The sequence below is a fragment of the Equus przewalskii genome, chromosome 18 (genome assembly GCF_037783145.1).
Source record: "Equus przewalskii isolate Varuska chromosome 18, EquPr2, whole genome shotgun sequence".
NCBI lineage: Eukaryota > Metazoa > Chordata > Mammalia > Perissodactyla > Equidae > Equus > Equus przewalskii.
The window spans coordinates 44,487,767-45,641,199 of record NC_091848.1 but is presented as its reverse complement, the minus strand read 5'-3'; the positions used below and the strand labels follow the sequence as shown (position 1 = coordinate 45,641,199).

At 38.4% G+C, this 1,153,433-nt stretch overlaps 4 protein-coding genes and 4 long non-coding RNA genes across 64 annotated transcripts; 5 read left to right on the top strand and 3 right to left on the bottom strand.

The window, feature by feature from the left end:
* Nucleotides 1–24,847: 24,847 nt before the first annotated feature.
* DRD3 (dopamine receptor D3) lies at nt 24,848–66,062 on the bottom strand. 2 transcript variants are annotated; one of them, XM_070582661.1, is made up of 8 exons: nt 65,669–65,934; nt 58,853–59,157; nt 48,927–49,039; nt 38,259–38,401; nt 30,973–31,169; nt 29,766–29,843; nt 26,586–26,868; nt 24,848–25,453 (listed from the first exon to the last, which is right to left on the bottom strand). In XM_070582661.1, the coding sequence occupies exons 2-8, from the start codon at nt 59,120–59,122 to the stop codon at nt 25,257–25,259; spliced, it is 1,281 nt and encodes a 426-aa protein (XP_070438762.1). In that variant the 5' UTR covers nt 59,123–59,157; nt 65,669–65,934; the 3' UTR covers nt 24,848–25,256. The 2 variants fall into 2 exon arrangements, with proteins under 2 accessions (XP_070438762.1, XP_008521466.1); XM_008523244.2 differs by lacking the exon at nt 29,766–29,843 and having other exon boundaries at nt 65,669–66,062.
* Nucleotides 66,063–111,486: 45,424 nt separating this feature from the next.
* ZNF80 (zinc finger protein 80) lies at nt 111,487–114,405 on the bottom strand. The gene has a single exon (XM_008523438.2). It carries the CDS (start codon nt 114,033–114,035, stop codon nt 113,142–113,144), a length of 894 nt encoding a protein of 297 aa, XP_008521660.2. The 5' UTR covers nt 114,036–114,405; the 3' UTR covers nt 111,487–113,141.
* A 12,771-nt stretch (nt 114,406–127,176) lies between these two features.
* On the top strand, nt 127,177–159,254 carry TIGIT (T cell immunoreceptor with Ig and ITIM domains). 2 transcript variants are annotated; one of them, XM_070581926.1, is made up of 6 exons: nt 127,177–127,286; nt 137,190–137,259; nt 140,853–141,002; nt 142,037–142,366; nt 144,528–144,634; nt 156,875–159,254. In XM_070581926.1, exons 3-6 carry the CDS (start codon nt 140,939–140,941, stop codon nt 157,109–157,111), a joined length of 738 nt encoding a protein of 245 aa, XP_070438027.1. In that variant the 5' UTR covers nt 127,177–127,286; nt 137,190–137,259; nt 140,853–140,938; the 3' UTR covers nt 157,112–159,254. The 2 variants fall into 2 exon arrangements, 1 of the variants encoding a protein (XP_070438027.1); XR_545359.2 differs by lacking the exons at nt 127,177–127,286; nt 137,190–137,259 and having other exon boundaries at nt 140,826–141,002; nt 156,875–157,166; nt 158,551–159,254.
* Nucleotides 159,255–187,464: 28,210 nt separating this feature from the next.
* Nucleotides 187,465–933,906, bottom strand: ZBTB20 (zinc finger and BTB domain containing 20). Of its 50 annotated transcripts, none has more exons than XM_070581884.1 (13): nt 933,765–933,850; nt 799,302–799,552; nt 771,564–771,614; nt 716,091–716,136; nt 623,879–623,952; nt 517,321–517,368; nt 410,782–410,881; nt 341,109–341,148; nt 236,989–237,089; nt 229,013–229,176; nt 228,451–228,638; nt 199,246–200,850; nt 187,465–188,277 (listed from the first exon to the last, which is right to left on the bottom strand). In XM_070581884.1, exons 10-13 carry the CDS (start codon nt 229,021–229,023, stop codon nt 187,856–187,858), a joined length of 2,226 nt encoding a protein of 741 aa, XP_070437985.1. In that variant the 5' UTR covers nt 229,024–229,176; nt 236,989–237,089; nt 341,109–341,148; nt 410,782–410,881; nt 517,321–517,368; nt 623,879–623,952; nt 716,091–716,136; nt 771,564–771,614; nt 799,302–799,552; nt 933,765–933,850; the 3' UTR covers nt 187,465–187,855. The 50 variants fall into 50 exon arrangements, with proteins under 50 accessions (XP_070437985.1, XP_070437984.1, XP_070437983.1 ...); XM_070581883.1 differs by lacking the exon at nt 933,765–933,850 and adding an exon at nt 887,406–887,556; XM_070581882.1 differs by lacking the exon at nt 933,765–933,850 and adding an exon at nt 887,406–887,556 and having other exon boundaries at nt 799,409–799,552.
* Nucleotides 256,545–275,870, top strand: LOC139076913 (uncharacterized). 4 transcript variants are annotated; one of them, XR_011528949.1, is made up of 5 exons: nt 256,547–257,859; nt 264,215–264,332; nt 264,825–264,904; nt 269,641–269,753; nt 275,512–275,870. It is a non-coding gene; the product is annotated as an uncharacterized lncRNA (long non-coding RNA). The 4 variants fall into 4 exon arrangements; XR_011528947.1 differs by lacking the exons at nt 264,825–264,904; nt 269,641–269,753 and adding an exon at nt 269,804–270,112 and having other exon boundaries at nt 256,545–257,859; XR_011528950.1 differs by lacking the exon at nt 264,825–264,904 and having other exon boundaries at nt 256,546–257,859.
* LOC139076911 (uncharacterized) lies at nt 550,110–557,533 on the top strand. Its single transcript, XR_011528943.1, has 3 exons — nt 550,110–550,241; nt 550,395–550,528; nt 553,685–557,533. It is a non-coding gene; the product is annotated as an uncharacterized lncRNA (long non-coding RNA).
* LOC139076912 (uncharacterized) lies at nt 715,480–847,241 on the top strand. Of its 3 annotated transcripts, none has more exons than XR_011528946.1 (4): nt 715,480–715,601; nt 716,642–716,770; nt 731,019–731,201; nt 842,432–847,241. It is a non-coding gene; the product is annotated as an uncharacterized lncRNA (long non-coding RNA). The 3 variants fall into 3 exon arrangements; XR_011528945.1 differs by lacking the exon at nt 842,432–847,241 and adding an exon at nt 753,053–757,317; XR_011528944.1 differs by lacking the exon at nt 842,432–847,241 and adding an exon at nt 733,881–734,208.
* LOC139076914 (uncharacterized) lies at nt 933,565–1,096,584 on the top strand. The gene is made up of 2 exons (XR_011528951.1): nt 933,565–934,288; nt 1,095,644–1,096,584. It is a non-coding gene; the product is annotated as an uncharacterized lncRNA (long non-coding RNA).
* The last annotated feature ends 56,849 nt before the right edge of the window (nt 1,096,585–1,153,433 follow it).

The window sequence follows — 1,153,433 nt, the reverse complement described above, 5'->3', positions numbered from 1 at the left end:
GGTCTGTTTCCCCTTCCTTTCCAAACCACATAATCATCTCTGCTTCAAATACAAGTGTCACAACCACTTCATAACTACTGCTCTGTAGTTGCTATCAATAAGGCACAAGAGGACGGAGATAAAAGTCAGGAGAGAGAAACCAAAAGGTGAGGGGGTGAGGGATGCTCTGATAATTAAGAAACAGGGCGAGCATCTTCAGGACTCTTACTAAGAAATTAGGCAAGATTAGCCCTCAAGACTGAACGTTACAAGCCCAGGGGTCTGGTGAAGCTTTCCTCTAATTATTATGGATGGAATGGGAAGATGGTCTCCCCTGTGAGAATTTGTTTTCCTTCTAAATAATTAAAATATTACTTAGAACCATCCTAGTATCATTTATGTTGGTCACAAATTCCTTCATAGAATCCAGTTACATAATAGGTATAAGAGTTCTTCAAATCATACCTCCAAAAAACCTAAAATATTGACCCACATTTTCCATTTCCTACTTGTTTATTTATTTTGGGTTAATAAACTTATGCAATATTTCCATCACAATTGCATTTGTCATTCCCCATAATGCCAGCTGAAGAAAATACAAACGATGCAAATGCACTCATTCCCCACATAGTAATCACACGTCAGAGGAGAAGAGAGTGACAGAGTATGTTCCACTTTTTTCTTTTTTGACCCTGTATCTGATTTTGGTTAGACTCTCCAATTTCATGTTGTTTGAGTAGAAAAGTCACTTCCAGTCATGTTGAAGAAGTCAGTTCAACTGTACTTTTCCATTTGAACCTTCAGTTATTACCACAAATCCAATATAACAAAAACCAGATTTATTATCTATTTTCAATCAAACTAGTTCTCCACTTCAACTTCCCTGCCTTTGTCAGTGGCACCTGTCTTCCAGTCAATCCAGCTGGAAAACCTATTCCTTGGATGAATGAAGTAATTCCTAGAAGGGATGGGTATAAGATATTTCAAGGGCGACATCACCAAGACTTGATGACTGGCTCAAAGGATGCAGTTGAGGCATGATTCAAGGAACATTACCACCCGTCCAGCCCTCATCTCCTTCTTGTCCTCTCCCACTCCTCTCTTCCTTCTTTAGTTTTCCCATTCACTGCTATTAGGCTAAGCCATCATAAATATTATCTTCATTGGGATACTTCCCGACTAAAACCCTTCAATGGCTCCCCAATGCCATCCAGAGCAAGGCTAAATTGGCTGATGAATTTCTAGGCCTGTCATAATCTGACCCCTTCCAATTACCATGGGCTTTCCCACTTTTTCCCAATGATCATATCCTAATTCTACCATTCTTCAAGGTTCAGCCCAAGAACAAAAGCTTCCATCGAAACTTGCTTTTCTAGAATCCTAGACCCTCACGGTTGGAAGAAGCGGGGTTTCCATTCTGACTTCTCTTGTTCATAAAGGCACCAACAACCAGTGCTCTAGGCGTTTGGTTTGGTCAGTCCTTCAATTCTGTTAGCCTCATCTCCCAACCAGACTATCAGCTCTGTGAAGGCAGGATGATTCCTCAGTGTTTTCTCTGTCTGTGCCCCAACTCCAGCCCCAGCTTGCAACATATGTGTCCACTGAAATAATTAAAGGGGGAGTATGTGACTAGTTTTCTTCCCATCAGGCCTATAGTATGCCCTCTGCTCCTCTATCTTTAACATATCACTTGTCCCATACCTCTTTTTATTATAATTTGTTCAACATTATCTATGCTTTAGCACATTACCTTTTACTGCTCATGGCAAACCTCTGAAGTTGGTATTCTCCCATTTATAGAAAAGAAACTGAGGCTCAGAGAGGTTAAGTGACTTGCTCAAGGATACAAAGTAGGAGATCCAGGGTTGAACTGGGTACTACCACTCTGAAGCCCGGGATTTTCCCATGTCAATCCCTGACCTCCCTAAATTGTGTTTCTCTTATACAGAACATCTGCTCTCCTTCAAGAACAAAGGCTAGAGATAGGTGGGGGCCTGTGCCAAATAAAATTTCCTGTGGGAGCACCTCTCCTATGACCACCCCTATAATTACTCCCTGGTACTCTAGGACTGGTAAATCAGGATGACTTATTAACTGTTTTCTTTTCCCTTTTTGGTCCCAGAAATCTGCAGCTGCATTTTAACGATGAGAGGGCTGAGGAGTGACCCAGAGATACTGATTTTGTTTTGGTCAAAGGCTCATACATTTACATATAAATGGAAAGCAAAAGGACACTTAAAGTGTAGAAAGGGGAAAAGAAATTCGCTTAGCCTTTCTCTTCATCAGAAGAGGATTCTTTGGTAACACAGAGAATATAATTTTAGAGCCAGAAGGAATGTCACAGATCATTTATCCAACCCCCTCATTTTATAGAGGCAGACGGAACCAAGGCCCAGAGAGTGTGACTAACCCAAGGTCCAACAGGAAATGAGACGCAAGGCTGGAACAGAAGTCTAGGTTTCCTTTCTCAGCCCCAGCCCTTCTCCCTGTCCCCATCTCGTGTTCTGCCTCTATGCAGCCTCAGTATTCTAAAGCAGCTCCTATGTTATATACTAGGTACATATGATGGTTAATTTTATTTGTCAACTTGACTGGGTAAGCGATGCCCAGATAGCTGGTAAAACATTATTTCTGGGCATGTCTGTGAGGGTGTTTTGGAAAGAGATCAGCATTTGAATCAGCAGACTGAATAAAGAAGATGCCCTCATCAATGAGGTGGGATCATACAATCCCTTCAGGGCCTGAATAGAACAAAAAGATGGAGGAAGGAAGAATTTGCTCTCTTGCTTGAGCTGGGACATCCATCTTCTCCTGTCCCGTGGACATCAGTGCTCCTGGTTCTTGGGCCTTCGGACTTGGATTGGATCGTACACCACTGGCTCCCAGGTTCTCAGGACATTGGATTTGGACTAGAACTACACCACCAGTTTCTCTGGGCCTCCAGCTTGCAGATGGCAGATCAGATGGTGGGACTTCTCAGCCTCCATAATCCTGTGAGTCAATTCCTATAATGAATCTCTCCTATCTATCTATCCATCATCTCTCTCTCTCTCTATCTATATTCTATTGGTTCTGTTTCTCTGGAGAATCCTGACAGACATTATTTTACACTCTGGCAGTGGCTGTAGCCTCCCCAGCTGCTGGGATAATAGTTATTCTTGGCCACAGAGGTCATTCTGTTTGCAGACACATTTTTAGAAGGCTTCATTGACCTCGTTACGACTGTGGGCATCATAGGAGTTGGCAAAGATGTCTCAAGCCCAGTTCAGAAAGATCACATAGACCAATCTCTTTCCAACGTATTATGTCGTTTATAATCCCTTCTCTGGCTTATGCCCCTCCCATAATATGAAGGGCCCCACTGCTTTTTGTGGGTTGCTGGTTTGTGTCAGGAGAGGGGAAAGAATGAGCAAGGGTGTTCATCTTCCAGGGCTCCATCGGGTGATCCTATCTTTGGCTCTTGGGTCCTTGATGGTCTATGGAATTCAGTCCAGCCAATCAGTACATAAAAACCAACATCTTGAGCAGGCACTTCTCATATTTTGGCACCAGAGATGTTGCTCAGTCACATACATCCTCTTCATCCTAATTCTCTCCAATACTTAGTATTCATTCATTCATCCAGTCAGGAAAAATTTAACCACTTCCAAGTATCAGGTACTCTTGACATTTGGGATTCAATGACAAACATGCCACAGAGAGCACCTGCCTTCTTGGAACTTACAGACCAGGAGCAAACTCCAAAATTACATATACATTCCACAGAGTTAGAAAGCTTTGCTTTGCTCATATAATCAATTAAATCATATCCTAGCCACAAAAGAAGACTATTAAACTGTCCTAAGCGATGAAAGAATGTGGAAATCCCTAGATGACTATATCTATAGGTAAGGAAAACCAAACTGTTAGAGTTTTTACTATTCATTATCGAAGGAATAGAACTGCAGGCCAGATCAATGAGCTGAGTTCGCCTCTTAGCTGGCAGCCTGGAGCAGCTCGTACTGGTTCAGTTTGACTGGTCTTCATTTTAAGGCTCCCAAGGAATCTGTAATCCTTGAAGAAAGTATAATTATTCCCATTTTATATTTGAGGAAACAGGGCTGGAGCAATCAAATAACTGCTTAGGATTACTTTGATTTCAGGAAAATCTGGTTCTTGTTTCTGTCCTCACTCCCTTCTCACTTACGGGCACCGAGGCCCAGGGGAAGACACGGCAATGGGCGTAAAGACAATATAACTGCCCATTCTCAATAAACATGTTTCTACAGAGCCGTGTCACTGATTTTTTAAACAGAATTTTGAAAAAAGTCATTTAATCTTGATGTCTAAGATGATGATAATCGTAGAGACCTTTTCTAATGACTCTGCAATTACTCAAAGCCTTTTTGGAACCATATTTGGAAATAGAGTTTGGGAAAGGAGTTCAGAGTGGAAAGCGCATCTGGTTGAGTATTCATGATAGCATTGTACATGTGCTTCAAATTTTGGAAAATAACAAAAGGTCATTTAAATCTATGTCTCATGAGAAGGTCAAGCTCACTAATTCTGGTTATGATTTTTTAAAAGGGTGTGGGTATGTGGGTTAGAGTGACTACTACCGGTTTTCTTGTGTGATTTTGAAGTCAGTAACAAGATTCTAGCTACAAAGCCACAGTTGGAGTGTTCATTTGGCGATTAAAAAATTAAAGAAATTGCCATTTCATACTATTAACCTGTTCGGATGCTCAGTCATATTTATCGATGGATGATCTATTCCGTCTGTTGCTTGCCTGTGTGTCCCACCTTTGCTGGATGGTGAAGACTCAACGGCGAAGATATCAGAGTTTTTGCTCTTGAAATCACAGCTTAGTGGAGAAAATAAACACTTGATTGAAAAAGAGCACAGTAATCTCTTTGCTAGTGGGATCTACAAAATGCTGTGGTAGGAAAGTGTGAAAGTTTTTCTCACCATGTTTTCTGAAGCAAAATGAGAACGTGGTTTAATGCATGTGAATCTACTTATGGGGGCAATAAGGGAGATAGTTGATTTGGTAATTTTGAAAAGTATGTGTAGTCTTACCAAGGGAAGAATATTCCAGGCCACTAATGAAGTGGTCTGAGAATCCCTCCCAGATTTGCCTTTTCACAATGCCACGTTGCCTCTGATGAGCCACCACTCACTCACTCAACCACAATTTGCTGACTGGCCAGGCAGGCAATGCAAGTGACACAAAAGGAAGGAACATTGCCTCCTTTGATCAAACAAAACCCAGAACCTCCAAAGTTGAGCACTGGAAGGAAGGACATGTTCCTGGAAGGGGTGCTTAACTGACTCTAGTGGCTCCAGTGTTCTCCCTCTGAGATTTAACTTCTCTTTGGCAGCTTCACATTCAGGTTAGCGCTGTCTCCATCATGTGAGCGTCTCCCGGAGGAACACTCTGACTCAAGCTGTATTTTTGAAACTAGTTTCTGTCTTGGAGAGCAACTGAAATTTCTTAGTTTTTTTCACGTAGTGGAGCAGATTTAGACCCACAATCTTTTTTCTTCTCCAGCATTGGGGTAATGTAGGATGGCAGAAGGAACATGGGGAGATATTGCCCACAGTTGAGTGTCTGCTTCAAAGCCAGGGGAGGTGTTCTGACCACTGTCACAACCTCTCCTGCAGTTCGAAGTGATTGATGTGATAACCGCTAATCCTAAATCCATTCTCTCCTTTGCAGTGGCTTCAGGAAATAAGACCCTCTCCATTCTTTGACAGTAACACGAAACAGCAAGCTGGTGCTATTTTCTTAGTGTCAACCAATTGGCTCACGGCCAATCTTGTTTTTTCTAAATTCTTATCCACTTCTCTTACTCCCACCTGGATTATTTTGAAGCAAATGCCAGACATTTTATAATTTAATTTGTAAATATTTCAATATGTATCTTTAAAAGATAAGGACTTTTGAAAAAACCTTAAACACAGTACTATTATTCCACTTAAAAATGAATAATACCTCGCTATAACCAAATACCTAGGCAGTATTGAAATTTCCTCCATCACCTCCGAAGTTTTTACAGTTGGTTTGTTTGAATCAGCATCCATGTAGCTATTGAGTACTTGACATATGGCCAGTCTGAATTGTGATATACTTAAAATGTAAAATATACAACAGACCTCAGAAACTTAGCACATAAAAAAGATGTAAAACAATAATTTTTATATTGATAATACGCTTCAATAATAATATTTTTTATATATTGGGATAAGTAAAATACACTATTAAAATTAATTTCATGGGGCCCAGCCTGTGGCCGAGTGGTTAAGTTCACGTGCTCTGCTTTGACAGCCCAGGGTTTCACCGGTTCGGATCCTGGGCGTGGACATGGCACCACTCATCAGGCCATGCTGAGGCGGTGTCCCACATGCCACAACTAGAAGGACCCACAACTAAAATGCACAGTTATGTACTGGGGGCCTTTAGGGAGAAGAAGGAAACATAAAAAAATAGAAAAAAAAATCTTTAAAAAAATTACTTTCATCTATTTATTTTTACTTTTTTAATGTGGCTAGTCGAAAATTTTAAATTATATTTCTTTTGAATAATGCCGACCTAGAGGCTTGATCAGGTTCGGGTTTAATTTTTTTGACAAGACTATTTCATAGGCGGTGGTGTGTCCTTCCATGTGGAGGCCCATAATGGTTAGCACACTTTTCCTGCTGTTAAGATTGATCAGTGGTCCCGGCGTTGCAGCCTGATCCATCTATATCCAGTACATCATCAGCTTTTCACCTAATGATTCTAGCAGCCATTAATGATCATTTCCCAGATCCACTGCTTCATCAGGGGATGCTGTGGACTGAAAGTTTGTGCCCCCCCATAATTCATGTTGGAACCCTAACCCCAATGTGATGGTAATAGGAGATGGGGCCTTTAGGAGGTAATTAAGATTAGATGAAGTGGTAAGGGTAGAGCCCTCATGAATAGGATTAGTGCTCTTCTAAGATTCACAAAGGAGCTTGCTTCTCTTCTCTGCTCTCTGCTGTGTGAGGACACAGTGAGAACTCAGCAATCTGCAACCCAGAGTGGGGTTCGCACCAGAACTCAACCATGCTGGCACCCTGATCTGGGGCTTCCAGCCTCCAGAACTGTTAGAAATAAATTTCTGCTGGTCATTAGCAGCCGATCTGTGGTATTTTTGTTACAGCAGCCTGAACAAGACAATGTGTATGTGTGTGTGTATCTGTGTGTGTGTGTGTGTATTTATTCAGAACACATATTTGTGATACGTGTGTTTATTTATTTATTTCAGTTAAGAGACATGAAGGATAGATTCAAAGGTTCCAACATTCTGGTATATCTAATAGGAGTTTTATTGTAGAAGGCATTGGTAGCAGTCTACACAATCACCACTGCCGTTTCTCCATCCTCAATAGGAAAACCTTAACGTTTTTCAGGGAGGAAATGCGCCTACCCAAAAATACTTGATTTCCAGATCTCCCTTGAAGGTAGTCATGTGACCAGTTCTGGACCATGAGATATCAGCAGAAATCCCTAGGTAAGCCATTCTTTCCTTAATACTAAGTCAAAGCTCCATTAGGAGAAAGCTCTTCCTCCTGTCGTCTTTCTCCCACTATGCTTTACCAATGGACAAAAGTCCCTGTCGATTTTTACAGAATAATTTTAACAAACTTTCAACAAACAGGTTATCCCTACATTTTGAAAAATGGTAAGGGAAAGCTACTTCCCTCATTTTATAGGGTTATTATATCCTTGAGAACAAAGACATTTAAGAAAAAAAAAGTCAATCTCACTTATGAAAATAGATATAAACATCCTAATAAAAATAAACCAAATGTATATATATACCTGACCAAGATTAATTGACCTCAAGAATGGAAAATGATTTCACATCAGAAAATCTATTAATATAATATATCACATAAACAATAAAAAGGAAAAAACCCATAAGATCAAATTAATAGATGTAGAAAAAAGAGAGCACATTTGGTAATGGTAAACATTCATGCATTCTCTTATTCATACATTTAAAGGAAAAAAGGTAGCAGGATAAGGTTGGGGAGTGGAGAGTTGCTATTTTATATAAAATGTGCCTTTCATAGGCGATGTTTGAGTAGAGACCTGAAGGAAGTGAGGGAGTGAGCCATGTTGATATCTAGGGTTAGAATGTTAGGGATATAGACTGAGATGGAAACATGTGTAGTGCTTTTTAAGTCATAAAGACACAAACAACTAAACTCTTAGCATCTGTGGATGGAAGGAAATACCCTTAATTGGTCAAAACATGTCTCTCAAAATCATGCAGAAAGTTAATGAGGAAAATTTAGTAAACTATACTGCCACTTTTATTTCACATTCTTCTGGACATTGTAGACAATGCAATAAAATGAGAAAAAGAATAAGAGGTACAAAAATTACAAAGAAGTTCCAAAATAGATTTTATTTTCAGTCAACACATTTGATAACATAGGAAATCTAAGAAAATCTATAAACCATAAGAGTTAATCAGAGAATCATTGAAGGTTGCTGGATACAAGATTAATATAAAAAGAGCTATTATATTTTTAAATTCCAGTAATAAGCAAATTGCAATTGCAATAGTGATGAGATCTCATCAACAATAGCAATAAAGATATAAAGTGTCTAGGAACAAATAATACCCATTAGATTAGCAAACTAAATAGTTAAGAACTCAAAAGATTGGAAAGAATGTGAATAAATGGGAACTCTCATACACTAAGGATGGGGAAGTAAATTAATACAACCACTTTGGAGAAAAAGTTTATAATATGTAATAAAGTAGAAGATGTACAAATCTTTATACCAATAGTTTCTTTTGTGAGTTTATATCCTAGAGAAAAGTCAGTTCATATGCTTAAGGATGTATGTGTAAAAATATTCATTATAGCTTTGCAAAACAATAAAGATTTGAGAGCAAATTAAATAATTATCAGCAAGAGAATAGTATGTTTATACAGCAGTTAAAATGAGTGAATGAGCTGAACCAACATGTATCAACTTATGTAAAAAAGGGTTTTTCAGAGAAGTACTTATGTATACTTTGAAAGCACAAAATTCAATACCATATGGATATATGCATATGTAGCAAAGCATAAAACATGATGAAAATGATAAACATTTAATGCCAAATAGTGATTTCTTCTGGGCATGGAGGAGGAAAACAATATAAGGATGATTACTACTTATATTTGTAATGCATCCTTTCTTTTAAAAGATCTGAAATAAATATGACAAAATGTTAACATCTAATAAAGCACTTAAGTGCAATATTATTCTCTAAAGTTTTCTGAGAGATAGATTTTATAATATTTTCAAAAGTGAAATAAATCATCTAAGGAAACAACATTTTTAATTTCATGGGCCACTCCCAAGGTTGCAGAATTTAGTGTTTCTCCCAGTTGGGTATTCCAACTCCCCTCTCTTAGTTCTCTGTCCCCTCTTTAGGAATTAGTATGAGGTTATGTTTGTGTAACCACAAGGGCAGCCCAATAAGAACCAACTATTTATTTGTTCTCTCTATGATTTTTTTCCTGATGGGAATGAAAACTCACGTTCTGATTTCCACCCACATGATGTTGCTCATTGATCAACATAATTAAATGAATAATTTAAGAACATTGAAGTTTCTCCTACATTTCCTCAGAATAAAACCTCATAAAGGTTTGAAGATGATGGTGGTGGGTGCGAGTGGAAAGATGGATGGGATGCAGTTACCAGACAGGTTTTGTTTTCTTCTTCATTGAAAGGATTTACTCCTCCTAGCTTTCTAGTTTCTTCCAGATTCTCACTGAATTCTTTGTTTCTAACTCACATATCTCACAGCTTTCCTCTCTTTTTTCTAAACCATAATTTAATTTATTTTCACTTGATAAAGCTGTTGTTTTACTTCTCTTCTATTTCAACTCTACGTAGAACAACTTCCCTTATCTCACAGAAGCTTTGCTCCCTCACTTTACCTTCCTTTTTTTAAATCCTGAACAAGCCCTGCCCTTATCTCCACTCTCCTCCCTTTATCTGGGTCTTCTAGATGACTTTGTCTTTATAATATTTTCAAAAGTTAAATAAATCATCTAAGGGGACAGCAGCATTTTTATCTCTTGGAGTGCTCCTACTTCTTCAGCCTTTCCTTTCTCTCCACGTGTGTGGGGATAGGGCAATTCTTGATTAAAAAAACTAAGTGCTCCATATTCCTGCCTCAAAATTCTCCCTAAAGACTGTTCATTTCTACCTCGTTTCATATTTAAAAATCTCACCTTTGATATTTTCAGGCGACATCCCTATGATTAAGCACAAGCGATAGACATTCTTTTATAGATAGATCATACTTTTTAATTTATGTTTTTTTCAACAATTCTGTTGTCGATGAAAATAATCCATAACCAATCTATAAATGAAAATTTGGGAGAGTTTATCTGAGCTGAAATCTGAGGACCATGGCCCGGGGTCTTTCTTCCCGAAGGAAGAAAGGGCACCAAAGAAGTGGGGTGCACAGAGTGGTTATATACCCCCAAACAGGATGTTTCACATATCATTGAAATGTCCCTTTTACAATAGTCGCGAGACTGCTCTGTCGACACAGTGATTGATGGAAACAGCAGGTAGGTCTGCTGTCTTGGTGAACACAGCAGGGTGGCAGTTCTGTTGTCTGGAGCTGGGTGGTCACAGGTGAGCTGGGTGGTCAAAGGTGAGCACAACAATCAGTTCCTAGCCTGAGGAAAGATGCTTATCCCTAAGGAAATGCTAATTGGGGGGGAAGTTGCACCTTTATCTCAAGGGCCTTTGTTCTTGCCATAGGAAATGTTTTAAAGCAGATATACAATGCGTGCTCAATAGCCACAGTCAGGCCCTTTTGGAAAAACAAAGTCAGGCCAAATTAGGTTTACACCAAATGGCTTTCTCATATACTCCAATATATCCTATTGCTTGCCATTTCAATTTGTCACTATAAAGTAGGCATAACAGAAGTCATTGCCCGCATTTTACTCCTGAGGAAGCTGAGGCGTAGAGAGATTTACTCCGTAGAGTTTGTCACCCGAAGAAGGTGGGCTTTAATTGAGGTTGATAGAAGCAGGACTGTTAGGAAATGGAAGTCCCCAGCTGTCAGGAGCTACAGACAGACACAGACAGTTCCCTGTAGCAGTAATTTCTTCATTTGGCTCCACTCATGAACTTCTTTGGAGGCAGGTGGTAGGTGAGTCTGCCTGGTAGGTGAGTACAACAAAGGCTTGCTCTGATACATGAACAGAAAGTATTTCAGTTCAACAAATGCAGTCTGGGAGAGAAGCCCAGGGGGCTTACGTGGATCCTGGAAGGAGGCAGGAAAGCAACCAGAGGGGAAAAGGACAGGAGGAAAGTGGGAGGGGGAAGAAGAGTAAGTGACAGAGAAGGAAAAGGTGTGAAATAATTAGCCCCTAATTTGTCTTTATGAAAATTTGATATATGAAAATTCCTACTTGAAGATGAAATAAATAAAGAGGTAATTATTTGCATTACAAATTAACAATTCACTTCAAAAGAGTATTTGCCACAGGTGTGATTCTCTGATGTGAGACTTTAGAAAGGAATAAGACTTGGGGGAGGTGTGAGATTTAAACAATAAAATCCTGATTATAATATAATAGGAAATAATCCGCTTATAGGAATGAGAAATCTAAAGAAGGAGGTGGTTGTACCGGGAGCTCTCTGCACAGCTCAGGTTTTTAAAAGGACATGAACAAAAGACAGAGAAGGGATTATAGATAAGCTTGAACACAAAAGACTGTCATGAACCTTCAAAAACAGAATAAAGAAGGCTAATGTCAGGAATAAATCTAGCTTTACAAAATGTGCTATAAGGGCCTAAAAGCTTTGCTTTGAGCAAGGAGAAGAACAAACATGGAGCAACTTGCTCCGTGAGTAGGTAAGGTGGTGTAATGTTAACAGAAGGTAGGTAGTTCTTACTTTTTGCCATCATTTATTTTGCTTCTCTCTTCTCCAAGGTGTAAAAAGACAGGAAAATTGTATTTCTCTTAGAGAGAGGGTGTGGAAGGTGTATATTGATATTAGCCCACTTGAGCAAGCTGGGCCTGGGCATCAAAGACAGAAGAAGACTTGGGAGCGCCCAGGCCAAACTTGGGAGAAAGGTGGGTAGGAGAAGATATAAGAGGGAGAATAAGCCAGGAAGATGGTGATCTGTCCCGCCTCCCTTCCCCATCCTGCTGAGATCTTGGATAAATTCCATGAAAACTTATTAATTGCTTAGAGTGAGTGAATTTCTTATGGAAATAGGAGATGGAACTCAGCTTGGCTCCCTAGGGACATGGGGAAAATGAAAACGAACTTTCAGATACAGGAGCCAGAGGAAAGGGACACCAGCATATACCACCTTCAATTTGGAAAGAAGGTGCAGTGAGAATTGAAGTACTACGTAGGTGAGGAAGTAAGAAAACATGGAACCTCTCTATGTGGATTTAAGTCTCTAGAGCTAGAGGAATTAAATGCCAGGAAATTGAAATAATGTGCAGTGTAGAGGGGTTCTCAGAGCCTCTATCAATAATCCTTTGGGGATTACAGCAAATCAGAGAGGTGCCTGAGTCTGATGGCCTTCCACAAAGGGGAACAGGTTAGATTCTACCAACTGTGGATCGGTCAGCCCTGATATCCATTCCACTGTAAATGATTAGTTGAAGTCTAAGCCGACCATGGTATTCCTTTCTCCTTGCCAGGATGGAATTTAGAGCTCTACAGTGACTTAATCCTGGTTAATAAGACACAAGGGGAAGTCTTCTGGGTGTAACAGGCAAAGAAATGACATGAGGAGAAGAGTGGTTCTGCTGCCGCTGCTGGACATTGTGTGCGCTAGGACTCCTGGAACTACTCCATTATTACCTGTACTCATGGAGCTGAGGAACCAACTTGAGAACAAAGCCAATACTCTGAGGTTAGCAGAGAGGTGAGCTGGAAAGAGCCTGAAACCATGATGACATTGCTGAACCACTGAGTCTGCAGTGTGAAGTTCACACTGCCTGTAGACTTCTTCATAAGTGATGATAAACTTTCTCATTATTTAAGGCAATTCAAGTCAGAGTTTTCTGATATTTGGGGCAAAGACATGCTAACTGACACAATGGTATATATTGAATTCAACAAAACATTTTCACAGATATTTCCATAGTGTTCTTGATATGAAAATAACTTGGCCAGATAATTAATAACTATATTTGTCAATGGCTGAAAAAGTGGTGATAATCTGTGCAAGTCCTACAGATATTGTCTGACTCTGAGGATTCAAACCTTGATGTTTTATCAATAACATGACAACATTCCCTTTGATGTCTTCTTCCATTTGAAGATAATTAAAATCTCAAAGGAAGTCTGAGAAGAGAATAGAATTAAAATTCAAAGTGTCTTCGCAGGCTGCAATGCTGGGATGAAACCAACAAGTTGAATAGATGACAAATACAAGATCCAGTCCTGGCTCCAAAAATCTACTTCAGAAGTTCAAGATGAGTCAGATTTGGTTTAGTAGAATTTTAATGGAAAACACTTTTAAATTTTAGTTGAACACATGTAGTGGATGCTATTATCTGCTATCTAGATTCGCCCTTCAGAATTAAGGCAATAATTCCTCCAGCTGTGGGGTGTATTGGTGGCTAATGGCCAATGGCTCTAAGCTGAGTCCCTCTGCAGGCATAGTCCTTCGCTGAAGAGAGCCATTCCCGCCCCCCAGGATGGGTCTCTTCCTTGGATATAGCTGCTTTTAATAATGATAAATATGGGTATATAAAGACCTGCTTCATGGGCCTGAGGGCAAGACAAGTCTGAAAGGCTATCCCAGACCCAGAGAACCCTATGGGATTCATTGAAGCCCTTGTTACAACTGAATCAGAGTGACTTGCGTCACATGACCTGGTGGAGCCTATGGAATAAGAAATATTATTGATAGGAAAAATGTGGGGTGGGTTTTACGGCAAGCCTTAATAGGAAAACTCAGATAGACCCCTAGGATTCAGAAGCAAGACAAGCTATCTGCAGTAGATGATTAGATTCATTTTGAGAAATAGCTCCCAGTGTGCTAGGGGCTCTTGGTAGAAACAGAGCACCTGATCATGGGGTGCGGGTGTCCATGCAGCCAGAACTTCCCATCATAAGTCCTGTCAGACCCCCAACAACAATCGTAAGGAAAAAAGTTGTATATCTGGGATCAGGCAGGAGCAGAGCCAGAGAACACAAATAAGCTGCATAATGGGTGGCCTGGACTTCTATGTCATTCACCGCTCTTGCACTGATGCCTCACACTTAGCTCACACTTAGGGCTGCATGAGGTGAGGGAAAAAGCTGAGTCTGGTTTATGAATAGGTAAGATCAGCATGTGGTTGCAAGCCAAAAATAAACTATTGCTGTACTTCATGGCTGCAGCCTGACTCAGGGGTGTCTCTGAAAGATAGGGATGAGGGGAATTGTTCCTAAGGGACAAAGCCTCAGGAAGTATGCCTTTCAAGAAAAGTACTTTGAGGTAATAACATCTATCACTCGTGGGCAGTAGTGAATGACTTGGCCAATTGACTCTACATGACTTAGGAAACAGAGTGTCTTAGTATGTTGATGTCAGCCAACTTCTATCAGTGTTGGCACAATAGGCACATTAATAGTCTCACAGGTAAGAAATGGAGTCTCCATCCTAGTAAGGCTAATTGACCTTGATCATCAGGAGAAGGTAGTTCCGCTCTTACATAATAGAGACAGAAAAAAATACTTCCTTGCCCAATTTGGATGGTAATGGACCTTACAAAAACCATGACCTGAGAAATGGTGGCAAGGATGGAGGGTATGCATGGTCCAAAAATATGGGCTACCACTTGCTAAGGCTGATCTAATTACTGCCACTGTTGAATATCCGGTCTGCCATCAACAGATACCAGCATTGAGCTCTCAATGTGGCTCCAACTCTTGAAGAGACCAACCAGCTTCCTAATGGCAAATTTATTTCAACGGGCCCCTCCATCTTGTGATTCACTGTGATAGGGATTCACTGGAATTGACACATATTCCAGTGTGGAGTTATCTTTCCTACTCATACAAGTTCAGCCCGACAGTGCAGCATTTGATCCACTGGAATAGTATCCCGTCAAACATTGCATCAGATCAAGGTAATTGCTCATATCAATGGAGATATGGCTGCATGCACATGACCGTGAGATCCACTGCTTCTATGGCATATCACTCCTCCCAGCAGCTGCCAGCGTAATGGAATGTGCAACAGCTTATTGGATGCACCACTGAGGCATCAGCTTAGAGATAATACCTTCTGATGATGGGGCACCAGCCTCCAGACACAGTATACACTCTAAATCAAAGACCAATATATGATGCTGACCCAATCGTAGAATACAGGGATCTGGGAAACAAACAGTGGAAGTAGAAGTGCTCCTGCTTAACATTATTCTCCCTGACCCGTTTGAGGAGGTTTGTACTTCTTGTCCCTGGAATTCTGGACTCTGCAGATTTGAGGTCGTTGTTCTTTTTTTTTTTTTTTTTTTTTTTAAATAACGTTACTAAAGCATATTTTACATAGCATATAATTCACCTACTTCAAGTGTATAATTTAATGATTTTTAGTAAACTTACCTAGTTGTACAACCATCACAACAAGTCAGTTTTAAAACATTTCTATCATCCCAATAAAATCCACATGTCCATTTACTGTTAATCTTCATTCACATCTCCTGCCCCAGGCAACCCCTAATCTATTCTCTGTCTGTATAAATTAGCCTTTTCTGGACATTTCACATAAATGGAATCATACAATATATAGTCTCTTGTGGCTTGCTTCTTTCACTCAGTACAATGTTTCTGGGATTTGTCCATGTCATACCATGCATCAGTAGTTTGTGACTTTTCATTGTTGAATAGTATTTTGTTGTGTGGATACACCACCTTTTATCTATCCATTCACCAATTCATGGAAATTTAGATTGTTTCCAACTTTTGACTATTGTAAATAACACGGCAAAGAATATTAGTGTGCAAGTCTTTGCGAGCATGTTTGTTTTCATTCCTCTTGAGCAGATGCCCAGGAGCAGAATCACTGGATGATATGGTAAATTTCTGTTTTACTTTTCAAGAGACTGCCAAACTGTCTTCCAAAGAGACTGCATCATCTTACATTTCCATCAGCAACGTGTGAAGATTCCTATTTCTCTTCCTCCTCTCTAATGTTTCTTAATGTCTGTCTTTTAAAATTTTTAAATCATTCTCTAATGATTAATGATGTTGAGCATCTTTTTATTTGTTTCTAGGTAATTTTTAGTAAAATGTCTATTAAAATATTTTGGCATTTTTTAGATTGGGTTGTTGGGTCTTATTATTACTGAGTTGTAAGCATTCTTTTTTACATCGTGGATACAAGTCCTTTGTCAGATATGTGTTTGCAAATGTTTTGCAAGCCAGTCTGTTTCTAAACGGTGTCTTTTGACATGCAAAGTTTTGCATTTTCATAAGGCCCAACTTATATTTTTTCTTTTTTACGGTGCTTGTAGTGTCATATGTAAGAAATCTTTGTCTATCCCAAGATCTCAAAGATTTTAATCTATATTTTCTTTTAAAAATTTTATTATTTGGCTCTTAAATTTAATTCTATGACCCATTTTGAGTTAATTTTAGCATATGGCATGAGGTATGGGCTTAAATTCATGTTTTTGTATATGAATATCCAGTTGTCCTAACACCATTTATTTAAAAGGCTCTTCTTTCCCCTAACAGATGGCCTTTGCTGAAAATCAATTGACTATAACTATAAAGTTTTTTTCTCGACTTTTAATTCCATTCCATTGCTCTAAATATCTATCCTTATGCCAATACCACACTGTCTTGATAGCTATAGCTTTATTGTAAGTTTTGAAATTGGGAAGTAAACATTCTCCAACTTTGTTCTTCTTTTAAAAAATTAATTTGGCTATTCTGGATCTTTTGCATTTCCATACTAATTTCACAATCTGCTTGTAAGTTTCTGGAAAAAGAAAAGGTCTGCTGGACTTTTGAGAGGGATTATATTAAATATATAGATCAATTTTGGGAGGATTACCATCTTAACAATATTGAGTCCTCCAATGCAAGAACATGGACCCTCCATGTCCTCATTCTTTTTTATTTCTTTTTAAAATTAAAATAAAGTTTATTGAGGTGAGATTCACATAGTATAAAATTAACCATTTTAAAGTGAACAATTCAGTGGCATTTAGCACATTCACAATATTCTGCAACCACTACCTCTGTCTAATTCCAAAACATTTTCACACCTCCAAAGAAAATCGTGTACCTGTTAAGCAGTTACTCTCATTCCCTTTCCTCTCACTCTTGGAAACCACCAAGATTCTTCCTGATTCTATGGCTTTACCTATTCTGGATATTTCATATAAATGAAATCATACAATATGTGACCTTTTGTGTCTGGCTTTTTCCATTTAACATAATGTTTTTTGATATTCATCCACTTTATAGCATCTATCAGTACTTCATTCCCTTTTATGGCTGAATAATATTACATTGCATATATATATCACAATTTGTCTATCCATTCATCTGTTGATGGACATTTGGATTCTTTTCAAACTTTTTCCTAGTATAAATAGTGCTGCTGTGAACATTTCTGTGCAAGGGTTTGATTATGTGTTTTCAATTCTTTGGGGTATATACCTAGGAGTGGAATTGCTGGATTGTATAGTAATGCTATGTTTAACTTTTTGAGGTAAGGGTCCTTGTTCTTAAAGGAGGAATATGTCCACTAGAGGGTAAGATTCCTATTAAGCTTTGAGTTCTGGCTTCCACCTCGTCATTTGGAGCTCTTTGTGCTAGGAGATCAACAGGCAAGGGATGGAGCATCCTGACAAGGATAATTGAATCCTGCACTAGGAGAAATTAGGAATTTGTTACACATGGGGACAGGGAAGAGTACCTTTGGTGCCTGGATGATTCCTTTGTTTAATTTTGGTGATACATGGACAAGCACAGCAGCTGTGGCCTGAGAAAGTCACCATGTTCCTCAGGGTCAGTCAACCAGGTAAGCCACTTAGATCAGTAGAGTCCTAATCAGTAGTGAGGGAAATCTAGAATAGAAATAGAAGAGGGCAATGAGAATTACTTTGGTCTTGAGACCGATTGCTGTGGCAGAGATTATAGTCCATCCCACTAACCTTCCACAGGAAGAGGGACCAAGTAGATTCCTGATGAGGCTGCTTCTAGAATTTACTATATGAAGAAAGTGGAGCCAGATGGCATAAAGAGTGGACTATAGTGGATACTGTGGTGTGCCACCCAGATCCACCCTTTAGGATTGAGGAATTTGACCTCTCAGTTGGCAGGAGTGTTGAGAGTTGAAAGTTTTCAACGGAACAAAGCTTCTTTGCCTAAGTCATGCATCCTCCCAGAGCATCCAGTTACTGGTTGGGGCCATAAAGGCCTAGCCCCCTCCAGAACTCCCTGTAGGGTCTTTGAGTTCTTCGTGTGACTGCAGTACAGCTCAGCAACTCCCTCTGCTGAATCCTACTTCCTACACATATAAGTGTTGATCCCTAAGGCATATCCCAGTAAACTTATCCAATCGGGATGCAAATTCCTTCTTAGAGTTTCAATATGAGCCGTAAAAGTCTATGCAATTTGAGCTGGGTCATTAAAAATTGAATATTCAGTCATGTAGAATAATGAGTCCATGGCACTCTGAACTGGTTAAACATTTAGAAGGTTGTATTCTATTTGGGGCCTCGTATTTTAAGAGAAACGCTAAAAACATGACTACATCCAGAGGAAAGCAACCAAGATGGAGAGTGTGAGAAAATGTAACTTGAAGATGTAGAGACAGAGGGATTGAAACTTTGGAGAACTGTCTTAATCCCTCAAAGGCTGTCATTGGGAAGATGGAATCGAGGTTTCTGTGCTAGAGGAGAGAATAAGGACCAAAAGGTGGATTTTATAAGAAGGCAGATTTTGCCTTAAAGGAAGGAAGAATTTTCTTAAGGACAACTTGTCACATGTCTTGGGAAGAAGTGAGCCAGCTCCTTAATACAGCTGTTTGATCGTGGGTCAGAGACGTTAGAGAAAATTTCTGTAATAACTAGGGAACTGGGCTAAAGTCCCCTCCAACTCTCAAATCCCATAATTATAGGTTGTGATGAATTACAAGCTTTTAAAGAGTCTTTTATATGGAGTCTTATGGGATCTGCTCAAACCATAATGCAAGACTCAATTATATCAGCTTTTCTCAAAGGCACAAACACCCTCCTCTGCCTTAGTCAGCCTGGAGTGGTAGAGCTCCATGACAGTCCCTAAGCTTTCCTCAGCCCAATGATTTTGCTGTTGAATTCCTTTTTTATTTTTATTTTTTAAATGCAGAGAAGCAACTAAGGATTATCTTTGAGCAATTTTGACTTTAATTAGTCAGCATGTTTGTAGGTTTTTAGGGCTTAGAAGATAATGTATATCTTTCTAGAATTATTTTTAGCTTGTCTTATCATAGCTTAGGAATCCATACTTATCAGTTACACTGATAAGAAAGTTGAGCTCCAGGAAGTTTGCAGACTTGCCTCAGGCCACTAAAGGGACTCCATGCCAAGGCTGGAATCTGACCTCTCATATTCTGAAAGACATAGATTTGGTGCATTTTCCCAAGTCATCCAAGTTCCAAGTCCTCTTGCCTTTCAGATCACTTTCACCATTTTTATGGATTGATTTACGTCCCCTCAAAAGATCTGTTCAAGTCCTAACCCCCAGCACCTGTAAATGTGACCTTATTTTGAAATACAGTCTTTGTAGATGTATCAAGTTAAGATGGGGTCATATTAGATTAGGGTGGGAACTAATCCAATGATTTATAAGAGGAGGGAAATTTGGACACAGACACACAGGGGAGAACAGCATACGAAGATAGAGGCAGGAGTTGGAATGATGTTGCCACAAGCTAAGAAACGCTGAGGGTTGCGGGCAACCACCAGAAACTAGGGAAAGGCAAAGAACAATCTTCCCCTACAGCAGTCAGAGAGAGTGTGGCCCTGCTAACACCTTGATCTTGGACTTCTAGCTTCCAGAACCGTGAAAGAATAAGCTTCTGCTGTTTTAATCCACCCAATTTGTGCTAATTTGTTACAGCAATCCTCAGAAACTAATGCACTATATCCAACACTCTTCTCTCAGGAAGGAAGAGAGGAAAGTGTTAGGCTCAGACATCATGAGAGCAAAGGTGGAAAGCCTTGAGGAATAGATGTGTTCTGCTCCTCCTTCCCTGGCCAGGAGAGCAATAAAGGACCCAAGATAATCTTTAGCAAGCAAGTATCTGCCATTAGCCTGGTGTTAGGTCGGCCATACTGGGGCACTTGGCTGTGTGAACAGGGAAAAGGCATCCTGTTAGAGGCTATCCATTTGCCTAAAAGTTTGACCACAAATTCAGCCAAGTATCCTGGGCACATTTAAGGAATAAAAGACAGGAGAAAACTCAGATTTCACGTGGGAGGCGGACAGTCTATGCCTAAACACTTCAGGCAATTAGAGAATCAGCAAAGAGAAAGAAAAGGGGGCTGTGAACCAGATAGGTGTGATAGAAACAGCTGCTTACGGGGAAAATAATAATAAAATCAATGATAATCATCATCTCTTACATTTGTCAGAGCTTTATAGTTGACAAAGCACTTTTAACACATGATGTTATCTAACCTTTCAATGGTTTAGTGAGGAAGGCCAGGCTTCCAGGTCCCCCATTTTATTAATGAGGAAGTCGAGGCTCACAGAGGTGAAACACTTGTCTATGCTGGCACTCCCGTGACTCATTTCTATGCATTGTTTTTCCCATAAGGTGGTCAGAGCCACCTTGTGTTCAGCCCAGCTGCCCCTCTGGGGCACCTCCATTCTCAAAGGCCTATGGCCACCTTGCCTCTCCTCCCAGTACCCAGCAGACTGCAGAAAGCAGAGACTCAATGTGCAATGATGGAGGCTGGTGATTCATTGAGGAGAGAGTGTGTGGAGCAAGAGGCTTCAGGTCTTGTGCTTGGCACGAACGCCCGGGCTCCGCCTCTGCCAGTGTGTGCCATGGAGCCGAGCTGACACTGCATCACCCTCAGCGGAGTCTCTGTGTCAGAAGGTAGTCATGGAAACTCACTCCCTTCCTGAGCTGTTGAGAGAATTAGGTAGAAAGGTGGAATCAAGTTAATTGCCTGTCATCCCCTCTCTGCTCTCTGTGTGTTGATTCAGATTAAGCTTTTTCAGTTTTCTGATGTTAGCAGATACCAAATGATCAGAGCACAGGCCTGGGAGTCAGGACCTCCAGGAAACAGCCAGTTCTGAGCAAATCCCTTAACCTTTCTGCCTCTCTGTTTACCTGTGACCCAAGCATTCAGGAAAACAAATCTATTTGCCCAACTTCCCTCAATTTCTGATCCAAACCCTCTGAACTGCCTTAATTTTAATCATCTCTGACTCTTCATCCATTCAACTGGCCATTCCCCGTCTTGTAAAGAAAAGAGCAAAGAATTCAAATAGAATTCTGCATTGGTCGAAATTCACTGTAGCTCAGAGAGAAGTAGTTATGTAAGTCAGCGATGGATGTTCTGTGATGTGTGTTGCCCACATGGAGGGAAGCGGAGGCAAGATCTAGAGGTCTTCTGTGAGAGGTGAGCAGAGCTCACCTGAGCAGAGCTGGAGGAGCTCTCCAATGAGGCCCTTCCCTTTCCAGTCCTATCCCTAGGGTCTCTTCTCTACAGCCAGATGGAATTATTTGAGATTCCTTGCTTGTTCTTATCTTTAGCTCTTCAGAAGTTTTCTCTGCCTGGAACATCCGTCCTCCTTTTTAATTATGTTTCCACCCTGACAATACTTTCTGGGAAGCCTTCTAAAGGCTGAATATGGGACTCCCAAATACCATGAATTCCCTTTACTATAGACAACAAGCAGATCGTCGCCATACACATAAATTCTACCTCCCTACTGGACTACAAGCTTCTGGGGGCAAGGACCAAGTCTTCTTTGATCATGTTTCCCAGCACCAAGCACAGTGCCTGGCTCTTACAAGGCGAACAATCAACATTTACTGAATAAGTGGTTGATTTAGTAAGTGAGTAATCAGTGGATTTTTGAAGGATGGTGTCCTGGAAGAAGGAAATACTTCCTTAAAGTCTAGAGTTGAACATTGGTTGTAGTCTATTTGGATTTCCATACTATTTGCATTTCACCCAATTACTATGGGCAGCTATGAGGCTTCTTTGGGCTCTATAACTGGTTTGCTGCAAGAACTCTGCTCTGCTTCATTCAGGCCAAAATGTCTCCTGGGAGTTTCGGCCATGCTGGCTCTGAAAGTGGGAGCCCTGAGGTTAACTGTGCTGGTTCATGGTGGGCAGTGTCGAGGTGGAGGAGTTAGGATGACGAAGCCCAGGACGAAGAAGCTAAAGCGAGTCCTTGGGAGATGTGATTGGGATTCCCCTAGGAGGCGCTTCCTGGATCATGAGAAAATTCTGGGAAGGAGACATTGTCCCCTAATAGGCATTGCCTAGGGAAAAAAGCACCTCTCAGTTTAATGGTGGAGGTGACGATAGGACTTTCTCCATGTGTCTGTGTAGAGTCTATAGGTTTATAGGGCTCTTGGGGTATGCAGTAGATTAGAAAGAGCACTGAACTAGGATTCAGCACATTTGAGTGTTTGCCTGTCATTGACCAACTATGCGACAACAGTTCTGGGCCTCAGTTTCTATAAATAAAGGAAAGGGTAGAACCAAATACTCTCTAAGGACTGTTCCACGATTCTATAGAAACAGATTATGGATTTCTCATGCGACTGTTTCAGAAACTGAACGTGGCAGGAGAGTGAGCAATGCCTTGGATTGGGTTCTTAGGAAAGTCTAGGGGTGGTGGGTGGGGTAGGGTGAGGCCCTGTCAGGGATCTTTGTTCCATCTTGTTCTCCCCATTTTTTCTCCCTACCCCTTTACCTCTCTGGTGGGAGGCAGAGTGCCATGGTTAATTGCATGGGCTTGGGAATCAGATAGAGGCACATTTGAATCCCAGCTCTGCCACTCTCTGACAGGGTGTGACCTGGGGCAAATTTCTTAATGTCCCTCTGCCTTAGTTTCCTCATCTACAAAATGGAATTTATCTTCCTGAGGTTATCATGAGGGTTTAATGACTTGATGTAAAGAAAGGATACAAACTATTTGCTAACATTTCTCACACACATATTAATACTGATGCTGTTTACCATTCTGTCTTTAGAACTCTGATTTTGATATGGAATTCTATGATCTTTTACCCCATTGTTACTCCTGTTTGCTGTTTGTTTGGAAAACCTAGGAATTGTGTACTTTGACTTCTCAAATATTTAATTGTCTCAGTCCCCAGTTCTGCTTGCACCACAAACCTACTGAGGTAGATGGCATAAGGTCCAAGAACTAGTGGGAACACAGAATTTTCACACCGAGTTACAACAAAAACATTGTTATAGACGATAATGTTTAAAAAATGCTGGCAGTGGGGCCCGTGCCCAAGTGGTTAAGTTTGTGCACTCTGCTTTGGCAGCCCGGGGTTCACTGGTTTGGATCCTGGGCTGGACCTACACATGGCTCATCAAGCCATGCTGTGGCAGCATCCCACATAGAAGAACTAGAATGACTTACAACTAGGTTATACAACTATGTACTGGGGCTTTAGGGGAGAAAAAAAAGAGAGGATGACTGGCAACAGATGTTAGCTCAGGGCCAATCTTCCTCACCAAAAAACATACCTTTAAAAAAAATGCTCTCATTGAAAGCATGCAGGAGTAACAGGTAACTGGCTCACTGGGGGTATATGTTTTCTTCTTACACACTTAAGGGTGAGAGGAATAAAGACGGGGCCAAGAAAGTCTTGGATTCCTTGTAAAGGTCTTGTCCACTTTAAAATTTTAACAGCCTTGCAGCAGGTTTCTGTCATGCCTATGACCTAACAGTTCTGAACAGTAAATTTATTGAAGTTCAGGATGATAACATTTTATAAATTATCCATAAGTTGTATCTTGATTTCTGTAATCAATAAAAAATAGCTTCTGTAGGTGAAAAGGTAAAAGAATATTCAAGTTCTCTCTAAACGCAATTTTGAATGACATTGACACATCATTTTTATTATGCCTTTAATCTCAGTTGTTGGAGTGGTGATGTTTAGGTTCTGCGCTAGGACTTTGCAAAGACTGTCTGTGTGATGGCTTCAGACAGGTACTCTGCCTGGTGCCCTCATTTCTGAGGTCCTCTGGCAGTCCAGATGAGTCCCTACTACCTTTTAGTAAATGGGCAAACACAGGAGTAGGCTGTGGGCTCCTTGAGGGCAGGAGCTGTCTTATTCATTGTCTTTTACCCAGAACCTGGCAGGTGACTGGCACTTTGTATACACTTAATACTTAGTGGGTTTCAGGGTCTGGAAGTTTTGGGTTTCTGTTAAGTAGGAGTTGGAGATGACTGGGTAGAAAAACCTTATAGACTTATGAATAGCATCTAAGCCATGTTCTAAACCACAAGTTTCACCAGTGAAACCACAGGAGGAACTGTCATTCCTTTTTTACTTAACATCCCCATCTTGAATTACTCTGGAGTTGAGACTCTGAAAGTAAGGAAATGGAATCAAAGGGCCTTCTTAGCTAGAGCTAAAATACAAGGGTAGCAAGGTCTGAAATGAAGTCCAGGTCCCAATGTGGGACAATGTCCCCTCAGCGTGAGGAATTTCCCTCACCAAATGTAGCCAATCAGATTCTGCTGAGAGGCAGAAGCACTGGCCTCGCCATTATATTTCAGGATATAATGAATGAAAAGAATGACCAAAGAGAGCGGGCCCACCAAAGTACAAGGTTAGCCTGACAGTTAATTAGAGGTTTGAAGGAAGAGAGACTGGCTGTTCTGCAAGATGCTTTACTGGCTGAGATTTCAAGGACCCCTGGCAAGTTGAGAATTATGAGATCTGTTCATTTTTCCTTCATGGTAATGACTCATGCCTCTGATGACAATTTTTTTTATGTGTAAAGTCATGTTTTATCAGCTTCTTTCTGAATTATTGCTTATCACTCAGGGGCCTCCCAACCACTTGAAGATTGCCAGGATGAAGTCAGATTTTAGCTGGGGAGGTAGAACGTTCTGATTTGGAGGAAGCAGTTGGTGACAACCTGCCACTCAGGGTGTCCTGGCTCCAGGAATCTTCTTCCTACCACATGCCAGAGGATATCCAGTCTTGCTGAGCGGGCTCTGGCCAGTGGCCCAATGGCCTGATAGCTAAAGGTGGGCACAGGGGATGTTCTCTTTTCTCCTTCAGCAAGACAGGATCTTGAGGAAGGCTTTGCGGAACTCGACATTGAAGGTGGTATAGATCACAGGGTTGAGGGCGCTGTTCATGTACCCCAGCCATGTTGTGGCACTGTAAAGCCTTGGGGACACGTGGCATGCTTCGCAGTGGGTATTGAGAACGTGGGTCAAGAAGAATGGCAGCCAGCAGACAATGAAGGTCCCTAGGTTGCAAAGAAACAGAGAAACTGGGTAAGGGGTTTACTTACTCCTTTCATTATAAATGAAAATGACTCATGGCTGTTCTCGCCACCCACTATGCTGGAAGTTTTACGTACACATTTCATGTTTATACCAGGCCTATGAGTGGGTGTGATTAGCCACTTTTTGTTTTGGATGAGAAAACTACATGTTAACGTCTTGGATTCATCTCAGGCCTTTGTTTTTAAAATCAGTTTTCTAGTTTGATCATTAGGTAGTTCTTTACTAGTCTTTTCTACCTCTCAATTCAATTCAAATATTTACTTAATGTCTAGCCATGCAGGACTTGATCCTAGGCACTGTTAGGGAAGGAGACCTTAAAGACGCAATTGACACGGTTCCTGCTGTTGAGGAGATTACGTCTAGCGGTTCTCATAGTCTCTAAGATCTGAGAAACTGAGGCTTTTCAGTGACAGCCAACAGCATGAACTGCCGTCACTAACTCTGTATGATATCTGTGACTTATCCATTTTTCTTTCTTTCTTTCAATAAATTTTTTATTTTTGTACTAGAAAACTAGCCCTGGTTTTGTACATTATGAAAAATGTGATAAATACAGAAAAGTAGAAAGAAGAAAAATAACCACCCACCACTCAAAGACAATTACTTTTGACATCTTGGTGAATTAATTTTCAGGTTTTTTCCTCTGTATTTAAAATAAGCTGGATGTTATCATACCATATGACAGTATTTTTTGCATCTCTATTTTTTCACTTAATATTTTAGAATAAGTAAGCATTTACTAATTGTCCAATATGTGCCAGATATTTCATCGAATCATCTTACTTATTATTTGATTTACCCATTATAACTCCACTTGATAGACAACAAACACAATGGGTAAACACAGCTCAATTAGGTCACTTGTTCAGTTTCATATTTCATAAATTTCACTCTAGGTCTTTTGAATTTCCACTAGAGTTAACATACACATAAATACTTTTCAACTGTATTATAAACATTTATAAATATTACAGTCAATGGATTTCCAATTTCTGCTAAATGTGGTTAACTTAGTACCCATCGCCAGCTCTACCAAATTCCACCTAACCCAACTTAATCCAACCCAGCCCAGCTCGACCCATCCAGACTCACCAAGCACAATGACCAGCATCTGGGTTGCCTTCTTCTCCCGAAGGGGCACTCCCCTAGGTTGCAGTGGCCCCAGCTTCAGGGATGTCGACAACCTGCCGTTACTGAGTTTTCGAACCTCTAAGCTGAGCTTGGGGGCCATGGTGGGGCTGAGGGAGTTCCGAGTCCTCCCCTCCTTTTTCAGCTCTCCTCCTCCTTCTTGAAAGCCTGGTCTCCCCAAGGCAGTATCTTGGCAGATGCTATAGTAGCGCTTCAGCTCCATGTGTGCCCGGCCAGGGGACAGGGGCTGCAGGTGCGACAAGAGAGGGTCCTGACATTTCTGGGGAATATTGTTTATTTTCTGAATGTTCCTGAAAAGGAACGAGAATGTCAAGAAGGAAGAGGAAACTGTCATTGTGTGAAACCTACGGAGGGCACATCCGAGAGTAGTGGGACCATGGAAAGTTAAGGTAAATGAAATCTGCTTCTGACTTTACAACATAAAAGCACTTACCAGATATAGAACATTTGAGAATCACAATAATCCCTTAAGGAAAGTAGCATAGGATCAACAACAACAACAATTACCGTTTGCAAAGTATGGATCTTATTTGAATTTTAATTCAAATAAACTAACTATAAAAAGTTTACAACACTCTTGGGGAAATTTGAACATTGGTTGGATATTTACTGATATTAGGGAATTATAAATTTGTTTAGTGTGATGTATTGTAGTTATGTGTTTTATAAAAGAGTCTGAATCAGGGCTGGCCCCATAGTGCAGTGGTTAAGTTTGGCACACTCTGCTCCAGTAGCCCAGGTTAGCGGGTGTGGATCCTGGGTGTAGACCCACAATACTCGTCAGCCATGCTGTGGTGGCGACCCACATATAAAGTGGAGGAAGATTGGCACAGATGTTAGCTCAGGGTTAATCTTCCTCAGGAAAAAAAGAGAGTCTGTATCCTTTAGAGAGTCTTACAGAATATTTTTGGTTGAAATGCCAGGATGTTTGGGATTTGCATCATAACATCCAGTGGGGTGGAGGGGTGTGAATGTAGGTAGGAGTGGAGATGAAATAAGATTGGCCATGAGCTGATAATTGCTGAAGCTGGCTGATGGCTACTGAAGGATTTGTTATATTTGTCTTTCTACTCTTTTACTTTTGAAATTTTCCATAGCGAAAGTTAAAAAACAAAAGAAAACGCAGGATTTTCATCTCAGCTTTCCTACATAGTAGATGCATCCTTGGGCAAGTTAATTAAATGTCTCAGAGTCACATTTGTAAAACAAAATAAATTGGGAAAAATAGGTTTGGGACGAGTAGACTCCGAGAGTAGAAAACTGAAAATATGTGGAGGTTTCTGGTACTTTGCGGGGAGGCGTGTGTGCTTAGCGTATGAACTTCTTTCCATGTTTGAAGAATCAGACTGTGTCAATCTTGAGTAGCAGCAGGACCATTCAACTCTCAGTACTGAAATCCTAAAAGCCGGATATTCATTCTCCTCAACTCTGCCGCCGGGCAGCTAGAACTCTGGCACAAGAACCAAGCCTAGCCAGTTGGAGATTTGCACCTAAGACCTTGAATTAGAGCCAGTGAAGCAGGGAGACTTCAGAATTCATCTGGCAGTGGTGACAGCTAATGTCCAGTGTCCTAGGTCTTCTAGCTAGATTCCTCCTTAGGCATGAATAGTATCTTCTGAAGCTGTTCTTCAGCCTTCTCCTTGAGTCTGAGCTACTTGATTTCCTTCCAATAAATTTCTTTTTCCATATAAGTTAGTCAGTGTCAGCAACCAAGAACCCTCACTACTCTCTCCTTAGTTCAAGGAATCGCAGTCTTCCAGATCTATGATGCTAGGACACTGTGCACACCCAGAAACATTTCTGAATGCAGGAATGCAAGAGGCCTTCAAGATGATACAGTATTTTTAAAAATGTGCTCCACAGACTTATTCATAGGGATTCTAGTATCATATATTTAAAAATTTGGGGGTTTTTATTTTGAGGAGGTTTTCTGATAATTATACAAACATATGATGTTTTATCTGAATGATCATTTATAACCAAGATTATGTTTATGATGGTGCTGGCATCTAGTGATCTCTAAAAGTGACAATATTTAACTTCTAATGCATGATTTCTGAATCTAAGGGATGGGGACAAATTTTTAAGAGCGTGTATGAAATCTCAGATTTGAGAACATGGAGCTAGTTCACCTTGCCTCCATTTTACAGATGTGGGAATTCAACCCTACAGAAGGAGAGTGAGTCTTCCAAGAGTGTGTATCGGTGAGTGTATTTTTCAGCTCTCTCTGCAAATCCTTATACCACCTCTGTGACTGACACAAGGAAACACTGGATTTCCTCTTGCTGGCAGAGCCCTCCACTCTCAGATGGCAGGACAGAACCCATCTTTCCACACTCCTGGCACTGCCAGCCTCTTGCTTCTCCAGTCTCTCCTTAGTGGTCGCCACTTTTCCTCCTTGTGGGCTTGGAACCTCCTCAGACCTTAGATTTGATATAGGCAAACTTACACCTCTTATCTAGTTTTTAAAAATCATTTACAGCAAGAATCTCTAACTCCCAGACCAGGCCTGTGTAAAAAGTGGTTATTTAGCTATACAGAAATCGAACAATGCTCAGATCTTCATCACTATGGGTCTTTGAAGTTTTATTCCTAATATTTACATGGTTGTGGGGTTCAGGCAGAAGAGTACTGGTCTCATATTTAACACTTTCAAGCTCCACTCTGCACTTGGCTTGCTTGGGAAGGCAGAGCTGGCTTGAATTGGAAGGACATGGATTAGGGTGACCATGAAATTGTCTTGGCTTTTCCCAAATTCAATGGCAAATACAACACTTGAAAGTCTCACATTAGTTTTCTTTCTCTGCTTTCCTTGGCCCCACTCATGTATGTTTCATTGATGCCCTTTTCCCTCTAATACAGGGGGTTCTAGATGGCATCTTCATATCACATCCAAAAGTCCTTGAGATTTAGTCCAACAGTCACATGCTTTCTGAATATCGTTTGATGATTCCAATTCTGAAGCTCAAATCAGGCAGGATCTCAGATCCGTCATATATTATAGATACAGTGCGGGATGGGGGCTAGATTCCATTTTGGGGTGGCAGTGGAATCAAGTCAGGCTAGCATCTTGAGAAAAGGTCTCTTATTCTTTTCCTACAATCAAAGACATGGCTTACTTACCATTTTCCCTGTGGCATCTGATGGAAATCTGGCCCTTAATGAAAACTGCCGAATGGGGTGCAGCCTTAGACAGGAAGACTAGGGTGGGTTGAAGGAGAAACAGTTGTGGGTTATGTTCTACATAGTTGAGCCATATAGATGCCAATGCTTTGAATACAATATGTTTATATCCTCAACCTTGGATCCTGGTTTCTTATTTCATAGGTGCCAATATTCTTGTTCTATCTAAGCCTTGGGACTTGGACTTCAACAGTCTGATGATCACTCAGGTCACTATAGGTTGATCTCGACATTCAAATTGGACCTGCCTTCAAGATCAAATTCAGTTCATATTCCGTCCTTGAGGCCCTTTCCTGAGCATATTGACCTCTTTCTTCTCATAACCTCCACAGCACTTAACGATTTAGGTGCTTATTGTCTTTATCTCACATTTCGCAAACATCCGTTCAGTTTGGGGCCGTTCATTAACTTTGGGTGGAGGTGTGCTTTGTTATCTTGTCTATATTCTAAGTTCCACAAAGGCAAAAGCTGGATAATATTCCTGCTCTCCCTTCCCTAGCAGATTGTAAGTGATTGGTATTCATCCATTCATGCTTTAAGTACATCTAGAACCATATTCCAGGTACTGAGATCGGCAGAATTTACAGCCCAAGCAACTGGAAGGTCAGTGCTGAGGCAATGACCTTCCTTTTCAGAGCCTAGGAAGACTCAATAAAATGCAGCATCAGCATCCCCTTCCACCAAGGTCAGTGCCTTGACACAGGGGCAGATCTAGTAAAGAAAAGAGGTTTTGATGGACCCCAAATGATGATTCTTGGAATGAGTGGTCCGGCCCAAAAGTCAGTCCTGGGAACCTACCAGCAGTGCATGGTACAGCTGCTACACTAAAACTTCAAACCCTAGGTGACGTCTGAACTGCTGGCCATTTGCGGGTGATGAAAGACTTTGAACAGAAGCAGAACAAGCCCAGAAACTTTCCTATCATCTTGCCAAGTGCAGGGTGCTCTAGGGAAGAGGATCAACGCACTTTGAGATTGGATTTCCTATCTCTAAAGCATAGCCAATACTAGTAGATTAAAAGGTGGGCGTCAGATGGGTGTCATCAATGTGGCATGGGCAGCACAGGCAAAAGCATGCACTGCTGGACACAAGGCTGGGAGGCCACGGGGTTGAGTATGGTCTCTCTCTGCCCCTCCAGGGTGCTTACTTGTTGAGGGAAGCCAGGTCTGACACTGATGCACTGGCTGTTCTGTCGAGTGAGGATCCGTTTCCGTCTCCTCTGTCTCAATACCACATAGATCCTGGCATAGACGAGGACAGTCACTCCAAAGGGCAGGTAGAAGGACACTACTGAAGAGTAGATGACAAAATCAGGGTTGGAGATGGAGCAGACGCTGGGGTCCCCTGTGAATGAGAGAAGGGAGAAAGCAGAGCTGTTTGCAAAGTATGAGACCTCAGTGGGGAGCATACAATATGGTCCCATATCACATGTGCTATTGCTACCGTCTAAGCCACACGGAGATTTGAGAAGCAGGAGGTGCTGGTCCCACCTACCATGTGTCCCAGGTCACATGCTGCCTCATCCATAGAGGCTTCCTTGAGTTGCTCAGGCAGAAGCAACTCTGACTTCTTTTGTGCCCCATAGCCCTTAAGTTGTGCCTCTTTTGTGTGGTTAGCACACAAGTCTTGAGTGTTAAGTTGTGAAGGTGGGACAGTCTCTGACACCTACGTTGTCAGCTCCCTGAGGGTAGGTCTAATTCATCTTTGTGTCACTCACAGTTCACTGAAGAAGAAAATTTACCAATGATTCCATGCCAGACGCTGCTCTACACTTGGGCTGCAAGGATGCCTAAGACTCGGTGTCCGCCCTTCGAGGAGCTCACAGTCTAGACAGACAGATGATCCCTTCCATATGCTGCGCTAAATGTCACAGAGGAATGTGGTCTGGGAGGCTGGGGAGACTGTCACAGAGCTACAGGGCAGAGGCTCCCCCAGAAAACGGCCTGCTGTGTGGAGGTATTAAAGGATTGTTGGACACAATGAAGGGAGGGAGGCTTCTCTGCTGAGAATGCCACGTCTCCAATTTTGAATCCAGGATGCGAGGCAGGTGGTGGCTGAATATGAGACAGGCATTTGATTTTTCAGGGAATCCTAGCACTGGTCGGGGGTGAGATGGGCAGATGGCGAGTAAGGATATTGTCACCATAGACAATGTGAACTGAGGAGTGTCCTTGTCCCTGCTTTGTGTCCTGAAATGCTCCCGCCACTCCTCCTTAGGAGGTCCCTGTAGCCTTGCCTTCTTCACTAGCCGATATTGAGACTCCTCCACTGCCCAGGCTAGGGCCCGGAACTTGCCCCATCTTGGAAGAGAAAAGGAAGAAAACTAACATTTTCCACGTGTTGTGCCAGAGGCTATACACATTATCTTACCCAATCACTAAGGCTTACCTAATCACTAATCACTATGTGAGACAGGTGCCATTGCTGTCTCTATTCTCAGATGAGTAGACTAAGGCTCAGAGAGGTTCAGTAACTGACCCAGTGTTGCACAGCCTGAAAGGTACAGAGCCTGGATATGTTCCTCCAGCCAATCTGACCCAAAAACCAAGGTTTGTTAATGTGATTTTTGACTCTCCATCCCCCTCTACCATTGAGCCATGGCACATTTGTGCTCTGTCCACCATTAACAGCAAAACGGTTGGGACACTTGGCCAATCTTCAAAAAGGGTTGGGGATTCTCCAACTCAAAATCTGGCCTCAGGAGAAGCAGCCTCAGTGTGAACTGGTGGGAAGAGGGCAGCGGCCACATGGACCCCTCATTCTGCTCTTGGTCTCCTGAGGTAGCAGAGGCCGGGCAGCCCAAGGTGTGAGACCCACATACGCCATCTATTAACTGTGTGATCTTGGGCACGTTACTAAACTATGCCAAGCCTCAGTTTCATTATCTGTAGAAGGAGGATAAAAATATTGTCTCCTACAGTGGTTGTGAGAATTAATGAGAGTTAATTGTAACTATTATTATTGTTATTTATTCTTTACTATTAGTATTTATTATTTACCTCCTCTGAGCTTTCTGAATTTAAAAAGGAAGGTATCATTTGGAATGGAAATGTGGAGACATTCTTATAAGGAACAATATTTGCAGGGGAGGGAAGGGAGCAACAGCTAAAAATTAAAATGAAAAGAAGAGTGTGCTCAGCGCTTGGTGAGGCATTTTAATGATAGCACTGCCACCAGAATCTTTACAAGTTACTCCCAAATTCTCTGACTCTCTTGGAGAGGGGGAAAAACTCAGGTAAAGTTAATGTCATCTCACCAAAGCCTGTGTCAGCATCCTTTAGGAAACAGCTCACAAAGTTTTGAGCAGTGGGCCCCAAATTGGCATCTTCTGGTGCCCTGGAGGGGATGGGGCTGGAGGTAGGGACAGGGGGCAGCTGGTGGTCTTTCTGAATCAATATGGAGCCATGCTGGAGGCGATCAGCCCCTCCCCTGACATCAGTTCCCCTGTTGTCAGCATCTTACCGCGACACCAACTCCTCCTATAAAGAGGATGTGCCTCAGCGTGCTTTGCTAGTGAGAAGGGGCCCAGAGGGGTGGCAGGGCTACTCTGCCACGACTCATCTTGCTGCCATTGTTGGTGTGCTGGCTATTCCCCATCTGTCCTTCCAGATACACCTTTGACCCTTCTCTACCCTCCTCTGGATTCTGGGAGGCTGACCTCTAAATTTTATATATTAACTACTACTTTTAAAGAGCCAGGAGAAAAATGGGTACAATATGCTTCTATGTGTGTAAAAATACACAATACATTGTATATATACATGCATATACACACACACAGACGATAATGCTTGTTTCAAGCATTATCTTTCAAGAATATGAGTGTTTGCTTCTGGTGGGGGAGATGGGGAATTAGCAATCTAGGGGAGAAGGGACACCTACATATAAGTGTGTGTGTGTATCCCCTTACAGCTTATGTTTAATCATGTGCAAGTATTTATTTTTCCATTAAAACCATTGAAAGCATATGTATGAGAGAGAGTGAAGAGGGAGCCCGTAGCTCTTTCAGGATCGCTGGTCCATGAAGGCCCTCAGACACCATCGATTGCTGAGCCTGTGCTGTCATCCCTTCCTGCCTCCTGTGTCTCAGTGAACTGTTGTGGCCCTGAGGTTGGGCTTTGCAGCCCCGCCCAGGATTTCCCATGCTATGCAGTCCCATGAGGCCTGTCAACAGGCAGATCAATGCTGCAGGCGGGTGGCCAGTGAGTGGGCCCTGCCCAAGCCTCTGCCAGGGCTGGCCTGGGTATGCGTCCTCTCAGCAAGACAGAGTAAAGCACCACACACCAGCCACTCCAGAAACTTCTCTCTGCTGAGTCCTGAGGAGGTGGTGAGGGCAGTGAGGCCCAGGAGCTGAGGCTTCCCCAAGAGATGAGGTGGCTTGTCCTGATTATTTACCCAAAACAGTACTGTGCCATCAGCACAACAGTTACTGAATGAATACCTGAACGATGAATAAACGAGCAGAGTGAACAAATGAACATTTATGCAAGCACACAGGCAGTCACTGGCTGGAGGATAATGGGGAAGGCCAGGGGGTTACTCTTCATTCTCTGAGAGTGGGGATGTTTATCCCGACTAATCTCAACATTTTAGGACAAAGCAATGAGGATGAGGACTCATCCACTTACTCATTTAACAAAAGTTTATGGAGGACCTACTCTGTTCAATGCACTGTGCTGGGTGACAAAAACACTAAATAGCTCTACTAAGGGGTCAAGGAGACTTTTGTGGGCTAGCCTGGGAACTTGAGTCCCACAGTGATGTGAACAGCAAGGCCAAAAGCAGTTGACTGGAGAGATTTGTGCACTCCAAACTCACTGAAGATTTGCCCTTAACTTGTTTCCAAAGATAGAAGATCCTGGTGAATCTGATTTTAGGATGAGCCTATTATCTGTTTAATTTTGTGCTTCTCAACCAAACTCCCACCAGCTCCAGAGTCCTGAAAGCCAGGGGAGGCATTCTATTGCTCAAATCTAAATAGCCCTCCTCCATTGCCTTGTTTCAAAGGGAAGTTAAGACAGCTGATAGGATTTTCTTAACCTTAAGATTTTCCTCTCTTGAAGGTTTTTAAAACCCTTGTCATCAGCTATTGCGTATTCATTGTAGAATTTTTTTATAACACAATAGCTATCTGATTTAGCAGAAATTTAACTATTAGCTAGTTTTCTTATCTGTGAAATGAAGGCATGGGGCTGCTCATTTGGGAATCTTCAGGGTTTCCTTTAGCACTAACGTTGCATTCTCCACTGCTGTCAGGGGCTGCTGCTGCTGTATATTTGGCCAGACTGCTGGGCCTCTGCTGGGCACTGGGGCAACACTGGTCAGCCAGGCCCCACAGCCTTGGAACTCTCTGTGACCCAAGACCCTGCATTATGTGCGCACCCAGAAATGCATGTTGACCTTTTCCTAGACAATAGGAGCAACTCCAAGTTGGAAGAAACTGAAGTTTGACCTTTCTCTACCTTATGTTCTCCGACAATTCACAATCCCATGTGGCAGCCCATTTCACTAAAAGAAGAGCTCTGCCAGAAAGTTCTTTGTCATGTTGCACTTCTTAGTGAACGTCCAGCCGCTTCCAAGATCAGGTATCATTGGTAGTATCCTGCCATTTCTCCTCTGCTTTCCACAGAGGGATCAGAAAAAAATGGCAGAGAGAAGTCATTTATATTGAGCTTTCAAATGAACTTGGGAACTTCCATATAGACGGAAGAGGTGCTGGAGGAACCCACATCTATCAAGATAATGAAGCTGCACTGTGAAGGTCAGACTGAGGCAGAGAAGGATGGCTGGGCTTGTCTGCCTTGAGTTCTGCTCACTAATTCCCTGAACTGTGTTCCCGGATGAGGTGACTGGTCCCTTTGACCACTAGCAGAGCTACCAGTGTTCAGATTTTCCTTGGAGCAGATGCGTAGTCAATTTTGATGCACAGAGATCTTTTCTAATACCTAATAATAATAATAATAATAACAATAACACTAGTTAATATCTATCGGCCTCTTACAATGGACCTGGCACTTGGACACAATATATAAATAAGTGGAGGGCTTACTATATAATCTTATTAATAAAGTTAAAAGTAGGAGAGGAATGAGAAAGATGAGAGAGAAGTGAGCGTGCACATGCTAAGTCATGGACCTTTTCTGCCTTCTCAATTCTATATTTGAAAACCCTTTTGGAAAGATTTTTCTGAGTTTTGTTTCTGGAATAATAGTGATGTCACCGGTGGCAACACCACTGCAATTAGCTCATCATTCTTCTCGACTTTAGATGTTGACAGTAACTGGGAAGTCTGTCTCACGTCAGATTTGGAGACTGTTTTAACTGTGCCCAGGGTGTGCGCGTGTCTGTGTGTGTGAGTGAGTAGCACCGCCCCTGCCAGCCTCCAGGAGTGAGTAAGGGGAACCACTCGGCCCAGAACACGTTGGTGGGGATCTGCTGCTGGCCTGGGGGTAAGCAGTTCCCCGGTCTAGCAGTGGTAGGAGTGCCCCCTACCACACGTTCTGACTTAGAATGCCTTTTTATACAGAAACTAGGATGTAGCAGATGGCTTAGGTATCACACTAACCCAAAAAGCACATTTAACACTCATCAAAAATGGTATTTTAGCCCCAGAGTGAGCCTCTATAGTCGTGTTAGGGAAAGTTGCTCTGGCATGTGTGTGTGTGCACATGTCTGTGTGTAGAAAATGTCATTCAGTTAAAATAATAAAGTAACTAAGGGTAAAGAGTAATGCAGAGACGATGACAACATCATATTTTAGGAAACCCTGAGTTAACCAGGCAAATATTTGTTGGATAACTTGGCTACTTAACCTTCAATATGGCAGAGAAACAAGCCTGACCTTGAGCAGGTGGTGTGTGCTTGGCATGTCAATGTACGTTATCCCAATTTAGTCCTCACTTAATTGTAAAAAAGCTCTATGAAGGAGGTAGAGTGGAGTTATATCATTGGTAGGGTTAGTCTAAAGTCAATCAGTAAAGTGAAAATTGTATAGAGTTGAAATTTGCTGTGAAAAATCCCCTGAATCACATATAAAGATATACGTGGTTTTATTACAGCCCTGAAAAGTAATAAGCAAACATGTACGATATATGCAGTAACATGTCATATATTATAAAGAATTCAAGTGCAACCTGTGACTTTAGAGATAAAGTTCCTGGGCTTATTTGCAAGGGGCCATATGTATAAATAAATACTGAAAACTCCCTAACTAAATACATAACCTGAGTCCACATATTTGAATTTGCTCAAGTGTATGCTCCACTGTATTATCTCAAATTTGTCAATGAGGAAACTTAATTTAGAAAAGTCAAAAAATGTGTTCAAGGAGACACAGCTGGTGAGTAACAGTACTGGAGTTTGAATCTAGGTTTTTCTGACCAGAGAGCCTCTGTCTTCCTAAATTTAGGCAGTTTTGACCTCTAAATCATTGTCCAGCAAATGACTCTTTGAAGACTATTTATAAGTTAGGATTTGCCTGTATTTATATATGTTACATATAATGTCTGCACACATATAAACACACAGCTATGTGACTTATACATATATACCAGAAATTCACAAACCTGCAACACAGTGGGAATTGAATGAACCAATCCAGAGGAACACTAGAACATGAGTCAATCAGTTCTCTTTTAGCAAACACTCAGTGTTTATTGTCAATACTCATAACTTTTCTATGTGTGCTAATAGTTTTCATTCAACACATGAAATTCCTGAGACTGAAAGACAGACATGGAACAGACACAGAAGGCCCTGATCCACATGAGGTGTAAATTTAGTTAGTGTCTTATGTCTAAAATCCCAAACATCTCAGACATACACACTGTTCACCCATCTGTCCATCCATCCATCCATCCAACCATCCATCCGTCCATCCATCCAGCCAATAGACGATGTACCATGGACCAACCATCATGGTCAGAATTTCTGTATACTAAAATATAAGAAATACATCTTCCAATAATTTGGGAATCCATACTTATTTCCAAATTCCAGATGATTCTTATTGAGTAAAAAGTTAGAAACCTATATCCTACTCGAAGGCTTTTATGATATGTTTTTTGCATTGTAAGTCCTTTATGAACTGTCATCTTTTCATTAGCAAACCTCACCTGAATTATTAATACATTTTAGTTTTTTATCTGGCACATTTCTTCAAATGAATACAATAACATTTCTTTCAAAATAGAGATAAGCCAGACTTTTCACTAATTGGAGCAGAACTTTACTCTCATGCCAATAATTGATGAGGTTTTGCTTTATGCTTTATTTATAATCAACAAAGGCCAAAGCTGTGCAGTCTATGGCATCCTCATTGGATTACAGAGTGCACTGACCATGGGTCAGAAATTTCAGGGCTGAGCACCACTCACAGCGACTCAGGTGTGCTGTGAATCACAAGGGAGTTGGAAGTGGGGCCGTCATTGATACCTGTGGTGTTGAAGCCAAAGAGGAGAGGGCAAGACACAGCAAAGGCCAGTACCCAGACGGCTGTAATCATGAGGGCCACACGCCGGCAGGAGCTCTGTCCAGTGCCATGTTGGTAGTGAACCGGCATGACCACTGCAGTGTACCTGTAAAAGGAAGGGGAGAGAGGAGAGACATGACAGGAAAGGATGGGAGAACTCTTCAAAAGACAAGCTGAAAGAGGTCACTAGAGACATAATCAGGTCAATACATGTGGCATGAGAAAAATAATCTGGTTGGAGAAAGTTAAACAGAAAAGGCTTTTTGAATGAATACAGTAGAAAGGCTGAGATAAGATACATGAAGAACTCATTGAGGGGGCCAAGCAGAGAGAGGAAGAAGGAATAAAAAAGTTCCTACAACAACACTGCGTTGCTGCTGGAGAACTTCGTTACCAGAGCTGATTGATGGGCCAGCATATCCAAGCCTTATATTCACATACCCTTAACCCTGACTCTCCACGCTGGTCTGTGTGCCCTTAATTTCTCCCACAGTTTTGAGATAATGGTAGAATTGCACCCAAAGAGGATGGTGACCCCTGCTTGTATCCTAAAATACATTCCAACCCTCATAGTGACAGCTATTCCAAGTAGCAGAGATTTTGATAATAGAGATAAGTAATAGCCAGTGAAGGCTTATTTTAACATCCAGTTTTCAGCTGTCTTAGTATGTTCAGGCTACTAGATCAAAAGCATCATAGACTGGGTGGCTTAAACAACAAACATTTATTTTTCACAGTTCATAAGGCTAGGAAGTCGAAGATCAAGGTGCCAGCAGATTCAGTGTCTGGTGAGGGCCCACTTCCAAGCTCACAGACAGCTATCTTCTCATTGTGTCCTTGAATGGCATAAGGGGCAAGGGAGCTTTCTAGGGTTTCTTTTTAAGGGCACTAATCTCATTCACGAAGGCTCCACCCTCATGACCTAGTCATCACCCAAAGTTCCCACCACTTGATACCATTACTTTGGGGCCTAGGATTTCAACATACAAATTCTGGGGGGACACAAACATTCAGTCTATGGCACATGTTTTTACATGGTCAAAGCATAGTTCCTTATTTTTGTTGGACATTGCTGTCTTTTCTGTGGCAACTCCTCACACACATTTCCAGCTGCTTGTGGGACTTACCTGGACAATTGTTCCACGGTCGTCTCAAACGCAAGTTATCTGAAATAGATCTCCCTACCTCCTTGCATCCCTTAATCTGGTTCTACTTCCTGTTTTTTTCAAGACATCCAGATCCAATACTCAGGCCTTTTGACTCCCTCTTGACCCTTCTGCATCATTTACTCATTCATTCATTTAATCTTGCATTCATTCAATATTTATTGAGTCCCTCCCAAGTGCCAGCCTCTATTCTGGAAATATAGAGACGTGCAACTGGGACACTGTCCTTGTCCTTATTGAGCTTGGAGCTGAGTGGAGTGGATGGACAAAAAAAGAAGTTAACATAAAAAGAAGAGTATCATGAAAGAAGTAAGCTGGGTGACATGTTTGAGGATAAAGGACGTGGTAAAGAAGGGGCAAACCAATATAGAATGGGCAGACAAATGAATGGGGTAAGAGGGAGCCAACCATGAGGTAAGGTATGGGAAGGACATTTTAGACAGATGGACATCAGGTCCTATAATTTGCCCATTATGATGCCCTCCCCATTTATCCACACATCTATTTCCTACTACCTGCTCTGTGTGATGACCACAGTATCCCAGCTGGTCCCTTACCACCAGGTTCCAAAAATAGATTTCATCACGTCACCCCCTCACCCTATCCCTGAGATAGGCAGAATTCTAAGATGTCCCCCAAGATTTCTGCCCTGTAGGATCCCATCCCATTGAATACAGGCCGAATCTGTGAATATGATGTAATATTACTCCTATCAATTGATTTTGAGTTAATGAAAAGGAAGATAGTCCTAAATGGGCCTGGCCTAATCTGGTAAGCCCTTAAAAGAGACTAGGCCTTTCTTGAATTCAGAGAGATTCAAAGTATGAAAAAATTTCCTGCTGGCCTTGAATGAGAAAATTGCTGTGTTTTTGAAAAGGTTGTGTGTCAGGGAACAGCAAAAGGCCTATAGAGCTGAGAAGAGCCCCTGGTTGACAGCCACCAAGAAGGTAGGGACCTCAGGCCCACAACTGCAAGGAACTGAGTTTTACCAACCACCTGAATGAGTTTGGAAGAGGACTCCAAGTTCTAGAACTCCTTGGTTCCAGCCCTGACCAGACAACCCACCTGCACTGTGCGCAGACTTCTGATCTCAGAAACTGTGAAATAAAAAATGAGTATTGTTTAAGCCACTAAATTTGTGATAATTTGTTACACAGCAAAAGAAAACAAATACACTGTCAATACTCAGCCTTCCTCAGCATTACTCCAACTTGCCTTGCCAACCTGACAGTCCTTATAACTGACTCTTACTTATAACTCCAGCCAAACAGGCCTGGTGGTGGGTCTCTTTAACACCCAGAGACCGGTGTCTTCATTCAATTCGTTTTCCCTTATCCTTCCCTGAGGAGCTCGATCTTGTCCTCCCTTAATCCCAGACCAGCTTTCCAACAACCTTCTCTGTCCTCTCCATCTGACAGAGACCTCTAACTCTGGACGCATAACACTCCCATGACAATCAATCACATTGCTCTTCTGCATGCAGTTGTCTTGCCTCATTAATGAACTTGCCTCATGGCTGGAGAGGAACAGCCCCCATATGATTTAAGTCACTCGATGGCTCAAATCATCTTAGAGCTTTGGTATTCCCCAGAGGTCCTTGCACAAAGCAAGTCGGAAGAAGCTGTTGATTGATTGCCTTGTGGATCCTGAAGACCTCCTTCCCCCCAAGAGGACAATTCTAATCCTAGCCCGGCTCAAGAGATTTAACCTGTATAGCTGGGTCTACATAAGCTCAATTCTTCCTTGTCTTCTCAGTGGCAGCGTACCTGGAGGCCAGATTCAGAGCAGGAGCCTCCTTAGCTCCTCTTGTGCACCCCAAGGCTTTGGGCTGAGGAAGGGAAGGACAGACCCTGGGCTGCAGGGGTTGGGGAGGCGCTCCCGATGCTCCTTCTGTATGTGACAGCCTGCGTGACTCAGCTGTCTCTCGGGTATCTGGCCTTAGAGTTCATGTATTAACATTTGTATTCCCCAAAGGGCAGCTTGAGAGTCAGCTCTGAGGGTTGAGATGGAGGCAGACTCTGCAGAACTTGGCCTTGGAAGCATAATGTGTGACAGAGGTGGCTTCTTTCTCAAGAGAAGACATAGAGGTCTAATTAATAAGGTCAAAATTAAGATCCTACACCAACCTCAAAGGAGGCTCACGACGACCCGCCCCAGTGCCCTTCTCCTGATGCACATATGTTATAAATCTTCCCTTGAATCCCTGACTTGGTGACGAAGGAGCAGGGCACATAGCCCCTGGCATTCCTCCAGGCCTGTCACTGTCCTCAAACTTTAGACTCTGCTGGGGCAGTAGGCTGGGGCTTCAAGTCAAATGTGTCTCCCAGGGCCTGGCCCTTAGCAGTGACCCCTGAGGGACCTTGGGAGAGAGGCTGAGCCTTGAGCCCTGCAGCTGTTGTGGCCAAAGAGCTGTTTCGGGTGGAGGAGGGAAGGTATGACCCAGCTCCTCCTGTCCAGACTTGCACTTGGGCCCAGGCTTTCCATGGCCATAATGTCCTTGGAAGCAAAGGAGCCTGACCAGCCCACACATTTAGTGGTGTGCTGCTAAATGACTAACAACCGGCTCTCCAGGTGAAAAAAACCCTAATTTTTACCATTTCTCAATTTCCATGGGATAAATACTTCTACCATTGCCCATTTTGAGCTACACGAATGGTTTATTAACTGGCTCAAAAAAATTCCTAAAACTTTGCCAATCAGCTCTCGCTGCCATTACAAGCTGGCTCTAAGCCCGCCGCCGAGAGTGGATACTCTCCTAAATACATTTTAATGTTCAGCAATTCCTTGGAGGCTCCCATTAATTTACTGAGGCAGCGAATGTAGGGAACACTGGTTCCACTTTCTAAAGGAGGAATCAGAGATGGAGAGAAGTGACATGATGACCCAGGGTCCCACAGCTGGTCACGGCAGAGCCGGGTCTCCCACCTGTGAGGCCAGTGTCTCTGCTGGGTGCCCCACTCCCTCTCAAGGGCATTGACAAGTCTCTGAGGCCTTGTGGCAACAAGGGATTCCTCAAGAAAGGTGACATTGAGGGTGGTTTGCTCTTTGAGAGCACTGTGATTGCCCAGAGCTGAGTTTCCGCAATTAGCTTGATTCTGTTAATTGCCTGGGGGGGGGGGGTCCTGTTAAAATACAGAATCCCCAGGCCACACCCTTGGATATTTTGATTAAGTACCTTGTAGTGGAACACAGAAATGTGTATTTTTTATTTGTTTATTTTTTTTGGTGAGGAAGACTGGCCCTGAGCTAGCATCTGTTGCCACAATCTTCCTGCTTTTGCTTGAGGAAGTTTGTCACCGAGCTAACGTCTATGTCAGTCTTCCTCTATTTTGCAAGTGGGAAACTGCCAAGCGTGGCTTGATGAGCGGTGTGTATGTCTGCACCTGGTCTGAACAGCCAACTGGGCCTACCACAACAGAGCGGGTGAACTCAACCACTATACCACGGGCTGGCCCTAGAAAGGTGTATTTTTAACAAACAAGTGCCTCGTGATGAGACAAGGTTAAGGTTAGGGGAAAATTGCTGTGTCAAAAATTCTTCTTAACTTAGGTGAGAAGTGAGAGATAAGACTCCAATTACTACTGTTACATTACATTTTTTTCTTATTATTTTTTAAACGTGATCGAACTTTTAGAATAAATAAAGTTCCCAAATTTGGCCCCAGGGTTTTTCCCCTAGCAAGCTTGCCATAGGAGCTGAGACACAGAGGCTGTTCCGGAATCAGCCATCGGAGGGCACCATAATGCAGCAAGAGAGCTGCCAGCCCGGCCGGGGCGCCAAGTTCACCGCTCACCTGGGGGTTCTGCAGGCCCCGCGCGCAGGCAGCGGGGGGAAACCTCTGCCGCCTGGTTCGTGGAACCCCGCGGGGACCCCGAATTCCCGAGCAGGCAGGCTGCTCAGCCTCTGGGCTCCTCTCGCATCGATGGCAGACGACCGGCCGCAGGCGGGGGCAGGGCTGGGCGTGGGCGCGAGCGCGAGGCTGCCGCAGGGCCACCCCTGAATGCCACTGCGCTTACCGGGGTCTTCCGCGGACACTGTGCGCGCCTCCCCTGTTGCCCCCTCGCCAGGTCCCCTCCCCTTGTGTTTGAGCTCCTAGCTCTCTGGCCCGTTTCTGGCGCGGCTGCCACACTGGCAGTGTACAACACGGTTAAATCCGTGCGTGGTCGAAACAGACTGATGAGCGCACTTAACTGTGTGGCCCTGGAGGTTTGACTTCTCTGAGGCTCAGTTTCCTCCTCTGTACGATGGAGATAATGATTCCTCCTGATAGAGCTGTTAGGAATACTGAAGGTGATGATCTCTCTGAAGTTTGTTAGCACAGTGCCTGGTATCTATTAAACTTCCAAAAAATAGTATTATTATTACGTGCTAGCCAAAGGCACCTTGATTGTTCGTATCGATGACTTTATTGATGTCTGCTTCTTATTCCTGATTTTCAGGAAGATCAAGTTTATCCATTTATCAAACAAATAAGTAGATGGCACTTCCTATGTGCCAGGCAACTGTTTGAAGAGCTTTACAAATGTTAACTCATTTAGTCTTCGTAACAACTATTTTGCTATTATATTTCCACTAAACAGATAAGGGAACTGAGGTCCAGAGACGTTAATTGTCTTGCCCAAGGTCACATTGCTATGAAGTGGTGCAGCCAGGATTTGCAGCCAGGCAGTGTGGCTCCCAGCTTTGGGGCCCACAGTGTGGCTAGGCACCTCTGTGTAAGGCAAGGTACTGGGGTAGAAGAGGCTGGCAGAATCTCTACTCCTGCACCTGCCAGCCGTGTGATGTTGGCACGCTCACCTACATGTCTAGCCTCAGAATCTCTCCCAAATGGGGATAATATGCCGCTGTGCTGGGGTGTTGCGAGGGTGAGCAATAATGAAAAGCTCTCAGTGCCTAGCACGTGGTACATACTACATGAATGGTCACCATTTTTATTGTTGTTGCTTTTAGACTCAGGCAAGTTAGGATTAGCATGGAGGGTATTGAAGACAAAGGAAACATATCTGCTTTACTCCAAGACCTAGACCTAGAGAGGTGTGCTGCGGACGTGGCCAGAGATCCTTCCTTGGGTGCTCCATCCCCACCTTCACCAACGAAGCAGCCACTCACGGGAACAGACCCGCGGGGAGTCAGCAGACTCAGATCCTAGTCCCATGTCTGTTGAAGAGGCTGCAGGACCCTGTGCAAGCATCTAACATTTCTCCCCAAATGAGTTCTACTATGATGCCCCTTCTGACTCCCAATTCTGTGACTGGGGTTTGTGGGCTTGTCACTCTACTGAAGGTCTCAGGACCCTTGAAGAATATGACTTCTGCCTGGAGCGCTTTCCCAGGGTGGGAGGGGTCTGGGGGGAACTGATGAGGGTGCCTCTTGAGGGAGCTGACCATGGGGGAGGAAAGAGGCTGGGCTGGGTGGGAGGGCCCGAGTCTAAACCCCCGCCTGGGTTTAATGAGCCCCAGAACTCTGTGAGGGCTGCTTTTCACCACCTTTTATTTGGTCAGACAGGGGGCTCAATAAATCTTTAGTTCTGTGGACTCCCCTTGTGGAATTGTTGAAGGAGAATGCTTTTTGCAAATGACTGGAAAGCCTGTTGCAAATATAAAGTGCTTATTTAGATGCAAACTAAAAATCCAAGGTGCCTGTGACTCATCTGGTACCTATTGTGCTCGCTGCAAAGACGCGGAGGCTTGCCTGTGTGATGGGTGCCATTTGAGAGCCACTTAAAGAACTCCCTGGTGAATGAATTTGGTTGCATTATGCCCGGGTTCCTCGCAGAGGACTCTCATTCTCACCCCTCCGGATCGTGTCCTCCTCTTCTGACGCTTTTTCAGCCCTCTCCCCAAGTTAGTTCTGACCCAGGCTGTGCAGGGAGGGGGCTGGCCGGCTGGGGAGGCAAGGAGCCAAGGGGGTGGTGGGAGCTTGTGCTCACCCACTCTGCTTTTTAGAAAAGAAAAGGCGGCATTAATCCAAGCATCCAGAGCTATGCCTAAGAATCTAATGACAATAGTATTACTTGCTTTCAAAAACCCTTTTTATCATTTCCTTTTCTTTCCTATCTCACTCCCCTGTTATTACAGACCAGGGCTTCATGACCAAAAAATGCCGAATCCATTTGCTCAGGTTTGTCAGACTGGTGACTAGCATTGTGTGAAGACCAAAGGTCTGTGTGATGGACTGCATTTTTAATGGATTGACCAGCTATTTGGCATCACATGAACAGAATTTAATGCTGTGTACTGCAAACTGCTGTGAAGGATGATGGAGACAGCTTTTCCAAGGCCAATTTTCATTCCTAGAATAGGGAGGAGGCTCCATTTTGAGGTTTGGTGAGGACCGATTCATATAGACATACGAGCCAAGAAAGGAGCATCCTTCTCCGTTGGGGGCCAGGGCATGGCTTGTCCCTCCGATTTCAGGTAGGTGAGTGCTATGCATTCTGGGAGTTTTCCTGTATGGGACAGAAGCCATTCAAGGTTTATTCTTGTCAGTTCTGTCTTAAGTGGTGCAAGTAGAAGCGTGTACAAAGCGGTGCTTCTGTGCAAATTAGAAAAAGGCACCCTCTCCTGGTCGACTCAAGGCTTGACAAATGAAGGACTGGCTGGATTTGGTGCCCACACCCCAGTGGAGGCAGGGTACGACCTGCATGGCCTCACCGCCGGCCCCATGTGTGTGATGTGTGGGCAGAGTGTATAGGCGCACTCTCAAAGAGGGTAGAGAGTAGTGTGGGGAAGTGGGAAGCTGGGAGGGGGCTGTCCCAGAGCCTCTCCTAGAAGCTCTCTTTATGCTTCTAAGGGAGTCTTCCCTCCCTCCTCCAAGGCTGAACTCCCACTGGCTCATATCCTTTCTGGAGGTGCATATTTGTGGTGTAATCACTGGCTACATTTCAGGCAGGGACCACTGAATTCATTTTAATATTCTTTGCTCAAATCTCTGTAATCAGCACAGCAGGGAGATTCACAGGACTCCTGTAAGAGTTGGGGGGGGGGGTGGAGGTGATGATATTGCAAACCGGATGCCGCACGTCACCTCTGTAAATATGTTCCCCCAAACGTGTACTAAATGTCCGGAAATCACACAAAAGAGTTCGATGTTGTAAGAGGATTTCTGTTCCCAGAGAGCTAAATATATTATGAAACCGTTACCTATCCCTTCGCTTTTTAACAGCTTTATCAACCTATAATCCACATACCACACAATTCATCCATTTAAAGTGTACAAGTCAATATTTTTTTTGTATATTTACAAAGTTATATAACCATATCCCTTTATGTTTAAACACATTCTTTAATGGTATCAGTTCCAGCATTTTGGACATGTTCTTTAGTTTTCCTTCTCAGTTGGATAGCCTGTCAAGTGATACAATTCAAAAGACTGTCCAGTTGACAGGTTGGTTTGCAATATCACTATAGGATAGGGTATTCATGTGCATTCTTTGATTATTGTTCAAAATTCTCATTTCAGCACATGAAAGGAAGTTTAGGGCTGCTGATCTGGAGGGCACAGCCCTGGGCTCTGTGGACATCAATGCAGGGCCTGGGGAGGACCACCATTAAGACCTGTAGCACAGGCAGCTGGAGATGTGGCGACCTGGTTTCAGAGAAAGCACTATGAGAGTTCAGGGGTAACTGAATCAAACTGCAGACATTTGGAAAGGCTTCGTGGAAAAGGGACAGGTGTGATAGGCCTCGGAGCAAGAGAGGAATGTAGGGCAACCCAGAAAGAGATGAGACTGAAGAGGTAGATGGAGGCGATATTGTGGAAAACTTTGAATCCTAGGCTGTGAAGGTAATTTTAATAATTACTTCATGGGCCAAGGAAACACTGAAGGGTTTCGAGTATGGTGATGGACATTCAGGCTTTATTTCCGGGGGAATAATTCTGAGAGTGGTGTGAAGGGCCAGGAAGGAGGCTATGGCTGAAGTCCAGGCAAGAGGTCTTAGGAGCCTAAAATAAGCAGGCCCAGTAAGAAAGGCAAGAGAGGGACAAATTTGGAAAAAATTTCAAAAATAGAGTCTGTAAGCATTGACTGCTTAGATGTAGGAGACAAGGAGAGAGAGGCGTCAAACACAGCCCAGCATTCCAGGAGAATGACGCTGCCAATGAGAGATCATCATGTCAAGATGATTTGGTGCTTTGATGGTTTGATGGTTTGGTTTTTAACATTCTGCCTTGTAGGAGCCAAGGGGATATCCATGCGGTAATGTGGTCTGGAACTCAGGGGGAAAATTAGGGGTGTAGCTGGAGATTTGAGGAGGCTTAGCACAAAGCCGAAGATTATTAACTTGGAGTGAGAGAGACATGAATTCCAGTCGTGGCACTGCCCCATACCAGCTGTGTGACTTCAGGCAAGTTCCTTAGTTACTCTAGGAAGCTGGAAATGAAGATAGTAATAGTACCTGAGCTGTTGTGAAGATGAAATGAGTCAATGCATGTCAAAGCCTTAGCCCAATGTGGTAAATTCTCAATAAACGGCAGATCTTATTTGGGGTCACCTGGTAGAGCTATGGAGTGGATGGATGATGTTACCTGGAGAAAGAGGCTAGGAAGAGTAGAGCTGGAAGAGGACTCAAGAGGGGAGATTGGAGGCTCTTGACCCGCAACAGAGGCCATCGGCTCGAAAGCGACCTCTTTTCGCCAGGGCTCTCAGTGGCCCTGGTGATGCCCATGGGAGCCATGGCCAATCTAAGCCTCAGGCAGGGGAAAGAGAATGAGGAGAGAAAACAAAAAGAGGGGAAGTGAGGAGCAGGGGGACCTGGAGCCTGGGCAGTGCAGTCTCAGGGATAAAAAGCGATGTTACTCAAGTGGAACATGCACAGAGTTGAGTCAAAATCACAGGAATCCATTCTAGCAACCAAAAAGCAATTCTAAAAAAATACCTTTCTTTACTTGTTTCCCTTAAACTCTTTAAAGGAAGTAAATAACTAGATCGCAGCCATACTTCCTAAAATTGCCGTTCTACCCCATCCACTTCTCTCTTCTCTCCCTCCTCCCAAATTCTCCCAAGATTTTCTGTCTCCTCTTTCTTCTCCCCCATTTCCCCCTCCTCCGTCCCTTTACCAAAAACAAGCAAAATAATAGCAGGAACTTTTCCTCCCAACCTTGTCAGCTCACCTTTCCTCAATGTCCCCTTCCCCCTTCTCCCAGTTAGGAATCACAGAGGCCCCAAGGGATGGTGGAAAAGCAAAACCAGAATCCTCTTTACGGACCTGAGGGAAAGGAAAGGCTATAGGACAATGATTTCTCTCCCATCACAGGGGTTTCTTCTCATCTGCAAACCATAGTTTAGAAGAAAGAGAGGAAGGAAAATGTCTCAGTGACAAGTTCTACTTGGCAGTGACCCGAGTGTCCTCAAATGCAAAGCCTGTCTCTCGGATACGGCAGAGGCAGCTGCCCCAGGCTGCTTTCCCTCACGACCAGGTCTAGGCTGCCTCTCTGCTAAGCCTGGAAGGGGAAGCCCAGCCCTACCTGTCGATGCTGATGGCACAGAGGTTCAGGATGCTGGCTGTACACATCATGACATCCAGGGTGACAAAAACATCGCAGCAGACGCGGCTGAAATTCCAGACGCCGCCTGTCACCTGGGCATCAGAGACAAACTGTTAGTGTTTCCCCCAGCAAAGGGACAATAACCCAATCAATTCTACTGTCTTCCCTAGGCTCCCCATACAGACGCTGGCACACCTTCCCTATTGGATACGTCATCGTTACCAAGGGCAGACAGACATCGAGGGGGTGCCAAGCTGCCTAAGATTGGCCGCCCAGGAAAGGACAAATACAAATTCACAGAACGTTAGAACGTTAGTGCTGAGAGGGACCTTCCAAATCATTTGGTCCAGGGTTTCTCAAAGTGTGGTGGAGTTCTGAACCCTTCCCTAGACCCACTGAATGAAAATCTCTGGATTTGGGGCCTATGAATCTTCATTTTTAAGTAAAAACTCCCCATTACACCAACATTTGAGAATCAGTGATTTAGTTCAGACTCAGGAGGTGAGTAAAGCTCATTGTGGGTAAGTGATATGCCCAGAGATGCCCAGCTGGTAATAAGAGAGCCTGGGTGGTTGTCAGAAGTGCGCACTGCATCAGAACTGCCTCTCTGAAGCCCTCCACCCAGTGGCGAGCTCACCACGTACCCAGGAAATAAGCGGAGAGCACATTTTTCATAAAACTTAACTCTGAAGTGAAAATCGATCTGCTCTGTTTTTAAAGCTTGGAAGCATCCTGGAACAACATCTATAAGAACCTATGTAAAATAAGACTGTGGCCATGTGCCTGCCTGCAACACCCCAGTGCCAATCAACAAGAGGTGGGGAGAAAGGCTGGGTCCAGCAAAGGACTGGATCCTCCCTACCACTCACTGAATCAGTGAGGATGCTTCTGACCTCAGGTACTTACACGTGTGTTCCGAGCTCTGTAACGTCCTCCAAGTAACATTTATAAAAAGTCAGGAATTTAGATCATTTAATTCACATTCTAGCACATTTCTGTTTTATTTTTAAAATTTTTACATTACCTAATTGAACCCGAGAGAGGTGTCAGGGAGACTGTCACTTTCAGAATGTCCACAAACGCCCTTCTTGGGCCCCCCAGGTTTTTGTGCATTGCCAGCTTCCTGGCCCCTGGGGCTCCGTTCTTGGGGACTGCAGTTCTCAAGGAGCAACCTGTGAAGCTCTGTGCCCTGGGCTGTGGCTGAGTGTTCCCGAGATCTCTGTGCTGAGCAGGCCCAGTGGCTGTTTAAGAGGAAGGGGAGTAAAACGGAGGTACAGCAGCTTCTGAAGTAGCTTCTCAAGGGAAAAAACTGATATTGGCTAAATAATAGTGTGCAAAATGGTGCCGCTCCTTGTTTAGCTGTTCTCATCCAAGATTCTTGCAGCATGATCGGGCCACGTTACTCTCCGTTCCTGACATTTGTCCTTAACACTAAAGCCAGGCCCAGAAAGGCTCTCTCCCCTTCCCCTTCCCTAGTCACTTTTTTACCCTGGGATTATTTTCCTTTTCAGCATCCGAACTTACGCCTATATTTGGTCATCTCCAGACTCTATTTTGAGAAACTCTGACCGAAGATATTTTGTTTAAAAGTAACAATGAAAAGTTCAAACTAGCGATGAAGTCATCATTTTTGTTCGTTTGGTTGTGGATCTACTCTCTCTCTTTTAGTTCCACCATTTGGCTCTCTCTACAAATAAAGGCCTAATATGAATTTATAGGAATTCTGAGAATGAAAACTTTTTAAAAGGGAGATATATAGTCATAGTAACACAATGATTTAAGGGAGCCAGGAGAATAAAAGACGGTTTTGCTCAGTACACAGGACAGTTGTCTGCAGTAAAAGCTTCTTACAAGAATTGAGTTTTGCATACTAAATCTCATTTTAACATAGGTCGACTATGCAATTTATGTCTTAAATTGGGGGAAAACCACTTTTTTTTTTGCAAAATTGTGAGCGCCTGTCTGTATGTGTGTGTTGGAAGGGTAGGGTAGGTGAGACAGGATAGTTAGAACAACAGCAAACTCCAGCGCTTGCTCGGTGTTCATTTGTTCGTTCGTTCATTCATTCATTCGTAAACCAAGTACTTGTGAAGCCCCTCTTACTCGGTTCATAGAAAGAGGGTATGTTATGTGTTTTAAGAGGTTTTTAACAAATGTACTTCAGGCCCTGTCCTTGAAGAACTTATAACTGGAGAAGCAAGGCATTCTTCAATAAAATAACTAGCGATCATCATGAGATGTTAATACTTTTAATACAAACTAACATTTATTGAGAACTTCCTCTACGTGGGTCACTGACCCACATGACCCATTCCAGGAATTTTTATAACTTTGAAACTTCATATTCTGAAAACTGAATTTGTCTTTTACTGTATGTGCTCTTAAAGCTTTTTGAGGACAAATTCTACACTCACTTGATAGGAGACTAAATGACCATTACTAAATAAACTCCATAGGAGCAGGGACATTTACATCTTTGCTGCGGCATCTCTGGGTCCTAGAGCAGGACCCGGGATGCAAATATATTCTGGAAGAATGAATGGTCTCTGGCATAATCTGTATTAATACTAATAGCTAACATTTGTCAAATGCTTTCTGAGTCTTGACGTTCTGCAAAGCCCTTTACATACATGGCCTCTATTGCCGGTTATAGTCCCTGAGAGAGGACTCTGATCTTCATCGCAGAGAAAGAGACTAAAGCTTCGGGGGGTTCGGCACCTCGCCCAAGGTGACACAGCAAGTAGAGGCAGCCAGGACATTGGAACGTGAGTTGTTACACGCCCTGCTCTAGCGAAGTGTTAAGCGTGGAGAAGGCAGCCATTGGAAAGGGATGGAAATGGTTGGACACAAGGGGAAAGGAGAAAACCAGGTGCTCCTCAAGGTTATGTGACAGACTGTGTCATCTCCCTTCTGATTGCCTCTGTCCTGGGCTGCAAAAACCAGTGCAACACAGTGGTTGCTGCTCTGCTGACTTTGGGGCCTTGTGACAGGACACACTTGGCAGGTTTCTCTAGCCTCTAATGGCCAAAGCCCTCAAGCTGTCCTCTGACTCCAAGGCCCACACTTTGCCACCCCATTCGGCCTATCCCATCTTCCTGTCTCCAATTCTGCTGTGAAAATTCCCATTCTCTCCCTGATCTCAGCTAAATGTCAAGAAGAAAACAATCTGATTAGCTGATTAAAGTAATTCCCACTAAGGTGCCATCACTCAGCCTTCCCTGGAGTTTACTCATTAAAATGAGTCTCTAATTGGCGGGATGTGTAATGGAAATACATTTTTTTAATGGAGTCCTCAACACCAAGTCAATAATAGTAAGTGATCAATAAAGAGCAGTGAGGGCCAGGAACGTGCTAAGTTACTCTCACACATTATGTCATAGCAACCTGAGGAGGTAAGTATTATTTCCAATTTTAGATAAAGAAATGGTGACTGAGAAGGATTGAGTAGTTTGCCTAAGGACACATAGCTAGGAAAAGGGACTGGAATTTCAAACCGTTAATATTAACAATTACTCTATTTTGCCTCTCAAAGGTCAGCACCTTGACACACCACTTCCAGGAAGTGTACCATGGAACTCTGTTCTAATATCACAGGAGGAAGGAGAGTTGGCCTTTGTCCATCCATCTATCCATCCATATATCCAGTATTTACTGAATGCCCGTTATGTGTCTGAAACTCTGCCCATGTGGGTGTTCTGAAATGAATTAGACCTGTTTTTGTCCCCAGGGCCTCAGAACATAGTGTGCACGTGTAAGGGGGAGTAATGTGTGAATGGGTGTGGGTGCTTCGAGAGCCCAGGAGAGAGACACTAAGAAAATAACTTTGATTCAATGTGATAAGTGCTGACAGTGAGACAAGTACAAAGTGTTGGGAGAACCTGAAGGGTAAAGTGATTTTTGAAATTAAAGCAGAAAAAAAAAGCAAAAAATTAAAAACAAAACTGGTTGATTTAAGGCTCTTTAGAGACATGAGTCTACCTTTCTCCTAAATTCTAATGAACAACTCACTTCAGAATTATACAGCAGCCAGGTGGTGTTACTCTCACTTGCTAATGAATGTACCGAACTCCCTTTGGCAATACAGAAGGTGGGAGTAAGCAAGAGAGTGTCTTCAGGTACTGAAGTTGGCTATTGATTTTCAACAGACATAGCCTAAGGCAGCATTTCCCAAATTTACTGATTATAAGGCAGCATTTCCCAAATCACCCAAGGCTCTTGTTAAACAAAATGATTCTCAGGCCCCACTCAGAATAATAAGTCTGTCCAGTGATGCTTACTGCCTGGGAGGTTTGGGAAACACTCGTCTTGCGGGTGCAGGGGGCATGACGTAATCTTCAGAAATGGTCGTCCCTAAAGCAGGGCTTCTTAAGGATACTTTGTCCCATGGATCTCTTTGACCTCATGGTCCCCTTCTCAGAAGAATATTTTTAAGTGCCTAAAATAAAATACAGTGAATCACAAAGGATACCAATTATATTGAAATATAGTCACCAAAGTATTTTAGATATATATACTTCTTTAATAATGCATTAAATGACAAGACCTAGCGGCAGGTCCAAAATTCCTGTGATTTCAAAGTGCCAATGAGTGTAAATGGTATTTCAAGGTGTCTGCAACAGCTGTAATGCTACTCGAAAATGTAAATATCTGTGTTCTCTCCTGGTGACACTAAGGATTTCTTCTGCTGTGGGTTGATGCCTACGTTCATAATTGAAGGAGTGCTGAATTTTAGCTTCATGAAAAATAAAGAAGCAATTTTATTTACATTCAAGTTGATGGGCTGTCCAGATTAAAAACTCCTGCTCTAAGGAATGGATTTTTAGTTATTTTGGGAGATAGCCAAGGGGCAAAGATGGAATTACTTCTCTAATTAGCCTCTTCATTCCATTTTTGTTTGCCACATTTGGGACTTTTTTTTTTTTTTTGTAGGAGAGGATTGCTGTTGGGCAAGATAGGGGATTCACTTCTCTGAATCCCAACTTTTTCATCTGTGGAAGGGGAGTCTTACAGATTAGTGGTTCCTAAATGTCAGTTGGCAGCACATGGCCAGCTGATGGTATACGTCGCTTGACATGGGGCTGGAGCTGGGGGCTGGTGGCAATTACTATGGACTTCCAGGGTCCCCCCCACCCCTGAAAGTCAGGTCTGGTAGATCTGGGGTAGACTCACAATCTGTATTTTGATCAAGCAACTCCCTGTAATGAAAGTTTAGCACAGAACTGCTCAAAGTTTAGTTATGTAAGATCATGGAGGAGCCCATTTAAAATGCAGACTCTTCTTTATTTTTAAAAATCAATATCATTCCAAGGCCAGAGGCTTCTCTCTCCCCAAACTGATGCTCTTTCCTGACCTCGATCCCTCTCTTGGTGGGAGTTTCCCTGCCTACGCCCTCTGCTCTCGTTTGCTTGTCTGCGTTACTTAACCCTCGAGTCTTTTCTCCTGTCCATACAGAGACCCAAGTACTCAGAGTTCAGTATTTCTTCCAAATGTTCCCCTGGCTGCTCACGCTGCCTTTCTGCCCTGATATAAGCACATTAAACATCACAAAAGGTGCTTAACCAAGTGGAACAAAATGAGATGTTTGTGCTTGGAGAGGGAACTCCAAACAGCCTGCAGCTTCTAGAGCAGGAAATTAAAAACTCGAGAGGGAATCTGAGATAGAACTACTTGGTATGACACAGAAAAGAGTTTTTGAGAAAATGCTGCAAACTGAATTGAAGGGACTGCCGGGCCGGCGTCCTCTGGAATACAATCTGCTCTGAGGTCACCTGCATGGTTTTCATCCTGAACTTCGCTGCTAGGCCTGAGGATAGAGAAAAGCGAAGAGGGTCAGTGACTGGCTATGGCCCAAGGCCAGGCTCCTGTGTGCCCTGGTGACGAGAACGGTACTAGTGAAAACCACTATGCCGCACACTTGCTGACTCTCCTCTTCTCTCTTTCCAACCGTCCTTGGATTCTGCTGGGAATCCATGAGATTCCTGAGCAGGCCTTTGATGCGTTCCATGAAAGGAACACATAACCTATGCTAAACCAACTCTTCTATCCAGTCATTAGTTCAGAGAAAGTCGTGTGCCGTAAGTCAGTCCAGTCAAAGTACATCCTGACACTTACATCATGTACTAGAAATTCTGGGACATGGCATTTCTCTTGCTGTGAATGGTGTGCATATCTGAAGCCTATAGCTTACCCTTTGCCTGTGGATAAGGCCAATATGTGGAAGAAGGCAGAGCTGAGAGAATTGTAGAGAAATGGAGCTGGAACCCTGTTCAAACTGTGCCTGCAGTCCACCCTACCACAGGACTTTTAGAGCCCCTATTGTGAGAGACAATGCATTCTATTTATTGTTCACATTGGTTGGAGTTAAGCTTGCTTTTACTTACAACTGAAAGTGTCTTAACTGAGATATTTATAGATCACACTTTTTAGTTTTCAATGCACTTTCTAGTTGATGATAATTGAACCTAACATCAATCCTATGAGGCAGCGAAAGTATAGCTGTCACCTCCATTTTTGTCTTCTGAGTCTTTCTCATAGCACAACCCTGTGTTGGAATGACATTCTTCTCAGTGAATTCCGGCAAAGACACAGTGTTACGTGACATTTTACTGCCTACCCCACAGCAATTCTTCACCCCCACATCTTCTTTTTAATAAAACCCACGTTTTCACTCTTTCTTTTCTGTCTTCCCTTGCAGCTAGAGGTGGCCTTGTGTTCCAGCTCTGGACGATTAGACTTAAGAGAAGTCCCTCAGGGAGATGCCTTGAGCCACTCCAGGGAAAGAGCTTTTGTATTTTTCCCCTTTTTTCTCTGCTGTCCCCACTCATCTTATTTTTGAATATTTTTGATGCTGGGGGCTATGGCAGCCATCTTGTGAGTAACATGAGAACGTAAGCCAGCTTGCCAAGGATGGTGAGCAGGAAAGATGGATGACACCTGGTCCTTGATGACACCGTGGGGCCACCTAATCAACAATTGCCTGCCTTCAGCATTCTGTGAGAAAAGTAACTCCTGTTTGTTTAAGCCATAGCTAGTCAAATTTTCCATTCTTACAGCCAAAACATTCCTAACTCATATATATTGGTGTCTGGCAAAATGAGCCAGTTTTTCCTTTGAAGGAAGGTGTCTGGCCAATGTGAGCCAATATTCCCTTCGCAGAAGACGGATGTATTCACATCAGAGCACAGGAAGCTCTGAATGTGGTGGCTAATTTGGCCCACACATGGTGTTCTTCTCCTGTCTGTCTGCTCCTCCTGGGAGCCCTCATCGTATAGCAGACTCTGTGGTCAACACTGCATCCTTTCCTCTTTTCAAAGGAGCTCTTAAGTGTAATCATGTAATTACTAGACTAGCTACTCAAACTTTGCCATCATTAGGACAAGTTAGTGAGAGGAACACTTTGTTCTTCCTGAAACACATGGGTTTATATATTCACAGTCCCTTTAAGGCCTCAAAGTGTTATTTTCTCTCACCAAGGTACTGCGTCTCCTTCTGAGATCCACGCAAACAGCCAGGTATTTAAGACAAAGAAAAGTATAGACTGGGGTAGGATGGGGGACCGGTCCTTTGGACTAGAACTTTCTTATATCTTAACTGGTCATCTGTTAATGATGCCTACTTTAAGTCATATCTATCTTTTACTGAGATAGACCCTTGGCTAACTGTTGGGGAAAGCGATACAGAGACATTAAGTTGCATTAACTAAAGCCTTGAAGCAAGTGGGTAGGACCAAAAGGAGGCCCCAACACCCATTTCCTACTCCCCCAAATCTTCTTCATGTGATTGTAGACTTATTTGACCATGCCTATGGTTACTGAACACCTGCACCAAATAACCTGTTCGACAGAGGGCGTGTTGGTTTTTATGAGGGGAAACTAAGAGCTCCACCACAACTCTTCTCATGGGGGAAACCCATAGATCCAAGTTGCAGAGTCCGTTAAGCCTTTGGCAAGATTTCATGCCTGCTCTCTGAGGGCTCGGTTGCTCTTCTATGCTCATCAGTAGAATGGAGGCATCATCTATATCGGCAGTGTGGCTAGAAGGGGCTGCCATGGGTGTATAGCGTGGAAAAGTCACAATGTCCATCTCCTATACCGGTATCTATAGAGGTTTTCCAATATGGTCCATCCAGAGTCCTGGAAGCAGTCACAAACGGACAGCCAAAGCGTGCCCCTGAGTGGCTTTGTTACAGACACCAAAAGCCTGCTTTTATTTCAGAAGCAACTAAAATCCCTGTTAGAGTAAAGTTCGTCTTCCTGTGTTTCTTCCTGACATTCATCCTTCTGGAAGACTTAAGAATCCTTGTAATGCATCAGGATGGAGGGAGTTTGGGGATGGTGGTGGTGTTATGAATCACTGACTAATCCACACTGGTTTGTAGCATCTAAAGTCTGCCTCACTCTTGAACAGAAATATCACATGCTTCTAACTCCTTTTCAATCTCATTATTATTGGTTGTCAAAAAATTAGTTCATTGTCACAATAGATATACATCAGATGATATATGCAGGAATTGCCCATCTAATGCATACGTTGCAGAACAGATTCATTTAATCATTCATATATCAAATATTTATTTAGCACATATTATATATCAGGTAGTGTATTTGGACTACAGGAAAAAAAGAACAAAGACGTAACCTCTGACGTCTCAGCCTAATTGCGTTGACAGAAAAGTCAAGATAATTACAAGAGCCTTTGCCATCAGGATTGTCCTAACCGGGAAGAATGTATGCACATTTTTTTCTCCGAATATTCCCTTAGCCTTTAAATACATTCCAATCAGCCTCGTTGTTTTTCTTCCTTTCCATTTCTTTTGTATTTTCTTGATTTCTCTCCTTTCTCTCCGTGTTGAGATCATAAATCTAATTTTAGTTCCTAGTCATTCTTTAATACGGGTACCAGCTTAGGCAGTCTATGCTCAAGATTTTTGCTCTCCTGTGATGTGTCATACTTAATTAACTGTCATCTTCACTATTAATATTAACTGAGATATTAATTTGATGAATTTTAATTTCTCTTAATCATAGAATCATTTCGATCATTCATTGGACACCTCTTTAGAATGATACGCAGTGCAGAGGAGAAATATTAATAGTATATAAGGTGTTTTTAAAAAAACCTCTTCAGTAATTGCATGTTTTCCCAGTAAGAATGTCTTTTCTTGAGCAGGTGTAAGCACCCCGATTTCCTTGTTAGCAAATGGATGTTTTGTCTTGATCACCTCCTGACTCTGTTTTGCATTTTCAAATGAAAATACTTTCAAATTTAAGAAATGTTTCTCTCCAGAAGAATTCTCCAGGGTCTGCCGCATTTTCTGACTGGCGAGGGCTCTGTACTATTAATGGAGGCATCAAAAATATACATTTAAAGGTTTGGTCTCTTCTTTCAGTAGCAGTCAGTGAAGAACTGGTACCCAGGAAGAAAGAGCCGAGTCTGAGGCAACTGAACAAGATGTATCTCTCTCTTTTCCTCTTATTCATTAAAATTTTTTTTCTATAATTCCCTCTACCCCTACCCCAGCAGCCTTTCTGCACGCCCTCACCCCCATATGCATTGAAACACTGATGAAGATGCCCATTGGACTGCCTCCTTCAATCCCCCACATCTTTGAGACATGACTGGCACAGAGACTAAACCCTCACTCACACCCAGTCACCTGGAAGCTGGAAACCCAGGAACAGAATCATTCCCACCTCCCAGGTTCTGATGTGGGCAAGTAATGCTGGATGGCAGCTCCCCTCAGGAGCTTTAATTTACTCCTTAAAGGGAGCACGATAGGAACTGTCCTTCCTTCCCCAGTCCCTGGGTCATGGCAGGGAGTGTTTTGAGCCCAGAAGGGCAGGAGCTCAGGGAAGACAGACAAGCACAATTACTACATGGGCAGCCCGCACCTGGGGCCCACTCACCTCCAGGTACACCACCCAGGGCATCACCAGGGTGGCCACCAATAGGTCTGCCACGGCCAGGCTCACCACCAAGTAGTTGGTGGTGGTCTGCAGGGCCCGTTCCCTCAGCACGGCCACACACACCAGGCCATTGCCGAAGACGATGGCCAGGATGAGCACGCAGTAGGACAGGGCATAGTAGGAGTGCGGGTGGGTCCCGCTGTCACCTGTGGAGTTCTCTGCCCAGCAGGAGGAGTTGATGTGGCCACTCAGCTGGCTCAGAGACGCCATAGCCAAGAGGGAGAGGTGTGACTCTAAGAGGTTTCCTGGGAAGAGAGAGAAAACAATGTCAGTAAAATCAGACTCTTTGGAGCTGGGCTGCTTAGGTATCTGTTTTGATTTATTGCTTCAATAAATATTTATTGAGCAACACCTATACACTGGGCACTGTTCTAAGCACTGAAAATACAGCAATGAACAAAGTGGGTAGAAATCCCTGCCCTCAGGGAGCCTCCATTCTAGAGCAGAAGACAGTAATAAACAAGATAAATAAAAGATGTAATATATTTGATGATGATATGTATTTTGGAGAAAAAAATCAGGCAAGGGCATAAGGAGAGGGTGAGGATTGGTGTGTGTGAGTAGGGCGCCTGAGTGCAATTTTTAGCTAGAGTTAAATCAGGAGGTCCTCAGGGAGAAGGTGACAATTGAGTCAAGCCCTGGAGGACCCGAGGAAGCAGACCATGCAGCTGTCTGGGAGAAAAGTTGTCCAGGCAGAAGAAACAATACATGTAAAGCTAGGGCAGGCTGGTGTGTGGAAGGGAGGCCAGCATGGCGGAAGCCAAGTGAGGCAGGGGCAGAGGAAGGGCATGAGGTAGAGAGGTTGTGCAAGGCCACTGACATCACCACCCCTGGGCTCTGAGTGATGTGGGAAGCTGTCAGGATTAGAATCCCTTTTCTGCCATTTCCCAAGTCTGAGGCCCTGGGCATGTCACTTCACCTCTCTGAGCTTCATTTCCCTCCTCTGTAAAAGGGGGAAATAATGGAACCCATCCCATAGGGTTTTTGTGAGGATTAAATGAGATATTACATATGTAAGACACTGACAGCCATGACACCTAGAAAGCTGTACAATGTTAGCTCTTTTTCTCTTATTGGTCTTTTCCTCTTAGCTTCTCATCCTCCTTTCCTGTTTCCTCCTTTCCATGTTCTCTTGCCCCTATTTTCCTCCCCCACCCCCTTCCCCATCTCCCATCACTTCCTTCGGTCTCCCATTCTCTCTCTCATATCTTCCATTGGGCTTGGTGGGTTGGGGAGACTGGGTTGAGGGAGAAAGTCTCAAGAGTAATGGAGTCTAGAGGCAGTACAGTGGTTTTTATATTTAGGGAAAATCCATGTGTGGAGTTTTATTTGATACCTCCTAATTTTTAAAGATTGGTTACCAATTAAAAAAATGTTTGAAGTCTATGAACTCCCCTCTCCCCCAAAAAAGCCCCACATCCATAGGCCAATGATCTGTGCACCTCCCGTTTCCAACCTCTGACCTCATCCAATGCCCTCACTTTTCAAACAGGGAAGTCAAAACCCAGGGAGACGAGTAACATGTCTCAACTCGCACAGCTTATTTGTGGCAGAACTAGCACGCAGGCCTTCTAATCCTTCCAATGCTCTCTTTTGGCACCTGAAAGCCACAAAAACTGTCGTGTCACTATCCCACAGAGAAGAGCCAATCCTCAAACTGTGGGGACTTCAGACTTAGAGTGCATAAGGCATCAGAGCCCATCAGGGGCCAGCCCTGAAGGAGGGGCTCTGGGCTCTTAGAGCCCGGTTTGTGTGTGTCTGTGGAAGACAAGAGTCACACATGCTAAAGAAAAAGATGGAAATGCCTGTGTGCCAAGGGTAGCAGTGCATTAAAGCCATGTACCAGGCGAAGATACAAGGCTTGCCACCTATAGTGTGGCTCTGAGACCTGGGAAAAATTGACTCCTACCTTAGGCTCTGTGCTTTAGAAGGTCCCATTCTGGAGCCCCTCTAGTCATCCATTTCCCACAGCTCAGTAAGCTCATACCCTCCTGCAGTGCCAAGGAACAGGTCCACCAAGAGTCCACACTCCCACTCTAGACCGTGTTCTGGGTCCCAAGATCACAGAATTCTGAGCCCAAACAGCTTGCATCCTGTTTCCAGGGTGGCACAGGCCTCATTCTGGATCTCTCACCCTGAGGGTGAACATGTGGAGCCCCTGGGCTCAAGTGGTAGCTCTTTGGGGGAGCTCAGAACAATAGCTTGGGTGTAGCCGGAGGTGAGGAGAGAAGAGGACAGAGTCCCTGGGACAGGATGGGGGTGGGGCACAGCTTCTCTTGCCCTCTCACATTTTGTATGGAACTCTTAAGGCCCCAGGAATCCTAAGTTCCAACTTGGCCTTCCAGATTGTTGTGAAGTTATATTTGTCAGGGCAGGAGGATTAAACATTTTACTCAATAGTTTTCTGGTTATGACTAAAATATTTAGACATGGAGTATAGGGACCTCCATAGGAACTCTTGCTCCAGGCCCTGGCAGAAGTAGAGGCCGGCTTGGTGACCAGGATTGGCTCTCAAACTGGTATCTGCAGCTCTCCTTCGATTAGGAGATTGGCCTCATCCTGGCTGTCATTTTGTGCCTCATTTTGAAATGTTTCAGCCTGGAATGGGAAAGTGTTAAAATGAACAAATGATTATAAGGGGCGACCAACTTGCAGTGAATTCACAGAATTGTCTAAAAAAATTGTTCTTTATCTTGGCACACTGTTTGCACTCAATATATTTTAAAACATAATAATAATTTTTGATAATAATTATAATTTTCTCATTATTTGGAGAAGGGCAGCCGCTACCCAGGAGATAGCGCTGCTGCTGCCAAGAGCTTTTGGAAAAATACAATGCTTTCTGATTGTTCAGGGATGTTTCCAGAATGCCTTTCTTCTGCAACTGGGCCACCTTGGAAAGCAGTGGCCAGAAATCACTCTTTCCTGGGGTCTGCAGTTTGCTAATGATGCCTTCGCCTCATCTCACCTGTCAGGTAAGAGGGAAGCATAAAACCTTGGGATATTTGTTGCCATCTTGCTGGACATTTTACTCTGCTGAGGTTTGACAGCTACTTAAAAATAGCACAGCTCAGTGTCAATGACTAATTATACGAAGGGAAACTCTCAGCTCTGAAAATCAATTCTGAGCCTGATGTCGCAATTGCATGGATTTCTGATTTATTTTATTTTATTTTTTGCATTCTAACTGTCTCTGGTCTTAGATTCTTTATAGCAGCAGGTGGGGGTAGGCCTGGCTTGTCCAGGGAGTTCCTGGTGAGCTGTGGGTGTGGGAGGTGAAAGCAGAAAATGAGTGAGATGCTAGATTACTCTCCTACTCTCAGATAATTGTTTCAACTTCCTCCCTCCTTAGATTTTTTTTTTTTTTAACCAGCTTTGCTTATATAACACAGAGCTGGGCTGGGCTTTCTCTTTTCTTTCTCCCTCTAATAGACGTGATAACAGACAGTAAACTGGTCTCAGGTAGGAAGAAGCAAAGAGCCTGGTGGAGAATTCGTTAACTTAATAATCACTCTCTAATAATTCATAATGACAGCCTGGTTTCTTCATCAGAAAAATGAAAATAATTGTACCCACTCCATAGGTTTATTGTGAAGATCAAGTAAAAGTATAAATGTAAAGGCTGGGCACTATTGACAATTTGGACTTGATAATTCTTTGTTGTCACAGGTTGTCCTGTACATTTTAGGATGTTCAGCAGCTTCCCTGACATCTACACACCAGTGCCAGTAGCTCTCCTCCTCCCCCAAGTTGTGACAACCAAAAACGCCTCCAGACATTGTCAAATGTCCCTTGGGGGGCAAAATTGCTCTCCTTATTGAGAATCATGGAACTCATGTAATGTCTGGCACATAGAACTTGAAATATTGTGGCTTTTATTGTTAAAGGGAAAGTAGGAACAGTGAAGGGGTCAAATAAGCAATAATTGCAAAGTGTCTAACGGACTCGGAAGTTAGGAGATTACTGGTGACCTCGGCAAACAGTGTTCGTAGTTAAGAGTGCATGGGAAAAGAGAAAGTGGAGAAGGCAAGGACTGGAAGATTATGCTGGTCTTACTCTTTTCAGATTCAGTATGTATAACACCACTTACAAATTTTAATGAGCCTTTGAATTTCCTGCAAAGTATTGACTGATCTTGGTCTTTATAGTTTATTCTAGCATCTCTTGGAGTGAGTGCACAAATCTATTTTGAAAAGCAGACCCCATCAGCTAAGACACGAGTCCCACTTTGCTGATATTCAGTCCCTGGGTGCTGAACTACAGTCTGCCTGGAACATTTGTGGGCCGCCTCTTTGGCTCCTGGTTCCATACCAAGCTACTGTCGAGTTTGTTAGGAAGACACTCATTAAGATTTACAGGATTTTAATTATTTGTTCTTCTTCCTTAAGGATATTGAGTTAGGCAAAAAAAAAAAAAAAAAAAAAAAAAAAAAAAACAAATACAAGAAAAACAAAAGCAACCTGAGTTTTCAATCTCCTTCTGAAGACAATAGTCATGACCACTCCTAGCTACTCCTGCATGCCAGGCACTGGTACTTTACACATATTATCTCATTTTAATATTTGTAGCATCCCCAAAGGGGGATATGGATATCCTCCTTTGATAGATTAGAAAAACTGAGACAGAGGTTCAATAACTTTCTGAAGATTACACAATGTGTAAGGGACTGTGTTGAGCCCAGCTTATTCTCAGTCTCCCTAAATCCAAAACTTGTGCTTATTTAATGTGTCTGTGCTGGGGGTAGAAGTTGATGTGAGCAGTCATTTCAGGTAGAAATGGTTTTTCCTAAACCCAGAACAAAATACCTTAGTAGCAGCGTTCCATGATCAAATCACTTGTATCATGGATCCCTGTCTTGTGCTGTCTCTAAACACTCAGTTCCTGACCTCTAGTTTCCAGACCTCCTCTGATTTTGGGCTTCAATGCAGACTTGCTATATTGCCCCCCAAAATGAATAATTATAGCTAACATTTATAAGCATCACCATATTTAAATCTCACAAGAACTTGATAAAGGAAGTAGGTGCTACTATTATTCCCATTTTTTCAGATGAAGAAAGTAACGGAAAGGTTAAGTATCTTGCTGGGGTCATACATCACTAAACGATGGAGCTGATTCACCCCAAGATCTGTCTGTTTCCAGAGCTCATGTTCTTAACTACTCCACTATTGGGGTGAGGAAGACAAACCTGAAGTGGGGACTAATTTTAAAACCTCACTTTTTCCAAGTATCTTGTGCACATCACCTGACCAAGCTCAGTGAAGTCAATGCAGGTGCACACTGCACATAGAAACAGTGGGTGTTACATTATCATTATTATTAGAGGTAGTCTTTAGCATTTCTATGGCACTTTATTCTTGAAAATTGCTGTCTGGTTTATTTTCCTAGTGAAGACTCACAAGTGCATTGAAATACATACCATATTTATATATTTGGGCACATTTACATTGTTGGCAAATGTACAGAGAAAAACTGTAGCTGGTTACTGAGATCCACTAGCTAAGGTAATGTACCTTTTTCCCTAATTAAACCTGCCCAGTAAAGCAGAGCGCCCTCACTTTCCATCACAATCTCTAAGCATCCTACCATTCTAGTCAGAGATAAAATGAGAAACTCAATGGATCAGTCAGTCAATCAATAAGCAAATGTAAATCGACGACAGACTTTAATGCATTAGAAATTGAATTTAATATTGAGTGAAATCTATTTGTTATTTGCTTTAATTCATGTTCCATAAAAAGCAGTCTTCCATATAGATGCTTTAATACCATGCATTCGTTTGGATACTGTCAGTGTTTTCTTTGCTCAACACCCCTGCTCACTGCTAGCAATGCAGATTCTTGAGAATGTTTAACTATAAATAAACAAATGTCTGAGTAAGAGTCTTCTCACATTGTGTCTGCTTCTGTTTGGCTACAAGAGATCCCGATGCTGTGTCAAATGGTGATTTTTCCCTCTTACACAAGAAGCGACATCTTACTGACCTTTTAGTATCAGTAAGCAAAGGGCTTCACCTATAAAGTGCAAACAGGCATGCAGAATGAGTTTAGAAACCAAGTTCCACTTTGTTATTGCTGCATTATCATTTGTGTGTGCATTTTGATAGTATTCGATTAAACTAAATGCATGAACTGGAACAAATGTCTAATTGCAGCAACTTCCATTGACCCAATAACCTACAGTAAGTAAGGAAAGTCCTGCAATTAAAAAACAACAATACCCTCAAAATCATATGCCATTATTAAAGAAAACATACACAATCATCATCTCAAGTACGGCATATCTGTTGGGAATAATTAGATTCTGACTTGGAAACAGCCTGACTTTAAATAGACCATTGAAAACAGTGCTTCTTCAAACCCTCAGCCCTGGATTACCAGGGTGCTGAATTGGGGAGTTTAAAATAACAGACCCTTACAATTAAGCAAAACCTTTAAGAGGAATACAATCAACTTCCATACAAATCCAGGAATAGTAACAGCTTTTTATTTTCCATCTTTCAATTCTGCCTTGATACAGCTTCTAGAGCCCATGAGGATCTAATTTTGGGGGAAAAAAGAGACAGAGAACAGGTTTTTACCGTGTAAAAAATGAGGAAAAGTGAAAACAGTTTCCTCAGGGTTTCAGGTTTTTAAATAAGAGTGGGTACGGAGTTTTAAAGCATGTTTTTAGAGAACCACAGAACCCCAAACTGATTAAATACCTTCCAGGAAAACACACCGTATAAAATTAGAAATAAAAAGAAAAATTACTTACCCTGAAAATTTCTTCTTATTTCTGGAGACCGTGGAGTTTAGCACCTCAGCTCCTGCGGCCATTTACTGACAGAAGACATACCCAAGCAAAGCAAACTTTGCCTTTCCCAGGATGCAGAAACTATGGGAATGAACAGAAAGAAAACCACCCATTTTTGCCTCGAAGGTGAAATCACTTGTGTGCTGCTCTTCCAGCTTCCCTATTAGACCTTACTGCATGTTTCATAGCAGCTTTTGAATGCATCCGTTTTCTCTAGAGGGTTTGGGAGGAACCCTAAACTGAACGTTGCTTGGGTCAGCCCTTCAGAGGCTCTGTCCTTGGTGCTGAAAGAGAGACCGAACATGCAGAAGCAGGATCTGTTTTCTACCTTGCTCTCCTGTTTTCCCTCTGTGCCTCTATCTGCTCTGTGCTTTGCTTTTTAGTACATGTATATTTTTCCCTCAGTACTCTTTTTAATCCCAGTTTTTCCACTGTATGTACTTTTATGCTTTAATTTCTCTTGAATAACCCTCACATTCCTCAGTTTAATTGTCTTTCCAGCTTTTGGTGGGTGTAGAGATGATTGGTTCAAAAGAAGGAACAGATCAACAAATTGATACCACAAGTGGTTAATATAAGTCAGTACAATTTAAAGCACAATTGACAGAATAATTGAAGTTGGAGGTGTAAGCCTGTCTGGGAAAAGAAGCTTCAAGGAAATATTTTACAGTTGAAGCAAAACTGAGGCATGGAGTATAACTGGTGATAAAGATGAAATAAGCTTAATAATGTGAGAAATGTTAAGTGTTTATTTAACAGAACTCTTTGTTTTCAGAGGACTTTAAAAAAACATTTTCTGATTCATTCTTACTGCTCCTCTGAGGTAGATGTGAATAATTTTTCTTAACTCAACTTGAGAACTGGCTAAAGTGAGATGCAACTAAGGGCACTGTCAGTGAAAGTCAGTTTCTGAAGCAACACTAGAACTTAGACAATCTTAATTCATGCTCACCTGTTACTTTAACATTTTACTATAAAATCTAACTATTCCGTGTTCTCTTGTTTTCTATTTCTTCTCCTTCCTTCAGACAGGGTGGTAATTCTTTCACTACTTTCTCTGCCAACAGTGGATGTGCTTGGCAGCTGCAGTGCAGACTGTCATAGGGAAGCTAGTCCTAGTTTGACTATGATGGAGACCTCTGCTGGCTGAGAAAGAGGCAGCAGCAACAACAAGGTCTAAATACTGCTATTAATAAGAACAACCATCATTTATTGAGCATGTACTATTAGCCAGTCATTTTAATGCATTCTCTCTTTCAATCCTTTCAACAACCCTAAAAGGTAGATGCTATATTTACATCCCTAATTTATTGATAGAGAAACTGAGCTTAGAGCAGTTAAGATAATTTCTGAAGGTCACGCAGCTACAAGTGGAGCCAGGGTTTGGATCTAGACATATCAGTTCTGGAGCAAGTTCTCTTAACCACTATGCTATAATTCTTCCAAAGGTGGAAAATTTAGATTTCCCTGGAGACTGATAATATGTCATAGAGAATAATAATTGTAATGACAAAAATGATGATATCAAAGATACATTTGTATGGTGACTTATAATTTATAAAACATTTTATAATTCATGTTCTTGTCTACATCTTACATAAATATTTATGATGCTCATGTTTACAGAGGTTGTTATGGATTGAATTATTCCCCCAAATTCATATACTGAAGACTTAACCTCAGAATGTGGCTATATTTGGAGATAAGGTTTTTAAACAAGTGATTAAGTTAAACTGAGGCCATTATGGTGGGCCCTAACCCAGCCTGGCTGGTGTCCTTATAAGAAGAGAAAGAGACATCAGGGAGACACACACAGAGAAAAGGCCATGTGAGGACACAGCAAGAAGGCAGACATCTGCAAGCCAAGACCTGCCGACACGTTGACCTTGAACTTCTATCCTCCAGCTGTGATAAAATTAATTTATGTTGTTTAAGCCAACCAATCTGTGGTATTTTGTTATGTCCTAGAAAACTAATACAGAAGCCTGGAGAGGTTAGGTGGCATATCCAAGTTTGCTCACAACTTATAGGGTGTAAATGTATGGTTATGTGACATAACTACATCAAACATGCCTTAAGACTGGAACTCTCAGCTTGAGTGTGAACTCCCAGGCTCTTCACCCCTTGGGTTAGGGGACCAAGAGAATATGCACTGTTAAGGGTTGGTATGTCTGACATGTAAAAGCAGAGAGTGTGCGAGTAGAATGAAGTAGAGGCATATTAAGGAGTTCAAGGTCTTAATTGCTCATTTTCATTATCATGATTCCAACTTTGAGTATCCTATGTTTATTTTTTTGACATTTGAAGATATCATGTCTAATGATAATTGTGCCCTGATAATGCATAAATGTATCAGGAAAGGCCATATTTCTAGACTTTTTGCCTTGAGATCACATGATGTATCCTCACAGGGCAGCTATAAATGTTGCTTGTAGAATTTTTCTCAGCATTTTTGTAATGCCTTTATTTTGGCAAAATTCCAATGAAGACAAAGAGGGACAAGCACTCTTATTTCATTCTATATAGGAACAACAGATAGAGAAATTAACTGACATGCCCAAAGTCACACATCTAGGCAGTCAACTCTGTCTTGACCCAGCTGTCTCTCTCGTAGACTCCTTGACTGCCTTGGTAAATGGGGAGGGATTGGTGTAGAGAATGGAAGTGGAGTGGGAAATGAGGTGGTCCTTTCTCTCAGGACATCAGTGGGGTGAAGCTCAGCAGTTGTTCCTTTTAATCTGGCACTTTTCATTCATACTTACAACACTGAACAAGTTTTGTTCTTTTGAGTAAGTGAAACTCTTATTCATGATTGGCGTTGAAGATTTTGAGATCTGCCTTCTGGGAAGAACTCCAGGACGCCTACAGAACAGACATGCTTGGGCAGAAATCAAGAAGAATACAGATCATTTTTCTTATCTTCCTTCCATGAACCTGTCTCAATAGCATGACTTGAGCATTCTCGTGTACCAGCTGACGGTGCTTCATCAGGGAAGTCTTTATCCTTTGAACCTAAGGTGGGAGGGTGAGAGCAAGAGTTAGGTGGTGGTTGGTTTCTGATACATAGGCATGCTCAGTGGTTTTGTTTGAAAGGGAAGTAATGTGGGGTCAGCCCATTGGTGCAATGTTTAAGTTCACATGCTCCACTTCAGTGGCCCAGGGTTCACAGGTTTGCATCCCAGGTGTGGACCTACACACCACTCATCAAGCTATGCTGTGGTGGCATCCCACATACAAAATAGAGGAAGATTGGCAGAGATGTTAGCTCAGGGCCAATCTTCCTCACCAAATTTTTAAAAAAAGGGAATTAATGAGAGGTTTGTGGTGGAAATATTCCCTTCTAGTCTTTGAAATGCTTCTCCAGGGTAGCAATTCTTTGGTTTCATCACAGGAATCTTGCCTTCAGCACCAAACATTGAGTGAAACATGACTTTCTCACACCACTTTAAACGTCCACAGAGCTCACACCCAGCAGGACAATGTGGAGACCAAATGAGGTAGTGTGGGGAGCCAATTTGCAGGGCTCTGTATGAACAGAGCGATATTTTGTTTCCACGTCTCACCATAACCAGCCTTTCTCACTGGGAATCAATAGATTTGATCATCATGATAATCTCAAACTGCATGGATACATATCTAGTCCAAAGAATAGCCCCTTGGTGTGCTTGTCACTGGAATCAGATCTCCAGTTATAAGGTGCAAATGTAAGTTAGCAAATGCAGTAAGTGGACCAGGCAGTGTGATTGCTTCTTCCCAACCCCAGCCCTCATTCCTCTCCGATGACACTGTTGTCTTGCCAGAGATGAGAACTGTCTGAGAAAGCTCTAGGTTTTATGTTTGAATTCACTTCGCTGCTGTAATAAATTTATTGAAAGAGAAAAATAGCTCAGTTCATTTGTTATTGTCCAATAGTAGGCTCCAATCTTGCTTTTTTTCTATCAGAGAATGGCAGCAAATAACAGAGGAGGCTTCTTAACAAATCAGATTGGTACCCACTCCACTCTTTCACAGGTAGCAGAGGAAGAGTAGGGAAGGAAGTAAATAAGTGAGTTTTATGTTCACATTTACCTCTACTTTTCCGTGTGCTTGCATCTTACTTCCCTTTTCTTCTCCCTTCACTTTTCTACATATATTTTTCCCACCCTCCATCAAATAATCTCTTATTCTACTACCTTTTCCTTAATTTCTTCCAATTTATTCTGTATTTCTTCTTCCCCAAAATACATATAAATGGAAATAGGGATGGGCTAGAATTATAGAAATTTGTATCTTAATTAATTTATTATTTGTTCAAAAAGGATTTTGGATTGATGAATATGGAAGACTGTATTTTCCAAAGATGACCACAATTATATCTCTTATTTCTCATGCTCCTCTAGAACCCTGACACTCCACCATCAGGAGGTAGAGTCTTATATCCCTCTTCTTGAAACTTGTAGGTCTTTGTAACTGTCTCAACCAATGGAGTATGGGGGAAATGATGCTATGTGATTCCTAAGACCAGGCCATAAAGATGTTATGTACTTCTATTTTGTTCTCTTGAGACACTTGCTTTTGCAACTCAGTCACCACACTATGAGAAAGCCCAAGCAGTCCCTGGAGGGGCCCACATGGAGAGGAACTAAGACAGTTGTCTCTTCTGTCTGAAAACCAGCATCAACTTTCCAGCCTTAGGAGTGAGTCCTTTTGAAAGTGACTCCTCAAATCTCCAACTGAGCTGTACTGGTTGGTGCCATGTGAGCTATCCTACAATGTTCTGCTCAAATTTCAGATTCATGATCAAAATAAATGTTTGATATTATCTTAAACCAATAATTTTATTATGTAGCTATTGCTACATAATTACATTGAGACTTAATCTTTCCAGAACTTATCATATTTAGTGTTCAGAAAGAGCACATCTCAAATTCTATCAAATCCCATCACCTTTTGAAGCAACTGCCATTTAATTATATAGTGTGTTTTGTTTGAGTCTCAGATCCTGTCTATCTTGCAAATTTTATAAAACCTAGTTAATCAAAGTACGGATCATGAACCAGGACCAGCAGGATCAGCTTCATTTTGGAATTTGTTAGAAAAGAATCTTGCCCCCACTCCCCCAGACTTACTGTATCGAAAATCTACATCTTAAAAGATGCCCAGGTTATTCATCAAAATTTGAGAAGCACTGGTGTAAAGAACAAGCCTGTAAAACAGATGCAGTTATAGACACTAGACAAAGAACTTATTATTTATTTTCCATTTGCTTTTATTGCCCCCCTAGAAATCGGGAGGCTGTACGTGTGGGGTGGAAGATGAGAGAGATGGAGAAGTGTTACAACAGAAGTAGAAATGGCTGGGAGAGCAAGAATCTGGGAGCCCAGAGGAGGCCTAGAGACCCAGTGTAGGGGGCATGTTACAACTATTTTACTCTAGGGGCCTAGGGACATTCTGGGGGAATAAAATGGAAGGGTAGGAGAGATACTTCAACTTTTTTATAGTTGACAACATTCTATCACAGAATAGGCTGTGATTGTGCATTGCCTAAATATACATATATATATTCATTTTGCAAAAAAACCCACAAAGTTTTAAAGCCTTTTAGGATTTCCCAGGAGGAAATGTTCTCTATGATTAGAAGTGGACTATTATTATTGTTGCCATAAGTTGGGGTTTGAGTGCTCACATGCCATGCTTCTCTTGGGTAAGTGCCTTTATAATGGTTTGATCCCTGCCCTAGAGCACACAGGAGTGCCTTTATCTTCATACCTGGTTTTTCAAGATCCTCAGCATGTGTAAAGTCTATCTGCAGCCAGTTCTCTACAGGTTATATTTTCTAATCCTCAAAAGGTCGCTTCTCCCCAGCAGACAGGGCTTGCAGGACTATGTATGTTAATGACAATAATCTTGCATTCAGTGGTAGATTTTGTTCCCTCCACAGTCCCTTGGCAAACTTGTCATTGATGTCCAGATATCCTACTGTATTGCTGTGATTGAAATATGGTCACTTCCAGAGTAAAGAAAAATGACAAATTATTACAAAGTAGCTGGTTTGAAAAGGACAAATACAACCATCCAAAAAAAGGCCTTTTGTGTCACTAGAACTCTTGGGGCAGTTAAAAAATTCAGATTGATTGGGATGGCGTCCCTGTTCCTAGAAATGCCCATTTCCTCCTCTTTCCTGTCTTCTTTTCTCTTAAGAGGGGATTTATCTCTCAAGCTGGTTCCAACTCTCTTATGTTTTAAGGATGCCAGATAAAAGTGCTGATGGTCATCAGGTTCTGGTCATATTAGGGTACTTAGTAGAACCGTAATTGGTAGCTCGTGGAAATGGATTCTGCTTATATCCATCCTGACCACACCCCTGAAATAAGACACTAGAGAATTTCAATGTAGTTGTGCTGCCTATGCCTTAGGAAGAGAAAAGGAGAAGAAAATATGTGAGTGTACTTCCTTCTCCATAAAGTTATCCAAGTGTGCTTTCCAAAATACAAGGGGGAGAATCAAGTTTACTATTTTGGCTGTGGCTTTGGCAAACAACAGAAAATCTGCTTCTCAACTGAATTAAATGATAAGGTTGATTATCTCACATGAGAAGTCCAGGGATAGGTGACTTTGCACCAATTCATTAGGGATGATTTCTATCTTTCTGCCCTGCTAATCTCAGCATATAGGTCTTGCTCAGGTTGCCTTGCCTCTTGGTCACAAGAGGGCTGCTGCAGCTCCAGGTCTTCATACTATCACAACAACATCCAGAGGTGGAGAAAGGGACCTGTTTTCAAGATTGAGGAAACCCTTTCCCAGGAGTCCTTCAGCAAATTCTCTTTCTGTTTTATTTGCCAGATTTACATCATGTGTCCATACTTGAACCAGTCACTAGCAAAAGGAATGGGAACACTGCTATTGACAGATTTATCAGGACATTCCCCTGAGTCACAAGGGAAGAGACTGGATATCGGAACAAAATATGGGGTTTTGCTATCAAAAAAATGGCAAACGGCTGCCCTTGAGATTAAAATGAACCCCCATGTTAAAGAGAACCATTAAAACGCTCTAAAGAATATTATAACAGCATTAAAGTGATTTCAAAAAGAGTAACAACAATCATGCCACTCTAATTAATTTTATTTTGCAAATTTCATTCTAGTCTTTGTCCACATGTGCACATATTTTTACATAGTTGAAATCTTATTTTTGTAGTCTGTTTACCATGTAAAATAATTGCCAATAATACACAGTTTACATTACTTTTATCATCTTTAATGACTAAATTCTCTTTTACTGAGTTGATATAACATTTTAATTCAGCCCCTATTATTCATTTTTATTTAATTAATTAGTTAATTATTGTTATTCAGTCTTCACTCTTATTAATACTAGTGCAATAAATCTTTAAAGGGAATACTTATATTAAGCAAACGTGAAGTGTAAGGTTGTTAGCAACACATTAGGAAAAGCAAAGGCCAGTAGCTGGAAGATCATTAGGCTTGGAGTTGGAGGCTAGAGTTTTCTCTTCTCTGCTACATGCTTTCTCTGTGCCTTTTGACTGGTTTATCAATCTTTCAGCCTTCAGTTTCCTTACTTAGAAAAGTTGAAGTTAGAATAAATAATTTCTAAGATTATTTCTGGTTCCAGTTGTCCATAATTTTATGAATTCTAAGGTCCTTTGAAAAGCATAAGTGTTTGGGTCTGAGGCTAGAATACCAATTTAATAGAGGCACAGAGATTGCAAATTGGTGGCCACAGTATGCCTGTGGAAGCCTGGATTTAGCCAGCACATTTTTATGTAAAGTGAATGCAGACGCTGTTTAGATGGAGCGTGCACTGTCCATTTAGGCTGCGCCTTTCTCCGCTCTGTTGTTTCACGCTGGGATACTTCATACTTTCATTGGAGCAGCCCGGGAAGGACTTCGAGTTTGCAACCCCTGGAAAAAGGTGAGACTGTGGCAATTACATGAATCGCTCCCCTGAACCCAGCGCCTAGGTTTCCATGGAAGTCTTCCTTCGGAGTATTGTTGAAAGGCAGGCTTATTTGTTCACAAGATCTAGTGATGGTTTCCATGTTATGCACATAAACACCTTGTCAGGCACCAGAGACAGGTTGGAGAGGATGATTGATGGGAGTGGGCTTGTGAAATCACACCTGCTGTCACAGCAGATGGGGAAAAAAGCCGGAGTAACCTGTGGAATTGCTGATCCTTTTTGAAAATTCACTCCTAAAAACATTATTTTAGCTCTTTTACATACTTTAGAAAGAGCCAGTATCACAAACTAGACTCTAGGGGAGCAACTACTATATGAGTTTTCAGGAGCATAATTTCAATAAAATAGCAAGAAGCCTTCACCAACCTGGTGAACTGATGTTTGAGCTCTGGGGTGGTGAAGCAACTCATTCTTTGCCAAGCAAAAAAATGTCATTCAAGCTGCAATTCCTGGCTGGTTGCCCACTGGGCTTATAAGCCTGTCCTCAGTGAATGTTATCCCAATCCACGCATAGCATCGCCTTTGGAGCACAGAATGCATCCTAGAGAGGAAAAAAGAGATGAAATAGACTTTGCACAGAGCAAACCAATGAATGGGCATTGAGAACGTGGGCCATTTACACCAACAGGGAGTTCGTGTGGCCCCGAGGAAGTGCTTTGAGGCCTCTGTTTTAATCTTGTTCATTGTTGGCTTGGTCCTGCACAACTTAGCATCATGTTATCCTAATTTTACCTGATATGCATTTTTCAAAATTTATTCAACAGATTAGTTACGGAGTTTCCACTACGTTCACAGCACTGTTTTGTGGGAGGTTCAGAGAAGTATGTTTGGATGGGTAGAACATGCAACATGTGCTAAGCTAAGAAGCAAGGGCAGAGTTTAACAGGACTCAGCAGCAGGCTACAAGGGAGAGTCCTCAAGGCAGGATATGGTCAAGTCCAAATGAGCCCTTCAGACAGAGCTGTGCATGAGGAAGAAGGACAATCACATCACCTGAGTGGAAAAGGAAAACTTTCCAGAGAAGCTGGGATTTGACTTGGATGTTAAGTACATAGGCATGAGGTTTGAGCTAGGGAATGGCAGGGGAGAATAGCTTCACCTTCTAGAGTCCAAAGTCTCAGGTAGTTCAATCATTCATTCATTCATGCATGCATGCATTCATTCATTTGTTCAACAAGTACTTACTGAGCATCAATTCTTTGCCAGGTCTGTTTTAGGAGTGAGGATACAGTGGATAATCATGTCAGACTGTTCCCTGCTCTGATAAGGGAGACGGAATAAAGCCAGCTAACAAAGGAAAGCCTCAGGTAGCAATGAGCATTATGCAGAGAGGTCGAACTAGGGGACGTGATAGTGATGGGTGACTATGATAGAGGAGGTGCTCTCTTTGCTTCTCTGAAGAAGTGATGGCTAAGCTCAGATATGAATGACAAAAAGCAGCCAGCCATGCAAAGGTCATGGGGAAGTGCATTCCTGGCTGAGGGAACAGCTGGTGCCGAGGCCCTGAGATGGGAACATGTTTGGCACATTTGAGAAGGCCAGTGTCACTGGAGTGTAGTGAATGACGGGAGGGGTGGAACAAGGTGAGGCTGGAGAGGGAATATCCCGGATGGTACAGGAGTTAGGATTTTATTCTAAGTGGGATGGAAGCCATTTGAAGGCTTAAGTAGAGAAATAATATATTTGATATGCAGATCCCTCTGGCTGCTATATGAAAATGGATCACCGTAGTAGCAAGAGAAGAAGCCATGGTCAGTGAAGAGGCCAGTGTGGCATTCCAGAAGTGCATTGGCGGTCCTTGGACTCCTGTGGAGGTACTGGGGATGCGGGGGAAGCGAATACATTTGGGTTACATTTTGGATATAAAGTTGACATGACTTACCGACAGTTTGGATGTGGGCATGAGGGAAATGGAGTTACCAAAATAGTGACAGAGTTGGGCTCGGTTATTAAGAATGTGCTGGGCTCTCTAAAATGCCTACAGAAGCCTGATCACAGCGTTGAGTTCTCCAGACAAAAGTAAGCATATTGTGGAAATAAACAAAGACCAACCACATGAGAAAACCAAAGGCTATTTATTCAGAGCTTGCTACAGCACGGGAGTCAGCCACCATCCCTCATGTTTTGGCAGGGACTCAGAGGCAGGCAGCTTTATAGTGAAAAGAGGCAAGGCTTCAGGGATGCCCCGATTGGAGGTGGTTGTCGTGGGAAGCCGTAAGTGGGATAAGTAGAAGCAGGGCATCCTGTGTGATTGGCTAAGGTGCACATTTGGCTTTCTGTGGTTGGTTCCAAATTGGAAGTGGGGAAAAAGTTAGGGAAGCCGTCAGTTATTAATCAAGTCCTAGCCATTTTTGGCCTATTGTTGCATAAGTTATCGTTTAGCTTCCTGGGTTGTCACTAGAGATGGCAGCCTGGCTTCCACGAGTCTGACCTACAGCAGGCTGGCTTCCTGGGTCATTTATTGTAAATGAAGGGTTGGTTTTCTGAGCAGGTGGCTGCAGGTTTAGGACAAAGTTTTATCTTTATGTACCATCTGGCCATTGTCCAGTTGTGTATTCAGTCTCTCAATGTCTTGATAATACTTGTTTTTATTTTCAAAGCAGGTCATAAATTTCTGTATATTTCTTTCTCCAAACTCCAGTACATCTCTTTCTCTTTATTGTTCCCTGTTTCTATCTCTGCTCCATCCGCAGTTTTCCATTGGAGATCAGACTTTCCTTCAGTGGCTCACATAGCTCTCACTTCTCCTGGGTGACTATTTTACAACAGATGTTAGTTGAGCTTCCAATCCTAAGACCCAGGGTTGCCTAATGACATTTTATGCCCACCTATTCCACTTGTCAAAAGATCATTCTCTAGGGTTCAAAGTGTGGTTTACCAAGAGGTGCCGGTAGGTGAACTTTGTTACTGTTCTGGGACAAGATAAATACAGCAGTTGAGGATAAGCATTCAGAAACATTTATAGCAATTTGACAAAGTAATTTTATATCTGCTGAACTTGATATTTAAATTTCAGGCTTATATGCCTTTTCTTTTTCATTTCATCAATCCAATGTATGGATTGGAAATTTTAAAAAAATACCCAGACTTTCATAACATATAGTTCGAGAAGTACTGTGCTAGATTCCTTACGGTGGCCGGGGCTAGAATAACTGAAGTGAGAAGAGGAATGAAGAGGAAGCAAACAGTTAATGCTCGCTTATGGGGTCTGAGACAGTGACTGACCTGACTGGAGAAGGGCTGTCTCCCCAGCTTGAGTGGCTCCCTCTCCCTACCTCTTCTAGTCAATCCTACTTGGTCTCTGAGTCAACTAGGCCTATACTGGACTTCTCTTTCTCAAGCTCTGCCTACACAGAGCATCGCTTCTGCATATGACAGCCTCTTATGGCTTGGTGGACAGAAGTGGGGTGGGGAGGGGGAGAGGAGAAACATACCTTCCTTGTTTCCTATTGGAATTTTTCTCTTTCTCTCTCTCTTTTTTTTCGTTTTTTAAGATTGGCACCTGAGCTAACATCTGTTGCCAATCTTCTTATTTTTCTTTCCTTCTCCCCAAAGCCCCCCAGTACATGGTTGCATATTCTAGTTGTAAGTCCCTCCGGTTGTGCCATGTGGGATGCTGTCTCAGCATGGCCTGATGAGTGGTGCCATGTCCACACCCAGGATCCGAACCAGAGAAACCCTGGGCCGCTGAAGCAGAGCGCGCGAACTTAACCACTCGGCCACGGGCTGGCTCCTGGAATTTTTCCCTAACACTCTCACCTCCCCTTCTGGGGGTTTATGCAGATCTAAACCTTGGAGTCCTTCATACATTAAAAATATAGAGAGACATAATATCAAAGACTGGAAAAGGAAATCTTAAGCATCTTAAATTTCATATATTCAATTTTTCTGTGTATAAATGAACATACACACGTAGTTTGAATGTGCGAACCAGTTTCAGTTAGCTTTTTTGTTGAGATCACTGAGTAGATAAGACATTATCTTGTTACCCTATTCCTTTGCCACAGTACATTCTGGAGCCTCTTAGTCAGTTCTAATTTAAGACATTCTGTCCTATAAGTAAATTCATATCTGTCAGATCGTGTGTTCTGATTTTTGATTAATAAAATATGGTCAAGGTGTCAGTCAGTTTCTGTCCCTGTTCACCTCGGTGACCGAGATAGCATGCCCTAAATCGTATCCCCAAATGATACAGCCAATGTAATTACTGTCCTCATCCAAGTCAGTATTTTAGACTCAGTTTCCTCTTTCTGTTTCCATCCAACTGGTGGTTTCCCTGTCTAGTTGTGTTTCAGAAGGCACGCCCTGGGAGGTCCCCTCTGAATCCTGAATCCAATGTACTTTCTGTCCTCCACATCTCTAAAGACATGTCGGGAATGCCAGCATTTCTGATCTTACAAAACCATAGTACCCTCCGTCATCGAGTTTCCATGTGATGAACTTGGACTTACTACCTGCTTTTCTCTGGTCCTTTGAAGGCAGACATGCTGTCTTGCCTCACGAAAGTCATTTCCTACCTTGCCTTCTTCCGTAGGAAAGACTGACATAGTCTTGGAGCACATTGCAAAGATTTTTTTTTTCTTTTGAAGTTATTCAAGTAAAACAAAGTCTCTTCTTGCTTTCAAGTCATTCATCATCAACGTTCAGAGCAAAATCTGCTTCTCGGTAATCATCCCCAGTGAGGGAGGAACAACTTTCCTAAGACTTGGGGGAAGATTGTCTGTGCTCAGTTCTGAGGAATTCCCCCAGGCAGCTATCTCCAATCCACTCGAATCTACTCATCAGTGATTTTTCTTTCAAAAGGAACCACTTGAGGCTGAGCCGGAGGCCTGTCAAGTGCTTTAGGCCTTGTGGGGAACAGGGAGAAGGGAAGGGGGGTGTTGGAGGAGCTTATGAATCTGCTACTAAATACCAGGAAAATCTTTTCTAGAGGAAGACTCCTTGAATTCTAAGGGGGAAAATATTCTTTCATTTAAGTTACTTTTATTTTATTTTTGTCTTATTTGCAGTAACTGGAAGATGCTTTCAGAAATCTCTGTAAAATGAAAGCCAAGTAATGTGCAGACCTAGTCTAGTTACATGATGCTAAGCTGACGTTGTGCTGGCCCACCAGGCACGTCTAAGGATGATGAGACATCTTCGCAAAGTGTGACCATTACAATGAGGCAATGTTAAACATCTGCAATCACATAGTCAATAAAACGTATAACGTCATGAACGCATTTCAATTGTTCAGAGGTCTGCTAAGCAAAGTAACTAAGTTCTATAGTAGTCTTTATTACTCATGTGATAACAGAGACTGGCAAGTAGAGACAATAATACATAAAGTGACCTTGAAAAGTTATTGCCCTTGTGGTTGAAAATCTAGATAGTTTTGCTTTCAGGTTTGAAGTTAATTCAAAGTGGGGAGGGATAACTAGTATATTGCTTGTTGGATGGTGGAATTAGAATTCACAGGGGTAAATAGCATGTATATTTATAACACTATAAAACAGTTAAAAATTATAAAATATCTTAGTCATATATAAAATACCCATTGATCTAAGCAGAGTGTGGGGTGAACTGACTTGACCATATACTTATGGGACTAAAGCTTAGGGGGAATGGTTGGTTGGATCATAAATTTGAGAAGATTTAGCAGCCTGATTAAAATAAACACCCACAAAACTTCAAAACTGTACAACCTTAGGCTGTTTGAACAAAAGTCTTGCAAAACCAGGGAGGGAATATTCCCGTTGTGCTTCAGACTGTCCAGGTAACCTTCGGAATGTTGCTGTGGAGCAAGAGCACATTTTGAGCAGGATGGCCTCGTGGTGGAGAGATTGGCATCCATGAGGCAGGACGAATGCAGTGTGCTCACGCTAACTATGTTTCGTAATCACCCCTAGGATTTTTTTTTGTTTTTATTGGAGTATAATTGACTAACTGCACATATTTAAAGTATGCAATTTAAGTTTTAACATAAATTTGACATCCTTGAAAACATCACTATGATGAAGATAGTGAACATATTCATCACCCGCAAAAGTTTCCTCGTGCCCATTCCTAACCCCTCCCAACCATCCCTTTCTATCTCCAACCCCGTCCCCAGGCAGCCACTGCTCTACTTTCTGTCACTATGAATTAGTTTGCATTGTTAAGAATTTTATTTAAACAGAGTCATACAGCATGGATTCCTTTTTGCCTTTCCCTTGGTGTGGTTATCTTGTATTCATTCATGTTGTTTTGTGTATCCATAGTACATTTCTTTTTAATGCTGAGTAGTATTCCATTGTTTATCCATTTCCAGTTTTTGGTTGTTTACAAATAAGGCAGTTATGTACATACACATACCCACCAACAGTGCATAATGTCCCACCTCCCCCACATCCTTATGATGCTCATACGACCGGACTTTTTAATTTTAATCATACTGATAGATATGAAGCAATATCTTATTGTGGTTTTAACTTGTGTGTCTATAATGAATAATGGTGTTGAGCATATTTTCACATGCTTCATCTACATATTTGTGTTGGTGGAGTGTCTATTCAAATCCTATCCCCCATTTTATATTGGGCATTTGTTTTCTTGTTGAGTTTAGAGAGTTCATTGTACATTCTGCATACAAGTCCACTACTTGATATATGCTTTGCAAGCATATTCTTTCCAGTACGTGTCTGTTTTTTCATTCTCTTGAGTGTCTTTTGAAGAGCAAAAGTTTTAAATTTCATTGAAGTCCATTTATCAAATTGTTTTGCTATCTTACATAAGAAACTTATATGAGAAACAAAGATTTTCTTCTAGAAATTTCGTAGTATTCGGTTTTACATTTAGTTCTATGATATATTTTGAGTTAATTTTTGTTTGTGGTGCCAGACATGGATTGAAGTTCATTTTTTTGCATAAGGTTATACATTGTTTTCTCCCACCATTTGTTGAAAAGGCTGTTCTTTCTCCACTGATTGCCTTTGCACCTTGGTGAGAAATGAGTGTCCATACACATATCTGTATTTCTGGACTCCCGCTTTCATTCCATTGATCTATTTGTTTATCTCGACACCAACACCACAGTCTTGAGTGCTGGAGCTGTATAATCTTGAAATCAGGTAGGGTCATAACTCTCTAAATTTGCTCTTCTTTTTCAAAGTTGTTTGGCTATTCTAGGTACTTTGTATTTCCACATAAACTTTAAAATCAGCTTTTACTTTCTACCAAAAAGTCTGCAGGGATTTTGATTGGGATTGCCTTTATTCTATAGATCAATTTAGGGTCTTCCTGTCTTCCCTACAAACCAATAGTGAATCTTTCAATGGATGAACAAAGGTATAACTCTTCATTTATTTTGGTTTTGCTTAGTTTTTCTCAGCAATATTTTGCAGTGTTTAGTGTATAGATCTTTGACTTCTTTTGTCAAACGTATCTCTAAGTATTTCATATTCTTAAGGCTATTGTAAGTAATATTATTTTACAATTTCAATTTCTGATTGTTGCTAGTATAGACAAATGCAATTGCTTTTTATATACTGATCTGTATCTTGTAATCTTGCACTTACTAGTTCTAATATTTATTTGCACTTACTAGTTCTAACAGCTTTTTTTTTGTAGATTTTGGATTTTATATATAGATGATCACATTGTTTGAAAATAATGACAGTTTTATTTCTTTCCAATCTGGTTGATTTTTCTTTCTTTCTCTCTTTCTCTCTCTGTCTCTGTTTCTCTCTATATGTATATACATTTAAAAATTCTTATTCTGTTTCATTTTTGATAGTTTGTTTTTATGTCAAGTTCACTAATTTTTTCTTCTGTGATGTCTAACCTACCATTAATCCCATCCAACAGTTTTCATCTCCCATATTGTAGTTTCACGTCTAGAAATTCAATTTGGATGCCTTTTGCTTTTGCATGCCTCTACCTAACTTTTTGAATGTCAAGAATGCAGTTGTGATAATGATTTTAATGTCCTTATCTGCCAAATTTAGTATCTGTATCAATTCTGGGTCATTTTTGACTGATCACCCCCCCACCCCCCATTATGGGGAGTTAATAACTATTGGAATTAATCCCTGAATGAGATTTAAAAATTTCCTGGTTTAACACCTAATTAGCAGGCCTAAAATGAAACAGTCCAAATAATAATATAAAATCAGAAGATCCACTGAAAATGTCTTCAAAGAGAGGCATATATATTATGAATTGATCGTGAAGGACCTGGAAGTACAAAGTATGCTATTGGTGGGGGACAGTAAAGTATCTCTATGAATGAAGAGTAACCGCAGCACAACAACAAAGAGAGACAATTAGAAATTCAGAGAAAACTAAGTACATATGAGAATGTCATGTTATAAAAATGGAGTAAATTGCACTGTATGATTTGAGCAATTAATGGAAATGGAAGAGCAGCCCTTTCTGAAATAATGAAGCAAAATTTCAGATATTTCAGGAGGATGAAGAGGACCAACCGATGCTTTGTATTCATGTGTAGATTCTTTGGGCTAGTCATAATTACCAGATTTAATCATATTCCTGTGGTGTCTTTAGTTTTCGTCTCCTGAAACTAATTTGTCTTTTTTATAGGCTATTTTTCTTTTCAGTGCAGCCTATTCCTATTAATTTCCTCCAAAGTTTCAAACTTCGTTCTTTTTTTAAAACAAAAAACCCCGTTTTTGTTCTTGCTGCTTAGCCTTAGTGGGATCTTCAGATGTGTAAGAGACAGTTAATGAAATATTACTTCTTGGAAACTTAAACTTACGCTCCTTAAGAAACAAAAGCTCTCACACAACCACTTAACTTTCTTAAAATTTTTTCTTAATCTTTTTTTTTTACCTCAAAAAAAAATTTCTGGATGAAATAGTTCCTGTTTCAAAGAAATAATTTTCTAAAATTCAGTGATGCTAATGTTTCCTTTCAGTTTGTTCTTCCTGTCATATTCAAATAAAATTGTATCTCACAGGTTTTATTTAAAAAGAAACGAAATATATATTGATAGTCTCTGTGTTGGGTAAAACCATTTAATTCTTTCCTGTCTCTTCTCCAGAATCCTAGATTTTATTAATAAAATCAGAGATTTTATATCCATATTATTTTTGTCATTATCTTTTAGATTATTTATCATCTTTCTGACTTAAGAATTACATTTGGCATTATTACTTTTTAAAACAGTGAACAGCAATCCTTTTAGTTATAAGGTGTTGCAGGTAGTTTTCTCTGAGTAGCAGACACAGAGATGCATCATAGCTCAAGTTGTCCCTCTGCTCCCTCCTGCTTTCCAGGATTCTCAGACAGGATCTGGATTATTATTATCATTATTATTCCTATATAGGACCTCCTAGATCTGCCCTCTTATATTTCCCCCCGAAAATGCCACCATCACTCCTGTTTCCTCTAATTGCAATGTTTCCAATTTTGTCCTTCAATTTTCTGCAGTATTCAATCTATTCATTTGTTTGGTGACAGTTTCTAATTCTCATAATAATGGTTTGCTTGTTTTAATTCTCCATGAAATCTTTTCTTCTTTTATATTGCTTTCTCTTTACTGTTGGTTTTGGTTTCATGGATAAAACATTCTTCCTTGAGAATTCTGAAAGAAACAAGAACATTTTGGGGAAATTTCTCCTTCAAAGGAGACGTTTTTTCTCTATCATCTTTTTCTTTGGGATTATTTATATACTTTTTAGAAGTACATTTTAATTTGCTTATTGGCTTTTTACCTCCACCTATTTGTATAATGTTTAATTGGTTGCTACAGGGTTTAAGATATACATCTGTAACTTTTCATTGTCTACTTAGAATTAATATTGTCCCACTTCACAATGCAATAGAAATCTTTCAACCATAAAGGTCCATTTACTCCCACTCATATCCTTTATGCTATAGTTGTAAGTATTTCAGGTACATACACTATAAACTCCAACAAGTTAATGTTACTGTTTTCGCTTTAAACAATTCTATGTATTTTAAGGATAGTAGAGGAATAAACAGTCTTATATATTTACCAGATATTAACCATGTCTGATGCTCTTCATTCTTTGCTGAAGATTTTATTTCCCTTTGGCTCCATTTTCCTCTAACCTGAAGAACTTCCTGTCTACGTTTTGACAGTGTGTGTCTACTGCCAATTAATTCCTTTAATTTTCTTTATTTTGCCTTCATTCTTAAGGAATATTTTTATTGAATATAGAATCCTGGATTAGCTATTTTTCTTTCAGGACTTTAAAGTGATTCTCTCTTCATCTTTGATGTTCAGTAGTTTGACTGTGACGCTATTGCACACAGTTTTCTTTGTATGTATTCTGCCTAGAGTTCAATCTGCCTTAAGCTGAGTCTGTAAATTTACGTTTTTCGCAAAAATTGGGAAAATTTTGGCCATTATTTTTTCAAATATTTCTTATGACCCCTTTTGACACTTTTCTCCTTCAGAGACTCTAATTATATGTATGTTTGAGCTCTTGCTACTGTGCCGTGGATATCTGAAAGCTCTGTTCTTTTTTATCCCAATTCTTTTTCTCTTACTTCTTCAGATTGGAAAATTTCTATTGACATTTCAAGTTAACTGATTCTTTTGTTTGTCATCTCCATTCCATTGTTAAGTTCACGCAGTGATTTTTTAAAGTGTTTAATTTTTCAGTTCTCTAATTTACGTTTGGTTTTTAAAACATAGTTTCTGCGTCTTTGTTGAGATTTCCTATCATTTTATTCATTGCAAGCATAATTTTCTTTAACTTATCAAGCATAGTTATAACAACTGCTGATCCAACATTTGGGTCATCTTGGAGTTATTCTTTATTAATTTATTTTCTCTTGAGAATAAGTCACATTTCCCTGGTTCCCTCTATGTTGAGTAATTTGGCATTTTATCCTTGACATTGTGAATGGTAAGTGTAGATTCTGTCTTATTGTTCTAAAGGTTTATTTTGCTGGTGTTGTTTTATTAAGCAATTGACCTGATTGTAATAAAAATGCAAACTTTGTCTTTTAGGTGGCAGCTGAAATCTCAATTCATTTCTTTTATCTTTAGTTGGAGTTTGCTCCATAGATGTGTAGTTCGGGAGTCAGTCAGGGATTTAGGCAGAACTTATACATGGAATTTAGGGTTCCCTCACTCTGGTGCCTACTTTTCTGGGATTCAGCCCTCAATTTCCAGTGGCTGTGGTTCTCCAACACGTCCTCTGGTTCTTCAGAACAGATAGGTTATAATTTTCTATTGGAGTTTTAGCTGCTTTGAGCAGCCACTGACTGCAGCCTACCTACAAGCTCAGCACCATTAAAAAAGGGAAACTCACCGTATGCTCATTCCTTTTTGTAAGTTTCAACACTCCTCCCGAATCTACCTGCTTCTATTTGCTCTCCACTACTTTCAGATAGTTTATTTTTTGTATTTTGTGCAAAGTTTATAGCTGTTATCTGCAGGAGAATCAGTCTGGTTGGACCTTAATTAGCCATACCAGCATTGGGACCAAATTCCTTTCTTTTGAATCACAGAACATTTATAAAGATCTCATAATTTTCTTCCTGTTACTTCTCTTTAGGAAGTCAACTTATGCTTGGCAATTATTAGCTTACTGTAAAATAAGAGTTGGAATGGGTTCTGTAAGAGATTGAGGTGGTCAGTTTCTCAACACCTAAGTCCAAAATGAAGGAAAAAGTATAAAATGAAAGTTTACTTATTTTATAAATCTGTGTTACTAGCATAGAGATGCTGAAGGCTTAAGGGAGTGGAGAAGTAGCTGGAGCCGGAAGCAAACTCTGTAGGGAATTTTGTACTGTGCCAAAAGATGTCTCTTCTGTATTAGGTACAGGATAGCCTTGGCAGTGTCCTTGATTTTTGCCTGGCAGGGAAACCTACGCCAGATGTTATGTTGGAACTAAGCTTCACCTATACTCAGCTCAGTATATGAAATAACATTCTAACAATTAAAGCTTGCTAATACTGAGTTTGATCCTTCAAAAATAGTGAGTTATCTCTCCCTGGAATCATTCAAGTGGAAGCTTGATGATCACTCACACTGTATTATTATTACCTCTACTCTTATTATGAAGGGCAGTGGGAGAATATGTTACTGTTTTCTCCCTGGCACAGAGTAGGCACTCAATAACTAAAGGTTGCACAAATATTTATTGAATTCATTACATGGATAAATTAAAAGAGAGTTTTCCCTGTGGTGTGAGAAAGTACATTTTGCATTATTATGAGCAGGAATTGAAGAATTAGGGTAAATATTGTCTAACGCCTTTGATTTAGAATATTTTGATGTAAGGAAGCACGGAAGGGTATTGGAATATTTTTAAAGGAAAGCAATTATTTGATTACAATCAGTTATATGAAACAATCAGCATATGAAACTGGCTACTACAATACCTGTTTTAAGATAATTTGAAATAATCCTTGTAGGAGAAATTTAAACAAGGATAGGAGGACTCATGGCATGCCCTCAGAACCTAGAAGGCTTCGTATGTTCAATTCTGCATCTTTCTCTTGCTATTTCTGTATGTCCTTAAAGGAAAAGCAGTCCATTGTAGTGTTACACAACTTGAACACTGAAACAGGTGTTCCTTTGTCTTCTGGTCCAGCTATTGAGTAATCATCATTAACAGTACCAAAATGAGTTTTATTTCTTACTAAGGAGGGTTAGAACAGACTTGGTCATCACAATTAGTCATACCCAGGAAGCAGTGTGCTCTATTTAAAGATGTTGGTATAGTCATATTGACTTTTCAAAAACATTTGTAACATAGGTTGATCTGGACACTAGAAGCTACATGGAAGATTTTAATTGCTCTAGAAATTTATCTGATTCTTACAGTGACTCCAGTCATGGCTATTTTCCAATTCACACCTCTCTTCCCTTCCCTTCCCCCATTTCATCAGTTGAATGAAACAAGATGGCATAATTGTACAACAGAATACCATTCACATAGTAAGTGTTCATTAAATATTTGAATGGAGAAAGGAATGGTCTATTTTATTCAACAGATACCTGGAAACTAAACTTAAATAATTCTTGCCTCATTTAAAATTGCACAGAGAGATGTTTATAGGCTTTGGTAGGAAAGTAATAGTGCTCTAAAAATAATATTAGCTGCCATTTATTGAGCACTTTGATATGCGGCAGCCCCTTCCTAAATCATTTATACGCGGTATTTCTTTTATAGTTTACAATACCTTGTGAGCTAGGCACTGGGATCCTCATTTCGCAGAGCAAGAAACTGAAGTGCTAGATTGGGTAACCAGCTCATGATCACTCACTAAACCTCAGGGTACCTGGCTTCAAGCCTGAGCCTTAACTGCTGGTATAGATTGCCATAAGAAAGTAGCCATCATAGAAAGACAGTTAAGCAATTTTAGAACACTTTGTGAAACCACTTCAAATTCTGAGGGGAACTGAGGCGAAAAGAGGATGATCTAACAAGGGCAAATTTTGCTTTGTATAAGCTTTACCTGAAACCATGAGCATATGTCTGTCTCCCAAACAATCACGGGGAATAAAGTAATCTCTCCCCTAATTCCTTCTCAGATTGTTAGAGCTAAGAATTTGTGGAAAATGCAGTTGTCTCAAAAATTGCAAGCAAGGAAGTAGCTGTTGGTGGAAGCAAATCTGAACTCTTCCCTACCTCCCACAACCCCTTTCACATCCCAGATCTGGCAGGACCATAGTCCAAGGCATTCAAACTATTGCCTGCATGGTCTCTGCTGATGGTTAAGTATTTAATTCTCCAATTTATTGAGAAGCTACTGTACTATACTATATTCACTATGTTTTAAAAAATTATGGTAAAATATATGTAACATAAAGTTCACCATTTTAATCATTTTAAAGTGTACAATTCAATGGTGTTAATTGCATTCATAATGTTGTGCAACCATCACTACTACCTGTTTCTAAACTCTTTTTATCATCCCAAATGGAAACTCTTTACCCCTTGAGCAATAACTCACCATTCCTCCCTTCCCGCAGTCCCTGGTAAACTCTAATGTATTTTCTGTCTCTGTGAATTTTTCTGTTCTAGATATTTCATACATATGGAATCATATAATATTTGTCCCTTTGTGTCTGGATCACTTCCCTTACAATAATGTTGTCAAGGTTCATCCATGTTGTAGCATATTTCAGAACTTCATTTTTTTTTTCTTTTAAAGATTGGCACCTGAGCTAGCATGTGTTACAAATCTTCTTTTTCTTCTTTTTTTTCTTTCTTCTTATTCTTCTCGAAGCCCCCCAGTACATAGTCGTATATTCTAGTTGTAGATTCTTCTAGTTCTTCTATGTGGGACGCTGCCTCAGCATGGCCTGATGGGCAGTGCCATGTCCACGCCTAGGATCCGAACTGGCAAAACCCTTGGCTGCCAACGTGGAGTGTGCGCCAGAACTTCATTCCTTTCTATGGTTGAATACTATTCCATTGTATGGATATACCACAATGTGTTTATCTATTCATCTGCTGATAGATACTTGGGTTATTTCTACCTTTGGCTGTTGTGAATAATGCTGTTATGAACATTGGCATACAAGTATTTGTTTGAGTCCCTGTTTTGAATTCTTTTGGGAGTATACCTAGGAGTAGAATTGCTGGATCATGTGGTAATTCTGTGTTTAACTTTTTGAGGAGTAGTCAAACTCTTCCACAGCTGCTGTACCATTTACATCCCCACCAGCAATGTACAAAGTTTCCAATTTCTCTACCTCCTTACCAATACTTATTTCCCTTTTTTTTTTGCTGAGGAAGATTCACTCTGAGCTAACTAACATCCACTGTCAATCTTCCTCTTTTCTGTGGAAGATTTTCGCTGATTTGCCCTGAGCAAGCATCTGTTACCAATCTTCCTCTATTTTGTATGTTAGCCACTGTCACAGCATGGCCACTGGTAGATGAATGGTATAAGTCCATGCCTGGGTACTGAACCTGGGCTGCCAAAGTGGAGTGTGCTGAACTTAACCACTAGGCCACTGGGGCTGGCCTTCATTTTTTCTTTAATGATAACCATTTTCGTAGGTATGACATGGTATCTCATTTTGGTTTTGATTTGCGTTTACCTAGTGACTAATGATGTTGAGCATCTCTTTATATGCTTATTGGCCATTTGTACATCTTCTTTGGAGAAATGCCTATTTAAGTGCTTTGCTCATTTTTAAATTGAGTTGTTGTCTTTTTGTTGTAGAACTGTAGAAGTTACATTCATTATCTTTAATCTTCATCACAACCCTGAAAATTAGGCATCATTACCCTAACTTCATAGAAGAGAAAACCAAGGCTGAAAGAGGTTGAGTGACTTGCCTGAGGTCCTACAATAAATGGCAAAGCCATAATTTGAGTCCATGAGTGGTAGGCAGTCTCTAAGATGGCTCCCCATGATGCCCCGCTCCTGGTATCCATGCCTTTGTATAATGCCTTCTCCCCTTGAATGTGAGCTGATGGTAATAACTCATCCATAATGAATAGAATACAGCAAAAGGATGAGATGCCACTTCTGAGATTAGGTTGCAAAAATGTGACTTCCATCTTGATTTCTCTGTTTCATTCTCTTCTTTGTTTGCTCTGAGAGAAGCTAGCTGCCATGTTGTGACCTATCTTATGGAGGGACTCATGTGGTAAGGAATTGAAGGAGACCTCTGGCCAACAGCCAATGAGGAGGTGAGGCCTTCAGTCTGGAAGACTGAGGAACTGAATTCAGCCAAAAGTATGTGAGGAGCTTATAATTTGATCCTCCCTCAGTGAAGCCCTCAGATGAGACTGCAGACCTAGCCAGCACCTTGACTGTAGACATATCAGAGACCGTGAGATATAGGCTTCTGGCTAAGCTGTGCTCAGATTCTTGATCTACAAAAATCGTGAGATAATAAATGTTTAATGTTTTAAGCTGCTAAGTTTTGGCATAATTTGTAGTACAGTAACCTATAACTAACACACTGTGTTTCCTGCTCTTTTGGTAAGAACCTCAAATTGGTTTGGATGCCTGGCAAAGATATTTTAAAAGAAGATAATGAAGCAAATACTCTCTCTGGAACTGCTCAGGCACAGCAGCCTGGGTCAGTCTAAAGGAAGAGTTAAATTGGGGAGTGGGAATAGTCAGCCTTTCTGTGGTTGTCAATAGCATTCTGAAAATATATTTGTTTATTGACCTTTGGATGGTCCAGGTTCAGTCTACACTCTAGTCTCCCCTAGGAGAAGAGAGGGAGCTATCTTCTGAGTTATCTTTACTTGCTTGCCTGGCTTTTCTCTGTTCTACCACTGGGTAGACAAGTTCCAGGGAGAGGCATAATTGGGTTATGGATTTCTTCCTACTTTAGAACTTGTTGGATTGCAACCACAATGTTTACTTACCAGAGTTCAGGCTTTGGGAGGACTGATTCATACAAGAAAGCCAATCCATCATCATCATCATCAACATCAGTAACAACTACTGATAGTGCCTGTAGTTCTTGAATAAACTATAGGGGGTTCAAAGAAACCTTTGAAATTATAAGCGTAATATGTGTGTTTGTGTAAATGTATATTTTTCTGCAGAGAGGGACCATAACTTTTATAGATTTTCAAAGGGGTATGGGATCCTGAAACAGTTAAGAATCATTGCTTGGTTTTCTTATTAGCATGCCTACTCCTGGCTCCTGGTAATTCTGTCCCTGTCTTGAATCTCAGATCAGCAATGGACCTTTAATGCTGTCTAGAGCCTCCTGTTGTTATTTTTCAGATCATCAGACTGGACCTTTTGGATACTGATAGCAGGTCACCTTGGGAACCAAGGAAGCCACAGCTTCTCAGGATGCTGTACCTGGAATGGCTGGATATCCTCCTAATGGGGCCTGTGGTCCAGTCAGTAGAGTCTAAATCCCTCTCTCTACTGGCCCATTGTGAGACTCTTCTGTGTTGTTGCTTCTCTCTCTCAGGGCAAGTTACTCTGAAAGATACCTGAGAATTCCAAGGAGAGACTCTTTGGCAAATTCTAATCTCTTCTCTAGTGTCAGAATAATACACAATCGGTATTGAATGAAGAAGACCTCTATTCCAACATCTGCATTATCTTAACACAGTCTTTCTGAAACTCTCCAGTGTTGAGGAATTTCTATCCCCCTTGGAAAGAGACCATTCCATTGTTAGACAAGCTTTGTTGGAAATATCTTTCTTACTTTTAGCTTCTCTGTTTTCTGTGACTTCCTCCCATTGATCTTTGTTCTCTCCCTAGGCAATCCTAGGATTGTTGTCTTTCTTCTCCCACATTGGTAGCCATCATCAGAATGGAGACAGATCTCCACTCAAGTTACTTTAAGAGTTTGTGACATGTTTTGAGCCCCCTCATCTCATCCAACTTGAGAACGTCTGATTGTCTACAGTTAAGGAGAGAGTTTTTCTCTCAGCTCACATGCTTCTTGAAACGAGTTGCATGCATTAAATCTACCTTCCTCCACCAGTTTGGACTGTGATTTATAGGTGGGGGACTCTTGAGGCTGGAGGGGATGTTGTTAATGTCATGTTTATATATGTATGTGTGTATGTTTAGATATGTTGTGTTCACACACACATATGTACTACTACTACTGAGTTAACATTTAATTTCCTCACCCTGTAAAGATAAGCCAGGGCTGTAGTAAAATCTTACTCCACCATCCCCATTACAGGGGTAGTGGCAGAGAGAGTAAAGAACTTATGTTTTCCAATCCCATAGTACATGGTTACTCTGAGGGTGTCAGACGGCAATGCTTTTTTTTCTTTTTTCTTTTTTGAGGAAGATCAGCCCTGAGCTAACTACTGCCAATCCTCCTCTTTTTGCTGAGGAAGACTGGCCCTGAGCTAACATCCATGCCCCTCTTCCTTTATTTTATTTGTGGGATGCCTGCCACAGCATGGCTTGCCAAGCGGTGCCCTGTCTGCACCCAGGATCTGAACCAGTGAACCCTGGGCCGCCGAAGCAGAACGTGCAAACTTTAAATACTGCGCCACTGGGCTGGCCCCATGGTGGCAATGTCTGTGTTTGGAGTTGATCAGAGTACCCCCAAACTAATTGAAAGTGAGCTTCCTGCCTCTCAGGCCAGTGGAAGCTTGGAAGAGATTATATAACTAAAGAAATAAGGAAACATAACACTATTTCACCCCTGGGTGCTGTGGAGTAAAATTCATACCATTACTTGCAATTAGTCGTATCTTGTTTATGGAGATTTTCATAGCAAATTGTCCAATTGGAGTTTTAACACTATGCCAGGGAGCTTTTCCATTTCAGGTATGAGTCTAAACAGTGATGATCCTTTTGAGATGGTGTATAATCTGTATTCCTACAGCTCTTCTCAGTTTATGAAATATTATTTCTTGTTTCCTGCAATGATCTTATAAGGTGGGGAAGGATCATTACCCTGCATTTTACAGATGAAGAAACAGAGCCTCTGAGAGATCAAGGGACTTTCCAAAAGTCACAGGCTTGGTGACTGGCAGGCAGGGCTTCAGATGCAGACTTTAGAGTCCAAGACCTGCATGTGATCTACTACTGAACACCGTGGGGCATGGGGAATCAGGAATGGAACTCCTGGGCTGCCCCTTTTCAACTGGTATCAGATAGGTGGGTTGGAGGTGAGGACTATCAGAATTTCCTCTCTTGCCTCCTCCTGTAGGAGAAATGGAATAGCTTCTTTATAATGAAAGTATAATTTACATACATTGAAATGCACAGACACTAAGTATACAGTTTGATCAGTTTTGACAAATGCGGACACTCATATAACCCATGTATGGTTAAGATGTAGAACATTTCCATCACTCCAGAAACATTTCCATCACTTCACCTGCCTTCTCAATCAACCCCACCCTCCCTTCGCGTATTCCTGGCAAATAACCTCAGTTCTGATTTCTGCCCCATAATTTTGGAGAACTGGCTTAAGATGATTCTGTTTTGGTCACCTATGGGAAAGGCTGAACTGGCAACAGTGACTGCGTCATCTCCTTTGGTTGTCACGGTCAACCTGCACCAGGCTACATGTGAGCTACTTGGATAGGTCTGTCAGCTCATGTCACGAAACAGAGGCAGTGTCCCTGTGACAACGGCTCCCTTCTGCATTCACTAGGTAGCGAGTGACATTTAAGCAGCTTTGAGACCTTGCCCGAGGTTCTTTTTGGCTTGTACATCACATACCACTGGAATCAAGTTGATGTTGAGACAGAATAAACATCAGCCCCATCCCATTCCACCTCTGGGAAAAGTGAGTTATAAGCTCATAGACATCTACTCTGGGGTTCCCCCTCAAGGGACAGACTTTCCCCTGCACACAAGGCTGGACGACTGAGTCATACCTTACATCCCATTAACCAATGTCATTGTCTTCAATGGCAGCCACCACTGCTCCCCTTTATTAGGGGTGACAATGTGGTGATTCTGTCTAGGTGACCTGCATGTGGGGGCCACTGTCTTTTTGGGAGGGAAATAAGTTTGAGAATTTGGACTATAACCTGAAGGTGGTAGGTAAGCGACTAGTCAGAGTCAGGAGGTACTTCTAAGGAGAAAGGCCTGGCTGCCTGGTACTGTGTCCCATCCCTGAGCCCCATTTCTAGCCAGGGAAGCTCTTTCAGAGGGTGGGGCCAGCCAAGATGGTCCCCATCCCACCCCTCACAACTGTCCTTCTTGCCACTTCCTTGAAAGGACATTCCCTGTGTGTCTGCTTCCTTCCTTCAAGCACACAGCTTGAGTGAGTCCACTTCATACTTGGAGCAAGATCCAGCTCATGGCTTTCCCATCCTCGGCTAAGCCCACTCTCTGCCCTGGTTAGGAAAGGTGCTAGGAGAGGCTGGGTGTGGAGCACACTGCCCAGCTCAGCTGGGAGCAGCAGCAGGAGGGAGCCATTTCTCTGGAAAGTGTTACTACACACCCTTCTTGATCATCCCAGTTAAGTGCAGGAGTGGGGACCAGTTCACCTGCACATTCCTGGTCATGAGGGACAGAAGGAATCCAGACAATAACCTTCATCTAGACAAAACACATAAAAACAAAAGACAGTCAATCAACATTCAGCTTGATTAACGTCTTGGGAGAAAGCTAACATGAGTCTTCAGGGATGAAAATAAATGGCTATGGGCTGCGGGGCTGTGGGCATGAGGCTGACCTTGTCACTGCCTAAGCGAGGAAGGCAAGGGCAGGACTTGCAGCCCTTGCCCCAGTGTGATTACAGCTGTACCCTGACAGGACGTGGCAGCGTTCTGTGACATTCAATTTTGCTTGCTTGGCATGTGTGCATACACTCACACACTCACACACGCAGAGCTGGAATTGAAATCCTCTTGAGTGAGAATTCCTGTGCCACATTTAAGGGGCCTGCATTTGACAGGTTGCTACCTAGTTATGGACTAAAATCTCACCAGGCCCCCTGCAGCTTATCACCTGTCATTTCAAAGCAAAGACCTCCTGCGTCCCCTTTCTGTGTCACATCTCGTCGACTCATTCTCAGCCGAATCTTACTTCCATTACAAGCTTGATGCCACCTCCCTGACTTTCATCAGATGAGAACTTGGGAAAAAAAAAAAAAGGAAAAGAGAAAAAAAAAAATCCTGTTCTGTGTTTTGACTTGGACTCTAGATGTTATTCTCTCAGTCCAGCTTGAAAGAAGAAAAGCCCACCCCAGGAGGGGCCCGGTCTGCTTTGCCGTCTTCTGCCACCACACAGTCTCTGAAGTGTGTGAAGAAGAGAGGAAGAGACAATTAACACTCAGCACCAATCTGCATTTCCTTTTTAGCTGCCATTTACACGCTGCTCAGGTTTTGAAAACCAGCATTTCATGCTACTCCCCAGAGAGCCAGCACCAGCTTCAGCAGGATCCATCTGCACAGCAGTCACATTGCTGAAATCTCCAACCAACCCAGAATTCATTTATTTATTTTTTGAAAAATGAGAGAGAGGAAGAGAGAGGGTGCAAGCGGCTGAGCCCGCCAGCTGGGTGAGCGGAATAGATTAGGATCTGGTAATATTTCACGCTCACGCTTGACCAATCCCCGCGCTGGTCTAGGCAGGGGTGAGTCAGTGGAGTTTTTCTTTGATCGTCTTCTAGATTAGTGCGAGCGGTGAGTGAATGAGCAAGAGCAGGGTGACAACAGCGGATGACAGGCTGTGAGGTTCGAGGCAGGAAGGACACACTCGATAAGTTTTGGTGCTGCTCATCAGCCTGTGTGTCAGCACGTGCTGGCTGATGGGGACCAGCAGGGAGAAAAGCCGTACTGGGAAGTCACTGCTGGTGTGGGACAAGTTATAAGAGGCTTCTGGAGGAGGGAAATGTGTATCATCAGTTCCTCGGGTCTGGCCAACTTGCTTTATTTCCTCCAGCCCCCAAGGAGTTGAGAACTGAAGCATAATAGCTTCGATAACCTTTGTTATTTTATCATTATTATTTTTTAAACTGAATTCACCACCACAGGAGGGCAGAGTCAATGGTCACAGCTGGCTTTTTAAAAAGGGGTTGAGTCATTTTGTGATTGGTAAAACAGAGACTCAGCCTGAGATGAGGGCAATCAAATTTCCTGCTTCACGGCATCAGTTGATCACCACAGGGGTCAGAAAGAAGTGTTTTTCTCTTGCAAGTCCTGGCACGAATATCTAGGTGAATGCAAGAAAAAAGAGTTAGCTTTTTTTTTTAGAGAGATAGCAGGGTTGAAAAGCCCATCTTTGCTTGAATAGGCCAACGAGAGCTGTGATTCCATTTAGCTCTGCTCAGATGGCCGTTGTGATTACAGTGTTAGAGACACGTTTCCCAACTAAGTAGGGCAAGATGGCACCCTCTGCATGGGCACTGATTTGCCTCTGGATGGGCACAGGTGTGCTCAGGTGGGGAAAATTCCTTCAGACAGGGGTAGGAGGTAGGGTGAGCACGTGGCAGTTGGAAGAGAAATTCGTGAGTGAAAATAAAAGACTCAGAAGGAGCCCATAGTGATCCACGGATGCAGTTACACATCAGGTCAACCCATGTGGTCTCAAGGTACAAGGGTGTTTTTCATCTCTTACAGTAACACAGATGTATAACTTGGGTTTCTCAGCCCACCAGCGAGGGGGCAAAGACAAGGTTACGATACACAGCTTTTATTTTCCTTGGCTCTGCCCTTACTAGGGGGGACCTCCAATCCTTCACCTTCTTAGATAGTTTTTGGAGTTCCTTGTGACAAAGACGTCCCTCTTCTACTGTTCTAACTCAATGCCACTGGAGTCTGACTGCAGGGGTTCAAATCCTAAATTCATTCATTCGGTCAAAGTACATTTAAAAGGAGTGCCTGCTATGAGCCTGCCCTTGTTCTAGATGCTGAAGAAAGATCAGTCCAAGCTCTCATATAATTTAGGTTCCCGTGAAGGGAGACAAATATAAATAAGTAAACAGCTAAATATATAATGTTCCAGATAGACATAAATGTTATGGAGAAAAATAGTTTGGGGGGCAGTAAGGAGAACAGGTGCTGAAGGTAATGGCGGTGTGATATGAGGTCAGCAAGGCTGTGAAGGGCTCACTTCTGAGGCGAATCTACAGTAGAGACTGAAAGGAACAAACCATCTGGTGCAAAGAATCTGGAAGAGAGAGCAGTCAGCACAAAGCCACAGGGGCAGGAGTGTGCTCAGTGTGTCCCAGGGACAGCGAGGAGGCCAGTCGACTCCACAAGTCTGGATGGCAAAGGAGAGGTGTAGGCTGCAGGAATGATTGTAGCTAGAGAAGGGAAATGACCTGAAGACTGAAACCCTGGGAGATTCCAACATCTAAACGTTGAGAGAGACAAGGACGAACAAGCAGAGGAGACTGAGATGACCCGCTGGTGAGAGAGTGGTGTCCTGGAAGGGAAGGAAAGAAGGCACTTTAAGAAGGAAGGAGTGAGCACGTGCGTCAAATAATACGGGCAGTTCAAGTTAGAATGAGAGTTTGCCACTGCGTTTAGCAACGGGTTGTCGTTGGTGACCTCGACAAGCACTGTTTTGGTAGAATGGAGGGAACAAAAGCCTATCTGGGATGTGTTCAAGAAAAGACAGAAGAGAAGAATTAGAGAGAATGAGTAAAGACAACCATTTTAAGGAGTTTTGTCCTAAGGGGGAACAGAAGTGGGGTAGTAGTTTGATTTAGATGTGGGGTCCGATTTTGGTTTGTGTTTTTGACTGGAGAAATAACATTATGTTTGCACACAGATTCAGCAGAGAAGGAAAACTGATGCTAGAGCAATGTCCTTGGGTAGGCGTGAGTGAACGGGACCTGGTGCAAAGGGGAGGGGTTGGCTTTAGATAGAAGGACAGTTCATCCACGGCAACAAGAGGGAAGGTAAAGTACGTGGACATAAACGCAGAAAGATGGGTAGATGTGATGGTAGCAACTTGTTCAAATTCTTTTCCTGATTGCCAATTTTCTGAATGAAGTGGAGGGTGAAGTTATCAGCTGAGAGTTCCTGAAGGGGAAGAGATGTGTTGGAGGTTTGAAGAGAGAGGAACGGGTGAAATAGTCCTGGGAAAGTGCGTGGACTGGGGAAACATGGTAGGCTGCCAGGAAGCGCTGGGGGCCCATGTGAGGTTTGTGACGAGGAGTAAAGTGAGACCCTTCAGCAGGGTTGTTTTTCTTCAGTAGCTTTAGCTGCTCAGGTGCGGGCATCGAATAAGGGGAGAGCCAGCTTGAACCTGGCTTAGGGTTTTGCCAGCTGAGTATGAAGAGGGGAGAGTGGGTTGAGGCAGTCGAAGGTGTGCACAGGGAACAACACAACCCATGCCCACAGAATCTAAGTTGAGTAAGGAGGGCAGGAGGTAGTGAAGGCATGAGAGACAATAAAGATTCCAGGAATGAACAAGGGTTCGAAGGTCTAGTGTGGTCTAAGAATGGTTGCAGCTGGGAGATGAGAAAAGGTGAGCGGGAGAGGGAGGCGGCAGTGGCCTGAGAGGGAGATGTAGAAACAGAGAGCGCAGTTGTGGTGGTTGGTGATGTCTCGGTGGGGCTGGGAAGCTGGCTGGTTGAGGTGAGGTAGAACGAAATCCTTGGGGGAGAGGAGGTGAAATAACTGGGGGCCAGCACTTTGAGAGGAGCCAACTCCCAGTAAGGAGGAAGCCCAACACTCCCCTTGGCCCAGGGGCTCAAGAGGAACGAAAGTGAAGACAAACTCCATTTTGGGTGGGATCTGCTCCTCCATTTGTTAGTTAAGTGACTCTGGGGGAATTACTTAACCTCCTTGTGCCTCAGTTTTCCCAAAGGGAAAATGGAGATAACAATTGTAACTTCCTCACAGGGTCGTTCTGAGGATTCAGTGAGATAATGTATGAAATGTGCTTATCACAGTACCTGGCCCAAAGTGGGTTTTGTTTTGTTTTTTAATTGAAGCAGTTTTATCAGCTGTCTGGGTCACCAGGACCCCAGTATTTCCGAAGGGACAGAATGAGCCCTTGGCAGGTGCTGAGGAGCTTCTCAAGGAGGGTGAGGTGCAGGGTAAAGATGCTGACTGAGCTGTGAGAAGTGTAGTTCAGAGAGGAGGGTGAGGAGAGCAGATCCCCGGCCAAGACAGAGCAATTAACTACGTAGAGGCGGAGAGGCTTGACAGAAGAAAAGGGAAGTAAACCGTGTTTCTAATCAGAGCCACACGAGGGCTGCCTGGAGGTGCTATTGGTAACTGATGTGCCTCTGACAATAATTAGAAACAACTTCCAGAGACTTAGAGGATAAAGTCACCTAGTGATATTGTTTACCACAGAGAGTAGTGTCTGCAGTGAAAATGGATGTTATTGTTTCCTCAGAACACATTAGAAGGTGACTGCGTGGTGAATAGATTTTTCAAGATATTTGACATTCACTGACTTTCTCTTTAACTCCTCTTAGTCACGGAGGCCATTACGGTAATGACAATACCTGGATTTATCTCTGTTAATGGCAGAAGACATGTGAGAGATAAACCCTCCCTGTGTGGGCTCCCACCTCATGAATTTAGCAGCTTTGCCTCCCAGAGCCACTGAGACACCTGAGGGATTCTGGGAGTGCAGTAGGTCCAGACCGCAGCTTCAGTCCAAGAGTGGCTCACCCTCAAAGGCTGAGTGACTGAATTAGCATGGATGGCATTGCCTTTTTCTAATGAGAGCTTTATTTTATGTCACTTGGAATTAAATGAGATAATGTCTATTAAGTGCTTAGCACAGAGCCTGGCACATAGCAAGCACTCAGAAAGGGTTGACATTAATTATTATTTTCCCAGGTTCTATGATAAGACTTAGGGGCCTTCCATATTTGGGAAACTCCAAGCCCTGGGGGTGGGGGTAGACATGGGGGAAATCAGTGGCGTTATTAGGCCATGGAGCAAATGGGTTATATTTCCCTTGGGAGGCCCAAGGTTCAGTGGCTTCAGTTTTTCCTTGAGTTGGCTTTTCTCTGGGCCTGAGCCTGTAGCCAAAATGCCAAATGGCAGTTCACTAGGGAGGGTACTACACAGGGATTTGAAGTCAAAGCCTTATAATCAGACTATGTGCATTTGTCTTATGCTCCTCTGCACTCACAGCCGAGTGAGCACTGATGTAGTGCTCAGCGAAGAAAGCAAGGGGTGGGACATCTATCATTGTAACCCAGCCTCCAAGCTAAAGGGCCAAAGGGAGCCAGGACAGCTCCCGCCATGCTCTGGCCCAGTTCACCAGGATGGGAAACAATGGTAAAGGTTTGTTGAAGTCTAAGCCCTACAGGTGTTTCTCAAAAGCAGTGTTATTGGCATTTGGGGAGGGACAATTCTTCACCGAGTGGGACTATCCCAATCAATGCAGGATATATGACACCTGTGGCCCCCATCCACTGAATGTCAGTAGAGCCTCTCTCCTCGCTGCACTGTAATAACCAGAACGACCCCACACATTCTTAACCTCCCCAGGGTGGGAATCACAGTGTGAGGGACAACATGCCTGGAAGGTCCTCCCTGAGAGATGCCTGCACACCAGCTAGCTGGCTGGCGGCCTGGCCTCAGCTGGGTCACTGCCTGATGCTGGTTCTCAAATGGGGGAGGCTGGCAGAGCAAGCCCTCAGAGTGAACAAGTATTTAAAGACTGCAGATCCTGACTGTCTCCTCCTTGGAGATGTGACCCTCTCTGAGAGGGCTGCGTTAGCCACAGTATGTATGTGTCCCACCTCATCCCATGCCACCAGCAGAGCAGAGGATTGACTCTAAGGCTAAAGAAGCTGAAGATTCAGAGCCACTTCCAAGGCTCATGTATGAAAGAAACTTGATAAAATTCCCAAATTTGAAATAATCCTACAATTTTATATGACATTACCAGTAACGCCTCATTTGAGAAGTTTGGCTGTGGAATGATATTAAGAATAGCTACAAATGATTACGTCTGTGTGTGCCAGACACTGTAGACCAGGTGCTTTCAAAAGTTCTGTTTGTTATTTTTTTCATTACTTTTATTTTATAATGGAAGAAATTGAGGCACAGAAATATTAAATGCCTTGCCTAACATCACACAGCCAATAGGGTTAAGAGTCAGAATTCAAACCCCCAAATTTCTGCTTCCAAAGCCCCACATGCTCTGCCTTTGGCTACACTGCCTCTTAGGCAGGGGGGAATAATTAATACAAAGAGGCATGTGTAAAGTAAAGCGGTTGCTGTTTACCGAAAGAGTGGGCATCCTGGGCTTGGCTGACAGCAGAGGGTCCCTGAGGAGCTGGGCATCTGGCCGCCAGGGCAGCGATGGGGGCTGGCTGTGGGGGACAACGGGCAGCTGCCGGGAGGGAAATTGAAGAGTTTGACCAGGCCCAACTCAATCTGGAAGCTACTCTTTCTGAAAAAAACAGCGACGTTACCCTCCTCTCGCTGAGCAGAGTACATGAGCCATCAGATCCGCCAGCTCTGGAGCGGAGGGGCAGGCCAGGCAGACAGACAGAAAAATCAGCAGCAAGCATTGTGACGAGGGGATGGAGGGAGCAGCCGTTTGAGGAGTGTTGTTGGTAAAGATTTGGTATTTGAGTTACATGTTGAACACGTATAGGAATCAAGAACGTACATTTTCAGAGAATAGTAAATAAAAGTCACATATACAAGAAAGGTACACCCCAGTGTGACTCATGTGGATCAAGAGCAGTGTGTAGCAGACAGGAGAGTTCCAGAGGTCAGAAAGAGACACATTTTCTTATCCACAATGAGCAAGTGTATTTCTCCAGCTTCTTAATGAGGAAGAGTTTGAAATGTACATGAGAAACCCCTTATTCAGTGTTGTATACAATTATGCTTAAATAAGCTATGCGTGATTTTCGTTACATGATGTAGATTCATTATCGACAATCCCCGTTTTGCCATTACAGAAGAGTTAAAGATCCACTGGGTAATTTGACAATGAGCAAAATGAAAAATGCACATGCTCTCTGAGCCACTTGTTGGAACGTATCCCACAGAACTCCTAGCATGGGTACATAAAGATATACGGACAAAGGTATTTATTATAGCACTAGTTGAAAAAATTATGGTACAGCAGATAGTGGGTAATCATGCAATCACTAAAAAAGGTTTGAATAGATGTTATACTAAATGAAGAAAAAACAATATGCAAAATAATCTTATGGCACAAGGTGCAAACACAGTCTTATGATTATTTCAAAAGCACTGTGTGTGTATATTTGTGTAAATATTAAAGAATAAAGTCTAGGAGGACTATGGATACCTTTGAAAGTTGAAGTTAGAAATAAGGAATTTTCAGTTTTTATTTTATACTGTTGCCCGAAAAGTAGAAGTGGGGGATTGTGGGTGAGTTTTATTTCCTTTTTGTGCCTTTTCTGTATTTTTCCAAGTTTCCTGTAATGAACCTGTGTTGCTTTTATGATCAGCATCATTTCTGCCTGGGAAGCAATGTGGTGCAGAGGCCAAGGGGATGAGTTCTGGAGTCAATTGCCCGAGTTCACAGCCCAGCGCTCCTGCTTGGCAGTGGGTGACGACCGTGGGAGGATGCCTTCACTGCTCTGTGACAGTTGCCACATTTGTAACACAGAGACAATAACCATATGCACCTCATGAGATTGATGGGAGGATTAAGTGAGACCCTTGTGTAAAGGGCGTGGTCAGCATTTAGGAAGCGTTAGCCACTACTGCTGAGTGTGGACTTCCTTAAAAGAAAGGTCAAGCTCAGGGGCATGGGCAGATAGGTTAATGTCGAGCAAAGGCCTATGCTTTGCTGTCTTCATCTAAGATTGGAGGGATAGGACCCAACTGGAGCAGAAACACACCGATGAGAAGATAATAATGGCAGGATCTCGCTCAGGGCGATTTCCTCTCTCAGTAGAGCCACAGGGAAAAGGCCCAGAATAACTCTTTGGTTTGGGTTCTTGCCCACCTTTCTTATGGTCCAGCAAGCCTTTTCCTCCTTCCTGCAGTCCAATTCCTGCCTGATTTTCTGGGAATGAAGTTTGAATGTTTTAGTGGAGGGTGTCCTCACCCCACTCCACTGACAGGCAGGGACAAAGGGAGCCCACCCTTTCCCCAAGATCTGCAATCCCCTTAGCAAATCTGGTCAGGCTGGACCTGTCACCGAGTCTTTCTTCATTCTGAAGCTTAAACAAATGGTCAGACCCCAGGAGCTGGGTTCTGCCCACAGTAGAAATTGGTTTCTCAGAATTTACTGTTGGGCTCTGAAGCCTGTGGTCGCTGAAAATAACTCATGACCCTACTTGTGGTTCCTCTTCAGATAAATCATAAGCCACACAGTTCAGTGTGTTTGAAAGTTGCAGTAGTCAGCGTAGATCTCAGCACTCTGACTTGACTGGTTGATGTAACAGAAAGGCTTCCAAGTAATTAAGAAGTAGTCACCTGGAGGCCACATAAGGACAAAGAAACACCGTGAAACAACTGAGCATGTGGAAGCTCCACGTCTGAGAGCAGCCCTCCCTCTTGCTACATTAGACCATGGCTGTGCCAGTTTGCCACTTGAGATCCCTTACAGCTCTGAGAATTCAGGGGAAGGCACATATGGTCAAGATGCCTCACAGTCTGGTCCCAGTCATTATAGCCAGACTACCACTTTCCCTTCCTCTTGCCTCTGCCCCTGCCCCTAAGCCGTCATGGGAGACTTGCTCATCTCTGACACCCAAGACGTGTGTCTCTCCATGCCAGCTCATACTCCCCTATCCATAGTGCTTTTGTGTTGCTTCTCTGATTGGCCATTTGTAGTGCCTTCTGAATGACCCCATTCAACTATAATTTGCTCTATAAGTCTTTCTAGAGCCTTCTATGCAGAATTGATTGTCTCCACCTTGGTCCTTCCTAACATTTTGTTCATACTTATGTCTCTCATTTTCCTTTTTATTTTACTATTATTTTTATTGATTTATTATTTATTTTATTATCTTATTTCTCTTATTGTGGTGTGTTATATAGTTAATCACTAGTCCTCAAATCTCAGTGGGCAACAGAATTTAAAAGCAGGGGCCGGCCCAGTGGCGCAGCAGTTAAGTTCGCACGTTCCGCATTGGTGGCCCAGAGTTCGCCGGGTCGGATCCCGGGTGCGGACATGGCACCGCTTGGCAGGCCGTGCTGTGGTAGGCGTCCCACATATAAAGTAGAAGAAGATGGGCACGGATGTTAGCTCAGGGCCAGTCTTCCTCAGCAAAAAGAGGAGGATTGGCAGCAGATGTTAGCTCAGGGCTAATCTTCCTCAAGAAAAAAAAAGAATTTAAAAATTGCAGGACAACAACAATCTATTGAACACCAAGGGTGTGCAGGCCTAGGATTGGAAGAATAGAGTACTCCCAAATAGATGGGGTCCCAGCATGTATCTTAGGTTATTGTGTTCTGTCTCCCAGATGGGACCTCTGATTCAGTAGCTCTATCACAGAGCCTGGGAATCTGCACGTATTAATTAATTACAACCCTGGGTGATTCTGATTCAAGTGGTCAGAGACACACTCTTTGGGTAACAGTGCAGTAAACTTACAGCTTATACGCATGCAATGAATATCATTTGTAATATTGCTGTAGGGTAATTTGAATCCAAGTGCTTTGAGCCTGCTATGTGAGAACCAGTCACTAGCTAGTAAGTCAAGTTAACTAACCATCTAGGACCCTCATCTCAATGAGTTTGTGGTTCTCTTCCAGTCTTTGAATCAATGGTGTAGCAGTACCTAAACAAGTATACTGGGGAACTGGATTCTGCAAAATACATGGGAAAATGTGCTAGAAACTATAGTTGCAGAATAAAGACAGTACTATTGGGCAACAGAAGAGGGAGAAATTAATTTTGGCTGGGATAATTAATTTATAGCTAGCAGTTGAATGAAATGCCAAAAGCAAACAAACACACACAGGTGTTCAGGATTGTTTTTCTGACACCATTTGCCGTTCATTTGTGTGTTGCTTGCTATGAGCAGGAACACGGGTGTAACTGGAGATCTGTGAATGCCAATCTTCAAGAGAAGGAGCTGCCAAGGAGGACTTTGATATGGTCAAAGAATTTTGTTTGGCATTTCAGAAACCTTATTACAAAGATACCTTAATAGACAATACTGAGATATATTCAGTTCAAAGCTCAAGAAAATCATAATGTGGGGAAAGGGCTTTGCAGAGGTCACACAATAACTTACCTTTATAGAATTTTGACATTCCCCAGAGGAAACATGAAATTATGCAATTTTTATACAATCGATCAATTCCAGAATAGTCTATTTGCCCAAGCAGTGGGCTTCTGGCAATTCTGTCTCTCCCTGTAGCATTGTTTTGTTGGTTTTCTGAAGATTTAGTCAGAGGAGCTCGGGAAAGACCCCAGGATTTAGCAAGAAACACCACATTTACATCAGACATTTATGTAATCATTAACAAAGTCTATTTGTTGACCACCTGCTACACACCAAGGACAGTGTTAACCTCTAGGAGTCAGTACTCCAAAAATAGGCTCTGACCTCACTGTCCTGTAGATACAGTCGAGTGGGAGTTACAGAAAAGTAAACAGGTAATTATACTAAATGTGACAAACTCTACCTGGGGGTGTACGCAGAGTGCGATGGAACACATAAGAGGGGTATCTATTCACATTTGAAGTTATTGGTAAAAGTAGCTTAAGACTTTGTTTTGTGGCCTAAGAAGTAGGGGTAATGACGAGTTCTATGGAAGAGTCCATAAGCTGACTCTCAGGACAAACCAGAGGAAATGCGAAGTCAGTAAATTGCGATAGAAAAAAAGGCAATTAGAGGCAGCACTTTAAGGACTGGCGTCTGGGTAAACTGACTCGCTCTTCCTGAGAATGAATGACCCTTTAGTCTGGTGTCACTAAAGACTGGACATGGGTTTGCCATGTGATATAGTGTCTTAAGGGTGCTGCCCAGGGACTAATGCTCACAGATACAAAATGGTCTGGGCCTGGAACAAGCTGCCAGGTAGACCGAACAGGTCTATGCCTACTGCCTCAGAGGCTCACAGTTTGCTCTCTGGGCCTTGGATTGGTGGATTCAGCTTTGTACAACAGAAACCACTCTAGTAAACTTAAGCAGAAATATTACCAGATACTAATATTATCAGATATTAAGTGGCTATAAAATTATTTGAGGGCTGGAAGAGCTGGATCCAGGATGAGCTTCCAAGGATACTCCCAGACCCCAAAGGCATATAAACCTCAGCCATAATCAGAACAGTTACATCTCTGCTGCAGGAGGCCACTGAGTTAGGAAGCCGCTGACTGCAGAACATGCTGCCTCTGTCTCAATCCATGCCAGCAAGTGGGGTCTTCCCATCTTCCTCCTTTCAAGTTTACTTGGTGAATTTGAAAGGTTAGCTTGATGAGTGTTTCTGGAATCTTAGTTAAAAAGGAGTCTGGGAAATGTAGTTTTTTTTCTTTCTGGTCTCTTCAGCACAGGAAGGCACACAAGGAGGAGGTTAGAATAAACTCGAAGCAGGCTAATTATAGTATCTGCTACATGTGCCTATCTTTTCTTGGTCTAATCAGGTTCTACTGGGAGATTTGAAGCCCCAAGAACATACCCAGCTCCCACTCTTTTAATTAATAGGACAAGGGCCTTGTGGGTGGAATACTGGGTCCTGCTGACCCCAGAGAGTAGGGGACTTGGGGGAACTTGGGTCTTTCTCCAAAGGTTATGGGAGCTGGAGAAGGACAGCCATGGAGTTGATGAGGATGCGATGGGAAGGGCCATGCACAGACAACAGAGTATTAGGAGAGCAGTGGGAGATGTGAGGAGAGTAAGGGAGGTACAGAGTTAAAGAGGCAGCTGGGTCTCAGTGGCCCCAGAAAGCAGTTGAGATTTCAAGAGCAGGAACTCAGGAATGGCCACCTGGTTATCTGATTTTCTGCTGGAAGTTGTGATGTTGGTCCATTACTGGATTAATCAGGAGGGCACATGCATACCACCCAGTGTCTTCCTGGCTTCCCTGGCTTCCCAGGGTCACTTACCGGTTGATTTTAGCCTCAAGAGTTCCTGAAAGAAACAGATCACTCAATAGGATTGCCTCTCTGAGCAGCTTTCCTTCTGAGGTAGGCCTTCCTTTGTCTTCCCTGGTGGGATTGGGTCATGAGACCCACCTTCAGGCCCAGTACGACCCAGATCCTGAGCCAATCGTGACAGAAGCAGGAGGTGAAAGAACTCCAGCATCATCATTCAGGAGGATTCAAAATAAGAACTAGATGCCAATGGACCTGGTGGTATATGGACCACCATGGATTCATTCCTTCATTCACTCACTTAACCACATCTATTGAGCCCCTGTCATGTGGCAGGCATGGGCATGCTCTGCACAGTGATATAATGGCAAGCAGTCTAAAAGATAAGTCAGACTCCTTTAGATGGAGAAGTGAGGAAAAGCATATCAGGTGAGAAAATGGGATCTGCACAAGCCCCGTGGCTGAAGTGGAAGTAACGAGAGGCAGTGTGGCTGGAGGGGTGGGCAGGGGCCAGGCCAGCAAGGCCACGTTAGCCCCATTAGTGATTTTTGCCTTCTCCTAGGGGCAAAGAGAAGCCATTGAAAAGGGTTCTAGGTGAGAGGGTGAACTACGATCAGATCAGTGTTTAAAAGCTGCTTTACAATTTCTAAAATATCTCATTTTCTCTTTTTCTCCAAGGATTGCAAGGATGGGGAGGGGCAACAGAAGACCTGGGGAGATGAGTTAGGAAGGCTCTGCAGTCGTTGTGGAGGGAAGAAATGAGAATACGTAGATAGAGGGTGGTGGGGGTGGCAGAGAGGAGGAAGGGACAGGACAGAGATCTTTAGAGGAGGAAGAAGACTCTCCAAGAAAGAAGAGCAGTTTCGTTCTTGTCTCTCTGTTCTAGTCACTTCAAACACTATTTTCACTTTTAGACTTGGTTTTCTTCACGTTTGTCTTTTCAACTTATATCCTAGTATAAGAAAATCAAAGGAAATAGATTTATTTAAGAAAAGTCACATAGCAATATGGACACGCTTACGTATAACCCATGCCAAAGACTTTGAAACGGGATACAATATGTATTACGTGTAGTGCCATAGTTAAGAGCATGGACTTTGCAGGCAGAGTATTAGCTGTGTGACCCAGGATGAGCTATTTCACTTTTCTAAGCTTCAGACTTACCGTCTATAAAATGGGGATAAAAATAGTACCTAACTTGATGGGTTGCTCTGAGAATTAAATGAGATAATCCATATAAGGCCATTTGCAGAGAGCCTGGCATAATAAAAATGCTCAATGAATGTTAACTAGTATTATTATTCATAGCTGTGAGCTGACCGTCTCCTATACAGTTGATGGATGCTCTTACGGGCCTTCAGAGCCAGCACGGAGCACCGCACAAGCAGTTATTGTCTGACAGACTTGTGCACAGATTGCAAGGACTCTGAAAAGGTGGTTCAACATATTGAATTTAATTCTGCCTTTTTCTCCCAAAGCCAGGTTCTGCTTCTGGGACTGTGCAGAACTGGCTGGAGAAGCACTGTATGGTGGGGAGGACGGGGAGGAGAGGGGGAAGACGATTGCTGAGGGGCAAGACTATGAAGTAGAACACAGGATTTCTGTGCCGGTTGGGTAATTTGGTAGTAGTTTTACTGTGGCTCATTTTGTTATAGGGCTCTGCTTTGCTTTCTTATTCCGCATTCATTCATTGAACATTTACACTGTGCCGAGCACTGTTATAGGTACTGGGGATCCAGCCATGAACAAAGTCCTAGCTTCTGTGCAGCTTAAATTTTGGTGGGGTTATCTTTCTTGTTAGCAAATTTTATTCTCCTGGAAGTCTTAGCTGGCCTAAACTTCTTCTTCCATGATAGGAATAAAAGGAACCAATGGAACACATTGCTGGTTCTGGAACCATATTGAAAAGAAAGGCCTGTTGTGTGGAATTTGGAGCTTACTCCTTTGGAGGAATTCAGTTGTATTTTGTAAGGGAGGGGAATAATAGAGAAGTTAATAAGCCCAATGAACACTCCTATTAGTCCTCAAAATATCTGTATGAGTAATGTTGTCACAGATGAAGAAACTGAGGCTAAGAGGTTAAATGATTTTTCTCAAGTGGAAGTAGGACTCAAGATTTGGACTTCACATCCACGCTTTATTTCTTTCTTTTATAAGTCGGGAGTTATTAACATAATGGCAAACAGATAAATCTAACGGCATTAGCCCATGGGCAGTTGACTGAGTGCTGGTGCTTGGAATTTCTGTTAACAGATTTTACAGTGAGTACACTTTCAGAGAGACTAATCTTCATGGCATGTGACATAGCTTAGTGGTTCCCAAATGCTAGTCCATGGACCAATGACAGTGTATGACAAACTTGCCACCAATCTCAGTAAAATGGAAAATAAAGTAAATTTAAGTTAAAAGCTGTTTCTCTCACAATTTATCTTCCCAACTTTCCACTATGGAATGATGGTGTTAGTAGGAGGTAGTTAGGTTTTTGTTTGTTTGTTTTAAAATGTTATTTTACAAAATAAAAAGTTGGCAAGCCTATGTCTGTCAATTCTTTTTTGTTAAAATTTACCATTTGGTAAATTCAAAAGGCTGTGGAAACCTGATATAGCTAACTACATGAAAAATAGTTCTCTTTCTGGCAATATGAAATACTAGGTATTAAAAAAACCCTTCTGGTGCAAAGCACCTAAAAAAGAAAGGAAAATTGGAAAAATTATATATTTTAAAAAATGCATAGTTGTATTGGCAAGAAAGGAAAATTCCTAGAGGCCAAAAATGATAAGAAAGCACAAATCAAAGAAAACTACATTTGAGAGAGGGGAGAAAAATCTCAAGGTGTGAGTAAGGTAGGAAATAGGATCAAAGACTCTTGCCTAAAGCTAGTGCTCCCAAAAGGTGACATCCTTGGTGAAAAGAGGAAATAGGAAAAAAAGTGCCCCTCAAAGGAAGCCCAGTACACACAACTGTCTATCTTACCCTTGGGATGCTAGGAAGGATAAATTTCTCCTGAGAAGTTCATAGCCATGAGTCACTCTCATTGGATTTAAGGCTGGAATTCCCATTACTAATATGAGCTGAAAAATCCCAAGCTGAGAATTCAAAATAGTTTGAGTTGGGAAGTGCCTCCAGGTGCCCCATAGGAGCAAATATAAATTTTCTCTGAGGGCAGGCACCTTACTTTCCAGCCTCAAAGAATATCCTACAGATATAATTCCAATTAGCTCAAAATTAAAAATCACAAAATAAACGAGGAAATAAGATATGGGAAGAAATCCAGAAAAACATCAAGCAGCAGAACGAGAACTTTAAAAATTTAAGATATTAGAAGTGTTGGATACAAAATATAAAATAAAAGAAGTACTGAAAGTATAAGAAATTACTAAGAATATTAAAAAGAAAAACCAATTAGAACGTGTATAAGTGAAAAATATAACCACTGGCATTTAGAAGTTTCAGTTAGATAGGTGAAAAGAGAGTTAATGAACTTGAAGATATGAAGTGATTACTCTGAAAGCATGGAGGAATAAAGACATGGATGGAAGGTTAAGTTAAGAGAAAGGGAAGATAAAGTGAGAAGGTACAATATACATCTAACTGGAATCACAGAAAGTAATAACAGACATAATGCGGGAGATGCATATCCGAAGTTTCAATGAATGGAAAATTTCCAAAATTGATGACATACAGGAATCCTCACATTCAGAAATCCTTATGAGTACCAAGCATGATAAATTAGAAAACCATACCTAGACATAACACCGAAATTACAGAACAAAGATAAACAGATCTTGAAAGAAGCTAGAGAGAAAAGAAAAATAACCTTTAAAAGACTGATAGGAGCCGGCCCCATGGCTGAGTGGTTAAGTTGGCATGCTCTGCTTTGGCAGCCCAGGGTTTCACCAGTTTGGATCCTGGGTGCGGACCTAGCACCGCTCATCAAGCCATGCTAAGTTGGCGTCCCTCGTGGCAGAAGTAGAAGGACCTTCAACTAGAATATACAACTATGTACTGGGGGGCATTGGGGAGAAAGCAAAAAAAGAATGATAATTAGCTGATAGCTGACTTCTCAACAGCATCAATGGAAATGAGAGATACATATTCAAAATCTTTCACTGAACAATAGTTAACAAGCCAAATGTGGGATCTAAAGAATGACATCTCCAAATGGCCTACATTTTATTAGCCTTAAGAAAATGCCTTTTCACCCATAACTGGAATGAATTACCTCACAAACTTGGAATTGAAATATGGACATTTTTTCCAATTAGCCACCTGTTCACATGTCCCACGTGCCTCATTTCAGGAAGTTCAGCATCTTCCAAGAGTTCTTATGCCCCTTAAATTAAATTGTCTAACAACATTGGGCACTAACTGCAAAGTGGGTCAGTCCTCTTCTAATGCCAAATGTAGAGGGAAATGGAATTTGGTCAGTTTATACCACCCAGTACAGTTACTTTTTCTCTGCCGTATGTATTGCAGTTGAATTTTGCCTTGAAAAATTCCATGGATACTTGGCTATTACAAGGACATTTTGATGAGTTCAGATCACTGCATAATCACAGTGAGACCCCACTTGGGGACTCTTAAATTACAACTTTCTTGAGTGACAATCATAACCTCCCAGGGAGCAGTAGGTCAGAGTCCACTTCAGGAACTGACCCCAAATGGGCAGAATTTACTTATATCATGACCCAGCTGCCAACTTCTCTTGCTAAAGGAGAACAAAACTCACAAAATCAACTTCTTGTGCAGCAAATCTATTGGGGGAAACTACTATAACTGAAATATCCAAGCAGGGTTTTACCTGTGGGTTACAGGTTTGCTCGTGTGAAAATCCCACTCCTTGTTTATTTCTAACTAGAGAAAATATTTCTGATGGTATATGATCCCAATGAAATGATGTTAACAAATATTCACACATATCGTAAACACAGGCAAATCCTAAGATATAATCAGTGGGGAGCAAACTTGTTTTCCTTACTGGAGAAAAGATCTGATTGCTTGGTATGAATATCATGTTGGAAAAATGCAGCTACACTTCTCATTCTTCAGAACCCTAACATACACTGTGAAGTCTGAAAGTAAACCCAGTATAAGCAAACCACATTCATTCAGCAGCAAACATTTAGAAGTCAGCTGTAGCCAGCAAATGTGTGTGTGTGTTTATGTGTGTGTACACACAACACATCGACATTAACAGCAAAATACTTTTCTCGTGATCAACTCTGAGAAGATAAAAACCTGACACCTAAAATCTAATCACTTGCAAAAGGGCATTTGTCAGTTACAGGATTTTAAAGGAAATGAAAGTTCACTGAAGAGTGCCTATGCTGAACTCATCTTTCGCAGGTATTATTCTATGTTCATGCTGACTCATTTTTAAACTACCTTATCATTTATTAAGTGTGGCCTACTAGCTCTGAAGCCTTGATTTCAGTTTTTCTTTTTTAAGGTATAGTAACACCAGGGCTTTAAAAATCCTATAAAATTCATGCTTTATAAGAAATGATAGGAGTCATTTGTATTCCATGATGCTATTTTAATTAAAATATTTGAAACATTTATTGCGAAAATAATATATGCTCTTTATTTAAAAAACATGCAAACAACACTGAAGTATATAAAGTAAAAACTGAAAGTTCCCTAAAACCCTTGACCATCCCATTCTCCTTAGAGAACCACTGTTAACAGTGTTAGGGTCATTCGTCCAGAGCTGGATTTATTTCCTGCAACTTGCTCTTTTGCCTAACACTATATCTGAAGCTATCTGAACATTAGCACATAACACAAACATTATTTTTTCACAGTATTTCATAGAACAGATGTACCGAAACTTGTTTCCTTATGGATGGACATTTAGGTTGTTTTCAATGTTTCACATATAAAAACAAAATTACAGTGAGTATTTTTTGTACACATGTCTCTGCACATTTGTGAGACTATTTCTCTAGGCTGGATTTCTAGAAATTGAATTAATAGGTCAAAGGATCTACATGGTTTATATTGTAATACATTGTATTGATTTTTGAAAATTTTAATTTTCTTCCCAAGTTTTCCATCAGTCTAACTTGGCTGTATTTTATTTAGTTTGTTTTAGCTTTAGTTCAATCTCTAGAAAACTGCTGACATGGTTTGGAGAAGCCCCTTTACAGAGGACTAAAGAAGCTGAGAACTGCAGAGGAAAGAATTAGGGCTCACCTGGGAAAGCCACGCAGCCACGCCATCATCCCCACACCCCAGAGAAAATGAATCAAAACAAACAAGGATCTCGAAGTCAAGAAGAAAATGACACTGCTGGATGTTCAGAACCACATGAAGAAAGAAACTGAAAAACATTAAAGCCTTAAATGGTCTTACATGACGCAGCAAAATGTGCCACATTCATATGTGGATCCTTATCTCCTTAAATATAAAATAATTTTATGTGGCAGTATTTTTAATATTCTAATTTCTTACAAGTTTCAAGTATTTCATGACTTAAGCCTGCATATCTCTCACAAAGATTTATGCTCCTCAAGACTACAGACAATTTGGAACAAAGAGTGCTGTCAACAAAATCTTTACACAGCTGCCCTCAACTGCACAGCTCTCCCATCACTAGACAGAAGTGAATATTTATATAAAGGACAAATTAAGGGGCAAGCCCCATTTACCTTTCAAATATCCTCAAAATAAAGAGCTGAATTCAAATTTTCAGAGGCTTGGCTTTCAGAGAAGTCTGGAAGAAGCTGTGCAAACAATTCTTTTTCTTTTCTCTTTGACAGCATCCTCCTCCTCATTCTTTTAAAAATACTTCTGAGACAGCTTGGTGCTATAACTTATGGAGAGAGCTGTAGCAGAAGTTTCTGCCAAGTGCACAATAACTCAGAGGTCTCTCTCCTGGATGAATTCTCAGATGCCAGGTAAGATATTTCCCATGGCCAAAAGTGGTTTATATTCAAAAGGTCTTTCCCCAGCATAAGTTCTATGATGTTGGCTGAAGCAGGCCCGCCTGCAAAAGGTCTTTCCACACAGCTTACACTCTTAGTGAGTTTCTCTCCAGCATGAATTCTTTGATGGTAAAGTGAGGGATAAGCAGCAGCTTAAAGCTGTCCTATAGTGACGGGATTCAGAGTGCCTCTCTCCAGTGTGACTCAAGTGTCAAGGGAAAGAAAAGTTGTCACAAAAGGCTTTCCCACATTATTTGCACTGAAAGGTTTTTCCTCTAGTGTGGATCTTCTTATGCTTAACAAAAGCGGATCGGTAGGCAAAGGCCTTTCCACATTCCCTGCACTCATAGGGCTTCTCTCCAGTGTGCCTCCTTGTGTGTCGAGTGAGGGAATAGCTGTAGTAGAAACCTTTCCCACATTCTTTACACTCATAGGGCTTTCCTGCACTGTGGGTCATCCCATGTCGGAAAAAAACAGAGTGGTAGGTGAAGGTCTTTCCACATTCGCTGCACTTGTAGGGCTTCTCTCCCGTGTGAATCCTCATGTGTCGAGTTAAGGAAGACTTGTAGTGAAAGGCTTTTCCACATTCTTTGCACTCAATGGGTTTTTCTCCGGTGTGGGTCAGACTATGCTGGACAAAAACAGAGTGGGAGTTGAAGGTCCTTCCACACTCTCTGCACTCATGGGGCTTCTTGCCAGTGTGGATCCGCTGGTGGTACGTGAGGTGTGACCTGCGGCTGAAGAGCTTCCCACACACCACACACTTATAGGGCTTCTCCCCAGTGTGAATCCTCATGTGCCGGCCCAAGTCTACCTTTTCCTGAAAGGCTTTCCCACACTCCTGGCATTCATAAGGCTTCACCCCAGTGTGAATCCGCTGATGTCGAACAAGTACGTAATTCTTGTGAAACACTTTCCCGCATTCTTCGCATTTGTAGAGGGTCTTCCCTGCATGAACCAACGCGTCTTTACTCAGTCCCTGTGAATCACATTCATGGAGCGCATTTCCTCCAGAGTCTTGCTTCTGTAAAACCCTTGAGCGCAGACTATCATCTGTTCCCAACCCATCACATTCAAGGCTCATATGTGGAAGGAAGGTCTCCTCGTGGGAGACGGTAAGTGGCCTCAAGTGCCCTTCCTGCATTTCCAACAATACTTCCTGATCTCTGGCTTGCTCCAAGCCGGAGGACCTCCTGGCTCCCTGAGTCAGTCTTATCCAGAGCAAGGCTCCCTAAGACAAAGCGGGCTGGTCTCGGGTTTTACTTGTCACCTGGACAGATGATTCGGCAAAGGCCTCTCTTCCCTCTTACCCGTGCATCAGCTGTTACATCAACTCTGGGTTGGGAACCGCAAGCTCCAGTGAGACCTGGAGTCTGCAAGTCTCCAGCGTCACTTTCCGGAACAGGGTCCTCTGGGCCTGGTCCAGCTGCCCCAACTCCTTCCAAGCGAGGGTCACGGCGACGTCCAACACCGCAACCTGAGACGCGGCTACAACCAAGCGCACAAAATGTCCACGTGGCACCAGCTTCCGCCTGCGCAGAGGGCACCTCCGCCTACAGATACCAGAAAACACCGCACTCAGGCGCTGCCGCCAGTGGACTACAAGTCCCAGAGGCCGCAGTTTCACTTTTTTGTATCCGGCAATTGAATTTTCAGTTACTATGGAAGTTCACCTGTGTGGCTGGTTGGACGTTCACTCTGGTTGTGTCAGAGAGAACCTCCAAACATGCAGACGAACATGCACGTGAACATGCACAGTGTGGGGAGCAAAAGAGCCATACTAACCGCTTTATTTTACCCGCTGACGCTCATCAAACTGTCCCCGGGGCTGGATGCTAAAGTCAATCCAGTCCAATTACCGAGTGTTGGAAAAGGCATGGAAATTCAGGATCTCTTTTGCATTGCGGATGGTTCTGTCGTTAGTAAAAACATATTGAAAAGCTTTGGCCTCACCTCCAAAGAGAAGCTTTTCCATATGCATCCTGGGAGACATGTATAAGAAAGTTCACGATAGCAAATACCTGGAGAGAGTCCAGGAAAGAGGATGGATGGGGTTCTCCACAGAATGGAGCATTATTCAGCAGCCCGAGAGCACTCTAGTCCACTGCTAGCGGGGGAATCGGAAGCATCACAATATGTGTTGCAGAATCTTCAAAAATTAAGGGCCCAGCGGTGCCAAGTTCCTCTGGAACTGGGTAGGAGGGGAGACCATCATGTGGAGGATGGTGACAGTGGTTTGAGTAAGACCCTGATCCACTGCCCTCCGCTACCCAAGCTGGAGCTGGTTGTTAAAGTGAAGAGAGGATCTTGGAACAAGAGAAGGAGAGGCAAATTTGAAGGTTCTGGCAAACAGTGGAAAGAAGAGGCTTGATGGTCATTGCCACTCTGAGTGCTGGGACCTCTATCATCTTTGCTCTTCGTGGCAGCCGTTTGGAATGTTGTCTGAGAATCTGTCCAGCTCAAGAGGGGACACCTAAAGATACTGACATTGCAGGTCTCCCAGTGAAATGGCCTGGCAGGTTGACTTTCAGCAAATATTTAAACTTAGTTTTATTTTTATGTCTTCTGTGCTGGCCAGAACCTCCATCTACAGTGTTGAAGAGGGGAGATGATAGCAGGTGCTATTTTCATTTTCCTGACGTAAAAAATTCTTCTATTATTTCATACTTGAGAATGTGTTCAGCATGGATTTTTGTGTATCACCTGCTTGATCACTTTCATAATATATATAAATATTAGGGTCAGAGAAATGAAAGGCCAGGCAAACACATCACCTGGGAAAATGTGACAGAGTTTTCTCACCCAAAGGATTTGGTGGAAGTCAGTACAGTCAGGATACAAAGCAGAGAGCTCAGTTGTGTTTTCCAGAGAGCAGGACTCTCCCCAGGATAGGAGGCAGTACTGGATGGCCATGACTTAGGCAGCTATACATGAGCTGGTTTGAATAGGCGCAGGGCTGTCTTGCCTGGGACATGTGCCCCCATAAGTCTCAGGATGCTACATATTTGAGACAAAGTTCTGTCCAGCAGTGGTTCTCTGAGTTTGGTCCTTAGGTTCAGTTGTGTCCACTTCTAAGAGTTCAAGAAAGGCTGACCACTAAATACTGGCATTATAACCATGATAATATGGGCAATTACAAAATGAGTTGGCTTGGCTTCTTGGAAAAGTCTAATTTTTTTCTTTAGCAAATTTACCTTTCAATATATGATTTTAGTGTTATATAACAGTTTTCAAAATGATTAATGCTTTCAATCATTTGAGCCATTGAGTAGCAATGCTTGTAAGTGACCTGAAGATCTCAGCAGGAAGTTGTTATAAATTAGGTCACATCAACAGCTATACTATATTGAGTCTGCTATCTGGGAGTTCTCAGGGGGACTTCTCACAAGGGCTCCTGTGTCAGCCTGGGCCACTGCAGGTGACTTCACACTTGTGAGTATAGACTGTCACCTGCAATTTTCAGTCCTTGGACACACCCATGGGCAGTGTCCACCATCATTCCTCTGCCTCCCTTTAGCACTATAGACCAAGCATGAACACAGACTTTTTCTCTGATATCAGACCAGGATGTGAGTTTATTGAGACTTCACTGAAGGCTGGGGATCACAGACAGACTTCCACACAGAGAATAACTTATAACTGGCTGCTAGTTATGGCTGTTCTTAGGGCCCTCAGTTCCTAGTGTGTCCTCCTGGGACCTCTGTAGGACTGCCTTTCTGTTCAGAGCCCATTCTTCCCCCTTAAGGAAGAGGCCAGGTTACCTCTAACCACCAGAAACACCTTGAACATGATTCGATTCCCCAGAGACTGGCCCAAGTCAAGGCTAAGAGAGAGGTTCAGAAGAAGTTTCCTTCTTAACTCTGTCTCAGGCCCGTCTTCCCCATTTTCTGTTCCCATCTTTTACCTGTAAGGATGACTGATGGGTGTAGTACCTACTTCCTTTAGTGGAGACTCCACCCCCATTCACAGAGTATTAGCCTTACCTTATGTCTACAATAGTACATCCCTTTAGAGCAACATTTCTACAAGATAGCATACTGACTGTTATGGGTTGAGCTGCATCTCCCCCAAAAGATGTTGAAGTCCTAACCCTCAGTAGCCATGAATGTGACTTTATTTGGAAATAGGGTTTTTGCAGATGATCAAGTTAAGTTGCACTCATTAGGGTGAGGCCTAGTCTAATATGACTATGTCCTTATAAAAACATTTCAGAAAAAAAGAGAAAGCTTCTTCCATTAAAAAGACTGATCATGATGGGAAAGAATAGTGTTTTCAACAAATGGTGCTGGGACAACTGGATCCACAAGCAAAAGAAAGAACTTGGATCCTTATCTCATGCTATACATAAAAATTAACTCAAAATAGATCATAGACCCAAAGGTAAGAGCTAAAACTATAAAACTCTTAGAAGAAAGAGGAGTAAATTTCTGTGATCTTGGGTTAGGTAATGGTTTCTTAGACATGGCAGCAAAAGCATGAGCAACAACAACAAAAAATAAATTGAGTTTCATCAAAACTAAAAACATTTGTGCTTCAAAGGACATCACTGATAAAATGAGAAGACAACCCACAGAATAGGAGAAAATATTTGCAAGCTATGGTTTTGACAAGTGATTTGTATCCAGAATATACAAATAACTCTTACACCTCAAAAACCAAAGACAAAAAGCCCAACTAAAATGGGCAAAGGATTTGAATGGATATTTCTCCATAAGGGATATACAAATGGCCAATAGCATATGAAAAGATGCTCAACATCATTAACTGTTAAGGAAGTGAAAATCAGTGAGATACCATGTCCTACTTACTAGAATGACTAAAATTAAAAAGACAATAACAAGTATTGATGAGGATGTGAAGAAATTGGAAACTTCATACATTGCTGGTGGGAATATAAAATGGTGCAGACATTTTGGAAAGCAGCCTGGTAGTCCCTCTAAAATTTAAACATAGAGTTACCCTAGGACTCAGCAGTTTTACTCCTACGTAGATATCCAAGAGAAATTTAAAGACATGACTGCACAAAAATCCGTACATAAATGTTCATAGCAGAATGATTCATAATAGCAAAAAGAACCCAAAAGTCCATCAACCCAAGAGTCCATCAACTGATGAGCAAATAAGCAAAATGTAGTATATCCACACAGTAAAATATTACTTAGCCACAAGGATTGAAATACTGATACATGCTATGACATGGATAAACCTTGAAAACATTATGCTATTGGAAACAAGCCAGTCACAAAAGAACACATATTGTATAGTTCTATCTATATGAATTGTTCAGAATAGGTAAATCTATAGAGACAAAGTAGGGTTAGGCATAGGAGGAAGGGATGGGGATTGACCACTAATGGGTTGAGGAATATGTTCTAAAATTAGACTGAAGGATGGTTGGACAACTCTATGAGTATACTAAAAACATTGAATTGTACACTTTAAATGGGTGAATTTTATATATGTGAGCTACATCTCAGTAAAACTTTTTTTAAAGGCTCATATTCAAATGTTCAAAGAACATTTCATTTCAGGCATATATACAATACTATAATGACCACCTGTTTATTTACAATGCAGCTTAATAAATAAAATCCTACAGATGTAATGGAAACCTCTTGTATACGCCTTCTGGATTCAATTAACTTTGTACCACTTTGGAAGTAACTAAGTTATTTACTAGATGTAAACTTGATATTTACCATTTCTTCAATGTTTTATGCTTCTGCTAGATTTGCATTTATATATTTATGAAAATATTTATATTTATTCATAAACAGTATATAATATTGATATTCACATATTACACCTGTGGGGAATCAGAATTGGTTACCCCAAAATCTATCTCTTTGCCTTGCCTTGATTATTTTTAAGAACAAAAGACTCTGAAAGAAACTTTGACCTTCCCCCTAACTGCCTAAAAGAAATTTAAAATAAAGTCCTGTCCCCAGGACAGGCCATCACCATAGATAACTCTGGGTATCGATAGACTGGGAGGATCCTTGCTAAACCCACTCTTATCAAAGTTCTATTTACCAAACATTCTCTTTTCCATTTCTATGTGAATTGCCTTCTTCCCCTTTGAAGCCCCAAACCACCCGCACCCCCAACATCCTCCTTTGTCTTTAGCTGAAGATGGTATTTAAGATGAAAATCTGTGCCAGTTTGGCGAGTTACTCAGTTTTCCTGGGTCTCTCCCATGTATACATGTTAAAAAGCTTTGTTTCATTTTTTCCTGTTATTCTGTCTCATGTCAATTTAATTCTTAGCCTGGCCAGAAGGACCTAGAGTGGGTGGAGGAAATGTTTTCCTCCCCTATACCCCTTTTATTTTTAACTTTTCCAAATTCTAGTCTGTTCAGTTTGAAATAACACCTTGTGCAGAACATCTGCAGTGTAATCCAGGCTGCATTTCCACAAGCCTGTGGGCATCTCCTCCAGAAGCCCTGACAGAGGTGAAGCTCATTCTGCCTGTAGCACTTTGAAGAGTCTATATTTGTCCTTGGAAAGGACACGTTTGTCCAGACATGGTCTGCTGAGGTAGAACTTGGTCTGCTATGCAGATAAAGTTCCACAGGCTCACACAGGAAATTTAGCTCCTTGGAACCACAGCTGCCCTGTCATCTCCACTTCTCTGTGTTCTCATCGTCTTCTAGGAGATGTTTCCATATGGTTAACTTTCCACTGGTGAGCTCTGTGTTTTCCCTCTTCCAGAAAATGTATGTTTTGCTTTCTAGATCTGTTCTGTTGCCAGTTAGCAGAAACAGAATAACCTCATCATTTTGTCTTAGGATCTGGTCCCTGAGTCCAGCTATAGCAGCAAAGGGTCCCAGTCTCATCACTGAGTAGAGTGGGTCATTGAAGGTCCTGAGCATGGCAGGGTGCCCTTGGACTTCTTTCCCAACCCAGTGCTAGGTCCTTCATGGCCTCATCTGTGCTGATAAGCCTAGAGTCATCTCCAAATTTATCCTATACAAACATTCAGGTCAGAGAGATGCTCCTGATACCAGCTCAACACAAGAGTGACATAAGGGAAGCCATATTGTAGAAAGGAAACTACATCATAACTTTAACTGACCGCTAACTAGCCCACACATGCTCTATAGATTTTGCGGCCCCTCCCAGCTGCTTTAAGATGACAACTTTCTTCTTTTGAGTCCCTTAGGAATGTGATGACCCCCAGGCAGAGAGCCTATGCTGATAGCCAAAATCAATGACAACTGAAAGATCAGGGTATAGGGCAGCTGCTTTATCCTCTGATACATATCCAGTAGAACAAAGGACTATCAGGAACAGTGACCAGAGGTCTGTCCCACCCAGAGAACAGCCACCTCTCCCACCTGGAGACTGGGCCAGTATGTAACTGCCCTGTAGTCTTTGTTCTGTGAGATGGTTCTTTCAGACATGAGTCAGCCATCTTCCCTCCTGCAGCAAGCCGTCATAAAGTCATTTCTCTCCTACCACCTTGCCTCCTGACTATTGGGATGTGTTGCAGTGGGCAGAAGAGCCCACTTGGGTGGTAGGACTCCCTCACAGTGTTGTATCCATCTACCAAGACTCTGTGTAAAGCACACAGGAGGAGAAAGAAGAGGATGTATGGGCATATCCAGGCCTGTGTTGTGGAGCCGCACCCTCCTCTCCCCTTCTCACTGGGGCTGGTTGAGGGGGGGAGCAGAGGGGTCAGGAAGAGGTCTGGGAAATGGAAGAAAACTAGTGGCACCAGCCTTGCTCAGATACTCTGCTCCTGCAGCAGCCAACCCTGCATTCAATTGTCTGGTGGGGCGACCACTCCCATCCTCAGTCACATCCCATGGATATCTTTGAAGCAGTTAAGTCTCACTTCTCCCACCATCGTCAGCTTATGATGCTGGCCCTTGAAATTCTTCTATTAGGAGATGGTAGAAGAGAAGCCGAAAAAAGCTTATGGACCCGAGGCTCTTAGCAACAGGGTCCCAGGACATGCAGGCAGGAAAACAAAAATCAAAATAGTGACTTCGAAAGAGACTGACATGGGTGATATATTTCAATGCTGGCACATTTTCTTCCTTCAGAAGAAAAAAAAAAATGGAAGTCTGATAGAAGGAAAAGGTCTTAGACTCTTTTTAGGGGTAGGTGAGTTAAAACAGCTATAAGCACTGGGGAGCTTTCGATTGCTCCCCTCCTCCATCCCAGGCACCTAGGGGAGGAGCCTAAGACTGGGTTTAAAGCAAATGTCAACAAAGAAGTAACAGCGAAACCCCACAGGCACTTCCGTAGGTCATCACCCAGATTCTAGAGCCACATTAACTCAGTTTCCTTCCTCCTCCTGTGGGACAGGCCTCTTGAAGAGCTCATCTTTTCCAGACTCTCCTGGGCCTGGCTGCTTCACCTTTTTGCCTGTGCCTTACCCCTGCCTGGAATGGTTTTATTCCTTCTCTGAATGTCCAAGGTCTAACCAAAACACCCTTTCCTCTGAAAATGTGGATTCTTCATGTTAGGAACAAACTCTCTTATGTATTTCCCTAGTCTGTTATCCTTTATCTCATATCATCTCTTTTCACCTACTACCTGGTGATAAGGCTAATTAACCGTGTGTGTGGCCTGACTGTCCCCAGACCATAAGCTCACCAGAGCAGAATTCCTATTGAATTCATCTTTATATCTCCCACAGTAAGAAACACTGTGCCTTGCATGTGGTCCATGAGAGAATATATATCTTGTTTAATTTCATTCCTTTCATAACTTAGAAAAAGGTGTTTTATACCCTTTTGACTGACTAAGAGAAGTATGGCCCACAGATGAGAATGACCTGCCCACATAGAATTCTTTCACCATCTCTTACTGCTTCAAATAATATAAAGCCTAACAAACAACAAACAAAAAAACCAAAACACAAAGCTCAGTAAAGCGTATCCGCTGGTTATCTGCTTGGGGAGCCAACTTCTCTCGTGTGGGACAGCTCTGTTTCCGCCTCAGGAGGGAGCAATCCATCTCAACACACAATCAGATCCTTACTCCTGACACTGTGTTAGGACCAGCTCCTCCTCTTTTGCTGCTTGTGGGAGTTGCCTTTGGGCCCTGGAGCTGCTGTAATGAGCTCAACATCTGCCTCTCAGATGCCCAGTGGGTTCTGAAGCGCCTCCCCATGGTGGTTTCTGTAGGGAAGGATGACTTTCCGTTTTTCTCAGAAAATATTCTTTCTGACTGGAGGTTTCCCATGTGCTTCTTGTCTGTTCTACTTGTCTACCATTTGCTGACAGGCTGCCTGGCTCCTCAATTATTCATATATATGTAAATAATTATTTATTGCCATGTTTTCCATTACCAGGCCACAGCAAATCTTTCAGAGGTTGTTGTGAGATGTTAAAGTCTCACTCTGCAATGTCCTGATAAAAACATTCAAGAATAGGAAAGAGAAAGAAAGCTTCATTGTTTCTTGGTCCAGGAGGGCTTGGTAACTCAAAGTGGGGAGGCCTAGGTTTGAGAAAGGACTGACTGGTTGAATAACCTTGGGAAATTGACTTTACCCTTCAGTTTCTTCACCTGGAAAATGAGGGATTAGATCAGATTATCCAGCTATAGGAATTTCTCCCTTACCACTTTTAGGCTATCTCAGTCTACAGTGAGATTATAGGATATAGGTCATATAGATCCAAGTGTGAAAAACGAGTAAATCTCAGGGTAGGAAGGGAATATTAAAGAGAAAATCCTGTCAGAAACAGAGTTCGTGAATTCATAGAACTATAATTACATATATAACTCCAATTTGGGATTTAAAGGGCAAATACCAGATGAACCACTGTGTGTCATTTTAATTTATCTCTGGGTTGTCTTCCTCAGAACTCTCAAAAATCCTTTGCCAAAAAGTTTAGTCCAATCTTGGCAGTCTTTGAGTGTCTGGATAGGGGTGATCATGCCATCTCTAAGAACTCATTAACTAACTCCTTCCATTCCTACCCTTCCCAGCAAGATGCTCTAGCTTCAGGACAAGGGCTAAGGTAAGGAAGGAGAGATCCTGAATATAGTCCATACTAAAGTCTAAGTAGGGGATCTCCCAAACCATGCCCTCCCATTCTGGGCTGTCGTGGCCCTTGCCTATAGCTTCTTCTTGCTTTCTTGTCTAATTAAAGGCTGCTCCATACCATTGCCCAAAGTTGCCAACTTGAAGACTCTTCTATTAGTGGCTGAGCAAATGTGGCTGCTACTATCTGAGAACTTCAACTGTCCTTCTGAAGGTTTTTTGGCCTCCCTTCCACAAGGGGAGGGGGAATGTCTTAGAACTTTTTTGACCTTCGGTAGCGATAGGACTGATTACCATGGTGCTGCTGTCTGGAATTAGCCTTATACAAGACATCCTGATTTATCCCAGCCCACTCTCTGTCCCCAGACTCTTCATAAGACAGTGCTCAGTTGTATATGTTTTTATTGTGCTCCACAGGTTGAAACTCTTTCCTAGGAGTTGATAGAGGATAACTCTTCATCATTCCAACATTTAGAGTAGATCCCAGAATCCCAGAGCAGGCCTTCCCTGGGCAACCCCTTCTTCAATATTCTCTGTAATAGAGGAATATACTTCCTTCAAAATACCCAACTGATCTGCTCCCTACATATTTTTCAAGCAGCCTCTTTTATTCTTTCATTAAAGCTTAATTGATGGACTTTGATTCTGGCCGAGATAGAATAGCTCCATTTCTCACTAGTCTTCTCTCTTATAGCTAAAAAACCTCAGACATAACATGACAAACACAGAAAGACTCTGAAAGGTGGAAGGAAAAAGGTGTACTGCCTGGAGCCGCAGGACTTGAGATACGACACCATGGGGAGTTCCCTGGTTTCTTTTGCCTCCAGTATATCCCAAACCACAGGATGCTAGAGAAGCCTTCAACCTGAAACCCCCAAGAGGCAAAGACAAAAAAAAAAAAGGCAAAAAAACCCCAAGAGAAGTCGTCATTCTCTAGTCAAAAGTCTAGGAAAAGAGCAGCTTAGTAGAACAGCAAATCTTTTTGATAATACCTGGCTTACTCCAGCCAAATACCAAAGGAAAAACAGCCACCCATTTGTGGTGACAGATGTATAAAGCACAAGAGTGAATGAAGAGAGACAAGACTGAAGACCCAGGCAGGGCCTACATGGGCAGGGGACTTTGAGTGCCAGAAGAAGCACCTTTGTTAAAAGTCTTTGGATTCTATTCTGTAGAGTGAGGGCAACTATGGACATGATTTCAGGAAATAACAACAGGTTCAGATTTGAGTTTTTGGTAGATCACTCCAAAAGGTAAGGGGAGGCAATTGCAGTATTCCAACTGAGAGATGATGAAAGCTTCCATTTGGGCAGGGACGCTGGAGATGTGGAGGTGGGGAAAGATTCTAAAAATTTAAGGGCTTGATAATTGGATGGTGGGGGTGGTGGCGCAGAAGAAACAGGCTGTCAAGAATGACTGCAAGATTTCTAAGTTGGATGACTGTGTAGATGAGATGCCACCAACTGAGACAGAGAGCACAAAGGAGTGAGTATGTTTGGGGGTGGAAAAGTTGAGTTCAGCTTTGAACATGATGAGTTAGGTGTGCCTGTGGGTCACCCAGGTAGAGATTCCCTCACATCATCAGTTGTACAGGTCTGAAGGGAACTGTCTGGATGGAACAAGTTGATTAGTACCCAATCAGCATGTCACTCCTAGTCCTATGCAAATGAGTCTGGGTGATGGTCGTGACTCACCTACAATTTTCCCCTGGAGCACAGAGTTATTTTGTTCAACCAGGGCCTTTCAGACATTTTTTTCCCCCATGTTATTACACATCTAAGAAAGAGCCCAGGATTTTTTTTTAAGACCTGGGCAGCCAGCATCTACCTAGTACATATAATTAGATTAAATTGAACTCTCAGGGAGTTCCTGTTTTAACCTGGCCCTTTGAACAGAGAGAGGTAAGGATTTTTTTTAGACCATCCAAATGGGAGCAACCCCACCCCCTCAAAAATACACCTCTAATATCTGGCTAGAGAGGGAAAGAATGAGTCATGGCTGCAACACCAGACATCTTAAATGAGAGCTGGAAAGGACACTAGTTTTAGTTTTAGTTGAGCAGAGGGAAGAAGGGAACTTTTGCCTACGAAAGAAAAATGGTAACACTCAGACTGTGCTCACTTCCCAGCCTTCTTGCCCTCCCCACTGGGATGGCCAGAAACAACCTTGACAGTGTGCCTTTCTCTGAAGACCCAGACAATCTGAAATCTGCTTGGATGACCAGGCCTCTCTGCAGAGGCAGCCAGCAGCATCCAGATCTACAGATGTGCAGACGTCAAGTTAGCAGCTCAGGATTTCTGTTTCCAAACCTTGTCGAAACTCCTTTGTGTGCAGGAGCAGGGAAAGTATGATTCATACTCTCAACCCTTGATAATAAAGCCAGTCACTGGGAAAGGATACAACCTCAGGCCCCACAGTCCCACAGAGGTGATGGTGAAATTTAATTAATTTATCATTAATGCTGTCCCTTAATCCAGAAAACAGATAAGGTGGTTGGTTATGAATTTAAGAGATATGTCACGATAAGGGAGAATAGAGTGGGGAGGTTTTAAAATTAAGTTGGTTATTAATTTATTAAGCCCCAAAAGTTTGTTAAGCTCTACAATGGGTGCATTAGGGAATATGAAGAGGCATAAGACACTGTCCCAACATTTAAAAGGTTTACAGTGTGGTCGCGGAGAGATAAGTACATAAGTGGAGGTTAAGTCTGGAAGTTGCTGTTAAAATCATTCCACACCCTTTGAATATCACAAAGGAGATAGTCAAAGACGTGAGATAGAATATTTGTGTCTGTGTAGTGAAGCTATTCATTTTAAGTCATTTAGAAAATTTGGTTCCTACAACAGCCCTTTGAGGTTAATGAGCAGGTGGTGTAACTCGCAATTAACAGATGAAGAAACTTAGTTCAGAAAACTCCTGGTGCATGAAGTTACCAGACTTAAAAGTGGCCGGGTCCGTGCAGGCACTCACACCCCTCCAGCCAGGCCTCCTGGAAGCTGTGTGCTGGTAAGACGCAAAGAAATACCACTGGGCCACCAGAGACCCTGCCCGCCCAGGGGATGGAAAACGGGAGCCAAGCAAGGGAAGGAGCACAGCGGAGACTTTTCTCTTCTGAGCTGAGATTCCCAGGCCTCCTCTGTAGACACGGAAGGGGGCTGATTAATTTAATAATTCAAATCTCACTCCCAAATGCCCCTGTCTCTGGAACATTCTCCCCTAGAGATTTCTTGAAGCCGCCTCCCCCCCGCCGCCCCCACCCCGGAGGGTGGTTCACATGGACTCAATGCCAGTAAAACAGACCTGTCCCAGGATACCCTGGAACCCTCCTCCATGGAAGAGGGAAGAGCACCCCCTTTCTTAGTGATATGATCAGTCACAAGGCAGTTTTAAAGTAGGGAACGACTAGATCTTTCAGTTTTTATTAATGCCCTGTCTCACCAGGATCCAGCATCCAGTATCCAGACTGTTTAAGAGATGGGAACTAGGATGGATCCAAGTGACTATTACCACTCAGGATCTGACAGGAGTGGAGATTCTGAGAACTGAGGCTTTTTTTCCTAAGTCAGACTGTCAGTGCCTCATGTGGTCGTCTCTTAGGGACGTTTATCTCCTGGGCTTTCTAGTCTCTCTAGCAAATAGAATTCTGGAAGGCCTGCCTCATCTGGGTCAGACATACCCAAATTCCAATTTTTTCAATAAAAAGAACCAGCCGAGATGGGAGCAGGGCAAACAACATGCAGGATACAAAATGGGAGTTCTTGGGGCCGGCCTGGTGGCGCAGCAAAGTTCGCACGTTCCATTTCAGCGGCCCGGGGTTTGCCGGTTCAGATCCAGGGTGCGGACGTGGCACCAACTGGCAAGCCAGGCTGTGGCAGGTGTCCCACATGTAAAGTGGAGGAAGATGGGCATGGATGTTAGCTCAGGGCCAGTCTTCCTCAGCAGAAAGAGGAGGATTGGCAGCAGATGTTAGCTCAGGGCTAATCATCCCCGCCCCCCCCCCCGCCCCCAAAAAGAGCTCTGAGGTGCAGGAGTGAGTGGTCTAAGCCCAGTAAAACAGCTCCAAAAGGAAACAGAAGGGATCACAAATTATATCCCAGACACGATGGAGAGATGGGGTAGTGATGGAGACTGTGGAAGTCAGGACTCCCTGTGACCAGGCACAGCAGCCATGTTGGTAAAGAAGAAACCACAACGCCAAAGTTGGAGTGTTTGGGTCACTAGAAAAGAACGTGAAGAATTAACGAACTCAGATGGCAGGTGAGGCCTAAAAGGAACCGTTTGGTTCTTATAAACCTGAGCCACCTGCACCAGCCCTTAAGAAGCAGAGAGGAACCCAGAGGGTTGAGAATAACTGTGGTGTTTATTGAGCTCTTCTCATCTGAGTCAAGATGACAGAGAGGTAGGAAACTTTGTGGATGATATGGCTGAACTGTAAACAGCTTGCATCAATTTAAAAAAGGGACAAAAATTCTTTGAAACTCCTTCCATTGAGCGGTGGGGCCCGTGTCCCCTCCGCTCAAATCAGGGCAGGTTTGTGACTGCTTTGACCAACAGAGCATGGCAGAGGTGGTGCTATGTGACTTCTGAGGCTAGGTAACAAAAGGTCATGGCTGGGGCTGGCCTGATAGTGTAGTGGTTAAGTTTGCACACTCTGCTTTGATGGCCCAGGGTTTGCAGGTTCAGATCCTGGGCACAGACCTATGTACTACTCGTCAAGCCATGCTGCGGTGGCATCCCACATACAAAGTAGAAGACTGGCACAGATGTCAGCTCAGGGACAATATTCCTCACAAACAAAAGTAAAAAAACAACAAAATAAAGGTCATGCCTGATTCTCTTGAGGTGCTGGCCTTCATGTAAAATATCTGATTACCCCAAGACGGCCAGGATGGAGATGCCATATGAAGGCTCTCTGCACAACAGGCATAGCTGAGCTCAGTCTTCTAGCCATTCTCACCAAACTACCAGACAGGTGATTGAAGCCATTTTGGACCCCCTAGACCATTCCATCTGCCAACTGAGTTCCGCTGAGTGACATCAGGGAATGTACAAGAGCAAAAATCTCACTGTTATGGCCTGCATCCTATCCCCTGCCCCCTCCAAATTCATTTGTTGAAATCCTAACCGCCAGGACCTCAGAATGTGACTTTCTTTGGAGATAGGGCCTTTAAAGAGGTGATTAGGGTAAAATGAGGTTATATGGCTGGGCCCTAATCCAATCTGACTAGTGTCCTTATAAGAAGAGGAGATTAGGACACAGACCACACAGAAGGAAGACCACGTGAAGACATCGAGAAGATGGCCATCTACGAGCCAAGGAGAGACGCCTGTTAAAACAAAAATTTCCATGGACAATTTACTTATCTAGTGGGCTTTTATTCAATGATTCATGAATTGGGGAGCATCTAATCTAGTGGTGAGAAAGGAGCCCCAAAGAGTTGTACAAAGCAAGAGGGTTTTTAAAGACCGAAGTGAGCAGGAACAAGGGCGTTATACTGGGCATTTGCTGATTAGCTAAAGCAAGGTTACTTTTTCATATGGAGCAAAGGGAAGGCCTGGAGCCAGGTCGGGTAACTTGTGCTGAGCTGGCAAGTGCTGACTGATTGACTTAGCCCTTCCTTTTCTAGGAGAGCTGAGCACAGAAACTTAGTTAAGCTTTGGTTTGAAGATGTGGGACTAGCATGAGCCACTCCATCTTGGGCCTAATCTGGTTGCTTTAACAGGACTCAGAGGAAACCAAACCTGCCTGGCAACACCTTGGTCTTAGACTTCTAGCCTCCAGGACTGTGAGAAAACTAATTTCTGTGGTTTAGACCACCCCGTCTGGGGTACTTTGCTATGGCAGTCCTGGGAAACTAATATGCTCACCCGGCTAAGAATTTGTCAGCTACAGAAATGTGAGAGAGAATAAAACGGCTGCTGTTCTAAGTCCCTGAGTTTTTGGGTAGCTTGTTCCACAGCAGTGGGAACAGGAACAAGCTCTGACTTCTGAAGTTCCTCTTCCTCTAGGGATGTCCGGTTCTCTGTCCGCGTTGTCAGTTTAGGATGGACCACAGTGAGCGACCTCGAAGAACTGATAGCACACGAGAGAGAGGTTGGGCGGAAGCCCAGAGCCCAGACTTAGGACTTTTATGGCACTTGAGAACTAGAAACTTTTAAACTGAGGTTTAAAAATATTTTCTCATTAGTCTGAGAAAGATGGAAAAAACTGTGCATGCAAAGCAGCTTTCTATAGCTATTTTATGGCTATGTCGTTTGGTCAGATGGGATTCCTTGGCAGAGAGAATTAAGTACCAGGCTGTGGGCTGAGGGCCCCATCTGACCTAGATTCTGAGTTTTTAGAAGAGTGATTATAGCTCTGGAGGCAGGGGTCAGGTCTCATGGCCTCCACCAGGAAGCACTTGTCTTAGCTGTGGGGGATATTACATTACAGCTAATTACAGGCTGTCTGTGAAGATTTTCTAATTACTTCACTTACGTTGGTCTTGCTTTCCTAAGGAGGCTGTCAGCTTTTGGAAAGCATCTTGAGGACAGGGGCACACTTTTCTGGGTTTTTTACCCCATGCAGCACCCACATCGGTACCAAATTTCACTTCTTACTAGCTATGTGACCTTGAGCAAATTGTCTAACTTCTCCAAACCTGTTTCCTCATGTGCAAAATGAGGATACTCATAAAGCAGTTGGAACTGTGGCTGGCACCAGGTAAATGCTCCATTCGCGTTAGTCAATACTCACTTTAGTAAATAGTTTTTACTTTCATTTGACTCTGAAAGTTTGAGAGCTCCTACCTACGCGCTACTATCAGGTTAGGGGTTTGCATGTGGGGAGAGGAGCAGGGAGGCAGAGGCTGTTGTGGTTAAGGAGCCTGGGTTTTCGAGAGATCTAAATCCCAGCTTCCTTTTGTGTAGGCTGGGTGAATTTGCATAAGCCCATGTCTTTGACATAGGGCCATGTGACGAGGACTTTCAAGGCACGGCTGTCACTGCTTCTCTCTCCCACCACTCTTACCCCCAAGTGGAAAAGACCCAGGTGACCATCTGGCTTCCGTATCAGACCTGGAGTCCCCCACCAAAGCCAGAAGGACTGAAAAGCTGCCCTGGCCATAGCAGGGGCTTTGAGAAATTAAAAGGGAGCAAGTTAATTAGAAAATGCTTAATTAAGAAAATGGTTCCCTGGAAGAGAGAGAAATAACTGAAAAAAACACCTTAATCAGGAAGTTTTAGGAACAAAAATCCAGTCGCGGAGTTGGCTTGTGCAGGCTTGTTGGAGACGATTGTGCGCTCCCCAAACTTCATGTTCAAGAACATCATGTTGGTAGCTTGTGTCGGGCGTCAGAATTGGCCACCCCAAAATGTGCCTCTTTGGCATGAGGATTATTTTGGGCTGGTTACTTTTAAAAACTGCAGACAGGGGAGAAGCTCTGAAAAGTAAAAATTCACGCGTTGTAAAAGATATTTACATTTGTAAGGAAAATCTCCATCTGTAAATGTATCTCCCTCTGTACCAGGAAGAAGGGCAGATGACCTTATCTCTAGAAACTCTTATCAATGCAGAAAGCAGGACTTAAATCTGCATAATAACCTTGTTCTTCTTTACTGTGCTTTTTTCGTAATCTCCCATAACTGACTCCCCCCTACCCCCAACATCCTCCTTTGTCTTTAGCTGAAGATGGTATTTAAGATGAGAACTTCCGCCATTTTGGAGAGTTGCTCAGTTTTCCTGGGTCTCTCCCATGTATACATGTTATAAAGCTTTGTTTGATTTTCTCCTGTTATTCTGTCTCATGCGAATGTAATTTGTAGCCCAGCCAGAAGGACCCAAAGGGTAGAGGATTTGTCTTCCTCCCCTACACTTGAAATCATCCCAGTGGGAGTTTTTATACCACTGACATTGACAGAGGCTACAAACATGGGCCTTTTTGTCTAGGAGAGCTGTTGTTGATCATTTACTATTACACAACTGCAAAAATCTAACTTGTGCTCCTAGTCAGAGGGCCCACATGTCTCTGGGTCTAGAAACTTGCAGGGGAAGCACAACCCTTGCTGTGTCTCAGTTCCTTCAAAGCTGATGTCTCCAACATAATTTGCACAAAATGAGTCACTGTGGTGCATAAGGAAGATCCTACACTTGTTATTTAAATATTTTTTCCTAATCTCTAATTTTTTTCTATTCTCAGTTTTTGTTTTATAATGTATAAAATGTATTACTACAGCCCTATATCCACATACTTCATATAAATATACACATTTCGGAGGTCACTGCTCAAATTTTTTCTAACTGATGGTGTATGAAATTAAAAGGAAAAAATGTGGAGACCATTGCTTTAGGGTAAAAGAAAAGAGAATTAGTTCTAAGAAATTCAGACAGGATGATTCAGAAGTAGTGAATGTGTGTGTGTGTGTGTGTGTGTGTGTGGTGACTTTAGAAGTTAGAGGTGAAGAGAAAAGTTGGAAGAGGTGGCCTCGTTGCTGTTTTAGGGGGATATGTTAATTAATATGCAAGAAGGAAGGTGGGCCACTGTGGTGATCCAGGCGTGAAAAAGGCTGCTTTCCTTGATCTGGAAGGAGAGTCCTTGCAGACATACTTCACAACTGCCCTGTCACCTTGAGGGCTTGTCGCAGTGTAGACTGCCGCCCCACCCTCAGAGATCTGGATTCAGTAGGTCTGGGATGGGGCCTGGGAATTTGTATCTCTTCCAAGTTTTCAAGCAATGTGATGCTATTGGTCCAGGTCCACACTTTGAAAACCAGTGATTTAAAGAAGAGTTTGAAGATAAAAAGAATATTGCTGATGACAGCCTGTGAGGCCCAGAGGTCAGAATGGGAGTTTGGAGTCGGGGGAGGCAGGAAGAGTGGGGAAGTGGGTCAGATTAGAGCCTTAAAGGAAGGGAATCCAGGTGATAAGCACTGACCTAGGAGGCTTGGACTTCTGGTGCTGGGTAACATAAGCAGGAAGATAAGCCACGCTAGGCATAGCCTCGTTGGCGGTGGTCTTTACTGCAGATTGTAATGGTGAGGCGGGAGGCAGTTTGGGGTAGGGCAAGGTCTTACTGAGAGCTGAATGGAGCTCTGGAGGCCACACCTCAATTCTGCCCCCTCTTTTCCCCCTGGTAGAATTCTACATGCTCTTGGCTCTTCATACCTCAGATCATGTCTCACCTCTCTTTTTGAAGTCTTTTCTCAGACACTGTGGAAAGGTGTCTTCAATTCTGTAAGGCAAAGAGAACATGTGTCTGTTTTGAGCCAGGACCATTGTGGGGCCACAGTCTGACACTTCCAGTGGCTCTCCAGTCACTACTTTCATTGGAGCATCCAGCCTTTATGTTTGCCACTTGACCCTTTTGACCACAGGAGCAGGCTGTGCGCATCAACCCTGTGACACTAGGCGGGGACTTCAGAATCCACGGCCCCTCTTCTATTGCGACTTTGTTCATGCCTTCCGTTGAGCCACCACACCATCCGCATCCATAGTATGTTTTGTTTTTCATAATATGTTTGTAAACATTCTGTAAAAGCATGCTTGAGTGTCCCATCATATTTCTGAGGTGTCACCTGGGAGCACAGGAATCTGGGTATGTGGATTAACACCATCATCGCGCTTCTGTCCAGGCATTGGGTGTATGCCATCAGTTGTTACTGCTTCCGAATCTGCCCTTATGTTATTTAGACATATCTCCTTGCTAAGCTTAGACATCCTTGCTTCATCCACACAGCTACCTCTTTCTCCTTTTCCCGGATACGAATGACCATCCTGTAAATCCACCTTTGCTCGTCTGAACCAGTCATTCGCATTTTTAGCCTATTTTATATTTTACATCATTTTTGTTTGAGTATAAAACGTCCTAACTAGGGGCTGGCCCTGTGGCCGAGTGATTAAGTTTGTGCACTCTGCTTCTGTGGTCTGGCGTTTGCCAGTTTGGATCCTGCCACACTGCTCATCAAGCCATGCTGTGGCAGCATCCTACATAGAAGAACTAGAAGGACTTACAACTAGGATGTACAACTATGTGCTGGAGGTTTGGGGAGGAAAAAAAAACAGAGGAAGATTGGGAACAGATGTTAACTCAGGGCCAATCTTCCTCACCAAAAAAAACCCCCCCAAAACAAAAAAACAACCCAAACTTCCTAATTAGATTGTGAAGGCCTTGAGCAAACTCTTCTTCTTCATATCAACCATAACGCCTAGCACGGCAGTTTTGCAAAGTAAGTGCTCAATATTTGTTGATTGATTGATGTGAAAAAATGTGTTAGGGCTGTGAGTTTTGTTATGACAGAGAATCAGGCAGCCTTAGTTCAGACGAGGAGCTGCCTATCCAATATGAGGAATTTGGCTAAATACTGAAAAGCTCCTTTAATTATTATGACATTTTAAATTAATTATATATTTCCAACTGTATTTTTCAGTTGTACGCATAATTATTATTATGCTGAACAGTATTTATACTTAAATGTTTAGTAGTTCATGTAAGCGACTGAAATTAGTAATGTTTTACAGCCAAACCAAATTCATTTTTAATTGTTCACTTCTCCCAGCCTTACTGTTGGCAATTCCTCAGATGCAATGTGTGCTTGAATTCTAATCACCCAGTATCATGCTCAGATGGGTTAAAAGGCAGAGCCCGGAGTTCAATCCCACAGCAGAGAGGGGACCCCGTGTAAGGGGTCTTCCCCTGGGCTCTTTGTCCTTGTGCTCCCCATCCTGCCTGCAGCCCTCTTTCTCCCAGCTGCACTGGAACGTTTCCTTTCATTTAATTTTGACTTTTTACTATGAATTTTGAATTTACAGAGAAGTAGAAAGAAAATGAATACCCATATTCCCGTCACCTAAATTTAACCATCAACATTTTGCCACCTTTTCTTCATTACTTTTTAGGGATTTAAAAATTATAGACATGATGACATTTCACACTTAAAAACTTCAGTAGAAATCTGTAAAAATTTTTCCTATAAAACCACAATATCCTTATCACGCCGTATTGGTTTGGTAGGGCTGCATGGCAAAATGCCACAGACTGGGTGGTTTAAACAAGAGGAATTTATTTTCTCACAGTTCTGGAGGCTGGAAGTCCAAGATGAGGGTGTCAGCAGGGTTGGTCACTTCTGAGGCCTCTCTCCTGGGCTTGTAGATGGCCACCTCTCACTGTGTCCTCACGTGGTTGTCCCTCTGTCTATGTGTATCTCTCTGTGCGCAAATCTCCTCTTCTTGTAAGTACACTAATCATATTGGGTTAGGGCGCACCCTGAAGACCTCATTTGAACTTCATCACCTCTTTAACGACCTTATCTCCAAGTACAGGTACATTCTGAGTTCCTGAGGATCAGGACTTCAACATATGAATCTGGGGCCCCTGGCAGGGGAGGGACACAATTCAGGTCATAACACACACTAATCAAAACTATCAAAGGTTTATTAATATAATTTAATGCTTAATCCGTATTTGATTTCTAGCAATTGTCCCCAAAATGTCTTTGTCCAAACCAAGGATCAATTGAGGACCATGAATTGCATTTGGCTACGTCTCCTAAATTTATTTTAAATCTACAGTGCCGTCCCTTCCCTCTTCTTTCCCATGACCTTGCCTTGTTGGAGCAATTGCTTCACATTTGGCATTTTTCTCTGCTTTGTAGTGGGGTAATTTAACTTGTTTACCTATCTTCTGTCCTGGGTTTCCTATAAACTAGAAGTTAGGTCTCAAGGCCTGATTAGATTCAGCTTAAACATTTTAGGCAAGAATATTTCCTAGATGATACTGTACACTTCCTATGGGGTTCCATGAGAAGGCATACTGCGTCTGGTGGTTCAAATTTAAGTAATGTTTAGATTAGTCACTGGGATAAAGTGGGGACAGCTTGATTGCTCCCTTGAGCAGTTTCATTTCCTCCCATGTGACCAGCAAGCGATCTGTGGGGGCTTTAGGACGTTGGGACATCCGCTTTGCCATCACATGTCACTTAATGGTTTTCGTTTCCTTGCATGATCCTTAACTAAATCAACTATTTCATTAGGGTTTACAAGATTTATTCTATATTTATTAGCTGGAATTATTCTGTAAAGAAGGGTTTTCCCTCATCAACTGGGGCTATTTAGCTATCCTTAAATACAGTTCCAAATGGAAAGACAGGATAAATACTTTTAACTTTACCAATTTTCAGAACAAAGAGTTGCTGTAATAACAACCTCCAATAGTGGCAAAGGAGATTTATTTTGTTTGGCATTTTCTGTTTTTGGAGTGTCACCTGTAGATTCATGGCTTTTAACGTATTCTTATAGCAATTTTTCTTTTTTATACTGTAATTGGCCCAACTTCGGCCAGTTGTGGCCCCTGCCTTGGTCTGGTCTTTTTGACATGACCACATTAATCTTTGAGATGCCTCAGTTCCTGGGAGAATGAGATGTCCCACACTTGCCTTGTACATTCCTTGCCCCAAACCTGGAGTCAGCCATTTCTCTCGGAAGTCCTGGTTCCTCAAATGCTGAGTGGTTTTAGAAACCATAAACTGATTCTAGGGACCCTCGTTACTATTGGAATATTGTTGTTGTTTTTTTCTCTTTCAAGGAGCCAACCATGACGATATATACATTCTTTAAATTCATGGCTAGGTATTAATAGCTCAAATTCAAATTTAACTTTACATGGTTTTACTTAATTATTTTAGTTTATACTTCTATTTTCTCTTATGCTGAAAAGCTTGGTTTCCAACAACATTAATGTAATTTGAAATTAATTCCTGATTAATTCTTACAGTGTTTCTTATTACAAATACAGGCAAATTTGTACTTATGTTCTTGTTCCTTTTGCCCTTTTCCGCAGAGGTTGCACACTACACACACTCTTTGGCGCTTTGCTTTTCAATGTAACAGTGTCTTCTGGAAATCACTCCATAGCCACACGTTGAGCTCGCCCTCATGCTTTTTGTGGTTGCCTACTTCTCCATCATGCGGAGGTACCATAGTTCATTCAGTAAGGGACTGGGTGTCGTGGTTTATTCAAGCAGGCCCCTAGTGATGGATATTTGAGTTGTTTCACATTTTTTGCTAGTACGTATAAGGCCTCAACGAATAACTTTGCGCATATGTCATTTCATATTTGTGCAGTTATGGCCTTAAAATAGATTTCTAGGAGTGGGATTCCGGGTAAACACAGCTGTGATCTTGATAGATATTGACAAATTCTCCTCCAAAAGAGTTGTATCATTTTGTATTCCCAACAACAATATATGGCAGGACTTGTTTCTCCACAGCCTCACCAACAGAGTATACTGTTAAAATTTTGATTTTTGCCAATTTGCTGGGGGAGAATGGTATCCCAGTGTGGTCTTAATACATCTCTCTCTCTGTATGACGGGGATTGGGGAACTTTCCATATGTTTAAGGAACATTTGTATTTCCTTTTTTATTCGGCTCATGTGTTTTGACCTGTTCACTGTTGTTGGTCTTTTTCTTCTCGATTTCTATGAACTCTTTATGGTAAGGAGATGATGAATCATTTGGTTGCGAAATAAGTCTCGAGTATTCTTTCTGCATTTGTCATTTGTCTTTTGACCTTTATGATTATTTTAAATGCAAAAGCCTTTTAAAAAAGTCTTTGTGTAGTCAGCTTCCTCACCAAATTATATTTATTGAGTCTAGATTTTGAGGCACAGTTAAAAAGGTTTTCTCCATTTCCAGGTTTTGAAGGAACTCATCCATGTTTTCTTTTCATATTTATACAGTTTCTTTTTTTTGGCGGGGGGGGGGGGGGAGATTAACCCTGAGCTAACATTTGCTGCCAATCCTCCTCTTTTTGCTGAGGAAGACTGGCCCTGAGCTAACATCTGTGCCATCTTCCTCTGCTTTATATGTGGGACTCCTGTCATAGCATGGTTTGCCAAGCAGTGCCATGTCCGCACTGGGGATCCAAACCAGTGAACCCCGGGTGCACAAAGTGGAATGTGCACACTTAACCGCTGCGCCACTGGGCCGGCCCCTATACAGTTTCATTTAAAAGAATATTTGGGTAGCTGCTGATTCAATGGAGTAAAGTTTTTTTTCAAATGGCTTTTGTACATTTCTTGTCAAATTTATTGCCAAGTAAATTATCTTTTTTTGCTGCCATTGTAAATGGCATTCTCTTCCGAAATACCTCCTAACTGGTTAGTAATTGTATATAGGAAAACTATTTGTTTGTTTGTGTTAATTTTATATCCAAATTTTGTAGAATTCTATTGTTTATGGCATTTTTCCCATTGATTCACTTGAGTTTTCCATGTATGAAGCATCAATAACTAGAGATAGCTTTATATCCTTATTTCTAATTCTTAGGCCTCTACCTGCTTCTCTTACTTAATTGAATTGGCTGATACTTCTGAGAAGTTAACTAGTGGTGGAAATAGTGAGTATCCTTGTCTTATTCTTCACCTTTGTGGGAATACCTCTAATGTTTTCCCATTAAAAGAGAGATTGGCTTTGAGGCTCATGTATGCATGTGTATAATTACGTTAAGAAAGGATTTATTGATTTTTTAAAAAATCAGTCATGGGTCTGATGACTGGATAAAGAAGATATGGTATATATAGGCAATGGAACACTAGTCAGTCATAAAAAAGGATAAAATCCTCCTATTCACAACATGGATGGACCTTGAGGGTATTATGTTAAGCGAAATAAGCCAGATAGAGAAAGACAAACTCTGTATGACTCCACTCATATGTGGCATATAAACAAACACATGGACAAAGAGAACAGATTAGTGGTTACCAGGGGAAAGGGGGATGGAGGGTAGGCATGAAGGGTGAAGTCGTGTACCTATAATATGACTGGCAAACGATAATGTACAACTGAAATTTCACAAGGTTGTAAACTGTCATAACCTCAATAAAAAAAACATCAGTCATGGGGATTGAATTTTCTTTTCAGCATCAAAGGAAATGACCATATGCTTTTTCTATGTAGATCTAGTATGTAATATTAATGGATTTCCCAGTATTGAATCACCCTTGTAATCCTAGAATAAATTTTACCTAGTCATTATGTGTTTTGCTTAATACGCTATTGGGGCCTGTGTGACAATACTTTGTCTAGAATTTTTCCTCAATATTGGTAAGTAAGATCAAGATCTGATTTTCTTTTATTGTGTGCAATCTTAATCATTTTTATAACAATTTGAAATTCACTTCATAAAACTGATTTGGAAGTTCTCCTTTGTGTTCTATGTCTGTCTATTTTAAGTGACATTGAGATGATATGCTCTTTAAAGGTTTGTTATAGTCCCACTGTGAAACCATCTAGGCCTGGCATTCTTTTTGTTGGTGGAGGGAGAGCCCTTGATGACTGAGAGCTTCTTTGAATGAATTGTTTACTTTGTGGGGGATGGAATTGGCCACCTCAAGATACGTCTCTTTGGCATGAGGATTATTTTGGGCTGGTTACTTTTAAAAACTGCAGACATGAGAGAAATCTGAAAAGTAGAATTTACTTACCCTTTGTTAAGAGACATTTACATTCATAAAGAAAATCTCCATCTGTAAAGGTGTCTCCCTCTCTGTACCAGGAAGAAGGGGGGATGACCTTATCTCTAGAAACTCTTATCAATGCGGAAGGCGAGAACTTAAGTCTGCATAAACTTACCCTTGTTTACTGCGCTTTTCTGGTAATCTCCCATAACTGACTCCTCCCACCCCCAACATCCTCCTTTGCCCTTAGCTGAGGAGGGTATTTAAGATGCGAACCTCCGCCATTTTGGGGAGTTGCTCAGTTTTCCTGAGCTTCTCCCATGTATACATGTTATAAAGCTTTGTCTAATTTTCTCCTGTTATTCTGTCTCATATGAATTTAATTTGTTGTCCAGCCAGAAGGACCCAGAGTGGGTAGAGGAAATGTCTTCCTCCCCTACAACTTGTACTTCTTTCCCAGTCCTAGTTGTCATGGATGCTGAGGGCTCTGGGTAGTAGGAAGTAGGAAGTAAGTTTCCAGAGTAGAGGATACCTCGCCCAGAGGTGGGACTAGGGGGTGGATTGATAGTATAATCTCATCTAGGAAGGGGGAGGAAATCAAGGGGAGCAATGGTGTTGGGTGGGAGGGCTCTGAAGAGAGGCTGCAGCAGAGGCTTAAGCTGAGGAGAGGTCAGCGGCTTCTTCTTCAAGACTTTTCTTCTCACTCTGCATTCCAACCTCTCCTGGGGGGTCTCTGTCCTATTTTCACAGCTGGGAAGGCAAAAGAATTTCCCATAGTCCACTGAAGTCCTTGGCAGCCTTTGTCGGGGAGGTCCTCAGAGTCACCTCATGAAGGGAGCTTGAACTAACAACAGTCAGCAACCCTACCCCCAAATTTCTCCCCATTTGCATTCGCCTTGAGCCAGTTTCAGGCAACAAGCCGGGTGGCTCACAGACTTACTAAAAAGCCTCAGGTCCTAGACATTCCTTTCATGTTGAGTATTTGATTTTCTGAGGCAGCTCTCACCACGAGGGGCTTTGGAACAACCATCCACTGCTAGATGGCTCCCCTGTGAGGGGCTTGGCTATGGCAGATGGTGGCTGGGGGTGAGGGGACACAGGACAGGCTCTTCTGGGTGCCCTGAGCAGCCACGCCCCCTTCTCTCCCTTGCTTCCTGTCTCCCTGCTCCTACAGCCCTCTGTGGACCTGCAGGGGTCAGGGGCCTCCTTGCCTCCTTGGCCACAAGACAGCCCACCACCAGGAGGTGCTGGTCTACGAGGCCGAGAGTGGGAGTGCTTGCCTGAGGTCGGAGGTCAGGGCACCTGCAGCTGCAGGATGTTGCACTTGATTAGAGGCAGGGAAGAGGAGGGCGAAGACAGTTGTGAGATCCCTCAAGCTCCCCCACCGCTGCTGAGCCAGACGGAAGACTTTGGAGAGGCTGCAGCTCAAAGACACTGCTGGGAGATTGGTCTGCGCCCTGAGAGAACCCTAGGTTGTGTTTCCTATGTACAAGTCTCGGGCCTCATGGAAAGTGTGACTATTCTCAGCCCCCTTTGCCCGCTGTTGTGATCTCTGCATCTGACTTGAGCCGAACTTAAAAACAGATGGGAAGGCTGGGCTGTGAAAGGCCTGGAGGGGTCTGGGGAGTGTTTTTTTAAATTTTTTTGAGGAAGATCAGCCCTGAGCTAACTACTGCCAATCCCCCTCTTTTTGCTGAGGAAGACTGGCCCTGAGCTAACATCTATGCCCATCTTCCTCTGTTTTATACATGGGATGCCTACCACAGCATGGCTTTTTGCTAAGCAGTGCCATGTCCACACCGGGGATCCCAACAGGTGAACCCTGGGCTGCTGAGAAACGGAACATGCGAACTTAACTGCTGCGCAACCAGGTGGGCCCCTGGGGAGTATTTTATGTACCAGGCTGCACTCCTTTCCCCTTCTCATGCAAATGGAATCCCTTTCCCAGGACCTACACGCATGCAGCAGCATCAAGGCTACCCAGATCTATCCAGCCCACAACCCCAAGTCAGGGGAGAAAAAATATGGTGGCTCCTTTTAGAGCTTTTAAATGGAAATGTGAGTCAGTATCTGACTGACCACCGAGGTCACCCTGTGCTGCAGGGGCTGCCGACTGCCCCCAAAGGCTCAGAGTGGCCCGGGGAGCTCTCAGTCCAGACCTGCTCTGCACAGCCACGCTGCTCAGCTCTGGCAGTGACCACTGCTGGCTGGGTGGCCATACCAGCGAGCCCAGTGAATCCCACAGGTAACAGGTTCTGCAGCATCTTGGGCATTACACAGATGCCCTTGAGCTTGTTAGATAAAGGCTGACAAAAACCAAGCACATTAAGACAGAGCTTAAAAACAGATTGACTAATAATAATCCAAAGACCAGTGTACCTCTAACCACATTTTTGTTTATTTTTTAATGTGTTTCCTTCAAAGTCTTTCTTGTGGCTCGCCCTACGCAGTTTACGTACTTGTTGAGAGTTTTATCTGTTGGTGACATTGTTTTCGCTGAACTCGTTTTTTCCGAGACCCTCTTTTCTCATAGGCTCAGTTTCACCACCATCTGCAGTCGGCCAGTTTCGGTGGCAGAAGAGGCCACATCTGCTTCCTGGAGGCCCCCTGGGCAGAAGCATGCAGTGGTGTCTCCTCCTGATCTGGGCGCAGGGGCTGAGGCAGGCTCCCCTCCCCGCCTCAGGTAAGGCCTGGAAGTGGAGGAGGGAGAGCAGGGAGGAGGAAGTGGGTGGCTGGGAGTGAACGTCACATTTTTCTCAGGGAAGGGAACACAGTCCTCAGAGTCCTGTGTCCCCGAGTGTGAGAAAAGGCAGTCTCTGAGAAGGAGGCCCAGTTCTGTTTGGGGCCGCAGATGAGGAACTTGGGGTTGAGTGTGCCTGATTAACCAACCCAAGAAAAGAAACCGGGAGAGAGAGGGATTAAGGAGGAGAAATGATCAGTTTACTGTTCAGTTTACAGTTCACTCCTGCTCCATTGTCCTTTCTTCTGTCCTTGAGGAAACTTCTAGAAAAACATAGTACGTTTTCTGTGGATTAAAAATGTCTTCTTCACAGATTCCAGAGAGTCTACCATTATAGACTGAAATTATGTGAAATCTATTTCCTTCTATATTAAAAATCACAGACAAATGTTTCCGAGGGGGGCATAAATATTTAAAAACTGTGGTATAATTTAGTATTTATATTGCTTTCTGAACTATCTGAGAGTGGAGCTGTGCCCAAGGGTGCCGGGGGTGGTGAGTGCCGAGGAGGGTGATATTGCCTGGAAGAAACAGTGTTTGTCTCCAAGCCTCCTTTCTTTTTTGATTTTGTGGCTTTCCTGAAGGTTTTTCCAGGCAACCCAAATGGCAGTCAACCAAACAGCCAGGTTTTATTTCAAAGGATAATGTGCCACGCACAGAACTGGCTGCTGGGAGTACGATAAAACAGAAGTGGTGGCTGATAAGGGCTTATATCTGGAATAGGGAGACAAAAATAAAGTATATGGAAATAATCAATGAGCTCGTCATGAAGTTATATTACAGCAGAATATCCTGAGAGGGTGCAGGGCTACGTTGTGTAACAATTATAGTCTATATGGGGGAGTAACAGGATCGACTGGACAGACTATCGCTCCAAAACCCAATTCTGGCCTCAAACCCCTTGGAACTTCTATGGGAACATTCAGGGCCAGCCGTGTGTGACTCAGGACTCATGTGTGCTTTTTCCCCTCCCCTAGGAGCGGTGACAGGCAGAATAGTAACAGTGGGTAACATTTCTGCAGAGGAAGGTGACTCTGTTACCTTGCAGTGTCACCTCTCCTCCACCACCGCGGAAGTGACTCAGGTCAACTGGGAGCAGCAGGACCAACCTCTAGCTGTGTATCACCCTACCTTGGGATGGTACATCTACCCAGTCTTCAGGAAGCGAGTGGCCCCGGGCCCCAACCTGGACCTCATCCTCCAGTCGCTGACCGTGAATGACACAGGGGAGTACTTCTGCACCTATTATACCTACCCTGACGGGATTTACAAAGCGAAACTCTTTCTGGAGGTCCTGCAAAGCTCAGGTATGCCCTCTGGATCAGGGTTGCTGAGGAACCTCATCCTCTAGGACAGAAAATGCTTTCCTGCCAAACACTCCGCAGAGCAGGGCCTTTCCACATTGATTCACATTCGAATCACCTGGGAGCTTTTAAATGGTCCTGATGCTGGTTCCCCATCCCAGAACAATTCCGTCAGAATCTCTAAGGGCAGAGCCTGGATGTGATAGGTTCTAAAAGCATCCCCGGGGATGCAAATGTGCAGCCAGGATTGAGAACCACTGTCTTGGGTAAGAACCACATCTTATGTATATTTGTTAGGAAGACCAGTTGTCAAGGTCATTTGGGAAGGGTTCTCATTGATTAGTTTAGCATTGATCGTGCAAATTAGCATTAGCCCCTACATTTATCAAGGATTAGAGTACAGTGTGTGCTAAGTGTAAATGTCCAGTAACTTACATTTGTCTGGCACGTCACAGTTCCCCAAATTCTCTTACGTTCATTACCACCTGGACACTTAAACCAGTTCTCTGGAAGATGGGAAAGGCTTATTACCATATCTGAGAGATAGCACAGCAGAGAGGTGATGGGCTTAGACTGAGGCCAGACAGCCTGGGTCCAAATCCTGGCACTGCTGTTGACCTCAGACAAGATTACTTAGCATTTCTGTGCATCAGTTTTCTCATCTGTGAAATGAGGGTAGCTGTAAGACCTGACACGGTGTTAATGTAGAACTGAGTTACTTGCTGTAAGAAAATGCCCTTACAACGGCCCCTGGAACGTGGTAAGCACATAGTAAGTGTTGGCTGTGAATCCAGTTCCCGTGTGACTGTTTGATGGAGGTGGAAGCTGAAGGCTGGAGGTGCTCAGAGTGGTGGAGCTGATTTTCACACAGGCGTCCTGCTTCCCTCCGAACTTCTGTGCTGCTATAAATTGTGTCGGTGAACAAGTTTTATGAGTTAGCAAAATATGTGTGAACTGAGAAGATAAAACGTTACCTGAAAGTCTCGTTTCAAATGCTGCTTCTCAGCAGGCTCCCACACAGGCCCGTGCAGCGTGCAGTAAGAACCTTTTCTTGTTCTATGGACAGCCCTCTGCAGCCCCTCCGATGCCCTGCAGCTGTGTTCCCCAGGCCCAATTTGCTCCCCATCCGCCCTCTTTCCACCTGTGGCCAAAAAGCAGGGGACTGCTTCCTCAGGGCAGGAGGAACACTTTCTGGGGAATTTGGGCTCCCCCCTCTCCTGGTACTGTGTGGGTGCTGTGGACACTGCCCTTGTCCTAAGTGACTGCATTCCTCAGACACCTTTCTGGCAATCTAACCCCTTAGTTAGAGGGCAGAGGGCCTGGCCTCGGCTCCACCCTTCTCCTTCCAGACTTCCCTGAGCACCGGGGTTCTGCTCAAGCTCCTGGAAAGGAGCTGGGGATGGTATGAAGCACCCTGGGAACACTTCCGCCTACAGCACAGCATACATCCGGGCCATTGTCCTGTTTCTCTCACACTCTCGTTGAGTCAAACATCACTCATCTCTTCAAAACTCCCTTCCTGCCTCTTCCTGTTTCCAGTTACATTTTATGTCCTAATAGAAATTCACTTGTTCATGCTTTGGTTCCTGTCACAAATATTTAGTCAGCACCTGCTACGTGCCAGGTGCTGGGAAAACAGCCAAGGATAAAGCCTAGAACCTTCTTCCAGGGTCTCACAGCCTCACTGGAATAAGTGTAACAGGCCTAAGGTGAAAAGTTATATGATTATCTTCTTTTTTCTATTTTGATATTAATTTTACTTTAATTTTTAATTAACTTTTTTTACTAGTATGATTATAAATATGAAGTTTAATAAAAGAAAATGTTCGCTTCTGGGTTTTTTTCTGGATGTTATTATTTGTTTCATTTCACACATTACTCAAACTGGTTTTGTCGAATAGAGGGAGGGAGTGTTAAAAATGGGTCCACTCTGGTGGGAAATGTGTGAGGTACGCCCCTGTTTGAGAGATCAGCCATTGATTTCACGATGGGTCAGGCAATGGTCTGCTGTCCGGGGAGCTGGGCTTTAGGACCCCAGGCCTGGGGTGGGAGAAAGGCCTGGCCGATCCCCACCTCTGGCCCTGACGCTGAGGCTTCCCTGGGGGAATGGCTGCCCTTTGCTTCCAGCCTCTGCTCACTCACCCCTGTTTTGTCCTCCCTCTAGTGGCTGAGCACAGCGCTGGCTTCCAGATCCTGTTGGTTGGGGCCATGGCCACAGGGTTGACGGTCATCTGCATGGCAGCCATTGTGGTGGTCGTATTGGCTATAAAGGTAATGACTCTGGCTGCATCTCTCAGGCATGGGCACCACACCCCAGCCACCCTGGCACTTTCAGGTCCCCTTTCTGTCCAGAGAGAGACCTAGATGTGATCCCCCCACTGCTCTTTGTGCCTTTTGCATGTCGTTGCTCTGTCTTGTAGTGAAGTTTATGCTGTTCTCTTGTCCCCTCCCTTGTCTGGGAGCTCCTGAAAGGTTGGACATATATCCTCCCCATCTTGCTGTCGTCTATAGTTTCTAGTTCCTGCCTGTCCCTTAAGCCACTTCCCTGAGACTTTGACTTACCTACTGTGAGTCTGACGCCTCTTGGGCATCTACTCCATGCAAGAGTGTTTTGTACATCAGCTCACTTAATTTTCGCAACCCTTCAGGAGTGCTGGGCTACCCAGGGCCTTTGCAGGATGAGAAATATACACTACAGAAATTTAGGGGTAAAATGTACATGGCAACATCAGTAGGTTTTAACTCCTCTGTTACTCTAGCTTAAGAGGTCATGTGGCTGAAGCAGTCCTGGATGGGGAATTGGAAGATTTAGTCTCTAACCTTAGTACTGAGTGTGTGATTACAGGGAAGTTGTTTAATCTTCCAGGTCTCCATTTCTTTCTTTCTATTTTTTTTTTTGGTGAGGAAGATTTGCCCTGGGCTAACATCCATTGCCAATCCTTCTCTTTTTTTTTCTTTTTTTGCTTGAGGAAGATTAGCTGTGAACTAACATCCACACCAATCTTCCTCCATTTTGTATGTGGGTTGCCTCCATAGATGGCTGATGAGTGGAGTAGGTCTGCACCTGGGATCTGAACCTGTGAACCTGGGCCCCCTGGAGTGGAGTGCATGGAACTTTAACAACTCGGGCAAGGGGCTGGCCCTTGAGTCTGCATTTCTTCATGTATAAAATGGGATTATGGTTCTGCTTGCTTTGTATCACAGAGTTGTGATGAGCAGGTGGCATATTGCATGTGAAAGCTTTGTAAACAATGAAGAAATATATCAATGTCTTTCTGTCATAGTGGTAGCTGTTGTCTGCCCTCTTACCTTTTAGGCCATCCCAGGTTGCCTTAATTCAAGTCACCAAACAAACATTCTGGGGAACGCAAGCCTGTGATTCCCAACACTGTTTTCCTCCTCATCCTAGATCTGCCTCCGTAGTTCCTGGCTCACTGTCCCTCCAACTCTGGTTCCACTCAAGTAACAACTCAACTCTGTAGCCCCGAAACTACTCTCCCTGGACTATGCACTTGGTGCTAATACTACTGAAATATGGGGCTTTACAGCTACCACCTTATTTTTTTCAGATTTGTTTTGCCTGTTTTGTTCCCCCATTCTTTCTTGCTGCCTTTTAAAAATATAATTATTTAAAAATTTTATTCATTTTTTATTGAGGTCACATTGGTTTATAACGTATACATTTCAGATGTACATCATTATATTTTGACTTCTGTATAGACTGCATTGTGTTCACCACCAAGAGTCTAGTTGCCATCTGTCACCGTACATGTGTCCCTTTACCTCTTTAGCCCTCTGCTCATCCCTTCCCCTCTGGTAACCACCAATATGGTCTCCGTATCTACGTGTTTGTGTTTTTGTTTATCTTCCACATATGAGTGAAGCCATACGGTATTTGTCTTTCACAGTCTGACTTATTTTGCTTAGCATAATACCCTCAAGGTCCATCCATGTTTCTTGCCATGATTTGAATTATGTACTTTTCATTATTAAAACGGTTCATTTGGGGTCTTGCCCGGTGGTACAGCAGTTAAGTTTGCACGTTCTGCTTCAGGTGGCCTGGGGTTCACCAGTTCGGATCCCGGGTGCGGACATGGCACCGCTCATCAAGCCATGCTGTGTAGGCGTCCCACATATAAAGTAGAGGAAGATGGGCATCGATGTTAGCTCAGGGCCAGTCTTCCTCAGCAAAAAGAGGAGGATTGGCAGATGTTAGCTCAGGGCTGATCTTCCTCCAAAAAAAAAAAAAAACTGATTCATTTGGTAGTTATACATTTTTTTTGTTATTCTTTTAGTGGCTACACTAGAGATTACAAAATATGCTCCTGCCTTATTAAAGTCTAATATAAATTAGTACTTTTATCATTTCTTGGATTATGCAAGAACCTTAGAACACATTAACTCTTTTAATCCACCTCCCCAAACTATAGCTATTATTGCCATATATTTTAGTTCTCTGTATATTTTAAACCCCAAAAGAAATTATTCTTGTTTTGTGAATCAATATTCACTTAGATGTACCCTTTCTATTGCTCTTCACTTCTTCCTGCATGTTCTGCCTTGTAACTAAGATCATTTTCCTTCGGCCTGAAGAATATTCTTTATTATTTCATTTTGTGCAGATATGCCAGGGATGAATTATCTTGGTTTTTGTTTGTCTGAAAGTATCTTTGTTTTTCCTTAGTTTAAAAGTGATATATTTGTTTTGCTGGGTATAGAATTCTATGCTGTCTGTTACTGTCTTTTAGCACATGGAACATATGATTCCCTTGTCTCTGGCTTCCTTTATTGCTGTTGAGAAATTATGAGAGAGGTTTATTTTTGCTCCTTTAAAGCTATGCTTTTTTCTCCTGGTTCTTTTCAAAATTTCTTTCTCTGGCTTCCAGCAATTCTCCAGTGATATAATTAGATATAGTTATCTTTGTATTTATTCTGTTTGGGGTTTGGCGTGCTTTTTGAACTTGTAGCTTGATGACTTTGTCAGGTTTAGATCATTCCTGGCTATTGTCTCTTTATATATTACTTCTTCATTCTTGCTTTCCTCTCCTTCTGGAATACTAATTACAGGTATTTTCTGCATTTTCACTTTTCCCCATGTCTCTTATCCTCTTTTTTTGTATTTTCCATCCGTTTATCTCATCAAATTTTAGAGTGGATGTTTTCTTTTCACATACCTTCCAGTTGACTAAGTATCTTCTTTGATGTATCTAATCCTCTGTTAAACCCATCTATTAAGCATTTAATTTCAGCTATTGTATTTTCCAGATCTGGGGCTTCCATTTTGCTCTTTGTTTGAATAATTTACAGTCTGCCAAAATTCTCAATCTTGTCTTTGAATTCTTTGAAACTATTAATTATAGTTATTTTGAACTCTGTGCCTGATAATCCTATTAATTGGGTCAACTGTGGGTCTTTTACTATTGTCTATTTTTGCTTCTATCTTATCTTCTTGGCTATCTGGTTACTTTTCATTGAGTGCTGTGTATTCAACATGGAAAGCTTTGAGGCACTAAGTATCATTTTACTCCAGAGAGGATTCCTTTTTGCTTCTGTCACGAGATTGGTCTGGAGGCACCAGCATTCTCAAGTCACCCTAATTAAATCAGTAGTGAGAAGTTTTTTTTTTAAGATTGGCACCTGACCTAACAACTGTTGCCAATCTTTTCTTTTTTTCTTCTTCTTCTCCCTAAAGCACCCCAGTACATAGTTGTATATTCTAGTTGTGAGTGCCTCTGGTTGTGCTATGTGGGATGCCACCTCAGCATGGCCTGATGAGTGGTGCCATGTCTGCACCTGGGATCTGAACTGGTGAAATCCTGGGCTGCTGAAGCGGAGTAAGTGAACTTAACCACTCAGCCACCGGACTGGCCCCAGTAGTGAGAGGATTTAAAGCTGGATTTAATTTCTAGTGCTTCCTTGCTCATATGGTTTAGTCCTTTGGGGACCCAACCAAAAGCCCGTGGTGTCTGCCAATGTCTCCTCTCCTTGGTGGTTTCCAAACTCCAAATTTTGTCCCTCCAGCCAGAAACTCTGTGTTATCCTCCGTATCTGCCTCTTAGCCAAAACTTTCAGTCAATTGCCTCCCGGAAAAAATGTCCCTAAGTGCTCATCTCATCTCTCTGGGCTTCCTTCTTTTGGATCTTGCTCCCAAGCCCACAAATTCCTCACTATTTTGCTAGATCTCGGATCACTACAAATGGATGCTTCTAACATTTGGTTCAATTTTTCTAGTTGTTGTCAGTGGCAGGGTTGGTTCAAAGTAGCATAATCAATCATAATTCCACCACAAGCAAAACTCCTTGATGTTGTGTTTCATATGGGTATTTGAAGGTTGACTTTTACAAGCAGAGCTAATTTAGCTAGCCCATCCACTGCATACCTTGGGCTATATTGAGTCAAGACCCCCCACCCGAGTTCTAGTCCCACCATTCCTGATTCCTGACTAGGCTGTTAGCCTGCATCTGGCTGGGTCACTGCCAGTCCCAGAGAGGTGGAGGTTTAGACAGCTTTGTGTTCTTAGGCTCTGGTTCCATCTTGCTTGCTTATGGTGAGTTCTTGCCCTCTTTTTCTTTCTTCCTCTCCCAGAAATGGACCATCCTTTGATTTTCTCTTCTTTCTTATTTAATGTTTATTTGACACTTTTACTCTTGTCACTCCCCTAAAGACCATAGAGAGCTCTTTCCCTCTCCAGGCCTCAGAGTTGGGGTGAATCGCACAAACTAAAATTGCTTAATAAGAAAGTGCCATTATAATGTTTTTTCTGCTTAGACCTCATGGCATTTGGCATTTTAAACAATCAGAATTCTTTATGCCTGCCTTGACTCCTTTGTGTATATTTTCCTACTGTTAGTTCAGCCTATGGAGTTACACTTTTTCTGCACATTCATGTATATTATCAGTGACCAATCTTGAACTTTTAGCCTAATATTTTACATCTTAAGTTCTCCTAGTTTTCTGTGTAGATAAACCTATTTTATTTTCATTAACTACCATCACTAACAAGGGTAGTGATGTAATAAGAACATGTTCCATTTGACACACATTCTATCTTCAGCCAGATCTACAAATGAAGAGAGTCCAAGAACTCTTACTCTAACCTTATTTCACTGAGAACAGTTTGGAGTGAGGATGGGGAAAGGTATTTTGGTAGCAGAGCCAAAGTCATGTTCCCTTCTGTGAGTTACAAATTGCCCAGGTCTTCCCCAGTTATGGGTCTAAAAGTTCTTGAGGCACCTGTTGAATCTTGCTAATATGGTCCAGAGATAATTAAAGAAATTCTCCAAATGGTAAGAAAGCTCATGTGATAGGTGAAAGTTACATAAAGTCTTATACTAGCAGATGACTGCTTGGTCCACCAACTCTTTTACAAAAGTCTCTGTTGTCCCATGGTTCATACCCTCACTTCTTGGTTTATGAGGTAAATGTTGAGGTTGCTGACCTACCTGGTTCGTAGAGAAGTTACCATTTGTCAGGGTCGGCTCCGTGACCGAGTGGTTAAGTTCGCGCACTCTGCTGCGGCGGTCCAGGGTTCGGATCCTGGGCACGGACATGGCACCACTCGTCAGGCCACGCTGAGGCAGCGTCCCACATCCCACAACTAGAAGGACATGCGACTAAGATATACAACTGTGTACGGGGTGGTGGTGGTGGGGGGGGTGTTTGGGGGAGATAAAGCAGAAAAAAAAAAAAAGGAAGAGAAAAAAAAAGAAGTTACCACTTCTTTATCATTCAACAGACGTGGTTGAACAGAGTGTTGGGGATCCAGCAGTGGCTGAGATGTGGCTAGTGCTATGCAGGAAGCCAATAACCCATAGTATGTTCATTTATGTCTTGTCTCTCACAGTAGACATGATTCAGAAATGAAACCTCTAGGGGAAGTGAGGATAAAAGAAGTGATTGACTAGAGGGGAGAGGTGAAGAGAATGACGATTGCTTTCTGAGCTTGGAAGGGAGCTGCTATGGTGGTTGGTGAACAGATGTCCTCTGTTGTCACCAATGTTCTACAGCTCTGGAATGGACATATGGAAGGTTCTTTAGAAGAAGCAGAACAAATTTTCTTATTAAGGATTAAGACTGGTTAGTTTTCATGCCAGTAACCCAGACTAACTTTGGTCATTTTGTGTAGGAGATGGGGAAAGGGGAAAAGGTAAAAAGAGAGAGTCCAGTAGCTGTCAAATCCTGTGGCACCCCTTCTATAATGTTTTATTCACCAGCCCCTCTTTGACATTTCCACTGCTGCCTGTCTAATTCAGGTCCTCTCTGCTTCTTTCATGTACTTTGACTATAGTCTCCAATCTTCTCTCTCTCCTCACTCAAATGCATTTTACACTTGTATTATTCAAGGTTCAGCAGGGAACACGTAGTACTCTCAAGTTGTGCAGTTTGAGGACAATTTAGTAAGGAGACTTACGAAGGATTAGGCAGCATATAAGGAAACCATAAGGGGGAGTGTAGCAGTATGTTGTTACCACTCCTGTTCTTTTAGGGGCAAAGGGAGAAGGTGATTACTAGAACCTGGAAGAGAGATTGTGTGGAGGGGACAGCCTTGAGAAGGGCTGTAATCTTAGATGGAAGGTCACAGCCAGTCCAAGGCCACCTTGCAGAGAGCGTGCCAAGGGAATATACACCCTCACTTCACTCCCCTTCCCTCCATTCTCCTACTGTTGCTCTGAATTGCCTGAACCCAAACTCAAGTGAGAGGGCAAGGGAGCCTACTGATGCAATACATATAGTTCAGGCTTCTTAGGGCACCAAATAGGATGCAGAAGGTTGGAGAGTGGAGATGAGGGGTGAACGAATAGGATCCACACTGGTACTGTTCATAGACTTGGAACCTGGGTGAGAGACCTTGACTTTTCATGGGGTGCTGACCTCAGCCTTCTCTCATGTATTCTTGATCCCTTGATTATATGTATAAGCAATACCCTTGTTGGCTGTTCATCTCTATTTCTCCTAGGAACATTGTGCTTTATTAGCCATGGTAATATCCTTGTGGGTCGGACTTCCTTGGCTGTGTTTGCAGTAATTACATCCACTTGGTTCTTTAAGTGCTGCCACCTGCCCTTCTATCGTGTTGGGATCTCCTCTTCCCTGTTGCTACTAGGGATCCATACTTATAAAAGCATCTCCCACTTCAGGTCCATCTTACACAGAGAGGTAACACTAATTGAGTTAACATAACCTCAATGATGCTGGTGCTCCTCACTAGCCCATTCCTTTCCACCTTAGTAAAAGCGTGTCCTCTGGATCTTCCCTAGAAACATAATCAGCTGTTGGATTTTTAAAATTATGTAGTACAGGGATTGGCAACGTTACTCTGTAAAGGACCAGGTGGTAAATCTTTTAGCTTTGTGGGCCACACAGTCTTTGTTGCAACAATTCAAGTCTGCTGTTGTAGAGTGAAAGCACCATAGACAATCCATACATGAATGAGTATGGCTGTGTTCCAATAAACTTTTATTTATAAACCCTGAAATTTGAATTTCACATAATTTTCATGTGTCATATAATTTTCATGCCCTTCTCTGGGGAATGGGGGGTAGGACTGAAAGTTCCAAGCTTCTTATCATGGCCTGGTCTTTTAGTGACCAGTCTCCATCCAGAAGCCCCCCAAAAGTTGCCTCATTGGAACAAAGGACATTCCTATCACCCGGGAAATTCCAAGGGATTTAGGAGCCCTGTGGAAGACGTTCCTGTCACTCAGGAAATTCTACGGATTTAAGGAGGTCTGTGTCAGGAACTGGGGTTAAAGACCAAGTGTTAGCAGGAACCGGGGGTAGAGACCAATATACATGTTATTTTACATCGGTCCATCAGAGCATTCCCACTTCTCTGAGCATTTTGTTTCTTTCTTCCACAGTTTGCCAAAGCAGTGTTGGCATCTCTATGGACGAAGTGTTTTAGACTTCTCTCCCGGGGTTCCTGTGAGGGTGTTAAATCTTGAGTCATGGGATGTGTCCCAATATTGACAAATTATCCCTCATTCCATCTTATGTTTTATTTGCCCAGCCCTGATCCATCACCTTCAGGATTCACTCCCAAACATACCCTCGCAGTTCCTGCCGGTACGTGTTAGCCAGGCCCTTTAGTTGTAACCTCCTTCCTCCCTTACTGTGCCCAGCATTCCCTGCGATTTTACCCTAATCACAGGGCCAATGGCCAGTAGAGGAGGTAGAGGTCCTGGCAGGGCCCCATCTTCCATCAAAAGGGAGGGGGCCCCTTCTGCAGCTCCGGATGATGCAAGAGAAGCAGATGGCTCAAGGCTCTCAAGTCCATTGACCCAGAGATCCTCCTCCCAAGTCAAGGATCCCTCCTTTCCTACCAAGGCCCCATTTTGGCATCAGAGACTTGCCCAGGCTGAGAATCCAGCCTTCGTTGAAGTTCTGTCTCTCTTACAATTAGGTCCTGTGCCTGGTCTTCAGTGCTGGAGATGAGGTTTCCTTAAGTGCTGCCAAGGAGGAACTTTGAGTCTCACACTTTGCTTTCAGATGCTGACAGATCTGAGCCTGTCATGTTCTCTCCTCAGTGCATCAGTGGAATTTAGTAGAAGTCACCAATTCCACAGTCCTTACCCCATACTTCTCATATGTCAGAGATGTTGCACCAACTCAGAATCCCCTTCCATCTGTGTCCCATCCCACTTCACCACCAGTGGTGGGGTCCATATTCCCATCCAGCTGCTGAGGGCTTCTCCTCCACAATCCCATCCTTAGCATTGACTTCTAGGGCTATTTTCAGGAGCAACTCTTTTAGATCAGCTCTCCAGAAATAGAGCCTGACATGCAAATTCTGCGAGAGTGATTTATTGGGGTGGGCTCTCAGATGAAGGGTAGTGAAGGAAGTAGGATAGGGCTAAAGGAAGAAAGCTCAGCTTGATGTGGTCTCAGCTGAAGATGTGGGTGAAGCAAGAATTGTACGCAAATTTGGTCACATCTTGAGGTAGGGAGCTGGTCTTTTGAAAGCTCACCTCAATCAGTCATTGAGTGCTGGCTGCTCACCAGGGAGGGCTCAAGAGCAATTCTTCGGAGAAGGGGAAGCTGTGAACAGCTCACAGCCTATCCTTCCAGCATCTGGGGAAGGGGAGCCCTGGGCAGGTAGGGCGAATCTGAGCAGAGCATCAGTGGCATTCCCTACAGACCACGAGAGCTGCTGGATTGCAATTTTTAGGAGCATGGCTTTGGAATCAGACAGATCTGGGTTTGGATCCTGGCTCTACCACTTGAGCAGCTTTGTCCCCTAGCTTTGCTAAGCCTCAGCTTCCTTGTCTGTAAAATGGGAATAATTATGGTGCTGCCCTCGCAAGGTTGTGGGAAAATTTAAGTCAAATAATTCATGTGAGGCACTTGGTATTTTTCCTGGCATGTATTAATAACTCATTTCTTAAGTTCTTATAATTAAATTTTATTTACATAAATTTTATTTACCATAGCAACTGATGCTCAATAAATATTTATTTTCATGGACTGGTGATGACTAAATGAATGAATATTATTTGCTAAGCAGCTATCAGGAAAACTGCCCCCAGGGACTTTCTGTGAGGGAAAGGAGAGATGGGTGTGTCTAGCTCCAAGACAATGACAGCCAACTGTCCGTTTTCCTCACGTTCTCCAAGAGGGCAGTGTTTGTCCTGGCAGGACCCAGCGGCAGTCTCCATAGCTCCCTTTGGTCCTTTAGGACAACATCAGTACGTTAATTCCAGACTTGTTTTTTACACTGATTACAATTACAGAGTCCCCTGCCCAGGATGGAATGAAAACGGAACAGCTGAGGGAACCATCTCAGGCACACTTACGTTTCCCAGAGGACTTTTGGAAGCCAAAATAGTCTTAAGATTCCACAGCAAGGGTGGCCAGTTTGGGAATGAGAACACATCAGCACAAAAGGTCACAATCAGTTCTTTGAGGAAGAGTTGGGTATTCACATTTTAAAAATGCATGGGTTTGCATCAGGGGATCTAGTTCTTCTTTTAAGCACAGCATCAGCATGACTTCTGATAACAACCTTTTCCTCATACCTACAGTTAGGTGCAGCCACTTCTGCGGAAAAAGAATGAATGAAACAGTACATGGAAAGAGACTGCCTGACTCATACATGTGTTTCTGGAACACTGGCCTCCCTCTAGGCCCAGCTCCTCAGGGCCTGCAGTGTGTGCCATCCCTAGTTTTTGATATTTGTCCATGATGCACATCCATGTGGCCCCATCCACCCTCCTCTCGGCCTCCCTGCATATACGTATGCTCTGCTGAGCTTGACGCTAGCCAGTGGTCATGCTGGTGTTTCCTATCCAGGAAGCAGTGGGGGTGGGGCAGGGGGGATGAGGTTTGGTTTGTGTTTGTTGTTATTTTCCAAGCCTGTCTGTGGCTCTTTGTGATTCTGTCTTCAGACCTATGGTGGGGGGAGTGACGTGCTTTAGAGGAGTCTCAGTAAAGCTGAGAGGGTGTCAGCTTTGCACTGGGTGTCACCAGGCGTCTTTTCTGCCGTCTCGCTTGTGCTAGCTATTCTTTGATTTCCTTACCTTAGCACAACCCGCACCTCTGATGCTCTCACCTGGATGTGATGGCTGCTTCACATCCTTGATTGTCCCAAACAGATTGCACTGTCTGTTCAATTGTCGCATAAGTGCAATTGTAGTTGTCGGACCAGGAGTCCCTACTTTGATTTGGAAAATCCTATTCTTTTAGGCATGGGGCTGAGGAAGAGTGTGTATGTGTGTGCGCATGCATTTCAGTCCTAAGACATATTTTGAGCATCTGTTATGGGCTCTGAGTTTACAAAGAGGAATACAGCTCAGATCCTTCCCTCAGGGAGCTTACAGTTTGGGGCCTGGAGAAGACAGGAGGGTTAACAAAGGAGTTCCAGACGGCATTGAATGCTACAGCAGAGGACCTCCAGGACCATCTTCTCGCACACAGGAAGACCCTGCAAGGGTCCCTTTTAGGGAACTACAGGGAATAGATCATGGGAGTAGCATATACAAAATTGAGGAGGCAGGAAACAGTGCATGGCATTGGAGAAGCTGTAAGAGGAGAGGCAGCTTAGCTGAGGAGAAAGAGCATGGCCTGGAGTCAGATGAGCCCAAGTCAGAATTGGATTTGTCTTCGAGCAAAGGACATTGCCTGTTCCTGCCTGTTAGCTCATGCAAAAGTAGAAACTTCAATAGCATTGTTGCTGAGATTACATAAAGAAGCGAGCCCAGTCTGTGTTCATAGCAGATTCTCAATAAACGGTACTTCTCTGGCATCTAGGCCCTATCCCAGAAGTTGGGGTGTTGGTTGGGGAGGCACTACAGGAGATAAAGCTGGAAAGGTGAGTGTGCCCAAGTCACAAGGGCATTTTGAGGGGCATCACACACAGTCTTCTGTGGGGAGTGTAGTGAAATTAGGGACTTTCTTCCCAGAAGAATGCGCCCTTCCACAATGTTGTGTATACAACTTAAGCAGGTTTATGAATGCCTTGAAGTCCACCTGTGCCTCCTATAGGAGGTCAAGCACCCTCCTACAGACAAGGGGAGCCATCAAAGGGTTTTAGGCAGAAGCATGGCATGATCAAACTTCCATTTTTGAAAAATCACTCTGCTGGTGGCCATGTGGAAGTTGGACCAGAAGTAAGAGAAAATTTAGAGGCAGGTGAGAGATAAGATATGGAAGTCAGCATGGAAAAGAGAGGAGAGATTTCAGAGCTACTTAGGAGTAAAATTGGATGGAGTTTATGGCCAATTGGAGCTTAACACTAGCTTCCAGGTCCCCGGTCAGCTGGTGCCATGAACAGGAATGGAGAATTCAAGGGCAGGAGCAGTTTGTGGAGTAGAGAGCATGATGGTTTGGAGTCTGAGCTTGTTGAGGGTCATCAGGTGGTGATGCCCTTAGCAGGTGGACCTCTGGGTCTGGAGCTCAGGGCAGAAGCCTGGTCTAGTTTGGACAGAAATTTGGGCCTCTTCAGTGGACAGGTGGTGGTTGTAGATATGCATATGGATGAAGTGACTCAGAGAGAGTGTTGAATGTGAGAAAGCAGAGGGCAGAAACTTGGGGAACCCGTTTATTTGGGGAGCTGATGTGTAAGCAGAATGAAGACTTGGCTAAAGATGAAGGTGGGGGATCACAGGAGGAGGAGGAGAATCAGGAGAAAGTGGTATCATGGAAGCCAGAGAAGGAGAACATTTCAAAAAGGCAGAGGTCAGCAGTGTCAGATGCAGTCAGGAGTAAGAGAAAAGTGGGACTGAAAACTGCCTCACCAGGCTCAGTGACTGGAAGTCCTGGGGTGTGGGGCACATTGACCGTGTAGCAAGTGTAGTTTCAATGGAGTGGTTAGTACCGAATTCTAGCTGTGACAAGGTTGAGAAAGTAAAGGTTAAGGAATCAGTGTTGGTAAGAACCTAAGTTTCCCTGTGTGTGTGTGTGCGTGTGTGTGTGTGTAAGAAAGGAAGGGGGAGGCCATTCTAACCATGTATCATGTTTGGGAGTAACTTTTGAGTAACAATCCCATATACTTACTTTGTAGTTTGTTTGTTTTTAGAGGAAATCTCTCAGAATGCGTTCTGCAGAAAATGACCTCAGAAGAACATCATCTGAACAGGAGGAACGGAATCCCAGTGCTCCGTCATTCCCTAGGAGCTGTGTCCAGGCAGAAGCAGCACCTGCCAGCCCCTGCAGAGAGCAGAGGGGAGATGACTATGCCGAGCCTCATGACTACTTCAATGTCCTGGGTTACAGAAGCCTCAGGAGCTTTGTCTTCCTGGCAGAGACTGGGTAGCTCCCAGAGGCATCTTCTGGGACATACAGTCCTGTCTTTGCTGATACAGATGGAGGTATAATGCACTCTCCATCACTGCTGTGTGTGTGTGTGTGTGTGTGTGTGTGTGTGTGTCTTCAGCTGAATGAATGAATGTTATCCTCTTCTCTGCATTTCCTCTACCTTTCCCTTCTGTTGCATTGTGGCAGACCTGGGGTGAGCAGCTTGTGTCTTGATTATGAATGCATGTTAAAAAAAACTTGACCTGGTTTTGAATCTGGCCGTTTGAGCAGATTCTGTGGCTCTGAGAAATGGATTCCTCCTAATAACACTGGGCAGGGTTTTGGGCTACAGAGTTTTGTGGTGGAAAATGATAGTGGTATGACTGTGGAGCCACCGTATCTCATTTCTCACTTCGCTGTCACTTTCATGAACATTCACACATTGAAGGTGCTTTATGAATAAGGCATGGTACTAGCTTCAATGGGGAGATTCAAGGATGACTAAACCATGGTCTCTGGTCTCAGGCCTGTGAGAACTTACAGTTAAGTGGGGAGACAGCACTTACATAGAAAGATAGTAAGGAGATAAGGATACAAGACACAGGCCTTTGGGAAGAGATGTCAGTCCGAGGTGAGGTGATCAGGATAGGCTAATCTGTGGTGAAGTGGCTTATGAGGATGAAAGGAACAGTGGGGCTGGTTTGCTAAGAGCAGGAACTTTTCTAGGAAACTCGTAGAAACTAAAGTTGAGTTCCAAAAAGCCCCACAAGGAAGGCCCTGGCACCAAGGAAACCAACAAGACTTCAGATTTTATTTTCTGGGCAGGCAATTCAAGTCTCCTTTTGTCGGATATACTCAGAGTCCAGTAATTGTCTGATAGAGAGGACTCTAGGCTCTTCCAACCACAGAAGTTGTGCGAGTCCACCAATGGTGCGGGAGCTGCGTCTTAGCCCTTAGGCCATGATCCATCTGCCTTTTCTCTATCAATCCACCGTTTAGCCTTTGAAGAAAGTGTCTATTTCCCACTAAAAGAAAAACTTGGATTTTTAAGTAAGGAGTTTTCCTAGGAAGAAAAATAGGGGGATAATAAGGGGCTTAAAAAATGAACACCCTCAAACTGGCTTCTCTGAACCCTTAAATTCACCACTGACTTCTTTGTGCTGAGGTTGGGGTGGCATCTGAGTACTCATTTCTGTTTAACTGGCATTCAGGCTTTTATCTCCCTACCATCTTTCTTAGAGGAATGAGGGGGTTGGTTGGTTTACAGGTGACTGATTTTCTTTCGTGGGATCTGGGAACTGAGAGAGAATGTGAAGCAGGCCTGTCTTCTGCCAACTGATACATGGAGCTTTGCCCTGCTACCTAAGAATTAGGCTGGTTAAGCAAGAAGACAATTCAACTCCTACTCCTTTGTGGATCTTTATGTATGTTTATTTTTCTCACTTTTCTACCCAACAGGTATTTAGTTAGAGCAATGAGCTGAAGCCTGTCCAGAACACCAAGTCCTTTGGAAGAGAGATAGAGACATGTAAAATGCTGTTATTTGCCATGGCAGTTCACAGCATTTTTCGTGCAAAACTGGTTCAAATTGGTTGGGAGTAGAACACAATTCACGAATTGGAAATGAGCTAGAATGTAATGACAAAAAGGGAGTGGTGTTTTGATTTGGTGGAGATATATACTGGGCCGAGGCTGGACTGAGAGTTGGGTGTTATTTAACGTGATTATGGTAACTGGAAAAGTTTACAAATACCATTTGGATCGTGATAAAAACACAAAAGGATCCATAGACATTGTAAATGGGCAAGGTTACTAAAATGAATTTGAATTAGACAGAAAAGAAACTTCCAAATGGAATTCATTGAAATAGATTTTCCTTGGAGAAAAAAGAAGACAATCCCCTAACAGCCAGATTCCTGGAGACGTGGGCAATGCAGTAGAGAAGACGCTCCCCACACGTAGCTATCAAGCACACGAGATGTGGTTAGTCGGAACTGAGATGTGCTGGCCTGTAAGTGTGAAATACACACTGGATCTCGAAGACTTAATATGAATAATAAGAATGTAAACTATCACATTGGTAATTTAAAAATATTGATTACCTGTCAAAAAGATAACCTTTTGGATATATTGGGTTAAATAAAATACATTATGAAAATTGATTTCACCTTTTTTTATTTTTAAAGATGGGCATCTGAGCTAACATCTGTTGCCAATCATTTTTCATTCTTCTTCTTCTTCTCCCCAAAGCCCCCCAGTACATAGTTGTGTATTCTAGTTGTAGATCCTTCTAGTTGTGGCATGTGGGACACCACCTCAGCATGGCCTGATGAGCAGTGCCATGTCTGTGCCCAGGATCTGAACCAGTGAAACCCTGGGCCGCCGAAGCAGAGCGTGAGAACTTAACCACTTGGCCATGGGGCTGGCCCCACACCTGTTTCTTTTTACTTTCTTAATGTGGCTACTGGAAAATCTAAAATTGCATATGTGGCTCCCATTATGTTTTTATTGGACTGTGCAGTGCTAAACGGCAAACCCAAGCCAACCTGGTGCCTGGGGAGGGTGTCTGCCTCTGACGGGTGGTCTCTGTCTCTTTCTCTTACATTCAAAATAGGGTTTGAGGAGGCTTTTCTCTCTTCCTGTGTCTTTTGAGAAATATACAGGAAAGAATCACAGGGGAGATTGAGGCAGAGGACCCCTGAGTGCAGACAGGAAGAGACCTTAAGCTCCCTTAGATCCCCTCCTGTGTTCTCTGAGAGGAGGGGAGAATAAATGAATCAAGGAAGGAGTTTGTGGAGGAATAAATTTACTGATTCCCTACTCCTTATCACTCTACATTCTGAGCCTGGGCATTTAGAGTCTTACCTATAATCCAAAGAACTATACTGAACAAAAAAGAGAAATGTTGAGTCACGAGGCTTTGAGGTAGATGATCTTCATGAGGGGACTGGACCTTCCCTTGCAACTTGATTTCATGACTTGTCCCTTCTCGGCTAGTGAGCCCCTGGAAATGACTCACCACACGCACTCAAGTTTCCTACGGATTCCGTCTGTGCTGAGCAGGACAGGCAGGCTGTGTGTGCTGCACATGAACAGCAGCATGCAGGCGGGCACACCACACCCCACATAGAGGAAGGAGCCAGCAGCATGGCTGTGGCTGCTGGCCGTGGGTGTGAGTTTTGTTCAGTCTGCTGGTTCTTCCTAGTCCGGCTTCATGGCTGTAATTAGTCATCCCCCACATCCACTCCAAAGCACACCGCCCAAGAGGCCCAGGGGAGCCTTAAGTGTGCAAGATCCTGATAGCATGAGATACCTGATTGCGTAAGGTAGAGTCAAAGACAATGCTATCCAATACAACTTTCTGTGATGATGGAAATGTTCTCTATCTGTGCTATCCAATATGGCAACCACTAGCCACATGTGGCTGTTGAACACTTAAAATGTGGCTAATGTATTGGAAAAACTGAATTTTAAATTTTATTTAATTTTAATTAACAAATTTAAATTTAAATAGTGACATGTAACTAGTGGCTAGTATATTACACATCACAATTGTAGTAATTGCCTTGCACATGGAGAAAATATAGAGAGGTGTGTTTATAAGCCATTGGATGGCTCTACAGATGTTACGCATTTGAAAGGGCTGCCACTAGGAAGAAACATGGAGGTCCTCTTCTATTCTCCTGTGTCCTTCCTTTGATCAAGACAAAGCATGAGGCCACAAGCTGGTTGTGCATTTATTTATTTCAGACTCTTCGCAAAAGGTATCTGAGTGGTCCAGTTCATGTAAATGGGGCCAGGACTGTCAAGAAGTTAGCAACACATAGGTGTCATGCAGGCATAGACTTGTATCACAGGGCTTGCCCTGGACTACAGTCATTCTGGCTTCACGTTAGAATGTTTTGAAGAACACCTCCTCTGATGCTAAAAGTCAGGTTGATTTTCCAGAGCCCGAAAGAGAAGTAGCTATGGTGTGTCGCCGACTGGCAGTCAGCATACTTGGTCCAAGTGCTCAGCATTGCCAGTTAGCTTCATGACATTGGATAGGCCACTTAATCTCTCAATTGTCATTACAAATGTTTCCCCGTTTATAAAATGGTAATAATAATACCTACTTTATAAGGTTCTTGGGAAGATGAAATAAGATAATGTGGTTGAGTCTCTGTAAACTGCAAGATGCTGAATTAATGTTATTATTATTATATTATGTCCCATGAGCATGTGCATCTGGCACTGCTTATGATGCTGCAGAGGTCCCCGAGGGGGCATCAAAACTTCTTGGGAGCAATGAAGGTAGCTAGAATGATCAAACTCTTAAAAACTGGAATTTAAGGAATGCTAAGAGTTGCATATATCATTGGGGTCTGCAAATTCTCCATATTTAAAAATTTTGTGTTTTATGTGAGATGATTATCTTTTAAAAAGTCAAACACCTCTTGGATGTTGATGACCTTCTTCTAACAGAGTGCTGCCATTGTCTTCAGTCTCTGTATTTAGGTTTATAATTAAGTTGATTTCATGACATGGAGGCTTAATTCATAAATGATTCTTTTGCCCAGCAGGGCAGAGCAGTGGAAGGTTTCGCAGGAGTAGTTGAAATACTAGGAAAGTGGTGGGAGAAGCGTCTTCACTTCGGACACTGTCGTGTGGGGCTGCTACTCTCAGGACACGTGCCGAAGCCGGCAGAACACCTCACCTCGTGAGCAGTGACATAGATTCAGCAAAGTGTCGCCAATACATTAAATTAATGCTATTTTAAACTGTTAATTTCATAGTTTTACTTGTATTTATTGTTATGGGAATTTTTTATCTCCTTTTATTTTAGTTTTATAATTCTGGAAGAGCTATAAGCATAATAGGCTTATTAGGTTTTATGTTTGAGCCTGTTTAAGAAAGATGATTGTGATAAAAATAGTTATATTAATTTATTTCTAAACATTATAATAAAAATAATCTCAGACCCCCTCCCCTGGTGGGGGGGGGGCGGTCTGTGAGAAGTATTTTTTTCCTTTATAAGGGTATATACGTGACTCAAGTTTGAGAGACACTGGTGCGGGTTACCTATCATTGGATTTCAGAAAACTTGACGTCAAGTGCTAGTTTATTGTTTTATATTGGGAAAAATACGTACTTCTGCCCCTCTGTTTCTATAAACTGGTATAATACAGCTACTTCAAATGTTTCACAGGGTAATTGTGAGGATGGATAAAGTATATGAAGGAGAAACTCTGTAAACTAAGTGCTGTCTGAATAGCCCATGTGCCATTTACTATTATTATAGCCCATCTATACACAAACCACACCACAATGTTCAACAGGCAGAGAAGAGGCCTCAAGAGTTTGTGGGTGAGGCACAGAGAGATCAAAGTCTCTGGGCGAAGTTGGCTGGCATCATTGCGATGCTGCTAAGGTTCACAGAAATCAATTAGGGACAAATCACGCATCATGAAAATGTTTTCTTCCTCTTTATTTTCTACTTCCTAGAATAGCAGGTGAACTTAGGGGTTCAGTGATTGAGTTGCAAGAAGTCAATATTTATATTCATAGAGGTCACTATTCAGCTCAGAGTTCTCCTTAAGACCCACCCCATCCCTAGCCCATTTCTAGGTAACTTTGTGTTCCTCACACTGGTGGAAATGTCTATCCACACTCATCCCCTCCAACCAAAGCCTGTGTGTCCTTGGGGGTCCCCCAGCCAGATTGCTTATTCCTTGGGCTCTTCCTTGATGTTTGCTGCTCATGTATCTTTCCGTTTATAAACTCCCGTGGCACTGAGAGTCTGGATGGTACAATCTAGCTCTTGATTTTATATGAATCTTTATTTCTAGTTGTCAGATTTTAAGGTTTACCAGGGCTGAAGCAACTTCCTCCATTTTCTTCATATACTGCACAGTGTTGAGTGAAATACGGATGCTTATGGAAGACTTAGCAAATCTAATTCAGTTGAATTGACTTCACCAGGGACAAACAAGATGTAAGTTTTCTCCATCACGTTAGTAATTTCTGTGAGAAAGATGAGGTTAGAGAGCTCTTATGGGTAGGGTCACATATGAGAAGGTCCTATGGAGCAAGCAGGAGTCACTTAGGGGTCTCTAAAGTCATCAAATGGGGGCATATTTTGAGCCACAAACTTTCCTTGGATACAAGGATAGACGGGCATAGTGTGACATGGCATTGGTATTTCCAGAGGAGGCAGACAGATACGGATTTGCACATGGGGAAGGGAAAAAAAGGGGAATCAATTTTCGTAGCAGTAAATGAGCCATGTGATCATTTGTGAGTTTGGACGGGAGAAGGAAAATGCCCAAATTTCCCTTATATTTCCCCAAAGTGATGTCAATATATTCAATCCTTGAATACTCAATGCTGGTATCAAGAGGACTGATATGTTGAGAGTTTTTCTGGCCTTTTAGGTATAAACCTCAATTTGGACAATCTCAGACTGGACCTAGACCACAAAGTATGAAAGAATGCGGAGGGCTGCCTGAGACAGAAACACTGTCACGATATAAACAAAACACAATAGGAAAACAAGGGAAGAGTTTTTTTTTTTTTTAATTATTCCTTCATATTCAAACTTCACAAACAGTGTGAACTTGTACAATACCTCGGAAAGTGAAACTTACAAAAAAAGTGCTGGTAACATTTAAAAAAAAACAACAAAAACCCCAAAAAACAAACATCATTCTTAGCAACATCAATTACTCTTCCACACAAAACAGAAACCTTGTAAAATTTATTTTCGTATTTTTAAGGCGTAATACTTCCGTATAAAGTATATGCAAGAGATAAAACTTCACAGTATTCCAAAATGTCACAATAATAATAATAATATAATAGTATAATGAAGCGCTACAGTTAATTTTTCTTTTTTTGAATGTTTTTTTTCCTGTTTAAATAACAAATACAAGTCACAGGTAAATATACGTGAGAAAAATACGAGGCTAATATTAAATGGCAGGTAAGGATACTGTCACTGTAAGAAAAAACTGGCAGGATGTGTGTATTTAGTCTATATTTTAAAGCACTTGATAGAAAAGGCGTATGCAAGGTTTTTCAAAACAATTTTTTTGTTTGTTTGATAACTGACAACGATTTAAGAGTATAATGAGAAAAAAAAAAAAAGGAACAAACTCCCTCTCAAAACTATTGACCTGCTCATCCCAAACCACGTATATATTGATGGATGGATGTGTGTGATGTGTCTACATGGGTTTGTACGGTACACAGATGGATACAAGCAGTGTTCCATGCCCACCTGCAAAGATTGGAGGGTACAGTCTCTGTGGTCATTAAGCTCAGGTTCCTCTTGGGAATTGAAGAAAGAATTGAATTATTCTTTCAATATAAAGCTCTCTCTTTCCTTGCCTCTCCCTTTTTCCAAAATCTTCCCCAATTCCCAGGTCTTCAGTCTGAAAAGACAATCTGGTTAGAAAAGTTGCCCTCCCTTCAAAATTTATTGGGAAATAGAAACTGCATAAACAGTGACACCCACACAGACATTGAAAATACCACTTGGACGAATGAATCTTTGTGCACGTGTGTGTGTGTGTGTGTGTACAGTAGCAATTGCAAAAAAGGGACCATATTCCTTTCCATACTAAGATACAATGTGATAAGAAACATTTCTGTGCAGGGAATAGGGTTTCTTTGAATCTTATCACAACACTGTGGCGGGAAAATCAGGAAATGGGTTCACCTTTCAGCAGTCACCACAGTAAACTTCATTGAGAACACACATGCCCAGACGTCAGGTCTGTGCACGTGCGTATGTTAACAGCTAGCCATTCAGCCAACAGGTAACAGAAAGACAGCAGATAGCAAAACACGTCAATAAGGTGCTCAAAGAAAAAAGTGGCACCCACTCCTTGAATGGATGGCCACATTAAGGTGCTTCAAAAAAGTTTTTTTTTTTTTCAGTTTTTATTTCAAACATTAAGAGAGTACTGATTTGCACACGGTAGTTCTGAGCCAGGCCAAGGGTTTTGAGATTTCTGACATCTTCCATTGGAAAGGGCTTTCACTGTAGTTGTTTTATTCAGTTTGTTGTGGGTCACTTGAGTTAAAAAATTTTTTAATAGCCAAAAACTGAAATCAAATCAACATGACTAAAAGAAATAGATGAAATGGTAGAGAACATTACTGCATTCCCATTGGATCAAGATGGTTTCGCCCATTTTTCCTCTTTCACTAACACTGTTCCTTTTTTTCTTTGTTACAATCCATTCCTTGTGAACATACAGAAATGACCAAAGTCACTGCAAGTGGCTGTTTTTATTTTTTGTGATCTGTTGCAAGAGTCCAACCTTGTTTCCTCTGCTGCTGTTTGTGTAGTATCTGGTTTTGTAATGAGCATCTGGTTTTGTAATGAGCATCTGGATTTGTAATGAGCATCTGATTTCATTATGTGCATGTGTGTATATATGCACATATACACCCTATACATGTATAATATATACACTATATATATGGATATATATAGGAAGTGTGTATACATTTATACATAATATAGTGTATATTGTTTCAACTGGAGATAAACTGAACTGGGTTCAGACACTAGCACATGTTTATCTTTCCCCTGCTCCCTCTGTACATTTTAAACAGTCTGGAGCTTTGATTTACTTTTTAAAGTGCATTTTCAACGCAGATTCCTTGGAAAACATTTTTGATGAGAAAAATCTGACGGTTCTCAGCCCCAAGCAAGAGAAACCTGGGTTTGGTCGTGCCAGGGGCTGACGTGGCAGTGCCAGGCTCGTGCCTGAGTGATTACTGGGCATTCTGGACTCCGGGCACCTTAGCAGCAGCAGCAGCAGCACCTTTACGAGAAGGCAGAGATAGAAGAGGAAGAAGGAAGGAAAGCTCAGATGAGGAAGGATGAGTTTGCGGTGTGTTTACAGGTTGGAATTGTTCACTTTTGCATGGATTTGTGCAGTTCCTGCTTGGCTTCAGCTAAGAGATGCCATCTAGTCCCCTCCCCACCAACTGACACCAACCTCCCCACGCTCCCGCAGCTCAAGCATCGCCCACGTGTTCCCACTCCCGAGGCTGACTTCCATGTCAGTTCCCTGTGGGTATGTGAGTGCCAGCAATGAGTAGGAATAAGGCACCAGAGAAATGAAAATGTTACAAAAAGATGCAAAACCCCGTTTCAAAGAGCCTCTCCCATTGCTCCATTTAAATATTGCATGTGATACCATTCATTTGTGGATACTTAAAATGTGTCAAATGCAGTCTCTGAAAGGAACTCGAGGCCCTTCAGCACCAGAGATCTCTAGGAATGCACCCTTTGTCTAAACACACCCCATCCCCCCACCCCCACGCCCACCCCACACCACATGCAAAAGCACCAAATCGGGAGAACAAAGCTGCTTGCCATTGTTCACCTCATTTTTGATAAAAATCAAAGAAGTGCATGAAATTGAATTTTCAGGAATTGCTCTAAATCAAATGGGTTTAGGCTGTCATGAATCTGGTTACTCGATGCTCTAAATGTCCAGAGAGCATCGTGAAGGGGTTGAAACGTTTGCATTTAATGGTTAGGGGGAATGTGCTAAACAAAAATTACTTCTCAAACGATGCCCAGGTCCTCCGCTAACAATTCAACCTCCCCTGTTTCTTTTTTTTTTGAAACATTGTAAAAAGGAAGAGGTTCATCTAACTATAAAAGGAAAAAAATGAAGGCACATGATTTTATTCGGTCCCACAATCCTTAAGAAAAATGGTATTTTGCAAGTGTGTATGTGTGTGTGTGTATGTGTGCGTGTGTGTATGTGTGCGTGTGTGCGCACACACATGAAATGGGAGTCCAAGGGCCATTGGGGCAGTGGTCCAAGGGAAGTTGGGAAAGAGAACAAGAGAGAATTTTTAGACAGAGAGAAGAAAAGAGAAAGGAGGAAGTGGAGGCCTCTCTTCGGCTTTCTGTCATCGACAGTCTCAGGATTTGGCTGCTTTAGGGTCCAGAACGGAATCGGTTTGACTTGGTCTAGAAAGCGCCCCCAGTTAAATATCTCCAGTTAATCATGTTACAGCTTTTGGTGTTTCCCTTTTCCCTTCCCCCCAGCCAAATGATTTTTCTTAAAAAAGCACAGTTTTCAAAAATTATTTTTTCAATTTTGAAAAAATATGGAAAAGCTATTTAACAGCCTGGGTTCCCTCTGCCTCTCCATCTTCACAGTGAGCAGATAGATGGACAATCCACAGAATCAAAGACCAGGCGGGCAAGCTCCCTTGTGCTAGATGGTCACTTGCCCTCCCCTCCCTAGGCTGGGGGTGCCTTCCCAGCACTCACAGCCATTTCTTTCCACTGGCTCCCTCCTCCCCCCACCCCATCCATGGAATGTTGGCTGCTGAGGAAGGCAAAGCCATTCTGGAGCGCCATGGTAACAGGAGGGGCTTAGAGGCCCAGGGTGGAGGGGATGGGAGGGAGGCTTCTCCTCAGGCAGCCTAGCTGTGAGTTCTCTCTGGAGCCTGGCCCGCAGGGTAGGAGCACGGTTGCTCACTGAGAGGTTGAAGTCCCACTCACATCTTACTCCATGAGACCTCAACTCCCAGGCTCGCCACCTTCGTGCCTCTCTTTGCATCACAGTTGGCCCCAGTCCTTAAGAAGGCAATGATCCAAGATAGAGAGGCAGAGTCAACTGGCTGCGTCATACAAAAAAGGGCTACGGACAGTGGGATTTCAGAAACAAATTGAACTTTGGTTTTCCAACTTTTTCAAACCATAAAAATTAAAGCAGGGCTTCAGTGGCTTCGATCATCTGACAGCTGTTATATTTGTCTCATTTGGCAAGGCTAAGGCGGGGGGAAGAGAAAAGGGGTTTCCCATAATTGGTTGAAGACACAGGGTGGTAAAATGCTTCCACACTTAAACTCACAGTCCAGTGTTTTTGACATTTCATAAATAGCTTTTTTTCTCTAAAAAAAGAATAAAACAAGAACAATCCCTTTACTTACTCATCTGAAACAAAATAAACAGCAGTGGGTACAAACTTCTTCTTGTAACAATTACAAAAAAAACAACAATATAATCCCAACTTTTAACACGCATCTTGAATCAGTTATTTTTTTTAACCTCAAAACTGCAGCATATCCTTAAGGGCAAACTTTTCGATTAGTTTTTTTCTTTTTTTTTTTTAAATAATGTCTTCACCAAAAAAACAGTCTTGTACCAATAAAATGCATTCAAAAATAGAAAATATTACACAACAAAAATATGTATCCTTCCTTTCCAAAAAAGGTTCTTCACAAAAAAATGTAGAAAAAATTCCAACAATTTTTTTCCTCTCCTAAACATTAGCTTTCAGTCTAGGGCACAATTATTTATTGATTTAAATGTCTGTTTTTGCATAAAACATGGAAGATGCAAAACAATTACTGTATTAGATTGTGAAGTTACAGCCACTCCCACCCCAATTCTAAAACAAAACAAACCCAGAAAAACCCAGCAAACACTGAACAAATGATACAGCCAGTTGGCTAGGAATAATCTATGTCTTTCTTTGCACTGTGCATTTGTGTGGGTTAACTGGCTCTCTTGGTATCCAGGAATGCTGAAGAAGGGAGACCAGGTCGGAGTCCAGAGGATCTTTAGCATTAGCTGATGTTCCAATAAGTCATTTTCAGTCTCCCATTTTGCAGGTCAATCCGCTGCCACTCCTCACGGAGAAGAGAAACACGTGAGGTGGTATACGGGCAGAGGACTAAACCATGTCCATGTGTGTACTGTACACATACCTCTGTACAAGCCACTTTCTCAACCATAGCACATCATTTTTTTTCCTTCAAAATGGAGCTCAAGCATTGAATGAAAGGTAATGGAGAGCTCCAGTGGGATGAGGAAGGCTGGGGTTATTTTCTCCATAGCAGCCTCTCCCACGTTGAAGCTGTTTGGGCATGAATTGGAACAACGACAAGATCTCAGATCTCAAAGGAATGCCCTATTTTCCCCATCCCCATGGAACCCAGGTTTCTTTTATGGTTTCAGCATTGTAGCTGAAATAATATATTTTTCTTATTTAATGGTATTTCTCTTTCATGTGGGATGTATTTTGTAGGTATATTCAGTACAATATAGATTTTTTTTGTAGCTTTTTTTTCCTGTGGCTTGTTTGGTTGCTGGTTTTTTCTTTGTGGTTTTTGTTTTGTTTTGTTTCTGAATTTTTAAACAGTGAAATGTGTCCAATTTTATTTCCAGTGCATTAAACAAATTTTAAATTAAAAGAAGAAATAAAACGTTTCCCCCCATCCTTCTAAAGGAAATGACTGATAAAAGTACAATATAATAAAAATCAGGCATTGCCAAAAATAGCATGATGTGCAACCTCAATGACATTAGAGAAAAACAAACAGACAAACAAGAATTATAGAACATAAGCATGAAGGAGCCAAGACAACATAATCCCAACGATGGTATGATTGACAAGCACTGGTTAAAAAATAGGTAAGGCTACTCTTAGATTTCTAACTCAACATAGTTAACCACTGCTCTTCTGTCTTTTCCTTCAACTCTTAATCTTTTACTCACTAGTTCTTTATATCTTTAAAATGAACAAATTTGTTTTTATATTTTTGGTCTACAGTAGAATTACATATTCATAATATAACAAAAAGATATTTCATTGACAGGTTGGTACTGCATCCATGTGGGGAAAATAGAAAAAAAGGACTCAAATAGACATAGCAAATGGATTCTATTCTTATAAAAATAATCACAAATATAATAGAAATTAAAATCAGGGCAACAGATTAAACTGAAAACGGGTGTAGAAAGGTACATTTTGGATAATACAAACTCCTGACAAGCTATGCCCTAGAAATGCAGCCTCCAAGTCTTTCCCAAGATTTCCACCTTTGCGTAGCATCACTCAAAATTCAAATGGAAATGGAAACACAATGAAAATAAGGAGAACAGATGGTTGAGCCAGCCAAAGCTCCCAAGTTATCTTAGTTGACTGGTTAAGACCAGGTGGACAGCATTCGAGAAACTGGGAGGCCGCAGGGGAGCTGCTGATGGTATCTGGTTTTAATTTTGGAGGAGTTCCCAGCCCACTGATAAAGAGAGAAACCAAGGAATCAAATAATTCTTCTGGTCACATACAATATATGAGATGAAATGTAATTCTGATAGACAGGACATGGTGGTGTGGTGGGAAAGAGAAGAGAGAGGAGAGATAGGCAAACTTCAGGCACCACCTCCTTTGTTTTCTTCAACATATTGGTTTCCTTCTTTTTCTGAGCATCCTTCAGGATTAGCTACAGGCCCCCGTGTCCTCTCAGCAAATATGTGTCAGCTCAGCTCTCAATCTGATATCTATGCCTATTGGCCTTCCTAAAGGCTAGGTGGCTTTGGAGGATCCCCGCCCCCCACTGTCCTGTGCCCTTGATGAAGCAGAGGAGGTGTGCAAAGTTGTAACGACAGAGGCCCTTTACATTAACCAGCCCTAATCTGATGATTAAATCACACTGATGGTTCAGTGTGGAAAAAAGTGAAGGAAAATAATTGGTAAGAGTTGAGCTTGGTAATCAAGAAGTATGAAGTTTTCTTCTAGAAAAAAAAAGAAGAAGAAGAAGAAAAAGAATGACATCAGTCAGAAAATACTGCTTTTGGTTTCTTTTAACTTCAAACCATCCTTGGTTTTTCTCTCATTCAGTTGCTCCAGTTTAAAGTATAGAATCTAGTGCAAATATCATCAAATCACAGCATTCCAGGAGCAATATCCTATTCCTTCATCCTAACTGAATACTATCCCTTGAGACCTCCTCAGAAGACTGAGGGCAATGGTCCAGCAAAGCATAACCTAATAAATGATTAATCTAATACTCGCTACAACAAGGAAGGCACTATCAAAACAGATCAGCCTCGAGCATTTTCCTGGGCATGGGCATGGACATTTTAACCACTCGAGGGACCACAACGAGACCCAGACTGTGGCTTTTTCAGTACTGGAATTCACTGGCCAGTTTTCTGACACCCCCACTGGCCACTGCTGCTGGTTCTGGCCATGCAGAGCACCGATCTGCTCCGCGTCCATGTTGCCCCACGTTTCACCAGTGATCCTTGTTTGGTTCTAAATGATTGAGCTCACTCTCTTCCATGGAAGTTTCTTTCTCTCCATCAGTCTCCAGGTCATGACTCAACTGAAGACTAGTTTACAGTGTCAAGTACTATTGTATACTTTTTTCCTATTTTTTGAACCTCTGACCAAACCCTTAGCCATAAAGACAGTTCAGTAGCTCCTCTAATAACCAGTCTCCTGTAAATATCACTGTGAAAAAATGAATTCAAACAGATCCCTTGAGCCTGCTGTATTACTTTCATCCGGGAGAGAGCAAGTTGGGCTCATGAGACTAAAATCTTTGGTGACAAAACTGGAGTGGGTATGCAAGTTTCAAGGAAGAAGTTGTTTTCCCAAAACCTCAAGAGAAGTATTCTAGGAGAGTTAATGTGAATATATTTTAAAAGGTCAATTATTCCTTTCTGTAACTTTGGTTTGGTGCAGTCAACACCCTCTTAGTGCTTACCCAATGCACATCTCTAAGTACCTGTTAAGAGCTTTGAATTTAGAGTTTCTTATTTAAAACGAAGATAATGCTTTGAGTGCTTAAAGGATTGCTTATGTTAGTTCCAAAAGCTTTAAATGGGGTTTTTCTGACTACCAAGGCTGACAGCTTCCTTAAAAAATTTTTAACTTGAAATAGTAGACTTGGATGGATGCTAAGGAGGAGAGAGAAAGAGATAGGAATCAATGTCGTAATCTTAGGAAAGAGGCCTCAACTGAGAGTTTTCCAAACTGACGCCTCCACATGAGATAGTGTTCAGAGAAATTCAACATTAGCCATTTATATGGGTTGTGACCCTTTCCAACTGAACCAGAATCTTCAAAGCTGTCACCCTGGATTCTGAAAGTGTCCTTCAGCATCTTCACTCTTGTGTGATTATTCCCTATACAATCTATTGCTTTTCCTGTGGTGCAACTATTCTTTTACGAATAATCACTAAAGAGCTGTCAAACTCTAATTACTTCTAAAATTAAAAAGGGCAATAAAAGTGAATCCAAAAAGGAAAGTTGGAAAAAATCCAACAACCTCAGAACTAAACTTTTAGGCACTGTTAAGGTCTTCTGCTTGATAAAGGACAGTCTATGATGGAGCAGCTACTAAGTAGGTTCTGATCAATCTTCCAATGCTTCCTCCAATTTCAAAGTTGGTCTAGCTTGTTTCAAAATAAACCTTTCACCTCACTGGTTTTCAGTGTTTATTGCACTGTTCCCTTACTGTCATCTTAAAGGATTTCACCACATGCATGGCCTTCCTCTTTGGTTAGCCTGATCTAGGTTTCACCCAGGGATGGAGAAGCATGCTCAGGCTGAAAGGGTATCTCCAATATGGACAAGATTACGTTCTTTTGAGAGGAGGACATACCACTGTCCTCTGCCACATCGGAATGTGCATCAGCAAGGGCTTTGTGGTGTAGGCCAAGGCAAAGACTGCCATGTCACCTCGGTTGGCTTCCTCACCATTGCAGCTCTTACCGAAAGCTTACTTGGAGACAACATTGAGCAAACTTCTAAAAAGTTTTCTATTTACTGTACTAACCCAGGTTCTTTATAATAAGAAAACAGATCCTGTCAGCATGGCAGTTTCTAGGCTTGATTAAGAGTTGGCAGATTCCACGATTCCCACCAACCCTGCTAAGACCAAGCATGATGGAATTAACCCTCCATTTTTGCGATGCTTCTAGTTTCATAACTTGCTTCTTTCTTTCTCATAACTCACACACTCTCTCCCAGCACAAGTAAATACATTTCAGTAGTGCAATGCAGTGCAGTCATACTTAGTGCAAAAAAAAAAAAAAAAAAAAAAAAAAAGCCCTATTACAGACCCAAGCTCAACCCTAAACAGCTCTTACTAAAGGTTACCAGTGCCACAAAAGTGGGAAATTCAGTCTTTCGCTCACTTTCCGTGAGTCATCTCTTTTGTTGCCCCTGTTTGTTTCAGCTCAAAGGAGAGAAACTACTAGCATGCACCTATGTATTATTCTGGAAAATGTTAAGCCAATGGGCAGAAAATACAGGGAAGTAGTTGAGTTGAAACCAGGGGTAGTATTTAGAAGAGGAAGATAGTTATTTAATGCAAAAGTCAGTAGTGGTTTTTACTGAATGGTTTTCATCATGTCAAATGGCTCCGATGCTAAAGGGAATGGGTACAGAAAAAGATAAAGCTTCCTGTTTCCCCAAACACAGTCCTAAATTTAACAGTGCTGGGCTCTTATTTCTGAATAGTGCAATTAGCTATTCCTCGAGGGCCTCAGGCAGCCGCCACCTTACCTAACATAAATAGGGACACTAAGAGCTCTCGCTTTTTCACATTGACTCCCTTCCCCCTCACCTCATTTCTCTCCTATCCACTTTTTTTTTCTGACTAAACATAAATACATATCTACATACACATACACAGAAATTCTCAAGGCCCCTCTCAGGATGGTAGATTGAAAATTGGTACAAATAACTCAATGACACATTCACACAAAAAGTACAATTATTAAATATAAAAGTGAATTATTACACCAAAATTAAGAGTCTGCATTGTACCTCTTCTTGTATTATTCTGTAAGAAAAAACATTCATAGTAGAATATCTTTTGGAGCTTACTTCTCGCTTAAGATTAACCTAGAATTAGTTTGGGATATGGAAGTACTGAATGATTCTGGAGAAATGCTTTGCATTTGATAATCCTCAAGAATCCGTCTGTTCAGTTTGTCTGGATCTCGACTCTCCAAATCTAAGTCTGCATGTCTGCTCACACCCACACCTGCACGCTGGAAGTCTCAGGAGAATCAATGTGTGGTTTAGAATAGTTTATAAAAGCAAAGGTGTTTGGCATAGTGGGGTCAGCACATTCAAATGACTTTAAAACATCAAGTTACCAGAGATTTTCCCTATACCATCAACTTCTTGCCTTTGCTTGCCACGATGAGGATTATTCAGAGACTGCTAACATTGACTCTGAAATCACCATTCTCTCAACAATAGTGCAAAAAATAATTTTAATTAGATATGTGAAAGTTACCCTTATTTTCTGTCTCAATAGATCCCTCAGGGAAACTGAGGCTCAGATCCATGGGACTGAGGAAGGGGTCCCACTGCTGAGAATGCCTTGGAGAATTTTCTCCTCACAAGTCTACATACGGATGGCTCCAAACCAAAGGTTATCCCAAGGAGAGCAGGAGCAGAGTAAATAGCCTTATTTTTAAGAACCCACTGGCAGTGAACACACACAGAGCACTTGAGACTATGTCTAACTCTTCTATCAAATTGGAACCATTATTTTGTTTTGAGTTCTCTCTCTGCATATGCCCTGGAGAACAGATTAGGTAGAGGAGCAGTCAAGGGTGTCTACAATTTCTCTACACGGGTTTGATAGTATTAAGAGAAGTCTTAAATCAAGAAGAAGTGAGGTTATCTCACTAATTCTTAGGACTCTAATAGGAGAGATTGGCAAGAATGACAGAGAGTGAGTGGTGTTAACTTTCCCTGGGAACGCTAAGAACTGGCTTTAGGAAGCCAGAACTGCATCAGATTTAATTCCATCACAATGCCCTGTGTCCCCACCCTGCACCTTTGCTTTTTCTCTGTTCACTTAACTGAAATCAATTATTTTAAAGGTTGAGCTAAGAATGCAAATTATAGCACAAAAGGCAGGTTAGAAAAAGGCAGGCTATCTGTAAATTGAATTGAAAATAGTATACATTCAAAGGAAGCACTACAACTTCTTTTTATTTAAAACGTTTCTAATTTGGTTTTTCCTTCTTTTGTGGTGGTGGGGTATGGATGGTGCTGGTAATGTAGTGCCACTCTCCCTCTGCGACCATCACCTCCAGCACCAGGTGGGGGAGATGAGAAGTAATGGAGAAATGGATGTTTCTCTATTTAAGACTTCATGAACACATACCATTTTGAAATGAATAGAAATCTGAACAATTATAAAAATCTATAGATCGATTGATTATGGCATATTAGTAGCATCCATTCTTTTTCTATTCTAGGTATTCTGCACTAGATACTAAGAAACATCCGAAGAGAATTTTCATTAAACTAATTTATTCCCAGCCTCATTCCAGAAATTTGAGGAGGCAATAGAGATCTGTAGTGTAAAATGCATGACCTTCAGCTGCAATCAATTCTCCATTCTTTGGCCCCAGAGCTGATAGTTTAGGTAAATGGAGTTTCTTTCTCAAGGAATAGTTTTTACTTTAACTATTCTACCCTCAAAGTGCAGAGAGAATTTGTCTCCTCAAAACTCAAGTGCTACTATAAAAGGAAGATACAATTTTCATAGAGAAGAGACTCATTAATGGTATAACAGAAGGCGTTCATTCTAAGAAGGAAACGAGTACGTCAGGGTGGGCAGGCATTTGACTGATGCCTATGGCCATGGACAGTATCAAATTAAAAAATCAAAATCTTTGACTATTTTGAGAAGAAAGAGATAAAGAACAAACAAATGAACAAACAAACTTTACTAAAATACACATTCCTCCAGTTTCAGCTTTCTAAAAATTAATAATTACGCTTAAACCAAGGTTTACAGATAGCAAACAACTGTTTTAATGTGTAAAAGTATTATCCCTTTGCTTTACTATGTTAGTTTCACTTTCTTTGAAGGAATTGCATCTGTGCACACTTGTCCTAAAGTCCAGTGCAGAAAATAAGCTGGGTTGTCACCAGCCTCAATCTCAGAACATTTCCTAAACTATATTTGCAAATCCTAAAACTATATATCTGTAAAATGAGATGCAGACTTTCTGAAATGCATTGTGGTGGGGGTGGGGGAAGCAAGCTTTTTATGGAGAAAAGAAGAAAGAAATCCATTCCTATCCTCCCAAATACATACTATGTTTCTGACCATTATTTTGCTGCATTAGTTACTGTTAGGGCTATTGGTGCTCCTGACAGGTGTCAGCCTGGAAAAGCAGGAGGCTCATAAATAACAAGAAATTCAGACCCTGGAGTCTCTAGAATATTAAACAGGATTTAGACATTCGTCTAGACTAATATAGAGGTTGTGGTGAGAAATTTTGGGTCTCAGGGTTAGAAGCCTTCTTGGAGAACTAGAAGGAACAATGTCAAGAAGGCATCCTGGAGAAATCCTCATGATTAACTGGACCAAATGGAACCTAGCAGAATCAGGTCCCCTCCTACTCCACATTATACTATAAATGATAGTATTTAGGACTTAAAAGAGAGTCTTTTATTCTTGCAGAAGCCAATGGCTGAGGAGAAGAGTACTTTAGATGAAGAGTACTTTAAAGAAAGATAGAGGGAATCAGAATGGACAAAGGAAGAGGAGACGGGATTGACTGGGAGAGTATGCCAAGTGAAGATCACAGTCTTAAGCAACATAAACGCTGGCTTTACAAATTGTTGGTTCCCTGCTAGATGTGGGACTCAGCAAGGCTTTTGAACCTTCTCTTTATTTCATTGCTCTCTATGGTGTGAGTTGATGGTATAAACTGGTCTGCTTAAGACAAAAGCTGGGTCAAGCCTCAAGTCAAATGGGAATACATTTCTGACGTCAAATGTTGATTCTGTTTGTCAATGGGTAAAGCAAGAAGTGGAAGCACATCCCTGCACGCTCAAAACCAGGTAGTACTGTAAATGTCACAGACTTTGTCTTCATAAGAGACCAGAGGCAATGCGGTATCATGGCAAGAGTGTTGGACTGGAAGTCAGAGAAGCCTGTGTTACAGAGTTGTTGTGAAGATATCATTATGCACATCCCGTAAAGGGACAGATCCAGAATAGTAGTGGTCTTTTGGGCAATGCTCTGGTGACCAGACAGTTGCAGCTCATTGGAATGAGATCCAGCATGATGACCAAATGATATGGTGAGTATTTAGGTACTGGGGAATGTATATAGGACACTTCAAGTATCTATTCATCCTTATTATTATTTCATTTAAACATATATTAAGTTTATGTTTAAAAAATAGCTGGTTGCAAAATAGACACTTTAAAAACTTTATGGATCTTTTCATCCTTTAGCAAATTACTGCTCAAAGTTCTAAACTAATCAACAATTTTTCAAAAAGACAAATAAAAAAAAATTCTTCCTAATTGTCTCTTACATTGTGTTTGAGTTCAAGTGGCTTTACTTGTTTCAGCAGAGCTCACTAAGGCTTGAGCAGTTATCAAAACTATTTTGAAATGTTACCCCTTTTGTTAGATTTCTGTAAATCTAGTATCTAGTACATACCATGTCATTTGGCTAAATATTAGCAGGAGTTGAAATAGTCAAGATTGATGATTTTTTTTCCTCCCTCAGAAATTGTCTACTCATCTCAGGAATTTAACCACTACGGTATTTAAAGAAAAAAAAAAAACCCAGAAAATATTTTTCTCTTTATCTTTGGCCAGACGTGAAGGTGAAAGGAATTAATGACCTCAGCTAGTACAGCTGACATTTACAATTGTGACTCAGGTCCTCCCACTCTCAAAAGAATATTGATAACTTTTAAAATCTGAAGGTACAGTGAGGATACGCTTCACTCTGCCTATGAGTCTCAGGTTGCTGGACTCACGTCAACGCTCTGTAACTACATAAAGCTTAAAGAGGAACATTCAGAATGGGGTGGGGGAAGGAAGGGAAATGAGCATTCAGGGGTCATCATTATGAGAGTTCTTTGGGCAGTAATGAGAAGAAGAGGTAATTTAAAATAGTCTTAAAGAGAAACAAGAGATAAAGAGAAAGGATTAGGAAAAGGAAAATAACGAAGTTGATAAAATTCGGGTATGATGTAATCATTGGAAAAGGAAAAGCCTCACTAACTCTCAATTCACGATTATGTTCATTTAGTAGAAACATATTTAGTTGAAAACTTTGGAGAAAGAGATTGATAATCTTGCTATTAGACTGTCTATGAGCCTCTTCAAAGTAGACTAGAGTAGGTAGTTGCTTGCTGAGTACCAGGCTTCACAAGAGGAGGGCATGGAGGGGAGCTTGGCTAAGGGGGGTGGGGAAAGACTTGTGGAAGGGCATGGCAGACAGGGATGGGAGTCAAAAATAAAAATCTATTAGGAAAGATGAAGGGAAGGAATGGGTGTTATTCACACTGAGAAGACGATGTTGGTCCAGTGTGGGAAGGGGTTTCACACTAGGTATTAAGAACAGCTATTTCCATTTTGCCCTGAATGCAGAACCGATGGAACGAGACTGGTTTCAGGCACCCAGGATAGATGTAAAGTTTATCCAGCTGTGGGGTTTTCCAGGCATTGGGTTGAGTAGTTGAGGGAAGCTGAAGAAGCTCTCTATCTGAAAATACTAGCTGAAGTATTTCTTGTTAGGAAGACAGGATGCCTAATTTCTGAAGGTTCCATGATGGCCTGGTGAAGAAGAAAGGCACCAAATCCCCACTTGAACAGACAAATGGAGATACTGAGGGCCGAATACCCAAGAGCCGCCATTTTATGGATTCTGCAGACTTAAAAATGAGATAAATATTTCTGAGTTCTATTTCTATCAACTTCTGTCATGAGAAAGTTCCTCAAATTCTGGTTTTATTAACAAAAAAACCTCCTAGGAAAATGAACACCATATTGCTGCCTCCAGGGAAGCATCGAAGACTAGCTAAAATAATTATGAGTATACTGAAAACAAAGTAGTCAGAAAAGAATCAGAATTTTAAAAAATCAATGTTTGAAAACACAGTTGGGACAACTAGGCATTTCGCTGCTTTGTGCTTCTCAGGTGAGCAGCCCTCTGAAATGCAGCCTGCAATTGTTGGTCAGATCATATGGAGGTTAAGCGGCCCCCTGGTCATATTTTTAAAAGCAAATATAGACAGTGACAGTCCTAGAGGGGAAAATCACAGATACATTCATATGCACTTCTTTTGTTCTTCAGATATCGAGAGGGTCAGCTAAACAAAATCACTTTGAACATGAACCTCTTTGTATCAGCCACACCAAAAAAAAGTTTTCTTAAAAAAAGTTTTCACTTTCCTACATTTGCTAAGTCTGAGCTTAAAAAAAAAAAAAAAAATCTAAAATCCTGTAAAGACAATACCGAAGCTGATAATATAAAAAGCAAGCTAGAGCAGTAATGATTAGTACTAAATGCACCAGGTTAACTGCAGCAGGTTTGTGACGGGTGATAAATGCAAAGAAACAATGTTTCAATCAACTCATGATCATAGGCAGATTCAAAAGTTAAAATGAATATAATGTAATATATATTTCAATATAGAGTTGTTATATATAATGTGTATGTTCTAGGTTTCAGAAATACTGCAATGTAGTGTACTGTACTTAAGTAAGCATACCTAAATTGTAACTCATATTCTTCCACAGTCACTAGTACTGTTAATGAAAAAAAACAGCTCATTTTTTTCCAGTAAAAAGAAATACCTATGGTTACAGTCACAGACTTCTTTTGGATATAGAAAGACAATATACATTTTTAAAAATAATAACAACAAAAAGATTGCAACTGTAAGTAGCCTTACTTAACGAGGGAGGGGAGAAATCACCAAAATAGAAGAGGAAAGAAAATGTCCTCTGAATTCTGTAAATTAGCAGAAATAATCTAACTGTCATAAAAAATAACAAACCATCTAGCAAAAGAAGGGCAAGGGAGAGAGAAAACTGAATCCGACTGTTTCCAGGCCACCCTTCAAAGTCAGCTACGAGAGCCAGGTCCATTCTTTCAGAATAGTGCACTAGAGTGGCATCCTGCCTTAACGTTCGAGATGAGCAAGAGCCATCAATTCCTAGAGATTGCCAAAAAGTATCGCCCCGAGAGTCTATTGGTTTGCTAGACATGGTAAACAACTCACTCCTGGAAAGACTTCGGCAAAGGCCACATTGGTGTCAGGAGACACGGTTAGTGAATTAGGATGATGTCCTGCAGATGCAGGCAGGATGAGGAAGCTTTCGTTTGGGAGTAACATTTACAAGTGGGTGGGTGTTTGCATGCACACTGGGTTGCATAGAGGAAAGGAATGGAGCATGGAGAACACCGGCCAAGATTTGTACTGGCCTTGCCTGCCTGGCCTGGGTGCCCACTTCACCCAGGAGACCTGGTGAGGTGACCCAGATTGCTGCTCTCCCTGGTCTGCTCCCCAGTTGAATACGTCTGCTCTGCCTTCTTCTGGAGGAAGACAGCCTGTCACTGTGGGTTTGCTGTGGGTCCAACAAGCTGCTTTTGTTTCTCCCAACTCTGAAACGCCACAAAAAGCAACAGAGTGGGCAGGTGACTGCTTCCCGGGAAGGGAGCCACAAGTCTTGAGCACGATGGTGGGAAGAGACAACTGTATCTCTGCACCAGGACCTATGTGTGTGTGTGCTTTGTTTGAGAAGCACACACACTCCCAGACTACAAGTGTCCACGCACAGACACACGTCAGTAAATCCAATTGAAGTGCAGAGTTTAAGTGCCCTCTACTACACACAAGCATATTCAAGTTTCTCATGAAAGGGATACATAGAGATTATTGATGGTCGGGCTCCTTCAGAATGCCCTACGGCCTCCTCACAGATAGCAGATGGCAGTGATGCACCCAACTAAGGCAACAGAGCAGGAGCAGATATGTGAGTTACGGGAGACCTTTGACTGACCAGAAATCCCGGCATCTATCTTTTTGTCACTGGGGAAGATGAACGTGGAACAGTTTTGTACCGAGAGCACCTCACACTGCGCGGGTATATGCCTAATGTATACTCATTTACAGACATTTTGGACAGCAGCTATGACATATTAGATGGGTTAAGTCCCTTTCATTACTAGAATCTACATACAAATTGTAATGGTTTTGCTGGGCAATAAGAAACTTCTGGTGCAACAGGAATAGAAACAGATGTCTCCTATGGGGTTAATTTTTCTTTTTTTTTTCTATCTTGGTTGTATCAGAATCTCATTGAGGCATTTTGAATCAAAAAAACCTCTGAATTTGAAAGAGGGCTAGTAGGGACTTTTTACACCCTAATTATCTCAAAAGTTAGGACTCCCATAACTGTAGCTAGATTTTCCCTGTGATCTGCAGATTATGCTGCTTCTTTGAAGACTCGAAAGTTGTGAGTTTGCATTTAAACAAAGAACCATCAGATAAGCCAGATGCTGTCTAAAACTGAGAAAAAAACAGTTGAGATATACACTGTATAGGGAAAGAAAGCTTTTTGTTGAGATTGTCCTCCCTGCCAAGGAAACGTTTAGAACTGGCATCCAGGCGCCTGTGATCATGTCTTATGGGATTCGCTACTTAGCTAATATGATGTCTGTTTTACACTCAGCCCAGATCTACATCACTGAAATAGAATAGACAGGAAATAGCAGCCACTTCCTGACAGCAGCCAGTTCCGGGTACGTTTGGCACCTCCCCCAAAAGTCACTGTTTCCATAATCCTCAGTCATGAATAGTCATTTTTGTGATAATGCAACCATTAAAAAGCAAAAACTGTTCATGTCTTCACACCCTTCCAATTTCTATATCTCTGTCCTCTTCCCTGGGCTCTCTGATTTAAGGCAATAATTCTTTATTCTAAGTGCCTTCTTGTGAAAAGATCTGAGGTCGCTTCAGATTAGTTTTTAGTCTGAAAGTGTTTAGTTTATGAAGCAACAGGCTAGGCCTGAAGAAACCACTGCCATCCAGGTGTCTCAGTCAGTCAGTGGTGCAGAAAGACAAGGCTTCTTGTGTCAACCCAGGGCAATTTTAGCCCTCGTTCAGTGAAACAGAGTTCTGAAAAAGAACCCATGCTCCGCAGTCCTCATCTTCTACCTCTTCATCCTAAAAAAATCAAATTAAACCCTAGTGTTCCACGTCATTTTCTGGGATCTGTTAATGCACACCGCTGACTGCTATGGATTCAGTGTTCAAGGAAGAAAAAATATTCAGAAATTTAGAAAAACCTTTAGGGTATTTTAGTCAGGCTGATCATCTTCAGACCTAGTGCTAGAAATGATGCTTTGGGTTCGTAATTTCCACATTCTGTGTTTACTGGAACACTGAGTCACCACAGCTTTTCCTCTTGCGGAGGTTTAAGCAGTATCAGAAATGGCAACTCTACAGAGAGCCCTTGGGAATGTGAAAATATTCTCTCTCTAGAACAAGGGCTCTTCTGCCTCCATATGCAGCCTGAGCACCAGGGCAGAGATTGCTTTTGAAAGTTTGCCCCATGTAATTAATTTCCTGGGCACCCAAGAGAACAGCTCTTTTCTTCATGAAAACACATAGAGGAGAAAGAGGCTGAGTCCCAACCGAGAAGTTCTGTCCAGCCCCAGAAAGCCCCGGGGTTCAGCTCAAGCACTCTCTTCATGCAACGCAGATGGAGAGGCATTGGGTTGCCTTGCTTTTTCTATGGAATTAGGGAGTCTATTGAAATTCCAGTGCGCCCTTCCTTTTGTTTGTCACCAAGTCACATGGTTCTGTCTTTAGTGTCCTATTTTTCTTTTCTTTTTTTAATTTCTTTTTCTGGGGGACAAAATTGGCCATTTAAATAAAGTTCTTTTCTAGTGAGTAAAGAGGTTTCTCAGAGCCAGAAATCATTCAAAAGAAAGTCTGTCGATCCTACCCATGGAAAAGCCCAGAGATTTCGCTAAATACCCCTTGCCAAACTTCCTAGTTTTGCGATTGGATGTTTTTTGGTTTCGCATTCTTGGGTGCTGAATGTATTTTGTGATCCTTTTGTTCTCTTCTCCACGGCTTCCATGACCCTGGACTTCAACTCATTACTAAAAGAATTCTTTCAGAAGATTTCATTTAAGAGTCAGGTCACAACAGAAAGGGCACCCTCTCCTTCTGCTAAGTCCTGAGGGCATCTCGGGTTGTGTCTGCTCTTACACCACACCTTCGTCTTGTTTCTTTGTGCGGCGGCAGCACACCAGCTACAGCAGAGGCAGACCTGATTTGGTTACATGTTTGCTGCAGAATCACAACTAATTAAATAACATCTATAACCACCGAGGAAGGCTCCAGAACGGGCATCTCTAGTGTGAATCTTGGCCAATCTACCTCATTGCCCGCTTTCCTAAGGGCAACAGGTGTTGGGAGCATGATGGAGGAGTCAAAACGAGGAAGAAGCCTGGACCTTTATTATGTTCTCTCTGGGATCAGAGGGATTAAAATCTTCAGGGGCACACCTCATTTTCAATTTCTGTGCTGAAGGAAAACACTGATTTGGGGCATGGGCTGGGCACATACTGCTGGAGTGCTTGTAGGATGGAAGTCCGTATGGGTCAAGGCATTAGGACTTAACGAGAAACAAACACACCCAGAGAAAAATTTTTTCTCTTTTCACACCAGAATGTACAAATTCTAAATGTTCATGGATTGAAAAGGGTTTTCTTGGTCCTTACAGAATATTGGGATGATACAAAATAAAACCCCTAAGACTTTTAAACAAAGCAAATCCAAGTCTTTCTTTCTAAGGCCAGGAAGTATGGTGACCTCCAAGATGCCTAGGAAGAGGGAATGGACCGCAGCTGGAAGCTGAGTAGGAACTTATCCGCCGCACTTACTCATGGCACAACAGGTTCAGAGCCTTAGGAACATGGAGAGGCAAAGGTCCATAAAACTGTTATTAGGAGCTAAAGTTTACAACTCAATTAAAATATATAGTAAAAACCATTTTGCTATAGAGACTTTCATTTCAGATTTCTTTTTTCCTGGCTTGTTTCTTAATCTTTTCCCATGTGTAGATTTGTATCAGATCCATGTGTTCCAAGTCCTTGCTTTTTTAGGGCTATATTTTACACATTTAGGGTTTTTTTGGGTACAAATACTGGCATTCATTATATTAATAGGGGGGAAAATTGCCCACTCTGCAATATACTACCAATGTTTTTAGTGCTAGGAAATTTTATTCTTCAGAAATCGTATCTAAGTGTTTTGAGATAAATATCCCCCTTTGACTTGTTCCTTTCCCTTGTTCAGCTAATCCAGTTTTACATCATAAATTGCTGAAGAAAAATGTTCTTTTCCATACCAGTTCCTGTTCCCTGTACTCATCCTAAAAGGTCTTAAATCTGGAACACTGGCTTCCATTTTATCTATCCTTTTCCTCCCTGGCTACTGAAAAAAACTTTTGTTAGTACTCATAGCATCCTAGCATGAAGTTTTAAATGTAAGAAGATTGTTGGATTTGAAACCAAAAAATAAAAGGATCTGTGCTCATCCTCTATTCTTAAAGCAAAATATGTTTGCCTACTTCCCAAGATGTTGGTGAATATTTAATTTAAAAGTAAGGATTGACAATTTAAAAGCATATCTACCCACTTAAAATAGGTACAGACTGGTTTCTTTTCTAAAACGTAGGGCATTTTGGAAAGCAATCCTTTCAGAGACCAGACCATATAGTAATGGCCCTGCAGCAAGTTCATCACTCCCCAGATTAGGTCTTCACTCCAATTCAGCTTCTTCCCTCTCTCCAGAGAACCATCTGTCAACTACTTTAGACTATGAGATGTTTGGGAGGAATAGACATACAGTAAGAAAAAGTCTAGGCTACACAAAGCTGGATAGTCCATGTTGTTGTAATGATTATATCACCTCACCAAGAATTCTTTGGGAATCCTCCAACATTTTCAAAAAAGAGATACTTCATTTGAAGGGAAAAGATAAATAGGATTTCAAACCAAAGTGGAATTTTTACCCTTACGTGTTCTATAACAAAATGTGGATTTGAACCCAATTGCTTAACTTTTTATGTGGCAAATCAGCATTAAGGCAAATGAGTCTCCCTCAGATTTGAGAAGCAGATAGCTAAATGTGGCCCATAACGGAACCCAAGAACAACTTTTCTGGAGGTACTATAAATTCTATCTACTTTGGTAAGGTTTCAATAAGGACACTATTTTAAAATAGCCACTGTCAAATAATTTAAAATATTTTAAAGGGGCTTTTGGCCTTCTTACGTTTGTAACATATGCTGAGTGATTTCATGTCATTTTCCTCTAGATTAAAAAAACTTTTTTCTTAATGTCAATTTTTTCTTTTTTATAGCATGGGTTGAATGACTTCAAAATATCAAAACAATTCCATGACATGGTTAATTAACTGATGCTCCCTCTGTTGGTGGTAAGTGGAAATATTAGAGTTTTACAACACCGGTATTTTAAAAAGCAAAATTAGCAAGAGAAAAATGGACTTTTTCTTATTTCTGAAGCTGTTTCTCACTATCTTTTAAAACAGGTCAATTTTGGACACATAGTTCTTGACAGGGCTCTCTTCTTAGAAAACACGATGGGCAATACTCAATAGGCAGTTAACCATCCAAGTCTACATTAAAACTTCTAGCAAAATATTTACTGAATTAAGGACCATGGGACTGAATCGAACTCACACACATTCCAGTTGCACTAACCCTACTGAACATCACCAAGAACTTAAGGAAAATACTCAAGTGAACCAGTCTAAAAGGTATGAGTAAAACCAATGTAGTTACCAGAGTTGCTTCCCTCGGAAGATTTCTCCTCATTTGTTGCCCAGTTTTTGTAAATAAGTTGCTGACATGAAAATTAAATTAAAATGCAAAGTAATTTTGAAACTAAAATACTCTCTTTACTTTTTCTTTTAAATTGCAGTTTGGTGTTTCTGCTTTATTTAAAGATTTACTTTTCCCCTGAAGTGTGTTAAAATCTGCCCAGCAACGAAATCACCTTTGGAGTTTTCATTAGGTTTAAGAATTCCTATATTTGAGTTGGAATCCCTTCAAGACACTGTCTCTAATGGAAAAATCTCTATTACGATACCTTGATCAGGACCGAGGAGAGAAATTCCAACTAGGAAGAGAGAGTGGCATCTAGGATGATGCAATGGATTGGCCGTCTTTTGAAAGATGGATGTTGGCATCTGGGAAATTTTCGTTAATTTCTTTGAAACCTTTCCAAAAAGCAAGGATTAATAAATCATCTAAAGAATGATCATCTTATTTAGCCCTCTCAACCATGGTGGAAATAGTCAGAAGGTGATATCTGAACGGAAGAAAGTAATTTTGGCATCAAGGCATCCTGATCTGTAACAGGCTTCTGCTAACGCTGCTCTCTGTAGTTGTGACGGGAGTGGAGGTATGGCAGAGTTTTGTGAACCCCTCCTCCCAGCTGACCACAAAAGGAAAGAATCCATCGGTCAAGACGTCCGGACTACTAGTGTTTCATCAAAGAAAAAAAGTAAAGTCAACAGAAATTCTAGACTCATAAGATCTCATGAACTTTCAGAGAAGCAAGAAATCTGTTTCTAAAAGACAAAGTCCCTCCCACGAAAAAGAACAGAATTCTAGATGGATCAGTTGAAAAAAATATTCAGTGGAGCAACTTAAGCTTGCTAAAAGTCAAAGAACTACATATCAAAATACAAGCAGCAGTTCAAATTACAGCAGGGATGGGCTGGCCACAGCGGCCCTCATCAACCCAGGCAATACTTAAAATAATAAAAATTAAGAAAAATTAAAAAAAATATGAAGAAAATATCCTTCCTCTCTTTCAAATATAACTTTAGTTGCCTTTTTATTCTTTCTACCTGGAAGCAGTATCGCTAACCTTAACAGTCTTGACTTACCAAAAAATATATATACGTGTGTGAAATAAAATAAAAGAGAAGGGATCGGTGGCAGTGTATGTAAAACCAAGATGAAGAAAAAAAAATTACTTTTAACAATCTCACTTTTTTTTGTTTTTTTTTTTACACAAATACTGTCGTAAATATATTAAAAAAATCAGCATTCTATCTGGTAAACGTCACTTTTGCCCCTCTATAAAATTTTGAATTAAAAAAGCCTCAAGAACTTTTTATTATTCCCCCCACCCTCCATTTCTCTTTCTTTTTCTCTTCCACAAGAATATATCCTGACACTTTTTTGTTTGTTTGTTTTTTGCAAAGATTGTTGGAAATAATCCTTCTCTTGTACCTAGAAACACAGGTGCAAACCTCTGATATCTTTATTTTATCTGCATTCCTGCCTTTCATGAAAGTCCCTCTTGATTGTGCTGAGGCGGTGGCTCAGCGAAGACACTGAATAAATACGATAGCCACTGTTGCTTGATGCTTGTCCAAGTCTTCCTGGCTTCTGCTGAAAGGGGGGATATGGAGGAGGTGGGCCAGGGTGTGTGGACCCAAGCAGAACCTGGGGGACAAGCCTGCCATTTGCCTTTCCCACACCTCCGAACCCACTGCCCCTTCCCACCCCCACAGCCCTTTTATGAAATCAGACAACGTGGGAGGTGGAAAACTGCAGGGCCTTCCCTCTGGGTTTTCAACCAGAAGTGATATTCCACAGTTTTGACTGGTTACTGTGAAGTCCAAGCGGCCAGAATTGTGAAAATGTCCACTGAAACACTGCAAGCGGTGTACTTAAAGACAGTAGGCCTTTTAGATTTTGTTATATATTTTTGTAGTGCTCTTCACAAGTGAAAAAAAAAATTTTTTTTTTTTTTTTACTTTTTTTTTTTAAAGATTTTTTTGTAAAGAAGGGTTGTATTTAGAGGCCAGTAGCTAGAGATCCAACCAGTGGACCTCTTGAAGCACTACCAGGCCTTAAGGCCACCATCCGAGGGAGGCTGGGAAAACTACCATTCACCCGAGCCTCCGGAAATGTAATGTACCAGCAGGCAAAAAACAGTTCTTCATGTAGTACAAAATGAAACGAAACGAAAACGAAAACAGAAAGTAAAAACGAAACCGAAACATTTCTTAAATTCTAGTGCCATAGCTTTTTTTGTTTGTTTGTTTCTTTTTTGTTGTTTTGTTTTGTTCATAAGAAAAAGAGAAAGATACTACTTATCCGTCAGACACGTGCATCCTCATGTGGTCGTTGAACTGCTCGATTTGGTCAAACTTTGCTGGACAGACGGAGCAGACGTAAGTGGTCCCCTCCGTGCAGGCCACCACGCCTGGGGGGCCAGCTCGGGCACCTGGGGGTGTGCCCGCGGGAGGGGTCCCGTTGCTGGCACTGTGCAGGGCCACGTGTCGCTCCAGGAGGGTCTTGTGGGAGAACTTCTTTTTGCAGATGTAGCACTCATAGGACTTCTCCCCCCGGTGGAGGCGCATGTGCACGTTGAGAGAGCTCTTCTGGGTGAAGCGCTTGTTGCAGATACTACACTGGTATGCCCTCACTCCCGTGTGTGTCACCATGTGCTTGATAAGGTAATCCTTTAAGGAGAAGGAGCGCCAACAGATGCTGCATTGGTGGGGCTTCTCACCTGTTGATGCAGGAAGAGACAGCATGTAGGACAGAGCGGGACAGAGTGAGAGAGGGAGAATGAGAGACAGAAAAACAAGACAACAAAAAACAAAAACAAAAAAATTAAAAAATAAATCTGATTGGTTCATGGATCACCCTTGATTAGAAATATCCAGTCTTTCCTTGCCTCTCTGTTCTCAGAAATCTTACTGTTTTTCTTCCTTTCTTTTTTTTGGTGAGGAAGATCAGCCCTGAGCTAAGATCTGTTGCCAATCTGTCTCTTTCTGCTTGAGGAACTGTGCCTGAGCTAACATCTGTGTCTATCTTCCCCCATTTTATTGTATGTGGGACACCGCCACAGCATGGTTTGATGAGCGGTGTGTAGGTCTGCATCTGGGATCCAAACCCGGGAACATGGGCTGCCAAAGCAGAGCACGTCAACTCAACCACTATGCCACTGGGCTGGCCCCTCAGAAATCTTACTTTCAGGTGATGCCAGGACAGTCTAGTTTTCCTTTTCTCCATGCCAGAAAATGGCTCTCTTGAAAAGCTACAAGATATTCCCCACCAAAAGTCTTCAAAGCACATTCTGTGGAGAAGACGGACGGTTCCTTTAAGGGGGTCATTTTCAGTGTCATCATTAGGGGATTTAACTGTGTTTTCCATTAACATTATCAAACAAATATAAGAAAAAAGAGAGAGGAAAGATCTTTGGAGACATAAGGTTCTCTAGAATGTTTGGGAACTAAGGATGGTGGTCTTACAGCTTGGCTCTTTGGGGACAGTCTCCATTTTCAGTATTCTGTCTAGTTAATGCGCTCATGCCTTCATCATAAGTTTGGAAAATATTGGCCAACATAGGAATAAGTCATTTTGAAGAGCTACGCTTTCGATTTTATCTATTCTAGACAGAAATCTTCCTAAAATGTAACTTGAGTTGATTGGCTGCTCCATCTTGACTGCACTGAGCTGCCCTTGACGTTGTCAAGTGTGGAGGTTGGGTCAGTGGTGGACAACATGGTGATCTCAGAGTCAAGTGGTCCTGGTTGAACCCAGGCACAACACTCTGACAAATCTCCAAATGCCTCTGAGGGACAGGGTCCAACTTACCTCACTGGGTTGGTGTTGACATAAAATGCATATGAAATCACTTTGCAGACCACCAGGAATGGTGGGAATACTTGCATGATATTCTTATTACCCCTCCTCCACTCTCCCTACCATTAAATGGTTCCATATGTTTTTTTTGAACTCCTGGGTCAATTTTTAAAATAGTTTTCTCTTTCTTTGCTCTTAGTCTGTTGGCCGAAACCCTTTTTTCTCCTCAGTTTACTGCTTTGGTTTGTTGTTTGCTTAGAAACCAAACAATCAAGCTTGTTAAAATCAGCAAGGTAAGTAAGAATACTGTCATTGAATGACCGCATGAGGAATTCTTCTATAAGTAACGTCCATGGACCTGTGACCTCTCTTTGGATAAACAGAGACTTGTTTTTGTTGGTGCTGTTTGTTCTCAGCTCTTGACAGGTGAGACGAACCGCATTAAGGTGTTTCCATCTCTCCCAGCCTAAACCCCAAAGCCTTTGAAACTCTCTCGGGTAATATTTCAACATCTGGACTATGCATCAGGGTACGAAATCTATTTCTTAAATCTGAGTTAACTTCCATTTCAAATATGTGCCTTGACTGTGTTTCCACTTTTCCCTTTATGAAACAGAAGAAGTTTGATGTGTCATGGTAATCATGGCAATGAAAACAATCACCACGTTGTGAGTGCTGACTCTGTGCCAGGCTCAGTGTTTGTGCTTTATGTTCATGATCTGTTTCATGAAACTTTATCTCATCAGAAAGCTTTTTCATTGTGTTTGTAGACATAAAAGGATATGTTTGAAAGCACACGATCATAAGAAATGACTGTTTCGTTCAGGAATTGCTCCACAAATATCTGAATCAGTTTCATTGATCTTTGAACTTTTTTTCCTTTAGTCAGTCACAAACATTTTGGCCCAGCTTCCTCTCCTCTCAACTCGCTTCTGATTTCCTTTCCCTTGATTCTCACTGGTGGGACACTATGATCCATAGGATCACAGGGTCAGAAGAGAAGAATTTCACTTTTAGGCTAAAAGGGGGGCATTCAGGGAAGCCTCGTCCCTAAATGAAGAGTTCCGTCCATGCATGCTGTTCACGCAGGTACACTTTTTTGAAATGAGACATTCCCTAAGAGAGACAGTCACGCCTGTTATTTTTAGTTGGAACATTTCCGGCAGCCGTAAATAAGCTTGGAACTCAAGCTGGTCTCTGCCATCTTTGTGCCTTCACTACACTTAGAGGCTGCGATCTGCCGGCCAAGGAAACGTGCCCACCGCTCACCTTTAATGGGACGTGCGCCCTCTTAAGTTCCAGGCGGTATTTTAGCTGCTAAGAAGTTGAAACTTTGTTTATGTAAAATGCTCTTGCTGTTGGAAACTTTCACCTTCTTACAGTGTATTTTTCCTCTAGGCGAGGTCACTGATGAAGGCTTTTTCCTTTCACATTCTCCTCACAGTTGTCATCTTTCCTCCACAGGGTATATATGTATGTTGTTTGTATGCAAGTAGTATGGGTTTGACCATTAATTATCCCTGCGACCCTGGGCTTGCTAAGTTGTTTTCATCTCTCTGGCTTTGTTTCCCTTGCTGTGGGCACTTGCCATAGCCATTTGCAGATATTGTGGCCTTCTGCCTGCCGTGGCCCACGACCCCTGAGGCCTCTGGTCCCGGCCTTGTCAGTGCTCGGCCTGTGGGCAACCTGCTTAAATTGCTCCACGCATCAGCAGTCCCACATTTTAAATAGGACAAAGTATCCTGTTCTCTTCCCTGCCACAGAAAAATGGTGTGAGAGTTAACGAGGAAAAATGTTTGCAAAGCCCTTGGGAGCCCCTTAAAGGAAAGTGCTCTCTGTAATTGTTAAGGTGCTGTGCTGATGGCGCATAAGCGTTTCAGGAATGGTCTTACCAAATGGGGTGTATTTTCAGATTAATCAAGTGTCCACAACTTTCATTTCTTTACGTATAGATTCGAAACAGTGTCACTCAGTAGTAAGTTAATATTTTTCTTTCCTGTTATTTTCCTGCATATTACTTATAATAATCCCCAAAGGGCTTTCAACATTATACATGAAATCGATGTGCTCTGCTGACTGTTGCTCTCAATGTGGAGAACTGAAGAGTTACGATGAGCGGTAGTGAATGACTTCCCTGGTCTCAATCTGTGGCCGGGAATGGCAAGTCTGATGTGTTAGACAGAAATACAAAGTACAAAGCAGACACTAGAATTACAACGCTGGGGGAAGCTCACATAAGGCCTTTCACTTTGCAATGATCCATCTTGGGGCTATACGGATGCAGGAGTCAGATAGGAATTCCGTTTCCTTGGCTGAGTGATTTGGGCATGATACTTAACCTCTCTAAGCCTCAGTTTCCTTATCTCTAACTTGAGAATAAGGCAGTAAGTACCCGTCTCGTGAAGGTATTTTGAAAACTAAAGAGATAAAGCACTTAGCACAGAGGATGTGACCATTTCAAGAAAAAATTCAACTGTTTCCTTCAGCACAAAGGAACTGGTGATAAATGAAACCATATGAGAAAGGACTTGGTCCCGAGAGGAAGCCAACTCGAGATTTAAAAGCAATTGTTTCAGATAATCAATAAAGCAAGTGATTGTATTGCAGTTATGCAATTCAGAGTTAAAGGTAGAGTCTCCTCTCAGTTATATGCTAATGGAACGAAGTGGAACTATGAATAAAATGTCAGCAAGCGGCACAGACAGAAGATTTTATAGCAAACAACAACTGAGCTCTGGAGGTTGGAAGCCAGACAGAAACCAGACAGGGAGGCGGTGTCCTTTACCATCCCAAGGGTGGGAGAGTAGTGAAGGCACAGACTTTTCTCCATTTTTGGATGCCTGTTCTCTAAAGAGCCACTTTTCAACTCCCTGTGGAACAGCACTGAAGAAAGATACTGCCAAGTTAGTAGATGCACAGGGTCTGCCCAAAGTTCAAGTAAAAGATATCCTAGTGGACTGAGCCACCCCAAATCTGAACAGTGATCTCTTTATTGGGGGCTCAGCAAGAATCCATTTATTCTGCTGATTCTTTCTCATTCTAACCAGGCTTCTCCTGGGCTGCAGAAAGGACAGTGAATGCTGTTACTAGGACGTTTTTCAGAAGCAGAGTTTCTCACCTCTCTGTCCCGTTCTCTTGGCCTCTCCAACATCCGCTCTAGCACAATACCCTCCTGTTCAGGTGAGGACAGTGAGGTGTCAGAAAACCAAGACCAGGCGCTTGGGGAGAGAGCAGGCAGCAGGGAAGGAAGAGGGGGTACGGGCAGGGAAGGTGGCTACTGGTGAGGAAAGAAGAAGAGGTCTTAAAACTACAGGTCCTCTGAATGGGGAAAATCAAGATTGGAAGAGAAAATGAAAAAGCTTCAGTGACAACAATGAAAGTGTGCTCAGATGGAACCACACAGGGCTTTCACTGGCTGCAGAGTGTGCTTTCCACCAAGTCTAGTTGAAGGAGGGCCTCCACACCTGACATACAGTTGGTGTGACCGCCTGCCTGGCTTTCTCTCCACTTCCTGGGGTGCAATCCAGGTGACAGCTGGAACGGTGAGGCTCTCTAGGGGGCAGTGCCCAGTGGGGACACACTATATTCACAAAACATCTGGGGCTTTGGTGACAACAAAAATATTTTGGTGCTAAGCAGAGTTTTGAAGATTTCAGGGAACTTCATCCAAATTACTTGATTTTTCTTACAAATTAATGAGTAGGGTAGATATTAAAATCCCCAGAAGATGGTATCTTCATTAGAGATGTATTATAACATGCTGAAGGTCACTCAACAAGTCAGTAACAGCTGAGAGTATGACACCAGCCCAGCCAGATTATCTCTTCTCTCCCCTGTTAACAATTTCTTGCTGTCTGGATTATGCTGCAAAATGTAAGATGTTGCTCTAACACATAACATATATGTTCCTAAATGGCTTTGATGATTTTATAAAGTGCTTTCACATAAATTACGTTATTTGATTCCCAGAGCAACCATGTAAGGTAAGTACTATTAAGATCTGTATCTTGTGGCAAAAAACTGAGGCTCAGATTGATCAGGGAACTTACCTAAAGTCTCTCAGCTAGAAAGCGGTAAAACCAAGGCTTTCACACTTCAAACCTGGTACTTATTACTCTGCTGGCTTGATATAGTTCCTAGCCCAAGCTCTATATGAAGATTATCACGTTATTATCTTGATCTGAGTATTATTGCCCTACTGATGACATTGTTATACCAATATTATTGCTATATCTATTCATATCAAATTCACGGCTGAAAGGCTGAGCTTCTCAAAGTAACAAACAAAATGATCACATAGCAGAGGACACTAATGGGCTAAAAACAGTCACCAAGGAATGGACTGTTGATAAGATGATTCAGGAAAAGCTCCAAACATCTACCATTTGTTGGTGAAGAAAAGACAAGTAGGAACACAGATACAATATATTCTCTAGCAAATGAACAAAGAAAAAGAAGAAAAGATTAAAAAATTGAAGTCTTGCTGAGAAAATAATGCAGTTATGGAAAAGTGCCTTGAATCAATTCTCCTGGAAAGCATTCTCACATTTTTGAACATTCATTCACCTACTCACTCAACAAATATTTGTTAAGCAACTACATATGCTAGCCATAGATTTAAAGCTGAAAGTCTTAAGATTGCATATTCTAAGAAAGTTCCAGTTACCAGCTGGATAGCATTGCCAGATAAAACGCATTTAACCCAGTGAAATCTGAATTTCAGATAAACAGTGAATAATTTTTTAGTACAAGCAAGTCACAAACATTGCATGGGACATACTTAGACTAAAAATATACTTGTTGTTTATCCAAAATTCAAATTTAACTGAGCATCCTATATTTTTGTTTGCTAAATCTGGCAATCCTATACCAGTGGCAAATAAATACCCCAATTGCCATCCTGATTGGTCATATGTGTGCTCTTTTGTTATACACAGCAAGATAAGAACAAACAGAACGTGGTACCTGAAACATGTTGAGATTCTTGGAGAAAGTATTTAATATGTAAATACGCAGAGTATTTTTGCATTACTTCTATGGAGCTACATTGTACAATAAATAAATAACAACTGTGGAAATAGACCACTCATCCTTTTGGAAGTGGTTAGACGTCACTAAAGAAGGATTTGATTAATTCATTGATCAAATATTTATTGAATGTTTATTATGTGTAAGGTATCATGCTGGGTATATTGAAGCATTAGACACATATATCTTTATACCTATATCTACCTATACACATATCTGATTGTTCCTGCTTTCATCGAGTTTACATTCTAATGGGAAGGTGGAAAGAGACCCACATACAAGTCAGTACTGTTGGTGCCAGAAGGGATACATTTGCCAGGGTACCCACGCAGTTTGAGAGACTCCACTCGCCTCTCATATGCGAGACAGTTGCTTCCATAACGCAATTCATCCACTAGAAAATCAAGCTGGTATCCACAACTCTGGTTTACCTTTTCTAAACACATCGATTCTTATGAGTAGAATTTTGGAGAACAATGGCATGCATCAAAAGCAGCCCGATCCCATCCTCCTCCTCATCACTCAGGGCCTCTAGGGAAGTGTCCCAACTTAGTGTGAATCAGGGCTTATTACAACCCAGATTGCTGGGTTCCATCCTCAGAGTTTCGGGTTCAGGTCTGGGATGGGCCTGAGGATTCGCACGCTACTGTTGTGAGGATCACACTTTGGGAACCACTGCTCCCGGGTTATCTTTGAATGTTCCCTCTTGCCCTCCAGGTCTGCATCGACACCAAGGCTTGTCCTTCTATGTCCTCTGTCTTTCCCTTCCACTCCCATTCCTGTGATTTGTGTTTTTTTCTCTTAAGGTGAGGGGGCAAAGAGGAGCCCTGCTTTGTGCCATGACAGGATGGTTTGTGTTATCTTTGTTTTTCCTCTAATTCTCTTGCTTCAAATATGTCCTTAACTCTTGGTTTCCTTCCTCACAACTTTTGTGAAGCTTCAGTAAAGTGAACTTGAGAAACTCCTAGAAGAGATGAAGTCCTACTGTGGTTTGTTTCAGTGGATATAGTAGTTAGGTGAGAAATTATCTTTTACTCTTAAAAGAATGATTAAAAAGGAAAAAAGAAATTCATATTATGAAGGGAGTTCAAGGGAAACCCAAAGAGTATCCTATTGCTTCAGTATTAAAATTCCACAGAGAAAGGAAGCGCATCAAGATGCTATGATTCAGACGTGGGAGACAGAGCAAAGAAACTCAGGGTCTCTGGGTGGTGGGGGCTAAGGTAATAATGATGATTTTTTTTTTTTTTAAGATTAAGTAGTTCTTGGCCTTTTAGCTCTCACATGAACCATATCTTTACAGCTACTCGAAAGGCAGGAAAATTATTATTTCCATTTTAAACTCAAAGAAATTGAGGGTTATGAAATTAAGTGACTTGCTTAAGGCCACACAGCCAATTAGAGGAACCAAAACTGAATCCAAATAATCTAATTCCAGTATGATCATCTTTCATTTATGTCCCTACTGTAAGCTTTAGTGTTATAACCATTATGGAACATGCTTTATAACCAGGGCTTCCTTGGTTTTCTAAGGTAGCTTAGCTCCAAAGTCAATATGATGGACTACTTATTTGTCTCAGACACTTCCTGTCTATGAATATGTGGATCACTAACATAGAGCTACACAGAATTTTATTTGGAATCCAGATCTCAGAATTGATTCTCCGCAGTTGTTGAAAGCTAGTACCACTTACATTAAACCTTGGAGTTACTGAAATGCAAAGCTAGTTACTCTGCATAGTATTTTGTGATGCCAAGAACTCAAATTTCTTTCCTTTTAGCTCTGTCAAACTACTTTTTCTTGGTAGGATTCTTTTCGGTTAGATTATAGGAAGAATACTAAATCCATCCCTACTTTTCCAAGCATCCCCAGTACTCTCTAGAATGTTTTTAGACTAACATTTGGACTTTTTGCTCTGGATTTTTATCATTTCCACTGAGCTCCTGTAAAGTTTGGAGGCCCCACTTTTTTGATATTTTCCCAAGAAATTGGAGAGAATTTTGTTTTGAAATGTGGGCCACAGTGAATCCAGGTCCTGAATTACTTCCATATGTCCAGGCTGTCTTGCCTTTTGGAAATGTAGACCAATTGTTTTCAAACTTTGGACTCCTTCAGTCAGAAATAAGCCTTAACAGACAGATAGCCCTTCTAAACTGCCACTGCCAAATAATTCTGGGGTGAAAGGGAAGAGTGTTGCTTCTTTTAAATGAGGCGCTTGAGTGACATATGCACATTATTAATTGTTCCCAGATGTGGCCATGTTATACAAAACCTTCATAATTTACTTAGGACCTTCGTAGTTTACTTGAGATCTGAAAGCTACACTTTGAGCATAACTTGGATTTATAAAATAACTTTACTTGCAGCTTTTGTATCTACTTTGTCTAAATCTGCAAACCCATTGCTGGTTTTCTCACGGGCAAATCTAGTTATTTGGGTTAACCACACAATCCTTTGGTGAATCCATTGGATAAATGTGTTTATACGCCAGAAAGATAATTTTTAGTACTACACTAAAAATTTTATGTTGCAAATTTAAAGCCTATTTCAATATGTAATCTAACAGAATGTGTGAATTTTATATTCACTAGGTGTACTGGAAGAGACGTGCAGAAGGGGAGAGTAGAAACGTTGATGGATCCAGACCAGCAAAGTCAACTTGGGCTAAGAAGACACTTCCACAAATGGTCCCTTTTTCCCCTAATCCTCAATACGATAGTTTGTAAGACAGCTTTTCACAGGAGGAAAGGTCATAAACTATGTGAAAGCACTCTGTAAATCATAAATTGCCACATAAATAAAAATATTACTATCTGATTAATTTACCAAATAATGATGTTACCTATACCACATAGGAAGGTTCCCTTGATTGATCTCCAGGTGTTAGTGCATTTACATTTACTCCAATCAAACTTAGTGACCCACCACTACCTGATTTTCCCCCTAAATTCAGTAGAGTCACTACCATTTATTCGAAAGTGTGAAAACTGTCATCTTTAAGAACAACTGATTTGCATAAAGGCATGTACATGGATTTATACAATGTCCTAACTTAAGCTGAACTTCAAGAAAGACAAAGTCTGGTTTAAGAAATGTGCTATTTCAATTGTTCACTTCCCTGTTCGGTACCTTGTCCCCGTGTCTGTTGCTCTCCCTTCCTTCTATTTCCCAATTTAAATTTATCTGCTTTATGTTCTATTCCCTAGATACCTGCTAGGTTATGTATGTAAGAAACAACGTTGCTTCGAGGAACTAATTTGTTTTCATGTATTATAATTTAAGTATATAACTTTCCCCGGCAACTTATCTGTCATTTAACAGGGGCATTCAGGAACCAGAGATTTACCAGAAGAGTAACTCTCACAATAAGAATTTCAAATACAGTGATCGTCATTGGGGAAGGTATTTTTAGGTACAAGAGAATCTATGTGAAATCATATCACATATGTGGTCACTTATATGCAAGAGCATCTGTGGAGTTCTCACTTCTGTCTCTGTCCCATTATGGAGCTAGGAAACAGCGCTGGCTGAGAGGTCAGATCTTAGCTCCAGCATCATAGAATCCAGGGATGAAGCACCACCTCGTTCAACTACTCACCTGACGATTGAATCCCCTCTACAACATTCCTAGGAAATCATCACCCATTCGCTCCTTGAACATCTCTAATTATAGGAACTCACTCCCTTGGAGGCAGTCTATCCCATCTTAGAGCAGCTCTGACTGTCTTTTATTTAATTGAAAGAATCTCCTTATAGCTTCCAATCATTGGTCCTATTCTACCTTTTGGAGCCAAACAGAAGAAGCTTAAAGTCTCTTCTCTCCCAACCATTTAAATAATGCTAATAGTGCTAACAATAGTTACCATTTATAGGGCGATTATTATGTGTCAGGAATTGTTTTAAGAAGTTCACATATATTAATTCATTTAATCCTCAGAGTGGCACTATAAGAAAGATGTATCACTATTATCCCCAGTATATAGACAAGGAAAGTGAAGTAGAGAAAGGGCAAGTGATTTTGCCAAGGTGCAAAGTTCCGTGCTGGCTAAGTCTGAACTCAAACCCAGGCATTCTGGCTCCAGAGCTCCAGCTTGGCTAAAATGTTATGCGGCCCTGAAGCTCAAATACATAAATACGGCTCACATGATGCCCTGAGTCTTCTCTTCTCAGGCTGAACATCCCCAGGATCTTCCACCATGACTCAGATGCCATGGCTTCCTGTCCATTCCCCATCCTAAGCATACTCCTCTGAGTGTGTCCCAGTTAGTCTATCGTCCCTTTAAAGGATAGTATCTAGAACAGACTGTGGTCTCTATATGTGGAAAATAGAGACTAAGCAACAGAAAATAATGTCAGTCTCTCACTCTTCCTCATTTCAGGGACCACAAATGTAGCTTAAGCTTGCATCAACCTTGTTGTGGCCTCTTCAACCTGATGGTTCGTATAGAACATACTATACACCCAAACCCTCATCCCTGCTGATATGACTTCAATCTGTAAAATGAGGTGACTGGAGTATATGATCTCTAAGGACTTTTCCACTTCTAAACACCTAGGATCAAAGAATGTATTACAAAGTTTACTGTATTTAAGGGACATTGTGCCTACAAATTCTTTATCAGGCTTTCCCATTTGGCCCTTCTCCATAAAGGGTTTCTGCTTCTGTCTTTTGGTGGCAGAGCTCTTTGTTCCTATGATGGGGGCACAGTTGGGGCTTCTACAAGATGGCTTACAGTGGGGTCTCCTTAAAATCTGAAAGATGACTCCACACCTTTCCTTCTACTGCTGGCCTGCCCTCCCTGCCCACAGACCTCGCACACCCTTGCCCTGCTGCCAGGCCTCCAGGGGCCTGGCACTCACCTGTGTGGACGAACATGTGCTTGACGTAGTTCTGTTTGGCGGTGAAAGTCTTGTTGCAGAGAGTGCACTCATAAGGCTTTTTTTCGCCCTGCCCGCTGGCTGTGCTGTGGCTGGCAGATGGGGCCAGGGGCTGTGGCGCTGGCAGCTGTGCAGTAAAGGTCGACAGGCCGGGCTGGGACACTGTCACAAACTGGGTCTGCTGGCCTGCCAGGGGCTGTGGCAGGCTGAAGAGGAAAGGCTTGGGGCCACTGCCCGCGGGCTGGGTAGTGAAGAGGGCCGGCAGGTAGGTGTTGCCGGCTGTGCCAATGACCTGCGTGTTGCTGGTCAAGGTCAGAGGCATCCTCAAGTTGCTGGTGAGGGTTTCTGTCTGGCGTAAGTAGAGCTGGGTGCTTGGCAATGGCTGCCCGATGGACGTGTTGACCGAAGGCTGCTGCAGGACGCTCTTGTCTGAGCTGTTGCTGACAGTGATGACCGTGTTGTCCATGTCCACTTCGTTGCTTCTTTCCGGGGAGGAGGCACCTGTCTCTAGTTGGTGTGGCTGCGGGCCGCCCTCGGCAGGGGCTTCCGGAGCCTGCTCTGGTTGGGCAGCTTCAGCCTGGCCATCTCGCGCCGCCCCGGGCCCAAACTGCTGCTCCACCGAGTCGGGCTCTGTGCCTATGGAGGAGCTGACGCCCGAGTCGAAGCTCTCGCCCTTGGGCTCACTCTCGGTGCCCTCGGCCTGGTCGGTGTCTTCCGTGCACTCCTCGGATTCGTTGCGCTCCAGGATCTGCACCCTTTGCTGCCCATAGTAGTCGTAATCGTCCTCCATCTCCTGCTTGATGTGGATGTTGCCCACTAGGGTCTGGATGCGCACGGGCCGGGGCTGCTTGCGGCAGTGCGTGGTCTCAGGGGTGGTGGACAGGTAGCGCTCCATCTGCTGTGAACGCTCGTGGATGCGCGTGATCCAGCTGGGGTCTTCCATGTGGTGGTCGCGGGGTAGGCCAAGCGCAGTCTCGTGGTGGCTGACCACCGCCCCGCTGTAGAAGGAGCGCTCGCCGCTGCCGTTCTGCATGGAGCACGCATAGAGCGCTGAGTAGATCCTGTCCACGCTGTGCTGCGGGTGGCTCTGCAGGTAGCCTGACTCCGTGTCGCTGCTCTGGCCCGATGTGCCTGACTCGGGAGTGCCCCGCGGCGTGTCTTGGCCTGAGTCCTGGATCCCGGGGAACACATCACCCACGTTCTGTGACACGATGCGCGTGCACTCATCGATGACGGTTTTGATCTGCAGGATGCTGGCGGCCGTGAGGATCTGCAGGGCTTCCGACTGCGAGACGCGCAGCACGCCGCTGTACATGAAGTCAATGAGCTTTTGCACCGACTGCACTGACACCACAGACGGGATCTCGATGTCGCTGTAGCCCAGCAGCAGCTTATCTTGGAAGAAGGGGCTGCCGGCTGCCAGCACGCAGCGGTGTGCCCGCAGCATGCTCCCGTGGATGCGTACCGTCACGTCACAGAAGTGGCCACGGTTGCGCTGCTCGTTGAGGGTCTCGAGCACGGAATTGCTGAAGTTGTGAAGGTTGATGCTGTGAATGCGCTCGGTCATCCCCTTGCAACTGATGTCACCTGCACAGCAATAGAGACACAAAACAGGGAGTTGGTGAGAGGTAGCTGACTGCATTCCTAACACCCAAGTTTCAGATGGGTAAATCTCATGGCTCTTAGAAGCATCCCCCTTGCAGATACAAGCAGGCTGTGTGGCAAGGTGGACAGGCTCTGCACCCCAGTCAAGCTGTGAGTATGATGTCCTATGGGAACAAGGCCTTGAATTTTGTCCCAACAATGTGCCAGCTATTTTAGGTATTGAATCCATATTAATCCCCTAGAGCTTCAGCCAGGATTGTCAGTTGAAGTAGAGAAGCCTAATAAACAGATGGGTCATTTGCCAGCTATTCCTACAACTTCAGCAAATAAGAACTGGAAGGCAAATGGAATATTTATTCTCATGGAACACTCTGCTTCCACTTTAGACAGGCCTAAGCCCAAGTCCTTTGGGAAAGCTTACATTTTATCTGAAATTTACATGTTATTTCAAAATTTACTAAACTTCCTTATTTTATGAATAGACTGCAACCAATATTCATAGTTAAAAAATAAATTTCCTTTGTATTAATTTATATGGCATATTCCCTAAATCCACACCATGTATGCAAAAATTCTTGGAAAATTCAACCCACACCAAGATGTCCACCAAACAGCGGCTGCCATGTTTTCCAGTTGAGAGACGGGCTCTAGAATGCAATCTGCTAGCTACAGGGGCACTTGCCCGCTGCCTTCTGTATCTTTTTGTCTGTACTCTTGTTGTCGTCTCTGACAACCTGTTTGAGTATTCTCTAGGGTGCTTAGATGTGATACGGTGGTTTTCTGAGTTTTCCGAAGCTTAATGAAGAAGGAATGTTAAAAGGGCCAGAGACGGCAGTGTTGATCTGGGAGACTAGAGAGCACCAGGTGATCATATTTATCATTCAAACTGGGCACCTTTGAGAGTGAAGGGAGCACTGTTAATAATAGGTTAGGATGGCAGGAGTAAACCAGGAGTAAGATGTGTGCTCACCCTAGGTAATGGGTGCTCTATGTGCTTGTTAGAGGGACGCATCAAACAGCTCCCAGTAGGAAGGCAACAGTCAGCTATGTGGAGGCTGTGGGTAGCCTGACCCAAAGCCACCCTTATACCCCAAGCTGTGCAGACAAAGGATAATGTTGGTAACATTTGGATCACAGATTGAGAAAGAAAACAGGTGGCTATAACACTAAGTCTTAGGGCTTTCCTGTTTTTCTACCTCACCTCTCTCTCCCAACCATCCTTCAGTCAGATTCCCCATTCTTGCCTTCACAACTGAACAGGCAGCTTGAGAGAGGCCAAGTAAGTGCGCTTTCAAAACCAGGTGGCCCAAGTACTGATTGTTGGCTGGTGACCCAGATCCCTGTCTTGTTAGAAGTAACCCTGGAGGTAATGGGCCATAGACGGGAGGAAGGCGCACCTCCTCGGCTTCTTTCTCCTCTGCCTCAGGGGAGAGGACCTGCTCAGGGAAGTCTGAGCTCAGCTAGATTTTCTACCTGCATCACTCAAGCTCCTCCAGCTGTCTGAGCTTAGTCGGTGTGACCGCGCCCTTTTAGAACTCATTTCCTTTGTTCCCATCTTTACATTTAGTAATTCAGCCCCACATATATCCACTTAACTTAATAAATGCCTATAGGCCCTATGTTCACTTTGTTACGATTCGCACGAAATTTTACATGAGAGAATTCCTTCTTGTTCCAACTTCCATCAGGTCTGTTACATGCCTAAAATATTTCATCAGGCTACTGTTTCTACTTTTTTTTTTTGCTTATGTAAAACAAATTCTCTTTGCCAGATTAAAGAATCATGGTGAATCCTCTATAACTATACCAACACAAAATAGGGCCCCAGAGGAAAGCTCCAATAACCCAGGAACGAATATTCAGGAAGTCAGCAGACAAATTCCAAGTTCTTGCTGAGTCCCCCATGCATGTGCACCATGATAATAAGAGCACATATTTTCTTTTAGAGCTTACTACGTTTTAAGTTTTAACTACTTTATATATATTATTTCATTTAATCCTCACAACAACCCTATGGTGCAGGTAGTAGTATCATCCTCATTTTTCAAATGAGGAAACTGAGGCCAAAGAAATTAAGAAATTTGCTCAAGGCCACATAGGCAATTGGTGATAGAGCAGGCGTTTGAACCCAGTAGCCTGGTTCTAGAGCTCACACTCTTCTCCGCTTCACGATATTGCATTCCTTGCCCCTGAATGAAGTCTGGCCCTTAGGTGTCCCTGGGTCTGCTGTCAAGCTGTGTGAAAAGGCATGCCCAGTATGCCCTCCAGCTGCTTCGACCCCTATCCATGAGTTAGCAGGGCTTTCATGTTTCCGGGCCTTGGACTTCGGTACAGCCTCAGTCACCTACCAGAGAACATCTTTTTTTAAGAACAACACAAGAGATACAACTCGTCCTGGCACTAACATGTAGAATTTTCTATATACAGTTGTACTACCACCCAGGTCTCTTTCCTTTAAGTAAAACAGCAAGCCCTAAAAATGGCTAAGTCTCTGATAAAATCACCATCTCTGAGCAGGATGGATTTATTAAAAATTTTTTTCCACACAGGTGAAAACGTTCTTTAAACACACATTTGCTCATAGCACCAGTCACAACTATATCACTGGAGATGTCATCTATGACAAAGAGTTGTCTTCTTTCTGATAATTCTGGGAAGCAGCTCTATTACAATTATCATAATAATTAATACCCATGTAGTGTTTCACAGTGTACAAACTCTTTCACATGGAACATCTCATTTACCCCTCACAACAACCCTATATGTTTTCAGGACAGGTCCTGTGATTACTATTTGATGTAAGAGGAAGTTGAGGCACTCAAAGTGTCTAAATGATTTGCCCAAAGCTTTACACACCTAGTAAGTGGCAGGGTTGGGAGTAGAACCCATGCCCCTTGATGCTTTTTTCGCTGCATCACACTGGATGGCTGAGGACCGAAACCTGGATTGCTCAAAGACCTAGGGCCATCCTAACTCTCAGGACATAGAAGATCCTGTGGGATCCTAATTCTCATAGAAGAAAAGACAAAGACAGTGAAAGTGGTCATGGAGGTTGCTTTAGAGATGGAAATGGTCAACAGCAAAAGCCCTCATGTCACACACACACATACACACGCACAGACACAATACACAGAAGCTCATGAGAAAAATTCAAACTGTTTGTTTGAATTTTGCCCAACTGGTCAAATCTATCTAAACAATCAGGTAACCCCACAGAGAAAATTACAAAAAATTTGTCTGTTAAGTAGTCTGAGTTATGATTATTGCAGTACTGTTGTCACCAACTTCCTTAAAAACCACAGACTCAAACCTGCACACATATCTAACCTGATCTGACAAGCCTAGTTGGATTTTTATAGACAATTTTAAACACCTCCCTGAGCACACGGGTCGTCCACTGCAGTGAGCAGCCATGAAAGGCTGAATTGGTTTTGCTGACACGGGTACAGAGGCCATGGGGGACCCTGCCTGTCCATTCAAGCGCGCCTCGTTCTTCCAGCACACAATGCTAAAGCAATTCCTTTCCCAGGCTTTCTTTTATTTTTAACACTAATACAGTGGGAAAAAGTTTCTGCCACAGCGAGGCAATGTCCAGGCTTTTGTGAAACACGTCCTTTTCATCCAATGGGCATTAATGTATAGATTCCAATGGAATAAATCTGAAATACTCTACTGTAGAAGATTTGTTCCCCATTGAAAACAAATCTTGATTAGATGGTTATTCAGGGACTGTATAGGGAGGAATGGTGTGAAAATGCTCACTCCATTCTTTCCTAGATTGGCACTGAATAGGCATTTGGGCTATTCAAAAAAAAAAAAAAGAAAAAACCCTAAACTCTACAAAACCATACAACTTTACAAAGATTATGTGTATTTGGGGACGCCACCTCACCCTCCAGAAAAACCCCACAGTGGTGTGAACATAGAACTGATGGAGCAAAATGAAAAAGGTGATAAAAATAGTTCTCTGTGTGTTTTAAAGTAACAACCTACCTCCTTTCCACTGGAGTGAAAATATAGACTCAGCCTGTAACGGCAATTCGCTAGAAACATGTGCGTAATTCTATTACTGAAAGCAATCCTGCATTCTAAGTGATTGTGTTCTGTGAGTGAGCACAATATGGATGGGGCGGACGCAGGAGTGAGTAGTGGAGGGAAATCTGCTTGTAGTGAAGTAGGTGATAGAGGGCCCGGCTCTCTATCTTGTAGGAATCCAGCTCCTGCCTGGCCCTTCCACCGCGGGTGTCCAGGGATAGGCCTTAGCATGAGAATAAAATGCTGCCTGTGCACAAGGGAAAAGGAACAAGAAAGGAAACAGCAGGCCATACGATCGCTTTTAATTAGGTGTGAAATGCAGTCCTTCCTCAGACCGGATATATAAAATGAGACTAGTGCAGGGGTGAGGTGTATAGAGGGAGAAGGGAATTTGAAGTCTGTGACTTGGGAGGAAACACCAGCTTTCAAATTAAAAGCATTGTGAATTTCGGTCAAGCCAACAGGTCTAAGTCAAGTGGCAGGGCCGAAAAGCCCTTGAGCTTTCAATCTGGGCCACCAGGCTCACTTGAGGTAAGTGGGTCAGCACATGAAATAGAGCTAGGTGGCCAGGCCTCCGCAGCCTGGCCTCTTATATCACACTCTTTTCCACATGGTACCTTGATACCTTTAGTACGCTGAGGTTGCTCTTTCATATATCAGGTGATTAGTGATGATCTTAAGCTACTGCATGTTGGTGCTACTTACCAAGTTGGTCACACCAGGAAAGAGCCAGTCATGCTGGAGAAAGAAGGGTTGTGTGTGGTCATTCAGCCCTTTTACTCCTCAAATCTACATCTGTTGCCCTGCCAGGGTCAAGACCTCACTTGTGTCTACTTTATCTCTATGCTGAGGGGGACTTGCTGAGCCTCTGCACTATAGAAGGATAGAGGTTGCTTCCTCATAGCTTCCACCCTCTAAGGCACATGGTCCTGTATGTCCTTATCCTCTCTTTCTGTCTCACTGGCATCTTCACAATGTTTAGAGGGTGGCTGGGGGCACTGGGGAAATCACTTGAGCAAGTGGAAGGTGGTAGGCAGAACAAGACCTCTTTCTCCTACCCTGGCTCCATACACCTAGCATATCCCAGCTGTCACTGCCCTTGTAGGCAAACTATGGGAGGTCATCAGCCTATGGGAAGGAGAGCAGCCCCGCTTTACTTACCCATTCCTGGGTGAAAAGGGGGATGTGTTGGGCTGTCTCCCAATGAAAGTTCTCCTCTGTCTTCCAGATTATCTAAGCCCAGGGTACAAGAACCATCAGAGATGTCATTTTTTTTCCCCTTAATCATCAGTAACAGAATTCTTCTCATAAAACATAGATCAATTGTTCAACCTTCAGAAATTTCACTTTCAAACATATTTTCAGGAATACACCACCTATGAAAGTTGGGAACAGCCTGTATGTGCTTTTACAGTCACTGCTTATAATTTTAGCTGGACAGAGGTATGAAAATTACTAACTTGTTTAAAGTGTTTACAACACCATTCTATTTATGATCTCAACACTGTAGTTGTGTACATCTTTTATATTATTTGAATTTTCATTCATACATGTAGTTCACACATGTAATGAATTTTAATTCCTTCTGGAGCACATTTTAAGTATTTAAAGGTCCTTACAAAGTGTATGTGTAGAGGCAGCCCTGATGGCCTAGTGGTTAAAGTTCAATGTACTCCACTCCAGGGACTTGGGCCCGGTTCCTGAGTGCAGAACCACACCACTCGTCTGTCAGTAGCCATGCTGTGGCCATGGCTCACATAGAAAAACTAGAAGGACTTACAAGTAGAATATACAACTATGTACTTGGCCTTGGGGGAGGGAAAAAAAAGAGAGGGAGAGGAAGATTGGCAAAAGATATTAAGTCAGGGCAAATCTTTACCAGCGAAAAAAGAAAAAAAGTATGTGTAGTCTTTAAGAGGTAGCCACATTTTTTCGTGAGTAGACGTTTCTACTCTCATAGGGATAAGGTCAGAAGCTTTCATTAGGCTCTCAAAGAGGTCTGTGTTGCCCTCAAATTAAGACTCATGAACTGAGATTCAAGCATCTCTCTTGATACTTTCAATCATCTCAACTGCTTTCAATAATCACAACCTCTGAAACTCATGCCACCTGCACTACGAGCGTCAGGCCTGTGGAGCTAATATTTCCCATTGACTTAAGTTGAGCTGACCTTATTTTATATGATAAACTCAACCGTCTTAGCCAAAGTGACAGAAGTTACCTTTCAGAAGAGAATGATTTAAAAACAAAAATAGGATCGATAGGGAAGAGAGCAAAAAAGAGAGGAGAAAGGTAGATAATAAAATACCAACGTGGGCTGAAATCTGGAGGAATGGAACAGGGCCAGAGAGTTGTATAATTGCTGAGGCCAAATGTTATTTAGGAAAATTTGGTTTGAATCAGGTTTTTATCAAAGTGGATACCCTTTGACAGCTAACACAAATCCACAGAAGAACGAGGAAATGCCCTTTAACTTTTTTTGATTGCTAAAAATTAGAATTGTGGTATAAGTTGAATAAAAGGTAAATACAAACTCGATGTGCACTTCTGATGCAGCCAGCAAGATGGAGTTCACCTGAAAGTTCTGTACTGCTTCAAATAGGAAGCCTGCTTTTCTTTCTTTTTCTCTCCCTTCCTTCCCCGTCCCTCCCTCCCTTTTTCCTTCCATCCCTCCTTCCTTCTTTTCTTCCTTCCTTCATTACTCTCTCCCCCTCCCCTCCCCCTTCCTTCCTTTCTTTCTTCCCTCCCTCCCTCCTTTCCTTCTTTTCTTTCTTCTTTCCTTCCCTCTGTTACATCATCAAGTTTTATTCAGCTTCCAGTATGGGGAACAAGGGCGCCAAATTGTGAACTGGGAAACATTTCTCCCATGGTCTTCAGGCCCATCTCCACATCTGGACTGATCCTCCCTACCTGACCTCCTTTCCGTCTTTCCACACTACCAAAAAGCAAAAGCTTTAGACTTTGTCTGAAGGCTGGGACTAGATTGATATTACTAGTGAGATCTTCAGGTCCAGAGGAAGAAGCAGTTCCAGGGGAGCCTCTTCACTGGGCTCTGGAGGCTCACGGTTTCCCTGCCAGCCCAGGTCTTTGGTTTGCCTGATTTCAAATGAAGTCTGCTGTCATCTACAAGAGGGGACTAAGAAATGCCTGCCCATACATCTAACATTGCAAATACAACTGATTTATGGATAAAGTCACTTTGGGGTGGCTTGAATTTTCACCTATTCATTAGTGAAACATTTACTGAGAACGCCCCAGTGTAAATGGACCCATAAGGACATAGATGATCTGAAATCTAAAACAGTGGAAGAAATTCATCCCTAAGGACCTCTGATATTTGAAATGTACGTTAATCAATCAACTTTTCCGTTCTGCTTTTTGGACTCTGTGAATGTCATAAGTGGAGCTCAGAATACAAATTTAGGCCATATTTTAGCAACTATATAGGACCTAATGGTATGCTTTTTCTATGTAAAATTTACCCCCAACTTCATTCTACTGTCAATTCCTTATTTTACTTCTATTCCAATTTCTTTTTGATAGTTCTATATAAATATATTTTCCTACATATTTATTAATGTATTGAATATTCTTTCAAGCCAACTTAAACCCCTTTAGTTATAAAGTGCGGATAAAATCAAACAACTAATCAACAAGTAATTGAACTTCTACTTTATGGAACCAATTCTAAACGTAAGTGAAAGCTTCAGTGTTGGGTATTGTCAAGCCACATGCTTTATGAATTTCTATACTTTGGGCATCTGATTCCAGTGGAATAAAACACTGAAAGTTCAAACACCTTCTTTACTCTGTTATAGTCCAGCTTGTGAGAGCTAAGGTTTAACTGTGTGAACAAAGGCACAGGATAGCTATAATTCCAGACAACACTCTGAAAGACACCTGTGCCCTCATTCCAAAGCTGAAACGAAATGGCTTCTTCCTGACGAGGGAGGACCTGCTGGGACTGAGGAGAAAAGTCAATGAAATCTGCGGTTGATGCCTTTAAATCCTCTTATATCGTAAACCTTCTGAGACACCTTTTAGGAGTTTGATTTTTTTTTTCTCTAAAGCTCTTTCCTTACAAATTTAGCTCCTGCCCTATTGTAACCTTCTCCTTTGTTCCCTAAATCTGGGGAACAAAAACACAGAGATGCTGCGTCCGTGGGTGGGATACAAAAGTGAACAAAAGGATCTACTTAAATTCAGAGTGTGCAGTTTGAACCTGGCTTTGGATAGGCCTTGAAGAGGGATCTCTATGTTCAAATATTCAGTTCGTAAGTTAGTCCTTTCTTTTGCTTGAAAAGAAATTATAAATTTAAAACGTGTTTCTATAAAAACCAGCATCTTCTTACTAACCTGTTCTTCTTTTGATCTCGACATCATCATATACTTATTTTAAAGGAAAAACAAATTTTTCACGTTACTGAGTTCAAAGATCCAGCATAACTCCCAGGAATGGCATTCCTTTGGAAAATATCATCAACTGATGATGAAGCATAGTTAGGTAAGAAATTAATTTTTTGACTTTGGGAAAACTTTCATCTGAACTTCAATGAGTGAGAAAACAGAACCCCATAGCATCATTTTAGAAAAGCTTTCTGACTGAAATAATCAGAGATTCCCAGTTCACAGAACTTCCTTTAGTCCTCTGTGGCTGCACTGTCTGAAACTGCTTTTGAAGCAGACTTTCAGATTCACGCTCTAATGTTCACTTTGCTTGTGTCTTCCTAGAAAAAATAAGTTGCTTCCATTGTGACAATTGGTTTCAAGCACTGCTCTCTTTGTTGGTAGGAGGGCGCCAAACTATTTCTCTAAGGAAAGTGTGGACTTGAGTCGTGATAGATCGTTTTACTGAGGAATGAAGGCCTTCCATCTCAAAACGACAAGGAAAAGCCAAGGAAAAAGCTAAATTTGTTTTGCTGGATGACTGGTTATGATGGAAACACAGTTTAAGCATCTTCAACTGATGTGGGCCGGCTTAAGAAAGTAGCTGAAACTATGTCTCAACAGCCCATCCAGGGGAATATCTTATAGAACTAGGGCAGGATTTCCTTAAAAAACAATCAGATGTAACTTCCTTTTGGCTCATGGTGAGATGAAGAAGAAACTAAATAAGTATTGTCAGAATCTAAAACCTTGGGAGGCACTGATCAATAAGTGAAGTGGAAGGCACTCTTCATGATTGTTCTAAGAAAGAGTAACATACTGTATTTTTATTTTGTTTATTTTTATTATATTCTTTATATATGCTTTTAAATAATGTTTTATTATATTATTTATATATTACAGGAAAAAACATATTAAGCCATAAGAATCTTCTATAGCTCTAGGTAACATTCTAATTATCTCATTTCACTTCACCAATTTGATTTAATCTTAATTTCTCATTTTTCCCCAAATAAAACCTCTGTGCCAATCCAAGAAGTTGGACATTTTGCTATCTCTTGAATGTATTGTATTCATTCTCAATTCTTTTCTTCTGCTGAATTTGTCCTGAGTTCTGAAATTATTGTGCTTTCGCTACTTACCAAATCTTATGTACCGTCCGAGAACCCTATTCAAAGTTCTTCCTTTTGTGGCTCCTTCTTTGGTTACTGGAGTCTGTCTTGAGTTCTCTCCTTTCCTAGTTCCCACTGGTTGGTGAAGTAATAAACTGAAACATTAGTTTCTGGTTTTTTTCCCCACTGAATTAGAAAACTTTCATAATAGGCAATTAAGAAAGGCCAAGCCTTGCACACAGTTCTGGGCTCCCTCACCCCTGGGAGTTGTGGCTTCAGAGCCCAAATCAGAAGTTAAGCCCCAAAAACAAAGCCTCAAGACAAAGGGCTTTGTTTTTTGAATGTAGCTCCTTTAAGGGCAATTAAGCTGGGCCCTTTCTGGGGTGAGGAGGGGAGCCTGATGCTGTGGAATTATACTGAGTTGGCCTGACTGGGGAGAAAAATCATCAACTTCCCTTCAAATGGGGAAGGTGCAAGGCTCCCGCTTGCACACAACTCCAGTTGGGGTAATTGCTTGGCACCCTTCAGGAGGCTGGACATAAAAAGGCACTATCTTGAGAGGAACTGTGTTAGTCGTGGGGCTGGGTCCATGCTCAGTAGCAAGCACCACTGTGAAGGGCATCTCTAAACCCAGCTATTGCAGCAGTGCCTGGTAGTCAGATGGATCAGGTTCAATGGCATCTTTATTGGGTAGACAAGTGACGTCAATGATGGAGACCACCATGGACCAAGGATCTGACCCCTCCCTGGATTCCATGAGGCAAGTCTAAGCGAGGGAAGGGAACCCTGAAACTTGACTGCATTTCTTGCTAACTTAGTGATAGGGGCCTTGGGTTTAATTTTCTTTAGAGAAATAAGGAAATGTTTCTTGCACCTGAATGTTGAGAAATAAATCTGAACTTCCAACAACATGTACCACACAATTTAGTCCTTAACAGTATATTATTGCTTATTGTCTCTTTTCATTTTTTTCGTTTGTGTCTGTTTTATATCTGTAAGGATACTCTAAGCTTCCTGAAGGCTAGTACCTTGCCTTGTTAAAACTACAATCACAGCTACAACTTATTGGATCCCTCACGCTGCCCAATATATTTCTGTACAGTGAGTAGGTCCTATCTGAGTATTTGTTTGGCAACTCTCCTTTGCATTTCAAAAACATGCTGACAATAAATGGGAACCTTAGGTGCACCTTTTCTCTGACATATGTCTACATGTTGTAGCCCCCGGGGGTCTTTCCACCCCCAAAGTTCCACGTAATGTTCTTCTCCCTGTCCTTTATTACCCTACCCATCTCATCGGGAAATAGCCACAGTTCTATTTTCAGTATGAATTTAAGGTCCAAGAGTTGGTTTTTTACGTGTTCACTGAGTTTTCCCCAAACTGTGCTCATTCATTTATGATTTCTGACACATGCCACACTCTCTCCATCTTCCTGATTCCATTTCCCCCAAGAGATAGCTCACTGGATCCTCCTGTCAGCCGAAGATTCAGTGGAATTCTAAGTCCGCCACACCTTGTAACCCAAAGTGAGAAGAGAAGACCAATCTGTGATGTGTTATAAAAATGATCAGGCCGAACTCCCACCACTCTTGCCTAACTTAAGGAAGCTACCTTGCTTGTTACAGAGACATCTGTCAATCAGCTGTGATCACAGGTATTTAAATTTGCATAAACAGTGTCAGGGATTGTTTAGAATATATTTTCACTTGATGGCCACTGGGTGTCCTCATTTACAAAGTAAATATGCAATATTTAGTGTAGGTCATCAGAGAGAATAAAAAAACACTAGTTTTCTCTTCGGCCTTTATACACATTGGGTATAAATTTACTGCTGAACTCACAACGAGGTCACATATTACTACTGTTTAAAAGCCTTCATGTCAGACTGTTAAAGTTTATAACCAAAAGTAACTTCTGCAGGTTCCAGACACCAATTTACAAGGCAGTTTCCTCAATAGAGGAGACTGTGATCAAGCTATTAGAATGAGCCCTTATTCATTTGAAAATTGGCATGGGATTTTGACTATCTGCCGAGAGAGCCAGCAGAGAGGAGCAGAGAAGGTCTTAATTTATTCTTGAAAGAAAAGAGAACACCAAATATCTCTATGGGATATTTGTTAGATTCTGTTTTTATCTCAACTTTTCTGAAAACCAATTAAAAATAATAATGAGAAAGATAAAATATGTCTTCTGCCTGGAAAACCTGAAATAATGTGAAAGATAGGACAATGAGCTGGGTCTCATAATGATTATCAACCATTTCATATCTAAAGACAAAGGATTAAGTTATTCCTTTGTGGACCAGTTATCCCACCTGTGAAATGAAGATGCTTGTGCTTCACAGGGATGTTGTAGGACAAATGAAATAGACTATGGAGGCATGTAGGCTTCCTAGGAAGAGAAACTGTACACAAGATCGATTTAAGGCATTACTAATAGTCTAACAGCTGTGTGACTTGTCCCTGACGGCAGACAGGAGTCAAGGCCAGAGCTCACGCAGCCAACGAATCTTTACTGATTCAACTACTCCAAGGTGCTCAATGTGATGCACTACTGGGCAACCACACTGTGTGCTCCAAAGTGATTTTTGCATGACTAGGATTGTCCATGCTCCTAAATTTACATTACATACAGGTCTGATGAGATTCTTTCCTTGCACAGCCAAAAGGATTTCCACCTCATCACCTTGCAAATACTCAAACTTGAGATACAGAACTACTACTGAATGTATAACAATACTTGCCTTCAAATGTTGCACTTAACCAACTAGCTAATGTTTTTCAAAAGCAAAGTTAACTTTACTGGAATATTTTTTTTCACTGTTCTATTTCCCCTGCTTAATAATTACTGTTTGGCATGTCATTTCAGTATATAAATTAGCATACAATTCTGTGCCATGACCAACAATTTATACAGATGATACCAGGGAAACTACGAAGCTCCATGAGCTATTCCCTGCCTTGCAGAGATGTTCTCTGGTCTTACTGGCTTTGCTTAACAGCCTTTTCTGTTTTTAAAGGACCACCCACCCAAGCCTCTAGTACAGTCGCCTGTAACTCTTAATCAACTGTTTAAATCTGGGACAATGCACAATAGCCAGGTCACTTACACCCTGAGATTCTACTAAAGGATCATAGTGCACTCAAAGTGTATGGACGTCTCTCATTTCTTCTAAAGATCCTTAAATTCCTGGGATGTCTAGCATTTTCTGACTCTTTAATTAGTAGATTCATTTTTGAACTACTGTAACCCCAAAGACACATATCTGCAGGGTCCTCCTGACTGCGTTCTCCCCTAAGCCTTTTCTCCTTTCAATTTCCTTAGTTTGCTCCTTTAATTTCACTTTTAGAACTTCTTGAGGCTCGGTGGCTGAACACCACACAGCGCAGGTCTTATCTGATGTGCCGGCGCCTGGTGTGGTCTAAGACACACTGGTGTTTTGTTCGTGAAGTACAGGACTGATGTTCTAAAACCTAGACTCCAACACAAAGGAGATCATTAGCTCGTTTTAAGTGTCTCTTTTCTTCCCTCCCAGCCTCCTCCTACCCACCCCAATACTGCCTTAGTTCTATGCACTGGCAGCAGATGGCAACCATATTCCAAAGCTGAGTGTATACAAAATCACGTCATGGAGAACAGAGTGGCTTCAAAGTTAGCTTTCTATTCAAGTGGGATGGCGGAGACTTCTGGAGGAGTGAACTCATCTCTCATTCATTTAATCCTCTATTCATTCAACTGGGAATTTGTTTTCCTACACATCCGTCTACTGTCCAGCCAGTTGAGGGAGGGCGGGCATGAAGAACTCTCTTGAGGGCCCTTCCAGCGGGAGGGCACGAAGATTCCATGCCAAGCTCTTGTTTCCCTGGACCAGCTCTGCCTGCTGCTGATCAAATCCTGCCATTCCCATGAGAGGAGCTTTGGAGCACTGTGTGGGGGGCAGATTTCTCAAGAACTGTCTCCTTGCTAGATTGACAGTCACATGCTGTGTTCCCCAGACAAAGATTAGACCCAGGAAAGGGGTGAAACAAGGAGGAGGGTGTGGGGTTGCAAACCAGTGAGCAGGATGGTAGGACAGTAATGGAGGTGAGAGTGGCAAAACCTTTCCCTGTTTGTTGTTTCAAGGTTTGCTGGAGCTTTCGCCTAATCATCTGTTTAAGCATCTTGAAAATAAGTGTCTATTTTCATGATATCTATCAAAAACAGGCACCAGATTCTACTACAAAGTTGACCTTCACCCTGCCATATTGCTACTAGAATCAAAACATGCAGCAGTCCACAACCAACAGAAAGCGATTCTGCTTTCCCAGCATACAAACCAGAGGGTCTCTGTGACCCTCTTTGTTTTGAAGGTTTGCCGAATGAAAAAGAATCAGGTGAGAAATCAGTACCTATACTTTTACAAATGAGTGAAATGCTCACAAATGCACTATTCTCTTCCTTTTGCTCCTTCTCCCCACCACATCCATTCATTCAACAAATATTTGCTGAGTACCCACTACAGCTATGCACTCTGCTAGGTGCTGAGGATCCAGCAATGAACAAGATAGACAGGATTTCTGCCCTCAGGAATTCTTCCGCCTGGCCAAAATAAGCATTTAATAATTTAACTGCTAGAGTGTTATTTGAGGAACAGGAATAATTCATCTTACCTAGTATTTCTTCTGAATCTTTCTCAAACATATTTCTTGAAATCTCCTTTAACCGAGAAACTCTGGCTTTTAAAGCTCTCTCTTTCTATTGTTATATTCATTCCTTTCTTGGCTACAATGTTGAGAGTTCAGCTTGCAACTGCTATCTTTTTTTCTTTTTTTTTTTGGTAGGACTATAACCCTGAGGATCATTACTTTTCAAGCTACACACATATTTTCTCTGTAAATATTGTACCATCTAATTTGTGTCTTTGGATTCTGCTGATTAGCCATCAACATGTGATTTAAGGAAGACTGCATACGAGATGCAGAAATCATGACTCGGTAAGTTCTTATTTTAAAGCTCTGACTTGGGATTTATACAGACTCGCACACAATTGAGGTTAGCATTTGATCTGCAAACATTACTAAGAGACTTGTAGCTCAAGTTCCACACTCAGGTGTCTCTGGAACTCCATACGCAGCAGCAAAATTGCTCCAGAGTTGAGAAGCAATTGTCCACAATCATCTCCACGCATGATCAAAACCCACGTGGGCACCGCGGGACACAAGGCTCACTAAGGACAATGAGCCAACAAGTCTTACTGAATTTCTTAAGATGCCATTTTTTTCTCCCTACTGCAAACTGCTTCAGAAGGGAAGCAGGTCAGAGAGTGGGGTGATTAAGAGCAATCCTCCTCTGCAGTGTAACATTTAGTCTTCTAACTTTACCTCTATTTTGAATTATTTCAAAATATTCTGAAGCCATCAGGCAGACTTTCTTTCAAACAAGATAAAAGATGTATTTCTTTGGTTGTAAGTACATCTCTTTGCAAGGGGCTCTCTGATGTGCCAGCCCAGCAGGTTGCCCATTCTAAGGGCCCGATGTTTTGGTCTTTTCAGCTATTAGGGCTGGAAGGTGGCTATGGTGAGAGGACCCCTAAGGGCACACAGTAAGGGCACGCACAGGTTCTACAACGCATTCTGAGGAAAGACAGTGCACAAGTCCATTGTCTATAATTTGGAAGTCTCCCATGGATTAGAATGCACTGGAGGACAAGAAGGAACTTAATAGGTTAATACTATAATAGAATGCAAATAATACTTGAAACCTTCCCTACACCAGGAAGAAAACATACAGAAAGGTTTTTTTCACTTCTCCGAGCCACAGTTTCCTAATCTGTAAAACGGGGTGTTTTGTGAGAATGATATAATGTATTTGACACAGAGTGGGTGCTTAGTGAATATTATTCCTGTTCTATTTTTAGAAAAATTCAGAGAAATGGGAGAATAAAAGAAAGCTCATGGAGAGGCTTCCCTGTCTCAGAAGGGACGGGAGGGCCCGGCCTTCTCCTGCTGGCAGGAGGGGAACGGCTCCCACACACTCTCCTCCTCAGAGCTGGGGCTTTTGTCTCGGTCATTCCCAGGGGGAAGCAAGGGCACCTGCTACAACCTGCATTTATGTTGCATCAATTTTTAGTACATATTCCCTTAATGATTTAAAACACTTAAACTATAGCTAATGCTCAAACTGACCGAGTGCTGGCTGTCTGTCTGGTGCTGTTTTAGGGGCTTCACATAAAGCATTCCATTGAATTCTTATAATAACCCAATGACATAGATACTATTTTCACTCTCATTATGCATATGAGGAAATGGGAACACAGGAGCTTAGGTAAAGGCACGTAAAATGCATTCATAGGCTGAAGTTCACACTAGAAAGAGCAAACAACTAGACCATGGGGCTGAGAAAAGATTTTCTGAGCAATACATGGTCCAAGTCTTAGTCCATTATCAACATGTTCAAGAAATAGCTTCAGATGTCTGTTATCATCCCGCCCTGCCCTGCGGGCATATTGAAGGGACCTGAAAGAGCATCGGGAGTCAGTCTGCATTTGGATGCTAGCATCAGACTTCTCCTTCCTGCTTCTTAGTTTCCTCTGGAGGCCACGTTTGAGGATGCAGGTTCTGACTGGGATATGACCTGGGGAAGGGGTTCTTTCATCCTTTTAGTTCCCTGACTCCAATAGAATGAAAGGTACACACTCGTGTCCCAGAACAGCACACCCATAGGCATGCGAACGTGTGTGTGCGTGCACATCTTCCTAGGAAGTTCATGGACTCAGAGAGGGAGGTTCACTCATGGCACCAGTGGTGTCTAAGGCCTCCAGGTCAAGAATTCATCCTCTGGAGGGAGGGGCGTACCAACTGCCTAAACCCTCTGCTTGTGTCACTGCCCAAGGACGCCAAGTCTGCTCGGGAGTGCCTCTCTCAGCCTTTAACTCAGGATTACGAGGCTGCTTCAGGAACCCAGGATCCAGTCACCCCTCTGGTATGTGTAGGTCAGGAATAAAATGGAATCGGCTAGATTTCTGGGCATTTTCTTAAAATTGGAAAAAACACCCAGGCCTGCCTGGAGAGATGTACAGTATTTCCCCGAGGAAAGTATTTCCCTCCATCCTTTCTCCTGGGGTTAATTTCTAACGGTTGAAGTTCAGCATTTGCATGTGTATTTTCCATGAGACATGGAATTTATGCTCTGTAGCTCAAATTCACATACATCTTTGTTCCATTGTCTCCCTTATAGCCAAGTACACAGCTGAGATATGATGCAAAGAGAAAATAACTGATTATACAGGAAAGGAAATGATTACAGCAAAAATCTGAATGACAAAGTTAACTTGTTAATTCTTCAAATTCTTCATGTTGTTGGCTACGTGCCACACCAAGCTTTCTTAAAAATTCTGTACGCCCTGATTTAATGCTGCCTGAGATCTTGATATGAAACTGATAACATGAACCTGGCCCAAACCACTGAAGAGAAATGAGAAGGAGGAAATTCCTTTTTGGGGTTGGAGAGGAGAGGAAAATCTCCTCAAGGTCTATTTTGACGTCAACTATGAATTCATTCTTCCTTGTGAAATTATAAGGAGTCATATTCAAAATTCTTCCATGTGATTATTTATATAACTTCCAGTAGTGATAAAATAATTTTCTTATTTAGTTTTACAGATTATTTAATGGCAGAGTAAAGTAACATTTGGTTCAGTTGGTTCCAGAGAAGCATTCTGAAATAGAAGTAATTGTAGATATGTGTGTCCAGGTGACGGTGGCATTAGGAGTGTCTTTAACTATCAAAGAGTCCAACATGATCTAAGTAAATGACTTGAAAAGGCCACACAAATAATGAACTTGAGGACGTACAATGAAGGAGTATATGAGAACAACACATAGGTTAGTTATTAGTAACTACAGAGCTACCTGAATTGGACCTATCATGAAAAAAGTTCAGAAAAGGTGGCATTTTAAAAGGAGTATGCTTTCAGATAACTTGCTTAAAAATTTTTTTTAAAAATGTAAATGCCCAAAGTATACAATACCTGTCCTTTGCCTAAAGCTCAGAGATTACTGAGGGTAAGTGAGTATTTGTGAAGACATCCGAAGAAGACATGGAGCAATTCTTTCACAGCATTAGTTCTTATCAGCTAAAAGGAAGAGAAAGCAACGTTGGGAAGAAGTAGAGAAAGAACTAATAGAATAAAATTACTGACTCTTTGGGTTTGGGTAGTGACTTCAAATTTTCCTTACACATATTTATCATTCCAACCGCCCTGTAAAATGGGAGGTCTAATTCTTTCTCACCTCGCCTATTTAATGGCAGTCTCTTAAACACTGGTTTTTATTCTTCAGTCTATAAATGGGCTGGCGACTCCTGTATTGTAAAAATCTTCAGTACCCTGCTTTTGCGTTACCTGTTCGTTACTTCTTTTGAAAGGACTAAACTTCTTTAAAAAGCACTTTAAAATTGTTGCTTCCCCATTCTTCCTCTGTTTGCTCCTGACGACTTTTCATGGTGTTTTCGTCATGGATCTGACTCTGCTCTCTTGACAGCCTCCAGGAAGCTGCCAATCCTTGGTGCCCCCAGCACCCAACACTGCTGACCCTGCCCCTCCCTGAGGGTCTCTCTGCGCTATCCTGGTTTTCCTCCTATATCTCAGACCCTCTTTCCCTTTCCTCCTTTGACAGTACTTCATGCTTTTTCTTTTCTTTTTTTTTTAAATCACTTATTGTAAATATTCCTCAAGGTTCTATTTTCCTTTTTTCTCTCAACAAAGTCGTCTTTGAATTTACTCTGGCATTCACAGTTTAAAGTATGGCCTCATGACCAAAGTGTTTGTTGCCCTATTTCCAATCTTCTGCTGTGCTCCAGCCCCCTATTTGTGACTCCGTGTTAGCTGTCTCCACTGGGTCTACCCCTGGGATCTCACACTCAGCACTGTATAAAACTGAACTGCATACTATTCTTCGAAACACTTCCTCTTCATCTTCTCTTTTTGATATCTTGGAGTGATCTTGGGTAATTTCCTCTCTTTTACCCAATAGTCAGCTCCCAGAGCTGTCCACTCTCATCCACAAAGTCCGTTGAACCTGAATCGTCCCCATTCCTCTTGTCACCAGCCCCCTTCAGGCTACCAATAGTCTGAACTACTGACAAAGCTTCCTGTGCTCTCTCTTCCCTCCAGTCACCCCTTCCCACATCCAGGCATGTTCCACATCCTTGATGTTAAATTAGATCTTCCCATAGCAAAGTCCTGGTCATGGCAACCCCTACTGAAAACCCTTCCACAGCTCTGCACCAGAAGGCAAACTCCTTCTGCCTTACCCTAGAGCCTCACCTCTGATAAAATTCTGTTCATCTTCCAAGAGCTCAAATGGAACCTTCTCTGATAAAGTGAACTGGATGTTACTCTTAACTGGATTATAATGTATCTTATGAACTTTCTAACTTCTATCTAAGATAATACTAATTTGAGGACATGTACTAAGTTGTAAGATTCTTGGTGGCAGGGTCTACTTGTTTCCACCTTTATCCTCCTTCAGAACTCAGCATTCTGCCAGCCACATAGGATGCACTCTACACAAGCTTGCCATGTGAGTGCATCAATGCTCTTGTGCATCCAGGTATACGGGGACGCATCTGTAAGCACCCTGCAGGGCGGCTGTTTGTAAATGTCTTATCTTCTCTACGGGACTCAAAGTCTCTGAGCGTAGGGCTCCAGTTTATAAAGCTGCCTCTTGCACGATACTAGCCTTGGTCCACCACACTGAAAGCATTCAGTAAATTGTTGGATGAATAGTCCTCACTCCCTTTTCATTCAGAAAACAGAAGTTCTCTTAGAAGCAGACTCAGTAACAGACAGCATCATATGGAGGGAGGAGGCACACGGTTCTATTTTGGCTCTTCCACTCACCATGCTGGGAACCTTCTGGTGTGACACTTGCCCTTTTTGGGCCTCAGTTTCCTCATCTGTAGAATAATGGGTTTAGACCAGGTAAGCTTTAATCTCTTTCAGTGCTGATAAAAAGTTCTACCTGGTACACAATCCTTAGAGAGAACAAAGGATATAGAAGCAGAAGAAAAGCAAAAAAGAAAGCAGAAAGTGCTTACTCAGCGATGAGGTGATAAGGGGTGTGACTATGGTACCTTGTGTGAGGTAGTTTGTAGAAGGATCTGACTTCAAATTTCCTTAAAGCAAGGAATTCGTAGAATCTTTATGAATGCTCTCACATGTTCCTGAATGATCCATCTCCAAGGGAAGTCATGCATGCGTTATTTATTTATTTTTTAAAGTCAGGATGTGAGAAGCCCTGGCAGATATGGAGGAACACTAATTTTATATAACGGAATTTGCCACGAGCAGAGGAAGCACATATGAAACTGTCACTAGCAGCTGCAGATAAGAATTAAAGATGTCCTCCAGCAAGAGATGAGATGGCAAGATGAAGAATAGAGCCCTGAAAACCAGCAGTTGGTCGTAACAATTCTGTGTGGACAATCATAAGCACATTCATGCAATATCCGGGGGAGCAATATGGCCTGGCATAACTCGAGGCAATGGGCCACGAGACCAGATTTGCCAAGGGACCTGGGAGGATTTCTTTTTTTTTTTTTTTTTTAATAATTTTTTTTTTTTAAAGAATTTATTTTTTCCCTTTTCTCCCCAAAGCCCCCCGGTACACAGTTGTATATTCTTTGTTGTGGGTCCTTCTAGTTGTAGCATGTGGGACGCTGCCTCAGCGTGGTTTGATGAGCAGTGCCATGTCCGTGACCAGGATTCGAACCAACGAAACACTGGGCCGCCTGCAGCGGAGCGCACAGACTTAACCACTCAGCCACGGGGCCAGCCCCCTGGGAGGATTTCTTAAGAGGACAGATTGCTAGAATCTGGGAGACTACGAGTCAATGACAAGAGTTCCAGCATGACACTGAGAGGTGACTCTGTGGCTCCAAGAATGCACCTTTCTCATCAAGAAAAGCTATTTTGAAATCTGCTCATCAATAAGTTATCAGCAGGTCCCTCAGAATACTTTCCTACCTCTACTGACTGCATGGAAATAAGGACAGTTTTTGCCCGTTAGGAAATAAATGGGCGTCTTGCTTTATTATTTATTTGGAAAGCAAATGTCTCTAAAAGGGACATAAGGTTCAGCCCAGCTGAATTTTAATGATGGCAATGGTACTCAAATATAAACCATTCCATGATTAAAATGAGGCATCAGAAGGTCTGAGTACCGTAACTGAACCGCTTTGTTTTCTGAGAACACCGTGCTCTTTCTGTGCCTCTGCGGCTCTGCTTCTGTTCCTTCTGACTGGAATGCCACACCCTCCCTCTTCTACTTCACACACATTTCTTCCTCATGATCCAGGTCTAATGTCCCCTTCCCTGCGAAGCCCTTCCTACTGCTTCAGCTCCCTCCTTAGGAGCGCGGTAGCTTTTTGTTCATCGTCGAACACCTTAACACTGCATTTTTATGGCCCCTTTACAGGGTTATAAGCTTAGTAAAGTGTTTGGGAGGACTCTGAGTTCCTAAAGTGAGGGATGGCATCTTGTTTATACCTTTGCCCTTAGTCCTAGCTGAGGACTTGGCAGAAGCATGGGTTCAATTACATTCGCTGAATGACTGAATGAAAGAATGCATGAATGAATGAGGCAAGAGTGACTACCAGAAATTACTGCATCAAGGGGCCATGGAAGACATCCAATTAACTTAGCATTGTAGGGAGAGGGCAAGGTTTATTAAAAAAAAAAGGGACAATTTTAAAAAAAGAGGTAGATGATGACATGAAACTCTAAGAAATATGATTTTTAAAAATAAATGTGTCCCCAGATATACAAAGTGGAACCTCCGGGAAAGAAGAACAAATAAAAAAATTAACTGGCCTTCCAATGTCTAAGCGCTGGACTAAACACTGAAACCTCTAAATAAGAGGGCATCCAAGGCAATAAAAACAATTCCAAAGAGACTGTGTATCAATTAACTCAGGCAGAAAGGTGACTTTCTAAAAAGGGAAATACTATCTTTAAAGAAATGAATCCACACTTAATAGGTACGAGGTTTACTTGGTTAATGAAATAGCAGAAAACAGTTTCAAGTGTTAGCAATGAAAATGTAAATATAGAATTCTTTATCGGAAGTAGAATAAAGAGAATGTAGGACACTTTGGGGACAATGAGAACACTTAGTTCTACCAAAGATGCTCTATTTACTGTTTCACTGACATGGAATCTGTTAGAAAACGAATAGCAAGCCATAGGGTAATAACTATCTGTGGTTGCTTATTCCACCCCATTTTTTGGCTATATTTCTTCAGCAAATTAGTGTGACCCCAAAATGTTTTCAGGATTGTCCAACTTGTCCTAAATTCCATAAATAAACTCTTTCAGAGGATGCTGTTTTTTGCCATGTCTCTATTACGGTTCTTCACAGATGGACCATTTTTGTCCTTCCAAAGTCTAAGAATAACTCTTTCAGTTATCAAGACATACCAAAATCCAGTTCAGCTGCTCCTGTGGGATTCCAGTTCGTTCAGACACATCTGCTGAGATACATGCATTTGAATCCAAATGAAGCTTTTGTTTGATTATACATTTTGAACATTTATGGAGGTTTTTTCGGGGCCAAAATGTTTTTCATTTTTTTTGGCACTCCAAACAGAGATCTTCAGTTATAAACACTGTCTTCTGAGCACCTCCAGCAGAAATCCAATCTTTTCATGCGAACAGGTGCCTCAGGAAGTTTTTGGAAGGTTTTACACTGAATCAGCTTTCCGATTGGAAACTTTCTGAACACGCAGTCAAATTTGCCAGAGACCTTCAGACTTGCTTGAGCAATCTTCACTCATACAGACATACATTCACACATACAGACAGCCCGAGTGAAGGCAAATAAGAGCCCTGGAAAAACCGAAGCATCTTTCTGAAAGTTTAAATACCATACGCCACCACACCGCACGGAAAGCAATACATGACAGGAGTGATCGTGCACAAAAGCAAGAACAGAGGTTCAAATTCTTCATGAGCGTGTTCCCCTTCAAGTTTAAAACCTTAAAGCTTTACATGAGCATTTAAGCCACACATCCTTTCAGTCAAAATTCCATCTCACCCAGTTTCGAATAACTGCTGCAGTATTTGAGTTTTTAAACACCGTACCTTAGAGTACTGCTACCAATTCCTCTTACTCGCAAACTTGTTTAAACAGTTCTTTTGAAACAAACCCTTCCTTCTCCAACACAAATAAGTCAACAAGATTCAAAGCTAAAGGAAGAACAAAACACTACTTTCCAAATCGGGGGTGCTTTGGCAAAACCCATATCTTACCTGACTCCCTACAATTTTTCTGTTCCAGGTTGAACATAAACTGAAAAGTTGTGACAGAGTCAAGTAACTTTTTAAGCCTTAAGCCTGAAAAGTTATTACATAGTAAAATCCTTCCCGCATTGGGCGTGCCCAGAATTCGGGGGAAGTCTTCTTTCAAGTTGTTCTTATGGCCTGGACCAGATGCTCTAAGGTGGCCAGAAACCTTTGTCTACACCCACTTAGCAGATTTCTGGCTCTTTGTCAGGGACTAAGAGGTTTATTTGCAGGAATGAATCATTTCCTTCAAAATATCCTTTACCCTATTTACATGCTTGCATATTCCTTCCATTTTGTTTTCCCCCTGCAGCTTTACTAAGGAATTAATTATCTAGAAGAGCAGGAACATACAGTAAGTACATCTGAGATACAGGATGAGACACAGTATGTCATCTATTAGGCCTGGCTAAGACCAGCAGCTGATGCTAAATGGGAAGGAACATGCACCAAATGTTTTTTAATCACAAAGTTAGTAATTAATTGCTCTTTAAAATACATTTTATGCTTCTTTCTGTCTGTGTACATGAAATGCACATTTATTACATGCCAAAAATTACAACATTATGGTTTAAATGTGACTGGCACGGAAGTCCGGAAATCAGAGTTAATGTTCCCACAGCAACTTTAATTCTGTCCGTGTGCACATGTAGAGATCTAATCGTCTTCCGTTCCAGGATAATACATATAGACAGTTTGGGGAGGGAAGCTAAAGACCCATATCCTCAACTGTAGTTACAGGAAAAAACAAAGGATAAAAGCTGAGCTCCTTTCCACATAGGTGGACAAAAAAACAACGTCCCCAGGCCGGGTGTTGTGCAGTCAAGGAATGAAAGACTTGGCTGTGGTACGGGCACTCAAGGGGACGGTTTCTGTTGCTGTGGGAACCTGAACTTTGCATTTCCTGACTTTGGGGTAATTAAAATGTCAGCCTTAATGTGGCATTAATGGAGTTTGCCATAAAAAAATCCTCTTTGTTTTGTTCTCTGAAAAATTGCTTGAAAAGTTCAAACTGAACCAAGTGTACTAAAATTTTTAATCTCGGGGACTTGGACGGGTGAAGCAAAGGGCTGGGAGGGGGAAGGCCGATGAAGGCGGATGGCAAGACAGAGAGAGGGCAGAGCCCCCGGTCTCCTCGACGGTGTGCAGCTGCAGCAGTCATGCTACCTACAGAGCTAAAGTTAAACCCACCCACACAACAGTTTGGTGAGGTGTAAAGGTTAAATTAAAAATAAATAAAAACTGCTAAAGTGTAAGTGTGTCTTGGCAAGGACACAAAAAATGAGATAGGCTGATGAGGCCAGAGCAAAACACGGGAGGGTAAGTAACCACGGAAGTCAGCTTCCTACAAAAGAAAAGGTAGATCTACAGCCATAGGTAGGGAGGATGCCAAAGCGGGGAGAATCCCTTCTCTCTTCAAGGGGAGCCTTATTTGGGGGAAAACAAAATGGGAGAAATATGCAAGAAAAAGTTCTGGTCGCATCTATCATATGTTACATGTCTGTGCTCTGCTGTAGCTTCATAGTCCGCGAGAAGGGCTTCTCACGGGACAGCCTCATCGGCTCTCCTGATTTGATTGAGTCCTGTGTCAGCATGTGACGGGAGAGCTCGGCTCAGCTCACCCTTATCCCGTTCAGTGGGTAACTGCTGTGTCAAACACCTAGGGGTTTTGTCACCTTTGCATTCCGAAACTCATCTTAATGCCTCCTGTTATCATTGTCTGAGTTTGTTTACCGCTAGATTTTTAGAAACGGTGAAGAGGTGACAAGCTAGGAGATAACGGGGGAATATTGCTAAAAGGAAATTGTTGGTGCAGAGCAGCACACAGTTCAGTAGCAATCTTAACCTCATCGTCTCACAAAGGAAAGCATTTCTCAACCATATTCCTTCTTGTGTTGACCACGACTGGGATCTTTTGCCAGATTTGAAGTGGCTCAGCAGGTTGGATGGTCAACTGAGAATTTATGGGGTCAGACGTGGTCTGTGCCCTTTACATGCAACATACTGTGGCTTACACGCCCTCCTCAGTTCCTATGCAGAGCTGACGCTGCCTTTGTGGGGTTGCTTCCTCATTGTGTTTTATTACCTAGTCACCAATAGGAGTGGTTGCACATTTTCAAAATGCCCCTTTAGAGCCAGGAGTGACATCTCTGGGCTTGGAACAGAGCATCCAGGCTGCTCACAGTGACAGCAAATCCGTAAATACCCCTCAGTGTCTGAGTGACTTAACTACTGAGCATGTCATTCCTCTATCTGGGTGTCAATTTTCTCAGTTTTCTCATCTGTAAATTGGGAAGAAATATAATGACTGACAGGAAATGGGCAATAAGGCACGACGAAGAATAATTTTGCAAAACACATGACAAATGAAAAGGTGCTATAAAAATTCAGGCACTTGTGAAAGCTCAGAACACCATACACTGGTGGAATCTTTCTGAAGTTAAAGAGACTAGCAAGTCAAGGGCACTATTTTTAAATGCCCCAAATCTGCTAGTTCTAAATAGGAACTGAATATTTTACCTTAAAGAAATTAGGCTTTTAAATTAATCTATGGTAAGAATGACATTTGAAAGTAAAAAAAAAAAAAAAAAAATCCTCTTGAATGCAAGAAGAGCATCCAAAAATTTTAACAGCTTAAAATAAACCTCTTTCCTGTCTTCTCTCAAGCAATCTCCAAATGGACAGATTTCTGTGAATCTTTCCTAAAAACAATTTTCTTCTAAGTGTAGGCTCAAATCAGGACAAACTACAATCCAAATATATTTGGAGAAAAGTATAATCAATTTAAACAACAGGTTGGGGCTGAGAAGACTAACACGTCTTAATGGCAAAATCAAAATGACTTTCTAAACAGCTGGAGATTAGGTTTCTCTTCCCTATTTGTTCTCCTTCCAACTGCATTCAGACACCGAGCTCAGATCCACTGGCTTCCTCCGGGTCACCAAGGAGCTGTGTATCGGCACCATGCTTGTACAGTTCTTTGTACATATTCCACGCTAACCCCAGGGCCTGGTGGGAGGATGCTCATGGTAAAGTACAATAAATGAAGCTCAGGGCTTTTACTATTCAGGAAAACACTGATTTTGCTGCAACAGGGGATTTCTGGGCTAAGGCCATTCTATGCAATCTTCCCCATAAGGTGTGGCAGAAAGCCAGGCGACGAAGCTCTGTGTGCAGGGGCTCCAGGCCCTTCTCCGCAGGAACAGGCTACCTTCCTGGTAGATAGGGACAGTGTGCACATGTCTATGGGCACTGGGCCATGTTACTTTCCAATTCTTCCTGTAATTACTATTAGGCTGGAGATTGCTAGGCAACAAGGGCCAAGGATGTTACTATTACGACAGTCCACAGAACACAGTCCTGGCTTCTGACCTCCAGGTTTCCCTATGGAAGCAGCAACTTTGTACAAATCACACGGGCTGTAGAGATTTTGATCTTGTTACTTCTCTTTTCACTTTCTAGTGACAGCTGGAGTGTGGTCTCAGCCCAGCCACGAGCAGAACAAACTCCCTTCACCCCAACCCCAACCCTTAGGTCTTGTCCTTTTATCTAGAGACGATTATGATGAAGCAAGCAGAGAATGGAATCTCCCCAACTCATTCACCTCTTGCCCTCTTTGCAGAGTTCTACATTTGTTTTGTCAGAATAATAACAATAGGACATTTAGAATCTCATTTCCTAATTAATAATTTTTGTCTTCGTGGACAGGAAAAATGGATCCTTTTTGAAAATAAAACTTTCTTGGTCTTATCTTACTCATTCTAAAGAAGAATACGCCAACTTTGCCTGTTACAAGACATCCTCTATGGAGATCAGTTCAGAATAGTTGTTGGGTATCTCAAGACTAAAAGGAATATTCTTTACAATTGTACCCCAAAGTTATTCCATTCCTTTCCTTTGTCAACATACGTGTTTTTTCTCTCTGAGGTATTGGGTTACGTTTCAGAAACAGAAAACAATCTCCTAAACGTGATTTATCAACTTTCTTAAAATAGAATTTGAAGAAGTGACTCCCAGATTAGTGAGAAGACAGCAAAAATAAACAGCAATGGAGTGATTTCAATAGCGACGATCTCATTAAGCTGCCCATTTCCAAATTTAGCCTGTAGGCAGTTTTTTTAATTAAAAAATATTTTTAACCTGAATTCTTATTGGCTACGTGAAGTCTGGGTGGCTTCTGAATTCTTGGAAGCCATTCTCTTTTCTTCTGTAAATATATGCTATCCTTTAACCACTTCAAAATAAATTAAAAACTGGAAAGACAGAAATTCAGCCAAGCTGCATGAGACTCCAATAACTAATGCAAAGCTGACTTGTGTTACGTAATTTCAAAATGGATGTTTCCTTGTGTCTAACTGGCCTTTTGAGGTCCGTATTTGGTTGTTCAATTTAGTCATGGTGGAAGTGCCGTTATTCAGATCACGGGGACAAAAGAATAATTAGAAAGCAGCGACACAACTTCTTTTTTTGAATTAATGTTATGAAAGAGAATGTGGTTTGTGTCATTAATCAGCCTTTTGAGGCCAAATGGTTGGTCCCCTCGTTTTAAAATACATTCTAGTTTTGAAAATACGGACGTTGGCTGAGTCAAAATGGTGGCAAGTTACTTTTGGCTACTTGAGAAGACCAAATGGAAACAGCTTGCTCTGAATGCAAAAAAGCCAGAACCCAGGGGAGAAGCATGCTCCAGGCACGGCGAAGACACCATCACCTTACTGGTGTACTCACAATCAGATGACCCGGTGTGAGCGTGAGAGTTTGTCAGTGAATGTGTTGAGTGGATGAGGGCTGGGTCTGGAGACAAAACAGCTTCAAAGTTCAGGCAGGGAAGGCCCGGCTTGGCGCTGGATCCACCCGGCTGAGTAATCTCATTCTCCTCAGATGCCTTCTGGTTTTCAGCTGTCTTGGGTTTCTTCCTGAAAATAAACAAAGGGCCCTTTGAAGGAACTGACTGCATATTTGGGAAAAGGCATTTTTAGAATCTGTTAAAGATAACTTGATTTTTTTTTTTTTCTGAGGGGGGATGGGAGGGAGTCCAGTATGTCCCTTGTTTTAAAACAAGCTGATTCTTGTTTTTTCCCTCCAGTAATGGCCTAACTGGGAACACATGAAAGCATATGGGCCAAGCAAACAGCACCACATTTGGACTCTGTTGGCTGCATAAAAAGACCCTGTCCCAGAACTTTAGACAGCTTGAGCTACGTATGGCTGACATTATCCAAGAAAGCATCCTTTTTTTTCCCCCTTAAGAGTTTTAACATGGTCTGGAAAAATACTAGTGGAGGTTTACCGTTCTAGCATTTGTCAGGAAGCTTAGAGACAGGACCCGTGGAGTAATGGGAGGAGCACTGGACTGGGAGTCAGGAGACTTGAGCTATGGTACTAGCTGTGCCTCTAACTTGCTGTGTGGCCTTGGGCACCTCACTTCACCTCTCTGGGCTTCAGTTTCCTCATCTGTAAAATAAAGGGCTTGCATTAGAAGGCCTTAAAGGTTCCTTCCAGCTTTAAGTTTCTATTCATGGAACACATCATGGAACATTCAACTTTCTTGCTGTTATTAGATTTCATTTTAGATCAATACATAATTTCAAATCACAATCTAAATTTTCAGGCTGTACCGACGAGAGGGGGTAGTGACGGAAGTTTTTGTTAAAGTAGCAAATGAAAAGTACAAAGAAGAGCTTCGATTCCAGTAGGGAGAGGGGAGGTGTCACACAGAGATCCTCTATTCCAACTCTTTACTCATCCAAAGCTTAAGATTCCCTTTAGTTTTTGCTTTAGTGCACGATCCTGGAGTACAGGAGTATGATTGCGTGTCTAGGATGTGAGGAAGAGATGGGTAAAGAGAATTAGAAGGCAATTGTTGCCAATTGTTATTTGGGGTCAGGAATGGGAAGCCAAAGAGCTGAGCTATTGGTCAGCTCCAGTCTCCTCTCCCTAGGACAATGCAACTGATAGAAATGGATAAATATTTAGTTTATACTGCATGGACTGGAGGCCCCGGCCAAACTTGATTATTAGTCACACCTTGAACATTCTCCCCAAACTCCTTGGCTCTGTGCCTTTTTCTATCACTGTGTGTCTGGTGACCAGAAAAAGTATTTTATTTTATTTTTTGGTAGAAGATTATGTGTGGTACAGAATTTGTTGTGAGTAGATTTGTTTCCGTGTTTTCCTTGCTTCTACAAGCATGGCAATGGACTTGTTATACAGAGTATTTTGTGTTGAAATTTGTTATACTGGGTAGTTAAATCTGCCCTCGCAGAATATGGTGTTATGATTAGCATGCTGTGCTTCTGGTCCAACAGGTTGTGAAATCAAATCTGCTTTTTCAGAGGGCAGGAGGCAGAGATGGCATCGAAAGACGAAAATAGAGGAGAAGCTTTCAGACATATTTTTCGGTATGGAGGAAGCCAATATAAGAGAAGCAACAAATTACAATGCTTTCCCAACTGTTTGTTGAGTCCATGACTACGGAACTAACCCCTAAATTTTGAGTGTCTATGTGGACCTGGATCCAAGGAGCTGGTTTCTGGTTGTCAGTTTAAGAAAGTATCCAAGATCGAAGTCTCTAAAGCCCAGCTCCTTTTTCTACAAAAACCAATGTCTCCTCTAAGGTCCCTATTTCTATCACTGTTGTCTGTCACCAGGTTCGTCATCAGATTGGAAACCTCAAGGTCATACACATTCCCTGCCATAAATCCAGTTCGTCAAGTCCTGACACTCCTGCTTCCGTCGTGTTGTTCATATCAATATTTCCTTTCCCTTTCCACTACTATCCCCTTAACGCTTCCTATTTAGACTGTTGTTGGCTTTCTAGTTCTCTATCCTCCCTGACTCCTCTAGTCCTACTTCTTTGTATCCACCAAATCTGAGATGATCACAGGAGCCCGACGCTCAAGCTGAGTTCCGTATCTGCTCTAACCTAGCTAGAGCATATTGGCCACACTGGACTCTCAGATTTCTTGAGTATTCCCAGAACATCCCGGGGAGTCTACAGCCTTAGCTCTACATCGTTGCTCAGGTTATTTCCCTTGCTTTGAATGCCCGTTTTTTCAACTCTAACTGTTGAAATCATACTTATCTTTTATATTTACTAAATGTTGTCTCCATCCTGTAACTGCCTTGATTCCTCTCTACCAGAGAGAACTTCTCTCTTGCTCTCTCTCTCTCTGAAATTCTCCTCCCTCCCACCTTTCTCTGAAATCTCCAAATACTTTTTACTTCTCTTATTTTACTCACTAAAGTTTGTTTCAGTAATGGTTGTTTATGTGCTTATCCATTCCATGAGACTGTAAACTCTCTGAGGGTAAGGAAATGTACTAGTTATTTTTTAATTCCCTGTGTTCGTTTTCCCTTCCTCCTTCCCCCTACCATTCATTTATTCATGTATTCATTTCACCAATACTTATTATGTCCTAGGATGGGTCAGCATGGGTTTAGGGCACAAAACAAGCCTGGTTTCTACCCTACCAGTCTTGCCATCTAGTGCATAGCGTTAAGCTGGGTGGCTTAGACAAAGCTCTCATTCAATATATGTTTGTTGATGGAATGGAATAGAGCTCAAATTAAAGTATGTTTTGAGAATAGTCGTAGTCTGAATCCCAATTAAATTTCCTGCTCTTTATGCAGCAATGAAATCTACCTTGACTGGATGCTTTTCCTCTGAATCCATGAAGGGCATTGGATAAGAATAGGGTCATTTTGCTCATGAAAGCTAGACTACTTCTTCCTGAGTCATTTAAATATCAGGATGAAACGTGAATGACAGATATCACTTAGAAAAAAATATTTCTCTCCGATGCTCACAGACAAGGCCTAGGCTAGTTCTAGCTGCGAACCTCAGGAAATTAAGGAAGCCCTCTTTCAAACACGAGTGCATGGTCAAACGACCAACGTTACTCTTTTATATTTAATGTTGCGAAAATTGTCTTGTTCTTTATATAAATGCCCTTGCTTCCTTCCCTAGATTTGATCTTGCTTCCTACCTGACATCTTGCACCACACCCTCCTGTTTGTCGTCTTGAGGATCACCTTTGGAGAACATTCGTAGCACAGAAGCATTGGAATCACCTCTATGAACAGAAAATACTGAGAAACCCAACCTTCTGGTTCACACCCTCATTTGCCTAATATCATTTTACTTGTCCTTATACCACTGGCCTGTTTCCCAATTGCACAGATAACAAAGAGCCGCTCACTGTCCTTAGAAGCAATTCCCATCTTACTCTTATAGTTCTCTTCGACTCCTTTTCCCGGAGCTGAGAAATACTAAAACTGACCAGTCTGTGCAGTCTGTAGACATGCACAGGTGCTGTTATTTTGACCACACTTTCGTAGTCCATAGTTTATTAAGGAGGAAAGAGCAAGTCGTGTAGTAATTAATCGAAAATACCTTCTTCAGTTGTGTAAAAAGAGCTATATAAACATGGCACATCTGAGGGCGGCTGGCCAAGCCTCTGTGGCCATGCCTTTCTCCCTGGAGCCTTTAGAGGGCAGCAGCACACCGGCCGAGGCCACGCAGCATTTCAGAGAGGCGAACTCCCAACCAGACCAGAACCTTCCTCCTGGTCACCATGCCAAAGGTTGGTTTGCCAAGCGCTGGCTGGTCAGCCTCTTTCTTTTCAGTTCTTGTTCTCTCTCTCTCTTTCTCTCTCTGTTTCTCCCTCTCTCCCTCCCTCCGTCAATGTTAAAATTATACACTCTGATGAAGTCGCCCCTCAACCGGAAAATGAAAGCTCCAACGAAAAAGTTAGACAAGCCAACAACAACAAAGAAAGAAACCGGGAGAAAGGGGCAAGGGGGCTGGTGAGGGGGAAGGATTTCAGAAGGAGAAAAGGGCAGATGTTTTGTAAATATATGCAAAGCAAAACTGGGTGTACCCTGAACACTTCCACAGAGAAACAGACCAATCATTGTGCACTTCCTCCCGCCACATTGGTGGAGTTCCGCATTCAAAAAACAAAACAAAACTGTGGCCGTAGGCACCTGCCTTTCAACGGTCAGTTCTGACATTCTGACTGAATATCTCCCGATTGTCCAAAGAGAACAAAAACATTTTCATCTCCCCACTGCAAACATTTCTGTGAAGAGAAAAAGGCTGCTTCAAGAACCAGGAAGGCGTTTTAAGGTGACTGGCGGCTCAGTTAGCCTGCAGGACCTACTGGCTTTTAACTCTCATTGTGCTGGCCCTGGCAACAAGTTTTGGGCTGAAACATAGCAGTGAGTAAGGTTGTGGATGATGTTGGCACTTTCCTTAGTAGACCATATTGCATGTGGAAAGAAAGATGCATTAAAACATATTGATGAGATGGTAGGTAATAAGCATGTTAAATGCATGGAAATTAACCAGTGGCATTTGATGTATATATTTCACACTTCTTCGCACATATTGCACACATACAGTGATGGCAATGCTTTCTGCAACATATGGAAAATAAATATTTTATCTGTGTAAGCTCTTATCAGGCTCCAGGGGCTGTTGAGACGAGAGTGCTCTCTTCTATTTCCCTCTCCCAATTTTCTCTCTTCGCTGGGCTCCCACCCTCTCCTGCACATTAACATGCCTTTCACTTACTCGCCTGGTTGGATAGGAAAGAATTAGTCAGAACCTCCTTTTGATAAATAATTACTTAGTCATTGGATCATGATAATTTAGAACAATGATGTCCCTCCCCCTGGATCTTTTTGGAGTGACAACCATTTTCTTACTCTCCTTCCCAATAATACACAGAAAAGGTTTAGTAGAGTGTTTGGGGAGGGGGACAAAGGAGAGGTGGTAGCAAACTACCCCACTGGGGGTTGGTGGTAGAACTGAGCTCCACCATCTGGAAGCTGTGTGCCCTAGGCAGATTACTCTATTTCTCTGGGCCTCAGTTTCCTTGTCTGTAAAATGGAAATAATACCCACCCTCTAGCGCTGATGTGAAGATCAAATGAGATAATTCATGCCAAGTGATTGGCACAGTGATGGCACATGGTCAGTGCCCAACGCTGGGAGCTCTCTTCACAGAGAGCATCAGTTATGCGGTTTTTTTCATTTCAGCTATAAGGAGGCACTTTCTTTATTTAGTAATCTTTTTAATATCTAGATTTGGGCAGGGGCAAATGGATTGTAATTGCAGCAAAGGCAGAAAGAGTGCTAGGATAAGCAATCCCTTCTTCTATGCTTTGATCTTACCATATGACCCTCTTGACACCTTCTTTCTGTTCGCGTGTTTGTCAGTGCTGCTCCTCTGCCAAGAGCTCCTCTCCAAGCTGAGGTCAAGCCAGCCACACTTGGCCTATAGAAGCCCATCATGCCTGAACACTACGGTCTCTTCACTGAAACCAACCTTCGACACTCTGGCTGATCACGTCTTCTTACAACATCTCCTTTCACTACTCGGTCTAATGTTTCAGATCCATTTAAGATGCTTTTGTGATTAAAACATTTTATTCTCTCAATTTTTTTTTTAACCTTCTGGGCAAGGCTGATTTATAATGTTTTTCAGTGTATTTCTCCCTCACTGTATCAGTCAGGATCCTGGCAAGAAACTTATGGCACTCTCAAAGGTTTGACCTGAAGAGAGTTTAGTGAAGGGACTCTAGACTGGAGGGACAGAAAAGGTTAAGGGACCCTCGGGGGATGGTGAGGCAGCAGGGACTAGCAGCAGTGGAAAGCTGTTAATCTCAGCTTTAAACTGTTACACTCAAGGAGCAAGGAAATGAGTGGTGTTCTCTAAGTCCAGTCAGAACTGGAGTTGGGGGTGGGGAGTGGGCTGCACTAATAAATGCTGTGGCCCTACTCCCCTTCCACTCTCCCGTCTCTAGCTGATGTCTCCTTTTGGCCAAATCCAAAGGGAAGCCAGAGAAGAGAGCCTGAGTAATGCAGTCCAGAGAGATCAGCCTTCTGGGCCACCAATCAGGGCAGAGGATGGTTCTGGGGTTTTGTGGCTGTGTCGGGGGTGGAGGGAGACGAATCACATATCTGCTCTTTCCCTGCCCCCTTCCCTTCACTCCTTCCCTCTCTACTTTACTTTCTGGAAGGAAAGACACAGCAAAAGAAAATGAAATCAGTCCTGCCTTAGTGTCCATGTTCCTATTTTGTCTATTTGCCCTTTACAGGGGAAGAACACTGAATGTCAGCTCCATAAGACAGGGATTTTTGTTAAGTTTGCTGCCATTACTCTAGTGCCTAGAACAGTACCAGGCACATAGTAAATTTTAGTTGACTGAGTAAATCTGCTCACCCCTGCTGGGCCAGACACTGTGCGTACATCATCTCTTTTAATGATCACAACCATCCAGGTCAGTAGGCAGGGCAGCTGAGCACGGCTGTCCAGGTGGGGTGGGAGTGGGAGATCTTAAGATCTAGCACTGGCTCCCTCCCCACCCCACCCACCCCTAAACCTTCAGAGACTTGGTGCAGGGCACTGTCAACCCACAGAAAGGGACACATTTTTGTAACCAGTCTACATTTTTCTACTTTATTCACCTTATTGGTTTTTGCACTTATCAAGTCACTGTAAGTTTTATGATTATTTCTGTTTTATATATGAGGGAGCTGAGTCTCTGAAAAGCAGACTGCAAGGATTAGAACCCAGTCTGTCCACTCTTTCGGACCTGTGAAATGTGAGAGCAGGCACTGGCATCCTGCACAGGTGATACTCCAATGGCAGGAACAGACATTCACTGGGGGCTTCCCTGTGATTGTCAGGAAGCCTGAGGTCCTGATTTCTGGGTCTGGATCTAGGTTGTCTGCAGCACAGGAAGGTAGGAGTGCTCAAGATTCTTTTCTCTCCCAAAGGATACAGGACCTTTGAAACCTGTCTGCATCTTAGTGGAGCTGTGCTACTTGCACCAGCACAGTTAGTCTGTGATGGAGAAAAACTCAGAGCACTACTCAGATGTGGGAATTTCCAAGGCACGCCTAGCACTTGAACTTAAGGATGGATGAAGGTGTTTATACAAGTAGGTTCCTTGCATGGACATGAGATGAAGAAACTTGAGTTTTGACCTTCTATCATGTCTAGTCCCCAATCACTTGAACTTGTCAGTACTGCAGAACACTCCGATGCTCCCCATCTCCCAGCTGGCCAGGCAGGCGCGCCCATCACCCGCACATCCACTGCTATCAAATACAATGCAGGTGACTGAAAGCATTAAAGGTAAAAAGTAACACAAACAAAACAAAACAAAAGCTCTGGCTGCATTCCTTTGGGTTTGATTTATGCCAGAATAGCCAAAGACAGAAAAGACGAATGTGAAAGTCCTACCTGAAGCCTAAGAGGGATGCTAGTCTTCCAGGTTTAGTGTTTTCCAGTAACAGAGATGTCTGTGAAACACCATCCCGCTACCTGCCCCACACCGTATGGGAAAACGTGTGAATACAACAGCTAGAATGAGCTTTTGTTTTACAATGTGTAATTAAGTTATTTTGCATGCACAGTCTCTAAGTAATTCAAATGTCTGGCAGTTCTATATAAAATATATAAAAATATATAAAATATATATCTAAAAAATATATATCCATCTGTTGCTTTTAGCAATCATTAATGAATAGTTGATACCAATCTAGTTGATATCAATAGTTGATATCATCAGTGTTTTCCTGCAAGCATCATCTCCTACTCCAACTTACTTCTGCACCTTGCCTTGCAAGGGTTGTACTTTTCCTACATAAATGCCTGACATGGAGGGAACTAACCAGGTACATGGAGCCATGCATCCAGAGGGCAGAGCTGAGCTGGATACAATGGCTTAGAGATGTGTCTGAAGGAGCCCAGAGCTCCCAGGGGAGGACCTTGGCCCCCTAGAGTAGCAGAGAGGCAGCAGCGTGGGCACAGAGCTGCAGCTGACAGCAGGCAGACACAGCCGAGGAAAGCTGGCTCACATTTGACCAGGGTGGCATGAAATGAGGAGCAGCAGGGAGATTCGACACAGGGGCTCAGAAGGGTGGTGAGAGGCAAACAGGGCTGGAGCTGCCACTGCTTCAGGTAGAGGCACAGATGACCAAGCAGAATAGCACCAGCGCCTGCAAGGTGTGCTCAGATCCAGCTTCGCACAGCCAACTGGCAAGGAGGGCAGGATGCTGCACGGGGTGGGCGCTGCAGGCTGGAAGCTGAGAACCACCACGGGCGCCTCAGGACTGAGTCTCGTTACCTCGCTGCATCCACGAGATGAAGCCATCTAAAATTTCATCTGCTTTTACAATTGTGTGTTTCGTTTTTTTTAAATTAAATAAAGCGAACTAAGAGGCCTTTCACTGGAGGCATAATGTACTCACAGTAGTTTCCAAATAAATGGTGTCACTCTTCAGGTAAGTCACTCCAAGGCTTGGGCCTAGTGCAGATGTTCATTGGGGCAGGGAACAGAGAGCGGCTGCATCTGGATCAGACAACAAACAAACAAAAATAAGGCTGTAAAATGAATCAGTGATGGTGATCATTCGTTTTGATGGAGACGGAACTGTGGGGCTTGGTTGAGAGGCTGCTCCTGCACCTTTGCACCAGAGACCAGCAGGTCAGGGACAGGAGAATAGGCTCCATTTTCAGCATTGCTACCTGTCTGCTCGTGGGGTCTGACGTCATCGACCCCACCCTGTCAGTGCACATGGAGTTGACTTTGTGGTTCTGAGCTGGAAGCAGAGGTGGAGGCTGAGGGTGGGGGAAGAGGGGCAGTGTCCTTCCACCTTGTCACAGCTGATTCTCTTTTTTCTTTTTGAGGAAGATTAGCCCTGAGCTAACATCCTCCTCCAATCCTCCTCTTTTTGCTGAGGAAGACTGGCACTGAGCTAACATCTGTGCCCATCTTCTTCTACTTTATATGTGGGACGCCTGCCACAGCATAGCTTGACAAGCGGTGTGTAGGTCCACACCCGGGTTCCGAAATGGTGAACCCCAGGCCACCAAAGCAGAATGTGGGAACATAACCGCTGTGCCACCAGGCCGGCCTCACAGCTGACTCTTCTTCCAGGGTTCTTGACTCCACTGCAGTCTCTCTCTTCAGTGATCAGTTCTTATCTATTTTCAAATGCCCACTGACCTGGCCACGTTTCTGAGCCCTTGCTTCTCTCCACCCTTCACTACAAAGTCTCCATTTCCTTCATATCCTCGAGCCCCGAGGAGTTTAGCCTTAGGGCTACAGAACTACTGTCTGTCTCAGACCTCAAACCCCGAGGTGTTTTCCCAGGCCTTGTCCCTTTGGCCACATTGGGCCCCAATGAACTCTTATTCCTGAAACTCTGCTCGCTTCTCATGGTGACTCTGTGGGATCTTGACTTTCTGCCTACCTCTCAGCTCTCTTTTCTGCCTCCTTCACTGGCTTGTCTTCTTTCTCCTGTTCCCTAAATGTAGATATTCCTCAAGATTTCCTCCTCAGCCTTTGCCTACACCCACCCTCCCTGACCTCAACAATCGCTTCTCCATAAAGAACACCCACATTGCTATCTTTAGTTGTTGCTTGTCTACTGAGCTCCAGACTCACATTCTAAATAACTGATGGCTATTGGTTCATTAATTCATTTGCTTATTTGTTCATTCATGTGTTTACCTAGCATCTCTTAGGCACGTGGAAAAGGTGAATAAGATGGGGCCTCTAACTTTGAGAAGCTCACATCTCCATCAGATAATGCACACGCACTTCTAGTTCAGAAAGTTTAAAACAGAATTATTGCCTTTCCCTCAAAATAGGTTCCTTCCTCAGCATTCCCATTTCCTGCCATTAACACCATCTTCCTCCAGCTACTTGGGCCTACAAGTGAGGAGTCATCTTTAAGTCTTTCTTTTCTTCTGTTTCTCTTCTCCAATCAGTTGCTAAGTCCTGTGGTTTTTACTCAGGCTGCGTTTCCTGAATCAACACCTGCTTTCTATCCCAACACCTATTTATCCCTTTATCATCTGTTGCCAGGACTTCTGTGAGAGCCTCCTCACTGGCTTCCCTTCCTCCAATTCTCTTTACCTCTAGCCTGTTCTTTACACCAATGATACATTGATTTTTCTCAAGTGCCATTCCAAACATATCACTCCTTGGCTTGTTGTTTACTGGGTTAAAGTCAAACTTCTCAGTTTGGCATTTGAGGCTCCTTTACTGTAGCCCCACTCTAATGTCCTACTCTGATGTGTATAGTCCATTCTACACTGCAGTAAAGGCCCACTCTTTCCCACCACCTACCTGTGTTTCCTCCCTTTTCCCAATGTCTACATATAGCTTCCTTATGGGCCATCCCAATGCCACCTCATTTCTGAAGCGTTTCCCAAAGGGAAAGAGCCCTTCTCGAATCCTTGAGCACTACTCCTTCTGCACATTCTACGGACTCTGTGTGTAATTTGTCTCCTGCTCTATACGCTCCTGGAAGGCAGAGACAATTTTTACTTTGTGTACCCTCTAGTGTGCAATGCCTCGCACACAGGTCTGCGATCAGCTGATGTCTGCTGAACTGAATTTAAAAGGAATAAAGATTCTTGCTTAGAGTCATGGAAACTGAGCCTGAATTGGAAAGACCTTAAGCTCATCTACTCCAACCCCCTCATTTTTCGGATGAGGAGATTAAGGGAACTGACTTGCTCAAGGCCACATCCTTGTTAATGGCTGAGCAGCGGTAACTGATAGAAAAGGTCACAAATCCCTAGATAGCTCTCAGCGCTGCTGGGCACCAGCAGGCCCAGCAGACTCATCAATAGTGACCAGACCAGAGAGAGTGAGGGCATGGGTACATGGCCTGCAAGGATATACTGGGTTTCAAAAAATAAGGAACTTTGTTTCACTTATTCATTTAATGAACCAACCTAATAAATATCTTTTTATAGTTAAATGATGGTTAAAAAATGAGCGTGGATTCAAAGAACAAGGAAGCAAGGCTTTCTAAGGTTGCCGCAGAAACAATTATGACAATGTTGCAAATACCAGTGGGGTGATAAACTCAGGGCGAAAACCAGAATGAAGGAGTTTCTCACGCTTTGGAAAAACAGTGGGTTCAGCTGAGGTTCCTGGTAAGAACACGCTGCAGTAATTCTATGGCTAAATTCATGACCTCACAGAAACATAGGCTATTGGCAACCTTGCTATCATGCCACATCAACATTCCTTTTTCCACTCAGCTTTGCCCATCATTTATCCTCCAACTTTGTTTAAATTTTTACTTATTTTTTTCCTTGTATCACTAATTTACCTGTAGAAATGCATAGATGACTGCTCTCAAGTCTGTTCTAATTTTCTTCCCTTGTTCTCCTCTTGTGGTAGAAGAAACATTAATTGTTTAATCTTCTCTCTATTCTCATCCTCAAACAGCATCATTTTCTCTCACCCAAAGATGAAAAGCCCAACAAAACGTGTCGTGGGGATAATAGAGTTTACCTAGGTGAGAAAAACAGACTTTTCCAGGGAATCTCAGTAGCTTTTACTTAGACAGAAAAGTTCAGCTCTTAAATGTTAGTCTACAGTCCTGCTAGACTTTATCTGCCTCTCCCAGGTGACAGCTTTACTCATTGTTACTCACCAGAGGAAAGGCTTGGTACTATTAATCATAGTCTTTTTGGCCGGTATGGTAGAGCCATGCTATGCATTGAGACATCCATCAAATAGCAACACTCCAGTAGCCACATAAACAGCAAATTGGGCTCAAAATCTCTTCACAGTTCTTACTAAACCATCACATGTCTGGACAGGCTATCACTTCACCAGACAGAGCTTCCTTCTCTTTCTCCCCCTGGCAACCACATTACAATGATAAAGAAATCCCTAATCGATATGTCTACAACATTGCCACGAAAAATCATCTGGAAGCATACAAATCCATTGCGTAACTACATAATTTTAACAATGCCTAACATTTCATTTAAATTGTGCATTTTATAATTAAATGGAGACATACTCTTCCCATCCTTTAATCAAACTCCTCTTTCACAGCCCCATGTCCTGCTGCTACAATATTCCTTTCATTTTTTCGGCCAATTTTCACCTATCCTCTTCTTCTTATTTCCCCTCTTGCCTTAGCACGCACCTGAGGGTCTGTTAATCAGAACTACTGTGGGGTGTGTCATGTTTTATTGCTTAAAGGGTGGTTACACTCTCAAAAGGACTCAGTGAAAATGACTTCATGAGGTTTCATATTTATTCTTTTTCAATGACTTCCATATCCAATGTACTCAGCTTTTAAATCAAGAGATAATTTTGCAAGGCTGCTGGGGCCACACATTCTTCCCAGAATCTGGAAATCCAGCTGTTCTCCCTGCCTCTTACATCATCACAGTAATAAAGAATCTGCTCTTGGAACCCAGCTGGCAAGGCTCTTGATAGTGTCAGAGGCAGAGGCGACAGTGGGTCATTTCCATTCCAGTCTCTTTTATTGTTGACGTCTCTGCAGTTATCTTGGAAGCTTTTAGAGAGCAGCGCTGTTATGTAACACATTGCCACATATCACTGTAAGGAACTTTCTGCAGAGGTCTCATTTCAGTATGGCCCTTCCCATTCTTTGGAAGTCACACCAAATCATTCTAAAATGACACACGGGGACTTCATGACTAAAGCTTACAAAAAAAGATAATAGTAATAAAGATAGCTACCATTCACTAGATGTCTAAATTTTGTTAAGGACTACACAAGGAACTTTTATATGTAAATACATTTTCGTTTAGTCTTCATTTAATCCTACAACAACGCCATGTTGTAGGTGTTAGTATACCCATTTTACAGATGAGGAAAAGCGAGACTCAGAGAGCTCAAATAACCACTCCAAGATTAGAAAATTGTGGATAATGAGGCCAGAATTCAAACCCAGATTTCTCTAAATCTAAATCTGTGCTTTTTTGGATATACAACTGCTCCAACACAGCATGGACGCGTTTCCAGTTCCCACTGTGTTCTCAGCACAAGAAAGATGTTTCTGCTATTTCCATGATGGTTCAGAGCCACTGAAAGAACCGGGAGCACAGACCTCAGATGAAGAAACTCTTTCAGAAATTACCAATATGTATAGATCCTTTCTATTTGAAGAGGAGAACGAACATCTTATAATGGTCTCTCAAACTCTAGTGAACAAACGAATCACCCAGGATTTCTGATTCAGCATATCTGGGATGGAGTCTGTGTTTCTGCATTTCTAACAAGCTCCCGGGTGATGCTGATGTCACTGGTCTGAGTACCACAGGTTGACGCGCACCTTCCCACCGAGGGTTGTTTTTGAAGGAGCAGTTCAAGCTGGATAACTTGGCTAACAGCTCACAGGGCATGACTGGCTTTTGATTCTGGGCCAGTTTGTCAGGTCGTCAGGCATTAGACAGAATTCAAGGAGTTTCTGGCATAGAGCATATTATGAAAAAAAGAAGTTTCTAGATCCCCCAGGGTTTTCCTCCTCCCCACTGGAAATTAAAATGATAATGTCTCTAACATGTAAAGTTCCTATTTTTTACATTATTGTTATTTTTAACAATAATTATCTGGTAATAATTCAAATAACACCTTTCCTCTGAGAAATTCAATGAGCCTTACTAACCTTAATTGTCTAACAGCAATTCCCAGGTGTAGAGAAAGCTGTCTCAAAGATCACAGTAAATTTAAAATTGTTCCACTTCCCTCCTTTCTTTGCCCCAAATGTAGCGATGAATTCGTAGTGAGGGGTTACTAATCGGCAAAGACCCACCGTCTCGTATTTTCAGGAACAGGAAATTTTGTAAAGCAAGGGTAAATCCAAGAAATAATCATTGGAGTGGTGGTAGTGGGGGCACATAATAATGGTGAGAGAAGAAAGGAGGGAGAGTTAAAGCAGTAAGAGTAAGAAAAGAGAAAGTAAAATCATAGAACTAGCTAGATGACCTTGGATGAGTCATTTAACCTCTAGGTGGCTCAGCTTTTCCATCTGTAAGGAAAGGAGTGGATTTTGTGATTTTTAAGGTCCTTTAAAACTCTAAGCATCCCCTGAGAAGAAAGATGTGGGAATTAAGTAGCTCATCAACCTGTTAAGCCATTAAACCTACTAAAAAAATCTATTTGACTTTTAACTTTTTAACTAATTACCTGAAACGAATTCCCAAGCCGACATCACTAATGCCACCTCTCTGGTAACTGGTGAGAAGACCGTTTAATGAATACGGCAGCAAAGGCAGCATGGCCAAACTAACCAGGAGCCCCGTCTCCAGCTTTCTGACGCTAGAAGAAATGTTTTACTTTAAAAATTTTTAGCTCCTTAATTAACCACTAGTTAATACCCATGTCCAGAAGAAATACCTCTAATTGCTTGAAGACCCCTGGGATGGCCCTGCCAATAGAAGGTTCCACTGTTTGTCACATTAAATCTATGTTAATTTTCTCCATAGAGACCTCTTGATTCCTCTTTGACAATTGACAAACTCTGTTAATAAGAGTTGCACCTCCCAGGAGCCTCAGCACGATCAGGTACAGTTGATTCTTGTTTTTAAAATAGGAGATCTTTGGGATCAGATTAGATACATACATATATATATATATCTCTCAATACATAGCTACAGATGCACATATACATATGATGATGATTTTTCTGGTTTCAATGAATCCCTGGTGATGGGAAACCTTTCTCTAGGTTGTTTGACAATGGAATCTTCCTGTCCAGAAAGCCTGCCCCAGGGCCTGGTTATAAGGTCATTTTAAATTCTGTAACGAGGATTCCACGATTTATGGTGCAGCATGTTATTTGGTGTTATATCAGAGTTAGCTATATTTTGTCCCTTGCAGTGAGTATGTTTTCTGGAGGAATCATTACAGTTTGTGGCTAAATCGGAAAACAGGTACCGAGAAACATCAAAATGGCATTACCCCAGAGAACACACTCACTGCCTCCAAAGTGAGCACCCCTCCCCTCTTCCTGTTCCCACCACCTCCATAGTAATTTGGCTACCATTAACTAAATGCTTACTGTGTGCCAGGTATTGTGCTCAGCACTTTTCATACATTATTTAGCTTTATTTCTTATAATCACTCTTCAGGGGTGGAAATCATATTTTGATTTTACAGATGAGGAAACTCATGTCTAGGAATGGTAAAGCTATTCGCCATAGATCATGAAGCCAGAGGACAGCAAAGCAGGGCTTTCAGGCCGGGTTTTAACCACAATGCTCTACAGCTTAACCTATACCTAGCCTGTGATCACTAAACGACTGATCTCCTGCCTCCATTCCACCCCTGTTCATCAGAGGTCCTCACCATAGACTTATACCAGATTCTCCATCATGGTTCTCCAATGCCTTCTTGAACCTGTTTTTAACCTTCTTCAAACCTTCTACACTTGATTTATGTTTTCCGTCTCTACTTTGATCAATACTTCAATCCATAAACCTATTACGATTTCTTATCAACAGACCTTTACCTCCATCTTTGTCAGCTACTTCTTAGCCCTCATCCTCATTCCAATTTACTCTTTCAAGGCCTCACATTTGACGCCAAGTGTTCTAAGCCCAGCTTGAGAACTCCCCTTCCTTAATGCCTAAGGGATCTACTCTTTTCACTTGGTCCATTAGTAGGTCCCTGCTGGCTTCACTGGATGTCTTTGTCCAGTCTGACCTTACCCCATGATCAATCATTTCAACACTGTTCTCAATAATCCTCCAGATTTCCTTGCTCCCTAATCTTCTATATACACGGCCTCTTCTTATGTTTTTCAACCATGAATCCATATCACTACTTACCATTCCCTCCCACTCTCAGTACAAAACCCTACACATGCAAACCATCTGGACCCTCTCTTCTGCTCAGTGTTGTTTCTCAGTACAAGCCTACAGTAGTTTTTCTTAATATGTCCTACTTTACCAAATTTCACTTTCCATTCTCTTTTTCAGTTGATGACCTTGTGTCATATGATATTAAGAGGATCTAGACCATCCAGTGTGGTAAGCTCATTGGCTCTCACCTCCTTCTCCAATATCTCTGAATTTTCATCATTTTGTCTCCTCAAGATATATCTACACATCTTGTTACATTCTCTTCCTATTTTGGAAGTTATCCTCTCCGCTTATGATCTTTATCCTTCCCTTTGGTTCCATCAGTGATATTGTCTTCTCTGTAGTTGATGACATATCCATTTATAATAGTATTAGATTAATCATCACAAAACAGTGTTTTGCCCTTTCTTCAACTCCTGCCCTTCAAAATCTTTCCAGGTGGTATATCTCAAAGTGAGTTTTATAGAACATTAGAACTTCAAGAGGCACCTCAAAAAAAGTTCCTTGGTCAAAAAATATAGGAAACACTGCATATTATACGTCCCTCTTGCAAATGCATAATGCACATAAGGATATTAAAGGTGTTGAAGACCCCAGCATTGTCCAAATTTATTGGATTACACCTCCCCCCGTGCCCTTTTTAATGGAACACATTAACTTCAGAATATACTTAGAGAAAAGATGCTTTAATGGATATCCCCTGGTTCCAAACTCTTTAGCTCGGGTATGTAAATTCACTGAATCTATATCAAATAAGCTCTCTTAAATTTCCTTTCCATCAATACTCCATTTGGTTTAAACTAGTTAACTTATAGAGTGTCAGAAAGGCTGAGCACATTTGTATCTCTGAGCCCTGAATATACCATTTTGCCTGCTTGGAATGCTTTGATCAACTTTTTCTCACCTAGGCCTTTCTCCTCCTTCAAGGCCCATATTAAATCATGTATCCCCTATGAAACTTTTCCTTGTGAAAACTGTCTCAGCCCATATTGACCTCTGCCACTCATTTAGTACTCAGATAAATAGTTAGAGTTTAATGCCTGTTTTCTATATCATTGGTGAGAATGTAAGTTCTCTAGGACATGGATCTTGTTTTGTACATTATAGAAACTCCAGAACCTAGTGTAGTCCTTTGTGTACAGTATGGGTTACAACTATGTTAATGGCTGCCATAGACAGAAATGGATGACATTGGGGCATGGCAGATCAAAACTTGATTTCTGTAGTTATTGGGACAGTTTAGTATGCTAAAGGTCCAGGTGGAATGTACCATCATCTTGTTGGAAAGAAACACCACCAACCATCACCAGCATCACCTCTGCAGTGATAACATGTGTGCTTTGGGAAGATGAAGGCTAGATGTAGAAGAGCAAAGGCAGCTCTGTTCTTCGGTGAAAATAAGAATTTGCATTAGTCGACACCAAATGGGGAGAAGGGTAAAATAATCTAGTAACGTCAAAAGACCCATGGAAGGAAACACTAGAATAGATGCCTCTCTACCAGTGATGAGATTACCATTCATGATCATTAAATCAGGGTAACCCAATGAAAAAGAAAAGGCTGTTTCCCTACACAAGGACGTCAGGGGCAGCCTTGTGCGAGGATCCACTGCTTATCACCGTGCCTGATATACAGAGTATGCAGCAACGATCTGCAGAATGTCAAAGGACTGAACGTCCTGCCTTCCAGTCATATTTCAACCTCCCTCTCTCTGCGTCAGTCTGGAGACACATTACACTGGAGGAGGCAAGGAAGCTTGGCTGCCTCCAGCACAACATGTAACCCCCAAGCAATGAATTCCATCTTTCCCATAAAGCTCTTTTACTGCCCCATCACGTAAGAGCACAGAGCAGATGTAAGTCTCGGGTGAGTGTGCAATCACCAGATATTAAGGGGCTTTGAGTTTTCAGATTAGATGTTATCTGAAGTTGGGACTTAACAGGTTCCCTAATAGTGAGTTTGTAGCAAGGCTAGGACTAGAAATTTGGTCTCCTGATGCCTAGTCAGGGAGTTTTATTACGTGAGCGAACAGAGTATAGCTTTCTTCCCTAAAGCTGCAGCAACAAGTGACTTTCACGTTTTAGCAGAAGAGAAAATGCATTTCATTAAAGTACAGTCTGTGAAGTATTTTGCTACTTTCCTGGATAAAAAGTGGTATACAAACAAAAGATTTAATTAAAAACTATTTATAAATGGGAATGTTTATGTTTAAAATAGGTATAGACCGTATTATGTCATGTGTGAAAACAGTAGGATAATGATAAAAATTCTATAGTAAAAAACTGTCAGTGCTTAGTTGAAATTCATGACAACATATTAGAGTGTTTATTATTAGTAGTAATCAATAAATGAGTATTTTTACAACTAGAATTTTTATTGTGGGAGATTATTGGGTGGGTGAAGCTGAATGGCTTAGATATTTTTCTGTCATGCCCTCATTTAGAGCTGTCTTTCTGGACAATGTACCTATCTGAGAGTGAAAATGAAGGGTGGCCTGAACTTTGGATGTGTAACAGGCCACTGGGTCAAGGCTGCTGTTTTCTGAGAGCCAGGGGCAGTTTCTGCACTAAAGGATCTTAGTTTCTTCTTTTTGTAGTAAAAATAGGTAGTTTACGTTTATGTGCTGGGTGAAGCCTGAGATCTCTGCATCCCTCTCCTGGATGTCAATCGTGGTGGAGACAGGGAAATATTATTGGCAATGCTTTACATTGATTTAGACACATTAAAGGTTTCGTGGGACTTTCACAGACACTTCCTAAAAATGAGTTCTCCCCATCATGAGTTCCACAGATGAGAAGATTGAGGTGGGGGAGGGAGGTTGCCCAGCTAATGAGCAGGAGAGCTTAATCTAAAACCAAGGTTTTCAGCAGAAAATCCTTTTCCCCCCCAAAATGCCACGGGTGCAAACATGCTTTGTAGCAAATTCGAGAAGCAGAGCACTCGATGGAGAATTGGAAGACCTGCCTTATCTTCTTAGGTCTCATAAGAACTCGCCACGAGACTGTGGTCAAGTCACTAACTTTTCTGAACCTTCTAAAATCATGGGCAAGGAATGAATGAATAGCATAATTGCCTTCCAGCTGTAAAACCTCTCACCTGTAAAAGGTATTGATTAATAGTGTGTTTTGCCTGCCTCACAATCGTGGCTAAAAGAAGCTGATGACCGTGGCAGTGCTTTGCCTTCTGTGAAATACCGAATCAATGTAGTCTCAAAGAATGACTGACTACCAGGGGACTTGGGAAAGGGTCCCTGTGTGGGGGTGGGAACTAACAGCCAGTCCACCTCCATCGAGGTTTTGGGAGAAGCTGTAACAAAGCGCTGGCACCAGTTCAAATCCCGCTCCATCCTCTCTTCTTCCAGCACGCTGCAGAGTGTCACTCCAACAAAGTTACTTGAGTGGGTGAGCCAAACACTCCACTTCCAACCTTTCTGAGTAGAAGCTACAGAGAATTCCGAGCCACAGTGCAGGTGACAATCACTGTTCCTCCAGGTGTGTCTCAAGCACTGGGGAGACCCCAGGGAGGGCTGTCCAGGGGGCTGGGGAGGGAGGTCAGATGTCACTGCTCTTGAGGCCCGGTTTTCTCTTGCAACCAGCTCCAACCCACATGATTTCACCAGGCAGCCCCAGGAGACAGAAGAGACCCAGAAAGAGCAGGAGCCTCCTCGCCCGATAACCTAAGTGCTCTGATTGAAAGGCAGAGGGGATCAGCAGAACGGCTGTACCGAGTCGGCATCGATTTCTCCAGCCTTTGTCTGCGTCTGCTTTCTGTCTCGTTTGGAGGTGGTTACTGTTACTACAAGCAGCATGAATCATGTCTCTGTTAAAAAACAGAGCTTCAATTGTCTTACATAACCCCTGGTAACTGAACGTCTAATAATAGCAAGCCACTTACAGGTGGGGAGTCTGTCTTCCTCCCAGACACACACACACACACACGCGCGCGCGCGCACACACACACACTCTACTCCCAGTGCCTCGCAGTAAAGTGAGACAGACAGGGAGGAGGAGAGGGAGAAAGGGGACAGCACAATTGTTTTTTTTTTTTTAATTTTAAAATATATTGAATAATCATGCATAACAGGGCCTGATGACCAATATGTGTAACTGAGCTAGTTTAATAAGCTGTAGGAAACAAACACTCTTCTTCAAAGAAGAAAACAGCAAGGGACCCCAAACACACCAGAGACACCTTCTCTAATACTCTACTACTGTATGACAACCCCAAACCCCCAAAACAGGAGGAGAGGGTGGATGGGATAGAAGTTTCGCTCAATTGGCTACTAGCTTGCACCAACTAGGTTTAATTTTCAAAGGACTTATTCTCCTTTCGTTTTTGTCTTACCAGAGAGAGATATTCCAAATGTTCTTGGCTACACTCATTGCATAAAATTCCAGAGAGTGAAAAGCAGCTGAAAACACGGCTGCAGTGTCCCACCGTGCAGGCTCTGCAGTGTCAGGCAGTGTTATCTGAGCCACTTTCTTTGGGAGAGAGAACCCTGCATCTGGAAGACTTGTATTTTTCCCGTGAGCATAATCTCTGCCTTGTAAGACATGGTGAGGTCTTTGCATACATGATCCCCACCCAGCCACCTCTCAAGGCGATTACCAAAAAGCAAAAATAGGACAGGCTGGAAAAATGGCTGTGAAAAAATTATAAAGGTAAGTTTTCCTTTAAACCATTCATTTGATTGAGAAAAAAATAGGCTTTCGATAGCAAGTTACAAAATGCATGAGGAAAAAATACAGATTTGTAACATGCATGTCTCCATTTCCTCACGCTCTCATCATGAGTATTGTAAGAAAAATCCCTGTGGGCTATGTGTTCTGAGCGTGCTGCCCAGAAGCCCAGGAGCTCTAGACATCATGTGCATTGGACCAGGGGAGGACTGTAGGGAAAATTATAGGTGGAGGCTACATCCTGCCACTCATTTGGGCTAGCAGAAGGAAACTTTCTTCTCTGCTTCAGTTGTTCAATAACATGAAACAGTAGATGAGGCTACTTCAAACCCAACAATGTCCCAGGACACACCCACTTTGAAGACCAGCACCTGGGTTATTCTGCAAGCTTTTCAGTTGTTTAGGTTTATGAAAAGGCATATGGATATTGTTATATGTCCAAATGGTTGTGTGTTCTCTCAAAATAGGATTCACTCTTCCTGTTTACTTTTGGAATACTCTCCAAATCCATAAGCAAAAGAGTTGAATAGAAGAAGGAGAGAGAAAGAAAAAGAATAAAAGAAAAAAGAAGACAGGAGAGAGGAAGAAGGAAAATGACTAATGTCCTGTTATCCCCACCTGCAAATCTGGCTGGAGTTGATAACAAAACCTTTACTGCTGTTCTCTGGTAGCCTTTTCTATGTGCCATAGGGATGTGGTTTCTGAAGGAAATGAGTTCTAGGTTTTTCTCACAAATATCCAAAAGTAGAACAGTGGGGATCTTGACTACTAATCACCCCACATAACAACAGGACCACACTGGTGGAATGTGGCTAATGGGACTAGAATCTTCTGCTTACTCATTCGCTTTGGGAATTAAATTGTTCTTAGACTTGGTATGCTGGTGGACTAAATGTTTTAATAAAAACAGCCACGAGACACCAGTTTTCTTTGCAAAGGCTTTTCCTTCTAACCACTCTGAATATATTGCTGAGAGGTTCCTGCTTCTGGAAGACCATCTGTGAGGCGCTTAGACTTACCTGAAATTTCAGGGCACTATGTCAGCCAGTTCCTTCACAGTGGTGTGTCTGGCTCCTGAACAAGGACTTGGTGGGCCAGACACATTTAAAATGTAAAAGGAGATTATTATATTATTTTGCATTGCAACAGTTAGAGTATTTCTGGCTAGTTGCTGACAAGTCGATCATAATAACCATGTGTGGTGCAACAAACCACACGACACTGTATCAGAAGCTTAGAGTTACTATCTTCAAATGACCCAGAGATTTTTTTGAAAAAGAGAAATGGTGGATGCTTTTTTCCCCCATTCAGTAAGCATATATTGAATGCCTATTGTCAGTGATGGCCTCTTTATTCACAGAAGGGAGCTGGGCTATGCCAGACTCTCACCATGTTCTTTCCCCTCTAACACTGAACAAAATATCAGTAAAACACCAAGTACTACAGCTTTTTTTGAACCTGATAGGCAATCAGTATGTAGTAACTGGCCATGCTGACGAGAGTAGGAACTGGTGATACTGATAGCAATGGGAATGCGTTCCTCACAAAGGCACAGCAGTTTAAGAACATTTCAGGGACAATTCGGGGGGGGGGGGGCGGTAAATGAGCAGATCTGGTCTGACCTATTTACATGTTCCAACAAATGTCTAGAACTCTAGATACCTTGAAAAATCTGAGAACATGATCATGCCATTTTTATGGGGATGACAGAATTCTTACGGAAAAGACTTGTATATGTTTATCTAGTGAGCTTCTCTATTTGTAGAATACTCAGAATACCTCTGAGAACCCATCTTAATTTTTAGAATCATTTATAAGAATCTGACAACTTATTATTATAAAATAAACTTCAAAGCAATTACTTGAGAAGCTTGTTGACAATCAAGAGACACAAAATCCTGTCAGTGGGATAAGGCAAAGTTAGAGTTCTCTAAAATGGTTAACAGAGAAGTGGGAAAATGACAGAGTGGTTTCGCTGGAAGGCATCTGACTATAAATCAGAAGATCTAGGTCCCCAGCCATGTGTGGCAACTGTTGCATGATCTTACAAGTCATCAAACCTCTCCTGAGTCTCACTTTTCTCATGTGTAAAATGGGAGTGTTGGATTAGGTGGTCTTTAAGAGTCTCTCTAGTTATAACATTTGATGATTTTAAAGTAAGAAAAGACTACAGAATAATTCCCTCTAATTTGGTAAACACGTTGCTTTCTCCTGAGCTGTGTCTATGTGGTTTGCATTGGGTTTTATGTTTCTGGGCTCTAGAAGTCACATAGTAAATATTCGAGTCATTCTTCCTTCTATACATGGGAAAGTTATAAGAGAATAATTCTTCCTTTCTTTCTATGTCAATCTCTGTTTTCCAATCAGACTTACAAGCTTAAGATAAGGACACAATCATTCTGTTACCGACGAAGGCTCTTCCTCATCTTTGTCACAGGCCCTTACTCATGCTCATGCAAGCTTATCTGATTGGGTTATTTCTGTATTTACGTCCTGGCTATTTTTTCTCTTTCAACTTGTTTATGAAATCCCTGGTAAGCATAAAGCCGCAAAAACAAAAACAAATAAAACAAAACAGCTCTGTTTGAATAATTTTCTTCAGTGAAGGCAGTATAAGAAAACATTCTAACACTCAGGGAAAACAAAATCTTTTAAAAATACTCCTATATCTTAGAAAAGACTAAATAAAATGTTATATCAATGATAGTTTCATACGTTGTTACTGCTTTTCATTTTCAAAGAGAATGTTACATATTGAGTTTATAGTCTGGTGTACAGATGTGGATATTTCTTCCAATATTTCTCAGGCCACTGCATCCTTGAAGCCAAGAAGGCCCAGAGCTTGCTGAGGTAGCTTTACACGGACAAAGGAGCTACACAAAAAACCCAATACCTGGAGCTTATATCGTATACTGACTAGGCACTCCCGTCACTCATGACTCACTCTTTCCCATCTCTGTCCTGTTCCTCTGCTGATTTCATTCTCTTCAACTAGAATGCCCTCCGTTTGCCTCCCTTTATGGCTCAAAATGTCCCCTATCTTTCAAGACCCACCTAGCTCAAGCCCCATCTCCAAGAAGCAACTTAAGTTGACCCATCTTAGGACCCAGTGATAATTTTCATGGCTAGAAAGCGTTCATTAGCCCTTGTGATAACTGGAGTCACTTACAACACATATCTAGCAAGTGCTCAGAGAACACTAGGGAAAAAGATTGTGAAGAGTGGCAGGGTCCTCGTAAAACGGAAAAAAAAAAGCTAGCTTTAAGAATAGGCCCAATATAGTAGCTGCGGTGCATGAGAGAAAAGTTGTAGCTTTGTAAAGAAAAGTTGTAGCCTTGTGCAGAGGGATTATTTTAGAATGGCCTGACTTTGCGCTTTTTTTTTTAACAAAGGAAAAGAGACATAATATCTTAAAAGAAGGAGTTAAGACATTGAATATGGCAACATACAGTCTTCTAAAGTTTGAAAATATTAATTATGAAGCTAAAATGTCAAGATTTTACTAGGAACACTACAGAGCACAGCTGAAACAGGCAAAGACAGAGGTATGGGCATAGAATCTGAATTTCACCTACCCTGAGTCCCCATCAGTCTGATGGCTCTGCCATGCATTGTGATAAACCCCGACAGTGCTTAGCTGGGCTGAAGTGATGGCCCGTGGTATATTCTGATAGTGAAAGATAGAATGACGCTCAGAAATGCTGGATGCTGTTAGATATGTATATGATTTTATTTATGTGTATATTTTTATATCTATATATACAAACATATATATTTGTATGATGTTTGGCAACCTCACTCGTGGTATTCCTGTGAAGGAGGCATGTGGTAAACATAATTAGCCCATTAAACAGATGGTATGGCTCTGGCATAGCTCACTATATTCTAAAATGGTGGAGCTGTGAGCAGGGGCTGAAGACAGAGTGCAGTCTGATACACGGTTAACTGCGAATCTCTGTGAATTGCTACTTTCTAAAGACAATCTGGGTAGGCTACACTTGGCTGAGAATTGGCGATGGTTTGGGAAGCTTTAAAAATATACAAGGGGACAACGTTCACATTCATTCAGATATAGTATCTTCATTTTTACTTACTAGAGACATTTTTTGAAAAATAGCTTTTTATCTTAACTCATCTGTGTTCCAAGCAAACTCCCAAATTGCTGAGCAGATTAAAAAAAAAAACCCTACATGCCAAGTAGAAACACTGGGTACATTTTTTTTAATTGTCTTAACAAAGTGCACTATTGGAAAGGATAAAGTTGAAAGAGGTTTGGTACCACACACATAAACTCATAGTCATTGTAGTGTTCGGCATGAGGTGCCATTTTACCTGGCTGGATTATGTATGCTGTGGCATTGCCACTCCATGCTATGGCTGGCTTCACCGAACCTGAAATTAAATATTGTAGCCCAATTCTTTTTTTTGTGTGTGTGAGGAAGATTAGCTCTGGGCTAACATCCATTGCCAATCTTCCTCTTTTTTTGCTTGAGGGAGATTAGCCCTCAGCTAACATTCATGCCATCTTCCTCAACTTTGTATATGGGATGCCTCCACAGCATGGCTGATGAGTTGAGTAGGTCCACACCGGGGATCTGAACCCCAGCACTGGGCCTCCGTAGCAGAGCGTACGAAACTTTAACCACTCAGCTCTGGGGCCGGTGCCTCTAGCCCACTTCTTTGTCAGCTGAAACAGGGGCTAGCAGAAGTGAAAGGGTTACTAAAAGTTAAGACTTGAATTTACAAATGTATTTGAACTGGCTTCCAGAAGACATGAAACATCAATACATCTGGAGAGGAGAACTTGCAATTGACTGTTCTTTAGCATCTGGTCTCAAGAACATTTGCTGCTTGGAAGTTGCATAAGCAGTGAAAAAACACACAAACAGCTTCCTGTACCATGCTTTTGGTCACTTATAATGACGCATTACAAAGTAAAACAGCTAAATGTGAGCAACTGTGCCTTACTCCAGATGACAACATACGTTATATAACTAAGATCAATGACAGAGGACATCTTTATTTTAAGAGATCTAGACTTGAAAAAATATTCAAAAATAAATATCCTTCCTTCCAAGGTGTTTGTCTCGAGTAATTTTGGCTAGATTTGTTTTTAATGTCCCTGAAAAACCACTTCTAATTTTTTCCAAATTAAAAAAAGAACAACAAAAAAAGCCATCCTGGGGAATGAAATGTTCCATATATAATTTTTTTAATGACATAAACTCGCCACTTTAAGTAATAAAATATGTTTTACACTTTTTTAATAGAAAACTTTAATATATCCTTGTTTGCTTAAACTGAGCATGCTGATATCATTTATATTTTTTTCTTATGAAACAGGGTCATCCTTGTGAATGCTCACTCCTCCTGTTCTTCAATAATACATTTTATTTTTCTTGAGAATCAGACTCGTCCCTCAGCTCTCAGTCTAACGGCCACAAGCTGAGCTGCAGCCCACTGGTCACTGCCATAGCTCAGGGGTGTCACCGTCCCAGTTTTTAAGAGCCATCTCCTTCCAACCTTAAATGCTAGGTATATTTTCTTGTCTGCTTTGGATTGGAAAACCAGAAAAATGAGTGCTGTAAAGACAAGATTGCTTGGAAGCGAGGTTTAGTCAGAGACTTTGGGACACTCATTTGCATGTCTGCAGGTCTTCGTTTCTTTCTTTCTGTTGGAATTCAGACTCTGAATTGTCAGAAACCAGACTTCAAAGTATTATTGTATAACACAGAGTGTGACTTTTATGCTGTTTTATTGCAGGGGTTCTTATTTTCAAAGAGGTTGCCCAGAAAGCCATTCTTGATTACTTTATTTGTAGGGCTCTGATCCATTCCATCTCACTCTCCTGATTTCCGCAGGCAACGTAACTAACATGATAACTTCGAGAAATAATAGCACATTTTTTAGGATAAGGTGAGAGATTCTTGCTAATTGCCTTCATCATAGGGATGGGAGCAAAAGTATATAGTCAAATTAGAAAATTTCTCTGTTCGGCCAATTTTTCTCTAGATTTTGAACAGGACTCTGGCCTAACTGGACATTAGGAAAAAAATTAAAAGTATTGTGAAGCTATTTATATTAATTTAAGTGTTCAGAAAAGGAATATCCGAGCATCTTTTCTCCCTTGCCCCAAAAGGAGAAATCAGTATAATTCACAACCTGTGGTAGTCAGGATAGGGATTACGTTGCAATTTACCTTTTCCCTCTCTCTGAAAATAGGATTTCTAAGCAAACTAATAGTGTTAAGATTTTTGAGGGGAGGGAGCAAGGAGAACCATGTTTAACCTATAAGAGGGGGAAAGAAAACTTTTAAAATATTTTAAAATACACATATCTGATAAGCTACTGATAATTCTTATTTATTTTGAAGCCTCTGCTCAAGAAACTCTTACTTATTAACACTTGGAAATCTCAGTTCAAACTACATACAAATATTCTATGATTCATACTTTCAGCTAATTCAGTTTGGTTGTCTCTTTCCCAGTTCGTCTGAATTGGTGAAATTTTACAAAATAAGCATGGGTAGCTTCCTAGAGTTACATTTTTACTTGTTTATTTGTTAATTTTTGTAACACGTTTATGTGACAAAAAAAAGTAAGTGCTAGGTCTACTTGTTATAGATTATTTTTGGACAAAGAGAGTTTGCAAGAAACTGTCGGTTTTACAGCAGCCAAGTTACTGGGGACTAAAGCAGAAGTTCAGGAATAGACTGGTTTTCAACCAGTTTTCCACAACAGCATCTGCGGACATGGTTAATGAGTTCTGAAATTCATTCACATGGCTAATCTTTTAGGAATCTCATAACCTTGCCTGACCTTTCCATAATCACGAGAGAAAAACCTTGGCAAAATTAGAACCAGTCGTCAGGTCCTGTTTTCCTTTCTTCTACTCATTTTCTTTCTTTCTTTTTTTTTGGTATTGGAACAATCAAAAGACTCCACGTTTTTAAATTCCTTGGAAGACTAACGATTGAATAATTTTCTCACTCTCTGTTTGCACTTTCGCAGTCTGGTTGCATTGATTTGTGTCTCATAAGTAGATATTTCCTTTGCTGGTTACAAATCAATGCTATAGAACAAACCTGCCAGCACATTCCCATCTCCCCACCACCCTCACCTCCCTGCAGTTTGAAAAACAGAGCGCAGTTTTCTTTTAAAAAATTAATTTCATTGGTTGGTAACATACTAAAAGAAGAGAAAGCCCAAGAGTTTAAAAAAAAAAAAAAATCCGTGGGAAAAGGAGCTCCTCCCAAGTGGGTCTCTGCTGCTTTCTCAGCGCCTGGAGCAGAGGACTGCTTAGTGGGAGAGCAGCGCTCGTCTGCCCTCCGCTTCCGGTGTGTGCTCTGTTAACCCAACTAAGGTCCTCACCTTCATACATCACAAGGCTGCCCAAAGCCACACACTGTGATGTCACAGTCAGATATGATTTCATGGCCGGAAAAAACAAAAAGGCAGAAAAGGTTGAATGTATTTTCCTTTTATTCAAATCTTCTAAGAGGGGGCAAAAGGGAAGATGATTTTTTTTTTTCCCTAAGAGAAAAAGAGGACAAGCTTTCTCCCGTGAATGTGAAAACTCCATTCTGAAGATTCCCCGGTGCTGTTACCCCAAGTGGATAAGCACGAATAAAGAAGCACAAAGAAGTACCCTCATCAATCCCAATGCTCTCGCCACCGCTCAGCTACAGGTAAAGAGCAAGCAGGCACCATTTGATTTACCTAGATTAAAAGAGCAATTTTCCGTCCTCTTTTTTTCCTTTTAAAAATAGCCAATCGATTTTGGCCTCGCTATGGCTGACTGTACCAGGGCCATTTTAATACATCACTGATTAAATAGTGTGCTCATGGCTGAAGGCATGACAGCAGGAACAGGCAGAAGCTGCCGAAGGAATGGGGATGGGAGACCACAGGCCCCAGCTCCAGAAAGCCTGCCGGCTGACACTGCAGCGGATGCTCCACGAGGGCCCGACCGCCAGCCCTTCGCCAGCGGACTGCCGATAGCACATTCTAGACTTGAACTCGGTGGACTATGATTCTGGGAGTTTGAAGCCTGCAATTCATTTAGCTTTTTAATTCTGACCTTAAGAATGAGAGAAAAAAAATCAAAGTCCTTTGATTTTTTAAAAAATACGGATGGGGGAAATAGTGCGTCCTAAATTGCAACGACAGCTGAACTGAAGATGGGAATTTGCTTCTCAGGAACAAGCCTATTTAACTGTTTTTTATGAAACAGTTACATTTTCATCAGTTACAGAGTTAGAGTCTTCTACCAAAAGGGGATCTAGTCGTTTAGAGACCTTGGTTGCACAAAAAATTGCACAAAAAAGAAACACAGAAACGAAACAGGTCTTTTATAGACGGTGACTCTATGTTGGGATTCATCCGCAGCCCTCAGAAAAGTGAGACGGTCTCCACCAGCTCTGGGAAGTAACCATCTTGATTACTACGAGAAAGTACAACCTTCACCGAAGTCTGTGTGGCTGGAAAAATATCCTAGGGAGGGGCGCTCAGGCCACTCTTCTAGAGCCCCAGCATCCACAGACGTTTCTTCAGAAAAACGCAGAGTCCACCCGACAGGTGAGGCTGTCGTGCCACAATGGATCTGAGGACACGGGAATTGCATCTGGGAATTAGTGAAATCCATTTTTAAAAAGTGAACCTACTTTAGTTTTTTTTTTTTTTTCTTTCATCTACTGCTTCCTCTCTCCCTTTTGTTCTTTCCCATTATTGTTTACTTAATTTGAATCCTGGCCTTCACGGGGATGGAACTGTATCCAGAGGTACTATTAAGGTAAGAAATCTCAGGAAGAAGGATTTAATGAGGGGCTTAGGAGTTTTTGGAGGAGGAATAGAAAATTACTTAGAGAGAAACGAGGGAAAACACTAAGAAGTTAAATATCAGAATCAGCGCGATGGCTGTAGACTAGCTTCTGAGAGACACAGATGGTCCGCATTCTCCAGAACGAAAACAAACAAGAAGTAACGGGGCCAGAGCCCCTCTCCCCTCCATCCCTCCCTCCCGTGTAAATTGGAAAAAAAAAAAAACCCAGAAATGTGTTCAGATCAAAAAGTTTTCCTTCAAACACTGGAAAGTGACCAAAGTAAAAGAAATAAGAGAACTGGTTCTAGCAGGTAAAATGCCAAAGGAATATCATATTTGGGGAGTAGCAGAGAAATTAGGGATTAAATGCAGAGTCTGGAGAAAAGTCAGGCTCTGGAGCTAACTAATGATGGGTGCAGCAGACAGGTGGCAAATGTGAAGTCTGGAGGAGGAAGGGCCTCGTTTTGGGCAGGCCATTTCCTGGAGGAGGGGTGGGAGGCGCAGGGGCAAACGACTACAATCCCGGTGCAGAAGGAGACAAGTGGCTTGGAGGAGGGCGGGGGCAGGAATAAACTCGGGAGTCGTCTCGGGGCACACCGAGTCTATTAGGGTGTCCGTGTGGATGACAACAAGCTCTCATGGCATGGCTTTGACTGTTATAAAAAATGTAGCTGGAATGGATGGCTACTGACAGGGTTAAAATCACGCTAAGAGCTCTTCCGTTCCCAAATCTGAATTCGAAAGTATGGCCTCCAGCAGTAAACATGTACACGGAAAACATCAAAAATCCACAAAATGGGGGTCCAGAGCCAGAGAAGGGGTGCGTGAAAGGCGCCAGCCACCTCCTTCCCCACGCCCTTGAACAACACAGAGCTCTGGCAGCATAATCACCAGTAAAACCGGAGACTTACAAGCCATCCCACAGAGATAAACCAACCCAGGTCCCCTATGACTCCAGGCAGCAGTGAGGGCAGTTTTCATGTTCCAAAACTAATTGGACAGTAAGGAGTGTCTGTAAGAATAAACGGGGGTGGGAGCGGAGGATGGAAATAAAAGGGGAAAAAAGTGTCCTTGTTGAAAGTTTTAAATTACAGGCTCAGTAAAAAACTGGCATTCCACCACATCCGGTCTAGTTACCAAATGGAAAAATAGGGTCATTAACATGTTTATTTGAATTACATTAGTCCTTCTCTTTCATATTTAATTTATTCTGTTAGAAAAAAAAAAACAACACAACGCTCTGCATGCTGGTGAAAGGCAGGAGTGTAATGGATCAGGGAGCTGAAATGCAATGATCTTTACTCATTATCTACCCTGCTAAAGCTTTTCAGAACTTACGAGGATCATTCAGGGATTCTGCCCGTCAGGAGGAAGGGAAGGGTACAGAAAGATGTAAGATACAGATGCCACTGAGTTATTCAAATAGTATTGAAGCACATTTTAATTAAGGAGTGGGAGTGGGATTTTAATATGGAAAGGAAGTTCAGGAAAAGAAGAAAAGGTTAGGATTAATGACCTCTTCTCTGGATTGAATGTCCAGACATAAGGTCAGTGCTGGGCTTCGTGTACAATAGTCCCATGACATAGATTGTAGAACTCAGGGCAATCTCTGTATGACTGGTATTCTGCGTGCGTATTAAAACACTGGGTCTTCAGGAAGATGTCATGAGCTTTGCTGTTGCCCAAAACAGTTCAGATCAACTTCAGGATATGCAAGTATAATGCAATACATTTAGGGGAAAGAAAGTATATTTTTAGGATGGTGACTGGAGATGACCTGGTTATCATTGTGGTGGTGACATGAAAAGGACATAAGAGTGAGTATCATAAGACCAGTCCTTGCTCTACAATTTACTAGCTACTCTTGCACACATAATTTAATTTAATCAGTTTTCCTCATCCATAAAAAGGGAGCATGACCAGTTCCCATAGAGCTGTGAGGATCAAGTGAGATAATCTATGTTAAAGTGTTCTCTGGAGCACTGTTCAGACGTCAGGCATTCTTATTTCCTGGAGACTGTGGTGCCAAGCACAGACCTAATGATGTGCCAAATATCCTTAGAAACAGCATTAGAAACAAGAGCAGAAAATGCTCTTGTCAGCTTTGTCAAGCCGAGGAGGACACGGATCTCCCCTCTGTGCGCTGACTGGTTGCATCACTCGCTAACTACAGGGATTTCTCACCGGGGTGTTGACCTTGGGTTCACAGATTGCCTTCACAGTAGGTTGCCACCCACTCATAATGAGTCACATAAAGTTCAAATCTTACTTCGTGCTAGCGATGCTCATGTGGAGGTAAGCAGTTTTGGGCTTTTGAGTCGCAGATTTCTGCTGGCATTGTCAAAATGGTAGCCCGAGCTTCTCACGGCAACACAGGCCGGCCTGCCCAACCTAGACTTCATTCTGGGCCCGCCGGTGCTCAAGGCCAAGCTCCAGCTCCAATGGAACAAACTGGCTAGGTAAACATTATCTTCTACCTCTTCTTTAGGATCTCCAAAATGAGTAAACATTTCAGTCTCTATCTTTTCCTTCAGGCAACTTTCTCACTTTGCTCCAGACAGAATCACATTTTCTGTTACAATTCTTCCTTTTGGTCCTGTCTGTTGAACATTTTGCCAGCTGCCTCTAAGCTGACCCTTGGTTCAAATACAATTGCATCCACATTAAGATCATTCTGGTTTGAGCCCAGAGCATACTTAGGATGTAATTTTGACAGGGAAGGGGGAGAGTTAAATTAAAGCAACTCTAGTAGCAGACAATGGCAGCCCGTGTGTAGGATGCTGTTTCTGGATGAAGTACTTCAATAAATAAATAAATAAATAAATAAAGTAAGGACAGGAGAAAGCTCAGAATCAATTAAAATAACCATGATATAAGATTTATAATGATCAAATCCAGGAAGGGATATGGTAAATACCTACAGAGAAATGAAAAGAATGGGTAACGCGAACATGGATTTGCTTATCAAATTCTAGTATATGTGAATCAGAAATCATCTTGTTACTCTTTAAAACAAACAATTTAAGACAAAAAAACTACACAGTTGGCAGTCAACATAAAATTCACTAAAGGTTGATGACAAATAGTATCACAAAGGCTCAGCTAAATTTGTGGATAGTAAGTCCATAGTGGGAAACTCATATGTCTGGGGGAAAGTAACTCTAACTCTTGAAGTTAGCAAGAAGGACAACTTGTCTTATGCAACAATTTCCTGGTTCTGTGATCAGAAGGTGACTGCTGAGATGAAAGGTCCGTAGGCCCGACTCAGTGGGGTTTTTCTTTCAACCAGATGCTCATAAGAAACTAGGGGTCAGCTGTGGTGCTGACATTAGGCATGCCGAGGCCAGAAGTGCCACAAATTCTTGAACTTGCAGTCACACACGTTGTACTGCCTAAGTCAGGTCATGCCACGCCTTCTCTGCAGCAATTGTTATCTCCCTGTTACAGATGAGAGAACTAAGGATCAGAGACGTTCAGAGAGGAAAAGTAATTTCACAAAGGTCACACAGCTGGTAAGGGGCAGACCTGGCGTTTGAACTCAGGATTATCTGCTTCCAAAGCTATGCGGCCACACTGCTGCTGTTTTCTGCCCAGGAGCCTGAATATTAACAGCTTAAGCCGACCAGCGTAACTTGTTAAAGCTATATGAAGTCTTGTTCTCCATTTCCCTCGTTATCTAAACTGTGTGTACGGTAGCTTCTTGCCAAGAACCCATGTGAACATCTACAGCTTTACATTAAGATGTCTTCAGCTCTCATTAAGAGGGAACGAAAGAAGCAAGCAGATCATGAGAAAGTAAAGACAGATGGCTAGCAACACATGCAGCTCTGGATTACTATAGACTACCACAGACTACAACGTATATTAACAGAAACTCTTTCTTCTCTATTAGCTCATCTAAAGACTCATTCTTAGTTTCCCTAATCTAAACTGACATATTTCAATAAAAGTAATGTCAAAGAAGTGAATGAATATCATGGACTCCAACCACCCCCTTGGCTTACTAATTCTAATGTTGAATGGGTTATCAAAATGAAAGACGAGAAATGCAAGAACTATCTGGGCGGTGGGGAGAAATATCTGAAGAGGGGGAGAGAAATTAGAGAAAATCCAGAGTTTAATTTCCCAAACTCTGGGTGATTTAATCCTCATGAGCTTGATTTCCTCCATATTTTGAAGAGTTTAAATTCAGTTGCGAGAGATTTTGTGATTCAAGAGTATTGCTAACCTAAAGGCTGTGATAACATATTTTAGGAGCTTTCTATCTGTCATCACAAAAACAAAAGCCTTGCCTTTGAATATGTTGGTAAACACTCGTATCTTAATTTATGTCCTTGTTAAATGGGGCCAGTTGTTTTTTATATATTCAGAATTATTGCATATGTTTGCAAGTGAATAGGAGCTATTTATGTGTATTGTTAAAAATTCAGGTAAAAGTCAAGTCATCTATAATCTTTTTTCCAGGGCTCTCTTACACTTCCTTATTTACATTTCTGCTCCCTTTTCTTTTCTTTCTTTCTTTTTTTCCAAGATTTTAGCCATAGAAGTAATGGGTTTCTGTAACACTGACAGGCAACTCATTGCTTTCACAAATATGCCCCTGGAGATGGACTACCCAAATAGTTACTCTCACTGGCCAGTGAAAAATCAGTGTGGTCTGATAACATTTAGAAAGGATTGAAATAGTCCTTTGAGCAGAAATTATTTTATTATTTAAGAACACTTCCTAACTAAAGACTTACTTTCCCTCAATGCTAATTTGACGATCTTCCTGCAAATAAGACCTGGGGATGTGGCATTACTGAACGTGGCAAAGCTATGTCATGAAGTCATTGCTTAACTGAATGAAAAGAACTGATAAGCGCCAAAGAAGAAAGATGGTATGAGGAAAATATCAGGGTTTATTGTCTAGATCTAGAGAAAAACTTCTCAATGAAGACATTATATGTATCGAAAGACTCACAATATCATGTATTGACTGGACTCTCTCTTCCTTCCATGTAGCAGTCCTGACTTTAATACTTGATTTTCATAGCCTCTTCCTATTGGTAAAACTCCAATGAAGACTAGTTAGTTCAGCCTCTTGGGTTTAATCCTGACAGTACTAAATTGCTGAGGTTGACCTCTGCTTGGCTCATACCCTTTGCCTCTGGGGAGGAGGAGCATATAGTAGACAGGACATTACAGGAAGACCACCAGCTCTGAGCTCTGGTTCTGGCTCTTGATACTAACTAGATGTGTTCAGTTGGGCAAAATGACTGAATGGTCTAGGCCTAAATGCTTTCATCTGTAAAGTGAAGGACTCCTTTCAAATCTAAAGCTCCAATTTTGTGAGCCTTGTTTGGCTGGTTTTCTTGGTTAGAACATGGGATTAATGAGGTTAACATCATAAATTCAGTTCTCATACAAATAAGATGGCCCTGTATAGTGCTTCACACATAGTACTTGCTCAATAAATATTTGCTTAATGAATAAATGTCTTGGTACAGAGAAAAACTCTATTTCACAGTCAAAGATTCTAATTTAGGTTAAAGTGGCAAGCTTCCAAGAGACACCTAGGGCTTAATACCAACGGATCTGAGTCCCTGGGCAAAATAATTCAGAACACAGCTCTCACTAATGCTAAGTCAGTGGTATTGCTATAGCTTGTATTGAGGTACAAGAACAGGGTTTCAATTTGTTACTCCTCAAATCAGCTGAGAGTGATCATCCCTTCCCCAAAAAGATGTTAATCCTAAGAGAATTCCCCTGAATTCAAGATTATATAAATAGCTCATCAAATCTTCACCATATTCCATTGAGGTATGAAAATTACAGAGATTTTTCTCTCCATTTTTCACGTGGGAAAAGAGAAGCCTGCTTCCATTGCAGGTCACCCCCAGTTCCTACAGCGGTGGGAAACAAGTTTACCAGAATTAAAGCTTGAGCCACTGCCTCTTCATAAAATATTTGAGCATAGACTTTGCCCATGTGTAGGATACCCAGCGATGCTGGTGGCAATCATATGCCAGAATTTTGCCTCAGGTAATGAGAATCATGTCATAAAAGGACACGTAAAAATAGAAATTAAGTGGGACAATAATATCAACCACCTGATCAGTGTGGCCAGATATACCATAATTTGAATTCTTCAGCAATACTTTACAAACTAACTAAAAAGAGGGATTAGAACCCAGAAGATGAAGGCTCAGACATGAGAACAAGTAACTTCAGGCCATAAATGTTGTCTGACATCTTGCATTTGCTTCCAGCATCTAGGGTTTTTTTCTTTTTCTTTTGTCTTTTGGGTCCATGAGCATATTGTGTTCCCCTTCTGTCCTTCTAGAACCTGGCCAAGTATAGATGCAGAGGGTGAAACCCAATCGCAGAGCGCTGACAGAGCTCCTCTTATGGCCTGCAGAACAGATCTACCGAGTCCCACACCTCCTGGCCAGCAGTGACAAGTAAACACTGGTTTGATTTTAGTAGCTCCGCTGTAGTTCCACGGGCAGCTGCCCTCACTGCACACAAGCAGTCCCTCTCTCAGGGGCTTATAACTCAACCATCAAAATACCAAAATATGCTCTGGTTTGAAACTTGGTGTACCAGAGTCTGAAGCCCCAGAATGACTGTGGTTTACTTCCAAATTTAAGAAAATATTGAGTTTTGTAGGTTATTTGTTTACTGTTTTCAAATATGTTTGAAGACTCTTTTAAACTTTCCATAGGAAAATGTGCTAAAAAAGACACGCCATTTTAGTACCTTTAGTAATTCATTCTGAATTTCAGCACACCACTTGTGAAAGGATGAAATGGTGGGAAAATGAGTTTATTTGTTTTATTTTCTTACCAAATACAGATGTTTTGACCACTTGGATCCTCATCAGTGTTCAAAATATTGGTGTGTTGTAACATAATAAAATAAAGGCGTTAACATCCTTGTTTTGTTCCTTTCAGGGATGTGCAGAATGGATTAATGAGTTCTTGTTTTTGGCCCTTGTTTAACTCAAAAACTCGTTTCAACTTAAATAAATTAAGTAAGTAATTAGTTCATAATATGGCCTAATCACCTCTGATATTTTGAAACAAACAAAAACACAAAAATGGCTGTTGCACATTTACACTTAATTACTTCCGTATAAAATACCCGTGTGGATTTTATTACAGGTGACATCAATTTCAAATCTAAACTTTGTTTGTGGTAGAAAACCTGGGCTAAGGTATTGTGTCGATTTGGTACCCTTCCCTACCATTTGCCTAAAGAAAGACAGCCTATGAAACCACATTCCTGCTCTCTTAATTGGCAAAGGAAAGCACTTTATTTGAAAAACTCTGGAGAATAGGTTACTTCGTGCAGAGGCTCAAAGGATGTTAAAGAAAAATAGTATCATTTCTAGAATTTCCACAATGTTCAATTTTTGCTCTTGGAGTCTGAACAGTTCTTGTTTGCATACACGTCTATCTGGGGATTACTCCTGGTGATCAGGACAGCCTTACGGAAATCCTTCCAGATGAATATACCCAATAGAGCAAAAAATCTTGCTACGTCTCTAATGTAAAGGAAAAAAAGACTTTTTAACAACTGTGTAATTGTGAGTTCTAGCCTTAAAGGAACTTTCTTGGCTTGGATTTCTTCCATCCTCCCCCTCAGATACTTAATAATCAAAGTATATGCCAAGAAACTAATGATGCAAACCAGAGTATTGCACATGAACTTGGACCTCTTTCCCATTGTGTAGCGTGTATAATGTGACCAAGATTGGACCCAGAAAGTCAGTGATAGAAAGCAGACAACACAATATGATCTATATATAGCAAGGTGCCACTCCCTGGGGAGAGACCCACTTCCTATCCTTCATAAATGGGTATAAAGAACCCCAGTATAAGTTCTGAAGTTTCTAGACTAACCTGACAACCAGCTGCAGAAAGAAGAAAGACTAAACCTTCATTAGTAAACATCCATGTCACTTCCTTGGCATGAACTCACCGCTGTGTCAGCTGGACACCTCACTGTTCTCTCGGTGATATTTAATATTACCGTGCCTTCGGAATACCTTTTGAGTTCTGATACAGTAACCTAAGCACAAATGAAAATTTGCCCAAGCTGTGACAGCTTTCTGGATATCACTCACGTTAGAACTCAGACCGACTTGTCTTCGGAGGTTTGGCCTGGGAGAGCTGCTCCTTTGGCTTTCTGACTCACAAAAATCCATCTAATGCACTGCTGCAGCCCTTGTCAGCTGTGGCCATGCATTCCCTTAGCGATGCTTTACACATAGTAGGAGATCAATAAACATTTGCTTCCCAGAATGGAACTAGCCTTATGGTAAGGGAAAAGGAAGTACGTAACGGAGTTCTAAATGAGCTCGAAAGAGGACAAATAGACCTTGAGTATGTTAAAAAAAAATTCAAGCAGTGAAAACAGTTGGGTTTTGATACAGCTTCCCAAGGGAAGTAGTGGAAGTTTCATTACTCAGGGCATTTTAAACTGGAATAGACAAAACACTAGTGGGGTATGTTGAAATAAAATATGCGTAGTCCGTCTGTGAATTAGTGTTTACTTTCAATATAATTATAAGTGAAGCAACACTGTAATGGGAATTTTTCATACACACGAAAGCTATGGCTACTATGTTTCCACATCGACCATATGTTGCACATATTGGTTGGTGTGGATGTGTATCCCTACTGCCCTCTAGTGGATGAAATGTAAGACCTACCTGATCGGACGGCTCTAACAGGCTACTATGGCTTGGGGGTATATCAATCCTTAATCATTTAGGGTAGAAAGAAAAGAGCTGTGTTGATGCATTTTCCATCAAATTATAAAATTGAAGGGCATTAAAAACAACAGAGTCAAACTCTGTAATTAAGACTGCCATTTAATGTTTGTTCGCACACGGTATTCATTTCTGTGTATCCCTGCCAAAGATCCATTGTGTAATGTTGTCCTCACATGACATTAAAAACACCAGTTCCCTGGAAAATGTAAAAAAGAAACCGTGCTGCCTTGAAATACATGGAGTTTACTTTTGGAAATAGAAAATTAATACAGACGCAGTAAGATAATTTGGAACACAAATAACGGCTAGAAGAAACTTGAAAATCAGGACGGCTCCTTAAATCTGAGCAAGCGTGTTAGCAATCTGTGAGTGTGCTGGCTGATATTCAGAATAGGGCAGGCAAAATGGGCTTCAGAGCAGAGAAGCTGGTTTGGAAAGGACTGACTGAACACACTTTTACCTATAGCAACGAAGCAGGAAAATAAGTCTAAACACATTTGGTACTGTGGGTATACATTTAATGCTATCATATTTAGGCTGCTTTTCAGGTGTAGAATCCAGATGCTCTGCTCCACTGGAGAAAGATAGGGAACTGTACAGTTCTTTAGCACTTTGCCGTTAAGACACGGGACAAATCTGAAGGCAGTTCTCTTTGTATGATATTAATTATCTTAAAGTATTTAGACTTTAATCAGTAAATGTTAGTATCAAACTTAGCACGTAAAACAGTTTTCCTAAAGTAGTGAGAGGAAACAATTGTACAATCTAAGTTGCCAACACAACTGATATACCACGTAGAATAAATGAAATCTGAATGAAGAGAAATGTGTCCTATGCACGCTGAGGGAAGCAGGCAGACGGCCATTACTACAAATATGGGGGAGAGAAATGGACTCATTCTTTAAATATCATAAATTGTTAGAAGCTAGTGATTTGGGGCTAGACATACATTTGAGGGGAGGGGAACCTGGATGGGCATGGAACCAGGTTGCTCCCTTTGAGTGAGTGACAGTTTTCATGGCACATGTGATGATCTAGCAACCAAAGGTAGGTTCAGAGGACTTCTTGTCAACTTAAAAAAAAGCAACAGACCTACCTAGATAAAGGTGAAAAACAACATGAAATCTCTCATTACCTGAGTGACCTAGAAGAAAATCTGACCCAATAAATATCTCGGAAGCTTGGTTTTCATCTTGGCTAGATTTACTGGACAGCAATTAATATCTCCATAGACAGATGACTGGAAGCCCCAGGAGAGTAGCGGGTAAGCTGTATGGACCACAGGGAAGAAATAGGGCCAGTTTCCTACTTAGCACCACGGACAGAGCTGTCAGCAAGAAACATCCTCGGAGTTATCCTTGGCATTAAGAAACACAAAGAAATCAGTGCTGCATTTTAAAGATGCTTCTTATCCCCAGGATGATGGGCTTGTGGGATTGTGTTGGGACCTTTCCACTGCTTCCCCTCAGTGCAGCCACTGGAACTGAATAAGACTAGCTCTGAATAAAAAGGTGTCTTGCTCACCTGTGCACATGGAGGAAGGAAAAGTTGATACAGGAGAATGATGTCTCCTTGACCTTTCTCTGTCACTTTTTGGATTTTGAAAAATTACAGTACTCTGAGGAATAGCACCCAGGCTTTCCCATGACAAGATGAGTCCACATATATTTCAGCCTGAGGATCTCTAAGGCACAGAGATTGCTATGGGGCAGAACTAAGGGAGGAGAAGTAAAGACAACTTTAAAAGGAAGTCAAGAACCTCTGTCCATCTCCTGTCATAGCAGATCACAATCCAGACCCTCTTCCTCTCAGTTCTAGTCTTTATGGAGTGAAAGGCACTGTAACTGAATAACCGATTCTGGGAAATTAATGCTACCCATCTCACACTTGAGCAGTCAGTGGGTCTCCTTTTCCTCCCGGCTGAAGCTTGATGTAGAGACCTAGGTTTATGAAAGAAAGCATCCTGGCACAAATTATCTGGCATTAAGTCTTAGAGTCACTTGCTGAAAATTTGGAGTCAAAGCTTTTCCTACTTGATCGTTGACAAGAAACATCATTTCTAAAAGAACCTGATTGCAGGGAACTTCTAGATTGCAGTTTTCATTATTTTTTTAGGATTTTCTTGTATATCTTTGGCCTCTTAGACCCTTTAGGTCCAGAAGGGGGTTAAGGAGGGTATAAGGTGAGCTGGAACCTGGAATTTCTGTCAGCTCACTACACATGTTCGCCAAATGGTAAAGTCCTCACTTTAAACCCCAGCAAGATAAGATAAGCTCTGTCTGCCCAGCAGCCTTCCAGAGGCATTAAGGGTAAGAGAGAAGGTAAGTAATTCACTCTGCGTCCCCATTTCTATAATGGGGAAGGACGTCTTGATACATTTACAATACTCCTCCGGGGATATTTCATCAGTTATACCTAAACTCTAATGGACAATAATTGATTTGAACTTTCCACTTAGCACAGAGCTGTAAACAGCTTCGCTGCAGACGGCAGCGACGAGCCGACGTTTTGTAAAGTGGAGAGAGATTCAGAAAACTTTTGTACTGGGTCAGGTCGTAGCCTAACAGCTTTTGTATCCAGGGAAGAAACAGCTTGTCCTCCTGGTTTTAATAGCTGGGCTAATCGAGTTTCAAGCCTGGAGTAGGTATAGGTTATCTTTTGAAGGCATCCCATTTTAACCCCTCACGATTGTGATGGGTTTATAACCCAGCCATAAAAATGCACTTCTGATTAGACATACATCAAGATACACTCAAAAGCGTAACTTTTGGAATGCTAATTTCCTGATGAAGGGAAAAATAAGACATTAAAGTCGTTTTAAGACTACAGTTTTTTTTTTTTTTTTTAATTTCTCCGTGATTGGTGAACCTCTCAGGGAAAATGTTCCCTCTCTCTCAGTGTCCCCCATCTGGTTGACATCACTGTCTCTTCCCCTCTCTGCCCCCCACCGCATTTTGTTTCTGGCTGTATCTTTGTGCAATCTCTTACAGAATGACCCTGAAGAATAATCTGCTGCACGCAAGGGCCAACACCAGTGTATCTCTGCTTCACAGCTTCTTCTTCAGCCCCCTCTCCAGCCCTGAGGAATACAGAAGAAGATGAAGTATGGGGGAATTCTTATTCTATTTAAGTCAGTTTTTTTCTCTCCCTCAGGAAGGATGGCTGGGTAAAAAAAATGGAGAGAAATGAAAGACTAACTACTTCTAGCTTAGACCACTGCATCTTCTGCTGACACTGTGGCTTTCCTACCTTTTCCCGGGGATTTCTCGCAATGAGGTTCAAAGCACACCTGGCAGCCGCTCTGAGACAACAAAGGGCAGAGGCTCTTTGGAGCTGCGGCTGTCGCTTCTCTGGTGTCAAAGATCAAACCTCGTGGCAGTGAAGTAGGACCTTATGTAATCACCAGTGAGAGCTTTGTAAAAGCCATTTCAGTCTGGTGTGTGAAGAACACACAGCAAGAAGGTACATTTTGTGAATACATCGCTACCTGTCATTACTCACCTTATGTGAGTTTGATACAGAATATGAATTTTCTGGTAATTCAGCTGATGAGATTGTAAGAGCAAAAACACTTTGTTGTCAGAAAAAAGACCTACACTGCACCCCTAACTGTAGCTCCCTTTCTAGAAATCTACAGGAAAAACAGGGTATAACGAGACATTTTGTTAAGATGTTGTCCAGATTCTGAAATGGATTAAAATCAAACTAAACATAACTTGCTCCACTTGGCCCTGAAAACAACACTCTGTAGATTCCAGACATCAAGCTAGTTCTGGTTTTGATTCTACCACTGATTATAAAAGTAACACTAAGCAAGGTGCTTACGCTTACAGAGCCTCAGCTTTCCTGGTTCACATTTGGGAAGAATGATACCTGTACATTCATAGTCATTCATATTCATATTCATTCACATTCATTTACTGGTGGGATGAATGAAATTATATGATGAGCTACTGGACAAAAGACACTATGTTACATATATTTAAGGTCAGTCATGTTTAGAGTGGCATAACTGATGACTGATAACTGTCGAAGTCCACTGCAGCATTTTATCCCCTCTTGGGTGGAATGCCACATGGAAATAGCAACTCCCATCTTTTGGCTCCAAGGGTCTAGCCCTACCCATGCTCTTCTCCAGGCAAACCCTTTTCTTCCATGGTCCACGGGCAACATTTTAATGTTTGACCTTTGAATCAAATTTGGCATCCTCAAATTTGGTTTTACTAGTGTTTAAAATTCACCTAGCTTTCAACTGACTCACCAAGACCCTCTTTCAGCATCAAGTTTCCAAGGAACACTCTTTAACCACAACACTTCATGCAGTGGTACCCAGGGACTTCAAATGATTTTGTCAATGATCAAAAGTTTAACAATTATTAGTCTGTGAGGTGTTTATGCTGCAGACCATCACTGTGTCAGGTTCAGGTCTCTGCAGTGTCACTAAGCATAAAGAGTGCTTTAAAAACAAAATGATGGAGCTGGTCTGGTGGCGTAGTGGTTAAGTTTGTGTGCTCTGCTTTGGTGGCCCAGGGTTCGTAGGTTCGGATCCCAGGTGCAGACCTACACACCACTCATCAATCCATGCTGAGGTGGCACCCACACACAAAAAGAGGAAGACTGCCACAGATCTTAGCTCAGGGCCAATCTTCCTCAAGCAAAAAGAGGAAGATTGGCAACAGATGTTAGCTCAGGGCCAAACTTCCTCAACAACCCCAACAATAACAACAAAAAAAGGCAAAAAAACCAATGACAAAAATTAACAAAGAAGTGGATAACTTAAATTCACCCTGTGTTTTAGATCAACATTGGGATTCAAAGTTCCGTAATTAATGGAAATGGGAAAACCTTAGAGAGAGTTCAGGGCAAAGGTCAAAGAACTTTCCCCCCTTCCTTGCCCAAAGTATTTTAAGAGTTGATTTGACAATGATTATCAGTAAGATGATGTGTTAATAGATGTTTATTATTCATAATTCAAATTAAACCTTAAAAAGGGGAGCTTAATAAGCATCAAAGATTTAGTTTAGTTATAAAATTCTGACATATTTCAGGAGATCTTAAATCCTCATATGAAATATTGTGATGTCCTATTAAAAGTTTTAAGAAATACATTTGGTCTACATTTGTCTGTGACAGTTTAGGCAAAGTGTTGTTAAAAGGCAGAACAGGTGAACCAACCAAATGAGTTCTAGACTTTGGTGTTGTACAAAAATTAAAAATGGATTGTAGAGCTTATCTTGAAATACTCTTTCACAAAAAATGTATGTGTGATGAAACTCTTTCCGATTGAAACACTCCATATGCTAAGTTGACTACTGCCATAGGGAACCAATCTCATATGATCTGTTTGATTCCATTATTGATCAGTCTTTGTAAAAGCTTGGCAGAGGTCAAGGAAGCATATCTAACACCTATAAAACAAATGAGAGATTTCCTTGTTTGCTTTTAAAAATGACATTTACTGATTTTTTCTTTATAATATTCAGCTGTATGTAGCCATATTATAATTGTCATATAATAACTTTAATTCAGGGACACATCTTTTAAAACAATGCAATATTCAGCAAGCTTAGGTAAACACGCAATTTAGGAGTGGAAAAGATGCACACAGAGACAAGTAATCACAGATACAAAGCATGGCGAATTTCTGTGCCATGCACTTCACACCCCAACTCATCTCACAGGGAAACTAGAGAAGCGGCAGAACCATTTCTATTCTGATAATTCACAAAGGGAGGCCATATAGATATGCATGCAAAGTCTCTCCCCACCTCTCCATTTACACGCCAGGATTTCAACTCTGCGACACTGAGTCCCTTCATTTAGCCAATTAGTCTTTCCAGCTTCATGTAATGCACGCCAAGAAGAAGGAGAAATAGAAGTGCTGACGTTCACTGCTTTGAAAGTTGCTATTCTAATGCCAAAGCTGCCTCTTGAGCAATTTCCAGAATGTATTAACATGGAAGCAAAGCTCTATTCCTAAAGACATGGATCACATTATGCAGGGGAGTCCCCTTCAACATGTCACATTTGCACAGTATCTCCTCCATCCCTCACAAGACTTCAACAGCTGTAGTTAGCATGGGCTCAAGTTTGTGGTCCTTACTCAGGCAAAACCCAGGAGGTCTTCCTGAAGACAAGGGGCCAATTTCAAAATATTTAGCAAGCAAAGCACAGCATGTTTTCTGGACTTCAGCATTGGCCAAGTCTTTGCATGGCTGTACTGAAGAAAGTCAGTCAACGTCCAAAGCAAACCAGCCCCTCAGTTTAGGTTAGAGTGAAAGATTCTTCAGTTTTGGTCTTATTTTTAACCAACTAAGTCTAGGTTCAATTTTAGACATGAAACCCAAAGAATTTTCCCTCAATATTAAGAACCAAGTTGAAAAGAGTTGATATTTAAACAAAATAAAAATATAAATATGCTTCTACACTTGCAAAATGGTGTAGCGGTGCTTCTCTAAGTGCCCTCTTACAAATGTGATTCTGATGCATTAGCAGGCAAGAAGTTGCTCTGAAATACTCAAAACCATTCATTCCCCTTCTTCTGTTGACCGTCCTGGACACAGCTGAAACCCTCTCCTTTTCTCTCGTCAGCAGATTTACACAAGTCAGTTTTTGTCAGCCTGGCCCTCTACAAATTCAGACTCTCTTTGCCTAACTCGTAACATTTGCAAGATGTGACTGGACAAGTCCTTCACTGAGGCAGCATGGCACAGTAGAAGGTGCACTTGACCACGATCAGAGATGCCTATGCCCAGGTCCTCATTCTTCTACAAGCTGGCTCTGCTTGCTTGGGCATTTCTCTCTTCTAGGCCTCCTTTTCCCATACACAGGATTTGGGCATTGGCTGAGATGATCCTGCAAGGTTCCTTTAAGCTTATTGCTATTGTTTCCCTAAAAAGTTCCTCAAAATGGCTTCTTTCTCTGTCTTTGGCTTCTGTAGTTTAAAATCTTAGCTCAATTTTATTATCCCTTCAATGATTTCCTCAACCTTCCTTTACTTTCTCCTTAATATGCTGTCCATCTTAAAAGGCACTACCGTCTTAAGGCGCACAGTTTTTTCTTTTCATAGTCATACATATGAGGGGTTCATACACTCATCCATCTTTTTCTGTAGCCTACTTCTCTTAGTTGGGGTTAATTAAGTGAACTTAGTCAGCACTTCCTCTTTAGAATATCTCTGATTAGATTTTCTGCTAGCACCTCAGATTCCATATAGAGCATTCTCTCATTCCTTTTAAATCATTCTGCTATCCAAATTCTATATAACCATGGTCCATGACACCATCCAATGCCTCAAACTTCTGCTAGACTTTCATATTTTAAAATATTTTGCTTCTCATATACAGCCAATTATTAAATCTAGAAAATTTCTTATAATGATCTTAACTCAAATATGCATTTTCTTCTGTTATCCTTTGCCAGCTTCTGATCACACTGTACCTAGGATATGAAAATTGCCTCCCTCCAAACATATTCTCAATGGTTTGACTGTCATAGTTCCCTCTTCAGTCCTCCAGTGGGTTTCCATCCTACTTCAGATCAATTGTGAATTCCAAACTCCCAGCACTGAAAGCCTTTTACAAGTTTGCTCATCTAATCTGTCAGAAAATGGTGCCACTAAGGCCCTCCTGTGTCCACTGAGCAAATCTCCTTTCCTTCTGGCTTATTCCCCTTGAGAGTCTTCCTTTTACGTGGGAAATGTCCACCTCTGAGCCTTTCCCCCATAAGCCTGCATCTGCAGAATAATCCCTCATGCATCTTTCCTTCCTTCAAACTATAACTTGAACCCTGCTTTGGCTAAAGAAATTTCCAAGATTTCTATCAGCCAATTGCCAACCCTCTAAAACAAGGTAAAAACCACTCCATCCACCTTACCATACTTTAAAAAAAGTATTGAATTTTAAATGTATATTGTAGTTGCTTATAAATTCCACTCATAGTAGGAAAAATATAGTGGGTACTCAACCTGTACAGTTTGATTAATTTATTGCCTTGCATCTTTAGGTCTTGATTTCAAATAACTATATAAAAAAACCCCAACTGTCCTGATTTATTACTTTAGACATATAAAGCCATTTAAGTCTCCTGATTTTTGAGAACTGCCAACTGCCATGCAGTAAACACTTGTTGAATTGGACTGAGGAGGAATCATCTTAAACAGTTTACTTGTGGAGAAGGGAGTAATCAGAAGAAGACTATTAACATAAATATTCCATAACAGTATCTAAGTGTAATAAAAAATAATACCCAATTGAGAGTTTCTCAAATTTCTCTCATCCTCTTGATTGTTTAATATTATATTGATAAAAATATCCTTTTAAAAATAGCTTTGATTTTAAAACACTAAATTTACACACCAAGAATTAGACACTAGCAAAATCTCAGAGTCTGATTTATTTCTCTGTAATATATCTGTCTTGAGAACATCAGCATGAATACACCAAAGAAATATGTCCCTCATGGGATCAACTATATAAAAAGACAGAACACATCATCAGCACAAAAATCATTATCCATCTAATTTCTCCCATTCTAGATGGCTCCGGTGAGCCCCTCCATCATTACTGACTAGGGTTAAGATAGACCTTAATGGATTAATTAAACCAAAGCAGGACTGCATTGCAGACCAAAGAGGAGGAAATCCTGACACAGACAGGGCAACAACACTGTTCTCCTTCAAATGTGAAGACTTGGCTCCCCCCAAGTGCTGCACATTTGTACTGTAAAGCAGTCTCTAAAAATAAGATTTTGTGTCTATTGTCTGGGTCTCCCCCTTAGTACTCATCAAAATCTAATACTTGAGTCCTTATCAAAATTTATCATGTAGGCAATTAAATGTTAAAACTATCTTTTTCTTCCAGAACGTGGGGAGCATCTGAAAGAAGAGTACAGCAGTAGAGGCTGCGTGGTCATTTTGGTGATCAAGAAGCACCAGCCAGGGGAGAGGTTATTGTTTGAATGCCAGTGTGATTCAGAGAGAGGGCCAGGACACACAATATTCACAAGGAGCTGAGAGGAAGAAGTGTCCAGAGCCATAAAGTCACCAGGGACACACCCAAAGGCAGCTGCTGTGATACAGACCTTGAGAGTTAATTGTTCATTCAAAGAGGATTTTGAAACTCAAATGTAAGAGGAGAAGATGATAATCCAAAGGGCACAATTCTGGGTCTTTTTCTTCTTGTAAAAGGAAGAAAAAAAAAAGGAGAGAGAAAAAAGAAAACAACACCCAGAAATACTGTACCATACTGGCAGTTTACTCTCTCTTTCTTGAACCAAATCAGCATGTTAATGACATAAAAACTTACTTTCCTTATGGGGACAATCAGGCTCTATCACACACAACATTAAATACGCGGGTTTTAAAAGGAAAAACAAACCAAATCACCAGAAACACCTCACTCTGGCAATGGTGAGGCTGGCCAAAGCAGACTGTGTCCTTAATGTCAAGCACAACCTGTGAATCCAGAAAAGCATCTATGAAGCTAGACTGGAACTATCAGGCCTCATTTCCACCAAAGAGGAGTTCCCTTAAGGATTCCGGAAGGGGGGATCTGGAGGAGCTTTCAGTCTCTTTTGTGGAATGACAGAACCAGGGCAGGCTCCTCTGGGGGTCAGGTCGGCCCTACCATGCGGAGTCCCTGTGTCTAAATGATAAGTAATCGAAATGAAAAGACACTATTTCAATGGCTGCCCTGAAAGAGTCTTAAAAGCAAATAAACAAGTCCCCAGCCCCCTGGTAGACCTCATGTGTGATTCTTGCATAAGGAGAAAAACTAAGCTCAAACAACAGCACACCTCTCAAAAACACATGTCACTTCTCACTGGAGAGAAAGAATAGAATTATGGAGTTGGAAGGGTTTCTTCCCTTAGCGATTACTTAATATATATAGTCATTTTGCAAATGAGGAAACTGAGGACTTGGCAATGCTCACAGAGTTAATTGTGCAGCTGGCAATTTTATCAGTAATGAGTCCGCAGATGGATTTAGGGCACTCAGTGATCCAATGGAATTGGGTCCTTTAAGATCTTTTATTTAAACAATTGTATATAAAAATGTATATAAATACATACACATATACAGAGAGAGGGAAAGATCTACAGATATAGATATGTACGCATAAAATACATTGCTAGGCAATAAAACAGGATCCCATGTTGCAGCACCATCACTACCATGGTCAAGAAGCCATTGGCTAGATTCGATTGTTCATTGGACAAATATTTATTGAGCTCCAACTACGTGCAAGTATTATGAAAGTAAAAAAAGTGTATGATTAGATGCAATTTGGGTTCTTCCAAAGAGTTTACAATATAGTTGTTTTACATCTGCAACACAACCACCTAAAATAATTGAGTAGCCATACTCATTCCCATTGAATGAATATACAACATAACCGTTAATTTTGAATCAGGAGAGAAGGCATAAACTCTGCACTGTATTTTAGGTAGAGACTGGAAAGAATTCAGAATGTTTCTAGTACCCCAAATCTAAAGGTTGAGCCATTGATTTCAGCTGTTCTATGCGTTTGGATATACTTTTCCTTTCAGTATCCACCCCAAATTCACTTCCCTAAGTAGCTTAGAAACAGGGCTCTCTACGCCTTGCTCCTCTGCTCTGCCCAGTCTCTGAGAGGGTATTTAGGTCAAGGATGAGGGTGGAGCTGGGGATAAAGGAAAGAACCTGGCTGAGCCATGTGTCTATCAGCTCCAACACACTACCTAACCTCCAAGTCCTTTCACTTACAGTTATATTTTAGGATAGGGCAGAGCACAATGACTTCCTTTGAGATGCACAAAAATTGAGTGGCTGAAACCTAAGGAATACGATCAGTTCAAGTAATCTGGTTATGGAGAAAAATCACTAATAGTAAGCTTAAGACCAAAGAACTGATCGTGTCAATCAGGCATTTCTCTTGGGAAAAAAAAAAAAAAAAAACGGAGGAGAGAAATAACATTTGAGTGTTATACCACATTTCAGGTACTAGCTAGGGGATTAATATCTATCATGTCATTTAATCCTTATGAAAACCTTCCAGAGTAGAGATTATCATCCCCATTTCTTCAGGTAAAGAAACTAAGGCACAGCAAGATTTTGGTTTGATCAGACTCACAAAGCAGAAAGTAATTTATGGCCCTCATATACAGATCCAAGTTTGTCCATCTACAAAGCCTGTGTCCTTTGCCAAAGTTTGCTAAGAGGGAAAGCCAAAGATGAAACGACTGTGAATGCCATCAGCAATGTTTTTAGTGAGGATCTTCTATATGGTGCTAAACTGTGTGCAGAAGTTTATACAAATATAAACACACAGTTTCTGCCACCTTGACATTTAAATATGCTAACATGAACAAACTGACATTGGACCCACCAAAAAGAATATTAACATAGAAAATTCAAATGACTCATGTACAAAAGGGTATTTTTTTTTCAGTTACAGAAGACAGACAGTCTACCTGACATTGCAAAGCTTTTGTGCAACTAATGCTTAAAAACAAACACAAAACCCCAAGACTCAACACCAGAAAAACATGCACAATCCCCACAAAAATCTATCACAGTCAGTTCTCCATTAATTGCCACATAGGGATTTATCCTCAAAAATATTTAAAGGTGAGCACACAGTTTGTACACAAAGGCTTCTGTTTCAAGCCAGGGTTGACATTATCACTGCTTCTGCTTACCTTGTCTTCTGTAAAGTGTGGAAAGGCAAAAGGTTTGAATCTTTCTTCCACATATGAAGGCTTAGCTGTGGGGAAAGGTTGTTTAAATAAAAACACTGAGTTTCTTTGCTGGTGGTAGGCTCGGGCATTAGGAGATCCCCCTTCTCCCTGGGCTTCTCCATCCACACCAACACACCCCAGTTCAAGCTCCCTCACCTAGTTTCATGCGGGGTAGAAAAAGAAAGAAGAAAAAAAAGCAAAGCAGGAAAGGGTGTAGAGGAGGAAGAAAGAGGAAGGGCTAGGAAGAGTGTCTAAGGAAGTAGTGCCTGTCGTTCTCCAGAGTGCTCTAGAAAGTGAAAGTAAGCAAAGAGCGAGCTCAGAGAGCAGGCACCTCCCAGCTCTCCAGGGATGGTTCTCTCCATCAGCTCCAGAACTAAAGCCCTCTGTGGCCAGGATGGCACCCAAAGAAGGAAGACGCTGGGCAGGGGTTGGAGAGTACAGAGTTTCCAGCCCCTTCTACATCATATATAAAAACAGTTACTCCAGAAATACTGTGACTTTCCAGAATACATTGAAATGAAAGAAAAAGGTGCATTCTAAGATTAAATGTGATGTGAGAATTATTAATTATTTATTATCATTTTACGATTATTTATTTATAATTATTATCTATCTACGACACTGCAATCTTTCATTGCCACCTGATAATTGAGAGTTGACAACATGTCACTTTAATTGCTTTGTTAAAGAAATAAAAAAGAGGGATTGAAGTAGACAGGAATTGTATTGCAATAATAAGGACACATGACCGATATCCCAAAATCGATGACACAAATGTCAGTGGTGAGGTCTTAAAATCACGGGTGTTTGTCTAATTTTTCCAGAATCAGAACCAAAGGTGAAATTTGAGTTTTAATAGGCCCTTAATAAATAGTATTGATGGCTACTGTAATTTAGGGTTTTTTTGAATAAAATTCATGGCTGGGATTCCAGAGATTCACCCATGCTGGAAACAGCATTCACGTTAGCTTAGCAGGCGAGCCACACATGGGAGGCAAAGGGTAGAAAAGGAAGCACTAGTTTCCAAAATCTCCACTCATCTTCTCCCACCTTGACACGGGTTAGCTGGAGGCCACGGAGAATAACGGATGTGTAGTCGTCTCTTTCTTATACAGACAGCAGAGAGGGGAAACCACACGCTTGTATTTTGCTAATGTAAAAGTCCCAGTGGAAACATTAGCACTCAAAGACATTAATGTGGATTTGGGACACTCCCTGAAGGATTTTGATTCCATTAGAAAAAAAGAAAAAAAAAAAAGACAGTGACAGATATAATCCTGCTTTGATATGTTTAACGCCATTTAAAGAGAAACTGCACCCATTTACCTCAGGCCGGGACACCAAGAGTTCAAAAAGTGAAATATCATTTCTCAGTGCAAAGAAAAAGCTTGGAAAATATTATGTGAAAATTAATTTGGCATGCTTCTTTGAAATTTTAGATTTCTGGGATGAGCAAATGGGTACAGTTTTCTTTTAACTGTTTTTGAACACCATGTGTTGAGAAGAAAACAACAGAATGGCAATTGCTCATCCAAAATGCTAACTTGTGGCATGGCACAGTCAAGATGGCCTGCCACAGCCAAAAAGCAGGTGTGTGCTATGCCTCTCACTTCAGAAGCACGCACGCCACATGTCCCTGCATTCGGCAACCTCTTGCATTTGCTTTTGGAACCTTTCTGAGGGGGACAGTAAACATGACTCAACAGAATGTCTAGCCTAGGAGGGACTGGCTTCCCCGGCTTTCTGTGAGACAGACGTTCTGAGGAAGAACCAAGGAAAAACTGGAATAACGTCTCTATTTTGGAATTCTTTGCTATATCACATCCTGTGACCTAGCACAAAAGCAACTGGCTTCAGATCATTTCGTGTGGATGGAATTTAGGATCTAATGAGCTTGGAGAGTAACGGGGAAGCTTGTGCGGCTGGAGAGGATCTGTTAAGTCAGCCGTCTCATCTGGGCGGAGGACACAGTTAATGGAGCTGGTGCAGATCAAGCGCACCTAACCTAACAGCCTCACCCCTCAGGCCCACAAGCAAACTCACAACATAGGATGTCCAGATTTTTTTTGTGTGCTGCGCTTCCTCAATCTGACATTATGAATCTGATATCATGTTTATTCCAGGAATGAAAAGATTTTTATCTAGACATAGGTCCTATTCAACTATAGAACAGTCCTATTAGGAAGAGGAGGAGACAGAAAAAAAAAAGGTTTTCTTTCTGCCCTGTTAGAGGCCCGATAAACAGGCCAAATTAAAACTCATGACCACTTCTAAGCTGAAGCCAGGTACCACTTGGGATAAAATCCTAGGATATCTGTGTTGCAGGGCTTGACAAGGTCTAAAGATAAAGATGTAGATGGGAATCAAAATGGCTATTTTAACGTAAAGAAATAGGAAATCACTGATTTATTCCATGATTTTAATTAATAAATCAATAACCATTTATTAAAAACCTACTATGTGCAAATACTGTCGGCCAAGATTAGGGAAGAATGAAACCTATAAATACTAAATTGGAAAAAAAAATCCTTAAGCTTCACAGATATCTTTGAGTGATGTTCTCTATAGGCTAGCTTCCCGGTAGGTATTTACAGAGTTCAGAAAAGATAGTTTGTTGGCAGATACTTATAAGCTATTGTTAATTTCATTCTTAAAATTACAGTATTCACTATGTACCTTTTATTTCTGACGGTACATCCTAGGTGTTGAAAGGGATACAAATTGTGTATAAATACAATCTCTGTACTTACGAAGCTTACTGGGAAGTGGTAGAAAGAATGAGACACATATAAACACGCTCTAGTATAGGACAGTATGTAATTGGTGCCACATGAGACATATAAATGAGTGCTTTAACAGTCAGAAGAAGCAAGACCTCCTGGCTATGGAACAGCCCTTCCATAGACTTACTAAAATGGCTCAATGCACAAAAAGGAAGGGATTTGGATCAAGCTTTAAGTCAACTGGCCACCAGTGTGCATAGGGGTTTAGCTGGGCTATGAGGGAGGGATACGCACTCTGTATCCACAACACCTCTCACACTGAGTTGTCCTGTAATTAATGCTTATCAAAAGCATGCATGGATGAAAGAGGAGTCAATACGGATGAGAGGCCAGGTCAGTGGGTCTGCATCAGCCCTAGATATTAAGATGATTACAAAAACGCTGTTAGAAGTTGGCATTATAATGACATCATTTTCTTCCCATACTGGTGTGAAAAGTTCAGTCATTTATCCACTCCAGAGTGAGGGGAGGTACAATTCAGGGCTCTATCCTTCCAAGTGAGGAAAACACTTTGCCCACGTAAAGTGCCTTTGGCATACCTATCACAATGTCTTTCAAAACAGCAACAGGTGAATTCCCCTATAACCCCTAAGGAGGATGGGTCAGAATTCATGCTGCCTGGAAATAATGGCAATGGAGTTGGGGTGCAGCAGATATGTTGGGACCCATACCAGAAGGCAGGTTCCCACGCGAGAATTTGGATGTCCTGGCTTCTGGATCTGGGTTCTATCTATAGAATCACCTTCTTTTTCAGTCTGTATTCCTCTTGGACACTCCACCCCTTTATATCATGAACGGTGGCCTTCTGTGATCGGTGTGAGTGTGTGTGTGTGTGTGTGTGTGTACGTGTCTTTTTAAGAGGGAGGATGGCATTACTGATGTGCTTTTGTAAAGGATTCAAGGTTATCTGGATCCTCAAAGAATGCAACTGAAAAAAAATACTGTTTCTTTGATTCAATGGTGCTTACATTTGGGCAGAGTTTTCTTTTTCCATCCTCAAATACAGTATTTGAGACAATCTGCCCACAATGAAAAGCTTTTAGAGCTTCAAAAGTGTAGGCGAACCAAATCAGAATTAATCTCTGTGAAAACGGAGACTCCGGCCAATGGAAAAAGTTCAGAAAAAAGTCTGGGCAGGAGGCAATCCCACAGAAAGGTTCTGCCATCTCTCCTAACTCAAGGTGAACTGGACAGGACAGGTGAGGAAGGGGCCTGGGGAGCTCCAGCCGCTCTATGATCCATTGTCTCACTTATGCCCACATAATTTGGGGCTGTGTTACCAGGGGGTTTAGTGGATTTGGTGAAAACGTGTTCTATGGTTTGACGACGTGATCCCAGAGGAGGCTAATAAAGGGAAGTCTAGGCTCACTGCGAGAAAGGTGAGTGGCCAACAGTTATTCACCCAAAAAAGGACTGACCAGATCAGTCTGCAGGGCATCCATAGCAGTGTTTCCTTTTATTATTATATTAAAAGCTGTGCATTTTTTGGAAAAAATTAATTAGCTCAAAAAAAAAAAAAAAAGAAAAAAGCCCTGCCAACCATAGAAGCAAAAGGAGTAGAAGTTAACAATGATCACTTTCGAATGCTGGATACGTGCCCAGCAGGTTTTCTTTATATGTGGATTTCTTTACACACGTTATCTCATTTGGTCCTCATACCAATTATGAAAGATTGATATTTTGCCTATTTTCCATGTGAGGACCCTAAGGTTCAGAGAGGTTAGGTGAATATCCTCTGGTCGCACAGCTAGTAGGGGCTAAACTGGGATTCAAATCCGAGCTGTAGGATCAGCAGGCTGTGCTCTTCGCCATGCCTTGTGCTTTTCATGGCATGAGATCAGTGTTGGGGGAACTGTGCCCAGCATCTCTGGTTAGCAGAGTGAATCGCTTTTATCATTTGCCAACATGTCATAGAAAAAAACCCAAACAACAAAAAAATTAAAACTCCTGGCTCTTGGAGATTTCCTATTAACCACCTGAAGTTTGGCTTGGTTACATATTATTTGAATATCTGACAATCTTATAAAAAGTCTGACAAGAATAAAGAATTTTTCATGTAGGCTAGCTCCTACGTTAGTTAAACATCTCCTTTTCCTACATAACAATGTGCCTGGGGAACTCTCCCACTGCCAGAAACTCATCTGAAAATGCTGGAAAGTCAGAATTGGGGGCCTCTATACTGACTAATGTTACCAGCTGTGAGTCGGCTTGAACATCAGTAATACGATATTTCCCGCTACAATTTGATTTGGTTAAAATGTGTTTGAAGTTCACCCTTTTATTAACTAGAATTACCACCTCCTGTAACTGGAGGGCCCCTGAGAGCAGGCTGCTAGTGCAATTCAACCTCCCACCCGCCTTAGGTGCATTTCCTGGCAACAAATACTATTACATTGATAACTACAGAAATAGGTCAAAATGTCTTTTCAATAGTTGCTAATGTTCCCCTAATGCTCCATCGCCTCCCTTTGATTCTTGGGCTACATTTTCTCTCACATCGCAGGAGCAACAACTAGTAAAGAGAAATGACTAGAAGATGGAAAAGCAGGCTGCCGTGGATGGAGGTGTTCTCAGGAGTTCCCCTAACAAAGCCAAACTTCCCTGGGGGCCGAGGGCCGCAGACACAGATCTGCAGGTGAAGTGGGTGACCAGGAAAAAAAGCCCTGTCTCCTCTGAGCCTTCACAGCCTCCTCTGTAAAAAGAGGAAACTCAAGATGACTGATTATTCAAATTTGCAAAATGCTCGGAGTTCACAGGAGGTAGGAGCCTTGACTTATTGCAAAACGGTCTGGTTTTAAACTTATTTACAGTACTTTCATAACCATACCCATTAAGGCCTTAGCTATCTAAGATAGAAACTTATTTTCATATCAGAAAAATGATCCTGTGGCATGTTTTTGTAAGAGAGACCCTGTGCCATCATCCAGGGCTTGATTATTCACTGTGTAAACCTACAGTTTTTTCCCCTCTTTCTCTCCCAGGTAGAAAGTTTGCTTTTCTAAGTTCACATGACATACGTGACCAAAGATAAAGAAGGGGAGTAGGGGGGTCCAGGGGTCCAGCTGCATCAGGAAGTGGCTAATTCTAGGCACAGGAGGGACAGACACCTACAGCAGGCAAGGAGCAGAAGTCCCCTTATTAATAAGGTACATTTCAATTTCTAACGCTGCTTCTGAGATGCAAACGTCCGGTGGTGGGATTGAGATATTCATGCCCCCATCCTCTAATCACTTCAACCTCAAGAGGGTCATCTCAGTGTAAATCAGTTTCAAGTTGGAGCTGGGGGAAGGGTTAGGGATAATTCTGGAACAGGAGAGGTTGAAGGAGAGAATCAGATTAGCACCAGGACTCTGGGCCCTGGAGGCAGAGGAGAGGAGGAAAGGATGGCCAAGGCTGAAAAGGATTCAATCTCCTTTGCCGTTTTTTGCCCTGAGCCGTGTCTGGAGCTGGCGAAGCACTGCAAAGTCCCTTGAGAGAGGCCGTGGTTTATGAATAATGCTTTTGGCTCTTCTGCTGTGCCATGGTTGTGCTGTTGCTAGACAGGAGGTCAGAACCTGCAAGCTTCAGCCTACCTGGCTCAGGCAAAGACAGGTTATGCTAATCTCCTACAATTTAAACTCCAAGACTGCATGGTCTGGCACCCCGCCATCAGATTCCTCCTGCTTTCCTTCCTTTCACAGAGGAGGGAGAATAGACGTGTGGAAGAATGTAAGGGAGAAGGAGGAGGTGGAGGTGGAAGAAGCTGATCTTGAGCTTCTGCTGTGAGTGAGGACTCGTGTTAGGCTAGCATCTCTCTGCATCTTCCCAACAACCCTGGAGACATTATCCGTGGTAGGAAGTATTTGATAGGTTCAGAGAAGCTAACTAACTAGCGTGAGGTGGCCAGTCAGGTTCTTTCTCCCACATGACTCTCCCAGCTCCTAGCTCCTCTTGCACATTTCCCCCTCTGGGAATGGAGGCTTAAGAACTGGCTTATGGCCCAGTCATCTACATGTATCTTTTAGGAATGTTGAGGATGCCCTGAGTCATCAAAAACATATCTGGCCGGGAGTCAGGAAACCTGGATTCTTCTGGTTAAGGCTTGGTCCTAAAAACCTGTCACAGTGGACAGGCCCATGAACTTTATGGGGTCTAACTCGGACCTTACAGTCTGTCATTCACACTCATCAAGGTGGTGGCAGAATTGGTGCGTATATACAGTACAAAAGTTAGCAAGAATTATTCTCATAAGATGCCACAGGTAGACTAAAGAGAGGAACTCCCTCCTCCTAAGGCCAATTTTGAGTAAGAAAGATGAAAGGATTGGTATGAGCTGAAGGAAAAAGAAAAAATGAGAAGGACCTAGAACTCACAGCTGGCAGCAACAACGGTGGGAGTCTGAGAGAGAGAGAAGCCCAGGGCCAGAGCTGGGAGATTAACTTGTTTTCAGAAGACACTGATGTGTTTGATCACGTAACGGTTGGAAAGTCCTGGTCTAAAATAACCTGACTGTTAGACGCTCTTTTTAAAATCTCAATTTAATGGTTGAATCCTATTTTAACTATCCAATAAAGGGGCTTCACTAAGTGCTCCCAGTATTAACCTCCAGCAAAAAAATATTTGGCTGAGACACCCCCAGAGTTTCTGATTATAAGATAAGACCATCTTGATTATAATCATCTCAAGGTGTCCGGAGGAAGGAAGGAGAGGTGGGTTCTTCTGAACTACACTGTATGGAGAGAAATCATCAGAGTTTTAAAGGGGAGCGAGCTTCTGAGGAATGGAACAAGAGGATCATTTTCAGTGAGAGAAGACATGTGACTGATATCTTCAGTTGGCACACTAGGGAAAGAGAAATTCCAGGCAGGACCGGCTACATAATTTGTGGGGCTCAAGGCAAAATGAAAATGTGGGGCCTCTTATTAAAAATTCATTAAGAATTTCAAGACAGCAACAGCAGAGCATTAAACCAAGCATAGGGCCCTTCTTCAAGCATAGGGGTCTTGTACAACTGCACAGCTTGTACCCCCAGGAAGGTGGTCTTGGTTCTAGTTATTGCTTTTACCAAGGCATTCCAGTCCCATAGTCACCAAGACCAAAATTAAGAAAGAGGCACCACCAACCTCAAAACTCTCAGTTAACCCTGTCTTCCTAGGGTAAGGACACAACGGAATTCTGGAGCAAGGATCAGAAAAATCTGGGGTCTGTCAACGTTTGATGGATTGCAATTGCACTGGCTTCTGTTCCGTTTGTCACAGCCACTAATCCCCACTTCTGTCGCAACCCAAAGATGCCCAGGATATCAATGCCTGGGAATTGAAACATATTTTCTAAAAATACAAACTTCCTTGAAAAAAAGAAAACAAGCAGTAGTTAGTAAAAAGAAACTGAGTTTCCTGGCTGTAAGTCCTGCCCCTGATTTCTTTCTGGCCTTACCTTGAGCAGGTCTTGGGCATGTGCACACAGGCTCAGAAGCACAGGTGAATTACCACAATAACTCTTTTCAGTTTGGGAAAAAATAGAGGAAAGAGGAGAACCTGGTCATCGCCCAGCAGAAACTCACTCATTTCACTAACAGTCTGCTTGCTCCCTCTCCCTCCTCTTATTATGCTAAGTTGGTGCTATGACTTCACTCTCCATGGAAGCTAAGTTTCTCTATCCTGGATGCTTGGAATGGACCAGAGAAAAGCTATTAGAGGATAACGGTCATGTCTAAAAAATCACATTTATTTATCTTCACCTGCCCTCCTCATGTCATTATCATTCCACAGAGATCTGTATATAGAAAGCAGAGATTAAATAGCCGAGACAAACATCAAATGGATAACAGCAGTACAAAATAGATGAATGTGGCCTCTTTTCCAATGATCTGAGGGTCTTTATATATACTGAGCCTGATTCTCATTGGGACAGACCAGTAGCCTGAACAGCTGCCTAGGATGTTTGTGTAGGCTGAAGCTTATCCTCTCCTGACTATATATCTTTGTCCCTTTTTTTTTTAAAAAAAAATAAGTGTTTAATGTAAAGTACCAGTTCTCTCCTACAGACAGAATTATACTTTGATACTAGATCTTGATTTTGGATTTTCTTTTCAGATATCTATTGGCATAGCTAGTCTTTTATTTTGCTTAATAGGTTTATACTGCCTTGAGTAAGGCCACTGGGGTCCATAAATAGATGGCAATGTGTTTGAATCTCATAATCACACTTAGATTTCAAAAAGCCTTCCGTTTCACAGAGGCGATATAGGCTCAGTCATTATTTTCAAGTGTTTTAACAATTGATAATTACCAGAGGAGGTCTTACGTTAAAAAAAAATGTGATTGACCTTTGCAACAGATGCATATATAAAATCCTATTTCATATATTTTTAAATCACTCTCCCCTGCTGTAAATAGAGAGCTATGATATATATATTTATATACGTGTGCACAATCAGCCTTAGAAATACCGCTGTGAAGGAGATGAGGATAGATGGTTTTCTATTTATTTGACAAATACACTATTACATAGACAGGTTAAGTGATTTGTCCTGTAAGGAAGGGTGGAGCTGGGATAAAAAGCCCTGCCACATCGGCTCTCACGTTATACCACTCTGGAATTGGGTAGCCATCATTGTTTTTGAGCGACCTGATGATGATAAATAATGCTGAGGCAGTTAGTTTGAGCTCATGTCACTATAAAAGTTGATATTGGTACAAGTGAGGTCTTGGACTCCCCTGTCACAAGAGCTAGTCCATTAGCTCTGAAATGACACAATATGAAGCAAAGGCTTCTTTGAGGCAGAACTCGCTCATCAATGCCCTGCTGTCCTCCTGGGATCTCAGACAAGGGCTGGAGCTTTCTGCTGCCCCTATCTATGAACTGCTTCAAGTTGCAACTGTTCTGTACTGTACACGAGGGCTGCATCCTCTAAGTTCCTGACCTTAGATAGTCTTTCTCTATTTTCGTACATATTTGCATGTCTCTTACACTGCTATATTTGATAAAAAATGGGCCTAACTGTTATTTGGCCAGGGAAAGACTATTTTGGTATTATTTTAACTCCTTATTATCTATTTTGTTGATTATTTGTGTGAATAAAAAAAAAATCCTAAATTTCTTGCCTCTTGTCATGCTTCTGGTTAATGTTTGCCAGTGTTATCTGGTAAATTCTTAGGAAATATAATTTTATTTTAATAAATCCTAAACAAAATATGGTTGTGAAAGAAAACCAATAGAGAAAAACATAATGAATTTTACAGTGAAATGTAATAAGTTACTTAATTTTGAAATATCTGCCGCTCTTACTCATTTATATCAGCGTGTAACATTGGCAAAAATTAGTTATCTATATTGAGTTTTTTTTAAGTGTAGGGACAAAATTGTAAGTTTTTTTTCTAGTGATAAGAACTGTAACCCCGGCAGCATGCTAGCACCTGAGCAACATCTGCCACGTGGAACTGGCCTCCGTGACTTCTCATCAAGGAGACTGCACTAGCAATACCTTTAAGAAAGCTGCTTCTGTTTAGCACCCAGACTGCACGAAGAATGCCCCCGTTCCCTGCAGAACCCCGGCTAGCTGTTATCTCATCAGGTACCCAGTCTGCAGCTGCCGCTCAGACACTCAGCGTGTCTTTGGGACGATTCGCAGTGGAATAGGAAAGGATGCAGAGCTCTGTCGTACCAGTACGTTTATTGTAAGGAACTAGTTATGCTGCAACTTCTCCACTTTTTTATATTCTAGGCAACACACCAGTGAATATAATTCATAATGAACATATTCAACATTTTTCCCATCAGTTCAATACATTATTCATAAATATTAGAGATGGAAAAGGCCTAGTAGATTACCGAGTCCAAACCTTCTTTCTGCACGGCCCTTTCTCCCAATTGTTGATGCTAGCTCAAAAACACAACAACAACAACAAATCACACAAGGAAAGCAACAAATCCACAAGTTTTACAAGTAAAAAGGAAAGCTCGTAAGGGGCCAGTATTGAGGCTGGGGAAGTCCATGGCCTTGCCTTGCTGCTGGTGGCACTCATGGAGGACTAGGAGTATGGGTGGCTCTTTGCTGTGAAGACAGGCCAAGGGAGGGAAGCACCGACTTCTCCTCTTGAGAATCATAATTCAAGGTAAAGCCCAAGAGGCAATACCATGTCCTCGGCCAAGTGTTTACTATCTGTCTCCACAAGCTGGTGTGGACTCAGGCACTCCTCTCCAGTTAGAACTTGAGATACTGACGATAATGATAAAAAGAAAATGTATAAACGAATAGAGAGTTAAAACTACTAGAGAATGCTCCCTGGGATTATCTGTACTATCAAGATACGAAAACTTTGCAGATGCTACTGTCTCTCTAGAGGAATAAATGCTTGCATTTTAATATTCTCAGCAGCTGGTTCCTGTTGAATGCCATCAGGATGATTCAGCCACCCACCAGGAACACCAGTAACAGCAAGTGCACACACAGAAATCTGCAAAACTTTCTTCTCTTGATGCCAACACCATTACTCTGGCAAAGTCAGAACCCTTTATTGAATTACCAGTTCTACTAAATGTGACCTTGTTCCCCTCACAAATACCAGCTCACTCTCAAATAAATGGAATTTCTAGCTGATTAAGATGCGACATTCTTCCTGACTTGAGCACACCCTGTTGTCAGCCTCTCCTCAGCCATGTTCACGGGATCTGCCCCTTTTTAATTTTCTCATTATTCACTGTAACCTTGAAGGACCAGCAAGATCCACAGACACCCCGAGGCCACCTTGTATGTTGACTTGCCTAAGCCAAACCTGTGCATTTAATGCTATATCTCTACCTTGGCGAGCCTCAAGTTACTTTACCATTTCCATTTTTCAGAAGTTTCCCTTTTCCACAGAATGTGGTTGCATGCCAGAAAAAACAGAAATGTGTAAATGAACTGCATTGACCAGAGACCTCATTAATACGGAATTACCATGCGATACTCAACTTGGATAAAAATTCTATACTTACCCCCTTCTTCAAACAGACCAGATTAGACACTGAAGGGAAGAAATGCCAAAGATGACAGCTAGCTATCAAAAATGTCTCACTGCTTCATTTTCAGGTCCCCAAAGTAAAATCTAAGGACATTCAACACAGATTCAGGTGCTCTCAACAGCCATGAAAATATACGGCTGGAGAGGGAATCTATAAATGTAATGAATACACAATTGGCTTATAACAGATGCAACTAAAATTAAATTCGATATCTTGACCTGCTCTCCAAAGTGAAAGTTTCTAGTTCAGGCTACAGACAGAGATATAACAAGCTCATTAATCACACGAACCAGAACTATAAGCTGACACTTTTGGGGATGCTGCAAAGAGCAATCCTAAGTGGTTGGGGGTCTGGGGGAACCTGTGAGAGAAGGTGGCACTGACAGTCTACAATGAGCAATGCTGATACTTTTGATGGTGAACATAGGTTGGCACTAGTGGTTGACCATCTGCTACTCTAAACTTCCAGGAAAGAATTTAAGAATTTTTGTTAGGAAGTAATAAGCCCTAAGGAAAAAGATTCGATATATTTTTATTCGGTTCCTATTATGTAAAAGTCATTACGTTTGTTGCTTGAGGAGATACTGAACTAAAGAAGATGGATCTATGACCTCAAGAAGAATGTTGTCAGGAAAGATCTAGAGGCAGAGGAATATTAATAATAGTGGCAGCTGTAGTAACAGCAATGATATTGAGTGATGACCATGTGCTAGTCATCATGCTAAGTGCTTTATATACTCCATTTCATGGAGTTCTTACGATATCCCAGCAAGGTAGTTATCATTTTCCTATTCACAGATGTGGAAAGTGAGGCCAAGTCAAATTAAGGGCCTTGCCCTGAATTACACAGAGCTATTCTGTTCCTTACATTGCAGATAAACACATGAATGGCTAACCTATAAGACAGACCATGACAAGAGCCATTAAAAGAAAGAGTATCGTAGAAATAAAGGAGGCAGAATTTGCTTCCATTTGGGAACACCAGGGGAAAAGGAACAGGGATGTGAAAAGGAGGTACGTGCCCAGGAAACCAGGAGCAGCCCAGTTCGTAATGTGTTTAAAGTTGTTGAATCAGCACCCTCTGATCAGAACTTATACTTTGATAAGATAATAAGATACACTGATCTGTACAGGAAGATTTCTACGAAGAAGGACTTCTTTTCAAAAGAACTAATTCCAGTTTCTCAAAAAATTTTTTCTTTTCTTTCTTCTTTCCTTCTTTTTTTTGGTGGAGGTAGAAAGAAGAAGAGAAAGGAGATACGAGTATCCCTTTGAGGGAACATGGGGGTCAGGGGAGCAGTGTTAAGAGCAGAGGGTCTTCAGGGAGTGCATAGTCTGGGTGCATTTTCTTTCATTCTCTAGAATGTCTTATCTCTACCATACATATCTGTTCTTGCCCCATCTAAGGGGGAGTTATTGAAACAGAAATAGGAACCCCAAGCGTTTGTTTCCTTTGCTCTCTTCTTCAATGACTTCTGAAATATCATCCATCTTTTGTTTTTATAGATCTGTTTTAGAGGTCTGGCTTGTGGTGTAGCAGCAAGAAAACTTGTGTTCTAGTAAAATTTGCCCTTCCCATCTTGAGAAAGTTTTGTCACTTTTCTGTTTAAATTTTCTTATTGGCAAAGTGAATGGTCTAAGCCCAAATGGCATTTCTCAATCTGTTAAACCCCCTGCCCACTTTGATGAAAATAAAACCTTGTGCTTTTCTGTAACTTCTACCACTCTCTCCTATTTAGAAGACTGGTTCACAGAATCCAGTGTATAGTACCACTAGTCAAGAGGAATGTATGGATCTTTAGTTTCTCTATTTTTTCAGTTTTCCTTTTAAATTGTGTTTTCCAAATATAAGTCATTGCAATATATAAAATATACATTTTTTCAAATTCTGCATGGTCCTGCACCAGATATTCCAACATTCCTTTCTGGAGAGTTTGCTAACCCATGCAACCCATATAGAGATATCTAAGGCTCCTCTAAGCTCTAAGATGCAATGATTATGATTCTATGATGCTGACATTTGCTTTGTCGACACTTAAAGCAGAGCTTTTCAACTTCAAACAATAGCATAACAAGTTGTTGCAACAATTACACTTATATGAATCTTTAAGCGGATGTGCATAACAGCACTTTACTACTATTATGACACTGGACAGCCAAAGCTTATGAGGTTGTTAAAATTCTCTGAAAAGTGAATTCTACAGTTGGTTATATCCTACAGGGAAAAAAATACTGTATTGCCTTTCTGTCTACTTTTAAAATTGATCGATTCTTCCTTTTGGTATCTGTTAATTTTGCAGCCAGCCACAAGCTTTAAACATCTCCAATAACTTTAATAATTAGCCCCCACACTGTCACGGCTGCTGTGTCTCACCCTTCTGACCTTGCCCACTGAGTTCACTCCTACTGATGTAATCACACATGCTCCTTTGTAGTCACATTCGTCACAGTGCTCATTAGAATTATCATCATTCCTATTGTACCTTAGGTCAATGAAATTAAATGTGCTCATGCAATTGTTGTCATTTTAATTTTTTCGGCTAGGATTTCTTCCTCCAGAAGGACAATTTTATTTTATCTGATCAATAAATAACTAGCCAGTCAAATGACTCTGGAAAAATTGGTAGAAAATCATTGATTGGGGCAAAATCTTAAGTCTAGAGAGGTTTTTGTAAACGTGGGCAGTGGCATTTCACTGACCTCGAATCCACAGGTTCAAAGTTTATTAGCGTAGCTTTGGTCTTTCAATCTATTACAGCAACAAGTATCAAATATGCATGATTTATACTTATGTGTGTGTTGAACTTAGTAAATTAGTTAAAAGTCAAGTTCTTTTTAAAGAAATATTCAGTCTGTTCCACACTGACTAATTCACTGACCTTAGGCTATAGCCTAAAATCTTCTTTTTGTTGTAGCCTAAACGTTTTTTGTTTAATAGAGTATACAGACTGTGAAGTGGCAATGTAGTTCATTGTGACAATCTATATATTCCTTAACTTTTGCTCTTTCTATGGTCAGAGTACGTACAAATAAATAAATCCATGATAGTTTAAGTCTAGGAATTTTTGTTTGGCTAAACTCTGAAAACATAGCTTAAATAGAATTGAAAGCTTGGCATTTCATCATTGCTTTATATTATACGGCTTACAATGCCACCTTATAAAAGGTATATTCGTTTATTTTCATGTTCAATCAAAAGTGTAGGGTTTCAGGTCTGGGAATGGATTACAGATCGTTCTCTCCTGGTTATTTTTGGCTTTAAGTATATTGATCATTTTATCATTTTCTTGTTTTAAACTGCTTTATACACAGCACAAATGTTATTCTCATCATGCCAGAAATGGGTTTGGAATTGATTTTGAGTTTCCATCAATTTTACTCTTTGCTCTCTGCGAGAAGTTTTTCACTCGCTTAAATTCAAAAGGATAGTTTTGTTCAAAAGATGTCAGAGTACAGCATTTAGAGATCTTTAGCTGGACAAGAAAACTCACATTTCCTACTTTCTGAAAGAATAGAAATCATTGAATTTATTACTATGGACTTTATTAAAATTAGTGAAGAATCATTCATACGAATGCAATTTCAAGGGCTGCCTCCCTCTTTCTCTTCATGTAAGTGTTCGACAAAAGCATGTATCTTCTGAGAAGCTGGCCTGATTGGTCCAGGTTGGCACTGTTTCAGTGTTTGGCCTACGGCGGCTGCTTAGGAATAATTTTATCTCATCCTTTCTATTTTCCTGGACTGTATCGGACTCAGACACGTGGGATGCAAAGTAAATCCAAGTCCCTTAAAAATACTATGTCTTTTGGTACTAAAGCCAAGCCCAGTTCTACTTTGGCCAAATGAGCTTATCAAGATTTAACAAGAGATATTCAGTAATATCTCCAATTTATGAGAAGGCATTCTACTAAGAAAGATAATTTATTACATACAGTATACATATATTTTCTCTCCTGGTACGGGGAGGGATGTGATCAAACTTATTCTGCTGGTACTGAGAATAATCTAACTCTGACATGAATCTTACGGCGATTACTCATTTCAATTAATTTAAAAAGAAATAAACAAGTAGCTCTTTCCATATTAAAACAGATCCTGGAGATCTATTGCAGAAAATATTTTCGTTTCCACAAAGGCACCTTACTAACACAGCTGCTCTGCCCTCCTCTGTGCCGTCACAATTCAGAATTTGTAACATTTCAGCCAGGTTCTCTAGACTAATTGGATGAAACAATTGCATTACAGCATTAAGATTCCTTTGCAGAATCAAATGAGAGAAGATGTGCACAGTTCAGATAGCCTGGAAGATTTGTAACAAATACAGCCCAATTCCTATATATTCCATGCACTTTTCTACATTTACAGTAATAATCACTTATATAGTAAGTGCTAGGATTTAACTTCATACTCTGGAATATCAACAAACATAGGGAGAAATTTAGATACGTAAACTTTGTTTCCCACCCCATCCTTACTTCTTCCCAGCACTACGCTTTGTGTTTCAGAACAAATGCTTCATCTCTTGAAAAGTGCCAGGAAATCTCTTCTCCAGCTATCTAGGCCCTTGATTTTACATGTGTAATATGACACACCTTGAAACAGAAAGCCCCACAAACTAGAGTGGGATGTTAATTTAAATACAGACTTAGGGGGAAGAGCTCCATCTACTGAATCAGTTAGATCATAGTTTGCACCCTATATTATCCCATTCACTACTTCCAACCTCTTAGAGGCTCTGGAGAGAACAGAAAAGTTACACACCAAAAAGCAGCTTTGAGTCTGATGCCGTTTTGAATATTTTCCAGATACCCTGAGCCCCTTCCCTCTGCCCTTCCCAATCTCCGAAGCTTTCCATGTTTCAACATCAAAGAAAAATGAGATGCTTTGCTATATAAACCATCCCTGGAAAGAGGTAGAAAGCCATTGGTTATTGAAGGCAAAACTCCAGAGAGCTAAAGAGAAAGCTCCAGAAAGAAAATCACTCTACCTGGCCGGCTGAGTAGCGCAGGTAGGAAGCCAAGAGAAAAGCAGTCTACTTACTCCTCCTGCCTGCATCATTGCTGGGGGACGTCTGCAGCCACCCAGGATCAGCTCCTCTGGGCTCTCCTCAGCTGCACAGTGTTGTTGTGGCATTGGGAATTTGCTGTGGCTTCGTAAGATTATGGGGATATGCTTCAGCAAGCCAAAAAAGTCACAAACAAAATTCGGGAGAGAAAAAAAAGTACAAAAACAGCTGATCTTACTGGAGAAGCTCTTGGCATTTTCCTACATATGCCACAATTTTCTTTGGTATTTCCTGGTTCTGTGATCAGAAATATTATCATATCATGTTTATTATTGTTGTTTGCAGGGTTGCTGGTGGCGAGGGGTGGTACAGTGAGGGCAAACCGACTGGGCAGCAGCCAGGTAAAGATTACTTCTCCCACTTGTTTGAAAGCTTTCCAGGAGATCACAAGGTTAAAAAGTTTCTTCCTCAGAATACTGAAGACATACAGAAATCGTATATGGGAAAAAATGGCCATAGTCTTTCTAGATTGGGAAAGTAAAAAACTTCTTAATACGGTAACAGATACAGAACCAAGCAAATCGTATCTGAATAAACCCGAACGTTAATATAGCTGCATAAAATTAAAGAGTGTGTAAAACTTATAAAAATACTTTTTAAATTATGATAAATTATTAGACTACAAGCAGATATTAATAAGTATATACATATACTACATAATCAGATGAAGGCAACAGTTAATTGGATTCTTAAATTACAGAAAAATAATAAAATATAATAAATTAATAAAAGTTTGCATTAATGCTAATCCTCTTTTATGCAAAAATAGAAGTAATATAAATGAAACTGGAGTTGTGTCTCTGTGTGGGTGTGTATGCGTGTATATATATATATGTATATCTGCACAAAGTATTATTGACTGACATTGAAAGGTGATATATTGCACAGAAATCAAAACTTTGAATTATTTTAAATTGGGCATTTAAAATATCAGCATAAACCTAGCAGGTTTTTTTCTTTTCTTTATACATTTAAGTTTCAGGTTCTGTTTCAAAAGATTAAAAAAAAACAAATTAGAAAAGCATTGCATATCAATATGTATTTTGTAAAAAAATTCATTTCATTTATTAGAATATTTAGTTCTCCAAAAACGACTAATTGGATTTTCTTCAAGCCCTTGCAAGACAAGTTCAGTTCTGAGTTAAGAATAACTAACAGAAATTTCACCTCAAAATGAAATTTGTTCGGATAGTTATAAAGACCTGAAAAACAAGATTATCTCCCCCATAACTATAACAAACAGCTAATGAATAAATATATTCTGGCAAGAATCGATAAGAATTGTAAAGCCTGAGAGGGTCATCGCAGACTGGAGAGAGAACCAAGTGAGGGAACGTCAAACGGAGTTAATGGAGATAAAGCATTCTGAAAAATGGAAAACCTTAACCATCACTGACAGCAAAGAATATACTTCAGCCGCGAGGACAACAACACAACAAAACCAAACACCCCAAAACAACTGGAAATATATCTCTCCAGAAGCAAAGTATGACTACTTATTAAGCAAGAGGAGAACCTAGCCCTTTGTCACTCCCTTTGAAAGCGTGGCTTGAAAAAAAAAGAAAAAGGTTGCACAAAGATACATGTGTTCCTCTTCTGGTATTATTGCAGGCCCACCTAGATGGAGCTTTCGATTCCAGATGAGCTCAGGCATGTTCAGACTAGCACATCTTTGCTCTGGAAGCACAGAGCTGCTATCATTTCACTGGCAAATTCTCGTATCCCCAAATTTATGCACAATAGACGCCCTTAAAAATTTGCAAATTTTCTACTTCAGTCAAATACCTCACTGAGTTAAATTTTTTCTTAATTTACTCTGCCAGTATTAAGCTGAAAAGTTAAGGCAGGCAACTCCTACAAGAAAGGAAAGTTGAATATACTTACCCTAAGTACAATGTGTAAGCCTTAACGGGGAAATCTACTCTTGCTCTATGATTTCTAGAAGGGAGTCCAGGTCTAAACTCAGCTCTCGCCCTTTTCCCTTCTGCAAAATTGAGTAGACTCACTGAAGGTGGCTCTGAGAGAGATCATACAAATCAACAGCCTTACCTGTGGCCATTCAGAAGACTGCACCTTGGTGTGTGTTTAAAACTATGAATAAAGTCAGATACAGCGCATGCTCAGCAGGCAATTTAAAAATATTTATAACATTGTTGTTTCAAAAACAAATTTCCTCAAACAAAGCAAAACTCACATTTCTTATCCATGCCAAGTTTAACGTTCTGAGACAAAGCTGTTTTGGAGTTTTCCGCTGGGGGAAAAAAAGGCTTCTAAAATTTTTTGTTGAACGAAAAATAGTTTTCCCTTCCCTTTTGGGGACTCTTAAAGGGGTGGAATAAATTTTCCTCCAAGTTTCAACAAAATTCACCTCTGCTAAGATAAGGCATTAGAAATTTAAGCTCTGTAAAAAATAATTTTGGAGAAAGTAACAAGGAACTAAGAACGATGGGTTTACAGAATGCGATGGTCATCTGAACCTTCAAAGCAGTCTTGTTTATTACGATATAAAAAAAAATCCTGATACAAACAGGATATATTATGTTATGTACAGATACATGACGCAGCGATAAGAATAATGTAGAGACAACTATTTGCATACCTAGAGAAGTTATGTTTTCCTTTTGCTAACTAAAATCTGAACTCTTCAAAACTGAAAAAGAAATACATCCAAAATTTAGGAGAAACCCAGTAATAATGTCAGTTTAATTCCTCTGGCTTACACAGCAAGCACGGAGAAGAAGGCAATCACTTGTCAGTCAGTTAAATTTCGAGTTACACAAAATGAAAATTTGATTAAATACAGTTTTTAAAGTACTAATTGCAGCAGGAATGCCTGTGTTACCCCTGGCTGGGAATTTCTCTTTCTCCTCCTTGAGTATCCCTAAGCGTTCCATTTTACCATCTATCACCAAACCCTGCACAGCCCACAGATCTCACAGATCTTATTTAAATCTCTCACTTAATTCTTAAGTCTCTGAATGACTTTCAGCCTCTGCTCTACTTTCCAGGGGTGCTCAGCTGGCCTCACAAAAGCTCCACAGACACATCGTTCAGTGTCTCTGATGCTTTCAAGCTCAGCAGAGGGTGCCAAAAAAAAAAAAAAAAAAAAAAATCAACGATTAAAAAAAAAGTTTATTAAAGTGAAACCAGGAGTGCAGATCTGAAGAAGTTGCTTCTACTTTTATTTCCCTCTCAACTCGGCACAGGTGTTTCCTAACTTCTCCTCCTGTGCATGCTGATGAGGGGAGGGTTAAATTAAGGTGAGGGAGTGGGCCAAGGACCGACCAGCGAGCATTTAGGATCTCCAGCCTCATGCGTTAATAGATGTGTTTAAAAATGGACCCCCCAAAAAGCCTAGAATGAGGTTTCTTTTTGGCAAATGATTAAACCAGTATACTGAAATAATTAAAGCTTTGTCCTTAAATAAAGCATCAGATCAACAGAACAAAAACAAAGATAAAAATTGCACACACATATGCAGGCGCGCACACACACACACTCTCTCACACACACAGATACACAAAACTAGCGGGTGAGGGGAGAAGGAAATTAAATAAAAGAAAACAAACAGAGTCCTAACAGGCCATTCTCCGAAAAGGAATCTAAATAAAAAGTCATATGATATCTGATAGTGCAGGACACGTCGCCAAGAACTGGAGCGGATTGCCTACAGGAAGAAAGGGCCAGTGTATTCCAGCTCAAAGAGCTTTTCTTTCCTCCTCCTCTATTTTTTTTCCCTTTTCTCCTCGACTGTGAATGTGTTACTCTCAGGTCAGATCCACGAAGAATCCCAGAATGACAGCGATCACCTTTCACTGGACTCTTGGTGGCACAGCTAGCTGATGGGAGCTGCCGGAGTTGGGTTCAAGAGGGGCTCGTGCAGTTTCCAGTAACAGCCTCTTACTGCCACCCCCAGCCCCTTTCACAGACCCCCTTGGTCACATCAAAAATAGACCCCCCAAAAAGGAAACGCGAAAAACAAAACAAAAAACAAAAATGCAAGCACGACAGCCCACAGCAACAAAAGAGTTCAGGGGAAGAAAATCAGAAACAAGCCAAAAGGGGGAAAAAAAAAGCTCTTGCCTTCAATATAAAACTTTTTAAAGACCGAGTTTCTTTTCTCTTATTTTGATGACTTTCCTTTTAAAGATCTTTTCTCCTTACGCACTATTAAAAGCATTAAAAATCTCTACGAAAATATAGAAAAGTCTGGAGGCAATACAAGAATTTTGCTGAAGGAAACACATAACGGTAAGAAGTGAGCTACCCCAGGAAATTTTGGATTTGCCAAAAGTTCCCCTAATTCTAATGTCTTTCAGCGAGTTCAAGTGCAAACACTGGCCACCTAGCTCTTGTTTTTTCTCTGAGGGTCATTACTGAGGCAACACACACACAGTAAGGTTTCCCGAAAAGACTCCTTGTTATCAAGTTACTTCAAACATAAGGCGCTCACACCTCCCAGCCAGAAGGGTTTACTGACTAGACATCACACTCTGCCCTGTGTGCATTACACCCTTAAGAAGCAGTTATATAAATGCATTCTAAAAATATGGGAAAATGTATATATCTATATTTCCCCTACAGTTTTTCTCCCCAGGGACAGGAATAGTTTATATTTTCAGTGAATGGGGGAAAGAAAAGAAAAGAAAAGAAAAGAGTTTCTGAATCTTGAAACAACTGTTGTAGCTGGTTTCCACTTAATAAAATAGTTATCTGTAGTTAAGGGCTGTGCATAATATATATTTAAGGATTTTTCTGGTGCTTGTGAATTTTTCCCCTTGTTCAGTTTTGTGTATGTACCTTAAAAAGATTTCCAAACGACAATCAAAATATAATATAAACGCATGAGGAGGAGAACTTTTAGAAAGAAAACATTTTCTTGGGTTGATAATTCAAGGATACTAGTATAAAGATACAAACGTACAGCATATATAAAAGATGGGATTGTTTACTACCTTTTGCACACACAGTTCACATGCTGATTTCTTTTTTCTTTTGTTAGAGCATTAATTTGAAAATGATAAGCATTCTGGAATGTTTGCTACAAACACAAATTCATGGTAAAAATATACATGCATAAGCAAAAAATCAAATGGAGAAGACAAAGGTACATGGCAATCAGAATCGTTGAAAAATCTCTGTCTAGACTGCATTTCGCTTGAACCAGTGTGTCACGGATGGGGCAAGTCAGCTCTCTGGGGGTTTTGTCATTTATGTAATTAGATAGAAACAAAAATAAAATACAAATATCTGCTCCCTTAGTACCTTTCTTAAAACTGACAAGTGACACAAGTGGTACCTTTTACACAGATGGATGCAAAAACTTGCGAGACCGAATGAACTAATGTACCCCACTGGTATTTTGGGAACCCAAATTCCATAATTAACTTTTTACCCAAGTGGCAAAAGTAGAGGATGTTCTCGCCACTAAACTGATTATTTGGTGGGTCTTGTTCTCCCCTCCACAGAATTTTGGGGACCCAGAAAAGGTAAAGAGATGATAAGAGAAGATGCATCCTGAGCAACTTTTATTGTGAGTAGGAAAAAACAGCATAGAGTGAGCATAAGAACAGTTGGATTTAGGAAGATTAAAAGAGGAGAAAAGAGCAACATATCCAACTTAATTAGTCTTTTTCCCTTTTATTTTTTTAGGTCTATATGGGGGTGATGGGGAGGAAACATAACTGGATTTCTTTTGAATGTCTTTGTGTCTTTATAGAGTGAATGTTCTGTTCCTGTCTCTTTCTTTTTAGGCGAAAAACTAATAAAAATAGAAAAACATATATCAGACATTAAGCTCACTCCCCCCCCCCCCCCCTTCCCTTTGTAAAGAACTCTTTGTTCTCTAGTGAAAATGCTGAAAAATCCCCGGGCAGCTACTCCCTGAAACAAGTGCAAAACACTTAGAGGCTTTTGGGCTGGCTGGGAGCCAGGAACCCTCCCGCTGTCTGGTTAGAAGAGGAAAAAAAGAAGAGAGAGGGAGAGGGAGAGAGGGGAAGAGAGATGGGGGGGCAGAGAGAGAGAGAGAGAGGAAGAGAGAGAGAAGGGAAGAGAGAGAGAGAGAGAGAGAGAGAGAGGAATTGGAGCTTCCTTTAATAGACATAGGAAGCAGCGTTTTTTTTTTCTTTTTCTTTTTTTTCAAAACTGGCGGTCAAGCGTTAAGTAACTCCCGTCTAAATCCACCTGCTAGAAATGAACTTGGGTAACCCCCCAGGGGTGCACAAAGACAGGAAAGACAGTAACATACTCCATACTCTTTCCCACCCCCCGTTGTACTGCTTCCATTCTTTCTGCTCCCATACACAAATGCCCACAGATCTCACGCCGCCCCCCTTACCCCCAACAACAAACACAGCGAAATACATGCTCCCTCAGTCTCCTTAAAAAAAAAAAAAAAAAAAAAAAGGCTTTTCCATCTCGGTTGCGACACAGTGATAAGGGGTAGCGAACATCTCATACCTGGTGTGAATGCTAATCAGTCAGGAGTTCTCCTTTTCCCAAGACAGGGAACTGTTTCCTTCCAAATTTATTAGAACCTCCTCCACTGCCTCTTTGAAAAACCTTCTTTGTCACCCTCTCCCAAGTCCCGATACTTCTTTAAAAAAAAAATGGCTTCGGAGCTCCTTCTATTCTTGATATTGATTCTCTCTCTCCCCCCACCCCTCCTCCTCTCTCCTGTCTGTGTCTCTTCTGAGTGGTCTATTGATAAGTCCCTGGAGGCACTGGGTCAGCCTGCCCGTAGGAAACCAGACACAATGCACAAATCTCCGAGTGCCATTCTGCCATCAGCAAGCAGACCACGTTTAGGAGAGAGAGAGAGGAAAAAAAAAACAGTAGAGCAAGAGACAGAGAGAGAGAGAGAGAGACCAACCGAGGGAGGGAGAGAGAGACCGAGAGAGGAAGAGAGAGGGGGGAGAGAGAGAGAGGAGAGAGAGAGAGAGAGAGAGAGAGAGAGAGAGAGAGAGAGAGAGAGACAGACACACGGAAGGAGAGAGAGAGTGTGAGAAAAAGACTGATTGGAACAGGAGGGAGGGAGAGAGAGAAAGGGAGAGGGAGAGAGAGCGCGAGAGGGAGAGCGACACTGCCAGTCAGGTTAATCATCCCTACTTTAATTAGCTGTTCGGCTTAGACATAAAACAATTGAATTTGAATGATCTGTCAGCAGGCTCGGCTGAACCAAAGGGGAAAAGCGAATATTACAAAAAGACTGTTGGTGTGTTCTGATAAGCAATACTGCTCGTACTGACAAATCCTCAAAGGGGGAACTATTAAAACTTACAACTAAACAAAAAGTGCAAATACAAATGGCACTAGATAGAGGTCTTTTAAAAAAATGGAGTTTTCCCCCCTAGTTTTATGAACGGTAGATATTTATGTGCAGGTGCCAACATATTAGGGTCTGCGTGTAATGTGTGAAAGTTTATTAACGATGCTCTAGGAGCGTAGCAGACAGATGCTGCAGAGAACAAGACAGGTACGGTCGGATGCTGAGTCTAGATCTTGGAGGGAGATGGATGCTGGAGGAAGAGGCACCGTGGCAAGAGATCAGCACAGACAAAGTCAGTGGGCAGACAGGCAGACAGATCTGAGGCACGGCACGATCTCGGCTAAAAAGGCAAAAGTTCTGATGCAATAATAGGTGCAAAACAATCCATCCATCCTCCTCTCCCGGGAGCGCTCCAAGGTACAGTTAAAATGGATTAATCTCTGTGACAAACAGAGCTGGCAAGGCAGACTATGGCAGACACTGAAGGCGATTTGCAGACCCAGAGAAAATACCAGAGCCGGGAAAAGCCACAGAGATCAATCTCTCCACGCCCTGATTTAGCAGATGAGGAAACTGAGGCCCAGAGCGCAGGCTAATAAATCACAAAGGCAACAGCAGCATCCACACTGGAATCCAGGGCTCCAGCGGCCCATCAAGCCAGTGCTCCTTCCATCATACCAGCTAACCTCCAGCTTTCTTTAAAGGTTCTGACCCAACAGGTATGGAAATCACCCTTGTCTCCAGAATAACAAGGTTCTCCATCTACACAGCTAGTGCACAAACCTCCAGTTTTTAAAAATGTCTAAATAGCTAAGTGGAAATATTTTTTGGTCCGTTTTGAATCCTAGGGATAGGGATTTAAGTCCTTCATTCACTCTCAGAGAAAAGCAAAAAAATATAACATCACAGAGGCCCTGTCTCAGCAACATATAGCTGGTGCCACATTCCAAGTAGAGAAGGCCGGTGGATGGACATAACGACCTCTCCTAGAATTTGCAATTCTCTCTGTGAGTATTGTCTGCTATATATCACCATGAAAAAAGATGTTTCTCCCATCCAATTCACTTTTAAAATATAGGCACACTGTGGGTGAAAGAGATCGAGTCTCTCAGTTTACAGCATCGTTTTAAATCACTAATGAGATTTTCTATCTGGAAGATTAGCTATGGGCAACTTTCTTATAGATTTCAACTGAAACAAGCCACTAAAATAAAAAGGGGAAACTGTATTATCTGCCCACATATTTGATGGTATCTTTTTTTGGACACATATGATCATATTCAGTAAGGATCTCCCTCTTGACAACAGATAATTGAAGGTAAATTTTTTAAAGGAAAAAAGAGGTGCTTATGAGGAGAACACTGCCATCAGATGCGACTGGAGAGATTAAGTCTCTCGTCCTAAAACAAGGATCATGGTGTACATAAAAGCAAAAACTCTCTCTCAGTCATGCTTCAGCAACGACGTTGCTACTTAGGGTGAAAGAAGAAAACTGAAAGAAATGTCAGGCACCTGGGAACCCACTCGATGGCAAGTCATCCGAGAGAAGTCATAGCCAGAGTAATTTAGTTTATTTGCACACCAACCTCTTTAACAATGGCTGCTGTGATGCGTCCAAAGCACAGCGTCCACAGTCAATCGGTTTGGGAGGGTGGGGATCAGTGATTTTGACACCGGGAGGTCCTCCTGCAGGTCTCAAGGCACCTGATAGGCCAGAGCCCAGAGCAGAGCAGTGAAGTGCTCCGTAAATGCTAGCTGGGCCAACTGAGTAAAAAGGGGAATGAGCTCAGGAGTCAAACAGACCTTTATAACATCGCATCAGTCACAGCCACTCTCAGAGTCTCAGTTTCCCTATCTGTAAAAGGGGATTGTATTGATTCCATAATGTTGGTTTGGGACATATACAAAATCCATGGCTGGTCGTTTCATGGTAATTATTGTTGAGGAAGTCACAAATAAACGAAACTGCACACTATAGATGTGCTAGGTGTTCTATTCAAAGCGTGCAGACATGAATACACAGAGCACAGCAAGGATCTAACAGAAGGACCTGTTTTGGAAAAGGTTGGCAGTAAAGACTATGGAGTTTAGAACCCCAGAGTTCTAGAATCTAAACCAAGGATCATAGGAGGTTTGTTTGATCTCTTTGTTCCCAGACTTTGGTATATTTCCTGGTTCATAATAATAATAACAATAATAGTAATAATAATAATAACAACCAGCATATTACGAAGCACTTGGTTTGTGCTAAGCACTCCGCCAAGTAGTTTACACTTTTTATTGTTCTTTAATGTCACAACAACCTATGGATTAGGTACTATCAATCCTTACTTCATCGAAAAGGAAATCGAGGCATAGAAGGGATGGGTCACTCACATAAGAACACACAGCTAATAAGTGTGGAGCTAGTGAAGAAATCCGGGCAATCTGACTTTAAAGTCTGCATCCTCAGCCATGGTGCTGTGCTGGCACACGGCAGGTATTTAGTAAATATGTGTTGAATAAATGAGCAAATGCATAAAACACGTGTTTTGATTTCATTAAAAAATAAGTGGAAATCCGTGTACAATCTCTTGAGAGTCTTGTGCTCAGATTACAGAATCTCACCTCTTCTGTAGCTCACTTCAGGGGACAGTCCTTCCCCAGAAGCCGAGGTGAGCCCTGCCCCTGCGTGGTGTTGAAAATGGACGAGGTAAAGAGCGCTGGCTATGACCGCCCAGGGTATCTAAATATCTGATGGCATTTTCCGCACTTTGAGGGTAGTGTTAGCACACGGGTTATTAATTGGCTTAATTCCAGTTCGGATAATTACATCGTGTCTCTTTAATTTTTCCCCGACTATGCCATTCTTCACTTCCTGTCACAAATGTGCTCTTTAAAAAAGCATATGAATACACACAAACATATAGTTATATTTAAGGTTTGCATAATCCTATAGGGTGTTCTTTTTTCTAAATGATTAGTGTAAGGTAGCCATGTAATAAATGAATGAATGGGCAAAAGAATAAAAGTCATTGCAAAATCAGGGTAACTAATTGAAGCTAAGATTTTCATTTGGCACTGAAATAAACAGATTTTAAACCATTTCCTTGGTGACAGGATTCCAATCACATTTTTTTCTTATGGGCAGATATTTCAAGGGCTGATGACCTGCTCATGATAAGCTGATTTCCTTATACTATACAGTTTCCAGCAAAAAAAACAGCAATGAAAGCTGATCTTTTAAAGTAGAAAGTGAAATTAGGTCCTGAATGGTGTAGTATACCAAACTCATGGGTTTTAGAAGAGTCATTAATCCAGTTATTAGACCCTGACTATTTGGCAGGTTTTTTTCTTTGCCAAACATATTACTAGAAAATCTTCAAATTATAAATGGAAAGGACAAGAGATCCCAATTTAATAAGCTTAGGAAAGTTTGATAGTCATAAACAGACACAACTCTTCTCCTTTTCCCAAAGAATTCTTGGCCTTTGAAATACTGACTGTGTCTACATGATACCAAAGAAAATCTCCCGGAGGCAAACATTTTAATCATGTGTACAAATAGTTAAATGCAGCCACAGCAGAGCTTGGTTTATGAGTCCTTTTCAGCGCACATTTGTACGAACAAGTCAGCCAGTATAGGGAGCATCGAAAGTAAGAGAATAAGGGGTTAATTTATTTACTATGCACGAGAGTTTCTAGACCTTTGCTTCCTCAGCTTTTAGTTCAAAATTCCATGCATACTCTGCACATAATAATAAATGCCGTAATTCAATGTATGCCATAATTTGATTTACTTTCAAGCACCTTTTCTGGTTCAGCTCTCAAAGCTTTCCTTCCTGTAAACCTCCTCCAAATTCTTCTTTGTGGCCCTCTGTAAATCATTATTTAAAATCGGTGTTTGTAGGATGACTCTAATGCTGTAGAGAGATTTGTATCAAACTAGCCTTATTTCCTTTTGAGAATCAGTGGTCAAGGTCCATGCCCTTATCTGAGAATAAGCCAAATTAAATAAAAAAATAAAACTCCAGCCCTTTCCCACCTCTTTGACCCCTGTTATAGTGACAGCAGTACTCAGTGACCGTCCTCTAGTTTGTCACTCTTGCCTTGAGACTGAGATGTTCGGGACAAGGTCTTCACATTCTACTTGGCATATTTCATGTACTGTCTGGTATCACACCTGCCCATGGTGGTAGATGATATCTCAGAAGGACTGGAGGCAGCAAGTCTTAACTCTCTTAGTTCTTCATATGCAATTGCAATTTATTCTCTCTATGCCTCAAGTTTCCAATATGTAAAAGGGGTATGCTTATTACCCTAAGACTAGTGATTTGATGCTTAGACTAAAGGAATATTATTGAGTAGGATATTTAAGAATTAGCTAGTGAAAAGCACTCATATTGTTGATTTTCATAGCCTCACTACCATTTTTACAGCGAGAAGTCCTTGGAAAACACATTCTAAATTCAAAATTCAAATGAATTTTAAATTCAAGAGAAAAGTCGACAAGATTTATACTGACTATTAGGAACAGTAAGCAAGCTCTTGGTTTTAAATTTAAATGTCATCTAGGAACAGCCTGATGGATTTTATAGAGGCATAGAATCTTAGACCCAGGAGGTATTTAGGAGACTCTCTGTTCTTTCAGTTTAGAGAGAAGAGCTGAGTGGCAGTGACACTTTATCTGACAAGCTTATGGCCACGCAGTTTGGTAGAAGCGAAACTATTACTGGAACCCAGTTCTTCTGTCTCCTGGTCCCACGCCCTCCTCAGCCTCATTTTACAAGATGGTTGCCACATTCTTGCCTTTCATAGTCCTAGCCACCTTCCTTTGGGACGTATTTTATTAAAGAGCCTCTAAAATTCAGGTGCTAAGAAAGGGGTACCATATTCCTAGTGTAGTCTGATAAATACACCACAAAAGGATTGTGGTAGGCTGAATAACAACCCCACAAAAGATATCCATGTCCTAATCCCCAGAACCTATGAACGCTACCTTCTATCGCAAAGGGGTCTTGTGGATGTGATTGAATCAAGGATATTGAGATGGAGAGATTATCCTGGATTATCTAGATAGGCTCTAAATGTAACCACAAGGGTTCTTAGAAAAGAAAAGCAGGAGGATCAGAGCTAGTAGTAGGAGACGTGATAACAGAAACAAGAGGCTGGAGTTATTCATGAAAGGGGTCATGAGCCAAGGAGCGCAGGTGGCCTCCAGAAGCTAGAAAAGGTAAGGAAATGTTTCTCCCCTACAGCCTTCAGAGGAACCAACCCTACCATCAGCTACCTTGATCTGGACATTATCTCACAATACAGCTGAAATATTTCTTAGCTTTTTTTTTTTTTTAAGGCTGATATATTACCTTGTTGGCTCAAACTGAGCTTGTGATACAAGAACTCCTTACCAGTCTTCAGAAAAATACTGAGTGGGATAGATCAAGAATGGTGTCGCCCTCTTGCCATTAAGAACTTCCTTAAGGTGACATGGAGAAATCTATCTAAAGATTGCTGGTTAATAGATCAGTTGCCTACAGACCCATCCAATCACATTTGCCCACGCCCAGTCTTATAGCAGCTCTTCAGCAGTTGATTGGCAATCACATCTCCAAGTTAATCTACAAAAGTAGGTTCTAGTTAGAAGCAAACTGAAGGGTTTGCTCTCCAATTCTTGAATGCCGGGAAATCTAAACTTATTCTAAACAGTGAGGTGCTCTCTTGCTAGCCTCTCACCCCACATTTGTTCTGTTCTTTCCCAATGGAGGTCAGAAATGGAGAAAAGAAGCAGCATAAGGCAGCATCATGCAAGATAAATTTTCTTCTTAGAAGACTATCTTGCCTTAAGGTATCACTGCCATTCAGTTCCTGCATAATCTGTAGGACAGTGCTCCATAAAGGGTGGTCCTTGGAAGCATCAGCATTGTCTAGAAACTTGTCAGAAAAATAAATTCTTGGGCCTTACTTCAGACCTACTGAATCAGACTCTCAGAGGTAGCTATCTGAGTGCCTATGTTTTAAAAGTCCTTTAGGTAATTCTAAAGCCTGGCTGAGAACTACCATCGTGAGGCAAATCTGTGAGGCTCGGCAAGGCGAGATTTTGAAAGACATGTTAGACTATGAGTGAGATCACCTGCTCACCTGGGTGTAATTGTGGCTCTGTCACTAGAACCTGAGATCATGTTCTTAGTCTGTTTATCTCCTCATCTACAAAATGGGGATAATGATGATGATGATGACAATAATAATGATAATAATAATAATAATTGCCCTGTCTGTGCAAAAGGCTAATGTGGGACTTAATAAGATCATGAATATGAAAACACTTTATAACTGCAGGATTATTATTATGGAAGAAACATTAATTTGGATTGCAAACATCCTGGGACCAAGGTGTTGGGGATATCGCCTTGATATTACTGTAATATTACTCACATTAACTGAGGCTCTGAAGTAATACTAGTAAAAACGTTCAAGAAGCTCAAGACGTCAGGTCTAATTCTCCAAGCCAAAATGAAGGCTGGAAGTCTGTAGGCTTTTAAAGGATGTGAATTGAATGGAGGACCCACTGACATTAGTTTCCAGAATCAAGTGCTGAATTTCTTGGTTTGAAACTCTACCTTTCTATTCATCAGGCAGCAAAATTTAGTGACAGCTGTGAATTCTATATTGCCAATGAAAGCCTGTGGCTTGTGGAATTCAGAACCACACTTCTTTATCAATTCCCAGTGACACTCAGTTTCAGTAAAGTGGCCCATGATCCCCATCATTTCCATACCATATTCTTAAATAAGTAAGAAGCTCCTGGAAGCCAGCTCAAAGACAACTGACTATATTCACAGATTTTGCAACGGAAAAGATATAAATCCTAGTAGGTGGGAATGATTGTCCAGATCAAGACTGAGAATTTTTTAGATATTCAAGTCCAAGCTCTTTAGGGGACTGGAAAAAAAAACAAAACTCTGACACAACCAGATTAGACACAACCACGATTTTCATGGACAATCATCAGGATTTTATCCAATCTCTGAGTGATGAAAATTCATGGTATTTACCAAGGGCTCTATGTAAGTGGGAAAAAACACCTTATAAATGATAGCTAACTTTACTTTTTCCTTCTTGCATGAAATCATAGCAGGTATGCCTTTTGGCCTGAGGGTTCTTTCCATCTGAAGGTTAAAGTCACCAGGTTGCATTTTGGCAACTCCTCTGTGCCTTGCAGGACAGTTGTGGTGTGGCAGAGACTCTGCGTTACTGCTTCCACTGAGCCAGTCACAATGCGTGCATCAGGAGAAGCAGCTGCACATTTTAAGAGCTCTGTGTTCTTAAGCACATCATCTGTCCTTTTCAACTTCATAGGTTTTTCATTTGTAAAATGTGGATAATATGTGCCTTACCAATCTCACACCTTGTTGAAATCACAAGTTGAGGATCAAAAGGAACGATGGACCCAAAATGCTTTGCAAACTAAAGATCCCATTTGCTTGGTATTATTGATGCAATTATCATTCACACTTGAGCGGAAGAGTAAAGGTGTGTATAGAAATACTGGGTCGGGTAGCCCGCATACTATTAGACATTTAAGTTGTACATGTCTCTATGGTTTTCCCCTGAACCTACATTAATCTCTTTGTCAGGTTATAACTAAGGTGGTAACTAAGGACGTTATTTCCTTTAAGTCCTTATATGACCTCTGCGTTGATTATGATTAGTTATACATTAAGTAGACACTGCTGCAGAATTTATTATGGTTATGTTCTAGCCAACTCTTCTTTGAACATACTACCTAAGTAAGAACAAATCCAGTATTATAAAATTGAAGAAAGCATGGCATCTAAAACTGGTATTGACGAGTGGAAATATCTTCAAAGGCCATTCCTCAGTTGCTTAACATCAAACATCTACTTAGCAAAGTGTTATTTAAATCTTTAATTGGTATATACAATTCCACCTTTTTTGTTGTGTGTCCTTAACTAGACTATATGCTCCCTGAGGATCAAACCTGACTTATCCTTCTCTGAATTTCCCATTGCCTCCACTACAGTGGTTTACACACAGTACTTGCTTCCAAAATATCTGCCGTTTAATTGGATTCATCTCTTATTGGCTTTTCTTGGGGGCACTTAAGGCACATAAAGTGCCAATAGATAAATGCATCATTATCACTGAGGTGAAAGTTGCGATTCTTAATTTTTTTTTTAAATTATGCATTGGGCCACTTATTTTTCCCATGTGACACTTAACCTGACTAATTATAGAAGTGGATAGAAAAACATGACTCTCCTTTAAAAAGCTCACTTTATGTGCAACACTTTTAGGAATTCAGCTAATATGTCAAGCAGAGTCATTCTGCACAACGATGGTGATGGTGAGGCTTTGACGGAAAATATTTTAAATTAAAGCAAGCTACCCATAAAATTACATAAACATAAATAGGCACTCTTCCACAATCACACATTTGCACATCCTTAAACTTAAATTAATGCAAAGAAAAGACATATTCTTTTGTTCTAGTGGAATACAAATGATGAAGACTAATGAATGAATAAATAAAGCACTGGGTAACCAAATCAATGTCTGCTCAATTCTGGTCAAGGAGGTGAAGTGAGGTTTCCCTTTGAGTCAGAGGATGTAGTGGATGAAAAGGACGCGAATAGCTGGGGGGATTTCCTGAGGCCATGGCAGACCAGCTCACACACTGTTAAGAGGCTCATTTTCATGAGACTTTTGGTTGCATTTGTAACACTTGCTCCGGGTCCCCTAGAGCATTAAGTGCCACATCACAGCGCTCCCAGAACAGGACTAAATGTGAGAAGGTACATTACAAGGTTCTTTTTCTTTCAGACCCAAATATCCAGGAGTTTGTAGGTATTTTCAAGACCATCTTTTCTCCTTTGTTTTCCTTTCTCCCTGCAACCCCCACATGCTCCTTTTAAATAGGACCACGGAAAGGACTTTTTGTTTTCAATAAAAATCTAAATTCTTGTACTTCTAAAAAATGACCAACTGTAAAACGTGTGGATCAGTACAGTTAATTATTCCCATAGGTAGAACATATTTTATTAAAAAAAAAAACACAAAACCTGGCCTGACTGGTAAGCTTGTTCTAGATTAAGGATTTAGTCACAGTTTGGTAAGTATTTGTTCTCTATTAGGCTTGGTGCATATTAATTGGTACATATTTTAACATTTCACTGCTGCATTAAATTATTAATAATTTGTAATGATTAACTGGTACTGCTATGGTTTTTCTGAAACAATGCCACCCATTTCTTCTAAGTTTGGTTCAAAACAAAAAGTCTGGAATCTAATTTGTCAAAGAAAACAAATGTGAAGTTCAGAAAAAGGATAGGAATCACCACAAGGATGAGAGCCAATCTTGAAACGATTAGGGAGAACAAAAGCCCACTTAATCCTCAAAGCAAACGTAAAAGATAGGCACTGATTTTGCAGATGAAGAAGCTGAGGCTCAGAGAGGTTAAAGAACTTCCCCAAGGTGCACAGCTAAGAGGTGGAAGAGCTGTGTGTCAAACCCTGCCTGTCTTGCAAAGCCTGATCTCTTTTCTTTCACATGTTCCATCCCCAAACATTTAAAGTCTCTGGCTAATGAAGGATTTCTTTGAGATCTGCCATCAGGTTCATGGAGTGAAATAACAATTACAACAATTATAATAATTGTTAAATATATGTGCATATGTAATATCTATTAAGCATATATATACCTAATATACATATGATTATATATACTATGTATATACTATATATATGAATACTTAACAATAACCAATACTTACTAGCACTTTCAGTATGCCAGACATTATTCTAAGTACTTTATTATTTATTATTTAGTATTATTTGCTTAGTTCTTGTAACATCTCTATAAGGTAGAAATTACTATTGTCGTTCAGTTTTACAGATGAGAAGAGTAAGACACACAACTAGGCATAGCCCAAGCTGCCTTCCATTACCCACCTCTCCTATGGGCCTCTTCTGTTTGTTACCCCCTTAAGAACATACCTGACCTCTGGCGCAATCTTTTAAGACTTTGCTGCCTCTTAGGTGACAATGAGGGGATCTGAGAAGGTAGGGGAGGCTCAACTATTAACCAGTTAATAGTTTACTCACTAGAGAACCAAAAGATACAACTTAGTGGAAAATCCCCATTTGTAGAAGAGAAAATCCCTAAAGCAAGATACTATGGCTTGGAAAGTAGGGGAGACTCTTTAGGTAGGTGGCCTTTCCAGATCGTTAACCCATGTATGACCATCAATACATAAACCCAATTTAATTCAATATACATTCAATGAGTACCTGCTATGAGCAAAGGACTCTGCTAGGACCTAAGCACTAGAAAATAACTACAAAGACAAGTAAGAAGCCATACACCTAGTATTTAGAATATGGGAGAAAATAAAACACCACATAACTAAAATACAGTGCAAAATAAGGTGACTACCAGAAAGGGTTGCTAACAAAATTCTGTAGGTTCAGTGGCTTGAGGAATATCATTTGACCATAGACACTGAAAAAAGTTACCTGAAGAAGGCAGTGTTTGAGATGGATTTTGGAATATGGGAAAATTCCAACAGTTGGAATTTGGAGAGAGAGGTTTTAGGCAAGAGGCACAGGATAAAAGCATGGGGATAGGAAAGCACAAAGCATACTTGGAATTTACTTGATTAGCTTCTAGAATACTCAGAGGATAGCAGTAAGAGTTTGAGATGCTGTGGGTGGCACATCCAGCTGGAAAAGTCCAGTGGGCAGCTGGACTCCCACGTCTGTAGTACCAGGTCTACAGGTCAGGACTAGACACCCAGGTCTTCAGGCAGGTGATGTGAATGTCTGGGTACAGCTGTATGGGTTCCATGAAACCACCCACAGACGCCAAGAATGCAGCGAGGGAAGAAAGAAAGGCAAATTTACGTTTTGTGGGTGGATGAAAGGAAAACGGATGAAGGAGCAAGAAGGATCATTCAGGTAACAGGAGAACCATGAACACAGATGCTATGGAGCACAAAGGTGAAGAATGCTCTAGAGAAGTGGAGAGAGGTGGTCAAAACAGTCCAATCAGAAACAGTGAAGCTAGCCCTGCCAGGAGGAGGAGGCACATGTAGGAGCTGGAGCCGTCATCACTGTACTCATCTTTGAAAGGATCACCTCTTGTGCCTTTCTACTCTTTCCCCATACTCATACATTCAACCACACACATAAACAAACATTTTTTTTTTCTAGGAAAAAACTTATAGCATTACTAACTCTGAAGCACTCAAACTGTATCTGGAAATTTTATGAGTAAAATCCAAATTTTATCGTGTGTTTTAATTAAAGGATAACTGACTTTTTTGATGCACAGGTCAACTGTTCCTTGGTAGGAGTGCAAATTTATTCCTATTTCATTCAACAAACACTTCTGGAGCCTTTCCTATCTGCCAGGCATTGTGCTAAGTGCCTGGATCAGAAGAATTTCTGTAAATACGTAGATGGCCTGTGAGCTTTGCTTCCTATGGTTGGCACAAAGCTGATGCCTTTGTGACAATGAATTTGAGTTCCAGCCCCTAAGAGTTTTTGTGTTCATATTATTAAGTGCATATTTATGTAATTTTTCTGTTCCAAGATGCTTTCAAAAAGTTTTGAATAATTTTTGGTATCAGCAAAAGGTGCTTTAGAAGAACCAACTCCAGGCCAACATAATAATTGGTTTTCTGGATTTGCCATGGTGGTAGTCTATTATGTGGGCAGGTAAGAATACTTATTCAACTGTTTAAAACAACTAAAGAAATCTTTATTCTTGATTGTATCCTGTAAAGAATAAAGCAAGAAGAAAAATCAGCTTTAGATAGGGAATTGAAAAATACCTTCAGGATACGTTCCAACTATTGAGTCGAAATGGAGTAAGAAAGCCATATGCAAGGGGACCTACGAAAGCTACCCTTGGGCTTATTTGTTAACTTATTTGTATATATCTTTGTATATGTATATATTTTTCTAATGCTGTCCTGAGACATCACTTTAACCTTTTTCCTATATGTACAATTATTTTTTCTCCTACAAAGTATGAATCTTACTGTGTATATTGTTCTGTAACCTGCCCTCTTTCAAGACACACACATTTTTAAGTCCTGCATAGTATTCCATTCAATGGATATATCAACATACATTTAAACAATCTCCTATTTTTTGACATTTTGATTGCCTTCCAATTTTTGTCATTTTCAATAATGCTTTGGTGAGCACCAGCGTGCATAGCCTTTGAAATGCTATTATTTATTGGAAAGAAATTTTTGGAAGCTTTAAAACTTAATACCACAAGCAAAGAAAGCAAGGAAACTTAATACATCAACCATAAACAAAGAAAGAAAAGTCAAATGCCTCTAGGAGCTAAGGCGGTAGAGTACATGAATGATGTGGATGGAGCATAAAATATGGGATGATAGGGACTTCGCCCAACTGGAGAGGACGTGGCTTCTCTGAAGGGAGCAGCCACTACTCTGTTCTAGATATTGGTGCCACGTAAGAATAGAGTCCTAATGTTGCAAGATCTCCAAATCTCCAAGAGAAGCTGGAAACATCTGTGTCTTTTAGTTAGATCTCTTGATCTTTGAAGGTTGGCTCAAACTTTCTAATTATTTTAAAATACTCTATGGACCAAAAAAAGAAATTCTACGGGCTAGCTAGATGCAGCTCACAGGCCACTGGTTCATAACCTTCAAATCAAAGAAAGGAAACATGGTGATGGAAATATATTTCTAGGTAGTAAGTTAAGCAAATAAAGTTTTGCTTCAAGTTTTTCCAGTAACAAAAGATGCGATGTGGAGAAACTGAACCTCAGTACGCAAATAAATCTTGGAAGATGGGTAAATACTGCCCCCCCCATTTAATCACCCACAAAAGTTTAACTAGAAGAAGCTTCTAAAATGTTTTGAACTTCTCCAAGAAACATGCTTTAATTATATAAAACTTTAACCCAGCGCTCTGTATGATGACATCTAGCGATAATTTCCCTTCATCTTCCGTCTGAACAAACATTTCCCATTAACATCCACCTGCACTACTTCCTTTTGTAAAGAGGAGGTGGTATTTGGCTATGCTCTGGTTCTGATTCATGAGAAATCAGCCCAAGCCCAACATTTCTGTTCTTAACAGATTTTGGTTTTTAAATCTGTGGAACACGATGTTTGCCTGGGCTGAGTTCTAGCATGCCAAGTTTTGGCTGGCCACAGACTTTGACATCTGAGTGAAAAATCTTTCAACAATGGCATTTAAACTGAAGAATCAACAGACCTTTAATTATAACACTGCTCGTAATCCCCCCCTCCTTTATCATGATGTTCAAATTGCCTCAAATCACTAACTGCACGGACAGCATGTTATTTCATTTGCCATTGGAAATATCATAATTTGGAAACTTGGTGGCTTGAGATTGTGTATTAATTTTTGAAAAATCAGTATTACTTTATTCCCCATAAATTAAAGAGGCATATGGAACGAAGGTCAAAATTACTGATTCATTAGAAATAAGAAACAAAAAACACTCAGCATACAATTTCTCAACTTATCTAAAATGTTCAAGATTTATTTAGATAAGAGTAATATTTCTATTTGGAAATACAGCATTAACTATATCGAAATGTAGAGTCTGTTTTTTGTGAGGTTTCACTAAGTGCCTCCGTATTTCTCCATAAAATATTTAGTGATCATTTTTTAATGGCACAGCCTCAGATTACCCTACGTTTCCCTTACATGATAACAAAAGACACTTCTATACTGCTCAAGTACATTGGGAATCCTTTGAAAATTTCGTTTTTAGAAATCAATGTTGAAAAGGTACTTCGTTTATAACCAACTTGTCTATCTGGAAAGACTTATTGGACAAATTTGGGTTAAAAAATGTAAATGTGGAAAATGTTTATTTCCATGTTCTAGAGTCACTAGATAGGTCTTATTTGTATTTAAATATAGAGCTTGGTTATATGCAAGGTGGGCATGAATTGAGTCCCTTTTCATCTTGAAGAGAAACCTGGCTCCAAATTTCCAGGAACTATATTTATTTAGACCAAACAATACGCCAGTCTTTTGTACATAATTTCTAATCTTCATAATACGTCTGCAAGATGGGTATCATTAATGTCAGTCAAATTATTTTATTTATCTGAGCCTCAGTTTCCTGATCAGTGACAGATTGATGATGGGGGCTTGGAGTCTTTTTGTCCATGGATTTTAGGCAGTGGAGTTTGGATGCAATCTCAGATCTGACTTCAAAGTCTCGGCTTTCTCTTTTGGGGGCAGAAAAAGACCTCCCTGAAATGTAGACAACTTCTCCCTGTGTAATCGACCTTGCTTTCTTAATACAATGGGTTATCAGAGAGGTCACATTCTTAATTATGTTTAGCACTACCTTGTGACTCTGGAATTCATCTTCATCCAGGGTCTAAAATTCACGTTCTAAGAATAGGTACAGAAGCCATAAGTCTCTGATTTCCTGGAACAGCCCTGGTTTCAAATCTTGCCTTTTATTGTCCCCACAAATGTGCTTGCACTTATAAAATTACCTCCTGTCTTTGTTCAGAAAACATGGTCTCTGTCATTATCTACTTTGTGTATAAACTGTAGCTAAAAAGGTCAGGTTGAGGAAAATAGTTCTGACCAGCATAGAATATTCAAGAAATAGATGCTTCAAGGTGGAACCAGTACAGGGAATCTGAATCAAAGTTATTGAGGGGATGGGGATAATAAATAATATTAATAAAGTAACTACATGCATTGAACTCTTAACAAAACGTTCCTGATCCTATTTACATACCACATTGAATCCTCACAATATGACCATTTTACAGATGAGGGAACAGAGGCTTAGAGATGATAAATCACTCGCCTACGTGCACATGCTGAGTAAATGACATCGACTCCAGGGCTTACGCTTCACTCACTTTACTAAACTGTCTCCAAAAGTAGGGGAACAAAATCTAAAGAGGTGAATTTCAGGAGCAGTTATAACATTAGAAATAGAAGACGGAGCCAAGACTCAGGATTTGGAGTGGGAACAGATTAGGGACTAAGGTGGTAGCTCTGGGATGGTGGAGGCCACAGGTGGCTGATACACAGGAGTGTTATGTAACATTGAAAGTATAGCAACATGCAGAGCTGAGAGAGAGAGAGGGAGAATATCTGGGGGGTGGCAGATAGATAAATTGGGCTGCTTGGCTGATTTCCTATGTTATTCTCTTTTACATATGCAAATAAAGCTTTGTGTGTTTGGGGACAGAGGGCAAAGAGGATGTGTCTGAGAGCTCTACTCAAAAACATCTCTCTTCACTTGTCACTAACTGGAGGGGAAAAAACTCAGATGTCTAACAAGCTTCTTTTTTAAAATACAAATTTATCCAAGAGGGTTAGACCTCATTCACACCGTGGGGTAAATTACTTGAATGAGGTTATCAGACCACCTAACTGAGTGTAATTAAAGTCAGTTTGACTGGGGAAAGAGAATGGATGAATGTGGAGCTGAAGAGCGGAAGAAAGGCGATGGGTGGAGACACAATAAGGATGAGAGGAGGATTTCCCTAGGGGAGTGGGAGGGTCAGAAAAAGAGAATTCTGTGAAAATACTGTCAAGGTCTATATAAATGTAAAGTACCAGCATCATCATCATTATTTCTACTTTGCACTTATGTCTAGAATTTTAGCAGTAGCCACTGCGCAATCAAAATCACAATTGGATGCTAATTTCTGATGTAAATACTAAGCAGAATGCCCTACTTAGAGGCAGCTCCTCGATAAATACTTGTTGAGCAAATGGGATGTCAAAATTAGCTTGGAAGTTAGAAACTTTCAGATTTTCCAAATTCCAACTTGTTCCTCCAGTCTAGGTTAATCCAGCCCAACCTGTCGAGTTCAGCAAACTGTTTCCTCAATGGGAGGAAGGGAGAAAAAATATGGAAAGTGGAGAAAGAATATGGAAAGTGAAGAAAGAACTGATACCTCAGTCCTCTCCTTCTTCCCACCTGTGTGGCCCAGTACAGCATGCTCTAGATTCTATGGGGCCTTCAGAAAGCATGTCCTATGAATGCTGAGGCAATGCTGTAACAATGGAGCTATGTAAAAGTTAAATTATGAAACATGTGGTGAAAAACAGACAGACAGGTATGTTAAAGACAAGCCCGTTAATGAGAATGCTCATCGGCCCCCACTGGAATCTCAGTTGACTCTTATTTTCCACTCTAGACCTGTGCTGGTTCTGTGCTATGGTGTGGACGTATATGTCCTCCAAAATTCACATGTTGGAACCCTAACACCCGATGTGATGGTGTTAGGAGGTGGGGCCTTTGGGAGATGATTAGGTCATGGGGGTGGAGCTTTCATGAATGGGATTGGTGTTCCTATAAAAGAGGTCCCACACAGCTCCCTAGCCCCTTCTGCCAGGTAAGGATACAAAGAGAAGTGGTGACCCCGAAGAAGGCCCTCACCTGACCATGCTGGCACCCTGATCTCGGACTTACAGCCTCCAGCACTGTGAGAAATAAATCTGTGTTGTTTATAAGCCAGCCAGTCTGTGGTATTTTGTTACAGCAGCCTGGATGGACTAAGACAGTCTGCACAGGTACTTCTGAAAGGCTTACATGTACAATCTGACAGGTACAATCAAAGGCAGCACAAGGACCACACGCCTCAACAAGCACAGCTGGGGCATTAAAACCAACTGTAGAGCACAGGCATGGGCGAATTATGGGTATGTGGATAGTCCCCGGATGTGGCCAGAGCCGAGCATGCTGTGTATGTACACAGTCTCAATCTCCCTGGTTTTCTTCCCCTTACAGCTTCCCCCCAACACATATCGTTCACATTTTATAACATCACAGGAGATTTCTAAATTATAGTGCTTTTAAAACACATTTTATATCTCACTCCTAACTTAAAGGGGAGGGGGGAGAATTTTGTCATAGATGAACTGAATTTAACAGTAAATTTGCTATTTTGGATATATTTTCTTATTTGTGAGTTGTGGCAAAAAAAAACCCACCATATTTTGTCTAAATATTGATAACACTTTAGAATTTAAGAGCTGGAATGTTTACCCCAGTGGTTACCAACTCAGGCTGCACATCAGAATCACCTAGGGAGGTTTAAAACATACAGATTCCTGAGCCTTGGTCTTCACCCCTCCCTTCCCCAGTGATTCTGATACAATCTAGGTTTTGGCTACCTGCAACCAGTTGTGGGGACCAAGGATCTTAATCAACTCTTCATTGAATTGGTGAGAAATCTGAGATCCAGAGAGGTACGGTGACTTCTCTTGGGTCACACAGGAATATATTATATGTGAAGATAAAGATTGTGGATAATGTGAAATTGACCCCCTAAGCTATATTCCAAATTACTGCATTACTTTAGAATATATTTTCTATGTTTGTATGTATAAAGCAATAATTCACTTATCTGCAAGCCATTTATGTGGTATTCCACATATGGTTAAGAGCAGAAAGAAAGCGAAAAACACCTGCAAGCAGCCAAAACTGGCATGAAGGAGACCACCCACAAATCCCTGACATCTCTCTGATACGCTCTGCCTCTTGCCTCTCCGTGTTCTTTGTCTTTGAGGCAGAGACGGCTCAAACTCTTCATCTCCAAGCCTGGCCTTTCTTCAGCACTGAAGTCTCACGTCTCCAAAAGCCCAGTGGAGCGGGTCAGCACCTTCACTCAGCGTGTTCAAAATGAAAGTCCTGCTTTCCCCTCCCAAACCTGCTCCTGCTCTGAGGCCCTCTGCTTGTGTTTACGGCCCTACTCAGGCTCAAAATCGTAGCGATGTCTTTGGTGCCTTCCTCTCCCTTGCTCCCCAAATATAATGGATTAATTCTCCTTCTGCCAAGTGTCATAAATCAGCTCCCCGGCTCGGTCGTTCCCTCTGCCCCTGCCCTACTTAGGGCCCTGCTGCCTTGTCCTGGACTGTGGGGCTAGTCTCCCACCTGATCTGTGTCCTCTCGCCTTTCCTTACCCCAATCCATTTGACTCACTGTTGCCAGATCAATCTTTCTGAGGCTCAGCTCTGATTATGCTCCTCTCCTACTAAAAACTTGCAATAGCTCCCTCGTGTCTACTGAATAAAGTCCAAATTCCTCGGCCTGGTAATCAGGACCTTTCACTTTCTGGTCCCAATCTTCCTTACCACTTTATTTCCCACCACTCGCCTTTACACACTCCACGCTGTAGTTAAACTCAACAACTTCTATGGAAAGTCTTTATCCTTTGATTCTTCGGGGCTTTGCTCACAGTTTCAGAATGTTCTTTTCTCTATCTTTGCGTGCTCAAGTCCTCCTTGCCTTTTGAGGTCCAAATCCACTGTTACCTCTTCTGGTAAAGCCCCCAGCTAGCTCTCTTCTGAACGCCAATAAAACTTTATCTGTATACTACCGTCATAGAGCATATCACCTTCTACTGTGGATTCGAGCGAGGTAGGCAATGTCTCAGCTCTGCTGTTAAATTAAAGCTTTTTTGAGGGCAGGATTGGTGTCTTGTTTGTCTGTGTATCCTCTCCAGGGCTGAGTACACAGTGTACTGCTCACAAATATTTATCAAGTGAATGCATGGACTTTGTATGTGACCTAAACAATGTTGGTTGTTTGTTTTCTTAGCCCAAAACAGATTAGAAGTAGTGCATTAGAGAAGGAATGGAGGCTTGCACGACGAGAAGTAACTTGATAGTTAAAGATAAATAAAACCTATAAAAAGAAGACGCAAGAACTAAAAATATTATAGAAGTCTAGGGGTAGATAAGCAGAGAAGCAAATAATCTTATAGACTTAGGACAAAATGGTTAATGCCACAAAATGGAAACCACAAAGCAATATTCAAATGTACAGCATTATTTTTATACTTCCACATCCCCATCAGCATCGGTAGAAACACAACACAATTGTTGTTTAAGATGGTGACCTAAAGTCATTTAGAAAAGTTTGGATTATAGTAAGTATATTCTAAGAAAGCTGGATATGCATATAAATTTAAATTGTTGTACATCAAAAATATTAATAAAATAAAAAATATATTTTGATAATTAAGAGGAGATAAACTTCTGTTATATGGGATATTCTGTTACATAAGCTGATTTCCATAGTGAGATCTGATAAGTAAGCCCTCTCTCTACATGTGAGTATGCCTGTTTATTTTTCTGAATATTAGAGAAATAATTTTTATATCGTTAAAATAAAATATGCTTATGATATACAACTTAGGAAATATAGGAAAGTAGTAAAACAAAATTTAAAAAATCTTAGATTTCCAAGATCCACAATGTATTATTTAAAAAAATAGTTATGATTATACAATATGTATAATTATGTATGCTGCCTTTTAATTAATATGTAGCATAAATTGTCCAGGTTATCATAAGCTCTTCAGAAACGTCTCAGTGGCTCATAAAGTCTGTCTAGTAGATATGTCATAATAATAACCAGTCCCCTAGAGTTGAACATATAGCTTATTTCCAGTTTTATAATGTGGGTATGTTTAACAAGATTTACCATGAGCTGATATTTGTTGAAGCTGAGTGAGGAACTCATAAGGGTTCACTATGACGTTCTTTCTACTTTTCTATATGTTTGAAATGTCTACAGTGAAAAAGTAAAAAAATATGTTTTCTATGATAAACATCTTGTGTACAATGGTTTCTATTTATTTGTAATTATTTTCTCAGAGTTTAGTACTGGCTGCCTGGTTCAAAGTCTGACTCCATTATTACCCGGTTAGGTAACTGTGGGTAAGCTTCAGTTCCCCCATCTGAAAAATCGGTATAATAATGGCAACTTAAAGGGCTGTTGTAAGGATCCTGTGAGATGATGTGCATGAAATGCCTTCCACAGTGCCTGGCACACTGTTAGTAGGTAATAATTAGCACCTTGAGAAAACAAAATGCTGCTTGCATAATTATGGGTGTTGTGGTTACAAGAAATCATCACATGTAAACTGAGAGACCTGCCAGAAATAACACACTGAAGTGTGCATCATCTTCATCTCCAGCTTAGGCACTTATTCCAAAGATATTGCCAATGTCAAAATAGTTTAGATTAATAATTACCAGTATGGAGTATTTCCTACGTGGCTGATACTGGGCTTTACAAATGCTTCACGTGTATTATCTCATTTAATCTTCACAAGAGTTCTCTGAAGCAATTACTCTTACTATTCTTATTTTATAACTAAGGAAATTGAAGCTTAAAAATTAATTAACTTGTCCCAAAGGACGTCAGAACAGGCAGGGCCTATTGTCAAACACAGGTCTGAACCCCTGGAATTCTTCCTGAGCTGTTGGAAATGGCCTTTGGACAGCGAGCTCTTTTGCACAGACCTCAGCATTTCTAATCTTTATCCTTCAGAGATCAGATTTGAATTTTGGACAAAATTTTGGCCCAATTTTGGAAGTTTAACTGGACCTCTGGTTGGAGCACAGCTTTCCTTCTTTTCACTTTAATCAGTATTATTAATTTTAAAAATTTTATTTTAGAAAATAATTTTAGAGAAGAAAAAGAGGTACTCCATAAAATAAACTGTTCTTTAAAAATGTATATCACATGGTCCCAAAAGTTAATATCTGACTTGGTTTGGAACAATGATTTCCCATTGGTTTGATTATCTTATGTTCACTGTAAAATAGTTCGTTATCAAAAACACATGAATACAAGCTCCTTAGAAAACCTTTAAAGTGGTCCATATTTACATATTTCACTTTAAATATGTAATCCGTAAATGTGTGTGCATATGTGTGTATGTGTGAGTACGACAACAGACAGTGAAAGTCTGAATTTGGAAAATGCTGCGGAAGTCTGACAAAAGTGATTTTTGCAAACCTGATGAAAAATTAAGTTGCAGGAGGTCATAGTTGAAAAAAAAAAAGAGTCCGATGGCAAATCAGGTCTTTTATTCTGGGTCTGGGGAGGCTCCTCCTGGGCAACTTATTCCAGACAAGAAACAGCAAAGGAGATGCCTCCACTCCTCTGCCTCAGACAGCGCGTTTACGCATCTGTATTATAAAAACGTGCCAGCTCTCGCAGGCTCACAGTGCCCAGCACAGCGCTCCAGTTACAGCTGGGAATGTATCTTCCAGGGCTGGCTCTATTTACTGGTTGCTTTTTACTAAGCTGTTCCTCCCTGGGGGGCCGCCGTGGGGTGTTTTTTGTGGGGTGGGAGTTTGAAAGAGGGAGTTTTTGTGAGTTCTATTTTGGATTTTGGTGAACAGGAAAGCAGGGAATTTGCCAGCCTGTTACTCAGTTATACTGAAACATGATGCAAACTGCCTCAATTTGGAGCACAGAAGGTGCTGAAAAAATTTTCTGAGGAGGTCTTGAAATATCTAAGCCTGTCTTCAAGGAAGGACTTGTTTCTCTCAAAAATTACCCTGTAAATAATGGATGGATGTTGTTGTGTCTTCTCCCATCCATGGCCTCTAAGTCACTACCCACAGCATCACACTCCGAAGGTGGCCAGTATGATATTGAAAAATTACTTTGCATTCCCTATTTCCAGGAGAGTATTAAGAGTAGCATGCTTGAGTGTGGGCTTTCTTTACAAAGTCACTCATACATGGGTGCACAGTTAGGAGGAGCACGTGCTGCCAATGTTTGACCAGGCTGTATTTCCATATTTGTATTGTCCAGTCTATTTTCTTTTTTCCTATTTCCTGAATATGCCTGAACATATGTGTCCAGGATAAACATCCAATTGCATGGACATGTCTATGTGTGCTTCCAATTCCATACTATCTTGAAAATGGTTCAGCTTTCTAGAAACACAGCCACGTAATTTGTTTTGATTTGAAAAGCTGCTCAGCAAATGCATGCAGGTCATAATGGCAGGTAACAGACCATTTACTGAAGGGCTGAAACAAATAGAAAACACAGTCCAGGACTCCATCACAGAACAGCACTCTCCTTGTGAGATCCTCTTGGCTCACAAGTAAGTAAGGATTGGGTGAGACAGAGACAATACAAATACCTCTCGGCTTTTCAAGTAGTAACAACCAGCTCAGCCTTAGCAGTGTGTCTAGATCTGATGGGACAACGACGTCCTCAACCTTTGCTTTCAGACTCTGGATCACTGCTTAAGTAGGCTTTATCATCCCCCCCTAATTTTTGTTGAAGATGCCCTTGAAATTAAATCATATTTGTTCCTGACAAAGCATATGCATATTGCAGCATCACTCTAAAACTAACGATTGGTTTTAGCTCTATGAAGAAAAAAATTCCAACAACCTTTCATGCTGAGATTTCTCATGCAAGTTCTCAGCACAGAAGCGATTTTTTTTTTAAGTTGCATAAAGCCTAGCAAGGTTTAAGTTTTCCCAGCAAGGAGAAAGTGTTTTTCAGCTGTTAAATTTTTCAGATGCTTTTTTTGAATTTGGATAAAACTCAAAAACATGTTTGTTTTAAAACGTAAACCTTTTTATGTATAGAGGTTTGCATATAGAGAAATGCTATTTCTATGTTTAAAGGTACTTGCTTTTGAAATAAGGAAGTCATAGGCATTTAAATATAACAAACTGTATGCTGCTTTATGAACATCTCATTAGGCACTAACATAAATATGATGTTCTAGAGGACCACTGATGCACATGTTTGCTGACAGGATCACTTATCACATTGCTAGTGGACATATATCCATGTGAGAGCAAAGGGTGGCCAGGATTGAACTGAAGAGCATCCTTGTAGTCAGATAGTATACTTTCAAAATACCTTTTACTCCAGTTCCATGGCAGTTCTTGGCCCTAAACCTGCTTGATTCCTCAGCTTGTTGACCGGGTCAAAGTTGATAAAACATATGGCATTTCTTGCACAAAAATGATGAGGAAACCCCTTGAGGCATCAGCAGAGAGGCAGAGACGAGGGTAAATCATCAGAAGGCCTGCCACCTGCCATTTTTAATGGGCCTAGTCACTCCTCAATTTTAAGCAAATCATAGATATGCTGAATGAGAGGAGATTATCTTGATCTACTCAATGTTTTTTTGGGGGGGGGGTGGTTCAAACATTTTTATTCACAACTCACAGTAAGAAGTATGTTTTACATTGTGATTCAGTGGTTGTTTACATACATACATGGATTATATATCTCATTTAAATAAGGATGTATGTATGTATATGTACATATATATACACACTTACATATATATGTGTGTATGTATGTGTGTGTGTGCGTGTGTTCCAGAGGCAGAAAGTAACTGATCTCCCCAAATAGTAAACCTCAAGAATCTTCATAATCCTACTGAGTATTTTATTGTTTGGAAAGTTGAAGATCAAGGTCTGGACATCCAACACACTTCAAACTTCTAACCAAGGGCTTTCCAAAATTAAGAGAAGTACCCAATCTTCTGGTTTAGTCTTCGAAACACCAACAATATTCCTTCCTTCCTTTATTCATTCATAATTTATTAATTTGTTCATTCTCCAAACATTTACTGACAGCCTCCTCTATGCATCACAGTGTATACCTGCAACATATTTCGAGGCCAATTACTTCCAGTTGCTTTATAGCAGAGTTGGCCAGATGGTTCTTGAAAAGGAGAATCTTCCAGAGTAAAATAACTTGTTCACAGTGTTTCCTATCTAGCAACCAAGAACCCTGATAGCATCCCTTCTAACCTTATTATGCTTCTAGTATGCAACCATAAGTCTATTTTTATTTACTTTTCATCTGTAAACTTAATTTAAAATGTTGAGTGCAACCATGAGATTTTAATGTCAAGATATTCAAAAATAATTTTCCCTTAATAAGGTCTTCCTCACATCTTGCATGATACATAGAGAATATTTACACACATTTTCTTGTGCTACAGATATGCAGAAAGCTGACTGTTACCTGCTTTACAGTGATTTTGAAAATAAATGAGCTAAAGCATGTTAAGTTCTAAGAAGCAGAGTAAATAACAGATCACACTAGAATTATGAGAGACAGTGCGTCTGCTCCCCTCTTGATGAGGACAGAATATGGACAGGAAGAAGACAGGTCCTAAGTACTTATTATCAGAACTTTAGGTGGGCATGCCCTTCTATTCCAGTAGAAAGTATTATGTAAGCATATGGCTACAGCCCAATTCAATTATTTACATGGATTTTCTAGAAAATGGTTAACACTGTAGGCCAGAGACTTAGAAAATGCAGACGATTGAATGATACACAAATAGATGAGACACCAGTCTCTCTCCTTATGCTATAGGTCATGATTCAAGGTCATGAAATTAATAGGAGGAGTTGCTACTTTTTAAGAGTGAAAGGCTTTGAGGCTTTTAAGAGAATGTTAAATGAATTAACTTTTTATTTTGGGTATTACGATTTGGGCGTTATTAAGGCATTAAAATTGGACATTGTTTCTTAAACATAATTATCGGCCACCTTTTCAAAAGACCTTTTTAAGAACTCTCAGTTATTTCTGGGTAGATAGTTGCCTAAAGTTATTCCCTCCTTCCAAGCTTCCTATTCTCTGCACATGACAAATTGGCATGCACACCTTGGTGCAGGGAAAGAAGGAACTGGTCTGTTCACATAAGCAGGAACACGGCAGGCTTCAGGCATCAGAGGCCAAAGGCGTTGGAAACATGGGCAGGCAGCTTAAAATGGTCCCTTCTTAGGTTTGTGCATTGTTTCTATATGGAAAATTACATTTCTCTGAGAGTATATGTGTAAATATGCATCTGCTAGTGTTTTGGCAACTCTAAGTTACCTAAATTAGTTTTGATCAACACTGTCGGATTTTTAAACCCACCAACGTAATAAAAGCAAGTTTAAAAAAACACAAACAAACCCTACAGTACATTGTGTGCTCTGCTGTTCCAAGCCTCAGCTTCAAGACAAAAGGAGAGCGAGACTTTGTCATTCTCTAGCTGTTAATAATCAAGAGAAGATCTGGCAGACAAGCTCTTCGAGGGCTCTGTCTGTCTGGACCAGGTATATACTGCAATACACAAAGGGCTTTGCAGGGGGAGAAAAATGAGTGTTCATGGACAATGATGCAGCTTTCTTAATTAAGATTTTCATTACTGATACATACATTAAGTTCTGCAGCTGCAAGAGCCAAAGCACTGTCATGTGCAGGTAGATGTCCCTGATTCCATCTTCAGGCAGTAAAGCTAAAACATATTAAATGTGCACCCAGCAAACATTGTGGGAGCCAGGAGAGCTCCAGAAATATTTCTGTTGGAATGCAGAGAGGCCCCATTAAAAGCAAGTTTGTAATGCGTCTAATAGGCAGGGGAAAGCCCACACCAATAGACCATGCGTGCATGTGAGTATGGGATGCTTTGAGGTCCTGAGCCACAGACAAAGGTAGCTGTGGCTGACCTAGAAATAATCTCTATATAAATACATCAATAGCTCAGGCCTTAAAAGGAATTTTGATCTTTAAGTTTTCCAATGCCTATTGTTGAGAAAAGAAATACATGGCTGATTTGGGGTAGCTTTTGGAAGATGGTAAAGACTCATGTCCACGGCTGGCCCTGACTCTGTCCCTCTGGGTCACTCAGTCTGTTTTCCCTGGATCCTCAGGCTGGTCCACAAGTCAGTGTGGGCTGCCAAGGGATGTACTGTTGCCATGAAATAATCTGACTGCTGTACGGGGAAATCTTTCTTCTTAGATCAAGTTATTCCTACAAACAGAATTTAGCTAAGAGATGAAAAGACACTAAAACCCTGCACAATTCTAGAAATGGATGAATATCTATAGTGCAGATTTTTGATTCCCTCTTAACTAAAGTCTAACTCATTTTAGGGTGGCTGCTGGGTGCTATTAATGTACACACAGCTCTTCTGGCTTCTAGTTGCATCCCTTCCTGTCTCAAAGTCTGCATCCATTTGGAGGGCTACCCATAGAGCTCTTGTCTCATCTCTAAAGAAGGCCTCCATCTCTTGGCCATGACTGGGGTGGCGATGAGTCTTCGATGCTGCACTTCATGAAAGATCATTTTATCACACTAGTCAAAAATTATACATTCATTTCTTACTAGGCGAAAGCATTTATCTGGAATTTAAATGTAACCCTCCATTTTCTAAGAAGGAATAAATTAGAATCCAACACCAGAAGGGTGCAAAAGGAATTCTTCTAAGTGTTTTGACTGTAGTTCTTTGTTGTTTGGGTAAAAGGGAAAAATTCCAAATAACAGTGGCCAATAAGATTTCTCCTGGATTTCTGCACCAGAATTCAGAACTCTGAAGCAGTTTTCTGGATGTTAGTGCACATTGCTAACACTCTTTTCCTAGGTGTATCAGAGAGTCGGGGTGGAGTGGTGAGCACACAGCCTACTGTGAGTTGGCTGGCCTCTGTACCTATTCTAGATGACTGATGTTGATGATTGGTGGTAATGAGATGATGAAGAAATTGATTCTTTATAAGTAAATGGACAGATAGTATACAGACACCCTATCAACAGATACTTCAGGCATTTTGGGAAAAGTACACAGTGTTAAGATTCTTCCTAATCTTTACTGAAAGGTACTGTTATAAAACTGGTAGAGGATTGGAGCCTACTGGGGAAGCACAAGCACAGTGGACATTATTCAAGCATGGCGATGATGGCAAAAGCAGGGGAAAAATCCCAGAAAGTGATTCTAACTGGACATTTCCTGTTATTTCTATTATGCATCCTTGACTAGCTTGTAAGGACCAGACTGACGGACATTGTTAAAGGATTCGGGTGTACATTTTACTTAAACTCTGTCATGAGACACATGCTTCTCTCAGCCAAAATATAGGGTTAATTTAAAATTAGAAGTGATCATTATGTTCCATGTACCAAAAGCCTAGAAATTTATAGTGAGGAACTAAAGGTGGAATCCATTTTAGTCTACCAAAAAGTGAGAGGTAAGGTGGCCCATCCGAAATAAATATCTGGACATGATTCTCTGGGATAAGGTAGGTATGTCTGATTTGTCTTCAATAACCTCACACTAGGAGGGATGAGGAACAACAAAGAGACCAGAGAAAGAGTGCATAAACGAAGAACCTAATGAAAGAAAAAATCTTAATTTTAACACTGCAAAGACTTTTTAAACAAGACGCCTCTGCCAGTGCCCTAGTAGAAAGATTCTCTAAATAAGTAGGTTGTGTATGTACTATATATACATGTACACCATATATATACACCCTCCCCAGCTTTGGACAGGCAATCATATTTGGGGAAGAAAAGAAAAGGGTGAGAAGGAACGTGAGGAACAGTCATTCTGTTAATTAATAACACTCAACGTTAATCATCAACACTGTGTCCCCGTTTGGCCTCTGGGTACAAGCTATGTTGCCGAGGCAGGTGTATAATATGTGAAGTTTTCTCAGAGCATCATTAAGAAAGCCAGACATTCAGCACTCTGAGCCTTGGGTCACTGAGCCAGCCATGGGGCCTCTACCAGAGCCAGGGTGCCCACATCCTCACACCTCCTGGGGCTGTTTGACTGCTCAGGTAGAAAACAAACCATTTACTAGGTCTGGTTCCTACAATCCTCCTTAGCTTGTGGTTGGCCTAAAGAGGCCTCCATACAATCTTTGACATGTTTTACCTCTCTTCTGCTTCCTTTCTGGACACTAAGGATTTAAGGCACACACGATTTTCTTGCACACAGTTTTCCACCAAAGAGGGAGGAAGATTGCCCCGGAGCAGATGCCATCCCTTATCATCTGCAAATGAACTTTTTGTGCTGAAGGAGTGCTCCAGTTACCACTCAGAACAGCTTTGCACAACTCCTGCCCCGCTGAAAGACTTGGGCATCTCACTCTGAGAACCCAGAAGCTCCCTATGCCAAACAGAGGGAAGACGCCCTGTCACAGTTTGTGCTGTGGAGGCAGGAGCTGACGTTGCCAGTGCGGCATTTCTGCCTCTCTGGCATCTTTCACTTGCCCTGGAGTTGCTGAAAAATATTCCATTTCATTAAGTATGTAGTAATACACATGGGAATTGGAGAGAGAGGGAAAGGTGGAGGACATTGATGACATGGCCTCTAGCACTTTATTTATGAGAACATCCAGAAATCTCTGTCTACGTCTGATAGAAGAATAGTGTCAATTCTGCCCTGGAGACATGGATCAGGCAATGTTGCCAGTGTGTATTTTTCCCTTCCCAATAATTTACTGATTCTGGAGTCTGATGGCAGAGCTCAGATGAACATTTTTACATTCACGTGAGTGAACAATTAGCCCCCGACCCAGAAACTCCGCAGGTCCTGGACTAGTGTTTCGATCCCCACAACATTCCCCAGGAGGGCAAGGAGGGTGGGTGTTGCCATCAGAATACAGGAAACAGCTCCCGAGGTGGCCTCACAGGACTCCAGGAGCACCGCCTTTTCAGGAGGAATGAGACTAAACAACTAGAGGCATGTTGGAGTGTGCCTTTGCCCTTCCAAATTTTTATTGCATCATTCACCTTTTCATTGTTGATGTATAACCACTCTTCAAACATCAGGGATATGTCACAAATTTTTTCCCAGTTTCTAAAAAAATATTTTCTACCACAGTGATTTTTATTTTCATGTAATACAATTTAATATATTTTTCTTGAGTTTCCAGACTTATGTTTCATGCTTGGAAAAAGCATCTCATACCCCCAAAATGAAAATATTCACTCATATGCAAAAATTACAAAAATTGTCAATTATAAAATTAGTGAAGATGCAGAGAAATGGGCAGTCTCCTTCTTTGTTGGTGGAGGTAAAATATGATACACCTTTACTGGAGGTCAGTTTAGCGATAGATAAATTTCACTTTGGCAGTTCCACTGCTAGAAATTTAACCTATGGAGATAATCGGGCAAGTGCATTTTAAAAAATGCATATGTGCATAAAGACAGTTATTGTAGCATTGTTTAGTTAGAAAAAAATTTCCAAATATCCTAAACATCCATCAATAAGTGATTGATTCAATAAATTATCCATACACTGGAGTACCATGTAGCTGTCAAAAACATACTGTAGATCTATATTAAATGTAAAATACCTATTTCAATGTTGAGTGATAATGCAGATTACGAAAAAGAAAGTAGCTTTTCCTTTCACTTTGGAAAGAAAAGAAAAAGAGTCAGGTAAATAGATATGTATGGAAATATACTTCCCAAAGTGTTAATAGTGGTTATCTCTGGGCATTGAAATTCTGAGTGAATCTTACTTTCTTCTTTATACATCATCATTGTAACAAATTTGGACAAAACTAAATGCATACTTTTTAGAAATAAAAATTAGAACTTTTCCTTTGGGAGGGAAAGAGTTTAGATAAACTCTGCAACAACAACTTAGAAATTCAAACATGAGTTTCATAGTCATTAGTAATTAGTAACTCTCTTAACAGGGTGACATCACTGCCTGACCACTTTCTTGATGGGTGACATCACTGCCATCCTCAAATTTCCTCCAGGTTTGGCAGTCTCAAGTGATGTATTCTAGTTCTTACCTTATAGGACTTTAAATCTCAAATACTGGAAATAACCCAAATATCTATATCTAGGGCATAGTTAGGTAAATTCTGGGAAATTATTCAGACATTACAGTGGTGTTTATAAAGTGGTTGTAATGACATCGTAAGCACTTATTATATAATATTTATTTTAAAAACAGGATACAACCCTAAACATACAATGTATGCTCAATTATGTTAAAATCCAGAGAAGAGACTAGAAGGTGGTCTAAACATTGCCAATAATAGTTGTTTCTCTCTAGTGGAATTATGGATGTTTTCTCCTCACTCTATACTTTCTTAATATTTTACAATAAGTGTGAATTATAGAATCATGAAAGAAGTAAATATTAAAAAAAATACAGCTGCTTTGCTCAACAGCTGCCAAATTCTACCCCAGATGTATCTGCAATGTAGTTTTGACTCAAATGGCCCTAATGTCATTTCCTAAAGAGAATCTAGCAAAACGCAATGTGTTCAAATAAAGGAAAGCTGGCATTGCCACTGCCTCTTTCTAAGCCACCATTTTATAATGCTTAGAATAAACCTGAGTCAGGAATCCTACTTCCATTGGTAATTAGGAATTTCCACCTTCTTCAGGTCTTCTTCCTATCTTGTCATACGTTGCCAGAAGCTGGAATTTAATTAATCTACAGTACTCTGGTGTGTCTCCAGGTCTGGAAGCTGTTTTTGGAGGCTGATGGAGTTAGGACTGGAGGCTTATCTATTTATCTTAAACGGGAGTTCCCTTGAATAACAAGCACGAGCTGCTACATAAAGTCTTCCGTAGCTGATTAGCTTTCTTTCCCTTCTTTCCTTCACTGCACTCTTTCTTCCTTTCTTCCCTCCCTCTTTTCTTCCTCTCTCTTACAGACCCACTCTTCCTCTCTCCTTCCTTCTTTTAAATAAATAGCCTTTCTGTATAGTTCGATGCCAGCTCTTAAATTTTAGAGAAAATTCACATCATACCAATACCACACTTCAAGTAGATGATCTGATTGTTCCTAAATGATGATATTTTAGCAAAATGATGATGGGAGAAACCAGAATATGTATGATGCATATTAGAGGCTTAGCAATAAGGTAGAAAGTAGACATTTTTTGAGAAAGCAAGAAAATGACTGGGTAGTGCCAGGATGGGAGGAAGGAGCAGGCAGAAGAAAGAAAAGGAATGACGTGGGTTTCTGTGTCTTGGAAAGGTTATCTAGTCACCTGTTCCTGGGCTTTTGGACCAGATGGCAGCCTTCAAACTCTCCACTTCCCAAGATAGTGTGCTATTTGAGGGCAGGGATGGTGCCTTATTCATCTCTGTTTATTCTCTACTGTGCCTGGTGCAATGCAGGTGCTCACTAGATACTTGAGCCCATTTACTGCCCCTTTATTCTGGCCTCAACTAGAACCAAAAAGAAGCTAAAATCCCTATTGTCTTTTCCCGTGTACTAGTAAAACCCCATCTCAATTTGAACTCAAATACACATGTCCTCTGAGCTTCCACCTTGGTCACTGAACTGCTGGAGAAAATCACACAAGGCAGACAGGCATCAACATTAACCCACCAGACTCACCAGGCCCTCTACACTGCCAAGGATAATCCCACTGTGTTTCTCTGGTCAACTTGTTGTCCCATTTGTGCCAAGAACTATTTTAAACCCCTACTTTCCTCAAATTGCCTCCTTGCTTATTCGTAGCAGGACCCTGCCTCCTAAGAGCCTTCATTTGGGAAACCTCTCAGTACCAAACCTCCATGTGGCTTGCCTCTGCCCTCTCTCTTCCTTCCTCTTTCTTGTAACAATAGAAGAGATGCCCCTCCTTCTGTCCCTCCACTGATGCTCAGGACTCTGTGTCTCTAGCCTTATCAGGAATCTTATACTAGGAATCACCCCATACACTGGATGTACACTGGATGTCTCCTCTCTTCTCTATTCTTCCCATTTGAAGAATATGGGAAACACCAATATTTAAATTAAAATATAAAAACACCATATTTCCACTTTTTTCCAAATCTTCTTTTGATTTCACTCCCCCATTCCAAGAGCTCACCCTAGCTCATTTCCCTTTCCTTTACAAGAGAACTTCTAAGAGTTATACACATTTGCTGTTTGTCTTTCACCACCTCTCACTCTTTTCCTCAACCCATTACAAACAGGTTACTGCTTCCATCATTTCAACAAAACAGCATCTGCTAAGGTCACCAGTAACCTCCAAATTAACACAATAAATGTACATGTTTTAGTCCTTAACTTGCTTGACCTCTCAGCGGCACTTCTCACACTGCCCACTCCCTAAAACCCTCTCTTCTCTTGGCTTCTGCGCCAACATTTTCTGATTTTCCCACTACCTCTCAGCTGTTCCTTCTGAGGGCATTTCATAGCCTCATTTTTCTCTACCAGCTGATTAAATATTAAGAGTTCTTCAGTCCCAGTATGGGCCTTCTTCTCAATCTAACCTGGTCCCCAGGCAATATCATCCATGCCAACAGCTTCATTTGCCTTCACTTCACTTCTGAATTCCAGTTGCATATATTTAACTGCCTGTTCAATATGCCCACTTATCTCTATAAAAGCACCTCACACTAGACATCTCAAATAACCTTCCCTTGGCCATGCTTCTCCTTTGGTGTTTCCTGTAACCATGAATGGTACTGTCCTCCGCACAGTTTTATAAGCACAAAACCAGTACTCATAGCTGCCACTTCTCTCTCCTTCATCTCTCACATCTAACCCATAAGAAAATTCTGTATATGTTCCTTCTGAATTCTCTCTCAGTTCCATTTATTTTCTTCTATTCCTATTGTCACTATCCTAGTCTGTCTCCTGTCTGGTCTATTACAATAGCCTCCTACTTTTGCTCCTTCTAAACCATTTGCCACCATGAAGCTAGCTTGATTCTTTTTTTAACATTTAATCTCAAGATTATTGTAGTTTAACGTGCACGTTGTAAGAGAAAATAGAGAGAGATCTGGTATACCATTTACCCAGTTTTGCCCAATAGTAATATAACAGCACCTACTTAATAATAGTAGTTTTAAAGATTAAATCAGATAGTGATTAAAAGTGTCTTTCTAGTGCCTACGGCAGGGCAAGCACTCAACAAATGCGATTGTTATTCTTATTGTTATTATTAGCTTAACAAAAGATAAGAGTTTTTGTATTTCTTTTTTACCTAACTTTTAGTTTATTATCTTCATTTATTGCGTGTTCCTCAGGGTTCTGACTCTAGTAACTTTGCGAGTCCAAAAGGAATCCTCAGTTTAGACCTTTGATAATTCTACGACTACTGGTTTCAACACCAGGGATGTCCCTTAGACCAATGAGAGCCTTGTTTGGCCTCTTGGCTCTGGCTCCCATTTTCCTCTCACTCAGGACTTCCTCCTCTTGTTTTCCAGTCTGTTGATCTTAGGATTGGTAGGAATGCCTCTTTTCCGTTTCTAGTTTCCAGAGGGAAGTTCTTTAAATACTCCTTGTCTCTTGCCTCATTCCTTATACTTCTACTTCTCCAAGGAGGTGAATCATTCTGTTGGTGAGACAGCCCTTGGTCCATGTTTCTCAGTTAGGTGGAATTGATCTGTCAGAGTTTGTAAGTGTAGGATTTTGGCCTCTTTCTCCTTCCTTTCCTACTTAGACTAGTGGGAGTCAGTGACCTGGAAAAGCACTGTGCTTATGCTGATCTAAGTTTTTCCTTGGGAGAGCTTTTCCAAGGTTTACATTGGAGGGAAGGGAATTCGTTAAGTCCATCTTACCTCTCATACTACATCCTTCAACCCAGCCTTTATCAAAAATTTTGGTTCCCCAGCTATCAGTTCTTTTGCCTTATTTTTCAATGGGTTTAGAATTTGAGTGGGGGAAGAACAGAACTATTATTGGACGCCCTCAAAGATTCCAGCACTTAGGCTCTGCTTTTGCTTGGAATATTATTCTTTTACTCTTCATCTTTTTTACATTCTAGCCATTTTTCAAGACCCAGCTAAATAACATTTTACATAAAGCTTTCCAGTCCTCAAGGCTCTCTTTCATGAATGAAATCCCATAGCACTTACTGGTCTCTATCATTCCTTTAGGAATCGTCATTTATTGTCTCATATGCATACAGAACACTCAACAGTATAACTTCTTTTCCTAACGCAATTTTCAGTTGCTTAAGAGAAAGCAAGGGCAACATCTAGATTTATGTTTTAACTCCCAACTAAAGATGGCTCTTTGCATATAGTTAGTGCTTAATAATATCTTATGGGATGATTGTGCTTGAGGTTGGCCTAATGACCAGGCTTTGATTTGAGGGCCCAGGTTACAATTGATATGGCTTAGTGACTGGATGGTTTCTGAAGGGGTGGTGGCAGTGGCCAAAGAAAGAGAAGGTTAATTTAAGTGTGTCCTTGAGATGCATATCGGTGCAGGTCTGGATATAGATATAGGCAGTGGAGCTTAATCCTATCATATGTTGTGTTTTCCTTTTAGTAATATATTCCCCCATTTTCTTTTATGAAAAGCATATGGAACTCACGGTCTGATAGGTAGAAAGGCTAAGAGAAATGCAAGCAGAGGGACGTAACGCTCCTGGCTGTGATAGACTGGTCTGCAGAATGTTTTGATTCTCTGAATGAGTCAAAAGATTGAAAAAATAGCCGCTACTACCATAGGAAAAAAATGAGGAGGAAGGGTCCTGAAAATGGTATCTGAGCAATGAAAGACAGTGAATATTTTAAAGATCACTGAATTTAATTTATTCAACCTAAATGCATAAAAGTACAGGTGGGGACATTATTTATGCAGGTATATGCAAATCACTTTATAAAATAGGCAAAGCCCTTCTGCTTTTTATAAGTTGCCAAGGTGGTTCCTGATATTTTAAAAGCTATGCACCTTTAATGTAATTTCCTAAGAGTTGGAATCCCTCTGTCGGAATCACAGTCATTGTCAGAGCAAGTTTATTTTTTTCTCTCCTCTGGGACATTTACAAGGCTCTCATAACCATCACAAAAAGAGTGGTTTCCACAGAGATGTGACTGGAAAAATCACTTGGAAATCGCTGAGGAGCAAGTCACAATGTTCAAAGCAGAGAACATAGGCTTTGAAAACATGAACCCATCTGACCTCTTGAATTTAGTACAGTGAATTCCTGAGCTCTGAAACATGGGGCCCGGCTGTGCATGCCATATTGGTGCTATAAGACTGGCAGTAGGTTGGCTGTGGCATGGTCTATTTCAAACTCCTTCACAGTGCCCAGTGTTGCATGTTCCCAGATGACATTTGGTTGGCAGAAGCTGGGCCTCCAAAGCTGGCAGTCTGGAATGCAGCCCACTGTGTTTTGACAAACACATAATTGACCATCTGATCACCAGCCTACGTTCTGCTCTCAGGTCACTGGGGGGACCTGGGCTTCTAATAGGTCCCTATTCCTTGTCTTGCTCATCTTCTAAACCTTTCTCCAGAAAGTAATATAGAGAAGACTTAAACACACCCACGCATACCCTTCCATTTGCAAAAGAGAACGTGGTACATGAAACATAAGCTGTTGAAAATTTCCTTTAAATTGTCCTGGCAGCCCAAAGTGAACAAGAGAAAAGCACACTTATGGTGAACTCTAATTCAGAAAGAAGGAATGAATACACTGAATTGTTTCAACACCCGGCTGTGCATAAGCTGCAGTTCAGCTCAATGGCTTGGAACTTCTTCTTAGAAAAAGCAATAGAAAAATGATAGGAAATTGGGGCAGTGATTGACTTTAGGCGGACATTATTAAGAAATTGTTTCATTTTCAGGTGAAAGAAGAGAAAAGCAGGACACTGAGAATGTCTTCTCCTTATCTGCCTGCCACTCTGCAAGTCCACTAAGGGAGAAGGAGATACACGTCTCTAGAGACCAGTAGGTAGCATCTCAGAGTGAGGTCAGATTCACACGGAGGTCCTGGTGAAGCTCCCATAAAGATGTATGTTGGCCTGAAATTTGGTCCCACACAACACATCAGCCTTTCTCCTAGAAGGCAAGGATTAGGCCCTGGGCCAAGATATGCTGGCATTATGCAAATGTCAATATTTATGTCAACACTACCAAGTAGCTTGCCTCTCCACGCCCACCTCCACTACACAGTTCAGACCCTAGGTTTTCACCTTTGACCTGAGCTCCCTCTTCTCAGTCAGCCATCTCTACAGTCACCAGCGTGCTCTTTTTCTAAAATATAAATCTACTTAAAACTCTTCAAAGCTTCCTCAAGCTTGCAGCATCGAGTCCAAACTCCTTTGCACAGCATGCAAGGTCCTCCGTGATCTGCCTCCTACCCACTTTGCAGTCTCCTCCCTCAGGCTTCCCTTTCCACCACCACGCTCCAGCCACACTGAACCACTGTCCTCTGAATCTGGCTGGTGCTTGGTGACACCTCCTGACTTTGGAAACTGTAAACGCTCTTGCTTTTTTCCTGATTATGATTCCCTTTTTCCTTCCCCTCCCCCACATCCACTTGGTAAACTGCAATTCATTCTTCGGACTATTAGACCCAGCTTGGGTGCCTCTCCACACGCAGGTGGGCACTCTTTCTTCGTTCCCCTGGCTACATGTTGTACATACCTCCATTTCAGCACCTATCACATGGGAGAGTCTTTATTTACTATTTATCTCTCCAACCAGACTGTGAGATTCTTAACAACAGGGAGCATTTCTTATTTATCTTGGAGTTTCAGGAACCAAACGTAATGACTAGCTTTCCATAAATGTTTGTTGACTGCAAACTGAATAAAGAGCTCTGCATGCTATTCAAAACTAAGCCAAGCAGTAGTAGTAGCTTCTATAAGCATGGTAGGAGCCTATTAGCAATCTAATGAAGGCAGAAGATCCCAGCAGTAAGGCACTTTCTGACGGTTATCACAGGGTTAAAGTAAGAGTGAAGGATAGATGGTGTGATGGAGGAAAGTCTTGTTAACGGAGAGTGTCACTGAGGCAGTGAATTTTCAACCTTTTCTACATTTAGTTTTCGATACTGAAAGGTATTGTTCTGAGAATGAATCTGAGACTGAATTATGGAGAGGTTTCACTTGTAAGAGGTTCTTGTAAGAACCTGGTTTCTCAAATAGGGCAAGTCTGTGTTACCTGCTTCAAGGCAACATAGCAGTTATGGAGGGCTCCTCGTTGTTTCTGCTAAAGAGCAACGGAATGCAAAACTCTTGAGGGGGAACATCTGGAAGCTACTCAGTTCCTATTTGAATCTGTGTCCAATTCAGGTTTGGACTTGGGAGGAAATGCAGTGCCAAGGAGAGAAGGTCCAATGGGCAGGATTCTGCACCTGTCTGGAGGAGGCCATGAAAGGCACTGAGAACTAGAAGCACAGGAAAAGACAATGTTCTGATCTGTTCCCAAGGAAATTTTATTTTCCCTTTGATGAGCATCTGGGGTACCACCCCTGAAGCCATCAGCTGTGTCTGTGGGGCACTTGAGGACATCAAGACTGTCACAGGCCCTGTCATCCTTGAAATAAAGGCAGCTTCAGGCTTTGGAACAATCCAAGCAAACACGAAGCCTGGCCCAGGGGTGGGACAAGGTTAGCAGGTACATGAATGGGGCTATCAGCCCATTACAGGTCATTGTCCCAGCCTTAGCTCTGGTTAAAAACCAGGATCTCTCTAGAAGCTGCCCAATTGATGGTTGATGCAGCATAGAATCAGTTTCACGTTTTCCTGTGAGCCAGAGACAGCCTTTCAATTACGTTTTTTATCTCAAAGGTCTCCCCCTCAATTTCTAATCTGTGACACAGGTCTCCAGTCCCCTGTACTGCTTGTGTCTGAGGCTCGCCCTACAGTGCTGACGTCATAATAGCTGAGCCGTGCGGGCAGGAGTGCACTGTGCTGACTCATTCCTGGTGATGCGAGGATTAATGCCTTGTCTAACACAGAGCTATTATGTGAACTGTTTTTACACAAAAGAACTGTAACAAAAATGATTTGCCAGTCAGAGGACTAGAAATATGCAGTGCTAGGTAACTGAGGTACTGAGGTAGGGACGGGAGACATAAAGTGGTGACCACAAGCATGCATATTGATACCCTCCAAAGCATTGACAGACCCACTCTATCAACGCCGAGAATAAGGAGTAACCAGACTTGTCAGGGGCAGGGAGGACCCACCCCTGCTGTATAAATGCATTACACACAGCACCAGTCTTTGGGGAGTTTAATCAATCTCTTTTCTCTGTCAAATAACTGTCACTTTAGAGTTTAGCCTTAGCATCCTTTGGAAGATTCTGCTCCCCTAAATACATTTGCAACTAGCTTCTAGGAATGTTAATGGGAGCAACACACAAGCAAAAGAGTCATGGGAACCCCGTTTGTGTGCAAATGATTACAATACAAGAAATACCTTGGAGTGCGAAGGAGTCAGTGAAGTCACATAGAATGTTGTGAATAAGGGACAGTGCTCAGTGGAGAGTGAGAAGCCGCTGGAAGGATGCTGATGATTATGCATCACATGAGATGACTGTACTATCTGTGGCATCTCTCGGGTGGTGTCTCATGTAGTAACTTTGATTATTTGGGTTCACTGCCCCAGACTCTCTTTCAAACAGCTCGAGGTAAAATTTATCCAAATCCACTCAGTGCAGCCTGGGTTGGGCTTTAAATAATAAATGTTCTCTCTTTTCATCTGAAATCAAGTTTTTTTTCCCAAATGACTTCCCATCTTTTCTAAAAAAGAATAGCAACTTCTATAAACCTCCTGGCATGTGTAATCCTGGATTTCTCTCTCTTTTTTTTTTTTCTGGACTTTACAATTTCACACACAATGTTAGCCTAAATGGCTGAAGTCTTGTACTTCAGTCTTGTACTTCTTAGTAAAAGGATATTATAAATATTGTCAGTAAATGAAAGCTCTGATCTAGGAGTTGAAATTAAAAACGACTGGACCTAGAGATGGGTGTACAACTAAAGAATAAATAATTGCCCATTGATTGACAGCGGAGCAAAAGCCCCAACTGTTGCTGGTGTCTGGCTGAAGAATGTAAGCCACAGTTTAGAAGAGCAGTGGCTTTTGCAAACAGCAGCTGCGGTGGAGTTAAAGGCAGTCTTTATATAAGCCCAGTGGCTGGGGCGGCTGTTCAGCCCCCTCATGGACGGCAACCACTACTACGACCAAGAGCATCAACTCCAAACCCGAAAGAAGCTAATACATACTGAAGAAGTGCTGGAAACCACAACAAAGTCAACCAGAAAACATACCGATATAGACCCAAATTTATCAAATCCGACATTTTTTGAAAAGTAAAGAAACCACTTTTACTTACATAAAGAGAAGAGGCAGGCCACAGACTGATGGTCAAGGAACTGAAAATCAAAAAAAAAAAAATATAAGGAATTAAAAATCAATCCAATGATACTGTGAGGAGAAGGAAAGCAAACTAAGTATAGATGGGACTGGTAGCTCCTAAAGGATGAGCAGTAGGAGCCCATTTTGTCACCTGTAGCCCAAGAAAAAGGAGATCCAGCCTCCTCCAATTTTCCAAAGATGTGGCCTCCTGCTATATGACTAACACAGTACTTCCCAGCATAAGGAGTGCCAGCCTCTTCTTCTGTCAACCTCATTCTGATCTAAATCATTTTCTAGAGCTGTACTGTTCAATATAGTAGCCACTAGCCATATTTATCTATTTAAATTTAAACTAATTAAAATTTAATAAAACATTAAATTGCACAGTCACACTAGCCACATTTCAAGTGCTCAATACCCACCTGTGGCTAGTGGCTGCCTTATAGGTAGAACATTTCTATTGTTGCGTAAATATATCTATTGGGCAGCACTGACTAGCATAGGTAAAAGCTTTACTGTATAGCACTTGACAAATTTTAGCCAATTTTGACAAAGATGAGTCAAATCCTGATAAACTTTGGCTTTGGCTCTTTTCAGGGTAAATTTAATATGTTTAATGTCCAGAGGATCTTTTGGACAATTCACCACCTCCATGCATTATTAACCTTCTGCTGAGAACATGCCTTGCTTCTGCCTCTTCTTGGCTTGGTGCTGGCTGAGGACCGGACACCCCTTCATCTAACCCTTCTCATAAGCCTAGGAGTGTCCCCTCTGACAACATTATTTTAAACCAAAGCATTTGCCCCTCAAAACACATCTTTAATGATGAAAACTTCAGGTTTGGGGGGAGTTGACCTCGACAGTTTCTCTTTCTATATTTCAAATCTAATAATTTTCCTTTGTATTCTTCAACTCAGAAGTCACATAAACTATTATGGGACTGGCCTGCTCACCATTGTTTGGATAGCTTCTCTTATAGCAGTATAAAACTGAAGTAACAGAAGATTCACGAGAAATTAATAAACCAGACAAGGATGCTGAGAAAACAAAGTCTCTTCACCCCTACCCTACTCAGATCTATCAAAGACTTAATATATGCTGATTGAATTCTTGTCTCTCTGACACCATGATTTTAACCACTTCACATAAGGCCTCCAGAAATATGCAAAACAAACTGTATTAAAAGAAATCAAGTGGAAGGATCTGATTAAATAACCTGGCATTAGAGTAAGGCCAAAGCAGAAAACGGGCAATTAAAGAGACTTCACTTCTCAGCAAGCTTTCTGGACAAATGCAGCATCGTAGAGGTTCCTCCAGAAAGAAAGTTTCCCCTTCATGGCCGTGGCAAAACCCTGTCCACACACACGCAAGGATGAAGAATGGTGTTCTCTTCCTTGGACAAGAGGAATTAAGTTGAAAATCTGCAGCCTGGATCATAATGTATGCTAACGAATGAGAGGTTGGGGGTCTTCAATGCTTTCAAATTTTTTTCAAATGTTTCACAAAATTGATGAGTTTAATGAAAATTTTAAGCAAGATAATTAGATGATGTATGATTCATTGAAAATACAAACAAACTTGAAACATATATACAAAAAAAAGACTGACGAGTCTCAAAGACTTTAAAGCTTTAAGTTTTGTTACATTCTAGTATCTTCTATAAACCAGGATCCCAGACTACTGCACTGGTGCATCTTTTCAAATCTTTTTTCCTCCTTCCTTCCATTCATCTGTCCTTCTGTTCCTCCATCCATTCTTCCCTCCTCCATATTTTATTTTTTTGAGGAAGATTGGCTCTGAGGTAACATCCATTGCCAGTCTTTCTCTTTTTGCTTGAAGAAGATTGTCACTGAGCTAACATCCCTGTCAATCTTGCTCTACTTTATGTGGGATGCTGCCACAGCATGGCTTGATGAGCCATGTTAAGTCTACAACCGGGATCCGAACCTGCAAACCCCAGGCCACCAAAGCAGAATACAGAAGCTTAACCACTCGGACACCGGGCCGGCCTCCCACGCCCTCAACATCTTTTGAGCTTGCTCTCTTTCCCAACCTTTTAGGAAAAGAAGACAAATATGATTCGTGGTTATTTTTCTGTTACATATTATAAACCCCAAAACTCTCTATAATATATTACGTTCTTTTTAAACTGTACTCAGGGGACTGGCCCTGTGGCTGAGCGGTTAAGTTTGTGCACTCCCAGAGTTTCGCGGGTTCGAATCCTGGGCACGGACATGGCACCGCTCATCAGGCCACGCTGAGGTGGCATCCCACATGCCACAACTAGAAGGACCCATAACTAAAAACACACAACTATGTACCGGGGGGCTTTTGGGAAATAAAGGAAAAATAAAATCTTAAAAAAACAAAAAACTGTACTCAGAATTTATATTCTTATATCTAAGCACATATATATTTCTATTTCACATTTCCTTTCTAAATTGAAAGGAGCATTTATTTATAAAAGTTAATCAGTCAAAATTAAATTTTTGATGTGATCACAGAGATCAATGTAAATTGTACCCAGATTGACTAATACATCCAAGGCCTGGAATGAAAAACTATCTTTCCTGGATGTCAAATGACACACAGGCTGTCAATGACAGGAATCCAAGATGGAGAGAAAAATCACAGTGTATATGTCACAGTCTAAGACAAATTAAAGCCAAGTTAAATTGAAGATTCTATTGGATGTAATTGTTGCCTTTATGTATTAATGAAAAACAATAATATCCATATCAAATTTAATATTAAGGCTAAAAATTTAATCTCAGAGTTCTTATACTATTCATAAACGTTCATAAACGTCAAAAGGCCCCTACTTTTTGATTGAATTACAATCCGCTAGGCAATTTTGAGAATATGTATTAATCTATGTAGATTTACTTTTGTTCAGTTCAAATTGTTATTTTATTGATATGTGCCCTTTCTGCCTAAGTGATATTCACCTTATATGCCTGTAAGTTGTCTTCATCTGAAATGCAAAGAATTATCTATAATAGTTTTGCATAAGATTAAAAACATATTTATTAAGCATGCTAGGTTCAAAGCAAAGACTATACAACAGTAAAGCCCAACTAATTCAGGACCTTAAAACATGGTGGGGGAGGCAAAAGTAGAGAGGGGAAGGAGCGTGACTTGTGGTGCAATCTGATCTTAGTGTTGTGATTTCTGAGTGGAAATTATTATATAGTATCAATCTCCAAGGAACTAACAGCATTATTAATTGTACCCGAAAGATTAATCAATTCTGATTTCAGTTTATGTAATGTTCTAGGACAATGGTTTCCAATATTTTGAGGTTATCAGATCTCTATTAGAATCCCTTCTCCCAGAAACTCCTCAAAGACCCCAAGTTTCAAGGAGCTCCCAGACTCCATGAAAGACAACCACAAATTCCAGGTTAGTGCCCCTTGGCCTGGTGGGGAGGAGAGAAATTGCCCTTTCAATCCCACTGGTCATGACCTCTAGGAAGTTTTAACAAGTCGCTAGAAACTGAAGCCTGGAGTACATAAAATGTATGGAAAATAGAGCTCTGCGTGGGTGAGTGTGTGTGGCTAGAGACACACAGACTCCTTTGAAGGCCTCCCTGACTCTGAACTTCCTGCTCCTTTATAGTCTCTTTTTTCAAAAGTCCACAGAACCTTAGGAACAGTTAGGTAGAGGAGCAGTGAGCAGAGAAATGGTAATAAGAGTTACTATGTACCGAGTGCCTTCCGTGGTTTCAAGCATCCTACTAAGTAAATGCTTCCTAACTCTCAATATGGCTACACCCATGGACGTGGAGCAGTGCAATGGAAAGACACAAAGCCACAAAATAATTAATAAAGACATGGCTATCTCCTTGGAGGATTAGCTGTCCTTGTGGCTAAGTAATTCAAATTCTTATTTGTACATACATTCATTTATCCAATAACTATTTCTTGGATGTTATAGAAGAAATAAATCAGATTCTGTTCTTGTCCTCATGGAACTGCCAGTTTAGTGAAACAAACAAGAATATATCGAGGATTAGAATACAAAATTTGTGTGTATTCTTAGGGTAAAAAAAAGGAAAAGCAGATTAACAGTATATCATTTAATCTCGACTACAAGAGTAAATACCATTACTTCCAATTTGCTAGAGTAAAAAGGGAGATTTGAGAAATTGGGAAACTTACCCTAAATCACATAGCTGCTGGGATCTGAATAAGTCTGTACCATTCCAAAGTCTACATATTTTTAACCACTCAATTACACTGCTTCTAGGTGTTTCCCACTTTATGCTTCCCCTTGAAATGTGGGCTCATTCAGAATTTTGTAGGCTAGTTTAAGCTTCTCCTTTGGAAGGAGACAGGTTTGGCTTGATTTGCATTCTAAATATTTCACAGTGGTAGGGGAAAGCTATTATTATACCCATTTTATGGTGTGGAAGCTGAGCCACTTGCCAGCTGAGGTATCTGGCTGGGTTAAAAACGGAATCCGGGTCGTCAGTCTCTCATTCCTCTCGACTAACTCCAAGCCTGAGCAATGGGACTGTCCAAGGGCTTTTCTGCACATGGGACTCACACTGGCTGATAAAGAGTGAGACAAACTTTGTTAAGAGAAAATAATAGTGCAATAAAAAATGGAAAATAAGTAATCATAACACTCAAAAAATGGTTACTTTTAGCATTGTGAATAGAAAAGGGAGAGCTTATTCATCACAAATGAATCAGAAAATTAGAATGTGTCACAGCATTGATGACAGAACTGAGGAATTCAGATGAACTGAAGTTCAACACTTATCCTTCTATCTGAAGAAGGTAAACGGTGTGACAAGACGATGGAAATGACCTCTTAGACATGCCTTTTATCTTTCCAATCTTTTTTCTTTGACTACTCTCTCTAGAACTTAGGTGGGTTTATACTTTTGTTTTTTATGGGTAGAGATAACATTTTAACATCCTTTTAATGTTCTAGAAGTATTGTGTTAATTAATTCTTATGTGGGAGTCATTCCAAATCGTAGGATGAAGATTTTTACCGTATTGATTTTCTTAATACCTTTCTGGCTTCTAGTGTTTTCAAAGGATGAGGCACTATTGGATTTTCAGATTTGTATATCTCTCAGAATAAGTGCCAGCTTCATAGGTTCCTGTCAATTGATAGTCCCTCTTTGCTCTGGATATATGATTTTCTTTATCTGACAGATTCAAGAAATTTTATGCTAGATTTAATGACATCTCATGCACCCTGAATTTGGAGGTTTTTAATTCTCTGTTTTCCACCTAGAAAAAACGTTTAAGTTAAAGTTAGATGTAAGGGTTATTCAGATGAGCATACAGAGCATGTGCAATCTCCCAGTAGGTACTTTGGTGTCTCCTGCAGACAAGTTTCTTGAAGGATTTTCATTCTTTTTGGTCAGGCGTAAGAAGACTATAAATGCCACAAATGGTCATTCATATCTTGGGGTCTGTTTTTCAAGACCATCCATTGTTTGGATCCATCCTGAGAAGAACAGTAAAGAAATCACAGTGATGCCTTACCTTTCTGTAAGGTGCTTTGATAACAACTCTGAGGATATTTACCTTCAGAATTTAGGTGATGAAATAATGATCAAGAATAAGAGAGGATTCAAGGACCAAAGTTCAGTAATTAGGTCTGGGACTGTTTCTGAGCCTGAGACATTGCTGAGATACAAGTTGATACCCCACCCCACCCAATACAAGTCCTGCTGAGCTTTCCTGATTCTTCCAGGTGTAGGGCCTGAGAGATTAGAGTGAAGTAAAAGCTGTAGTGCTGGGAGGGGTGGCAGGACAGGGCGGGAAGTAGTGTCAGGGACTGAATTTCTCTGATACATTTAGGATGAATTCTTACAGCTCCTAAAATAGACAACTCTACGGCGTGATGCCATTCAAGATCACGCTACAATCTGATCCCAAGCACCTTTTCTCTCCATATCTCAAACTCCTAAAGTTGTAGCTTGATGGATTCCAAATGGATTGCTGTACCAGGACCTTTGACTATAGTAAACTGATATCTTTTAGAGGATGCTGAAAAAGTCTGACATTGTTATCCTATGGTCCAATCAGTTAGAGACACTTGGTCATAATGCTGCTCACAGCCTACCACTAATATCATTTGGCACAAAAAGATTGTGCATATTATAGAGAAAATTCATCCCAAGACTCCTCGGTGTATAAACACAGAAAGTAACATGTTAGTGGTACTGAGGGCTTTGGAATAAATATGGGCACAGCAGGAGAAAGAAACATCCAGATCAGTGTGAACAGAAGGCTGTCTTTACTCAAATGGTTCCCTCAAATGTTTTTTTTTTTTTTTTTTAATACAAAGGGGAAAATCATGACACAAAATTTGTATCAAAAGATATAAATTAAGCAGGTACTTGTACCCTGTGGTCTGTTAGAAACTAAACCAAGAGGACAACGTGAGCTCAGTCTGCATTTTAAAGATTTGGAAAGACCTTTCCATAATATAGATTGGAAAATGTTACTTTTGTCCTTGTCACCACCAACTATTTGCCTAAGAGCATACAAGATCTTTCACAATCTGGCCCCAGTCCACCTCTCTCATTTTTTTTTTTTTGTCCCCCACCACTACTTCCTTATATACTGTGATAGGCTATTTGCTCCTCCCTGAACATGCCCAGGACATCTCTGTCTCTCAGCCTTTGCTAACAGTTCACACTTGAGTCTCCTAAGCCTTGGCATAATGTCCTAAACAAAGCATGACACTCCAACGTCTGTTGAATAAATGCTGTCTGTCTATTTTAGGAGACAAAGATGATAGAAAAAAGTTGTTAAATCAGTAAATAAATAGCACCAGAGAGAGGTCAAGGAGAAGTTAATTTTAGTGCTTTTTAGGAGTGGGGGCAAGATGAGCTTTAAGATTAGGAAAACTGATGCTCTTTATTCTTGGGTTTAGCCAATGCTATGAGTCAGTTACTTTTTTGGGAACAAGTTTCAACCTCAAGGTTAAATGAACACAAATGCTCTGTCCATCAGCATATAATGAAAAAGCTGTGGCTATTTCCACATCAGCACAGTGAAATTAAAATATGCAGTGCCTTTCTCAGAGACATCATATATGACAGAGCTTTTAAAAATAGTTCCCTTTGCCACTCTTGGACAGAAAAAGGTATAAAAACAAAAGTAAATGTTTAAAAAAACTGGGATAATTTTGCTTAGGAAGGAAAGAGCTGAGGTGTATCTTCATAGTTTTCTGACTACAAGAAGAGTTGTTATAAAGAGGATAATGATCAGTATTTTTGTTCTAGGGCACAATGATATTAAACTGTCCAGTGAAGAATTTAAGTTAAGGCTTAAAGATGAACATCCTAAATGTGCAAGAGGTAAGTAACCAAATAGATTGCTAAGAGCAGTTATGAAATTTCTATCTTCATGGCTATTTAAAAATAGGAAAGATCCTCATCTATTTTGGATGGAATAAATGCAGCTCTGCCTCCATTCAGGAGGATGAATTCAATAACTCCTTTTGTCTTTTTAGCTCTATATGACTACAGAATCCTGTAAACTGTTGACCCGAAAAATTGTACAGAATCACAACAGAATTGAGTAAAATACATTCTACAGTTTGAAGAGAATTAGTCAATACAGGAAGTCTGTAAGTTACTAAATTCAAAATAGTATATATAGTGCTTACACATTGATTCAATTGCCAAGTGCATACGACACAAATAGAATTGAGGAAAAATGTACTTGAATCTACTATAGTTTTAACATAATGATTAGCTAGAGTAAAACATTCTAACAATTAATTCTTTCACGTCTAAGAAATTTAGCTGAATATTTCATAAACCTTGTATGAATATGCATATAAACCCAATTTCCAATTTTAAAAAAGTTAGAAAAAAGACCAGAAAATAATATAAGAACTCATTATTATTATTCCCAGGACTACCTCCAAAGACATCAGAAGAACCAGTGAACAAGTCCTTTTAAAAGACCAAAACGGGTCCCATATGATTCAGAATGTAACTCTAATAACAGACTCAGGAAAAGCTCTAACAGGGGTGGCAAGTTACTGGCTTTCTTGTCTATTTACCTTGCAGCTTTGGAGCTCAGCAGAAGTGTCCATTACATACAGCACACTGGGTTAGATGAACAGTTCCAGTGACCTTGTCTGAACCAAATTCACTTAAAGCAGTTTGCCACATTTCTTAAATAGAAGATGAGTCCATTCTATCTATGGCCCAGATTTGGATTGGATCACTGAACTATTGCCCAACTCTTATAAGCAAAGCACTAACATGTACCAATCAACAGGCAGCCCATAGCAGAGGAATCAGAAAGGTCAAAATACACACACATAAGAAATTGGCAGTACATTATAGAAGAAAGCTATTTCTAAAGATGGACTTTGGCTACTAAAGCCTTTTAGTGTTATTCAACCTTTGTTAGGGAAAAAAAAAATAATCAGCCCCAATGTAACTTGTAAAGATCCGGTTAAAAAAAGCAGTTGAGAGAGAGAAATGTAGTTTTGTTTTGCAACCCATTATTTTCATAAGAACGCAAATCAAAGAGATAAACCATGCCGATTTCTTCATAGCTGACTTGTTATAGGATATTGTCCTGGTCTTCACTAATGACTTCTTGAGGCTGGTTATTACTGTGAACAGGAGTTGGGAGGATAGAGGTCTAAGACCTTTCAAAAGAAACGTTTTGTTCAGTATCGCTACAGAAAATAAAGTCAGTATTAAGCTAACTTTGACAACCTCACTAGGATAATGGTTGGTGCATGTAGCCATCGCTTATGTTGTTTCAAATATCAAGAATGAACCCAGCAAAGTGTCAAGCTAACCAACAACTTGAACTTTGAAAAGCTGTGGTTCAATACTCTGATAATGTAGGTTGTTAGAATTCATAAAACTTACTCCTGGCATCCCTCCATCCCTTCTCATTTCCGGATCCACATTCCCATCACCAGCCAGTTGAAGAAAAAGAAACAAATCTGACCCGGACTGCCTCTTTGGGGACACTCTCAGTCAGCTCTCTGTCCTCCTCCTGCCCAAGTTGCTCTCAGTTATCTGCAAATTTATTAATTTAATTGCTTTAATACTTCCTCTTAGGGGAATTTGCATTTTCTTAACTGTCTCCACAAGATCCAAATTCTGGTTTTTCCATAGGTGCTGAGGGAGGTATTTGGTGACTACATATTGTGTGTGGTGGTGGCAGTGGATTCTACTCTGGGCTATTCAACTTTTTCAGTTTTACTGCTGAGGGGGTCACCTGCTTCCCCATCTCAAGAAGCCAAGGTTGCTTATAGTTTACCTGTAAATAAAGATGTACACATACACATGCATACATCATATATATAATTTTTCTATCAAAAGTTATAAACATTTTGGGGCTTTCTGCCCATATACTCTATGAAGTGCTGTTCCTACTGATGTAAGAGTAATTGAGGCAGAAACATAAGAAAACATAAATGATTTGCCCTGAAACTTTACTAATATATTCTCCATTAGCGATTTCCTCATGGTTAATTTCCATTGGTTCCTGGCTCTTTGTTAGCATATGCTCAAGGAGACTTTTTCACAATATCTTTCTGCCCTAGAACACCCTGCCTGTGCAATTTCCTTGTAAATATCTGAATTCTCGGATTCACCTATTAATGATCTAGGAATCGAGAATGTTTTCTGTCTGCTCTCTCACCTCCTACTTCACGAAAGGATTAGATTGTAAACAACCTGGCGGGAATCCTTCAGGCCAAACCACGGCTGAGCTGATCCCAGCAGGCAGGGAACCTGTGGCAGGCTGTGAAACACAATTTTGAAAATAGAAAGGATTCACCCCTACTTTCAGGAAGAAATCACGTTGTTTCCAAGATAACACCTAGAAAATAAGGCACATTGAAAGAAACTGAGCAAAACACGATTTTAAAAAGAGGCGGCAGTGGGAAATTTCAAGAAGTGCCAGATTTTGCCAGGGTTTTCTCAAACTGCAGATTCATTTCAGTGTCTGACAGTGGACTGCACCAGACACGTCAAGGGAAGTCCATTCATTGCTGACCAAGGGAGCCCAAGGTACTCACTGCACCAAAGGGTTCCTTTCTGGTCTCCAAAGGCAATCAATTCATGCCCCAGAGTCTGAGGGGTCACAGATTTCCCTTAATTTTATAAGTCTGCACGTGCATGGTTCCTCCTGCATGATTAGGTCCTGAGGAAGCGACCCACCCACAACTCCACAGAGCTAATTAACCCCACACTGAGCATTTTTTTTTCTCATTTCACACATCCACTCAATGCTTTAAATGACCCAGCAGTAGCATGATCAGATGACTTTTTTCTTCTCAGTGAGGAAAGCATGGTGGCGGGAGAGCTGAGATATGTCTGCTCTCATTCAAAACAGCAGTGTGATCCTAAAACAGCACCAAATAACATTTCATGCAAGGGGGCAGAAATGCTAAAAATACTTGAATTAAACTCTTTCATGTTATTTATCCAACTTATTGATGTTTTTATTTTAAATAACAAATAGTACATAATAAATACTGAGATAGAGAAGTTTGATCTATATCCAGAAAATTTTTTAAAAATCTCATTTTACATGAAAAATAAAAAAGACCCACAGTTTTCTTCCCTATTTTTAACAGCTTCAAGAGAGGGGCCAATGAGAAGAATAGCATAACTTGTCTTTTTTTCCATTCCAAAAGATAGGCTCACGTTTTTCCAGATTTATTTTTGCCAAAGAGAATGCCTTGAAAACTCTAAGATGATCACTGTTTCCTAACTTTTCAAAAAAGAGAAAAAAATAAGCATGATGATGGTGGGTGATTTAATGGAATTAGCTTGTCAATATGATGAAATTGTAAAAGCTTTTACAGTATATGCCCACATGCTGAAATAAAAAATCTTTAACATAATGTCATAGTGTAGAGTGGTTTTGGTCATGCCAAAAGAAAGGAATATCATTAATTTAGACAGTAAGTGTAAGGTTCTGAATAAAACCTCCACAGATAAGTCACAGAAATACATCTTGGCCAGACGAATGGAGCCAGACAAGTTCTAGTTCTTTTAGAAGCTATCTAAAGACTCATCAGATTTTAAGTCTGTCTTCTCTGGTACACGATAAGAAAAATTCTGGGCTATTTCCCTCAGTTATGCTAGTATATGACTTCAGAGTTTTAAAGATTTATACATAATGGACAAGAAAATGACCTCTCCTGAATGTCCCATCTTAGGCAAACTATCAGATCTCTCTCATTGTCAAAAGTATGTGTGGCTCGTTTTGGTAAGACTTTGGCATACAGCATGCACACCTTGTGTGAACTTTCCACCTCACTTTCCTCTGCAAAATGATTTAGGCACAGACTATTAAATGCCCAGGAATTCTATAATTCTTAGCACAGTGGACAGTCACTACAACGGGAAACCTATCTAATATTTAAAATTCTTGTTTGAAGTGTCTTAAGTTCCAAGCTTTGGAACTGAAGACCTTGTGAAAGTTCTAAAACACATTCTCTATTGCTTCCTATGCTTCTCATAAGTATGGCTGCCAATGGGAAGCATTGTTAGGTGGGTAAAACTGGTTCATAGGCAAAAAAGAGGGTCCAATGATGCACAGTTTGTTTTTATTTACACTGGTCAAAAATTTTCTATTTGACATAGAGCCTAAATCAAGCTCTTACATCTCTGCCTCCAGCCTTTGGCTGAAACTATTTCATCTGGTCATCCTGCAACAGGGGTGCTGTGCTTTAGACTCCTGCCCATCAGACTTTTTCAGGCCCACTGATGCTTCAGATTCTGAAGCCTTTACCATGGCCTATGAAGCCCAACCCTTCACTACCTCTCTGACCTCATTTTCCATCACTTTCATGCAAAATTGGTCCAACTGGCAATAGAATATGGTTACCTAGGTGGGTGGATAGGAATAGGAATGTGAATGGGGATTCAAATGAATGAATCGATAAAAATTAGTGACTTTGTGCCCTTTTTAATCCTAACCACTACACCACCAGGGAGCGTCTTTGTGCTGTTTTTAAAATTCAACTCTCTCATTGGAGAGACACCTGTATTTACAACTGAGCCTAACAAAGTTTCTGAGCTTCGCTTGAGAATTGGTTAGATAAGGGAGAACATGCAAAGCGCTGCCCAGATGGAGGCATGTATTCACTCATTAACCTAACAGATGCTTTTCCAGAGTCTAGTATTATTATTATTATTTTTGCTGAGGAAGATTCACCCTGAGCTAACATCTGCACCAATCTTTGTCTATTTTGTATGTGGGTAGCTGCCACAGCATGGCTGCTGACAAGTGGTATAGGTCTGTGCGTGGGAACTGAACCTGGGCCGCTGAAGCAAGTGCACACGAAACTAAACCACTAGGCCATGGGGCCAGCCTTCACAGTCAATTATTAATTACTCTGCTAACTGGACTCTACTTCTGCTCTCAAGGACCTTCCATTCTAGTGTATGTTTTAGAGAGCTTTTACATCTCCATTATCACTGACAGATTATTAGCCCACTTCAGTAAGTTATCATAAACATAACAACCTCTCTTCTTGCTCCTTATTTACTCTTTTCAACTGCCCTGTGACATCATTACGCCTTCATGAATGATCTGACACTTTGTGGCCCATATTATCAACTCAGCTAATTTCTATTTAGATAAGAAACCCTTTCACCACCAACTACATTTTCTTTCTCAAACAGCCAAGAAAATATTATAAAAGTCTGCTCAGAACTGTTTAAGTGTTTGAAATGAGTCCATACAATCTTATTTAAGACACCATTGTTTTCTTTGTTCTTTTTTGGGGGGGAACAATTAATGGGGCCTCAGCCCCTAGAAAGCATATCTCAAATTACAAGCCAGAGGTCTCCCAGACACAGTACTCACTACTCTCCAGGATACATTTCAGCGCCTAGTAGAAGTTAGGTGCATCCTTCATGCCGTATGCGTTCAGATGAACCTGGCTGTCTCTCTATGGTGTTCATAAGGAGACACCTGCTCCTGTGGGCCCTGCCTCCATAGGTCTGACTGGTAGAGTCACCAATCATGTTGTTCACTGTGAGATACCATGCTCTAGTTATCCTTTACTTGCTTGAGTGGCTGTGATGAACATAACACACAGGATTTAGTAGTTTCCTAAACCCTGTGAGAATTTCTAAGTGCTTTCTCTTGATATTACTTATATATAAGTTCAACAACTAATTTGGGGGGAATTTCAATAGACAACTCTATTACTCAGATAATCTCAATCTCAGAGAGGATTTAATGGAGCACATGTCTCTGGTCCCTATGCTCCTTATAAGGACATACCCCTCCACCACTTTACTCTTCTCTGAACTTAGCTTTCTTAGGTCAATGTCAGGGAACATGGAATGAAGAACACTAACTCCTGCTAAATTTGTTAAACTTTTTCTTCCTCATAGGCCTTATAAGCAAAAATGGAAGAATTTAATGTATGTACAGAGCAGCAAATGTTCTCTCTCCATTTCTTTTCAGATATTTCCTTCTTATGTAAACAGTGGTGATGGAATTATAAATACCATTGTTCTACCTCCATGTTAATACTCTTATTATCTTGCATAAACAGAAGTGAACGAATATGTACCTGACATCAATCAATCTCTTTTTAAAAAATGCAGTTTTCATCTTTCTAAATAGTGGAGGAAGAATTAATGAATTCAACTTGCAGCTTACTTGTTTGTATTTTGAATGTTAATAAACTAAAAGCGAATTATTGCTTAAGTTCCTTTCAGATTTACGTCAGCCATTAACACTCCCCATGCCAACACGGGGGAAGGGGAGGGAGGAACAGATGGCAATGGGGCCAAGACCGCAGAGTCAATGGGTAAGGGGCTTGGCAGGCTGGAGAGGATAGTTAGCTGCTAGGGCAGGAGATTTCGACTTGTTGGGTAGGTAGGAGACATTTTCTGGCAGTGAAAGGAATATTTTTAGAAGAACAAATTGCTAGGAAGGGGTCATTTGGGGGCATTAGGTGAGAGGAATATCAAAACCAAATATAGAAGTGCTCTGAAGGGGCTAGGGCAAAGGGAAATCATTCCTTTTTCCATCTCCTCATTGGTTTCCCTTCCTCCCTAGTGTGCTTTCTCTTTCCATTACTTCATACCCTTTTTCCCTCCCTTCTTCAGGTTCTTTCCTCTGCCTCTTTATGACAAAGAAGAATTTAGGAACAATTTTAGCGGAGCAGTGAGACCAAAAAAAAAAAAAAAAAAAGAATTTAAAGAAGACTTATGATAATATACTTACATTTATATATACAAGAAAATACAACCTATATTTGATTGACCAAGAACTAGAAACTGGGACTTTTGAGATTTAAAAAATTCATGGTATGTCTGGTCATATTAATCTCCAGACCAGCTGGTTTGTAGCTTTGCTGGAAAGAGCTATAATAGAATCATGAGTAGGAAAAAACCCAGAATTTTATAAGAACTTATATTTGCAGGAAAAAAGGAACTTCTTTAGAGTTGTCTATTGAAATTTCCCCCAAATTAGTTGTTGAACTTATTTATAGGTAATATCAAGAGAAAGCACTTAGAAATTCTCACAGGGTTTAGGAAACTACTAAATCCTGTGTGTTATGTTCATCACAGCCACTCAAGCAAGTAAAGGATAACTAGAGCATGGTATCTCACAGTGAACAACATGGTTGGTTACTCTGCCAGTCGGACATATGGAGGCAGGGCCCACAGGAGCAGGTGTCTCCTTATGAACACCATAGAGAGACATCCAGTTTCATCTGAGTGCATACGGCATGAGGGATTAGTGGCGTGATGTCATCGGTGAGGAACCTAAAAGTATTCTCTAACCAAGCACCAACTTTTTAGCCCTGTCTTTTTGGAAAAAAATTCCAGTACAAAGCTTATGGGAATACTTTATTTGGTCACTGGGTGGGGGAAGGATGCTGAGACATATGACAACGTTCAATGTCTAAAGACAGGAGGAAGCAAGGAGAAAGAAGAAACACAGAAAGAGACAGTGAGTGCCAAAAGAAGGGTGCCAGCTCTGGAGACTCGCTAACAGAATAAATAGAGGATCTTAAAATAAGAGAAAGAAAAGAGCATGCTTTGAGGGAAACATTACTATACTTTCGGAATCTGAGGCAAAAAGTAAAAACGTTTGCCTCTTGTCAATTACCACCATTACCCCATGGGAGGTTCTTACTTCTACTTTTATGTACACAGGTGACATTTGTTTCCTAAGGATCAGCATTCTGTGATAATGGTAGTAACGATGGCAAAGTTATGAAGTTCTCTTTTCTCCCAGACTATTAATCTCCAATTTCTTCTCTACCAGCCTGGACCCTCATGGTTGTTAACTTTAAAGACATCTACGAGCTCCATCAACTCCCTCAACTATGGTTCTCAACTGGACCTAGCCAGTCCTTGAGCCCAGATGAACCTGTTCATGTCCAAGGCTGGAGAAAAATTACAAAACTGTATGGTTTGGTGCCCCTCCTACAAGCCAAGAAACACCAAAGATTGCCAGCAAATCACCAGAAGCTGGGAGAGGCATGGAACAGTTTCTTCCTAGAGCCCTCAGAAGCAACCAACGCTGCTAATGCTTTGGTCTTGGGTGCCTGGCCTGTGAGACAATACATTTCTGCTGTTTAAGCTGCCTAGTTTGCAACACTTTGTTACAGTAGCCATAGCAAACTAATACACTTAGTAAATAAACCATCTTTGAGTATATCGGAATGCTAATTGGCTCATTCACTCATCAAATAGTTATTGGGTACCTACTATGTGCTAGGCACTGCTCTAGGATGTTGGGATGTGTGGCATATAAGAAAAACTCAAAATAAATTTGTTGAATGAATGAATAAGAACTTCATCATGTTACTGCAGTTTGTGCACTAAGAAGCAATTAATCTGCCAGTCAACATAGGATTGACTGAATGCCTACTGTTTATTCATCCGACAAATATTTATTGAACGCCTACTATGTGTCAAATACCATTCCAAGAACAGAGGATAAAGTTATTGATAGGACAAATTCTGTACCTTCATGGAGCTTAAATTCTAGTGGGGAAAAAAGACATCAAACAAGAAAACAAGTAAATAATTATGTGATTTCACTCTCTGCCCCACACTGACAATCACAAGCATTTATCCTCTAAACCCTGTAACTCTTGAACAATACTCAAGGCATTAGTAATATTTAAAAATATTCCTAATACCATGCCCTCTTATTTCCCTTACCTTTCCGCAATCTCTATAAAAGCCTGGAATATCCCTACGATTAATGAACTTAAGCTGTTCTCTACACTTTTTGATTTAAGCATGATTTTAGGAATCTACAAAACCATGATCAACACAGTGAAGTCTGGGAGTGAGGGTAGGGTAATCCACAGGCAGACCACAGGTTGAAAGCATTTGGGCAGGACAGCCCAGAAGCTGGGTTTCCCAGTCAGTCAGTCATTCAACACATATTTCTTAAGCATTTACTGTGTGCTGGCCCCTGAGCTTAAGGTAGGAGAACTGTGGACACAGGGGGCATGGTGCTGACCCCCACTGAGCTAACATTCTAACGGGAAACACCTGAACAACGGATTTCACATCCCTTAATTATGATTGTGATGAGGATGTATGAAGAGAGCTGGCAGAGCACATGGTCAGGGGGTTTTGTCCTGAGGGGTTTGTGAGAAGCTTCCTTGAGGAAGTGATGCCTGAACACGGTTCTGGGGCTGGGGTGTATTTGTTCGAGCAGGCATACCAGAATCTTATGTTTCTTCTTCCTCATCTCCTTTCATCCATGTGCCCACATTTCAAATACTTAAAAGCATTCTTCAAATATACTAAGAACACCAAAACTAAACACAAGAGAAGGGCTCTCCAGAGGAAAGGGGCCAAAAATAGAAGGAAAAAAAACCCCCTAATCTCACCATTTGTTTTGAAAACACCCAAAATGATTAAAACATATTATAAACTAAAACATATGAACTAATCACTTGCCAAGTTTCATTTTTAAATTAAAGCCGTTTTTGAGGTTCATAAACTGAAAAAGAGTCTTCAAATATGAACTCGTGTTTTTCTTTTCTTGGCCCTCAGTTGGCTTGACGCCTCTGCTGTTAGGCTGTATGGAGGGAAGGGGATCAGCCGGTCACTGACATGTGGCATACACCCACCAGAACGGAAGCTCCGGCAGATGAGGACTTGCTTTGTTCATAGCTGTATCTCTGACACACAGAAAGTGCCTGGACGATAGTAGGACTCAATAAATGCCTGCTGGAATACGAACTGGATCAGTATTCTAGGCCTTTGAAGGAATTCCCCAACTTTCTTTTTTTACCCAAGCCACATTTTGCTTTATGCCAGTGGTTCTAACCTGGGGTAACTTTTGCCCCCACCAGGGGACATTTGGCAACATCTAGAGGCATTTTTGGTTGTCAAGACTGGAGAAGTTGCTAGGCATCTTGTGGATAGAGGCCAGGGATGCTGCTAAGCACAGGATAGCTCTACACAACACAGATGTATCTGACCCAGAATCTCAACAGGGCCAAGGCTGTAAAACTCTGCGTCAGGCCCTTTGTTTCTATTGGGCTGGAACTGGGAGCATGATGCTTCGTATATTTGGGAGGAAGTCCAGTTCTAGAGGAAGAAATTGGAAGAGTATCATTGCTCTAGTCTCACTCCCTTCATGACCCAGAAGAACTGTCCCCACTTGAAGGCACGTTCAGAGACAACCATTCTTGCCTTTTGCTCCCACTGGGTTGATTTGCAGTTGCTGGGGAAACTGCCTGAAAAAGCCTGTCTCTACAATGGCACTGAATAATTTTTACAGCATATTGGTAATTTCCCTGCTTACCTAAGAATATATCCTAATTTCAGTAAAATTAGTTTGTTTAGAGACCAAGTACGTATCTGTAAGAAAAAGGAATGTCCTTCCCTAATTCAACCCGTTTATCCATGTCTGGTCTGGATCTGCACACGAGTCTAGCTTTATTCATGATAAATAACATCAACTTCAAGAATTTGACCAAAACCCAATAATGTGCCCAGTAGAGAGGCTGGGTTTATAGCATTTCCTCTGCTCCTTTCCTTGCCCTGCATATGAAAATAGTAGTATCTGATTCTGGTCTCAATGGGGAAACTTCCATGGTGCCAGAGGAGTGCATGTGCCGAGTTCCCCACTATGATGGTTGCTCCAGTAATCTTGGTCTTGTGGCATGTCTCCCAGTTACCATAGAGACGGCATACGCTAACAGTGTAGCATTATGATTGGTGGGGAAGACACATTTTGCAGAAGGTTTTTTGGAGGGATAAAGATAAGACACAAGAAAGAAAGTGAGACTGCCAATAAAGAGGCACAGCAAAGAGAAGCCTCCGACGATCACAGATTCTAGAAATTCAGGAAAACAGAGATTACAACTACTACTATAAATCCAACATAAACTTTCCACTCAAAGGCTGCCACTGTCAGGAAAATTTCAAATATGAGGAGAAAGAACAGATAGAAAATATCCTAAAATAAAAAGGTAAATACATCAACCTACCAAGGTATAGAGGTGACAAAAGTGGTATGGCAAGAAAACATTTTTAAATGATTCAAGGCAAGGAAAAAAAGGAATCTAAGAGAACAATGAAATTGAAAGCTACGTTTCTGTAGCATGGCTGACTTACAGACAGGCTGGCCCTCAGGGAGTAACTTAAGTTCTGAGTGCCTTTTTCCCACTTGCGGGAAAGAAAAAGAATAAAGATGATGTCCTTCTTATTTTTTAACAGGGATCTTCTTAAACACCTCAACGGTTTGATGTTATAACAGATGAACAGGATGCATGGCAGTCAAAGAAAATCTGACAAAAACTCTTGGGGAATACATAAATTAGGGACATTGTCTGCAATGCAAACAGGCTCATTCCATAGGTTCTTAATAATGAGAGCTTAGAGTTCCCTGACAGTGTGATCTCATGAACATACTTTTTCTCTGCATACGGTTTTGAGGTATACAGTTATTACAAAGATCAAGGCGTGTCTGCAGGGTAAAGGGCCCAGGTGTTGAACTGTAGATATTTTTAAATATACAGAAGGCTGGAGATAGGATGTGGGTTGGTGTAGGGTGTGAGTAGGAGAGAATTAAGAGGAAACCAGTTTGGAGAAATGTTAGATAAGTGATTATAAGTTCCTTGGTGTCCAGGTCTATATCTGGTAATGTTTTATTATACATACTTCAGTCTAATATACCCACTGCCCACTGGACATCTGTGTCTCCCAATTTTAATTATCATCAATATGTCAATATCTCTCAAATATACATCTAAAGCATTAGTTCTCTCCTGACCGCCAGCCCTCTATATCAAATGACCTACTGGACAACTCCAATCGGATATCTCCACATGTTCAAAGCTACATCATCTTCTCCTTCAAAGTTTCTCTTCTTCTTATGTTCCCCATGTGAGCAAACAGCATCTCCATTCACCCATCTGTCCGTGCCCCATACCTGGGAATCATCTATTGCTTTTTCATCACCCCTCAAATAATCACCAGATTTGTAATTCTAATGTAATTTCTTTTAATGACCAAAGGAGGCTTTTGTGCATAGAAAGAAATATTTATAGTTAATTGGGTTTTAAACTATTATGTGTGTGTATATGTACCTATCTACACACACACATATTATTCTATTTATTAATCTAGTAATTTCTGTATAAAACAAGAAAAATCACTTTCAGGAAGGGTGAGGTTACTAGGTGGAAAATTTGGGAACTCAAACTATTTCAACTGTCAGTGAGGGGGCTGGAAGAATGAGAGTTAGGGTCTGATCTAGGAGCACCTTCCAGAATGATTCTATCTGGGTCACCAGTGAACACACTGAATATTTTTATAGTAACTATAACAATGAGGGATTCTAAGTCAATATCCTATAAAGGGAATTTTACAACTCACATCCTCTATGTTCAAGTTTCATTCTTATCTAATTCTTTCATAATCACTTTCCACTTTATATCCTAATAAACATAGACAGTAATTTTGTTTTCCCAGTCAACCAGGTTTTTGGATTCCTGTGACCTTTTACTTATTAATGTTTCTCACATTTCTAGGTCTCTGTTCCCTTTGCACCTCTATTATCAGTCACTTGTAATATTGTAACAGTCCATTGTACTATGTTCTCATACATTTCTGAGCCTTTGCACATGTCCCTACTTGTGTCTAGAGCACCCATATTCCCTGATAAACATAAACCAGATGAAAAAAAAGACTAAGTGCTTTATATGTTGCTGTTTTGGGTGCTGAACAGAAATATTGGCCTACCTAATATTCTAGATAAACCTACATAAAGTGCTCTTACTTTCAAAATTAATTTTGAAGAATCTGAAAATTTTGCCATGGAGAATCATGGGGCCCATACCACAATATTAAGTTTTGCATTTAATAGAAACACCTGAAAATTCAGGGAAAGAAGCATTCATTCTTTATTCAATTCATCCAGCAAATACTTACTGAACACCCTTCACACACCAGGTACTGTGCTAGACACTGGGGATTTCTTAGAGATCAAAATAGACAAAAAACCTCAAACTCCAAAAACAAAACCCTGAAATCATGGGGCCTATATTCCATATCAAAGGGAAATAAATATGTAAATAAAACATATATCTGAAGGAAATAAGAGCTATGAAGAAAAATGAAGCAAAGGAGGGGGGGTAAAATTTTAAAAATGGTGGTCATGAAAGACCTTATTTAGAAGTGAAAATTGAGCAAAGACCTGAATACAGTGAGCAAACAAACCTTATATAGGGAAAGGATTGCAGAAAAGCAAGTACAAAGGCCCTGAGGTGCAATCACATATGGTAGGTGAGGAAAGTGAGAAGGTAAATGAAGCTTGAGAAGAGTGAGTGAGGAGTCAAGGGCTAAATGAGGACACAGAAGAAATAGGGGAAACAATGTGTAGGGCCTTTTGGACTATTGTAAAGTCTTTGGCTTTTCCTCTGAGTAGGTGGGGAGTCACTGGAGAGTTCTGAGCAGAGGAGTGATGTGGTCTGACTTAAATTATATTATATACATTAAAAAGAATCACTCTGGTTACCGTTTTGAGAAGAGACTCTAAGTGGCAAGGCCAGAAGCAGTGAGAATAATTAGGAGGCTATTGTAATAATCCAGGAAACAGATGATAGTAGCTTGAATTAGAGTAGGGCTGTGGTGACAACAAGAAGTGGTAACATTCTGGATATATTTTGGAGGTAGAACCATGGAATTTGTTGATAGGTTGAATTTGAAAGAGAAATAAAGAGCTGGGAGAGAAACATATATATATATACATATACATTTTAAAGATTTTATTTTTCCTTTTTCTCCCCAAAGTCCCCTGGTATATAGTTGTATATTCTTCGTTGTGGGTCCTTCTAGTTGTGGCATGTGGGACGCTGCCTCAGCGTGGTTTGATGAGCAGTGCCATGTCCACGCCCAGGATTCGAACCAACTAAACACTGGGCCGCCTGCAGCGGAGTCCGCGAACTTAACCACTCGGCCACGGGGCCAGCCCCGAGAAATATATTTTTGACTTCAGCAACTGTAAGGATGGAGATGCTATTTACCAACGTGGCGAAGATGGCGTATTTGTTGGGTGAAATAAGGAATTCCATTTGGGGACGTCAAGTTTGTGATGCCCACTAGACTTACAGTGGAGATGGTGAGTAGACAGTTGAATATGTGAGCCTAGAATTCAGGGTAAAGACCTGGATTAGAGATATAAGTTTGAGCCAGAAGCTTGGGTGTGAATATTAGGGGAGTGAATGGAGAGAAAGAAGAGACGAGGTTCAAGGATTGAGCCCTAGGACACTCTAGCGTTTACACATTGAGGAAATGAGAATATACCAGCAAAGGAGACTGAGAAGGAATAGCCTGTGAGGTAGGGAAAAATAAGGTGAGTGTGGGGGACTGAAAGCCAAGTAAAGAAAGTGTTTTAATGGAGAAAGAATAAGGAGCCATGTAAAACGATACTGAGAGATGAAGAAAGATGAAGACTGAGGATTGGTTAAAGGATTTAGCAACAAGGAAGTCATTGGTGATCTTAGTACGAACAGTTTTATTACATTGATGGATGCAAAAGCTAATTAGAGAAGGATCAAGAGAGAAGTAGAGACTAGGATTAGAGAGTGTCTATAGTGATTATTGACATTTCTAGAGAAGTGTTGCTACAATGGGAATCAAAGAAATGAAATAGTAGTTGGCAAGGAGTGTGGGTTCAGAAGAGAGTATTTTTAGGATGAGAGAAATTACAACATGTTTTATGCTGATAGGAAAGATTTGGTAGATAGGAAAAAATTGATAAAGTAAAAGAAAGAGGGGAGCTTTTTCAGGAGCATTGTTTATGCGAGAGGGGGTGGAGTCTAATGCACAATGAGGGGTGGGCTGAAGCAGGAGCACACAGAGTTTATCCATAGTTATAGGAGAGAAAGAGAGTACGTGGGCATGGATTGCAGATGGGAGGGTAGGTGTGCTGGAGAGTGAGTGTTTGTGCAAGTTCTTTTTTGATTGCTTCTATTTTCTCAGCCAAGTAGGAAGGAGGGTCATAAGTTGAGAATAGGAATAGAGGAGGAGATGGAAGTTGGAGAAAGGGAAAGATACGAAATACTTTTGCAGAGATAAGGAAAAATGAATGGATAGGGAGGCATAATACAACTGCAAGGCAGCACTAAGAGCCTCTTTGAGTGATCATGAGTTTAAAGTGAGAATCTTCAGTTTACTTGCATGTTTTTCTCCAACCACATTCAGCTGGCATGCAGGCATGGACTCAGGAGGGAGTTGCATATGACCACTCTGGTTGAGATTTGCCAGGAGAGGACAGTGAAGCAAGAGAAGATCAAGGGAGTTAAGGTGTATGCAAGGAAATGCTTAAAATCATTGTCCACGGAATCTAGGCTATATAAGGAAGTGAGAACATGAGGGACTATAGGTAGAGTCAATGGATTAGAGGTCCTAGTAGGCTTCAGGAATTGTTTTAATAGGCGAAACAGAGGGATTGGGCTGTGAAAACATTAGGTGGTGGTTGGAGAGTGGCATGTTTGAAACAGATTATAGAAAAGTTGTGATGACTGGTAATTAAAAGGTCAAAAGCATAACCATGGGAGTGAGTAGCTGTAGTGGGGTGGCGGACAGATAATGAGAGAATCAGGGAATGGAGAGGCAAGGTATTGGAAAGATTACATATTTAGACACTGAAATGACCAAGAATTGTGATGAGGTAGAAATAAAAAGAGCATTAGTGAGCCTGTGGCTAAAATCTTCAAACATTGGGAGTGGCAAACAGGGATTTCGTAGATTCCCGCAAAAGGAGGGGTTATGGGAACACTGAGCTCTCCTACTGCCTCTCCACTTTTCCTCTCCCGCACTTTCCACCTTCCCAGTTTATGTGACTGGCATTAGTAAACTCTTAATTTTCCTGACTAGATAGCTATAAATCACCTGTGAAGTCCCTTTGTCCTTTCTATTCAAATTATCTCCAAGTCCTAAGAATTTCCACTTTCAAATGTTTACTCTCCTTTCTCCTCATTTTCGGCCATCACTACTCTTGCTGGTCACTCCCTTTTCTATCACTGAGTTTAATGTTCTTCATGGCACTAATCAGTATCTGAAATTATCGTGTGCATTTATTAGTTTGCTTTTTGTTGGATGGAGGTTCTATTTTCCCTCATTAGAATGTAAATTCCTTAAGGGGAAATCTTTGTCTATTTTGTGCCTGAAACATAGCGTACCCTCAATAAATATTTCTAGAAGGAATTAACAAATGTCCCCATCACGTGCTGGTGAATCCTAATTTTCTCAGTTTTACACACTGGCCTCACTTTACCAGCCTACCTGTTTCTCCTTATTCTCCTGCTCAAACCATCCATTTCACTCAGTAAGGGCATTTGACTGCTCCCATAAAACATCTTGCTAATTTCTATCCTGATGATTTCATCGTATTTCTCCCCTGTTTTTAATTTCAGTTCCCTACACACTAATTCTTCAAGGCTCAGCTTGGGTCTCATCTCCTGGATGGCTTTTCCATGATTACTCCTAGGTCTGCTGATTTCTCAAGTCTTGAAAACCCTGCTAAGCCTCATAATGTCAGCTGCCGTATATTTTCTAATTGTTTAAGGCATGTTAATCTTATCTTTTCATTTTGAACATAGGTTTGTTTTTGGCTCAGGGATCCTGACTTACATCCATGGTACACTCCATAATAATTAACATAACGTAGGACGGATAATGTAAGTTCAAAAAAATACCATGGCTTCTTTGGATAGTTTCATTGACTTCTGTTTTCCTCAGCAATCTGACAAACTTGACCCCTTTCCCACTATTTGACTATTCTTCCTGCTTTATCAATATCGTCTTCAAGGCTACACCCTCGGTCTGCCACACAGAATTCTACGCCCCTGCATTACAATTTCCATAACTAAATCATTGTCTTTGCCATTATTGTTCCTGGAGTCTCGTGGCAATTTTAGTATATTCAGGACATAGCTGCCAAGATCATCTTTCTTCTTGGTTGATATGATTCTTTCTTTAGAAAAAGATCCTTGCATTTTTTTCCCATCAAACTTTACGTATCCCCTTGAAGTTTATTTTCCCTTGGCTCCATCCTTCGGTGGCTTCTTCTCCACTTTCTCTGTGTTCAGTCTCTGCTTCTCACTCGATTTGCCCCTTGTCTTATTTGAGGGAATTGGCTTTCACACCTTCTTTCAAACCACCCTGTATATTTAGAATAATTTCTCAAATAATATAAAATTTATAATATTTATGAATAAATGACACAATGCCAAGATATTCTGTCTCTTCTTTCAAATAACATCTGAAGATGCACCTGCACCACTAAGTTCTATATTTAAGATATTGAATAAGTATCATTCATCCATCTGTTTTCATTCTGTCTTGCATTTTTCAGGACCTGCTTAAGAGTTGTATTGTGAGGTCTTTGGGGCTGGGGACTGTCTTGCATAGTTCACAAACTGGCCTTTGCTCTGTATATTCATGTTTCTTTGACAAATAATGAATAATAATAATAGCCCACTGTGCATTTTTACATTCCACTCATAAGTCCCTGGAAAAAGGAAAACTAATAACCAGGGATTATAATAGAAACACTGAAACGAAACTAACCTCTTACCAGGTTTTTCTACAGTAACATAGACTTCTATAGACTAATATTCTAATAAATAATTACCTACTTAAGTCATTTGTAAATTGTTCCTTTGCCAACATTATGTATCATATCAAATGCCTATGTGGTTTATAGGACAGGGAAAAACAACTAGAACATTACAGCTTTGTGGGGGATCAGAGCAAAAGCAGCAAAATAAGAGGTTTACTCTGCTGGGTGCACAGTTTGTAAGAATTAGTCTCACAAGTAGAACTACTTGACAGAATATATGCCTGCTCTCCAGCTTCCCCTTCTCCCCCTCCCCTTTCCCTTTGCCACTCCAGATCTCTTTTCAATAATGGAAGACTTGCTTGCTTTCTTTTTCTTTTTTTTTAAATTCCAGGTGGGAAGTGTATCATTTTGCGTGAAAAATCTGTTTTTCCTGTGAATATAACAAATGTTCTGATTGAAGCTGCTCTATGAAAACGGCAGTGTGTCTAATGAAGGAGGAGGGGACTGTAGCTTAACGGGTGGAGTGCCTCCATATTTATCCACCGATGAGCCACATTTAAACTCCAGGTTTCAAATGAAGACCGAAATGTTACGATTGCCTTGTTACTGCAGTGGCCACTAGATGGCAGGTCCAAAAATCTGACTGGAGTCTCACTGGAGGGCAGTTCTTACAAGGGAAGTAGAAGGCTTCTGGCACTCAATCCAGCATGGGTTTATCAAGAAACCTCTGCTGTTTGCCCAAACATTGGGTGGCTAAGACAATATCCACATTACTTCACAGGGCTGCAGGGAGAAGGAAGCCCTTTCTTATCTAGGTTTGTAGAGCACTGTCATCACATACACAGATAGATCTTTAGATTTCTATCAACAGACATTCTCAGATCTGGGTGTTATAAATGGTCCACTGTGTTTCATTACCTAATGGTCTTTGCAATACCTAGCCATAATCTCAGGGGTATAAAAAGTGGTTGTCTCATCTGCCAGTGTAGAAACACATGGAGAAGACTGTCAGAGAGGCTAGGGTAAGGGTTTACATAGCTGTACTCTGTACCACTTAACAATACATGTTTACCAGTCATTCCAATTTAGTATTTCACATATGTATGTCCTATACTGGAGACTATCCATATATTCATGTTAATTGTTTTGGAAAAGAGAATGTTTACATATAAGAGACCTCTTATTTAACAGAAAAAAATAATTAAGCCCCATGATTGAAACTGATATAAGTAAATTTAGAATAAATTCTTTGGAGTATCTAGCATCATTTCCATTTTTTTGCAGTGAAATGACAGACTTCTAGAAGTGGATCTTATGACACTATATAAGAAGTCATTCTTAGGCCAATTACTCTGAAGACAGATTGCATCTTTCCCTTCATAATTTTTTTCTCTGTTTTTTTTTTCTGCTACTGGATTATCCTGATGGAAACGATTTGACTACATGGACACTGAGTACTTTTCTGTATCTTTTAATTAAAAGAACTGACCTTATGATTTTTAAAAGTAAAGAATCATAAGCTCTGAGATAATTTATCATTCTCACTTAAGAAAATAGGTTCTAAAGTCAAATTTATTTTTGTACAAAAGCTGTGACATGCATTTTGATATACATTTAAGCGTTCATGCCAATTAAAATTTTATAACAATGAAAGCAACACAAACGATTATAGCCATACAACTCACTTATCACTCACCTTTTGTTCCCTCTCTCTTTTCAAATTTAGGTACAAGAATAACAGCAAACATATTGATTTCATTTACCCTTGCTCTGTCTATTTGGACTGTTAAATGTCTACATGAGACACAAGAAGAGGACACATACACAGCTCTTCAGTATAAAAAAATAAGATTTGTTTTTGGAAGAATAAATATGGACTATCCTGATTACCACTGACGAATTTTACATCAGCACTAGCTGACTTCCTTTCGTTTGGCAGCAGAATTTAAAATACGATGACAGAAACAACTTATGATGAAGTTCCATGGTTATTTCTACATAATTGTGGTGAATGGAGTTTAACCTCCACTGCTATCCCCCCAAAATGCTAAAACTTGTACCTCCTGCACAGAAAGAGCAGGGGAATGGCAGCGGAGGCCTGGGTTCCATCCTGGTTCTGACAATGCCTTGCTGGGTGGGATCCAGAGGGCGCAGCCTCCCTGGAATCCTCTTCCTCATCTCTGAAATGAGGGGCTTTAAGGAGAAAGTCTGCGATCCCTCTCTGCGTGAACGTTCCGTATCCAGTTAAGCGCATTACTATGCATTGCAGATTTTTTTTTTCTCAGTAACCGACTAATTCTCTCAGAAGAGAGAACAATGTCATTAAGGAGGCTATATTGAAAGCTAACTCTTGTCCCCACCAACTTCGTGGGCCCTACCCACGGAGGTGAAGCTGGAATTGATTCTTCCTTCAAACCTCCTTTTTCCCATTCTGTATCACTCTCCCACTGACTCCCCACTGTCTCTAGGTCTAAATCCCACCCCAGAAGCCTACCTACCCCCAGGCAGTCACCGGCTAATTATTCAAAAAAAACCCTACCTTTCCTCTTGGGCACATAATTAAACTCCATTTCCCAGCCCTCCCTGTGGATGACTACAGCCTTGTGACCGAATTCTGGCCAATGGGCTGTCAGCAGCAGTGACTTGTACTGCTCCACCTGGCCTAGAAAAGTTCCCGTGCAATCCTTGCTCTTTCTGTGCACCAGTCTTCTGGCTGATGTCACACCCAAGGTGACCTTGGAACCTATGTGCTGAAGATGACACCTCTGCCAACCTGGATCCCCAACCAGTCTTCACATGAGCAAAACGGGAAACTTCCATTATGCTAAGCCATTGAGATTTGGAGGTTTTTGTAATGTAGAAACTAATATTACCTTAACTAAGAACCCCCTAAACCAGACATCAGCTGTCCTTCCAAGACACTTGATTTATGTCACTTTGACCATGTTTTTACTTTAAAATGAATTCTCTACTGATATGTAAGATCTTTGAGGGCAGTATGTGTTTTATTCATTTTCTCACCCCCTCACGGGACTCTAGCTAGTTGGATAAATGCTGAATATAGAACATGGCTAGTTTGGAAATTATAGATAGTGGTAAAAGCAGTTCTGATTAAAAAATGATTCCAACTTTTGTCTTGTCCTATTTAGGTACCAGGCAGGAATGATGAGGTTTTCAGTGTGGAAATGTCATTGTGACAATTGTAGCCTTTTAATATATTTTGTTTACTGCCTTCCCAATAACCACGCTCCCAAAATAACGTGCAAATTAAATATTTTTAAAAATTAAAACAATACCAAAGGGAGGGATAAGTGAAGAGATAAACTGAGAAATATGAGAACTAAGGGATTTAAAAAAATATATTGTGAGTTACATGGGGCTTCTACTACCACTACCACTCAAGAAATTACAGCTATAAACTCTTATCTCAAATAGATCCTCGCACTTTTGGTACATTACTCTTAGTGTCAGTATTGACCTCCTTTGAGTCAAATTCCTTGGACATTTTCTGTTTTATTTTTGGTTGGCCTCACCACCACCCCTCCCTGAAATGCTTCACCCATGGTTTCCTCAGTACTGGCTGGATTTTCCCATTCTCTGGCTCTAAGAGTCCTCTCATCTTTTCTTTGGCTCCTCTTTCTTGTCCACTCTATAAGTATTGGAATTTCTCAGAATTCTGCTCTGGGTTTTTTCCTCACAGCTTCTCCTTGAGTCATCTCATCCAGTCTCATGGCTTCACCAACCACTTCATCACAAGTAACTCCTGAATCTCTAACTCCAGCTCAGAACTTCAGACCTGTATTGTCTATGGTTTCCTAGAAATTTTAAGAAAATCTAAACATCTTGCAGCCACCTTAAATATGACAGGTCCCAAAGCATTACTTGTCACTTCTCGGCAAACCTGTGTTCCCTCTCTTGGTAGATGACTACAAGTTAGACACCTTAAACCCTCCTTATCCTTCTCCTCTGTCCCTTATCTAAGTTAGCTAATTAAAATCTAAATCCTATAGTGTTTTTACAGTCCTTTCGAGATTTTAAGTCTAAATTTGAGGACTAGAGAAGTGAAGGCAGATTAAAAATAGGAGTTCTTGTAACTCAATGTCAGAGACCTACTGCTATGAATTTCTTTCACAAATATATTAAAAAAGCAAAAAGTATAGAGTGACAAAAAGAAGATTTTCATATCCTCCCATCATACCCGAGTGACACTAGAAACCCACAGAGAACCATGAGAGCTGTTCTGAGAGTGGACATTCTCACATTTTATTTCTCACAACTGGGCTGCTTTAAAATGAAATTGAATCAATGGAAAGGAAGGGTTTTTGCAGGGGTGACAGGAGCTTTGCTCACTGCAAAAAAAAAGTTTAAAAAGTCCCTAATAGCTAAACCTACAGAAACTCTAGGCCCGTGGTTTCCATTCATTTCTGGATAGAATTGTAAGGGTTCACATTTATTTTAAGTGTTATATTTTCCATTGACATTCAGATGAGACTTTCCCCTCATCTAATCAGTTGCTTTGATTTCTTGGTCCTAAAATTCATTCCTCACTGTTTTCCACAATTCTTCAACATTAGTAATAACTTCCAATAGCAACTGTGGTTCTTTTTCTTTCCCTGGTGATGTATTTATCATCTATTACACAAACCTCCTCTTTGCTTCCTCCCTTTGCACCACCAGCTCTAACATCTTAAATTTTCATTTGACATACTGCTTACCTAAATTATTTCATGTGTGTTCCCATCCATGGAAATTCATTTTTGTGTGACATAAATCCCTACCCTATTCTATTTCACAGTAATAAAACTTTATACTGAATTGCCAAAGAGATAGGTAACCAACCACGCAGTTTAAATTAAGTGCAAGATACACATGTTTGAATATTCTGCTCTCTGTCTAAGATGTGTAGAGACAGGTCCTGTTCGTGTCTGAGCATTCTGTCATCTTACTCAAACTGTTGGAGTTAAATCACGTAAGAACAGTTTTCTCGATTTGATTCAAAATTAACTTCTGTTATGCAAAAATAAAAAGCACAGTTATAAAATAATATGTGCATTAAAAAACCTGTTATAAATAGTGATTAAAGTTGGGTTCAGTCTATGAAAGAAGCAGCTCTATGACTTGAGCACATGCCAATGAGATTAAAACTCATCCGGGGTTGGCATTCTCATTGATTGTTGTCCCTCAGCATCTTCGATGGTTTCCAGTCCTTGTCCAAGCTAACCTTTGCTAGTTGTTGTAGCCATGGTAAATATCCTGTTTATTGGATTTTATTAGCATTTTAAATTTTGACATTTGGAGAAGCACAATCCTCCTTCTTTTTCATCCTGTCATTTTTAATGTATAAGTGTCCAGGCTCTTTCCAATTTTAAGCTTCTCTCTCCTAGGTTCAGAAGATTACAATTTTGGAAAGTCACAATTATTTGCCAGTTTGTGGCTAGAATATATCAATTCAACACAAGATTTTTGTCAGAGGAATCATTCATACAATTTAAGCATCAAAGTTTACTTCTGCCACAATTATTTGACACTTTTGGTGAAATGAGTTTTGGTCTGAATCACCCATTTAACTATGTTGATTTGCCACCAGTTTTGGTGATATAATAGTTATGATGCTAGACATCTGCAAAGCACTGTAAAGTTTTGAAGTGCTGCTATCTATATGGTTCTTATTTGATTCTCAATATACATTGTGGCATAAGCGATCAGATATTACCCATTTTACAGATAAACACAGGAATAGAGAATAACTCTGGGTCACACACGGTAGGCATCAGGGCCAGGACAAACTCCTATTCCAGGGTTCTTTCCACTGCATCACATTATTGTTAATGTCTACTTACCATCGCATACTTATTATTGCTTTTCAAAGATCTACCCATCACGTCCACCTCTGCACTACACTCATATCATTCTTGTCATATTCTAATTGATCTCTTTACTAGACGGTGTCCACCCTCTCTCTTCCCCCCAGCCCTCACTAGACTGTGAGCTACTCAAGGACCATGCTTCATGCATGTTTGTATCTCTAGCCCACCAGTGAGATCCTACCACGTGTTTGCCAAGTGATTCTGTGCTATAAATGTTCATCTTCTCTTAGTTATAAACTGGTTTCAACCCAAGATTTTTAAGAATATGTTATAAATGTTAGTATTATCTGAGAGGAAGGCATTTCATCCATGTTAAAAGTAGGAGAATGGAGGGGCCGGCCCGGTGGTGCAGCGGTTATTTTTGCACTTTCCGCTTTGGAGGCCCGGGCTTCGCTGGTTCGGATCCCGAGTGTGGACATGGCACCGCTTGGCAGGCCATGATGTGGTAGGCGTCCCACATATAAAGTAGAGGAAGATGGGCACGGATGTTAGCTCAGGGCCAGTCTTCCTCAGCAAAAAGAGGAGGATTGGCAGCAGATGTTAGCTCAGGGCTAATCTTCCTCAAACAAACAAAAAAAAAAAAGTAGGAGAATGGAAAAATCAGGAGACTGAATGGTTTATCTGAGAGTATCTGGCAAGTCAGTGACAGAGACGTGAAAACAACAACAACAAAGCAGCCCAGGGATCTTCACGCTCAGGCCACATCTGTCCCACCATAGCCAAATGTACTGTAACCAAATGGACTGTGGGGGTTGCATAGGCAGCATGCACAGAATTTTCACATCCCTTGTGCAGGTACAATTGTTTAAAAGAACAGTGGCAAACTGGACATTTTGTTCCCTTCTAATTTATCTGTGTTCCTGTAGCCATGTCTCCACTCCTAAACACTAATCACTTCTCTAGGTGAGCTTAAGTACCTAATTATTAAGAGCCCTCCAAATTTCTAGTGCCTTCTTCAATACAGTTAGTGCTCTTTCTGTCCCATTTGCCCCCTGTGCTTGGTACTGCATCAGTATAGCAAATATCCCTAATGAAGAATCATGATACAGGGTTAAACTGACAAATTAAGCAATTTCTTTAGTTTTTATGTAGATTCCTTTCATCCTTGAATCCCCACCCTCCATTTGCTTAAAATACATCCCACTGTGAAACTCAAAAAACAATGCTACTATGACAATTCAAAGAGAAGTAATGAAACCTAGGCCATTTTCCAGAGACTCTTGTCACCTGTAAGCTCTTACATATAGCATCAGATAACCTAGGCTTCCAGGGAATCATTGGACAATACATTAGCAGATTTAATATTAATCTCTAGAATCCCAGATTTATTTCCTGTCCAGGTTAAGTGCTCTTTTGATTATTATAGCAAAAAATAATACAAAAAAAAATCGATTACAACCATTAATGGAGGCTTAAAATATTAACTTCCATAGCTTTAACCCAATATCTATAATTAAATGCAAAAAAGCTAAGTTAATGCAATGTTAAGGTTGAGCTTCTAATTGCACAAAAGTCGTGAAATTTAAAATTAAGGTTTCCAGTGCCACTCTCTGTCAGTTCTACAACATTCCTCACATGATTTTCTACAATATATGTTTAATTTAAACGTGTCTGTGATAGAGTTCCTAGGAAAGAATATAAAACATGACAGATTAAGATTCAACTTGTAGATGTCTGTTTAGAGTTTTATATAATCAACAATACTAGAAAAGTACAATTATTTTTAAGTTACAATGTCCCATTTGAGTGATCATCTTATTCCTGTTTAGGAATTTGTCCATTTCCCCTATAAATCCTTTAACCTTCACTTCTGATTACAAACTAGCCATCCCCCCTGAGAAGGAAAGAGAATTTATGTAAAAACAAATAAAACAAACAACCTGTGGGCTGTGATGGTACATATGGGCCTGTTCTTTCAACATATGACAAAAGGTATTCATGTGAGACTGCAATTTAAGACAGTAACTCAGAATCTTCAGGTTTATGGGCACATCCAATAGAAGAAGCAAAGACTCTAGAGATAGGTAGACAGAGGTTCAACTCCTTTTAATGCTACTTACTAGCTAAGGTGACTTTGAGCAAATTACCTGACCTCTCTGAGTTTTATTATCAGAGTCATCATACCCACCCACTTTGTAGGGTTATTATGAAGACGAAATGCAGTAATATGCGGAACACAGGCTTTGCAAAGCTCTCTTGCAGTTTATAGCTCCATATCTACCATAACCATTAAAGAATGAATAACCATAATTTAACCATCACTTGGCTGTCTATAGGTGTTTCTGAAACTCAAAACGATGATCATTTACAATTCATTTTATTGAAAGATACATAGAGGTATTTTTTTTTTTTTCATAATAGTTTCCTTAGGTTAGGGATGTGTCGATGGCTTCTTACTGAGTGTCCAGATACATTCAGTACATGATGCGTCGAGGTACATCAGCTAACTCTGAAGGGAGGTGAGTGAAATGAATTCTTGGATAATGGGCTGCCATGCCCAATGTTTTCTTCACATTTTATAAAACATTTGTGTCTAAATAGAAACTATGCTTGAGAAATTCTAGTCCACCATGCAATTTAGAGAGAAAGTTATAAATCACAAATACAAGGGCTTAAAGCTAAAGTGCCACATCAACCAAAACAATAATAAAAACTCCTAAGTGCATTCCAGCAGGAATAAATAAAAGCGGCAAAGCCTGTTGTGGACGGACGGTGCAGAGCCCAGGAAGGTAACCAAGTGAGTAAACAGCTAAGGCAGGATTATCCTCATTTGGGAGAAATCCATTCCAGACAGGAATTAAAGGGGAGGGGGTTGGGAGAGAGAATGGAAGTTGGAGGGAAAGGCTTTTGCATCTGAAAGCAGCTAAGTTACCTTGCGGAATGAAAAGGAAATCTGTTTTTCCCTGTCAACAGTAATCTCGTTTGAGGTCCAGCAGACTGGTACACAAAAGGTACATGTGTTGCACTACTTGGATTTTCTCCTCTGGCACTGAGGTACACAGGCAGGGTTCAGGTGAATCAGACCCACCCAGAATAACATACCAAATTCCTTTCCTAAGGTACAAATACCATTCTTGAATAGTTTATTCAATAGACTGATAACTCATTGCACAGTTCCTGGCACATTTACAGCCAGCATTTGCTCCTGGGGGTACTACAATGCAACAAATGGATTTAAATGAAAGGTAGAGAGATCTATACTGAAACCATGAATCCCAACTGATAACAGTTACTGAAACCAAAAAATCTCACACACATGTATTACCCAGAAAAACAGAAATAACCAATCATTTCTGAGTCTCATTGGCTCTTTCTACGTTAAATCAATGGTGGAGATGAGATTTCGAATAGAGGGCAGTAGTTGGATCCATGAGCTCAGCATCACATATCATTCCTGACTTCTGTGATGTGGACCAAGTTGCCTATCTTCTTGGAACTTCAATTTCTTAACAACAGTTAACAAATTGACTATAAAACCTTTAGCTAATATAAATTCTACAAGAAAATGGGCTGTTTCCAGAATAAGCCAAGGACCCTAGCTGTCTACACCCAAAGATTTATATTCCCCAAGCTTTTTAACATCAGCATATATTTATAATAATACAATTCACTCTTTTAAGACCAAGAAAAAACGCTGAAGTTTCAATGGCTATAAAAAAAATGAAAGCAACGGCTATTTTCTGAGAAAGGAAAGAGTTTTCTTCTTACAATAATTTAACTCAAAAACTTTTGAAGTGTTTTTCTTTAAAGATTTTCATACAAAATTAGCTTTGAGAGTAAGCATGAAAAATCTCAGGAAATAGGTAAATAGTCTTAATTTAAATGCCTCCCTTCCTACTCTAGGACACCTCACAAAACTAAATGCTAAACAAATTAGAGGTAATTCATTCATTAATTCATTCATAAGTATTGGCTGAGCATTGACACCGCCTGGCGCTGCGTGAGGCAGTGACCAAGGGGGCCCAGGCTTCTGCTCTCACAGATAGTACACGACACTCTCCTGCTACCACTGAGGAAAACTAGCTCTAGCTAGGCTTAGTGGATTTGGTCACAGAGGTAAATAAAGTTCAAAACGGTGACCATTTAAGTTTCATTTCATCAAGGAATTTTTGAAATAATAGTTATTTATATCATTTAAGTGTTTGTTTACAAATTATCTTCTTGCAAAAACGCTGAGAATTGCCAAGTAGAACCATTTTTGAAATAACAACAATAAATCAATTTAAAAAAACACACACTGATTTGGGGGGAAGAAATCCATCTTATAAAAAAGGCATATTACCTAAGGCCAATAAAATTATGTGAAGTGCTCTTAAAAAGAAGATTTTCAAATGTGTAGGGGATCTCCCAGCTAGCTCAAAAACTCTGTGACTCATTCATTCAGTCTGTATTTACTTGGTGTCTAGAACATGGAAGATAATATCTCTAGGAGCTAATTTTACTCCATCAATAAATTTAGAAGAATGACTACCTATTTCATGTGGTGGTTAGCATGAAGAAACCCTGTCAGAAAACTAAAATGAAACGGCTCATGAAGTCGATGCATATATTAAAATACAAGACCTCTGCTCACACCTCTTGTTTCTTCTTGGGATGGCATTTTCCATGAGCATCCCAGTAAATGAAGGAGGGAAAACCTGCTTTAGATATTTATGCTCCTGGCTAGGCTAGTCAAAAAGGAATATGAACTCTGTTGTTACTGGATGCTTCTGGATGCCATAAGAAGAACAACTTATGGCCTTTATTACGTAACCAAAAGTATGTTAGAGTGTTCAGAATAAAAGCCATTTATTCTCTTTTCAGGGTAATCTGGAAATTGTCTTTCTCGAGACTTTCTGTCTCCCACATAAACTACCATTTGTATATGCCTCTATGGTTTGAAAATACTTCCAAGTGCATTGTGTGGTTTAGTTAGGAGGCAGCAGTGTGGCGATTAAGAGCACTGGCTTTGGCATCAGAGAAATCAGGGTGTTTGCCAAAGTCACTTACTAGTTGTATACCATTGTTTAAGCTGCTTGGTCATTTTAAGCCACAATTTTCTTATTTGTAAATTGGAGATAACAATACCTACCTTGCAGTGAGGTAGTTGTTACTACGGTGCAGTTAATGTGCTATCATCATTGATAACCCTTAGGAGGGACAACAAGGGCTTCTCAATAGTGTGCTTCTCTTCATCAAGCTGGAGGAAGGGGTCTTCACCATTACTTAGAGTACGTAATCCAACCACTAGTTAAAAGTAATGGTGTCCTCAGATCTTAGATCTGAATCATCTTCTTTAAATGGTTCTTTAATTCATGGCCAAAGAATGTCTTTCCATATACTCTCAGAGAGATAGTCCTTCTTTGAGAGAAAGATATAAAATTTAATTCTAGGTCTTCTTTAACTCTGAAACTATGTTGCCTGAAGCAACTCATGTGCTGCCATCAGATTTTATTAGGTGGGCTAAAGCAGATTCAGAAGGAGATTTCCTTACATAATGGCTGTCCCCATGGAACCTTCAGGTAGTCAGTTAAAACTGTCTAATGAAGAATTTTCAAGATCCATAAGTACAGGAAAAATCTTGATGGTCTCTCTCCCTTACTGATTCATTGATAGTTCTCAAACATTGGGCTGGCACAACGAGAGTAAAATAGTACATTTCGCACAGTGTAAAGTGGTGGGTGTGGATGTTTTCGGAGCCAGTCAGTCTCTGGCAGCTGACTGAGTCACACTCCTGCTTTGTTGCCCACTTACATCTTCAGAGAGCAGCCTGGGTGGGGATACTCATCAAAATGTGCTCATTTAAGGACAAACACATTTGAACATTACAACATTTGGCAAACTTCCTCTACCGAATGGTGAACCTGGCCCACTGCCTCTGAGATGCTTCCGTTGCTTGGCTGGGAAACAGACCCTTTAACGTCCTTCATGTGGTAGAACACATTCAAGACCTTCCAACTAAACACCTGTCTAAGAGCCCTGAGTGTTTTACCTGTTCCTCAAACATTATCAAGATCTTGGCCTGGACCAGTGGGTTACAGATGTGCAGTGAGTCCTTTTGCAATATACAACTATTTTTAATCATGACTGGAGAATCCCGACGTCTTATTGAGTTCTAGTGGTCACATGTTTCATCAAGAAGTCAGCAAACATCTACTGAACAAGTTCAATGTGGAGAATTCTGTACCATACTTAAGGAAATGCTCCCACTCCCTTAAGATGTTTATAATCTTATTGAGAATGAGGGAACAACAAAAACCATAGAGGCAAAACTGTGCCACTGCAAAACTGCTTCTAGATCAACACAAAAGTGAGTACATACAGAATATATAAAGACCTTAGGGTAATGAAGAGATTAAAAAAGGAATGTGGAAGGAAGTGAGAGAGAAGAGGATCACAGAGTGGAGAGAGGGGATAAACAAGGGCCTGGAGGAGGCAGAGGGCAAGCCGAGCGACATGGCTGAGGTGGAGAAAGCAGGGCAGTGCAGAGCAGGAGGGTCGCTGCAGGAGCACAGAGCTGTGTGAGGAACCCACTCACCTGTCTCAGGAAGACTGCCGACATCTAACCCAAAGCTCCTGTCCATTCTGCTTTCGGGGAAATGCAAGTTGATGGGGACCTTGGAGTCGGAGAGGAAAAAGAGGCCAAGGCCAATAGTTGGTAGTAGAGGAGCTTTACAGCCAGAGGAGGAATTTGGATTTTAATCAATAGGTAGAGAAGCAGCAGGGTAGAATCCTAGGCCATGAAATGAGATGAGGAAAATGATGGGTGGGAGCAATTATGTTAGATGCTTGAAAAGATTGTTTTATGAAAATAGCCTGAAGGAAGGATGGCCTGTTTCTAGTGGTTCAGAAAGGAGACAAGTTAAGCCACCCTTTTCAAGGCTCACTGTGAGGTCCTGAAAATAGAGAAGAAAGAGGTCAGCTGAAGAGATACTGTTGGGGGAGAAGTGGCAGAATTTAGTGACTCAGTGAGTGTGAAGTGAAAGGCAAAAAAGAGATCTTTTAAACGATCCTAGCGCTAGGCCTGAGGAAAGGGCCCCATGGACAGTAATTGGGACAAAAATGGCTGGCTGGAGTGGAAGATGCTTTGAGCAGTGATGGGACATCCAAAGGATTAGGGATATGTGTGTGTGTGTGTGTATGAACTATAGACATGCAGATTTAGGAGTAATGTTCCTTTTCCCTAATGTTACGTAACAGCTTACAACTTTCATTCAGTTACATAATTCTTTATTAAACAAGTATATATTAAGTGCCTACTCTGCATAAGATTTGCAATATAACTATGTGTAAGGCTTAGAGTAAGGAGATATAAAAGTTCCATCACTGGATGCAAAATGGTTTAAACCTTATTGCAACATTATTTAAAGGGTAGGTTTTCATTTTTTATATTACTTTCCTATTGTTTGTAATTCTTAGGCCACTGACATAGCAGTGCTTTCATCAGTGATAGATGTGCCATCTCGACACAATTTATAATCAAGTAATCTTTCTTCATGTACTTGGCTATCTTCTTTTTCCTCAAATAGCATTTATGCATTTAAATGAGGCCAGCGAACAAGATGGCTTTCGGTTACAGCAGGTTTAAATTTCCACTCAGATCCGTCGTGATCGAAAGCTATGGTTCTCTCGAAGGGATGCATGTATATGGGAATATTCTGTGCCACACTCAGATTTTGGCCTTATGGCCACGGTATCGAACTATTATCAATTATCTCGTGAATTCCTGCTTCTTTGATGGGGAGAGGAGAGAGGAAAATCCACACTTATTTTGCACAAAGCACTGTGCAGGAATCCAATGGCTGTGGCCTCCATTCATTCTTCAATTCAGGGGCGATGGAAACCTGGTCAGTCGACCTGCAGTACTGACTCTTACATCATCTCACTTCTCTCATACAACCGATATGTAAGCAACTGAAGAGCCCTGGGGGGATCAGTTAGTTTCTGAACTGAGTTCATCTACAAGTGAACCAAAAGGAACTCGAGTTTTAAAAACGTGGCTGTGTCACTTCTTAAACATTCATATAAAGCAAAAGGAGCACAAAAAATGGATGTAGGAATCTCATTTCTTCATAATTATTAAGACCTGAAAACTACTTTGAAGAAAACTAGTCATGGATAAGAAAATAACTTCATCACAGTGGTTAAAGAAAATCACCCAAAGAAATAAACAAACATATGAAAGCCTTTTAATATACCAAGGTATTACTATATTTATTTCTGACCTTTGGCTACTGAGAAAATATGAAGGATGACAATTCTCTAGCTATCCTATATAATGGCAGATGCTCCTCTCATTCAAGGAAACAAAGTCTTTTTATGACATTTCACCAAATATCTATTCAGCCGAAGAGCATTTTATGTGTTTTTATTTTAGATAGTCTTGTTCAGCAGTCCTTATAACTATAAATGAGAACTTTTCTTAAGCAGGCCACTTTGTGTGTTAGGTATAATAAATTCTTTCAGATGGATTCAGTGTTAATTTTATAGTATAAGATCTGGTAGAGTGGGACAATAATATACAATTCTTCCAGGAGTCCTATACTTCTATTCTTTTAGTCAAATCTTATCAAATTAATGGCAAAATCCTGTTAAATGTTCAATGTATATCCTCACTGCTAATTTTTTTCACCATGGTACTATTACTGGTACCACAATGGCTCCTCATATCTTAAATCTATGCAGCACAACCCATTCTCTACTGTAGCATCATTTTCTTTTTGTAAACAGAAATTTCGCTTTCACACAGCGATTTCCACCAAACTATAAAAGTGCTAATGATGCCCAATTTAGGACATAAACAATTTAGTACTGTCCTCCTTTGAGTCTTTCTCTTTTTTTCATTTCTCTAATCATCATACTAAGAATATTCTTTCCTAGAAAGCTGTGGGCAGAGTTGATTTCATAACAAGTTACAAGTTGACTATTTTTTTTTAACTGATGCTGATATTAGACGTTTGGTGAACCAATCAGTTAAGAACTGTATCTTGTACTTGACATTTTTCTTGCATGGCAACTGACTCCAACTATCCCTTTTCTACCACTTTGCTTTTCTCTCTGTGCTTCCTCAATTTTCCTTCCCTAGAATATTCTTTCTACTTCTATATAACTGTATCTTCTTTAATTATTTTTTTCCTCACTTATCACATTTGATTCTATTTTTCTTATGCAATTAAAATATTTCCTGAGCACATTTTGGTTCAGTGTTTAGTTGTATTTCCATCACTTATTCCATAGTTTGGTTGATGACTTGCATAGAGCATATAAATTTATCAAACTGATTCACATTCAATGTGAATAGATTGAAATCTAAATTACAAGTTCATTTGTCTATAGTTTGTGTAAGCATGATGCTGGACAAGACTGCCATTCTCCAACTCTATTTCCTCTTCACTTATGGAGAAAGTCTTGAAGACAGTAAGCGTGTTGCTTTAGCTTTCCGATTTTTTTTTTTGTTTTGGTTGTCTTTAGGGACTTTCATTCACCCTTTAGGAAGAAAATTATAATTTCTTATTTTCTAGTCCCATTCTTGATGTCTTTATTTTCTTCCAGTTTGTATATTTGCCCTTTTTAAAAGTCATAATTTATGAGTTATCTTTTGAATATACAGAGCCTAAGATAAATTTTTTAAACAGGATCTGGACTAGAAGATGCCTGAGCATCTGAAAGAAAGGGAGCTTGCAGACTTCCAAGGATTAAAAATTATTTTGACTGTCTTTCTAATTTTGAATGTAGAGATGCTTTTACTTATCAATCTATCCTTCTCTAAGTAGTATGGGAAATCCTCAAAAACATTTCCTGTTTAGAATGAAAGAGATTTAATTTGAGTTACAATATTTATTGAGAAGCTACTATGTCTAAGACATTATACCAAGTAAAGTCTTTCACTTAAAGAATTCGCACCTAGCAGAGAGATTAGATGAATCACAGATAACGTTGCAAATTAAGCACCAAGTTTCATAAAAGAGGCACCAAGAAGTTTGTTGGGGGGGTGGGGGGTGTCTATTGGAGGAATCAACGACCTTTGCTGCAGAGAGAGGCGAAGAGAAGTAGGCAAGAAGGGCTTCATGAAGGTAGTGGCATTTGAGATGGCCCTTAAGGGTAGATAACTTTTGACAGATGGAAATGAAGATGGGATATATACATAAGCAACCAAGTAAAGAGTGTTAGATCAGAAGTGGGCTATTCAGAAAAATAACGCTTTTCTATGGAAACTATAGATAATATTTCAGATTCTATTCTTACAAATCATTCTAAGCAAAGTTGTCACTCATATAGTACTCAATGAGACCCAGTATAAAATGTTTTCCTCGCCTATAAGGTACATTACTTTTGAAGTCAGAAAGGATGTGAGTAAATGTGAGGTTGTGACTAGTCATATCCTGATTGTACTCCAGATGTTTCTGTAAACGTCTCAATATGGTCTTCAAAGAAATAAAGCTCACAAAACTTTTATTGTTTTAGAACAGTTCTAATGCTATGAATAAATGGAAACTCATCTTCAGCTAAAAACGTGGAGATTGTAGATATTCAGGTATCTATTTCCTATTACAGTTTAACTGTATTTCCTTACTATTTTGTCTCTAGCTAAAGTTCTCTGGGAACAGGGAGCAAGGGAGAAGACATCAAGGGTTATGAAATCTAATCCAAAAAAATCATGAAGTCAAGGACAGTGACACCTTTTTGAGCTCTTTGCTTGACTCTTCCTGTTTTTTTTACTTCCCTTAGTCATTTATTAATCAATTCTACTTTAGAACCATTGAAATTATAGAAAAGTTACAGAGACTCAGTAAATGTTCCTATGGCCTGTTTCCAAAAAGCCCAAATTAATGGGGGAAATAGTTAAAGTCAAAAGAGCTTTTTCTCTGACACAGATTTCTAAACAATATAATTATGGTTCACTCCATGGTTATGAGTTTTAGGAGCTCCCACATAAAAGTCTTTGCTGCAGATGTGGCCGCTTGCTGCTACACCAGACAATTTGATCCCTGTTTATTGTTGTTTAACACACACACACACACACACACACACACACACACAAAGCCTTCTTGTGTTTGGTAGAGTAAAATGAAGCTAGACACCAAGGCCGGGTATTCCAATATGGTCTCTCTCTCAGTTTGCTCGTTCATGACCAAGGTAGAAGCTTAGAAGTTTGAGGCAAGTGAAAATTGTGCCTATTACTTTGTGTTACATTATTTTTTGCCCTCAGGATTATTGTTTTCAACAGCAGTATTTCATATAAACACAAAATATAAGTCCAAGCTGAACTACTGATGTTGGGTTACTGCAAGAAGTGTCCTCAATGCAGCTTCAAATATTTACCCTCTTCTTTGCCAATCTAGGTTAATTTCATGGGATAGTTATATGGTGTTTTGCTAAGAGAGCAACTGGGAATAATGCCTAATGTTTACTCGGGCATTTAGACTTGAGAAGCAATCCAGTCCAGTATATTAGTGACATGTAAAGGAGCATAGAACGCCATCATTTTGTATGCTTTTTTTTTTTTTGAGGAAGATTAGCCCTGAGCTAACATCTGCTGCCAGTCCTCCTCTTTTTGCTGAGGAAGACTGACCCTGAGCTAACATCCATGACCATCTTCCTCTACTTTATACGTGGGACGCCTGCCACAGCATAGCTTGCCAAGCGGTGCCATGTCCGCACCCAGGATCCGAACCAGTGCATCCTGGGCCGCCAAAGGGGAATGTGCGAATTTAACTGCTGCGCCACCTGGCCAGATCCCATTTTGTATTCTATATGTGTCTATGATGTGGTTCATAAAGTATTAATCAATACTTCATGAACGTAGTAGCTCAATTTATAGTAATTTCGGGCATGTGCATTAAGTTATTTTGTAGGAAAAATGTAATAAATTAAAGGATAATTTAGATTATATTTTCCCAAACATTTAGCCTCTTCTTACCAGCCTTCTTAAAGTATTTCTTTGATCCTTGGCAAATCAGCGAAAAATCAGGATTTTGTATTTGATTATACGTACATTTACTAAAAGTATACTGGGGTGCCGGCCTGGTGGTGCCGCAGTTAAGTTCATATGTTTTGCTTTGGCAGCCCTGGGTTCACCTGTTTGGATCCCAGGTGCAGACCTACACACCGCTTACCAAGCCATGCTGTGGCAGGTGTCCCACATATAAAATAGAGGAAGATGGGCACAGATGTTAGCTCAGGACCAACCTTCCTCAGTAAAAAGAGGAGGATTGGTGGTAGATGTTAGTTCAGGGCTAATTTTCCTCAAAACTAACTAACTAACTAAATAAATAGATAAAAAGTATACTGGGCTTCCCTTTTCTGATGCTATTAGAGATGGATTATATCTTTCCTAACCTAACATTAGTTATCAGGCTGGTCAAATTTATCAGTTAGCATTAACACCATAAATTCACATTATAACTTATTTACTATATTCCTTCTATTTGTAGTTTGAAAATGTGCTGTTCAGGACTAAAATAATTTGAATATAATCATTTAATTTCTAGAGAAACAAAGTGTACACTTCTAGGTGACCCCATGAGCAATTAACTTTGCCTTAGTGGAATTAATACAGTGTACAAGTTCAGGTCTGGGTAGATGAGAAAAGGAAGGGAGAATGAAACTCATTCACTCCCTTGCTAGGTTCTGCAAAATAGCTTCCTTGTTCCCACAATGTGACATTTTTCTTCCTTATTTCTAGCATGAAGTCAGAAGCTCTAAAAATCTTCTACATAGAGGTTTGCATCTTACCCTCTAAAAACATAAAGATGAGTTTGTGATAAAAAGATGGTATCTCCCGCTAAATTGTGGTACCAGATGAAAGAGTTACCAAGCAAAATTTTGAAGAAGTAGTCATAACTTCATACTACCTTTCTATCCTTGTCTGATTCACAGATCTGAGGACAGGGGTCACAGTTAGTTTATCCCTTTTGGTTAGAAAGCCTTTCCAGATGAGGTCATCATTTTCATTACTGTTTCTTCCTCTTTCACTAGAGTATCTTTCTAAAGGCAGCCGAGGACCTCTTTAGTGAAATATTGAAGGCAGGGGATGGCTGGAATGATTAAAAGAAACAAAGCTTTCCCATAGCACTTGTCCTTTTCTCTGTGAGGAGATGAGGTAACAGATAATCTCCTTCCTATATTACTACCACAAGGGCAATTTGTGGGAGGAAGAGATGGATTTCTGGGAGTGAAATCCTACTGCGTAGCCAGGGCTATTTTCGGAAGGGCTTATCTTCAATATCCTCGTTTCAGAATTGGTCTCTTTGCTCAGAGCAGTACCTTGGGCCACACCAAGAACCCCCACCTTCAGGGTAAGAATGATAGTTATTTCCTTGTTGTTAGAATATATGGCGAAGAAAAAGGAAGATGAAAAAATAAGAGATTCTGCTAATAAAAGGTGACATACGAATAAATGTCAAATCCTGCTATTTCTCATGTGGTTTGTGGGTGACACTTCTATTTGACCCTTTGCTCTGCAGTTTCTACCACGGGATGACCCACATGTGTAATCTGGACAGACAGCTAGTTTGCTTACATATAAATTAAATGGCCTCAAGTGCCAGCAGACCTCTGTATCTTTTTAATACCCCAATAACTGCTTCAAGTAGGAACCGCTACAGACAACCTCACTGTAGGACATGGAATTCACACTTGCCAAAGAAATCACTGCACGTGTAAATGAGAAACTAATCATCACCCTTCTCTGGACACGGTGGCAGCTTTGCCTCAGAGTTTATGTTGAAATATACATTTTTATGAAATATTTCTCACTGTAGTCAGCATCAATTTAGGAGTATCAAACATTGACTCCGAGTTCCAGCACACCAAAACACCAGAGAGAGGGAAGAGCTGAAAAGAGGAACTGACAAAGGCCTAGAGTTTTCTTATACTCTAAGAAGCTAATTCTATTTGTAAATTCCTGGTTAAAAACCTGACAATTGTTAGCGACAATTGTCACTGCCAGGCTATTCCTGGGTTTCTCCACCATATATTTTTCCCTAAAGTCTCTCAAAAAACTGAAGGGCTACCAGAGACAAAAATGAAGTTGACAATCATGCTGCAACTCACACAGATCCTGATTCTTTTCGTCACTTTCTAATTCATTGCAGATGGTGTAAATGGGATGTGTACTGGCTGGCAGGTAATGAGTCTTGTTGTAGATAATAGTGATGGACGGAATCTCATGCCTGTTGACAGCCCAGCATCTCAGCAGCTGTGTGTGGCTATCACCCTTTGCTTTGCAGCACATACAATATCGTGACAGGATGCAAAGTCAAGTCCATTTCCCCCAATAGAAACGATGATTAGTGGACCTGAATCTCACTAGTGCACATATGAGCGGCCCTGATTTCATCCTAAATGTCCACATGGGTAGACAGTCTAAGAAGTGATCTAATGTCTACCACTCTAAAAGGAAAAAGTAATCTGTTTAAACATCCAAACACTCCTCTTTCCAGGTACTGCCATTCATCACAACTGTCAGTGCTTCCGTGGAAGAGTAATGACCCTCAGGCATGGGATAATGCTCCATAGGGGCCTTATGAATGCCACTGCCAAGCACAGAAATTGATCGGTTTTCAGTGGGGCTGGTATGTGCGTCTTGAAAGACCTGCACTTACTCACTAAATTACAAGTGGCTGTTTACCCCTTATACAATAAAGCCTGGGTTAGGGAGCCACAGACCCTGCTGACTTTAATTGTCCCAAACATGTGAGCACTAGATTTGGACTCGTCAGTGAGATAGATTTAAACAGCTTGAAACTGAAAGTTGGATCAGAGTCATTCAAAAATACATTGGGAGATAACATAGGTATTGTTGCCTTTCACTCCTTTTCTTTTTCTTTTTTTATCCTCTCTATCAATGGAAGGTAATAACATCCCACCATCTAATATAAACACAAATTTTTTAAAAAACCAGAATAAGCACGCCAGTGAAAAGTTAACTATTTCCTTCCCATGTGCTTCCCTTCATCTCTGGATTTCTTCACACATTGTTGCTACAAGGCAGGATAAAGATGAACAGTTATGTAGTATGAACTCATGATTTTCAAAATATCTCCCAACAGGTCTATTTCCTCATCCAACTTATATTGACCTTTTCCTTTAAATCCTCCCTACCCTCCCAATCTCATCTGCATTTACTACCAAATCTCCTTGGGAGACAAGATAACTGGCACTCCATAGACTATTCATACCTTGGTAAATGCTCTATCACTATGAAAGTTTCAACCAAAATATATCTCTTCCTCAGCTCTCAGACATCCTTCTTAAAGCTGGATATTCTCTTGTGATCTCTCTTTTGATCCCATCTCCCTTAGTTCTAGTGGCAGTACCATATCTTCAGGGCTTTTCGATTCTAGACAGGGCACCATATTTTTCATATTTCTGTGATGTTATTTCCTAATGTACCTTTGATTTTTAATTTCTGTCCAATTTTTTTGGTCAATACCTTGATAGCATTAAACATTTAATGACTACAGTTTATTTTTTAGTAAATAAGTTTTGGAAGTTCTGTTATTTTATTAGGTCATAATATTTTTAAGCCTTTCTTTTTATAGGGGGATAAAGTAGAAATAGCCAAAATTTAAGGGAAAATAAAGGATATCCATCAGGATGTAGCATCTATATTAAGTCAAAAAATACTAGTTGCTCTTGACTCTGAAATTGTTTTCCAACCTAAAGAAGTTGAATGGATCAACATAAATAAATGAAGGAAACTAAACCTTTTACTCACATTGACTTGTTCCCTTTCAAGAAAATTGACTAAGTAATGAATGACTCTTCTGAAATCATTATAGTTAGGAGAGCTCTTTCTATTTGGGAGATCTTTGTTCCTTTGGTGGTTCAGGGGTATGCCCAGCTTAACTATACTTTTGGTGTTGACAATATTCTAACTATTAATATCTCTAATGATGGGACTCAGACACTTTCCTGGGAAGAGAAACTTACATTTGGAGAGATCTTAATAATTAATGAAATATACCAATGAGATAATGAAATTGGAAGCTTTCAGTATACTGCTGGGGAGGAAGAAATCTTTTTGAGTATTAGGAATATGCTAGAAGACAATGAAAAAGATCAGATAGTGAACTGAGTAAAATGACCTTTGATGTAAAGTGTCAGCTTGAAATGTCAATCCAATTCAGGACTGGATACAAAGGGACATTGTGTCGCTGAGCAGAGAGGTATTAAGTTACCTGATTATCTTCTCTGGAAGAATGCATTATGGTTTAGACACTTTTATTACCTGAAAGATGTAGACAAATCAGGGAAGATTAACAACCAGTTTTATTAGGAGGTAGCAGATGAGCTGGCGTGAATAGTACCGGTTGTTAAGAGTTCTGTATTCTCTTCCCAGCTTTGATATGCTCTCATGTGGGAATAGTCATTCTTGAAATTTAGATAGGATAATTTATATTCTGTTCTCCAGAGAAAGGGCAGTTTGGGAACTGAAGGGAGGGAACGGTTTAAGACAGCATAAAGACCCGGGGTGGCAGAAGGGCAGGAAATTCTATTATAGGATTTTTCAACTTTAATTAAAACACCAACAACAATAATAACCAGTTGTTAAGCTTTCATTTAAATAAGCTCAGTACATTTAGTATTTGCAATGTCTTTCATATATAGTACCTAATTGTTTCTGGTCCATGGAATAAGGCTACTACATAATACTATACTATTATGCTCATTCCCCTGGAAATATAATTTGCAAGGTCATTCAAGAAACTCTGATATATGAAATTTACTTCCAGTTAGTTACCCTCAACTCTTAGGAAGTTTTCTCATCTCTTTCCATCTCTTCCCACCTACCCTGAGGCTGTAACCTATAGTCTCCTAGGAATGCCCCTTACTTCCTGAATGATTTTCTAGATATATTTTCATATATAATTGGTTATTTTACCAATTTGCATGATTTATAAATCTCATTGAGAAGCGATTATATCATTTCGTAGTTTATTAGTGAAAATAAGTTGTCTGTCAGCTAACAATAAACCACTACTTTCACAGAGGCATTCTTCCTGGGTATACTTATTATGATTTACCATTTTATTAAAGGATTTTAATTGGCTGACAAAGTATAATAGAACTAAGCTTCTTTCAGGCAAGGTCGGTGGCTCACTCAAGCCCCAATACATTGCACTAATATTTACCCCTGGACTTAGTATCTTAATCCTATTGGGAAATACCTAAAAACATAACAAAATTTCTTCCTTCCCTGATGTTCACTCAGATTACATTACATGTGCCCCCAGGCACTGTGGTGATCTTCTCTGCAGACTACTTTGAGGGGAGGATGGTGGTGAAGAAGCAGGACATTTAAACCTATATTTAAAAGGGGCAGAAGAGTTCAGAGGACATGCGATCTTGGGCAGGCTTTAGGAAACAGAGGAGGCTGACTTGAGATGAGCCTCAGTAAAACGGGCCCAAACTCTCAACACCTCCCTTACCTACTGAGGTTCCAGATTGCTGATGATTTTCTTAGTTACTCTAACAATCCTTTTCCCATCAAACAACTCCGCTTCATTTGCAAACATCATTGGACTGTGCTCACATTTCCTTTTCCTCTTCCTCTCAGGAAGAACATTTTTAGGCCAAAACAATCCTTTAATAGACCAAAGACATAAGAGATGCTATACTTCATAAATCAGTTTCTGCTCTCTTGGCTGCTCAAGACAAAACAGCTCAAATTCTCCATGAGGCAATATATTACACTGTCATGAGATGACTTTCTATCTTCAGCTTTGGCTGTTTTCTTAACTATTAGTTGGGATTACTTCTCTTCTTGCCCCCTTACACTCAATTCTCTATACAGCAACTACAATGATTTCTTTAAATGTGAAATCAGATCCTACTACATAAATATCCAATGGCTGCCCACTGCAACTAGAATAATATTCAAACTTATCACCATGAAGCCTGGATAAGCCGATTTCTGACTCCTTTTCTGATCACATCTCCACTATACTTCTTCTTTACTGACATTCTTTCATAATTCTCCTGCCTAGCTCATTGTAGTTTCATAGTCTTTGCAGTTGCTATTCCAACTGCCTGAAATGCCTTTCCTTCAGATCTTCATATGGCTGGTTTCTAACATCATTCAAGTCTCACTTCGTGCCATCTCCTTACATGCTATCTCTATCAGGTTACACTCTTATTTTCTTCATTTCATTCATCAGTGTGTGTTAGTATGTTTACATATTTATTAACTATCTCCTCTAACTAGAATGTTCCATGAGGAAAGAGGACCTTGTAGTCCTGCACACTATTATATTCCCAGTGCTTAGAACAGCAGGGGCTCAATAAATATTTGCTGAATGATGAATAAATGAATGACTCAATGATAAAAGAAGGAACAGTAAACACAGGCAATACCAGTGCTTTTCATTCAGTGGTTCTTTAAATGTACCCCAAAATGTTTTAAAAACAAAATGCACTTTCCTAGGGCTTTAGCATCAATGGTACTAATTTTACCAATTAAAAGCCTGCACCTCAGTGTACATTAATGACTGGTCCAAGAGCATGTGGCAAATAAGTATTGCACAATTCTGGTCTCAAATCATGTCAGACCAGTCAGTTCCACAGTGCTTTTCTTAGAACACAATACCGGGGATAATTAATCTGAGGTCCCCCGAGAGGCTTGAGCGGTCTGCGAACCCTTTGAAAAGCTGCTGTGCCCTCTTTGGGGGAGAGGACTCACAACTTTCATCAGGTTATCAATGCAAGCTGCAAACCAAAGGAGGCTGGGCATCCTTTTAAGCAATACCATTCTGAAGCACTGTGCTATCCCACTCTCCTCTGCAGTAGTATACGCTCTTTTGAACACAAAAATGCTAGGTAGCAAATTTCAATCATTGTCTGCGTCTATCTGGGTTATGCTCACTTTACCCTATGGCTTTCTCATGATTTTTAAACTGTCACATTTCGGAATAGCACATGAAATACATGTCTGCATCTTCAACTCTGCTGAAACATCTCTGGCCAGTTGGGATTTAATCTCATTTTTACGTGAATACGTTGGATAGAAGCATTTTATTAGCCTAAACTCTACATAACTCGGACGTTTATTAATGATATAATCTTGGGAAAATCCTTTAATCTAAATCCTAGAAGGTTTAAATGAGGTAACACTGGGTATGTTGAATCATATAAAATTGTCATTTCTGTAGGTCAAAAGTGGTCGAATATTGGCAAAGTGAAATGGTTCAACCTGTGGTTAAGTATTCAAATGTTAACTGCTATTGTTAGAGAAATGGTTCTCACGCTACAATTCCCCCTTCCCGTAAACATTTCTACTCACGTGGAATGTATTGCTGGGAAATGGTGCTGGGGGATGGCAGTGAATTTGCCCAAGATTTTAATTTATAATATATAGGCTTTCTTAAACCTTACTATAGCAGGTGCCTCCAAATAATACCACAAGACAGCCTGGAGAATGGGCCTTAGAAGAATAAATTCATAGAGGCTGATTGCTTTTCTCACACCGAGATGCACTTTTAACTGGACAACTTTTAAATGGATATCAAATCCATGGCGCAGGTTCATGGAGACTGTGTTGGATTCCCATTGCTGCTGTAACAAAGTACCACAATCTTAATGGCTTAAACAGCAGAAATTTATTATAGTTCTGGAGGTCAGAAGTCCTTAAATCAAGGTGTCAGCAGGGCTGTGTTCTTGCTGCAGACTTAAGGGCAGAATCCCTCTCCTTGTCTTTTCTGGGTTCTAGAGGCTGCCTGCATTCCTTGGCTCAGGGTCCCCTTCTCCATCTTCATATTTCTCTCTTCGATTCCGTTTCCATTGTCACGTCTCCTTCTCTGATTCTGACTGTCCTGCCTGCCTTCCCTTACAAGCAACACTGTGATTACATTAGGCCTACCCAGATAATCCAGGACAATCTTCCCATCTCAAGAGCCTTAATTTAGTCATATCTGTTAAAGCCCCTTTTGCCAGGTGGGGCAACATATTTACAGATTCTGAGCATTAGGACATGGACATCTTTGGGGATGTTTGGGGATCATCATTCTGTTGATCACAGGGACCAAAATAGCCCAGGTATTCAAATTTTAAATAGCAAGCAAAACAGTATCTTGTTTCTTTAAAGCTCATATCATGGTAAGCTGCACAGAAAATTTTACATACACCCTGTTATAATTTTTAAAGAGATAGTAACCTACAACTTTCCGGCCCCACTTTTTGGCACATGTATATGGAAATCATATCTTGGTTTTGGTTTCTACAGTCTTATTTTACCTCTTTGCCTAGTTTTAGTTAATCCTACTTGTTCACTCCCAACTTGTCTTTTTTGCAGAATTCATACTGCTAACCCTAGCCAAAGAATACGGTAAGTTCTTTCAGCAGTGTCTTCTTCTAACTCTAGGAATAAAAGACCCAAGTTTTTAGCCAAGAACCAACCAGGACAGAGTTCCTGCACTTCTCATTACACCTTTCTTGTGGCCTCCCCTCAGGCGCTATATACAGCCTGTCTTAATAAGCTAAGCAGCATTGCAGGTGTTAACACAAATGACTCCACTGTGAGAAATCCCCTCCCTCAGCCCCTTGCTTGGCTAAACTTAACTCAGATGTCTTCCTTCTTCTCTCACCTAGAATATCTGATTCCCTGACCTACATCTGCCCTGCCCACCATCTCCAGTGAACATTAGCCCTTACATACTTAAGCCTCATCGGCACAGGCCCATCACGACAGCATAACATCCTTGTCCTGCTGGAAACTATTCAGCATCCAGAGGATCATCTTTATGCTGATAACACTAAAATATAAAATAATGCCAACAGCTGGTGCTACAAATGGCTTTTAAAAACGATGTTCATTCACTAAAATTCCTCTTGCTACTTTTGACATGAAACACGCAGTCTCTAATTATTCTGATCAAGACGGTGAAATACAAAAACAAACTTTAATTGTGTTTAACAGATATTTAATCAGGACTCACTGAACTACAGATTAAAGCTGAAATTCATAAACCATAATTACCCGATTGTCGCAATCTTTTGGTCCACATTCTCCTTCCGTCTGGGCGTCTGGCACCTTGCCCCGAATTTCTTTTACTGTCTTCTCAGCCTTCGTTACTGTTCATGTTTTCCAGCAGAGATTTAGCACAGATTACAAAATATCTGTTCTTGGCAACTTTCTTCATTAGCTTTTTTTCCCCCCTTGCAAAAAAGTTTATTTTTTTTCTACCAGAGTAGCTGGAACAGGCACACATTTAGGGTGCTTTGGTGACACAAACTAATTATACCGTCATCAGAAGATAATACGGTAGCGATAACGAGAGTTACCATAGGCATCATGTAGGTATCATGCAATTTCTCCGGTATGCCATGTGGTGTGTCCCAGTCACCATGTAATTACCTCATGTTGCCACTGCATTGTTTTATGGAAAATGCTTATCTCACCCTAACAAAACCTTTTCCACCATATTTGGAAAAGAAAAAGAAGTAGAATTCTTAGTTCTCCTCTCTAGCGCTGCTCATTCCCAGTAAGGTGTTGCCATGCGAATTTAAGAGAAGCACCTGTCCTCGCCCAAAAATTTGCTTTTACAGGGTGCAAATGGAGCAATTCTGTTTCCTTTTGCTTCATTCCACCCAGGTGAGAGAAGTAATTACCAACAATACATACAATTTCTCTTTTGTTGTTTTTAAAAAGCAAGCAAACAAAAAACACCAAAAAAAAAAAAAAAAACCACAAACCTCAAACCCAACCCCACCCTATTTACTTAGGATTCGTTTAGTCTGGCACTTCCTCCCTGCTCTTCCCTTTCAAAGCTCAGTCACTCACATTTGTTTTTTCCTAGAATTATGGTGTAAATCATTCTTAACAAGCTAGCTTGAAACTTGTCTCACTCAGTAGAAACACATAACGCCACTGTAATTGAAGCGCGGAATGGCAAGCTTGAAACTCTTTCTAACTATTTTTGGGGGCTGCTCTTCAGAAGGACACACCGAGTTTCCCTTGCAGTGCTGTAACCTCTGTGTCACACAGTTAGGATAACATCACAGACCAAGGCAAAAGGATAAAGAGAAGGCACTGGCAAAAGAAGAGGTGGGTGGTTCCTTTATTCCCCCCAGTTGGGCAGACAACCCTCTGAAGCAAGGACTGTAGTTACTACTTATGCATCTCCAGTTGACGGCTTGAAGTCTGACCTCACTAAGACCTCTAGAGATGACATCCCACCTGAGAGTTCCAGTTGAAAACAGCCTGGAGTGGCTTACTTTGCAGCACAGATGAAAGCTCTTTCCGATTCAGCTTTTATTAGTCACCTCCCAATCTGAGAGTTGCCCGTTCAATTGTACATTTAACTCAAGTTGGAGTAAAAATCACCCCCAGATTTAGAAGGGCCAGAAAAATTGCTCTCCTATCCTAGAGCATTGTTCTTCAATCACAGTTCCTCTAAATACAGTTGACAGCCTTCGAGATGCAAAATGCATCACTTTAATGTAGTTGAGGTCCCCTTCACTGCATTGCCAAATCTATTTAGCAGAATCTTCTTGGAATAATCTGTCCCTAGACCTGAGGATGCGCAGTGATTTTAAGCATTTTAAGCTAACGATAATGGTTAGTGCTGAGAACAGATGTACCTGGCTGTGATGTGATCTATTCCAGTAGGCTTTTATGAGCTATTCATTCCTATTGACTTAGCATTTTATGCCTGTGCTTTTGCCTGGTGTGATGGTTGCATAGGGGTGTCATGTGTGTATTTTCCTGATGCGTGATGGCTGCACAGGGGGCTCTGAGTATTTTCTCAGTGCAATGGCTACACAGGGTGTTGTGTGTGTGTTTGCCTGGAGTTATAGTTGCACGTGTTATTGTGTGCCTCTTCTCCCCCGATCTGATGCCTGCTTGTAGGGTCGGTCCTCTGTGTATCTTTTTCCTAGTGCGGTGGTTGCACTCGTTGCTCTGCTAATGATGGACATTTCTAGCAATTATCTATCTACAGGGTCCTAGGGAAAGAAATGCAGTAAAATCAATAAACAGTGCTAGACAGGCCCTTGTAAACATGAAATGACACCCCTCCATAAGCGCCTTTTCCCATAGCATGTAAAAATCCTAGTGCTGTTACCTTATTGGCACTGGGATAAAATTTCTATAGTCTCTCCATCTCGTTCATATATTGTAATCATTGGGGGAGTTTGAGATTACTGCTGGTTTGAGGGCTTTTACACATGAATCCATCTAATGACACTTTTCACTGCATTGTCCTACACGTCACCTCTTACACACCACCCTGACTTGCTCTGGTATAATAGCTGAAATTCTGAAAGTGAATATGCCTTTCATTTATTCCTACGGTCTCACAAAGCCCTTCCCACATGCCCCCTACATCACACACATGCACAACCCCCTCCCTTGCCTCCCTCTAGTCTCTGTATCCCTCCTGTGTTCACCAAATGGAACTGACAAAGGAGAGAACCAATGAGGTTAAAGTCTTTTGAAACCCCTGGAATACAGATGAGCTGGGAGGCATCTGGAAACAAAACCAGACACTTGAAATCAAAGAGACAAGTAAATTACTATCCTAATCTAGGAAGAATAACTAAAGGTGTCAGTGGGGTTCCATTGATAGCACTTGGCCCTGGGCCAGAATGCCAAGGGTTCAAACTCCACACCAGCTTTGGGCTCAGGCCCAAGACTTGCCACTGCAGGGCGCAGCAGCACATGCAGCAGTGTTAAAGGTGTCAGCCTTCTGCAGAGAGGTTAAGTCCAAGTCCTCCTGCCTGTTGTCATCACACCCCGGAGCGATGCAGAGATAACCCCAGCTTCCTCTCCACCGCCTTTCTCAACAGGACAGGCTGTGCAGGCACTGGTGCTCAGCGACAGTATTTGCTAATACCAGTACTGTACAGTTAGTGAAATGCCCCTTTTCTGATGAGGCTGCTCGAAGAAATAAAGCATGTGCAAGAAAAGCCAACTACCTCCTCTTCTCCCACAGAAAAACCTGAAGTCTGTCCTAAAGATTCTTCTGTCAATGCAAAGAGCTAAGTTTGGAAACCTAAAACCACGTGTCTAAATGAAAGGAAATGTTTTCATTGGAACAGCTTACATGTCTGGTACACTTGCATAAAAACTATTGCATAGCATTTTAGAGCTAAAATTGCTATAAAATGCTTAATACAGTAAGAATAATTATGAGATTTTGCACGCACAGCTGGTATACAACTAAAGTCTCAGCCACAGATTCAATGGAGCATGGGAAAACCATTTATAAAAATTCCTGGTATGCCAGTTTAACTCACCATCAACATCCCATCAACACTTCCTCCATTCTTTAGGTGGATGGGAGAGACATTTACCTACCAAGTGCTTCATTTCTTCTTTCATGGATGTCATTATTACTTGATTCAAGGAATTGTAGTCCTTACTCAACACTAGCAATATAAATTGTGACAGGAACACGTGACCTGAACACAAAGCTCTCCACTGAGCACAAGGGTTACAGGTAAAGTCAATGATGAACCAAAAGACCAAATTATGAAGTCTACCTGCAGTACCTTCTCCCGTTTTTACTTCCTTTGACTTGTATTCCTTCACTTCTTCTTATCTCCCCTCTCTTTCTCCAAGATTCAAATCCTTGAGTGACTTCCTGGATATTCTTGACGCGCCCCCAGCCTCCACACCCGCCACCTGCCTTCCCCTAGGTAACACCCCAAGGCTAGAACTCTTCCTTCCCTTTCTCCCCACTCAAATTATAACGGTTTTTTCTTCTCTGTTCCTTTTAGCTCCAGCTAATAATCACTTGAAAGAGAGCTAAGCAATTTGGATGAGATGTTAATGCTTGATAATAATTTAATATAGACTATTTCTTGATAAAAAAATTGAACGTAAGAGTCAAAGGCAGAATCTCTTCATTGTGGCCTTTTAGGTTCTGTGGAAAATGCCATAATAAGTGAGATGATTCTAATCAGAGGCATTGCTGGATGTTCGTTGCACTGTCTTAGTCAAAGGAAGAGAAGCCACTGTGGATCTATGCAAACCCCCAGGGGGACAGACAGTCTGGGGACACAAAGACAACATGGTACAATACAAAACGAATTGGACCAGAATCAGGAAACCGAAGTGTGAGTATCAATAAATTTTGCCACCAAGTGTTCGGGCAAGTCCTTCAGTTCCCTCAGCTGAGAAAGGAGGCCCTTGGATTAGAAAATCTGCACGGTTCCTTCCAGTTCTGACATGAAGGTCACGTCATGGCTCTCTGACTGAACGTCAGTTGGCTCTCCTGGTTTAGCTGCTTCTTCCAGTTGAGAATTAGAGTCTCTGAATAAAGGGACTGCCGTTTCAAGTGGAGACATTCTAACTACAGGGGTGTTGATGTCCTCCTGTAAGTAAGTTTTAAGATCTCTGCCCACTACCTGCACATATTTCTTTGACCTGGCTCCTTCATGCTAGATATTTTCTCAGCATTTTGTTTCTCCTTATTTTCTCAATTCAACAAACATTTCACGAGCACTTTCTATATAGGAAACACAGAGCTAATCATTGAAGATAGGGTAGAACAGGATACCATCTCTGTTTCCTAAGCACAAATAAATCTACTGTTCTCGTTCATTCTTTCTCTATCTTCCCTTCACTCTATGCATACACATGTATACTTCTGAAACCATAAAATTACATTGAAAAAATATGAATTAGACTTAGGTCATCTTCATCCAGTCCAAAGTACGATTTATCTTCAAGAAAAAAATATGATAATTTGCATTAGAAAATTATAGTCATTCAAATATGCATTTCAATAGTATGAAGGGTATTTCTCAACATGTATTTTGAGGTCATTGATTTACAATGAGGACAACAATTTGGGTAGCAAGAAGATTATAAAGTCAAAACCATCCCTTCTGTAGGAGTCCTGATAAAATCCTGGGATAAAACCTGTGACTCCTGTGACTAGTCTCTGGGAAAGTGAGAAGGCAAGATATTTCTGTTTAGTGTTTTTTTCCCCTGAGGATTTTGGGTTCTAATACCTCCAAAGCTTCCTCAATTAATAACAATAACTGCCATTTATTGAGTACCTATTAAATTCCAGGCACTTTAAATATATTATTGCATATTAAGAAAAAGAGTCTGCAATGTAGATACTATTCCCCTCACTTGACAGATGTGAAACTGAGGCTCAGGGAGGTGAAGCACTTCATGAAAGACAATATGGGCAGTGTTCAGGGTTGAGATTTCAACTCCAGGTCTGTCTTTGTGCCACAGAGCTCCATAAACATTCCTTGGTTCTGCCAAATCTAACTTTAAAAAATGAATAATCTTGCTTGAATGCTTTGTTAGCAAACAAGGAAAACATCCTTTATATTCTTTCTTCACATTCATTCATTGCACTACATACAGCACAATGAAAACAGGAGATGGTTAAGATTTTTCTAAGTAGATCTGGCTTCCTTTTCATATTTATTTGGACTGAGAGGAATAATCAAATTTGGGGCTCTCAATCAAAGTGAAAGAATGAGCTATTTGCTATCTGAACAAGTATTTGTTATTAATTGATCAGACATGGATAAGATGTGTTATTACAACCATATCTGTGAGCTATGATTCACGTGGTTCTACTGCACATTACTCTGTGCTGTTTCTCATTTTCGTGCACTTTGGACTTTTTGTTTTGTTTTTATGAATTTAGTCACAGTTGGTTGTGTTTTGAACTTTGCAAAAATGGAATACTAAGAAAATTAAAAAAAGAAAAAGAAAATATTTTCAAAATGATGTCAAAATCAAATCTCCCCCTCACTAATTTGATTTGTAGGAAATGGAGAACAAAGTAGAGCAAGCAGAATGCTTTTAAATACGTCCTAATTACTTCAATGTGCAAATGCATGGACTGCATCGAAGCCCACATTGAACACTTTGCACTTCAATTGTGCTTATTCATCTAAATTCTCTAGATAGACATTCTATGAAAAACAGGAGATAAACGTCACTATAGCCAGTCATTCTACAGTCACTGGGGGAAAACTCTTGTTCAAAATTTCAAGCTTACCTTTCAGGTCAGCTTGGTTTTGGATTAACGCAGAAGATCATTAGTCTGAATAATACAAAATAACAGATAATTTACTGCAGCTACTCAAGTTTTCCCAATTGACCCTGTTTTCTCTATTCTTTTCTGCTTTCAGTGGGGTGGGGTGAGGGGTGGGGCCAGCAAAGCCACGCTGTATTGAACAGGGCGAGTCCTGGGGAATGATGCCATGGGGTGGGAGGTAATGCACAGTCAAAGCTGGGATGGAATCTTGATCCCAGGGTTACTTAAAGCTTGGTCTGGGACCAGCTACACCAGAGTCACCTGAGGACCATGTTGAAAAGACATATTTCAGGGTTTCACCCCAGAGCAAATCAACTGAATTAGTCTCTTGAGGTGGAACTCAAAAGATCTGCATTTTAAACGAACTTCCCAAGTAATTGTTATGCTGCTGAAGCCTGAAAAGCACTGGCTTATGCACTTACACTCTCTGATTCTATATTCAGTGGGAGCCCTGCTGGTAGACCTGTACCTTCTGTCCCAATCGTCAAGATGCCTGTGCAAGTACAACCAGTTGTCCTGGGAGGCATCAATTTTAGTAATAAGAGCCCAAGGGCTTAGCAGGCATGACGCTGTCTCATAGGCAAGATGTCATCCAATCCCCACAGCAAGGACTATGAGATAAGCATTATTACTATTCCCACCTTTCAGATGAGGAAATTGAGATTCAGAAAGATTTAGTAACTTCTTTTGGGTGTCACCCTAATCATTCCAAGAACTCTTTGCAATGAACTGCACGGCTTTAACTCTTAGCCCTGCAGAAAAATATCTTCTTGAAAGATGTTTACTCCCAAAGATGTTCACGATTTGTTGATAGTATCATTGTACAGGAACTCGCCTAAATGCTAGTAAGATGGGTTATATAATGATACATACAGTGTGAGCCTTTGTAGCCAAGTAACTTTTCCCTTAGATTATTTTTACAGGCACTAAAATCATCTAAACTAAGCTGCTTTATCTTTCATTAGTTCATCCAACAATCATGCACCTTGCCAGAACCTGAGGTAACAAAGATAAATAGGACACAGCCGCTGCCTTCACCGAACTTGCACTTCTGAAAAAGAGATGAGCTTGTGTACAAAAGGTCCTGGGTTAACTTGTAGTCAGTGGAGGCTGCCTGGAGAGAGAGTGGTTCATCCTCCTGGCAGATGAAGGGAAAGAGGGTGCGGTCTGGAAATTTTTCGTTGCTCCAGCCGTTTGCCATTGGCTAGTGTAAGGAATTTAGATTTTGAAAGAAGATTACCTTTTTACTTACACCGTTTTGTTAGGAAAGGGGCAGACTAAGTTACTTGTATATTTTGAGCCGAGAAAACTTTATCTGGTTCATTCTTTCTGGCATCCAACCGGGTTTCTTTTTTGGCTAAATTCTGGGTACAGAGCCAAGTAAGTTGTTATGTTTATTCATTCTTACATAGAGCAGCCGAGATTCTATTCTTGAGATGGGTGCCTGATAAATTTTATCAGTAGTAGTTCATTTCACCCAATAAAAGTGACTCCATAGTGACATATTGGCTGTGTCCTTTACTTCATTTTCATCTGTTTCAATTACTCAAAATGCTAGTATTAGATTATGAAAGTTTTACACTATGAGAAATTTAGAAGTTAAAAACAATTGAAAACATAAAAAGTGATCTAGATTTCTTCCTTGGTGCTAATCTCATATACATGTAAATGTGGTTTGAGCATACTAATGTAGAACCGATCGATGGTATAAAGAAAATGAGGTTCTGGGAGTCAAAGTGCAGGCTGATAACCTAAGGCAAATGCACAAGGATCGAAAAGAGAAAAAGGGAGACTCTAGGAAACACCTGGCAATAGAAACAATAGTATATGATTCAGAAAATATATACCATATCATATGCAATATGATGTGATTCCAAATATCTATATGTCAGCTATTTCAGAAGCTTAATAAATTGGAAAAGGAAAACATTTTAATTAGTGAGAGGTGACAAATAGTAGACATATATTCTTAAGGTAAATTATCATCAAATTTGGAATTAATTAATTAGATTATTTGCTGTTTGCTGATTTTATTTTATTTTTTTGCTGAGGAAGATTGGTCCTGAGCTAACATCTGTTGCCAATCTTCCTCTTTTATTTTTGCTTGAGGAAGATTAGTCCTGAGCTAACACCCATGCCAGTCTTCCTCTACTTTATATGTGGGTTGCTGCCTCAGCATGGCTGACTAGCAGCGTAGGTCTGTACCTGGGATCTGAACCCATAAACCCGGGCCACCCAAGCAGAGTGCACAAAACTCAACCACTATGCCCCTGAAAACTTTTATTTTTCTAATCATTAGAGTACTTTTAGAACATTTAGAAAGTTTAAGGAGAAGAAGAAATAAAATAGCACTTAATTCCACCATACAGAGGTAACTACGGTTCACATTTTAATGTATTTCCTTTGATTGTGACCAAATACTTCCAGTTTTCTCATTTGGGATCATGTTAGGTATACAAGTTTCCTTTGGATCAGGTATTTTCAGTTATATTATTTCATGAGTATTTACTAGTAAAAAAATTCTTTAAAATATCTTTAATAACTGTACAACTAATTATATGTAATGATTTATATGGATGCTCCATAATTTCTTTAACAATTTCTGATTAAATATTTAAGATCATTTTCCTCTTCTTTCCCTTTTATAAATGACATTGTGATGAATATCTTTGTATATAATCTTTGTCTGAGTTTCTATTTCTTATAGTATTTCCCAGAAGTGAAATTACTGGGTCAAAGAATATATATATATTTTTAAAGATTTTACTTTTCCTTTTTCTCCCCAAAGCCCCCAGGTACATAGTTGTATATTTTTTTAGCTGTGGGTCCCTCTAGCTGTGGCATGTGGGACACCACCCCAGCGCAGCTCGATGAGCGGTGCCCTGTCTGCGCCCAGGATTCGAACCAACGAAACACTGGGCCACCTGCAGTGGAGCACACGAACTCAACCACTCGGCCACGGGGCTGGCCCCCCAAAGAATACATTTTTAAAGAAAAGATCCTGATAATATAATGTCGTATTCCTTTGCAGAATTTTGGGTCAATACATAGCCCCCACTATCACTATGATTTGAGTGCCACTTGCCAGCACTGAGAATTATTATTTTTATAAACCACGTCTTTGAGTGCTAGTGAGTTAAAGTACTTTTTCATATGTTTATTAGTCACTTTATTTCCTCTTTCATGATTTGTTTTTTAATATTCTTCTGAGATGTTCTGTTTGAACAAATATATATCCCAGTGTCTTTGCATCTTTTGCTTCCACCTAATCTCTGATGCCATCACTATACTCTGGACTCCTTACCTCATCCTGGACATGTCAGCATGGCTGCCTGGCCCGCATTCCAGATTTCTTCCATTCTGATCCATTTTGTACACTGCTGCCCAACAGTACTTTCGAAAACACTGCTTTAATCCTATCAGTCCTGGTCAAGAACGTACGGTAACTCCCAGTTATTTATTTACTGGCCCAATTCAACTGCCTTATTCAGGGGAAAATTAATCCCATTCTTGGATATTTCCTTATGGATTCTATTGAATAACTTAGGTTATTGATGTATGGAACCTATAAGCAGTTAAGTTTTTATATGTGGGTATCTATACATAAAAAAGAGAGAGACAGACAGACATAATGCCAAATTCTAGACACAAGCACTGGAAGGGGCTTTATGGAGCACCAAGCCCAACTCTACATTTATAAATGAAGAAACTGACTCAAAGAGTTCAATAAATAGCCCAAGGTCATGGAGCTAGTTAAATGACAGAACTAGGACTAAAAACCAAGTCTCCTGATTCCCTGTTCAGTGCCTTTTAAATAGAGAATACTAAAAATCATTTTTACAATTCAAAGAATAGAAACAGCTAGGAAGACAGTTTAATTTCAATCTGTTCTTATGTATAAAAGACTGTTAAAATCATGCCACATAGAAGGCTTGAATGTTCTTATAAAAACAAATAATATGTACTTATAAATCGATCAAATGTGTCATTAAAATTTCCATAAAATCTGCACATCAGCAAATGACCCAGTTTATACCAGTTTGCTTTTTTCTTGTTAATGCACATTGTTTTATTTCATCTGCTATAACAGCAGCACCAGATCCTAGTGTGTTGCAGATCGTCATTAAGTTTCCTGGTAATATTTAGTGGTACTCAATGGAAAATCCAATTTTTCTAGCAATTTCTAGAAAGAATTTCCTTTTACTATAATTGAGGATCTTAAGAACTACCCTTAAAAAATAAAACAATAAGAGCTACTTCAAAATGCCTCTATTTGAATAGTTAACAACAGGAAATATTCTGGAAGAACATGGTCTATTAGCAATTGAATATGATGCAATTATTGGTATTTAATCACTGTTTCGTACTCAAGAGTCACACAGTATTTGCCAAATGAAAACTTAACAGTAGTCACTGATGTGAGAATGGGAGTTGCCAAATATATTTATTATTTGTAGGGGTAGGTAGGGCAGAAGGCTCAAATGTGGAAATAGCTGTGAATGGAACTAACATCAATAGGGGGTCATTGATTATAAAAGGTTTGGTTCACAAAGCATGTTTGCCTAATGAAAGTATTGACAGAAAAACTATTTATTAAACCATATGGCGGTTCAATGGTTTACAAAATCTAAGGTTTAAATAAATAAGTGGGTCATCCAGCAGTAGAGGGAGACTCTAAAGAGATCTCAGCTCTATTTTCTTTCTGTGTGTGCACATGAGTGCACACAAAACAGGTCCATCCATTTCACTCTCAATAAATAGTTGTTAAGCACCTACTTTGTGCTAGAAGCTCTCTACCAACCAAAGAAATGATCCAGCTTTTTTGATTATCCTCTCCACAGCTGTATCATAAAAACAAATAATAATCTATATCTGACATAATATATTACAACAAAAAATGAGAAATTGGGTAGGAAGAGAGGAATGAAGAAACAACATTCTAAATTTCTTATTTCATACAGCATACAATTTCATTAATGATGATAATTAAAGGAAATAGGCATAAATGTTTTTTTAAAATGACAGTAATCATTACAAGAAAAATAAACTATGCTTTAAAACTTCCAAATTGCTAGATTGATAACAAATAAAGCAGTCATATATCAAAAGAGGAAAAGAGAGAGACAGAGAGAACAAGGATGCATAAAAACACACAGAATAGTAAATAAAATTTCTGAGATAGGACCAGATATATTCTTTACAACAATAAATATCACTTAATTTAATTAACTTATTAAAAATAAACACCATGACGGAGGTTTAAAAAAAAACACCAAATCTAAACAGAGGGTAGTACTTTAAGAGCACTAACTTTGATAGTGGAGAAAACTGAGTTCAAATCTTACTTCTGCCATTTGCTAGTTACAACCTCTTTCCTAAGGGGAAATGTATTTAGCCTATTCACCTCAATTTCCTAGTTTATAAAATGGGAATAAAAATGACTGATTACAGCGAGAACTGGATAATTAATATCTATAAAATTCAGCACCTAGCACAACTAAACATTCAATAATAATAACTATTGTTTATAATATTTGTTTTAAAATGATATATCTAAATAAAAGAGAGGTAAAAATCAAAGGAGTGCTGTCGATGTATTGTCAGCTGAAGAAATTGATATAATATAAAATGAGAAAGCCAGAGAATGAGACTTAAAAAGGTCATCATTTCTGCAAAGAAACTAAAGGCAGCAAAGAGGGCTGAAGCCATAAGCCTGATGAAATCCGGATCCAGAAGCACGCAGAGGTGTCTAGGAGTCTAGCTCTTGAGTAACGGAGCCAAAAAGGCTCCTTATGAAATGATGGAACTGAGCTCGACTCACTACTTCAGCAGAGGCTGCAAAAAGTTTGGGCAACGGGGGCTGGCCCCGTGGCCGAGTGGTTAAGTTCTCCAGCTCCGCTGCAGGCAGCCCAGTGTTTCGTTGGTTCGAATCCTGGGCACAGACATGGCACTGCTCATCAAACCATGCTGAGGAAGCGTCCCACATGCCACAACTAGAAGGACCCACAACGAAAAATATACAACTATGTACTGGGGGGCTTTGGGGAGAAAAAGGAAAAAAAATCTTAGAAAAAAAAAAGTTTGGCTAACTGCTGCCTGGGGTGATAGCTTATATAGAGCTGCAGGCACTGAGAAGTGGAAAGATAAAGATGCAGCCTCATGATCAAATATTCTTAAAGGGAAGAAGCTGAAAGATACCATTGTATGATTTGGATTGGGACTAGGAACCCAGGAATCTAGATAAGGCAATTGCAAAACCACTAATCAGGGATGTATGAACAAAAAGAAAAAAAAAGAGAGAGAGAGAGAAAGAAAGAAACAAGGCAAAAAAGCCTTACGAACAACATTAACCTACAAAACAAAATTCTGAAACATAGCAAGAAATCTAATGCTAAGAAAACCAACAAAATTAGTAATTGGAACATTCACTCCAGAAGAATTTAATTTTGTAGAATTGTCTGACAATGACCTCAACATGAGTATCTTTGCAATGCTCAGAGATAAATAAAAGAGTCATTCCTATAAAAGAACAAGAAATTATTCAATAAAAAAGACAGCAATAAGATAAGAATAGGTGAATAAAGAACCAATCAGAAATCTTAAAAATGAAAAATATGTTCATTGACATAAAAATGCAATAGATGGAATAACTCAAGATTAGGCAACTTCAAGGAGAGGATTAAGTGAGTTGGAAGGTAAAAGAACAAGAAATTATCAAATAAAAATAGACAGCAATGAGATAAGAATAGGTGAATACAGAATCAGCCAGAAATCTTAAAAATGAAAAATATGTTCATTGACATAAAAATGCAATAGACGGCATAACTTAAAATTAGGCAATTTCAAGGAGAGGATTAAGGGAGTTGGAAAGTAATATTAAAGAATTCTCTCAGGAAAAAAAATCACAAAGTGTAAAATATATTTTTAGAAAATGAAACAGCAGTTGAGATACGGTAAATTGACTAGGAAACACCAAAATATATCTTATAAGAATCCCAGAAGAAGAAAATGGAGGTAATAACAAAGAAACGATAAAGGAAAAAAAATAGCTGAGAATTTTCCAGAATTAGAGTCCTGAGACTAGAAAGTATATCCTGAGTTCATGACTGATAATTCAAAATAAATCCACATCTAGACACATTTCAAAGAAACCATAAGACATCAAGGATATAGAAAAACTCTTAAAAGCTACCAGAGGGAAAAGGCAGACTACCTACAAAGAGATGAAAAATAGATTGATAGCAGATTTCTCGTAAGTAATGAGAGTTGACAGAAAAATAGTCTAAGATACAATTGAATAATATCTTCAAATGGGGAAAAGAAATACCCAGATTAATTGTTATTTAAGATAAAATATAAAGAAACTTTTAGGTACACACAAAGAGTGTACCACCCAGTGCCCTCTCTAAAGAATTACTACAAGATGTGATTCACCAAGAAGAGTGAAGCCAGAAAGGAAGGCACAGCACCCAAGAATAATAGGGGGCACAGTAATGACCAAAACATATGAACAAATATAATTAAGCATTGACGATAAAAAATCAATGACAACTAATTTTGTATAATTTTAAAACAAATAGGTAAAACTAAAACTCCATTCAACAATTACTATACCAAGATTGATACTCAGTAAGTAGATAAAACATGCTAGGCACCATTTTTACATTAAGGAGAAAGCTAGAAATACTAAAAAGTAGATTTTGTTTATTTATTTATTTTGTAAGGAAGATTTGCCCCGAGCTTACATCCATTACCAATCCTCCTCTTTTTGTCACTTGAGGAAGATTGGCCCTGAGCTAACATCTGTGCCAGTCTTCCTCTATTTTTTGTACATGAGACGCCTCCACAGCACAGCTGATGAACAAAGTAGGTCCACACCCGGGATCCAAACCTGCAACCCAGGCTGCCAAGGCAGAGCTCCTGGAACTTTAACCACTCAGCCAGGGGGCTGATCCCATGGATTTTATTTTTAATTAGAAAAATATGTAGTTAGGTATACACTCAAAAATTTTAGCATAAGCACTAAAGAAACAGATAAGCCACCTATAGATTTCAAGCCCAGCAGTAAAATCCATGTCATAAGAGACATTTCAAAAATTTTTTTTCATTTAAAACCATATAAAACACATCCTCTTAGTATAGTGCAATTAAATTTAGAATCAGTAATAAAAATAGAGAAATATATGCTTAGAAAGTAAAAAACATACACTTCTAAATAATTCAATGGTTAAAAATAAATCAAAACAGACATTACAAAATATTTAAAACTCAGCAAAACTACATTATCAAAATATGCTATGCAGCTAATGAGAAACTTGAAAAAGAATTTGGAGACTAAAACTCATTTGTAAAAATAATAAGTATTGAAATTTTAAACGAGTAATAATTCCACTCAGGAATCTAGAAAAAGAAAAATGGCTTAAACTATAAAAAAGTAGAATGAAGGAAATAATGTTGATAAAATCAAAAAGTAATAAAATAGAATACAAAGACACAATAAGGGAAGTAAGCAAAATCAAATGCCAGTTTTTGAAAAAAGTAAATGAAAAAGAAAAATGTTAACAACTAGTAAGAGAAAAGGCTGAGATAAATAATGTTAGGAATAAGAGGGCACATAATTAAAGATAAAATAAAAAATCATAAGACTCTTATGAACTTTATCCAAATAAATCTGAAAGTGTAGATTGTTAATTGCATATTTTTCTTAAAAAAAACTTCCTAAAATTGCCTTAAGATGAAATAGAACACTTGAATAAACCAATAACCATGGAAGAAATTGAACTGATAACCAAAAATTCACCCTATACTACCTACCCCCTACTGACACACAATACCTGGTCCAGATGATTTTGGAGGCAAGTTTAACCAAACTTGCAGAATAGATAATCCCTATAATATAATAACTGTTTTGGAAATAGAAAAAGGAAGGAAGGAAGGAAAGAAGGGAAGAAGGAAAGAAAGAAGGAAAAAGAAGGAAAGAAGGAAAATGCTGATTAATTTATTTTATGAGGCTAGTATGATCATAACACCAAAACTCTACATTAACATTTTAAGAAAGAAAATTAAAGACTAATCTCTCCATGTAAACATACTACGTCCATAAAACATCAGCAAATTAAACTCAACAGTGGGTTAGAATAACATACCGCAGCAAGTAAATGTTTTTTTCCAGGAACGTAAGAAATGTTTAATTATCAGGAAATGTATTAATGTAATATAAAATATTAACATATTATTGGTAAATTTTATCATATTATTGGGAAAATGCATTAGATAAAATTCAACTAGTATTCCTGATTCAAAATGCTTAGCAAACTATAAATAGATAGTGGGAGCTTCCTTAACACAATAATTTTGATTTACCAAAACCCTAAGCAAATATCACATTTCCAAAACATTTCCATTAAAGTAAGAAACAGAACACATATTCCTAATATCACTGCTTCTATTCAACACTTTATAGAGCTCTTAGTAACGCAATATGACAGGAAAAAGAAATTGAACATTTAAGAATTGGAATGTAAGAGAAAAGCTGTCATTATTTACTGATGATTATATGTCTATGTAAAAAGCCTAAAAGAATTTCTAGTTTAGCCATTAGAACTAATGAGAGTTCAGCAAAGTTGCTGAGTATACGCTAATAATAACCAATAAACAGTGAAATGAAAAACAGATTCTATGCATAAAAGCACAAAAACCTAAGTTATATGAGAAGAAATCTAACAAAATAGGTTCAAGCAAGACCATTATGGTGAAAATTATAAAACATTATTAAAGAACATGAAGGAAGATCTGATTAAGTGAAGGGATATAGTCTGTTAATGGATAGAAACACAATGCTATAAAAAAGTGAATTCTCCCCCAGATTATTTCATAAAGTTAATGTAATTACAAGTAAAATTCAGCAGGGCTTTTGCCAAACTTGACAAACTAATTCTAAAATTCTTATTGAATAGCAAAAGGCCAAAAGGAGCCAGAGAATTAAAGAACAGTGTAGAGAGATTTACCATACCAAATAACAAGAATATTATAAAAGTATGGTAATTAAGGCACTATCATGTTAGCGCAAGAACAGAGAAACAGTCCACTGGATGAAATAAAGATCCTAAAAACAGATTTGATGTAGGCAAAAGATGGCCTTGCAAATTCGTGGGTAAGGATGACTAATTTGTTAAATGGTGCTCGGATAATTGGGTTATCCACACGGAAAAAGAATAAAATAGAGTGAGCGTAAGATACCATCTACAAAAATAAATGCCAAGAAGATTGGAGAGCTAGATATAAAAGGCAAAACTTTAAAACTGTCAGAAAATATAGGATGACCTTGTCATATGCAGGGATTTCTTAAATGACATAAAAGCAGAAAACGTGAAGGAAAATATCAATAAACTACTTTAAAATTAGAAGCTTTTAAAAATAAATGCTACTATAGACACAGTTAAAAGAGAAACTACAAATTGGAAAAAAATATTTGCAATCTATATTGCCCACAGGATGAGAATCCAGAATATTACAATAACAACCAAAACCAAAACCAGAGCTGTCTAAAATCACAACAGCAAAGCAAATAACCCAAGAGAAAGATGGACAGACATACAAATAGGCAAGGCACATGAGGAAATCCCAATAGTTTGTAAGTGAAAAAATGTTTAAATGAGATATTATTTAATCCCCATCAGGCTGACAAAAATTTTAAAAGTCTGGCCATTCCAAATGTTGTGAAGTATATGGAGGAACTCTCATAGCTTGCTACTGAGAATAAAATTGGTATTACCACTTTGCATCATTTCTCATCAGCACTCCCTCCTCTGTGTATAAACATGTATAAAAATGTTAACCGCAGTATTGGTTGTGATTGGGAAACATTGGAAATAATGTCTAATAATGAGGGACACAATAAATAAATTTTACTGATATGTACGGTTGGATATATTATATGAGTCATAATATATGGCTTATGTAAAACTAAGTCATGATGATAGAGGCCAGAATAGTTTTACTTGTTTTTAACCTTTCATTAAAGCTTTGGAGAATATCACCTCTAAGGAAGCATGAGGATTCTTCCCAGGTATTGTGAATACTTTGTATCTTGGATTGGGTGTGGTCACATGGATAGAAACTTACACAGAAGCTCATCAAGCTATACACTTACTTTAGGTACTTTACTGTATGTAACTTATAATGGAATAACTGAAGATAAAAATGGGTTCAGAAATAAATGTTCCAAATTAATTAATATCTGTTTAACTTGGGTTCTGGATTCTTGTATGTCCACATTATCCTTTATATTTTCATATGTTTGAAATATTTTACATAAAAAAATTGATGACAAAGACAACTGCTTTTCCTAACTCGAATCAGCCACAGTAAAAGAAAGCACTAGAGTCATCGTCTCTGCCCTGTTGCTGACAAGAGATCCCAATATTCTAGGAATCAGTAAGCACTTCGGAGCCACACGTGCTCACAAAGTGATCATTTTGTTGAATCAAAAGCAAAACTTTCGCTTCACTTCTTGACTACATGTAGAATCTAGGCTTTCTTAAGCGAGTGACCAGCAGCATATATTGTTGCTATGATGCTACCAGTGCACAAAGGTCATCCATTCATTTAGGTTTCTCAACTGACGAAGTGGGGAACGCATTGCCAAGGACTTTTCTGACGTGGATCAATAGGTGGTTTGGCATCAATATGGCTATTTGTTCGTAGGTTTCACCTCTGGTTTCAGAAAAGAAAAAGAGACGATACCTTTTCAATGCTGTATTTCAAGTCGACCATATGGAAAGCAAGGTTTTATTCCAGCCAATTCTCTTTCTCTCAAAACGTGGAGGAAAAGTGCCAGCCACTGCTACTCTCGCCACCAGCCACGGTACAGATGTTTGGAAAACGCAAAAACAGAGAAATGAAACAAAAAGAAAACCCTCAAAAATAAGTTTTGCATAAATGAAAAACAGAGTATATAATTATCAGAGCTGCAAAAAGGTCAACACATTTATTTTTCTCCTCATGTTAAACGAAAAGAACCCAAACAAATAAAAACATTGATGTTTTGACTTAATCGGTATTTTGTTGAAACTGACAATTACAAGGACCAACTCAAACATGGTTAAAAGTGGGAATAAAAACCAGACTTCTTTTAATCTGATAAAAGATTTTCTATCTCCAAGAATGTTAGAATATGACCTACTTAAATGAATACTTATTAAAGGAGCAGACCTGTTAAAAAAATATATGTTTTCAGTTGCCAAAATGGGAATGGAAAAAGTGTTTCTTTGAAATCTTGTAAGAGAAAAAAGTTAATTGAAATTATAATCGTTCCTTACAGGGGGCCGGCCCCATGGCTGAGTGGTTAAGTTTGCACACTTTGCTTCAGCAGCCCAGGGTTCACTGGTTTGGATCCTGGGCCTGGACCTGGACCTACACACTACTCATTAAGCCATGATGTGGCAGCGTCCCACATGGAGGAACTAGAACGACTTGCAACAAGGATGCACAACTATATACTGGGGGGTTTGGGGGAGAAAAAAAAAAAGAGGAATATTGGCAACAGATGTTAGCTCAGGCCAATCTTCCTCACCAAAAAAAAAAAAAAAAAAGAAACAGTTCCTTACACAACTCAAATAAAATATAGCTTAGGAAGAAATGTCTCCGAACTGTTGAAATGTCCACCCCTAAGTTGGCTTAGCTAGTACATAGTTCCAGTTATTCCAAAAGCAAATGCCTTATTAGATTTAAGCACATCAATGTAAATTATTCAAATGAGACTGTCTTTGTTTAAAAAAAAATTAAAAAACATAATGGAATTTTTGAAGGAGTATTGCTTAAATTGAAAGTCAGACCTCGACTTAGGCCCAGCTCTGCCACAATCCTGGTGTATGTTCATATTATTAAACATCTTTGGCCTCAGTGTCCATCTGCCTAAAGTTCGAGTGTGATACAAAGTCACAGCCCTGTCATCAAGCCTCTTTCCAGCCCTAAAATTCTACGAATCTAATGCAATTACTCCAGCAGAAGAATTTTTCTTTTCTTCCGTCCTTTCTTGCTTTTTTAAAATAAACAATCAAGTAAGTAAGTAAACATAAATATATATTTTTAAATTTAAATGTTTTATTTCATCATCAACTGATGTGGAAAATGCTTCACTTTCTGGATGAATATATACATACATCTCAGCACAGGATGAGCGAGAGTTAGCAGTGGCACCAAACATTTACTTTACAGCTGTTAGAGCTTACCTCTCAATCCTGACCTCTAAGATAGAAAGCACAGCCTGTATGTAAGTCTGTTCCACTTGCTACTGATAATCAAAATCCTGTCCTAACCCACACAGTAACCCCATAGGCAGACGCTGTCTCATACACACTTCATCTCCTGTATTTACTCTTCAAGGGAGTAAATATACATTAAAAACACACACCCTAGCCTAATCAGCCACCCCTCTGAATAGGAAGTGAGAACCATTTTTTTGTTGCCATTATCTATTCCCCAATGTGTATTTAAACAGAGAGTTTTTATCTTTTTCCTGAATCAAAAATAGCATATCATTTCTTTGCCATTTAAGTTCTATTAAGAAACACAAAATCATTACAGAAATCCTATTAGGAACTTTAAAAAGAAAGAAAAAGTCACGAAAACGCCATTTAAAATTCAAATTGTTCGTTTACATGTTTGCAGTGTCCCCTGAAACCTTCCCTTCCTTTTCCAGGGACAAGATCCTTAACTGTCCTGTGGAGCACAGGACCGGCTCCTCACGCCCTGCCCACCTGGCTTCTGAGCAAACACAGCCCAGGTATAGATTACAGCTTGAGATACTTGGGATGGGAGTAAAGCATTTCATCTGGGAGACAGTACTGTGGTCGATTTGCCAAATCTAAAAGAAAGTTAAGCCCCATCACTACGATGGCAAGAAATTCGGGTTCTCAAGGCTGAACAATGATAATCATTTTTACATAAGACTTTAAAGAAATGAAAGCGCCTGGGGCACCAGCCAGAAAATAAGTCTCAGAATGCAAGTTTTTCATGTCAACATTTGAACCAGATAAGACAGTATCAATGTACCCTTCACGAAGGGTCTTAGAAGAATACAGGGCACCTGACACCATGGTGAAAAAGGGAAGCTCAGCCTTATGAAAAGGCCAGTCTTAGGGCTAGCGCTCCATTGTTCCAAGTGCTGATATGCCAAAGGCACCGGCAGAGGCAGAGCACGCAGAGCAACAGGCGAGGCTCCTGTTACAGGCTCCAGCTTGGGTCTGTATGCTGATAAGCCCAGGATCACCAGCCTGCACACTCAGGGAACACCACGAGTCGGTCCCCCAGGGGAGGAGGGCTCCTCAAACAGAAAGGCAAGAGGCGGCAGTTGCACAGTGTATGAGCACTCTCTGCTGGTAGCTGAGGTTGGAGATTCGCCGGTGGGGTCCCCTAGAAGGGGCTTTCGAAGGTTTCTGTGAGGAGGCTAATGGACATACATCACTTTTCAAGGGGGGACGAGCAGGGTTCTCATCAGATTTAGATAGTTCCAGATGTTCTGCTGAATGAGAAGGAGTTTAAGAGAGGCTACTGATAGGAGGAACTCCAAGAACTGGTAAAAACTTTGTAAAGCTGGTGGACAGTTTTCAATAACTTTTCTAGTTATTAACATTTTATAAAGTATATACAGGCCTGTGTATGCACACGTGAGTGTGGGGTGGAGGGAAGCAGAAGGAAATGAATTTCTGTGCAGCTCTCTTCATCTCAGCAAAGGAATCCTTGGGACAGTCCAACGTGATTGCAACATTTATGTTTCACCAGAAAAGCCCATCTGTAACTCTGATGGAACTGCCTGACACATCCACTAGACCACCGCATCTAAGTCCTAGACTAGTGGTCTTTGTTTATCTGTAGAGGCCTGGGGCAACCAAACTGGTATCTTCCCAGTGCTCTGCTCTGTTAGGGTTCTTCTCTATAATAAGATGAAGGTCAAAATGGCAGCCTGCTAAAAGCAGCAGTATTTCAGTAGCAGGAATAACTCGCTTGTCATCAACTTGCTAATGCAATAGTCAAACATTTCTTTGACATGTACAGTATCAGCTAACTTCAGCAGATAAAGGGTCTAGAAGAGGAAGATGCTGCAGATGCTTTAGCTCGGAGGAAGGCTTAGCAGAGCCAAAACGTCAGCAGGGCCTGTTTGTTCCATACTTTCCATCGGGCTCTGTGAAAGAAATGTTAGATTACTGCAATGACAAGTTTGTGACAAGCAAGTCATTTGTGCAACTGGTGCGCTCCTGTTTTTATCTGTTTACCATTCAGACTTGTGAATGCCATTTCAAGCACTTACAGGATTTCTGGCTCCCATTAAGGGGAAATGGTTCCTCCATGTTTAGAATTTTCTGCCTCAAAGAGAATTACTAAGCAATTATTTATCCCTGTGGTCACAATGTCACACAAAAGCACTCTTGAGTTGTTTAGTTGGACTCTGAGTCATGAAATGGAGTCCTGGGGACGGGATAGCTTGGAGCATCAGAAATTTCTTGTCTAGTTTATTGGAATGACTACAAAGAAAGTCTGTGAGAGTCAATAAAATTGTGGCCAGCTTGAAATACCTTGCTCTTTTGCTCTGGGATCATATATCAAGGCCATATGCTTCAAGTCACATAAACTCACTGGTAATGAGTAGGTCCTGAGAAGCCAAGCCTGACTATGTCACAGACACTGACATGTGCTCTAACACATGATAGTTTTGGTGACAAGGACCGTTCTAACTTTTGAGAAGGGAATTTGCGCAGCCTTCTCCCTCGTTCTGTGGGTAACCAGAGGGCCAATCCAAACCCAGAAAACATTTTAAGCTTGTGGTAAAAAGTAATATCATAATCTAAAATTAATACTTAGGATCATCCCCTTTAGGCTGACTTTTTCATAGCAAATGGAGACCCTGGCAGATTTCAGATCCAGAGTTCGAGATTGTCTCATTAGATACTTCATCTGAGATCACTGAGTGACTACTGGTGAGTCATTTTAACCTCCTGGGAGGAGGGTATGCAATAACAATACCTGTTCCCGCTCACCTGACGTGAATGGTCTCAGACTCAGCATTATAAAAGATGAAGAGTGCCTTCAGAACTCAAGAACAGGAACAGTACTTCCTAAAAGTTACGTATTCTTTTCATGACTTAACATTTGTCCATTGTTGGTACTGAATTTATAAATAATCCTAGGTGTACCTCTTAAAGATCATAGAAGCATGAAGTTTTGAAGTGGGGAGACAGACTTTCACAGTATCTGGGGAAGCAGGTCAAAGCTGGAACAGAGATGGAATGTCAAGGACCAGACAGAGAGTAATGAAGTCAAATGAGGCAGAGCTTAGTATGGGTGACTAGAGAACAGAAAAATGGGTAATAGTCCTTGCTGAATAAAAATTTTATTGTTAATAATCATTTGCCAGACACTACATGTGTTACACAACTTACATGTGTAATAAAATCTTTACAACAGCTCTATGGTATATGTATTATCAATTTTTTTTTCAGATGTGGAAACTAAAACTGAGAGAAATTTAAAGACTTAACCATAAATCTACAAGTAGCAGAGATTTGAGACTAGTTTTCCCTTACTCCAAAACCCTCATACTCTTAACCACTGAAGAACTAAACGTCACTTCCACTGCCTCCAGGAGACTTGTCTCTCTAGTTTACTGGAAAACATTTTAATGTGTAAATGTAGATATTTGAGGATTTGATATAAAAAGGCCAGTGAGCCTATTCTGGCTTTAGCTGTGTTGCCATCCTTCTCAGGCCTCTGGGAAAGCTGCGCTTCATCAAGATGTCATTCCTTTTGCCCAGCCCGACCTCTGGGAAGAGGTGAAAGGGATTCTAGCCTGATCACATTTGTCTGTGCTGTGAATACAGGGTGTTTGACCGCATCTCCTCGCGTCCATGCCAACTCCTTTCTCTCTTTTCATATGTATAGGCTTTGGCTCCCCCTAATCTCTGCTCCCATGTCACCTCCAGGGAGCCTCCTTTGTCACTTGCCTGCCATTCTTTTGTGGTGGGGGAAGGGACGGACATCTTTCCTACCATGACAAGGATCACCGAAACAGTCTAAACTTCAAACTTGGCACAGACTGTATACTCTGTTCAGCCTTCTGCCCTTTTTCTCTTTAATGATAGCTGTGCCACGGGTCCCATTTGTTCGTGACTCAGAGCTATGCAAATCAAACTGGTATGCACGACTTCACAGCTACTCTATCTTCAAATGAATCTGTGTCCAAGAGGTGAGAACCTCTGAGTGAGGCATGTCTTCTGACTGTGACGCGTCTGGTGGCTGCTTTCCTTGCGTGGGTGGCAAAGAATAAGCTCAGAGAGATCTGCATTGATGTTCCCTGGTCTGTTTTTACTGTGTGTACAGAGTGGATCACAAGAGGGTTTAGCTCACACAAACCAGTTTTTTTTTCATGATGTTTCTACATTTTTTTACTTCTAGAGGTTGGTTTCCCCAAGCACAGGATTCTTACTTAAAAGCTACTCAAAAAGACACTGTGCATGACGTAGAATCGTAAGATCACAGGGCCATGTGCAAAGAACCTTAAATGACCTGGGGTCAGAGTCTTGATCTGGTGTCGGAGTTCGCCGGTCGTGAGCATTCAGTCTCTGCTGCACACCACCAGGGGCATCGGGCTCCCAACCTCACAGGCAACCTGATGCCGCTTTAGGACCCTGTATTTGTACACAACGTTCTTCCTCATGTTGAACCTTAACTTTTCTTTCCAAAATCCCCCCTATTGCTTCTAATTCTTTCTCATCTCACCTTTCAATCCTGAGAGCTTCAGGGAATTAACAGTTTAATGGATCATTTAACGACAACCCTTGTGCAGACCACACGCCAACGAGGGGTTTAGACTGTCCCGCCTTGTCCCTCTCCCCTTACCCCACATAAGTTAAATTTCCACTCTACCCCTCCAACAACCCTGGGAGACATGAAAGTCAGTCGGTCTACCCAGTTCTTCATTTTCATTTAGATGCAGACGACACATGTGGCAAAGCATTCTTAATCTCTTTGATTTTCTGTCCTCTTCTGCGGAAAATCTTGCTAGACAACCTCAGGCAGATTTGACTGCTATAGCTGTTTATAGGGTGATCATATAATTTATCGTCCAAACAGGTACACTTTTGAGGGTGAAAGTACTACGAATAATTATCCCAAGATCACAGGCATAAACCAGAACTGTTGCAGGCAAACCTATACAGTACTTCGCACAGAGAGAGAGAGAACTCTCTCTCTGCACCGTAGTTATCTGTTTCCAGGTCTGCTTCTCCCACTAGTCTGTGAACACTCTTTAGTGACAGAAACTTATTTACCTGCGTACCTCCAGTTCCAAAAGAGTACTTGGAAAGTAAGAAGAGCTTGTAGATATTTTTTTTTTTCAAATTGAAGATGTCTTTTTCCCTAATTGCCTCCTATGGAGCTCTCCCCTTATTTTATAGCAAATATCACCAACATATATTGGCTTCATACTTTCAGAGACGAATCAACAATCCTTCACTTAGTGCCATAGGAGGGGAATGGTTTGGGTTTAGTGGTTTAGTGGTAAAGGGTTTGACTTAGAATACTGACAGCAACAAGCAGAGAGGGAAATGTGTGTTTTCCACTAAAAGTTTACTGCACTTTTTTACAGACCACTGAACAATATGCTCTAATTTCTTTGTTTATAAGTAAATTTTTTCAGCAGCTGTACCCACAATTTCAAGTTTGTAGTTAATTATTATCAGAAGTCATGGTAACATAGTGTGATGGTTACATATGGGGTCATATGTAACATAAGGTAATATAATGTGATTCCTCAGAATTCTCCACTAAAGCATTGGTGGCACTTCTCTTGCTCTCATCTTGGCCAAGCACATTCAGATGTCCTGGTGACTTTCAGCAGCTTCTGATTAACAATGATTTTAAAAAAGAGAAATGAGAGAAATTCCCGAAAAACATGAACCACCTAAAAAAGTCATTCTTTCCCTTGTCCCTGACACATTTTAGCTCATTCCATGGTCTAAGATGTGAGTCTATCCTGTTTAAGCTAAAGAGCTTCATAGAAGACAATCCTATAACCTCTCTTTCAGTGTTTAGAAGCCTCTCTCTCAAGCCTCATTACCAAACCTAAAGATTTTCTGTTGCAGCATAAGCATATTTCATCACTATGGGGCCTCAGTGAAGAGAGAAAGTCTCATTTCTTACTTCCCATAACTTGTTTAAAAAATGGTATTAGCTCAGTATCTTAACATTTTTTTTTTCAAGATGAAAAAAACCTCAATGTTTTTGACTTTGCCTTAAAGAACTTTTTTCTCAAAATGTTAAATTTAAATTTTATAGGAAGGGTTTTATAACTCTTTCTCTCCAAGATGCTCATATCCAATTTTAGTTGAATTCAGAACAAGCACAATTAAGTGTCTGATCTCTGCTCAGAAGAAATAGTAGAAATGTCTATATTCTGCATGCTTCTTATATATTCCACTATTACAGCTATTTTTAAATTTCAGTTTTATGTTTCACACTCTTGATTAACCTTCTATGCTCTACTTCTAGATGTTATTTTGCCTACAGAACTAGTCCTTCTTTATTTGCAGTCCATCGATGACACTTACCAAACCATCATGGGTAATGGAAAACACAAGACTTGCAAGAAGATTCAAAAGAAACAAAAATATATGTCTTCCCTTGCAGATTCTTAACTTTATGGAGAAAGAAGGCAATCCCACATAAAAGAAGCAATGTCAGTATGCATGTTCAGGTGTGTAGTGTTAGTTTAGCAGTTATTAGCAAATGCAAGTTAATACAGCTACGGATACGAAACTTTATACATAAGTGACGAAGGAGTAGTGGGATTAACTTCCACTTGTGAGGTTTGCTTTCCTACTGAAAAATACTAACATTGACTTTCGTTTAACTACATTTTTAAAATTTTCTGTTTTACTGAGTGTTCCTTTCAAATGACTGTCCTCTCTTGGACGTGGTCGGTTACACCCTGTCTCAAGTTGTTGTTATTTGGACATTGTACATAAAAGCACTGTACTTTGAAAGCAGCATCCCCTGTCCTCAACATCTAAAGTAGTGATTTACAACTGTTCAGAATCTCTGGAGTCCTGTTTTTTTTTTTTTTCTTTTCCCGAGGAAGATTAGCCCTGACCTAATATCTGCCAATCCTCCTCTTTTTGCTGAGGAAGGCTGGCCCTGAGCTAACATCCGTGCCCATCTTCCTCTACTTTATATGTGGGACGCCTGCCACAGCATGGCCTGCCAAGCAGTGCCATGTCTGCACCCGAGATCCAAACCAGCGAACCCTGGGCCGCCAAAGCGGAACGTGCAAACTTAACCGCTGTGCCACCGGGCCGGCCCCTGGTGTCCTGTTGTTAATGTGATTTTGCATCACTCTTCCCTGCCTACTCCTTCTTAAAATAAAATTTTAAATTGAAATTGATTTTGTTTTGAGATTTTGAAATGCTGCTACCAACAGGTTAGAATACACTGGATTTGTTAATATTGGAAAACGTGTCTAGATAATTAAAGTAATCAAAAACTAGAATCCAGGATGGACCCCAATGGTATCTCATTTCTACATTTCTCCATATTGACTCTGCTCCTCTAATAATTGTCTCCTGAGAATTCTGAAGTGCTTGGCAACAAATAAATAGGTTGGAAATCTTTTTTTTTGTTTTTTGATCATTTGAGAGAAAATTAAAAGCTCTGCTGATTCAGTGGAGTCCGATCATAACTCCAGCTTAGTCTTAGTTCACCAGAGCTCTCATTGGGCCAAGAAAGAAGATAAAGTATTGGCACGGCATCGTGTTAGTTATTACCTAGTGTCCTAGTATCATCCAAGGATTGCCAAATCAGTTTTACTGGGCCTTTCCCGGGATATTTCATGGCAGCAGGTTAGAGTTCCATGTCTATAATTTGTAGATAGAAGTATTAAAATGGACGTATTCAGGGGCAGTTTCCCCAATACTGACTTTTACCTTTTTTCAAATTGAGGATGTCTTAACACTGAGTCTCATTTTGGCAGAGAAGAGACAATGAAGATGAGTGTGAAAGCAGCACCGCCCACAAACTGGTGAGCTGAGCCAGAGCATGGCCGCAGCCTCCCGGCGCTCAGTCACAGAGCACCACTCATGAAGAGTCTGCATTTCTCTACTGAGCTTATTTTTAAATTGCACTGAATACAAACATAATGTTGTTAATAAGCAGCTCATTTATTAAATTTATGGAGAACTTTCCTCTAAAATACTTAGTTCAATCTATTCTTTTGTCCAATCTACTCTTTATTTTTGACCAGGCTATTGTTTTTATGGAATTTTATTCTATAAATATCTGTATTATACATTTTCTATCTGCCTAATCTATTCTTATACCTACTCAAACCATTCTACTCCCAGCATATAATTCCAAGAGATTCACATATATAACTCAACATTCATTGCTTCTGGGCACATAAGTGGTCACTGGGCCCACGAGTGCTAGTTAAGCAGGTAGTTTCCAGGCTACTCTTAAATGAGTAGAAACTGAAAAGTAGTGCTTCATAATTACTGGGGAAAAGGGGACTTTGATTATGGAGAAGGGTGTAGTTATTTCAAACGCGCATTTCTTCAAAAAGAACAAAGGTAATGGCCCCTATTCTGGTGTGTGTACCTCATAAATTCAGTTTCAGCTTTCTTTTTAAAAAAGTAGATCTTGAGGTGAGTACTAAAAAGTCCTCCTTTTGTAGTAATAGCACCTTTTACATGGGGTCCTTTTGAGTTAAAAGTTGGCAAGTGGACTTTTTAGGAAGGCAGAGGTAGTAATCATTATAAAATCATTCAATCATTCATAAACTAAAAATAAGAATGACAGTTTATTGGCCAAAATGTAGAGGGGGACAAATTTCTGAATAAAGGTGTCTCTGTGACTAGGACATAACAGAACTGGAACTAGATGGCCCATTTGCCACTTGTGCCTTTTGGGATGGGGGTGTGGGTTTCTGGGTGGTTTCCATCACTGAGGCATCACAGAGGCATCAACAAAACTCATCTCCATAATAATAGCAGATTGCCGGGAGCCGCCCACCAGTCCTCTAAACCTCTACCCAAGGACACGGTCCGGGAGAGAGATGAGGGAACACATGGCGGACCCTCAGAAGATGGCGATCGGCCGCTCCTGATCCTACCCATGCTACTAATCTTAGCAATATTGCTCCTGCTGTTCTTTTTCTGTACATGGGGTTATTTTGGGGAAAATCTCTCCAAGCAGGGGAAAGAAGCTGATGTAACCTGGCCTTCTAGGGAAGGTTTAGGGAACAGCAGCCTGAAGGGAAAAAACGTTCTGACCCCTCCTGGAAAGGCGGAAAAGGAGCTTGGACAGCCCTCAAGGAGGAAGCCTTCTAATAATCAGCCTCAAAGGAGAACATTCCCTCCTCAGGTCCTTCTAGGAGGTAGAGATTATCCTAGGCCTGTTAGGACAGGAGGTAAATGGTGGCACCCACCCAGGAGCAGAGGCATGCAAAAACTACCCCTTCCTAAGGCAACTCATGATCCTGATAAAGTTGCAGAAAAATACCGTAATATATTGACATAGAGGAACTGGGATTATGATGAGGATTGGGAACCCTATAAAATAGTTAATGGTAAAAGAGAAACCCCAAGCACTGTGCCTGTGTGGCTTTCGATCAGATGGAGCTGGGGGCCTGTGTGTACTTGGTCCCCTTATACTTTGCAATACTTCTGCTTTTGTTATTGCAGGAATAAACACAGAGGCTTAGGGCCATTCGACCCATGGGGAACTGAGTCGAGACGTTGCACCCCGTTTTGCAATCAGTCTTAGACATCTAGACGCCTAGAGGACATATAGAAAAGGTCAATATCTATATTTAATAAAGGTTGCTTGCTTCTCATAGACATACTGTGCTAATATTATAACAAGATATGCTTATGTACCCATTTTGTTTGCCAAAATTATGTACTGAGACAATTCCATGAAATCATAAGCACGTGACCTGGACCCTATATAAGTGCTTGAATGTTTTGAATAAATCAGACCTGGAAACCTCACTTCCAGTCTCACTGCCTCTCATTCTCTGACACCGTCCATCCCTCAGGAAACTTGGACTCTGCTGGAGCTGGACACCGGCAGCAGATTTTACTTTATGTTAAGATAGACCTTTTAAATAACCCCTTCAAGTGTTTTGATTTTAAGCCATGCAGAGGGGCAGCTATTTCTTTTCTGGCTGGGGTAGGCAAGGCTGAAGAGTCAATATATGTGCTTTCCCTGCTGAGGAGAGACCAGGCATACTCCCTCAGCACTTTTGTCCTGCCGTTCTCATTTCTCTCATTTCACTCTGGGATTAGGAGACAAAATGTACACTAGAGAAGAAAGACTTGAGGAAGTTGCTAGGATTTCTAAGGAAGAAGAACCCAAATCTCGCCTGCTTTAGGCAAGAGAACATTTTAGTATTAATGAAAAGAGATGGTTAAATTCTAGCCCATCAAGTTTCAAATACAGTTCCAAGGTGTGTCTAAAGTGATCCAAAAGAAAACAAAATTCTTCCTGTCCTTAGCTATAAATTCTGCAGGCTGATTCTATGTTCTCATCTCATTCCAGTTTCTTCCTCTGCCCCAGAAAGGATTAGTGTCTAACATTAAACAAACTGTATACAATAAAGAACAGAGATGATGTATACTTATAAAATTTTGAATCCAGAGCAAGAGGAGGGTAAGTTCTTAGCCCAGCAGATGAGTCTTACTGACAGCAATAGAGACGTGTTTTTAATCCACCCATGGAAGGTGCTGAAAATGTTCTCTATTATATCTTGAGATGAATTTTTGGTTGTATAAAAATCTTGTGGTTAATGTGGCATATTGTTTTTTTTTCTCTCTTCCCTGGGACCACAAAAACAGAGCTAAGTATAGACAGAGGCAGGAGAGCATGTTTATTTCTTCCTTAGAAGCTGTGCATGTTACCATATTCTATTGTAAATGAATTAGAAAGAAAAATACCAAATCTCTTGACACAGGCCATGTTACAAATCCATGTGCACCTATGCTTTCCTTTTGCCTACTCTCTCAATCCTTGTGCTCATTTTTTCTTTTTTGAATGAGCCCTGCCCTTACATTACCAGATGATTTCTGGTGGGTGGAGCCCTTTTGACCTCCCTTTGTCCATTCATGCTGTCTGCTTCAACACAACATTTCCAAGAGGACTTCTTCCTACCAAAGATGATGACTGATTGGACTTAAAGAAAAAGGTGACTTCTGTATTATGACAAAAAACCTGGAGGCAGAATTTATAGCTGGTCAAATGAACTTTCAGCCCTACAAATGACTCATTTTATGAGACAAATAAATATGTTTATTTCCCTTTCTGAGGTAGCACTAAAGGCCCTAGACGTCCTGAGTTTGTCTTCAGTTGTATGGAAACTGCATCAATGCTGGTCACTGGGCATTTCTTTTCTCGGTCCCAACAAGAGCCACTTTAAAATCTCCTATGGTGTACAGCAGATTCCAGCAGCTCACAGGAAAGCAAGTATTAAAATGTTAGAGACCTGAATTGAAAATCCAGACTGGGAAAGATCTGTGAGTGAGAGGATGCTTGGGTGAGTTCATTCAACTAAGGAGTTATCGCTGGTGCACTGGGTCCAAGGAAGAGGTTATTAATGATTCCATCAAGGGGCATTAAGGGTTCCAGGACAGTCTCTCTGATATCTGGATACCTGGATTATTTGATCTGAGCATGACCTAAAGCTTGGCAAATCCTTCCATTCTTAACCTAGGTTGGATGCAGATCTCCAAGCTATGACTGGTATCTGGTAAGTTCTCATTTTCCCTGTTCTTTTCTTTTAAAGTTCAGATTCCTGGCGTATTGTCACTACAAGTTATGGCCAAAGTTATGGGTTGAGAGCACACAGCAGTTCAGTAACTAAGACGGTGCACTAATATTAGTCTCTCTTACAAACCTTGAAAGGCCAATGTTATTATCTGGGGCAGCTCATGGGAAAGTTGACATAATAATGGTTTAATGATTCGATTTATAAATGGGCCATTTCATTGACATAGGAGGGAGGACAACTGAGAAATGTTTGAAAAGATAAATAGTTTTTTTTTTCATAGAACAATCTTATCTCCCCAACCCACTAATATTTCTTTTTTATGTACCTAAATTTCCATCACACTAGGGGCTCATACATACACTATGGAGACTTCACCTAGAGAGTCTCAACATATTATATTTCTACCATAAAAGAGCAATAACAATTTTGGTCCAAATATAACCTAAGCAAAAAGAAACACCCAGAATATAATGAAAAAAGTGTTGCTTGTGTATTTGGCTATATACTACAAAACCCACCAAATCAAGATCGTATAATGATGCCACTTACTTCAGTTTCATAATAGTATGTTTTGTAGATTCCTATTTTTGTATATAAGGGAAAAATGACATCATATAAACAAAGCAGACAAACAGAAAGGTGCAGAGGGTGAATGCACAATGGCCATATACTGTCTACAAAGTGTTGCCAGTTGCAAAAGGATTTGACATGCTAATATCCATTCATTCGGACTCGTTACTGAGACACTAAGAGCCTGATGGCTGGCAGGCACTGCATTTAAGTGCGGTTACTGAGGCCCCCAAATATTGACAGAGTGCCAGATTCTAAGAAACTATTGATGTACACAGCCGGCCACAGCTCCAGACACCTCTCAGACAGAGTCTTTAAATGTCACAGATAAATGAATTTTCATGAAACCAGGAAAGAGAAATGAAGAGCAAGAAGAGAGAAAGAACACAGAATGAGAGGCAGGATAAGAAAAAAAGAAAGAAGGAAATCACTTCCACATCAGTCACATGAAGCATGTGGCATCTCATCTCTAAAGTGCCTTACAAAGGATATAAGCCCAAGCCTTCTGAATGCATTCTGTGGCACCAAAGCTCTCTGACTCCTTCAGTCATCTCATTGTGTATTTAAAAAGTTAAGGCAGAAACATGTTCTAGAATAGCTTCAATGAACCATTTCTGAACAAAATATGGTTTAAATATAAATATTGCAAAACTCAATCTTAAAAAGAAATTTGTAATAAAATAAATGAAGGGAACAAATAAACAGGAGAGGCACAAATAAACATGAGAAATTCTCCTAAGCAGTCCTCCATGTATATTAGAGGTTAAAAGTCAAGGTGCCACAAAATCCATTTTTCACCAAGGCACAGATATGTCCTATGACAGTTTCCTTCCAGAGTCCCACTGAAAGTGGTGACATCTAGTGGGTTCATAACGAGATATTGAGGAATACTTTCCTCCTTCACATCTCTCTCCCTGCCTTTCCACAGAAAACACCTGCCAGGGAAGTACATGGGGTAAGTCAGTTACTTGACACGTGATAACAGAAACGAGCCATGGTCATAAGTAGAACAACCAAGCATTCCTTAGAAATCATATGTAACTCAATATATTTTAAATGTGAATGAAGCCTTTTCACTTTGAAAGTCTTCCATCTGCTGAGGGCACCTTCTCTTGACCTTGATGCACTGTGTCATTAAAAGCGACCACATTTTCAAGGATGGAATATGGCTTGCTTGTGCATTTACTTTTCTGTAGAGTTGTGCCACTCCACATTTTACAGAAGGCAATCATGCCAATGCCCACAAACAAAATCCATCCTCCTATTCAATAGCACATGGGTAAATTTTTTTTTTAACCTGCAGCAATATGGTTTTGAAAAGCCTCAATTGCCTTTTCACTAGCATCACAGTAAGTCTTGGTATAAATTATTCTTCTGCTTCTGCCTTTCTCTGTCTTGGGAACCCGGGACGTTAGCAGGTTCTTGGAAAATAAAGTCCTATAGCTCAAATATTCAAAAGGGGTTTTGTTTTTGCATCAACTTTTCAAAGATTTCTTAGTACTTTTCTTTTTTATGTTAGGAGATAAACTGAAAGGATTTAGACTTCCTGCCATGGGAAAAATAATTATTTTCTCTGTTTTTAAAGGCTTCTATTTTGAAGACAAAATCAGTTTTAACTCAAATGGAAATTGCAGTAAAATCTCAGACACTGTAATCAGTGACTGCATTAAAACTCTCAAGAAGTATGCCAACTTCCATGTGAGGCCACAACGCAGCCAGGATCACAAAGAGACATTATCCATTTTGCCTGTGGCCCATGGCCATTCTGACATTTTATACCATAAAATTTTTATACTGTAAAATTGTAGATCAAGGCAGTTGTCTCTAATATGTTACACACAAATACACACACACACACACACACACACACATACACACACTGATTTTTCTCCTGTGGCCGTATAATAAGCAGAGGGGTTTTGGTTTAATCTAGACTAAGGTCTAGCAAACACATTAAAAAAAACCAGTATCAAATTTTTTTTGATTATAAGAGTAACAGTGTTCACCAAATATTCAGTGACTGGTTAAACAACTGTGGTACACCCCTACAAGGAATACTGTGAAGTTGCTAAAAAGAATAAGGTAGACTTATATGCCATTTGACAAGACATGAGACATATATGGTACAATCCTTCTTGTGTGAATAAAATGAGGACATATATGTATATACACTGGATTTACATAAACATATTTTTTTCTGGAGGATATACAAGACACTTTTGATTGGAGAGATGAGGGGAATTTTACTTTTTTTGTTTTTGTTTCCGTGAGGAAGATTGGCCCTAAGCTAACATCCATTGCCTATCTTCCCCTTTGCTTGAGGAAGGTTGTCCCTGAGTTAACATCTGCACCAGTCTTCTTCTATTTTGTGTGTGGGACGCTGCCACAGCATGGCTTGATGAGTGGTGTGTAAGTCCGCCCCTGGGTTCTGAACCTGTGAACCCTGGGCCACCAAAGCAAAGTGTGCAAACTTAACCACTATGCCATCAGGTTTGCTGGGGAATTTTACTTTTAATTATATATTTTTCTATTCTGTTTGAATTTTCCAATTATATGCTTAATAAATAACACCAATAAGGGTATCTGAGTGGCAAGGTTATGAGGAATTTTGTTCTTTATTTTCCTCTGTAATAAAAAAAATATGATATTTTAAAAGAAAATGTCTCTAAAATAAATTATGTCAAAGTAACTCAAAGTTAGTGATAAGAAATTTGAAAGCACTAAAAAATCGTAAAAAAAAAATCCTTGCAATACCCTGGCCCAACAATACCCACTGTTGAATTCTTGGTGGGTTGTGTTCAGTTTACAAAGTCTCTTTTCCTCTCTGCTTTGGGAGTAAGAAAGATCCTCTTCATTCCTTTAGGCAGAGGGACCCGAAACAGCTCTATGAGCTGTTCTTCCATACCCCTTCCTGGACACCCTCCACCACCACACTGTTTTTGATTGCTAGGACATTGTTGGAGCAGCATAGGCTACAGTGACACTTCTCAAAATTGCACAGGTCTTCCTTCTGGTACTGCTCCTTGAAAAGCATGATCCTTGTGTCACCTTATAAGAATACATAGCATCTGGTGGTGGAGATCTCACGATCTCCACGAAGGTGGAGTGGAGCTGGAGCAGTTGGAATAGAATTGCAGCAGAGCATGGAATTGGAGCAGAGACGCCCTCATGATGCCCCACAAATTATTATAGTGTTTGCACTGAAATAGTTTCTGGAGGACTCAGAAATGTTCTGTTCTTCTGAACACATAGAGATGCTTCCCTGCAAGGTACTGGGCCTTGAACTTCTTCAAAAGATAAGGAAATTGAAGGAAGAACACAGAGAGGTGAAATACTGGTGTTATTTCTTAGGCAATTGACCTACAAAACATTTTAATACTTTATTTGTTGAGGATCATCTTCTGAAGAAGGGTATTAACCCTCTCTTTCATGCTAACACCTGGCTGTTAATGCTTATATTTTAAGTATTTATCCTCCTTTCAACAAATTTAAGAATTTTCCCACTTTGTTGCTGCTGTTATTGAAAATAAGATAATAATGATAATCATTATGTTTATTATGGCTTACTCTCATTGATTGGTTCCTATGGGTTGGGCAGTTTATTTACACTATTTTCACTTAATTTTCAACATAACTCTGCTGTTGTTGTTACTATTATTATTTCTATTTTATAGATGAGAAAACATAGACTTGGAAATGTCAAAAACTTGCCAAATGTCACAAATCTATGAAGAGGCAGATGAAGACTTGAATCTACTTCAGGCTGATTCTGAAGCTCCCTTAAGATCACTTTCCAGATTAGGTTTATATGACTCCTTCCTCAGAGGTTCAAGCCATGCCCAGAGCTTTCTTATCTTTCTATTCCTACATGTGTGTTTGTGTGCACATGTGTGCGCGAGAGAAAGAGAAGAACTCCAAATAAAATGTTATGAAATTTCTCTAGGACTCCATTTTCCTCACCTCTGAAATGGATAGCACCTACCTCTGCGGTTTATTGTGAGGACCAAATGAGATAATATAAGTGAAAGCACTGAGTACACCTAAAATAAAACATTATCATTACTGCTATACAAGTTTCCCTCCTTTGCATAATGGATGTGTTCTAGAGAAGGTGATTATGAAAATGTATAGGCTTAACTTCTATTATCAAATCACAGAGCAATTACATTATAAAATCACAGATAAAAAATTCCTAACAGATTGAGATGAAGACTTGCCGTAAGGCAGGGGTTCAGGGGGAGGTTGGGCCTGTCAGTGTGATACTGGGAGCAGTCTGCGTGTTGGCAGAACTTTCTGTATCCTCTTATCTCCCTCTCCTCAGCCTCCTTGGTCCGGTAATTCCTGAATCTATTCCAGCAGTTTCCAGAGATGATTTCCTTCTTTTCCTTTTTTCTGGTTATGAGGTCCAACGGAATTTGTATGCAACAATAATACTTCACCTGATGGCCTTATCCCACACATGATATAGAAGAGTTAGAAAATTCCTTTAATTTGCGGCTTCCAATTAGGTAAATTCATTAGTGCTCCATTTACTCTGTATGTTTGGTTGTAAGTTTCAGTCATATATATTAATAACGCTTGCATTAGTTTCATCATATTCATTATATTGAAAGGCTTCTGGGTCAGGAACCATGTCTTCTACTTTCTTGGACACCCTACACTTACTAGTAAGTCCTATAAATAAAAGTAAACTTTAAATAGTACTTACTTCACCTCCAACTCGTAACTAAACTTGACTCTGGGCTTGAAGTGCTATTTTCTCCCTCTAGTCTCATCAGATAAGAGTGTGTCATGTTACTGACTGAGGCCAAGCTACACGCTCCCACAATTCACTTCTTTCTAACCACCAGCTGCGTCTTGCTGCTTGCCTTTTCTTGAGGTACCAGCACTTATTCTTAAATGAATGCCTTATTTTTTTTTTTCTTTCAGGACATCCTTTGCTCGTGGAAAATATTCAGAAAGAATGGAATTTTAAAAATAAACCATCTGCTGCCCAGACCTTGGGAAAAGCAGTTAAGTTTGAAAACACCAGATTCAACTAATCAGAGGCACGAAAGCTTTATTAAGTGTATTAGCTTCCTTGTCTTTAGAGCTCAGGTAGGACACAAGATCCAACCTCAGCATGCTAATAGGTGTCAAGTGACAGAGGTCAGCATAGTGACCTTATGACGCAGCTTGGACAGCTCAGCTAGACATATTCTTCATAAACCCTGAAAGGAGACCTTGTTCAGCTTACCTCACACATGACCAGAGAGGCTCTTTGGTTCTAGACCAATTCAAACAAGTTGCATATATATTTTATTTAATATTTTGTCATAAGCAGACTATAGGATCTACTCAAGACTACCTTTATTTTACTGCTTTCATCTTCCCATATCTGTCCTCTAGCCTCCATTTTACCATTTATTCATTATAATAAATATCAAGTACCTTAGGAGGATGGGTAGATAGATGATTGATAAATAGGTCAATCAATGGATAAATAATAGATAGCTAGCTAGATAAAATATATGAGTCATGGGCTCAAGAAATGGCTAGGGAAGGAGATTCTAGATGGAATACCTTTAAACTAGTTACTGAAGGATAGATGGGATTTCAAAGTACAGAGAGGAAAAAGAAATCATTTCAAGCAGAATAAACCACATGAAGAAAAGGTCATCGTGCATAAGGAAAAGCAAACCATTTGGTTTGTGAAAAGGAGTAGCAAGAAATAAAATTGGTAATTTTTAGGTAAATTAGGACTAACTCACAGGGGAACTTGAGTCCCAACCAAGGAGCATCACTCTGTCAATAATCCAGGTCTGAATAAAGTTCAGTAAACAACTCACCAGCACCATAATTTCAGTAGAGAGTGTTGTAATCCACAGCCTTTGAGACTTTGGGCTCCACAGGGGAGATGCTACATTAGTGGTAGAGAAAAGGTCCTCAAATCCAACGTCTTACTAAGATTATCATGCTTCATCTATTGAGATTCATCATATCACATCATTTAAACAAGGCTCTCACCAGCTCCTAATCACATAGGCATTGGTTCTTCATTGTCAATCACAAATTCTATAGAGTTGCCTAAAGGCCAATGGTGAGTCTGTCTGAGAGGAGAGAGGTGAGTATCCTGAGCACACGGGAGATGTCTGTAGAATGGTTTGACAAAAGCTGTCATTTGACCTTGAATAGAGCCAATAAGTTCATAAATGATTGGTTACTTATACATGTCTAATTCTGATATAGAAAGTCATTTCATTGTATTTGAAACTCTGAGATATCCTTGTATATCCTTTAAGGTTTACTGCTAAATGCATAGGATTCTTTGATTCTAGTCATCACAGAAACTCCCCTTTCCCACCAATGCCTAGCCCCCTTCCTCTTTATTGCTGTCTATTGCACTTACCGACTTCCTACATGCTTTATATTTTATGTACGTATTTGCTTATTTTCTGCCTTTCTGCCATGAATATAGTTCTATGAAGACAAATTTTTTTTGCATTTGTCTGTTTTGTTCACTGTTGAAACTCCTGCACCTAGAACAGATTCTTGTTGAAATACCACTTTTGAAAATGAAGGCAAAATATAGAAGAAGGAAAGCAAATATAGAAGAGGGTAAGCAAATGAAGGCAAAATATAGAAGAGGGTAAGCAAATATTAACTGGAGTATGGAAAAAAACACGCTTTCTACATAAAGCCTCCCTCCAAAAATTCATATATCATATAATTTGAAAATATCATCAGCTAACAAGTTCATGAATTGATTTTCTCTAGAACTCAAAGCACTTTTTAAAATGCATCTAATTGCTTTCTCACTGGTATTGAAATGCCAATCTCATTCTTTCCATTTTATACAGATGGAAATCATGGCAAAGAGAGATGCTCTGGGTACAAAAGATGAATTCAGGGTTTCTGACTCCAAGGGCTAGGTTCTATGTATTATTTCATATCAGTTTGTGTTTCATAATAAATGAGATTTTAGTGGTGAATTACATAGGATACTAGAATTTCAACCAATAAACAATGCCATTAGCTTATGGTCTCTCTGCTAGTACATGGCCTCCTTACAGAAACAAAGAAACTAACAAAAAACAAAAACAAACAAGTAGCAACACAAAAAGAAGAAAGGTGAACACCTCAAAAGCTAAACATGGTTATTCTTAGTTTCAATTTTAAAATCCAGGTTGTTCTTTTCCATCGTAATTGTATTGCATCCCACTGGCAGAAAGGAATGAGATTTAGTATGCTATGCAAATGACAGCAGGTCAGCCACAGCTCCTCAAGCTCTGGGAACATTATGGCTTCTCCTTCATCCTGAAAATATCTTCTGGATTAAAGATCTCATTCAAAGGATCATATTTTTCAATATAAAAATTGAAACTATCAAAGTACTAAAAGAAAACATCTGTGAACCCTTTTATAATCTTGGCATGGGGAAGGACTTCCTACCTATGACTCAATATCTAGAAACCATAATAGAAAAGATTAGTAAGTCTGATTATAATAAAAACCAAATTTTGTATGACCAAAAAATAATGCCGTAAGCAAAGTAATTTAAAAAAAAAAAAAGACAAACTGTGAGAAATATTTCCAGCTCATATACGTAAAAGGATTATCACCTTAATGTAGAAAGAGCAAGAAGTCAATATGGAAAAAAACAAGAACTCAATAGAAAGAAAAGGCAAAGGGGAAAAACAGGCACCTCATAGAAAAATGAATACTAAAATCATTAAACATAAAAAGTTGTTTAATATTACTCATAATAAGAAAAATGCAAATCAAAATACACTGAAGTATCATCCATTTACCTTTACAATTGCAAAAATCCCGTCTAACAGATCGCTATTTTGTTGAGGCTAAGGTAAAAGGGTACTTTCATATATTGCCAATGGGACTGCTCAGTGACACAACTCCTGTCGAGATCAATTTGGCAAAATTTCTCAAAATTTAAGATGCATGTAACCCTGTGACCAACAATTTTACTTCTGAAAATTCATCCTGCAGAAAACCTGCACATCTCTGAAATGATTTATGTACAAGGTTGTTCACTGGAGCATTGTTTGAAATGACAAAAATTGTTCATAAATAGAGACTGGTAGAATAAACTATGACACATTTACATAATGGAATACTGTTCAACTGAATGAAAGATTAAGGTAGCTCTCTATATACTGATGTGGAAAGGTTTCCAAGATATATTGGAGAATTCAAGATTGAGAAATGCATTGAAAATTACAAGATTGACTAATTCAAGAATAGTCTCACATAAAAATGAACACGAAAATGTCATAGCAATGATAAAATGATCCCCGTGCTCCCCCATCTTTTAGCCACTAGTGCAGCCAACATTTGGGCGAATGTGGTGAAACAGTATTTGGCATCCTTGGGATTCGTTCACCTTGGACCGTAAAACGTTTCCTGTTCTTCCCTCTCTAGCTCTGCAGCGTTCTTTCAATGCTAATAAACAGCTACTTCTTTCTAAACTCAATGGAGTCACTGGTAAAATCTAAAATGACATTAAAATGTTGCAACCATGAATTAGTTGGGATAAATCCCATTGAAAAGCCTAGGATGATTCGCCATAAGTTCTACTCTCCATGTGTTGAGTGGAAAAGATCTGGTTATTCACTTGTTGCTATCTAAGAAGAAGAAAACACATTTCTCTGGGAGTTTAAATGTATGAGATTATTAAAAATAATGAGTATAATATATTCATTCATTAGATACGATTTATCAAGATTCTAAAGTGCTCAGGTGATGTAATCAGTATGCATAAGATTACTAACATGAGACAGAATACAGCATTAGGCTGATGATGTATGTTGAGTACTTGGGGGGTCCTAAAGGAGAAGCCTATCTAAACGGTGCATTGTAATTGATAATACATTTAATAACAGCAGCCTAATTTTTGTAAAATGAGCAACACATTCATTCACTGGTCAAAAATTATAGCATCAGTCCACCAAGCTGTTTCCCCAAAGGTTCCGTCATATTTACAGTCAAGAGTGCTGTCTAGAACAACCCAGAAGTCACAAAAGAGAGCAGGGATAAATGCTCCTAAATTTGATTCCCCATTTCCTTTTTCCCATTACTTTTTGGTAAACAGATAACCAGTGAGTTATCCATTCTGTGTAGGAATTTCTTCCTCTGGGTTCCATTATTCACTTTAGGCATTTATTTTAAACTGTGGAGGTAGGCAGGTAGGGAGTATTGATTGATTGATTCATTCATTCTTTAGTAATTAAACACCCAATATGTTCTGGGTATTTTGCCAGCATTAAAAATACAGAGATAAAAGACATAGTCCCTGCCCTCAAATATTTCAGTCTACTGAGGAGAAGGGAAAGTAAAATCCAACTAATTATAATACAGGGTGGTAGCTGCTATAATTGAGTTAAGCTTAAATAGCTGTGAGAGAACAGAGGCATAAGAACCTGACTTTTGATGAGGAAGCTCGAAAACAAATTTGGAGGAGATGATGCCCGAGCTAAAACTTGAAGGATGGGAGGAGTTGATCAGGCAGAGACTAGAGAAGATGGAAAGAGACACCAGGTAGAGGCAACAGAAAAAAAAAAAGAAATATTACAGAGCAAGGCAGAGCATGGTCCATTCAGGGAACTGCAGGCAGATCCATAGAGCACTGGGTGATATTTGGGAATAGCAGGAAGTGAGCTGTCAGAGGTGGGTAGGGCCCACTCAGGTTGTGGTGCAAGTACCACTTTAGATAAGGTGATCAGGGAAGCCTGAGAGCTGAATGAAGAGTCAGCCATGCCAAACTCAGGGAGAGGAGCATTCTCAGCAGATAACTGCGTGTAGTGTAAGATAAGTCTATTCCAAAGAATGGTTAAATTGCTAGGGGCACTGATTCCTGGTTGTCAGAGATGAACAGGACTATTCCAAATACTATTCCCCTGACTATTATCTAATCTCTTTTGTTGTCTCTGGAACCATGGCTCTTTCCCATCAATGAATTCATTCAGTCCCCGTAATCAACTCTGATTAGTGTTGTTTAACATCAATCTTTTCCACTTTTTTTCAAAGAAAGATACCAATCAGTTCTGCACACCCCTGCTTGTTAAAAGCAGCACCTCTCCTGCTGACTTACCGTTCTCTTAATCAAAAGGGCAGGAGGAAGCAGTTGGGATTCACTTTTCTTTTTTTTTCTTTCAAAGTACACAAATGTCAGCTTCCTCAAGGATGTTTGGCATAGCTGAGTTCAGTCATGTAATGTACAAAGTCAGCTTGATCAAAAGGTTGCAGGCTGCCCACTGCTAAAATGGAGGGAGAAAAGGAAACCAAGGGCTTCTCTGAAGTGTGAATGAGTGCAGAGGCCACTGTCACATGTGTATTTACACTGAGGACATGCTGAGCCGACAAGGGAGTTTGGGAAACATAAGCCTCTACCAATACTCTACTCTGCCTTCACCTTTGAAACTCTGGAGTAGCGCTTTCTTCTCTTTCCTACTTTCATTGTTGTTCTCAGCCAAGAACTTTCTATACAGCTTTGTAGCAACCCCAAGCCACGGCCATTTATACGTATTTAAAAAGTTATTTTCACTGCCAGTTTCCATACTTTAGCTGAAGAGTATAATTCTCCTTACCTCCATGACTTGAAAATGTTAGCACCTAGAACAGGCACCAGGTAGTTCATTCATTCTCTTACTCTTTTAACAAATCAGTATCCATCATGTGGTTGTCAATATGACAAACCCTTGTCAATAATTCCCCTGGAAGACGCTTCTAACAGTCAGAAGCAGAAAATAAATTTTCCAAAGAGTTTATTACCTTAGATTAAACTGTAACTCAACTTGGTTTCAGAAATAGGCAAAAGTCTGTAAATAAAACTTACGGACATATCTAAACCTGAACACATATTCCCATCAAGCACAAAAATCATCATATAAGGTTATAGGCTCCAAATGAAGTTGCACAAGTTATTTAATATTTGGAAGAACGTAGAGCTGGTATGGTTCACAAATAACGTTTTGTGCAACCTCCTCCTTGTTCCAATGTGGAAACCAAAGGGATGAGAAGGTATAAGGTCACATAGCTCTGAGTTCAGCCAGAAATAGAACTCAAGCTCCAAATTCTTAGTCTGGGGACTTTTATTTTATGTGACGACCATTTATTAGGTAGGGATGAGGGGTGGACAAGAGGGGAATACAAAGTCTTAAGGTCACTGATATGGAGGGACAAGGAGAGCGATGAGATGCTAAAAAATAACCCCACTGGTCTAGAGAAAAGCTGTTCTTTTACTCACTTGAAATGCCTCTGATTTCCTGGAAAGAACATGGGAGAAATGTGTATATAGGATCACGTTTATATGGAATAAGTTATTACATCATTCCCCCTTCTTACATGTTCTAAAAAAAATCTCCTAGAGCAGTGTTTCCCAAATTTCCCTGATTACAACAATCGAGTAGGTTTCTTGCTTCAGACACAAATGCCATGGCTGCTCTATGGAAGCTTCTGGTTCTCCAGGTCTGGGGGATTACCCAGAAATGTGCATATTTCACAGATAATCCTAATGATTCTTAGGCTCAGGGATGTTTGGGAAACACTATCCTAGAGAAACCTTTGCCACAGCAGCTAAAAAATTCTTCATTCCTTTGAATTATTTCATTTCAATGTTTCTGTTGTGCCTTTTCAGCAGGTGCAGACTTTCACAGCAAACTGTGAACTCATACGTTCCTTTAAAATAACTTTAGATACATTTACTGAGTTTTAGGGTTTTTAGTGATAGCAAAAAGTCAAATGGGCTTCTTAAGCAGCTCACTCACACAGAATCATCAGCCTATAACTCCCAAGCATCAATCCTACTTTATTAGAGAAAGAAGAAAAAACCCTGTGCTTAGTCAACCTCCATTAATTGTATCCAGGGTTACTTTTTCACTTCTGTTTCATTGTCTGTCAATCTGGTTGATCAATTTACTAATTTCTACCCTGTTGGAGGTGATTCTCAGAAAAATCAGTCTGCCTTTGTTGCATCCCAGAGATATTCACAGTAGAAATAAGAAGAAAGCATAGCCAACAAAAATAACTAGGAAAAGAAACCTCCACATCTGGGCCCAGGCCCCATCCTGCTCAGTGAAACATCTGTCTTATATCTTTTTGACACATAAAAATAAGGCCCTTCACATCATCTCACCTCTCCTTGATAAGTCAGTCTATTTCCTTCCAAATTCTGTCTGAGACAAAACTCTTCAGCTCCTCCACCTACCTTTGAGAAAGACACAATCAGGAAATGGTGTCTGAGATGAGCTCACTTTCTCATGTCTTTCAGTCAGACTTTTATTAAATGGATCCCAAGCAAACCAACCAAAAAACAAAAATACTCATGTCACTTCTTTTGCAATAATTCTGCAGTCTTGAGGAAAATTGAATTTCGGGGAAATGAACAGTTGATGCCCTCTTATAAGCATGAGAGGAGGGGCAATGATTATAAAGAATGTCTGTTAATTGTGGTTGTACTGTAGTTATATTAAGAATTGCACAATTAATTCCCACTATCAAATTAAACTGGTAAACGGGCCTAGATTAAAAACACGTTTGCTCTGCTTGTTTTCCTCAGTTATATACAAAGTAATCATAAATTCAGTTTGCCATCGCTAGTATGTTTTCACTTTGGAGGAAAAAAATGTTTTTCCTCGCAGGGCATATTGCATATTGAGATGATAAACACCAAGGTCAATGATGTATATAATTGTGGGGGTATGACTGTTGCTAAAATAAGCACCTAGTTTTGTACACTATTTCCCTTAGAAGCTGGAAGCATAGTCATTTTTTCCTACTGGGAGAGAACGTGTCTCTTGAGTGGGGTAGAGACTGAGACGCAGAGTGGTACAGCCTGAAGCAGGAAACACACTTGACAGGCAGAATCCAGGAGGATGAGACAGCATCAGAGCAGCATTAGAGACAGTGCCCAGAGACAGCAGAGATGTGTGGACTCTTGCGGCACAATTGAAAGATTATAGATGGTGGGTGACCATGGTTTTAAGAATCCATCTCCACTGGCCACAACAACATTGGCAGCCAACATTTGTAAGGTCTCTTTAATTATGTCAGTGACCAGAGCTAGCCTCCCAGGTTAGGCTGCAACAACAACTAACAAGCTGCCCCTAGCCTCCTTCGGGACTCAAATGATAAAGCCTCAGCAATCACAGCAACAGCAGCAGCAGCAAGAGCACGGCTTTGACCTGCAGTTCTTGCCCATCAAAGAGCTGTGCCCTGTCTGCTCCCACTGATAGGCAGATAAATACAGAGATCTGTTGGCAAGTACATATTTATGTATATCTCCATCTCCTTCATACAGACCTACAGAGAATGCATAACAGCTTCCAGTGGTGTAACACATTCACCCTCTAATGGGGTGAGGCCCATTGCTCACAAATGGGTGAGAAGAAGCATCAATATGCAGGTCTTAACCTCAGTTTGTGGGCAGAAACCTGTCATTCCATTGCAGGCCAATAGGTCTCCTATTCAGACAGTCCTTGTTTAATTTTCCAAACCCCCTCTTCTAAATGGTGCTACTCTATGCTGTGCAGACAGACAGGTTTGACAAGCAGAGCCATCAATTTCACATTCCCTGTGCCAACTGCTAGGAAAAATTAGGCCTAGTATGTACCTGGGATTGAGTGGCTTGAGAGGCAAGAGCATTTGGCACTTAGGAAGTATTTTCCAAATTAGAAACTGAGAACTCAGGATGGAAATCTCACAGAGAGTTATCCTTGTTCAAATGCATAAAATCAGGAGCGTCAAATACGTCCTAGTGGTCTACTGTGGGGCATACATTATGCTGAACCCAGAAGATACAGAGAAAAGTAAGGCATGGTCTTTCTAGAAGGAGCTCTCAGTAGGTGGGAAAAGGCACTCACTCAAATGACCACAATATAAAATGGGACATTTGCCTTAAGAACGGAACAAAGCAAGGTACACACAATTCTTGGTCAAGAGAAAGCTGCATATAGATGTGACGTATTGGCCAAATTGTTACACTTCAAGAAATGTCAGAACTGTCCAAAGAAAGGCCAACCAGGTGCATGATAGATAATGATGAGTGAATTAGGCACACAGTAAAAAGACCAGCTAATGAGCACTGTTTCTCACAACCAAGTCCCAGAATTTCCTTGGGATCTCTGAGACTGCCTCAGGGTTAATGACAGCTTGGGATGATCTTGAAATCTCTGCTAGAATATAGTCTTCCTGAGGTTTCTTTCTGGTGCTGACCTGATTGAACTGAAGAAAGCAGGGAGAAAACGCAGGAGAAAGGTTCTATCGCTATTTCAGGAGTCAGAGAGTGAGAGTTAAGAACTACTAAATAGTTAAGGACCTAGGATTCCTCCCAAATCCCCCTGAGAAGATCAGCACCCTATGATATGGGAGATCTCCCACAGAGTCTTGTGTATCAGGAACTCATAAATGGGAACCCAAAGGAGTTTGTGTGTTACCTGAGTTTATGCCCCAAGGGGTCAAACTTGGAGAGCATTTCATGTTGTTCAGGAATATGATACAATCAAGCCCTCAATGGTTAGAGGCTTAAGTGAGCCTAAGGGCCCACTCCCCAACTTTGCCTTGTCTTGTAAGCGGTAATGGACTTGACTATAAACAAATCAGAAGGCAAAGAGGATCTCACATTTAGGAAGTATTTTCCGGCTAGATTTATAGTTAGGTGGCACTACGGTTAGGGTTGGTAGGCAAGAGACACGGAGAGTGCCGTTAACATTTTCTGAGATGTCCCTTGTTTATCTCCACAGTCATGACTGCATTTGAGTCTTGATTGCTCTACATCTGAATGGCTGCAATTGCCTACCAGCTGGCATCTGACTAGTCTCAGTCCCTCAGTCTGTACCCTTTGTACACTATACAAATAGTGTTAACTCCTAATGTACCGCTTTCATTACTTTTGCTTGCCTAACCCTTATCGAGTTCTAATTATCTGACAGCCATTGTTTTCATAATCCACAAGAAAAAGTTCTGGGCACCACCTGCCCTTTCAATTTCACACCCCAATCTTCACCAACATAGATCGCTTCTCTAATTTCATTACTTCCTGTACACATCAACTTCCTTCCCACTGCCATGCCTACTTTCACAGTGAAACTTTTCTTCATTCTCCCTATTTCTCTGTTTTCCAACATCACTCCACTGCATTGCATCTTACTTTCTCTCCAAAGGACCCATTTCCCTTCATCCTTCAATGCCCAGCTTTTACATCTACTGCTAAAGTTCTCCCTCTACTACCAAACCTTCCATGTACCGTTAGAGACCACCCTGACGTTAATTCTTGTAGTACTCACTGCCTTTCTTTGCTGCTTATTTTCGTGCCTAATAATAGACTAGTAATTTCTACCTCATTAATTTTAGGATCTGATTACTAATATCTGCAATAAGACTATAGAAACTGTAAGGCCCTTGTAAGCAGGTATTGTATGTCTGGTAATCAGTAACACTGTTAACTATAGGGAAAGATATTAATTAAGATTAGCATCATACTTGTTTCTAAATTTAAGTTGCATTGCTGTTTCTCTTTTTAAAAAATCTTTTCTCCCTTTCCTGTAAGAGTCCAAAAAAACACAAATAGTGACAATAAAGAAACAATAAATATATCAACATGTAATGGTCAGTGGTCTTTACCAGCTGCAACAATGTTACATTTTACTGCTTAGCTCCTCTCGCTTTTGCCTGTGATGTTCACTATTAGACACATTCTACACTAATGCCATCATGGCACAATTAAATTTTACATTAATTAAGCTTTGGATGTTAGCACCAGCCTAGGGGTGGAGCAGGTATAGGGCAACTGAGACCAGGTTCAGGATATAAGGTCTGTGATATTCATCAAGGAGCTGGGATAAGGACCATTGTATGAGGCATAAGAAATGGTACAATACATAGTCTGCAAGCTTGTTGAATGCCGTTTCTTGCAGATAGGGCTTGATATCAGCTTTCACTTACTTATTATTGATATAAGTGTATTTTTCTCAAAATATGATAAATATTGAAAGGGGTGTGTGAATACCATGATATGAAGATCAAAATCAAGGTTAGAACCAAGGGCATCCGATTAATATGCAAATGGATAATGAATCACTTATAAGATTAAAGTTCGAATTTCAAATGGGAAGAAGGCAAACGTAGAGGCATAAAGAACACAGTTCTAAGGGTGGTGCCCATGGTTCCATGAAGGAAAAGATGAAGCAGATAGAAGGCAGGCCTACTATATTGACTGGATGTCATACTGAGAGTTTTGAATCAGGCAAGATGACAAAAATACCTAGGAGAGTTTGGACTGGAAGACTGGGAATAATAACTAGGGATAGTGAATACAGTGGCCTGTGTGGACAATGAGGTCAGCATTTAGAATATCAGGTAGCCAGGACTAGGACCTAAATGAAGAGGCTGTAAAGAGAAGAATGTTCATTCATTCTCTCACCCTACATTTATTTATTGAGCTGGAATTACAATAGATCTGGACTAGACCCTGCTTAACAGAATTTATAGTTTAGAGGGAAGAGAGGCATGAAGGACTCAAGTGATGAGATGAGAGCAACTGGAGTAAGGTCTAGTAACCGAGCAATTCTACATTAAGACTTGAAATCAGTGCTAAGCCTGAACGCAGTACCAAGGCGACGTTATCCAAAGCCTGTATTCTTCATATATTCTCTGTTTAGGAAGACATTGAGATTAACATGTAGGTGAAACTTAAGCCCACAGATGGGGTAAGCAAGCATTCCTAGCTGGATGGGCTGTATGTGTGTGTGTGTGTGTATGCATACACTCGTGTACTTTTTTCCTAACAGGTATGAACCACGACCCTGTAGCATAGGAATAAATGATAAGGATGATGATAATGATGATTATAACAGCAGCCAACATTTATCGAGTGGTTACTATATACCAAGAATTGGTTTAAATATTTTACACTTATTATCATTTACTCCTCACAGTAATTTTATGACAAAGGTATCACCATCAATGCCATTTTACAGATTAAGAAACTGAGGCACTGAAAATTAAATAGCTTTCCCAAGGTCACATGGCTAGTAAGTGACAGAACCCAGGTGGCCCGCAGTCTGAATCACTCTGCCAGGCTGCTTACATCCAGGAGAACAATAGGAGAGTTACGCTACCTCAGATCAGAGCTTATCTATGTCTATGGAATATCTATTTTTCCATAATAGAAATGATTTGAGGCTACTCTCCCTAGAGCAGTAGCCCCTCTCAGAGATGTGAGAATGGCATATTAAGTTGTTCAGGCGTATTATGAAAGTATCATGGTAACAGATGAGAGAGATTCAGCTCTTACAGACTTTAATTTTTAATTATACTATGTAAGCAATAAAGAACTATTGTGATGAAGCAGTGTAACAATAGACAGGCTAACACAGAAAGTGAAAATTTTAGTCTCAGTTAGCTACTAAGTATGGGGCCAGCTCTCTACCTCTCCATCCTCCATTTCTCTACAGGGTGACATAAGGGTTAATAAGATGACTGTAAAACACATTTACTTTATGAAGAGTCATAAGTTCTATTACTACTGTGATTTCCTGAACCATGATAATTCTGCTGGGATTTCTTATTAAGACAGCACGTAGATAGATGACTCCTAAGCCCAGGAAAGAAAGTGACCAAATAAAACATCAGCACCATAATGACTGAAGTGTGGACTCCAGCGGACAATTGCGTAGTGTCCACTCTTGACGAAGTTGATTGTTAATGTAGGGGCATGAACATCAAATTTCCATTAAAAACCAAGGAGAAATGTATGTAGCTTTGAATCTTTCCTTCTCGGTCTCCTGGAGTCAATTCCAAAGCATCTTCTAATAAATACTATTTGACAATTTGTAATTTTATATAAATTTATCTTCCTTAGAGTATAAACATTCAAGTCAATTGTTATGGCTTCCAATTTTCAGCTTGTCTATATCTCAAGACAGAATGTCCCCTCTTGACATCTAGGGAAGCACTCTGTGGAGCACTATGCAACCTGTACCTCACTGGATACTAAGGCTATCCAGCACTACTATTTTCTCAAGTGAGCTGGGTTAATGCAAAGAGGGGAAAAAGTGGGGCACACTTACAGGCTGCAAACTGCTGTATATGTAAATCTACAAGTCCCTGCTTTTCTAGCCGCAACATGCTGGAAGACCCTGACATTAAATTGAGTAGAGAATGTCTTCACGCAGAAAAATAGTACCACCTGTAGTCTGAACTTGTCAGGGGGTTCTGGCCCCCTTTTAGCATTTGACCTTCAATGAATAATATAACTGATTTAGCCCTTAGCCTGTACCAGCTGCAAAAGTGACAGATACCTGTCATATTTTAGGACGGTTTATCACCTCAGTGCCTGGAGTGATTGCGTATTTATAGACACAAAGATAGATACATAAAGCACATATGTATAGGTAGGAGACCCCTGGAGGTGGCGATTAGGACTAGGCAGTAATTTTAGCTTGAAGTTCCCATGACTTAAATAGCCACTTGAGCTCTGCTCTTGCAGTTTACAATGTCAATAGAACCCCTAAATGAAATTACAGCCTTCTGATACGCAGCAGGATATCCTTTCTTTGCCATGCAATGTACACGGCCAGGAGAAATTGCTCTGTATATGGAGTTTCACTAAAGCAGAATTTATCATAAGGCTGCTCTGCTAAAATATCATTATGCTGTTATTCACTGGATAACACATCTAATGACTCAGGGTGCACTTGATAGCCATGTTTCAGTGAACACAGACGCACGCCCTGATGTGAACTGGGCACTCCAGTCCTTCAAAGCGCTATCGATTTCAATTCTACCATAATTTACACCTGGCTTGTTTTGCCAATAGCTTGAACCCTTGCTAAGACTGGAACATACACACACAAGTAGTAGAGAAATCAGAAATGAACTGTATAGCAAAAATGCATGCAGCAAACTTTCCAAGATTCTGCCTTTATAATAATCTCCCTTGATGCTAATTAAATACTCTGCATGACTTTCTCTGTTATGTTTGAGCATTTTCCCTGTTAGCACTGTCCCATGTTTGGTAGTGACAGTAATAATAACCTCTTATATTTGTACAAACTGTGGGTACTTCCGAGGTGGCATCTGAGTGCCAGTCATCTTGGTTCCTCCACCACCTAGCACAATGGCTGGCACATAATAGTTGCTCATACTATTCTTCTCTAAGGCTCCTCTTCCTCTCTCTGTTCCATAAACATGTGGACACCAAGGATCTGCTCCCTTTTGCTGTCAATATAGTTTCCTTGAGAAAAGTCCACTCCATGATTTTAACTACTACCACGATGCTGACAATTCAGATGACTGCCAAACTTATCTCTAACCCTGACCTACCTCCAGCTTTCCTGAGCAAATCCAACAGCTTACCAGACATGGGTCTGGATGCTCCCCCAATATCTCAAAATTAACACATTCAAAAGCAAATTTAGCATCTCCCACCCACCCTACAAAACCTGCTTCTTCTCCTCATACCTTTTCTTACTTAGTTGTATAAGGCAGAAACCTGGGAGCAATCCAAAATTCCTTCTTCTCTCGATGCCCAGCCCAAAGGTTATTAAATCGTGTCCATTCTGCCTCTTATCTCTTGAATGTGTCTCCTCCTTTCTATTCCCAGAGTCGTTGTCCTAGTTCAGGGTTTCATTGTTTCCTGTCTGAACAATTTCAGTTGCCTCCTAACTCATTTTCCTGCCTCTATTCTCCCATTCCTCCAATTTTTCCTCCACCCGGCTGCCAGGGTGAGCTTCTATAACACAGTTTGATCATTAACCTTCTCTACTTAAAACCTTTCAATGGCTCCCCAAATGCCACAAGATGAAGTTAAAATTTCTTTGTATGGCAATCAAGGCCCAACATGATTGTTCCCTGCTTGCATCTACAGCATCATTTCTCCCCACTCCTCTACTAAACATCAGTGATACTGGTCCCCAACTCTGCCATGCTATTTCCTATTTAAGGGTCTTTGCCCCTGCTGGTCCTCTTACTGAATGCTTTTCCTCCCTCTGACCATCTGGGAAAATCCTTTAAGGCCCAGGATAGATTTATTAGCTCTTCTTTGAAGCTTTCCCTGAGCTTCTACCCAAGGTACATTCAGCTGAACACTCACTATTTTGTGCTCCAAGGTTCCTTAAATATCCCTCTATTATGATGCATGGCACATGGCATTATCCCAATTTGTTTCCCTATCTGTCTCTCCTCTAGCGACCAACCTGAGGTCATGTCTTATTCATCTTCCCATGGTCAAAGACAAAGTCAAAACCTTCATAGCAGCATATAAAGGCCTATGTGCTCAGACCCCCACTGCCTCCTCAACATCATCTCCAACCATTCTCCTGCTTACCCACTGTGATCCTTCCATATAGACTTGCTTGTTATCGCTCAGACCTACTAGATACATTCTTGTCCAGGGCCTTCGCATCTGGTGGTTCCACTGCCAAAAATGCTCTTGCCTAGATATCCACAAAACTTGCCTTTTCATCTTTCTCAAATGTTGTCCCCTCAGTGAGGCTTTCCTTCTATATCCAGTTTAAAATGCAACCTTAACCCTGACACACACACACTTCTCTCTCTCAATCCCTCTCTCTTTTCTCTCTGCTCCTTCACTGTTCTCCACAGCACTGATCACTATCCAACATGCTGTATATCTTACATTTTTCTCCCTTGCCTAAAAAGTAGGCATTATGAGAACAGACACTTCTCCTTGTTTTGTTTACTGTAGTATCCCAGCCCAGTGCCAGGTATATAGCATGTGCTCCTCAATAAATATTCTTGAATAAGTGAATCAATCTTTAGCTTCTAGAATAATACCTGACCCAGAGTATGGGTTGAAAAATGTTTCTTGAATAAATAAATAAATAACTTAATGTTAAATCCATGTTTAATGAATGTAATGAAGAAACCGTCTTTGTAATCTGATCCTCATAACACTGATGAGTAAGTCGAATGGGTACTATTATTCACATGAGAAGAATGAAGTTGGTGAGTCCTAGAAAGGTTAGGAGCCTACGTTAAGGCTATATGGGTTGTTTAAAGTCTACTATTTGTTTCAATTCACTATTAAAAGGTAGAGACAATTCTCTGTACTCTGTTCCTGATGCAGCTCTAACATTTATTACTTTATTTTGATTCCTCTTGACTAGAAAGGCAATTAGCGGGAGGTGCAAGGTGCTAATACTTTTTATTACAATTTGTGTCTTTCCTTATTAGGCGCTTTTCATAAAACAGATCCTTTTCTTTCATTTTCAAAAGTGGATTAGGCACTCATACAATTTTACCCCTCAGAGTGGTTTGTACATGACTACCCCTGAGGATGTCATGCTACAAATCCTGCCAGAATGAACTGGAAGGTGTGTGGCATTTGTAGCTTGAGGATGAACAGGTTGTTTAGTGCCAAGTTTGTGCTAATGGAGATGTCCTCTACGTGTTAACACCCAAAGGAGAACAAATTCAACAACAAAACATCTCGGTTTTTGGCATGTCTATGGAGAGTTAACTTTACATTGTTCAAGGGTTAATTATCCATTATGTGAATCATTTCTCTTTCTCCCTCTGGCTGCTTACATCTAGGAATTCAGTCTACTAGAGGATAAGTAGGGAAAATAAAGAGATGAGAATGAAACTAGTCCATTTTATTTATATTAGAAGCTCTAGAAAAGAATTCAGTATAAGAGGCAGAATTATATCTAGTTTGGGGCTTGCCAAGTTGATTGACCAATGATAACAGATGTAATTAAAGCATATTTTACAAATATTTTGGTTTCTTTTAATTACTGCTTATTGGGGTCAGTTTGTAGTATATAAAGTTACTCCTCAGATGTGACTCATGTCAGCAGGGTACCATTTAGGATGCTGGAAAAGGCCCCTTTCCTCCAACGTTCCCAGAGCACTGAAGGTGCCTTAACGTGCAACAGCTTAATGACTGAAGCAACACCAAGTGATCCCACCAATGTGTCTACTCATCCATGAGGAACAATTGCACTTGGCTATTTTCAGCTATTATTTGTCTAAAACGGGGCATTTAATTAGTGCTTGTTAAGATAATGCGAATGATTTGGCTGCCTGTCCTCTTGCCCCTCTCTTTATTATGCTGTCTGTCTGTCCTGCCCCTTCTCTGTCGAGTTCACTGGGCATTCATAGGCAGTCTTCATGTCTTACAAAATCTGACATCAGCCTGAACTCCTTGAATGTTGAGTTTGAGGAAAGGAAGAGCCACTGACTGACTGTAAGCAAGTATTGACAAGCTGGACAGGCCTTTGGTCACTGTGATACGTTATAGGTGAGTCTGGTACTTTCAGATTTTGTGCAAGCAGACCGAGCTGGCTATTTGGCCAACTTCACAAGTCCTCAAAAATGAATGGACTCACTGCAAGCTCAAGAACCTATGTCCCATCAGAAATCACCTGAGCTTTGTGGGGATTCGAGAAGCTACCTTGGCAAAGGGCTGGAGATGCTGACAGCTAGTTGGAAGATCTAATAATGGAGTTTAAGGGGCTCACACATAGAAAAATCTACTGAATTGTTTTCTGGACATATTTGTTCCATTATGATAAGCAAAATATACTCACTGTCAATGCATTGACATATAGATATTCATTCGTCACCTATTCATTAATCTTCCACTCAGTCTGAGGCAATTTGACATTGGTTGGGAAGGAGATAAACGTAAAATGCAGTACTTGCTCACTAATCACTTGTAGTTTCATACATACAAAAACCTTCCATTCAAAGCAGTATATGATAAGTGCCAAGTGAACGCCGTAGATTTTTAAAATGCTATCAATGTCAGAAAGGGAAGTTCACTTTTAGTTTGGTTTATCATGGAAAGCTTCAGAGAAATAAGTGTGACTCGACAAGGATATGACGCGGCTGGGTATCTTGAAAAGGTGTCTGGAGGGTTGTAGTTGCTGATGCTGATATGTAAACACAGCATCAACGTATGTAAACTACAACTAAACAACTGAGAAACTAGAATAAACTGGGTCATTTGTACACAAATTCATTTTTACAAAATAAAGTGAATTCATTAAATATATTCTCAAATTTAATATAATTAATAGCAATTTAATTTATTTCTACTTAATTTTAACTACTTTCTACATATAGCAATTACTATTGTGAAGTTGTGCGTAACAGAATTTAGGCTTATAATCTAACATGGATATTTGATAAAGGATGATTACCAATTCTATCAGCTAACCAATCTTATTGCAAAAACTGTTCATAATATTTGCATAAAATTTCTGTATTGTCAGCGTGATAAAATGTCAACTATAATTCACCTTTGGTCAACTTGAAAACCATTTGACTGAATTCAAAGACAAGTAAGCCTAGCTAGTATTTGGTTATATTTTTAATAGTTCAATATAGTTATGTAATTATGCAAGTATATATGTATTTACAAGCTAACATACATACATAATCACATGATACAGTGAATCAACCCCTTATTTTTAACTTTTAAAATATCTATCTTTTAAAAGCAATCACATAAATATCAAAAAGCATTTTCATACAAATAAGAAAGAATAACTTCCTATTGGGAAAATTGTAATTCTGTTATTTAGCAATGTTGTTTGTGCCTAATTTTGATTGTCTAGTTAAATGAATATAACATATAGAAAGTGCTGACAGCTAAAATGTACATCCAAGAAAATTTACATTTTACAACATGCATCCTCTAAAATGAAACTAAAATTTTCAGAATGAGCAGTAGAAAATTGAATTATTGATAGGACACTATGAAACTTTATAATATAGGCATTGAAAAAATCAGATAATATTCATACAGCCATTTAAGCAGGAAAAAATGCATCATTATGTTGCCTCTCTGTCAGAGGTGTACTGATCAAATTCTGACTTATTTACTCCAATTTAGCCATGGAATTCTTCCATGGCTACGTGGAACTCCAGATCTTGGAAACAATAAGGAAAACTTCTCTGACAGGTTATATTTTTAAAATGTCATCTTTTGGGATATAGTCTTAGATATTTGTGTTTACCTATTCTCTGCTTAAAAATGCTTACAACATTTTGTACATAGATGTATGAGATTTCAATAATAAAGTGTTTTCAAAGTGTTAGCGATCCAGCTTGCCTTCACTGCAGTCCTAATTGACATCCCTACCAGAGACTAACAGACACTTCTCTCAGGAGTGTGTGCAGCCTGAGCGCTAACTGAGGGAGGCACAGCCTCCTTTGTAGGTCTTGGTAATAATGCGCTAAAAGCTAGTTACATTTTTTATACCATATTTTTAAAACTTTACACTATTTTCCATTCAACTTCTTCCTTTAGCAAACAAGAAAACTAATGGAAAAATCTCCGAGAAACATTATACGTACAAATAGAATGGCCATAACCGACATTCCTAACTGAAATAGGGAAACTTTACCATTACATACCATTACATTTTTAGCGTACTGGCCCTAATCAAACTGGAGACTGCTTCCTAGCACAATGACAGCTGAGGAATCTGATGTGCCTTGCAAACTATAGAAGTTGTGGTAGGAAGCTGATTCTTTGTTCTGGAGGTCACTGACAGACTCTGATGAGGCTGGAGCAGGAGTCAGTCTCTGCAGGGAGCTTGGGATATGTGAACATGCGTGAGTTCTACGGCGAAGAATCTGAATTGCCCAGAGCAGCAAACAAAATTCCAAAACTAAGTATCAATGTAACATGTTGGGTGACTGCACCAGCTTGGACGGGAGCACAAGACACAGCTGGTTAAATGTAAAATCAACTATTGCCAAAGCATTTTCAACTTCTAGGAGAAATTTATTGTCAATGTGTTAACAGCAAGGACAAGTAAAACAATAAAACAGCATCTCTCTTTCCAAATATTTAAGGACATCGAGTAAGTGCCCCTTAGGCCGGGTTGTGGTTCTTGGAAGTTGCAGCCTATGAGAACCATATTGGGGACATCAAAGACTCCTCCCTCTGTCCAAAGCACAATTCACTTCAGATGCTGCCATACAGTCAAATGCTTTTATGGCCACCATGGGTTTTTGCTTTTTTGTTTTTTTCCACTCTTAATATTTTGGAACATGCCAGATTCTTAAAATTGAAAGGAAGACAAGAAAACACGTTAAGATCAAATACCTCTGGGAGAACAACTAAGTAGGGACCCGATGGTAAAGGACAAATACACATTCCACTGAAATTCGACTTCCAGGGAGAGTGTGAGCTATTAACAAGGACATGGAAGGCACATATTGGCTCTGAAAGTTGGTCTGTTGACTCGTCTGCTAGTTTCATATCAGACAGGATGCAACTACCCCCATTCCACTCCTTCGACAACATCCCATAGCACACTTGATCAGTCTCTTATAGTGAGGACAATCCTACATTTGGGTTTAATACTGTGAGGACAGCCATCTAGTTTTCCTATGTCAGAATGATAAATTTCCCAGGAACCAAATAAGGATTCTCATTGCATGTTTCTGTTCGATACCATGAATGCGGAAGAATAAAGAAGAGGGTGTGACAAATAATATTTTCCAAAGGTCGGGTGGAGGGAGGTTCCCAAACATTTAAAAGCAACCAGTTCTTAGCAAAGTGGTCTTTAGAAGAACAGTATTAAAGGTATTCTTTTGCTTTGCATCCACTTTTCTTTCCTGCTTAGCTGGGTATGGAAGCATTCTGAGCATAATGTAAATGCTCAGAACAGAGATGCATGAAGTTGGCAGAGAGAAACTCCAAAGGAACGACGAATCCCACTTTCACTTCCCCCTCCTACCACCCCGAACACTACCTCCCCCCACACTCACTCACCTATCTTCCTCCTCCCACAAGCGTGTTTCTAGGCATGTCAAGGCTGACATCCATCGGTGGCAGCAGGAAACCTATGCCTGCAGGGTCGTCCTGAGCATAGACTCAAGGCTCTGCCATTGTCCATGGAGCGCTCTCAGCTGTGCACACTAAAATCTTCATCATTCTGTTAGATTGTTTGGTAGCTTTTTTAAAAAAAATGTATCTTTTTTCTTTAAAAACACCCTTTATTTCCTGACTGCTTCAGAGCCACCAAGAATAGAATCCTTGACACATCAAATTCTGGAACCTCACCACTCACCAGGACTGTGGTTCCTGATCCAAGGAGTGTCGACTGAGAGTCAGCACAGCCTCTTGAGAGTGTCCAGGCCTGGCTGCTAAGCTCCCTGCTCTGATTAGCTTGTCGAGTTCACAGTGTTCCAGAGTGCTGAAGCCCAGAAATTAGGGAGGGGAGGTGGAAGGAAAATCACTGGAGCCTCTTGCGATCTAACTTCCACTAACTGAGAGGAAATGTCTTATAAATAAACAACAGCAAGAGAAACAAAAAAAAACCCATCCCGTCCTGCCAGAGGAATGTACATTATTGTCTCCCGACGGAAAACTTTACACCACACTCAAAATGCAGCCATGTCTCCTGAAACTACCTCCCTCAAAACAGAAAGGAAAAGAGAATCAAGAAGAAAAGGAGAACAAAAAAAGATTTTTTTCATCCCCTTGAATTCTGTTGGCAAGTTCATGTGAGTTCCCAGTAGACAAACTAAACCAGCAGTTTCAACAGTGTCACTGTTCCAGGATTTCTTGCGGAGGCTGCTTATTAGCAAAATTTCATTTCTGCCCAGATCATTGCTGTGCCATCCGGACATTTTCAGAAGGGAAGTTCAGGGAAGGGGGGAGGGTGCGACTGTGGAGGAGAGGAAGAAGAGAGGACAAAGGAACGCTCCTGATGAACCGGAATGCCCTAGCCACGGCCATGAGAACGCGAGCCCCCTCCCGCCACCCGCCTACTGCTTGTTGAGGACTTGGTGATGCGATGTGTTTAATCTACTTACTCTTTCTGCTCGGGAGGCTGAGGTTCCTACATTTCCAGCTCATGCTGGACTGTACCGTAAGCAACAAGTGAAATGAGTTCAGTGATCTCATTCTAGTCCTTCGACTCCTGTCCACATCGCTAAGCGACTGCACAGCTTGGCACAGGCCAGGATGAGTCAGCAGTCTCTGGTCATGAGAGGCCAGGCCTGGAATAGCAGGGGGGTTTAGGTCAGGAGCAAAACGAAGCAGAAAGGCAGTCTAGATGGCAGAGCTCGGCTGTGCAGCACACAGATACTGCAGGTCAAAATGACAGAGGCTCATCAGCTCTGGAGTGAAGACCGTGGGATTATAGAAAAAGGAACAGCAAGAGAAACACTTAGAACAGCTGCCTACCAAACATAGCAAGAACAAATTAGAGTACCACGGTCAGAAAAAGAGGGCATGGTAGAGCCCTGGAGGAGAAAAGATGCTCATTAAGATTTCTGGAATACCTTTTCTTCCATGTGCTCCCAAGCTTGATTTAAGAAACGGTGGTTACCTGTAGACTATTCTGGTATTTTGGTACTGCCTTCCCAATTTGGTAAGTAGCAAAACAAACACATAAAAGCAAAGCACTGCAGTTAAACAGCAAGAAGCAGCCTCATATTCCACAAAGTAATGCAATTATAAATAAAAGCTTAATATCTCAAAGATGTCATTTGGGTCAATAGTGTCCTTGGATAGCCTGAAAAATACTGGCCACAAAATGGTTAAAGAGAAGCACTCCTTAAATTGAGCTTGGGTGGTGGTAGAGAAGAGCTAAGAGGAAAGAGAGGCACAAGTTCCACGATGAAACAGAAGGGAAACATGACACTGTCTCCACATTTCTACTCAAAGGAGTCAGCACAGACCTCCACCAAGAAGGGACGCTTCCTACCAACAGGACTTTCAAACACCTCTCCCTGTGTAGTAGTATTGCAATGTAGCAAGAGAAGAGGGAAAATAAAAGAGAGGGAAAAACCAGGTTCAAGATGAAAAATAAATCAGTAACAGACATTTTGGTTTGGAAGAGGCAAATTGCCCTCTAAGCCAACTGATAAAGAAAAGTCTTAGTATCCGAAACAAACTGAGGGGAGCCATGTCTAGATAAGGAAGCTGGGATGGAGCCTGAGAGCCAGCACCAAATAGTAGCAACGGCCCCAAAATAAGGGAGAAAGCGGTTTCAAGTCAAAGTGTACAGCAAGAATGGCATGGAAAAGAGAATAAAACCAACAGGGTTGGGACACACTAGTAAAAGATGTCTTTAAAGTTCTTTGAAGAGGAGCAATAAGGACCCACTATATATTCCTAATAGTTTCCACTTAGGGATGCACAGATATGTAAGCTGTGTAAGAAAACGTAGAGTAAATTTTATATATTTTTCATTCCAGAGAGTATTAAATCATCTCAACATATCTTTAATAAGTCCTTCACCTTGGGCAAATGGACTTTCTAGCCTCAGTTTTCTTCTCTTTGAAATGGAATAATGTCACCCTATTTGAATTATTATAAGGAGTGAATCAGTGTTTGTCAATTCTTATCACAGCAGTATCTGCCACATGGTGAGCACTCAATAAATTGCTACTATTTTTATTTGATTATTAAATCATCTTCATAAGTGCCCAGTGAAAGAATCATTTCCAGTGTCATTCCACCGGATTGAGGGGAGCCAACATGAAGACTCTAGTAAAATCAGTTGAGTAGCACTCCTCAGAGAATGCTGCTTTAAAAAGCTTATTTCTGTCTGGATATGTTGAACATCATACTTGAACACAGAGCACATTGAAAATCTATTATTGGAAAATCTTGATTTGGGGTATCTATGTTGTCAAAGCAGCTTGGAGCTTAACAGTGTCCAGTAACTAGAGGCCTAAAAAAGAAAAGAGGGATTTTTAGAAGCTTCTCCAAAAGCAACAGGATAAAAGCGCTATTGGCCTTGACCGCATGATGAGGGTTTTTTACCAAAGGGGAAAACTTAGTCCAGTTGATCATCCAGCCTAATTGATTAATTGTGGGTCTGACCATCTGGCTGATGAATGCTGACACCCAGCAGTGATTACTGTGTAACACAAATCCGGATGTGCTCTCCCCGATGCCTCCCACAATAATGGCAACTCTGAACTTAAGGTTAGTTTATTCAGGCTGCTTGGCTCAATCTCTTCATGGAACAGTGGTTGTGGCAGGGAATATTTTACTAGACCTGGTCAAGCATTATCTTCTCTTATTTCAGTTACCCACTCCTTTCCAACTCTACGCCTACCCACTCCTGAGTCCTCTCTTGTATATAATCACTTTCCATGCAAAGCATTCCATCTGTAGTTTTCATCATACTGTCTGATTCTCTCATTTCCGGTTGCTCTATTCTGAAAAATATTTGACTGGTCTAAAAGACCTGTACTGCTATTTCAAAGAGGATCCTATTGAGAGATTTTTATTGTATCTTCTTTGCTACTGGTTTACTTCACATCACTCTGTGCTTCCAAATAAAGAAAATTATTTTACCTAACTCACGGGCCTGATTAAAAGGATCACATACGGCCCAAGTTCTCCATGAGGTTAACAGAACATGAGGGTTAAAAGAAGATAATTCTTGCTTCTTAAACCTCCATCTGATCCTCAGTTAGGGTGTGCCATGGAGAAGAGATTCTCCCCATGAGGACTCTGGAGCACATTTCACTGCTAGAGAAAGTCAGGCTTATGTAAATAACAGGGATCAACAGCAACGCCACCCACAAACCAATATACACCTGGAGATAACCTGTATGCTGGAGAATTCTCTAAGCAAATCAAATCTGAATGCATAAATATAAACCCTGGGGAATTACAACCAAATTATTTGATTATTTTTGGGGGAAGGCACGGGAGAGTAAACTGATAAAATATGTTGCACAAGCTTGACCAGCAACCCATAATGAAGGAGAATCCTCCATCTCACCTCTCCTTTCCCCCGACTGATTTCCATCTCAAGATTCACCATTTTTCTTGCTCCCCACATAAGCTGAATTCTTCTATGTTCCAGGCTGGGTTAGTGTTAATTTTCAGTAGAGGATGGCAGCAGCATGCCGAATGACAGAGTTCCAGACTGGGAGTTGGGAAATGCTTTTGGCCTGACTGTCAGTAAACAACTATGTGTCTAGGGCAAGTCAAGTCCCTTAACTCCCCATGTCTCAGTCTCTTCATTGAAAAATGATAGGGTAGGACCGCATGAGCTCCATAGTCTGTGCCAACACCAAGATTCTATGGTTCTATAGCTCATTTCCTTTTTCTCTCTGGCATCCACTGCTCAACAACTCTGTGTATAGTCATTTCTCTGTTCTCAGTTACGGAGGGAAAAATATCTCCATTTACTCCCCGGTATTTGGTATTTGTAACCTCTCTCTCGTTTTTTGATACTAGATATTTTGAGTCATAAACATGAACATATCCAGATAGATGCTTTAAATTTGAAGGCATTTAAGGAGAATAGCTTTCCCATGTAGAGTATTCAGTGTAGCTCGGCATGGAGGAAGCCAGCCATCCAAAAGTGGAGCAGAGGGGCCAATTCACAAATGAGAGGAAGCTTTTCATAATAAGAGTCTCCAGACTCTTCAGTTTAGAGAAAGCTCAAACGCTACCAAATTCCAGCTACTTTTCCACTCAATCCCAGACACCATCACAGACACTTAGGACTACAAATTTGAGGACCAGCTCTGGCAGGGATGCAGTTCTTATTTCACCTCCACCACGGATTGCCAAGTAGGATTTAGGATGGCATGGTAATAAGAGCCAAGAGGACAATCTGTCATTTATTTTCCTCCAAACTTTTCGAAATTCCCCATTTGGGCTCTGTTTCCCAGTTTTAATTTGGTAACTGCCATTTTTCAGCATTTCTTTTAACAGGTTAATAATAATTTCTGATACAGGATCTCATATTTCATTTTGTGCTGCTAGAACTGCTGTTAATATTTCATCTGCCTTCAATTCAGCTCTGAATAAAGGCTGCTGGGTTTTTGATACACTGTTAACACTTTGGTTCTGGGCATTTGATCACCAGAGTCCCCCACTTTGTCCATATCTTGTTAGGTAGGAGTAATCGACTGCCTGTCTCAGAAATAGGTCAGGGTGTGCTATACATCCTAAGGATAGTTCAGAGTTTCTTTTTCTGGATCTTTGATGAAAACAACAAGAACAAGTATTCTGTGTTTGTTCTGCCAGGTAACTTGCTATTTGCTTCAGTGGTAGTGTTCTGGAAGCAGAGTGCAGTGGCTCACAGGCAGACCTAGGTTCCAATTCTGGCTCTGAAATGTACTACACGTATTGAGTTAGGCCAGTTCCTTAACCTTCTGGGGCCTGTTTTTCCATTCGTAAAACACAGATAATAACAGCATCTCCCTCTATTTCTATGAGGATTCACCAAATTAACGTAAGGTGCTGAGGAGTTTCTGAGTTCTCAGTAAATGATGGGTATCATGTTACCCTAGCATTGAGAATCTACAAATCCACATTATAGTGCTATTATTTTGCAACAGCTTTTCAAGGCCCACAAATTACTTTTGAGTCGAGACTTTTGTTGTTTGCTTTGCTATAGTTTAGATTTTAAAAAACGCTCAGTGAAACCAAGTAAAATATTTAAAAATTGGTCCTTAAAGTCATATATTCAGTTAAAAACAGTATATAGCATCATATTATTATGTCACCTTTCAATCTAGCATCAAATTCTCACAACTTTTTGTTCATCTAACAGCCAGACCTAGATAAGACACGTTGTGCCACTGCTAATTAATTCCATAAAGAGAAGACTTATCATATTTGCTTTCCCCTACTCCCAAAGAATACAGATTATTTTAATATTGTTCAGTTATGTATCAGTCAGGATCCATCAGGAGAGAGAAACCACGCACCAATTTGAACAGGAAAAGTTTAATATAAAGAATTATTAACTGTAACGGGATTGAAGTAATGAGGGAGTAGCTAGTAAGAAGTAAAGAGAATTCTAAATTGTGTAAGAATAGGCAAATAGAAGGAGCAAGTGCTACTTGTAGGGCTGAGACAGAGTGCCCAGGGAAGAGGCCCCTCCACCCTTGGATGGGGATCCAGACCATTGAGGACCAGGCACAGCCACTGAGGGAGTGAACGGCAGAGAAATTGCTGGGCAGCTGTATCAGAACTTGCGGGAGATCTGTATTCTAGGGTGCCAGGAAAGCTGTTCACAGGGAGGTGTCTCATCCGAGGCATGCTGCTACATAAACCACCCAGTGTGTGTATGTGTGTGTCTATGTGTGTGGGTGTGTGGTGCATGCCTGCGTGCGTGGTGGGTGCTGGAGAAAGCGGCTGGCTCCAGGCACTGGAGAAGCTACCAAGGCATGTGCATGCTGCAGGAGCCAGGCCCTGGAGAAACCACGCACACTGCAGGCGCCTGCCAAAAGAGTACATGGTAACCAGGAAAAAACCCCCCTCCTCCTGTAACGTCTCTCCAAATACTCCACTGACAAAGTACACTCATACCAGCCAGGAAAGGGAAAATATTTAAAGGACCCAGACACATTTTTGTAGAGAAGGCAAGGAAGGGCAAATTAGGATTTGACAGGCAACACATTGATAATTGGCACAGTTACCATTATTTGCTCACACACTTTATGAAATAACTCTCTTTGGAGATTACAATCTAGTGTTCTCAACTTACTAGACTACTGTTCATCTTTATTAATAAATTGACTCTCTGCATAGCTAAATAAATAGTCAGAATTAAGGAAAATAAGATTCTTTTAAATAAACGTAGCAATACTGGTATTTGTATAAGAATGTTTTCCCCCAAGTGCTGCCAACATGTTTTAATTGTTTAAAATTTACAAATTACCCAGAAAATGTGCACAGAAATACTAAACTATTGATGTCAATTTATGCATCAGTGATCCCAGTCCAGATTTCAACTAAGTGGATAATCAGGAGAGTCATTGCAAGCAATCCACAGCTTCAAGAGGTAAAAATCGCCCCAGTAATCATTTTTCCTTTTTCTCTCCTTTTTTTTTCATTAAATCTAGATCCCATATTTTGCTGTTCTATGACTCATTTTGGGGAGGCTGTTAACTCCAGTTGCTATTTTTCAGAAAAATATATCATATATTACTAGAGAATCTTTCCTATGCTCCCTATCCTATATTGTTCTACCCTCAATATTAAATAGACAAGCATCAGTAAATGACCAACTTGGTGCATTCCTCAAGGTATATGGTGACATTGTTAGAACTGGTTTTACATATCGATGGGGAGGGAGATGCCAAAATATCGCCTGTTTTTTTGCTCAATTTCTTTAAGAAGGGGACAGAAACTTTTACTCTATAATTAGAGTTAGGGTTTTAAAGCACAAACCCTTGACACTACAAAAGGTGGTGGTGAGAGGCTGAGAGCACAGAGAGAAACTGAATGAGAAGGTCCTATGGAAGGAAGTCCTGTGAGGCTAAGACCCCGAAGCCCCCATCTCACCCGTGCATCTGTTTTTACCTATGCCTGGCCATGAGCAGCACTGACTGTCCTTGCTATTACGGAAGGGGTCTACCTGTTTCCTTACAGTTGTGTTTTCTGAAAATCAGTGTTATTAGCAAGCAAGGCAAGCCTTGTAGGGCTGTCTCACAACCATACCGTAGGCATCCTTGCCAGCTGCGGCACTTGTCTTTAGGATTTACTTTTGTTTGTGTTGTGTCTAAGGACTGAGGATAAACCTAATGATTCTACCTACATTTGATCCCCACCTCGCCAACAAACACATACACACACTGCTCCCTTGGCATTGCTGAGTCCAAAAGGAGATGATGACAAAGGAGTGTCATAAGTCCACAGAATCAGGCAGGCAAGTCCGTTTTATTTTAGTCTGCCCTTCTGTTCAGCTGGCTTTTCTGCTCTGACCCACTATACTTACCCTGTCGGCTGCTCTTACTAGCAACATGCCTTTTTAATCAGCCTTCCTGGGGTCTGCATTTGATTACAGCATTTGTGTTCTATTTTGATTCTTTTGTACTGTGCCCTGTGGTGTTAGCTTGAAAGGTGTTATTTATAAAATGAAATTCTATTGTATTGCCACTTGGATTCAAAGAGGACATATAATATTAATGTAGAATGTATTTAATAATATCTTGAATCTATTACATCAATTTCTTCATGAGAATGCAGTATGGGAGAGGGAGGCAAGTGGGTTGGTAACCAGGTAGTAAGACTTAAGAATCACCTGAACTTCCCTTCTCAAGCACACATGAAAGCTGGCACAAGGATTGTTCTCTTAACCTCAGGGTTTCTAGAAGGAGGAGACTGTCTTTCCTCAGCCAGACCAGTGCAGCATGCACCTGTTTAAACATACAACTGTGAAGGCTAAACAGTGTCCTAGGCCTCAGCTGCAAATCTTTTGACTAAGGAAACCATGAGATGAAAGAGGGATATGACTTTTTCACTCCCTAGGAAGACTTAGGCAAAGAAGGAAATATAGTCACCTGTTTCCAAGGGGCTGCTTGCAAGATTTGTAAAAAGAAGTAAATTTCCTACGTTCCTGACTCTTCTCAAAGGCAGGCTAAGAAAATTCTAGTGATACTACAAACCAAGGCAGAGTTTCCAGGGGGGCATGTTCAGAATGTTCTCACCTACTGAAAGTGCAGGTTTCTTTAAGGCTGCTGGGCCTCTAGTCAATGTTTATGGCTTAGATTGATGGAGGAGTCCCCAACTTTTCTTCACTTCTAGTTTAATGCAAACCAAAGACTGTAACATTATATCACTGTATCACAGCTTGCACATCACATCTGTTGCTGCACATATTCCATTCTTCCCCTACATTTCTTTTTCCTGTTGATAGGTCTGAAATCATCAATGACTCAGCCGCTGTTTGGGAATAAGGAAGGATCAGGTGTAGAAGCTGGTTTAGCAATCAGGCTCTGCAGAACTTGCTAGAAGAAACTGTCACACACAAAGGGAGCTGGCTGAGTAGTTCTGGAGAGTGCCTAGATTGCCACCTGTTCTCGCTCACTGGATCGTTATTAACTCCAGAAAACTCAGGGTCCAGTTTTCTAATCACTAAATTATAGTGATTAAAAGTGGGAATATTATATTATATTAATATTAATATACAACATATTATATTATATATTCCCACTTTAGTGGAATAACTATATTTATCCTTTTCTACATGCACTAGGCTTCTTTAGGGATGAATGAGATAATGGTTCTGGAATGCTCTGAATTCTTTGCAATGAAGGTGGGATACAAATGCACAATATTACTAAGATGATAGTTCAGACTCCTCTTTTGATTCTCTAAATCCATATGAGAAACACTAACAAATGAACGAATTTCCACCCTTCTGGGAATAAATCATATACCCTCATTCATAAACGACATCCCAAACATAAGGAGCTAAGATGTGTTGGGAAACACACATCTCAATCTTGAATGCATCAAATTATAAACTACTTGCATAAAAAGATCACATTATTCATCTCTGCAACCATCCAGGTCCTCCCATATTGATTTGCACTAAGTATTCCATTAACATTTGTTGAATTGAACTGAAAAATGAGAGTATACAATTTTAGAGTGGAAAGCAGCTAGAGATCGTGTAAGGCCAGTTACACCATTTTGCAGATGATAAAACTGATGCCCAGATAAATTAAGTAATTTATCCAGGTGCTATATTAATAACGTTACAAGTCTTTTGAGGAGTTGTTAAAATCTGCCACTGAAAATATATCCCTCAATCAATTAAAACAAAATAGATGTTCTTTTGTCAAAATAAGAAGTACTCTTCAGCTCAAATAATCTGAAGTATTCTAATCCAACCAGGGAGGCTGAAGCCTAAAGAAAGAAGTAAACCTCACTAAATGTCTACAGACCATACGAGTGCTAGAAATGCCAAGTCACGGAGGTTGCACATTTCAACACTGTGCCTATCCCCCAGTCCACTGGCATATTTTTCAGGTAAAATTAAGGTCGTGAAAACAAAAAGTAATGTCAAATCTTTGAAATTATGTGGGATTCATGGAAGCGAATTCAAAAATGAAATTACTTTCATTTATTATTTCAGTCCACTATTAAGCCATATCGTTGACTGTAAGACAAATTTAAATTCTAGGGTTCAGGAAACAAAACAGGACAAGACACTTTATCCTTTGTTGAATAAAAAATAAGCAGGCCTATAGTGAGAAACACAATTTCCCTTTAGTGGAAGTTACTTGTGTGGTATTTGCAGAAACAAGTGTGTTTGACTCTTGGCTGCGTCATCTGGTCAAATCAGTACCAGAACAATAAAAGCCAGTGAAACTAGCCTTTCGACTGACCTGATTTTTTTTTGGACAGTATTAATTCTTTTTCCTATCCTTAACTTAAATCAATTAAGACATTTAAATTCTTGATTAGAATGTAAACAATTTGTAGTCAAAGTTATTTTAATAATCTAAAAATTGCAGCAGAGTGACTGGCATAGAAACTGAAGAAATGTAAAATTTCAATTACTGTAAAGTAGGAATCAAGGAATCTCCAATGCACTACCCTTCACGTTGGAAATCCCTGAAGATCACAGAGAACAGAACATGGGGAAAAGGGGAGGAAGTGACAGTATCAGGCTTGGTGCTTCTAATAGTTGGAGGGCCTGTTGGAGACCATTGTTTGTGTATTACCAAAACTTGATTCCAGAAACACAAATGAGTTTTCAAAGGTCAAGTTCAAATCATCAACCTAGTATTTCAGCCTCCATTTCTTGCTCTACATTGTTTAGGCATCCCAGGTTCCAGTCCTTCCCAACGAATATTCTGGAGGGTAGCCGGACTATATTAGCATTTCTCTTTATCCTGGTATTGCCAAGGGAGCTCTAAATTTTAAATTTTCTGTTCTATGCTCCGCATGATTTGTGAACTCATGTCTGGACCTTTGCGTTGGAATATTATGCATTCATTTACTATGATTCAATAAGCATCTACTATGTGTGAGACACTAGGAAAATAAATAGGAATAGGCTTTACTTCCTGCCTTCAAAACATTAAGGAATTCACAACATAGTGGCTATTCCCATGTACAGCGTATATGTGCCTGCTTCTAAGCTTTTGTTCTTTTCTTAGTTGGAGTATCCTATCCTATCACTATTCTTTTATCAATGTGATTGCTTTAGTTATCTTGTAGTCCAGCTTATGTTCTACTTCTGCTATAAATCATTTTCTAGTTTTTGTAGTCCACGTTAGTTTTCTTTCTTTTTCTTTTGACTAGTATAGCTAGCGCAGACACTATTGCCTGCCCAATATCCATTCCTCCAATTCTTCCCAGCTAGATCCCTATTTTGTTCAGAGCGGCAATGTGCTCAGTCCTGGATGATGAGTTATGATAGTTTGAAGCCAATTATGACAAATCTGTTCCCTGATTTCCTTGCCTCCCTAGCAACCAAGGGTGGCCTTGGGACCCAGTTCTAGTCAATAAGATCTATGTGGCAATCTGCTCAAGAGGCTGTTTTCTGAGAAAGCTTTTTCTTTTCTGATAAAAGTAGAAATGCAAAGTGATCTTTCTGCTTCCCTCTTCTTTCCTCTTTGAACATGGACATGATGTTTGGAGTTACAGCAGCTATTTTGTGATCACAAAGCAACAAGCATGAAAAAAAGGCCAATAGAATCCCAGAGATGTTGGCCGTGACTTTATCACACACCGGCAACTCCCTACCTCTGGACTTGTTACGTGAGAAAGACAATTCCCTATTTGTTTAAGCCACTCAAGTCAGGATTTCTGCTACTGAGCACATTGCTAACCAAGAAATAGCATTCCTAATTTGAATTATCCAAACTATTCTTCCTAACTAGATGGCAAACATTGGTCACATTCTTGGCACTTAATAAATAAATATTCATTTGCTTCATACCTTGATTATGTATACTAGACATTCAATATATGTAATGAAATTCCCAGTCTGAAACAAGGGGAAAATTGTATTAGGACAAGAAAAGAGGATTAAACCAGGCCAAGTAAGAAAAATTTGAGTCTAAAATAAGAAGTTCTATGACAAGAATTTGTTACAACCTAGTTTACTTATTAATACAATAAAAGCAAACTTTTAAAAGTTTTCCAAAATTAGTAAAACATATCTTCAGTAAGAAATAAGACGTTAGAATAAGCCCCGAAGGGATGGATGTTTTAAAGAAGAGATTACATAAACAAGATTCCTATTAAATATACAGAAGGAAACGCTACGCACTTCCAGCTCTCTTAATAACTGAGGAACCAGCACTTGTCAAAAATCACCAGCAAGAAGACATTTTCTCTGTCCCTTAGGTAGAATGACTGTGACTCACCCAAATGCTCCAGCCTCCTTAGCATGCTAATTAGCTTCCAAAAATCTTTCACCTGAGGTTTGAACCCCTGAGTGAGGAAACTATTATAGCATTCGCTTTTGGAGAAAAGACTACATAAATCGGGATAGAAGCTATTTTCAAGTCTTCCAAGTATTACAAGCAACGGGGAACTGTTGAGGAGAGAAATAAGTAGCTTTGGGTCGTTTTAGGTTAGCGACCTTAAATATAAGGTGTGATTTAATCAGAAGCCAGAGTAATCATGGCAGGAGGTGGGGAAAAAGACTCAGAGCTGCCTGGAGTTGGGGAGACTTCGGCGGCAGCTTCCGGCTGCAGCTAAAACGGCAGCTTTCTCTCAGAGGCACCACAAACAAAGGGCTGCATTATGTAACGCATCTTGTCTTCCTTTGTGAACTCTTCCACAACAAAGTTTCATTAGTTCCCCCCCCCCCCCCCCCCCGCTAGACATTTTACCACTTCTAGGTTGCAACTTCTTGTCCAGAAGGGAAACTTTCTATCTCAAATAAAAATTTAAATTGCAAGAAAACGGTCTTGTTTTTCAGGAACCAAATCAAATACTTTGAACTTTACACTGAGTGGGGAAACACCTCTTAAGCTAGATGGACAAAAATAACCTCGTTTGAAGAATTTCTGAATAATTCAGCAACAGTTAGCAATAATCATCAGACTCTCTCTCTCGATCTATCATTTTCTGGTGGTGTTTCTCTATCAAAGTGTATCAATCTTCTAGAGGGTCACCTTTCAATACAACATTTTATAGGCAAAATTTGGAAGACAGCATGTTGCATGTACGGCACATAGCACTACATTCTCATGAACAGTATCTTTTTTCAAAATAAAATGTATTTTTGTGGCCTGTTACGAGGATATTCTAAGATTAAATACAGTCCTATGCTATCAAATTTGGCTTTGATGGGTAAAAGTCTGTTTTTTATCTCTTTAATTTTTCATCAATTGCTGACTTAAGAGCCTTCCATTACGTAATATTATTTTGATCAGCTGTAAAAATAATTTAACTGCTGAATAGATTTTCCTTTTTAACATTCCAAATGTTGGCTTAAGATTTGTCCCTTAGACCCTTAGAAAGTGACTGAGGTTTACTGGACAATATTGCATGGAACATGTCTTTTGGTCTGAGAGTGTGGGTTGTGCATAGTCAAAGTTCAGATGGGAGCGCCCAAGTAGCCAGTGGTATAAAAAAATTGGGGGTTTGAATCTCAGCAGATGACAATTTTCCTTCCGGTCTTAAATGGATGCCCCAACACTCTGTCATTTCTTGGGCAGAACGTGAGAGTGAAGCGTTCCATAGTGCCTGTACAGCCTAAGAACCAACTTCATGGGAACTGGCAATCAAGGCAAGTTACAAGTCAAATATATAGATTTTCATTCTTCTGGCCTTTTTTCATTCAAAATGCATCACTCTCAGACTGAGAATTATGTCTTATAATTTGGGTAACCATATCTCCCAGTTTACTCAGGATAATTCCAGTTCCAGTTCCAATTTTCCAGGCACAATGATTAATAGTGGCCACTTTCACTCTCAAAAGTGTCCCAGTTTAGATAATAAATTATGAGGTTATCCTAAATATAAGCTTTAAAAAAGTTATTTATAACACCATTTACAGTGATAATCATTCTCTTTAGGACAAATTAAAATAGTCGCTATTGGTCAACTTCTATAAAGAGAAAGAGATAAACTAAAACTGTATTACTTTTATCTCAAACCAGAGAGCTCTTGCCATCTAAAAGTTTATTTTAAGATGAGAATAATTTTAGAAAATCAGATTTCTATAAATTATTTACGATTCCTAATTTTAGGTAGTCTTGGGTTATTTTTTTAGCCCTATTTCATACAAGGAGACATATCTGCCCTTAAAATTTGTTGTAATGAAAAAAGCACGAGATCTGAAATGAAATTCTTTAAATCTTGGATTTGAATCCTAATTCAACTATTTGCTCAGTTGGCAACTTCAAATAATCTCTGTGAACATCATTATTAACCCCTCCTAAACTGTCTTTAAGCATATTTGAAAAACCAGAAGTGAAAGAGCTATACATAATGTAAAAAGCGAACATAATTTCAACATATTTACTATTATTTCCTTTTATATTAAAGACAGCTTTCCCCTTTTTCACTCCTAGGACACTTGTATGGACTGCAGAAAAATTGCCCATAGCAGCTAAGATGGAGCCACACGTGTGGGAGCAGGGATCTTCCACTAGAATCTCCTGCTGACAAGCTCCATCACATTTCTGGGTGACACCTGTGCAAGGACATTGATGGCCCACAAAGATCAAAGAAGAAAGATTATGGACCTTGTGCACCGAGGCCAGAGAATGAAAGGTTGAAATTGAAAGTACACAACTCTGATCAAAAGTTTTGTTAGTGATTTCACAAGTTCCTGATATAGATAATCTGCCCTCAAAAGGAAAGAGAAACTTGAACTAAGAGGAGCTGAAACGGAAAGGCTAGTTTGTGGAGCAGAAAGAATTTTCTCTTTAAATTTTTAAGAGATTACTGGATCCCTACAGATATATTCCTCTTTATTCTTGTTGATGTTCTCCTCTTTCTTCTCTGAAATTCTAAATTCTTTGGCCCAGAAAAAAACATGGGCATTAAAACTTACTTCTCTTAATCTATCTGACATCACAATTATATGGAAAGTGTTTTTAGTTTTTCATCTATATGAATGTAAACAAGTGATTTTTATTTTTTAAAAAGTCTTGACAGGTCTTGTTTAAGAGGCATTTCTTTAGAGCTTTTAATAATTGTAGGAAAAGTTCTTATAAATTATCCTTCATCCAAATACTTAAGTAGGTAAATACACTAAATGGAGAGCTAATCCAGTAACTCATGGCATTTTTGTCTGTTTTAAATTGACTACTCTGAGAATTAGAGCTCCAGTACCTAATTCGAAGGCTCAAGATCTTTAGGTTTGTACAAGGTTCTATCAAGCAACTCTCTAACTAATGACTCTCTATTTTAAATATACTCTGCTTGCCAACGAGGTCACATAAAAAGAGGAGTGAATGGCAAGAGGCTGTAGAGGAAAAAGGAATGCCAACAAGACTGTACTTAGTATCCCCGGGCTGAAAAAGAGCGCTAGAAATCTTCCCCCATCCCTTGGGAGAAAAATCTCTCTCACACATTCCATCTATTAGAAGTTCATTTGTGTTTAACAAGCCCCACTTTTAAAATGCAAATCTGCCTTGTGAACCTGTAAACCACCTTCACACCTTATTGTTAATTACTTTGATGTTCTAGAATTTGATCAGCACTTAAATTGATATTGGCAATCTAGGAATGAACAAATAGCTCAGGGTAGAAAAGGGGAAATTTTGGTGGAGGCGGTAGTGAACGGATCTCGTCTGTGGGCAAGAGAGCATCTTGAGATTGTGCAGTTTTGTCTAGGAGAGTGACAGCTGCTCAGGGACCACAAAATGAGCACTTTTCTTGATTGCCAATGTCTGGCTGAGATCAGAATAGGGCCGGAAGCCTGCAAACTTCAAGTTTTAAATAATTCGTCATAGCAAGTTGAGTTTAGCCTTTCTTGGAAACCTTTCTAGCTAATTCTTACTGTCTCCATAAGCTGGCAACCTTGGATTCTAAGATTCATCTAGTTCAACCTCCCAGGTTTGATACTCAACTGATAAATGAACTCCAGAACAAAGTGAATGTGGTTCAGTCCTTTTTCATCGTCTCACTAGTCGTTCACCTCTTTGGAGACTATGGTAGGTAATCCTAGAACACACCGTGAGCCATTTTGGAAGAATATAGGATGATATATTATGTCTATATCTGTTTTAGTAAGTGCCCCTTGATCCGGTAGAAAAGGTTTCAAAATTTGAATTAGACTTCAGTTGACTTAAGCTACAAGTCTTAGCTAGACAGAAATTGAAGGAAAAAATATTTTATGACATTTTATAACATTATTAGTCATCTCTCCTTTTATATGAAAGATAATTATACTAAAATCTTCACTGTTAAGAAAAGGGGTCAACTTTCCCGCCAAAATGGCTAATTTTAGTTTTTATGTGGTTGGATACATTTGTAAACTATTACACAAAAACATATGGTTGGAACATGCTTATTCCTTCATGAGTGTTCCTCTTTTGAGGTTGCAAAATTTTCCTTACTTGTTCCATGTGCTATTTTGTTGTGCTGATGGCTTCTTGTTCTAAATAATTTTCTTCCTTTTCCATTGTTAATGAAATGAATTCTAATAAGGAACAAAAGAAACCCTCTAATGAAAATCCCTTTCTTAGAGATGTGGGCTGGGAGCTGATATAGGACACAGGGGACAGCAAACATTGTGTTGCACATTCTTCAATCAATTGATCCCATTGTGCTTTATTCACCTGAATGCATTTTGACAAGTCGTGAAGCAATAGTGGGAAAGGGATTATTTGTGTGGTTAATTTTCAGTTACTTATAAAGTACTAGACAAGTTTTTCTTATTAATAAACATAAATCTACACACTTTTATCTTCCATCAGATCAATGAACCACCATTTAAAAATATCTCACCCATAGAGAGGAATGAAAAATCCCAGCAGTATTAAAGTTTCACAAAGCTTGACCTTGGAATTTTGGTATATGATTCTCAGTTGATCTTTGAGTGTAACAGTCAACTATTAGGCTGGCATGGTTGAGGTGCAGTTCTTTCAAATAGAAGGGTATTGTAGAACACCTGAGAATCCTTCCAACTACTTAATTTTATTTCTTACTTTATATTCTGCCCTCACCTTTCCTTATAACACTCTTCTTCCTTTTCCTACATATTTTCACTCCCATACCTTCCCAATTCTGCTTGACATTGAGACCCTATTGTTTTGGCATATATAATTCTCTATAAATACTTGTTGAATGCACGAAAAGCCATCTGGACAAACATTATAAAGTGAACCATAGAAAAAATCTTTAATTAAGCAAATTAATAAATCTACAGCTTTGGGAAAAAAATCCATGATAGTAAAAAAGTGATTAATAGTTCCAAGTATATTTAGGAAGGATGAGGCCTAGAAGGTTAAAAATGAGAAATTATAGAATCAGAAAAGAAAACAATGTTACAGCTGAACACAATTGAAAGCACATGCAGAAGAAAGCTAATATATTGTTTATTAAAAAATTAAACGGAAAGACTGAAATCAGAATGTTAGTTGGTATTATTATATCAAAAGCCAGAAAGTTATTTCTTTCTGCTCCAACTCTAGAGAGAACAAATACTCCAATGCCACTAAGAGCAGAAGAGGGAGAAATGTTTAGAATTTAAGAGTTATAGCAGATAAAAGAGCTAGACGTTCAAGGTAAGCCAGATTGGTTTGTGCGGTAACCAGCTTCCAGGATGACCCCCTAGGATCCCTGCCTCCTGGTGTTCACCCCCTCGTATAGTCCTGCCTACAGTGTATCCGGGTTGGTCTGTGTGACCAATGCAATATGGTAAAGTGATGGTGTGTGACTTAGTGCTAGGTCAGAAAGGCCATTCTACTTCTCCTTACTCTCTTCAATCACTCACTCTGGGGAAGCCAGCCCCTACGCCCTGAGGGCAGTCAAACAGCCCCATGGAAAGGTCCACATGGCAAGGAACTGAGACCATCAGTCAACACCGACTTATGAGCCATGTGAGTGAGCCACCTTGGAAGTGATCCCCCAGCTCAAGTCAAGCCTTCGGATGACTGCAACCCCTGCTGACATCTTGACGGCAATATCATGAAAGATCTGAAACCAGAACTACCCCACTAAGCTGCTCCTGAATTCCTGATCATGAGCGATTCCTGAGAGATAATACATGCTTACTGTTTTAAGTCAATAGGTTTTGAGGTAACTTTTTTTTTTGTAACAATAGAAAACTAATGCAGTGATTGTGGCTTTTTTTGTGTACCTCAAGTGCACAGAACCGGATTAATCATAATCCTTGGAACATGATGCATACTCATTATTTGTCCATGCTTGGCCTAATTTTATTCACATAGTTATTTTTTAATGAATTAATAAACCATCAAACTAAGTCCCTGGAAGAAGAGCTAGGAGCTTTATAATAACCTACATCTATCCATACAGTTTACCCCATCTTACGTTCTTGCCTCTTCTACCTAAAAGAACCATTATCCTGATTCTAATGTTTATCATTTCTTTGTTTTCCTTTTCATGTAGTTTTATCACATCTATAGGTATTCTTAAATTTATGTGTCTGTATATACATATGTGTGTATGTGTGTGTATATATATATGCAATATGTATGTATTCTGGTTGCTTTTAACTTTATAACATGCTATTATGCTCTATATAATATTTTCGGATTTAATTAGTTTCACTTAATATGATATTGTTAAGGTTTATCCATGTTGTTGCGTATCATTGCAGTTCATTCATTTTGTGTCTAATTATTGCTGCTGTCAAGATGGTCAGTAAGACAGAGAAACAGGACTAACAAGCCCTCACATCACAGAATTATTTAGTTGTGGGTAGGAAGGATAAAGCATATTTAGGATATAATTTAAATGAATTCACTAGCTCTAGAAATGAAAAAACAAACAGAAAATTAGTTTAGAAATTTAAAAAAATTTCTTTTCCTATGGATAATGAATATTCAATAGCATATTATAGTAAACCACATACATTTACTGTTGATATAATACAGTTTGTTATACACACACACACACACACACACACAAACTATGGGCCCCACAGATATCAGCTGAAGTGAATATTACAAAGCTCCAAGACCAAGGAAAATATAGTCAGAGTTGCCTATATAAAAATAAAATGTTAGTGTTCTAAAGGATTCATTATGGGGCACTATATTGGTGAGCAAATACCAAAGATCATCTATTCTTTTCTTTAAGAATGCATATATCCATTTTTATGTAAATAATATTTATGTACAAAAATTTTCTTTACTACCGACTGTTCTCAAACACAAGTACATTATCAAAGAATTCCTGTATATGATTACTTAATATCCACTTCAAACCTTTATGAATACCATCTAAAGCATTACTTACAAATCTAATGAATTTTATAGCCAAATGGTGAAGATCCCTCAACCTCACCTCTCCCCCTCTTCCCAATCACTCAAGGATTATATGTCTTTGTCTTGATGGCACTATCCGGAAACTGGCCTCATTTGTTAATTCCAGAAATGTTTCAACTATATTTGTTTCAGCCAGCTGTTTCCTGATATCCTTGTGGCTGGCATCGGTTTACAATGGACAGTATTGTTGCATGTAAAAGTCATCTTATTGTAATATTATTATTAGTTCCCCTACATTCCCCACCCTCCTCCCTCCACCAGCACCTCAAAGAGGGATGTTGAGTCATGGAGATTTAACATGACTCCTTGAGCTAACAGACTTATAGTACAAACACACTTTTGGTATCAAGTGGCCAAATTAATTTGATCCATTAAATTGGTATTTATTTGACCATTTGGATCCACCAAATAGACACAGACACTTCTCTGACGACACAATTACAAAGAATGTGTGTGAAAACTATAAAGTAGGAGATATTTCATTCTTAGTCCCTCAGTAAACAGATTATGTAGCTTTGAGGAATAGAAGGAAAAGAAATACTGATGAAATAGAGCCCTCAACTATGGCATAAAGTCCAAAGCATGGAGCAGGTCAGAAAAGAATGCAAAGGATTAGCAGAATTAATGAAGGTGATCAGAAATACTGACAGAGGACAGTCATCTTTTTATCCTTAGTCATTTTCCTAAGGCCCTTTATCAAAAATAGGGCATAACCATTTTAGGAATAAATTTTTCTCAAATTTCTCAGTTTTCAAAAAACCTGCACGCAAGAGAGAAGGACTATATGAAAAGCAGCTAAGTGGGAGAACAATAGGAGTCTATGGGCCAAAAAGGAGGGTCCCCCAGCAAGCCTTTATCTTGATGTCCTCTCTCAGTAGGATTATGGCGGATGGAAGAAGTTTGGAAAATGTCTACGTGGGAATCAAGAAAAGTGGAAGCTCTAGTTTAAAGAGAATGCAAGGTATATTTTTTTCTCGCTGGTACTAGTGTTTGTATTTGGAGAAGGAGTCTACTTCCTTCTAGCGAAAACTTCTCCTTCCTCATGAAAACTCCATTCAGAACGTTTGCCATAGTCAAGGCAACAGGCTACAGGCAGTGGCAATGAGAAAGAGAGACCAAGTTTAAGTTTAAGATTTGCTTTGGAGCTTGTATTGATAAAATGTGGTGAAAGCAAGCTATATTGCACAATAAGCCAAAAAATAGAATAATCTCTTTCTTCCAGTCTATTGCATAAAGGAGAGTTAGTTGACTTTTATATTGTAAATGTAAAGAAAACAAAAGTCTCATTCATCGTCCTGTAATGATGCCAGTCTAATTTGCTATTAAATTTCCGTTCAAACCCTCTATTTTGTTTAGTTACAAGGGATTTGATCCCCTTAAACTTTCCCAGGCAGATTGTATGGAAGTCAGTTGCTAAGGGGATTCCTAAGGGAACCTGCAAAACATTGGAAGATAAATAACCTCAGTACAATATGCAGATTAAGTAAAAGGGAAGGTTTAAGAGTTACCTTTAGAAGGGAAAAGAAAAGATTTCGAATTCTGGGCCAGAGGTGCTAGTTAATCACTGATCGGAAGGAACTTAGTCAAGGCAGCTTTACACTTCCCAAGAAGGAAGGACTTTCCATTTTCCCTCTTGGGAATAAAGGTAAAAGTCATCATCGAGAGGAAGCTGAAGGGGAAAGTTCGTCATTCCCTCTCTTACAACCTTCCTTTTCTTCGTCCCTCCACCTCTGTAGCTCTTCCTTCAGTAACTCAAAGGTAAAGGATCTAAGAATAGGAAGCCAGAGGTGGCAGCTGCGGGGGTCTCAAAAGTCTAAAGTGAGGTTCAACTTCTGGGAAAAGCTTTTGGCAATTTACTTAGTTTAAGCGAAAGAAGCAATTTGATCTGCTAGGAAAAGCAGAGACTTAGGCTCAGACAGCTGTGAATTTGAAACCAAGCTCCACTAACCTATTACCAGTGTGACCTTGAGCAAGTTAGCCAACCTGTTTAAACCTCGGTTTAGTCATGTCTAAAATGATGATTACCTATGAAACCTGTCTTACGTATACTATGCAGGTACTTAGTAAGTACACAGTACTTCTGTAGTATCTCTCTAAACTGGATCTGGGGTAACGAGTTAGTATCATGACATTTGTATGAGACAAAGGAAAGATATTTAATCCTGAGAGCACTCACCGTCTGCAACAATCACTGGACAATTGACCAGATGGTATTTGGTTGATATCTTTTCATTTACTAATTGATAAAATTTTTGGGTGGAAGAAAAAGGACTAATCTCTAACTTCTATCATTTAAAAAAAACCTGAGGGGCCAGCCTGGTGGTGCAGCAGTTAAGTCTGCATGTTCCCCTTCTCGGCAGCCCGGGGTTCACCGGTTGGGATCCTGGGTGCTGACATGGCACCTCTTGGCAAAAGGCATGCTGTGGTAGGCATCCCACGTATAAAGTGGAGGAAGATGGGCATGGATGTTAGCTCAGGGTCAGTCTTCCTCAGCAAAAAGAGGAGGATTGGCAGCAGTTAGCTCAGTGCTAATCTTCCTCAAAAAAACAAAAAAAATTGAAGGTGAGAACTAAGAAAAAGAAGATATTACTAGTTTTTTTTTTTTCAGGAAGATTAGCCCTGAGCTAATATCTGCCGCCAATCCTCTCTCTCTCTCTCTCTTTTTTTTTTTTTGCTGAGGAAGACTGGCCCTGAGCTAACATCTGTGCCCATCTTCCTCCACTCTATATGTGGGATGCCTGCCACAGCCTGGCTTGTCAAGCAGTGTGCAGGTCTGCACCTGGGATCCCAAGGGCGAATCTCAGGCTGCCCAAGTGAACCCAATAGCTGCGCCACCAGGTCAGCCCCAATACTAGATTATTTTTAAGGTTAATCTTAGAGATTTTTCACCAGCCTCTGGTGATTAGTGTTCCCACATTATAGAACATGTTCTCTACTTGCACTTTGATATGGTTGTCTGTCAGAAGGGTAAAAAGATGTACTTTACATGTAAATTTTAAATAAATTTTGTGTCATGTTTTGACTAGTTATTCTACCTGTAGTATTGAATTCATTATGATATTCCTTACATTTTTGTCTGAGCACCACAGTTTAATAAAAAATTTACTAAGGAATCTATTAATTAACATAATTAATGTTTATTATTTATTACACACTAGACATTGTACTAATCACACTATTATTAGTATTTTAATATCATTAATAGCTATAAACATATTATACATAATAACAATAGGAACCATTTACTGAAGGCTTTTTGTGTACCACACTTTGCTAAGCATTTTATATACATTTTCACAGTTAATACTTTCAAAGACCTAATGCACTAAGCATCATTGGATAAATGAGGAGACATGACAATCTTTTCTTGTTAAAGGAAAACTCACCATATCGGAACAGTCTTCCAAGTAGTGATAGAACAGAATGGTAATATTTAACTTTAGAAAATGCCATTCGTAAAAGTACAGTTAATAAACTTTATTAATTTGTGCTGTATGCAATAATAAGGTTACATTACACAGCACTGAAAGGCTGCCCTCTAAAAGATAGCACTTGATTAACTGCACACAATAATCCTTTAGAACAACAGCGTAATAGAGGAACGAAATTCCATCCGAAATACAGAGAGAATTTAGAAAAACCAAACATTTGAGCTTGATTGGAATTTGTCCCTATGTATTTCAAAGTTCACAAATACAGTAGGTGAAGATCATTGACGTTGTCAGAGGATTATCACTAAGTTTCAACCGAAAGGCAACAAACGCAAGCAATGCAGATACAGAAAGTAGTGCCTCCCAAAATAAAGTAAGGCAAACGGCATGATTTATTCCAACTCCCACCCTTTTGAGTAACCATCAGGCTCAGAAATTAAATATCTAAAGATTAAAAGTAATACAGCTTTAAGCAGTTGACCAATAGGTTGCTACATAAAATGATCCTCATCACATTTGAAGTGTCTCACAGTTCAAAAATTTCACCTATGCCCATCCATTTCCTATCTCCCCAAATAATTCAATAACTTAATTACCCCACGGTTTAATCTGGCCAAGGAGCCAAGGAAGACATGTTTTTCTTTCATTGTTACTCTACCCTGGGGAAAGGAATACAATATAAACTATATGGAAAACCTTCCTTTTTTGTGTGTATGCCCACCACAATGCTTTCACTACTAATTTTCTTGCTGACTGAATACAAAATGCTGCCGTTCAATCAGATGAGTCTCCATGAAGTTAGAATCATTCAAGTGAAATTCATAAAATAAAGCAGATAAATAGACTCCAGAAATTTCAGTTCTTGAGAAGCTGATTACACACAAAAGGGTGATTAAAAGTGAAAGGTTAGTGGAAAATCTTCTGGGCTCATTTAATAAGAGAATGTGGAGTTCCATGAGAGTCTTTTCTAAAGAAAGCACTAACAGCGTTATAGAGCGACAAAACCTGAAAGGCTGCATAATGGACTTAAGTCTGCTTTGTGACTCATGGGCATACTTCATCAGGATGTACTTCCTCTTTTAGAGGGTCATGTAGGTGAACAAGCTGACAAAGTTGACAGAGAGAGAAATTCCACATGTGTCACAGGGATAACATTTATTTGATCTCAAGTTCTACACACACATAGAAAGTAATTCTAAGTCAAACTTTAATGAATTCAGTCATGTTGGTGGTGTTTTGCTCCTAGAATGTCCCCCTTTTTTTTGCCTCTAGAATATAACTCAAGTTACTTTAAATTGACACTAGGTAATTGTATCGTTCCCAAATCTTTTATGAAAGGATAAGCTAAATGAAATAACTTCTAAAGGCTGGTTAGAGATTTCCTTTTCAAAGTAGCAATAATAACAGCAGCAATATTAGTACAAGAATAATGAATAACTGAACACACACTATGTGTCGGGCACTACGCTTAGAGTTTTACACGCATTAACAAATTAACAAAGCAATCAATACTTTTGAGAACTACTCCAGACTAGGCACTATACAAAATGTGTCACGCACACACACAAAAGATAGAAGCAATTTTAATTACACAACAGACCTAGAAAATATAATGGATAAGAGTATCATGGGAGATTTTTGGTAAAAACTGAATAGGTCCTTTCATATTTCTTTGTTTGAATCTCTCCAAATATCCCTAATGTCTGCTTTTCAAAAGGAAAAAAACTATAATAATTTTGAAAAAATTATTCACAAAGAAAACTCCCACTCTTTTATATAAAGCCTTGATTCTTAACTTCTTAAGACACACAATACTCTCTACTATTTCTGAAAAATCATTGACAAGTAGCCATAAAAACTTAAATAATAACTGAAAACAGTCTTCACAGATCAATAGGCCAGGAAGAATTCTTAGAATATGCATTGGCCTCCACCCACATTTTTCAATGCCATTTACTTTTATCCATCAATACTTTCTTCTTTTATTTTTCATATCCCTAGATTAAGGAATATCTGCATTTATTTACAGAAATATCCTGAGACTGCTCCCACAAATGCATATTTTTATGAAGACCAAGAAAACATGAGGGTCATAGTATCCTGGGGTCCTTTTTGTTTTCTTCTTTTTCTCATTACGATTACTTTATTAGGCTTGCACCTATTTCTAATAGGTTGGATCTTTCACTAGACCTGAATTATGAGACACTTTATTTAGGACTTGAACATAAATATCAGTTGCTCAGTTGTTATTTTCATGGTCATTTTAAGCTATTTCAACCATAAATGCTTTAATTGCATGAATATCCTAAAGCTGTCTAAGTACAAATATACTCCCACCACATTCCTCTATGCTAACACAATAATGTAGCTGGAGTAAAGTTTCATTAAAATATGTGAGGAAAATTGGTACATTAATAATATTTAAAAATTAAACAATATACATGATAGCCATAGGACGTAAGATGTAGTCAGCCCTTCAGAACTTCTGATACATCATTTTAAAACATCATTTATCATTTTGATAAAGCTGAAGTCAAGTTTCTAAAAATGCAACTTGTTAAAAGCAAGAATAAATGAATGAGGGATGAGTCAGCTCATTTGATGGAAAGGGTAAAAAGAAAAATACTTCAAAAGCACACCACATGACTTGGTAAATATTCAGTGTATCAAAATGTAATTGCCATCTGGCGTTGATAGACTGGGCTAGAATATGTGTTAAAAGGAAAAAAAAGAAAGGAAGTAACTCAGCCAGGTTAACGTGCTCTTGTCTACATTTCATAATTCAGGTATTAAGTAGTTTAATAAATATTCACTACAAAGGAAGAGCTGTATTACAGTCAGACTTGGGCAGTATTTATTGGGGGTGGGTGGAGAGGAGTAAAAGAAGACAAGACTTGATGACACCTGTATAAGCTAAAGACAAAAAACTGTTTTAGGTGAAGCAGAATTCTCAATCATATGATCATACTGCCAGAACACCAGCTTCACAGTTAAACACAGGGAAGTGGTAAAAGCCTATATTTGTAAAGAAACTGAAATCTCACTATTGTCAGCTTTGAATATTCAATTACTCTTTTCTTTGGCTATGACTATTTAAAAGTACAGAGTAAACCAGAAAATAAACAAAAGTATTACTTGGACAGCAGTAAGAAGGAAAAATTAAAAAGCCTTGACATTCTTTGAAGTTTTTAAACTAGAGTTTGCTATTAACTTTACAATATGTAATCAAACAAGAAGTAAATGTGAAGGACTTTCTCCTTCTTGCTCAAGAAATGAAGCACATTTAGAAAACATTATCATTCATGAAAGAAAAAACTGAACAGAGCAGGGAAAACTTGCTCGAAGCAGCAATGCCTGCCCAAGGCCATTTTCATCAGGTACCTCTTTCCTTAACCTCGAACATTCCCCGGGGTTCCAAATCTTGACAATGTATGTTCCATCACATCTCTTAGAATCAAGGCAATAGGCTGAAAAGTTTTAACAAAGCTTTGAGGGTTAATCAAGACAGGGTCTGGGGAAATTGTTAGCAAAATGGATGAAACACTTCAAGCGAGAGTTGATTCAGTTAAAGAACAGATTTTTTAAAAAAAAAAATTGAGGTAAAATTTACATAAAGCAAAATTCATGGATTTTAAAGTGTAAAATACAAAGAGTTTTGATAAATGTATATACCTGTGTAACCACCATCCTGACTGAGATATAGAAAGTTCCTCAATACCCTCTTCCAGTCAATTCCCACCTCTCATAAACAACCAACATTCTGATTTTTATCACCATAGATTAGTTTTGCCTTCATACAAATGGAATCATACAATGTGTAGTCTTTTGGGTCCTGGTTTCTTTTGCACAACATGTTTCTGAAATTCATCCACATTCTTGCCTCTATTATAGTCCACTTTGTTTTGTTTGCTTATGAGCATTCTATTCTATGAATATACCACATTTTGCATATCCATTTGCTATATTTGGGAGTTTCCATTTTTAGGCAATTATGAATAAAGATATTGGAAACATTCTTATACAAGTCTTTTTGAGGGCACAGTTTTCATTTCTTTTTGGTAAATACCCAGGAATGCAATTACCAAATCATAGGGTAGGCATACGTTTAACTGTTAAGAATGCGAAGTATTCCACATCCTTGCCAACACTTGAATGTGTCAGTCTTTTTTATTTTAGTCATTCTAGTAAGCAGGAACTATGATCTCGCTCTGGTTTTAATTTGAATTTCCCTGATGACTAATGATGCTGAGTAACTTTTTCTGAGCTTATTGGTTGCTCTTAGACCTTCCATTCTGAAGTGCCTATCCAAGTCATTTGCCCTTTTTAAAATTTTGTTTATTTGTTATTGATTTTTAGGCATTCCTTACATATTCTGGATATGTGGATATATGTATTGCAAATATTGTCACCCAGTCTGTTGCTTGCCTTTTTGTTTTCTTAATATTGTATTTTGATAATGAGAAGTTTTTAATTCAGATGAGGTCTGACATCATTTTTTTCTTTTAGGTCTAGGGATTTCTGTATCCTCTAAACAGTCTTTGCCTACTCCAAAGTTAAGAGATTTTTTTCCCCTATGTGTCATTATGGACGCATTACCATCTTAGTTCTTTGCAGGTGTATAATACATATAAAATTAATTTTCATGTGTAGTGTGAGATAGAGGCCAAAGTTTAACATTTTTCCATATGTTTATCTAGTTTTTCAAGCACTGTTTGTGGCAAATGTTTTCCTTCTCCCAGTTAACCTACATTGTCATCTTTGTTGATATCAATTGACCATTTGTTTGGAGTTGATTTCTGGACTCTCTCTCTGTTCTGTTACAATGACAAACGTGTGGGGTTTTTTTGGTGGGGGTGGTATAATCTGTCTTTGTTACTATATTTTTATAGACAGTTTTGAAATTAGATAGTGTGAGTGCTCCAACTTTGTTCTTATTTTCTAGGTTATTTGCAATTCCATATGAATTTTAAAGTCAACTTGACAACTTCTCTAAAGGTTAGAAAAAAATGTGGAGGTCTTTGCTCAGATTGCATTGACTCTAGAGATCAATTTGAAAAGAAATGAAACTTTAACAACATTGAGTGTTAATTCATGAGCAATGTATATTTCTCTAAGGCCTTTTAGTTTTGAATGTAGAGGCCTCATATTCCTTTATTGAGCTTATTTCTAAGTATTTTGTATTTTTATGCTATTGCAAATTGACTTTAAAATTTCATATTCAAATTATTTGCCAATACCACACAAAAATACAATCAATTTTTGTATATTGATCCTGTGACCTTCCCACATCCACTTATTAGCTCCAGTAGTTGCTTTGTATATTCCATAAGATTTTCTATTGTGAATAATCAAGGAATAAGTGTATAAAAACAGTTTCACTTCCTTTCCTATCTATATACCTTTAATTTATTTTTTCTTGCTTTATTACTCTGGCTAGAATTTTTAGTACAATATTGAACAGAGATAGTAAGAGATATCCTTGCCTTTTACTAGATCTTAGGTGGAAAGTTATCATTCAGTCTTTTATCATTAAGTGTGATATGAACTGTAGGTTTTCACAGAAGCCCTTCATCAGATTGAGGAAGTTCCTGTCTCTTCAAGTTTTCTGAGTTTTTATTATAAATGCCTGTTAAATTATTTCAAATGCTTTTCCTGCCTCTATTGAGAAGATCCTATTTTTCTCCTTCATTCTGGTGAATTTACATTGATTTATTTTCAAATGTTAAACTAAACTTGCATTGCTGAGATAAACTCCACATGGTCATGAGGTATTACCTATCTTACATATTGCTGGACATTATTTGCTATTATTTTTCAAAGATTATTGTGTCTAGACTCACGAGGGATACTAGCCTGTAATTTTTTTTATATCTTTTTCAGTTTTTGCTAAGAAGATTATGCTGGGCTCATAAAACAAGCCAGGAAGTGTTTTTCCTTCTATATTTTCTGAAAGTTTGTGTAGGATTAATATTATTTCCTCTTTAAATGTTTAATAGAATTCTCCAGGGAAACTATCTGGGCCTGAGGTTGTCTTTTTAGGAATGTTTTTGGTAACAAATTCAATTTCTTTAATAAACATAGAGTTATACAGATTTTCTATGTTTCCTGTGTCAGTTTTGGCCACGTTTTTAAGGAATTTATTTCATCAAAGTTGTTGATATTATTCACATGAAGTTTTCATAATATTCCCTTGTTATCCTTTCAATATCTGTATGATGTGTAATGACATCCCCTCTTTAGTTACTGATTTGGCCATTTGTATCTTTTCTTGATTGTTCTTACTAGAGGCTTGCCAATTTTATTTATCTTTTCAAAGAATCAAGTTTTGCTTTTGTAAATCTTTATTGTTTGTTTTCCATTTTGGATTATTGTCTTGTTATTTATTTCTCTCCTTCTACTACTTTATGGTTTCATATGACCATATTTTTCTACATTATTAAAGCGGAAAACTATGCCACTGATTTTAAATCTTTCTTATTTCTTCTGATTTAGGAATGAAAGCTCTAAATTTCTGCTAATCCTTTCTTTACGTAAATTTCACAATTTACCTAAATTTCAAAATATTACATTTTCAGTATACTTTGATTTAAGATATTTTGTAATTTCCCTCATGACTTTATCTTTTCAACTATGGGGTATTTAGAAGTTTGTTGTTCAATTTCCAAGTGGTCTTATATATATATATATATATACACAATTTCTAATTTAATAGCATTATGATCAGAAAACATATTATGAAGTATCTCAATCTTTTGAAAATGCTTGAAACTCATTTGATGGCCCAGATTGTGGTCTACTTTGACAAAACTTCCACGTGCAGTTGTATACAGTGCATATTTTTCAGGTATGGCTAGTCTTCTATAAATGTCAAATAGCTCAAGGTGCCTGATAGCATTTTTAATATCTGGTATATCCTTACTGATTTTCTGTCTACTTATTCTATCAAGTACTGGGAGAAGGGTATTAAACTCTCCAGTTGTTATTATGGATTTCTCTATTCCTCTCTTTTTCTGTCAGTTTCTGTGTATATGTTTATTACATACATCTTCATGATAAAATGACACATATCATTATAAAATAGTAGCCCTTTTCTTAAAGTCTACTCTAATAGTAACATAGCTAATCCAGCTTTCTTATGCTTAACTGTTTGTATTGTATAAATCTCCCCATCCTTTTACTCTCAAGATATGGATATCTTCATACTTAAAGTGCATTCCTTGTAGACAATACAGAGTCAAATCTTACTTTTTTTATCCAATCTGATAGTCTCTGCCTTTTAATAATAGAGATTAGACCATTTACATTAAATGGAATTATTGCTACAGTTGAGTTTAGATTTACCTTCTCATTATTGGCTTTCTATTTTTTTCCTTTTTTTGTGTCTCTGCTTTCCTTTATTTTTTTAGTGGGTTAAATTGGTATTTTATTTTCTATTCTAACCCCCCTATTGGCTTTTTAGCTGTACTTTCTTGTAATAGTTTTTAGCAGCTGTTCTGGGGATCACTATATGCCTCTTTATCACTGTTTACTTAGAGTTAATATTGTACCACTTCACCTAAATTTATGAGTCTTACAAGAGTGTAATTCTATTTACCAGCACTCTGTCTTTTGCAATTTTTTTTAATACATTTTAAGTCCATAAATAATATAGACCCATGACAAAATGTTATAATTTATGCATTAAACAGTCAGCTTTTTAAAAAAAGTTAACAGAAGATATTTCTTTACATGTACTTAGATATTTACAATTTGTGATTTTCATTCTTTTTTAAACCCAGTTTCCATCTGATCTCATTTCCCTTCAACCTGAAGAACCTCCTTTCACATTTCTTGTAAGAGTTCTGCTGACAACAAATTTTGTTTATATGAAAATTCTTTATTTTTTCATTATTGGAAGATTTCTTTGCTGTATATAATTCTGGCTTAGTAGTTTTTAATCACTTAAAAAATGGCACTCCATTGTTTCTAGCCTCCATCATTTACAGTGAGGTACTTATTTGTTCCTCTTTGGCAATCTATTCTCCCACATCCCTATGGCTGCTTTCAAGAGTTTTCTTTTTATCTCTGGCATATGGAAGTTTGACAACAACGTCTACATGGGATTTTCCTTCTATAATTTTGCTTTTTCACCAAATTTTGGTCATTTTTAGCTATCATTCTTTCAAATATCACTTTTGTCCCATTCTCTCTTCTGCATCTCCAATCTGCTGTTAAGCTTCTCCGATGAATTATTTTTATTTTGGATATTTTATTTTAACCCTTTAGTGCTTTTTAATAACTCCATTTGTTTTCTTCTGAGAAAAGAATATTAGACTGTCTTATATCATTCTACAGATCACTGACACTGAATATTTTTTCAGTCCTTTTTCTCTCTGTTCTTTATACTAGTAATGTCTATTGATCTATATTTAAGTTTACTGACCCTTTCTTATGCCATCTTCAATCTGCTGTTAAGCCTCTCCAATTATTTTTTTGTTTCTTTGTTTCAGATATTGTCCCTTAAGTTTTTGGTTCTTTCGATAATTTCCATTTCTCTTCTTATTTCCTCATCTGTTCCCTCATTATGATCACATTTTCTTTCAAGTCCTTGTCTGCTAATTTAAACATCTGGGTCATCTAGGAATTTGTTTCTATTGACTGCTCTGTTTTTTTTTTTAAGTTAGAGATCACATTTTCCTGTTTCCATGTCCAGTCATTATTTAACTGTATTTGGACCTTGTGTATGATATGTTGTAGAGATTCTGGGTTCTGTTATCTTTTTCTAAGGAATGGATTTTTGTTCTAGCATGCAATTAAATTACTGGTTGACCACTTTGACATTGTGGTAGCTTAGTTTTATGCTTTGTTAGGGCCTTTTAATGATGCAGTTTTGTCCCTTTTTCTTGAATTATTATTATTTTTTTTTAGGAAGATTAGCCCTGAGCTAAAATCTGCCACCAATCCTCCTCTTTTTGCTGAGGAAGACTGGCCCTGAGCTAACATCCATGCCCATCTTACTCTATGTTATATGTGGGACGCCTGCCACAGCATGGCTTGATAAGCAGCGCATAGGTCCGTGTCTGGGATCCAAATCAGCAAAGTCCTGGAACATGTGAACTTAATCACTATGCCACCAGGCCAGCCCCTTGAATTAATTTCTTGGCCTTAGCTCATCATCTATATTGCTAAGGTGTGGCCTTACTGGGTTTTAAGTAAAGCTTTAGATGTTTACCCAACCCTGCTAACCTAGTAAAACTCCAATTTCTAATTTTGTCTCCCCTTCATCAGACATATTTACTCAGCTCTTTTAGCCTTCTAGTTGTTCCCTTCCTCCAAGTCCTTATAGACTTCCTTCCACAAGCACAGTTACCAAGGCAGCCAAGACATTAGGAGAGTTTATATACAGATTTATGGGTGCCCTCCCTCCGTGGCTCCATCCTTTCCAAGATTTCCTCCCTCAATTTCAGGTATTCTGCCAATGCCAAACTCCATCCTCTGACACTTCAAACCAGTAAGATTATGGCTTGCTGATTGAATTCTAACTGACTCACACCACACAGGCTGGGGAGTTTCTTGGGGGGAAAAGCTGTAATAAATGTGGATTTACCCAGTACAGTTCATTCCTGATTCTGTCTGTTTTTGGTCACTTTTTCAATGCTTTCAAATAATTGTTTGCAAGTTTTTAATTGTAGTTTAGTTGTTTTTAAAAAATCATAGCCAGAGTTTAAAATGGTTATCTGTGGAAATGTTTGTCCTGGGATAGTACAAGTTACTGCTCCATTACCAAAATCAGAACTATCAAAGGTACTGTTTTATAGTAAATAGTATTAGAAATTGATTTGGAAAATTGAATTATAATCAAAGTATCAATAGGCTTTCTCCTCCTAATAAACTGCTTGTTCCTTGTGAGAAAAGACTTTTATTCGTGTCATTTTTTTTTAATCGTTCACAGTGAAAATGGTAGTATTCCACTTACTAAATATGGCCAATGAATATTTGTATAATAAAATTCAAAACAATAATCTATATGAGTGAAATTAAATAGAGTTACAAATAAAGAAAACCACTTTGGAACGTGCTTGAGAGATTAGTGGTATGAGATATTTCTGGTTATGACAGAGATTCTGAACACGTGGTACAGTTGTGCAGGGAAAATGGGTAACTCCATCCTCATCATTTTTAAAGACTTATTCTAATACAGACATTTGCTAAGTATTTTAGATGGATGAACTTATATAGTAGCTCAGGTAGTCAGACTCCAGAGTCAAATTCCAACCATTCCCTCTTATTGCCTCCTGAGAACTGAGATCAAACTCATTCAGTCATCACGTGTTCTAACAATATACATCTCCTATTAATATTCTTCCCATTTTCTACGTTAGCAACTTGCTTCCTCTGTCATGTAAACTTGCTCTCCATCCTTCCTGTAAAATTCTTGCTCATTTCCTGGAGCAGCGGTAAAATGGAGACCTCAGATTGAAGCAGTAAATGGTCAAGAAATACCTCTGAAATCAATGAAACTGAAACAGTCTGCCCATTTCTGTCCTTTAAAAATCAGTTTCAAATCCGTCTCTTCCAGAGAGCCTCCAGTATTTAACCTGGAACCACCAATCACTCCTCTGACAAATCTGACCTTGGCGAATTGATACAATAGACCCATTATTAATTATTTACTTTTATGTCTCAACAACATTCTTGGTGCTTGTGGAAAACAAATGAAGAACAAGACAAGGTCTTTAGCTAGAAGCTCATTACACTTTGGTTGGGGAGATTCTTACCCATCACAGTCCCCTAAAGTATACTCTTCATCCAGTTTATCACAACAGTCTCTACATATGCATATATTCCAATGTGCTATTTTGCTTTTCTCTCTTCTTTGTAATGATTTCACGCAGGCTGTTCATTTCAAGAACCTGACTGACTTCCTGTTGGTACCATCACTTTAACCCTGAGGACTGAGGGCCAAGTGGAGCCCTATGGTACCTATCAGGTCCCCCTGGTACAACTCAGTCCTTGCTGCCTCATCCAACCTTCCTCTCTCAGTTTGTAATCAGCTTAACTTTTAAAGTCTTTATACACATTAGGTAATATTTGTCCTCTGTACTCCCAGGGGGCTGTGGTCACTGCCCAGCTAGGAAGCCCTACCCTTCATTATTCAGCAACAGCTTGAAGAGTATTCTAATTCTGACCTTCCGCCCTCTGACGGACCAGCTGCATCAAAGGCTGTGTTCCCTTGTTTGTTTGTTTTTTTCCTGAAGCAGAATCACCATTTCAAACTAAGTCAACTATTAGAAAAGAAAGGACTCTGGGTCCAAATTTTCAAACATATCTCTTCTGTGAACCATAGCAAATCTAAACTGGATTATACCTTATGTTAGAGTCAGGACTCACGTGGTGCCTTTTTCTCTGCCCCTCTGGATCCCCGCATGCTGTTCAGGGGAAGTTGCTGGCTTTTGAACTGACAGTTTGAAAATGAAGGCATTTTTCTTTTAGGGAGAATAGTCCTTCAGTGATTCAAACAACGAGGCTTGTGATCAAAATAATTCATAAAGGAAAAGATTTATGAAGTGACTTCACTAGCACACAATGCATTTTTTAAACTTTGTTTTTTAAATAAATCTGTCAGTACACAAGCCAAGACAACACATCTGAATGCAATATCAGTGGACACACCCTGAATCGCTTCTCCTTTGCTTGTCCAAGACTGTGGCAGAAACGGAAAGTGCTCCTTTTTGTCTCTTCTTTTTATTTAATATTAGTTTTTTAAAAAAAATTAAAAACGCTAGTTCTAGGAAAAGACTTTTAAAAAATGTGCATACTGCCATTTCCTACATAAAACACGCCTTTAAAAAATGCATTGTCCATCTACCACTTGTGCTTGTTTAAGAAAATAAAAAATAAATAAAGAAGTCCAACTTATAATGAATCCCTCTGGCATCAGGAAGCCTGTCCTAACCTTCGCTTATCAGGTTTGAGTGATAGTTCTGCTCAACGAGTATTGACAGGACCGTCCTGTTTCTCAGGCTTTCGTTTCTCTCAGTTGGAGAAGGATACAGTGCATTTTCACATTCTCAAAGTCTGCAGTTGTTTTTATATAAGAAGCAATTTGCTTGGGTCACGTCAGGTCGAATGGGATGCCTGCCCAGCTCTTGGTTTTAAAGGAAAAACATACAGAAAGACACAAAAACACAGCAGTTTCCTTCATTAAATTCCACTCTACCTGCCATGGGCTTCTAGCCACAATGGAATTTCCCACCCTGGCCTAGCCTAGCCTAACTTTTATTTTTAGGGATTTTTTTTTCCCTTAAATCTTATGAGCTTTCTTTCAAGTGAACTTTGAGGTAAGGATTATTAAATAATAGAGTAATTGCCTGGTTTAAAACAAATCGGACATGAGAAACAAATGCCTGGTGACCTTCCATAGTATTGTTGGATAACCACAGCCTAGATAACAGCCTTTCAAAAAACTGCTCATAATCAGAACAAGAAGACAGGGCATTCAAATTCAAAATCAAAACCCGAATCACGAAACGACGAGGGGAACAGCACCTTTTCAGTAATACTCTCTACTTATATTACACTGGACAGAGAGAATTTTAGAGAGAAAAAAATGAATCTTAGTAACTAATAAAACAAGAAAATATATAAATAGAAAAAAGAAAAGAGAGAAGAAGGAAGAGAGAGAGAGGCAGGCTTGTGGACCATTCTCTTCTGAAAGCCATTTATGCTTTTGCCCATAGCTTAGGGGCAACTGATTTAATCAGGATTGTTCATGTGGATTATCTAAACTATGAAAAGCAACAGAGAGAACTTCCCAAGAAATCCAGACCAGGTCTGCTGCAAAATACTTGGTTTGGGGCCTGGAGCTAAGTAGACTGTTCATATTGTACTCAGGGTCCTAAGGAAAGTGGCTCAGCGCCTCTATAATTCTTTGTCCCTTTGATCTACTTCACCATTTGGTGTCTCTTGGCACTACGAGAGCTCTCGAAAATGACTCTGCCTAGTTAACTGATTTATAGTCTGGGGACAAAAAAAAGAAAGAAAGAAAAAAAGGTCTGGTAATGAGGAAGGAAAATGTACCTTCTTGCTATCTTTGCTCAGCATAAATAAAGATTGAAAGATGTGATTTTTGGCGACATGAACCCCACTCTCCCCACATTTAGCAACAGTCTTGTCAAAGCCAAATTGAGACCTTATCTCAATCAACCCTCTTTAAAACATATCAAGTTGGCCCTCTCATTCATTCTTTTCAAGCTGGATTTTGCACAATCTTCCTTCAAATGATGACGTTTACTTTTCAGGCATGCCATTTGTTCTTAGCACTGTTGTTCTTTTTTACCCATTTCAGCTTCTTATCCTCAAACCCCTGATTCCCTGTTAAAGTTGATTGTTAGTGCAGCCATTCCTTTAATATCACAGCACATTTATAAATCAAAGATTAGTTCACTCTATCTGGCATCCAAAACCATTTGCTGCTTGAGGCCATTTCATGAGTTTGTCTACTCATCTAAATAAACAAAAACTTGTCTACAATGTGAACTTCGAAAAGGAAAGAGCAGCTACATGAAACAAAGTCTACAGAGGGCAAAATTACTGCCACAGGTTTCACAGCTGCTCCCTCGTTATCCTACATTAACTTCATCTTAGATATTAGGATTTTGCTTCTTATATGGATACCATTTTCCTCCAGTAAAACCAAGTGGTTTATCCTGACATTTAATAGTGACTTCGTGATCTTAGAGTTTCTTCTAACTCTGAAGTAAATGTTCATGGAACTCATGAACTTGTATCTAGACTATTAATCTGAGCATTTCAGCAGTTCCCTGAGGCTTCATATGATCTCACAATCTCTTGAAAAACCTGCAATTTAGACCCACTGTCTAGTTGTAGCTGTACTGCCAAGGAGTAGAGCAAAATCATTACTTCTGGTGACTCCCCCTCAGGCACTATAGTGGCCTGAAGAGCAAGGAAACCTTTACTATACTTTAGACAGAACATTAGGATTAATGCTGAAAACCAAAGAACTAAGAGCCTGTAAAAATGCCAACCTCCAGAAGGAGAAATGATTAAACAATATTGGAATTTAGAAACAAAAGTGGTGCTGTATCAATACATTCCTATGCAGCCAACCATGCCAACAAACTATCCAAAGGACAGCCTCAGCACCACTGGAGATATTTTGTGTACAATTCTTGCAGCACTACTTGAATTGGATCTGTAGGAAACAGTTCTCAACGTCCAGGTCTATTACGCACCCTTTTCCCCAATACACACACACACACACACACACATACACAGGCACGCACATGCATATACACATAGTACTAACTAGGCCGATGGCTCCAGTGTTAAATCTGCATCTGGGAGCCACTAAGCAACTGCTTTATATACACACGGTAGATGGACGAAAGTGAGAAAACTGGTGTAGCCATGGTTTTTGTATAAATTTGCAAGGAAAGGAAATAGGCTTAGAGAAGTTAAAGGTCAATGGACAGTGGTGAACACTGAGAACCAGTTAGCATTCCCGTGGAATGGGTAATAGGACTAACCCTGCAAAACACCTTTATAAATGACTTGCTTGCCCCAGTGTCTCGCACTATGCCTGGTATATGGGGGAAGGTCGATTGAGTTTTGCTGAATGAATGGATGAATAATGTAAAACAAGGAGTGCACCATAAATTATACAAGTCTATGGATGGAATTAAACTTTCCTGAACAGGGAAAAGCCAAGCTGATGGGGCACGGTATTTGTCCAGGTGTGCAGAAAGATGGCAGTATAAACATGTACTAAAATAGTCAAATATGTGAAAAGGACAGTTTTAAGTCTTAACCAGGAAAGAGATTTGAAGGTCACTGAGCTTTTTCAGGCAAAAGGCCTTGAAAAGTTTAGCCATTTTTAAGAGAAGTAATGAAAATAAAAGTTATACTTTCCTTATATTAAACCCCCGCAGTTATGTAGAACCATCTGCCCTTATAGTACCATGTACCTACGACAAAACCTCCTGGAGTCTCTCAGAGAAGGCAGGCATTGAAGAATTCAAACTAGATTCATATCATGTAAGCTAGTAGAGAACGAGTCATTTTCTTGTATCATAATTCACTGACTATGAGAAAAATGCAAACAAACATGGTTGTTAACAAATGCTATTTAGCAGACGTCATATTGACGTTTCTTAGTAAGCTGGCTACCATGGCAGTTTCCTAATAAGTCTAATTTTCCCCACTCTCTGAGCTTATGGACTACTGATCTTGTAGCTTTGGGTGTTTACATTTGTTTATCCATTCAACAAACTTTCATCGAGCACTTCCTCCAGCTGTACCAGGCTGGTAAGATCAGACTGGATTCTGTACATATTGTCACAATCCTAAATGGACCCTATGCTTCCTTTGTCACTTGTATTCTCTGATTTTTACTGGAGGTTATCTATTATGATTGCAAGTCCAGATCCCTGATCTTAGCTCCTCTCCCACCTATTTTCCTGGACTTATTTCCCTTTGCTCTACGTCTATCTTCCTGTGAGGAGCCAAGAGACTGTGCAGTTCTTAACAGCGCTCACAGTGCTATCTACAGCGGAACTCCATCAGCCCCAAATACCTTGCCTTGTTGAAGAGCTGGAATGCACTTTCCATAATCAAGGAATGATTTGATTTCCTTTGCCCCAGTAGAAATATTACACGTTAACAGTGGTTCTCCTGTAATAAATCACATTAGCAATCTGCTCACCAACATCAGTTACTAAATTGCATCATGACAGAATTCTAAAATACCTGTTAGACTTTCTTTCTACAAGTTGTCTGTTTTCTCTGAATACAGTTAATTCACCTGGCAACAAAGATTAATTAGCCACTTCTTTTTGTATGCAGACAGAAAGAAGTACAATCTTTCTTTGCCTATAGAAACTTCTGGTAAGTGGTGATAGGTTTCAAAACCCTTTTCTTATTTGGCAACCAAGGTTCAACTATTAGGAACTCCAAGTTCAGAATCTGTGAACAGTGATTCTGTTCCATGATTTTATACATGCTAGGGATTGGTAAATTGCTCAAGAGTTCTTAAATAAAAGATGAGACACTGTTCTCTTCATTTGCAGGGAACAAACAGACATATTCGAAGGGGTTTTAGAGTATCTGGGACGCATGATAAACTCTTGGCTTTCTTTTTAAAAACCATGCATGAGATTCTCTTTAGAAACAGGGAAGACAATGGTGAATGGGAGTGGAAACCCCATCTGCAACAATGTTCGGCAGAGAGACATGCTACCAAAACCTTTTCCAGTGAGATGCAAATATTAAAAACAGATATGGGCTGGGCAAGATAATTTTAAAATATAGTTAGAAAGAATAAAAGCTACTGTGATAATCTAGAACACACATGAAATGTGTAAAAGAACAAGATGAAAAGTTCTCTGTTTTTTTTAAGCTCCCTCCTATACTGTAATCATGCCCCTTAAAACGTATATCAAAAGTCACTTTGCTAGGTTCCTGAAGCAAGGCCTTGATAAGCATGGCACAACTGTAAGCAAAATGCTTTTCAACAGAATGAGTCTACATATATAATTTCATCATTTCTAGAAACATGGATCTTGTTAGACTTGAAGATAACCAGTAACTGAATCAATTAATTCTGATACCAACCAAACTGGTCTAATTGCAGGCCGCCATGATTAACCACATTTGGAAAGAAATGGGTCCATCCTACACTTCTCAGACTGCCCAGCCCTCAGCTCCTCTTCCACCACAGATTTATGGCAGCCTACAAGTTAGAGAATTGGGGAAAACATTATTTTGGAATTATTTTTCAAAAATTATGAACAATCAAAAGAGGTGACACAAATGTTTTAGTGACTATTATCAGGGTATAAATCAATCACTAAGAACATTTACTTGTTGACTAACGTTGATGCTTAGAAAATTATAAGTATCAACATGATTTTTCAACTACAGTATTCCAGATCTAGGAATTTTTTTAGTGGGTATAGTATATAAAAAAGATGCTTAGAAATGCATAATTTTTGTAAAAAATAATGACATCTGATTTATTTATGATCTAAGTTCTTGTGTTTTCTGGAAAAAGTATTAATGAGAGGAAGCATTATCTGACAGTTAGTGAAAGAGAGTGGAAATAATCTGCTGTAGGCCAATCAGGCTCATGAGAGGAATAATATTCTCTCAATCCTTAAATGGAAATGAGAGATTATAAAAGCATTTGAGACTCTGTGGACAGAACTGAGATATTCGATGAAAATTTTGCGTTAGGTACTTTAAAAATAGTACAGTACAATTATGACATAGCTGATTATTAAATATGTAGACCTTTTTTTCCTATCATCTCCTTCCCTTAAATCTGAAGGGTTGATTATTTTCTTCGTTTATTCTTTTGGATAAATATCCTGTGTACAGATGCTTTAAATCCAGCTCATCAGTTTCCTTTTAAAATCTGACAAATTGTAAAGGACTTTAGAAAATCATGAACTTGGAGTACTGACTAATTTGGAACTTGCCTCCATCTCTTACAGGCTGTGTGACTTTGAGCAAACTACTGAACTTCTCAGTGGCCCAGTTTTCTCATCTGTGAGGATGACGGTACCTGCCTCCCCTGGTTACTGTGAGGAATCATGCGTGCCATACAGTCAAGATGGAGCTACTGCTGAGTCTCTGGAAGTAGTTGAAATCGGGTTAGTTAAGTATAGCAACACTTTGGTTACTTTGGCTAATGAGCTCCAAATTTCTCTTCTGGCCTCCTACGTCCTAAACTCAGTAAAGTGAATCTCTGCTTGTGTATTTCCCATCTTTCTGCCTCAAAGCCAAGACGGATTTACCTGTTGGTATTAATTTTCACTGGATCTCTCTTTAGCTGCTAAGGGTAAAATATCAACTGTTAAACTATTTGAAGCAAGTAAATGTTGAAAGGGGAGTTTAGTTAAGTCAATAGCAGTATGCTGGCTTGGGCTGCCTTTCAGAGAGATCACCGTAATAAGGAGACCAATAAATAAATAAAAAGAATAAAATATACATCTATGCAGAATCTTAGAACCCTTTCTCTAACACATAAGTCTTTCAAGGAAACTCTGAGTCCTGCTATGTAGTTTGACATTTAAAATAAGACCCATCACTGTTCTATGGAAGAAATTCACAGCTGAGAACTATCGATTTTCTTCACATCAGATTTTTCTGTACTCCATTAAGAACAACAAAAAAGCACAAATGAACAACATTAAAAAAAAAAACAAACAGTGGTTCTGGTTGTATGTAATGTATGCTCTTCATCCAGTGGTTCTTAACTGGGGGACAATTTTGTCCCCTCACCCCTAGGAGACGATTGACAATGTCTGGAGGCAATTTTGATGATGACAACTGAAGGGTGCTATAGGCATCTAGTAGGTGGAGGCCTGGAATACTGCTAAATATCGTACAATGTGCAGGACAGCACCCACCCGCCCCCAAGAAAGAATTACTTGCTCCAAAATATCAATACTGCTGCTGTTGAGAAAACTAGAAGTAATCTGGTATCCCGGAGGCACTGGCTTTAAGCCATCAGCCACATCAACATTTAGGATACTCAGTCTACGGAGAGTCTAAGAGTTGAAGAATTCGCCTACAAGGAACACCACTTCAAATCTCTAACCCAACAAATTTGGATACAGAGCTAAGGAAAGAGCTGGTAAAGCAAGTAGTTGTTTTTGGTAGCTAATTATGCCAAATATTATAAACAGGTAATTTTACATTACTGAGTCATCCAGACAAATAATCTTTTTTAATTCCAGGGGGTCTAAAAACATGAAGTTATAGATTATGCAACATTATCCTGACACAGAGATATTTTGAAATGGTTTATAAATAGCAGTGAACACATTGAAAAAAAAAAGATAGCCCACATGAGTTATGAAAAGTTAGGAGTCATGTTTCGAGGACGGATTTCTTTTTCTATACATAGTATTTTCCATACGTATCACAAACATTCATTTGTGCAGATCATGGCACCACATTGCTAACAAGACTGCTCTCTGAAGACAAACAAGGCCAACGCTAAGAGTTTAAGAACCCTTTCTGTACAAGAGTCATTTTCAGCTAAGAGAGCACAACATGAGCTCTAAGGTAGGTGTGAAATTTATTTTTTGAATAAGCCACAACTATTCTGCAAACATTTAACTTAGCACCATGCCACTGTTAAAGAATGTTGATTACCTATGAAAGGAAGCACCAATATAAATGAAATTGGAAAATGAAGAAAATATGTAAAACTGATTTTCAATATGGCTAAAATTCAAATATGTGACATTTTATTCTTTAAGGGTTTCCCTGTCAAAGGCAAGACATATTTTCCTGATGAAAGAGGATGTCTGAAATTGAAACTCAGGTGATCATTTGCACACTACCAGTGTGTGATGGTGCACGGATTTACTCACTTGTGCAATTACCCTCTTGCTTTTGAATTTTATTTTGGTTAGTGGTACCAGGAGTTGAAATATATTGAGGGCCACCAAAAAATGGCCTTTATTTCTTCCCTCTGAGAACCCTAAGCAGTTGCTTCCTAGGCAGGCCCTTCTGACTGATGTGGAAACAAGGCATAAGGTCACTGACTTAGCCCCACACAGAATGGAAACCCACTAATTTCTGAGCTGCCAGTATCTTTTCCTCTCCTTCATTTCATTTTCATTTCTCGACTTAGCTCCAAAACATTTGCTCTTTCTCCCTCAAGGGGAAGTTCTGGGGTCTGCAGGATAGTCGAGGGAAGGGTAGAGACGATTTTGGATTTTCATAGCAGTTCAGTTCAAAACTGTTAAGTACCTTCTACCAAGAGACCACCACTAATATTACTTCTAGAACAAGGCAAAGGGGGCGATTTAAGTACGGAAAATGATAGGAAGGAAGCAGCAATGTCCTGGCACTATGAAAGGTCAGGAAAAAAAACTTGATTCCTGCTCTCAAGATGCTTACAATCTTGTTCTACAGAAAAAGATGAATCTACTTAAAATAACTGAGGAAAAATAAGAAACAGTATAACAAAGTGTAAAAATGGGTGGTAGAAGCAAAATGCTGTGGAGAAGCCGTGTCTCTTACATCTTCTCCAACTCGGAGAAAAGAGACGATGGGTCAAAGGCAACCTACTCTAGTTTCGGGTATTAGTTTCATAAAATAGCTACAATCCCATTACAAAGAACTTCGAGGATCTGTTGACATTTTTTGCTGCCCTGTAGTTTATTGTTTCAAGTATTGCTTGAAATACGAGGCTACATGCAGAGACGTCTGTACTAATGGTATTTGTTGACCAGCGTTAAGTTAGGGTTAGCCTGGATAAACAGCGATGAACGCTGCAGGGGACCAGACTGTTTGTAAGTAGGCTTGCATTATTTTTGCAATGCTTTATTACATTTAACCTAAAGACTGGACATTTGAAGTGGAGTATTATCCTCAAATAATCTTATTATTATATGAAATAGTAATATTATTTATTAAGGGTGCCTCTGTAAAGCCCAAAATGAGGGTATGCAGAGGCGGATTTACTGTGAATTTAATGGAGCTTAAACTTCAGCGCCCCTCCATTGCATGACCCCTTCCAAGGCCCTGTACTTCGTTTGTAATCATAATTTTGCATTCTTTTCCTTAAAGAGGGTTCCCTAAATAATTTAAGCTCCTGGCAAAATCTTGATCTACCCTGAGTATAAAATCATCTTGAAGGGTTTGAAACCTACAGTCCCCAAAGGCCAATTCTGAGAAGGATACAAAAGCACCTTTACAAGGATAAATATATTTCCAAATGTGCCTCTCCTATTGTTGCTGCCCTCCGGCCCCGCCAAAGAATAAATGCTATCTCACTCTACTGTCATAAGTTTACTAGACTCTTCTCAATAAAATCTGTCTGTTCAACGGCTGGGAATAATGAGTATTTTTTTCTTTTTAAAGATGAAAAATTCACAGGCAGAAGATAAATTTTGAGAATAAAAAGGTACATTAGAGAGATTCACAGAATTTTTCACTAAAACAGAAATAACTATTATTCATAGCTAAGAGATACACGCATTTGAGAAAAGGAAGGACATGGAAATTCTCTCAGTACGACTTACAACAGTACCTCCTGAAAAAAGTGGTGAGTTTATGCAGAGTGTGGGAATTTTTACCACGAGTAACACCACGTGTCTGTTTTTCTGGTTTCTGAAAACCCCAAATAAATCCCACAAGCACCTCTAAACCCCACCATGGAATTCTGACACTTCAGAGTAAGGAGTTCAGAACAAAATACAAACTTTGGATGCATAATGTCTGTCTGCAGTTTTTGCTATAATGCCTCGTCCCAGTTTTTGAAGAAAACTGAATAAAAATTAATCCAAGAAAAAAATGAATGAAATTACCCCAAATGGAATACTAAATTGAAAAATAATAGTTAAATTGTTCACAACCATTTCCTGTTATATTTTTTCTCTCTCTCTTGGAAATGGAGTAAGAATGCTTCAAATAAAAAATGTAAAATCCATCCCATCCCATAAAGGGCCCACTCACGTAAACAGGAAACTTATTAAAGAGCTTTTCTTGGTTTCCTGGCAAAATTCGCTTTTTATTTTGGTGGCAGTACCTATTAAAGAGAGGACTCTTTTTGTGGGCAGGGTGAAAAATTAAACATTGCAAATCCTCCAGGCCCGTGTTGGAATAGGGTTAGTTGACTGACTCATTGACTAGAGGGAACAAGGTAGCTCTGAGATCAAGGAACAGGCTTCTGTCTGGTCCTGCCTGATAGATGATGGTCTTCTCCATCCATCCAGACATCACAAGTCAACTCCAGTTCCAAAGGAGCCAGCAGATGAGTCTATAATAGTGCAAAGTGTTTCACATGCTCATTGAACGAGTCTGTCCTTTCCCTTACATCTAAATCCTGTTCTGTTTGTTTCTCTGCTTTCCCTTTGCAGCATAATGAAAAGAATATGGGTTTTGGAATTTGAAAAGTTGGTCTCTAGTTCCTGCTCTGCCAAATACTGTGACATACTGCCTTCTTAACTGTCCTCTGCTATGTAGAATGGGCACTAACAGTTCTTCCTTAACTAGCTCACGTCTTTCAAAGCATCGGTAAGCATCACCTGCCTCAAAACCACCTGGGGTAAAAACAGAGTCCAGGGCCTCTTTCTGATCTATGAAATTAGACTCTCTAGTACTAGAAAGCCTTGGAATCTGCATCTGAAGCCTGCTTTCCAAATGATTTTTGTACATGCTAAAGTTTTAGGACTATATGCTGACTGGTCTCAAGTCAGGATTAAATTAACCAACAGAGGTGAAACTTATCTGTGAACACAAATCAAGACATGCATGCTTAGCTGCTCTCGTTAGTGCTACTTGCCAGGGCAGCTCAAAGCACCAAAGCAAGGACACAGGACCCCTTTCCCAAAGCTCTTGCTTCGAGCCATTCCCTGCCATGCCAACAGCATTCTGCTTTATCTCCAGTTCGGCAGGGTAGGTTCACTGGGGCTGAGCGAGGAGAGCCGAGAACTGTGACACTGGCAGGACTTCTGTAGAATTTCATTTACGTGACTGTACCTACCACACAGGGTGATATAAGGATTAATTCCTATTTGGTAATTTACTGTGTGTAAAATGCCTTGAGCCCCTTGGAGGAAAGTGCTATATAAATGTAAAATAATAATTATAATAATAATAACCTCGACTATTTAACTGATCAGTGAATTAGCCAGAAGATTTAGGCTGCCAAGGGACAAGGCTGAAACCATTATAAGAAGAAACACTTTACATCATCATATCTCATAACTGTTATCACCAAAAGGGGAAACAAAGGGTGAAAATTAAGATAAATCCATGTTCTCCACTGATTTAAATGACAGAAGATCACTAGTAACAGTTCATGAAAGCCAGGAAATGCAAAAATGACAGCTGCATTGTAATTCTAACTCAGGCACACATCCTGAAGGTTTTACACATTTTTGTCTTTTATTTGTATAGAAAATATCTCATCAGGGCAACATGTACAAAATTTAGCATTTATAAGGCACTTGGCTTGACTATGCTTTTTCTTAGTTGGAATCTGCTCATAATTCACCTCTATTGGTAGGCAATGGTTTTTCTATCTGAAAAGTATCAATGTTATTCTATGAAGTTCCAGGTAATATTTGAATCAGTTGTTTATGATCAACTTGACTCCTGCGTATCTTCCTAAGAAAACTAGAGTGTATTTCCATATCTGAATTTAGGAAACTAAAACATCCAGGAGGTACCTTTTCCTCCCAGAAGAAAAGATTTTGGTGCATAAACCACATGAGCTCAACTGCCCTCAGTTCTTACATTATTTGTTTTATTTATTATTTTCATGGAGACGCTTCCACTAAAAGCTCAAAGGGCCGAACCCAGAACTTTCATATACTGAACGTGAATCACTTCTTAAACCAGAAAAAGCAAAAGAAAAGGCTATAGAAATCTTAATGGGCAAGCTTCAGATGCTCAAAAGCAATTGTTTAGTTATTCTACTTAGTTATGCATCATTCAAAACACTTTCTAAATCGGGCAAGAAAGGTCCTTTGTGAGGAACAGGCTTGGGGCCTTGGACAAGTTTTAATTCTAGTTGTTTTATAGCTCACACACAAAGTAGTTTCGATGTGTATGTAAGGAGGTGCTGTACTGCCACGCAATAAAGTTTGCGGTTGAGTATTTTGAAAGGGAAAGAAAGCAAGCAAGGAGAGGAATGAGTCTGTGGTACCTTGCTGTACTTTTAATTATTAACTCCTAGCCTCAAAGATTTACATTTTTAAAAAATTCAGTACCGAGTGAGTAAAAGCAGGTGTAGACTAAGGTGAATGAGTACCAGAAAATAAAGTTAATCAGTACAACTCAAATTATCTTGTAAATACTGAAATTAAGCTTTACTCTGTCTATAAGGTAGAAAGAGAATGACAGGCAGTTAAAAATCTAAAAGCCAGAATTGTAACTGATGCTCTTTGCATGAAGTAGAAAATATTAGAAATGCATTTTGATTTATAAAAAGTCAGGTGATACCTAATACCCAACATTGCAAAATATTCCAAATGTGATGTGTGTTTAAACACATTCATGCATAAACATACACACACACACATACACACACACACCCACGTCAAAAATATGGGTGTTCTGGTTCTAGCTTTCTGGCTTCAAAGGGCCTCTGAAAAGGGCAGAAGCAAAAGGGTGTCTGATATACTGCCTCTTGCGGGGTCATCAGCAGAGAGCAAATCCAGCCACGTGCTGCCAATAATCCTTTCTATTACAACAAACACTTTTAAAATCCCTCTTTCCTTGACAGATATTTTTTTCCTTTGGTATAGCTAATGTGGTAGCCAAAGCCCTGGTCTTCTAGCCACAGTGGAATTTCTCACCCTTGCATCACAAGCCCAGCTGTATTCATCAAAGTGGAGAAACTGACAGCATTGTCTGAAAGACACAGCTTGGGATAATTGCTCCTTGTAGTTCTCCTGTCAATGAATATTATCATATTCTTCTCACGAATAAGGTGACTGTACTTTTTTTTGTTGGATTTCTACACACTTAGCCACTGGGCACATTACTTTCTTTAATGAAATTGACTAAACGCGACAGCATGGGTTGTGGCTTAGCATTCCCAGGATTCTGTTTTAGGGCCTCTGTGCGCACATTTTTAAAAATAATCTTTATACGTCCAGAAGAGGTAAAAATGACAATTTTTTAGTTGCTATTACTGTTTTCTGAAGAAGGCTAACTGAGAAATATCAATGGACAGTCACAAGGAAAAGCAAAAAAAAAAGAAAATCACACGAGGCTAGCAAACATACTCTCTTTCTGACTTTCTTTCACCTAAATATACAATAGAATCCAGTGACATAATGTAGTTTTTTTTCTCATCACGTTAGGCTGAAGCTTAGTTTTGGGTCTGAAAGTAGAAAAAACATGCTTTAAATCTCCTAATGATCTGTACCTTTGAAATATTAGCTTCGCCTTACATTTTAAATGCTAACTCATTAAAAGGAAAAAATTGCAAAGTATTGCAGGAAATAATAGCAGCAGCAGCAACAATAACGATAATGATATTAATATCAGCTAACATTTATTGACCTCTTAGACACCCTGGGAGCCACTGTAATCACACGTATTGACTCATTAAATCTTCCTAACAATTCTACCAGGTAAACTATTATTACTCCTATATTATAGATGACTAAATATAGGCACAGAGAGATTAAAAACTTGCCCAAGATCACACAGCCAGTAAGCAGAGGAGTCAGGATTCAAACCAAGGGAGCCAGACTCTGCTACAGAAGGAATATTTGGTCTCATAAAGCCCAGACTCCTTACCTCCCCTGAAGCTCTTCCCCAACTGACCAGCTCTCAGGCTCACTTTCCCTTCTGAACACTTACACACTTGTTTGCACAGAGCCTGTTTGGAATAACATAGTAGTTAAAAGCTCAGGCTCTGAAGTCAGATGTAAGTGTTTGACTCCAAATATCAGCAGTGCTTAACTCTACTGCTTTTTGTTGTTGTTGTTGTTGCTGAGGAAGATTCTCCCTGAGCTAACATCTGTGCCAGTCTTCCTCTATTATTTATGTGGGTTGCTGCCTCAGTGTGGCTACTGATGAACGGTGTAGGTCCACGCCAGGGATCCAAACAGGGCCTCTGACGTAGAGCATGCCGAACTCAATCACTAGGCCATGAGGTCGGCCCTCTGCTGCTTTCTATGCCTCTGTCTCCTCTTGTGTAGAACAGGAATAGTAGTACTGATTTCATGTAGTTGTTGTGAGGGTTAAATGGGGTAATGCACATTAGAACTCAATGGAGAGTCCATGCTTAATAAACGTTAGCTTCATTATTGCTGGTTTTTATCTTGTAATACATACGCTCTCCTTCCCCAATTAGATTGCATTTCTTTTCAGAGAAATTATCAATACGAATCCTCATCGTTTAATGTAGGGCTTCCCAGGTTTAATATATGTTGTTGAACTCTTAGATGTCCTAGGCACCACTGTAATAACATGTATTAACTCATTAAATCTTCATAACAATTCTATCAGGTCATTTATTTATTATATTATAAGGAATATAACATTTATACCAATATCTAAAATTTAGTGAGCACTTACTGGGTGCCAGGAACTCTGCCAAGTACATTACAGTGTTATTTCATTTAATTCTCTCTATAATCCTCGGAACTAGGGACTTTCAAAATCTTCACTTTACACAGGAAACCAAGGCTTCCAGAGGTCACTCAGCTAAGTGCTCAAGAATGTGAACTTTGAACCTCAGCACTATGTTACCTGTTAAAGAACAAATTTAACGTAGGGGTGCAATAAATATTTCGTCTTGATGGTGAATCAGTGGAATTCTTAATTATTTTTGTTACCAGAAACTTTGTGCTTACAGCAAACTAATATAGCCTATTCAATATCACTCATTCAGTAGTTAACTATTAAAAAGAGACTATTTTGTGCCAGGTACATGCCAAGTACTGGCAATAAAAAGAATACTATGAATCTTAAATTTTCTTGTCGAAAGCAATTAAAGATTTAATGTAATTTCACTTACCATTATTTTCTACGTCTACTCTTATAAAAATCACACTGCTTCTTCTCTCCCTTTCTCTCTCTGCCCACTCTTCTTTCTTCTTCTAAAGCCAAGTTTCATAGTATTGAATTTATACAGATTGTCGCCCATAAGAAGTGTATATGTCGAGGCAAGGAAGCATTTTAATTATATTTACTCTTCATTTTGAGTCTATTTCTTTTCCATCTCTGACAAAGACTTTAGAAGTGACTAAAGAAAAGAAAAGCAACCTGATTTTTTTTAAAAAACATTCTTTCATGTACAATCTTTTGTCTGTAATATTCTCATAATAGCTTAGAAATTTTAAAAGAAGGTTTTAGCTGTTTTTGCTCTTTCCAAATTGGCAAAATTTGATTTTTTTTCCTCCACATGTTTAGATTGGCTTTAAAATCAACAAACAAGAAAATAAGAACACATTCAACTTAGAAAATACACTCTTCATTGGTGCCTTGTCATCATCAACCAATGTCAGCATCACTCTGAAAACTGTTTTTATTCTTTTTTTTAAAAAAAAAAAAAAGTTGAAAAATGCACACATAGAACTCACTGAAAACCAAGCCGGCTATCTTTGGTCCCTGAGCTAACCTCTGTGCCAATCTTCTTCTATTTTGTATATGGAATGAGGTCACAGCATGGCTCGATGAGTGGTGTGTAGGTCCGCACTCAGGATCCATCTGAACCTGTGGACCCTGGGCAGCTGAAGTGGAGCACGTGAACTTAACCACTACACTACTGGGCCAGCCCCCCGAGCCTACTATCTTAAGGAGAAGACAAGTTTAAGGGCGACGGGAGACCATAACTTTTGCTGTAACAAATTCTCTAGTCAGCTAACAGATCTTGTCAATATTTCATTCACTTCAATACCGAAGGTATAGTTAGTGTTTTGTTTGCTTCTAAACAATATGTATTCAAGGGTTTGAAGCAGATAATTCTGAAGTCAGTAGTCTTCAGGTATACTTTGCAGCATCATTGTTTCTTATGTATGACTTTAAGTTGTATTGAGTTGATAATTTTAGAGGGGAGATTTTCAACAAAAGAAAGCCCTCCTGAAATTCTGTCATTAAATGGCTCAATTATGCAGAATTATTTAAAATGTAATGCCAAAAAAGAGCATTTTATCTTTATCTAGAGTGCGTGAGCATAAGAGTGACCTTAGGAAATTAGCATAATTTATTAATTCATTAAAGATACGTTTATTGTGCACCTACTATGTGCTAGGCATTATAATAGACAATGAAAATACAAAAAGCAATCAACTTGATTTGAAAAGCAATCAATCAGCAGGTGTTTAGATAGGGCTGGTGAGAAATAACAGAGATGGGATAATTAAGTGATTATAATCACAGCTGCCTTGAGCTGAGGGTCTATCATGTATGGGGGCAATATCCTAGGTGCTTTATATGAACCATTCACACCAAACCTGCGGGGTAAGTATCATCATCTTCTCACAGAGGAGAAAACCAAAAGATTGCTTGATTATAAAGGGCTTTATAATGACATACAACAAAGTTCAGATTCTATACATAATTAGAAAACATTTTCAAGTTGAGAAATGATATGATCAAATTTTTGTTTTAGAAAGATAACTTTGCTGTTGCCTTCATTTCTCTTACAGTACCACTTTCACAGGCTAAAATGTCCAACCTACTAGGATATGATTTTTTGGGTGGAACTACGTGATTCTCTAACTGATCCAGAGTTCATCACCAATGGAGCCCAGCAGGAATTAAGTAATATCTGGTTCTAGGAAACACAGACTGGCTGTCATTATTCTTTATTTTCTAAAAGAGTTACCTTTATTGATTCCTATTAACTAATCAATAGAACTTCATTCTCAGACATCCATGATCTGCTCCTGGAAACCGTACAGCTTCATCTCCCACTAAATTCCACAATGCCCTAATGTCTTGCCACATTAGTCTCTTCACGGTTCCTGAAACATACCAGACTGTCGTGGCTTCCTGCCTCAGTTCTGCTGGTGTTCTGTCAGCCTAGATTGCTTTATTCCTTTTTTCTACCATTCATTCTCCAATATCTACTTGAAAGATCACTTTCTTTCCCAAGTTTTCCTTCTCACTTGCCTTAGAATCAACCACTTTCTCTGGTTTCCCCCAGCACCTTGCCTATTCTTCTATAACAGCACATTTGTCCTTCTACTTTATATTAGAGCTTTGTTTCCAAGGCTTTCTCCTTCTAGAATTTAGATGCTTAACAGCCTGAGCGTATTGGCCTTAAATCTTTCATCTAAGCTTTATAAACAGAAAAAGAAAAGAAGCCCAGTGTATCGATATACTCGGTCAAGTAAGGATGTCCAAATGCTACCCTGCCATAACCAATGCTCAATAACTTTTAGGTGAATAAGATGGAGTCAGTCATTCAATTATTTCGTCAATCATGTCTTCATTCATTCAATAATTCTATACGATCACAGATAGAAGGAACTAAAGGCTGCGTTATAAAGATGTTTTCTGTTCATTTGAATAAAAATTATTTCCAAATCAACAGGAAAGAAAGAGAAGTCTATGGTATGGTAATTACTGTTATTGAATCAAACAAGTAATGGAAACATCTAAAGGGTACATACTATGCTAGAATCAGGAAAACTGGTGAATGTACCAGGTGAAAAGTGAGCAATGTACCAGCTCACCATTTAACATCACTGCCTCCATATACCCTATAGTTATTTATTGACTGTCTCACATCAATGTGTGAGTGCCCGTGGACCCGCAAAAGTCTATGAATTACTTTCCCAGAAATACTAATTGTTAAATAGTTGTTAAATAGTATTTACAAATAGTATAAAAAATAAAACAATTTCATAGTAATACAAAGGAGAAAAGATTAACATTTACAAAGCCATTTATCATCTAGGCAATGTAGTAGCTTCCAAACATATATTATCTCATTTAAATCCTCATAAAAACACTAAGACTGCTCGTATTTATCCATTTTAAATAAAAACATAACTGCATGTGAGAATCTTAACTAAATTCCCAGAGGCCACATTATTAGGAGTCTCGGGAGCCAGAATTAAAAAGTTTAGAGACCTTTGTCTTTTCCATTTCCATTACATTACTTCTTAGAATCTACTTCTAAACCAAAGAAGTTGGAATCAATGTGGATTTATAGTTTAATGGAAGGCTTCAGGAATAAAAAAAAAGTCCCCATAAAGAGGGAGACTTTAGTGTAAGCATTGAAAGATATAAATCATAGCTAATTTTTATTGATTACTTACTACGGTTCTAAATGTATTGGATGGATTCATTCATTTAATCCTTAATACAATTTTTTTGGAGGTGAGTGCTATTGTTATTATTGTATCACTTTACAGTATGGAAACTGAGTTGAAGAGAAGACAATAAAGTTTTACACAGTCACAAAGCTGATAAGAGGCTATGTAGTCAACTTCTCTGCCTACAGCCCACAGAATTTAACCATCATCCTATTCTGCTCATTAGGCTGAAAGGTTCTTAAATGAGATAAATAAGATTCCAGACACCGGGCATGACACAGAGTAGGCTGGTATTAAATGTTAGTTACTTTCTCTCTTTTTCTACAATCTCTAAAATTCTTTAATTGTAACAATAATGATAATACCTTTATTTTTAAAGTATATCTCACTTTTCAAAGACTTTATAACCTGATTTAACAAAAACAGGACAGTGAATGGAATATAGTAAACCAGTATCAAAAGGGTGTTGAAGAGCGTTTGACAGTGCAAAATGTTACTTATAATATAGACTTAAGTGACAAAGTAGGATACAAGACAGTGTGACAGTGTTTTACCAAAAATAAAAAGGTACAGAAAAAAAGGACTGGAAAGGTACATTCTCCAGTGTTTGAAAGGAGATTATTTCTGGATGGTTGTGGGTGATTTTCATTGTTCTCTTGTAGTTTATTCTACAATCTCAATATATGCTTTTAATAAGAAGAAAAATAAAATAAAAAAGAATAATAGCTGAGACAGGGACATTCCTATTTTAGAGATGATAATACTGAACAGCAACATTAGTAGAATTATGTGAGATTCCACACTTGTTTAGAGATGGAGCTTGAATAGAACCCAAGCCTCCTCATTTCTAGCCTAATGTGTTTTCTCGCACACCCTATTCTCTATTCAGTGGTTATCTTTTTTTTCTCTTGGTGAGGAAGATTGGCCCTAAGCTAACATCTATTGCCAATCTTCCTCTTTTTGCTTGAGGAAGATTGTTGCTGAGCTAACATCCATGCCAATCTTCCTTTATTTTATGTGAGACATTGCCACAGCATGCCTTGACGAGCAGTGCTAGGTCTGTGCCCAGGATGTGAACCCACGAACTCTGGGTTGCTGAAGCCAAGCACACAAATTTAACCACTACACTACTGGGCCGGCACTCAGTAATGATCATTTTTGAGGGATTCAGATGTAATCTATGAAGAAGACCCTGGAGGGTGGTTAGAGATACTGTAACTGCAAATGTGCTATCAGCACACACACACAAAGTCCCTTCCACCCCATTAGGTTTCTTAAGTTGCTTATGTAACTACGTAAGTCATCTGTTTCTGGGTCCAAACTCATACTATAAGTGGTAGATTGATTTTCCTCAATTCTTCACACTCTCTGGATAATAGAACTGTACATTCATACACCTTACTATACACATCATATGCTTTAGCACATGACTTTACTGTAACTCTCAGTACAGTGTGTGCTAATGTGGGGAGTCGGGTACATATCTCTGTCCCTTGACTTTGAGTTTGGTTAAGTGATTTGCTTTGACCAATGGAACGTCAGCAGACATGCCATGAGCAGAGATTTAATTCTGATCGTGTAATTTGTCTTGGCCTCTCGTGCTGCTGGAATTAGCGATAAGAAAACTTTGTCCCGGGTATCTGGCGCCTGCCTTGGTCTCAGAATGAGAATCATGTGGAGAAGATATGAACCCAAACATTGCCTGAAACAGACTACCCAGCTGCCACACACAACTATAAGTGAGAAATAAATACAGTCATAAGCCCCTGAAATTTGGGGGTTGTTTGTTATGCCGCATTATCACACCAAAAACTGATATACAAACAACTATTAATGCTATCTATGGTGGCACGTTTTCTACTCTTTCTGATTTATGCATCATACATATCATATATTCATAAATATTTTTCACATATATTAAAAGAGGTTGTCAGTTGAAAGTTCATAAGTGCAGAAGCTTTATAGTCAGATATGTATGTGGTTCTCCTATTTTACTGAACAAAGCATTTGGGATCTTATTAAAATGCATATTCTTTTCAGTAGGTCTGGGTGGGACTTCAGAGTCTATGTTTCAAACAAGTTCCCAGGTGATGCTGACACTAATCCTACTGCACGCTGAAGAACAAAGGCACAGGGGACAGACGATGGTAGCCACGTGGGCACAGTGAGCTGAACTGAGGCAAACTCGAAAAGAAAGGTGAAGGGAACCACAGCCTCCGATGATGCGATTAGCTGGGCGTGGCAGGAAACAGTCACAGACAGGCAAGACCATCTGGAACAAAGCAACTAACAAGGCAGATAATTTTGATTAAAATTTTTATCTTTATTTGATGATAAAACAATTCAGATAAGAGGCAGAAGACTCAAAGTAAATGGGCCCTGCGAACAAATCAAATGACAGCCCTCATGCTAAGGGTGAATATATATGCCCAGTCACGCACCTACACCTGCCCGCTAATGACTAGTACCAGAGTCTCCCAGAAACAGAGTTAAAGTGGCGTCCCAGTACATTCTACATGAACCTCTGAACTGGGAAACTCGTGACTTTGCAGCACTGTCACATGGAAAAACCTTACACAGAAGTTCACTTTCTGAAATGGAGCTTTCTAAACAGCAAGCTTACCTTTGTCTATTTTCTCTTCCTAATACTTCATTTATTCTTCACTAAAAGCCATTAAACTAGTCGTCTTAGTTGGCTCAAGCTGCCATATTAAAATATCACAGATTGAGTAGTTTGAGCAACAGAAATTTATTTCTCACAGTTCTGGAGGGGGAGAAGTGCAAGATCAAGGTGCCAGTGTGGTTGGGTTCTGGTGAGGCCCTCCTTCCGGCTTGCAGGTGGCTGCCCTCTCACTGTGTCCTCACATGTGGAGAGAGAGAAAGCTCTGCTCTCTCTTCCTCTTCTCATAAGGACACTAATCCCATCGTGGGGGCTCCACCCTCATGACCCCACCAAAACCTAGCTACCTCTCAAAGGCTCCACCTGCTAACACCATCGCATTGGGGTTAGGGCTTCTACGTATGAATTTTGGGGGGTACACAAACATTCAGTCTGTAATACTTCTCAAACTTTTTCATGTCGTGGGACACATAGAAAAGGGTAATACTTGTCCTGATTACTGGGATAAACTGGGAGGGATTTGGAGCTTTAGAGGAGGATCTGTGAGGTTGGCTATGACTAACCCGTGGGGCTCCAGCTGCCGGGAGGCCTCCCTGAGGGGGTCAATAACCATCTCACATAGTTTGGCAAACTACACACTGGACACAACCACAAACTCTTCAGAACGCAAAGAGCATCCACCATGATAATCACTGTCTCTGACTCTAATTTTGGATCATTCACAGTTGAGCTGTTATTTTCTGGAGAACACCAGTGTGGTTAGGGATTTCTTAGGAAGTTGATCAATAACCACTACAGAAAAGATGAGGATATTTAGAAAACTATGCTGGAAGGCATGGTACAAATTCCAAATAAGTCCACTTTGGAAAACAGCAGATCAGATAGTTGACCTTGCTTAAAGACAACAGCTCTAAATACTTACAATTTTATAGTTCTCCAGGTGTCACAAGGAATGCTAAGAAAGTAAATGGCAATCACCATTTCTTCCCGAAACAGGATCCTTCCCCCTGCCCCCAAATCAGTAATTATCAATGGTTTATCTTCCTAGAATAAAAACTGAAAAAATTTTCTAAAAGTAGGGAAGAAAATCTTTTTTTCTTTTCCCCAGAGGAATACAGGGAACACGCAACATCAGGTCGTTTTGTACACATGGGGTCAAAATAGACTACTTGGAAAATTAAAGAGCCTTTTTCTGGAGTATATTCCTGATTCTTCACCTTCTTCAGTCTAGACTGGGACATCGGTTAAGAAGGAGGAGGTTTGTGGTGTTAGGGTGACCGTCTTGGTTCCCATTCCCTGGAAATAACCTTAAAATATCCACGTCTTGCATACTGAGATGCAGAAAGAGAGTTTCAAACTTTCCATCTCATTGTTATTTGTGTTCTGGAGCCTCATTAATCTCTTTCACAGGATGGAGGCTCTTCCCTGGTGCTGATTATAGACAGAGTGGATCCTATATTTCTGTCTAGAAAACCCGCACCACCAAGACTTCACCATATCTCATTCCAGATTGGCTTCACATAATCACAGCAATAAATATCCCAAAATGAGAGTCATTCAAAAACCTGTCGAATTTAACCAGATACTTCAAACGGTTTGTGGTTGGTGTAGGAATTATGGTGCCAGTATGTACCACTATTCCTACCGTATGACTGAAGCTCTCCACCTGTTTTTCTCCACCTTGATGTACAAAAAGATGGTATTTAGATTCTAACACATGCCCATGGGTTTACCTAGAGTTCTTTGCAATTTCTGAAGTACAAACTAAAACACTACCCATTTTCTCCCACTTAATAAAGCATATTAGACAACACAAGTGTATGAGTGTTATTTTATCTTAGAAACAATCTTGTGTTCATTTTACTTTAATTTTTAAAAGAGTAAATCATATATATATACTTCATAAATTTATTATTCATAAAAAATTTGTTGTAACACGTCACACTCGATTGAAACATACCAGTATTTCTTATTACTGGCAATAAAAGTCATTGGTATAGTATATGCATTTATTCACTCATCCAACAAACATTAATTGAACACCTATTATGTGTCAGGGCAGTGCTAGATACAAGAGACCACAGATGAATAAAGCAATGTCTCTTCTTCTGTTAGTCTATTGATGTGAGCAATTGGGCTTCTATTTAGCTTTGGTAAACAGGCTATGAATGGGCAGTAATTCACTGGGGGTAGTACACGTGGAGAAGAAGATGCCATGAATTAACTGATTAAAACAAATAAACAAACAAAAAATCTGAGTACCTGATCATTTTGGGTTCCCTCCAAAGAAGACTCTGAGACAAGGACTTGGGTGCAGGTAGTAATTCGGAAGGTGATCTCAGAAGGCAGGAGTGAAGGAATGGCAAGAGTGAGTCAGTGAGGAGGAAAAGACAATAAGTCGTCCGTGTCAAAGAGGTCAACAGTGTGGCAACTGGAACGCAATTCTACCAGGATCTCTGACTTGTACATAATGCCTCTAGAAGTGTCCACCAGAAAGCAATAGAGGCTGGAACATTTTTTCTCCAGCTCTATTCCTCCTTTGATTGACTGTTGCCCTCCCTAGGGCATTAAGCTGCCAACTCTCCTTCCCCAATCCAATGTAGATTTATCGAGCTCTCTCAGCTCTTGGCAAAGGTCCGGGGGCAGAATGCAGAGAAGCACTCTTGAGGTGGGCCTCTGGGCTAATGCTGAACTGCTTCAGATGCAGCTGAAATCAGGGGTGATCTGAGGGACAGTGACAGAGTGCCAGACACATCTGCTAGAGTGACCTATCAAGACTTGGTGAGGGGGGCATAACACACTGTGCAACCTGATCTAGCAGCCCCTAAAGGACTGTCTGGAGTAGGGTTAGACTGACATCTTACTAAATTATACTCTGCATAAAGTGTCTCTGACTTCTGCAAGAAGTCAAGCTTTAGGACAGTAAATCCTGACACTGTCCAGCTAAAAAAAACAGAAAAATGTCGACTTGCTAACCTGCTTACCTGACTCTGGCTATGATGTCAAGATTGGACTCTTAGCAGGTCTTAGGAAAATCCTGACGTTCGTTCACCAATTACCCTCTGGAAGTTGATAGGTATCGCTCTCCCTGTGTTTCAGGGAAGAAATCTTTGAACTGCTTTAGCGAGTTTTTCCAAAAAAGGTGACACAGCTTTGCCTCATTTTGTCATAACTGAGCCTACTGAAAAGTTTCCTGACATTCTGAACTCATGGCAATAATATCTGTGTTGTTGTCTTTGGTTTGTACTATTTTGTTTTGTATTAAAGTAGAGGAGAAATGGGAAAGGTTAAGGATTGCACCTAAATGTATTAAGCTTGAAGGCCTTCAACATAAATGAGAAGATTTATAGAAAGTTATTAGGACCTTTCAGCTTCTATAAACATTTCATTACTGCTGACAATACCCACTTTAGTTAACCCTGCCCGAGCAGTTCCTGTGTTGCTGTAAGGTTGAAGGTGAGTTTATTTTGCAATTCACCAAGCAGCGTAGGAGTTTTCTGGAGAATTTTGGTTTGGGAGCCCAGAGCACAAGGTAAAACAATAGATACTTTTATGGTTACAGGAGAAGAATTGATAAACCCCTCATTCTTCTATTATAATATATAAAGGAAAGGACTGTATTCCTAATCCCTAGGAAATGTGGCGGGTAGATGACGGTCCCTTATATGAACATATGTGGCTTCCCTTTGACATTGAGTGGGCAAGTCTTTAAAAAAAGTTCTGAAAAATAAAAAAGTGCCCCAGGGACCATTTAGGCTCTGTCAGTGAGTTCCATCCTGAGACATCCAATCTAGTTGCGCAGAAACCAAATGTCAATATTTACAAAGCTCTTTCCATCTTATATCCCACTTCCTTTTTCGTTTATGCTTTTTCTTCCCCTTTTCCTGCCTCCCTATGCCCTTGATCCACAACTTCACTCTTGATTCCATTTGCTCTCATTTCCCCCACCCCATCAGTCAGTCTGCAATCTGTTCATCCCCAAATAGGCTTCAGTGACGGAAAAGAAAGGGCTCAAACAGCCATCGTCCAACACAGGGAACAGCAGAGGGTGATGGACGGTGACTGGGACAAGGCCAGAGGATGGAGGGGGCTCAACACTCTGAGGCTCTTAACCCACCGCATGATTGGGCTTCAGCAAGCTTGATGGCTGTATCAAGCTTCGTGATTTCAGAGCTTTCATGGGCTGACAAGGACTTGCTAATTTCAAACTTTCTAACCAATTACAATCACAAAAAGCTCAGGACAATAATCAGAGAGCAAAATGAAACTGCTGGAGTGAAGCAGCCCTCCTCAGGGTTCAGTGTTGCGGCTCTGCCAGGCAATGTGCAGCTGGGACTCTGCTTCAGTAAGTAAATAAAAATACATTATAAAATACAAACATGCACCATGGACCCCTCTCGCTGTCTTGTTTCCAGGAGTGGGCTATGTCAGAACCCTGTCCTGCATTTAGCCCATTAATTTCTGATGGTGTTAATTAAAAACTTTTGAGGCTGGTTTGAATGGAAAATACCTCAAACAGTGTTTCCTTTATTGAAACACCAAGTTCCAAGTCTTGGATTATTAGGTTAAGCTCTGTCAGCAGTGAGACCGACATAAATGTTTTTCCTACCATCTGCTTTGATGATGATAATAATAATAATAATAATAAATAAATGAAAAGGAAGAAGAGAAACTGTTGAGGTTGAAACTCTCTTATTTCAACCTGATCTTTTTAAGGACTAAATTGAAAATCCAGGTCCCTGAATGTAGAACATATGATTTTTAAAAAATCTTTTTTCAAATTCTTACAGAACATTCAAATAACCCAATGTTCCAGGACCTGAATTTTTTATATTTGAAAATGGGGAAAGCTGCTTAAAATAAGTGAATCAGCTGCTAAGTGATTTCTCTCTGTCTCTTCCCCTACTCTTTCTCGAAAGGCTGAGAAAATGCTTAAAATGGTATATGCAATTGATATGTGCTGCTTAAGAAGCTTAATATAATTACGGAGGACTCAGACTTTCGATTTAAAAATAAGATGGGCTGGAGCAATAGAAACTCTGAGTTGTGAGTATTCATCCCGCATGGGGTGTGGGAAATGTTTCCAAACTTTTAATCCACTGAACAAGGTAAGGAGTGCAAAGTAGTTATTCACAGATTTCTCTCTCCTCCTGGAAACCTAGGGAAACCCGGGAAATCCAGGGAGCAATGTAAGGGGATAGTGTGACAGACGCGGTGCAGGCAGCAAGCAAATAAAAAATCCATCTCTGCCATCCAAGGCTTTTGTGAAGTACTAAGGAAACCACCAAAACATTCTGATTGGTTTCTAAGACTTTTCTCCAATTTTATTTTTTAATCATTCTTCCCTTGTACAGGGGGCTAAAGCCTTGGTAACCCAGTCTGAGAGGCCCCATGAATGTCATCTCACAGATGCCCTTTTCTCATTTGTGTTTTCATAGACCCAACTTTCTCTACCATTTTCTGTCTCCTAGCCTGTTTATTCACACTGTCTGCAACATGATCTGAGTCCTTGAAAGACCTCAAGACTTTCCTTTTCAACTCCAAGGTCTTCATCACTCTTATTCTTGTTTTGATTTACATATCTCTAAAGAGGATGAAGTTCTTCATAAAGGCTAAGCATTTTGGCGAATCGCTTCTCCTTCCCTCCCTACCAGCAGGCTGCATTGGCCTTACCCTCTTGGAACAGTGCAGAATTGGCCACCTAGCTTGATGTGACATGATAGGGATCCTTTAACAACAACAACAACAAGGACAACAACAATAACCGAAAACTCTCACTTTACAGCACACAAGGAGAATATGTAGAGAAATAGAGCTACAACTCCAAGAGAGAAACAGGCTTGAGCAAACCATGACATGCGTGTAATTGTTCACAAAATTTATGAATTTTTCCCCCGAGTAAACTGATAGGTAATATTGTCTACAAAGGACAAGTAAATGTAAATTAACAGACACGTAGCAAATGAGTGCATTTGAGGATGAATTCCAGCTGAAATGATGTTTTTCCTAGAGACTAAGTTTTTGTTAAACTTAATCCTTACTCTCTTCCCTCTCCAGCAGCAGAAACATCTGGTCGGTTTTAGATTCCCCTTGGATTTCCAACTTCAAAGAGAATTATAAAGAATAACAAATTCATGTACCGGCACTAAAAAAAATTAGAGCAGCAGGAGAGAATGGTAAAATTGTCCTTATTTGACTGCTAGTGACAGGCACTACAGGCAGAACTATAAGGAAGACAAAGGCAAGATCACCGTATGACAACCCAGAGTTCCTGGAAGGGACTGAATCTTTGGCTACATGCGAATATGCATGGGGCCCTTAGCAACCTATACGGAGACTGTTCCCTGCTTAAGTGAAAAAAATAAATAAAAAAGTAAAAGGAGTTAGAAGGTATAAAAAATAAATGGGTTCCCATTTATCCGTTGCATAGTAACATCAACAAAAGTTTGTTGAAAGAATGACCTTGGAGACAATCTTAAAAATTCATTTAGCTTCCGGGTTTTTTATTTGATCTGCAGAAAACTGTTGAGTTCTGATTCTCAGGGATGGATGAGCCATCCCAGCAGTAACTCAGGCTCCAAAAAATCCACTAGACCTATCATGTCCTCATGAAAGATTAGACCTTCGAGGGTCTCAAAAGTTGTCTGTTTCTTCCTTGCTCTGAATCCTTATTATCAAGGGATAGCCAGCATCAAAGTCCTCCAGGAGTGGAGCAATAGGGTTTGAATGAACTGTTGATGTTTGCAGTTGTGCCAAGTTGTGCTTGACATCACTTTGTAGAACTGAATTTATCTTTCTCCTCTGTCATTTTCTTAGCAAAACTGAAATACGTTTCTTGGAGTGCCGTTCTTCACGTAAGGAAACATTAGAAAATGAGAAGAGTTAGAGAAAGTACAATTTTGCCACTGTAATTACCTCTTACAACCTTCCCTCCTTCCTGTTTTATGTGCAATGTGTACAGCAACAACAATAAAAAAGACATGATTAACCAATCAACTTGTTTGTGGACAAAGAGAGAGGAAGAGTTAAGGGCTAAAATGTCTTTAAATAATTAATTATAAAAGTCTTTAAACTTAGTATTCAGAGGTTACAGATCCTCACACCACAAATACATTAGGTTGATTCACAGCGTGGCCATCAAAAACCCAGAAAGCAAATTACTTTTGACCAAAAAGTATACATCAATAGCATGCTAAGAATATTTCATGGAGTAGGACACAACAAACAGAACTAATCCTCTCGGGAGCCTAGCATGGTTTACTAATGGACAATCCACAAAAGAGAAGACCATCTCCAAAGTACATTCTTTATACCGTAGGCTTTGAGTAATCTCTAGAGAAGTGGGAAAAATGAAGACTTCTCCTCAGCACTTCCAGTCTAAAAGGACTGAGCTAGCTGCAAAATCATTTCCTTGAATATCTTTGCCTTGAGGGGGGTTTTCATCCTTCCCTCACCACTCCAGGTGAGGCAGAATCACCAAAGTTATGTCAGAAAGGGAATCTCATCATTCCCATTCTTCTGGTAAATGTGTGTGATGGTGTGTTACATGTCCAATAGTTTATCCAGAAAATATGCCAACTTCATGAAACGTGGATCTGATGATACGAGCAAACAGTTTTTTTTTTTCCTTTGCAATTATCTTTGTCTTTAGATTTAAAATGAAAATCCTGGCTTGATGGAGGTATTTACAAAGGATTCCCTGCCCTATATAAGCAGAATCATCCAACTATGATTCTGAACTTAGCTAGGGGGAAGGAGGCAGAGGATATGGAATACTACTTTACTCCAAGAAATGTTGTTTTATAGCCTGAGCACACACAGGTCACAAAGGTAACAACGACTGAACAAACACCAGACCCAAAGGCCAAGCATAAGGAAATGCCACACACACATACCAAGAAGCAAACGCTATCATTAATAATAATAATTATTGTTATAGCTGTTATCCTGATGAGGCATTGATGGTTCACTTGGGTGTAATGTATAATACATTAGCTAGAAAAAAACATGGGTAAACGTACTCTTCTCTTTAAAAGGCAGTTTATATTCTAGGTTTATATGACATGAGTTACATAATCCAATACCGCATGTAAGAAAAGGATGCAGGAAGAACTGAAGACTTATGTCTTTATTTCAGTTGTTGTGTTGTTAATATCAATCTTAAAATAATGATGAAAAGGTGAGCTGTTTTAAAATACGGCTATTATGGGTTATGGTAAAATATCGTTGCAGCTTAAAATAGTACAGTGGCTAGCTCCTACCTATCTTTGCTTGGAAGACCTGCCTCAGTGCCAAGCCATCAGATCCATTTTTGGCTTCTTGAGGACATCTTAATGACGGTAACACCACGTCAGGGTAAAGGAGAAACAGGAATGATCAGAAGACTGAGGGGAAGCAAAAACGAAATGGAAAGCAAAAAAGAGTGTATTGTTTACACCATCCAGTCCAGCAAATTTTACAGATGCTTTCTGTTTGCTTGGGATAGTTTATTGCTTATGTTATATTTCTCTTCTTTCTTTTTTTTTCCATGTGCTTTCCTCTACCAACTTTGGCTGAAAATATTTTGTATGTGTCCATACTGTAAACCCTCATATTTTTCTAGAGATTTAGTGTGGTGGAGAAGCTTTTTTTTTCTTCCCCAAGGGTTAGGCACATCAATATTCTAGCTACTCACTTTCGAGGCCAATGGAAAATGTGCTCCTAAGATTAAATAGACCTGAGTAACACATAAATTCAGTTTATACTGATGCAGTATGTTACACAGTTACTCACATCCTGAATTTCTGATGAGTGGAATACACCTGTTGCATAACACACTGCTAGTGAACAGTCACTGACCTGGAATTTAAAGTCAGAGAGGCAGGACAAAACTCTGAGTCTAGTTCTCTAAGGAGAGCCTGATTTGCACAGAGCATTCCTCATCTGTGGAGCTCTGTGTGTAAATGATCTAGTCTAGCTGTGGAAAGCCGAGTCATAGAGGGTTCTTTAAGTATTCTTAGAACAAACTAGAGCAATACATACAGGTACACAGGGAGCACTCTTTGTTCTGCAATGCACCATCTCCCTCCAATCCTGCTTCCCCAAACATAGCCCTTTTTTAAAAAAATTATTCAGACTATTAATATATAATTCCTTCCTTTTCAGACTTCCTAAGTGCCCCCTTAGGAAGAAACCCTCTGTTTCTGCCAATAAACCTTAAAAAACTATATACTTTTAAATCCAGTGTTAGGTTTGATTTAAGTAGGTTCACCATATTTATCCAGTATGGGTTGGCCAGCCACACTGGACTTCTAAGTCATCAGAGGAGTGTTTTCTTCTCACCTCAGAATCAGAATTGTATATAACACAGCATACATCCAATAATGAGTATAATTAATGCTACATAGGTCTGGCATAGAAATTATCATCCTAAATTTGAGTCACATAAAATAAGTGCCAAAAAAAAAAAGTTCCTCCAAGAAACCTAGCCAAAGCTGTGAACTCTCTCTAGCCAACCAAATGGCCCTATGGCTTACAGATGTACCTGAGAATATTATGAAACACACTGATGAGCTTTTATGATCAATTGTTACATTTTTAGAAAATATGATGGCAGTATACTCAGAAGAAAAATAATCCTGTAAACAATAATCAAAACTATTTATCTGAATGTTTTTAACATTATTATGTAAAAAAGTCCTGATGGGCCTGAAATGTTGATGGACTAAATGCTATGATGTCTGAGATCTGCTTCAAAATAACATGGCACTAGCACCAGAAAATGACAGGCCACGAGTTAATCATTGTACAAGGTGGGTGTTGGGTATATGGGAGTTCACTGTAATAATCTGTCTGCATTCACGTCTTTGAAAGTTTTCATAATTAAAAATTTAAAAATATATACTTATTTGAATTTTATTCATTTACTTATTTATTGATTGATTCATTTAGTCTTTATATGCAAGATATTGTGGAAACGTAAAAAGTGAAAAACCGAATCAAAAACCAACGTTCCTCTTGGATATTTAGGTTATATAAGCTATTCCTCGTCAGGAAAAGTATATATTTATTTAAAATGATGTTTCTAAGGACTGTGTAATTACATGTAGAATTTTCAGGTTAAATTTTGAAAGCAGGACACAAAATTATATACAAAGTATGATTACAGCATGTTTAAAAAAATATATCCCCAGGGGAAGATGAAAGTAAGGAAATATATCAAATGGTTATTAATGATTGGATTTAAATTATAGAAATAATTACTTTAATTTTTCTTCATTTTACTCCTATGTGTGTTTCCAAATTATTTTTAATGAGCATGTATCATTTTAAAATGAAAATAAATATTTATTCATTAGTGGATAAGATGTGCTCTCCTTTCCCAAGGAGCTTTTCATTTGCTCAAACAGAGAAACTGCAAACACACAGCATTGCCCTGATAGTTTAAATCTTCATACCTGGAAGGGAAATACACCCACAGGAAAAGAAACGTCAATACAGATTTTATCTGATCATAGAAACATAAAGAGTTTCTCTGTGTTGGATAGAAATAGGGGAGGAACTGGCTTCTTTGCAAGCCAGAAAGAGTGTGAAATTCAGGCCGTTTTGTGATGAGATCATTTTGCAATGAATGCAAAGGGAGCGACAAATGAAAGTTACCAAATAAGCCGGTCCCTTGAGGTCCTGACGCTCACGCTGATATGAGTTTCCTTTTGGGCAGCATAACAAGCAAAGCATGGGAGTGCGAGTGGGGAGGGAGGGGAAGTTACAATCTTAAAGGCTTGTGGCCTTCACTGGCGAGATGGATTTGTTCAGAGAGACAGAGATAGATGTGGAACAGAATTAGAAACAAAAATACAGTGACAACTATGGATTATGTGCAACGGCTATGGAAAGTCCCTGTTTGAAAGCTATCTTTATTACTCCAAGAGATCATTTTCCTCATTTTATGCACATTCATATAAAGTGAAGTCAAGAGTGTAACTTTTAAAGGTTTGGATGAGTATGATGTTCATGACTAAATAGGCCTGGCTAGAGCCAGGCAGAATATCGTCAAATGCCAGGCAAGTTCCCACTTCACTCCTCCTCCCTCTTGGGTATAGTCGCCGGCGCATTTCAATGCAGGCCAACCTCTAGCAAAGTCAGCTCTTTCTGGCTCTGTCTGACTTGATGAATCTCTACCACATACCCTCAGTTCTGACCCGCGCTGTCCTCCCAGCCACTGAAATCTCGAGTTCTAGAAGACCACAATACCAACCTTTTTGAAACTTTACAAATTTTCACTAAAAGACACGTAGACCTTAAAGCGTCAAACCAGGCTCACCTGCAATCCCGGTCTTGGTACTCTTACTTAACTGTTAAAGGGGGAGTGGCTATATTCATGTTCCTAAAGGGCATTTTCCCTTCTGTTTGTGGGTGTACACAGAGCAATCATGTCTGATTTTAAGATTGATCCAAATGAAGCAAATGCCTTTCAAATTTGCAGCATGTCACAGAATATAATAGGTAGTTCAATGCATCACAAAACGTATGTGGAGAGTTTTGTGTTTGTTTGCTTAATGCCGAAACATCTAATATTCTGCACTGGAAACATCAGTGCCCAACTTCACCATATCACCCTCTCTGTTCACTCAGGAGTCTCCTTTGGAAATATATCTCTCCCTCTTGGAGAGTCTTCCAAACAAGTCCTTTGAATACTTCCACCCCTATGTAGCAAAATCTTTGTAAAATATTCATCAAAATCAGTGATAATATGTTCTTGGGATCACGATTTTTATCATTCTAAATGATGGCATTTCAAATGAACAAATAGGATATGAAAGATGTACCCTTCACCAACGTCAAAATATGTTCTGATCAAATTTAGTACTTGAGGTGGTGGACTCATCACGCCTTCCAGTCTAATTCTTTCTAAGGTTTGGAGAAATATACTTGACTTCTTTGCAGCTCAATATTTTGGACAGCCATTTAGAGACAACGAAACCTACTTACCAGACAGTAATGTCGTGAGGAATATCCAGTTAGTGATGATGAAACTTTCTGAAATGAAGAGAGTACGGTAAACATGAGGTATTTAACGAATGTACGACAACATGGCATTCATAGAAAATAACTCATTGACTTCTCACTTTGGGACACTGACTTGGTGATATTATATAAAAAGCAAAGGATCTTTCCCTTTGGGAATGAAAATACAACTGTGCACTGAGAAAGTGGCTCTTGTAACTGCCTGCTTGTTTAACTTCACAAGCTCTAACCAGTTGTGAATGACTTGCTGCCCATGTCTGCAATTCACTGTAACTTGTGTTGAGAAAGTTATGTTTTATGGTTAATTATCCATGGTCTGTTTAAAAAAATAAATCAAACCATTGTGAACCACCAGGATTTGCAGCTCCATTTGAACTTTACTGTACTTTTGATTACACATTTTGTAAATAAAAACTAACTGGTTTCTCCTTGTTTTTGGTTGTTTGTTACTTGTGTTCTGGATATAAATATTGTGGCAATGGTGGGGGAACAAGCGATGGATTATTTACCCCTGGTTTCATGAGTTGTGAGTTACTGGCCTTATCCTCCTTCATGAGTATAAATAAATGTATAGTATTATATTCTAAGTCCTGTAAGACAAATGGAATGAGTGAAAGGAAACCTTTTAAAACCAAAACCTTTTATCCTAAGACACAGAGCAACAAAACAAACCCCAAATTAACATTTAAAATGCTTGTATTGTGGAGCAACAAAATCCCCAAATATTATACAATCTGCATGTTAAAAATTGCTTGCCTAACGAGCAGCAGTCTATCAATAAATCCACATGCTTGTCTTTTCACTGCTTTTATAATTTAGAAGCCATAGGTGGTTTTCCCAGATATCATCTCCCACCCCCAATATCATCACCAGAATGAAAATAGCAAGTATAACTAACTTACGCCAAAATTGATTTAGAACGATCAGGAATCATTGATGCTAAAAATAGTAAAATACTATATAAAAGAAGAACTCTATGTAAAATCTGTCTATAGTCATCATCCTAGGACCTACATAAGTAAAAAAAGTCTAAAAAACAATTTCCAGGGATCATGAGAAGAGTCGAGATTCAAAGGACCCCGTGACAGAGTGCAAGAGGAGTATATCTGAGACCCAGGATTCTAACAAGTACCTAACACATTTGCATATGAAACTTAATGAGGATCACCAAAGTAGCTTGCCAAAAATTATGTTTTCTAAATGAGCCAATGGTCTATGCAGCACTGACCATTAAAAAGGACCTCTAGGAAAGCTATAAAATAGCCTTCTGCAATTTGCAACTTTTATAAAGACAAAGATTTTCTTGTAAAATGGGATGCTCTGTCCATTGCTGAAGCTTGAAGAACGCTGTAGCCCATTTCATCTTACCCCTTTATTACTCGCATGGCTTACTGCTTACCTGTATAAGCACTATGTGGGAATGGCCACAGCAGCTCACCAAAACATGGTAAAATATTTATGAAGCATCTACTATGTGCCAGGCACAACTAGAGTGTTTCTGCTTGAGAAGGTAAGTCAGTGACTGAGGTTCTTGTTGCAGCATTTAAAAATATCTATTACTACTGCCAACAGCAATGAAAAGCTGGGTTGAAAGAGTTGTAAAGGACTTCTGAAAAATTGGAAAATGTTTAAAACTCTCCCTAGCTTCTTGCATGCCCTGGAAATAGAAGGTTTAGGCCCGCCAGCCTTTCCTAAGCCTGGATCCCATATTGCAGAAGAAAAATTAGCAGTCTATATGTTTCCAGGGCCGTGGTTACAACTGAAAATGAGGGCTGAACAGAATCAGCTGGCATCTATTGGGCAGTGAAAGGTCAATTCTGCCCTAAGTACGGTTCAGAGAGTGCAGAAACCCACTGAGATGAAAATGGAAGTTATTTTGACAAACTGAGGCAGGAAAAAATTTCAAAGATGCTTACTCAAGGATGTTTTTGGTCTATTTCTTTTATAACTGGATCCTCTAACTATTTTGAAAACAAAGAAAATGCTCTTCTATAGACTTCTAAGTTTTCTTTTAAATCCAGGCAACCCAATTGAAAATCAGGCTACCTTAAATGACTTCCTGTATACAGAACTACACACCAAAAATAAGTGCCTAGTTACAGATAATCAATCACGTCAAAATTACATTATAAAGAATATATTTTACATGGCGCAGATTTCATTTTGATCATCAGGTACGTACACACAAAATTGCATATTGTAATCCAAACTCAGCTATAACCCGTGTAGAGGGATACTTAGAAAAAAATATATGTGTAAATGTTAATTCCCACTTAAAGACTAGAATATTCTGACAAATTTTCACTAGTTTTCGACAAACAAATCTACCTGAACTATAGATTCTTCTAAGGGAAAAAAAGCTGAAAGGAGATGTATTTATAAAATACTTTAAAAATATATATTAGCTTAGCCATTACTCATATTAAGGCAACAAAAGTTGTCTCCACATGTTCATAAATATGGAGACATGATAATCCCAATGATCATGATCCTTCAGTTGTTGCAACAGAAGGCCTCACATTTGGGTGATGAAACCTGAAAACCACACAAAACTCTTCTGGATTTTTATCTTTATGCACTAAGTTTTTCCATACAAAAGGAATCCTAAATTCAACAGCTAACACACAAGAGAAAGTTAAACAATTAGGAAATAGCCTAAATTCTTTTTTAAAGTAAAGGAAAACTCACCTCTCACCTTCAGCAAACTCAAATGAACCAATTTCATATGGCCTTACCAACCAGAAGTAAAATACGACCTAAAGGAATGAGACTGATCCCAAATATGAGGAGATGAAGTGAGTCAACCTATCTTACTCACATCCATCCTCTCTCCTGCCCATTTTCACCTTTTCCGATTGCATTAAGAGCAATCAGAACTACCACCGCCTCTACTCCTCACACACCCTAGCAGATGCTAGCAATGCCTGGTGCTGTGCTCTTCATCATTTTGTATCCATATTATAACCATTTGATAAGCAGAAACTGAAAAGGAAGAACAAAACAAACCCCAAACGCCTTCCAAGCTCCCTCATCAGACAACTGCCTGTTCCCAGATGTTCCCAGAGGACATCAGTCAGTTAAGTGAAACAAAATATTATAACGGGGAAGGAAAACTGATAAACCTCATACAAATCTCACTGTGTTCCCATTTGAGCTGGGAAGGGAGTCACTCCAATGAAAAAGCAGGGGGTGTGGGAAATGAGAAGAGCTACGAAGAGAGAAAGAGAAAAAAAAAAACTTTCAGTATACATTTGAGACTTAAAGGCAGGACAATGAATCCAAAGGTGTTTCAGGGAAAAGCTCTAAATGAGAATTCCAGAATCCACAGGTTCTTAAACGGAACTGTTATTTAGGGGGTGAATTCCGTAGGGAGTTTGAATTAAGTGTCTCTCCTGTAGCATCTAGATGTTATAAGACTTTGGGATTTGAATGTACTTTGTTATGAGAAAAAAACATTAGAGCTTTATACAGCTCCCAAAGTAAAAACCAACAGAAAGACAGGGTTTATGTAACTGGCTTTTTACATAAATATTACATCAGGATACATTTCAAATGAAAACACACACACATAGCCGTCTTCCTTATCCTCCTTCTATTTTAAAATTCATTTCATACTTTAAATGTTGTTGATTTTTCAAAAATAAGTAAAAACCAAGTCAGCATTAAACACCTCAGAATAATTTTAGTCTTATATTACCTGGAAAATTCACCACATCATGGAGAGTCACAAAATCCTGTTTTAAAGCCAGTTAAGGCACTGACAATTATGGGATGTTTTGCTGCAGCCTAGGGCAACTAGAAATGGCCATGGATGTTAACTAACTCCCTTCTCAACAGTCTGAGAAAAGGGAAAAAAAAACTGTAAGTTTCCCCATCTGTTATTTCCTTTTTTTTTTCTTTTTGGCTGTGGAAAAGTAAAATTATGCAAGAGCTTTTGAATGTAAAGGCTGTGTGTGCTTTTTCCCTTTTTGTCTCTGTGTACCGGTTATGTGATGTTGCGTAACTGAGTACAGAGTAGGCGGGTAGCGTTTACTATTGATTTACACTATGCCATCTAATGAATTCAGAACACTGAAAAGAAAGGAGCGGGAGGGGAGGGAGGAAAAAGGAGAAAAAGAGGAACAGGGCGAGGAAAAAGGAGGAACGGTGGTGGGGTCGGGGGGGGGGGGGGGGGGAGAAGAGCTCATTTAGAGAAACAATTCAACGCCTCAAATGGTTTCATTCTTATTCCCTCTAGCTCTGACTTTTGGTTATTGTTCAGGTCTCAGAAAAATGGTCTGGAGCTAGTGACCCCAATACTCCAATCTTATTTCTAATGGGGATTACTGGCAGGTGAATGTCTGAAAGTACTAATGTGTCAAATTACTTGAAAGCAATTCCACTAAACTGTCAGACTTCTCCATATGCACCTATCTATCATTCTCTCTATGCATTTGCGAATCTGTGTCTGTGATAGCCAATGCTATGGTCCAACCAGTTTACCTAGGCACAAATATTATTTGAAAGACACACAGGGATATCATCAGGGCAAAGAGAAATATGTTCTATTCTACCCATCTCCTTTAAAAATGCATAAAGAATACATTTAGAAATCTTTAAATAGGACACTATCTTACTTTGAAAGAAGATATGCCACAAATTATTTGGCTAAATAGAACAGCCCTACACATGATAACGGAAGAGAAATGGGCAAAATGAAGAAAGACTCTAAACTGATAAACAATACTTGCAAAAGAAATTTAAATAACTGTAATTTCTTATGTTATCCTTATGGAGACCACTTAAAATTTAACTAACTGTAATTTCTTATGTTATCCTTATGGAGACCACTTAAAATTTAACTCTTCATCTGGATGATTATAGACATTTCCAGTCCTCTGAGGCTGCTAAGTGCTTCCATGCCTTACAACGAGTTCCCAAAGCTTAGGCCAGAAAGTAAGGGTGAGGTTAATTCTGCTGCTAGTCACAGGACTTTCTTGTACCTGAGGGCCCTCCTATGGCTGAGAACATCCACCAAGGTGAGAAAGAAATAGAAGTTCTATCAGCAGCCAGCTAAAGAACAAGGCAGGGAGCTTGTTTCCTTCCTGAATGTGGGGTTGTAAATGGTGACTGGGAAAAATCACATGAGGTCATGCAAAAGAAAGAACAAGAGTTTGTGGTTTCATTTCTGATCATCCAATGATCTTCTCTATTCACTCATTTGAGCTTAGAAAATATTCAACAGATGCTGATTCCATCCATTAGTCAGGGTTGTTTTAAAGACCGATGGCCATGTGCACATGGTTGTATGCTGAGCACCTAGCACGGTGCTTGGCACATTCTCTATCCTCAGCAAATTTGTTGAAAGAGTAAATTAATTACGGGGGAAACATTTCTGTCGGGAAAGTACACTAGAAAAGCCTCAGAAAAACATATTCCAATGATTTGCAGGAAACCTTAGGCTGTATTACTCTATCATTTATCTGCAGACACAAAATAATGATGTAGAGGAAGTGTCAGACAGTTATTTGGGGGTCAGTTGACTTCAGTTCCATTTTATTAGAAAAAAGCTTAACAAAAATTATAATACTGATAGGATCAGCAAAGTTTTGTGTTCATTTCCACCGGCCCTTTTGGACTATTTTTCATTTCAGCCTTGGGCACAGAAAAGTCCATTTTAATTTCCATGGACACATCCTAAAGAAAAAGTCATGGAATAGCAACATAATTCATCTTTTAAAAAATACTGAGAAGAATGTAGCCATTTAGTAATGGGAGAGAATATAACTTTTTGTTGAAGGGCAAGGCAGGTTGAGTTTTGATTAGGTTATGCAAATTTAAACTAATAGAAGGGCAACCAAGAATGTACTCATTTCCATTTTCTTGGTTAAACAGGAGTTTTATGAGAAAAAAATTTCTGGATTAGAAAGTCAGAAATGCCATCCTTCAGTTAATTGGAGAATGAGACCTTTGGCGAAAGAGTTGCAAGTATAATCTCTCAAAAATTCCAGTTGAAGATTCAACTAAAAGCGTATTTCGTAGCCATAGTACTTTTGACAAAGTGGGGCTACCATCTTGTTAACTCAGCTAGGACTAAGCACATACACTTCAGTCAAAACCTTCAAAAAATTTTGTTTGTTTTTTTTTAAGCTTGTCATTGGTATAATCTAATCATTTTCAGCAACTTCCTTCAATAACCATCCTGGTGGTATGTCAATAAGACCATCCTATGTGCTATTTCATCTCATGGATACTTAAAAGCAGATGAGAACTTGTCTGGCCCCCTCCTTTTGTATATGAAGATTCTGGAGCCTGGAAGAGAATGTTCTCAGGAGTATATATTTTGAGACAGACCTGGGAATAGCATCTAAAGCTCACAGTCATTTCTCCACAGCATAGGATAAGTCAAAGTTGTATAAGATGAATCTTATTTTAAATGCCATAGAGAAAGATTTCAAAAGATTCTTTTGTAAGATAGGGAATCCTTACGTTATACAAAAATATTCACCTCAAAGCTGTCTGATACTTAATTTTTTATCTTTCATCTGAGTCTTCTCTTCCTCCTCTTTTCCCTCTTTGGACTTTAGGAGAGACTCACTTTTTACTCTCTTTCTAGCTCATTTATACCCATTCCTGACCTCTAATTCTTCCCTTTCTCTCATTTTTCATCTGTTTCTCCAACTTTTATTGATTACTCTTCCTCTTAAAAATCATTGTTTTGTTAATGTGCTTTGAGATCCTCAGAAATCATAAAGGAAGGAAAAATTTAAATTTAGTATTATACAACAAATAGGGCTTTAGTATACACTTTAAAAAAATTGCAAGAAGATACTGATGACATACTGATGACTGACAGACTTTGCCAAAGAATATTACATCTGTCTAGACCCCCGCATTGTCCGTAAGGAGCTGGGCCTCGTGGAACAGGAATCTCATGAAAGAAAATGAAACTCAGAATCTCCAAACCACTCATTTTCCACTACGGCAGGTCACCTTTCTTTTCCCTTTTCTTTCTTTCCATTCCACAGATACAACCATTTTGAGGCTGACTACGGTACAGCAGGAGGAGATCCAGAGAAATCCTATTGGCTTCATGTGGCTTAATGATACTGGCCAAACTCCCTCAATTCCAAAAAAAGTCAGAAAGAGTTGCATGCTAAAATTGCAGTTACACAGAAAGTGAAGTCTCAGGAAGTTAAAAGAAACTCGGACATGAGAAACAGGTCTCTGGATAACAGGGACAGAGCTGCCAGAATCATTGTAATTAAGATTGTGTCATTGTTTCCATTATAAACCTTAACTCTTACGGGGTTTACATTTCAGCTAAAATCATCAGCTCTAGGCTGAAACGCAGCTCCAAATATCTTAGAGTGGGAGGTATTTTTTTTCCTCCCTATTCCTTAAAAAAGAAAACATACAGCAACTCTTCAGCAATTTCAATGACATTTGAATTCTGATCATACAATTTTCCCTAAAAAGAGTAGGTGCTAATTAAGAGTCCTAATCGACAGCGACCTAAAGTGGACAACATCCACCGTGGAATGACGGACATTCACTTGGTATATGAATGGGCAATAAAAGGATGTCCTATTATTTTAAAAGGCTTAATGTACATTAATTGGATGGATATTTCATTCCACTTTATTGATGTGAACAGGATTTCAGCAACACTTTGTTGAAAAGTCTCCCACTCCTGTTTGATCACTAGAAAACATTACAGTTATAGAAGCCAAGAATTCATGATGGTTTCCTTAGGTCTCTTTCTTCATAAGCCCATTCTCTGGATGGGTATTAGATACTAATTTTTTAAACCTCTTTCTCCTATTTCTCTAGCATTGGCTATGATTTCTAATGGCTACAGTATGACGCTGTACCACAGTGGTGAGAGGCAGAGGAGGAGGAAATCACAGACTTACATCGAAATTAATAGGCCAGAAGGAAAAGAGCATTTCTTTAGTACATATTATGTGCCACACATTTCATTAATATTATTCCATTTGATACAAACCTGCTGTGAAGTAAGTGAGATTGGTGTAAGTTTCATAGATTAGCAACCTAGTTACAGAGCTGTTAGCTAACCTGCTTAAGCACACAGAGCTAATTAAAAATGTATGCAGGTGAGCATCAGGCTCTGTTTGACTCCCAGGCCCATATGTACTGTAATGCATCACAAAACCAAGAGCAGAACATGAAGCCATCTAACCAAAAAGAATTCTCCATGCCAATGACGAGAGCCACCACATGCTGCAAGTGGGAGTTGGGAAGGGTAAAGGACTTCCTAAAAAGAAACAGGTTCTGACTTTGCTCTTGGCTCTGATAAACGCCTGTTTTCCAAATGCGTATTTGGAAGATGTTCTTTGTCGTAGGTAAGGAAATGCACAATCTCCTAGGAACATTTAAATCAGACCAGATATTTGAGTGTTTATAAAAATTCTTTTAAAGATTTATACTAGATAAAAGTTTAAAAAATATGATGCATAGAAAATTGGATGATTAATACAACATTAACAATTCAATATGTCTGTGTGTATGCGTGTGTGTATATGTGTGCATATACAATTTTTTTCTCCTTGCCAAAATTTCTGGTAATTACTACAAAGTACTTGACAAAAGCTGAATAGTAAATATGTTAAGCCAGGAGAAAAGGAAAGAAACAAAGAACAAGAAAAGGAGTGTGTGTGTGTGTGTGTGTGTGTGTGTGTGTGTACATAACTTCTCTCAGAATTTTAATCCTAACATATTTCTTAAGCTAGATAGGTCATAACGCTTTGAGTCTAGATTGTGTGTGTGTGATGTACTATTCTCAAGACCACTGGGACACTTTTTTAAAATATATTTTTAAAATCATAATGTGACAAAGAACTTACCACAAAGTAATAGTAGCCAAACAGCTTTGAAAGAAAGAATTAACAGTTCCTAAAGCAGCTCTAATTTCTAATCTAATCAACTTTTAATGAGTCCTTATTGCTTTCTCCTTCCCTCCTTTTCTTCCTCAAGTTTAAACTTGATTGGGAGCAGGAAGAAACACTAACTTCTGGTTTAGAAGAAGCACAAAAGAGGAGAGAACTAGAACATCTTGCTGGCCTTCTTTTCTCATCCTTATAAGGAAAAGCAAGAGTAAACTACACAACAGAAAAAGCAACCACAACAACAATGACTTTGGCAGTCTTATGGTAGTAGGCAAAAGCAGGATTTGCATCTGCACAATTTCAAGGGCTTTCTTCAAATTTTAGCTTCTCTGGATGTTCTTACAACAAAGCTGAAGGAGAGATGTGATCTGTTTGGGGGAATAGATGAGATTTGGGGGGAAAGAGGAGAAACTCCTTATTTTCAAATAGTATTTAAACACATGGCCAAGATATAACTTGCAACACTAGAAAAAATTACACAGTTAACTCAAACCTACTAAAAATAACTCACAATACCCTCTTCACTAAAACAAAACAAAATAAAGCAAAAACTCATGACCAATTATTTTGACTGGTGAAAACAGTGACATGAAAGTAACAGATGGAAGCCCAGTTTTACTCACACAACACACTAAACACAATTGCAAGCGTCCCCACAAAAATAACTTAACAATGGTGACTTTGCCTTGGGGCTTCAAAATATCTCCTTTAGGTGGCTTTCCCTGAGGACTTCACAGGGCTTCTGAAAAGTAATGTAGAATGAAACCAACTCATCTGTCCACACCCAGAAACTGGAAAGAGCTGCCAATCATAGTCTGCAAACAAAGGGGATTTTGTCACCTTTATCAAGTCCTTTCTCAGGACTGGAATAGGTGTTCTTTTCCTACGTATTATTTTTTGTTGTCTGGTAGTATTTTCAGAAAAGGTGACATATTTGTACTCTTAAAAACACCACACCACAGCGCATCTAAAAACTTTCATAAATCAAATAATTAAAAGTAATAAATCTTCCTGCTAATTGCTTCTCAAAGTTGAAAGAGAGGTTATTTTCTTACCTTATACCGTGCCTTCTGATCTGACAGTGTCATTCAATCAATAATTTCAATGTCAGATACTTATTTTCAATTCTTTTATTACAAAGACTTGAAGCAATAATGAAATGGTGCTGATCTGCTTGCTTTCACTCTATATAACATCTATATTTATATGCTTTGCTTCTATTTGGATCTATATTTATCTGCTTTATCTGCCTACAGTGCATCTGTTTCTCATACACACAGACATATATTTATATATATACACACATACTGTATATGTATAGGTTATATATAAACACACATACCCACAAAAAAATGTATGAATGTATGCTAGTGTGCTTTGTCAACAAGCATGCAGGTGCATAAATACTCAGACCCATGACAAACACACACAGAACACAAAAGCATGTGTAAACATACTTGCACAGGGAAAAGCACATCTCAACAATAGGCTCATCTAGATACGTGGCTGTTGGACTCTGAGACTTGCACACTGTTGAGTGACAGCCATAGCCTACTCTGGGAGGCAGAAAAATCTAAAGGCAAAACCATATAACTAAATAGAGATCAGGCATTCTAACTTACTCATTTTAAAGATGAGGAAACTGAGAGGCTAAGAGCAAAGATTTTACAGCTTCCCTGTGGCAGAGCTGGGAGTAGAACGTAGGTTTCTGCATTCTCGACACACTTTCCACTATGCTGGATTGAAATGATGACAACATTTTTCTCAAACTCAATATCATCTTTTAATTTCCCCTCTTTCCTATTTTTCCCTTTCCTTGCTGCGTGAAGTGTAAACAACTAACGTTCACTGAGCGTCAAGCACTGTTTCTTATGTTTTAAATGTGCTATCTCATTTAAGCTGCACAATATCTCTGTAAAGAAGGTATTATTACTGAAGTCCATTTTACAGACAAAAAATTCTGAGGCTTGGTGAGTGAAGGAACTCACCCACAGCTGCACAGCTAGCAAGCAAAACAGTGGTGCTCCCCTGATTCTCCAAGGTCCCTGTTTTTCCCACTACATCTTGATGTCTTCCTTAATACACAACTGAATGTCCTATGACCACCCCCCCACCACAACCTAACCATCACATAAATCTAAGAACTGGTCTGTTTCAGGATACAGAACAAGTCTAAGGCAGAGGTTCTCTCAGACCGGAGGGAAAAAAACGATGAGCAGTGGGACAGGTCTTAGTTCCACATCCCTGGTACACAAACATCCATCAAAAAATGCAAAGCCAGTACCCCAAATCGATATTTTGCTCCCACACACGTGTTAAGAATAAATTCAGAAAAGAAACTATGTCTACATATGGCAAGGCAATTTTATACAAATTCCCTCAGATAGTAACCAGTCGTGAGCTATCCCAACACACAGGAGTTTTACACTTTGTTCCACTTACACAGAACCCAGCACTGGGAGACGCCATGTGGATTTGTGAAACTCCCTGGGGCACACTGCATCCACAAGCCAAGCAACAGAGATCGCACTGATCCATACATGCAGCTCTTCATCTGTGCATATTGATAATTACTCTTTATTTGTGAATTAAATCCAAGTTATAAAAACAAGTTTCAGACATTTGTCACAAACAGGATGCATTTTACTTAACTCTTTCAGAACACCATCTAGCTACTGTCTACAGGAAACGGGAGCTATCATACGATAGGGTCTGATGTAATGGAAAGATTACGGCCGAGAGAGAGAGAGAGAGAGAGAGAGAGAGAGAGACCGACTTGAATTTGAATCCCAGGTCTCCCACTTATTAACGGCATGGATTTCGGCCCATCACTTCAACGGCTCTGAATCTGTTTCATCACCTGTGGAATGAAGAATAAAACCAGCTTTTCTGCAGGAACATTGTGAGGATTACACACAGTCCCAGTACGATGTCCTCCTTATAAAGGGGGACATTAAACATTAATTATGACGTCTTTAAGAAGGCCTTTTGGCTGTGACTTTCTATTGTATAAATGCTACAGAATTCCTCTAGGAATAAAAGAAGGTAGGAGGCATTTTTTCTACTGGTTTAATCAAAGACAAACTTTGGTGATCAGGTATGTTCCCAGGAAAGGTAGAAATAAAGCATTTCATGGTGTAACATTTTCACTGGCAGATCTTAAAGCCCTTAATAACCCTCGACTTTTGTGATTGCTTGTACTCTCATTTGACAACTGGGCAGAATGAAGCTCAGAAATACATCCCCCAAATGAATAATAATTTCTAAAAAACCACCAGCAGGGGTGAGAAGAATGTCTGTCTTTAACATCTAAACCCCATGGTGGCCAGCTGAGTAATAACGGCTACAAGGTCACAGAAACAAAGGGCCACGCTTCCCCCAAAGCTCTCCGAGATCATTCACCGAGGCCAAAAACATTAGGTAATGCTGTGTACATCTGCTGAGATAACAAGGGTGAGTCAGGGTTAGGTCAGGGTTTCAGGTTAGAGGGGTGGGGTGAAGAGTGGCTTTCAGATCTAATGATGAGAGTAGTTAAATTTAAGCAGAGAACAAGCCATACAGTATTTAATTCAAGAGAAAAGAAAAGGGGAGATGACCTCAGCCAAGAGAAGGTGGGTGGGAACATAGACCCTGTGGGGCTCAAATGGGTAAATGTGCCTCAAAGAGGAAACCCTCCCACGTTCACACACACTGAGAAGGGAACAAAAAAGCCCAGGGTGCAGCACAAATCCTGCTATCCCAATAACACACACAGATGTTCCACCATTGTTTTCTTTTATGCACATTTTAATTAAGAGATCAGAATCAAGCATTAAAATGTTATTAAATGGCTTGTTTACATTTTCACTATACGTCATTTATTATGCATTTTCTAAATGTGTGAATATCTATTCAGATGGGCTATTTGGAATTTTTATGTCACTGTTACAATTGTCCCTCTAACTCACGCCAGTTTTAGCTAACCAAGTAACTGTCGGAAAGCTTGTTCAGTCCAAGCAGTGGGATAGAAACGCTTGCTTCTTTAATTCTCAATCAAGCAATCCCCATCGCCCATCGCACCTCCCTGCAGCGTGACAAACTGCACACTGCACTCCAGCACTCCAGGACGTCCCAGGTCCTCCGCTGCCTGTCTGATTCTTCACGAGAGGCCCCGTTTCCAATATTGCCCCATCGTCCTCACAAGAAAATAGTCTCTCTATCCATGCCATACCCTTCCCAAAGCAGTTTTGAAAACCTCAGGAACTCAAAGCTACCACATGGAGGAACGTGGCCTCCTACCAGTGGCACAGACTCCCCTGGAGGGGGCACAGTGGGAGAAATGGGAAGGAGCAGATTTTTTTTCTCTCCTCATCCCATCACCTATTTCTAGTCTACCACTTATCTCCATTTATCCCTGCAGGAATCTCTTGAGTTTTCTGTATTATTCTAGAGTTGGAACAGATACCCAAATTTGCCCTTCTTCCAGACTCCACAGATATGAAGACTTATTACACTTATTTACAAGTGTGGATCACAGGTGTCCTGTAGTCTGCCCGCACCTTATGGTTCAAGCACTTTAACAATAGGGCATTGTCCTAGAAACCCACAGTTCATATCATGCCTATGAATCACCGGAGGTGGAATTGTATGGTCTCAAAAGGCAGGACTCATGTCTTGTGCATGTTCAGTACTATGCCTAGTACGCTATGAGTGCTCAATAAGTCCAAATAAGAGAGGTAATTTTTTTCTTCCTCCCTTCCTTCCTTTTCTCTCTCTCTCTTTCTTTCTTTCTCTTTTTTCTCTCTCTCATTCTCCCTCTCTCTCTTTCTTGTTCTCCTTGTCTGTTTTCCAGAAAAAGCAGAATGCTTGCACAGAGCCAGCATAAGACAGGAACAAATTCTAACCCCACTGTCAAACTATATTCATAAACTGTCTCATTTGCAGCATAAATAATCTACAAAAATGTTTCTGTTATTATAAGTATAACCTTGAGGTAAGAGTTAAATTGAGTTGGCTATAACCACTGGACCAGAGGACTCAGAGAAGAGTAATGGCACAGCTTCAAATCGAGTTGCTTTTGGAAGGAAACTTTAAGATGCTACCCCAGAAAGAATAAAATTGGCACAACTCTCTGGAGAGCATCTTAGCAATATGCATCAAAAACTTAAAAAGATATGAATACTGTTTGACCCAGAAATTTTACATCTAGGAATTTATCTAAAGGAAATAATCAAAGATTTAGAAGCAAGAGTGTTTATCCTGGCCTTAGTTACACTTGTGAAAAACTGGAAACTTTGCTTGGTAATAGATGGTTGATTAAATAGATAAGAATTCATCCATATATTGGAATACTATGCAGTTATTAAAAATCATATTTTGAATACTACTTAGTAACATGAAGAAATGTTTTTGGAACACCTTTAAATGAAAAGGCATATGCACCAACAATATGTAAAGGTTGATCAATTGTTTAAGTAAGCATTGCTGAGTTAAGTATGGCTCGAGAAATGACAAATGTGTACACATACAGTGGGAAAAGACTGAAAAATATGTACAAAAACACTAAAAGTGGTTGTTTCCAGGCAGAAGAATTTTAAATAATTTTTGTTTATTTTGAATTTTTCCATAATGAAAGTATATTAATTTTATAGCAAAATATTACTTAAAATATGAATCTACACAAATCTGCCTTCCCTAAAGGCCTAAAAGGTGGCTTTTCATACGCATTTTTGTCCCTAGAAGTCTTCTCTCTTCTGTTTTTATAGATAGTATGCTTTCCTTTCTAAAATCTTGTGTTCTAGACCATGTAGTTATAACATATGCTGTACCTCTTAAATAAAAACTTTTCATAGCCCTGTGATTTTAGTCTTAGGCTTCTCCTTAGAAAACATTCCAATGGCCTATGAGTTAATAATATGGAATCTTAAGAATTAGAAGAGTGTTTCTGTATCTATTTCTCCTCAACTCTTAAATTTTGCTTTCAGTTCAGGCTGCATAATAGCCGTGAATATCGTTGTTATATTATTTAGGCCCATAGCATACCACTTCTCCTTTTTTTTTTTTTTAAAGATTGGCACTTGAGCTAACAACTGTTGCCAATCTTCTTTTTATTTTTTTCCTGCTTTTTCTCCCCAAATCCCCCCAGTACATAGTTGCATATTTTAGTTGCGGGTCCTTCTAGTTGTGGCATGTGGGACGCTGTCTCAGCATGGCCTGATGAGTGGTGCCATGTCTGCATCCAGGATAGGAGCCAGTGAAGCCCTGGGCCACTGAAGTGGAGCATGTGAACTTAACCACTCGGTCACAGGGCTGGCCCCACTTCTGCTCTTTTTGATTTCCAAACTTTTTTGTTTATTTCTCCAATGCTATATCTGTTTAACAGATGCTGATGCAATAGAGAATAAATGAACCATATATAGTCAATCATTCAGGAAAAGTCATCACAAATTTGGCCAAATAAGCAGCAGCTCAGTTCAATGCAGTCTAATTCCCTGTGCAGTATTTGGTGTAATAATCCCAGGGCTTCTCATATCCACAGCTCCTTGGAAAAGATACCACCCCATCCACAGCTTTTATTCACCTGCACATCCACACCGAGCAATAGGCGATTGTACAAGGGACCAAAGAGTAGAAAGAAAATGGAGGAGCTATGACAGGCCATAGGTGGTCCCAAGTTATAAAACAGTAAAAGGATGTACAGTCTATTAGTCCTAAAAGAAGAATTAGGCAAAGACGTTGAGAAAGGCTCAGCCATGATATTTAATCTACTAGAGTAAATTTCCATGAACTCCTGCCATGAGATTCTCTGGAGCAGCCCTAGATCTGGGCTCACCAGAACCTCTCCTTAGAATTTCTTTATTGTGACAAACATAACTCAGAAACATATCCTCATCCTTTAAGCAAGTGAGTGAGTCTCTATTCCTTTAAATAAAATAATATTAACAACAATAACACCTGACATCCAAATTTTGAGATATCATTAGAACCCAAAACACAGACTTTTTGTAAACCTGAGTTTCTGATTTCACCAGGGAAATTTCTAATAACTAAAGTGGAGCATTACAAGTTTATATGTTGGGTGCATGGTATTATAAATTGAGGTGTCCATGATACACAACAGTGTATCGATCACTTACAAAGGCAGGAAGTTACTCTTGACACCAATTTGCAGGCTTCTAGATTCCTACTGGATAATGGTAGCAAACTCAGTTTGAATTCTCCAAATATCCTCTAAAAGTAATGTAGATCAACAAGGAGAGAAAATAAAACTGCAACCTATGCTTATAGCATAACTAAAAGACAGAAAAAGCTACAAACATCACTTTCTGTGTAAGTAGGGAAATAAACATTCTGAAACCAGAAGAGCCAGCCTGGGGGCCCACACAAAAATGGCGACTGGAAACAACTCTACTTAGGTGTCCAGTAGGACTATTAACTCTAGTAAATAATCACAGCTTTGGGAAGGAAGTAAGTTCTGGAACAAGCTCCCAGTGAAAAGTCCAAATGCCAGGGCCCCTCCAAGACCTATGGAATCAGAATATCCAGAAGTGATGTCTAGGCATCCACATCTTTAAGCTCCAAAAGTGATTCTGAAATACCCTAGAGATGAGGACCCATGTGCTACTGGGTAAGTTCAATGTTTATCAATTCATCTCCCTTAACTTCACAAACAAAAATTCTGCGCCTGCCAGGCCAATCTCCTTGTTCTCCATCCTTGCTTCCCCCTACAGAGAAACTGAATTCATGTCTTTGCCCATCTGCTCCTGATTCGCCCCATCTAGAATGCCCTGCCTGCGCTTTACTGCCTGTATAAATCTTCTCCACTTTCAAAATTGGGTTCAAGTTTCACCTCCCTTCTTCTAACTCACACTGATAATACTCACATCAATAAACCACAGAATACATGTTTCCCCTCTGTCTTATATCATTATGGAAACAACAATTTATGTTTGTCTTACATCTCAGTGACATCATAAACCATATGTGTCCTCAGGAAGTGTTCACATGGTTTTGTTAGTACCTCTTTGCTATATTCATCTAGGACTTTCCAAAGATAGAATAAACGAAAGTAGCACCTGTATATTCATCATCAAATAACATAGAGTATGCATCTTTATCTCCCAAAACTGGCAGAGTCCATTCCTTGCACTCTGTAGGCTTACATGGTGAAGAAAGTACAGGACACATGTAGAAATGAAAAAAAGAAAAGAGAGAGTTTGCATCTCTAGCCCTAATTCCTCCTCTGAGCTCCTGAATCATGTATCCAAATGTCTATTCAACTTTTTCACTTGGATAAGAATCTCAAAATCAACATGTCCCCAAATTAACTCCTAATTATCTCTTCCCCAAAACTGCCCTTTCTCCCATATCCCCCATAACTCTCAACTCCATGGAGTTAATATTGCCATTGATCCAGTTGCTCAGGCCAAACAGCTGGTACTCATCACACCTGATGTTTCTCTTTCTAATCTACACCACACCAAGTCCCTCACCAACTGCCTTCAAATTATTCAGAACTGAACCACGTTTCCTCCCTTCCACTGCCATTACCCATCTCCTACTGGGCGACCACCGTAACTCCTAACTGGTCTTCCTGTTCCACCCTTGATCCCTTCAGTTGATTCTCCACAGAGGAGCCACAGATCTCTTCTAATGTATAAGTTAGACCACATGCATTTCCTAAATCCCTCTTTAGCATGGCCTGTGGGATCTGGCCCCTACCTGGCTTCATGGTAATTCTCACTTCCTTCCACTGGAGCCACACATTTCTTCTTGCTCTTCCTGGAATATTTCACATTGTTCTTACTTACTTTACAACATCTATTCCCTGTGCCTAAAATCCTCTTCCTCCTGATCACCACATGCTTAGCTCCTTCTCATTATGTAAGTCTTTGCTCAAATGTCTCCTGCTCACTGAGACCTTCCCTACCTACCTTATTTCAAATAGCACTTCCCCCATCATCTATCCCTATTTTCTCCCCCTTACCTTGCATTATTTTCTTCCCAGATCTTATCGATATTTAAAACGGTATATTTTTTGCCTACTTAATTCTTGGCCCACTCTCCTTCCCCTATAAAGTAAGTTTCATAGGGAACTTTGTTTAACTTGTCTCTATCTTCCCAGTAATTAGAGCAATGTCTGAAACATTACATGTGGTTCATAGATATTCAATGACTGAATGAGTAAGTGGATGAATAAAGTGTTCCAGTACTTATCCATCTCATCCTAGTCACATCAACTTTAAACAGAAAATCTTTATTCTGCATGATGTAGTCACTGCTCTGGATTGTCCGAGAGGCCTTTATTCTTTCCATCTGACAGCACAGGCCAATCCAGGAACCCACCTGCATGGGATAGCTCAAGTCCTAGAATAAAGTCCTCGGGAGAAGTAAAGTCAAATTAGTAGCTAACTAAAATTAATGTCTCCTTCGAGTCTATAAAAGTAGAAGTTTTCCCAGCCCAACTGGCCCTGATGACTGGGACTGGCATGGAATGCTGCCACAGCAATCTTGTACTAGAGGAGTTCCCAATCTGGAGGGGGAGTGAGGGATCTTTTTATACTCTTTGTTTTGTGAAAGTACTAAGCATAACTCATCTTTGTATCCACAGTGTTCAGAACATTGCCGAGCAGATAGTAGAGTTCCAATAAATGTTTACTAAACAAATGAACAAACTGATCCATGAGACGAACAATAACAAAATCTTAAGTGTGATTCTTCTGTGTCTAAGCTTTGTGATAGTGTTAACTAATCTCAGCGAATAAAGCAGTTGCTTCGGTTAGACATATGCTATATAAAATCCATTCTCGTAGCTTTTTTTTTTCCTTCATAGATTAGATTGAAAACCTCATCGTGAAGGACCATGTCTTATCCATCTTGTATTCCCGGTTCTTAGCACAGTATCTGGCTGTAAAAGGAGAAAAACTCTACAGCAAAGGATAGAGAAGTTAGAAGCCCTGGCAGGAATCAGTGAGTATTAAAGAATGCCAGTCTGACATGATTATCAGATGTTAGGTGATGAAAATCATGCCAACTAACATATGGATTCCTACCCTGTTTCTATGGAAGACTTGAGCTCTAAAATTATTTCCTGAACACAGGGGATCAGAGCTGGTGCTGATTATTTACTATGAGACTGCTACTTTCCAGAATATTGCTGATCAAAGTGCTAGACACTCAGTGCATGAAAATCTACACCTCTTTACTCAACTCTTATAGTTAGGTAAAATGCTTTAGCAAATGGATGTTATAAAAAAGAGTTCCGAAAGCAGTTTGTTCACTAAATATGAAACCCTTTTCAAATATGAGATGAAATATATAATGCAACTATTAAATCAATATGCCTTGTGAGTACCCACCATGGTTACTGTAACCGAATGCTTTGGTTTGCCTGAGACTGAGGAGATTCCTGGGATGTGGGACTTTTGGTGTTAAAACAGGGAAAATTCTGGGCTAGCTGAGATGAGTTAGTCACCCCAATCATAGCATAACTTGCTAGTTTAGTTATCAGATACTCAAACGTATCTATATGTAGGATTTATAGGTAGACATAGAACATATGCTAGACAACTAGGCATCACTAGGCTACCAACACAAGAGGACTAAGAATTAGTCTTATCCTAGTATACCATATGAAGTGCAAATCCCCTCTCCTTCATTTCCTCTCCATTTCCCCGCTATGTTGGACCTCTTACTTATGTTTTTAAATTGTGTGCTTGTATCGATTTTATTGCAGTCAAAGGATATTAATTTGAGGTGTTAGGACAATTTCCTTTTCTTCAGAAGATACGGAAAATTGAGGAGGAGCATGGGAGCCTGGTCTCGATTGACGCACGGGCTCATCTGTTTTTTACAACCCCAAATGTGGCAATTTATGATGGTGACATCAATGTGGGGAATTAAAATTTTCCTAACTCAGAATGCATGTTTTCTACATATTCCAGAATGGAACACAAGCAGATTAAGTTCCAAAATCCAAGGTGAGATCTACAAGACTATCCCAGCCAGAATTCTGCTGAGGTATTTATTATAAGACAAATGGGGACAGATCCTCATGGACTCTTCCAGATCTTTCTGTCTCCTTCACAAGGATCATCTAGCTTTAAGAAGGCTCCAAAATAGTAGTTGGTTTTTGGACACAGAATAGTCATCAGAATCTGGATTACAGTATGAAAAATATTGCCTTTTCCAGAGTTTATAATGCCAGGCTTTCAACATTGAAGGATGATATATTCTTTCTAAATATCTCTGGTCAGTCTTAGCAACTAGATCTACTTTTAAGGCTCCATTTCTTCTATGTCTTTTAAATTTAATGATAAAGAAGAACTATCTAAATTTATAATATACACGAAACAGTGAAATTAGGAAAAAAATTCTATTTGATGTGAGTCTGGTTTTTTTTTTCCCAGCTCCCATGACTAAAAAGATCAACAGTTACCTACATTTGTAATATTTATGCCTCCCAGACTCAGGGTAATGAGTTTCATCTCTGATCGAATTTTTATAACTGACTTTCATTTACCTGTGAAATAGAAAGCCTTGGTAGGCTCTTGTCCTAAAGAATCAGACGCAAAAGTTAGTTCTATTGCAAGGAACGGAAGGGGGAAAAAGTGTCACCCTAATATGCTACTACTGTACTCCTCTGCTTTTTTGCAGTAAAGGAAAGCTATGGCCCTAGATACAAATACTGAAATAATGGAACTACAGAAGACAGATTAATCAAAACATGAAAACGACAGTCTTCAGCTCTCCTCCATGAAACTGTGGTGTGTCCTCCTAACTTTGGCCAAAGGCCCAGTTAAAAGGATTCTTCCACAAGATGAGCATGTTTAGAGGAAAGCCTTATCCTAATTGATGGTTTAAAAAAGCCCAACCCTACATTCTGTTCAGGGCTTTGGTTAAGTAGGTAAGCCAAAGCAGAGGAGACACGACTTCCTCCATTAAACTGGCTGGAACCCAGGTTGCACTAATTCAGTCTAAATAGAAACCCTCTGCTTTTCAATCCCTTTGTTCTCTTGGATGTCACAGCTCCCTGCTCTATTCGCTTCCTTTTATAGTCTTTCCTCACCAAGCATTTCAGGGAAAAAAAAGCTAAATAAAGATCACAGCCTGTTCCACGGTGTCCCCTTCTTCTTCATCATCTTCTTTCCCATTTGTGCAATGTTGTGGCACCTATTAACTACCAATGTTTTCAGAATGACATTATACAAGGTGCAGGCTGTACCACTGTGCCCTAAAAATATCAACAACTGCATTAGTCTCACAATAATTAATGGCAGGCATTATGCAAATGACAACTTTTTCGCTGCAAAATAATGACATTTCTTCATTTTGAGCAGAGTTATGCAAAACAATGAATTTAGGATGATAAATCACACAGGAGAATTAAGAAAGCCATAACGTTCCTGCCCAGGCAGGCAGAAAGATAGACAGACCAACAATTTAGAAGACATTGTTTGTTCTCACACCACTATAAAAAATCATAGCCAGTCGGCCATTAATGTGTGTGGGTTTTTTCCTTCTCCCCTTTAGGCAACAATGCATAAGGGTATGCTAAATTCTAGCAATTGGATCATTACAAGTCACAAGCAAATTTTTCTTTATTAACCTTAATAAGTCATTCACTCAGAGACTATAGTCATCAGGCAAATAAAAAGTATCACATGCCATTCTGCTACACATTAACTAATTCCTTATGCAAACATCACAACATATAGCAATTACTGCCGCTCAAAAAAACAAAGTCATTTTCAATTTATTTTATTGCTTTTATACTTGGCCATTTCCTGGAGCACATTATCGTTTCTTTCCATAACAACCCGAGGTGGAATGGAAAAGAATTTCAGTAGCTCTGAGCACTTCCTCTAGGCACCTTTGTCCTACGTCTTTCCCTTCCTGGGCCTGCTAAGGAAGGTTAGGGGTAGGGTATGTGCGTGCTCCTCAGCAGCAAATCTCCAACAAGCTCTAACGGGAACGGCACATTCAGCCCCTCTCTCTGCGGCAGAGACGGGAGGGCATAGGCAGAAAGACTAGGTCTGACTGTCTCCCACATTTGCTACCATAATGCTGACAGCTCTCCTTGATTCTGTAAAAACAGGCGAAAGTGTAGGTTTAGATCTGCCACTAACAGGTGAACATGAAAGTCAATAGATTCAATGTTAACCTGAGAGATGCCCATTCTGGTTAATGAGAATTATGAGGCTAGTTCGTCACGCTTCACTCAGCGCATAACCTGTCCCTTCAAGAGTCCTAAATAAAGAGCAATAATAAATATTGAAACTTCACCCCCCCAATGTTAAATAGGCCCTCTTTGTTTTTTCTGTCTTATTCTGTAGCACCCTTTATCCAAAGATCCCAGGATGTGAAACAAACACTAAATAAATATTATACGTGGCCAGTAGATTTTTTTTTTTAGCCCATTTTACAGACTGACAAATGGATTCTGAGCAAGTAGGGCTTTTCACAAAGTTGGGCAATGAAAGAGGTCAGATCTGACTAACGCCCCAATGTTCTAACCTCTGCAGCCCATGGCCTCTTTCTCATAACCATGAGCACTTTCTTGCTGGTAAACAATTATGCTGAAAACAGCCTGTACGTGTCCCTGTTCACACAATAGGATCATCATCTCCCTCTGTTCTCTTAAATCCACAATCCATTTCCCCCTTTTTAAGGTAGAATACTTCCAACACACACGAGGGAAAAGCTCCCTTTTCCGTTTCTCTTCCTGAAGGTAATAACATTTTGCAGTTCTCCTTAAATAAAATCCAGCCCATGCTGGATCAATAAGAATGATGCCCATTTCCCTAATGGCAGCCGATTGCCATTTGCTATTCAAATCAGACTAGATAAATTACAGTACATGCCAGGGAACAGGCCAGTGAATTAAGACAGGCCTCCAGAGGACCAGCGATATTATTAATCTTTTAAGACACTATCATATTTCTTCTTGACAGTGTGCGTAGACTCACAGACACACTGCGCCCAGATTGAAATATCAGCTGCTGAAAAAATCAATAGTGTTAGAAACACAATAATTTTTGGTCTGCAGGGCCTACACTGAGCAACACTTGTACCCCTCGGTGCCATCTCTTCTCCTGTCTCCCGTTTCCCATTTTCCTCTCCTACCTTCTTGCCCTTCCCTTTCCATTTCCTGGTTTTAAAAGCTTGTAAGCCCAAATGACAAGATATCGTGAAGGAGTTTCTACTGCGGACACTGGCCATTGTGGTCAAAGGGCTGGTTTTCCATGGGCTGTTTGAAACGCAATTTCACCTGACTAGTAAAACGTTTTGGTGTAGGATCATGTTTCCTACGCACTTAATACAGATCCCCAACCCTGTGTACCTTGTTCTGTTTTATGAGGAAACACAGATATTTAGGGAGGTGGACATATCTGAAAAGTCTGGGGGAAAGTGAAATGGAAAAAAAGAAAAATAATGGAAACCTGGACCAGAAATGAAAAAAAAAGGGGATTCATTGAAGAATGAGGAGAGAAAACAAAACAGAAGACTACAGGGAAAGCGGAGAGAGAGCACTGGATGCTGGGAAGAACCTTTGAATTATATTCTGAAAATCTGGGTTTAAGCCCTGCCCCTGCTGTCTGCATGCTATAGGATTTTGCCACTTACTTAGTCTTTCAGAACCTTGGTTTTCTTATCTATTAAACAAAACAATATAACCACCTACCTCATAGCAGTCTTGGGGGGGGGGGGTTAACTGACAAGATTATGTGTGCTTTCTAAATAATAATGTGTTTTGTAAATGGTTAAAAATGATATAAATTTTATTTCTACTAGAGAGAGATTTCTGAAATATGCCTGTTATTTTTCCCTTCGTGGAACTAGAATATCATAAATGGACTTTAGGTGTGATCAATAAATAACTAGACTTATAGCTACAGAAATGTTATTTAGAGCCATATTACCAGTAGCTAGTAGAACTGTTGAATCTTAGCCAATACCTTTTACATTTTACCAGGCTGGCTTTGCCTTTTCCTTCTCCCTTTTTACTCCAGATTTGAGGCTTTGATTCTTGTTCATGTTGTTTTCAACTGAGGAAGCAGATTAAACAACAACAAAAACAAACAAAAACACCAAACAAGACAAAAACCTACCATGCTTTGCAAATCTTTATACTATTTTCTTGATCCTAAGTCTCTCTCCAGTTGTTTCCCATTTGTCTTCTTCCTTTCATAGCAAAATTTATTGAAAGAATTGTCCATGTTAGCTGTTACCATATCCTCACTTTGCATTCTTTCCTCAACCTATTCCAACAAAGCTTTGATCCATTTCACTCTACCTTACCTGCTGTTGCCAAATCCAGAGGTCATGTTTTCATTCTCATTCTACTCAGCTTCTCAGCAGCAATTTAACGAAGTTAACCACTTCCTCCTACTTGAAATACTGTGGCTATCTTCTGGGACACCTCTCTTTCCAGTTTTTCCCACTACCTTCTTGGGTGCTTAAAACCTATTTGAGTCTCATCAAATATGAAATCCGTTACTAGGAATTCAATCTAAAATTACTTCTGATTTGGGATAAACACAGCATATTTGGCAGAACAATGAACTCTTAGAAGGTGCTGGTGAGATATGCAGGTTTTGAATGTCTGGCTTTACGACTTTGAAATGCCACAGAATAGACCAGAAAATCTAGTTCTTGGTTTGGCTTGAAGCTTATTTATTCTTATAGCAAAAATATTAGCAACTAAGTTTCAAATATCCATAAATGATCCTTTAACTAGAAATTGGCCAAATAGACAGATTTCTACATATGGGCAAAATATAGAGTGTCTTCAACGCACAGAATTTCAGAGACCTCCATATTGAACTTGAAATTCACAAATATACATTGCCTCATAGTTCTACAAGAGTCACTTAACTGTTCTACTCGTTTTTTTCCAACAATTGTTTCTTGAGGTGTACATTGCAAGAAGAAAAGATGAAAACCACTCCCAAATAAACCAAAGCAACCTGAATATGGTTTCAGTGCTGGGTTGTACCCCTGAACTCTAGCAAAAGCATGAAAATTTCTTGTAAGTACACAAGATATACTCTAACAATCAGCAGATGGAGCTTGAGTTCATCTTTGTCTCAGGAGAAGAAACAGTCCTTCCTGACTTACAGATATGGCTGGAGGGCAGTTCCTGAACAAACTGGTTTCTAGCCCTATGTCTGTGTCTACAGTTTGATCATGCTGTAACATATAAGGTCACTGACATGATAAAATATCACAAGATAGCACAGGACTGATCAAAACCTAAAATTATCCAAATGTACTACTTGGAGAGAATGCCAACAAATTCTTTTGCTTGTGATATTACCAAGAATATGAATAAAGGGTATTTTCTTAAGAAAAAAAGAGTTATTCCCATGATTTGCATGTCACCTGCCACCTAGGAATAGACTCTGGCTCCCCTTTCTGCTCAAATTCTTCCACAGAGTCAGCTTGCCAAGCCTCTAACCAAGGTCTTTCTCTTATCTAGACTAGAACAAATAGTCCATTTTGAGTCCTGAGAGCATATCAACAAAATTCCCAGGCTTAATACTTTTATTTAATTATATACCTATATATTTATTATTTTTTAATGAGCTATTCCACTAAGTTAAACTTTAACCATATTAATCTGGGGGGAAAAATCCCTGACTATCAACTAACAATTTTGTAAACAGTTATCTCATGAGCTAAATATTAACTTGAAAAATTAAACTCAGAACTCCAAACAAGCAGGAGAAGCCAAAAGGCCAGTAGGAAGGAATAAAGATTTTGCTGCCTTTGGTGTATCAGGTTGCCTTGGAAGAGAGTGACACAGTCAGGCAAGAGAGTGTTTTGGTGGCAGCTGGATGATGTGTACGAATAGGAGAGGGAGAGAGGGGAAGCAAGAAAGGACTTGGAAGACACCTACTGCCTATCATCAAAATCTCAAAACTTAGATGATACATTGACATCAGACCTCATGGAAAAGAAAATGCATGAGAATATGAATCCACTGATAATGTCCATAGGAATTCAGGGACAATAAAGCTATGCTTCAAGAATATGGACATCTTTTTATTTTAGCCAACATAGATAAGCTACCCAGTACAAGGCTGGCTAGTCCATACTGCCTACCTGCCACTGAACCTCATGTGGAGCATTCTGGGACCACTCTCCCACTAGAAACAATGGAATGCAGACTGCTCTGCCTGTTCCGGTTCCTCTTAATAATAACAAAGCAAAGCTGAAATGTCTCTCTTCATTACTGGGTTGGTGGGGGCTGTGACTTCAAGTTCTAAGCAATCGTCAAACTTTCCATCAATTCACTCGATAATTAATATAGACATATCACCTAAGAAAAAATTGGATCTAGGCAGTAGACCAATGTGTGGATGTGTTACCATAAATATTGTTATGGTTAGGGCTTCGACGCAACAATTTCAAGAAAATCTACATAGCTAAATAATATGCACAATCTTGATATCTGTGGTATAGGATAAAATTGATTTATTTTTAATGCTGTTTCAGGAATGCTTAGGAACTATTAAGATTCTTCCTGTCAGTCTGTTAAGGATTAGTCCTGCTTGCTGATTAAAAAAAAAAAATCATTAACAAAAATTTTCCCAGTGTAGGTATTTTAAGGAAGACTCCCATTTGTCCTATATATGGAAACAGTGAGGCCAAACAGTGTGAGTTACTCAAGAGAGGGGTGGGATGAGATGGAAAAAAAGGAGAGATACATGAATATAGAAGGAACAATCCTGAAATACACATGTATATCTTATTTAGATTCCAGAAATATGATACAGCTCATCAGACCTTCCTTTTTATATTTTTAATTATACACTTAATACATGAATACATGCTTATTGGAAAATATTTACACACTATAGACTATACTTTATACTTGGAGCTTTTTACAGTTTATAAATACTTTCACAAAAATTAGCTTTCCTGACCACTCCAAAAAGTAAAGAGTAAAAAGAGTAGGTTCCATCATCTCTGTTCTATTGTTAAGCAAGTATCACTGTAGCATTGAAGTAGTTGGCACAGAATGAACTAGAACAGAGAAACAAGAATTATTAGCAGTCTTGCTATACCTATGGACATGATGAGTGAGGGGATAGGTTGACAACTGAGGAATGGAAAGACTATAAGTGAGTGATCAGAGGAGGGCATCAAGGGGAGAGAGTTTTCAAAATATTCAAAAGAGAATATAGACGAGCACTAGGAATGAAGGGCAAAATTAGGAGTGATTTGTGGGAAAGAAAAAGTGGTTGGAGCAAGGAAGAAACTCCAAATTCAGAACACTTATTCATTTGGCATACATCAATTGTGTGCCTACTATATTTGAGTTTCTCTGGATGCTGTTGGGCAAACAATACTATGTATTGAGAGACTGACCTGTGCCTGAGGTACTTAATGTCTAATTATTGTAATAATGTCCCAAAATAATTATAATACAGAGCAATTCAGATATTCAGAATAGGGATTTAGGGAAAATCATCTCTTAAATCTCAGCTGACAATGAAAATCTTCACTACAATGAAGAAATCTAGTTGAACTCTGAAAAATGTGTAGGATTTGGGAAGTGATAAGAAGATCCAGGTTATGTGAAGGGCACGAGAAAAAGCATAGAAGCAGAAAATTGAAAGATACATTTGCGAGCAGCAAATAAACGTTAGTGGAAATTATTATAGGAAAATAACGTTGGAAAGGTAGGTTGAGCCTGGAATGTGAAGGGGGTTCTTGAATATTGGGCCGAGTAATCAGCTTTATTCTGTGGGCAAAGGAGGTCTATTAAAGGCTTATATAAGTAGGGTACTGGCACCATCACAGTGATACTTTAAGTAATTGGGAATAATGGGCAGAATAAATTCAAACAGAGAAAGCCTAGAGATAATGAGAGAGAAAGAAAGAGAGAGAGAGAGATCCATTGCAATAACCCGGGCACTATGAGATAAATATGTGACCTCAGTAGTGTCAGTAGGAATAAAAAGGAAATGAAATGTTCTAGAGACATTGTGAAGGAAGAAATGATCATTAATATATATTAAACCTCTACTAAGTGCCAGGGACTGTACTATGTGCTTCATGTGGATTAACCCATTTAATCTGCATGTCAACCCCAAAAGGCAAGTAAGTTTATTGTTTCTATTTTACAGATGAGGATTAAGCAACTTTCTCAAGCGTATACAGTTAATAGTGATAAACCAGGATTCAAACCCAGGTCATCTGTCTCTGGGGCCTGCCTCTTAACCTCTATGCTTACTGTTTAAGCATAGGCTCAGGGGTCTTGGTGGTGGATCATATGTTACAAGATTTGATAGAACTTGATGATTGATTATATATGAGTCATAAGAACCTGAGATTGTTGAGAATCTTGATTCTGAGATTTTTGGGCAATGGCTAGAATAGTGACACTATGAATAAAAGGAGGGAAACTAAAAAGACCTTCCGGACTTCATATTTTACATTTGTTCTTAATGGTACAATTGCTTTTTCAATTTTAAGTGTCAATTCACCATAAAAGTCACAAAACCACCAGCTGAACCACCAAACTTAAAAGGCTTTGAAGATAGGAACCAGCTGATTCTTCCTTCCAAGTTTCACTAATGTATATGTGGAGTCTAGCACAGTGCTCTGTATATAAGAGATGCTCAACAATAACGTGTTAAATGAATCATTGGAGGGGTATTAATCATAAATGAGAATAAAGGGAGGGAGGGTAGTAGAGTCAAAAGAGTATGACCCAGAGTAAGACAAATCTTGGTTCAAATCCTGGCTCATCAACTTTCCAACTCTAGGACCTAGCGTATGTTACTTTAAACATTTTGTAGAATATGAGGTAATAATTCATGAGAAAGCCAGATAGCTTTCTGGATTTAGTGCTTCTATGTAAGGCAGTGGATCCATAAAAACCTAGAAAGGATGCCCTCAAAGGCTGTTATCTCTGACAGAAGAAAATCTGCAACCTTCTTCTCTTATTGAGTTTAACTTACAGAAACTACATTGAGACCTATACAAAAAAATCTGCTAATTGCCAGTATTAAAAGAGAAATAAATAATTTTCAGAGAAGTAAAATTACTTTATAGTTTCAACTGAAGGGGAGGTTTTAATTGCAGGGAGACATCAGCTGAATGGTTTAGTGTGGACTAGTGGGATCCAAAGAAAAACCAAGTTTAATTAGCCTTAAGATTTTATACAGCGTGGCTCTTCCCTCCCACACCTAGTCTGATTCCATCGGGTCAATCTCCTTTTCAATCACGCTCTCTCCCATCCTTTTCTCAGATGCTGTCAGGACAAGCCAATGGGAGAATGACATACAGATGAAAACAAGATTTGAATAATTACTGCACTGTGGCTGGTTGTTGTTTGAGGATCATTTTATTTCTTCCAATCACACAGGTCCTTGGACTTCACAGCCTCGTGTTTCAGATGGGGCTGATGCTGATTATATTATGACATTACAGCAAAGACAGGCAGATCAGACAAAGTGAATTTCACTCAGTAATTAAACTGCAGTATCTTTCGTGGAAAGTCCAGGGCAGGATTAATCGAAAGGTAGCTCTTTATCATCTCGATTAGTGCTGGGATTTGAAGTGAGCTCTGATTTGACAGCTAGCCCTGAGTCGGGCTGACTGGTGGCCCCATATCTGTCTAACTTGCAAAATAATATCAGATCAAGAGACATTTGCAAGGCTATACCCTTTCCTTTTATTTTATTTTTATTTGAAGGAAATGCAGATAGATTCAAATATGCTACCATTTCCATTACCCTGTTTGCTATTACAAAAATGTCTATTAAAAAGAACAGGTCCTTCCAAACCCCACAGCATTTTACAAATGGTTTCACATAATTCCACTTAGCACCATGCTCTAATGGCTTCTTATTTCTTCCTTTTTCATTATCGGAGACTCAAATCTGAACATTTGGATGGCCCAAGCAACAGCTTCTCAAGCTGCTTAGTTTCCACTTTTATTTCAAAGGACTCATTGTAGGATTTATGGAGGAATTTTGCTTCTCTCAATTGCTCTTTTAATGTGTGAGATATTCCCAAATTCTTTACTGAGTCATGCATTGGATCACTGATCTCAATCCTAGACGTCTATAGAAGCACCTGTGAGGCTTTGTAAACAATCAAGACATCTAGCTCCCGCTCCAGACCCAAAGATTCAGTATCTGCAGCAGTGAGACCCCAGCACCTGTAAATTTTTATAAGTCTATTGGCGAACTGAACTTGCTGCCAGGGTTGAGCCCCATTGAGTGAGCTCTACAGTATACCAGCCATATTTGCAAACGCTTTATCAAAACAAGCCACTGTTGAGGGAAATGAAGGCTGATATTGTTGTGGAAAATCTCTTAAGAAAATGGTAAAAACCTTTTTCTAATAACCTTTGCATAGAAAAATATATATCAGGTCTCTTAAGGGCAATGGAAGACGAAGAAGACTACAAAACAGAGATTTATGTTGACAATGCTTCCACTGATCCATCTGATAACATTCAAGGTGATGGTTTACTGATTGAGCTCATCACAGGATAACACTGTAGCTACAAACCATATAATGTAAGACGACTGTTGACTAACTTCAGAAAATCTCAGAGTTTGGACACAAACTCGGAATTAGCTGTTATCTAATTTAATACCTCCACTATTCAGCTGTCTTTTTAGAAAGAGAACGGCAGAATTGAAATACCTGATTTCAAATTCTGACTCGGCCTTGTTTTGGAGTTTAAGAACACACATTCTGGAGTCAAACCGAATCCAATTACTAGTTGGGTGGCCTTCAGAAAGGTATTTACTTCTCTAAGTCTCAATAATCACATCTTTAAAATGGGGCCAAGAATACTTATCTCACAGAGCTCTTTGGGTTTTATATTGATTAATTTACGTAAGAGTGCCTGGCCAACAAAAGTATCAGAATGAAATAAAAGTCTGTTGAAGGCAAATACAATAATATTATTTAAGGCTGTCTCTGAGCCTCTGTGCCTCAAAACCGTCAGTTTTGAGACTCAGAGATCAGTTTTCTGGAAGATTTGATCTGCCAGGGATAAAGAGAATGAATCCAAATACAAACTGCTTTCAAATTTTATTGTGCATAAGCATCACCTGGAAGTGACTGTTAAAAATGCAAATTGCTGGGCTCCAATCCCAGAGAGTCTGATTCAGCATGTAAGGGGGCAATCCAGGAATATGCATTTTAGCAACCACCCAGGTCGAGGATCCTCACTTTGATAAAACAGCTATAAAGGAATAGAAATTAGTTAAACATTTATCCCCAAAATAATCACAGGTGTGGCCTGACCTGGACGAGGCCATGCTTTCTGTTCCTTAGGTCAGAATTCAGTTAGATGAATTTAAGTTATGCACAAATATAACATGTTCACAGAGTGTGATTATGCTTACAGAGTAAAAAGTCTATTTTTTCTTAAATATGCTTCCTGAATGGGGCTGGCCCGCGCGCTCCGCTGCAGGCGGCCCAGTGTTTCTTTGGTTCGAATCCTGGGCGCGGACATGGCACCGCTCATCAAACCACGCTGAAGCAGCGTCCCACATGCCACAACTAGAAGAACCCACAGCGAAGAATACACAACTATGTACCGGGGGGCTTTGGGGAGAAAAAGGAAAAAATAAAATCTTAAAAAAAAAAAAATGCTTCCTGAATAATTATCATTTAGCCACTAATATTATCTTCAACTTTTTCATCACCATTAGGTACATGTAAGTATACAGGCATGGGTCAGATCATTATCAACTCATCGTTTGTCTTCTTATGAAATAAAAATGTCTCCTTCTGAAAATTGGCAAATTCTTTAAACAAACAAAAGTAGCTATTTCCTCCTTTAAATGCATCATAAAATAAAGTATTTTTGAAGTACATTAATCAAAATTGATGATAAAAATCAATGCACAATTGTGAGTTGAATATTTTAAGTGCAATTGATAAATTAATTTGCTAAAAGGAAGATATCCAACCTATAAATGGAAACTATTCTGGATCTAAGGGAAAATTTTAAACATTTTCACCTTCAAGGTTTTTCTAAGGAAAAAACAGTGAGACAAATTCCAGAAATGTGTTTAGAGTTTGTAACACAATATGCCAACAGATGTACATTAACTTTCTATATTCTAAAAGTTATTGTACAAGACCACAAGAGAATTATGGTCTCTAATTGCAGCTGAGCATATAGTTGAGCTGCAACTCAGCTCATAGTGGAGGAAAAAATAGCAATATGAGAAAATGTTATCCACATTACAAGACAATATAGCCTAGTAGTCAAGTGTGAAGCAGAAGGAGAATCTTTTTAATACATACTATGTGAGCTAGAGTAAGCTACTTAAGATCTCAGAAACTCAGGCACAGTACCTCTCCGAGAGGGTTGTGGTGACCATAGTGAGTATTGAATAAATGCAAGCTGTTTTTTATTATAATAGTTGACAGTTTATTTCACAAGATATGTCACAGGTGAGACTTAAGTGAATGGTGCAGACATTGAGAGCTACAGAAATCTAAAATTAAGAGAATATTGGCATGGCTGGTAAGGTTTTTGCAAGGAGTGGTATTTGAGTTGGATAATTCAGAACGACTAAGAATTGGATAGACAGAGGCACAAAGGTCGTTTTAGGCTTGGGGGGGTGGTGTTGATCTGAGCTGCAGGTAAGAGATACAAAGTGTTTAGGGACTGTTAAATAGTTTAGGATAAAACTGTAAAATATAATTTGGGTAAAATGATAGAGGGTTCTGAATTCCAAAAGTCATTTTTTGTTTTCTTGGTAAAATTTTTAATTGCTCAAATGTTTTCCCAGTGTATTTCAACATCTCTTTAGAATAGTGGTTATCAAGTTTCAGTATGCGTCAGAATCACCTGGGGGACTTGTTCAAACACAAATTGCTGTACTCCACCCCAAAGTTTTTAATTCACTGGGTTGGCGTCTGTGTAATAACATATTCCTAGGTGATATGAATGCTGCTGGTCACTTTGAGAACCACTGCTTTAGAAGATGGTAAGACAGAGTCGGAAGGAGGAGGTTTTACCTAAAAGTAAGAAAAAATTGAATAACTAAATAACTCTCTTAATTTCCTATAAAATTTCACGCCCATTTTCATACCAAGTTGTGAAAGAACCTACTTGGAGATTACCTAAGGGAAAAAAAAAATGCTAATTTGACCTCCTAATCTCTCTACTGGGTTCAGGTCCATAACTGTGGGAATGAGAAGATCCATAATCAAAGGACCCCAGGCCAACGAGCTTGGACAGTTAAAGGAGACTTAACTAGCATTAAGCATATTCAAGAATTGAAAACAATAGAGCCAAGAGATTGAAGAAGGTGGGTGGACTTTTTATTCCAAAGAGTCTCTAACAATCCGTGCCAGACATTTTGTACTTGGGTTACAATTAACTGCCTGCCCCATAAACCACAAACTATTTTCAACCCACCTTCATTCACCTTTTCTTTTTCTTTTCAGCTTTATTGAGATATAATTGGCATGTAACATTGTGTAAATTTAAGGTGTACAATGAGATGATTTGATTTGGGTTATTTCCTTGGTCATTTGTTTACATATTTCTTCTAAGTAAAAATCTTTTTTGGAATATAGACTCTTAGCATATTCTGGAAGATGGAGGCTATTTTTCTCTTGGAGTATAATTGACATACAATATCCTGTAAGTTTCAGGTGTACATCATAGTGATTCGATATTTATATACATTATGAAATGATCAACACAAAAATCTAGTTACCTTCTGTCACCATACAAAGTTATTACTATATGATTGGCTATATTCTGTATGCTGTACAGTTGTAAATAAGTCATAGGGATCTGATATACACCTTTTTATTTTCTTCACCAGGCGGTCAGGAGTCAGCAGGGGGAACAAGACCTCTTTACCCAGGCATGGGGTCACTGTTTAAGCATCTCCACCTACTGCTTCAAAATTGTTCTCCGAAACAAACTTTCACTATGTAGTAACTCTACTTTAGGAAATACTTTTAAAGGCAGAAAAAGAAAATGAAATGCTCCAAGAGACTCTATTTTCTCATGCACGACTCCAACAGCACTATCTCACAAGTTAGTACTTTATTTTTAATGGCAGAAAAAAAATAATGTTGTGTTTGAAGACTCATGCAGAAGTCTTTGTGATAAAAGGTCAAAAGTGGATTTTAAATGTTCGAAACTCCAAACATCTCTCAATAATAGCAGCTTATGTCCTAGCCATTTGTCTTTCCTTAAAATAAGCTATATAATTACAAAGTATAATTAATAATAATAACAACAATTACCACAAGTACAACAGAAATAATGATGGTAAGCACCATAGGCCCAGATCTTCACAGTTACAAAGGATAAGAATTTGTCTCAGTATTTTCAAGAACAGACAGCAGCCCAATAATACAGAGAAAAAATTGAAAGGAAAAAATCTTTCCTATGCTCCCTGGAAAATACCACAGAAAAATAGACAATGAACTTTAATACCTCTTGTTAAAGATCTTCATTTTATAGATCAGTTCAGGCAATTTAAGTAGACAACAACATGAGGCCTCCAACGTCTCTTAGGAAACAGTATCAACATTAATTCCTGGCTGGTCCCAATTCCATTTCTAGTTAAGCATCCCCATCCACTCATAAGAAAAAGGAAATAGCATTTGTATAGTGTTTTACAGTTTATAAAGCACTTTCACAAACATCATATTATTTGATTGTCTCAACAATCCTGTGGGATAGGTAAGTAGGAAGAGTATTAATATTCTACCCATCAGCAAGTGAGAGAATTAAAGATCAGAGAAGACGGAAATAAATTAATCTTTACTAAATATCTACATTGAGTCAAACTCTGTGCAGACCTAAAAAGAAGCCCAAATACAGAGTTTTACATAACATGAAATAGGCTCAGAGAATCTGATACCTACCCAAGGTCACAAATGACAGAGCTAGGACTTGAAGGCGGATGATCCAGTCCCTAAGATGCACTTTCTACCAAACCATAGACTGGATTCTCAGTTGCAAACGTATAGTTATAGCAACTGGCCCTCTCAAGAGGAGGCTTGTTCAATTGCCAAGTGTGACAACTACTAGTAGTGTTCAAGGTTTTGTTTGTTTTTAGTTAGCCTGACAAAAATGGTACACACCCCTTGAGAAGATGTGCATCTCTATATTACTTAGTCTGTCAAGAGAAAAAGGAGAGAATGTATTATTTCATTGGCTTAGAATACTGACTTTTTTTTTTAAGATTTTATATTTTTTCCTTTTTCTCCCCAAAGCCCCCCAGTACATAGTTGTATATTCTTCGTTGTGGGTCCTTCTAGGTGTGGGATGTGGGACACTGCCTCAGCGTGATTTGATGAGCAGTGCCATGTCCACGCCCAGGATTCGAACCAACGAAACACTGGGCCACCTGCAGTGGAGCGCGCGAACTTAACCACTCGGCCACAGAGCCAGCCCCTAGAATACCGACTTTTAAAAGTCACTCCAACTACCCACAGACACAAGGGACAACACAGCCTCATTTCCACCAAAATACTCCTTACAAGGAAAACAAATCAAAAGACTAACCAACCTCAAAGGCTAGATTCTGGCCTAGGCTCAACTTTAAACTATTAGTTTTTAAATAAGTGGCTAAGATATATGCATATTAAAATGAGGAATAACAGGAGAGGGTGTATAAGCGAAACAAATCATCCCTTCGCTGTTCTGAACTCAGGAGTCTCAAAGCGGTAGATTCAGACTCTGAAGCCTCTTGATCAAATTGCCATACCTCTTTTTGCTTTTACTTTTCACATCCAATTACTTGTACAATAATGTATAATTTTTGCTTTTTACATTTTTTTTGCAATTTACATTTACTTGTACAACTTGTAAGTTTTGTTTTTTGTTTTGAGATAGTTATATGCTCCCTCTACTTTATGCACCGCTTCTGACTTAGAGCATTTAAAGGATTGGCAAAGCAATGTCTTCCCACAAAAGAGATGGAGGTTTCACCTAGAAGGCATTATGGGAATTTTGGCTGCAGAGGACAAGGGAGGTCTAGTCTATAGGTAAATATTTGCGAGGTTAGATTGAATTTTTGAGTATTAAATTAAAACATTTATTGAAAGAAGATTGCTGTGTATACCTAACAACTACCTTGCTACTGAGCATTTTTAAACAATTGCAGAATTTCAGAGTTGATTCTATCCTGGGTATTTTATTTTTATAATGAAGAATATTACTGTTGGAGTTCATTAAAATTATATATTACAATTGCCTAAGGATTGAACACCCTATAAAACATCCCTGAAAGTGGTTGTCCATGCTGAAACACCTTGGTCTTAGAGGATTAATATTTGTTGATATCAGGGACTGTTATAGACTGAGTATGTCCCCCCCCCCCTTAAATTCATATGCTGAATCCCTAACCCCCAATGCGACTACATTCCAAGATAGAGCCTTTAAAGACGTAATTAAAATTGAACGTGATCATAACGGTGGGGCTCTAATCCAATAGGACTCACATCCTTATAAGAAGAGGAAGAGACACTAAGGAGAGTGCACACAGAGAGAAGGCCATGCAAGAAGACATGGTGAGAAGGTTGTCTGCAAGCCAAGGAGAGAGGCCTCATGAGAAACCAACTCTACTGACACCTTGATCCTGGACTTCCGGCCTCCAAAAATGAGAAATAAATTTCTGTTGTCTAGGCCACCCAGTCTGAGATATTTTGTTATGACAGTCCTAGCAAACTAATACAGGCATTAAAGTTCTCACAACACCTTGCAAGGTAGGAATTGATTAAACCTACTTTACAGGTATGAAACAGATTATGGGAGATTCAAGAAATGTCCCAAGAGACACAGAATCAATAATTGGCATAACTAAGATTTAACCTAATTCTGTCCTCCAGACCAATATTTTTTTCTCCTTGTCTGTTTTCTAGCTTTAAGCACATAAGGGTGTTAAAAAGTTAGTTTTTATATTGACCTGAATATTTTATTCTTGTATATTTCATCACTGGTTTGCGTTCTACTTGGAGTCACAAAAAACAACACAATTTATCTTCTATGTGACAGTCCTCAATATACTCGAACATAGTTGTCATACTCCTTCCTCATGAATTTCCAAACAACCCCAGGTTCCTCAACTCTTCCTCATATCACACATTTCATTCTCTACCGTCCTGGTCACTTATCAGGATGACCAGGTAAGTGGTCATCCTGAAGAGGTTCCTATTTGTGTAGATTTCTTGTACTGGCTTCTTACATCATATCTCCCTTATATCACTCATGAGTAGTCCTTTAAGAATATAAAGGCAAAATCTTGCATTTATCCATTTTAGAAATTATATCTGGTTAGCTGTAGCCCATCATTCCAGTCCTTCAAGATGTCTTTGGAATGTTTACTTCATTCAAAAACTTTTCTATGTATTTAGATCATGTCATCTGCAACTCTGATGAACATGCTTTCATCCAAGTCATTGAAAAAAACATGGTAGCCAAATATGGCTTAGGATATTCCTGCAATATACCATAGGAATCACTTCTATGATGACATTGAACCATTTATTTGCACTTAATAGTGTGGTCATTCATCCAGTTACTAATCTGTCTGTACTTAGATTAGTTACCAATCTATCTGTACATCTAACCCAGGTAAGGTCAGGTCATATATTGTAGACATGCTTTCACTGAATCCACTCTGGTTTTTAACAAGCACCACTTCTTTCAGGAGATCATAAACCATTGCTTTAAGCTTTATTGTTTTAATAATGCATTCTAGGCACTTGCTCAGGACTGACATTGAGCTGTTTCTTCTTATAATCTGCCTTTTTATACTTTCTAAAATCAGAATATTTTTTACATCTCTAGTTGTCTAATGTCTTTTCTCCTTGGATATGAATGGCAGTAATTGATGATCTAATTGACAAATCCTCTCACTAGCCTATGGTTCTCTAGCTCTATTTCCAGGCTCTTGTCCTTTTTCTTCTTCCTATTTCCTTCTGAGGAACAGAGTCACTCATGTGTAATCATGGAGTGCATCCAGAGACAGTATGCTGGTCAGAGATAGATCTGTAAAGCCGAAGAGTAGAGAGGATTTAAACAAGGTGCTGGCCTCAGGCCTGACCGCATTAGCAGAGGAGAATGGGCTGTGACTAGGTGAGGGTTTGCTTTCATCTCTGTCCAGGGATCTGCCTAACTTCTGTTTTTGACTTCTAACTGTGTACCGAGACAGAGTTACATCCTTTTCCTATTCACTCTGGATGATTTCCTCTGCCAAATACAAAAGCTTTGTATTTTTCAGCCTTTAACTGAAAAAGATTGTGATATATACTGCTTTTATTTTCCCATAAAGTCTTTCTCTGAGGCAGGCATGTACCTGACCTTTACCTAATCAAGAAAAGTTGTTTGGGGGATGGGGGATAGGGATGCAGGTTGGACTTTAAATGCACAAATCAGTTCTAATAAAAACACTGAGATTCAGGTGCCTGAGGTTAGAAATACTGGAGGGAATTCAATTACACTAATTAATATTTAAGAAGGGCTAGAGATCACATACTGAATGTGGGAAACTAGGCCAGTCAGACACGAGCATATGGGGAGGGCAAGATCAACTGATAAAAGTAACAAACAAATCATACATAAATGCTCCAACAGGAATGAAATAGAGAATATAAAATAAATGTTCCAGCAGACACTGAAGAGGAGGTAAAGTAAATGGTCTACCAGCCATAAAAGCAAAATGTTCTAACACACACAAGACTTTTCATTGGTTTTAGGTAAACATATATACTATAAAAATGATTTTTTTTTCAAATAAGGTAGTAGGAAATGTCGCCCATTTATTAAAACAGACTTAGTTTGGGTTCTGTGAATTCACAGCATACTATTATTTGCTCTTGTTTCCTCACGGGCCCATCAAGTAATAGTCTCAACATGGCTTGACTTTCATAATAGGTAGTTCCCAATGGCTAAGTCTATCTGGATACCCAAAACCTGACTGAAGGTGGAGAAGCAGCAGAGTATTCTGGGTTCCCCACAAGTCTTTCTAGTTCTGGCTTTTATGTCATTTGGTTGATATCACAGTTGATCCCACATTCTCTCTTTGGACTTGATTTTTCATTTGTGACCCAGATAGTCAATTCTGATTTTTGGTCACTCTTGTACACTTCAAAGCTTTCCAGAGAAGGTACTAATGGTACCAAAACTACCTTGCTTCTACCATGTAAATGGTTCTTTCTTCTTCTACACTAGCATTTACCCACCCTTTTCTACTTCTTCTCCACTTCGAAGCCCTCTCTCCCTCCTTCCTTTTTCTCTAGTTCATCAGGACCTTGAACTACTATTCTACCAATCTTATTTTTTCAAAGCTCTCCCCTCTGAAAGCCACAGTGTATCAGCTCACAGTGCCATCTTGGGAGCTTTGAAACTGGGAGGCTGGAGAATTCCCTGGGTTGCTTTTGCTATCAACAGCATCATGCAGAAGCAGAAGTAGAAACCTAGAGCAGTAGATGGGAGGAGACTGAGACTGAGATTTGGGCCCCTCTTCCAAATTCTCTAGTGCACGCAGATGGTAATTAAATGACTTTGGACAAACCCAATGTCTATGTTTAATGTGTAATATTAGGCTTGTGGAGAGAACAAAGCAGAAAAACGAAAACAAGGTTCTCGCCCTTTCGGAGTTTAACCCCTAGTTGAAGAAATAATTTAAAAAATACCAAAACCCACAAGATAAAGAATCCTCAAAGTGTTTAATTGTCCTTAAATAATAGAGGAACAGAGACAGGAAATAAAGGTACTTCCTAAAAATTTGAACTAAATTCGTGGTTTTCACACTCCTCTTGATGGTCCCCAAGCTTACAGAGAGATTGCAAAGAGACGATTGAGCAGTTAAATATTTAATTAAAATGTAAATTAAAAAAATTATACATTTGTACCAATTTACAATTGTGATAAAAATGACTTGCAAATTTAAATGTTTTATATAAAATTTTAAAAAACATCGGAGACCAATGTATTGTTACAAATTAAATATGCACAATAAGGTTAACTAGTTTTCATGCAGGCCTCAAATTAAGGCCCTGAGATTGGATGGCAAACTGTTACAAAAAAACCTCAAAAACTGTTACTATGTGCAACTGCTTATCTGTGTCTCGTGATTTTCTTGACACCATATCATACTCCATTCCTCATGGAAAATACACTGAGTGCTTAAGCCAATAATATAATAATCAAATACTGTTTCCATGTTTTTGTATATTTGCCATTATATTCTTACTGATTGACTTTATAATATTTAGTATGATAAATAACTTGAATTTGTAAAATGACTTTATTTTAATAAAATATTGCTCTTATTATTTTATATGAAAAGCCTCCAATAAGATTTGTTTTGAAATGAGGATTCTGATGTTTAAAAGAAATATGAAAAATTTCTGGATCAAATAATTTGTATGAACCCTCGAACTCAAGGTAGTATGAGTTTCATGCTTCTGACTCCAGGCTGCTCAGTTTCTCTGAATTTATTGACTTGCTGGTTCAGACTACTGCATACAGCAGATATACCGGGCGCAAACTAGATTTCATATACTGGCTACTATTCCTTCAAGCTTAAGAGAGATGATATCTTTACTCTGAGGAGTAGATTATTTATCATGAAACCATCACATGTTGAAAGAGGTCCCCTTGTCTCAAATATACCCAGGACATGAAATTTATCAGATATTCTGAGAATGTCAGATTATAAGAATTTAATATATTAGTTTAAAATTTAACAAGTAGTAACCAAGAAATAAGTCAATGGAAACCTCTTTAATTACCTAAGAAGCGTTGCCTATATTAATTATGTAATACATGGACATTTACTCATTTATTTTACATTAACTCAAAATATATCAAAAGACTACACAAGATTTTTTCCTAACATTAATCAGCCATTATCTATGGTTTAAGAAAAGAGTGGGCCAAAAATGCTTCCACCACTACAAAGAGTGGAACTAGTAAACTTGAGGAAAGATCCATTTTTCAAGACCTGATCTATGCTCTACTATGGAAGCATGTCAAACTCTTCTAACATGGAAACACATGTAAGCTAAGAAAAAATTGACGAGGTTTTTCACGGTCTCTATAAAGAGCAGTAAAGCTAGAATTATGTATGTATTTGTCTTTTAAAGGCTGTCACTTGAAAGGTACCACAGTATAAAGAATGGTTTAAAGAGCATTTGAGTTTCTATTCTGGCTGCACAGTCCTAGCTATGTGACCTTGGGCAAATTACTTAAACTGTCTAAGCCTCAGCTTTTACTTCTGTAAAATGGAGGAAATAATAATAGCTACCCTCATAGATTTGTAGTTAAGAAATAAATGAATAAACGAAATAATGAATGAAAGTTGCTTAGCACATTGCCGAGCACATAAAAAACTCTCAGTATAATTGTTAAAATTGCTAAACACCTAAAACCCAATTTTCTTCTGGTTACTTTTTTCTATGATGTGATTTTACTCATAATTTATTGACTATATGTTCTTCCCTTCTGGGATGATGTTCTACTTAGATTACTTTTTCTTTGTTTCTAGAATGTTCTCTGGCTAATACCTCTTCACTTCCACCCCAGTCATCGGATAGGATCGCTGGGCTTTATTTTGGTAGTTCACTACTTGGTTTTCTGTCACTGCCTGTGTCATTTTCTTGTTCCTACTCAGTGGGTTAAAAAGTAAAACTCAAAGAAGAACTCAACATTATGAGGAATTTATTAAGTCTAATGGTTATCAAAGTGGGGCAAAAAGGGATGCTATTAAAAATAAATCACACCAAAGGACAGCAGCTGAAGACAGCAGCTGTGAAATGGCTGTACCTGGTGAGAATCAGTGAACCCCAAAGAAACAAAAAAAAATCAGAAGGCCATGAAACTTACATGATTTACAAGGGAAAACTAAGCTTAATAAACAGCTTCTGAAGAGTACAGGAGCCAGGAAAATCACTTCTGAATGAATATTTGGACAAGACAGTAACACTGAAGCAACTGATGCTCTCTGATCAATGGGAACTACTAGTAAGACTAGAATGAGAAATAAGACAAATGGAAATTTTTACTGCATTTGATTTCTTTGCTGCATAACCTGCATTGAGGGGACAATATCTTTGAGTATACTAACATAGATGGGATGCTTAAAAAATGCTTGGTGATGATGGCAATAGCATTGAGGAGATATATTTTTAAGAGCCAAAGTTAGATATTCACAGACAACATAAATTAAAATTACAACCCATATTGGCAAACATTGAGACAGTGTAGCCTATGACACAAAAGCTTTTATTAAATTGAACTCTACAGATTTAGTTGTTTGAAAAATATTTCATGTAGGCAACAGAAAAGAAATAGTTGGTTTACTGCATAGATGCATGCAGATATATGGCTTTTTGCGTTGTGCCTGGATATGGACCTGTCTCTCAACTTCCATGAGCACTAAATTCAGTTAAAAACTAAAAACAAAGATACTGCCAAGGAAATTGAGATGGTAATGTAACATCACGCCTGAGAGAATAAACTATCAAGACAGGATGAACAAAACCAACTGAAATGGAACAAGCAAACCTAACACAAGTCAAGGAAGCCTTCTATAGTGTTAAAACAAAAACCCTACTGAACAGACCCACACTTGCTATGCATGGGAATAACAAGTGAAGAATTTTTCTCACAATCTATGTGGATAACTCCTATGAGATTACTCCAAATGTGGGGATTTTTTTTAGAATTACCTTTGTTTCCAAATGAAATTGTAAGACTTTTCATGAAACAAATGAAACTTTATCAGAAATAAAACCTCTAAATTACCAAAAACAAAAGGCTAGCCTATTTATGAAAAGAAAACTCCAGTTAATCACAAATGCTGGATATCTCTGATTTAGAGAGACATAAGCTGGAAATATTTCCACTGAAGTCCTGAATGGCTTCTCCTCTTGAGAAGAAATCACTCTACTATTGCAAACCTATGTTTAGTTATAAACTAGTATTCAGTGTATATTCTTTTGAAACCTCCATTTAGGAAAAAAATCCACATTCTTTCTCATTCAAATATGAACTATGTAAACTTCTAAAATCATCTTGAAAAGAAAAACATCACTCTTTCTTCTAATTAAGTGTTCTTGCTTTTTCCAGTAGTGGACATTTGGAAAATTGGACATTTGGAAAATAGCAATGTGCAAGAGTATCATGTTATAGTGAATATAGCCACCAGGTCAATATGATAATTAAATGTATGACTTCAAAATTGAGCTTTCCTTTTATGCTACTATTCTATAAGTAACTTCTTTATTTTGCCACAAAGTATCTTTTCATCTAATTTGATATAAATGCACTAGATATGATAAATATATTTCTGGCTTAAAATGACAACGATGCAAATTTTGTGATAAAGACTGTATCACTGTCCTATTCTTATTTTGATAAAATCTCTTTTTAGGGGATATCATTTCACATTAGGCTTTTTTGTGCTGCTTAATATTATTATTAATAATTCATATTTTTGTCTTTCCCCTCTCACTCTGACAACTTTTATTTTTAATCGGTGGGCATGTGCCAAATTGGTTTGTTATTTATTTATAATGCAAAATGACAAGGGAATTGAATATGTGGAATAAGATAGAGAGATTTTCTTTCATATGACAAAAATTTCTTAGTAATGGGCATTTTTGTTGCTTACCCTATGGACTCTAAGATTTTAGAGAGGTTAGATCAGATGGCACCATTACCTCATATGACGTGATAAATACATTAAATGGAATTGTTCATGATGTTTTTAAAATTCATTTTAGTTTTGGGAAGACAGCTGGGCACATGCATAAAAAGAGGACAAAAAATACCAAAATTTGTAAAAGCTTCCCTATTCTGATAGATCCTATAATGCCAATTAAGTAAAAATTCTGACCAAACAGATCTATTTGTATTCTTTCCTAAATGCTAAAACACGCAAATTTAGTAGGAACAAACAGAGCAAATTTCAAAGATACGGAATTTCCATCAAAACAAATAAAAAGTTCTATCTGTAGGGCTTTACAGAGCATTAAATAACCCCTTCGGCTCTTCCCATAACCAGAAACCACAGAATCTGAAGGCTAGAGCATTGAAAGGCTATGACAGAAAATTCTGAGTGTGGTCTCCAGGATATTAGCAACCAAGTCACTAGGGGAGCTGGTTAGAATGAAGAATCACAGGCCCACGCAGGAACTACTGTGGAATCAGAATCTGAGGGACATGGCCTTAAAACCTGGCCCTTTAAGCCAGCTTGTGAGGGACGATTGAATTTGAGAACAGTCTTATGGCAAAACCCATGTATCTCACCAGAGCTTCCCGTTGTCAGATAGCCTTTTAGATCCATCCTTTGTGTCAAATGAGACCTCATACATTTGATCAAGTTAAATGCTTCTTCAAAGATTCCAGTGTCTCCCGTTTCTTCCATGAATTTAAAAACCATAGTCCACTGTCAGTGTTCTCCTTTAGCCAGCCCCCTCTCTCAGGCTCTACCTTTGTTTTCAACCCATGGAAATCTTTGAGGCTTTGGCATCACTCCGCTAGTCCACAACATTTCTAACAAGAGACATTTCTCAACAGTTCGGTCCCAATTCTCATTTAAAACTTGACCATTAATTGACCTTATATGTATATCATATTGAACACTTCAAAATAACTTTATGAATTTAATTATTTTGATTATTATTACAATGTAGGAGGTTGTACATTGACATTGAGCCAGATGTGGGAACTGATGCTCAGGAAAGTTAAATCCTTTAACCAAGCTTCACTTGTGAAGTGGCAGAGTCTGAACCGAGCACAGGCATTCCGACATTATACCACCCTGCCTTTCAACCTGCTCCCTGAGCAAACCTTTCCCCGACTTTATGGAATATGCCCATGTCATGGCTCTGTATCTCTGAGATATTTGGTCTATATCTATGTGTACATGGGGTTTATCTTTCAAAGATGGACTATGGAGAAAACTAATTTTACTGTGTTAGTATAGGATTATGCAATCTAGGGTGGTCCAGTTTAAAATGGCAATAATAATCATGCTAATGCCAGTCTTGTGAGGTACTATTTCTGACCTGGTAATAGCTAGATTTTAAAAAACTTACTATTTTAAATTTTCATAATTCATTTTAAGGTTTGGTGCTATTGTGGACACGGGAAAGAAAACATAACTGCTGCCATGTTCAATGTGTATCAAAAAATTACTAATAGCCATGACTATGACTTGGTTAGCTGTATTTCACTATTTGAATGTAACTATGGGAAGTCGTGTTCTAGGATCTCATTCATTATAGCTGTCATATAATGAAAGGAAATAGAAACTATTAACAGGTATAATGTTAACGAACTGGCAACTTTTCAATAGAGCTCCATCAGACCAGATTATTTGAAAAATGTCCCCTGCAGGTCTGAGGAACATGTACATGCACACACACACACACACACACACAAGCATACCTCAAAATGTTCATATTCAAGTTTTTAGGAAAGAATATCAATAGATCTGTTTGTTAAGCACTTACACTTCAATGGCATTATAATATCGTTTGGAAATAGAAGTTGATTTATATTTCAGTGTTTTTTATCCCCAGAGGTTAGGGCAGGGGGCTGGTGGAGGAAGAAGACAGTACCTGGAGGGTGTGTGTGTGTGTGTGTGTGTGTGTGTGTGTGTCTGCGCGCGTGCGCACGCATGCAGGCGGTCATGTACTTATGTGAATTTAAGCACCCTGGATTTAATGACGAAAAATGCCATTATTATGTGTTTATATACCTTTGTGGGAAACAAGTACTCTTCTCCATAACTGGAGTTTACATAGGCTCTATCATAACACCCTGTGAGAATCCTTTTAAACATCAAAATGAATTTTTCCGAATTAAAACTTCCATGATTTAGCTTTATTAACATCTGAATGAATGCTCCCATTGATTTGTTCAGAACAGGGAACTGAGTACGGTTTAGACAGCAATCTTTTTCACGATGATAGGTAGCAACGTTTCCCTTCTATCAGAAAGCAACATGTAGAAATACAAAGCATTAGATATACACCTAGATCAAAATAATACTGTAGAGTCCAACTGGTATCTGAGAGGTGAGGACAGACTGAGATGGACTCCTTGGCTTCCTTCTGTCCAAAAATTTTCTGTTTCCCTATTTCCTATGGTTACCACCATGGAACATGTTAAAAATCTCAGTAGGGACTCTGTTTCAACTTTTCCTTTCAAAACACAGTGAAAAAGCTTAATGGAAAAAAAATGTCCTTCCTATCTCCATGCCAGGCACAGTGTAAGATCCACAAACTTAAAAGCCAGGCAAATAGTTTTTTATGTGCCCCGAAGCTCGGCAAGTGACCTAGTGCTACAAAAATTCTCAAATAGGCATGTGACCTGACTAATGCGTGCTGTGAGATGAGTCAAGGAAAATGGAACCATCTGTACTTTTATTGGACAGTCAAATAATTCCTCTCTGCCCATCCAAAAACATAATTTGTATACTTTAAGGGAGATAAAAGGAGAGTTTTCTCAAAAAGGATTTAATTTTTAAAATTGGTGATATAAAGTGATCTGAAAAGTATAACCTAGTAAACATTGGTAGAGATAAGCAGATGGGCTTAGAAAACCAGGATTGTCTTAAAAAATTGTTACTACTCATCCATACATGAAGGCTTCCTTAAGACATACAGGAGGAGATCAGGGAAAACAAAGGGAATTAACAATTGCAATAATCTTCAGGAAGTGGGGTGTGAACACCCTTCCTCCTCTGTGATGACAGGTACCAATGACTGATCTCTTAGAGTGGGGTAATGGCAGCAAAACAGCAATCAACTGTAGGGCCATGTTAGCTTTTGTACACGTTTGCAAAGCTTTGCATTTATTTATTAAATTTATCTGTCAACCATACCTCGTACCTCCATTACCCCATCTCAAAATTTCAGTGGATTTGTCCTGTTTTTCAAGTTTCCAATCTTGATTGGAAGGAGGAGGACAGAGTAGCAGTAGTTGGTCAAATACGCTAATAAAGGCTGAGTCTTGTCAAAGACCACACCTGACAAAATATATATATTTAGGAAGTGAAAGGGGAAGATGGAACTGAACAGGGTACACTGGATAAGGTGACAGACAAATATCTATAGAGAATCCTAAGAAATTTGTCCTCCATTTCATACAGTGCTTCCTCACTTTACGGATAAGGAAACCAAAGTGCATTATAACAATAAAGCAGCTAACGTAATAGATCCATAGTACAAGCCAGGAAATATGTCAAATATTTAAACGTATCATCTCATTTAATTCTCAAAAATATCCTACAAGCCAAGTGTTATCATTCACATTTTACAGACGAGAACAACTAAAGCTGACAGGGATTAAATAACTTGTTCAAGATTGCACAGTTAAGCGGAAGAGCCAAGATATGATTTCAGATCTGTCTGATTTCAAAATCCACTTGAGCACTAGGCCAGTAGTTCTTAACCCAGATTACACATTAGAATCCCCCTGGAAGCTTTTAAAAACTACTGATGCTCAGACCCTTCTCCCAGAACAATTAATCAGAATTTCTTGTGCATGGGGCCCAGATGTGGGTGTTTGTTTCAAAGATCCCCTGGGTGACTGTAACGAACAGCCTAGATCGCGAACCACTGTCCTGTCTCCCTTGAAGGTGAGTAGAGCCATGCAGGGTGAGGTAGCGCTAGAAAGCAAGTGTCCTCAATCTCTTTGCAGCAGCTTTTCCTCTGCCCCACCATGTACTCCTTGCCACATTCTTTCATCATGACTGTCTGGAGAAATAATATACATGTGGAAATTTACACAAAGCATTGTTTCAGCAGAATATGGTCACCAAAGAGAAACCTGTTCATATCTATTACAATCTTTGATGAATGAACACAAAGAAGACTCAGATTTATTACTCTCATCCCCAAAAGGATAAGTATAAGGCTGGCCTTAAAAGCCCTTCATACCAAAGCTAACCACTAAAATTTGGAATGGTCTCCTCCTCTCCTTTCACAAATCCGATAAGAGTAGCTACTAGATCCGAGGGGAAAAGATCCAATTACCACTCCTTTACAATGCTATTTCACTCAGGATCTCAAGGCAACCGAAAGTCATTCAAAACATAAAATAGTAGAAGTAAAGAGAAAATGTGTGGAGTAGAAAGACAGTAAGACTTCAAGCCGGAAGCCTTATGTTTTTGTCTGTACTCTTCCACTTTACTGCCATGACTTGAGGTCACTCTCAGCCTCAGTTTCCCTTTCTCTACTTAAGCTACGTTTTCTTTCCTTCAGTGATTTTAAAAGTGTGGTCCCCATCAGCATCACTTGGGAACTTACTAGAAATGCAAATTATCAGTCCATACCCTAGACTCAGACTCAGAAACTCTGGGGGTGGTACCCAGCAATCTGTGTTTTAACAAGCCTTCCAAGTGATTCTGATCATCACCAGGTGATTCTGATGCATCCACTTCCATAGGATTGTTGTCTAAGGATAAAAGGAAATTGTGCACAAAAGTATTAGTTTTTATTACTATCTGCTTAAGTCAGAAATCTCAAATTGTCTTGCAGAAATATTTAGAGAAATAATATTATAGCCTACATTAGTTAGATTAATAACTTCATTTCTGAATTTCACTTTCAATGTGTAGACGAGGCACAAGTCAACCAGAGGTTATGCAATTAGCTTGGAGTCAAAGAGAAAGCAAAGAGTAGAGCTGAGAAGGAAACCCCAGAGTGAACTTGATTTTAATTCAATCAAACTGTTAAGGTACCAACCACGCATTTTCATCTATAATCACAATGAACCTTTTTATAAACAAGTCTCTATCTTCTTAGCTTAAAAAAATATAACAGTAGATTTTCGGATTTTAAAATGGATTGACTTCTATAATTCTGGGCTAAAGGCAGCTCAAGAAGCAATAAGAAATTATGAGCTTTTTACAGTGAGAAGGTGCAATTGCTCAGACCTCTATATGCAAAGTGCAGACAATACTCCTCTCGCTCACCTCACATTTCTGATTATTGCAATGGTGGAAACCATGATAAATAAAAGTGCAAATCTAGGGGTTGTTTTCACTTTTATGTATAGACTTCTGTAATATTACTATTTGAATACTCTAAAACATCAACTGGATTCTAGGAGATGCTTTGGGAGGATTTTTCCCCCCACCCTGCTGTCAGCAGCACTCTCTTTTTACTGTAATTTATCTGATATAGCTACTGAGATGCTTGATACTTTTACATGCAAGGGTGCAGAAAAACAAAGAGCGAGGGAATGGATTGTTAATGAAATTCTCTGATTGTAAAAAGCACTTTGGAACGATCAGGTGGTAAATAATAATAAGAGGAAATAACATAAAGTGCCTAGATTCTACAGCAATAGTCACTATATAAATGCAGAAGACATCAGACATGAATAGAATTTGCATTTGATGCAGCTTCTCTGTGTGTATCTAGAATATACAGTTGCTATTTTTTCAATAATACGGGTAAAATATTGTTCAAAATCTATTCTTGCTATCTTATCACTTTAAAAGGCATCATATAGAAACACCCATCTGTCCCAGTGAAATGGTGAATGTGTGCAGAGGCTAGAGAAGGAGCCTCTTTGCACACATGAAAAAAAAAGAGCTCAAATAAAAGGAAAGGATGAAGAAGAGAAAATAGTAACACCATTAGAACAGCTATGGAGACATGCACAAAGGTGATCTTTGAGAAGTATTAGGGACAAATAACTCTGTGAGGAACTACAATGAAGATATAGGGCCATACACCAAAATACGGACACGTGCTCTTTCTCTTTGCTGGAGTGGTTGTTTTTAAGTGGAATCAGGAAGAGGCGAGTCAGAAGTATGTTTTTTTGTTTGTTGTTATTGTTGTGTTTAGTTTAGTTATACCACTACAGCAACTCCATACCAGATTCTTCCAACAGTTCCAAGACTTCAGGACTTATCATGAATTTGTCTTCAGTTTTCTTATTATTTTCCCTTAGCACTTGTTCATAACCCAATGCCCATTCCTTAGGTATACCAAATCCTAGTCCATGGTTACTCTACTTTTGAAGAGCTGATGAAAATGCTAAGAGTTGGGGAGATTCTCTTGGTCATAGGGGAGGAGTCTGATCAGGATTCTGAGAAAGCAGAGACCTTAATAAAAAGACTACTAGCCAAACAATACTGAGCGTAAAAGACCCTATCAGCCAAAATATACAATTCTCTCCCTTCCTTAGTCAACTAAGAGATTGTTTCTAGGATCTTTTCTGTCCCTGGTCATAAAAGGCAGGATTGGACTTGCACATCCGGCTATATTTCAAAATATCTGCAACTACCAACTTGAAAGGAGACACACAAACTTTCTCAGAGAAACTTAGAGAAAGAAACTCTGCATACTCACAAAATTTTCACTTATTTCTAGAATAGGAAAATGGAAATGTTATTATCAACATAAGAAAGGAGAAATAACAATATTAGTAATGATGATATTAATAGCAATACTTTGGATTCTAGAGCATGTTTTATCACAAAGATTCACCTGTATTAAGGGAGACTCCAGGACAAGGAGGTCATTAAGGCTATATTTCTGTCTTCAGGATTCAGCCAAAGCCAGACTCTTTGGAAAGCTGTAAATGCTCTCAAAACAGACTTTAGTAATGAGATTGGAACGAATGCTGGGACCAAGGCATAAAAGCATCTCCCTGTCCCTCGTTCTCAAAGTTAACTATTAAACCATATGTTGCTCATCCTGATTTGGTTTACTCAATTCTAGAAGCAAGGACAAGCTGATCAGATTGCCCTGGGCAATTGAACACCTAGTGAAGCTTTTGTGAAGACAGTGTTCTTCCCACCAACCCCACCCAAGGGGCCTCTATTATCAGTTCTGTGTTACTGGTGAAGGATGGAAAGTATCTTCTTTTGAAGAACAAGTTCTTTCTCTCCCTGAGTTTTCTGGTTTTGGTACACTCAACATTTTAAGTGCTTAATGACCTCCCCCTCAATTCCATTTTTTTCTACTCTAGTTTATTCTTTTAATTATTTACAGACTTGCTTGTCTGGACACTTCGTTCTAGTAGAAGTTGGCTGATTTTTTTTCAACACCTTTTAGTGGAATGCAATAACAGACGCATCGAGAGGGAATTGGTCTTAGTGGTATTTTTAGGTTTCATCTGTGACAGATAGAGATCTTTTTCCTTTATTGATTTTTCCCACATACTGTCCACTCTACAGCTTGAAATGGCTACAACAGTGTTTGAAAAATTGGTTGTCAGTCACTGTTGAAATAGTTTTTCAAAACAGTTCTTGCAAGCCCCATTTTACTCTCGGTTTTAAGGAGACTTTTGTTAGGGTTGGTTTCGTTTTCTTTGTGGAGTCATGCTGGCAGAGAAACACAGTCTAGAACACTGCTTTTAAATGTGGTATAATTGGGATTATAACCATATTGAATCTATATTCAAAATTTACTAGGTTGAGCCATGTGCAGCTAAAAGGAAAAAGAGGTCATGTCTTCAATAATTTTTCACAAACGTGAACACCAAGGGATGCAAGTGTTAAAATTCACCAAGTAAACATGATATCCCACTGTTGGGAAGATATTTTCTCACGTCCAAAATTCATTTGGGGAGCAGAGGAGATGGGGCATATACATGTGGGGATTTACTCCATATTTTTGATAATGAGTATCTGTGAATATGCCTTAATATCTATGTAATATTACATTTGTGAAAATGATACATTATACAGAAGCAGCATGACAGGGAGTCCATTTTGAATATAACTGAGAATAGCAAACTTTCCTAAGCTAATCTTCTAGAACTGTTAATTTTCACTTATATTTCCAGGACTCAATACTTTACAGAGAAGAATAAATGTTGAAGAACTTTGGGATTAAGACAAAGGGTAAAAATAGCCAATGGTATTCAGACTTGTAGAAAGTGGCAATATTTATTTGTTTAAAAAATAGGAAGTGGGACTGAGTTTTACAGTAATTTTTGATAAATACATAATCAAATGTTCTGAATCTTTGAAAATTGAAAGAGTAAAACACCTACCCCACTTGAAATTTAGAGTAATAATACTGAAGGCACATATCAAAATTGGCAGTGGCCAGAGTTTGAGAAGGAAATTGAACATTCATTGTGACCAGAGGAAGGATGAGCACGAGAGTTACAACCCAGGAAAAGCACGCATGATGTGTAATCCAAAATCCAGCATCATAGAACAAAATTTTTATATTTTTCTTTTCAGGGCAATATGTGAAGAAAGATACTTCCAGGATTTTTGTTGTTGTTTCTCTCTTTTCTGTTTTTTCAGCTAAAATTTCACTCTAAATTCTTGGGCTATTTCAGAAGCTCCTCTTAGAGGGTCTGACCCAAATGAAGTAAGTAGTTGTGGCAAAGTGATAAATTAAACAAGTCTACATTAACCTCCAAGTCCTTGCTCGAAGCAAGGTCTTAGGGCTTGGAGTGCAAATTGGCGAACTCAGTGGTCCAACTGCACAAGGGCAAATTGGAAAACCAGGCCTAAGTGTGACCCTGGAAAATAAAGATTCTCTATCTGAAGGGTAGTTCTACCACGGCTTTACTGCATGTGGAAATTGTGGCTAAATTATATATCTCTACATTGGGTGACCTCAAGAAAAAGATTACATGCTATTTTTTTTGGTACATATTTTCCAAACTGTAAACTGTGAAGTGCCATATAAAAGTAAAATAGTATTAATGCCTCATAAAAGAAACATATAGGTTGATGATGAATGGATTAAAAATGTATTAAATATTTGCTTTATAAAAGTACTAAACACTACTGCGACTACTAATTCCTCAGAAATTTGGTGGGAAAAAGGTCCACAGGATGTATTTGCTGAGAATAATCAGCAGATTTTAATTTTGGAGAAAAAGGCTAGGACAAGTCTCAGGAGGCTTTTGACAGGAAGTCAGAAATCCCTGGTCTATGAACCACTCATTTTAAGCTCCAGTTTCTTCAGAACTAATAACAGCCTGTCTCCTGCAACCAAAGGGGGCAGTCAAGAAAGTTGCCCATACTCATGCGCTTCTCCCTCCTGGAGATCTGGTGAACCCACGGCTTTGGGTTCATATTTCTATAAAAATGATCACACAGTAAAATCTCATCATCACTTTGTTTGCTTTGATAAATTTGGCTATGTCTTCAATTAAATTATACTAGAAAATTCATTCCGACAGCCAAAAATGTAAATATATAACCAGCCACAGTCCTGTGGTAATAAAGAAAGGAGGAGTTTTAGAGTCTTAGAACCTTGGGTTTTTATCCTGTTTCCACCCCTTAACAAGTCATTTAACCTCCCCAGGTCAAAGTTTTCTCATCTCTTAAGTGAAGAAAATGGTATCTATCTCAGAGGATTGCTTTAAGAATTAAATGTAAAATGCTTGGTGCAGGGAGGTCTCTCAATAAATGGCCGCCAAATCTCCACCTGCAGTAAAATCCAGATCAAACCTATTTAGCCAGGACTGTTGTTCTGTGAGGTAGGCCTGGTATCCACGCTACGAAATCCATTAAGCCGGAATACTTTGGTCATTTTAGCAACACTCTTTAGAGACTTTTTCAAACGATATTTCCCCAAAGTCAAGCTAGCTTATGGTTATATGGAATTGCTGTATTTAAAAGAGAGCTTTATTCAGTTCATAGTTCATAAAACAGTGTATCTAATCTTGTTACCCAAATCCAGGATCATAACTACCTTCCACCATAAAGGATAAGAGAGACATTTAGCAACCAGGTTTTTAAAAACTACAGTAGGAAATGAATGTAGATCATCAGGATGATGGGAAGTGCCCCAAGTCAAAGCAACACGAAGAAATATGCCCAGAGTAAGCAGCCTGCAGATGAAGAAGAATGGAATGACACTTTAAATACATGAGAGGAATGGAAGAGTAAAGAACAGCATGGGGCCCTAGAAGACCATAACTTAAAAGTGATCAAAACTCTGACTCTAAGGTGAGAGATAAAGAAAGATTCAAGAATACATAACTATGGGAAGAAAATCAGTGAGAGCGAAATCCCTAGGAACTGAGAAGCACTGGGGAATAAAATCCTTACGTGGTATGCTCCAAGGTGGTGCTAGCTCCAGAAAATACAAATATTGATGGGTTAAATCAGGACTGAGGGATATATAAAGCCAAATATGGGCAGCTCTGAGGGAAAAAAAGTAGGCAGCTTGGGACTCAACTGTCATCACAATTCATTTGAGTTTCACATCCCACTGTTTGTGACATTAACAGAATTTCGAATTTAGCAATGAACTATTTTTGTATTGAGAATCTCTGCAGCCATTTTCCATATGTAGCTACCACTGCAACGAGCAATAATAGCCTTTTGATCTTTAAAATACTTCCAATTAATACTATTCAAATTAAGGGTCACCTAAGAGTTTCTCGAGTTAATTCACTTTTTCTAGCATTTGAAGTGGAGTGTTATCCCTGCTCTTTATTTGCATCAAGTCCAAACTATTGAGCTATTTTCGTAACAAATCCTTTGGTGGCTTTTGCTTTTATTGTCATTTTTCAAAAGATAAAGTTAGTTTTAGATTTTCAAATTCTATTTTCATTTCACTAGAATAGCTAAAGCAAATCTTTCTCATGAAGGCATGTAAACAGGTAAAATTTACACTTAGAGTTCCTAATCTGTGTCAAACATTAACCAAGGCAATTTCAAGTATTAGTATTGATGTATTAATATACATGAATTATATATATTATATATTTATATATACATACTATATATAATAAGCTCATGTTCATTGTACACAGGGCTTTTATGTCTTGTTGTTATTGCTGATGTTAATAGATATCATTTATTGAGTACCTATAATGGTCCAAGAACTCTTCTGGGCACTGTACACATACACCATGCAATGACACCATTATTGCACTATTTTCCATTTGAGGACTCAGACACAAGAAATAGAGTGTCTGTGATCATATAATTTGTAAATGGTAAAGGTGATAACCAAATATATGGCCGTGCAATTACAGAGCCTACATTCTTTTCACTATATAGTCCTGCTTTTTATACCGTGGCGAGCCTACAATTATAAAAAGTTAACGTGTTGTCAAGATTCCACACAACTGCTTTTTTCTAATACACTGTCATCCCCTTGTGTCATCATTCTCTTAAAATTGTTTACATTTCTACAGAACATCTACAGTGATGTTCACATGCTTTTTCTTATGAAACGTAATTCAATTTAAAACAAATTCCTTAAGCACCTACTATGTAGCACCCACTAGGCTAGATATCTTCATTCATTATCATGTTACAATACAGATCTCAACAATGTAGGATCCTCTGCTTCCTGAAGGTGCCTCTTTAGGTAAAATTGCATTTCTAATCCTTTTCAGTCACTAGTGGCATAAAGAAATGGAGCACTATGTGAAAAACATTAGGGCTTTGGATGTAAAAGTTCCTTTTAATAAAACAAACCCAGTTAGTCACAAATTGTTGAAACAAAATCTGTAGCATGAAGGGCATTTAAGGCAGATTTAAACATCATTTCTACCTAGAAACAGAAAATTAGTCTGCATAATGTCATTTATCTACCGAGCTAAATTATATTATAATTTTCAGCTATAAACCCGGATCCTTAATGTGTGTCGCAGAGATGATATCTCTGACCCGCCCTCGGTAGGAAAAGTGTTTTGAGTTGTTTTGTCAGTAGTGATCATGGAGTTGCACTGGACAAAATATATTTTCCACAAGTTTCCTTGGTAATGAAAATGACTGTAATAGTAAAAATAATAATAGTAATCAACATCATAATAATATAGCATTTATTGAATGCTTTACTATGTGCCAGGTACTATGATTAGCACTTTACATGCCTTATCTTATTCATTTCTCAAAATATCTCATGAGGTATGTACTATTAATAATCCCTTTTAACAGAGAAGGACACTGAGATACAGAGAGGTCAAATAACTTGCCCAAGATCACACAGATAGAGAAGCAGCAGAGCCAGGACTTGAACCCAATGAGTCTGACTCTCCTACCTACACTAGGTGGGAGTTATAGCAGGTGGTATGACGTTTATTCAGGAGAATGCTGCATTTGTGCTGTCCTATCTACATCAACTAGGGTTGGAACCCAGCTGGTAGGTAAGACCAAATCTGAAGCCAGCTATCAGGAGTTAAAGTTTGAGTTGCTTCTATCCATACAGCCTGCTAATTAAAATGCTCCCTTCTGAGAAGATGGAGGCTGGCTGGCATAACCCTAGAACGTAATACGGTGCTTGAAAAAGTATCTGATCAACATTAACAATGGTTTCTCCAAGTGCTGTGTTAACAGCTGATTGCCCTCCCCACCCTTTTCTTAAAAAAGGATGTTGTCCTATGTCTAAAATATTTTCCTCAAGGGCATATATTACTTAGGTGAGCAGGGGAAAAATTAGTTCACTAAAAAATATCTTTCTATTTTGTTTTCCTGTTAGGTTGTTAGTCTCAGTTAAAATATGACTCCCCTGGGAAACATTGCCTGTTGCTCCTGTTGTTTGATTTGTTCTAGGACAGCATTCCTTACTTTCTTCTCCATAGAACCTTATCAAGCCACATACTATTGTTAATTGCCTGTCTTCTCTACTTTATCTTTAGTCCCTTGAAGATTGTCTCCTTAACTTATCCACCTCTTAGATCCCTGGGCATCCTTAGTGCCCAGCTTTCAGTTCATTAAAAACAAACAAACAAACAAACAAAACCCAGAACACACACACACACACACCCCTGGAACAAGCAAAGAGATGATAAAGAATGATCTTGTGGTTGACTGTGCACCTTTTTGGTCCTTACAGTTGGCTTGTTTCTCCCCTTACATTATGTGCAGGTCCTCATGAAAAAGAGTTTCCCACAACAAGCAGTGTCCTGAATTGATTGTTCTGTTCCTCAGAGGAGTTTATAAATGCATCAAGGAATATATATATTCACACACACACACATACATCCACACATGTGAAATAACATGAATATAATTGGAAGTCGTGGAGATGCTGTTGGCAATGTCTCAAAAATGAAGCATATTACTTCTTATATTTAAATTATATTCTTTATATTTAGTAATTTCATTTCCTTTCTACCCCTAATATATTATATACCCTAATACAAACTTCATGAAAGTAGAAACTTTATTTTATTTGTCATTATTATCCCTAGTTCCTAGAAAAGAGCATGGTGCTAAATACTCAACAAATATATGTTGAAAAGAAGGGAAGGAAAAGGTAAAAAAATATATAGACACTCTCACAATATTTCTCATATAGTTCTGGAAATAATAAAGGGGGCAGGTGTCTCCAGCACTTTTCCAGGAAAACATGAATTACCAATGAAATCGTAAGCTCTCATGCTCTTCCTCAGAACAGCTACCAAATTCCTTCATGTACAATATGTGCCTTCTAGGCTTTCGATACCCAATTTCTGGCACTGCTGAGACTTGGGAGCAGAGTACTAGGCAGAAGCAGTTTGAGCCCCTCCATATTTTGTCCCACCTGCCAACTAGGGAGGCTGCTGCCATATAGGCTCCAGCATTTCCTACAGGTCAGCTGAGCCCCCAGGGGGGAGTGGAAAGAGACATGTAAGTTTTCATAGTGTCAGGTACACTCACAGACACATTTCTCTCCTGCTCTCAAAAAGGGTCCCAGTAACAAATCACTGATTGATGATAGGAGAAATGGAATTAGAAGGCCCACATGATACCTCCCATCCCTGTCTCCTGGTGAGGGGAACAAGGAGGATCCTCAAGGGTTTCTCATGTTTTGCAGCTTCCAAATTATAGCAAGGTCCTACTATACGAAATTGCTGCCAACACATGTATACTTACACTGATATAATACAATGGAAATCTTGAGTTTTACTCAAGAGGAGGTTATGTGTCAATTCAACTTATCCTAGTATGCAGATGATACTATCCCAGTAATAATAAATTATCCTAGATTATGAGTTTTTTCAGATAACAGACTGATTTATCTTTTTTTACCTTTGTATCTCTGGTACCCAGACCCCACATGTGAATTAGCATATAGTAGTTTTCAATAAACGACAACTAAAAGAGTTAAAGGATGTTTTCTACAATGGTGAGATATGGCTTAAAGAGTTCAAACAAATGCCATGTTTTTCTAAGCTTGGTCTTTTGAGTTTTATTAGCACGTAATCATCCTTTATTATGGAACAGAAATTAGTGGTTGGATTAGTGTTAATATAATAAACCCTCACCAAATGTGTTAAGGAAATCCTACCATTTTATATTCATATACTGGAAATGTTAAGTCACAATCTTGAAACAGTGGTTTTCAGACTTTAGTGTGCATAACTAACCTGGGTAGCTTTCTAAATTTCAGATTCCCAGGCTCCATCCTCAGGGTTCCTAATTCAGAAATTCAAGAGTGGGGCCCAGGAATCTTCATTTTGACAAGCACCCTAGGTAATTCTGGTACAGGTGGTCCTTGGACCACTTACTATGGATTGGACTATAACGGTAATATGAAAAGAAATCTTTATGATTTGCCTTTAAAATATGGGGAAAAGACTAACCCATTCAATGTGACAACTATCAAAATTTATCTGTGAAAAGACCAGGCAGTTTGCTAAGACTTTTGAAAATGAACCAAGGGAGTATGCAAGGGCAAGAAACATTAAATTTCAAGCCAGAAAAGTTCTTTTTCAAACTTCACAACGACTGACAGTGTGCTTCAAGTAAAAGTGGGTTAAGAATGGCAGCAGTACAGCAAGTTTTTATGAACAACTTAGGGAAGCAGTATTGATTCAAGAGGTTTATTTGATAAAATGAGTTTTAATGGCTATTATAAAAGCACATGCCTTCTAAATCTTTGATTTACTATTAAAACATATGTGTACATATTTATATGAAATAATTTTAAAACTTCTCTCCTTAAATCCCCATTTTTCCTAAGATCTTGGTCTTGCCAACATCACTGCACTAATCAGCTTTTTTCCCCCCAGGAACTGACCCATTGGGATTGAAAGGAGATTACTCTAGTCTACTCCTTCACATACGTCCAAGGGAAGGCATTGCTTCTGCTTCTGCCCTGACCGTTCGCTCTCTGAAGCCTGTAATTATTTCCAATGGGAGTTGTCTTAACACCGAGTGTTCTAAAAACTCAGAGTCTGTCATTTTTCAAGAACTTTATTAATGAATGATGGAAATTATTTTATTATTCTTATGAATATTGTAAATTGCATAACTTATCATGGTTTTCCCCTTGACTTGGCTGCAAGAAAAGTTTAAAGGCAAATGGATAGCACTTCACTGAATGTAGTTCACGGGCTGACTTTACTCCTGACTCCATGTTTATTTCCTTGCCCTTGTTTATTGCTTTGTTGTATTTTATCTTTCTTATCTACTTCTAATTCATGTATTTCACTATTATCTGTTTCTTTTTCTTTGTCAGCCATTTTAATTCCTTGTTGGAACAAGGTGGCAGAAATAAATGAAGAAAACAAAACAAAATAAAAAGTGTGTGTTTGTCTATGTGCCTTAGGTACAGATATCAAATCCTCCCAAAACATAACATAAAAACTAGCCTGCTGAAGTAATGGAGCTATTTTGCAGTCATTGTGCTACTAGCTTCATTGATTATTTGGAAGATTTCAATTTAGAGAGGCATAAAATACTACTAAGAGAAGACCCATATGAAATTGGACATAGGTATTTTCAGCACCAGATCATTAATTCTGACTCCTTCAGTTCTGAAACTATAGCTGTGTTAAATCTGTGTGTCCAGTGTCTAGACCAACTGTACAAAAAAAGTCCTAGGCTTAATCAGCCTAACAAAGTGTACAATTCTGAAAACATTTTTTCTTTTAAAAAATTATATATGTATACATGTATTAATATATATGTATATATTATTTACTTATATGCATTTTACACACACACATATTTTACTTAGAATCTTCAAACCAAACACTTCAGTCCTGTGTCTCCATTATTGTTCTCTCTTAATTAAGTAATTTTCATTAAGCAACAAGGAGCAATATGTCATCTCAACACTGAAAGCTTATATTCAGGCTGAGTTGAGCCTGTTTTCTGCATTTCCTCTGAAAATGACCCAGCTAGTCTCAGTCTGATTCTAGTAACACTTAGGTAAGTTAGAAGAATCCTAATTGGGCACTGGTCATCTTAACAATGATACTCATCTTGATTTGTCCTGATATGACCACTCTGGGCTGATACATTATTATGTTTGGTACCTAAATATGATTTTTGTTCTTCTATTAATTTCTGGATCTCATATCCTTCCAGATACCAAAGGAATACAGTACCACCCTGGAATAATGCCAAGCTGTGCTCATTTTTTTGTCTTCCCCCTAGCATGGGCAACCAATAGCCGATTCATACTTCTATTACATCACAGTTGGATTACAGAAGTGCTCTTTAGTCTGACCTCCACATGTCTCTTGCAACTCATTTGTAGTCCAGAAGCTAGCAGCTGGACTTCATTTTTGTTCCAGCAGTCTCCATTTTATGTTTCTCCAGTTCACTGTGAGTTTCACCATTGATAAGTCAACTCGAAACTCCAAAAGGTATTTAAATTTAGTGGGTTAAATCACAGAAAATATTACCATTAACTTGGCATATGTTCATGTCACTCAACGACACTTTGTCATTCATTCCCCATATATCAAAAGGGTATGATGATACTATTTTCCCACAAAAGACAAATGAAATACTTAGCAAAAGTAAGTGGTTACAAAACACTTTTAAAATCAAAGTGCTGTATTTTTATTTCAATCTTGCATAGAACTCTGGTTCAATTTTTGAACCTTTCCAAGTCCTCATAATTCTATGGTATTTCTAATAAAGCAGGCAGATGGTTTAGTCTCTGAACATATGCTTTAAATGCCCCCTCTGCTATTTGAAAATAATGGACCAAATTGTGCCTCAAATAGTCACAAGAAACTTTAAGGAGGCTGCCTCTTGAAATCTGAGGACAAAATGTTATCCAATGGGAATTAAACCTTTAAAAAATATATTTTCTAAACTTTCTTATGAGCTCTATTCTATATACTAAGACAAACTATATTTTTCATAAAATAGGATATAGTAAGAAAAAATCCTGACCAGCACAATATTGCATGGTTAAAGGAACAGACTAGAAGGTAAAATATAAGTTTTATATACTTATATTTAAAATTCTGATTCCCTAAAACCTTATGAGAGTCATCTGATTTAATTTCTGGGGGATTGCCAGATTTTCAATTTTTATTATTATTCCTATTATTATACTATCTACAAGTTTTATTGTTAAAGCACTTTGGAATTATTAATTAGTTAATTTAGTTTAAATTATGTTTATGCCTTTGTTTTAAATCCGTTATTCATAGTTATTACAACCATGAAATGCTATTTCGCCAGCCAATTATTCTCATTTCAAAAACAGTTTGTTGTCGATGAAAGCACATTTTCCAGGTTTTCACAGAATACGAATCCATCCTCAGTGGATATATGTGTTCGGATAACGCTGTTCACATAACCCAGCTGTACTCAGGAGAGTATCTCTGTTTCTCAATGTCTACATTTTATACATAGAATGAGCCTTCATTTCCACACTTATCATACCTTTATGTATTTAAATTTGATTTTGAGAAAGCCTCTAAACTAGTCTCTCTTCTCTTACAATGTCCACAAAACTCAGTAGTTTGATCAACATTTCAGATAAAAAGACCACACAATTGACATGAAGGACATTTTGGTTACTACCGAAGCCCGAGGTTTAAGTAACTATTCCAAAACTGTAATGTCCATTTAGAAATTCTGAACAAGGACTAGCTTGGTGCTAACGTAAAACAGAGTTTGCTTCGAAAAATAAATGCAATAGTTCCACCCAAATGTGTCTGGGACACTGTTAAGACAGGTCATAATTAACAATGTTGAGAATAACCATCGAGCCCTAAATCAAGCGATAGTTTCATACATATATCCACCAGTATCTGAGCAAAGTTTATAACTATTGTTGGGGGAAACATTAGCATATTCTTCTGCTGATAAAGACATAAAGTAACACTGACAAAACCCTCCCTCCTTCGCATTTCTCTAACTTTCACAATAAATGCAGCACTGAAACTAAATTCTCAGTCAACTTAGAAATACGCCGAGCAGTATTCCAATAAACAACAAATTGATTTTAAAAAGCCACCAGATTAAAATTTCCCCCATCCTTCCCTTGCTTCGCCTTGTCTTTCACTTTCCATGCACACACAATCACACTTACCTGCACAAGTCTGAAACATCAGTCTATGTATTTTTTTTGAAATGTACTCTGTACCGATGCATTTTTCTGTGTTTCTTTCTAACCCTCGGGAATGTTAAGAATTTAGGAAGAGAGCCACAGCTTAAGGGAGCAATTATTTGCCAGTAAATACTCAATTTGCTTGTCCTGTGATTTTTCTTCTAACTTGCATATTCAATAATCCGTCCCTGACTGCGTCACGAGCACAAAAAGTCTTTTCTCCAAAGGAGAACACTTTCGCCAATCAACCTTCAGCCATGCCAGGGCACAGCTCGTCAGGGTGATTTGTTAGCTTTAATTAATAATTCCTCACGCTGGCTATTTTAACAAATAACGCAGTGAAGCTAGGACGCTAGATGGCTGTGATTCAGGCCGATAAAACTATAGTGGAAAAGGGGTGGGGAGGGGTGTGGAGGGAATTCAGACGCCGTTTATAAACACCTCTAATCATACTCTTTCAGTTTACAATATAGAGGACATCTCAGCTGAATTACCGCGTTATGTCCACCAATTCGTATTCAGATGGGAGCCATATGTTCCTCCACTTTATCTGCTAAGGCCTCCTCGGTGCCAACACAGTCATCGGGCAGACAACATTTACAAAAGAGAGCTCCAGCCTCCAGATTGCAAAACTTTACTGCAGGGTGAAGTTGAGAAATCAGATGTATAGGGCACTTTTCCGTGAGCCCGTATAACAAAGAGGTGAAGACTACAAGTGTCAGATTTACTCTTATCCTGCCGCCTGATGCTAGGCATTTCATTTAGTAGTTTTTTTCAAAAAATTTCATACTTCATCCTCAAAACAGTTAACAGTAATGGCTGATTTATTCATGCATTCCACAAACATTTATTGAATCCCAACTATATGCCAAGCACTGTATTAAATGCTGAGAATTTTTTTGAAAGTAAGACTTTTCCAGTTACCTGACACAATCCATGTATTTTTTTTTTAACATACAGATAATGTGCTTGAACAAAGCCACAGGTAGCATGCAAACAAAAATAAAAATTCATACCACTGTCTGTGTGGTTCAACCAAGTGATCAGCACGTGACAGCACGCTTGAGTCCAAGTGCAGAAGTGACGCTCAGAGTAAAAGCAAAGAATATGAACAGGTAAAAAAAAAATTTTTTTCAAAGATCAGAAAATTTCCCTCAAAGTGACTAGAGTACTCAGAAGCTGATCAACTTGTTCATAAGCAGTGTTAGAAGGTTCACAAGCACTTGAGGAACATGCAGACATAGGACATTTTATTCACATCTCTGATCTTATATTATGTGTGTGTGTGACTGCAAGTTCATTAGTTTATTGGATACATATTTATTGAACACCTACTCTGTCTTAGGAACTGAATAATACTAGGGATCCAGAGATAAATAAAGCACAGCCCTCGTCTTCAAGCAGCTCAGAGTTTGGTCACTAGACTCTAATAGGGAAAATGTACATCTAAACAGACAACCATAATACACACAGACATGCATAATAGTACAAGGCAGGGCTCCTAAAAGTGACTCGTGGGCTCTTTCTAAAGGTAGAGTAGGAATATCATTGGTGGGAAGAATACTCTAGGGAGGGGCAAACCTTTGAACCCTTTCTAAAACTCTTGCTAAAATTAGATTGCTAATCTAATCAGTTAGGAACTATGGTATTTAAAGCACGATAATTTCAGATCCATAATGGTAAACATTTTGAGATTTAAAGATAAATTTCCTAAGAAAAAAAGGCTTCCCCAAACTATAACATCTTGACATCATCAGAAAAGTATGCAGCATTCCCTGAACTGGTACAAATAGTGACAATAAAGGTCTTTCTTGCTTTCAATTTGTTTCAGTTGTCTCAGGCAAACAGGAAGCTTCATGCCACATGCTGCCTTTTTGCTTTTCCCAGTCCATGTATCTTCTTTTCCTATGTACATACTTGTAGAGTTTCTGTTTTCATTGTACTATAAGATATATCATATCTATTATCGGAAGGGGAAAATCTACATCCATTTAGTGGTCACATGTATAAATCTATCCAGAGAGTGCATGCTATATAGTAGTAAGAGTGAAAATGTTGAGGAAAAGAAATGATACCCCAGCCCCCTAAAAAGGCTCTTTCAGAGTCAGTAAATGCTCCTGCAAATTGCATAGAGTTCTTAACGACATTGAACATTTTGTTTTATAGTAAATTCAACAGTGTGAAGCAGCAGCTAGAATACTGCATTGACCATAGATCAGTAACACCTAGCCAGTTTGAAGAACTGATGCAGTTTATTAATCCATTCAATACATATTTACTGAGCTCCTGCTATGTACCAAGTACTTGTCAGTAATTGTTTTTTATCTCTGTAACGCTCATATATAATAGCAGTTACCATTCAATAATTGCTTCCTACATGCCAGGAACTGATCTAAGAACTTTACATATATTATCTCATTTAATCCTCATAATGATATTATGAGTTAGGCACTGTTACCATCTCCATTTAAATTATGAAACTCACAACTGGTGAATCTGGATATGTACTACGTGGATTCACTCTAAATAATGAGACCAGCACCACTAATACCCACCCAAAATCAGTTCCATTACTTTATAGTTACATAGTCACACATAATGCTTTTGTTATTACTTTTAATCTAGCAAAATTAAGGTGATTTTGAGGTTAATTTGAGAATTAAGCTGAATTCCTATATCTAATGAGAGGCATGTCTCACAAAATAAGACGGGAAAATAGTGTTTATCATATCAACAGGCTAGTATACTGTACTGGGAGACAAATTGGCAACTAGCTTGAGTTGGGCGTGTTTTAGGTGATAAACCTAGCCCCACAGAAGCACATGTTATGGCAGTCGCCTTTTCCTGTATTAACACTGCACAGACACTTAGAAGGTAATGCCGAACCTTCTACGTTTAGGGATGAGATAGTGGTTTAAAAAGAGGAGAGGAGGACTTTGAATCTGAAAGGCTTAGGTTTAAATCCTAGTTTGGCCACTTATTAGCTGCATGTCCTCTGTCAAATTAATTAGGCTCTCTGAGGCTCAATTTTCTTATCTCGAAATGGTTTGTTTTGAAAATTAAAGGAGATAATGTACATAAGATGCATAGTATAGAAACTAGCTCAGAATAGGTGCACAATATATGGCATTTGAAGTAGTCAGAATTAAAATTTATCACATACAACCGAGATTTACTATTTCTAGACCAAACGACACATATACTATCTAAGCCTGTCTTAGACAACAAATGTAAATAAGTTTTAGCTAAAGCAAATTGGACTTGGTAGTCTGGTTGAATTTCCTTTGAGAATGTTAATAATATAGCTGAAATGGTTGTGTTTAAGAAAAAAGAGCTGAAAGACAAAATAGAGATAGATGACACAGGAACTTACCAGTTAATAATAGAAAAAATTTTTACTTTTCCAAGTGATTAATATTACATTTTATTTAACGGAGATGGAAAAGCTTATTTGGGACTTACTGGGGGAGCCATTACTCAGTACAATCATACACTATCTTCAGGTAACCTGATGCTGCTAACTTTAACTACCAGCTAACTATCAGCATTCTCCAGCTCCAGCGCCCTGATACCCTCTCCTCATACTTTCTTCTCTCTTGACCTTGATTAAGTCCAGCCATTTCCAGTTCTTGACCGAAAGTGTGGAGCAAATATTAGTGGAACACACATTTAATGGTGGTTCTGGGTAAGATGGGCTATTTCTTCATGGAGGAATCATTGGAAGGGCTTCACGAAAGCCATTCTCATTTACTTGAATGTGTATGTAAAGTTTCTCCTTTGGGATAAGGGACTGCCTGGACCTCCATTATTGGTCCTTATTCTATCGTCTCTGGCTGAGATCAGTAGATGGGAAATCAGCAGATCAGTTAATGAGCATAGGGACTGCCTGAGCCACACTAACCTGAGTGGAATCTCCTGGGCTGTCAGAGCTTTCTAGAATTTGCTTATTTCTCAACTTGAAATCCTAATTGGTAGAAAGTAAAAATATGAAAGACTACTTCATGTACTCTTTCCCTGGGATACCTGCATTGGTAACAACGACTTAGTAAAATTTTGGCCTGGTTGGGTCTCTGCTTCCTTATTAACTACCTGAGTCTCCGGCCTTATATAGGGAAATTTAATCATCTGGTTGAAAATGATGACAAGCAGAAGTTATTGCAGAAACATTTCAAAGTAGATGCTATTTTTTATAACCTCCCAAATGAATTCCATATACTTTACAGTTTCCAAACTTATGCATTTTTACATACATATATAAATATCTAATACCTACATGTTTTACTAAGTGATTACCAGATAGTGAAGGAGGGGAAAGGTAATTTATTTCCAGTTTCAAATCTAGATTTCTGTCTAAACAAGAATTTTAGCACTCTAATATTCTGAAATTGTTAAGTGGCGATCAATATATTTGATTGTACTAGGTTGAGGTTAAAAACCTTAAATTTTCTCAAAAGTTCCTTGTCCCTTGAGGCATTGCTTTCTCAGGGAAAGTCTCCAACCTTCACACATGTGAAAATTGAAATTCCCGAAGGAGAAAAATGTTTCTTGTCAGAAAACTAGTCGTGGCTAGCTCACAGAGTGGAGACCAAGATCTTACCAGCTTTCCTGTGACCCTGCTGTGTGATTTGCTACAAGGCATTTAATATCCCCCTTTGTCTCATTTCTGTTTTCTTATCTATGATACCTAAATGATACTAGCAAGGTAATGTGGAGCAAATATTTTGATCAACTCACAGAGCATATGTTAAAGTCCTAAATCCCAGAGTATCTGAATGATACCATCAGTATCAAATTGGTAGAATGACACTAACACTCTGTACAGTCTTAAATAACAAATTTAGCCCCTCGGTGTCTCTGCCATTTCAGCTATAAAATGAGTATAGTCATGTGTACATTTTTCATCCAATACTGTATTAGAATAGAGAGACTACTGCATAATCTATTAGAACTTTTCAAAAAAAATTTCATATAATGTAAAAACATTGACCAATATAATTATACCACTACAGGTGATTTTCAAATATAGTAGATGAATTGATTTTAAAATATCGAGGCATAGGATGAGGTAAATGTTTCCAAGCACACTCAGATACTTATGAAGGAAGACTATTAAAAGACAGCAAGCCATACTGCCTTTTATTCCTGTAGCTGGCTGCACTTTATGGTGGATCCAGGACCCTCATAATGAGAAAACAGAAATGGAGAAAGCGATTTTTAGCAGATTGTTGAATGATATAGAAAATAAAATGCATTCACTAATGGGTTGGCAGAAATGCTATGCACGTGCTTCTAGAATCAGAACTGTTTAAGCAGCTTTTCATACTTGGCAGAGTCATGTTCCTGAAGTGTCCCCTCACAACTGCTGCCCACTACTCATTTTTTTGGTCCTATAGTGCCAGGTGGGAGTAATGACCAAAGGGAGGGGCAAAACAAACAGAGGCACTCATAGTGGCAGGAGCCACTCCAAGGATCAAAGGGCCGATGTGGCTATGCCTGCCAAAACTGGAACCACAGTAGGTGGCTCCACAGCATGTTGCCCTGAGAATCACAGGAGCCACTCCCGGCAGGCCAGCACCTGGGGTTGCGGACCCCGCGTCCTGCTCAGGAGGACTACCTGCCAGAACCAAATGTGCGCATTTCCTTACCCACTCACTGCATTTGATTTCAACACAACTCTGCGCTTGTATTATGGTTACCGAATGATCTCAGTGTGACAGACTACACAAATCACACAAAAGCATAATTCCTTTCTAAGAAGATTTCACATTTTACAGGATTCTAAGGAGAACTCTGATTTTCCTACATTAATGGTAAAATCTTGGGCAACTAGTAGACAAAATAATTCAGTTTCTAATATTTTTATCAGCTATATTTCTTTAGTTTTCATGTCTGCCATGAGAAAATAATACATTAATACCTCAATTATCCAGCATTCTCATATTCACTTAGAGGCCTATCTTGATTAAACATAGTCAAGAACCCATAAAAGAAAAAATAGAGTCCCTGAGAAACTAAAAACGATGCTATAAAGTACACACTGTTGCCCAAACTCATCTTTACTATTCAGCGAGACTTTAACTTGGAACCAACATATTCTTCCTTAATACATAGTTATCGGGACCCTCCGTTCATGTTAGATGGGAACATGGGACACTGTCAGAGGAAAGCACAATGATAACTGTAAGAAATAACCACTCTGTATCTCAGAATGAAGAGGGGACAGAGGGGGGAGGGGAGGGGTGAGGTAACCAAGGCTGAGAATCATGTACGGCTTGCAAATGTGTTTATAGTTGAGTCCCACAGAAATCAACGTGGTGGAGCTCTACACAAAAATAGTGTTCATAATCGTTATGGGTTGAATTATGTCCCTTCAAAATTCATATGTTAAAGTCCCAACCCCCAGTACCTCAGAATGTGACCTTATTTGGAAACAGGTCATTGCAGATATAATTAGTTAAGATGAGGTCACAGGGAGGGTGGGGCCCTAATTTAATTAATTTTTAAGGACTGGTGTCCTTAAAAAAAGGGAGAATTTCATCACAGACATGCACACAGGGAGAACACCATGTGAAGATGAAGGCAGAGATCAGAGAGAGACTTCTACAAGCCAAAGAACACCAGAGATTGTCAGCGAACCATCAGAAGTGAGGCAAGAGGCAGGGAACAGATTCTCTCTCACAGTCTTCAGAAGAAACCAACCCTGTTGCCACTTTGATTTTTGTCTTCTGGCCACCAGAACTCTGACATAATACATTTCTGTTTTTTCAGGTCCCCCCACCCGTTTGTGGTACTTTGTTACAGGAGCGCTAGGAAACTAACACAAGAACGACGATCAGGGAATCATTATGTAAAGATTAGATCCTGTTCAGAACACTTTAAGAAGGTTGAAAAATATAAGACTCACTGCAGAAAAAGGATCATTGATATGCTTTAAATAAATAAATCATTCACTGTTTTGAGTGGTAGCTAGATGACTAATATACATGCAACATACAGTTTTTAATTTTTACTAATTCAATGAGATGTTGCCTAAAAAGACAAAGTGATATTCACCCTACAGAAGACATCAAAGAAAGAGTCCCCGACCTCTAAGAAGCATTTTGACTAGCAAGACAGATAAATATGAATTCATTTTTTGCTTAAATTCATAAACTAATGAGTGTGGAATGGTTACCCAGAGAAGACATTGGTAGAGAAGAGGCTGCCGACTCAGAAGAGGACTTTAAGACATGGGCTTTGAGTCTAGATCAAAATTAAGAGGCATTTGTCCTGACAAGAAGATACAGACAATTTTCAGTATGAGGATTGGGGGAAAGTGAGAACACTGTGAGGCAAAGCAAGAGTGACGGGGGGGGGGGGGGGGGACAAAACAGTAGGGGGAATATGAAAGGAGCTAGCTAGTATTGAGAGCAAAACAATCTGAAATGAGCACAGAAATGATAAAGTCCTGCAGACAGTAAGAAAGATAAGAGAGGGTAGCATTCCTGTATTCTGAACAAGAAGAGAGTAAAAACATCTAGTGCCAGAATTAAGCTCTCTTTAAAACTAGTGCATTGAATGCTTTTGTGTGAAAAAGAAAGACCTGTACCTTGATTTTTCTCTAAAAGGATTCAATGGTGGAATGGAAACTTTTTTTTCTTTAAGCATAAGCTAAGCAGTTATGGCAGGTAGGTCAAGGAAGAAACACTTCATGGAACAGGAAGCTGTAACTTTATACAATGTGTTCTCTGGAGAAGTTGCAAAAAAAAAAAAAAAAAAAGAGGGACAGAATAACTCCCCAAAGTTTGTTTGTTGTGTTAAGTAGCTTTAAAGTCCTACCTGTCCTAATTGTTCTTAACATTTTATTCAGCCACTTATCAACTTAATCTGAGGAAAGAAAAATCAACTTGACTTTTTGACAGCCAAGTCAATCCAACTGGAAAATTCAAATCCTACAAGAATAGGGCACAGGGAGAACTCTGCTTAGCAACATTTTCAACTGCCAACAGAAATCCATAATAACAGAATCATCTTTTTCTTCCACTCCCAAACTCATTCTCTCTAAAAAAAAAAAAATTAATGATGATATGAAGATATTCTAGGATGAGATAAAAAAGTGAAGAGAGCTATTTGCTTTTTACGGTCATAGGAAGTCATTGCTCAAGATGGCCAACTGTAGCCTTTTTCTACTCTGCTTGGAAGGTGGAGACGCTTCTGTCCACGTCTCTAAAACAACTCAATTATACCACTAAATGGAAGAATTACACTTTAATTTCATCTATTTTCTATGTGAAGCAATTCACAAATCAATTTAATTATTTGTTTTATTTATTCTTTGGGGGAAATTTTAGCTTAGATGATGACGTTCAAGTAGGGAACCAAAATGTTGAAAAGGAAGGTGAGGGATATTTTTTATGTCAGTATTACATTTTCTTTCTACTGATTTCTAAATGACTTCTGCTATAGAAATGACTTCTGCAGAGCAGTGCTACTTCTGGTGGATAGGAAAGGGTGCTCTCAAAACTGAGATGGTAGTAAAATGAATGAATTCATATCAATGGGAAGGGAAATGAGATGGGAAAGAGGAAAGGGATAATGTTACAGCATTAAAAATATGTATATATTTTTTGCCCTTACTCAAAATAATGCTTGCTGAAACTTTCTCCTCTGAAGAGGAATAATTGAAAAGAAAAAGAGGAAGCAGGGAAGGATGAAAGGAAGGAAGGAAGGAAGGAAAAGGAAGGGAAAGCAAGGAAATGATCAAGCAACTGAGCAAGAAAGCAAGAAGGTAAGAAAGAAGGAAAGAAAGAGAGAGAAAGCCATTATAGATGTACTCTCTCTTCCCATTCCCCACTGGCTGGCCCTCTAATCTTCCTTCCCTACTTCCTACTGAAACACAAATGTTTGGGACACAACTGGGATAGTTGAAAGGGAGTGGGGAGGAAAATTTCTCCCTTCAATTGATGCTCACTTAGGTACCAATATCAGTAATTCAGCAGGTCCAAGTGTTTTTAAGTTCATGTACCCTTTTGAGAATAAATGAAAGTTGTGAACCTCTCCCAGGGAGAAAGAGCAAGCACATTTACAAATACATACACAGTATACATATGCCTATACATACATACAAAGTGTATTTGCATACATTTTCCAAGGGCTCACATCAACTCCAAAAACTAATCCATGCACTCTCTAACCACCCATTAGCTCCCTGTGAAGACCACTGGCTCCAGAATCGGGACCAAGCCAGAATAAACAGATGAGGACAGGGACTTGAAGAAATGGAAACGGATTATAAAACCAACCAACCAACACAAACGTGAAAAAGGTGTCCTTTGTTTCCAAGTCAATGCTTAAGCTTTTGACTCTTTTCACTGTTTTTGAAACTTAGAACATGGAAAACTCTGACTTGACTAATGGACTATTTAACAAAAATAAAGGAAAGCACACAGAAAGATATACATATATATAGAGAGAGAGACTCTGCATGTTTTTAATCATTAATTTTACATTACTCCCTGTTCATTGCCTTGATAGTGCATTGAAATCTAACACTGTTTTGATTTTGAAAATAGCTCTAACATATACAATCTCATTAAGACCAAAACTACTTAACATTGTGAATAAGAACTCATCAGACACATAAGAAACAACATGGAGACTTGGCAACAGATATGAAAAAAGCAAACAAAGAATAATAAACTAATTTCAACATTTTAACTAGACTGCGAATATTTGAGGACACATACCACGCCTTAGCTGTAATAAACAAAAGTTGTTTATATCTGTTAAAAACATAGTAATGTTTTTCATGGTATTTCATAGTCTTTAAATGCCTCAAGGTATCTTTAGCTCATCTGATTGACATATCAACTCTGGAAAGGAAATTGGAGAGAGATTATCTTTATTTTACAAGTGAGGAAACTGAGGTCATAAGTGATTAAATGATACGCTTTATATCACATATCTAACATGTGGCAAAGCAAAGACTAGAACTCAGGAATTTTGATACCTATCTAGTAATTTTTCGCTATCCTATACTGTCCTCAAAAAATGTTCATTGCATATAACCTATTTAGGCACTTACAGTGTGTGACTTTGGAAATCAGGATAATGCTATATCCCCTCAAATGAGTTCATATCCATGACCAATTTGTTTCCTACACCAGGATTTTGTGGATGGCATACAGTGAAGTAGAAAGTATATTAGCTATTGTAGAGATGCATGTAGATATATTTCCATGCATACTGAGTATGTTATGGATATTCTCTATATAGGTACTTGTATATGTGTGTGTCCATGCACATGTGTGTGGGAACAAACGTGTGTTCATTCATCCCATTAGAAAACAATACTGTCAAGGTAAGCTTGTACTTTATTAATAATGTTGCCTTTAGTAGTGGCATGTGTTGATAAATAATTTATAAATTAAATCAACATAAATACATGAACAGCATAGTAGAACATATTTTGAGAAAAAATATAAATGCATATATATGTACCTTCAATTATCCTGCCTGTTAGTTGGTAAGTGATTACTTAAACCAGATTTATTAAATTAGAAGCAAAAACTGACTTTAAAAATATGTGACTATATTTTCAACCTTCTGTTGTAATTAAAGGGAGTCCAAAATTTACTTATTGTTAGTTTTACAATTTGATTGTTCTTATATTTTCTGTTTTCACTTGGGAAATGAGTCTGTTAGCTGGAAAATTCTCCTTTCTATTTTTTTTAATCTAAGATATATAGTCTTATTTTTAAAACAAATAAGATGGTAGATTGCTGGGATGAGCTAATTTCCTGTTTAAGGAAAGGGTTTAACAGAAATTACAATCCAGTGGATTTGCCTGTACTTCTCTCTTTGTAGCCAAAGCAACCCCACATCCCAGACAGGAGAACCCACCTTGAGCAAAACTGTGATGTGAAGATAAATTTTGTTCCCAGTTTCTCACCCTTATCTCCCTTTGACCTTGTTTCCTTTTGACCTTCTCAGCTCTTCATTCAACCTTATCAAAAGATTCATTTCAGCTCCCTTTTGCCTGAGGTGCTATTAACTTCCTCTTTAATTTCAGCTATAAACTGAGATCCTTATTCAACTTGGATTCCTACTATTGCACCCTTAGCCCATCTTGCCAACCCTGAACCAAAAATCTGCCATTTACTTGACCAACTTCACTATTCCTGTGTCAAGCCTTCACTCACCAGACCACACTCTCTCAAGTACTAGCGGGAGACTCAAGATTTCTCTATTTCCTGGCAAGTTATAACTGCATTGACCTCAGCCCTCCATGTAAGTCGTCTCTACTAATATTTTAGTAATCCCACTTCTAGTTCACTCAGTTTTGGCTTATTTCCCTTTTCCCGTTGGGCCACCACTATAGTTCTAGCATGTTTTGTGGAGAATAAAAGGATGTTGATAAAGAAAATCTGCATCATGAGCCAAAAAACCTCCAGCCCAGCTCAGGCTCTAATGGTCAACTTGGCTTTTCCTGTGCCCTTATTCTATTTATCAACGAGAAAAAGACATTCTTTACCAAAGTCCATGAGATATATAAGGACAAGTGTTTAAGTTTTTAATAGATTATGTAAGTATTCGTACCGAGTCTTTCCTTCTACTTCTACAGCAAAAAAAGAATATTCAGACTACTCTAGAAATATATAATGGAGGTGACTCATTCTTCTAGAATTCATCTGTGGTAGGCAAAATAATCGGACCCCCAAAATATCCACTCTTTAACACCCAGAACCTCCAGTACAGGGCAAAATTATGTTACATGGAAAAGGGACTTTGCACATGTAATTAAGGTTATGGACCTTAAAACAGGTAGGATATCCTGGACTATCCAGGTGGGTCCAACTAATTACCTTAAAAGCAGAGAACATTTTCTGGCTGGAATTTGGAAAAGAGATGTGGTATAAAGGGAAGTCAGAGAAATTCCAAAGGTGATGATGATTTGAGGCACTCTTGCTGGCAGCAAGATAGAGGGGCCCATGTACAAAAAACTAAGGATGGCCTCCAGCTGACAGCCAGAAAAGAAATGGAGATCTTAGTCTCACGACCCCAAGGAACTGAATGAGCTTGGAAGTAGATTCTTTCCAGAGCATCCAGGTAAGAAGCTAGCCGTCTGACACCTTCATTTCGATCTTGTGAAACTGGGAGCAGACATTATCGAGCCAACTCAAACTTCTGATCTGCAGAACTATGAAATAAATTTGTGGTGTTATAGCTGCTAAGTTTATGATTATTTGTTACAGTAGCACTAGCAAAGTAATATACTATTCCGGTTCAATGGCCAATAGATACAAAGGTTTAAAATTATGTGGTAAAGAGTTGGAACATGAACCACTATTATGAGCACAAAGTTCTCGGTACTACAAACACATTTTTTTTTTATTTTCCTTTTTTCAGCCATATCTCCAGAGAAAGTGAAATAACACAGGACTGAAGGACAAAGATCATGAGGAGTATATATCTACTTAAATGCAGTGTCCTCACCAAGATGCTTCACAAATATGCCTCTTCCTCACAGGCAGGAATACTGTACTAATAGTGCTATATTACTCATACCAACTAAATCCACTGTCTTGAAAAGGGAAAACAAAAATCTGAGAATAGTTCACAGCATTGTAAAGACATGATCATAATGGCCATTTAAGAAATAATGAAGACACAGAAAATTCAAGCAAATGTATCCAAAATTCACAGATCATACATATCCTGGGATGTGCTTTTCCCACTACACAAGTTATCTTATAACCATACGCTTAAAGGAAATTATTTTCAAAACTACGTTTGTGTATTTTTATATGGCATCACCAGAACTATTTTTCAAATATACCTTCTAAGATTAATTTTATTTCTTAGTCACAATTTTAAACAGCCAGATTCTGGCCTCAACAGAATGAAACAATTTTGGAAGAAAGGCAGCACTTCCCGACGATTTTTCAGCATGGAAGGTTTAGAGAACCCAACCTTTGATTTGCTCAAGTTCAGAGCCTAAAGCTTTTTGAGGTATCACAACAACATGCTGGAAACGGATACTTTTCTGAATCAACTAGAAATAATTCTCATAGTAAAGGGTAAATTCTCAGCAGGTTGTACGTATTCTACTTTATATCACAGTATGAAATAATACAAAAGAAAATAGGAGGAAAAACAAATATAGTGATTAAAAATTCGTATAGAAACAGGATAAGTGCAGTTAATTTTTTTCTGTAAATACAGAAAATACACTGAGGTAAAAACGGCTAACACCACAGGCTGCAGCTTTCTCTTTGTACTCCATGAGGCCACAACAGGAAGTGATGTTCTCCTGGCCTGGTCAAGGGCCTTGCAGAGGAGGCCACTTGAGGAAAAACGCTTATCTTCCTCTCTTTGGAACACCACACTCTGCTTCCTACAGCTCTCTGAAAATTTATTAAAAACTTTGGTCATTTTATAATGCGATATCATAATTTTGAGGGGCTTTGAGGCTCACAAACAGCAAAGTAATCCCCATTTTACGTCTGTCCCAGTTTAGTATTTCTAAAGGGGGTGGATAATAATAATCCCGCCAACTCTCTTTTTTAGGGCTATTCAGATACTAAATAAACTGAGAACATTTTAAAATGCAATCTCACAAAAATCTGCTTTGCTTAACCTTCTCTCCTTCTTTAAAAACTAAGAAAGGCATGATGTTCTTTTTTTTGTTAATTTATTCATTTTAGACAATTCCTTAAATTTTCATTTTAATAAATTTTTGTGTGGGTGCATTAATTACTTTCAAAGACGCTTTACAACTGTTACCTATTAAAAGCCTTTGTTAGTGAATAAAAAAAAAGAAAAAAACTTCCAGCCTGCCCCCTCCCTTCTCCATTCTGAGCAGGTCCTTGCTATCAACTGCTGGAGTGTGTTCGCTTTGCACCTAGAGCTATAATTATTTTGCTTTAATTTTACAAAACCTTTTGTTCCATTCCCACGAGCCCACCTGATCCTTATATTACACTCGCTCTATTAAAACACTCATGCAGAACAAAGCATGGCTGTACTGATTCATAAGTAACTTTTTTTTCCTCAGTAAAATGCCACTGGCGAGGGTTCGGGACATAGTCCTGGATTTCACCCTCCTCTGCCAATTTTCATGTGTTAGAGTAAAAAGTATATTGTTTCAGTGTTGTATTCTTCCCCAACACCCTGTCTTTGCCCCACCGTTTTTTGTTTTTAAAAATATTTTGTTATACTTAATTTTACTCTGCAGCAATATGTGATACAACGTTGAGCATGGCGGGTATATTAAAGGATTGTAATCACGTTGAGATTTCTTTTATTCATATGGTTAAGATCTTTTTAAAATCACTTTTGTTGCCTTCTTTAATTTTCCTTCTCTCCCCTTACTCCACCCCTTTTCCTTGAGATCTTGCAAAACATGTGGGCTTTTGGCAGAAAAAAATTGCAGTGACTCATCAAGAGAATTGTTTGTTTGCTCTGAGGAGCACCCTGAGGACCCTCTGGGCTGCACACGGAGGCCTTTGATCCTAGGAAATTTATTTCTTCCAGATGTTTTCCCCACAGCCACCTTTCTGCAACGTCCCTCTTCATTATGTAGCATAAGAATAAACACTCGAGACCTACGGCTACAACACACAGTTTTCCTGAATGGAGTGTGACAGAGAGCTGACATTTGATTGAGCTGTTGGGTTGTCCTTGCTTTAGGCACAACAATGGAAGGAGGTTAATACTGAGGAAGGCAGAACTGGGTCTCTTCAGGCAAACGTCCTTAGAATTAGGATGGAATTTCTGTGAACCAGGCCGAACAAAATATACAAATCTGCAGACATGGCTCATAGAACTGGCCTGATCCAATTCTATAAAGTCTTAATATTTGGATCTGTCATGTTACTTCTCCAATTGTTCCATCTATAGTGCTTATAGTGGACAGGAAGTGAAGCCTTTGGACACATTCGTGTTTTCTTGGTCTCACTGAGGGTGCTAGTAGAAATGAGAAGGGAGGAAAAGGCAGGCGATGGAGAATGGATGCACAGGTAAAGATGTGTGCTTCCACAACTAGAAGGACCTGCAACTAAGATATACAACTGTGTACGGGGGGGGGGGGGGGTGGGGGTGGGGGAGGGTTGAGAGATAAAGCAGAAAAAAAAAAAAAGATTGGCAATAGTTGTTAGCCCAGGTGCCAATCTTTAAAAAAAAAAAGATGTGTGCTAGACTGAATAATGCCACCTCCCTCATGACGCCCACATCTCAATCCCTGGCACCTGTGAATGTTACCTTACATGTCAAAAAAGGACTTTGCTAACGTAATTAAGGATGTTTGCGATGGGGAGATTATCCTGGATTATTTAGATGCATCCTAAACACAATCACTTGTATCCTCAGACATAAAGGGAGATTTCACACAGAAACAGGACAAGTCAATGTGACCATGGAAGCAGAGACTGAATTAATGCAACCACAAGCCAAGAAATGTTGGCAGTCACTGGAAGCTGGAAAAGGCAAGGAAAAGCATTCCCCCTAGAGCCTCCAGAAGCAACAGGGCCCTGCCAACACCTTCATTTCAGCCCAGTGATACTGACTTTGGACTTCTGGCCTCCAGAATTGTGAAAGAATAAATTTCTGATGTTTTAAGTCACCAATTTTGTAGTAATTTGTTCAAGCAGTTATAGGAAACTAATACAGATGACAACTATTTCAAGACCTAATTGTTTAGCACATTTCTGAAATCATCAAAGTCTCAGGTTAAAGGAGGAGTGGAAAATAGGGTGCCAAGACTTGAAGACAAAATTTTTTGTGCAGATGCTGGAGTTCTTAAGGGCACTTGTGATCTAGAGTAAGTTGAGAATCAAAACAAAAACAAAAACAAAAACAGAGCAAAGAGAGTACATGGGGGCATTTAACAGATTCTACAGATTGTGAAGGTAAATGCTCCAATTTTCTAATTCGAGTTTGCATATTTTATGAAGTAGAAGAAATCTTTTTCCCTTTAAAATAAATGTTTATATATAATGTATCATGCCATTCTTTTCCTAAAACAACTGTCAGTATAATGAACGTTAGTGACAACTGATTTGGCATGTATATACTATATTTGGCACATATATACTATGCTATAAAAGTGAAAATTCTGTGTCTGCACTTGAGGTAAGTTTCTTTTAGCTCTTTAAATGATGACTGATTTTTAAGATTAACCCAAAGATAATTTGGTATGTAAACCTAAGGATTCTTCAATAGATGTATTAAAACAATAACTTAAATCTGGAAAAGTCCAAAAGCAAAATGATTATTATGTAACCAAACCACCCAGTTTATCACATCTCTAGTTCAGCATTAAAATTCTATAGCAGCAGGGGCCGGCCCCGTGGCCCAGTGGTTAAGTTTGCGTGCTCTCTTTCGGCGGCCCAGGGTTTTACCAGTTTGAATCCTGGGTGCAGACATGGCACCGCTCCTTAGGCCATGCTGAGGCGGCATCCCACATGCCACAACTAGAAGGACCTACAACTAAAAATACACAACTGTGTACCAGAGGGCTTTGGGGAGAAACAGGAAAAATAAAATCCTTAAAAAAAAAATCTATAGCAGCTGCATCATTAAAAAGGACAAAGAAGATTCCTCACTGCCCATCACTCTTTTCAGCTATTGGGCTTTTCAACAACCACACTATTAATCTTCATCATCAGCACGAGGTCAGTAGACTTAGAGCACTGATACAGAAGAAGAAATAAAGTTCTGAAGAGCCTAAAGAGATTCTGGATCAATCAGCAAATGAGATGAACTGGGAAAATCAAGTAGAAATGCTGACTCTCTTCTCTAGCACATTTGAAAAGCAAATAAAGATTGAGTTTTCCTTTTGAAGATAACACTCCAATGAGAGAATATGTAAAAGATGGTCATTTACTTTTTTGCTACTTTCATATAATTACCACTGAGCATTTATTTGACAGTAAGTTTAAAAACAGAAAGAACACAATACTCTATTTATTAACAAAATAAACATGATAAACCGATGACTAATACAATTGCACTTGATGATTAATGCAACAATTGCACTACAGAAATATATCCCAAGGCATTCAAAGTAGCAGGAGGCTAAAGAAACTGGTGGTGATCCCCACGCACCTACATTTGGAGACGCATGAGCAATGAGAATCTCAGTGCATTGCCTTTTTCATTTCCTACCACTACCAGCTGTATCCTGACCTGAGGCAGTTCAAGGTCTCAGGACTTCAGAGTTTCACTACATGGAGTGAAAGAGCAATCAATGTAAATTCCACTTTCATACTCCCGTGTCTCATTTTTTTATTTGCTTTAACACTCGGTACACCTTATCTTTGGAAGGACAGAATGCATATCTTTGCTTTGCGTGGTGCAGGTTTTCATAGCACCGTATAATTATAGTTACTCTTTACTCATTTATTAACTCTTCCAATAACTCAGAAGGCAATTATGAACATTCCCATTTATCACCATCCCACATGTTTCTATGAGTTCCTAGAGAGCAGGGAATATGTTTTTCTTTTAACTAGCTCCCCTTAGCTCTATGACACCTAGTAAGTTCTTAAGGAATAACTAGTTGACACATAACTCAAGGCACAGAATAGATGGCCAGGATCAGTGGGGACTGACCCATTTGGCTTTAGAAATTTTGTAATAAAACATTGAGTGCTGAAGAGATAAAACATAAAGAATTTGTTAAAATCCTAATACAAAAGTACCTTAACTCCTTTAGCATAGATTATGGTCTTGAAAGCTACTTATCTGTACTGCTCCATAACAAATATACCGTGCCATAACAAACACAGGAGGATGAGTGTAGTACAATATAGTTTGCTGGGATGGGGAAATGGTTGAGATGAATGGGGCTTTAAAAATCAAGAACTGAGGACATTTGGGAAGAAATAAGATGTACTTGGGTACCTTTTAAATGAACAAGGACTTGTCTCTAGCATTTTAGTCATCATGTTTCTGGGACTTGAATTAATCAAAGTCCCAGGTTATCAATTACTTAGTAGAAATTTTCCGATAAACACCCTTTGATTATAGCCTTAAATCTTCAAAGTGGGTGAATTTATACAGCCCCTTCTGTATGAGCAAATTACATACACAAAAAATGTAAAGTTAATATTTTTTTCTTTGAAGCAGTTTAATGAATTAAAATAACTTCCTAATAAATAAAACCAGACTTTAAATTCTGGATAAAAATGTTCTATATCAATGACTGTCATGATGTGTGTTGATTACAGATTATTGTGTATATTTTTTCTTAAGAAAATGGGATCTCCATCAAATATATAGATAGCCCATAGAGTGTTCCCATAGGGACCTCTAAGATCATCTAATCCAATCCCTTATTTTACAGACGAAGAAACAATATGTGAGTGTTTTAATAAAGCCTGCTTTAAGCTTTGCATTGAAACAAAATGGCTTTTACATGACGAGAGAAGCAAAAAAAGTCTTAACAGGAGAAGGTTGGTGAAGGAGAGAGGAAAAGAAAAGAGAAGGGCTTTTTCAGTGGACTAGAGCATTAAGCAGAGATACATTGTCTAGTATTCATCCAGGTCTTTGCTGGAGACTGGTTTAAATATTACAAAGATGGTTGCATCTATTTTTTAAAGAATTGCTAGATTGTTAACATATAAACAGTTTAGACAGATTTATCTCTCAGGAATCACATGACTCATCATAAATAAACAAACTTGCTCTGTATTTCTAACACGGTAACTGTCCCTTCATTTACACTGTGTATCACCTCTCACTTCACTAGCACTCGCAAATCGAAGGGAAATACAATGATTGTTGTTAAAATCTATTTCAAAATAAAGATTATCTCATAAAAACAGCAAAAATGTGACTGCTTTTCAGAGTCATATAAAGATAAATTTTAGTTTAGAGACTTGCTACTAAAGAGTATGTAAACTTGTTAAAAGTGTAGGCTCTCGAATCAGACTTCCTGGCGACTGAATCTCAGCTTTGCCACTTACATGACCTTGGGCAAATTTATTCCCTTCTGTGCCTCAATTTCCTCACCAGTAAAACTGGGATAACAATAGTGACTATTTCAAAGAATTGTAGTGAGGATGGGATGATACAACTTTACATATAAATCTCTTAGAACAGGGACCGGCACATAGTAATTACTCAATAAATGTTAGCTGTTACTACTAATATGTACAAGCCAGTTAAACATTTTCAAGGGGGTTAGGGTAATCTCATTAATGACATTTGTTTAAGTATTCTGTCTTTCAATTCATTGCCTAATTTAATTCAGGCCAATATTCCATCTCAGGATGAAAAATGAAATAGTATGAGGAAAAACCTCAGTTTGATTTGCTTAGATGTGTTTGAGACAGAAATTACAGTCCTTTTAAAAGGAATAAACTAAAAGGCTGTACTTCTTCTGGCTTAAAGCAACTGAGAGGTGACTCTTAAAAGGCAAAGGAGAAAAGGAGGGAGCAGGAGAGGCTTAGCAGGATGCATATGTCTTCTGACATTGTGGGGCAGCATGAGAGAACACTCACAGAGGAAAGTAGAGGTGCTGACTTGAGCAAGCCAATGCTTCACTTATATGATCCCATAGCACTTTATGAATGTCTCAAAGCAGTTAACCTTCTACTGTGTAATTACCTGTTTATATATATATTTCTTCCCCTATTATACAGTGATCTACTTTAGGACAAAAATTGTCCCATTCATTTTTGTGCAATAGTTGCCCAGTGAAATATTCATTGAATGAATGACTTAACTAGTTAATTAATAACATAACCCTACTGCAATAGGAGAGGCTAGCTAGCAGTTCCCTAAGGGAGAGTCAAGACTCTCACAGGTGCTCCTACACAATAGAGGGAAGTGCAGAGGGAGAAATGACTGGCCGTTATGGTACTGGCCTGGATCTCTGATCTCTGTGCTGGCCATAAATGCTTGCTGTAAGCATAAAATACTTTTGAATTTTAAACAGGTGTAAGTTCTGTGAGTTTTTTTGTTTTTTACTGTGACTTTCTTTTTTCAAAAAATTCACAAATATTTGAGAATCTACTATGTAGCACTTTATAAGGCAGAGGAACTAAATGCAATGTGGGGTATAAATATAATCAGGCTGATAAACCATGGCAAAAGTCGGAAAGTAACTTCAATAAAAGAAGCCTAGGTAACGTGTTGTGGGATATCAGAGAATAAGTAATTGCTTATAGCTGCAGGAATCAAGGTAATTTTAGTAGAGGGGGTAATATTTGAGCTGAATCTGGATGCAAATTATCTAAATCTGTGAAAATAGAGCATTATACCTTAATTTGGAAATTGATTGATGTGCAGACATAACTGGAAATATCCGTGAATGGGCGACGTAAACATTAAAGGCATTCCTAACTCAAAGTATTGATATACCTGAAAAGCTGGCTATTAGTTGATGTCCCTGTAATGGCAATCAGTCCAGTAAATAAAATAATAATAATGTCCCTTAGAAAACTCACCCATTCATGAATATTCATTCATTCTTTCAATCTAATGCGAGGACCTACTGCATATCAGATTCTGAACTGTGCTGAGCGTATTGGATATCATGGTGATTAACACAGAATAGGCTGGGGCTGGCCTGGTGGCGTAGTGACTAAGTTTGTGTGCTCTGCTTTGATGGCCCAGGGTTCACAAGTTCAGATCCTGTGTGTGGACCTACACACAGCTCATCAAGTCACGCTGTGGCAGCATCCCACACAGAAGAACTAGAAGGACTTGCAACTAGGATATACAATTGTGTACTGGGGCTTTGGCGGGGGTTGGGTAGGGGGGAGAGGAAGATTGGCAACAGACGTTAGCTCAGGGCCAATCTTTCTCACCGAAAAGCATACTTTAATAAATAAAAGAATCCTGAATTAGAATAAAAAAATAAACATATGCTGCTTTTGAGAGACACACCTTCAATACATTAAAAAAAAAAAAACAACCAAAAGAATGACTCTCTGTCCACAAAGTAGATTCAGAAAATTAAATTAATAATTACAATGTGTTACATTCTATGTTAGGTAAAGTACTAGACATTGTGGAAATACAAACTTTTAAGCTATTTATACTTTAACTCATTCCAGATATATGGCAGAACTATATTTGAACAATATAAAGTCCTAGTGGTTTTCATTGACCTTGAATTTCTTCTGATTTGGTCTTATTTGTCTACAGAGTAGATTGCTACATGTGGATCTTACATACACTGTTTGCTACTCAAAATCTTGCCTTTTGAACTACCCATCTAATTATGGGTGCATTGAGCACAAATAAATTTAATTTCTTTAAGACTACATGTGGCAACATTTTCCCTACTTCAGTATTTCTTTTTCTGTTAAGGTACATCTTTTATTATAAATAATAGCAACCTCAGGAAGATGACGGTGATGATGTATGAAATAGAGAAAATATGCTCTCTTTTGTGAGATTATATCTTCAGGACTGAGGAAAGTAAAATCTTGTTTGGACCAGTAAACTGAACAAACAACATAGGAGTCACAGAGCAAGCAATTATAGGCAATGCCAATTCTTATCATTTTAAAAAGCAAAGGCTTGAGTTGGTCTTTTTGCTATGATTCTTTTTCAAATCCAAGCAAAAACCTATATCCTATAACAAATATTTCCCTAAAAGTTGTCACCTGCACCGTGAGCCTGCTTTAGAAACCAAAATTCTAGATTTATTAAAGTAAAAAACATGCTGGCCTCCTTCATTTCAACTCTTTGGGAGGAATAAAACTGTCTTCCTTTTTTCCTTTGCATGAAAAAGTATAGTTAACTAGAGCTGCCACAGCTTGCTAGAGGACTAGTGGGGTAAAACACTAAATGATCCAATGCTCAGGGCATTCATCTCACTGGATTTCATCTAGTTCAGCAACATGGCTTTGGATCTAAGCAGAAGATGAAAAGCATTAATAAACTGGGCAAACAATGGGTTATGTGAGTAGCATAAAAAAGACGAACAGAAATATAACACTTTACTATTGCACAGAATGCAATTAAATATGATTATTTAAAAAACAAAACAGCAGCTGACTCTCTGCCCCATCATTGAAAGAAATGTGATCAGTTCAAGTAGTCTTAAATATGGTGACAATGACCTCAGGACGTACAGGATGAGAGAACAAAAGAGTCTCACGCTCATCTGTTGGACTCAGGGCAGGTGTGCTGTGTGGCAGCATTCGAGTGCTCGGTGTTTAAGTTTTCCCATTGATACTATAAATTATGTATGAATGTTTGTAGAAGTACATAATTTTTTGGATTAACTCATGGAGCTACGGGAAAGAAAATGAACAAATCATGTTGCAAAAATGAGAATGTGAATAAACGTCAATTCTTCCCCAGATCTGAGATAAGACATCCTCACTTCTATGATAAGAAAATGAAAGATAGGATCAGTGTGGATTAATCCCTTTTCTTTAGGATATCCTACTAATTAAACACATTGACACTAATTTTAACAATAACTAACAATTATTGAGCACTAACCACGTGCAAAGCATTGCTGTGATCATTTCACATATATTATCCCATTTAATGTTTACAAAACTATATTACAGATAAGGAAACTGATGCAAAGAGAAGTTAAGTAACTTGCTCACGGTCAACACGCTAGTAAAAAGGTGGAGTTAGGATTCAAACCAGACACTCCAGAGACCATAAAATATTAGAAAATTCTGACCCAAAGAAATGAAAGGGATCTAATCAATACCTTGGAAACATCATTCAGCTTTTCTGGAATTTAGGTCCTTCATCTAGAACAGGGGTGAGCAAACTTTTCCTATAAAGAGCCAGACCATAAATATTTTAAGTTTTGTGGGTCAAGAGGCAAAATCAGGAAAGCTATATTATCTAGGTACTTATATAACAAGAGAGAAAACAAATGACATTATAGTTTTTAAAAATAAAATTATTTAATTTAAAAATTTAAATTATTATTAAATTTTAAAAAAATAATTAATACATTTTAATTTTAAAAAATAAATTACATTGCTATTTTATTAATAAAATTTAAAAAATAATAATAATTAAGTACGTATATATTTTTGGAATGCATGTCTACTAATGAAAATAAGGATAGAATTCTTTTTTAGTGGGTAACATTTTGCTTAATTGAGGTTCAAAGACAGTGTCCATATCATGAAGTCAATTGCAAATTCTCATCTGTAAAAACCATTCTTACCTCACAGGCCAGACAAAAACAAACAGCAAGCTGGACTTGGCTCATGAGCTACAATTTACCAGCCCTGATCCAGAAAACAAAGTCACTGCACCAGATGATTTCTGAGAACTCTTCCAACTTCAAGGTTTTATGGTACTATCTTACTTTACAAGCACAATTATTTTGATTTTTCAACTCCGTCAGTACTTTTAGATAAAATGCTAAATCTGTAAACCCTATACTTCATACATCCTACTAATTAAACGAATGGATGGATGTAACTGTAGCATCAAATATTTATATCTGCCTTGCAGATTATTGTTTTCTTAATTTTCTTAGGACAATTTATATTTGATTGCATTTCCACAGACCCCTTTGAATGTGATCACAGAGGGACATGCTTTCTCTTGAAGAGGCATTTAAGTAGTATGTTAGGGGCAGGAAGAAAATCAGCATAGCCTTACCGTGAAATGAGTAAATACAACATACAGACAGCTTCCCTACTGAAGGAAAGCTTTACATGATTTAATTCTTTGTTTCCATACTAATATTTGCTACCTTAAATTAAGACTCTAAATTCACAGTTCACACAAAGTGATGCTGGATTTGCAAACTGTCTCTTCTATATTGTTTTATTGTTATTATATTGTTGTTGTTGTTATTATAATTATTGAAACTCCTATGGTTAGTCATGGAAATTTCTCAAGAAGCTTTTAGATGCACTGACGTTTTTCATGGGAGATAGTAAAAACAGATGACTTCCAGCATACATAGAATCTTTTCAACACACACAAAAAGAAGCAGAGTTTTCTTGCTCTTACTTAGAGCAAAAGTATCAAGAATTTATTGTCACACATTCATTTACACTCAGCTGTCTATTTTAAAAGAAAATAGAATTAAAAAGTCAACCTACGATATTTGAGGTCAAATGTCACATGATTTATCAATTATTAAAGGTATAATTGAACACTACTGTAATAAAGTAATAGAAAAATTAACTAACAATTCTGGGTGACTTTACAGAAACTTACAGATGGATGGTATCCAGTCTCTGATGGAATGAAAGATCTATAAAGTAGTGCTATTATGCAAATTCCTTGATGGTCTTAAATAAGGTTGCCCCTAGCAAAATTGTAAAGTCTTCAAAAAGCCTTACATTTTCCAAATTCTATTTTATATTTTTCCTAAATATTACATTTTATTTACCCAGGTAAGAGCGAATCAAGAAATCAGTTAATGGTATTTTGTATATAGTTCTTAATGTTCTTCCAAGCCAACATTTTAAATTTTAACAGGGGTTTTTTTATAACTTAAAAAAAAATTTGGATTGAAAATTGCCCCTCCCCTCACAAACATACACTAAGTAAAATTTTTAAAAAGATTGCAGACAATCCCACCACTTAAAAATAAATTTTAATCGGAAGAGAAAGAACCTCCTTTTGTCCTTGCAGACTTCCTCAGTCACCCCCTGAAATAGCCAGTGGGTGTATTCTCTTCCTATTCTTCGAGACAGAGGTACTTCACTCTGTATCAATGTAAGATGAGAGAATTACCTATATTAACCTACAACTTACTATTTAAACAAAATATATTATGCAAATCTTTTCAGAGCAGTATATATGGATCTATTTTATGTTTTGTAGTAGCTAGATATAGTCTAAAGTAAAAATGTATTAAACCATTTATCTTTTGGTGGAAATCTAGTATATTTTGAAATTTTTGCTATTGTGAATAAAGCTGCAATAAAAACTATTGTAATACATGTGAAAGTATCTCTTACGGAAAGATTACTAGAAGTGGATTGCTGGATCTTCAGATATATTCCTTTAAAAAACCGTTTTTTGAAGGTGAATTCTTTAAACATTTAAAACACCAAGTAATTTTGTTAATAAAATAATTGTCATTATTTAGCGCCTAACATTCTAGGCAGTGTGGCATGCCCTTTAAGCGTGTTAATGTTTTTCAATACACAACGTTTATTATCTATGGAAATTCTGATGGTCCCATTCTGAAGGACCTTAATTGTCACATTTTGGAGTTGGATTGTATGGTTATAAGCAATGAAGACCGGTAATTGAAAGTTTCTGAGTAGGAGAAAGGGCCATCTTCATCATTCAGAACAAATCATTTATAGGAAGAGAAGGGAGGAAAGAAATCCACCCAGCTGGAGGGAACATATTAAACGGTCTCTAAATATCTAAATAATATCTAGAACATATTAAATGGTATCTATTGTCTGAGACCAGACAATGGAGAGCAATCCCCATAGAGGGCTAAGATTAGAAAGGTTTAGCACAGAGCCAACTTCTTCTGGACCAAAAATGAAGCAAAGCGGCATCCTTCGCAGGAGAGAAGCACCTCTCTTCAAGTATTGTCTTTCAGACAGACAATGGCAACTGGCTCAGAGCAAGAGGAGATTAAGTGTGTGCTTTCCCATCCTGCCTATTGTTTCCAACAGCCTTCAGAAAGTCAGTATTATATTGGAGAAGGTGAGGATGGGGAGAGCACGGGGTCCGGGGTGGGGGCAGGGAGGTCTGTTAAAAAATAAACAGAGTTTTCAGGCTTAAAAAGTACAAATGGGACTATATCAGACTGAAAAGCTTCTGCAAAGCAAAGGAAATCATGAACAAAATGAAAAGACAACCCACCAACTGGGAAACAATATTTGCAAATAATTTATGCAACAAGGGGTTGATCTCCAAAATATGTAAAGATCTCATACAACTCAACAATAAAAAAAATAAGATCAAAAAATGGGCAGAGGATATGAACAGACATTTTTCCAAAGAAGATATACAGTTGGCCAACAGACACATGAAATAATGTTCAACATCACTAATTATTAGGGAAATGCAAATCAAAACTACAATGAGATATCACCTTATACCAGTCAGAATGGATATAATTACTAAGGAAAAAAACAACAAATGTTAGAAAGGATGTGGAGAAAAGAGAACCCTCATACACTACTGGTGGGAATGCAAACTGGTGCAGCCATTATGTAAAACAGTATGGAGATTTCTCAAAAAATTAAAAATAGAAATACCACGTGATCCAGCTATCCCACTACTGGGTATTTATCCAAAGAACTTGAAGTTAACAACGGAAAGAGATTTATGCACCCCTATGTTCATTGAAGCATTATTCACAATAGCCAAGATGTGGAAGCAACCTAAGTGCCCTTCTATGGATGATTGGAAAAAGAAGATGTGGTGTATGTGTGTGTGTATATATATATATATACACAATGGAATACTACTCAGCCATAAAAAAGACAAAATCATCCCATTTGCAACAACATGAATGGACTTTGAGGGTATGATGTTAAGTGAAATAAGCCAGATAGAGAAAGACAAATACTGCATGATTTCACTCATATGTGGAAGATAAAAAATACATAGAAAAAGAGAACAGATTAGTGGTTACCAGAGGGGAAAGGGGTTAGGGGATGGTGGAAAGGGATAAAGGGGTACATATGCATGGTGATGGACAAAAACTAGACTGCTGAGGTGAGCACGATAAAATGTGTTCAGAAATTGATAAAGAATAAAGTACACCCCAAATTTCACAATGTTATAAACCATTATGATCTCAATAAAATTACTGGAAAAAAAAACCAACTATGCTTAGTTGAGAATCTTGGCTGTGGTTATTCATGTATGGAAATGACCTGAAACAAAGGGATCAGAAGCCAATTAAGTTTTTGAGGGAACTTCATGGCCAAAGATATAAGAATAAGAAAAAAGATGAGATAGAGCATAACTGAAGCAGGCTTCTTCCAGCAGGATGGTGCTATTCACAGAGATGGGGTGGGGAATCAAGATCTCTTACTAAATTTAAGATGCCTAGTGGACCTGTAGTGGGGACAGCAAGTAAATTATTGCATTTGTAAGTCTGAAGCTCAGGTGATAGGTTAAGGTCAGATGAGATAAAAATCTGTGAGTCACAGCATATAAATAGGATTTAAAGCTATTGGATTGGATGAGCTCATCTAGGGTGTAGAATGGAGCAGGGAAGGAGGAGCTAACAAAAGAGATTGACAAGTCAGTAAGGGAAGAGGAAAATCAAGAGAGTATGAGGTCATTGAAGCCAAGGGGTGACTTCATTACAAAAAAAAAAAAAGGATTCGGTCACACTTTGAAATGCTTCTGAGATGTTGGGTGAGATCAGAACAGGCCTCTATATCAGGGTACAGACAATGTCCTGTGGCAAGGAAGAATAATAAACAAATTAGTGAATTATGCTATGCTATGATGCCAATATTTGTTAAAAATAATAAAAATATTGCCTTTCTTGCCAGCACTCGTAGCTAGATGTAAGTCCTGGAAAGACACAATGTAAGTTTTTAATTTTTAAACTGGAAGGGATTTTAGGGGTCATCTAGACCAACTTTCTAACTTTAAGGACAAAGAAACAAATTTGGAGAGGCGAAATAAATTGCTTGAGCTTCAAAGCTACAAAATGGCATAAGTGCAGCTGTGGTGCAGGTCTTTTAGCTCTGGGACAGGGTTCTTTCCTTAAAGAAGATGTGTGATCATTGACATAAATTTTTCATTCTTTTGAATGTTACTTCAAAGTAGAGACCAAGACCCATTCAACACCTCATGTGCTGATCTCAAAGAATTTTATTTCAGCAAACACATTCTCAATATAATTTGCCGCAACATTAGAAGTGCAAACAGAACTACAATTTGATAGTTTTCAGATTACCCTTCCCTATCGTACCATGTATCTTTTACCTAACCGGCCAAGATATAGCAAGCGTTCAACAAACATATATTTAATGAGTACATGAATTTCCTATGACATTTACCATTTACATAGATACACACACTATTTTAAGCTACATTAGAATTTACATATAGAGAAGTGATTTTTTTTTTTATGTCTTCAAGAAAGAAATTTCTGAAAAAAATGAATGCAGGATCATAGGGAAAAATGGTAATTCTGAGAAAAGTAAGAAAAAAGTAACAATATCAGAAATACAAAAATAATAGACCACATTTTTCCCCCATAGAAAAAAGTACACAGAAATAGAATATATCTAAAAATAGGAACCAGGAAAGATGATCTCAGAATCACATTATTGTCTAGCTTTAAAAAACAGCTTTAATAAATGTAGTTTATTAAATAATAGTTTATTAAATAAATGTAGCTTCTTAAATAAATATTAAATAGCTTTAAAAAATGTAGTTGAAAGAGAAAAAGTGTTTCCACTACACACCTATTACAAGGACTAAAATAAAAAATATTAATAATAGCAAATGTTGACAAGGATCTGGAGCAACTGGAACTCTTATACATTTCTGGTGGGCATGCAAAATGGTATAGTTTCTCAGCAAAACAGTTTGGCAGCTTCTTATAAAATTAAACATACATATAGCATCTGACCTAGCAATCTGACTCCTGGGTCTTTACCCTAGAGAATGAAAACTTACATTCACACAATTTCCCGTGCCCAAATGCTTATAGCAGTTCTATTCATAATTGCCTCAAACTGGAAAAAAAAAATCTACATGTCTTCCAATGGGTGAACGGATAAACTGCCTGTGGTACATCCATACAAAGGAATACTATTCAGCAATAAAAAGAAACAAACCACTGATACGTGCAACAACATGGATGAGCCTTAAATACATAATGCTGGATGAAAGAAGTCAGCCTCAAAAGATTATGTAATATATGAGTCCATTTAAATGACAGTTCTCAAAAAGACAAAACTATAGTGATAAAGAAGAGATCAATGGTTGCTAGGGGTTGGTGGGGGGGGGAGGGATAAAGGGATAGCAAAAAGGAGTTCTTTGGGGTGATGGAACCACTCTGTGTTTGGAGAGTGACAGTGGCTGTTACACAAATCTATTCATGTTAAAATTTATAGAACTATAAACCAAGAAATTTATAAATGTCAATAAAAATGTTAAACATTTTCAGGGAAAAAAAAAAGGAAGCAACTAGCTTACATATTGAATTATTGAGAAGTATGGACTCATTCAAGGCCATGGCTTCTCTTACCAAGAAGATAATTTGGTAAAAGATAGTATTCTTGGTGAAAGAGAAATGTGCAGTTCTGCCTCTGCTAGCAGCTGACCAAAACAAGGATTCTAATATAGCTATAAGCACTTAACAATAATCCTGTTTATTTAAAAATTGCTCTCTGTAGTTTATTACAATCCATTACTGCTTGTGGATCAAGGATAATACCAGTGCTTAAATTTCATAAGCATGACGGACCTCAACAGCAAAGTAAAGCCTATTACTTAAACTAATAAATTATTGCATTTCATCAAGCCTTAATGATTCTGTGAATAGATTACTCAGTTCAGTTGTGCCTCTGAACTCTGGAACTGCAATCCATTTTCACTGAAATGCCTTGAAAGTTTTCAAATGTACATTCCCTTTTTTTTGTGGTAAAATATACATAGCATAAAATTTACCATTTTAAGCATTTTTAAGTGTACAGTCAGTGACATTAAATGCATCCACATTGTTTTGCAACCATCACCACCATCCATCTCTAGAACTTTTTAATCTTCCCAAACTGAAACTCTGTACCCATTAAACAATAACTCCCCACTCTCCCCTCCTCCAAGCCCCGGGCAACCTCTAGTCTACTTTCTGTCTCTATGAATTTGACTATTCCAGGCACTTCATAGAAATGGAATCATACAATATTTGTCCTTTTGTGTTTAGTTTATTTCACTTAGCATAATATTTTCAAGGTTCATCCATGTTGTAGCATGTGTCAGAATTTCTTTCCTTTTTAAGGCTGAATAATATTCCATTGTATGTATATAGATTTTGTCTATCCATTCACCCATCAATTGTTTCCACCTTTTGACTACCAATTGTACATCCTTTTGACATTGTTGTCAGCCACCATTTCTTCCCCCCACAAATCAGACTCAAGGCATATTCTGATACCCTTTAGCAAGGCAGGACATCTTATTTATAATAGTCAAGTTTAAAGAGGACTTTTAAAACTTGGTCAGCTATCCCTAGTTTCTAATTAATTACTATGGTAATAGCAATTCTATGTTTATTAAATAGTTGTTCATCTTTGGTCATTAACTTAATGTGTGTTTGTGTGTGTCACATGCATGTCTGTGTGATGATACATAGGTGGAGCTGGATTATGCATAATGTTAAAGCTTTATTCTTGTCTGGCTAGGAAAGTAGTCTTTATCCAGAAAAATAGTTTCCCAGTGTGAAGCAGCTTGTTAAACTTAACTGAATTAAAAATTTTGAGATGAAGGAAGAGTTTGGTTCCTGTAAGAGTCTAGCATGCAGCTAAACTCCACCCCTGACCACTTAAAAGAGAATATTTAGGGTGGGCCAAATGCATTGGCATTTTTTTAAAACTTTAAAGGTGATTCTAACGTGCAGCCAGGATTCGGAACCTCTGAGCTAGAGAAAGAGATCCTGAGTCAGGGGGAGCTAAGAGCAAGCAAGTGAAAGTAACTGTAACAGGCAGTTAGGACCTGGAGCACAAAGAGATGAGGGGAAGAGACACTGAGAATTGTAAATGGCGGAAGAACCACTCAGGTTGGGAGAAATTAAGTAGGCTTTTAGTTAAAAGCAGAAGAGACATCAGTTGTAAGGACAATTATGTCTGGATTCTGAAGAGCTGCAGGACCTAAACTAGAACATAAGCCATGAAAATGTTCTGAGAAGTCATAAGGTGAGAATAAGGTAGATAGGTAAACATTTAGAGGAACAGGAGATTACTGAGTTTTGGAAATATCCAGTTTCTTAAGCCAGTGTAGTTTTTGTTCCATTTAAATGTTTGTGCTAACTGAGCTTTATAAGTGGAATGTGAAGTAATTCATCATCTAAGTAAACATTTTTCTTATATACAAACGCATGGTTTGAATATATCCATTGACCTACCTTGCTTCTCTTGGCTATTCATACTTGAAGTGACAAAAGTTCTGTTTGAGCTATACTAATCCATCATCAGTAATTAGATAATAAACCGTCTACCTCATAACCTTCTTCTCCCAATCACTCCACCAGAGCTGAAGGGCATTGAGCATTAAAAATTACCAGAACATGACACCATACTAGCAGTCTACAAAGAACAAAAATTCTCAGCAAAGAGTATCATATCACTCAAACTTGAGGTGAAATCTCTTTCTTATAAGAGATGCCACCATTAAAATTAATTCATTGATCAAAAACAAACAAACAAAAAAACAAAAAAGGAAGGCTATCCCAAGAGCCCTTTTCTTTTCTCTTTCCTGACATTTTGGAAAATGAAAAGAACGGAACAGAAATGCACAATAACCACCTAGAAACGAGCATTTAATATTTTACATGTTTTGTATCTTGCTTTTTTTCTTAACATTATATAAGCATTTTCTTATCTCATTAAAATCTCTTTATAAACATTATTTGTTTTTCTACCCACATCTCCATTTTAGATATCTTTCTAGCTAGAGTTACTGTTCTCATCAGACTGCTGGGGCCCAGGTAGGAGTCATATAACATAAACAAGAATTCATGTTCTTTTCTGCATAAATCCCCTAAGCTGAAGATGTACGACAGAGTAGGCGACCTATATCTTTGGGTAAACTTGCCGTGATCAGCTGCTTATTGACTTCTTCAGCCCCCTGGAGTTAAGAACAACAAACATAATTGTTAGCATATTCTGAAGAGATTTCCCCACCACTGTAAATGGTTCACTATGAGTAAGCAGTCTCTAAATGGAGAGGACACTGGCCAGCTGGGAGTGCCAAGCAGACCCAGCCCACCCCGGGTAGGACCCATAAGGGACCAGGGAACACTTGTGCAGATGTAAAGAAAGGGCTGGGTGTCAAAATACATTTTATTTTTTTCTTCCTGCTTCCTAATCCCCTAACCAACCACCTTCTTCCGCTCTTCCACCCCTTCTGCTTTTTTATTTGAGAGGGATCGTCGGTCTGTCTGTCTGTCTTTCTCTCCTCCCCCTCCTTCCATCCTTCTCTCTTCTCCTCCCTCCATCCTTCTGTCTCCCTCCTTTTTCTTACAGCCTCTATCAAACTGCCTATAACATGAGGTAAAGTGTATCTATTTATCATTACTTGTGGTCATCATCCCACATCTTTCCCGTGTTGTAAATTTAGCTCTGGGTGCCTCTGTCTTCTATCTATAAAGGTCAGGTCATTGTCAGGACTACCCTGTGGTGGGATCTAGAATGTACTGAGTCAGAAATATAGTACTTCAGACTGTACAGTCCTCTCTTGCCTGATTCCAATTCAGATGTTCTGCCCGTCTCATTGGCTCAAGTCTATTCAAGTACATTCTAAAGGGGAACTTTGATGCTTGTTTTTAAACTAAGGCTTCTGGGTCTGCCCCTTTGATTATTTAAACTCCTGTGAATTTTCTGTTGGGAATATAGTCCTGAAACCTTATCTTGCATAGATTTTTTTTTCTCAGTAAGTGAGAGAAATATAAGCCAGAAAGCCTAGTGAGATTTACAACAGAAAGAGAAGAATAAGACAGATCCAGCAAGGAGTTTGGAAGTGAGCAGAAAAATTAATTGACCTGGGCCAAGGAGGGTTAGTGAGATCTCTTGAAGAGGAGCATGAGGAAAAGGTAAGAGAAATACTGGGGGTTGCAATAATGGGGAGATACATTGTGGATGAGAGAGGTGGCAAAAAAAAAAAATTTCTTGAGAAGTTTTCTTGTGCATTTGTAGGTTATATATGCAGAGAGACTACAGTAAAGAATCAAATTACCTTTAACTTTTGCTTGCTCAACTATAACTTCTTCATATGTGATCCTATGTAAGAAGCTGCATCATGAAAGGGCTCAGCTTTATACACACACATATATATACATCATACTTTTTCACAAGAACTAGGGCCATCATAGAGCTCAGGAAATACCTATTGAATAAATGAATCATCTATTTAAAGCATGTACTTTATTCTGTGTTATGGAAGTTCGGGCAATACAATGAAATTAAAACTTCTGTATGGTGATTATTTTTCTTAGGCTGCTTTTCCAAAAAGTAAAAGACAGTAATTTAAAAAATAATTTTAAATATTAATTTTCCAAACTTACTTTCATAATAGATGTTCTTTATAACTAGTGACACAATAAAAAATGTTTTAAAAAATTAGCAATCTTTCCTGAGTCCTTTTTGTTCTCAACCCTGTGAGATGACCATCGTGAAGAATATGGTGTGTATTTTTCTATAGCTGTTTTCATGTTCATACAACATACACGACATATTTATTCATGAATATTCATTACTCTGAAAATTTGCTCTTTTCCCTTAGTAAATTCTGATCATCCTTCCAGGTCAATAGCGATAGATGCCATTCATTCTTTTTCTAATGGTTGTATAATCTTCAATAACATCAGTCCATATCACATGCTATACGTGTAGTTAAATTAATAAACTCAGTATCCTTTTTTAAAAACAAATTTTAATAAAATTTTACTAAATTTTTACACAGGATACTCTATAAACACTTACTGAATAGCTGTTTCGTACCAGGTTTAGTGACAGAAAATTAGTAAATTACTCACGGTTCTTTCCCTCAAGAAATTCACTGTCTAATATGGGAGATCAAACAGTTAATTTTTTCTTTTAATTTGAGACAAACTGCTCAGAGAATTTATAGTAAAGAGTGCTTTTAAAACAAATCTTTAAAAGAAGTAATATATCCCTGGCAATTCACTCTTAGTCATTGTTTCCAGTGTATAAACAGTAGTTAACAGCAACAGAGTATGTACTTCCGTATATAGCAACTCAAAAAACAAACTAATTTCTAACCACTAAAACCTCAGATAAAGCAGCTTACTCCTGAGACCTCAAAGTGATTTACACTTCTACTAATACTTTCACTGTAATACTAATGCATGATATTTATGAACTATCTTCATTGCATGGAACTCTAAATACTTCATGTATATCATTTGATTTCTTTGCAGAATGTCTGTAAAATAAGAAAAGTGTCCTAATTGATAAGGAAAATGATCTCAGGACAAATCTGTTTGACAATACGTGAATCAAGTCTGCGCACAGTCAGCTGTATGCTGTTCCCTCTCAATTACACTTGCTTCTGCCCTAGTGGTCACTGCAAAGATAAGGAGGAGGCTATTATGTCATCAATCAGAGAGTCTTATACAGCATGATAATGAGTCTTTTTATTAAAAAACAGGAGCTTTTCATTCATACTGTTGCCCTATGTGCTAAAAGGGCTTATAAATAAAACTTTCCTGACAAGTTCTCCAGATGAGGTGAGTTTAAGTTAACTTACTGAGCAGCCAGTCTACTTAGTCGCTTCCACTTTCCAGTGCTACAAGAGGATGCGACAAATGTAGCCTTAAATGTGTAACCAGGCCCACAGCTGTTCCTGTCAGCCCTAATCCAGAGAAGAGAATAAAACTCTGACAGTAACAACAATGGCAATGATAACTACGTCAGACATATATTGATTATTGATCATTGAATAAAGTCCTACAATATTCAAATAAGATAAGCAAAGAGCAGTTCAGTAAAACTGTAGCAAAGGTCCAGAAAATTTCATATGGTCAAGTTAGTGCAGTTGCAAACAAGCAAACGACTTTGTCAAAAATCTAAATCTTCTAATACCTGGTAAGGATCACATGGGCGAACTTATTTTCCTACATCTTTGAAGACATTTTATCCTAAGAGGTTTATAACTCTGAGAATCTGATACTAACCAGAAGACTGACTTCATTCTGTATTCAATTTCTCATGACCTCCTGAAAGGATGTCAGTTCAGCATGGCCTCCTCCCTTTTCCGGTTGACTCAAAGAATGGGGCTTTCAAATTGCCATTTGGGATACATGAAGAGGTGCATTTAGAGCCGATGGGCTGCCACCTGAAGTGTAACATTCTTTATTGTTCTTGAGAAACGTGTGCCTAATTCCCTGGAAATTTACTGTTTCAAAGAGTCACAAGTCTCCTGATTGCTTCTCATCAGTCTTGAAGAGATTAGATAAGCTTCCTTCCTCTTACAAAAGCTTTTTCTTCATTCAAAATTCCTTTGAGAACAAAACATTGAACCAGAATTGAAGTTTAAACAAAATATTATAAGATTTTTGAAAACGTTTTTTTTTCCTCCTGTGGAGATCCAGCAATTCAAAGGATATATTAATGCACTTTACGATTTAGGGCTGTGAGCAACATATTGCAAACAGCCAAGCTGAACCAAAGAACCAAGTCCCTTCTGTGAAGCAGGAAAGATGTTTTTCACTGAGTTCTTTTAGAAGACTTGAACAGACTGCTAAGGGCTTTCGCACAGAAAGACCTGGAAGTCAAATTCAAGAAGTAGAGAGGAAAAAACACCAACTCCAGAACCATAACAGGTAGGCATTGCTTCTAATTACCAGAAATTTGTTATGGGTACTGGTGCTATTCTACAGTGACAGCTGGTTTTAGAATAATTGTTCAAGTGTATCAATAATAGAAAATGACCTCCTCAGAAATGGAAGTGTATACATGCAGTGCTGCTAAAGTTGACACATCGAAGGAAACTCAGGATCATGTTTGCAGTCGGACTTGCCATCAACAAGTTTTTCTAACCTCTCCCTCTTTCTCTTTCTCTCTCTCTCTATCTTCTGCTTTTATCAAGGCATTCACTGCTAATGTATTCCTCAGTGGTCATTAGAAAACAATGCTAACAATTCATAAATATGTTTGCATTTTCAGTTTTGTATGATGAGCACCTTCATTGACCTCTATCTCTGATCAGACTTATAAAGCATTCAAATAAGTTAGTCTTAAGAATGAAAATGTAAATCTTATTCCTTCTTATTGGTCTAATAAATACAATGATTTTACTTCTTTCACTTTTCAAAGGTATTTTCAGGTATGGTCTAGGTCAGTGGTACCACTATCTGTGATACACTGAGATCCTGAGCACAGAAACACAGTGAGTCAAGACGGTGCAGAGATGAAAGACTGATGTCATGGATTTGACTAATCTTCCCACCTCATTTCTCAAAGAAGGAAACATACAGGGGGCATGGTATTTACTTCCAGATAAGATGATTTAACTTAATTATGAAAGCACACTCTCAACATTCTCTCTTCTTGGGAAGTCTATGAAAGAGCATGTATTATAATTCTACCTTGCCAGATAAGAAACTGAAGTGTGCAGACTATAGAAAACTAAGTCTCATCCAGGAGAAGAGCAGATTTGGAGGTGGAATAATGGGAAGGACTCTGGAGGTCAGACAGATCTATGTTTGAATCCTGCCTCAGGCTTTTACTGAAATGCATGGGGGAATTTAATCTCACTCTGCCTCAGTTTCCTAAATTGTAAACTAAGGACTATAACATCTATCTTGAGGCTCTGTTGTGAGAATTAAATGTAAAGAGCTTTATGCAGAGCAGGCACCTGCTAAATGTAACTTTCTTCCTTACCTTCCTAACTTTTTTCAAGTTTTTCAGACATTTGGGCTATTAGAGAACTAATGGCCTCTGTGAGCACCTGAGCTAAGATGATAACAAAATGCAATAGATAAAAACACCAAGCAGGAGATAGTACAGACTTTGAATCAGTTAGGTCCGGCATCAGTACAAACTCACTTACAGGCTTTGCAATCTTGTATGTTCTTTAATCTTTCTGGAGCTCAGCACTCTCCTTATAAAATGGAAATGATTCCTACTTTGTGGAGTGATTGCTGAGTATGGTAGCAGGATTAGAGACAACTTTTATAAAGCATCTGGCAGATTAAGTAAACAGATTGTGAGTAATATATATTGTTCAGATTTTTATTAATTAAAGTTTGTCTGTAGACTCATCTCCAGTACTTAATATTTCTTCTTCAACCTAAGACCTTGAAAGAGTTATTGTGTAGGGGCTCAGATCACAGATTAGCGGGTTTGGCTGTGTTAACCTAGATCCTAAGAATTGGGGTTACCATTCCAGCCCTGCCATTAACTATTTAACTGTATGACCTGGATAGGAATTCTAGGCCTGAATTTTGCTCATCTCCAAAATGAGGAGGTTAGAATAAATAATTCCTTAGGTTCTCTGTAGCTGTAATATTTCATGATTCTTGTGTCTTTCTACTGAGTTACAGCAGATAAATCCTCATATCCTCAGAGCTTAACCTACTTCTCTATGGTTTAATTTTCACATTCCCTCTACTCTATTTCTTCTTTAATTGTAAAAGGGGATAATTTCCATCACTTTACAAACAAACTAACATCTCTATCCTGACTTAGTGGCATTTCAGGATATTAATGCATCATACTTTAAAACAGTTTGGATTGTTTTTAATCCAGAAATTCAGTAATATTATAGGTAGTAATAATGAGGATAATGATGATTCATTTTCAAGGCTTTCTATGCCTCCAGGCCCCTGGTCATTGCGCATGGTAAAATACACCAAAATTAAAAATAAGATTAAAGTTTAACAGCTAAAAGTACATTCTGGAAATAAAACACTTTTGGTACTCATTCCTACATTACACAACAAGCACTTAAATATAAATAAAAACAGGAGATCTATTAACCAACAACAGAATTTTAACAATTATTAACTAGAAAGGAAATAAAATTAACTTGACCTTATCTTAGAAGGTTGTCAGAAATCTACTTTGGTTATGCCGATGGGAAATATGTTGTGAACAATTAGACCTTAGTTTCAGAAGTTCAAACCCTAAGTAAAATCAGAAGTAAACCTTCAGTGAGGATTCAAAATGAACATATGGATGCTATGAACTTGTGTATACTATTTACCTTTGAATTATTTTGATCTTGTTCTAATTTTGAGCCGTCCTTCAATGTACACACACACACACACATATAAATACATACATTTATTTATTTACTTTTTGTGCATCTACTATGTGCTTTTTCAATGTATTCATAACAAAATCTAAACTCCTTTCCCTGGCCACTTCTCTGACCTGACTTCCAGTCATTCTCCTCCTTTGCTGGCTTGCTGTAGCCACTCTGGAATCTGTTTATTTCCTTGAATATACAATGTTTGTCCTTGCCTCAAGGCTTTGTCCTTGCTGTTTCTGTCTGGAGTTTTCTCTCCCTCTCTTGCTTCCATCTCCACCCAAAATTCATCACCTGGCTGATTCTTCCCATCCTTCCATCCTCCAACTCTTAACTTAAATGACACTTTTTACGAGAATTCTTTCTTGAGCACCCAAAGGGCAGTATAATAGATTTCCCTCACCCATTGTTGTCTTGCATACCTGTTTGCTTTTTTCAAGGACTACAATGTGCAATTCAGAATCATTTGTTTATTTAACATCTGATTCCCTTAGGAGACTGTAAGTTCCATGAGAGCCTAAAGGATCATTTCTATATTACTAGTATTAAGCATGGTTGAATAATGAATTAATGATTCTATTGTGGTAGATTCTGTAGGGTTTAGAAATTTTAACTAAATGTGGACTCTGTCCCTAAAGAATTTATTTTCTAGTATAAGAATAAGGCATGCACATAAATATTGTTTAAAAATATAGAAAGTAATTCTTGTCTCAAAAAAGAGTGTAGATGAGTGCTGTATTAGTTTCTTAGGCTGCTGTAACAAATTACCACAAACTTGTTGACTTAAAACAACAGAAATTTATTCTCTCCCAGGTTTGAAGGCTAGAAATCCAAAATCAAATAGTTGGCAGGGCCACTACAAGTGCTGTGAGTTTGGTAGGTAGGAGAGAGTGGATTATTTCTGACCAGGTCAGGGAGGAAGGTTTCTTGGGGAATTATTAGCATTTAAAGTGGACCTGGAATGACGGGTTAGATTTGCATACGGAAAAACAGAATGATGGACATTCCAGATGGCAGAAACAATACAGTAAATGTGGGTGTGGAAATTTGGCCCAAGTGTATGGTATATTATACCATAAGATTAAGTCAGAAATGGGGTTAGAATTAGATTTTAGAATGTTACGAATATTAGTTAGGAACTGTTTGGTAATTAATATAGAATTATTAAAGTTTTGTCTGAACAAAGGGGACATGATCTTAGGGCTCTTGCTTTAGGAGACCTAACAGGACAACAGAGTTTAGGATGAGCTGGTCTCCCTTCCTCCTCTCTCTCCCAATTAGGAGATAATTGCACGCAAGAGAAGATGAAAACCTGACTAGGATAGAGGTACCAAAGAAGAATTAACAAGACTTGGTCACTTATTGGATACCTGAGGTGGAGAGGCAAGAATGACATATTTTAAGTCAAGATGACCTGGAGAATTGGGGTGAAGAAAATTAGGATGGTCAAAAGGAGGATGGTTTTTACCTAGAAGGATAAATCCAATTTTGATGTACTGACTTGGAGAAACTAGTGTTATATTTAATTGAAGATTTAAATAAAGACCTTGGAAATATAACTAGAGTTTGGGAGAGATATAAGGACTAGAGATATAAATGTATGACTTATCAATAGGGATATAATTGAAGTCATGCCACCCTGGAAAACAGAGTCAAATCATGGGAAGAGTATGAATGTGGAGTTTGACAGACATATTCACATCCTATCTCTACCATTTACCTGTTGTATGACCTGGAGCAAACTGCTTAATCCCTCCACTTTCTAGCATATAAAAAGAGGGAAAATAATATTATCCCTTAGTCAGGATTACATGAGTTGAGTATTTACTTATTTATTTATGTTTATTGAGGTATAATTGTAATATAGTATTATATCAGTTTCAGTTGTACAACATAGTGATTCAACATTTGTATACATTGAGAAATGGTCGTGACAATAAATCTCGTTACTGTCTCTCACCTTACAAAGTTAACTCAATATTATTGACCATATTCCTCATGCTGCACATTACATCCCCTGACTTATTTATTTTATAACTTGAAGTTTGTATTTCTTAATCCCCTTCGCCCATTTTTGCCTCCCCACTAACCTCTCTCCTCTCTGGCAACCACCAATCTGTTCTCCGTATCTGTAAATCTGGGTTTTGTTTCGTTTTTTAGATTCCACATATAAGTGAAATCATGCAATATTTGTCTTTCTCTGACTTATTTCACTTAGCATAACACCCTCAAGGTCTATCAATGTTGTAGTAAAAGGAAAGATTTTATTCTTTTTTATGATTGAGTAGTATTCCATTGTATATTTATATATACCACATCTTATTTTCCATTCATCCATGGATGGACATTTAGGTTGTTTCCATATCTTGACTATTGTAAATAATGCTGCAATGAGGATAGAGGTGAATATATCATTTTGAATTAGTGTTTTCATTTTCTTCAGATAGATACCCAGTAGTGGAATTGCTGGATCAATTGGTAGCTCGATTTTTAATTTTCTGAGGAGCCTTCAATTGTGTTCCATAGTGGCTGCACCAATTTACATTCCCAACAGTGCATCAGGGTTCTTTTTTCTTCACACCCTTGCCAATACTTGTTATTTCTCCTCTTTTGATGAGTCATTCTGAGTTGAGTATTTAAAAGACCTATCATCTTTAGATCTGCTTTTGTGTTTTGGTGGCATGATTCCCAGTAAAAAATATATTTATTTTCCAATCCATTATCTTAAAAATATATAGTACACTCTTTTTTATAATTCTTTTCCTTTGGTTCTATTTCATTAAAATGATATTGACAGTGATCCTCTAAACTGATTTCATGACCTATAAACAGGTTGAAACCCACACTTTGGAAAACACTGGCCCCAACCAGCATGCTATATTCATATCACACCATTACTACTCACTGTTCCCTCAACTTTCATTTTTATAATTCCCTCTACTTGGGCTGCTTGTTAATATCCATATTATTCCTTGATGGTTCAGAAGAAATGATAAACATTTACTTCCTCTACTGTACCCATATAACATTTTGTCTATAACAAAAGATCTATCTATTATCCAAATAGATTATGAACTACTAGTTGATAGGAAATAGGTGTTACCTATGTATCCTGGTGAAATGATTTGTTCACAAGAAGCATAGAAAAAAATTTAAATTATTATTGTAGAGGAAAGAGGAAAGAGAAGAGAATCTTGCTGAGCGTCTACATCTAAGGCCCTGCTCTGGCATCTTCATTCTCCCTTCTTCTCTATATGCCAAAGCTTCCATGGAATTTTTAAGGGCAGAACATCGTCTCATTATTGGGGACACAAATACTTAGGCCACTAAATTTTAGTGCATAGTGACATAAGCTTCTTCATGCTGGGGGGTGAGAAGGTCTGGAGGGGATAAAATAAATTTGAGGAAGAAACTAAGATGTAGCCAAGACTTAGCTCTGGGTGAAATAGAAAATTTCCTACCTGAATTGCTAAGTGACAGAATCCAATAAAGGCAACCTGAAATAAATTACCAGGGCAAGTAATTCATTTTAAATTATTAAAGTTTATTTCATTTATTTCAGACCCTGAAAAACTTTTCTTTGACGGAAATGACCCCTGGCAACAGTGACATTCTGACACCATGCATGATGCACACTCTTGGGAAGTCTAAATTTCATGTCACAATGGCTCTGTTCAGATTACTGGTTTCATCATGACTGTAAGCCCAATTAAACCACTATTGAAGGTTCTAATGGTCTTCTGTCCACTTTGTAAATCATCATAAAGAATACTAAGTCAACCAAATAAATTTGCCTCTATGTGACTCATTGCACAACCAGAGGCATGATATCAATGCACAGGAAAAATGAAAAATAAACTTTTTGATAACAATAAATTTTTTCAGACTATCCTTATATATGAATTTTGGACTACTCAGTGGAGGGGAAGACAGTTCAATGGATCTCATAAAACGAACGTCAGGCAATTTGTTCCCTGAGTAGAGAGGAGAGGTCGAAGCCCCAGAGTCTAAATTCAGGTCTACTCTCAAGCAGATGTCTGAGTATGATCTGCGTTGGTGGTCAGTATGGTTTGGGTTAACCTGCATGCCCTACCCTGGGCCTCAATTTATTTATTTCAAAATGAGATGATTGGACGTTTATTTCTTACATGCCTTCTACTATAATGTTTATTGATGTTCTGCCCTTAAATTCCTTTCACCTCAATTTTTTAACCTTAAAAATGTGCAATGTGTTTATAAAGTTCTTTGATGTCCTTAAATGTTATTCAACATGATAACAGCACAATTCACTGAGCCCAAATTTTATCATTTTAGTTTTGCCTCAAAGGCCAAGTTTTATGAGAGCTTTAATTTGCATCACCAGAAGCTGATTTAATAAAAATGAAGGGAATCCTTTTGGAAATAAATTAAAATTGGTAGGGGAGGGCAGAGAACCTTATGACAAAAAAACAAAAAACAAAATAACAAACAAACAAAAAAACCCAGGAAGCTAAACTTAGAAGAAGTCAAATGGGTCTGAGTTCTAAAGAATGTTGTGGTCTTATTAGTGCTCAGAAACTGGCCAGGCTTTTAATGCACTGAAAGTAGACGTTTCTAATGGTAATTTCCCAAATACCTGGCATCTTGGCCCAATACCCATTGTACCATTTGCCCCATTTCCCTGAAGTGTAATCCACTGCAAGGCAATTAGACAAACAGGTACAGAGCACCATCCATCCTGGAGTCAGGTAGATTCATCTTTGGAGACAACTCCAGTGTATGGGATGTCAGACCCATGACTTAAATGGAAAACTATTGAAGACCATTTCACAGAGGAAAAGGATATGACATGAATGAGCACTCCTCATTTTGGTCAGGAGAAAGAAGTGGAAAGTCAAAGAGTAGAAAGACTGGGGGACTGACACCTAATGTGGTATGATGAACAGAAGGTTTGTCTTTGACAAATTCCTTTATGATTGTCTTCCTGACTATTAAAAGCTCTATTCAACCCCTCTTCACAAAAATATTCTGACAAAATGAATCCTAAAATTCTGACTTTTAAGAAATTTTGTAATTGTACTAATAACAACAGCTATTTCTTGATTACTATTACACCAAGGACTGGGGATTACAAAAATGAATAAGAAATAGGCCCTGCTTTTAGAGAACTTACTGTCTATGGGTTTGAACTGTTGTAGTTATGACAAAAATAACAATAATCATCAATTATTCACTCATACCAGCCAAGCACTGTGCTCAGCGGGCAACACGCATAAGCTGCCTAAGTTCCCTCCAGTTCACCAGATCCCCTGTCAGTGAGGAGATCTTGCTCTGTCCATGTATCATCTCCCAGAAAAATGAACCTAGCAGAAATTAAGACAATAGGCAGAGATATTCAGACAACTTCAAGACTGTCTACAGTCAACATCAAGAACTATAGTCAATAGTAAAACAGTGCAGTAACCAACCGGAAAATGCAGGAAACTGTCTGAATCACCTTCAATGTACCCTGCTGTACAGGCACTGTGACACTGAAAACCACGATGCAGTATTCCCCACATCCGGCATTCCAACAATGACTCAAGGAGATGAATGTTATTTAAATGTTTTAAGACTCTCTTGCTAGAGACCTTGCAACACATTAAACTGCAAAACTTAGGAAGACATCATAAGCTTCTGGATTTCATTACCAAAATGTACATTTTGATCTAAAATTAAAAAAAAAAAAAAAAAACAGATTGACTTTCCTTGTAGTATTTCACAACCTTTGAGTGCAGCATTAAAATGCTTTTCTTTTTTCCCCTACCAACTATAAGCTTCTGTTTTCTTACCCTGGGCGTCTGAATCTTTTATATGCTTGGGTTCTATTCACTGCCTGTTATTCAGACATTGAAATCCCAAATGTTAATTGTTCTTCCAAGTACATTGACAAAACAGCAGCTAAATAAGGGTAGACCAGACTGTGGTAGACTCTGACATGCATTTATGGAACAATGGGGCTCTGAGAGACAGCCTTGTAGCTCACGGGAAGACATAAGATGTGCTATTTTGACTGCTTCATAGCAGAATGGGGAACACACGCACACAAGGGAATTATGCATTTTACTTAGTTTTGCCCAAAGTCCTCAAGGCAACAGAATCTTGTGATGTCATCATGAACTTTCTTTTTCTCCATTTCCATTGACACAAAGGCTAAAAATTTCTAATGACATCACAAAGGAAAAAGGAATCTACTTTGCTTCCCTAAGAAATCTGTTACCTTCAATGAGACTTGTACAAAAATGCAAGAATCCTTCCTGACAGGGTGTATGTCACTGTGCTGAGGCACAGTGGGTGACACCCTCCCTAAAGCAATTCAAACCAGCCAAAAGAAAGGATCCACAATTTAGGTTGGATAAAAAAGACATGCTGAATATTGAGCCCAACAAATTTTCTTTTTTTAAAGAAGGAAATCATTTAAATATATATTTCTTCAGGGACATTCAAATTTTTACTCATGTCTGGTTTCCGTGTTACCAATGTTTTTGTCATTTTATGAGTTGGTCACAAAAATCCAGAGGAAGGTGCAGGAAGCCTTCACTTACAGGAATGCAGTGCAGCCCAATCTTTTGTTTTTAAGGTGCAGTGATTTCAGTCTCTAAATGTAACTTCAGGCAGTCTGAAAAGAAACAGGTTAAAATCTCTTTCAGTTATAATTGGTATTTCAGATTTAATTAAAAATTAAACTTTCATAATGTTTCACCATCCAAAGCAATGCATTATCAGTCAAGCGTGGCTTTTTTTTTCCCGTTAAGAGAAAAAAAAAAAACCCTCTTCCCAGAGTAGTTTTTTAATGAAAAGAAAAGGATCTAAAGAGGAAAAAAAGGCAATTCTGAAAAACAAAATATGCCTCCATGTTAAGGACTTCATAATGATACGACTAGAAGCTCAGTGCCTCTGAATTTTTGCTCTATGCTATCTGATTTAAAAAACTCCTAAACAAAATTTCACAGCCTAAAGATTACATAAAATGTTAATTTCAGAGAATAAAGACGAAAATCTATGATCTGAATACACATGTTCAAGAGAAATTCTGCCTGCAAATAGAATTGGAAAAAAATGTTAGATCTACTGCTTTCAAATGACCGAATTGGTGATGGGCCAGAGAGCGAAGAAGAGGTAAATGGACACATTTAGCAATAGAAAATGCCCATTGCAATGTAGTGTGGGTTTAGTGTGCTCCAAACTGCATCATGTCGAATATCGTGTCTCCTGCAGCCACTGCTGTTTGAAGCAGCTCAGGAAGATCATTGAGGTTTGAACCAGACCTTCTGGTTTAAATAACTGTAACCATATTTTATAAATGTATTTTTAATCTTTGAATTAAAAGCCCAGGCATTAAAATCTCCAAGTATGTCACAAATATTTGGGCTTAAGACGTCATACTGTTTTTTTCAATCCTTTCTTTCTTCATACAACACCATCTATAAATAAGATAATAGTTACAAAAAACAGACTGGATGAAGTCATCCCTATTTTTAGTTTCAAATAACTACACAACAAGATTTAGAAAAATATATACTTTTAAATGCAAAATGTAGATAATACAACTACCTTTCTTTTATTTTACAGCATGGCAGTACATTTTTTCTGTATTTATAGCTCTAAATGTGGGATGTTTATGTTGTCCACCTTCATATTAGTGCAAGGTAATATTTTAATATCTCCACATGTGAGAGCATGACCATAAATCATCCCTGAAGTTGCATCTATTATTAGAAAATGCATCGAGTTCTCACTTACGAATTGTTTTCTTTTTTCCTTGTATTATATGGAGGAATATTTTGGGTATTGTGTCTCTTTGATGTATATGGATTTTAAATGCAAACTGGTTCAGATTCACTGAATCTATCCATGAATGGATCCAAAAAATTCACTGACATTGACTAACTAAACTTTTCCCCTGCTTCTCACATGCCAGAATTAGACTAAAAATGCACCAGTGTAAAGACAGAAATTATGGAGGCGTCACCAGGGACAACTGAATGAGAGGAGGGGAGTGCACATATTTCCTTATAAGGCAACAAAACATTCATAGAAGAAACTGACAAAAATAACTCATGCTCAGAAATTATATGAAATAACAATAATCTCCGATAAATGATTCAGAAATCTAAAAACTGCCCACCTCTCTATAAATCTGAATCACCAATTGGTATTGTTCTACTCACCGCTCAAATGTGGTTAGTGAAACTGATTCACTGTCTAGTTCAGACAAGAAAAGGTGATGGAAACTAGGCTGCATATTTATACATAAACTATTTAACTGACAACTAGCAGTTCAATTTAATCGGTTAGATTTCCTTTCCTTTAATTCACCAGATGTTGAGTGAATTGAACTATCAGTTCAAAATAATAAAGTCATTTCTATGAATAGACAGTCTACTAAGCTACATTCTCCTCCTCTCCTCGTGTCATTCCTCCTTCTCCTCTTTGACCTTTCTCTTCACTTCTCTGTTTCTTCCTTACTTTCACTTTCTTCCTTATTTATTTTTTCCCTCTCTCTTTTTTTTTCCCCTTGGTGAGGGTAATGAAGCTCAAAAATAACATCTTGTATCCTGTTGAGGGAAACTTGGTCACAACTATCCTTCCAGATGACAAACTCATTCTTAAATGTCTGTTTCCCAATCCAAAGAAAACAGAGCAATTGAGAAAATAGAGACACAACATCACTTACCACTACCAATAGCACCGCTTTTAATTCCCATGCTACGTTCATCACAAGGAGGACTGAAGTTTATTTACATTATCCTCTAACCTCAAATAGGACCACAAATAAGACTAATAACAGGACTATTTTGTGGCACTCAGGCAAACGGCTGGGCAAAACAGATGGATCTTACTTTGCGCCAGGACTAAAAAAAATACAGTCGCCAACTCACTGTTGGCGACTACGTATCTTGGCCCAAAGATGGACCTGGAAGTGGGACCAGTTGTCTTTGATATGAATACTGTTCCTATTCATATCTGCCTCATGAGAAAATCATTAATTCTGTCACTATGTGGGGTTAAGTATTGGGTAGAAACTGCTTGGAAGAATGGTCGTCAAGGAAGTGAAATAGTCTAAAGGCATGTTGGATTAAATTAAGGAGAAGAAATTTAGGACTAGGACCTTATTTTTTGCACTATTGTCTACTTTTAAACTTTCTGCTTTTTCCAAGTTCAGTACTGTACACTGAACCCCCCTTTAAAATTGTAGATTTCCAGAGTACGTGTCATCAATGAGAATAACTTTCTCTCAATATTTCAGGTTCCAAAATCTGTTAAAATTTTTTCAAGTCACCCAGATCAATCTCAGTCATTATTAAAATTGACCACCAGTGTCAGACTTTTTTAATCAGGATTAAACTATGTAAGGCTTTATAGATCACAGCCCACACCCAGATACGCTGGGAAACAGCTCAGTAATCAATGCAAATTACAAAGCCCGGAAGAATGCTTCTCTTGGCAAGACTCTAGCAAAAGAGTTGTAAATTCTGCACTAGTTAAAGATTCTGAATGGCTTTCCAGAGAAGCAGTAAATGCATTATATTACAGTAACCTATCCTGTAAGTCACAAGGCCAAAAAACAAAGCCCCCAGACAATAAAAAAACCCGAAAGGGAGTAAGGAACTATAGATCTTAACATTGACTAGGAACAAAGGGCTGCTTCTGACCACACTCTACTTTTTAAAATCCTGACATAGATAGGAGTTTAGATATCACCAGGTCACAAAACTTCAAGGAAAGAACAACAAAGCACTCCAGTTCAGGCGGTCTATGCTAAGTCAGGCACTTGTCTTAATGCTCTCCCAACTATTCAGCATCGATTTTATCGTGCTCAGAGTTTTTTCAAGAGTTCACTCACCTCTCTATGATTTATTCATTCTGACACTGTTCAGATTTGACTTTTAAGGGACAAGCCCTGTCTGTGGTCAGCATAAAGCTCAAATTATAATATTTTAATTATTTGTCTTAGTCCCTTTTTTCTTTTCACTTAAAAAATTTTATTATGAAAAATTTTAAAGATATACAAGACTAAAGAGCACAGTAAAATTATCTCCCATGTACTCATCACCCACAGTTAATGTTTTTTTCATCTATACTCTCACTCACTTTTTCTTCCACCAGATCATTTTAAAAATAATTTTCCTTTTCTTAATTTTAACTTTTTATTTTGGTACAATTACACATTTATGGAAAGTTGCAAAGATAGTACAGAGAATTCTCGTAATTCCTTCACTACTCTCTCCTAACATTAACATCTTACATAAGCACAGTAAATTTGGCAAACTAAGAAATTAACATTGGTACAATACTATTAACTAAACCACAGACTTTACTGCGATGTTATCAGTTTTTCCGCTAATATCTTTTCTCTGTTCCAATTATCTGACCCAGGATACCACACTGCATTTAGTTGCCATTTCTCCTAAATCTCCTCTGATCTGTGACAGTTCTCAGTCTTTCTTTGCTTTTCATCACCTTCATTGTTTTGAAGAGGAGTGGCTAGATGTTTTGTGGAATGTTCCCCATCTGGATTTGTCTGATGTTGTCTCATAATTAGGCTGGGATTATAGTTTCAGAGAAGAATGAAAAAGTATGAAGTGTTCTTATAACATCACACCAGGGGGTATATGATATCAAGATGACTTGTCACTGGGGATGTTAATCTCGGCCATTTGGCTAAGGGAGTGTCTGCGAGATTTCTCTTTCCTTAATTTTAATAAGCATAATTTCACTTTTACCAGTTTACTGAAGTATAATTTGCAAAACATAAATTCACCCTTGTAAGTGTTCGACTTACTGATTTTAAGTAAATTTAGAGTTGAGTAATCATCACCACAATCCATTTTATAACATTTTTATCACCCCAAAAACATCCATTGTGTCCCTAGGCAGTCAATCCCCACTCTCAACCCAAGCCTCAGACAACAACTAATCTGCTTTCTGTCTCTAAATATTTACCTTTTCTGGACATTTCATATAAGGGCAATCACGCAATACGTGGTCTTTTGTATGTGGCTTTTTTCATTTATCATAATGTTTTTCAGATTCATCTATGTTTTGATATGTAGCAATAGTCTATTCTCTTTTATTGATGAATAGTATTTCATTGCCTGGATATACCACATTTTGTTTATGCATTCCTCAGTTCATGGACATGTGGATTGTTTCCAGTTTTTTACTACTATGAATAGTGCTGCCAGGAACATTCACTTATATACAAGTCTCTGTGTAGACATATGTTTTCATTTCTCTTAGGTAGATACCTAGAAGTGGAATTGCTGGGTCATAAAAGTAAGTTCATTTTAACTTTTAAGAACTGTCAAGCCATTTTCTAAAGTTGTAGTACTATTTTAGATTCCCACCCGCAACGTATGAGGGTTCTGATTTCTCTGCATCTTCACCAACACTTAGTGCCTGTCTTTTTAATTACAGCCACTCTAGTTGGTATAAATTAGTATCTCACTATGGTTTTAATTTACTTTTTCCTAAAGATTAATGATGTTGAGCATCTTTTCATGTGCTTATTAGCCCTTCCGGTATCTTCTTTGGTGAAATATCTATTCAAAAACATTTTTCCCAATTTTAATGGGGTTGTCTTTTTGTTACAGAACTGAAGAATTCTTTATATATTATGATGATAAAAATCCTTTATCGGATATATATTTACAAACCATAAATCTTTCAAATATTTTCTCCCAGTCTTTCCATTTCTTTAGTGGTATCTTTGGAAGTGCAAAAGTTTTAAATTTTGTTGAAATCCAAATTGTGAAGTTTTTTCCTTTTTGTATCATGCTTTTGGTGTCATATTTAAGAACTCTGTCTAACACAAGATGAAGATTTTCTTCTGTTTTCTTATAGAAGTCTCATAGTTTTAGCTCTTACATTTAGGTACATGACTATTTCGAGTTAATCTTAGTATATAGTGTAAGGTAAGAATCTAAAATCTCTTTTTTTTGTGTATAATCCTAACACCATGGCTATTTATCTGTATTTCATATAGTCCTAGTACCAACTGTCCTAGAACTAGTTATTGAAAATGCTATTTATTGAAAACACCATCAAATTGCCTTGGTATCTTTGTTAAAATCAATTGAACAAAAATATAAAGGTTAATTTTTTGAACTTAACATTCCATTCCATTGATCTATAGGCCAGTACTGTATTCCTTACTATAGTTTTTACAGTAGGTTTTAAAATGAGGAAGTATAAGTCATCTAACTTTGTTCTTCTTTTCAAAACTATTTTCCCTGTTCTGGGTCCTTCGTATTTTTATAAAAATTTTAGGATCACCTTGTCAGTTTCTACGAAAATTCCTTTATTCTTTTTGATGCTCTGGTAAATAAAACTGTTTTCTTAATTTCATTGTTTGTTGCTAGTATATAGAAATACAACTGAGTTTTGTATAATGCCCTTGTATCCAGTGAACTTGCTGAATTCATTTATTAGTGTGCAGGTGTGTGTATGTGTGTGTGTGTGTGAATGCATTCCTTAAGATTTTCTACATACTTACATTTTCTGCAAATAAGGAGTTTTACTTTTTACTTTCCAATGTGGGTGCCTTTGTTTTCTGGGTTTTTTCTTTCCCTGTTTTCTTTCTTCTCTTTCTCTTTCCTTTATTTATTTTTCTTATGTTTCTGGACAGAAACTCCAGTACAAGGTTGGATAGAAGACATGAGATCTGACAACCTTGCCTTGTTTCCAATCTTCAGGTTAAACCAGTCAGTCTTTCATCATTAAGTATGGTGCTAGTTGTAGGTTTCTCATAGATGCCTTTTATTGGGTTACAGAAGCTGTCTTCTATTCGCAGTTTGTTGAAAGTTTCTGTCATGAATGGATATTGAATTTTCTCAAATGTTTTTGTGTATCTATTGAGATAGTCATGTGGTTCTCACCTTTATTCTATAAATATGGTATATTACATTAATTGATTACTAGATGTTAAACGAAATTTGTATTCCTAGGATAAATCTTACTTAGTCAGAGGGCGTAATACTTTTACAGATTGCTGTATTTTGGTTTGTGAATATTTTATTGAGGATTTTGGTATCTATGTTCATGAGACTATTTGCTTCTTTTCTTATGATGGCTTTGGCTTTGGTCTCAGGGTAATAGTGTTCTTACAAAACGAATTGAAAAGTGTTCCTTCTTCCTGTATTTTCTGGAAAAACTTTTGAAAGATTGATATTATTTCTTCTTTAAATACTAGATAATATGCAGTGAAACCATCTGCATCTAGACTTTTCTTTGTAGGATGAATTAATGAATAATTTGATCTCTTTATTGATACAGGTCTTTTCAGATTTTCTGTTTCTTCTTGAGTCAACTTTGGTGATTTGTGCATTCTAGAAATTAGACCATTTAGATTAAATGGTTTAATATATTTGTTCATAGTATTACCTTTTAATCTTTTTAACTTCTGTAGGCTTGGTAGTGATGTACCCTCTTTCATTCCTGATTTTCACAATCTATTATATTCTCTCCTTTTTCTCTGGTCAGTCTAACTAAAGGTCTGCCAATTTTGTTGATCTTTACAAATAATGAACTTTTGATTTCATTGATTTTCTGTATTATTTTGTTTTCTATTTCATTGATTTCTACTCTAATTTTTATTATTTTCTTCCTTCTTCTTGAATTGTTTTGTTATATATTTATACCATATTTATATTTACTTATGTAATTATTTATCAGTACTATTTATTTCTTTGGGTAGATTTTATTTACTGTTTGTTGTCATTTCCTTTCAGCCTAAAGGATTTCCTTCAATATTTCTTGTAAGGCTGATCTGCTAGCAACAAATTGCCTCAGTCTTTGTCTATCTTGGAATATCTTTATTTTACATTCACTCATGAAGAACATTTTTGCTGGATATAAAATTCTTGATTGCCATGTTTTTCCATATTTTTTACTTCAGCTCTTTGAACATGTTATCTCTCTGCCTTCTGACTTTAAATGTTTCTGATGAGAAGTCAATTGTTAATCATAGAGTTGTCCCTTCAGAGTCTTTTTTCTCTTGCAGCTTTCAAGAATTTCTTTTTCTTTGACTTTCAAAGTTTGACTATAACATATCTATGTAAGGATTTTTTGTGTTTATCATACTTGGAGTTTTCTGAGCTTCTCAGATGTGTAGATTAATGTTATTCATCACATTTTGCAGTTCTGGGCCATTATTATTTTGAATATCTTTTTTCTTTCCTTTCTTTCTCTCCTCTTCTCCTCTTCTCTCATTACACATATGTTAGTATGGTTGAAGGTGTCTCACAGATCTTCCAAGCTCTGTTCATTTTCTTCATTATTTTTTTTCTGTTCTTCAGATTGGATCATTTCTACAGATTTATCTTCAAGTTCACTGATTCTTTCTTCTGCCATCTCAAAATACCTCTAGAATATTTTTCATTTTAGTTATTGTACTTTTCAACTCCAGAAGGTTATGTTTCTCTTTAAAATAATTTCTCTCTTTACATTAATACCCTTTTCTTGAAGAGTAATTACATTAATATTTTATTTAATATTTAACATGGTTTCTTTTAGTTATTTGAACATATTTATAATATTTGCTTTCAAGTCTTTGTCTGCTAAATTCAACATCTGCTCTCCCCCTGCAACCTAGAGACGATTTCTATGGACTGCTTTTTAAACTGTGAATGGGCCACATTCCTGTTCCTTTACATGTCTCATAATTTTTTCTTGAAAATTGCCATTTTATACAACACATTATAGCAAGTCTGGCTTCTGGTTTTTCCCTCTGGAGGTTGTTTCTGTTACTGCTATTTATTTGTTTATTTGTTTAGTGACTTACCAGTCTAATGCTGTGGGGTTTGTCTCCTTCATGCTCTACTGATATCTCTGGTCAGTTTTCATAATTTATATTTTCATTTTTTAGCTACCACTTGCCCCTGTGTCAACACAGTTTGCAGTTTACATCCAATGATTGGCCAGAAGTTATACTCAAACACCTTGGCCAATAAGCTAACACCCTTTGCTGCTGGATATGTGTATGGGTTGGAGAATGCATTGAAAGTTCAGGCAGTTTACAAGTCTTCCTTGGTTCGTACTTTCCACTGGACTTTCTCTTATCTCCTCTTTCACAAGGCCTTTGGGTCAGCCTGGGGTATGTGTATATCTTGGACCCTCTGTGGTCTTCCCTGCAATATGTGTGCAGACTTCCAAACCACCAGGGATATGTGTTAGTTTATCAAGGCCCACTAGGACAGTCTCCTTATACAATTCTTTTTGCCAAGTTTCTGGCTAGTATGCCTGTCTATTGCCTGCCCCAACCTGAATTGCAACCTCAGGTTAGCTATGACGTTTACCCTCCCTTTTTGTTTACCACTGAGATTGCTACTGTTTCTGACAATACCTAGGAATGTGTAGTTTTCCACATTCTACCCCATCAAGGCAGACCCTTTCAGCAGCGGAGTTGTGGGTTTTCATGGCTTGCCCTCTCCTGGTAGAACTATTTTGCCAGTAGAGTTTGGGGAGAGGTAAGCAGTGGAGGTAGTCCCAGCTATAATACCAGATCTCACTTACGTCCATTGTCTCATCACAATCTTTAATGCAGCCCCTTTTACTTTCAAATGTATCTAGTTTGGGTGACATAATTTATGATCTCCTTCTATATATTGAGGGTAAACAACTTATAGTATTCTTTCAGCAAACGACCATTGTCTAATTCTTTTCCTTGTAATGAAAGAATCAGAGGCCCAGATGCAGGGGTATGTATGTGGGTGGGTGAGGAGGTCCAGTTGCCATTGAATGAGAGTTTCCGTGACAGTTACATGTGTAGAGGAAATCCTCAACAGCCTGTCTCACTACATCTCTGGAAAATCTAAACACTTTAGGAGATTACATCTGTCAATCCAGAAAATTCTTGGTTAGGTTTGGGCCATGAGGATTAGGAGGTGGATGGAGGATGAGGATGAAGGTGCCAAATTTCTCCCATGGGAGATAAAGAATTTTGCCTTACTTTACACAGCTGAGAGGAACAAGTCAATGAGAAGAGCTAGAATTACATGGTTCATAATGCATTGCTAGGAAATTTGGAGCTGGACTAAACTCGAATAAAGCCATTCTAAGCAATTGTAGAGAATGTGTCATTTGGAATTAATCTCATACAAAACAGTAGCCTGGAGATCTCTCTAAAGAGGTTCAAATACTTACTGGGATCAGGTTAGTATTTACCAACTTACTCCCTCACTGTTTTCTGTCCCACCCAGGTTATACCTTCTCAGGAACATACTAAGGGGACACACTCCTCTGGGAGCTTAAATAGCTCTTGCAAGTCAGAAAGTTGCCGTATAGACATGAGAAGCAATATGCACTTAAAAATGATTTTTGCTTTACAAGATGATCCACAATAAAATTCCCTCAAGAATAGATTCCCCTAGAGCATTTAAATTATGAATAGATTTATGAAATCACTCCTATCGCATAAAATGAGATAAACATGTAGTATCTGCTTCTAGGAATTTTCAAAACTTTTTTGCTTCAAAGAGACTGAAGGGAATGGGAAAATCAGCAAACTTTGTGTGGTAGAAATTCAGACCGTATGATGCATTAACTTTGAATATCTTACTGATGCTTTTGGATCAACATTAATGTTTCACATTTACAAACTGTCAAAGAAATCCAAGTATTCACAAACTTCATCTTATTAAAATGTCATAATAATTCACCTTTAAACCAGGAAACTGTAAGAGTAAACATTACTACTTCTTTTTGGAAAACAAGAAATGTAATCCATAAAACAAATCGTGGAAACATCACATAAATTGCCTAAGGACACAAGTAAATCTGAGGATGAAGTATGTGATGAAATTGCATCATTTTGTAGATGAGATTATCAATTAGGCAATATCCAGGCTACGACAAAGAATAAACTTTGAGCCTCCATCTCCCATTTGTCTGTTTATAAGGACATAATCAAATTAAATGTTTAAAGAAACTTTTTGGTCCTAAGAAACGATACTTCCCTAGCTAATCTCTCAGGTAAAGTGCATGGACAGTTTTTTAGCTGTGTGTTTTTGTTAGGCTTTGAAATTTCTATAGGAGAACTTCAACCCAATCCCTAACTTGATTACTATTTCTTCTATTAATTAACAAAGAATAGCTGTATTCCAAGTGTTTTCCAGTAATACAATATAGAATTCACTGTCATCTAATAACGATCAAAGGCATAACTTAGAGAAACAGTAATATATAGAAAATTGCTGAAGGATGTGCAATTCTTTCATCAGAGTTCAGCATCTAGATAAATTCTAAAATCTCCCTTTCAATTATACCAGAATGGAGTGTCTTCTACCTGGTCTGTATCTTACAAGACTGAGAATACCAAATTGCACATTACTGAGATGTTATCAATCTATACTGATGGCTACAACAGAAGTGTACCTATAATATTCTTTGTTTCTCATGAAAGTGAATATCGATCATGATATTCGTGATATAATATAGTGATCCCTTTATATACTGAAGGGTATTATAGGAAGATATTTCTTTCTAGTCTTACTATCAGCAATGTATTTCTTCAAAACACAAGGTAAGAACTCAATTTGGAAGTGTATATAAGATTCCATATACAATGCTTTCTTGTTACGTACGTCTAATTCTTGACCCCTTCTCATGTTTTTCCCTTGTTTACCCACTTTAGTTTTCATTTACTTCATTTATATTATACGCTTTATTTATATTTTATTTTTTTTCATTTATATTATATACTTATGTATCCCTTTAAATTATCTTTATTCCTTTTTTTGGAACAAAGAGATGTCCATCTGTCTCTCTTTTCATCTACCCTTTGATATATCAACTTAACTAAATTTACTACAGGATACTCCAAAATTTTAGATGCATTTTCAAAATGTCAACCTATATCGTCTAGGATCCGGACTTCATAAACTCATCTGTGCTTCTGTGGTGACTTTATTCCACTTTCTTCTACCCTCAGTGCTATTCAAATCAGATGTCTGAGGCAAAGTAGTAGATTTGTATCATCAGAGTCTGAGACTAACTTAAAGCTTAGATAAGCATCTTTTTGCTAAGTCAGTTGAGGGTGATCCTCAGCTTCCTGTGGAAGAAGAGAACAATTTTGGAACCCATGGAGCAAGAGCAACTATTTTCAAATCATTAACAAAGCATATAAGGTAGGGTGGCCATGGCTGATTGTGCAGTCTTTGCTCTGCACAAGGGCACTCAATCCAGGAGTGTGCTCTGTTCAAGAAGCTATGCTCCCTGACTCAGGCTGCATCAGCTGATGCCAAGGGTTTCTTTGAATAATTTGCACAAAGGTGCCCAAAGAGGGCGCCTTTTTCTAAGTTGTACCAAATCTCCATATAAGTAACATAGGCCCTCTACGACATGTTTCTATAGTACTTCTAACAAAGTACAATTAATTGCATTGATTTAGCTGGATTTCTAGCTGTTACATGTCACATAAATATTCAGGTAAGCCTCCTAGTAATGACTGCCACATGAGCTTAAGTCTCCACGACTTGGATTAAACAATGCTTTAAAAACAAAATGTTAGTAATATATACGGTTCTCCTCGGGGAGCCTGACTTTGAAACAGAATAATAGGAAAAAGATGCTCTTAGTACTGTGTTTCTCCATAGGTGATAACAACACATCTTATATCAGATCATATTCTCAACATACTAAACGCTTTTCTTCCTAAGTTGAGAAGTGGGAGCAGAACATAATGTTATTCATATTAGTATTATTGTCTCCAGTTTAGAATTTTCAAGCAATGAGAAAAGTGATAACAAAACTTCAGTAAGTTCTGAGACAATGGATTACTTGTATAACGGAATACTTTGTCCTTAAGTTTAGCTTATGGCTTCCATTTTCCCTAGGAGAATTTATACAGTTAACTCTCAATGAATTATTTGCAAGTAGGCTATGCATAACACATTTTTACATTAACTTTTCCTGATGACAAAATCAACACATGCCCATTGGAAAATACAGAAAAGTAGAAGAAAAACTTACAAACACCAATAGTCTGATGACACAGAGACAATCAACCTCTACCGGCACTTCAGCATTCATTCAAACGCAACAAATTTTAATCCCAGTTTGGCTTCCCCCTTTTCCCCTGCACATCACTCAGTTGCCTCCTATTTCCACTATTTCTACGTACTCAAGTAATTGAAAGATTTCAATGGTAATTATTTTCTACAAAGTAATTTAGTAATTAACCAAGTACTATTGTGTTTCATAGACCTGCTATTATTATTCATTCTTCTTTTTTTCATTATTATTGCTCATTTTTACGTGAGTTAGGTTTCATACAATCCTGCCCTATGAAGATTAGCTATTATATGTAATAAAGTATGACATTACACAAATGTTAGATCATTTCTGTTTCATAGTATGGAGGTTATAAATGGTTTCATTAACCCATGGAAAACAAAATAAAGTGGTAAATTCGATACTAAAAAGTCAAATACTGTATAGCAAGGTCAAAAACAAATTATTTTAGATAACGCTCGTTTCTTTATTTTTATTTTTGTTATATTTACCATGAAACTACACTACAATATTAGTATAGAAAACTGAGTTATGCTTATAGTTATGCTTATAAAGGTGAAGTACCATAAAAGCCCCAAAGCATGCCTCTCAGGAGTCTAATCCAATTCTGTCTAAGGTGCTATCCTCTTTCTGCGAACTCTGTCATGTAGAATTACATCATTTCCCATGGCTCAGATTATCTCCAATTCATATAATGCTTTAGCAAAAACTGTTATGAAGTGGGTTCTGTTATATATTCGTACAACCTCCTCACTTTGATTCAGCACGGAAATAGACAATACATCAATATGTGTTTCATTAAGACAGTCATTTCGATATAGTAACAAGCTTGGCAAATAGAGGAAGTGTGCTGGGTGTAATTTATTTACATTTTAATAAGACCTCAGATGAATGATACCACACAGGAAGCTCATAGTGAGGTTAGGGAGAAATGGTGGCTGAAAAATACTTTGAAGTTTGGAAGCCGTTAAGTATTACTTAATCAATAGTATTGCTTCTGAATTAAGATAGGATAACAGTTCCACAGGGAGAGTATTGTGGCCCATGACAAACATTACTCAATGCAGGCATTAAAAATTGAGGGGGGGGAATATAAATTTTCCAAAATAGGATACATTTTAAGGTTATAACTTATAACATATATCAAATGCTAAAGTTTAAAATGGATGGCCCTATCATATAAAAATGTCATCAAAGCCCAAAGGATGCGATTCTTCCTCCTTAACATACCAACGCTTACTGCTAAAATTTCCTTTTAGAAAAGATGCTAACTTCGTGTTAGCATTTGGATTTCTTCTACTTTGCATGCTAATTCTTTTGTGAGTGGTTCTAAAAATCATGGCAAGTTTTTTAATGAAATAAGAGATTCAGAAAGCAATGATTTTCAGTCTACAATTACAGTAGCCCACACTATTCCTATTTCCAAACTCTGAGCAGGGTCACCTTTGTGTGACAAAAATTATTACTCATAATAGTATTTCAGAGATTAATGTACATGACATTTGTCTATCCTGTGTTGTTCCAAAGAGAATTTTAAAAAATCTTATAAAAGTAAATACAATTTTTTCTTTTTCTTTTCTTTTTTTTTTGAGAAAGATCAGCCCTGAGCTAACATCTGCCATCAATCCTTCTCTTTTTTTGCTGAGGAAGACTGGCCCTGAGCTAACATCCATGCCCATCTTCCTCTAGTTTACATGTGGGGCACCTACCACACCATGGCTTGACAAGTGGTGCATAGGTCCTGCCCTGGGGATCTGAACTGGTGAACTCTGGGCTGCAGAATTGGAACATGTGAACTTAACTGCTGTGTCGTGAGGCTGGCCCCAGTAAGTACAATTTTCAAGTGGCAAGTGAGGAAATAAAGACCTTCCTAGACTTACAACAGGGTTACTTCCTGATAAACCCATTATAAATTGAAAATATTGTAAGTCAAAAATGCATGTAATACATCTAAACTACGAAACATCATAGCTTAAGCTAGCCTGCCTTAAATGTTCTCAGAACACTTATATTAGCCTACAGTTGGGCAAAATCATCTAACACAAAGTCTATTTTATACTAAATTAAGAAATATCTCATGTAATTTATTGAATACTGTACTAAAAGTGAAAACTAGGATGGTTGGATGAGTACACAATGATTGTAAGTGTATAGCTTGTTTACCCTCATGATTTCGTGGCTGACCGAGAGAAGCTGCCACTGCCCAGCGTCACAGGAGACTATCCTTCCACAAATCGCTAGCTCAGGAAACGATCAAAATTCAAAATTCGAAGTCCAGTTTCTACTGAATGTGTATCACTTTTGCACCATTGTAAAGCAGAAAAATCTTAAGTTGAACCTCTGTTTAAGCCGGGGACTGACTGTAATGGTAATGGTACAATAATGACAGGAAAAGCATGAAGAGACCAGGGTGAGGTCAATATACAAAAGATATATTGTGAGTTCTAATACATTTGCTTAAATATAGAACAAGAATATGACTGTATTTATATTAGCCACTACAAAGAATAAATATTTCATTAAGATCTGTTGTTTTTGCATTTTTTCCCTATTTATATCTTATCTACCAACTAGAAGGTAAGTTTCTTGAAAGAATGTGATTTATGCTTTCCTGTATGACAACTCATAATAACTAGCATGATGCTGAGTAGAAAATTGAGTCTTAATCAATATTTGTTGATTTGATTTGTGTGAAATATAAAGAATCTTGTCAAGAGGGTATAGTTTAAAAATATCAGATGTTCATTCATGCACACTATATAAAAGAACAACATAAAGGATTCTGAAAAATAAAATAAATTATAACACTAAATGGGGAAAACAGTATAGATTAAGCTAAACTACAATAAGCAATAAAATTAATACAAAAAAGGCTTCAACTGAAAATAAATCAATGTATACCCATATTTAAACCCTATAGATAATTCAGAAGACTGCCAGAGAAATGAAAACACAATGATGGCATCATGAAAATGATTTGCCCAATATCACATATCGTTTCTGTCATGCTATATAAGAAATGATAAGGTATGATTAGAAATTCCAATTTCCTGATCATATAGACTACAAACAATCTATATTATAGAGGTCTATGAATTTCCTGAGACTATCAAGTTTTATAGATGCTCTTGATTAGAATATGAACACTATTACTTCAGATGTAAAAACTCAGAACTGCAATTGCAAATCATAATTTTACATTTAGCAATTTTTAAAATTCACATTTTGACATGGTATACAATGAGATTATAAAAAGCCTTTAAAGTGTTCTTCATAAAATCCTAAATGTAAAGTTTTTCTAGTAATGCAAGGGCAATTAGTATAAATCCCTTGCTGAATTATCATGTTCTAAATAATACTATAATGTTTTTAAGCAAAGAAGCTATGCATCTGAATTCCAATGCCTAGCAAACAACTTCTGGCACATAGTAAGTGCTGAATAAATGTGCATTTGAACACACATTGATTTGAATTGAAAAAAGACATCACAAGAAAAGTCTATGTCCATCAACTAGAGGTTGACGATATTTACCCAAAAAGGCATATAACGTACTTCAACACTCATTCTTAACAAACAAAGTGTTAGGAAATTGTATTCTAATTCACTTTCCCAATATAACGAAGACTATCTGACTTAAATCAACAACTAATATCCACCTTAACTATGGAAAAACCTAGAGATATTACAATATAGTCACGAACAAGGATGTCTCCTATCACCATGATTAATTAACTGTTTTGGAAATTCTAATCAATGAAGTAGGACATTAAACAGAAATAAGAAGAAAAAAGAAGATAAAGTCATCATTGTTTGCAGATAATTTAATGACTTTGAAAACTCAAGAATACATAAAAATTATTAAAATTATTAAGAAAAATTGAATAAAATAGCTAGATAACAAATACTATAAAGCAGATGATATGGGTTTTCTACTGACCAATTAGAAAATGGAATGTAAGCAATTAAGGACCATAACAAGAACACAGCGTGCCTATACTTAAATATAATAAGGAATTTGGGGACCCATATGAGTAGAAAGACACAATTTATTTATGTATGAAACGTTACATAATAGGAACATATGATGCTTCTGAATGTGCAGACTGAATATTGGAAAAATACTAATACTAATTTATAAGTTTAATAATATTCCAATGGAATATTTTTATGAACTCAATGAAGTAAATTAATCTTGAAGAATAAGTGGTGACAATAGCCAAAGGATTTTTGAAAAACGGAAAATAAGGAAAGATTTGACTTAGATGTGTAAGCTTACTGTCAAGTCCTTACAGAAACACTATGGAACCAGCAAAAAAACTGAAAAAAAAAAAACAGTCCAAAAATAGATCCTAATGTTGATAAAAATTAGTAAGCAGTAAAGATGGCACCATAATCATTGGGGAAATGGTGCCAGGACAATTGGTTAACTATTGGGAACAAAATAAAGTAAGAAGCTTATCTCACACATTTGGCTAAAATTAATTCTGAGAGGAATAGAGAGTAAAAAATACAAAATAAAATCATGATGATACTAGAAAAACGGTGAATATTTATCAGATTCCAAGCCGTTAAAAAAGAAGATAAAAACAAAGGCCATAGTCATAGAGAAAAAATACAATAGAATCGACCATCCAAATACTTAAAATTTTCTCATATCAACAACAGCAAAAACAATTGAATGGCATATGAATCTGGAAGAAACATTTCCGCAATACATTTGACAAAATTAGTGACAATATTTAAAAAATCTTACAGATCATCAAGATGACATGAGGAAAGGACATTGAACAAACAATTTATAAAAAGAAGAAAATAATGGCAAATAAGCATATGAAAAATATTCCAGCTCTATATTAATCAGATCAGTTCAAATTAAGACAAAATAAACCATTTTTTTGCCTGCTAAATTGGCAAATATATATAAAATGATACTATTCAAAGCAGGTAAAAGTGTAGGTAGAAAAGTACTCTCATATACAATTTGGGAGGAGTTATCAAAAGAACCTTGAGAAGTTTACATCCTCTACCCAGAAATCAACCTTTTAAGAATATGTGCTGAGGACATAGTGCAAGATGCAGATAAAAATTTATGAATATGAATGGTCCTCAGAGCAGTGGAAATAATGGTGGAAAATAACTGAAATGTCTAAATATGGAGGAGTTTAAAATTTTTTGGTACATAGATAAGATACAATATTATGCAGCCATTAAAAATGAGTATTATATGACTCAGAATTAACAATATAATTAATGCTAATTAAGTGAAGATAATGCTAATTGAAGAAAGTAGAATTTAGACTATACTATATAATCCAAATTTTTATTTAAAAATGCACATACATACATACATATAAACACACAAGCACTTAGAAATGTACATAAAATTGGAGGGAGGCAGAGCAAAATCTTAGAATTGTTCATCCTTGATTTAAATTTTATTTGCTATATGAATTTTTTATTTCCATAATTATATTCCATGAGCAAATTTTACCTTTGAATCGGAAAAAAATTATTTTAAACCTAAGACAAATTCATATGTGTGCAGAATCCACTCAAGGTAAAAAAATAAAACACTAATAAAAATCACTTTTCCTATACATGTTGAAGAACTGTGCTCATTCACCCGTGAAGCTCCATAATTTTGTGTTTAAGAAACATCTATTGAGATATTTGATTGTCTTATTTCTAATTCTGAAGAACCTACTTTTCCTGAATTAAAAACCAAGGAAAATAAAGTCACTCTTAAGTACCATATTTGGCCACACTGTTCTTTCTCCAGTGCTCTGATGACCCTTCCTCTGACCACTTCTAGATAAAGGTTACTTACTTCGTTAATAACTGTTTCAGTACCAAGTTCAGTCTGAGAATGTTTACTTGGCCCATTTAGCCCACGCCAAGGAAATAACCTTCAACTAACTGTGACCAACATGGTGAATAGTTCATTTGATTTTCACATTTCTTTTGCCTGGAACACCAGCCATGCTGAGTATTCTGAGAGTAACAATGGATGGGACTCGGATTTGTCATCAGTGTTTAAAAAGTAGCTGCCAAAGTCAAGACATGCAATAACCTTCTAAGTAAGTTTGCTGGCTCCATATTGTGTTTGAAGGCACACCCCCCTCCAAACGTCTGCACTCACCATCTGCTACTCAACCACAGAATAATGCGCTCAAGTCTGGTGTTGCTTGGCATAGGCAAAGATAGTCAATGTCCAACTCCATTCAGACATGTGCACCATATCAGGAACCTTATGACACAGTCCTCGACATCAATGCAGTACTTTCAAGCCCTACTGCACATCAATCATGTATGTGTGACAGTCAAGCTGATAGACAAAATCTAAGCCAATCCTAAATACCTACTGTGCATGGATCTCTCCAGTTTGCCTGCAGCTCACCTTCTATTAAGATGATAGCTTTGGCCTAGTCTTCCATGCCAAAACAAGTCCATGGAGTCACTCTGGCAAGAAGAAGGGTCTACATCAATGTCAACAAACAAGTTCCTTGCTGCCGACCCTACCATCTGTCCTCCTGCTTCCCACCTACCTTACTTTATGTGGACCTTGATGAATGGGATTCTAATAGTCCAAGATTCTAGTTTAGCCAGCCTTTGCAGATGGGGTCAACATGGCTGCCCTCTGTCCAAACACCCAGGGTGACAGAGCTGAAGGGTTACCTGGAGAGTGCCTTTTTGAAAATTAGATGTTAGAAATAAAACAAATGAAGAAACTCCTACCAGTTTTAGAGTTTCAGGTTTGTGGAAAAATGTGACGTGTTCAGTGCTTAAAGTGAAGATGATTTCCCTTTAAATTCTCTGAAAATGTTAAAAATGCTAAAGGATAAATTCTATTTCAACACTATGGGAAAGGGAAAACATGAACAAAGAAAAATAAAACCGGGGTTATTTTAAAGTATTCACAAAATGGGTTTGAGAGAAAGACTTGAAAAAAATCTTGGAAATATATAGAAATGAGACTTTATTGAGGAATATTAATATAGAAGTAGAACATTTCATGATGTTTTAGATGCAACATTATTCAAGAATATTGCACATGTTAAACAGAGAATAACAGCTTTCAGACCTCTTCTCCAAAAGTTATATGGCACTTTTAGACTTCATGGTAGAGCAGTAGAATTTGATATAATCTTAAATATGACTAATTTCTGGAGAAATCAAATTTTTTTATCTTAAAAATAAATCAAAAGCAAACAATAAATTAATACTGCCTTCAAGGTAGTAAATAAAACTACTTTTTTGTGAACGTATTGACAAAGCTTTTCAATTACATCATTAAAAATGCACTTTAGATTGAGCCCAAAGGCATATAAAACAAACAGAAAATTTCAGGAAACTCTACTGGTTCCAACCCAACACAATTGAATATGATGACGTGCCTTTATTTTTTGTTTAAGGGAAGCTAAACGTATTTCTAGAATGGTCTCTGGACTCAACAAAAACAAAACTAACAAAAACTCTACCCCAAATTCAAAATATAGCATCAACTGAAACTCTAGGCAATTTAAATAAGTAATAATTTTAAGGTGAATCTTTACCACATAAATGAGATAATGAATGTGAAAATATGCTATACACCATGAAGCATCATATACAGAATTATTCAGAGCATCTATTACGGTACGCACTTACTAAATGTTTGTAGAATTGATTAGAATTTTATTGAAAAGAGAAGTATAATGAGACTTCTGTAAGTAGAACTCAGATCCTTTCAAGATCATGGGAAAAAGTTTAATCGAATTATATTACTAGGTACATCCGTTGTCTTTGATGTTATGAATCAAGATGAGCTTCTATTATAGCTAAAGAAAATTTTTGTAGGATTCTTTTTGGAGAAATCACAGCAGAATAAAAAGCATGGTTAGTTTAAATTTCTAAATATCTCTAAATTTTCTAGTACTTTTTGGTCAAGTAAGATAATGCTATAGAAATTCTACATAAAACCCGAACTTACAATGTCCTGGCCTAATCATCTGGATAAGCTCTTTGAATTTTCCTAAAATATGCTCCCATCCCATTTTCTGTGGGAATTCTCCCACTGATTAACACAGAGAATGAGAATTTGGCCTGTGCTCTATAGACACCATTGAAATGTGGCCACCTGAGGCATGTAGGGAGGGCATCCAGCTGGCACACCACATGTTGCCCTGGAGTAGTGTACAATGAGAGGGATATTTTGGCTAAGAATACCTGGACAATCTCTACAAAGGGCCTGATTATAAAAAGGACTTCAGTATCATCATTGTCTCTTGAGTGTAATATGAGCCAGGGAAACTTCTGTTTCTAAGTTTATACACTTTACCAAAAAAAGCACTTATAAGAAAAATCAAAAGAAGCAGGGCCTTGATACTAGAATTTGAGCACTATTCATCATATCACTGGGAGAAACTTTTCTGAGAACCCCAGATACTTTAAAATTGATGCTAAAACACACTGCAGACTTGACCATAAACTAAAACATAGTAAACTCTGTAAATCAAAGGATGCAAAAACACGGAAGGAAAATTAACGTCTGCAGTGCATTTTTGGACTATATATTATGAAAATCAATTAAGTTCACATAGTACTCATTTAAGAAATATCTTAAATGTTGGTTTTACTTTTATTTTATGCAACTTGTGAGAAAGAAAAGCCATGCATTTGAACCAAAATATCAATGAAGCAATTTTGTCAATTTCGAATCTATTTTTTTCAAAACACCATACGTGATTAGAACACATAATGCACCAGTATTTTTGCCAATTTTTGTTTTAAAACCAAAGCTATTTTCATATTACATAAGCACAAAATCAGAATTTCAAAACCAGCAAACATATTTAGGGGTGAATTTTAAAATAAGCCCAGTTGATTCTTTGTTAGATCAACTTTGAGCGCCAGGAACATTTTTGTAAAATTCCACTGGGGTAAATAGGGTAGCTAGGAAACGCTCCTCATGGTGAGAAAGAAGCATATGCATTATTTTCAAGTTTTGTTTAGAGTTTTCAGCCTCCTACTGAATGGTTCTGGTGATATTTACAATACAATATGAGTAGAAATCTTAAGAAATTTGTGATGTCACCAAATGCTGAGAAACAATTACAGCTGGGATTTACATTTGTGTTTATGTGTTATTTTGCCTATAGATTCCAAAAACCAATGAAGAGAAACTTTGATACAAAACACGTCGTGGGACTGCAAGACAGATTCCATCTATCAATATAACCAGTTGATAGTATTTCTGAGACAGAGTTTGACAGTAAATGAAACAAACAAACATAATGGTTTAAATATGCCACTTCAGCCACTAGAGCTGTCATTCAAGAGGCTTTTTTTGGGGTATCATTAATTCAATGCCTTACAAATAGGAATTCTTACTTTTCAATAAATTTTGGTGACAACTTGTCTACATAAAGGAAACCAATACTGGGGAGACTTTTAATTTGTCATCATGTTATGTCTGTTTGAACTTACTTAAAATCTTATAATTGTGGGCTTAATTTACACCTCTTTTTCTTAAAAGCTCAAGAAAATCGCAATGATCACAGTGTTCCAAGACTAATGAGTCCCAATTTATGTCAGAGAAAATAGAAGCCCAGAGAGATAAAGAGTATTGGCAAGGATCATAATGCAAGTCCAGCAATATACTCAGTGCGGTAACTTAGAATCCTAATAAAACCATAAAAATTACCATTTTATACTTTTTCATTAACTTATCATTTTACGTAATTCAAAATATCGGACAGAAAAGTTTTATTTCCGGCTTAAGAAACTGAAAATTTTTGTTTAATTAGGTTTTGTAATTTGTGACCAATAAGATTTAGCTTACATCTTGCCTTTTTCTTCGGGAATTTAGGGACTTCACAAATCTTAATACCCCGATGGCTATGTAAGTTCTAAGAGGCTAGGAAATACTGAGGTTGAACTTGGCCCCTCTTCCATCTTTATTGACAGAAATCCCAAGTGGCAAAAGCCAGCACTGCTGGTTGCCGATCATCATATCTAAATATTGACTCTTCAAAAACTTGTATTTTGAGACTTTCTTCATTTTAGAATTACAGGTGGAAAGTCACTTTTCTTTGATATAAACTGCATGCAATAAAGAAGGAGGCAGTCCCACACAATCAATACGTAGGGAATGGTTTTCTACCTCTGCATGCTGCAGAAAATCCCACTGAGTTAAGTAGGGTTCTACCAAGGCCACTTAAACATATTAGCTTATTATGCTCCACATTTCTTTATTGTTCTCAAAAAGCTAATGAAATGTTCCAGTGTAATGTTTATGCTGGAGTACTTTTAAAGGCATTTTAGAAGTGATGTTTCTCTCATAACTCCAGAAGGGGGTTCCACTTCCTAGAAGTATTTAGTAGACCACGCAGAGACCATGCAGTCTCATTACTCAGACTGTTTAGTTGCATAGCTGGAGAAGAAAATCCTTAAAGATAATCACCTAAGAGTTTCACTGTGGGCTTTAACATCATTGTAAAGTGACAGGAATTACAAAGCTGGCAGGCTTCTATGGAATTCTGTACTACTGAATGGATAGGTTTAAAATATTGTGTACTGTCTATTCATAGATAACATTCATTTGTATTGCCAATCTATTGGTTCAGAGCATCAGTGTGAAATTAAACAGACAATTGTTTCTACAGATCCAATTGTTTTTAGAAAAATTAGGAAATACGATCTATCACTGAGACTCAGCATGTAGAATGAAACTCAGTTATCATCCCTGTTGGGGCACCAGTCTCTTCATCTGTAAGAGGAGGGAATCAGACCTATTCATACCTATGATCTCTTCTACCTCTAATATTTGCTGGTTTTATGATTCTAAACACCAACACTATCTGTTGAGGAATAGAAAAATAGGCAAAGAACAGGGGAAAAAATATCATTAAATTATTAAATTTCCAGTGAAAGCGAAGCTATACAATTGTGCCTTGAATTGGCATAAACAACCACCGCGGTACTAAACATCATCAATAATATGAATGAAAGGTTGAATATTAAAGTCACATGCAGTAACATTAAGATTAAAGCCAAGACTAAGAATATGATAATGAATTGAGAAATAAAAGAAGTATAAACTGCTACTGAAGTAATATGTGATATGCCTTGACAAATGGCAATTTCTTATACAATCTTTCTCAATTAAAAACAACTTGGAGAGATCTTGGAGTTTTTTGTTTTTATTTTCAAGAAATCAGACAACAATTCTAAAAACGTATTTAACAGAGTTCATAGCTCTGACCTCTACTGGATAATCCTAAGAATGTCGTGTTCTTTATTTGAAATTAGACATGAACATTCAATATAGATGCTGCATTTAATGAATGCCACCCATGTTCCATGTGCTTTATTTGCATTTACTCATGTAATCCTTCCATCAACATTAGGAGGTAAGTACTATTAGAATGCAGACACGATTTTGAAGTACTGGATCGCAGGGGTGGTTAATAGTAATGCTAGAATGTCAATCTGACTTACGGGTCCCCCTACTTTTTTCAGTGGGGCACAGTGTTTCAAGAATAAATATGACTCATATCAAATGATTATGTCTTGTATTCTTCCTGATAGTAACCATCAGAGTAACTTCTTCTTCCATACATGAAAGTAGAGATAAAAAAGAGATGAAATTAGAAGTTACACTCTTTTTTCTCACTGTAAGTGTGAAAACATATCCATAAATTATTAGAGGCATAAAAACCAATAACCAATGAGAATGAAATTGTTTGAAATTGCATTGCAAGCTCTTTAATAAGCAGATTCTTATAGCATAATGAACACTAGAATGGGCACATGGGACCTGTACTATAGTCCTGAAGCTGCCACTATCCAGTTGTATCATCTTGGGTACATTACTTAACATTTAGGTGCATCAGTTTTTGTTTTGTTTTGTTTTCTAAATAGGAAGACTTAGATCTCAAAGTTTCCTTTCAATAATAGCACTCTATAGCAAGCTACCCAAGTCAAGTATCTTTAACTAAGGTACAGCAAAGACCGGGCCTGCTTTGTAATCATCTCTCTAACTGCAGCTCTGATATAATAAGGTGCTATCCTGAACACTGTGGGATATGTCATTTTCATTTCTGCTCAAGATTTAAGTGAAAATATGTCTTTGCAGTAATCAGATAATATAAAACCTCAGAAGTGCATAAATACTAGGACTTAATCTTCTTGACCTCTCCTACAATTTTTCACCTCTACCTAAAATCTTAGTCTGCTATCCTTGACCTCTAATATTGCCAAATACTAAAAAATTTCCTGAATGAAGTGTACCCGAGCCAAGAGTGAGAGGCATGAGAAAGGTGGGGGGGGGGGGGGTGGGGGAGGATTACAATTCAGTAACACGTTTCCTACGTTTCCCACTATTTCTTCAGTTATATTAGTTCCGGGAACTATTTTAATACATGACTATAGTAGAAGTCATGTGTGGCAGGCTAGTATTGTAAGCACAAAGAAAAAAGCATGGGAAGGATGGAATATTAGGTCCTAGCCTTTAAGCATTTCTGCCACTAGAAATACTTGTCAAGCATACCACTTTCTTTGTGTTCTGGAAATTGTTTGAAGATAAAGCCAGAAACTAGAAATAGACCTTCTATCTTGTGGGAGATCAAAGGTCATTTGAAAGGGAGAGCCCAGGTCAAGAGCAAGCCCCTCGAGCCTACTCCAGAAATTTCACTAGAGGGTGCTCTTGGGCTTTTATGAGTCGTCAATTCTCCAGTTAGAAAACCAAGCATCATTTAGAATATATATTCTGCCTTAGCATAACTTGGACTCCATCATGGAACCTATATTCACTACTTCAATGTAGATGTAAGGCTATCTCATAGACCACAAGACTGGTTCTTATTTTCCTTGGTAATTATTGTTAGTACACTTGTAGTCTTCACAAATGTGAGACCCACAAGAGATCTTAGAGGTCTCCAAAAGTCTACATTCTAATTAGATGACTACAGAAACTTCCTGAGATATCAAAGTGAGACTAAATGAGGTTAACTGACGAAATTATTTTTTTTCTTCTCCCCAAAGCCCCCCCCAGTACATAGTTGTATATTCTTGTTGTAGGTTATGAAGCTATTTTTGCAAACATATTTTAATCTTATAATAGGATCATAATTTATATATCTATTGAAAAGATTTTTGTTATCCTATAGGACCTGTAAAGGCAATCTTATTGTCAAATGGAATCAATCTCAAGCAGTTATTTGTATATTATTCATATTTATAATGCCATCAAATATGGAGCACTAAATAAGTACTCAGTAAACATTTCTTCATGCTTGACTGCATTCAGAAGTTTCTGTACTATGTTCCTGACAGGACGACATGCATGTGATTAACTCTTCATCTCTACTCCATATGTTAGGAACTTTTTCTATAACTGTAGTTTCACCTTTCTTGAATTTATACTAAATCACTTGTTCTAATTATGTCTAAGGATATCTGCTCTCTATATGCTTCCTGTTTTTGCTAAATTCTTAACAGAAAACAGAACACGAAAATTGCTTTGTTATGTGATTAACTTTTTAATGTTTATTTTTTATTTATTAGGAACACTGAACAGGTTTTTTTGTCTGGATATTAAAAAATTGGCAATGGCATATAACCACACATGGCAATGTTCTTCTTAAGAATGAAAATGGAAGATGAAGTAAAATTCTTCTTCATCTTTAGAATGTAAAGATTCTTCTGAACCACTGATGGCCACTGGCCATTATGCCTGGCATCCTGGTGACCTCTTCACACATGCTTACACTCTTGATGGCTTTCACATCTTTAACGTTGATGGGATAATTCTGAAGATGATTATGGAATACTAAGGCTTTGTCTGCATTTCCAATTTGGTAAAACTTGGAGTTCCATTATTCCTTAATTGAATTAAGTTTAACAGTTTCTCTCAAAAGTCAAGTTGAAGCTTTTCATAAATAAGACATTCAGGGCTGGATAGTAGCCCTTTCTAATTCATGAATTTGCATAAAAATGTTTTAAATTCTCATTTGATAAAAGATAAGCCAGTGTCATTTACGAATTCCAGCTCCTTTCAATATCCTGCATGGATTGCAACCAGTATGAAAAGTTGGGAAAATTCAACGTGGATTCAGAGCTCTTGGAGAGTAGCCACCTGAGCTCTTAAGGGGCCCTCTTTGAGAAGCATCAGATAGTTTAAGCATGCACATCTGATGCATGCTATTCCCCTATTCAACTTGCAGAGCACAGATTTACCAGCATGTATTCAAAGTGTACTTCATCCAACTTGGTTAGAAATAAGCTTAAAACACTCTATAAAGAATTGGCAAAATTCCCATGGATACTGTGAAAATAAAGGGAATCAATGAAAAGATATAATTATTTTAGCCCTAAATGTAATTAATTTGTGAGTGAGGTCATTTTCTCTCAATACATTCAAGTTTCTCCAAACACAGGTCAATGTTTGCTGGCTGATAGCAGAAAAGATCTATTTGGTTTGAGTTTGCCCATGTTCATATTCATTTCTACATCATAGCAAAATAAAATGTCTTATAAATCTTCACATCTGCAAAAGAGGGTTCAAGCTGAGGCAGAGTGACAAGTATTGTTGATTGGGAATAAGAAAACCTCTTAATTATTCATAAGCGTTCTTTCGATGATTTCCTGTTCTATTCTTTCTATTGGAGAGAAAGAAACCAAGTAGTTTCATCTCATTTTATGAATCAGATGTATTAAAAATTTTTAGCTAGAAGTTACATAGGAGATCTAAATTTAACACGACTATTTTACAATTAGGACACTAAGACACAGAAAAAACAAGTGGCATCCTATCCTATGCCATGTGTTTAGCATATGGCAGGTCTTATTCAGAGTTCCTAACCCAATGTTCTTTCTGTTGCACAACTTTTCAATGCTGTTTGGTTTTTCTGGAAGGATCTATGTATCACGTCATATTTTCATGGTGACTTCCATTTAAATTTCAGAGAAAGAAAAAGAGAAAAAGGAAAGTCACACTTAAGTATCCATCTCTTCAATTCAGGTTACATTCCTACGTGCAATGGTCTAATAGTCAACTGACCTACATGAGCTCGCATGCTTATTAAAAACGTATGCATCACAAAGTGCAGTTAATGTTTTCACTGACTACAGTGACCTTGCATGTTTCAGCAGCTACCCAGCCTGTGCCATCCTGAATCCAAGAGGCATCTTGTGTTTCTCTGAAAGTCAGCCCAGCATGAAAATACTGCCTACCTTGTGGGAATAAGAGTGCAGGTGTACTCTTTGCTTTAAGAAGACTCAATAAGCCAAATTCTGAACTTACCAAACAGATAAATTAGGGGGTGATTATTAACATTATAAAAGGATTCACCACAGGATGCTTTTAAATCATAAGCTGCTCTACTGCATTTTAAATAAGTTGATTTACAAAGCTTCCTTTATAAGCACTTTCCACAATCCAGAGTCCATGGCCTCTTATTCAAAGACAGTGAGAGACTGGTGGGCATAAAGTCCTACCTCTTATTATCTGCTAGGCCAAGTTTCCCTTTCCATATGAAAAAGTAATTAGACTGTAGTTCGTTTTTGAAAAATTAATTAATCTCTTACTCCTAAAAAAAAATGAGTATCTTCTAAGCACTTACTATGTGACTAGCACAGTGCGGAGCATTTTACAGAATGATCTCACTTACTCCTCCTCACCAAAGCTCTAGGAGATTAATACAATTATCCCAATTATAGATGAGGAAATTTGGACTCAGAGAAGTTAGAGTTAAGTAACTTGACTAAGTTCACGCAGCTAATGAGTGATGGTGACAGAATTCAAAGCCAGATCTGTGTAGAACTCCTGCCTTCACGTATTTTACAATACAGTTTCAGATGAAATTTAAGTGTCTCTTACCTCTCAACTAACCGAGCATTGTTGTACTCTGATGTCCTATCCCAGTGCAGGAATCCCGTCTATAGCAACATGGACCATGCAACTTGTATACACAGCGACAGGGAACTCACTAACCAGGCTGCCATTCTGATTACTGCGCTGCTACATTAACCAGAACCTATCTCCTTATAATTCTCACCCATTGTTGGTGGTCCTAGTCATCGAAAACAATTACAACCTATTTCCCCTTAGCTATCATATTTCTCTCATGGTTTCTTCTTTTCTAAGGTAAAATTCGCCAGTTCTTCCAACCTTTTATTTTATATACTGGGTATGCTATTCACATTATATTTTATTCTTTCTTTAAACTGGTTCTTCTGGAGCACTCAGAACGGACCCACGCCATTTCAAAGCAGGTATGTAATTAACAAGTGCTTGAGAGGCAGCATAGCATGGTGGTTAAGTGCATAAATCTGGAACCTGGACTGCCCGGGTTCAAATCCAAATTTTACCACTTAATGGATCTGTTTCTTTGGTAGATTTATTTAATCTTCTTGCTTCAGTTTCCTCCTTCAACTATGAAATGAAGATAGCAATAGTACCCACTTTATAAGGCTCTCATGAAGATTTAAAAGAGAGACTATAAGTGAAACAATTAGGGTCCTGCCTAGCAGTTGTAAGTGCGATAAATGTTTGCCATTATTATTGATGCTATAGGAGTGGATGAACACTTACTTGCCTAGGAAAAAAAAAATGACCTATATCATTCTTTTTTTTTTTTTTTTTTGAGGAAGATTAGCCCGGAGCTAACTGCTGCCAATCCTCCTCTTTTTGCTGAGGAAGACTGCCCCTGAGCTAACATCCATGCCCATCTTCCTCTACTTTATATATGGGACGCCTGCCACAGCATGGCTTTTGCCAAGTGGTGCCATGTCCACATCTGGGATCCAAACCGGTGAACCCCAGGCTGCTGAGAAGCGGAACGTGCGAACTTAACCGCTGCACTACCGGGCCAGCTGCGACCTATATCATTCTATGAGATTGTCTTTATTGCCCAGATTTAAAGAACTCCAGCTCTACCAGAAAAAGTGCTCAACTGGAGACCGGAGACCTGCTTCTATTCCCAGCTCTTCCACACACTCCAGCTTAGAGATCTTGAATTAGTCACTTTACCTACCGCATCTGTTACACAGAGGAATAGGACTACTTCTACGTCTAAAATGATACGATTTTATTCTAGGATTCTAAGATTCTATGATCCTATTCTCCCAGGCCCAGCTTAAACTTCATTACTAATTATGTTTGAAGACTACCATTAAAATACTAACTTTTTATCTGAACATTTATATTAATCTGTTGAGATTTCAAGCAGCTTAACTGCATTATTTCCATGAAAGAGAATAAGCCTCTTAGATTCTATAGACGGGTCTCCTGGAAAATGAAAGATGTTATAATTGCATAGAAAGGAAATTAACACTACTTTTGAGGCAATAAACCAAAACCTTATTCTACCACGTCAGCAGAGCCCTGCTCTGTCTCTGTCCCACCTGGCTCAGTCCATTCTCAGTCATCTTGTTGAATCTCAGAGCAGCCCTTTGGATAAACACAATTTCCAGATTTGGATGGAATGCCGAGTTGACACAACAATCATTAAGTGTTCTTTTCCACAAAAGTACATTCCTGGTTGGACTACTTTGTCCCTAACAAGAATCACCTCATTCTGTGACATATATATATAACGTTCGGCTAATTTTATTATACCCAAATGTGCCAGTGCTACTCATGTGCCTTATTGTCCATCTCTAGATCTAAAGAAGGCATGTGACTGCATCAATATCAAAGCAATTGTCTTCAAAGAGCATGACAATCTATTCTAGCAAAGTAAATTCCACAAGGGGGCAAAGGGGCAATCACCCTAAATTCACTAATCTTCAATAAAATCTTTGACATTTTCTAATAAACATAATGCGTTTTTCTGCAAATAAAAATGATATAATTGTATTGCTAAAAGCTATGAAACATTATCTTTCCTATTTCTAAAATCCTCTATGCTCAAAATCAACACCTGAGATTAATTAATTGTTCTTAATTGCATGGACAGCTAAGATGTTTCAAATCTTTGATACCAAATTCGTGCATCGAATGAACCTCCCCTGCCCCACTTAGATGTGACCATTCCTGTTCCCACATAAAAACAGTTGAATATTTTAGGCCAGTATTCTGATTTTCGATGATTGACTTACAGCATCTGTCTGAGCAGGTTGAAAGGTGACAACTTATTTCAGGATATCTACAATTTCATGACACTGATATGGCCTTAAATAATTCTGCTTAAATAATGTTTACCTCTCTTTCTATCTTTAGCCCTTGCGTTGCAAAGAGAAGTTTGATGCTGAAGTAAAGATTTCAGTAAAAAGGATCTAAGTTTTATATTCTGGAAGGTAGAAATCTTAGAAAAATCATAGATATGACAGTAGAAATTTTGGAATTTCTGGTTTTATTTCTTTCTATACACAAGCAAATAGTCTGGCACATATATATTGATTTACTGAAAATTATTACAGTATTACTCAGATTGTCTGATACTAGCATTGCTACGCCAGCTTTGTTTTGCTTAATGTTTGCATAATAACTCTGATTGTGTTATAGCAAAATTCTCAGCAGACACGGAGTCATTTTTACATATATTACCTTACATATATACAAAGTCATCCCTTAAAATGCAACACTGTTGGCTTTGAGAAACAGAATTTATATAGTATTCATTAAAAAGATTAAATCAACTTTTTCATAGCACTTTAAGCTCTCCTAAGAACTTTATTATTTCCCTGAATAATGAGAGAACCTCATAGATTGGTATTGCTAACCCCATTTTACAGATAAAAAAATAATAGGGCACAGAAAGGTTAAGATGGGTTTCATAAGGTCAACAAGTAACAAGTGGAATTAAGCCAGACTTTGAATTTAGAACTTCTCTACTGGAATCTCAGTGCTGTTTTTATAACTCCCAAAGCAACCTTGCTGATGTATATAGACTCCACTGACATCCTAAGGATAGACAAAACCCATTATCTTTGTATATGCTACTGCCCCTAGAAAATACAGAAAGCTACTAAAAACACCATCCCATCCAAGAGTTTGCTAACACCTATGGAACATTTTAAGTCTCAGCTACATTATAAAGTATTTTAAATCTTGAAAAGTTAAAGAATAATAGCACCAAATTTGAGTCACTCCAAGTTTGTAACCCTTCAAAATCTAAAATGAATTTCTAACTTCTGACTTATAACCCCTCAAGAAGAAAACTTATAACAAAGCCAGAGACAAAGCCCTTCCAGCAGTGCCTATGACGCCATGGATATACAAATCTGCCCCATTTTACAGTACACAAAGAAGACTGGAATTCAGCTGTTATCAGAGATAATAATAAACTTCTGCCAGTGAGTCAGTCTCTTAGCCTCAGATTTACATTCCCACTGTCAGCAAGAGTTTTTAAGTTAAACATTTTTTAAAAGTAAAAATTCAATAAACAACATTTATATTACCAACAGAATGTGTTTTCATTGTTTTGGTGCTAAAATATCTGATTTTTTTAGACTTTGCTCTCTTCTTTCTCCCTTTCGTCCATCCCAGCTCCCTCACTCCAACCCCTGCCCCCTCTCCACACTTGTTCTCTCCCTGAAGCTTCAGGGAAGAGGGCTGCAAACTGCCTGGATGCCTGGACCCTCACGCTTCTGAGATTAAACCCAGATCCACCCATGGCATGGGTCCCGTTCTTTGTCTGAAGCCAGCGTCTGATTGAGTCAGATATGGAGTTATTACCAAATTGAACAGCAAGCCTGGATTTTTTACTATTTGTATAAAAAATGTACGATATTTGTATATTTGTATTAAAAATGTCCATCTAATAAACTCTCCCAAAGAAAACAGTCTCATTATATTTTCACCTTATTTGCTCATTCCATTCTTAAAGCCACGTTGAAAGGAAAATTGTTGTGGTCACTCCAAAATATTCTTCTCCATTTCCAGTTAAGGTCTAGTTTGGACAAAAGTAAGCAATAATTTCTAGTTTGTGTTTGGGGACACTAGTTACATTTACCTATAGATGTTATTTGGACTAATGTAGGGGGGCACTTGGAATGATACCTAAAGCTTGCCACTTTGTCGGCATCATGTTGCAGGTGTCAGGAGGTTTTTGTAAAGCTAATTTTCTCCCAGTACCGTTTTATGCCAACAGGGAGTAAGTAAGATGGAAGGGTTCTTTTCCTCCAAAATAAGGCTTACAGCATTGACCAGGGCATTTAAATGTATCTTTACAATTCTCAATTTGCTCTCCCAGGAACAGCTTTTATAGATTTAGATATTTTTTGTCATAAAGTATTCTATTTATTTCTTAGCAGCTGGTGTCAAAAAAGTTGTTGTGTTTTTTTAATATTCCTTTTAAATAAATAAAATCTGTTTTCATATTGTGTAAAATTAGTTTTGCCTGCTGTGAGTTTGTGGCATTATGAAGTGATCATTTCTTCCCATGAATTATTTAACGTGAGGATATCAAAATCTGATGGAACAATACAATACGCTATACAATACAATTTAATTTTATAATCTACCAGTTGAAGTGACTATCTCACAATGCACAGCAGTTGCAATACCTTGGCTCAGAATTAGCGGATCAAATCCACACTCCTCAGTTTCATATTTTAGTATCTGAGAGGCAATGCTACATTTTCCAGTGGGCTAGAGAATCACTCCATGTTTAGCAGCACATAGACACCTAACGACATTTTTACTGACCACTCATGCAGGGCACTGATATTCAACTAGCCTGGATGATGTTTAGCTTTTTAAAAAAATTTTCTTAAGACATTGAGTTTGACAGTTGTTCACCCTCTCATTACAAAACACTGTTGGTATTATTAGCATTTCTTCTGGAGTTTTCTGATGACTTTATGGGACAAATGCATCTATGTAAACATAATTATTCTTACCATAGAGTTGTGGAGGAAGGAAAACGATGATCCACTCAAATTCCCCACTGCACTTACAGGACTTATAACAAAGCTGCTACAAACTTTTAAGGTGAGCGAGGTGGCATGAATGCATTACTAATGAATAGAGAAAGGCATGATTAGAAGCTATAACAAAGTCTGAATCAAGGAGAGAGCAAAGGTTATCTTGTATTTGATATTTATGGTATGATAAATTATAACCAAAATACTACACTGATTTCTTTCCTCAGTGGATTTTGTAGCACTCCATAAGAGAAATTATGTCTGATTAACTCACTAAATTGAAAGGACGAAGTGAATGTTTGCTATTTAAGCATTCAAATAGCCTCTGACAAAATCCACCACGAAGATTAAAAAAAAATAAAACTCAGCAGGAAACAAGAGACTAGGGGATGTTAGAGGTGGTTTTCCAGAGCAAGAAACTGGCTTAAAACACAGGATAGAGATTAGTGGGCACTTCTCTTGTGAGTTCTACACCCTATAGACTAACACAACACACCCAGAACAAAACTCCTGAGTCCACAGCACCCTTGTTGCCATCTCTACCTCCAAGCAAACTGCAGTTCTCTTGTCTCAGTGAGAGTGCCATCACCCACCCCGTTGATCAGGCCAAACATTAGGAGCCCTGGAATTCCTTTTGCGTCACTCAACACATCTAATCCATCAATAATGCCCATTAACTCAACCCCAAAAGTACATTCCAAACCCAGCCATTTCTCAACATCTCTGCTATTGCCAACCCAAATCACAATTCTCTCTTATCTGGTCTTCTACCTGATCTCTCTGCTTTCATTGTTGCCTCTTAAAATCCATTTTCTAAACAGAAGCCAGAGTGGCCCGGCGATGCAAGGCAGAACATATCCTTCCCTTGTATAAAATCTGCAATGTATATATGTTGTAATAAGAATGAAATTCAAGACCATGACCAGTGAGTCCCTGTATTATCTGTTCCTGCCAGCCGGTTGGATCTCAACTCCTACCACTCTTCCCTTGTTCACTGTGCTTCTTCCTCCATGAGCCATTCTATTCCTCAGATAAGCCAAGCCTATTCTTACTATCCTTGATCTAGCTATCCCCTCTGCCTGGACTACCCTGCCCCTGCATCTTCACATGGCTGATTCCTTCTCGTGACTCTTATCTGAAACATTACCTTCAAGAGAGGTCTTTCTTTCCCTGATCAGTATCTGAAGCATCCCCAATTCACTCTCTCCTGCTTTATTTTCCTCCTAGAATTAATTACTAGTATCTTCTTCATTTATATCGTGTGTGTGTGTGTAATCTCTATCAGAGTGTAAGTTCCATGAGAGTAGGGTTCTTGGCCTTATTGCTATATTAGTTATCTATTACTGCATAATAACTTATCCCAAAAGTTAGTAGCTTAAAAAAACAAACATTATCACACAGTTTCTGTGGGTCAGGAATCTGAGTACAGCATAGCTAGGTGCCTCTGGGTCAAAGTCACTCATGAAGTTGTGATGAAACTTTCAGTTAGGGCTGTGGTTTCATCTGAAGTCTCGACTAGAGTGGAGGATCCACTTCCAAATTCAATCACTTGGGTGCTGTCCTCTGCCAAGTGGGTGTCTCCACAGGGCCACCTCATAATATGGCATTTGGCTTTCCCCAGAGAAAGCAATGCAGGAGAGAATGAGAGAGACATCCAAGATGAAAGCCACAGTTTTTTTTTAACTTAATCTTAGAAGTGACATCCCATCGATTTTGTCCTTCATAGAAATGAGTCATGAGGGCCAGCCAATACTAAAGGAGAAAGCATTAGACAAGGAAGTGGGTATACGACGTGGAGAACATTGGAGGCCGTCTCAGAAGCTGCCTGTCACAACTGTTTACTACTGGATTCTCAGTGTGCAAAATAAATCCTGGGATTTAATAAATAAATGAATAAAAAATGAATCTCCCAGGTATTAGTACTGGAATCTGTCTGAATTCAGCATTTTGCCAGTAACAAAGAAAAGTAGTGAATAAAATCTCACTCAAAGTAGTGACATCCAAACCATTCAAACCAAAGACATTTGGAGGATTAAGTTGTGTGAGTAAGAAAAAAGTAGCAGTACAACCTCAGTTTCTTCATCTGAAAAATATAGAAAGTAGTTGTACCACATTGTTGGAGATTTAACAAGGTAACTCTTATGGAATACTTAACATAGGGCCCCACAAATTAAAGGCCCTGGATAAATAGTGGTTATTATTCTTAATGAAGATAAATACAAGGCAAGCATTTTGGGGGGAAGCAATGCAAATTGTATTTTTAGGATGATGATACTTGAAATATCAGATACAACTCAAAAAAGAATCTATGAATCACTATGAATGGTTTACTAATGATATTAGCTTAATATGAACCTGTAGCCGACAACAAAAAAACCAACAATCCAATTAACAAATGGGCAAAGGATCTGAACAGAGATTTCTCCAAAGAAGAAATACGAATGGCCAACAGGCATATGAAAAGATGCTCAACATCATTAGTTATCAGGGAAATGCAAATCAAAACTACAATGAGGTATCACCTCACTCTGGTCAGAATGGTCATAATTAACAAGACAGGAAACAAGTGTTGGAGAGAATGTGGAGAGAAGGGAACCTTTGTACACCGCTGGTGGGAGTGCAAACTGGTGCAGCCACTATAGAAAGCAGTATGGAGTATCCTAAGAAAATTAAGAATAGACCTACCATATGATCCAGCTATCCCACTGCTGGGTATTTATTCAAAGAACTTGAAAACGCAAAGGCATAAAGATACTTGCACCCCTAAGTTCATTGCAGCATTATACACAATAGCCAAGACCTGGAAGCAACCTAGGTTCCCATCAAGGGACAAATAGATAAAGAAGATGTGGTATTTATACACGATGGAATGCTACTCAGCCATAACATATGACGAAATCCGGCCATTTGTGACAACATGGATAGAGCTTGAGGGTATTATGCTGAGTGAAATAAGTCAGAGGGAGAAAGTAAATACCGTATGATCTCACTCATAAGTAGAACATAAAAACAACAACAAACAAACACACAGCACTGGAGATTGGATTGGTGGTTACCATAGGGGAAGGGGGAGAGTAAAAGGGTTGATTAGGCTCACATGTGAGGGGATGGGATATAATTAGTTTTTGGGTGGTGAACATGATGTAATCTACACAGAATTCAAAATATACAATGATGTACATCCAACAGCTATACAATGTTATAATCCAATGTTAAGGCAATTAAAATAAATAAACAAAATTAAAAAAAAAAAGGAATGAACCTGTAGCCGAAAAAGACTAATAAAATGTTGAGACTCATTAGTGTACTGAAAACAAGTTAGAAAGCTCTTTCTATTTTTATGTAAAATTACGACATCTTTGAATATGTGTGATGATGCATTTCTAGTCTGTACAATCCATGAAAGCTTAAATGGAGAGGGATATACACAGCTTTGGAAGTGCAAGATCCATAGTATGACTTGGGGTTAAAGTTTCTGAAAAGTTAAATGAAGGGCACGGAACCCCGATCTACTACACAATGGTGTTATGGAAGTTATGGAGAAGGAAGATAAACCGAAAGAGACTATGATGGCATATATTTTTGAGGTTGGCACCAGAAAGGAAAACCAAATGTCTTTCAACCTATTTATTGACGTCTCCATTTGCAACCAAATAGGATAAGTCACAGTTTTACCAAAGCCACTCCAAAAGCATGAGCAGCATCCCTATAAGAGGTAATCATTCTGTGCTATTAGTGACAGAGTGGCAGTCACTGTTCTATTGCTGGTCCTGATGGAGAATCAGCATTAACTAGCCATTTGCAAGTTATCTATCTATCTATCTATCTATCTATCTGTTAGTGAACTTCAGCTTTCTGTACTTTGACTACTAAATATTCCAAAGATATATCTACTGTTTTTGAGAGTAAAATGTCTCCTATAATAACTAGTGTCGTGGGTTAAACGGTGGCCCCCTACAAAATAATCCCCACATCTTAATCCCTAGTGCTTATGAATGTGACCTTATTTGGAGAAAGGGTCTTTGCAGATCTAATTAGGTTATAGATCTCTAAATGAGATCATCCTGGATTATCCTAAATACAACGATGTGTCCATATAAGAGACAGAGGAAAGGAAGACACAGACACAGAGAAGGCCATGAGAAGGCGGAGGCAGAGACTGCAGTTATAAAAGCCACAAGCCAAGGAATGCCTGGAGCCACCAGAAGCTGGAAGAGCAAGGAAGGATTCGCCCCTAGAGCCTTCAGAGGGGGTGTGGCCCTGCTGATTCACTGAGTTCAGACTTCTGGCTTGCAGAACTGTGAGAGAATATTTCTGTCGTTTTAAGCCAACAAGTTTGTGGTAATTTGTTATGGCAACCCTAAAAATCTAATATATCCAGAACAAGTAATTGTTTCACAGAGAGGTAATGGAGCGGATTAGAAAGAACACTTAAGCAAGACAAATTCGGATTTAAACCTCAGTTTTCTCCCTACAAGTTGTGTGACATAAAAAAGCAAGTTACTTTATATCTCTGGTCTTCAGGTTCCTCATTCGTAAAATGATGGTGAGTCCCCATTGTGGGTTCACTGTGGGATGTGGAGTTATGTAAAGGATCTCACTTGCTGTGAGCATTCCAACAGTAGAACATTATTCTGCTCAATATTCAATACTCGATTAACCTGTTAATAATATATTCAAAAGTGTGCCACATATCTATAAAAGTTAAAAACTGTTGTTTTCCTTGAGAATCAACGTTTTAGCAAGGTATTAATTAGAGCATAAGGGATTGATTAATGTGGAAACTGGCTGTGCAATACCAAATGTTTCGACAAACCTTTGTTTCAAACTGACTATTCATGCCATTTTAAACAACCTCCTCAGTTGTCAGTGGAAGCATATTCAGACAGGTTCCTTTACTGTTTCAGCTTTAATATCCTCCCTAGTTTCTTATAGACAAATAATGGAAAGCGATACCAGAGTAGTACCGGAAAATGTTTGCATCTAGCTTTGGCTTAAGACAGCCAGATATAGAGGCAAAGGCTGTGATAACAGAATCTTCCTAAATGTTAGTCTAAGAAAATTGACAACAGCATAATAATCCCTAGGACAAAGTTGTCAAATTCATACCAGTCACAGACACCTTCAGTTATTCATGAAATTAAGGTAGACAAAAAAATAAAAGGAGCTCTAACAATAATTTTCCTAAGGAAAAAATATGAGAATCATGCAGTTCAGGTATTTCATATTCTGGAATAACTCCTTCATACCAGAAAATTGAGACTTTAGTGAGAGCTATTCAAAATACATGCAACAAAAGTGAAATAAATTTTCAAGAATTGCTGTGTTTTTACTTTCCTAGGGACAAGCTGGGAAAATATTAAAAAAAATTAAAAAATTAAATTTAAGAAATGTAATAGATTACATTATTTGTGGCTGTTAAAATGCATGTATTTATTCATTCACTCAACAAATATTTATTAAATGCCTAATCAATACCAGGTATTGTGTTAGGCACCAAAGATGCAGCCTTGAATGAGATATACCATTCCTTATTTTAAAGAAGAGTTAGACTAAACAATCAATAAAAATAAGGCACATATTATAGGAGTACAGTGTAAGGCCATTCTAATTAGGGAACAGGGAAGGCATCCAGAGAAAATGAGCTGTAAGGTGAGACTTGCTAAGTTATTTCAGAGTATCTGGGCAGAAAAAGGGAAAAGGGAAGCAAGGAGAGGTATTTCAAACAAATGGAAGGACATATGCAAAACCAGCAGTGAGAGGAGTATGGTGCATTGAAGGTACAAAAAGAAGTTAAGTATGACTGGAGCATAGAAAACTAGGGAAAAAGTGATATGAATCAGCCTTGAAGAGGAGACTGGGTCCAGGCTGTAAGATTAATATTAAGGAGATTGGAAGAGCGTTGCAATAATTTTGGTGAGATAAGATGTACGGTTCCAAAGACTAGATTGGTAGCTTTGGTATGGAGATAAGTGAACAGATTTAAAACATACTTAGGAGGAAGATCAAAAGAACTTGGAGATTGAATGAATAAAGGACAGTAGCGGATATGGAGAAGAGAAGGGTAATGTCAGGTTTCTAATGTAGACAATTATGTGGCAACACCGGAGGTAAGAGCATGTTTGGGGGAAGATTATGAGTTGAGTTTGGAACATCCTGAGTTTGGAGTGTCTATGGCTCATTCACGAAAAGATGTCTAGAAGGCAGTGAACAGACACAAGTCCAAGCTGGAGAGAAAAATATAGTGGCCATCCATATGAAGAAGCTAATCAAAGCTAGGGGTAAATGAGATTGACCAGGAGGACTGCCCAGTGAGGAGACAGCCTAAGAGAGAATCCTGAGAACATTTAACTTTTAATCTTCCAAAGGTTAAGTAAGATTGCTTTTATGGCACTTTGTAATCCCCTCATAACAAACCTTTACTTTTCTACAGCAATTCAACACTTACTCTTCCATTCTCCCTTTTGGCCCTCAAACAAGATTATGGGATAAGTAGAGTGGGTGGTGTAACTCTTACAGATCAGAATCTAGGTTCCAAAAGGTTAGGCCTGAGGTCATTGCACACCAATGTTAACAGTGGAACTTGGGACTATTTATTGCCAGCTTAGTTTTCTCTCCATACACTACTCTACTCTTAAGCATCAATTGCTTACAGCTTCTTCCTTAGTGTCAGCCTGGGCAGTAGCCTAGGTGTCATCTCTAAAGGGGTCAAGCTTTGTGTACATATCATATCAAAACCCTCTCCATCTAGAACTGCTCTAAGGAAGGGCTAACCTGAAGCAAAACTATGAAGGGGGAGAACTGTTTCTTAGAGCTTAGAGCTCTTCCATCTCTATCTTCTCCTTTTCTCTATAAACATTTGTTCATTCACTCCACAATTAGTAAGCTAGACACTTTGTGAATACAGGAGTTGACAAGTCACACCCAGTCTCTCCCTGCCATATTGAGTTTTGAAAGTTCTTTATATTTTCTGGATACAAGTCCTTCATCAGATACATTCTTTGCAAATATTTTCTTACAGTCTGTGGCTTGTCTTTGCATTCTCTTAACAATGCTTTCAAAGAGCAGAAGTTTTTCATTTTGATGAAGTCCAATTTATTCTTTTGTGGACCATGAGTAAATGGATCGTGTAGCTATCATCTCCTAAAGTACTCCTGATTTACCTATCTTTTTCACTGATGGATCCCAAATGCCAAGGATGGTACCTGATACACAGTAGGTAGTCAATAAACATCTGATGGATAAATAAAAATTTCAAGAAGTACAATGCAAATTGTGGAAACAGTTTGTAGGCAACACAGAAAATAGTCTTAAGTGTACAGGCATGTTCAATTTTTGTTATCTGATCTAATATAAAATTTTAAAAAGTTTTAAATGTATTGAATTCTCTCAGTTAAAAAACCTGGTGTTCTTTCTCCTCCAAAATACGAATTTGAAATTCTATAGAACGTAAGTGTAGAGCAATAAGTCCTCATCCCTCTCCAGCCCCTACCTCCCCAGTAACTGAAACCTTATATGAATCCCTGTAAATAAATCAAAGCTGCTGAATTCTCTAAAACTCTAATTGTGCCAATTATAAATAAGCCTCAGGATGGATTTCAACCAGCAGCGTCCCCAAAACCATTATCTGCAACTATAATCCATTATTTTTTCTTTCATAATTAATTTTTCTAAGTAGGTCAGTACTATTCGTTTTATTTAAGTGCTGTTCCAGCAATCCCATTTTCCCAACAAGCAAAGTCAACTGTAACTATATACATATTTTCTATTAAATACACCAAAAATATTCTTATATTTTGCAAAACAGTAAATTAGGCAGTGAAAGTTTTTTTTTTTTTAAATAAGTAATAAGGCAGTGCACTATATCGGTCCTCAATAGCACGTGTCTTGACTCTGAAGTCTCCTGGAATCTCATAAGCACCCATTTTGAGGACTTCCAGATATGTAGGTGCTTAAATAGGCATTCCCACCCCCGACACACAAAAGCTTATTTCCATAGATTTTAGCATCTAAATCACTAGCAACAATTACCAGAGATATAGATAGGTAGATAGATTATAGATAAATACTCAATGTTATAGACATACATATTATATAGTATATAATATACTTGTGTTGTATGTGTAACTATATATGCCTACATAGCGTGTGTGTATGCGCATGTATGAAATCAAATCTCAAGTCACTGGAACACAGGAGACAAGATGTTCAAGCAGCCAACAGAATTCATCACCTTGATGAGCTTTATTCCTAAGAGAGCTCCTCAGCCCGTATATATTCTCCATTTAGACACTTTCCCATCTACAACAGATTAAACAGTGGTAATTCAGGAGTGTAGATGACCCTGTGGTTGATACTATCTGCAAGCTGCCTGACATAGGAAGAAATGAGAGTTCTGATAGGGTCCATCTATGTAGTAACCTGGTGGTGCACTGAGGCTGGTTAGGAGGAGGCCCAGGGGAGGTGGGCACAATTTATTGGATGAAGGGTAATTAATCTGGGTCTAATTCCTTTGGATGAAGCCTTTAAGAACTCAGTGACAAGGCAATATGGATCCAATAGGAGACTGACGGTGACTACAAATTCATTGTATTATTATATGATGCTGTTGCTTTTTAAATGATTGTTTCTCTATGAATTTTACCACCAGGTATTTGTGGACCATCCTGAGTGAATTCACAACTGCTGGAATTTTTTAAACTACTTTTGACGCGACAAATCAGCCAAACTTTTTCTTAAAACATAATGAGAAGATAGGGCCTTGCATTTCCCATAAAAGGAAAATAATATCACCACAAGTACATCCATTACACACCATTGAGGTATGAATTTAGAGAAAATTAGGCCGAACATGAAATTGCTATCCTAACTTTTTGCAATACTCCCTGAGCTGTCACCAGAGTTCTTAATTCAAATACGACTCTTGATCTAAAAATATGCTAGTCCAAGAAACTGATTACCCCACAGTTGAAAGCATATTTAGTGATCTGAGAAAGGAGAAGTTTCATTTCATTCAAGCAAATGGTTTTAGTATTCCAACCAAAGCATAGCTTCATCACGTGGGAGCCATCGTTATAAAGGCATGTGACTGAGTTTTTTAAACAAATGTGTTGTAATACAGACCTCCAATAAGGACTATTTTTCATAGTGGTCTTCCTGGTAGAAACTTGCTCTGGGGCTACTCTCGTTACGTGAAAGTTGGGGCCCTGCCTTTAGAATTAGTTCATGAGAAAAACCAGTCTTTTTGCTTCAAAAACCCTTCTCCTACAACCACATGCCCCTGATTACCCCACTTCGAATGTGCCTCCTTTACACTGATCAATGAAAAGCCTCCTCCTAGAGATTGCTGTCACGGCCTATGTATCTTGGCCTATGTATCTTGGGATTTGCTGGGAGTCGGGGGTTGGAGAGGGTTTATGGGAAGAAAGACAGTATTTTGACCATTGCATCTGTGGGGCATACCAGACTCCTCTGGCCAAAAAAGCAATATAAAACTGAGATAACCAAGGGCCCTTTTCCTGGGTATAAATGAGTGGGAAAAATTCTCCATGATCAAATAGAGGACTTTTAGGAATCGTTTTTCTTCTGAGGTTTGCGGGTGTGCATGTTTCCGGCTTGGTTCTTAAGTGAACTGCTCTTCCAGTATCTGCTGCAGTCATTCGGTACCTGGAATCTGAGGGAAAACGCTGACCTCACCCTGGCAGCTGTTGTAGAGGAACACAGTAAATAAAGCACAATGAGTTAAATAGAAGCCCCTAGTCTAGGGTTCCATGTACCCTGTGGGTCTTCAGTAAGTATTTGTTGATTGACTGAATGCCTGACTCACTATTTATATGAATAAACCACATACCCCTTGCCAATAAAATAAAACAATCAACATAAATACTTTCCAATTTCCCGGAAGTAAAGTAGCGAATTGGCAGAACCACTCTTGCTCTTCCTAACTCCGCTCCCTCCAAACCAATTCAAAGGAAGAGAAAGAATATGAAGAGAAAATGAACATAAGAAGAAACAATTAGCCAGTGCACTCTGCAAAGCCTGTAACATTATCTAGAATGACAGCATAGCCATTGTTCGGGCTGCCAGAGCCCTGCATGTTTGCTAGCTCACCCGAGGTCCTGGGAGAATAATAAACTAAGCAGATTAGATGTAGACTGATGCCTCCATGCCACCACCACCTCACACAACACGCATACTGTTCTGAGTGTCTGAACACATGCAGGCAGGTAAACCCAGAGAATGGGCACTCCATGTTGGCGGGAGGGGAAGAGGCTGCCAACAAACAGGGCCTGTTTATTATTTAACAGTTGGTACTGCTAGAGGCCTGGCACTGCTATAGAGCACTCTCTGTTCCAGTGCAAGTCAGCCTGATTATGAGAGCGTGTGAGCCAAATCGTGTTTACCATAGTCTGTGAGAACCTCAGTGCCCCCAACAGACATGGAAATTCTTACAATAGCTCTCATCCAAACAGAGAAAATCATTCCTGAGATGGAAGTAAAGGGCTCCATGTGCTTAAATTTTGTCTGATCGTCTGCTGTGTCTCTACGGGTGCTTGCTTTTCCCCTGCTCAAGACCAGTCATTCCTCTTTAATGATCTAGTTTCTACTCCTCTGCTTTTGGTTGCTTTACTGTGGGACCTAAATCAACCAAATAATGTGTGAATCACCCATCTACTAATATTGCTCATGCTGTCCAGCACGCCTTGGCTTTCCAGCAAAAGAATCTGCTGCCCAGGACAGCTACCTCCTACTTTGCCAGAACTGCCTCTGCAGTAAGTCTCTTCTCTGCCAATGTGGGCCACAGGTGGATGCCTTCCTACGAATCCAATCAGCAGGATAATACGCTACTATCACAAGAGTGGACCTTAATGACAAAGAGCCCTGCTTAGATGGTCACCCCATTAACTTTGATTTAATTATTCTGCCCCAACAGAACACTTGGCTTCACAACCACAGATGGCACCAGCCCAACATAAAACCTGTAGAGAAAGTAGTCACGTTGGGTTCATACATTATCAAAATATTAAATTTGATATAAAAAATATAAAAATGGTAAGTATCGACATAGTGCCTGGCTCCTTAGGAAAGCATTAACTGTTTTTTAAAAGATATACTAAGGTCAGAGCACCTGAGACAATTGTGATAACTAGGCAACACGGATAATCTAATCACTTCTTTTGAAATTCAACATAAATCAACATTTCTTTTAAGTGTAAGAACCTTGGCTTTTATCTTCAATATACACCAAGGCAGCCTTTGATACTTTATGTAACTCTATTCTATACAACTGTTTACAAATTTGAGATAAAATTGGCTCCATGTAAGCTAGTTCAGTATTTCGAAACTTAACTGTACCTTGGATCCACTTTCTCTATGACCATGAGTAAATCACCAAAATGCTTTCTACCAGTGAGGATAAAGACATAGCAAACCACATGTCTTACCTGAAACTATGTATATTAATTTTTGTGTTTTCTTATTGACAATTGATATTCATATGCTGAAATATCAAAATATCATTCATTTTCTCTCAATCTCTCAAATTTTTTAAAAGCCACTCAAACAATATATGCCAAGTATAGTTAAATAAAGTCATAATTTCATATTTTTCATTTTATTCTGGTTTTCAAAGAAAGGAGTTGTCCTTAGGTCATAGATTATATACACATACATAATAAAACTTTACAAAAACAAAGTATGAAAAAATAATTCTCTATTTAGGATGAGGTTAATCCCTAGTTTAATTTAATCACTTCCTCTACTGATGAGAGATGCTTCATAAAGAGCCCCAAATTAAAGAAGTTAACTCTAAAATCAAGAGACTTCTCCCAAAGCATCCTACATATAACAAAGCTTGTAACTACTAGTTAACAGCAGAGCCATGGATCCACTCATAGGTTCACAAGAGGAAAGGTGCTATTTCAGCCACAACCCAAATATGAACAGGGATTTTTCACAATAAGTAGATTAAAGACAAGTGGCATGTATTTATATTTGTGCTAAGACACTTCACAACAAGTAGGAGACATTAGTAACAATTCACACGTGTGGAGAGCCGGCTATGTGCTAGACACTCAGATTCCAAGAGCTTTCTGTGGATGCACTCATTGAAGCCTCACAACAACCCTATAAAGTAGGTAATATTATTTTCTCCATTTTACAGACGAGGAAACTGAGGCACCGAGAGGTTAAGAAACTTGCCTGAGGCAGAATCTAACAGTAATTGCCATGTTCTGCTTTTCAGAGTGATGATCATTCCATCTGAGGTTTGTGTTTAGTTTAAAGCTATGTGGTCCCAGAGGCTAAGACATGTTAGAGCTGAAGCAATTTAAAATTATCTAGTGCATGGTTCTAGAACTCCAGGTTGGGGGGAGGAGGTTTGTGAAGATGGCGAAGCCTCAAAATCTTGCGGATAGATACACTTTTCTGGGAAAAGAATATTAACCATGAATATAGTCCAAATCTCTCCATTAAGAGATTAAAAAATAAAGCCATAGAGCAATGCATGTAAATGTTACATATTATAAGAAAATAGTAGAAGAACCAAGCCTAGAAACCAGAGCTCCTTTCATTATCCTCTCAGCCCTAACTCCTTCAGGTGGCCAGCCTTTGAGGAAGAAGAAACCTGAGGGAAGGACACAGAGACTGTCTGTCCCTCTGCTCGGCTCCCCACAACTCGGTGAAAGCAAAGCAATGAGACAAGATGTCCACTGATGCAAAAAGAACAGAAACTCCAGTGGAGTCTGTTCTTGACTTCTCAGTGCTAATGGAAAACAGCTGGGGACACATTTAGCAACAAGAAGAAAAAGGTGTCTCTTTACTAAGTTGACTGATTCATTTAGTAAATACACATACACACTTTACTTGTTTAGCGGTAGCCCTGAAACTTTCTAAATTTCTTTCTACTTCTCTTGGATCTCTTACGGTAATTTACATTTACCTAGAAATCATCTATTGTGTCCAAACTTTTCAAATTTATGTGTAAAGTATTCATTAAAATTATTTTAGTTTCCTCTATTTCTTTCGCTATTTCCCCTTTTGTGTTTCTAATTTTGTGCATTTTCGGGCTTTCTCATTTCGTAATTTAATCATATGATATTGATTTATTTATTGTTTGTTATTCTTTTTGAAAAACTCAACTCTAATTTATCCATGTCTTTCTTTTTGTCTTCTAATTATTATTTTATTTTATTTTTATCAATTATTTATGCTTCACAGACTTGTTTTTCTTTTAACCAACTTCCTGAGATGAATGCTAACATGTTTATAATTATTTTTCCCCTAATATTAGTATTTAATGCTATATATTCTCCTCTGAGAACTGCTCTATCTATACCCACATGTGCTTATTTTCTGCAAGTTCTGTAATTGCTCTTTAATTAAAAAATGATTTTTAATAGTTTAAATTTTACAGAACGATACAATTTTAATTTTTTCTTCCTAATATTAATATCCAATTCACTACATTGTGAGAGATTATGGCCTGAATATTCTCAAATGTCCTTTGAGCGTCATATTTTTTTCTTCTTTGATCTATTAACATGGCTAACAGTATCAGTAGACTTCCTAATAATAAACCACATTTTTCTAATAGATGGCTTTAGCCTTAAACTTATTGCTATAAAAAATATATGCTTGATCTTAGTTCTGTCACCTTATTTTACATAATTTAAAAAACCACTTCTCTTCTTTTCTAATGATTTGCTTTATTACTGAGAGTTTTCCTCCCAATAGTTTGGAAGTTTTATCATAGACTGTTAATTCTTCTATTGCACTGTTTCTCATACCCAGTGGTTTCATTAAAAGCATAGATGTCAAGTCTCATTCATTTCCACTAAGATTCAGTCAGCATTAGACAGTATTGACCCCTCATTCTCTGCTATGAAACACAGATAAACGAATCCACACTTGTCTCCTCCCACCTGCTCTTCACCTTTCAAATTCCTCAGGTTCTGTTGTGATACTCTTTCTATATCAGCAAGGTTTACACCGTTTAAATTCTATTCTGTAACATACTCTCCACTCCACCCCCATCGTTTAGTCATAAGTCTATTTTTAAGTTGATTTGAGATTCACTAACATTTACTATTTATCATGGCTTCTCTCAATCTTTTGGTAACCTACATTCATTATTAAACATTTTTTTGTTTTGTTTTGCCTGTTTACCAGAAGAGTTCATGGTGTTAGTCTCTGAGTTCTTATATTTAAAATTTGGGGGCAAATCCAATTTCTCCCCTTTTCATATTTTTGCCTGTATGCTTTCCAAGTTTCTTTCTTCAGCCTTGAAATTCTGTAACTTCATCAAGATAGGTCTCAGGGCTTATTGCTCAGCATCCTGATCTCCTTGGGGTACAGTGTGCCCTTTTCGATATAAAGACTCAGGGCTACCTTTATTCCAGAAAAATTCTACATGTTGAAATTGTTTTCCATTTGTGCTGTTCTTTCTTCCTTCACAAATATCAGTTGTTCTTATATTTCCTTTGCCTTCCAAAGGTAAACATAAAATTTTATTTTTTCAATTTTAATAGATAACACATTTACATGATTCCAAAATACAAACGTACGAAATGATAATACAGTAAAAGGTCTCTCATCCACGCAGTTCTTACACCATCCTGACAGGTATCCATTATCGTTAGTTTGTTTGCTTTTTAAAATATAGATAAGCCAGTAAAAATAAAAATATATTTTTCACATGTATATTTTTACATTATACACACTGTTCCACATCTTGCATTTTTCTCAAAAAAAAAATATATATATATATATTCTGGATGGATATCCAATAGCTAATTAATCCAATCCCCTATTGACAAACATTTAGATTGTTTCCAATATTTCCAACAACAAACAATGCTGTACTGAATAATCTTGTGCATATATTATTTAACTCATGAGGAATAATTTCTTAAAACCAGAATGGGTTTTAGATGGGTCAAAGAGTATATGTACTTATTATTTTGGTAGATATTATAAAATTTATCTCAAATTGAAATTATTTTTGGCATTTTGATAAATGAAAATGCATCCCTGTGTATTTCTAACTTTCAGTTCTCTTATCATGCATATTGTAACCATTATTTCTCCTATTATCTATGATTTAAATATCTATTAATATGTTTAAGAACCATTTGAATTTTCTGTGCCAACTTTCCTATTGATTTGTCCATCTTTTTTCTTATCAATTTGCAGGAACTCTAATTTGTTGGGGTGATAATATTTTTATCTTAGATATGAGTCGCCAATCATAATATAGAATGTGGCTTTTAGTCCTATAATAGTTTTATTTTTCTCTTCCATTTCTTTCCTGTTCTCACAGCTCATTTTATTTCTCCTTTTGTTGTGTTATCTCTTTGATTCTGTTTATCTAATCTTTGGCCTCTTATTTTAAAAAGGCCTCAGTTTCTTCTATTCTTTGCTGTGGAAAATATATATTATTTTCTGGTATAACTCTTCTTCTGGTACATATCTTGATCTGCTTTTTCTTATGTTACTTTGTTTTATAACCAGCTAAGCATAGGTCCAATGCTGGTTCCTTTTTGATCAATGAGTTAATTTTATCAGCTGTGTGATGAATGGAAGAGGCTCAGTGAGTGAAATGGGGCAGAAGGGAGTTTCATTTGATGCCATATTTGCTGGTACATTGTACCCTTTCTCACCAACTCCGCCGTGCATTTTGCTCAAGGAATATGCCTCTGTTCAGTGGCTTTCCCTCTTGGGTTAGTGGGAGCCCTAAAGGACTTGAATGAAGTCCTGTATGTCACACATCTTATGGGTCATGATTAAACATTTCCTTCTCTTCTCCTGAATGTGTCAACACGGCAAAAGCTGATGTGGTTGATTATATCCACCTTGCCACCCTCAGTCCTGGTTCTGCCACATGTGGCAGGCTGGTGCCATTCCTCATTCACTGCCCGCTGCTCTGTGAACCTCTGCTGTAGAATACGGCTCAGGGACACTTCCACGGACCACCTATGGCCTCAGACTTTCCTGTTCCATGGAAGTAATCATAGCACGCATCCCTCGGGTTGTTCCATTGACTTTTGGAGGTTCTTCCTGTTGCATGTATTTAACATACTCTTAATAACCTCCTTGACTTGGTATAAATTTCATAGTGTTCCATGGTTTGTGATATGAGATTGTGCCTGCCTTCTAAAGGAAGGGGATTTTTATATGTCTCATTTTTGTTTGTTTGGGTTTGGCACAAGAAGATATAAAATAGAATTGCACTTACTTTTTCATCTACGTCCTCTTAATTGGCAAAAACAGGACTTCACTTTTCAGCTCCTCTCCAACCCTTCCCTCAGTTAAGTGCTTGACCATCCCCATCTCCAAAACTGGACTAATCCACCGTAAAGTTTTAACTACAGAGTTCACATTAGTTGACCGTTGAATGTCTCCTTTCCCAAGGATATTTGCATTGAAATAGGGGACTTTAAACCCTAGACTAAATCTTAGACTTCCAGATGAAGCTATGAAATGAAACTGCGGTTGTAGGTGACAAGCAATCTGGTGGGAAAGAAGTTAGAGGATCCCAATTAGTATCTGTAAAATTATCTCATGTGGGTGAACGATAAAGCTGTTTAAATTGCTTTAATCTATAGCATTTGCTACTGCAATCTCTTCTAGAATAGGAGAATAATAGAGAAAATAAGTTAATTTTCTTGTTAACTGTTTAAACAATTTTCTTGTAAACATTAAGGCAGAAATCTTTATAATTATTTCCTATTTTCTAAGACAAAGAAATGATTTAACAGAGTGAAAGTACACTGGCGTGAGAAGGTCTAGATTCTTTAGCTGTGTGGAGAAATAAAATTTTGGCAAATCATTTAACCTACCCAATCCTCCACCTTCCAATCTGTGAAATGGGAATGGCAATGTTTCTTTCTTACCAGATAGGTTTTCTGTGAGCGGGAAATAAAATATATCAAAATGCTTTGTAAACTAGTAAGCGACAAGTAAAGTATAAGGGTCTTAATAATATAAGACATCCAGATAAAACGTGGTTTTATGGTACTGCCAACGATAATCTAGGCATAGGCATATGGGGCAGTTTATCCTACACAACATGATATGCTTTTGTGTACTTTTTCCAATTGTTCAGCTAAGCTCTGAGCTGCCATTTCACTTCTCATTGCTTTCAGGAAGTCAGCCTCCAGGACCAGTACTTTCTCTCTTCCTGCTTCCTCTTCCCCCTTCTGTGGACTTGTTTTTTAATGCCTTATATCTGTGGTGAAACATAGCATAGGGTAATGAAAAGAGAAGGACACTTCGGAGTCCAGCAGACCTGGTTTGAATCCTGGCTCTGTCCTTACGTTCATCAGTTAATATCTCTGAATCTGTTTCCTCATCTGTAAAAAGAATGTTCTGAGAAAAAATTAGATCATATCTCCACCTCGTACAAACACACTATGTTTGTACATAGTATGAGCTTGATAAATGGATTTTAAAACCAGAGATATCTGAGGGCTATCTAATATGCAGAGTTTTTGGATTTTATCAAATCCCATTTACTTTCTTAAAAGCACCTGTTGCTTATTTCTTTGGTCTTCATAGAGGTTTTATGACACCTAACAACTGATGTATTTCTGCACTGTGATCAACAGCTTTTCTATGCCATGAACCATGTCACTTTTTCTAAATGTCTCCATAGAATCTACTTTTCCTTAAGATCTACTTTTTGTTGATATCTTTGACTAATTGTGTAGTTCCAACCGTTTCTCTGTTTCAATTAACTTCTTTTTGTCTTAATTAACTTCTTTTTTCTCCTGTAAAATACTACATTCTAATCTTAAACCTTCAGGACAGAGACCATATCGTCTCTGTTCATAATGCACTGAACGTTCTGTAAAAACGCTACCACCATTAAATAATGATTACGTATGTGAATGCTAAGGATTCCACAGAATTTATCCATGCTGCCTGAGCTCATTCCTAGAAGATCACAGAATATTATTAGATAGCAGTGATATAATCCTTTATCATTTTGCAAACATTTCATGATCATTTAACGGAGATCTTCAAAACCCTGGTAGAGATTGATTTGCTCATTCCCATTGGTGAGAAGAGGAGACAGGGATGGAATGCTGACACTTGTCAGACATCCCACCAGGAAAAACAGGATTAGCACTCAGCTTCTTCTCTGATTTGCCGAGATCCTGTTGAGCTTGCGTTATCTCAGCATCAGAGGAAGAAACGGATCTATTCATTTCCAAGTACTATTGCTTGGGAAAGGTCTGTTCAGTATTAAAGAGGTAGTTCTCTTTATTTTCAAAATAAATGAAAAGCAAATCCCAGTGATTGCTGAGACTTGAGGTGGGGAAGAGGCAGGAAAACCGCAGGCCAGGGCCAGGGAACAGGAAGGAGGTGAAGGCGGTGAAATTGGTGGTGGGTGAATCGTCACCCATCATGCCACAGCAGAAATGTCTAAAAAGGAAGGACACTGTCTTCTCTCATCTGAGGCTTCCTCCAGAACCCTGCTGGAGAGGAAGACGTCCTGCTGAGTCTTCATTTGGGGAGCAGCAGGCCAAGGCAGCATCTTCTTAGCCAAACGAACCCCTTCCTGACAGCTGTGGGGATATGCTTGTGCCACGAGGCCCCTTAGAAAATTATCTCTAAAATCACTAATGTTTAGTCAGTCAAAAAATCTGACTTCAAAGGGAAAACAATGTGGAGAGAATAAATAACATACCCAATTTGCTGTGAGCTTTCTAGCATTTTCGTAGGGAGCCTTAGGGTAGAGAGTGGAAAACACTCTGAGTCCGAATTTAGCTGTCCTGATTTTAGTTTCAGCAGTTTCACCATCTTGCTGTGTGACCTCAGACAAGTGGCTAAACCTCTCTGGACCTCTGATCCTTCACATTTAAAATGAGAGGGTTGGTTACTAAGTGATGCCTAAGAGCCCTTCTAGAGATAAAAATCCCCCAATTTGTGATAGTAATAATTAACATTTGATGGTGTTTACCACCTACAAATGGTTTCCACATACATTATCTAATTTGATTCTCGTGCCAGTTCTGAGGTAGTATTATTATGATTATGCCCATTTTTAGAGGAGAGATCCAGAAACCACAAAATGGCAGAGCTGGCATCGAACAGATGTTCCCAAGAGGAAAATACTCCTTCAGTAAAAGAAGCAGCTGATGCTAACAAGGATAAGGAACAGCAGATAATTTAGGCTGTGAGCTCTTGTTTAGGGGTGCAACAAAATTTCTGGATGCTGCATCGGGGTAACAATAATCCACCATGTGGGATGTTATCTGATGATGTATTTATCAAAAAAAAAACTAATAAAAAGAAAATTAAAAAAAGATACAATAATTGTTACTGCACTACACCCTAATGAATTATTGTGTTCAAGGTTCCTATAAAAAAAAAGTAATATTATACTCGGCTTATGTTTTAATTGATTTATTAATATTTTATCACAGGAATGTAATTTAAGCTCCTCATGATTTAGATCTCATAAACCTTTAGCATTTTGCAAATTCAAATTCCAATTTAAAGCCAGGGCGAGCAATTAACTTTTCTATCATCTTGTCAGGGGAGAAGGTTCGTGTTTAATTTGAGACAAAGTGACAGAAATATATATACACTGTATGTATTACTCCAATTTAATTTATGAGTCAGCACCATCCACCTTCAAAATGTAGATTTAATAGAAGGGGAGGAAGAAAAGGCCGTGCTGTCATGATAGGGCTGTGATATCTGCCCTGAATTTCTTATAAAAAAAAAAAAAAGTCCCTGGTTTGTGGAGATACCAGGCTGGATTGATGGCAGGCCTATTTCCAGTTCTTTTGTTTTAAATCCATTTTCTAATTCTTTGCTCATACAGTACACCATCTCACGGGTGTCACCCCGGGCCCCTACGCCGGACTTCCACCTCTCCTCCCACCCCCTGCTCCATTCGCAAGTTTAGGTAGAGCTGCCACCCCTGTTCATCCTAAATCTAGCCAAGTGAGATGCACCACGGAAAATATTGCCTTCGGGTCGTTTCTTCATCCCTTTCCTCATTTTCCAAAGCAATCTTTTAAATGCTCTCTACGTAAAACAAATAAGCACACAAAAACCCACCCCACAACTTCCAATTTTAATTTACAGCATACACGGCAAGTTAAAACTGTGGCACTTCCCAGTGATCCTTTACGAAACATTTAAGGACAGGATCAGAAGAAATGAGCTCAAACTACACGAGGTTTTCAGGTGAACTGGAGGTAAGGATTTCCTTTTGGTGGTTATTAAACACCGGAACAGCGCTGCCGAGAGGTTAAGGAATTCTCCTAGCTCCGCTGTCCTATAATTCACCAAAGCGCACAATGCTCTATGCTGATGAGATGAGTTACATGACATCTCCTCCCCAGTTCAATCAAAGGGAAGCAATTTACATCTCAAACCAGTTCTCTCATCAGTGGGACATAAAAACTGCAGAACAGAGACACAGCAAATGTGTTTATTTATACAGCCCCAACTCAGTTGCCACTGTTCTTTATTATTTTCCTTCACTCCCTCCTCCCCTGTGTGGTGGCCATTTTGAATAGGATGCTTTAAATTCTAAAGTGAGAAAAACACAGGACTAAGAACCATTCAGGACCAAAATTAACAAAAAATTTCTCATGATTTCGACAATCACTGGCCCTCGTGGTGCTAGGCCAATCCCTTTGTTCCATTTAAAAATAAAATCGGACTCCCTTTGCGGACCACAAGAAGGGAATTAGGAGACCGTTAATGGAAAACTCTGGAAGGTAGCCTGACAAATGTTTATTCACTTTCCAGGCATACAATGCTGTGCCACACAAGCGAATGCAGTGCACTTGTCAAAGAAAGGCTATGTTGAATGAGTGTGAGGTCTTCATTCATAAAACAAGCTTATTTTACTAATGGTCTCTATTAATCTCGGCTTAATTATGTCAGACGTTTTGCACTTGCACACGACAGTGAAAATTGCCAAAAATGCATTTACTGCACCTGCTTAAATGCAGGCATATCCCTAAAAACTACGGTAGGGAAGGGGGAAAAGCTCCCACAGACGTGGCTTTTAGGCAGAAAATGGGCTTATGGCAGAGGGGTTTAAATACATGAGGTAAAAATGGTAATCATATTCATCAAGTATACAAAGAAGTAAAAACAAGAAGCTCTAGATAATTCCTTTTAGTGGACTCACTGAAATAACAATAACAGCTTGATGAAGAGAACATGATTGTCGAAAGCTTGTCCATTTTACATTTTCTCTTTACACAGTGCGATAAAAAGGGAGCACCTGCAGTTTCTACTTGTAGGTTTTTTTTTTCCTTCTTCTTCTGATGTTAAAAGAAATCATGGGACATCATATTTGCTTTAGGAGCTTCTAGTCTCATCACAAGTACACACTCCCTACCATGTTACCTTGGAGCCATCCCTCTAGGAATACCTGTGCGGCGCGCAGCAGGTCTGCAGCTGGCAAAATACAGTCTTTGTCTCCCTTTTCCGTCATTCAAACACTTCAGCCCCTTATCCCTTCGGACATTCGGCTAAAACAGACCTCTCTGTCATGAAACTTTTGAGACGAATTACACCAAAATAGCTCGTAATTTCCATGACTTGTTAGCACTGACTTTGCTGCAGACACCAGCTACCTCAGCATCACTGTTGTGGGTGTCCTAATGCTTTTCTAAAAAAATACGAGTAACTACACATCATGGGTATTTGAAGTGCATAAGAAAACCATAAACTTAATTACATTGGGGGGCTGGTGTGATCTCACATGAAATTTGAGCTATCGTTATTAAAAATAGAAATTGCATTTACTTAATGCTTCTTACAGTAAGCCAGTCAATTTTAAACTTTCAAGGTTGTATAATGAGACAAAATAATATTTTTTAAGAAAACAGAAAATGTCTGAAGAATCTCATAGAAGCACTAAAACATGCCAAGAGAAGCTTTCTCCCTCCCTCTCCTCCCTTTCGGCCTGCCTTCCTTTCCCTCCCTCTCTCCTTCTCTTCCCCTTCATTCCTTCCCCCCTTCCAGCCTCTCTGTGGCCCTCCCTCTCTCTTTTCTTTAATTCCTCTGAGTGAGGAAATAATATTTTTGCTTCAGAATCCATGTGCTTTTACTACTCAAAGCGCTGATTTAGAGGGAAATTTTAGATGACTTCTTAGAGCTTTTTTTTTTTTTTTTTCATTAAAGTCTATAGATATCCTTCAGGGGTCAAGCTATTTCCAAACACACCTCTAATGGCCTCTGATCCTGCACCAAGCAGTTTGTGATGTCCCCCAGCAAAGGGAGTCTTTTATAAAAGACTGCAGTAGCTGGTGAAGAACTATTTTTTTCAATGATGTTTGTAAAGGCACAAGAGTAAATGGTAGGGAGTACATGCATAGATAAAGCGAAGGTTCCAACTTCACTTGACAACTACAATATCACCAGTAGGCCTCATCCCCCTCCTGCTGTTCTAAATATCAAGATTCAAGTCTGAGGCCTTAAACAATCTTTTGCAGACAAAACAAGGTCAGGGACTAACTCATCTTTCACTTTCCGGTATCAAAGAAGGTATTGGAGAAGAAATCTGTTTCTACACATAGCTGGCTCTATGAACATCCCACATACAAATCCTCAATTATAACAAAATTAGAATCTGATTATGTGTTTTATAAAATGATTTGCCATAGGGCTCTGTTGACGAGATAGCAACTTCAAATATGTCAAAAACTGTGATTTAATTTTTTTCATCGTCATGAGACCTTTTAAGAAAGGTTGCCATAATATAAGAAATGTCAGTATTTTCAGAACCATCAGAGATCTCCAGAGGCAGAGCAACATTATGGATCACAACATTACAGCAGACACTCCTCACACTCAGGCATCTAACAAGATCAGTGTAATCAACGGGGAGCAGGGGCCTCCAGGTGACGGCGAGGGCAGACGCCTTCTAAGTGGCGGAAGGCTGACAACAAAGCTGCACCTACAGTGCTGTGCTTTCATCTTTCTTCTCACCCTTGCAGTCACCCTGCCTCTCTCACTGGTGTGCCTCAATGTCTTGTGGCATGCCTTCTCAAAGCACTTTTGCAGGAGTAAACTTCAGGTCTTATCAGAACAGATTTAGTCCTGTGCCACTTGACTGAAGGCATTTAGTCCTTTTACGGTTTTACTAAAATCAAAAGCTTAATAAAGACATTTTAAAATCTAAGACTGCAAATCATGTTGTGTGGATGCCTTAACGTCCTCCAGCCCTACAGGTTGTATAAGGCAAGTAAGTGTACATGATGTAGGCCAGTCTCTACCGGGATCTTCAGGACTTTAAAGATGGTCAAAGTTCATAAAGTGTTCCTTCTTTCCTGGGATACACCAAGCTAAGTCCCACCTCAGGGACTGAGGACTTCTTTTTACCCCTGCCTGGAATGTTCTTCCTCTGGAGTTTGGCACGTTCACTCTCTTTCTTTATTCTGGTCTCTACTCAAGTGTCATCTTTTCAGGAGACCTACACTGACCATCATATCTACAATTGCTTGCCACCTCCACCCTACCCTACATAGTATTTATTCTGTCCTGAAATTATATATTTATTATCTGTCTTCCCTACTTAAATATGCTTTGTGAGCCAAAGACATTGTCTTATTCCCCATGGTATCACTAGTGCCCAGAGCCATGCCTACTATATGATAGGTGTTCACTGTATATTTGTCAAATAAATAAAACTTAGGGCTAAGATACTCAACCTTATATTTTACAATTCTTAACTCATTTCATCTTCTGCTGATAAGAGAAGTCATCACATACAATGACCCTTCACCCTCTAAACAACATATGCAGTCAACATGGAAGAATCATTATTCTAGAAAGAGCATGTGAAATTCCAGCCTGTTGCTATGGGGCATTTATTGTCTGCCATTTTAACTAGACCACTGAATGGATGGAGTTAACCAAAGAGTTGACAAGACACATGCACACACACTGAAAAAAACAAATAAAAACCCTCCTACCTCTTGGAATTGGAGTACACTGCTACTTTACTCCAAGCCAACAACAGCTTAAGAAGAGAGGCAAAAATCAGAAGACCTTTGGAAGTCATTTCACTGGAGCTGCCACCTGTCACTTATGTAAGAAGAGGCAATCATCCATCTGTCCACACTGGTGAATCATGAGATCTCAAATGCCATTTATTTACCCCCTAACTAGTGATTCCTTAGAAATTTTTTTTATATCACATAATAATGAAATGCCATGATATTTGTTTTTCCTTTAGATACACATTGAACATTTCCTTTAAGATGGCATACAACTTTTAAAATACAAACATCAATTAACTGAGGTATTTTTTGGTAGAGAAAAAAATGTCTATTATAATTTTAGTGGCAACAATAATTCTGTACATTTCTCTTGGCAATTTTAACCTCAGATTTCTAAGCACTATGCAAACATTAATTTACTAAGTTCTGCTATGTTCTCTATGTGAACTAGAATATTATCATATCTTCATTATTTTCAGGAGAGAATCACATGGAAGGGCCCCTGACTTGCCAAGACCACCCAGCAAGGAGATTTTTTAAAAAGAGAGCAAGAGAGACTCATCTTTTTGCAAGTGGGTCCCCAGGGAAGATAAATGAAATAAGATAAGAATATACCTCAAATTGCCCCTGGTTTCTCTTACATAGTGCTTCCATTTGAATTTGTTTTGGTGAGTGAAATAAGCTGATAACTCAGTACAGAAGCTAAGGGCTCTAAATAACATCCCTGAAAACAGTAAAGTCAATCCTCAAGAACAGTAGTTAGCAATTATTGAGTATTCATTGTGTGCTGGGCACTGTTCTAAGAGCTGGTGGGAACTGGGACTTTGAACCTTGTTCACCACATATCCCCAGAGTCTAGAACTGTGCCTGGGGTCAGAATGAATGCTGACTCAGTACTTGCTATGATAAATGGATAAATAAGAGAAGCATTCTTAGTTCCAAAAGTCTAAACTGTCTGAATTTTTAAACACAACCTGTTTGTACGTTGGAAACAGCCTATAAAATTTCTTGCTCTTAGAAGTGGAGGAGAAAGGAAGAAATTTGATGTGACCCAGTGTGTAACTAAATCTAGGGTAACAGTGACCTTCTTTATAAGAGAGTTCATTTATTTAACAAGTATTTATTGAACATACACTCTATGCCAGGTATTCTAAAAGGTCCTAGGAATAAAAACAAGGCCTTTATTGTCGCAAAGCTTAAATTATTGTTTATGTGTCTCAGAGAAGGGTATCTTTGTATATAATGCAATAAGTGGCAGGAGTTTTCTATAAACTAGTGATTCTTGTTTGTTTGTTTTACCATTTTACCATCTTAATTTGCTAAGTCTTTTTCCGGGTATCCATGAGTAAACTATAGCAAAATGTAGGTGTACTGATTAATAAAAACATATATCTATAAGGTGACGTGGCTATCTGACAATTACCTAGACGATCATCATACCTAGACATCAGGGTGAGTTCTGAAAGGTCTGAGTTACCTATTTTAGTTACCCATATTGTCAATTCTCAACTTAATCCACACAAATACACTCCAGAGCTTCATTTAGGCTGCCCAAAATTGGAATCTAAATGCAGCTATTAATGGATAAGTTCAAGAATGCTGCCATTTCAATGAAAAGAAATAAAGAAGCGCACAAAATATTACAAGAAAATAAGGTCTTACAAACTCTCTGTCACATATGGGCTAATTAGAAAAGTTATTGCTACAAAGGCTGGCAATCTCATCTGTGGTCACTCTGTGGGACTATAGCATGTGCTTCCTCTGTCTACTACACAAATTCTTTCAAAGCATAACCGGCCAAACTATAGCTTGTGGAGGAATTGAATTTATTTCACTCTGATAATCCTCTTAAGATGTTCAGTTCTTCAAAAACAATCAAAGTTCCCTTTTAGGACATGAAACCAAGCTTTTGCAAATATTTCTGCTTGTAAATTGATTCTTCAGGTATGCTATGGAAGCTTAGCTCTATAAGAAAACCAAAGATGCCAAGGCAACCCAAGTTTGATCTTTGACCACTGGTAGCAGCCCACTTAGGATTTATTCCTTCCCTAAAAATTAAGCTGAAATATATCTTTTAGCTGGGAGTTCAGCAATGCTGGGAAAACATTCTAGACAATTGTTGGCAAAGGAAGAAAAGAAAAAAACATGATATTGATGTATTTGATTTTCAGTATATTGAAATCAAGAATTAGAAACAGGTGACAGAGCTGCTTCAACCTGCTGGTTCTGTGCATTTGCAAAACTGAAACTTGATGTCTAAAGTCACTATTATATTCAGAATTACTCCGCATCCCTTTTCTGTTTATACACATTCACGTAAATGACACAAGAGCCCCAGACATTCCACGATCAATCTCCTTGTACATGTCCATTGACATCGTCTCTATGAAATGCAATCCAATAAAATTAAATGGAGTTAAATAAAACAGTCTGCTTGAACCTCAATATTTCTCATCTCTTATTGTTTGTACTCCTTATGATTTCTTATTTATTTAGCTGAGGCCAAAAGGTTTCCAGACTCAATTACATTTTCCTTCTTGGTCTCCTATTTCTTAAGTATTTTTTTGCTTTGAGTAATGTTGTTCAGATCAATTGCCAAAAAAAAAAAAAAAATGAAGTAATCCTTGGAATTCTATGAAAATAAAAGTGTATAATAAAGTAACTGCTATCATAAGCACAAAGGACATTTCCATCTGATGTGTACCATAAAATTTTCATCTGATTCCAATAGTTTTCACACAACAATATCCACAACCTCTACCTATTTTGAGAAGATTCCAAATTGCAGGAGGCAGATGTAGGGTAGGTAACTCAAGGAGAAACTTGGTAAGGAAGACAGGTTTCTAGCTATGGCTTCAGGAGTTAAATTTAAAAAGTAATTAAGGAGTATACACAAGTGTTGAGGATGACACGCAATAGGCTTACGATTTCTCCTACCACTTTCAGGCAAGAAAGTAACTCTACCTTTCTCCCCTTGATTTCCACACTGCTTTCAACCTGCACATGGATTTTATGTTTCCTCTTCAAGGCTGCCCTTAATAGTAATTTTAACCTGATTTCATGTGTATGTAAACATTTTGGGAAGGGGGAGAGTAAGACAAAATAACAAAATATGCTTTTCTCTTGAGTTCTCTCTTTATAAGCAGTGGCCAAATGACAACCAACCTCCTATTAATCTCTTGAAAAAAAATCATAAGTTTCTTATGTCCTTCATACAGGATCTCCATTTATTATAAACTGTGCTGACAGACCTCACACACAGCAAACTGAAGCATGTGGCATTTAATCCATCACACAGAAGGATCAAGGACTGAGTCAACACTTCTCGGGCTACTGCCCACCCCCAACTATGGATTTTCATGGTGCCCATTTCCATGGTGTTTAGACCTTCAAACAAACACATTTTTCTGAAAACAAACACATATGTAGGAAAACAGTTCTGTAGGGCTCTCGCCTTTTCAGCTGCTTTTGGTTGACAGATGAGAAGTCAGATAGAACATTTAGAAATTCTGAGTCTTCTTGTCATGTATACTGAAGAAGGAAATATTTGGTCCCAGGTAGTGGATCTTATGTGGCTTTTATTAAATGGGAAAGAGAGTCACAAAAAAAAGACCCTACAGTTTTCATCCTATCATAGACTCCTCCTTGGCTTCCTTCTACCACCTATCCATTGGTTTTCAACTTCATTTTGAGGATACATACAATCATCTGAACAAAAACTATCATTTGCATTCTCTCTCTCAAAAAGTTTCATAAGAAATTTGTTCAAAACAAGGCTATCTGTAATATTAAGAACACATTAATGTCTTTTCAATACTTCTCTAGATTTCATAAATCTTACTTACCCATCCCAGTGTCAACTGGTATAATCTGAGGACAACTGAAGAACTCTCTCTTCTATAGCCTTCCTGTGCCTGAAATTTTATCACTTAAAATTCTTAGATGGAGGCAGTAGCCCGAGAAATCACTCAGTTCTGTTACTCTGGGAATGGAACTATTTTATTCCTATTTTACTGAAGAGGAAACTAAGGTATGGAGAACTTAAATAACTTGCCTAAATTCCTTCAGTAAGAGAAACAGGCAGAATTTGAACCCATGAAGTCTAACACTAGAGCCTTAACCATTACATTAGACTGCTTCCCCGTAAAGTAGGGATTAGTAGAGAGGTGTGGTTAAATGCATGATTTTGGAGTCAGACAGCATAAATTCAGATCCTAATTTCACCGCTTATTAGCTCTGTGATCTTGGGCAAGGATCTTAACCTCTATGAACGTTTATTTCCTTGTACATATAAAAAGTAGCTAGGCTTCAGTGATATTAAGCTATGTACAGTCATCAAAGCTAAGTGTTTTACATGTATTATTTCATTTAATTCCCACAATAACTCAGCAAAGTATGTAGTACTATCATCCTCAATTTAGAGATGAGGAAACTGAGGTTAAGTAATTTGTCTATCGTTATACAGTAAGTGGTAGAGATAGAATTAGAATAAGGGTAATCTCATTCCAGAAACCGCACGTTTAATCACTAAATTTGGTGATAATCACCAATAGTATTTACCTCATAGGGTTTTTGGCTGTGTTTTGGTCAGGATTAAATCAGGTAAAGCATGCATGATGGTGACTCATGTGTCAGCTTGATTGGGCCACAGGGTACCCAGATATTTGGTCAAACATTATTCTAAGTGTGTCTGTGAGGGCATTTCTGGATGAGATTAACATTTGAATTGGTGGCCTGAGTAAAGCGGATTGCCCTCCCTAATATGGGTGCGCCCCATCCAATCCGTTGAAGGCCTGAATAGAACAAAAAGGCTGACCCTCCTAGAAGCAACAGGGAATTCCTCATGACTGATGGCCTTTGAGCTGGGAGGTCAGTTTTTTCCTGCCCTTGGATTTGAACTGAAACACTTGCTCTTCCTGAGTCTTGAGCCTACTGGCCTTTGGACTGGAACTACACCATCAGCTTTCCTGATTCTCAGATCTTCAGATTTGGAACAGAACTACAACATTGGTTCTCCTGAGTCTCCAGGTTGCCAACTGCAGATCTTGGGACTTGTCAGCCTGTATAATCATGTGTGCAAATTCCTTATAATAAATTTCTTTATACATATATATACAGACATCCTATTGATTCTGTTTCTCTGGAGAAGCCTGACCAATACAGCATGCAAACTGTCTAGTGTCTGACATACAGTAATAGTCAACAATTGTTTCTTAAATTTCCCAAGAAAACCCAAGAGAAAAGGAATTACAGGATGGCAAATCCTCCTTCAATAATGAGAGCGAAAATAGGGCCAGAGGAGGAGGATGAATAGTCTGTGGACACTGGGCTTTTAAGAAAGGAGGCAGAAAATTTTAAAATACAATCTGCAGCTAGCTCAGATGATCAGCTTCTCTCTGTAAACTAAGAGATGGCAGAGAAACTAGCTTGATCTGGACATCAAGAATAAAAGCTACTCTCAGCCTCCCCTATACTGACCTGGAAGGGAATTTTGGTCCTTTACCATGATGGCAAGCTCAGTGGGAATACAAATGTGACCTTCCCCTTTGAGAGGTAAGAAGTTACAGGGAAAGTGAAAGAATTAACAGAAAAGGTCAGGTTTGTTTAATGATTGACTTACAGTGCGCTAATCTAACCCAACCAGGTCCTCCATTTGCATTTTGTCCCCAGCTATAAACCATGGGGAATAAAAAGACTTCTTGATGGAACAGTTTAGGTCCCCAATGTTTTCAGCTAAAAACCTTCTGGAGACGGCAAATTCAAGTTTCCTGAAGCATGTGATTTATATTGATATCCTTGAAACACTGATTCGATGATCCCCAACCACTACACCTATCACCCACGAACACCTCTCCCTGAAAAATCTCCTTCTGAATATCATTTATTCATTTGGGGTCAGTCAGTATCGTGACTTTAAGGAGTTCACATAGGAAGGAAATAAGTGTGCTTCCCTCTGGGTCTCAGTGAACATGTGTTTCTCCCATCATCTAAGCTAAAAACCAAGGAAGTTGCAACAGCTGGGGAAGGAAGGAAAAGCAAATTTGATTTTTAAAGAAAAGAGAAAATAAAGCAATTCGTCCAATTCCAATGTGTGGCATCTATGCTGATTTTTCTCAAGGAAAAGTGCTTATCGTTGCCAAAATCCCCAGAGTAACCACAGCTGACACACTTCTCAGCATCAGAGCATTTGACAACTGGCAATAAGGCCTGCTTCCTTCCCAGGCAGATGAAAAGCCAGGCACTCCCCAAACAAGGCCAGTGCAGCTTTTCTTGAGTCTTCAGCTGCCTTCATGTCTCCTGAGCACAGCATTCTGTCCTGTGCAATGGGAAGCTCATGAGCAACCTATTTCACCCAAAGTATCAAAACCACTGCCATGAATTTTCATATTGTTCTGGCTACGTTGACTGAAGAACCTACCCTTACTGCACAATCAGATGTTGCGGCTGTGATACACACAGTATTATGGTACAAAGGTCTGAGGAGCACTGTCAATAAACAGAAAAATAAGTCCTGCTAAAGAATGCCTAAACATGCAAAAGAATGCAAATATAAGGCTTCTACCATACACAGGATCTTTGTTTATAACAGTTGAACAAAACCAATGGAAGAGGACATTCAAAACACTTTTCAATAAACAAATTGTCACCTTGCATTAGCTTATACCGATAGAATTCTTCCAAGTATTTTTTTCATAATAAAATGTGTATAGATTGATTTGATTATTTTTCACTCTTATCAGAGGAAAAAACATCATCTGACTTAAGGTGTTTCCTCTTATGTGAAAGCAGGAAGCCAATTTCAAAGCCTACCATTTTAATAACAAATGCCTCCATTTATATTTTTATTAAAAAACAAGCTTATTTCCTTATCTAAGTTCTATGCAAGTCTTTCTACTTTTCTCACAACAAACTACATGTGTGAAATTCCATCAGTGTTATTACCAATATTTATTTCTGATGGCCACAGCTTTCTAATCTTTGTGTAGCCATATGCTTAATGTTACATAATCCAGTGGGAATTCCTTTTCTAAAAAACAATAAAATAAATGTAGACTTATGAAACTGTACTCCTTTTCTGATGCCAAAAGTAAAAACAAAAGAAAGTTTCCAAAATGGATGTTAGATAATATATAAAATCCACCTTATAAAACATGTGTCATTTATGTCAAGAAGCCTTCACACAGTCCTTGAAATCCCAGCCCAGGGGTGGCAGCAAGCTCCCAGACACATCAATTGAAGCATAGCCACACATGTCAGTGGTCAATCTTACAGAGAACAATTTCATGACTCAACAGTTACCCTGGTTGAACTGTATTTAATTCCTGAATAACAATGATGACTAATAATGTTTTATTGGATAATGTTCACTTGCTAACATTTCTTATAGGAATCTTGATTAATTGGCTATCTAATCCTCCAAAGATTATTCCAAAACATAATAATGCCTGAAATGTAGAGTTCTTTCCTCCGAACCTAAGCATGAATTTCTTGTGGTTAATATGAAATTGCTTTGCAGATCTGACCCCTAAGTAGAAACACATGAATTAAGATCAGCGTGTAGGTAAAATGCATTAGAAATGAGGACATCTTGAGGGAATTGCTGTCTAGTATGAATCATATATTGCTTGGCCATCATCCCTCTGCTCCTATATTTTTATGGGGTTAAACTCAACATCAAGAACAACTGACAAACAGAGCATAAATCACAGAATAAATCTACAGACTATTTATGAAACACTGGAAAAATTCTGAGCCTCACTTCTTCACTGTGTTGTGTTAGTGACGACGTGGGAATGTGGGAACAAAGTTGTGGACCAGGTTATACTTAGTTTTGATCCAAAGACAAGGCAGCCAAGCATGAAAACATACTAAAAAACAATTTCAATTTTTGTTCAGTTTCTCAAGAAAATACCAAAAAGAGGAAGAGAAGAATCCCTTTTCTCTGTCTTGGTCACATTAAATATGGACAGCAACTGTGCCTCAGAATCTCTCTACTCCTACCTTTACCTCCCAGCCCGAACCTCTCTCCATCCTATCCACTCCTCACAAGCATTTCCCCCCACTCCCTGTTCATTTTTCTTTCCATTTCTATTCTTTTCATCTTACTCCAGTAAAATTCTCGCACTTTATGATGAGTCATCACTCCCTCCTCCCCGACCATGATCAACTTTCCAGTTGTTTCTCATTCCCCTGATTCTACATTACCAACGCTCTGGCACCTGGCTGGCATGAAGAGCATTCTTAGAAGGAAGGGAAGGAGGAAGAACTGAGAAGAATCCTCTTCTGTGGGAGAAGAAAGGACGAGAGGGCTTGCTGTGAACACTCACATGAAAATAATGCAGACCTCAAAGCTTTGCAAACCACTGGCCAGCGCCCCCTTATTAACTCCTTTGCACATCTCCCCTCTTATCTCATATTGTGGTTAGTTAGCATCATAGAGTTAACTTTCAACATACAAGGTAGAGAAATCAAGGTACTCCATGGCCTCTTTTTATCTTCAGGTCTATGGGTCTATGTCTACCTCTCAAATGCAAAAATTTTCTAAATCCATCTTTCAGTATCCCTGCCTTCTTAGATAGTTTGAGCCATAACTTTACTTTCATTTTTAGAGGTCCTTTTCTCCTTCTTCTGCTCAGAACAATATTGTTTTTATTCATCTTCCTTTTCTTCCCAAACATTTTACCACTGGGTTAAGCTAAATGTGCTACTAGTATAAAACTTATCTTTCTCATTTAATAAGACCAATCATCTTCAAGTTCTGAGACACAAAGCATCCAAAGTAAGAGCCCTCTTCAATCATAATCAATAAACTGACTTAAATTCATATAAGTTTAAATAAGAGATAGTGAGAGATATTCAAGGATATATGGTTCAGGAAGATGATGTGAATTGTTTAAGGTCCTAAAGCAAGTGTGGAGTAGAGCTTGGACTCAGATCTGGACCTTCTTTCTGATGTGATCCCTCATTGTCCTTTTTCCTGTATTCATTGGTTGCTAGATCTTTCCAATTCTTTCTTTAAAAAAATGGCTAATCTCCCTATTCTCACAATGCACTATCTTTACCAGACTTACTTTGGAAAGCTGGGATTATTCGCACAAGACTCTACACAGCTCATAGGTCCTTCATCATACGCTCCCAATCTACCTTTCTTGTCTTCCTTTGTGTCACCTGATTCCCTGCCTTCCACCTGCCAGTCAACCTTTTGTACACATGAGCTCTTATCTCTGCCTAGAATTCATTTTCTTGTCCATTTTTCCACAAGGAAAAACAATTTAAGAACTTTTTTCTAAAGGTCAGACTCAAACATTATTTTCTCCAGGAAGCCTTTCCAATATCTGCCCCATGAAGCTTTCAACATCTCTTCTTCCACCACACTTTCCCCAACAGTAGATCACATTCACTACTGCTTTAAAATCCATGTCCCTTGCTAGACTGTGGGATTATTACTGATAGAGCACATGCTAAATACTGGGAATACAGGGATTAAAGACACTACTCTTGCCCTCAAGAGGATTCCAGTATAGTCAGGAGGTTAAAACCGTAAATAGTCCAGCTCTGATGCAGATAGCATATTTCTATGTAATTAGCTTGAATTAGGGTTGTACACATTTTTGTTGTGGTTTTAATCAAGGCTATGTTACATATGGTGAATGTAAGTACCCCCAAATTTACACAGAATAAGCAGGGAAGTACTCAACGCACATAAAAAGGAGAACAAGGAGAAATAAACTATAAAGATATAATGGGAGAATAAACACTGAGCTAACTGAAGGACAGGCTTAATGCAGGAAAAAGGAGCTTGGAGAAAGGAAGCTGAATTAGCGCAAAATATTTTTGGTAGCAAGAGTTAGAAAGGCTACAGTTGCCAGAAATGAAAAAGGGACTGACTATGGAGCAAAGCTATGCTCCAGTGTGCCACTGGGCATTGAGTTTGGTGATTTATATAGTTTGTTCCAACTGATACTCATAACCACATTGTGAGATAGGAACTGTGAGAAAACAGGCTCAAAGCATTAAGACTTGCTTGTCCAGGAACTCGAAGAGCCAAGGGTCAAACCCAGGACTGATTCCAAAGTCCACCTTGTTTTTTTTTTTTAAAGGAAGATTAGCCCTGAGCTAATATCCACCACCAATCCTCCTCTTTCTGCTGAGGAAGATTAGCCCTGAGCTAGCATCTGTGCCCATCTTCCTCTGTTTTATATATAGGACACCTGCCACAGCATGACTTGATAGGTGCTGTGTAGGTCCGTGCCAGGGATCCAAATTGGTGAACCACAGGCCGCTGAAGTGGAGTGTGTGAACTTAACTGCTACACCACTGGGCCAGCCCCCAAAGTCCACCTTTTACACATTCAATTTTGGCCTAAATCCAAGGAGGTTGTGTCCACAGAATTAGCCAAAAATTACTTTATTTCCTCAAAGTACAAAGTCTAAGAAAGACTTCATCCTAAAGCTCTTCACGTGGTAATAATGAATAAATTCATTTCATGTTATAATCAGCTAATAGAGCCAGCATAGCATATTTGAGATGGAGAAAGCTTGGAACCATCTACTCCAAACTCTTATGTTGCAAATATTGAAGATACTAAGACAATCTATTTTAATCATATAGATTACAAAGGAGAGAAGTTCTGAGGAGAAATAAAGTACAAAATCTTTGTTCCTAAGGCTAAAGTTCATGAGAAAAATACCATCTCATCCTGTGTAGGTGAGCTCCATAATGCCAGGCATCTTTTTGGCTTTTTGTATCTCCATTATCTAAGACAGTAAATGGTACTGTTACTTGCACACAGTAAACACTTTACAAAAGGAGGCACTCAAATAATATTTCTTTCAAGAAGGGATGAGTGGTTCTGTGTATGGGAGTGTGTGCGATGTTGGTGCAATGTGCAATTAACCAGGAGATCAGCCATATTAGTTAGATGTTACTAAATTAATTTTTATTTGCTATTTGGATCACATCATTTTCTCCTTGACACTTTCCAGTGACATTTTAAATGCCTTACATAGCAAGGTCTTTGGTTTCAAATGCCTTCATCAGGAATCAGGAGTTTAGTATACCATCAAGGAATGGAATTTGCAAGGTGTCCTTTGGGTAGAAACATTAGGAAGATTTTTTAAACTTACCAAGAAATAACTCAAAAGATTTTGATAAAGCGGTAATACGAACATTTCATCCTTATCTTAGTTTTGGGGGGTGGGGAACACAGAAGCAATGTTTCATTTCTAAAACCACGTTCCTTCCCATGAAGCTGAGCAGAAGGACTGCTTGTAACAGAATTTTTCAGCCAAATTCTCGAAGGGCCCCCAACAGGCTTTCTCAATTTGTGGGCGCTGTCCTCTAACAATCTATTCCTTTCCAGACTCTCCTTGGAAACCAAAGATTTATGTCATTCTCTTCCTATTTTAAAATGAAATTGGTCCTGGTTAAAATAAAAATGAAAACTGAAAGCCTGTCTTTATTCCAAGTACCAATGCTGCCTGGTCAAATACCTCATTAATATACCCTCATTGGTGATGAAGATGTCACCAATGACTTTGCCTCTGCAGAATACTCGCCATTACTTGGACATTTCCAGAAATCAAGTTCACTACAGGCGTTTGTGAAGATGAGTTGTGTTTAAACATAAGCCTAAAAAGGGAAGATAAATAAACACTCTGTCCAGTTATAAAAGGGAAAGCAGAGCCTCCTTTTTATAAATGACTTATAAACCTCCTGCTCTAATTCCAGAGGAAAGGAAAAGTCACAGGGACTGAAAACATTTTTAAAAAAATGAATATTCACTTAGTAATCCTGAAATGCTTGCTGCTCTTTGAATACATTCAAACAAGTAGGTATCACAGCATTTCATTGATAGCTTATCAGACCACAGAATAGAACAGGAGGACCGAGTAAAAACGGCTTTCCTAGGGGAGCTCCACGGTCATTGTTCTATAAAAACATATGAACATATTGCTATAAACTCATCTTCACAGGAAGTCACCCAGCTTAATAAGCACAGACCTGCAAGTTAATATTAAAATTCACTTTGATTTCAGCAGCAACAAGGCTGATCCAACTAGGAGCTATTACATAAAACCCTTATTGTCATATTCGTCATCAGCACTCTCAATAGAGACCACTGCCAGCACCAGAAGCCCTGGGTCCACCTCAGGAAATAAGCTGCACAGACAGCCATCCCAATAACAATACAGTGGTGAGATGGCCCTGTTTATTTTATCAGAATGGCACCCCCTTAATTTTTCAGTTCTCTTTATTGATGTCCTCTTTCATGTATAGGTCTATTAGATTCTACTTCCTCTACTGTCCTCCCAGGAATTGGTGCTTGCCAACTACAATAAGTTGTTTTGACAACTTGTCTAGCTATACAATACTCTGTTTCTTTCCCTCTGCAGTCTTTTTGGCTTCAAATGAGTGCCTTCAAAATATAGCAGAGACTATCCAACCAAACTATGCAACAAGGGGAAAAAAGCTTTCTATGCGTAAACATCGTCCTGCCAAAACCACAATCTTTCGTGTGCTCATAGTTCTCTTTCCTTTCCTCCTTGTTTTTATGGATAAATCCCCCTTGCTATCTTGTCTACTCCTATCTTAATAAGGAATGACTGCCGTGACTACCCCCATCTAGCTATGCCATTCACTGCCAGCACCTCTGCTCTCCTTGTGTGCTTCAAGAAGAACTGATTAGCACTTTGCATAATTAACCTGATTAGCACTGTGCATAATCAAACTGATTAGCACTTTGCATAATTAAAAAGAAATAATAATAATAACAATAATAAGCACCAAGTAGTATCAAAAGCTGTTAGTCCCACAGCCCTTTGGTTACCTCCAAGATGAGTTCAGTGCAGCATATTTTGCACCTTCACATTGAAATCTTTTCTTTAACTCAAAAGTCAAGAAAATAAATTAAAATGCTTTCGATCCATAGACACATTATGATTTTCACATCCATATCAGTTATCAAAATAAGCTCTTCTTGCCCATGCATTTCTCCCTCAGTTTTAGTCTTGCATATTTTACCCATGCCAAAATGGAGAAAATGTGGATATAAAACCAAATCAGTGAAAAATATTTGGAATAAAGTTAGAATCAAGATGTGTCTGCTTCTATAGGTATACAATTCTCCCATGTGCCGTTTCTGAATGATAATGAAGTATATGAAAAGAACTAGACAACCTGTGAGGAAAACCTGGCCCTGACATTTACTGTGTGAGCTAGGCTAAGTCAGTTAACTCCTCAGAACTTCAGTTCCCTTGTGTATAAAATGGAAACAATAATGCCATTTCTGCAATCTCAAGGGTTGTTGTGAAAATAAAATAAATTGGTAATTTATGAAGAAACTTTGTAAACGGTAAGGCCCTACACATACATGAGTTATCCCGTTTAGGTCCCTAAACCTCTTATCTCCTAAAGTTTATTTCATACCACAGACAACTTTACATTTTATGAATAATAATAAAATTTTATATTTTTAATGCCTTAGAATTAAAAAGTTACAAAATCTTTTTGTATACCTTACCTTATTTCCTATCAATGGCTGAATGCGATTAAAATTTGACTTAGAGTTATAATTTAACTTTAGTCATTATTGTATCCATCACAGCTCTCATTTGTGTTTCCACAGAGGGTATAATCAAGCTGTTACTGGAAATTCATAAGAGAATAGAAGAAAATCTAGTATATTTCTACTAACTTGGGACTGCAACTTAGAGAATCCTGCCACTCTGCTTCTCTCCACCTCACCACAGCCAACCATCTGCTCCTGATGACCTGCAAGGCTAAGTTCACTTCCACTATCCTCCAAGAAACCATCTTAGACACTCTTTAATCAGAATTTCTTTCTCTCATGCTCCCATACTATTTTATCTGTAACTCTACCTTATACAGTTAGCTATGTATTAAGGACGTGTATAGCTGACTCTTCTAGAAGGCGAGGAGCTCCTTGAAAGACACTACCATGCCTCTTCATCGTTGCCCCCACACTAGCTGCCACAATCAGTGATGCACATGGTGAGCACTCAACACATTTGTTACAGTTGGCTCGAGGAAACCGGACAGCAAAGTATTTTTTTACTATGCACTTACCATGTTAACTGCTACATGCAAACCTCAAGAATTGCTTCACTAACTACTTGCCAGGGACTACAAAGGCATTTGACATACCCATAACCACTTTACTGACCATTAAAATGTTTAATGTATGTGGAATTACATTTTATTTATTTATTCACTCAATCATTCACTTAACCATTCAAAAATAAATGTCAGTGCCTAGTAAGTGCTGGGCATTGTGCTAAACATTTAACACAGCATTAATCAAGTTCAAAAGGAACTGTGGGTTCCTCTCAAGGAGCTTATAGTCTACACATCTTTTAAGGAGCCTACAGTAGCCTTTAAGAGGCTGGGGTGGAGTAGAACGGAAGGGGAATCTTAAAGTAGCCAAGCTGATCAATTGCAAGGTACCCACCAGGGAGCCACTTAGCCTCTATCAACCTAAAGGAAAGGAACCCAAAGAAGCAGTCAGTGTTCCTGGGCCAATCATCCATTTACAATTCATTTAATTCAAGAAAGAAAATGCTGCTGTGGAGATTATTCAAGCCCAAATGTTCCTGGTGAAGGTGCTTCCAGTAATTCTGGGAAAGAAGCCAATCCCCTAGTTTTATATGTAAATATTTAAAAAACACACACATATATATAAGCACAAAGGAAAGGTCAGGAAGACGTAAGTCTTTTAAAAATCTATTTTAATAAATTTTTTCTATAACTGTCCACAAAAGTTTGGGCTTTTCTGTAGCCTTACATTTTCTTTCACACAATACACCTGCTTTTTTTCCTAAACTAAATATTTCTTCCATCTAATGACTCTCTTTATTAGACAGCATCTAATTTGCATACATTTACATACAATTTAACTGCTAGCTTCTGAGAACAAAGGAATGGCTCTGTATTGTACTGAAGGACAATACTCAGTAAAGGAAGGTATAAAAACCAAGCAGCTCCGTGACTATGTAAGCTTTTTGTTTCAGATATACCAGGCTCCTTTTTTTTTTAACATACCAGTTAAAAGGGGCAAAAATTATTTCATCAAACAATGAAAGAAAGATACAGCACTACTTTGTTTAACTGCCCATTTCCTCTCCAGCTTGGTTACTACAATTCAGAGGTCCAAGTTCCCTGAATCTACTACAATTTCCTTTATTAGATTTGATGGATTCAATCCCTTCACATATTTTTGTGTCGAGTCTTACTCCTAAAACAACCTGGGATAGCACTGTGATGAAGCTCTGTTCCGATGCTAATGTGTGCTGCCACCCGCCTTGTTCCCTGAACAAACAAGGTAGAATGTGGCATACTGTTCTCCAGTGAACAATGTATACCCTTACCCTTGGCAAGTTAATAGATTTACCGAGACTTCAGTTCTTTATGTTATGAACCAGCTCTTCACAAGAAATGGTTTCAGTGCCCACTGGGGAGTAGATGGGAAAGGAAGACTTGAACATAGGGAGGAAGTAGATGGTGAAAGAGAAGTTAGAGGCAAAAGGGTACTTGAGTCCACTGTTTCTCCACTTAGTGATGCTCTCCCTTTGTAAGTCTCCAAACCTGGAAGACTCTTAGAAGATTAAAAAAAAAAAACAAAACTGAAAACCAGGGCCCTCGATTCTTGTTTGAAAGTGAATTCACATACTCTGTGACACGGGGTAAGTCACTATGACTCTTCTCTGTACCTCTCATCCTAGATGCATGGAGTGGGAGATTATGGAAAGCAATCCTGAGGAGTTTGTTCAGTGTTTTGTAAATATTAACTATTGAAAACACACAAAATAAGTAATAAAGCTGAGGTCACAACCAACTGAAAATAAACACTTAGAGGGACTCAAGTTTCTGAAATGCCATGTGCAAAATACCATAAGAAATGAAATACGGTCCACAAAAATGCTTCAAAATCATAACAAGTGATGCAAACATAAGGCAGGATACTGAAACAAAGTAAAATCGTAAAGCCACTTATGAATTGGCCCCACAGGCTCGATGGAAATATCACCCGTGCCTGGGCGCTGAAAGTGGTCATGGGAGACGCACTTCCTTCGAAGTATATTTCATATCATTAATTTGGCCTGTTTTCTGCATCTGATAATGCAGATTTACAATTTTAATGACCAAAATAGCTGTGAACTTGTCAGTGATAAGTGAAGAAATCCTGCCACTCTGTGGGGCTGCGGAATGCCCACATGATTTGGAAGGTTCGGCAGCCAAACAGATTGCACCATCTCTACCAGCGATCTTGAAGCATGTCTGATTTTCCACCTGGTGAGAAGAAGCCTGAGTTAGAGTCTTGTATTAATGCTGGAGTGCTGGCATTGCTCAAGTCTGCCAACGTCTTAACCCATGAGCAATTATGAATAATGATCAAAAATAGCACTTAAAAGAAATGATTAGATACTGTACTTTTTAAAAGCCCTGGGTTGTTCACTAGATTCTAGCAACTAGAATGAGTAAGCAGGAAGGCGTTGACCCTCTGAAAACCAAGGCTTAGCTCTAAACACATCCTTAAATTCCAGGGAACCTGATCCAGACCCCCAAACCTCTTTCTGCATGAGGGAATGAGACCATCACCTCATGAGTGATCGTTGCTAAGTTTTACTGTCCCTTGAGATCGTCAGTAAGTTTTACGTGAAAGTTCTGTTTCTAAGGCTCATTAGATCTCTGTTGTTAATATTAATTTGAGGTAGCACTTCTTTTCATGTCATAGAATATTATCTGTTGGTACCCAGCACCAGACCTATTTTCTACACTGTAACATATTAAATTCTGCCTTGTTTGTTTGTAAAGCATCTCTTAATACTACTCAGCCAACATCACCTGTGCTGGAGGTGGTTAAGATCCACCTCCCCAAAGCATGTTACCACGGTGACAAAGTAGTGACCTAATTTGCACACACCTGCTGGGTTAATTGGGCCAAAATGAAAGATGATATATATGCTCAAAATCCAAAACTGATTTTTTTCCTCAAAATTAAATATTTGATTTTTTTAAATTAGCAGTTTCTAAAGCTAAGTAACATACTCCAGGTGTGCATTTGCCAGTTAATATACCCTGAATGTTTCATGACACTTGAGGTGCAAAATATATTGAGTGATGAATACAAATCTTTTATGTATTTTCCGTGTGCAATGATTAGTATGAATAAGTGGTCTCAATCACTGAATACATGGGGCGTGCCTGAGGGGTCAGGCCACTGCCTAAAAGCAAACAGGGACACTTTGACTGTGCGACATTAACACACAGGGTCTGAGTCACCCTAGAAAATGCAAGTTCGCTTCGGAGACAGCTGCTGTCCGTAGCCTGTGGCAGGCTGTGACGTTTTTCAGACAGAAACACCACTTACCTCTGCTTGACCTCTTCCCACCTCTTTGTACTCATCCTGCACAGACCACCGAGAGCTTTTCTTTGAGCTATACAAAGTTATATACCAAGAACTGATAAAGATACGAGCAAACAGACGCTTTCAGAGACTGCTGGAAAAGCCACTGGAAAGTGTAAGTGGTACAGGTAAATGGATCAAAATCTTCAAAAATGCATATATCTTTGACTCCATTATTCTACTTATAATAATTTATCCTAAGGATATAATCGGAGATGTTCAGAAAAATATTTGCACAATGATATTCATCATAGGTTATTTTTAAAAGAGAAAAACCGGAAGTAACTTACATGTCTAAGAATAAGAGATTGGCTAAATGATGATAACACATGCATTGCATAGAATACTATTTAATCAATAAAACTTATGCCACAGAAAAATTATTTATTAACAGAAACAAATGTTCCTAACATATTGATAGCTGAAAAATCAGAATCCACAATCATGCATAGAGTATAATCTTACATTTTTGCACGGCACATATAGATACACACATAAAATGTTACTAATGACTTTTTTCTAAGTGGTAATAGTAATAAAGGGTGATCTTCTTGTCTTCTTTCTGTCTTTTTGTGTTTTCCAAATAGTTTTGCTATGATGGTGTATTGCTTTTATGATATAAAACTGAATATTCTATTAAAAACAAAGTGAAGGGGAAGAAAAAGCTAAATTACATTTCCTCCTCCCTCCCTCCCTCTTAGGTTTTACATTTCACCTGTCTTTACTTCTCCCCTTGCCAATTCCAGTCATAAATATCACAGATGTTAAACTGAATAAGGTTCTTTTATTGCTAAATATTCAACTTTTCTAACTGAATGGATCCTTTACTTATTTTCAAGCCTTAAAAAGACGGCAGCTATCAGAGCCCTTAGAGTCTCCAACGAGCATTTTAAGTTTAGAAAAAGCATACAAAGTAATTGCCTTTTAGCAACAATGATGACTCGAAGTGAACTTTCCAGGGTACAAATAAATCTATTCATCACCTGGTAAGTGTGTCCTGCTTAAATTACAACATTCACATTTTGGTTTTATTTGTACAGTTATAGGGTCTTACTGATAAGTAAGAGCTTCTCTTAACTAAGTAAAAATTAATATTATCATATGAACTGGAATTGCTGTTAGAAGTATCTAGCTAAAGGTTTGATTTATTCTACGATGCCTTCTCTGATGTAATCGTTGCTTAGATTATCAAAATATAATAATTTATCCTCATAAGTAAAAAACTTTCTTGGGATTTTTCTATGTCATAAACAATAGATATCAGTGATTCATAAAGAAAAATATGTCAATTTTGACATTTCAGTTCTCAGTCTAACACTTTTTTATCTTAGTGCTTATCTCTGCCTTTCTAAGGAGTTCATGGGACAAAAAAAGGTAATTCTTTTATTTCAAATGATACTGTGTTAATAAATTTGCTAAAAATATATAGTATGCAAAGACAAATTTTAGTTGAATCAAAGATGTAAATATTAAAACAGACTAAATCATAAATGTGCTAGAAGAAAATATGGGCAACTTTTTTGACATGAGTTTTCTATACTATAAAGGAAATGATTGATAAATGCAGCTATATAAAAAGACTGTAACAAAAGTCAAAAGCAAATTAAAAGATGAGAAATATTTTAACACATATTACAGAAAAACTGTTACTTTCCATAATATACAGAGGTTATACAAATCAATAAAAGATAAAAAAAACTCTATAGGAAAAATGGAAAAGTATTTAACAGCAACTTCTCAGGAAAAAAAATACAAATAGCTTGTAAAACTTTAAAATTTTGTTTAATCTAACTTATAAATAAAGAAATGCAAATAAAAACAATGATGAAATATCATTTTACTTTTCAGATTAGAAAAAAAATTGTTAAAATCCAGTATAGGTGAGGCTGTGGGAAAGCAAGATTTCTCATACACTGTTGTTATAAGTATATATCAAAAGAATGTTTTTGAAGGGAAATTCTTAATAACCATCAAAATCTTAATTATACAAATGTATCTAGGAAATATGTAATGTGTACATTAAAATTAGTACGAGGTATATTTTGAAGCCTGTTTATTGCAATATTTCTCGAATAGGGAAGAGACTGGAAATGACCAAATATCCATAAATTAGGCAGTAGTTAAGTACATTTTGTTATATATATCCATAAAATGGAAATATTAGGCAGTTATTAAAAAGGAGAAGACGATATAGCATAATATACTATAGTGTAAGTACTCTAAAATCTCTAATGCAGTATTAAAAAGAAAAAACAAAACAAAACAAAACACAAAGAAAAGTTGAACAGTATGATTTCCTCTCGCTTTTGTTAAAATGCAGGTATACAGCTACATTTCCACATGTGAATACACTTGAAATTGTTTATCTCTGGTAATAGTACAATAATTTGGTAAAGACATACTTTTCATTTTATGGCCTTGTGTACCATTTTTATTTTTTAAATTTTTTACCATGTGAGGGCATTTTTAAAATAAAAATAGCAAAAGAAATTGTTTCGTGTAGCGCTAAATGGTGAAAAGTATACTGTGGAAGTAGACTACTGCATTGCTGGGTTCTTCACTCTGTACTTGTCTAGACCTATTCAACTTCACTGTATTTCCATTTCCCCATCTTAAAGTAACTGAATTACACAAAGAGATAATATGTAAATTACCTTGTAGTTCTAACAGTTTATACTTCTTTGTCTTAATAATGCAATACAGAATAGTGGAAAAACATGTTTGAGACTTAAATATCTATTTTGAGCATCTACAACTACTACAATTAACAAATCTCTGTTTGGTGCTTTGTAGACAGACTGTCGTCATGTCTTTATGACAATAAAAAACAATATATATGCCGAAAATTTTGACAAGCTGAATGAACTAAATATTATCATAAATACCATACTCGCAGCACAAATACTGTAGTGTTTCTCAACACTTTAGTTCTGCCAAGGTGTTAAATGTGCCAAACAAGACTGATCAGAAATGTATTTTTTATATACTTCACTGCCAACTTCTAGTTTTGGCCCAGGTGTTTTTTCAATCTATTCTTAATATACGCTTTCAAATAAACAACTCGAGTGGAACAAAATTTCAAAATTGGTTTATAATTCAGGTATATATTGCCACAAGAACTCTTCAAAAGTTTGTGATATTCTATAACATTATAGTGCACATTCACGAATTATAAGTACTCCATATCTTTTAAATGTGTGGTATTTGAGGCTTCAGTGTAATAATGGCCTTCTTCCATGTGTCTTAATATTCTTGTCACTTGGATAGATGTTTTTAAAAGCAAAATCTCGCAGCCATGGTTTTGATGACAAATTATGTGGTCACCTAAGTTACATAACAGAAATTGGGCTGTGACATTTCTGAGAAAGAACATTCTTTCCTCCATTTCTGGTTTCCATTATTGTTATGGAACAGAACCATAGGGATTTCCTTGGTACGATTCAATAGTATAATTGATAGCAATGTTGTGTTATCAATTACACCATAGTTTGGTTTATAAATTATAACGTACGTAAAGCTCATCAAAAATGATATTGAGAGATTTTTAGTTTCTGTAGTGCAAGAAAACTTTTAAACCCTCTCATCTAAAAACTTAACTATTTCTGAAAATGTTATCTGGCTCTGTTTTTCAAATGCCCATAGTAGACTCTGCCTCCATGGGCATTTTTTCATATAGTGTCAGCCTGGGTACTGCTGATACTGCCATCCATTATAGAATCAAGCAATGGGAAAATAATAATGCCGTGAGTGGAATGTTGATTAGACACATTAAACTCAGGAAAATTCAATCAAATCTCATCAATTTCAATAATTTACCACCACACGTCCTTGTCTAGTTATGGATAAACAACTTAATTTGAATGAAGCATTTGGAGAATTTTTGCTTCAGAATGAAAGTAGAGGTGAGAAAAACCTATTTCCTATGTTCAACTCAAACGCAAATATTACAAATTCCTAAGGAGTTCTATGTTAAATCTTGGCCTACTATGAGACCAATACTTAAAAAACTTTAAATCTAAGGATATTCACTTTGACCTTCCATTTCCATTTACAGCCATGATATACAGGAAAAGAGGAAAAGGGGTGATATTACTCCTAGAAAAGATGATTTGCCAAAGAAAGAAACGATGGTTCAAGAATCTCTGTGGGGGCTGGCCCAGTGGTGCAGCGGTTAGGTGCCCATATTCTGCTTTGGCAGCCTGGGGTTCACCAGTTCAGATCCTGGGTGCAGACATGGCACTACTTGGAAAGCCATGCTGTGATAGGCGTCCCACATATAAAGTAGAGGAAGATGGGCATGGATGTTAGCTCAGGGCCAGTCTTCCTCTGCAAAAAGAGGAGGATTCACAGATGTTAGCTCAGGGCTAATCTTCCTCAAAAAAAAAAAAAAAAAAAGAGTCCCTGTGGTTCCTCTACTAATCCCTGGCACCAGAGTGGGCAATGAAATTGATAAGGACAGCTAAGAGTAACAACGAATCAAGTCTCTCTCTTTGCAGCCAAACTGACCTTGGCTTTCACAAATAACAAGTTTGTAAAATTTTAGAGAGATATAGTTAAGCATCTTTAATCTGTTCCTGAATGCTTATTTTTGCTGTGTTTACTATCAGGATAAAGAGGAGGGTTGACTTGTTGCCCCTGAAGCAGATCTCCCAATTGGACATTGTTAATAGCTGACAGACAGGACATGCATCTCCTTGCCCTGCGAGCCTAATCCACAAACACCTTTGGGACACAGCCCTGAAACCTGTAAGAATATATGGATAGAAATTCTTGTACTCCAGATCTTCCCTTGACTGGCTCCTTCATATTATTCAGCTCTTAGTTCAAGCATTGTTTCCTCAGAAAGGCCACCCATGGTCACTCCCCCACCCACATTCTCTATCCTATTTTTTCTGTTGTACTTCCTGAATAGCACCTACAACTTTCTAAATGGATCTTATTTACGTATTTGCTAATTTGTTTATTGTCTCCTCCCATACACACACACTACCACCCCACGGTCATGTTAGCTCCATGAGGTACAGGATCTTGGTCTTCTTGTCCAGAGCTCCATCTCCACTGCCTAGATCCAGGTCTGACTTTCACCCATGGTGGAAGAGTGATCCATGCAGAGAGAAATCTGCAATTTAGCAAAAGGACACTTTCTTCTCTTTGTTTTTTATAGCAATAGGAACAAGACAAACTAGAATAGGTTAATTCAACTAATGTACTTTGGGTGCAAATCATAGTTTTGTAAATCAAAATCACATTTTCAATTTAACTACATCACTATTTCAGAGATTATTTAATTTTCATTTTCTTTTTCATTTCTATTTAATCTTTATCTGTTTTTGTCAGGGAAGTCTAACACTTACTTCTAAATTTTCCTGTCCCATGAGCATACAATTATGTGACATCCAGAACAGAAGTGCAGCAGAAGAGCTGCAACGTGAAGGAATTGTCATAATTCAGATAATCATTCTACTAAATACCTACTTTTAAAATGCAAGTTGTTGGTTTATTGAGTATCCTTAAAACACATTTGTAATATCCTACAATCATGAGGTGCAAAGGACCAACAAATGTTCCAATTTGATTCCAATTCTTTTAGGAATGGCTCTACTCTACTCTCTGTTCCCACTGTCCACCCTCACCCTAATAATGGTCTACTCCTTACTTACAGGAAAAAGAAAACATTTCAACAGCTTGGGAATCAACTTGGGAGAGGTAGAAAGGATGCAGGTGTTTCAACTGTGGAGAGCTGAGTTTAAATTCTATCTCAACCACTTATTGGCTACATAGAGTTAGAAATTAACCTCTCTGAGCTGAATCTAGCTTTTCCAATTTGGTCCTGAATACTCATGACTTCCAGTTATCACTTACTGGATGTATATTTTTATATATAGCCAGATTCATAATTCTCTAACAAAGACCTTGATTATGCTAAATGTGAGGATTAGATTATCTCATGGTTTCAACAAGCAATCACTCAGCACAATGCTTTTGTCATTCTATGACACTAAATTTCAGGTGCATACTTGGCTTACAGTACCTGGAGATTGAGATGAAAAAGTTTCCTGTGACTCATGACCTAGGTCATCAGTAAAGTTACTTGAAAGTATTAAGGGCTATAAAAGTATATTTCGTATCTCAACACATGGATTCACAGAAAAGCTAGATGATACCAAAGTTAGTTTTTAATTTTGCACTGCATCTGTGGAGTAACTATAACCTTGTTGATTACCGAGTCTAGGCCTCAAATTCGACATCTATAAAGAAGAGAAATTTCAGTAGTTTAAAAGATTATGAAAGGGGACGACTCATACTTCAGTTGAATCCATAAAATATACCAAGGTGCTAAGACAACAAGTATTCTATAAATGCTGAACAGATAAACTTTATCAACTACAGAGGGGAGAAAGGATTAATGTATAAGTAAATAAGCTTTCCATAGATATTTACTCCAGAAAAATAAAGTTATTCTCTACAGTAAGTTGACTAGTGTCCTCCCAAATTTCATGGCCACCTGAGACCATCAGAATGTGACATTATTGGGAAATGGGGTCTTTGCAGATGTAACCAGTTAAGGATCTTGAGATGAAATCATTTTGGATTTAAGGTGAGCCCTAAATCCAATGACTGGTATCCTTATAAGAGAGGAGGGAACAGAGACACACACAAAGAGGAAGGCCATGTAAAGATGGAGGCCGAGGTTGAATTTATGCTGCCAAAGGCCAAGGAACACCTGGGGCCACCAGAAGCTGGGAAAGGCAAAAACACATTCTCACCTAGAGCCTTCAGGGAGATTTTGGCCCTGCTGCACCTTGATTTTGGACTTCCGGCCTCCGGAACTGTGAGAGAACAAACGTCTGTTGTGTTGAGCTGACCAGTTTGTTACAGCAGCCCTAGGAAACGAAAACACTCTCTCTCTATCTCCAGGTCTAAAAATGTGGAAGAGCAGTTTCATAAGCGTAAATGGCGACCTCAAAGTCCCCAGTTAATAGGACAAATAGAGATCAGTGAGAAAACTTTCTGGGAGGTTGTAGTGATGGTTGCTGGCTGTAGTAGGTCAACCTTAAAAGGAATATACTGCCCTCTACTTGGAGTTGTTCCCTTTCAAATCCCATAATCAGATGCCCTCCAGAAGGGATAGAACCTCTTCCAAGCCCCTATGTTCCAGAAAGCCCAAAACTGGCCTTAAACAGGTGTTGGTCACTTTTTTTTAAAGAAAATTATGATATTTATCCTTTTAAAAATCCCAAGAACCACATTGACATGAATAATTAATAAATATTTTATGACAAGACATGATCAATAGCAAAGATATTCTTGAAATCACTTAATTGAACATAATTTACATCAGTCATCAAATGAAAAAACATTTATGTTGTTGAAGAACTGGATTCAGAAAGTAAATATACCTATTTTGATCAACAGAAATTTAAACATGATATCAAATGACAAATTTACAGGGGAAAAATCAATTTTCTTTTGGCCCGGGGTATATCCTATCTTGACACCGGTAAAGGCTAACAAGTATACATCGCTCTGCTTGAGGCATCAGAGCAGCACGATTAAAGATTATGTTTGAGTGTCTCCTAATATCTGAAATTAACCATTTCTTACAGTAATACTGAACTCAGCTCTCCTATTTGCTACACAAAGTTAAGACATTATAAAAGCAACATTTTTAGTTAATTTTCAGCTCGCTTTCTGTACATTTTGTGTATCTATACTTATTAAATCTCAAAATTCAGAAGACCCTAACTTATTTACATTTTTATCTTAAAAAGTGATGACCTACAGTACACTCCTGTTTGGAAGAAGGATAACTACAATAGACTGTGTTAAATATTGTATTACATGGCTTCAGAGTAGAATTACAATGATGACAGTAAACGAGAAGAAGCAGGAGGAGGAGGAGGAGGAGGAGAAGAAGATAGAGAAGAAGACAAGAAGCAGGAGGAGGAGGAGAAGGAGAAAGGACTAATTTTAAGGTGCTTTGGCTTATCATCAACTGCAATTTACAGATGAGCACACTGATCCTAAAAGCATGTGAGGGGGTGCCCAGTATCTCATAGCCAATAAGTTATAGTGCAGAAACTAAAATCCACATCTTCTATTTCTAAACCCCATACTCTTTCCACCGTAATGTATTGCCTCTTTGTTCCCTGAAACGAGGAGTATGTAGTAAAATTCTTAAATACTATGGTTAAAATAGAAATCCCCCAAACTGGTGTTGAAAGTGCCACAGTAGTTACAAAAATAAAAATCAGCTTTTTAAAATAGTTGTTATATAAATTTATAAATCCTGTATGAATCTCCCTCATTCCTTAATATAGAATCTTAGCAGTGAGAAATTGCTCCCAAAACTCTGAGGTGAATTGCATGCTATGAAGGAAAAGAATGGGAACCTATAGAAACATATGGGAGACTTAATTCAGATAGGGGGAGTCAGTGAAGTTCTCTCTGAGGAGATATTTTATAATAAATAATAACATAATACTTCACAGAATTTACAGTGTAGCAGAGAAGAAAAACATTGAACTAATAATTACATAATCCCTTATCTATTTACGTCTGAGGTCTAGTCTATAACCTTGACTATACCACACAATTTCAAACGTAACTCATTTGATGATATTACTCCTCAGCCTGAAAATGATCTCCTTTCTCCTTTCTAGTTATTAGGTCCTATGCTTCATGTTATTTCCAGGCCCCGCTCAAGTCCTCTTTCTTATTTGCAGCTCTCTGAGCTCTCTACCTCCACTAAATATCTTTAGCACTTAATGACTTTTTAAGCAATGGTAAATGGGTCTCATCTTATATCCAGCTTCCCTCAACTGGTAGTGGTCATCTAAAGTGTTGTCGTCGGGAAGATTCTTAGATCAAGTCCTCGTTTAGCAGCAGAGAGAATCTTGATGGATGAGTGATGTCCTTCATGGGCAGTGAAGAGGAGTGGAGGGACGTTGGGTCTAGAGAATTCACTTAACAACAAGAGTGCTGACATTTTTGTTTTTATAGCATTCCTTTGACACCAAATCCAGGTCTAGAGCATGCATTTAAACCCGAGAGTGCTTTATTTTGTTATTTTTTAAAAAACTTATGTCTCTTCAAGTATACCATAAGATTCCTCTAGTCAAGGACCATGTATACTTCTTTATGTCTGTAGTATCTAGTTATGCCTTGCAAAAGAGGCATCTGCTGATAACTAAGTGACTTTTCTAGAATTCACTCATTACTGTTATTCATAAATTCAATTTATCTCTTGACTTCACTCAAAAGATGATCAATAGTAAAACCATTTTAAAGGAATTTTGTAACATAAACCATAAATTTTAAGTAAATATAGTCTTTTTCATGCCCAGGTTCAAATTATACATTAGGAAATTGATAATATTTAAGGATTAAATATATGCTTGCCAAATAATATAACGGGATAAAGAGAAGACAAAGTAGATAGGCATTTTTAAATGGATTTAAATCTTTTTAAAAAACTCTAAATCTTTATCTTTTAAAATATCTTTTACAGACTTAGTATGTGCTAGGATTTTTATACCTTTTTTAGTAGACTGCATCTTCTTGCACGAAGTAAGTGTTGAAGAACTCCATGTGGATTAGTTTAGAGTTACATAAAGAAATAGTTCCATTTCACATTCCCCCCTGCTAAGCAAATGTATCTATCATATTCCATAACAGCTCACAGTTTGTTATACATTAACTGCTCATTCTCTGTGCCAATAAGACTGTGCTGGAACAGCAAATGAATTTGGTGCATTCATTTAAATGATTCTGCAAACCACAGGCTACCCAGTTGTCTAATGATAAGAGAGCCCCAAAGCCACCTGATCACCATTATACTCCCTTATTTTTTTGGACCAGCATGGTCAGTACTGTCAGGATCTCAATACTGAGAAGACAGAGAAGGAAAAGTATACCTCAGACATAATCATGCAAAGGGGTTTTATTAATTCAGGCACCAGTGATGATGTGGCTAGATTGGAAGGAGAATGGAATATAGGATCTGAAGTGCTTTATCTGCTCCAAGACCAATGCTGGTTTTGGCACTTCTTTCACTCTAGTGAGTTGCAAAAAAACAAGCAGGTGCTAGCAATCTGAGAGACCACATGCCAGCTACAGCTGCTTCAAACGGATTCAATTACATCTGCATGAATAGTCCCAGGACATCAAACCAGTTGAAGAGATCCATGGGTTGCAAGGAGACCCAGTCCATCCTGAGACAACCACCTGCAAATCTCCAGGTTTGGAGATAAGTGATCATTCTATCCCCAGGCATGGAAAAAAAGACGGTGGAAAAATGTAATTTTAATTCACTGTAAAATTAAAAATTGGTTAGAGAGAGCACAAAAGGTCCTTTGAATTTTCATGTTTAAAATCTGACAGTAGCTGAGGTCTTAAGGATACCTTAAAACAGCCTAATTTTGTGAGAACATTTCCCAAATCATTGGGTACAGCACATTTACAGAACAGGCTCTTGGGATCCGGACTTCACTCCAAACCTTGTTTGTACAAAAAGGGGCCAAGCAGCTGGGAAATTCTGGAGTGGAGTGTGTCCTCATTAGTTCCCATCTGCCACCAGAACTCAGCTCATGGCAAGTTTGGCTAAGTCCTGGTGTACTCAGGTCCAAATGTGGGTCAGTTTTAATTACACTATACAGAATTCAGTGTGCAGTTTTTAAATCCTTATTATACAGCACAGAGGAATGGGCAGCTCTCCAGCTAATCAATTTTTTAAAAGTACGTATATAAAAATTTAAAACCAGGCTAGATAGACAGTGGGTGGAAAAAAAATCTTATAAATGAGTACAAGGGTTACTTAAGAGAATTATTAGTGAAATTGGGTCATGAACAAGTTCTGCTTTAAAACTTCAAATTGAGAAACCAACCATTTGGTTGGTAAGATAGGAAACTTAAAGAAGGTACACAAAGCCCCTTGCTCTTTGCCGTGAATGATAACAATAAGGCTGCGGCCAGTTTACAGTCAACACCCACAGGAACACTGGCTTTCACACATGCAGAGGTATTCCCTATTGTGTCATTCTTCACACCAGTCCTTGTCAATGTTTATCACTCATGGCAGGGATTTTAAAAAAGGGAAAAAATCACAAACTACCTGTTAAAAGTAAAAAACAAAGATGAGGGAGAGGAAAGAGAGAAAGAAAAGATCAGAGTGCACACGTGCTGAGCAGCAGACCCTGGGCATGACTTGGCTCTCAATGCCATCCGCACGAACTGAGGCCAGCATCAACCCATGCAGTCTATGTTCACAACCCATCCTGACCAAGAGCTTTATCAGGTGAAGGAGAGCCAAAACACTAACCCTTGAAAGACAACTGTCAGCAAAAAATTCAGGAGTGAAGATGTAGGTAGTTAATGGTGGGCATTTACGATAGCATAATGCGTCATTTTTGATGGATAAAATGTCCTTTGGCACAAGCTCTAATGACAAAAAAACAAAACAAACTTTTAAACAATACCTTAAGTGCTCAAAGTATTTTGGGGCTTTTGACTGAGTTGTTATGCAGTTTATCCATTAAAAAGGCAGCATGGAGGGGCTGGCCTGGTGGCCAAGTGGTTAAGTTCGCGTGCTCTGTTGCAGGCAGCCCAGTGTTTCGTTGGTTCGAATCCTGGGCGCAGACATGGCACTGCTCATCAAACATGCTGAGGCAGCGTCCCACATGCCACAACTAGAAGGACCCACAACAAAGAATATACAACTATGTACCGGGGGGCTTTGGGGAGAAAAAGGGAAAAAAAAAGGCAGCATGGGATTCTGGGTTCAAATACTAGCATTTAACATTTACTAGCTGTGTGATTTTGGAGAAATTGCTTATTCTCTCTGAGTTTAAGTTTTCTCATCTGTAAAATGGGGAAAATAACATCTGCCTGATAGATTGTTATAAAAATTATCAATAATATATAAAATACATAGAATATAAAAGTCACTCAGTAAATGTTAACTATTATTCACCCAACCATTATGAGTTGAATTGTTTACCCCCCAAAAAAGATGTTGAGTTCTAATCCCAGGTACCTCAAAATGCGACCTTATTTGGAGATAGGCTCTGTACAGAGGTAATCAAGTAAAAATGAGATAGAGAGGGCCCTAATCTAGTATGACTTGTGTCCTGATAGGAAAAGGAAATTTGAACATGGAGACAGATACGCATAGAGAGAAGACAATGGGAAGAGACACAGGGAGGAGGTGGCCATCCACAATCTACGAGTCAAGGAGAAAGGCCTAGGACAGATCTTTCTCTCACAGCCCTCGGAAGGCACCAACACTGTCAAAATATTGATTTCAGGGGCCGGCCCGGTGGCGCAGCAGGTAAGTTTGCACATTCTGTTTCTCAGCAGCCCGGGGTTCGCCAGTTCAGATCCTGGGTGCGGAGACGGCACCGCTTGGCAAAAGCCATGCTGTGGCAGGTGTCCCATGTATAAAGTAGAGGAAGATGGGCATGGATGTTAGCTCAGGGCCAGTCTTCCTCAGCAAAAGGAGGAGGATTGGCAGTAGTTAGCTCAGGGATAATCTTCCTCAAAAACAAAACAAAACAAAACATTGATTTCAGACTTCTGGACTGTGAGGAAACAAATTTCTATTGTTCAAGCCACCCAGTTTGTGATACTTTGTTACAGCAGCCCTAGCAAACTAATACCCAACTAAATAAAGATTTCATTAGTTACCAATGTTTACCTTGACTCGTCATGGTCAAAACTGTATACTTGACATTAGGCAAGTCAACTTTATCAACTCTGCTGAATAATGGTCTATCCCATGTATTCTCTAGTGCTTTTTCCCTTACTTTTTTCTGATTCTGTTCAGGAAGACACTGCTGCAATATAAACAGCCTGGCAGGGAAAAAAAAAAAAAAACTGGTTTACTGTAATTAAGATCATCTAGATTTTATTAAAGATAATTAAGGAGAAAATCACACACACAAATTCACAAATCCATTTTTCTACTGTTGAGGGAGTTTGCATAGGAGGGTATCAGGGACATTTTACCACACTAATTTCCTTCTCAAGAAATAAAGACAGCCTTATACAGCCATTTACTCATTGCCAACTATGCTCACTAAACCTGAGGCTGTGTAGATTGTGACAACTTTGCCAACAGAACCACCTTTGGTTCACTAGGATGCATGTAAAAGTACATGGTCTAATTGGTGAGTATGGGTTCTTTATTGTTTGCAAGAGATTGGTTTTAAGGGTATCTGACTTTCAAAAGAGGGGTGACAGTTGTCCGGGAGTTGTATCAACAGCCCTTCCATTGCAAGGCACATTTCCATAATCAACAGACATTGAAGTGGATGTGATTATCCTCCTCTTCAGTTTTCTTTAAATAGCCCCAGCCTTCTACAGACATGTAGCATGCATAGTTAGAAATGGTGAGTCTAACTACACTGAACTGAGATACTCAATGGCTATCATCAAACATGTAACTTTGCCAAAATTAATTTTCTTAATGGGTGAATCCCACACTTCCTCTAAATTCCTATACTGCCCATCATAACAACTTTTATATTTTAATAGGAGGAGAGAGGAAAAAATAATATGTAGGGGATACTAGTGTATGTTATGTACTAAATAAAGTATTTTGTATATCTAATCTACTTTAATTCTCGCATCCCTCCATAAAAAGGTAGATAATTGTTACCATCATATTTTAGATAAGAAAACCTGAGGTTTAGTTAGGTTAGGCAACCTTGATCAGGTCACACAGCTACCAAATTGTGGAACTGGGATTTCAGTGAAAGTCATTTGGACTCCAAAGCTCTTAAATTCAAACTCAGGCAACAGATTCAGAATCTAGATACCCTAAAAGCATCATTGGCTTCCAAGATGCTGATTTATTTAAGGTATTTACAGACTCTTTTAAAGCATCGGAAGTCACGTATGTAGACAGTAGATATCTTGCTAAACCTGACTCAGTTTATCCTCCTTAGGAAGAAACCAGTTATTCACAAACACAAACCAAAAGGCTTCAATCAATTTAGATTAAGTTAATTCCATTATAAGAATAACTGAAGGTCTTTTAGATGCAGTACAATGATAGCTTGTCTTATAGTTAGTATTTCAGCACCTTGACATAGTCCATTTACTTCCTGGAGATAAGCAATTAACCCTCCAATCACCAGTAGAAAAAAATATTTTAACTCTAATATTTTTCCAACATGAGGTATCTTACACTCAAGCAAGAATCAAGAATTCTGCGTTCAAATCCCGCCTCTCTCACCTACTAGACCGTATAACCCTGACAAGCACGTGAACTTTTCTGAGCTTATTTCCTCACTATGGACAAAATAAAGATGTTAGGTGACCACTAAGTTCCCTTCAAGTTCTAACACGGTACGATTTTTAGAATCTCTTCTAAACTCCTAGAAGTAGCGGTAACTTTGGATAGAACATCTGATATAATCTATGTGACAATGCCCAGACCAGGATCCCTCCAGACCAGGATCCCTGTTCTCAGGCAATCAGATGGGCTTTCTTCAGCAACTAACTTGTATGATGGTGGTGATGGAAATAATAGTAGCGTAGCTAAGATTCATTGAGCACTTGCTAAGTGCCAATCACTGCACTAAGAATTTTACATGTATTGTGTTATATCTAACTCAACACAACAATGTATGAGGTAGATATTATTATTTTTACAATTTTCCAAAAGAGTAACAAAGGAACAGAAAGATTAGGTGGCTTGACTAGGTCCATACTAACAATAAGTGATGAGCCAAAAAGAGCTCTGTTGACATATCTTTGTCTCCTACTGGCCTTTATGCTCTTTGAGGGCAAGGACTTTGTTTTATTTACTTAGCTGAGGACTGGGTCTGGCAAATAGTAGGCGTCTATCTACTGTGTGGAATAAAAGGAAGGAAGGAAATGAGGAAGGGAGGGAAGGAAGGAAGGAAGGGGATAAAGAAAGAAAGACTTTATATCTAGACATGCTATGTTCTCAATAAATGTTGATTTTCTTCCTTCATTTCTCTAATCCTGAAATCATAGGGTAACCTGCAATTATGTCCAGGAATCCTAGTGCTTGGTGATCTCTCCCTCCTGGGAATTCCATACTACAGTCCCTGGTACAAGTCACTGAAGGAGCTGCTATACTCTGGTTTAGCATTCTAGCTAATACATGTTCTTGGCTCATCTCTTAATTCCTAATTAAGACTAACAGAGGAATACAGTTTACCACAGTAAGGTTCTGGAAAAAAATAATGTCCTTGATTTTGGCCTCTCATCCACTGATGTAAATTAAGATGAAAGAAAAATTGTTCCCAGAGGAAAGGCACTTCCAAGACCAGGGGTATACATGAATATCATCAACCAGTGGCACTAAAATTTGAGAAGCCTAAAGAAGATGTTTTGATGCAATAGATATTGGCTCATTATGCAAGCTCTGCCATTTTATGTGACTGCCTCATACCACACAAAATGGAACTTTAGAGGGGCCTATCTAAAGCAAGTCTTAACTACCTTATTTTGACTCTGCCTCTGTTTGGCTTTATCTCTACTTATTTACAGTTATAATTTAGTGAATAATAGAAATCATAATTATAAACATGTATACAGTAAACACAGGGCCCATTACTTCTGTTTAACAAAAACAGCTACAGATTTTTAATATGATCTGATCTTATCTGACTTGAAGAGGGTCAACATACATTTTATGTTTGTGTTTTCAGTAGGATAGAGATATGGGGAGAGAGAGGGTGAGAGACAGAGAGAAACAGAGAGAAAGAGAGGGAGAGAGATTGCTCAAACTGATTTTTTGGGAAACCTACGGCATTGATCACAGAACACAGAAGATTTGTTTATTCCCATGATGCAAAGTATTTCCAAGGCGACAAGTAATTTAGTCATTGAATGCCTCAGCATTGTGTGTACAATAGGGATAGATATCAAGACTTTTCTCACAGTCAGCAAAAATGAATATAAAGCATATTGCAAATAGTGTTATGTCAACTCTTAATTATAATGAGGATCAATTCTTACATAGTCATTTCTCATTATAAGGAAATAACTTCTCAGTAGTTTCATCTCTCTGTCTAATCAGCAGTATGAGAACTAAAGGAAGTCCATCAAGACCCATCCCAAATATATAACAAGTAACTAGTATTTAGGACTTTTCAGTTTGCATTTATAGAACTGTATCTAACTAGTGTAAGACACAGTCTATAACAGCTTGTCTACAGTAGAAATATAGATATTTGTCAGAAAATACATAGAGCTATTAACTAAAAGAAACATCACTATCAGCAACACTTAGGAAAAAATAACAGGTAACTAGGATTTGATGAAAGTAAAGGATATTACTCCAGCCTTGAAAGCCACATCTGTACTTTAGCCCCTTTTTTAGGGTTACTATTTAATTTTCACTATTTCTCTCTCACTTCCACCCAACAGCAACAGAGACACACGCACAAATCAAGAAATCATCTTACAATATACCCTTAAATTTTCTGAATATGCCCCATGTGTCCACTAATAGCCAAATGCTTTCAAATCTGTTCAGCTAAACGGATCAATAACTACATCCAGCCTCACATAGTGGGATTGCCAACATGGTGAAATTGAGCCAAACACAAAATGTCTCTACCAGGACAAAAATAATTATCAACCCAGTTATCTAGAGAGATCTACTTTCCCCAGGTATCCCTTAGAGAAGTTAACATACACATTATCCAGGGCAGTCAACAGCTACTAAAAAAATATTTGAAACGCAGAACGAAGGATTTGGAGAAAATATTTGGGAGCTAAAAGCAGTGAATTTTATAAAAAGCCAACGTAATAGCTCAAGGTCTACATCAAGTAAGAATCTTTCAAACTCAGAGTACACAAAATACGTAACAACCCAAGCAAACTGCTAACAAGCTTCTCTGTGCTCTCACTCAGAGGACACAGCTGCAAGCAACAATTGAGCAGGTGCAACCAAGCTTTTGAGAATTCCAGCCTGTTGCCCAGGAACCACAACACGGCACAGTTGAGATTCTAAACAGGTGCAAACATTTTTTTTCTGTTTCTTGTTTCTAGTGCTTGACGCAGTGCCGCAGACAGTACATCTGCAACCGCCCCTTACCTAAAGCAACCACCACACAAAATAAACTCAAAAGCAGCAAAAAAAGTTTGAAAATAAAAGAGTCACGTCCAAAACAGGGGTTTTGCAATAGTCTCTGACCCCATATCAGCAGTCGCTTTAATGGTACAGTTTCAGAAAACACTCTCTCATCTCTTCATCAGATGAATGCTTTGTAATTAAAATTATTCTGCTTCATCAAATCTTAGAATGTTTATTTGATTCTTACAATAGAGTGAAATGCAAGGTATGTATAAAATGTACTATCCTTTGAAGCTGTCAATATTTGTAAGGACTCAAAAATTAACATTTTCACATTAGCAAATCTGTAAGCAAATTTAATACACAAAATTGTAATAATTTGTTAGTTAATACAGAGACTTACGTAACTATAGGTAATTCATATACATACCTGTGCAGCTATGGGGCGCAGACAGACTTGCAATTTATCAGGGACTCTGAAATGCAAAACAAATATATTATGTACGTAAAAATGAATTTTCTAAGTGGAGCTAGTATTTATGCTGAGACAATTTATGCAGAGAAGTAGAAAAGACTACAGTCCTTAAAGAGGTGAGTTATTTTATGTCTGTATTTTCCCCATAGGATATTTCATATCACCCTAAATTCATATGTGTGAATATATACACACATAGAGTCTCTTGGCAGTGTTATCAAAAACAAGGACCAGCAAGGGACTAAGACTAACCATGGCCTCTGAAATGAAAATGCTTTCACTAGCAGACGAGGCAAATATTTAAATTTTTTTTTTTTTTGTATTCTTCCAAGACTATTGCCTTCCTGATACAAATATGACTGCTACTCTCTAAAATGAAACCACTCAGTACATCGGCACTCAGTTTGGATAGAATATTGGGGAGGCAGAAAGGTGCTTTTGTAGAGCAGTCCACAAAAAATGCACAAATAAATAAAAGTAAACTCTGAATGTTCATTAACTTCAAGTTACAACAGCAAATGGAAATGAGATTGATCCCTACAAGAGGAGAACTAAAGCCACACCAGACATAATGACTCAACCCAGCACACTTTGACAACACTGCCAATGAAGCAGCTACCAACACAGAAGACAAGGTAAGTCCAGCTTAAACAAAGCAGGCAGAGTTTACAATTAGACCCGAAAAATATTTGCAGGTAGATGGAAACTGCACTGCCACATGCAGTCTCCGAACTACTCTGACCCTTAAAAATGTTTCATAATTCTTCCTGAAAGAAAATTGAAGTGTTTAATTTATATACTTCTGTGCAGAGTTGATGAAGGTAAGATTAAAGTCAGTAGGCCTAGTTGATAATACTTGCTCAAAAATGTGTAGAGGAAATAATCAACTTTGATGATGACTCAGTGAGACACCATCTTCATACACTCCTGATGGGAGCGCGAATTGCTAAAAATTTTCTGGAAAACTATTGGGTAACATGTATCAAAAACTCAAAGTTCAAAATCTACTCAGTAATTTTAGTTCCAGGAATCCATCTTACATCACGGAAAACCAAACAAGATTTATGTCAAAAAGATAATTTTTATGACAGCAAAACACTTAAAGCAACCTAAATGTCCAACAGTAGAAAAATAATTAAATAATGTATAGCACATCCACACAGAGGAATATTTTTCATCAAGCCACAAGGTACCTTGTGTTACTGTAATATTATATAAATGTATACAGTGCCAATTGCATGGACATAATGAAATTGTGTGGATGAGAAAAAGAAAAACAAAGAACACACACAAACATTGAGTGATCATATCTGAATAATAAGATTATCTATGATTTTTTTTACTTTCACATATAGTTAATCTCTGCAATAAACATTACTTTTACAGTAGGAAAAAACATTAGTTGGCAGGGGAGGGGTAGAAGAAAAAAGTTATGAGTGCCGTATGGAAATCATAAATCTAACCTTCCTAATTGAAATAAATTAATTCAGTCACACATCAAATCCACTAAGTGGACCTACAGTGAGAAACGCGTCCTCACTGTTTCCTCATAGGGGTACCGCCAGGGTCTCTTTCATCTCACTGCTACAGAATCTACACGAGGAATTCAATAACACATTTTTAATCATCTTAGTAAAACTTCTTTAATTATGCAGAGTGAAATGATGGCAAGAACAATTTAGGACTGCAAATCTGTTCAACCTATTACAGACTAATTTATTCACTAAGTCAACAATATTTAGTGAGCATCTATTACATGCGAAGCATTGTGTTTGGCATTATGACATGCTAAAAGATAAAGGAGAACACACCTTACCCTCACAGAGCTAACTATTTAAAAATGCTAACAAATATGTACATACACCTACCTATTAATTTTGCTCTAAAACTGCTCTTAAAAAACAGTCTTAAAACAACAAAACCACCCCCCCAATAGGTACACACAGCTCATAAAAAGATGTAAACACAATACAGTTTAAGGCATTTGTGATAGATCTAGTCCACTTTAAAGAAAGAAAACATATATCAGGTTTATTCTTTTATTTTATTGAGCAAAAATTGATATTTAGGCAACCCTCAGTTAAAGTCATGAGCACATGAGTGTGCCTCACTTATAAAATGGCCTAATAAATGACTTTAAGGATTAAATTCTTTTCCTTATGTGATCTACTTTTTGCTAATAGAGAGTTATATAATAGGAGATCAGGTATGAAGGAATATTGATCCAATCTCAGATTCCAGATGGGTAAGATTGTCTCAGATTATCAAAGGCCACATAAAACATATGCACAATTATTAACAGGCTATAGTTATTTATTGGCACCCGAAGTAAATAAGTGAGTTACCTGCCAACCCTGCCAAAGACACTGTTACAACACCGCCACCAGGCAAAGGAAAGGAGATAGGAGTGGAGAGGCGAACTCTGAGGGGGTGCCTAACATCCCAAGGCGCTGGTGGGGGTGGGGGTGAGGGAAATCATTTTTGTTGTGCAGATAAAATGATTCAATATAGAGTTTCTCTTGATAGCAGTTCAGTTTCCTTGTGGCCTGTAACCATAATCAGCATTTGCCCTCTGAAGCTAGTGACACACGATGGTTCTGAGGTTTGGTCAATGGGGTCAGCCTGTGTGAAGTGGTGCCAAGCACTAAGAGAAACTATTCATGTGATCAGTGATCCGTAGGTCTGGGGCTCACAGAGTTCTGGACAACAGCAGAGTTATATAAGGTAGGATGATGGTTAAGTGATTAGCTTTTGCTGCGGGGAAAACCTGGAATCAAATGCCAGCTCCCTCTCTTCAATTGTGTGCTCTTAAGCAAGTCCCATTTTCCCTGTCTGTAAAATGATGATCATGTTACCTACCCTATAGGACTGTTTATGCGAATGACATGTTATAGGCATGTAAAGGAACTAGCACAGAGCCTGCTATAAAGTAAGCATTGCTAAGTGGAAGCCATCAGTACTGTCCTAGTTGTATGGGAACAGGAGAAGATATCTAGTCCGTTTAAGCTAAGGGGCTAAGCTAAGCAGAGAGTAAGCAGATAGAAAGATGGCTTGTTCAAGATATCACTCGATATTCCACAGCTCATCCAAGAGCCAGTCATGTGCTGGACATTCACAGAGCATCTCTAAATCAGGAAACACAATGACAATATTAACAGCCACAATAAGCAACCTTAACCAGCCTTTTAAAGCACCATTCCTATGACTGGAGAGGAAGGCAGTAGGATCTAAGTAATATGAGCAGCAATACAGCCCATTGCTCTGAGTGTAAAATGAAGGATCCTTTTCCATACTTAACCGAAACAATCAGGAAATGGAAAATGAATACCATTATTCAACTGCAAGCAGGCTGAGGTGTTGTAGGCTCCTTAAACATCACACGTGGGCAGTATCAACTTTTTAAGGATTCTAAAGAGACCTTGCAGATGACCTGAGCTCACATATAATGCAAAGTTTGCAAATATAAGTAAAAACTATTACAGTCAGTTTTTCCCTCGGGGCTTGAAATACATAAACGAATGCACACTGATGTTGTTCTAGTCCTTATTTCTGTTTTGATCTGGAGGACAGCACAGATCCAGAATTGTTAAACGGTGTCTTCAGAATCCCACACAGATTACATAATGCCTAGAATTGTTTGGGTCACATGAAGGTGAAGATACTCTCAGCACCATCCCAAATGGAGCTATAATGTAGAGAACTTGTGTGAAGCTGTTTTTACTTCTAGGTTGGCACAGCTGCGTTCCTTGGTGGTAACTGAATAGGTCCAAATCTAAGTTGTGAAGTGGAGGAAAGTTCCCTCCATACTGGTTGGGCCTGGCTAGAGATGGAAGAGGGAAGTACTTACTTGTGCCTCTTGAGCCACTAATAAATCTAATAGCTAATCCACTTAGGACACTGAAAAGGGCCTTGGCTAGGTCTGCAGGGCCAGCGGCTCCATAGAGGAGCTTTGGATTTAAATTTAGAGTAAAAATTATTTCCCCCATGACTGTGTAAGCATCCTTAGGAAAATCCTAAATGCTTTACATTTCAAATTTGATTTTGAGAAAAGACAGTATGTAATCTAAAATATTTTTATTTTATTTAATATGTATTTACTTCTTCTAGACCCACTACTGATTTGGGTGCTCTATCATTGTTAGATTGTTATTATAAAATGTAGATTTTAACCATCAATAAAGCCAATTTAATTCTTTTTAAATTGAAGTGCCTAATGTCTTTGGTTTATCTGAACAGAAAGCTCATGAAGAATAAGGGGAATTGTAATTTTAAAAGCAGACTCGAAAAACTTGCCAATTATACTTCTTTTTGTAAATTATGGAGTTAGATTTAGCCCCTCATGCTTAAAAAAAATCTATCTTCCTATCAGAAAGAGGAAGCCTGAGAAGCAATAGTTATCTATTTATCATCTCTGTCAACTGGAAAGAAATAAAGGGCCATAAGGAAGGAAAGGGAATCATGTGACAAACACCCCTTAACCCAAGGGCACAGTTGGTCTGTCTAGACCTTAGGTCAGACTAGCTATAATAAAACCGCAAAAGGCATGAAAAACTAAGCTTATTTGTTAAAGTGCTATATTTGAATTTTCTGTTATTAATAGCTACCACTTAAAATGAGATAATTTAATATCAAATTTTATGTGTAAACATGATGAATTTGAACTCTTTCAAGTAGAAACCTGATCTACAACACACTAAATGTTAATAATTCTATTTATCCTGTAATCCAAACTTCACAGTGTATTAAGGAGAAATTATTTTTTTTAAATCAATGTTTTTTTTAAAACAACTTCTCACATGAAAGTTTAAGATCTAGTCAAGAAAATGAACAAAACTAGAATTTAGATAAACATTAAGAATTCTATTTTCAAAATACTTTCAACTTAAAGTTATGACCATGGAACGGAATTATTATTCTTGGGGAATGTGAAATTTCCACTGACCTGCTTGTACATGTCCCTGAGGTCTTAGTTTAGATATTACCTCCTCCAGAATCTGGTGTTCTGTGCTTAATCTTGTTATAAATTAGAAAGCCTGGCTGGTCTGGCCCCAGGGCGGGCAGGAGTGAGTGACCCAAATCCCACTTGTTAATAGACACCTGGTACTGTAGAGGTTGAGACACAGAATTCTCTCAAGGAGTTGACATTTCCTAAGCAACTGTGGGTTTTTCCTCTCTCTCTGAGAGGCCACCTCTGACTACACTGTTCCTGAGACAGGTCCCTCCATTATCTTATTCTTTTGTGGCATTTATGACAGTCTGAATTATTCATTTGATCCTTGGTTTGTGTGTTTATTCTCTCTCTCCCACCCTAGGTCGTACATTCCATAGAGGCCACATGATTTTGTTCAGCATTCTATATCCAAGGTCTAGTTTAGTGCCGGACACACAGTACACACTCAATAAGTATTGGTCAGAGGTATGAATATGAGGTTTGGAGCAGCAGCTTTCAATCAAAAGAGACTGCAAAATTAGTAGGTAACAGCTACCCCTGCCGTTGTTTTCTCTACATTCCAATTCTCTCTACCACATGGAAACCTCAATGCTACAGGTACTCTCTCATTGTAAATTCCATTCAATCAATGGCAAGTCAGGAAAACTTCAAAAGCAATTCTAAGTAGGCTAGAAGTAGGATATCTAGGAGAAGCAATGGAATTATAATGAGAACAGCAACCACTTCCAATTAGAAGTTTGGAGTTTGTATTCCAGCTTACTAAGTGTGTATCCTAGGGAAATTTACATCATCTCCTTAATATTCAGTTTCACCTTATTTAAGATGGGGGGATTTTTTCTAACATACAGAGTTTTTAATGGCAATTGAATGAGACGGTATATATGAAAGCAGCAGCGAGTGTAATTCATGGCATTTAGGAGAAGGGGATCGCTACAAATTAGTTGCTTTGCATTGGCCAGCCAGCGTCTGCAACAAGACAGAGGTATGATTTGACAAAAAGCCCAGGAGCAGACATTTTTGATAGAGAAATATGGAAGAAATAAGGGCTCAAAGGCAGAAAAAAAATAAGTAGGTGTTAGGGACAAGAAGTAAAAAAGCATAAGACAGAGTAGTAGGAGTATAACAGCAGTTAGAAATGGAAAGAGATTTTAACATGATAGAAAAATTGCCAAGAAATCTATTAGCTTTTCCCTTAGGTGACACAGCCTTCCCCACACATAAATAAAATAATTGCTACTATTATAGTTAGGAGAAAAATAAACTGAAATGTACCTTAAACACATATTAGAGATTTAACATTCTTCACATGATTTCACATGCTGGAAACTCAGCCTGTGTAAATATAGCCATGAACTTTATTATTTACTATGATAAAGTAACAGCATATCCTCCTCTATGTACTACCTGCAGAGTTATAAAGGCAAATGTGTACTTGCTCTTAAGGCACAGTTACAAGGCAGCAGAATGTAGCGTTAGGCTCGCTCTTTGTATTTTGTGCTTATCAGACAGGGGGCTACCAGCACTGGAAGAGAAACTGGGTATCATGAAAAGTTGATTAAAATTTTTTTCACATTTACTTGCTTTCATTTTCTCACTACTTTAGTCAAACTTATGTCAGCTCCCTCATTAAGAGTGTTTTGTCTAAATCATTCTCTTTCTAGTCTGTGTGCGTGTATGTACATTTGAGAGAGTGTGTGTGTGTGTGTGTGTGTGTGTGTGTGCGTATTCTTTGGTCTGTCCTTAAAGAAAGAGGATAGGAGGTCTTAGATGTACTGCATACCAAAAGTAATCACCATACTTCTGCCTCAGAGAATGCCCACATGAGACCACTAAGCTCATCAAAAGAGTTCATCTGAATTCATAGCCTTTGTCCACCTGTAGTGATAAACTGCTTTTTTAATGGTCTGTGTTCTCTATAAGACCGGCATCTTCATAAGGGCTGGAATCTTGTCTGTTTTTCTTTCTTTTGTATTATCACTGCCTAGTTCAGAGACAGGCACACAATACAAAGCCATTAAATATTTCATTCATTTATTAAACAAATGTTTATTGAGTACTTACTATGTGCCAGAACTTGTTCTAATTGGAGAAGATATAGGAATGAACAAAATAGAGGAAAATTTCTGATCTCATGGAGATTACATTTCTGTATGGGCAATTGACGATAAGCAGGAAAAATAAGTTAAATATTCAGACTGATAGGAATTAAAGTAAAGCAAGGAAGGGAGAAATAAATGCTGGGATGGGGAGTCGGGGTTGAAATTTTAGATAGGGTGACCAGTGATGAAATCATTGAAAGACCATATTCAGGTAATGACCTGAAACAAATGAAGAAATGAGTTAGGAAAACATCCTTGGAGAAAAGGCATTAAAGCCAAAGGAATGGGAAGTACAAAGGCCCCTTGGGAGGCTTTTTATGCTCTTCTGTTTCCTATAAAATGTCAGGGTAGATTCACACAGAAATGTTCCTAATAGAGGTGCTACATTTAAAAGAGAAAACACACAAACACATATACAAACAGAACTTTTTAAACGTTTGATCTCACAAGAAAGAAATTAAAATTCTAAGAAGATAGAAACAAAAAGAGATATCAAAGACAGGACATTTGGTGGTATTGCGATGCTACCACCATGTGCCAGGGGGATTATCCAACTCACTAATAATCAGGGAAACTGAGGGACACAAAGCAGATTTACGATAACTACAATCACAGAGAATGGCAATCATGTAATATACCTAGGGTAACTAGAAGAAATAAATCCATTCTAGCAGGACACCTTCAACAACGAAGCCCATGTGAGAGTCTCCAATAAAGAAGAGCTCACATATCAAAAATATCAAACACATGAGGAAACGTTTTTCCATAAAGGAGTTAGCAGACACAAAAGTGCTTTAAGTCAAATATGAGTGTTAAGTTTGAAAATGCACAGAAAAAAATCTTAAGAACTGAAGTAACAGAATATTAATCTCAGACTTTAGTGGGACAAGCTGTTTAAAATGATAAGAAATTTAAAAGGAGAGAGGTAAAAATAAGGTGAAAAAACATGAAAAAGGTAGATTTGATAAAAAAACAAAGAGACTTATAGAAATAAAATTTTCACTAAAATTAATGTCTGAACTAAGGCCACATCACGTTAGATGCAGCTAAAGGAAGAATTATTGAACTGAAAGATAATTCCAAAGAATTTACCTAGACTAAAAAGAGAAAAATGGAAAATATGAAAAAGAGATTAAGAAAAATGAAAGAATAAAAAGATCTAACACACCTCTAACAGGCATTTGAAAATGGGAAAATAAAGACAAAAAGGCAATATCTGAAGGAATAATGGATCTTTTCCAGGATTGATGAAAGATGTAAAACATCAGATGCATAAAGCACAAGACCCAAGAATGATAAATAAAAAATAAATCCCAATATAGAGACAATATAATGAAATCTAGAATGCTGTATCACTCATGGTCCAATCAAGAAAATATAAACCACTCAGAGGATTTAAAATGAGGCAATATAAAGTATGTAGAAGAGGTTGATAAGTGAACCAAGGAATAGTGATACAACCCAAAGACTAGCAACAGTAAGGGACAGAGGGGTGAAATGGGGAGTTCTGGTGGACCAGTCCATCAGGAGCTGCGTCCACTGCAGAGATGTAGCTGTGTTTGGATATGTCACTCGAAGCTAACAAAGGAGAAATATTTTCATTTCTCCTTTCCTTCTGTCCTCTAATCAATCACCAATGATTCCTATTGGCTGAGCCCAGGCAGAAGGAAGCTGACCTGGGAGCCTAGGAAGTTCAGCTTGAAGTGGTCAGCTCTCTTGAAAGACAACCAAGAAGAAGAAAGCAGAATGAATCTGAGAGCCAAACAGTCTACAACATGTACAAACACCAAAGACAAAGAGTAAAGACAGATAATCTACAGAGGAAACTCAACTAGATAGATAGTTGACTTCTCAACAGGAACAATGGAGTCTAGAAAACAATGGAATATTATCTTCAAACTACTGAGGGAAAATACATAAGTACTGTGAATTATATATTCAACTAAACTATCACTTCAAAAGTGAGAATAAAGTATATTTTAAAATAAAGACAAGAGTTTACTTAGCATGGCCCTTCATTAAAACAATATAAATTAGTAATGTATAAATTTCACCCAGAAAAAAGGATTGGATGAAAAAGCAAATATGAAACAAGAAGATTGGCAGGGGTGTGCTGGTAAATATTCAACAAATGGCTTCTCCAAAAAAAAAAAAAAAAACCACCCAGATTTGTAGTGTTTACTGATTTCTATTGAATAAATACTCCCACCATGGCCAATTTCAAACTACAAATATGTCACTGAATGAGGAGTTGGAAAGAGATACACACAATGAGCTTTTGCCAGTCAACATGAGAGAGTTCTAGCACACTGGAAATTGGTAACCACCAAATGAATTTTAAATAAATTTTCACCATAAAAAATCAAATAATAAGTTATTAAAAGGCATATAAAAACAAGTTGGATCTAAGCTATTAGACAGTGCTAACATGAAAGATAGGGACAGAGGTGATTGAAGATAAAGTATTCTAAAGTTTTTATATTGTTTGAAAGGAGGATAGAGACACTAACATTGTCAAATCAAGAAGAATTATAAAATATTTAAAGGTAATTATTATTTGCTAGAAAATAAAACTAAAATGTATAACTTTCAAACTAATAGAGAGATGAAAGGAACTTAAATAATACAACAGAGTACAGCAAAGAACAAAAATTTTTTTAAAAGCATAGCAAATAGAAGGTACAAAATAGGATTTTAGTAATTAAACTTATAAGTAATCACAATAAATACACACCAATTAAATGTCTGGTTCAAAGTAAATAGTTTGAACTTTAAAAAAATCCAATGACATGCTGTTTATAAGCCACAGCTAAAATATGAGACAGAAAATTTGAAAGTACAGGAATGGTAAAAAGAATGAGGTAGCTATATTAATATCTAATAAACTAGACTATAAATAAAAGCATTATTTAAAAAAAGATGGGGGCAAGCCCAGTGTCATAGTGGTTCAGTTTGCATGCTCTGCTTTGGTGGCCCAGGGTTCACAAGTTCAGATCCTGGGCACAGACCTACACCACTCATCAAGCCATGCTGTGGTGGCATCCCACATACAAAATAGAGACAGATTGGCACAGACATTGGCTCAGGGCCAATCTCTCTCAGCAGAAAAAAAAAAAGAATGATCATTAAATAATCAAAATGAAAGTGTTCATCAACAAGATACCATAAACTGCCCCTCTAAGCATCTAACAGCGTGGACATAAAATACATAAAACAGAAACAGCACAATCCTCAGACATAATGTAAGATTTGATCATATTTTTGTCGTTAATTTTAAGAGTGAGCAGGATAAAAAAATATAATGATAATGTAACAAGGCAGATCTAATTAACAAATATAAAGCCCTGCACCTAAGAATTATGATATACATACCTTCCAAGCACATAAAAATTTACAAAAATTGGCCCTATATCAAGCCACAAAGTAAGTCTCAAGACATACTAAAGAATTAAAATCATTATATCATCTCCTCTAATCACAATTAAATTTAGACTTTAATAACAAAAATATGTTCCTGCTCCCCAAAAACCTCCAATAATTGGAGTTTTTTTTTAAACATTAAAGCTTTATATGAATCATGGGTCAAAGTCTAATGAAATTTTGAAAATTAGAAAATATACAGAACTAAACAACAATGAACACAATACATACCCAAACTCAAGGAAGTTCTTAGGGGAAAATGTATAGCTTTAAATTTATGTGTTAAAAATAAAAGAGTAGGGGCTGGCCCCGTGGCCAAGTGGTTAAGTTTGCATGCTCCTCTGCAGGTGGGCCAGTGTTTCATTGGTTCAAATCCTGGGCGTGGACATGGCACTGCTCATCGAGCCACGCTGAGGCAGCGTCCCACATGCCACAACTAGAAGGACCCACAGTGAAGAATATACAACTATGTACCGGGGGGCTTTGGGGAGAAAAAGGAAAAAAAAAAAAAATAAAATCTTTAATCACTGGTACTTGACCCCAGTTTAAAGAATAAATAAATAAAAAAATAAAAGAGTAAAAATTATCAAGTTAGAAAAGGTACAATAAAATAAAACCAAAGAAATATAAGAGCAAGTAAATAACAAAATAATATCAGAAATAAATAAAGACAGAGATAAAGACAGTCAATAAAATAAAACATTGGTTCTTTGAAAAGACTAATAAAATAGACAAATTGCTGGGAAGTTTTACCACTAAAAAAGAGAAGGTACAAGTCAACAGTATTAAAAAGGAAAAAAGAACAAATCTGGAGATTTAGAATAATTACTCAATACTAGGAACAATTTTTTGCTATTTATTTGAACTAAATATTCAACCTACTTTAAAACTTTGATAGAGGGACAATTTTATTGAAAAATATAACTGGCTTGAGAAGAACTAGAAAATCTGAATAGACTATTATAAATAAACACATTACATCAGTAGTTAGAAGTCTATATAAACACACACACACACACACACATATACACCAGGGCCAAATACATTTGAATGCAACATTTAACAAACCTTCAAAAACCAGTTATGGCCTATGTTATAAAAACTATACCACAGAATACAGGAAAGCACCCCAACTCATCATATAAGACTATTGAACATTGATATCAAAACTAGATAAAGGCTAGGGGCTGGCTCTGTGGCTGAGTGGTTAAGTTCTCCCACTCCACCTCCCGAGGCCCAAGGTTTCACTGGTTCGGATCCTGGGTGCAGACATGGCACTGCTCGTCAGGCCATGTTGAGGCGGCGTCCCACATCCCACAACTAGAAGGACCTGCAACTAAGATATACAACTGTGTACGGGGTGGGGGGGGAGGGGGGGTTGGGGAGATAAAGCAGAAAGAAAAAAAAAAAGGATTGGCAACAGTTGATAGCCCAGGTGCCAATCCTTAACAAAAAAAAAAAAAAAAGGAAGATTGGCAACAGTTGTTAGCCCAGGTGCCGATCTTTAAAAAAACAAAACAAAACAAAACTAGATAAAGACTTTGTGAGAAAGTAAAATTATTTGCAATAATGAGGACTAAGAGATACAAGCAAAGAATGCTTACGGAAAAAAAAAGGTAACAACAGCTATCATTTATTTAGCTCCTACTGTGCTTTACCAAGAGTTCTGCGTACATAATTTAATCTGTACCTCAGCCATGTGAAGTAGTTTTATTTTCATCTTTATCACCCATTTTATTAAGGAAGATGTGATGCTCAAAGAAAAGAAACTAGCTCACGTTCACAGAGCTAATAAGTGGCAGAGTTTGATCTTAGGAAACTAATGCCTATTACTTAAATGCTATCTTCTTCTGTTTCCTCACCTTTTTAAAAGTATATTCAAATAGAACTTTATAATGTCTCCATAACACTAAATTCAATTTTGAAGGCAATATAATTTTTGGCTTTCAGCAGTTTTACTATGATATTCCTAGGAATTGTTTTTTTCAAATTTATTGTGGATGGGGTTCATTAAACTTCTTTTGTGGCTTTATGCCTTTTACGTCTTTCTCAAAATTTGGGGTGCTTCAACCTTTAGTCTTTAAAATACTAAAAAAAATTTTGCCCCATTCTTGTTCTTTAATTACCCATATACTAGATCTTTTATTTTTTATTTTTTACTTTTTTTGAGGAAGATTAGCCCTGAGCTAACTACTGCCAGTTCTCCTCTTTTTGCTGAGGAAGCCTGGCCCTGAGGTAACATCTGTGCCCATCTTCCTCTCCTTTATATGTGGGACTCTTACCACAGCATGGTGTGCCAAGCGGTGCCATGTCTGCACCCGGGATTGGAACCTGTGAACCCCGGGCCACCGAGAAGCGGAACGTGCAAACTTAACCACTGTGCCACGGGGCCGGCCCCCATATACTAGATCTTTTAAAATTGTCCTTCAGGCTTCAGAGGTTCCGTTTATTTTTTCTACTCTTTTTTTCTCACTCCTGTTTAGATGAGATGATTTTTACTGATCTGTCTTCAAGCTCACCGACTTCTCCTTCTGCTACCTACCTCCACTATGCTATTGTCTATTCAGTAATTTATTTCAGATAATGTATTTTTTCTATTCTAAAAGTTCTATTTAGTTTTATAGATATACATATTTAATTTCTCTCTGGAGATTTCCTAACTTTTTATTAATTTCAACAATATTTTCTTTTACCTCATTCAGCATAGTTGTAATAGCTGCTTGAATGGTCTCGCCTGATAATTCCAACATTTCAGGTCATTTCAGGATTGTCATCTGTTGATTTTCTTCTTCCATAAGAAAGGGCTAGAATTCACTAATTTTTTGTATTTGAACTCATTTTGGATTTTATCTTGGACATTGTCAATGTTAATTGTGGATACTCTGGATTCTGTAATATACAGCCAAAGAGTGCTGATATGTTCGTTTCAGCAGGCCATTAGCAGGATTGGTCTCAGATTACAAACTCTGTCCTGTTCAGATCTCAGTTTTATTGCTTTCATTCTGCCCTACACATGTGTGGTTCAGGGGTCAGCCAGAGAGTTAGGAAGAGTTTCATACAGAATTTGAGTTTCCCCATGTCTGGGTCTTTCGTTTCCTGAGTTACCCCTCACTCTCTGGCATCCCTGCTCTTTCCCAGGGTTGCTCCAGTCGGAAAGCAGTGGGCTTTCTTTTGGAGTTTAGTTGCCCTATGTTGTCACTACAACTGCAGATACCCTCAGGAAAAGCCACAAAAATGTGAAACTCATCCCACCCTATGCCAGTTGCTCAATCCAAGCTTCAACTCCCTTCTAAAATCTTCCTACTATTGTTCATCCTCCAAAACCCTCAGATTGTTGTATTATTGTTTGTTTTGCTTTTGTCTTTTGTTTTTGTTCAGAGTTTACGATTGTTATTTGCAGCTGGGTTATTTGATTAGAAGTTTATTTCTCCACATCAAAAGCAAAACTCTTGAATTATGATTAATTCTGGGAACAGCAGGCTCTAAAGAAGTATCAAGAGGTATGGATAAAAATGGTAGTAAATGGGCTAGAAACATGTCACTTGCTTCTGGGAGAGGCCTGAACAATAACACATGAAGAAAAGGGGCTACAAAGAGGGTAATGAACAATTTTTTAAACATTTGTGCCACCAAATGGGTAAGAATGCAAGTGAAACTTATATATGACAAATCATCAAAAGTTTTGGAAGTGGAAAAAAATATATCAGTCAAGTGTTTCAAGACCAACACTCTTCACAAGATCTCAGAACCAAAGTAGGAAAAACAAATACATAAAAGAATTTCTGTCCAAAGTTGTTTTTTTCCAAGATTTATAGTAACCCACAACACATCTCAAAGTTTGAAAAACTATCTCAAGAACTGGCAATGATTAAGTTCTGAACTAAATTATATTTTCTAAATTAAAAACAAGCACACTCTCAAATGTAAAATTTTTTAAAAAATGAAGTTAAAGCACATTCACTTTATAGATGAAAATAGAGCCCATATATCTCTATTATTAGAAGATTTGTTTTAAGACTTGATGCGTTATAGGACATGGTAACATCAGACAGTAAAAAAAAAAAAAAAATCTCATTTAAAGCTCAGCAAGAAACTAATCTCTGCAAGAGATCTATCATTTGAAATAATTTCATGATAGTTTTTCTCCTGCGGTATGCCTCTCGATCTAATTCTATTAGGTTACAGCAATCCTCCCCACATCAGCCATCAGAAGATATGGTTCCACCATTAGGCAGTGGTGGGACCTTAGACAAGTCCCTTCACCTATCAAGGCTTCAGTTTATTCCTGTGAAATGTGAGGCTAGAACAGATGGTTTCTAATTTCCAATTGTAGCATTCTATGACTATGTAAGTCGCCTTATTTCTGCATTCTTCACTGTTTTGAGGCCTTATTGTATGATTTCTATTAAACAGGTCTGGCAAATTCCTCAGATCTCGGGCCCATGGAAAAGATTTCAGAAGAGACAAATTACTCTTTTAGAAAAGTGATGAAAAAAACACGCAGGCTCCCATATACAATCTCAAGTAAATCATCAACTGACAGCCGAAGTTGTCATACCTACAGAGATAAGAAGCTTGTTTACATCAGTACTTCAGGTGAGTGGGATGATTTTGTGAATGGTGTGTTAAAAATAATTTTAAATTTGAAGATTAAGCAATTGGACATTTGTTATGAATTTCAAGGAAAAGATGCTGCAATATTGTTTACGATTCTGAGAACTTTAGATCTATCTTCTTATAAAAACTATGCTTAGAATAAAGACGGGACAAGTAGTGCAATGCTCTTTACAACTGTCTAGATTACATTCATTCAAATAACCCTAATAAATATTTATTAAGCAGCTGGTTGGTACAAGGTGCTGTACTGTCCACTTCGAGATACATACATATAAGAAAGAATTTTTATATCTGCCTTCAGGGAGTTTATAATCTACCAGAAGTGATACATACTAGAAGGCATACATACCCAAATAACAATGGTGCATAGCAGGAAGAGGTAAATATCATGAACAAGGAACAGACAGAGCCCTGTGCCTCAGGCTTTGCTCCTTGCAGGGAGCTAAGTTAGCAGGGATCATACTGCAGGAGGTGGCCAACCACGCAGCCTACAGGACACTCAGAGCTAGTGAGGGAAGAAAGAGACTATAGAATGGCTAGAAGACCCCAGAGAAACAGGGGAGGAGCTATGGGCCAAGAAGGTCAGTAGTCAGTTGGAGATCTAAGAGGTACCTGCCTGAAAGATAGGATCTAATTCCTGGGCAGAAGGCCAACCCAAAAAGGATTCTGTGCCACTGGGAGTTGAGAAAAGAGAGCAATGGAGTAAGTATTCTGTTATGGGAAGAAGGGTATTCCATGTTGCGGAAATATCAAGAGCAAAACCACAGAAGAAAGAACTTTGAACTTTTTCTAGTTTTCCACCTCATGAACATGTCAATATAAGCAAAAACTATCTAAAAAAGTAACAATTTCTATCAGTTTAAAAATTCTGGCAGGTTAAATTAAACCTGAAGATAAGGAGAAAAGTTACCTCCAAGTTCTTGTTTATAACTTCCTATCCTATCCCCTAAAAGGCTATTGATATAGCTCATTTGTGCAACTGAGTTGTACCCTTTCTAAATCATTCTATTTATGTATGAGATGGTTGGAATCAAATATGACTGGTCTTCATTCTGTTTTGAAAGGGCAGTAAGAACGAATTCATCTATAATCACACTATAATGACAAGAATAAGAATTTTAACTCCTTCCTTTGAAATGAAAGACAAATACTTTAGCTAAGAGCTTCCAAGTCTAATTTACAAATCACAAAAGTCTACAAACATAAATTATATAGTGAAAATTTCCCTGATTCTTACTTAAATATAACTGTAATCTTTTGATTATCAGCTTTAACAAAATGAATAAGAGTGCAACAGAGTTCAGATGAAGCTTATTTCTTGCCAAAATCCATATGAATGCCAAATACCTTCCAAGCTGATTGTTTGGCAACTTAGTACAAATGAATCCTCTTGCCTCCATTTAAATTAAAAAGACACATCCTTAGATTGGGCGCTTACCACTGGGTCACAGTCTCCCCACTCACTGCTTAGTAGTGAAGAAGAAGGGAGACAGGGCAAACCCTTTGGCCCCTAGAGGACTATTCGAGATCACATGTGCCGTGCTTCTTCAGAAACAAGTTACAACCACAGAAAGAGAAGGTACCTTACACTTTGCTTGTCAATCTTGGTTTATAGAATGGGGGAAGGGAGAAGGGAGAAAGAGAACTAACATTCAGTTATACCATATTTTGGGCTAGGCATTTAGCAAATGTCTTACCATTTAATCTCGTCACAATCAAATGAGATATTCACACCATGTAACACAAGAAAGGAGTGAGGTTCAAAAGGCTAAGTTACTTTGGTGACATCATGTATCACTAACTGGTGACACCACGACTTGATCCCAATCTGACTCTGAAGGTTCTGTTCTCCCTCATACATCTGTTTTTGTTCATGTCTCAGTTTTAAAAAGTAGCATAGTTCCTCGGGATTGCAGCTGTGGTAGGCAGGAGATTCCGCTCAACCTCACTTGCCAGGTGTTGCGCATTGATTCTGTTAACGGCCAGCTCCTCTCCAGATCTAGCGTCATGGATCATCTGTAACACAAGCTGATGGAGTATTTGCCTAACGTACAACCTAGAGAATTGATTTCAAAAGTGGAGAGTCTCACTACCAAGGTGGTGGCCTGTCATAGATTCGTTAACGAAATCTTGTCTTTGCTCCACTGGTTTCTGCTCCTTGGGATCTCTAAGGTGTACTCTAAAATTGCTGGACCTATGACCATAGTCTCCTTCCCTTCCAGGCTTGCCAAACTCGTCATGTCTATTTCTTTGATAACATAGATATTGTCAAGCTCTAGGCCTCTCTGGTTTTCTCTCTGGCTCTTTGAACCCATTTTACATTGTCTTTCTCACCGTGCCCAAACCCCATAGTTCATCACTTTATTCTTTTGCTAATACTCTCAATTCACTTCTAGTTTTCCTCTGTCTCATTTACCAGGCTCTCTTGGTTGAGGTCCTAAGATGAGAATTTTAGTGTCAGTAGTTTATCTGGGAGATGGTCCTAGGAAGCACTAGTAGGGGAGAAAGGAAGTGAGGCAGAGAAGGGAAATAAGATAGACTGTCTGCAAAGATAACCATCAATGGCCCTGTTCTTGCATGTTGCCCCTCCTTTCAGGAGGCAGAATTTATTTTCCCATCTTGAATCTGAGCTGACCTTATACCTTGTTTCGACAATAGGTTGCAGCAGAAGTGATACTGTGCCAGCTCTGAGCCAAGGCTGGAAGAGTCCTGGCAGCCTCTTCTTTTGCTTTCTTCAGATGCAAACAACATGTAGAGAGGCTCTGACTTGGTTAGTGAATGATAAGAAACCACGTGGAGAGAAAGAGGCCCAGACAGTCTCTGGCCATTCCACCCATCTCACTGAGGCCCCAGACCCGTAAATAAAGCCGTTGTGGACATTAGTGACCCAGACCTCTGGTATTACTAGCCAGAGCAGAAGGACTCTCCAGATAACCCCAGTCACCTTGTGGAATTGTGAGAAATAATAAATCCTTGTTTTAAGCAACTAAGTTTGGGGGTAGTTTGTTACATAGCCATAAATGAAACAGGTCGGAAGTCAAAAAGGGCTGCATTTATTAAGCAACTTAGTTGTATAGTAACTGGAGCTCAATCCTACTGGGCTATTCTGGGAAACATGTAGAACATGGCTCACAGTTATCCCAAATAAAGAGCGAGGATGCTAGGGTATTTACCCACTAACTTGCCACCAGTTATTTGATTAAGGCGTCTTCTAGTGACGTGAAATTTTTGGCACATCAAGTCCACCCAACACTTAAGCCAAACTTGCTCAACAGCCTGAAAAAATGTCCTCAGGCAGAGAGTCACAAATATCAGCCATAAGAAGTCTTTGGTGACAAGAGATGAGTGGTAGGGAGAAACAGAAAGAGCACCAACATTGGTGAAAACCCAATCTTGGAGCAGTCCTGTTATCTGCCTTCTCCATTTCTAGATTTCAGAAGTTAAAGAGGGTCTCACAAATTCACAGACTATAATCCTTCCAAGTTTCCTGAATCAACTCTCACTCTACCTCTGTATATGACATCTATTTCAAATATTCCCTCTTTCCTGATATCTTCTACTCTACCCCTCCCCCTTCAGTACCTGCAAAGAAATCTCCTATCCATCCCAATGAGAAAATAAAGGCCATTAGATCAACTTCTTGGTACCTCACTTTCAAACAACTGCATTCATACCCATCCATTCCTCCTCCCCTACTAATACCACAGGAAAGGATCAACCTTAATTCAGCATTTAATCCATCACGTCTCCATCACTGGAACCCCCCACCTTAGGGGTTTTGCCCCTCTTATATGATTGCCCCTGTCTGTCTCTCTTAACACAGGAATATGATCGAGCCATTAATCTATTGAAATCCTACATACTGTTCTGATTGCTTGAAATGTACTCTTTTCTTCCTCACTCCTCCCTAGACTGTTCCCAGGCAAACTCCTCTTCATCCTTCAGCTCCCAACTTAGCTATCACTTTCTCAGGGAAACCTTCTTTAACCTTGCTGCCCACCACTCCCCAAATCCACACTTACCCCGTCAGAGCAGTTTGCTGTGTACTGAAATTGCTCACTCCCTTTCTCGATACTCCCCTTTCCCTCCCACTGAATGTAAGCTTCTCCAGACCAGGTATTTGTCTTATAAACTTTTGAAACACAGTGTCTATGCCGGGAACTCAGTTGGTGCTTAATAAATATTTATTGAATAAATAAATGAATCGGGTCCTCTCATTCTCCTCTCCTCACCGTTCCAGAGTAACTTTAGTGAAAGCTGCATGCAGGATCGATGTAAGCACAGTGTGGCTCTGCCTCTTTCCATTCTCTTTCTTTCCTTTTCTATATGTCTATACCTCTTTCTACTTCTTCTATAAGAAGTCGACTTCTCACTGAGAGCCCCTTTTTGATTTGTATACAGTTTAGTAAAAAAATAACAGAGCAAAATGCACTTGCTTAGAAGCTCAGGAATCCATTGCTAACTTGGAACCTTTTGTCTTGTTTTAACACTATGGAGAAACAGATTTCAGTCAACACTGGCTTCTAAAATAGAATTCGTATTCCTTATCACTCAAAATTCAGAATTTCTTAAGTTTTAAAAGGCTTTTCATAGGCAAAAATGCATACTTGTATATTCACAGTGAGCTTGTTTAAGAAAATGTTTCTAGAAATGTAAAATAACATCCTTTTATGTAGTCAGATTGATGGGCCTATATCAACATCAGCTTTTATAGGTATGGTTTTTACTCTCATCAGAGAATGAGCTGTCAACTTTAAGAGAAATGAAAAAAATCAGTTTGGGCTTCTGGTCACTTCTGAGCCCTCCTATCTAGTCCTAGAGTCTTTTCTTAAACCAGAGGCCTCATTCCCTATGGAAGGGTTTGGAATAAGGAATATATACTGCGCCTCCTCCCTACCACATTCTCAGCAACTGGGGCATGTGGGACATTTGAAGTCTTTAATATAATATTAATCCCACTGCTTTAGAATGCCTAAAATCTGCTCCGAGTGATTCCCACCTCCCCTCTTCTCCACCATGCCATCTTTTAGAAGAGGTGAGGGAGGTGAAGGGGCTTTTAAAGGCTAGTCTTCAGGGAAACCAGGACATTGAAACTTCACTCCAGTTATTTTTTATTTCCTGCCACCTCGAATTCGGATTACACGTGATATTATGAAGGCTTAGTGTTCTTCATGAAAAATATCCTTCCAATTAAGATTTTCAAAAATTTAGATTAAAGCAAAAGTGTAGAAAACAAGGGTGAAATCAGATTAGCAGACCATCTGAAAAGCACTGTCTTTTATAAAATTGGGTAAAATGTAGAAAGACGCATGTTTCTCAGCCTGATTTCTTGGGCTGTGGATACCTGGGAGGTAATTCAGTTTTGCATCCCCTGTTCCCAGATCAGCTCACTCTTTGTTCAGCTCTCTCTCAGTCTGGCATATAATTACTTCTTCAGCTCCTGTGCTATTTGGTTTTAAGCACCTCTTACCCCCAAGGCCTCATGGCTCTAAGGGCTTGTTGAATTTAAACAAGCACATTTAAATCTTTGTCTTTAAATGAGTAAAATAAAAGTCTTAACACCTAACACGGAGTACTCTTCTATCCACCGACACTCTAAATGTGCATGTTGTAATTGTCTACTAGATCATAATGAGCATCTATCCATCCTCAAAATCAGAGAAAGGAGGACTCATTCTAGAGGTAAATTTACAATAAATGGTTTTATTCTTGATTAGCTATGTGTGTTTGGGGACACAGAGATTGGCACGTGCATAATTTAACTACCTAATAAGTATCAGATGATCAGGGACACCTTGGAATTAAAGGTGGGAAAAAGATAGTGGAGGAATAACAAAAGAGAAAAACAAGATTACTAACAGAAAAAAGGTAAGGCAACTAAATGAAGAAATTTTAAGCTTTACCAACAAACTCTGCGCACTTACACACATCCTCATACTCATGCGAGTGTATGCATAAACGCACACACACACATTTTAATTACAGAAATGTTAAAACATACACCTTTCCTGAGAGACATACAGGAGGCCTGGGTTCTACCACTGTTGCTGCTGGCAAATCATAAATAGTATCTATGGTCTTAGTTTAGCTTTGAGTAAATGAGTGACCATGATATTTGTGTTACATTCTTAATTTACCCCAAATACTGGTAAATGAACATTGAATGAGACTCATTCAAATACACTGTGAAAAAATGCCACAAAAAAGAAATATCATAATTATAACTATGAATAATAAGAAAAGTTTCTTCTTCTTCTTCTTCTCCCCAAAGCCCCCTAGTACATAGTTGTATATTCTAGTTGTGACTGCTTCTGGTTTTGCTATGTGGGATACCACCTCAGCACGGCTTGATGATCAGTGCTAGGTCCACGCCCAGGATCCAAACCAGCAAAACCCTGGCCGCCAAAACAGAGAGCATGAAGGCAACCACTCAGCCACCAGGCTGGCCCCAAGAAAAGTTTCTTAGTGAAAAAAATGAATCCATTTTAATAAATCTTAAAGGGAAAATAAAGGATGTTCAATCTCATGAAGGAAATAGAAATTTTAAGGGACTATTATTCTTTCACTTATCAAATCAATGAAAGTTGAAAGAAAAAAAGAAACATCCAGTGTTTAAAAGCTGCACAGCAGTGGGCATGTTAATTGGTGAGACATTTTTTGAAAGAAAATTGAGCACTATGTACCAAGAGCCTGATAAATGATTATACGCTGTGTCAGCTTTGGTCCTCTGGTGCCAAGAGCAATTGGGTGTGTAAGATATATATTGGGGGAATAACCTGTGAATGTGAAAGGGGGACAGGCTTAGGCAAGAAGAGTGCTCACACCATGATGCAAGTCTGACACCTATGAAAGGAGAGAAAAGGAAGACTTTCACATGCAGAGCAATTCTGAGAAAGTCTCAGCCAAATTGGTGAGGCGTCCTTGAGGCAAAGTTGCCCCTTAGAATAATCCTGTGCTGTGTAAGAATGTCTCAGTTCTAATACTTTCAACATGCTCAGTCACTGGCTGGGAGCATATAGCTTCAGTGTGAATCCCTGAATGCCATGGTGGACCCAAGGTGTGTTAGCTGGAGGCTGTCAGTCACCTATGCTCTCCACAACCGCTTCGCTTCAAAGGAGATCTAAGAAGGGCATCTCCATGGCCACCCGATATGGCTTTATTCCAAATCTAGGAATCTATCCCAAGGAAATAATCTACTAGAAAAAAACTTTTATGCACAAAGAAGCTCATCACAGTCTTTTCTAAAATAACTGAAAGCTGGAAACAATTTAAATGTCCAAGCATAAGGATTGAATAAGTAGCTATGGTTTATCTACTCAATAGAATATGCTGTAGCTATTAAAATGGAAAAAGTAGTTACATTTTGAGTAAAATTAAGATAAAACATAGTATAATGATTAAGATTAATGATTATCTTTGAAAAGATACATTTTTAAGACTGGAAGAAAGTAAACCAATACAGTAATAAGAATATTTTCCTTTTTCAAGCTTTTTGAAACTTTCCAAATTTTATTTAATAAAATATATGACCTTTATTTGGGGGAATAAAGTATGAAAAATAAGAGAAAAAAGTCATAATATTTAAAATGATTTAGAATGTAAAGTAAGTAAGGAAAACATGACGATAATGGTACAGAAAACAAAAGATAAGACAAAAAAATTTGAATAATAACGTCTTTAAGAATTCTGGAGGGGGCCAGCCTGGTGGCGCAGCAGTTAAGTTTACACGTTATGCTTCAGCAGCCTGGAGTTCTCTGGTTCAGATCCCGGGTGCGGACCTATGCATCGCTTGTCAAGCCATGCTGTAGCAGGCATCCCACATATAAAAAAAAAATAGAGGAAGATGGGCAGAGATGTTAGCTCAGGGCCAGTCTTCCTCAGCAAAAATAAAAAAAAAGAAATTCTGGAAAACAGCTTCATGGAGCCAATATACCATTAAACAAAGCCAAAATTTGGAGTTGAAAAGGGAAGGTTTTTATTTTAATCATGGCATTAAGTTTTTGAATGAGAATTGATGCTTTATACATTCTTCTATGTCTCATAGGCACAGGTGTTCTACCATCACCATGAGGAATATCTTCCGCATATGTATGTGTGTGTTCATTAGTGCTTTTATTTTTCAACATACAATTGAATAATTTTTTGAGAGTCACCATATGCTAGGCACTGTGTAAGTAAATCAAAGGTCACAGCATAATATGATAAAATGTATGTTTTAGCCTTGTTTTTTAAAATTGTTTATAGGAAGTACATACATGTTCATGTCCTCAGAATATCTGTCCATTGAGTACAGTGCATATCATTGCTTTTCAGACTCCCTTCAATATGCACATGAGTAACAGAGTCTGATTACAATTTGATTAATTCATATAAATGAAGAAAGAAGGACATTATCTATTCATTTCTGACTCTCTTTGGACCATGGAAAGTACCTGAATTCTGCTATAGTGTGCCAAACCCTCTCAGAGTAGAACTCTATTTATTCATAAGCACTGGTTTCATAGCTTGCTGTCATACTCCCTAATTAGACAAACATGTTTTCCAGGTCTACTTGAATGACATGTCTGATGTAATGCATACCTATCTTCTTATTCAGCTTATGCATACTTCTTTGTCCATTTAAAATCCATCAAATAATGATCTGTGATGTTCAAGTAATTAATTTAATGACTACATGAATTAAAACAATGCACATCCCTTTATAGGAGTTAATATTTTCTATGTTCATGTTACGAAACTAGCCTTGGATGAATATCATCGATTCCCTCAATTTCATAATGGCTCAAGGATAAAGTGTTTCCCCTTTGTAATTCAGTAAGTTTGCTCCGAAGGAGCCTATTGCTTCTCCACTCAACAATAAGTAAAATGCATTCAGGGACCTTAGGGGACCTATTCTTAATAAGATAAAATCCTGTCCCAGTTTGTTAAATTCGCTGAATTTATAACGCTTTGTTACTGACAAAGGAACTAATCCAAGCTTGTTACTGGATTGATCTCCTAAAATCCACTGAGCAAATTTGGTGCCATTTTAAAAAACAAATAAAATAACAAAAACAAAAATACAAAGGATGCTAAGAGGTTACAGATAGGAAAGCAGACTTCATATTATCTTCAGAAAAACTAGAGAAAATTTGTATCAAAACTGTCTCATAGTTCTAAGCAGCGCTATAGTCATTCACTATCATCAGTACCAATAATGATGATGAGAATAACAATAATAATCTCCTACATTTGCATAATAGTTTTACTTTGAGAAATGACTTTCACATACATTATTTCATTTGGTCCTTATAATGACTCTTTAAGAAACTAAGGTAAATGCTTCACAGTGTCTCATTTTATGAAGGATGAAATTAGAGTCCAGAGAAGATCAGAGAGTTGCCTGACAGCAACATGTACCTGGAGCTAGGTTATTACCCACCTGACTCCTACTTCTGTTTTTTTTTTAATACATTCAAATCAAAAGAATCCATGATTTGCAATGTTTTGCTAAATTTTGTACAAACCACTTAGAACCATACATTTCTATCAACCATAGCAGTTTAAAATACAGACATTTGGTAAGCAGGTTGTGATAAACAATTTAGAAGTTGGAAACAAAGATAAGTCTCTGATTGGCAGGACAAAAGGGAAGATAAATGAAAAGATATCTAAGAATTCTACAGCCCCTGGAATGACTAATTGGTACTTTTACTTATTTTTCATTCTTTGTTTCAGAAAGTATTTAACTCTTGATACTTTCAACGTTATAAAATACAATGGATTGTTAATAAATAAATCTCCATGTTTTCTAAATGGGCATGCTTATCCAGGTCTTCACTGTTCCACTTCCATTGTAACTGCTCCATTTTATCCAACTTTCCAGTACTGGATCTCCTAGGACAAACACTGAAATGTATCTGCTGCTACAGATTTTACTACTTGAATATTACGCTATAAAGGTTCATCACATGATCCAGGGAGGTAAGAAAATTTCAGGAAAAAAAATCAGTAAGTCAAAATAATTTCAAAAACTATTTATACCCCATTTGCAAAACTACTTTTATGCCTAGTTATTCACTACTATCACCACAAGATACACATGAATCAGAGTTTTAAATAACATTGACTTCCCTTTATAAACTCCTCTACCCATTGTTAAAGGAAACTGGCACCAGTTTATGACACAGGGAAACATTAATCATAGTTTAGTACACAAACTGAAGAAGGATATTATAGCCTACTAAAACTATCGTTATTATTTGGATTCTCAGAATGCATGTAATTACCTAAATTAGAAGATTTCCTCTGCACCAAGAATAACCAACTTTCTTCTAGAAAATAACAATGTTATTTTTGGTGATTTTTTTTTGAATTTTAGAACAGTTTATCTTTAGCTAGGGAGATTAATGTAATCTTTCAAATGAAGATTGATCAATTCATAAAAGCCAAATGAACTTCAGTAACAAATTTTTATTGTACTTTTAAATACTGGAGGAATAATATTTAGATTCAAATATATGTAAGGAATTCATATAAAGGGGAGCATAACATACATTTGGAAGAAGCATTATATAATCATAAATTACCTTGCAAAGAGACAAAGTAGTTAACTACCGAGCCCCAGATAACCTATTAACCAAATTAGCACTATAAGAGGACCCCAATTCTACCATGATAGAGTGGCTTATATCAAAACTCCCTCCTGCTAAGAAAAACTTTAACAGCTGAATGAAGTAAAATTATTTTAAAACTGTTTGAAAGCATCAGGGACCAACTAAAGTATATTCAACTTAAAACTCAAGATCCTGTGAAGAAGGAAAAAACATTGAAGTAAGCCCTATGATGTTTGCCACTTTTGCACTCAAGACCTTTAGTGATCCTAAGTAGCATACTGCTGAGAGACTGAGCACAAAGCTCTGGGTCAGAGCATTAACTAGTCTAGGGAAGAGGGAAAGACAAAAATTATATTTCGGAGCTGTCAAGATAGCCATGACATGAGGAGCCAAGATCCTGGACAGAAGGTAAATGCAATGAGGTAAAGCACATATTCTTTTTCGCTTTTAACCCTTGAGGCATTTGCAGATTCCCTTGCATGGGGTGAAAAGCCCAAAAAACTAACAATCAGAAAGCATCAACCTAGACAGTAGGAAATTAAACAGAATGTCGAGTGCCAAGTTCTTATGATCTTATGGTGCCAAGGAGGGAAAAAGTGGAGATTAGGAACAGCTTGAAAAGCATTCCAGAGTTTTATTTGAACCTCTAAATGGCTATTTATAGGAGTAAGAGCAAAATGGAAAGAGATTAGCCATCACAAAGACAGAAACACAACTTCAAATTACCTCAACTCCTGATTAGATCAAGGTGAATTACCTTTACTCTATTTGTTTACAAGAAAATTAAACTCTCCTTAGAAAAATATGATATCATACAAAGAGTCTCAATTTTTCAAACACAACAACCATTCAGGCATACCAGGAGTTATGATCAATAACTAAAAACCAAGAGAAAAAATAAACATAAACCAAAAAAATGATACAGATAGGAGAATTATCAGGCACAGACTTCTAAATACTGTGATTAATACTGTGATTAAATACTGTGCTTAAAAAGTAGAGGAAAAGAGGGGCTGGCCCCGTGGCCGAGTGGTTGAGTTCACACGCTCTGCTGCAGGCAGCCCAGTGTTTCGTTGGTTGGAATCCTGAGCACGGACATGGCACTGCTCATCAAACCATGCTGAGGCAGCGTCCCACATGCTACAACTGGAAAGACCCACCACGAAGAATACACAACTATGTACTGGGGGGCTTTGGGGAGAAAAAGGAAAAACTTAAATCTTTAAAAAAAAAAAGTAGAGGAAATGATTGAGAATTACCAGAAAACTGAGATCTATAAAAAATATCAAATTATATTAAACATAAAATAACTGAAATTAGAACCCAATATATGGATTTAACAGCAGATAAGACACAACAGAAGAGGGGATCATAAACTCAAAAATAGGTCAATAGAAAATAGTGAGACTAAAACAAAGAGAGAAATAAGACGGGAAAATTTAAGAAAAAAAGACAAATCAGACATAGTTACAAAAAAAAAAAGTGTCTAGGGGCCAGCCCAGAGGGATAACAGTTAAGTTCACGTGCTCTGCTTTGGTGGCCCGGGGTTCACCACTTCAGATCCCAGGCCCAAACCTACACACCACTTATCAAGCCATGCTGTGGCAAGCCTTCCACATATAAAGTCAAGGAAGATGGGCATGGATGTTAGCTCAGGGCCAAACTTCCTCAGCAAAAAGAGGAGGATTGGTGGCAGATATAAGCTCAAGGCTAATCTCCCTCAAAAGACTAAAAAAGTGACTAACATACAAATAATTCTAGTTTCAGAAAGAAAGTGTAGAGAGAATTAGCAGAAGCAAAATTCAAAGCAATAAAGGCCCAGAATTTTCCAAAATTGACAAAAGATATCAAGCCATAGATTCAAGAATGTATAAGAACGCCAATGAGGATAAACAAAAAGAAACTGATACAAAAGTACCTAAGTTTTTTCTTTAAACTGCTTAAAATAAAAAATAATCAAAAAGAAAATCTCAAAAGAGCCAAAGAAATAAAAATTCATTACTTTCTAAGGAATAATAAATCTGATAGCTAATTTCATGTTTTCATGAAAAACAATGGACATCAGAGAACAAAGCAATGATATCTTTAAAATACTTTTGAAAAGTAACTACTAACCTATAATTCTGTACCCAATGAAAATATCTTTTAAAGTAAAGGCAAAAGAAAAATCTTTTCAGAAAAACAAAACTGAGAAAAAGTTTCACCAGTAGATTTATTCTATAAAGAACACTAAAGGATATCTTTCCAGGAGACAGATTATCTCAGACAATGATATGGAAATTCAGGAAGAAATGAAATACACCAGAAGAGGTTAATATTTGAGTAAATATAAAAATACATATATACTGACAGGAAAAAAATAACAATAATTTCTTATACGAATTAGAACACCTGAAGGATTATAATACAGGACATTAATCACAAACGATGAGAGAGGGACAAATGCAGTTTCTTTGGTGGAAAGAGATAAAATGTATAGTAGATTTTATTTGGTTAACCATGAAAAAAATTTGAAATATTTAATTAGCAAGATAAAATGGAAGGAATGAGATAAAAAGATTGGCTAATAACAAAGTTAAGAAAGGAAAATTGGTAAACATGAAACAAGTAGAAAAATATAATAAGATAGCAGAATTAAATCCATAGATATTACTAATAGCATTTAATGTAAGTAGGCTGAATATTATACTTGAAAGACAAATACTGTCAGGCTGAAAGTTAAAAACAACAATAATATACTGTTCACAAGAAACACACCTTAAATATGGGCATACAGAAAAGTTGAAAGTAAAACAGTGAAAAAAAAATTTTACCAATCAAACATCATTTTCTTTTGGAATGCTAGTACAACTATGCATTGCAATGTCAGTCTAAGTAGAATTTAAGAGAAGATATAGTACAAGAAGGGCGTTTAATAATGACAAGTGGTCCTAGTTAATCTACTAGAAAGACATCACAATTCTAAATTTGTATACAACTAATAATATAGCCTTAAAAGTGAAAACTGCAGAACTAAATGGAGAAACAGACAAATCCACAATCATAATAGAAGATTTTAAGATGCCTTTCTGAGTAAATAATATAACATGAAAGTAGAAAATCAATAGATAAACAAAAGATTTGAGCACCAAGATTTAATGAATTTGACCTAATTGATATGTATAGAACTCTACACCCAACAACTACAAAATACACATTATTTTAGGCACACACAAAACATTTACCAAAACGTTCCTTAAATTGGGTCACAAAACAAGTCTCAATAAATTTCAAAGTATTTAAGTCATATAGCATACATTCTCTGACCATATTTAATTAAACTTAAAGTCAATAACAAAATGTTAATCACGAAATGCCCCAAATATTTTGAATAAAGTAACAATAAAATGAAGAAACCCAAAAATTGTTTTTGCAAAGACAAATAACAGTATTAATCCTATAGAAATACTAATTTTAAAACAAAAAGGAAAAAGCACAAATAAAACTTAACAGGAATGAAAAATAGGGGATTCCTATAGATGCTACAGACATTACAAAGATAAGAAGAGGATACGGTGAAACCTTAATATCAACAGACTTGAAAAATCAGATGAAAATCTCTTGAAAAACAGGTATTACCAAAATGGACACAAGAAGAAATGGAAACACTGAATAGTTTTATGTCTTATAAAGAAAATGAGTATTTAATGTAAAGCTTTTCCACAAGGAAAACTTCTGACCCAAATAGCTGCACAGGTAAGTACTTTCAAATATCTACAGAAAAAAAATAGCATCAATCACACACAGCCTCTTCCAAGGGTAGAAATAGAGGAATACTTTCCAATTCAATTTGTGAGAATAGTATAAGTATGCAACCAAAACCTGAGAAGAACATTTTAAAAGCATAATACTATAGGCCAATCTCTCTTTTGAATGCAGACAGAAATATAAAGAAAATATTAGCAAATCCAATCCAATTCCTTACAAAAAAAAAAAAAAGGCTAATACATCAACATCAAGTTCAGTTTATTCTAGGAATTCAAGAGTAGATTAACATTCAAAAATAAATTAATTGGGTGTCTGCCTGATAGCGCAGCAGTTAAGTTTGCACTTTCCACTTTGGCAGCCCGGGGTTCACTGTTTTAGATCCTGGGTGTGGACCTACACACTGCTTAGCAAGCCATGCTGTGGCAGGCATTCCATGTATAAAAAGTAGAGGAAGGTGGACATGGATGTTAGCTCAGGGCCAATCTTCCTCAGCAAAATTGGAGGATTGGCAGCAGATGTTAGCTCAGGGCTAATCTCCCTCAAAAAAAAAAATTTAATTGAATTTATCATGTTAACATATTAAAAGAAAAAATTTCTATACTTTCTATAGATTCAGAAAAGCATGTGATAAAATTCAACACCTATTCATGATGTAAACACACACACACACACATATTCATATACACAGACACATACTACCAACTCAGCAAACTGAGGAATCAAGAGAAATTTCTTTAATCTGACAAAGGATATTTACAATAAAAAAAAACCCTATAGCAAATATTATGTTTCTGTTCAATACTGTCCTGGATGTCCCAGCGAAAGCAACAAGCCAAGAAATAGAAATTAAAGGTATGTGGAAGGCACAAACTCCAAGTTATAAGATAAATAAGTTCTGGGAATATAGTATGACAATACTGTATTGTATACTTAAAAGTTGCTAAGAGAGTAAATCTTTAATGTTCTCACCACAGAAAAGAAATGGTGATTATGTAAGATGATGTAGGCATTAACTAACCCTTCGGTTGTAATCATTTGGCAACATACAAGCATATTAAATCATCACACTGTGTATCTTAAACTTATGCAATGTTATATGTCAACCATAACTCGATAAAGCTAGAAAAAATAAAATAAAGGTATATGGAGTGGAAGGGTAGGAATAAAACTGTAATTATTCAAAGAAAACATGATTGTATTCCTTAAACCTCCAAAAGAACTGACAAAATCTAATAGAATTAATAAGTGAATTTAGCAAGATCCCTGGCTACAAGGTAAATCAATACGTATACATGAATTGTTTTCTTATACACTAGCAATAGGAATTTAGAAAATAAAACCTAAAACAATACCATTTACAAAAGCATAAAATAAAATCTAATACTAGTAATAAATCTAACAAAAAAGTATGCAAGTCCTCTCCACAGAAAATTATAAAACATTACTGAGAGAAATTAAAGAAGACTAAAATAAGTGGGAAATACAGTGCATTTATAGAATGGATATCAGTTTTCTCAAAATACAGTCTCAATCAAAATCCCAGAAAATTCCGTTTTGTGGATATTGACAAACAGATTCTAAAATTTTTATGGAAACAATAAAGAACTGTGAATAACCAAAACAATCTAAAAGAAAAACATATCTAAAGGATTTACAACCAAGATACAAGATTTATTCTAAATCTAAACTAACTGGCCATATATTATTGGTACCAGGATAGACAAATAGAGCATCAAACAGAATAGAGGGTGTAGAAATAGACCCACAGATATGTAGCACTTGAATTATGATAGAGATGCTGCTGAAGTACCTGGGTAAAGAATGACCTTTTCAACAAATGGTGCTTGATCAATTAGATATCCACATCCAAAAAATAAAATAAAATAAAATGAATCTTGTCTAACCCAACCCCCACCTCACACCTTACACAAAAAATGAATTCCAGGTGAGATGCAGACCTTAATGTTAATGAAACCAATAAAGCTTCTAGAAGATAACAAAGGAAAATGTCCTTATGATCTTGTGGTAGACAGAAGTTGTTCTTTTTAAAATAGGACATTAAAACAGACTAATTATAAAAGAAGTCATTAATAAATTGAAGTTCATTAAAATGAAAAGCTTTTGTTTATCAAAAGACAACTATCAATACATCCAGACTACATTAAGAGATGCTTACAAGTCAATAACAGAAAGAGTGAGAAACCCAACTGGAAAATGGGTAATGAACTTCAACATGCACATCACAAAAGAGGATCTAAATGGAAAATAAACACATGAAAATATGCTTAACTTCACTAACCATTAGAGGAATGCAAACTAGAGCATCATGGGCTACCATGCCACACATATCAGAAAAGCTAAAATAAAGGAAACAGATAATACTAAGTGTTGTCAAGAATTAAATCAATTGGAACTCTCATATACTAATACTACGAGTAGAAATTGGTATAATCACTTTGGAGACTATTTAGTGATATCTCCTACAGCTGAACATAGGCATATCAGCAATATCATTCTTTGGCAAATATCCAATAAAAATACTTATACAGGTACAACAAGATAGGTACTAGAATGTGTTTGTGGCAACTACTATTCACAATGACCCTAAACTGAAAATAATCTAAATGTCCATCTACACTAGAAGAGCTTAAAAAAATAAAATTATGGTACATTCATACACAGGAATATTATAAAGCAATGAAAAGGTTTTAGAAATCTGTTACTACACACAGATGCAACACAACATGAATGAATATTGCAAACATAAGCAAAAGAAGATATGCTACATGATTCTATTTCTATATTGTTCAAAAACAGTCAAAATTAATCTATTGTATTAGAAGTCAAGTATCGCTTTCCCTAGCGGAGTAGGGAATGTAAGGTAGGATGAGACATCTGTAGTCTAGGAATGCTTTCTTTCTTGGTTGGGATGCTGCTTATGGATATATTCGCTTTCTGATAATTCACCTAGATATGTACTTATGATTTCTACACTTTTTAACATGTACATTCTATTGAGGTAAAACATTTAATTAAAAAATTGGCTTAAAAATAGTTGTGGTCCCAAGAGGGTTGTGTCAACTCCCACTGCTTTCATTTTTCTCTCTCTGTCCTCTCACCACTTGGCCTTGAACATGGGCACTATCATAGAAATGTGCATCAGAGTGCAGTAAATAAATCCACAGCTTGCTGGCTGGAGGACCACAAATGGGAGCTCCAGGGAACTGAAAAATACCAGTGACATCATGGAGAGAAAAGGCCTTTGGAAAGTAACACCATAAAGTTGTTATGAAATTCTGAGTTCATCCTGATCAGCACATACATGGATCTGATTTTAATCAGAACAAAATAAATTAACAGATAGACCAGTGCCTAGGTGCAAGGCTGGCCACTGGTACACACACAGGACAGAACTGAATGGCACTGAATATAAACCTGGCAATGGAAGGCAGCTTGTAACTTACAATCTGAACCTAACCACATTAATTGCCTGCTCAAACAAAAATATCAACACTCTCCACAGAATTTAGACAAGACTCAAAATCTCATAATATATATTAAAAATGTTCAGGTTATAATCCAAAATTACTAGGCATATGAAAAACCAGAAAATCTCAACTCACATGATAAAAGATAATTAACAGTCACAAACACTGAAAAGAGACAGATGTTCAAATTGTCTGACAAAGACTTTAAATCTGCTATTATAAAAATGCTCCAATAAGGCTTGAAATAGAAAAATAAACATGAACAACAATAAAATGACCAGATTCTCTCAATAACAAAATGAATATGATAGAGAAGAGTCACTGAGCTTTAAGATAGATCAATGAAATTATTCAATACGAACAAGAAAGAGAAAAAAAATTTTAAAAACCCTCAGGGACCTGTGGGACAATAACAAGAAGTCTAGCATTCATGTCATCAGAATATCAAAAGGAAAGGAGAAAGAGTACAGTGCTGAAAAATATTTGAAGAACTAAAGGCTGGAAACGTCCCAAATTTTGTGAAATACACAAATCTACATATTCAAGAAGTGCAGCAAACTTCAAACAGGATAAAAACAAAAACAATCCATGTCCAAATACATCAGGGCCAGCCCAGTGGCACAGCGGTTAAGTTCGCACGTTCCGCTTCTCGGTGGCCCGGGGTTCGCCGGTTCGGATCCCGGGTTTGGACATGGCACCGCTTGGCAGGCCATGCTGTGGTAGGCGTCCCACATATAAAGTAGAGGAAGATGGGCACGATGTTAGCTCAGGGCCAGGCTTCCTCAGCAAAAAGAGGAGGACTGGCAGTAGTTAGCTGAGGGCTAATCTTCCTCAAAAAAAAAAACAAACAAAAACAAAAACAAATACATCAAAATTAAACTATAGAAACTGAAAATAAGAAAAAAATGTCTTGAAAGCATACAGAGGAAATCACACATTACCTATAGAGGAAGAACAATTCAAATGACTGTGGATTTCTCATCAGAAACCTCAGAAGCCAGAAGGAAATGGTACATCTCTTTTAAAGTGCACAGGGAAAAGAATTGTCAACACAGAATTCTATATCCAGCAAAAATAACTTTCCAGAATGAAGTGAAATAAAGACATTGTTGGATGAAAAAGAACTAAGAAAATCTGTTGCCAGGAGATCTGTTCTGAAAGAACTGCTACAGGAAGTTCTCTAGACACCAGAAAAATGATACCAGAAAAAAACTTTATCCATCAAAAATAATGGAAAAGCAACAGAAAAAATAAACATATGAGTAAACATAATAAACTATTCTTCTCCTCTTGACCTTTTTAAAATATGTTTGACAGTTGAAAGCAAAAATTATAACATTTATCTGATAGAGATTTCAATGTATACAGATATAAGATATGATAACAATAATGCAAAACTGGGAGAGTACGAGAACTTATATGGGACAAGATTTCTATATTCTACTTGAAGTGATAAAATATTGATTCAAATAGACTATAAAGTTTTAAGTATGTTTATTGTAAACCTTAGAATAACCCCTAAAAAATACTATAAAGATATATAGTCAAAACTACATTAGATAAATTAAAACAGAATACTAAAAAAAAAAAGTTAAAATAATCCAAAACAGGCAGAAAATGGGAAATGGAGGAATGGAAAACAGAGACAACAAACAGAAAACAAAATATAAAATAGTAGACATAAATCCAAACATATCAATTATTACACGAAATGTAAATGGTCTAAATATCTCAATTAAAGCCAGAGATTGTCAGAATGAATTAATCAATGACCCAAGTAAATGTTGTTTATAAGAAACTTACTTCAGATATAATGACATAGGCAAGTTAAAAGAAAAAGGATGGGAAAAATGTATCAGACAAACCCTAATCATAATAAAACTAGAATGTCTATATTAGTATCAAAGTGGATTTTAAAGCAAAGAAAATTACCCAGGATAAAAAGGGACATTATAAGAGCCAGCCCCAGTGGCCTAGTGGTTAAGTTCAGCACACTTTGCTTCAGCGACCTGGGTTCAGTTCCTGGTGTGGACCTACACCACTTGTCTGTCAGTGGCCATGCTGTGGCAGCAGCTCACATACAGAAAAAAAAGCAGCAGATTAGCAACAGATGTTAGCACAGGGCAAATCTTCCTCAGCCAAAAAAAAAGAAAAAGAGACATTGATAAAAGATTAATTCACCAAGAAGACATCACAAATTCTAAATACATATGCTCCTTGCAACAGAGCTTCAAAATACATAAATCAAAAACTGACAGAACTGAAAGGAGAAATAGACAAATCCACAATTATAGTTGGAGATGTCAACATTCCTCTCTCACTAACAGAACTAGTGGATAGAAAATCAGTGAGAATATAGAACTGAAAAATTGGAGTTAAAAGAAAAGATCATTAGAGAAAATCAACATTGTTTGTTTAAACAGATCATGTTCTTTACCAAAATTTTAGAACACTATGAGTATGGCTAGTGTTTTTTCAATATAGGCAACTACTGTTTTGGTAAGACTAAAGCTTACTTGCTTAGAGATAAGACCTACAATAGCAGAGGCAGAAAGCTGAGGAAAAGAAGGAGATCATACCTTTTTAAGATCTAAATTGAAAATGAAGCTTTGCAGAAATGAAGTTCTGCTGAACTCACTGTGAAAATGCTATTAGTTTATCACACTTTTAGGAAACAGGCTTGTTACTTTGTTTAAACATTTTTATAATATAAATGGTTTTAACCATAATGAAGCTAAATATTTGTTTTAAAATCCACTTGTCAGGGGCTGGCCCCGTGGCCGAGTGGTTAAGTTCGCGCGCTCCGCTGCAGGCGACCCAGTGTTTCGTTGGTTCGAATCCTGGGCGCGGACATGGCACTGCTCATTAAACCACGCTGAGGCAGCGTCCCACATGCCACAACTAGAAGGACCCACAACGAAGAATATACAACTATGTACTGGGGGGCTTTGGGGAGAAAAAGGAAAAAATAAAATCTTTAAAAAAAAAAAAATCCACTTGTCAATAACTTAAGATCCTTTATAAAAAAAAAAAGGACTTGATTTTTGCTTAGAAAAATAATCTAAAATCAGAAAGTAGGCATTTAAATAATGTGAAAGGATTTAATTACCAGGAAACCAATATTCTTCTTGCAAAATCAGTGAGATGGTAGGTAGACAGGTATAAAAAAATATGTTTTACTACACATTTATCCTTAAAAGAAATCAGGGAGCCAGTCTGAAGTAAGTGCACTGTTTCATTCTTATTTCTATTTTAATCTCTCTCTCTCTCTCACACACACACACACACACACGCTTATAATTTCCTAGAGCTACATATGCTAAGCAGGAAGTGAACACGGTACTGTGGTATGGATTAATAAGAAGGTCCTACCTTAGACAGGATGATCTTAGAAAGCCGCTTTGGAGACACGTCTTTAAAGAAAGACTATAGAGTCAAGAAGGACCCAACCAAGTAAAGAGTGAGTTTAAGAAGTGCCAGTGCCAGCATGCTTCAGTGAGAGCACTGAGAGAAATAAAGGTAAGTAGTCACAGGTCTCTTCCAAAGTAAGAGATTTGTGGCACCTAAGCACACTCAACAGTAAATACTACTAGAAGTCAATCACTTCCAGGGTGAAATATCAGAGGAATAGAAAAATTCACTGGGTCCTGGCTAGAAAAACATCTTTTTTTTTTTTTTTTTAAGGAAGATTAACCCTGAGCTAACTACTGCCAATCCTCCTCTTTTTGCTGAGGAAGACTGGCCCTGAGCTAACATCCATGCTCATCTTCCTCTACTTTATATGTGGGATGCCTACCACAGCAGAGATTTTTGCCAAGGGTTGCCATGTCCGCACCTGGGATCTGACCCAGCAAACCCAGGCCGCCTAGAAGCGGAATGTGCGCACTTAACCACTGCGCCACCGGGCTGGCCCCTTAAGAAAACATCTTTTGAAGTTAGACCCCACCTTGCCCTGGCTGATACTGGGGAACAAGATAAACAAAGGTGCTTTCACTTGCAGGTGCCATTGCTGCTGATAAAAGCTCCTCTACCACAGAAGGGCTAATAGTCATTCCAAAGCAAACCGCTTTTACCACGGCTGCCAAGTGCAAGTCTGGGACTCCACTTCATCCCACACAACTATCCCGCCAGAGCAGGAAGATCCTGAGGTAAACAGAACGACTGCCACCACAGTTAGCTGGAAGTTGGAAATCAAGCATTCAGATCCTCACCAGCTCTGGTTACCAGCTGGGTAACCAGAGAAGTGATCTCCCAGGTCTGTGAATGAATTCTGACAACTCCAGCTGTGGGACTCCTGGGCACGTTCCTAAATGGCAGTAGCCAGCAACAAGATAGCTGTGCCTCCTCATAATTACCTAGACACTCCAACTTAAAGTCAGACATATCTACCTATGTACCAAGTGGTTGAGGACCAATATAAACAGGACAGTTTGCTGAGTTCTGTTCATAGAGCTCATCCTGAATCTTCCTTCTTTTTCTCTCCACGTTGCTTTGCTTCATTCGTAACTCTTGGATTGAAGTCACGTGTTAGTTGCACTATTTTGCTTCGGGCTTGTATTCTGATGTTGGCTTCATGGACTTAATGACAACCACTCTCTAAGGACTTGGACAAAACACTGTTCTTTTCCACACTGCCCAGCTCAAGTGGGTCAAGTCCTCAGTAGCTTAGCTCTTGTACTCAACCCTGAAATCACACATGGAGATGTCTTCCAGGTAAGGCTTCTTCCATTGTAAGGAAAGGTTAGGGCACTGGTAACTTACCCTCTTCAAACAAGAAATGATGGCTCCAAAAGAGGAAAGGGAAAGATAGCTGTCACTCCATCACTCCATTCCAGGAAATCTGTTTTTCTGGGTAAAGTTGAACAAAAAATTGGAGGGAAGGAGATGCATTTTATTTTGTTATGTTCGTAAGGAAATGGCCCTGTTCCCATAGACAGAACAATGTGAGCGGAAAACAACTTGGAGAGTGTTCTAATAAAAGTGGAACAAGAAAGGGAAAATTTTGTGACATACTAAGTGTTTAAATCCATTTTAAAGACTTGGTGCCAAATAGTGTTAGTTTCACTTTATAAATGGATCTGAAACATCCATATACGATGCGAAATATTTTACTAAATGTGTTCTACTATTGGAAATGAGACCAAGGACTCTGAACAACCAGCCTTACTGACTAAAGAGTGGCTAAATGCAAATCAAACTCAGCTCACAGGAAGAGAAGATGATTGCAACCTCTCATCCCCTAAGTATAAATCTCCAATTCATTACTCGAGGCATTCTGCAACTGTCACTGGGTCAACAAAACAAAAACAAGGGATGAAGGTAAATCCCGGTCTTTTCAGCAGAACAGGTGGACAAATACTCATGAGAAGAACACACGGACCAGGAAGATGACAGCAGAAAACTGCCCACGCTCAGTTCACTTCTCTTTCTCCATTTTGCAAGTTTTCTGATGATTTAAGAGAGCAGAGCAGGCCTCCTAGTAGTAGCCCAATAATGGTCCTCCACTATGAAGACTTACTGAAATCGCCAGGGAAGCTTTTTTTCAAAATAACCTTTCCCTCCGTCAGCTGAGAAGTGTGAGTATAATCGCTTCAAATGAAGGAAATGAAGAAAATTAAGGTACAGTGGTAGGCTTGCCATCAGCAACTACTACATCCCTTAAAAATATTCTGAAAAGCTGATATTCTGACAATATTCTGAGAAGCCAAGAATCTTGGTTAACTTTATATGACCATGATAAATTCGGCACCGCACCAAAACATGCAGGCTAATTCACTCCACATTTGCCTCAGCCAACAATATTTAAGGGAGAGGCCCAATATGCCAAGTCACCAAATCATAGCTTAGGGATGACTCATTTTGACAGGAAGAGCAGAATGTTTCAGTCTCACCTCCTTGAACCCTGCTCATTTTAATATAACACCACATGATTCCTACATGCACCACAGAGGCAACTTTGAGTCTTTGGATCCAAGTGCTGTGAGTGATCTGGAACAGTGTTCTCTCTTTCTCTTCCCTCATTGTCATGGCAACGGGAGGCAAAGGTGAAAGTCAGGCTTTATACCTGGACTGCTGGCATATGCACCCGGGCATCTCCCCAAAATAATTCTGGACCATAGTCACACATTGACATTTTGAGCTCTGCTTAGGGTAAAAGGAAATCATGTCATATTAAAAGCAACTCTTTAGTTATTTTGTCTGTTATCTTGTTCTCATCAGGAAATTTAAAGATCTCTAAAACACCATTTTTCAAACTGCAAAGTATACTATTAATGGTCTTGAAATTACGATAGTGTGTTGTAGGTTTTCAAAGAAATGGATAGGATAGGCTGGGATGGGGTAGGATAAGATGGGATGGGATAGGATAGGATGGGATAGGATAGGATGGGATGGGATGGGATAGGATAGGATAGGATAGGATAGGATAGGATAGGATAGGATAGGATAGTATGGGATGGGATAGGATAGGGTGGGATGGGATAGGATAGGATGGGATGGGATAGGATGAGATAAAACAGGATAGTGTGGAAAATATTTGTAGACACCACACATAGGAAGGGTAAATATTGTCTTGTGAAATTTTTGCTTCAATTATATATGTCTGCATGTGGGTACTAGGTAATGATTTAAATGCATTTCTTTTTTTCTTTTTTTTTCCTGCTTTATCTCCCCAAACCCCCCAGTACATAGTTGTATATCTTAGCTGCAGGTCCTTCTAGTTGTGGGATAAAATGCATTTCTTTCTATGGGTCGTTATGAAAATGATTGAAAACTACTGCCATAAGGGATACCTATCTGATTGCCAAAATAGCATTTCTCTGCAACAAAGCTACTGAGCTGGTCAAGTTCCAATTCTAAGTAATCAGTCCACATATTACAGGACTTAAAATCATCTATTTCCCTTATCCACTAAATTCCAATAGTGCTTTCTGGTCACAGGAACAACTAAAAATTTCCAAATGCTACCTTGGAGGTGATGTCACCCTTTCTAAAGAAAACGAATCCACAGACAACAGGTCGCTAGATCAATTCATACCCGATGAGAAGCAAATGTTTCCAAGCATCCTTGTGTATCTAGAGCTTAACTTCCAATGGAGATAGCTTTGCAGGCCATAATGTTTAGGATCTGTACATTGTTCTATTTATTCTGGAAATTAAGTCTTCTGTTCCAAGCATCCATCAATCTGATACTAAATTCATTAGCAAAATGAAAAGAACACAACATACATTGCTATTAATGGAGTTCCATGCATGTCACTCCCCACACAATGTACTAAAAATGGACGCATCTCTATTTGAGTGTCTCCACACAGATATCTGTGCTTCTCAATACATAGCGTTTCAAGAGCGAGGTTTTACTTAAAGCTGCAGAGACACTTACTTTTTAAAGCTCCCTTTTCAATGCTAAACTTTAGGAATTTTTACCATCAATTTATGTAGACTGAATCTTTACTCTTTGGTGGATCCTCTCTTCTACAGACAAGAGCCAATAAGGAGAAACCATGGTTTCTGGTTTAAAGAATTTCTATTATAATATTCTTTAGAGTCCAGATATTTCTTACTTTCTGTGACTTCTTTGTGTGACACTGATACTCCGCTCATACTGCTTCATCTGCCATCCTTATCCACAGAATCTAGGAACACTATAATACATAAAATTTTTTAAATGAAGATAAAATCAGCTAGTAGCTTCCTATTGGAGCACAATATTTACACTTGCACTTGAGTAGGGGAATTTTTCTTGTTCGGAGCAGAATACAGTTATTATTTCACAGATTTTTAAAACGTAATTATTTTTCCCAAGTTTGAAATAATAAACATTTTTAAGATATCAAGATAAACAGTCTGAATTTATAAATTACCCAGAAATGGTAATACTGCACTTGAATTTTTCACAAAGTCTCCCATTTCTAGCTAGCTTGGGACAAAACTATGTATTACCTAGATTTAAGGAGACCAAAAAACTAAAATTTGAAAATACTTTGAATTACTCACTGATTTCCTTTCTAGAACCCCAAGAGAAACTGAGCTGATTTCTCACTTCCCCAAATGAGCACCTATGGTCAGTTAGGGGCGAACAAGCAAACCTTAAAGGAGTGTTTCAAAAACAGAAAATCACACAGGTTGCTCAAGGCTCACCTTCAAACAATTTATTGGACAAAATGTCAAGAAACAAAAAATAAACACTAAGGGAGAGAAAAGTGGAAATGGAGAATATCATACTGTATGTTTAGATGACAACGTGAACAAAGAAATAAGAGAAAAGACCATTTATTATTTAAATTGAAAGATTGCTCAAATGAGTAAAAAGTGAGGGAGTAGGTCTGGGGAAAAAAATCCAGGTAGACTACACACTGCAAATGTTCAGTAAAAAGATCCAAAAGGAGAAAGGAAATCCATTAGACATTGGGTAAGACAAATAAATAAAAAGAAAAGTGAGGACCAATTTGGAAGGGACACCAACACCAATACCAAGTAGGTTTTCTTTTGTTGTTGTTGTTCTGTTTTTTCGTTTGTTTCTTTTGTATGCCAAGGAAATAAGTCAGCTAGTAATAAGTGGGGCAATTGAAAGACTAGATTTACTAAGTTAATATCAAAAAAATACATATGTACACACACACACACATATATACTAGGAAAACATTAAGGAGACTCCCAAGCCTCAGATATACTTTGAAGCACACAAATTTGCAAGTCCTAAATTCAAAATAATGACAAATACAAAGGTCATTCTAAAATTAATTAATTAGCTAGATGTAGACAAATCACCAGCATCAAATGGGTGCCAACCAAGAATAAAACTGCCCCAAATACCTAATGAACCTATCCTTAAAGTGGCCATTTTCACAGAGTACTGAAAGTACATTAGCAATGTGACCCAATCACAAAAAAAGGGTTTAGAAACTACCGTGGTAACCAAAGACAAAAAAGGGGAATATATACAAAACCATAAGATTGATGAAAAGATTAAGCCCCCCTTGGATAATTGATCCTCTCACATCTGGGCTTCCTGTGGGGTTAAATAAGCATCTGTAAATGCAATAACCAGAATATACAGTCCATTCAGATTTTCAAATAGCTTTTGATAAAATTTCACAGCAAAAATCTGTGCAAAGAAATTTTAAGTAAACATGGAATTAGTAATATGTATTTCCACAAGCACAGAATTATCTTAAATATAGGAAGCAAAGTATAATGTGTAGATGTGGAAAAGGCAAGTAAACATTATTATAAACTTTGACCATGGAATTCAAAATGTCATTTGCACATCCTTCAGAGTTCACTATCCTCTTTGGGTTGTAAAACATCAAACCACAGCATCAAGGAATCCTAAAGAGCTGAGATGGCTTTCCATATATTATAGATTAGGGAACTGAGATTCAAAGAGTATTAATAATTGCCCAAGGTTAAAACAAACATCAGGAAGATTTTATAAGATGTGCAAAATAGAACAAAAGTTACCATATGAGTTCTCCTGTAGGCATGTGTTGAATATTACATATCACTAGTAATAATGAATACAAGAGTATGTACTTAAATATAACCTTTGACACATGACCTTCAAAAGAAGACCTTAAAAGAATTATAGTACATTCCCTGAAAACATCTCAACGTGTTGTGGCTATACAGATGTCCAAAATGCTGGGCATCAACAGAAGTGCTTTGGATCCAGCCTTGAGGTTCTCCAACATTTAATAGCTGATATGGGAGAATATGTCTGCAAGGAAGATATCAAGGGAATAACGAGGGATATAGGAAGGAAATCAGAAGAGCATGATGTCATGGAAAAGAAGGGCTGAAAGCATTTCAAAAAGGAGGAAGTGGTCAGCAAGGTGAAATGCTCAATGAGATCTCAATAAGAGTTTGGTGAAGTGGTAGAAATCTCAGAAACAGATAGGGTGATGAATGAATTGGTGCGGAAATGGAAATAGAGAGTAAAATTATCTCTGGAGAAATTTGAGTGTAGACAGGGGAAAGAGAGAAGACAGTAGCTAACAGCATGTTCTATTTTTATAAATGACACTAAAACTTATCAAAGCTAGGAAGCTGACTCATTTGTGACTCCTCCATCATTCCCTATACCTATTTGATCATTCCATGGTATAGATTATATCTCCACACTCTTGAATGTATCATCTTACATTCATCATCCAAGGACTCACTAACAATGATAGGATAAAATCCAATCTGCTTAGTATAGGATTTATGGCCTTTTATGATCCAGCCAACATTGCCCATCTAGTCTTACTTCGTACTTCCACCCAAAATGCAACCACATTAAAGGAGTTGCCATTTCTGAATGAGCCAGGCTTTCTCATTCCTTCAAGCATACTATTACTTTTTCCTAGATTTTTCTTCCCCAGTGCAACCACTTCCCCACCCCCTCTTCACCTATCAAATTCCTACTCATCTTTTAAATTTTCATTCAAGTGTTATCTTTATGAATCATTCCTTGATCCCCTAAGTAGATTTCATGTGCCCCTAGTAACCTTTTTAGGCCCCTTTTAAGGTACTAATACTTGTGGAATTCTATTGTGTTTCAGACCCCAGCAGCCCACAGGTCTCTTAAAAGCAGACATCCTACATTTTCATATACCCTATACTTACATATCTCTGTACATAATTAGCACTAATAAATTTTTTTTAAGTGAACGAAAGGATTGATTTGTTACTAAAGACATGGTACAAATCCAAAGTATAACCAGCTTTAGATTACATCATAGATGGGATGTACATAATTGGCCACTAAGGGAAACTAGTGATTTGTGAGTCACAGGTGAATTTATTTCCCTGAAAATTTTACGTATTTGAAAATTAAGATGAATCACATTCTGATGTTAAAAAAAGTTCACTGAACTACCTTTCAATTTGGTGACTCTCCTCACTGACCTCAGCTTGTCCACATTTAAAACAAGAATCACCTAAAAAATGCACTGTAATATCCAAAGCACTAAAGAGGATATAAAGTTATAGATGATACATTCCCTGCTCCCACAGTTCATAATCTGGTGGGAAATTTAAGACATGTGGAAATATATACTGCTTTGAACCACCTTCAAGTGTTATTTGGACAATAAGTGCCTTATAAGTAGCAAAAACCGTATATAGAGTGACCCTGTCTTAAATGAATGGTTTGACTAACGCCCTTAAAATGAGAAGACATTTCATGCTAGAGGTCAAGGCCAAAGAATCTTCTGACTCCAGACAAAGACGATCTCTCCTATTCTAAATAGGTTTTAAGCATCATCCTACTTAGAGATAGGAGAATGGGCACAGGTAAAGTCACTTTGCCTGTCTTTCTAATATCCAAGTAAAATGTATAATAGAAAACATTAGAAATTAAAAACAAACAGATAGGTAAGTGAATAATTTTTGAAAGGATTCAGTTTAAGGATTTCAAGGTACAAAACAGTTTTGTTCTTTCCTGTTGCTGAGCAGGACAGATGAGTGATTAGGAGGAGTTGAATGATTTTTCATGGCTCATTCAGAGAACTTGGTTTGCTTTTACATGTGTTTAAATCCCAAACTTGGCAGCCTTTTCTTCTTCCAGAGGGCTTATATGTTATTTGGGGATTGTGTTTGTTTTTTCACTGAGCCCCCCAACTCAGTGTCTATTAACATAAAATAGGAAGATATGAGGTAGGTAGGGGGAAATTCTGTGATTATAAAATCTCTACTCTATTTTCTGTATTTAAATTTCAAAAAATTAAAAGCAGATAAATTATCAATTGATCAAACTGTTTTCTAGTATCTTTGGCTCTCAGACAAGCATCTATAGAAATAATTGTCAACTTGGGGGAGGTTGATTTGAAAAGACCCTACAGGTGGTAATTTTGAGCTCGACATTCTCTACGGTGAGAATCACTGTTCTCCTTATTCAGGCAGCTGATATATTACAGCGGTAGCGACTTACCTATTTTCAACAGTATTATTTTTATTCTTTGAACTTAAAATTTCATCCTAAGGTATAAAAAAAACAAATACATGACAACTGGTCAGTCTCTGAAAATACAGGCCCAATGGTTTTAAGAGGAGATTCAATATTACCCATAATCATGCTTTTTTCACCATAATTCCCAGGCAGACCTGTCATAAGCCCAGGAAGAAGACTTCAAAAGAACTTCCTGAGAGCTGTCCTCTTTAGGGAGGAAAATAAAAGGCATCTGTTCACAGTAGGCTATAGACTTTGCAGGACTTCTGCACTTCAGTTTATTCAGAGATTTTCCAGAAGTCTAAAGATGATTGTGCAGCTTTAAAACAATAAGAACCATATAGCTAACTAGCTCTGTAAACCAAGGGAAAAACAATTAACTTAAGAGATGCCTTATGGAGTTATTGTTCCACACGATAAAACAAGGACATTAGGGGAACAAGTCTCGGTTAGAAGTCTTGGATCATTCGAATTGTTCTAACTGATGAATCTTCTTCAAGGAAAAAAGTGGGCTCCATTTCTGTTTTTAAAAATCCAGAGTGTCTGTAATAGTGCAACTAATGACAACCTTCCCGTTACTCTCACTTAAGAGGAAACCCTATAATAAGAGCTTCCAAAAATGTCAAATAATACTTGTCTCATAACAGGGCTTCTTTGTTCATTCACCATGTCTCTTTTGATATGCAGAGATAATAAAAGTTCATGTGAAACTCAAGGTAATATAGAGCAGAAGCCAACACTAATTCTGTATAAATATGTCTGATTAATAAGAGTGCCATTGTTATGGTTATTTCGTGATGTCACGATTGTTACAAGAACAGAGGAGAGAAGTACTCTTACTCTCACTGTTTTTGTTCACCCTCTGTCATCCAACCAGTTTGCGAATTCTTGTTCAATGGGGGAAATGAAGGATAGATTTTTGTCCATTAATTATTTCTGTTTCATTAGTTCATCTCATGAGCTGTGAAACTAGCTTTAAATTCAGGAGGAAAAATTAGAGGTTTTATTCTTAAATTAAACCTCACATCCTCTAAAAAAATGAATACATGCTCCAGGCTTAATTTCTAAGCTCTCTTTTCCACATGCACAACTACTGTATTATTCTGGTGCTCAACAGCACCTGAAAGATCAAATTTAGCATGATAACACTAAGACCTGGTTAGGAGCCTAATATGTTAAACTTAAAATGTGATTTAGTACTACAACCATACGCAAGGTTGCATGTGGGATTCAGTACCGAAAATGAGAACCCCATCCTGATGAAATAACAAGAAAGCCCAGAAATGAGTACATGGTTCCTTATCGGAAAGGAAATAGAAAACAAGTAATCGATAACAGCATAGCTTCACGGCAAACAGTCAGGCTGATAGATCTTGAAGACAATTCTAAGGCTGGTAGATAAGTTTATAGTCATTACTTTGCTTTTCTCTTTAAAGTCTTATCGCCCAGATCCTGGCTTCCCCCCTTGGGGCAGCAGTATGATATAAAAACTTAACAGTCGGTCTTAAATTTAGCTGACATTTTTATATCCTTCACAACATACTCTTTAGATTGCACCCAAGAAGGAGATTATTAAATAGTAGCAGGAGACCAGTTACCAGACCATTTTGACTGAACCAAAAAAACAGCACTGGGCCTTCTTGCTGACAAATGAAACAACATTTATACAATCATTATAATCAATTTCATAAATAAAGGGCTATTAATGACTGGGGGGAAGAAAGGAAAGAGGTTCTATTTCTCCCAAGCCCCTTCATCCTCTCCTCAAACCCCGCAATAATTTCAGCAGTGATGGAAGCTGGCGTGAAAGGGAGTGGACTTGGCTGAACTGGAGTCTCCCGCGAAGCAGATTCCGTCAGTTAGAGGCAAGGACACATTTCTGTGATTATTTCAGACTATTTTTTTGTGGTAATTAGCCAGAGTTCCATTTTGCTGGAGCTGGCATTACTCACGGCTCACTTATTTTTTTTTTTTTAATTTAGGCTTTTCTTTCCTTTTTCTAAAGTAAATTTACATATTTTCAGTCTCTCAATCCCTTCTATGTTTTATTTATGAATATAGCCCTTCTTGATAGTAACTTTAATGTGAAAGAGGTAGTAATTAATGTCCCAGTCTGCTAGGTTAATCCCCTTCCACTCTCTCTACAGAGAAGTTTAAGGTAAGTAACAGTTTACAGTCAATATTAGGTTTAATTATGCTTAATGAGAGTTAGTGTCTCTGTTTACTAACTGCATTTTTGTGTGTGGATGCTGGAAGAGTTTTCCCTTGGACTCATTCTGATTTGTTAATAGTGCCACTGTGTCCTGTATATTCAGTGCTTAAATCTATAAAGCTGCTCCTGGAGAGCAAAGCAGGTAAGGCACCTGTTTCAGCTGAGACACCATTAAATGAGTGCAGCCTTAACACAACGGCATCTTTCTTTGGGAAGAGAGCTATTATTTTGTAATGCTTTCCAAACAGATCCATTTGAGAGGCTAATTATTGCCTGAATTTTGGATCCTGGGTAAGTCCATACATATAAAAAGCCATTTCAAACTAAGTACAATCATCAATGGCAGTTAATACAAAATTATAGAATGTTAAACACTTCTAAGACTTCCTGTGTTAATCCTTCAATGTTATCATTTCAAGTGTTAATATCTAAAACTACTTTGACAAGTCACTGGTTTGGTCCTTTTCTCTTTTTTTGCCTAAAAAATGTCTTTTATATTAACGTTGTATTTAATTTTATTGTAGCCTATAGAACAAAACTTTCGTTTCTTTACTAAGCTATAAAAATAAGCACCAAAGCAAATACCAAGACATGGAGGAAATCATATAGTGATCCAAAGCAAATTTAGTACACATATTTTTACAGAATATCATTTTGCTATGTTTGTGTTGTGGATAAAAATTCTGAGAACAATTGATATAGTTTCTCTAAGTCTATTGATAGGCTACTCAAGTCAATGAACATTGACTGAGTACCTGGTCTAAGCTAAGCACAAAAATGAAGAAGGCATATTCCTTCCCCTCAAGAAGCTTACCATCTGGGAAAGAAGACAGACATAAGTAAAAACTAACTATAACATGATGCGATAAGTGTTACACTCAGGAGAGTAAATGTGAAGGAGACACTAAGAAAAGATGTGCTGATTCTGTATTAGAGGATAAAGAAGGCCTTCACTAGTGAGATCGCATTTTCTGGGCCACATGAAGGGCATAGCTGGCTGAGTGAACCGTAAGAACAAAGACATAAAGCGTGGCAGGACATCATGTTCTGAGAAGCCAGCAAACAGGGCAGTGTGGGCAGAAAGAACTGCGTGCTTAGGGAAAGGAGGTGAGGTGGGAAGAGTGGGAGAGGGTTGGAAGTTAGGGGCTCAACAAGTACATTGGAAACAAATTAAAAAGAATTTTCAATGTCAGCCTGTATTAATATTAATTTTAAGTAATATGAGGAATAGGAGAAAATGAAGAGAGATCTTTACCAAACAAAGATGAGGTTAGCATAAATCCTGAAAATTAAACTGAACATTTCTAAGCCTATTGATCTCTGAGAACTATTTTCAAATTCCAAAATCCCCATAATGTATTTATAAGTACTTACATTTATTTTAAAGAATTAGTTTTCTGCCATGGGAAAATAAAGCTCCTAAAACGTGTCTATCTAAAAGATTAAAAGATTGGAAGATTACGTATCAATGGAAGCTAGTGGAGAGAGGCTGGTGGAGTCATATCCCAGGGCATTCTGGGAAATCTGCAAGTGATTAAACGTACTTTGTGAAATAAAAATTTGCTTACAATAAGTTTCAGAAATTTTTTGCCTTTTGAAAATTCTACCTTTAGTTTGTAGATCCTGACTATACCTTTGCCCTTTGGAAAAGCAGAGGCAAACATTTCCTTAAAAACTACCAACTAACGGGTCTAAAAGTAAACGAATAAAATCCAAACTATAAACTTAATCAGAAAAAGGTCCATACATCTGGACATCCTTCTGCACTCAGCTAAACTGACTTTTCTGCTATGTCTTTTCTATAGTCCCTTAAGCTATGCACATTTCTGAAAACCACTTGACCAGTTTCTACTCTTCCCCGCCATGCTACTTCAATCCATCTTGAGGACTTTCGAATTACTGTCAGACACTGGGCATTCATAAGCGCCTACTTCTGTATCCCTGCTCAATAAAAACAAAAGAGAAAAGCTGAGATTCAAAGAAGAATAAAGTTTCTCTCACCTTGATAAACATATTTAAAAAGTCGGTCTCGTCCTGATACCAGAGTTATATAAAATAAGTATGATCTTAGTGCTAACTCACAGGCTATCATACAGAAATCTCTCCAAGTATGTACAACAGACTTAACAGACTGCTGGAAATACGCATAAATGCTTTTGAGCATGGTATGCATATATAAGCCAGCTACATATTATATTTGAATGTACATATTTTATATACGTACACGTACATTTACATTTCAGCATTTATTCCTGAAAGTTAAAGGAAAAATACTTAAACTGTTTTCATAACACAAATTCTAACTGAAATAAAATGTCCTTTAAAAACTGTAATTAATGGCTGCTGTGTCAAACAGTGAACCAAAGTGTCAAACCTTATAATTCACAGTTTGAGAGGTCACAGCTCAAATTATGACTTTAAAAAACTGATTATCTGTGAGTAATTTGACAAATCCATCTAATATACTCTGAATGCATATAAAATCTTTTTGAGAGTGAAAAGAATGTATATCCAAGTGGACAGCTGATGGAGGAAATGGCATTTTACTGAACAAGGCTGAAGTCCAGCATAATGACTTGGAATGCCTTTGAATGAGCATGCAAGGCTGGAAGGCCAAACAGTGCACTTGTCCAAAGGGAGCATAATGAACAATCTGATCAGAAGACAAAAATATTCCACACACATGTCCAAAGAGAGGAAGGGAAGATATACATTTCCGTCACTTGCTCTTTCATCACCATTACTACAACTCAATTCACAGGTAAACTCTGGACTATTAATAAACAATCTTTACAGGAAATAATTTTCCGTAATTTAAAAAATACCAGAAATTCTTGTGATTTTTTTCGGTCTGAGATTTGAAAATACATATCAAGGTCACCTACATTATATACAGTAAACCAGGTTTACAAAATTGTTTTCTTTATGTCTCACCTTGAGAGCAAATATTGCTTCACTTATCTTCATCCCAAGGCCACCTACCCCTTAAAATATAATCTGAAATAATTTGATGTGCCTGCATTTTATTAATCTAGAAATGATCCACTATTAATAAGGCAGGCCATTGAAGATTTCTCTGCAGTAGACCAAATTCCTCACCCATGCCAGAATTGAGAAGTCCAGTAAAATAAGTCATTTCATTATATACATATGTTTATAATGTTTATTTATGTGTTTATTATATGTTCCTATTAGGCTGTAAGCTCCACAAGGGTAAGGACTATGTTACTTTTGTTCGGCAGTTATATCCAAGACCTAGGAAGTTCCTGGCACAGAGGAGTCAATAAATATCTGCTGGAGGATGAAAAGAAGGGATGGAGAGAAGGAAGCTGGGGGGCCTATGGTTAGCTAGTCTCCTCTAGTATTATACACGTGATTGTGGGGAGAAAAACTGTACATTCTATTTGGTCAATTTACCTACCTTGTAATTCACTGATCCATCCATCTATCCTAGAAACTATAAAGAGGAAAAAAAGCTTCTGAACATACAAAGTTACCAGATAAAACAAATTAAAATAGATGAAAAATGAAAAAGATGGAAATTAGAGTGGGGAAAAAAAGATGTTTATACATATATACATGTGTGTAAAGACAATTTATTCATAAGAAAGGAAGGAAGTTTGCTTCTTAATTTCTTCAGTTTAAGTTAATCTTATTATAACCACTATTATAATGCTCTTATTATAACAAAACACTAAGAGAATATTTACTAGTTCCTCATCTGGCCACGCACTATAGTAAACACTACATACCCAGGTTCCTTATATCATGACCATAATGTCTATTGGAGGAGATAAGTATTCAATTATAACAAAATGCAGTAAGTTATAATAGTAATAACATAGGTTTTGTGAGATAACAAAGCAGGATTCTTCTCTGAACCAATAAAATGCTTAAATGGTTATTTCTCTCCTTTGATGCCACTATGTCGTGTTCCAAGAGACTTTTCTGACACATGGAAAGACTGTTGGCTCTTGATGCATGGGGAAATATATGCTCTCAAACGTTACTAGTATAAACGAGATCTGAATGTGTAAGTCACTATATAGTAAGAAAACACATTTGAAAAATGTCCTTTTTCTTATAAATGAAAGCCTCACTCTGATTTCACTTAGCCTGGTAGTACGTTCCTGTCATTCCGTTGGACCAGCCCACACATACTGGGCTCTTGATAGGTCCTGGGCTCGACCATCTGGCCCTTTATTTACTTAATTCTTTTTTAATACTGACAAGTGTATTAGTAACACTTCCTTGATCACTGGTAAATATAGAACCACCGCACAACCAAGATTTTCCCTAATTCTGGAAGTCACTAATTAGTTGTGGGTAGGGGTTGAGGAGTATTACAAAGATATGTTGAGCAGTACTACAATAAGTAATCTGATTCCCAAGACGAAAGCATGTTAATCTGCTTCCCACTTCATTAGAGGAATAAAAAACATCTTGTCATCAGGAAAGGATACAAAGAGAGACCTGGATATCTGGGGGAAGGGTAGATAGGGAGGAAGAATGAATGCAGCATTTAGGCAAGAAATACAAATGCCCTCATATCTTGGACAATGTTCATGGTTTTTCTTGAGATCTTTTGATTGCTTTATCAGTGCGTTTCATGAACATAGTTTATTCAATTAATAAACACAGGCTTCCAAAGGAAACTAATGGGGTAAATGAATCCTATTTAAAAGAACAGATCGTTCTACTGGTACTTAAGTTATACATTAGGCAACGTTGGAAGCTGCATTAATCTTTTCAAACCAGTAAGATCTCAATCACTTGAGCTTGCAGAATAAAATCCTGTAGGCTTAAAGGAGAGAATGCAGTTTCCAAAGATGCTAAAAAGTCATTTAGAGAGACGATACAGTCTAATTATAAGTACTGAAACTGGGAATTTATGTATTTTAAGTCCATTAGAAAACACCTATTTTTAGGTGTTTTTTTTTTTTCTCTGTTGGATGAGAAATACTCTAACACTGTTTAATTTTCTGTAAGGTTTAGATTTTTCAAAGACATCAGCTTATTGTTGTGTATGTTAATTCAAGCATTAAATTTAAAATATCATAACTCAACGTCCTGAAACTAAAGATTTTGTGTAGGGCCGAGTTAGTTGTCCTCATTTCTAGGATCAAACAACACAGCACGAAGCAAAAGCCTTTTAAAGATTATTTTGGGTTTCAGTCTATCTCCTTTGTTCACAGACATTTTGGGGAAAGGATGACATTCTCTCACAGTACTTAACCCAAATAACTAGAATCTTAACTAAAAACTTATAAAACTGTGGATTGTGAGGTAGGTATTAGTATAACCTTAACCAAATTTTGTAATTAATGGACAAAAGTTAATAGGTTCATATGCGGAAGTACATGATGAAAGGAGAAAGAATAGAATAAACAAGGGGAAAAAAGCGTATTGTTTAATATGTAATTTAAGAACTGTCAAAGAAGTGGGGCATGTCTTATTTACTGGTATATGACAAAAGAAGAATGGATACTTTTGCATACAAATAAATGCAGGTATAGAAACATAATAGAAGTTTTGTGTTACAATGGAACTTGAACTCCTCTGGGCAGTGATCAGCTAAGAAGGAACAGAGACAGTTACAATGCAGTGATTAACTAGCTGACAGATCTATTATTCATGGCAGGTATGTAAGCAGTCAGGGCAGCAATGTTGGTGGCCTCTCCTCATCAAGCAGCTTTGCCAGTACAGACTGGATGCCTGGAACCAGGCAAGACACAAAAAGTAAAACCTATAGCCAGCAAAGGGGAGATTCAGCCCAATTCATCTCCAATTTTAAATAGTACTAGAAATCTCCATTGAAGAATGTTTTCCTTTGGGATTGGTGTATATTGTATTTACAGGATGTTAACTAACATTTACCTCTATTTATCTTACTATGTATAGCAACATGCCCGAAACACATACCCAAATATTCCCAGTATATTACAGAAAAAAGTGATTTAACATTAGTTGGCAAAAATTTCTGTTGATAGGTATGATCATCAGGTTGTTACATGAACAGATGGTCCAAGTGAGTCCATTTCACTGACACTATATTATGTGGGTCTTTTCATCCCAGAACAACCAAATCAAACAAAAACACAATGCAGAAGAGGCCACTGTGCCTTCCCCCGTCCGGTTGGCAGCTTTATCTGTGAAATACAGGGATAGAAAACCAGCGTGGACTATAATCCTGCACAGTACCATTTCCACATAGTAGTTAATCGATATTTAAGTAATCACATTCAAAAATCATCCTGATATTTGTGAAGATGGAAAAATACATGTGATTTATTTTTATTTATCTTTATTTATTTTTTTGAGGAGGAGGATTAACCCTGAGCTAACATCTGCCACCAATCTTCCTCTTTTTGCTGAGGAAGACTGGCCCTGAGCCAACATCCCCACCCATCACCCTCTACCCTATATGTGGGATGCCTGCCACAGCACGGCTCCATAAGCAGTGCTAGGTCCATGCCCAGGATCCGAACCCGGGAACTCCAGGCTCCCAAAGCAGAGCACTCGAGCTCAACCACTATGCCACCAGGCTGGTCCCCACGTGATTTAGTTTTTATCTTTCAACTCCAAGGAGAAAAATAAAATAGTCATATTTTTTACTCTTCAGTTTTTTAAATTAACCAACCGTTTACAGGAACAAAATGACTTACAATTCTTTATTGGTATTCAGGTCTTTCAATGAAATCCCAGAAAAAAAATATATTTAAAAAAAGCAAATTCCTATATTAAAATCCATTTCTTTTTGAAAGACTGTGCTCTCCCTGGGTAGATATTATTTTTACTAAATAATTTTTAAATATACCAGCTGAAATAATCACAACCAAATGAATTAATAGTCTAGCAGATATCCAATCACCAGTTACTGCATTTTACACCATGAGATCTCTTAAAACACACGCACACGTGCACATACACACACACACGCACAGTATTTGGACTCTTAGTACAGCAGCTTCATATCTATAACCAACCCAAAATATAAAATATGACCTTGATTTTGTGAAATAAAAATAAATAATATTGTGGGGCAAGGGAGTGATAAAAATTAAGAACATATTTCTATCTATAACAGCTGGCAGTAAAAACAATAGCTGAAAATTATGTCACTAAAATGCACCTACACATGTGACCACGAAAACTTAGGTGCAAGGAGAATTCTGGTTACCTCTCTTCAAAAAGAACTGATGAAGTTTGAGGTTTAAGAGTACATCTTTAGTACTTCTGTACCTTAAAATATTGCCAAGGATTAATTTTTCATCAAGTTGTCATTTTCTCTGACATTTGGTTTTATTAATCAAGGCATTTATCATTAATTTGTAAAAAATATCATAATTAAGCCAAATAAAATAAAATCCTTAAAAGGTTAAAATTAGAAAGCAGGTGAATGAGGACTTTGACGTTACCCTGTTGACACAGGAGTTTGTGAAAGTGTGGGAATCAAGGTTTTGCAGTGAGTTTGTTGCCTCGATCTCGAGGCTGGCTGGTTTTTAAAAAATGTTATGGAGATTTGATTTAAAGCTCTCTGACAGTTTTGACATTCAGGTGAAAGTACTGCTGCTGCATTTGGAACAATTTGCATATCCCACTGCTAAACGGAATGTTTGAGGTGTGCACTGGCGTAAAGAAATTAAAAACAAGCTATCACACATGCTTAAGTGTATGTATTCACAAAACTGATGGTTGGATCACACCACCCCATCCCCCTCCAATGTAATCTGTGATTTACTCTTCTATCATAAATTACCCTACCATGTTATTCTTGCTGGAAGGTCTAACCAGGCATGTAAGAAGCCAAGTAATTACAGCCCCCTCTTGTCTAAGAACCTTCTTCAATCCCTATGAGCTCCCTAGACACAATGCAGCAACCCTAGTCTGTTATAAACTTCTGGACTTCTGACTACCAGGACCCACTAATTCTCACCTGAATGGTTTTGTTGTCCCCAACAAATGCATTTTTATTCTTAGAGTTAGTTGAAAAGCTCTTCCTGATGAAGAACAGGTACTGACTTTTTGGCTTTAAGCCAATACGTCTATTTAAGAAAAGGGTAAGGTATAAAATCAGAAGAGCTCCACACTGATTTTTAAAAAGGGGAAAGGCTATAATGCATTCCGTATAGACAGAAGAAGAGGAGTAGCAACACCCAAGTAGGCTGAGATATTCTGAGATGACAAAAGGTTTCTTCTTTTTTGACTTATAATTTCAGATTACTTTTTAGGCAGACATAGAAAAAGATATTTAATGTGTCAAAGGACAATAAAGGAAAGACTTGAGGTAATAAACCCAAGGCCTTAAATATTATAAAACATTTAAAGAAGATAAAACCCATTTAAGAAAATATACTTGGACATTACCTTCAGCCTTCAGAGTCTCAAAGGGCAATTCTTAGCACTTCTTTTGTGTGACTGCAAAAAAGAAATACTTAAAATTAGAAGTCTGCCAAGGAAACAATTTACATTTCCATAATGTCTTTATGACTAGTCATGAGAAATAGGTAGCTGAGTTTGGGTATGTCAACTAAAATCTATAGCTTTAAAAGAAAAATAAAGGCTAGCACGTTCATTTGTGTATATGCAGAACAAGAACTCAGTAAAATGTGGCACAAATGTACAATATAAACCGCTGTGGGTGTAGAGTTTAGATGGAGAATAGAGTATTTATTATAGTATGACCATGAATACCCTGAATAGTGTTATTAGAAGCTTTCTTAATTTACAGAATTAAAGGTTTTGTACATTTCTTTTTTCTTTTCTTTTTTGCAGGGGAAGATTCTCCCTAAGCTAACATCTGTTACCAATCTTCCTCCTTTTTCTTCTTCCCCTATCCCCTCCAAAACCCCAGTACATAGTTGTGTACAGTTGTAGGTTCTTCTGGTTCATCAGTTTGAGCCACCGCCACAGCATGGCTGCTGACAGATGAGTGGTGTGGTTCCACACCTGAAAACTGAACCCAGGCAACTGAAGCAGAGCGTGTCAAACTTTAACCACTAGGCCATCAGAGCTGGCTCTACATTTCTATTTTTATAATTAAAAAAAGACTAATCCCAAATAGGCTTTATCCTATTCATTTGTTTACTCTTAATTACAGGGATTTTGAAAAGATTTACTGTGTATAATACACTGGTAAGCACTGGTGTGTTAGGAAGTATACAAAGGTAAGACACAGGCCTCATCCTCAAAATAGTGAGTGAGGTTGTAGAGATTTGCATAAAAAAAGATAATCGAAAGAGAATAGAGTAAATGAGTGGAAAGAAATAGGGAGCAGAGTGTACCATGTTCAATATAGCTTGAACTGGTCTACAGCACCCAATGCATTGACATTAGAACATGGTTTTATATTTCCTGTCTTAGCAAGCTAGGCTAATAGCAGGGTCCTACTCAGATCTGCAGGCAGAGATGTCAAACAAATGGATGAGTCACTTTTAAATTCCTTTCCATCCAAATGCATTTTGATAGTATAGAATCAAAGTTAGGACTGGGAGCAGTACAGCAGGCAGGATGCTGAGGTGCCTTTAAAGATAATTTGGCGAGTTTGAATCTGAAATGATGTAATTAGAAACAACTCTTCTATTAAAAATTGAGTTTGATATTTTATGCCCTTGGAAAGCGATCTCTCTAAATTTGCTATGAAATCTCAATGATGACCTTGATGTCATATTTACTAATAATCTCCACAGAGATTCAGCCATTCAAAAAGTCTCAAAAGCAGTTTTACTAATGGAAATGCATACATAAACATCAGGCAATCCTATAAACCAGTACATCTACAGTAAAAGACCCATTAAAATGAAAATGGTCTGAGAATTTTAATTGACTGGATCTTTAATATGCATAAACAATATGTTACAAAGGGAAAACAAAGAACCAAACAACAAGCCATACCAGTATGCCAAAACAAAGCTGAGTTTAGGCTGTACTAACAGAAAAATGGGATCCAGAAAAGGAAGGTGATAGTCCTGTTGTATTCAGAGTATATGAGAATATCACACTTATTCTGCAACACCAAACTCTACCAGAGGCACTGGGAATTAGAATCTGTTAGGAGGAGATCAGAACTGTTAATCATGGATAAACAGAAGATAACTGGAGATGGAAAAGAAAAAATGTTCAGCTTATAGGGAGGAGGTGGGAAAGGACATTATGCTGTAAAAATATTTTTTTATTTATTTATAGTGTGCCTCCCCCACTAGATGCACATGCCACAAGGGCAGGTACTTTGTCTCTTTCACTGCATCCGCCATTTCCATGAATAGTGTCTGCCACACAGGAGATGGCTGAATATTTATGAATGAAAGATGAATGGCCTGACGACCCTATGAAACCGCCACTAAGTCTGTATCTATTTACAGATAAAGAAATTTGGGGTTAAAGAAGTTAAATGTTAAATGTTATATATTAAATTAAAATTTGCCCTTTACAACTCTGAACTTCTACAACCCATTGTTTAGTCTCCCATTCAATATTCATTCTAGAAGGGAAAACAAACCACGAGCAAATAAATTGTTAGACTTACAATGTCCTATAATTAGTACCATGGGGGCAAACAAACGGCATTGACAGTTACATGGGCTGATATTTTAGGTAGGGTTAGACAAGAAAGCTTCTCAGAAGGGGTGACAATAAGAAAAGGCCTGAGTGAAGTGAAGGAGAGAGTCAAAAACATATCTGGGGGTGGATATGGGCTGTTGTAAGGATTAAAGGAGATACATATTACCTTTCTTAATATAGTGGCTAACAGACAGCAAACAGTACTCTCAATAACTATTATTTTATTATATTGCTATTATTTTTATAAATGGTGAATTCCCCCACCAGATTATATATTTATCAAAGACATTCATTTTTATTTCCCTATAGCTCCTGAAATAGCACCTAGCAAGAATTCAATAAACATTTATAGAATAGAAAATAGGAAGACATAATTACCAGTTCATTAATTAGAAAAAGCAAATAGATTATATGAATATGAAAAAGTCATCATATTTCATATGCTTGAGTCAATCTAACTCTGTTAAATCAATGTCACTTAATAATTAATCTTTTTCTGAATTAGAAAGAAAAAAGGGAAAAATATATGAAATGACTAGAGCCAATAAGTCATAGATTAAAAAAAGAAGAAACAATAAGAAAAAAATGAAGTTGTCAATCAGGCCACTGTCTTGACCATTAACATACTCTGTCTGCTTCTATCCGATTAATATATTTTCCCAGCGCAAGGATACTACTGCACAGGTATCTGATTCATTTGTGTATCCCTAATACAAACACAGGGCCTGGTATATAGCAAATATTCAATAAATCTTTGTTGAACTGAATTGAACTAAAATTATCTTTAATAGTTCTGATGCTTTTAAGTCAGTTCAAAGTTTTTAAAAAATTAATAAAACAAAATAGGAGATTACAACAGAAAAAAATATCAAGTGTTAGGTTTTGGTTCCGCAGCAAAGGAGTAGAGAACAAGGTTAGTTTTTGCCAAAGAGTGAAATGTAAGTGACTGCAAGATACTGGCAGGGTAAGAGACAGATCAGTAGAACAGACCACAAGGAGTCGAGTGTGGGGTAAATATTACAGGTAGCATTTCCACAGTGTTGAGATACCTGACTAATTATATGAGAGAAAAAAAAATTTGTTCTCTACTTCTTACCAGGCACCAAAATATAAATCAGACTGATATATTTTAATATAATAAGTAAAACAATCAGAGAGCTTTAAGAAAACCTATGTATATAATTTTCTGAACTCTAAGGTGAGAAAGCCTTTTTAGGCCCATAAGCAGTAGTATATAACATAAGCAGTGGTATGTAACAGAAGCACAAAGATTTATGAATTTGACTAATTAAAATTAAAAATTTTTATAAGTTCAAAAATATCTTGAAGAAAACTAAGAGGCCAACAAGAAATAAATATTTTGAATGTATATAATATTCATAGGGTTTAACAGTTTTTATATATAAATGAATAAAACAAATATCTCATTTTTTCAAATGAACAGGAAATTCACAATAGGAGAAATACACGCTGATATATATGAAATAATATTAATCTGTAATAGCAATGAAAGAAATGCGCATTAAAATAAACTAAATATTCCATAATGAGCTGGTTAAATAAATTATACGTAATATAATAATAAGTTGCCAATAAATACAGGAAGTAAAAGTTTATAATACACCATTAAGCTTAAAAAGCAGGTTGTAAAATGGTAATAAGAGGATATCAATGTTTAATAATTTGTATTATATATCATATATACATATATATAGATTATGCACAATGTTTGGTCATATGTATGTATAAATGTAGATCTGTAGGTATGCATGTGTATGTATTAGAAAAAACATATTCATATTAAATAAAAGCATGTAAAGACTATATATACTAAATTATTCCTAGTACTTATCTCAGGTATTAAGATTATGGCAGATGTTTTTCTTCTTACAATTTCTCTTCAAATTTTCTAGAACAAACACAAAGTACTTTTTATAAACATAAAAAGCACTAAAACAAGACATCTAGTCTATGTTGCAGAAAAAAATTAGATGATATATTATTAGATTTTCTGAATGTTAAGAAACCCATTTGAAAATGTCTATCTGGTGAAATGTCTATTTGGTGAAGACCACCTCCATTAAATCTGTAGATTTAAAAAAAGAAGAAGGAAACAAGGAAAGAAGATTGAGTGAGAGAGGGAAAAAAGAGATCAACAAAGAAAAAAGAAAGAAAAATAAGATTTGTAAAAAAAACCCAGCAGCCACCTATAATGGTATCTATTAGATTCTTAGAAGCCAAATTTTAACTGATTACATCTTTAATTAAATTTTCAAAGAAAGGCATAGCCTGGAATGTATAAAACTTAAGAAGTTTGGGGTTATATATATAGTTAGCATACTACTATAAAAGAAAACAGATAAAACATGCATCAATTTCAGTGATAGGGCCACCATAGAGAGACCAATAAAATATGCCAGGAGAACAGATGAAGCCATACGCAATGAGTTTTGAAGTAGAAGGAATATAATTCCAAATAGGTGAAAATTAAAAGTAAGGAATTGACAATTTAGGACAAAATGAAAAGGAACTGCTAAACGCTATCCTCTATCAATAATTACAGAAAACAAGTCTTCAGTAAATAAAAATTTAAATACTAAGTTTGGTTGTATCTCATCAAAAATGTCAAATGAAAACCAATTTATAATCCTTACAGAACATCAGAAAGAACCTGTGCATACATAGCCAGGAGGACAAGATATATTCCCCCTAAGACTGGAAAAGATTTAGTTCTAGTCCATCCATAATGGTGCTTCTTAACGTGGAGGTATTCGTTTTGGCTTTGGGTATTATCAGAGTTTTTAAAACAGCAGAGAAATCTCATAAGTTCTAAGGTGGACTTCATCAAGAACCCATAAAAGTGACCTGGCTAAGCCCCATACTAAAGACATCTAAGATCAAATCAAATTACATTGGGCCAGAGCTCTCGGGCAACAACAAAAGACCATTCACTGGACTCAATTATACTTGCTATTAGGTATTTCAGTTTCCCTTCCAAACAGAGGGGAAAAGTTCAGAAAGATTATGTGCTAAATACTGCTTTTAATCCTAAAATCCAATCAATTTCTTTTTTTTTCTCACTTGTCTCTTTAAAAGTAACCCAAGCCTTTCCCTTTATTATGTGCTGCTTGACTCTGTTTATTTTTATTTCCCAATAGCAGAATGCCTTAAATGAATTCTTAAAAACCAACTCACCAACAAATAAATAAATTAAAACTCAATGACTATAAAAAGTACACAGTCTAACCTGCTTAATTATTAACAGGTAAACAGAATGCATTTCTGAATTATTAATCTCCTTCAACTAAAAACTTTAAAGTTTTGAGCTTCTAAGGCTCCATAGAACAATTATTTTAAAATATTCTATTAAGGCATTTTACTAAAAGCAATGAAAAAACACGAAAGTAAATGGAAACTTAAACATCTGCACAAGCGCATAAGCCAATACAACACATTTTTGAGATTTCAGCAGTCAATAAAATTCCCTTCCTTCCAACTTTCCTTTGTCCTCTTTCAGATACTTTATGTCACAATACATTTGGACAGAACGAGTAGAAACATTCTGGGCTAAATTATATTAATGAGATTGATATAATAACGGTTTTGGAGAAAGCATTTCTAGAACATTCTTACTCCTAAGTACATCATAAGAAGTACACAATTGTGAAACTATGCAAAATGTCAATAATTCTGAAACTAGAAGGACAAAAAGAAAGAATGAACAGAAGACAAAAATCATCATTTTCTCTGGACAAAATACCAGCTCAACTAATATACTGAAGAATGATGGCTGTTTGACACAAGTAAACATTGATTATTACCTAGAACACCAAATAATTAAATTCTATGGTTAGCTAAAAGTTCACCAGGGAGAATAAAGTTTTCATTTTGATCCTTTTAAATAAAAACCTAGGAGATACTAGCAGATTTCGCTACCTTGGTAAATAGGGTATTACAATTTTGTCTTTCACTGAAGATGAAAAATTTATACTGCTTTAGAGAGTGGTTCTTGATCTTTTGGGGGATAAGTCCCTCTGAGAAGATGATAAAAACCAAGGCTCTTCTTCTCTAGAAAAGTATATATGTTCACAAAATTTTGTATAAAATTTCCAGGAGTCCAGAGACCCACGTAACGACCACTTGCCTTCTAATTTGACAGAATTCTAAACACGTAGACATAGGATATTGTACTGACTACACAGTGACCCTAGAACATAACAAGCATGCTTAAAGTTGCTTTTTGAAGATACCCCTAAAAATGAACTATTTTCTAATGATTCGTCTCCTTTTTTCTAAAAGGGGAGTATAAAAACAATTCTGCTTAATTTCATCTTGGTTAAAGGTTAAATATGTCTCCTTTCAGGACAATTGCACTATCAATGCTTGAGCTTTAAAACAAAATAGTGCTGTTTTCAAATTATTCCACATTCTAGAAGTGGTAAGAATTTTCTCACACTTTTGTAACTCTTAGAGGAGGCAGGCTCAGATAACAGCTACATTTTCATCTTCACTTCTACAGATTATGTGATATTAGCAAATACATAAGCATGCTCTGTATTCAGGTTTTGTTCTAAGTACTTTTATGTATATTTACCTATTTAAACCTCACAAAAACTCCAGGAGGCAGGTACCTAGATATTAGATGTCATTATCCCCATTTTATTGACATGTAAACTGAGGCACAGAGATTAAGCGATTTGCCGAAGATCACCGGTCTGCTGAGTGGCAGAACTAGGATTCACACCCACTCAGGCTGGCCAGTCTGCACTCCTACAACCACACAGGTCTAGTTTGAACCCTTCATGAGCTGACGGGTTTTATCGTGTGGTTTTATATTTTAACACAAGTCCACCTCTTCACTACCATGCAAGAAAATGTGTATACTGTTTTGTCATACATATTCATTTAGGAGTTTTTCATAAGTTGCTGACAAAACTGGCACCACCTTTGTGCAGCTGGCAGTTATACGCCATGGTAATTTTCCCAGAGTCAAATACCCAGATGGAAAAATAAGACACTGCTATCTCAGTAAATGTGGAACCCTACAGTAAAAGCTGACCCCTCGTTTCCTTTTTGGAAATAGTCCTGATGAGACAAAATTGAATGATTATACATTCTAAAGGCCAACCAAGACAACAGGACAAATGGGCCAAATTATCATAATAACAGTTCCCAAAGGTGAGATTGTCGTGATTCCTAATTCGTTTAAAGAGAAGAACAAAACAGATTACATGAGTTTTACTGTCTAGGCTTAAATAGTTTTCATGAAATAAAATATTAAAATAAAATGCATATTTAGTGAGGGCAGGCAAGTTGCTTCAAGTGACCAAAGCTGCAGCAACCTGAAAATTTTCTTGGCATATGCTTCTCACTGACAGATTGAGCGTTCCCAGAGATAGCAACAAATTTGTATCTCAGAATTTGCTTTTAGTGTACCAACCTTTGTATTTTGAGTAGTCCCATGAAGAGCAAAGGCTGATAACAGAAAAGAAAAAAGAGAGAAAAAATCTCATCCTTACAGTTGGTACAGAAAAGTTTTCAGTTATAAATTTATCCCATTTAATTTTTACTGAATTATTCCCTACATATAAATGCAGTCAAGCAGGTACTGGTGAGACCACAAATATAAAAGGGCAAAATAAAGCAGAATGCTCAGAGTCCTGAAAAATGGTTAAAGATCAGATATACAGGAAAGAAGGTATAGCACAAGGCAAATAGGAAGACACATACAGGACTACATAACAAGAAAGAACCTTGATAACCGAGGCAGCTTCTTGTCACTAGACCCAGGGACTTCTATGGAGTAACTGATCCCAACACAGGCAAGCGAGGCTGTGAACGAGAACTTGGTTAAAACAGAAAGTAGACCTGAAATAAAATATCACCCTCGGCTCCTTCTGTCTCTAAATCATCCTACATACCATAATAAAACAAATATTTGGAAATCATCTAATTATTACCTTATTCCCTATGATGATTCCCAATCACTTACAATTTTAAATCCTATGTGCTTGGTTTTCAATGTCCTCCATAAGTTAGTTTCATTATGTATCCTCTCTTTCAAATAATGCAGAAATTGTACCCTCCAATACAATCAGATAAGATTTTGAACCTATATATATTGATTCAGCAAACATTTCTTTGAACCTGCAATGCGTTCAAGGATTGTTCATGTAACTGAAATCTACATGGTCATGGAGCGAAAGAACCGAGTGCTAACCTCCAGTTTCTCCCAGACTTTCGCTATCTCAATGTTCCTCCCTTCTCACTCTTTTATTCCTATCCAGGCACCTATGCATGACCTTCCCTTGGATTCAACAAAAGTTGATTCAGATACAATCAATCCAATCGTTCTCACATTAGCTCAGACGCTCACATTTCTGTTCAGAAAATACTGATCATTTGAATACCTAAGAAAACAAACAAAGGGCTAAACTTATCTTCCCACTAATTCTTCACTCAGACACAAAACACGGTGGATCCTAAATTAACACAACACACACATGCAAACTCTTTTACTAGGATCCAGACACTCTGGTCTTCCTCTATTCCTTTATCAGACCACACTTGTTTGGGGCTTTTGAACTTGTTCTTCTAAAGGCTCTTCTCTCAGATCCTTCCTGGTGACTTCTTCCCCTTCTCATCATTCAGTCTCAGCTCAAATGGCATCTCACTATCTACACTTTCTGACCCAAGTCACTCTTTATTCCACTGTCTAGTTTTCTTTTCTTCATAGGTTATCACTCTCTGCAATCACTTTGTTTATTTATAAACTCATTCATTGTCTATCTCTCTGCAATAGGGACCCTATCAGTTTAGTTACATGTGATCCATTGCCAAATCTCTTGCCCCTATGCATTAGGCCTGGTACATAGTAAGTACCCAAATATCTACAGAATGAATAAATAAATAAATAATTATGAAGTTAATATTGAAGCCATAAATATTAGTCAAACACTTACAATGCACAAGGTGATTTTTTAGTTGAATCCCAGGCTGAGGAATGCTCTGCCCCAACATAAGTACATTTGAGAGAAGGGTCCAAGATAAATTTGACGATGCTTATTTTGAAAGAGTTCTAAGCAAAATCGATTGTCACAGAATTAGGCCTAAAATTTCTTGATACTTAACTAACAGTATTGTTTTTCTCAGCGACAGTTCCCTTCACATGTCCCCATTAAACCTATTGATATATCATCATTAACTTTTATGATGTCATGTTTTTATGTTTTATGATGACAGTTGAATGGAACTGAATGAGGGGAGTGACAGTGTCACATATCTCATTTGGGACATTTATTACTGAAAGGGATGGGTCAGTCCCCATGCAACATGGAAAATTCAGGGTGAAACTAAACCCTAAGTACAGTAACATGTACAAATTCACTCCCTTCTTCATACAATACACAAATATTCTACCTATGCCCAGACTTAACAATTCTAATGCTTCTAAAAGTTAAAAAAAAAAAAAAATCATTCATTTAAACCAGGGATCAGCAAACTTTCTGCAAAAGGCCAAATGATAAATATTTTGGGCTTTATAGGTCACACAGTTTCTGTCTCAACTATTCAACTCTGTCATTGTAGCATGAAAACAGCCATAGGCAATAAATACATAAATGAGCATGCTTGTATTTCAATAAAACTCTATTTACAAAAACAGAGAGTGGGACATCCAGGAAATGCAAATAGAAACTATGGTGTGACTATAGTGTGATATTACCTCACCTGTTAGAATGGTTATTACCAAAAAGACAAAAAATAAAAAGTGTTGGCAAGGATGTGGAGAAAGGGAAACTTTGTGCACTGGTGGTAGAAATGCAAGTTGGTACGACCACTATGGAAAACAGTGCAGAAGTTCCTCAAAAAATTAAAAATAGCACTACTATATCACCCAACAATTCTACTTTGGGGTATTGATCTGGAGGAAACAAAAACACTAACCTGAAAAAATATTTGCACTCCCATGTTCATTGTAGCTTTGTTTACCATAGCCAAGACATGGAAACAACCTAAGTGTCCATTGATGGATAAATGGATAAAGAAAAAGTGGTACACATATATATACAATGGAATATTATTCAGCCATAAAAAAGAAGAAAATCCTGCCATTTGCAACAACATGGATGGATCATGAGGGCATTATGCTAAGTAAAATAAGTCAGACAGAGAAAGACAAACACCATATGATCTCAATATACCCAGTGGAATCTTATGGAATCTAAAAAACAACAAAAAATATCTTATAGACATAGAGAAGAGATTGGTAGTTGCCAGAAGTATGGGGTAGGGAGTGGGCAAAAATGGGTGAAGGCGGTCAAAAGGCACAAACTTCTAGTTACAAAATAAACAAGTCCTTGGTATGTAATGTACATCATGGTGACCATAATTAATAATACTGTATTGTACATTTGAAAGTTGCTAAGAGAGTAGATCATAAAAGATCTCATCACAAGAAAAAAATTGTAATTATGTGTTGTGATGCATGTTAACTAGAATTATTGTGGTGATCATTTCGCAATACACATATATATCAAATCATGATGTTGTACACCTGAAACTAATATAATGTTATATGCCAACTATACCTCAAAGAAAAAGAACAGAGAGTGGGACAGATTTATTGACCCCTGATCTAAACCCATCAGTAAAAACCTATAGAATTTCTATATATAGGAAACTTAGCAGTAAAATTTGATTAGAAGGGGTGCTAGAAGCTACCTTTGCATGATATGCATGTTGCTTTTACATGAATTGTATGAGTATTTGGAGAAATTGATGGATATTATGGATGACCTAAACCCTTTGTGTCACCTTTGTCACTGCCATCTAATCCCACAATCAATTTGGGGATACTCTTGGCATTACATGTTGGCCTTATGTAGATTTATTGTCTTTCCATAAATATTCAATCCATCAGATTATTTGTATCCTAATTTTAAAATTACTTTTGAAAAGCTACAACAAATACTTGGCTGAAGCTAAAAAAAATACATTCCCTTTATCCATGCTAATTCTGCAATTCTATTTTAAACAACGATTAATTTTGTCAGACATGATTTGTTTGTAATAAACTCATCTTGTTCATTGCTCATGATTCCTTTGTCTTCAAGATGTTTACTGATTTCTCTTCCAGTGTTTTATTGAAAATGTTGTCAGGCCATTTCAAGATATATTTCATTACATCTATTATAAGAATTGTTTCTTCCTCAACATCTTTTAGGTCCTCTAAATTACCCAATTAGAATATACCTTCATATATCCAAAGTACCAACTACCCCTTTACCTGATTCTGGCTGATAAATGTTTTCAAAAGGTATTTTAAACTCATTTTATGCTTCTCAAAATTGTATTCCAACACCAAAATGGCTACACAACTAAACAAAATTTGGTCAGTAAAGCTTCTAAATGATAGTACATTGACCACATTGTCGTGAGATGTGTTATTAATTAGTAATACTATCATTTTCTATTCTCCATCTTACAGTTGCTATAATAAATTCTACTCCCAATCAGTTTTCATTAAATTATCAGCTCTTCTATTTGTGAAAATCAATAAACTGTATTCTACCTTTCTGACATCCAATTCTGTTTTATCTGTCTGGCTACATAAATCTCTAGAGCCTATGATGTCAAAATATTTTTTTAGCTTCAACTAGGCTTTTGCAAAAATGCTAAAGCTATAACGTCTAAATGTAAAGATTACTATTAAGTTACATCAGTGTGTCAGACAGCCATGAATTTTAAAATAAAATGAGAAAATATAAGATTTTAGATAATACCATAAAAGCTGCTTCAGTTGGATTCAGTACTCAATAAATGCAAACACTTGAGAATCCTAGTAAAAGTAAACCTTGAGATGGTTGAAATATCCATTCTAAATAATGGGAACATTTAGGTAATTGTCTGTACAAAACAAGGATCAGGCTTTTTGAGGTCATAAAATGCTTGGCCTTCCCAGGTAAGATGAATGCAGAAAGCTTACCACTGTATTACACAATAGGGATACGATTGTTGAATCTATCTAAAAAATAGCATTTTCAAAAGCTCCATAAAGTGATTCATTAAAGAAATAATTGGAAAGATTCCTTCTCTTTCCTGATATGAAGGAGAATCAGAAAATGTTGCAACATTTGCCAAAGAGAATGTAGTATTCACGTCTCACTTGTGAGACCTGAATACCTTGATTACCTACGCTCTTGCTATGTATTGAGAATGTTGAAGAAAAGCAGTTCCAAAAGAACACAGGTTTGCTGATCCCGGGTTCCTGCTAACATCACATGATAGAATAGGAGCTTTCACACACAGTCAAACTGACAGTCACTTACTCTGTACTCAGAGGAACCAATTTTCCCCTGTGGACATGAGTACAGCACAAATCATAAAGTGCCAAAAATTGAGTGTAAGTGCAAACCTCTCAACTTCACTCAGGTATCAGCAAAAAGCGCTGGGTTAGCTATGTGTGAAATGAAGTCAGGTCCAAGGAGTTGAAGGGAAGGGCAGATTGGAATTAGAATAATTTATCTGCCTCTGCTACAGGTCATCTACCTCACTGAAAAGAATTAAACCAACCTTGCCGAAGATTTCTCTTGTTTAGGTACAAGCTGTCATCAATGCATTCTTGCTCACTCCTCATCTTCTCCCAAACTATCTTCTTCTTCATAATAGTCTCACTTTCCACCTAAACTCTTTAACCTCTCTATTTCCCTCTCCCTCCCTCTCACTACACACACACATACACACACACACAAAGAAATGCACACTGCATGATGTTAACTGTTAACTTAAAGGATATTTTCTTTGAAAAAATCACATGTGATTATTGATACAACAGCACAGAAGTATGTTAACCACTGAAAAATTAGGGCAACATGATCCAAATCAATTGCCAGATACATTAATATAGTTACTGTGCATCTTCCTTAAGGGGATTACAATGCTATAAACAACCTTAATAAAGATTCACGTAAAGATCCTAATGGCTCTACCAGAAGTAAAGACAGGCTGTTCAAAATGCTAGTAATTGCAGTAAATATGGCAGATTCCATTGATGTGCTTGTATCTCTCTTTCACTTCAAATACACAGATATTTAGGATAATTTTGATAATTAAAAACTGAGCCAAGTTAGAATGAAAGATAGAAAGGGCAATCTCTGATGTCAGAAAAGAAAAGAGAACTGAAAGCTAGGGCCGAGAGAAGGGCTGAAGCCCTGTTGGACCCTAGGGTATCACACTCAAATATACCCAGGTATAGGGGTGCTATACAGAGTGTTACCACCAGTGTATGGACGACAGACAAGACTTAAAGCCAATGAGAGGGGTGGAGCAGCAACTGAGACATCCTTATTAACAGAAGCCCCATCCATAAGATTAGAAGTAGAAAAAATCTACACATTAGCATGGAAGAAATTGAATTCTTCTTAGGGTTCTGGGTAGTAGAAAGTCACATGAAAGAAATACGAAACCCAGGTATGTTACATGGGCACCTCAGGAATCAGCATTTATACTATATTTTGGGGACAGAAAATTCAAGTTTAAAAATTAACACACAAAAAAATCAGGACTTTTTTAGGTTCTTATAGGCACAGATATTGGGTCATAAGATAGAAGGAAATACTAATTCACTTCATAAGGTACTACAGAATTCTCATAGAAAACAACATCTTTCAACTAAAAATGAGCTCGCCATAATATCAGAAACTGCTATTCTTTTATGCATTCATTCAACAACTATACATTAAATGTCTGTTTTAGGCGAGTACTATTTTAGACCCAAAAGACACAATAGTGAATAAAACATAGTTCCTGTCTTCAGCAACTTTATATTCCAGTAAGGGAGACAATGGACACCTAAACAGAAAACCTAATTTCCAGTATAATAAATGCCATAAGGACAAAAGCAGGATAAGGGAAAAGAGAGTGATATGGAGAAGCAGATATTTCAGATGGAGGGTTGACAGAAAGGCTTTCTAAGAAGGTGAAATTCCAGCAGAACTCTGAACAAAGTAAAGGAGTGAATCATGAGGCAGAAGATACTTCAAGAAGTAAGGGAAAGAATTAGTAAAGATACATAAGATTTAAAAGAGATAATTGATCATTTTGAACTAAGTGATGTGTAGAAAATTTTTCCCTGGAGGACTGAATGTTCTTTCTCAACTAGTGTGTAGTATTTATAAAATTCAATAGTTATTGATCCATAAAAGAAGCCTCAACAAACACCAAAGAATTTATATCATAGAAACCATGTTATCTGACCATAATGCAATAATATCAGAAATTAAGACAAAAAGACAGATTAAAAATCCCTATATATTGGAAAACTAAAAAAAACATGTTTATAAATACTCCATGAGTCAAAAAAAATTTTAATAGAGATATTAAGTATTGAAAACTGAACAACTATAAAGACACTACATATCAAAACCTGTGGGATGTAGCTAAAGTGGTACTTAGTGGAAAATTTATGGCCTTAAAATGCATACTCTAAATGTTAAAAAGTTATAAAATTAACTAGTTAAGGATCTAACTTAGCAAGTTAAAACATAATAGCAGAATAAAGCAAAATAAAAGGAGAAGGGAATAAATAATAAAGATCAGGACAAAAATTAATGACATAGAATGATATACGAGAGCCAAAACTGGTTCTTTAAAAAGACAAATAAAACATTAGGTTAACCATATGAAACTGCCAAAATTCAACTTAATAATAAAACTTGCACTAATCAAAATATTATTAATCATTAAATTTAGGCAAGAAAAAGAGGCACTAATTAGAAACTTTCGGAATGAAGAACGTATCTCTAAAGGTAGAGAAATGATGAAAATATAAGAGAATATATTGAACAACTAAACGGCAATCAATTTACAAACTCAAATGAAATGGCAATTTCCTAGAAGAGTGTAACATGCCAAAATCAGTACAATAAGAAATAGAAAAGCTGAATAACTTTAGGATCAATAATTGATAGTGAAATTGATACTAAAAGTTGAGAGCATGAGAAAGGAAAAGTATTGCTAATCTCATTTAAGAACTTGGATGAAAAAGTTCTAAATAAAATAAGAGCAAACCAAATAAAGCAATGTGCATGTGCATATGTGTATGTATATACATAAATACATCATAATTATAAAGAATTTATACGAGGAATGTAAGAATCATTCAACGTCAGAAAATATATTAAGTGAAACATATCATTTTCAGAGATTAAATTAGAAAAACCATTGTTCTCTGAATATAAACAAACAAAAAAAACCAAACACTACAAACATGATAAAAGACATGCACTAGACTAAGAGAAGATATTTGCAACATACATAATCAGTGAAGTCTTTCTATTCAGAATATACAAGCTACAACAAATCAGTAAGAAAAACATAAGCATTATAATTTTAAAAACTGATGAGAGAATATAAATGAAAAAATCAAAGAAAATAAAACCTGATTAGCCAATAAGAATATGAAGAGAAGCTCAACTTTACTTAAAGAAACAAAATTAAAGTAGCAAATAGATACACTTTTACTCCTATCTTTTTATCAAAAATTTAAAAGTCTGTCAATATCTACAGTTGGAGAAGGTATGGAGAAAGAGGAACTCAGAAACATTTGGAAAGCAATTTTCCATTACCTTGTGAAGTTAAAAATGTGTATTCCGTAAACCCAGCAATTCAAATACAGAAATTCTCTGACCTGTACACAAGCAGATACTTAGAAAGATGTTTACTGCAACACTGACTGTAATTAGAAAAATTGAAAAGAAAGAAAGAAGGAAAGGAGAGAGGGAGGGAGGAAGAAAGAGGATAAAGAAAAGTGAGGGTGAGAGGAGTGAAGAGAAAGGGAAAAAAAGAAACACTTACATGTACATTAGTAGGAAATGGACAAGTTGTGGCTCAGTCGCTGGAATAGTACACAGCACTGTCCACAGGAGCTAAAATGCCTTGGTCTAGGTATACTAATATAGAAAATTCTGCACAAACATAAGGTCAAGGGAAGCCAAAATAGGTTGCGGAATGACCCCAAATTTCTCAGTTCACAATAGCCTTCAGTGTCGTTATTATTATTTTTTTTACAGAGCCCTTAGTGTTTTGGTAATGTTTTCACAGGAAACTTAGCCTTAAAAAATACCTAATAGATCCATTTATTGAGTAGTTTAGTTCTAAATAACTCAATAAGTATTTATTTCCCAGTGACTTAGCGGTCACATAAAAAAATAATAAACATAAATTGAAAGGAAAATATTGTTTTAATTTCATTCTTTTATAACCATCCTTAAATTATTTACTATTAGGATGTGTGTGCCTATTGAACACTGCACAACTTTTCAAGCCTTGAAATCAGATTGGACACTGACACCCTTAGTTCTTGTTCCATATTGATTTTCACACAATACCTGCTTTCTATGAGAGCAACTGCCAAAAAACAAACTTCTCAAAGACATGACACGATCAAGAAGAATGTATTAAAACCAAATGTTGAAACTGTGAACTACCTTGAGCTAGCAGCTGACCTGGTGTCTGACAGATGTCGAATATTGTCATGTTTCTCTTGAAAAATTAAAATACCCCACAGCACATCTGTGAGCTCACTGTTGCACTGTGGGAGGACGTTGGTACCTACATTGAAAACCATGGCATTACGGTGAGATAGGATCTATGTAAAGTTTTTACATATATCATATGTAAGAACACATATGTACATATCGAATATACAAAACTACACCAAACGTTCATGAACACGTACACATACACACACACAAACACAGACAAAATAAAACTATAAAGGTAGTAAAAATATAGACTGAAATCATATACACTAACTTCAGGAGAATGGTTATGTCCAGGAAAAAAGATACGGAAATGTAAACAGGAGGAAATTTCAACTATTTAATTGTTGATTAATTTCTGCAAAAATTATCTTAAGCAAATATGGTAAATGCTAACATTTTTTAAATGAGTGATGGGTATTTGGTATTTATATTAATTCTGTGCCTTATTATATTTCTCAAATAGTTCATAAAAGAAAATAAGAAATGGCAAGCGTTCTAAGTTTTTAAAAGCTTTATATAGGCTGCTACTTTTAGCATACCATTGTAAATCCCAAGACATCTGGTTACTGTTAGACCTGCTTTTCCACAGTTTCCATTTAGAATCATTAAACTATCCACTGGGAGTAGCCTAACATTTAAAGAAAAAAATTTCAGTGCAAAGACTTCTATTTCCTAAGCTCCACCTGAAGTCACAAATGTTGCTTTTATTTAGCAACTTGGGAAAAAACTCTCAGTAGAAATGGTTATAAGCATTTTTATACCCTCTTCCTTCAGAATATAATTATTTGCTCATTTTACTTATTGAAGATAATGTCACAGTATGACAGACCATAACATTTATTCATTTAGTGCTGTCACAAACCCCTCAAATGCCTGGCCCATTGCAAGAGATATACATATTCCCAATCTTAGTCTTAATCTCTTTTTTAGGATACTAGCAAATTCAGAAGTGCAACTACAGTGAATCAACTGATATTTTACAGTTTTGTTGGGTGTACATTAAGTTTGTGTTAGTTGTGTCCCCCAATTCCCACATTCATTTTCCCTTTGCTCTCTCCCAGCCACAATATTTTTAAAAACTTTATTCTTACTCATTAGAGGCAAGAAACTACAGATGTTGTGGAAGTATTGGGAATGTTTATAGATTTCAGAAATTCTACGTATCAATCAAGGCCTTATGATCAATAATATCAACTACAGTAATGAATTTTAAAAGATAGCAATGATCCCAGGTGCACTGGTCAGACCACAGCCTGTGTCTTACTCTGGATAATCCACTTTGATAAAGACATTGCCTTATCAAAAAGCCTATAGAGAAAAACATGTAAATGGTGAGAAGTCTTGAAATAGTGGGGGCAGTTGAAGAAACCAAGGAGGGTTGGTTTGAGAAAGGGAAGACCAAGAGAGAAGTCTCCAGTATCAACATATTCTTGATAGAGTATTGTGTAGATAGACGATCAGGTAGTTATAAAATTAATGGAATATTACAGTCTAAATCTCCAAGAATGACTGCTTGGATGACACTGTAGAATCTTTGGAATGATGAAATGTTCTAGAATTAGATTGTGGCGATGTCTGCACAACCTTCTGAACAAACTACAAGCCACCAAGTTGTACACTTTAAATGGGTGAAGTCTTATGGTATGTGAATTATATCTTAATTTTTCAAAAAACTATCTATTAGAATTAATAATATGGATAGTATAATCAGAAGAATAAGGTTTTGGAAGATGGCGGCATAGGAGAGTCCTGAACTTGCCTCCTCCTATGGACACAAAAAATCTATAATTACCTGTGGAAGAATTTCCTCTGATAAAGATCTGGAAATTGGATAAAAATAACCTCCACAACAAGGGACAACACTGGCAGGGTTGGAAGAGGCAGAAATACAGTCCTGCTGAGGAAAAAAACCCACACCCTAGTGGCAGTGCTTCATCATTGGTAGTGATCTCAAAAGCACAGGGCTTTTCCTGGAGGAGTTGAGGAGCTGAGCCCCATGTTAGGTATCCCAGCCCTTAGATTCAGCACAACAGAGATGAGATCTCATAATATGTGACTTTACTGACTTTGAAAACCAATGGGGACAAAATATTTGCAAATCATATATCTGACAAGGGGTTAATATCCAAAATATATAAAGAACTCATACAACTCAACAACAAAAGAACAAACAACCTAATCAAAAAATGGGGAGAGGATATGAACAGATTTTTCCAGAGAAGATAGACAGATGGCCAAAAGGTACATGAAAATATGTTCAACATCACTAATTATTAGGGAAATTAAAATCAAAACTACAATGAGATATCACTTTACATCTGTCAGAATGGCTATAATTACCTGGACAAAAAATAACAAATGTTGGAGAAGATGTGGACAAAAGAGACCACTTGCACACTGCTAGTGGGAATGCAAACTGGTACAGCCACTATGGAAAACAGTATGGAGACTCCTTTAAAAATTAAAAATAGAACTACCATATGATCCAGCTATCCCACTACTGTATACTTATCCAAAGAACATGCAATCAACAATTCAAAGACATTTATGCTCCCCTGTGTTCATTGCAGCATTATCCACAATAGCCAAGATGTGGAAACAACCCAAGTGCCCATCAACATATGAATGGATAAAGAAAATGTGGTATATATATATATATATATATATATATATATATATATATTACACACAATGGAATACTACTCAGTCAGAAAAAAGGCAAAATCATCCCATTTGCAACAACAGGGATGGACCTTGAGGGTATTATGTTAAGTGAAATAAGACAGACAGAGAAAGACAAACAGCATATGATTTCACTCATATGTGGAAGATAAACAAACAGACAGATAAAGAGAACAGATTAGTGGTTACCAGAGGAGAAGAGGGAGGGGAAGGTATGGGAAAGGAGTAAAGGAGCACATATGTATGGCGACAGATAAAAATGTGGTGAGCATGATGCAGTCTATACAGAAACTAATACATAATAACGTACACCTTAAATTACACAATGTTATAAACCAATATGAACACAATAAAATAATTGAAAAAATAAAAATAAAAAAATAAAAAAGAATATTACAAATAAATGAAAAAAGAAAGAAACAAAACCAATGGGGAATATGTCTAGGAAAACTATAGAACCTCAGAGAAAGAAAAACCTACTCTCAAAGGGCCCACACACACATTCACCTCATCTGGAAAACAGCACAAAAACATCAGATAGAAAAGTACACAGTCTATTGGTAAAAGAGACCCACTTACTAAGTCAGAGTGCACCTCAGAGAGGCAAGAGGCAGCTAGGCACAACCCCCCAGGGACTGAGACACTGGTGGGAGTTATTATTGTGACCTAGTTTAGTCTTGCTGACACAGACGTGGGCAGGCACCATTGGATTCCTTTCTGTAGCCTATTAATGCAAGGGTCTGGCTGACTGACTAGAGCACCTGAGGCAATTGAGTGCAGCCCGGCAGCAGGCAGCCGGCAGCCCACCACAGGGATGGTTTTGCCCACCAGGAAGCCCGTGGAGAACCCTATGTTGGAGGGCCTGTGTGACCTCAGCAGCAGGGCAAGTGGGTCTGCATCCATGGGGCATGTGGTCCCAGAGTAGACTTATGCCACTGGCCATCACAAACAGCCACACAGGGAATCTGTCCCACCTTCCAAAACCTGAAAGTCTTGTGCACTGCCATGCCTAGGGCTGGCTTCACTCATCTGCACTCATGAGGCAACTGTGTACTGCAGGGCAACATAGCCAGATCTGGCCAGAGGCCTACCCCACCCAAAAGAGAGCTGATAACAGCCATGCTCCACAAGAAGCCACAACAGAGGCCTGTAGCAATTGTAAGCCCCTGAGCCTAGCAACCAGCCACAATTGGGGCCTGACTTGCTTAACAGCAAAACAGCAGTAATTGTGTGCTATTAGATCTCACAGTCAGCCATGTTGGGGTTTACACTCGCCAATAAAGTGACTGTAGCAGTCACATGTGGCTTAGCTTTACAATCAGCTGGCCCAAGGGCCAGCCTAGCCTACTTGTGCACCTGCAGCAATAGCATCCTGACACACGTAGCCCATACAGGGGCACTCCTGGAGCACTTGGCATGGGTGACAAGAGGAGAACACATTGCTGTGTCCCATAAGGCATCTCTTACATAAGGCACATATCCAAGATCAGAAGATGTAGCTGATATACCTAATACATAGATACAAGCACAGAGAAGTAGGCAAAATGAGGAGACAAAGGAATATGTTCCAAATAAGAGAAAAGGACAAATCTTCAGAAAAAGAACTAAGTGAAACAGAGAAAAACAACCGACCTGATAAAAAGTACAAACTAATAGTCATAAGGATGTTCACCAATCTGAGGAGAAGAATAGATAAACACAGTGAGAACTTCAACAAAGAATGGGAAAATACAAAAAAGAGCCTATCAGAACTGAATAATGCAATAATGGAAATGAAAAATTCACTAGAGGAAACCAGCAGCAGAGTAGATGACACAGAAGAATGGACCAGTGATCAGGATGAAAGAGTAAAGGAAATCATCCAAGCTAAATTGAAAAAAGAGTTAAAACCAACAAGGACAGTCTAACGGACCTCTGTGACAACATCAAGTATACTAACATCTTCATTATAGGTGTTCCAAAAGGAGAGAGAGAGGCAAAGGGGCAGAGAAGTTAATTGAAGAAACAGATATCCAGGTACAAGAACCACAGAGAGTACCAAACAAGATGAACCTAAAGAGGCCCACACTAAGAAATGTCATAATGAAAATGTCAAGAATTAAAGATAAATAGAGAATTCAAAAAGATGCAAGAGAAAAGGAAAAAGTTACGTGAAAAGGAAGCTCCATAAGGCCATCAGCTGACGTCTCAGCAGAAACTTTACAGGCTAGAAAGGAGTGCCATGATATATTCAAAGTGCTGAAAGGAAAAACGCTATAGCCAAGAATACTCTACACAGGAAGGTTATCATTCAGAATGGAAGGAGAGATAAAGAGTTTTCCAGACAAGCAAAGACTAAAGGAGTTCATCACCACTAAACTGGCCTTACAAGAAATGCTAAAGAGCCTTAAAATGGAAAAGTAAAGGCCACAAATAGGAATAAGAAAATTATTAAAGAAAAAATATCACTGGTAAAGGACAGTAAATGTAGTGGATTAACCACCTATAAAGCTAGTATGAAGGTCAAAAGACAAAAGCACTGTAATTATGATAAAAGATTAAGGGACACACAAAAATAAAAGAGGTAAAATATAATATCAAAAACATAAAACCTGAAGCAGGGAGTAAAAAGTGTAGGGCTTCTAGTAAGAAGTCAAACTTAAGAGAACATCAACTTAATATAGATTGATATTTGCATAGGTTATTATATATGAACCTCATGGTAATCACAAACCAAAAACCTATAATAAATACACAAAAAATAAAGAGAAAGGAACTCAAACAAAACTAAAAAAAGTCATCAAATTACAAGGGAAGAGAGTAAGAGAAGAACAAAGGAACAGAGAAGAACTACAAAAACATACAGGAAAAAAGTAACAGAATGGTGATAAGCACATACTCATCAATAGTTGTTTTAAATGTAAATGGACTAAATGCTCCAATCAAAAGACAAAGGGGGAATGAATGGATAAAAACCAAGACCCATATATATGCTGCATATAAGAGACATACTTGAGACCTAAAGACATTCACAAATTGAAAGTGAAGGGATGGAAAAAGATACTCCATGGAAATGGAAATGGAAAGAAGGCTGGGGTAGCAAACTTACATCTGACAAAATAGACTTTAAAATAAAAACTGTAATAAGAGAAAGTAGGGCATTACATAATGATAAAGGGAATAATCCAACAAGAGTATATAACATTTGTAACTATCAAAGCGCCCAACATAGGAGCACTAAAATACATAAAGAAAATATTAACAGACACAAAAGGAGAAATAGACAGTAACACAATAATACTAGGGGACTAGACACTCCACTTACATAAATGGATAGATCATCCAGACAGAAGATCAATAAGGAAACATTGGCCTTAAATGAAACATTAGATCAGATGGACTTGTAGAAATGCATAGAACATTGCATCCAAAAAATGAAGACTACACATTCTTTTTGAATGCACATGGAACATTCTCCAGGATAGATCACATATTAGGCCACAAAACAAGTTTCCATAAATTTAAGAAGATTGAAATAATATCTAGCATCTTTTCTGACTACAATAGTATAAAACTACAACTCAACAACAAGAAGAAAACTGGAAAAGCCACAAATATGTGAAGATTAAACTGCTACTGAACAAATGTTGGATCAACAAAGAAATCAAAGGATAAATAAAAACATACCTGGAAATAAATTAAAATGAAAATATGACATACCAAAAGTTATAGGATACAGCAAAAGCAGTACTAAGTGGGAAGTTTATAGCAATACAGGCCTACCTCAAGAAATAAGAAAAATCTCAAATAAACCATCTCAAAATACACCTAAAGGAGCTAGAAAAAGAACAAACAAAGCCTAAAATTAATTAAAGGAAGGAAATAAAAATCAGAATGGAAATAAATGAAAAACAGTCTAAAAAACAATAGAAAAGATCAATGAAACTAAGTGCTGGTTCTTTGAAAAGAAACAAAATTGAAAAATTGTAGCTAGACTCACTAGAAAAAAAGGGATAAGCCTCAAACAAAATCAGAAATGAAAGAGAAATTACAATGGGCACCACAGAAATAAAGGATTATAAGACACTTTCTAACACATTCTATAAAATGAACATTATCCTGATATCAAAACCAAACAAGAACAACACAAAAAAAGAGAATGACAGGCCACTATCACTGATGAACATAGATGCAAAAGTCCTCAAGAAAATATTTGCAAATTAAATACAACAATACATTAAAAGGATCATATACCACGATCAAGTGGGATTTATTCCAGTGATGCAAGGATGATTCAACATCCACAAATCAATCAACATGATACATCACATTAACAAAATGAAGAATAAAAAGCACATGATCATCTAAATAGACACAGAGAAAGCATTTGACAAGATACAGCATCAATTTATGATAAAAATTGAATAAAATAGGTGCAGAAGGAAATTAACATAATAAAGGCCATATATAAAAAGCCACAGCTAACATCACACTCAACAGTGAAAAATTGAAAGCTATCCCTCTAAGAACAGGAACAAGACAAGGAAGCCTACTTATGCCTCTCATTTAACATACTATTGGAAGTCCTAGCCAGAGAAATAAGACAAGAAAAAGAAATAATAGGGATACAAATTAGAAAGGAAGAAGTAAAACTGTCACTATTTGTAGATGACACCATTTTATATATAGAAAACCCAAAGAATTCACCAAAAAACTATTAGAAATAATAAACAAATATAGTACAATTGCAGGGTAAAGAATCAACACACAGAAATCAGTTGTGTTTCTATACACTAACAATGAAATAGCAGAAAGAGAAATTTTTTAAAAATCCCATTTACAATCACAACAAAAAGCATAAAATACCTAGGAATAAAGTTAACCAAAGAGATGAAACACTTGTACACTGAAAGCTAAAACGTTGTTGAAAGAAATCAAAGAAGATACAAAGAAATGGAAAGATATTCGATGCTCATGGATTGGAAGAATTAACATAGTCACAATGTCCATACTTCCTAAAGCAATTTATAGATTCAGTGCAATCCCTATCAAAGTTGCTGTGACATTTTTCACAGAAATAGAACAAAGAACCCTAAAATTTATATGGAACAACAAAAGACTCCGAATAGCCAAAGCAATCTTGAGAAAAAAGAACAAAGCCAGACGTATCACAATCCCTGCTTTCAAAATATACTAAAAACCTATAGTAATCAAAACTGCATGGTACCTGCACAAAAATAGACACACAGGTCAATGGAACAGAACCGAGAGTCCAGAAATAAACTCACACATCTATGGACGTTAGTTTTCAACAAAGAAGCCAAGAATGAACAACGGGGAAAGGAAAGTCTCTTCAATAAATGGTGTTGGGGAAACTGGACAGCCACAGGCAAAAGAATGAAAGTAGACCATTATCTTGCACCACACACAAAAATTAACTCAAAGTGGATAAAAGACTTGAAAGTAAGACCTGAACCCATAAAACTCCTAGAAGAAAACATAGGCAATATGTTCTTTGACATTAGCCTTAGAAATAATTTTTGAATACCATGTCTTCCCAGGTAAGGGAAACAAAAGAAAAAATAAACAAATGGGACTACATAAAACTAAACCTTCTGCACAGTAAAGGAAATCATAAACATAGCAAAAAGACAACTTAACAATTGGGAAAAGATATTTGCAAATCATATGTCTGGTAAGGGGTTAATAAGCAAAATATATAAAGAACACACAACTCAACAACAAAAGAACAAACAAACCAATTAAAAAATGGGCAGGGGCTGGCCCTGTGGCCGAGTGGTGAAGTTCACGCGCTCCGCTGCAGGCGGCCTAGTGTTTCGTTGGTTCAAATCCTGGGCGCGGACATGACACTGCTCATCAAGCCACGATGAGGTGGCGTCCCACATGCCACAACTAGAAGGACCCACAATGAAGAATATACAACCATGTACTGGGGGATTTGGGGAGAAAAAGGAAAAAAAATACAATCTTTAAAAAAAAAAAGGGCAAAGGATCTGAACAGACATTTTACCAAAGAAGATATACAGATGGCTAACAGGCACATGAAAAGATGTTCAACATCACTAATTTTAGGGAAATGCAAATCAAAACTACAATGAGATATCACCTCATGCCCCTTAAAATGGCTACTATTAAAAAAGACAAGAAATAATTAGTGTTGGAGAGGATTTGGAGAAAAGGAAACCCTCATACACTGCTGGTGGGAATGTAAACTGGTGTAGTTTATGGAAAACAGTATGGAGATTCCTCAAAAAGTTAAAAATAGAACTACCGTACAATCCAGCTATTTCACTGCTGAGTATTTATCCAAAGAACATGAAAACACTAATTCAAAAAGATATTTGCACTCATATGCTCATTGCAGTATTATTCACAATAGCCAAGACTTGGAAACAACCAAGTGCCCATCAATGAATGAATGGATAAAGAAAAAGTGGGAGGGCAAAATGAGTAAAAGGACACGTGTATGGTGTTGGATGGTAATTAGTCATTGGGTGGTGAACATGATGTAGTCTTCACAGAAATTGAAATATAATCATGTACACCTGAAATTTATATAATGTTAAACCAATTTTATCTCAATAAAAAAAATAAGTAAAAATACACCAGGGCAAAAAGAAAAAAGAAGAAGTGAGATGTCAAGAAACAGAAACAATAAATACAATGATTTCAAAAAGAAATAAGGTAACAGAGTTCTTCTATCAGTACCAGCAGGGACATACTTAAGTCTAACTATAAGTGAACTACCATAAACTTTCATCTTATATGTACCCAACCCTTGATCATTACTAGGAAGAAACAATATCTAGAATGGTCCTATCTAATCTGGTTTCATTTCTCACAAACCAAAAAAACCACAGGAACCTATATTCCAAAACATTACCAGTGTAGTAGGATTCTGAAAAAAATGTCATACTGCTCAGTGCTTTCCAGGTTTGTTAAACTGAATATTTTTTTAAAAAAAAATTAAAAATAAAGCATTAAAAAATAAATTCTAGCCCTCTAATCTTAAAAAAAAATCAGAACTACTCTTTCATTTCCAATGGAATGCACAAATGAAACTTATAATGTGGTTGGAAACACAGTGTCATATTTGATATACATTCCAGAATAATGAATATGAGAATGAATATTCTTATTGTAAGAATGAAAATATGAGGTTATGACCAATAGCAGTATTACGAATTTATTCTGGGAGGCTGTTTGTTTTCTAATGACATATAAAAAAGAACAATTGAGAGCCACATGGGAGCAATAAGTAATTTAATGTATTTATACTAGTTTAGGAATTTTTATTTTAGAGAAAGTAAAATTAAGGCATTAAAAGCTTACAAAATTCGATTGTTTTCTTGTATAATGCCAATTAACTACAGAAATTTGAAACTAAAAGCACAGCACCATTTACATTAGCACCGAAATATTAAATAAATTCTTAGTCATAAGTCTAACAAAATATGTACAAGATCTATATGAGGAAAACTAGAAAACCCTGGTGAAAGAAATAAAAAAACTAAGTAAATGGAGAGATAGTCCATGTTCATGGATAGGAAGACTCAATACTGTCAAGACGTCAGTTCTTCCCAACTTGATCTATTGATTCAGTGCAATCTCAATCAAAATCCCAGCAAGTTATTTTGTAGATATTGACAAAACTGATTCTAAAGTTTATATGCAGAGGCAAAAGACCCAGAAGAGCCAACTCTATATTGAAGAAGAACAAAGTTGGACACTGATACCCCACAATGTCAAGACTTACTATAAAGCTACAGTAATCAAGACAGTATGGTATTTGTGAAATAATAGACAAATAGATAATGGAACAAAACTGCACAGAAAAAGACCCACATATAGTCAACTAATCTTTGACAAAGAAGCAAAGGAAATACAATGGAGCAAAGATAGCCTTTACAACAAATGGTGCTGGAACAACTGGACATTCACTTGCAAAAAAAAATAAATCTAGACACTGACATTATACCTTTCACAAAAATTATCTCAAAATGGATTATTGACCTAAATGTAAAATGCAAAACTATAAAATTTGTAGAAGATAACATAGGAGAAAATCTAGGTGATGTTGAATTTGGCAATGAGTTTTTAGATGTAACACCAAAAGCATGATCCATGAAAGAAATGACTAATAAATTGGACTTTGTTAAAGTTAAAAACTTCTATTCTGTGAAAGACAAGTTATGGAGTAGAAAAAGATATTTGCAAATCACATTTCTGATAAAGGACTGGTATTCAAATACAAAGGACATTTAAAACTCAACAATAAGGAAAACAACTCAAAAAATGTGCAAGAGATCTGAATAAACACCTCCAAAGAAAATACACAGATGGGGGCCAGCCTGATGGTGCACTGGTTAAGTTTGCACGTTCTGCTTGGCAGCCCAGGATTCACAAACTTGGATCCCCAGTGCAGACCTATGCACCGCTTGTCAAGCCATGCTGCGGCAGGCGTCTCACATAGAAGGTAGAGGAAGATGGGCACAGATGTGAGCTCAGGGCCAGTCTTCCTCAGCAGAAAGAGGAGGATTGGTGGCAGATGTTAGCTCTGGGCTAATCTTCCTAAAAAAATAAAAAAAGAAAAAGAAAATACACAGATGGCAAATGAGCACATGAAAAGATGTTCAACATCATATACCATCAGGGAACTACTAATTAAAATAACAATGAGATACCACTACACATCCATCAGAATGGCTAAAATCCAAAACAACTGACAACACCAAATGCTAGTGAGGATATGGAGCAACAAGAACTCTCACTCATTACTGGAATTTAAAATAGTATGGCCACTTTACAATACAGTTTGCCAATTTGTTACAAAGCTACATATAGTGCTACCCTATGATCCAGTAATCATGCTCCTTGGTATTTACCCAGATTAGTTGAGTTTATGTCCATAGAAAAAGCTGCACATGAATGTTTATAGTAGATTTATTTATAATTGCCAAGGTTAGAAGCAACCAAGGTAACTGTCCTTTAATAGGGGAATGGGTAAACAACCTGTGGTACACACACAGAATGGAATATTATTTAGCACTAAAAAGAAATGAGCTATCAGCCACAAAAAGATACGGAGGAATCTTAAATGCATATTGCTAAATGGAAGAAACCAATCTGAAAAGGCTACATATCATATGACTCCACCAATATGACATTCTGGAAAAGGTAAAACTAAAGAGATAGTAAAAAGACTGCCAGGGGTTCGAAGACAGGAGAGGGAGGAGTGTAGAGGAGAGGAATAAATAGATAGAGCTCAGAGAATTTTTAAGTCAGTAAAACTATTCTGTATGGTACTGTAATGCTGGACACATGATATTATGCATTTGTCAAAACCCATAGAACTGTATGACAAAAAGTGAACCCTAATGTAAATTATGTACGTTAGTTAATAACAACGTATCAATATTGGTTCATCAATTGTAAGAAATATACCGTGCCAATGCATGAGGCTAGTTAATAATAGGGAAAACTGTGAGTAGCAGGGGTGAGTGGGTATCTAGGAACTCTGTATATTCTGCTCAGTCTTTTTTAAACCTAAAACTGCTCTAAAAAATAAAGTCTGTTAATTAAAAAAAAGTTAAACTCACCTATTTCTAAAATTAAGAACAGGAAACATAAACTACTAAGTCTAACAGGTATATTTCAATTCCTTATAACAATCAAGATGGAAAGAAGACTATGAGAAAGGAATGCAAGAGATAGAGAAGGTGAGAAAAAGATAAAGAGGAAAGGAAGGAGACATGGAGCGAGAGAAAGACACAGACATGACCACTAAGAAAAGACATACAGGGCACACGCAAAGACAAACAAACAGTGTTTGTAAGATTCAACTGAATTAAATCTAGACAAATCTTATAGTGGTGGTAAAGTCGAAAATAGTACAGATTTTACTGTTTTATTTTATTAGAAATTAAAATGTTCATTTTTTTAAAGACACAAACTCTGCTCTACAACTGAACAAGTTATTTCCTCTTCCTAGAACATCCTTTCTTCCATCCCTGCCTGTCAAGGTTTCAATCTATGTCCTTCTAGGTTCAATTTAACTGTCATGCCCCAGGTAAAATGAATCCCTCCCGCTCCTGTATTTATGTAGTGCTTTGTAACTCCAAGGGAACACTTACATCTGTCTTGCAGTAGAGTCATTGAAAGATAGTCCCCTCATTCACTATTTGTCCATGAGTCAGGGCTGGACTCATCTTTGCATTTTGCGTCAGCACCTCTTACAGTGTTTTGCATAATAATACATGCTTAATAAATATTTACTGTACTGAACTGAAGATACATAACAGATATCAAAAATTAAAGGCCCAAGTACACTTTGTCACAGTGGAGGTAATATCTTTTGTCTGATGACTCTACCATTCTCAAAGTACTGTAAGTTTCCTCTGCTTTGAAACTGCCTTTAGAGACTGCACAAGCCGCACAAGATAAATGGTTTCACTATTTCCATAATGTTAAAAAAATGCCCTTCTTGAATACCCAAAACAGGCCATAGCCTTAGAAAGGGTAGTTTGAATGGAGTGGATAGGGCAAAGGGCACCAAATTGGAATGGGTTGTAGACTTGGAGATGAAGAAATGAAAGTAAGGGATTTAGAGAATCCTTACCAGTCAGAATAGGCCAGGTTTTACTATGGCAATAAATTTGTTTCTATTCAGTAAACATGGCTCTAAATTACTCTTGACTATTTCTAAAAATCAAATCAAATTAAAGGGTAGTTGTCAATGAAAATATTCAAAAGGATATGTTGTTGGCTCCAGAGGCAATTCCAACACATTACAATGTTTAGAGCAATGACTATACTACTTAAATGAAGAAATATCTCCCAAGGTGACTACTTTGCAAAGAATAATACTCATTTGGATGCAAAAAAAGTCCATTACTTAATAGACAGTTGCATTTGTTTAAAAAAAATGTTTTAGAATGTGGAGTTGATTCTTTTTATATGTTAAATAAATGCAAAACAAATTTTGTAAAGAAATTGTTCTTTTAAAATATTTTGCAAACCATAATTCTTCTATGTAGCAAACCATCATTCCTTAATTTATCTCTTTTTGCAAATCTTAAATTTTCATAAATTAGGTTTTTAAAAATGAAGATCACTTGAATTATTATGTGGACAGATTCTAATCTTTGGGACAAATGTCTCAATTTTTATTCAAAATATTTTGAATAATGTGCCTTAAAGGTCAAAATGCCGCTATTATTCAGAAAAAAGTTTCAAAATGCAATGAATTCCTAAAATCATTATACTAGTATGTAAAGTGCATATTTATTTTGAGCTGAAAGTTCAGCCACTTTCAAAATGCCTCTACTCAGTTTTTTTTTAATGAGAACAGCATTATTTGTGGAAATGTGAAATATTTTCACATAATATTTAGTTTGAACAAGAAATAACTATTTCCACTGTTAGAATAGACCTATTTTAAGCGATGGTGATTGAGTATGTAGGAGAGTAGATTGTTTGAATTGTAAAAGTAGAACTTCTTGATGACAGAACAACAAAGATAATGGCATTATTCTTTGTACACACCTCTTCAGTTTGTATAGCAGAACACATGCAAATATTTTTATTTTCCCAGGGATTCATGTTTGGAAAGTGATTCAAGTGCATTCACCATACAAAAATTTTTAAAGAAATTTTCACAATACAAAACATCACTGAAAACAAAGCTTCACTCCACAGAAAATTTATTTAGTAATATTTTTAATGTTGCTCAAATGTAGTATTTTTTTACAAACCTTCTGTGTATGTGCATGTGTGTATACATATATGTTGTATATATAAAATATTGGAAAACACTCCATCTAACAGCCTGTAAAACTTTAAATCAGCTGAGTTCTACAGCCAATAGGATATACAATCATACAGTTATACTATAGCAATAATGTTCTGCCTCATTCCAATATTAAAAGAAGCTTCCATTTAATAGAAAGTCTTTTATTTGTAATAAAACTATTTGTTGTAAAATCAATCCACCCAAAACAATTATTTCAATAAACATTTTAAGGATTTACTATATGGGCATAAATGGAAGCGAGTATGTGTGTGTGTGTATTATATACACACATATATGTATAGAAAGAGTATATATATTTTATATACAATACCTGTTTGTTTAAAGAAGGAGATGAATAAACGTAAAGAGGCAAAATAGATGTATGTATAATACAGAAGAGAGAATATAATGAGTACAGTACAATAAAGTCTCTAGATTTCATCTTTTCTTTATCACCCTCAAAAAAGACAGTTAAAAGTTCTAAAAAGAAAAAGGAAAGAAAGAAAATATTTCTTCATTGAACTGCTTCTAAGATTCCTTTACTCAAAGTTAAAGACTGTGGCTGCCATCAACCAGTTGGGTCACTAATTTATCTAAATCTGTCTAGACCTGACTATGGCGTTTCTCCTTACATGTCTCTGAATTCATTATCATTTGCAAAGATCAGAAACCTTTGTCACTGAAACCACTTTCATGGGATTTAACAAAATATTTTGAAGGGTTTTTTAAATACTGAGGCTAAAGTGACTTTGTTGATTGACTGCTATTGGTATTATTTTTGGTAATCCATAGACGTAGCATTACCATGCTCACACACATATCAATTTTAAGATATAATTTGTCTTTTTTGTATACACCACAGAACACTAAAGGCAATGTATTATATAAGACCCTGGGTATTTCAGGTGGCTGAAGATATTTGGTTTTCAGCTTTTTACTTCAAAATACATTTGAGAAAGTGCAACGAATCCAGTGCAGAGTTGTGTTGCACAGAAATGTCTTGCCCTTCAACTCTTCCGGGAAAGAGCAAATACTTCATTTCCAATCATGTTGTCTGCTTTTTGCACATGCAATTTTAAAATCCTTTCCTGTCAGCTGGGCTGCTCTGCATTGACATCCTTTGAATTTTTGTTGTTCTATTTTTGTTGAGGCATTCTATTTCTTCTCTAATTATTTCTAACTCCTCTCTGCGTTTTTTTTTATTTGCTCAGTTTTTCCTTTTACTGCCTCATTGCTGCCTCTTCAGAGCTCTCTGTCTGACCAGAATTTTCTTTTCAGTTTTATATAACCTAGAACCACACTGACTCTTCCTGTCGCTTTTGGATGCTTAGAGCTTAGTAGGAGGAGACTGCGCTTTGCTCCATGAATGTTCCTTAAATATCTTCCACCTGCATTTAGTATATATCCAGATTTATTTCACATTTCTCCAAATTCCCTTTCTGCCCTCAGTCCATTACTTTTACTATACATTACTATATACAGTCATATAACTTTTATATGAAACAAATGTTCCTAGGCACACTGAAGACTAAAAGAATGAATGAGGTACTCAGATGTCGTCTAATTTTTCATTGGTCTAATGTTAACATTGAGCCCACTTCAATTTCTATTAAGTCTGCAGCTTGTTTTTATTGTATGTACAGCACAAATATTTGCTGCTTGAAAAAACAAAAAACAGATAGGGCATGCCCTCAATCCCTCAGGGCATACCATACTAGACAATTTGGTTCACTAAATCCCAGACAATTCTCAACCTTCATCTTGTTTAAAATTCAGTAATTTCTTTTGGTATATCATAATTCTCTTATTTCAAATACAACCCCTGAATATGATCATTAACGATTCATCAATAAGCTATTTAGGTTCAAAATTAATCCATCTCAAATTGTTTTCTCTGTTAAGAAGGACAGATTTAAACTGCTATCTTAAAGGTAACAAAAGAATTGGAAAAAACTAGATTTTCCTTTCTTTGTGACAGTACTTGCAGAATATTTAGTCAGAGTAGGTGAAGTATAAATGAGTAAATTGCTTAAGTCCAAACTAACTATAATTTGACCTCAGCTCGAAGGACAAAAACCACACAATCTGGAGGGAGAAAAGTTAACACTATACTAAAATTGTCAAGCAACTTCTAAACTAGATCAATTGCCTTCATAATAGTCTCAGAACAAAATGTTCTCTAAGAGCGGATCTGATATGAAGAGCCAAAAAATGGAAAACATTCACTACCAATTTACTGTAGTCACCCATAAACTATTACAAGAACATTATGTATTGGGGTTCGAGCCAGCAAGCTATTAAAGCGGACTGCCCTGGTGTCTTTTCATTTTACTTTTTAATGCTACCGAACATTAATAAGTCCTGGAGGAATTGTAGTTATGCTGAAACTGTCTTATCATGTAATCAATTTTTCAAATATTCCAAGTCTTTTCAAGGTGAGTGCTGTTTCTTTTCTGTTTCTTGCTGGTCAATGTCATTTCACCTTCGCAAATGCCATCATCATTTTTTGTTTGTTTGGTCCAAGTCATGTTTTCATCTTGGAAATATATCAATCTAAATGGTGCTAATTGCCGTAGTTAATGAGTGCCAAGACATCTAGCACCCTTAGCCCCATTGCCACTTGTTGTGCTTCTGCTCATGTAGAGATCAAAGAACAGAGGAGGGAAAGAATTATCTTCAAAAAATGAGAAGATGTCACATATACACCTTTTTTGGTTTGTTTGTTTTAAACTTTGAGGGCATAAATAATCCTAGTGAAATTACTTTCCTTTATAGTCCCTGGTTAATTTTAACTTGTTAAAAATTTTCTAACTTAAAATTTTTTTTCTTATTTAAAGGATAGTTATGATAGTCTGGCAGAACATGATTAACCCAATGACCTAAGAATTTTAACTCACTAATCACTGTTTTCCCTTGGTGACAGAAATTCCAGGCAACTGAGGCATCTTTCAATCTATTGTGCTAATGGAAAATATTAGCACATATAAACTTCCTGCAAAATAAGAAGTCTTCATGGATACAAATCAGCAATGATTCAATTTGTAATTGGAACTGCAAGAGGAAAAAAAACACCGCAGGCATAAACAGGTTTAAATTTGGAAAAATCATTGAAATATAAATTTCAATGAACTGAATATTTCTTGCCAGCACAAAACTAACCGCAATTTATTAGCATGGTCTGGAAGTAAATATTCATATATTTGTGTGATTATGTAATACGTTTGTGTGTGAGTGCATTTGTGTATATGTGTACGTGTGTGTATATATAAATATCTATTTCAATTTGACTGTAAGATCCATGAGCCATGCTTCATTTCATCACCACTGTATCTCCAAATTCCAGCGCAATGCTTGAACCATAGTATTTACTCAATATATATTTGTTAAAGAAATTATAAGTAGGTAATAATAAGAATGCAATAGCACAATTTAAAAATTTTAGATCCTTAACATAAAAGAAATCATGGGAAAGCATTCGTAATAACATACTTCCTCAACAGGTAGTTCAATTTACATCTCTCTGTGACAACGTATTCTTGTCAGTTTCTCAGCCTACTGCAATGAAGACTGCCATCTTAAACTAATAATTTATACCATAGACTTTTCTTGAAGATATTTACTGACAATACAGTCCCAAATAACTTTATCAACCCTATCATATAGTAATGACACAAAATGTTTCCTTATTTGTGCACAAACCATACCTTATTTTTACCTCATACTGCTTATCTTAATTGGCAGATCTAGAATATCCCTGTTTTATGTTTCTTGTATAACTCTCTTATGTAATTAGTCACATTCCAATCAGACTTACATTAAAATAATAAGCAATGATTTCTGCCTGCAAGAGTGTATAGGGCATCCGAGACCCATCACACAGCAGGTAAGCAAGCATAGCTCCAGCTAAACTTCTCCCCACTCCTTCCATGTTATGTTCCTAATAAAAGAACTACAAGATGTTGATGTCATTAAAACAGCCAATGAGGGTTTCATCGAAGTTGCTTCCTCAGGCTCTTGTAAAGTGACAGCAACTTTTTATAAGTTTATAAGTGAAGCCATAAAGTAAAGAGCTGGTTTGGCTCATCTTTGTTTTCTTCCACCAGACTCCTCAACAAGATGCTTAAACCAATGTTTTAATGAGAAATTTTTTAATCCTCAAATGAAAAACAAAAATTAAACAAAGAGGAAACAAAAAAGACACTGAGAAACATTCTTTAATAAACAGACCCTTTGAACTTTAGAGTGACTTCTCAAAGTTAAACACTAGACTGTCAACTCCATGAGAGCACTTCCTTGGTTCACGACAACATCTCCACTATCCAGGAAACTCTATGATTCACAGTAAAACCTCTATAAATATTCATAGAATTGAATTAATTTGCATACATAATTTAATGACAAAATACAACTGACCAGGGCCTAAATGAAGAAAGCAACAAAACTACAAATGCTCTCTGTTTCTCCACCTTTCTGGGTATTCTGATGAGATAAAGTTGTCAAATAGGCTACAGATGAACCAGGTGGCAAGCTAATTTAAAGAAAGCCAACAAAGAGAATGTCTCTAGAAACCTCTTTTTAGGACCAAGAAAGAACTTTAAAAACTGTATCTGAGATACTGACATTTTATGAATGAGACTTTGTGATATCCTGGATTTGCTTCAAAATAATTGGGGGTGGATGTTGTTTATTGGCCATTTATTGATAATTATTGAAGCTAAGTGATTGACACATAGGGATTTATTATATCGTTCTCTCTTCTTTTTGTGTAAATTTGAGATTTTCCATAGGAGTTTTTTTTAAATGAGAATACACACATAATATTATGCATTGTATTATTTTCAAAATAAAATAAATTTGGAGGCTTCTGACAGAAATTTTCTCAACTACTTCCCTCCCAAAAAATTGCTAGCAATAATTAATTAAAGGAAGGGACACTACTTCCTTCCATAATTTTAGAAAAGTTGCAGCCAAGGAAAGAGAGAGACTACTTATATAACTCCTAATTTGCAACATTGTCTCCTACTAGAAACAGCTTTTAAAAAAAAATTGAGTGGACAAAATCCCAAGAAAAACTTTACTAATAGCCCTCAATTGAAGAAATATTTACTAAAAAGTCTGACAACCCTAAGATGAGAGTAGGGGTATTTAAAAAAGGACAAGATTAGAAAGTCCTGAAAACTTCCTTAGGGAGTTAGGGAAAGGTAAATGGTCAATGCTCACCATTTTTTTTTTTTACTGTGAAGAAAGTAGGAAAGGGAAGATAAAACCATGATAATTTCCCAAAGCTAATTACCCTTAGTTATAAATAGGCACTTAGAAGAATGTAAAGCAAAAGAGAAAAAATAAATAATACACAGTCTTCTAAGGAAAGAGGAGGCTTGAAGGAAGAGCCCTACAAACAGGCAGAAATATAGTCTCTGCTTGCTGGTTCTAAACTGTTATGGACTGAATGTTTGTGTCCCCTCCAAATTCATATATTGAAATCCTACCCCCCAAATATGAAAGTACTAGAAGGTGGGGCCTTTGGGATGTAAGTAGGTGATGAGACAGAACGCTTATGAATGGAATCAGTGCCCTTATAAGATGAGGCCAGAGATCTAGCTTGCTCTTCCCCTCCTTGTGAGGATACGAGAAGTCAGCTGCTTACAATTCAAAGTGGATTCTCACCAGAACCGGACAATGCTGGCACTGTGTTCTCAGACTGTCTATTGTTGATAAACAACTCCATTTATGGTATTTTCTTAGAGTGGCCCAAGCTAAGACATAGTCTAATACTGTAATAGCAACACCTACTGATTATTACCTGATTTGTCTTCACTGCCTGAAAAGGGATGAAAAAGTATAGTGGAGAGTAAAGGTAAATAGGAAAATAAGCACCTGGGTCGATTGGCACTATTTAAGGAAAATTTCTCAAACAAAGGCTCAGAATATAAGTCAATAAGTTTGGATTCAGATTGGGGGAAGAGCATCAAGGAGTATTTACCCACACAATTTTCGAATATATAGATTAAGAGCTATATCGTGACTTGTACATTTCATATTAAATAACTATGCTAAAAAAGTACAGAAAAAAGTATGGAGCATGAAAAATTATATCTGAAGAATACATTCCAGAAGAAAATTTAACCCAAGAAATAAAAAAGAATTCAAGAAGAAAAAATACAAATAACCCCAAAGAAAAATGGTCAAAGGATATGAAAACATGGTTCATACAAAAAAACATATAAACATCCAAGAAATGTGTGAAAATATCTTAATACTGGATAATATTCAGGGTTGGTGACCATATAGGAAAAACATATACATGGTGAGTGCGAAGGTAAATAGTGTAAATTTTTGGGAGGGTAATTTAGAAATAACTCTCAAATTTTTAAATGTAGGGTAAATTCCGCTAGCAGAAATTTACATTACATATATACTTTGTTTAAACTCTGCATTCTATACTCTTAAACCCTGACTTATCTCCTACGGAAAAAAAAAAAGTTTGTCATTACATAGATGGGAGGCAAGGATTTAGTTATTTCTAATGCCAAATAGACACAAAAATTGCAGAAGTGAATTTAGATTTTAATTATATTAAATATTCACCTCCCCTCTCTAGGACTGATTCTTCATATGTAAGATTAATGTTTGAGATTTTTAGAATGTTCAAGGACTCTTCCACCTCACAAATGTTTAATGTTAATTACAAAGAGGTTTCCTTTGTATTTTACCTACACATTATCAGGAGCATTTTCATGGTTATTTTTCTAATATTGATGAGGTATTGATGATAAATTTCCTCTAATAGAGATAGACGTTCTCTCCTAGCTCCACCTTTAACTGCAGCATACAGATCTACAGGGCAACTGGAGGAGAATAAAGGAAAAATCTTGAACTCAAGGTCCTTCCAGATCATCTTGGTGGATGATGCTGCCATTCAAAGAGATGGGAATGGCAGGAGAAGTAGCACATTAGAGTGAAGATAAAACCTGCAGTTTGAGACACATTAAGTTTGAAGTGCCTATGGAGCATTCAGCTCCATACCCGGTGGCCAGCTGTATGTATAAGTCTGGAGAGAGATGGAAGAACTGAGGTTTGTGCTGGAGCTACAGATCTGAAAGTCATCAAGATGATGACTGTTCAAAATGATGATGATGGTTGAAACAAAAGACATGAATATAATCACCAAAGGAGAGTATGATGGGAGAGCAGGAAAGGGAAGAAGGAGAGGGGAGGAGGAGGAGAGAGATGAGGACAGCAGGGAGAGGAGGAGGAAGAAACAGAGAGGGGCAGGAATAGGAAGAGCCTGCAAAGGAAATTTAAAAGAGGCCAGAGAGAGTGAGGAGAAAAAGGAAAAAGTATCATGAAATAAATGGGAAGACAGAGTTTTAAAAAAGAGTTGTCAAAAATATTAAAAACATCTGAGAAATAAAGTAAGGCCAAGACCAAATATATTCTATTGGATTTGACAATTTTATGATTTGTATTCTTGGTGGGAATCATTTAAATTACATTTTAAGGACAGAAGTCAGTTTTCAGTGGGCTGTAGAGAGGATGAGAAGTGAAGAAGTAAAATTTCTTTCCTGAAGTTTTGAATAGAAATGAGAGAGAAGAAAGCAGTAACAGAGCAAATCTTCAAAAAAGAAATTTCTTTCTTCTTTTTTTTGTTGTTTGCTTATTTTTTTTTTTTTTTGACATTTGATGGGAGATACTTGCACATGTTTATATGCTAAGAAGAAAGAGCTAATAGAGAATAAAAGGTTGAATATATAGTTCAGAAAAAGGGATAAGTAATAGAACACACAGCAAGCGTTTAAAAGTATTACGGCATAGCTAATCGTGAATTAGCAAAGTCCTGGGAGATGAAAGCGCAATGGCATTCAGAACACACATAATACACTCTATTTAAAATATTATCTTCTTCTCTTTTCTTTCTTTCTCTTCTTTTCCTTTTCTTTTTCCTTATTTTGATTTCAGAAAATTGTATCCTGACATTATTCAAAATTAATAGGCTTTATTTGTAAATTAAATGATGAAATCCATATAGGAAAAATATCTCAAGAAGTGGCAGTCATAAATTATATTTGACTTGAAACTAATGTGCTTTTCAGAGGCATCAAGAAAATAAAGTAACTACATTTCATAATTTTACTTAAAAACTAAACTGATTATGATGTGAATACAGTGATTTACTGAAAGAACACAATTGGCACATTGAGAAATAGAAACAAATATAGATGAAAATATTTTGCAGGAAAATTCCAAATACCCCTACTCTCATCACTAAGTATAACAATCTAAAAGACTAAACCAAAAAGAAATTTTCTGGTATTGCTATATTAGTTCAAAAAACGAGTTACCTTAGTTGAGTTTCTAAATAAAAAAAAATGTAAAACTGAAAAGATTTCAGATGAATCTAAGGGTATAAATAGTTAAAATTCTGTAGACAAGAGAAATTTGGAAAGCATTAATATCTAAAACTCTAAACATAAATGTCAGTCTATTAAAACACATTAAGAATTAGTCGAGTTGCCTTGAAAGCTACTATTTCCTTGAGCCTGGGGACGTCCAAGCACAGTCTCCATGACCACTTGGAGGGTCTGTGGAGAAGACTTAGGCTTCAGGGGGGTAATAGGAATGGACGGGATTTTTTAAGGTGCCCTACTGCTCCATGACACTATATTTTAAGATACTTTGAGATATTTTGCTAAAACATAAAGCCACAATATATTTGGGGTTGGCCAAGCAGGAAGATGACATGTTCTGGGCAAGGAATAATATTCAAAGAAAATAAAAGTGCCATAACTTCACATATTACACACTTTACTGAAGAACGACAGAAGCTCCCAAAACGGTAAAGAATAAAGTACACGTTGCCAAGTGGGTAAAGTTTACGACTATATCTGATTAACATGAAAACATATTAGAATGTAGAAAGTATTTATTTATTTATTTATAAGGTCATTTATCCATCCATAAATATTTACTGGGTGCCTACAGTGCTGGACACTGTTTAAGAGGAACAAACGAAATGGAATCTATATGTCCTCATAAAGATTTCAGTCTACGGTGGGGAGAGGGAAGAATAGATGGTAAACAAACAAACAAACAAAATAAAACAAAGTAGTAATTACAAATTAAAAAGACCCTCTGACAATAACTAACAAAGATTCAGGCAAGGGGGACAGGGCGACTGTTTTAAGAGGTGGTATTTTAGTTGAGACTTCAAGGATGAGAAGAATCTGATGATGCAGAAACCCAGGGAAGGGAATAGCATATACAAAGGCACCAAAGAAGAAAGGCACTTGACGTTGTCTAGGGACAAAAGAACATCAATATGGCTAGAATGTCATGAGCTAAAAGGCAAAGGGACTGAGATGAGGTTAAAGAGAAATGGAGAGACAGATCTTACAGAATTTTACTCTAAGGGAAATGAGAAGCTGCTGAAGTAAGACATAATCCAAGAATAAACCTATTTCTGATGCAGACTGGATTGGAAGCACACGGCAGTCAGTGAGGAGAGCAATTAGATGGATAACCCAGGGATCCAGGGTGGAGATCACAGTAACCTCCACTAAGGAGGCAGCAGTGGAGATGGGGAGAAGTGGACAGAGATTTGTCAGTTAGGTCCTGAGTCCCCTTAGTTGTTACCTAATCTTTCTGGGCCTCAGTTTCATCTTCTATAAACTGGGGTTAATTATATTAATGCAAAGAGATGTTCAGAGCATATGTGAGACAAGACATGATAAGCACCTGGCATAAGATAGGTTGCGATAAATCCCAGTTCCTTATAAATAATTTATTTAAAAATAATCTTCACTCCAAGCTTAAAATAGTGACAGCAACTAAATATCCAGTCAGATACGAACTGTTTGGTTTTCAAACATGTACATAATTTCTGAGATGACAAAGAAAAATGTTTATGTTTTTGATTCATGAAATGTTTGGGGATATACAAAAGTTACATAAAGATTAATTCAATGTCTGATTACAACAAAAAGTAAACCGAAAAGGGGAAAATTTCCACTTAAATTAGTTTCACCGCATCGTATCAAACCTTTTAAAATTTATTAATTTAAAAGTGGAGAATTTTAAGAACAAATTCTTCAGAATAAAATCTCTCTCCCTAGAAATGGGCCTATTGGGTCAAATGCCATGACTGCCCACTTTCTGTCTGTCTCTGCTTCTCCTTTATCAGCGCGCGCGCGCACACACACACACACACACACACACACACACACACACAGAGCTTTTAGCAATCCTGCTTAACACTTGGAAAGAAATAGCTGACATGATTGAAGGTGGATAAGTAAATATGTTCATGGGCAGTACATAATTGAACATTCTTCAGATTCTTTAAACAGAAATTTCAGCACCATGGAGATTCTTGAAATGAAGACAGATAAATTTGACCAATTATAGCCAAAAATCTCCTCCCCAAAATTTAGAGAAATCTGTGAAAATGAGTAAATAAAAATCTCATTTTGAAATTACATTACAAACGTGTCCCTCAATTCAAGAAATATTATGCCCTTTAAAATAGAGCAAAAGAAAAACTGGCTGTGTTCTGTGTGAGAAGAATACACAGAATCTTCCTCTCTGAATGAAGAAAGGAATGGCACCCAAGGAGGGGCGGAGGCACAGGAAAGACTCTCTTGTTCTTTGTCTCCTTGATTCACGTATAAAACTGAGAAAAGAAAAAAGCACACACCCTAGGGCTTATTACACTGCACAGAAACTTGTTTCTGAGAGTCGGTGTCAAATCTTGCCAGCTAAGTCCCCAAATAGCCATCTTCCAATGAAATCTATATACACTGCTTCCTTAAAAAAAGAAAGAGAGAAGGAGAAAGCAATTGCTTGGGGAAACCCACCGCATTGACAGTATAACACAGAAGATTTGTTTACTCCTATATGCTGCAAAGAATTCCTATACTAGAAAAAAAGAAAGAGAAAGAAAAAAAGAGAAAGAGAGAAAAAGAGAAAACGCAAGCATAGGACTCTTAATCACAGAATAATCTAAGGGAGTGTATATAATATAATGGAGATTATAGGTAAGGCATTTTTGTAGTCATTCTAAACCATAGTAATGCTAAATGTATACAGAGCCCTTCACATTCTTTTCAGGACAAAATGTACTCGTTTTCAAGGCAGATGACCTATGTTGGGTTTCAGTTTGGGGCAATAGCACGGAGTTTAGCTTCCTTGCCAGCCAAGTAGAGACTGAACCCATGAAAAGTATTCAACCCACAAGTTCTTGTGACAGTGTAGACCCAAATTCTTCAGAGGCTCAAGCGCTAGAATAGTTTGCTTAAAAACTACTGGAACTCTGCCTTCATCTTAACAGCAGCGGTATTTTTAAAATGACCATAATCCTAAATAAAAACACAGATTTTTAAAATTTTATAAATAACTTTAATCCTTTGGCTATATCAATACAATGAGAAAATAATATTGATAGATGTAAACTAATGTTTTCCAGAGTTTTTTTTTTAAATCCATATCGATTTTCAAAGATTTGTTTCTACTATTGAAAGGAGAAATTTAAACCATCTAGTTGTTCACAATAAGTAAAGTTTTCTGGGTATTTATCTTTAATTCCATTAGACAGGCAATATAGAAAAGGAGGAAAAAGCACCTTTTACCTGATGTTTGGAAATACCTCTCATGGACAAACCCAAACTTGGGTAAACTCTGACAAAATGGAGTTTTCAACAACTCCTTACTCTTCGTACTTATTTCTTTCCTTTTTAATTTTTCTTCCCTCTCACTTCATTTCTCTGTACTATCTCCAAATTTTACCCATTTTCCCCCTTTATCCCTTTTCTTTCTCTCCTTCCTGATTTTTACATGACGCTGCTGATGGGCGCGGAGGGGGAGAATGATGCTAAAATAAAGCAAACATTCTTTTCGATCAGAACATTACTAAACAGTACTTCCAAGTATTACTAGCTCAATCATGCAAGTTCAGTTTGGATTTTAATGACGATTCTAAGTTATACCTCCTTTCTGAATCGAGTGACAAGTAGTTTGGAGATGAACATATTTTATTAAATTATTTTTTAAAGAAAACTGGTCATTTATATTTGATATCTACATCCTGTTTCCCAACTATTACAAGTCTAATGCAGCACTCAGAAAGTTTTTGTAGCTCTCCACTTCTTGCAGGACTAAATCAGAGGGCTGCTGCTGGCAGGAGGCAAAGTTGGTCAAGGCAAAAACATGGACCCAATATGTTTGTCTCCAAACTCTCCCTTTTTCTTCCATGTAATCAGCCTGATCTCCTAGTTTCCCCTTTTTTCCTTTATTCATTCAATAAATATTTACTGAACTCTAACTGTTTGCCAGGAACTGTGTACGGTAAGTCCCATTGATAAAGAGATGGATTAGGCCTTCTCTGACATGGAAAAGTTTATAACCCAGGTGGCGAGGCAGGAACGTAACTGCAATATAATTTGATAAGGCCCTTAATGGGAAGTAAGAACAGATTGCTATCCTCATTATGCATCTGGCTTCTCAGAGGCCTCAGCTTTATTCCTTGGATTTTCCCTGTACTTTCACCCCACCTCTCTATCCTCCTCATTAAGACTTACCTGTTGGTTAAACCCGCTTTCCCTCAAGGCACACCACTTGCACAGATGTCTTGGGAAAACAATCTCACAAATGAACTCATACTGGGTATTGAAAGAGTAAAGCAGGTACATCCTATCTCTCTTGCATTTTAAAAAGTCACTCCATTTGAAAAGAACTAGTTGCTAGTGGAGGGGATTTCAAGAACTGTATAATAAGCTGTTAGGAGAGAGATTTTAGGAATAACTTAGTCACACACTTCAATCACAACAGCAAGGGGTTAACTCTTCCACATAAAATTTCTCTTTATATGCTTTGACATAATTATTTTTTAAACAACATAGGATGCTACATTCTTATTCACTTAGAAAACACAATTTGATCTAATTATTACCATCAGTAGTAGTAGTACCTACTGTTAGTAACTACTGTTGCTAAAATATAGATTATATTAATTTAAAATTATCAATGTTTGCCTTATTATTTGATGTTATTATGAAGGTTTACCTCAGATACAAAAAAACAGCCCAGGATTGTTGTCTAATTGGAAATGCATGATTCCCACAATAATAGGAATAAAACAAAATCAGACATATTTAAATGTATCAAGAAAAATGATTCAGGGAATCACATAATCCCAATTTTACCTACTGAGGAAAACAGAGATTACTTAATATAATGTCTACAGGAAAAAATAATCTAATATCTGTAGGCCTGGGTTTTCTGCCCCGTAAAATGAAGGGCTTAAATCAGAATGGACTCTAAACTTGTTTCCAGGCATGATACATATGTGAATAGTTCACATAAATATATCCTGATTCTCCTATGACATGAAACTTTACAGATTCTGCAAAGTCATAATTAAGGAGTCAGTATAAATAATATGAACCTTTTTTATATTTGTGTCCCCAGTACTAACAGAATGCCTGATCCAAAGTAAGTGGTTTAATAAAATGTAGCTGGATGGATTGAAGACTGCATGAATAGAAAAACACATTGATGTAAATGAATGTTGCAGAGTCAGGAATATATCTACATATCTGGAGGCATTTAATCAGAGATATGGAAGACCCAGGAATGAGTATTTTTACAGGTTTCAAAGCTCTATGGAAAGTTTAATAAGTAACTACCGTTTAGTTTGTGAAGTAAGGCAAGAATTTTAAAAATGAAGAAAATTGAAGTAAGTTAAATAAGATCCATTTTGACTCAGATTATTTCTGACAATACCCCCTCATCCACTTTCTGCATGTTCACTGTACTGTGCTTACTGACAATCTATCCCAAATTACTCCGGGTAGTTTGAAATCCTTTCACCTACAATATATAAATGCCTTGCTTACTTCGATTGTATGAATTCCAGATCTCATCTCACCAAAGATTTCTGGAAATTAATTGTCCTTCACCTAACATCTTTAAAACTCACTTTCCTCATCTGTACAACAATAATACCTACATTACAGAGGTGTTGTGCTAATCAGTTGAATTCAGTGCATGTCATAATTTCATTTATTTATCATCAAATCACTATCATTATCCTCCTACTTGAGGCCAACCCCTCCACTTGTATACTTGATTTTTGTAATCTCCTAAAGCCTCTGGGACTTGGCTCTAGCAATTCTCACTTCTCTCTCATCTTCAATGTCCTCTACTCTAGTGGCTCCGTGTTTTTCAGAACATGTAAATCACCATCATCCTAATGCAAATTTCCAGTGACCCTACGACTCCCTCTAGCAACAACTCACCCTCCTCTTCTCACCTCTGTTCATTGATTAAATAAACGAAAAATTCAGAGAATTTACTTCTTGAGATGAAAAAATATGTGTGTTTTTCAAAAAGAAAATATAGAAAATAAAAAGCAATAACAACAGGAAAGAAAAAACAAACAATAACAAAAAAATTTATGGTCAAATACAGGTATTTCTTTCCAGTTGTAATACATAGTCACATATACCTAAATTGGACCCATCACTTAAAGTTTTGAATCCTAATATTTCCACCTAACAAAGCTATACACTAATTCTCCCCAAAACAATTCATAAATTTAACGCAATCCGTATCAGAAGCCAACGAAAGTGAAGGCTGGGCAGGAAGGGGGATACAGTGGGGGAGCTTGATTAAATTATTTGAAAGTTCTTATGGGACATTAACTGGATAAGAATAGTCAATAATATCTTAAAATAAAAAATAATAAAAAGAAACTCTCATTAACACATTTAGACTGTATTGTAAAAGCCACAATAATTAAAATAGCATAGTCCAAGTAAAGAATGCAGAAACTGATAGAACTAAAGAGAAACAAGAGAAAGGCTGGAAATTGAGTAGAAAGGCATGAAATAAACCCATTTATAAATTAAGTATTTAGCATATGATAAATAATGCATTTCAAACCAACGGGGAAAACAGAGATTTTTCAATTGATGGTGCTGGGACAACTGGTTAAATATTTAGAACAGAGTAAATTTAGAGCCTATCTCACACTGTATATCAAAATAAAATTCCAGATGGTTTAAAGAGTTATATGTAAACAATGAAACCATAAAAGAACTAGACGCAAATATAGGAGAATTTTTAATCTGAGTTGAAGAAGGTCTTTCCAAGCATAAAAGCAAAAGCAGAAGCCAGAAAGGAAAATGTAATAGATTTTTTTTTAAATAGTAAATTTGAACACAAGGAAATGAAAAGGTTATATAGCAAAAACAGACAAAATTAAAAGGCAAACAATAAATTCAGAAAAATTATTTGAAACATATGATAGAATGCCACGTAGCAATTTAAAAAAAATGTCCTATGAAAAATAATTAAGGAACTAGGAAAAAATGATCAGTATGTGCTGATAAGTGAAGAAAGCATTACAAAACAGTACATACATTATGATCTCAACTTTGTAAAACATATGTATATTTGGGTATATTGGCTTCCACACACACCATGTTGTTTATAATCTCCATGCTTTTACTCATGCAGTTCCCTCTGACCAAAGAGATCTTCCCTCTCCTGTTGTCTGAGTCATCTCTTATTCGTTTTTCAAGGATCATTTCAGATATCAAGAACTTTTACTTGAATAATCAGGAAGCAATAGGTGACCTTCCTTTGCTCATAGCATAATGTTGCACACCATCAAATTAGTGTTATATATTATTAATACTGTCTACATATATATATATATATACACAGAGAGAGAGAGAGAGACAACTCTACTCCTATGATTCAAGTTTCTCAAGAGCAAAAAAACTTTATTTTACTTTTCTCTGCATCCCCAGTGCCTATTACTATATCTATCATGTAGTACCTATTCAAAATATATTAGTTTGAATTATTGCTGAACTCTCTTCTAATCAGGATTTTTCGAAAATGGAGCTAATGTCAATAGGGAGCCAAACAATTTAAGAAGGATTAAACAGTATAAGAAGACTAAAAGAAAAAAAAGACATAGCCAATTAATGAGAATTCACTCTGTACTCCTTTCCAAGACATACCAGAAGCTTCCTTCAGGGGACAACTCAATGATCCACTCTACTGTATCCCAAGTATATACTGATCTTCTCAAAAACCTAAAGATGTACACCATTTACAGACTGTACCATGATTTATCGCTTCAATTTTACTGTTAATTAATTATTTCTCACTTAGAAATACTTCTCTCTCATCAGATGTTAAGCTCTCTTATAGGAAGAGGTCATGCCTTCTTCTAGTTAGGTATCCTACAATGTATTTGGCTAAACAGCTTACTATTTTAATAAACATTCAATGTATACTTATTTATAACTTTGAATAATTTTCTGTGTTTTAATATACATATTTCTCTTCATAATTTTCTAGGATGGTGAGAGTCGGCTCTGACTTCCTTCTTTTCCCATCACCACCCAGAATGGTGGATACATACTGAGTATAACAGAATACTTGCTATTACTGAGTAAGCCTGATATTATCCAATCAGAAGAACAGCTTTAGCTATACTTCTCCTAGCTGTGCCAGGCCACAAAGCTTTCCTAATTTTCATGAATTAATGAAGGTAGTGTTGCCACACTTTTCTAGCAAGAGTAGTGAGGATACCTAAATGAGTTCATCTCTCTACAAAAAAAAAAGAGTAATTTTCATTAATAAGGATTAAAGAGTAGGTTTTCTTGAGCTAAATCATAAGAGGAGATACTAGTAAGAATTCTTTGGTAGTCAAAACACTTTTACACATATAGTTTAGTATCCACAATGTCCAAAAACACACAATCCTATTTACAGCTAAACTCAATTTACTACCACACTGCTTGCTACATTCCAAATTATCCAATAAGCTTTTTGACCTCCTATAGACCGAAAATAAAATTAATAGATTTAAATTATTTAATGCCAAGGAAGAAAGTCATCTTTTTCTCCTTCTTACGTCTTTGTTTCACAAAACTCTTACCAGACAGGCCATGCAAACAACTAAAAACAAAAAATTATATGGTGTAGTTAATTGAAAAAATGCTTTTGCTGCACACAGAAATTGACACTAAGTGCTGTATTAGCAGGAAATCAGTGATTTTCAATTGACATTGCACAGGAAATCGTTTAGTGTCAATTGATATTAAATGGACAAAATTGTACTGAATTAGTACAAAATGATTTGGTGGGAAGAAATGTGCTTCCATTAGGTGACTTGATATTAAGTGGGCTCAAATGTAATAAGTTTTAGAGGTCACTAGTCAACAAAAATTAGGGCATGCTATCCAACCCTGAGTACATCAGACTGGTTGCTTTTAACATCCTTATCAAAAGATAAGTTAGTGTCATATTATCAAGACAAAATTGTCTCTCGATGAGCTTTAAAGGGAAGTGGGAAAGTTCAAATTGTTTAAACGAACTAAATTAACCAGTGGTAGGAATCATGACTTCTTGGGCCTATTTGATGGCCCTAATCCTTTAAAATATATATATTTTTATAGAATTTTTAGCATGAAATGAAAGGTAAGATAATAGCATCTGTTTTATGGTCCAGATTGAATTCTCTCTAGAAAATGGCCTTGACAGTAAGCACACGAAAAATTAATGGTTGAATGAGTGATATCATCAGATATTATGAAGAAACAACTTTCTAGGTCTTTAGAGGAACCTATGTTTTTAAACCTGGGTAATGGGGAAAGGTAAGTGTGTGGATGCAAGAGATATGGGGAGGAGGAAGAGACAAGAAGAGACATGTTATACAGCCACTACAAAGAGAACAAATTGCATAAAATATTTAGATATTTGCTGGAGGTAAAAACGGGGATGTTTGAAGTATAGAAATCTACAAAAATCACTTGTTATTAGTAATGCAAAAAAAAAATTATGGGGGGACCAGCCTAGTGACGTATCGGTTAAGTTTGTGTGCTCCGGTTTGGCAGCCCTGGGTTCACCTGTTCAGATCCTGGGCGCAGACCTATGCACCACTTATCAAGCCATGCTGTGGCAGGCGTCCCACATATAAAGTAGAGGAAGATGGGCACGGGTGTTAGCTCAGGGCCAATCTTCCTCAAAAAAAGATAATTATGGGGTAATGGACATAGAGAGAATGCTCAACTCAACCACAACAGAATACCCATTCTTCTCAAGTGCACATGGGACATTTTCCAGGATAGACCATATGTTAGACCACAAATTAAGTCTCAATAGATTTAAAAAGATAGATGTCATACACACAAAGTATTTTCTCTGACCACAACAGGATAAAGTTAGAAATCAAGAACAGAAGGAAAATTAGAAATTCACTAATTTGTGAAAACTAAACAACACACTCTTAAACAACCAACAGATCAAAGAAGTAATTACAGGGATATTAGAAAATACTTAGAGATGAATGAAAATGAAAACATAACTTATCAAAAGCTAAGAGGGGAATTTATGGTTCTACATGCTTATATTGAAAAACAAGAAAGATCTTAAACTAACAATCCAAACTTACAACTTAAGGAACTAGAAAAAAAGAACAAGCTAAACCTAAAGTTAGCAGAAGAAAGAAAATAATTCAGACTAGAGCAGAGATAAATGAAACAGAGAACAGAAAAATAATACAGAAAATCAACAAAACCAAAAGTTGATTATTCAAAAAAATTCAACAAAGTTGACAAATCTTTAGATAGATAGACTATGAAAAAAAAGAAAAGATTCAAGTTACCAAAATCAGACATAAAAGTGGGGACATTACTACTAATTCTACAGAGATAAAAGGGATTATAACAGAGTACTATGAGCAACTGCATACCAACAAATTGGATAACTTAGATAAAATGGACAGATTTCTGGAAACACAAAACCTACCAGGGTGAAACCATGAAGAAACAGAAAATATAAACAGATCTATAACTAGTAAGGAGATTGAATCAGTAATCAAAAATCTCCTAACAATGAAATGCCCTAGATCTGATGACTTCACTGGTGAATTCTATCAAACATTTAAAGAACTAACACCAATTCTTCTTAAACTTTTTCATTACTGATACCAAACCCAGACAATGACACTACAAAAAAAGAAAACTACAGGCAATATCTATTATGAACTTGATGCAAAAATCCTTGACAAAATACTAGCAGCTGAATTCAGCAGTATATTAAAAGGCTTATACACCATGACCAAGTGAGATATAGTCCCAGAATGCAAGGATGGTCTAATATATGAAAATCAATTGATGTACTACACCACATTAAGAGAATAAACAGGGAACAAAACCATATGACCAGATCAGTTGATACAGAAAAAGTATTTAATAAAATTCAACACGCTTTCATGATTAAAAAAAAAAAACTCAACAAACTAGGAATAGAAGAAAACTACCTCATCACAATCAAGGCCATACATGAAAAACTCACAGTGAACATCATACTTAATAGTGAAAGAATGAAAGTTTTTCCTCTAAGATCAGAAACAAGCAAGGATGCCTCCTTTCACCGTTTCTATTCAAGATGCTACTAGAAATCCTAGTCAGAGCAATTAGAGAAGAAAAATAAACGATGATATTCAAATTGGAAAGGAAAAAGCAAAATTATCTCTATCTGCAGATGATATGATCTTATATGTAGAAAATCCTAAAGATTCCACACAAAAACTGTTAGAACTGATAAATGAATTCAGCAAAGTAGTAAGATACAAAGTCAACACACAAAAATCAGTTTCATTTCTATATACTAACAAAAAACAATCTGAAAAGGAAATTAAGAATACAATTCCATTTATACTAATATCAAAAAAATAAAATACTTAAGAATTAACTTAATCAATGAGGTAAAAGAATGGGATAATGAAAACTACAAAACATTTTGGAAAGAAATTAAAGACATAAACAACTGGACAGAATTCCATGCTTATGTGTTGGAAGACTTAACATTGCTAAGATGGCAATACTCCCCAAAACGATCTACGTATTAAATGCAACCCCTATCAAAATCCCGATGATGTTTTTTGCAGAAATAGGAAATCTCATCCTAATTCATATGGGATTTCAAGGGACCTCGAATAGCCAAAATAGTCCTGAAAAAGAAGAACAGAGCTGGAGGCCTAATATCTCCTGATTTCAAAACTTACTAAAAAACTACAGTGTGACTTTAGCTACACTAAAACCAATGTTGTAGCAGCATAAAGATAGATACATAGAACATTAAAATAGATTACAAAGTCAAGAATTAAATCATTGCATATACGGTCAAAAGATTTTCAACAAGGATGCCAAGACCATTCAATGGTTTTTTCATCAAATGGTGCTAGGAAAACTGGATATTCATACACAAAAGAATGAAGCTGGACCCTTATCTAACACCATATACAAAAATTAACTCAAAATAGATCCATGTCCTAAATGAAAGACCTAAAACCACAAAACTCTTAGAAGAAAACATAAGATAAAAGCTTCACGACATTGAATTTGGCAATGATTTCTTGTATATGACACCAAAGGCAGCAAAAGAAAAAGTAGACAAATTGGACGCGATGAAAATTTTAAATATTTATGCATCAAAAGACTATTAACAGAGTAAAAAAGAAACCCACAGAATGGGAGAAAATACTTGTAAATCACATATCTGATGTGAGATTAATATCTAAAATACAGAGAACACCTAAAAGTCAACAACAGAAAAACAAACAACCTGATTCAAAAACGGACAAAGGACTTGAATAGATATTTCTCAAAAGAAAATACACAAATGGGCATTAAATACATAAAAATATACTCAACATCACTAATCACTAGGGAACTGCAAATCAAAACTACAATGAGATACCACATCACATCCATTTGGATGGCTACTATGAAAAAACAAAAGAAAGAAAGCAAACAAGTGTTGGCAAGGATGGGGAGAAACTAGAACCCTTGTACACTATTAGCGGGAATGTAAAATGTCATAGCCACTGTGGAAAACAGTATGGCAGTTCCTAAAAAATTAAAAGTAGAATTACCATATGATCCAGCAATTCTACTTCTGGGTATATACTAAAAAACCGAAAGCTGGGTCTCAAAGAGATATCTGTACACCACATTCACAGCATCCTTATTCACAATAGCAAAAATATGGAAGCAACCCAGGTATCCACGGATGGATGAATGCATATGCAAAATGTGGTATGTATATATATATATATATATAACAATGCAATATTCAGCCTTAGAAAGGAAGGAAATCCTTACATATGCTACAACATGGATGAACCTTGAGGATATTATGCTAAGTGAAATAAGCCAATCACAAAAAGACAAATACTGTATGATTCCACTTTTATGGCGTACTTAGAACAGTCAAAATCATAGAGACAGAAAGTAAAATGGTGTTTTCCAGGAGCTGTGGGGAGAAGGGAATGGGAAGTTATAGCTTAATAGGTATAGGGTTTCAGCTTTTCAAGATGAAAAGAGTTCTGGAGATGGATGATGGTGATGGTTGCACAAAAATATTAGCGTCACTTAAAAATGGTTAAGATTGTAAACATGAGTATTTTACCACACTTTATAAAAATGGGAAAAAATAGTAGGAAAGTTTTGTAACTTTTTACCTGCCCTTTCCCCATCAAAAAGAAAACAAAAATGTATGGAGAACTCACCCTGTTAAACATTGGGCTGAAGAAATAGTAATAACTTTCTTTTTTTCTTTTTTGAGGAAGATTATCCCTGAGCTAACCGCCACCAAACCTCCTCTTTTTGCTGAGGAAGGTTGGCCGTGAGCTAACATCCGTGCCCATTTTCCTCTACTTTATACATGGTACAACTACCACAGCATGGCTCATCAAGCGGTGCCACGTCCGCACCCAGGATCCGAACCGGCGAACCCGGGCCGCCAAAGCGGAACATGCGCACTTAACCACTGTGCCACCAGGCCGGCCCCAGTAATGACATTCTTTTCTAAAACATCCTTTGGAAGAATTCTAAGCTGTTAGAAAACTTATCATGAATGCATAAAAAGTAAAGCGAGAACATTCCTTAGGATTAACAGAAAGCAATCCAAAATGAAACTTAGCTTCACTCCTGAAGGAAGTCTACAATGAAACTAGAGATACAATCAAAACAATCTTTAAGGGACAGCGGAGTTGCTGATTTCAACGACGACACAGAGAAACTTGATGGGATAGTAATACATAGTTATGATAATTATCATTTATTGAGTTCTTACTAATGGCAAGCACAATGTTGAGAACTCTTTATAAAATATCACAATTTTTTCTCTTAACAATCTGATGAAGTCTGCCTATTTTAGAAACAAAAATCGTGAGATCAAGAAAACGGACCAAAGTTATAAACACGGAGTGGTTGTTAAATCTACATCTATCTGAATGCAAAATCAAGGCTTTTAAGTAGGTAACTAGAACCTCCAAAACTGAGACAAGGTTAATGGTTTAAAATAAAAATCCTCTTGCAAGAATACCTGAAGCTGAAATGTTCTAGAGAACAACTATAGCTGAGCTGCACACAGCTGGCAGGCTTTGAATAGAGCTGTGAATACAGGGGATGACTTAACCTGGGCTGAAGAGGGGCTTTAGGCAGTGATAGATAGGAGACTAGTGTGATAAACACACAACAGTACCTAGATGTGGCTACTCCTTTAAATGTTGTTTGAGTGCTATTTTTTTAATAAATATATCCACTAGAAAACATGTATTCTTTGTCTTTTTAATACAGAATTCTATTTTAATTTCTGAACAGCACAAATGAGTTGAAAATCACAATTGCATAATTAACGCAGTTATCCTAACTGTAGAAAACTTGGCTATATTCAAACAATGAAGTTTCACACAGGTGCCACTACCACCTACATAGTCACATATTTTCAAGTTATAGCCAAATGTATAAAAAGAAATAAGTAGCTTTTCATGGTTAAACTTCCAGTCCAAAGCCTGTGCATGATGATGAATGTCACAGGTTCAAAGACCTACAAGTAAAATTTACCTGAGCTTTAAGGTGGGTTCACCAGTACATACTAATCCAAAATGCATTTGTTAAGAGCAAGGCAAGTACTACACATCCTATATTCTGAAGGTGCTCACAAACCCAGTTAACAATTTTCAGTAACGAAGTCGGTTCCTTGCTTGCATAATAACACCATAAAAGATTATACGAGCAAATTCAACACAAGAAGAAAACTGACTTGTGTATACAGGTTTTACAATCTAAATAGAAATTTAGAAAATCACAAATAAATAGATAGAAACACAACTAGTCACATCAGTAAATATTCAGCACATACTTATTCAGTAAATTAGTAAGTATTCAAGAAAGTAAGAAATGAAAATAACATACATCACTTGTTCAATGGACTAAACTCATCCCAGTGAAGTCTTCTTAATATATTTTTTGCTATATAAATCACATTTTTCCTTGAATTTTTATTATAAAATCAAAGGTTTATTTTCCTGAAACAAGTTTATCTCTAAATATAAAGAACGCATCCAATTTTAGAGAAATCACGAATTTCATAAAAAATGTTTTGGATAAACTATTAACATTATTGTTACAGTCAAAGCTAAAAATATTGAAATTCAAATTAAATTGTAGTTCTAAAAACTATAATACTATCAACATTTGCTTAACATGTCTACGAGTGGCAAAATCGAAAGTTTTAGCATTTTAACATAATATTTGCAACAACTTTCAACCATTGTATCATGTTTATATTTAATTCACACAATTTTCACCCTTTATTTTTTTTTCTATTTTTGCATTCTCCCTCTTTACTGAAGACTACTGGCTTCTTCTCTGACATCATTATTAGATAATATCTCAGTGACCTCTTACCATATCCTTGGATAGGAAGAGACAGTATCTCCAGTAAGGTCAATATGAGTCAACTGTGTGATACGAACATTAAAAAAAATTAGATTAAATCTTAAACTGTGCTAACAGACTAACAGTATTATCTAGAAAGAGGGAGATAACAGTCCCACTCTCGTCAGTGATGGTCAGATGACATGATCAATATGGTGATACAGAATGACCCAGAATCAGCGTAATATTCTAAGAAAGGAGACAAGACTAGAATCATAACAGACAAGGAATGGTTGGAAGAACTGAGGGTATTACATGTTACTACTTATAGGATTGGGGGAATAATTGGAGTAGGAAAGGTTTCAATGTTTGAAAACTTCATATTAGATGTACTTTGCATGGTCTCAAGGGATATACTAAAACAATGTGTTGAGAATACTAGATATAAATTTCAACTCAAAGTAAATAAGGTCCTAACATCAGAACTGTTCACAGACGATATGACACTTAGCTGAGATACTAGTGGGCATAAGGAGACTGGAGGTGTTTATTCACAAAGCGAGGAATTGGACTAGATTACCCTCACAGCAATTTTACCATAGGATTCTATGATTCTTCTCAAAGCTAAGAACTGAAATATTTAATCTTTCTGAGCTTTAAATCTTTTTCTTATGGTGACTGGAATCTGCAGCTATCAACCTACTATTGTCTGATTTTTATTAGCAAAATATTAAAAAAGTTGTTCTTTTTCCCAATTTAATACGTATTTTATGCAATGGCGATTGCTTCTCAAAAGTTGTGGCTGTTGTTTTTACTCCAAGTAGTACAGCCTGACAAAGAGCTAAATGACTCTCTGACTGATTGAATCATTCAGTCATTTATTCAACAAATATTTATTCAGAGCCTAGTAGATGCCAAAGACCGCAAGGTGGCAGACAAAAAGAGAGACCAAGATAGGGTCTCTGCTTCTGATCTATTGGAGTAAGTAGAACACACAAAAATCATTATTTTATTAAGCACTGCGTCTGATTCTATATCTGGGAGCATACTGAAAAGGTGTTTAACTTTCCCAGGAGAATCAGGGAAGACTTCACAGAGGAGGTGATATTTGAGCTAGGTTTTAAAAGATTACCTGGATTCCACTAGATAGTAAGGAGAGAGAAAGGCATTTTAGGCAGAGAAAGCATCACGTGCTCTGAGACATGGAAGCACACGGTGTGTGTAGGAGAAAGAGGAAAAAGTTTGGTAGGGCTGAGGCGTAAGACATAGAGCGAGGAGAGAATGAAAGTAAGATTGATTAAGCAGTTTGTGAGTAAATCCCTGAAGACAGTATAAGGATTTCGGTTCACCTGCACAAAGGGAAGATGTTTCCAGGTAGAAGGGTGACATGATCAGATTTGCATTTTGGAAAATTTATAAGCATCATCGTGAGAAATTCACTTCTTTCAAATATTAGTTTTTGCTTTGAAACATTTAGGGGGAGTTGAGTCCTCCAGCTCCTGGCACCAGCAAGGGTAAGTTAATAGGTGCCAGATGGCCACATAGAGTGCCTAATTCTTTGTAATATCAGTTATTATTTCTGAGCCTGTACTTTTGACTTAAATAATTCCTTTATTCAAAAGTTCCATTAAATGAATGAACACTATTTGCACGGATCGGTATGAAGTTGATTACTGCAAAAGGAATAAGCATTTTTAGAGAGTTAAAGACCATGTTGGTGCATAATGGGGGAAAGGCCATTAACTCAAGGAGGATAAAAATATCTAGATGAAATTAAGAGTACAACTTTGAGTTCAATGTGCTTTTAAATTTCTCCTGCAGAAGATTCTATTTATTTTTAGATAATAATACATATATGTGTATACCACTTAAAATTTGTAAAGCCATTGCACATTCATCCTCTCTCCTCTCTGCCTTGATCTCTGCCATGATCATATGAACAAAAATTACGTTTCCCATTTTACCAGGAATGAAACTGAGGCTCATATAAATTAAAAATACTTTCCCAGTTTATATGTTACAATTAATAAATGATAGTGCCAATACCAAACCTCTAGTTTCTGATTATAAGTCCAGTCCTTGGTTCACTTTGTCATATTTCACAAGTGAAAAACAGTTGTGAACTAGGACAAGGTTAAGACAAGAAGACGACAGAACCAAATGATTCTATACAATTCTGTGAAAAACGGAAAGAGAATGCAAACACTATAAATTGGATTGCATGTTTTTCCGAGAATTATTTTGGAAGAATTTGCATGCCAAAGAAAACGATGACCAATATTTAGTGCCACCAGGGAATGTACACTGGGGAAGCTCTTTTCATTTTTTTGGTTGGAGTGATAATTTGTTGATGAGATGACTAGCAAGAAACACAGAAATGATTTGTAACTTAAGACCTAAAAAATTCAATGACTATAAATTCCTTATGGAGAAATCAATTCTGCTTGCCCCACAGTCATCATACCCTTAAAATTAGGCACAAAAGTTTGAATACTTAACAGTGAAATCATATACTTAGTAGTATAAAAAGTCTCCCTCCCTCTATTTCCTAAGGGGAGGAAGCTATAATAACTCATCCTGGATTATGAGAATAAAGAGTTTTTCCATTCTCAGAGAGTTTATTCTAGCAGTGAGAGGTAACTTTTTTTTGCAAATTTGAAAAATGTCCATGACATCCACACCAAGATGCTACATCTTTTCCATGCGTTATCATCATACTCCATTTTTACAATCAAACAAACAAAACAGTTACGCAAAAGAATAGGGATTAGTATCTTTGATCGTAAGTGTTGTGATCCAAACTTAAATCGAACTTATTTTTTAGGAAGATTGGCCCTGAACTAACATCTGTCGTCAGTTTTCCTCTTTTTATTTATTTTTGTTTCTTTTTCTCTCCAAAGCACCAGTACATAGTTGTATATCCTAGTTGTAAGTCCTTCTAGTTCTTCTATGTGGGATGCCACCACAGCATGGCTTGATGAGTGGTGCACAGGTCATGTGCGAACTTAACCACTATGCCACCAGGGCAGGCCAAAATCTAAATTTTGGGTTTTAACATAAAGGGAAAAAAAATTAACTTAGGATATGTCATTTGAAATTTTTTATTAACTTCTATATCTAGAAATTCTGATTTTCCCAGTTTTTTTGGTGCATCTTTCTAGAAATGTACATTCTTTTCCTTGCGTTACCCTGAAAATATTGTTTCTACACATTACAGTCTCAGGGTGACAATTTTTCAAATCTTGACTTATAACTTCTCTATGATATCAGAATAAATCAGTACATTTCTTATGTGGTAAATTTAAAAACAAACATTTAACTCTGAAAGTATATTTTCTGAACGAGTTTATAACGTCCTTAAACAAATTGTAAAAATGTAGTTGGAACCAGAAAAGAAGAGGCCGTCAACCACATAGGAGTGGTTTTGAGATATAGTTTTACTGCACATTTTCTTTGTCTCTTTATTCTTTCTCTATTACGTCTACTTCCTTGAATTTATAAGCTCTATTTTCAGGATTTACTTTACAAGGGGTTTCAAATCATTTAAGACTAAGCATTGGCATGTTGCTGCCGGCCAGCCCAGGTTTACCTTCCTTTTTTCTCTAGTGAGAAAAAAAAGTCACTTAATCCATAAAGCTGGATTTCATTTATAGAGGTAGGCAGGCATTTCAGTTCTAGGAAGCACACAAACTTTACTCCAAGCTTCAGAATTTAGATGACAAGTTGGAACCTAATGTGGCTCAGTCTCATTATCTGCTTAATCTGAAAAGCAAAATAAACAACATTTCAAAAAATAAAAGAATAATAATAATAAAAGACAGCTACACTGAATGATGTTGGTTTGTGGATTTCAATGAGTATTTATCAAAATTTTGTGGAAAATGAAATTACTTTGGCCCTTATCTGTGTCAGTGATTTCCAATCATGGCCAACCCAAAGAATCACTTGGAATCTTTTAAAACATCCCCATGCCAGAGCCACACTCTACACTGATCACCTCACAGGTGGTAGAGCCAAGTTTAAAGTATACCTGGAAGAGCATTTGTTTTGGTCGACTGTTTAGCAGAGTTATTAAGAACACAGGTTACTTTTAACCTATGAGAGTCTCAGTTTCCTCATCTCCAAAATGGGCATAATGATTACACTATGTGGCTATTGTGAGGATTAAATGAAATAATGCTCGTAAGGAACCTAGAACAGTGACTCTGTATGCGCCCAAATATCTGTGGGTGCTGCTGCTATTAGAGCTCTTGTGCTTTGCACGGGTAGAGCCTACTGGGGCTACAGAAGGGAAACGGTGTGCCTGTGACTAAGAAGGAAGAACATTCTTTCAACATCAACCTCAGCAAGCAATGTGCTACACCCACGAAACAGAAGGAGAAAAGCAAATCATATTTGGGCTTCCTCTGATAGACGTTACCCTTACTGAAATATCCTCATGCCACACAAAGGACCACAAAAAGCTCTGTGGTATCCAACACTCAATTTCCTGTAAGAGCTTATCAATCCATTCATTAAGTTAGTCACATTGAACATTCTTCTCCAATTTTTCTACATCAAATTCCAACCAACGACAAAACATGCTGCATATGATCCTATTTATATGTACATATAAACATAAGTATATATTTATATATGCATATTTACAACACTAAAACAGAGAGGTGATTTTTCTTTGGTTTATATAATTCTTTTGCAGTAGCTGAATTTTCCACAATAAGCATACATCACTTTTATGATAAGTAAAACAATAGAGCTATTTTCATTTGAATTAAACATATAAAATTTATATCCATTAAAAACACAAAGAAACTACACTTTTCTAAAACTACATTTGTACAGAAGAAATCTGTCTACTGATATTTTTATTGTATGCACTGACTTTACACTTTCTCAAATGAAAAAAACAGGCAAGCAACTAAAATCTGATCAATCCAGTTGAATTCATAGTGCTATAAATTCTTCAGAATATCACTAATAAGGAAGAAGTTTATAACAGGAAAAGAAAACTAAATAAGAGAGAAAGGGGATATGACTATAGGATTTAATCCTACCTTTCAGAAAGTTAGGAAAAAATCTTCAGGATAAAGATATTTCTTTTTCCCCACCATTTCCATATTTTTCCCCTAAATTCAAATTCTAATCTGAATATTTTTCTCTACTCTTTCTTCTCATATTGTAAGATTCTAAGATTGTTTTTCAAACTGTTGAGTTCTGCTAGACCGCTTAAAGAGGGTTCAAACACATGAGCAACCAATTTCATTTAGAAGATGTTACTGTTTACAATCTTTCATCATCTTTATCTGGCTTAATGACAAATTGTTTGAGTCATAGATCAAGTAAAATTTTACGCAGAAAAGAAATTACTTTTTTTTTTTTTTGAAGATTATATTTTTTCATTTTTCTCCCCAAAGCCCCTCGGTACATAGTTGTATATTCTTCATTGTGGCATGTGGGACGCTGCCTCAGCGTGGCTTGATGAGCAGTGCCATGTCCGCGCCCAGGATTCGAACCTAACGAAACACTGGGCCGCCTGCAGCGGAGCACGTGAACTCAACCACTCAGCCACAGGGCCAGCCCCAGAAATTACTTTTTTTTAACTGATCAAAGAATCACTACTTACAGTCACAGGTCTTTGGGGTTGGTAGCAAGTTAGAGGTGGCTCGGTCAGGTAGTTTGGATAATTTGTAAAAACCGTTAAGCCTGAGGTTCTGGCGCATCTCGTTGGGGACTACCTTCAGCATGTGTCAGATGCTAAGTCAACAATTATTCAAACCTCAAAAGCTGAAGGTTTCAACTTGGAATATTGAGAAGAATGGATTCTTCATCCATCCTTTGGCATGTTAAAAATGTAGCATCAATCCCTTGCCTCCAAAATGAAAGAACACATCAAACGTTGGGTAAGACTCATATTCTCAGTGATCATGGAGCCATTTGCATCAGAGTTTGTATTCTAAAGAAATCCTGCTCTCTTACCTCGACAAAAAATCATGTTGACCTTAAATTAATAAATTAAAGCTACTTAAGAACTGATATATACAACTTGACAAGTCCACTTGCAAATATAGGAAACTCTATACAGGCGTTATAAGTATTATGAAGAAATATTTCTCTCATCCCTCATTCATGCTTGCCAACGTAGCTTGTGAACTGGCTTTCAAGAGAAACCATTTTGATTCACATATAACAAAAAAAAAAAAAATGGGTTTTGCCCTTGTATGGGCAAAACTGGTTCTCCATACTGTAACAATGACATTTTTCCAGTCAACATCACAGCTCAGAAAATAACTATTAAAAACAAACAAACACAAATCTCTATTGTAGAATATGGGTTTTTAGTGATAAGCAGAACAAAAAAGTCACCAAGCACTTCTTTTCCAGTTATTCTCAGCACAAATGCCAAGAGCTGATTTAGACCTCCCAACTTAAAATTTAATTATCCACTAGCACATATATCAGATGGTATCTATTTTTCCACAATGTATTAATATGTTGATATAATCCAAATCCAACAATGTGGTTTGATAAAGGAATTTTATCAATAGTTTCTTCTACTTTTCTAAGTATATTTGTCACGACCTTGAAGGTTGATTTACCAGTTTTAAAGCAATCTTGTGCATTACTTGTATCTGTTTTTGCTTTGAGGAGTGCAACTGTGAATTAAGCCTTTGTAGTTTTGATCTTTTCACCTTGGCAACAAAAGTCATCAAGTTTGTACCAGAAAGCATTAAAAATGACAAAAACTCTTCAATTGCTTCCTCTGATTCTTTGACAAAGTTTGAGAACCAACACACCAGGAAATGGGAGCAGAAATTCATCATTGGGCTTTTCTACTTGTACTTTTTAAATTGCTTGCATGAAATAGTCACATCTGCATATTTATTTTTCTCAGCATATATTAAACGCATGTTCCGTATTGCTCCAGAATAGTCACTAATATTTAGAATATTATTGCAAATTATTTAGTTAAAATTTTCACCAATATTTTTATATTTCCATGACCTATTTTTAACTACTAATATATTTTTGTGAATTGGGAATATAACAGAAAAGTAACAACAAATAATGCAAAACTTAAGACATATAAATAATCTGCAAGTTATATAAAAGTATATTAGCCAAGACATATCACATCCTGTATCCTATTAACTGATTATTGGTTGAGACAAGCTGTCTACGTAATATATATGTGAACTTTAAGTACAAAAGTTTGTGAAAACATAATTTCTTATGTTTGAAATGAATGTGAACCAAATTATTTCACTGCTTTTTCTTTCTCTAAAATTACCAAAACTCTTGGGCCCCTGCCTAAATTGCCAGGTCCACAAGCAACAAATTAGGGGAACACTATTATAAAGAACAAAAACTAGAAGGCTGGTTTGGGACAGGTGATGCAGCAAAGACCACTCTTTACTACAAATAAAAAAAGTATTAAGTAATGGAGAAACTTTCAGGAATAGCAACCCAGTCACATCATAAACAATCCTCCTTGCCTTCATCTGTGACTGAAAAACATGCTTCATCCAAATACCTTACTATGAAACATCGTGAAAGAAAACACCAGCCGTGATCAGATTCAATGGATCTCTTGGGTAATAAAACTCAGAGGCACAGTCTAGTCTGTCCAAATGTGGCTTCCTTGGGATAAAATAGCTTGGATGGCATCTGAAAAGGACTTCTTTTGAGCAATAGCTCAAACAAACAAGCAAAACAGAAGACCACATTGTGGATATGATTCCACTAGATTTTCTTTCTAAATGTTCGTTTTATTTTTACAGCAAGCTCATACATGTGTGTGCCACTTGGAGATGCAAATCCTCATGTAAATTTCCGCCTTCTAATGGCTACACACTTCAGTCACTGTACCACGACTTCTTTGAACATAATGCAAAATGAGAGGCTTAGGAGGGTAGGACAGAGAATCAAGAAGAATGAAGATTACAGATATGCAATGCAGGTTCTTTCAAAACCAGTAAGTCCTTCCTGCTTCCTTGCTATCTATCATCTTTCACCAATTCTTCACTTTTTTCTATTGCAGTATTGAAATAATGTCCGAAGTGCTAATAACTTTGTTTCTACTCATTAAAGGGACATTGTAAGAGATTCTGCTTTTAGGAATACCAGATATTTCTGCCCCAAATATGGATTTTCTATAAGCTTGTATGGTGGACAAATATAACATGCAGAAGCTACCTCCTGCTCTTCTGCTGAGTTTACTTACTCTATACATATTGCAACCAAAATTTCCTGAGAAAAAAATATATGCTCAAGAGTACAGACTATAACGTACTTCTCTAGTTATTAAATTCTGAGTGTTTTATTATATATGGTTGGAATTATTATATTTTCTAGGAAACAGAAACATGAAGAATCTGAAGCTGTCAGAATGTTGTCATAATTTACTCAACAACAACAAATAATGATTTAATTGGTGGTGAACAGCTTGCTCTCACACATAAGCTTACCTTATATATGGTGGAACTGAGTGTTTACAAGGTTTATTCCCTATGCAGTTACCTGAAACTGAGGCTATTTCCTGATTCTAGAGATAGAATGATCATGATATCAGAATAAACAAAACAAATAATATTAATAGCTGATGCACTTTCTATATCAAATACTAATCCTCTTTTTACTTGAAGTATATCTATACACACAAGAAAAATCTATTATTTCTATTTCAATTCACTTAGTCTTTCATTCCTGAATTATTCGGCTAAGATAGAAAAGTTCCCCCAAAAGCCTGTGCAACATCCCATTTCGAGACCATCTCAAGGCCTGCCTACTTAATGTGGTTTAAGTCCTATGCCAAAGTCAGGGCCTTCAGTTCATAAGACTTATATTGATAAATCACAAAGATAGCTATAATAATATCCTAACAGAAGTGTCTGTCATTTCAGGTAAAATAAATAATCTTGGTTGAATTAAAACAAATGTTGAGATGATTATTACTGTGTACCTTTGAAAGCAACCAGAAGCTTCACAAAATGAATCAAATTCACAATTGCTGCTCTCACAGAGCTTCTGTGCTAGGGACTACTATGAAAGGTGATCCACCAGTCTTGGCTCACACACATAGGAAGTGAAACCAATGATCTTTCCTTTGTTTATAAAGATGCGACTATTTTTGAGTTTTTATTTATATTTTAATTGAGTGTTTCTTAAATACTTGTCTTAAAATAGCAAATTTTTGTGTGATCTACAAAAGACTATGTCTTAAAGATTTCTATTTAAAAAGGCATTTATAAAAATCCACTCATGTTCTAGCTTACCTATTCAACTGCATCTTTCACAAGTATGCACATTCTCACCTGCAAACTGCACTCCAATCATACTGAAGTCTCTGCACATCCATGAACCTGTCACACACTCTTTTTTTTCCCAACCTCCAGGCTTTTGGACAAGCTATTTCCTTTTCCTACAATACCATTGACATTTCTACCTCTGGCTAATTACAATTCACATTTTTAGTGCCATCTTAGCCATCATGTCCAACAGGAAGGTTTCCCTGGCTTGGTTTAGGTGCCCCCCCATAGGCCTATGTACCTCTCTGTGGTAACTTGCTTCAATAGTAGTCACTGTACAGTATTGAAAATGTGCGATGACCTGCTGTCTGCCCGGCTATACCATATGTTCTTTGAGGACAGGATGTATTTGGCGATTACTTTTATATCTCCAGCATCTAGACAAGTAGGACATTTTGACTAAATATAGTATATTTCAGAATATAAAGCAAACTGTTTACTCAATATTATTTCTCAAAAGAGAGGCTCCCTATTATGGGGTGCACTCCCAGTTGCTTTATTTTAAACAACAAGGTACTATTTGGGAAAAATGTATTAGCTAGAAATGACATTTATCAGTATTGGTTTTGAATGGTCTGACAGGTCATTCTGATAGTATAGTTAAAAATGGAGGCAAAAAAACTTAATACAAGTTTGGTGTTTCTTCCTGGCAATTTTATCCACAATTGATAATATTAGATGCCAAAGTAAATAAGGCTTTCAAAAATCACTTAGAAGAGAAAAAGTTATATGGTTACACCATAGAGGTCATAAATAAACACTTAAGAGACAAGCATTAAAAACAATCTCTTATTGTTATGCAAATAGAATTTGCATCTTCTAGAGAAATTTTAAGCGCCTGTATCACACCTGGATTTAAAACATGCTATAACTAAAATAACAGATAAAATTTAAGATTATGTGCTTTAGAAAACTTTGAAAATGATACTAATTTTAAAAATGTATGGAAAGAATCTGAATAAAACTGGTTTATAAAATTAGGATAGAAGGGCCTGCCTCATGGCCTAGTGTTAAGTTCGACCCTCTCCACTTCTTTGGCCCAGGTTTGATTCCCAGGCGTGGACCTTACACCACTCGTCAGCAGCTGTGCTGTGGCAGTGACCCACATACAAAAGAAAAAAATAGAGTAAGATTGGTACAGGTGTTTGCTCAGGGCAAATCTTCCTCAAGAAAAAAAAATTAGGATTAAAAAATAATATTAGTAAATTAAAATATTATTTGATATGACATTATTTTTAATTATACATATGTTTCTAAATTAGCAAGTTAAATAAGTCAACATTTTCTATTGCATCCAAAGCTCCTCCCAAAAGATTCTTTTTCCATGATAAAGTTGGGACTCCACTGACTTATAATCAGTTATCTTATTTGGGGGCATGTATGGAATCTGATAAATGTATGATTAAATAAATTAATGAGTGAATTAAGCTGTCTTCCACCTTCTCTTAGAAACCAAAACTAGTATTACATTATCAAACACTTTTATGTAAAAACAATTTATAATACCTTTTACAATTTAAGATAATGGGAACACGTGCATACATAGATTGATCCTCTGCATCTCACAATGGTTTCCTGACTTTATTTCCCTTTCCATAATCCTTGCCATAAGTAGTCAAGCACATACGATCTCACAAATATAGGCTAATTGGGATGTAAACTTAGGGAATTTTTCAACAAAATTTTTTATGTACAGATGCCAGGTCTGATTAAAGGCTATGATCAATATGCTAACTGATATGGACATATGGTTAGAATATCACTATGTAGTTTTATCTACAGAAAGAGTAACAATAAAAGGATGGTAATAAAATGAACACTAGTATAAAACTCAATTAGAATAACAGAAAGCTAAAGTCAATCCAGAATCAAAGGAAGACAATATTATAGAATACTGATTTTTAAATGTTGCTCTATCATTTTCAAGTACTGTCTCCAATTTCAGGTATAAACTTCTGTCCCAATACTCAAAAAATCCAAATTGTGGTATCTAAATTATAAATGATTTAATTGAAATTTTATAACGCTAAAGCTTTAAGCTTAAAGCAGCTTGGCCAAATTTTGATTTGATGATTACATACCTATCAGTAGAGCAAAGATTTTGGAAGAAAAAAATGAGATTCTGTGATGGCATTTGAGAAAGGGACCCGACATCTGCTCAAGAAGATTGCCTTGAGGAAGCAATGTTTAAGCTAAGATGTGATGGATGGGCAGAGTGTCGCGGCTGGCAGATTAAAGCTGGTAGGGGCCAGGACTGAGATTTAGAGGTTCTTTCTTAAATGAATCTACAGGCTAGTAAACTGTTAATTAATCGTTGGAATAGAAATTAATGTTGCTAAAGTAATATCTTAAAGATATTTTGTTCTCCTAACTAGGCTAGAAATTATTCTGGTAATATTGCTCATAATCGAAATGTGCTACACAAACTCCTTTTTCATAAATCAAATTTCAGAAAGTTCTTTTTCCAATTATCATAAATTTGAAATTAGTGATATATTAGTGGATGAGGCTTAATCAGAGTTTGATAATACCAAAGCTTTCAAAACTGGCAGTGCCTGGACCACAGCATTATTTTGTGTACTAAAGAAATATGGAGTCAAAAAAGACGAGATTAGAATTATGTTTTACTATTAAATGGAAATTCACCATCTTTCCTCCTGCAAAGTTTAACTAAAAAAAGAACTTTCTGTTTGGAAGAAGCTTGTCAAGCTTTCATTCCTACCACTGACTATCTCATACATACAAATAAATAAAAAGCCTAATTCAATTTAAAAATTCATGAATTTAAATTTCTGAGAGTTTTATTATAATTTTGAAATATATTTAATTTTTAATTATAAAACTATAAATACTTTTCTAAGAAGTTTAGAAAATGTAAAAGGTAGAAATTTCAGAGGAAAAAAGTGTTTAGAATCCCAAGCACTGTCAACATTTTGAGGTTAGGATCATTTTTAGTTACTATTAATAATGTTTCATTCTTTAATTGGGTTTTTAATTAAATTTTAAAATCTTTATAATTACTCAATCTCTCTGGTTATTCCATTTTTATTACTCTGAAGTAAAATCTACAATAAAGACCAATGTGAATGGTAAAATCTATGCCCATGAATCTCTCATTTGGGTAGTAACTGGCTCTCTTTTCGAGAATAGTGATTCTTCCCTAAACTAAATATTGTAATACAGACAAAGAAGTTCAAAACAAAGTCTATGTTGTTTTCATGTGAACTCCAAAAAAGAGAAACACTAATCTAAATCATTTGATCTATCCCTTTAAAAGGTGTAGCTCATTGGAGACTATACACCTTCTTTCTATAAATTCAACAGAGCCTTTTCTTCCTTCATCGTTAGAACTGTTTTTTGTTGTTTGTTTTCTTTTCTTTATCTTTCAATTCAACACCATAGGAAGTTGCTGGACTGATTTAAGGGGTGTTGGGATAGTTTTTTAAGTGTCATATAATATTAGACACATTAGAATCATTCAGAAAGGCAAGATGCTCACGTGAGAAGAATACAGGGATCAAAGCCAGCCATGTCCTCCTATCTCACTCTGAGCGTGATGAGCTCACTAACGAGCTCGAGCTCATTTCAGTGGAATATGTATTAGATACATATTTCCTTTTTTTTCTTTCAATGAATATCTATGGTTAAATTTGTGTAAATTAAATATGCTATTTATATTAAATTATATTTATTGATAAGATTCCACTGTATTTCATCCTTTCACTGCAGTATATATTCATTCTATAATTCAGGAATTTCCATATTGAAAGCTAAGAATCATTTTTCCTCTTTACTTAAATTATCTCGATGTCCTATGAACCAGTCCATTATACTTAAGTTCTGAATCAAACTTCTAAGAGATACAATATGTATCTCCACAAAAACAAATAGAAAAAAAGATGAAAATAGACTGTAACAGAATGTATGGTTATCAGAATACGTTGCAAAGTTTTTATTTGGTTTATTCTGTCATCAGTTTGGCACTACATTTCAAAAAAAATCACAGTCTTTACCATAAATTACTAATAATTGTAATTTCAATTAAATTGGGCTTTCATGTTTAGTTATTTACTTTGTAGAAACAATCATAGCCAAATGTCTTCCATTAGGCAATATCTGCTTTGTAAAATCAAATATTCAGAATTTTAACATATGAGGCGTTGAAATATACAGTATTTTTCCTATACCCAAGACAAAAAGCCTATGACTCAACTGATGAAGAAATAAACTATAGAGAAATAGCCGGAAGGAAAATATTTCTTATTAAGATAAAAATATCAAATGATCTGTTCATAATGAGCAATAACAGAGACTGCTCCAACTTTCCATATAGGTTGTTCTTCTTCATTTGTCTTTCCAAGGAAGGGCTGAAGTAACCCATAAGAGTCATAAGGTTTAACTATGCTTTAAGCTTTGTTAATTTAATTAAGGTCAAAAATTGGAATCATAACAAGTTTGTGAGTTTCTCGCCCAACCCCTAATATTAAAAATGGAGAACTTAGGTTCAGAGAGATTATATGAATTATCTGAGATTTTTGCAGCTGTTTGGTAGCATTAGAATCCAAACCCAAATCTTTTCCCACTCAAGTGTTCCATTAGAACACTAAATCATGTTCTATGTTTAGTCTTTAAAGACTAGGTCTACATGGTTCAAATGAAAATTAACAATGTATAATTAATTATTTGCCAAAACAGAAGTAGTATTTAAAGTCATCCATTATCACGCAAGCAACAATTACTTGCATAACACAGAAGTGGTTGACTTGACACTCTGATTTCTACAAAAGCCTAAAACAAACTAGGAATGGCTCCCAGATTGGCCCCTAGAGGAATTATTAACATCACAACAATTATTCCTAAAAGTTATACAATCTTACTGGTACAAAAACAGGTGCACAGATCAATGGAACAAAATTGAAAGCCCAGAAATAAAACCACACATCTATGGACAGCTTATCTTTGACAAAGGAGCTGAGGGCATACAATGGAGAAAAGAAAGTCTTTTCAACAAATGGGGCTGGGAAAACTGGAAAGCCACATGTAAAAGAATGAAAATTGACCATTCTTTTTCACCATTCACCAAAATAAACTCAAAATGGATTAAAGACCTAAAGGTGAGACCTGAAACCATAAGGCTTCTGGAAGAAAACGTAGGCAGTACACTCTTTGACATCAGTATTAAAAGGATCTTTTCGGACACCATGCCTTCTCAGAGAAAGGAAACAATAGAAAGAATAAACAAATGGGACTTCATCAGATTAAAGAGCTTCTTCAAGGCAAATGAAAACAGGATTGAAACAAAAAAACAACCCACTAACTGGGAAAAAATATTTGCAAGTCATATATCTGACAAAGGCTTAATATCCTTAATATATAAAGAACTCTCACAACTCAATCACAAAACATCAAACAACCCAATCAAAAAATGGGCCGGAGACATGAACAGACATTTCTCCAAAGAAGATATACTGATGGCCAATAGGCGCATGAAAAGATGCTCATCATCGCCGATCATCAGGGAAATGCAAATCAAAACTACACTAAGATATCACCTTACACCCGTTAGAATGACAAAAATATCTAAAACTAATAGCAACAAATGTTGGAGAGGTTGCGGAGAAAAAGGAACCCTCATACACTGCTGGTGGGAATGCAAACTGGTGCAGTCACATTGGAAAACAGTATGGAGATTCCTCAAAAAACTAAAAATAGAACTACCATACGATCCAGCCATCCCACTACTGGGTATTTATCCAAAGAGCCTGAAGTCAGCAATCCCAAAAGTCCTGTGCACCCCAATGTTTATTGCAGCACTGTTTACAATAGCCAAGACGTGGAAGCAACCTAAGTGCCCATCAACAGACGAATGGATAAAGAAGATGTGGTACATATAAACAATGGAATACTACTCAGCTGCAAAACAGAACAAAATCATTCCATTTGCAGTAACATGGATGGACCTTGAGAGAATTATGTTAAGTGAAATAAGCCAGCAAGAGAAAGATAATCTGTGTATGACTCCACTCATATGAGGAATTTAAAACTATGGACCAAGAACAGTTTAGTGGATACCAGGGGAAAGGTGGGGTGGGGGGTGGGCACAAAGGGTGAAGTGGTGCACCTACAACATGACTGACAAACATTAATGTACAATTGAAATTTCACAGATTGTAACCTATCAATAACTCAATAAAAAATAAAATAAAATAAAATAGAAAAAAGTTACACAATCTTGCTGAATTTTCTTAGTACTTTATCCTTTTCACACTCCATAATTTTACTCTTATAATGCTTTACAGGCATTGGAAAAGCATAGAAACTAGTTATAAGAACTATTACAACCTGCTCCAATTCTCATAATAGTTCATGTTGAAGTTCTTTAACCTCAAGGTCGAGTTTCTTTGGAAATCAGAACTTTTATGGGAGTTCATGTTTTCCTGACAACACGTGAACATTCCAGAGGCTCCCTGAGACCAGAGCCATGTACAAAATGCAAGTCTCAGCTTCTTGGCTTTTCTTTTCCTATCACTAATATATACAGCCACAAAGCAATTTTAATTGTCACAAACTTTTGCTACCTCCTTGCAGTTTCTCTCTCTCTCTCTCTCAGGTCACTTGCTTTGGAAGAAGCTAGCTGCCATGTCATAAGGACACTCAAGTAGCACTAAGGAGAGACCTCTGTGGTGAGGAACTGAGGCTTCCAATCAACAGTCAACAAAGAACTGAGGCCTCTTGCCAATAGCCATGCAAGTAAACCATCGTGGAACCAGATCCTCCAGTCTTCACAAGACTGCTACCCTGGCTAAGGTCTCGACCACAAACTCATAAGAAACTCTTGAACAAGAACCACCCAGCTAATAGATCCCAAAGTCCTGACCCACAGAAATAATGGGAGATTAAATGCTTGTTGTTTTAAGTCCCTAAATTTGGGGTAATTTATTATATGACAATAGATAGCTCACACTCACTATGAGGAATGAAGTAAGTTATCTAGCTCTCTCAATCTATTTCTTCACTGTTATGAGATCATGCACATACTATCTAACCATAGCATTTTGTAGAAATAAAAAATGTGAAAACATCATGCCTAGCAGACAGTAAAAGCTCAATAAATGTCATTATTTCTATATTAATCTTATAACATAAGAAAATTATCATTATTAATGACAGAAATTTACCATGTTTCATACCATGTTTTGCTAGCTCACGTTTACTTCAATAGCTAAGTGGGAAGAAATTCATATACTAGAATAAGAATTGCAAATTAAAATTAACTATGGAACATGAAACAGTAAAAGTTTTAAAAGAAAATACTAAAAATATTTTTATAGCCTCGAGGTAGGAAAATTTTCCTTAGAATAATGCCGAGGTAAGAAATCTTAAAAGAAAATATTGAGAGATAGGACTACACAAAAATGGAAACTATCTGCAGAGTCAATGATTTTATACAAAAGTTAAAAGTCAAATGACAAAAAGGTAACAATATACTATATAGATATACGACAAAAAGTGAGTATCTTTAAAACAGAGGCTTACAAAGTAATGAGATATATGAGTGAGTATGTATGTTGGGGGGGAGGGTGTAAAACAGAGTTCTTTTTTTTCCTTTTACTAAAATTTTTTTTGGTGAGGAAGATTGGTGCTGAGGTAACATCTATTGCCAATCTTGCTCTTTTTGCTTGAGGAAGCTTGTTGCTGGGCCAACATTTGTGCCAATCTTGCTCCATTTTGTATGTGGGACACTGCCACAGCATGGCTTGACGAGTGGTGTGTAGGTCCACACCCAGGATCTGAACCTGTGGACCTTGGGTCACCGAAGCAGACCATGCAAACTCAACCACTATGCCCCTGAGCTGGCCCCTGAAACAGAGTTCTTAAAGTAAAATTTAAAAAAAAATAAGTGAATACGAATTTCACAAAAGCTCAAATGATTAATAAACATAAAGAGATGCTCAAAAAATAAAGGAAATATGACACTAAAATACTAGAAAGTGTCACTTTTTTACCTAGCTTAGATTGAAAATATTTAGTACTTATGAGAGGGTGGAGAAACTAACACAACCCCAGGAAAGGGTAAACAGGCCCAGAAATTCTGAAGAGCACCCTGGCACTACATACCACAATGTAGTATGTGCCCCTCCTTGACCTGGCAATGATTTTATCCTAAAGAAATGACCACACAAGTATGCAGAGTCACATATATACTGTACAATGATACACATATATCCCTGAAATACAAACATGCCTCTTCTGTTGCTGAGTTTTTTTAATTAGTTAATAGAAAGATGTATTGTGTGTTGAAATTTTTGTTTTCTAAAAAGTGTCTTCTCTTCAAAAATTATAAATAGATATACAGAACTATAAATAATGCTATCTATGGGTATGAGGAGAGTATTAGGAGGAATACTAGGTTTATATCCAGATAATTAAATCATACAGCAATCTAGCTCTTTCATAGCCAATCTTACCTCCTCAAATTTATGGTATAAAATTTACATCAGTGCTTACCAATATTTCCTTACAGGGTGTTGGGCTTTGTACAAGAATAGAAGAAGAAAAGAAGTAGAAAAAGAAATAATTTTTCCTCTTTTACTTCACAGTACAATTTGAAATGAGAAGTAGCTACATAACATTAGGTTGTGTTCTAATTACTGCCTCAAAGAGTTTGATGTATTCTGTTGGAGCACCCTTTGAGCCTATCTATTCTGGAGTAGGTACTTGTATAAATTCTCTGTTGAGAATAAAAAAGTATTCATACTCCAATTACATAGTCATGAATTTCAAAATTATTATCGAGTTACAGAATTAAACATCATCTCATCACCCTTCTTCCTTCTCCAACATCTCTGGTGAATGAGCTGCCATTGCAACTACATTCATCTTCACTAGAACAAGCATCTCTCTTGACTAGGACAATATATTTCTTTTAATGCACCCTAAGATTAGATTCAATTTTTTAAATCAACTTTATTAATATGAACCTGACATACACAATAATGCACACACTGTGAATATACAGTTCAATGCATTGTGACAAACATGTAGGCCCACATAACCACATTACAATCAGGATATAGGACATCTCAATCAGCACATAAAGGTTTCCTTGTACCCCTTCCCATTCAATACTCCATCCTCACTTCCAGGCCCAGGCTCCCTGTCATTAAAGATTAGTTTGGTCTGTCCTAGAATGTTATGTAAATTGAATTAATATAGCATTTATTCTTTGGGGTCTAACTTCTTCTCCTCAGTAATACATTTATAAAATTCTTGCATATAGTTTATTCATTTTTATTGGTGAGTAGTATTCCATTGTATAAATATGCCACATTTTTCCTTCATTAGATCAATGCACGGTATTTGAGTTGATGTCAGTTTTAGGCTATTAAGAATTAAGCTGCCAGGGCCAGCCCTGGGGCATAGTGGTTAAGTGTGACATGGTCCACTTCAGCGGCCTGGGTGTGCTGGTTCGGATCCCAGGTGCAGACCTACACCTCTTGTCAGCCATGCTGTGGTGGCAACCTACATATAAAGTAGAGGTGGGTTGGCACAGATGTTAGCTCAGGGCTAATCTTCCTCAGCTAAAAAAATTAAAAAATAAAAAAATAGAATTTAAGGTGCTATGAACATTCATTTACAAGTTTGTCAGGTGGACACATTCATTTCTCTTGGATTAACACTTAGGAGAGGAATTGCTGGATTTATGATGAGTGTATGGTTAATTCTATAAGAAATAGTCACAAACTGTCTTCCAAAGTGGTCGTAGCATATTAAATTTTTCATCAGCAGTGAAAGAGAATTTCATTTGCTCCATATCATTGCCACACATGGTATTGTCAGAGTTTTAAATCTCAGCTATCCCATTGAGTATGTAGTGGTATTCTCCTTGTGGCTTTAATTTGCAATTATCTGATAACTAAAAGTGGTGAGCATCTTTTCATGTACTTAATGATCATTCTTTTATTTAGTGAAGGGTCTAAATATTTCTTCATTTTTTATGCAGTGTTTATCTTCTTATTTATTGGGTGAAAGTGTTTTTTTTTCATATTATGAATACAATTTGTCAAATATATGTATTGCAATTATTTTCCTGCAGTATGACTTATTTTTCATTTTTCAAAGAGCCAATCTTTAATTTTATTTCAATGAAGTTCATCTTATCTTTCATTTTCTTTTATGTTTCATGCTTTCAGTAGCCTTTTTCAGAAAGCTTTGCCTACTCCAAGGGTGCAAACATTTTCTCCTGTCTTCCAGAAATATTTTACATTTAACCAGTTGTACTAGTATCACTTGTTAAGGACACTTTTCTCTTCCTGTTGAATTATCGTGGCAACTTTGTAAAAATCTCCTAGCCATATATGTGTGTGTCTATTTCTGGCTTCTCTATTCTTATGCATTGATCTATATATCTATCTTTGTACAAAACCATCCTATCTAGATTACTGCTGCTTTAGATTAAGTCTTAAAATCACGTAAAGTAAGTCCTTCTACTTTGCTCTTTGTTTTAAAAAAATTATTTTAGCTACTCTAGTTCATTTACAATTCCAGATAAGTTTTAGAAATACCTTGTCAATTTTTACAAAAAGTTTACTGTAATTTTAACTAGGATTGCATTGATTCTATAGATTGCATTGGAAAGAATCAACATTGTTAACAACATTGAGTTTTTGGATCCATGAACATGGTTTATCTCTCCTTACATTTAGGTTATCTTTAATTTCTCACAGTAATATTTCGTTAGTTTTTAATGTACAAGTCATATATCCATAAGTATATGTTCTATCTATACAGAGACAGTTAATTGTATACCTGAAGATATTTGATTTTTATGCTATTATAAACATTGCACATTTCCTTTTCTAATTGCTTGTTGTTAACATACTGCAATATAATTGATTTTTGTATATTTATCTTATATCTTGCAACCATGATAAATTATCTTATTAGTTGTAGTAGCTTTTGTAGATTTATAAGGATTTTATATAAAATCTTGTTTTATATAAACAAGGGCATGCCATTGTGAATAAATAAAAATTTACTTCTTCCTTTCCAACCTTTATGCCTTTCTTTCTCTTGCTTTATTGCACGTTAGGACTTCCAGAATATGTTAAATAAGATTGGTTGTAGTGAACATGATAACCTTGTTATCTATATTCATAGAAAAGCAGTTAGTCTTTCATCAATGAGTATTATGTTAACTATGACTTTCAGGAAATTTGTCCATTTCATCTAAGTTACTGAATTATTGCCATAGAGTTGTTCATAATATTCCCTTATTATTCATTTAATATCTATAAGATCTGTAGTGATTTCCCTCTTTCATTACTGATATTAGCAATTGCATTTCTCTTTTTTGTGTGATCAGTGTACCTAAAAGTTTATCAATTTTATTCATATTTTCAAAATAAAAGCTATGTTTTCATTTATTTTTCTCTGTTTATATATTTTCATTTACTTTATTTCTAGCTTTATTATTTCCTTATTTCTACTTACTTTGTGGTCAGTTTGCCATCTTTGTGTCTAGCTCCTTAAGGCAGAAGCTGAGATCATTGATTGTAGATCTTTCTTCTTTCTAACACAAGAATTTAAAGCTATAAATGCTTCTCCAAGCATTGCTTTAGCTTCATCCAAAAATATTTAATATTTTACATTTTCATTATAATTTTGTTGAAAATATTTTCAGATTTCCCTGGTGAGTTGAACTATAACCCCAAAGATATGTCCACATCCCAATTCCTGGAATCTGTGAAATATTACCTTAGATGACAAAAGGGTAAAAATTACCTTAGTGGGAAAAGCTATAATTAAGAATCTTGAGAGGAGAACCTTATCCTGGATTATCTAAGTGGGCTTTAAATGCAATCCTAGACATCCTTATAAGAAAAAGGCAGAGGGAGTTTTGGCATACAGACGCACAGAAAATGTGAAGAAGGAGCAAACCAAGGAATGCTAACAGCCAGTAGAAGCTGGAAGACACAAGGAATATACTCTTTCCTCGAGCCTTCAGTGGGATTGCACTCCTGCCAACACTTTGATTTCTGCTCAGTACAGATTTTAGGTACTTCTGGTCTCCAGAACTATGAGAGAATAAATTTATGTTGTTTTAAGCCATCCAGTTTGTGGTAATTTGTTACAGAAGGACTGGTGATTTTGTTACAGAAGGACAAATATCTGATGATTTTGATTTTTGACCCATGGGTTATTTAGAAGTATGTTGCTTCATTTCCAAATATTTGGAAATTTTCCAGATTTCTTTATGTTTTTGATTTTTAATTTAATTCTGTTGTGTATAAACAACATATTTGTATGATTTCAATCATTTAATATTGATTGAGACTTCTTTTATTGCCCGGCATATAGTTTATCTCAGTGATGGTTCCATGTGTACCTAAAAAGAATGTGTATTTTGCTACTATTGGGTGTAAGATTCTACAAACGCTAAGCAAGTCAAATTCTTAGTGTTACTTACGTGTCCTACATCCTCACTGGTTGTTTTGTACATTTACTCTATCAATTGCTAAGAGTGTTGAAATCTCCAAGTAGAATTATCTATTTTTCTTCTCATTTTTATTAGTTTTTGTTTTAATTATTTGAACTTCTGTTATTAGATGTATACATATGTAGGACATTTATATCTTTTGAGTAATTGATCTTTGTTTATAACATATCCTCTTTATTTATGGCAATATTCTCTGTGCTGAGGTGTACTTTTTCTGATGTTAATATAGACACTCCAGCTTTCTTGTCATTATTATTTGCATGGTATATCTTTTTTACATCCTTTTATTTTTAATCTGTCTCTATCTGTCTATTTAAAATAGGAATCTAATAAACAACATGTAGTTGGATCTTACTCTTTATCCAGTCTGACAATCTCTGTCTTTTAACTGGATTGTTTAAAGTATTTAATGATATTTAATTGATATAGGTGAGTTTAAAGTCCATCATCTTGCTATTTCTTTTCTATTTATTCTATCTGCTCTTTTATTTCTCTTTTTCTGCATTTTTATTTTGTTTTATTTTTAAATTTTGTAATGATTATTCTAGGGTTTATAGTACATAACTTTAACTTATCAAGTCTACCTGGAAATAATAGTGTACCACTTATATATAATGTCAGACTCTTCCAAAATATACTTCCATTTCTCTGCTCCTGTCATCATTTATGTAATTTACATCAAATATTTTGCTTCTACATACCCTTAAATACACTAGGTTTTCTTGATAGAAACAGTTATCTTTAAAATAAAATTTAAAAAGAGGAAAAGGTATTTTTATTTATCCATATATTTCCCATTCCTGGTATTCTTCATTCCTTTGTGTTACTAAAAATTTCCATCTGGTATCGTTTTCCTTCTTGAAGTACTTACCTTAAAACTTCTTACACTCATGTCTGTGGGTGATGATTTCTCTTTCAGCTTCTGTTTATCTGAAAAAGTCTTTATTTTATAGAATTATAGGTTGACTTTCTTTACTTCTGGTTTGCATTGATTCTGACAAAAAATCTGTGATAATTATCTTTTCCTCCTTTATGAAGTACATCTGTTTCCACTGTCTCCTTTATAGATTTTTTCTCTTTATCAACGACTTTCAACAATTTGAGTATGATATGGCTTAATGTGATTTTCTTTGATTTTCTTCTGCTTATAGTTGAGATCTATGGATCATTGGATATATATTTTTTAATCAAATTTGCAACACTTTTGGCCATTAATTATTCAAGTATTTTTCCTGACTTCTCTCTCTCCTCCCTTTGGGGACTAACATATGTGTTAAACTGCTTACTAGTGTCCCATAGATCTCTGAGGCTGTATTTCCTTGTTTGTTTGCTGTTTGTTTCAATCTTCTGTCTGTCTCTCTGCTTCAGATTAAATAGTTTCTGTTGCTATGTCTTCACACTCACTCATATTTTTTCTGCAGTATCTAATTTCCTGTTATGCCAAAATAGTAAATTTTTCATTCCAAATTTGTTATTTTTCACCTCTAAAAGTTCTATTTGGTTCCCTTTTATATCATCTAGAACTCTCCTCTTCATAGTCATGTTTTCCTTTAAATATTTGATCACATTTATAATAGCTATTTTAAAATCTTTTCCTTCAAATTCCATTATGTCTGTCATTGCTGGGTGTTTTCATTGATGATTTTTCTCCTGGTAATATGTCAACTTTTCAGCTTCTTCTCATGTAAAATAAATTTTAATTTAATTCCAGTCACTGTAAATTTTATGTTGTTGAGTGTTGAATTTTGTTGAATTCCTTTAAAGAGCATTAGACATTTTTTGGAAGGCTGCTTAATAGCTTGTAAATCAGTTTGGTTGTTTTGAGTCTTGTTTTGAAGCTCTGTTAGGACAGGTCCAGAGTAGCCTTACTCAGGAGCTTGTTAAGCCCTACTAAAACGGGTGATCCTTTTGGGGTCTCATTCCCCAGGCTGTTAACAAGGTCTCTCCACTGTGGCTGAAGAAAACTAAAATACCTCCACCCCCTATATTAGCTCTGGGAGTGGCTCATCTTTCAGCTCTCTGGTTTTTCATTGCCCAGCCTCCTGGAAGTTTACCCAAGACATGCACAGCTCAGTATTCAGCACCAGACTCAAGGCAATGCTTTGCAGATTCCTACTTTCTCTTCATAGCTCCCTCCTCCCCAGTACTCTACCCTACTAATTACACTTCTTCCATCTCTCTCATTTCAATTTCTGTCTTCTCAACTCACTATGATCTTTGTGCTCTTTTTAAATTCCCCTTCTCTGCGTCACAGTCAGGAAAGTATATGCAGGCACAAAACATAATTCTTTCAATGCAGCAGAAGATGGCATTAATTTTTTAAATATCTACCTCTCCCTATTGTCTCAAATAAATTTCAAGTTTATTTTTAAGAACTATGTATGTTATGTGGTACTTGGTTATGTTATTAATATTTTGAAACAAAATATAAGAATTATATTTATTGCTATAAAGTTCATCGTTGGATAATCTAGAAATTTTATAGCAATTCCTTATCTTCTCATCTAAATCACTGATACATAAAATAACATTGAGACAAAAAGGTCGAAGACATCACTTAGTATCTTCCTCTAGGCATAGCTATGTTCTAGTCATACTGAATTGTATATCATTAAGCAAACAGCCTCCTCTTAACACCTATTTTCTTGATTCTATTTCTTAAGAGTACAGGTTCTAGGGTAAACTGCTTAAGTTCAAATCCTGACTCCAACAGTTTATAGAGCAAGTTATACTTAAAGTGTCTGTACCTTATTACCATTTTTTAAGTAGGCAGAATAGTAATGCAGAATCTACCTCAAAATGATTGTTGTGAAGAATAAATGGAACAGTGTATATAGTCAATAAACATGAGTTAATATTGTTACTTACAAACCCTGTCTGTATTTTTTTATATACAAATCCTATTCATGATTCAATGTCTAGTTAAAATGCCACCTCGGAAAGAAGTCTTCCCCCTAGATCCAAGGTGAGAGTATGCTTTCTTAAGTAGGTCATTAATAAATATTTTCCCAAAACAAACAAACAAAATCAAACATGATGATCCAAGTTTTTCAAACAGCTTATGAATCTACCTAAATCTATTGCCATCATTTTGTCAAACCCCTTGCTACACCAAGATACATATGTTTGCAACATTTTCTTATCTAATAACCTAGTTAACTTTATCAAAAAATGGAAATGAGATTAGTATGACATGACTTGCTCTTGGTAAAATAATGATGTGGCTCTTAATAACCACCTTGGTTTGCATGTGCTCACAAATAATCTATTCAATATTTCATTTCAGAATTTTGCTGAAAATAAAGTTAACTCTGTAGATTACAGAATTCATCTTGATTTTATCTTTAAGATTTTACACATTTGCTTATATCCAGTATTTTGTACTTTCTAACTCTCCAAATGTGATCATGTTTGGAAGTTATGAATTTCAATGGAAAAAGCACAGGCTTTAAAGAAAAAGTCCTTAGGTTTGGATTCCAGGTGCTTTGACAGACAGCTGTGTGGCTTGAAAACAATTATTTAATTTCAGTTAACACATCTATAAATGGAGATAATAGCGTCTTCTCGGGTATAGTGAATATTAAATGCAAGTAAGTAAAAGAGTCTGACCTAGGGCCTACTATTGAAAATTCTTTAGTTGCTTGCTTTTCTGTTTCTTCACCTATTAGATGGGAATAATCGTCCCTCCTTACTTCTCAGGATAACCATAAGGATCCAGTGAAAACTATATATTGACAATGTTTTGAAAAACACACATTATATAAATGCATAGAGTTTTTTTTTTTCAAAAAATTATGGTTATTATCATTCTGGGATAAAATTTGCCAAACTCTGTGGACTTTGATTTTAAATTTGCCAAAATGGCCTCTTACTAACCAATTTGATCATTGATTTCTATTCCCTTCTTCCAATTTGAAGATTATTTCTCTTAGCAGAGAAAAATATAAGCAAAATAAGTGTTTATCATCTCTTCCTGCTCTGTATCACCTCCTGTCATTATGTCATATTCTTCTCAGTAATGGCTCTATCTATTTGGTGTGAGAAGACATTTCATATCCTTTTTAAAAGTTTATGATTCTAAAAGAGTAGAGTGTTACTATACATACTAAAAAAAAGAGCTGAAAAAAATTGGCATAGATTTTCACAAATAAGAGAAAACATTTAATTAAGATAGGCTAAAAAATCAATAATTAAGTATTATGAACAGTAAAAGTCAATTATTTATTTTATGATGAAATATTTCAGTGTAGTTATATCTGAGTATATACCAATTTTTTTTCAGTCCATAAACATTAGTCCCTTTTACCAACTACTTTAGGAAATCTAAATAATATGTACTCTATGCCACAGAGAGACAACATGAAAATACATATTCCCAACTCTATTAATTGACCAGAAAGTACTTTCTGACCCTGAACTTACACTGACCATAATACAGAATCTGTCATTAAGAGTTCAGTTCACACACATACTCTCCAAACTGGTCCAACAACTTCTATTATGCCAGTTACCAGCATTGCCAGCCCCTTTGCCCTTCACTGCCTGGAGAACGTCCATCAGAAACAGGGAAGCAGAGCAAGCTGCCACAATGCACCATTGATGTTTGAGCAAGGCTGCCCAAGCAGCTGCAACAACAGGGCAACTCTTCAAAGTGTCAGCATTGAAACTTAGAATTCTCCCTCCCATACAACTATCAATGACAACCTTTATAAGTTACAATCAATTACAAAATAAATCTTTGAGACAAATCACGTGCTTTCTTCATTTCTTCTCTCCTCCTTCTCCTCTCAAAACCAAATGTCCTTGGTTTAAAAAAAGAACTCAAAGAGAAATTTCCTCCTTTTCTAACTAGGTCTCTGTCTCTGCCTCTCTTATGTGCTAAAAGTTTTCTCAAGGAGGTTTACGGATGGCTGCGAAACACTTTTGTTTATAAGACATGTTCTTGGGGTTTTTTGTTGATTTGTTGTTAGGTTTTTGTTGTTGGAGTTTTTTATTTAAAAACTTCAAAAGGCACTTGATATTTTGAGCACACTCATACTGGATTTTTTGGCAAAGCATGTTTTTGATTATCGAAAGATAATCTAAATTCTGAACTGTATGCACTGAATCACATAACCTCCATATTTTTGTAAACCACAACAAAAGTGGTTTTACATTAGCCATAGATGAATAGGTAATGAGTCAGTGAACAGTTAAAAGCATTCCCTGAGAATGCATGAACTAGCCATGTGAAGTTTTCGATAGGAAAAAATCTTAAGTATTTAGACATCATTTGGAACGAGGGAAAGCTATTCTTTGTTTAACAAATGAACTACGTTTAATTTGTCTTATAAAACTATACCTACCAAATCAAATGAAAGTTTACTCCTGGTTTCTATTTCTCCTTATTCATGAGTAGTTAACGACTTTCTTTTATTTTGAACACATATTTAAAATCTGAAAATTGTAGCACAACTTTTAGATTTCTCACCATACCTTCTACCATGAAAACAACATGTATACCTTATAGGGATAAGAGGAAACCCCTCCAAATAATATTTACTCTCAAGAGACAGAATATCCACATTTCAGCAATGCCAGGGTATCAACCATTTAATTCCTCCTAGATAACTAAAATATGTACACTTCATCAAGAGTTAAGCTTCTATCTGAAAAATCAAAATCCAAAATACTTGTATTCCTAATCTGTTAGAATTTTGAAGCTATCACTTCTCTTGTTTTCAAAGTAATATATGTATATTGTGTACTAGTTAAATAGTACCACAATATTTATATTAAAAAAACAGCAGCGCATATCCCAACCTTTGAGACACCGTGTCAAATTCTTTCTAGTGCTTATCTCATCTCTAAATAATATGCATATATTCTTATTTTGATTTGTAAATTATAGACATAATCTACAAATTCCCTATTACGGAAGATGAAGATTAGCTCTCTTATATCATCCATTTCCTTTCCTTTCATCCTCCCAATATTCAGTCAATTAGTAAATTTTTAATACATTTCCTTCCTTGAGCAACAATTTTTCTTACTACAGTCAATATTGCCACTTTTGCCCCCCGTTCCAGCTCTGCAATAGAATGTAAAACCTCTCTGTATATAATATTTCACACTCTTAAACATGGAGCATTCCATCAATTCCAATTCTTCCTTCTGAACACATCTCTTTCTGGAGTTTTCCATCTTCCTGTTCAACTAAAGACAGGTTATTCTTAAGCCCAACTATTGTCCAGGAACTTCCCTTCACCTTTCATGTATCATTCTCATCACTTATTTCCTGATTCCTCTAACTTCTTCTTTTCTCCTCAGTTTCTCCTGACTTATACGTAGCACTTCCTCCAAAAGATTCTTGAGAAAGCAACAATGAAAGGGAAATTTAGAGGATCATGTGTCTAAAAATGTCTTTTTTCTAAAAATATCCTCATGCCTGATCAACAGTTTGGCTAGTTATGGAACTACAAGTTAAAAGTAATTTTCCCTCAGAATTTTAAAGCCACATTTTCTAGCTTTGAATGTTGCCATTAAGAGATCAGACATCATTCTGATTCTAGAGGCAATGTGCATGTAGGGTTTATATTTTCTCTCTAGAAGCTTCTATTTCATTATATATTGCTGGTGTTCTGAAATTTTCCAGTTATGTACTTTGATATAGATCTGCTTTACACTTTTTATGGGCACCCAGTAGACCCTTTCAAACTGGAAGCTCATGTCCTTCAGTTATGAAAGTTTTTACTATAGAATTTTATGATAATCTCTTCCCTATCATTTTCTTTTCTCTTCCCGGTTTACTCCTATTAATCAAATTTTTGGCTTGTTAGACTGTTTGCTTTTATCTTTTCTTTCCTATTTTCCACTTATTTGACCTTTTGCTCTATTTTCAGAAAAATTTCAATCCTTCTATTAAAGTTATTTCAGCTATTATGAATGTTTATTCTCTGATTATTCCTTTTTTATATCATCCTGTCATATTTCATGGGAGTACTATCTTCTCCTATCTCTCTGAGTATACTAATTATAATTTATTTTTACTTCAGCTATTGTCTTCCACAGGAAGTGCTGCCTCCAATTTTTGAGCCAGATCTTGAGCATGAACTGGCTTGCTTTCTCACTGGCACAACACACTCCAGGCACTTGTATTTAGCTTTCTCAGTTCTGTGAATTCCTCCATCCTTTACATCCTTTACATCTTCCAAAAATTATATTTCTTTCATCTATTGCTTCCTCTTCCTTATGCTTGTGGATTCATTTTCTTTTTTTTCAGTCGTTTACTCATGGTTTTAGCCCCTTAGTAGGAAGGAACAAGGAAAAACATGTGTTCAGTCACCAAGTTTAACTGGAAGTCTGTTGTTAAAGTTTCTAAAGATGTTAATCCTACAGGTATAATCATGCTGTTCATCGGGTCATAAAATCACAGGGTTTTTACTGTAACAAAGCTTCTCAGAGATCATCTGATTCAACCCTCTTATTCTAGAGGTGAGAAAATGGAAACCCAAAAATGTTGAGTGGTTTATGCAAGGTTATTTAACTAGCAATTCATACTGCTGGTAACTGACCTTGCCTTCATTACCATACTACCTCCTCACACAGATAACTCCTTAAAGTAGCTATTCTCCAAAGACTCCCAGACACATCATAAGGTTAAACCATTTGAATAAGCCAGTTTTGATTTTGGTTAACAAAATGGAGGAAAGCTTCCATTAAAGAAAATCTGGGAAACAATGACTCCAAGAATAAATACCTGATTCCAGACTTTCTATTTTCCATTAAAATTCCCTAATCAGTACTCTTCCACGAAACTCAGTCTCCTTAGCCTGCTTCAACATGTCAGACTTACCTTAATTTTTACTTTTTCAGGTCATAGCATCACACCCCATTTTCTCAAAGCATAGTAAATTTACGTTTAAAATTCAACTAAATTATTTATATCTTTCCTTATCTCCCACCCTCACATTCTCCCTGACCTCAGGCTGGCCAATCACTTGCTTCTCCCAAAAGAATCCTTTCCTCCATGAATAGCACCACGCAGGTACTTAAGCAAAAATCTTGATAGTCATCCTAAACTTCTTTTTTTTCCCTTAACCGCACCCAACTCCCGCCCCTTCATCTAGGCCCGAATCTTGTCAATTCTACCTCCTACAAATCTCTTGAACCCGTGCCTCTTGACGGATGTCTCCCAGCTTCAGAGCTGCTACTTCTGTCCAAGCCCTGCACTCATTTCATCTTGATCGCCATTCACTGTCCTCTGACCGGTCTCACAGACTCTGGCCTCTTTTCTTTACACTCCTTCTTCCACGCTCAACTGCTGAAGTGTTTTTTCTCAAGAGAACTAAGGAGTCATTTCCTTACTTAAAACATTTTAGTGGATCCCACTTCATTTCTTAGCTAGGCATATATAGGGTACTGTGTGGTAGGCACCTGCATATCTCTCCATCCTCATCTCCTGTGGCTCTTCACCTTGCATTTTATTGAACTAGAAACCAGGTTGCAATCAAGTCTTCTGTTGGATTTTCTATTCCTAGTGGATTTTCACCAACAAATGCCAACTGTCCTTTCCCATCTCTTCTCCCAAATAAAGAAGGAATCAGATGAAAGGAAAGAGAGTCATATGATTAAAAACCAGTATTAACCCTATAAAAAGTATTTGATAAATTTCTGTTTACCATAATACTTTATATTTATAATATGTTATGTTAGATTTTAGGGATTATAATGTGTTTAAAGGTATTGGCAGTGCTTTAAATTCAGTATCTAGAACACTGAAGATGCACCTTAAATATATGATCATAACAATAAGAATTAGACCTTTTGGATGTGAAATAATTAAGGGATTAACACATTATTATAGTAAAGGCCAAATCTAAGAATGTTTTATACAATAGCCACTAGACTACAAATTTGAGTAGGCAGGGGCCATGTCTTAATCATCTTTGCATTCCCTACTGTCCCAAATATAATCCCCAACATAATAGGTGCCCAGTGAATGAATGAATGAATTATTAAATAAAATTGTAGATAATATCAGGCCAACAAACTCAGGCAGAAAAAGCTTATCTGCTATTTGATAAGCTCAATAATTCAATGGAACTTATTATATGCCATAAAAACATATTTTTTTAAGTGTGTATATATAAATCCAGCAGGTCTTTATATGGAACATCAGTCTGATCTTTATTTGGGCATCCATTAAATCATTCAATGGATAACATAGCAAAAAATTGCAACATAACAAAAAAAAACAGATACTCTTTGAAAAACACGTAAAATAAAGATGTTCTCATTACCAGTATTCTATCTTTAGATTGTCCTGCACACATCTCTCCAATATAGAGAAATAAGAACTTTCCTGGCTAGAACTTTGATCAAGTTACTGCCTTTCATATTATTGTAATGATGTCCAAACTGCCTTCCAAACAGAATAGGAACAGCACCACTGTGCATGCACGTGTGCCTAACTGCATGCTGCTGCTACCACACCAACCTCACGTTCCGTGATATTCTGACCACTATTTGGCACTGAAGCCAACTTGCTTTCCTACCTTAATTTTATTGACACAGCAAAACACTGCTCGTGACGTATGAACCCATCACCTGAAGCTTAGCAATGCATCATCCCAGGCCAGTTTATAGAAATGCCTTAATTCACAACCTAAAATTTCAAATATAAGAGGCTGGGCCCCAGGGAAATGAATCAAGAACAGAACACACCCAAACTGAGACTGGCTCTTTTCTTTGCCTAAAAAGGTGCTTAGTAAGCGGTTCTGAATATCATATTGACTGACAGGAATTTCATATGAAGAAGGAAATTCTATTGAATCCTACCTCCTTAAAAATATCTTGCATAACAAAAGGACATAAAAGGTAGATCTTCGCTAGGTAGAAGCTTGAATACCTAGCCTACTGTACTTCAGGGCAAAGATTGCTATTTCCTGGAATACTACCTAGTTTTTATAAGTTCCACTGTTGCCCTCATATAAAATAACTCTATGGATATGGTGTGGCTAAAGAAAAAAAAATAGGTGAAATTTAAATCAAACTAAGGAATAAAAGTGTAGGTTAGAAAGAGGGATACATGTTAACAAATGCTGACATACAGAAGAGCAAAGGAACATATATAAAGTCACAGCTGAGGGCAAAAGGCTGAGGACAGACAAAATTTATAGGACATATAGTGATTGAAATGAATGCACAGGAAAGACAGAGTAGAAGAGAAATTTGAATAATATCCATGGGTAGGAAAATGTATGTTGTGTGAGCTAAGGTAATCCCAAAGTTATAATGAGCCATGAAGTAGAAAGACAATATTTCTTTTATCCAAAAGCTTTATGACAGGTAAGGATGGACTGCAATATAAAAAACAAATAAACCTAAATTCCATAATAGGCATAGAAAGCGATGAATGATGATACTTGTACTATTTAAGGACATAAATGGGTACTTAATAACTTTAGATTATATCATTCCAAAAATTTTTCAACTTTGGAAAATGTCTTAAATTCCACTTTGCTACCTACTTGCTTTATTTTTAATAATTCTGGAAGTGCTATGTAAATAATCTATAGAAGGAGAATAGTATCGCTTATTTGAATAATACCAACAAAAAAGGAACCATTGATAGAGCATTCACTCTAGTGTGACCAGCACTGAATCAACCCTTATACATTCAAATCAAGCAGGAAACTATCAGTCCAGTGGGTGTTGTCTCCGACCTTGAAGTCTGAGCCTCTTTCCTATGAGGACCACATTCTTAGGTAGGAAAACAGGATGTGAATGATATGGAAATGTGGGTGGCAGCATTCAGACAGAAAGCACGTAAAATCTTAATCCTCCTCCAAAAAGCAGTTTCTAAATGTGGGTTCATTAATGAAAACTTGTAACCTACACTGCGGAAGCATTTAGGAATTGATGGCATACAGTGCAATGCCTAGCCTTACAATCAGTATTCTCACTACCATGCCATTCAAGTTTAGCTACCAGACTTGTTTGTCAAAACAATTTTTTTTTCTCCTTTATTTCTCTATTTACAATTGCGAGAGAACTATGTGAAGCTTAGTGTTCATTTAAGTGAGAAACACCTTGGCTAGATCTAGGCTCAGTGTAAGCATTCTATACAAGTCCAGCAACAATGTATCTTAAACTTAAACAACTTCAACTCTCCACATTCCAACCCTTTTAACAGTCTTCAGCTCAGACTACACCTAGCCCTTTCACTAACGCTTCATGAACAATTTCAGGTCTCAGCATTTCCTGAGAAAGGTAAAGTCAAACTTCCTCTTCTCATAAATCCTGAAAAAAGGATGGGGTGTGGGTGAAAATGGATAGTTTCACTGTCAACCCAAACAGAACTATTATGTCTTGCTACCAATAGCTGGTAGCGGTGATTACGTTTTTCATATAAATGTACATAAGCCCTACAGCAGATACTCTCAGATGATGATGATGATGTCAATGACGGTGGCTAACATTTTTAGTACTCGTGCCAGGCTTTGTTCTATTATCTCATGTAATCCTCACACACTCAAAAAAAAACTTGTTAGGTAAAATTATTTTCATCTTCATTTTACACAGGATACTGAGACACAGAAAGATATTGGTTAAAGCAATTTTAACATATTTAGCGTTAAAACATAAAATTTTACACCTATTAACCAAACTTTAGATGTAGGACCAAGAGCTGTTGTTGACTCCTGATCATCTAAGTCACATTATTCTTCTTGCTTAAACTGTACCACAATGTATCATCTACTTAAAGTCAGTGAGAGTTTAAAGCTTCTGGTTTATTTAAAGTCAGTGTGTGCTTAAAGGGATTTGCAAAACAAGTTGAATGCAGGATCCTTCCAGAATTTTTACATTCATCCCCTACCCCTACCCCAGGCAATCTCTTACAGTTGTCTAGCCTTCACGTATTTAGACCGTAATTGGTTTTAGTGATTCACTTTAAAAAGTCTTTACAAAGCAGTCAACTTAAACTTCATAAAATCAACAACCCTTTATACCTTTCTACTCATATTTCATCAGTTTGCATAATTAAATTATAACTGCACATTCAAGGGGCATAAACAAATTTGAAAACAAATACAAATGACTCTAGGTAAGCATACCAGCAGGTAAACAGATAAACAGAAGTGCACCATTTTTCAGAGAGTATCCTATTGGCCTGAAGAAGGGATTGGCTAAGAGGGCTTCTATTCTTTTCTTTTCTTTTCTTTTTTTAAAGATTGGCACCTGACCTAACAACTGTTGCCAATCTTCTTTTATCTTCTTCTTCTTCTCCCCAAAGCCCCCCGGTACATAGTTGTGTATTTTTAATTGTGGGTCCTTCTAATTGTGGCATGTGGGACGCTGCCTCAGCATGGCCTGATGAGCAGTGCCATGTCTGTGCCCAGGATCCAAACCAGCGAAACCCTGGGCTGCCGAAGCAGAGTGCGTGAACTTAACCACTCAGCCATGGGGCCAGCCCCTACTATTTTCTTATCTTCCTTAATCACAAAGAATATTATCTAATAGGTATATTAGGTTTCTGGCAGAATAGATTTATAATTGAAAAATGCAATCAAATTTGATAGAGGGGCTTACAATAACACCAAAATTCATACTAGAAAGGTAGCACATTCCTTGTCTTTCTTAATTAGAAATCCTAGGAGACTCCTTCACTGATAAAAACTAAAGTCACAAAATTCCATCCCAAACTCATTTAAGCATAAGGAAGCCCCTTCCCAGAGCAAGAACATACACACTCACATACACCAAAACTTATAGTTAATAAATGAAGAAATTTAGGCTATAGGAAAGAAACTTCCTACTAGAAGAAACCATCACCTTAATGTGGGAAAAACTGAATTTTAAGTTCAGGTTCAGCCAGTTACTAATTATTGGACGTGGGTAAGACACTTCATCTCCCTGAGCTGCAGGATCCTTCTCTGAAAACAAGAGACAATAAAACCTGTTCTCCCCCATCTCACAGAACCATGGTCAGAATTATATAAAATAAAACATATGAAAAGACTGAAAACTATCAGTCATCATACACACATAAGTTTTTATTACCGGAAATCCTAGTTTGTATTTTAGACACAGAACTTTAGAATCAGAGGAGGTCATTTCACAAATGATGAGGCTGAGAGCCAAAGCCTAAACTACTTTCCCACTTACAGTGGCATGGATGACAGAGCAGAAATAGAGAATTCTTGATTAACTAGGAAAAGAATATCACAGTCATGGGAGTGGAATCAATTGGGAATTCAAGGAAGCCGAAGAGTCCAGAATGAACTAATGCTGCAGTGTAGACTGTGAACAGAGATAAAATTGTAAGGGCTGAGCAGTTTCATACAATCAGTCCTGGCAGTGACCTTGGTGAAGATATTAGAGAAGAGAGAGAAAAAACAACCCAAAAAAAGTTCAACCATACCAAACACAGATTATTATTTCATCTTATACAACAAGATTTTGAACCTTTCAAACTAAAGAAAATAAGGATTTTGAGATAACTCTCTTATTCATGCTATTCCTTTCTACTGGTCAGAATAATTAAGCCTATGTTAGGAAGTTAAGAAAATGATAGGATGGACGTGAGTGAAGTTCAAGTACTTTAATTGGATTCCTTTGGGTATAGTTTGTTACCCTTTTTTCCTGGTCATTAATCCAGCAGGAGAAAGTGATCTAACACAGCACCGTGGTGCGAAGGAACGGACCCCGAGAGCCTGGCTCTCTAGGATGACTGTTCTTGTGCATCCAGGCCTCCTATTGAAACTAACAATGCCTGCCGCTGCTGCCGAGGAGGATCATCCAAACTCTGAAAATGAAACACATCACACAAAGGGATGAAAGAATTCTTATTCCACAGGGTTTAGCTTGCAGCTGGTCATGCATGCCAGAGGGATGTGCCATGAGGATGAGAAAGAAGCTTCCAAAGAGAATAGCTGGGGCAGCCAGTCGAACATTTTGAAATACTTAGGGAACTTTTCTTTTGAAACTAAGGCAAATAACTAGACTTCTTTATAGTAGAACTTCGGAGAGTCGGGGGTGTTTTTTAGCTCTGTAATTCACACAGGTGTGAATATTCCTGTGATTAAAAGAAACGGAGAATTTCTAATTGTTTCACACGTTTGGGGTTCCCCATTCATAGTAAAAGATCATATTATATAATTGGATTTTTATTTTCCTCTGGGCTAGAGCTGAAGGTTACTTCGGAGTTTAAAACTGTGCAGGAATAGGTGTTTTTCTGCAGTTGCTGTAGGTACATTGAATGATATAATTGTTATACAAAACAGCACACTGGTTGGGACCACGGGCTTTGAGGTCAAATCAATAGTGAAACTGATGTGGCACTCATACACAGCATCAGGTTTCCTGGGCTCTGACAGTCTGGAATAGCTGTGCTGATAAGTTTGCCCATAAAAGCTGTTCCAAATAGAGTTAAAAGTTCTAAGAACCTCCCCTGCAGCCACCACTGCTTCCGGTCCCTCAACTGGCCCCAGCAAGGCATAATGCAGTGTTTCAGCCGCCCTGGATGCCTGTGTCTACAACAGTACCAAAAGCAGCACCTAGGGCTTTGGAAAGACAGGCCACAGTGAGGCATCAGCCTTCTATTCTCTGACAAACTCACTCCTACCGGTCAAAAACACAAACGTTTGCCCTTCCTCCCTCCCCCTTTCCCACTCTTTCTCGAAAAAGCTCATCTTCCTCTGTTTACTGGAAAAAAGTGAGAAACTCCTTTCATTATCCATAACAGTATACACCTTAGTCTCAGCAATCCTTTTTTGCCTATTACACCACTGATTCTGAATAACTCCTCCATAACTAGATGTGTAGCCTTATGGAAGTTATTTAATCTAACGTAGCCATAGATTCCTCATTGATAAAATGTAAATATCTGCCTTATGAGATTGTTGTGAAGAATAATAAGATAATATTTACCTCACAGTTCAGTTACCAGCACAAAGGGTGATTCAATAAATGGTAGTCACTGCCTGTCATTCTCTGTAACAGGAGTAACACATAGTTCACGTAAGAAACTGAAATGAGAAATGGGATATAATATAAAAAATATTACCCTACCTTGTCAGGATGTTATTACTGATTCAAACATTGTGTCATTTTTCTCAGGTTAGATCACACTTTACACGAAACATTATTTCCTTAGAGGATTACGCCAAAGTGAATAGAACTCCTTGGGAGAAATATCTCCTTTTCACATATTCAGTCCATTAGTTGTAATTAACTTCCTTCAGACCACTATAAACAAGTTCTTGTTACAAGTGTTTAACTTTTTCCAATAGTTACTCCTATATTTTATACATAAAGGTTTGGCATGGGAGGGTTTCCATAATTGTTTTAATGTTTCTTGTTCCCCTACTTCTACCACGCTTCTACTCTCAGCAGCTCTTCTAACGTCTCTCAAAAAGAGAAGACAATTTGGATGAAAATTGATACTACAAAATCAAAGTTAAAATATATTTGAGAAAAATTATTCTCACTCAAGGTCATTCTACAGGTACTAGCCCATTCAACCACACAAAATGAACTTTTAGCCCTGAGTCCATTACCAGCATATTCTAAAGACTAAAAAGAAGCAATCTTTCAGAAAAAAACTAAAAACTAACAGGGAAAGAAAAATATATAGAAATGTAGCATCCAAATAAAATGGATTATACTGAGGAAAAATGTATATAAAGAAAGACATTGATATTTGTAGTACAATAGAAAATTATCCCTACACGATAAAATAAAACTCATGATTCATTTCCCCGAAGAATTATAAAATACTTTAAATTCAAGCTTTATTCTAGTAAAAAACTAAAACATAATTTAGATAAATCTCTACCATTAATTACTTCTTTACATTGTGAAATTTTACTCTCAAATTTTTATACTCCAATCCTTCATTTTGGTGCCAAAGAAGACAAAAAACCTAATATTTCATTCTAAAGAAATTGATCAACCATTTCTGAAAATCTGAGTCATCATTTTTCTCACCATCCCTTTTAGTGGCACCCAACCAAATAATCACCAGATCCTGTCAATGCTCCCTTTCTAGTCCCACTATTATTCCTAGAATCCTAAGTCATCTATTTTCAACCTCTAACATCTGTCATTCATCTTTATGTTTCTAGAGTTATCGTCTTTGAAAAACAATAAAGGCCCTGGGAATTTCTCTCACCTCCTCAAAAATCCTGAGTGGTTTATTGATTAAATCCAAACTCTAGTATAGCATTCAAAGTCTTTCACAGTATGGCACTAAACTACAATTCACAGTAATTAAATTGAATGTAAAAGGCATTCATTAACTGCCTGCTATGTTCCAGACTCCAAACAGAGTAGTGGGTTGGTAGTGGTGATAAAGATGAACCAGATAGACTCCCCATTCTCGAAGAAGCCAGTGTAGCGAGGAGGCAGATAAGAAACTATAAATTGTAATGCAGTGTAGTGAGTACAAAAAAGGTAACTAACTACAGGTGCTGACAGCATGAGACGATAAGTCCCAAGCTCAATGAGGAGAAAAGCGAAAGTAAGATGTTGGTCTTCTGCTTCCGAAAATGATGGAGTAACAGAAACAAGACTTAGCCTCCTGCGTTAAACAACTAAAAACTAGACAAAATAATGGCTTACATATGTCCAACAACAGGCAGCACATGACAAGGTCAGCTCCATAATTGCTGTAGCTTACTGCCTAGAGAGATCCACCAGACCGCATCTCGGGCAGGAAGGACCCAAAGAGAGCCTGACTTGCCCAGGGTCACACGGATAACAAGGAGTGGAGCTGGGCTTCAGATATGAGTCTTTCTGACTGCAGAATCCCCAGAAGTTTTCATTTCCGTTTCTCTATCACCTTTAAATCTTTGCTTGGGCGATTCCCTCAGCCTAGAAATCAACTCACCCCTGCTCTTCTACTCTTCCTCGCCCTATAGAAATCGCACTTCAAGTTTTCAGTTTAAACATTACTTCAACCATAAAGCTCCCTTCATTTCACTGCTCCCAGCTACAATAAAAATTAGTATTATCATCCTGTATAATACTGTATTACTTTGTTTTTATTGTTTTATGGCATTAATTTTATTTTGCTTCATCTAATAATTACATTAACGTTAACCAACATTTATTGAGTGCTTACTATGTTATTGCTCTAAATGCCGTGCATGTACCAAATCATTTAATCCTCAGGACAATCCTATACAGTAGGTATTATTTTCAGCCCCATTTTGTAAGTAAGGAAACTGAAACACAGATAGGCTAAATAACTTGACTAAAGTTACACAACTAGTAAGTTTCAGAGCAGGGATTCAAACCAAATACTCTTGCCCCAAAGTCCTTGCACATTACCTAGTTGTCTCCTCTCTGAATCGTTTACCAGACTTCTTGAATAGAGACAGTTCATCTAACTAATCTCACTATTTGTACATCTCATACTACCCAGAACAATGTTTTATACCTAACAGGTACTCTATGTTGTCCTCCACATGAAAGAATGAACAAAGGGGCACCATGTGGCTGTGGAGGAGTAATTACACTGAGTGCTAAGCCAGAACTCTGGGAGATTTCAAACTGGACAAAATGTATCTATAATTCTTTGAGAGAAGTTATTCTTCACCTTTGCAGCTCCACAAAATTTCATCCACAAGCAACTAAGCTTTCACAGGCTCCAATGATGGAGTCTTACTTCACTCTGAGCTAATTTCAATATTGGCAAATGATATATATGTAATTTTATATTTGTAAATGAACATTATGAGACATAGTTCATTCATATATTCTAAGCATAGAACAATACTACTAGTAAGAATATATATATGAGGACAATATGTGTGTGAGAGTGGGAGTGAAGAACTAGCAAAGGTAATAATAAAATAACAGCAATAGAAACAACTACCATTTTCAAGCACTTACCATGAGCCAGGCACCTGCATTATCATTATAATTAATGACATTATAATGCTAATGCATTATCTCAGTAAACCCTCACAACAACCACGAGTCAGGAATGAGAGGAGCCCACCTGAAACTCTGGCATTCTCATTTCTAACAATAGATATTTCAGATGAATTAAGAGTGTATTTGCAAAGTTAGCATCCATTTTATTAAATTAGAGTGAAGCTTAAAAATCATGAGACTACTACACTGGACTACATTTTTATCAATTATTGTTTTTTCACCAACTTTATCAAAAGTGTTACATAATGGGCTGGCAAGCACTATTATTCTGCTTACATCAATATCATCATGAGTTCATATATGTCTAATACTTATTCTGCACAAGTTCATTCACAAGTTAGTACATTGTTTACTAAGAAAACGTAGCAAAGTTGCAGATTTTTGAGGGAGAACATAATGGTTACAGAACTTTAAATTAGATGCTCACATCCACTTACGTAGCTAGCGAGCACTAGAATCAATGCACTCAAGAAATTGCTTTGAATATTCACTCTAGGTGATCAAGACGTTCCCTCCACTTACTCTCCAGAGCTAAGGAGTCTTGCATGCAATAATCATAATTAAAACAAAAGTAATGGAAATATATGTGCAAAACTACAAAACGCCCTAATCTCAGAATTAATCTTCAGTCCCTAGTGTCTTAAATCACAAAGTTAATCAGAAAGTTTAAGTTTTTTTCATTTCTTTAATTCACTCCATTCTTGAAGTAAAAACTCTGATACGATAAACCTTCAATAATTCTATAGTTCAGTAGCCAGATTTTAAGAATAATAATGAAAATAACATATTACAAGACAAGAATAACATGTCATATATTGCGTTACATTAGTAATGGATATCAGTAATGGAGTGCCTACTATGTGCTGGGCAAAATATTAGCTGCTTTACTATATGATCTCATTTACTCTCCATCAGTCTAGGAGTTTGGTTTTCTTATCTGGGGACTTTACAGATAAGAAAAATGGCTCAGAATAACTTGTCCATGGTCTCAGAGATACCGAGCACTGTGCTAGAATGGGGCTTCAAAGCCATCAGGCTACCACAGACAATAAAAGAATTTTGCAAAGCGGGAGTTTGCCAAAATTAACATACAAAAATCAATAGCTCCTATATAGAAACAAAAAGCCATTTAGTAAATATTACAGAAGAGGAGAATGTTTAGGGTAGTAAGTTATGTAAAAAAGTAAGTAGGCAGGTAAATAAATAAACGAATAGAACACCAAGAAACAAACTTAGTAACAAATGTTTAAAACCTCTATAAGGAAAGCTCTATAACATTTCTGAAAGACAAAAATTATGAAGAAATGGAAAGAACAGCAAGTTCTTGGATAAGAAGATTCAACCTCATAAAGATATTAATTATCCCTATGTTAATTCGTGAATTTATCATAATTCCAATAAAGATACCATCAGATTTTTTTCCCCTCCCGTTCTGCTAGTTGATTATAAACTTAATTTGGAATAACAAATAAGTGAGAAAAGCCAGGAAAACCTTGAAAAAGAAGAGCAAGGGCTGGGGTGGGGAGGGAGCCTAACGCTTCAGATATTAAAATATATTCTAATCAAAATAATGTGATAATGACATATGAATAGACAGACCAATGGCACAGAATAGAAAATGTAAAAATATATATGACCGCATGGGAATACTAACAATAGGAAACTGTACAAGGACTGTGAAAAACATAAATGAATTCCTCTACAAACTGCAAGTGGGAAAAATTTTCCTAACTAAGCTTCAATGACCCAAGAAAGTCAACTAAACACTGTTAAAGGCAAATGACTCTTTTGGTTAGATAATCATCATTCCTACGGATTCTATGGAAAGCAAAATCCAACAGACCTCTGGGAATCACAGAAATTGCAGAATTGTTCAATAGAACAAACTCTAACACCTTCTCTTTCTTCCCCATCATTTTTAAGCCCCAGCAGAAAGATTGTAGTAATATAACCGAAACCTAGGAGAACCTAAACCATGTCTGTAAAATTTAGCTGGAAATAAACTACACTACCCTAAACCCCAATTCATATCCAAGACTTCGTACATTTCAGTACTATACTTACTTTTAAAAGAGATTACAATCCTTGAATATCTTAATCCACTACTTACATTAAAAAATGCGTAAGTGATTTCTATGCGCTACAGGGCAAGGGCCCTTAATAGATATTTAGATTCATCCTATAATTAAAAAATAATAATAATGCAAATGTATGCCAAAGGTTTGTAAACAATATTTTCAAAAAATTTGTTGTGGAGAAGTACCCCTGGTGTCCAGCTGGATTCGAGCCAGTCTATACTGCGGCTCTTGACTGCACAACACTTGAGCCCATGATGAGACAGCATCTTTACTTAACTTTGAGATATTTTTCTTCACCATTAAAAATGTCAAGCCTCTAAAATTTGTAAAGATCATGTTTAGGGAAAAAAATCTTGCTTATTTTACATCTTTCCCCATAAACATTTCAGGAAGCATGATATAGATTCTTTGGACACTGAATCCACCTTTACTGACTGGCAGGAATGTATCTCAGACACAATGTTACAGTGTCTGACTGGTGTCTCCAGAACATATAGATAACATCTACATTTATAAAAATGAGTACTAGCTCCACAAGTAGCTTCTGAAAAAGCTTTTTAAAAAACAACAAAAAAATGGTTCATTGGCAAAAGACATGATCATAGCCTTGCTGTACACTAACATTGCCTTGCAAATGAAAACCTGCACTATTCCTTATGATCAGGGTTTCACCCATTTATTTGGTTAATCATTCAAATGGCTAAACAGACCTCTAATTTGAAAATAAAAACCAATTGATGCAATCACAAACAAGTTCTAAAATTGCGGTTTATAAAAATTGAAATCTTGTTCTAAGCCAAAACACACACACAGTTACCTTTTCCTAATCAGAGCATTCATTTCTCCTCATTATGATCTCACAAGCACATTAAAATCTTATTAACATTAATTACTTCTGAGCGCCTATGCATGAGCAGTGACAGTCGTGAGCGTGCGCGTGTCTGGATCATATCTACATGTATATACCTTGCTGCACTTTGCTTATAAAACATGTGAAAATATTTCTACTAACACCAATTAGCTAATTTCACACACACACACATGCACAGAGTAAACTGCTGTCTCACTGCACAGCCTATCAGAGACCAGTAAACATATGGACAAACGGACGGGAACGAAAGCAGAAACACCTCTTGAATGTGAGAACTAAAACGCCTTATACTTGAGCCTTAATTCTTGAGATGAAAACAAGTTGAGAGAACAAAATAACAAAAAATAAAAAATCATTAAAAATTAGAAAACCAGTCATTCTGTTTTCTACACAGATGGGTTCAATGATAAAATGATCGAGACAAAGAAAAACTGGCAAGCAAAAAGCAGCAGACAGGAGAAACAGAAAGAGACAGATCAACAAAGAGACAGAAATGAAAGTGTCCTTCTTTACAAGTGTACACACTCATACACACACACACATCTGCTCCACGTAATTATACTCATATTACAATTTGAACAAAAACAATATAAACTTTACTCTGACCATAAAGTAAGAATAATAGCTCACCACACCTCAAAATCAAACAGGTTTATCTTCACAAGGAAATAAAATTCCTTCTCAACCCAAATGATTTATGGATTCTATTTATACCAAGAACATTATATACAGGAGTCATTCATCCCTACACAGAAACTCAATGAAAATGCAGAAAACTAGACAGTTAGAGCCACAAAACTACATATAATCTTTATCTCTTTTCTTCACACTCACCTCTCAGCATTCGACTGTTTTACCATTCACACATACACCCCATCAAATTATGTCCTTCTTTCCCCAATCATCTGTCCTTTAGTAGAAATATTCATAAAAAAATTAACTATTGATCATTGCATCCACATTTTCTTGTTCGATCCATGTGTCTATCTTCTCTTCATAGCCTACAGTTTATACTAAATCCAAAGACCTATGAAATGCCAATGTATCTATATCCACACATTCTATCCTGAGTCTTTCTGCCATCTTTCATTTCTTTTTGCCTTTGGCTACTATCCCAACACTATATCTTTTTCCCAAATAAAATATTTCAAAATTCTTATGGAAAATACCAGGCATCACCCAAAAACCGGGTGAATGTTTAGTTTCAAAATGACTTTTTCAGTGAAAAAATCATTTAACCTCATTGGGTCACAATATCTATTTTTGTAGGGAAAAAAATAATATAACAATCCTAAGAGTATTTTAGCAATTGACTCATTAAATGATTTTAGAACATTTGACTAAGAAGGAAATATAGACAGAATATCATTCAACCACCTAGCACAATTAAAGCTCAAGTTGATTTAAGCAGTTACAGCTCATTCTATGATTCCAATGTTCTACCTATTGTCCAGCAGCCTCATCAGCCTAAAGTACGGGGGTCAATGACATATAGCAATACAAGTGTGCACCCTACAGGAGTGCCAGGTAACAGAGGTCTAACTGCTCTTTCTGTAGTGTATAACGCAGATGAGAGAAGAAATGGGATGGTAGGGAGTAGATTTTTAAATCTTTATGAAATAATATTTAAAATATATGACATTGGTATCAATATAAAGTTTAAAAGCAGCTAAGAATACAGTATATTTTATTTTAATTTAATGTTATTCAACAATGCTCATAACTGAACAAAGTTTAGCGGACACTCTCGGGGAAACCTAAATCATGATAATACAAACATCATTAGCAAATGAAGTGTTAAAAGTTTTTATAAAAAATAAACTAGAGGATAATAAAGTAAGACTGAATACAATAAAATGGTATTTAAAGATGAGCAAGCATTATTTCAAATAATTGCCAACTTACCATAACAATTTAAAATAAAACCCAAATTACCATCCTCATGGAGTTTACATAGACCTTATAACTCAGTAGTAATTGTTATAGTACTATTTATGACTCACAAATATTCTGATTTACCAGATTTATCAAACACAATCAAGTACGCCCTTTGCAAGAAAGCCTACAGAACTGAGAAAACAAAAATTTGAAAACCTAAAAAAATAGTGGTTGCCTGTCATAACACAATAGCACTCTATCCTTTAAAAATACATTCATTTTTAATTAGTAAACACTTAAATATTTGTTTATAGGTCATGAATAGCTTAACAGAATCTAGGAACCAAAAATTAAGTATTAGCAACCGCCCCCAAATGAAGATCAATCTGATTTTATTTTTAAATCTCTAAATTTACAGATCAGTAGGCAAATATGAGATTTATCAAAAAAATCAACTTGTATTGACATTTTCGAGAATATATTGCATTAAAATAGATCCCTAATGATCAGAGAAGTATGGAAAAGGAGGAGGCAATAAAGAAATAATCTTGGATAAGCATCAAAAAAACTACAATGCTCTATTATCAGTCTGCTATGTTGCAGATAGCTTCCCAACGATCCATTGACATATGACCATGACAGAACTAGCAAAAAGTGCAAAAATAGGTTGAGACTTAGAACCCACCTTCCCTCTCATAAATGCCACATCACAAACTGCAAAGATTAGATGGCCCAATTTCAACATCAAAGGTACACTTGGCATTTGAACCGATCATGGTCTTTGTTTTCCAGTCAAAGCTAATAAGCTGAGGTTTACTTAACTCTTTCCTGTTTTTTTGAGCTTCTCAAGGATTACTGAAATTGGAGACTACATATGAAAAAGATAGTTCATCATTTCCAAAAAAGATATTCATCCAGATTGCCCTCCAATCCGTGAAATCTGAGATGCCTAAGGAGTCCTCTTTGTGAGAGCCTTACAAATATATCCAAAGATGGTGAGTCCCATATGGCTCTGATAAATGAAACCCGTTATTGTGAATTTCAAGCTCTTCTTTAAAACAAAACACTATTGGGTGAATTTGGTGCTCATGAAATAAAGCACTAATTGCGTGGCCTAACAACACTCTGAATCCTCTCCCTAGCAGACATTTTAAGTTGTGCCAAATTGGTTTTGGGATGTGAACAAATATCCTGGAGCCAGACTCTCACATGCAGGCACTACTCCCTGGAAGTAAGTTGGACACTCTTGGAAACTGCATTAACTCTTTCAGGCCACCAGGGAACCTAACTCTCACGGAAAGAAAGTCCCCTTTTAAGATGAAAGCAAGTCATTCAGTCCAAAGTTAAACCCGAGTAAAAGGTAAAATAGCAAAAATTGATTTTTGGTCACTTCGGTGCTAAAGTAGCCATAGACATGAGAAAGCTCCCATATCCCAATGGATGCTTACTCAAATGTATCCAGAAAATCTTATTCCTCTTTTCCTATGTGTGCATAATTTCCAAGACATTAATAAGAGTTGTGTGCATTCAGGAGAGGAGAATTCATTTTAAGCTTAATATGCCACATTTGCCTCAGGCAGAGTGATAAGAAACTTTTGTTTCTTTGGTAACCACTTTCACCTTATTATCACAGGAAACTTCTTGAGTTTCTGTTTCACCACATGAAATATCATTTCCACACTAGACTTTTTTCTATGGTCTTTCCATCCTGGTTCAGAAGATGCCTACAAATCTGAAACTGCCTATTCAAATGGCAATTAATCCAAGCCTATCTCCCTCTCACTCAAATTTAGAAATTAATAAAAACAATTCTTAAAAGTACCTAAATGTAAGAAAAAATTTATCACAACCAGCTTCTTCTTTCTTTCTTTTAACTTTTTTTTTCAGTCTTAATTTCTTCAGACACAACGTAATCGCTTAAGAACAAGTTGTTATATTTTAGGGACTTTTAATTAAGCATTTTATTTGCAGTATGCTGAAAGCAGCATTTGCCCTTTGAGTTCACTGATAAATATTTTGGATTATATTTGTCCTCAAGATTACACAAACTCCACTAACTCTAATTTTACACTTTTAGGTCACTGTCATTCTATGGCGGTCACTCTCCTCTTTCATCTTAAAGGCTTAGTAAAGATACAGATAAAAGGAAAATTACTTTTTTGGGTAGAAAATAACTAAATGCCTGTGAAGAGGTTTTGGGTTTTTTTTTTTTTAACCACATCTAGTTTAAGCCTCCTGCGATATATTTCTTAAAGAACCATATTTAATTTCCTGACAATTGGTGTGAATTTAAGAGTATTACCAAAAGCCTATATTCCATTTCTAACAAAGCCTTACAATTCTAACAATTAGCCTATGTGTGCTGCCGCCATTGATTTTATTACTAAGATATAGAAATCAACCACCACCTCGTCAGACCCTAAAAGGAAACAAGCTGCTATTTGCAAGTAGATGGGACACAAATGGGTAGCTGCTTCTGACCTCAATTAATTCAAACTGCAGTTCTTAGAATAGAAACCAAATCTGCAGATATGTCAATATGAGGACATCTACCTGACTTTCATTGGAATTTTGGAGCTCTGCAAAACTCTTAAATATTTCCTAATAAAAATGCAGAGGATCTGTTAGTGCACTGGGACCTGTTCGCACCATGTCTGATATGATGACATCACTTCTAAGCTCTGCTGTATATTCATTTAATTAGTCCCTCGGAACCAAATAAAACTTATCTTCTAGTTGAGTTTGCTTGGTATCTAGAACCACACTAATGGCGTTAAGAGGTAAACCATAGTACTCATCAGGCACCTCAACATCAAAAAAGTTTTACTATTTTTTTAAAGCAAATATTCATTATATCAGTGAGAAATTAATTCAATATATACTCACAACTTTGACAGAGTGATACTAGGGCCAAGAAGCAATTTCCCCATGGGGTCCAAACAGAGGGGATGTTTGGGGCAGTTATAAACCCTTTATGGAAGATTAAAGTACTGATTCATATTTCTACCATGGTCCCCTTATCCACCCTAAATCCATATAATGACAACAATTTAGGAAAAATTATCAAACCTTAGCGGATGTTTAATTTCAAAATCCAAAGATCAGCTGCAATTAGGACTTCAAAAAAAGGTCTATTTTTTATTAGGTGCCCACCACATTTATCATGTTTAGAGCTCTGCCAGGAGCTCAGACTCAATTTATTTAAAGCCATTTTCTTTTCTGGTTCCATGTTCATTACTTACATAAAATCCCAACAATATGGAAGCAGAAGGCTTCACATGGCCCACACTGTCCTCACAGGTTGGCTAGTTCTAAATGGCCTGAATAGTCAAAAGATATTTGTTCAATGAGTTTCTAAACTCGAAATTATAAGCAGAATGATTTTTTTAGATTTTAAAAAAGAGTATTCAAAAAAATTAAAGAGGGAAGTCAAAAGGAGCAGGGATGGTAGAAGCGCACCTTGATCAACAGAGAAGCTGGGTTATCCAGCTGTTTTAGTAAAGCAATGAGTTGCCTAGTGCGCAGGACCAACCCCAACATTGGAAAGTGCCATGTAACTTCAGGCAAGTTATTTAACCTCTCTTGGTTTCTGTTTCTCAATCTCTAGAACAGGGGTGAGTTTCAGACACCAACTGCTTTCCCCATCCCCACACTCGTTAGGATCTTTCAAAACGTATTCCCTGAGCCAAAACCTCACCCACATGCCATCAGTTATTTTCCCTCCTTTTTCCTGTCTCCTTTGCCTCTGCAGAGAAATAAAATGAGCAGTCAAAGCTAAACAAGCCCAGTGGGCAAGACAGGCTTTGGTTTAAGGAAAGGGATGGAGTAAGTTGTGTTAAAGTGCTTATTTGGCCCCAAAAGGTTCATTGTCGGGAGACTACCTCCCACAACTAGCTCCACTGGAATTTTTCTCAGGAAAATGGAGAACTGTTTTAAGATAGACATGCCCTTCAAGCAGCTCTCAAATCAAAATAAATTTAGGATATTCGAAAACACCCTACAGGATTTTCCCTGCGGAGCCTAAATAAATCACCGACCAAATTTTCCAATCTGTGCTCTGCTGCTAAATGGGACTTTCGAAAAAATCAAGTTTTAATTTCTCCATCTGTAAAAGGAGTATAGGCAAACTTCTTCATTTTATATTTTCACCCTTCCCTCTTCATGGTTAGCGTTCATTTGATAGAATTGAAAAGAATGACACTTGGGAAAAGACATTCCTTAGAAAAGAAAGTTAAAATAGATCCCAAATTTCCAATAAACTTTAGGTCTGCTAAGGATAACACTACATCTCCTGGTTAGTGACTTTGTGGGTCTTTTAAAAAATGTATCTTTTAATACATAATTATAGAGGAATGAATAATATTCCCAAAATACATGTATATCAAAAAATGTAAAAATCATGATTATTTTCATGATTATTTTGATTATTTTCACATCAAAAAATGTAAACATCATGATTATTTTCACACTTAAAAGATACATGTCAGAGTTCCTTTAAATTAATACCCCTATTTAAAATACTAGTAAATCTATAAAAATGTATAAACACAACATCTTTAGCAATTCATATCCTAGATAAACGAGAAATTGTATTAGTTTGCACACTACACTGTGTACATAGACTGTCCTTTTATACTAGAAAGCATTTTTTTTCCAACAAGAACATCAGTAACACTCAGGAATCAGTTTTTAGATTTTATGAAGCCCTGTTGCATTGATTCTATTAATACTTTCATTGGATTTTAAATCAATTATTTTAAGACCAATAACAATGGCTATGCCATGAAATTTTTGTGTTTCATGGCATGTTATAACAGATAAGGTTGAAACTTTTATTCAAATAATCTGTCCCATCAAAGAGTTTCAACTCTCAAATACAAATACAAACAAAAGATTGTTCACTCCTACCGATTTCCCTAAAGTATTATACATCGTTAACACCAAACTTTACAAGACTTTAAAAAGAAATTACTGGACTGATTAAGTGTGGCAAAATGGTTAGTTCCCTTCAAAGGAAATGAACTTAAGGACCACAACATTTAATTAGCACTTAGTGGCTTGTACGTATCAAATGGAGGAACAGCCTGATTCTGCAGGTTAACTGTAAAGCAGAGTTAGAAACTGCATATATGGGTGGTTAAGAACACTAACTTTGCTGTTAAAGTAGATTGAACCAGAGTTCAATCTGGTTCTGCCACTTACTTGCTCTGCAACCTTGGGTAAGTCACTTAACCATCCCAAATCTGGCTTATTTGTAAACTGAGTTAAAAAATGCCTCATAGCAAAGGCATGGGGGTTAAAAGAGATCCCATAGACAACAGTCCAATGATTACAATTATTATTACTACTTAGACCCTTTCTGACCATCCAGAAGACTTAAATTCTACCTCTAGCTAAAAATTGTTTCTCAATGGAAACATAAGAAAAAGAATTTCTATTTCTTTTACATGATGTAAGCAATAAGTATTATACCGTATCAGTATAATACACTTTTTGCCCTCAAAGCTAGACATTATCACTTAATATAATAGGAACTCGGTAAAGGTTTCTTGAATTAAGGGAAAAAAATAATATGATATAGTAGAAAGAGTAGGGACTCTGAATCCTGGCTTTGACGTTTAACATCTGTGTGAACTTGGCAATTTACTCTATGAGCTTCAGTTTTTTGTCTGTAACATATTCAGAAAACCAGGGTATACAACAGAGTTGTTGTAAAGATTAAATTAAGCAATTTATGTGAAAGGTGCTTGGTAACTTTTCTCTTCCTTAATTTTAGGGTTATAGGGCAAGAGTGATAATTGTTTTTCATGCCTAAACTTTTCTTACATAGCAGTATCCACTTTGTCCTTCTATTATAAATGAGATTATATTTAGTTAAGGAATAATACAAACAATGAGGATGAATTCAGTAAATATACTTTAACAACATACTCTGACAACAAGAGCAGTGATTCTCCAATCTTGTGGTAATATTAGAATCTATGGGGGCCAGCCTGGTGGTGCAGAGGTTAAGTTTACATATTCCACTTCAGCAGCCCAGGGTTCGCTGGTTCAGACCCCGAGTGCGGACATACACATCGCTTGGCAAGCCATGGTGTGGGAGGCGTCTCACATATAAAGCAGAGGAAGATGGGCACAGATGTTAGCTCAGGGCCAGTCTTCCTCAGCAAAAAAGAGGAGGATTGGCAGCAGATGTTAGCTCAGAGCTAATCTTCCTCAAAAAAAAAAAAAAAAAGAATCTATGAAGTAGTTTTTATAAAATATAGATGCCTGAATACCAGTCTAAGGATTCTGACTTAGGATATCTGGAAGTAGAACCTAGATATCCGTGCATTTAAAAATCCCCCAGGTGATTATGATGTACAATAACCTAGGAAAGGTTCATTTTCTAACATTTGTGGACCACCTACAAACCAGGATGCCTAAGTCCCACCCCAAACTTGTTAGGGACGAAGCTCAGAAATCTGAATTGTAGTAAACATCCTAAGTAATTCTTAAGTACACAAGGTTTAAGACCCAGTGGATTAGAGCCCAATACTACAATATCAAAAAGGCATATAGGAGGCTGGCCTGGTGGCATAGTGGTTAAGGTTGCACACTCTGCTTTGGCAGCCCAGGGTTCACTGGTTCGGATCCTGGGCAAGGACCTACACACTGCTCATCACACTGTGCTGTGGTGGCACCCCACGTAGAAGAACTAGAAAGACTTATAACTAGGATATACAACTATGTATTGGGGCTTTGAGGAGAAAAACAAAAAAAGAAAACGAAGATTGGCAACAGATGTTAGCTCAGGGCCAATTTTCCTCACCAAAAGTAAAGAAGAAGAAGAAGAAAAGAAAAAGTATGTAAACATTTTTCATCATATTTGGTTATTCTAAATTTTTTTACCTTCTATTTTAATAAATGTCACTGTCAACAATGAACTTATGAATGGTAGGTAAAAAATTTTATCTAAATAAAACACTAATTTTAGGCTCATAAACATCATTATTATTATTAACACAGGTTTTTGAACCAAAACATATGAAATTGGGCAAACATATCAAGTCATCTCCAGAGAGCTTACAACCACCAAGAAGCACTCCAACAAGAAATGCCATGAGTTTCAGTGTTTTTTAAATTTGTCTGCTTTGCTTTGGCTTAGGTTTCTATTATCCATTAGAAGAGTAACAACGTTAAATATTATTAATATTGGTATAGTGCTTTACTCTTTATAAAGAAATTCCATATACATTAATTCAATCCTCATAATAACCTTGTGAGGTAGAAAAGGTAACATTTACTAATTGTCACCTTTCTGCAAATAAAATAACCGAGCTTAAAATGCTTAAGCAACTTGCCCAAAATCATACAATTTTCTTGTGTTTATGGTAATATGTGGACTGAAAACTCCAGATGTAAATTCCATACAAAAATTCTGAAATTTAAAACTTAGCGCTCATTTTTAACTGTCATTTAAAAAAAGCCAAAATAGCATGAAAGAGTCTCTAAATTGCAAGCAGTCGATAGTCCTATACCAAAGCATGGGTTCATCTTGTTATTTAAATTTATTGTAGTCCATTTACCTTATGGTTAAAGGATAGAAGGAAAATGGAGATCAATTAACCAAAATCAAACAAAAAAATTAAAAACAAACAAAAAATTGGAATGCCCATCCGTTATCAGACTATTCACCTTGCCCATTTACAGTTCGGTCCTCTATAAGAAAAGTCCCTGTGCCTCAGTTTCCTCTTCTAAAACATGGGATATCAAATGATACTTTCAAAGACTGGCAATTTAATTTTCAGCTATCATAGTATTTTAAAAAACTGTTAAATCAAATATACAACTAGAGTAATGCTAACGTGTGTCCAATCCCTACAAAAACCCTGAGTCAAAAGTACCTTAAGATCAACTAGTCCAGCTTGCTCATTTCATGTATGGGAAACTGACCTAGAAAGGTTAAGTATCTTACTCAAGATAACACAGCAAATTTGTTATAAAGCTAAAACCAGAAATTAAGTATCTTTACCCCAAAGTCAACTACAATATACAGTCATGAATAGGCAATACACTGTTTTCATAATCAAAAGGAGAAACAGTCATTTTAATGTGAGAGAAAGTAAATTTATAAAGGGATGTTTGGAAAGGAGTTGGTATCAGAAGGTGTTTTTCCAAAGAGAAAAGGTTCTAAATTATTTAAAACTCAAAAAAATAAAAATAAAACAAATGAGAAGTGACAAACCAGCCAGACATAATCATTCATTCAGACCTCAGACACGTGAGTGACTCTGGGCTGAATGCCATAGAAAGTTCTGGAGGCAGAAGGACGAATAAGACAGATACTGTCCTCAAGGAGCGCATGGTTAGCTTGGAAGATATGCTTACAAACAATGGCAAATACAATGTGAAAAGAGATATTACCAAGGTATGCGTATAAAAGTTGTTCTGAGAATGAGCAGGAAGGAGCTGTCTGCAATGACTGACCTGAGGCTTTACAGATGATAATTAGGTGACTATCTTTGACCATCGCTGCCTTGTTCGTCCATCCCTTCCTTCTTCATCCCCAATTCTAAATCGAATACAACTTTGTTCATGCCCGGACTTTCTAAAGTATTTTCAGTATACACTAGGATGACAGAAGGGGTAAAGCACACACATCCTAACCTGTCCTTGGGTGGTAAGAATTGCCAAACACACTGAAAGATAGATTTTGTGCAGCTACCGCAAAATCAGAGCTTGAAACAATTTGCCAAATTTTTGTAAATGTCCTTTCTTTCCTTTTCACTGGTTCATGCATCAGTTACTCTGACAGCAACAGGGACACAAGGTGGCACTGTCGTGCTGACATTCATCTCAGGGCTCTTTCTAAATGGGCAAATTGGAGAGGCAAGAGGCTCTGTCGTGACAACTAAAACTGGAGTTGTTAATACTGGCCTTCTGCTGGTCTACCAGCCTTAACAGTGGCCGTAGACGGAGCAGGTCATCCTGCAGTCATGAATATCTCTTCATGCCTGTAGAGAAGAGAATATATTCTCTGATGGTTTCTGCAAAATGTCTTGTGTGTGTTCATAGAAATGTCCAAACTCATAGAGTGCAGCTTTGCCAACAGAAAGTCAGAAGTGAGCTGTTTACCATGGGCAAGGCTGTGGACATGGACCGCCTCTCCATCTAGTGGCCAGCAGGGAGGAATGGAGCCATAGTAACCATGTTGTGCTCCACTCAGTTAAAAGCAGCCCTTTTCTCAAACCACGCATAGGCAATTATGTCACTTTGTCTGACAAATGACAATTTTTGGTTTATTGCATTCATTGAATCATTAAATAGACCCAATAATATATTATGACATCTACTTAAGCTGAGGACAACCACCACTAAAAAATTAAACTACGTGTGCTCTCTCAGATCACCTGAACTTCCTTTATTCTTCCCTCTTTACCAACCTAAATTTCTCTCCAAACATTTGTGATTTATAGGTAGAAAACGCAAGCAGAATTATCTACATATACAGCTATTTAAAATAAAATCACACATTCTTTAAGATAAACGAAAATCTGAAAAGGATCTCTTTCCCTTCATTTTACAGGCAAGGAAACTGAGGAAGAGAGAAATTATCATTAATTCAGTAATTTGGTCAGTTGGCACTAGAAACCGGGCCTCCAGATTTAACCATTTTAAATCTATTTTTGCATTAATTAATGCCTCCTGCTCTCCAAGGCAGGGCTTCTATTTATTTTTTACCACACCATAGAGTTTCTCTCAACATACTAGAAATCTAATAAGTTTCTAAAACTTTTATTCACATATTTCCACCCTAAGTTGATAGGATTGAAACTATCGTATATAACCCCTAGCACATCTTCACGTTCATAGGTAGATTCTGAGCCTGTTACAAGCATGTGCTTTTTTTTTTTAACTAACAAACTATTCACATTCATTCAACATTTAAAAAGCAAAGCGGCAAGTGGGCAGGGGAGAGAGTAGAATGTGCTGGTCTAACCACCGTACAAAAATGGTTTCAGAAAAGCTATTTTGTAAAAAGAAATGTGAATTCATTCAGACTGATAGAAGTTTAGAGTTGTTTTCTGTTTTGCTTTACATAAAAAGTATTTGACTTTATTTTATTTTTAGAGAGGAAACACACACACACAAACTTGTTCAGTCAATACTTCATCCGTTTTAATTAAACTCGCAATGCTGTTTTGCGGCATGCCTTAGAAATGCTTTGTTGGGAAGGCTTCTTATCAAAACAAGTCAAATCTGTCCACCAACTATGAAAACCTGCTCACGACTCCAAACCCAAGGCTTAAAAGGCAAAAGGTATGAAGAAAACCTGGCAGTGAATGTATTAGAAATGTGAGATGTTATGACTTTCTCTTCTATGATCTTCTTTTGGTGGTACCATTGGAATCTGTCTTGGAGTGGAGGAGGAATTTAGGTAGATCTGCTTTAGACAGGCACAGGGAGAAGACAGTGCTGTGTCGGATAGGTAGGATGGCTTTCCTGGGGAGTTGGGGAAAAGTCTTTTTCCTTCCTTATACTCATAAATTTAGAAACTCCCTTCACCATCAGCTTTATCCACATTCTTATCTCTATTTGCTTCTTAATCATCTCTATTCTTCTTCCCCCATCGATGAGGTAAGGGGATAAAGTCATTGTTGATTTGAGAAGGTAGAAAAAGTAAGAACTATTCCAGTTCTTTTTGCCCAACCTAAAGCCAGGTGACAGGTGCAAATGGCCAAGAAGATGGAGACATTAGTAAATATGTGCAGACCCAGAGTACACTTACTGCGCCAAAAGGAACTTTTAGTGTGTCCAATATTTAAAAACAAATAAACAAAATAACCCAACAGTATAAAGCCACCCTTGAAATTCTGTCTACACAATTCCCGTTTAAACAATAAAAGGGAAGATCATATTCTCACTGTTTAAATGTCTTGGTGTCTAAATAGGTGTTTTTGTTTGTTTACAATAATAGCTATACAGTTTTCATATATATACATACATCTACCAGAAAAATTACATAGCCTAGAACATTCATAGTTTTCCACTAAGTTTTAATTTGGTACCTGAGCAAACTGTCAACATTACTTTAATTTTCTCCAGTTGCATTTCATTTACTGGAAAGAAGCTCATACTATAAAAGGAATTTGCCAACAACAAATCACAATTTGATTACAACAGTAATTCAGAGAACATTTCTGAAAGGAAAGGTAAAAATAGCAAATATCCAGGCTCATTTAGTAGAAAACTAAAGCCTTCTAAACATTAGAGAGAATTAAAATTCAAATAATTTAAATTCAAACATGATTTTTAAAAAAGTTTAGATTAAGAATATCCGAAGAACAAAATAAAACTATTATGTATATATTTGTAATTATTGGCATTTTTAGTTTCAATTTATTTGACATCTTTTTAACTTCCCAAAACCCCAAACTCCATTAAATAGTTTTATATATATTGAACGCAGATCCTTATATTAGTTATTTAATATGGAAAGTTTTCAAATAGATTCTTAACATTTTATATGCATAATATATATACATGTACATTAAATTCATCATACCTCGAGACACAGAGGTATCAGTGCCAAAAATCACTTCTAATATCAAGGAAGTAAAGACACTATGTTATAATGACCACCCTTTCCATCAGAGTTTCAAAGGTAAGACTGAAGATTCAAAAATTAATAATAATATCCTCAGTCTGCACTTGGTAACTAGATAGTTACCATGTGAATTCAGCCCTTGCTCCTTGTCTCAGTATTCTCACTTGGAAGTCAGTAGCTAGCTTTCCCTGAGTTAAAGTAGTTATATAAAGTTGCATTGGTTAATTGAACTACAAAACACCCCAGGCTGGAGTTTCAGTTGCGTGTCAAAAGATTCCAGAAAGGCAAGCTCCATGTCCTCAAGCTGATTACTTTCAAGTGAACTGTAGAATCACCAAAAGGCTTGATCCCGGAGTAGAAGAGAGGTTATGAAGCCAAAGTCAAGCATAATTTTTCCACAGTTTAGTGCAGAAATAGCACGCCACTTATTCATTATTACAGTTGAACAGCTAGAGTGGCAGAACAGCCCTTTTTTCTTGTAGGCCCTTGACTGTTGTTTCCAACATCTGCTGTAGTGGTTACTACATACATGATAGTAATAATAAACGGCATTATTTCGTCCTGCAGCCTCAGAAGCTTGCTTATGTTGAAATTAGAAGTAAAAGAGCTCAAGGAATATATTTTTGATACATTAAACATAATTGACATCAATGTTATTTGAGGATTGCATGTATAATATCTATGTTGCAGAAAAACATATGAATTCAGGCATTCTCTAGATTCTAAGATATAGATATTGCCCTTGGGTTTTTGGTAAAGACTTAAAAGGATTTTGCTAGTTATTTGACATTGGCTATAATCCCTAAGGATTGTGTAAAATGCTAGAAGTTACTTAAGCAATGGAAAGGCATGAAACATAGGTTTTCAAGAAAATTACAAGTTTCGAGTTTTGCCAAATACCTAGGAATCATATACATGATTTGAAAGTTTGGAGCAAAGAATCAAAACGGCCAGTGCTGACTGCAGTAGCATTATAAATAATACCTACTGATTGTATAAGGTAACCAAAATGGCTTATACAATATGAAAAAGTCATTTAACAGGATTGATTTCTAATTTAATAACTCTTGCATGTACACACTTGCTCAACAGCTAGTGCTTATTGTTCCTGGCGTACAGTGAACTATTCCTATGTAAGTAATGTCTGATTTCTATAATTTGCTTGTGATAGTTACACAACCATATGAATGCAAATACTTTGACTTTCTTTTCCGTACTATGCGACTTCTCATGCTGATTAGATCCTCACTAGTAAGGAACTTAAGATGGGGATACTATTTGACTTCTTTTATGGAAGCTCAGTAAAGTATATTTTCCACTGAAAAATGTAGTTGGTTAAAATACATTTCTAAAGTGGCCTCCAGGACAAGTCGGCTCTAATACCCATTATCAACCTTTAAACCTAAAGAGGCCACCCTTGGGACTGAGGAAGGCTGGAACTAGTGGCATTCCAAGAATGTCAACATCAGTCCTTCCTTTCCCAGAAGGGATCACTAGTTAGCAATATCAGCCAGATGCTGCTTCCCCACACCTTGCCAGACCCTGGGGCAACACATTTGCCCAGGGTCTGGACTTGGCTTCCTATGTGGCAGCATGACCAGCCGCTACTCGGGCTTGGGCAAGTCCGTAAACACATCCACTGATAATTTCTATATTTATAGAAAGCCAGAACATGTGTAGATAATCACACAATTGGATATTTATGAAGTGCCAGATTTTATGAATACGGGAATTTGTTAATTAGCACAAGGACTAATCATTAAAATTCAAAAATAGATAAATAAACAGGAATGCCATTTATTTGTTCACATTTCAGGGGAAAGTATGCAGCTGCTATCCTTTGGATAAATGTAGGCTTCTGGAGAAAAGCATGAAGAAGAAAAGTATCCACAAGTTTTGAAATCTTAATGAGTAAAAATCCAGGAAATTATTATATAGTCTTTATATTAAAAATAATAATCATAGTGATTCTCCCCTTAAGTTAAAAAAAAGAGTTTAAACTGGCACGTGCTTAGCATTTGAATTATACTGTCTTGCATTCCAATGTTTTGGTCCTTTTCGAGGAGCCAAAGCTGATTTTCATCGGATAGGAGTAAAAAGCACACACACGTCACTCAGTACCAAATTGTTTTAGCTACAGGGCACGGCAAAGCATGAAATAAGTGCTTTACAGCACTTCCTTATGCGAGTGTGTTAGATAACAGTCTGCTCCAACATTAAAATGAAACACACTGTGACCTGACCAAGACTTCGGGGTGCTCAACAGGCAGATTTCATGTGCTGATAGGAGGAGTCCACCATAACCAGCAAGGCTGCTTAATGAATTTTTCTGGCACTCTATAGCTCTCCTGTGACGCAGGGCTTTCAGCTTTCCAAAGCCCTATACAGCAGGGTACACTGGTTTTAAGTTTGCTTATGTACATCTTACAATGTCCTGCTGTATTTAGATTGTGACAGTCCCTCCCAGAAAAGGCCAAGATGATTTTTCATACCAAAAATATTTTAGATCTAGTGAAGGTTAAGAATTAGAATGCAAAAGAAAACATATACACATTCTAAAAATCAAGTCAACCAGAAAAATGACTGAATTTTTACTTTCTTTTATTCTTTCCAAAAGCTTAAAAGAAATTTTCATCTTCTCTTAAAAGCCTCTCCGTTTTTTGCTTGCTTCTAGTTAACATAAATAGGCTTAACATGAAATTTTTTTAATATCTGCAAAGAATCCGTGATTTCTTTACCCATACATGTATGAGAATATGTGCATAAATACACAGATGTGCACACAGATATCTTCACCCATACAAGTATACATAAAAAGAGAATTGTTGATTGAGAGATATATGAAAGGTTTCTTTGGGAAAAAAGGGTAGAATTTTAGATAGTCCTCACAATGCTAAAGTAGACAATGACAGGTGCATGAGACACGTACACTTTTGATGTATTAGTTTTAAAAGAAATTTTTGGGTCAAGAGTCTGAAATGGAGGAAAGCACATTTGAAACACCATATCCTGTGTACCGTATTAACATATCCTTTCAATAGAGTCCCCCAAAAGTTCCCCTTTAGACCTTTGGAGAGAAAAAAGTCCCTTATAGGACCTGACTGAGTATACTGTTTGTACTACTCTTGGTCAAGGCTGGCCTTGCCAGCTTAAAAGACAGTTTAGGCGAGATAAGCAAATTAAAAGTCTCCAAATAAATTTTTAAAAAGAAAGGAAAAAAAAGACTTTCAGCAGCAGAAGTTCACCACCCTCTTGGAATAATGGATTTTTAATAAACATTTTACTAGGTTTGAACCTTGAGAATGTGTTTGGGAATCTGCTCTAGCGTCCCAGGTGGGTTAAGAATATTGCTTTATGGACTTCTTTGTGTTGTCAGAGAGGCCTAATGGAATTTAAAAAAAAAAAAAGTCTGCCACTTCTATTAAATAAATAATTTATTACCAAAAAGGTGATTGTTATTATCAAAGATCTCTATAGATCAGCATCCATTTTCTATCATTGCTCATATATGTGCTGCAAACATTTGTGTATCTTACTATCTGACTTAATTTTTATCAAATGAATAGCAGTTTTACTTTCGGACACGTCCAAGGAAAACTCCATTAAGGAGTCCATTTCAAATGGACCTATTTAACTACTCCTTTGAATTTCGAAGAACGCTGTTCTGGGAAAGCTCTTCAACAATGTCAGCTAGTTGTGAAATGAAACTTTTCCCACCATAAAAAAGAAAAAAAAAATAAAGGAAAAAGAAAGCACCTCAAAACTATGTTTGAAATAACAAATACATTATTTATAGTCCCCGAAATGTTAAATGAATACTTACAGTTGTTGCACAAGATGGCCTGATACACTTCATAGCTTCCACTTTGTAAAAAGATGGCCAGCCCCCCACCCCACCCTCCCCAAGCATAAATAAACAGTAACATACTAAAAGGAAACTGTCCTAGGATAAAAACTGCTTGTTAAGAAAGTTTGCATTCTTACTAACCACAGTGATATGCCTATAAATGTAAAAGTCCATCTGCAAAATAAAAGTTACAAAACAGAGTACCTTATTCCTTTCAAAACACACCCCCCAGATGTAATATAGAAGAGTTTGTGATGATAAAAATAATTACTGGATTCTCACCCACCCTCAGGGACTACCACTCACCTATGGCCAATGCCATCAAATAAATATGCTGGCAAAAAGTATTCAACCTGCTTCAAGGATTTAAATTGTAAATATGGACTTTAAACTTCAATGTAAAACAAAGAACAAGAGTCTCACTTTAGTAATGCCCACACTGGCACTGCAGCTAAAACTCATTGGCACATAACTAACAAAACCCAGTTAGCAATAAATAAGGACAACATGATATATAGACAGACAGATGGAATTGCATAAACAGACCAGAAAAGCACAGAGACTAACAAACATACGGAGGGGTCTGTTATAGAAGAGTGAGAGATACTGATTTATTTGGTACTTTAGTGAGAAAAATAGGTTTGTTTATAATTATTTTTAAAGTAATTAAACTGAATCACAAGGGCACACCCTTAAATAAGTGGAAGGAAAATTAGTAGAGGGTAGGCCTCCTATAGATGTTCCAAATTTTAAGCTGGCAATAGCACTGTCAAACTTAAATCTGGAAATGAAAATTCAAGGGAGAAAGAATAAAAGCATTGGGGGCTAAAGGAGATGATAGGTAGAGGGGGGACTGAGGAAGCAGGATTTTTTTTTATGAAAGTTGTCTGCCCTACCTTCTTCCCCAGCGCTGAGTTTCTCTTCTCATAATCGGTGTCTCCCTGGAAGTACAGTGTGAGTGGTAATGACTGCCTGCCTCCCTAATGAGTCCATTTTCCTGCTCTTGATGTTGTGTATATACACACACTGCAACCTACCTTACAAACCACAGAGACGGGAAGAGAGAGAGAGAGCAAGAGAGAGGGAGGGAGAGGGGGGGCAGAGAGGGAGAGAGAGACAGAGACAGAGCAAGCGAGTGGGAGAGAGAGAGAAGAGGAGAGAGAGAGAGAAAGAAAAACAGAAAGAAACAGAGAGAGAAAGGCACAGACAAAGCCCTCCTACCAGACAGCAGACAGCCCTCCTTCCCCTATCCAGCAAAATGCAACTCGTCTAATGCAGCAACAGGTTCAGTATTGCCAGACTAACAGTGAAAAAGGTATATTCTCTATATCATTACTGCTTGCAAATAAACAGTTTAAGAGCAGCTGGCTCCACCTTCTTTATTTATGCTCCATTATGAGGAATGTATTGTTTCAGTTCTGGCACACAGTACATGTAATTATCATAAATACATTTTTTGCATATTAGTAGGAAATAGTGAAATGCATAGCTTATTTGTGAAATCTTTTAAATTTATTTTTTTAATGTCAGAAGAGTGTCAACAAATCTGCTCTGACAAAAGCCTAGTAATGATTTTAAAGTCAGAGCAGTCTTAAAGGAGGCTCTGAAGGAAACAGACTCCATACAATAGGAAAACTGATCTCAGACAAAACTGATAACTGCAAAGAAGAAATCATTGCTCAGTAAATAAAGCAAGACCATACGCAAAATTGCAGACAAAAACAGAATTAAGTTCAATTAAGTAACTAACAGACTAGTACTCTAGAAGAAGGCAGATTGGTTTCTTATGTGAAGCATCTCTCTGTACAAACATCACAATGCAATGTACTCTGTGTGAACAGGTGCAATGCATATAGTACATAGTGTTACAACAACAGAAATAAATCCCATAAGGAGCTTCCATCACAAGCAGGACAAGATTTCATAGACTATGGGGCTGAAACCATAGCAGAAACCCCTTGTTCTTTTATGAGGAGGGAAAAATAAAAATAAAGCAAGCTGCTAAATAAACCTTCCTTAAAAGAAAAAAAACACTGTTTTTCTTTGTCTGATACATCTAACCAATTTTTTTTCACACGCTAGAACCAAAATAATGCTGGCATGACACGCCACATCCCACTGCGTGCTCCCCGCCCCTTTCCCCACTCACAGGTGCTTTTTCTCCCATAAGTGATATATTTGCAGCTATGGAACTACAAATATCCGAAAACAGACCTAGTTTCAAGTCCTTCTCCTTGTCCTTCAATTTTTTAAAACTAGACTCTGCTTGTCTACTTAGACAGCCACCCTTCCTCAAAATGTTTCCATACAGTTTGACTGTGTGTCATTTAGATAGGACTTAGGAACAGTACAAGAGAGGTTAAATAGTCTACAGAAAATTTACATAAAAATGAAAAATACGAGTGCATCTGACCTACTCAAACCCTGCATTTGGGCACCAATAATTAATTGTACATTAAGTATATTCATTGTAAAATCATCCTTTTTGTATGGTTTAGTGTTTTACCATGCTGCAAAAATTAGAAAGTGTTCCTTTGCATAAACAAAACTACCTTACTATAAGCGTAAATTCATTCATTTGGAAGTCAGTATTCAGTTAATAAAATAAATAACTTAATTACTTCAATACACAACTTATGGATCAACTATGCCCTCTCTCGACTCACAAAAATCTTTTAGAATGTCAGTTAAACCTTGGGTCATATTCAGAACAGAGATCAATATTGTTTAACTATTTTAAGGGTAGACAACCTACAGCACAGAAATTAGATGGCAATGTCTTGTCACACATTATGCAAACTGTCCTGGGAAAATTCTAGTAAGAAACCAAGAGTCCAGACCCTCCGCTCTCATTGTAAACCACCAATTCTAATTCTCTCATGTGGCGGTAGTGTTTTACCCCAGTCAAGGGTGGTTGTTTAATAAAGAGGGAACACACACGAAAGGGGATGTAACAGACCCCTACTTTTGGTCACATGTCTTGAGAAGACCCTTTCTAAAATACGCTTAGTGTGCGTACGTTACCAGCACACACATTGCCCCTCACTGCCCAGCCTGGCAGTTCTGTTTTTCTACCATTGCCCATTGTTTCTCTGAAGCTTTATTCAAATGAAGAAAAATGTGACTTAAAAAGAGCGCACAAGCCTAACAGTTCAACAGAGTGATTCAAATTAGACATTAGTATGTCCTGACTTTTTAAAATATGGTTCTAGGTATTTTTTTTTTTTTCATTTTGTTTTAACCCAAGGAGAATAAGAAAATGGTATTTGACTTCTACAAGCAGGAGTTACAAGGAATGCAAAGGACCAAGAAGGCTATTCACCTTTTCTAAAGAACAACTAGCTAGTTGAATTTAAAAAAGAAAAACAAATATTTTGGTTTAGTAAAAAATGCACAACATCTCAACACTTTCTCTTTGCCTGCACACTTTACTAGATTCCAAGCACAATAAGTGGCACATTCTTAGAACTTTCTGGAGTTCAAGATACACTCTCCCTCTTAGGACTGGAGACCCATGTATTGAATTAACCCTAGCACATGAAACAATAATTCTAAGTGACTCTCAGACTCTGGAAGTTATAAAACTATTAAATTAAATTGTTTCATATGTTGATATGCCATGGGGCAATTTGATCATGTAGAAAGATTCTAAAGAAGAAGTTAAAAACTGGTTTTGGTCCCAGCTTTACCACAAATAGTTTGTATACCCTGGACAAGTCATGTAACCATCCTCAGCTTCCATTTCTTCACATTAAAAATATTATAAAATTAAGTTTTAAAGGGAGGAATTGAATTGGATAACATAATAAAGATTATGATGATAGCTAATGCTTAGATGCTTACTATGGGCCAGGCACTCTTCTAAATACTTTTCATCTATTAACTCATTAAACCTTAATAAGGACCCTATGAGGTAGGGATTATTTTTAGTTGAATTTTCTAGGTGAAGAAACAGAGAGGTGAAGTGATCTGCCTCAGATCACAAGCAGAACAGTAACAGGATTTGAACCCAGCCTGTCTGGTTTAGAGTGCATGTGCTTAATCCCAACACCACATTGTCTACTAATATCTAATGATAGCTAAGGCCCCAGCTAGCCATGAGATTCTGTGAATGTAGTCAAATCCAACTCCTCCTGATGATTCCTCACCACACCTTGCTTACTAATACAGCATTGAGCAAATTTGCTCTTCTAATCTACACCTAGAGCTCTCCATGCATTTGGTTTAAGAGCCTATCAACTCTATTTAAAAGTTTACATAATCCATTCAATGATGTTTGTTTCCAAATGTCCATAAATATGTGCTTCCATTGGTTTGAACTGGAAAATAACCTGTAATCAATGGGATTATCAATTTATAAAGCCTATTTGCATTATATATAGTTCCTATAAATTATTCTCCCGAAGGTCCTGTGTTAAAAAACAAACCAAAAAAATGCTACATAGTCCTTTAAGTTTCCGTCATTGAAATAGTTAATGTTATGCAAATAATTAGTTAAAAAACTAAATAAATAAAAAATAAAATACAATAAAAAATTTCCTGTCTCCCATAGCCTGAGAAGGCATGGAAAAAGCAAGGATTCAATTATGAATGATTTGTAAGAGATGCTGAATAATACCATCATGTGATTTTATACGGTTGGTTTTAACTTTGAATTATTTAGAGAGATATTCTAAAGACTTTGATACTAATGACTCATTCTGCAAGAAAGAATTTACCCTTGCTCTGATCTTTGTGCCTCAACTAAATATGTATTGTGTGTTCACTGTGCACCATACTCTATACTTGGGATGCAAAAAGGAAGATAAAACATATGATGTAGTTTCTGCTTTTGAAGACTTCACAGGCTGGTGGGGGACAGGCGTGTAAACAATATTAGTGCAAGCAAATAATCTTGCTGCTTCATAATGTGATATTCCATGTAATGCAATGCCTTAAATTTTGTGCTCCTTCCTTAAAAAGCCAAAAATGAAATTCAACAAAATAAATATAAATACCTAAATTTAAAATGTGGCTTATGAAAGAGGTGTATTTGTGTGCATGTGTGTGTGTGTATGTGCATGTAGGCATGCACATTCATGGAACAGAGGAAGGTACTGAGCTTACATTACAGACAGTTTATTCTCTAACAGTGTGGTTTATAGATCCATTGAGTATATTTTATTCACTGTCTCCAAGGTGCCTAGGAAGTGTCTTCTACAAGTACACAGTACATGTACTTCTTAAATGATTGTGGAAATCAATGATAGCTATTGCCCTGGAGCATAAAATTTCATTAATTTTAGAGTCACAATATACTTTGATCAGAGACTGTTGTCTTGGCAAATGAATACTTCCCAAAGTACACGAAGGATGAGACTTTTTTTTTATTTTAGAAAGGAAAGAATGTCAACTGATTTCAAAAGCATTTACCACTATCCCAAGTATACTTTTACCAAGTCTTTTCTCAGACATCATTAATGATTTTATATTATGTGAGGCTGAACAGGAAAAAGTCTTGGGATAGTTTAAAGATTGTTCACAACACATTCTCAAAGGAGAATTTTATTGCCCAGGTTAAAACGAAGGAGGAGGAGGAGGGGTGAAAACAAGAGTCAGGTTGCAATGATGGACAGAACAAGAGTTTTAGCCCTTGTACATGGGTGCAAAAGGAAAGTGGGTCAAAATGAATAAATGCCACACTACTTAGTACACTGACTTTGCCATTGAGGCCATTGTCATATAGTCAATTCTATGTGGCCTAATTAAGTAATAATCCTTAATCTTGGTTATCTGTTTTACAATTGTATCCCATCAGTCCCAAGAAAAACTAAGAGAGATTGCAGATAAATCAGTTTACTAATAGTAGACCAGCACTGTGATCGTTATATGGGAAGAGATGCATATCTAATTTCAATTCCAGTCAACAAATATTTACGTTTAAAACAAAAACAAAGCATCACATATAAACTACATCACTGGGCGTGGCCTTATTATGCCCTGTGCTGTGCTGTCTTCATCTCTCCTTTAATATGCCTCTCTTCTCCCCTGGACCGAGGGAGCCTCCAGAACAGAGGCTCTACTTAATAAGCTTTGTCCGCCTAACGCCTGGCAGAACACCTGGAATATAGTTGAAGCTTCACAAAGTTTTCTTGAATGAGTGAATGAATGAAGAAATGAACAATCAAAGCAACAACACTTGGGATTTATAAACCTTGGTTAATTAAAAACTTTAATAAATTTGTGTCCTAAGGATGATATAAACAACCCGTAAATAGGATTTTTAAAATGTATTAAATCACATATAAAACATATTCTTATTTTTAGACCTTGTGAAAAACAAAAATGGTTATAGTAGACAAAAAAGTGATACTCTTCAACTTTGCCATATTTGGAAAAATTTCACAATAAAATGTTGAGTAAAAAAAATATTGCCCTATAGCTAGCAGAATTTTAATTCATACCGTCTCTGAGAAGAAAATTTAGGTTGCATTTTCCTTTCATTTATCCATTCTTTCTTTCACATCTACAACATAAGTGTTCAAGTATAAATCTGAAGTTGGCCTTAGCATTCCTTATACAAATGGAACCACCTCCTTTGAGGAAAACACCTTGGTAAGCTGGTTGGAGTCCTAGAATGGGGCCTGAACAACTCTTCTTGCGGGGTTAAAGTGTGCTGCATAAGAAATGAATAACAATTTGAAGGTAGGGGAGCATAGAGATGAGAGGGGAGGAGGAAGAGAGGACAATGACAGGAAAGAAAGGTGGGCAGTGAGAAGTTCCCCATGTCAAGGTGGCCAAAAGATTTTTTTAAACGAGTGATGCCTAATATTAAATTCAAAGAAGTTTGCATTTTTGCGATGCAAATATTCTTCTTCTCTCCAAACCTTCTGGAAAGGTTGATATATTCTACAGCCTTACTTAGTAGTGTAATGAGAAATAAAAGGATGGAAAAATGAAAGTACTGCCATACTGTCACCCCTATACTGTGCCTTTTGCAAACACAGAAACTTCTCACTGAATGAAAATACTCCAGGAGTTCCAAGGAAAGTCTGGTAGAGCTTTGAATAGTGGCCAAAAAATGGCAAATAGTGAGGAGTAAAAAATCAAAAGTATCGTTAGCATAGAATGACTCAGATATGGATATGAGTCAATCACCTTTTTCCTCAAATATACAGGAGAAATACAGCCATGTGGAGAAGAGGCGTAGAGATTAATGTCTGAATTACCAAAGTATGATGGCTATTATTGTTGTTACTACAACTGATCTTAAATGATATGAATGTACAACCTCTATAAACTGATCTTAAATGATACGAATATCTTCAGAAATTTAGGGAAAGAAAATACTTTCATGAAAGTAGTTTGAAAATCAATAAATTTTGAATCAAAGGATTAAAAACATAAAAATATCATTTGCAATGTCTCCCTGGCTCTGGAAAAATGTATGAGACATATACACTACGTGAACTCTTCCTGCCCCCTGCTCAATCCTTCCTCTTAAACAATCTAGGACAGTGCCAGCAACTGTCTTTAAAGTTTCAACACATATGTAATAATTTATTCGTACATACAGGTTATATCAAATATGCCAGGAAAAAGAAAGAGAAATAATATAGGAAAAATAAAAGACACATAGAAGACATAAAAGAGGCACCTTATTGGCTATAGATGCTGTCTGTCCAGCAGATTGGTGAGATCACCACTGTCCTGCCAGGTGACTCTAATGCAAACACTCAGTCTTCACATTCTTCCAGCCTATAAAAGCTGTTGCTGTATTAAGGATACCTTCTTAAAACGCAAGTTATCACTACCTCATGTGTCAAGAACTGTGCTTAGTGCTACATACACTGTCTCATTTAATCCTCCCAATAGCATTATCGGAAAGGCATTATTAATGTTTTCATTTATAAGTGAGGAAACTGAGGCCCAAAGTCTCATAGCTAGTAAGTGGTAGAAGTCAGGCCTAAACTCAATCCAAATGGAATTTGTAAAGGACAGAGGGGGGCGCTTAACAAAATTACTCCAAAAATTTTCTAGAACAAACAACTGATGAGATTAGGAAGAAATTCTTGAAAACAATGAATGATGGGGAACAGGTTTGAAAGCATATGTATTCCCCATACAATTCTAATACCTATTTTACATATATTTGAGAAAAAGTATATTAAGTGTCTCAAAGTAAAATTTAAGAAAGGATAATCAAGAAAAGCAGCATATAAATAAATAACTTTCAAAGGTGACAAAAGAAACATAACATGAACCAGTTTGATTAAAGGGTTGGAAACATTAATAACAATCTGTCCAGTAATTTTGAAGCCAGTTATTAATAATAGAGTCAGCATGATAGCAGCTTGCTAACTCCTTTGAGGCAACAGGCCATAGGAATGATTGAAAATGGGTAGAAACAAGAAACCTCATTTAGCCCCAATAAGGTATGGGGTTAAAACCATCACCTTTTAAACATATAAGGTCTTACTGAGTTTTGGAAAAGAATCTACATAAAATCTCCATTTTCTTCATTTCTATTAGCAACAAATACAGAAAAACCTCATTAATCAGAGTATACATATTCGGAATGGATACTGTATCAGACATGTTTTACAGGATTCTTGTGAAATAGAAATTTTGAAATGAATTACATTAAATTAAATTTTGTTTTAATAATTGCATTGGGAATATATATATTTTCAAAATTATCAAAACAAATTCTAGGGGCTGCCCTGTGGCATAGTAGCTAAGTTTATGCACTCCACTTCGGCGGCCCAGGGCTCACGAGTTCCGATCCTGGGCACAGACCTAGCATCGTTTGTCAAGCCATGTCGCGGAAGCAGTGCACATCAAATAAAGGAAGATTAGCACAGACGTTAGCTCAGAAACAATCTTCCCCAAGCAAAAAGAGGAAGATTGGCAACAGATGTTGGCTCAGGGCCAATCTTCCTCACCCCCCCCCCCAAAACAAATTCTACTTCATGTTGAATATCCATAAATTTGGACTTATCACTAAATTAAATAAGATGTCCTATTCTATTTCAAACTGATGACATTTTACCACTTAAAATGTAGTAATTGGACCTTCCACAATACAAATAATTCTCTTAACATCACTTAAACCTGTGTAGAATATAAACATAAAACAAGTGTCTCACCCATTGGGGAAATAGTTTTATTAGTAATCAATAAGAGAAGAACACTGCCCATAATTAAATCTGTATTAATTATAAAAAGGGCTATGAAAGAAATAAATCATCATTGTGGAGTTCATTTTAAAAATTTAATGGTCTGGGACTCCAATACATGCTTCTTATGATGTCATATCTAAAAGTCTGCAATTGAATAAACTACAAACCACTCCAAGCTAATATTTTAATAAAATTCATATGGTTTGCATAAAATAAACTTCTCCACCTAAATTTCTTCCACCAATAAATGCATTTAGCTCAATATGCCACTCAATAATTAACTTGTGCTTTAGCAGTTTAATCAGATGTTTACAATAAAATGATATTATAAAATATTTTATATTATAAGGTCAAATACTAGATATTATAAATAAAGCAAATTCTGAAGTTTCCCAGGTGCCACATTTTCACTGTTACTATTATTTTAAAAGTTAATTTAATAAGTGTATAGAAATAAATAACAAATCAGAGCAGTTTTTAGGCAGTGGTGGGTGATATGCAAAACATTTATAGCTGATCAGGCATGGGCATAGACCAATAAAAAATGTTACTTTAACTAATCAAAACAGACACCGGCTGTAAATAAATAATATATTAGCAGTGTGTGCTTCTCAAATAACAGCCCTAACTTTAGATCACGACCAGAATCCATCTTCTAAAACAAGTAAATAAAATTTGAAGATATAGTTTCTACTGAGCTCCTACCGCTACACTCTAGAGCAATGGATTTTCCAATTTTTAAAAATTATACATCACATCAGTAAAAATATTTTGAACTCTATGTAGATCATTGGTCTGCTGGTTCTCTACTCCATTTCCACCCTTTCCATGCTCTCTTCTATGGTGGAAGCTTAAAACTACATTTCCCAGATTGCTTTGCCAGAATGGGAAGCACTGGCAGAAGATCAGAGGGAATTTTTTTCCCTTCTGCTTTTGGCACTAGCAATCTCAGCAATGGTGCTCCAGCAGCCTCTGTAGCACACAGCTCTTGGCATCTGGCTCTGAGGACTGCTGACTGCAGCGATGGTACTGCAGTTGTAGAACATCAGCAGCCATCATAGGTGACTGGAAGCTTTAGCAGCCTTGGCAAGGAAAACAGCATCGGTGGGACTGTGGACTCCTGGGCCCTTGCCATGTCAGTAGGAGTGCGGGAGCCTGGCTTCCTGCAAAGCAGTGGCAGTGGTGATTCCAACAGCTACAGCAGCAGTTCTCCAACTGCCTCAGCAGCACAGTGCTTGCAAGCTCTGGGTAACGAAACTTTCTCTTGCTTTCTGCAGGTACTCACTGCTAAATAACATTGCCACCTTCTTTTTCTTCCACCAGACTTTCCACTTTTGTAACCAATTCCCTGGATTGAAGTTCTGCTGTTTTCAGTCATTTCTGTTTTTCTCACTGGGCACTGAGTAATGGAAGCCCATACTCCAATCAATCAATGCAGATATTTATATATATATATATATAATTATTTCTATATTATAGACATACACTACCATATCATATACATTATGGAACATATGAAGTAATAGGCATTTTAAAGGATGAGATAAATAAATAAACAATATTTAAAATAAATTTTAATTTTGTCATATTTATCAACAATAGCAAAACATTTTTGCTCTCACTAATAAAACAAAATTTTTAGACAAAGTAATTTGATTAAATATTTGTCATTCTTTATATCTTGGCTTAGTTTCATGATTTGTGAAATAGTCATTTGAAAATCTGGTGCTACGTGCAGGTTATTGTTATCTTCAGTGGGAATGGTATCATTCGGGTGTAAGCCTCACAAAATAGTAGATGTAAATAAAAGACCATTGTTGGCTGTGCGTCTTAAATCACAATACTTAATTTTCAATCCAAAACACTAATTATGTAACAGATTTTGTGGAATTTGACTAGTAAGTTTCCATCTTCCCAGATGTCAGTCATTCATTCTTATAAACTCAGAGAGATATATATATATATATATATATATATATATATATATATACCACTTTTATTTTTTCAACAAAGGAATTTTAAAACATTTAAAAATTCCATTTGGAAGATTTCATTTTAGAACAAGTTATAAAATTCTGCTCTAAGTTTTAAGAAACATTTAGGTACATTTTTTGTACAGTTTTAAATTATACAGAAACAAGTTTTACAATTACTTTGGTTTTGGCAACAAAATCACAACATAACGAAAATAATTAAAAACATTCGATAAGAAAATGTTCTTTCCATATCATGGGTCTTTCAAAAAGCAGCTACCTTCTCATTCATTGTCCGTATCATTACTTTAAACATAGAGACCAAGTATGTTTCTTTTTTTTCCAAAAATATATGTTATAGGGCATAGTACTGTCAGCCACCTGTCATCACAGAAAGGTCAGCAAAATTAGAACTCTTGTCATTGTGTAAAAGAAAAACGCACAGCTGCCATAAATTTGATACTGCTTCTCAATAGTTGGCCACTGAATGACCAGTGAGCCTCAACTGGTGCAAACGATATTTATGGCCACTCTCCATTTTATTACAAAGTACCGTAAAAATTCTACTAAAATGTTAAGGTTCCTTCACATTTGATTCTGTGTTTTCTACCAGATTTTAAAGCTTTTATTAAAACAACAATAGCAAATTAATCACATCAATGACGTCCTACAGCACTTGTGTATACTTTTGACTTCAATAGATTTGCTAAAATAGATTGCTTATAAATGATAAGTGAATGAATTTCACATGTAGAAGCAGCTCTGTATTCTTACCCATAAATCTTTTTTCCATTGCAACTAAACCAAACACTCCCACACTCCAAAACTATGTTAATATAGTTTTTTCAGAACACATTGTTTAAATTAGAGCGTATTTTGATGTTTAGCAGGTATCTTCTCCAGTAATCCTTTTAGTGATTCGTAAAAGCATAGTTCTTCGTATTACTGAAATTGAACTTAAATACTGTTGGCTGAATTATTAGTACTTTCATTTAACATACAGTAAACCTTTCACACTGTACAATTTGTTCAAATATTTGTTTCTCCAAATCTTCAGGAATGTTTTCTTTGCATCTTCTAACAGCATTTGCAGACAAATAAATGTGATATGATTTGTTGCTGTGTTATTTTGCATGCATTATTTCAGCCATTTTTGCTATTGAGGGAAGGACAGTGTTTTCAATGGTATATTTTTTGTCATTTCCTATTCAGCTAAAAAAATCCCCAAAGTCTCTTAGGGGGCCTTCCCGGTGTCGTAGTGGTTAAGTTCATGCGCTCCACTTCAGCAGCCCAGGTTTCACGTGTTTGGATCCCATGCACGGACCTACACACAGTTTATCAAGCCATGTCATGGCAGTGTCCCACATACAAAATAATAGAGGAAGATTGGCACAGATGTTAGCTCAGGGCCAATCTTCCTCACCAAAAAAAGAGTCTTAAACATTGATTTAATGATTTTGTAAAGTCTGGACTGACTATCATGTGGTGTTACATACCACTTGCTTCATGATCTGGATAGTTAGATTTTAATGCTTTACCAGTAAGATGGCCTTCCACCATCATTAGAAAATACCTCAGGCTATACCCTAAGGGTGAGGTTCTTAACGAGAATGAATATAAGTACACATTTCAAATAGACTTCTTGATCACTATTTTGGGTTGACTGATTGCCAAATATGATTAAATCATCATTGTTTTTACCTTGTACTGTAGCTGACAAAATGTTCATAATATGTATTAGAGATATTCTTGTTCAAATGTGCTTATCTTTATTCTGCTATTCTTTTAGTCATTGTCTGTTTTGTAAGAGTTGGTTTAGTTAAAACTAGATAACGTAATATGTCATTCCTCAAAACAAGGCACAGATAAAATTCAGTACCTCCAAAGCTTAAAACAAATCAATTTCCACTCTCCCCCAAGATGCTTTGTATAACTCACAATTCATGTAAATGATACTTGGACATTGCCAGCAACAATTTACATGTTAAAGATTAGGAAACTTTAATTTCTTAGGTTTTCTAAATAAAAAAATATACATAAAAGTTTTGACATCTTCTCAAAACCTAATACATCATCTCACACATTTCATAGAATGCCTGCACACTGTTTAAGAGGCCACTGTTCTACACATGGGCCTTGGATTAAGATCTGAACAGTACTTATTAGCTGTGTATCCTTAAGTAAATTATACTTATCTATGTCTCATACGGGTCATCCATAAAACAAGAATAAGAATCGCTATCTCATGGAGTTGTTTTGATGATTATATTAGATTAATAATAACAGATAACATTAGTTGAGCACCTACAAAGTACAAGGCACTATTTAAAGCACATTGACTATATTAATTCCTGAGTACAGTGTCTACACAAAATGAACACTTGATAAAAATTAATTTTCTTCCCCAGGAAAGAGAGAAATTAATTTTAAAAAATCAGGAATATTTGTTAGGGCAAATAGAGTTGGTTGTTTCCATGCCTCTCTCTTCCACAAATCTTCAAGGTTCCTGGAGGCAAAGTCATGTTGTAGCCATCCCTGTATCTTAGTAGAGTGCAAAGTACAATGTTCTGAATGTATTAAGTGCTCAATAATTAAATAAATATTATTGGATGAATGTACATAGGGTGCCACCATAACTTGCAGTTTATTGTTTGTAAAAATTCTGGTAACTCCATTATTGACAAAAATGATCAATTAACTGCATAAGCATTGCTATTGTCTTCATACGTAGTCTATTATACCTTTGCAGGAAAGATAATACTCTCCAGAGCTGTTGAAAATACAATAACCTTTGATCATTTGTTCCAACAGATAAAAATTAAAATACAGATAATCCAAAAATAATTTCTATTTGGATTTTGAAATGTTTTCATATTTATATATGAGTATAGATTTGCCTAATGTTCTGTAAAAGAGAATGAACTTCCAACAAAATAAGCTATACTGTGAAAAGCTGACTGAGAAGGAAGTTGAATGCAATTCAGTCTCTGTGATCTTTCTTGTTAATTCCTCTGTGTGACCTACACCACGTTGATTACTTAAACTACATGGAACTTGCCTTTTCTCAGACCCTCCCCAGAGGATAAGAAATGGTTAAATGTTGTTTCCACAGGGATATTTTCTGCATAAAGTGGGCAATGCTCATCAATGAATTTGAAATCATGACTGCCTAAGTATTATAAAAAAAATCAATTGTGGGGGCCAGCCCAGTGGCGCAGCGGTTAAGTTCGAACATTCCCCTTCTCTGCGGCCTGGAGTTCGCCAGTTCGGATCCTGGGTGCAGACATGGCACCGCTTGGCAAAAGCCATGCTGTGATAGGCATCCCAAGTATAAAGTAGAGGAAGATGCACATGGATGTTAGCTCAGGGCCAGTCTTCCTCAGCAAAAAGAGGAGGATTGGCAGCAGTTAGCTCAGGGCTAATCTTCCTCAAAAAAAAAAAAATCAATTGAAATATATTATGAAATATACCATTTGCTTCACTAAAATTAAGAATTTTGATTTTTTATAAAATATTTTATTCACTTGTGCACTGTATTACAAACCATTAATGCTCTTCATGACTCTTTTTTCAGATAAGTGACCTGAGGCAGAGAAAAACCAGCTTGTGATAGACAGTATTTAGTTACTTAAGCACATCTGAAATCTCACAAAGTTTTCTACCCAATACATAGTGCTGTTATAAGAAAAAATCAGCAAATCATTTTGAAATATTTAGAGAAAGTAAAAGGAGGAATAATAAATGTAAGATATCATTGTATGTTAATGAGAACCTAAAAGATTAGCTTTTCATCTCATCCTTAATTATTCACGGAAGGCACACTCCATCTCCAGGTGTAGGGGAAGCAGAGCGTTTTGGTAGAAAGAACATGGGCTTTAAAGTCAAACAAGCCTGGATTTGAATCAAGCCTCCATGTTTGCTAGTTGTGACCTGAAACAAGTTACTCATTTTTCCTGAATTTCAGTTTCTCCATTAGGAAAAATGGGGCAAAAGTATTAAGTGAAAAAAGATATAAAGTGTTTGACTCACAGCAAAAGTTCATTAAATGAGAATACATTTCCTCCTTTTCACGCTAAATCAGAGGTTCTCAATTTTTTTTTGCATTATGGATCTCTGCTAACTAGTAATGATGACATCAACAATTTATATTTTTCTGTCGCAAAACAGCTTAAAAAAATCTCTTCCCATCAACTACTGAATTTAATCTTCACTGCCAACCCTATGAAGTCATTTGACATTATCCTAATTTTTCACAGTAATAAATTGAGCTTTAGAGAGAGTAAATAATTTGCACAAGATCTTGCAAGTAGTAAGTTACAAAATTGAACTTTCACCTACCATTCCATGAAGCCTGGTTCCCAAACTACTGGAAAAAAAAATCCTAGCCAGAACTAACAAACAATGTTTTATACTAATAAGGTGATATCTAATGATAATAAATTTTATTAAGCTATTTACCTAGGCCCAAAGTCCAAGGACACATTCACATTATTATCACCGGCAGTTCTAGGACCTGAAAATTTAGTTGGTACAGCCAAATATTTTTGACACTTTCCTAGAAAATAGCTTTTTATGAAAAACCATTGAATTAAGGAAGATATGCCCATATGAAAACTTATAATAGCTAGTATGTTCGTTCAAGGTGGGGAATGACTTTCAAATAAAATTTAGAGTCTAATTTTATATTCCTCAGTAATATACTAAATTTCCTCAGTAATCAACTTATCTCTTCCCAAATGATATTATAAGATGAATAAGTTCTGGGGATCTAACATACAGTGTGGTGATTATCGTTAATAATACCATATTGTATACTTGTAATTCACTAAGAGAATAGCTCTTGAGTGTTCTCACCACAAAAGAAAAAGAAAAGGTAATTATGTGAGGTGATAGATGTGTTAATTAACTTGATTATGGCAATCGTTTCACAATGTATACATATATTAAATCACCATGTCATACCCCTTTAAAAAATCACATTGTACAACCTAAATATACATAATTTTTATTTGTCAATCACACCCAATAAAACTGGGGAAAATTTTTTTAAATAATAAAAAGTGCACATAATCTTAAAACAAAGCAGTTGCCTCTGAGTACTGGAATCATATGCTTTGTTTCTGTGTACTTTTCTGTATTTTCAATATTTTCTATATAGTACATATATTATTTTATAGACCTAAAAATATCTTAATAAAATAACTACCTATTCATCAAAACCAAAAAAACCCAACAAAATAATATTGGAAAAATAGGTATGTCTAAAATATTGGGTGCTCCATTAAAACAAGATCACCATTTCATCTGGCCAACTCTAAGAGAATAGCTGATTAATCACTTAGACGACCACAAGACTCGAGACGACACTAAAAGAATAATTTCTTTGAGTCCTTAGATTCTCTTTTATCTCTTTATTACTAATTAAGAGGGAATGGAGCATGAAAGTTAAAGATGTATGGGTTCTGGATTCAGACTATTTAAGTTCAAATCTTGGCCTTACTACTTTAGACAAATACCTGAATGTAAGTAAGCTCTTTGTCCTCATCTCTAAAATGGGGAAACAAAAGTACCTATAGCACAAGGCTTTTACCATGATTAAATGAGATAATCCAATAATTGGTAACAAGTAGCATTTGTCAAACATTTTTCCATATGATGGACACTATGTTAAACATCTTACATATATTATCTCATGTAATAATCACAAAACTCTATAAGTTCTATTATTATACCTTTTACAGATGAGAAATTGAGGTCCAAGGTCCCCCAACTAACACACTAGAACCAGGACTTAAATCCAGCAGACTAATTCTAGAGTCTGAACCCTTAGATGCTGAACTCACCCAGCTCAATGCCCGGCACACAGTAAGCATTTAATACATCTTATTTGTGTTTTTGTGTTTGTTTTTACTTTACCTAAGTGCTGACTTCTTATTTAACAGCTCTAAATTGAATGAAGTAGTTCTCAAATATTTTAATTTCATGATTCCTTGCTCTAATCCTACTCAACACCATCATTCTAAAACAGATTATTGAGTGAGAGAGAGAAGACAAAAGGGGAAAGAGAGAGCACGCAAGCACTAAATTGTGCATTACTTATTTAGGGTTAGTGATAAGGATCAGATTTGTGTACGGCATTTAATTAATAAAACTCAGTAGGAGGGCTTCTCATTTCTGATTCCACACGTAAGGAGCTTAGAAGTCGCCGTTCTGTCCTAATAAGAAGTAAAATGCCAAATAGACCGAAAAATCAACAATTCTTCTTGGATGCCTAAGAGAGAGAAGAAAACAGGACAAACCACTGCCACCAGAAGTGGAGAGACAGGCAAGTACAGGGAGTCACAGCTTCCTGGAACAGAGACTCACCAGCAGAAATTACCACAGGAACCAGTGCTGGGGTAGGAACCCTGAACTATAATTGGCCAATAGCTAGAGGCTCAGTGTGACAACTGTGAGAGTTCAAAACTCCAGGGGATCCAATCATAGGGAGGTCCCCAAGATAAGCTAATAAGCTGGACTTCATTAAAATGAAAACTAAAAACTTCTGTTCTGTGAAAGACAATATCAAGAGAAAATATTTGCAAAAGATACATCTGATAAAAGACTGTTATCCAAAACAGACAAAGAACTTTTAAAACTCAACAATAAGAAAACAAACAACCCAATTAAAAATAGACCAAAGAAGATATATAGATGGCAAATAAGCATATGAAAAGATGGTCCACATCATATGTCATCAGGGAAATGCAAATTAAAATAGCAATGAGATATCACCATACACCTATTAGAATAGCCAAAATCCAGAACACTGACACCAGCAAATGCTGACAAGGACATGGAGCAATAGGAACTCTCATTCACTGGTGGTGGGAATGCAAAACAGTACAGCCACTTTGGAAAACATTTGGTGGTTTCTTACAAAACCAAACATACTCTTAGCATATAATCCAGCAATCATGCTCCTTGGTATTTATCCAAAGGAGTTGAAAACTTAGGTCCACAAAAAAACCTGCACATGGATGTTTACGGCACCTTTATTCAAATTGCCAAAACTTGGAAGTAACCGAGATGTCCTTCAGCAGGTGAATTGATAAATAAACTGTGGTACATCTAGACTGGAATATTATTTAGTGCTAAAAAGAAATGAGCTTTCAACCCATGGAAAGACATAGAGGAATCTTAAATGCATATTACTAAGTGAAAAAAGCCAACCTGAAAAGGTTATATACTGTATAATTCTACCTTATAGTATTCTGGAAAAGGCAAATCTATAGACAGTAGAAAGATCAGTGGTTGCCAGCAAAGGTAGGTGGGGGAAGTAGATAAATAGGCAGAGCCCAGAGGATTTTTAGGGCAGTAAAAATACTCTGTATGATATTATTATGGTGGATATATGACATCATACATTTGTCCAAACCCATAGAATGTACAACACCAAGTGTGAGCCCTAAGGAAAAAATGGACCTTGGGTGATTATGATATGTCAATGTAAGTTCATCCTTGGTAAAAAAAATGTACTATTATGGTGAGTGATGATGATAATGGGGGAGGCTATACATGTGTTGGGGAAGAGTATATGGGAAATCTCTATACCTTCCTCTCAATTTTATTGTAAACCTAAAACTGCTGAAAATATAAAGTCTGTAAATGTAATATGGTGTCCTGGATGGGATCCTAGAACAGAAAAAGACATTAGGTAAAAACCAAGGGGATCTGAATATGCCATGGGTTTTGTTAACGATAATGTATTAATACTGGTTCACTAATTGCGGCAAATGTACCATACGAATACAAAATGCTAATAATAAGGCAAACTGGGTGTTGCATAAGAGAACTTTCTGTACTATGTTCTCAATTATTCTGTAAATCTAAAACTGTTCTAAAAAATAACATCTATTTGAAGAAATTCAATTTTTAAAAAGTCAGTAGGAGTTGTTTTAGGAATGCACACATACAATATGAAGATTTAAGGGGGATGCGACCATCAAGATGCATTTAACTCAGACAAGGGAAAATGAGAGAGTGTCACAGCACCTTAATCTAGGAAAGGCATTTTTTTAAAAACAGGTGTGAATGTGGGCCAGCCTGGTGGCGCAGCGGTTAAGTTTGCACATCCACTTCAGTGGCCCAGGGTTCACAGGTTTGGATCCCGGGTGTGGACCTACGCACCACTTGTCAAGCCATGGTCTGGCAGGCATCCCACATATAAAGCAGAGGAAGATGGGCACGATGTTAGCTCAGGGCCAGTCTTCCTCAAAAAAAAAAAAAAAAAAGGAAAGAAAGAAAGAAAAGAGAACAGGTTTAGATGGTTAAAAATCTCCAAAAGAGAAACTGAAGAGAATGTCACATTAGAAGATTTTAAGGAGTGAAATAATTGCCCCCAAATCACCAAGCTAGTTGATGGGAAAGCTGGGAGTAAAAACTCATGACTCTCAATCCAGTGCCCTTTCTACTATAACAGATTGGCACAATAGAACATATTCAACTCGAGGCAGTAATTAAGTACACTGAAGGAAAAAACAAAACAAAACAAAACAAGAAAAAGGTACAAAATGGAAAATCTTTGAGTCAGATTGAAGTATTCTAGCTAGCATGGCAAGGAACAGCCACAATTTGAAAACGGCTTTAACCAGAAGAGAAAGAAATAGAGTAGAAATTTGAAAAGGGATGAAACTTCAGAATTAATGAGAAGTGATGACAGTCTGCCCTGTTTGGTAGTTTCAGATCTGAGCTTTTACCTTTAAGGTAATAATTTAAAGTGCTTTAAACCCTGGACTGACCATACTAAATAACAGAAAATTATAACCTGTTGAGATAAAGTCAATTTTATAGTCTGTGCCCTGAAATTCCCTGAATTCATATCTAGCTATAACTGGCCAACAAACCCATCTGTTGGTTGGGCTAATTTATTTTTTTTTCCTGACTGCACTTTAAAAATCTTCTTATTATAAAAATTTTAAAGCATAAAAAATAGTGTATAATAAATTAATTCTCTCTTATATCTATTATCCTATCTTAGCAATTAATATTTTACCTTTCATGTTTTACCTATTGTCACTATCATCCTTTTTTTTCTCTGGATGACTGAACTAATTTAAAGTGAAGATCAGAACCATCTCTGGGAAAAATGGGAAAAGTAAAAGAGGATGGAAGCAAGATTTTCAGTCTGTCCTCCATTGAGATTTGAACCAGAAACATTCCAGACTGTGAGGCAAATAAATACAAGAGTCAGGGATAATGAAGGGAAAGTCTGTTAGTGGGCTAGTCTAGATACATTACTTGACAATCAATGGAAGTATTGTCTATGGGGAAGGAGAGTATTTTAAAGAATTATTTTCCAACTTTTTTTAGTTTGACACAAAGAATTGGGGCAAGAAAGGTTATAAACCTTCACTGAGATTATAGTCTCCAAAGATGGTCTTATTTTTGAGGAATATAAAGATTAATTTCATGATGTTTAAATTCATGCCATCACTAAACTACCATATTCCAATAAACACCTATAGAAAGACCAGTTTCCACTATTTACAAAATCTCAACATCACCAAGTCTAGTTTATTCTCAAAGCTCAAAGTTTATTTTTACAGTATAAATAAAATAGTTTATTTTCCATGAAATCTCGTTGTGTATTTGAAAAAGTTTTCCCATTTTTTGATTTTGAAATTTTGAATTAGAATAGAAAGTGACTTTGTCAAGTTCAATGGTCTTTTTTGTAATCTTAATGAAACTATGTATTTCTAGACCTTAGAGGATTCTTCTGAGCATTTAGAATCTAATTTCAGTTTCCTGTCTAAATGCTGAAGGCAGAGACTATTAGAAGCTGGCTATGCAGCAAATACAAACATATCTTAAATATCTTCATTGAAAAGAATATGTGAGCAATGTCATGGTGAACTGTCTCAATTTTAATAATGAAACAAAAGGCAAAAATTAGAAGGTAGAGATGGGAGATGAAGGGAGAGGGGAGTTAAAAAATAACTTGCGGGGCTGGCCCGGTGGCACAGCAGTTAAGTTTGCACATGCTGCTTCTCGGTGGCCCGGGGTTCGCCGGTTCAGATCCTGGGTGCAGGCATGGCATCGCTTGGCACGCCATGCTGTGGTAGGCATCCCACATATAAAGTAGAGGAAGATGGGCACAGATGTGAGCTGAGGGCCAGTCTTCCTCAGCAAAAAGAGGAGGATTGGCAGCAGATGTTAGCTCAGGGATAATCTTCCTCAAATAAATAAATAAATAAATAATTTGCGAGGCCAAACTGAAGTTTTAAAGTATGAATCTAAATATTAAGATCACATTCTTTTTCTAAATTTTGGGGCTTCCCAATTGACTTTAGATCACAAAGCCAATGAACAGAGACTCTCTAATTCTCTCCTCTATCTCCATTAACAAAATGTTAGCATATACCTGTCTCTTGCTCTCCATTCTCCCTTGAATTTAAAAAATTTTCCTCAATCAAAATATTCCTTCCTACGTTTCATGTAAATCAAGTTAAATTATGTATCTGTACAACCTTATATCTCCGAGGAGATCCTTGGTCTCCATAGAATTTAACTCATTTAAAAGGTATCACAATCCCATAATGCCTTTATGTGCCCTGCTTCTCCATAAAGTCTGAGCTCTTGCTCTTCCAACGAACATTCATCTGTAAAGGCTATCCTCACACATCCTATCCTTCATTCTTTCTGACCACACATTCCTACAACTGCTATACATTCTGCCTAATATATTTCTATCCCTTATGGGTTATATCCCATTTTAAGTACCTCAATGTCCATCCCCTACTGACAATCACCTTTCCATAAGCCTCCCTTCACATAGCCAGATCATTTTCCACCTACCGCTTCCTCTCTAAGTTCTGTCTTCTCTGCACACTAATTTCCAACATAAAACATTCACTCTTCAAGCAAAAATGTATCAACCAAAAGGTCAAAGCCTAGTAATTCATCTCAAAAATCCAGTCATTGTGAAAAACGTGCATGATTTGCCATAAAGTTCTATTTTTTGCTCCTTTCCAAATGATCTGTCACAGGCTAGTTGTGTATGCTGTGCCGTCATGCACCTCTCCCTATTGCATCCTCTCCAGGTCAGCAAAGGTTCTTTCCTCTACTTTCTTAAATCTACATCCCACTAAGATATCTTGTGAGCACACAGTAGAAATATTAGGAGCCCCCATCTCTTAATACTTTTGTGGGCACCTATTTTCATTCCATCTCATAGAAACTTCTTTCTCCTTAATATTTGTCTTTCACAGAATTTAACAAATAATATCTAGAAGAGCAGAATAGTTGAATATATTTTAATATATGACATTAATAAAACATATATTTATTTACCTATCTGATCATATATTTTTATTTTAAAAATCAAAATAGACACAGAGAATAGGAAACAAAAGAAGAAAGCACTCCAAAAACACAAAGGATTAAGAATGGATACAGATTGAATTGTCAAAGAGTGTGTCTTTATTAGAAACATTAAGCAGAATACTTGTCAATCCTCTGACAAATATACCACTATACAGGCTCTGGACATCTGAGAAGGGAAAAAGGCAAATGAGTGAGGAAGGTTCCAACGGCCAAAGCTAAACCTGATGAGACCTGACGCCACGTCACACATACAATCAACCTAGTACTCAAAACCAGTAACTATACATCCAATCCCCATTTCCAAGGCAACTTACATACTTCTTCACAGTCATGTACCTTGCATCTTCCCTCTCAAGATTGGCTTTGATGTTAATGTTTTTAACTTGATTCTCCTGAATAAAAATATTTGGCACTGAGGGAAGGTTGAGGTGTCTAACCATCATAAAATTAGCTCAATGAAGTTTTCACAAGGAAACATTTCTTAGCACTACCTGGACATACCATCTGCATCCCTAACAAGCAAGCTAACAAGCCACTGAATCTCTCTCGACCTTTGCTTCCACATCTGTAAAATAGGGGTAATATTATTAATTACCTTGTGGAGTTGTAGGGAACAAAAGACTTTAAAAATGTAAGTATTTAAACATTGTCTGGCATTTAATGATATTGAAGAGTTAGTTAAAAATTATAATAATCCTCGAATGGATGTGATTCCATTGGATAATTTTTCATTAGATTTATAAAAACTGCTAAAAGTAATCTAAGTGAATAGTTTTTATTTTGTTACACTAAGAAATTATGATATAGGGCCTGCCTGGTGACACAGTGGTTAAGTGCACACATTCCACTTTGGCGGCCTGGGGTTTGCTGTTTTAGATCCCAGGTGTGGACATGGCACCGCTTGGCAAGCCATGCTGTGGTAGGCATCCCACATATAAAGTGGAGGAAGATGGGCACGGATGTTAGCTCAGGGCCAGCCTTCCTCAGCAAAAAGAGGAGGATTGGCAGCGTTAGCTCAGGGCTAATCTTCCTCAAAAAAAAAAAAAAGGAAGAAAAACAAAAAATAAATTATGATATAAATGACATCCTAAGGTAAATAAATGAATTTGGAGTAGTATTCATATTGAATTAGTTTGACTATTATAAGATTGGTATTACATTTTGTTGGGTTTTTGCTTTTAAATTTCACAGGCTGGCATCATCAACAAACTGCAAGCCAAAATAAACAGTTACTGTAAGAAATGCTTTGGATAAACTTAAAGATATTAAAAAATATATGTATTAATAACTAGGTTGTAGGCATAAATAAAAAATGAAGCATATAGTTTCTAAATTAAAATGTAGCTGGGGAGAAAAAAAGCTGACATTTAAGGAAAAGGTAGAATTAGAAAAATGAATTCTGAGAGACTCTCTATACCACACATAAGGTCTTATTATGAAGCTCTAGTAATTAAGACAATGTGTTATTGGCATAGGGATAGTCAAATCAACCAACATCACGGGGAAAACAGTCTATAAACACACCCTCACTTATACGAACCTTTGCTATATGAGAGAGGGCAGGGTAAACTACTGAGGAAAGACAAGAACACAGATTAAATGGAGCTGGAAAATTGTGCTTCCCTTTAGAAAACAACTTAAACTTTAATCTCTAGATAATATACAAAAATCAACTTCAGAGTAGGATTTATTAAAAAGAAGATAGAAAAGGCACTAATCGTAATAGAAAATAAGTATGACCACATAAAAATTAAGATTTTTCTGTGCATTAGAATACCCTCAAGGTAGTTAAAAGACAAGTTATGAATCAGGAGAAAAAATAGAATTAGTATCTAGAATATATAAAGAACTCATGCAAATAAATAGAAAAGATCCATAAAAAATTAAAATAAAGGAGAAAATGGGCAAAAGACATGAAGAACTATTTTACAGAAGAGAAAACACATGTACATGTTCACAGCTTCATTGGTAAACAAGAAAATGCAAATCCAGACCACAATGAGATATGTATTCAGGTGTCAAAAATTAATAAATCTGACAATACCATGTGTTAAAGAGAATATGGGTCAACAGAGAGACCTCATACATTGCTAGTGAGAGTGTAGATGGGTAATAACATTTTGGAAAAATAATTTGACGATTTCTTGCAAAGTTGAGCATTTACATACCTATCATCCAGCAATTCCAATCTCAGTATATACTTAAGACTATGTCTTGCAAATGTCACCAAGCGACATATACAAGAATGTTTATACCAGCACTATTCTTGTTAGCCAAAAAAAAAAAAAAACAAAACAGGAAACAATCCAAATTCCCATTAACAGGAGAGAGGATAAATATACTGTGGTACTGTCATAAATATTGTATAAAAGTGAAAAATGAACTGTATGAATTACAGTTACTTACAAAAACATGGGTGAATTTTAATAATGTTGAGAGCAAAAAAAAACAAATTCTAAGAGTTACATATAGCATGGTATTGATATATTAGTCACATATTTAGATAAGTGACATAGCTATATATATATTACTTTTTGAAAAAACAATGGAACAATAAACATAAAATTGAGAATAGTGTTACCTCTGGTTGGGAGAGTGTTGATGTGAGTAGGGGAAGAGCACGTAGATGCAAATTATTGTTAATTCTTTCTGTAGGTCTTGAATTTATAGGTATTCATTTTGATTAAAAATAATAAATGACTGAATGAAAGAATGAAATAAAAGAGGTAATAAAGGGAACAACGACTATGAAAGGTATTATAATTAACCAATTCTGTGCACCTGAAGTCCAATTTAAAAAAATGACACATAGTTTAACAGTATGTCTCAAACGTTAATGTATACATGTATGCTTGAGATTTAATTAAAATGAAGATGATGACTCATTAGGTCTGGGATGGGGTTTGAGATTCTGCATTCTAAGCTTCCAGGTGATGGAGATGCTACAGGTTTCACAGACCATATTCTGTATTATCCATTGACTTCCAAATATGAGGTCCAAGGGAAGCTAAAAAGATTGATACTATTCAAGGCAACTATAAATGTAAAAGTTGCAATTTAAAGGTTTAAACAAGTAAATATTTTTATTTGGTCAAGTTAAAACTCAATTTTAAAAAAAAAAGAACCAAGAAAAATAAAAATAACCACAGTTTTAAGATTGAGCCTCAGAGACTCAAGAAATTCAGAGACTTGGAGGGATAAACTGAAATAAACTGGCCTGACCAGCGAATGGGATGATAGGTGCCATATTTTGGAAGGCTGATTACAGTCTGAAGAAATAATGATTTGGTTTCAGCCCATTCCCAGGTGAAGTAGAAGATATTGATAAAAGATACTGGGATTCAGGGTTTACTTTGAAGTGAAAGAAACTTCTTTCCTGAGTTACAAGAAACTGAAAGAATATTTAGAATTAAAGGAAGATCACTTTGGTTTCTTGAGGATCGGAACAAACAGATTACTTGAAGATTTCCTTACTGTTCTCTATCGAACTGCAACTTGCATTTGGAGGAGCAATCATTGGTGGTTAGAAATTTTCTTCAAAGGAGGCAGGAAAAGAACAGAAATAAAAGATGACTGGCAATGACATAGACATCCAAGAATACACACAGCGTATTCTAAAAAGTCCTTCTACTGTACTATTAACACTAATATTGCTAAGCAAGAGTGAAGAGATATATTATAAAATATATCTATCATAATTACTGTTAATTTCATATTTAATAAAGATAATCAATACACAAGCACAAAGTGCAAATATGTCTGGTTAGAATGATTTCATTAAGTGAAATACATAATATCAAATAGAACCGATTCAGGTAGTTTTTACTACTAGCCTCAAGGAAGGTCTATTTAAAGAAATACAAAGAAACACTGTTACCTCTTTTAAGATCTATCTTTTCAGCTTTCTTATAACATTGTCTCCATTATGAGAAGAATGGTAGAGAAACTGAAGGATATTAGACCAGTGAAATAGCAAGAATATTTATGGAGAAAGTACAAGCCAAATTATCAAGGCAGGAAAATTTTAAAATGAGGATATATTCTTGGAAAGAGTCATATATAATAATTTACTTAGACTTAGTGAAACACATTCATCCATTCCATTTTCCCCTAACCAGAATCTAGGTATCTTTAATAGTACCGATTCTAGAGTATTAAGATTATACCCATGTTTCTGTAACAAAAGAATGTAAAGGTTTTTACCCTTTTGCAGTGTTAGTTTTAATCAATAAATCATAATGTAGGTATTTCCTGATAGTCGCACACCCCTAAAAAAATTATCCAATGGTAAATTTGGTGTCTGGTTACTAAAAGATGATAAAGATTTTATCATTTAAAGTATTCATGCTATATTCGCTATTAACTGCAGTTACAAACTACAAGGAGAGAAATTCTAATGAAATATAACAACAGATTACACAGCTGTGCCTAGCTGTCCAAGGCCATTTATTAAGTCAAAACACAACACAACATTATCATTTTGTCCAGATGTGATGAAGGCCCAGACTTCCCACAAAACATTAATATCTCTACACTAGAACAAGAAGTCATCAGGAGATATACTTGAATAAAGAGTTTCTCTCAATGACTAGGAAAATAAAGAAATTCTGGAGAATCATCTTGGACTTTAAGCAATTAAATGTCTTCACACCTTCCACAGATCCCACTGTTTTGCCTGTTTGAGGTTTTAATAGCTTCACCAGTAATATGTTCTATTATTATATGCCAAGAGGCTTATCATCAAACATGCAACTTGAAATATATATATAAAATGAAATATATGTCCCTTAAGTGTAAAAAAGACTGCCTTCAGATTTCATCATCATCATCATTCTCTGCACAATGCATAATGTTTTTCAAAGCACTTAGACATTTATGACTTCACTTGAGCTTCACAAAGATTGTGTGAAATAAGTGAGAAAAATATACTATTTCAAACATTAAGATTCTGAGACACACAAGTCAAGAGTTCTGCCTAAAATCATCTTATATGCTGACTTCTAGTTTAATTCTTAAATACTCTTAAATGCTTACACTTCTACATTTTGTTACCTTGTTAAAATCATTACTGTACCTAAAATCCATTACATCAAATCAGCAAGTATTTATTAAGCACGTTCTATGGGCAAGTCTTCGATTCATGCACACTTGTTGTTATATTAATTTGTAACATTGACAGGGGTAATATTAGAAACATTTAACAACTGACACAGAAGGTACCAACCAAAGAAAATGAGCACTGAACAAACTGAAACATGTTTTACCAAGGATACCAGCTGCACATCAGCCTTGACATGGGTATGACTCATAGAGTTTGATTTGATCTCAAACTATAAATCATTTGTAGATAAATTTCTTTGGCCTGAAACGCTGGAAGATTATCTAAAGATTTTTTAGAACATGCAGAAAATTCCGGTAGCATGTGGTACAAAATTAAAGAAACTGCAAATGGAAAGGAAAAAAGCATTTGCTGGGTACCAATATTCAGAAAAACAAATCATGACCACCAAAAGTAGCCATAATTATTTTCAAACATTTTAATTTCTTTATACATATATATTCAAATGTGTCTAATTTTATCAAAAAGCATAAGTGGGGTTTTTAATGTGTTTTTTAATTTAATTAATTTTATTATGATAACATTGGTTTATAACATGATATAAATTTCAGGCATACATCGTGATATTTCTACTTCTCTATAGACTACATCATGTCTGCCACCAAAAGTCTAATTGCCATCTGTCACTGTACACACGTGCCCTTTTACCCCTTTCGCCCTCCTCCCTCTGCTCGTCCACTCTGGTAAACAACAAGCTATTCTCTGTGTCTATGTGTTTGTTTGCTCTTGTTCTTTTCTTTATCTTCCACATATGAGTGAAATCATACAGTATTTGGCTTTCTCTGTCTGATTTATTTCACTTAGCATAGTGCCTTCAAGGTCCATCCATGTTGTTGTAAATAGCAAGATTTCATTCTTTTTATGGCTGAGTAGTATTCCGTTGTATATATATATATATACCACATCTTCTTTATCCATTCATTCATTGATGGGCACTTAGGTTGTTTCCAAGTCTTGGCTGTTGTGAATAATGCGGCAATAAACATAGATGTGCACATATCTTTTTGAATTGGTGTTTTCATGTTCTTCAGATAAACGCTCAGAAGTGGAATAGCTGGATCATGTGGTAGTTCTATTCTTAATTTTTTGAGGAATCTCCATAAACTGCACCAGTTTGCTCTCCCACCAGCAGAGTATGAGTGTTCGCTTTTCTCCACATCCTCTCCAGCACTTGTTACTTGTTGTCATTCTGAGGAGCATGAGGTGATATCTCATTGTAGTTTTGATTTACATTTCCCTAATAATTAGTTACGTTGAACATCTTTTCATGTTGTCCACACTTCTTAACGCAATTTACAGATTCAATGCAATCTTTATCAAAGTCTCAATGATACTTTTCACAGAAATAAAACAAAGAATCCTAAAATTTATATGGAACAACAAAAGACCCAGAATAGCCAAGCAATCCTGAAATAAAGAACAAAGCTGGAGGCATCACACTCCCTGATTTCAAAATATACTACAAAGCTATGCTATTCAAAACAGCATGGTCCTGGCACGAAAACAGACACAGAGATCAATGGAACAGAATCAAGAGCCCAGAAATAAACTCACACATCTATGAACAGCTAATTTTCAACAAAGGAGTCAAGAAGATATAACGGAGAAAGCAAAGTCTCTTCAATAAAGAGTGTTAGGAAAACTGGACAGTCACATGCAAAAAAATGAAAGTAGACCATTATCTTATACCACACAAAAATTAACTCAAAATGGATTAAAGATTTGAATGTCTTTAAAAACCATAAACCATAAAACTCCAGGAAGAAAACATAGGCAATATGCTCTTCGACATCAGTCTCAGCAGTATCTTTTTGAATATCATGTCTCCTCAGGCAAGGGAAACAAAAGCAAAAATAAACAAATGAGACTACATCAAACTAAAAAGCTTCTGCACAGCAAACGAAATCATCAACAAAATGAAAAGACAGCCTAAAATTTGGGAGACGATATTTGCAAATCATATGTCTGATAAGAGGTTAATATCCAAAATATATCAAGAACTCATACAAGTCAACAACCAAAAAACAAACAACCCAATTAAAAAATGGGCAGAGGATTTGTACAGACATTTTTCCAAAGAAGATTTACAGATGGCCAACAGGCACGTGAAATGATGATGAATGTGTTTTTAGTGCAATTTTTCTTTTCCTTTCATTGCTTGGCTCTCTGCTCTTCTCCCTCTATATTTCCTCCCATCCAAAGTAATCCATGTTAACAACTTAGCATGCACCCTTCCATATTCTTCTCCATTTGCAAATAACTTCACTATAAAACAGATATATTCATATACATACATTACACATGAAATACATATTCCAGGATCCTTGTCATTATTTTACAAAAATTTTATGTTATACACACTTTCCTATAACTTGCTCTTCTTACTCATCAATAACTTCTGGAAATTATTCCAAATCACCTGAGGTAGCTTTAATTCGGATCTTTTAATGACTGCATTATATTCCATGGTGTGAATTTCCAGTATTTATTTGCATTACCTTACTGATGGAATTACTTTCCCCCCACTACAAACAAGCTGTAACAACTTTGAAACCAAAAAACACATGTCATTGATACTTACATTTCTATGAGATGTATTCCCAAAAATGAGATTGTTAAATCAAAGGATATTCTGAATTGCAACTTTTAATATGTGTTACCAGATTGCATTTCAAAAAAGTTAAAATGTATCACATTTCCGCCAGTAACAAATGAGTCTGTTTTTCCCACATCACCACTAGCAATAAATGTTAAACCCATCAGACTAATAAAATTCTTAAATGCTAGGAGACAATACGTCACTCTTACTTAAATTTGAATTTTGCTAATTACTCGTGAATTTGAACATCTTCTCCTATGTTAACCAATACAATTTACTTTTCTGTGAATTGTCGTTTCCTTTTACATAGGGTTGTTTCATAACTTCTTTCTTAGCAACATCTAAGAGCTCTTGGATATTAACCTTTCATATTAATATGAAGTACACATACTTTTCCAAATCTATATATTTGGAAATATAGATTTTCCAAATCTATATTTTCCTAATAATTTTATTATATTATTTTTATATAAAAGCTTCTTATTTTTATGTAATGAACTGTGTTAACTCATTTTAAACTTTCTGGGTTTTCATTCTTGTTAAAAGATTTTATAGTCTCCTAGATTTTTTGGCAAGTTTTTTTGTTTTATTTTTTCAGTTAAACCTTTCACCTTAACTGTTTTTGAAAAACATGCAAAATGAGAATATGTTTTCATTTTTTTTCACAAAGATAACCTGTTACACTAATCCCATTAATTAAATGATCCATCATTTTCCAACTAAACTGTCTCCTGTTTTAGGATTCTCCTATCTGTTCAATGGATCTATTTGTCTATTCCTGTGCTATTACCATATTGTTTTCACTAGCTGACTTTGTAATATGTTCTAGTACGTATAACGCAAGCCCCTCTTCATTGCTGTTTTTCATACTTTCTTGCCTTTTATTAGCACTTAATCTTCCATGTAATTTAAAAATAATATTGTCTAACTCAAAAAAGAAAAAGAAATCTCCATTGAAAATGTAATTGGAATCACATTAAATAAATTATTAACTTTGGAAAAATTAACATTTTGCTATTTTTTCATACAAAAACAAAATGTGTGATTTCTTTAGTCAGATCTTACTTTAAGTCTTTTAATAAGATATTACCTCTTTTTTTAATATAGGTTCTATGCCATTCCTAATAATTTTATTACTAAGCACTTTGTAATTTATGTTTCTATGAGAAATAAAATAATTTTTTCCTATTGGGAAAATAAGTTTTCTAGATGCCTATTACTTCCAGAGAAAAGCTATCGATTTTCATTTAATTATCTTCTATCCAACTACCTGTTTAACTTTTCTTAGTAATTTTTCTAGATTTTTAGAGTTCTAGAATTTTTTAGGTGAGATCATATGAGCTGAAAAGACACTTTATGGTCATTTTTACAAATGTTGATATCATTTATATCGTTTGCCTACTGTAAAGCTTTTTGCTTTTTGCTTAAAGCTATTTGCTAAAGCCTCCTAGTTAATGTTAAGTAATTTTCATAGCTGATTCCTGTCTAGTTTTGAAGTTAATTGAAATGTTTTTATGACTTAATCATTTCAGATTATATTTTCTGTTGGCTGTGAATGAAAATATTTATTATATCTAAGAAATTCTCTTTTAATCTTCTCATTGATTTTTAAAAGAATATCTGTTGATTTGTATCAAATTACTTTTCACTATCTATTGAGATGAATGTATGATTTTTCTCTTTTAACTTGGCGATATAACAAACTATGTTGATATATTTCCTATTGTTGAATCATGCTTCAATTTCTATTTAAAAAAAACAAAACACTTCTAGGTCCCAGTGTATTTTCTTTTGATTTATTGGCAATATGATTTGCTAATATTTTATATAGAAATTTCACATTTATGTCATAAGTAAGATTGGACTGTAATTTATTTCTGTACAATCTTTATCAGAGTTAGATATTAAATGAAATTAGATTTCAATATTTCTCAGTGGCCTAGAATAATTTAAATTCCATCAAAATTATCCATTCTTTAAAGTGTAAGTGACCACATTTGGTCAACTTTCCAATCTCTTCTATACTAATAGGTACCTGGTTTCTAGCTCTTCTGGTCAATTTTTATAATTTGCATTTCACTAAAAGAGGTTCTATTTCTCATAGTCTTCAAATCTATTTCCAGACAGTTGTACTTAGATTTCTTTCAAAATTCTTTTCATCTTCCAGTTTTGTCTACTATCTGATTCCTAATTAGTGTCTATTTTTGCTCATTCTCTTTTCCATAAACTTTATTATTATTGAGATAAAATTCATATAATATAAACTTCACCATTTTAACCATGTTAAAGTGTGCGATTCAGCGGCTTTTAGTACATTCACAAGGATGTATAAACATCACCAACTATCTAATTCCAGAACATCTTCTTCACTGCCAAAGAAAATCCTATACCAGTAAGCAGTCACTCCCCATCCTCCCTTCCCCCAGCCCCTGGCAACCACGAACCTACTTTCTCTCAATGGATTTGCCTATTTCGGACATTTCATCTAAGTGGAATTATACAATATGTGGCCTTTTGTATCTGGCTTCCTTCACTTAGCATAATGTTTTCAAGGTTCATCCACATTATAGCATGTATCAGTACGTCATTCCTTTTTATGGCTGAATAATATTCTGTTGTATGGATACACCACATTTTTATTTATCCATTGATAAGTTGATGCACATTTGAGTTGCTTCCACTTTTTACCTACTATAAATTATGCTGCTATGAACATTTGTGCAGAAGTTTTGTGTGAACATATGCTTTCAATTCTCTTCCACTTCACAGTGGAATTGTTGGGCTCATTTTCTTCTCTACTTTTTAATTTACACATGGAGTTTATGTATTGTATTGGTCTTTCCCAAGAGCCAAAGTATAGATTGATTTTACTTTATTGTATTTTATTTTCCATTCCAACAATTTCATCTTTTAAAAAATTAATTCTCTCTTCTTCTATCTTGTATTATTCTTTATTCTAATTTCTTAAGCTTAGTAGATTATCCTTTATTTTCCATCTTCCTCAATAGTGAAGGCATTTAAGGCCATCAGCTTTCCTCTGACAATGTCTTTAGCTATTTTCCATAGGTTTTATATAAAATATTCTCCTTTTCATTGTTTTCTAAGTAACTTCATCTTTATCTAAGAGTTATTTAGGAGTGCTTTCTTTAATTTCTAAGGAGTTAAGAATTTTTTGTCACCTTTTAGAAAAACTTTTAAAATTCTAATTATACTGGCTTATAATCAGAGATTGTGCTGTAAAATCTCTGCTTTCTGAAATTTGTAAATTTTTCTTTGTGGCCAAGCAAAGATATTAAAAAATTATTTAAAGAATATCAGATTCTACATATATTTAATTAAGTTTATGAATTATATTATTCCATTTCTCTTAACCATTATTTGTACGTGTTTAACAGAGCTGTCTGGACCTTTCCAACAATTTTTGCTTTACGGACTTGTCTACTATAAATAAATCGGCTGTGAACAGATTTACATGGTTTTCACACAGTGTGCCTTTTAGCATTACAGAACCCCTTTTGATATCCATGTTCACTCATGTTTTCCTATTTTCCTTTTGTTTGCATTTGCCTGGTGTCTTTTATGCCCACCATTTCACAAACAACCTTTCTTTATAACTTTGTCATAGGTGTTCTTCTCGTGTTATAATTTGAGGGGCTTATGTTTTTAAATTCAATCTGACATCTGCCTTTTAATGGGAGAACTCAATCTATATTAAACATAATAACTGATGTGCTCACATGTATATCTTCCAGTTACCTATTCTTATTTTACTTTACTGTTTACTTATTTTCCTTTTCCATATTTTTTCTTTGATCAAGTGGCCCTGCATTCTATTTTCTTCTTCCTAATATGTAAGTTCTACATGATGTTCTCTTGCATTAACCTTTCCTTTCTCTACTCAAATGAACATATATATATGAGAGACACTTTTTATCCTACCGAGAGGTTGCCCCGCCTTCCTTTCCTCCTAAATAAATGAGACCTTTAGCACACATTCTCTTCCCTCCATCTTGTCTTTCTCCTTCCCACTCATCTCCCACCACTCATTTTCCTCCTCTTTTACTTTCCTCTTGCCCACCCCCTCCATTAACTAATGAGACAGTTCAGTACTTATAAAAATTTATTCACAGAAATATGATCCTTTTATTTCAAAGGCCTGAAATTGTCTATTTTATTACATATTTACTAGCCATCTATCTTTATCACAAATGAAATTATACACACACACAATTATATATAAATGCTCATTATTCACCACTATATCCTTTCCTCTTCACCTTCCTCATCTTGAAGTCTTTGTTCTGGTTCATGGGTTGTTTGCTTATAATCTATCCTCAGACATTTTCTCAGATGGAGTATAATAATTATACATGCTTATATATGCTCTGACTCCTTGATTATCCCTAAATGTATTTCTTTCACCTTGACTAGCAAATGATAACTTTCTTGGTGTTCAAATTCTTGGATTGTCATCATTTTCCTTTTGCAATGTGTAGCTGTCACTCCACTATCTTCTAGCTTCCTATGTTACAGGCTATGAAGTTCTATGATACTTTGATATTTTTCCCCTTTATAGGAACTTATTCTTCCTATTTGGTAGCTTGTAAGATGTTTCAATTTATATTTGGAGTTCCAAACTTTTATCAGGATATGCCTAAGTGTGTCTTTTCTTTCAAGCAAGACCATAAATCAGTAAACCTTTTCAATCTATAGGCTCTGATCTTTCCTAATCTCAGAGAAATTGTTTTTCTTCTATTATTTAATTATCTCTCTCCTCCATCTCTTCTTATTTTTCCCTCTGTAAGTCCTATTATGCACATGTTTTGACTTCTAATCTATCCTCCAAGACTTACCCTGTTTAGTCAACATTTTCATCATGTTTTACTTTGGTATTCTATGTGTTTTGATGTGTTTCTTGCACTGGGCCTCTCAGTTCACTGATACATCTTTCAACAGTGACCAAGTTCTCCTTCGATTTTCCACTGAGCTGTTCAATTGAGATGTGTTTTCCTTAGTATCTGAAATTCTTTTTCGTTCTGTGTTTGAATTTCCTTAAATGTTCTTAATTTTTTTCCCCGTAAATTCAGGTTTCATTTATTTTTGCCAGTAGTACTAGCTGCTTGGAATATGTACTCTGATTTTCCTACCTGATCCTCTCTCCCTCATGACTAGGTCACCTTAAATGGATGTTATTTTCATTGAAAACTCTTGGGAGCTCAGGTGTGGTGGTTGCAGTAGCCTACAGGACAGAAATATCACACTTCGTGAAAGCAAAGGTAGACAGTCTGTCAGCTCCCTGCTAAGGCACGAGGAGGAAGATCTCTGTGTTTCCCTATCTCTCTATTTCTTTTCAGCCTCCAGGACAAAGAAAACTCAGCATATTCAGCTACCTTAGCATTCTAGCTAGTTGGGGAGACTTGGATGCTTAAAATGAGCAAATAGTGATCTCCCATAGTGGTTCATAGACCTCTGCAGCCCAAGCTTTTCTTCCCGATGTCTACTCTTTTCTGATCTGTATCCCTGGACTTCAGTACTGTTCTCTAGCTGCTTGCCCAACTGAAGGTAGAAGAGTTTCAAAGCAGAGTTTCTCTAACCAAGGCGTCATGGCAATTGGTCACAGGTCTTAGAGAGATTTGATTCAGAAAGGCAGCCAGGAATTGGAAGTGAAGGGGAAGGTAGCCAAACATAGGTCACCTTGTTTTCAGAATCCTTAATTTTAAAAACGTTGAGGGAAGGGAGATACGTGGGTCGGAGGTGTGTCTGCGAATTTATTATAATTATTCCCAAGAATCAATACTTTTCTCAGAAAGCATATTCCTGAATATATAAAAATGACAATATGTTTTTATGCTTAGATACAGATCCCAAAATATACTACAGCTATTAATCACTTGAAATAAGTGTTAATGCAACTCCAGTTTTAATTATTCTAGGACATAATTATCCTTTGTTTTGGAAACAACTTCAACTCAATTTGCTGTAGTTTCAGTTAGCAGAAAGACAAATTATGACTTGGGCCAATCATGTAAGTTTCCCACTGTCTAACTAGGAAGTCTTATAAATATGAGAAAGCATGTCAGCTGTTATATAGGAATAAACATGCATCCTACGTGGTGGTTTCATGACATTACCCTCCATGTTGTTCACAGCCCAATTACATTCTTTCCTTTCTAGAAGAGCTAAGGATATAATATCACCTAACATTAAAGTGTTTTCCTGGACTAGACTTCTAAACAATGTAGATAATAAGGGAAAATAAGCTAAAACTGTTTTTTAATTGTGTGAAATTCTATGAATTTTTTTTTTAAGAATTAGGAAACTCATATAAAATGTTCAAAATCTCAATTTCAATCTATTAAGAGCAAAAAATACTGTGGGTTATCCTGCTATCCAGAGAGGGATCATATAGGATATGAAATTTGGGTTTCATCCTTGAATCACTAGGTAAGTAATTCTGTGTACTCTATTCAATACAATATCCTGAATTGATTGTAGCAGATTTGCTTTACTATTGATGCGTGCTATCTGATATCATTCTTTTTTGAATCATGGTAAATATAATTTTTTATTGGAAATTCTGCCATGATAGAATTTCATTAAGTATCTAAAAGGATAAAAGATCATAAGCACGTGCAAAAATGTTTGGGTCTTAGAAAAGTACAGAGAAAGCCTATAACAGGTAATAACATTAAATTTGAACCAGTCAACAGAAAATACGGGAATGGCTAGCCTGGTAGCAAGAATCACAGTAACCCTTCCTAGGACAGCTACAAAAGAGCCTGATCAACACTGAATCCCTCCAGTGTGCCAGGTACAATGCTAAGCACCAAGGCTTGCAAGGTTGACAGAACGTGGTACCTGCCCTTAAGGAATTGCAGTTCAGTGTAGTATAACTCCAAATGTTACCTTTCTTGAGTGATGAATGTCAAAGAACTTGAGTCATGAGTTAAACTGCATATAAATCACCAAACTGAATCAAATTCACTTTACACTGGATGCACCCATTTTTGCATAATAAAATCATCATTACACAAATAATAGATAGAAACAGAGGTATGCATAACACGAAATTACAGAATAACAACTATTTATTTTGGCTTTTATACATTTTGGTATTTCACTTTATAACAAATGTTGATACTATAATGTAGAATATCTGAATCAGAAGGGCCTGGAAGTCTGTCCATTTTTTTCCATATTGTTTTCAGCTCAAATCACTCCTTCAACATACTATTGCTTTGTTCTCAACCCTTTACCAGAACAAATAAAATTATTGAGACCATGAGTTCTCAAAGGTATTTCTGTAAGGGTCAGAAATATATAGGAAGGTGAGATGCAAACAACATAGCTGTTAAAAAGACTAGGTACCACAAGATGTCAAAAGAACAAGAACAAAAGAGTACCATGACAATGAACCTGAAGGGGAAAGGTGTCATGCATAAACTGAATGTCAATCATCTTTCTAATTTCACAACATATTTTTCTTAGTGATGTACCTACTTGAAACATACAAAATGGTTATTGCACCTTATTTCCTAATGCACTAAAAATAAGAGTTCAAAGAAAACATCAGAGATATTGTCATAAGGAAAAGTAAAGTCACCTAAGTGGTGGTATAGCACTTTCATCTTTCATTATTCTTTGACTCCATTCAGATGATCCAACTCATATATATATAAGACAGCTCAACAGTGAATATTATCCCTTAAAAACTTTTGAAGTCTCTAGTACCTCATAGACAAAGGTATGAGTACATATGTATACATGGCATACACATCTGTTTGTACATGGTTTGATATCATTAAGATTATTTGAAATAACAAAAATTCACCTTAAAACTTTCTATAATTCCCTTTTCAGTAACTCATGCTGGCTATCCTAAATATAATCCAAACTCAAGTACACTGACTTTACCTGGGCTTATCATTTGAGCCGATTACTCTGACAGAAATGCATTTATCCTGTCAAATAAAAATGAACTTTTCTTTCAGTATAGTGACAAATTAAGAAAAAGTTAAAGTTACATAAGAGAAGTCTAGACTCTATTCCACCATAAGCCTGGAGGAGCCTAGTTTAAAATTCCATGAATGTGGGAAGGAGATCAATGTCTAAATTACATAATGAAATGAAATAAAATTAAGGTATAATTTATTTCACCCATCAAATCCTCAGGAAAGCTAGGACGTGTTTTCTTGTATTTGAAAACTGGACAGCAGACAGCAACTTACATTATAAATGCCCCCAGAAACAATGATTTCAGAAATGAGTGACACACAGTTAAGTATTCAATAAATGACAAGTAATTCTAAGGCTTACAACACAGGCTTTTGTGCTAAATTGCATTTCTTTGTAATGTATCTAAATTTACTACCTAATTCTAAGTATTGATGATGATGATTTTTGTGCCCAAACTCTGCTGTTTTTGTATCCCAAACTCTAGGTGGCCCCTATTTAAGCCAGCTGTTGGTTTCTAAAACAAATATAAGGACGCATACAAAAAACAACAAATGTAAGGGCCTTCCAAAGTCGGTAGGATCTGCTGCAGTTTTTAACATATTCTGTTTCTGTCCTGCCTCACCCTTTTTATGATCCCTACTTCTTGGTAACTCAGTCTGCGTAGATTTACTTCTCCTTTTTGACCTCAACCTTCCCAGTACTCCCAGTAGCTACTGCTTCCTTTGCCCTGTTCCTACTCATGATTGTCTCAGCCTGTTTTAACATCTGTTACTCAGCTTGACTGTTGTTCGCTGAACCAAATCAGGCAGCAGCTACCCAGTCCATCCACTGTAAAACCTTTAGACAAATTCCCTCTCAGCATTTGTAATTCTAGACTGAAGAGTTAAATTTTAAAAACAGACTGTGCCATAGCAACCATTCCTCCCACTTACTGCTCTTTCACCTTGTGCCCTTCTCTGGAACCTTCTCCAAATCCACTATAACTGTCTTGAAATAAAACTACCAGTACAAATCTGGACAAGCACTGATGAAAATGGCCCCAGAATAGAGGAATGATGGGGTGGTGATTAAGAGCTTAGGTTCTCAAGAGTTGGACTTGAATTTGAATTCCCAGCTGTTTATACTAGTTGTGTGACTTTGAACAAGTTACTTAACCGTTCCGAGCTTTAGCTTAACTTTAAAAATGGCATAGTAAAAGTACCTGCCGCTTAGCATTATGTAATTAACTGAGAAAATGCAGATATAACCAATGCCTGGTACAGAGTAAGCTCTCATTAATGTTGGCTACTCTTGTAGTTGTCATTAGTATTATTGTTTAGTACAAGGACAGAATGTACTTTCTTTTCTTTTCACTAAGCTTCCCACCAAAAATTTTGCTAGTCCTTTTGGCATCAATGTCTTTACGAAAGAGTCTACATTAATTCCTCAATACATGTGCTAGGTTTCAGTTAACTAATCATCTAAACTCAGCCTCCCTTGTAAATATCCCTTAGAATATTTTTTCCCTTATTTGTACACAACAAGGTACTCATACCACCTCTTGTGCCAAATGGGTGATCTAAAAATTATCTTGCCATTTCTCCCCACTAGTTAGACATTTGGCAGACCAGAATAGCTTAACATTCCCTAATACATTGAGAGTTTGCTGTATATTCTGTCTATGAGGTGATTTATAAAATATTATGATCAGTACCAGGAAGATCTGGAGCTATGGATCAGTGTAGGGGAAGTGGGAGAATTCAGGGACTGTAAGTATAGCTTTCTAAAAACTGCTGTTTCCATTCATGAACAGGTACAAGTGTTTGATGGTTTTGAGCCTCTCACTACCGTTCACACCAGCAAAAGGAATTTGAATCAATTATAAAGAAACTGAGAGTGAATTTTCCATCTTGAATGAAATTTTAAATGAAAACTTTAGGTTATCATTGGATAAAGACCTATCAAGTAGATACACACGAACTGTCTGCAGTTGTTGCTATATATGACATGCAGTATTTGTAAAGTCTTTTCTAACGCAGATTCTTTCCACTATTCTACGTCAAAAGTCAACTTTGTCTACCTTATCATCTCTCCTATGTAAATTTATCCCTGGATGGGTATGATGTAGGATCAATAATCAAAGGCAGTAGTTAAAAATTACCAATTTTATAAGATCATGTGGAGATGGCTCCTGATAACTCAAAGTATATTTACTTTTTGCTTAGCGACACAAAACCCAAGTTTACCTTTTTACCTTGAAGAAATATATCAATATTATTTTATAGAACTAGAAGACTACTGAGTTAATTCATTCTGTTATTACCTGCTTTCTCCAGTTAAGCAACTTTATGCAGAGTAAAACGCAAAGAATTATGTTTATAAATTCTATTACCAATCTATCTTCATGAGTGAAGGTGAAATGGTGAAAAAGTTACGTAAACTGATAAATGTATCATAGTTACCAACTATAAAAGATTATAAGTACTTAATGTTATGTATTGACACAAACTACTATACCATCTCTGAAAGCAGGTATTATTAAAATGAAACTTCCATCAAGGATTAAAAGTAAAGAGCAAAGTCAAGTATTTTACACATACTCCTTCCTGGTACTCTACACATCACTTTCAGGCACACTACCCGAGGCTAAAATAAAGATTCAATGTTGAAAGAAACATGTTCATATTATTAGAGCTGAAGAGGACCCTAAAGATGAAGCAGCTATGGCAGAGATCCAACTAGATTATGTGACACACCAAGATCACATCAGTTAGTGGTGGCCCTAGACCTAGAATAATCTCTCCTAACTCTACATTTGAGATTTTTGAAAACGTGCAATAAAGTCAGAGTTAAATCTAACATATGAGGGGTTGACTGAAAACTTAGATGTTGTCCCCTCATGTTAAAAACTTTTGAATTTAATGACTTGTACTTATTTGATTTTATATTCCCAGTAAGCTCAAAATATCATAAAATTATAAAAACTGACCAGAAGAACAAAAATCAAAAAGGAAATTTATGCTTTTCCTTACATCAAAATCACGGAAAAGATTATTTTTTAACATTTAAAAGAAGCCAGAGATTTATTAGGTGTGTGTACGTATGGTAGTCGTGTTTTTTGTTTTGTACATTGTTAGAGGTTCTTCCCACGAAGAATTTCAAAACTAAAAATCCAAGTCTTTTTAATATTGTATGAATTAGAAATACAGAACATCTTTTTTAAAAAGTCAAAAGTAATTGCAAAGGAGACGAAATCACTGTACCCAATTCTCTAAACTGTGTGCGTATTTTCCCTGAAGTGCATATTCATGAGCTGACAGTAGAGACAGGCTGGCTGCTTTGTTTGACTATAGTTCTGTTTACCTCATACTGTCAAGAATGGATTTTGACACTCACAGTATTAATATTGCTATTTTTGTTGATATAATTAGCACTGCTATAAATAATTCTTCGGCCTGCCATATCTAAGTATATCATTACAATCAGCAATATTATAGCTTCTTTTCTTATATGATGCCTTGGAAATAGACTACTGGCCTATAATAACCACAGTGACCTCATGATGTGGAAATTACTGGAAAAAAAAAAGTTGCCCTGTCAATGGAGACTACTGTTTTGTGTATGACTTCACTAAACAAACTAGTTTATATTTGTTTGAAACTAAAGTTTCTCACCAATCTGCTGTTTCAATTTCACATCACACCATATTGTACCTAAAACAGGCAATCTGGATTGCTGTTGCTACTTTTTCCCCCGCCCCCAAACAGCTCGGGAATGGGTTTGAAATACAAGGCTTGAACATATAAAGCAAAAGAATTAAGACACCCAAAATTCAGAATGGGTGGGTGAAAATGAGTGTGCTTGAAGTCATTTGTATAACTGCTAGTGGGTGGCCCACTTGTGAGTTTTTGATCATTACATGAAAGCAAAATCAAAACACATTTTATCTTGCCTCTGCATCTCATCAGCTGTGACAATAACCTTATCTAGACCTTGAATAGTTTGTTCATAAAACAGAGTGGGGTGACTGACCCAGTGCATATTCAACACAGAGTATGAAGGCCAAAACAAAATGACAATACAATTCAAAACAAGTTAGTGGAAATTTTAAACTGGTATATTAAACCTTTCTTTGTCTCTATCACTTGACAGATGGTTAGCCCTCACACAGCCTAGTCTCTCTGGCAAAGAAATGACTGTGTCTAGCCAATAACACCCCAAATTTTGACTTAAAATGCACTATACACATACTTACACTTACCTTAAAAACATGAATATTAATAGAATTAGTCATGCTTATTTTATTACTATAAAAATTTGACAGATGTCAAGATTTTATCTTTTGCCCTGTGAATACCTCTTTGAAACTCTCAACTGTCTTATTATGTGGATCCAGGGTTCTAAGAACTCTTCACTTTAGATTTCATTCATTTTATGTGCTGCTTGGTAATCACGCTTTAAAAAAACTTTCCAAAACAACTTTTAATCAAAATTATTACAAAATTTACAAAGATTTAATCAGCTTGTGTTTCTATGTTGCTTAGAGCAAAGTTTTGGTAACTAACAAAGTGAGTTTAAAAAACAACCTGGGAACTTTGAATGCCTTCCATGTCAAGGACCACAAGGCAGGAGTGGAATTATTTATCCAGTACTGAAATATGTCTTTATTCAAAAACTGCTCATATATAAACATATACTCACACGCACATAAACACACATTGATCAACCATCTTAACAGAATTAGGAAAAGTTCTTAGTGTTTAGCATTCTATTGACCATTCTTCCACTTTGCTCTTTAAAAAAGATTTCAGCTAAAACAGTATATTCCATTAGTTATAGTCTCTGCTTTTCTTCCCAAATCTTCCTATTTATAGCTCTCAGATTCTGGCAGGTCTGTATACAAATAGCCAGAAGCAACCTCAATGTTCCCTAAAGGACATTAATATGTACCATTTCTGGAAGAGATGTTATGCTACAAAGTAGCATTAGAGAGATCTAATGTGCGTATAGAAATACAAGCCCTTCCCAGCAGGGAATGGGAACACTGGTCGTGGGAGGACTGCGTGTAAAAAGTTATGCTACTTAAGAACTGAACTTGGATCTGCCTAACAAAATAAGACTCACCGTGAAGGAGAAAAATAACGAAAATCAGAACTTGTTATTTGAGAACTGTGAACTAGGTTTTGGAAAGGTGAGACACCCATGACTTGAAGCAACAAACTCAGCATTAAATAATATACTCCCTTAACCAGGCACCAAGTTCCCTTCTGTTAGAAACATAGGATTTTTACACCTACAGACTAAATGATTAGACTTAAAGTAATGCTAAAATCTTCTGTAACGTTCCTCTTGCATTACAAATGGTCTATTAAAACAGAGAAGTGCCAATCAAATGCTTTTGTAGTTTGAAAGAAAGGTTTAAATAACAAAGCATTTTTTGCAGGGCTTTTTCTATCTTTAATGTCACCTATAAATTAATTGCAACAAAGTTCCATCTTCTCTTGATAAAATCACAACGGAAAAAGATTTAGGAACCTGAGTTTTCAGACATATTCCTAAAACAAATTCTAACTAAAAAAAATTAAGATATTCTAGCTTATGTTTTACCTCAGTTTGCTAACAAGACAAAAGCTCTATAGGAATTTTACAGTAAATTTCAAGACACAGATTTTTTTTAATATAAGGTAACATTTTATTTATTTCAAAAGCATGCTTAAAATTATGAAAAAATAAAACCCCTGTCTGTTAAAAAGACCTACGGAAATATATGGGGAACGTTTCACGACAATAAAGAAGGGTACAAATAAGAAACAAAATAAGCTCTTCCTTTCTAATCATTGACAATTGATAAATATCTCCCTACCCCTCAAACTTTTGCAAGTTCTTTCAAATCGTATTCCCTAAAATGAGAAAACTGCTAAGTTTTAAAGTTTCATCCAAAGATTTCTTCTCCTAGCAATCTGAAGTACACAAAGTATATGTGACATTGTGACATTAGAATGTAAACTCCACAAGGGCAGGGAATTTTCTCTCTTGTTCACTGTTACATCCCAAGTGTCCAGAACAATTTAATGTATTTCAACATCCATTTCAGAAAAACACGATTATTTCAGAGAATAAGGCAGAGCCCATCAAGTCCCACTTCTCTATTCCAAATGTTTTACGGAAGTCTCTCCTTACCACTCATTCTAAATTACTTGGAATAATATGTAATTCATTTATAAATTTTAGATCCTTTACAGGCACTTGGTTGTTATCTTTTATTACTCTTCTAAAATGATGTAATTATTCAGTCTAGGCTTTTTTTGGAAAGTCCAATTTGATTAGAAAGTCTTCTGAAGACTTTCACTACTGAGATAAAAATAATTCATTTAAAATGGCTTTTTCCTTAGATTTTGTTCCTATACCAAGTAGCCAAATTTGTATTAATTTGACAGCAAGAGCAGTTGGATATTTGTGGGTCTCAAAAACTTTCTGACTTGACTACACAGGAAACTGGCATCACATGGACCAGTAGTTCTAAACTCCCCTCTTTGATTATAACCCTCACGTGGAAGTTTTCCTTTCCTCTAGTATTCCACTTAAACTCATATCGCCCTTCAGTAGCTAGTCAGTGTACACATGAACTATACCTGTATTTTCTTGGTGTAGTAGTACAGTCATGTGCCACTTAATGACAGGGATATGTCCTGAGAAATGTGTCCTTAGGTGATTTTGTCCTTGTGCAAACATCACAGACTGTACTTACACAAATCTAGACGGCACAGCCTACACACCTAGGCTATATGGTACTAATCTTACCAGAGCTCTGTTGCATATTTGGTCTGTTGTTGACCAAAAGGTCTTTATGCTGCATGACTGTAATCTTAAAATACTGGCATCTTAACTGGACTAGACACATAAGAACAAAGACTTCTTCCTGGAAATGGGTAAAATTTGACAGTTTTTAGTCAAATTTCTTTGTCTAGTCTGTTAAAATCAGGACCTTACCATGAAAGGGTGTTTTGCTTTGGAGGCTGGTAGCCAGTTAACTTATCACTCGATCTTCATATGCAAAAGGCCTGTATTCCACTGGTCTGTGAGATCTGAAACCACAAATCCCAGAATACCCAACTGCTGGACTCACTGAGCAGCTAATAGAGATCTAGAAGACTCACTTTCCTCCATCTTCTCACCTGTTTGAGCACCATATTCTCAAGCCTAGAGTCCTCCAAAGTTGAGCTCAATGGAAATCACAACCCCAATCTTAGGAATGAAACCTTGAGCACTGAACAATGAGTAACATCAGCAATTCTTCAAGGACAATTCTAAAAGCTATCTTGAGAGAAGACTATTCCCAGAGGGCACAGTGGTGTCACCACACGCTCTGTGTGCGTCAACTGTGATACATTCTGATTACAAATGACAAAGAGCAAACAAAGGCATGAAAAATCAGTTTTTGATTTTGAACGTTTTTTGGGTTCTTTTCCTAGAACTACAGAAACACCTAGTTGTAAAGCAGAAATGCAGAAAGTAGCCAAACGTGGACTGGTCATACTTACACGTGTGGGGAGGGGCGGAGTAAGGGCCTGTCCTAACTATTCCCATGTGATAGCAAAGGGTACTTGGGATTAAGAGCAACGGGTAGGAGAGTAAACTGTTTATGCAATTCGTTAATGATAGCTGCTTATCATTTAAATTTGGTGTTTACAGTGCTAGAATATACTTACAAAACGGGTGTTATAATTTATACTTTAAAACTTTTCAATAGCAACAAGTAACGATAGTAACTAGAATATTCTGAGTTCATTTGAAAACACTGGGTGAATGAGTGGCCTCTGCTAATTTTACTAGCTGAAACTTACATATGACCACAGTGAGAAGACCCTCGACTTTAGCCACATTTTGGTATTTTTATCGGTAAGAAGTAGGGAAGACAATTTCCACGTCTAGAAAGTTAACACGCTCAATTTAGCTTGGGCCAGTGCTGATTCTGAGGACAGTACTTAACCCACAGGCTACCAAATTACTTCCTGTTTCATTCAGATTTTCGTTGGAGAACTGTCATCCTGCCACTGACCCCATTTAACTGGGCTCAGTGTTAAGAGATCAGCGGATTACCCCGCTAGGTAGCGTAGCTGTACGCCATATTGTGTTTTTAGCTAATGTTTATAGTTTATGTGTGTGCTTAACATATGTTTGTGCAAGTGTGTTTATCAATAGAACTTTTGGAAAATCTCTGCCTCCTGCCTCTTCAGCATCCTTAAAAAGGCTAACAGCTTCGGGGAGGAAGGGGGCGTGAGGTGGGTGGTGGGAGAGGTCCAGAAGCCCAACAGACAGTAACGCATTAAACGATGTAAGAGCGAGTGCATTTCTTTTAAACTTTCAAAAGCTTCCAACCGTTTTATCTCAGCTATCGAAAACCGTAAACATTTTTTAATGTTTCCAAAAGGAGCCCCAAGGAGGAGAGAAAGAAGGAAAGATGTGTCTTCCCTTCCCAAGCCCCCTCCTGTCTAGTCGTAGCAGCGAAGCAGGCGGAGGCCAGGAGCTCCGGCGTCCGGAGGGGCGTCCAGCGGCTCTGGGGCCCGGACACCTCCCGCCCCCCCGTCCTCTGAAGACGCTCGAGCCCGCGAGAGCCACGGCAAGCGGGGGAGGGCGAGAGGGAGGGGGCGGAAGACAAGCGGGCGCCTCTAGCAGCTCCTGAGCCCCGGCTAGTCCCCCTCAGCTCCTCTTCTTGGAAGCGGCAGCTCCAGGCGCAGGGAGTAGAGAGAAGAAGGCAGAAGACACGTTTCCAGCTGCGGGACGCCCCGCCCGCTCCGGGGACGGGGACCCTCCCGCGCTCCCTCCTCCCCGCGGGGTCGGACGAGGCCGCCGCCGCCGCCGGGCACGAGCAGGGGCGCCCGGGGGAGGGGGCGCGCGCGGGGCGGGGCGCGGGGGCGCGCGCGCTCGGCCGGCCGGCGGCCCGCGGGCTCGCGGCTCTAACTCGCTCCCCCAACCCCACCCCGCGCCCCTCCTTCCCTGTCCCGCCGCCCCCCACTCCAAGCGCCTCGCAGACGCCTCGCCCCCCTCGGCACGCACACACCCCTCCCACCCGCCCCACAACAAATTAGAGTTTTTGGCGTTACCTCCTCGCGCTCTTTAATCTTCTTTCCTCAACTCCTAAACTTCCCCCCGCCCCTACTTCTTCGGCACAAGGCCCACATTGGGCGCCTCACGCGGCGAACCCTCTATCTTTCCTCACTATTGGGTTGCTCTCATGCCACTCCTGGCTTCACGGAGCCAATCAGAATGGGACGCCCCTCGTGAGGTTGCCACCCATAAACAAAATGCACTCTTCCTCCTCCCCTCCCCGGTCCCCGCCCCCATCTGCCTCTTCCCTCATCTCTACCACCTTCGATTGGGCTAGAAGAGGCCCAATCCGCTATCTCAAACACCCATTGGGGCACGGAAACTTCGCTCAGAGAAGTGCTAACAGGCGATTGGCCAACATTCTTCCCACTCCCCCCCACTCTGCCGCACCTTTGCCCACTCTGGAAAGGTCAGTCGTATCTCGTTGTTCAGTGATCCGAGAGGTGGAAGGCTATTGGTTGAGAGAGCCCGTCAGACCGGACTGGAGTGAGCCGTGATTGGCCAACACAGACACAATCAGGTTTGGTTGTCTACTCCTCCCCCCTCCTGCCTTTTTTCCTCCACGCCCCCGCCCCCTCCTGACTGCTTTTACTTTCTACGCATTTCTATTTCCTCCTTTATTTATTTATTTGTGATAAACTTAAATGACCCGGCGACGGAGGCGGGACTTGAGACGAGGCCGAGGATGACGGAGGACGGCCTGGGGCCAATTGCTGAGGGGGCCGCGGGGTGAGGGGCAGCGACGGTGGCCAGTGAGAGGCAGATGTCTGGAGCGCGCTGGGCCTATGGAGCCGGGATGCCCCAGCGGAGGCGGCGGTTACCCGCTGTCTGGCGCGGCCCGTTTGCGGGGGGAGCCACGGGAGGGAGGAGGGGGTGTCGCTGTCGCAGACGGCTGAGGCTGCAGGATGGAAGCTGGTCCAGGGCGGTGGGAGGGAGAGAGGGTCTGGCGAGGCGGCGGCGCGCAAGGCCACTCTGGGTCAGGCTTGCTGCCTGCGGGGCGGGGCGCAGGTTGCCAAGCCAGGAGGTCACCAGAGGCCGCTGAAGCAATGCCAGAGCTCGAAGGGAAAATTTGTTCCTTCAAGAGGTTTCGAAAAATACTATGTAAAACAGTTCAGGGTAAGCCGCCCTTAATATAAATGAGGATATTATCCTAACGGGAAAAGCAGATTATGTTTCTTATTACTAAACGCCTGAAGTACCAGCGACCCAACCGGAGCCCACAAAATTCAATATCCTGAGGGCTAGAGGGAACAAATAAAGCAACACGGAAAATTGAATGCGGTTCAGATGCTTCAATAAAACCTTCATTCTCATCCATTTGTCACTCAACAGAGCACTCCCCAGAGCCAGATTCTTACCAAGTGTTGGTCCAGTACTCAGGCGTTAGGGGGAAAAAAAAGAGGCTCAAGGCCAGCAGGAAACTCAGGGAAGATTCCTAAAAAGGATTCCTAAAAAGGGCTAAGATGGAAAAAAAATTTCCCCTTTCACTGTGCAAAGAAAAAAAAATTCTGCGAAAATAAAATGTTGCACTTTTTAGGGAGCTCAGATAGCAATAGTTTATCACAAAATAAGGGACTTTATCAAAAAGACCCTGCATACGCAGAATAAACTGTATTTGCAATTTGAAAACAGTATCTTTTAAGGACGTGCATTTTTTGTATAATTTGCAATAGACTTGCGTTAAGTCCTCTGAATTTTATTTTAGTCTTCTTTGGGACAAACATCATACATTAAAGAAAAAATTATTGGTGATACTCGTTAAAAATTGTAAGGCTACTTTATTCAGGACCATCAGATAGGCATGGATAGGACCCCAGCGACAGAATTTTGCGGTGGGTGAGAGACTGGGCAAGTGGGAATTTTAGCCAAGGAGCAAGGGGGCGGGCGGGGGCGGGGCGCGAGGGGGCTGTGGGGGGCGGGGTGTGTGTCGTCGGTGGAAAATTACTGAAAGGAAACGTTGGGGGTAAGGGGAGGTTTTGGGTAAACCGACGTAACAGCGTTCTTGCTGAAGATGGGCCACAGTTATCAGTCATCACCGGGGGATGGTGGAGGATGAAGGACCTGATCATATATTGAGGTTAATCAGATGTGGGGGGTGGTTTCTTGCTAAACTGACTTAGCTTCTTGCTAAAACTAGATTTTACAAGGAAGCTTACAGATACCTGGCTTTGATTAGAGGGACTTTGGCAGACCCTAGGCAAAATAAATTGATCCTGGTGAAAAAAGTGTGCAAGGCCTTGGCCTCATAAATACGATTAGATCTATCTTTTGAGGAATATACATATGAGGGTCTCAGAATCGACAAAATGATTGCATCAGGTGTCAAATTTGAAGTCTAGTAAAGTGTAAAAATTCCTATTGACTCCAGAGACCAGAATATTTTAGAATTTATGTATAAATTTTAGCCAAAAAGTGATGTCGTGCCTGGATTTCATGTGGAGTAATCGACTGCACATGAGAAAATTCAATGAAATTTAACAAAAGTGTTTAAATAGTTAATCCCATAACTTTTCCAACGGGCAATGGCCTCTCCAAGTACTACTTAAAACTCATCTTGTCAACAAGTTTTTAAAGCTATTATTCAATGTATTAGCATGAGAGTTGTTAGAGTTATAATGGAAAGCATTAGGAAAGCAGTGTAAAATGTTCTGATTCAAATGCTAGTGATGAGGTCAGGCCCTGGATGTTACTGCCCCTTTTTAAGATGGTGGTTATTCATATCCAGTTCTCCTGATGTTAGAATCTGGGGTTAGAATGCTTCTATGTATAAGGAACTCTTCAGTCTTTATATTTACATTACACACACACAGACCTCGACCACCAACCCCCACCCCTCAACACACACAGATATACAAACATCCCAAAAGATATAGGAAGAATTCCATAATTATAGCAAGGGTGAAAAGAAATGTTTTCTTGATTTAGCAATTAGCAGAACTGAGAAAAAGGTTACAATGAGAATGATGTGGTAAGAAACATACAGGGGGGATGAAGAAGGCATGACTGATAGAAAATGAAAATAAATGTGATGATTACTTAGAGAAGGATTTTATAAGGAATTTCTGTCAGTACCCTAACCTATTGCCTTCACAGATCCTAAATAGTTGACAATCTCTAAAGCTTGAAAAGTGCATCAAAAGAGGCCAAACTAGTAGTAAGTGAATTCTTCTACGTTACAAATGAGGACACAACACCTTGAATGTTTTATCCTTCACAAGTGGCAGAACTTGTGTTCAAACTCAAGCTGTCTAGCTCTTTTCACTATGCCATTTACTCATTCATTCATTCAACAAATATTAAGCGCATATTCTTCATATTAGATATATTTGTGAGCATTTAAAATTGCCAGAAACTTAGGAACTAAAGATAGAGAAGATTTGGCATTTTTCTCCAGAGTTCACTGTGTATTGGGCGAGAAGTAAGAGAATAAATTACTGTGCTGTATACATATGTGGTATGTACAACATGGGAATACAGAAGAAAGAATTTCTAACTCCTAGGAATTTGGGAATATTTGTAATACACTGAACTCATTACTATACTGAATCCAAAAGTTAATCAAATCAGATCATGCTCTCAGGGGGCTTAGATTCTAAGAAGGGCACTAATTAGACATATACATTAAAAAAACCGTATTACTACCCAAAATGAGAAGAGTCTTGATGGAATAAATAAAGTGCTATGGGAGATCAGAAAAGAAATATTATTTACATTTTGAGGACTGGCAGGCAAGAAATCAGGGAAATCTTTCAATGGAAGAAGTGACTTTTAAGATGGTCTTTGAAGGATATGTTAAACAACTTAACACCGTTCCTCACACACGACCATATATGAAATACACATCACTTGATATTTTTGCCATTTACTCAAAGACAGGTACTACTTTTCTATACGTGTGCTCACCATTAACTTGAGCAGATAATAACCAATAAAAGAATCTTAAAAGAAAAAACAGTCTCTCTTTCATGGTGAAGTAAAATTGAATCAAACATCAAAATGTGTGTCAACCTAAATAAAGTGGTAAACTGAGTCAAGCTCAAAAAAATAATTAGTTTACTCAGAAGTAGAGGAATTGCAATTTAGGACAAGCAAACTATGGTGAACCATAAGCAAGTCTGAAGAGACAAAGGGAAGATCAACTTTTATTAGGTTTCAGGAGGAAATTGGGGAGGGTTGTTTTGAATAAAAGATTGGCAAAGAACAAGAGACCGAGATTATGGTGATTTCATATTGGCCGTAACTGTTGGTTAGCGCACTGTTCCTGGGGCAGGAAAGGATCTTCCTTCTTTTTGTTAAAGCAGGAAGTGAAATTCCTATGTGAAAAATGTCTTCCCTTGTACTGGAAGAAAAGAAACGTTTTTGTCATCACAGATGAGAAGCTGAGACTGAGAGAATTTTATAGAAAGAATTCCAAACTTGTTATCTTCTTTCTTCCTACTGGTTATGCAGGCTGCAACAAGTGGTACATGCATGAGAGCTCCCCCTTCAGGACTTCCTGACTCCATTTTAAATGAGGTTTTCCTTTATTTATCTTCTCATTTTCCTCTTTTGATTAAGGTCTTTCTTTGAAAGCATCACTGATCAAGAGTTAGGTTGTCCGTAGTTAGTGGTTTTTGTCCCTTGGTGCCAGGAAGGACCTTTCCTGGTTGTCCTGTCTCAGAGGGAAAGTGCATAGTGATTAGAAACCATTGAGGCAACATTTGAGTAGTAAGGAAGGCAAGAGGGAGAACTTTCAGGCACTTTCCATCTAAAGTCTTTATCTTACCAAAGTTTTAAGTGTTGGAGATCATCTTGAAGCACTGAGCCAGCATCACCCTATTGAGTGTATGACTTCTGCAGAGATTTGACAGGTAACAGATAGGAAACGTAAAAGTAATTATGAACAGGGAGAGTTAAACATCCCAATAAGCATTGACCTCCATTCTCCAGCTATCTAAGTATTTATGTGTCCATAGGAAATGCCATCCACCACAGACAAAATTAAAACCAGGTGGAGCTCAGAGGATTCCAGCTAAGTCCTGGTTAGCGATAGCTTCCTTAGCTAGAATTTCCCGATTGACCTTTTCAAGCCAGGGATCAGAGGAGTTGGGGTGACATTCTGTGAGAGGTCATCCCATCCTAAAGGGGTCTTTCTAAAGGCCTTACAAAGAGGAGTTAGCCCATTTGTATTTTCCTTGTGTGCCAGGGAACAGACTGAATTTAAATAAGGACAAGAACGTGGGGAAGCAAAGCTTATATGATTGGCAAGGGTGGAAGTGTTTAGTTGAACTAGCATGGTTATGGTTGGAGAAAGGTCAAAGCATGGTATGGAAGCACCTGGCTATAACAACCTAACCCAATAGGTAACACCCATAGGCTTGTGGGTATAATTGACAGTGGCATTTGGGACTAAAAAATTGTTACAGGCAAGAGCAAGGGGGCTCTGACATTGTGAACAAGTTGGAGTTTTTGGTGACAGACATAACAGTCAGAGAGGTTTTCCCTCCTTTGTAATAGATTGGGAAATGCGGATAAGAGTATTGTCTTTCCAGACAAGAGAAGGAGAAGAAAAAGTGAGAAAGAGAGAGAGAAAGAAAGTACATAGGCCTGGTCTGGTCATCTTGGGAAAGCTGTCCCATTCAGCTGTTATTGCTTCAATTCCTGGAAATCTTTATTTTTAGGTCACCAGTTGGTGTGCAGGCCCAGTCAGGGTTTGGTGCTTTCTTTAGATGTGACATGTGACTCCGAGAGTCTATTCCTTGGAGTTTGGTGGCAGAAGGATTGGTTAATAGTATCTGATAGGGTCCTTTCCAAGGAGGTTGGAGAGAATCTTTCTTTAGGTGTCTTTTCCAATAGATGAACTCTCTGGGCCGTAAGAGTGATGCTTAAGGTCTTTGTCTCCTGGGAGTGAGCTATGAAAAATTGCTCTGCTAAAGCATGCATACTTTCAACAGAAGCAATTAGGCCTTTATGATATTGAAGTATATCTCCTTTTATCAGTCATGGATCAAAAGAAGCAGGAGCCAGGTGTATTGGGTGTCATGTGATTATCTCAAAAGGGGAGAATTTATGGGTCCCAAAAGATGTAGATCTGAGATTTAGAAGGACAATTGTAGTGCTTTTGGCCAGGGTATTTAAAGGGTCTCTAAAAATTTTGCCAGTTGTGTCTTAATGATGCCATTAGTGTGTTCCATTAGCCTTAAGTATTGAGGGTGGTAGGCACAGTGAAAATGTTGTAAAACCAGCCAAAAAGCATGGACCTGTCGAAGTATTTGACCCTTGAAGTGAGTTCTCCCATCATTATGAAGTTCGAAGGGGATTTTCCAGTAGGAATGATCCTTTCCAGTAGGATCTGACCTATGGAGGAGGCAGTGGCCTGTCTACAAGAAGAACAGATTCTTACTGAACTTGTGCAAATAACTGTGTTGCCAGAAAAATAAGAATGTTCATTGAGAGTTTCTGAATTTTGGAAAGATCAGGCAGGGAGAAAAAGATAAATGCTTCCACTTTTGTTACAAAGATATTCTTTACCAAATTGCTGTCAGTTATACATAGCTTAAAGGAGAGGAGGAAAAGAGGGGTCCTTTAAGTCTGGGAAAATAAAACTTTAAAGCAATCAGTTTTCCATTAGAATTTTAGAAGTTCTTACTCAGTTCAGTGTTATGATCTTAAAGTTATCAAAAATCTTTATTCTAGAGTACTTGTCAAAGTCTTTTCTATGAATCTTTTTTAAGATAAAGCACTTTTGCAGGCATAATTTCTTGCCAAAGCATCAGAGTAAAACAGTAATTGTCTATAAATGACAAAAAACTTAAAAATGCCTATTAGTAAAGATCTGATGAGAATTCATTATGATACATTTGACAAGGGAATTTGGTTATTTTTGTGACATAGAATACTTTAAGATAATAATTGGAATTATGATTGATAATATATCAGGATATATAAAATTTTTAAGAATTTCATATTATTTCCAGAATACTTAGAACATATACGTATACAGCCACAACTTAAGGCTTAGCATTACTTTTTAGTTGACAATGCTTCCCATGTAATGTAATATATCAAATAATCCTAATTAGTTTAATATCTCTCTTTCATAAGGAGGGAGAACAAATCTTTTGAGATGTTTTAGGAGCTTCTGGAAAAATCCCAAAGTTAGTTCAAGTCAACAAGACTTCGTTTAGAATTTGATTTTTGGGAAGCCTGTCCAAAATACCAAAAGGTTTAAAACATTTCGTCAAAATGCCTCATAAGTCACTGTGAGACAATACTTAGTTATCCATTAAACCAGAGACAATTAAAAGATTTTTAAAGGCAAATACAGAAAATTACGTAGTTGTAAAAGGCCTTAGTTCATTTAATATTGTAAAGACTCATTTTTTCTAAGTAATCAAAGATCTGACAAGACAACGTGGAGCACAGGAAATATTTTCATAAGACATAAAATCTTTGTTTCTTAGATTACATTAAAGGTAAAGAAAAACCTTCCATTACTCTTTTTTTAATTAAGATCAGAACAATAATTTAAGAAAATTTTAACAGAGAGAAAACCAAATTCTAATTTTGAACCAGTGTGCTTTTGATATTAAAATTCTTCTTTTTCTTTTTAACTTAAATAAATCTATTCTGATCTTGGTCAGCTTGACCACACATAAAATTCCTTTCTCACGATTCCTTTTCCACATACCTTCTACAACTTTCTATATCCATTTCATATTTCTTCCTTATTCTGAAATAATCATTTTATTTTAGGACAAAATTACTTTCTTTTTTTTCTTTAACAGAAATGTGTCTGTATTCTTCACACCTTCTCTTACCAAAAACACTTATCTTTACCTACTTTTCATATATAGTCATTTTGTCAATTTGAAAAACTTACAAAGCTTTCTAGAAAAGAAATGATGCAAGACAATTGTTACAGAATAATTACGGATTTACTCATAGAGGATAGCGTAATTGCCTATGCATTACATTAAGTTAATATAAACTCCTTCTACATAATATAGTTAAAATAAACCAAACACTTTTTCGAAATTACAGTATGAGATTCACTTGTGTTTATAGGTTCATCCTGACATTGCTCTGCTAAAATGGGAATGACGGAACAGGCATGGGTAACAAGATCACCACGTTATTGCTGAAAAGAGTTGCTCTAAGTTGAGCAGGCAGAATAAAGATTTGAAATATGGGACAACAACTTCTATTGATGGCAGAGCTATAAATATCTGAGAAGCTACCACCAAAATTCCCAGCCTTACAAGTAGTTATAAGAAATGGGGGAAGTTCTTTAAAATAATGATTGCTGCTTAGCTGTAAATCTGAAAAGACAAGGCAAAACAAAGTATGAGCCTATTGAAGAGTGATTATAGCCTGGCCTTGAGGAGTTATCACTGTTTGTGTGCAGGACAAAAAGGGTGGCTGTTCTTGTATTGGCTTTTTCAACTGGCCACATAGACCCTTTGTTCCTCAATTTACTTGGCATAAGAGCAGTGGCTTTCAAACATGTTGGATCATTCAAACATGTAAGAAGTTCCAAGAAGTAAGAAATAAAATTTATACTATGGCCAGCATATACCTATACATATAAAACTGAAGTAAAAATTTAATAAACTAACATGTATTTCCTGTTTTCAGTGTATTTGGCACACTATTTTGCACTTTATGAAATTATTCTCTTTTATTTATACATAGATAATAAATCTATAATAAATCTACCTGTAAATTATAAAGTTGAATATACATATTATCCACTTATCTATAGACAAATATAGACAATATGTATGTTTTCTCTTTAAGTAAATGTTAATTATAATTCACCAATGGTCTGTGACGACAGTTTGAAAACAAGAAGTTACAGTAAATCCTTCCACGGTAGGAGAAAGCTCTCATGAGAGTTCCATTGCTTCTCATCTTCCAAAGGGGCCCTTGTTGCTTTGCCTGCATTCTCTCAGCATCAGTGCACACAGTTTGCACAGAGTTAATTTATGCTTATTACTCTAAGTGTTTTGACATTTTCTCTTTGATTTATTTTGTATTTTCCTCTCTTCTTCCAACCTTTTTAACTATTTGTAATCTTTGCTTTCCAGCAGAAACTAGCAAGCAAGTTATTGTGAATTATTTATATATTAGCATCCTGTAGCAAATTAGCAAACTTATAAACACATTTCAAAAATTTTAGAAGTATATTTTTGCTCATAATTTTTTTAATTTGGCATATAACGTGTTTATTAATAGACCCAAATATCTTTTGTTTCTCTGTAAAAATTAAAAAGCCAAAAGTAGATAAACTTATGTGTAGCATTTAATGTTTATCTTATTTGGAAATGATTTAGATATTCAGTGAATATCCATTATTTTGTTTAGCTTAGTATGAACTTTGATTTTATTTACATTTATTTAAATTACTTGCTTTTAGCAATTACGCTTGGATTAGGTATTAAATAGCTAAAACCATCATCTTATTTTTCTTGTTGACAAATTTTGAAGGCATGCCTGCTTTTATTAAATCAATACATTTAAATTAGTTTTTATTTATCAAAGATTATCTCAGATCATGTGAACTTAGAAAACATTTGGATTAGTTTACTTAATTTACATAAATGCCTATTTTTCTTTAAGGCAATTAAATAGAGCTTTTTTACAAATTAACTTTGGCAATACCATCTGGAGGTAGAAAAAGATCACTTACCTATAACACAAATACATAGATTTACATAACATATACAGGTAGACACAAACAGAGATCTTAAAGCTTTTGTTTTAAAAATTTTAGCCATGTCTCAGGTACAAAACTCGAAAGAATAGTTGGATCCAAATTGTGTTTCTGGCAAATGGGTTCAGTTAAGGTTATTTGCTCAGATGGCCAAAGTCTTTTACTAAAGATTTTTTTTTGCTTACTGTAAGAATCCTTTTAGAGCTGTTTTTGGAATCATTTTGTCTTTTAGAAGTTACTGCATACCAATCAAAGAATGCATTTCATTGCCTATGAGAGATTGGAATCCTCTCTTTTGAGGGTACCCCTTAAGATGAATTTATCTAAGTCATAGTTTCCCCAAAATGGCCAATACAATTTCAAATTATCCAAAAGTTCATCCATTTCCAGAAAGGCACAAGATCTTATTCCATTGACCGGGTGCAACCTATCTTGCCTTTGGATTCCCTAAAAATCTTTACTGTTGGGGGCCGTGTTTTCCAACAGCTGTTCTAAAACACTGGGAATCACGTGTTTTCCCCCTTTTTGAACAGGATGGTTGACGTAGCAGGAAGCTTCAACAAACAGAAATAGAAAACAAAAGAGTATTCACCAGGAAGGGTGATGCCTTCATGAAAACAGAGACGGATCCCGAATAAAGTTGGAGAGCTCATCCAAAGGGAGGGAGCTTGAATTTGAGAGACTTACTGAACCAAAAAAAAAGATGACTCATGGAAGCGGAGAGCACAAGGGACTCAAGAATGTATCTCACATGGTTCCAAGGGTCGTTAGTTTCTCAGGGGTTTGTCTCCTTTGGAGTCCACTTCTGACAGCATGTAATGTCAACCTAAATAAAGGAGTAAACTGAAGTCAGCTCAAAAAAATAATGAATTTATTTGGAAATAGCAGAGGAATTGCAATTTGGAACAAGCAAATAAGGTCAATGACAGACAAGTCTGAAGACACAAAACGAAAATCATCTTTTCTTAGGTCTTAGAAGGAAATTGGGGAGGGTTGTTGTGAATAAAAGTTCATTGGAGAAGAACAAAAGTTTTTTTCAGGGAGGCAGATAGACTGTAGGCAGATCACTCTGATCCTGATGAAGGTTGGTGTTGGGTGTTTATTCAGGCAGGTCTATGTCAAGCAGATTTATTTCCATAGGCATAGACTTTCTGGAGTCTCAAATGGAAGTCTAGGTATTTACAGGTTCTCCTCTATTTTCGCAGTCTCTGAACTACATCCCCTCTCTCCCAAGGAGGAAATTTCTGCTCAGCTGTAACCTCATAGCTACTGTTTTCTGATGGATTTCCTGGAGTTACTCTGCATGTACAGCTTAAATACTCTCTTGCATATACACAGACTCCTTTAGGGGAAATCAAATGCAGGGTTTTGGGCTTTCTTCTCTGTCATTCCTTCCTCTCTGAAATTTTGGCCCTCAAGTTTCAAACTCTGTCCTCTCTTGCCTCTATCCCATGAGCCTGTAGCTTTCTACTCAGACTCTATGCCCTTGCTTTGTGAATTAGCAAATGACCCAGGGAAAAGGCCAGATTGACTTTAGAGTTCTCTTTGTTGTGCTTCCCTTCTCTCAGGAATCATAGCCCCTCAAATCCTGTCTACATCAGTTGTCTTCAAACAAATGTTTTATATATTTATATTCTATTCAGCTTTTATAGTTGTTTCTGGCAAAGAATCAGTTTAATATGAGCTACTCCATCATAACTGGAGCCCCTATGAATGAATATATATCACTTCACCAAGTTGAGCATATAAACCCAGCTCACATGTCTACTATTCAAATTGGCTATTCCTAAGCATCAGCTAATAGAGCAAGGATAACTTTCATTCTAACCCAGAATGTCCCAATGATAAGTCTAAGATTCTCAGAGATACTTAGTAAGCCCAAAGGGTCATTCTTGCTCAACTGTCACATGACGAGAATATCTGATTTATTCACTAGGTAGGGTTTCTATTGATGCTATTTCTTCCATTCAGTGTTGCTTTGAAAACTGATGGGTCTCTCTGTAAGATAGATAGTACTTTAGTGCCTGACACATACGTCACTACAGCTGGTCCCACTCTTGTTTCTTAGGGGTCAGGCATGGTGTGAAAACCCTTTTCCCTGTGTTTGTATCATTTATGGACCCACAAGCCTGGGCTTCAAATCTTACATCAATTTTGTTATAGAGATCTTTCAGAGGAAAAAAAGGAGAGAGAGAGAAAGAGAGAATTTACTCTTGGCATCCAGGCAGTGGATAGGTGGTGGCATCAGAAGGATTTCTTACCTCAACCACGTGCTGGGCCAGACCAACACTTTCCTGCAAATTTTTCCTGCGCATATGAGAATGGAAGTATTTCCCTTATTGTCCTAGGGTCTGCTGCAATTTCTGTCACTGGATAAATCACATTTAAACTGGGAAAAAATTTATGATGATACCAAAGAGTAATAATTTAAGTGTGATTTACCCAGCAGGGTTCTCCCCTTTTGAGGCCCCGTTGTTCAGTGAATGCCTCAATGTTGACACAAGGACCACTTTTAGTATTAAAGAATGTCCATATACCTGATATACATTGGCAAGCTCCTAGAGAAGATGTATTGGTTTCCTATTGCTGTTGTAACAAATTATCACAAACTTAGTGGCTTAAAAGAATTCAAATTTATTATTTTACAGTTCTGGACATCAGAAATCCAAAATCAACTTCAGTGGACTAAAATTAAGGTGTTACAAGGCTGTGTGCCTTCTGGAGGTTCTAGGGGAGAATTCATTTCCTTGCCTTTTCTAGTTCCTGGAGGCCATCTGCATTCCGTAGCTCATCTTCGAAGACAGCAGCATAGCATCTTCAAATCCCTTTCTCTCTATTTCTATCTAACATCTTCTTTTTCTAACTCTAACCCTCTTGCCTCTCTCTTATGAGGATCCTTTTGATTACGTTGGGCTACCTGATTAATCTCCCCATCTCAAAATCCTTAATCACAACTGCAAATTCCCTTTTGCTGTGTAACACATTCTCAGGTTCTGGGGATTAGAATATGGACATCCCTGGGCCAGAGGAGCAGTTAGTTATTCAGCCTACCACAGAAGGCCTCTTGCCGCATTCATCATTACACTCTCAAGAAAGCCCAAGGAGTATAAGAATTTCATTTTTAAAATGAATTTAATATTCTAGACATCACTCCCTAGGTCTTAACAACAATCCTGAGTAGATCTTTCTTGTATAGCAATTGTGTAACCCAAGGACTTAACCTCTGAATTACTATAGCTCAAGGATTTCTGGACTATTTCCTAACATGTAGACCTTCAGGGGGTTAGGATGGATGAGGCAGAGATGGCAAATAGGATTTCCACATTGCTAAATGTTTTTTAGAGAACAGACCTAAAATCTGTGTATTTTTTTTAAAGATCTTTTGAAATCTTACAACAGCCTTCAGTCTGGAAATAGCTCAGTTTATCAAAGATTAATTACATATCTCTCACAGGCCAATGGAAAATGCAATGGCGTCTAATCAAGAATCACAGCCAGGAAGCTAGAGTCAGAGGAAGGACCGTGAACTCCACCAAGGTCCTTCTTTGTCTCCCTCCACAGATCCAGTAAGCCCATTCTCTAATAGAGAGCTATTTTATTCTTTGTTTGTAATTGGCAGAAAGGAACAAAAGGACCTTTGGTGACTTGTTTTTTCTTGAAGAATATGACTTTACATTATGACAGAGGTGGCTAGCTTTGTGAATCCTGCCAAAAGTGGATCATGCCTCTAGGTAAAGAAATACTAAAGATCATCCCCTGGTAGGAAAAAGCATAAAGGAAATTTGAGAGATTACTTTCTTTTTTCAAATTGTGCATTCCTAAACTATTTGTGCAGAAAATTAATCTGCTCTGGATTCAATCTCCAGAGAAGATTTGTTTAAAACCTCTTTTAGTAACTCCAGTGTTTCTTCAACGTCTTAGTTAGAATTTTAATGTTTCCAGGTTTATGAAATGCACCTAAATGAATTATATTCTAAATGCCAAGGACATTTTAAGTTTCAAAACAAGATGTCTTCCTGCAATTAAAATTTAAACAACTATCCTCATAAAAATCACTGGAAAGTACAGAAGCCACAGAGAGAAATGACAATAAACTTCTAAGTTTGAAGACTGGATATTTTGAAAAAAATATGATGCCTATTTTCAGTGCTTTTTTACAGATATACAATAAATTCGGTTATTTAAGGATATATAAAGTATGTTATGTTCAACTTCATTTTCTTGGTCTATGTAGAGATCATAAACTCCCCCCGAAAATGTAACATTTTTTGCCCCTGTTTTTTTTTAGATTTTCTTTTTTCTCCCCAAAGCCCCCTGGTACATAGTTGTATATTTTCAGTTGTGGGTCCCTCTAGTTGTGGCATGTGGAATGCTGCCTCAGCATGGCCAGATGAGCAGTGCCATGTCCACGCGCAGGATTCAAAGCAGCGAAACCCTGGGCCACTGAAGCCGAGTGCATGAACTTAACCACTCAGCCACGGGGCCAGCCCCATGCCCCAGTTTTTAAACAAGACAGTGTGAAAAATGTTTTCCTTGTCTTCTAATTTCATCATTTCCTGCAAGCCTTCCTAGGCTATACACTTTGCAAATAATGTTCAAAATTGTGAGACTGCATATTGTCATTTTGAATGAAAAATTTTCACTGGACCCATATACATCTGTTGTTATGGCCAGTACTAGTGAGCTCACGATGGGGCAGAAGGCTGGTTTTGGAGCCCAGAGCCTTATAATTGTTCACGAATTTGATTGAAAGAGTAGTACTGTTGGAAGCATATAAGAACTAAACGTTTGCAATAGATGGTTATATTCTCAGGAAATTGGGATGATTTAGATTTGGGGGACAAGGAAAGGAGTGCTTCCCTGTAAATAGAAGGTTCAGGAACATATAATCACAGCCCTTTTTAACTTTTTACTTCCTTCAATCCTCAGACATTTCAGTGATTCCCATATCAGTAGTGTAAGAGAAGTGGTACATATACCTGAAGTAGATTCGAGTTCCTTCACTGAGGAGCAGACCAAGGGAAAGGGAAAGAGAGATATTTATTCCTATCTCCTGATTCTCATTACAAACACTCTAATTTACTTTAATCTGTACATACTGAATCAGTGCTTGCTTGCTTTCTTCGTTGTCTGTACTATCTACCATTCAAATTCAGAGATAATATAAAATTTTAATTTGGTAGGAATGCAAAGCACATATCTTGAAAATTAGCACATTATTACATTGTTATTTACATTTATGTATGATGATTTAGATATGATTTGTATATGGCTTAGATATTTGTAAGAAATGTCTTTTTCCCATTCTCCCACATGGCCAATAGGAATTTGAACTCTAGACACTCATTTTTTTATGTCTTGAACATACGTTTCTTGAAAACGTCCTAATTTTGCTAAATACTGTGTGCATAAATGCAAATTAGTCAGTGTTCCTACCCTCATGAATCACATAGTCTCCTGAAATAAATATAATTCTATTACAATATAATATGGGGCATGGTGCAGCTATATTTTAATACCTAACATTTATTGAATGCTTACTATGTGCCTAGGGACTATGTACACAGTTAATTTCTCCAATAGCTTTATGAGTTAAGTACAATTTTTATCTCCATTAATGCAGACGAGGAATTGAGGCTTAGCAAAGTTAAAAGCATAGTGAATTCAGGAAATGTCAAATAGTTTACTATGACTGATATCTATGTTACAGTGGAGGTATCCTTTATTGTGGGGTAGAATTTATGCATGAGATTATTTTTGATAGGCTGGTTGAAATATCATCTAATACAGCTGCTCTCTCTTTGAATGTCTATTTTAACTGTTGAACTTATGGCCTGCTTATCTGACTCCCCTGATGTTCTGTCCATTTGTAAGAGCCTGAGGATGATGACGCTAGAAAAACTCTTAGAAAGAAGGGGCCCAGACTCCTCTGACAATAATAGATTCATGGGAGGAGAGGAAAGCCCAGAGAATAAGATCCCTCCATGAAGAGAGCACCCAAAAAGAGGAGATTTCAAAAACGACCAGTGTGGAGAAAAGAACGAAGCCACAGGGATGTCCAACTTCTTGTGTCATGTTGGAAGGATTAGCCCTTAGCACTGGAGCTGAGCAGTGCTCTTGACCTTCATCGTATAACCTTCTTTATTGTGTGATGCTGGAGAGAGAGGAAGCCTTGAGCCTCCTTTGGAGCCTGGAATGTAACACAGTTAATAATCACCCAATGGGAGCAAATCGAATGGGCACCTAACCAGGTATTAATAGGGTGATGGAATTTAAGCCATTTTTGAAATTTTTCTCTATTTTTTAGCCAGTATTATCCTTTAAAGTAGCAAATTGGTAATTCTGCCTGAATTGTAATTTAAATTAAGATTTTCTGACCAATGGTTAGTTACTTAACTTAGTTCTGAAAAATCATGATATTTGTTTTATTTATTCATTTTGTTTTCAAATCTGGTTGTTTTGATGGTTTGTTCAATGGCAGAATAATCCAGTCTTGGAGCCTCTAAAGTATACAAACCAGAAACACTACTGAAGTAGTCAGGACTTACTTCCCGTTTGCAAGTAGAAGACCCACCTCAAGTTAATTTAAATAAGAAAGGATACTGTATTACTTTACAGATGAAGAAGGAACCTCCAGTGAGAGTGATGTTACCAGCAGTCAGTCAGTCTCTGCTGCTGTCTTTCCTGGCTCTGCTTTTCTCCACTTTTGACTTTATTTTCAGGTGGACTGTCTCCATGTAATGGCAAAGATGGTAATGAAAACTTCAGGCATACATGATCTTCAGCACAAACTGGTTTAAATAATAAATGTAAAAAAAAAAAACAAAAAAAGAAAGAAAGAAATAATAAATGTCTGGCTCACATAACAGAAATCCAGAGGTAGGGCAGTGGTTTGGATGCACCAGGTGTGGTTTGATCAAACTCTAGGATTCTCTTAGCCCTTCTTTGTGTGTCAGGTGTAGCTATAATGGTCCTAGGCCTCACAGATGCACACCACATCAATCAGAGAAAGAAAATAAATCTTTCCCCTCAATTATTGGACAGAAGTCCTGTATTTCATTCTGTGAGGACCAACTTAGGTCATGGCCATCCTGGACCCAATATCTAGGGCAAGGGGGATAGGAACTCTACTGATTGGCTTACACTAACCAGATCCCACCTCTGGAGTTGGGGGTTTTATCCATCTCACCCAAGCCAAGTGGCTGCCATATAATGGGAGACAGGTGAGATGGATACTGGAAAAGGTAATACCCACAATCACAGAAGGGCAGAAGGGATATTTCTCTATTGTCCTAGCAAAAGTCCTGCAGGGTTTTCCACTGAGAGAGTTCCATTGGCTGACTCAAGTCTCAGGTACTTCTAGGCCCCACTGGACTAAAAGTGGAGAATGAGTGGGTCTCTATAGGCAGAGAGGAGGTTTTGGAGCAGGCCAAACAATAGCTGTGCACTATAATACTTTTAGATCACCTCTACAGTTGCCTTATTTTATATTCTAGATGGAAGTTAGTCTTGTCTACTGCCATGGACACACAGACCGAAAAAAATACATTTTAGAATTCTTGAACACTAACAGCTGAATTTTTATTTAGGGTATGAAAAGATTAGATAATATTTTCCAATGGGAGGGGAAGGTTGAGATTTATAGCAATAGCGTTTCTTACACAGAAAGAAGCAATATCTGTTTTTCTGGAAATGAAAGCTGCAAGAGAATAAATCATGATTTAAGAGAAATTGGTAGAAAAAGGCTGTTTCTGCCAATCCTTTCATAAAATGTAGGAATTAGCATGGCTTTCAAAGGACAAATGCATTGATAGTTGATACAGTGACTTAATTCTAGTGAAAGGAAGCATAGGGTAGTCTCTGGAGTTAGGAAAAATATTTATGCAATTTTTTTATTTATCTTAATTAGAAAAAAATAGTGCAAGTAATTTGATCCTGAAGATATTTAAAAAATACATTATTGTCTTTCTGGCATTTTTATTGAGTATTTTTAGAGTTAAAGCTTTAAAATTTTGCAAAAGTTTCTGATTCGAGTATAGACTTCCAGGGAAGGATCAAAGTTATGAGGTGTAATTTAAGAATATTGCTAAATAAAATACTTCCAAGGTAACTTGCCTTTGATTTATCTTTTCTATTAAAGATTAATAGTTAGAAATGTCAAAACATCACAGACTTGAGAAAAACTTAAGCCTCATAGAGTTACTCTGTATACTTATATATAATGAGCCTCTAGTGTGCTGTCAGAATGCAGTGTGAGATGAAGGCTGAGAGATAATACCCCACCTCCCTTGCTTCTATTCCCCACTGTGGGTGTGGCTAGTGGTTGGGAGTTCAAACAGCTGACAATACACTTACCTCGTATTTTCTGACTCACCCTCATTTCTCACCGTCCCTCTCCATAGTATTTTTCACTTCCAGGTATGATTTTTATTTGTGCAGAAAACTGAGGGGTGAAAAGTTTTGCTAGCAGACATTTGGTGCTGTGAATACATAGGAGTGCTTTAAGAAAGTTGCTGGCTGATTCTCTATCTCTCGTTGAAGTAAATTAAATACAGGAGAAAATAATAGATTAGATAAACTGTTCTGTTCTTTCTGCTGTCTGGGAAGAAGTCTTGTAGGACATCCCACATCTGAAAGAAAGAATTCAGCTGTCATTGAAAATAGCATATAACAAATACATTTGGGAGAATTTTAAAATTGATTTTAGAAAGAATATTGGGATTGAATGTCACTCCAATTTAAGATGTTCTTCCTGAGTATCTCAACGTGTCGGGAGTCTGTGCTGACTCCTTTGGGAAGACACATACTATCTCTGCCCTCAAAGAGCTCATAATCTCACTAAATAGACAGACATGCAACATACCACAAAAGACATAAGAGAGCATCTAATAAATGGCTAGTGTTTTAGTTATTTTTATTTCTAGTCATAGAGACTCATTGGGGGTTTTCACTAGAATTCATGTAATAATAAGAGAGATGGAATCTCATGGAGCTCCAGGATGAAGATCCACACTGTGGCTTCATATTGCTCAAAGGGTAGATAAGCTGACTGTTTGTTGGGGTTGGGGGAGGAAGAGTGATTAGTGATAAAGGACACAGTTCCCTTGGCCTACCTCTTCCACAGGGCTTTATAAGTGTGTGACAGGGCACCATAACCAACTGGACAACGGCGGTGCATATTGCTAATAGATGCTCTGGGAGATTAAAGAAGGAGTGCTTGATGTGGAAGATGTGGAATTGATAGCCTAGAGTGAGTTCATGGCAAAGAGGGATTTAAACTGTGTCCTGAGTGGTGAGCGAGGTGAGCAAGAATCTAGTTATAGAGAGTAGGGAGGGAAGGATTCTAATATAAAGGTGTTGTGCTGCCTGAATAATAGCTACAAAGCAGCCTTTATCTTTACCCTAGTAATTGGGACAAATTTTTAATATAACTTTAACAGTTTGACTGTGAGCCCAAAAACACTTATAGCATTTAATTAGTCTGATTAAGGACTAATTTTCTAGTTGTGGAGTTGAAGGTAGGAGCAGTTTCTTCCCCCACTAATTTGAGTGCTTCTTTATACAGAGATGTGATCTCAAAGTGGAGATAAGCATATGCTGACTATATTGCCATCGTCACACGAACTAGAGGGGAAGAAAGAGGAGGATCCTTAGCAAAGAGAAAGAGGAAGTTCAGTTTCACACCACTCCAGGAGGATACAGATCAATTTCCTTTGCTTCCCTGTCCACTGGTGGAAACCATATTTGCCAACAGCTTTGTACTTGGCCTGTTATGTACCTAGAGGGAAACTATGTTATTTATATCCCTGATGCCAAATTTTTGGGACAAGAATTGATTTGCCCAAGTAGGACCACGTGTCCACCCCAGAACAAATCAATGGTAGCTGGGTTGCATTTAGAAATGAGGCATCCCTCTCTGCAAACTTATAGTTTGGGGGAGCTGAGGGAGGCAATACTTGGAAAAGGGGGACTGAACTAATGCAACAAAAAATGTTCATTTCAGTGATCTGTTTCATACCAAGGAAGTATCAAGCCTCCCTTCTCATCTGGGGCTTGATTTCGATTTTCCTTTCTTCAGAATCTGAACTGCTGATGTGATTAGCTCAAAGTTCACTAGGATTTAATACTGAAGAAAGTTTGAAGGGGAGCCTAGACTGTAATTCTGGTTTGTCCTCCACAGTGATCAGATTTGTAGGGTCCTCTAGGCACTATAATGAACTGCTGGATACTTGTCCTTTCAAGGGACCTTTTCTTGACCTCTGGTATATGTTGGAAATTGGGCAAGATTCTGTACCATCTCTGAACATTTCTTCAAGAGAGGCATGACTTCTAATATAAGGAAAGGAACCTGTTGTCTGCATAGATTCTCATTTTCTTTTTAGGTCCTTATAGGTTACCAGAGAGAACCATCATCTCTTATAGAAGAAAGTGATGAAAACCAAACTTTAAAGCCCCAAGTGAAACCTTTTTCCTCAATTGTGGATCTACCTCCTCATACCTGTCCTAGTATGGCTGATAAATCCAGTGTAATGGTTACAAAACCAGACAGTATAACCCCAAGGGAAGGAGTCCCAGGCATCTACTGGAAGGACAAATCTGTTGGTAGCTGGGACTTTCTCGTACCTTCCCTTAGTGTTAAGCAACACTCATGGCGAGCTGGAGAAAATGCAGGATGACATAGATATTTGACAGGATCAGGAAGTGCACATGGAGCTTCAGGTGTGACTTGTACCAAAATCCAGTATCCAAGAGCAGGACTTCCGCTGGGGAAGGATCTTGGCTTTACGAAACTGGCAGGGAATGTCAGCATAGCTGTTACAATATCCTGGAGAGGGTTGACTCTATACAGAGACTTTTCATATCCACTACTTCTCATGGCACAAGGCAAGAATGACCACCATTAGTATGTTTGGGGCATTTGTAAGCATGATAGCCACTACTGTGATTTGCCTCTCACAAGCTATTTTACCTTGATTTTATTTAGATAACACTTTCTTTTGGTATTCTCTGGTTAATATGTTTTCGAGGAAAAGAGAAGAGTACATGTAAAGCTTCCTGAAATGTAGAATGAGATTTTCCCAGGCACAAGGTATGGCTCAAATCTACAGAAGTGTGTGACACTTAGAGGTATAAAGAACAATGTACAACATTTCTCTGTTCTCTGTGTTTACTCTGTGATTGAAAAGACAAAATTCTTATATAAGAACAATTATTAACTATAGGAAAATGTTAACTGGCTGAAGAACTTTCTAGCAAAGTCTTATTCTATAAAATCTTTTAGGATAATATTTAGCATAATAGAGGTAAGGTTGTTACAATAGAACTTGATTTTTCTCTTTCTCAATTGGTAAATATGTTAGAAACAGTAAAGTATGTTATAGTCTAAGACAAGCGGTACTATTAATTCTTTAAAAGCCTTTTAATTAATGAGTAGGCTGTGGCAATCTAGTCAAATAAGTGAAGACTTATATAGGTATGAGTCAGACAATCAAACATTATTATTATTAATCTGTTATACTTTTATGACAATACACATAATTTTATTTGAAAATGTTAAACTTATGATAGTGCAGAAAGAACTTCATCCTTAAGATGTTGATTCTGAATATTTTAGGCTTTATGAACCAATTCTGGCATTTATGAAATGGATTAGTTTTCTTGGTTCTTTTTATATTGTTAATACATGTAGTATAACATACCACTACAGAAGTGTCTCTTCTTCAGATGTATAAATACCAACAAATTCTACTATAATAACCACCTTGAAATGAGTTTTTAATTGGTTTGATGAATATAGTAGCAATTCCCAAAATATGCTAGTTCTGTTTACTTTCAATTTTATTCAGCATATGGGCATAGGAAAGCATTAGCATTTTCTGATTCCAAGGATGAATGTGTTTAATGTTAAAATAACTCCGAACAGTTTTATGTTTTTCATCATGAAGTTCAAGCAAGAAATATAAATACAGAAATTTGGGTCTGCTGCTGTTATTCTCTATAAATTTGGTCACATTGTCAAGGATATGATCATAGAGAGCTTGGGGATCAATTATTTCGGCTTCCTTTAACCATCAACTCAACTGAACACGATACAATATTATTCCCACCAATAAGCCAGTTATTTGAAAACATTCGTAATATGTAGACATGTTTTTACCTCAATTTTATCCATCGTCACTTCTGAATATCCTTTTCATGGAGGGTAGAGGCTGTAGTGATTGTGCCATACCTGGTAGTGGAGTATCAGAAAATGACAGGAGTTTGGGTTTGAGTGCCAGTCTACACAGATAGCTTGCAAGATCTTTCATCTCTTATTTCTCAGCTGAACTTAATTTCAACTTTGTGACACTATTCTGCTCTGTGCTGAAAACGGAATCACTTTGCGGTTACACCCCTGGTCTCCCAGTTTTGAGTCCAAGGTTCGTATGACTTGTAAAATGCCAAGGCACGGAGGGTGGGGTTAGAGAGAGAATTTGGCATAGGTTGCCATCTGTCAGTCCTGGCATCTTCAGGGACAGCTTCTTTCTCATCTGGTCTTCAGTTGTTTATCAACACAAAACACTTCTGAGTTTTTATTTTTCCTGACAATAAGATTCTTTCAAGTTTTCTCCATAAACTTGTCAAAAACTATCTCCAGAGCCAAGCAAAGAAGAAGCTTGTAAAGCTTTTCTCTTCTCCACTCAATCTTCAGGGGGGGAAGTTTCCTTGGGCAAGGGCTTCTATAGCCAAGGGAGCACATTTATGGCTTCTTATAGAAACTAAATCATCCTTTTTGCTGTGCTATTTCATTTCAACCCAGCAACCATGGCTTGACTCAAGATGTGTTGCCTGCAGGTGAGGAGGCTGCCAGAAAGCTGGAGAGTTCTGTCTCTTGATTGTTCTTTGGACTGCCACACTCTGGTGTCGTTTTGCCCTTGAGTAGGGCATTTACTCTGCACATTTGTGGAGATGCATACAAGTGTTTCAGCCAAGTACAACACCGTAGAGAATGCAGCCTTAGGCAGCATTTGGGCCTGAATCCAAATATCTCGTAATTGTGTTTTTGTGTATGTGACTTTATGGGGGGTGGAGGAAGTGAGATAGGGTGAATGGGGCAAAGGGTTGGTGCAGGAGACAGAGAGGCTAAAGAGAAATTTTTCTAATCTGATCGGGAAAATTGAGCCAATTGCAGCTACTTTCTGTTTTGTATATAAATTAAGAAAATTGCCTGGAATGCCCAATGATGGATAGGGTGTATGTGAAGTTGGCTCTCTTAAGCAATAAGGGTGAGGTTATAACCAAAATAACTCCAATATCCATCAACAACCTTAAAAATATCCCTAAATTTCACTTTTATTAATTATTTTTGAAAGAAATCTAAAATAGTGACAAATTTATTCTCAAAGATGTTCATTGAAAGATTGTTTTTAACAGGAAAAGACTGAGGAGAACATAAATATCCAAGAATTATGGAAGTGGTGGGAATAGTTGTAAAATATGGTTATATACATATATCATAGAATATTACACATCCATTAAAAATGTTTACAAGTAGCTTTAATAACAAGAGGAAATGATTCTGATCACTAAGCTTAAGAAAGCATATTACAAAATTCAATGTATAATATGACCTTAATTATGTAAAAATATGCATTAAAAATATAGGAATCATGTCAAGATGAGAGCAGTGTTTGCCTCTGAGTGGTGGGTACTGCTTTTCCCACCTTCTCATAATGATGTCAGCACATTTTCAGCCCGTGACCCTATGCAGAATCTATTTTTTATAGCATCATCCTCAAATACAAAATACTACAGTTGAACCAGATAAGTCACAATATAGTCGTACTTCCCACTCATTCAACCTTTTTCCCTGCCAAATGATCTCATTAGGAAATCTCACAGTGTTCATGTTAAGAAAAAGTCTGTTTTAACTGTTTTTAAATGTTACAAAAACAAGGTGGCAGAAATGATGTAATATAACGTAGAGTAGGGGTTCCTGAGTGAAGTGTGTTCTTGAAATCAGCAGCATCAGCATCCCCAGGGAACCTGTTAGACATACAGGTTCTTGAGCCCCTCCAGAGACCTGCCTAATCAGAAATGCTGGAGATGAGGCCCAGCGATCAAGCCCTCCGGGTGATTCTGATGCATGCTCAAGTGTAGGAGCCACTGGCCTGAAGCAGGGGTGGGCAAACTATGGCCCAAAGGCCAAATCTGCCCACCTATTGTACATATATAAAATGTTATGGGAGCACAGCCTTGCTCATTGTCTGTGGCTGCTTGTGGGCTACAAAAGCAGACTTGAGTAGTTTTGATAGAGACCTTAAGGCCCACAAAGCCTAAAATATTTACTATCTTATCCTTTACAGAAAGTTTGCCAACCCCTGGTCTAGACAATAGAAACCTCTTGAATTTTAGCTCATACATATTTTTTCTCCATTGGAAGCACAGAGTCTATCTTAAGCATTTACTCCATGACAGGTGTTCTATGACAAAATGTCTGTGAACTTCTAAGTTTAATGGAATATGCTGATGTGGATTCCATTAACGTAGAGATTTTTTTGGAATGTGGAATGACAATTCTTGCCTACTTTCATTAATTTCTGTTCTCGAAATAAATATTAAATCAAAGAAAAAAGAATTCTTAAAAATGAAAAGAAATCACAAAGACATATATTGCTGCGTTAAAGTAAGAGACAAATAAATCTAAAGGGTTCCACCTGCTGGTAGAAATTAAAATGACTACAAATTAAAATACACACTTTAAAAATTGTCTAAGTCAAAAGCGATAGTCTCAGAAGTTTAGACTGAAAGGATGATCATCTAGTTCCTCTATTTTAAAGAAGGAATTGACGTTGAATATGAAAATAAAATTACAGTCTGTTTTCATAGATTATACAAAGCATACAGATAATAAATAACTTTTTAGACTATAAGCTTTGTGAAGGCAGGGGCGTGTTGATCTTGTTCATCGGGATATTCCCATCACTAAGTAAGGTGCTATGCAAATATATTTAAATAATTTTGTCATATGACTTAGAGTTGCGGGAAACACTAAATTGTTACGGAAAGTTTTATATTTTTATTTTAAAGACCCATAAGTTATGTTATGAAACCACAGAAAATGTATTTAGTAATAATTTTACTCCCTAAATGGAAATTCTTCATTGAAGAACTTGACATAAATATGTCACAATACATTTTATTTCTTAGAAAGATAAATGCATCAGTCATATAGGCTCTGTTATGCTGGAGTAAAAAGTGATGCCCAAATCTTGGTGGTTTACAAACACAAAGGTTGTGTTTTTGTTCACATCCATCATGACTTGCCTGCAGCTCTGCTCCATGTGTGTCTTCGTTTGGGGACCCAGGCTGTTGAAACGACCTTTATCTGGAACATAACTGGTCGTCTTGACACAGAGAAGAGAGACTCAAACCATACACAGACGTTTGCATTTTTTAAAACAGTTTTGTTGAGGTATAATTTCCATACCATAAATTCACCCATTCTAAGTGTACAATTCAATGACTTTTAGTAAGTTTATAGGGTTGTGCAACTGATGACTGCCATCCAGTTTTAGAACATTTCATTTCCATCACCCCCAAAACATCTCCCATCCCCGTTTGCAGTGAATCCTACCCCTGGCCCTACGCAACAATTAATCTGCTTTCTGTATAAAAATTTGCCTTTTACAGACATTCCATATGAATGGAAACATACAATATATAATCTTCTGTGTCTGACTTCTTTCACTTAGCATGGTTTTGAGGTTCATCTGTAGTGTAACAACATATATCAGTAGTTTGTTTCCTTTTATTACTAAACAATTTTCCATTGCATGGATATATCACATTTATTTACCTGTTCGCCAGTTGATGGACATTTGTGATGTTTCAAGGTTTTGACTATTACATATAAAGCTGCTGTGTACATCCATGTACAATATTTGTGTGGACATATATTTCTATTTGTCTTGGGTAGATGCCTAGGAGTTGATATACTGGGTTGTTTGATGAATTCATGTTTAACTTTTTAAGAAACTGCCAAGCTTTTACAAAGTGACTAGCCATTTTACATTCCTACTAGCAATGTATGAGGGTTTTGGTTTCTCCATGTCTTCACCAACACTTGTTATTGTTTGTCTTTTTATTTTATAGCCACTCCAATGGGTATGTAATGGTATTTCACTGCAGGTTTAATTTACATTTTCTAGTTCAAATAACTAATGTGGTTGGGCATCTTTTCATGTGCTTATTAACCACATCTTTGGTGAAATATCTATTGAAACCCTTCACCAGTTTTTTTGAGTTGTATTCTTTCTATTGAATTTTAAGAATTCTTTATATATTCTAGATAAGATCTTTATCCAATATGTGATTGGCAGATCTTTTCTCCCAGTCTGTGGCTTGTCTGTTCATTTTCCTTTTTTTTTTTTTTTTTGAGGAAGTTCAGCCCTGAGCTAACATCTGCTGCCAATCCTCACCTTTTTGCTAAGGAAGATTGGCCCTGAGCTAACACCTGTGCCCATCTTCCTCTATTTTATATGTGGGAGTCCTGCCACAGCATGGCTTGATGAGCCGTACATAGGTCCACACTCAGGATCTCGACTGGTGAACCCTGGGCCGATGAAGCAGAGCATGCAAACTTAACTGCTACACCACTGGGCTGGCCCCCATCTTTTCATTTTCTTAACGGTGTTTTTGAAACACAAAAAATTTTAAAGTTTTACAAAGTCCAATTTATCAGTTTTTTCTGTTATGAATTATGCTTTTTGTTCACATCTAACAACTCTTTGCCTAACCTACAGTCATGAAGTTTTTTCAGTATGTTTTTCTCTAAAAGTTTTATATTTTTAGTTCTTATATTTATGTCTATGACCCATTTTGAATTAATTTTTGTGTTTAGTATGAGGAAAGCTGTCTCATTCTTAATTTCTCCTCAATAAATTTCTGACTAGTCTGCCAGTCTATTGCTTGTCCTTACCTTAATTACAATTTAAGGCTGCCTGTGATATTGTCCATCCTGATTATTTGTCACCAAGATCACTATCAGTTTTGACAATGCCCTGGACATGGGGATTTTCTGCTCTGTTCCAAGTCAAGTCAGTCCACTTTGGCAGTAAAGATGATGGTTTTCATGGCCCACCTACCCTGGGGGTGGTACAGCCAATGGCTAAAATGCCATAAACTCCCACTGTTCTTACCCAAAGTTCGGTAGTTTTTCTTGAATAGATGTTTCTTAGTTAATTGTATGCCTTTGGTTGATTTTCACAGTCGGAAATCTTTTTTCAAGTATCCAGTTTTTCTGCTGCTTTTTGGGGAGAGGAATTGCCAAGCTCTTCACTCCAACATTTCAGAAGTTCCAGCTTCTCTGAGGCAGTTTTCATAACATAGGGTTTTAAATGCTTTAAAATGTTAAAACGTGTTATTTTTGTCTAGATTTCATGAACCAAAGCAAGTCACATGGTCATTCCTTTGCTCAAGAGATAGGGATGTATAATCCTCCTACAGCAGGAACCTCCCAGGGATGATGTGGTAAACAGCTTCTGATATGGTTCCCAGTGGTCTCTGCCTTCTGGTATTCACACCCTTGTGTCATCCTCTCCCCTTGAGTGTGGCCTTGATTTAGTGACTGGCTCCTAATAAATAGAATTCAGCAAAAGTGATAGGATGTAACTTCTGTAATTGTTATGCAAGAATGTTATTTCTGTCTTTCTAGCACTCTCTCTTGCTGGCATGTTCTCATTCTTTCTCTTGCCTTCTTGGCTTGCACACGTTGATGAAGCAAGCGGCCATGTCAGAGAAGCCCATATGACTAAGAACTGAGGATGACCTCTGGCCACTGGCCAACATGGGACTGAGACCTTCTTGTTGAGTCCAATAACCCTCAAGAACTGAATCCTGCCAATAACCAAGCAGTGAGCTTGGAGGCAGACTCTCCCTCAGCTGAATCTTGGGATGACTGCAGCCTGGCTGACACCTTGATTGCAGTCTTGTGGGGGACCCTGAAGCAGAGACCCAGTTAAGTCGCCATATTCCTGATCCACAGAAACTGTGAGATAATGTATGCTTGTTGTTTTAAGCCACTAAATTGTGGGGGTAACTTCTTATTCAGTGATGGATAAATCATATAGAGAGGAACTGAAGTAGTTAGCAAAGAGTCAAGTAATGTACCACAATAAACACAATAGACATGGAGCTAGGCAGGCAGCTGGACATACAAGATCAGTACTTCTAAATGAACCAAATTTTGTACTGAGTGGCTTTCATGGGACTTTTAACCTGGCATTTGCCCTGAATTTCTGTTCTTATTTTATAACATCATAAAATGTTGAGATTATAATTTCAATATTTCCAGAAATTAATTATAGAAATATTGCTAAGCCACAGCAAAGTAAGTGTATTTTTATAAAATGAGATTGAAGAATAGAGTTTTTTGGGCATTTTTTTAATGGGAGTACTTTAATTTCTTATTGATATTTTATAATTGATAAATGTCTTGGTGACTATCTACTCTTTATAATTTACTTTAAAATAGTATATAAATACTATAATTAATAATCTTCACCTATTAAAAAATATTCAGTTAAAAATATAAGAGGAGATGATTCCAAAGAGTAGAGTATGGGAAAGGAGACCCCCCAAAATAACCTGACAGTGGAGAAACCTGGTTTACACTTCCTCAAGCCAGGTGACTGAGGTTAATGTCAATAGCAGTAAGTCATATTGGTAGTTAAGACCCTTGATATGATGTATGAGAATACTACCTTAGCTCTGTGATATTCTTCCCCAAAACACATTCCCCCAGTCTAAACATGAGAAAAACATCAGACAAAGCCTGATCCAGTAAGATTCTACAAAATACCTGACCAGTAATCCTCAAAACTGTAAAGGTCATCAAAAGCAAGAAAAGTTTCAGAAACCGTCAGAACCAAGAGGAGCCTAAGGAGACATGACTAATGAAGTTTATATGGTGTCCTGAAACAGAAAAAAGATGTGAGGTAAAAGGAAAGGGAATCTGAATAAATTGTGGGCTTTGGTTAATGATAACATATCAGTATCAGTTCATTAATTGTGACAAATGGGGGCTGGCCTGGTGGTGCAGCAATTAAGTTTGCGCGTTCTGCTTTGGTGGCCCGGGGTTTGCTAGTTCAGATCCCACGTGTGGACCCACACACAGCTTGTCGAGCCATACTGTGGCAGGCGGCCCACATATAAAGTAGAGGAAGATGGGCATGGATGTTAGCTCAGGGCCAGTCTTCCTCAGCAAAAAAGAGGATTGGTAGCAGATGTTAGCTCACGGCTGATCTTCCTCAGAAAAAAAAAATTGTGACAAATGTACCATATCAATGTAAGATGTTAATAATAGAGGAAACTGGGTATGGGGTCAAACTTCTCTAAAATAAAATAGCTTATTATAAAATATAAGGGAAGAGGGGCTGGTTCCATGGCCGAGTGGTTAAATTCGCGCACTCTGCTGCAGTGGCCCAGGGTTCGGATCCTGGGCGTGGACATGGCACTGCTCCTCAGGCCATGTTGAGGCGGCGTTCCACATCCCACAACTAGAAGGACCTGCAACTAAGATATACAACTGTGTATGGGGGTGGGGAGGTGGGGGGGTGCGGGGGCGGGCGGGAGGGGGGATAATGCAGAAAAAAAAAAGACATTGGCAACAGTTGTTAGCCCAGGTGCCAATCTTTAAAAAAAAAATAATAAAATATAAGGGAAGAAAGCTCTCATTCTTTTTTTTTGTTTTTTCCTTTTTAAAGATTGGCGCGTGAGCTAACAACTGTTGCCAATCTTTTTTTTTCTTTCTGCTTTTTCTTCCCAAATCCCGCCCAGTACATAGTTGTATATTTTAGTCTTGGGTCCTTCTAGTTGTGGTATGTGGGATGCCGCCTCAGCATGGCCTGACGAGTGGTGCCATGTCCGTGTCCAGGATCTGAACCAGCGAAACCCTGGGCTGTCGAAGCAAAACATGTGAACTTAACCACTTGGCCATGGGGCCAGCCCCAGGATCTCATTCTTAATAGTAAGAAAACTATGAAATATCTAGAAATTAAGAAAACTATGCAGGATCTATTTGAACAATTTTTCCAAATAAGCATAGTGATAAAAGAAAACTTGAGTAATAATAATATGCCATGTTCCTGGATCAGAGGGCCAAATATTATAAAGTTCTCTTTTCTGCTCACATTTATAGTTTCAAAGTCTTTCATATACCAATAATATTTCCCCTTGAACTGTCTTATCTATTAGAATAAATGGGCAAAGATACTCAAACTACATTTTAAAAATAATAAATTTGATGATATATCCAACCAGATGTTAAAACATATTATAAAGCTATACTCAATAAAATAGTGTAGCACTGGTAAAATAATATGTTCTCCTTTTTTCTTTTAATACATGCTACTTATGACTTTGGTAGGCACTAAGAATAGTGTTGAGGAAGTCAGACATTATCCCTGCCCTCATGGAACTTACCGTCTGTTGGAGAAGACTTTTACAGAAGTTTACAAAAATTACAGTACAAATGTAGAGTGAATTAGGGAAGACTTACTGGAGGAAATTGCATTTCAGTTAAGACCTCAAGGATTTTAGCTAGCTAGGTGTAGGAGGGAAAAAAGAGTTCAAAGACTATAATGGGCAAAGTAAGCAGTGCGTGTGAAGGCCATCTGTGGAAGGCTGTCTAGCTGACTAGACATAGAAACCAAAGGGCAGAGTGGTGAGATGGGTAGCTAGAGAGTTAGGCTGAGGCCAGTATTGCATAAGGTCTTTTTAAGAGTTTTAGTTTTTACACTAAGGGCAATGAGAAGTCGTTGGGAATTTTTAAACTGGGGAAAGACTCAGTCAGATTAACATATGTAAAAAGAGTACTTTGATTTCTATGAGAAAAATGAATTAGAATGGAGTCAGAGGTATGCTGGCAGATAGGAAACTAATGCGATAGATAGGATTATGAGATTTGAAGATAAAGGGAAGAATAGAAAGATGGTGAAGATTTGAGTGAGGTGAAAGAGAAATGGACAAGTAAGAGAAGTATTTAGGAAAATATCGGCCTGTTTTTTAGTGGGAGACTTTCTAAACATTGTAGCAATAAAAAAACCAAATAATTGATTTGACAATATTAAAATTTATTTTTACTTCTGTACAAAAAAAATTTCAGGGGTGTGGTAAACGGTTGAGAGAAAGGAATTAATATTTGTAATAAAATCAGAAAAAGATGGAGACTCTAGTGAAAAATGGGCAAAGATCATTAACAGGCATTTTGTAAAATGAGATTTACAAGCAGTTGAGAAACATAAAAATATTAAAACTCAGCAATGATAATAGCTCTCATAATCCATAATCAAAGATATGCGGAATTGAAAATAACACAGTGCCAATTTTAATTTCTGGAATAGGCAAATTAAAAACAGTGATAGTACCCAGTCTTGGTGAGAATGTGGAGAAAAACAGTCATCTCACAATTGAGATATGAGTTCTGTTGAAAGTTTAAATCGGAACTCTTATATAGAAGACATTTTGGCCATTTATATGTATAAAGGGTTACTTAAAACATCTATACCTTTTAACTCAAAATAATTCTGGAAATTTAACCTGAGGAATTAATCTGTGATGTGAAGTATTTATATAATAAAATATTTTCACTGCAGCATTAGTTATATACTTACAATGGCAAAAACAATTTTAATAAAGTAAATGCCCAACAATAGGAAAATGTTTAAATAAAGGCAAGTAGGAAATTACTTGGAGACATTGAAAATGATATTTTTTAAAAAATATAACGATATGGAAAAATACTTATGACCTAATTTTATAAGAATAAAGTTATAACACAATGTTTATGCAATATCCCAAATATATAATGATGTATTTTTAAAACAGTTATTTTTATACAAAATTGATGCATTTCTTGCAGAAAGTTTGAAAATATAGGAAATCCTAAAAATAAAAAAATTAAATAATTTTTATTTTCAGTACCCATGAGTAATACCGATACCGAGCAATGGGCCCACTCTGGTCACCAGATCTGAGCCAATTAATCACAATGAGTTAGAGATAAAGAAAGGAAGTTTAATTAGATTAGATTAGCCAGCAAATCAGAAGACAGGTAACTAGTGTCTCAAAACCCCATCTTCAAGGATTACAGAATCTTGAGGCAGTTATAGAGGGAAAATGGGCAGTAAGGAGGGGGTTTAGAAACGTACATGACAGACTCTAGGATCTCTCATTGTTCTTTTCTTCTGTTGATGATGATGAATATTCTACAGTTGTTCTTTCTTTCTGGAGACCTTATTCCCTGGGAAAATTCATTAAAATTGCTAAGAACAAAGCTATCAGAATACCTCAGCAGGGGTATGAGTACAGGATCAGGGCCAGAAAATCATGAAAGCATGCAGCAATTTATAATGATCACATACTAGAAAGTTTCAACTAGGAAAGAGTTATTTACTGTAACAAGATGGCCTCACTTATGTTCACTTACAAGATGGCCTTACTTAATGTTCACTTACAAGACTGTTAATATTTTGGGGGACGATTTTGAATTTTCTTCTTAAATTTTTTGGGTATATTTATAAAGCTCCAAGATCTAGTTTTTTTCCAATCTGTTAAATGGGGAATAATAGGGTTTACCTTACAGAATTAATGTGAGACTTAATAAGGTGGCGTTATTTAGAACTCTTGGTTTCAAGTGACAGAAACCTAGCACAAACTAGATTGAACAAAAGAGAATTTATTGACTCATATAACTAGAAAAAAATTAAAAAAAAATAAGGAATAATAGAGTCTAACTTTAGACGCAGCGGGATCCAAGTTGGATCACATCCTCTGCAAACTCTTCTCTCCATATCTTTGTTTTGCTTAGTGTTGATTTCATTCTCATGCAGCTGTCGCCAAGTTGGACCTTGGAGTTCCAGGTTTACATTTTATAAGCCTGGTGCCTCTTTCCCAATAGTTACAACAAAAGTCCAGAGATGAACTCTAATTGATGTAGGAGGGCCCCATGCCTCATTCCTGAGTCAATTTTGTGGCCTGAGGGCATATACTTTGTTGAGACACAGCTGGGTCAGCTCCATCTGAATCATGTCAACTGTGAGTTGAAGAGGGAAGCATACCAAATCAAAATTAGATGCTGTAACTAGAATAAGGAGGAATGCATAATGGGTTTGCAAAAACAATAAAGATCCACTGCAGAAATAATGTGCCTGGTTCCTTGCTCAACATACAATAGAGTTCCTCAAAGTGATACAATATTTGTAGTATTTTTATATTTAACAACTTCTGCAATTAATTTCTGTGAAGGCTGTTAAATCAGAAGGCTTGAAACAGGTTTTGAGAAACCATTTTTTATGCTTTTATGTTTATATTTTAGTTATCCTCCAATTCCTGTTCTAGCTCACTCATTCTTTTTTTTTTTCTCCCCAAGTCCCCCCAGTACATAGTTGTATATATATTTTTTTCAGTTGTGGATCCTTCTAGTTGTGTCATTTATTCTTTTATCCATTCATCTGTAAACTATCAAGGATCTGTATGCCATACCTATTGTTATAAGGTTAGGGAAGATTGAAAACTGTTATTAGAACTTACTGCTTAGTAAGAGTGGTATGTGCACATATTACGTGTTAGAAATTGTTAAAAATTGCAAAAGAGGTTCAGAGAATATACTTAGGCATTAGAGGTTGCTTTCTGCTTGGTGCTAATCGGGAAAAGCTTCATGGACTAGACTATACCATAAAGAATGCAAGAAATTGGACAAGTGGAGAGGAGAGTTTAAATACTCCTGCATTCAGGTGAACACCTTGAGGAAAAACCTGGAAGCTGGAAAGTGTGGCGTGCACATTGAGTACAGAGAGAAGTTCAGTTTGCTGGAATGTGAAGATGACTTGTGGGAAAAGATTATAAAATGATAGCCTTTCTGATAGTGAAGACCACCCCCTTAGGGCACACCTCTGGCTGGATTGCTCAATCCTCCCTTGGAGAAGTGTAAGGAAAATGAGAAGTACTTGAAGCAGAGGTCTCCCTCCTGGCTGCTGTAAAGCTGAAGGAATATCAGTCAAAGAGCTTCAGTTTACTTCACGAATGTGTGGCATTGCTTTAGGAGGATTAATCTGACAACAGCAAGCAAGACGAGAGAGGGAAAACAGAAGAGATGGTAAGGAAGCCAATATTAAGTTGATGATTGGTGGTTGATAGCGCTGGGGTAGTGTTGGTGAGAATAAAGAGGAAGTGTCGTGTGTTACAGAGACTCAGGAGGTAAAATCAATAGAATTGAGCAGTTGGAGCTATAGACTCAGGCGCTGGAGAGATTTTTAAAAGGTGATTAGAAGGGTGATGTCTTAAGTCCATTTGGGCTGCTATAACAAAATATCATAGACTGGGTGGCTGATAAACAACACAAATTTATTTCTCATGTTTTTTGAGGCTGGAAAGTCCAAGATCAAGGTGCCAGCAGATTCGGTGTCTAATGAGAGTCTCTTTCTGCTTCATAGACTGCCGTCTCCTCACTGTAACCTCACATGAAGGAAGGGGTCGAGGGAGCTCTCTGGGGTCTCTTTTATAAGAGCACTAATCCCATTCTTAAGGGCTTCACACTCATGACCCAATCACATCTGAAAGGCCTCCACCTTCAAATATCATCACATTGAGGATTAGGTTTCAATATACGGATTTTGGGGGAAGAGACAAACATTCAATCTATAGTTGATGATATTGCCATCCATGGATGTGGAGAAATAGGCTTATTGTGGGAAGTCAATGAATAATCTTTTAGACATTTTGAGTTAGATATACTAATGGAGGACACCAAGTGGACATTTCCATCATGCAGTTGGAAATTTAGGGTTTGAAGTGTGAGACAAGTGGGGCCAGAAATAAAAGTACTCTCCCCTCCTCCCAACCCACCATGACCACTTAGTGGGATCAGTAGAAGCCCTGCAAGGGCTTAGAGTTAGCAAAGAACTCAGCATGGAAGAACAAGCTGATGCCAGAACCTATGAAACTGACTGCATTTAAGGGAAGGTGGGAAAAGAGAAGGAGAAATGAAAGGAGATCAGGCAACAGGCGAGTCAAGTAAGGGGGAAACTGTATTCGAGTGTAAATCTCTGTATACAACATTTAGAATTTGAGCCCAGTTAGATCAAAGAATTAAGAAAGAAAAATGGAAACATAAGTAGAATTTTATGTATTTTAAGACTTAATATGATAGTGACAATGATATAGGATGAAAACAGAGTGGACAGCAGGCATTCTAAAATTGTTATTAAAGAAATGTACCAATAAATGAACTTTTATATTTTCCTATATTTTCTAGTTTTTCTCCTTTATTGTACAAGTTATTTTCTTAGTATTAGTCAATAATGCATACCATCGATCTTTTTTTCTAAAACAACCAAAGAATATAGTCTCTTTAAAGTATATTTTATAATGCCAGGAGGCAAATGTGATATAAGGTACTAAGAACAGCCTTATCTAGCTAATATATTTCATCTGTGAAATGGGGATAATAATACTTGTCATCAACTGATCTCAGAGAAGTGATATGTGAGTTAATTGAAAAGAACTGTGCAGCATTGTACAACTGTAAAAGCTACGGTAATGTACAACATAATATTTAGGGATTTTTTTGTGCTTTTGATCTTATGCTGGCAAAATAGTCATTACTTTAAATAAGCCATAAATATCTATTTTTTGCTCTATGTTCAGTAAACAAATGTTCTCATCTTTCTTACACTTACAAATTTACTGCAATTTTGCCTTCTGTGAGGTGTTTGCATTTATCTTATTTTTGCCCGCTTCTGCTCTGGCAAATATGTGCCAAACAAAATGTTAGTATCAGTAAACAAACATTTTTGTTGGGTGTGTCCTCAGTGTTCAAATGTTTGTTTTTAGCCAGAACTATTTGTTTCAAAAGCTTTCATGAAACATGCATTTGTTTTTGAACCATCTCAACAGCTCAAACATTCCTGCCTACATTTCCCGAGGTCACCTTCCATTCAGCACTTCTGTCTTATGAGTTCTCCTGTTGGCCCGAATTTTTTCTGAGGCTTCAGTAGTTGCCTAGTAGGAATGCTTGTAAAAACATTTGTGGATAGCCCAAACATTTTCAATAACATTTGCTTGGAAAAATTTTACTGGCAGCCAGGACACATTATTTAAACATATTTCAAAATATTTATGCGTCCCTGAAATACTTTGGCGGTGTCTGGATAGCAAGGCTGAATTGATGGTTTTCTAGTTAAATCTCTTTGTTTGTTTGTTTTTGGTCATTCATAATGGCTGATTGATGAGTGTTTGATAGAATTTCCACACAGTTGAGTTGATTAACTCAATAGTAAGGTGACTGTAACAACCAGTGGTTGCTGAGCTGCCTTCCTTCTCAGAGAATGGAACTTCATAAACAAATCAGATTAACTTTACCGCAATTTCTTCAGATGCTTATTTCTCAGCTGCTATTTTAGCTCTTTCCTTCATCTCCTTCCCAACAGTAATTCAGAAAATGGTAGATTTGTTAGGATCATTTTGGCCTTAGGATTTAGTAAAAGAAGCAGCTTTGGCGAGACCCGTGGTTCTCTATATCATTTTTAAAAAGCTATTTTTCATATTCCATGACTATGTCTAAATGAAGACAGGAAATGGATACATTACTTCTGTACTTATGTGGAATAGCTAAAATAAGAATTTGTTTTATTTCGTGTGTGTTTGATTACTAGGGTTCATTTTTGTATGTTTCCAAAATAAAGAGGGGAATCTAAGTCTGTGATTATATCTGTTCCTTGATTTTAGATGATCTGATCTACAGGATAATGAGCAAGACATTACCTTAACTCTGGCCACCAGGGATGATAGGGCCACATAAATTTAAAAGGCCTTAGTAAGTATATCTTTAAAAAACATCTTACGGGGGCCAGCCTGGTGGCAAAGGGGTTAAGTTCGCAGGTTCAGCTTCTCGGTGGCCCAGGGTTCGCTGGCCTGGATCCTGGATGCGGACATGGCACCAACTGGCAAAGCTGTGCTGTGGTAGGCATCCCATATATCAAGTAGAGGAAGATGATATGGATGTTATGGCAGGGCCAGTCTTCCTCAGCAAAAAGAGCAGGATTGGCAGCAGTTAGCTCAGGGCTAATCTTCCTAAAAAAAAAACCATCTTATGGGGTTATAATTCATGAAAGTCTTCCCTCTGATTTTGCCTATCCCCATGGTGCTAAGTCTGCTTTCTGCATGTCTTTTTTTGCACCTCTGTCTTCTGTACTTTTGGGTGTAGATGGTTTTTCTCCATCTGTTTGTGCTGTATTTTTTATTTGACTTTTTATATGCCACTGTGTATATACATCTGATTCTGTGTCATTGGCTGCAACTATGTATATGTGCCTTTTTATTTCACTTTATTTTATTTTTGAGGAAGACTGGCCCTGAGCTAACATCCGTGCCCATCTTCTTCTACTTTATATGTGGGACGCCTGCCACAGCATGGCTTGATAAGCAGTGTGAAGGTCCACGCCCAGGATCTGAACCAGCCAACCCCAGGCCGCCGAAGTGGAATGTGCAAACTTAACTGCTGTGCCACTGGGCCGGCCCCCTATATGTGCCTTTTTTATGTGTGCCCTGTCTGTTTTTCCTTTTGGTGTCTCTATTTACTTTTCATCTCTGTCTGTGCCTTCATCAATGCATCTCTCCATGTGTCTTTGTGGCTGCATGTCTGTCTGGGTAGATGTAAGCGGGTTTGGTATCTCTATGTCCATTTCAACATGTCCCTCTGTTTGTAGGACTTTGTTCTCTCTCTCGCTGTCTTTCTCTCTGTTTCATTTTATGTATGGCTTTCTCAATTTTTATTTGATTTCCGTTCTCTATGTATGTCTTCCTTCTTTTATGATTACAGAACATTGGAGTTTTGCTATGGTGTTATATTTACTAATTAGAATTTAAAATTTCCTGTTTCGTTCCATTAAAAAAATGAATTAGGGGCTGGCCTGTTGGCAGAGTGGGAGTGGTTAAAGTTCTGCATGCTCCACTTTGGTGGCCAGGGTTTGTGGGTTCCAATCCTGGGTGTGGACATACTCCACTGTCAGCCATGCTGTGGAGGCATCCCGTGTACAAAGTGGTGGAAGATTAGCAGGGATGTTAGCTCAGGGCTGATCTTCCTCCCCCCCCCCAAAAAAAGAAAAAAGAAAAATGAATTAAAGATCATTAACAGGAAATTCATAAAAGTAATACATGTGGGCTAATAAATTTATGAAATAGATATATTTTCACTAGTAATTAAGTACATGTAAATTAAAATAATGAGATTATATTTATTGACCATCAGAATGACAAAAATCCATTGTGGGCAAATACTCAGTTATTAACTCTAATGGCATTGAATTAACATTTCAAGAGGGCAACATGTATTGAAGTTTTAAATATATATAAGCTTTGATTCAGCAATGCTGCTTGAGGAATTTGTCCCAAAAAATAACCAGACAATTGTACACCTGTTTATTTTAGAATTGCCTTTAGTAGTATGAAATTGAAAGTAAATGTCCATTAGTAGTGGATTGGTTAAATGAATTATGATTCATCAAATACAATAGAAAATTAAATTGCTATTGTTACAGAAAAATTCTATGGTATATTGATAACTGGAAAATAATCAGATTTCAAGAAAGTATGTAAAAATGTACATATTGTATGTGCCATTTATTCATTCAAACAATATATATATTTTGTGTGCCTTCCATGTGCTAAGCACTGTAGAGGCACCATAGAGATATCTGTATTATTTAAATGATGTGTAAGATAATGAGAGAACCTCCACCGTCTCTTTATTGTGGATTTAACAAGCATGTGTTATGAAAAATAATAAAGTTATGTCAATTTTGAGAAAAGAGCTTTGTTTGTTTTTTTTTTTTTTGAGGACGATTAGCCCTGAGCTAACTGCTGCCCATCCTGCTCTTTTTGCTGAGGAAGACCAGCCCTGAGCCAACATCCGTGCCCATCTTTCTCTACTTTATATGTGGGACGCCTACCACAGCATGGCTTGCCAAGTGGTGCCATGTCTGCACCCGGGATCCCAACCAGCGAACCCTGGGCGTGGAAGAAGAACGTGCGCACTTAGCCTCTGCGTCACCGGGCCGAACTCTAAATTTTTTTTTGGAGCGGGGGGAAGATCAGCCCTGAGCTAACATCTGCTGCCAATCCTCCTCTTTTTGCTGAGGAAGACTGGCCCTGAGCTAACATCCGTGCCCATTCCTCCTCTACTTTATAGGTGGAACGCCTACCACAGCATGGCCTGCCAAGTGGTGCCATGTCCACACCCGAGATCTGAACCAGTGAAGCCCTGGCCACTGAATTGGAACGTGCGCACTTAACCCCTGTGCCACCAGGCCAGCCCCAAGCTTTCTTAAATTTTAAAACAGATGAATATTTTTATATTTTAAAATATTAAATTAAGTTGATCCCTCCTTTTGTGGGTTTTCTTTCCTTGTTTTTCTCCCTCCCCTACACTGTGGATCAGTGATCCTCTATAAAAAGTGATACCCAATCCTGGGCAAAGCAATATTCTTAGGTGTTCTGGAAATGCTGTGCCTTAATACATATTATCTTCAGGAGTTGTCAAGAAGAAGTGTTTGTTTAAAGCCTTTGGAAAAATAGAAAAAAAAATTAAGCCATGTACTTGTCAAAATGTCATTCCAATGTGAGGCGTGGAGAGTCTGAGCAAATATAATGTGAAACAATAAAGGTGAATGCTTTGCTCAGCCATTAGAAATTGACGCTAATGTCAATGGAAAACTAAACTTGAGAATTAATTGTTTAGTACAGTCATTCTCAAACTTTAGTGTAATGAGACTCACCTAAGGACTCATTTTTAAATGCTGATTCCTGGACCTCACCCCCAGAGATTCTGATTTGGTAGATCTGGAGTAGGTCATAGTTTTGCAGTTTGATAAGCCTCCCAAGTGATTCTATTATAAGAGGTTTACGAGTCACATTTCAAGAAACAGTGCTAATGAGTAAGTTTCAATAGGTAATCTACTTTAAAAATTTGACAGATTTTCCTTGTCATATCTGCTAGGTACATTTCTAGGAGAATTCTTTGGACAAGGTTATTTAAGGAATCATGGAAGTTATTTAGGGGGATTGTGAGTTCATAGGCAGGTTACATTCTGTTTCAAGACCTATTGGCTTTCTGGACCACAATGCTGAGCCAAAATCTTAATGAGCTGCCAATGTTTACTTCCATCAAATAAAAATTGCCATGCCTTTTCCTCAAACAATGGCATTAATATTTATAGGTTTCCTCTCAATCTTATTATTTTATAACAGGTAGATAGTGTGAGTTCCCAAGAATATTGTCATAAAAGTATGACAAAGAAAGTATAAATAATAGAATGCTACAAATGCAGAATCCTGATCAATGAAAGCAGCTATGTGGTGTAAATAAAGACTGCTTTAGAGCAATGTGACACAATCAGAATATCAAATCTATGAGTCTCAAAAGACTGAAGGATATACAATAAATATATTGATCACCAGAGTAGAAGTTTGCCTCAAAGTAACTCTGAACTTCCTGAAAAGAAGGGTCATGAGATGTACAGCAAGCGGTTTATAATGTTTCTACAATATATTATAACCTACCTGCGTATAACCAAGGTGTACACTAAACATAAAATTTAACTATTTTGTGATCATTTAATACAAAACTATTTCTAATTCTATTTTAAATAAAGTTTATATTGGTAGGAATCCAAAGAGGCTTCCACAGTGCAGCTCATACATGAGAACCCCTAACCCCTTCAGGCAATCAGAGAGTTTTATGGCTGGAAAACCATTAGTTCAGTGTTTCTCAAACTTTAATGTGCATATGAATCACTTGGGGATTTCATTAAAATGAAAATTCTGATTGATGGTCTAGAGTGTGTAACCTGAGATTCAAATTCCAAACAAGCTGTTGGTCCAAGGACCACACTGTGAATAGCAAGGATTTATTTAAACCCTTTCGTTCATAGATGAGGGAATTGAATGTGGAAGGCCACGGCTTTGTAGGGCATTACTATGACTCTAGCGGACTTAAAAGTCATGACATCTGGATGGAATTAATGGCAGTTCCTCAAACTCTTAACACTAAGGTCTCTGGTGAGCCCTTGGTCGCTGCCTGTCCTCAGGTGAGACTTTCAACTTTTTCTTTGTGAAAGAACCAAAAGATTTCTTTCAATACATATCCCCTTTTTGCTTGAGCTAAACAGAGATAGTTTCTGATGCCTGCAATTCAAGGAATATAACTAATGTAGGCTGTGTGTTGGAAGTTGCACTGCAGAGAAAGAAATAGACTGTGTTTATATCATTGGGAAATAAATTTTTCTTTCCCTGGAACAATATATTTCCTTAAGAGTTTGTACAAGTCCACTGGTGACTTGCAAATGCCTCTCTCCAGCATTGTTCCTCCCTCAACTTCCAGGCTCTATCCAACTTCCTATTTGATCTCTCCATCTTAATGTCTAATAGGCATCTTAAAGTTAACATATTCACAATCCAAAATGGAACCTCCCAAACTTGATCTTTCTGTAACCAATGGCACATCTTGTCAGGCAGTTGCTCAGGTAAAAACCAAGGAGTCATCCCCAATTTCTTTTTTCCTTCCCACATTTAATCTGTTAGCAAGTTCTGTCAGTTCTGCCTTAAAATTATCGCCAGAAATCAACCACTTTCTATGTCCATTGCCTCATTCTAGTCAAAACCACTACTATCTCTACCTTGTACAGCTGTAGTTGCTTCCTAATCCTTCTGTTTCCACTCTAGCCCTGAGTGAGCAGCCAGAGTGAGTCTTTTAAAATGTAAACCAGATCATGTTACTTTCATGCTCCAAACTGTTCAGTAGCTTCCCATACCACTAAGAATAAAATCAAACTCCCTACTGTGATCTACAAGGCCTTATGTGATCTGATCCATTACTAAATCTCTCTCACTTCATTGTTCCACCTTCCTCCTTGCACACATTGCTATACTGCTCTTCCTGATAACCCTTCAACTAGAATGTTAGTCCCAGGGACAGGGACTTTGTTTTACTCACTGTTGTATTCCCAGTAGGAAAAATAATGCCTGGCACAAAGTAGATTTCAATTAATACTTCTTGAATGAATGAATGAATGAATGTATAGTCAATGTATTCAATTAGGCACAGTAAACAAGACAGACCCAATCACTGGAACTCTGGTAGGCAGTGGGGGCCGGTCACAGAAGTGAGACAGGAGCTCAATTATTACTATTAACTACTTACAATACTAACGACTCATATCACTAATCATCTATAAATGAAATTACCCCCAATTTTGAGGTTTAAGGCCCTTTGCAATAAACTTAGAATAAGATGAGCAGTCAGGTATGTTGGCTGTCACCTGAACCTCTCTATTTTTCCCAATCGGAGGAATACGCATGTTGGTGCCCTTCAGATAACCTTAGCGGGGAGTAGAAGAGAGATGCTAAGGCAAGCAGCCAAACAGATGCTTACGTTGCTGTTATGGACTGAATGTTTTGTCCCTCCAAATTCATACGTTGAAATCCTCCCCCCCAATATGATGGTATTAGGAAGGCCTTTGGGAAGTAATTAGGTCTTGAGGGTGGAGCCCTCATGAATGGGGTTAGCAACCTTATAAGAAACTTAAGAGCTGCGCTGTCTCTGCTCTTTGCCATGTGAGGATACAAAGAGAAGACAGCCATCTGCAAATCAGGAAGCGGGCTTTCACCAAAACTGAATCTGCTCACACCTTGAGCTTGGACCTTCCGGCCTCCAGACTGTGAGAAATAGATTTTTTTTTAAGCTACCCAGTCTATGGCAATTTGTTACAGAGCCTGAGCTGACTAAGACAGTTGCTGTTGCTATAGAGAGTTTGTATACCATTAGTAAGGAAATAAAATGGATACCTTGCAATATATCAATTACCCAAATGAATTGCTTGTAATTCATTTTTAAGCCTGTTCTCAGGAGAGAGAGACAGACAAAATATTCATAAAAACTTTATCTAAGGGAGTTGTAGCTGAGAAATCTTATCGTTAAAAATAAAATGTAGGTGTGTTCACAAGGACAAAGCAATAAACAATGAACAGAAGTTTTTTGTTTCAATCACTCAACACACCTCTGCCACGGAAAGAAGGCATTCTGGTTTCTATGAAGTAGTATGTATGAGTATTGCTGTTCTCTAGACATGTAAGTATCCCCTAGTCCTTTGGCCCTCATTTGCTCAGGGTTATGTTACTTAGTTCTTGCTTTCCTAGTCTTGTCCAGATGAAAGCTCCAGCAACCTTTCTCCTATAGGCTCAATTCTGCAACTACCTGAACCAGTGGAAACCAAATTTTAATTGCCCAAATCTACAAGTGGATAAGGTCTGGAAATAATCTGTGGCCTCCAGTCTGAGTTTTAGTGTCCTGGGCAAAGCCCTTTGCCACCTGCCTCTGAGGTGAGCGGCAATCTGCTCCGTAATATTCAACATATGTAACTAGTCCATGTGCCAGAGTTTCTGCTTCCTTGCTGGTGTGCAATCCAGCTTCCTGCTGGCACTGTGGCCTTGGCTTACTGTAACCTCTACGCCATTTACCTGGTGTTCTGCTCTCTTTCTTTTTTCTTTTAATCTGCTTTCCCTGGAGGCTGGATCTTACTTTCAGGTTCCCTTTCTGACTGGACTAACCTAACTGCAACCCAAAGATTTGCTCAACAATGAGTATATTACTAGCCAGAGACTCTTCATATGATGCCCTGTCTTCTTAGGAATCCCATGAATATCAGCATAAGCCTGGACTGGGTTCAAATCTACACTTCTCTTTGGGGACCAGCCCAAAGAGTTAATTCCCTTTGCCCCAGTTCTGCTGGTCTGGCTAACTCTTTCATTCCATTTTTCTGCTATGACAGCATAGCATGCCTGAGCACAGAGTCTACATGGGTTGGGACACATTCCAGAAGGTCTGAGAAAGAATGAGACAGTGAAGATACTTGTGAATGCTGCTGCGTTGTGGGGTTGAACCTGTTACACAATTCTGTGTTCTGGGGAAGGAGGAGAATATTAGTTTAAGCAAAAGTTTTATATGACTCTGTGAGGACTTCCAAAAGTCCGAGGTTTTACCTGTTGGTTTACTACAAGTGGGACAGTCATAATAGAGATAGGATTTCTATTCTCAATTGTGTAGAATAATAATGCGGATTTATGGAAGGGCTAGGAATCCCCTAGTTAGAATGAAACCATTCTTTTTTCTCTCAGAGCTGAAATCCCTGGTACTCTTAGAAGGATGACTACTGCTAATATCCAGTTTAAGATTCATCCAAAGATTTGAATCTAGTAAATTTTTTGTGCTACTTGGGACTTTTCTCACTTGGAAATGACAGGTTGGAATCTTCTTCCCGGGAACCCAGCCTCACTGATTTATTACCAACATTAACGAAAATGAAATGATAGAGAGGGCAAGGATAGACAGTTGCCAAAGAAAGAAAGACTGCTAATTGAGTTTCTACATAAACGATTCCAATTCCAGGGTGCTTATGAGGCCTGCGTGGATTAGGACATCAGCAAAGAGCAAACTTTATAACTCAAATGGAAATAATCAGTGCATAAGACGATATAGTATTTCTCAGTGGATTGCTTGGTTGCAGGGCATGTGCTTTTCCAATTTTGATGGAAATGTTAAAATGTTTTCCCTAGAGAAAAATGGTCTTTTAATACTGGATTTTAAGAAATTACTGTCCTCAGGGAGTATCTGTTACTGCTAATCAAAGATGTAAGAACAGTTTGGAAGGCTGTGTCTACTCTCTGGAATAATGGCAAGTGGGAGATGGAGAAAAGGACTCAGATATAAGTTGACAGGAGAATTTTTTCCAAAATAGTGCCTAAGGATTTGAGTAGGTGACAATGACCAATGCTTTTTTACAAACCGGAAAAGATGGAAACATGTAATCTGGTTACTAACAAGAAGAATATCTATCCCTGGGAGATCATAAGTACATAGATTGTATACATTTTACAGGATTCAGGTCAAAAGACATTCTGACTGAGGCTTTCTTCCTTCATTATCAAATAGTGGAGTGAGCACAAAAATAACAATATTCTATCAAGCTACATGACCCTAATTGTTCAAAAAATGTTTTAAGAAGTTTGTTCATGCATTTATTTATTTATTCTGTTGACACAAAATAATAAACAACCCTTCTATAGATAAGAGAGATAAGGTGAGTTTTATTTGAGCTAGGGTGAGGATTATAACCTGGGAAGGCAATTTCCACGAAGGAAGAAAGCATTCCGGAGAAGCCTGGTTTTCAGTACAGTCTTATACATTTTTAGAACAAAGAACATACATTAAACATGCCTAGGATACATATTCATCGAAGTTTCAAAGAGGTATTCAGTTGCAAATTAGCGGGTCAACATGACCCTGATGTCCAGGAAAGGGAACTTATCTTCAGGAGTTCTAATACTGGGCTGCTGGGTAGGCATTACGTTGTAGGGGGGGAAGTATGCATTCTTATCTTAAGAGACTGCATTCTTTACTTTAATGGTTAAAGCAGATGTACAATGTATTTGGATAGGTCATAAGTCAGCCTTCTTCATTTCAAGCCGAATCCATTTTTGAACCAGAATATCTAACGCATATATCCCAATATGTGAAAATGTCTTGTAAATTTCTTCAACAAGTATGGATAGGTACTTATCCACTACTAGCAACTGTGTAAGGCACTATATACAAAGGAAAACAAAATAGTCATGGTTCCTGGCAGTTTACTGATTATAATCTAGTGGGGCATTTAACACACAGTAGGAGATTAACAATTATAATAATTAAAATTGTGAATAGTGCTAAGATGTCAAGGCAACAGGACCTATTGGAAAAGCAATGCGATTCTCATAACTTTGATTTTGTGGGGAGAGGAGGTCAAGGAAAGCCTCATTGAGGAAGAGACTTTTAAGCTAAGAGCTGAAGGATGTCGAAGTTAACCAGACAAAGAGTGGAGGCAGGAGGAATTCAGGCAGAAAGATCAGCATAGATGAAAGCTCTAAGACAGGGGAAAGAGCCTAGTGTGTTCTAGGAACTGAAGAGTCAGTGTGGTTAGGGCAGAGATTGAGGATGATAATGGTTCCAAATATGGTTGGAGAAGCAGGCAGGGACCCGATCTTTACAGAGCCTTGTGGCGGTGGTAAGAAGTTTATATTTTAAGCATAATTGGAAGCTAATACAGGAAAGACTGATTTGTGGATGGGAAATTATACAGACATCCCTTTATCACAGGTGACACCAAAAAAAAAAAAAAAAGATGAATTTAGAATGAGATGGGTTTACTGGATTGTGAACTAAAGACTTAAGTAGACCAATCCTGTATAGACTATGCCCTGACTTTTCTTGGTTTCCTTCCAGATAACCCATTATGTTTGGCATTAGTCTTACATAGTAGGTATTTCTAAATATATATATGGCAGTGTGTTATTCTGGGTCCTCTAAGACACAGAGGCCAAGTAGGGATTAATTAAATGAATTTAATTAGGGAAATACTTGGTGTGGTAAAATGGTGATGGAACCATCATACTAGATGTGACTCTGACTCTGAGTGAAGAAGAAAGGGGAAGAAGTTTGGATGGAAGCATGCTAGACCGCAGAACAGCCTAGCAAGGCCCACTAAGGAGTTCTAGAGCCAAAGCTGGCCTTTAGAAGCATCTCCCAGGAATGGGCCTGTTAGTTTAGTCAGACTGGAAGTGGCCCTGAAGAAGCATGGCCCCAGGGTACCCACAGAGGTGGATTTTACAGCACAGCAACTGGACCCTTGGTCAGTTACACGCCCTATAGTTGGAGGCCTATGAGGCACATCTGAAGGCCACCACAGGCAGAGAATTGTTTTCAAAAACTACCATTATTTGCTTTGAGGGCTTTTACTATTTGAGAAGATGCTCCTGGAATTTAAAGAGAATCTGTAGCTTTTTTTTTTAAAGATTGGCACCTGAGCTAACAACTGTTGCCAATCTTCTTTTTGTTTCTGCTTTTTCTCCCCAAATCCCCCCAGTTTATAGTTCTATATTTTTTTTGAGTTGTGGATCCTTCTAGTTGTGGCATGTGGGACGCTGCCTCAGCATGGCCTGATGAGCCGTGCCATGCCTGCATCCAGGATCCAAACCAGCAAAACCCTGGGCCGCCAAAGTGGAGTGCGTGAACTTAACCACTCCGCCACGGGGCTGGCCCAGAATCTGTAACTTTTAAAGAGTAATGTGCAAAGTGGGCTAGATCTCTGAAAGAGTAATCTAGTGATAAATGATGCGAAGTGCTCCTGTCTGGCTAAATTCAGTTTTAAAAATGAGGAAGAGGAGAAAGAGAAACGGAATGTAAAGTAAAAATGTTCCAAATACTTGCAAAACAAGTATCAATAATTGGACACACAGATATTTGAAGAAGAAATAATGATGTTATCAAAAGAAGTAACTGAACTTTAGGGTTTTCTTTTTTATTTTTTGACTTTGCTTGAGTTAGGCTTTGTTTTGAGTTCATAATAGTTTACATCATTGTGAAATTTCAGTTGTACATTATTTCTTGTCTGTCACCATATAAGTGCTCCCCTTCAACCCTTGTGCCCATCCCCTACCCGCTTCCCCTGGTAACTACTGAACTGTTCTCTTTGTCCATGTGTTTGTTTATATTCCACATATGAGTGAAATCATATGTTGTTTGTCTTTCTCAGTCTGGCTTATTTCACTAAGCATAATTCCCTCCAGGTCCATCCATGTTGTTGCAAATGGGATGATTTTGTCTTTTTTTATGGCTGAGTGGTATTCCATTGTATATATATATACCACATCTTCTTTATCCAATCATCAGTTGATAGGCACTTGGATTGTTTCCATGTCTTGGCTATTGTGAATAGTGCTGCAACGAACATAGGGGTGCATATGTTACTTTGGATTGTTGATTTCAAGTTGTTTGGGTAGATACCCAGTAGTGGGATAGCTGGGTCATATGGTATTTCTATTTTTAGTTTTTTGAGGCATTTCCATACTGTTTTCCATAGTGGCTGCACCAGTTTACATTCCCACCTGCAGTGTATGAGGGTTCCCTTTTCTCCACACCCTCTCCAACATTTGTTATTTTTAGTCTTAGTGATTGTAGCCATTTTAACAGGTGTAAGGTGATATCTTAGTGTAGTTTTCATTTGCATTTCACTTTAGGGTTTCCTAATCATCAAATAATGGAACAATTGATATTGTGTAATACAAAATACACAATATAAAAATACTGTCCTGAGTATGTGGAGAAAGTGGAAATGCTAAGAAAATCTACACATAGACTAAAATAAAATACAAAGATTATTGTTATAACAAACAAAAATTACATTTTGGTTTACAAAAGCAAATTAATGCAAGAAAAAAACAGAATTAGAAAGGAGGAAAAAGAAAAAGACCGAAAAAACCCAGAAGCTTTGACCTGAAGATAACTGGGAACAGCAGAGGAAGAAAATCACTTTCTAGGAACATAGAAACTATATTAAGAAATCACTAAAGGACATTTTTATTGAAATAAAAGACATTTCCATTTAGGATTTGAGTTCCAGTCAGAAGATATTCTCAAGGAACAACTTCCTACACATTCAATTCTTGTATTTGTAATATTTAAAAGATATATTTCAATCTGCTAGGTAGAGAAAACTATATTTATAGATACAAAGATCACAATGATTTTGAATCTCATTCTCAGAATAAAGAGAGGAAAATACATGAAGTTCCATTTTTCTTCGGTAATTTTAACTAAACGAGTTCTTTTTTTTCTGAAGGTAGAAAATATATTTTACTCCAGAGAGATATGGAATAAGTTTTCAACAAAATCTCATAGCCAGAAAGATCAGAATGAGGAAAAACAGAAGCTTGAGACGAAGTCAAAGTTACCCATAAGGTGATTAGAATATTAATATTAATTTTTCAATTAGGTGCTTTATCATGAAAACTTTAAGAAACCATTCAAAAAAAGTTTCCAACTTCCAAAATATAACAAGAGAGAATGTTAAAAGAAATGGTAAACTCTGTCTTTTAAGAAAGTAACTAAAAAGTTACTAAGTTCATAATAAGTTTGAATATGTAAATTATTTAAATAGTTCCATAGCAAATGTATTAGCCCGTGATAAAAGTTGGGAACAAATTAAAGTAATCATTTTAAAATTTATTAAATGCTTTCATAGTACTTGTATTATGTGCCAAGTCTTGTTCTAAGCTCTTTACTAAGCTGATTTAATCCCCATGAGAGCCGGTGAGGCAGCTTCCAACATTATCCCAGGTGCACAGGTGAGAGGAGGTTAAGAGTTTTAAGTCAGGCCACGTAGTTGTTACGTGGCAGAGCTAGGGTCTGAAGCAGGCAGTCTGTTTTGTGCTTGAGACTCTCCACTAGACTGCCTTCCCAGTTTGGTGATGGTGTGTCTATAGGGTTAAACTAAGGAAGACTCAGTTTGTAAAATTATTTTATTAAAATAAAAACTTTATTTAAAAAAAATAATGGCCAGCTTTTTAAAGTGCCTACTATGATGTAAGTGCTTTACCCTGTATAATCTCATTTAATCTTCAGAACTACCTATAAGAAGCTACTATTATTATCTTATTTTGCAGATGACAAAAGTAAGGCTTATCTGAAATCACAAAGAAGTAACGTTGATACTAGCACTATAGGCAGTTTGGCTCTAGGACCAGCTTCTTAAACTGTGGGCTATGCTGCTTCCTTGTTTATAAAATTAACATGCTCATTGTAAAAAAACACAGTGTGAATTGAAGAACATAATAATTGCTCTTAGTTTCTTGGAGGATATATGACTTTCTGAGGATGTAACCTGAAACAAACAAATAAACAAGACCATAGTATCTATGGAGAGTGGATGCCCATTGTTTTCTTGAAATAACATTGGGCTCAGTTAAGAGCTTTGTGCGTAAACTCTTGTGAAAATCTTTTAGTCCTGTAGTCTAAGCTGACAATTGAACAATCCATATACTAGTCTGTGAATTTGTGTTAGATATGTTGAATTTGAAGGCATTACAGGATACCCATGTTGAATTGTTCTAGATCGTTATGGGGGAAAACACATACTCAGAATTTAAAATCAAGACTATTGTTTACAAGGCCGGCATTGCAGCAAGGAGGAATGAAGTGTTTACAGGTAAAGGCTGGGAACTATCACAACCTGGTTCCTTAAAACATCAAGATTACATGCTTGATTTTATACAAAGTAAGACTTCTTTGAGAATTGCTTTGGGGTCAGAGGGGAAAGGTCCTGTGAAACATTCAGATGGGGAATATGAAACCAAGTGGCTACTCAATAGGGAAGAAGAGGACTTTGTTAGGGGTGAGCAAACTGCAAATGTATTTTTGAAAAGAATACTGATAGCATACATCCCAAAGTATGTTACATTGCAAGGCCATATATAAATAAAAAATATTTTGTTTCTATGAAGGAAATGTAGTAGTTTCCTAAGAGAGAAAAGATATTAAAGATCTTTTTCAGCTGTGATTTACATTTTTAGAACATGTGACATGAAGGTCTGATGCTCATGGAGGAGCTGATTTCCTCATCAGTAGGCATTTTGGAGCTTTGGGTCTGGAATGCAAGAGGGGTCAGAGATGAAGATGTAGAACAGAGAACTATTATTATAGAGGTGATGATTAAAAGCATATCAATTGATAAACTGATCCAGGAAAAGAGTGATGATCAATGGTTCTCAGTTTTGGCTGGAGTTAGGATCATCTGGAGAGCTTTTAAAAACTACTGAGGCAGGCCCCATCCCCAGAGATTCTGTATAACTGGTTTTAGGGACTGGCCATCAGGGTTTTTTAATGCCCTCCTGGTGATCATAATATGTTGTCACGGTTGCAAACCTTAGTACAGGTAGAGGTGAACTAACAGTGGATCCACTAAGTTACAGTGAGGTAGAATGTGGTAGCCCCCATGAATTTGGCCCCCATGGTGACCTCCCCCCCACCCACCTGGGGTTAATCTCTGAATTTTTTACCTTAGGTAGCAAAAAGAGACTTTGAAGAGGTAATTAAGTCTCTTAATCAGCTGATCTTAAGATAGGGAGCTTATCTGGATATCCAGGTGGATCTAATCTAACCCTATGAGTCCTTACAAACAGAGATTATTCTCTGTCTGGTAGTAGAAGGAGAAGTCAGATATCCAAGCCTAAGAAAGATCAGAAATGCCCTTATTGGTTTGAGGTTAAAGAGAGTTATGCGTCAAGAAAGCAGGGAACTGAGTCCCTATAGCCACGAGGAACTGAATTCTCTCAACAACCAGAATGAGTTTGGAAGTGGAATCTTCCTCAGAGCCTTCAGATGAGAATCAAGCCAACATCTTGATTTCTGCTTTGTGAGGCTCCAGGCAGAGTCCAGGTGAACGACTCTGTGCCCAGACTTCTGACCCACTCATTGTGAGGTAATAAATGGATGTTGTTTTAAACTGCTAAGTTTGTGGTAATTTGTTGTCACAGCAATGGAAAACTACGATGCGGAAGAAGAACTGGAAGGGTCTCGTATCACAAAAGCCAAGTAGAAAGAAAAGATGCTGTACTTGTCTGTTAAGAAGTTGTTGATGCTTGAGAAGGTAGTTCCTTCCCCTTAAGGTGCACTTATGACTAGCACTAGTTCTAGTGAGCACCATGGCTTATACAGCTTGGATTTGAAGTACAATACCCAGTGGACAGCTGCGGTGACTGGTTTCTTGTACATAGCATTTTATTTTTCTGTTGCACTTACATCACTTCATTTGGGTACTGGGTCTTTTCCCAACCAAAACGACCTCAGCTGTAGCAATATCCTATTATGGCATTTTGTCTGGAGGTAGGAGTGGGGACTGAATCTGGTGATGGAAGGCAGGGAAATGTGGTAAGGGTAGGAAAAAATCTTCTTTGGGAGTGAGGATGGGACCCAAGAGAAGACGATGCCGGTGGGAGCAGAGCCCTATGACAGAGAATGACAGAGAAGAGTGGGCAAAGGCCTGCATGTGGTAGAAGGCAGGGACTCCTCCCACCTTCTGCTCAGGTGAGGCTGATAGGTGTGTTCTGGACTGTGATATTGTGATTTATAATAAGAAATGTATACTTTTTCCTTGTCCCACTTCTGGCACAGACCTCCTAAAACCCTTGGAATTTCCTAAGTGATAAGAGCGAGAAAGGTCTCTCATGTTAACGAGGTGACTTTTGGACCCCACCTAAGGATGAGGGCTGATTGCCAAGAGATCAAACCATGTGGTTAGAGGGTTGAAACTTTCAATCTCAACTCCCAACCCTCTCAGGTGGGGAGAGAGGCTAGAGGTTGGATCAGAGTCTGTAGCCAATGATTCACTTAATTGTGCCTTTGTAATGAAGCCTCCATAACAAGGCAAAAGGATGGGGTTGGGGAGCTTCTGTGTTGTTGACATCTTGGTGCTGAGAGAGTTGGTGCGTCCAGAGAGTGCATGGAAGCTCGTCCCATGCCCCACATATTTTTGCGCTGTGCATCTGCTCCATCTGGATGTTCATCTGTATCCTTTATCACTCTCTTATAATAACTGGCAAATGTAAGTAAACTGTTTTCTTTAGTTCTATAAGCTGTTCTAGCAAGTAAATGAAACCCAAGGTGAGGTCATGGGAGCCTCCGACTTATAGCCAATTGGTCGGAAGAACAGGTAACAACCTGGAGTTGTGTTTGGCCTTCTGAATTGGAGAGGGTCGTTGTAGCTTCTCAGTCAGAAGCAGAGGTAACAACCTTGCAACTGGCATCTGAAGAGTGTGTGTTTGGATGGAAGGGGCCATAGTCTTGTAGGACTTAACCCTTAACCTATGGAATCTGATGCAATCTCTGGTAGATAGGGTTAGAATAGAGTTGAACCAGAGGACTCCCAGCTGGTGTTGGGGAATTGCTTGTTGGTGTAGGGAAACTACCGCATCCCACGAGGGAATTGGGTCTGGAAACCTAAAAGATGGAGTCTCAGAAGACTGGCAGGAGAATGGCAATGCTTAAAAGTGATTGGGAGAGGTTTGGCCCCTGGGCGAGTAGCTGGGATACCAATGGGGGAATGAACGTAGCCGCAGTGCTGGTAACACAGGCTAATACCGAGGGAGGCAGCGTCAACAGAGAAGGAAGCAGCCGTGAAGGAGAGTCTGGGGCATGGAGTTGCTTGGCCCATACCCACTAATGGTGAATTTACCAGTGTTAGTTGTTGGCAAACTATTTCTGACCCCCTCTGGGAGGGTATTGGGAAAGGTTATTCCATAAATGATGTTAATGAGAGCCTGAGTCAGAAAGCAGTTTTTTTTTTTTTTTTTTGAGGAAGATTAGCCCTGGGCTAACACCTCCTGCCAATCCTCCTCTTTTTGCTGAGGAAGACTGGCCCTGAGCTAACATCCATGTCCATCTTCCTCTACTTTATATGTGGGACACCTACCACAGCATGGCTTGACAAGAGGGTGCATAGGTCTGTGCTCGGGATCCAAACCAGAGAACCTGGGGCCGCCGAATGTGAACTTAACCACTGTGCCACCGGGTTGGCTCCAGAAAGCAGCTTTTGGTTTCTGTCATGACCCACATACATTTTTTAAAAGAAATTTTTTCTTTTTTCTTTTTGTGAGGAAGATTGGCTTTGAGCTAACATCTGTTGCCAATCTTCCTCTATTTTGTATACGGGATGCTACCACAGCATGGCTTGATGAGTGGTGCATAGGTGCACACCCAGGATCCAAACCCATGAACCCCAGGCCGCCAAAGCAGAACGTGCAAACTTAACCACTATGCCACAGGCTGGCCCTCCCACATACATTTGTTTTAGGAAAAAAATCTTTTCAGATCAGTAAGGTCTGGGGCAGTATCTGTTATGTATTTATAATTTTTTCTAAGTCCGTCTCCAAAATATTTGTTGTCTGATGGTTAATTCAGGCTCTCACTGTCTGACCGAGCAGTGTGTTCTGAAACGGACGTTCGCGTCCCTTATAAATGTAGGACAAAGATTTTCTTGGTTTTAGGATGCAAAAAATGGCTACATCTTTTCAGATGCTGAGATAGCATGTGATGTTTCTAGCTCTTTTATCTTAAAATACTAGTTCATTTTATGTATCATTTTGTCATTATCATCCCTTTGCTCAAAAATAATAATTATGTCATTGGCACAAGTTAAAATATATGACCCTCTGTTAACTTATTTCTGGAGTATAAGTGTGGGAAGAATATCCTTTCTGTACTTGAAGTTCCCTTTGTTGTGTACGTCCTCTTGTATCTTGGTCTGCACTCTGGCACCTTCTTAAATACACATTTCTTGAATATGCACCTCCCTCTTTATTCCCACTGCCATTCATTTATTTCAAGCCCCCGTTATTTTCTGATGGCACTGTTACAGTACTTTCTCCACCCACACTTGTGACCCATACTCTATATTGTAGCAGGAACAACATTTTTTTTTTTTTAAAGATTTTATTTTTTTCCTTTTTCTCCCCAAAGCCCCCCAGTACATAGTTGTATATTCTTCGTTGTGGGTCCTTCTAGTTGTGGCAAATGGGACACTGCCTCAGCCTGGTTTGATGAGCAGTGCCATGTCCACGCCCAGGATTCGAACCAACGAAACACTGGGCCGCCTGCAGCGGAGCGCGCGAACTTAACCACTCGGCCACGGGGCCAGCCCCAAGAACAACTTTTTTTTTATTGCTGAGGTCATCATAGTTTATAATGTGAAATTATTTCAGTTGTACATTATTATTTGTCAGTCACCATATATATGTGTCAATTTACCCCTTATGCGCACCCCAACCCCCTTCATCTTTGGTAACCACTATATGTCAGGAACAGCTTTTTAAACACACAAATCTAATTATGTCACTTTGTTCCCTTCAGTGGCTTAACATTGCTTGTTATATAATATCCAAATGCTTCAGGGTGGAGAACCAAACCTCTAGTGATCTCTACCTGTCCAGCCTCATCTTCTTGCCTCTTCTAAATAAATTCTGCATTTAAGCCATACTAAACTACTTGCAGTTCCTGGCCTCTGTGCTTTTGTACAAGCTGTTTATTTTTCTTTCTCCGCTTTGTCTGTCAGCTCCCCCGCCTCTGTGCTACAAAGCGCCGTATTCATAGCTCCGTTATAGTGCTTTGTCATGTGGACCGCTACAAACAATGCAATGTTTCTTCAAATAGTGAACTTCTGGAGGGTCGGAATTATATCTAGTTATCTTTGTTTATTAAATGAACCGTTCAATTTCTAGCTGCAGTGGATAGTGATTTGGTGTATGTCTGATACTATTAGTGTTTCTTTCTGCTTTTAAAATGTGCATGTTTACTTTGATACTAAAAGCATGGCCCTTGGGCCATCATCCAGGTATGGGCATTACCGGGAGCTTCTTAGAAATTCAGAGTCTCAGACTCCAGACTTAGTAAATCAGATCTTCATTTTCACAAGATCCCCATGTGGTTCATATGTACAATACAGTTTGAGAAGTACCAGCGTAGCAGATATTTCACCTAATAGAGTTCCCTTTGCATCCCGGACATGCGGAAACCCCCTGCCAGTGTCTCCTGTATGTACTTTAATGGAGTATACAGCTTTAGGGGTTGAAAAACTCTTCCCACTAGCCGGAAAAGACCTTGTCTTACATGACAAGATCAGTTTCTCTGAAGAAATCTTCATCATTTGTTAAAAGAAATCTATGCATCTGAATCTAGGTAGTATTCAGATGGTGGATTCTCCAAAGTAAGCTTAAGCAACCACCCTCCCAACGAGGAGTTAGCCTCACTCATCACAGCCCTGACCTTTCCCGTGGACAGTTCTGGCATTTGCGTTGGCCTCTCAGCCTTCCCCAGATGAAAATATCTGCTTTTTTTTTGTTATCTGTGCTTCTCTACAAGGATACTTATCATGGGTTGCTTCTTTCTGTTACTCTTATTGTCTTTGAAAGCTAACTCTAATTTCTCATTTTCTTTTCTTTCTCATATTTCTTCTTTGCAATTATATTCATCCATCACTCTGTCCTTAACAGAGTCTAATCTTAGTTTTCATCAGATCTTGTCTCAAGAATATTAATGAGATAAACATGAAAGGCTGCATATCAACAATTCCATAGTCCTTTGTTTATTCTTTAGTTCTCTTCGGTTATCCTAGAGTCTTGAACAGTGCGTAGCATCTTTATATATCTTCTGACCCCTTTTATATCTTTTCATTTATGCGTTATTACTAGATATTTACATTTAGGCATCAATATGTTTTCTAGAGCAGCGCCCATCTACCTTGAGCTGTGTTCCTCCTTGCTTTGAGGACTTGATTATTCTCTAAAAGCAGACTTATACTTGAGTCTAAGCTCCCATTTTCCTCACTAGCTTTTCTTATGCTTAAAATATTCCACAGATTTTTCTTGAATAACATCATCTCCAGTTCATTTTTTAATAGTAATTGTTTTGCATTGTTCTGCTTTGCTTTTGCAAATTTAATAACGACATCCTTCCTTTTAAAATATCCTCTCCTTGCTGCACCTTTCAACACAGGCCAAACCATTTTTGTTTGTTCTTACTACCATAATTTTCCTCCAGTGTGTCAGAGGACGCGTCCTGTTAGCAGAGCTAACCAGTCAGTCACAAAGGACTGAAAGTCTCCTCAGAGTCTTTTCCTTAAAACTTCATGGTCCAACAACACAATGTGGTTAAGCAAGGTAAAAGGAAGGCAGGGGAGAAAACAGGAAATTATACTATCACAGGAAATTGTAGTAATAAAGTGAAAAGCCAAGGAAGCAACTGGCCAGCAAGTCATAAAATTCTAGTCATGCAGCAGGATTAAATTGAGCTCCCGCTCACTGGCTGGCAGAGTTTTGTATTGTCCTTTTAGTCTTTATTCACATCTAAGTGCTGACCTTTGTGACTTGAAGACTATCTGGTCATTTTACAGCTGAAGTAACTAAGACAGAGAGACATTTAGTGGTGTACCTAAGGTTTCACCTAATGGCTGGCAGAACCAGGTCTAGGATGTGGGTCTCTGACTCCTAGAGGAAGACATTTTCCCTAAGAATTTAGGACATTTACTAAATAAATACATTTCTTGAAGGGTCAACAAATTACCAGGTCCTGTCCTCTTCACATTTTCATGTAGTAAATCTTTCCCACAAAACCATGAAGTCCACTTTCCATTTTACAGATGAGAAATCTGAGGTTGTAGGAGGCAAACATGAGGTTGTTCACGTGAAAGTGCTCCCCTCACCCCAGAAAATGGGCTCACATGTGTGAAATGACTTTCCCAGGTGAGTAATAACATCTTAGGGACCTGAGAGGGACAGGAAGAGGAACAAATTCTTTCTCAAGGAGGATAGGTGCCCTGTAGTTGCTATAGCAACTGGGAGCTGATGCACAGGCAATCCTTTCAGAGAATTTCCATATATGGAAGGTCTCTTCCTGTCTGACCAGTAGCTGAAAGAGTTTGATTAGCTTTGTTAATTAAAGCAGAGGTAAGCCAAATGGGAGGCATACACGCTAGGAAATATGCAAGTCAGTTTCCTGGGGTTTGAGAAAAATACTGTTTAAAAATCTTTTTTAATGAAGTATAATATACAGATAAGTGCACATATCATAGTGTATAGCTTAATGAATTTTTGCAAACTGAACATATCTGTGAGGCCAGCATCAAGATCAAGAAATAAAACATTAGCGGCATCATAGAAGTCACTCATGTTCTTCCCTCTGGCCAGTATTTGCCCAATGATTCCCCAGCTATACATTGGTTTTGCCTGTTTTTGAGTTTTGTATCAATGCAATAATACAGTATGCACTCCTTTGTGTCTGGTTTATTTCATGTCTAGTTATATCTGTGTAGTGTGACTAAGTTTTTCATCTTGTTTATTTTTTACTTTTTGTGTATTTTTAATGTTTATAACATAGTTCAGTAATAGATCCATATAATCTATAAATAAGCATAATATTGTTATGTGTGCTCAAAAAGTTTAGAGCTCCTTGGTTAAATTATGACACCACTTATGTGAATATTCTGACTTTAAACCCCAGATGGAGTCATTAGCTTGGCTCAGAGAACCACTCATAACTAGACTATGATCTTGACCTCAGTTAGACATTTGCTTTCAATAAATGTTTTTTTGAGCACCCACTATGCACAACTCTTTGTAGGTACTGTGACACTTACATAGGCAGAAAAGACATGGCCTCGGCTCTCAAGGAGTCTATGATTAGTGGGAGAAACTGCAGTAAACTCAAATTATCCTTCTAGGCAGAATTAAGAGTCTGTAAGAGAGGCACAACTAAAGTGATGTAGGAGGCTGGATGAAGGATGACCAATCTTCCAGGAGGCTAGAAAAGTCCCATTAAGAGTTTTATTAGATAAACTTTGAGCCCCCTTCTACTTTCGCATTTCCAAGATTTAATCAGATTTCTCGTTATAGAAATGGGATCTGTACTCCCACAGTCCATCCATTGCATTACGTTTTAGGTTTAAGGCTGTGTGGGATATAGCTCTTAATAGTCAAAAGGGGGCAGCATTCACCCTTTTTCTGAAAATCAGAGAACTCTGGCCACATCCCTTTCTTTCTAGGAAAAGAATACTTTTATCAGATAGCATTTTAGCACATACATATATTTTAAGCCCCCTGTTTTAATTGTTTGTTTATAGAGATAACAAATGATTTGTACCTTCATGTCATTGAGACCAACATATTACACATCAATAAATAAAGTCGATCTGTGTTGTGCCCAGAGTTCCCCCATTTCTGCCTTTGTCCTGTGATTGGGCGTGGCAGTCTTGCTCAGACTCACATTGCTAAAGGGCGGTGGCTGGAATGAACAAAAGGAATCAGACCTCTACTTGTACCCTGAGAAAAAGATTGCCAGGGGAACCCTAGGGACAGAGAGGAATGCTGCGTGCCTCCATTATTGTCTTAATTACCAAATGCTTTTTTTCTCTTCTGAATTTTTACCCTTTAAAAATCTCTCTTTATAAGCGTAAAGGTTGTTTAAGGGTAAATAAGTAAGATATGTGCATTATGGGGATGTATGACTACACTCAATCTTAGGAACATTCTTCTCTTTATTAGCCAAGTAACCTTTAGAGTTTAATGCACAGTTGCCTGCAGTTCTTTTCTTGCTGGTGCAGTAGCAGAGGGTGTGGTGGTGGGAATGAGAGAGGCTTAATTCTGAGGCTGTCAGACTGTGTATCTCTATGACCTCTAACCGCCAGACCACCAGATGACTGATTCCGTTTTGTTAGTCGAAACACTGATTTTAATGACTGGCTTATATTGCCTCCATGTTCTAATTGATTGGTTTTGAGAAAATCAATGTGGATGGCCAAAATTCAAAATTAGCTATCCCTTTCTAGATTTCATCATACTGTATAAAGCCCTAAACAGCTCTCTGAATCACTTTTTTTTTTAATTTAAAGACTAGACCTTAACCAAATGTCCCTGAATGATAGAGGAGAGTTGCCCACCCCATAATTAGCTTTTGTAAATATCAAGCCAAAGGTCAGAGCAAAGGTCATCTGATTTTTTCTTTTGTGAAGAGAACAAGGGTTTTAGTCACTATGACTGATTTTAGAATAGTGGCTAAGGATGAGGTCATTGCTTCCTTTCTAAGCAGAGACCAGAAATGGAATGAATTTGGAAGAGTCACAAAGATAATTACATTAATATTAATATCAAATAACAGATGCTAATTTTTGTAGCAGTTACAAATACCTGTGACTCTTAGTTTTACATTTTGTGAAGTGCTTTTCCCTATCAGATAAATGATGCTGGGACAGCAGCTCTTGAGAAGATGGCTGATGACATCATGTCACTGTGCTTTACCACTTTTGAAAGCTGTCATGACACACAGAGTTGCCATGCCAAACTCAGAGTCAAAACAAGTGGTGTGGTATATCCGAGAATTTCACAAGGCAGAAAACCCCTCAACCTTTGACTCTGTTAGCACTCATTTGGCTAAATTAAAACTGAACAATATAAAAAGACCAAAGCCCATGTGAGAAATAAGACAAAAATATTTGCATTTTTGCATTCTCATGAAGTTGGGACTATTACTGTTTGAACCAAACAGTGAATTTAAATATGTGTGTATCAAGTGATGAGTTAGGACTTCCCTATGGACCAGAGGACAAAGTTAGGACCAACTATCTTAGGTTGCCAGGGACTGAGAAGGTCTCCAGGATGTGAGACTTTCAGTTTTAAAATCAGGACCATCTCAGGCAAACTGGAAGAAGTTGACTACCCTGGCTGGAAGAGATCCGTGAGGCCATCTCTCGTCCCATTACCTTATTTTACAGTTGAGAAAAATGAGACCTATGGAAATGAAAAGATCTACCTAAGGTCTCTGCATTATCATTTTTCTCCCTAATTCTGGTAAATATCTTGTCTTTTCCCTGTTGCTCAGGTCACATGTTAAATTTAGACCATAGGACCATGCAATAGAAACAAATGGCCCTTCTCATCAAGTGGGCCTAGGATGGACTGAGTGTGGGATTGAATGGCTCCAAGAGTAGCTATTCTTCTTAGATCTGAAGGTCACCTGGCTGGTTGTGAGAATGTCTGGCTACTCTTCCAGGAGAGTGGAGAACACCCTTAGCGATAGCTTGAACACTACTCTGCACCTTTCTGAGTGACACTGCGAAGTACCAAAGACAGAAGTGAAGCATTCTCAGTCACAGAGGGGGAAAACTATGTTCTGAGACTTGGGCTACATCAGGAATTCACAACCTTTCCAAAGTAGGGAACATGTTGCTGACACCTGTTCATGTGGGTCATAAGGAAAGCAGACAATGTAATTAGATCATTCAGTCTGATTTAGGGGCTTCCTTTATAGTCTTCCCTAGGAGGATTTGCCTTTCCAAATGAGGACCATGGAGGGTAATAATTACTTACATGAATGAAGAGGCTGAGTGGGAGGAATTATATAGCTGTGTGCATTGATGAATTACGTGGTGAAGTGGGATAAAGACTGCTTTCAGCGTTTTCTTCAAGTCATTCCACAAAGATGACTGCCTGTACCAGAAAGAAAATGAGAACCACTAACAATATTTCATTTCCATTCATCAAGGAGAATAATTATAGAACTGAAGAAAGGAGAACAAACATGGTAAAAACATGGTACAAATAAGGTAAAACATACTTAGAACAGGTGGAGACAAGGGTAGTCAAAGCCATCAGAACCCTGGTACAAGGTTATCCTCATCGAAATAGAGACCTGTCTCTTCCATCCCCATTTCACCTCCCAAACACACTATGCCATCTCATTTCACTTGAATCTCTTGTACTCATCTTTAGTTCTCAGTTTGAACATCCCTCCTTAGGAAGTCTCCTCTAACCCCCTGATTCTATTTTAGATTCCCCTGTTAAATGCCTTTATAGCAATCTGTGCTTTACCATAATTTGATACAAAAATGAAATTTAGCGTGAATTAAACTAAATTTACACTTGCAATAATTTAATGTCTGTATTCCTGCTAGACTATAAATTCGTTACAGGCAGAGACCATATCTTTTTTGGTCATTGTTGATTGTGGTTCCTGGCACATAGTAAGCCCTCAATAATGTTGTTTGCTGAGTTAATGAACCAACCATTTGGAACGAGTTCAGGTTTTATGTGTATGCTTCCTAGTGTATAGATCTGTAATATGTGGAAAAATCAATAAAATGTATTATAAGCAAAAACATTTTCATTGCGTGTATACAGTATTTCTGTTATAAGAATTGGTTCTACAGAAAGACAACTGGATCCAAATGTTGACTCTCATACTACCTCTGAAAAGTTACTCTGAAAAAGCCTCATTTCTGTCATTTGCAAAATGAGGATAATCGTATCTATTTCAAAAGTTTCTGTTGAGTATTAAATGAAATAATACAGGACAAACAGTAAGCATGGTACTTGGAACATGATATGTTTTCTATAATTATTAGGTTATTAATTTGAGTACTTAAAAATATAGAAATCGGCAAATGCCCCAAATTTCTCAAGGTGGTGGAAATGTAATTGACTATGCGACTAGAAACAAGGATTTAGTTCTAGTTTTTCCATTGAGTCATCATATGACCTTAGGCAAATTGCAAATATCTCTGGGCCTAAGCTTCTGCAAAATGAGACATTTAAACTGTTCTCTTTGGGTCCATGGTGAGAATCATAGTGCTGTGAATGTCCTAAATTTATATAAAATTGAATGTTTATGTGGTCATTTTTTTCTAAGCAGAACTATATCTTTTATTAGGTTCTTAAATGAGATTGTCTTGTAAGACAGGTTCCTGGCAGGCAAACTCTGAGATGGAGATGATTGTGCAGGAAGTACACCAAGTTGTGCTCTCAGCATTTACACGTGTTGGGGAAATGAAAGAAACAATACTGGGCAGAGGGAGAAGTTGGACTAGAAGCAGTCACAACAAAGGTCTTGACCAAAACTTCAATGGTAGATATTTTGCTAGCTTCTATAGGATGAACAGGATCAATATGGCAAGTGTCATAACTTCAGCATTTTTATGGCTTAGAAGGGAGTATGGTGGACACCTTTGATACTGTCTTCCCAGCATCCCTCCCCTTGTGAACTGTTCCTTCTCTCATTCCAACCATGCAATTTATGGGGTAGATGCAATGTTCTGCCACCTTGCCATTGTTGATTGCTCTAGGGTTGAGTATCTACTTAAACTGTGGGTCAATTTGAGTCAATTTTTAAGTTACCTTGGAAAGATCGTCAGTGTCTGGTGGTGGGGGCCAAATTGTGGAACTCAGGATCTGGCATTACTCATGAGCTCTGTGGGTGAGGAAGTCATGATGTTCTTCAAAATCTACTCTTGCATATTACATAATGATAAAGAATTCAATCTCTAAGAAGTCATAACAATCCTAAATATATATGTACCTAACAACAGAATTTTAAATTACATGAAGCAAAAATTGATAGAACTAGAAGCAGAAATAGATCACTTTACAATTATAGCTGAAGAATTCAACACTCTCAGTAATTGAGAGCATAAGAAGATGGAAGATCAGAAGGATATAGAAAACGAACACTATCAACCAACTTGAACTATTAGACATTTATGGAACACTCTATTCAACAACAAAAGAGTGTACATACTGTTTAAATGCATATGCAGTTTTCTTCAAGGTAGACCATGTTCTGGGCTATAAAACAAACCTAAAGAAATTTAAAAGATTGAAATTATACAGAGTACATTCTTTGACCAGAATGGAATCAAGCTAGAAATCCATGTAAAGGAGATATCTGGAAAATCCACACATATTTTGGAAAGTAAACAGCACAACTTCTAAATAATCCATGGACTAAAGAGGAAGTCACAAAGGAAATAAGAAAATATTTTGAGTTAAGTGAAAATTACACAACAGATCAAAATTTGTGGGATTCAGGGGCTGGCCTGGTGGTGCAGCAGTTAAGTTCACATGTTCCACTTCGGCAGCCCAGGGTTCACTGGTTCAGGTCCTGGGTGTGGACCTATGCACTGCTTGTGAAGCCATGCTGTGGCAGGCATCCCGCATATAAAGTACACAAAGATGGGCGTGGATGGATGTTAGCTCAGGGCCAGTCTTCCTCAGAAAAAAAAAGTGGAGGATTGGTGGCAGATGTTATCTCAGGGCTAACCTTCCTGAAAAAAATAAATTGTGGGATTCATCTAAAGCGGTGCTATCTGTGCAAGTTATAGAATTAAATGCTTACATTAGAAAAGAAGAAAGGTCTCAAATCCATCATCTATGCCTTAAGAATCTAGAAAAAGAGGAACAAATTAAATCTCAAAGCAATCAGAATAGGGGAAAAATAAAGAGTAGAAATCAAAGAAATTAAAGATAATAAAATAGAGAAAATTAATGAAACAAAAAGCAGGTACTTTCAAAGGATCAATATAATTGATAGACCTCTACCCAGAGCGAACAAGGTGGGGGGGAAGACAAAAAATGACTAATATCAGAAATGAAAGAAGGAATATCAGTATTGATTCTACAGACATTAACAGGATAAGGGATTATTAGGAACAACTCTATGTCCACACATCCAATAACTTAGATGACGTGGAAAAATTACTTGAAAGACAAAAACTATCAGAAAGCTTATGCAAGAATAAATAGATAACCTGGATAATCCTGTATCAAAGAAATTTAGTACTTCTTGCTAAACGTTTGGGAAGGAAATAATAAGTCTTCACAAATTCTTCCAGAATATAGAAGGAACTCTTGTCAACATACTTTACCTTAATACCAAAACCAGACAAAACATTACAAATAAAGAAAATTAAAAATCAATATCCCTCATGAACAGATGCTAAAATCATCAGCATATTAGAAAATTGAATCCAACAATATGTAAAAAGGATAATACATTATGACTAAGTGAGGTTTATCCTGGAAACGCAAGGCTGGTTCAACATTCAAAGATCAATTAGCGTAATTGATCATCAGCAGACAAATGGAGAAAAATTATATAATATTTACAATAGTTGCAAAAAAACTTTATAAAATTCAATATCCACATGGTTTAAAACAACAATAACAAGAAAAACTCTCAGCAAACTAAGAATAGAAGGAGACTTCGTCAACCTGATAAAGGGCATGAATAAAAAAATGTACAGTTAATGTCATATTTGATGGTGAGGTGCTGAATGCTTTGCCCCTAAGACTGGGAAAAAGCAGTAGTGTCCACTCATCCCACTCTGTTCAATATCTTACTGGAGGTCCTAGTTAATGTAATAAGGCAAGATCAAGAAACTATTGATACGTGCAACAACATGGATAAATCTCAAATACAATTACACTCAGTGAAAGAAGCCAGACTCAAAAGGCTGCATGCTGTATGATTTCATACGACATTCCAGAAAAGGCAGAACTGTGGGGACATAAAACAGATTAGTGATTTCCAGAGGCTGAGGTTTCAGGGAGAATTTGACTAAAAAGGGGCATGGGGGAGTTTTGGCAGGTGATAGAATCATTCTGTATCTTATTTGTAATGGTTGTTACATGATTGTATGTGTTTGCCACAACTCATAGAACTGTATACTAAAATGGTATATTTTACTATGCATAAATTTTACCTCAATACACTTTACAGAGAGATGGAAAACCCATCCACAGAGAGAAACTGATGTGAGTTTGCCTTTGGAACAAAATTCTGTCTGTGTTCTGTCTGTGGTTGCAATTTTTTTCAGGAGTCTGGATGTATCTCTGGTCCTTTTGAAGTTTGGTTATTCATGTATTCTATGAATTACCTGAGTGATCCAGGATATTTCCAATTTAATCTCCATACTTTTACTCAAGCAAGTTCGTATTAGGTTTCTATCACCTGCAACAGACAGTCCAGAGTGATGCATGGAAATAGACACTCATACAAGTCGTTATATGAGGATGTGTGAAAAGTGCTATGATAGAGGTAAAAAATGTATGGGATCAGAGAGGGGAAAGTGATTAAGTCTGACTGGGGATATCAAGGGTGGATAGTAATTGAGTTGGCCTGGGAGACTTTAGCAGTTGGAGTCAGGAGAAGCATATTTCATTTTGACAGAACAGCAGGAGCATGTGATATAATTAAACAGACAGATGTATGAGAGTTCAGGGATAAAAGGTGAGGTGGGGCTGAAATGTAGAGACCATGGGACCAGGCAAATGGTGGAAGATGAACTTGGAAAGGTAGGCTGTAACCAGACTACAGAGAGACCTTCCTGTGTTCACGTGTTTAAACTTTATTCCATAGAGTTCTATAGAGAATAGGGAGTGGCATGCTCAGATATGAATTTTTTGAAAGATAATTAGATACAGTTTGAGGAATTATCAGACAGGAGTAGGATAGGTCAGTTGAGAGGCTCTAGATTAGAAGCCCTAAAGGGGATATGCCCTGAGCAAACAGAGGGTGTAATGATGTTGATGTTGTTATTGTAATAGCAGTTACCACTAATTCACCACTTCCTATGAACCAGGCGTTGTGTAAGGTGCTTTAAATACGTTATCTTTTTTAATCCTGACAATCATATAGGGTAGGTACCATTATGTAAATGTAGTAGCCAATGATTTTTCACTTAGTCGATGTGGGTGCATCTTACCCCACTGCTTTTCCCACCTTTCCAGAGGTTGGGGGCATTCGGGATGGGCAAATGTCCCAGGCCATCTATCTAACAAGCATATTCTTTTTTCTCCTGGCCACAGCAAATGGTGAAGGACAGGTATATAACTCATTATATTTACTTAGATTAGTCCCATGACTTTGGCAGGAATTACCAGTAAGAGAAGGTTAATTTTATCTGCTTTTGATGAAGGATGGAAGAGAGCTACTTGGAACCATTTGTTAATTGATATTAATTCTTTAGCCCTGTATTTCACAATGGTTTTTCTTTGAACATTAGTCTTAAGAAATATTCTGTGAAAAGTTTTCTACTTTGTATATTAACTGGGAAAACATTGCATATTCTATCCCCCTCAGAACATATTAAAGGCTCTAGAAATCCTGCAGTAGAGAAATCTATTTAACTTTGTCTAATTCAGCTTTCTCAAAGGTATGCAATGAAGGTGCCCTTTTCACACATTTATTGATTACTTTCTAGCACATTTGGGGAAATACAACTATAGGCATTTGTCTGCCTAAGTGTAGTTAAACCATTGGAGATTTTAATAGCTGGATAAAAGACACTGTTTACCTTATCTCCTGTGTCTTTTGAGGCTGCATTTCTCAGGCTTTCTCCTCTAACACTTAGAAAATTTCAGATCATGATCTGAAAACAGATTATAAAATATAAGAGCCAGGGGCATGGTTTGGTCAATTTGGAGTTATGCAGTCCCATATAACACCATCCTGCTGCCTTCAGTAGACCCTGGAATTCATCAGTTGACAACTGTGGAGAACACAGTGCTGCATTTGGCTTATAATCATGCCTGAGACTCTCAAAGGAGAGACCTAAACAGATTACTTAAGAAAATAAAGCGTTATTGAGTGATAATGTGAGGTAGAAGTAAAATTCACATTCTCAGCACCCGAGGGTCTCATTTTTTAATCTGGAATGTGAAACAGGCTTAAGGAGTAAAGGAGAAAATGTCCAGCATGCCTGGCATAGTGCTGGATGTGGTAAATACAGCAGTATAAAGATCCAACCATTGTTGTGTTCATGGAGCATTCTTGTTGTAGCTTCAAGTGATGTCTCTGAGAAACCTCTCGTCACCTTATAATTTACCTCAAATTCGCTTTCTTATAGTATTTGATGAAGTGATACATAAAATGCAGTGAAAGTGAGAAAAGAAAGAGCAACATCATTTCTAAAAGAGAAAAGCATTTTACAAGATATAAATAAAAGCAGATTCATAGGGAAGGCCAAGAGTGGGGCACCTGTGACTAACATGGGCTCTGAAATAATACCAGTGATAATTAAAAACATTTCTTTCTGAGGTGTTTCAAATTCAGAGGAACTCTTCTCTCCTCAGGAAACTTCACAATGTTTTGCTGATGACAAACTGGTGTAATAAAAATAAGACACTGTTGAAATGGAGTTTTTACAATTGTTATTCTTAAGCGCTTAACACTGCTGTGGAAAAAAATACAATACACTTTTATCTACCCAAGCTATCTTATTTTAGCACTGTTTTGCAAACAATTGAGAAGGCTTAACAATCAATCCATGTTAAAATTAGCTCAAAACATACTCTCTGAATGAATTACATTGAACATGCTCAAGGAATCTAGGATGATTTTAGTTTTCGTTTAGAAAAACCCACAACTGGTGTTTGCCATTATCTTGTCTAGCAGCTTTTTGCCTACAGAAGAATTGGAAATTATAATAGAAACTTCTAGAAGATATACAGATCTTAGAGATGATAGTGATTTTGAAGCTGAAACAATATGGTAGACAGAAAAGACAATGGGCAATGTTTCAGGGGCAGACATAGTCTCTGCTCTGAAAGAACTTACAAATTATTGGGTGGGGAATAGACATGGACACAACTGAATACAGTTAGGGGCATCAAGGAGTGAGAATGGAAACCATCCACCCAGCTTACTTCTACATTAACCTGACTTTACTCTTTCACTGTTGTCATCGATATAACTTTGTCATTCCCATGTAGGGGAGGAAAAGATTTTTCCCTCTACTCTCCTAGGTTCTCCAGCTGGGGCCCTGTAAGTTAGACTCCCAAAAGGCAGATTAACAAGAGAAAAACGAAATGAACTTTGTTAACACATGCATCACACTTACCACTGGGAGCATTCAGAGATGAGTAACGCAAAGAAGTGGTTAGAACTTGGGCTTCTATGGCACTTTACAAAAGAACACTGAACTTTTAGAGAAGTGACAGGACAAATGAAAGGGACTCTGAGGTTGTAGGGATGACAAATTGTGGAAAGGTAAACACATGAGGGAACTAATGGAAAATGAGGGCTAGTTAATAAAGATTGTAGATTCCTCTGTTGCCATCCCTCGGCCAATGAGAGTCTAGAGTTGTCTTCAGAGATTAACTTCTGTCTTTCCTGACAGAGAGTGGTGGGGGGACAGCTTGACAAACTTATGTCCTTCTTTTAGGCAAATAGGGACAGGGAAGAGAGGTTTTTTGGTATCTGCTTCTTAATTGCCTTCAGCTTAAAATAAGTCTTATGCCAAAGTGGCATTTTTGTGGTGGCATATTCTGCTACTCTTCACTGGAATGCTTTTGCCCTGGAAGACAAAGTTACAAATAAATTTATTGTTCATCCCAGGAACTTCCTGAAAGACCCATCGACTTTTTAGTAGAGAGCATCAAAAACAGTTTATACCCCAAAACCTCAGAATTCCTCATTTCATGATACCTGCCTTGCTGTGTCTACCAATCCTAAACCACCATAGGATGATCCTTAACCCAATTCTAACCAAGCCTCTTCATCAAAAGACCTGCTTTAACCCAGACTTTAAAATCTCAATAAATATCCCAGCTTCTCTCTTTCCCTTCTGAGATGCTACTAAGACTGTCAGCAGTGCTCTCCCTTGCTACAGTAAGCTTTGTCTTAGTTACAGGTTATTTTGTTAATATTTTGGCTATTTGGGGGAGCCAGCATTTGACAATCTTGAGGCTCCAGGGAGATCCATTCAAAATTGGGACTCCTTAACACTTGGTTTTGACTTGAACATAGCTGTTCCTCTGAGACCCTTCAAGCCTTCTCTGATTTCACCCTGGGGTGAATCCTGCATTGGGTTTAACTTTGGTTTCTTTTTATTGAGCACCCTGAATGCTGACTTTATTTTTTCCTTTAGGGGTAAGGAAACCTTTTCAGGAATCTTTTTGATTATCTGACCATATTTGAAAAAACTGGTACCTTTGGTAGAAATCTGCCTTATTACCAGCAACACTACTATTTGTCTCTGTCTGTGGTTTAAACTTTGTTCTTTCCTTTCTCCTAAGATAGTTAGAGAAAATTATTACCAGCTTCTTTACTGCAGAGACCCAGACTGGTGCCATTATCCACAGGGAGAGTATCAGGGCAGAGCAAAAGCCTGGTGTAAAAGGAGTTGATGAAGATATGCTAGTAATGATGAGCCCCATCATTCACTCCTTTGCCCTTCCCCTTCCTTAGGGAGACTGTTTCTTTCCCATGTTGTCCTACAAGCAGAAAGGTGAAAACTTGAAACCCTTTCTTAAAGGAATGACAGCAAACAATGAACAGGAGTTGCTGGGTATGGTGGCTGTGTCTTAGTCGGCTTGGGCTGCCATAACAAAAATACCATAGATGGGGTAGCTTAAACAAAAGAAATTTATTTCTCATAGTTCTGGAGAGTGAGAAGTTTGAGATCAGGGTGCCAGTAGGGTTGGGTTCTGATGAGGATGCTCTTCCTGTCTTGCAGATGGCTGCCTTCTTGCTGTGTCCTGACATAGTAGGTGGTGGTGGTGGTGGGGGGGGGGCGGTGCTCAGGGGGGAAGATGGTAAAGAGCAAGCTCTCTAGTCTCTTATAAGAAGGGCACCAATTCCATCATGGGGACCCCACTCTTATGACCTCATTTCTAACCAATTATCTCCCAAAGCCCCATCTCTAAATACCATCACATTGGGGATTAGGGCTTCAACATATGAATTTTCCCTAGTAACTTCCAGCACAGTGATCTTGCTGATGCACCTCTCAGGCCTCACTAAGTACCAGGTGGGGGCTAGCTGCATAGCCTGGATCTTTGGTGGCCATCAGAACTAGCAGCCCTGGGACGTGTTTTGAGGGAAGGGCATGATGGTAGTGGTAAGATCACTGAGCTAAAAAGTAAACCAAAAAGGGAAGAACTAGTTTCAAATGCTTGGAAAGGCACAATAGTCTTAGCCCTGAGAATGGGGTAAGGAAGTTTGAAGGATAAGATGTAGGACCTGTGAAAGTTTCAGGGAGTCAGAACTGTTAGGAAATAAGTCATTTTAGGTAACAGGTTTGTCTGCTTAAAATTTTACCACATTTATTTGGGATATCTTTCTAAAATAGATTATACACTTTGCTGCCTTCTTAATTAAAGAAGACTGAACATTATTTAACCTTTTCTTGATGACTCAAAGTCATCATTGTGCACATCAGTGATTATTCTGTAGAGCAATGATGCTCTCAAGGGCCAGCAGAGTATACGAGGCTGCTTGCTTCTATATTACTCTTCCTAAATTGCTGTGATTTTTGAGTTTGTATCCATCTTTACTTGCCTTTGATATTGCAGGCTATATACACATACCTTTTCTCACTACTATCACTATTATCAATGTATAGTATATCTGATCAAATAGGTCCTCTCCCTAATGAAAATGTGTGGCTGATAGTCTGCTGTGGTCTTGGAAACCATAAAGACAAGCTTGTTAGGATTTCACGCAAACAATGTGATTAGGTTCTGATCCTGATGGAGGATTGGGTGAGGGCTGTAGCTCACAGGATTTGGTGACATTGACTTTGGCTGCTCTTTTTTCCCCTGTGCATACCAACTCTACTCATATTCCAGTTAGGTACAAAATAGCTGATATTGTGCTCCTGATAGTGCTATTGAAATAAGGAAGGCATAGACAAATTGCACTGTGATTATCAGTTCATGAGTGATATCATGGCCATCCTGAAAGATGGACACTTGCCTGCCACTCTGCAGGGTTTCATGCACCAGCTTGGCTAAGAGCCCAGCATCCCTTTGCTTGGACTGGTAGTCTAAGTTTCCAGTTTAGTCTGTGATTTAAAACAAAAAAAAAAGACAGAAAATTTAAAAAAGATGAACAGGATAGCAAATGTAAATTTGGCACCATGATTAGCACGTCCACAACAATTCCTCCTTTCTTGAGTCGCTTCAGTTTCCAGAGTATTTTCACGTGTATGAGCTCCCTGATTCTCACCGCCACCTTCTGCAGCAGAACTACCCAAGCTGGCGCTCACTCAGCGCCATTTATTTCCTGACAGACAAGCTACAGATTCTCTCAAGCTCAGTGTCTCTGAGATCCTTCCTGCATGTCAATGCGGCAGCCACAGCAAGCAGTTGTGGCACTTGTCCCACTTGGAGGTAACAGATATGCTAATTAAAAAATTGCTGAGGAAAAGGGCACAAACCTTGAAAGCCTCCATCAAAAGTAAATAACTAAATAAAACAAAATTCCTGTGCATACTTGTTTAGAAGCCTCTGGAGAGTTCTCAACGAATGAATGGCTATCTTACAGCAGCCTAGCTGCATTCTTCAGTAATATTTTAAAATCTTTAGCCTAAAGGTCACAAAAAGCAAGGAACCTTTATTTGCAAGAAGGAAAGCCTCTTTTACTTTGGTGTGGTTATCAGTTCAACCTCTGAACCTGCACTTCTGCAATGCAGCACATCTGTTTAACTTAAGACTGCCTTCTCTTGTGTGAAGGACTTCGGTTTTTTTCCTTTTTAAATCAGTACAAGGGAGAACACAAGAAGAGCTGTGGCTCGGGCACTAAGACGGCTTGCCGTGTTCAAAATCGTACTCATTTGAAGTAGCTATCTACACAGTCAACACATTTCTTGAGCCTCTACGATGGTCCACACACTGTTCTAGGTGATGGGGCTTCAGCAGTGAACCAGAGATGAAGGCTGGAGGCTGGAAAAGCTAACAGATTCTTCTGACCTGCATCGTATGGATGAGTTTGTAGACACCTGCAGACGTGGTAGTAGTAACAGGCAAGAATCTCAATAGCTCACTGTTTTTTTGTCTCCAATTTCACATTGGCATGGGAGAGCTGGTAGATGAAAGATTTTACTTACTTCAGTGGGCATCAGGACTTGTTTCTTGCTCTCTCCCGGATTTGCACTAATGAAGCTTTACGTGTGGGCTTTAAGATGGTTCTGGTTTGAGGTGGAAAGATCATTAGAGTCAGCAGACCAGGGTGGAGCCCCAGATTTGGAAGACTGCATGATTTTGGGCAAAGACTGCAGGCTTTGGAGTCAGACAGATCTTATTTGTATCCAGGCTCTCTGACTTCCTGCCTGGGTGACCAAATTTATTAAACACTCTGAATCTTGGTCTGCTCATCTGCAAAATGGGTATTACAGGACTTAGTGGAATTATAAGTATTGAATGAGATTTATACAAATGGGTCTAGTTCTAGCTCCATAAATACTAGTTCTTGGCATTTATTACTAACTAGCTGGGCGATGAGTGTGTGTGTGTGTGTGTGTGTGTGTGTGTGGCAACTTTGAAATTCTTTTAATGTCTCTGGGAGTTAAGATGTTGGCTAGATATTCTTCCTAGCATTATCAGTCTGTGACTATGGCAGTACAGCCTGTTTTTTACATGGAAGAGTCATCTGTTGTATAAGCCAAGTGGTTTGGGGGTGCCATGTCAGAATTAATTTGCCTTGGACATCCATGTAAATTTGTACTATTTAGGTTGTGTAAAGATTACAGGAGGTGCAGTATGTACTGTTTAGTAAATTTGTTTTGTTTTGGTGAAGATAAAATGCTGTGCTGGAATTACTCTATTGTCTGTCCCTTCTACCTAAAATGTCATTATTCTTCTGAGGAAAAAGTGGTCAAGATAAATTTAGTCTTCTCAATAGGGATATGAAAATACAGATTATGGTTTCTCATTGTTAAATTGAAGTCACATGATTTAAAATACGGAGAAGACAAGTGTAAGTAACAGCATGGATTGGGCTACTTAAAATTTTTGAGCAGTTATAATAATAAATAGATGTATTGTACTTAAGCTTAAACCAAGAGGGTACTCAATAATTAAGGCATCAATACCCTAACAGTATTTATTAGGAATAAAAATGTTTCTCTCATCCTCTTGCTTTAAAATACAATCCATGAAAAATTAAGCTATTCCTTTATGAGAGAGAGAAGCACTTAAATACTGTAGACTTACGTGCAAAACTATTTTGAAGCAAATACAGGGTTCAAGAAGACAGGGAGCAAATTGGTGTGTCATGCAAGGAGAAGTCCTGGGTCTAGGATTCAGAGTAGCGTGAGGGGAGAGTGCAGGAGAGGGGGTAATATATTTGCCTCGCCATCTCCCTGGCTGGTTGTCTGATTGAGAAGAGCTGGGTATGTTCACAGTAATGAGTAAGGAGTGGAGATGTGTCAGTTGAGGTTAGAGCAGTTGTTCTCAACTTTGGCTGCATTAGGTGGTTGAAAGGGGAGGATGTTGCTGTGGTTTTCCGGAGCTGGCTCATACCAGTTCATACGAGGAGACTGTTAAATTTTAAGGAATCTTGTGAGCCAATTGTTACATGGCTATTATTCAAAATTAAACTTTAACATACAATTAAATAAATAAATTATATGAAAACAAGGGCAATAAACACTCAAAACTCGTCACTTAATTGTTTTACTACATTTTACTTTATGCTATTGTTTACCTCTAGTATATTGTTATGGTGAAAATACTATTTAACAGTGTGTTATTGTGTGTTCTTCCCAAGTCTGAATTCAATGGAATCATGTTGGTAACTTGAAATTGGCCATGGTAGTATTTACACTATGGAAACTGGCAAGCTACAAATCCGGGCTTTTCTTTTCCACCATAGAGCTGGTTCTTAAACATTTACCAGCACATCACTGGGTATGAGTGAGAGTGAGGTTTTAGATTGGATTGGATTGCGTTTAGAAAAGAAATTACTTTAGTAGGAAGAGCTTCAAATATACACAAAAATAGAAAGAATAGTATTAAGAATAACTGTGTATCCATTCCCCAACTTCAATAATTATCAGCATTTTGTCTGGAGTATGATGAATCAAGTCCCAGATATCATACAGTTAGTTTTTGTCTGAAAACACTTCTGTGTACATCTCTAACCCTTAGGCACTTGCAGGTGTATCCACAACTTGACTACACCAAATAATATTAATAATAATTTCATGATATTCTCTAATGCCAGTCCATGTTGAAATTCCCTGATTGTTTCAAAGATGTGTTTTTAGAGTTGGTTTGCTTGAATCAAGAGCCAAACAAGTCAACTGGTCTTTTTAATATCTGAAAGAGACCGGAAAGCTGTGAGATCTGCCTGAGATGTCATTAAAGAGCAGGAAAAGAAGATTTGACAGAATATAGTTCAAAGTCAGGATTAGAGAAAAATAAAACTGTTTCATGTTTATGCCCTACTGAGATCAGACTCTTCAATAAACTGGTTATACAAAAAAGTGCACAATGTGTTCTGTGCCCTTAAAAAGCTCATGGTTTAGGACAATAGTGATATTTAACTTTTGGGGGTTCATAAACACCTCTGAGAGCTGATGAAAATTACCTGATATGCATACCCACACTTGCACACAGAATTATGCATGCTATTTGAAGGAGCACAGAACCCCCAAAACTCATCCTGGAGCCAGTGGAACCAGACTTAAGACCCAGGATTTAGAAGGCAGGAGGAAGACATGTAAATTAATAATTACAATCCAAAGCAATAATGTTAGAGCCAAACCACATGCTCTTGGAGCACAGAGCGAAAGAATGGCTGATTTCTTTTAAGGCACAGGGAAATTGTCATTGAAAATGGAGTTTGACCTTTTAAGAGTGTCTCAACCAGAGATGGTGACTAGGTCTGGCATGCTGAAGTTGGGGATGACAAGAGATGATGCTAAACAAACTGCGTGGCTAGGGGGTCAAGAGCCACACAGAACCATGTAAAGGAATTTAAGTTTTAATTTGAAACTGAGGAGTGACATAATTAGATTTGTATATGAGAAAGTTCAATGCAGCAACAGTGTAGAGGGGGGATTCTAGGTGGAGGGACTGGACACAATGAGGCCTCATAGCAGCTGTTATAATAGTCAAAGTAAAAGGTGACAGAGTCTGGACTATGGACAATCAATAAGGTCAGAGAAGATGAAAGGAGTTTAGGAGGTGTTTAGGAGATAGAATGAAATAGTACATACACATATATGGTAAAGAAAACGGAGAAATAGAGGAGAGCAAAGATTCTTAGTTTTAAGCATTTTATAGAGAAGATAATGCTATTTACTGAAATAAATAGTACAGGATGTGTAGCTGTGGTCAAGGAGGGAGAGGGAACAGAAAAAGGCTGTTGGGTTGGGGCATGTTGAATTTGGAGCACCTGTGGAACACCCACCAAGGGATTCCCAGAAGGAGCTAGAAAGCAAAGATCCCCTCTAGGAGCTGGTCCAATGCTTTGGGTGCAGAATGAGCACGAGCAGGCCAAGTCTAGTGTGGGGTCATTTCTGGTTTTAAATTGTTTATGGTCAGAGATATCATTATTAGTTTTGAACCTTTAGGGCTTCTTCATGGCCAAAATTTTATCTTTCAAAACTTTACGCAAGAAACACTTGGATTAAAAAATTGTTAATCTCACTATATTCTCTCCCCTTTTTTTTTTTTGCCTTTATTCCAACCTCATCTCTAAATTGCAGATCTTTCCAAATGCAAATCGATCATATCCCTTTCCTGCTTAAAACCTTCAAATATCTCCCCATTGCCCCAGGACAAAGGTCGAACTCTTCCTTATACTCTCCCACTTATTATGATGATTATTTTTCAATGTGGATATTAATTCTTCCAGTGAACATTTCCTAACCCCTCAGGGCCAAGTCTCAGTGAAGTAGAAAATATTGTAATCAACTTTTTATTTATCTACATTCCCCTCTACTAAGCAACTTGTTGTCATGGACTGGCATCACTTACTGATTTAGAAAAAGGTGGTGCTGTGGAATGGAACTGAAGGGCTGCTAGGTACCAGGCAGTTTGAAAAGGGTTCAAACTATAACGATGAGGCAACTGAAGTCTAAGCTTCAAATTGCTCTGTCTCAATTATTTGTTGTATCTTCAAGAGATTAAAATGCCAAACATAGTTTTTAGGCATAGGATAATCATGCATCTGACTATTTTCCTGGGTTGATCATAGAATTCTCTGCGACTATACAATTGGACCCTTTTTTTGGCCAGTGTCTGCCCTCTGCTCCCTCTCAACAAGACTATTCTTTAATCTGTCCTCAATTTGATTTTCTTAACCAAGAATAAGAAATGGGACTCTAAATTAAGAGTCTAAGATGAAGGTGGGAAAAAAACAAACAATGTGTAATTTTTACCTTGGAAAGACAGTGAGTGAAATGAGCAAAATAATATGCTATTTGAGTCACATTGAATGCTGTGCGGGGTAAACACATCATGAGAAAAGTGTTAATCTAATGCTCGGCACACTATGAAAATCTGTCAGTCCAAAACTATATTTCATTTTCAAGGGTCTAGAGCTTTGCATTTCTTGGAAGCATTGATCAGTGTAAGTGCAGGTCGATCAAGGCTTTTGTGTTTGCATTTAAATGTTAATCAATCACATTTTATTAAAAATTTAAGGCAAGAATGAAAATGGAAAATGGTATGGGTCTTTGCTTATGACAAACAAGTCAAGTTGAAATCCATTCTGAAATGACTTGAGAATTTCATAATGTATGGAAGGTTAGGGACCCATCTGGACAACATATACTGGCAGTAGTAATGTTGGGCTGGGGTTAGGGATGGGATTAATGAACACTTATTGACAATCTTTACTTTGCAAGATGAGAAACAAAGTGCCTTCCATGATGTCTGAACACGTCAACAGTGCAACCAAGCATTCCATTAATCATTCAACAAATATAGTAATAATTATCATTTTAAGTGTTTTGAATAATGCCATTTAAAAATATATACATTTTATTGTGTATATACATAAGATAAGATCTTCCATCTTTAAGTGTACAGTTCTGTGATGTTAAGTTGTTCTGTTTTCTGCAACCATCACTACCCTCCATCTCCAGTACTTTTACCTCTTTCCAAACTGAAAGTCCATACCTGTTATTCAATAACTCTCCTTTGACCCCTCCCCTGAGCTCCTAACAACCACCATTTTCCTTTCTGTCTCTATAAACTTAAGTACTCTAGATATCTCATTTAAGTGGAATCATGCAATATTTATCCTTTTGTGACTGGCTTATTTCACTTATCATAATGTCCCCAAGATTATATATGCTGTAGAATGGGTCAGAATTTCCTTTCTTTTTAAAGCTGAATAATATTCCATTGTATGCATGTACCACATTTTGTTTATCCATTCATTCATCAATAAACACTTAAGTTCCTTCCATCTTTTGGCTACTGTGAATAAAGCTGCTATAAGCTGGGTGTATGAATATCTGTTCCAGTCCCTACTTTCAGTTTTTTTGGATAGATACCTAGAAGTGGAATTGCTGGATCACACGGTAATGCTATGTTTAATTTTTTGAGAAACTGCCATACTGTTCTCCACAGCGGCTGCATCATTTTACATTCCCACCGGCAATGCACAGGGATTTGTTCCTAAAAAGATATTTTTAAAACTGAAAGTTAACAGGAAAAACATTATACAACGTTGGGAAAGAAAACTGGGGTACAAGAAGCCAAGTGAAGAACGTTAACCTGTTTTGCTCTTCCTTTTTAATTCTCTAAACTAGAAGAGCTTCACAACTGATCAGCCTCACATAAGTTTCAGATATGCTTTGATACTGATCCCCTGAGTTCTTGGGGGAGGGGTAGGATGTAGAGGATGGGGTCCTGGGGCATCAGGGAGGGTTTAGAACCAACAGCCTGCAGCCTGGTGCAGCCTCCCTCATTTACTGCAGCGTGCCTTACACATGTTATCATTTCCTATGTGGGCTAGAATAAGAAAAACATTAGAAAACACTTCTCTAAACTGTAGGGGTGAAGCCAGGATTAAATTAGGAAGAGATGCAAAAGCATAACATATTCATTCAACAACAGTATTTTTTGAGCACCTCTCTGTTCTAGGGCCTAGGTCAGACTGTGGGGATACCTGGAGGATACTGTGGGATAAGCAAGATAGAAACATTATGCTTTCAAAGAGCTCAGTCTCTTGAAAGGGAGGGATAAGTTAAATAAGCAGTGACTATACAGCTTGTAAAGTAATCTGCCGAGTGGGTGAGGGAGCTACAGGTGCTGTATATAGCCCCGCCCGTTCAGGTCTTGTGATTTGAAGAGAGATCTCTCTGAACTCTTCTCATTTTCCTTGCCACAGGAGGCCAAATGTAATACCTGCTTCTCATTTTGTGGAATGTCGATGCTCAAGATAACACGGGCATGTCAGGAGGCAAATGAACTGTCTGGACTGAAAGGAGCTGCTTGTTAAAAATTTTAGAAGCAGTGTTTGATAGATAAAGTGTCAGGACTTAAGAAAATCATTTGCATTACAACAGAGAAAACTATTATGAAAACTCAAGGAAGCCCGCCCTGAGGACTTCTCCCCATATCTGGGCTGCAGGATGAGTTGAGCTCTGGTTCTCCCTGCCCTCAGCATCCTGGGTTTATTTCTTATGAGAGCACTTATCATGTAGTACTGTAGTTGTCTGATTATTTACCTTACTCTCCCATTTGACTCTAAGTGTCACGGAGACAGGGATCCTGTCTCCAGAAATGTTTTTTGGATGAATACGTAACTGAGCAAAAAGAAAGCTACAAAATGATTGGAACCATTCACATGAAGTAGCCAAGATACCCACAATACTGTGGAGAGATTGCTCTTGGAACGCAGACATTCAGACTCCATTGTTGGGAATTCTGACAGCTCTAAAAGGGTAGCATGGTACTACCACAGTTCTTCCATTGTAGCACAATACTTTCCAAAATATCCTTGTACGTTATTCCTAAAATTCTCCCCTTCCTCACTCCCCAGATAGTCAAGATATGACCGAATGTCTATATAGGTTGCAATTTCGAAGTGTGTTGTGTTATTATATTTTTTGTTAAGTGGGTATAATCTAGCAAAGGAGACACAGAAATACTGCTACACTTTATCCGGAGTCATCTTAAAAGACTGTTATTATAATTAGCACAGTCATGTCTATTTTCCATCCAACTTGATTGCTTATATTATACATATCCTTGGTTTGAGTTAGAAGGTTGATAGAAGGGCCTCATTTTAGCTTTCTCATTTTTAACCAGAAATGATTATTTTTAAAAAGTCAATAAAGGATATCCCAGAAGAATTGAGAGAATATGGGGTGAAGCCTGTGGTAAAAAGTGCTTTGGTGATACAAATTTTGATTTGAAATATTGTAAATGCATATACATCCTGATGGGAAGAAGATAAAGTAATATCTTTTTAACTCAGAGAAATAGTATTCCAACCTGGCTGAAATTCTGGGAAGTGCTGGAAATCCCTAAAGCAAAGTGCCAGATGTCATTTCTGGATCCTGGATACGCGGGCTTGGTTGCTAAGAAGATGATGCCTTCTCCCCTTCGCCACACTCATCTGATGCCTGAGCGACAGGGAGTTGATGTAAGCAGAGCAGGGATCTAACAATGTCAACTGTGCTGACATCATCCTAGCTGTGCCGGGCTGATGGGAATTCAGAATATCAAACATCATATCAAGGGCAGCGACCAGGTGTGACTCATTTCCCTGGAGAAGCGGGAGAGAGGAAGAGAGAGGGCAGGATTATCTCACACTGACACACACAGCCTTTCAGACTGAGCTATTTGGCTTATTTAAAAGCAGCAAAACAATGTTCTGTCTCTCTCGTATTTCTACCGGAAACACTTTGTATTCTAGTCCTATGTGTCTCAGTACAGAATTGAGAATTTCAACATCATAATAAATGAAAATACACAATCCTTAGGATCATTAATTTCTGTATTACATAAGCCCAACTATGAAAGCAATTTAAACAAAGAATTTTGCTTTTCTCTATTTTCCCTTCAGGTGTCACCTAGTAAACTATTCATATATCACTGAATTGCAAAGGAATTGAACAAAAGAACATGCTACGGAGCTGATGCTGTTGCTTTGGGTTTGCTAAATGAGTACAGCACTTCAGTATCCTAGCAAAATACACTGCTTGGTGCAGGGGGAGGGGACGTGCAGTAACTACTTCTTGAATGAATAATACGAAAATCATATAAGCTTGTGAGTGTGAATGTCAACATATAGGTTCTTGCCTACTTTGTAAAACTGATTATTTATCAATTGCACTTAAGGGATAATGGGCAGTGAAACTAGGTACAGGAATCATTTTGGTGTTAGTGAAGGTACTGATTTCACAAAGCTTTTGTTGACTTGGAACATTTCATTAGAATGATTGGGCTAGGGCAATTGCGTCAGAAAGAAGCATACATCAAAGCAGTCAAAAAGCCTTCTGCTTCCAACATTTAGTGTTTAATAGCAGTTTAAGAGGTACAGTGAACTGACTTATGGGTTTTGTATGCTCTCCAAAATGATCCCAATGTGTCTTGTCACTCTGTGGAGTACTAATTTATCTATGTCTTGTGTCAGCCATAACACAAGGGACCAAAGAACAATAATTGTTGTTACCTTGTACTCACTGTTAAAAAGAAGAAAGCACCATTCTTCTATTCACTGTGATTGTTTAGCTAAATGGCAGAGGCATGACAGATTGTGAAACATATTGGAATCGCTGTGTATCAATTGTGATGGGTATAGATTGGACAGCACAGAAACAGAATGTTGTGTTTCAGATAAATCCATAGGCTAGTACTTATACGATACAGATGGTATTGGAGGTAATGGGAGGGGAGAATGTGAAAAGGGAGGAGTAGCTTCTTTAGAATGATATGTAGAATGACATAAAGAACTCCAGGTTGTTGTTATAAGATGATGATAAGTTGATAAGAGAGATGAAAAGATGTTAGCATGTTCCTACAAGGCATCTTAAATGCCTGAAGCAGATGTTGAGAAATGTAGAACAAATTTACATTTCATTTCCTCTCCTTTGAAAGTTCCTTGGTAAGGGATTTCTCTCTCTGTCTCCAATCACAATTTCTAATACAGGGAGATTAAGAATCACAGGATGGTTGATAGAAATGTTTGACGATGGTGATAATGATGGAGGAGGAGAAGGACCACCATGTGCCTGAAGAGTTGCCGTCATTCCCTGGATCATGACTGCTAGAAAAGTCCCCTTATATTTTCTCCTTCCACTTGTAGGAGAACCTACTTGATAGTTGTTATGGGTCCCTTTTGGGATAACATGATGTGCTAGGAAGGAAGCAGAAAAGGTAGCAAGAGTCGTGAAATCATTATTCTTGAGAATGAATATTACTTCAGGTGAGAATATGTGGTTAATACTATTTTATAAACCATGTGGACTAAGGCAAATGTTCACCCCACAAAGAGAAAATAGCATCCCTTATTGCTAGTGGACAGAATAACACTGCATCAGGTCTCTTTTTGGGGGGTTCACCTTAAGACTCAGCCTAAGATGTAAAGTAACAATTTAGAAGCTATAAGGGGGCAATTTTTGTACCTGCTCAGCAAATTCCTCTTCTCTTCTTTTGAAGGGAGATGTAGTTGTTTCTCTCTTCAGATAATGATAGCTAGTGAAGAAAACTCCTGATGATTCTGCTGCCGTAGGATACTGAATAGACCAGGTGTAGGTCTGGATATGATGGAGTTCTTGAAAATTTCTGAGCTTGAAACAAAGAATAGAGATCAAAACAGTTATAAGCAATGTTACCTGTTTCTTTGCTGACCACAGAGGGTTATAAAACTATTGTTAGCCCCCTTCTAGATCCTTTATGATAGAATTGTGTAATGTAGGATTATTTTTAGAGTTGGGTGCTGCTTATTTGTCTTGGAAAACTCTACTACCTATGAGATTTGGGTGCTGTATAGGAAGATGAATGGGAGGTGAATTTGCCATGTACAGACTAAAACTGTCACGAATAGAGCTCAAAACACAGCAGTTTAAACAAGGCGAAGTTTACTTTTCTCTCACGTGATAGTCCAGAATGGTAAGGTGGCTCTGCCAATCTCAACCTCAGGCTTTTATCTCTGGGTCCAAGAGAGTAGTTCCATTTCTTTCCATCTCCCAGGCAGCCAACGGGAGGGAGAATGGAGTCAGGGAAGTGTAGGTCCCAATTGTTTTAAAAACAAGACCTGGAGGGGACATGTATCACTTTTTCTCACATCCCACTGGTCAAGTTGGTAATATGGACACATTCACCTGCCGTGAAGGCTAAGGAAGGTCTTTAACTACGTAGCTATGTACTCAGGTAAAACTGTTGCTATGGAAGGCAGATATTGGAGACAACTAACAGTTGGCCACAAGGCCTTATTGCCAAGTCTCTAAGAGATCTGGATTTGGAAGATGCTGAGAGATACTAAGGGACTCTACTAAAATGCCCTTCAAGGCATCTTCATAGCCTAGAAGAACTACTGTAACCTAAAGGCAAGTAGTAGGTTTGTGCCTGTTTCAGTATCCAGAGGAGGAGCACCTATGTAGGGAAGTGATAATATGCGATGCCAGGAGGAATTGTTTCACTTGGTGACTCCCAAGAGAATAATTGAAAAGTGTGGCCCCAAAACTCCCTTAGTAGTCTTAGCAGGGACATGGACGTTCTTAAGAGTGGCTAAGAAGCCTAAGCTTTAGCCAGAGAATGATAACAGGGATAGTCAAAAGACTTGGAAGCTGAGTAATGAGGAGAAGGGAGATTGGGGATGTTACTGTGAGAGGCTGATGGACAGAAATGGGTAGCGTGGAAGAGAAAAGTCTTGGGGACATTGATCTGCACCCTGTAGAATCTACAGTCAGGAATGCTGAGAGTTCTATATGGGAGGCTTCCAAAAAGCAAGAAACTAGAAGAAGCCAGTAATATCCAAGGCTCTAGGAGTAGAATGAAGAACTACCAGATTGGGTCAACGAAGACTTGTATTTGGAGGCCACAGATTATTTCTGCTATATTGAGTTGCCTTAAAGCAAAAAGGGCATGTCAATCCCCTTAGGGGAAGTTGTAGTTGGCTGCTATAGAAACTATTTGGTGGAAGTGATGATGACTTGCTGCCAGCAACAAGTTGGAGTCATAGGAACACTGGACTTTCAGTGATTGGAGACTTTGAAATACAATCTGTGTTAAGGTGATTGGTGGAGAAGGTGGTACCAGAAAGGGGTTAGAAATTATATGATTCCCTAGAAAAGACCAAGTTAAGTGGAGGCATGTTGTTAGCTAATGTGACTTATTCCTTTGGGGTCCTACGGTTGCCCTTAAGACTGTCATATGTTCTATATAACTTAAAGAGATGTAGGTTTGCTACAATGCTTTTAGTGAAAAACATGCTGTGGTACAAAATTTTAGAGACTTCACTAATTTGACCTTTCTAGTCAAATGTCCATGGCTACAGACATGAGACATGGTCTGTAGAGTTGGTGGTAGTGGTTGGCAGGGCAGAGTGTAATATGGAAGAGAAGTTAAAGTTGATGCACACAGAACCCAAAGCTAATCCAGAAGATTCTCCTGGTTCAAGTTGTCTATGAGTCAGTGTTCTTCAAAAGGAAAAGGAAGGTCTGAGGATACCTTAAGGAGTTCAAATTACTCGGAGAATCTGTGAAAATTCTTGTCCTATTTAGACCTCACAAGACGCTTGGGGAATCACCTTAGATCGGCAGAGGTCCACTGGGACTCCAGAACTTGTGAGAAGTAAATTCTAATAGTGATGGTGATGTAGATCCCTTAAGCCTGGCTTGTTCCTAATCTGAACCCTGGCATGGTTTTTTGTCTTCTGGCCTTAGCCAAAACAGTATCTCGGGCAGTCTACCTTCTCTGTAAAAGGTGCAGAGGAGTGGTTCCCTATCCAGGTAGAAACTACTTAATATATGCCCACCAGCTTCATTGTTAAGACAATAGTGGACTCAATCCAAAATTCCTAGAGAACTTATAAGTATCTGCTCAAGTGCTGACCATATAGTTTGTACTTTTTTAGCAAGGGAGTCATGGCAAAACAATATGCAAGCAACTATGCCTTTATGTTATTAAGATAGTATTATGATGGTGTTTGGCCAAGAGACCCAGAGTATCCACATCCAGATCTTTACTGGTCATTCTCACATGGGAAGACTCCAAGAAATATTTGCGTAGACGAGGCAAATCAAAGAAAAGTAACATATTGTTATCAGCTGGGGCTTTGGATCCAAACTCCAGTCAGAACTCTGGTGCATTTGGCTGGGCTTTATGGAGAAGTCCTTTACTTAAGCTATGCATATTGAATGGCCTACAAGCAAAGAGGCTGAAAGGCCCACTTGCTTCGTTTTCACTTCCAGGCTAAAAGCTGGGCTTGGATATTAAACTTGGACCTCACACACTCTTGAGAAGCAGAAAGAAATGCAAGGTTGAGAGATCTAAGTAAGTAAGGTGAATAAGGGTATGGATTTTTGGATCATATCTTAAATGTCCAAATTCCTGGGACAATACGTGTCCAAAAAGGAACTGAGGTCATTCCTGATGGCTTCTGAAAATTTCAGTACTTGGCCCTGAGGCTCAGTGTGTGGCCTCTTATTTGACCAGGTTAGATCAGCCTATCTCCTATTTGAGGGTGCAGAGGAAAAAGAGCAGTGGAGAGGACGTAGACGGGGAAGAGCTATTAATCCAAATGTTTCCGCCAGTCAAGAAGCTCCTTGAAGAGGTCGATAGTTACTTCATTCTCTCCAGAGATTTTGTGTTGGTTTTGGCATAATGCAAATTTAAGACATAGGCCCTATTTGTTGGATATTCGCTATTGAGAACTCTGCTATTAAAGCATTTATGCTGCTGGCTTTCCCTGGCCTCATTATAGCATGGATTCAGTGGATGAATATTGAGAAGGGGTGAATGGAAAATACTTGGGACCCCATCAGCAGACACAGTGTGTGGCTCAAATCCTCACAGCAATTTCAATGGCATAATGTGAAACAGAACCCGGAGCTTTCACCATTAGGGTCATTGCCCCAACCAGATCAAGCTTTTCCCCTTCCTTTGAAGAAATGCTGCCTGTGGTGAGTTCTGAACATATGCTTTAAATAGCTCATTATTTTCTCACAGGATCCTTTGCTAATGGTAAGTTATTTAGATATTATTTCCCTGATATATATTTCAATCTTTTCTTTCTTATTTTACATCGTAAGTTTTGTTTTAAATCCCATATCTCCTAAAGCACACACTTTTCTTGCCTGGGGATATAGTTTTCCATTTGGCACTTCCATTTTTATTGTGGGATTTAACAATAAAGACTCATCTTTGTACAAAGGACAATTTATTATTTATGCGAGTCAGAGAAATGTGTAGCCTTTCGTAGTGTGGGAAATGGAAGGAGTGAATGAATATCCAACCCATCTGGTTGATAGTTGTATTAAAGGTTGTAGTCAGTTAAGTAAGTCCTTTTGGATTGATATGATAAGAGGCTTATGTTTCCTTGAAATATTGTTTCAGCAAATATTTGGTATTTATAATTTATTGCTTGTCCTGCTGCTGTTCACCAAAGGATCACAATAGGAATATTGTTGTAAAATGTTAATTATTGAGTCTGTTATGAAAAATAATATTTACCAAAACTATATCTTTGAAAATTGTGTGCTTCCTAAAACTAAATATTGACATTTAAGGTCCTAGGTTATTGCATTGATCTTTCTCCAGCGGCTCTGAAAAAATCCCTTCAGGCAATATTATTTAACATAATTGGTTTCTCAGCATACGGAGAGATAAGGAACAGTGTAGTCTGCTGTTCCAGTTTGGGACTGGAATGATCATACAGGCCAGGGCCAAGCTCTGACTCCTTCTACAGCAGGGACTGGTACATTTTTCTAGGTTGAAACATTCTTTATTATTTTTTTTTCTTTTGAATCCCAGCCGGTCATTGGTTATTAGAGGATGCTTTATGAAAAAATAAAATGAAATTCTCTTCCAAAAACACACTGTGAACATAAACGTTGATAATGCTAATTTTTTTTTTCAGTGTCATCAGGTTGATTTTAACTCGTTTTTTCATTTGGTTAAAAGTATTTTAGAAGTTGAAAAGGGTCGGTTTGAGTAATATCCTGAAGTAGTGACACTAATTCACTATGCGAATCGGTGCCAGTGACTCAACTATTCTTAGTACCTTCTAGTGAATAGTGTCTGGATACTAAAAGTAACCCCTTTTATTCACTATCAACATTTATATCCTTTTAGAATTCGTGAGTCCTCAAACTCACATTGAAATAATAATAAATTACCTTTACAGCATTAAAACTACTTTGTAATATACTCTTTTTGTTTTGGAAATAAAATGGGCCATTGGAAGTATCTTTAAAATGATTGTGTGGTGGGGTGGCTTTTCACTGCTCAGTACCATCCAAATACAAGAGGACTTCACCATGCATACTGCTACCAGTTAGCTTTTGGGCATCAAGGTGCACACCATCTATTTCAGGGGCTTACAAGTGTCCTAGAGAAGTTCAGACCAGAAAGTTCAGATGGAACTCAGTCAAGTCTCAGGCTATGGTTATATATGAAAACAATTCAGGATGTCAGGCAGGACCTCACTTGACAGCAGGGAGTAGAATGTCTAACTTGAACCTCAGCACATGTGTTGTGCTCAGTTGAACGGCTGTAGATGATCTGCAGATGTGGGTTTGGCTTCCATGTGGCGACCCTTTAAGGAGTATTCAGGGCTTTCTCCTCAGCTCTAGGCTCTATCTATCTCATCCATTGTCACGCTCCATCCCATTCTCCTTGCTCCTACCAGTCTGTGTGCCCCTCAGTGAGAGATCCTCAGTCAGGAGTCTTCTGGATCCATCTATTGTCAGATTCATCTATTGCTATGTATAAATCTATATCTTGTTTATTTTTCAAGAGCTTTTCTGCTCTTAATAAATCTTACCTTTTGCAAGTCCAAATTCATGTGAATCAAAGCTATTGTTTTGGGCCAGCCTATGGCTGAGTGGTTAAGTTCGTGAGCTCCACTTCGGCGGCCCAGGGTTTTGCCAGTTCGGATCCCCGGCACAGACATGGCACTGCTCATCAGGCCATTCTGAGGCGGTGTTCACCATAGCACAACAGAGGCACCCACAGCTAGAATCTACAACTATGTACTGGGGGACTTTGGGGAGGAGAAGAAGGAGGGGAAAAAAAAAAGAAGGTTGGCAACAAATGTTAGCTCAGGTGCCAATCTTTAAAAAAAAAAAACAACTATTTTTTTTCCTTCAAAAGTATTGTTTTTTTCCCCCTTTTTGAAGGGGGCTTAAAGAGGTCATTTCGAAGTTAAAAAAAAAAAAAAAAAGAATGACTAGCCTAACTCTTTGTACTGCTACTATAAACATCCCAATTCGCCTTGAGGAAATGTGAATATCTCTGACTGGCCAGGAGAAATTCATGTCCAAGGGAAAGAAAAGCACAAAGAATATTCCAGGGGTTTTTTGGTTTCTGTTTTTTTTTTCTAGGAAGGATTCACCCTGAGCTAACTCTGTTGCCAATCTTCCCCTCTTTTTTATTCTCTCCCAAAGCCCGAGTACATAGTTGTATATTTTAGCTATAGGTCCTTCTAGTTCTTCTATGTGAGCAGCTGCCACAGCATGGCTACTGACAGAGGCATGCTGTGGTTCCACGCCCAGGAACTGAACCCAGACCGCCAAAGTGGAGTGTGCCGAAGTTTCACTTCCCGGCCATCAGGGTTGGCTCAAGAATATTCGAGGTTTTTATTAACAGCATTCACTATAGTTTGGAGGTACATATTCTTGAAGAATTTACTGAGAAATGAGTATTTATAAGGTCTTAAAAAAAAATCTCTGCTGAATACCAAATCCTAGAAATATATTATCTTGAGTACACATCCTAGATCTGTTTTTCCTCTTCCCTTCTAAGTCTCTCTCTGGAACAATGCAGTATTGGGGCAGCAAGCTGATGAAGTCCTGAGGTGGACTCTTATCCAGGGATCTGTTGGAGCAGATCATGTGCAGGGGAGAGCAAATGTGGAGGCCTCTTTTCCTTGCTGCTGGGACAAGTGACTGCCATCAGAGGAAAGGGTTTGCTTGGTTTTGAGCTTTCTGGAAAGGCTTGGTTTTGGGTTTCATGATGAAAAGTTTATTGGCAGAGCCTGAACATCCTCTTGGGAAGGCAGCCCTTGCCTATTGGCCTCTTATTCCTGCTCTCAATCTCTGCAATGGAGACAGGACCTCCTCTTGGAGATGCTTTCTCTCTAGGGCTCAGCAGCAGACCCGATTTGATATTTACTTGCCTCTGAATCTACATAGAGCCCCCACTTGGTGAGCTGCCCTTGGATGAGAAATTTGAATAGTCTCACTAATGTGGCTGCTAAAGGAACGTAAAACTGTAAGGAGGAAAAACAAAAATAATCTTCACTAAAAGACACTCACAGAGGGGTTCCTAGGTGAGCATCTGGTATAAATGACTTCCACTGAGGTAAATAGAAGAATTCAAAGATGCTTTAAAAAAGAAAGATAATAAGAACTCTCAAAGAGATGCAACAAGACTATAAACAATGCTTTTTGAAACTCACAACATTTAAAAACTTGTTGAAAAAAAGATAAGAATGTTTACTATTAGAACTGAATTTGTGACTTGGAAGATCCAGTGGAAAAGATATCTCAACAGAGTGAAAACACAGAGAATTAATAAGCTGAAAAAGCTCAGAGACATGGATTACACAACTTGAAGATCCAACACGTGACTAATGGAAATTAGAAGAGGAACTTATTGAAAATTTAAAAAGTAATTGTTTTTTTTTTTAAAGTCTGTAAATTGAAAGGGCTTATTGAAGGATTAATGAAAATAGACCCACACCTAGATATGCTTTGGTAAGATTATTGAATTACGAAGATAAAGAGAGGATTTTTTTCAAGCTTTCAGACAGTATTGTTAAACAAAACAAAACACACACACATACAAATATACACACTTCAAACTTACTAGACCCTTCAGTTTATTTAAAGAGGAAAATGAGACTAGCCCAAAACTTCTTATCTCTAAAGTTGGAAGCTAGAAGGTAATGGAACAATAACTCCAGCATATTGAAAGAAAAGGAATGTGAAGCAAATGAAATGATAAAATATTTAAAGAAAATTTAGAAAACTGTTCATGATCTTGGGCCAGAAGGAATCTAAGAAACCAAATTCAGAAACCATAAAAGAAAAAATAGGTATATTTGACTCTATTAAAATAAAAGTATTTGGATGGTAATATACTCTATAAACAAAATCATAAAAATAAAGAATTGACTGGAAAAAATTATTTGCAACCCAAATTATGGATAAAAAGCCAATACAATTAGATTTTACATATTGTTAAGAAAAAAGACCTAATAGAAATATTGAAAAACGATATAAATAAGTAATTATGAGAAGAGAAAAATTTAAGTGGTCTGTAAAGATTTGAATAAGCTTTACTCTATTAATAGGGAAGTAAAAATTAAAGCAACAAGAGGATAATTTCTACCCATCAGATTAGCAAAAACTACAGAATTAGAAGATCTAGTGCTGGCAAGGATATGGGGAAGCTGACATCCTCATAGACTGCTTTGGCAGTGTCAAGTTCTATAATCTTGCTATGAAAAGTAATCTAGAAGTTTCTATTAAAATTTAAAAATGCATATCCATGACCCAATGACCCCACTATGGAGATTCATCTTACAGAAATAAAAGCAGAATGTAGGCCATATGTACAAGAATGTTTAACTGTGGGGCTGTTTGTAGTGGTAAAAGTTTCTAGACAAGAGTTGAATGACCACCAATAGAAGAATGGTAGAATAAACCGATGTATAGTTTTGGATCATTATGCACCTTTTACCAGGAATGAGTTAAAATGGTTAGAAATCTATTGACCTGATGGAACGTCCATAATAGTATATTATTAAGGAATAATATTCAGTTGAAGGTAGTGTGTAATGTTTCCGATCCAATTTTTATGAAACAAACAGTGACAGCCACCACAAAATACTCTATATATGTTTGCAAATATTTGTGTTGGTATGGGGTACGGTATGGAAAGAGACAGAAACCGGTTAGTTTAGGAGAGTGGGAATGTAGGAGGGGTGAGGGAAGAGATTTAACTTTTTAAATACATCTTTTCCTTTTTTCACTACTTACAGTAAGTATGTATTTATATTACTTATCTTGTATTTAAAACAAAATTAATACATTTGGAAAATATTTTGTGTTTATTGGGTAAGTTTCTATTTAGAATACTGAGAAGGGATCTATTATTTTGAGCTTCTAATCTATGGTCCAATCTATGGAACGTTTTGTTGGATGCTTGGGATGTGAAAAAAACCATAATGTCCACTTTGAGTTGTTACAATATAATTTATGCTTATTGATGATGAAAAACTATTATAATCAATCTATACCTATTACAGTGTAAGCTCCGTGTACTAAATAATAGGCCGAATAAAAATATCTCCTAAATTGTACTTTTTGTTTACTATGTTCCTTCTAGACTTCAACAAAAGAGTAAAATGAATGTTATTTTATTTAGAAAATCAACAGTTGCCGCCTGGATTCAAACATCACTATTTGATGCATCCAACTCGATTCAAAGGATGCTTCAAATCCCACTAGTCTGGAGATAAATACACTCAAGGTTTTGAGAGCGTCTCTTGAGGGAGTTCCGAATGAGACAGCTCTCAGCTTTACTTCACTATTTTAACTATCAGAGGAAGTAAAGTAAGACCATCTTGTAACCAAGTGGGGATTGCTGGGGCCAATCTATGTGTTAATTATAGTCACCAATTTTAAATAAACTTAAATTTATACTTTAAGTGATTTCTGTGAAATGTTGTATATAATGTCAAGTCTTAAAGGAAGCATGATGTCTCATACAGCATAATGATTCAGAATGTGGGCTGTAAATCCAGACTGCCTGGATGCGAGACCAGCTCTGCCACCTGCCAGTTCTAAAACCGTGAGCAAGTTACTTGATCTCTGTGTGCCTCAGTGGCCTCTCCTAGAAAATGGGGATAATGAGAATAGCTATATCCTAGGGTTGTTGGGAAGATCTTGGAACAGTTTCTGGCACATAGGAATGCTAAATGAATGATAGTCACTAATATTTTTCATATGCTTGGTAATTGGGATTGTAAATTTACCTAGAGAATATGACTCACAGATCAGAAACATGCAGAAACCTGGATACTGAAAACAATCTTTCATTAATGGCTTCTGGCAACAGAAAAATTTTTCATGCACAGCTCAGGTATTCAAATTTTTGATGTCTTTCTCTCTTTTATTATTTCCCATTTTTCTTTTCATCTTTTCCTCAAACCCAGTGGAAGTTCTTTGGACTTCTTATGTTTGTGTTCATACCTACCATGATGGGCTTGTGTATTATATATTGCTTTGTAAAAAAATGATAAAATTTAGGATCTTAAAAAAATAGACATATATTATCTCATACAGTTTCTATGGGTCAGGAATTCTGTAGCTTAGCTGGGTGATTCTGTCTCAGGGTCTCTGAGGAAGGTGTAGTTAAGATGTTGGCTGCGGCTGTTGTCATCTGAAGACTTGACTGGGGTTGGATGATCCCTTGCCAGGATGGTTCGCTTATGTAGTAGATACGTTGGTGCTGGATGTTGGCGGGAGGCTTTTGTTCCCCACCATATGATCAACCGCTAGGACTACCTGAGTGTCCTTGTGACATGGTCGCTCCCTTCCCCAAGAGTAAGTGATGGAAGAGAGCACAAAGTGAAAGTCACTGTATCTTTTTCTTAAAAGACAAATTTTTTAGAGTGGTTTCAGTTTTACAGGAAATTGAGGGGAAAATACAGAGATTTCCCATATACCCCCTGCCCTCACACATGCATACCCTCCCTCATTATCAACATCACCCACCAGAGTGGTACATTTGTTACAATTGATGAGCCTACATTAACACATTATAATCACCCAAAGTCCATAGTTTACATTATGGTCACTCTTGGTGTTCACAATATCTTTCATGACTTCGCCTTGGAAGTCCCATTCTGTTATTTCTGCAATGTCTTATTGGTTATTCAGTGTGTGTGGGAAATCACACAAGGGCATGATACCAGGAGGCGGGGATCCTAAGGGAATGTCTTGAATGTTGACTACCACAGCATTTTACCCATTTCATGTGTTTCTTTTCTTCAGTTAGTATATCGGTGCAGTATCTCTCATAGCCAAGGCACTAGGCCAGGTGCTGCAGTGGGGCATAAAGATGTGTACATTGTGAGTTCTGCTCTTAAAAGCTTAATATTTGGTGGGGAGGATGAAATCCCCACTTGCATAGTTGCAGTATAAGACAGTATGAGATAAGTATCAAAGAAGGTAGTATCAAAAATAAGTGATACTGGTAGGCTCCTTAGGTATTCAGAGGAAGAGGAAGGATTTCTGGTTGGGGGTTCAGAAGAAACAGAATGTAATCTGGGTCTTTAAGGATGAAATAGAATCACTGGGTGGAGACAAGGGGAAGTGCATCTCATGCCAAGTAAACAATGTGAACAGGATCATAGAGCTGAGAAAGCAACCTGAGTTCAGAGCCCAGCAACCAGGACACTTTAGAAGAAAAGTGTATTTAGGGAGGCAAAGGGAGAGAAAAATAGACAGAGCCCAGTTTATGCAAGTCCTTAGAAGCTATGATAAAACTTTTTAAAACCATTCAGTAAACAAGGGGAGCAGATGAAGTTTTTTGAGCTGGGAAGGAATGTGATAAAAAGAGTCTTTTAGGTTACTCTCTAGGAGGAATCAGGGAGAGAGAGAGATCAGAGACAGAGAAACTGGGTAGGAAGAACTTATAATAGTCCTAAGCCGAGCAGGTAATACAAGGCGGTAGGATTAGAAAGTAATAGACAGGAGTCATCTTGAAGGGGGAATTTGCAGAATTTAGCAACTGGTTGGATACTTCATTTGAGGAAGCTGTCCCAATAACTTAAGATTTAGTGCTTGCTTTAAAGGAGGAATTGTTTTAAAGAAGTTGATGATGAGTTTGTAATGGGAGGGATGAGTTATAAAGGACTATGCTCTCTTTCCTTTCTTTCACACTGAGACTGAGTCTCCCTGGTAGTTGCTCCCTGAGATGGATTAAATCCTCAGAGTTTGGGGAGTTGAAATCTTAGCATTGAGGTGAGGAAAGAGTGTAGTTTGGGGCAGAGCAGGGCTAGAAGCATTAGGATATTAAGTTGAGTTAATTGTCAAGATTCTATTGTGCTCAATTGATAACCATGATGGTCAGGGTAAAGGATGGGAAGGTGAGATTATGGGCTGAGAATAATATAGTTGAGGTCATAGGTTTGAGATCATATGGACATGGTTTCAAATTGAGCTTTGCATTTCTAGCTGACCTTTGGTTAAGCTGTTTAATTTGCAGGAAACTCAGTTTCCTAATTTTTAATGGGACTCACAATAGGGTCTTTTGAAATTTCAATGAAATGTTTGACATGTAAAGCTCTTCATATGGTGGCTGGCAGCTAGTAAACACTGTAATAAACAGTAGATTTATTGAGATGGTGAGCTTTATGCTACTGCAATAGGAGATTGATACTGTCCCAGTATCTTTTAGACCAGGTGTGGAGAATTGCTCGTCTCTTTTGGAGTTTGATTAGTCCCTAACTTGCACATAGTTGGGGAAGATGAGTGCCCACATGTGCTTATATTATTTGGAGGTATCAGGTAAAAGGGGTTGACAAAACCATTGGTGAATGTGCCAAGGTGCCAATATCCTAATATTCATTCCCGTTGCCTATGAACTTACATTCTTGATCAATGGTTTTAAGTATATTCTTCCCTTTACTTCAAATTAACAAATGAAGGTTGGTATCCACTTGTGAGTTCCTTACTAATGGAAAGGTATATTAAGATAAATTACATTCCTATAAAATTTTACATAAAATTGTAAATATGACTTCTTAATGATGATCTTTTCTTTCAGTTAACTAAGGCTAATGGAAGGAAAGGTAGTATCCTTTGGGATGATTCATCAAATAAAGGAACGAGTTTGTCAGGAATCTTTGAGTTGCAAGTCTCAATAAATCCAATTCATTCTGGGTCAAGAAGGAGAACTTAGTGGTTCAGGTAACTGGGAATTCCAAGGGGGATGGCTTCTGGAAAAGGTAGATCTCACGGTTCAATGACTTCAAGATTCTCTCTCTGGTTCTTGGCTCTGCTTTTCTCTGGATAGGTCTTTTCTTAGGCAACTCTTTCTTTTAATGCCAGTTTGGTTGCTGGCAGCTTCAAGCCCTTAATCTCTGCTTTCAGAAACTTCAGCTAAGAGAGGGCATCTCTCTTCTGGTAGCTTTGGAAAATAGTGTCAAGATCAGCTGAGATTGGCTTTGATATTCTCATATGCCCTTCCCTGAACCAATCACTATAGCAAGGGCGATGTCATGCTCTGATTGCCTTAGCCTATGTCACATGCCTTCTCCTGTTACTGGTGATGGAATCAGTTTTACCAAATGTCAGGAACTGAAAGTGGGAGGGGGGTGTTTCCCAAGGTAAATCAGTATCCTATTACCAGAGTTAGGTAAAAATTTTTGGAAGGCAAAAACTTATGGCAAAAATTTCCTGTAATTCATAAGTTAAGTTGTTAGTCAAGATTCAGGTATAAAAGAAAGCTACCAAGGACAGGAGGTGAGAGAACCTTAATCACTCTCCTTTCTGTAGGTTTTCTGCTTTTTATCCTGCTAACCCTGTGATAGCACATCCCAGGCAGTCAATCAATATTTGTTGAATTGAGTTGAACCTGATTCAGATACATGCTTTCTCTCAGGGTTCAGTGATTCAGGTTTGCTCCCACACTCATTCTATTTTAATTTTCAGAACCGTCTCTACAGACACACAACACAGAGCAGGAAATCAGGGGTTCTGAACACAAAACTTATCTTCACATTTTTTGCAGATCAGCCCTATACTCCGCTCTTCCTGACCTTCAAGCCTCTCAAAGCTTTTTCAGTGAAGGAAAAATGGATGTCTCTGAATGACCAATGGTTTTTAAGAAGAACCCCTGGTGGAAAGTTGGAAAAACTGTGCCATATGAAGAAAATTAATAGATGATTGGAAAACTTAAGCTGCTCTGGATGAGAGAGAAGAAGACATCCTTTTCCAAGTGCTCTGGAGTGGCAACTCAAACGCTTTAATCTGTGATGAATGTGATTGAACTTTTTCTGCTACTCGAGGAAAGACAGAGTGCTCACAAGGGCTCATCCTGTGCTGGCTCCCTGCCATCATCAACACTGCCTTCCACGTAATTATCAGGTCTCTAACTTTTCTCTGATCCTGCTATTTCAAAATTTCTCTTTCAGACAAGAAAATATAATATATAAGGTATATGCGCAAATAGAAATCAGTAAGAATTACAGTAAGTTAGCACTGGAATGGGAGCCAGGAATTTAGAGGGGAGAGTGCTGCATTAGGGAATTTTATGCAGCTGTAAGTTTCCAGTGTCTGTTCTACTCTTTCATCTGTCATGGCCTCCACTCCAAGAGTGCTTCCCCACTACACTCTCCAGGTATCATGGAGTCTGTCTGTGGACAAAGATGTTGTGTCATTACAGATCCAGTGATGCCAGGATAAAAACCAATGGATAAACATGTCCTCAGGGTCAATATACAAGACATTTACTAGTTAATTAAAATATTATATCTCTTAACTTGATAACATACTTTTGAGTACGCAAGAAGGGAGGAAAACACAGCTTGACCACATACCAAGACTTATAGGACTTATATCTGGGGATACCCTCTACTACCTATTACACAGATGGAACTGGATTAACACACACACACACACACACACACACAAATCAAAAAACCAACAAAATGATGGCAGATCCAGACCAGGGAAGACCTGAAGAAAAATACCCACCAATCACCAGGATCTGTGCCTACCACAAATCTAAGGTATTCTTCTGTCCATTGTGGAATGCTGCTTTTCGTGGTGTCTTGAGTGATACCAAAATTTCCTAACATGTACTCCTTAAGGGAAGGATCTGGGGAGCAGTATATGCCAGGAATTTCCATTTCCCATGTGTTTTCTGGATCAGAGAATTGGAGACTGAGATGTGAATGTGATAGATGTTGCCACCTTAGTGGGGGTGAGCTGCCCCAGGTGGGTGACTACACAGAAATGAGGAATGAGACTTTTTAGCCATGACTTAAAACTGTAAGTCTGAGAAAGGAATTTGTCCATGTTAGTACTTTGTTTTCCAAATTTTCTAAAATCAGGAAATATTATATTAAAAAGAACTAACTCCCATTGGTCCTTCACTTTGCAATTTATGGAGCATATTTTATATCCATCTCTCTTTTTTTTTTTTTAAAGATTGGCAGCTGAGCTAACAACTGTTGCCAATCTTCTTCTTTTTTTTTCTGCTTTCTCTCCCCAAGTTCCTCCCAGTGCATAGTTGTACAACCCAGTTGTGGGCCATCTAGTTGTGGCATGTGGGACGCCGCCTCAGCATGGCCTGACAAGTGGTGCCATGTCCGCACCCAGGATCTGAACCGGTGAAACCCTGGGCCGCCCAAGCGGAGCACGCATACTTAACCACTCGGTAATGGGGCCTGCCCCTATCCATCTCTTTTGATTCTTAAAATAATGCTATGAATTAGGCATGATAGATGTTATTCTACAAATTGAGATGCCAAGGCCCAGGTAGGTTTAATAACTTGCTTAACTTATAAAAAGGGAATGGAAATCAAATGTTCTTATTCAAGCCCAGTTGTCTTTCCATGAAATTTCAGACAAACCAATAATAACAACAGACAAACAAAAGGTTAAACCAAGACCCGCCAGAAATATTTGGAGCCTCAAACAGAGTGAATGGTGGTGGTTGGCTATCTTGTAATTATAGTCTGTAGGTCAAGGTAAGACAGCGTTGTGGAAGGAATGAACTTGGAGGTACAAGCAAGGGTGAAATGAGGAAGCTGGAAGAGAGAGTGTTCTAGAATAGTTCTTACTGTTGTCATTGGTAGTGCCACTCTGCTTTTAATTTTCCAAACTGCATGTATGACAGAATACTTATTCTTCAATTTATGATGCTCTTTTAAAACAATTGTTTGTTGTATCTCAGTTTCTCCTGTGGCTTAAAAATAATTATATTCAGTTTTCCTTGCTGCCAAGTCACCTCTACAACCACAATCAGAAACTCCCAAACATCCCTGTTGGTTTTGCTAGAACACCTGTAATTACCTCCTAGCGATGTCTGCCTAATTTAAATGGCAAACCCATGGGGCAAGCACTGGGAGTAATTATCCATTCTGTAGCCTACCTTGGACAGACTTGTGGAATTGCAAGCCTTGCTTTGCCTTCTTTATCCTTCCTGCCCTTATACCCTGGTCTCCTTGTCCCTATAGGACTCTGCCCCTCACTGGGAAAGTAAGGCTACAGCCAATCAGGTGAGCTTCGAGATTTATGAGGGACGTGTGAACTTAATACTGCTCTTCAACTCCTGAGTGTCTGATTTCTGTATTCCACACAGCTCTGCAAAGCCATGCTGAATGTACGTGTACCCGAAACCAGAAGCAGATGAAACTCATGAGGTCACACCAGGGCTGTTACTGATCTTCACCCCAAACCTCAGGAAACAAAGCTAGGCATGATATCCTCAGCTTTTATCTTCCTTTTCTTGTCTAGGCCTGGAAAGTTGCAGATAGGGTACATCTAAAATTGGAGTTTAGGAGGAATACTTTTTCAAAGGGTTTCTACTGGGCAGGAAATGCCGCATCTTAAAGGGTAGCTGTGTGTTCCTATAGTTGCTAGAGACATCTGAAGTCATTTAAAACCAGCATGAAAGATAGCCAAACTTTTGGCCCATAAACTCACAGGATAGCAGAAAGAACTGGCAATTATTTGGATTGTATATTCGCAGTAAAGAACCAATCAAAACATAGATAATTCAGTATCTTTTGGACTTTGTTGGCTAACCAACAGCATAAATCACAAAAATAATTATATTTAAATATATAAATGCAGTTATAACTTCTGAAATGTTGAAGGAAAAAATGAAGACCTAAGGTTTGGTCAGTACAGAGTGAGCCTTTGCAGTTGGCACCCCTGTGGTCCCAGCTTCTTTTCCTGGCACAGCACTAAAATGGCACGTACAACTTTCATCAGCACTAGCGTGTTGCTCATTTAGCATTTAGGAAACACAGTGAATAGCAATTATCAGCCAAATAGCTGGGAAGTGAAAATGGCCTAGTAATCAGAGTAAATATACATTATGCTGTCATATTATGGTGTGTAAATATTGGAGAGAAATAGCAGAACATGGACATGGGGAATCTTTCTTTTGAGGGCTTGTATGAACGCAAGTGCTATCTTGGCTCTCTGGCTTGTTTTTTGGATGACGGCTACTAAACATGCTGATTTGCTATGTAGTAGGTCATTGTCATTTGCTCACTTACAGGTATCATGACCAGAAAAGGCATTGCCCTGATTTTTATAAATCCTAAACTTGGCTCTCATTGACCAGGAGACATATGGAGAGATGATGGCCGCTTGGTGGGAGTTTAGACATTATAAACCTTGCACAGCCAGTTGCTTTAGCTGCTTATTCCAATCCAACTGTATGTTAATATTAAAGAATCCTTCCTCCTTTGTCAAGCTCGGAAAATATTAAAAGTTGCCAGAGTCATTTTGTTTATCATTATCTTTCAAGCATATCAGGTAGGGATGGTATCAATATTGCAAAATGTTGCTAAACTGAGCACCTGGATTACATGCTGTGATATGTAGGGACACAGAGGAATAGGCAGAATCTTTATTTTAGAAGCTTTGTGAATATAGTATACTGGGGAAATTAGGCGAGCTGATTGGGACAAGTTCATTAGCAAGCCTCTAAACAGCAGGCACCCATAATTTCTCCACATTTTCTATTAAGGGCTAACAGACTTAGATCTAATAATGACTCTACAGCAGAAGAGAAAGGGGGGTGATAGGTATAGTGGATATTTGTGGTTTTAGAGGTGCCCAATATCCTTTTCTCATTGCTTTAAGCTTCTTGATATTTTGGTGGGTAGCAGGAGGTAGATGGTCTCCCTACTCTGGGTAGATCTTGGTGGGTTGGTGAGTTCAGTTGCCTGTCCTCTCTCTACAGAAGTGTGGGCTTCCCTAGAGGTTCCTTCTGCTATATTCCCTTTCCAGGGCAGCCAAGAAGTGAACATGTTCCCTAACCTTGGCTAATCATTGTCTCCTGGGGGAGTTGGGTGGGGGGAAGGGTCCACTCATTCCAGCAGAAGAGCGTCTGCTGAGATTCTGCTGAGACCTTTAGGAACTACCCAGTTCTTAGTTGTTCTAAATCGGGTTCTTGAGCCTTCTTTTTGATTGCATGCATTGCCCAGTAGCTTTCCAATATTATAATTCTTGCTCAAATTAACCAGAGTTGTTTCTGTTGCTGGCAACCCAAGAACCCTAACTAATAGGTTTTTTTAACCTGAAACGCTGAGAGTGACCACTTCTAACAAGAGCGGAGAGTCAGAGGGACCACCAAGTCTGGACTGGATCTTTGGTAGTAACAGATTCAATTTGAATATAGAATTATAACAGTTGGATTGTCTAAATCATAGGGACCATCTTAATCCTTCAAAATGGTGGTTCCTGCTCATCTTTCTAGGTCTGTCTCACTTCATCTTGTCACAGCTTGGTTAATTAAGATGGAGCCAAGCCATCTGTGCCTTTTAGCCCTAATAAGATCCCATATACATAAGATAAAATTACTAGAGGGTCTTGACTCAATGTATACCTCAAATACTGTCTCTACTCAGTAGGCAAGATTGCAAAGAAAACTGCACCTACTGTGCCCAGATGGAATAGTTTCCCTTGTCCATATCTCAGCAGCAGTCAGGAAGTATTTTATTAATATTTTGTCTTTACACAATCCTAAAATCAAAACATTTGCTAACAAGGATGTACAAGTGATTTGTCTTAGCTGCTGTAAGGAAAGAAAGCATAAGGCACAGTTTCTGCCCACAGAGAGCATCTAACCTTTTTGAAGAGGTTGCCAGATAAACAGATTTGAAAGTTCTGTGAGAAAGAAGATAAATCTCCAAAGCTGGAGAAGCCAGGAAAGAGTTTGTGGAGAAAAGCAGCATTCTGTTCAGTGAGAATTACTGCTGACTCTCAGCAACCAGCTGGTTTCACAGGACTTCTTGGTCCAGGCTAGACCTGGACAGTGTCACTGCTTCATCAGCGGATTTATGCCCAGGATGGCCTCTACCGAAGAGAACTTGGCATGATGATAACTAATGCTTTTAGCCTTTGGGGAGTGTGTGTGTGTGTGTGTGTGTGTGTGTGTGTGTGTGTGTAAGAAAGTGGTAAAGACAAGAGAAACTTACTATTTGTTGTCTTCCATGAGCTTCCTTGAAAGCAGAAAGGGAAGGCAGAGTGTCTCACAAAGCAATTTATTCCTAATGTTGTAAGTTGTTGTGAGGAGGAAAGTTATGAAAAATCAATGGCAGTGCACAAATAACAAAACACAATGTTTGAACTGGAGCTCAGAAGTTGAGCTCTGCACTCTATCCACTTGTGCCTTCACTGTGGCCAACATGTCTGAATTCTTTTAGAATGGACTGTTTGCTAGAAGGTTTCATCTCTGACACTTGATAGGTCTCTTGGCACATGGCTAAATCAGGCTGGACTGATTATATTCACTTGCTCTTGTTTTGTAGAATAAGAAAGCAGCAGAACCAGTATTTTCAGGTTCCCATTCTGAGACAGCACATGAAAGAATTAGGGTTCATTATAACATTTAACACTTTTACTCACCTTCATTATAATAAAATAAAGGAGGTGGAAATTCTCCAATTTTTTAAATGAGGAGAATCTGAGGAATTTTCCGAATATAACTCAGTGGCAGAGTTGGAATGGGAAGTCCAGTTTTCCTTTTTTTTTGCTGAGAAAGATTTGCTCTGAGTTAACATTTGCTGCCAATTTTCCTCTTTTTGTAGGTGAGCTACCACCACAGCATGGCCACTCACAGACAAGTGGTGTAGTTCGGCACCCAGGAACTGAACCCGGGCCACTGAAGTGCAACACGCTGAACTTAACCACTAGGCCACCAGGGCTGGCCCAGAAGTCCAGTTTTTTTATTTCAAAATGGCTTGATTCACCAGGGCATGTTGCTTCCCTTTGAGCATAAAACAAAAATAGCCCAACTTAATCAAACTGTGTTTGCCAAGTTCCAGTCTATAGGGATCTTTCATTTTTATAGCCAAGAGTAACACACACTTTATGCTAGGCTATTTTAATGGCAATATTGGGACAACCTATACTATAGCTTCACAAATGGAGTACAAAAGCCCATGGTATATTTACCTACTAAAAGTTGTGTTAGAGAGGGAGAGCAGTTCACAAAGATAAAGGCATGACCACTTAACCCAGATAGAAAAGATCTCGTGGTTAACCGTGAAACCAAAACATCATGTGCAATGCTTTCCGTCTTCTACTAGTCTTTTCAACATTAGTAAACTATAACTCCTAAAAGGCAAGGCATACATCTTGTCTCTGCCTCTCAGAGATAAATGTTTGTCAAGTGAATGAAGGGATGAATGAATAAAGTTAATGAGCAATCTTTGCAGCAGAAGTCTTTTATATCTATCTTAATAAGAAGCAATGAGTAGATAGACAAATTGAATCCATCCATAATGTAATAATAGTATTAATTGAGTGCCAGGCACTGTACTAGGTGCTTTATGTCTCTTAGCTCATTTAATCTTAGAAACAATTCTATGAAGTATGTATTGTTAGTTCTGTCTCAAAGATGAGGAAAAAATGTGGTCAGTGTGATCAAGTCACGTGCTCATCAAGTCATGTACTCATCATTGTCTCACAGCTAGTAAAGGGAGAACTAAGGATTTGAATTTAAATCTACTGTTTATACAATTTGCCTACAGTTTGGTACCCAAATAGTCATGGCAAATGCCAATCAGAGCATGAGTCCCCCAGCTGAAGCCCCTTACACTGATTACTATGTAGGGGAGCACTTAATTATCCATACCATGTCACAAGGCCTGGAAATTTCTTTTCTAGAGGGGCATTGATTTCATTTAGAACATGGGAAAAATTTTATTGAGAAGTCAACAGTTAAATGGTCTGTATACATATTATAGAATTTCAAAGAAAACTTTGCAAATGTGAGCATTCCTATATCACATTTTCTGGAGAAAGTTTAGTTCATATTTTCTTGGGTAATCCAGGCAGCAATGTGGGACTGTCACTCAGAGGTGGGTTCATTATAAAACACAACCTTTTGTTTTTCTGCAAGGCTGTTTACCCTGGGCTACAGGATAGCCATCAGCTTTCAGCCTAATGTCACCCTGACCTTGGAGTCCTTCTAACCTGTCAATGATAGCTTGGAGAGTCTTTCCTCAAGGACTTCCTATACGTTGGCTTAGTGAGACATTTTAATCTTCCCTGCCTCTCCCCTCCTCCAACTTCTATTCTAAGTAAATACAGGGCATGAAGAGTCAAATAACCTAGGATTCCCAGTGAAAAGAAGGGTCACCTCCATTTCCCTTTTGCCATCACAGGTAGAGCTGTGTTCTCTCTACTAAAGTTTGCTTGTTCTGCAGCCTGCCTCCATTCTCCTGGGTGTGAGCTCTGAGGGAAGAAAGGGCGTATCAGGGCACAGAAGTTTTGTTTTCACTGTCCAAAATACTTGGAAAAGAAAAAAGAGATGAATTTGAAGTTTGGTGTAATTTGGCCTTTGATTTAGGAAAACTTGTTTTGTTTTGGTTTTGTACCTTTCTTTGTCAGTACAAATGAAAACCTATTCTGAAAGCTGCTAGTCAACCTTATCTGGCTCCAGCAACTCTGGTCCAGCACAAAGATCCTAAGATAATGTCATTGTGTGACATGACATGGTATGATCAGGGCACTAGGATCAGGAGGTGAAGAGGTGCCCTGACATCTAGGGAGGGAAGGTGACACAAGAGCAAAGATGATCCAATAGGTCTCAGGGACTGGAGCTGTCTATGTTGATTCTGCTCCAGTGTCCGTCACGTGTGGAGGTCACATTCTGCATGAAAATCTGGACACTGCCCATTCTTACCATCTTACTACCTTGTGTTTAAAGAAGAAGAGAAATAGGATGGGCTTGCAGCTCCACCATAACCACTTCCCACGGAGTACCACACACTCCATTATTGGTGCAATTCCAGAAATATGTGTGATCCTTTCTGCTGCTTCTAACTTGACAAGTGTGATCCACAAATCTCTAAAGAATTCTTGTCTGCTAAATATTCAAGAGAGTGTCTGACAGAGTGAAGGAAGGGAAATTAGCAGAGACAAAAAGAGCTGGGCAAGAGAAATAAAACAGTTACTGGAGTTTACAAAATAGGAAGGAACTTTTTACATGCCAAAGATTTTATTGGATCCTATTGGGAAAAACGAATCTATCATATCAATTATTAACATTTTAACCATTATTTCCATTAAACTATAATATTTCAGAAAAGAGCATAATCAGCTTATGACAGCATGATTCCCTTATAATTCCTTTCATTTTATTTTATTTAAAACATTTTTGGGATAAGTTATTTAAAGAAAGTATCCTGTTTCCTAGGGAGAGCAAAACCCCACCCCTTTTAACATGGTGTGATGATTCTAGTCCAAACGCAATGAGTTTCTGGAAATGGCAAGTGAGACACTTGTTGCCATGGTGATTGTTAATAGTTCTGACTCAGATATAGTGTTGCTATAGCAACTGCATCGAAGCCCTTGGGAGGTGGTGCAGTCTTTTTTTTTTAATCAGCAGAAAGAGGCTAGGAAGAACCGTTTTAGTACTTTCTTGCTGCACTGCAGTGACGAAGCGTTCAAGGCTATTTCATCCAGATGAAAGATCATCCTGTTCCTGCATTGATGAAGCAGATATCTTACACAGCAGGAGAAATATAGTCCCATATATCATAGTAGCAAGCACTTTATCTGCCTGTTAATGAATTCTAATTTTCTGACTGTAATGGTTTCTAATAATATAGGAAGTCTCCAGTGGATATCTTGAAGAATCCTTAATGTCACTGGCAATACAAGAAAGCCAAAGGTCAAACACCAAATAGGCCCAAATCATTGAGATGTAGGTTGTTTCAGCTTAGATACATCCCTGTAAGCATGGGACACATTGCTAACAAAGCATTTGGAAGGTCTGCTTTGGACGATCTGAGTTTGGTCCTCTAGACTGTGTATTGTATACCGTCTTACCCATACCCAGTTTTTAAAATAGTGATTGGCATGTAGAAAGTCCTTAGTAAGTATTGTGAGTGAGTAAATGAATCAACTTGTCAGGCAGTGGACGGTAGTATTTACTTTTTCCTAAGACCACTCATATAATTTTGCATCATTGCAAAGCCTTCGCTGCATTCTGTTGTACTTAGAGATGAGTGTGTTAAGCAGATATATGTTCTTATATAGCTGATAAGTGGGTGCAGTTCTCTTATGTTAGGACTTATTCGTGCTTTCCAAATGACAATTATCCAGGATCAGACCTTCCTAGGGCCCTCAAGCTTTGGTATAGATGTGTGTGTGGCAACTGGACTGGGATGTAAAAGCAGCCCCCTATGTAGCCTCTTCTTCAGTCAGTAGGTCAGACAAGTCTCTAAGCCTCCTCACTGTTGACATAGGGTTTGAAAGTGATCGGATAGCACCACTGGCTGGACCCTGAGACCTCCTTCTCCCAGTTTAGTTCACTATCAACTCCCCATTTTTATTGTTTCCTCCCATAGACTCTTGGGCTAAGGTGAGTTTTGCCCCCTCCGCTATAAAGCTCCCTTGAGGGTTAGAATAGTGTCTTGTTTATCTGTGCATGTTTCACAGCACCTACATGGTGGTTTTATATAGTAGGAGCCCAGTAAAACGAAATTAAATAAAATAAAAAAATTAAATGTCTCCTCCTACTGCAACTTGTGTTTTGATTGGCTTCCTTCTTCCTGCCTCTGAAGGTAGCAACTAGTTAATATGAGAAAAGCATAGGTGTTAACAGGGAGAGTTGGTGTTAATGGGAACATTGCTTTTTGGGTGGAAAGGAAGGAAGTAAAGAGGAAGGCGTCTGAGTAATATGAAGGAGCATTGAAATTCTCTGTTATCACACACCATGGAAGAAGCTGCTTGTTCTGCTCATTTAAGAGGTTAGACCTGGTTCTGTATATAGTAAATATTTGTGGAATGAGTGATTATCTTTTTCTGGAATCCATAAGCTTTATACATGAATTCTACAGAGTGGGGGCTGTCAGTTTTCTCTCTTCTTAGTGTTTCTTGCACAGCTGGAAACTGTAACAGAATATTGGCTATATGTTAATGAAAAGTCTACCCTGCATTAGGCCAGTATTCAAGACAGTTATTCCCTTAACTAAAAATCCTTTTGCAACCAGCTTACTAAGATGGCTCTTTGTGATGTCTTCTTTCCCCATGTTCTTAGATGTGCTTTAAATGTTTGAAAATGCCTGGAACCTCTCATTTCCCATCTGGAAAGTTCATAGTTTCTTCTACTCCCCCTCTAATCAATTTCTAAGTTTTTTAGGGGCTTGCTATTAGGCTGCTTTTTCTTTTCCTTAGTTGAAAACTTCTAAACATGAATGGAAAGTTGATTCGAAATCTATTTAATGAGCTTTCTTTTAAATGGGGCTTCTCACATAAACCAGTGCCTGGATAGTGCTCCTAATAAAGTTCCGTCATGTCTTCCTACAAAAATATCTATGAAGGTGGGATAAAGGTGGAAATTCGCAGTGACGCTGAAAACAATGACTGACAATCAACTTATTGCTGGAATCTGAGGGAATTTCCATTAGCTACAAGATCTTTGGTTCTAGAGTGAAAGACTCAGTTAGTAGCTTACCTTTATTATGCTCAACTCAAAGTACCTAGGAAGACCTGTCTCTCTCTTTCCTTAGCCCCCATGATCTGCCCCTTCATTCACAAAAGCTAGCTCTGTTTCAAGTAATAATTTGGGCAGCTACCCCTCAACCACTTCTCTGCTGCTTTTTGGGGTAGCCATAATGCTGTCTTCTCCCTTTTTTCTTTTCCTTGTTCCAAGTCAAGACCACGCTCTCTTTTTTTTTATTGTAGTAAAAAATCACGTAACATAAAATTTACCACCTTAACCAGTTTTTAAGTGTACAGTTCAGTAGTGTTAAGTATATTCACACTTATTGTGTTGTGAGATCTCTCTTTTTATATCCAACCAGAACCTATAACACCAGAAAAGGCAAGTAATGAGGAGGTGGGCAGAGTGTAGAGTGTTGCACTATGGGAGGTGTAATCTTCACAAGTAAAATATGGTTGAGAAAAGAGGGAGAGTGCTGGCTACAGTGTATATGAATTCCATCTGTTCAGAGCATCAGAAAACCAGGAAGTTGTCCATTTCAGCCCTGTGGTTCATAGAAATCCAAGCTGTAGACATTGACCCAGATCAGTGGTATATCTAAGAAGAGGATTTAGCCAGTACTTAACTATACAGGGAGTAGGAGCCAACATGATGAGTATAAAGAAATATTTCAGAATGAGGGAAATAAAATTATTGTGAAGGCTCAAAAGAAAAAGTATAACTTTGAAAAGGAGCTTGCAAGATCCAGAAGAAAATTTTAGAAAATTGGCTCTCCAAGAAAATACAAGAATGCAGAAAGTCGAGGAAAGAGAAGCAGAAATCTGAAAGCATCATAAGATAGGATGCAAAGGCAAATGGATGAGATAACAATATGTGTCTAACACTGTGCTCAGCCCTATGAACAGGTATAAGTCACCTGAACCCAAGATGCTGTTGAATATTAATACATTAAAGAATGCACAGAAATCAAGACAATATGCAATAACCTGTTAATTAAGGGCCCAAGTAAATGATATAGATCTTCTGTGCTCTGGGCAGACAAGAGGAGTCGAGATCAATGTTGGCTGAAATTATCAGGGAGAGCTGAAAAGATTTGGCTCGCTAGGACAGAAACAAGAATTCCAGAAAGGGGAAGAAGCTTTTATTTGTTTTGGGCAAATGCCATCCTCCTCAAACTGTCCTCAGTCTTATTTTAACAATTTTTTTCATTCATCTGTTTAACATTTCAAAATCTGAACACCATTTTCTGGCCAATATTATCTTACCTGGGTTTCTTCTGAAGCTTTTAGATAAGATTTAGTTCACCCATCTGTCTCCAGCTCATGGACTTCTTTCAGGCAAGATAGTAAAACATCTAATATCTCCATAATATGTTAATTTTGCTAACTGCAGTCAGATCAGGCATTTTTCAAGCATTCTCTTTTCATAATAATTTTGTGTGGTCGTCAGGGTTGATGGTGATCATCCCATTTACAGGCAAGGATATTAAAAAGTTAAAGGACTTTTCTAAACTTTCCTTCCAAAAAGCAAGAGAATGGTTAGAACTCAATCCAGGGTTTTTGATTTCCAGTCTCATGGTCTTTTTGACAACATAAGTGACTGAGTGGCAAGAGGAAGGGAAGAGAAAGCTGGTGAAATGGGCAAGTAAAGATGTTTTATTTAATTCTTTTTTAAAGATAGGAGTAGGATTATGGGTATTTGAAGACATTGGAAAGAAACTTGACTTCACTCCCCAACAGCAGACATATCTACCCCAATTAACTTATTCAGCTATGGAATAAAAGATGTTAGGATTAGAGTGTCGTTTTTGAGAAAGAAAGGTTAAGGCACATAAGATATGGGCCTAGTGAGAAGGGAGAGTCTGTCTGAACAGGTGCTGGGACCTTTTACCACCTTCTGCTGAAGCAGAAGTATGAAATATAAATTCCCTTGAGTTAGCAAGTGAATACTGCTAAGTAGAAGAGAGAAAGAAGCAAAGAACAATAAGTGAAGACCAAAGAAAGGAGAATAACACAGAGGAATGAGGATCCAGGGAAAACCAGAATATCAGAAGGGGACATTCCAGACAGGCAAATATCATAGAGCCAGAACTATGGTGCAAGTTTGGTAACAACCACGTGACAACTGCCAGTCAAGCAAATCATACCGTACTTACTTTCAAGGAAGGACAGTGTGCCCCTTATTGCTTCTTTCCACAGGGTTACTAGCCATGGTCTACATATGGAAATAGTAATCATGCCTTAATGACAGTAGAGAGCTGTTATGGGAAAACCAGAGCCTGGAATGACTGAAGGGATGGTTGGTCTAGAAAGTTTTCACATGGCAATATAGTAGTTCAGTATAGTCAAACTGGTCTAACGATTTGATGGGACAATTGACCATTTGTTTTATATGTTCTTTGACCTCCATGTGTTCTTATAGACATTTGATGTTTTGATCTACAATTTTGTTAATTCCAGTGGTCACTTCTCTACTGTTTGAGAGGTATGTGAGGACTCATATAGGGATATTAAGGCCACGGCCCTGTAAGTGAGAATGAACATGATAACTCTTTATTCATTACCCAGGCTAACTTTCAGAGCTGAACTGAGTCACATTTTTAAAGAGAATAATAAAAATTAACATGCATTTTAATTTTGTTTTGTTTTACCCAGAGAATTGCCATTCTAGCTGCAGGCACTCACATTCTGGACAGTATTTTAGACCTGGAGAGAACCAGGCTGCTGGATGAGTCTGACTTTTCAGGCTTATCTCATACTCCACCTTGTCTGACCTGTTTGCTGCCAGAAATACAATTCTGAGCCCTAGAAGCACTTTATAAGTCTCTTATTATTTAAATGTGTTTTGGATATACATAATAAAATGTCTGCGTTTTCCCCCTCTCTTTTCCATTGAATTAACACCAATCGGCAGTACTATCTAGCTATTGGTTTCCCTGTCAGCCCTGCCCCTAATTCTCCAATTTCTAGACCTTCGGCAAAGAAAGCCATTTTACCTGACAAGTAGACATGGGCCCACCTTCTTGAGGATGACTGCAACTGCCTGAAGATTGTATCAGTTTGCTAGGGCTATCATAACAAAGTACCACAAACTTGGTGATTTAAGCAGAAGAAATTAATTGTCCCCACAGTTCTGGAGACTACAAGTCCAAAATCAATGTGTCAGCAGGTTGGTTCCTTCCAAGGGCTGTAAGGAATCTGTTTCATGCCTTTCTCCTAGCTTCTGATGGTTTGCTGGCAATCTTTGGTGTTTCTTGGCTGGCAGAGGCATCACCCAGATTTCTGTCTTTATGTTCACACAGTGGTCTTCTTGTGTGAAGGTCTATTTCCAAATTTCCCCTTTTTATAAAGACACGAGTCATACTGGATTAGAGCCCACTCTAGTGACTTCATTTTAACTTGATTACCTCTGTAAAAGCCAGCCCTGGTGGGTAAGATTCAGCAGTTTCACTGCCGTGCCTGGGTTTGTTCCTGGTCAGGGAACCGCACCACCCATCTATTGGTTGCCATACTGTGGCTGCTGTAGGTTGCTGTGATGCTGAAAGCTATACCACCCATATTTCAAACACCAGCAGGGTCACCCCTGGTAGGCGGTTTTCAGTGGAGCTTCCAGACTAAGACAAACTAGGGAGTCCTTCAAGGAACTGGCCACCCACTTCTGAGAAAATTACAAAGAATTGGTTATGAAAACCCTATGAATAGCAGAAGAGCACCAGAAAGTGAGACAATGGTGCAAAAGACCCAACAGGGTTCAGCTTTGCAGTCTACAGGGTCACTAGGAGTCCGAATCAACTCGGTGGCACTAACAACAAACCTCTGTAAAGACACTATCTCCAAATAAGGTCACATTGTGAGGTGTGAGGGATTAGGACTCAAACATGTGAATTTTGAGGGGACACAATTCAACCCATTACAGAAGTACAGACTTTCTACATCAGAAAACACAAAAAGACGAAATATATTTAAAGACTTACTTTGGAATCAATCCTTTACTGGTTTGTCTTCTTTATTTGGTCTTTATCTTTCTCTTCTTCTCTCCTTTAATCCTTTCTTGTCTAGGACCCTCCCTTAGAAATCTTATTTTCTTTCAATCCTAATTATCTCATTTAAAGTCTTTGTTCCTTCTTATGGTTTTTTTTTTTCCTTGCTGATTTCCACTTGCTTTTCTTTGTGGATACCTGCTTCTGCTCCTTTTATTCAAAAGAAGGGTTAACATCTCTCCGAACCAGTGATTGTCAACTGTGGAGGTGAAATACCCTAGTAAGTCTCAGGGTTGTGAAATATGTTCAGATGACTTTTTCCTTGTAGTTGGTAAAATACCCAATTATACTAATTATTTTCCTTTTTAACATATGTATTTCAGAATAAACTCTTAATAGTCTCCCATTTGTTTGCATTCTCATATGTTCTCTTGAAATAGGAAGAAAGGGAAGTTGCAGCCAGTGTGTGGGAATTTGTTTGTAATGGATAGACCACCGTATCTGTGCCCATAGGAGTGTGTCACACATGTGACTCTCATCCATCATGTGTGTCGAGGCAGGAAAAAGAATGAGAGTTGTTCCTTCAGACCAACAGAATTGTTGGGTACCAGAGGCCTCCCTTGGGGAGGTAAAGAATAATTTGTTTTCAGTCTAGACATGTCCTATTTATGTTTAAATCAGGTATTGTATACATATTCTCAGATAAGACAGAGCTAATTTTGTTATATGTGACAAAATTTGACTGGCTTTGCCTTAATACTTTGATATTCAGTAAATCTTTGTGTATTAATAAGCTTAAATTTTCTCATCAAATTTAAAATATCAGTGATCAGTTTCTCACGTGAACAGCATCAACACTGGACAGAGAGTTGTAAGTTTGAGTTCTAGTCATGGTGCAGATGCTAACAATTGACTATCACTTTGTCAAGCCACTTAGATTCAGTAGGCTACAATTTCTTTATTTGTGAATTACGGTGTTTACATCAGTAGCTCCCAATTATGTATAAATTTTAAAGGATATTTTTTTACAAAAAGGTAAAATTATGAGTCTTGTACTGATATAAAATGAACACATGTGAAAGACTTTTATTTAACTCATTAATTAATGAAGGAACCAGCAAGATTTGACAACTAGTGCCCAAGATAATTCAAACAACACACACATATAAGTAATAAAAAATAACTTTACAAACAGATAAAAATCTGGTTAATATCCACAAGGCAATATTTCAACAGAAAAAGATCATTTGCCTTTCTATGGACAAGAATCATTTGCATTATTGTAAGTGTTTTATAACTTGCAGAGTTGTAAAATACCTCAAAGACAATAAAAGGTGCAGCCTTCTCCAAATAACCTGAAAGGAGGTACTCAACAGGATGCCCAGTAACCTATTTTGTTACTACTATTGCTAGTCCATTTCAAAATCCTTTACAATTTTTCTGAGATAAATATTGGAGTCCTTTGTTTCAAACAAAATGTTCTATGGAATTAATCTCAATTCATAAAACATATATGAAAAAGCAGAATCAGTTTGGTTGAAGTGAGTATAGAGGTTTCTGATTAAGGTTTCTCCTCATTCTTTCTCTTAGATTACTCACTGAGACCCCAACCCAGAGTTTTTGGATCTATATATATCATACTGCAGAAACCATTAGATAATTTCTGTAATTACTGATTAGACTTATATTTCAGGCCCTCAATTTTCCTTTAGTGGTTCCCATGCCCACACATTGCACCCATACCTCTACCTGCTTCCCGTGAAACACACCCACCCACCCCCCCCCACACACACACAGATGCTCTGCTGTGTCAAGGAATGAAGGTATCCCTTTCAGAGTCCTTACAAACTTGAAATTCAACACTGTCCATGACTGTAGAATTTTCCATCTCTGAATTTCATAGAATACTTGAAAGAATACTTCCCACTTGACTACATAACCTGTACCCCAAGAGCCTTAGAGTATTCTTGCAAATAATTTACAAATATATCCTTTGGGTTTTAGTGTGATACCAATTTTACCAATATATTCAGTTTATTTTCTTAATTTTGAAAAACAAGGCCATATTTTTTAAATGCCTCTGGGCACATGTACCAAAATATCTCTATAAATTCTGCAATCCTGCTTTCCTCTTCTTTATTTCAAGTTACATGGATTGTGAAAGTCTGTTGTCGTGTGAAGATTGTGAAGGACTTTCTTCACAAACAGGACACTGTTTCCTCACTCCCCATTCTGGCCTAAAATCTTCCCCCGTCTATCTTGTCTGCAGAATTTACGGTACTCTGGCCTCAGTCCTGGTCCTGGGCACGTGTGTGGAATTCTTGCCTTAGTGGCAGTAATGAGTTCATTTCTTAGAACTCAGGCTCATTGTTGGTAATCCCCATCATATGACCCAATGTCTTATTGTCCGAGCTCCTTATAATGAGACTCAGATCCTCAATTTTCTGATTCTTGCTGCTTGTTCTTGTAACTGTACCTTCTATTCCTTTGACCTCTACCATCTGTCTGTTCAGCTGATCTTCTAGACTTGACCCTTGGCCTGCCCGAACCCAACATGCCTTCCCATTTCCTTTTTCTTACCTTGTCTAGCAATACATCTACATTCCACACTCCTGTGTCATTTTGGCTAGTCTTTCCTGTCCCACCCTGTCCTTTAGCTGCCCAAATCCTGATTTTCATTCTACTGTATCATCCCAGAGTTTTAAGCGACCAAGATACTAGAGTAAACTCCAATATTACCTAGCAAAATCCCAAAAGTTACTTTTCTTGTCCTAAAGCTATCATCTTCCTCCCCCTGTTTCAACATCCATCACAGCGATACCAGGTACTTTGATAAGAGACCAATATTTTGTTAAAGCAGCGTTAAATGAAATCACTCTTTTAGTTCCACTGGGTTCACTGTCTGGAAAATTTGGTGTTCTTCCCTCCTTTTTAAATCCTGCCTCTTGACCAGGGCAGAAGCATGGACCAGAGAGAAAACCTGATAAGATAGCTAATTTTGCTAAGTAAGGATCATATGTATACATATATATATAAATATATATGCACACACACAAACACTAGGTATTATACTAAATATTTAAAAAATCTTATTCTGCATGATATTCCTCTAAAGGAGATACTATCTTAGTCCCCATTTTATAGGTGAGGAAATGCTGCATAAGTTGCTGATGTCACCCAACTAATAACTTATAACCAGGACTCAAATTCCAGCTTTTCTGACTCTAAAGCTCACTAAGCTGTACATCCTCCCAGGATAACACACTGACATCACCATCTATGACTAAATGGGCACAACTTAACTGATTTGCATTTCAAAACATTTACTTTCATTTGTGGTAGAAATGTTCAGAGACAAATCATTAACTAGAGGAAAATCTCAGAAAAAGAGAAGTTTCAGAATGTAGTAGCAAGTGTATAGGTCAAGTGATAAGGAGGCCCAGGTTCTAGTCCAAGTTCCTGGGCTAGAAACTCTCAGGGTTTCTGTTTTCTCATTTATAAAATTAGACTTTTGTACTAAATAGTCTTTAAGGTTTCTTCCAAAAATCTAAGTGTTTGCATCTTGAGGGGCCTAAAAACATCTACAGACAGTATCATCAGTCTCTGCAGTTGAAAGAGAGCTCTGACAGCACTGTACATGTGTTAGGCGTGTATGGGGACATTAGTTATGCAATGAGTCCTGCTCACCTGTTGGTCTTGTCCTCTCTTGCTCTGTGTCAGGGCAACTGCTGAGAGGGTTGAGAACCAGGCAGGGTGAGCACACGGTTACTTCCTAGGACTTCTATCACCAGAGTGGCCGGTCAAATCACCAACTGGAAGTGGCATGCATTCTACCTTAACGTCAGTCTCTCAGCGTGGAAGAGGCATTCCAACCCAAAAACACAGGGTGGGCTCAATGTGAAAAAATGGGGAAGTTAAGAGAAGTATCCATAGCAGATAATGTAAGTGAAAGCATAAAACTACACGATGGAAATCCGGAAAATGTGCTGTACAGATTCCTTGTAACACAGCTTGAAAAAGGGAGGCCTGACTGAGTATTGTTGAGCAACGAGAGCAGCAGACAGATCACTGATATGCAGTAATCAAGCATGAGGATGTTGGAACAACTGTTCTTTTGTCTGCCTGGCTCCCCTTCCTGTTGGAAACTGCTCCTCTGCACACCAAGCAATTCTGATGCGGCTGTCTTCCCTGCCATGGGGAGGGCAATTGACTCAGGGTGGCTAACCAGAGTATCTCATTTCCCAGGGCCCAGATATTGAGTGACCAGCGGTGGGTATGAGACCTAAGTAAGGCCAATCAGTGTCCTTTTGGGGGGAATTGCTATTGTCATGGAAAGAGAGAGAGGATCTTGTTCTGAGTTTATAAGCTGTAAAGATTATCATAAGATGGGAGTGACTGGTGGGCCCCACCACTTGGAAAGAATAAGACAGCATGGAGGAAGGAAGGGCAAGAGATATATGGCTAAGGACATTTCTTAAGTACCCAGCCCCAAATATGCTTGAAACCAGGAAACACCTACACTTCTTAAATATATGAGCCAAAAAATGCCTCTCCGCATTTTAAGAGAGGTTTATTGGGGTATAATTTACATGCAGTAAGATTCATGATGTTTAGCTAGTTCCATGAATTCTGATCAATATAAAGATTGCATAATCACCACCACAATCAAGATATAGACTATTTCTATCACTCCAGAAAGTTCCATCATGTCCCTATATAGTCAATCTCCTTTACCCTGCCTCCCTGGCAACCACTGATCTGTTTTTCTGTCCCTATAATTTTGCCTTTTCCAGACTATCATGTAAATGGAATCATGAAGTGTGTAGCCTTTTGAGTATTAATGCATTTGAGATCCATCCACATTGTTGCAAGTATCAGTAGTTTGTTCCTTTTTATTGCTAAGTAGTATTTCATTGTACAGATATAACACAGTTTGTTCATGGGCATGTGGGCTGTTTCCAGCTTTTGGTGATTATGAAGAAAGCCACAATAAATAATTGCATATGGGTTTTTGTATGGACTTGTGTTTTCATTTCTCTTGGGTAAATACCTAAACGTAAGCTTGCTAAGTTATATGGTAAATATATATTTAATGTTCCAAGAAACTTCCAAACTGTATTCCAGAGTGGCTATAACATTTTGCATTACCACCAGCAATGAGGTTCCTCTTGCTCTGTTTGCTCACCAGCATTTGATATTTTCTTGTGGGTTTTTTTTTTTTTTTTAATTTGAACAATTCTAATATGTGAACAGGGGCATCTCGTTGTGATTTCAATGAAAAATGATGTTAAGCATCTTTTCATATGCTTATCTGCCATCCACATATCTTTAGTAAAATGTCTGATCAAATATTTTGCCCATTTTTATTGTGTTTGTTTTCTTATTATTGTGAGAATACTTTGTATATTCTGTATACAAGTCCTTATCAGATTTATGTTTTGCAAATATTTACTTCCAGTCTGTGACTTGTCTTTTCATTTTCTTAGAAGTGTTTTTCAAAGAGCAGAAGTTTGTAATTTTGAACAAGTTCGATTTATAAATTGTTTTATTTCATGGTTTGTGCTTTTTGTGTCTTATCTAAAAAATGTTTGCTAAATCCAAGGCCATGAATATTTCTCCTATTTTTTTTTCTCAAGATGCTTTATAGTTTTAGATTTTGCACGTAAAACTATGATCAATTTGGGGTTGCTTATATTGATCACCCCTTTTAACGATAACAATTTGAGTTTCTGTTCTTGGCAAACAAAGAGTCTTGACTAACATAGATGGGATGTTCACAAATGTTGAATAAAAAACATTTTAAGAAAAGACTTATCTAATGGAGATGTATTTCTAGATGGCATGTCAATTCTTTCCAAAATCGGTTTAATTTCAATGAAGATCCCATCAAGATTTAGTGATTTGAACTTGACAAAGTGAATTTTTAACCTGGAAGAATAAATGGGTGAGAATAGGAATGAAAATTTAAAAAATAAAGTAAGGGACTTGGGCTATAAAATATTAAAACATACAATAAACCACAATAAATCAAATCAGTGTAGTGCTGGTGTCTGAATCATGGGCAAAACAGTGGAACAGCATAGAGAGCCTTGACACAAGCCTAGCATATATGTTTTAGATCAGTATGATAAAAAGAATTTTCCAGTTGACGGCGCTGGTAAAATTAATTTAAAAAGTAAATTAGGGGCCGGCCCCGTGGCCGGGTTTGCGCATTCTTCTTCAGCGGCCTAGGGTTTCGCCAGTTGGAGTCCTAGGTGCGGACATGGCACCACTCATCAAACCCTGCTGAGGTGGCATCCCACAGGCCACAACTAAAAGGACCCACAACTAAAAATACACAACTATGTACTCGGGGGCTTTGGGAGAAAAAGGAAAAATAAAATCTTTAAAACGTAAATTAAATTATATCTTTAATTAACATCAAAATTCCAGGTGAATTAGAATGAAATATGAAAAAGTAAAACATTTAGAAGAAGGCAGCCTGAAATGGCAATCCTGAGCTGGCACCTTCTTGGCCTTTTCTCAAATGGGTTTTGCCCTTTTTTAGGTAATTTACTTAACTGGATTGCGTGACTGCCCATGTAGTCTGCATTTCATTTCATTGCACCCGCGTCATGCAGGAATATAGGTTATATTGGTCTTCTTTGTTGAAGGCAGAAGTACTCTGTTTTGATGCACAAATTTATTTATTTATTTTTGTCTACTACTCATTAGAAGCATTTGTATTCAGGCGAGATTTGTGAAAATATTTTCCCCACCAAATTAAATGTGGCTTCTAATATATTCCAGAGGGAGCATTTTATAATTAACTCTGAGGGTGTGAGGTCTGGGGACAAAGTAGAGGGCCTGGATTGACTGCAGTGTTTCCTGCGAGGTGAAGCCACATTTTTCTTCTCTTCCTAGATGCTCCAGCCTGGGGGATTAATGTTTACCTTGATTTAATGTCTCATCAGAAGCATGACATCCACAGCAGTGTGGCTGCAGCAGGATTAAATGAAGCATGGCCGTTTCTTCAAGAGAGACTTAAACCTCAGGCCTTCAGCCCTAGAGGGAGGGGCAGGAGATGAAGAGAGAATAAAAATCTATTGAACTACCAACAATAGAGAGAGAATGGAAGATTTAACCCCCTTCACCGCAGGCTCAATGCAGGGGCAGAGATGAGGTCTGTATTCAAGAAATCTAGGAGTTAAACCCAAGTGGCAGGCTTTGGGTTTACAGGGATGCTGCTCTGGGAGTCGAGGGAGGGGCTCAGCTGCTCGTGGACCACTTCTACCCCACCCCACACCAAGCAAGTGACCTTGAGACAAAGAGAGAAACTCTGTCTTTAAGGGAGATTATTTTCGGTGTTTGGAAATGGAATCCAAAGCCCTGTCAGGAGAAATTTTGCCAGAGCAGCATATTCTTTCTCCCAGAAGCAAACAAATGAATATAAGAAATGCTAAACTGGGGCAAGGTGGGGGCCAGCATGTCCAGAATTCTGCCTCTGACCGAGGACCAGGTAGGACCGTGGGAGCTAAGCATTATGGATTTCTCTTTCCAACCCAACCCCAAACTTTCTGGTTTCCTTTACCAAACTATTAAGGATCTGGTGCTCATGAAATTGTTTCCTGTAACCCTTATAATTTTAGCCAGTACTATCTCAATGGGAAGATGAGTTCTTTACATTTACTCAATGCTGTGTAAAGTGGTTCTTCTTATTTGTCCTAAAATTAACCACTTCAAGTTTCAGGGTTTGGATCTAAATTCTTACATATCAGAGTTTGGGGACTCTCATGTTCATTCTTTCCATCTTTTGTATGACTTCATAGGCTTTTATCCAGCCTTTCCTGTTGTGACCACTCCTCTCTTCTCCTACCACGTTTTTTATTATTTTGATTTCTTCTTTATTTTCCTTTTTTCTTTCCTTCTGGAACACTCTCTTTCTGTCTCTGTTTCTCTGCTTTTCACTTAGTTGTACTAAGGAAACTTATACATGGTAGGCCTTTGGGCCATGCCCTTTCTTCAAACAGTCACATTATGCTCCTATTTTAGTCAGTGCTTAGCCCTACAAGAGGCAGTGAACCTGCGGAAAGAACATGTGCTTAAGAGTCAGAAAGACCTGGGTTCAAATCCTCCCCATGTCATTTACTGCCTGTATGATCTTGAATAACTGAGCTTCAGTGTTGTTTTTTTTTTTATTATGAGAATAATATACACATCTTGATTAGTCACTGTGAAGAGTAAATGATTTGAAAAACATTGGGTGTGTAGTTCAATATTCTTGTAATAAAACTAATCAAATTTTTTAAACAAATCAAGGCAAATCTCAAGACAGGGTCTGACTTGTTATCGTTTCTCTCCTGAACTTTGAGTAACAAAATTTAAAAGTCAAGTGGGGCCAGGTAAGTGGTGAGAATTGCCTTCTTTGCCTAACTGGCAAGAACATGGCAGTCATTGACCAATGAGTAGAGACATAGCTCATCACTTCCCCCTCGTGCCTGGTAGTAGCAGTCTTGAGGTAACATACTGATGGGAATCCTCATCAGAGCGAACCTAGAAGCTGGCCATGTATGGGCTAATCCTTGCCATCGTAATCTATGACCTTAAAGAAACTGTCCCTACTACAAGCATTCTCACAAACTTATTTAAAAGCCTTGGCCAAGAATTGCCCATCAGCATCTCACTTTTTGTCCTGAAATTGCTGAGGCATTGTATTCTCCTCTCAGCCACTGAATGTGAGCTTCCCTAGAAAAGGTACGACCTTGGGAGAGGGCTTTCTCAGCAGCTGAGGTAAACGCTGAAGGAGCTGGCAGTTGGAGGCTGTCTGCTAACTGCATTTCCCACAGCTGAGAAGCAAGTCCTTCCTTGAAGAGGGGTCTGGGTAGCAAATATTCTTGCCTACTGCAATAAGTTATTGTCCTCAAAATATATTCTAGTGCTTTCTATGTCTTTGTTCTTATTTCTTTAATAAAATAAAGTTGCAACATGCATTACTTATTATGTAACAAAGCACTCCAAAATTTAGTGGCTTAAAAATAACGATGATTTAATATTTCTCAAAATTGTCTGTGTTGGCTGAGATCAACTGGGTGATTCTTCTTCTGGTCTCATGTGAGATCATTCATCCAGCTACAGTCATGTTCTCTGTCAGTCATCAGTAGGGAGTCTAAGATGGTCTTATTCACACGTCTTGGGCCTTGATGTTGGCTGTTTGCTGGGTCTCTCTCTCCATGTCATCTCTCACTCAGTAGCACAGCCTGCTTCTTTACACGGAAGTGGAATGTTCCAAGAGGCAAATATGAAAGCTGTGGCTCATATGCTAGAATTGGTTACATTCTATTGGTTAAAGCAAATCATAAAACTATTCAGCTCCAAAGAGTGGGAAAATAAACTCTAGTTCTTGATGGTAGGAGCTGTAAAATGTTGTGGCTCCATTTTTCCATCAACCACAGTCTATTCTCTGACTTCCAAATGCAAAACATGCTCACCGTCTCTCCTCAAAGTTATTCCCATTACAGCATCATTAGCAAGTTTGAAGTCCACTATCTCAGTGTAACTTGGAACAGAACTTGATCATTTTCATTGCTATAGATATGGTTGTGCTAAATATATCTGCCATCTAAGAATTGCCATTCTTAAAAGAGAGACTTTTTTGATATCCTCAGTGACACCAATTACTGCCTAATCTCTGCATTGGGATTGGCTGATTTTCCTCGGTGACTTATGGAAAGATTTTTAGGTATACTATAAAGACTGTAAGTATAACTCACATTCTGCATTATTAAACACCAGGGCTTATCTTTGTAGAGAATCAGCCCTGTTAATGTCAAATCAAATTCTGAACTTGATCAGTCTATGTGGCAAATAGGTCTTTCAGGTGGTGCATTCAATAGGTTAATCTTATTTGAGTCAAAAAGTGGGAGAGGGTTGTTTCTCAAATATACCTTGAAAATTGTAGCTCTTCAAGAAAAAATTTGGGGATGGGAGTTCATTTTATTTTCTCCCAAAGCATGCTGGGCCATCTAAAACTTATCCATACCTATTGTGGAAAAGTATGCTGTAAGAGAGTCATCTCAAAATTTCTCCTGGATCCATCTAGCTTTGGGAGTCATGAATTCATTAAAATCCAATGACAGCCATGAAAAATGATCATACCCTCAAGATTTGGGGATTCATAAACCCCTTGAAATCTTTCGTGATAATGCTATAGTTATTAAAGTTTAGTATGCCTGTGAATCAGCTCAGGTGCTTATCAAAAAAGGCAGAGTCCCAGGCTCCAGGCTCCAGCATTTGTGGTTGGAATAGGTCCAGATAAGGACCAGGACTGCCCCTTTTTTACAAAACCACCAAATGAGTCTGATGAGTCTGATGCAGGTTAGTTTTGGCTGCATTTAAGAAACCTACGAGTTCATAAACTCTCCAATTAAAATCTTTTATCTTTCTGGAAAATATCTATACTGTATACACATACATATAAAAGACTAAAACCAGCAAGTGAATTATTTTTTTCCTTTACTCTGGTCCCAGCCTCTTTACAAGAATTTCAGTGATGCAGCTATTACCTATGGGTCAGCTAATGATGCCACTGGAGTGAACTTCGATTGGATAAAGCTGTTTCATTGTACGTGTAAAAATATGTATGGACTTTTTGATTACTTAGTTGCAGTTATAAAATCTTGATACCTTGAACATACTCCAAACTACTATTTAAGACTAAACACCAACCATTTACATTCTCCAAATGATCTAATTGCTGTTAATTTACGTATAGTCGTTTTCACATAGTTGGAATCAATGTGGTGATCTGCTTCTTTCTTGTAACATTTTCCCTATTCAGGGCTGTAGGTGTTTCCATGTATCAACATCATCCACATGCTTCTATTTCATGTCGCCATAATATTCTACTGTGCCAATGTGCCAGAATGTGTGTATTCCTCATTGGTAGATTTTGGGGTGTATATTATATTTAACATCAGCTGGATGCAGTGATACCTCTTTTTAAAGTGAGTATTGTGATCATGAATTATCAAGTGAAAATAGCATGGAAATAAATCTTGAAAGATAGTTGGGCCTTAGACTGATGCATAATTAGCCCCCCAAAATGGGTAATAAATTGAAACAATGTCTTGTCAATGAGATAAGCACAATTTTAGGCATTACTAAGCGTGTTATTAGATTGTAGACAGGAATATAGCAGCTCAAAATAGATAAAAAAGAAGAGATGAAAAGAAGCTCCTTCCAGAAAAAAATGTATCAACTGTATGCAAATTTATAGACTTGTGTTTGTAACCATGGCAAAGGGCAGTTGAATAATATAGAAAGAGAACTAAATTGAAATGATATTGTGTGATGTTTCACAGATTTCCTTGACAAAATATGCTTCTATGCGGCAGATTCTAAAGCTAGGTATTGGTGTTTCAGGTGACTTAAGCTCTCTTGAAATCTGTTGGACGTCTAATTTGGCCGAAAGGAGGGCATCTGATAAATTTTTGACTAGTAGACATTTTATTACTGAGAAACTAAGAGATTCAATATAGGCAAATACCATCCTGAACTTGATTTTAACTAAGAAGGAAAAACTGATTAATCTAATGGTAAATGCCTAATACCAAAGAAAAGGAACACTGGGCTTAGTTATTCATGTGCCCTGGACTTTAAAAGCCAATTGTTAAAATGCTTCCTTGAGACTCTGAAAAGGAAAATAGATTATGAAGGATGGAAAGTTCTATAAATATAATTTGGATCGTACAAAAGTTTTGAAAAGTTCACTGAGAAAGGCTAAAGGAAAGACATCGAAGGAAAATAATGTAGTTGCATAGGTATTCTATTCTGAGCCCAGGTTCATAAAAGACTTTTACAAAAGATATAAAGAGAGACATAAAATGAAAGATGAATTTAAAAGGAATAACAGGAATTTAAGAAAAACACTGAGAAGCCTAAAGCTCTGGTGAAGTGAATGAGGTAAGTTTTAGAGAAAGAGAAAAAGAAATGTGACCAAAATGTTCATTCTAACTATGTAGACTAAGAAGAAGCTATAGGTCCATGGCATCAAAAAGAAGTACAAGGAAACTTGAGACTTGTATATGTCATCCCACTTTCTAAAGGGAGACATATTAATGCCAGAAAGTATGAACCAAACAACTGAATTTTAATTTTTATCAGCAATTAGGATTAAACTTTTAAATAGAAGGCTTGTGCACCTTTAGAAACGAATGTGATGATCACTAGGAACCAAGCTGCATTCAGCAAAGATGAGTGAAGCTATTTTGATTTCATATCATTGTAGAGTAGTGATTGACTGCTAATTCAGGCAAGTGTCATTGACTTAGTGCCTATTGATTTCATTGATGCATTTGATCATTTCTTTCATGTTATTTAGGATAAAATGGTAAAACACTTCATGCATTATTAAATGAATTACTTGTCAAACAGCTGCTGTTTAATTTTTAAGGAGGGAGGTCCTCATTGCAAAATGGCTCTGTCCTTGGCAGTTCAAAATTCATACCAGTGACTTGAATGCAGGAATTTATTGTGTGAGACATAGCACACAGGAGTTTTAGATGAAAAGAAATCTGACTAAAGCAATTTTGTGTGGGAAGTTTCTTACTCAGATTTGACTCCTGGATACCACGAGTGAATCTGAGTCTGGTGGAGCGGCATTAGACCACAGGGTGACGAGAAGGATTTGCTGATATTCCTGACTAAGCCTCAGTCTGTCAAAAGAACTGTTGAGCATTCCCCCCACTGTAGTAGGCTAAATAATGGCCCTCCAAGATATCTAAGTCTTGATCCTGGGAACCTGTGAATATGTTACCTTACATGGTAAAAGGCGCTTTGCAGTGTGATTAAACTAAGAATCTTGAAATTGGGAGATAATCTTGCATTGTCTAAGTGTGCCCAATGTGATCACAAGTGTCCTTATGAGAGGGACCCAGGATTGTCAGAATGAGGAAGATGTGAAGGCAGAAGCAGAGGGTGGAGCATCTGGGCAGCCTCTAGAAGCTGGAAAAGACAAGGAAATGGACTCTCCCCTAGAGCTCACAGAAGGAACACAGCCCCTGACTTCTGACCTCCAGAACTGTTAGATGATAAATTTATTTTATGTAATTTAAATTTATTTAAAATAAGTTTGTTTTAAGTGACCAAGTTTGTGGCAATATGTTAACAGTGTCAAATGGAAACTAACACAGCCATACAGAGAACACTAAGGGAGATATGATGAGATCTGGTATAAATTTCCAGGGAAGAACAAATGATAAAAGTGGGATTAAAAGAATTGTCCTCATCTAGTTTGGGTCCATTTCTGTATATCCTACATTACTCTTGTTCCATTTTGTTCTATCACAGCATAATGCTAGCTCAGTGTCATTGTTGCTTGGCACTGTGCTGAATTTTAATTGATGAAAACACAGCCTTCTTTTTTTCTTGTTGTCCACAATTCCAGCCTTCATTAATAATATTTTTATCTAAGGGATATTGCAAACATTTTGTGAAAAATTTCAAAACATACAATTGTTCACTGTTAGGGGGTTAGCTAATTATTTATGTTCTTTTTTCCCCCAGCTTTATTGAGATATAATTGACGTATAACATTTGTAAGGTTAAAGTATACAGTGTGATGATTTGATGCACATATACATTGTAAAATATTTACCACAATAAGGTTAGTTAACACATCCTTCACCTTACATAATTACCACTTTGTTGTTGTTGTGATGGTGAGAACATTAAAGCTGTACTCTCATTGTGACTTTCAAGTATACAATATAGTATCAACTATAGGAACCATGCTGTACATTAGATCTCCGGAACTTATTTATCTTATAACTGAAAGTTTGTACCCTTTGACCAACATCTCCCCATTTCCCCCACCCCACATACACTGGCAACTACCATTCTACTCTCTATTTCTGTGTATTTTACTTTTTTTTTTAATATTCCATATAAGTGATACTATGTAGTATTTTTCTTTCTCTTCTGGCTTATTTCACCTAGCATAATGCCCTCAAGGCCCATCCAGGTTGTTCCAAATGACAAGATTTCCTTTTTTATGGCTGAATGATATTCCACTCTCTCTATATATATTTATATATTATATGTATTTTACATTTATATATAGATAAATATCACATTTTCTTTCTTTATATCACATTTTCTTTATCCATTGATGGACACTTCAGTTGTTTCCATATCTTGGCTCTTGTGAATAATCCTGCAATGAACATGGGAGTGCAGCTATCTCTTCAAGGTAGTGATTTCATCTTCTTCAGATATATACCCAGAATTGGAATTGCTGGATCATATGGTAGTTCTACTTTTAATTTTTTGAGGAACCTCCATACTGTTCTCCATAGTGGCTGCACCAATTTACATTCCCACCAGCAGTGTACCAGGGTTCCCTTTTCTCCACATCCTTGCCAGCGTTTGCTATCTCTTGCCTTTTTTGATAATAGCTATTTTAACAGGTGTGAAGTAATATCTCATTGTGGTTTTGATTTGCATTTCCCTAACGATTAGTGATGTTGAGCACATTTGCATGTACTTCTTGGCCATTTGTATGTTTTCTTTGGAAAAAATATCAAGCCCTCTGCCCATTTTAAAAGATTATTTCTTTTTTTGCTCTTGAGCTGTATGAGTTTCTTTTATAATTTGGATATTAACTTTCTCTCAGATAAATAGTTTGCAAATATTTTCTCCTATTCCGTAGGTTGCCTTTTCGTTTTGTTGATTGTTTCTTTCGCTGTGGAGTTTTTTTAGTTTGATGTCGTCCCACTTGTTTATTTTTGTCTGTGCTTTACATGTCATGTCCAAAAGTTCATTGCCAAGACTAATGTCAAGGAGCTTCTTTCCTGTGTTTTCTTCTAGCAGTTTTACAGTTTCAGGTCCTATGTTTAAGTGCTTAATGCATTTTGAGTTAATTTTTTGTGAGTAGGGTTAGATAGGGATCCAATTTCATTCTTCTGCATGTCTTTATCCAATTTCCCCAGCACCATTTATTGACGAGACTATCCTTTCCCCATTCAGTATTCTAGACTCCCTTGATTAGTTGATGATATATGTGTGTTTATTTCTGGGCTCTTGATTCTGTTCCATTAGTCTATGGAACTAATGGATTCTGTTCCATTAGTCCATTAGTTCCATTAGTCTGTTTTTATGGCAGTCCATCCTGTTTTGATTATTATAGCTTTATAATGTAGTTGGAAATCAGGAAGTGTGATGCTTCCAGCTTTGTTCTTTCTCAAGATTTATTTATCTATTTAGGGTCTTTTGTGGTTCCTTATGAATTTTAGGATGGTTTTTCCTATTCCTGTGAAAACTGTTATTAGAATTTTGATAAGGATTGCATTGAATGTATAGATGGCTTTGGGTTTTATGGACATTTTAGTGATGTTAACTCTTCCAATCCACAAACGTGGAATATCTTTTCATTTGTTTATGTCTTCTTCAATTTGTTTCGTCAATGTCTTATATTTTTTGGTGTTTAGAGCTTTCACTTCTTTGGTTAAGTTTATTTCTATGTGTTTTATTGCTTTTGATGCTATTATAAATGGAATTATTTTCTCTATTTCTTCAAATAATTCATTGTTAGTGTGTAGAAATGCAATTGAGTTTTGTCTGTTGATTTTGTATCGTGAAACTTTATTGAATTCATTGATTAATTTTAAGTTTTTTTGGTAGAGTCTTTAGGATTCTTTATATACAAGATTGTGTCATTAGCACACAAAGACAATTTTATGTCTTCCTTTCTGATTTGGATGCCTTTTATTTCTTTTTCTTGCCTGATTGTTCTGGTTAGGACTTCCAATACTATGTTGAATAGGAGTGGTGAGAGTGGGCACCCTTGTCTGATTCCTGATCTTGGAGGAAAATCTTTCAACCTTTCACCATTGAGTATGATGTTAGCTGTCGGTTTGTCATATATGGCCTTTATTATGTTGAGTTATGGTCCTTCTATACCCAGTTTGTTGTGAATTTTTATCATTAATGGTTCTTGAATTTTATCAAATGCTTTTTTCTGCATCTATTGAGATGTTTATATGACTTTTGTCTTTCATTCTATTAATACGATGCATCACACTAATTGGTTTTCATATGTTGAACCAACTGTGGATGATGGTCTCCTCGTGGAGTGTTCATAGCAGTGGAGGCCAGTGATAGGGGTCAGTTGGGGCATGCAGCTGGACAGCTGAGGGGGCTAGTTGCAGGTAAGCCTGGTGGGGCAGGCTAGTGACAGAGGACAGGGCTGAATTGGACCTAAAAGAGGCTGTGGGGGCCTTGGCTATGAGTTGGCACTTCCATGGCTGCAGGATTTTGCCACAGGTGCTCAAATGGCAACGAGGGTCAGCTGCCAGGGTTTAGGCTGTTGTCTTGTACTCAGATAGGTGCAGAGGCCTGGACTGGCTGCTGGTGTGGGTCCTGAGCTCCAGCAGGGGTGGGGTGAGGAGTGGGAGAGGCAAGAAGAGGGAGGGACTCAGGCTGGCAACAGCAAATGTGAATATCTGTGGGACAACCTTCTCACCCAATGAAATCTTCAGGGAGTTCACAGCAGCTGTGCTGGCTGTTGGTTTCTTCAGTGGTGAAATCTACTGGGGTTGTCTGCAGAGCTGGTCACTGGGAGCCGCAGTCGCTTCTGCTGCTGGATGATATAGGTAGCTCCTGCGTTTCTTCCTTGTTCCTAGCCATCTCTGTTCATCTCAGCTTTGTCTGTCTCTGGTTGGGGTGAAAACCAAGTGGGTTCTTTGTGTGGTACCTGGAAATGCTGGGGAACCTGGTCACTCATCCCAGTTTCCCTTTCCCTGCAAGGGGACCTCTTTCTAGTTGGGCAGTTACCTCTTGCTGCTGAGCGATGCCAGCTTGGGAGGGGTGGGATGAAGCTGTACTTCTTTCCCTTGTTGTGCAGTTATTCTCAAGTTTTGTGTTCCACTGTGCTTCTGAAGTTTCTTAAGTGGATTCCAGAGCTGTCTTTGTTCCTGGATAGCTGTCTAATTGTTTATCTTTGTCATTAGAGAACAGAAGCTGGGATTTCCTTCTCTCCCATCTTTGTGATGTCACTATGGAAACATAGCCTTTCAGTGATGGCTCTTCATCAGATGATTTACACCGAAGATTTTGTTTCCTCCAAATGCTGGCACTATCTATAGGGTATTGTAGCTCTCAGTCTGTCCAATCCACATCTTCTGCATTGATGATCTTTTTTGTTGTGATAAATGCCTTCCACTCTGGCACCATAGTTCTTGGTGCGCTATATCAATGAGAGGGGATTTTTAAATTCCAGAATCCACTGAGTTGTAAAGAAACCTAATCGTAGTGATTTCAGAGGATGTCTGGATAGAAGAAATTATATCAGTAAAATGTAGAGGTGTCAGGTCAGTTGATAATAGAGGAGAGGTATTGGAGAAAGCAGTAAGAACCAATTCTTCTCACGATAAATTACAAAAATGACCAAGGCCATTCTTATTACTTCAAATGGCGAGATGACAGTCATCTCCACAGAGAGGTAAAGAAGCAGGGGGTTTTTCTTGTCATAGGACCACCCCCCTCACTGAATACTTTATAGTGTTAGTAATTTATTACAGGACTCAGGGCCAAGTTTAACTAGCTTAGTCTCATCCTTCAAGTTTGAATCAAAGGATGACACTTTCCCCAAAGCTAGAAGTCATAACAAAGGCATGTTTTACATTCAAGCAGCAAACCAATGGGTAATCACTACCCATGTTCCCATAAAAAATGAGATAATTCTCTCTTTGTGAGGAAGGGAATAAAACCATCAGATTTCCACCAATACCACATATTTGATAATCTTCAGTACAACGTAAACAGGCCATGAAAGGGCAATAGAACCACACATTGTCATAAAAGAGATTTAGCTTTGAAAGCATCCATAGAATAGAAAATCTGGACATCATGCAAGATAAACTTTGGTCATATAGAACTTTGATGACTCTACAGACAATTTTACAGAAATACCTAGCTTTTTGTAACACAAAAGTTGTGTCTAATCTAAGGTGAAGAATCATAAAATGATTAAAAGTATTCAAAAATAAGATTAGGGCTAATATACAAAAATAATGTTTTGTCCAAATAAATATTCAGCCCAATTAATGGTTAGCACCAAGGATACAAGGTCAATCAGCAGCTTTCCAATATGATGAATTGGCTAAACTGGAAATGAAAACTACCTGATCAGAGAACAGCATCACAATTGACCTAGGCCCCGCCACCGCCAAAGCCCACAGCTGCATCTATTTAGTCTCCATCAGCATTCTTAGCTCTGCTCCAGTTCAGTTTCTATTATTAGTCAAGGGAATAATAAGAACTATAAGCCAGTCACTTAGGAGTAAGTATCAAGACAATTGTCAAAGAGTTCTGTAGTGAAAAACCTGCCTGGTCCTACCAAACAAAGATAGTGTCAGAAAGGTCTCTTCTACTCAGCCAGTTGAGAACATTTTGACTCCCATTCAGTCCTTCAATTAGAACATAAAGAGGGCATTTACTTAGCATGTCAACTAAGAGGCATCAAATACTGACAAAAATAATTTTAAAAGAAAACTAAGTATTTTCTTGGGAGGATGGGTGGGAGAATCCTTCCAAAACTTGTAGAGGATATTATTTGCTTGCCCTGTAATTGAGCAGTCCCATGTCACAATGTTCTCACCTGTGGCTGCTCAGATGCCCACAAGAACTACTTATCTTGGTAGTTATCTGCCAGAATGCTTGTCTGACCTCTCCCTCACCAATCCTGTTAGTCCTTCAAGACCTAGCTTAGAAGTTATCACCTCGGAAAAGATGAGACTTCCTGTCCTGGGTTGGATGCTCCTTCTTAGGAGCTCCTATAGGATGCTGTACCCTTTCTTTCTCTCTTTCTAGTAGTAGTACCATTTTATTTCACCTACTGAATTAAACCATTCAAGGGAAGTGACTGTCATTTTTATGACTATATCCATAGCAAATTCTGACACATTGTAGAGGCACAATGATTTGTTGAGTGAATGAAAAATGAGTCACTGTATGACTTCTCCATAAACCAGAATAGAACAGACTTCTAAAAGGGCAAATTTCCTAGCAAAAGTCTCTAAAGATAGGACTTTAGAGCTTAATGATCTCTGATAGAAAGTAAGTGCCATGAAGGCAGTGACTGAGTTGGCTTTATTTACTGTTGTGTCTCTAGCACCAAGAACAGTGTCTAGTATACAGTACGTACTCCGTAAGTGTTAAATGAATGATTAAGTGGAAATTAATGAACAGAGGATCATTTGAAACAAAACCATGTTTCAAAGACAATGGGAAGAGTCTCAAAAGTAATCATAATTATAACTTGAATTGTATTTTACAGTTCCCAAGCATATTTTTTCCATTTAATTCTCTTAATGACATTGCTCTATAGGTTTTATTGTAACCACTTCCATTATGCAGATGAGGAAACTTGAGCTGAGAAAATGGCACAGTCAGAACTGAAACTCTGGTTCTATGACCACAAATTCTGGGATCTTTCCAGTACTTTGAACTTTCTCAATCCGTGACATAAAACTTAATAGTTAGGAGGAAAAAAAGGAGCATCTTTGCAGAGGTAACACAGCTTTGTGTCGAAAGTGGACATTTGAAAGATCTGACCACAAAGTGACTAGAAATGTAAATAAATCACTGTGGTTCCCTGAATAACATAAAAGAAAGATGGTATAAAATGCCATATCTAGGGTGCAATTCTCCTTTCTAAAAATAGAAGATAATGAACAAGAAAGATCCTTTGTGAGATATTCTGTTGATGAAGATGGATTTAATTTTCCACTCAACTCATTGAGTGTAGCTACCAATATGCATGCCTTCAGTGACAAGCAGCTCACAAGTCTTGGAATATTCCAGAAAGAATAAATTATTTGTAGGACATAATATAAGCATTGATTATTTGCAACTGCGTTATAGGTAGTAATAAATAATGTTGACAGGTTGGGAAAAATATTAAAAGTATTATACTCAACCGTATCTAGGGAAGATGATGTCAGTTTAACTTCTAGATATACAAAGAGATGATTGGAGTTGGATTTCTAATCTAACTCTAGGTCTTTTCATCCAGTCAGTGATATGTTTAAAGGCATTGCCTGAATTATTTCTATGAAGGAAGTAGGCTGAAGAATGCCCTCCCCTCCAAAAGAGATCCACATCCTAATCCCTACAACAGAGGAATTTTACCTTATATGGCAAAAAAGGATTTAGCAGATGTGATTAAATTAAGAATTGAGATGGGAAGATTATCTTGGATTATCCAGGTGGGTCCTAAATGCAGTCACACATATCCTTGTAAAAAGGCATAGAGAAACTGCCTTATCCAGAGGGAGGTTTGACACGGACAGAAGAAAGAAAGGCAATGTGACCATGGAGGCAAAGAGTGGAGTGATGCATCCACAAACCAAGGAATGCTGGTAGCCATCAGAAGCTGGAAGAGGCAAGAAATGGATATTTACCAGAACATCTGGAGGGAGGGTGACCTTGCCAATATCTTGATTTTGGTGCAGTGAAACTGATCTCAGACTTCTAGCCTACAGAACTGTGAAAGAATAAATTTCTGTTTTTTAAGCCAACAAGTTTGGGGTACCTTGTTACAGCTATCGTAGGAAACAAGTACACCACTACACATATAGCGCTAGCAGGTAGTTTTGCTAAAGTGCCACCTTGATTTAGCTGAGGGGGCTTGATAGAATCAGTGGAGGACAAGTGCCTTTTGAAATTGACTCTGGTCCTGAAAATGGGAAATCTTCTGCTTGACTAGGAGAGGCCTCTGCTGTTTCTCTTCACTAAAAAACTTAAATTGGTTTTGCACTTTTTTAGAGATTAACAATGGAAGCAGCCAAGTGGAAAGCATGATGGAGAGAATAGTCTTGTGTTGAATGATCTCCAGTGGAAAGTTGAGGAATAACTCTTAGTTTTTTGCTTGGGCAAGTAGGGGCCGTGGAGGAGATGGTTGGAGGAACCAATTGGGGTAGTGTGGACAGAGGTAGAAATTAAGAGTTTCATTTTGAACACATTAAATTTAGGTTCTTAATTATATACCTAAGTACACATGTCCAGTAGGCAAGCAAATGTATGGATTTGAAGCTTAGAGGAGAGATCAAGGCAAAAGACAAACATTTGAAAGTAATCAGCACAGAGCTAGAGGGTAAGTGTTAGAAATCTGACTTATGTTTTTTGTCTGAATATCTAATATACTGATGCTTATTTTATTGATCAGAGATTTACTTTTAAACAGTATTAATATTCCTTGCCATTTTACAACCCTCTCTTTGTTAATTAAGATGGTACAAAATACCATTGAAGGGAAATCATTCCATTTATTCTTTAAAAACTATGATGTTGAATGAAGTCATTTCCCTACACAGAAGTGAAATGTGATAATATCTATCCACACCAGGTAGCTTTTTCTCATTAGAGGTGACAGAAATCTGAACATTCAGTTTTTAGCAGTTTTATTTTTTTATCAGAAGTGAGTACAGACTGACCCCTTGCTAAAATAATTACAGAAATCAAAAAAAAAAAATCATTATATGAGTCGTAGTACTGCAAGTAATTGTATATTTTTTCACTTTAGAAAGTTAAATATTTTTCAGAGCTAACTCTTGTAAGGATACTTGCTGTACGAACTACTAGAGATGTTATAAATTTTTTGTGTGTAAATGGAATGATTTTTCGAAAAATTGCATATAAATACTCTAGAGAAATACTTTATGATAATGCCATTAAAATACTCAAGTCTGTGGGTAATGGGAAATATGCTATAGTTGTGGTGCATAAATATGGTTATGTAATTTTATATTTTGAATTAACCGGTGGAGCCTTCAGCTTTACTTTTAGCAGGACCTCTTGAAATGTCCAAAGATCTCTAGAACCTACTGTTATAGTCTATTTACACACTCCCAAAGAAGTACACCACTCTCTCATGCAAAGAGAATTAGAGTCTGATTAGTCCGCTACCAGTTTGCTTCTTACTGCCAAATGAGTCCACAGATGAAGACCAGTCTTACACAGTCTATTTGGCTCTGCTTATCCAATACTCAAAGGAAGGTGCCCCGTGCTTGGAGTTCTGAAACTTCAGCCTTAGCACTCAGCTTCACAGCATCTTCTAGGGGTTAGCTGGTGCTGGAATTCATCTTTTGGGATTTATCCTTTGTATCAGAATGCTCTTCTTCCTAAACCTTCCAAAAAAATGGTCTTATTACTCATTTGTCATCAAACAGCGGGGTTATTTAATCATCCTCCTAGGAGAGGCTATCCTTAATGACTCTAGGGGTCCTACAATTACCCTTCCAAAGGTGGCTACTGTGGAAGAGTCAAAAGTGCTTTCTTCTAAGGAAGATTTTACAACTGATTTTGAAGGGATTTTTTTGGCCTCTTATCCACTATAAGAAAGAATCACAATTTAATCTCTTTTGGCTTTTTCTGCTTCATGAAGAATTAAGAATTCCAAATAAATTCTAGCTTAAAAAAATAAAGTACAAACTGCAAACCATTCCTTGAAGGGATCTACATGATTCTCTAAACATGGCAAAAATGTCAATGTTGTTCTGGGTATTATCTGGAAGAGAATAATTTTTGATTAGGATGTTTAATATAGTATTATTATCTTGGCATAGTAAGAAATCATCATGCATTTATGTTGCATTACTCTGTGTACATTTAAAAAATGATGGCAAGTTGAAAGGATTTCTGCCTTGGCCATGCGAGAGAAATTTGTTCTAAACTTGCCCTCCCACTTTAATCCAACATAACTGGAAACAAGAGTATAGGACTGTGATTCCTTACAGAAGGGAAACAAATGAGGTGAGCACTATGATAGCCCCAGCTTGCACCCTTCCAGAAGGTACCTTCTGGACCATATTGTAGCAAGAGTAAATCAACGCAAAGCTTGGTGTGCTCACTGAATCAAGGAGACAGAGATCAGAGGTTGGAGAGATGAAGACAGTGTCTGGAATTTTTGGAGTGAGAATTAGATAGAAACTATGCATAGAAAGAGCTCCATAAATTTGCATAGGGGTCTCTTAAGTATGTTGATGAATATGAGGCTGTGAATAATATCAGGCACAACTCCACATGGCCTGGCAAGTACTATTGGGGAGACATAAGCTGAACAGTTCCAGGGGATATCACGGAGCTGAGACACTTTCAAGTTCCAATCAGCCAGAGCAAGGACTCTTTGTTGAATACCTCGGGTATTCACTAGAGACTCCAAAAGTGTTCCACTTTTCTAGAAAGGGTAAACAAGCCCCAGAGTAAAGGATACCCCAGATTCTTCCTTTTTTAAAAGCTTAAAAACAAGCCTTAGAAGGATCAAGCTGATCCAGAATTAAATTTAATGCCTGCCAGGACCAATTTCAACACTCTTTAAAGGAAGACAAAAGAAATCCAGGCACTAAACAATGTAAAACACAATGTCCAGCATCCAACAAAAAATTAAAAGATATGATACAAAGCAGAAATACTGACCCATTACGAGGAGAAAAATTAATAGAAATATAAGAGATACAGAAAGATAGAATTAGCAGGCAAAAACTTTAAAATGATTATAAATATGCACATTGATTAAATAAAAAGGAAAAACATAATCATGGAAAGAAGAAAATGAGAAGATATATAAAAGAGCCAGAAAGTTTCCCCTTCTGCTTAAGACATAGAAAGCTGAAAGATAATTTCGTTTCCACACTGTAGAAGGCTGAATAATGAACTCCTAAAGATGTCCAAGACTCAGTATTGGTAAAGTGTCAGCTCTCTCCAAATTGATCTATAAGTTGAATGGAATCCCAATAAAAATTTTAGCAGACTGTTTTAATTTTTTTGGTTTTTTTTGTAGAATTCAACAGTCTAATTATACTATAAAGGATCTAGAACAGTCAACACAGTTCTTTAAAGAAGTAACAATGTGACAGGGCTCTCATTTCCTGAGTTCAATGCTTACTATCAAGTTATAGTAATCAAGATTGTGTGGTATTGTGTGGGAATGGATATATAGATCGGAAGACTAGAAATAGACTCACATATGTACATTCAATAGATTTTCCCCAAAGATGTCAAGGCAATTCAATGGGGGAAAGTATACTCTTTTACACAAATGGTGCTGGAAAAACTGGATGTTTATCTGGAAATAAAATTGACTCTCATCTCACACAATACACAAAATTTAAATCTAAATTTATCATAGACCCCCAACAAAAAGTGAAAGCTATAAAACTTCTAGAACAAAACCAAATATATAGCACTAATAAAACGTAAGAGAAAAATCTTCACAACTTTGGACGATGCGAGGCCTTCTTAGGACACAACAGCATGAACTAAAAAATTGATGATTGGTTACCATCAAAATTAAAAATTTATGTCTTTATAATAAAATGAAAAGACAAGCCACAGACTGGGAGAAAACATTCACAATACATATACTAAGTGAGCATGATATATATTTAAAATGAGTTGCACAAATACTTCAAAAAAGATATGTGAATGGCCAAAAAACATGTGAAACTGTTTAATATTATTTGCCATAATTGAAATGCAAATTAAAACCACTACATACACACTAGAATAGCTAAAATCTTAAAAAGAGTGACAGTATCAAGTGTTGTGGAGAATGTAGTGGTTGTGTCCCACATTGCCAGTAGGAAGGTAAAATGCTACCAGCACTTTGCAAGAAAAGTTTGCTAGTTTCTTATAAAATTATGGATATACTTACAATGCAACCTAGCAATTCTACTCCCAGATATTTACCAAAGGGAATTAAAACATGTCTACACAGAGATTTATACGCAAATATTCACAGTAGCTTTATAATTTTGAGTTCGTAATAGTTTAAATGATTGTGAAATTTCAGTTGTACATTATTTCTTGTCTGTCATCACATAGGTGCTCCCCTTCACCCCCATGCCCACCCCCAACCCCGCTTCCCCTGGTAACCACTGAACTGTTTTCTTTGTCCATGTGCTTGTTTATATTCCACATGTGAGTTAAATCATCTGCTGTTTGTCTTTCTCAGTCTGGCTTATTTCACTAAGCATAATTTCCTCCAGGTCCATCCATATTGTTGCAATGGGATGAATTTGTCATTTTTATGGCTGAGTAGTATTCCATTGTATATATTTACTACATCTTCTTTATCCAATCATCAGTTGCTGGGCAGTAGGATAGTTTCCACGTCTTGGGTATTGTGAATAGTGTTGCAATGAACATAGGGGTACATATGTTACTTTGGATTGTTGATTTCAAGTTGTTTGGGTAGATACCCAGTAGTGGGATAGTTGGATCATATGGTAGTTCTACTTTTAGTTTTTTGAGGCATCTCCCTACTGTTTTCCCTAGTGGCTACACCAGTTTGCATTCCCACTAGCAGTGTATGAGGGGTCCCTTTTCTCCACACCCTCTCCAACATTTGTTATTTTTAATCTTAGTGATTATGGCCATTCGAACAGGTGTAAGATGGTATCTTAGTGTAGTTTTGATTTGCATTTCCCTGATGATTAGTGATGTTGAACATCTTTTCATGTGTTTATTGGACACTGTATATCTTCTTTGGAAAAATGTCTGTTTATATCCTCTGCCCATTTTTTGATTGGGCTGTTTGTTTTGTTGTTGTTCAGTTGTGTGAGTTCCTTATATATTATGAAGATTAACCCCTCATTGGATATATGATTTGCAAAAATTTTCTCCCAATTGGTGGAATGACTTTTGGTTTTGATCCTAGTTTCCTTTGCCTTGCTGAAGCTCTTTGGTCTGATGAACTCCCACTCGTTTCTTTTTTTTTTTTTCTTTTTTAAAATTTTTTAAATTTTTATTTTTTTCGGATGTACATCATACTTCAAATTCTGGATACATTGCATCATGTTCACCACCCAAACACTAATTATAGTGCATCCCCTCACATGTGAGCCTAATCACCCCTTTTGCATTCCCCCCTCCCCCCTTCCCCAATGGTAACCACCAGTCCAATCTCCAATGCTACGTGTTTTTTTTTTTTTGTCGTTTTTATCTTCTACTTATGAATGAGATCATATGGTATTTCACTTTCTCCCTCTGACTTATTTCACTCAGCATAATACCCTCAAGGTCCATCCGTGTTGTCACAAATGGCTGGATTTCGTCATTTCTTATGGCTGAGTAGTAGTCCATCGTATATAAATACCACATCTTCTTTATCCATTCGTCCCTTGATGGGCACCTAGGTTGCTTCCAAGTCTTGGCTATTGTGTATAATGCCGCAATGAACATAGGGGTGCAAGTATCTTTATGCATTTGTGTTTTCAGGTTCTTTAGATAAATACCCAGCAGTGGAATAGCTGGATCATATGGTAGATCCATCCTTAATTTTCTGAGGATACTCCAAACTGCTTTCCATAGTGGCTGCACCAGTTTGCACTGCCACCAACAGTGAACAAGGGTTCCCTTATCTCCATACCATCTCCAACATTTGTTGTTTCCTGTTTTGTTAATTATAGCCATTCTGACTGGAGTGAGGTGATACCTCATTGTAGTTTTGATTTGCATTTCCCTGATAGCTAATGATGTTGAGCATCTTTTCATATGCCTGTTGGCCATCTGTATTTCTTCTTTGGAGAAATCTCTGTTCAGATCTTTTGCGCATTTTCTAATTGGATTGTTGGTTTTTTTGTTTTTGAGCTATATGAGTTCTTTGTATATTTTGGATATTAATCCCTTATCTGATCTGTGGTTTGCAAATATCTTCTCCCAATTGTTAGGTTGTCTTTTTGTTTTGTTGATGGTTTCCTTTGCTGTGCAGAAAATTTTTAGTTTGATGTAATCCCATTTGTTCATTTTTTCTTTTGTTTCCCTTGCCTGGTCAGACATGGGACTTGGAAAATATGCTGCTCAGACCAATGTCATAGAGCGTACTGCCTATGTTTTCTTCTAGAAGTCTCATGGTTTCGGATCTTACATTCAAGTCTTTAATCCATTTTGAGTTGATTTTTGTGCATGGTGTAAGGGAATGATCTACTTTCATTCTTTTGCATGTGGCTGCCCAGTTTTCCCAACACCATTTATGGAAGAGACTCTCCTTTCTCCATTGTATGCTCTTGGCTCCCTTGTCGAATATTAGCTGTCCGTAAACGTGTGGGTTTACTTCTGGGCTCTCAGTTTTGTTCCATTGATCTGTGTGTCTGTATTTGTGCCAGTACCATGCTGTTTTGGTTACTATGGCTTTGTAGTATAATTTGAAATCAGGGATGTTTATTTTTTCTTTTGTTTCCTTGTCCGAGAAGACATGGTATTCAAAAAGATCCTTTTAAGTTTGATGTCAAAGAGTATACTACCTATATTATCTTCCAGGAGTTTTATGGTTTCGGGACTTATCTTCAAGTCTTTGTTCCATTTTGAGTTTATTTTTGTGTATGGCATAAGATAATGGTCTACTTTCATTCTTTTGCATGTGGCTGTCCAGTTTTCCCAACACCATTTATTGAAGAGACTATCTTTTCTCCACTGTATGTTCTTGGCGCCTTAGTCAAAGATTAGCTGTCTGTAGATGTACAGTTTTATTTCTGGGCTCTCAGTTCTGTTCCGTTTATCTGTGTGCCTGTTTTTCTACCAGTACCATGTTGTTTTGATCACTATGGTTCTGTAGTACATTTTGAAGTCAGGGATTGTGATGCCTCCAGGTTTGTTCTTTTTTCTCAGGATTGCTTTAGCAATTCGGGGTCTTTGGCTGTCCCATATGAATTTTAGGATTCTTTGCTCTACTTCTGTGAAGAATGTCATTAGGATTGTGATTGGGATTGCATTGAATCTGTAGATTGCTTTGGATAATATGGACATTTTAACTATGTTTATTCTTCCAATCCATGTGCATGGAATCTCTTTCCATCTCTTTATGTCATTACCTATTTCTTTCAGCAATGTCTTATAGTTTTCATTGTATAAGCCCTTTGCCTCTTTGGTTAAATTTATTCCTAGGTACTTTATTCTTTCTTTTTGCAATTGTAAATGGAATTGTATTCTTGAGTCCTCTTTCTGTAAGTTGTTGTTAGAGTACAGAGATGCAACTGATTTTTGTAAGTTAATTTTGTACCCTGCAACTTTACTGTAATTGTTAATTATTTCTAACATTTTTTTGATGGATTATTTAGGGTTTTCTATATATAAAATCATGTTGTCTGCAAACAGTTAGAGTTTCCATAGTAGCTTTATTTTTAATAGTACAAAACTGGAAACAACCCAAACATCTATCAACATGTGGGCAAATTGTGATACACATCCATATATACGTATATATGTGACCTATATCACACACACACACACACACACACACACACAGGAATACTACCATACAGTAATAAAATGGACAGAGATATGCATATACACAGTAACGTGGGTGTATCTCAAAAAATGCTGTGTGAAAGAAGCCAGACACAAAACAGTTCAAACTATATTATTCCAATTCTGGGATAATGGAGAACAGGTAAATCTAATTTATAGTGAGAGAAAGCAAATCAGTGGTTGTCTGGTGCCACGGGTGTGGTGATTATTGCTAAGGAGCACAAGGGAGGTTTTAGGATGATGAAAGTGTTCTATTTCTTAGTTGTGATGATACTTATACATATGTATGCATTTAGCAACATTCATGAAACTATACACTTAAAATAGGTGCATTTTATTATATGTAAATTACATCTCAATAAAGTTGACTTTAAAAAAGGCAGTAGATCTAGTGGAGGGATGCTAAATTGATCAAAATGATTTGGAGGAATGGTAAATCTTAGACTCCAGCTTGGAAAGATGAAGTCTGAGGGAAAATAAGACCAGAGACTTTAAAATTTGAAGAGCAGAAGTAGGCTGAATCTATACTTTTAAAAAAATATCAATATTTTAATAGGAAGTATCTGTTGTGGAATGAATGTTTATGTTCCCCCAAAATTCGTATGTTGGAGCCCTAAACCCCAGTGTGACTATATTTTGAGATGTGGCCTCTAAGGATGTAAATACGGTTAAATGAAGTCATAAGGGTGGGATCCTGATCCCATAGGATTAGTGTCCTTAGAAGAAGAGACACCAGAGAACTCATGTGCTGTCTCTCTCTCTCCTCACACATGCACCAAAGAAAGATCATATGAGGACAAAGAGAGAAGCCACTATCTATAAGCCAGGAAGAGGGTTTTCATTAAAAACCAAAATTGCCAGCACCTTCATCATGAGTGTCTAGTCTCCAGACTGTGATTTATTTATGTGAGAAAATAAATTTCTGTTGTTTAAGTCATCAAGTCTAGGTATTTTGTTACAGCAACATGAGCCAACTAAGATGTATCCTTAAAACTTAAAATGGTAAATTTAAATATGTAAAAGTTTCTAATATTTCACAGAATGAGTATTAATCTTATAAAACTCAATAGTCCAAGAAGAGAGGGTTCAGACTAAAAAGAAGTAGCTTCAATAGTAGATCGTGAAAAACAAATTTATAATTTGTTGATAGGTGGGGCATCAGTACATTTTATTTACTGTCACTTTTGTAGTGTTAGGTCAAGAATGGAAATCCTATCCATCCACAAAGGACTTGGTTCTAAGGTACTCTTCCTTTCCTTGTCTTGCAGAAGGACAGTCTTTCCATTTATATCCCCTGGCTTATCTTTTATTTCTTAACTACACTTTCAATATTCTGTATATGTTAATATCACTTGTCAGTGGGTCCAAGGCTTCCTTACTTCCATTATAACACATGTCAAGTTGGATAAGGAAATATAAGACCATATTATCACATCTTATTATTGTCACTGTTTTCATAGCACCTATCACAGAGCTTGACAAATCACAGGGACTCTATACCTTGTGCCTGAATATAATTTCCAAGTGTTATTCCCCAATTCTAGTGTCCATTTAGTCCATTTAGTGCATAGTAAATGTCCATTAGTACATTTCTCATCCCTTCCATTTCACGCAGCTCTGAGGCTTAACAATGGGTAATTAGAAAGAGCTCCAGGAAAGGAGTCAGTAAACCTGGATTCTGGTTCTATGGATGACTTTTTGACCTTGTAAAATTTATTCAATCTCCCTGGCTTGAGTTTTTTCACCTATAGAATGAGAATAAAACCCACCTTCATTTCTTCAGAGGATGTTATGAGAATGAAATGAGACAATGTATCTGAAAGTGACTTCTAAATGTATAAATTCAATATCAGTCTCAATTATAATTGTGTTCACCTTGCTATTATCTGCCTCCACAGATTGTACCTGCCTCTGGGCCTATTATACAGTATTTACAATGTCTCCCATCATGGTTCAGTTATATTCCCACTACCAATAATGACTTGCAGAGAGGAGAAGAAATTGAGATCTCCTTACACCCATCCTTTTAAATAGTTAGTGTATCAACAAATTAGTGGATTACAGTTTTCAAGACACCCAAAGAAAAATTAATGTCATGACTATTCTTAATCTTAATTGCTGCTAGAAAATGAATCAATACTTTTTTTTTTTTTTTTTGAGGAAGATTAGCCCTGAGCTAACATCTGCCACCAATCCTCCTCTTTTTGCTGAGGAAGACTTGCCCTAAGCTAGCATCCGTGCTCATCTTCCTCTGCTTTCTATGTGGGACGCCTACCACTGCATGGCCTGCCAAGCAGTGCCATGTCCACACCCGGCATCTGAAGCAGTGAACCCCGGGCTGCCGAAGTGGAACGTGCACACTTAACTGCTGCGCCACTGGGCCGGCCCAAATACTTTTATTGTTAATCTACCCAGCCACACATAAAGACTTTTATTTATATCTTTGAAGAGTTTCATTTAATATAAGTCAGTTGTATTAAATGATATGTTAAAAATTAATATAAGTAAAAATGTATTAATGTAAGTTATCTCTCATAATTTACCTGATATTGGAAAGCAAAATTATAAAAATCTTAAAAATATAGTGACACAAATACAATGAGTACATTTTATGCACTGTCATATCAAAAATTCAGGATTTGTAGTGTACAACCTTTTCCTGGAAGATGCAACAAGCATAATGCAACACTAAAAAAGTATACTAAATGTTTGTTTACTAGGAAATACCCATTTTTTGGAAGATAAGGTTGTGGTTAAACCACGTATGATCAGGATCTGTTGGAACAGCATCTGCAGAAACCAAAGAGAGAGTGATGAAACAAACCTTTTGAAAAGGTATGTGTCATTTGCTGATTTTTTATAATTTAGCTTTTCAACTTTTTTCAGTTTATACACAATCCTATCTGCTCAGCGGCATGTGCATTTTCTCCATGAAGTTTATGATATTTTCATAAAATGAAGTAGTCTCTGACAAATTTATTTCCAGTATCTCCATGAAAGTCCATGCTCTCTGTCCTTATTGTGTAGGTAAGGCACCATGGCATCATCAAGTGGTCATTTGTAGGCCTCTATCAACAAATGCCAAGCATCAGGACATTTCAATTAATTATCAACATGTCATGATTTTTAAAATGGTGAAATATTTATTAACAATCCCATTGTTTGTGTGACCATATAAGAAAAATTTTCTAATGTCCTTAGAAAAAACTTCAGTGCTCAGAAGTACGTAAAATATACAGCATGGGCACAAATTAGAAAGTAATCTAGTCTGCTGACTGGGGGGACTACAGAGAAAGTGACCCTGGAGTTGAGTATGAAAGAATGAGTATGAATTTCCAGGAAATAAGGAAGGGAATTCCTTCTTTTAAGAGAAGATATATGAGAATGTCGAAGTGGTGAGAGAGAAGGTGAGACAGGTAAGCAAAGTCTAGAGCACTAACTAAGGAGCTTGGACTTAAATCTGTAGGCAGAGGGGAGATGCTAAATGATCTTTTTAAGTAGCAACCTTATTGAGATATAATTCACATACCATAAAAAATCCACCTTTTAGTGTACAGTTCAGCAACTTTTAGTATAGTCACCGAGTTGTGCAATGATCATAATCTAATTTCAGAACATTTTCATTATTGCAAGGACACTCTGTACCCATTAGTATTCACTCATCATTCATTCTCCTCCCTAGCCCCTCGCAACTACTAATCTAGCTCTGTCTCTATGGATTTGCCTATTCTGGAAATTTTATGTAAACAGAACCAAATAATATATGGTCTTCCTGTGACTGGCTTCTTTCGCTCAGCATAATGTTTTCAAGTTTTGTCCATGTTATAGCATGCAGTAGTATTCCATTCCTTTTTATGGCTGAATAATATTCCATTCTATGGATGTATACAACATTTTGTTTATCCATTTATCAGTTGATGGGTATTTGGGTTGTTTCTACTTTTTGGCTGCTATGAACATTTGTTTACAGATTTTGTGTGAACATATGTTTTTATTTCTCTTGGATATATGCCTAGGAGTGGAATTGCTGAGTTGTATGGTAACTTTTTTTGAGGAATTGCCACAGTGTTTTCCAAAATGGCTGCATCATTTTATGTTCCTACCAGCAACATATAACGGTTCCAGTTTCTCTACATGCTTGGGAACACTTGTTATTGTCTGTCTTTTTTATTTTAGCCATCCTAGTGAGTGTGAAGTTGCATTTCCTTGTGGCTTTGATTTGCATTTCCCTGATGACTACTGATCTTGAGCTTTTCATATGCTTCCTAGTCATTTGTATGTCTGTTTAAATCCTTTCTCCATTTGCATTAGTCTGCTAGGGCTACCATAACAAGATACCACAGACTGGGTGACTTAAACAGCAGAAAATTATTTTCCCACAGTTCCGGAGGCTGGAAGTCTAAAATAAAGGTATCTACAGGTTTGAGCTCTCCTGAGGCCTCTCTCCTTAGCTTGAAGATGACCACCTTATCAGTGTGTCTTCACTTGACCTTTATTGTGTGCATGCACCTCAAAACTCTTCTTATAAGGACAGCAGCCATGTTGGATTAGGGCTCCACCCTAATGTCTTCATTTAACTTTAATTAATTCTGTAAAGACCTTCTCTTCAAACACAGTCACAATCAGAGTTAGAGCTTCAACATATGAATTCTGGGGAGACAGAGTTCAGTCCGTAACACTATTTTTAAATTGGGTTAAACATCTTTTTGTTTTTTAAAGATTGGTACCTGAGCTAACATCTTTTGCCAATCTTCTTCTTCTTCTTTTTTCTTCTTCTTCTTCTCCCCAAAGCCCCCCAGTACCTAGTTGTATATTCTAGTTGTAGGTCCTTCTGGCTCTGCCATGTGGGATGCTGCCTCAGCATGGGTTGATGAGCAGTGCCATGTCCATATCTGAGATCAGAACCAGCAAAACCCTGGGCCCCCAGAAGCAGAGCATGAGAACTTAACCACTCGACCATAGGGCTGGCCCCAGGTTATATATCTTTTAATTGTTGAGTTGTGGGAGTTCTTTGTGTATTCTGAATACATCTCTTATCGGATATATGGATTTGCAAATATTTTCTCCCACTTCATGGGTTGTTTTTCACTTTCGTGATGGTGTCCTTTGAAGCAAAAAGTTTTTCAATTTAGATGAAGTTCATTTTATCTATTTTTATCTTTCATCTTCTGTGCTTTAGGTGCCATATCTAAGAAATTGGCCTAATCCATGGTCACAAAGATTTGTTCCTATGTTTTCTTCTAAGAGTTTTATAGTTTCAGATTTTGTACTTAGGTCTTTGATCTGTTTTGAGTTAATTTTTGTATATGGAAGGAGCTAGGGTTCCAAAATCATTCTTTTGCATGTAGATATCCAGTCCTCCCAGTACTATTTGTTGAATAACATTCTTTCCCTATTGAATTATCTTGGCACCCTTGTTGAAGATCAACCGACCATAGTGTAAGGTTTTATTTCTGGAATCTGAATTCTATTCCATTGATTTATGTATCTTACTTTATACCCATACCACACTCTCTTGATTACTATAGCTTTGTAGAAAGTTTTGAAATTGGGACAATTGAGTCCTTGACTTTGTTGCTTGCATTTCCATATGAATTTTAGGACTATCTTGTCAATTTCTACATAAAAGAGCTGAATGTTTGTAAGTATTGCATTGAATTTGTGGATCAGTTTGGGAGTATTGCTATCATGACAATGTTAAGTCTTCCAACACATGAACATGGAATATCTATACATGTATTTAGTTCTTTAATTTCTTTCAACAATGTTTTGTAGCTTTCAGTGTACACGTCTTACACTTCTTGTGCTAAATTTATTCCTGGGTATTTTATTCTTCTTAAAAAATGGCTTTCTTAATTTCAGTTTCAGATTGTTCATTGCTAGCGTATAAAAATACAATTGATTTTTATATGTTGATCTTGTATCCTGCAACATTGCTGAAATCATTTATTAGTTCTAATATAGCCCATGTCACCTGCAAATAGAGATAGTTTTGCTTCTTCCTTTCTAAACTGTATGGCTCTTATTTCCTTTTCTTGCTTAGCCTTCCTAGCTAGAACCTTCAGTACAATGTTAACTAGAAGTAGCAAGAGTGTATAGCCTTGTCTTCTTCCTTATATTAGGCTGAAAACATTCAGTCTTTCACTATTAAGTATGATATTAGCTGTTAGTTTTTTTATAGATGTCCTTTCTTGGGTTGAGGAAGTTCCCTTGTATTCCTAGTTTAAGTGTTTTTATGGTGAAAAGTCGTTGGATATTGTTGAATGATTTTTCTGTGTCTGCGGAGATGATCCTATGGTTTTTGCCCTTTGTTCTATTAATGTGATATATTGATTTATTTTTATATGTTGTAGCAACTTTGCATTTCTGGGGTGAGTACACCTTTTTCATGGTGTATAATCCTATTTATATGTCATCAGATTCAGTTTGCTAGTGCTTTGTTAAGGATTTCTACATCTATATTTATATGGGATATTGGTCTGTACTTTTCTTTGCTTGTGATATCTTTGATTTTGATGTCAAGGTAATACTAGCCTCATACAAGATGTTGAAGGATTTTGAGCAAGAAAATAGTGCTAAAGCTTAACTTAGTCAGGAATGAAAGAATTTTTCAGAGAGATCACTCCAGAGCATGGTGAATGGATTGGAAGATGTGAGGATGGGAGAATTGAGACTTGGGATCTTGGAGACCAATGAGGAGATAATGAAATGATGCCAATTAGAAATGATGAGGTTCTAAATTGAGGTTGTGCTCATGAGGATTGAAAGAAAGTGCCAAATATGAAACATATTAAGAAGGTGCATGAGAAATCTTTTCTATATTTTCTAACCTGTTTTTTTGTGGTGTTCAAAGAATAGATATACAGGCCCTTGGGGGTTCTTTTATTTTATTTCTGCTGACACTGCTGGTCTCCCTTTCTTTATGACACAAGCATTGGGAAAACTATTCTCTGCCTTTATATAACTAAGATCACATGAATTTTAGAAAAGGAGCTTTGCTAAAGGACCCAAGAAAAGAAAGCATGCAAACATACACAAATGTGCCTCAAAACACCATCAGACACACAGGTAGTGTGGGTTTCTGACCCTCCGAAATCTCATGCTTAGTAGGTAAGCAAGCACATTTCTAATCTGTACCCTATATGAGGACCAAACCTACAGAGTCCTCTTATTCCTTCCCGCCATGCCCCCTCTACCAGAGTCCATGTTCAAACAGAACAGATTATCTGTAAAAAAATCACTTGATATTACAGGTGCTTGAGTCAACCTTGTAAAACAATCACTTTCTTTAAGAGTCCATCATGATAGAAAGAAATTGTCTAGGAAGAAAGATTCGCTTTTTCACCTCCCTCAAAGGGTAAGGTCACTGAGAAAGTTTTTTCTTTCCTCTGTGGTAGAGTTCATCCTCAGATACTCAGCATCTTGGTAGAGATATCAATTCTCTCCTGTGTCTCCAAAGGGCATAGAGGGGCATCTACTCATCCATTCATTAAACCAACTTTTTCTGACAGCTTAGTATGCATCTGTCAGTAACTGGCAGGGTCCTGGGTTCACAGCAATAAAAAGGTCCATCCATCGTCCCCAAGAGGCAGGAGTTGAGGGGCGCAGGGCAAATGCCTAAAGAGCCTCTGAAATCCAGTGTGATGAAAAAGCTGATAAAAGTTAGCAGGAAGAGAACAAAAGAATAGCATCTCAGTTGAAAATGATGTAAGGAAAGGGTGTCTGGGAAGGCTTCTTGGGAGTGGCAGTGATTTGTGTTTGAACAATGAGTAGTGGCTACAGGAGAGGAAAAAGGGGGATATTGGTGTCAGGGAAATGCATTAAACCAAAAACTGCCTGAATTTTGCATGTATTTGCTTTCAGGATACACTACAATTCTGGAAGTTTCCAAAATAATAAACCAACGGTTCCATCTGATAGAATACTCGTATGAAGTTCACAGATTGCTTATTAGGATAAATTCTTGCAGAAGTTGCTTTATTTCTCTACGCCTTTATTTTACCTTTAAAAGAAAGAAGCTGGACTCTCTGAACTTTACCATCTTTATGCTGTATGCTCTTCTTGAGAGGAATATTTTTGTCTCTGGAAAGGTAGTAGAGATATCCAGAAGGGACTTTTTGGAGTATAATTGGAATCCTGGCACAGTTGAGAGTTTTTTTGGTGTGGGACGATTGAGTGGACTGGAATAGTAGGAGATTGAAAGGTGGTGCTATGACTTCAGCAACACCTCATTTGGAAGTGGATCAAAGGAGGGAAAGAAGGCAGAGATGGTTGTAATGCACTTGGGTTGTCGGAGATTCAGAAATGAATTTGAAAAGCTTAGTTATAAAAGATACTTATTACTTATATTTGCTGTACACGTAGTTTGTGTGTGTGTGTGTGTGTCATTCTGGAATTCAGAAACTGTGGTTTTGTATAGTAGCGGTATGATGTGTGCATCTACTCAAAGGACTTATGGCCCAGGAATTAATGAATGAATTTCATTTCCTTGATCATAAGGAATTCTTAATCTTATCACTCCTTATAGTTTTCCAGAAAGACAATGTAGGAAGTGCTAACTACAGAGACATCATTCTTGAGGAAGAATCCTTTATTAAAGTGTACTAAATACCAGAAACACAAACTAGTATCCTCTGGGCTGAATGCTGCCATATCTGGTCTATAAAATATGTTTAAAGACCATGATCCATAACTTAAAACTAAGATTTCACATGCAAATTTGAATTCCTAGCTTCTGTTATAAAATCACAAGATTTGACAGCATTGGAACACTAATCTTAATGACAACAATTCATTGGACTTGAGTAGTAGATGCCACTTTATATGGGGTATGTGCTTGTAACTTAAATGCTTTGTGTTTCACATTTCCTGTCTTTAAATTGGAGGATAATAAGGGAACCTAACTCCTAGGGTAGTTTTGAGGGTTCAATAAATCAGTATGTATGAGCTTTCAACTCCTTCCTTGTAAAAAATAAGTGCCATACCAATGTTTGCTATGATTATGATTATTATTCCTTCCCAATTAAACATAGCCTTTACCACTCACTATTGTCTTACATCCATCCTGAGTTATTCATTTATGTTTCCTGCCTGGCTCCTATAACATTTGTGTTTTGATCTCTGCTGTAGGCTTTTAACATTTGTGGATTTGACATCTGTGATTTTACCCACTCTAAAGCCACCCAAATATCCATGACTCATTGAGAGCTGCGATTTTGTTGAAGGAAAAATTAGAATCACTCATCTTGAAAGCCTGGTCAGCAGAAGCAAACCACTTAGTGGGTGAGTGGGCCCAGCTCAGCATCCACTTCTCATGTGGTGCTGTTGTTCTCCTGTTCTATGCAGTAACACTCCTGAGGGGCTACATAGAAGGGAGCATCTATTGTAGTATTTATTTGGCCATCAATGCATGCCCTCTGTGTACCTCAGGATCTATGGTCTGTCTTTTTCACTGTGACACAATGTTATCCCTGTTTCTACAATAAACATGCTAAAAAAATATTATTCTATGGCTCAAAGGGTTGAAATACTTGAAAAACAAATAAAATTCCGAATACAACTGTGAATAACTTCTATGAGAAGGAAAATAGGGGATCTAGTTAGAAATGAAAGTGATTGCACAGAGAGCACGCGCCAGCTCAGCTTTTTTAATGGACCCACACTCAAGACGGCAAGAAGAGCATCAAAAATGAACCAAAAAAAAAAAAAAAGAGTGTCAGGCACCTGGAAAAATAGCTGGAGAAAGCAAAAATCCAGCAGGAACTCACTTTTGAAAAAAAGCCTAAGAATAATAGAAGAGCTCGAGTTGAAAGGAGAAGAAGAAGCAGTACAGGCAAAGCCTACTGCTGCGGAGAGATGAATGTGGCATTAGGAGACAATAGAGAGACCAAGAAAGGGCAGAACTTTCTGACGCAGATCTTGTGATTATCTTTCCTGGTAACAGGAATTGTCTGCCATGAAATAAGGTGCCTGAAAAGTTGTAATGTTTTGGACATTGAAAGGGTTCAAGCAATGGTTGGAAAATCACTGGTCAGGTATGCAATGCCACCTGGCCCTTGCTCCTAGAGGTCCATTTGCTCAGTGGATTAGATAAATGAGCTCTACACAAAAGCCCTGAACCCCTCTCCTGCACTGAGGAAGTGCCCCTAGAATGGACCATACTTTCTTGGTCCTATTGCGTCCTGTCTTGTTTCTGCTTCTCTTCCCGGCTCTTTGGGATTGAAGTTTTATTTGATTGGCTCTTAGTTTTGATTTCACCATGGGATGTGATATTTCAAAAATCTCTTAGGCATATTTTACCTACCTGGAATCCAGCCCAGCCTCCTGACTCTTTCCTGCAGCTTGGAACTGCTAGTCTAGGAGAAGAATTAGAGAATACATTATAAATCTAATGGCCAAATGAAGGAATCCCATTTTTTTTCCCTTCGTTTTTATGGGTCTATTTTTCTTTTCTGTTTGATGAAATTTCACTGTAAGTAGGATACTGGGCTAAATGACCTTTGTAGATAGGTTCATGTAATTGGAAGATGATTGTTTGATTTTACAGTATTTGGAGAAAAGAGACACATTTTTCTAAAAAGGGCTAGGGAGAGAAGAATGTGACTAGAAGTGGCAAAGAGAAGGGAAAAAAATGTTTTTCTCTTGTCCCTTTCTCCTTCTACTGGAGTTAAGTTTCTTCCTGTTAGTAAGGAGGTATGCAGGTCTACCTCCACTACCCTGTGGCAGGTCTTCAAAGGCTGGAAGGGACCCTTATGTCTGACCATAGCATAATGTTGTCGCCGCATTCAGGAGTCATGATGGCGCTCCTGTTACATTCGTCTTTGTCGTTACAGGCTGAACTGAAGTACAAAGTGAAAATTGGCCCTTAGCTAAATATAGCTGCTGATATCACTTGCCCAGTTATTGGCTATCCTAACAGGGACTGTTGCGCGATCACAAGAGGATAATTAATGTGCCTCTCTTCCCAGGTGACACAAGTTACCTTTAAAGAATTGGCTGAACATTTCCCTTCTGCAAGTTCCAACTCTTCCATCAGAAAATTGTGAAATTCATTTAAAATATTGGAATGGTCAGAATATATTGCTTGTTTTATGTGTGCTTTCAAGACAGAGTAATATTGACGAAATCTCATAATGGGGAGGAGGGGTGCAGCATAGATAGAGGGAGAGAAAAGTTCTTTCTTGTCCTGAAAAAAATAGAAAATATTTGTAGGGCATGGTGTTCCACAGAACATGCTGAAAGGACACTCTTGTGAAATCCAGAAGCAAACAGTGGAGTTTTGCCCTTCTGAGCTGGCATTGTAGACAATCTGTCTTTCTGCTTTTGAACCTCTGCTCCCATCTGCTTCTTGGATTCTGTTTGTTTCTCTTTTTCTTCCTTCCTTCTGTCTCCTATAACTTAATATCTATGCTTCAGTTCATCTCTCTTTCACTCATTTTCGCATTGGGCTCTCTGCCTCTGTCTTTCCTGTGTGTATGGCCACCCCCATCTGTCCTCAGGCATTGACTCATGGTGTTGACATCCTTTCCCACACACCTATGCCCACACACTTCCTGTACCTCATGGCTTCAATTGTGCCTTTGTTGGTATCCTCCTTTGTCAGTACTGACTCAGTAGGGCTTCCTCTGCAATTCTGTGTTGGTGTCTGTTTGGATCAATGTCATCCTAATCTGACATGCAAATAAAGCACCACTCAAATTTGTCCCTGCAGAACAGAATGCATGGAAAGTGGTCTAGGGAAAGAGACACAATGCTGTCTGACTCTAAATTCAGTAACATGACTCTTGACCCTCACTGTTCTTCGTAAGTCCTTGGAACATATAGTCTTTTTAATGAGCTCTGGGTTTTTACCTCACATTAAATTTTTCTGTTCAGGAAGTTCTGGTTTTTATTTTCTGTTTGGTATTGTTTCTAAAATTGTCTAACTTTTTAAAATTGAATTTTGTTTAATTGTTTATTCATTTGCTTTTTTAAAAAAGACTTTATTTTTTAAAAAGTAGTCTTAGGTTCACAGCAAAATTGAGAGGAAGGTCCAGAGATTCCCCATATACCCCTGCCCCCACAAGTGCGTAGTTTCCACCATTATCACCATCTCTCAGCAAATATCTAACTTTTTAAACTTCTATTTATATGATTTTTCTAATTTATCTTGGCATTTCCAACCTAAAACCTTCCCCAGTGGGAGTTAGTTCCCTTTATCTCTGTTCTACCATAGTAATTTGTTCATATTTCCATTGTGTCACTTATCATGTTGCATTATATGTTTACATGCATCGCTTTCTCTTGAAGATAATTTTTTATTTATTTTCTTTTGTTAGGTGCTGAGAAGATTGTATAGTAATGAGAACTTATCTCTGTAAAGTTGGAAGAATACAGTCCTGCCTGTTCTCAGAAAGCCCCTAAATCGACAAAAATAGAAAATTCTTAGGTCCTGTAATGCAGGGTTAGATAAGGAGTTACATAATCTGAGGTGGAGGTTCAGAATTAGAGGGATCACATAAGCAAGAATTTTAGTACCCAGAGCCCTTACAATGAGTCTGTATTACAATGATTAGCAATGCAGCTTGCTAAGGAGCTTAATTTTGTCCTATATGGAAGCATAAGTTGTTTCTGGGCACCTTCATGGCCATTCCCACAAGGAATAGATACAATCTTGGGAGAGTCCTTTTCAGATTCTCTGATTTGGCTGGTTCCTTTCCCCGTGCTGACTGCCTACCAACACCACTACGCTAGATACCCCACCCCCAAGAAGCAGAAGAGCTTTATTCACTCTGATGTAACTCTTTGTCTCTGTGCTTCTCATCCCTTTTGATGTTTGAGAAAGTTTTGGCATGGGGAACTGGGTGGTGTCCATGAGTTTTATCTCCTCAATTCCTCAAATTTAGTCCTTGTTGTTTTAGACGTGGGTCTAAGATAGAACTTAAGGAGAGAGGATTATGCAGGGAATGCACACCAGTAGGTGAAAACCCTTTCTCATCAAATTTTTAGTTTCCTCTCTGAGACTAAAGTTGATGATGATATTATGTATTGCCCCATCAACCAATAAGGACTTATTGATCTGTACTCAAGGTCATACTAATGTACAAAATATAATTCCTTCTCTTAAGAAATTAGTTATAACCATGTTAGGAAAAGAGAACATTAAATGGAGTGAGGCGATTAAAGCAATCTACATGAGCCAATGATGTATACAAATACTGTAAAAAATAATGTGTGAGAAGGGTCAGTGGAGGCTGAAATAGTATAGACAATATCCTGGAAAAGGTGTGGGTATAAATGATGAACAGAAACAGACATTGACCTGTGTAATCGTCTTACTTCTCCATTGGTCACTGACTGTAGGTACTCAGGAGACATAACATGAAGCAGGAAGAATGGTAGAGAGTACCACATGGTTTATGTGCTTGAAAGAACTATGACTAGATTGTCAAGGTGGAGGACACAGGTGCGGAAGAAGGATTGGCTGGCGGTACATGGGGCTGCTGTCCAAGGTGCTGAACCACAGTTGGTTGGTTTTCCTAACCCTGGCTGACTGGCCAAACTTCTTAGGAATGCTGAACTAGGTATGGGCAGAGGTGTTGATGGGAGAGATGGGAGAAGGGTAAGGAAGAGAGGGAGCAGAAAATAAGAGATTGTTCTAGTGGTATAGCCACTGACAGCTATGACAATTTTCAAATAATTGCAGATATGAGAGAAACCACAAGTAATCTCAGACAAAATAGTGAGTAACTGTGTTGTTTAGCAAATTCCCACAAACTTATAAATTTATTATCTCACAGTTTTTGTGGATCTTCAGTCTGGGTATGGGTTATCTAGGTCTTTTCTCAGGGTTTCATGAGGCAAAAATCAAGGTGTTGACTGGGTTGCATTCCCATCTGGAGTGTGAAGTCTTCTTTCAATTCATGTGGTTTTTGGTAGAATTCAATCTTGTAGTTCCTTTTGGTTGCAGGACTGAGGTCCCCATATTCTTGCTGGCATCTGGCCAGGGGCTACTCTAAGATCCTAGAGGCCACCCATAGTTCCTTGTCACATGACCCCTTCCATAGGCCCTTCAAATCTCTATAACTTCAGAAAGTCTCCTGATGGGGTCAGGCCCACTCGGATAATCTCCTTGTCTATCAACTTAAGGTCAATTGATCAGTAACCTAATAATAGGAATGATATTCCCTCATATTCACATGTTATACCTCCACTTAAGGGGAGGGAATTATACAGGGATTGTACACTAATATGTAGGAATCTTAGGAGGTCATTTTAGAATTCTGCCTACTACAATGAGCCAAGGAAAAACAAATTTGAATAACAATTTCTATATTAAGGTTCTTTTGATTGCAGTCGCTATATCAATTCTAAATAAGCTAAAAAGGAATTCATTGGACGTATACTAGTCTATCTTACAGATTACAAGGACGAATTGAACAATCAGTCATTGGAGAGAGTAGGTTCTGGGTAAGTTCTAGAGATTTCAGTTAATGGACAACTTCTCCAATGCACCAATATTTGGCCTAAAGTAATTGCACTTCTTAGTTCATAAGTATAAATTCCTGGGAGAAAATTTCAGAATAGGTGTCCACTCTAGATAATCAAATACAACTAGTGATAGGGTCTCATAGTATAGATGTAGTTTATAGAACCCATTCCTATGTGTTGGGTCTAATTGTCAGAGAAATAATAATTACTGTAACTGTGCAGCTACCCCAAAGGGAGTCTATGCTGCAAGTGAGGCAAAATGATGCAGTGTTGATATATGTCAACAATTATGTGTAGACAGCACAAAAAATGTCTGCTAGGTAGAAATGGTGTGATTAAAGTGTTATTGTTGGTTAAGTTCTATTAAAGTACTCAAAAATTTTCAATGCTATACGTTTTTCTACTTTGATTAAACTCTTGCATTTTTCAATGATACAATTTAAATAGCATTTAACCACAGTCTATGTAGTTTTATTTCTTATCAATAGTTTTAACATGTTTCCAATAATTAGAATACCCACCCTTCCCACCTTGGAAATTTGGAGGTAGGTGGGAAATACTCCCTTTTTTCCAGGTTTTCTCATACTGTGTCACACTTGTGAGATGGACAGGAAGGGTTAGACTGTTGGAAGCAATTTGAGACAAGTTTTGGCATTGTGTACTAACTGCACCTGTCATTGGAAACACCCTTTCTGCCTCCATACTTCAGCTTTTGACATGGGTGGGTTTGACATTGCAATTTCTGCGTTCACAAGCAATACCAAAAAATTACATATATTATACTTTTGCTGAGGCATCAATTGGAGCCATGTGTCCTGGGACACTGAGATAGAGTAGTGGGACTCTTTGCTACTGAGTGAGCATAGCTAACCACACAGATTCTGAAAGTCTTATTTAAACATTTATTTTGTCTCTACTGCTGCTGTACATTTTATAAGATGGAAGGAATTAATTGTGATAGTGTGATTTACCTTGGTTTCATTAAAGTTCCAGGGTGTGTTTGTTTTTAAGTATAATGATTTTATTACAGTTTAATTTTTATATAATACTTAACAAATTCTAAAGCACTTTTACGTATATGAATCTCTTGATTCTTACCATAACCCTTTGAGGCAGTCAAGTAAACCCTATTCAGAAGGAAGAACTCAGACGGGGTTCAAATAGAATGTATCAGATTCTGGAGCAGAATCTCTGGTCTTTTGACTTCTACCCTTGTGCCTTTCTCTTAATAAAAAGTGCCTTTTTTTCTGTCTGAAGTTGTGACTGCCAGTGAAAATAACAAAAGCTCAGCATTAGCATACCTGTGAGCACTCAATAAATATGCGTTGTGATGATTAAACCATTTTTCTCAATTGGGAGTCCATAGATCTTAGTTTAATGTGGAATCATCCTAATAATGTTCTTTCTCTTTGGGTTTTGTTCCTAGAAGCGCTTTGAAGCACAAACAAAATAGACTCATCCAATATAATTATTTTTAAATTTCTTTCCAATATGGGCATCAGAAAGAAAAGACACTGGGCAGTAGAAAAGAAGTGATCCAGAGCTAGTGACAGGTTGGGCCTTGGGGAATCCCTGTGAGTCCAACAATGCAAGACACCAGTCTTAATTAACAGAGAAGTGAATTGTACACAATTGTATACATAGTTTAGTTACATCTTCTATTCCTTTATTAATTTAAACATAAAACACTGGACATGAGCGTATGTGTGTGGGTTGTAATGTTGGTGAGCAAGTATGCTGGAAGGGGCAATGATAGATGATGTCTCCTATATTGCTTTTATTGACCTGAACAGTCTTATGGGCTAGTAGTTAGTCTTTTGACTCGCAGCTGTGTTCTTCTGCTAGTTGGTTGATGTGCCAGGTTTTTTGCAAGTGAGAAACAAGATGAAATATGAATGCACCATCTCCATTTTGTACTATTTAAAGACACAGTGATGACTATTTAAATATAATGTTGCTCTAGGGCTCTGCGTGGTCCTGAAAGTCTGTTGTTTTCAAGATGTGTATAAAGCCTGAAGGCTATGGTGAACGATCAGAGAAAAGATTTTTGCCCAGGCAATAAACGTATGCTTTAGTGTTCTTTGCATTGTTAACTCCTTTGTCTTAACGTCTTCTCCCTCACCTCCTGTCTTTACCACCTGTGATGTAGGTTTTGAAGAAAAGGACTCTCCTCTTGAGGTGCTTTTGTGATTTAGGGGACATGTATCTTTGGTGCTTTTTTCATCTCTTTAATGTTCATTCTTTCCATTTTTGAGCTCCCTTTTTCTACCGGCACCACCATTTTCCCAAGGTCTATTGAGGAGAAATATTATCTTGTAGACAAAATCACAATAAAGTGGGAGTAATTTCAGATGGCTTTGCATTTAAAAGGGGAAGTTTAAACAACCAACTTTTTTGGTCCCTAGGGTGTCCTTATGCAGATGAGGAAGTGGGCTCAAAGGAGGTTGGGAACTTATCTGATTAGTAAAGGATGCAGGTGAGATTTCTTTTCCTCCAAAATCTGATCTAATTTCTGTGCCTAGCAATGCTTACTACAAAGGAAAGAATTTCTTATAGAGGGAATTTCTAACAACAAGAATTACTGAACTCTAATAGATGGGGTTATGGGGTTGTGAGGTCTTGCAAAGAACTCTCAGACCTCATTGTATACTGCTCAAGGAAAACCCTACTGAACAAATTTTCATCAAAAGCAAATCCTGCTTCCCTCTCTTGGTCAGGGTGGGCTCATTGAGAAAAAGTAAGTAGCAGTGAATGGGAGGCAGATCAGCATCAGTCCTGTGTGTGCTAAAGTCTTTGTTTTTTTTCCCTGCACAAGTGTGCTCTGGGTCTAAGCTCACTGCAACCTGGAGAGAGTGTCTGGTCATGCTCAGTGTGGGGGAGTGTAAAATAACCCACCATTTATCTTTCTGAGGGAAGCAGCGTCACTTTTTACCTGCCCATGAGTCTGGTTAGGAGAAATGGTGGAGATGAAGCTGTGTGCACTATGCTTAAGAGAGTGGAGTCTGGGATCAGCCAGATGCAGGGTGAGCCCTGACTTTGTCATTTATTAGCTATGGGACTTAAGGCAAATTAATTACCATCTTCACTTATAAGATGAGATAATATCAGAGCCTACCTCGTGGGCTTGTTGGGTGGATTAAATGAGATAATGAATATAGTGTGCCTGACATACAGGAAATGTTCAATAAATGTTCACAAATTTAAAAATGCTAATTTAAATAACTCCTGTGTGAGTTCCATGTAATTGTTCCTTTCAGCCATAGCGCTAATGGTGTGGCCTGCTTTTAAATGATTTGCCTTGACAGAAGAGAGAGAATAAAAGAAGGGGTGTGTCTGAGAGGGAAAGATATCTGGCCAGATAGCACACAGATGCTAATATAGCCAGTGGCCTCAGAAAAGCCCTGGAGATCATCCTGTTAGACCATAACCTGTAGACAATGTCCTGCTCAGCTCTGCTCTGGGAAGGTGAATGTGCTATTGCCTGCAGTCCTGGCTGCGTGCTTTGTGTTGCAGGGTGAGCTCAGCCACCACTTTGCCTGTCTCTGCAGGGCTGTCATTGTGTGATTCATAACTCAATATTAACCTCAGATGAGGGAGGAGTGGATAGCGGAATTTTCTTTCATGTGACATAAAGTAACTGGGATCGAGGCTTTTCTATGGAAGCATTAATTACCCTTGTCAGTCTAACCAAGAACAAATTTTACTTCAACCAAGGATCATGGTATTTCATTGGCATCCTGTGAATGTGCAATGAAGGTTTTGCCATTTATCCATGAGTATAATAAATTTAGAGTCTCTTGTGATTTACGTTTTTTCCCCCTTTCTGTTCAAACAAGTATGGTATCCATTAATAATAAGCATACAATTCTGGAATGTGAGATGAGAGGAAGGTTATTGGTGATAAAACTAGATTATCAGTGTGTAAGTTAAATTTTTTCAGACTTTTCAGTTCATTACCTCTCTTACTGTTTTTCTTCTCTCTACTTTTCCCTTTATTGATTGTGGAAACTGATTGAATATTAGAATTGGAAAGTTTGGCTCTTTCTAATCTAATCATCTAACCTATTGTAAGAAAAAATTGTGAAAGACTAAAATTTGGTGGATGCCCTGACTACTTCTTATCTTTGATAAGTATATTTTACAACTCTGCCAAGATAAAAGTTAACATAAAAAACTGATAGTAATGCAAATGCCATGCTGTGGTGGCAACCCACATACAAAATAGAGGAAGATTGGTACAGATGTTAGATCAGGGCAAATCTTTGTCAAGCAAAAAGAGGAAGATTGGTAACAGATGTTAACTCAGGGCAAGTCTTCTTCAGAAAAAAATTTTTAAAAAGATGCTTTAACATCATAGATGATGAAACCAAAAAAAAGAGAGAGTGAATTACAAACTTTTTGTCACAGTTGGACTCGAATCCATGTCTCCTGACCCTGAAGCCAGAAACTAGAATTTACACCACAGATTATTCCTGTGTACTTGCCCATATTCTACACTTCCACAAATTTTCTTGGTCCTTCGAAATCAGACCATGTCTCCATAGTACAATTAATGGATATCTTCAATATCTACTTAATACATACCATATTTTCACCCAATCATACGTTTAGAATTACTTTGCAAAAGGTGGTAAAGGTGACTAACTATGGTGTGTGCTCTGAGGAGCTGTTGAGGTCCTCTCTGCTTCCTTCTCCACACTCCTTCCCCAGATGACTTAAAATGCGTCTCACCACCTGACTCTAACGCTGTGACAAGGACAAACAGAGCATCATTTATTTGGCCAGAAGGGACTGACCCCAAATAAAATACAAATACTCTTGGGAGGAGTAAATATATCACTTAATACAGATTAGTTCATTGGTTGATTTCCAGTTTGAACTCTAGATGAAGGAAGATTGATAAAATAGAAGACTGGCCTAGAGGACGTGGACATTTGATGTTTTGGGGGAGAGGCTTGTTCTGTCACACTCGTCATCTCATGATATCTGTTGTGTAGTTTTGGTATTTGAGAGAACTGGCTTCTACTCTCATGTGTCTTGATCCCTTAATCATTTTGCCTCTATGTATATTTCTCTCTTCTCACAACTAAACTTAATGGGGAGAGCTTTGCTAAGACTGAAGGTGATGGCCATTGGAACCTCTCAGATTTATATCTGGGTATTTTCATTTTCATTTGCAAAGTTATATTTTCTTACCAGCTCTCAGGAGTTATAATTTTTAGGCCTTTCCTTCTTTTAACCCATTCAGCACTGATACCTTCTTATAGTCATCTGTTTAACTTTGGTGCCCAATCCTCTCCTGTAAGCTTTCCTGACAGGTCTAGCAATAATGCATCATCATTCCCCTAGATCCCACGCTTCTACCTAGTCATTGAAACCAGTATCTACCAGGTTATTTAAACTCAGTTATAATCATCTGTAGTTACATAAGGACAAATATTAATGAAGCTTCACATATTATGGTGTTATACAACACACTTTGGAGGTTCTTAGTATGTGTAGACTCTGGCTTTCTGAATATTCTTATACTTTAGAGAACACCTACTTTTCTAAATTCCAGGGGCATTTTTAAGTTTCTTAATTGACTTCCTTCCATCTCTTCCTCTTTCTTCCTTCCCTTTTCTTTCCCTTCTTTTTTTTCTTGCTTTCCTCCTTCCTTCTTTTTTTCCCTCTCTCCTTCCTATCCTCCCTCCCTCCTTCCTCCCTCTCTCCCTCCCTCCCCACTAATAAGTATTTACTAAGTTCCTAAGGTGTATCCAGCACCTTGCTAGGCACCAAGAAATATGCTGTATTATCCAAATTGAACATTTTCAAGTCAAAGTTTTAGACTTAGAATGTACAAAAAGCCCAGTTTTGCCTGGAGATGATTTATGTTTGTTTTTGTAGGGAGACATGGAAAACATTGTTTGAAATGCCTACCATTTAGAAAATTTAGATAAAAAAGCCATCTTTAGGTTGGATCATCACAAAATAAAATCTTTCAACATAGTTCATGACCACTAGTTTTGGTATATTTTTAAAAAATACTGATGACTATGATGATAGAAATAATTATATAAACTTTGAGTATTTTGAGAAAGAACCTCTGAGATTAATATTTAGATAAGATGTTCTCCAGGCCAGAACTCAAATTGGCCAAATATCAGCTATATTGAATGTTTCTTTTCCTTTTCCTTTTTCATTCTTGAGAAATTCACCAGCATTACAAATTAGCTTTTGGAAAATCTTCCCTTAATTTCATGTTTGTGTGAAATTCCCCTTTATTAAAATGTAATAACGTAATAAGATGTAAGAATAGGTCCTGCTGGATGTGAAGAAATTGGTACCCTCAGACATTGCTTGTGGGAATATAAAATAGTGCATTTGGAAAACAGTTTTTTCAGTTACTCAAAATGTTAAACATAGATTTACCATATTATTCACTATTTCCACTCCTAGGTCTATACCCAAGAGAAGTGAAAACAAATTTTCTCACAAAACTTGTTCACAAATGTTCATAGCAGCATTATTTATAGTAGCTGAAAAGTGGAAACAACCCAATGTCCATCAAGGGATGGATGGATGAATAAAATGGAGTATGTCCATATAATAGAATATTGTTTGATAATAAGAAGGAATGAATTCTTTTTTTTCTTTTTGAAGAAGATTAGCCCTGAGTTAACATCTGTTGCCAATCCTCCTCTTTCTTCTTCTTCTGCTTCTTCTTTTTTGCTGAGGAAGACTGGCCCTGAGCTAACATCCTTGCCCATCTTCCTCTACTTTATATGTAGGACGCCTGCCACAGCATGGCTTGACAAGTGGTGCATAGGTCCATAGGTCCATATCCAGGATCCGAACTGGCAAACCCTAGGCCACCGAAGTGTAACGTGCAAACTTAACTACTGTGCCACTGAGCTGGCCTCAAGAAGGAATTAATTCTTGATACATCCTGCAACATGAATGAACCTTGAAAACATTATGCTAAGTGAAAGAAGCCAGTTACAAGAGACTGCATATTATATGATTCTATTTGTATGAAACATTCAGAAAAGGCAATTCCATAGAAAGAGAATGTAGATTAGTGGTTGCCTAGGGCTGGGGGTAGAGGGAAACTAGAATGACTGCAAGTGGGTAAGAAGCTTCTTTTTGGGGTGATGAAAATGTTATGGAATTAGATTGTGATGATGGTTTCAGAATTCAGTGAATATACTAAAACCACAGAATTGTGTACTTTAAATGGTGAATTTTATGGTATGTGAATTATATCTCAACGAAGCTGTTTTTTTTTTAAAAAACTTTCAGGAAAATATGCTTAAATGTAAAAAAAGTCCTGTAATGTATGGATTCCCTTCTGTACCAGGACCAAGAATAGTACTGTATATATAAGGAAACTGAATAAATATTATTGGTCTGACTGGCTGGAAGTTGGAATTTGAGGTCCTAAAAAATTCTAGGTGGTTATTTTAAAGAGAATTTGGAAGATTCAGTAAGGGCTGTGGAGTTTACTTCTCCCACAACCAATTACTGGCTGTGACTCCTGGCTTTTGTTTTCTACTCTTTGAGAAGTGACAGTAATGATGTCCCACAGTGGTGTGTGTGTGAGAGAGAGCCAGCGAGAGTGAACCTGACACATAGCAGGTACGTTATTGTTTTATGACTGGTGTTATCATTAACTTTATTTAGGAGAGCACAGGTTCATTGCCAGATACAACATTTAGGACTTGTGTTTAGGGAAGGGAATAAGTTAAAATAGCCATAGAGACACTTGGTCTTTGGCTCTGGTGTGTTTTAAAAGATTCTCTCTCTTGTTTTTTTTTTAGATTTTTATTTTTTTCCTTTTTCTCCCCAAAGCCCCCCAGTACATAGTTGTATATTTTTTGTTGTGGGTCCTTCTAGTTGTGGCATGTGGGACGCTGCCTCAGCGTGGTTTGATGAGCAGTGCCATGTCCGCGCCCAGGATTCGAACCAATGAAACACTGGGCCGCCTGCAGCGGAGCGCGTGAACTTAACCACTCGGCCACGGGGCCAGCCCCCAAAAGATTCTCTTTTTTGTCTAGGCAAATTATTATATTAGTGAAGTAATATTTTTCTTTCTGAATTTGCAAAGTATAAATTTTTTACACTGAAATACTTTGTTATAAAAGTACTTTTTTTTCCAGAAACACTTAAAAAATTGAGGGCTACTGAGGTGAAGTACAAAATTAATTGAGAGCTATGTGAATTAACAAAAACAACTGAATTTAGTTATTTTTTAAGAGGGAAAGAATTGTTGGTTTAAAAGCAAAGAACAAAGCTTTAATTAAATAATGCAATCAATAGTACAAATATCCCGCTGAGGCTTAGAGAATTAAGGAACTTAGAGAAGGAGCCACACATAAAAGGAGAGAGAACGAGAGGCTAAAAAGGGTAGAGAGAAAGACAGAGAATAACACCAATGCGTCCAAACATTCTGAGTGTTAAAAAAGTGTTAAAAATCTAGCACATTTAATAAAACTACTAATTAGTTTAAAGCTTAAAAACCACAAGTATTTGAAGTATACATGGTTTTGAAAACTTTATTGATTTTCAAAGAGGAGTAAAAATATCTATTCAACTGTTGCAGCTTATCTTTTCAGACAGGACTATAGAAGCAGTGAATTTTTTCATACGTTTTCTATATTAGAAGCCTAAATAACTTTTTCTTTTAAAATTCTAAGATATGCATATTTCATTTTATATTTCTGAAATTTAGAAAGTCTTATTGAAAGGTAGTAGAGATTTTCTCTCTTTTTCTCTTTTTCCTGAAAAGTTGCTATCAGATCAGATGTTAGCTCAGGGCCAGTCTTCCTCAGCAAAAAAAGAGGAGGATTGGCAGCAGATGTTAGCTCAGGGCTAATCTTCATCTTCAAAAAACAGAAGAGGTGGTTCTTTGGTGATGAGGAAGAAGAATTGCATGGAATACTTCTTCTTTGGCCCCCACAGATTCTAGCATAATCCTAAATTCATAATGGATGGTCAATATATCAACTGAATAATTTAGCAAATACCAATCACTTAACTTTTTATATCATTAGAGGATTTTTCTTACAGTAACTATCTCTTTTAAAAAGAGATTTAAAAAAAGAGGAATTGTAAATGGGATTGTATTCTTAATTTTCTGCTACTTCATTGTTAGTGTATAGAAATGCAACCGATTTTTGTATGTTAATTTTGGATCCTGTGACTTGACTGTATTCATTTATTACTTCTAAAAGTTTTCTAGGGGATTCGTTAGGGTTTTCTATATATAAAATCATGTCGTCTGCAAAGAGTGACAGTTTCACTTATTCTTTTCCAACATGGATCCCTTTTATTTCTTTTTCTTGCTGATTGCTCTGGCTGGGACTTCCAATACTATGTTAAATAAGAGTGGTGACAGTGGGCATCCTTGTCTGGTTCCTGTTCTTAAAGGGATAGCTTTCAGTTTTTCTCCATTGAGAATGATATTTGCTGTGGGTTTGTCATATATGGCCTTTATTATGTTGAGGTATTTTCCTCCTATACCCATTTTATTTAGAACTTTTATCATAAATGGATGCTGTATCTTATCAAATGCTTTCTCTACATTTATTGAGATGATCATGTGATTTTTATTCTTCATCTAGGAATAAACTTAACCAAAGAGGTGAAAGATATGTACACCGAAAACTATAAATCATTGTTGAAAGAAATCGAAGAAGACACAAAGAAATGGAAAGATGTTCTGTGCTCTTGGATTGGAAGAATTAACATAGTTAAAATGTCCATACTTCCTAAAGCAATCTATAGATTCAATGCAATTCCTATCAAAGTTCCAACAACATTTTTCACAGAAATAGAACAAAGAATCCTAAAATTTATATGGAACAACAAAAGACCCCAAATAGCCAAAGGATTCCTGAGAAAAAAGAACAAAGCTGGAGGTATTACACTCCCTGATTTCAAAATATACTACAAAGCCATAGTAACCAAAACAGCATGGTACTGGCACAAAAAGAGACACACAGATCAATGGAACAGAATCAAGAGCCCAGAAATAAACCCACAAATTTATGGACAGCTAATATTCAACAAGGGAGCCAAGAGCATACAATGGATAAAGGAGAGTCTCTTCAATAAATGGTGTTGGGAAAACTGGACAGCCACATGCAAAAGAATGAAAGTAGACCGTTAACTTATATCATGCACAAAAATCAACTCAAAATTGATTAAAGACTTGAATGTAAGACCCAAAACCATGAAACTTCCAGAAGAAAACATAGGCAGTACACTCTTTGACATCGGTCTTAGCAGCATCTTTTTGAGTACCATGTCTGACCAGGAAAGGGAAACAAAAGGAAAAATGAACAAATGGGACTACATCAAACTAAAAAGTTTCTGCACTAAAAAGCTTCTGCACAGCAAAGGAAACGATCAACAAAATGGAAAGACAACCTAACAATTGGGAGAAGATATTTGCAAACCATATATCAGATAAGGGGTTAATATCCAAAATATACAAAGAACTCATACATCTCAACAACAAAAAAAACAACAATCTAATTAAAAAATGGGCAAAAGATTTGAACAGAGATTTTTCCAAAGAAGTTATATGGATGGCGAACAGGCGTATGAAAAGGTGTTCAACGTCATTAGCTATCAGGGAAATGCAAATCAAAAGTACAATGAGGTATCAGCTCACTCCGGTCAGAATGGCCATAATTAACAAGACAGGAAACAACAAGTGTTGGAGAGGATGTGGAGAGAAGGGAACCCTCGTACGCTGCTGGTGGGAGTGCAAACTGGTGCAGCCACTATGGAAAGCAGTATGGAGTATCCTCAGAAAATTAAGAATAGATCTACCATATCATCCAGCTATCCCACTGCTGGGTATTTATCCAAAGAACTTGAAAACACAAATTCATAAAGATACATGCACCCCTATTTTCACTGCAGCATTATTCACAATAGCCAAGACTTGGAAGCAACCTACCTGCCCATCAAGGGACAAATGGATAAAGAAGATGTGGTGTATATACATAATGGAATACTACTCAGCCATAAGAAATGATCAAATCCGGCCATTTGTGACAACATGGATGGACCTTGAGGGTATTATGCTAAGTGAAATAAGCCAGACGAAGAAAGTCAAATACCATATGATCTCACTCATAAGTAGAAAATAAAAACAATGACAAACAAACACACAGTAACAGAGGCTGGATTGGTGGTTACCACAGGGGAAGAGAGGAGTGGGGAGGGCAAAAGGGGTGATTAGGCTCACATGTGTGGTGATGGAGTATAATTAGTTTTTGGGTGATGAACATGATATAATCTACACAGAATTCAAAATATATTACAATGTACATCTGAAAGCTATATAATGTTATAATCCAATGTTACTGCAATAAAAAAAAAAAAAAGAGGAACATATCAGGATGACTCCTGGAAGCTCAGGGTGGTTGTGTGAGTAGAAATTAAGGCAAACATAATTTCTTAAGTTTTAATGTATTTTAAATTTACACTTATTTTAACGTCAACCAAAAAGGGCTTGTAGGTATCAACTACAAAGGTTCATTTACTTCCTGCTGATTTTATGATGAACAATAGGTGATTGACAAGGAATATAATAAGTCTGAGTGCTACTTGCCAGGTTCGAAGTAGTCTGACCTTGGTAATATTCAGACTCTGCTAAGAAAAGCCAGGAACCAGGAAGATGCAATGTAGATTAAGACAGTTGTGGTGAACAGTAGGGTGGGCATCAGCTGTCCTGAATGTATTTATGGGTTGGGCAATTCCAAACCACCATTTTATTCTCCTAGTTGCCACCAGATGGATTGTTCAGTTCCTCCTACTCTGTATTAAACAACATGTCTAATAAATATTCAACACTTAGCACATGCAAACTGCACTTGTTGAGCCTCCATAACAGCCACTAATGAGGACATTAGCTTTCAATTAACTATATAAAGCTTTGGGTTTGGACTAGAATGTTCATTCAGCACAGGCTTCAATTTGTAGATCATTACAGGACATTAGTTGGTTGCTAGACAACCACATGTCCGAGCAGATTTTAGGCTGAGCTCCAATGATAAGCAAGAATCAGATATTTCAACTCTTAAATTATGTTTTCTTATCTCCTCCACCTGGACTTTTCTGACACCTCTAAAGTCTCACCAAGCAGGGATTTGGGGGAACAGCCACTAAGTTCAAATGATGAGGGAAAAGTATGAAAAAGTAGAATCTACCTTGAATGCCGAGGTAGAAATGTTAGTGTAGCTTGAGGCTGGTGACAATCGCAGCTCAACTGCTCTGAGGACTGCCATGTGGGACAGATGCATCTGCTCACAGGATGGCAGGTGTGATTTTACAGCCTCATTTTAGTGTCTTTGAATTTACTAGAGTTTCCTGATAATTTTACTATTGTTTTAGTAAAAATTTTCTTTGAGAAATATGATATACAAATGTTTTCTATAGTTGTTATTTTGTTTGATTAGATACAAGTGTTTTCCATAAATATGCTTGTGATATTACAATGGAACTAGTATGGAAAATAGGATAAAATGTATTACTTTGCTAAAGTAAATTGCTCCACCTCAATGATCAATTTAGTTAAGTGTTTCTACAAGTAGATCTTAATAAGCAAATCTCCCAGATTGCATAAAATGGCCATAAGACAGAGCTGACAAGTTGGAAAGGAACAAATGACTTGTTTTGTCTTATTTATGCATTTGAGTTGGGTTTGCAAATTTTGTGAGGTTTATCTATGGAGTGCCAGTCATAGTTGTGGCCTCTGGGATTGTCTACAGCCTATTATATCCATTCCATGAAGCAGGATATGCGCCCTGTCTATTCCTTCCCTATTGTTGTGAGTTGAATCATATCCCCCCCCACCCCAAAATTCATATAATGAAGTTCTAACCCCACTACCTCAAAATATGACCTTATTTGGAAATAAATTTGTTGTAGATGTAATTAGTTAAGATGAGGTCATATTGGAGAAGGGTAGACCCTTAATACAGTATGATTAGTGTCCTTACAAAAAGAGGAAATTTGGACACAGACATACACACAGGGAGAAGACCGCGTGAAGATGAAGGCAGAGATCAGGGTGATGCTTCTATAAGTTAAGGAACACCAAAGATTGCCAGCAAATCACCAGAAGGGATTTGGAGGCATGGAACAGTTTCTTTCTCATAGCCTTCAGGGAAACAATCCTGCTGACACCTTGGTCTTGGTCTAGTTTCCAGAACTGTGAGACAATAAATTTCTGTTGGTCAAGCCACCCAGTTTGTGGTACTTTCTTGTGGCAGGCCTAGCAAACTAATACACCTATAGTAGTAAAGTGAGCAGATGCCCATTCATTTTCTGGGGTTGTCAGTTCTCCCAAATGTCCTGCACAGAGGCAAAGCCTCAGGCTAGTGGCTGTACAATGCCTTCAAAATGTAGACGAGATAGAATCAATAGGCTTAGATGCTGCTGTGAATTCATTTGTGTCATTCATCAATAATACAGCCCTTGTGGCTGATCCATATCAAATTCATTCCAGCAAGTGATTTTCAATGATATCAAAAAAAGCTGCCCCTCTATTCATTTTCAGAAGCATGTGTCAGCATTTCCTAAAACCCATACTGATCTCACTCCAATGGCCTCCTCTGCTTTGAGGAAGCAGAGAAGGACCGGATAAAAGCCCAACTAAAGAGGTTTGCCATTGACCAAGGCGCTTTCCGGATATAACTAAAAGCACACGATACATCTTCAGTCCATTAGGGTAAGCCACACCTGCCAGAGGCTCATCAGCAATTACAAGTTATAAGACACTGAAGGTCCCCAGTGGGTCCTGTATAGGTGAGAGATAAACACAGACTGAACCGAAGAGTGCAGTGCATTATGATGCGCTTCGCATTTGATTCAAGGCCTTGACTGAGCTCCAGGGCTATTTATTGCCAGCATTATTTCTATCTGGGACTGGTCCTATCATCACACATGGTAAGCGCTTAGTAACATTTGTTAATAGAATCAATGGATGGATAAATAAATAGAACTAAGTTTTTAGAAGTGGGTTCTGTATTCACCTCTAAGCTCTGCCTCCATTTTTTTTCACTAGCCCTGGATTGGACATTAGCACTGTGTCACTGATCCCACTGTCTTATACACTCAGGAAATAAAGTTCCTAGATATTCCAGGAAATAAACCATCTCTCCTTGCCACAGGTTTGATTTAATGCTATACAGCTTATCTCTTACTTGGCATCAAATTGGAACTCATTCCTCAAAATATGTCAAAAACTACCTAGCTCAATGGTCCACTTGGCAGATATTACTAATCAGTGTGTTTACACATTTGTAAAAATAAGTTTTATACATTGCTCAAAATTTGGTGGACACATAAGCTGCAGCACAGATTGAGGACTACTGATTTATTTTTTTGAGGGATTCAGATTCATTTAATCTCCCTGAAGGAGCCCTAGAACCTTTCAGTTTATGTTATTAATTAATCACTCTAATCATTGCCATATGTGTATCCAGATATCAGCATGAACACACACACACAGCGTCGTTCTCTACACTAAAGCAGCAGTGGGAGACATTGGAGTTCAGGACTCATAATTGTGATCCCCAAAGGGCAGCAGTAAATTAGCAGACGCATAAGGCCAGCAATATCTGGCTGGTTATTCTTCTACTAAAAAGGCTATGATTAGTCAAAATTCATCCGGCCATTTCCTCTCCTGATAGAGATAGCTGGAATCCTTGTAATTCCCTTTTTTGACATGGTGGGTGATAGTGCCCTGTCATTTTAAGGATAGAGAGTGACATAGATATATGGGAAGACAGAGGTCAGCTTGTGTTAGCCTTTGAACACAACAGAGATGGCATTGATGACCCATCGTTAATGCATGTGTTTAGCCTTGTTTATCCAGTGGTCAGGATGGGTTTCTACCCATCTACTTCACACATTCTCTTTTGGTATCTTTTAAAACTGAGCTTTGGATCCGTAAGCCTCTAGCCTGAAGCTGGAGGATGGAGGAGGGCAGGTTATGGCCTGAATTAAAGCAGACACAAAGTAATAATGATCAACTTCATGGCCTTGGCCTCATCAGTGTGATGCTCTCATCTGAGAGAAGCATGGAAAGTGAAAAAACCATGGTTCTGAGAGTCAGGCACATACATAGACGGGAATCCCATTTCTGGTACTCACAAGCTGTGTCTCGTTGAAAAACTTATTCAAACTCTCTCAGGAACTCAATTTCCTTTGACTTAAACTGAAGGTAATAGTCCCTCCTCCAAATGTGTGTGTGCACACATGCACAGATCGTAAGACAGCATATTTTAAATGAAATAGTATATTGGGAAGTATCTGCCACAGTGGCTGGCACCAAGTAGGTATTCACTTGCTAATCTCTTTTTCTTCTTTCTTTATAACCAAACCAGGATACTGGAAACCTTCTGACTCATAGAGCCCTGCTTGCAAAACACAGTTCCCTTTAAATCAGAAACACATGAACAAATAAAAATGCAATTTGGACAAGTCTACATTTTCTTTAAGTCAATACAAATAAATGTCACCTTTATGGGACCTTTAATTGCTTAACAACAAAGACCAAGTTGTTTTTTCTTAGCCACTCCATAATTGTTATTACGAAGAGAAGTGGGAATTTTGCCCAAATACAGATGTTGTAGATGCTATGAGTACGTGAATAGTGCATATCCAGTTTCTACCTGTCTGCTAAAAATTTCACTTTTAAGACCAGGATTTGAGAAATAATCAGAAAATATAGGCATTGATAATGAATAAACCTCTTCCCAATTCGATGAATATCATGGTATGCTCCCTTTTACTCGACGTTATGTATTTTCTTTGTTAGCAAAATAGAGATCACTTCATGGATAGAAAGACATTGACACAGGTGTTTGTCAAGAGAAGAGATTGTCTATGCCTCTTTGACTGTATTTAGACAGAAGGTCCTCAAGGAGTTTGTGCTTTTTTATAATCTTTCCTCTCACTTAGCATAGTGCTGGCCACATAGGAAGTAAATTCTCATTGATTAGAATTGAATGACTCAGAACACGGAAGTATGACCAAGAATAAAAGAGCAGGATGAGTCAGAGAGGAGTGAAAGGAGCTAGGGTCTGAATGGAGAAGCAGGAAGGAGAGGAAGGAGGGACTGATGTGTGGAGATAGCAACTGCTCTGGAGGCAGGGGGGATGTTTGGAGATGCGGGCCTACTGGAATCCAACAATCTGTGTCTGAAACATTAGCCAAAAGGATTCTACTTTATACTGTCCTGTGAAAGTAGAGAGGGCCCTCACTGTATTTGGCTATTCACATTAGCCTCCTCCCCTCTTTCTGGTCTTTGCTCAAGGGTCAACCTATCAACGAGGTCTTCTCCAACAACCTTACTTAAAATTCATCACCACCCCCCATCCATCCTTGCTTTCTCTGTATGTTTCATTTTTTCTCCATAGCACTTAACGTCATCCAACATACTAAATGTTACCTACACCTCCTTTATAATGTTGGCTCTATAATTGTGAGAATTTTTTTTCCGCTGTAGTATGTCTAGCACATAAAACAGTGTCTGGCACCTAGTAGATGCTCAACATGTGTTAAGTAAGTGAAAGAAGGAATTAATGGATGGATGAACTGAGTGTCTACTGCATCCCTGGTACTATGCTAAGTGGGTACTTGGCACAGAAAGACAAGAAGGCAGCCTCCCTGTCCTTGAAGTGCTTATAAAGGCAGATGTATAAAATGGTAGTCTCCAAAAATTATGGTCAGTATCCTAAGCATTATGGTAGTGAGGGTTTCTGTGGGAACACAGAGGAGGGACCTCTAACCTTGGCTGCATTAGGACATTGGAGGCTCTGGGAAGTCTTCCAGGAATGATTGAAGTCTGAACTGGGCCCTGGAGAATGGGTAGAAGTTAGCTGGATACTAAGGAAAGAAAAGGCCCCAATCCTAACTGGTTTATGCGTAGCTCTGACCATGCAGGCCTTGATAGGCAAGGAAAGACTGACCATCAGAGCTTTGATAGAATGGCAGCTTCAGAAGTTAAGCATTAAAGATGAAGCCTAGATGAGGCACTCAAAAATTAAGGCAGAAACCCAATGGCAATGAGAAGAAATCAAAGAAGGCAATAGGAATTCCATTTCCCTTCTTAAATAATACATTAGGAATTTTTATACTTAAATGAGGAGATTCTCTAATTTAGTTTAGAAAAAGCAAACCTGTACAATTTTTGATGTCCAAGACTGTAAAGGTGCCAGCTATAAAAGAAAAAAACATCTGCTTTGAGGCCGTGACGTGCTGGAGTTGGCTATTCCAGCTCACGAGAGCTAATTCTTAAACTTTCAGATATCCTGTGAGCTGGTTGTTAAACATCCATTATTAAAAATTAGATACATTTTCAATTAAATTATATTAAAGCAAAGATAATAAGTACTCCAAACTTATCAGTTCCTAATTGTTTTACTGCATTGTACTATTAGCTCTGTTTGAAGGATATTTATATCTATTATATCTGTATGGTGGAAATACTTTGGAATAGAGTACTTCTGTGCATCTCTTCTCAAAACCCTGAATTCAGTGATGTCATGTTGGTAGCTAAAAGTCAGCCTGTTAGGAGTATTTATGGCTTGGAAATTCACAAAGGCTAGGAATCAAGCATCTCCCAGCCCTGAAGGCTAGTCATGAAACATTTCTTGCATACCACTGCTTTGAACCCAGAGACCTAGTAGTTTGAGGGTCTGGCTTAGACCTGTGTCATAACTGTGGTTGCTCAATACCTTTTAAATGCTTTTCTTACATTTTGGTAATTTCCTGTATAAAAGTCCTAAATGCCTCTCCCAGCCTCCCCTGCCACTAGGCACAGGTACATATGGCCTGAAAAGAGGAAGCTGCCTGGGGTCCCTGTGGCTGGCAGGGTTGGTGGAGAATGGTGAAGGGCCATGGAGAGTCAGGGGCAGTGGCGGAGCTGCTGCTACGGTGGCCTTCTGGATCTCCCATGCTGTGAGAACTGAGCTGTCTGCTTGCGCCCTGTGACGGGTGGATCGCACCTTCAGGGAACTGACAGAGTGATCTGGCTCTTATTCAGGGCTAACCAACCTCCGAGCTGAGCCTCAGCCTGAGTTTCTGGCTGTGAGCTTCTGGAGATCCCGTTATCTTCCTCTTTAATCAATTTATCTTCTGCTTGAAATAACTAGATGGGTTCTGAGATTTGACACAAAGAATCTGGATTAATGCAACAGCTTATTTCTATTTTTGCACACCATAAATGAAACTATAATTGTTTAAACTTTGACATTGTAGAACAAAAATACGCTTATACTGCATAGATTAAAATCTTTACTACCAATTTATTTACATTTTTATAAAAAAAGTTGGAAAATTATATAGGAGTATTTGTTACCCATGACTCACCACTGCTAACATTTAGTATTTCTTCCTTTCTTTTTTTATACATATTTTAATAAGAGCAAGCTTATGCTGTTTATACTACATTGTGTTATACTACATTGATGGCATTAGTTATATATATTTAACAACCAATATCTGCATTTGTCTTTCTAAATCAAAATTGTATTCACGTCTCAATTTAGATATAGTTTATATGAAGACTTTCTTTTGAATATTTTTTTTATTGTTGAGGAGAATTAACCCTGAGATAACATCTGCCACCAATCCTCCTCTTTTTGCTGAGGAAGATTGTCCCTCAGCTAAATCTGTGCCCATCTTCCTCTATTTTGTATGTGGGACGCCTGCCACAGCATGGCTTGATGAGTGGTGCTAGGTCCATGTCCAGGATCCAAACTGGCGAATCCTGGGCTGCAGAAGTGGGGCACATGAACTTAACCACTATGCCACCAGGCCAGCCCCGACTTTTGAATATGTTTTTTCTGAAGCTTTGTTGAGTTTTTGATTTTTGGAAAGACAGTCTGTTGTCCTGGAACAAGCGTGGCCTTTGGAATTCATTTATTTAATAAATGGTTTTTGAGTATCTACGATGTGCAAGCACTGTTGTTAAGTGCTGGAGATACAGCAGTGAGTACATAGACAGAAGTCCTTGCCCTCAAGGAGCCTGTACTTTGAGGCAGAAATGAACAACACAGCTGATGAGTAAGTAGATTGTAGAGTATGGTAAAGGCGATAAGGTACTGTGGAGGAAAATAAAGCTGGGCAGGGAAGATGGGAAGTGCTGGGGATGCGGAAAGTGTTTGCAGTTCTAAATAGGGTGGTTACACTGGGACTCACTGAGAACAATTGAGCCAAAATACAAAGGTGATTGAAGCTTGCTGGAGGTGAGCCTTCCAGACAGAGGAGCTAGTGGAAAGGCCTGAGGTAGGATCTTGCCTGTAATATTTGAGGAACACTGAGGCTGGTGTGGCTGAAGTGGAATTAGCAAGGGGGAGAGTAGTAGTTGATGGTGAAAGAGGTGAGGGAGGAGTTTGGATCATTTAGCACTGTTGGCCACTGCCAGGAATACAGCTTTTACAGTGAGTGACATGGGAAGCCATTGGATTATTTTGAGTAGAGGAGAAACCTGATTTCATTTATGTTTTAAAGGTATCACTCTGACTTTCACTATTCAAAGTGTTGTCTGTGGACCAGGAATATTGGCATCTCCTGGAGCATATTACAAATGGAGACACAGGCCCCACCCCAGATCTACTTTATCAGAATCTGTCTTTGACAAGATCCCCAGGTGATTGCTATGCACAATAGTTGGAGAAACAGTAATACAGACTGAGCAGGAGGGAAAGAGAAACAGGGAACAGTTAAGAGGCTCTTGCTGTCCTCCTGGGAGGAGAAGATGCTAGCGTGCACCAGGGTAGGATTGGTGGAGGTGAAAAGAAGAAAAACTGGATGTCAGGTATAAGAGAAAGGACAAACCTAGAAAGACTTCACAGTTTTTGGCCCAAGCAAGTGGAAGGATGGAGTTCTCATATCTGAGCTGGGGAAAGAAAATAGGTAGAGCAGATTTGGTCATATTATGTTTGAGATGTGTGATGGTTAATTTTATGGGATAACTTGGAGGGTGATTATGGACAAGATTAACATTTAAATTGGAAAAGTTGGGTAAAGCAGACTGCCCTCCATAATGTGAATAGACTTTATCCAGTCAGCTGAAGGCCTGAATCAGGACAAAAAGACCAGCTTCCCTGAGCAAGAGAGAATTCTCCAGCAGACCACCTTCAAACTTCATCTTTCTCTGCACCGTCGGCTCTCCTGGGTATCCACCTACTGGCCACACTGTGGATTTGGATTTGCCAGCCTCCATAATCATGTGAGCCAATTTCTTATAATAAAATATATAGATATATAATTATATATACATATATATATATATCTCCTATTGGTTCTGTTTCTCTGGAGAACCCTAACTAATGAAAGATGTTATGTAGTTACTATATAAATCTAGAGTTTAGGAAGAGACCAAGTCTCTGGACCTTCAAAATTGAGAAGCACTAGCATATAATCTAAATTTAAAGTCATCAGATTAAATAAAATCCCTAAGAAAGTAAGGTAGATAGACAAGCAAGGAATCCAAAACGACTAAGTTCTGGGGCCTTCCAATGTTAAGAGGTCAGAGAGAAAAGAAGAAATCAGTGAAGGCTGAAAAGGAGGGGCCAGGGAAGAGGAGAAAAAAACAGGTGGATGTGATACCTGGAAGTCAAGTGAAGAAATGTTTCAACAAAGAGGTTGTGATTAATGTGTCTAATGCTATTGGTACGTCAGGTAAGAGGAGGATTGAGAATTAGATGTAACAATATGGAGGTCTCGGATGACCTTGAGAGGGTGAATGTCCATGGAGAGGTGGGACCCTGGGAAACCTCGTTAGAGTGAGTTTAAGAGAGAAATGGGAAGAATGAGTGGACGGTTAAATGTGTGCGTGTATCTTTTATTTTGCAGTTATTTTTTAAATAAGTGGTTTTTATAGCAGTTTTAGATTTACAGAAAAATTAAGCAGAAAACACAGAAAATTCCAATATACTTCTTACCTCTCACAGTTTCTCCTATTATTAACGTCTTGAATTAATATACATTTATTACAATTGATGAACCAATATTGATACATTATTATTAACTAAAGCCCATAGGTTCCATTAGGGTTCAGTCATTGTGTTGTACAGTTCCATGAATTTTGACAAATCTACAATGTTATGTATCTACCATTACGGTCAAATTTTTGAATCAAAAATCAACCACTTACTAGCTGTGTGACTTGCGCAAATTACGTCAAACTGAATTTCTATGAATTGTTATGCTTAAAACAGATAATATAGTGAAAATGCCTAGTATAATTACTGACATCTATTAAATGTTGATACCGTTCCACTCTCTTTTGAATGGAAACCAGGAGATGTAGGCAAATACTTACAGTTTTATTAAAATACAAATTTGCAATTTTGCAGGGACTTAAACGCTTCCACTTTAATGTGACTTTTTTAAAAATTTTAATTTCAGAACACATATCTTCCCCTAAATAACTGTTTCACTACCATAATTGTTAGTATTTGGTCTAGAGGATTCTCTTGGTTCGGGGTGATAAAGAGGCCAAATCATCAGTTGATCTCTATATGGGTCAGTTAGTTGTACAATAAGAAAAATGGTTACATTGCCACAGATAACACATCTCACCAACCCTGGCCATCTATCTCTCTGATGGACTGAAATAGGCCTCAGCCTGAGCATGCAGACATCCCAGGGCAATCTCATCTCTTTTAGGAAAACAACAAATGCTATAAAGGCTTTCAAGGCAGGAGAACACATTTTTAGGTGAAAGCCATTTCCATATAGAGTTTTTGAGTTGAGAAAAAGTTTAAGCATCACATGGGAAGTTAATTACACAACCTGTAAGGACCCTTTCAACCTGACACCTTCACAATGTTTATTTAAGAGCTGATAAAATAAGTGAGATTCTAGAGTCAGAGAACTGTCCTCTTAAGGGAAAGAAATCTATTTGAAAACTTGAAGAAGTTTTGATGGACTTCATAGAGTAGAAGAAAGGTAGATATTTCTCTAGGCTCTACTAGAACATTTTTGTTTGGGTTGGTTCTAGAAGCTGTAATGATCTTTTATTTCATGAAATCAAAATCTTATAAGAAACATAATATTTGGGGAGCATATCTAGTTTGTGGAATGATGCAGCTAATGACTAGGCTAAGCTGAACTGAATTGGTTCAATAAGAATGTAGACTGTGGAAACGTTTTTTTTTCTCAGCTCTTCTAAAAAATGCATTAATTATAATCTGTCCTTTAGAATTTTGAGTGAAAGTTTGATACTACTACTTGGGTCTAGATTGCCAATCAATAAAATCCTGGCATAGAGGTGGAGTTTACTAAGAAGAGTGAGCATGTTTGTAAAAGTGGCAGTAAGAGCACAGAATAGGACACAGTCCACCTACCAGGTAGCATAAGGTGAGTCAGCAGCAGTTCAGGTAGCAGCCCAGGATTGGACAAAGGAGGATAGACAAAGTGAGCACAGGCTTCACAGCAAAATGAATATGAGTTTCAGATAAAGACTAGATAAGATTTAGGGTCAGGTCAACCAGACCAGGGCAATGGAGGTCAGGAAAAGCCAGGCCAAACAGATGCCAAAAAGAACTCAAAAGGGGAATGAGCTCTTCTGGCTGAACCAAGTTGTTTTTGTTTTAACTGATTGCCCAGGTTTCCAGGGTGGAGTCATCTACCTGGTAACTCTTTATGGCCTCACAAAGTTATTTCCATTTACTCAATTTACTCAGTAATTCACATAACATCTTCGTGAGTTTTGCTGTATTCAAGTGCCACCAAATGATTAGCTATTTAGTGTATTTTCTTATATAGATTGACTTTTTAAAAACCTTATATAAATCTGTTTTAAAAGGAAACTTTTTATCGTGAGTTTAAATGGAAAACCTTTTACTATAAAAAGGTAACTATCAATATAAACATAATGGAAACAAAGCAATGCTAATTAAATTGAAACTATTCTTACCAGCCCTTTTCCAGACTCTGCTACTGAGAGCCGCTTCCTCTTTTTACATGGGAGCTGCTTAGCGCTGGATCACGGATGGAGTAGTTCCAAACTGAGTCTCTCTCTCCGATCAGAAGAGCTGGAGGAAAACAGAAAAAAGACATAATAACTTTTTTCACTGTGTGATTCAGTGTTATTTATTGGCCTGTCGAGGCAGAATGTGAAACTTTCTCATAAACCACCCTAAATCATCTCATTTCCCACTCAAAATCATCTTAAATGTCACATTTGGGGCAATACTACTCTAGAATAAAATTTCTAAAGCCTGGGGCAACAATTTCCAAACCTTGATATGTAGACTTCTGCTCATCTATGAAAGCATTGTTGCTGGGCCATATTGAAATGAAAATAAAAGCAATATGTGAATTTCTCTTAATATTACGTTCATTTAACTTATGGTTATTATGAAATCACACAGTATCTTATTTTTTAATGTTAAAATGTTTACTCATGTGACATGATAATAATGGAGGATAACTATTTTTCTAATTTTATATTGAAAACATATAAAGGTTTGTCCTTCCCTATTTTGAGAACTTTTTTTTATAATTGGTCAACACAATTTTGAAAACCCATGGTCTAGACTTCTAACCTTGAAAGACCGCAAATTCTTTACTTATTCTTGTGCCCCTTTTGCTTCACCATCCTGCAATGTGATTTCTATCCACAGTTATCTTCCAGTTCAAAATGGCTGCTATAGCTCAGCCATCATGTTAAAGTTCCAAATCAGAGAAAGAAGAAAAGGTGAAAGTATAAAAACTAGTGCCTCTGTCTGCTAATTCATGTCTCTTTAAGCAGAATTTCTGCTTGTCTACACAATACTTTGCTTATATTTCATTGGTCAAAACCTAATAACATGGCTACAACTAGATATATAGTATGCTGGGAGGATACTGTCTATTGACTTGGTTTCCATGCAAATAGAATTCTATTTCCGGTTTCTTTTAGTAAGATTAAAGAGGAAAATTGGTATTGATTGACAACTAGTGTCCACCACAATATCCTCCAAGTCTGGCTCAAGTCCCACGGTTCTTTTCTGGAAACACACAATCTCTTGGAGATTCTGTTACCTGAAATAACACCTTTATTCTGTAGAATTCATCTGGTCTTTATCGCATTCCACTTTGCTCACCTTCTTGTATTTTCTATCCAACTATATAATAAGCTCTTTGAGTTCAGGAGTTTTTTTTACACCTCATGTAGATGCAGTGTCTAGTACGTACAGTTGATGCTTAATAGACTTTTGTCAATTATTTCATTAGGATATCAAGAATGAGTAAAGAGGTATAACGGCAGAACTGGGAAGATATCAAAGTAAACCTCAACTCTCCCTGTACTACTGTACCTATCCTCTTCCCAAAGTTTTTCTAGGGTTGACCCAAGCTGTGCTTCTCAAAATCATCTGGTAGTCCATTTTTTCTATTGATGCCATTGGTAACTTTTTCCAGGGCTACTTTTCCTTCTGTGAAAATTCCTTTCAAACTTCATTCTGTGTGGTTCATGACCAAGAAAAAACCTCTCAGGAGTGTAGATGGTTCTCTGTGAAGCAGGATTTGGTAGCCATCCAGCTTCCCTGGGCAGAAATCCACGTTACATGCTGTGACTTTCCAAATTGGCAAGAATTCTCTGGATTCAGCAGAAAAGATACTACCTGGACAGACAGCAGAATTTCAAGTCCAAATTGCCTTTTCTGGCTTGAGTAACTCCTTAAAACTTATTGCCAGTCAGGATGAACTCTATGTGTCCCACTAACTCGAGATACTTAATATTCTGAGCTCATCAGTCTAGGAAGAATTCACCTGGATCCTTCACTCAGAGATGTATTTTGGAAAAAAAGAAGAAAATTAAGAAGACGGCCTTTGTTTCTCAGTTACCTGCAAGTGTATCACTCCGGCCTGAGAGAGGAAGAACATGGCTGAGACTATTTTTAATAGCTGCATCATTGCTTTCGGACCCCAACATATTTTCTTTGGAAATGTCAGCATCTCTTAGAAGTTCTGGGAAGGGTCTTACTCAGTTGCCCTGGATATTTTATTCCACGACTTTATTTTACTATGACCTTCACAGATCCATATATTTATCTGACAAACTCCTTTTTTCAGCTATTCTTTCCAAGCAACAGGCTAACTAGGTTAAAATGTTTAGAGGTAAAGGCTCCCTTAAAGACAAGAAGAATTTAGCAGATATATTTAGCATACTGACTTATACACACACACACAACCTCATTATTTAGTCTGACATTAATCTTTAATATATCTAAATTTATTGTGATAATTACAGAAAAGTGGCAGCTTGGAAATGTAGCCATTGCAGTGTGAGCGGAGAAAACAGAGATTCCTGACCTAAGAAGTTTGTAAATTGCCCTGTTCTAACTGCCTAAACTAAGATTAGAGCATCTGAAATGTAAGGAGAGAAGTTTTGCTAATCTGAACCACAGAAGGAGAGCACGCAAAGTAATTTTCAAGTAGTACATGCTTTCATAATATCTTTAGGTTTAGGTTTCCTTACCTGTAAAATGAGAGAATTGGACCGGGATATCTCAGAGGCTTCTTTCAGCTCCACGATTTTATGGGTTCGACAGAATCAGCTGATTAGAATAGACAAGGTGGACTGACATCCTTCCAAGTTTGATGAAACTTCTGACACCCTTAGTAAGGTTTTCCTACCTGAACTAACACAATCCCTTTGAACACTGATTGTATCATGCTTCCTACTCCTCCACATTTCCTCATAAACATGGGTTGTTGCAAACAGATTTCCTAAGGTTTAGACTGTGGCTTGGTTGAATTCTTACTGACTCATTTGGTGCTGTATCATTATCTAATTTTGTTCATTGCTCACTTAATCAGGTGCTTCTATGGAATGGCAGTCTCTAGAATGTAAAAAGCAAATTGTTGAGGGCAAGAAGTGGGAAACAGGTGCACTGTGCTCAGCTGTGCCAACTTAATATAGCAGAAAACTATAATCAGGTTTCTGGGAGGCGCCCGGCCCTACCTATCACAACCGGGTAAAGTTATTGCCTCTCCCTCATAACTTAATCACTTGCCTTCATTCTCGGTATATAAGAAGCAATAACAACATCAATACCATCTCCCCTCCAGGCTATTACATCACCCATAGCTTGCATTTTCTGATTACTTCAGACTTCAGAGAAAATAGGTCACAATTACTTTCTTAGTGCCCTCTCCTTCTCTCTTCCACTTCTTTCACCAGAAAGTTGTGACTTTCTTTTTAATTAAGAAAGACAACTCATCTTAAATGGCTTCACTTCCTTCATCTACTTTTGTTCACTACTCCCACTGATCTCAAACTATCCCTGAAAGTAGTCAATTTCCTTTTAAACAGTGAATGTATGTTCACAACCTCCTTTTATAGACATCTTTCCAACTATCCAAAAATTCAATTAACAAATATTTATTAGGCAGCTACCATATGCTAAGCACCAGGGATGCTAAAACAAATAAATCATGGTCCCACAAAGAGCTCACTGTCTAGGGGGACTGGTAGACATGTAAACTGGCAGATACTAATAGCTTGGGCTGTGTCAGAGGTGACTACAGACGTATGGGAGCAAGTAGGAGACAAGCATGTCAGTCAGATTGGACAGTAGGACAGGGTCAAAGAAAGCTTCTCAGAACAGAAAATACCAGCAGTGAGTTTTGAATAACAATTGTGAGTTGAGCATTGAAGTGGAGGAACTGGGCATGCCAGGAAGAGAGAGAATCTAGAACCTATACCACGAGGTAAGCAGGAGCGTGGAGCAGTGGAGGAATTGCAAATGACTTAATATCTCTAGAAAATAAAGTGGGAGCAGAGGTAAGGGGGAATGGCAAGAAATGACAGTGACAAGATAGACAGAGGTCATGCTACGGAGACCTCCAGTAAGTTATGCTGTGGAGCTCATATTTTATCCTAAGGACTCTAGGCACTGGAGAATCTTTTTCTAGACACTGGAAAATTAAAGGACTTGAAACAAGAGACTCAGATGATCAAATTTGCATTTTGCTAGGGTCACACTGAATACAAGGTAAAATCCAGAACCAAGAGCAGAGCCAGGCACATAGTAGGTCCCTAAGAAGTTCTTGTTGAATAAATGAATGAATGAATGGTGTCAGGACAAGAATAGAGCCGATATAGGCAAGTATGGAGCAGGGAGTCCTGGTGAGAGACTGTTGTATTGATGATTTAAAATAATATTGCTGAGGATGGGGAGAAGAGATGGTATTTGAATGCAATTAAGGAAGTATAATTGATAGAATTTGGTAACTTTTTTGTATAGCTATGCAAGAGGGGAAAAAGGAATACAAGATGACTACCAAGTTTGTAAATTAAAGAACTGGGTAGAAAAGGCTGTGATATTCACTTAGATGGGAAACACAGAAGGAGGAACAAATAATGAGGAGAGGATGGAGATGAATCATTAAATTTGGGCAAGTTGGGTCTGAATTGTAGTAAGACATACAAGTTGAAATATTCAGTTGGATGTTTAAATCAGGAACCCAGGAGATAAGTTGAAGATACAGGTTTGAGAGTCGTCAGTGAACAAGTAATAATGAAAGCCATTGGAACAGATGAGATCCGTCATGGAGTTTAAGTAGAATAACGTGAAGGCCTGGGATAAACTTGGGCCAAAGATGAGACTTGAGAAGGCTAGGCACTCAGACAGATTTTCCTACTTCCCTCTTCATTGTGAATTGTTTTCCCGTCCACTGAGTTATCTAAAACAGGCTGATGAAAATTTGGGTCTCTAAATGTGAATTTTATAATGAGCCTGACTAGCAACAGAACATGAAAGAAAAAGAGTAAATGAATATGATAATCTGTACGTGTGAGGAGGAAGATAATGACTGTGGTGGATGATTTAAGTAAGAAAATTGACTCGAGGGAGCCTTTTTAAAAGATTTTTGGGGATGAAACTCAGGGGAACATGTAACTCAAGGCTCAGTTGTCAATGGAGACTGGAATTATACCTGGAGCATGGCAAAAGGCAGTATCCTCGAGAACCCAGGCTATGAATTGAGTAACTATCCTGAGAATAAAAGAGACTGGATATGTGAAATTCACTGTTCTGAATTATGTTTTGCTAAACTGGATGCAATGACTTAGCTGGATACCATGGTTAGTCTACCTAGGTAACATTCCTCACTCTACAGGAAGGCAGACTTTCTATACAACATGGCTAAATAAGAAAGCCACGCTAACCCACTATCTAGAGGCTATAGAATATGAAATAGGGCTGTGATCCAAAAGTAAGTTTGTTTCCTTGGATGTTTGTGGCAGAATCACCAGAAGGTCTCCTGGATACTTTTGATACAGTTATATTGTCTAGTGTTTTACCAACCTTCGAGTTAAGAGATTCTTCAAATTTATATCATTTTGGTTGATACTAAAGCTTATTCCCACTTGTTCTTTCCTTAATAGAAACAGAAAATCACTACCACCACCAGTCCTACGTTAGCTAGTAATATCTCAAAGACAATTAAATTTTCCTACAGTTGTTTTTTTCTTGAAGACACACAAGCTCAGCTCCTTTGGGGTTTCCTACTGGTACTCATTCCACTAATCTGGAATCATTTTTGTTTCTAGCATCTAGAATTTCTCCAGGGACCCCATATCGCACTTCGCTTGTGGCACCAAAGTTTGAAGAGTTTTTCCACTAAAGCAATACAAATATTAAAAGTAGAAAGGAGGTTCAAATCCAGTCCAACATGCTATGCTTCAGTCTTCTAAAGCATAGTATTTTTTGAGCTTAGAATTTTTTGCTCACAGCATTCTGTTGCTGAATTGTATTTACCTTGCACTGAAGAAAGCATTCTAATCTAGTCAATCAGCCTTGGGAAATCAAACCTTGCTTTCCATGGCATCTAAACCAAGCTATTTGATATCGGTTTTGTGTTAAAAATACAAAAACTAATGAAAGGAATGAGGAAGTGGAGATGTTGAAATTTAAAGAATACAATTGGTTGAATTTTTTTTCCTTTTTTTTTTTTTTTTTTTTTGGTGAGGAAGATTGGCCCTGAGCTAACATCTGTTGCCAATCTTCCTCTTTTTGCTTGAGGAAGATTGTCACTGAGCTAACACCTGTGCCCATCTTCCTCTATTTTGTCTGTAGGATGCTGCCTCAGCGTGGCTTGATGAGCAGTGTGTAGGTCCACACCTGGGATCCAAACCTGCTAACAACCCTGGGCCGCTGAAGCAGAGAGCACAAACTTAACCACTATGCCACTGGGCCAGCCCGTCTTTTATAGGTAAGTCTCACAATGGGGAAAATTTTTAAAAAATGAGTGTCAAGGGGCAGGGAAATTTGAAGATGTTGAGAAGTTGTAGAGGTGGAATGAAGTAGAATGGTTTGATCCACGTGTTGAAGACTGTTGAGAGAGCCATTTTAATCACCCTTAGTCCATTCTCTCCTACCTCAGTTCTTCCTCAGGGCCCCTGGTCAAAGCTTCAATCCCTTTCTCTTCCCTCTTCTCCCTCCCTCATTCCCCTTTCCCTCTCTTTCTCCCCAGCTCCCTTCTTTGTCCCTTCCACCTTCATCCTTCCTTGTCCTTTTTCTTTCTCCTCCCCTTCATTACTGAGGTCTGCAATAGAGAATTCAGGAAACTTGCCAGTCTACATACAAGTGTAAGGAATAAATAAAGGCAAGGGTAAATATGAAATGGAAAACCTGGGAAACATGCCAAATGAATTCTATTATTCAATACAGTTTAATTCACTTCAGCAATAATTTATAAAGCATCTCCTACATGCAAGGCATCATAGTTAGCACTGGTGACACAAAGATGGAATTTAGCATGTCATTGTATTAAAGGATATACCAGTATATTTAATTCAGAAATTCACAGAGTGTTTTCTTTCTGCTGAAGAGAATTGTGGCTTTTCCCACTTTTTATTTACTGTTTACTAAAAAGTTTATGTGGTAGCATTTGAAGACTAACTCAGATCTGGCAGCAATGATTGTGTTTTATTGCCCTGGACAATAAGTGTTTATCAGAGGAGTTCTTTATGTGCCCAGCACAACCTTGATATTTAAGATTCTAGCATTATACCATTATTTAAATTCATCCTCTTGGAATCTAGAACAGAAAGACAAAGCTAAATCAGTCCAAGGCTTCCCTTCCTGTCTTTATTGTAATTATGTCAAAAATATCTCATAGTAAGAGAGCTGGAAGCTCCCTAAACTGAAAGCTCCAGGCTGGTTTTGCTGTGTTTGGGCACTTTTCCACTGCACCAAAGAGGTGAGGTGGTGGTGGTGGTAGTGCTAATCAGGGGTTTCTTTCCTCAGCCCTCTGCTCTTTCCTTCCCTCTTTCCATTTCTTTCCTAAGCATCTCTTGGCTCTCTACAAGCTAGACACTTTATTCTAGTGGTGGTCACTTACTCTGCTCTTTTCTTTCTAAGGCCATTTCAAGGGCCACCAATGACATCTGAAGGCACAAAGTATATGAATTATGTAAGTTACACGGTGTCTGTTAGCTTTCACGTACAATTTTTAAATTTAATTATTCTTAATCAAAGTTAAACATGAACTTTATTTAAGGCATCAAAGACTGTAGGACATAAAAAAAAATTCCCAGTCTTCTGCATCTCCATTTCCTGCTCTGCAGAGGCAAATTCTTTCAACACTTTTAACTTTCTTTTGAAATATACCTGTGTACCTCTAACATGTCTAAATTGCTTCTACTTTTCTTTTTTTAATTTTAGGCATTATCTATTGATGGAACACTTTGGAAGATAAGTCTGCAGCTCGCCTTTATCACTGCTCCCTACCATCCTTTGTAGTTTTGCGATGGGTCGTGGTGTAATCCTTACCAGTGGAGCCTGAGGAAAAGTCCTCTGGGAGGTGTTAGACCTCATAGGTCCTGCCTCCCACTCTCTCAGCTTACCTCTTTGCTCCGGCCATTGCTATAACAAGCAGATGTTCATGTGGGTGTAGCCCGCAGCACTTCATCTCTGTGAATTTCTTGGACCTGTGAATTTCTGCCTTGGACCGTCTCTGTACCTCGCTGTAGGACACTTTGGGAATATGCTCAGCCGTGTTCACTCATTCATAGAACTGGAAGTGCAACACAGAGTTAACTTCCTTGGGTTAACTCTTGTCTAATGAGAGACAGAAGCTGGTAGACAAATGTTTCTTTCTTCAGTGTCTTGCCCTGACAGCCCTGAAGGGCACTCTACATGGTTTTTTAGAGGACTCCAGTAGGACCCAGCCACAATGGCCTATGGTGAGTAGCCAGCTTAATAACGCATATTTGCATTGACTTTCCCTCCTCCTTCATTTCATTCATACCAGTCCCTCTCCCAGAAATAATTACCTCATAATATGCATACCTACTAATCTGCAGGCATTTACTCTAGGCTCTGTTTTTTTGAGAAATGCAGGCTTCTACAGAGGTTTGGGGGAAAGGTGAATTTCCCTCGTTCAAAAGGGAGAGATGCATAAGGAGAAAGGTCTGCCTTTCTTCTCTTGTTTGGATATTGTTTTAAGAATATTTGATGCTTGGACCTATAAAGAGAGAGCCCAGAGAATCACAAAATAGGGAATCCACAAAGAGTCACAAAGGAGGAGCCTTGATATTAAGCTGCCTAATTAACCAATTCTGGAACTGCCTTCTTTTGGATTTCTTGTTACGTGAAATAATACTGCTTTTAAATTGTTGCTATCTAGGAATTTCTTAATTGCAGCTGAAACTCTACTGACACACACTGTGATCTGCCTTAGTTTCATGCCTGTCCTGGTGGGGACTGAAAACAGCTTCCGCTCATGTCCTAACCTTTGCACATGCTACTCCTTCAACCTCGAATGATCTCCTGTTTCCTTCCTTTTCTTCCGATTCTCTCTCTTCTCAACTCTCCAATTGTCATTCTTCCTTTAAGATTCAACTCAAGCTCCACATTTAGTTTAGATTAAATGCCCCTTCTCCACATTTGCCTAATGCTCTGTTCATAGTTCCATCAGAACACCTAAAATTGTTATAATCTGCTGTTTGTCTTTCTGTCTCCCCTTTAGATTATAATATTCCTGAAGACAGGAACTCCATTTTCAGGGCTTAGCACAATGCCTAACATTTAGTTATATGTTTACTGAATGATTGGGTGTGGTCGGTGGAGGGATGCTGGCAGAGTGGTGATATGGGCAAACCGCATGTTGGACACAGTCGAGGTCATTTGGTCCAGACTCCTGTTTCTAGAAACAAAATAGGTTGTATATTGATGGCAAAAAATTCCTATTGTGTGAAAATTACTAAGACATTCTGTAAAACAAATAGGCAACATTAGATGATCTTTATGATTCAAAACAATAAAAAATTTATTATTTATTTTTTCTTAAAGTTTTTTTCTATATATGTACCAGATACTGACAGAGCAAGTCCTAGAGTCAAGGTTTCTTAAAATTTACTTGGTCTTTTAAAAAAAATCTCCTTTGTCACCTAGTTCAATGGATACATAAGCAAATATCATTATTAAACTTGGCCCAAAACAACTGTGAGCAGAATTTATGGGTGAATAAGAGACTATTAAAAAAAAATGATGTCCTTGTTATTAAGCTGTTATTTTCAGACTCAAACTTAGTCTTCTATAGTCTGCTCTTTGAGTCTGTGGCTGGGACCCCGCAGACCAGACCGTGTTGCTGCTTTGCCAGCTGGCTCCTGTGAGATTCTGCCAATGGAGAACTCTAGAGGGAAACTGGAGGGAAGGAGGAAGGAAAGAAAAGGATCGTGCTGCTTCTTGTTGGCTTCCTGCTCCTATCACTATCGCTATCATGTCAGCAATGGTTCTTCGCCCCAGGAGCAGAGGCTAGTTCCAGTAGCAGTTTGTTTCAGTTCTCAGTTTTTCCTCCATGCTTTCATACTCAACCTCTTCCTCAGAAATGTCTGTACCAGCTGAGTCCCAGCTCCACAGGGACACTCCTCTGAGCGCCTGAATCATCACGCCAGCCAGCACTGTTTCTTCCTTAGGATTCTGGGTCTCAGTGTTGTAGGGCCATCCTCCAAATTTCTTTGTTGTCATTCCCCATATCCCTTTGTTACTCCAGCCCTGGGGATGATAGCTGCATTCTGCTATCACTTCCTCCGTGTTAACTCAGGGTTCTCTTTTGCCTTTTTCTAGTCCTCCAAAAGCTAAGTAAATCCCTATATTAAATTCTCTATTAAAACAACTCACATGTTTTCTATTTTCTTAATCAGACCCGTGATATGAGATATAAATGAATCTACTATAAAACATATATACATATATATTCATCTAAATTTAATTCTATGTACTAATAGAAAGTAAATGTCTTAGTTAACATCTGTAAGCATTTTGTTTTTATCTTAAATCACTGTGAGTGCTCATGAACTCCATGAAAACAGTGATGATCTGGTCTTATTAATTTGCATATTCCCTGATCCAGTGCAGTGCCTGAGTCATAGTAGATAGATTGTTGAACGAAGAATGAGAATCTATGGTTGAACTGCTGCCAATACAAAAGAAGGACTAACACCTGAAGCCATGACTAACTCAGCAGGAATTTAGCCTATGCTGTTGCAAAGCAGAGGACCATCTCTGAGGGAAGGGAACTGTGGCATTGTCTGTGATATAACCCTTTGAATTTTACATTATTTGGAAAATAGGTATATTTATGACTCGAAGCTAAACTTGGAAACAAATTTTGACCACAGGGGACTGGAATGTGTCAAGATCATAAAAGTCACAGCCATTCGTTATGTTTGTACTGTGTGCCTGCATGAGGCTAACCATTTTGTGTATATTATCTCTAATTCCCCCACAAAATCTTATTGGTTAGTAATATGTTATTCATTTTACAAATTAAGAAACAGATCCTTACAGTCTAAGTAAATTGCCCAGGATCACGTAGCTAGCTAATAGCTAAGCTATGATTTCAACCAGGTTTTTCACTCCAGAGATCATTTTCTTTTGCCATATCTTCTCAGGATCTAAGATGTGGACTTGTTAGACTCAGATAAAGACAGATACGCTTGTATTCAGTGTTTTCACATCAAGAGCAATGTGCTCTAATAAGCACTTGAGCTTATTGTTGGCCAATATGAGAGAGAACAGTTTTAAAACAACTTAAAAGTTTGCAGTTTTTTTTCCCTGTGGAAATAAATGCCAGTAGAAGTCAATAGACTATTTCTTGCACTCTCCTAATGACTGTTGGGCATAGTTTAATCTGCTCCTGACCAAATGGTAGGCTTTGGTCAGATTGTTCCACTGAATCTAATTCCCTGTTGAAATTTGATTGAGATTTAGTTTTGATTATCTTGAGGTCAAAGTGCTTGGGTTTTTTCTTTTAGGAGCTAATGGTTTTACCTTCTCTGTCTCTCTGTCTAAAATGATGAACTCTTTGTCAGCATTAGAGCGTTACCTCTGTTAGCCGTTGGTCTAATGTTTCAATCCCTGATCTTCGTTTTCTTTTTTCTAGTTTTCTTCCTCCTCCTGGCCAAAGGCCAGTTCGCTTTGTGAGATGCATCAGGTACCACTGCTCATCTTGTCAGGACTAAATCCCCAATCTGCCAACACAGGGGGATTTCCCAACCAGCATTTCTGCTGAATATATTTCTTATCCTTTCTCACCCTTTAGAAGAGCAGAACAACTTTCTTCTCCTTTAGCAGAGAACACGTAAAAATGGATTCACACGTAATAATAGAAGGGCCATTACCCTACCAGATTGTTGCTACCAGCTGGTTTCACACTTACACTGCTTTGGCTCAAGGGTCCTTTGTGTCTTACATAGAACATTTTGAATGAGAAAATTAAACAATTTCTGAAATAAGATTTCCACAGACAGAAAAGAAGTAAGCTTTGACAATATTGTAAGTGGGGAATATGTGTTGAGCATAGACCAAGAGCTGGTTTCACCCCACCCCCAGGAATTGCTTTGGGGGCCGTGGGAGGAGAATGGGGGTGGGGAGTGGGAGGTGGTTTTGGAAAGGGCAATGGAGTTGGAATTCAAGGCAAGGTTTACTTACCTCCTGACTTTTCTTAGGACTAGCCTGATGAGTAATCTGTCTTTCCTAGAACAGTCCTAAGCATGAAGGTTTTCTGGTTTCAAAAATGCAGATGCAGAGCTATGTGGCATCCACATATGTGGTCTATTTCTTATAACTTAGGAAGGGAAAGGGGAGCTGGCGATTGTGGAGAAATTTCAAAGTGAGAAAAGAGATTAAAGATAGGAATTGCTACAAAGATTAAAAAGCCCTACTGGAGAAGATCCCATGATCCAGTAGCTGGTTATCATGATTTATGGCATGATTAATTGCAATAGCTATTTTTCAGATCAGTCTCCTGGAGATGTGGGAGTATAATACCCATTTTATAGTATAACTCAAAGCTAAATGAATTTGCCTTAGAGACACATTGATGAACGCCTACCCTGAAACTGAAGAATACATTTAAAAAAATTATATTGAAGGGATACAGGGAATGAGGCAGGAAAGCAACATTTATTAAGCATCTGCTATGTATCAGACATTGTACTAGCTAGAAACAAAAAAATAAAAAAACAAACTAATTTTGAGGGAATTGTAGATTCACAGGCAGTTGTAAGAAAAAAAATGCAGAGAGAGCCCCTGGATCTTTTACCCAGTTTCTTCCCCTGAATGGTAACATCTTGTAAACTATCTTATAACATGGAAAGCTTGTTTACTCTAGAAATCCAATTCTATCTTATTTGAAATAGTAAAATTGGGGAGGCAAAATTGAAATAATGCTGAACGTAACCTGGAAAAATAAATAGAAGATAAAATTGAATTAGTTTTAGATTCACATTTTAGCTACTCACCCAAAAGCAAAAGATATCTGTGGAAAATAATGTAAAAAAGTAAGGTTAGTAATAAACATAAGTGAATAGCCAGAGAAATCCCAAAGAAAGAAGATAATTTACAAAGACTATTAAAATATGATAAATCTAAAATAATAAAAAAACAGTTTGGTATCAGTGAAGAATACCAAAAGAGGACAGTAAATTAGAATATAAAGCCCAGAAATAGAGCCAAATAGATATATCTGGTTTTAGTTTATTGTAAAAGAGAAATCTAGAATTTGTTAGGAAGAGATGAAATACTCAAAAGTGATAAGGATAATTTGGTGGGGAAAAAAGCTGAAATCTTATCTCACCACTTTTATCAAAATAGATTGTAGATGAAACTCAAATTTTAAAGGGAAAAAAGCTAAAGATATTAGAATTAGATGAGGACCTATTTTGAAAATATTATTAGAGCTGAGAAGAACTTCAAATCATGACACAAAACCCAGAAGCAATATTGGAAAAAATAGATAAATTTGACTACTTGCAAATTAAAACTACTGAATGGGAAAAATGCCATTAAAAATTTAAAAATTGGGGGCCAGTCCTGTGGCCAAGAGGTTAAGTTCGCACTCTCTGCTCCAGCGGCCCAGGTTCAGATCCTGGGCACAGACATGGCACCGCTCATCAAGCCACGCTGAGGTGGTGTCCCACATGCCACAACCAGAGGAACATACAACTAGGATATACAGCTATGGACTGGGGGCTTTGGGGAGAAGAAGAAGAAAATGAAAAAGATTGGCAACAGATGTTAGCTCAGGTGCCAATCTTTAAAAAAAAAAAAAAATTTAAATCAAACCACAAACAGGGACAAGTATTTGCAACATTTATGGAAAATACCTCATTTCTTTTACAAAACAATCCAGCAAATCAATTTAAAAAAAGATCAACAACCTGGTAGGAAAAGGGCAAAGAGCATGGAGAGAAGTTCATAGGTAATACAAATGATGGAGTGATACCAAATAATTCTGAGCCTACTCGTAATTAGGAAGTTGCTAATAGTTTCCAAACTTTACCGACACCCTCCTTATAATGTTAGTGAAGTGCTGTTTTTCTTCTATCAGATTGGGACCGACTTAAAGTTAGATATCAAACAATATTAGATAGAGGGTAGGGAAAAACAGGCACTCACTCGTGCAAGAAGATACATGTTTAAAGATGCTAATTGCTACACTGTTTTTAATAGCAAAACAAAGCAAAGCAAAAGTAGATGTAATTTAAACATTCCTCATTAGAGAAGTCTCAGTTAGGTAGAAATGGCTGTTTCTTTTTTACTATTGTCTGGCTCAGTTATTGATGAAACCACTATTGGATCAAAAGCTGAGGCAGATCTTAAAAGCTGGAGGCTGTCAGCTCATCACATCCCTTGCATCTGGGCAAGGAAGTCTTTCTTGAAGGGAGATCTGAGTAGCTCAGAAGAGAAAGCTAATGTGATGCCTTTTGTATATAAAGGTATTCAGACATATGCATATATATATATACATAGAAAATATTTAGAAGAATACACGAGAAAGTGGTTAACAGTCTTGCCTTGAATAGTAGGGTTTGGGGGAGGATATTGCTTTTTTTAATATCCTACTGTACTACAAAAATGTTTTAGCAAGTGCACATATTACTTTTATAACTGCTATCAAAAATTCTTGATGAATTTAGAAAGTTTCCAAACTTTCCTGAGACTTTCCTTAGTCACAGGCCATGCGCAGCATGCTCAGAATTCCTTAGTCCTTTATTTGCTCACAGTCCTGCCCAGATTCTCCTGCCTAAAGTACTTTGCCCTGCCACATCTCAATCATTTTCCATCCAACTAGCTTGTTTTATTTTTCTTTAGGATCTCTGGACCCAATTCCAATGTTGGGGTGGGCAGTGGTTTCCCCCACCATCAACAAGCAATGCTCCTGAGTATCCTACAATTCAACTAAATTTTAGCATTATCTACTCAGAGATTGCATCAGATTCCACAAGTTGAGTTCAGTCCTATAAGATGCCAGTCACAAACCCAGGGTATTACCTGTGCTTCTGACAGACTGGCTATAGATTGGAGGTTCCCATGACCTCCTCCTCTCAGAACTCAAAGAACCATTTTACTTACCAAATCACCAGTTTGTTAGAAAAGGATATAGCTCAGGAACAGCCAGATGGAAGAGATGCATAGAGCAAGGCATGAGAAAAGAGTGTGGAGCTTCCATGCTCTCTTTGAGCGTGCCACTCTTCCCAAATCTCCATTTGTTCATCAACTCAGGAGCTCTTCAAATCCCATCCTTCTGAGTTTTTATGGAGGCTTCATTACATAGGAATGATTGATTAAATCATTGGCCATTGGGGATTAAACTCAACCTCCAGCCCTTTTCCTCTCCCCAAAGGTCAGGGGGTAGGAATGAAAGTTCTAACCCTCTAATCACATGGTTGGATCCACTGGCAACCAGCCACCATCCTTGGGTTCTTTCCAAAAGTTGCCTCATTAACATAACAAAAGGCACCTTTATCACTCTCACCGGGTAGGAATTCCAAGGAGTTTTGGGAGCTGTGAGCCAGGTACCCCTGGAGGAAGACAAATATATTTGAAAGTATATTTTGGTCATCGGAATAACCAAATATAAATTTTTCTTATAAATCACAATATCGCAATTTTATTTATAACCACTCTCACTATCTGAAATTCTTACTTGTTTGTTTACATGTTCATTCCCTGCCTCCACCAATATGTAATCAACTCCAGGAGGGCAGGACTTGGTACCTGTCCTGTTTACTGCTGTAACCTCAGCTTCTAGTAGAGCGCCTGGTACATAGAAAGTGCTCAATAAATATTTGTTGACTGGTTGAATGAATTACAAGCAATATTAAAAAGAACTAGGTCTATATGTGACTCATTTTACCTGGAATATAAGTTGGGTTTCTCCAACTCAGAATTTGGCTTTATTCTCTGTTCTTCCTGTAGTATAATATACAGTTAGTAACTGCTCTGTAGAAGAGCTATTTGAGCTGTGAGGAATAACAAAATAATGTCTATTTTGTCCTCATAAAGCTTAAAATCAGTAGACAGAATACAACAATACATTAAAAAGATCACATACCACGATCAAGCGGAGATTTATTCCAACGATGCAGGGATGGTTCAACATCTGCAAATCAATCAACATGATACACCACATTAACAAAAGGAGGAATAAAAATCACAGGATCATCTCAATAGATGCAGAGAAAGCATTTCACAAGAGAGTGCATTTGACAACATCTATTTATGATAAAAACTCTGAATAAAATTGTCACCGACTAATTGCCCCTTGGAACTCAAGGGTGGGTTCAGAAGCATTTCACTGTTTAAGAGATGCAATCACCAAGCACCCTGAACCAGACCAAGCCCCACCACAAGAGCATGCCTATGACCTTCGCCTCATTTTTAATGCTAAGATCTCCTCTCCAGAAGGAGCTTAGGCCTTATTACCATAACCTGCAGTGCATATGGAAGCACATTTCTATTTTTTTTTTTTTTTTGAGAAAGATTAGCTCTGAGCTAACATCTGCCACCAATCCTCCTCTTTTTGCTGAGGAACACTGGCCCTGAGCTAACATCCATGCTCATCTTCCTCTGCTTTATATGTGGGACGCCTGCCACAGCTTGGCTTGACAAGCAGTGCATAGGTCCACACCTGGGATCCAAACCAGCAAACCCCTGGCCACTGTAGCAGAACGTGCGAACTTAACTGCTGCACCACAGGGCCAGCCTGTGGAAGCATGTCTTCTAACTGAGCCTGTACAAGTAAAGGACCTTGCTTCCCTATGTTCAGGGATGCCATGACTTTGGAAGTGATTCCATGTGGCCTTCTATTTGCTGCAAATATACCCTACTTTGCATGACAACTACTGCTGTTGGAAAGTCTGATTTAACTCTCTAGGAGGCAAACCCACTTTGGTTTCAGTAACAACATGGGTATAGAAGGAAAGTACTTCAATATAATAAAGGCCATACATGACAAACCCACAGCTAACATCATACTCAATAGTGAAAAACTGAAAGCTATCCCTTTAAGACCAGGAACCAGACAAGGACGCCCACTTTCACCATTCTTATTTAACATAGTATTGGAAGTCTTAGCCAGAGCAATCAGGCAAGAAAAAGAAATAAAAGGGATCCAAGTTGGAAAGGAAAAAGTAAAGCTGTCACTATTTGCAGATGACATGATTTTGTATATAGAAAACCCTAAAGAATCCACCAAAAGACTGGTAGAAACAATAAATGAATACAATAAAGTCGCAGGATACAAAATCAACAGACAAAAGTCAGTTGTGTTTCTATACACTAACAATGAAGTAGCAGAAAGAGAAATTAAGAATACAATCCCATTAACAATTGCAACAAAAAGATTAAAGTACCTGTGAATAAATTTAACCAAAGAGGTGAAAGATCTGTACACTGAAACCTACAAAACGTTGTTGGAAAAAAATCAAAGATGACACAAAGAAATGGAAAGCTTTTTTGAGCTCATGGATTGGAAGAATTAACATAGTTAAAATGTCCATACTTCCTAAAGCAATCTAAAGATTCAATGAAATCCCTATGAAAGTCCCAATGACATTTTTCACAGAAATAGAACAAAGAATCCTAAAATTTATGTGGAACAACAAAAGACCCCGCATATCCAGAGAAATCCTAAGGAAAGAGAACAAAGCTGGAGGCATCAGACTCCCTGATTTCAAAATATACTACAAAGCTATAGTAATCATAACAGCATGGTACTGGCACAAAAACAGACAAACAGATCAATGGAACAGAACTGAGAACCCAGAAATAAACCAGCACATCTATGGACAGCTAATTTTTGACAAGGGAGCCAAGAACACCATGGAAAAAGGAAAGTTTCTTCAATAAATGGTGTTGAGAAAACTAGATAGTCACATGCAAAAGAATGAAAGTAGATCATTATCTTACACCATACATAAAAATTAACTCAAAATGGATTAAAGACTTTAATGTAAGACCCAAAACCATAAAACTGCTAGAAGAAAACATAAGCAGTATGTTCTTCAAGATTGGTCTTAGCAGCATCTTTTTCAGTACCATGTCTCCCCAGGCAAGGGAAACAAAAGAAAAAATAAATGGGACTACTTCAAACTAAAAAGCTTCTGCTCAGCAAATGAAACTGTCAGCAAAGTGAAAGGCAATCTAACAATTGGGAAAAGATATTTGCAAACCATATATCTGATAAGGAGTTAATATCCAAAATATACAAAGAACTCATACATCTCAATGACAAAGAAACAAACAACCTAATTAAAAAATGAGCAAAGGATCTGAGCAGACATTTTACCAAAGAAGTTATACAGATGGGCAACAGGCACATGAAAAGATGTTCGGCATCACTAATTATTAGGGAAATGCAAATCAAAACTACAATGAGATATCACCTCATGCCCCTCAGAATGGCTATAATTGACAAGAAATAACAAGTGTTGGAGAGGATGTGGAGAAGGGAACTCTCATACACTGCTGGTGGGAGTGCAAACTGGTGAAGCCACCGTGGAAAACAGTATGGAGATTCCTCAAAAAATTAAGAATACAGGGCCGGGCCGGTGGCGCAGAGGTTAAGTTCGCACGTTCTGCTTCTCAGCGGCCTGGGTTTCGCCGGTTCAGATCCTGGGTGTGGACATGGCACCGCTTGGCACGCCATGCTGTGGTAGGCATCCCACGTATGAAGTAGAGCAAGATGGACGCGATGTTAGCTTAGGGCCAGGCTTCCTCAGCAAAAAGAGGAGGACTGGCAGTAGTTAGCTCAGGGCTAATCTTCAAAAAAAAAAAAAAGAGAAAAAAATTAAGAATAGATCTACTGTATGATCCAGCTATTCCACTTCTGGGTATTTATTCAAAGAACACAAAAACACTAATGCATAAAGATCATGTGTACCCCTATTTTCACTGCAGCATTATTCACAATATTCAAGACTTGGAAACAACCTAAGTGCCCATCAATGGATGAATGGATAAAGAAGATGTGGTATATATACACAATGGAATGCTACTCAGCTATAAAAAAAAGATGAAGTCTTGCCATTGGTGACAACATGGATGGACCTTGAGGGTATTGTGCTAAGTAAAATAAGTAAGAGGGAGGAAGTAAATTACTGTATGATTTCACTCATAAGTAGAAGATCAAAACAATAAAAAACAACCACATGGATACAGAGATTAGATTGGTGGTTACCAGAGGGAAAGCGGGGAGGGAGAAGGATGAAAGGGGTGACTGGGCACATGTCACATGTGTATGGTGATAGACAGTAGTTAGTCTTTGGGTGGTGAACATGATATACTCTACACAGAAACTAAATATAATGAGGTACACCTGAAATTTATATAATGTTATAAACCAATGTTATTTCAATAAAAAAAAAAATCAGTAGGACAGAAACACAGGTCATTTCTAGTCAGCCAACCATCCACTGAGGGATACCTGAACAAGTAGAGATGAGGTCTGAGTGAGGACCAGAGAAGTGGTTCTTGTCTCATTGGCTAGTGGGGTTTCGAGGAGTTTCTGCTCCCCACGCTGGAAGATAAGGGTCCTGGAAGCTGCCGTCATATTGAATATCCTGGGATTTACCCCCATGTGGAGACAATTCTGATAGCTCTCCTTCCTCTGCCAGTGTTTCTCACACATACGGTTTCTATGGTTCCCCTGAATCTCTGATGCCTGGGAGGGACCCCTGCCATGTATGCCAGCTGGCTTGTGGGCCCTGTTTTCTCACCTCATTTCTGCCAACCCTGTTTAAGAAAGCTGGGCCTGGTTCCCACTTTATCCAGCCTTATCTCAGAGAGCATTTCCTGAACACAATCATTCTCAGAATGGGAAAAGAAATATAATCAGGATAAAGCAGCTTTCCAATACTCATTGGATCCATTGCCTGAAAATTTCCATTATCAGACACTCATTTCTTTGAGTTAATACAGTAGCCTCTTTTGGAATTCAAATGCCTCTGGGAATAAAGAGGGGGCACATTAAAATATTAAAACAATAAAGAGGAAGAAAACAAAACTATTAAAACAATGTAACCATGTGAATCAGGCATATGGTATTTGGATTATATTCTATCAAAAGTGAAAGGGAGTATGTGTATATGTGTGTATATGTATATATATATATATATATATATATATATGAATTTTTTTAATCTGTCCTTCTTGATTTTACAGAATGAGGACACTGAACCCTAGGCTAGTGGCTTGGCTAAGGTCACAACCAAATTTCCTGAGTCCCTGCCTCTTTGTAATTTGAGGGGGAGATCCTGTGGAGGGTTAAGTGGAGATCCCCAGGCAGGCAGTCTACAGGTTGAGACACTGAGCATCTAAGTTAGTACTCGGAAAGAATCATGTTTCTGAAGGCCCTTTTCAGTTGTGTAGCAGTTAAGGGCTTGAGTTCTGGTTAGAGCAACATAGATTTAGCTTTTGCTTCGCTGGGTGAATTGGGCAAGTAACACCATCTTTAAGATGCAGTTGATCCACCTGTCAGAGACAGGTGGTGATAGGATCTGCTTCAGGGAGTTGTAAAGATTAAATGAGCTAAAGTAGGTAAAGCACATAGCCAAGTCCTTGGCTCATAGTAGGTACTTGATAAACACTGGCTATTAAAAGTGAGTTATTAAAGACCTACCTACATCACAGTGTTGTGAAGGGGTCTCCCAATGTCTGGGAGGTTCTCCAGCCAGTTACCTTCTCATCCCCATGTTTCTCTGCATCTCAGTTTTCACAGCTTTAAAATGGAGTAGATGATTCATTTCTCCTACCTTTCTCCCAAGAATATCTCATGTTTTTTATAAAGCAGTTAATTTTGGATGAGACAATGTGTCCTCAGGCATCTTCAAATCACAATATTTTTGGAAAATATGAAAGTGTTAGGGAAGATGAGAGAAGCAATGGAAGTACTAGGGTTTTGTGATACTTAAACTCTCCACTGACCTGTTTCCATTGGCTGAAATGTAGCACGGATTGGAACCTGCACATTTGGAAGGCCACTGTATTCCCTGGAAATTTTACCCTGAGATTTGGAGATTAGAGGAAGGGAAAATGTGGTTCTAATATGCTCTATCCAGCTGTCTGATTTATCTCAAAGATCTAAGAGGGATACAGAGTTTATCTATCTGGCTTACCCCAGCAGGGGACATCGGCTTAGAGCTTACTCTAAAAGAAACCAACTTCTCATTAAAAAAAAAAAAATCCATGCTCTCAGAGGAAAAGCAGGCTTAGACACTCAAGTGAAAAAAAACTTTGTCATGCTAAGTCATCTTCGTGGCTTTCCCAGACACTTATTCCACTCATAACAGCCTAAATTTCTCTGAAGGTTCATGGAATCATCCAGGAGTTTTAAAATGCATATTCCTGAACTCTACCCTACAGACAGCTTGATTTAGTAGATCTGGAGTAGGGCCTTGGAATAAGAATTTTTAATGAGCACCCTTAATTAATTCAGATTGAGGGGGTCATTTGAACCACACTTAGAAGTATATTAAGTGAAATATGTGCACATAAATCCCTGTCTCAGTTAAAAAGTTAGCACAATCCACCTGTCTTTCATATTCTGAACTCCTTTTTGCAGGAACCACTCATTTTACCTGGAGTTAAGATATGATTTCATTGCCTGAGAAGTTGAATGGAACAGAACCCGAGGATTAGAAAGTGGCTTCTAATTTCAAAATATCACACTGAGTGAAAAAAAGCAAGGTGAAAAGAGTACGCTTCCATTTTTGTAAGAAAGAAAAGGAAATAAGAATATACACACACCCACACAAATACCTTCACATGGACACACAAGACATTTAACACAGAAACTAAAGAAATTGGTTGACTATTGGGGATGGGTAGAAATACAGTGGAAGCAATAATAAAGGAAATGATACTTTTCAAATTTTACCTTTCAATCTAGTTTTGACTTTTAAGCCACATTAATGTTTTACATCCTCAGAAAAGAATATTGATTCACAGTATATAGTAAAATCCTAAAGTTGAATACAAATAGAAACACATGAACTGAGCTGTATATCAAATTGGTAATATGAACACAAGGAAGCAAAGCCAGTTTAATTCAAGTAAATTTTGAACACTACTCTGACTGCATTCCAGTCGCAGTGGAATATTTTCTAAAGACAAAAAGAAACTGTTGTTGGTAGTGGAATAGTTTGAAACTATTTTGTGTGCATTGTAGAATTGCGCAAATGAGCAAATATATTGGTGTTTTGGGGGGAATGGAGTTCTCATGGTAGGAGAGTGGAGAAAAAATTAAGGAAAGGGAGAAGGAGAACTCTGTTGTATTGGATTAGAATTGGAGGTATCAGTATGAATTCATGACTTCAGTGAAATATATATTTTCTTGCTGGGTAAAATGAAAGGGCTCAGAGGCAATTACACCTCAGTAGCAATGAATGTACTTATTATCCTAATCTTGGTTTCTAACTGCCATTTCCCAGTTAAAGGAACCAAGGCTCCCTGGAAAACTGTGTGATTCTATGTACGGGCAATGAAGTACAAGGTGAGTCTGGAGCACTGAGTTGCACCAAAAAGTAAAGAAGTGTTCACACACTGATAGGAAAACATCAAAAAACACATGGAATCCAGATTGAAGGGGCTTTCACTGACCAAATTGGAGACGAGTAGAGTGTCAAAATAAATAGTGGCAGGAATGAACTGTAATAGGTTTACTTTCAAAACTTTATGAGGCCATAATGGAACCAAAAACAATGGGGGTGGATGGAGAGAAGAAAGGGAAGTTCATCATTACAGAAGAATAGCAAATCATAAAGGTAAAAAAAAAAGTAAAATGATGATTTTCTAAGGCTGTCAATCACCATTGTAACAATTGATTCAAGCAAAAAAATCATCAAAGCATGCTAAAACTATTCTGTGAAATGTTGGTCTTTATAATCAGTGGGTTTCAGAAGTACTTATTAAGCATAGAGGGAACATGGTAACTTTGCAATGAAGAAACCCAGCAGCAGCATCTTAACTGAATGATCAAACTTAGAATCGCCAAATTTGACAAACTGACAACATGTGTCTCCTGATGTGATGCACCAGGAAGGACACAGCCTACCAAAAATGTTTAACCTTATTCTAATCACAAGGAAGCAATCAGAATAATCTAAATTGAGAAACAGTCTGCCAAACAACGGGCCTAGATTCTTCAAAATGTCAATGTCTTAAAAGTCAAAAAAAAAAAAGGCAGGCTAGGCATGGTTCTACAATATAAATAACTGCAAAGACATGACAATGAAACAATGCATAATTCTTGATTGTTCCCAGATTTTTTTTCAAACTTATAAAAGACATTATTGGGACAATTTGGAAAATTTGAACACAGAATGTGTATTGCATAATTCATGTATCAAAGCTGAAATTTTCTGAAAATGATAAATTCTGTTGTGGATGTGGAGGAGAATGACCTCGTTCTCAGCAGATACATACTACGGCATTTAGGGGTAAAGCATTTTTTGATATCTGCCACTTAGTTGTTCACCAAAAGAAGAGAAGGAAAATGAGAGAGAAAGCAAACATGGCAAAATATTAATAATAGGTGAAATCTTCAAAAATAGTATCAGGTGCTCATTGTATTACTAGTGTAACTTTTCTGTAGGTTTGAAATTTTTCAAAATAAAATGTTGAGGGTGGGAGCAAAAAAAGGAGGCAGTATAGATTGCAACCAGTGTTGGTTGCCAGAACGGTGTGCTTTGCACCTCCGCTTGTCACTGGGCCTGCTAATAGCCACATCATTAATTCATTTCCCTTTGCAGTTAGGTTCTCACCCTTGTCCCTCCCTCACCAGAGTGGGCTTAGGTACAGTAGTGAGGAGAAGAGGAGTATGGAGAGTGTTCCCTGTATTACCATCTCAGAGGGATATTCCTCTTCAAGCACCTCTCCAGAGAGCTAATGGCCTTCGGAGCCTTATTACCATCCTGGGATAAGTTCAGTTTTTTTTTTATGATAGCAATTTGTTATACCAGTTTGCCACTTGCCTGCTGTTTCCTTGTTAATCCAATAATCTATATGAGAAAAGCAATTTGACGTACCTCTTTCCCATCTGCCACCCATCATCCAATCTATATCTTAACTATCAGTGATTTATTAATGGCGTCTGCATTAAGCACATCTCTGCTCTGTTGGTGCTCTCCTTCTCGGCCTCTTGCTTGGACACGCTCTCTGGGTATATCAGAAGGCAAACTCAGCATGGAGATGAAAAGCAGTAACAGAATAATGAACTGAGCCTCAATTCCAGGAGGTGCTCCTTTCAAACAATTAGCATTTATGTACATTTAAGAGCCAGTCCTAAGAAATGTGAGAAACTAGGATATTTCTCATCATGCTTTTTACTAAGTCCCCAACCTTGATTTTCTTAGCTGGTTGAAGTTAGTCACTGGAACCTGCAAATAGCCAGTGGTGGCATTGCTGCTGTACCCCAGCTGAGCGTTGGCTTCCTCATCCCCAGCCTCTTGGATGTCCATTCACTTCATTGAGGGCCAGTGTGAGCCCTGGACCCTCTTCTCTTTCCTGCAGGGACCAAAGGGGCAGTTAGCTATTGGCTAGATATACTGAAGCAGCTCTGAAGAAGGGACTTTGTTCTCGAAGGTATGAGCCTAGTTTTCTGTGCGTCAGGGCAATACTTGTGATTGCTGACCTTCATTTTTCTGAAGTGACTCTGGCTTACCCAGGAGAACAAAGTCTCTAGGATGACACTCCCAGAGGAGGGACATAATGGAGATGAGTGGGTAGAAAATGATGGTGCGAGCATAGCAGCGTCTGCTGTCTGCTGCAGGCTGAACATGCCGTTTACTTAGACTCTGTGCTATTCTTTGCCTATGGAAGTTTGACACACATGGCCCAACCGCAAACCATAGTAAGAGAAGAAACATGGGCACAGGAGGGAAGTCTTAGGAGCCCATTGCTACCCTATCTCTTCCACATAGTGGGAGTCAGTATTTCATAGTGGTGAGCTCACTGGCTGATATGTGAATTCTGGTTCTGCAACTTCCAATCTGTGTGCCCTATAGCCAGTTTATGCATTTATTTGTCTCAATTAGTTCTGTAAAATGGAACTGTTATTGCCACCTCATAAGGTGGTGATCGAGATTAATAATGATTAATCAGTAAATTGTTTTCATTCTCCATTTCTCATCAAATGTGATTTGATTTTTAATTCTGTAATGACTCTGCCTATTTTTGTAAACAAGTATTTCTTCTATTAGGTGCCCCAGGAGTCCTTGTTGCATGTCTTGCTTTCCTTGGTTCTGTTTGCTTTGGACTGGCTTGTATGGCTGCTCTCAGGCTTGCATTGCTTAATGTTGCTGAAATCTCCATTCCAGACAGTGGCTTTGAACTCTCTGCTGAGTGAATGACATGTAGCTTCCGATATGAGTGATCTGCCAGTAAACAGAGGGGCACTTTCCTGAGCTGATGAGTTTTAAGCAAGGAAAGTGAAAAAAGGCAATCAACCTGACTCTACATTCTACATTTAACTTTCCTTTTGTTTTAAAGTCAAGGATGGCATCTTAAGTTATTGACCTTTTACTCACTTAGCAATGTGCCTTATAAGGCAACAGTTTTGAACAGCTGATATAGTCATTTCACAGGTGACTGAAACTCACGATTTCGCATACTAGTTATTGATATAAATATTCTGTCCTTGCAACTGAATGCCAGTTGCCTAAAGGTAGGAATTATCTAATTTCATTTCTCTTGCCCACATAGGACTCAGCACAGTGCATTGTACTCAGTAAGTACTCAATAAACGCTTGAGGAACAGGTGACTATGGTTTCAACTTCTTGAGCAGGATGACAATATATTTTACTATGATTTCTGGTCCTTTGAGTTGTTTCTCTCAAAACTCTCTGTTAACGAAACTTTTTTCTTCTGTTTGAGTTGCATTTCTTTCTAACGGAAACATCCCCCTCCATCTTTTCTTAATTAACAGCCTTTCCCAGTACTTTTTTTCTTTCTCTGTGATGGTTTCCCACTATTGTCTGTTTGCAGCTGTTACATGTTTGAGAAACTGAGTAGACATGCTAATGAGTGCCTGGTGTGTGGGAGGAGCACCTCTAAATTCTGCTGGACTGGCCAGGCAGCCTGTTCTGACTTACTCTTTCTAAAATAAGCCTCTAGTTGGCAGCCTGGGATGAGTTATTTGCAGTTTCTTTCTGTGGAGGAAGTTCTTGCCTGGACTAGCTATCTGCCTTTCTATTTAAGCACAAATAAACATGTTGCTGCTCCCCAACTCCTTAGGTCTACACCACACTTCAAATTGCTCCATCCAGCCGTGGTCACAAACTCATCCAGATGACTGGAAACCAGCTGTGGTTTACGTATTTATTTCAATTAATCAGTTAATTTAGCAAATTGTGTATTATTTTTCTTTTGTCCACATCCAATCTCTTCCTATAATGGTCTTAGATGTATTCTCTAGAAAGTTAAGAGACATTGTATCACTGAATGGGTTTTGGTTCTTGTAATTGTCTTTAGAACTCTTGTGGCTGAAATTGAACCCCTTTGTCAGGGAATTTTGAGCACTTTGTTGTTTATTTATTCTTCCCAGGAGCTTTGAGAAAATGATATTGATAGCCCGTTTTCCAAGAAAGGTTAGATAGGTGTCTCCATTTCCTAGTGTCAGGGGTGATGGGCAATACTACTAATCTGAGATTCTTATTCTGAGTCATGTATTTCAGCCAGTAGGTTGGAATCAAGCTAGTTAATCCGCCTTTGGTATGTTTTGCAGCTGTTAGGATTCCATGACCTTTATGCAAAGACACAGAGAATCTCACTGATCAGAGGAGAAGCTGGAGGGGACAGGTTGGAGGCCTGGAGAGATGGCAGGCTTTGAACAAGGCACAGGGTCGTTGCCAACCATCTTGTTAATACAGGCATGGTCTCAATGCTAAAGATACTTTTAGCTTTCCAATCCATCCTAAGAGTATTGTTCTTTTCCCATGCAGCTTCTAAGGTGGCTTTTGTTTTGGACAATAAAAGCCTGAAGTGGCCATGCGTAGGGAAGTGGCCCTCATTAAAGACTTAAGGTAGCAGGTTAAGTTCTTTCTATTTGGGGGGCTCTTTGGATCATAACCACTTTTTCCACTAAAAACTAGGAGACCATATAGAAGAATCTGGAACTGTGAGATTTCTTTGACAAATCCTCTACTGTGCTGCCTGCTGAGCATAGAAGGGAACTATGGAAAAACACCATCACCTCATCTGTAGCACTCTTTTCCCCTGAGGAGGTAGGAATAAGAGAAAGTCAATGTTAGATTATATATTCCTGTGAAGCGGGCTTGTCTTCCTTATCTCTGTATCTTACTTCTTTGACAGCCTATTCTTCTTATTCCTGCTCCTCTAGGACATACACAGTTGAATCTGGTAACATTTGATATTTTCCCAAAGTAATCCCATCTATGTATATCTATATCTATTATCTATAACTATGTTTAATCTATATCTATATCCATATCTCTATCTATATCCTGCAATAGTAATGGGATTCAATTTAAAATTAGTGCCGATTTCATTTCCAGGTGCCAGGAGTTGTGGACTTCCTCAGAGCCTCAGAATACAGCTCCCCAGTTCATTCCCTGGATTCTATCCATGGCTCAGTTATACCACGTATGCTGCTCTAAAGAAGTGTTCAGGTTCAATTGCTGGTGGGTGTTTATCACTTCACTCATCATTTGTCTCAGCTTAGAGAGTTCTTTATTGAAAGAGTCAACATAAAGAGTAACTCTCACAGCTGGAGAAGTTGAAAATATGTAATGAGATAATTAGACTAATTGGCCAGGTCTGGTAATCAGTAGGTAACCCAATAATTTTAACATAGAAAACAAACACGAGATTGAGTGGAGTTGGTTGTTTTTTCCAACCAAGAAGAAAACATCCCTTTAAGATAGGGAGACTATTCTGACTAGAGATACTAGGATATTTTAATTTCTTTGTATTACGTATTGATTTTACTTCCAGACTGTGAAACTAGGTGCAGATGGTTTGCTGAATAAGAATCGCAGTATGTCTATGATTCAGGCTAATGTGGAGAAAATATAGAGGTAGAAAATTTGAGAATATGTATCAGACCAGCCTATAGTGGACATTTGTTTTTAATCCAATGAGAGTGTGGATACATTGGCACTGCTACCATCGACAGTGAAATGAAGACAGAAATATCAACAAACTCCCTCCCCTCTCTTGATACTATGGCTCTTTAGCTGTGGTCCAGTGTCTCTCTGATCTGATATCAAAACAAGAAGTCTTGGCCGTGGTTCCCCATTTGTGGTCCTACATAGCAGCAGCAGCAGCAGCAGCAACAGCATCTCCTGGGATCTTCTTAGAAATACAAATTTCCAGGCCCTACCCTGGCCCTACTGAATCAGACAGTCCGGGAGTGGGGTCCAGAAATCTGTTTTAGCAAGTCATCCAGGTGATCCTGATGCACACTAATGTTTGAGACCCACTGGTCCACAACCTTGATACTCAGAATATGCTCTGCAGACCAGAAGCTGGGGAATCACCAAGAACTCGTAAGAAATAAAGAATCTTGAGCGTCTCCTTACAGTTTGCATTTTTAACCAAATCCCGAGGTAATTAGGATTTCCATTCAAGTTTGTGAAGCACTGGTCATTATCTCTACTTCCTCAAGTCTGATTTACACCTTATCTAGCTTCTGCCTTCTCCACTCTCATGAAAGTGCTCTCATTAGTGCTACCAGTGACTTCTACTCATGACATTCAATGGCTGTTTTTCTGTCAGTCCTCTTATTGTATTGTATCTCTCTGCTGCATTTCACAGAGCTGTTCATTCCATCCTTTGGATTATGGCACAGCATATTCTCCTGAAAACTTTGACTATTGCCTCTACGGCTCCTTCATAGGTTCTTTTTCCTTTTTGAGCCTTTTAAATGTTGACAACCTCTTCCCATCCTGCTCATCAACCAGGGTTCCATCCTCAGCTCACTCTTCTCATTCTATACACTCATTCTTGGTCATCTTAGCTCATATATTGATGACATCTAAGTTTAATTCTAGGCCATTCTTCAGTGACTAATTGGTTGTGGGATATTTCTTTTTTTTTTTTTTTAAGATTTTATTTTATTTTTTTCCTTTTTTCTCCCCAAAGCCCCCCGGTACACAGTTGTGTATTCTTCGTTGTGGGTTCCCCTAGTTGTGGCATGTGGGACGCTGCCTCAGCGTGGTCTGATGAGCAGTGCCATGTCCGCGCCCAGGATTCGAACCAACGAAACACTGGGCCGCCTGCAGCGGAGCGCGCGAACTTAACCACTCGGCCACGGGGCCAGCCCCCTAGGATATTTCTCTTTGTATGTTTTTCAGGCACTGCAAACTCAGCATTCAAAAAATGAACTCATCATTGAGTTCAACTTCCTCCTACTTTTACAAATCTCTCATTCAGTTGGTGTCACCATCATCTACTCAGTCACTTAGCCTAGAAACTTGGAATTTATCCATGATTCTTACTTTTCTTTACTCCCTTATAAAGAGTGCTAGTTGCCATCCAACATCTACTCTTCTCTTCTTCAATGAATAAACAAAATATGTAATCTGTACTTGGAGTTAAGATTACATTTCCCAGCCTACCTTGCAACTAGGCCTAGTTATGTGCCTGAGTTTTGTCAACTGAAATGTAGGCAGAAGTCTTCTAGGAAGTCTTCTCTAAAGACAGGAAGCATGCGCGATTTTTGCCCTTCCTCCATTCTTCTGCTTGTAACACTGAGGTGATGATTCGGGCTCCAGCAGCCATCTTTGATCGTGAGGAATGAAGTCCACAGCTAGGATGACGTAGTAGAGAAGTGGAAGGAGCTGGGTCCTGGATGAGAATGGAGCCAGTCCTAGAGGGACTTCTATTACATACAAGAGGAGTAAACTTCTCTCCTTATAAGTCCTTATTTTTCAGGTCTCTGTTCTCATAGTTGAACTTTATCTTCAGTGATATATAGCCCATATCTAGTTATCACCAAGGTTGGCTAATTTTACCTCAAAATATGTTCTAAATCTCTCTCCTTTTCTCCATCCCTTGTAACCCAGCACTTGTTTAGGCCCTAATCATTTCTTACCCGAATTACCAGAATACTTCCTGTGTTCAAACCCAGTTCTTTACCCTTCAAATTCATCCTCCATTGATGTGAATAATCTAATTAAAATGAAGATCTCATTTTGCCTTTTTTTTGGTTATGACTCCATCAATAATCCCCCTTTTCCAATACAATAGCTTGCCAGTTGGTTTCCTATTAATATCCTACACTCATCATAAAGCCCAGCCATATGAATGTCTTACAGTTCCCAGAATACTATTTTCATTCTGGAATGCCCTGTCTCACTTCTGACCAGAGGGCACATTTTTAGTTATCCTTCAGTATCTAATCCACAAGTCCATAGGTGACATTTTAGTTGTGTACCCCATGAGACAAAAATTAAGAGCATGCAATCCAAATTTAGTTATGCTAATTTACATATTCAAAATTATATACTTTTATTATATATATATTACATATATACATTACAAAATCTACACATAAATATAAATAAAAAATAATTAGAAGTTTTTAAGTTTTATTTTTACTCCCTTGGACTGGCTTGTGTCTCCTGGGTAAGAGCACTGAATCTGGAAGACCAGTTTCTCTAATCAGCAATGTTTTCAAGGATGAACCCTTGAACCCTACCAAAGCAGAATTGATCATGCTCACTTTTGTGCCTCCAAAGTATTATACTATTTGTTGACCTGTTTTTCCTTCTATTTCATGAGATCCTTTAAGCAGAGACTGGATCTTGTTCATTTTTTTATTACTACCATCTGTTGTTTGGCCAGTATTCATTTATTTTTTATTTTTTTCAATCAAATGCCAATCAATATTTATTGAATGTCTGCTATACACTGAGCATTGTTCTAGGTGCTTGGGATTCAGCAGCAAATTAATCAAAGTTCCTTACCTCACTTAGCTTATATTTTAGTGGGGATAGTGGACATAGATAATGAACAAACAAATAAATGTAAATAAAATGCTAGGTGTGGTAAGTTCAATGAAGAAAAATAGTAATAGTGACACCATGTGGAAATAGACCTAAGTTGAGGTCCTGAATAGTCGCCTTGTTCCTGTTAACCTAACCACTTGAGACATCAAACAGCTGTGTGGTTCTCTCCATATGGTTTCTGGATCTGCCTTCCTATCCCAGCAGGAAGTGTGAATCCTTATCAATATGATAAACCACTTGGAGAGGAAGGTTTGTAAAATACCACATTCCCCTTCTCCTATTGCTTTACCTCTTCTGTTAGAAAACGGGCTATTTAGTTCTACAATTGCCTACATTAAACACTATTTACTTGGACTTATCCTGCTCTGTTGCTAAGAAGCCCCTCTAGCCTTCCTCCTGACCTAGCCCTGCGTTGTAAATCCTCATCCCTATTAGGATGACTTACAGACTCATTCAGTTTAGTTGTGGCATCTAAGAGGCCCTCTTATGTTCTGTCCATCCCTCGACCGGTTCCTTCCCCTCTGTCCCTTGATGGTAGGTAAATTTCTCTTTGTCTTCAAACCTTCCCTCAAAGATTTGGCCAACATTTTGGCATTTTCTTCAGGGACACTATTTCTCTCCCAACCCTGTCCAATGGAGCCAGGTTGGTTTTTAACTGCCCTGTCTCTCATGACCAGGAAAAGAGGTCAGTCTATCCTTGCTTTCCTGTGGTTACTCTCAGTCCCCTCGCACATGGTAACATCTTCATTAAGATTCTTCCAAGTGACTATACTACATTCTTTCTTTCATTGTTATGGGAATCTATAGAAACCCTTCCACGTCCAAATTCTATATGCGAATCACAATTATTTGCAATTTATTACTATTTATTATTTACTTATTCATATTTTTTTGACTAGTGCATTTCTCATGATTTAGTCCTCTACAAGACTTGGCCATTTAGGTGGTTGGGACTTTATAATAAATACCCTGGTGCCATACTTCTTTGATTTCCTAAACTCTAGTTACCCCACTCAAAATGGACCCACACTCAAGGTCTTGACTTACAGACTTCCTACTCTGACCACAACTTCCTGTCCTTCCTTTTCTTCTATTTTATTCCCATGACCAGCTGCTTGTTCGTCTGACCTCCATGTCCTCAACTCCTCCTCCTCCAAGCTCTGCTCTAGTCTCATATGCCTCCTTCTCCAGTCTGTGGTAGGTCGTTTCAATTATGCAATTGCTACCTTTATAGAATCTCTTGCCTCCTTCACTTTGCACCATTTTAAATTATTTTTCCTTCTATTTTTCCAACCCATCACTCACAGCAGATGACTCCCTCCTTTAATATGTATTCTATCTTCCCCATCTTCTTTTGTTCCCATTTCTGAGGAGGTGCTGGTCTTTTTCCTTGCTGAGACCATTGAATGTAGTTGTAGGGCCTCCTGCCTCAGGGTGGTGTCATGGAGAAAGCATGGCCTTCACCCCTAGCCTCACAAGGGTTAGAATTTCAGGCCTGTTGTGGATGTAGATATACATCCTGGGGCAAATTGTTTAACCTCCATGCACCTTAGATTTTCATCTTTAACGAAAAAAAATCATAATAGCATCCTTCTCACAGTGTTGACATGAGAACTAAATAATAAAACATAAATGATTCTTGCATAGTGTTGGGACAAAGTAGGCATGGGATAAACATTAGTTTATTCCTTTCCCTGGTGCTGTGTTAAGAATTCTTACCCTGCTTCCACTTTTCACGTAAGCTCTCTGCTTCCTTTTCCCTTGTGTACACATGTCCTTAAATCTGCCCTACTCCAAACAAGATTTCCTTCATTGCTAAGTAGTAAATTCTACAGTATTTCTTAGTTCTAAGCCTCCTCCTTCTCAGGGTCACATCTGATACTATTGACTACCGTTTTTTTCTTGAAACTGTCACCTCCCTTGGTTTCCATAAGTAAGTTCCTGTCCTACGTCTCACTGCTCCTTATTTCTTTCCTTCTCTGGTTCTTTTATCCTGCTGCTCCCCCAAAAAGTATCTCTCCATGATTAGACCCCTGCTTTCTACCCTTTTCTTTCTACAGTTCTTTCCCCAGTGTTCTAATTCCCTGCTATGGCCACAGCTCTCGCCTTTGAAATGATTTCTTCCACCAAATCTCCCCCTAGGGCCCACCCCAGATTTCCGCCTACTCATCCCCACTTGCTGGTCCCAGAGATACCTTAGTATTTATAACCTGACCTCTTCATTGCCTCTTCTTAATGCCTTCCCACCAGAGGTGCCATTATTTTCTCAAAGTAATCTTTTACAATTTTCTCTGTTTTGCCTCAAGTTGCCAAAACCCATTAATTTTATAGTCAAACATTTGTTTTCTCTTCAAAAATTATTGTTCCCAATGCCACCACTCTACTTCAGGCTTTCATTACCTCTGCTCCGTACCTTAGAAGCACGCTCTAGCCAGTCTCCTATCTTATATCTACTCCTTCCCAATCCACACTAGGTGCACTTAGAGACATTTCCCAATTCAAAACCCATTGGTGACTCCCATTGCCTTCCAGCACTGCAGGTTCTTCACAATATTATCCTGGCCTATTTATCACTATCTAACTTATTTATCACTGCTTTACTCTTAATGACCTGCATTTCAACCAAATTGGTATATTTGTCCTTCTGCAAACATGCCTTACCTCTTTCCGCCTTCATTAATACATTCATAGTCCTCCTTGGTCTGAAATGCCTTCTGGTTCTCTTTTCAGTCTGAAATCCTACCCTGCTTTCCAGGCTCATCTCAAATCTTTCCTCCTCCCTGAAATCATTTGTGTTCCTCATCTACACTTCTCTAAACTTTAGGAATTTCTCTTTTCTTTGAGAGAGAAATCCAGTTCTTCCTCACGTTATAGCTATTGGTGTACTTATCTACTATACTACATTGCATGTTGTCTAAGAGCAAAGGTAGCGTTTTACTCATCTTTTTCTCCCATTTTGTACTTAACACATTATCTTGCTAACAGTACTTACACCACAAATATTTGCTGAATTGACTTAAATCACTAGTACAAAGTGGTTTATGTGAAAATCAAAACTGTTCTAGAAAAAATGACAGAACAAACTATTCATTGTTTTGACTTTTTTCTATAAAACAATATAGAAACCCAGAAAAATAGTCTATAAACACAAAAGGTTAAGTAGCTCACCAAGAGTGGACAATCAGATACCATGAAGCAGAACAAGGGGAAGAGGAAGACAGTTTAGGACTTGGTTTCTAAAGGCTTGTCATGGAAGCAAAACAAACAAACAAACAAACAAAATCACTTGATTTCATAAACTGGCTCCATTTTATGCAGGATTCACTTTAGCATTTGAGAGACAACAATTATTTGTTCAGCCTCTTACAGTCCTTTCTAGGGTAGGTGACGGTTATAAGAATAGAAACCTTTAAAGTCTGTGCTTCTAAAACACGTACATGAAGGTTAAACAATTAAATGCCTTTACTGTGTGGCCCTCAATGAATTGGGTAGTGTGTGTTCTATGTTTATGCCTCAATTCATTCGTTTTTCAAATGTCACCTCCTCAGAGAGACCTCCCGTGACCTCTCTACCTAAAGAGCGTGTCCCTATCGCATGACTAGCATCAATCCCTTTACCTTGCTTTGTTTTCTTCAGGACACCCATCTGTCTTCTTCACTGGAATGTAACTGCCATGGGGACAGGGACTTTGTTGTTTTGTTCTCTGCAGTATCTCCACTCTAGTCTAGAACAGCCTGCTACGTAGTGAGAGCTCCTTACATAAATATTTTCAAACTGAATTAAAATGCCAAAAATAATTGACTTCTGGGGCTGGCCCGGTGGTGTAGTGATGAAGTTTGTGTGCTCTGCTTCAGAAGCCCATGGTTCGTGGGTTTGGATGCCAGGTGCAGACCCACACTGCTCACCAAGCCATCCTGTTGTGATGCCCCACATCTAAAATAGAGGAAGATGGGCACAAATGTGAGCTCGGCGACAATATTCCTCAAGCAAAAAGAAAAGAGGATGATTGGCACAGATGAGATTGGCACAGATGTAAGCTCAGGGCCAGTCTTCCTCACCAAACAAACAAACAGAAATAATTGACTCTACTATGACATGCTTGTTATAACACCAAGTTGTTTGATAGGATGTTATTGATTTGGTATCCCTCAAGTTTTGCTCACCTGGCCAATATAATTGTAAATCTCTCTAATCCTTTATAGAAATCCTCTTTCATAAATTGACCTACCTTTTCTTCCCTTTCTCTTTCTATGATTTACCCTGCTTATTCTTATGAGAGAAGTTGGCTTAAATTTTCCCAGTGAGTGAAAATGGGTTTCTATTTCAAGCTTTTACTCCTTATCCTTTCCTTTTAATTCACAGTCTTTCTTGTTCCTGGCTGGTCCTTGTTGACCTACTCAGAATCGTTACTGGGAACCAGAAGATGGTATGTAATTGAATTGGTATTGCTGCTGTCACCATCAATTTGTTTAGGAAAAAAGGCTGAGGAAACACAAAGGCAGAAACTATAATTGAATTTGGTTACTCCAAAGGTAAAACACAGTTGCAATTTTCAGAGATCATGGCGGGTCAGATGGCGAATGGATAGAGGCTGAGTGAGATGGATTATCCCTGGGGGATATGAAAACCAAAGAGATGGACTTTGGCCAAAATGGATGTTTAGAAGTCAGAAACCCACAGCTTTTCCAAGGTCAATTCTTTTTCTAGGCATTCAAGTATAATGAACACTGCAGTGGAGGTGAGTGGGGGATCAGGAGAAGTGGGTTCTAGTTCCAGCTTCTCTAGTAAAGGTAAAATAATAAGCAAATTATTTAATTGCCCAGGGCCACAGTCATCTCACTTATAAAATTGGGACAATAATATAATTTCTGCCTCTAAGAGCTGCTAAGAGGACCAAATGACATGGTATCTTTGATTGCTTTTAAATAGTGCTTCATGCTGTTTGGAAGCTAAGTCTGATTATTATCACATGATCAATGCCTTATTTCTACAATGACTAATCATTTCAGTTAGCTTTTTATCCATTACAGAAAGCATACCACAGAGAATTGGCTTTCTCAAATTATATTTATTTAACTTCCAACCTCCCATTAATATGTATTACTGTGACTGGGAATTTAACAGCCTGCAAGCTAGAAAATATGGAAGTGATATCTACATAGCATCTTTACATTTCAGCACTTTTCTTGTCATGATGAGGCATGATGTTTACTTTGGTAATGTTTTATCAATGTCATCCAATTGCTTTGTTGCCTGAACTATTATTTTTGTGATTTTGTTATAAATAATGCTTTTGAGAGGATCATGTGACTAGACAGTATAACCATTATGGATCAGTTCTCTGTCCTCTTTTCTACCCAGAATTTTCCCCTACCACTGTTTTTACTTCTTCAAACCTTATTGCATTTGGTGACATTCTAGAGCTCATTTAATATCTTACTCTAATTCTGACTTCAATTAGCCATTTAACAGAAAGAGTGTGAACTCCTTAAATTTTGGTCCTCTATTTCATGTCTCCAAAAATGTTGAAAAGGTACTAACAGCCTGAAGTTTATTTCCTTTTGTGTAAGTTATAATTCTCAGTAATATTGGCAGCTGGATATAAAGGTAAAAATTTAAAATCCCAGGGCCAGCCCCGTGGTGTAGTAGTTAAGTTTACATGTTCCACTTTGGCAGCCCAGTGTTCACAGGTTCAGATCCCAGGTGTGGACGTATATACCACTCAGCAAGCCATGCTGTGGTGGCATCCCACACACAAAACAGAGGAAGATTGGCATAGATGTTAGTTCAGGGCCAATCTTCCTCACCAAGAAAAAAAGGAGGGGGGGGGTTTGAAATCCCAATGAGGGACTGAAAATCTATCTTCTATTAAGGACAAGGTCACCATACAATCCAGTGTGCCCAGAGGATTCTGGTTTTTACCTGGTGTCTAGGAATAATTATTAATGGCAGTCCCCTGTCACCCACAAAATGTCTTATTTTAGGCATTAAATAACAGAACCATCCTATGGAGGGCCATATTTCCAAAGCAACTTCTAACTCTTAAAACTGTGGCTTATTAGAGCGATAAGGATCTTCAAAGTCATCTGCTAGGCTCTAACCACATGGACACTGAGGAAAAGCTTCAATAACCCTGGTCAACTAGATAAAATAGTTTTGCCAAAAACTAGCCGTGCAGCTTTTGACGAACCAAATTCTCTCTCTGACACTGAGTTTTAGTTCTAAAATGATAGCACTGGCCTAGAACCTATGTGGTGTCTCTCTCTCTTTCTTTAGTCTTTATTGATGTTTTCTGATTACAAAATTAATACGTAATCTTTAAAAATTGAAACATTGTGAACCATATAATAATTAGAAAATGTCCCCATAACTCTATTCTCTAGATGTAGCCAATGTTGAATATATTTGATGTATATTTAAGGTTCTCTTAAGTTTTCTTTTTTTTTCTTGTGCTAAAGATCTAAGTAAAGATGTCTTAGAAGAATTTTAGAGATCTTTCTAAAGACGACTGGAGTCATACTGAGTAATCTAGAGGCTGATGACTCTTCAAATTGATTTTTCTAGAAATCAGTTCTATCTAGTGGCACATGACATAGAAAAGGGCTGAGGGAAGCTTAGTTTCTCCCCTTTACTCCTCCTTGTCTTTGCATCAGGACCTGTCATTTGATTGTGGAAAAGCCCACTTTTGTACAGATGAAGGGTAATGTGCTCTATTTCGGCTGATTCAACACGGTATGAATTACCTGCTGGTTATATTGTGACTCTGGGACTGGAACACTAATGGTTCTCTTTGGCTCCTATGGCTGTCCTTAGTTGCAGTGACTGGCCTGAACTGATCAATGGCGACAGGAGGCAGATGTCCCGACAGTCCTCATTTCCCAGGATGAACTGTCATGGTGGACAAACTCTCCACTGTGCATAGAATGTGGTTTGAGTACCAAAAGCACATGTCTAAAGTGAAATTCTGGACTTTCTATTATAATGAAACCAACGCCATAGAATTAGCAAATATGGGTCCTAATCTCTTCTAGGTAGCTTTTGCCTCTAATTAGTGTGACAGTAAGGGAAAGGAGATGAAACGGCAAAACGGATATAATAATACTGTCATACTTGTCTCCGGTACTGCAAGAAGCCAAGAGGGCCGTGGAAGCATTTTGAAGAATGGAAAGGGTTGCTCAAATGTTAGGCATAATTAAGTTTATTATACTTGTTTTGTGGTATTTAGGTGGCTATTCTGGACACTTCTGGTATTATATCCTGCCTAAATAAAGTGAGATAATCATAGCCTATGCCATTTTGGCCCCATTGGGTGGATATAGTTAAGGTGTACCTTATAGCTCTAGGATGTCCCAGGCAGAAGGATTTTAATCCTGGTCTCTCCAGTTTTATGATCAGATGTACATTTGGTCTGATGTAGAAAATGTTTCATTTCTTGAGTTTAATAATAAGGTAATCAAGTTATACGACTTAATTCTTTATCAAATAACAGTTTGGATCGAAATCATCCCTAAATTGTTTCTCACGTTAATTAATCCGAAAGCAGGTTTCTTGATGCTTCTGCACTACTTCTGTCTCGTCTTCCAGTTTCTTAATTCCTCATTTTCTAATGCTGAGGCTCACACTTCCCTGGGGTGCCTGACCTCACTCTATTTTAAGCCCTCCTGTGTTCTGAGCTTTTCTGTCAGGGATCTGCTGCTAATTCTATGCTGACACTATCTTTTGAGCTCCTCAGAGTTGTGTTACTAATGCTAACAATATAAAAAAATACTTTCGTGCAAAGCACATTTCTGGAACCTGGTAACGTTACAAAAACAAAAATAATAACAAGGCTGATGATATTTCTATGACAATCTAGTTCCACCTGGCTTGGGTTTGATAGCCTGCTTCATAATCTACAGCAGTAACAACAATTGCAGAAGATGGAGGTGTTTGAGAAAATCGCAGTGCACAGGATTACGCCAGCTAGTCCTAGCCAGCTCCTTCTGCTAATCAAATCGGTGATGTAATCATCTCCATTTCCCAGGAGGCATTTCTCTCTCCAGACTGACAAAGAATACATTTGATGCTTCTTATCCTGCCCTAGATCCACGACCCCCTCCCCCTTTGAACGGTCATTGCCGCTAAGGAACCCAGTGACCCTGTGGCATTCAGCCTGAGCCCAGTAGCTTGTTTCATCTTTTTTCCCCCTTACTGAATTGAATTGCAAATCTAGGCATGCCTCAGTGAAAGTATTTATATTTCTGATCTGCATCCTGACTTCCCTCCTCCTCAGGGATAGCAAAAACCCTGAGGAAATGTAGTCAGCCTCAGTTAAGGCAAGCCTCTGATCAGATTAGAGCCCTGTTTAATAAGACTTGAGGTAGGCATCCCAGCTGCGCTCCAGCCCATTTCACATAAGCAGAAGGATCAATGGCTGAAGACCCTTATTCTGTAGAGTGAGGCCTATGACTGTAACTTTGGGTCTTGTTTCTCCAGTTTTATCATGAGTTTCAGACTAGATGGCATTTTTGAAGGTTTCAATGGGGAGATTTAAAACATAAGAAGAAGGAGCTAAAAATCTTTACTTAGGGGAGATAGCAAAAGTATGAACTAGTAAAACTTAGGGTCCTATTTATTCCTTTTAAACCTTTAGCCCAAAGAAAACATGATTCTTTTGATAGCATAAGGTCACAATCCTCCCACCTCTTCAGTCCTTTGGCTTCTTTTCCTAATATTTTGGGACAACACAAGATAATTCATTCTTAAAGCTCCTCTTTGTTCCAGACTCCCATAAGACCCTCAGGTCTTATAAGGCATTTATGGGCAAGTTATTTTGAGTAAAGGGTAAGGAGACCCCAACATGGTCCTTCATTCAACTACTCATGCATTTGGCAAACACTTCACTTAGAGTTAATCACATGCAGATGCTCAGATGAGGAAGCACAGTGCCTGACTGCAGAGAACTCATAGTTTAGTGGGGACACAGGGCCATAAAAGGTAATCATAATCCAATGTGATCAATACAAAGTCAAGACTATACAGGGTATTATGGGTGTACTGGGGAGAGAGCGTCACAGCTATTACAGAGAGAAAATTTGCCATGCCCTATTTACAACCTAGGAAGAAACATGTGTCTCCACTTTCCTTATTTCCCCCTCAGAGCCCTCGTTGCTCATCCTCCAGGCCTGCTCTGTGTCTTAACCAAGCATCTGAATTATGATCGTTTTGCCTAGTATCAGGATGATAATTCACAGAAATGATTTGAGGGATCTTAAAGTTTTTTTAACTGCAGCAGCCCTGTGGGATCCCAGAACAGACCTTGTTGAATCTGTCTTTGCTTATCTTCCAACCAAAATATGTTATAAAAAATGGAAGTTGGCTCAGATAAACTGAGGTATCTGGTTACTTAAGAAAGAATAGGAAACTAGCAATATTTTAAAATATTAATGGATCTGTTTTTGAAAATGCACCAAAATCTACAGCAAAAGAGTTTGTTATTGAATGCTCTGTTCTTCACTTTTGTAAGTCGATGTAGAGTGCTACATTCTACCTCAGGTGTAGATAAAGGAATTTTCTCTTTCTAGGACAATGTCATTGTGCGATAGAAAAAATACTCAATCATTAGCTGGGAGACATAGAGTTTAGTTTTGGCTCTACCATTAACTAGTAAGGTAATCTTTGTCAAATTACGTAGAATCTTTTCTATTAAATGAAGTGGTTAGATGAAATGATCCCCAAGTTTCCTTCCAGGTTTGATAGGATAGTCTCTGTTTCCCTGAGTCTCTGATCTCAAGGGTGTTCTCCGAAGGTGTTTGGTTGAAAAGATAGGCTCAAAGCATAAGAAATTAGTATGAAGATGTGTCACAGGTTGGGTTCTCTCGGAAGCAGGCTCTGAGATGGAGCTTATCAAGCAGGTGGTTTATTAAAGAGTGCTCTTGGGATGGATCCCTGTGGAAGGGAAGGAAAGGAAGCAGGACTGAGCAGAGTGACAAGTAGAGCTTTGATGCGTCTCAATGGAAAACACAGATGGGATAACCCTTCAGAGCCATCCTGAGTCGAAGAGGGCTGGAACTCGATACCTGTGTGTTGAGCAGTCGTTGGATGCAGCCTGGAATGAAGCAGCTCTCTTTAGCCAAAGTAATCTCCAAATGCAGCTAACAATTGAGGACTTCCTGCCAACAGCACTCCTGGTAGCTGGAAGAATAAGTCCTTCATTCCTGGAGGGGAAGGTACGTCACAGCATCCATCCCAGGATTTCTGTGTCCTCTCACACTCTTGTAAGCATGAGTGGAATATATGTGAAAATACCTAATACAGTGTCCATGCTCAATAGATGTTCATTTTTCCATCCATCCATCCATCCATCCATCCATCCTTTTATTTCTCTTCCTTTTCAGAGGTCATAGGAGTGGACAGAGAGAATCAGTTGGTGATTTCTTTTACTATCAAGAAGGGATTCCTGTTTAAGGAAGGAGATTGAATCGCTTAATTTCCCTCCAATCTGAAGCTACATCTGTCCTATCATTCTATACTAATTAACAATAATAAATAACAATTGAATTCTGCTCTGTGGTTTACACAGTTTTTTGAAATATGTTATTTTATTTGATCCTCACAACTAACTTATGTGACAGGCTTCAGCTGGTATTGATAGTCTTACTGTAGAGATGAAGAACCTGAGAATAAATCTAATAACTTGTCCAAAACCAGGATGAGATGAAAACAGACTGAATCCAGGTCTGCTGATTTCTGGTCCAGGGTTGCTTCCATGATGCCAGCATCAACAGGGGGTCACAGGCTATTGAGCAGCTGATAAGACCTGGACTTTGGGCAGCCTGTCTTCCTGGAGGGTCTTTTCTCAGCTGAAGCTGAGCTGCTGGGCAGCACTGACATCCAGGGGTAGGAAGCTGCTGGGCCCCTTTCCCAGTGTTTCAGTTCCCTACATTTCAGTCCCCTGTAGCTCACTGAGCCTGTGCAGAGTCCTGTGTATAGACTGTCAGTGCAGCCTCTAAACCTGGTAATTTTATACACAAGGCAGCAGAGATTGTTTCCTGTCACTTAGTGTGGATTTAAGGTAAAGAGGAAAAGTCCGGGTAGGTGAATGTGATGTGTCACCAACCCACAGACCGGTACTTTTCAAACCTTAACTTGCATTTGAATCACCTGGAGATCTTATTAAAGTGCAGATCCTGGTTCAGTAGGTCTGGCTGGGGCCTGAGATTCCTCATTCTTCAGCTGATGCTGATGCTGCTGGACCATAGTTTTCCTCCCACCCAGTGACAGAAACCCACAGTCTTTCACAAGGAGAGCTTAAGACTGGTCCTTGCCTTGGAGGCTAATTGGAGCCAATGATATGAAAGAAACAGGTTATAATTTTACCACAGTTACAGTTGCTCATCCCTTCTACCTCTTCCTAACCTCCTCCCTTTCTGAGAAAGAAAGGAGGAAGAGGGTGCCAGAGAAGAAAGAAGAAAAGCAAATTGGCAACTTAGTATGTGGTCAGAACCAATCAAGTTGTAGATTCGTGTGATGCTAACAGCGGGTGCCACAACACTGGATTGAAGCCTCTTCTTATTTAGCAGCGCCCACCTTACCAATTTTGTGAAAGAGAAGAGGCAACCATATGGGTGAAATCTGCAGACACCAGAGAGAAAGATGCTGTGGACAGATACTCAGAGGAATGGGAGCCCTTGGGGTCAGAAGCCCAGAGGAAAGCCCCGTGATCCAGTTAAACCAGCTCCACTTAATGGGCTGTGGCCGATATTTACGCAAGACAGCGCCCCTTGCTGCAGTCCCTGGGGTGCTGATTTACTCCTTGATGGTGTCTGTACTGTAGAATATGGCTTCATTTCCTGACTTTTCAGGCTGGTGGAGGGGGTGGGTGGAAGCAAATGCTTTTGAAGTGATTTTTTTGCTAAAACATTCAAACTGCCTTTTCCTAAGGGGGATGAAATATTTTCTGAGTTTTCACTGTGTAGTTTCTCCAAGCAATAGAAGGGAGGGGGCAGGGAATGGAGGCTGGAAGCAGCCTTAGTCAGGAATATTCTCGGGAGTAATACCAGGCAGGGTGGGGGGAGGGGAGCTTTTTACAAGGCAAGCTCTCTGAAAGCAACGAGAAGAAATATGAAAATCAGGGCCTGCTCACCAGGGAAAAACTGTCAATGCAGTGGTGGAATATCCATGTGAATGGAATATTTAAAACAGGCTTGGTCAAAGCCCCAAGAGGTATTCTCTGCAGAGCAGCTGTGCTGAGCAGCGGCCCTGCCAGTCACCTACCGTCTTCCTACGGTCTCCATCCTGGTCTCAGGGTGGTGGTGTTGGGCGGGGCAGGGTTGATGCTGACAGCCATTGTCTGGCTGTGTCTCAAGGGGGTGTGTGTGTGTGTGTGTGTGTGTGTGTTTGTGGTGGGGGAAGGGCAATGGCTGAGGCTTTCCAGGAGCATGCGTCTCTGGAGACTTGGGGGAGAGCTGAGTTCAGGCCCTGGCGCCAGCCTTCCGGAGGGAAATCAGAAGCATGGTAATTAGACGTCTCCCCCCTCAGGCAAATGGGGAAGGAGTTTGCTTTTGCTGAGCACCGGCCTGAAGAGATGAAAACCAGGAGGAAACAGCAGGATTCGCCTGCCACTCCAGCTCAGGATTCCTGAGCCCCATGGTGAGAAGAAGGCGCTGCTCTGAGCAGCTGTCACAGATGCCACTAGCTGTCGATTTGAGCATCCTGGTCCCTTTTCAGGGACCTTTTTTTATCCACTTGTTTGAATGATTTATCACAAAGAAATCACATTCTATCCCTGAATATTGAAAACTGTGGCTTTCTGAGAAAATGGCACAGTGAGAGGCAGGGAGAGACACAGAACAGGGCTGTATAATTTTACTTAAAGGAAATCTCCATGAAACTGGAAATAACTTAAAATAGCCCATTTTGCAAAAATACTTGCAGTTTTCGAATGATTTGCACGTGTTATTCTACTGCGTTCCACAGCAGGCCTCAAGTAGGCATTGTGATGGCCATTTCATAGATGAGGAAACTGAGACTCCAAGAGGCTGTGACTTGCCCAAGGTCACACAATCAGTAGGTGGCAGATTGGGGACTCCATAAAAGGTGTTCTACTGCCTTCCACAGCACTGTGACAGCTCTCCAAAACTGAGCCCTTCCACACCATCTCCACATGGCAATCCCACCTGCCTTAGCGATCTATTTTACTATTGCATGTAGAAAACAGACTGTCCCCTACCCACTTTGTAATTCTGGGACGTATCCTTGGTTGTTATCATCTCATAGATTTATTTTTTTAAAAAGGCCAAAATTTCCCCTTGTGGAGTGTACGGGGAGGTTGCCATGCCGATCCTTCCACCAGCTATGATTTCAGGGGAAGCACAGAGTACCTGCTCTGCACCAGTGTTACACAGATGATCCCAGACGCCAGCTTTCACCCCATTCTGGTATAAAGCAAGTGAGAGGCAGTAGAGTAGAGTAAATATTAGCATGGGCTTTGGAGTCAGACTTCCCTGCATATCCCAGCCTTACCACTGGTTAACATTTCTAGGCCTCAATTCTCTCATCTGTAAAACAGGGATAATAATACCTCTCTCAGAGGGTTGCTGGGAGGGTTAAAGAATGCATGTGAAGGGGCCAGTAGGGTACATGG

Coding starts and splice junctions, on each gene's coding strand:
- DRD3 (XM_070582661.1), bottom strand. CDS start 59,122: ATGGCGTCTCTGAGCCAGCTGAGTGGCCACATCAACTCCTCCTGCTGG. Junction 38,402..48,926: donor TGTGCCATCAGCATCGACAG/GTAGGGCTGGGC, acceptor TTCCTTTTACAG/GTACACTGCAGTGGTCATGC. Junction 26,869..29,765: donor CAGATGCCACAGGGAAAATG/GTAAGTAAGCCA, acceptor TCGCACCTGCAG/CCCCTGTCCCCTGGCCGGGC.
- ZNF80 (XM_008523438.2), bottom strand. CDS start 114,035: ATGCAGGAAGGGCACTTGAGGCCACTTACCGTCTCCCACGAGGAGACC.
- TIGIT (XM_070581926.1), top strand. CDS start 140,939: ATGCAGTGGTGTCTCCTCCTGATCTGGGCGCAGGGGCTGAGGCAGGCT. Junction 142,367..144,527: donor GGAGGTCCTGCAAAGCTCAG/GTATGCCCTCTG, acceptor TCCTCCCTCTAG/TGGCTGAGCACAGCGCTGGC. Junction 144,635..156,874: donor TGGTCGTATTGGCTATAAAG/GTAATGACTCTG, acceptor GTTTGTTTTTAG/AGGAAATCTCTCAGAATGCG.
- ZBTB20 (XM_008523314.2), bottom strand. Junction 200,851..228,450: donor TCACACCGGGTCATCTGATT/GTGAGTACACCA, acceptor ATTGCTGTGCAG/GTGACATCAGTTGCAAGGGG. Junction 188,278..199,245: donor GCACATGTTCGTCCACACAG/GTGAGTGCCAGG, acceptor CTGCATCAACAG/GTGAGAAGCCCCACCAATGC.